The sequence below is a fragment of the Antechinus flavipes genome, chromosome 2 (genome assembly GCF_016432865.1).
Source record: "Antechinus flavipes isolate AdamAnt ecotype Samford, QLD, Australia chromosome 2, AdamAnt_v2, whole genome shotgun sequence".
In the NCBI taxonomy this organism is placed as follows: domain Eukaryota; kingdom Metazoa; phylum Chordata; class Mammalia; order Dasyuromorphia; family Dasyuridae; genus Antechinus; species Antechinus flavipes.
The window spans coordinates 428,418,369-429,571,801 of NC_067399.1; the positions used below are offsets into that span (position 1 = coordinate 428,418,369).

The window sequence follows — 1,153,433 nt, forward strand, 5'->3', positions numbered from 1 at the left end:
GTGACCTTCTTTGTTGGATTGTAAATCCCTTAAAGGCAAGGACTATCTTTTATATTACCAGTATTTGTCACAGAGTAGGTGTTTAATAAATATTTATTGGTTGTTTGAATTATCTGAAGACCAGAAAGAATTGATAGAAGAGAGAATAAAAAAAAGAAATTTACATCAAAATTTTAATATATTTTTAAAGGAATAGCAAGTTGTGTGTAATAGATTTGCAGTTTCATGCACCTTTTATTTTTCACCTTACTATGTTGTGGAAATTCTTTTCTTATTCCATAAATTAAAAAGAAAAAATTAATAGCAAGGCTGACAATTTCAGTTGGTAGAACATGAAGACTCTGATTTAGATAACTGGAAAGAAAGGGAGAGAGCATTAGAAGCAAAGGCATAATATTCATTCAATCATAGATCAAACATTTTCTAAGCACTCATAATATGTAGAGCCTCTGAATGGAGCAAAAAGCAAAGATGAGAAATGACAGAGTTCGTGAAGTCCCAGTAAAGACAAATTAGGAAAGAAGAAAGGGAAAACAATATATAACTAAGCTATGTTATGGGATTTGACTTGTGATAGAAAGTGCCATCCACATCGAGAGAGCTATAGAGATTGAATTGGATTAAAGCACACTATTTTCACCCTTTTTTGTTGTTGTTTTTTTTGCTTGTTTTTTTTCCCCTTTTGATCTGATCTTTATGAATATGGAAATGTTTAGAAGAATTGCATATGTTTGCTGTCTAAGGAAGAGGGGAAAATGGAAGAGGGAGAAAAATTTAGAACACAAAGTTTTTTGCAGAGGTGAATGTTGTAAATTATCTTTGCATGTATTTAGAAAAATAAAATACTATTAAAAAAAAAAAAGAATGGGGTCTGAGGCATAGCTTGACATGAGCTTGGAAAGTTCTAGATGGGGGCACTTTGGAAATGGGCTCACATAACACGTTGAGGAATTGTCAATAGGAACTTTAGAATTTTATTTCTATTTCCCCCTTAGATTTCATCTTTCCTTTCTGAATTTTTTTTTTTTTTTTTGAGAGACATTGGAATATCTTCAGGTCTCTGAACTGCAAATCAGCTTGCCTTGCACCATTCAAATAGATCAAGGAAGAGAAAAAGCAGAAGACTAATTCCAGTGAGTGTGAATGTATGCATTGACTATATCAATGAGTGGGGAAATAAGGATCTGATAAGTTTATCTCTACTGATTAAATACTAAGATCAAATCCTGGGGAATGCCTAGAAGGCAGTTCTCTAGTAAATGTGGCTAAGCAAGGATCTAGGGGACAAAGTAAATGTCCCCTAGGATAAAATCTATTAACTTTTTACACTTAAGACACTTAGCAAGTCACAAAATACTAAAGAAATGTTAGCTATTATTATTGTTGTTTGGCCCTAGTTGGGCTACCAGAAGGTTGAGAGTTAAAAAGAATAAATGTGATGTTAATTTATAAGTTTAAAGCCATACCAACTAAGCTATCAGAGGGATACTTTAGACAAAATAATAGCAACTTTCATTTAGAGGAATAAAAGATTTAAAATATCAAGGAAAATAATTTTAAAAGATAAATATTTAAAATAAATTATTTATTTAAATAAATATTTAAAAGATAATATCTCAAAAAGTATCATAAAAGTTTTCTCTGGCATTGCTTTAACTTTAAAAACTTTAAAAAGTTATCTCTAGTTTAAAAATAGAAAATGTAGAGAATGGCTTAAAAGTAGAAAAACAGATTAGTGGAGCAGACTAGATAAAGAAAAATAAGAAATATAGGAATTTAATAAGCCAATGCTCAATAAACTTTCAAATATATATTAACCAGGATAGGGGTGGGAGGAATTCACTTTTGACATTTGCTGAGAGAATTGGAAAGCAGTCTAAGAGAAAAGAGGTTTAAATTTGCATCTTTTAGCATATTCTACAATAAATTCAAAATAGATATGGGACCTAAATATGAAATATCATGAAAAAATAAAAAATAGAAAAGAAAGAAAGAATATACATTTCATAGCTGTGAAAAGGGGTTGGGTTTTTGACCAAAGAAGAGAGAAAAGTGACTGCAAAAGATAAAATGATCAGGTTTGTTTTTTATAAAATTACATGAAACTGAAAGATTTTTGCAGAAATAAAATTAATATTTTTAATTAAAGGCATGTGGTAAACTGGGAGAGAAGTCTTTGTAACAGGTAATTAACTGCAAGTTACTAATACCCAGTCACATAGTCAATTAAAAGAAATATTTAAGATAAAAACCCATTCCCCATTAAATAAGTACCCAAATTACATAAGCAAAGAGTTCTCAAAAGAACAATTGTAATCAATTTGAGATCACATGAAAAATGCTCCAAATTGTTAATAATTATAGAAATCCTAATCAAATCAAATTTGAACATGTACCTCAAATGCTTCAAATTGTCAAAAATGACAGAAATAGAAATAATACATGGTATAGGAGTTGTAGGAAAGAAGGTCAAACTAAAGTTTTGTTGGAGTTGTGAATGGGTCTAGGTATTTTATAAAGCAATTTGGAATTATCTGTAGCAAGTGACTCAAATGTCTACTTGCTCTTTGACCTAGAGATTATTACACTACTAGTTATATTCCCTAAAAAGGTTAGTTAACAAAAAACAAAGACTCCATTTATAGAAAAAAATATTTATAGCAATACTTTTTGTGGTAGCAAAACTCTAGAAACAATGTGGTCGAGTAGTTTCAGTAACTCTTTATGACCCCATTTAGAATTTAACTTTTGGTAAGCATACCAGAGTGATTTAACATCTCCTTCTTCACTTCATTTTATAGATGAGGAACTGAGACAAACAGGGTTTAAGTGACTCGAGCAGGCTCACACAGCTAGTGTTTGAGATCAAATTTGAACTCGGGAAGATGAGGCTCCCTGATTCCAAAGTGCTGTGTTTTATCCACTGTGCCACCTAGGTGACCCTGGAAAATATAAATATTCATTTATTGGAGAATTGTTAAATGAATTTTACTATATGATATAAGAACAAAATAAATATGATGAATACAGAGAAACATCAAAAGATAAACTGATGCAAAGTGAAGTAAGCAAAACCAAGAAAACAAACAAGGATTATGACAATGTTAATGCAAAGAACAAGAGTAGGGCAGTGTAATTCCAATTGATTGTTATGGATTTATAACAGTGAAGTTTGGCACCAAAGAAGAGATAAGGGAAGACTTCTTTGTCTCTCCTGAGTTCTTTGTGTAGTTGGAGGAGTCTGGGTTTGAAACACTGCATATGATATTGAAATGGTGCTTAGTTTACTAAACTTTTTTTTTTCCTTCCTCTTTAATATTCATTGTTCTAAGGGGTGATTCTGAAGGAGGAAGGAAAGTGGGAAATGGGAGTGATGTGAAAACAAAGGAGAATGAATTTGAAATATCTCATCAGCACTCCATCTGCTGTAGGATTTGGTATGGATGCTTAATCCATCTAAATAGATGCCTGTCAAAACTTCCTAGCATAACAAGTAAATTAAATAAATCACTAGTTCTTGAGCCAAAGGACCTTGTTAACATTGCTTCTCTGAACTACCTGTGTCATCTTAGTCAAATAATTTACATGCAGTAAGATTCAATTTTCTCATTTATAAAAGAGTGTCTTTTTTCTTCTGTTTTACTCGGTTCTCCTCTTTTCTCCCCTTGCATTTTGACCTTTGTATGTCTACCTAATACCCATTTATTTTTTTTTTATTTTTTTTTCCTAATACCCATTTAAAAGGTGAATGAATGAACAAGTGAATGTTAATCACAGACTCACTCCATATATTCCCCCCTCCATTTTGTTCTTTCAGTTCCACTTCATACTGTTGGCAGAATGATCATCCTTACGCATAGTTATGTGCATGTCATTCTCCTGTTACAAAGTCTTCAGTTGCTTACCCACCAAAGATTAAACTGTTTTTGCATATCCAATTCTGACATATCCAATTTTTTCCAGTATTTTCCCTCTTCATATAATGCTTCAAGCACTTGCCCTCCAGCCAACTAGATGATTCTCTTATTCTGAAAGGGAGGATATCTCTTACTTCTTGGTTTTTGACAATTCTGTTAGCCAAAAATGCCTTCCTTCCCCCTCTTTCCCTGATAAACTTCTCCCTTCTTTTAAAGTACATTTTAAGTGGCACCCCTGCTTACACCCTTCTCTGAATCCTCTTCTTGCCAATATCCTTCCTCCTCTGACCTTATTTAAACTTTGATTTGCACTTCTCTAACACATTTATCATGTAATGTAGTCTAACAGAGAACTGGACTCAAAGCCAGGAGATCTAAATTCAGATTCTGGCTCCATATTCTACTAGCATCTAGGTGCCTCAGTGGATTGAGCATTCAACTTGGAATCAGGAAAACCTGAGTTCAGACCCAGCCTCAGACATTTACTAGTTATGTGACTTTGCACAGCAATCATAACCTTGCTACTGGTACAAGCCACAAAAAGGGGGAGCAACTAGGTGGTATAGAACTAAACCTGGAGCTAGGAAGACTCATCTTCTGAATTTCAAATCTAGCCTCAGATGTTACTGACTGTGTTTCCTGAGCAAGTTTTTGTTTGTTTGTTTGTTTTGTTTCTCTTCAGTTTTTTTTTTTTTTTTTTAATGTAAAATGATCTGGAAAAGGAAATGGCAATAGGGTCACAAAAAGTTGGACATTACTGTAACAATTAAACAACAACTCCACTAGCAGCATATACTTGAGTAATTAACTTAATTTTATCTGTAAAATCTGTACAATGGAGATAAATCTTCTACTATCATCCACAATGGGCTGTTGTGAGAAAACAATTTGATAACCTCAAAGATCCAGTGTGAATTACTATTGTTATAATTCTCTTTCATTGTGTCTTGCTCCTCACTAAACTGTGAGTTCCTAAGGACAGAAACTCTTTTCCTTAAATTTTTCTTTCTTTCAGTGTCCTGGATGGTATTGTACACATAATATGTGACTAATGATTTTTTTTTTTCCTTTTGTTATTTGGTCAGTCGTATTTATTGAACATATAGACAGAGCCTTGTGTTAAGGAGGTAACTGGGAGAACTGATATGGTGCCTAATCATTCCCTTAAGGAATTTGTGATCTCAAGGGGAACCAGAAAAAACATACATAAAATCACATAACATAAGAACCTTCATTTTTGTCCAATAATCTTTAAGGATGTTCAGTATTATGTATACAAATTCTGGGGAACAAACAGAGCTGGTTTGGGTATTCTCAGCCTTTCCTGAGCTGAAAGAAATTCTTTGTTTTACCAACTTGCCTGGATTTCTGTTCACCCCCAAGGGAAGCTCCTGTGGGGATGAGCTTTTTTTTTTTTTTTTTTTTTAAATCAGGACTTATGATTTCATTCACATAAGAAACTCCTGGTAAGGCAAGTTCCTCCATCAAAATAGATCAATATCTGCTGTGCAATTTATTTGTTCTGTTACTATTCAGTCATATCTGACTCTTTGTAAGCCTATTTGGGGTTTTCTTGGCAAAAATATAGGAGTGGTTTGCCATTTCCTTTTCTAGTTCATTTTGCAGATGAGGAAACTGAGGCAGGCAAATAGGGGTTAAGTGTCTGTCCATGGTCATACAGCTAGTGCACTTTAGACTCTTAGAGAATTACTTCTCTAGGGTTAAGTGACCTATAGTCACAAGAAATAAGTATCAGAGATGGGCCTTGAATTCAGATTGATTCCAAGATCATCTCTCTTGATACTTCAGCACGTCTGTCTCTCCATAGGGAGATTTGTTGTGAAAATTCAGACCTTTAGGTATAGTACCAGTGTGCCGACCTAGTCAGTAAATCACTAGAAAAGATTTTGTGGGAGTAATCTTTCCCAAAACTTCCTGTCTTTAGTTGAGTTAGACATACAGGCTTCTTTATGCTCAGAGTAATGAGGCCTGCCCTTTGTGTTTGCAGTGCACATTACAGCTATTCATTAGTTAATCCCCACCACAGTCCAATGCATTGTTTGATTCATTTGGCCTTCCCTACCTCTATTCCTGAGAAAATGAAGTATTGTGTCAGGGCCAAGAGCTTCCAATTCCCAGTGTTTCTCCAAAGTTGCTTTTATCTGGGGATGTTTGCTGGCCCCTCCACAGGGGAATGGAAAAAAACCATGGGATCTGGAGCTGAAGTCAGAGTCTGTGGTTAATGCATAATCATATCTGAATGACCTTAGGCAAGTCACTTTGGATTTCCTTAGTTGCTTGATCTGTAAAATGAGGGGATCAGTCTAAAAGATCTTGGAAAATCTGATACAGAATGATTAGGTCAGCCCTTTTACCCTGAGGAACAAATAAAAGCTAACATTTATATAGTGCTTTAAGGTTTGCAGAGTGACTGTTAAATGTCAGTTAGTGCAATTCTTTGGACTCCAAAGGAATTTTGCCACCCCCCTGGGCTTAGCCTTATCTAGAGGAGGCACTATTAAAACATTTGTTGAGCAGATGTTCCCATTCTTTTTATCTACCTCAATATAGAAACTACTTAAGCTTTAGAATCTATGGGTCCTTGATGGTTGGGCTATGGCTAGAAAGCCTAGTCCTTTGAAACAGTTCTCTGAGCAGCTTTATTTTTCTAGGACAGAAAATGATGAGGACTCCAAGATTGTCATATGCCTATATCTCCTTGTCCTTTCCCCATATGATTGAAGTGTCTATGTGTGTACAAATTGTTCCAAGTAAAAATAGTAGGCATTTACATAGAACCCTGAGATTAAAAAAAGACCTTTGCATTCACTATCTAAGTTGATCCTCATAAGGACCCAATGAGGTAAGGGCGATAGTTATTGCTGACAATTTACAGATGAGGAAACAGTTGTTTTTTTTTTTTGTTGTTGTTGTTGTTGTTGTTGTTTTTTTAATTCCCAGAAAGTGAGTGGATGATCATCAGTTAGGGGAACAACTAAATAAATTATGATGTATAAATATAATGGAATATTATTGGTCTATAAGAAATGATGAGCAGATGATTTTCAGAAAAGCCTGGAAAGATTTACATGAGCTAATTGCTAAGTGAAGTAAGAAAAATAAAGAGAATATTATACATAGTAACAACAAGATTATGTGATGATCAACTGTGATGGACTCAGCTCTTTTCAACAATGCTCTTATTCAAGGCAATTCCAATAAGCTTGTGCTGCAAAGTGCCATTTCATCCAGAGAGAGAGTTATAGAGATTGAATATGGATCAAAACTTTATTTTTTAACATTTTTTTCATTGTTTTTGTTTACTTGTTTGTGATTTTTTTCCCTTTTGTTCTGATTTTTCATGTGCAGCATGATGAACGTGAAAATGTTTAGAAGAATTTCACGTGTTTAACCTATATCAGATTGTTTACTGTCTTGGGGAGAGGGGAGGGAAGAAAAAAAATTTGGAACACAAGATTTTGTAAAGGTGAATGTTGAAAACTATCTTTGTGTGAATTTAGAAAAATAAAATACTATTAAAGTAATAATAATAATAATAATAAAGAAAAAAAAATCCCCACAATAACACAGTTGGTAATTATCTAGAGAAGAATTTGAATCCAGGTCTTCCTGAGTCCATCTAGTTCCCTATCCATTACATTATCTATTTAGATTAAATTAGAGTAAAGCTGTCTATGTAAATCCCAAACCCAGGCATCACAGGTCCCTGTCAGCCTTCCATCCATTAATTCTTCAGAGGAAGTGGTTAACTAAATAGGCCACTTTCTTACCTTGAATTTCTGGGGATTTCTCTATATCATGCATTTACCTGCAAGCATCCTAAATGTTTTCACAAACAGGATGCTGGCCAGGTGTCCCTTGGATGTTGAGAAGATGTCTCTGAATTAAAGCAGGAAATATTTCAATTTTACGGAATTAAATTGTGAAATAATAGAGTTAGAAAGAATACTAGAAGTTGCATCTCCTTTTTATAGATGAGGAATTTGAAGTTCAGAGAAAGCATAATCTGTGCAAGATGGCACAGCAAGTTAATAATAAAGTGATGACTGAAACAAGTCCTTAGAATTGCCAGTTTTAAGCTCTTTTCTTTGAGTCATTCTCTTCCTTTAACATAGAATCCTAGAATGACAGATAGAAAACATTATATATAAATATATACAATATAAGTATATAAATAATATAAATAAGTATATAAGTAGTATAAATTTCAAAATAGGGCTGGATGGAAGCTCAGGATTGATCTGTCTTTTCATTTGATAGAGGAGAAAATGAGGATTAGGTCAGGGGAAAGTGATTATAAAGTCTAGTGAGTAGTAAGATGCATAATTTAGATTCAAGCTACAAATCCAGGTAATCTGAGAATCTAGTGGGAAAGCTGCAGATGAAAACAAGAAACAGCAAGGTTTTAAGTGAATTTAAGGTAAAGATGTATAGGACAAATGGTGGTAGTTAGAGAATTCCTGAGTCCTTGAATAGTGTAGTGGAAAGAGAACTAGGTTCAGAGTCAAACTCTGTAACTTTCTACATCCTGCCTAACCTTGAGATCCTGTGTGACTTAATCTTTTTGGGCCTCAGCTTCTTTTCTCTAAAGTATTGGAATTTAGCCTAGAGAATCCCCAAGATCCTTTCTTCACTAAATTCTTTAATATTAAAAATATATACATGATTTCATTACCTTTTTTTCCTTAATATTTTGTCAGGACAGTGAGTATAAGGTAAAGGCAAGTCACCAAAGCAAATATTGCTTTATAGAAGCCAGAGAAATGGTAGTAATTACCTAAGGAATTATTTGGTTTAAATCCTTGCCTCTTTGCACTCTTTGTTTCTACTGAGATTGGTCAATGTCCATCCAAAAACTGACCCCTGTAACTTCATATACATGGATATGATGAATGCCCTTGCAGCCTCCCCCAATGTTTGTGTTGTGTGTGTGTGTGTGTGTGTGTGTGTGTGTGTGTGTGTGTTTGTGTGTATAAATGTGAGCTTTACTGAATGAATGACAAGTTGAAAATGTCTAAGTTTGGAGAGAACTTCATGAGTTTCAGAGAAATAGAGGTCCTCCTGAGTTCAATAAATAGAACTGTTCAGCAATCTAGAATGTTTCTGTGTCATATTTGAAGTCCACTAACAAGAAAAGGAGCCCAAACCTTGGTTTAATGGGCTGTAGCAATGTTTTGTTTTTTTTTTTTTCTTTTTTCTGTAAATAGTATTTTTCCAATTACATATAAAGATAGTTTTCAACATTCATATTTTAATAAGATTTTGAGTTCCACTTTTTCTCTTTCTCTTCTTTGCCCCCCAAGATAGAAAGCAATCTAATATAGCTTATACATGTGCAAAACATAAACATACTTTCACAAAGACATGTTGTGAAAGAAGAAACAGAACAAAAGGGAAAAGCCACAAAATCAAACAAACAAAAAGTTTTCATAGTGTCTTCAATTTGCATTCAGACTCCATCAACTCTTTCTCTGGATTTGGATAGCATTTTCTATCATGAGTATTTTGGAATTGTTTTGGATCATTGTATTGCTAAGAAGAGCTAATCATCACATAGTATTGCTATTACATGTATAATATTTTCCTGGTTCTGCTGACTTCACTCAGCATCAGTTCATGATAGAATAAACTATTAATTTAAGGGATTTAAGGGATACTTCAGAATTAGGGTAAAACACAAAAAATCCCACTTCATAATCCTAAAAACTTTTTTTTGAAGAGACTTAAATATTTGTAGTTATAAGTTCAATTAATGAATACTGTTTTAAGTCATGCTGTCAATGTATGCTGGTGTTTTATATTTAGCAATTCTTTTGGCATTAAGAAATAAATATATGTCTCATATATGATTACATTTCTATATACTGAATGCCTTTCTATTCCTTCTTTGGGGAGATCTTAGCCATGGTTCACAACCTGTTCTATAAACCTGAGGGCACAAGGGTTTAAGGATCCAAAGAGTATGAGAAAAGGAAGCTTGGCCTTTCTCTTTAGAGGTTAGGCTCTACCAGGACTTAACTCAGTTTGGACCAAATGCAGAAGTCCAAGATATATGGGCCCCTTAGTGAAATGGGCATGATGCCCATCTCAGGTCCAGCAGTGATTTTTTTAATTGTTAAACATAAATGACCCAAAATTGTCTGCTTTATTAAATACCTGACAAAAGAAATGGCTTATTCTTTTCAAGAAAAAAATTAATCAAATAGATCCTTCCTTGATGCTTACCTTTTTATGACTTGTGAATCTTAGTTGCCATAACCATAAAATGAAAGAGCAATGGGAAATGAACTCTCTGATGCCTTACAGTTTTGACAGTTAATAATTCTGTGACAGAAAGATATTATTTAATTAAAGATCAAGGTCCTTGGCTGTCCTCTGAGTCAACAGTGTTCTTCTCATCTACAAATGATTATTTATGATATTATCTCTTTACAAGTTATAAGCCATCACATCTCCATTCCCTTCTCCCTGTTTCATACACAGAAGATAAATAAGGGTCTTGAGGATAAGGTCTATTTTTTTTAAAATTTTGTCTTTATATTCAAGTACCTGCACAACATCTGATATATTTTTTGTTGTAGAGTCATTTCATTCATGTCTAACTCTTCTTGACCCCATTTGAGATTTTCTTGGCGAAGATACTGATGGGGTTTGTCATTTCTTTTTCCAACATATTTTACAGATAAGGAACCTGAGGCACACCAGGTTAAGTGACTTACCCAGAGTCATACATTTAACAAGTGTCTGAGGTTAATCTAGGATTTAGAAAGATGAATCTTTCTGATTCCAAATGTGGCATTCTACCTGCTACTTCACCTAGCAGCCACTTGATACATAGCAGCAGTTTAGAAAATGCAACAGCAGGATTTCATTGAACTAGAAAAATTCTTCCAAAGAACCTATAATCAATTGTAAAATCTAATAGTTTTATAGATTTTAAACTTGGAAGGGGTTTTCAAAATTAGAGAATTGAACCTCATCAATTTTCAGAGGAGGATGCCCAGACAAGTTAAGAAACCTGCCCAAGGTCACACACATAGCCTCCCATTTCAAGAACTTGTCAACCTGCTAAGGATTTGCTATTTCCCTGGCTTGGCAGCTTTCTTCACCACCACGCTAAAGCTTGTCTGTCATCGAATATATAAACCCTTAGAAAGATGTCTGTGGCTCAGATTGGTTAAGCAACTTGCCTATATTAACACAGTTAGTAAATGTCAGAGATGGGATTTCAACTTTTCAAGTCTAGTCTTCTTTGTCCACTTTCTTACACACTCCCTTCTGACTCTAAATATGATAAACCATTATTGGATATTGCAAAGGGGACAATTTGTGAGTATTTTCCTATTATACTTCTTACTAACCATTAGGAAGATACAAAAATAATATTGTACAAAAAGTGTAGCTCTGAGTCCTATTCTTGGTTTTGACACTTGTAGCTGTGTAAGTATGATGCTGATGCTCCAATGGATATCTCTGGATTAAGACAGCTTTCTTTCTCCTCAAAGGTCCAAGCCTATTCCCTTGAAGTTCTATTTTTCTCTTTCTTCAGCAGAGGGAGCTATGGGCTTATACAAAGGAAAAAATATTCCGGCTTGCTTATTTGCTTAGTTAATCTTTCTTAAAAGAGGTTTCTCAACTTCTTTTTCTCTCCCTTCCCCCATTTCCATGGATGTGTGTGTGTGTGTGTGTGTGTGTGTGTGTGTGTGTGTGTGTGTGTGTGTAGATGGTAGTGATGGTTCTAGTAGAGACTGGATGAGATTGGAGTCCCTAAAGCATAACTCAATTTGTACCACTTTAAATCTAGAGTCTGTCAGCTCTTCACTAAAGACCTGATGTAATTTCAAATGAGGACCCAGTGTTTTATAGCATCATAGTATTTGGAATTTTTCAAGGGAACTTAAAATCCAACTATCTTATTTTCTAGATGAGGAACCCAAAGTGCAGAAGGGATTAATGATTTCCTTAAAGCCAGGATTTAAACCTCAAGTTTTCTGTCCACTGTTTTTTTGTTTTTTTTTTTTTTTTTTTTTTTCCTACTATAACTTTGGTGTTCATTTTCTTTGAGCAGTTCATTTCCAGTATTTGATAGAAGACACTGAAGAGGCTGGCTATGAAAAATGCAATTGTTTTAGTGTCCCAAGTGGATAATATCAATTCCCTTCACTAGAAGTCACTTTAGGTATTTGGGAACACACAGATTATTCTAATTTCATAGCTAGAGCCAAGGGTATTGCAAACTATTTACAACACTCTTAAGATCCATTTAAGTTAATTTGATTCCACAAACATTCATTTAGCAGGAACTATAACTATGTTTAAACTACTCTATTTAGCAAGAGATAAGATTGGGACCTGGATTTCATTGGTCTGGGAAAGCTAGGTAAGGAAATTCCCTCTACCAATCCAGATTATGATTTGTTTTGCAATAAAGTGTTTGAAAGAATTGCCTGGGAGCATTAAGAGGTTAAGCACTTGGCTAGGATTATCTAGTCAGTATGCTTTGAGGCCAAATTTTCATGTCATTTAGGTCAGCTGACTATTCCACCAGACTGCCCATGAAGATAGGGAAATAAAAATGGTAATGTAGTCCCTTTATTTTCAAATTCCTCATAATCTAATAGGACAAGAAATGAACATGATACCAAATGGAATGTGATAGGAATAGCTGACAGACATATAGACAAATCTTTCTGCAAAACCAGGTATGTGAACGATTTCACTGTCACCACTGTCCATAATAATAACCAATCAACACATATTACATGCTAGGCACTGTATTAAGCACTAGTGATAACAGATGATAAGTGAACCAATCTACTCTTTCAGCTGTAATTTTCACAATGGAGAATTATGGGTACAATATTCGGCAGAGAGGTGAACTACCTACATTATTCTTATTATAATCATAATTTAAAAACTAGAAGGTACCTCAGAGATTTCCCCTTCCCCAAGGTCAGGGACTAAGGTTTAATCACTCTTTATTCCTCTCTACCAATCCTATTTAGAAGAGTGCCTTGCATATATTAGTTACTCAGTAAATGGCTTTTGAAATTAATTGAGAAACCAAGAACTTTAGATTAAAATGGTAAAGGTTTGATTAAGGTATATGAAGAAACCAACTGTGATTGCTTGAAGAACCTCCTTAGAGATGTGTGAATAATACACAAAGGAAAACTATAATATATTTTTTTTAGGAGATGTAGGCAGAAGTCCATCCTCTTATACTTCATCAAGGCAATAAAGCAATTCTAGTTCTCTAAGCCTATATCAGGAGAACATAGGCTTTGACAGAACCCCCCTAACTAGAAAGAACGTTTTAGGAGGAGTCTGGTGATAGACTATATTAGCAAGTTTATTGCCTTGGGACCAACTAGTGTGCATTGAGGCTCATTACCAGAAAGCTGATCAGCAGAAGTTCATAATTTTTGGCCATGCTAAACTGAATTTTAACTTCTAAATTCTAAAGCAAGTGCCACTAACTTAATATCCATGAACTTAAAAAAAAATAAAACTGCATTTCAAAATAATTAGTTTCTTTTTTAATTCTATGTTTTATGTTATGCATTTAGAAATATTTCTCAGAGCTAACAAAGTACTCACCAGACTGCCAGAAAGGTCTATGACACAGAAAAGGTTAAAATGCCTGGTATAGAGAGTATGGACTTTGTTTCAATATAGGAATACTCATACTGGGGAAAACACAAATTCTTGATTTATTGAAGTAAGTGAAACACTGTTATTAAAACCAGTCTTGATAATCAGTCTTGATTCAAAAGAATGAATACACATATATTTTAACATTCTTCTAACCAAACTTAAGTCTCAAAAGTGAAAAATTAGGCAATATTGTTGGGATATCCCATCCCCCCTTGCTGATAAACAAACTATTGAAAGTATGAAAATAATTCTATAAAAAGAGAACAAGCATGGATAAAAGGTGGTGAGATCTGAGATATCCCTTTAGAACTGATGTATTCGGGGTGACTGACTGCTGTTACACAAGTATAGGGACATGGCAGTTTGATTTTAAAAGCATGTAGTAGAGAGAAGACTGAAATGTGGAGTCAAGGAACCTAGAAACCCTAGAGTGAAATTCTGATCTTTGGCAAAGTTTATAGCTTTTGCAGACCTGCTTTTTCATTGGCAATGGAGAAGAAAGTAAATCAGTGGAGAAATTAATATAATGAACAGGATTTGTTTGTTTTTGCTTCTGTTTTTTTTTTTTTTTTCCTAATGAGACAATTGGGATTAAGTGACTCACCCAGCTATTAAGTGTCAAGTATGTGAGATCAGATTTGAATTCAGGCTCTCCAGACTACAAGACTGGTACTCTATTCATGTTGCCACCTAGCTGCCATGCAAATAGTTTTTTTAAAAAATAATATTAAACCAAAAGATTCACAAAAGGACCAACAGAAACACTGAGAAAAAAATTTGCATTCAAAATGAAATGCTTGAATATCATGGAATTAACATTCATGGACTCAGACATCTAAAGCAAGGAAAAACCTTTAAGGTCAGTGAATTTAATGCTCTCATTTTACAGATGAGAAAAGAGGTCCAGAGAAGTGATATTTGTGCAATGTCACAGAGCTAGCAAGTACCTAAGATAATTTTTTTCTAACTCCAAGTCTAAACCCCTATTCATTAATCTACACTGCTTCTTGGACTGCTACTCATTATTCAAAAAAAAAAAAAAAAAAGTTCCAAAACAATTCAAAGTAGTAAAGAACAAACAATCAGAGAGATAAACCCTGTTTATAATTAGGCTTTATAATAAGAATGTCAATACTTGCTAAATTTATTTAGAGAAATAAATAGTAGGCATTTTTAAAATGTTTACTCTCTTCCCCTTCCCTTTTTATAGTATGTTTATATTAATGCAGTTTTTGTGTATGCCTTGATAGGTAGAATCCTAAAGACTTTATACATTCTGCAATTATTATTAATTTTGGAATTTCCCTTTCTATATTATATGTAGAAAAACTGATGGTTTGTGTATGTTTATTTTACATCCTTCTATAAACAGCATTTCAGAATACAAATAACTTTACATTACTTAACTGACCAATAAAATGAGTAATCCCAAGTTTACAGGACCAATGATAAAAAAGATTTCTGTCTACCTCCTGAATAGAGGAGTGGTAGTGCATAATGAGGTATACATTTTTGGAGCTGGCAAATGTGTACATATGTTTTTCTTGATTCTGTGTATTCCAGATATTTTATTGACCTTTTTTCTTTTAATTTAGGAAAAAGATTGCATAGGGAGGGAGGGAAAAATTATATTACTACTTCCAAAATGTAAGAAAGAAAATAAAATCATTAAAACATTTTAAAATCCACAAACATGAGTAGATGAAATTCAGAAAGAAAAACAGACAGATAGAAAAACTTTGAAAGTAACATTTTGAATGTTGTGCTTTTAAAATAAAGCAAGCTATATGTAATAAAATTAATGCTTTTAGATGTAATATTTATTTGGTCCTATTTCATACGCAGAAATATTCTATTTTTGTTCTTAGTAGTCCTCATTAAATTCAAGGAAAACACATTAAGAAACAACTACAGAATCAAGTGCAATACAGAATTGAACATAAGTTGCTTATTTTTCAATTTAGACTTAAGAACACAAAGTATCATTAATAAGAGCTACTAGTTCATTAAGAACTGGATTACAGATTCAATACAGTCATAATGTACATTTTGATATATTTTGGGTATCTTTGCTAATACTTAATTTGAAATGTTTGCATTTATGTTTATTATATACTATATAACATAACATAATATGAAATTATTCTATATGTTTGTTCTTTAGTTTGTCTCTGGTTGGTTAAGAATCACAGGCATATTTGCATCATAAAAGGAATTGATTCCAATCGCTTTTTCCTATTTTGGAAATTGGTAAGTCTTTTTGACCAAGACTTGAGTGATCCAAGTCACATACTTCAATATCCTCACTGGAGTATATCCTTGTCTCTCATAATATTCATTTTTTTCATTAATTATTAACCAATAAGAGTTGATTGCTATGTTCAAAACCATATTGTGCAAGGAAATGTAAACTGTGACTTTACTTCCATAAAGGTCTTTGGCATTCAAGAGAGCAACTGATAACTATTTTAGTAATACACTGTTGATTTTTCTTTGATGAAACTTTCTATTTTTTCTATGATTTCTTCTTTTATCCACAGCTTTTTTTTTTTTTAAGAGTTAGGCTATTTAATTGGCAATTAATTTTAGTCTTTTAAATTTTTTTTTAAATATAATTTTAGTGAGTAATTGTTGGAAAAGAATGTGTTTAGTAATTCTGTTTTTCTGCATTTATTCCTAAGATTTAATGTCCAAATATCTAGGCAATTTTTGCTAGATATCAATCAGAAATGAGATAAATGTAGTTTTTTTTCCTACTCCTTCAGTAACTGGCAGAAATCTATCATAGCTAATTTTGTCTTCAAATACTATTTGATTTCTTGATTCTTTTCTTTTAAAAAAAATTCTTATTATGTTTAACTAAGGATGAGAAAGGTATATTGAAATCCATAATAATTACAGGTTTTTCCCTTGTTTTTCCTCCTGTGAAACAATAAACATTTCCTTTAAGTATTCAGATGCTTTCCTATTCTGCTTATATGCATATATAAACATAAACAATATGTTAATTGATATTAAATAATTGGCTAAAGTGCCTTTAAACATGATGTAGCTTCCTTTTTTATCTTCATTTTTTTTTATTTGTTTTTTGCTGAGGCAATTAAGATTAAGTGACTCACACAGTGTCTGAAGTTGGATTTGAACTCATGAAGAGGAGTCTTTTTAACTCTAGATCCAACACTTAGCCAATGGTTCACCTAGCTGCCAATCTATGTCACTACCTTTCTCCTTTTTATAAGTATCATTTAGGTCTATGGCTATGATTGTTGTATATAGTATCCCTTCTGTATATAACTTTCCCCATTGTAGTTTTGATATATCATGGGTGGGCACAAGAAATTAAGTGGGAATTTTTGAGAGTTTTGTGAAAGCAGTAAATGATGCATAAAGACCAGCAGATGACAAAGAAAGGTTAGAAACTCAGAAATGCATATATATATATATATGTGTGTGTGTGTGTGTGTGTGTGTGTGTGTGTGTGTGTGTATTTATCCATATAGATCCAAATAGATATAGGTATATAGAGAGAGAAATAGAGACAGTCACACACACAGAGACAGAAAGAGTCAGAGACAGAGAGCTATAGAAAGACAGAAACAGAGAGATAGAGAGCAAGAGAGACAGAGACAGAGACAGAAACAGAAAGACAGAGACAGAGAACGAGAGAGAGAGTGCATTGTATAACATCAACATATTTTACCTTTTAGTACCATAATAATCCAGATTTTTTTCCTCTGGTACAAAGGACAAAAAAAAAAAATATGTGGATTTTCTAGATCATGGGGGTGCTATGCCCCTAACATCCAGGAGATGGAAGGAATAACTGCATTTCCTTCTATACTGTCCTTTGAATATTTTTCTTCTCTTTGTCTCTAGTGCCTCTATCTTTCTAATTTAGAGAGGATTATGCTCATTATTAATGTTCTATATTTAATGTAATCTGCTTCTTTTCAACTACTACTCTTCTCAATGCTCATTCTCCTGTCATAGGTTCTTAACCTTTCATTTTTTCCCGTCTTTATCTGACACTTCATGTTCTAGTATCCAAAAATGGAATTTATTTTACTTATGAGTAACCCTTGCCTGAATCAACTTTTACTAGTAATTCTTCACTCTCTTATCTTGTTTCCCTGCCCCAATTCTATTGAATTTAATGTATTCTACACCAAAGTATCTTAGTGTGTTTATACATTTGTGTGAATAAATGTATGCACCTATTCAATCTGCATCATTTTGCTTCAAATATGTGTGAAGTTCACATGCAATTTACTACTCTTATCACTCCCTTATTGTCATAATCTTATTGTCATAATAAAAAAATTATAAAAATATATCAACACTGCTTTTATGAACTCTGTCTTACTCCCTTTGTAATTCATGAAAATATTGGGATTTGGAGTAGCTATTTACCTTTTCTCTCCTGTATTAGAATTTTAAACACTTCATAATGATATGGTTCATTCAAATTCCTTAAATGTATTTTTCTTTGGTGTTTTCACTCTTCCTGTGAAGTCAAGGAGTGCGTGATCAACCGTGTTCTACTTGAAGCAAAGGCTACTTACAATAAAGAGATGCATTTACATATCAATAGCAGAATGCTTATAATTAGCAATTACTCAGTGTGATGTGATGATATAATGGTTCTCTAGTTGGCACATAATTAGTGTGCTGTAAGTTTGTAATCATACCAAGGTATTTAAGGTTTGAGAGGACTTGAAATAGACACTCCATCTTTGACCATTCTCGTGGGTCTCCTGCTTTCTTCACTCCTCCACTAAGACCAAGGCTGGTCCGCAAGATCCTTCAGAGAGCTAGTCTGGATGGTATATTTTGGCACCCCAGAATAGAGGCTTTAGAAAGCATAGTATATTTTGACACCCCAATTTGGGAGCTCTAGAAAGCACACTACAATCATTGATCATGATCATGTATTAAGATATAAAAATCTCACAACAAAACAGACAAGCAGAAATATTTTATATATATATATCTATATATATCTATATATATATATCTTTTGCAGAACATAGTTTAATAAATATTACATTTTACAAAGGGCTATGGAAGCCAAAGAAAAAAATCCAAGAATGAGATAGATTTACAGGTGAATTATAACAAGCATGTAAGGCCCATTACTATGTGAATCATCAAAAGAATATAGGCAAAAAAGGAGATTGCCAATATTTTTTGGGGGGTAACATAAATCTATTATTTATACCTAAACTATGGAGACTGAAAACAGAGAAGGAAAACCATGGATTAATGAATATCAATATAAAAATTTAAATAAAATATTAGCTGGGAGATTATACTAATACATCAGAAGGACATATTCTAGGAGCAAGTGGAATTTATACCAGGAAAACATGACTCTATTTTGATGTTAGAGAAACTTTAAGCATAATTGAATGTAACAAAACTAAGAAAAATATATGATTATATTAATAGATTTAGAAAAGACTGACAAAATATAATATCCTTTCTTATTAAAACCACTAGAAAGAATAAGTGGAACCTTTCTTTAAACTGTTAAGTAGTATCAATCTAAGATCATCAGCAAGCATTATCTTTATTTTTTTTAATTAAAGCTATTTATTTTAAATTAAAGCTATTTATTTATAAATAATTTTATCTTTATTTATTTATTTAAAGCAAAACATATGCATAGGCAATTTTTTTCCCCCTGAGGCAATTGGGGTTAAGTGACTTGCCCAGAGTCACACAGCTAGGAAGTTTTAAGTGTCTGAGATCAGATTTGAACTCAGGTGCTCCTAACTTCAGGGCTGGTATTCTATCCATTGGACCACCTAGCTGCCCCATATATGGACATTTTAATCAATTCTGGGGAACAATTTGGAGATTTGCCAGGAAGGCTATAAAATTGTGTACACTTTTTGACTCAGAAATATCAGTACTGGGACTATATCCCAAAGAGATCAAAGAAAAGGGAATTGAACATATATGTACAAAAATATTTATAACAGCTCTTTTATTTTTTTTGTAGTGATAAAGAATTGGAAATTGAGGGCATGTCATCAATTTAGGGAATGATTAAATGAGTTGTGTTACCTGATTGTAATGGAATATTATGATTCTATAAGAAATGACAAAAGATTTCAGAAAAATTGGGAAAGACAAATAAACAGAGGAAAATTAAAGTGAGCATAACTCGGAGAATATTGTATACAGTAACAACAATATTATAAGGATAATCAACCATGAAAGACTTAGTTACATTGACAAATATAATGATCCAAGATCATTCCAAAGAACTAATTATGGAAAATGCTATCCACCTCCAGATAAAGAACTGATAAGAGTCTGAATGCAGATAGAAATAAACTTTTTGGTCTTAATTTTAATGTCTTATTTTATGCTTTCTTTTGCAATGTTGTCATGATTTTTTTTGCATGAATTCACATGTATAATTGATATCAAATTGCTTGCCTTTTCAAGAAGAAAGAGAAGTGGAAAGGGGGAATAAAATTAGAACTCAAATTAAAAAAAAGATCTAAAATCTTTTTTACATTTAATTAGGAAATATTTAACAAAATAAAAATAATTTCTAAAAAATAAAAATTCAAAATATCTAGCCATTTCTGGCCTCTTATTAGGAATCCTATTTCACTCAAGAACCCCTGTTTCATTCAAGATCCGTTTTTTCCCTGTATAAGATTATACTCAAATTTTTTAGTAAGTTTTTTTTTTGGCTGATTTTTGGCAATTGGGGGTAAATTGATCATACAGCTAGGAAATGTTAAGTGTCTGAGACTAGATTTGAACTCCTGACTTCAGGACTGATGCTTTATCCACTGTGCCAGGGTAAGTTAATTTTGGTTGTAAACCATATTGTCTTCTCCCTTCTGAAATATTGTATTTCAAGCATTCTCTCCTTCAATATACCAAAGTCTTGTGGCTCTTTGAATCTCATTTCTGGCTATTTGCAGTATTTTTAATTGACCTTGAAACTATGACTTCTGGCTATCATGATACTGGAAGTTTTCTTTTCATTTTTTGAAAGAGTCAGGAGTTTTCTGATGCATTATTTCATTTAAATTATTTCTTTTACTTCCAATCAGTCTGTGGAATTTTCATTAATCATTATGTGAAATATTATATTTGGACTAATCTGTGACTCAATTTTTCATATAGTTGATTATTCTTAAATTTTGACACACACACACACTCCTCTGCTCAGCTCAACATGATGTAGAGTATACCATACACTTAATATTTTTTAAACTTTGAATTGAATTCTAGTCTTATTGTTTCATTAATTTATTTCTGGTCCAATCTAATTTTCATGGTACCTGTTACTGGAAGAAGCTTTTGTGCCTTCCCTACTAAATAGTTTATTTTCATTCAGATTGTCTCTTCTGTATATCTCTCATACCACCTATTGCTCTTTCCTCTTGAGCTTTCAATTTCATTTATAATCAGTTTTAACTCTTGCTTCATTTTCTCCAGGAATTTTAGTAGAGATTCTGGCAAATCTGTGATTTCCTTTAATACTTTATATGCAAATAATGTGGTTAGTCTCTTTTTCTGAGTTGTGTCTTGGTAATTTAGGCTCAGTTTCAGCAAATTATAGTCCAAGATCATAACCCTTTAGTTGACTGTCCTTTAATCAGAACAATAAATGGTCCTTTTTCTTAAGAAACTGGATGATCTTCTGTCTCCCATACATTTCCCTTAATCAGGATAGATTGTCCATCACAATCCATCTCTTAATAAGGGGTCTATGAATTTGTACTCCAGTGGAATCTTCCCTCTTAAGGTACAGATTAATTTTCTCTCCCTCACTTTCTGCTTTTCAAATAAGAACATTAAGTGAACATCTACCCTATCCCACCCTCAGATCTCTTCATTCAACATTCTTGGTGTTTTTCTGATCCATCTTAGAACTTTTCCAATTATACTATTGTTTCTTCTGTTCCCTCTGGAACTTTCCCAGTCAGGGCACTAGATGGTCTTCAATTTCCTTTGGAATTTCCATAGTCAGAGTACAAAGTAGGCTTTTTTTTCCCTATGAGAGTTACCTGGAGAAGGATACTGCTACTTTGTTCTGTATTTCATTAGAGTTGTTCCTATAAAGGTACTCTTTCTTCTTGAGGGCTTAAAGCGCTGAGATTTCCTCAATCTTGATACTCCTTAAGATTTCCAATTTGTTTAGAAATGCTCATTTCAGTTTCTCTAGTGGAACTTTTTCAGGTGTTTATAACTGGATGCACTTTAGTATAACAGTGACAAATGAAGAGACAATGAAATTTCCCTCAGAATTAAAAAAAAATGATGGTACTGTTCTTTTTAGGTCATTGTAGTTATAAAAATGGGAAAGGTAGATTTCTGTATTATCTATCATGAGGCCATCTTAGCTGAATGTCCCTTTATATACTATTTTACTGGTTCTGATTAATTTTCATCAGCAAATTACCTTTTCACATTTCTCTAATTTTGCTATAGTTATCATTTCTTTTTTGCTTTAAATTTTTTTCCAACTAAATGAAAAATATTTTTAAAATTTGTTTATCCTTATCTTTCCCTCTCTCTCCCCTCCTTTCCTCTCTTTTATTTTACCTAGACCCTCATTAAAAGTCTGTTTTGCTTCTGACCATTGTTCCCTTAATCTGCCCTCCATTCTAATTCCTCCTTCTTTATCCCTCTCCTCTCCTACTTCTCAGTTGTCCAAATAAAATTTCTATACAAAATTGAGGGTGGGTATCTAATTCTTTTGAAAAATTAATTTAAATAAGGATAAGGTTCCAGCATTATCTGCTACCTCCATATTATCACTTTTACTGTAAAATACTTTCTTTCATTCCACTTTTATATGAGATAACTTAGCTTATTCTATCTCTCCCTACTTCTCCCAAGATGTCTCTTTTCACTTCTTAATTTTATTGTTAAAAAATCTTTCCATCAAAATGAATTCATATTCGAAATCTTCATCTCCACCTCATAAGACTTTCTTGGAAGAATTCCAAAAGGATCTTAAAAGAGAGTTAGAAGAAAAAATGACAGAAGGAAATGAGAACTTTGCAGCAAAATCTGGAAAAGGAAACACAGAAATCACCTGGAAAAAAAACTTCTTAAAAATGGATTTGATGAAATGTAAAATGCATATAATTCTTTAAAAACAGATGTGATGAAATGAAAAAAAAAAAAAACAATTCTTCAAAAACAGAATTTGTTAAGTGGAAAAAAAATCCAGCAAACAAAACAACTCATTTAAAAATTCACTTGGCCAAATACAAAAGGAGACAAAAAAACTAATTGAAGAAAATAATTCAATAAAACTATAACTAAATAAATGGAAGTGAATGACTCAATGAGTCATCAAGAATCAATCAGATAAAAAAAATAAAGGAATAAATCAAACAAAAGCAAAAGAAAAAGTAGAAGAAAATGCAAAATACCTCATTAGAAAACAACTGACTGGAAAATAGACTCAGGAGAGACAATCTAAAAAATACTGGACTACTTGAAAACCATGAAGAAAAAAAGACCCTAGACAACATCTTTCAAAGATCATCAAGGAAAACCACTCTGATGTACTAGAAGAGAGGGAAATAGCCATTGAAGGAATTCACCTCCTGAAAGAGACTCCAAAATGAAAACTCCAAGAAACATCTAAGCTATGTTTTGCAGTTATCAGATCATAGAGAAAATATTGTAATCAGCCAGAAAATAACAATTCAAATATCAATGAGCAACAATCAGAGTCAACCAGGTCCTAGCAGCTTCCCTTTAAAGGATAGAAGGGATTGGAATATAGTATTCAGAGGGCCAAAAGAGCTTGGATTGCAGCAAAAATCACTTATCCAGCAAAATTACACATTATCTTTGAGAGAAAAGGATGGAAATTTAATGAAATAGGTGAATTTCATTTATTTTTATGAAAAGACCAGAGATGAGTAGAAATTTTATCTTCAAATACAGAACTCAAAAGAAGCATAAAAAGGTAAAAAAGGAAAGCAAAAAAAAAAAGCATGTTTTTTGAAAGTTGAAAAGTTTACATCCCTATATGGGAAGATACGTTTAGCTCTTGAGAACTGTATATTTCTTAAGGATATACTTAGAAGGTGGGGTAAATTGCATCTCATGAAGAGATAAAAAACACAATTACAATTGTGGGAAAGAAGGGAGGTGAATGAACATTTTGTGAACTTTAATTTCATTGGATTTGACTCAGGGAATATCAAATATATTTAGTTTGATAGAGAAACTTTTCTAACCCTATGGGAAGTAGGAAGAGGAAGGGGGGAAAAGGGGAGGTTAATAGAAGGAAGAACAGAAGTAGAAGGGGAAAGAGACAAAAAATGGGGGGGTAAATTGTAAAAGAGTAAGGCTATCTGAGGGAAGTGGTGGTCAGAAGAAAAAACACTGGGGAAGAGAGAAAGAGGAAAATATGTAGAAAAGTATAACTTGGGGAAAATAAGATTGTGGGAAATAGAGAATTAGTAATTTTAACTGTGAATGTGAATGAGACAAATTCTCCTATGAAACAGAAGCAGAGAGGAAACTGGATTAAAAGCCAAAATCCTACAATATGTTGTTTACAAGAAACACATTTAAAGCAGAGTGATACACACAGAGCAAATATAAAAGATTAGAGCAGAATCTATTATGCTTCAGCTGAAGTAAAAAACAAAAAAACAAACAAAAACAAAACAAAACAACAACAATAACAAAAAATGGGAAGTGACCCTGATCTCAGATCAAGCAAAAGCAAAAATAGATCTAGTTGAAAAATATAATGAAGGAAACTACATTTTGCTAAAAGGTACCAACAATAATGAAGTAATATCAATAGTAAATATATATACACCAAGTGGTATCACATCCAAGGAGAAGTTGAGAGCTTCAAGAAGAAATAGATAGCAAAGCTATACATCTCAGCTTTGCTCTACCAGAACTAGATAAATTGAACTACAAAGTAAATAAGAAAGATATTAAGGAAGTAAGTAGAATTTTAGGAAAATTAAGTAGAATAGACATTTGAAGAAAATTGAATGGAGACAGAAAGGATCTTATTTTTTTCTCAGCAGTACAGGAACCTCCACCAAAATTGACCATATATTAGGGCATAAACATCTCAGAATAAAATGCAGAAAGGCAGAAATAGTAAATGCATCTTTTTCAGATCATGATGAAATAAAAATTATTTTAATAAAGGGCCAGGGAAAATAGACCAAAAATTAATTGGAAGCTAAATAATCTAATTCTAAAGAATGAGTGAGTGAAACAACAAATCATAGACACGATGACAATTTCATCAAAGAGAATGATGATAATGAGACAACATTTCAAAATTTATTGAATGCAGCCAAAGCAGTTCTTAGGGGACATTTTATTTCTCTAGATGCTTATTTGCATAAAATGGAGAAAAAGATAAATGAATTGGGTGTGCAATTAAAAAAAGCTAGAAAAGGAACAATTAACCCCCTGATATACCAAATTTGAAATTCTGAAAATAAAAGGGGAGATTAATAAAATTGAAACTAAGAAAACTAGTGAACTAACAAACAAAACTAAGAGTTGATTTTGTGAATAAAACAACAAAATAGATAAATATTTACTTAATTTTATTAGAAATGGAAAAGAAGAAAATCAAATTATTAGTGTCAAAAATGAAAAGAGTGAACTTTCCAACAATGAAGATGAAATTAGAACATTTCATAGAAGAGCTATTCTATAGCCCAACTGATATTCTAAGTGAAATGGATGAATACTTTAAAAAATAGAGATTGCCTAGATTAACATAGGAGGAAATGAATTGCTTAAATAGTCCCATTTTAGTAAAAGAAATTGAACAAACTATTAACCAACTCCCTAAGAAAAAATCTCCAGGGCCAGATGGATTTAATTCAGGTGTGAATTCTACCAAACATTTAAAGAACAATTAATTCCAATATGATGCAAATTATTTGGAAAAATAGGGAAAGAAGGAGTCTTACCAAATTCCTTTTATGACACAGGTATAATGCTGATACCTACACCATGTAGGATTGAAAATGAGAAAGAAAATTATAGTCCAATTTCCCTAATGAATATTGATGCAAAAATCTTAAATAAAATATTATCAAAGAGATTACAGAAATTTATTCCTGGGATAATACACCATGACCAAGTAAGAATTACTTATACCAGAAATGCAGGGCTCATTCAATATTAGGAAGACAATTAGCATAATTGACTATATCAATAACCAAACTAACAGAAATCATATGATTATCTCAATGAATTCAGAAAAAGCATTTGACAAAATCCAACACTTATTCTTCCTAAAAACACTAGAGAATATAGAAATAAATGTGAGTTTTCCTTAAAATTGGTCAGTAGTATTTATTTAAAACCATCAGCAAACATCATATGCAATGAGGATAAACTAGAATCATTTCCAATAAGATCAGGGATGAAACAAGGTTGCCCACTATCACAATCACTGTTCAATTTTTTTATTATACATGTTAGCTTTAGCAATAAGAAAAGAAAAATAAATAAAAAGAATTAGAGTAGGTAATGAGGAAACCAAATTATCACTCTCTGCAAATGATATGATGGTATATTTAGAGAATCCTAGAGAATATACTAAAAAAAAACTACTAAAAATAATTTACAACTTTAGCAAAGTTGCAAGATACGAAATAAATTCACATAAATTATCAACATTCTATATGTTACCAACAAAATTCAGCAGCAAGAATTACAAAGAGAATTTCCACTTAAAATTATTGTAGATAATATAAAATATTTGGAAGCCTACCTGCTGAGACAAAGTCGGGAACTATATGAACACAATTCATAACACTTTTCACACAGATAAAGTCAGATCTAATCAACTGGAAGATATCAAGTGCTCATGGGTAGGCAGAGCTAATATAATAAAAATGACAATTTTACCTAAATTAATCTACTTATTCAGTACTATACTAATCAAACTCTTCAAAAAATTATTTTATAGAACTAAAAAAAAGTAATAAAAAATTGATCTGGTAAAACAAAAGGGAAAATTTCAAGGGAATTAATGAAAAAAACAAACAAACAAATGAAGATGGCCTAGCTATACAAGATTAAAGCTATTTTATAAAGCAGCCATTATCAAAACCATTTGTCACTGGCTTAGAAACAGAGTAGTTGATCAGTGGACTAGGTTAGGTTCACAGGACAAAATAAGTCAATGACTACAGTAATCTAGTATTTGACAAACCCAAAGACCCCAGCTTTTTAGATAAGAATTCACTATTTGACAAAAACTGCTAGGAAAATTGAAAACTAGTATGGTAAAAACTAGGCATTGACCCACACCTAATACCACATATAAAGATAAGGTCAAAATGGGTCCATGATTTAGACATAAAGAGTGACATTAGAAGAACAAAGAAGGATCTACTTCTCAGATCTGTGAAAAAAGGAAGAGATTTGTGGTCAAAGAAGAACTAGAGCACATTATGGAATACAAAATGGATAATTTTGATTATATTAAATTTAAAAGTTTTTGTGCAAACAAACCAATGCAGATAAGACTAGAAGGGAAGTAGTAATCTGGGGGTGGGGGTGGGGGTGGGGGGAAATTACATCCAAGGGTTACGATAAAGGCCTTCATTTCTAAACTGTATTGATAACTGATTCAAATTTGTAAGAATTCAAGCCATTCTCCAATTGATAAATGGTCAAAGGATATAAAATTTAGGAATGTTCACATAAGGAAGTTAAAACCACTTATAGTCATATGAAAAATGCTCTAAATCATTACTGATCAGAGAAACACAAATTAAGACAACTCTAAGGTACCACTACTCTCAGATTGTTTAAGATGACAGGAAAAGATAATGGTGGATGTTGGAGGGGACATGGGAAAACTGGGACATTAATAATTGTTGGTGAAGTTGTGAACTTATCCTACCATTCTGTAGAGCAATATGGAACTATGTCCAAAGGGCTATCAAACTGTTGACCCTTTGATACAGTAGTATCTCTACTTAGCCCATATCCCAAAGAGAGCATAAAAAAGGGAAGATAGCATAAAAAATACAACTGACCTACATGTACAAAAATGTTTGTAGCAGCCCTTTTTGTAGTGGCAAAGACCTGGAAACTGAGTGGATGCCCATCAGTTGGAAAATGACTGAATAACTTATGTTATATGAATGTTATGGTATATTATTGTTCTATAAGAAATGATCAGCAGGATGATGTCAGAAAGATCTAGAGAAATCTACATGAACTGATGCTAAGTGAAGTGAGTAGAATCAAGAGAACATTGTACACAATAACAAGATTATACGATGATCAATTGTGATGGATTTGGCTCTTTTCAACAGCAAAGGATACAGACCAGTTCCAATGGTCTTGTGATAGAGAAAGGATTTTGGAGACTGAGTATGGATCATAACATAGTATTTTCACTTTTAAAAAAAGTCATCAAAGAAAGCTGCCCTGATATCGTAAAATCAGAAGGTAAGATAGTCATTGAAAGAATCCACCAATCACCTCCTGAAAGAGGAACTATCCAGCAAAATTATCATTCGGGGGAAAGATATTCCTTAAAATGAGAGATTTTCATTCATTTCTGATAATAAGTCCAGAGTTGAATAGAAAATTTGATTTCTCGATACAAGATTCAAGAGAAAGATAATAAGGTAAACACAAGAAAAAATGTTTTTAAAAGTCAAATTTTTTACATCCCTACATGGAAAGAAGATACATATAATTCTTGAGAACTTAATTTTTGTCAGGGCAATTAGAAGGGGTAGCATTAGAGGGTGTAAGTATAACCTGACTTAAATATAACTATAAAAAAAAAGAAATCAGGCCTGGAATGGTATTTTACTAAGAAAAGAGGACGGGAAAAGGGGTAAAGTGGAGTAAATTTTGCCACATGATGAGGTACAAAAGACTAATTAACCCAAGGGGAAAAAAGGAAGAGGATGAATATTCTTTGAACTTGAATCTCATCAGATTTTTCTCATATATGGAATGCCATATGTACTTAATGTGATATAGAAATTTCTCACCATATAATAGAAGGGGAAAGAGAAAGAAAAGGGGGAGATTGATAGAAGAAAAGGCAGAAGTAAAAAGGGAAAGGGATAAAAAAAGGGGAGGGGGTGAAAAAGGGAGGAGAGATTGAAGGAGATGGTGGTCAGAAGCAATATACTGCTGAGGAGGTAAAGGGTGAAAGAAGAGAGAAAAGAATAATTTGGGAAAAATAGGATGATGGAAAATACATAATTAGTAATCTTAACTGTAAAGGTGAATGGGATGAACTTGCCCATTAAACAAAAGCAGATGGTAGATGGTTTTAAAGGCCAGACTCCTTAAAAGATGATGTTTACAAGAAAAATATTTGAAGCAGAGAGATATATACAGAGTAAAGGTGATAGGCTAGAGCAGAATCTATTATGTTTCAGCTAAAGTAATATATTTACTTATTTTATTTTACTTATATTATTTTTTAATATTTTAATTTTAATTTTTTAATATTTTACTTATATTATACTTGTTATATGCAAGAATAGCAATGCTGATGTCAGATCAAGCAAAAACAAAAATAGATATAGTTGAAATATATAAGGAATGAAACTACATTTGCTAAAAGATACTATAAATAGTGAAAAAATATTAATACTACAAAAAATTATTCTAGTGAGGGATATCAACTTCTCTCTTTAAGAACTAGAGCTAACCACAAAATAAACAAGAAACAAGTTAAGGAAGTGAATAGAATTTTAGAAAAATTAGGTATGATAGATCATTGGAGAAAATTGAATGGGGATAGAAAAATAGGTACCTTTTCCTTGGTGGTACATGGCACCCACACAAAAATTTACCATGTATTAGGGCGTAAAAACCTCACAATCAAATGCAGAAAGGCATAAATAGTAAATGAATACTTTTCAGACCACAAAAAATAGATCAAAAAGTAATCAGAAACTAAATACTCTAATGCTGAAGAATGAGTCAAACAACAAATCATAGAAACATCAAAAATTTCATCTAAAAGAATGACAACAATGAAATAACATAACAAAACTTTGGGGTACAGTCAAAGTAGTTCTGAGCAGAAAATTTATATCAATAGACTAAAACAGAGAAAGAGAAGATGAATGAATTGGGCATGCATGCAGCTAAAAAAGCTAGAAAAAGAACAAATAAAAAATATGCAATCAAATACCAAGTTAGAAATTGTGAAAATCAAAGAAGATTAATAAAATTGAAATAAGAAAACTGTTGAGCTAATAAACTAAACTAAGAGTAAGTTTTATGAAAAATTCAACAAAATAGAAAACTCTTTGGTTAATTTGATTAGAAAAAGGAAAGGAAAAAAAATTATCACTATCAAATACAAAAAGGGTGAACTTATCACCAAATGAAGAGGAAATTAAAGCAATAATTAGTACCTATCCCAAATGTATGGTTAATAATTTACATCTGATAATTTAAGTGAAAGGGTGAATACTTATAAATATATAGATTATTCAGATTAACAGATAAGGAAATAAATTACTTAAATTGTCCCATTTTAGAAAAAAAATGAACAAGTCATTAATGAACTTCACCCCAAAAACTTTCAGAATCAGATGGATTTATAAGTTAATTCTACCAAACATTTAAAGAACAATTAATTCCAATAATATGCAAATTATTCAGAAAAACTCCCTTTAATGACACAGATGTGGTGTTGATACCTAACCCAGGAAGGACCAAAATAGAGAAAAAAAATATGGATCAATTTCCTAATTAATATGCAAAAATTTTCAAAAGAATATTAGCAAAAAGATTAGAGCAACTTATCTCCAAGATAATACATTATGACCAAACAGCATTAATACCAGGAATCAGGGCTGATTCAATATCAGGAAAACTATTAGCATAATTGACCATATCAATAACCAAACAAGAAGAAATCATATGATTATTTCAGTTGATGCAGAAAAGGTATTTGACAAAATATAACCCCCTTTCCTATTAAAATACTAGGGAACATAGGAATAAATGATAAGTATCATCTATCTAAAACTATCAACAAGCATACAGATATTATATGTAATGGGGACAAACTAGAAACATTCCCAATAAGGATCAGGGGTGCAACAAAATTGTCCATTATCACCACTACTATTTAATATTATATTAGAAATGCAAAACTTAAGCAATAAGAGAAGAAAAAGAAATTAAATTCATTAGATTAGATGACAAGAAAATAAAATTATCACTCTTTGCAAATGATAGGATGGTATATTTAGAGAATCCTAGAGAATCAAGTAAAAAACTCCTAGAAACAATTAACAACTTTAACCAAATTGCAGGGTATAAAATAAACCTACATGAATCATCAGCATTTCTATAGCTTGGTAAGAAAGTTTAGCAGCAAGAGAAAGAGAAATTCCATTTAAAATAACTATAGATAATATAAAATATTTGGGATTTTACCTGCCAAGACAAAGCCAAAAATTATATGAACATAGTTACAAAACACTTTTTAAAAAATACAAATAAAATTAAATCTAAACAAAATTCATCTGGAAGAACCAAAGTTCAAAAACTTCAAGAAAATTAATGGAAAAAAAATTAAACGAAGAAATCCTAGCTGTAACAGAATTAAAATTATATTACAAAGTGGCAGTCAGCAATACCATTTGGCATTGGCTAGGAAATGAGTAGTGAATCAGTAAAATAGGTTAGATTCACAAGATACAATAGTCAATGACTACAGTAATTTAGTGCTTGATAAACCCCAAAAACTTCAGCTTCTAGAATAAGAATTCACTATTTCACAAAAATTGCTAAGAAAATTGGAAAACAGTATGGCAGAAATCAGGCATTAACCAATCTCTAATACTCAAAACAAGGTCAAAATGATTTCATGATTTAGACATAAATGATGATACTTTAAAAAAAATTATGAGAACAAGGGATAGTTCGCTTCTCATATCAGTGGAGAAGGAAGGGATTTGTGGCTAAAAAAGGACTAGAGAATATTTTGAAATGCAAAATGGATAATTTTAATTGCATTAAGTTTAAGGGTTTTTTTTTTTTTTGTAAAAACAAAATTAATGCAGGCAAGATTAGAAGAAAAACAGAAAGCTGAGCAATTTTTTTTTTACATCCAGTGTTTCTGATAAAGGCTTTATTTCTAAAATCTATAGAGAATTGATTCAAATTTACAACAATACAAGCCATTCTTCAATTGATACATTGTCAAATAATATGAATAGATAATTTTCAGATGATGAAACAAAGTCATTTCTAATCATATGAAAAATGCTCTAAATCACTTTTGTTTAGAGAAATGAAAATTGACAACTCTGAGGTGCTACTTCATACCTCTCTTATTGACTAAGATGACAGAAAAAGATAATAAGTGTTGGAGGGAACATGGGAAAACTAAAACACTAATGCATTGTTGGTGGAGGTGTGAAATTATGCAACCATTCTAAAGAGCAATTTGGAACTTTGCCCAAAGGGCTATCAAATTGTGTATAACCTTTGACCAAGAATGTCTTTCCTAGGTCTGTATCTTGAGGAGATCATAAAAAAGGGAAAAGCACCCACATGTGCAAAACCATTTTATAGCAGCCCTTTCTTATAGTGGCAAGAAAGTGGACATTGAGTGGATGTCCATCATTTGAGGGTCACTGAATAAGTTATGGTACATGAATGTAATGGAATATTATTGTTCTATAAGAAATGATGAGCAGGTTTAATTCAGAAAAGCCTGGAAAGTCTTGCATTAACTGATGCTAAGCGAAAGGAGTAGAACCAAGAAAACATTGTACACAGCAACAAGATTAACCAGTGATCATTGTTATTTGACCTTCATTCTGGGAGAGAGCAATGACATTAGGGAGGTGATACCATGGCATTCAAATGAATTAGATTTAAGTGAGGAAGGCCTGTGCAAAGTTCACCTGCCTCACTTTCCCCTCTAAAACCACCTAGGTCCTGTCACCAGATGTAGATCAGGATGACAGGAAATGGCTCTGGATGAATAGGAGACCTTGGCCTTTTTAAGCTAAGATCTTCAAAAGGTCTCAGTTTGACTGAGACTGCATCCATTTCATGATAAAGGCTAGGTAGTAATTGAGGCAAAGAATCTCCTCTTTCACCTAGTCCAAAAAAATCTGAATGAATGAATGAATGAATGAATTTGGGAGGGGAAGATCTCAGGATTTATTTATTTAGATTTTTTTTTTAGATGTGAACAACTATGAAGTTCTTTAATCTTTTCATGAATGAGGCAATTTAAAGCAATTAGACTTGTTATGGAAAAAGTCATCTTCATCCTTTGGAGACTGAATGTGGATCAAAGCATAGTATTTTCTCTTTTTTGTTGTTTGCTTATTTTTTTTCCCCTCGTCTTTTTTTTTTTTCCTTTCATTCACTTTTTGATCTGACGTTTCTTGTGCAACATGATGAATATGGGAAATATGTTTAGAAGAACTGCACATGTTTAACCTATATTGGATTGCTTCCTGTCTATGGGAGGGAGTGGGAGAGAAGGAGGGAGAAAATTTGGGGACACAAGATTTGGCAGAAGTGAATTTTGAAAACCATCTTCATGTGTATTTGGAAAAAAAATAAAAGGCTATTAAAAATAATTTTTAAAAAATCTTCTCTTCAGCAAAATTTTGTTCATTTTTCTCCATATAGCCAATTTGCTTTTGAAAGAATTCTTTTCTTCTCTGCATTTTGTGCTACTTTTACCATTTGGCCTATTCTGTTTTTTAAGATATTACTATCTTCAGTATTTTGTCTCAGTATCTTCATCTGAAAGAAGATTAACAAAGAAATGCCAGACCACAATAATATTTTTGTCAAGAAAACTCCAAAGAGGCCATGAAAAGTAGTACTGAAATGACTGAACAGTAACAATGTGACAGAATCCCACACCCAGAGCTAAGGTCCTCTGTAAGCTCCTTTTGATAATTGTCTGATACCCTTACCATGTGGGTATCAAGAACTCCAGAAATTACTGTTGCTACAGTTGAACTACCTCCAAGGCCTGCTGCTGCCACCCCAGCAAAGATTGTAGAATGCAATCTGGACTGGGCTCCATGTCTGATCAGCACTCCTTTGAGACAGATATTTTCTGTGGATTTGTCTTGGTTTGGAAAATTGCTTCAATTTGATCTTTTGTTGTTTCTATTGCTCCAGAATTCGAATAGAGGTATAATTTTAAAGTTGTTTGGAGTGGAACTTAGGAGACCTCAGGTGAGTTCCTGCTTTTATTTTGATATCTTTTCATTATTTCTTGTAAGTAAAACATTATGCTAATGAACAAATATTGTTTTACTTAAAAGACATTTAAATGGTTTTTAGGCTTTTGATAACTGCTATGAATTTTTTTGGTGTGCATGTTTAGGGAACTTGTTTCTTTTTTCCCAAACTTTGACCTACTTGAGAGGTTTCCAGTAAAGGGATCTGTGGGTCAAAGGATATGGATGATTCAGTCATTATTTTTAGCACAATTTCAAACAGCTTTTAAGAATAATTAGGAAAACCCCCAATTCAAAAAAGAATATATTTGTGGACCTGTTCTTTTTAAACTCCTCATCAATGAACATTCCCATCTTTTGTGGCTTTTGTTAATTTGCTGAGTATGAAGTGAAAGTGCAAAATGCCTTTATCTTTATTTTTTTATTTTTCAATTTATGGAACAAAATAAGCATTTCCACAATATAGTATAATAAAAATAGATTGTACAGTAAACTACAAATCTATTATGCACAATGTGCTTTTCCTTTTAAATATATAATAAAATTATCATGTAATTTTTTTTCTTCTTCCCCTCTAGAGATGGCTGAGACATATACATGCACATGCACATTCACATACACATGTATGTGCATATATATGTATATGTAATATACATATATATAATTCTATACATGCTTATCTTATTATTAGTGATTTGAGGGAAACTTTTATATAATGTTTGTTTTTCTAATGTTAATTGATCCTTGTATGTTTGTCATTAAATCTGAATTTGCTGTAGTGAATATATTTTAAAATACATTGCTATAGTCTATTTCCTAGAATTTTACTTAAAAATTTTGAATCAATATTCATTAATTACATTAGTATATAGTCTATTTTACATTTTTCTTATTTTTAGGTTTTAGAACATATTTATATCACAAAAGTAATTTAATAGTATGTTTTTTATAGTTTTAAAATGATTTTGCATATTATCTTTAAATATTTCATTAAAGTATCCTATTCTAAATTTACCCAGATAACAATTTCCCTTCCACTTTTGGAGTTCTTTTATATCAATTTCATTTTTTTTTCTGAGATAGGATTGTTTAAGAGCTTTGCTTCCCCTTCAGCATTTTTCCCCTTGCTATTGATAATCAATTTCATTCTATGTAAAATGAGAGATTTGGAGTAGATTACTTTCATTCCTTCTAGTTCTATGACTATAATCTTATATTTATTTTAAATTTTCCAATTCACTGTAATACAATTATTCATAATACATTCTGATAATTCTTTTTTTTAATTTCTTTTTTATTTATTGTGTCTTTCTTCTTCAGTTTTTGTTTTGATGATTTAGTTTTTCTCCCTCCTCAGTTTGATCAAATTAGCTTTATAGCTAATATATATATATATATATAGCTAATATATATAATATAGCTTTATAGCATATTGTTTGTTATTATTTTCAAAGAAATACATGTTTCTAAACAGCTCTGTATTCTTTTTATTCTATAAATTGAAAAAAAAAAGTGAAAATCAAAAGCATTCTGTAATTTCACTCCACATTCAGCAAATTAAGAAGTTAAAAAAAACTTTTTTAAAAAGTTTCTATTTTTCTATTTTTTTCCTCTTTCTTTCATAGTTTCCAAGATTTCCTTTTCTGTGTTCATTTTAATTTATTTGTTGGCTTTCTATATATTTTTAAAAATTATATATTTAGTATCTTGATCCTATTCTTCTCTATTTTGCTAATATATGTTTTATGATACATAATTTTGCTTTTAAACGCTACTTTGAGTATAGACCAGATATGTTATGTTCCAAAGTTATAATTTTTCTATAATATTATAAAAGTTACTTTTTCCTAATATTTATTCTTTGACTCACTCATTTAGGTTGGCATCATTGAGTTTCCATTCATTTAATCTTTTATTTGTGTTCTTTTTATAGTTACTATTTTATTATAGTATATAACAGATGTGCTTATTAGTGCTATTTTTTTTCTATTTATATATTTCTATTTACCCTTGAACTGGTCAGTTTTTGTAATAGCATCACATGGCACTAATAAACAAGTATATTCTCTGATGTTTGCATTAATTTTACACAAAATTGACTAGTCAGTTTCTTTCTCCTTTAATAGCTTCTTCAGTTCAATAGTTTCCTTTTTTTCTGTTTGTTTCACTTTCAAGGCTGAGAATTTGTCTAGCTCTGAGAGAGGAACACTAAAATCTATCTTTATCATTGTGCTATCAATTTGCAATTTATTTAAAGTTTTCTTTAGGAATTTAGATACTATATGATATATAGTATATATACCCATGCAAACATATACACATGTATATATTTCATATATATGTGTCTATACATATGTATATATCTATCTTTACATATCTGTATCAATCTAATTTACTGGCTTATTGCCTTTGGTTACTTTTAGCATGATGCAATTAGCTGTTTCTACTTTCAGAGAAGGATAACAATATTTAAATAGTAAGATAATAATATCAAAGAGGGCTTGAAAAAGTAATCAAAATCTTGTATTCAAAAATTGCATTTTTCTGTGAAGCAAGGATTCAATTAATGACATGATTTGAAATGAGTATGTATGCTTCCTCCTTGTAAGGCCCTGGTTTTCTCAGTAAATTCCTATCTTTGGTGACAGTGAGAAAGACTAGAACACGCTGGAGGAAACTTGGACAGTAAGACTCAAAAAATAATTACAGGCACCGGTAGCTCTTTTATGTTGAGGCAAAATCTCTATAATAAGTGAAATGTTTATTTTGTCATATCCTGTCATGGTTAGACAAAATCTGAACTGTTAAATTCAGTTCATGGTACCACATTTTAGAAAGCATGTTGGAAACCCAGAATGTGTCTAAAGGAGAATAAGTAGAATAGTGAATGGACTAGACAATATGCAGGAAAGGATGTATGAAATAGGCAATAAATTGTAATGGAAATAATCCTGGACTTAAGAGAGATCTGAGTTCTAAATCTATTTCCAAAAATTGCAAACTATATGAATATAGTTAAGTTATGCGACTTTTCAAAATCTTATTTATCTGTCAAAAACAAAAGCCTAACAATTGGAGTGCTTATTTCACATGATTTTTGTGAGAATGAAAGGAGATGAGTTTATGTATTTTTTAAAAACTGAAAGGGTTTATTAAATTTCCATTATTATTTTGTAATTATCCTTGACAGGACTAGGGATATTTGACTGAAAGAAGTGAAAACTTTGAAAATATGAGCATTGTCTTTCACATTAATTTCAGAACTGGCATATGAATAAGAGATTATTTTCCTTCTTTATCCTCAGAGGGCAAAATTAAGAGCAATTAAGAGAAGTTATAGAAAGATTACAGTTCTATATAAAGAAAATGTTAGAGATATCCCAGAGTAAAATGGGTTCTATTTTAATATCGTTGAAATGGAGAGGACTTCCTACTTTTAGATGAACAAGAATCTCTTCAACAACTTACCCAATAAGTGGTCATCCTGCTTTTGCTTTTAGATGAAGAAGTGGATTTTCCCGTCATTATATGGGGAATACATTCAGTGGTCTTTGGACAACCACTTATCTGATATAGAGAGGACTTTTGTTCAGTTTGTGGATTGAGTATGATAGTTTCTGCAGTCCCCTTCAACCTAGAAATTGGGGTTTCTTTTGCTCAGTGTTGCAGAATGGAGCTGACTAGACTTATTAACAGATTCACAAAAGACTCAGCAAAGAAAACTGCCTTCTTGAAAGGACAGGAGGGAATGGTTTGAGAAAAGTACTACAAAGCATGTGGTCAAAGGTCATATAAATCCTAAAACCCAGAAATTTTCCCAAAGCTTCTTTTCTTCTGAGTTGTCCTTCTTGTATAAGGGCACTTATACTGGAGGAAAAGCAGTTTATTCTGTCAAAAAGTCCCCAGAGCCTCTGCCATGAGTAGATTGTAGAAGGCAGATGATGTCACAAGTAACTGGTTGCTATGACAAGCAAATACAATCTGGGGAATCAATCACCAGGCAGCTCTGGCTGGGAACAAGGTTATGGTGAAGCTGCTTTCTGGCTAGTCATATCAGTTTCAAGCCAACACTTTACAGACTTCATGTCTGGAGTTGATCTTTTCAATTCCATCAGCCTCCTTGTGCCTTTAAAAAGTTATTGGGGAAACTTGACCAACAAGAAAAATGACAAATGTTGGAGAAGCTGTGGGGAAACGGGCACATTAGTACAATATTGGTGGAGCTGTGGATAGGTTAAGCCATTCTAAAAAGCAACTTGGAACTATATCTCTAAAAGTTATTAACCTCTGCATACATTTTGACTCAGTGATATCTGATCTAGACCACAAGGAGATCAAAGAATATGTGTGTGTGTGTATGTGTGTGTGTATATACATATATGTATATATGCAAAATGTCTTTTTATGGCAACAAAAACCTGAAAACCAAGGGGATGCCCATCTGTCAGGGATTGATTGAACAAAAATTCTGATATTTGGATGTAATAGGATACTATTGTTCTGTAAGAAATAAAGAAAAAGACCATTTCAGAGAAGTCTAGGGACACATATAACCAATGCAGAGTGAAATAAGTGGAACCAGGAGAATACAAAGATTGTAAAAAGAAAAATTTAAAAACCCTCAAAATATTTAAGAACTGAGCTCAATAGATTGATCTACCATGACTCCAAAGGATAAATGGTGAAGAATTCAAACCATCTCCTGACAGAGATGATGGACTAGATGTGAAGAATGGAATATATGTACATTTATACACATGCATATATATGCATAGATCTTTGTGTGTGTATGTGCACATTTGATGTGACTAATATGAGAATTTGTTTTGCTTGACTATGCATATTTATTGCAAATAATTTTGTTTTATTTTCAGTAGGAGTGGTGATGAAGTGGGAAAGAAGAAAAATAAGTACTTGTAAATTTAAAGTATAATTTTTAATAAAAGTTATTATGTCACTCTATACAGATGATAATGATGCAGAGTATGAAGTGCTAGGCCTGGAGGCAGGAAGTCTCATTTTCCTGGGTGCAAATCTGACTTCCAATGCTATCTGTGTGACCTTAATCTTTGTTTGCCTTGATTTCCACGTCTGTAAAATAAGCTGAAAAAGCAAATGGCAAACCACTTTAGTATGTTTGCTAAGAAAACCCCAAATGCAGTTAAAATGAGTTATAAACAACTGGAAACAACTGAATAACCACACAGATAATAAGACAATAGATTGGAAGGAATTCATCAAGTTGAACTCCTTCATTTTCATTTGGGGAACTGAGAAGTTGTGAGTCAGTCAATATTACAAGTTGGTCCTCTTGACTTCAGGTTCAGCATGATATCTATGTGACATTTCATGTCTTGTGTCAGACTTTGTTATTAATAAACTATGAACTTAAGGCATTTCTTTCTTGGCCTCAGTTTCCCCATCTGTAAAATGTTAGGCTGGAATCAAAGCATTTTGTCTTATAAGGAACCATACAGAGATCATCTAGTCTACTGTTACCTCATTTTACATAGGAGGAAACCAATGCTTAGGCTAAATGGCATGTCCAGAAATAACAACTTTATATGTAAATAGAACAAGAACCTAAATTTCCCAATTCCCAGCACAGGACCCCAGGATACTTTGCATAGAATATTGGGACTAGAAGGGATCTTAAAACATAAACCATTTGGTGTTACAGGTAGAAAGTATCTTAGAACATAGAATGGCATAGTTAGAAGAAGTGTTCACATGGCACAGTAGAAAGAGTTCTAGATTTTGAGTCAGGAAACCTGGGTTCAGATGCTACTTCAGACACTCACTATGACACTCCCTATGCGTGGCTGAACAAGTTTCTCTGAGAAGTTTGGTACCTTTTATATGTAATATGAGAGTTATAAAGCTTCCATTATTAACCTCCTAATGTTACTAGGATAATATGACTTACCAGACCTTAAAACACCATGAGAATTATAAGTATTCTCTATATGAATCTCCTGATTTTAGAGGATGAAGACATGTGGTCCAAGGAAAACGGGATATATCCAAATCATCTGGGAACAAAAGAATCCCCTGAGGAGTCAGATCCTAGTTTTAGAATTAAGGTACTTCAAAAACCATTCTTATTTCTGAACTAAGAAAATTCAGTTCTATGAAAGGGGTGATTTGCCTGTGGTCTTGTAAAGTAGGAAGCTGTTAGAAGCATCATTTATAGCCCAGGTCCCCTAATTCCTCCAGTAGTATTCTTTCCAACCCAGTATGTCACCTATCAATGCAAACTTTTTGAAATAGCTCTCTTCATTTCACTTCAGGTTAACTCTCCCCTCTGGCCATTGGCACATCAGCTGCCTTACCCATTTAAGGATGTTCTTCCTGTAAATAGCCCTTCTGCCATATGTAGCTTTCCAGAGCTTAGCACACTACCTAGTGTTTATCTACTTATCTATCTATCCAAGTAGCTATCTCTTATCTTTATTCATAGACATACCTTTAAAAGACTTTATATAATGCTAGTATCTACACAATGTTGGATGCTATCACTCATTCCATTGAACTTGGATGCTATCTTTTAAGTCTACAAATGAGCTTCCAATTCAGTGATTTGGTCCCACCTACTTTTGAGGCACATTTCCACTCTCTGACTCGAAAAGCCAGGCCTAAGATTAGGATGGCTACTCTTGTTCCTCTTTCACTCTCTCCCTAACTGCTGTGGGAAAGCTGACTTATATTGTCCTGGATTTCTATATTTCTAGCAACTGGAGAAGGGAAAATAATAGAGAGGGAGGGACTTAGGAAAGGAGGACTGAGGGAGCAGGGAGGGGTGGGAGAATGAGCTTGGGGGGAGGGCTGACCAGCCTGAGGCCCTTTCGTTTGTGCAAACTTCCAGCCACAGGGGGTATTTAACTTTCTGCCCTGCTTGCTGTAATTCTCTCGGCATTGGATATACAGTTCAGATCAGGTTGCTATTGCTGTGATGACAGGCATTCAGCAGGCACTGTAATTGTAGAGTTAAAACAGCTCATTTTCTTACTGGCAAGCTGTAGTTAGAGAGGTGCTAGGAGGCAGCCTGACTGTCTACAGAGAAACTGATCAAAGCTTTAAAAGGCATCTGGCTTGTCTCTGTTTTCTTTCACCACCCCCGGCCTCCCCCCTCACTTGAAAAAAAAATGGTTAAAAAGTAATTTATGAAAATGAATACCTGTCCCTTTCCCGAGGCTAAAAGGCGGCCACATATTAGAGATATTAAATGCAAGCTTTTTTTTTTTTTTTTTACACTCTAGATTTTTTTCTAATGAGAAAATTGGGGCGAGAGAATGCTCACTTAGATGTCCTTTTCCATTAGCTCCTTGCAGCAGGATTTTCTGTAATATTGGGAAGGACTTTTCTTACTCGAAGGATTTCCTGAGATTAAATTCTCCCCAACTTCCACTCTCACTTACTTAAATTTTCAATGTCCCACATGTTGTCTGTTCTCTTTTCCTTGAACCCTGGGCAGTAAGACAATGTAAGGAAGTTGACCTGGCTTCTCTCTTTCAGGCTCATTGTGTGTTTCTTTCTCCTGGTAAATTTTTACTTCTGACGCATGAATGTTCAGTTGCAACCAAATATATAAAAGTATTTTTAACTTAAAAACTAACAAGAATTTTACTTTTAAAAATAAAATAAATAAATTTAAGTGTCCTATTTTGTTATTTATACTTATTAGATTGCTATGTCAAATAAAATTTTTAATGTTTTATGTGTTTTTTTTAAAAACATTAAAAAATGTTTCACATCTAGAATCAAAGATCCTAGGTTCAAATGCTCCTTTTCACTTACTACTCTTAGTAGTTAAGGTATTACTTGTACTACCTTAGATAAACAATTTGGTCTTCTTAGGCCTATGTTTATAAAATGATGAATCTGACTTAGAGTGTCTCCCAACTCTCAAAGTGATCAGGCATTAGAGAGATGTGAGGCACTGAATTTGGTGATAGCTCTGTGAGTAAAAAAAAAAAAAACTTGAAAGCAAACACAATAGCATAGAGAAAGGAAAAGAAAATGTCATTTAAAATGTCTTTTTAAAAAGTAAAATATCTTGCAGCTTGCACAAGATAAATGGGGAGAATGAAGCACCAATGTTACACAAATAAGTCATAGGGACCAGTTGCCAATTTTCCCTCCTGGTTTCTTGCCTTGGTTTTTGCTTTTTAAACTACACCTGAGTTTTGATTATATTGCCTTCTGAGGACAGGGACTATGAGGAATTTTGTTTATGCTCTCTTATATTCCACACAGAATCTAGAACAGGGTAGGACCACAGTACGTAGTCAATAAATGCTCATTGATTTTTCAATGTAATGTGTGACAGAGGCTGTGGAATCTTGTGGAGAACATAAGGAGGACACTTTAAGGAATTACCAGTGAAGAATGACTCAAAAGAAGCAGTAAGAAGAAACATCTGAGCAGGGTAATAACAGATGTCTGGAAAAGAAAGTAGACACATTGCCTACAGTGAAGGCAAAGACTAAATGAGGATGGCTAGAGGACTCCATTAGAATCTTCTCTCTTTCAAGAGATCTAGAATAAGAACCTCAGCATGTTGGATGGCATTATATGAAAGATAAATGGGAAGATATGATAAGAGTCACACTGGGTGAAAAGAAATGGAAGGGCTAGGAAAAATATCTATATTCATGATATAAAAGATCCTTTGAAGTGAGAAATTCAGACCTTATCAATGTGATCTTTTGGTAAGGATTTTGGTATATACAGGAAGTATCAGTTATAATAAGAAGTCAGAGGAAGAGGAAGATGAAAGAAGCAAGGAAGAGAAGAGAAGAGGGCAGAAGGAAGAAGGAAAAGAAAGAGAAACAGTTCATATTTATATCATATCTGCTTTCCCAAAGAACATTACATATATTATCATATTTGATTCTCAAAACAACCCTGTAGTATTAAGCCTTAGGGATAAAGACTTTAAAAAAAAAAACTGCCTCTTTTTTTTTGCCACTTTGAGTTTTAGAGAATTACCTAGAGCACTGAGACATTAAATCACTTACCCAGAGTCAGGATATTTGTCAAGAGAGGGTTTTAAATTCAGCTCTTCAAAGGTCCAAGAGCAGCTAAATCTAGCTCTCTTTATTATACTATGATTCTCAAGGTAGAGAGTGAAAAGTGCAATTTATCCCTATGTTGTAGATGAGGAAACTGAAGTGCAGAAGAATAAAATTTTTTTAAAAATTATTTCTAAAATAAAGTGGTAGTACCAGGGCTAAAATTCTCATTCTTAAATCCTAAACCAGCATTCTTACTGACACCCTATATTACTTGACATTATGACCAGGAATCACACAGCTACCTGAGTGAGTTTCCAAGAAAAGGGATCCTCACTTACATAGAAGTAAGTTAAAATTATCATTCATGGATGAGGAGATGAGTAAATTGTGTTATTCCCCAACACTCTGATGTCTTCTCAGAGTCCAATTTCCATACTAAGTTTACTTTCCATGATTTAAGGGGACTGGTGACAGAAATAGAATCTGTCTCAGATCCTGAGTTACACCATTCTTCTTTGTCTCTTGGAAGGAATTGCTTAGATTAGCATTTCCTAAACTGTGGAACCTGGTGTCTTACTCAATATGAAAAAAAAAAAGTTTCCAAGAAATTTCCATGCCAGTGATATTTTCCTCTCTAAAATATTAGCCATGAAAATATGGGTTGAAAATATTTATTAGAATATAAACTCTGTGTGTGTGTGTGTGTGTGATTTAAAAGAGACATTTAATGTATAAATGTTTCATTTATAACTTTTTGTTATTCAAAATTAGTATTCTGAAGTTCTCTCAATATATTTCAAGCAATATCTACTATTGAATAGTAGATAGGATACTCCTTCTTGTGTCAGTAGGTCTAGGTTTAAATCTAGCTCATTCCCTTATTAACTATGTGATTCTGGGCCTCACTAGTTTCATCTGTCAGAAAAGATGGCTGCATTCACTAGATGTTCTCTTCGGATTCTTCTATCTTAACTATTATGGTCATAAAAGAGTTTCAGAAACTGTTTGTGAGGTTCCCTACAAATTATCAAAGAGTTCAAAAATTTGAGTTGTGAGATAATTTGCTAATTTCTAATAACAAAAAGATAAAAATGAAACATTTATAAAATAAATATCTTTTAACACCTTCACACACACACACACACACACACACCACATAGACACTCCCACACACCACTTACTTAAGTCTTTCTTATGGTTAAAGAAGTAAATGTAAAAGGGAAGTGTTAAAAAAGGAGAGTAGTAGAGTAAAAAGAATGTTGGCCATAGCATAAGTCCTATATCTGAATTCAAGTTCTGACGCTCACTTCTGTGAGATTCAGTTTCAACCTAAGGAAAATGGGGGCAATAATATTTAAACTTTATAATTTACAATGTGGTTAAGGGAAAATCCCTCTACAAATCTTGGAGTGATACATCAATATAGGAAATGATTGGCTTTTACAATAAGTAATCTTTTGGCTTGAGATCCATCTTTCCCCACTCATCTTTTGATATACTTTAAATAATTTGAGGGATTCATGATCTCAATGTAAGTGCTCTGTCCATCAAGGAAGATCATAAACCATCTACTCCTGCTGAGATATTTAACAGAAGGAAGTCATTAGAATTAAGAAGGCTCAAGAAAAGTTTCCTGTAGGAGAGATTAGTTGAACTTAAAGGAAATCTACAAAATCAGTAGGCATGGATACAGAATAGATACTAAAGGACAATATTCCAGGTATGGAGAATAGCCAGAGGAAAGCCTAGAAATGGCATGTCTTGTTCATGGAATAACCAAGAGGCCAGTATTACAGTGTTGAAGTGGATTTTGGCAAGGAGTAAGTTATGAGAAGACTGGAAATGTAGGAGGGATAATAAGTTTTGAACATCAAACAGGACTTTGCCTTTGATCCTGGAGGCCATAAGGAGCCACTGGACTATATTGAGTAAAGGAGTGACATAGTCAGAACTGCACTTTAGAAAAACCAATTTAGTGGTTGAGTGGAGGATCAACTGGAGTGTAAAGAAACTTGAGGCAGGCAGACTCACCTGCAAACTATTGCAGTAATTAAGCATGAGGTAATGAAGACCTGAATTACAGTGATGGCAGTGTTAGTGGAGAGAAGAGAGAATATGCAAGAAAAGCTGCAATGGTGAATTGGCAGGCCTTGGCAATAACTTGGATACAAGAGATGAGAGGTACTGAGGAGTAATGGAAGTTATTTAGGATTCTAGCCAAAAAAACTGGGAGAATGATGTTGTCCTCCACTATAATAGGGAAGCAAGGAGGAATATTGTAGGAAGAAAGATGATGAGTTTTCTTTTAAATATGTTAAGTTTGAAATGCCCCACTGGATATTCACTTTAAAATATTGGAAAGGCAATTAGAGATGTGAGATGAAGTCAACAGAGAGGTTAGCACAAGGTAGTAGATTTGAAAATCAGCAGAAGGATGATAATTAAATCCAAAGAAGCTGATGAAATCATCAACAAAAAAACCCAATGGGACCCCTAGAATTAGAAGATATACTCCAGATGAAAATCCAGCAAAAGATGCTGAGAATTGGTCAGATAAATTGAAGGAGAACCAGGAGAGAAGTGTCTCAAAAACTTAAAGAGAAGAGAGTGTCATAGGGAACAGAGTGATTGACCATGTTAAAGTCTTCAGAGGAGTCAAAGAAAATGAAGATTCAGAAAAGGCAATTTGACTTATTTATTCAGAGACCTTTGGTAACTTTGGAGAAATCAGTTTTGGTTGAATGATGAGGTTGAAAGCCAGATTGTAAGGGATTTAGTAGAGAGTGACTAAAGAAAAGATTGAGTAATCTCTTATAGATGTCCTTCTCAAGAAGATTGACCTCAAAAGTCAATGGGTTACAGGAAAATATTCATAATGGAAGAACCAAATGAGAGCATTTTAAAAATGGAGATATGGGTAAGTTTATAGGTAGGAAAGCATATGGTGAATAGAGATTGAAAATAGGTGATTGCTATTGTTCATCTTTCATTTTCTAAAAGAATTTACCAATGACATCATGACGGCATTGCCTTTCAAATGAATTGGATTCAAATGAGCCAGAACTAGGCAAAGGTATCAGTTTTACTGTCTCCTCAAGTCATCAAAATCTTGTTGAAATACAAGAAGTAAAATGACTGGTGATGGCCCAGGATGCAGTGGATAACCTTAGTCTTTCCAAATTAAAGTCTTTCCCAGGTTTCAGTTTGTCTAAAGCTAAACCCTTTCAATGACTGAGGGCTTGGTAAGAATTGAGACAAAAGATGACCCAATTTATCTTCACAAAGATATCTTTCTGGGAGGGGAAAACTCTCTTAGTTTTTGGCCAGAACAAAAAAACATATGGTTTACAATGAGCCACAGAGGTTTGGACTGGGAGGCTTATATTAGCCATTCATTGAAAGCCAAAGTAATTTGGATTTAAAGGGTAGTAACTACATTTGGAACACAACGGCCTTTTTTTTTTAAGCTTGTTTTTTTAGAGCTATATTTCAAAAAATCTCAAGTGAAAACTACACAGGACAAAAGATAAATTGTCCCAGCTTTTTGAGAAAGAAAGAAAAACAAATCCACAAACAATGGAGATACAAAGGGACAATTTGTTGGAGGAGACATGAAATGGGATTACTTGTTCAGTAGAGTGGTTAGTAAGGAATAAGGCTTCTTGTGGCTAGAGTGAAAGAAGAGATAGTAGCAGAAGGCTAAAATGATATGAAATGAAGAAAGAGGGTTCATTTAATAACTGGTAGGTACCCAAGTAGTTTTTGAGTTCTCCATCTCATTGGATAGTGCATTCTCATGACATGACTGACCTGTGTCCTTTTCTGATCATATATCTTTCGTCCGTGTTGTTTTTCTATTCAAGGCAAATTAACTTTGGAAAAATGCTATATTCTGCTTATAATCATCATGCACCTCTGAGTTATCCTTTGGGTCACTTGCCTATGGGAACAAGTCAAAGTCCTGGTTTACTGTTACATAGTTATATAAGAATATACAAGTGATTTATGAGTACATTATATGTAACATTTTGTAACTGATTTAGTTATATAATTTCAATGAGAGAATTTTAGAGCTTAGAAATATATTTTGGTGACAGAAAGTAGTTTGGGATCTTTACAAATGGAGTTTTCTAGATGCAGCCTGGAGTACTATCCATCTATTAAACTCTGCTAGGCTTGGCTGTGTTAGCTGCCAGTCAAATATATACATATTGATGACATAACTTAATTGGCCCGTGTAAGCATCTGTATGTCAAAATCTCAGTAATACGTGTTCCTATCCATAGTGTTTAATAAATTAATAGCTAGTCAAGATGTTATACTACTGTCTTCCCTTTCTGGTTCTTATGCAACTATATAGTTTCCTTTCTTCCTCATTATGACCAATTTGCTTTTTTTTGGGGGGGGGGTGAAGAAATTAAGTGACTTGGCCCAAGGTCACACAGCTAGTTAGTATTAAATGTCTGAAGCCACATTTGAATTTGGGTCCCCCTGACTCCAGGGCTGGTGTTCTATCCACTGTGCCATCTAGCTGCCCCTTCCTCATTTGATTATAAACAAAAACACTATCAACTTTATCATCATCATGATTAACAAACATGAGATAGTATATACTTCAAAGTGCCATATAAGTACTAGCTATTATTTAATGCCTGCTTTGTTCCAGGTAGTATACTAGGCACTGGGGAGTCAAATATTAAAAGAAAGCAGAAAATATATACAAAATTAATAATTTGACAACTAGTATTTATATCGTTCTACAGGATTTGCAAAGTATTTACAAAGGTTATTTCATTTGATCCACATAATTCCATTAGGGTCTATTATTTCAGTCTTATAGAAGAGCCTAAATGACTTATGCAGGGCCATGCAGCTATTAAGTGTCTAAGGTAACACTAATTGCAAGGTAAAGAATAGGGAGAGGCACTGGTATCTGGAGGAGTCAGGAAAGTGCTTTGTTCACAGACAAGGAAATAAATCTTTGAAAAACTGACCTGGGATTGCAGAAATAATGAAGGCCTGTGGACTTCAAAGAGATCTGGATTTTAATTATCAATAGAAATTCATCTTTATTTATTCCTAAGTTGACTTTTTAGTAATTTATATAATTTATTTATATCTTAGGATTGGAGATGGGAAGGTCTCTAAGAAGATGCAAGAATCACTATAAAAAAAAAGAGAGATGGAACTTTCTACTTTTAATAATTTGTTACATAAGGAGGATCAATTTCTGATACCAATTAAATCATGGTTTTCTTTTTTCCTTCTGAGCGGGGTTAATTTTCTTAAAGAATGAGATTCTGTATGCCAGTGTTCCATTTTTTTAAACTATGGATTTGTACTTAGCAATGGACCGTGGAACCAAGGTGAAAAGACTTCCCTGTCTCACATATTCAGCAGAATGAATATACCATCCATTTTCCCCTACAGGACTCAGCATAGTGCAAGATATATACAACTCATTCAGTCAATTCTCCTTGGTTAATTTACTAATGGAACACAGATTCCAAGACCTCAGAAAGTTAAAGCTCAGATGAACCATGTAAATAAATCACTTTATTATTTATTTACATAAATCACTTCATTTTACTGATTAGGACACTGAGACTCAGAGGGAAGAAACTATTTTCCCAGGATCCCATATCAAGTTGGGGATAGATCAGAGAGTCTCTTGCTTTCTAATTCAACATTGTTTTCACTACACTATGCTTAGCAAGGGCTCTACAGGTTTAACGCATGCAAACAAAATTTTCTTTTGTTATAGAACTACTTAAAATATAAAAACTGACATTCTAGATATAGCTCCCCTTGAACTCCCTTCTAAGTGTTATCTTTTCTTGAGTGGAAATTGTTGGGGGCTCAGAATTTATCATTCAGATAGAGCCTCTGCCAGAGTCCCTTTGTCATTTTCTTTAGGTGGACATGATCCATGGTGAGGACACTAGGACCTGACATGACCTCAATCTTACTGGCTAGTTAACTGAATAGGCTGTAGATAACTGTCTCCATAAGTGCTCTAATTTTAATTCTCCATGTTCTACCTACAAAATGTTTGACATTTAAACTTAAACATACTTGAAACATATTCACTAATTCATACTTTCTTAGCTTTCACAGTCTTATCCCTTCTCAACTATTCTCTCTATATGACTCATAGCACTAACTGCTCCAATCATATACTAACTCTAGGTCCACATTCTATTCTCTATTCTCTGTGCACTGAGCCCCCAAATCACCAACCTCACCATGCCTCCTCCACAGATTACCAGTATCATAATATCTTTCCTGATACTTGATACTCTACAGATTGATGAATTACTCCAAATAGGTATAAGTAATAAGACATCTTCAATCTGTAACTTGAATAAATGTCCAACCTTACTGTTTTTATCTTTATTTTTAGCTCTTTGATGACAAATTAATAACATCCTCCCTCATGTCCTGATTGAAGCACCATGTAAAAGTAGAGAATTAGCTGTGCCTCCCAAACCTTTTCCCACTTTGTATCCCTTTTACATTCCTTAAGACTTGCATACTCAGTAGTATACTGATTATACTCAGTACTTTTATACTGTCTCTATTACAATATTATAATATTGTATTATATATTTATATAAAAATTATTTTATGTGTAATTATACATGACTTATAATTATAATATAATATTAAGGTTTCCATTGAAATAATACTTCAGGACCTTAAAGATTTAGCCTATCTAAAAAACCAGATCTAGATTGACACTACTAGTTCTAAGTGATTCAAATGTGTTTTTCCATATTCAATTGATTTTAATCTATTTAGGCTAGTTATGCCTGTGAACCCTATCTATTTCTGATTAATATACATATTAGGGGAAGGTAGGTAGTACAGTATGTAGAGCAATAAGTTTGGAGTAAAGAAGACCTAAAGTCAAATCCAATCTCTTGACAGTTACTAGTTGTGTGACCCTGGGAATAGCTTCTGTTTGTTTTAGTTTCCTCATCTGTAAAATGAGAGTAATAAAAAGTACCTCTTTTCTAGGATTATTTTGAGGATCAAATACAGTTATAATTGCAAAGTGCCTGGCACAAGACAACACTGTATAAATGCTTATTATTGTTATTATTATGATGCTAAAAGTCTGGATGAACTTATTTTCCTTTAATAATCTAGATGATTTTTCTTTTACTTTTATAGTTGAAGAAATAGAAGCAGTGATTCAGTTGAGTTGATACTATCAGTAATTGTGAAACATGACAACACTTCAAGGATCCATGATTTCAACAAAGTGGGTACTCCTAGGATTTTGGTTGGTAATACTGTGATTAAGATTACAGCATACCTCATTCATTTCATAAGCTCAAAATGACAATAAATACACCAATTATACAATAAGTAAAAATGCAACAATTAAAGAATGTGGTAAACTTGTATAGATAATGTTGTGTCTCCTAAAAAAACTCAAAGCTACTTGACACTCCTTAGCTTATCCATGTCCTATATTCTGGTACAAACAAGCTAAGAAATAGACTCATACTGTCAGCAATGATAGTCTCTGTCTGTCCCTTTATGATAATTATATTTTTCTGAGTCTTTAGACTCATCAACAGGTAAAAAAGTGTGAATTTGTACAATAACCAGGAAAAGAAAGATTATGCAAATATATGGGGAAGAAATGAAAGAAATAAGTATTTAGGTAGTGCCTCATATATGCTACTCAATGTGCTAAGCAGTTTTTCTTAAAAATACTTTTTCATCAACCAGAACCAGGAATACATTGTACACAGTAATAGCAGGATTGTGCAATGATCAACAATGAAAGAAAAACTTGATTCTTCTCAGTGGTTCACACATCAAAGCAACCCCAATAAAATTTGTATGTAAAACACCATCTGCCTACAGAGAAAGAACTATGAAGATTGAATATAAATCAACACATGCTATATTCACTTTTTGTCTTTTTCTTCTGTTTTTTTCCTCTAATGGTTTTTCCCTTTTGTTTTGATTTTCCTTTCTGCACAAGAAAATATCTTTTTAAAAATGAATGTGCAGTATAACCAGAAAACATAGAACGATTTTAAAAAATAGTTTTTCTCATTTGATCCTCACAATTCTGAAAAATAGATATTATTATCTCCATTTTAAATTTGAAAAAATTGAAGCAAACAGAGGCTAAATGATTTTCCCAGGATCACACAACTAGTAAGTGTATGAATCTACATCAGAGTTCAGGTTTTCCTGACTGCAGACTCAGAATTCTATCAACTGTACCACTAATCATCTTAGTGAAGGTGGGAGGATGAAACCCTGGCACTACATACAAAGGAAGCTTGGAAGAAAAGAAGCTTCTGGGCCCAAGCATACATGGAATATGTTAGACTTTGGTCTTCTCCCACTGGAGTTTTTAATAACAGTGATACAACCAAACCTCCTTACACCTCAACAAAAGAAGCCCAAAGCCACCCAGCTCCAGGGATCTTGGTTCAGAAAAATATATGTCATTATGCAAAAGAGACTGGTCAAACAGGGAAGAGATCTGATATAAGCTAGTGAAAAAAAGAAGAAAGATCAGCCCAGCCCTGAAACAGAAGCAGAAGCAGATAAACCAAAAACAAGGAAGTAAAAATAAGTCAATAATCTAGAAAAGGCCATAATATAACAAATGAATATTATACCCAATGGAATATAGACAAAAATTCGAGAGAAAATCGAAGCAAGGCTATGAATTCAATGGGAAGATTAGATATAATAGAATAAAACTTAAAGATCTTTGAAATGATTCACAATAGAAATAAACTATAAAAAGAAGAAATGAATCCATTCAAGAGATAAATCTACAAGACAACAACTTAATAGACAATTTAGAATACAAGATGGCTAAATTTTATAATTTATATGTATATGTGTAAAACATTTTCAAACAGTTTTTGTTTAACCATTTCTCTCTTGATCATAGACAAGCACCAAGAACCTGTAACCTTTCTGGGCACTGGCATTCTCAAACTCCAGGTCAAGTCAGATCTGCTTGTTCCATCTTTTTCTTGATTTCAACTATACCTACACACACACACACACACACACACACACACACACACACACAAAACCACAGAGGTTCTATAAAAAGATTAAAATATTTGAACTTCAAAATAGAAGTGCAATATATATTAATGCTATATGTGTAAAAACAACTAGCTTTGAAGACAGAATTCACAAAGATAATATGAAGATAATAGGCCTTCCAGAAAACAAACAACATGATGAATTTAAAATATCAAATACTATGCTGCAGGAAACAATGTAAGAAAAATATTTAGAATCATGGAAAACAGAGGACAAAGTATTATCAATAGACTCCACAGATCTTTGACTGAAAGCATTTTCAAGGATATACTAGTTAAATTTTGTATTTCAGAGTGGGAATTTCTTCCACTGATGCAGATTGGAATTGATGGCAATCTTCTGTTAATCAGTCTTTCTGTATTTTGGTCTTTGAATGACAGTTTCAGATTTTAATACTCTATCTATGCTTATAAAATTTGACTTGGTAACTTTCCAATACAATATGTAGCTTTCCAAGTTACAATGTGAGAAGTCATCAGAGTCTGACTTCAAAGGATGGAATACAGCTAATTGGAATTGTGACAGTGTAGACCTAGTTTGAACTTCTCTTTTTGAAAAACATCTATTTCTTCAAAAACAAAATGGTGAAAAATGACAATAACTTCATAGCCTATGAAAATCGGGGGAATAAGTATTAAAAGACTGTAAATCATCTTAGAAGTAATCAGAATTAGGACCAAAAAAAAATTAAATTGTTTTGATATTATTATTCTATATTTTCTGGCCCATGTGGAAGCACAATATATGATTATGCATATTTATGTCCCTCTACTATCTTTATCATGTTCCTTATTTATGTTTTTAAATGTAAACTTCTTTAGGATAGGTATTAATTTTGGCTTTCTTTGTATCTCCTGACCTTTGTACAGTGCTTTACACACAATAATCACTCAATAAATGCATGCTCATTAACTGATATTAAGTATCCTCAAACTTCAGCCTAATGGTCAAAGTGAAGATCAATAAAGCTAATATAAGTATCTCCTCAAAGATTATTAACATGGGAGTCTCCTCTTTGATGGAGAGTGATTATTTAGAGTGGAAAACTGGGAACCTCAATCATATTAGTCTTTTCTTAGTCTTTCTCCTACTTCAGGGACCAGAAAAAGAGTGGAACTATATGCTTCTCTCTAAAAGCTAGAAATCAGAAGATTAGGATCTCTATTCTCTCCTAGCTCTCACAATTCTGATCCTCATATAGGTTGAATGATCAATCTCCACTAATAAGGAGAGAGAGTTCCATTCACATAAACTTTGAAGCATGGATTATATTTATAAAAAGGAAGCAAGTTGAGAGAGAGAGAGAGAGAAAGAGAGAGAAAGAGAGAGAGAGAGAGATTCATAGAGCTAGAGTATTCAGCATCTATTTTGAGTAGAATGTCATTTCCATATACACTCAGTGCCCAAAACAACAGAAAACCCCCAAGTCTCCCCAATTCCTTGGGAAAAGGACAAGGAAATATCCAGACAATGTTTATTTAAGCTAAAGATGAAGTTTTAAGATACTAGAAGATACATCTTCAGACACTTTGCTTTATTTATTTATTTACAAAGCATATGCATGGGTAATTTTTTCCAACATTGACCCTTGCAAAACATTTTGTTCTAAATTTTCCTCACGTTCCCCCCACCCCCTCCCCTAGCTGGCAGGTAGTCCACATACATGTTAAATATATTGAAATATATGTTAAATCCAATATATGTATACATATTTATACAGTTATCTTGTTGCATGAGAAAAATCAGATCAAGAAGGAAAGAAAAAAAAAAAACTGAGAAAGAAAACAAAATGCAAGTAAATAACAACAGAGAGAGTGAGAATGCTATGTTATGTTCCACACTCTGTTCCCATAGTTCTCTCTCTGGGTGTAGATGGCTCTCTTCATCACTGAACAAGTGGCGCTGGTTTGAATCATCTCATTGTTGAAGAGAGCCAAGTTCATTAGAATTGATCTTGTTGTTGCCAGGTATAATGATCTCCTGGTTCTGCTCATTTTACTTAGCAACAGTTCTTGTAGGTCTCTCTAAGCCTCTCTGAAATCATCCTGCTGGTAGTTTCTTACAGAACAATAGTATTCCATAGCATTCATAAACCAAAATTTATTAAGCCATTCTCCAATTGATGGGCATCCATTAAGTTTCCACAAACACTCTGTTCAACCATCTCAATTACAAACAAGAATCTGCCATCTTTCTGGCTAACTAGTACTCTCAGACACCAGGTTATAGTCACATCAGTCTTGCTTAATTCATCTTTCTTGATCTCCAGCTGTACCTGTTTGAATTATGGCTCTCTTTATTTTTTACATTAACAGCTTCCCCTTTCACACTTTCATTTTCTTCTTCACTGCATGATCTCATATCTTATTCTGAAAACTGCTGAGCTCATATAGGCATTTTAGAAGGATATACTTCCAAATTAAATATGTAATCCATCTTCTGTACTCTTTCTTTTATAATTTTCACACTTGAAACTTCTTCAAGCCATTTGTAGTCATATGAAAAATGTTGTAAATCATTATGGCTAGAGAAATTCAAATTAAAACAACTGAGGTACTTCCTCTCATTTATCAGATTAACTAATACTACAGAAAAAAAAAATGACAAAAGCTAGAGGGGATTGGGAAAATTGAAACACTAATGTATTGTTGGTAGAGCTAGGAATTGATCTAACAATTCTGGAAAGCTATTTGGAACCAGGCCCAAAAGGATCTACCCTTTGACCCAGCAATATTACTACAAGATCTATACTGTAAAAGTATCAAAGAAACAAAAGGAAAAGACCTATACTCACAAAAATATTTATAGCAGCTCTTTTTTAGGGTAAAATATTCCTATTAATTGGAGAATACCTGAACAAGTTGCATGGAATACTACTGTGCTATCAAAAATGATGAGCAGAATAGTTTCAGGAAAACCTGAGAAGATTTATATGAACTGATGAAAAGTAAAGAAGAACCAGAAGAACATTATATACAGTAACAGTAATATTGTGCAATGATCAATTATGAATCACTTAACTATTCTAATCAGTTCAGTAATGAAACACAATTTCAACAAACTTATAATGAAAAAGTTATTCACCTTCAGAGAGAGAAATGATGGAGTCTTAATGCACATTAAAGCATAATTTTTATTCTCTTTTTCTGTACTTGCATTCTTATTTATTTTTGCAATATAATTAATATGGAAATATGTTTCTCATGATTTCACATGTGTAATTAGTATCACATTCCTTACCTCCTCAATAGGTGAAAAAGAAATAGAGAGAACCCAGAACTGAGATTATTTTTTTAAAAATGAGTGTTAAAATTAATTAGATAATATGTTAAAAAAAATAAACTTTTTAAAGACTTTATCTCTCATCTGATGAATGTGAATATCAGAGAGTACATTACATCTGGGGTTAGGAAGATGTGAGTTCACATTCATTCTCAGACATATAGCTTCAGAAATAGCTATATTTCTGAAAAATGTCTTTCTTTTTTTTTTTTTTTTTTTTACAAATTAACCCCTATTAAAATATAAGCTTCTTGAGGTTAGGGATTGTTTAATTTTATCTTTGTATCATCAACATTTACCTCAGTGTTTGCTTATGTTAACACTGTTTTTTCCACTTAAAGCATTATCAAGCCAAACAGAACTCTAAAGATAGATAATATGATTGCTAATATTAATTTCATTTTCCCCCTTAATTCCTTGGGGACTCTTGTCCATAGCATTGGTGTACTAAGTTGATCAGTCACCTAAACTTGTCCCTTCCATCTTAAAGTATTGTGGGAAGATGAATAGCTGAGGAGCTAGGTAAGAGGAAAGCTTTAGTAACACAGAAAAGCTGTCACCAAGGGGGAGTATAAGAGAAGTCTCTAGACATTTCAGAGCAGAATTGTTACTGTTGAAACTCTCTGAGTACAGAGGAGGTTCAGTGAATTACTTTTTAATTTCTTCTTCAATTTCCTTTCCTTCCATTCTCCCTAAAGAAGGCTTATATTTTATGACTTTTTAGTATGTGAGGACATTTTACCTTTGTTCTTAAATACTTTGTTCTTTGTGTTTAAATCTTCAGTTTGTCTCTGAAGATGGCAAGTATGATAAAAAGTTGATAAACACTCACAGTACTGTGTGTATTACTGTTCTAATACTGTGTGTGTGGAGGCCTGCATATATAGTGGGTGAGGGAGAGTAGGAGATAGCAGAGTTTGAAAAGGTAATTGGAAGGCCTAGGAGAGGAGAGAGAGAGAGAGAGAGAGAGAGATTTAAATTTAAATTTTTCCTTTTGTCAAAGAAAAATCCCTGCCTGGGAAATCGAATGAGCAAAAAAGTTACTGTTTCATTTTTGTGATTTTTCAAGGCAGAGAGAATACTTCAAGAAAATCACAACATTATTCTAGTTGGCAAATAAGTAAGAAATAGTTTCAATGGGGGAAGCTAGGTAGCACAGTGAATAGAGCATCAGCTCTGAAGTCAAGAGGACTTGAGTTCAAATATGGTCTCAGACATTTAATAATTCCTAACTGTGCAATCCTGGGCAAGTCAGTTTACCCCAGTAGCTTCAACAAAAAGAAAAAAAAAAAGAAATGGTTTCAATGGCTAACTAACCTGGTGAACTGACATTGATATAAGCATCTGCCATTTCCTCATCTTTCAAAGGTTTGTCTTGAGAGATAATCACTGTAAAAGTGATTGAGAGTTATATCTAGGTTAAAGTTATATCTAGGAAGGGAGGAGTACTAGTCTCACCAAATAGGGATGAGGTAGGAAAATGAGATTTTAGTACATATCATACAATAAAACCACATCCTTCTTCAACTTTTGTATTATGCTTGAGTTCTGGGAGCAATTTCAATATGAAGTATGTTATAGTTGGCTTTTAAAAGTAAATGATTAAGTAAGAGGCAAAATGAATGAGGAGGGATACTGACAGGGTGTGAAAAGAGCTCCAGTTTGTTATGCTGTACATATACATTTGTTAATATACATTTTTGCAAGCGTGATCAGTATGTGGACAATAGGCAATCCTCAATCATCGTTTAGAAAAGCAGCTTGTGGGCATTGCATATGCATGGTATCTACCAATGGAAAGAGAGTCAATCCAGCAATGCAGGAACTCATTCACAAGTGAGAGGCTCTATTCAGGCATCCCTGTTCACGTGGCTGTGATCCTCGGCTTACACTCAGTCCCATGATGACAAATCAATGTTCCTTGCCAACAGGGGCATTTCTGCAACATGGCAGAAAAACTTATTGTGCATCAAAAGTCAAGGTGGCCTCAGTACTCCCTCTCAGCAGAATCCATAACTTAGCAATTTCCCCTTTTTATCTTTTAGATAAAAAGTCTTTTCTTGACTTGCAACCTCCGAAAGGCTGGTGGAGAAAGATCTATAAATGCATCCTAATATTACAGGGCAACAACAAAGCAGTAACAACATAACAATACACAGGGTAATCCATGATTCTAATTTTAACCATCATGAAAGAGGTATTATCAAACCAATGTTGATTTTTTCAGCAATTTTATCTGGATTCACATTGTAATTGAACCTGGAGTTTCAATAACTCTACTTCTGGTCCTATTTCCAATGATACTTTTCTCTTTTCTAATGGGATTAAGATCTGTTTCTCACTTTTGACAGGAAACATGGATATATGAGCTCACAAATACAGGCTGATTTTCAATTTCAGTATACAATTCCAACAAGTAACATTGTAAAAATCTAATGTTTCTTTAGTACCAGTAACAGTCCCCACATAAATGTTTATTTCCCTCCTAGACAGGCTTTAATATAAAACTGGTATTCAATTCTTTTGCCATTTGTCCAAGAACCAGGGCCCATGATGATTTTCCATGTACCAAACTGCGGGCCCAATTCTCAAGTGACTAGAATGTGTCCCATGGAGGTTTGTGCTTTATAAGGGGCCAACCTGATGATTTGTTATGTAGACACACCACTGCAACCCTCTCATGGATGAGGGTGGCGCTATAACAAGGTGTTCCCTGCATGCCAGAATATGTTACATGATATACCAGCCTCATGAGACAATCTTAAGCCATGGTGAGTACAGTCTACATTTTGGCCTCTATTGTCAATCCTGATTGCCAAGAGGGAATACCGAGGCCACCTCGACCTTTGATGCACAATCCATAATTTAGCAGGGATAGAATAGATGAATGTTGAAAGAAGATATAGTTGTATTCCACACAAGTCCCAGGGTTGGCTATCACTTGGAGGCAGGACAGAACTCATCTTGTCCATCCTACAATTATTGGGTAAGGTCACTTCCTCCTAAGGGCTCTATCTTCTACTTTGGAGACCAGTAAACTAATACCAGCTTACCTTTCTTGTTTTGTTTTATTTATTTGCTTTCTTTACTTTCTTATGACATCCCAACTAAACTTAATCACTTTCTATCTTCCATTCTTAGTATTTTAACTCAATCTGTTTCTCATTTTACTTCAACTTTCTCCTTGTGATACCTTGTTGGTCCATGTTAGTCCATCTCATCTGCTGAAATCCTTATCTTCCTTCATAGGAAGTTTCTCTACACTCCCCGCCTCACCCATATTCCACAGGAGATTCTCTCTTCCTCCTCCAATTTTTTCCAGTACTATACCTAAAATGGTTCCATGTCATTATCTCATTCTTCCTATCATTATTATTTGTGTACTTGTACTCTCTCCTCCCCAACTAGATCGCAGGTTCTTTAGAAGCAAGAGCTATACCATATTCACATTACCCAGCACTTGTCTGCACTAAGCACTTAATTCATGTGCCCTTCACAGAATTGAATTAGATTGCTCTAGTTTTATTTTATTTTCAGGGAGACATGCCCTTTAAATTTTTTGTTGATGGAAGCTAGAGAGTAGCATACTCACCCATCAAGCTTTGGAGGGTGTTTTGCAGGACTGGAAGGTGAAGAATCTGGCAGAATCTAGTCCAAAAGTCAAGAAAAATATATGGAAAAATGAGCTGTGTTAGTTACATAAACACATCTACAACTTAATTTCCTCATCTTTTAGCTGCCAATAATCCAGTTAAACAGCTCCTGCTTAAATCATAACTCTTACTTGTTAATATTCTGAGTTTCTAGACATGTTAATATGTCTCATTTTCTAACTAGTATTTTCTTCCTTCCTTCCTTCCTTCCTTCTTTCCTTCCTTCCTTTCTTCTTTCCTTCCTTCTTTCCTTCCTTTCTTTCCAGAGACAGGAGTCTAATTCAAGTCTCCTGACACTAAATCCAGTATTTTTTCTATATCACCTTACTGAAAATTGAAGTGATTGCTTTGTGATTAAGACCTTGAATCAGTGAATCTGTGGCCAACTTTAGAGGGAGGTAGGAGGTAGTTTGCACATTGATCTAATGTATTAATATGATGCACATGACAGTTTGATAGATAGGATTATATGATATCATCTCTCCTGATATATGTATGGTATGTGTAGAAAAAAAATTGATCATCAGCAGATGTACCTTTCCCACCTGGAAATGTTTTTCTTGGATTCTAAACCAGCCCCTTAGGAATCCAAATTCAGATTCCAAACCGAGATAGGAAGAACCCAGTATAAAATATACTTTGTTCTCATCTAACTGGATGCAGCCAATTCCATGAAAAAGAAAAAGAAGATGGTTCCCTCTATAAACTCCCCCTCGGGGATTAAACCATTATACCCTTGTCTTCTATGGTAAACTACCATACCAGGTGTTTAATAAAATATGGCTTGATTAAATAAAATTTTTTGGAAATATAACTTTAGTGTTGGGATTTTTCAATCACATAAGATAACAAAATAATGTGCAGAAAGGCCTAAATCTCGATCAAAGTAATATTGATAAGATATTGACATCATATCTTTTCCATTATACCAACTCTCCCTAACAATTCAATTCAATGAAATTTGAATTAAATCAGTGAAATAAGAAGTTGGAAGGAGAATGAAGGATAAAGACATTTGTTACCCTAAAATAGTTCCTAGAAATAAGAAACTTCCTCATAAATGTTACTGAATTTGCAAGAATGTAACAGCTTAAGGTTTCCATCAAGACACAAATCAAGGCTCTAGCTTTTTCCACTACAATATATTTATAACACTTTAAATTTAAAAGTCACTTAATAGAATGGAATGAGCACTAGATTTATGTAAGGAGATGCAGGCTAACGTTCTGAATATGATCCTTATTTTATGATCAATCTTAGGTCAATATCTTCTCTTTCTAAGTTTTTGTTTTCACAGTTGGTTGTCCAAAAAAATCATGCAATGTATTGGGTCTATCTAGTCTTTCTTGTAATGGGTAATTTCAGATCTAGACATATACCTCTCACTCTATCTATTGTCCCTGCCCTGTCCATTTTCTAGAACTGCTCATATTTAAAACCTATCCTGCTAGAATGTTCTAGCTTTCTAGCTAATTTAATCTATCTGCCTATGAGATAAAAAAATGGGAAACCAATATGATGTTCCTGTGTGAGATATCAGCCTTCTCTTTTAAACTCTTGGCACTCCTCCACATTTGTGAGTGTGTATAATATGGGGTAGGATATGGGGGAATGAGAATAAAAAATATAATTAATCTGAACACCATTTTGGATTGGCTACTTTTCCTTGGATCATCAATTCTTTTCCCACCCTAATATATCATGCTGAAGGTCATCTCAAACAGATCTAACTCTCCCTTCCTACTCTCCCACCAACAGTCAACCTCAGCCCCCCATTCCCTTGTTTGCAGATATTTCCATTTTCTCTGGAGATTCAGCTGTTTCCTTGTCTTTCTGGTGATCTACCGGTGCCATTATATCATTACCTGGATACTATATCATTGACTATTTATTAGCCTCATCCTCAAGGGTGTTTCATATGAAGTACCTTTTCTTCTATGTGTTAAAACACAAGTAAGTGGTTATTATTTTGCTATCATTTACTGGTTTTATCATTCCATGAAATTAGCAAAAATAGATGCAACAAATCAGCACACCAAATCTTTAAAACAATGATGAAGGACTATAATTATCTTTAAGATCTTTTTTATTCTGTGATTCTGTTCTCTGAAGCTCAAGGAAAGTCAATGCAATTCTACAATGGGTTGTAGTACAAGTTTTACCACTATTACCCTGAATGACCAAGAGGAAACTATTTCCTTTTACTGTGCCTCAGTCTATTACATGTATAAAATGAAAATTTTTAATTTTCAGATATATTCTAAGGTATCTGGAAGTTCTGAAGATTTGCCCCATATGTGGTCATGAATTTTTTATTCCTTCAAGTCATATTTTCATATTGACATCATTACTTTACAAGACTGAATTTTTTCCTCTTTTCTTTTTATAGGACTCTGTGACCCTGCAATAAGTGATTATTCTATATAGAGGAATTCAGATGACATGAAAGGAAACACATTTCAAATATGATTGTCATTGGGATAAATTCAGAACAGTCACTCATTCTCTAATCAGAATGACCAAGTAATAACTAAAGAATGAGGAGACAGCTAGGTGGTGCATTGGATAGAGTGCTGCACTTGAAGTCAGGGAGACTTATTTTTCTGAGTCCCACCTGACTCAGATACTTATTAGCTGTGTGACCCTGGGCAAATCATTTAATCCTGCTTGCCTCAGTTTTCTCATGTATGAAGAATTAGAGAAGAAAATCGCAAACCATTTCAATAGCTTTGTGCAGAAAACCCCAAATAGGAACACAATGAGTTGGATAAGACTCCATCTGAGCAGTGACATTTTAGAAACCCTGGATTTTTAACTTATTATGAGGCTTCATCTACCATGTCTATAGCATATGAAGAAAATCAATGTCAATAGTGAAGTTGAGGCTTTCTAGATCTTCTTTCTTTCCTCACTCCTCATCTTTCTCCTTTTTCTCTTCTTTTATTTCTCCTCTCTTTTCTCTTCTTTTCCATCCTCTTCTTCCTCCCTCCCCTTCTCTTGCTCTTCTCCCTCTTCCTGTTTGTGCTCACCTTCCTCCTCCCTTTCCTTCTATATTCATATATAAAATATGTGTAGAAATCTTTCTAATTGCTATACCAGGTGGTAATTCTATAAACCTATCATGGAAAATCAAGTCACATATTTTTCTAAGTTGGGAAATTTGCTTTTTGCGCATTGTTTTTTTTTTTTTTTTTTTTTCCTCCAAGCCAAGCCCTCTTGGGAACATTCTACTTTTGTGTATCTGCAGATTCCCCAGTGACATTTTTCCTTGGCTGGGGACTGTAACTTTTCCAGGAACCAGCTTGTAATTAAGCATACCAAAGCTCCATTTTGGATCCAAACACTTGTCTTTATGGAGAACTCATTACATTGCCCAAAAAACATCCCTAATTTCCCAACATCCAGGTTTTTCCCTTCTCAGGTTGAGCTTATGCTGGCAAGTAAAGAGGTGAGATCATGAGGTGGAAAATTAAAGCAAGTATGTCCAATCCATGGCACACATTTGGATTCCAGATTTTAAGGTGGAGATGGGTAGAATGGGCAGGACAGATAGAGGGATATAATGAAAAAAGCACTAGATTTAGATTCAAGAAAGAAGAAAAATCAAATTCTACTTCTGAAACTTATAACTCTTGACTTAAAAAAAAAAAGGAAAAATGGTATTGTGGAAAGAGTTCTCAGTTTAAAAATAATTGTTTTTGATTCATATCTAAGCTCTGTCCCTTAAAATCTGTTACCTTAAGCAAGTCATTCAGCCTGTCTCTGCCCCAGTTTATTCATCTGTAAAAATAAAGAAGTTGTTTTAAAGTATATCCAAGCTTTCTTTCAGCTCTATATATGTAGTCTTCTACTTTTCTATTCTTTGTGACCTAGGCATGTCATTAATTCTCTTTGAGTCTCATTTTCTCCTTTCTAAAATGTGAATATACTTGTGATAAGTAGCCTAATTATGTTGTGATAATTATATAAAATAAAGGAGTCAAAGTAATTTGCAAACCAAGTCAACCCTATAACCTAAATGCAAAGTTACTCTTGCTTCAATTCATGATCAGCAGTGTGAGTTCTGCTTCTACTAATGTAGATGGCAGGTCTTTCACTTCCTAGGAAACTAAACAAGATTTCTTTTGGAACAAGAACAAGAAAGGAAAAAGGAAGAGGAGGAGGATGTCACCCAGTGGCTAACTAATAGTGTATCTCTTTGCATTTTGCTCAGGTGGTGCCTAGATGACACATACTCCATTACTAAGCCTCTCCATCCTGGAATGGCTCACTTTTGGTTTCATTTTTTGCTCAGTCAGTAAATAAATAATAAAATAAACATTTATTAACCTACTATAGGTCAGGGTCTTGGCTAAGTACTGAGAATACAAGAAAAGATAGTTAAAAGAGAGTCCCTATACTCAAGGACCTCACAGTCTAAGATATTTTTTCTGATGTAACTTTTAATTCTGTGTTTTAAGGAGGCATCAGAAAGTGACTCTGATAGATGCTGTTTTCCAGCCCTTATAAATAATAGAGGTTTTATTTTACAATGCTTAAAAATAGCCTGATGAGGCATTTTCTGAAAGCATGAAGATGTTTCTGGACTGATTTTAACCAGAAAAAGTTAAGAGAGAGGGAAGGGAAACATGGAAGTGGTCACCAGGAAGGGGGATTTTAGAGCTCTCAGCCATGGAAATCAGACTTTTATGAATTATGGTGAAGTCAGTTTGCTTAGTTTTTCACTTTCCTGAGTTAGCTTTGGATGCACTATAGTAAAGAGAAAAGAGAAATAATTTTTGAATGAAAGACCTCAGCTAACATCTCACTTCTACCACTTATTATTACCTGGATGAGCAAATTATAAAACCTCTTTAGTTTTAGTTTCCTTACCTATCAAATGAAAGAGTTAAATTAGATGGTCTCTGAAGTCCTTTACGATTCTTGATCTATGATCCTATGAAAAGGTACCAATTGTGAGGGCAATAGTCTTTTCATGACAAAGATATCTGGTTTTCTTTGGTAATGATCATAATAATGATGTTTTCAGAGAAGAGTAATATCGGCAACAAATGTCATGTTCAGGGTAGCAATTCCTAGTTAGCACCATGATTGAGATTGATAAGATTGATGTAGGAGTTTCAGTCATGTGAGGAATTCACAATGACCATATTCTTTGGCAAAAGGTAGGTGTATTTAGAAGAGGTTACAGACAGAATGACAAGATGCATGAAATAGTGTTGGGAGAACTTAGCAAGGAAAGGAATTTTAACAATTAACAACTGAAAGGACAAGTTCCCTAATGGAGCTGACAATTAATCAGGAGAAAGGAGCATGCCTTTAACTGGCAGTCTAAATCCTTGCTTAGTAACTGAGGGTGTCATCAATAATAGTTGTCTCAGGATGGCTATAAGAAGCCGATAAGATCAACCGATTCAAAAATATTTGTTAAGTACTTCCTACATGCCTATTAGATGTGGAGATAGAAATTAAAAAGTGAGACAACCCTATTGTCCTTCAAGGAGACTACAACATGCTCACAGGGAAGTAAGTATGAGTCTTTAGTTTATTTTTAAAATGAGGTTGAATAGGATCTGTGAGGTCTCTTTCTAGCTCTAAATCTCTGATCCTATTATCTTATTTCTGTAATTGAAGGGGGAAAAGGTGACTGGGACTGAAACAAACTGAATTAGCCAAAATGGTCTGGGGCAGCTAGGTTGTACAGTGGCTAGAACACTGGGCTTGAAATTTGGCTTGAGATGCTTTTTAGCTCTGTGAACATGTTTTCTTCCCTATAAGACTGGGATAATAAAATCCCAGGGTTGCTGTGAGGAAAATATGAAGCAATATTTGCAAAAGTTAAGCTCTCTAGAAATGTTGATTGTTATTATGTATCTAATGTATTATAGTTGCTCTGCTTTTTTTTTTTTTTTTTTTTGAGGCATTGTCATTTATAGGTTCTCAAGTTCAGTGATGTTTTCATCATAGTAAAGTTACAGACATGGATAAAGTTGTGATCATTCTGCTTCTCCTGAATCAAATTTATTCTACTAAATTGATTTTCCAAGGAGGTTTAGAAAACTGAGAATAATTCATGGGTAATTGAGAAACCCCATTTAATATGGGAAGAGATTTCTCTTCAGTTTCCTTGAAAGAGGCAGTTTCAGAAGGGGTCATAGTGTAAGGAGATCTTGTAAACAGATTAAGTATTGGTTAGAAAGGGGAAAAGGATCCAAAGTCTTTACATTCCCATAGTGCTATGTTAAACTACAGCCTCAGGCAGCACTTAGCCCTAAAGGTCAAGAGAGATTTTGACTACACTTCCCTAAACTGCTTTGATAAAGAACTGAAGTATAGAGGCTTATCTTCTCTTCCTCTCACCCTACAAAATATACCTCAGGGATGAAACAACCAAAAGAAAATGATAGATTTGGGGTTTATGACTAGGAAGCAGCACTGGATTTGGAATATGAAGTCCCTGGTTTGAATTAGTTTCCAATTTTTACTAGCTGTGTGATCTTGAATAAGTCCCTTTCCTTATCCCCATCCCAGTTTCTTCTCTCTGAAATGTGGAACTTTGACTAGATCAGAGTTCTCATACATTTTGGTCTCAGAATTCTTTTGAAACAAACAAAAAAAAAAATATTGTGAATTCCAAAGAACTATTGTTTATATAACTTATATCTATCAGTATTTATCATAATGGAAATTTTTAATGAATTTTTAAAATATTAATTCATTGGAAATGAACAACAAACCCAAAACATGTGAACATGAATAAATATTTTCCAAAACAATAAAAAAATTAGTAAGAAGAGTGGCAATTTTTTTCCCAAATCTTTTTAATGTCTGATTTAATAGAAGACAGCTGGATTCCCATATCTGCTTCTGCTTTCAATCTGTTGCATATGTTGTTTTGGTTAAAGGATATGAAGAAAATCTAGCCTTACACATATATGTGGTTGGAAAAGGGAGAAATATTTTACCAGGCAAATTATATCTTAGTGTTATTATGAAAATAGTTTTGACCTTAAGAACCCCTCAAAAGGGTCTCCCGGACACCCAGGTTTTAAAGACCATATTTTGAGAACAACTGAATTAGCTCATCCCTATAATCCAGCTCTAAATCATACTATTTATGCAACCTTGGGCGCATTTCAACTTCTCTGGGTCTCAGTTTCTCCATCTATTAAAATGGGATCTCCTCCAAAGCCATCATTCCAAAGTAACTAATAACCTCTTGAGCTGTTTTTATTAAATAAGGGTTTGCCCCCTCAAGCCCAGCCCAAGCTAAACCAACCACTCTGCAAAAAACAATAGAATCTGCACTTCATGAAATTGAAAGTGCCAAGGGATCAGTAGCATTTTCCCTTCAGAGAACTCTTACTTCCTTCCACCTTTTTGTTTTGTTTTGTTTTGTTCTGTTTTCTCAAAACAAAAGTTGCCATTACTACTAAAAGTCAATATTGATGGAGCTATTATGAGAGGCTCTATTAATGAAAGTCTTTCTGATAAGTGCTCAATTGTATCTGCCCAGAAGGCGATTCCACTTAACCACCTTTATTCTAAGCTATCCAAGCTGAACTCCTGGGAGAGTGAAATGGGTGAAATTGACACTGCTGACTCTCTTGCAATTGTTATGGTCTCTAAGTCTGTGAACATATGTGAACTTCTTTTTATATACTCATTTGGTTTTAAGACTTCATGATCTTATTAGTCCAGAATCTCTCCATAAAACACAGAATTTTAACTAGCATAGAAAAAGTTCCTATTTGTTCCTTGGTGCTAAATAGAGATGGGATGTTAAGTAGTATTTGTACTTCAGATCTTATATGTGTAGCAAAAAAAGGTTTTATCCGACTAGATATGTGATTTCACAGGAGATTCTTAGTAATAAAACCTCTTCTACCAAAGCAAACTTATATCTGCTGTATAAAAGTCTTAAGAGAGCTGCATAAGAAAGTTCTTGGTTATTTGGTTCAATTGTGTCTGATATTATGATCCTATATATATATTTGGTCAAAGATACTGGAATGGTTTGCCATTTTTGTCACACAGCTATTGAATATCTGAGCCTGAATTTGAACTAAGATCTTCCTGACTCCAGGACCAGTGCTTGGCCATACAGTTGCTTCATGAGAAGGTTATCAAGAAATATTAGTTTAAATAGGAAGGTATTACAAGGTCACTTCTTCCCCCTGATAGCTATATTGTAGATCAGGGAGGAGAATGTCTGGCTTGTGGACATTTGTTGAAGCAACTGCAGGTGATGATGATCTGAAAGCTAGGCACCATCCCCTCACACAGCTTTAGTTCTATAAGTTCCTATTTCTCAGGAATGATGTTATAAATGTTATAAATATCCTAATGGCTCTTATCCATTGGCAGAAAAAAAGTTTCCCTATGCCTGCCCTAGCCCAAGCCTCTTCCCTTTCCCTTCTGAGATATCCCCCTCAGCAGTTTCATGTTATATATGGATATCTGCTCTATCCACTCCCCATTCAACTAACTTGAAATTGCATTTTATGTAGTTTGATCCAGATGCAAAAATGGCTAGTTATAGCTTTGAAAAAAAAACTGAGGTTTTCTGGGGTCACTGGTGGGCAAGTTATTTTCATCTCTCTAGTGTTCTGTCTCTTTCAGGGGGTGGTGTTAGATGGACCTGTCAGATTTGTTTCAGCTCCAACATTCTCTATTAAAAGATCTTCCTAGCTCTTCTATGAATTTTGTAAGATCTCTTCCAACTCTGACATTTCATGAATATCATTCAATAGGAATCATTTTTACTGTGAACACTGTTACTTATTGTTTAGACTGAATTGTTCCCCTTTTGAGTAATATTCAATGAACTATCAAGCTAAGGAGCCACTTGGAATGGTATCATATAGGGATCATAGCTAGGATGATTTTATTTAATTTCCAACTAAATTTGGTCATTTGTGGAAGGGAACATTGACCAAGTATTCTACAGAGCTTTTCTAATCCATTAACTCAATCCCTTTTGCTGGGGAACTTTAATTTTCTGCTTTAAAAAAATCTTTTGTAATTGGTAAGCCTGCTCATGCTTTTAAAATTTTCTCAAAGGAGCAAAGATGCCAAATAACATCAGAATAGATCCCACAAACTTATGAACTTATATACAAGTATTAGGTTTGAAGATACACCATCTGGCATATTGATTCATTGAGCCTTTTTTTTTTTTTTTTGGAAGTATCTCCTTCTTGGGGTATCTTTTCTTGTTGTCTCCTTTAACTGAGTTTTAATATCCAGTGCCTCTAGCACTCCTTCTTTTGGAGTTTATGTTTAGCAAGAATATTTCCTTGTGCTTGTATAATTAAAGAACATATTTTGGTGGCAAGAATGAGAACTGATCCTTTTTGCCTGGCCCTGATGATTTGCCAATTTGGACAAATCAGGTAGTTTTTTGGACCTGTATATTTTCATCTATAAGTTGAAGGAATTGGCTGAGGTGGTTACAGCTCATTATGTGCTCAAAGTCTATGATACTATCAATTAATCAAAAAGCACTAATTATGCAACTTTTGTATATCAAATAGTATGCTAAATACTAATTATACAAATACAATGAATGAAACAATCTTTGCTCTGAAATGAACTTTTATTCCAAAGGGGGGAGACAAGGATGTATAATGATGATAAAAAAAAAAATTAGCTTTTACATAGAACTTTAAGATTTAGAAAGTACTTTACAAATTACATGTTATTTAATCTTTACAGCAATCTTGTAGGTAGTAATATTATCCTCATTTTTCAGATGAAGAAACTTAGAGACTGAATTTAAACTCAGATTTTTTTGAATCAAAGGTTTATATTCTATTTACCATATCATTTACCTACCTTTTTCATGCCTATGTGTATGTGTATTCTTTTTCATCTGTATATGTATATGTATATATGTACATATATACTTATTCAGCTGTATATTTATATGCATGTATGCATTATATATGTCACATATCTACATATAATGAATACATCCATGTAAATAAATAGCTGAATAAGTATATATGTATATCAAGAATAAAAATGAAGTATTTAAATGTAAAATATATTCAAAAGGAAGGCACCATCAGTTGAGGGAATCAGGGAGGTCTTCATTTAGAAGGAGGCTCTTGAGCTATATAGAGAAGAGAGGAATTGCTTGAGAAGGGAGAAAATTGAAGGAAATCAGTGATAAAAGTGATGGAGGATAGCCAGTTCAAGGCACAAAAATGGGAATTGGAGTATCCTGCATGAATAATACATCCCATGATATTTTGATCTCTTCTATATACATTGAATGTGAGGAGATAACATCTAGTACGTTGATTCCTTCAGCTACTTTTCTTGAAAATGTATCAAGATATTATTCATTGGCATCTTCCTTACTTAGGTTTCCATACCCAAGATCTTGGAACTCCTCCCTTGGAGTCTCAGTTGATTAATGTTTTGTCACTAAGTCAACTGACCAAGTCAACTGAAATGATATTGGAATACATGAAAGCATTAGCCAAGAAATAAGAATTGGAATCAGATTAGGGTTGGTTTTCTGAGTCTGAAGGCAGATTTATTATAATTAGAAGCAATTTACTAGAAAGTTTACTATATTCTTCCAAAACACACATTGTTGCAAATGGTTAAATGCTTCTTTATTTTTCTTTCCTTTTTGGTGAAATATTAAAAATCTATGTCCAAGTATGTTATTTTTTTTCTGAGATGGTTATTTGAGGATCTCATCTCTGCTACAAAAGTGAAATTCAAAGAGGAGACAACTGAATGCATCATTTTGGATGTTTGTGGGGAAAGAAAGAAAGAATCAAAACAAATTTAGGATCAAATTCTAAAATTTTCTGATTCATGACTGCTTTTCAAATATTTCTTTTTGATAGATAATCCACAGCTCAGATCAAGCAAAATTTTTGAAAGTCAGATATCAAGGTCAAACTCATTGAATATATTGATATCTAATTTATTAATCTTATTCTGTTCAACAGTTTTATCAATGATAGGGCTGAAAGCATAGATGATATTCTTGTTAACTTGATAGGTAACAAGAGCAGACAGGTATATTTAACATAGTGTAAGTCAGCCTACATTAGAGAAGGGAGTTTCCACATTGGGAATTCTATTTAACAATGAAATCCATAAATTCAATCTTTCCTTCCTTTCTTTCTTCTTCCTTTTATTTTATTTTATTTTGGTCAAACATGTACTTCCATTAAACAGCAAGAAAACACCCTTCAGTGATAGGGATAAACCATTTATCCTTAACTTGTGGTTTAAAAAAAAGTTATCTGAAACTTTCCCATAATCCCACTGATATTATGTCTTCAGAGGCAAAAATCACATGGAACAGAAAAAAACATTTACTAAGCATTATCATATGCTAAACATTATGTTAAACTTTGAGAGTACAAATAGACAATTGATACAGTCCCAGTGTTTAATATCTTCCATTCTAACTGAGGAAGACAGTACTTAAAACTGGATTACCTGACTTCAAGATCATCCCATTATGTAATATTGACTGTCCCAGGAAAGAGTCAACAGATTGATACTTCTTTTTTTTAGTTCTGTGATTGGTGGTACACAGCTGTTCTTAGAGGGTGAGGCACTTTGATAAATTCTGATAAAGAATGAGACACAGGTATGCTAATTAGATAGTCAACTCCCTAGGGGTAGAAGTCCCAACTTCTTAGAGAGGTTTTTAATTCCTTGCATTATATTTTATGCAATTAAAATTTATTTTGAGAAGGAACCCATAGGTTTCACCAAACTGTCAAATCATTTTTTGCCTCACATACACATATTAAGAACTCCATGTGTAGAGTGATAAATTGTATGCTATCAGAGATAAAGTAGTCAAGTCTGTAATAACTTTCTTTAGATATTTAGACCTATGCCATAATCATTGACTCAGAAGAGTTCTGCCTTACACCAGAAGAGATGGGCAACTCATTCCATTCCATTCATGATGGGGATTAAAGATGAAAATTATTCTCCATGAACAAAGAATTTTCATTAAATGTGAGTCATAAGCTTATGCTGATTAAGTCTGCTGTTTTTACACTTGAGTTAAAAACAAACAAGCAAATTAATATTCTAAAAGAATCAAATAAGTAGGGTAAAATTACCTGGGAATTTTAGTTGATTACAAGCCTAATGGGAGTCAAAAGTGTGATTTCATGATTGAAAGCTTAGTCCTAAGAAAGCATAGTGTCCAGAATGAAAAAAAAAAAGTGAGAATTTTGCTTGTTTAGACCAAACTAGAATATTATATTCAATTTTTGTGTAGCACATTCTTTAGAGATATTTATTCAACTCCCAGAGTTCCTCAGAAGACAGGGCTCATGTCTACTGACATCTCTAATTCAAATCCTTAAAGAATGAGATTTTTTAAAAAATGCTATATCTCACTAGTTAGCTATCCTTCAATGGTAATCAATTAGTATTAATGCACTCAATTAGCTTTTGAAAGAAATTTACTAACTTGATAACAATATTAACAGCCAATGCAAATGTTTATTCCCAAAATGTCTGTGATACTCTCCCACAGAAGTGATTTCAAATTTAGCATATAAATATGCTAAAGATATAACTCATTTTCAATAGAGGAAAATCATTTTCTCTCCTACATTGAGAGATATTGCATAGGGGTAGTGTAGAGTTTTTGCTAGGCTTCTTGTAGAGTTTATTATTATTATTATTATAGCTTTTTGTTTACAAAACATATGCATGGGTAAATTTTCAACATTGACCCTTGAAAAACTTTCTGTTCCAACTTTTCCTTTCTTTTTTCCACCCCCCCCAAGATGGCAGATAGTCCAATACATGTTAAATATTTCAAAGTATATGTTAAATCCAATATATGTATACATCCTCATAGTTATCTTACTGTGTAAGAAAAAATCAGATCTAGAAAGAAAGAAAAAAACCTGAGAAGGAAAACAAAAATGCAAGCAAACAATAACTGAAAGAGTGGAAATGCTATGTTGTGGTCCACATTCATTTCCCATAGTTCTCTCTCTGAGTATAGCTGATTCTCTTCTTTACTGAACAATTGGAAATGGTTTGAATCATCTCATTGTTGAAGAGAGCCACATCCATTAGAGTTGATTATCATATAATCTTCTTCTTACCGTGTATAAGGATCTCCTGGTTCTGTTCATTTCACTTAGCATCAATTCACATAAATCCCTCCAGGCCTCTTTGAAATCATCCTGCTGGTCATTTTTTACAGAACAATAATATTCCATAACATTCATATACCACAATTTATTCAGCCATTCTCCAATTGATGGGCATCCATTCAATTTCCAGTTTCTAGCCACTACAAAGAGGGCTGCCACAAACATTTTTGCACATGTGGGTCCCTTTCCCTTCTTTAAGATCACTTTGGGATATAAGCCCAATAGTAGCATGGCTGGATCAAAGGGTATGGACAGTTTTATAGCTTTTTGAGTGTAGTTCCAAATTGCTTTCCAGGTGATTGGATTCATTCACAACTCTACCAACAATGTATCAGTGTCCCAGTTTTCCCACATTCCCTCCAACTTTTGTCATTATCTTTTCCTGTTATCTTAGCCAATCTTAGAGGTATGTAGTGGTATCTCAGAGTTGTCTCAATTTGCATTTCTCTGATCAACAATAATTTGGAACACCTTTCTATATGACTAAAAATAGTTTCACTTTCATCATTTTGAAGATTGTCTGTTCATATCCTTTGACCATTTATCACTTGGTGAATGGCTTGATTTCTTATCAATTTGAGTTAATTCTCTATATATTTTGGAAATGAGGCCTTTATCAGAACCTTTGAATGGAAAAATGTTTTCCCAGTTTATTGCTTCCCTTCTAATCATGTCTGCATTAGTTTTTTTTTTTTTTTGTACAAAAACTTTTTAACTTAATATAATCAAAATTTTATATTTTATGATCAATAATGACCCCTAATTCTTCTTTGTTAACAAATTCCTTCCTTCTTCCACAGGTAAACTATCCTGTGTTCTTCTAATTTATTTATAATGTCATTCTTTATGTCTAGATCCATTTTGACCTTGTCTTGGTATACAGTGTAAAGTGTGACTCAATATTTAGTTTCTGCTATATTAGTTTCCAATTTTCCCAGCAATTTTTGTCAAATAGTGGATTCTTATCCCAAAAGCTAGGGTCTTTGGGTTTGTCAAACACTAAATTGCTGTAGTTCTTGACTATTTTGTCCTGTGAACCTAACCTATTCCACTTATCAACTAGTCTATTTCTTAGCCAGTACCAAATGGTTTTGCTGACCACTACTTTATAATATAGTTTTAGATCTGGTACAGTGAGGCCATCTTAATTTGATTTTATTTTTCATTTGTTCCTTTGAAATTCTTGACCTTTTGTTCTTACAGGTGAATTTTGTTGTTATTTTTTCTAGGTCAATAAAATAGTTTCTTAGGAGTCTTATTGGCATAGCACTAAATAAATAGATAAGGTAGTATTGTCATCCTTATTATATTTGCTCTACCTACCCAAGAGCACTTAATATAGATCTGACTTTATTTGTGTAGAAAGTGTTTTGTAGTTTTATTCATATAGTTCCTGACTTTCCCTTGGCAGATAGATTCCCAAATACATTATACTATTAACAGTTATTTTAAATGGAATTTCTCTTTGTATCTCTTGCTGTTGGATTTTGTTAGTGATGTATAAAAATGATGAGGATTTATGTGGATTTATTTTGTATCCTGCAACTTTGCAGGTGGGAAAAATCGAGATGCAGAGTCAATAATTTTTGCTCAGCTCTCTCAAAATATTGCCCATAATCTAGAAAATGTGCCACACCATGAGAACCCCAAAAGTCATAGTGATTCCTTTTTCCATCAAACATTGATTAGGAAGACTGACAAGTCTTCAGACACTGCAGTGGGGGCTGGCCTGAAATGTAAAATGCCTGGAATAAATTTGGGAGCAGAAACAGGTATTATCTAGCAGTTCTTTCCCACATGACCCAATTCTGGGTCACAGATCCAGGGCAAAGAGGAGTGGTTTTAAGTGACTGAAGTGTCCATCACTGAGTATAAACAAATTTTAAAAAACTGGAGTATAGAAAACATTATGAAATATCTAATAGGATAAATACTTGACCTGGGGGGCAGGGGGGAGAAAGAAAAGAGATAATTTAAGAATCATTAATCTATTGAATTAGTACACCTTAAAAGCATGACAACAACAAATATCATTTTCCAAGAAATTATAAAGAAAAACTGCCTGGATGTCTTAATAGAAGTGGAAAAAGTCAAAACAAACAAACAAACAAACAAAAAACAAAACAAAAACAAAAACATTAGTTAGCTCCTCAAAGAAACCTCAAAATAGAAATTCCCAGAAATATTTTAGCCAAAATCTAGAATTCTGATGTCAAGAAAAAAAATACTGCAAGCAGCCAAAAAGAAAGAATTCAAATATTCAGAAGGAATAGAGGACTTTAAAATATTATATTCTGGAATGAAAAGGATCTAGGATTATAATAAATAATAACTCACTCAGCAAAACTGTATATGACATTACAAGGAAAAATATGGATATTTTGTAAAGTAGAGGACTTCAAATATTCATAATGAAAAGAATAGAAATGACTTTAAAATGACATTTAAATACAAGACTTGAAAAGATAAATGTGAGTGATAAATCATAAGGGACTAAAAAGATTAATGCATGTAACCTCTTAAACATTTTAATCACCAGAGGTCTTAGAGGGACTCTAATTAGACAGAAAACTTAAATATGACTGTTTGGATGATTTCAAAAGAAGAATGAAAGGAGTAAAGCTTTGGGAAAGGGGAGGAAGGAGAGAAAAAATGGGGAAAATTATCTTGCATAAATGAGATGTGGAAGAAAGTGTCTATACAAGGGATGGAGTGGTTTCTGCATGCATGAGTTAATGTGTGTGTGCATGCTCATACATGTGCAGTCAATACTCGAAGCTTATCTAAAGTGGTCCAAAAAAGGAAGAATATATGTACACACAGTTGGGTACAGAAACTTATTTCATCCAATGCAGATCCAGGAGGGAAAAGATGTAAGGGGGAAAGAAGAAAAAGAGGGGAGGGAGACGGGACAAAAGCAAAACATGCTTAAAGAGGGGACAGGACTAAAAAGAAAATAAGTATAATTGAATAGGATAGAGAGAAATACAGTTACTTATGAAAGGAACATTTTCATCCACAAAATAAAAGAGAATATAAAACAAATTAGAAACCAGAATCTAGCAATATGTTATTCACAAAAAGCACATTTTAAAACTGAAAGACACATACAGAGTTAAAATAAGGAACTGGAACAGAATCTATTATGATTCAGCCAAACTAGAAAAGGCAGAGATAGCAATCATGATCTCAGATAAAACAAAAACATACATAATTAATAGAAATAAGCATAAATAATAGAAATAAGAAATATATCTTATTAAATGATACTATAGTTAGTGAATTAACATAAATGCTGAACATATATAAAGAATATAACATCCAATATTTTAAAGTAAAAGTTAAATGAATACAGAAAGAAGTACACAATACAATTATAATAGAATACCTTAAATTACTTCTCATATCCATATAAATTTAATCATAAATTAAATTTCTTTTAAATAAAGAGATGAATAAAATTTTAGAAAAATAAATTTAATAGATCTCTGGAGAATATTGAATGGGAATACAAATGATATACCTATTTCTCAGCTGTGTATGTTATCTTTACAAATATTAACCATGCAATATGGAATTCAATTCTCATAAACAAATTTAGAAAAATAGAAATATTAAATACCTCTATTTCTGATTATAATACAACAAAATAACATTTAATATAAAGATCTTTGAAGCACAGATTAAAAATTAATTGGAAACTAAATAGTTTAACCATAAAGAATGGGTTGGTGAAGAAATACATAATAGAAACAATTAATAATTTCATTAAATATAATGACAACAATGACACAACATATCAAAATTTGTGAGATACAATTAAAGAAAGAGTAGATCAAGAAATTGGGTGTTCAACTAAGAAAAAAATTAGAAAATCAACAAATTAACCATACCCCAGTAAATAATAAAATAAAAATCCTAAAAAGCAAAGGAGAGGTTAACAAAATTGAAAATTAAAAAAACAATACCATTGTATTAACAAATGAAACTGAAAGTTTTAAAAACTAAAAAAATATAAATATTTATTTGTTTTCAAAAAGAAAGAAAACCAAATTGACTGTATAAAGAAAGAAAAAAAAAGAAAAAGAAATGTCAATTCAAAATTAATGAAGATAAAATACATTCAGTTATTAGAGGCTATTTATTATTTATTAGGCTCCATTTTTTGTTTGTTAATTTTTTCCAATAGAAATGGCTATTGTATTTTGTCAAAACAATGAACAATTTCAGCAAACTTGGAAGATATAAATAAACTCATACAAATCACCAGCATTTCTGTATATTATAAAAGAAAAGAAAAACAAGACCCCTGCAGAAAAAAAGATAGAAAGAAAAATTTCTAGAGGAACATAGAATAGTTTATCTCTCAGACTTGTGGAGGAGAAAGAAATTTGTGACCAAAGATGAACTAGAGACCATTACTGATCACAAAATAGAAAATTTTGATTACTTCAAATTAAAAAGCCTTTGTACAAATAAAACTAATGCAAACAAGATTAGAAGGGAAGCAACAAACTGGGAAAACATTTTCACAGTTAAAGGTTCTGATAAAGGCCTCATTTCCAAAATATATAGAGAATTGACTCAAATTTATAAGAAATCAAGCCATTCTTCAATTGATAAATGGTCAAAGGATATGAACAGACAATTTTCAGAGGATGAAATTGAAACTATTACCACTCATATGAAAGAGTGTTCCAAATCATTATTGATCAGAGAAATGCAAATTAAGACAACTCTGAGATACCACTACACACCTGTCAGATTGGCTAAGATGACAGGAAAAAATAATGATGAATGTTGGAGGGGATGCAGGAAAACTGGGACACTAATGCATTGTTGGTGGAGTTGTGAACGAATCCAACCATTCTGGAGAGCAATCTGGAATTATGCCCAAAAAATTATCAAATTGTGCATACCTTTTGATCCAGCAGTGTTTCTATTGGGCTTATATCCCAAAGAAATACTAAAGAAGGGAAAGGGACCTGTATGTGCCAAAATGTTTGTAGCAGCCCTGTTTGTAGTGGCTAGAAACTGGAAAATGAATGGATGCCCATCAATTGGAGAATGGCTGGGTAAACTGTGGTATATGAATGTTATGGAATATTATTGTTCTGTAAGAAATGACCAGCAGGATGAATACAGAAAGGACTGGCGAGACTTACATGAACTGATGCTAAGTGAAATGAGCAGAACCAGGAGATCATTAAACACTTCGACAACGATATTGTATGAGGACATATTTTGATGGAAGTGGATTTCTTTGACAAAGAGACCTGAGTTTCAATTGATAAATGACGGACAAAAGCAGCTACACCCAAAGAAAGAACACTGGGAAACGAATGTGAACTATCTGCATTTTTGTTTTTCTTCCCGGGTTATTTATATCTTCTGAATCCAATTCTCCCTATGCAACAAGAGAACTGTTCAGTTCTGCAAACATATATTGTATCTAGGATATACTGCAACATATCCAACATATAAAGGACTGCTTGCCATCTAGGGGAGGGGGCGGAGAGAGGGAGGGAGGGAAAAAAAATCGGAACAGAAACGAGTGTCAATATAAAGTAATTATTAAATAAAAATTAAATTAAAAAAAATTTCATTTACAATAACTACAGACAGAAAAAAATAATTTAGAATACATCTGCCAAAATGGATAAGACTATATGAAGTATATGAACACATAAGAACTATATGAAAACAGTTAGAAAAGTTATTTCTTCTTCCATGTCCACAGGTTTAGTGTAAGTTAGTTGTAACTTCCTCTCAAACATTGATTTTAGCTTGACATCAACCTAAAATTGACTCTTCTATCTATTTCCAAATCTCCAATTCAGGTTGAATGAAACTGGTGCAAATATATCATAGATTCCCCCCACCCCCTCACCCTTCCATTTTATCATCTGAGGTTAAACTAAAGTTACAGCTTTTCTTATGGACACTTATATGATATCAGCCTATCCCAATTTCAGGTAACAATCTTAGAGAACTAATGAATAAACTATTTGAATAGCCTGACTTGGTAGCAGATGTTTCTTCTTCAGGAGATTATTGTTTTGAGTAATCTTTCCTAATTAATTCATAGTTATAATTTTTTATATCACAAAATTGTCATTTCAATGTCACCATGCTCTCAAATTCTTCCCTCTCCTTTTATAGTGCCTAAATGATGGAAATAGTGGGAATCATGGTGGAATCAAAAGGGGGAATATGTAGAAAGAAGCTGGTATAATGAAAAGAGGTTTAGAATTGGAGTTGGGGGCTATGGTTTCATATCATGGTTCTGCTTCTTCCTAGATGAATGGCCTTGGGGAAGTTTCAACATCTAGAAGATGAGGGAATTCCACTAGATGTGAGCTAAGGATTACCAGTTCTGATTATGATAAGTTATGGATCTATAGACAGAAGTGCTCCTTTCTTCAAGGAAGAAGAAACACATTCAAATTTAATGTAAATAAGACAAGATTACTGCTCTGAACAAGGGAGGCACTGGCCTTTACTTTGGTCAGATATTCATCTTAGGTATCATTTTTTCTTCTAGATGATACATTTCAGAAAGGCCATTGATTGGTAAGAATATACGAAGAATGACAATATCAAAGGTGAGGTGAATGAAATCATTGAGGAAGGTACCAGTTGAAATAAAAATATTTAGCCTAGAAAATCCCAACACTTGAAGCTTATATGAAGGGAATGGATATGTTATGAAGATGTACAAGACAGCTACCTTTGAATTTTTGAAAGGCTTTTGTGGGAGAGAAATTAGACTTTTTCTTGACTTTAGAAAATGGACCTAGGAATAATGAATGAGTTTCATCAAGACAAATTTAGGCTTAAGCTAAAGCTTTGAGCAATTAAAAAGAGCAATGGATTCTCTACTGAGACTGAGTCAAGAAAGTTACAAATATCTTCTGCTCAATGTTATGTGCTAGAAGACTATGTGCCACTGACTTCTCTTTTCAGTGAAGGGTAAGCCTAAAATCTTATTTTTTTTTAGTACTTTTGTTCAAGAGCTCCAACTGGTGTACTCCACATTGATTACCAGCCGGAGTTAAATAGTTTTTAGAAAGATAATTTACTAAGCAGGAATAGTAATGCATTTGTTTTAAAACCATTCTTTCTAAGTAGAGATTTACATTTCCCCTTGCACAAGGTCCTGAAGTGACTCAAACTCAGGAATTATAAATGTGGCAAAGGGTCAAACTCATAGCCACTAGTTAATAAAAGTTCATTACTCCTTTCATGGAGTCTTTATGAAGTTCCCCTTAAGTGTAGCTCTATGTTAGACTTGAGAATCAGTGACTTTGAAAAATCCTAAAGCTATTTTTCTTTCATATGTGTAGTTTGTATGTTTACCTTCTATCAGCCACTGCAGCTCTAGGAAAATTCTTATAGACTTTAATGGGAATTTCATTTTTATTTTTGTTTCCAAAGTCATTACTCAGTCAATACCCAGGAAAACAAGAGAGACTTGATCACTCTCCCTCCTTCAAAAATAATTCCCTCTCAGAAGTCTTTCATCATTACTTTTGACTACCATTGAACTCTCTAGACTTGGAATTTTAAATTGTTTTGTGGTGCTATATATAGTCCTAAAGGTATTCCTGACCCTTTCAGTCAAATGTAAGACATTTAATGTGTTATTTCATCTATGTTCATCCAATGATCAAAGTATTCCATTTGATCTCCATTAATTGATTAGGACTTTTGCTCTTTTTTGCATTTAACATATGTTTGATATATTTGTTGATTTGATCTAGCCAACAGAGCTTTCTTTTATTACATTAATCAGGGTAAAGGTTTCCATCTCATCCTTTACATAATATTAGTTTAAAAAAGAGGGATTTTAAAAAGTATTAGAAGAAAAGAGGAAACTCAGAGAAGAATTTCTGGATATATAGGATAAAAGCGATGAATTCTCAAAAGAAGGTAGAATTATTAAATTAACTTTTCTTCTTTTTCTCTGCCAAAGAAAATGTATTTGATCAATAAAAAATTAATCAAAATGACTAAGGAAAAATAATACTAAAGATGAATAGATAATGGGAGAATATTTATTTGCTAAGTTTATGTTACCAGGCCTTAAATACCAAATTAACCACATTCTTGATTTCTGAAGGTGTTGATGGATGTAATTATTGAACCATTGTTAATGATATTTGAAACATCATAGAGAATAGAAGCACAAAATAAGAAAGGCGATATTTGTCCTGATTTTCAGAGAAGGTAATAATAGAATTCTTCTTAATTCTTCCAAGTTTTTCATATGGAAGACAAATTATTGTACTTGCTTTGTTTGAATTCAAAAGGCAGAACTAAGATTAAAGGACGGAAGTTGTAAAGAAATCTATTAAAAAATAGAATGGACTCCTTTGTGAAGCAATGAGATTTTCTTCTTTAGAGACTCACAAACTGAAGACCTATAAACAGTTATCAGCAAAAAATGTGAAGCAGATTCTTGTTCAAGTATTGACTGGATCTTAACACTGTTCAACTATGATATCTCATTTTCTGTAATTTTTATGAATTCTGTTAGAAAATCTGTGTTTGACTTTTGCTTCTGCCACTTTACTATCTGTTGTTGTTTAATTGTTCAGTCATATATAATTCTCTGTGACTCCACGTACATAGTACAGTAGACCTTATGGCCACTATATCTTGAAGTTTGTCCAAGTTCATGTACATTGCTTCCATGATACTATCCTTCCAGCTTACTGTCTGACATCCCTTTTGCCCTTTGCCTTCAATCTTTTTCAACGTCAGGGTCTTTTCTATGAATCACATATTCTCATTATGTGCCCCAAATATTTGAGCTTCATCTTCTGTATTCGATCTTTCAGTGAATGTCTGAATTAACTTTTTTTTAAGTTCTGACTAATTTGACCTTCTTTCTATCCAAGGAACTCTCAAAAAGTTTTCTCCAGCAACACTGTTGGAAAATGTCAATTCTGCAGTGATCAATTTTCCTTATAATTTAACTGTTATTGCAATACATTGTTCATGAAAAAACCATAGCTTTAAGTATATGGATCATTGTCAACAAGGTGATATTTGTCAAGCAAGCTTTTTAATATGCTATACAAATTTATTATAGCTTTCCTTTCAAGGATCAAGAGTCTTTTAATTTCTTGGCTACAGATGCTATGGTTACAATGATCTTTGAGACTAATAATACAAAACTGCTAGTGTATCCATTTCTTCTTCCTCTATTTGCCTGAAAGTGATAAAACCAGTTGCTAAGATCTTAGTGTTTTTTTTTTTAAATGTTAAGCTTCAAGCTCTTTCTTCCCCACAAAAGGCTTCTTAATTCTTTTTAACTTACTGCCATCAGAGTGATATCATCTGCATAGCTGAATTTACTAATATTTCTCCCAGCAGTCTTTAAATTTCAAGAAGTCATTAGACCCTCTCTGGATAGCAGTGGCCTTATTTGTAATAATACTTCCTGATTAAATACATTTTAATGTTTAGGACTACTGACATGTGTAATATGAAATAGTATTATTCTCATTTTATAGAAAGTAAACTGAGTCTCTGAGAGATTAAGACAATTGCCTATAATCACCTAGACAGTTAAATGTCTGAGCAGGAGTCTTGACTTGGCCTTCTGGTTTTTCAATATAATCCTCTATGAGTCTGGTCTCTTTCAGCTCTGAAATTCATTGATTTGAATGTATTTAATCATTTTTTCAACTTTCATTATAATTATATTGTGCATATCTCATATGCTTTCCTATACCACTGGTTGCTTGAAGCCAGAAGGCTTAATGGAGTGAGAAATGCACAGATTCAGTGTCAGAGAATCAGAGTTCAAATTTCAGCTCTATTATTTATTACCTATATATTTTCCAACTTCTTTGGCCACATTTTCCTCATCTAATATAAATGATTTAAACTAGGTAATTTTTAAAGTTCTTTAAATTTACTAGCTTTGCTAAGTTTTCCTCTTAATATAACTTTAATGCCTTAGCATAGAACTCTTCACAACAGATGCTGAATCAATAATTGTTGGATTAAATTGAAAAGCCTACAACACAGCTCTGTCCAGGTCTCTGCCCTGCTCAATAAGATTCCATGGATCTCCTCTAGTGTTAAAATTCTCTACCATTTGAGTCCAACTTAACTGTCCAGGTTAGTCACATATAATTCCCTATCATGGTGAATTCAATTAGCCTTTTTTTTTCCTGCTTCTCATACATTACTTTTCATTACCCACTTCCTTTCTTTTGCATAGGCCTTTCCCATTGCCTGGAATGTACTTCCTTCTCTCTGCCTTTTAGAATTCCTACCTTCCTTTAAAGCTAAGTTTGAATACCATCATGAGGCTGGACCTCTTCAGCTACTGGACTTCTCTATCTTCCCACCTCCATCTACCCAACCTTTAATTACCTTTAATTTAACTATTTAATGTGAGTGTAACTTATATATACTTAAAAGTGCACATAAGAAGGAAAAATTCTGGGCTTCCTAATCAATAAGACTTGTATTCAATTCTTCCTTTGATATGTAATAATTGTGTGATCCTGAGCAAGTCACTTGAATTCTCAGTACTTCAATCAAAGCTCTCAGAGTACGTTGGAGTGCTGGTGTTGATCTTCATTAGGAGAGCAAATTCCTATCTGTGACTGTATAAGTTGATTAAACCACACTTATCATCAAAATATGTGTCCATTTGTTTTCTCCAAAAGAATATAAGCTCTTAATATGTATAATTTATTATATGTTTACTTGAGATGGAAATGTATTGTTCTGCATTGAATCCTCTCTTATGTTCTGCTATGTATATGAAAATGATTTCCTTTCTTTTCTCATTTTTTTATTCAAATAAAATAAAATGTTTACAAAAATTAAAAAAAAAAGAATATAAAGTCCTTTATATGTCTAAAATCTTGGATAGATTATCTTGGTCATTTATACCCAGTTTCCCTTTTCATATTTCTCCTCTGGTTTACAATAGGCAGAAATGTACAGCAGAACATTTGCTAGTACCTTCTGTAGAAGACTCTGGTCAGGATTTGACATGAGATTAGAACCTTAATCTCTTTGTGATGCTATTTCTTTGGCCTTAAACAAGTCATCTAACATTTCGGGATCCCATTGTAAAGTACATGGCATTTGTTCAGTTTTTTCTCTTCTGGACCTTCAACTCTGAATTTTGAATACATCTCCCATGGAACTCCAGGGGCATAGGGAAAAGATGTGCAGGAGAGACCCTCTCATTTATACTATTCCACAGTTTCTAGATTGAATACTTCCTATACACATAAACCCTCTAAGAATCTCTCTCAGAAAGTTTATGGTAGCCTGTTCTCTGACCTGTGAACTAATGAGAATGAATAAAAAGCCACATGGTGCTCAGAATAATAATAACCCACCTTTTACAACCCTTTAAGGTTTACATGCTTTCCCCACAATAATCTTACAAAATATGAAGGACAAAGATTTTTTATCCTTCCTTTAAAGATTTAAAAAAAAAAAAAGGAGAAAAACTAACCTTCTGAGAAAAAGTAACAAGGTCACTTGCCATGGTAGATAGTAGATCCAGAATTCAATCTTGTTTTCTTCTAAGTTTTGCTTCCCCGCCTCTCCCCCCAGATCAATAGAATCAGAGGCAGCTAGGGAGCACAACAGATAGAGTAGTGATCCTGGAGTCAGGAAGATCTGAGTTCAAATATAACTTCAGATACTTAACACTACCTTTGTAACCCTGGGCAACCCAATTGCTACCTTCCCCCCAAAAAAAAAAATTAATAGGCTCAAATTGACTTTGGACAAGATTGTGTAATAGTCAAAGTTGTAGTCAAGACTTCTTTTATTTTTTCTTTAATACTTTTCTTTTCTTTTTGAAGTTCCCTACCACCCACCAACGTGTCCAGTGTCTTCATCCTATCTCCATCATCCTGCCTAGAAAAACTTGTACTGATAATAATAAGAATTGCATTTTAATAAAAGATAAGCCTTGGGGTGAGTATAAAGTAGAAAATATTTTTTGAATTAGTCAGAAATATGCTGCTAAATATTTAATAAGTGACTTTTTTATTATATGCTGAACCTATTTTCAAATCTAATCTTTATAATTAAAATTTTCTTTATCACTCTTTTAAGTCAACAAAACAATAAATCAAGCCCTAGATCTGTAGCATTTGCCAAGTTTCAAGGTGTAAATGTTTACCCTAAAAATTTACAGCTGGTAAGAGCTGGCTAATGAACTTCAAACCACAGGCCATAAGTAAAAACAGACCTCATGATATGAGCCAGATATGACCAATATTGTCCCCTCACTTGAATAATATTTTCAGAGTCTCAAGTCTAATTCAAACTTGCCTCTTTCACTTACTATTGGTATGGCATTGAACAAATGTTTTAAGCTATATTGTGCCTCAATTTCTTTAACTGTAAAATGAGAGAGTTGGAATAGTTGAGAACTGAGATTTCTTCCACTTTCAAATTTATGATGGTAGAAAACTAAACTAGCACTAAGGGTTGTGTTTAAAACTGCTCATTTAATCTTATTCATCTAAAACTTTATTGTTGTTTCAAAGTATTTATAGTGTTATATACCCAAGTGGAAAAAATATTGTTATTCTGAACTTGTATCAGTTGGACTTAATCCAAAGGCAACCTGAATCCTAAAAGAGAAGAAAGGGACTTTTCTTGAACTCTGACTGATTGTCCTTCATATAGAGTTTCAGGGGAAAATATCTCATGTCTAGTGTCTCCCCAAAAGTGGGGTCAACAGGAATACTTAATTCTAAAAGTATTACTAAATGTACAAAGTAAGTATCAGATAAAGGGCAGTTACTTATTTTATACTATTGCAAAAAATAAATCCTTAAAATGTTATTCAAAAGCAAACTTAAATACTTAAAATGTGGAACAATAACCTATCACCAATTAGTCTTTTAAAATAAAGTTAAGTTTGAAAAATTGATTAACAAATACTTCACACACAGTTTAGTCCTCTACTGTTAGAAGAGCTCAATTTCCAGATCTTTTGGTCAGCAAGTATTGCCTTTTTAATCCTTTCAGCAGTAAAATTCTCCTGACGATAGTCTTCTTCTCTGGGAAACCATTGTGAAAATAACTGTCTGCTGAGAAATTAGTTTCTGCCTCAGGAATTATTATATTTTTTTTGGAGGCAATTGGGGGTAAGTAATTTACCTAGTAACACACATCTAGTGTCTAAGACCAAATTTGAACTCAGATCTTCTTGACTCCAGGGCTAATGCTCTATCTACTGAAAGAGCTGTTCTAGTGATTCAGAAATTTTCAAATGTAATAGCTTCCAAAATTCACCATTTTTCTCAAGATTATTATTTAATCACCTATACTTAGGGAAAGAAACCAAGAAACCATGAATTTAAGTCCTACTTTGAAAGTGGAAGACCCTATCTGACCCTAAAACAAGTCATTTAATTTCTTAGTGGTGTGTTGGCAATTCTTTAGTTATATAAACTGGGGAGAAGCTGTCAGATTATCTTGTTGTTTGGAGATTCCTTACTCTGGGAACTTCCTAAACCACAGATGCAGATTCTATCCATTTTCCTAGTAGGCTATTTCTCATCAGCACTCTTTACTTATATAGATTTAGAAAGAGAAGAAAAGAAAAACAAAATGTGCGCGCGCTTGCATGCGCGCGCACACACACACACACACACACACACACACAATCAACTTATTAACAAAGAACATACAGACGGGTCCTCTGACATTTGACTTTGAGGGGTAGCTCCTAAACTGAAGGAGGTGTTATCAAGGTTGCTTAGATTGTGAGAAGTAGGCACTTTGGGTTTTTAGCAACACTTCTCTGTTCTCTGAGAAGCACTTTTATCTCTGACTTTCCTCTAAGAGATAGCAGTTTCTAGAATCAGTAAGTCTTGACCTCACACTGACGATGGCTCTGCATGTAGTACATGGCTTGAATTTCAAGTGGAGATTGCTTCTCAGAAGTTGTCACATCCCCTAGGGCTGTTTTTAGAAGGTGCTAGCAGATAAGCAGCTCAGCAGGCTAGCTCAATCTGGTATAAGATGGAAAAGACAAATGGGGATGAGCAGCCAAAGAGATCTGGTTTTGGTACCTCAGACTCATACTGTGTGATCAAAGAAAGAGTTAGTTTTGCAAAAATGAAAAGGAAGAAAAAAGAGAAGAACGAAATCTTTTTCATTATTTGATACTAGAAACATCTTTAGAAAGCCATGGTGAGGAAAGAAAGAACTTCAGGTAGCATAGAAAAAAGACCCTTGACCACTGTTTCAAAAGAAATGGTTTAGAATCCAGGTTGAGTCCTTAATTTAGGCAAAGCATTATATATCTCTGGGACCTGGTTTGAATAAAGTTGTTTATTCTGAATGCTGAGTCACAGACTCTCAAAATTGGAAGGGAAGGGACAGCCCTACATCATCCACTTCTACCCAAATAAAAATATCTCCTATACAACAAATCCTATTATCTTTCTTTTTTCTCCCAGTACAAATGCTTTCAATATGTTTCATTTTCCTATTTTTTTAAAAATAAGTTTTTAACTGATATTTTCTGTTTCTTACATAGTATTTTACCATGTTTCTTACAATGGTATCCCATGAATCCATCCCTCCCCCCTTCCATATAACCAATAAAGGAAAAGAGAAAAAAAGTCAGCATAGCATACCCTTTTCTAAAAAGGTTCTGTCACTCTCTTCATTAACTATTTTCTCTTCCTGTTTATCCTACACCCTCCTTCTCTGATTCATGACCCTGTAGTCAACTGATCTCTTTTTTCTTTATGTTCTTCATGCAAACAAAGATTCCAAGGTATCTATTTTAGGATCTCTTCTCTAAATGTTTTGTGGTACAGCCTTTGTAGGACTTAGCCTTTTCCATTGTGCCTCACTTCCAGAGTAACACCAATTATTGCAGATGTCAAAACTCCATGGTGGAGCTCCAATTCTGGCACATCCTGCATCCTGTAGCCCACCACTGAATCTATATCCTCTGTTTGGTTATCTCTTTTTTGAACTTTTTATTTTACATTTGCTTGAAAATCTTTCTATATACTGGCTGTTCCAACACTCCAAATGCCTATTGTAGACAGGCGTTCCACTGCCTTTTTTCCTTGGCCATGTAGACTTTTCAACCACCAAATTTTCCAGGTTTCATTTAGTGTAAGCTCCTCATCTCCCTTCATTGACTAATTTTCCACTTATAAAAGCATTCATCAATAGAAACTCCTCCCACTTTTTTCTTTCCTTTCCCCTATTTAACCATTCCTCCATCTTCCTCATCCATGTTTCTTTAGGCACTTCTTTTTCTGAGGTCACAGAGATCACTTTTCCCTCATTGCTAGCCTTTGATATGAACCCCAGTGCATCAATCACTCTTCCCTATCCTTCTTTCTTGCCACTTTTAAGTATTTTCCCATGTTGTAATGAAGTCACACACACACACACACACACACACACACACACACAGAGAGAGAGAGAGAGAGACTCACACACACACATTTATCTGTAGGCAGAGTATTGCCAGGTTCTGTCCATAATATTCTGTTTCTTCACTCTTACCTCTATCAGATTTTCACCTTCACCTCTGGCTCCTCACAAACATTTTGAAAGAAATTTGTTACTGGTCTCTTTATTGTCATTCTTTTGCTGTTACTTTGTCTGCTGAATTTACTCACTTCTTCCATGTTGTTTGGAGTATTCAAAACGCAAATAATCTCTTCAGTTCTGATTTCCTTTATAAACATTTTTTCAGACTTTTATCATTGAGCTTCCCATCTTTTGCTTTGATTCCACTGTCCCTTCCTTTTTATTTAAAAATCTTTCTTCTCATGACTTTCAGGACTTGTTTCAGAATTGAATTATTAAATTTGAACTCTAAGTGTTTAGGAATTTCCAGTCTTGGATTTTTTTTCTGTTGTCAATCAATGAATTTTTTCCAATAAAACTTCATTTTTTAGATGTAGATATTCTGCACAGTTCTCTTCCATTTTTCTTCTTAGTGCTAACATTTTTGTTTTATTGTATTCTGTAAACCCTATGATTGTCTCTGTTCATCCTGTCAAGTTTAGTGTGTTTTATTTACATAGTAGATATGTTTTCTTTTAACATTATTTTGTTGTTTCTCTTCTTATAGTTTGCTCTTTACTTCTGTGTATGTGCATTTCCAAACTATTCTTTCTTCTGTTCCTTTGGTGAAATTTGTCATTGCAAATTTAAGCTTTTATATTTTGTTCATTATTTTTGCTTTATAGGACATAAATTGTGCTTTCATAATACTCATTTTTCTTTAAAACCACTTATAAATGGAATGGTGTGTTTCCATGTATTCCTCAAATTCCACAAGGTCCCTTGTCTCATTTATTACTCATTCACCAGATTTGAAGGCCATATTTATATTGTTACTGTTTTTCTTTTTAATTTGTGTATTTGTGTCAAGATCTTTTTTTCTTCTTCTTGAAATCTTTACTTATTTATAGTTATTGTGCCCTATTTTTCCTTATCATTCACCTTCTGACTTCTCTATCCCTTCTGGTTTTGATTTCTTTAGCGTTGGATCCCAAAGTGTCTTATCCTCTTTCCACACTGAGCAATGCATATTTCACCAGTGTGAGTCTTTGTGACTATCATGCTGCTTCTCCCGGCAAGCAGATAAATCATTTATTTGGTGAAATGGTTTCTGTGTTCTTTTGGCCTTCTCATTTTGATAATTACTTTTGTGGGTGATTATGAGAGTTTGTGGCAACATTTTTTTCCGTTATCTATTTCTCATTGTAAGATAGCTTACTTAAATTAGGTAAAATTGAAGAAGCTATGATTGCATATATGAGTTATGTTTTCCTTGAAATTCCATGTTAACTTTAATTTTTGATCTAATGAGTGTGCATGTACATAAACATCTAATTCAGAATAACTCATGTCATTGACTCATCATTTCATATTAGACTATGGTGAATTACATTTTGTGTAATATTTGATTATGACCAAGCCAAATTTTTCTTGATTGAAATAGTCATTATATATGTATTAGTAGTTTATAAAACTTTGTTTCCTTTCATGTCATATTTCCAATATATTTTCCCCCTGTCATTCCATATATCTACCTTCATATTGATGACACCAGGTATTTTTGTGTTTATCACATGCATAAGACATAGAGACATAATCAAAGACAGAGATAAGAAGATAAGAGAGAGAGGAAATTTTGATTTGGAAGATTTTGCTAAATTACTCATGGCATCTCACTAATTTTGTATCCTTTTCAACAAATGTTGATAAATAATTAGTTATATGTATTGTGGTCATTTGGCCTATGCTCATCAAGATAATTGTGAATATCTCATAAAATTATATTTCTTGCTGCCTATGGGATCAAGATGAAGTCAGCTTGTTTCTCCCAAAAGTCTGTGAGACATTTTTTTGGCTAACATTTATAAATGGTCTAAAGTACTTGAATTCTTTGCAAACTTGTTGATACTCTTCAAGCAATCATATTATATATAAATGTGTGTGTGTGTGTGTGTGTGTGTGTGTGTGTGTGTGTGTGTGTATAACTACTATATGCCATGGATTATGATAAAGCACTGACTATGCAAGCACAAAGAAAAAAGAATCTCTATTTTCAAAGAACTCACATTCCCCACTCTCATTATGGAAGTAAAAAAGAATGGCATAGGATTGAAGATGATTTTGGTTTGTTTGCTTTAAATCTCTTTCATCAGTCATACTTTGTTTTTTAAAAGGCATAGTAGAGAAAGTGCTAGTCTTATAGATAGGAAGAAAGATGTGAGTTCAAATCGTACCTCAAATTTATTTATTGGTTATGTGATCCTGGACAAGTCACTTAACTTCATTTACTTAAATGTTAAAATAAACAGATTGACTTATCCATTCTCTAAGACTAAATGATAAGTAGAGAATTCTACTTACAGATTCTAAACCCCATATTCCTATTAGCTAGTTCAAGGAATTGACATTGTCTCTAAATTCCTGTTGCATTTTACAAGTTCTAGGTTATAGTGTCATGCAAATTTGAATGAAGAAACTTATGTTTGTCACATCATTTGCTGCTTCCCATTTAATCAATTTTCTATTTGAATCTGTGATTAAGAAATAGTTGACATTTTGTGAATTCATTCTATATAAAATCAATTGGATGCTGGAGTAAGCAAATCTCACTAAATAAAACCAGCATGTCTGGTGTTTCTCCCTTAGTTGAGGATAACAAATTAAATTTGATTTCTTTTTTATTAGGCTAGGATGATTCCTTTTAAGTAATTTTAGTCTGGGAGCATCTGCCTGTCCCATGTGCAACCAGTTGGCGTAGAGTGTCACACCCTGGAATGGACTGAAAAGTACATACTGACTTGTCTTGTAAATATGAATTTTTCAACCCAAGTCTTATGATTTCCTGATCTAATTTTGTACTGTTGTATGGGTTTGTTTATTGCTGTGTGATTTTTAGCATGATGGTGTCAGTCACTATTACAAATAGTTTGGAAGTCAGGGTAAAGGTCCCTTTTTCAGCTCACTAAATTTAATTATGTTTTGAAAGCACATAATTAAAAGACATAAAGATACAAAAGAAATCCAGAGTCCATGTGAAAATTGTTAGAGTATGAGAATAATGGGTGGCAATAGAATTATGCTCCAGATCAAAATACCCTCTCTGATCTAATCACTTCTCACATGGCTACCAGCTTCCAAATGGGCTGGAAATAATTAGTGAGCAGGAACTGAGCACTCCAGGCCATGGTCAAAGGGGACCTCAAGACTGGGATTATTCCCTTACTGAATTTATTTGTTTTTCGTTAGCATTTTATAGGTTTGGTCTATGTTTACAAAAGCTGGGAAGGGAAAGGCATAGTAACAAAGAAAATTAATAAACATTCTATGATGGTTTTTTTTTTTTTTTTTTTTTTTACAAACTCATTCAAGTTTTCAGGCCATCATGACACTTTCTTGCTTCAGAAAATGGGGTAATCAAATGTAAAGTGAACAAATTATGAGAAGCTCTGAAATGATGGTGATGTTGATGGTAGTATATATGTGTATGTTTTTGTTTATGCCTGTGTGTGTGTGTGGTATGTATGTGTGTGTGTGTATGTGTGCGCGCGTGTGTGTGTATCTCAATAAATAGATAGAGGTATGTTATAGACGGAGGTGAATGTACAGAAAAACCCTGGATTTAAATTATAAGGTATAAGTTCTTTTATTGTTATTGCTGGGATTTTCAATACATTATCGAATAATCTAAGAGAAAATTGTATACAGTAACAAGATTGTTTTCAAAATAATTTTTAGTAACTAAGTCATTCTGAATAGTCTAAATACCCAAATTATTTCAAAGAATAAGTGAAGGAAGATGCTATTTGCATCTAAAGAAAAAACTGATAAGTAGTACATATAAAATGGTTTTATACACACACACACACACACATACACACACACACACACATATATACGAGCAAATACATATATACACATATGCATGTCATGACTTGAAAGTTAATTGGATTTGAATAAGGGAGAACTGTCCAAAATCACCAGCCTCATTTTTTCCTCCAGACTTATCTAGGTCCAGTGACAACATATAGATCAGGATGACTGGAGATGGTTCAGGAAGCATGGGAGACCTTGAGCATTTTAAGCTAATGTCTTTCCCAGGTCTCACTTTGACTGAGCAATGCTTATTCAGCTATTAATGCTAGATAAAAAAATGAGGCAAAGAATGGCCTCTTTTACCTTGACTAGGTAAGAATCAATCTGGGAGGGGAAGACTCAGTTTTTTTGGTGCAAAACAGAAAGTTGCTATTTATATTCACTCTCAGCAACAGAACCCCAAAAATGACCAGGTGTTACTTGGGCTGGAACCTATTGCTGACGATTCAATGAGAGCCAGAATGATTTGGGTTTAAGACACAATTTTTTTTTTAATAAAAGCTTTTTATTTTTAAAACATACACAAAGATAGTTTTCAATATTCACCTTTGCAAAACCTTGTATTCCAAATTTTTCTTCCTCCTTACCCCCTGCCCTAGAGAGCAAGTAATTCAATATATGTTAAACATGTAAGATTCTTCTATACATATTTCCACATTATCATGGTGCTTAAGAAAAATCAGATCAAAAAGGGAAAAAAAATGAGAGAAAAAAAAAGCAAGTATACAACAACTAAAAAGGTGAAAATACTATGTTGTGATCCACATTCAGAACTTTTCCCCTTTTTATGATCTTTTTGGGATACAGATCCAGTAGAAACACTGCTGGATCAAAGGGTATGTATCGTTTGATAGGCCTTTGGGAATAGCTCCAAATAACTTTCCAGAATGGTTGGATCAGTTCATAGCTCTACCAACAGTGTATTAGTGTCCCAGATTTCTCACATACCCTCTAACATTTATCATCATCTTTTCCTGTAATCTTAACCAATCTCAGAGGTATTAGAACCTCAAAATTGTCATAATTTGCATTTCTCTGATCAATGATGACTTAGAGCATTTCCCCATACAACTAGAAATGATTTTAATTTCTCAAAAATTGTCTATTCATATCTTTGACCATTTATCAATTGGAAAATGGTTTGTATTCTTATAAATTTGAATCAGTTCTCTATATATTTTTGAAATAAGGCCTTTCTCGGAATTCTTAGATATAAATTTTTCCTTTTTTTTTTTTTTTTTTTTTTTTTTTTTTTTTTTTTTTTTTGCTTCCCTTATAATTTTGTCTGCATTGGTTTTGTTTATATAAAAACTTTTTACTCTAATATAATCAAAAGTATCCATTTTGCATTTTATAATGTTCTTTAGTTCTTTGACAATACATTTCTTTGTTCTCCCACAGATCTGACAGGTAGACTATCCCTTGCTTTTCCATAAAGGGTGACCTTTATGTCTAAATCATGAACCCATTTTGACCTTATCTTTGTAAAGGGTGTTAGGTGTAGGTCAATGCCCAGTTTTCAATTTTCCTAGCAATTGTCATCAAAGAGTGAGTTTTCATCCCAGAAGTTGGAGACTTGGGTTTATCAAATACTAGATTACTATAGTCATTGACTATTGTATCTTGTGAACCTCACCTATTCCACTGCTCAATTACTCTGTTTCTTAGCCAGTACCAAATGATTTTGAAGACTGCTGCTTCATAATATACTTTTAGATCTGATATAGCTAGGTAAGGTGCAAGTCTTAATAAAGCCTAATCTAGCCTGCAACCCCCTAGGCATCTTCTGAAGTCATCAAAATTTACTTTACTTTGGGCAGTGTACCTGCAGATAAGTTTGATTCCCTATATGGACAAAAAAAAAAAAAAGAGAAAAGAGGAAAGGAAAAGAAATGAAAGAAATAAAAAAGGATGGGAAGGGAAAGGGAAAGGAGAAGGAGAAGGAGGAGAAGGAGAAGGAGAAGGAGAAGGAGAAGGAGAAGGAGAAGAGGACCTGTTTTCCCTAACTGGAAGTGGTCAGTGGGGCTACTTATTTTGCTCACAAGTATGTTTGTCCTTGTTTGTTTATCCTTCAGAAGATGACCATGACATCAGGAAGATGATACCATGACTTGCAAGTGAATTGGATTTAAGTGAGGAAGGACTAGGCAAAATCACTGGCCTCATTTTCTTCTCCAGAGTCATCTGAGTCCATTGGCAACATGTAGATCAGGATAACTGGAGATGGATCCCTGGGGGATGTGGGTAAGAAGGGAAAAAAGAAAAAAAGAAAAAAAAAAGAAAGAATGCTACATGATAATTTTATTACATAATACAAAAGGAATATCAAGTAGTCTATAATCATGTAAAATCTCTTTTTTCTATTCTGTATTGTAGAAATGCTAGCTTTCTTTCTTAAGTTCAGAATAATATAAATTAAATTAAAAAATATTTTTCCTTCATATTTCCCTATAGGATGAGACAAATTTCTATACCAATCTATTTATGTTATTCCCTCTTTGAGGCAAATCCAATGAGATTAAAGTTCAAACAATGCTCACCGCTTGCCTTCTTTCCCTCTACTGTAATAAGTCTTTTGTACTTCTTCATGTTATATATTTTACCACATTTCACTTCCCTTTTTCTCTTCTTCCAGTACAATCTTTTATACACCCCATAATTTATTTATTATCACATCAAAGTCAACTTATACTCACACCTTCTGTCTATGTATACCCCCTCTAAATATCATCTCTCTTCCTGAACAGGGTGGTAAACAGTTTAACCTTTAATAAACATATTTTCAGAAGTGATTGAAAATTCTCTATTTCATTGAATGTACATCTTTTCCCTTGAAAGATAATACTTGATTTTTTTTCAAGTTTTTTACCCAAACACATGCAAAAATAGTTTTTAGCGTTTACCTTTGCAAAACCTTGTGTTCCAAATTTTTCTCCCTCCTCATTCCTTCCCCCTCCCCGAGACAGCAAGTAATCTAATATAGGTTAATCATGTTCAATTCTACTAAACATATTTCCATATTTGTCAGACTACATAAGAAAAATCAGATCAAAAGGGAAAAAAAAACACAAGAAGCAAAAAACAAGCAAAGAAACAATGACAAAAAAGGCAAAAATACTATTCTTTGATTCACATTTAGTCTCTATATTGCTCTCTCTGGATGCCAACAGCTCCTTCCTTCACAAGTCAATTGCCCTGGAATACCACTTTGTTGAAAAGAGTCCATCACAATTGATCATCAAAATTATAATCTTGTTGTTCCTATGTACAATGGTCTCTTGGTTCTCCTCACTTCACTTAGCATCAGTTCAAGTAAGTTTTTCCAGTCTGCTCATCATTTCTTATAGAAAAATAATTCTCCATTACATCCATATACTATAACTTAGATACTGCTTGATTTTGCTGGCTAGTTGATCCTTAATTGTAGTCTAAGCTCCTTTTTCTTCTGTAATATCATACTCTAGAACTTCTTATCCTTTAATGTGGACCCTTCTAGTTCCTGGGTAATCCTGATTGTGGCTCATTGATATTTTAATTGTTTCTTCTCCTTGATCTGATAATTCTGGAATTCAGCTACAAGGATCCTTGGAATTTTCATTTTGGAGTCTCTTTTAGGAAGTGAGCAGTAGATTCTTTTAATGACCATTTTACCCTCTGATTCTATGATCTCAAGGAAGTTTTCCTGGATGATTTCTGGAAAGATGTTATCCAGGTTTTTTATTTTGATCATGGTTTTCAGGTAGTCAAATAATTTTAGATTATTTCTCCTGGATTTATTTTTTAGGTGGATTGTTTTTTCAATGAGGTATTTTACATCTTTTCTATTTTTCCATTATTTTGTTTTGTTGACTGCTTCTTGATATTTTATTGAGTCATTCTCTTCCATTTGTCCAATTTTAATTTTCATTGAATAATTTTATTTAGTAAGTGTGACAACCACGCTAATACCCAGGACACCCCAGAATCAGCCAGAGTCAGGATAAGCAAAAGTCCTTAATCTTTATTCTCGTTCCCCAGATGTGGGATTGAACATAATGGAAGAAGAATCTCCACAACTGCCTTTTCCTCTTCTACCACCAAGAGTGTCTTACTCCACCCCCTAGTCCCTCCTACAATCCTCTATACACCAATCATTGAGCCAGCACAGATAATGGAAAGGGCCATTTTCCAAACATATGCCCATAGAGTATTGTCCAATCAGTAGTTAGCCTCAAGTGCTCAGCAGTCCCGACCTCACTGTATCAACCCAATAGCTGAAACTATTGGGTTTCAGCCCTCTACAAGTTAGCTTTTTTATCTCCTTTTCCATTTGGCCAATTGTACTTTTAAAGGAGCTGTTTTGTTCAGTGGATGATTTTTCCTATTTTGCCAATTCTATTTTTAAAGGAGTGGTTTTCTTCAGTCAATTTTTCTGCTTCCTTTTCAAAGCTATTGACTTTCTCTTCCAAGCTTTTATAATTTTCCTGCATAGCTCTCATTTCTTCCCTCATTTTTCTTCTATATCTCTTCCTTCATTTTTAAAATCAATTTTGAGCTTTTCCAAGAGAAGTTTTTGTGATTTAGAGCAGTTCATATTTCTCTTTGAGGTTTCACATGTAGACCTTTTATCATTGTCTTTTTCTGAGATTATCTTCTGGGTACTGTCACTATAGTAGCTTTCTAAGGTCAGGGCTCTTGCTTTTTGCTCATTTTCAAAAGTTGAACTCTGTTTCTAGGGTACAGGGGGAAGGTGTTCTAAGTTTCTTTTGCAAGGGGACAGGGACCTCCCAATGATTTTCAATGCTGGGGCCAGTGGTATTCTTGATTTTCTCACTATTCTGGGTTGACCTGACCTTGTCCCATGTGTTATGCTGGGTTTTGGGTGGGGAACAGTTTGTTTTTTGTGCTTAGGTTTAAAGTCTTACAACTAGCCTGTTGAATCACTGACCTTACTATTCTTTGATCCACATTCAGTCTCTCTCTGGATATGAATGGCACTTTCTATCACAAGTCTATTGGAATTGCTTTCAGTCACCTCACTGTTGAAAAGAATGTTAGGATTCTTACAAAGTGATGTCAGTTGTCTAATTTTAGCATCATACTTAGCAGTTCTCTAATCAGAGTTCACATCTTTCATACCTTTAAGAGTTCACACATTAGTCCACACATTAGCATTCGAGATTCACAAGTCAGGATTCAGTATGAAATTCATGAGTTCAGTGGAGGAGATTCACAAGTCACAACTCCCACAATCCCACTCTCGGAGGAGGAGTCAGCCTTTGAGTTCACACTTCTAAAACAGCATATAAAGGACAAACACTAGAGACTTTTGAGAGATTGAGAACCAGAATTCAGTTGGGAGATTCAGAGAGAGCTGGAGGCTCAAGCTAGCAGAGGCAAAAGACTAGCAACAGGAGGTCTTGGAACCAAGGAGGGAGATAGGCCTCTAAGAAAGGAAAGAGACAAGACTTGGAAGGAGAAAATAAAGATTTGGATTTTAACAGCTGGCTACATTTGAGGTGATTATTACACTGAATTGAAACTAAGGCTGCCTCCAGAAGCCCTCCAAGAAATCTACTCCCAGAGAACGATTATCTTTTAGAAAAGAAGAACATTACAATCATCACATAATCTTATTGTTGCTATGTACAATATTATTTCGGTTCTATATACTCCACTTAGCATCAGTTCATGTAAGTCTTTCCATGGATTTCTGAAATTAGTCTGTTCATCATTTCATATAAAATAGGAAATAATAATATTCCATTACATTCTTATAATATAATTGATTCAGGCATTCTCCAACTGATGGACATTCATTAATTTTTCTGTTCTTTGTCATTAGAAAAAGTGCTGCTACAAACATTTTTTTCACATGTGAGTTCTTTTCTCTCTTTTAGGATCTTTTTGGGATACAGATCCCATAGAGATACTGCTAGACTAAAGGGAATGACTTTAAACTGCTAAACTAAAAATGAATTCATGACTCCACTAACAATGCATTAGTATCCCAGTTTTCCCATATAACTTTCAACATTTATCATTACTTTTTCCTGTCATCTTAGCCAATCTGAGAGGCATGAAGTAGTATATCAGAGTTGTCTGAATTTTTATTTCTCTAATGAAAAGTGATTTAAAGCATTTTTCTCATATGACTAGAAATGGCTTTAATTTTTTTTTATCTGAAAATTGTCTGTTCATATCCTTTGACCATTTATCAATTGGGGAATGGAATGGCTTGTGTTCTTATAAATTTGAATCAATTCTCTATATATTTTAGAAATAAGAAAAGGCTTCATCTTTTAACACAGTTAAGCTAATCAAATTGCTGATCATACATCAAATGTAGGCTTTTATTCACTGAAAAACCTTGCAATTATTTTATATTCTCCCCTCCTCCTCCACTCTTAGAATCAGAAGAGAGTTTCCTTGGCAAACATTTTTTTTCCTTTCTTCATCTCTAATGTTCTCATTAACTCTATTTCTCCTCAACAATTGGTAGAAGTTAGACCAGAGTAGTTGGATTCATCTGAAAAGGATGAAGCCTTTGGGATTTTGATTATATCCCAATAGCATTATATGAGAAATAACTGTCAATTCATTGATGGGAATGGAGGTGGGGATAGTAGAGGTGGGGTGAAGAGAAGATAACCAGTAGCTAGATTATTTAATTGGCTCTTCTATATATCATATACGATATTATTTTTATCTTGCCATTGAAATGATTCTACTGGGTCAGGGCTATTGTTGATTTATTCTAACCTAGGACTCTGGACTCTAAAAGGAAAGGATAGATCTGTCAGAGTATGACTGTTGACAGTGACCAAAAAAAAAAAAAATCAGATGAAAATCAGGGAAAGAAGCTAATTTTCTTCATTATATTCTCTTAAGGGCATTTCTGTTTCTTCTCTCTATCTCTGACATAACAGAATTAGAGAGACAGCTTAGACACAGAATATGAAATTCTGAACTCTTAGAAACAGTAAAGTAGAGAATAATGCTGAATTTGGAGTAAAGTAAAATCAGGTTCAAATCTCAAATACTTACTAGCTGTGTGACCTTAGGCTAGTCATTTAACCTTTATGTGCCTCAGTTCTCTAATCTATAAAATTAGGCAATTATGTGATGAGGTAATTTCCAGATCAAAAGTCTTTAATCTTATGAATCCCAAACTTCTCGAGGACTGATAAGTGTTCTCAACTCAATCAGATGTAGAGATTATCAGGGAAAGTCTTGGTGGGAATGTTAGCCAAAGAAGAACTCCTGTTCCTAATCCCATTACATTTGGATTAAGTAAAGCCAGAATTTAGAGTTCTGAGTAATAAGCAAAACAAAAGGGAAAGAACAAAAACAAAAACAAATGAAAAGCAACAAATCATATAAAATAGCTAAGGATTTGATTTAAACTAGGCCAGCAACCCCCATAAATTCTTGTTTTTCTTAACCATAGAGAAACATTTTAATAGAACCATATTTTGTTACCTTTCTTATCTATAGTAGGAGGAAGTCTGTGCCAAACTAGTGATAGAGAAGATCACTAAAGATAAAATGAATCATTTTGATTATATAAAATTAAGAAGTTTTTTTTTTATTTTAACAAAACTAGTGTAGTTAAAATTAAAAGGGAAAGTGATGATTCAAGGCGGGAAATTGCATCAAGTTTCTTTGACAAAATTCTTATATCCAAGATATGCAAGGAATTGATTCAATTTTCAAAGAACAAAAGTCATTGTTCAGTAGATGTCGATCTTATGGATGGTTGTCGAAGAAAGAAAACCAATCTAGTAAACACCATATCAAAAAATGTTCCAAATCACTAATGATTAGAGAAATGCAAATCAAAGCATTTATGAGGTTTCTCCTCAACCCAGCAGATTGACTAAGATGAAAAAAGAAGTAGAAGGGTTTCAGGAAAATAAGCTTACATATATATTATGGATGAAGCTATAAATTTTGGTCTAGCCATTCTGGAAAGCAATTTGGATCTATATCCCCAAAAATGTGCCAAACTGTGCATAACCTTTGGTCTAGCCATACCACTATGAGTTCCATACTTATAAAAAGAAAAAAGATCCTATATGTACAAGAATATTTATAGCATTTCTTTTTATAATAGAATAAACCCAGAAAGTGAGACCATGTCTATCTATTGAATAATAGCTAAGTAAATTATATTATGTTACATTATGTTACATATAGAAATGACCAGTGGAAAATTTCAGAGGAAGCAGAGAAGATGTGTATGAAGTAATACAGAGTGAAGTGAGCAGAAATATGAGAACAATTTATACAATGACAGAGAGGAGAAAAGGTTTCAGATATATTCATGATCATGTTGGCCAATCATAGATACTGCTAAATCAGCTCAGTTTAACCCACTTTCAAATTAGCCTAGGACACTTGTCTTTCTCGCATCATTTTTTTCCTTCTTTCTAAATCAACCTTTTATATCAGTGTTGTCAAACTCAAATAGGGGCCACTAAAAAGTAATTAAGGATTCCTCTTCCTCACATACTTTTAGAAAACCAAGTATTATCTATGTCTTATTGCATTTTTATTTATTTTGTTAAATATGTTATACTTATATTTTAATCCAGTTACCAACTCACTTGGTAATATTGCTGGTTACAATGTAGCCTATAGGCTCTGTGTTTGACACTCCATATTACCAAAATGTAAACATTTGGGACCAGATTTGACTCAGAGCAATTTTATGGTTTGGGATTGCCCAGACAATAGAATCTTTAACAAAATTTGCTGAGTAATAACCTGGGAAGAATATTCTTCAAAGATATAGCATTGACTTGATTGAACACAATTCCCTTTAACTTTCTATATAAATACCCAGTCAGAAGGGTGTGCTGACTTGCAGTCAATGAGAATTCTGTCAAATCTCATGAGATCAAGCTACAATGTACAGAGATTTATTTAGAAAATTGTACAGTCTCTGACATACAACCTTATTTTTCTCTTAAAAGAAATGAAATTATCCATGATGTAAGACTAACAGTTAAAGAGTACCCTGCTCTAAAGAATTAAACTTGAGAGATCTCCAAAGGTGAATGGCGAGAATGAGTAGGCTGCAATAGATTACAGATAAGGAGAAGATATTTTTACTTGAAAAAAAGTAGCAAGAATAAAGAATAATCAATAGAAGTTCTGAATACTTCAGAGACATTTATGAAATGTCAAAAGAATTAGAGGATGACTGAATACATTTGAGTGGATCTCCTGTGACATATGGGTGAAAAGATATGTATGGCAATCACCCAAGATGGGCAGGCATGAACAGGTTGAGATCTATATCATTGAAAAGCATTGAGACATCAAGGTATCTTTTGTAGACAGGATAAACTATAGATTTTGGCTCACAGACATATATTATTATTTTACAAATGAATGTAGGTTCTATTATAGTTGATAAGTTATAAATTTATTTAGAAGTGTTACTATCTTCATAGAATGTTTTTTTTTTTTTTCTGTGTGATTTTTCAATCAATAAATATTAATGGTACAACTACTATCCTGCAAATAATTGAGAAAGAGTATTTTGTTTTATTTGGATTTTTAAAAACATTTTGGTGGATATTCTAATACTTGAAGAAGTTAGAAACAAGTGCTTTGAAGGAGAAAACTGCCCTGGCTAGTACAACCTGACTCCAAACTCTCCTTTTAGCCTTATTTTATGTTTGTCTAAGCATTATATGTTCTAGTAATACTAGGTTCCTATTATCTAACATTTTCCCATTCCTATCTTGCTTTGTGAATTAATAGAGGGAAAAGTTCTTATTTTATTCTTAGAATGTTCTACTTCCTGTTATCCACCACTTGTAACTTTTCTCACTTCACTTTCCAGCAAAAGTACCACCTTCTCCAAGCTTTCCTGATATTCTCACACCTGGAAGTGATCTCTCAGTAATACAATTTAATCCAATAACATTGATTAAGTATCTACTATGATCAAATCACCTTACTTGATGCTGAGGATACAAAACCAAAAATTAATGTGGTCCTTACCCTTAAGAAACTGAATTAGAAATATAACATATTGTAAAGGACTGAAACTCTGAATAGGTACACTGGAATCAGATAACCAAGCACTTAAGGCTAATTACTTATTGGACAATAACTCTATTAGCATGTTTGGAATTTCTCTTCTCACAGTTAATGCTAGCTCAATGCTTGGAGTTAAGAGATTTGTAAGGAGAGATTAGGGGGTGGAGTGAGATGAGCCAGAGTCACTTTAGAGGAGGATGACGAGAAGGGAGGTAGTTGGGGAGTTTGTGGCAGTTTTGACCATCCCCTTCACTTCTCTTCCTAAAGACCAAGGACTTTTGCTTATCCTGACTCCAGCTGATTCTGAGGCCTCCAGGGAGCTAACCCCAACTTCACATTTTGGTGCCAATGTGTGAACCAAGGACCCTAATTTCACTGAAGACGTCCCAGGACGTAACCAGGTAACCAGGAAATAGGGTGAGTATTTTAATAGACAAACAGGGAACTTACTTTGTTAAGAATTAAACTAATAACTCTCATTTTCTAGCTGAAATGGGGCAAATATTAGGAAATAATATTTCCCCCATCCCCAGCCCCAACCCCATCCCAAAGGAGATCTACAGGAAGTATACTCAGACTGATAAAGAGATAATGTTTAATTGTGACTTGGGAGCAGATTGATGGGCTCGTGGATACATTAGAATGTACATCTTGTTGGTTCTTCAAGGAAAAGGAAATAGAGGCAGATAATTGGAAACTAATAGAAGATCAACTGTGTGAATATTATAATGATAATGGTCCTGATTCAATTTCCAAAGAAACATTATATATATACAACATAACACAATTGGCCTTAAAGAATCCCACAAGTTATAGAAAAAAGAAAAGTTTTAAGAACAGCCAGATGAGAAAGTGTGAGGAAAAACAGGAAGACAAAAGACAGATTAATGGCAATATCATCAGAGGGCATGAGGACTTAAGTGAATTTGAAGGGCTTGGTGCCTATACAGCTTGCCTTCCTTTCCATGCTCCTCCAGGGAAGAAGCCTCACAGTTTGAGACCCAATGAAATTTGGTAAATGGATGTGACCCATCACAAATCTTTTGGTCATCTGTCTTTTGTCCATGTTGTGGTAGACACCTTTTCAGGATTCACTTTTGCAATACCAGCAACAAAAGAAACAGCCTAAGTGGTCACTGAATTCCTTATCCAAGCATTTGCAATTATGGGTATGCCACTAGCAATAAAAACAGATAATGGACCTGCATATACTTCTAAACATTTTGCACACTTTTGTGCACAGTATAAGATTTTACACACCATTGGCATACCCTTTAATCCTCAAGGTCAGGCAATAGTAGAGAGGAGAAACAGAGACATTAAGCCACCCCTCCAAAAACAAAAGAAAGGGGGAGCCACAGGTAACTCTAGAGAACTTCTAAATCTAGCTCTTTACACTATTAACTTCTTGATTTTTGATAAAGATGCATTGGCTCTGGCAGACAGATTTTATAACCCACTGGAAGGACAGTGTCCAGTGAGAGTAGCTCCATTATCTTTAAATAATCACCAGGTGATGTGGAGAGACCCAGAAAGTGGTGACTGGAAGGGACCAGATAGGTTAAATGCTTGGGGAAGAGGGTTTGCTTGTATCTCTACAGATGGAGAAGGAATCAGATGGGTGCCAATGAGCCGTATTTGCTTTGTTCATCAGAGAGAGAGATGGAGCAGATCCTCAAAATGAAGGAGAAGACCCAAAAAACATCAGGTGGTTCCATCGCTGACTGTGCCCACCACTGAAAGAGCATGGCAGTTATGGCAATTGACTCGTGGATGTCAAAAATTGTTGGACTTCAAAACCATCAGGAATCATTGGAATCCCTGAGACATGAAAAGATTGTTGTAGAACTTCAAAACCCTCAGGAATCATTGTATTCTCTGAGATATGATAAGACTGTTGTAGGACTTGAAAACCCTCAGGAATCAATGGATTCTCTGAAACATAATAAGACTGTTGTAAGACTTGAAAACTCTCAGGAATCATTGGATTCTCTGAGACATGATAAGACTGTTGTAGGACTTGAAAACCCTCAGGAATCATTGGATTTTCTGAGACATGATAAGACTGTTGTAGGACTTGAAAACCTTCAGGAATCATTGGATTCTCTGAGACATGATAAGACTGTGGTAGGACTTGAAAACCCTCAGGAATCATTGGATTTTCTGAGAAATGATAAGACTGTTGCAGGACTTCAAAATCTGCAGGAATCATTGGATTCCCTAACACATAAAAAGACTGTGATAGGACTTTAAAAACTTTCAGGGATCATTGGATTCCCTGACACGTGAAGCAACGGACAATAGATTGGTTTTGGACTATCTCTTGGCTGCTGAAGGAGGCTGCTTTAAGTATGTGTGATTGATATTTATATATCCTCCTTCTAGGACTTCTGGAAATCTTTTACAACACGATGTTGATTCATATTGTTTGTTATATCACTACTTACATGTACAATTCATGTGTATTACACCACATTGACTCTGCACCAGTGGTAGGAAGAGTCATCACTAATCCCCTGTGCTTTATTGCTATGTGCTTGTGTAATACTTCCCATGCTGATGGGTTTGTGCATACCTGTTTTTTAGTAAGATCCTTCAGCCCAGAAACCTGCTAACAATAGCGGGAGCTTGACTCCCCACTTCCCTTTGGTGTTTTTCATTTCTCTTTCTGAGAAGTCAGGGAGGACATGAACACCTCCCTTTTGGGGTTCTCATTTCCCTAAGAGGTCAGGGATGGCGTGACCACCTGTGTTCTAAAAAAAAGAAAAAGAAAGTGGGAAATGTAAAGGACTGAAACTCTGATTAGATGCACTGCAATCATACAACCAAGCACTTAAGGCTAATTACTATTGGACAATAACTCTATTAGCATGTTTGTAATTTCTCTTCTCACAGTTTAATGCTAGCTTAATGCTTGGAGTTAAGAGATTTGTAAAGGAGGATTAGGGGGTGGAGTGAGCCAAGCCAGAGTCACTTTGGAGGAGAAAATGAGAAGGGAGATCGGGGTGGAGAGTCTGTGGCAGTTTTGTCCCTCCCCTTCACTTTTCCCCCTAAAGATCAAGGATTTTTGCTTATCCTGTTTCCAGCTGATTCTGAGGCCTCTAGGGAGCTAATCCAGACTTCACAATATATGAAGGATTCTCTCTCTTTCTCTCTCTCAGTGTCTCTCTCTCTCTCGCTACATACATACACACACAAACACACACACACACACACACAATATATATATATGCATGAAGGGTAACATATACATATACACATGTATATATAAGATTTTTATATATAAAGGATACTATAAATGAAGAATTATATATAATATATATAAAAGAAATGACATGATTTTATGTATATATATATGTATGTATGTGAGGGATACTATATATACATATGAAGGATGCTATATTTATGTGTATATATATATTGAGAATATTATATATAATGTAAATGATACTATATATTGATATTATATATATTTAAAAGACTATGTTATATATAGAAAATATATTTATGTATATGTGTATATATATAAACATGTATGTATTGGTAGGATTGAATGGCATTCTAGGAACAAACATTTAAAGAGGGTATCTTTTTCTCTGACTTCAATCTGATCTATACAAAGATGTCAAATTAATCCCTTAATGAATCACCTCTTTCATCATGTTACTCCCCCATTCACAAATTTTCATCAGCTCTCTATTATATACTTGATAAAGTTCAATTTTCTGTCATTTAGTGTGATATTCAATCTCCTTCACAATCTATCTCCAACTAGCTTTTCCAACCACATGGTTCTTTAATGCCCCTCCCCATAAGAACTTACATACCCAAGATTCTAAAGAGCATGGTGATGACCTCTTTGACATTGAATACCACTTGAGAAACTGTCTTGACATCAGCAAATTCTTCCCATATCTCTTATTTCTTTCACAATCACATAATATGGGAACAATCCAGGTAAGTATTTGAAAATTATTTAGAGGACCTTAAATATGTAAGTAGAATTTTCTCTTAGATACTTTTCCAAAATTGGCTGAAAAAAATAGCTTTTATATGAGGAACATTAAGAGATAGAAATCATTTAATCTAATTGCCTCTTTTTAGAGATGAAGAAACTGGGCTCAAAGATTTTTAAGGATTTGCCCAAGATCTTATAGAGTGTAAGTAAAAGATCTGGGATTAGAACTCAGTTTTCTGTCTATGGGGTCAGAACACTTTCTGCTACACTATTGTTCACTAGATCTAACTATACTTTAAGTAACCCAGTTAATCCAGTTTGAGTTGCAAATTAATTCTGTGAGTAATCAAACAACTATTCTACAAGGGGAATCTAATTTGTTCTCAGCATGCTGGTAGAATAACATCTGGATTTGGAGACAAAGGATGTAAATTTGAAATCTAGCTCTATCATTTACTGCCTTTGTGATGTTGAGCAACTCACTTTGCTTCCAATTGCCTCCATTTCCTTAACTGTTAAAAAAAAAAAAAAAAGAATTTTGGACTAACTTCTAAAGTTCCCTTCCACCATTATATTATAATCCTATGATCCTTCTCCTTCAGTCAAGTAATTAATGTCCTAAAGCATTATTCATATATGAGGAACACAGTTATACTTGTATTTGACAATTTTTATTTTTGTGAATAAATTATCCTCAGGAACTGAGTAAGATGGAAGTATGGAAATACATTCTGCTTCACTCTGAAAACCTCATTTCTAATCTTTACCAACTTAACAGAAAGCCCCATGCTCAACTAGACACCTTGATGCTTTAGAATGAAGATTGATAGAGTAATGAATGTTTTTTGATAAAAAATCAGTATTGTAGAAAGACTCCCCAAATGACTCAAAATGAAGAGTGATTTCAGATGTGACACCAACTATTGGGCCTCAGCATCAGACTAGCCATTTAGGCTCGGACTTGCCTTTGAGGTTGTAGGAGACAGAGAACATGAATTAATTGATTCTGAAAAGGTTATCACTGAATGATCCTGGCTTGAGTAGTTTGACAAACAGAATCTCTGTGTATGATGAAGACACTACTAGAGCATAGGGTAAATGAGGAGGAGGGAAGAAAAGGGCAAAAATGTTAATAATAAATGAAATACACTGCAAAACAATTCTGAGGTTTTATCACAGGCAGAAAATTCATAAATACCACAAATATTACAAAAGTGAGAATAGTTAATTTGGGAGGAATTATGGAAAGATGAGTACTCTATCATTGGGATTTTGAGTTGATCTAACCATTCTGGAAAGAAATTTGGAATTGTGCTAAGAAAAGTAATAAAAATAGTCATAATCTTTGACTTATATATGCCAATGCTAGATACATAATGAAAGGAAAGCAAAGATAGAAAATTTCCACAAGTAATACATATATATTATATGTGTATATGTATATATATACATATGTGTGTGTATATTTCTATGTATGTATATATACACACATACATATATATGTGTGTATCTATTTCTATATGTGTATGTATTTATGTAACTAAAACTATAGTAGTCACCTACTGGAAATGATCGAGCAAATTGTGATATAAGTTGTAAGAAATGATGAAGAAGAAAAATGCAGAGAAACAATAGAAATTTTATATGAAACAATGCTAAGTAAAGTAATAGCATCATATACAATGTAAATAGAATGAGCAACAATAACAAAATTAAAACTGAAAACTAAAATTATAATGACTAATCTTGAGCTTGAAGAAGAAATATGAAGAAGGACCTTTTCCTATTCTTTGCAGAAGTGTCAGTTTATGGGTTTGGAATACCACATATACTGATGGAGTTAGTTGATTTATTGGCTAGATTTGTTATTTTTTCTCTCTCTCAATTTGTATTCTTGGTTATAAGAGATGATTTTCTGAGTAGCAGAGGGAGAGAACATATTGGCAGATGAAAGCAATATAATTTTTTTAAATCAGTATTTATTAAAGAATATTATATGAAGAACAGAAAAGTCACACAAATTCAGTAAAAATTTAAAATAAAAGAAGAATACAGGATTTAGAATCAGAAATAATTTATTAGCTCTATGGCTATAAGAACTTCTCTCACTCAGTTTCCTGATCTGCAAAATGAGAAGCATATTATCTCATAGAAATGTAAGACTCAAGAAAAAAAGCATTGAATGAAAAATATTCTATAAATTTTAAATAGCTTCAGGTAATATTATTACCTACTTAGTTCCAAAATATTAGTGACATAACGGAAAGACAACTGGATTTGACATTAGAAGATCTGGCTTCAAATTCTGACTGTGTGAGCTATGTGAACCTGGAAAGTTCACTTAAATGCTTTGGATTCCCCATTTCCTCATTTAAATTATATAATCCATTTTATTACAATAAGCACTGACTCTGGAATCACAGATTTTTAAGCCTTTCATTATTTTTTCTCTCCTGCCACTGACCTTCAATAATTCTGTGGAACTTCAGAAGACAATGGGTAGGATTGACAAGGAGGATGATTTCAAAGGAAAGAAGAATTGTGCAACATTAGAGATATCTAATATCAAAGTTGTCAAGTAATGAAAGAGGTTGCTTCATAAAGTGTCCAGTTACCTTCTGTAGAGCAGTTCCAGCACAGAACAAATCTTCACTTTTGGAGCCTATTGTAGAGGAGATTTCTAAACCAAGTAAGGGGAAATTAGCCTCTGGGATTCCTTGACTATAAGTCTATGACCCATCTTTTTTTCTTTTCTTTTCTTTTTTTTTTTTTAAATTAGGATACTTCTTTATACATGCTTCTTTACTTCACTAAGGTCACCTCATGGAAGTCACCATGTGTGATTATTTCCATTATCTTCATGCAAAAAGTGGAGGCCACTGAGCAGACCCTGTTTTCTCTGGGGAAGCAATGGAACAGTTCACATGAAAACCCTAAGTTCTTTCGGAGCCTTTTTCATCATTTCCAATTCTGGATACCTGAAAACAGAGAAAAAGGTTTGTGCTTTCATCAAGGATGACTTGTGCTATACACATTTACATGGATAATGAATAGAGAGGTAACAATAGAATGGAAAGAACACTGGATTTGGAGTTAGGAAAGTTTTGATTCAAAAACAAACTCTACTACTTAAGTGATTTTGGTCAGTTCACAATATCTCCTACTTTCCTCTCCTATATAATTCAATTAAGTTCAACAAATATTTATTTAGCACCTATTCTGGGTAAGTTACTGTACTAGTGATATAAAATTAATAATGTTGAGACTCTGGTCTCAAGGAATCTATTTAATACAAATATGTAATATATAAAATATATAAAATATATAATAAACCTTTTTTTTGACAGGGTCACAAAACAATCTATATGGCATCTGAGTTGTACTTATAAGAGAATTGGAGATTTTACAAGGTGGAAAGTGAAGGGAGACAAAGTAGAGCATTTGTGCAAAGATAAGGATATAGGAGTTGGATTATTATGTATGGAATTGACTAGATAATGTCTAAAGTCCTATTAGAACATTCTGGAAGTGGAAGTAAAACATTGCCCCCACAAGTCCTAGACTAAATATCAAACTTATAGAACTTATTTTTTCTTCTTTTTTTCCAAATACATTTTGGTCTAACTCTATCCCTCACATAGAGTATACCATTATAGGATCAGTGTTCTGCCCATCAATTAGGGATTATTTTTCTTTTAACCCAGGTTTGTTTGGAAGCCTAGTTGTATTATGGTTATCACAGTGTACATGATTTTCCTGCCCAATTCTTTTTTTTTTCACCCATTCATACAAAGTTTCATAGTTTTCTCTGACTCCATCCTAGTCTTCATTTTTTAAATTGCACAATAATATTTCATTGAATTCATATACCAACATTCTCCATGTATTCAGAAGTCACTTTGATGCAACTTTTTTTTTTAATACAACAGAAATTACTATTCTAAATAACTGTGTGTAAATGGATCCTCCTTTTCTTCTATCTTGAACCATTTTGGAAATATGTCTACTACTGGTTGAAATATGGCTATTACTGGTTGAAATATGGCTATTAGTGCAAGATTATCATTCAATACTTTTAATTTAATACATTCAATTGACTTTTAAAGTTCTTTCAATTCACAGGTTTAGAAAGGTTTCAGGATTTAAGGACATTAATATTCCACCATCTCTGGGTCTTTGCTTCTAAGAAATACTTTGCTCTTATTTCTAGGAATTTCGAGAAAGTTATCAAATGAGGTTTTGGTAACATGAAATGTTTCTTACAAAACAATATTTCATAATTTAATGGTAAATGAATCCACAACACATGGATTAAATTTCTTCCATGTTACACATGACCAAAATTGAAGGGTTTGACAAAAAAAAAAAAAAAAGAAGTCTGGGGTTTCCTCAAACCCCAAATGTTTGAGAAATAGCTAAAGGCTTTAATGATACCTCAATACAGTCTAGAATTTGGGGGAAAAATACCTCTTTTGCATGGTTATACATGGGATGTGGGCAGGAACTCTCAAGGGCAAATGAAACCATATCCCACATGTCTTGTTTGTGCAACAGAGTTGTTGTGTTGGAGACTGCTTATTGTTGAATTGTGGTATGGATAAATATGTATTGGTGGTGCTGGTGCTGGTGGTGCTGCTGGTGCTGCTGGTGGTGGTGAGTGAGTTCAAGACTAGGTGGAAAACCCAACTCCTCAATACATTCTGCCCTAGACTAGACGAAGTCATTACCAAGAAGAATCTTGTCAGCTTTCCGACCAAGACCATCAATAACTGAAAACAGAATCTAGAAAGGGAGACATTTAACCACAATGGTATTTCAGTGTTAGTTTGTCCATGAAACCACAACTTTTAGGGAGTTCGAGCAGTATGAATGACTTTGAAATGAAAGATAGAACAGCTAATAGTTTTTTTTTCTTTTTTTTTGTCTCCCTCTCTTTTACTTTTTTTTTATTTCTCCTTCCCTCCTCTACTTCTGTCTCTCTTGGTCTCTCTCTGTCTTTCATTGTCTCTCTTCTGATTTCATTAGTGTAGAGAATTCTCCCTGAGGAAACTCCCTCTATCAATACAACTGGCAACTACTCAGCAATTTATCACTTTAGAGATCTGTCTCAAAGAAGAAAAAATTATGTGATTTTGTCCAGTCACATAATTAGTATGTATCAGTGGGAAGATTTGAACCCAAGTATTCCTGAGTTCAAGACCTGCTTTCCATCCACTATTACTATCTCTCACTTGTTTCTTAACCTTTAAAGGATACATACATATATATACATATATACACACACACATATAACAAGCAGCTCTTTTAATTATGACCTTATGACTATGGGCCATGCTGGTTTTCAGGTGTGGCTTTGGACTTGATAGTCAGAAGACATTTTTAATTCCAATTCTAGTATTTACCAGTTATGTGATCTTAGACAAATAACTTCATGTCTCTTGGTCTTTTCTCATAAAAAAGCAAAACTTTATATATATGTATATATATATAAGCATATATAAAGTATATCATATAAATGAATTATATATAACATTTGTAAATAATATGTATAGTTACATAACACATTGTATCTATTGAATAATCCATCAGAATATATGCTTCTTAACGTCAAGAAATGTCTATCTGTAATTGTATTCTTATCACTTAACACATAATGTGTATATGTCTGCATGTATGTGTGCATTTTCATGTTTTCATATATTTATTTTAATTTATTTATTTTTATATTTACATATATTTATAGTATTTGCTAAATATTAAAAACAGAAAGTATATGAAATATAAATATGTGGTTTTATATTATATATATAGCATATATACATGTTATTGCTCAATTATCTCAATTGTGTCTCATTCTTTATGACCCCATTTAAAAATTTTTGGCAAAGATACTGGAATGATTTGCTATTTCCCTCTCCAGCTGATTTTATAGGTGAGTAAACTTAGGCAAAAAGGGTTAATGACTTTCCCAGGGTCATACCACTAGTAAATGTTTGAGTATAAATTTCAACTCAGAAAAATGAGTCTTCCTGATTTTAGACCTGATATTAAATCTATTGTGCCACTCACCTGTATGTGTGCATTTATGTATGTATGTATGCATATATGTATAAACATATACACACATATAAAAATACTTTATTCATAATAAACTTGTGAGGTAATATTAAGACAGACTTTGCTATACCCATTTTTCAGATGAGATTCAGAGGTTAAATTATTTATTTAAAGATAGACAGGTAATTAGAGTCAAGATTTCAATTAAAATTTTCTAATACCAACTTCATTGTTCTTTCCCCTCTCATTGTCCTTAGAGGAGGGGAGGAGATGCGGAGGTGAAATAGAGACCCTATAAACCTATAGCATAGAGGTATTTGGCTGTGATGATAAAGAAGGGTAAAAAGCAGAAAAGATATAGCATAACAATGATCTCTTAGTTACCAAAGGCCATGCTTCAGTGGGGAAAAAAGCATTGGATTTGGAGTCAATGGTCTTGATTTTAAGTCTGATTCTAGAACTTGTAGACTATGTGACCTTGACCTTGGATTCCTCACTTCACCTTCTATTTTCAATTTCTTTATATGTAAAATAATAAGATTGTTCTGTAATATGTTCCAAGACCATTCCTAATTTTAAGTTTTATTAACTTGGTTTAGCAGGGAAATAAAGCACAATATAGTTATAGAGACAAGGACATGGTGAATGATGACAGAGATGTTAAGGGACTAGAAAAGGTCAGTCTTAGAGCTTCTTTCTCTTCCCCACCCATGCTTCACATGGGAGGAAACTACTTCAGAGCTTTAGAGAAAGCCAGATCACTCTAACTCAGGTATATATTTTTGCTAAATATGTAAGGCACTAAAAAGTGACATTGTTTTCATTATTTGTTTGTTCACATTTGTTGTCAATACAGTTTTTATTTTTTCAAATACATTTAAAGATAATTTTCAACATTCATCTTTGCAAAATCTTGTGTTCCAAATTTTTCACTCTTTTCCCCTCTCCTCTTCCCTTCTCAAGATAATAAACAATCTGATATAGATTGAAAATGTGCAACTCTTCTAAAATTCAATATCATATTTGTAAGAATAAAATAACCAACCTTTTTGTTAGCCCAAATTAATCTAATCATTATTAATCAAGGTGATCGTCATGCTTTAATGTGCAGAAAGTGAATGTATATCTTTTGACAAAGTTCCTTTAACACAGTCAGCCTCCAAAAAGATACATCGTTCCTGAGCAATCAGAAGTTTAAAAATGTATTCACATCCCCTTTTATAACTTCCCATTTCTTCTGCTGCATGCTGCTGGGAATCTAGAGAGAAAAATCAATGCAAACACTGTAGTTGCAGTATGTTTTATTACACACAAGACAATTGAAATATAAAATATTTTGCACCATATAAACGACTTTTGAAATCTGCTGGCAAGCCTCCATAGATCAGTTAGGTGTTTATCACAGGTGTTTGTCACATAGTGCTGGGTCCTGACTCCATGACTGAGAAACAGACCTGAGGGATTCTACACTCCTTCCCAACCCTACTCCCCACATCCAGACTGGGAGGCTGTCTCAGTCTGGCTCTCCTACTTTCTCGCAATGGCTGTGAACACAACCACAAATGAAAAAAAAAAAAAAAAAAAGGAGGGGGAAAATGAATAATTCGTTCAAGTCATGCACCAACTGATGTCCTGCAGAGAGTTTGTCTACAGACACCTTTGTGAGTTGCCTCTTCTATTTCCTGAGCAAGAGGAGACCTCATTTCAGATTCCAAACTTTATTGCAATGGCTGGGTGACTGCCATGACCTCATTTATAACCTCACAGTCTTAGCTGTGATTCATCTCTTCAGGAAATCTAGTCTCCCTAGGTTTATCCAGGGATATTCATAGTGGGGTTTCTAGATGTAGTAATATTGAAGGGGAGAGAAGGGAAGGGAACCCTATTCTGGCTTTATCCTTTTATTAACTATATGTAAATATGCTGTGTATATTTTTTCTTGGGGCTAAATAATATGTCATATCACCTATCGTCTATAGTTGTTATAAGAATATTTTTCTTATCTACAGAAATATGATTGAATTTGCTTTAGAGGAATTGAATTGGGTAACCTTATAACTCTAAGGAAAATGGATCTCAATTTTGAGGTGGTAGAAGGAATTGGGATGGATCAAGGGAATGTTTTAAGTCCCTTTCATCTCTAATGTTCTACATTCTGGAATCTCAGCTCTAATATTCTATGTTTCATGTTGTAATGTAACTTCTAGTTCTGATATTTTATGAATCTGTAGTAGGGAACTAAGCCTGTTCATGCTGCTAATTGCAGGACTAATTAAAAACTGAGAGAATGAGATGGACTATTTGAACTGGCCAACTTAAATAGATGTGATTGTGGTCCAGATTCATATTTAAGACTTTATTCACTATTCCATTTGTAGTAGATATTCCTGCCTGGAGCACTTAGTCATGCTTATTTCTTTTTTTTTTTTTTTTTTTTTTTTTTTGCTGAGGCAAATGGGATTAAGTGACTTGCCCAGGGTCACACAGCTAGGAAGTGTTAAGTGTGTGAAGTCAGATTTGAACTCAGGTCCTTCTGACTTCAGGGCTAGTGCTCTATTCACTGCACCACCTAGCTGCCCCTATTTCTTACATTAATCAAAAATCTTATAGTTCTCTTGAATCTTGTCATGAGTTCCACCTCCCTCATGAAGCTTGACTTGCCTACTTTCTTATCTTTCCTTTCTATAAATCTCTTTGCCCCCCTTTTTTAGCATTAGTCAATTCAGTTACATGGTCTTGTTTTTACTTTGTTATTGTTTAAATTTGTCTCTACAGTGAGATTCAAGTTTCTCAAGAATAGGAACTGTGCTTTCTCTTTTCACAGATCTTAGCAATAAAATTAGTCTAGCCTACTATATTTCATCAGTTAAAAAATAAACATCTTCATTCACTTATTTTTTTCAGTGTGGCTGATTAGAATGATCTCTCTTTTTTTTTTTTATAATTAAACTGATATTTTATTGAACTTAAGAGTGATTAACCAGTACTAACATTTCAATAAAGAACAAGAAAGTAGTTTGAATAAGAAATCTCTTAATGTAATCAATTTTAAAATGCACTTATCATTCAATTATTCAACATATATTTAATAATTAATGTTACTGTATTAAGCATCTATAATATACAGAAGTGGGTGATTCTAAGTTTAATTGTGACACTTTGCAATGCCTTCTTTAGTGTGGGGACATGTTCCAGATTTGTGAGTATACAAGCACCTTGTTTCTGATGGGTTATATCCATGCTAAAATTCTATTCTGACTATCATTTTCCTGAGTAGTCTGATTCCATATATACTAATGTATATCTACCATTACCTGCTTGCCATGGGAAGTATAATAAAATTAAAATTGTCATTACTACTAGAAACACTTTGACATTATACTCCTTTATGACTCTATCATCTTTATGGCTTCCCAGATTAAAATTTCCCCTCCCCGACTACTTCTCCTCAATATCTGATTTCTCACCCATTAGAAAATAAATTCCCTGACTGCAGTATTATCTCACTTTAGTAGCTGCATTACTAGCAAGTTTTTGTCTCATATGTGACAAAAGATGTATTTAATGGGCAGGTAGATGGCAAAGTGGATAGAGAATTGGACTTGGAGTCCGGATGATTTATTTTCCTGAGCTCAAGTCCTGAGCTAGTAAGCCTCAGACACTTACTAGCTATGTGACCCTAGGCAGATGAGAAAACTGAGGCAAATAGGATTAAGTGACCCTAGGCAAGGCACTTACCCCTGTTTGCCTCAGTTTTCTCATCTATAAAAACAGTTGGAGAAGGAAATGGCAAACCACTTCAACATCTTTGCTAAGAAAATCCCAAATGAAGTCATGAAGAATCAAACATGACTGAAAATGACTGAACATATTTCAGAATATGTTTAATGAAGATTTTTTCACTCAAATACTTCCACTGTCATTATATTCATAGAACTTACAATCTAGTAAGGAAGGGGAAAAGATATAATTTGGATATGTATTATGGGAACTACTGCATGAAGTGTTCTTTACAGAGTTATAAGACAAAGTGCTGTGTGAGGTATAAGGTAAAGATAATCCCATGGGATCACATAACCATTACATTATTATAATTATGAAAGTACAGGTCTCATTCTATTTTCCTTGAAGAATAAGCTTAAAACCCAATTTCTAAAGAGGCTTTTCTAGATCTCCTTCTCCCAACAGCATCTTCAACAAGAAGCCTCTTCTTGTCTCATTTAATTCCAGTGCCTTCCCTCTGTGGATTCTTTTTGATTAATCCTGTAAATAACCTGTTTTTGTGCATAATTGTTTACATGTTGTCTTGTCCATTAGACTGTGACCTATTTAAGTGAAGTGACTATTTTTTTTCTTTGTAACCCCAATTCTTAACACATTGTTTGTCATATATAAAGTACTTTATAAACATTTATAGACTGACCCTCAGTTTCTTCCCTCTGATGTTTACACTGTATAGATCTCGTATGTACATAAGTTTGTTTCTTGTCTCTCTCATCAGAATGGAAGCTATGATTTTTGCCCTTTTTTGGGTATCCTCATTGCTTGGTAAAGTGCCTGGAACAAAATAAGCATTTAATAAAAACTTGCTGATTGCCTAAATTGTAAACATTTTGAGACCAGCAACTATGACATTCTTTTCTCTAACTTCCAGCATCTGGTATAGTATCCCATGAACATTAAGTTCTTAATTCATATTGATTTTTTTTGTTGTTGAACCTTATTAAATAAGCAATGAATATATTATGACCCCCATTTTACAGGTAAAGAATGAGGTTCAGAAAGACTAATGAACCCAGACCATATATTAAATCTTCTGACTCTAATTTCATTGTTTTGTTTTGTTTTTTTTTTCCCTACAACATCAAGATGCTTCTCCCATGCTAAGTTCCTGGTGGGAACTTAATAAATTCTAATTGATTTGTCTTGACTTAACTTAAATATCTAGCTTTCTGGTTGGGTTTTGGGGACATTTCCATCCAGAATATGTTTGAGTTTGGCTTTCAATTTTATTAAAGCTGTGTTACAATCTTCATAAGAAGATCATTGGTACCCATCTAGAGCTTTTTTCATCTGGCTTCACAAACTGATACCCATGACCAGTTTTTTGTAACAGTCCTGGTGTTATTTGTACCTAGTACATGTGGGTCAAAATTAGTAAAGGATCTCAAAATTAGTAAAGGATACATGGAAACCAGCCTGCAACCCCAGTGCTTGAGGGGGGAATGGCAAAGCTGTTGCAACTTGATTCCATTGCTTAAAAATTTACAAGGTGCCATATGCATCTTGTTGCCTGTTCTGACAAATCTTCACTTGGCCACTCTTCTCCCTTCCCTTTATCTCAAAAGACTTTTCCCTGGAGGGCTGCAAAAATAATATGGATTCAGAATACCCTTATCAAACTGAACTGATTATCAACATTCAGATCTGAGCTTTAGTAAAAGGTTCATTTTCTTTGAATTTTTTGGAAACAACTGTAGTATCCTATTCTAACCCTTATTCTTAGTAGCCAGGCACTTCATAGTAACACATAAGCCTCCCCATTCCCACTCTAAATAAAATAAAAGTAGAAGCAGGAAATGTCAGAACTCGGAGAGACGTTAGAATTAAGAAATTTGTATCAAAACTAGAAGGGACCTTAAAAAACAGAATATAGAATGTTAGAGCTAGAAGATTATATAGCCTGTTGCTTTTTTATATATAGAAAAGCTGAGCTAATAAGTGTTTGCTGAATGGATGAAAGAATGGCTAGGTAACAGCATTAGAATGACAGAATGTTGAATTTAGAAAAGATTTTAGAAATCATTTACCCAACTCCCTACTTTTACAGGAAGAAAATCTTAAACTCACTGTGACTTGACCAAGGCCACAGAGCTTAATTGGAAACCAAGGTTCAAATTCAATTCCTCTCAAACCTAAATCTAATACTCATTTCACTATACTGACATAGCTATTCTTCATGATTCAGACTAAAATATCATATAAGATTCATGCCATAACCTTTGTTTTTTCACTGGAGTTTGGTGGGGGTGGGTGGAAATCTTGGCTCTCAAGAACAGGTGTTCAGGTATAGAGGTATTGATTGGATAGGATAGATCAAGCTATTGTGTTTAATCCCCAAGGCGTCTATCTGGTTCTGCTTCTCTATTTCAAATCTAAACTTTTCCATTTGTTACAACTTCACTTCCTCCCTGGGTACCCTTCCCTCAGGGTTATGTCACCCAAAAGGAACAATAAACCTTTTCAAAGTCACTAAAGAAAAGTGGATTATTTAAAAAACAGGCAAATGAGAAGCCTGGATAGTGACACTTTATTTGGAGATAATCCCAGCTGAGTCTTCATTTTATAATTTAACACAATTTATTTAAGATTTTGCTTTCCATACATGAATCAAACATTTCCTTAACCTTTCCTAAACAGACCATTTTATCAGTGATCCTTAGCATAACTTTACTCTGAAAGTGCATTCTGGACAATGAGAGAGAATAAGCAAACAGCATTCCCTCATCTAATGTTAGTGAAATCAGGAAGTGAGATTTTTGAAACTCTGATACCATCAGAATGCAAACCAGGGAGGCCATCTATAACACAATAGTGCCTCTAGACCAGTGGTTCTCAAACTTTTGTTCTCAGTATCTTCATGTTGTTAAAAAAATTATCGAGGATCTGTTCAAAGAGCTTTTGTTCATATGGGTTATATTTTTAGCTATTTACTACATTAGAAATAAAAAAAATTGAATTTGTATACCCTCTGATAGGGTTTCAAAGACCCCCAACAATTCTTTGGACTACACCTTGAGGATCACTGCTCTAGACATTAATGCCTCAAAGATTCTTACAATATTAGGCTTTGGAAGATAGAATACTAACAATAGATTTCATAATTTATCCACTCCCATTTTTCAAGTGAAAAAAATTGACATCAAGAGAAAGAAGTTTAATTTAATATAAAAAACAGCATGTTAGATATAGAAAGTAACTAAGAAACCCTGAGAGTCTTCCCCTACAAGACTGGAATTTTTTCCTTCTGACTAAGTAGAAGAGACCATTTGTTGCTTCAATTTTTACCTTGTCTTAATCACTGAATGGATGTTGCCACCATTAAACTGAGACCAGTTAAAGATCTTAGTTCAAAAAGGTCAGTGTCTCCCACTCTACTCGTCCTAATCTACATCTGGCCACTGAACTCAGATGGCTCTGGAGAATAAAATGAGTTTGGCGACTTTGTATGGTTCATCCTCACTTAAATCCAATTTACTTGCATGTCATGGCATCACCTCCCTGATGCCATATTCCTCTTTGAGAAAAAAGGATGGATAATAACAACCCATTTTACAGATAAAGAAAGTAGGTGATATTATCATCACTGATCAGCCAGCCAACAACATTTCTTAAGCACTTGCTTTGTGCCAGGTACTCTACTAAGTTCTGAGGATAAAAAGAAAGGCAAAAGTTAATTCCCATTCTGGAGGAGCTCACAATCTAATGCAGAAGACAACATGCAAATAATTATGTACAAACATAATTCTTCCTTTTTTCCTTCCTTTCTTCCTTCTGTGTGGGATGGGTGCTAGACCCCTTTCCCAAATTAACTACTCAGAGACATTTTCAAGTTCAAAGAGAAAGCATTTATTTAGTCCCTGCAGGGAGAGGCCCAGCACACTTAGGAGGCATCCCAGTGTCCACCATGTGTTTGAACCAACCAGAAAGAAGTAGAACATCTGGTTAAATAGGAAAAGACCCAGGCCTTTTCATTGAATAGTATCTGCTTCCTGTGGATCATGTCACTTCTTTAACTTCACTAACTTCATGTGATCTCCTGCACCCCAGGTTCAAGGCCTGATCTTATGGCTCTGGGAATAGGAATCATGTGACAATCTCAACAGAAAATTTCATCTAATCAGTACCATTCACTTCTTTCCTTCCTTCCTTCCTTCCTTTTTTCTTTCCTTTCTCCCTTCTATGCTTAGCCATAAACCGAGGTAGTTTAATAACAAAACTATTCGCCAGAGAACTACAAGCCACTGCTTAAAACTCAAAGGACTTGGCGGTGCCCTAAACCCTCCTAGAGGAGCCTGTTCTATAATCGATAAACCCCGATACACCTCACCTCTCCTAGCTATCAGTCTATATACCGCCATCGTCAGCTCACCCCAACAGGGTACCAAAGTGAGCAAGATCATGAAACCATAAAAACGTTAGGTCAAGGTGCAGCCTCTTCTTCTTTCTTTTTTCCTTTCCTTTCTCCTTCCATCCTTCCTTTTTTTCCTTCTCTCCTTCTTTCTTTTTTTCCTTCCTTGTTTGTCAAGAATTTTATTTGTTTTAATGCATCTTAATAAGTATGGAGAATAATTAACATGGATAGCATTTGCATTTGTATATTACTTATTCATCACTAGTGGTATATGGTGAATAGGTTTAGCACATTACAGAAGGTATATTAAAATTATTCAAGACAGAATAAAACCTAGAGTACATAAAGTATTTGGACCATATTATATATTGTATCCCTGCTCCTTCTCTATCTTCATGTCAAAGAATGTTATTCTTTGAAAGAAGGGGCTATTTTTTTTTTTTTATCTTCAATGCCTTCCTCATGTTTTATAGGCACATTAATGTTCAACTTTAATGAATGTTGGGTGGATTGAATTTGCCTGCATTAGACTATATTCAAATGGAATGGAATAGAATGGAGATGAGAAGATTTTGATTGATAGAATTCTTTGTTTTTATGGAAAATTTTTCATTTTTGATCTAGACCTTTAATTCTAGCCTTTTAAAAATGTTTTAATTCTCTTTTATGCTTTACAAAGTGTATTTTATTGGCTATACTGGAATCTTTTTGTGACAACTGACCATCTTGCTGATTTTAAGATTAGCATTCTGAGCATCCAGAGCAAGTAGATCATTTATCATGAAAGATACAAAAGCAAGGTCTAAAAGAATTCAGATCCTTCTTTCTCTTATGCCCATCTTCATTCCTGGAAGAAGAAAAAACCCAGCAAACCATCCAAGAACTTTAGTAATAACAAAAACACAAAACAGTCTGTATTTCCTATATTACTGATACATGAATATCTAAAACGTAATGACTCTGAGTGGGAAAGTAGAATGGGAGTCAGTGCTTGTAGACTAACATGTTGGGATCTTTGGAGCCCAACTTTGAGACTCATAAAATGTAGAAGTTAAAGAGCAGGAGATGTTTTTATGGAGTTCAGTTTCTTGGGATTATTTGATGAGAGATAGGTGAGCTTCCTGTGTTTTGAATTTGCTATAAATCTCTTTAAAATATTTTCAAATATGTTTGGGTTACAAAATCCCTCAACAGATCATGCCAATACATTTTTCCCTTATATTTTTAGATTGATGTCCATTTTAGAAGAAATTTAATTTGAATGTTTTAGATTCCTTTATGTATAAGTCATCAAAACAAGTCAGTAAGAACTATATTGTGTCCAAAGAATCCCACAATACAGTATGAAACTTTCAAGATTTATTTTTTCTCAAAAAAAATCATTTGAAATCTTATCTAAAAGCAAATGAACATCCCAGTAAACAAGAATTGAGTATGATTTTTTCTGTGTTGTTTTGATGCCTCATTAATTTGTAGTTAATTAACTTGACATGCTTTGGAAGAAGACCACAAGTCCCACCAAACTGGAAAGATTTGGAATTGTCTCAGTAACATAATTTCTCTCTGTTGCCCCATGCCCAAACTACTTCAGTTTAGTGATTATTGTTATTGTTGTTTGTCCTTTGTTCTCAAAGAGGACCATGACAAAAGGGACGTAATGCCATGGCATGCAAGTGAATTGGATTTAAATGAGGGAGGCCTATGCCGGGTCACTTGCCTTATCTTTTTTTTTCCTCCAGAGCCATCTGGGTCTAGTGGAAAGGTATAGATCAAGATGATTGGAGATGGTCCTGGATGAAATAGGAGACCTTGGACTTTTTAAGCTAAGGTTCTTCAATAGGTCTCAGTTTGACTGAAGCTGCACCCATTCAGTAATTAAGGCTGAGTAGCAATGAGGCAAAGACTCTTCTCTTCTACTTAGCACAAAAAAAAAAAAAATCCAAATAAATAAATAAATGAATCTGGGAGGGAAAGAGCCTCAGAGTTTCTGGCCAAAGCAGAAATGAATCCTAATTTTTTTATTATTATTATAGCTTTTTATTTACAAATTATATGCGTGGGTAATTTTACAGCATTGACAATTGCCAAACCTTTTGTTCCAACTTTTCCCCTCCTTCTCCCACCCCCTCTCCCAGATAGCAGGTTGACCAATACATGTTAAATATGTTAAAGTATAAATTAAATACAATATAAGTATGCATATCCAAACAGTTATTTAGCTGTACAAAAAGAATTGAACTTTGAAATATTGTACAATTAGCCTGTGAAGGAAATCAAAAATGCAGGTGGACAAAAATATAGGGATTAGAAATTCTATGTAGTGGTTCATAGTCATCTCCCAGAGTTCTTTTGCTAAGTGTAGCTGGTTCAATTCATTGCTGCTCTATTGGAACTGATTTGGTTCATCTCATTGCTGAATATGGCCATGTCCATCAGAATTGCTCATCATATAGTATTGTTGTTGTGTGATGATCTCCTGATCCCGCTCATTTCACTCAGTATCAGTTCATCTGAAATCAAATGATTTCTATTTACATTCTATCTAAATCAATCAAGACACAAACAATGACCAAAAGAGGCTTAACTTAGGAACCATTGGTAGCCCATTGAGAATCAGATTGGTTTTGGTTTAAGGACTGGTCCTTAAGAAAAATATCTAGCCAATAAACCCCAAGATATCTTGGGAGAGTTCAATCTTATATTCATTGAATGACTTCCAATGAATAGATTAAATACACACACACACACACACACATATACACATACATACAAACTAACCTGCCTATCCAACCCTAAGGTATGACGAGGTTACAATCTATGCAAAGAGATTCCTATAAAAAGCTTGATCCTTGATGCATCAAAGTGGCATTTTTGATTTACCTAAGTCATGTAAGGATTGATAGTTTCATCCATTGGTGCAGATTTCAATCTACTCTGTAAAGGAGCCAGTCTAGTGTAGCAGAAAGAACACTGGATCTTAAGTCAGAGAACTGATATTCAAATCTTACCTGAGACTTACTGACTGTATTACTTTGAGGAAATTATTGAGCCTCTTGATTTTGGTTTTCTTTATCATAAAAAAAAAAAAGATTAGATAAGATGTCTTCTAGAATTCATGATGTCCTGGGTCTTCTACTTACCACCTTTTGTTCTTGATCAGATTATTTAACTTTCCCTTAGTTCCTATTTCCTTAAACAACAATAACATTAATATCATATAAATAAATAAATCTAAGGACATTTATAAGCAAATGAAAGATGAAATATGCAGAACCAGGAGGATAACTTATACAATGATACTAATACTGTAAAAACAAAGAATTTGATGGCACCAAGAGCTAGGATCAATGTAATTACCATTGGTGATTCTAGAAGGAGTATAATGAAACATATATGTTACAGAAAAGGTCATTGATTCAGAATGCAGAACAAGACATATATTTTTAGAACTTTGCATAAACCCAAGGAGGTAAGTGCTATTATTATCCCCATTTTACAAGTGAAGAAACTGGGATTTTCTCTTTTGTCATCTTCCATTGGGAAGATAGAAAATAAAGACAGTTTGTTTAGTAGGACTTTCAGAACTTGACAATTTGAACTAATCTGGAAAGCCATGAACAGAGGATAAGTATCTTGCCCAAGCTCACACAACTAGTGTCTGAGATCATATTTGAACTCAAGTCCTCTTGATTCCAGGCCTAATGATTTTTTCACTGAACTACCTAACTACTTCATACCTGTCACAAAAAATTTTCTTTTCTTTTTTCCTTTAGTGTGATGTGAAGATTGAGATTAGATGGCTTCAGAGGGATCTCTATATTCTAAATCTATGATGTGATTTCAGACCCTGACACTTCTACTTATGATCTCTGTAAGCTTGGACTATCCTTTAACTTCTCAGGGCTTCGATTTCTTCAATTATAGAATGAGGGGCCTAGACTACAGGATCTCAAGTTTTCTTTTCCTCATGGGCCCATGATCTCATGATCCTGTGACTTATTTGGCAGTTTTTCAGAGATGATATGGCTCAAAATTTCACCATACTATGGAGAAACTAAGCAGCAAGGTATAGCCATAGTGCTCAGAGTGCTAGGTTTTGAGTTAGAAATGCATGAGTTCAAATATGGACTCAGACACTTATTAGCTGTGTCATCCTGGACAAATTATTTAACCCTGTTTGCCTGAGTTTCCTCATCTGTAAAATGAGATGGGGAAAAAATGGAGAAACTACTCCAATATCTTTGCCAAGAAAACTCTAGATATGGTTTACAAAGAATCAGACATGACTAAAAAGTGACCAACACTTGAACATCTAATGGAGAAACTGGTCAAAGTTCCTTGCATTTAACTATGATGATTTTTAGATAATATAGAGTCTATTCAAATCTTTCTGTTCAAAATCTTTCTATTTCAGTGAAATATGTTGGTCTTTTGGTCAGTAAGTCAATAAATTGATATTAAGGCTACTATATGCCAGGGACTAGTTCCTAGAGAAACAATGAAAGACAAAATCCAGTCTCTGCAATCAAGGAGCTAATGCTTTAATGAGAAAAAATAACACACAATCTACAAATATGATCTAGTTGGGATAAATGGCCAGCATTATGGCAAAGCTTTCAACAATCCATTATAAACCTCATGTTCTAAATAAGGCTTCAGGAAGAACTTTGGTGGAAGTGGAAGTGCAATTATGAAGATTTGAGTCACAAAACCCAGTTACCATGTTACCTACAAGATGTCAAATAACCTAATATTTTAATTTGAATAGACTAATGTATTAATTAAGTGGATTGTCCAAATTGTTTTGAGTCATTTAAATATCAAAAGAATAGTGACAATTTTATTTACCAGAATATATTATTTGGACCTCATTTGTTTTATTTTGTTTTTGGCTTTCCCTGTTCTCCAAAGTATTGTTCTCTTCATTATTTTTCTATGGACATTTCTCTCCTTAGATAAAAATACTCTCATGTTAATGTTAAATCCACATGGGAAAAAAAGGATTGGGGAAATTAACTGAAAAATTCAAGTAAAATGTCCTAAACAGTCAAACAAGCAAAAAAGAATCCTTTGCTCAAATTGTTCAAGTAGACAATTAGTTTCTTTGGTGCCTAAATTAACTCCATCATTGCTTCAGTGCTCAGCTTCTCTTGGTCTCTGTAGATGAGTCTTAATAACAAACATGCCTTTTCCCCAGTAACACAATCATTTTTCAGTGTCTGTTTTTGACAAAGGCATGGAACCAACACATGATCCTTTATCCAGAGGCCTCCTGATAACAAAATCTGAAACATCCCAATCCCCCTCTGATTTTCAGGATGAATATACATCTGGAGGGGTGCCTCCACTGCTTAATGACAATGCCATGCAGAGAGCCTGCAGATTTCCCTGTCATTCATTACATTAGGCCTCAAAGGAACCTGAAGCCTAAAAACCAAGTAGCAGAATCAGAAAAAAGGCAGGATTCACATAAAGCCTTCTTCTCAAAGTAGTGTGATCAAGCTGAGATGCTTTACTACTCCAAAAGATCCAGTGTTTGTTATTGTTGGATATATGCTGAATGAGAATGATAATTAAGAAACTATAGGCTTAAACTTTCTAAGGGAAGGTACTTTGCAGCCTTCTAGATCAGGTCAAATTTTCAAATTCTAAAAGTCATCCTAACCAAACATTTCTTATTTTTCATCTTCCCAATTTGTGGGCCAAGAAGGTTAGAAATCTAGTACTTTAAATACTTTAAAAAATAAGAACATCCATAGTGTCATTTGAATACCTGAGCTCATGCCCAATTTTATCGGAATGATAAGAAAGTCTCCTCCATGTGTCTGTGTTGATTTTAAAGAATCCAGATCAACACAACAGGGAAAGAACTGTTGTAGAAAAAAGCTACCTCTGGCCCATTTCTACATAAAGTTATTGCTTATGAATGTAGTAGCCTATGGCTTGAGTTGTTTTTGTAACACAATGAATTCAGTACCTAATAAGTACGCTACTGTTTATTAGTATTTAATACCATTTTTGTTTATTAAGAAACACATTGGTCTTGGAAATATATTCAAATATATGAATGCCAGTTATTATCATGTAACATCAAAACTTATCAATGAATTGTCTAGGTTTTATTTTTTTAATGTATCAGGATGTTAGGACATGAGGGTAGTTTTGTTTGTATTCTTCTCAACACAAGATAGGGTCCTGAAAATAGTAATTGCAACCCAAAAATGACTTTCTTTGCCTTGTCATTATCAGATAACCAACCTGATTGTCTGACTTTTTCACCAAATTTCTTGGTGGCTTATGTCACATGTATACAAAGGCAGGACAAAGGAAGATTTGGAAATGACTTTTGTAACCCCATCTTCTGCTGAGCATGGAGTTGTTTTCAGATGAAGAACCCTGAGAAGTGGATTACATATACTTGGAAGGAAATGGCTCATGATTGACTGTAGCTTCACAGCTCTCATACCTCTAGAGAAAAGTGACTTTCTTAAGGTAGCTTATGGACAGATTCTTAAAGGAAAGGTAATTGTGAGAAACAAGCCTGGATTTTTGAATGATTATCTGGAGCCCTTGGAGTTTCAGATAAGTAGGGGAAGCCAAACCTTTACATTTCTCTTGCCTTCTACCACTTCCAATCCTACAGAATAATCCTTAGGGAGATCATTTTCTCTCTTTGACTTAGGTGAAATCTTATCACAATCCTACTTGAAGGTCATTTTAATTGTAGTATTTTTTGCTTTACTGTAATTTGCACAATTTCCATTAACGGCTTAGATGAATTAATTTACTCTATACTTAGAATTTGTGTGACAAGAGTTTGGTGGGAAGGAATCTAGTAAAAGATAGCAAACTAATTATTACCCCTTCACAAGAACAAACAATAAAAGTGGAATTGATTACATTTCCCCAAATATATGAGGTATGGAAAATAGATATATTGGCATTATGCTGCTCTCACAGAGAGTCAAAGGAAAAAACAAATCTCTAGTCATGATCCTCCTTCTGCTCCCCAAGGAGTTCAGTGCAGAGACAAGCTAACTCTCTATAGTCAGAACATCTGTACTGAAATTCCATCTCTTCTACTTATTAGTTATGTTGCCTTGAGCAAATCATTTTGTCTCTTTTTCTTTTCCTCATATGTAAAATAAAGGGGATGGATTGGATTACTTGTTCTCTTCTCTTCTTTAACTTCCTTCTTATCTTTCCCCTCCCTTTCTTCACACTCAGTCTCCCCTTTTCCCTCCCCTTTCTACCTCTCCATTCCCCTTCTTCTCTCCCTTCTTCTTCCCTCCTTTTCTTACTCACATTTTTCTTCTTCCTTCCTTCCTTCCTTCCTTCCTTCCTTCCTTCCTTCCTTCCTTCCTTCCTTCCTTCCTTCCTTTTTTTTTCGTTCTTTTTTCCTATCTCCATATTGCATCCATGCTGGAGGTTCAGTGTTTACTCATTGACCTAATCTCAATATTGATCTACATAGAAACTTAAACTGTTCCATTCTCCCAATCTGGATTAGTTCACCCCAACTTGGGCGGCCCTCCATTACAAAAAAACAAAAAACAAAACAAAACTAAAAAACCCAAACAAACAAACAAACAAAAAAACAAACAAAACACATTGATTCTGAACTTAATATGTATAACTTACTTGCTTCGTCCCTTCTGCAATTCAGCCTTTCTGAAGAGGGATCAATCAGACTTTATATCCTCTAGAAGCAGAAGTTACAGGTATAATGCTTCATCATATCTGGCTGACCAGATTATTTCTAAGGACCATTGCAGCTCTCATTCTTATGATACTAGATATTTGAAAGCAGCAATTATTTTTCTGTTAAGTCTAGTCCATGTTAGTCTTAGTTGTTTCAACTGATCCTCTTATAATTAATCCTGTGGTTCATTTAAATTCCATCACATTAAAATCCCTATCTGATGGATGTTTTAATTGAAGTACTTCACTGTGATTTATTAAGATATTCCCCAAGAATGGAACAAGAGCCATTTTGTTCATGTTGTTCTTGCTAATGGTATCATATAAACAGGGTGTCTCAAATCAAAATGACTATACATTCTCTATACAGGTAATGTTATAGAAACACCCTTTGTCCCTTAGTCAGAATATCCTTGCAGTATCCTAAGAGTAGCTTTGGAATAGAATCAAGGCCTTTTCCAAGTCAGCAGGGGTTGATAGTAGGGCACAAGGAGAACATGAATATAGGCAAACTCTTATATACAATCACGGTTAAACCTGTCCCTCTTTTACCTCCACCCTCAATATAAGGCTGATCAAGTCAAATCAAGCTTGGTCCATACATTTTCATTTATTCATTCATTCACTTATTTCATTGATGAATGTTCCTTCATTCATTCCACAAAACATTTAATGGACATTTATTGTGTGCATAACTTTGGTTTGGGTTGAGGGAAATACAAAGGTTAAGTAAGACATGGTTTCTGCCTTCATACAGACTAATAAGAAAATAAGACAAACATTCAGAAAATTATAATATATAGAATTTCCTGCTACCTTAGAGAGGTAAAACAAAATGTTGTATGGGTTTATCTTTTCCTTGTTAATGCTATCAAGATCTGAGTTCATTAGCCTAAACTCTCTATTCTGGCATTCACCTCCTGATCTTCCTATACCCCAGCCATGCTCTAATCCCAAGAATACAAAGCAATCTTAAATACTTCCAAATTTTCCTCTTCGGGTAACATATATTTTAGTCATGCTATTCTTGAATATTGTTCCTCCCATGATACCTTTGCTGAAATCTCCATACATATTTTGAAGGCCCGGTCAGATATCATCTCCTCCATGATCATCCCAATGGATGAAGTTGCTTCCTTTTTGAAACTTCTATTGGCCTTTGTTTATAACTTAGAAGATACTTATTTGACTTACAACAGCTATTTGTGCATTTGTTCTACTAGGTTATCAACTGTGAGGAGGAACTCTCTGTTCTTAATTATTATATTCCTCACAGGATCTAGCACATAGTAGGTATTAATAAGTGTTTGTAGAAAGTATAGATGAATTTAATAATAGAAATACATTCCTTCTTTTTTTCTTATTCTTCTCATCATCCTACAACAGTACTTACATATAGAAAAGTACTAATAAATATTTGATCTTTGATTATCACTTCTAAAACACTGGTCTAAGAGAAAGAAGTAGCAGGGAAATCACAGTTTGAGATTATGTGGTTCCAATCTTCAATTCCCAATATTATGATTGGTGAATTGAATCAAATGCATCTTACTTAATTCAAGGAACATTTATTAAGGACTGTGAACAAGACAAAATGCTTGCCATTAAAGGTGTCAGAATAAAGAAATTAAAAAAAAAAAAAAAACAACAAAAATAACACAGTTCCTACCCTCAAAAATCACAGAATCTATTGAAGGAAAGAAAATATAACATAAACACAAATATAAACATAAGTACAAATGTAATAATACAAATAAGGTGAGAAAGGAGCAAGGTAGAGAGATCCACACAATGTCTTTTAGGAATATTTAAAGACAAAGCACACATTCATCTGAGCTAACAGAGAAGGCTCCTTGGAGGATATGTCACTTGACTCTGAGTATAGCAGACCAGATAATTAAGTGACTGAAAGTAAAGGAAAATTGTGAGATTATTGCAGTAGTCCAGAGGCAAGTTGATGAGAACCTGATTGTTCTTATATTTTTTCCCCTAAAATAACATGATAATTGAGAGCAGAACAGATTCTGGATCTAAATTCTCCAGGTAGCCACCAAGTTCCCACTTGGCTTTGTCAGGCATAAATGTGACATGTGGGCCTCAGAACAAAAATTCATTTGTGAGAAAAGAGTACAGACCTTTAGGAGGATAATGTTGCTTTGTAGATGTTCTCCAAGAGAGTGCACATCTTAGACACATTAAAAATAAAGGGGGGGGGGGAGGGAAGCAAGGAAAAAAAATGGCACCTTGACGTGGCCATCTTTTTGGAAAGAAAAAAAAAAGTGCCAGAGGACAGCATTTTCCATTAAATAAAAAGAAAAAGGAACCAAATGAATATCCATGGTCAGGCCCAAACCAACTTACCCTTCAAAGCAGCCCGAGTACATTTTTCACTTAAATATTTGACAGATAGCTGAGGCCCTAATGTTTTTCCCTGTTAATAAACCCGATATGAAACAGAACTCCTTTAGAATATGTACGGTAAAGTGGAAATGCGTGCTTTGGTGACTGTTATAAAGCAGGCCAAAGAGATGTCAAGTCCAATTAGTGTCAATGAGGAACATCTGTATTTGGGTACCCAAGTTACTTAATGCAAACATTTCATAATTATATACTCTAGCACACACGGCACATTATGAGATGTGGTGTCCCAGTGTGAATTGTATTCACATTTTTCAGATCAGTCAGCAGACTTGGTCTGGCTTTGGCTCAGCTTGCTGCCTCCCTATAAGAGCATTTCTTTATAATATTGAATTAAGTACAATCCAGATTTTTTCTCTTATCTGATAAATCTTGTGGTTGGGACTTGACTGTTTTTATAAAATGAAATATATAAAATATATAAAATACACATAAAACTGAGGTTTGGAAAGGGGGGAGGTGTTTTGAGGGAGAAAGACTCCTGTTTTATTCCTCTTGTTTCTTGTTTTAAGCTAAGAAGAAAAGGTTTATTAGGAAGAAGTGATCTGCAGAATTTTACTTCTTACTAGATCTTTACCTAAATGAAAAGTCTAGTAATAAAGAGGCTATGGATACTTTTCCACATAAAGTCCTTTCTAGACATGTTTTCCAAACAAGTTACTGAAAGTGGTTGGGGAAGATTTGAGTAAAATTTGGCCTGAAGCTGAAGACATTTTGAAACTCTCTCATGAGAGTACTGCAAAGAAATGTACTGCATTTGACTCATTCAATTGATTTCAACAAATATTTATTAAATACTGTGACCAAGGGACTGTATAAGGTACTAGGAACACAAATATACAAAAGTACAAAAGAGCAGTCCCTGACCTCCAAGACCTTATCCTCTATTAAACAATAAATGGCATGGAAACAAATAAGCATAATGCAAAGGAGAGTGGGGCAGAGACAGGAAATACACAAAGTGCTCTGAAAAAAATTGAGTGGATGGGAGCTACTTTCAGGCATAGGTGGATCAAAAAAAATTCATAAAGAAGTAGCATGAGAGCTGGTTTTGAGAAGAGAGGATTTTATAAGATTTAGAGCTCGAAGAATCCTTGGAGATTATTGAATCCAAATATCTTGTTTTAGAGATGAAGAAATTGAGACCCGGAGAATTTAAATGGCTTGCCCAAGATCACATAGCTGGTTGGTGCCTGAGATGGATTCAAAGTCAAATCTTTCTGTTTCCTTGCCCAACACCATTCAATATACCAGTCTAACTCTCATTTGGTAGCAGTATGTTGAGTCTATTCTAGGGATGCAGCCTAGTTCTCACAGTCCTGCTTGAACATGGAACATGGGGGAAGACAGGAAAAGACCAGGAGATAACTAGCAGTATACTTTTTAGCTGGAATATATCATACATGGCAGGGGAAAGTGTGAAAAAAAAAAAAAAGATACAGCCCTGGAATCAAAGGATTAGAGTTAGGTTTAGATTGAGATTTAAACTAAAGTTTGGTTCAATGCCTTCATTTTAAAGGTGAGGAAGATGGGGTCTATTAAGGAAAAGCAATTAGCCATGGTTACACAAGGAACAAATAACAGATCTGGCATGAAAAACCAAATCCTCTTATCCTCAAAACCAGTGCCCTTCTCATTTTAATATGGGGCCTTTCTGGTTACAGTCAGATTGTAGAAGACTTTAAAGATCAGGATAAGGAGCTTGTATTTTATCTTATCTGTATAGGGAACCTCTGATGTTCTTCGGGTAAGAAAGTAGCCTAGTCAAACACAGGAGTTAAGATTGTTTTGGCAGTTGTATGAAGGATGGTGTAGAGAGGAGAAAGGCAAGAGGTAAAGAGCCCAGGTAGAAAGTAGAGGGAAAACAAACCATTGAAGAAACAGCCAATTGCTAAATAGTCTTATAAATCCATTATCAATTGCTTTAAGTAGCTAGAGAATATTAGTGATGATACATAGGCTATTTAGATTAGGCAGTACAGTGTAAAGGGAAAAGAACAAAAATTGAAGGCAGAGAATCTATTTAGAATAGACAGTACAGAGGAATGGAAAAAGAGCAAAAATTCAAGGCAGAGATTGTGAGACCTTTGTCAAGCTGATTAACTTTTTCACATTTCAGTCTCTTCTTTGGCAAAACGAATGGGTTAAATTAGATTATCACCAGTAACTCTTCCAATTTCAAATTATATTCAAGAGACTTACTTTGAAACATTTCACTCTGAAAAAAATAAGACTATCTAAAGTCAAAAAACTTTAGCAGTTAGATGGTACAATTATTATCCTCAATCTACAGTTGAGGAAACAAAGTTTAAGTCATTTCACAAGATGACACACCTGGTAAGGAGCTTCTAGTAGTAAGATACATCCTGAGAAACAGAGGATTTTAGTAATAATCTCCAATTAGAACAGCATGCCATTAGTTAAATAAGAACATATCTGGTTAAGAATAAAAGAGATAATGGAAGAATAATAATTTATCCAAGGAGACCTAGCTGACATCATCTACTCTGATCATTTTTATTTTTTAACTAATGCTGGTAACAAGTTTGGAAAGAAAGAATATTGAAATTTGGTTCTTAAAGGTTATTTTGTGCTTTTAAATTCATGAGGATGATGTTGACCTTCATTATCAAGGATTTAAGAGAGTTAGAGGATAGAAGAAGAGGAAGAAGAGTCAATTTTTGTTTTTAAGAGGTATGGTATGCTATTTCACAGGATTTTAGTAAGACCTTTCCCATGTTCAGAGGGAAATGTGAGAGGTAACATGATGTAATAGAAAAGGACTCTAAAGTAAGATTAAAGATGAGAAGACTCAGGTTCATATAATTAAATTGTTGTTAATGAACAGGATTGTCTAATCATATTCTTAAATGAATAATACTCTCCCCTACAGCTTACAGATGTTGTTTTATCTCAAGACTGTTCCCCTACCAGCACAGTCCATTTCACTCTGGGGTAATTCACTTGTGAGGAAGTCTTTCTTTAATGTACAACTAATCTGCTTCTATACAACTTTCCATTATCCCTGGTTGTGTCCAAACAGAACAAGATGCAGCTATTTTTCAAGTGATAGCCCTTCAAATACTTGAATATAGTTGCCTTCACCCCTAAATCCCATAAGTGCTCTCTGCTAAATGTGAAACATACCTAGTTCTTTTATCAGCTATGTCTAATACTGCTTCTCAAACCTTTTAAAAAATTATAATAGTTTAGAATCAGTGGTTCTCAAAGTATGGTCTAGAGAATCCTGGGGATCTCTGAAACCCTTTTAGAGGGTCTACAAATTTAAAAGTAGTTTTTATTTCCAATATGGTAAATGTCTATAAATGTAATCCAGATAAACAAAACCGCTTTGGAGAGGTCCTCAATAATTTTTAATAGGATAAAGATACTGAAAACAAAAGTTTGAGGACCACTGGAAACTTTAGATAAACCACTAGTCTTCTCTAGGATTCAATTTCCTTCTCTGTAAAATGAGAGAATAAATGTGCTAGACTAAATAATCTCCATAATCCATTCTAGGCCTTGTCATTGGTTCCATAGCTATGATCTCTGGCATTTCAGACTTTGCTTTTTGCTCTGATACATTACCTTAAGGACCAGAAGGCTTGTTATCAGTTTTGATGCTGTACTCTAAGGACCAGTTAGTCACCTTCCTAGATAAAGTAACTTTAATCCATCTTGAAGCTATTCTAATCTATATAGGTTACCTCCTACTACTATAAATTAAAAGTTTATAGATAAGGACTGCTTCATAATGAGGACAATACTTGATACATAGGAAATGATTAATAATTGTGTTTTCATTCCAACTCTGACATTCTATGATCCTGTGAACCAGCCCAAAGAGTGAATTATCTTATGAATCAGTTTTACAAGTACAAGATGGGATAGATATGACCAGATAGCATTCTGAGGGGGAAAAATTGGTACAGGGTCTAAAGCTCAATATTAATCAGCGGTCAAAAAAATTAAGATGATCATAGGCTGCATTTATACATATAGATGTATATATGTAAATATATTATGTTGTTCTTCAGTTGTGTCTCAGTTGTTTTATTCTTCATGTCCCTGTTTTGGTGTTTTTTAGCAAAGATATTGGAGTAGTTCATTTCCTTCTCCAGCTCATTTTACAGATGCAGAAACTGAGGCAGACAGAATTAAATAACTTGCCCAGGATCACAAAGCTAGTAAGTGCCTGGGACCAGATTTGAATTCAAGAAAATGACTTCCTGACTTCAGACCTGGCACTCTTTCAACTGAGCCACCTAGCTGTCTGCATGTGTATTTAAACATATATTCATATATATTATATACACATACATATATATGTTACATGTGTATATATATATTTATGTGTATAGGTTACATATACATACTATATATGCATACACTTCTGTATAAGTAATATATATATATATAATATATCTCTATAATTTATAGTGTGTATATTTAAACCACACACATACATGTATGTATGCATACATATTTGTGTAAATGTGCATGCCAGTGCATATGTGTGTCTATTTTCCATATGTGTTCATGTTTGCATGTATATGTGTCTGTATTTCTGTGTGTATGCATTTCAGGATTAAGTAATTTATGGTTCCATTTTATTCTTGCCATGACCATATCTGGTAGTCTCTTTACACCATACCACATACATCTTGCATATTGTGTTCATTTGTGGCTACAATAATTTGGGGATCACATTTGTAAGATAATGAGTGTACAGAGGAGAATAACCAGAAGGCTAAAGAGTGCTGGGCTCATAACATGAGAATCTAATGAAATAACTGGAGATATTTAGGCTGAGGAAGAGAAAATGTGGGGGAGAAGGAGGAAAAGCTTAGTTGCCTTCAAGTATTTTAAGATATCATACAGAAGAATATTTATTATTTTTCTTTGCCCCAGAGGGCAGAAGTAGAAGAGGATAACCCAGAAATAGATGTAGACTCAGATATTAGGAACATCCCCAAAATTAAATCCATCTAAGATTAGAATGGTTATGCTTTAGTGGGGGAGGGAATGGATTCTCTCTCATTGGGGATGTTCAAGCAATGGTTAGGTAGCATGGACTTCATGTATGTAGTGGAAAAGACTCTTATTCAGATATGAGTTGCACTAGAAAGTCCTTTGGTCTTTTTTTGCTCCAATTTTGAAACTTACAATTTTGTGATTAGTAGTGCCAAGTGATTATGCCTGTCAATCAAATGATAGGAAAGTGGAGGTATTTTCATATCAGGAAGTTGAAAAAAAAACAGAAAGATAGCTATAGAGAGGAGTAACACAGAATGGGATCCCTGTAGATACTATAGGGAAAGAAGATATAGAAAACAAATTTAATTTTGATAAATTTTGACTTCAAATTTATTTTTAGTTGAAATGTAGGAAGGTCATTGATCTATTCAATAAATATTTGTTAAATACCTACTTTTTATAAAGCACAGGTATAAGAAATCATTCTGATCTGTCCTCTGAATACTATTTGGTGGGGAATTTTTTTGTGAATGAAGAAGTGAAGAATATTTTAAAGAGAGATAAAGGAGAAGTAAAGGAAACAAGAAAGAAAAGAAAGAGAAAGGACAAAAAAAGAAATAAGAAGGAAGATGTTGGAATCTTTATAAATTATTAAGTCATTAAAATTGAGATGTTTTGGGCCAGAACCTGAAACAAGGTACTAAGTAGAACTAATTGATACAATGCTTGTGTTCACACCTTTACTCATTGGAGTTCACATGTTTGGGAGATTTCAGGGTTTAGTATGAGATATCCGAATTCATACCTCCCTTGAAGCAATTAGGGCCAGAGAGCACTATGGGAGAAAACCCATAATCCCGCTCTCTGATATATAAGAAGAAAGCAGAGGCCCAGTGAAGGGAGTTCAGCTAAATTTAGATTGAGAGGGGAGCATCAAGTGAGTTCAGCCAGAAGCCCTCTCTCGGAGGCAAGAAAGATTCATTACAATTTCCACCTGGCTGGCTGGAGGCTGAAGGACAAACCTTTGGATTTGGAGACATTTGGAGGGAGCTCTTGGAACCAAGCAGAAAGATAGGCCACTAAGAAAAAGTAACCGGGCTATTTTGGAAGGAGAAAACAAACATTTGCATTTTATCAGCTGGCTGCATTTTGGAGTGATTATTACTTTCAACTGCAACTAAGGCTGCCTCCAGAAAACCTTCCTGAGAAACCTGCTCTCTCCCAGAGAGAATCATTTATATATTTTAAAGAAGAAAATCACCACAGGAAGAGGAGGAAAAAGATGAAAAGGACAAAGACTAGAAAGGGGGAAAAAAGGAGAAGGGGGAAGGGGGAAAAGGGCAAGGAGAAAGAGGAGAAAAAAGGAAAAGAGCAAAAAGTTAATGAAGAGGGAAGAATGAAAAAGAAGATGAGAGCCCTTAAACCATGTCAAGAATGCTAAGCAAAACAAGCAGAACCTGGAATATGTTGTACACAATAACAGCAAGAATGTGCAATATCAACTATGAAAGATTTGGTTCTTCTCAATGATTAAAAACAATCCCAATAGACTTTGGAGGGAAAATGCTGTTCTGCCTCCAGAAAAAAAGAACTAAGGAGACTGAATGTAAATTAATACATACTATGGTCACTTCTTTTTTTCTGTTTTTTTTTTTTAATATCTCCCAATGTTTTTTTTCCCCTTTGCTCTGATTTTTCTCTCCAATATGATTGATTAAGTAATGTGTATTAAAAATAAATAAATTTACTAGAAAAAAAGAACATGTCAAGGAATCTTACCTTTCAAGTCATCCATCTTCATTCCCTTACACAATACATTACATTTATCTCATTTGATCCTTCTTATAGCCCTGCCTAGATCAGATATCATAATCCTTATATTGCACATGAGGAAATCAATAGGAAAAGTAGGATTATAATTAAGTATCCTAATGCCCCAATTAGTAAATTCTATCTATAATTTCAAGCCTCTCTACTAGGACAAAATTTGATGTTTGAAAAACATGTGACTTACAAACCAATACACCTACCTTAATGGATATGATTTCCTTTGAGATTTTTTCTTCAAAGGTAGAACTGCCAGCTCAATACTATGCCTTCAAAACTAATGTGAGACATAAATAAGTCAATGAAGTGTGAACCAAGGATCTCTGACTTTCTTGTTTTATGGGAAACTATCAGCTGCCAGCTCAGCATATAAATAAAGTGTCTGGTAGCCCCTTTATCTCAGGTCAAAACTTTCCCTCATAGCATTTAGAGATGAAGCTTAATAAAATATATTTAGGTTGATACATCACTATCTTATCAGAGGAATGTATGATTTTAGAGCTAGAAGAGACCTTAGATGATTTCTAACTTCTTCATTTTACACAAAAGAAAACTGAGATCCAACAGGATTGCTCAATGACACACAGAAAATTTGTCACAGAGACCTAAAATTGATTCCTCTACTTCTAGATGCTCTTTCTAGTCCATCAGTTCTCTGATCCCTTACCACATTTAGAGCTGAAAAGAACTTTGAAGATTGTTTAATCTCTCCCTCTTCTCTCTCACTACAGAAAGAGGAAATCATATCTACACAGTGATTTGTTTGAGGAAGCCAATGTACAACAGAAATAGTAACTGAATGTAGAATGTAGATTCTATTTCAAATCTTTCTAATAATTACACTATCTCTAAGTGAATCCAAACCCAAAGTTAATTTTCAGGGCTAGCCTAATGTAATAGTTGCTTTCTTGACACTATTTAAAAAGATGTATAAAGATTGCCATTAAATATTCCTTTAGTTCAAAGGTTGCAAAGATATAGCTAGTGGTCTCATTTGTGAACTTCTGAGAGCTAAGAATGAGTTTTATATTTTTAAAATAAAATAGTGGGTTGGATTCAGTCACTGGACAACATTAAACTTTATGACTTTGGGGAGATATTATACCTTATTGTGAACAAGCTAAGCAGATTTCTTATGATTAAGAGTGGCAACTGTGGTTACAGTACCCATGCATCCTTTATAAAGTGGTACAGCATTAGCTTTATGATTTCCATGTCAGAGAATTTTCAAAGTCTTAGTAAAGTTTACCCTCTTAAGAGTTACCTAAAATCCTCTAAGCCACCCAGCCTGGTTTCCTGAAACCACTTGCTAAATCATATTTGATGAAAGTTCAGCCAAGATGGTGGAGAGGACACACACTTCATTCTGAGCTCCTCTACTAATTTCAAATTATTTACAAAGTTCACCTTTGAATTAATGCTGAACAGTCAGAACCCACAGATATTGGGAGTACAACATATTACCAACAAGATAATCTCAAAGATTGCCAGAAAAGGTCTGTTTTGTTTGGGCACTGGCATGGGAGGCCAGGTGCAGGCAGAGGTAGGCAAGCAGGTAGAGCATGGAGGACAGCTCATGCTGAGCAGATGTGGTTTCCATGGGTGGAAAGCCTGCAGGAGGACTCTACTACAGTATCAGCTACTCTGCCCTGGCAGCAAGCCAGTAGATCAGCAGAGAAGTTATAGAACTTCTAACATAAACACAGAAGGTAAAGAGTGTACCCTAAAGTGCCAAATGTCACATGGGGCCTTGCCACACCCACCCCAAACCTGGATTGACTTAGCATGATCCCAGTGCAGCTGCTAATCCCAGTGAAGCTGCTGTCTTTCTGCTGCTGCTTTGCTGCCTCTTCCTGTTGTCTGTTGAGGAAACTTGGAAAGCCCCCATTGCCCCAAAAGCAGAACACAGTATTTTTTCCTTTTTTTTTTTTGTTAAAATGAGTAAAAAGGCAAAACATGCTCTAACTATAGATAGCTTCTATAGTGAAAGAGAAGAGATTTTAAACCCCAAGGAGACTAAAAACAGATCATCTCTAAATGAAACCCCAAAGCAGAATATGACCTGGTCTCCACCACACAAGGCTCCCACAGAAGAAATTATCTTAAAAGAGAACTAGAAGGAGAATGGGGAAAGGAAAGGAAAACCTTGCAAGAGGGTCTACATAAGGCATACAACTCATTAAAAGATAGAATGGGAAAAGAAAACAACTCCCAGGAAAACAGAATTTGTGAAATGGAAAAAGAAAATAACTCCTTAAAACAAATTTGGTGAAATGGAAAAAAAAATTCCATAGAACAAAACAACTCATTTAAAAATTCAATTGAATAAATACAAAAAGAAAATTAAAAAGTAAATGAAGAAAATAGTTCATTAAAAATCAGAACTGAATGAATAGAAATGAATGACTTGAGGAGATATCAAGAATCAGTCAAGCAAAACCAAAAAAAAAAAAAAAAAGAAAAAAGAAAAAAAAGAAAAAGAAAGAAAGAAAAGAAAAAGGAAAAAAAAAAAGAAAACATGTTAAATATCTACTTGGGTAAACAACAGACCTGGAAAATAGATCTAGGAGAGATAATCTAAGGATTATTGGACTCCCTGAAAATCATGATAAAAAAAAAGAATCTAGACACTATTTTTCAGGAAATCATCAAAGAGAACTGCCCAGATGTCATAGAATCAGAAGGTAAAATAGCTATTGAAAGAATTCATTGATCAACTACTGGAAGAGACCCCAAAATTAAAACTCGAAGGAATATTGTGGCTCAATTCCAGATCAAGGAAAAAATACTATAAGCAGCTGGGAAAAAACAATTCAAATACCGAGGAGCCACAATAAAAATTACTCAGGATCTAGCAGTGTCCACATTAGAGGATCAAAGGGCCTGAAATCTGATATTCTGAAAGGCAAAGGAACTTGGAATGCAGCAAAGAATATATTACTCAGCTAAACTGAGCATTTTCTTCCAGGGAAGAAGATGGAGACCTCAAGAAGGAATTTGTGACCAAAGAAGAACTAGAGATCATTATTGATCATAAAATAGAAAATTTTGATTATATTAACTTACAAAGGTTTTGTACAATATAACTAAAGCAGACAAGATTAGAAGGGAAGCAATAAATAGGGGAAATATTTTTACAGTTAAAGGTTCTGATAAAGGCCTCATTTTCAAACTATATAGAGAATTAACTTTAATTTATAAGAAATCAAGCCATTCTCCAATTGATAAATGGTCAAAGGATATGAACAATTTTCAGATGAAGAAATAGAAACTATTTCTAGTCATATGAAAAGGTGCTCCAAATCAATCAGAGAAATGCAAATTAAGACAACTCTGGGATACCACTATACATCTCTCAGATTGGATAAGATGACAGGAAAATATAATGATGAATATTGGAAGGGATGTGAGAAAACTGGGACACCGATACATTATTGGTGGAATTGTGAACGAATCCAGCCATTCTAGAGAGCAATTTGAAACTATGCTCAAAAAGTTATCAAACTGTACATACCCTTTGATCCAGCAGTGCTATTACTGGGCTTATATCCCAAAGAGATCTTAAAGAAGGGAAAGGCACCTGCAAAAATGTTTGTGACAACCCTTTTTGTAGTGGCTAGGAATTGAATTAATTGGAGAATGGCTGAATAAGCTGTGGTATAGGAATGTTATGTAATATTATTGTTCTGTAAGAAATGACCAGCAGGATGATTTCAGAGCAACCTGGAAACACTTACATGAACTGATGCTAAGTGAAATGAGCAGAACCAGGAGATCATTATACACTTCAACAACAATACTATATAAGGATCAATTCTGATGGAAGTGGCTTTCTTCAACAATGAGAGGATCCAAATCAGTTCCAATTGATCAGTGATGAACAGAACCAGCTACACCCAGTGAAAGAACACTGGGAAATGAGAGTGGACCACAGCATAGCATTTCCACTCTTTCTATTGTTGTTTGCTTGCATTTTTGTTTTCCTTCCCAAGTTATTTTTACCCTGAAGGCTGAAGAAAGCAGAGGCAGAGGCTGCAGGACAAACCTTTGGATTTGGAGACATTCGGAGGGAGCTCTTGGAACCAAGCAGAGAGATAGGCCTTTAAGAATTTAGCTATCTGGGCCCAAGGAAAGAGACAAGACTTGGAAGGAGAAATAAACATTTGTATTTTTACCAGCTGGCTGCATTTGGGGTAATTATTGATCTGAACTGATACTAAGGCTGCCTCCAGAAAACCTCCTGGAGAAACCTGCTTTCTCCCAGAGAGAACCATCATCTCATATTATATTTTAAAGAAGAAAAAGATCACCACATTTTCTAAATCCGATTTTTCTTGTGCAGTAAGATAACTATATAAATGTGTGTGAGAGTGTGTATGTGTGTGTGTGTGTGTGTGTGTGTGTGTGTGTGTGTGTAATACTTTAACATGTATCATATTTAACATGTATCAGACTACCTGCCATGTAGAGGAAGGGGTGGGGAGAAGGACAGGAAAAGTTGGAACAGAATGTTTTGTAAGGGTCAATGTTGAAAAATTACCCATGCATATGTTTAGTAAATAAAAAGCTATGATAATTTTAAAAAATCATATTTGACATCTCTTGGTAATCCTGCTTAACTGTCACTCCCCAGGCTGTTTTAAACCATTTCCACTCTATTCTCTCCTTGGCTCTTGAATCTCTTACCCTCTTGTTGCCCCCATTTGTTGTCAAATCTCAGGCCTAGATTATTTCAATTACTGTTACTACTCCAACTCATAGGCTGCTCAACAGATAGAGAAAGTCAAACAACTGTGCTTAGTCTATTATAAATTTATCTTAGTTAACTCCAAATTAGCCCTCACTTTAGAAACAGTCCATCCCTTATCCTCTATCTTTTTTCTATAGAATTCCAAATTTTCTCTTCTATCTTCAAGTCTCTATACCTTGTTCTCTCTCTCTCTCTCTCTCTCTCTCTCTCTCTCTCTCTCTCTCTCTCTCTCTCTTTTCTCTTGGATACTCTCTCTTTTCAAAGTTTTCATGATCTTATTCTCTCTCTCTCTCTCATTTTCTCTCTCTCTCTCAATTAAAGAGCTCATTTCTTTCTTTATGAGAAAACTGAGATCTTAACAATGATCAATCATATCTCAGTTTTTTTTTCCTTTTCATACCCAAATTCCTTAATATAATCTCTCATTTCATCATCTTTTTTCCTGTCTTTGACAATAATATGAACTCTTCTGTGTCCTTAATCCAAATCTCTCCTGTCTCCTCCAGCATACTGCAACCTCAATCATTTCCTTTCTTTAATCTTCAATCTCTCTCTTGTAGTTCCTTCACTACTATCGACAAATATGCCCATTTTAAAGGATGTCCCCAATTCTTCATTGTCACTTCAAGCTCTTACCTTATATCTTTCTTTCCTTTCTCCTTCAAGTACCCTAGGGAAAGTAGTAGTTTCTTACTCTCTCTTTTCTCACTTTTCTACCCTCTATATCACTCAACTGAAACTGCTCATGAAAATTATTGATTATTTCTTCAAATGTGATGGTCTTTCCTTAGTGCTTATCTTTTCTGATTTTATTGACTCATTTTTATATGACTACCCTTTTCTCTTGGATACTCTCTCTTTTCAAAGTTTTCATGATCTTATTCTCTCCTCATTCTTTTTTTCTTCTGTACCCTATCTGCCCTAACATCATTACTCTCTTAGATTCTGCCTTAGTCCCTCTTCTCTTCAGATTTTACACTTTTTTTTTTTTTGGTAATTTCAGTAGCTTCATAATTTTAATTAAGATCTATGCAAATTACTTTGAGATCTATATAGGAAGAGTATCTCTGAGTTTCAGTCACACATTATGGATTTCAAACTGAATGACCCACAGACATTTAAAAAAAAAAAAAAAAATATATATATATATATATATATATATATATAATTAAATAATTTAATTAATTAATTAAACAAAATATAATACTTCTAAACCATTCCTTTTCCAAATTTGCCTATTTCTACCAAAGGCATCACCATTTTTCCTGCATACTCTAATTATAACTTAAGAGTTGTCTGCAGTTCATCACAATCTCTCCTTTAATGTATTCTATTGGAACAAAATCTTGCTATTTCTACCCCTATAAACATTTTCCACAGCTAACATATTTATTCTGCTCATAGCTACCTCCTTAGTTCAGTCCCTTTTCAACTCTCACCTAGATTATTACAATATCACATTCTCCCTGCCTCAAGCCTCCCACCTTCCTTCTTCAGCTTACATACTGCTAAGTGATTTTTCTTATGTGTAGATAAAACTATGTGACTGCCCTACTTAATGCTAAGTGGCTTTCTATTGACTTCTCCCTCTCCCTCCATAATAAACTTTTGTTTGGTTCTTTACAATTTCAAATCTTATTGATAAATTGTTTTAACCTAGAAGATAAATATAAACTTTAATAAAATTCACTGAGTATACTATCTAAAGAATACAAAAGTATAGGATACTTAACCACATGCTTTTATAATCTATCATTTGTTAAAAGATTTGTTGAAAAATGTGATTTAAAACCTTGTGATTTAACTTAAGCAAGGTTAAAGAGGCAACCAGTTTTACCAATTGGACTTTCTCTGAGCTTTATTATGAGATAATTTTTTTTTTTTATTTTCATAGTTATACTCTGTGTGTTTATTGTTCTTTTAGATCTACCTTCACTCTTTCATGTTAAGGAATTGTTTTTTCTTTAAACATTTATTTTTTCTCAATTCTGCCTTCCCCCATGCACTGAAAAGAAAGAAAGAAAAGGAAATCCAGTATTAAATAAGCATAGTCAAGCAAAACAAATTCCTATGTTGGGAATCTCATGTCTAGAAATGTGTCCCTTATTCTTTTTCAAAGGTGGGAAATATTCTTCCTTATTTATCTTCTAGAATCAGGATTGATCATTTAAAAGTCCTTTACAACCTTGTCCCAATCTATATTTTCATCCTTTCTAATTTCAAGACGCAGACAAACTATCTTCTTATTCCTTTCACATAACATTCCAACTCCCATATCCCATGTTATTGAACTGGCTATTCTCATTCCTGGAATGTACTCCTTTCTCTCATCCTCCCATACTTTCCTTCAAGCCTCAGCTAAAGCATTGCCTAATACAAGAAGTCTTTCCTACTTCTCCCACCTTCTGATGACCTATCTCCCACATTTCCTTGTATTTAACTACTTTATATACATAATTGTATTTTTTTAAAAAAATATTCTACAGGCCTTTATATATGTATCTACTATCTCCTCCTTTAGTAGGTAATCTCATTTCAGGTAAGGACTGATTCCATCCTTTTTGTATTTTTATTTCTGATTTCTAGCACCAATATGTAGGCAGTTGTTGCTGTTGATCCTTTGAAATACTCAATAAATGTTTATTGAGTGATCCTCAGTAGACATAGTATTAAAGTAACTTTTGCAGTTCCAGGATTGTCAGGGAAAATAAGTTTAATATCTTATCTCTAGCACTTCAAGGTTTGTAATAATACTAGATATTTATAAGTATTTTAAATATTTGCAAAACACTTCATATAAATGTATTGATGAGTAGATAAAACTTTTTTATTAAGAATTTATTAAATATTTACTATATGCTGGCACTGTGCCAAGCATATCTCATATAGCTAGTAAATACCAACGCCAGAACTTGAACTAAATTGTCTACCAAATTTAGCACTCTTTCCATTGCACAGCAGTGTTCTCAAATTGTAGCATAAAGGCCAGGCCAGATAAAAAGTCAATTTCAAAATAGGATTATCAAGTACTTAATGTATGTACAGCATTCTGCTAGGTATGGGCATTTTAAAAAATTAGATAAGATATAATCCCTGTCTTGATGCTGTCCACATTGAGAAATAGTAAAGATACCATATATTAACAACTGTTGAAAGGCAGGAAAAAAGTACAAAATCAAACTGTGCTAGATCAGGCAAAAGATGTTCTATAGGATATGACCCTGAAACTGGACTTTAAAGCAATAATTTTGCCAAGTTAAAAGGGGGTGGTAGGACATTTTAGGGTCAGGGAACAGTGTAAGTGAAGCCACAGATACAAGAGAAGGTAGGGTATACCAATAAGGAAGTATGTAGTCTAGTTTGACTAGCTCGTAAAGTGAATGAATGAAGGGATGTAATGCATGATAAGGCCAGGAAGGTTGGCTGGGTAGACTTTAGAAAGGTCATAGATGCTGGGCAAAAATATCAGTATTCTCTGAATATAAGAGGTAAAGGAAAGGGAAAAATCAAGGGAAAAAAAAAAAAACTAAGGTTTCAAACTGGAGAAAAGGAAGGACTACACTGAGTTAAATTCAAATCTCTTTTCCCTATTATCCTTTGCCTTAGAGATCTTATTTAAGCTCCCAAGCCCAGAATAGATGCCTCAGTTTCTAAAAGAAGTCGCAATCGGTAAACTCCCAGCATATCATATCCCCAAAGACTGAAGAATTCCTGGATCAACTACTTTTTGGTTTAACGTGGAATCATAATCTAAAATATGGTAACATATTTTAGAATTCTTCCTTTGCATCAATATGTGATTATAAATTACATTTAAGGATATCACAAGACAGGTTATTATTTTTTTTTCTTATAAAGATAATCACTGAACTTCAGATAAAAGGGGGAAAGAGTTTAGAGTTAGAAGAGTATATATAGAGATCATCTAGCCTCCAGCTTCTTAAACTGTGGTTTACAACCTCATTTGGGTTCTCATAAGTGAAATTGAAGGTGATGATATTGTTTTATTATCAGTATTACATACCTATTTTATATCTGCACCTATACATTGGGGATGATGCAAACCAATTTTGAATAAAAGGGTCACAAGTGAAAAAAATTAAAGAAGCCCTAACTAGCCTAATGCATTCATTTTTTAAAAGAAATTATCTTTTAAAATTTTTATTGAATTTTTATTTTTAAGCAGAAGTACAATGTGTATATTGTTAAAAGCTTTATATATATGTGTGTTATATATTATAACAAAATCTTTTCTAATCCCTTTATTTTAACAGAAGAATAAATTGAAATCCAGAGAGAAGGCTTGGCTTGCCCAAAATTACAAAAGTCATGAGAAGCACAGGCAGAAGTTTTTTCTGCCTCCAATTCTAGGTCTCTTTCTGATACAAAGAACCCTTGCTCCAGCCTTTTATAGACTTCCTTGATTTGCTCTTTTGAAAAAAAAGGATTTGGTTTCCTTTATTGACACTTCTCCTATCATTTTGAAACCTCACTGGCCCATCAAAGAAAGTTTAGAAATAGTTTAATGACACCTCTCAGAGATGAGGTATGGCTAATTTCACCACATTTGATGATAATTATTACCTAGCATCTATAATATACTATATTTCTAGGTTCAGGGAATTACATGCCTCTTGATATCATAGGATTTAGATGTGGAAGGGACCAAAGAAGGGACCAATCCTTTCATTGTACAGTGGAGTTAATTGAAACCTGAGTTATTTGTTCAAGGTAAATACATTGCCCTTTTCATTATATCTTACTAGTATATATGATATTAATAACATAATTGAATGGAACACAAGATGATGTTAAGCAATTAATTGTCATTTAGTCAGTTCCCACCATATGCTAGGTACTGCACATGGAAAGAAACCTTGGAAATCATGTTGTCCAACCACCTCATACAGATTGAGGCCACTGAGATATAAAGAAGTGATGGAACTTACCCTCTGCCAACTAGCTAGTAAGTGCCAGTGTTGCATTATTTTGCACTACTTTTTCCATCGTCACATTTTTTACTGTACCATAGACAATTCATTCCCAATTTTTACATGTCTTATTTTTTAAAAAAGAAAGAAATTGAGAACTTTAAAGAAAATGCTTCTCTTTCATATTTTCATTTTAAAGAAAATGCATCTCTTTTCATCTTTTATCTAAAGCTTGACCTGAGATAGGGAAGTTCAGGAATTTACTAGGTGCAAAGGTCTGAAGTTAGAAGATTATTGCTTATGTCATGCAAGAGACACAGATTCATTTTGGGTATTGCCTTGGGCTTCTAGTATTAAAAGCAATTAATTTTATTTTTTAATTTTTATTTTTAATAGTATTTTTCCAAATACATGCAAAAATAGTTTTTTTTTTTAACATTTATCTTTGCAAAATGTTGTGTTCCAAAATTTTCTCCATTGCTTGGTTCCTTTCTCCTTCCCAAGATAGCAAGCAATCCAATATATGAAATATATGAAATGTGCATATATATTATAAACAGATTTCAATATTCATCATGCTGCATAAGAGAAATCAGATAAAAGAGGGGGAAACATGAGAAAGAAACAAAATAAACAACAACAATAAAAGGTGAAAATGCTGTGCTTTGATCCGTAGCTAGTCTCCCTGGTTTTAAAAGCAATTAATTCTAGAAGGAAAAACTTATTTCAAGACATCCCTAGTGATAAATTCAAAATGGGACTACATCTATGGTCTATCAAAAAAATCCAGTCACTGTGTTAAAGTACTGTCTTTTGTGGCAACGCAGCCTTCCATGACCATAACCTACCCTGTTCCAGTGGTTCCTTTCTTGTTCTGAACTTCTCATTATCCCATTGTTAAAAACAAAGCTTTAAAAACTGAGCATTTTTAATACTTCTAATTTTATTTTTAATTTTATGGATATATTTTGTTTTATATTACCTTCATTTCTGTGTATATCCCTATTCACTTCCCTGCCCAGTTAGCCATCTGTGTTCACACAAAAAAAGAGGGAAAAAACATTTCAATAAAATGAATACATTAAATGGCTTACAGCATATGCAATATTCCATACCCATGGTCCTTCACCTCTATCATGATGGTCAGATAAATTTCTTTTTTTTTTTTTAATTATAACTTTTTATTGACAGAACCCATGCCTGGGTAATTTTTTATAACTTTATCCTTTGCACTCACTTCTGTTCTGACTTTTCCCCTCCCTCCCTCCATCCCTCCCCCAGATGGCAAGCAGTCCTATACATGTTAAATATGTCACAGTATATCCTAGGTACAATATATGTGTGCAGAACCGAGCAGTTATCTTGTTGCACAGGAAGAATTAGATTCAGAAGGTAAAAATAACCCGAGAAGAAAAACAAAAATGCAAACAGTTTACATTCATTTCCCAGTGTTCTTTCTTTAGGTGTAGCTGCTTCTGTCCATCATTGATCAATTGAAACTGAGTTAGATCTTCTCTTTGTTGAAGAAATCCACTTCCCTCAGAATACATCCTTATACAATATCGTTGTTGAGGTATATAATGATCTCCTGGTTCTGCTCATTTCACTTAACATCAGTTCATGTAAGTCTCTCCAAGCCTCTCTGTATTTCTCCTGCTGATCATTTCTTACAGAACAATAATATTCCATAACATTCATATATCACAATTTACCCAACCATTCTCCAATTGATGGGCATCCATTCATTTTCCAGCTTCTAGCCACTACAAAGAGGGCTGCCACACACATTTTGGCACATACAGGTCCCTTTCCTTTCTTTAGTATCTCTTTGGGATAGAAGCCCAGTAATAACACTGCTGGATTAAAGGGTATACACAGTTTGATAACTTTTTGGGCATAGTTCCAAATTGCTCTCCAGAATGGTTGGATTCACCACCAACAATGCATCAATGTTCCAGTTTTCCCACATCCTCTCCAACATTCATCATTATTTTTTCCTGTCATCTTAGCCAATCTGACAGGTGATATCTCAGAGTTGTCTTAGTTTGCATTTCTCTGATTAATAGTGATTTGGAACACTCACGTGAGTGGAAATAGTTTCAATTTCATCATCTGAAAATTGTCTGTTCATATCCTTTGACCATTTATCAATTGGAGAATGGCTTGATTTCTTATAAATTAGAGTCAATTCTCTATATATTTTGGAAATGAGGCCTTTATCAGAACCTTTAACTGTGCATTAGTTTTGTTTGTACAAAGGCTTTTTAATTTGATATAATCAAAATTTTCTATTTTGTGATCAATAATGATCTCTAGTTCATCTTTGGTCACAAATTGCTTCCTCTTCTACAAGTCTGAGAGGTAAACTACCCTATGTTCCTCAAATTTATTTATAACCTTGTTCTTTATGCCTAAATCATGGACCCATTTTGATCTTATCTTGGTGTACAGTGTTAAGTGTGGGTCCATGCCTAATTTCTGCCATACTAATTTCCAGTTTTCCCAGCAGTTTTTGTCAAATAATGAATTCTTATCCCAAAAGTTAGGATCTTTGGGTTTGTCAAACACTAGATTGCTATATTTGACTATTTTGCTAATAGTTTTCCTAATATTGAACCAGCCCTGCATTCCTTGTATAAATCCTACTTGGTCATAGTGTATTATCCTGGGGGTGATTTTCTGTAATCTTTTTGCTAATATTTTATTTAAGATTTTAGCATCAATATTTATTAGGGAGATTGGTCTATAATTTTCTTTCTCTGTTTTCAACCTACCTAGTTTAGATATCAGTATCATGTCTGTGTCATAAAAGGAATTTGGCAGGATATGGTCACATAATTTTCAACACAATAGTTTTAAAGTTATGGTTGCTGTGAAACTTTTATTTATTTTCTTTTTTATTGAAGCTTTTATTTTCAAAACATACGTAAGGATAATTTTTCATCATTGACCCTTGCAAAACCTTGTGTCTAATTTCTCCCTTCCTTCCCCCCATCTTCTCCCCTAGATAAATCCAATATAGGCATACATATTTATACAATTATCTTGCTACACAAAAAAAATCAGATCAAAAAGAAAAAAAAATTAGAAAGAAAAGCAAACAACAACCAAAGAAGTGAAAATGCTATGTTGTGTCATACTCAGTTCCCACAGACTTCTCTCTGGGTGTAAGATGGTTCTCATAATCATAAGATCATTGAAACTGGCTTGGATCATCTCATTGTTGAGAAGAGCCATATCCATCATAATTGATCATCATATAATCTTGCTATTGCCATGCATGAACAATGATCTCTTGGTTCTGCTCATTTCATTTAGCATCAATTCATGTAATTCTCTGAAATCATCCTGCTGCTCATTTCTTATAGAACAATAATATTCTATAATATTCATATACCATAACTTATTCAGCTAATGGGCATCGGATCAGTTTCCAGTTTCTGGCCTCTACAAAGAGGGCTGCCACAAACATTTTTGCACATGTTGGTCCTTTTCTCTCCTCTAAAATTTCTTTGGGATACAAATGCAGTAGAAACATTACAGGACCAAAGGATATGCACAAAAACAGCATTTTCATGCAGAAAAAAATTGGAAACATTTTTCTGAAGCAACTGACCCGAAATCATAGAAGGATAAAGCTTTTTTAAAAATGATTTTGATGAAAATTTCAATTAAAAAGCAATAATTTTGCATTCCATATTTCCTAGGATTATAGACAAACCCTAAGAATTCAGTGATCTTAAGTTGTGATGCCAAGTTCACATAGAAATGAAGGTCACTAATCCACACATAAGGATCCCTGTGAGCTACACATTGATTTAATTTTAAAATGTACTATTATTCAATACATTTTTTTTTTTACTAAATATTTCCCAATTACATTTTAGATTTGTTTTGGGCTGCACTCAAAAGTGTTGTGTGGAGGCTATGTTCTTGACACTTCGAGGGTAGAGAACTCACTGTTAAGAAAATACTCTGGATCAAACAACTCAGTATCTTTTTTGCAATTTATAGTTTAAGAAAGTTGTCTATAGAATTGAGACATGAAATGAGTTGTAAAATGACTACAATAGCCTATTGACTTCAAAACCATTATTCCCTCCATTAGTACAAAGTACTTCCCAACTGTATGCTGCTGAGGGAAAATAACTCATAGTTTAAGAAGCTGATACAACAATCATAGATTTAGCACTTGACAAGACTTTGAGAGCTAGAGAAATAGCATTCCCAAGGTCATACATTTAATATAGAATAGGGCAAAATTTCAGAAAATCTGTGACTCTTTTTATTCTTTCTACCACATCAGTGTAAAGTTTGATATGGCAGAAACAATTGTATGGAATCATTATTTATGCTATTTAATATAAATTGTTATTTATTCATTTCTGAAAATAACTTACGGGAAAAAATGAATGCTGGCAATAATCACAGTAGCATCCGACTTCTTTGCCTTGAATATGTATCTCTCAATCCCTGTTAACATCTTGGATTCTAATATGATATTAGTTCACTGCTGTTTTTTTTTTTTTTTAATGAGTCATTAAGTTATTTGGGTCCTAAGTTTAGCCAAAGTTTGCAATAGAAACTCCTCTCTTAAGGGTTATAATAATTCAAAAATATTTGCTGTCCCTTAAGAGCTCAACTACCCAGCAAATAATTAAGACTGATGAGGAACAGAAGCTAATAGGAAATAAGTCGTCATTGTTTGAGCACATAGAAACATTTTCAAATAGAAAAATGGAGACTTTTTCTAAGAAGTTGAAAAATAGACACAGGAGTTTACATTTCTAGTCCCTTTTTTAAAGATTCATTCCACTCTAAATGAATATTTACTTGTAATCAAAGGTACTACTTAACTTCACCACTGATTGGTGAGGGATTATTAGCTTATTTATTAGTACTGTTACTAATAAGTAGGTATTTTGTAAAGTAGAGAAAAAATGCTATAGTTGAAGCAAGAAAACTCTGTGCAAATGCTAGTTCCAGCATTTTTTGGTTGTTTATCAGAAAATCACTATTTTTTCTGACCCTCTTGTTCATCTGCTAGATTCTCTAACTACCTCATAGGATTGGAAGTCTGCATGGCTCAATGGCAAGAAAATGAATTTGAGTCAGAAAATGTGGATTTTTTTCCTTGTCACTTATCACCTGTGTGACCCTGGGCATTTTTTTTTAATTTTAATTTTTATATATTTTTTCTGTTTCTCCTTCCATTGATTTTCTTTCTTTTTTTAAATAGCTTTTTATTTACAAGATATATGCATGGGTAATTTTTCAACATTGACAATTGCAAAACCTTTTGTTCCAACTTTTCCCTTCCTTCCTCCCACCCCTTCCCCCAGGTAGCAGTTTGACCAATATATGTTATACATGTTAAAGTATAAATTAAATACAATATATGTATACATGTTCAGACAGTTATTTTGCTGTACAAAAAGAATCAGACTTTGAAATATTGTACAGTTAGCCTGTGAAGGAAATCAAAAATTCAGGCAGACAAAAACAGAGGGATTGGAAATCCCATGTAGTGGTTTATAGTCATCTCCCAGAGTTCTTTTGCTGGGTATAGCTGGTTCAATTCATTACTGCTCTATTGGAACTGATATGGTTTATCTCATTGTTGAAGATGGCCACATCCATCAGAATTGATCATCATATAGTATTGTTGAAGTATATAATGATCTCCTGGTCCTGCTCATTTCACTCAATATCAGTTCATATAAGTCTCTCTAGGCCTTTCTGAAATCATCCTGCTGGTCATTTCTTATAGAACAATAATATTCCATAATATTCATATACCACAATTTATTTAGCCATTCTCCAATTGATGGGCATCCACTCAGTTTCCTGGGCATATTTTTAGAGGAAAAATGAGGATCTTGAACTCACTGATTTCCAATGATCCTTCCAGCTCTAAATTCTATAATGGCTATGAGAAAAGCACTTTGTAAACCTTAAATTTCAGGAAGAAGTAGTTATTATTACTGCTACTTTTTTGTTATTGTGAAGAAAGAAGTCAGAGTTGCCATGTTTAGAGAGTTTATAGATATTAACACAAAATAAAGGATGAGACAGGATGAAAATCCAGAGAGAACAATAGAACTATAGAGAGGTCTCTCAAGATACATAACATATACATCTACATCTCAACTTGTACACATAATGAATACTCTGTAGAAGTCACATGTGTTTGAATTCTCTCTATTCAATGTTATAATTATGTGAAATATGGTAATTGGTTCCAGCCCAATAGAAACATATAGTGTCAATTCAAACAATGTGGAACATTTCAGGGGATTCATTATTTATATTAATTGGGACCTTGACATAAATAGAGAGTAACAGCCACTTATTAGAAATCATCATCATAATAATAATATTAATAATAATGCTTAGACATTGACCTAAGATAGTAATCATCAGTGATTTCTTTACATGTCACTTTCTTCCCAGAGTCTCTTTTCCTCCAGGAGTCTTTCTCTGGAGAGGCTGAAGCTATGAACATTTTTTGTCAAAGCTAGAAACCCAAAAATTATTCTCTTCTCCAATAAGAAGAACATTGTATAAGTGTTTTGGCTTGATCCTGCGATTACAATGCTATCTATGTAAGCACTTTAAGGTTTTTTAATATCTTTTCAAGCTTTTTCTCATCTGAACCTAACAACAACTCTGTTAGGTAGGTAATTCTTATTTTTTGATTTTTTTATTACTTTGATTTTTAAGATGAGGAAACATTCTTAAATTGGTCAAATGATTTGTTGTAGGTCATATAACTAAGAATATTAAGTTCAGGATTCAAACACAGGTTATATTGACTTCAAATGCACCATTCTATCTACTGTGAGGAATTAGGCAAGTTCAGATTGGGGAAAATGATAAAATTTGAAGGTAAGGAACACAAGAACAGATAACAACGGAACTTATAAAACCATATAATTACTAAATATCAAATTTAGGTGAACCATTAAAGATCATGAAGTCCACATGGGGATAGGGATTAAGAGAGTTGTTCAAGATCAAGCAGAAAAAGAAGAAAAAGGAATTTGAATTCAGATTCTCTGTTTCTGGATCTGATACCCATATTGCTATACCAAGTAACTAAGCAGAGAGCTTGAACTAAGATGAAATAGGTGAACAGGATGGTGAGACTAATGGTTAGATAGGATTAGATAGAGTATAATTAGGAATACTGAGATAGAAGGAAAATCCAGTTTTGAGAAAGGAATCAAAGAGGATAGTCTGTCCCAGGACAGTACAGCTATACTGAGAAGGGAATTGACCTATATTTCAGAATCTAATTCCCCCAGCACTTCCTCAGGGATGGAAGTAGAAAAGTATATAGAAGGGAGAAAGTGATGGGGAAGTTTGGTCTTATATGAGGGATAGTACATTTTTGTGTTGGTTCCATGGAGCACAAGAACAATGCAATATATAAGCTCTCCTTCCCCAAACTCCCAGCTCCTTAAGAAAAAGGCATGATTTCCCTGCCCTAGTTATAAATCTATTCATTTTATATAAAAAGCAACTAAAAACTGCACAAAAGGGAAATAATGTGATCAGAATGATACTTAACGAACCCCACAGGAATTTCATGGGGGAGCAGCAAAATGGATACCCAAATCTCATTTTATTATGTCTGTACAGTAGCATCCTTGGTTATAAAGAGTTTAATTCACTTTGGAGATGTCAACGATTTTGCTCCCACAGGCACAGATACTGAGGAAAAGCAGTTTAATTTTAGGGCTTAGAGTTAGGAAAATTTGATTTCTAATTATGACTGTCATTGACTAATTCTATGGCCTTGGACAAATCTCATCACCTCATTGGAACTCAGTTTTCTTACCTGTAAAATCGGTGGTTAGACTAGATAATTGCAAAGTTTTCTTCCAGTTTCATGATTGTATACTCTGTATACTAAAATCTCTTCAACTTTGACATTCCATGATGTACTGATTTCTAAGGGATTGGGAATGGAGGAATCTGGGAACTTTAAACAGTGGTCAATATCAATTTATTTATGGGAAAAGAGACCATTAGGCTAAAGTATCCAGACATGGGGTTTATTCCAGGCTCAGCCTCCTAAAGGGCAAGTTGTCCTACTGCCAAGTCTCTGAAGCCATCAGCTGACTGCTGTTGGCTTAGAAGCCTGAGCCTAGGACTCCCCTTGGGCCAACCAGGAAGCAGGCTGTGACTCACTCAACTGCCATTCTGGCTCCCTGAGTTCTGACTCAGCAATATCTTGCAGAAGCCCCACAGGGCTGGAGGGGAAGTGGTCCATTTCCCATGCACCAGAATGAATTGCACAAAGGGGGGGGGGGGTGAGGGGGGAGAAGGGAAAGGAGGAGGCAGGAGTCAGAGTGAAAGAGAAAAGGAAATTGAATGTTTGAGCTGGAGGCAAACAGAGAGCTGTTGAATGTCAAAAGCAGGCAGGCCTTGCTTTCAGGGCAGGCTAACCGCAAAAGAAAATTGGCATGGAGGCAATAATCTATTACTTCTGGTATTTACCCATCCCTATCTGAGCTAATTTAATGAGATACCTAATTAAAAAACAGTCACAACCTGCTAATTTCCTTCTCCTTTGGAACACAAGCCTATGTCCTACATTTGTTTTATGTTCCTGCTGATTCAGCAATGCCAATGTTTGGTGGAACAACCTCAGCTTTTTGGGGACTAAGTTTTTTTAGCCCAGTTTTAATTTTTATTGATATATTTAATTTTAATGTGACATAATTACTTTCCAATAGAATCCTCTCAAGGAGCTATTCTTTATCCTGAAAAATAAATGGATAAATAAATGCAAAAATAAACAATTATATAATTTTTAAAATGGAGGAGGGTAGGAATATTCAAGAAAACTGACCACATCAGCCAAGTCTAATAATGAATATAGTGTTTCATATTCATAATTCTCCATCTAGACAAAGAAAGAAGAAACAGATTTTCACATCATTTTTGTGGGATTGAACTTGATTACCATCATATTATAGCAATGATTTTTAGACTGGTTTATTGTTGTTGTCCTTTATATTGGCATTGTAATTATATATATTATTGTCTGGGTTGTTCTTATTTCACTTTGTACCATTCATAAGCTTTCCATGTTTGCATTCGTTAACTATATCATTTTACTTTACTGTACACAAATGTTCTTTTACATTCATTTCCCCAATTTTTTAGCTATTAATTACCTATTGGCAACTACTTTGTTTCTTATTCTTTGATACTACAAAAAAGTGCTGCTACATATATTGTGATGCATATGGGATCTTTGTTTTTACCATTTGCCTCTTTGAGGTTATATTCCTGTAGTTAAGGCTACATTCACTGCCCAACCCTCATGACCTAAGTATCTGACTAAGCTAAATGGCACAATAAGAAATTCAAGATTGTTGAACAGTCTCTAGTTATGATTACATAAAACAAAGACATAAAGATAGCCCATAATAAGGCATTGTACATTAGAGACACAAAACCTGTTCACGTTCCAAGTTAGACAACAGAACCATACTACTTCTCTGTTAGGCTAAATAAGATAAGGATTACCTTTGGTGACATGAAAAACCCATAAATTCATTCTATAAAGGCACACAGCTCACTTTGTAGGCTTCTGTTACTACTGTACTGGTTATGTTGTAGGGGAACTAAGACCCAGTTAAGTTTATACACATGTAAATTAATCATTGTTATCTAGTTAAGGCAAGATTTTTTTTTAATTTCTTTTTAATTTTTGGTCTTCTACCCTATTGTCTCAATCTCATCTTACACTTGAGGCAAGTATATAATTAACTGCTTGAAAATAAAACTTACTAGTGGGAATTTTGGATCAAAATGTATGTATTTTTTAACTATTGTCTTAGAATAATCCCAAATTGTCTTCCAGAATTACCTGTAATTTTTTTTTTAACATTTATCTTTGAAAACTGAATTCCAAATTCTCTCTCTTACTCCCTCTCTTCCTGTGTCAGTGAGAAGACACACAATTCAATATAAGTTATATATGTGTAGTCATGCAAAACATATTTCCACATTAGTCATGTTGTAAAAGAAAACAGACTAAAAGAAAAAAAGAAAGAAAAATAAAATTTAAAAAATGTATTCTTCAATCTGCAGTCAGACATTATCAATTAATACTTTGAAGCATTTTTCTTCATAAGACCTTCAGCATTGTCTGGATCATTATATTATTGAGAGCAACTAAGTTAATAGATGATCATTATACAATATTGCTTTTTCCCATGTACATATTCTCTTGGTTCTGTTCATTTCTTTTTGCATCAATTCATGTAATTCTTTCTAAGTGTTTCTGAGAGCATCCTGCTAGTCATTTTTTAGAATAGTATTCCATAATAATCATACACCATAATTTATTTAGCCATTCCCCAATTGATAAATGTTCTTTCAATTTTTTTTTGCTACCACAAAAAAATTGCTATAAATATTTTTGTACATATAGATACTTTTTTCTTTTTATTGTTTTGGTATACAAAATTAGGAATAAATTTTAAAGCCAAATGGGCATAGTTTCAAATTACTGTCCAGCTGAATTAATTTGCAACTCCACAGATGTCTCAATATTCCTACACCCCCTTCAACATTAATTTTCCTTTTCTGCTATATTAGCCAATCTGATAAGTGTGTAGTGGTAGCTCAGAGTTGTTTTAATTTCACTGTTGATAGCTTTAATTATTTTGTTTGAAAACTGCCTATTCATATCCTTTAGTTATTTATCAGATGGGGAATGACTTGTATTCTTATAAATTTGACTCAATTATATGTACATATATATATATTTGAAAAATGAAACCTTTACCAGAGAAACATGCTATAATATTTTTTCATAATTATGATTACTGTGTATTTCCCACCATCTTGTTTTCACAGTTTATCTTGCTCTCTCTCCCCCTTTACTCTGTCCATCCACAAAATGTCTTTTGCTTTTAACCACTGCCGCTAGAAACTATTGTCCCTTCTATCAACACTCCTTCCATTAGCTTATCTTCTCTTCCTACTACAGTTCTATAGGATAAAATAGATTTCTATATCCAAATAAATATTTATGTTAGTCTTTCTTTGAGCTAATTCCAATGAAAATAAAATTCAAGTGCTCTCCCCTACACCTACCTCATTTTGCCTTCTATTGTAAAAGTTCTTTCACACCTATTTTATGTGAGGTGATTTACCCCATTCTACCTCTCCTTTCCCCTTCTTTGAGTACATTCCTCTTTCCTATTAATTTAATTTTTTTAGATATTATCCCATCAAATTAGCTTATACCCATGCTCTCAGTCTGTGTATACTCTTTCTAACTGCCCTAATTATGATAAAATTCATAGAGATTAACATAATTAGGATTTAAGAGTTGTCTTCTCCTATAGGAATGTAAAAAGTTTAAACTTATTGAGTCTTATATGGTTTCTTTTTCTTTTTTATGCCTCTCTTAACTCTGTATTTGAAAGGTAAAATTCTCTATTTTGCTCTTTCATCAGAAATATTTGAAAGTCCTCTATTTCATTGAATATCCCCAAAGAATGACCCTCAGTTTTGCCTACTGAGTAGGTGATCCTTGGTTGTAATCCTAGCTCCTTTGCCCTCTGGAATATTATATTTTAAACCCTCATATCCTTTAAGCTGCTATATCTTGTGTTATCCTGACTTGGTTCCATATTATTTGAATTGTTTCTTTCTGAGCTCTTGAATTTTTTTTTTCCCTTGACTTGGGAGTTCTGGAATTTCAGTAGAAAATCAGTAATAGAAATTCCTGGAAGTTTTAATTTTGGAACGTTTTTCAGGAGGTGATTGATGGATTCTTTTCATTTATTTTACTCTCTGGTCCAAGGATGTTAGGATAATTTTTCCTTCAAAATTTCTTAAAAATGATGTTTTGGGACTTTTTTTTAGGTTATAGATTTCAACTAGGCCAGTAAATTTTAAATGATCTATTTTTCAGGTCCGTTGTTTTTCCAATTAGTCATTTCAACTTTTCATCTTTTTTTTTCATTCTTTTGATTTTATTTCTTCTTTTCCTGAAATCTTATGGAGTCATAAGCTTCCACTTGCCAAATTCCAAATTTTTAAGGAATTCTTTTCTTCAGTGAATTTTTATACAACTTTTTCTATGTGACCAATTCTGTTTTTAAAGAAATTCTTCTATTCAGTAGATTTTTGTGCTTCTTTTACCATTTGACCTATTTTATTTTTAAAAATATTATTTCCTTAGTATGTCAGAAATTAGGCATGGACCCACACTTAACACCATATACCAAGATAAGATCAAAATGGGTTCAGGACCTAGACATAAAGAACCAGATTATAAATAAATTAGAGGAACATAGGATAGTTTATCTCTCAGACTTGTGGAAGAGAAAGAAATTTGTGACCAAAGATGAACTAGAGACCATTACTGATTACAAAATAGAAAATTTTGATTATATCAAATTAAAAAGCCTTTGTACAAACAAAACTAATGCAAACAAGATTAGAAGGGAAGCAACAAACTGGGAAAACATCTTTACAGGTTCTGATAAAGACCTCATTTCCAAAATATATAGAGAAGTGACTCAAATCTATAAGAAATCAAGCCATTCTCCAATTGATAAATGGTCAAAGGATATGAACAGACAATTTTCAGATAATGAAATTGAAACTATTACCACTCATATGAAAGAGTGTTCCAAATCACTATTGATCATAGAAATGCAAATTAAGACAACTCTGAGATACCACTACACACCTGTCACATTGGCTAAGACGACAGGAAAAAATAATGATGAATGTTGGAGAGGATGCGGGAAAACTGGGACACTGATGCATTGTTGGTGGAGTTGTGAACGAATCCAACCATTCTGGAGAGCAATGTGGAATTATGGCCAAAAAGTTATCAAATTGTGCATACCCTTTGATCCAGCAGTGCTACTACTGGGCTTATACCCCAAAGAGATACTAAAAAAGGGAAAGGGACCTGTATCTGCCAAAATGTTTGTGGCAGCCCTGTTTGTAGTGGCTAGAAACTGGAAATTGAATGGATGCCCATCAATTGGAGAATGGCTGGGTAAATTGTGGTATATGAACGTTATGGAATATTATTGTTCTGTAAGAAATGACCAGCAGAATGAATATAGAGAGGCTTGGAGAGACTTACATGAACTGATGCTAAGTGGATGAGCAGAACCAGGAGATCATTATACACTTCAACAACATTATTGTATGAGGATGTATTCTGATGGAAGTGGATTTCTTTGACAAAGAGACCTAACTCCGTTTCAAGTGATGAATGATGGACAGAAGCAGCTACATCCAAAGAAAGAACACTGAGAAATGAATGTGAACTAGTTGCATTTTTGTTTTTCTTCCTGGGTTATTTTTACCTTCTGAATCTCCCTGTGCAACAAGAGAACTGTTCGGTTCTGCAAACATATATTGTATCTAGGATATACTGCAACATATTTAACATATATAGGACTGCTTGCCATCTAGGGGAGGGGGTGGAGGGAGGGACGGGAAAAGTCGGAACAGAAGCGAGTGCAAGGGATAATGTTGTAAAAAAAAATTACCCTGGCATGATTCTGTCAATTAAAAAGCTATTATAAATATATATGATATATATGTATGTATATATTATATATATTATTTCCTTCATTATATTTTGCCTCCTTTACCAAGCTGCTGAGTCTTTTTTAAAAATTATTTTCTAACATAACTCTCATTTCCTTTCTAATATTTCCTTTACTGCTTTTATTTGATTTTTCAAATAATTTTTGAGCTCTTTCAGAAAAAAAAAAAAATTGGCTTGAAACCAATTCACATTTTCCATTGAGACTTGGGATGTCTTTTTCTGAGTTTGTGTTTTGATCTTCTCTGTTACCATAGTAACTTTCCATGGTCAAGTTTTTTGGTTGTTTATTCATTTTCCCAGCTTATTTATTGACCTTTAACTTGATATCAAAGTTCTCCTCTGCTCTAAGAGTTGAGGAGATGCTGTCCCAAGCTTCAGAATTTTTGTGCAGCTGTTTTCTGAGAATCTTTAAGTTTCAAATTCTTCCAGTTTGGCATTATCTAAGGAGATATGTGATTACTACTTTCCTGGATTATGATCTGTGACAACTACAACCTTCTTTTCTGCTTTGGAACCATGCCCACAGTCTCTTCCCTCCTATGGTCATATGCTCTAGTATACTAATATTCTTCTTCACCCTGGAACTGTTACACAGAACTGCAACCTGAATCTGAATATGAGCATTGCAAAAGAGTCCAACACTCAATGTTGGCAAAGAACCCCCTTTAATCATTCTATTTACCATCTGTGGGTTAAAAGCTTCAGAAGCCACTGCTCTTGATTTAATTGCTTCCAAGTCCTGCTGCTGACTTGTTAAACTCAATCTATTACTGACTTGAACAGTGTTTGTTGCCTGTGCTGGATTGTGTTCCATTTTCAACTTGCTGTGACAGATCTTTTCCTGCTGATCAAATTGTCTTGGACTAGAAAATTGTTTCACTCTTTTCTTTCATAGGTTTTGCCACTCCAGAATTAATTTAGAGGCAATATTTAAAGTTGTTTGAAGGGGAATTAGGGAGAGCTCAGATGAGTTCCTGCCTTTTCTTCATCTTCTTGGCTCTGCCCTTTTGAATTGGAGATTTTCAGGGAGGGCATGGAAGGCATAGGGAAGAGTCAGTATAAAGATGAGGAGACTGGAGTTGGGGTATTCTATTCAAGGAATAGCAAGTAAGTCAATATTATTGGGTCACAGAATGTATAGAGGGAAGTAGATTATAATGGGAAAAAAATTGAAGAAAATGGGTAGTGAAGAGCTTTAAATGCCAAACAGAACAACTTTACATTTTATCCAAGACATAATTAAGATCCACTGGAATTTATTGAAGGGAGGAGGGAAGAAGTGAAAGTTGGAAGCTGAGTGGGAGATTGGAGTGGGGAAAGGCTTGAAGCAAAGAGACCAATTAGAAAGCTTTCACATAGCCAGGCAGAGAGTATTAAGAGCTTGAACTAAAGTGGTGGAAAGAAGGGGAAAGATGCAAAAATAAAAAGAAAAAAATTGATGAGATGGCAACTTATTGGATATGAGATAATAGTTTGAAAATGCTCTGAAAACCTTAAAGGCTTCGACTGATGATTAGCTGATGATTGATGACCAAGAATAGGTGCTATTCCTCAATATAATGAATAATTAGCTTTTATCAACTCTAACTTAGAAGTATATGTAGAGAAAAGAAAATTGAAATTAATACCAAAAGCCAAGTGAAAAAGTTCACATTCTAGCTAAACATGTGGAATTAGAGAGGGGAGTTGAGGGTAAAACTGAGATTTTGAATCTGGGTGATTAGAAGATGGTGATAACTTCAACGATGTTATTAATCATAAATGAGTTCAGAAGACAAAAAGATTTAGAAGAAAAGAGAGAGCACTGTTTTGAACATATTGAGTTTTAGATATAGGACATCCATTCCAAAATGTGCAATAGACAATTGGTAATATAAGATAAAAATGCAGGAAAAATACTAGACATAGACAAATGTATATGGGTGATCGTATTCCTGAATATGATAACTGAATTCATGATAATTTATGAGATTAAATAAGAAAGTACAGAAAGAAAATGAGAGTCCAAAACAGAAGTTTCTGGAATACCCATATATAGTGATTATGTCATCAATGAAAATCTAGCAAAATAGATTTTGCACAACTCTAACATAATTGACTAATCTAATTTTTGTCATATTTGTCAATTTGGTGAGTATGAAGTAAAATCACAGATTTATTTTGGTTTGCATTTCATATTGCTGTTAGTAGTTTGAAATTATTTGTCCATTTCCTTTGACCACTTACCTGTGTCATAAATGACATGTATTTGTTTTTGTTGAAATCTGCATATTTTTATGATGAAACTACATCCAACTTTCTTTCCATTTTTTTTTCTTTTTGGAACATTCCATTTCCAAATAAATCATTACTTATATTGATTGAGAAATTAAATTATGGCTAAGCCTATGAGTTCAGTAACACATTTGAATTAATTTTTATTAATCACATCTATATACATTTAAAAAATAAAAGTATACATGTATGAAACATCTATACAAAGAGTATGGAGAAAGTACTGTCAGAGGCAGTTGACTTGATGTTAGGAGTATTTGGTGGGATTGTAGATATACCCATTCTCCTTGGTCCTATGATTCATGATCAAATCTTCTCTTTTACTGTTTTGGAAAGAGGTGTGTACTAATTTATATAGTCATCATATTTGGCTCTGGATTTTCCCTATAAAAACCTATAACCTTTAAGAACCCAAAGTCACCTCCGAGGCATGGTGAGGTATCAAAGTGGGATGTTAGCGTAGTAATGAAGCTGCAACAAATGAAGCAATGAATTAATGAATGGAATGAAATAATATTTAAAAAACATTTCTTGAGTGTGTATTGTGTGCCAAATATCGTGAAAAACACTGGGGATACAAATTCAAAAGAAAGATGATCCCTTCCTTTAAAAAGGTTACATTCTAATAGGGAAACAGCACATAGGGGAATGGTGGTCAGAAGGAGAAGACTTGGCTACGCTTCTTTCCTAAATGGTGAAGGAGAAGATTGGATCATGGTTCTAGAATCACAAGGACAGTGAAAGTGGCTATATCTACAATGTCATCAAATGCTCCTGACAGTGTCAATTCCCTCCTACAATATTTATACATACTCTCCAACATGTACCATCCATCAGGTGGGCTGGTCAATGATATGGCATTCCATTCCCCCAACCTACCCTAGGTGCCCTGAAGTACCTTAGCTGGCTATGAAATCTGGTGGAAGTTCTGATATGATCAGATTCGAGGTCAGTTGTTCTTAGCATTGATGGCACTGTGAAAGTCTCCTGCAAGATTTCTTTCTGGCTTTACACAGTGCTATCAACTGTCAGCTCCTTGGAGCAACCACCTAAAACTAGTTTTGAACAGAGCAATAACAACAAAAAGATAAGTAAGTCTACTTAATATTAAATGTGTGGCTAAAATGAAATATAATTTAAACTATTTAACACTACATCTCCTATCAGATTACTTAAATTTCATTCAATCTGGAGCAGAGATTACATTAATTATTTTGGTTTTCTGTTCCCAGATAAGTCTGTTCTTTGTTTTTTTATGAACAGACACAGGGTTATTTTAGTTGGATTATTATTATTATTATGTTTTAAAGATCATAGAATTTCAAGACAAAAGGATCTTTGAGTTCATCTAGTCAAGCCTCTTTATTTTACAGAACAGGAAACTAAGGTCCAGAGGAGTTGTAACTTGCCCAGTAGCGCAAACATAAAGATGAGCAAAAAAAAAAAAAAAAAAAAAAAAGTCCTCTGAATTCAAATTCTTGCTAGACAGGTAAAGTGATTTTTCTCAAGGTCCCACATGTGATCATTAGGAGACCTGAGGTTTAATCACAAACCTTGGCCATGGAGGCCAGTCCTTGAAACAGCCACAGGTATTTTCTGCCTGATTTCTGTCCTTAGAGCATGCACAGCAATTTTCTGCCTATTTCCAATCCAAACACAGGTGGAGGATTGGGGAATTACTTCCTCCCATGAAATGACTAAAGAGCTAGCACTGGGTGGTGATGGAAATTCTGGTTGGCTGCTGAGCTGCAAGGGCTAAATGACTCATGCTTTGCTGAGGCAGAACTGAGTATGGAAATAAGAACTTTAAAACTTCTTCTGCTCTTTTTTTAATCAGTGAAAAGTAAGACCAAACTGTTGTGGGCTGCTGAGTTGGGGAATATTAGCAAGTTGTATCCTCTGACCTGGCCATCATGTGATTATGAGCACATCATTTCTTTCTTTCTTTTGTGTTTGTTTTTCCTTGTTCTTTGGTGACTGAGTTTTGGTGGGGGGAGGTGCTCAGTATATTAGGGGAGCCAGCAGAGGTGCCCCTTGCAGCTGAGTTGGGTAGCTGAGTTCACCAGAACAGTGGCTGATGACAAAGCACCTCAAGAAAGAAGTAGACGAAATTGCAAGACAGTCACCCAAAGAAACGAAGAAAAGGGTCAAACATTCCTTTTGATACATATCCAATTCTGGCTCAGCAAGTTGAGTAATCAGTCCTTTTGGTTTCTCAGACAACCAGAAGACTCTTCATTACCATACAGCACCAATAACTCATGATCAAAAGTAGACTCATAAAGCCTCCAGATGTGGTTGTATTGGAAACAAGAAGAGAATATCTGTGCATAGTCTAAGAACTGATACAAGGCATGGACAATCTGCTTTTACTTCAAGGACTGGCACCCCTTGGCCATTTTATTAGAAATGACTTTAAAGATTAAAGACCTAACACTCTACAGGTTATTTTTTTTATCCACATGTACACTTGATGTAAATATTTCTATTCATGTAATGTCCTTTTGTTCTTACTATACAATTCAGATGACTATTTGTTGGGAATGCTGGAGCAGGTATTCCCGAACAACTATTGGCTAAAACAAATGACCTCTAGACTCTGAGATGGCCTTCTGATACTGTGTGATTCTGTGACTGATGGAACATAAGGAAGTAATACACAGGAAAAAGTCAAAGATGACATAATGATTTTGAATCTGGATGACTAGGAAGATAGTAATAGACAAAGAAATGACCTTCTATTATTTCCAGTATTAAATTTAAACTCCCCCTGGCATTTGAAGTTTTTTCATAACTTGGTCCTACTTGCATTTCCAGCCTTGCACATTATTCTCCACCATAAATGTGCAGAGAAGGTAAACTGATTGTACTGGCTCACCCAGAAAAGCATTCACATTGGTTCATCTTTCCCCACTTATAAAGATCTGTCCTCCAACCTCCTTGACTTTGAAATGACTGACCCCATACTGGAATTATGTACTTCCTCAAGTCTACCTCCTAGAATCCCCAATTTCCTTCAAGAATCGACTCAATTGCTAAATATCTTGTATGTACTTATATACACACACAACTATACACTTACAAAGTACTTATTAAAAGCCTACTGTATATATTAAACACTGTTCTAGATGCTGGTGAAACAAAGACAAAAGTAAAACATTCCCTATTTTCTAAGAGCTTATAATCTAGGGAGGGGAGACAACACACACATACACACACATATACAAGCATACACACATATGTATGTGTATGCATCTGTATATATATGTTGTTTTGCCACATTTGAATCTAAGCTCCTTGAGGATAAAGTCTAATTCACTCTTGCTTACCAGAACTTAACACGGGGGCTGACGCATAACATTTTAATAAGGCAAGCTAAATGGTATAATAGATCGAGTATCAGACCTGGAATTCAAATTAGGAAGACTTGAGTTCAAAATTAGCCTAGTTATGTGACTCTGACCAAATCATTTAACTTCTATCTGTCTCAGTTTCCTCATCTATAAAATAATAACACCTATCTCACAGGATTGTTGTGAGGATCAAATAAGATAATAATTTCCAAGTGATTATCACAATGCCTGGTATATAGTAAGTGCTATTTAAGTATAACATAATAAATGATGATGATAATAATAATAATTTTCAGCAAAGGATTATAAATTCATCTTTCAACATATTGAATTTGAGGTAAGGGGAAAAATTCCTAAAGAGTTAAATTGTTCAAAAAGAGATTCCTTAGGAGGGATTGGGTTTCCTTTTACTTGAGGTCTTCAAGTCATGGATGGAATACAATTTGACATGTATGTTGCAGAGGTGACTTTTACTGCATTATAGGTTGTACTAGATGGCTTCTTAGATCAATTAATTAACAAGCACTTAAAAAAAAAAGCCTAGCACTGGCATTAAAGAAACAAAAGGGAAACAGCTCCTATCTTCCAAGAGTTTACAACCTAGAGAGAGGAGAGAACATGTACTTACCTAGAAAAAAATACAAGATTTTTTTTTGTAGGAAGAAGTCACTAGTAGCTACAGGGTTTCTGTAGAAGATTCTATGCAGGCTTCTTTTTTTACTTAAGAGTATTTTATTTTTTCTAATTTCATATAAAGATAATTTTCAGCATTCTTTTTTAAGATTTTGAGTTCCACATTTTTTTCTCCTTTCCTTCTACTTCTTTCCCTTTCACCTCCCCACGATGCAAGCAATTTGATAAAGGTTATATATATACAATCATCCTAAATGTATTTACAATGGACCTAAGAAATTCTAAGAATTCTAAGAAGTTAGAATAAAGAAGGTTATGAGCACTAGAAAATATCATTTGATCAGGCAATTAATTTATTATAAAAGATCTTTTCAGTAACACTTTTATAAAATGATAGGTATTGGAGGAAAATTTCAAGGAGTTAAATGTTGATTTGGTGACAAGAAAGGAAGGCCACAAGAAAAGCTTTCTAGAAATTGAAGTGATAGAAAAGATAGTATAGTAACTTGATAAGAAAATAGCTACAGAAAAATTTCCCTTCTTTCCCTGTCTCCCCAAATATGGAACAAAAGTAATCATGCTTGTAGGCAGAAATAAAGGAGATAATGGAATGGGAAAGATTAAATATTCATGATAAAAGGCAGAGGATAAACAAAGATCCTAGAGAAGTGTGGGCATCTTGGGGAAGTTGGTGGTACTGAATTTTGAATCCATGGCCATGAATTCAAATCTTCATGTTGCCATTTACTATACATGTGCTTATAGTGAGTTAGTTCACACTCTGGCTTCAATTTCCTCATCTATAAAAAATGAAGATATTAGACCAGGTGATCTCTTTAGGTCTCTTCCAGTTCTAAATCTCTTTAATTTGATGGTGGAAGGAGAGAAAAAATCACAGTCAAAGTTGATGGGCTTAGCCTTTGAAAGGAGGAAGGATATCTTACTGAGACAGAAGAGAAAACAAAAAGTGATGGGTAAAGCTGAAGAAAAAATCTAGTAAGTTTGGAGGTGTGAAATAGTATTAGGGAGCTCCTTTTGCATGACCTCTGGGTCATTTTCTGAGAAGGATGAGCCTAGAGGTTGAGAGTTTGAGGAAAGTAGCAAAACTAAAATAGTTCCAAAAGATAATATAATAAGAAACTGATAAAATATGAGTAAAGGATTGGTAAAGAGTAGTGAGGAGCAAATCACTGGTAAATCTAAAAAAATGTTTGGTAGATTCAATCAACTTTGTTTTTCATCTTTTATTGAAAATGTTTGGCAGGCCAGGAAGTGGAGGAGGAGAAGCAGATGTGGAACAAAGCATTATCAAGGAAGGAAAAGGGAAGGAGAAACAGAAAGTCAAGAAGATGATATATTCTAAAGTATTGGTCACCCTGGCATTGAGGTGGTATACAAAATAGATCAATGGACTTTAAATCAGGAATTTATCTTACTATCTATATGTATGTACACACACACACACACGTGTGTGTGTGTGTGTGTGTGTGTGTGTGTGTGTGTATAAACTTTAATATTTGAGTTACTGAGCAAATCATTTAGCTTATGTGTAGGATGGCCTTCATGGCCCCTAAGGAATTTTCCAACTCTAAATTTATGATCACATGTCCTATGAACTGATAATAGGTTCCAGTTTAGAAAAAGAAGCAAAATAAGTCAGTATTGGAGTGATGGCTCTCATTTCATTGGTTTAAGGATCTATAACTTACTTTATCACTGTGAATTCATCCATTTTCTAGCTTTAGTAGATAGTCAACAACCATTTATTAAGTGCCAAACATTGGGCTAAGCACATGGGATACAAAGAAAGGCAAAAATAGTCCCTGCTTTCAAGGAACTCACAGTCTAAAGGGGATGGCAACATGGAAGTAACGGAACATCTACAATTTGTATGCAGAGTAAATGCAAGGTGGTGGTAGAGAACTCTGGCATCTTGGGAGACTGGGAAAATCCTCCTTTAGCATATGTCAAGTCTTGAAGGAAACCAGTGAAACTAAAAGACAAAGGTGAAGTGGGAAAATATTATAGGCCTGGACGCCTTCTAGTTCAAAAGCATAGAAATAAGAGATGGAGTGCAATGTGTAGGGAATTGCATATATCCTTAAGTAGCGAGAACCCAGAGGGCTTGGAAAGGTATAAAGTATAAGCAAATTGGAAGGTTAGGAAGGTATTAGGTTGTAAAGAGCTTTAAAGTCTTTATTAATTGATGAGAACACACAGATACATATATACACATATAAATTATATCCATGTCTATATGTATATGAATATATATGTATATGCACATATATATGTGTATATATACACAAATATACACATGAAAGAGAGGATAATTAATAAAGTGTAGACACACACACACAGAAACACAAACACATTTACCCTTCAGAATCTCCAGGGATCACTTAATAATTGACTGCTGTGAAAATTAAAATTTTCCCATCTACAATGATAGACTGAGGCAGAGGTTTGAGACAATGGCACTTTATTAGAGTCCATGATTTCTTTCAATGAAGCAGACCTCAGATCTTCCTCATGATCTGAGATGGTACCTCCCCTTAGGGCTATACTTTTTATAGGGTTATGATTATGATAAATATAGAACAGTGATTTCACTGGTTAACATATTATACATAGGTTAAAATATGAATGCCAGCAAGGTCAAAAATTGGATAAAGCTATCAGAGTCAGTGATCTAAGTGGTCATAAGATGGTTAGTAGTCATAAAATGGGCTCCTATTGAATAAGGGATTGATCTGAGAGAGGGAGAGAGAGACAGAGAGAGAAAGAGACAGAGACAGACAGAGACACAGAGAGATAGGCAGACACAGAGAGATAGACAGACACAGAGAGATAGACAGAGGGAGAAGAAAAAGGAGCAGAGAGAGGGGGAGGAGAGAAGGAGGGGGAGAGGGAGAGGGAGGAAGAGGAAAAGGGAGGGGGAAGGAAGGAAATTGGGGACATATTACTTAACATTTTTAGAAACTTGGTCTAATCTCCCCTGAAGTCATTGTGTTAAATCCATAAATTAGTTGAAATATTTAATTGCGATGAGAGAACATTTAAAAAATATTGTAGTTGTTTCCAGAAAGTAAAGAAAGATCTATTAGAGATTAAGTGAGCAGTAGTGACTAAAACCTAAAAGATTTGGAGACATTTGCCAGTAAGTTACTGGCCGGTAAGTAAGCCAGTAAGTCTCTAATTCCTCTTTCCCTCCTTCCAATCCTGAACTTATCCCAGGCAGCCTGACTTCACTTAGAATCTCTCAATGTTTCTCTATTTCCTGCTGTTTCATTTATATACAGTTTGAGGTAAGCCCTTTAGAGCAGGGCCCTTTGTCTTTTGTGACAAATGCTTTAAAACAGTCATGTTTTCTTGAGATACTTTAGAAACAAGAATAGAGTAAGTTGACAGAGTTGCTTTCTTTTCCTTTTCCTTTTCCTTCTTAGGGAGTTTAATACCTGTGACAAGCAACAGGAGAAGAGAAATTTTCCTTGGGATTAAGGGGAGGGAGTTAGTGACAGCACAGTATTGTCACAGACTAAGTGTAGCGCAGTAGTGACCATTACATGACAAAAACAACTGTGTCCTGTGTGATGAATCCATAAGCTAAATTTTTGGAGGGGAAATTGTGCAAATTTTTCTTAGACCAGCTTCACAAGGAATCTTAAACTTCTCATTATGAAATCTTGGAGTACTAAGAATACAGAAAAATGATACAGGGGCTTGACTTGGATTCTGAAGACAGGAGTTCAAATGCTGACTCAGATGGCTATTAGCTGTCTGTCCCTAGTCAAGCACTTAACCTCTGCCTCAGTTTCTCCTACTATAAAATGAGGATGGCATCTACTTCATAAGGTTGTGAGAATAAAATGAGATGACATATGTAAAGTACTGTACAAACTATAAAAGCCCTATGTAAACCTTAGTTTTTAAAGTACAAATGACCTAACATTTGAAACACTCTAATAGCTCAAATCAAAGATGAAAGTTTGAGGCTCTGATGGTCTGGCATTAACTAGGTACAGAATCTTGGCTAAGACATTGTCCTTCTCTTGGCCTCAGTTTTCTCATCTGTGAAATGAAAGGCTTTTGAAAAAGGCAGAACTGAACACTTTGTTCAAATAATTGAACCTGGCTCCTAGGAAACCAGGGAAAAGGAACTATGGTTGTTGAATATTACTTAGACGTCAGATCTGATTGATTTGTAGTTGATGATGCTAAATTGCTTTTTTTTTCTTTTCTTTTTCTTTTTAAAAATTCTTTGTTATTGGTGAAATATTTGGAAATTAAGGTAAGTTAAAAGCAAAAGTAAATAAATAAACAACAAGATTTTCAAAAGAAAGTAAAGGCTTTTGCTGGCTGCTTTTGAGATCCCATTATACTGAAACATTTTGTTAATCTAAAGGTCATTTCAAAGTATCAGCCAATAGCTAGAGAAGGTGATTGATGAGGGGCTGAGAGTGGCATATTAAGTTATCTGGAAAGCTTCTAAATTTCAAGGTAAGATATATTTCACTTAGACAATTATCCCTGATTTATTATAAACCTTATTAGCCAAAGACTAGCCATAAGACTACATACAGACCATAGAATTTTAGAGCTAGAATATACCTTAGTTTTTTATCTTTTTACAGATAAGGAAATTGAGATCCAGAGAGTAGGATTCTAAATCAGATCCTCAAATTTCAAATCCAGTCCTCTTTTTTTGCTAAACCACAATGAATTTCTTAGAATTTTCTAATTCTAAGTCATCTCTGGCATAATGGAAACCATCTTAGATTTCAAATCAGAACACTTTGATTCAAAACCCTGATCAGCTCATCACTTTCTCTGGACCTCCACTTCCTCATCTGTATAAAGGAAAGAAGAAGAACACCTATGTGATGACTACTTATTGGGGCTAGTGTGACATTTGAACAAGATAATAGATGTCAAACACTTTGTAAACCCGAAAAGCCAGGTATAAATGTGAACAATGAATATGAAGACCCTGCCAAAGCTATGTCGACAGCTGAAATCACTTCACAAACACTGACTCAGGAGAACCCCTGAATTATGGGATGTGGGTGTGTTTCTAGTCAGCCACTAAATGGGTCCTGTCATTGCCAAATTAGCTGGCTGACATTTCCTTCATCAGGTCAGTTCTTTAGACAATGAACAGGAGGACAAAAACATTCTAGAGAAAAAAAAAATCCTCCAGCAAACACAACTAAGTCACAATCTATTGTGTCCCTCTCCTTATTAAAGGTCAAATAGGATTATTGCAGCTAATTACAGGTGCCATGAGTTTGGCAAGATCTGTTGTTATCCTAACAGAATCAGTCCTGGTCACTGACTTTGTAAGAAGCAGTGGCTCACCTGGGAATTTTGAAATTTCTTTTTACATGATTTAGCTCAGGAATTACAATTCATTGGATCAGATCAATCCAACCAAACAATGCTGATCAGAAATAGTAACTTCCTCTCTATCTCTCTATGTAAAATGTTTATTTCATGTAAATACATGCCAATTACATGTAAAATGAAGAGTATACACATACACCGATACATATAACATAGTTTGGACATTTAACGAGGTAATTATACATGCTATCTGGTTTCCTCGAGAAATCAGAGATATAAAGTTTCCCACCATTCTTTTCCCTACACAGCTCCATATTTTATAAAGCTCTTATTAATTTGCAAACCAGTTAATTACGATTCCTCCAGACTAAATAACTGTACAGTTGGAGATGTACTAGATGAGTGGTTATGGCAGGGGAAAGCATTTTTTTTCTTTGCCTATTACACATATTGTTTTAGGTAATTAACATCCACTTTGTAGTGGCAACCCCGACGCCTCACTGTCTGAACAGTGCCTTGGCTTACGGCCCCTAAAGCAGCCCTGGTGCACTTCTGGCAAAATCATGTGATATTGTTATATAATTCCAAGGGATGAAAGCCATTGTGTAGATTCAGGTTGATTAAAAGGGGATTTAAATGCAGATCTTTGTAGACATACATAGTCCTAGACACACACACACACATGCACACACACACATGCATGCACACACTCACTGATCTTTTGCATGTATGGCTCTTCCCAAGTTCAATCTAACTTAAAAAAAAAAAGTACAAAAACAAGGCAGCAGATGAATTCTTGCAATCTTTTCCCAGAGGGCGAAAATTAAAGCAATGGAGTGGGAGTTGCCAAGAGAGCCATTTTGGCTCTGTGTAAAGGAAAACTTCCTAACAGTCATTGCCATTCCAAAATAGAAGGAACTAACTCAAGAGGTAGTATGTTTCTCCTCCCTGGAGTTCTTTCAGTGGCTACTTGGGCATGAAGCTATCATTGAAGAGTTTCCTACTCAAATATTGGCTGGACTAGATAGCCTTTGGGATCTCTTCTTATACTGAGATTCTGTGATTCCAAGTTGATCCTTCTTATACTTGCTATCATTTCTGGGTTTCAGTTTTGGAGGATTTAGAACAAGAGAAGAGGTGAAAAGCATAAATAGATAATGTGAAAATAAATTTTTCTCTCTGCTCTGTCCTACTCTCTCCTCAAATTCATCTACCTCCTTAAAGAGGCTTGAGAACTCCATTTCTTGAATGATTTCTTGAGCAGTCATTCCTTTCTTCCTCATCTTGCGGCTTGTATGATCACCCTCTTCTGAACCAAGAGGAGACAGTGTGCATTGTCATAGTTCAGTTAAAACAGTTCCCAAAATATTTGGCAATTCTCAGCTTCCACGGTAAATTCTTTAACCTCAGAAGACACGATTATAGAGCATTTAAAATTATTTGACCCATGTGACTAAAATTGCTTCCATTAACAAAAAGTTATGTATATAGTATTGGGCAATCTGAAATAGTATTTCTCAATAAGTTTTTTTTTACATTCCTATCTTCTTAATTTATAATCCAGAATATTTTATTTAATCAAAATCTAAAACTGAATAGTTTGAAGTTAAGCTGGGTGGGAGTTGGGGGTAGGGACCTGGAATGTAGATTACTACAGCTTGATAGGATTTTAAAAAGCATAAAATTTGAAGTATCAGGTTCAGGTGGCACCTTCAAATCTATAGCATAGAATGTCAGAAGTTAAAAGACTTTAGAATATATCATAGAATATTAGAAGTGGGAGGAGACTTATAATATATAGAACATACTAGGAAGGACTTTAGAATACAGAAAGTCAAAACTGAAAGGAACTTTATAGATGAAGAAATCTACTGAGATTTAGAAAAGGAAAAGCAACTTGTTTAAATATAGTTCAGCTGATTTAGTGACTGAACAAAAACTAGCACTCAGGTGACTTGAAATCCTGCCCAAAATTTTTTCCTATACTCAGTGTTTCTTCTCAGTTCTCCTTCTCTTTCCTCACCACAAGAAGAGGTCTTATGTTGCCAAATTTATGTCCTTTATAGAGCAAGTTAATTCCATATTAGATATGCCCTCTTCCTTACATAAGTCCTTATAGGTAAGATAGTGAAAAAGGACACTGACTATGGAGTCAGTGGAGCTTAGTTAAAATCCTGCCTAATTCACTACCTGTGTGACCTCAAGTAAGTCACTTGAGCTTCTTGAGCCTCAGTTTCCTCATCTGTAAAATGGGGATATTGAACAAGATAGCCTCTAAGGTCTTTTCCAGTTCTTTATTTAGTGATTTTATGTTGTCTCATTGTGACATCACCTTCACTTTGTGTTCTTGAAGAGGATACCAGTGTAGAGCAAGCCCTGGAAAGCCCTGCCATTGTATATGGAGTATACATACTCAATGTGTTTTTGTCTAAGGACCAGACTAGCTAAGAGAGAAAGGGTTAAACATTAGAAGATTGCAGTTAGGGATGATTTTCCTTCCCTTTCCTTTTCTTCCCTTTCCCTCATCTTTTTTCTTTTCCCTCCTCTCTCCTTCCTTCCTTTTCCTTCTTGTCCCCTCTCCTTCCTTCCCCTCCTCTTCCCTCCTCTGTCTTCTCCTCTTTTTTCCTTTTTTCTCTTTTCTTTTTCATTTCCTTCCACAATCATCATGCAGATTGTCTACTCAGAGAAAGGATGACTACAATTAGCATAACCAAAGGGAGAACCCATTTAAAAAAACTGATGGGACCTTGAAGTGCTGAAGTTAGATTTGTCCAGTGATACCATTCATTGCTTCTAACTTTCCTTGAGCTGTCATTAGATCTTAGAGGGTTTTTACCAAAACTTTGCTAACTGGAAGATTGAATAATGGTTGTAGTTTTTCAAAGCAGAAGGGAGCCTCTTTACTTAGGAGCACTTAGTGCAATCTCCATCCATTATCTGAAAGATACAAACTGATAAGGCTTCTTCCAGAACTAGTAAACTGGCTATAAATCAGTGCCATAAATTAAGCCAGCACATAAGTCACAACACAGCTATACAAACAAAAGGGAAACTGAGAGAAGGAAGGACATACATCATATATTGAAACAGGGAAAGGCTACACCCCAAAGAAAAATGGTTTTGTGTTTGTTGGAATAATTTATTATTTACCTTTTTGGCTGGTTCATAGTCACCAGTACAAAACACACTTTAATGATCATACCATGAAGTGTTTTCCCAATCAGGGTTATGCCAAGTAAGCAAATGAGTCTATGAACAGGCTGAACAGGGATAATGAATCTATACACATCATAATCCTGTGGTAAGAAAGTCTTTGGTGAATCTGGCTGCCTGATGATCCTTTCATATTCCCACAATCATCTTGTCGATGGTCATCTAGCCCCATTTCCCCACTTCATAGATAAAGAAACTGAGATTGAAACATGGGAAGTTGATTATCTGAGGACATGTTGCTAATAGGTAGTGATTAAATTTAATGCATTCTAACAAACATTTATTAGCCTCTATATACATACAGGCACTCCACTCAGCACTGGACATGCAAACAAAAATCATTTAAGTGCCTCCTTTGTGCTATGATTGTTCTAGGAGGAATAGCACCACTTGTGTGAGGACTTGCTAAATCCTTTTCAGGATTGTTCATCCACCTTTGATGGATGTCCACCTATCATCCAATTCTCACCTTTTGTTTTAAGAAGCTGTAGCTTGAATAGAGACTACACCCTGATAAAAAACTGTCTTTGCAGATAGACTAAATTAAGTTAAAGGTAACCAACAGGCTTCATATCTATAGGTGAATGAGGGGGATGTCTTCTTCAAGTATGTAAAGACATTCTCCAGACAAATGGATAAGAACATTTGTTCTAGTGGCCATGCAAATGACTGAAATGGATATGTATTATAGAGTCCAAGAGCACCCGTTGCATCCTGGGTCATGGCCAGTCCTCTTGAGTTTTGTACTACCACTAGACTCTGGAACAGAGAATGATGCTGATGACTTTGTGCAATTCTACCTCACTTCAGTCTTATTCACACACAAATCAAGACATCACTCCATCATATCATTGGTTCTCTTTAAAAATGGAGAACAACCAACAACATGTACTATGTGCTATGTACGTTGCTAAGCAATCAAGAAATAAAGACCAAAATAAGGTAGCAATGGGAAACAGCATACAAAATTATTGTTGTTATTATTGGTGGTAGTGGTGGGAGTGTTATTATTATAAAAAACAGAATATACATCAAGTAATGTTAAAGGATATTAGCAAATGAGGTGGGGAAATGGTCCATTTTAGATCTTGTGTAACAAGCACCACTTGAATTTAGTTCTGAAGTGAGAAGAGAATATGTTGGAGTATGTGATAAATACTATACAAAATAGAGATATAAAGACAAAGACCCCAAACACTTTCTACTTTATACTAGGGAACACAAAATGTGCACAGATGAATAAATATGAGGTAATGTGAGGAGAAAAACCACTAGACGGGGTGGGGGGGAGAAAGAGGGAGTAAGGAAGAGGGGGAAAGATGGTGGGAGTGTGATAAAGGAAGGCTGCTGTGAGAGATGACAGTTGAATTGAGTCCTGAGGCAAGAAGCAGAGGTGATGAGGTCATTCCTTCCAGGTCTGGGAGAAGACCTGCAGTAGAATTAAAGAGGAGAGGTGGATGATCACGTTCATCAGCTGGACTGATACATAGAATTCAAAAAGGAAAATGATAAGGAATAGTCCAGAAAGAAAGTTTAGAATCAAAACATGAGTGACTTAAATACTAGTTAAGAAGTGTATATTTTTATCCTTAAGGCAAAGAAGAGTGGTCTGGTCAGGTATTAGGAAGATTTTATTTTATTTTCAGTTAAATGGAAGATAGATTAAAGATTGGACAAAATGGAAGCAGAGATGCTTAGGAAGTTACTACAACATTCCAGGATAAATAGCAGAGCTAAGAATAGAATATAGACATTTTTAATGCTATATTTAAAAACACTGGAGCTATCAATATTCTATCATTCTACAAACTTGTCTGGCTAGTACAAATGAAGTAATTGTGGGGAAAGCCATAGAAAAATAAGCCAAGAAAAATAAGAGAAAAGACAGAAGATGTTGAAAATCAAGTACTGGCTCTACTGTTTGAACAGTTACATCAGAATCTTATTCCCACAAAGAGAACAGAACAGAGAGGTAAAAAACCATAACAGAAGGCAATATTCTATAATTATAACTAATATTATTACAAATACTAATAATTAACAACATAAGATTTTATAGTTTGTAGAATGCTTTATATAAATTTTCTCTATTGATCTTCACAGCAATCCTTTGAAGTAAGCATACATGGGTAATAAATCCCCATTTTACAATTGAGGAAACTCAATGGAAACTCAAAGCTATGAGTGCTCATGGTTAAGTAGCTACCAAGAAGGAGAGATAGAATTTGAAGCCAGGATTTCCTGATACCATCATTTTAATCATCATGCCAGAATGCCTCTAAATTTTCCTGTCTGTTTTTGAGAAGTTAAAATATTGATGCTTCTAATTACAAACAAAAGAGTAAAGGACTAATTGGCGTTGTCAGAGAGATGTTTCTGAATGTGTCCTTAAATTAATGCTATTCCATAGACAACATCACTTCTCAAAATGATATAAAAGTACCAAATTAATAAAAGTAGTCCTTTCTCAAAGGGAGGAAGTCATTTTATAGATGGATTTCTTCCCAATTTTGTCGTTGTTTTCTTTTGTTTATGTTTCAGGAATTTTTTCCTATTTCCCTAGAAAATGAGAAATTCCTAAGTGTGGAGCAGAGAATAAAGATACTTCCTTCTCCCTCTTACATTCTTTCTGGGAGTAGAGCTCCTGCACTGGAAAAACTGATTCTCCATCAATGTGAGATAAACTATGCTGGGTCTGGTCCTGACTGGGAACTCTTGGAGCCCTGACTAGACAAAATTTGTCATAGGATTGGTTTGCCATCTGTCAGCCACAACCTGAAAATCTTTCTTCTCATATGTTTGAGACCCAAGAGCAAGTTGACATTGTGACATTTCATTGGCAAGTAACTCTTGCATTTTCCAAAAGCCATGTGACCTTGAGACAAGGATATACTGGTAAATATTTAGCAACCAACTCTGTAGACAAAAAATATACATATGATACATTTTAAAGATTATTGCATTATTAACATTTTCTTAATCACTTTCATAAGGCTAGACAAGTCCTGATTTGTAAGATTAAATTTAATAATCAGACTACCAGGTCTGTGCAAGCCTGGCCCAGGATACCCCTGACTTGAGATAATATGCTATACTAGATTTAGAATAAAAGTAGCCAGATTCAAGATCTGATGTGCTATTTAACTAACTGTGTGACTATAAACTATATTATCTCTCTTAGCCTCAATTGCTCTTATTATAAAATGTACAGTTTAGATGAGATGATTTCTGAAGGTTCTTACATATGTAAATCAATGATCCTCTTTGAACCTTTTATCTAGAATATGAGAGGAGGTTAGACTACTTAATAACATAAATATTATAGTATAATATATAATACATGCACATATGCACAATTATAGGAGAGGCACCATGAAATAAAGGATAAACAGCTGGACTTGGAGTCAATTGGAGCTCTATTATTTCTTGACCCTACATATGTTGACTGTGTGACATTGAACAAATCACTTAATATTTCAGTTCCCCAGACAAATGTCAAAGACTGTAAGTTGTAGAGAAGTTGCTTATCTTCAAGGATAGAACTATATATCAATATGAATGTGTATATTATGTATGTATATAATATATACACACACATGTATGTATATATACATACAAACATATATATTCATATACATTTGTATATCCGATTACATGAATATATACACATATACTTTCCTCTCATTAATCCTAAAAGGTAGGCAATACATTGTACCTATTTTACAGATATAGAAACTAAGTTTTATAAATTACTTTGTTTTATACAGACAATAAAAGGCAGACCAAGCATCTAAATCCAAGTTTCATAATTACAGGATCAGCATTCTTTATGCTTAGATATGTCTAAAGACATTTCTGCTCTAAAAGTCTATGATTCAACTACAGGATAATTTCTTTTTGCTTCCCAAATCTCCATGGTAGCAGAGAATCATTACTGCCTTCTACATAACACAAGGGGGTGCTATGCTACAACCAGATTGCCCTGAGGGGAGGGGGGGGGTGGTCTTTCAAGAAAGTTGAACTCTCTGCTGGCAATAAAGCTAAGGTCATACTGAGGAATAAAGGAGCAGAGTTTTCTTTTCACTACTTTTGTAGTTTAAAAGTCAACCCAGAAATCCCAATATATAATTCTCATTTCAGCTACCATCCAGAAAATGACAAATTTTATAAAACAAACAATACCATGGGACCTCCCAAAAAGTCTGCTGCTAATCAGTCATTCACTTTTCCAGGTCTTCATTAAGATGTGATAATACAGAATGTGACCATTAGGTGTTTAATAAATATCTGTTGACCTGATAAAAATCATACAGTGTATTACAGAGAAAGAGTTCTACATTTGGAGTCAAGAGGACTGGATTTCAATCCCAAGTCACCTTGTTATACTGAGCAAATCACCTACCCTCTTCTATGTCTGATTTCCTTCATTGGTAAAATGAAAAAGTTAGATTAAATTACTTTTGAAGGAATTTTCAACTCTATATTTATAATATATGGTTCTGTGATCCAAAAGTCAAAGGATAGAATTAAAGGTTTAGTCAACATTAATCAATAAAACCTTTTTTTTTTTTTAAAGCACTACTATGTTCAGAGCACTTTTCTTAGAGCTGGGGGATCCTCAAAGATTACATAAGATTTGATATCTAACCTCATGAGTTTTCATACCAGTAGGGAACAAGTAGAGAAATAGAATGCAAAATAATACTTGATGGTTACATAGGAAGTACAACTTAAGGTGCTATATGAAGTGTGTGTAGACATATATATATGTAAGTATATATAGATATAGATATATGCTGTGTTTATATATAGGTATGTATATATAAAATTATCCCCTTTCTCACATTATATATACATATACATTTACATGCATGCATGTATACATACATACACATATGTACACACCAATATATAAAACATACACATATTTATATTTATTTATTTGTTTGTTTATATGAGCAAGGAGGATCATTAACTGGTGAAGTAAGGGAAAACTCCCCAACTAATTAGATGGTAATAACAATGATCTTGAAAAAAAAAAGATAATGAGAGTTGCATTAGGATGTTGACTATATGAATGGTGAGAAGATGGATATGAGACATTAAAAGAGTAAAATGCTGTCTTGTAGAATATATGGGGAGAGTAAAAATTAGAAGTCAAGAATGGCATAATATTGAGAACCTGGTAATCTTAAGAATGATTTCCATCTCTAGCTCTCCATAATACAGAGAAATTTAGAACATAGATGGATTCAGGATGAAAAATAATGAGTTCTTTGGGGAGGCTTGTTGAATTTGAAATGTCTATGGGTGCTAAGTGAAATGAGCAGAACCAGATCATTATACACTTCGACAACAATATTGTATGAGGATGTATTCTGATAGAAGTGGATTTCTTTGACAAAGAGACCTAACTGAGTTTCAATTGATAAATGATGGACAGAAGCAGCTACACTCAAAGAAAGAACACTGGGAAACGAATGTGAACTATTTGCATTTTTGTTTTTCTTCCCGGGTTATTTTTACCTTCTGAATCCAATTCTCCCTGTGCAACAAGAGAACTGTTCGGTTCTGCAAACATATATTGTATCTAGGATATACTGCAACATATCTAACATATATAGGTCTGCTTGCCATCTAGGGGAGGGGGTGGAGGAAGGGAGGGGAAAAATCGGAACAGAAGCGAGTGCAAGGGATAATGTTGTAAAAAATTACCCTGGCATGGGTTCTGTCAATATAAAGTTATTATAAAATAAAATAAAATAAGAAAAAAAGAAATGTCTATGGGAATGTGGAGATAAAAATGAAACAGTTCTGAGTCAATGGCACATTATTAAAGGATCTGTGGTCCCTTCTAATGAAGTGGACTTCAGATCTTCTTCATTATCTGAAATGCTCCATTCTTCTGGGACCTTGTTTTTAATAGGATTTGATATGCAAATATACAAAAGAAACATGAGAAAATACAAAATTTCATTGGTTGATAGACCTTGTTCTTGAGGGCCAAAAATGATGTATCAGTGAGGGAGGAGTAAAGAGGTGTCACAAGTTGGGTGAAGCATGGAGTATGCTAAAGTGGTCATGAGGTGCTCACTTTCCCATGAGAGGGATACCAAAATACAAAAATAAATTGGGGGACTTTCAAAAGCATCAAGATATCCCATCCATACTGGGTTTAGATATGGAATTTGAATAAATTATCTTTGTCAGTATTCCTGTACAAGAGGCCCTCATAACTTAGTAAACAAATAGGGAACATTATATTAAAGTTTGCAGTCCACTATGACAATATATTTATACCTATATAATTTATGTAATATATCAAACGGATTAAGATATCATAGGGGTCCAAGTAAATTATTTCTCAGAGGACATCCAGTTCAAAGTGAATTAGTTCATGCAAATATTAAAATATAAAATATAAATTTTAAAGCTGGTTCAAGAATTAAGAACACATATTGAGAATCTTTTCATCAGCTCAATGTCTAAGTATATCTTTTCACTGAAAAATATTGCATATTTTACAAAGAGTTTTCCCATACTTCATTTCATTTGATATCATATGAAGTCGAATGGACAGATATTGTTGTCTCCCTTTTTCCCTCCCAGGAACTAGAATGGATAGTGATAAGAAGACAAGATTAGAGGTCAGAAGAACTAAATTCAAATCTCAGATGTTTCATTTAATATTTATATGGGCAAATCATTGGAACTTTCCGTGTCTATTTATTTAAAAAATAAAGGAAGGTTGAGTGGTACAATACAAAGAACATGCACTCTGCAATCTAAGGTTTAAAACCTACTTCTAGTATTTATTACCTATGTGATCTCATGGTAATCACTTGGTTTCCCTGGTCTCATTTTTCTCATTTATAAAATCTAAGAGACTCAAGGACATTTCCAGCTTTGGATCTATGATCCATGACTAGGTGATCTTCAGAATTCTTTCCTATTTGAGATATCTGTGCTATCAAGTGAGGAAATTGAGATACAAGGAGGTTGGGACTTAACTGAGATTATCCAGGGGATTTAATTATAACTTAACCAGCATCACAGAGAATGGAAAAGCAAATCTGATATAATCTCTTCAGAGGTTATTTTCATAATTAGGAAAATGATAATAAAATGACTTTTTTGCTTCATTATATTTCCCCTCAGATTTTAAAGGGCACAGAATTATAGTTCTGAATTTGCAAAGTGTCTTAAAAATCAAGATGTTTGAATATTTCTATTGTGTTAGGTATATGTTGTCTCAAGATGTTATCACGATATAAATTTTTTTGGATTGTCAAACTGCAGATGTGAAATCTCTAGCTGACATGATAGAGAACTTAGAAACTTCCAGGAGCCAAGTAAAGCAATAAATTACCATAACCTCCAAACAACTACAAAACAAATCCTGGGACATTAGAACTAGCAAAATGATGAGATAGAACAATCTTTTAATCCAAGAAAGAGAGATCAATAAGAAAGTTCTGCCTCACTCAGGTAAAAGTGGAGTGCAGTCTGAGGTAGGAAGCTGCTCAGCAAAACAGCAGCAAGCCCCTTCTCAGCAAACTAGAGGGAGATCCTGAGCTCCAGTGTGGTGGAGCAAGCAAAAGTTCACACCAGGATTCCTCAAATCCTCAGCACAGCCAAAACAAAGGACAGACTCCAAAACTACCTTGTGTTTCAGCACAGCCCCAGACAAATAGGCAATCTCCAGGGACCAGATCCCCTGAGTGCTTCAGCATAGCCCGTGACAAACAGGGATATAACATCCTTATTGGTACCTAAGCAAATAACTGCACTCCAGCATAGCTCCAGGCAAATAGGAGACCTCCAGCAACAGACCTCCACTTACTTCTAGGCCTGCAAAAACTCAGAAACATCCCACCCACTTCAGTACATGCCAGAAAGTAGCACTAGGACCTCAGCTAGCACCAGGTAAGCTGTTAAACCTTTACAACCTCCAGCAGCACCAGTCAATCCTACCCCACTCCCTCAATGCAGTGCCAGATATGAGGGGTCCCCATGGGCATCAGGGCAATATCAATGCAGCACTAAGTAAACAGCCAGGGCCTAGAGCCTGAGGCAGTCTCCCTTTTACCCTGGGAGCAGAGCTCAAATTTTAAAAAAAGGAAAAAGACCAAAAGAGATGAGCAACAAGAAAAAGAATCTGACTATAGAAAGTTATTATGATGACAGGGAAGGTCGAGACACGAACTGCAACAACAACATCAAAACAACTATGGACCAAGCCCCAAACAAAAGTGGGAAATTGTCTCAAACCCAGAAAAAACTCATGGAAGAGCTCAAAAAAAAAAAAAAAAAGCTTAAAATCATATCAGAGAGATAGGACAAAAACTGGGAAAAGAAATGAAAGTGATGCAAAAGAATTGTGAAAAAAAAAAAAGCCAACAACTTGGAAAAAGAAAACAATTGCTTAAAAAGTTAGAATTGGCTAAATAGCAAAGGAAGTACAAAAGCAAACTTAGGAAAAAACCTCCTTAAAATTAGAATTGAGTAGGTAGAAGCTAATGACTCATAGACATAATAACTCATAGGTATCAAGATTCAATCAAATAAATTCAAAAGAATGAAAAAAATCAGAAAAAAATGTAAAATACCTCATCAGAAAAACAACTGACCAGCAAAATAGATTGAGGAGAAACAATGTCATCATCATTGAACTATCTGAGAGCCATAATCAAAAGGAAGACATGGATATCATCTTTCAAAAAAATATCTAGGAAAACTGCCCTGATGTCCTGGAACTAGAGGTCCAAATAGACATTGACACTGACCACCTCAGAAAAGAGATCCCGAAAGAAAAATTCCAAGGAATATCACAAACCAAGTTTCAAAACTATCAGGTGAAGGAAAAAATACTGGAAGTGGTCAGAAAGAAATAATTCAAATATTGTGGAGCCACAATCAAGATTAGATATGACTTAGCAATTTCAATGAAACAGAAGGTTTTCAAGCTTTCATAAGAAGACCAAACTCTTGCTGTTCCCTCAGTTGTGCAATTTATTCCTGCTCTCCATTTCTAAGAATTCCCAGATGCCTCCAAAACTCAGCTCAAGGCCTACTTTCTAAAAGAAAACTTTCCTGATTCTCCCAGCTGCTAGTGCCTAAAAGAGCTGAATTTTGAAGTAGTTATTCAACCAATTGCCCAAGATCACATAGTAAATTAATACCTGAGCCAAGACTAGAAGATATATTTTCTTATTAATAGATTTTTCACTCTTCCCATCTTATTTTTTGTGACTCAGATGTTCTGTCGTTCGGTCAATTAGTTTATTTTGCCTGGAAAGCAATTCCCTATTGATACCTAAGCAAACAACTGTACTCCAGTACAGTTAAACTTAAAATTGACTCCACCATTTTAAGGAGTCAATATGTTATATTGGATTGTATATACTGGAATTGGATTTTGGAAATTTGGATTTGAATCATCATTTTGCTGCATATTCCTTGTATGAACACAGCTCCCTTAAACTTTTCTTATCTATAAAATGATTATAAAAATGCATATCCTACTTATGAGGAATATGAAAATTATGGGGAAGAACAAACAAGAAAGCGAACATGAAAGTGATTTGCAAAGCAACAAGAATTTATTAGGTACTTACTGTGTACCTAATGTGCTAGAGGGATACAAAAACAAAAATGACATATTCTTAGTGCAAGTTTATATCCTATTGATAGACACAATATGTGCCTATTTAAAAGAATACAAAATAAATGCAAGGTTGCTGTGTTAACTTTGGATAAGATACAACTTTTATTCCTATAATCCTTAAAGTTTACAAAGATTTTTTCTCATGACTTCTTTGGAATGTAGATAGAGTTATTATATTTATCTTTTAAATGAGAAACTGAGGCTCAGAGAGGGAAGTTCTCTTTTATGCCGTTCCAATCCTAGTAGATTTTAGAACCAGAATTTACCCCTATGCCTTTGCATTCTAAATAAGGAGAGTTTTCCACCACACCATATCATTTCCTCTTTTTGAGTCTCTTATGGGAAGATTTTTTTTTTCATATGGGAAGATTTCATATGGGATGATTAGACTAGGGTGGTCCCCAAAGGGTTTGTTCCAGCTCTGAAACTCTATGGTTTTTATTCCGAGACTTTGTGCTAATTAGTAATTTAGATCCCTCTGAGTTGATTAGTCCATGTATGTAATCCAGTTTTCATCCTGACTGTCAAGTAGAAGTCAAAACATAGTTAAAGTTTAGTTAAGTTATCTATTTAATAATAAAACAATAATAACACAATTAATAGCAATACTGTGCACTTTTATGATGCCTTTCATGTGAGTATCAAAGTACTCGACAGGAGAGTGTCATTATACTGATTTTACAGATGAGGAAACTCATACATAAAGAGTTTAACTAACTAACTTGCCCAAGGTCAGGCAGTGAGTCAGCTGTGGAGCCAGGAATAGGATGCCAATTCGCAGCCTCTCTTTCTGTGCTTTCCTTGCACTTTTGTGGTATCTTTCATCTGAGCCTCTTAAATTAATCTACCAACAATTATTCTCATTCATCAGTAGCCAAGAAGGTCCCTGCAGCCATGTCTGCACAGTTGAAGAACTCATAGAGAACGAGAAATATGACCCTTCCATCCACTGGGCTCCTGTAATGATTCATGGGGGACTGGAACATTCGAATATATTGGTCATGTCTAACTCCACCTGACTCAAATGGGGCATACTTATAAAGGGTGTTACAAAAATCTCAGTGCAGCTTTAAACTACTAAAAGTTAAAACTGCATTAAAACTCTTCAGAGAGAATATACCAAGAAGATTAGAAAATGGTAAAGTCACTCAAACTGGTTAATGGTGCTGTATAAAAGTGTAGTGGATAGAATAGAGTAGTGTGATCTCTGAGTTGAAATCCTGCTTCTGACACATACTAAGTGTATCACCATAGAAACTTAACCTCTTAATATCCTAAACAACTCTAAGACTTTTAATTATAAAAGCAGTTACTAATCAGCCTTGGTGGAGGGGCTTTTACACCAAAATACCCCTTTCCCGATCCTGCTATGAAATCACCAGATTCAGATATATACAAAGATATATACAAAAATTGGAATAATGCCTATATTACCTGCCTCACAAGATGATTGTTGTGAGGTAAAAGTTTTAGAAACCTTGAAGCCTTATAAAGATGGAAGCTAAATTATTATTAGTTTCCTATGTACTGAAAAATGAGTTGTCAGAAGTCACTTCTAATTGCTTTTTAAACTGCATTAAATCAACTTTCTTCATATGTGTAAATATAGCCTATGCAAGGAAAAACAAATATAAATAAGAACCTATTTGCATCTTTTTAATGTGGTTTGGGTAAGAGAGAACAGTGTTAGGATGGTTGCCCACTGTCTGTATTTGGAATGACTGTCTCAGTTCACAGATCTTTTGGCCTTAGGCTGGAGTGGTGATGGTCTTTGAGAAATAAAGAGATGCTGGCTTTTTGAAAGTAATTTTCTTCCTCCCCCTCCCCCCCGTTCTCCTTCCCCAAGCCTAAGCTATAATTTCTTCCATCTTTATAGACCAGAGGAATGATATGAAGCGCATTTCTGAGTTGATTTCACTGTAGCATGTCACAAATGGGGGTTTGTGACACAAAACTCAAGCTTTAAGGTTCCAAATTTAGTTTATACTGGGGACTGTTACAGGCAACCAGGAGACATCTTGGATAGGGCCCTGGACTTCAAGTCAGAAAGATGTAAATTTGAAAACTCTCTCAGATACTCACTAGCTGGGCAACACAACATATCTCGGTCTCCATTCCCTCATTTATAAAATAGGGACAATAAGAATATCCACATCACAGGGCTGTTGTGAAATTAAATAAAATAATATATGAACAACAATTTGAAAACTTTAAAGTGCTATATAAATATTAGCTATTATTTATTAACTGTAGCATAGAGGCCTGAGTCCTGGATGCTCAGTCTATCAATTTAGAATAAGGTCTCATATATTTTGCTAAGGATATTGAATTTAGCTAGCAGAAAGCAACCTCCTTTTTCTTTTTTTTTCTTTTATTTATGTATTAATAATTATAACTTTTTATTGACAGAACTCATGACTGGGTAATTTTTTACAACATTATCCCTTGCACTCACTTCTGTTCCGACTTTTCCCGTCCCTCCCTCAACCCCCTCCCCTAGATGGCAAGCAGTCCTATACATGTTAAATATGTCACAGTATATCCCAGGTACAATATATGTGTGCAGAACTGAACAGTTCTCTTGTTGCACAGGGAGAATTGGATTCAGAAGGTAAAATAACCCAGGAAGAAAAACAAAAATGCAAACAGTTTGTATTCATTTCCCAGTGTTCTTTCTTTGGGTGTAGCTGCTTCTGTCCATCATAGATCAATTGGAACTGAATTAGATCTTCTCTTTGTTGAAGAAATCCACTTCCATCAGAATACATTCTCATCCAGTATCATTGTTGAAGTATATAATGATCTCCTGGTTCTGCTCATTTCACTCAGCATCAGTTCATGTAAGTCTCTCCAAGCCTCTCTGTATTCATCCTGCTGGTCATTTTTTTACAGAACAATAATATTCCATAACATTCATATACCACAATTTATTCAGCCATTCTCCAATTGATGGGCATCCACTCATTTTCCAGTTTCTGGCTACTACAAATAGGGCTGCCACAAACATTTTGGCACATACAGGTCCCTTTCCCTTCTTTAGTATCTCTTTGGAGTATAAGCCCAGTAGTAGCATTGCTGGATTAAAGGGTGTGCACAGTTTGATAACTTTTGGGGCATACTTCCAGATTGCTCTCCAGAATGGTTGGATTCATTCACAACTCCACCAACAATGCATCAGTGTCCCAGTTTTCCCACATCCCCTCCACTATTCATCATTATTTTTTCCTGTCATCTTAGCCCATCTGACAGGTGTGTAGTGTTATCTCAGAGTTGTCTTAATTTACATTTCTCTGATCAATAGTGATTTGGAACATTCTTTTATATGAATGGAAATAGTTTTAATTTCATCATCTGAAAATCGTTTGTTCATATCCTTTGACCATTTATCAATTGGAGAATGGCTTGATTTTTTTATAAATTAAAGTCAATTCTCTCTATATTTTGGAAATGAGGCCTTTATCTGAACCTTTAACTGTGAAAATGCTTTCCCAGTTTGAGCAACTTCCTTTTTCATAACATATGTTGGTCAAAGGTACAGTGGCCCACTCTGTCAGTCAACCAAAAGACACTTATTAAACATCAACTCAATACCAGTCACTGTGCTAAGTACTGGAGATACAAAGAAAGACAAAAAGGAGCTCACAATATAATGTTTATAACATATAAACAGTTACAAACAAGATATATACAGGTAAATTAGGGATATTTTAGAGGGAAGATATTGAGATTAAGGAGAACTAGGAAAGGGAAGGTGGGATTTTAGCTGAGACTTGAAGGAAACCAAAGAAGCCAGGAGGCTGAAATGTAGGGGAAAAGAATTTCAGGCATGGGGAACAGACAATGAAAATGCTTAAAGTTAGGAGATGGTGTTTGGTATATGGGGATCAGCAAGAAAGACAATGTCACAGCGGCCAAACTATTGGAGAAATTGGGACAGGCCAACATGTAGAATTTGTGTTGGCAAGAAGGAAGACAACCTCTTTATATAAAACAGGGGTGAAAGAGAAGATAGTGATGGAAAATATCTAACTTTTGCTCTTTATGTCATATATTTATTCTTTCATTTCAACAGTTCTTAAGTAACTGTGTGTAGAACACAGCACAGAGTGAATGATTCCAAATAGTCAAAGTAATAAGCAAATAAAGGAATGATAAGACTGTACTTGATCAGTTCTTAATCCTCTTTGTATTTGTCATGAACTTCTTTGTTAGACTGGTGAAGCCTATATATTTTTCAGAATATTATTTTAAAATGCATAAAATGAAATACATAATATTTACACAATAAATTAATTATATTAGAAGCCTTTGTAGATAGTAAGATTTCTGTTACATAACAATTTAGCTACTAGTAGCAGCTATAGAAATTTTGAGTTAATATTGACCATAAGTGTTATTTGGAGATATCTGAAATAATTACAATGTGATTGCGAAAATCTTTGCTTTCTCCTGATGACAGTCACATATCCTGCTAATACTATTGTGGTTTATTGTCTATATTCATAATTGAAAGAAATGCTAAATTTCAGTGAAAGATCAGTGAAAATAAAGACACATTCTTCCCTATTCAAATGCATGTATCCCTTGAAATATATTCATAGACCACACAGGAGTTTATGGACTTCAGGTGAAGAACTCAGAGATTTGATGTTAAATTATTTTCTGAACACAAATACTCTATTTGGCATCCTTATTTACTGATATTCTCTTTTAATTCTTCACTGCATTAAGGAGGTTACTGAGCATTTTCATCGGCTCTGCTAAGAGATTTCAAGCTCTGGCAAGTCCTCCTGATCTAAAAAGTCTTGATAGTTGAGACTGACAATAGGGTCATATATCTCTTATTGAAGGATCAGCCTAGCATTATGCAGAAAGCTCATCACCAAAGGGTTGAATACCAGATGAAGGCTTTCTTGTTTAGCTATAGCAGCTAATGATAGTGTCTAAAACAAGGAAAATTTATGATCAGAAATTCATAAAAGTTGTACCTACACTAATGAAATCATAAATGCTTTAAGTAGAGAAACAAGGGAAACAATATGGTACAGAGGATAGAACAGTAGAAGATCTGAATTATTCATGACTTTGAGCTGGGAGTCAGTTTGGAAAGAGTTAGACTAGATATCCTCTAAGCTCCATTCCAACTATAAATCTTGATTCTATATTAAATTATCCTTCTTTAACAAGGATCATATATTCAACAAGTATAGAGCAGGGTGGTATCTCTCAATCCCCTCTCCTACTTTTTTTTTGCCTTGAGCCTAGATTAAACCAGGGATGATGAAAAAGAATTCCTCAATATTATGAGAAAAATGGAAGAATTTCAAGACACAGAGAGTAGAAGAATAGGGTGTATGGCTGAAGATTGTATAGGCTATGTCTTCCAAATTTGAAAAGCAGAGTGAATACAGTATTTGGAAGATTGGATCAGAAGACCTGAGTTCAAATCTTGCTTCTGGAAAATATTGCTTGTATGATCTTAAATAAGACACTTCACCTCCCAAGTCCTCAATTTACTTATCTATGAAATGAAAAAGGGAGAATTAGACAAGAGGATCTCTGAGGTCCCTTCTGACACAAGAGCTAAGCTTGTAAGATACATATGCTACAGGTGAAATAAGTTTTTCCTTCCTAATAATCACTCTATGCTGTTGATCTCCAAACATTTCATCCTGAGGTTCATTTCCCACTGAAATGTAATCCATTTGTTAGTTCTATTTATAACTCAAAAAGTTGTATAGTATCCACTAAAGTCCTCTTTCAAAGCCTTATCATGGCATAGCTATGACTTTCAGTTCTCAAAGACAGTAGAAGTAGTAGCAGTAATAGTAACACCAGTAGTAGATCAGAAGAAGAAGAAGAAGAAGAAGAAGGAGGAGGAGGAGGAGGAGGAAGAGGAGGAGGAGGAGGAGGAGGAGGAGGAGGAGGAGGAGGAGAGGGAGGCAGAAGAAGAGGAGAAAGAGGAATGGTGATGTTGGTGGTACTGGTGTTGGTGGTAGTAGTTGAGTAGTAGTCATATTGGTGGTACTGGTGGTATTGCTGCTGGTAGGGGTAGTGATAGTTATAATAGTAGAGTAGAGGTGGTAGTAATGATAGTTGGAATAATAGTCATAATAGTGGTCATAGTAGTAATAATAATATAAAAGTAGTTGTAATACTGATAATACTGGTGATGGTAATAGTAGTAGCAATAGTAGTAATAAGATAGTGGTAGTGGTACTGGTGGTACTCGTGTAGTAGTAGTAGTAGTAGTAGTAGTAGTAGTAGTAGTAATAGTAAGTAGTAGGAGTAGGAGTAGGAGTAGTAGATAGTGGTAGTAATAGCTGAAATTCATAAAGTACCTTAAGATTTGCAAAGAATTTCACATATATCACTGGATCTTTACAACAACTCCATAAAGTAGGTGCTATTATCAAATAACAGACAAGGAAATGGAGGGAATTTTTTTTAACAAGTCTTCATTCTTTTGGTGACCAATTATTTGAATAGCAAGTTTCTATGCAGTCTATATTCTATTGTCTTTCAGGAAGGAGGGATGTTTAGCCTGGAGTACCAAAGACTTACAGAGGACATGATCACTGTTTTCAAGTATTTTAAGTATTTGAAAGGCTGTCTCACAAAAGAAAGATTAGACTTGTTCTTCTTGGCGTCAAAGGTTGGAATTAGGAGTAATGGATGGAATTTGCAGAGAGGCAGATTTAAGCTTGATGTAAGAGAAAACTCGCTAACAATTAGAGCTGTCCAAAAGTGGAATGGGCTGCCTTGGGGAATAACTGGGTCTCCTCTACTGGAGGTCATTGAGGAGAGGGTAGATGATCACTCATCAGGTATGCTGCAAAAGATTTTTGCTCAGATACATGTTAGGTTAGATGCCCTTTGAAAGTGTGATTCCAGCTCTGATATTCTGTGTTCTCAAGCAACCACTGGTTGTGACATTTTGTGTTGAGGGTCCTTTCCAAGTCTGATAACCTGTGTTCTATGTTCTAACCTCACTTCCAGCTCGGACATTTTGTGATTCTAGGGTTATACTGTATGTATCAGTGCTTTTCCAGCCAGACCTACCCAGCTTTCTAAATGCAACCCATGGCAACCTATTGAAAAGAGAAAAAAAAGTACTTTCAACAATCACCTTTTATCTTCACTTTGTGGGCCAAAGGAATAAAATATAGTTGCCAAACACAAATTAATGTATAATTATTTTCTTTGCCTGAATCATTTTCTTTCATGTGTCATAACATGCAGAGCAAATAGCGCCACACCTTTGACTTTAATTGTGGTAATCTGATCTTAGAGCCACAAGAAAGACTGTTCTAATGCCTTTTTTAGCACAGACTTTCAAGTTAAAACAACAGCAATTTTTTTGCCCTTCTTTTTTTAGGAGAGGGGAGGGATTCCATTGTGAGGAGAGCAGTGCATTCAATCCCTACAACCTGTACCATACCTTCTTGGCAACTGCAAAAGGCCCCCCAAAATATAAACATGGATCCCTTTGACAGGTGACTTGAGGTGGTGAAGGGAGGGTTTCTTTTTTCTCTCTTATTCTTTTGGTGACTAATTATTTGCTTGGTAAGTTTAAGACCACCTGGCTTTGCGTTAATGCCATAATGGGAAACATGTTATATCATTTATCTCCTGAGATTGTCTCAAAGGCCTGAGTGATGTAACTGGGGAGCCAGAAAGCAGTATGGAACTGAGGTAGACAGAAAGGTACAGAGGAAGGAAGCCATATCCAGAGACAGGAGACTCCTGGATTTGAATTCTAGTTCAAACATTTGGTGGCTGTATCAGACTGAGGGCAAGTTATTTATCCCTTGCAAAGACAGTTTCTTAGTACAATGGAAGGGGTGGCAGAGGAGAGAAAGAATGGAAGGGGAAGTTTGAACTGCGTTCCTTGTAGGATGATTATGAGGAAAACAGTTAAACACACACACACACTGATGAGTCAAAGAACATAAGACTCAGTAGAAAGATCTGGGTTTGAATCCTAATGAATTTTATTACTCTACCACTGTGCTACTGAAAAACTGACTTTCCACTCTTTGCTCAGGTTCACCACGTGGTAAAAGGAAAAAAGTTTGCCAAGGTTTTTTCAGTTCCAAAGACCTTGCTCCAACAAAATAGCTGGATCCCGGTAAATGAGGAGTGTCTGAAAAGTGGGAATCCAAGGGGTGTGGGTTGACCCAGGATGTGATTGGAGTACCCTGTGTTACAGGCTATTTTTGGCAACTCCTTCTGTCTTAACTGTCATGCAATGTCTCCAGGGTATATGTTAATGTTGGTTACACACAGAGACCAACTTTTAATTAATATGAAAATTGCCTTCATTCCTTCATTAGCTATAGCTTTATTCATAATGATTTTGTGTGTGTATTAAGGGAAACAAAACCCCACATTGTCTCTCTATTAACTCAAGTTATTTAAACTTAGGCATGACACTGTAAGTAAACAAATTAACTCCATCAGACCTCCAGAGTCTGTTTGTGTGCATACATGTATGTGTGTGTCTCCTGGGGACTAGCAAGATTAAGAAATTAATCTTTCCTTTTAGGATTTTCTTGAACACAAGGCAAAAAATATATAGGTCTAGTGGTTTTTCCTCCCGTCACCCATTTTCATAGACTATTTGAGCCAAGTAGGATCTTTGAAATCATTTAGTCCAATCTATTCATTTTACAGATAGGAAAACTGAGGTCCAAGTAGTTAAACTGAGTAACATGCCCAGGGCATAGTCACTGGCAGAGTTCAGACATGAATCCAGTTCTTCAATTTCAGAATTCTTTTCTTTCCTGTCATTGACACAAGTAGTAAGCTTCAGTATAATTATCACCTACCTTTCTAGTATTTTTTGAGTTTATTTCATTTCTCATTCGAACCACCTGCTAGCTATAGTACTTTCATGGCCCCCTCCATTTCCCACCATCATACCTTTACCCAGGTATCCCCTGAAGTCTAGAATTCTCCTTTTTCACTTTTGTTTCACAGGAATAGCTGGCTTCCTTCAGAGCATAACTTAAAAACCATTTCATACCAAAGACCTTTTTTGAGTCTCTTCAAGATTCAGTTCAATTCTGTTCTCTACAGGAAATATTTTACTAAAGTCCCCATTTACCTAATGATGCCCTCCCTTCTAGAACTACCTGACATATATTTATTTGTTTGTTCATTCATTTTTCAGTTTGAATATTCATTTTGTATTTACTTTCTGTTTCCTTCCCCTTCCTTTTTCTTTGTCTTTGTGTGTGTTTTCTCTTCTGTGTGTATGTCTCTGTGTGTCTGTCTCTGTCTCTGTTTTTGTCTCTCTGTGTCTGTCTCTCTCCCTTTCTGTGTGTCTCCATCTCCGTCTCTGCTTCTTTGTGTCTCTTTCTCTCTATTCCTCCTCTCTTTGTGTCTGTTGTGTATCTCTCTCTCTCTCTGTTTCTCCTTCTCTCCTTCTATATGTCTTCCTTTGTCTATCTTCCTGTATTTCTGTCTCTCTCTGTCTTTTATTTTTTCTCTCTCTCCCTTTCTCTATGTGTCTTTCTTATCTATGTGCCTATCTCTATCTTTCTCTCTACACACACACACACACGTACATGATGCCTCCACTCATAGAAAGTAAACGTTTGGGAGTACTTTCCTTTTCATATTTGTATCCCTCACATTTGTACAGTACCTGTTAGATCCACTATTTGCTAGGTACTGTGCTAAGTGCTGGAGATACAAATATTTAAAAAAAAGAAGAAGAAGAAAGAAAGATAGTCCCTGTCTTCAGTGAGCTTTATGATCTTATGTGGAAAAACAAGAGATAAAAAAAAAAAACTGAAAAGGGGGAATAAGAGGTGAAGTCCCAAATAAATGTTAATGCTTGTAATGGGAATGTATTGAGTAATAAATATCTGATAATGAATTCTTTCAGTTATAACTGCTTTCTTTATTTTGAAATTATATTGTATACCTTTATATAGGTGTGGGATATGAGAATGTTGTAACATGTAACAAATGAATAATATGGAAGGAAAAAATGCCTTACAATCTAACCTGTGACTATGTCACCTGGATTCCCAGGTATTTATATGTGTCCTGTTTTGCATCCTTGAAATTCCTAGACCATGTCACCCACCTTGCCTCTTCTTTGTAAGGGCTCCTGGACCTTTCCATCTGCCCCGAAACTGAATCCTACTATCTTTTGTCTCTCTCCATTGGAATGTGAGCTCTCTGAGAGAAGAACTGTCTAGATTTTCTGTTTTTCTCTCTATACTTAGCATAGTGCTTGATGTACAGTAAAGATAGAATAGAAGTATATGATGTCATCAGAGAAATGTATGCTAATAACAGAATTTGGGCGGGTGACATGGTTTGGAAAACTGATGCCCCACTAGAGTGCTCTACTGGCATCTTTGCAATGTTAGGGGGAAAAAACTGCTTTGGGAAAATTTGAGGAAGAGATAAATAAGAAGGATGAGAGTTTCATAGGATGGACTGGCATGGAAGGTTTGGGAATTTGCTTTGTTAAAGGGTGGGTTGGGATTGACCTTGTTAAAGGAAACATCCAGATCAGTGACATCACAAAACCATTTGAGAAACTTTATGTACTTGGTAATTATCTACCTGTGTACATTTTATTTCCGTCAGGTAGAATCTATGATATTTAAGGGAGGGGACTGTTGTTTCTGCCTTTGTATTTCTGGTATCTAGCATGGAACCTCACACATAGTAGGTGCTTATTTATTGAATATAATTAAGTACCATGGAATTCTCCAGAAGGTGAATGATTAGGTACACAGAATCTCAACGTATGCTAGAGGTCCAAAAGATAGAGCCCACTTGGTAGATAACCTGCACTTCCTTGATTAAAATCATGGGGAGATTTAGGTCAAGACTATATGTTCTTTGATGGAGTTATGGGTGGTTCCTATATTGGGAAAAAGACAGAGAAGTTCAGGTTAGGATTATGATGCTTTGACAGAAGTACATGGGAGAAGCTGGCCCAGTTTCTTCCCACACTTGGCCTGATCCTGTGGTGGTGTAAGGAAGAAAGAGGAGGCAATTGCTTGGGGGGGTTGTGGGGTGGGGTAATGACAGGTACTAAAAGGATGTACCTTCTTTCACAATGCCAACCCAGACATCAGAGAATGGCAGAGCTGGAAGCTATCTTGGGATCATTTAATCCACCCCACTTCCATTCACAAAGAGGGAAAAAGTAAGGTTTAAAGCATTTAAGTGACTTATTCAAGGTCACCCATGAATCAAGAAGATAGATTCAGGATCTACACCATAGATTTGAAGTCTATAGATCTTTCTACTACATAACTTCTACACTTAACCAATTAAAAGACAAGAATTTTAAGCAATTATTTGTTTTGTATGCATGAAGCCATATAACTAGGCAGAATTTTTATCTTTTCAAGGAAATTACTGAATATTTCAGTGATGCATAAATATGTACTTAAGCAGAGTCTACATAGTCAAAACAACAAAACTGAGATTACTGATTAGATAATTTAGAACCCCTAACTGTTCAGAAAAGTAAAGGTGTCTGAATTAGAAGGGAGAGGGGCAGAATTTTGGGGGAAAGGGTTTGCTTGAAATACCTACTTTGGATTTATTGCAAATTTTTTCTTGGCTCCTTGCCAGGCAAGAGAAAACCAGGAAATTATCATCTAGGAAACAGCATAGCCTAGTACAAAGTGTAATGATTTGGGAGTCAGGAAAGACCTGAGCCTTGTTCTTACTCTATAATTAACTCACTGTGAACTCTTGAAGAAGTCATATATTCTTTCCCAACTTCAGCCTATCTGTTAAGTAAGGAATGTCAACTGTGCAGCTTCTAAAGATCTGGTGCAGAGTGCAGAAAACACTGGTCTTAGAATCTGAAACTCTTAAGTTGGGGTTTTGCCTCCTCCACTTACCAGTCATAATTACTAATCACATTACTTCCCAAGTCAATCCACATCTTGAAGTCCCATTTTCTTCATCTACAAAATGAGAAGGTTGCTCAAGACAATATCTAAATCCCTTTCTGGTTCTAAAATTCCATATTCTTTGGTCTTATGCCTCATCTAGCTCTAATATGCAAGTTTGAATTTTAAAGCTCCTCTCACTTTAATATTTTGTTCAATCCAATTTTTTTTAGCAACTAAAGAAGCATTTACTTAATAATCAGGTAATTTGATAGGTACTGGAGATACTAGGACTAGTCCTTGGAGTAGCTTACAGTTTACCTGGAGGGGAGATAACAAAAAAAGAAGCACACCATTCTACGAAGGAGAACACTAACTGGAAGAGATGATGCTTAAAATGAGCCTTGAAGGCAGTTATGAATTCCCAACAGTGGGAGTGAGGGGGGAGAGTAAAGAGTAAGGCATTGAAAGTTTTATATGGGGGACAATCAGTAGACCAATGTGGCTGAAAAATAGAGAATGAAAGGGAGGAAATGCAAAAATCAGCCTATATAGATAGCTTAAAACCAGGTTTTAAAGGGTTTTAAAATGCCAAACAGTTATGAAGATACCTCAGCAGTCAACTCCAACTCTCACCCAAAAAAAAGATATTTTCACTTCCATATATCCTATAAATTGCCATCCAGTTTCTCCTTGAAGAAAACCAATGATTGGGACCCAGCAAACTCCAAGATGGCCTTTTCCACTTCTTCAGAGAAAATGTTCTTTAATATCATACCTATATTAGCTGATTTAAGGGGCCTCCATCTCTAACATTGTGTGTTCTAAAGTCCTTTCCAAATTTACAATTTTATGCCCTCGTCTTCCTCAAATCTAACTTTCTAAGTTTTATGCCCCATGCAGCATGATCTCTTTCTGCTGTAACAGAAGTTGAAGATCCCAATAGCTATCCTCCTCAAGATTCTAAGTGTTAGAATCCTAGTGTTAACTCAAGTTGAAACAAGGTGATAACTCAAGGGAGATGTTAGAATCCTAGTGTTAACTCAATGGAATTGATACAATGCTTGTGTTCACACCTTTAGAGAGCTCATATAAGCAAGAAGTACTCATTGGAGTTCACACTTTTGGGAGATTCACAAGTCAGAAACCATAATCCCACTCTCAGATCCCATAATCCCACTCTCTCAGAGGTGGAGTCAACTTTTGGGAGATCATATATATAGAAGCTCTTAGAGATTCAGGTTAGTTATTTCGGAACATTGCCAAGAGTCAGAGAAGAGCACTCTGGGAGATACAGAAGCCCACAAGCCCTCTCTCTGGAGGCAAGACAGATTCATTCCACTTTGGTGCTGGCTGGAGGCTGAAGAAAGCAGAGGCAAAGGACAACTGCAAGAGCTCTTGGAACCAAGCAGAAAGATAGGCCTCCAAGAAAAACTAACCAGGCTATTTTGGAAGGAGAAAATAAATGTTTGCATTTTATCAACTGGCTGCATTTTGAGGTGATTAATACTTTTAACAGAAACTAAGGCTGCCTCCAGAAAACCTCCCCAAGAAATTTTAAAGAAGAGAACACCACACTAAGGACCTCATCAACTTTAACATTCTATGATTTTTAAAGCATACTAAGGTTTGTCTTTGTTCATGGAGTTTTAGCTACTGTTGCCAACAAGAACATAATTTCTTCAAATGAAGCATCAAGTGGGACAGCCAGGAAGATGGGTTTATATGATCTGACTCCACTGCCATTTTTTAAAGCTTTAGTTAGTTCTGACATCTTTCTGAGCTTTCTCTTCAAACCTAAGAAATAACTATAAGAAAAAAATCTATCTTCAGCTTTTTCCCAGTTCCCCAGTCAATCTAGGAAAGATTTTAAAATAAATTAAGATGAGAAGACCTCAGAAAAAGGTGTCATATCAACATGGAAGAGAATGTTAGTACAGTAACTCCACTACTAGCGAACTTCAACTGAATACAGCCTTAATAATAGCAAAGTTGACAGCTGTGACATTTCTGTTAGTAGCAGCTGTTCTCAGTCTTGGTACAGACACTTCCTAACATACATCCCCTCCTATAAACAATGAGTGTATCATCTTGCCAAGTTCATACTAATTTTAAAGGGTTTTCCAGGCTTTTCAGTGAAACTAAACAGAAGCAGAATAAAAAGAAATGTGTGTGTATGTGAGACAGAAAGAGAGAGACAGAGAGAAAGAGAGAAAGAGAGAGAGAGAGAAAGAGACAGAGAGAGAGAGAGAGAAAGAGAGAGAGAGAGAGAGAAGAGAGAGAGAGAGAAAGAGACAGAGAGAGAGAGAGAGAAAGAGAGAGAGAGAGAGAGAGAGAGAGACAGAGAGACAGAGAGACAGAGCGAGACAGAGGGACAGAGAGAGAGACAGGGACAGAGAGAGAAAAGGGGAGGGAGGTTAAAGAAGTACTTAAGCATAAAGAAATGGATATACTGTACATGGTTTACAAGGTAGCAAAGAATTGTCCTAGTTTTTCTGTGGATTCTAGCCTGGGTTGGACTAGGACCTTAAAGGCATCTTTTATTAGATTAATATTATTTCTTACATTAACTTAAAGAGTGAGGCCATTCTGTGAATATTCTACCAGAAAGTGTTAATATGATAAAGTGAGAGGAAGAGAAGAATTGGAGAAAAGGAAAAAAAAGGAGGAGAAAAAGAACAAGGAGGAGGAAGAGGAGAAAGAAGAGGAGGAAAAGGAGAAAGAAGAAGAGGACTAGGTAGAAGCTGAGAAGGAAAGGAGAAGGAAAACAGGAAAAGGAAGAAGATGAAAGTGGAGACAGAAAAGTTACCAATTTGGAGAAAATGATATTGTCTGTCACTTTCCTGTATGTTCTCTAGTAATTGGATAGAGATAGACAGCTGGGATCTCATGTTTTACTATCTGTAACTGCTTTTCATTGATGTTTGCAATGTGTTTTTATTTCTCCCTCGACTAAATTCTGTAAGCATGTCCTCTTCTCCCAAACCTTCTACCAGATTCTGGCAATCACCCAAATTAAAAAAAGGTATCTGGTAGAATATAATGTCAAGGCTCATGGCTCCATAACCATGTGATTGAAAATTAAAAGTCAGCATGAGAAGCCTTTCTGAGGTCCTTAATTTTCAGTTGTAGTGAACTGATGTCATTAAAGTTTTATTTGTATTAAAAAAAAACTTTCATCAAAGTAATTATGATATAAAACAAACTCACATAAATCTTCAATGTTTCTCTATATTAACAATAAAGTACCACAGGAAAAGATAAATTGCATTCAAAATAACCACAGAATTTCAGAATCAACTTACCAAGATATATGTGGGAACTATATGAATCTAACTTCAAAACACTCTCTACAGAAATAAAAAGACATTAATTATTAGAGAAATGTGAATTGTTCAAGGTTAACACACAATTCAATAAAAATGACAAAGCTTCTTAAATTAACTTATTCAGTGTTATACCAAAGTGCTAAAAGAATATTTTATAGTCTTAAAAAAATAATAAAAACAAAATTCATCTGGAGAAACAAAAGACCAATAATGTCAAGGAAAATAATGAAAAATAAAAGAAGAAATGGGGTCTATTAGACTCAAAACTATACTATAAATCAGTAACTTTCAAAACTTTTGATATGAGTGAATAAAAGACTGAAGAAGTCAATCAATGGAACAAGTTAGATATGTAATATACAGAGTTAAAGTAACAGAGTGTTCAATAAAACTAAAGGATCCAACCACTGAGCTAAGCCTCTCTATTAGATAAAAAATGTTGTAAATATCAAAGTGTAAACTTGCAAAAATTAAGGTTAGACCAAAATCTGACACCATATATTACAACAAACCCCCCAAAAGTCTATGTGACTTAAATTTATAAAGTTATATCATAAGCAAATTTCCTGGCCAAATAAGGCAAAAAGGGCATAAGAGATGATAAAATGGATAATTTTGATTTTGTAAAATTAAAATTTGTAAAAAAAAAAAAAGTTTTCCACAAACAATACCAATATAGTTAAAATTAGAAGAAAAATTAATATATGTTAATTTTCTCATGTTGAGTCAACCACAAGTTAGCAAATATTTATTTCTCATCTCAGATAGGCACTAATATTTTGATCATTCTCTAGGGCTGTGAGGATATTTTAGTTATTTTTTTATTTGTTTATTTAGAAATGTTTATTTAGAAACTATCCCTGAAAGATCAATAAACTGGATTCAATAGAAAAGAATTCTTCAAATTTTCTATTGCCAATCTATCACCCTAAGATTTGTGTTTGAAGAACTAGGAGATCAAAAATTTAAATCTTATCACATTATGGATGCTTACTTCTCATGACAGTTTGATGCCTCCATTTCTCAGGGTATTTCCATGGTTCCCAGAAACTATGGATTGTAAAGGTCAAGAAGTCCCTGGTTAAATCAGAGTCAAATTATTTTTGATAGAGGAGAAAAAAAGGATATAGAGATACAAACTCCTTCTTCCCTTGGTTTAACATCTACATTATTTTTTATTTCCATTCTCTTTTGATGCACACTTGGAAGACTAGTAAACTGAGTCATAGAGGAACTCAAGTGATGGCCCCAAGTAACATCATTTTGTAGTAGAGCTGAGATTAGTATGCATTATCTTTTGACTCTGACTCCAGGGTTCTTTACACATTACAAATCAGAGCCAATTATGGATTATAGAATGGTAAAGTAAGCAATATTCTGGACTGTTTAATAATGAGAAAAGAAGACCAAGACTAGAGAGTCCGAATCACACAATGAATAGAATTGAATTCATGAAGATAAGAGGGGCCCATTTCAAGCCCAGTGCTCTATCACCCAACTACCCAGATTAAGAACTTACCATGTGTTTAATAAAAGAAAGGTAAAAATGTAATCCTCTTCAAGTGGCAGTCTATGTGGTCACTTATCAAAGATGTCATGATGGGGAATCCTGATCAAGTATGAGTTAGACTAGATAACTTCTGACTTTTAACTATGAAGAAATGAGATTCTAAGTGCAGCTAGATAGTGCAGGGGATAGAAAAATCCTGCACTATCTAGCCTGGAATCCCGAAGACCTGAATTCAAATGTGATTTCAACCACTAACTATATGACCCTGTGCAAGTTACTTAACTTAGCCCTCAGTTCCTCATTGTAAAATGAATTGGGAAAGGCAATGACAAATCACTCAAATATCTTTTCCAGGAAAATCTTAAATGGAGTCTTGAAGTCAAATGTGACTTAAATGATTGAACAAAATAGGTTCAAGAAAGGAGATTCTGAAGAAAATACTTGCAGCAGGCCTATTAGTAGGTATAGTCAGGCTTTTCAGTAGAAAAGAAAATTGCTCCAAAGTAGAAAATAAGTAAGAATAATGACAAGGCATTGTATTCCACTATGAAAGAAATCTAAATTAAGGGATACAAAGAGGGATCTGTGGGTGAGTTGGGAGGTGGAGAGAAGATAACAGTATGCTGAAGCAGGAGGTAGGGTAAGGCAGATTCCCAATTGGAGAGTAACTTGATTATCTCTAAAATATCTGAAGAAGAAGTTATAAGTTTTGGTCCCTCAAACTCAGATCCAGTTAAACGCTGAGGAAGGTGACCTGATGTTTCTTTGCATGGATTCCATTTTTTAAAGAACCCATGGTCTGGCCCCTCTGGGGAGAGGAGGAGCCAGGAATTGTCAACACTAAGTTGGGAAGTATCTCCCCTTATTTGCCTGTGAAGAGAGGAAGGATTTGGGAAGTCAGGAAGGTGAGGGAAGCAAAATACTTCCAGTCCTGATAGAAATATTGTCCTTTATGGAAGTTCTGACTCCTCTCCAGGAAATTTTGCTCTGTCCTGCTTCTCAAATTCTCCTGAAAATTGAAATTACAAGAGTTAGAGAGGAAGGCCAAAGATCTAGGTTTCACAGTGATAGAGAACCTGCTTGTAGTGTACTGGTGTTATTTCTGCCTATTTGACATGAGCACAACATAGAGTACCTTTCATTACAGCTTCCTCAGACACAGTTTGCTGTTTACTTCAGTTCAGGGACTGCTGGATTTTGGGGAAAGGCCTATAATACTTTGTTCCTACTGTTCATATAATCTCAGAATTTCCTTAGCTAAATTACAATGAGATTTGAGTGTCACTGTCCATACAACATGGACCATCCAATTCTACTACATTTAACAAATTCAGTCTCCCCTCCTTGCCAGACCAGAGTCTGCCAGTCATGTAGGGTTCAAGAAAAGATACTAGAAGTTTAATAGAATTAGTCCCTTATTTTGTTAAATCTCCTGCTTCCTCATTATTCCAGAGACCTTCTTGAAACACTCACGTGTCAGTCCAAATGTACTCACCTATATGGCAGAATATTAATGTAAAAAGTAGAGCAGCATGGTATAGTAGGAGTGCTGAATTGGGAGCCAAAGAATTCTGATTAGAATTCTTGCTTGATTACTTCTCTCTTGTTCTACTTAACCTTTCTCATTTTTTGTAAAAGGAAAGGGTTGAAATAAAGGGAGGGGTTCCTAATTTGTGAAGATATATACATTATTTTCATATTTTGATAATTCCAATATAATTGATTTCCTTTAAAATCCTTTTATTTTACTTTATGAATTTAAAAAACAATATTTGAAGGAATCTCTCAGTTTTACTGCTAAAGAAGTTCATTACAAAAAAGAGTTTAAGAACTTGAGGACTAAAGGTTTTCTAACATCTCCTTCAATTCCTCATATGCTATCCCTTGGTGAAAGTAACTTTGTAGAAAGCTAGTGTCCAAAGTCACTGACAGTAGGCAGAAACATGAAAATCGTACATTGGGAGGAAAGTGCACATTCCATGCTGCTTCAGTATCTTTTGGGTTTGATAGTCTTTTTTTCCTCCAAAAATAAAAGACTTGTCCCAAAATATCCTTCCAGACAATTAAGACTCAGTGGTAGTATACATGTTGTTCAGTAGTTGCAGGTATCCCATTTGGATTTTCTTGGCCCTGATACCGAATTGTTTGCTATTTTCTTCGCCAGTTAATTTTACAGATGAGGAAACTGAAGCAAATAGAGTTAAACAGAGTCTTGCCCAGGTTTACACAGCTAATAAGTGGCTGAGGCTAGATTTGAACTCATGAAGATAAACCTTCCTGATTTGAAGCCCAGGGCTATATCCACTGTGCCATCTAGCAGCACTATTCCACATAGCCTTAAGGAAATGAGACAGCTAGTTATATAGAGGTCATTACCCAACAATTGTTGCTCCCATAGGTAGTTCTTATAATAATGCATATTACCAGATGAATGAGCAGACTATTCTCTGCTATATAAGACCAGTTGACAGGCAATGACTCCTAATGGAACATGCTCCAACTGGGTTTATAGTAGGAAGAATGGTGAGCTTGGAGAAGGAAGAGATTTGGGTTCAAATACCAGTTCTGGCATCCCAGCTGTGTTTCTTCATTTATAAATTGAGTTTTATATAGTTTTTATTAATGGAAGGGGTTGAAATAGAGGGATGAGTTCCCAATTTGGGGGATATATACATTATTTTCATATTTTGATAATTTCTTCTAATATAATTGATTTCCTTTGTAATCTTTTTATTTTACTTTATGAATTAAAAAATATTTAGAGAAGTCACTCAGCTTTAGTGTTAAAGGAGTACATTACACAAAAGAGTTTAAGAACTTGGAGACTGAATGTTCTCTAACATTCCCTTCAATTCCACATATGTAGATCATGGAATTGAGAACTATGAGTTTCTTTTAATAATTATAAATTTCAGAGGTCAGCAAACTAATACAATCCAGGGTCCAAATTTTACTGTTGCCTGTTTTTGTTCAGCCTACAAGCTAAACGGTTTCTCTATTTTAAAACATAATGAAACTGCATTTTAAAATATTGAAAAGACATTCTTAGCTTAGGCCATAAAAAAATAGGCAGGGGATTTTAGTTTGCCACCTTGTATTAGCCCAAGCCTTCACTTTATGGATGAGGAAAAATGTCACCCAAAGAAGGGACCTGTTTTACTCAAGAACACACAGGTACTACAAAGCAGAACTGGGAATCAAATTTAACTGTTCCAGATAGCTAGGTTGTACAGCAGATAGAGCTTGGGTCTTAGAGTCAGGAGGATCTAAATTCAAATCCAGCCTTAGACAATTACTAGTTTGTGTGACTCTAGGCAAGTTATTTATCCTGATTTCCACAAAATAAATGTCCCACCCCCAAATAAAAGCCTAAAACAAAGCCAACACAAATTCATCAGTCATCATTCCAAATCCAATGTCTTTCCATCACACTGTTTTGAATTGTTTCTATACAAGTACTAGGATTCTGAGTGGGTTGGCTGTAGTTTTTCCTTTATACATTTCCTGTACTACCTAACGTAGGGAAAAATACATTATATAGAATAAAGTACCACAGAAATGTGAATTGAAATAATTCTTGTTACTGCCAATAGTTATGATCTCATGGGTGGTCTTGGAGATGGTCAGGGGTGCTGTGAGACCATTACTGGCAGAGCTATATCCCATGTAGCACCAGTAAGAGATACAACTATCATGCTGACAACTCTTTACCCACAAAGATTGTGTGTGTGTGTGTGTGTGTGTGTGTGTGTGTGAAACAAAACAAAACAATTGAAGCCAAAGACAACAACCTCCACCAAAAAAATGTGACTAATTTATCCAAGTATACAGCCTTGGGTTATATGGATAGAGGCAAAGTAAAATTGAATTCAACAAACACTTACTAACTACCTACTATGGAGTAAAGTTAAGACAATTATCCAGATGAGTCAAGTTACATAAAAAAACACCCTTGAGGAATCTGGATAATTAAATCAATTAATAACATTCTTCCTTGATACTGGTCAACTTAAGATCATAAGATTTTTTTTTTTGATTGTTAAGGGGCCTTGGTGATCATCCATTTCCATCTCTATCACCAAAAATAAATAAGTAAATAGATTATTAATTTTTTAAAACAGGTCTAAATTAATCCAGTGGCTCTAGTCACCCTATTTCATATTTTGGGGATTGGCAGTAACTTCAGAAGTCTTCCTTGCCTAACTTATACCTTAGCAGGAATCCCTGGTATAACATCTCTAGCAAGTGATTGTGAAGTCTCTACAGAAGGACAACAAGGATGTGCTAGTGCTAACTCAAATCATCACTGAAAGCCAATTATTAAATTTTTAGCATGAGCATTTATACCTCAAAAATCAGAAAAAGCTACAAATAAAAGCTTGATTTATTTTGTTAATTGTCTAGATTTAATGAAATGGCAGGAAAATGTTAATGCGGATTAAACTTAACAGTATGCCTCTAGCTATGCAAAGGTGAAAGTTGAAAAATTATTCATGCATACGTTTTGAACATAAAAACCTTAAAAAACAAACAAACAAAAAAATGATGTGATGACTCAGGCCAGTTCCATGGATTTATGATGAATAGAACCATCTGCACCCAGAGAGAGGACTGTGGGTACTGAATGTGTATTGCAACATGCTCTTTTCATTCTTTTTGTTGTAGTTTTCTTGCATTTTGTTTCCTTTCTCATTTTTTTTCCCTTTTGTTCTGATTTTTCTTGTATAGCATGATAATTGTATAACTATATATAGAAGGATTGTAAAAACAAACAAACAACAATGACAACAATAACATCAACAAAAACTAGTATGCTTCCAGCATTAATATATCTATCACTCTTCCTGTAAAGTTGGTTGTTAAATATTTACAAGTGCATTCCTTGGAAAAACCCATTATTTTCCAAGGCAACCTATTCCACTTTTTTAATAATTTGTATTTGGGGCTAATTTTTCTTTATCTCAAAACTAAATCAGCCTTGCTGCAATTTCCATTTTTAGTTCATTAGAACTAGACTGTCCCTTAGAAATGATCTAGTCCCAAACCCTTATCCATGGAATAGGAGGCTGAAACCCAGAGAGAGTGACCCATCAATTGTTATACAGGAAATCAGTGGCAAACCTGAGACTAAAACCTTTGCCTTCTCAAAACCTCTTGCTCCTTCCCTTATACTTTTCTTTCACTTATTCTGACTAGTCAGGAACAGGCTCTTTGTTTGAACAACACCTTGCTCATAAATGTTTATTGAGTTGAATTGAATATGGGCTCAAGACCACTGTTTGGCACTAGAAAAAGATGATCCATCACTGCCAAAATGGATTACAGGGACACAATTACCGTGTGTCATATGTATACATGCAGTTCCCCATGTGAAACATGATATCTGTGCTTGGGCTCCTGCTGCTGGATTGTGTTTAATAGCACATCAAGAAGAGAGGTGCTGGTTGTTAACGGCCACTTGTTTGCCTGGGTCCTGGTTGTCTCTGGGGTGGGCCTAACCCGGACAGCCAGAAAGGAGTACTTTCCACCCAAATCAACTGTCGACTGGCTGATGGCTATAGCTGACAACAGGCTTTGATCAAAATTTCTGCACTGGTCTCTCAAGACCACAAACACTTGAATCAAACTGCTTTTTATTATTATGTCAACTCAACCCAGAACTGCCCCAATGAAAACAATTTGGAGATGGTGGGCATTTGAATTCATAGGACCATTTCTTTTTTTGGCTCTATTTCTCTTCTGGTTTCCTGAGAGGGAGGGCAAGTCTGTGCCAGGAGAAGGGCCTAAAATATTTCATATTCATTTCAGTCTGATGCAGTGGACCATGCTGTTTCAGTCGATTTTTATGTCTATTAGACAAGCTTTGATGGAGTACTATGGCTGTAAATTGACAAGGCGGGAGCAAAACAAGCTCGACCTATGTTCCAAGCAGCAAGTCTCCAAAGAACTGATGTTTGAAGACATTTTCAGATGACAAATGCTAGAAATTGTAATTGCCTGTAATAAAGCCTAATGGGCAATCCATCAACAGCACAGAGGGCCACCGTTACAATTGAAACCTTTGTGGCAATTTTCAGGCAACAACCAAAGAGGAAAAGTCAGTGGGGCATGGAGATTGAACTACCCTCTTGGACCCAGGCCATCGCTTGAGAATAGAGTTAAGATGCTTTGGGAGGGTATGCTAGATTACTATCTAGCTTATCTAGAGCCTATGAAATGGAATGGAGCAGCTCTAGGGGAGTAGTGATAGAGTTAGACCTGAAATCAGAAGATGGGGGGCTCAAATAATGATTCTGATATTTATTGTGCAATATGAAAAACAGAACAGAAGATGAGAAAGTATTGGATTTAGAGTCAGAGAACTGGGGTTCTAATTTTAAGTCTGTCTCTCATTAACTAGGAACTTTGGGGCAAAGCCCTGACTTCCACACTTTGGGCAATTCCTCATTTGTAAAATGAATAGGCTGGATAGCATATTATTACATATTATACCTTCTGGACATAATAGTTTATAAAATTCCAGTTAAGTCTCAAAAGCAGATGCTTAGTTTTTTTCTACTCAGACAATAATGGATTTCTTTCATTTAAAATATGAATTTTCAAAATTTCTTGCATGCTATTTCTTTACTTTTTGCAATACGAGAATTGCCGCAGTGATGTCATTATAGCCATGATTCATGGAATCCCAGAAGCTCAGAAGAATCTCATCCTCAGAACATCTCAGTAGAATGTTAGTTCCTTGAGTGGAGCAGTAGGAAAAAGGGGAACTAGATGTGCCCTCTAAGGTTCTTTTCAGTTCTAATTCTATAATCTTATGATGGTTCTAATTGTGTATTTGCATCCCCTACAATCTGTTAGAGAGGCAACATGGCATAGTGAATAGAGAATTGCCTTCTAACCCAGGAAGACTTGGCTTTGAGTTCCTAGGCATGGCATTAAACCTCAACTCTGTAAGATTCTAAGTTTCAGAGAACATTCAATGTGCATTTTGATAGATCATATCCATTAACCATGAGTGATTTTTTAAAAAATGTGTCCTGAGATCTCTTTCTCTTTCTTTATACTGTTTTACTTAATAAAATGAGTTATCATGATTTTAACTATCATCCTTACGCTTATGATTCTCAAGTCTATTTGTTTAGCTCTAATCTCTAAATTTATATCTTCAACTGCTTATTGGACATCTCAAACTTGATTTCCCTTATATTTTAAACTCAACACAGGAAAAATTGAAATTATAAAACCTTGCCTGGAACTTTTTTATGCTATTGAAATCAGAGGTCTGGTCTTTATTCCTACTTTAACAGTGACACCTAATATAGTACCTGGTACATGATATACTCTAATAAATGCTTTTTGAATGAAGATACACATAGGTGACCCAAGGGGCAATGAAAGTATGCATGGAAGTTTTAATTGGAGTATAGCATGATTTCTAGTCAGTCAATGTGGCTTTAAATGCTGAGCAGATTTTATATTTGATCCCATAGAGAATATGGAGCTATTAGAGCTTCTTGAGGGAGAAAGAAGGTATAATTGTCCATTCTGCATTTTAAAAAAAATAATTTGTCAGATTAATAGAGGATTAAATGGAATGGAGGGAAGCCAGGTGGCCAACCAGAAAGCTATTACAATAACCTAGGCAAGATAGAGGGCCTGCCCTAGAGTGATGGATATGTCAGAGGAAATATTGAGGTGTATATTCATAAACTGTTATAGGGATTAAATTGACAGGACTTGGCAAAAGATTGGATATGAGGGGTGAAGACTCTAAGATGGCACCTAAGTTGTGAACCTATATGGAAGGATGGCAGTGTCTTTGATAATAATATTAAAGTTTGGAAAGGGAATGGATGGGAGCAGGGGATTATAATTTCAATTTTGCCCCATATTAAATTTAAAATGTAAGGAGAATTAAATTTGAAATGTCCAATAAACAACTGAGTTGTAAGTGTGGAGGTTAGTCCTATATAAATAGATTTGGGAAATCCTCAGCAAAATAATGATAGTTAAAAATAAGGGAACTTGTTTTACTAAATAAAGCAGTATAGAGAAAGAAAGAAAAAGGTCTCAGGAAACATTTTTAGAAACCACTTATGGTGAATAGCTATGATCTGTACAAAAAGTTAGCTAGCAAAAGAGATTGAGAAGGATATATAGGATATATAGGAGGAAAACAGAGAGAGTAGTATCACTGAAAGCTAGAGAGTACCTAATGTCAAGGAGAAGAGAGTGACCTATGGCATCAAAGGCAATAGAGAGATCAAGAAGGATTAAGGTTGAACAAAGACCAATAGAATTGGCAATTATGAAATCACTGGTAATTTTGAAGAGAGGAAGGAAGGAAGGAATCATTTACTAGGTACTAGGATCTATGCTAAGAAATTTATAAATATAATTACATTTGATCTTCACAAGACCCCTGGGACTTAGATGATATTATTATCTATGTTTTATAGTTAAGAAAACTGAAGCAGACAGAAGTTAAGTGACTTACCTTTGGTCCCAGAGGTAGAAGTGTCTGAACTCAGGTTTTTCTGATTCCAGGGGCAGCATTTTATCCACTTCTCTAACTGCTTCTAAAGCAGTTTCAGTTGAATGGGGAGATCAAAAATTAGATTGTAGAGTTTTTTTTAAGAGTAAAAATAAAGGAAATAGAAGTATATATTATAGACTTCCTTCTCAAAAAATTTAGACAAAAAAAAAGGAATATCAAATAATGGCTAATGGTGATGGATGAAACAAGTGAAGTTTTTTTGAGAGTGGAGGAGATATGGGGCACATTTATAGGTAGCAGGAAAACCAGGAAAGATAAAGGGGAATCTAAGATAAGTGAGAGGGTGGGAACAATGAACAGGACAATCTGCTGGAGAGTATAGGATAGGATGAGATTACTTATATAAAGGAGTTTGCTTTGCCAAAGAAAAGGACGACCTCATCATTGTGAGATGGAGGTGAAGGAGAATTAGAAGTGAAATGAAGGCATATGGATAATATGAAATGAGGAAAGAAGAGAGACTTCTCAACAAATAACCTCTTTTTTTTTCAGTGAAATAGGAGGCAAGGTTCTCTAGTGTTGACTTTATGCAGCAGTAGATTGAGAGATATTATGTAGGACATATATGGGTGATTAGGAGACTATCTTATGGCTAAGTGCCAACATGAGGGATGGATATTCTGCGTATTTCCAAATACATTATATTAAGCAGCCAGATGAAGGCTTTAAGTTCTGTGAATCTTTTTGGGAAATTTTACCTTTCTGGTTAAGATGGTAAGTAAATTACTAGTCAGGTAGCTAGATGGGATAGTGGATAAAGTGCTGGACCTAAAGTCAGGAATATTCTTCTTCCTGAGTTCAAATATGGCTTCAGAAACTTATTAGATATTTGACTCTGGGCAAGTCGCTTAATCCTATTTGCCTCAGTTTCTTCATTTATAAAATGAGCTGGAGAAGAAAATGACAAACCATTCTAATATAGTTGCCAAGAAAACTTTAAATAGGATCACAAAGAGTTGGATACAACTGAGAAATGATTGAATTACAACAAAATTTCCAGAGGAGTCTAGCTCTGGCACAAACACTCCCAGAAAAACTCTAAAAAGCTTTAAAATGGAGCAATGATTGAGAACACCAAAGAGAGCACAAGGAAGCTTCTCCTCCCAGCAAGAAAAGTTTAAGAAGATGTTTCAAAGCTTATGGGTTGACAGAGAGGGGAAATGCCAGGGAAGTCTGAAACCAGCAAGAGGGCAGGTAAACAGAGCCTGAACATGGGTATTCTAAGAATTCTGAAGCTAACACTTCTGTTGGAGTGACACCAAAAGAGAGGGATAGTGCAATGTTTAAAACCAGGCCCAGCAAGAGCCTTGAAGTCCTCTGAAGCTCAGCAGTGGTGATAGACAACGAAGGCTTGCAGTTCTCAGAGTATTTCTATAGGTAATAGACAGGTATGTGCTGCAGTGTTTAGCAATTGCCTGAGAGATTGGGGTAGTATAGAAAGATATATATATAGGACATATTTTCAGTTCAATCTACATTAACAATGTTTTTTTCCATCACTTCAATTTTTCTTCACATCAACAAAACAGTAAATCAAGTTGTCATTTATAGATATGAGATCTAAATGCTTGTACTGAAAATTTAACAACAGTTCTTAGGAACACAGTTGGAGCTGGATCCAACACACCTCCAAAAGTAAGAATTTGAAGCAGATTTTATACAAAGCAGGGTGAATAAAAAATTTATTTTTTTTCTCCTGACTTTCAACTATAATAAGAAGTAAAGTAGCTCAATGGACAAAGAACAAGACCTGGAATCAGAAGCACTTTAGGTCAAATCTGGCTTCACATACTTAGCTAGCTGTATGACACTGGGCAAATCATTTAAATTCTTTCTGCCTTAATTTCCTCAACTGTAAAATGGGGGATTATGATGGTATCTAATTTTTTTGTTTTTGTTTTTATTTTGTTATTAAAGATTTTTATTTTCAAAATATATGTTTAGATAATTTTCAACATCCATCCTTGCAAAACATTGTAAATTTTTCCTCCCTTTCACCCACTCTCTCCCTTAGATGGCAAGTAATGTAATATATGTTAAACATGTACATTCTTCTACACATATTTCCACAATCATCATGCTGCACAAAAACAATCAGATCAAAAAGGAAAAAATGAGAAAGAAAACAAAATGCAAGCAAAAAACAAGTGTTCTGATCCACACTCAGTTCCCAAAATCTTCCTCTGGGTGCAGATGGCTCTCTTCATCACAAGACCATTGGAACTAGTATGAATCACCTTGCTGTTGAAAAGATCATCTATTTTATAGAGTTGGTATGAAGAGAAGATGAGATAATATTTGGAAAGTTCCTAACACAGTGCCTTTCACATAGTAAATACTGTATAAATGGATATTCCTTTTTCTAATAGTGACTGTTGATAATTCAGTATTATTATCAATAGAATTATCAGTAACTGTTCAAAGCTAAATAATTACATCATCTGGCTATGTGAACTCCCTTAACTATAATAGCTCAGAGACCAATGTGACTCTTTATTCTGATGTCACAATTATATACAACATTCTTTTCCAGATTTCCTTTTTACTCCTTTGTCATAAATATTAAATAAAAATTCTTTGATCACCACGTTATAGTTCCTGATGTCCTAGTCCTCTCATAATTTAAACCCAGGACCTCTAAGAGTTTCAGGTACTTTCTAGGAGATGTAAGGAGACCAATGAAATTTTTGATATTCAGTTGAAATCTCTTGAGGACACAATAGGGAACAGGACCAATTACAAACTGGGATCTATTCAAGAAAAGAAGATAGACATTGTGACAAGACCAATATTTGAGTTGGGCTATCAGGAAACAGAGACAGAAGCCAGGGATTGTATAAAGCAGAGTATGGCCCAAAACCATATGTAACCCACAATACTCTCAACTGTGGAACCCAACCAGAATAAAATGTAATTAGAAAATATTTAAGAAAACAAATAAAAATGCAATTAACATAGATAATGCTATATTGTAAAACTTTGCATGATTTAGTGGTCCCCATTTCTTTGAGTTTTATTCCATTGATATAGAGGAAACAGCCAGAACCAATCACTCTAGAACTATAGAAACAGCATTCATAATACAAAAGGTTCAGGACCATATAGGCACAAAGTTCCAGTTCAAATGGCTGAAAGTGAAATAGGACTAAACAAGAAAAATTCAAATATAACAATCCAAGTATAACAAAGATCAGAAGATAATTTCATATGAATAACTCCCACAGTTATACAAGAAGAACTTCAGAGAAAAAAAATGATGCGGTCATAAAGATTTTAAAAGGCAAAAATTAAAACATTTTTAAAACATCAAGTTAGAATTATGAAGGAAACAATGGAAGTAAAATAAATAGCTTAGAATAGAAAATGGAAAACATAATGCAATAGTGAACATCCTAAAAATAGAATAGAATAATCTCAGTAACAATGCAATGACAAGAAATATTAAAATACAATTAAACCACTAGAAAAATTAAAACTTGAAAGGTATATATTATCAAAAAAACCTGATCTGGAAATGAATCAGAGAAGTAATTTAAGAATTATCATTATCTCTGAAAAAGATAAACAAATAAAAATTGATACCATATATTATGAAATTCTAAAGAAAATTAATTTATGAGAACCAGAGAGAAAAGGAAAAATAAATTTCTATTTATTTTTAAATTTTTTTTAAATTATAACTTTTTATTGACAGAACATATGCATGGGTAATTTTTTACAACATTATCCCTTACACCTTCTGTTGCAACTTTTCCCTTTCCTCCCTCCATCCCTTCCCCTAGATGGCAGGCAGTCTTATACATGTTAAATATATTATAGTATATCCTAGATACACTATATGTGTGCAGAACCGAACAGTTCTCTTGTTGCTTAAGAAGAATTGGATTCAGAAGGTAAAAATAACCTGGGGGAAAAAAATGCAAGTAGTCCACATTCATTTCCCAGTGTTCCTTCTCTGGGTGTAGCTGATTCTGTCCATCATTGATCAATTGGAACTGAGTTAGATCTTCTCTTTGTCGAAGAAATACACTTCCATCAGAATACATTCTCATACAGTATCGTTGTTGAAGTGTATAATGATCTCCTGGTTCTGCTCATTTCACTCAGCATGAGTTCATGTAAGTCTCACCAATCCTCTCTGTATTCATCCTGCTGGTCATTCCTTACAGAACAGTAATATTCCATAATGTTCATATACCACAATTTACCCAGCCATTCTCCAATTGATGGGCATCCATTCACTTTCCAGTTTCTAACCACTACAAACAGGGCTGCCACAAACATTTTGGCACATACAGGTTCCTTTCCTTTCTTTAGTATCTCTTTGGAATATAAGCCCAGTAGTAACACTGCTGGATCAAAGGGTATGCACAGCTTGATAACTTTGGGGGCATAATTCCAAATTGCTCTCCAGAATGGTTGGATTCATTCACAACCCCACCAACAATGCATCAGTGTCCCAGTTTTCCCACATCCCCTCCAACATTTATCATTATTTTTTCCTGTCATCTTAGCCAATCTGACAGGTGTGTAGTGGTATCTCAGAGTTGTCTTAATTTGCATTTCTCCTATCAATAGTGATTTGAAACATTTTCATATGAGTGGAAATAGTTTCAATTTCATCATCTGAAAATTATCTTTTCATACCCCTTGACTATTTATCAATTGGAGAATGGCTTGATTTCTTATAAATCGAAGTCAATTTTCTATATATTTTGGAAATGAGGCCTTTATCAGAACCTTTAACTGTAAAAATGTTTTCCCAGTTTGTTGCTTCCCTTCTAATCTTATTTGCATTAGTTTTGTTTGTACAAAGGCTTTTTAATTTGATATAATCAAAATTTTCTATTTTGTGATCAATAATGATCGCTAGTTCACAAATTTCTTCCTCCTCCATAAGTCTGAGAGGTAAACTATCTTATGTTCCTCTAATTTATTTATAATCTTTATGCCTAAACCATGGACCCATTTTGACCTTATCTTGGTCTACAGTGTTAAGTGTGGGTCCATGCCTAGTTTCTGCCATACTAATTTTCAGTTTTCCCAGCAGTTTTTATCAAATAGTGAATTCTTATCCCCAAAGTTGGGATCTTTGGGTTTGTCAAACACTAGATTGCTATAGTTAATGAGTATTTTGTCCTTTGAACCTAACCTATTCCACTGATCAACTAATCTATTTCTTAGCCAATACCAAATGGTTTTGGTGACTGCTGCTTTATAATATAGTTTTAGACCAGGTACAGCTAGGCAGCCTTCATTTGATTTTTTTTTTCATTAGTTCCCTTGAAATTCTTGACCTTCTGTTCTTCCATTTGAATTTTGTTGTTATTTTATCTAGGTCATTAAAATGGTTTCTTGGTAGTCTGATTGGTATAGCATCAAATAAATAGATTAATCTAGGTAGTATTGTCATCTTTTTTATATTCACTCAGCCTATCCAAGAGCACTTAATATTTTTCCAATTGTTTAAATCTGAATTTATTGTGTGGAAAGTGTTTCGTAATTTTGCTCATATAATTCCTGACTTACCTTTGGTATATAGATTCCCAAATATCATTTATTCCCTGGAAGAAACTCTGAATTAAAAATGTCTAAGAAGACCATAACCCAAATCTTTAACTTCTATAAAACTATGTATACCTTTTGACCCAGGAATACCAGTTCTGGTTATGTATACCAAAGAGATCCTTGATCCAAGTACTTAAATCCTTTGGAAGAATGACAGTATAATCATACCCAGTGGCTCTAACCATACCCACATTGCTCCTGTGGGCTATCCTCATTTCAAATTCCTGAGTAATTACAGGATGTTGCAGTTGGAATGGACTTCATCCAAATCATCTTGACCAAAATGCCCATATCCTATGACCCATAGATTCCATATCTGGGTATATACAACAAGTCAGTTAACCATTCAAAGAAAGGCTTTGTTTATACCAGAATATTTAACTCTATTTTTTTATGTTATCAAATAATTAGAAATAAAAATGATTAGGAGTAACCAAACTAGTTGCCATACATGAATGTAATGGAATATAATTGTTCTGTAAGAAATGATAAATATATTGAATATAGAGAAACATGTTTCTATAAACTGATGTAATGGGAAGTAAGTAGAATCAAGAAAACAGTATTTGAAATTACTATAACAATGTCAATGGAAAGAACAATGGAAGCAATAAAACAATTGAACCAGAATGCTGTGGAATTAAAATAACAAAACTTGGTGATGATTTTTGAGAAGACAGAATCTTGGATTCTTCACAGAGTGGTGGAACCTGAATATGGAACACATCATATAAAGTCAGACTTTTTAAGTCAGACTTTATTCTTGATGAACTTTTTTTTTCCTTCTTTATTATAAGAGATGACTTTCTGTGAAGGGATATTGTGTGGAATATATTAAGAAATGTAGATGATATCAAAGCAAAACTTATGAATGCAATTTTTAAAAAAATCACCTAGCTTAAAACGCTCATTTTACAGAGAAGGAAACAAAGGACTAGAAATGGAAGATAGCTTGCTAATGTTCACTCAGAAAATAACAGATGGCATTTGAACCCACATTTCCTGATTCCATGCCCAATACTGTTTCTACTCTATTATGCCTTATTAGATAAAAGTCTTCTTGTTTGCTGATAAAGCCTTCAGTGTGTATGGCTGATTTTTTTTTTTTTTGGCAAGGTAACTGGGGTTAAGTGACTTGACCAGGGTTACACAGCTAGTAAATGTTAAGTGTAAAATATCTGAGATTGGATTTGAACTCAGATCCTCCTGACTGCAAGGCTAGAACTCTATCTACTATACCACCTAGTTGACCCATTGATTCTATTCTTGATCTTTTTGAATCTCCTCAAATGGAATTCCCAAATTTGAATGAAAACTATCTTATGTGATCAATTTATTGAGTTCATCTGTACCAAGATGATAGTAGAACCAATTATCAAAGTAGCTAACCTTGTCATAGTACTTTATATCTATATATCTATATCTATATCTATCTATCTATCTATCTATATATGTATATTCAATGTTCAAGTACCACCTCTTAAGTGAGATATTTTTTGATTCCTTTCCAGCTGCTAGGTCTCCCCCTTTGATTATCTTGCATGTTTATTATTTGTGTATGTTTATATATGTTTATGTTGTCACCTCTATAAAGTCCTTGAAAGCCTAGAGTGCCTCATTTTTGCCTTTATTTCCCTTATATCTAGCATAGTGTCTTGTGCAGAATAGGTGATGTTAAGTGTAAAATATCTGAGATTGGATTTGAACTCAGATCCTCCTGACTGCAAGGCTAGAACTCTATCTACTATACCACCTAGTTGACCCATTGATTCTATTCTTGATCTTTTTGAATCTCCTCAAATGGAATTCCCAAATTTGAATGAAAACTATCTTATGTGATCAATTTATTGAGTTCATCTGTACCAAGATGATAGTAGAACCAATTATCAAAGTAGCTAACCTTATCATAGTACTTTGTATCTCTATATCTAAATATATATATACATATATATATATATATGTATATTTAATGTTCAAGTACCACCTCTTAAGTGAGATATTTTTTGATTCCTTTCCAGCTGCTAGGTCTCCCCCTTTGGTTATTTTGCATGTTTATTATTTGTGTATGTTTATATATGTTTATGTTGTCACCTCTATAAAGTCCTTGAAAGCCTAGAGTGCCTCACTTTTGCCTTTATTTCCCTTATATCTAGCATAGTGTCTTGTGCAGAATAGGTGATTAATAAATGCTTGCTGATTGATCATGAGATCATAGATCTAGAAATGGAAAGGCCTTTTGGAGTCATTACTTATTTTGCAAGTGAAGAAGCTGAGACCCAGAGAGGCTATTTGCTTTTTCCATATACATATGTGTACATTTATATTTATATTTATATCTATCTATCTATTTCTACATATACACCTAAGTCATGTGAGTATAAAAGGAAAGAGCTGCATCCAGACCCTTGACTCCAAAATCAGTCTTTTTTTATTGTTTTGTTTGTTTTGCACTATGCCAGATTGATCTCTGATGCCAGTTTCTCCTGTTCTTGACATTAAAAGATTTTTTTTAAATGTAGCATCATTCCTCAGTACCTACTAGGTTTTGAAAACTCCCATTTGTATAGCACAGTAAAACTAATAAAGCCCTTTCCTCACAATGTCCCTGTAAGTTAGAGTACTTAGCATTACTATCATACCCTTTTAACAAGTAAGATAAGTAAAGCTTAATGATTTGTTGCTGGTTAGATAACTAATAGTTATAAGAGGCAGCTTTTGAATTCAGGTTTCCAGACTTTAAATCTAGCACCCTTGTCATTGTATCTCACTACATGAAGGAGAAAGAAAGTGTTCCACATTAATTATTTCAAGATAATCAAATCTTGCTCACTTAAAACACAACACTTTAAAAATATAAAGTTCAATCATGTTTGACTTTCCCTGACCTTATTTGGGGTTTTCTTGGCAAAGATACTGGGGTAGTTTGCCACATCCTCCTCCAGATCATTTTACAGATGAGAAAATTAAGACAGACAGATTAAACTTGCCTAGGGTCACATAGTTAGAAAGTATTTGTGGTTGAATTTGAATTCAGATCTTCTGACTCCAGTCCTTTCTCCCCATTCTATTTAGTCTGCCACATAGTTGATCCTTTAAATAAAAATTAAACTTTTTAGAATAAACTCTTTTCTTAAATGCTTTTTTTGTAAATTGATATCTTTCAAAATATTCTCTACATTACATACTTCCTTACCTTTATAAATCAAGGACACATAATAATTTAATGGTGTTTGATATCATAACATCATCTGATCTTGTGGCTAAAAGGAATCCCAGGAAGCCTGACAAGTGCCTGGTGAGAAATCAGCAACTAGTGGTCATTAAGCTTCCACTTAAATATCTCCAAGAATGAGGAGCTCAGTCACTAACTTTGGCAATCCATCCATTACACTTTGTGTGGGCTCTACTTGTTAGCATCTTTATATGGAATGAAAACTCTCTCTCTCTCTATGTCCTCTAACTCCTATATCTATTTTATAGCAGTTATTATTTTTCTGTACCATTACAAGTTAAGTGTTTTGGGGAGTTCAACGATAGGACTTTATATTTATCTTCATTAAATGTCATCTTATTTGATTGAGAACATAATTCTACCCTATCAAGATCTTTGGAACTGCAATTCTATTTACAGATTATTTCCATTTTGTGAGGGATCTCTTATAACAAAATAACAGTTAAGTAAAACTAATAATACAATGACCTAATCTAAAACTAGACATACCATATTCAAGTTTAAGAAGTGTTAATTGACCCTTCTAACATTGTGCCATGGACATATTTGATAATTATATGATCTCTGTCCCTATCTGAATAATTGATAATATATTGGAGCAGGGTAAGGAGAAAGAAAGATCCCCTTGACACTATATTAGAGTCTTCCATACAAGTTAGCATTAATCTGTTAACAACCAATCTTTGGATTTAATCAATCCATTTCTCAACCAGCTAACTCTACTATAGTCTAATCAACATCACTTTATCTTCATCTGTTAAATACCTCCTATTTCAGTGTATTGTGCTAGTTATTGGTAATCTATAAATGAAACAAGAAATAGTTAATATCAAGAATTATACTATTCCATAATGTAATAATATTTACTAGTCTATTCTGGTCCTTTAGGAGCTTTAGTAAACACCATCATCACCCACGAATTCCAGAGGACTCATGATGAAATGTACTGTCCGTCTCTGGATAGACAAGTGACAGACCCAGAGTGATGACAGAGACATTTTTTTTGACATTACTAATTTAAGAATTTATTTTACTTGGCTATAAATATTTATAACAGGTTTTCTTTTTCTTGTTTTCTGGGGGAAGGATTTTAGGGTATAGGGAAAAGGGGATGTACAAATTTTAGAAGGAGCTAATTTAACACAAAGTAGACTGGCTTTTGTCTGAGCTCTTCCTAACTTTCTTCAGATCAACACCAGATCAAACCTCTGAATAAATTTTGAAGTGACAGAACCCACAAATATTAAGAGTGTAACAAATTTCCAGGAGAAGATAATTTGGAAGAACTTCAGGAGAGGACTGTCTCAATCAGGCTGGAGCAGGAGGGAAAAAAGGGTACATGGCTGCAGCCCATTATCTTGCAGTGCAGGAAGATCCAGAGTGGAGAGACTTCTACAGTGGCAAGCTCATATACAAAATACAGCAGCATTTACTATTCTGTCCTATTTCAGAAGGCAATAGATAAGCAGACTACCTATGAGACCTCCAAAACCACTACAGAAAGCAAATAGTGAGCCTCTGAACTCCAGCATAAGAAGTGAGACTTGACCATGCCCACCTAGTATGAGAAGAAAGCTGGCAACACCAATCCTAGGGCAGTGAGAAGCTACTGTTGCCTTTAGAATAAACTTGAGACAATCTCCCCTTTGCCTTAAGAGCAGACCTCAACCTTTGAAAATGAGCAAAAAACCAAAAAGAGCTCTGACCATAGATAGCTTTTATGGAGATAGAGAAGAGTTCTCAAACCTTGAGGACATTAAAGGCAAAACATCTCCAGATGAAGCTTCAAAGGTGATGTAAGTTGGTCTCCATCTCACAAAGCTCTTTTGGAAGGATTTAAAAAGAATCTTTAAAAAAGGGAGCAAGGAAATGAGAGTTTTGGGGAAAGAAACACAGAAATTATCTGAAAAAAATTACTCTAAAATTTAGTTTTGTCAAAATAGAAAAAAAAAAGAAAACAACTTTGTGAAAAACAAAATTTGTGAAATGGAAATAACTCATTTAAAAGTTCAGTTGGCCAAATGCAAAAGGAGATTAAAAATTTAAGTATTAAAAAATTCACTAAAAATTAGAATTGAACAAATGGAAGTGAATGGGTAACTGAGGGATCAAAAATCAGTCAAACAAAATTTTTAAAAATGAAGAAAATAGAAGAAAATGTGAATTACCTCATCAGAAAAACAACTAACCTGCAAAATAGATCCAGGAGAGATAATTTTAAAATGATTGGACTACCTGAAAACTATGATGGAAAAAAAAATGCCTAGACAACATCTTTCAAGAAATCATCAAGGAAAATTTCCCTGATGTCCTAGAACCAGAGGATAAAATAGCCATTAAAAGAACTCACCAATCACTTCTTCAAAGAGACCCCAAAATGAAAACTCTAAGAAATATCATAGCTAAATTCCAGAATTATCAGATCAAGATAAAAATATTGCAAGCTGCCAGAAAGAAACAATTCAAATATTGAGGAGCCACAATCAGGATTGCCCAGGACTTAGCAGCTTTCACTTTAAAAATTGAAAAATCCAAAAGAAATTTGTATTGTAGCCAAGAATGAACTATCCAGCAAAATTAAACATTATCTTCCAGGGGAAAAGATCATCATTCAATGAAATAGGTGAATTTCATTTATTTTTGATGAAAAGACCAGAGCTGAATAGCAAATTTGACCTTCAAATACAGACCTCAATAGAAATGTAAAAAGGTAAAAAGAAAGGAAAAAACTCAGTTTTTAAAGGTTAAAATACTCATATTCCTATATGGAAAAATGACATGCTTAACTCTTGAGAACTGTATATTTCTTAGAGGTATACTTAGAGTTTATAGGTATAATTTGCCTTTACTGTGATGCTATAAAAAGGAAACTAGGGGTGGAAAAGATATTGTACTAGAAGAAGAGGAAAGGGGATGCAAGATGTGGTAAATTACATCACATGAAGAGGCAAAAAACCCAAACAACTATTACAGTTGAGGAAAAGAAGGGAGGAGAATGAGCACTGTGTGAACCTTCATTTCATCAGATTTGGAAAAGGAGGTGTAGGACAAGGACAATTAGAAACAATTTTTTTAAAGTCAAATTAAAAATAAAATATTTATTGTCTTATTCTTTGTAAGATTGTTTTCCCTATAATAAATAGTTATGCCAACTTGGCAAATTGCTTTTTAAATTTCCTGCAAATGTAAGAGTGGTAAATTAAAAGGAAAGAAAGGATTATATGCAGACACATGGAAGATAGTAAGAAGTGATAATTGGCAGTCTGACAAACAGGAAAATGATAAAAAATGATAAAAATGGTAAATTAAAAGTAGACAAAAGCAGTTTGCCAAGTTTGTTAGATTTTTATGTAAAGTAAGAATATGTAAGCCCTCATTAAGGGTCCAAGAGGGATTTAACATGAATTAAATAAATAGACTAAATTTATTACAGGACACTTACTTTGACTTTGCAGAGACCTTTGGTGGGGGGAGAGTGGCTCAGTTCTTTGCTTTTGGCTATGTTCCACACAACTGAGGTTACTACTTCAGTGTTCATTCAGTAAGTAAGGTGATATCATCTTCTATCTATACCATAAAGTGCCACCTTAATATATTTTATATTCAGAAAAATATGGGGAAATTTTAAAAAGCTTTAAAACTAATATTTCAAAAGATTTTTGTATTTAAACGCCCTCTTTTCCATCTCAACATGCAGAATCAGGAATAGCATTTGGATAAGATAGGGCACTAGACTTGGTGTTAGGAAAACCATGCCCATCTCAGATACTTACTGCCTTTTTGACTCTGGACAAATATTAACTTTTCTAGGCCTTGTCTACAAAATAATGGGATTAAACATTATGCTTTCCAGAGTTCTTTCTGTCTATAAATGATCCTTAGATTTTTTTTTTAATTTTTTATTTAATAATTACATTATATTGACACTCATTTCTGTTCCGATTTTTTTCCCCTCCCTCCCTCCACCCCCTCCCCTAGATGGCAAGCAGTCCTTTATATGTTGGATATGTTGCAGTATATCCTAGATACAATATATGTTTGCAGAACCGAACAGTTCTCTTGTTGCACAGGGAGAATTGGATTCAGAAGGTATAAATAATCCGGGAAGAAAAACAAAAATGCAGATAGTTCACATTCGTTTCCCAGTGTTCTTTCTTTGAGTGTAGCTGCTTTTGTCCGTCATTTATCAATTGAAACTCAGGTCTCTTTGTCAAAGAAATCCACTTCCATCAAAATATGTCCTCATACAATATCGTTGTCGAAGTGTATAATGATCTCCTGGTTCTGCTCATTTCACTTAGCATCAGTTCATGAAGGTCTCTCCAAGCCTCTCTGTATTCATCCTGCTGGTCATTTCTTACAGAACAATAATATTCCATAACATTCATATACCACAATTTACCCAGCCATTCTCCAATTGATGGGCATCCATTCATTTTCCAGTTTCTAGCCACTACAAACAGGGCTGCTACAAACATTTTGGCACATACAGGTCCCTTTCCCTTCTTTAGTATTTCTTTGGGATATAAGCCCAATAGAAACACTGCTGGATCAAAGGATATGCACATTTTGATAATTTTTTGGGCATAATTCCAGATTGCTCTCCAGAATGGTTGGATTCGTTCACAACTCCACCAACAATGCATTAGTGTCCCAGTTTTCCCGCATCCCCTCCAACATTCATCATTATTTTTTCCTGTCATCTTAGCCAATCTGACAGGTGTGTAGTGGTATCTCAGAGTTGTCTTAATTTGCATTTCTCTGATCAATAATGATTTGGAACACTCTTTCATATGAGTGGTAATAGTTTCAATCTCATCCTCTGAAAATTGTCTGTTCATATCCTTTGACCATTTATCAATTGGAGAATGGCTTGATTTCTTATAAATTTGAGTCAGTTCTCTATATATTTTGGAAATGAGGCCTTTATCAGAACCTTTAACTGTGAAAATGTTTTCCCAGTTTGTTGCTTCCCTTCTAATCTTGTTTGCATTAGTTTTATTTGTACAAAGGCTTTTTAATTTGATGTAATCGAAATTTTCTATTCTGTGATCAGTAATGGTCTCTAGTTCATCTTTGGTCACAAATTTCTTTCTCCTCCACAAGTCTGAGAGATAAACTATTCTATGTTCCTCTAATTTATTTATAGTCTCGTTCTTTATGCCTAGGTCATAGACCCATTTTGATCTTATCTTGGTATATGGTGTTAAGTGTGGGTCCATGCCTAATTTTTGCCATACTAGTTTCCAATTATCCCAGCAGTTTTTATCAAATAATGAATTCTTTTCCCAGAAGTTAGGGGCTTTGGGTTTGTCAAACACTAGATTGCTATAATTGACTATTCTGTCTTGTGAGCCTAGCCTTTTCCACTGATCCACTAATCTATTTCTTAGCCAATACCAAATGGTTTTGGTGACTGCTGCTTTATAATATAATTTTAGATCAGGTACAGCTAGGCCACCTTCATTTGATTTTTTTTTTCATTAGTTCCCTTGAGATTCTCGACTTTTTATTGTTCCATATGAATTTTGTTGTTATTTTTCTAGATCAATAAAATATTTTCTTGGAAGTCTGATTGGTATAGCACTAAATAAATAGATTAGTTTAGGGAGTATTGTCATCTTTATTATGTTCGCTCGGCCAATCCAAGAGCACTTAATATTTTTCCAATTATTTAAGTCTGACTTTATTTGTGTGGAGACTTTTTTATAATTTTGCTCATATAATTCCTGACTTTCCTTTGGTAGATAGATTCCCAAATATTTTATGGTATCAACAGTTATTCTGAATGGAATTTCTCTTTGTATCTCTTGCTGTTGGGTTTTGTTGGTGATGTATAAAAATGCTGAGGATTTATGGGGATTTATTTTGTAGCCAGCTACTTTGCTAAAATTATGAATTATTTCCAATAGCTTTTTGGTAGAATCTCTGGGGTTCTCTAGGTATACCATCATATCATCTGCAAAGAGTGATAGTTTGGTTTCCTCATTGCCTACTCTAATTCCTTTTATATCTTTCTCGACTCTTATTGCCGAGGCTAGTGTTTCTAATACGATATTAAATAATAATGGTGATAGTGGGCAACCTTGCTTCACTCCAGATCTTACTGGGAAGGGTTCCAGTTTTTCCCCATTGCATATGATGCTTACTGATGGTTTTAAATATATGCTCCTGACTATTTTAAGGAAAAGTCCATTTATTCCTATGCTCTCAAGTGTTTTTATTAGGAATGGATGTTGGATTTTATCAAATGCTTTTTCTGCATCTATTGAGATGATCATGTGGTTTTTGTTTGTTTGGTTATTGATATAGTCAATTATGCTAATAGTTTTCCTAATATTGAACCAGCCCTGCATTCCTGGTATAAATCCTACTTGGTCATAGTGTATTATCCTGGTGACAATTTTCTGTAATCTTTTTGCTAATATTTTATTTAAGATTTTAGCATCAATATTCATTAGGGAGATTGGTCTATAATTTTCTTTCTCTGTTTTCAGCCTACCTGGTTTAGGTATCAGTACCATATCTGTGTCATAAAAGGAGTTTGGTAGGACTCCTTCAATCCCTATTTTTTCAAATAGTTTATATAACATTGGAGTTAATTGTTCTTTAAATGTTTGGTAGAATTCACATGTAAATCCATCTGGTCCTGGGGATTTTTTCTTAGGGAGTTGATTGATAGTTTGTTCTATTTCTTTTTCTGAGATGGGACTGTTTAGGATATTTACTTCTTCCTCTGTTAGTTTGGGCAAGCTGTATTTTTGGAGGTATTTTTCTATTTCATTTAAGTTGTCGAATTTATTGGCATAAAGTTGGGCAAAGTAACTCCTAATTATTGCTCTAATTTCCTCTTCGTTAGTGGTGAGTTCTCCCTTTTCATTTTTAAGACTAACAATTTGATTTTCCTCTTTCCTTTTTTTAATCAGATTTACTAAGGGTTTGTCTATTTTGTTGGTTTTTTCATAGAACCAACTCTTAGTTTTATTAATCAATTCAATAGTTTTTTTACTTTCAATTTTATTGATCTCACCTTTTACTTTTAGAATTTCAAGTTTAGTGTTTGACTGGGGGTTTTTAATTTGTTCCTTTTCTAGCATTTTTAATTGCAAACCCAATTCATTGACCTTCTCTTTCTCTATTTTATACAAATAGGCCTCTAGAGATATGAAATTTCCCCTTATTACCGCTTTGGCTGCATCCCATACATTTTGGTATGATGTCTCATTATTATCGTTTTCTTGGGTGAAGTTATTAATTATGTCTATGATTTGCTGTTTTACTCAATCATTCTTTAGTATGAGATTATTTAGTTTCCAATTATTTTTTGGTCTACTTCCCCCTGCTTTTTTGTTGAATGTAATTTTCATTGCATCGTGGTCTGAAAAGGATGCATTTACTATTTCTGCCTTACTACATTTGAGTTTGAGGTTTTTATGTCCTAATATATGGTCAATTTTTGTATAGGTTCCATGAACTGCTGAAAAGAAAGTGTATTCCTTTCTGTCTCCATTACATTTTCTCCAGAGATCTATCATATCTAGCTTTTCTAGTATTCTGTTTACCTCTTTGACTTCTTTCTTATTTATTTTCTGGTTTGATTTATCTAATTCTGAGAGTGCAAGGTTAAGATCTCCCACTATTATAGTTTTACTGTCTATTTCTTCTTGCAGCTCTCTTAGTTTCTCTTTTAAGAATTTAGATGCTACCCCACTTGGTGCATATATGTTTAATATAGATAGTGCTTCATTATCCATGCTACCCTTTAGCAAGATATAGTGTCCTTCCTTATCTCTTTTAATTAGGTCAATTTTTGCTTTAGCTTGATCTGAGATCAGGATGGCTACCCCTGCTTTTTTGACTTCACCTGAAGCATAGTAGATTTTGCTCCAACCTTTTACCTTTAACCTGCATGTATCTCCCCGCTTCAGGTGTGTTTCCTGTAAACAACATATTGTAGGATTCTGGCTTTTAATCCATTCTGCTAACCGCTTCCTCTTTATGGGGGAGTTTACCCCGTTCACATTTATGGTTAGAATGACCAATTCTGTATTACTTGCCATCTTGTTAACCCCGGTTTATGCTTTCCTCCCTTCTTTCCCCTTTCCCCCCTTCCAAGTATTAAGCTTGTGAGCACCCCTTGCTTCTCACAGCCCTCCCTTTTTAGTGTCCCTCCCCCCGCCTTAGAGTTCCTCCCCCTATCTTACCCCTTTCCCTCCCAGTTCCCGTATTCCCTTCCGCTTAGCTTATTCCTTCCCTTTCACTTTTCCCTTCTCACTTTTCAATGAGATGGGAGAAGTTTCACCATAGATTGAATATGTCTTAAGATTTTTCACTTAAAGCCAATTCTGAAGGCAGTAAGATACCCACTATATTCATCCCCCTCCATTCTTTCTCTCAGATATAATAGGTTTCCTATGCCTCTTCATGAGATGTACTACCCCCACTTTACCCTTTTTCTGGTACAATGTCCTTTCCACATCAATTTCTAGAACAAGGTATACATGTATTCTTTATACATCTATATAGTCAAAATATAGTTCCCAAGATTAATCTTTACCTTTTTAGATTTCTCTTGAGTTCTATATTTGTAGATCAAACTTTTTGTTAAGTTCTGGTTTTTTCATCAGAAATAGATGAAATTCGCTTACTTCGTTGAATGTCCATCTTCTTCCCTGGAAAAAGATGCTCATTCTCGCTGGGTAAGTTATTTTTGGTTGCATACCAAGTTCCTTAGCCTTTCGGAATATCATATTCCAGGCCCTTCGATCTTTTAATGTGGATGCTGCCAGATCCTGGGTGATCCTTATTGTGGCTCCTTGATACTTGAATTGGGTTTTTCTAGCCGCTTGCAATATTTTTTCTTTCATCTGAGGGTTCTGGCATTTGGCCACTATATTCCTTGGTGTTTTGATTTTAGGATCCCTTTCAGTGGGTGATCGATGAATCCTTTCAATGTTTATTTTTTCCTCTGTTCCTATGACTTCTGGGCAGTTCTCTTTGATAATTTCCTGGAAGACAGTGTCCAGGCTCTTTTTTTCATCATGTTTTTCTGGGAGTCCAATGATTCTCAGATTGTCTCTCCTGGATCTGTTTTCCAGGTCTGTTGTCTTCCCCAGAAGGTATTTCACATTTTTCTCCATTGTTTGATTTTTTTGGATTTGCTTGACTGATTCTTCTTGTCTCCTCGAGTCATTCAATTCCACTTGTTCAATTCTGATTTTCAGTGAAGTATTCTCTTCACTCACTTTTTTAAAATCTTTCTCTAATTGTCCAATTGAGTTCTTTTGTTCTGTGGAATTTTTTTCCATTTCGCCAATTTTGTTTTCCAGTTCACTAATCCTATTTTTCAAGGATTTTACTTCTTTATCCACTCTCTCTTTAACTGACTTCTCCAGGCTCTTTTGCCAAGCCTCCCTCTCCTTTTCCCAAGCTTCCTTCTCCTTTTGCCAAGCCTCACTCTGCTTTCCCCATTTTTCTTCTAGCTCCCTTGTGAGAGCCTTTTTAATCACTTCTATGAGGTTCATCTGTGCTGAGGAACAGACGATCTCCTCCTTTGGGGAATCACCTGGGGACTGCCTGTTTTTAGTCTCCTCAGGATTTAGAGTCTGCTCTCTATCTGTGTAGAAGCTGTCTAGGGTTAAAGTCCTCTTCAGCTTCTTGCTCATTCTGTCTATTAATCAGAGACAAACTACCAAAGAAAAACAGAAAAAACTGGAGTCTTTCTTTGGGGGGGGGGGCTGGGTGTGTTATCGAGCTTCCTCTACAGACTGCAGGGGGCAGCAGTGAGGCACTAGCAGGACTGTGCTGCGCCTGCGCTCTGAGATCCCAAAGCGTGCTGAGTCACTGAGGGGGGGGAAGGGGGGGGCGGCCAGGTCCTGAGAGACTCCAGCTGTTTGCGGTTGTGTTCTTCAGCCCGGTGTTTTTAGCTTCTCTGCTGGGCTGTTGACTTGCTGCAGGTTCCAAACCTGTAGCGAAGCTCTCCCCGCAGAGACAGCTGCGATCACTCCCCACCCCCTCTCCAGTCTGCTCCCGTGCTCTCACTGCCGCTGCCCGCCGCCTGCGCCCGATCTAAAACCGCCCCAGCCCTCCAGTAAAGACAGACCTTTCTTGGCGGATCTCAAGGATGGCTTCTCTTGGTAACTATTTGTGGGTTTTTTTCAGTCAAGCATTGATTCAGAGGCTTGTAATGAAGTGGATAGTGAGAGAAAGCGCGGAGCTTATGCAACTGTGAGCCTCCTCTCCGCCATCTTAACCGGAAGTGATCCTTAGATTTTTAAATAAACTTTGTTAACTCAGAATACCAAGCTTCAAATAATATGCCAAACCGATTTCATAGAATATATCATTTCAGAGATGGAAGAACTTTAGAATACAAAAATTAGACTATCAGAGCTAATAGGGACTAAAGAATAAGAAACATCAAATCCAAAGACAGTCAGTCAAAAGACATTTATTAAGCATTTACTGTACTAGACAAGGGGAATACAAAAAAAAAAAAAAGGAAAGCAAACAAACAAAACAACAACAACAACAACAACAACAATAACAACAACAACAACAACAAAAAAAAAAACCCATAGTTCCTGGATCTTCATATTCTAATTGGAGAAATTATATGCAAAACAAAACAAAACAAAACCATTTTACATGCAAGATAAATACAGTAGATATAGAAGGAAATCTTGGATCTAAATTATTAGCAGTGAAATTGAGTTGCATTGAAATTTGGGATAGCCTCCTGTAGAAATCAGCATTTAGCTAAGTCTGGAAGGAAGCCAAGGAAGTCAAGAGACAGAAATGAGGAGGAATAGTAGGCCAGGCATGGGGGACGGTCAATGAAAACACAAAAAATTGAAAGAGGCTTTGTAATGTTTGAGACTAAGGAAAAAGGTCAGTGGGAAGTTGAGTGTAAGAAGAATGGAAAAGAAGGAAGCACTTAAAATACCAAACAAAAACTTTTGTATTTGATCCTGAAACCATTGAAGTTTTGAGTAACAGATCTCTTTCAGAAAGTTCAGTTACTACTATTACTAATCAATATTGTACTTGAAGTGCTTGCTATACCAGTAGGTTAAGAAAAAGAAGATGAAAGAATAAATATAGTTAAGGAGAAAGCAAAACTATCCCTTTTTTAGATACTTTACCTAGAGAACCCTTTAGAATCAACTAAAAAACTTATTGAAACAATGAATTTCCTCAGACATGTTGCAGGATATAAAATAAACTCATAAAAATCATAAGTAATTCTGTATATTACTATCAAAATCCATTAGTAAGAAAGAAAAAGAAAGTCTATTTAAGATAACTATAGGTAGTATAAATTACTTGGAAATCTACTTGCCATCACACACCCAGGAACTATATGAAAACACTTACAAAAAACTCTTCACACTAATAAATAGATCTATATAATTGAAGACCCTGGGTAGGTCAAGCCAATATTAGAAAAATGGCAGTATAACCTAAATCAATTTCTTATGCAGTGCTGTATTAATAAAACTACTACAGAATTACTTGACAAAGCCAGAAAAAAAATAATACATTTCTTCTGGAGGAACAAAGTCAAGAATATCAAGAAAACAACTTTGTTCTGGGTAAGAAGCAGAGAGATTTATCAATGGAAAAGGTCAAGTACACAATATACAGAAGCAAATGAATACAGTAAACTAGTATTTGATAAACTTAAATATTCCAATTATTGGGGTAAGAAATGATTATTTGACAAAAACTGTTGGGAAAAATAAAAAGTAGTCTGGCAGAAACTGGTCATAAGCCATTATCTCACATTGGATGACAAGATAAACTCAAAATGGAAAAATAATTTAGACATAAAAAGTATTTTTACAAATAGATTAGAGGATCATGGAATACATTCCCTATTAGATCTATGGAGAAGGAAGAGATCATGCCAGATAAGAGATAAGGTGGGTAAAATGGATAATTTTTATTGTGTTAAATATAAAAGTTTTTGCAGTAAAAAAAAAAAGCAATGAAGCTAAAATTAGATGCAAAGTAGAAAACTGGGGGGGGAGGAATTATAGCAATTTTCTCTAAAAAAGAATAAAATATATAGGGCATTGAGTCAAATTTTTAAGAGTCATTTCCCAATTGATAAATGGTTAATGGATACAATAAGCAGTTTTTAGAGGAAGAATCTAAGCTATCAATAGTCATATATTAAAAAGTTCTAAATATTTCCTAAATGGAAAAATAAAAATTAAAATAACCCCAGAGTACTATTTCACAACCATTAGATTGGCTAAGATAACTTCAACAAAAAAAAAAAAAAGAAAAATAACAATCGCTGAAAAGGATAGGGGAAAAGCAGATGCACTGATGTACTACTGATGGATCTGTGAACTAATTCAAACATTCTAAAAAGCAATAGGGAACTATGCTCCCAAATCAATTAAACTATGCATAACCTTTTATTCAGCAATATTGCTATTATATCTATACCCCAAGGAGATAAAGGAAAGAAGAAAAGGACCCATATGTATGAAAATACTTAAAGCAGTTCTTTTGGTGGTGACAATTTTAAAATGCAGGGAATGCATCAATTGGGGAATGAATGAACAAACTGTAGTATATGATTGTAATGGAAAACTATTGTGATGTTAAATAATGTTAAAGGAGATAGCTTCAAAAAATCTGAGAAAATTTAGATGAACTTAGATGAAAGTAAAGCAAGCAGAACCAGAAAAACAATGCGCAGTAATAAGGATGATCAACTGTGAAAGACTTATTAACTCTGATTAACACAATGACCTATTATAATTCCAAAAAGCTCATAATTAACCATAATATACCTCCAAATAGAGAAATGATAGACTCAGAATACTTACTGAAAGTTTTTTCTTTCTCCCTTCCTTCTTATTTTTTTAAAATATGGCTAATACAGACATTTGTTTTACATAACTAGATATATTTGTAATAGATTATGGGTTTGTTTGTTTGTTTGTTTGTTTTGCTTTTTCACTGCATGAAGGAAAAGATAGGGGAAGGGAGAGATTTTGAATCTGAATGAAAGAATTTTAAAAAATAAAAAAACTCTATGTTTTTATACACATACATATATCAGCTTGACTAAGACCACCTATCCAATGATTAAGTTTAGGTAGCAATTAAGGCAAAGAATCTCCTCTTTCACTTAGTCCAAAAAAATCTAAATATATCAATGAATTTGAGAGGGGAAGACCCTTAGGGTTTTTTACCAAAGCAGAAATGACTTCTATTTACATTCAATCTGAGTCAACCAGGACCCAAACAGTGACCAAAAGAAGCTTGGTCTAGGATCTTTTGGTAGATAATTAGAATCAGATTGCTTTTGGTTTAAAACTTAGTTCTGAAGAAAGAAATATTGCCAGGAACCCCAAGATATCTTGGGAGGGTTCAGAGGTACAGAAGAGAAAAAAATTATTTTAAGAGTATCTGTAGGTAAGGGTGTGATACTCTATGTGAATAGAACAAGGAAAGGAGGGGGGAAGAGAGGGAAGGAGGGAAGGAAAGAAAGAAGGAAGGAAGGAAGAAGGAAGGAAGGAAGGAAGAAGGAAGGAAGGAAGGAAGGAAGGAAAGAAAGAAGGAAGGAAAGAAGGAAGGAAGGAAGGAAGGAAGGAAAGAAGGAAGGAAAGAAGGAAGGAAGGAAGAAGAAAAAAAGGAAGGAAAGAAGGAAGGAAGGAAAGAAGGAAAAAAGGAAGGAAGGAAGGAAGGAAGGAAGGAAGGAAGGAAGGAAGGAATAGAGAGAGGGAGGAAGGCAAAAAGGCAGGCAGGAAGGAATGAATGAATGAACGAATGGACAAATGAGATTCCAACTGACCAATTCCAATTTTTTGGCCAGTATTATTGGTCCAGAGGTTGTTGTTTGCCCTTCCTTCTGGAAGAGGACCATGACATCAGGTTGATGATACCATGACATGCAAGTGAATTGGATTTAAGTGAGAGAAGATTGTGCAAAGTTACCTGCCTCACTTTCCCCTCCAAAATCATCTGGTTTCAATGGTCAGATACAGATCAAGACAATGAAGACCTTAGTTTTAAAAGGCTAAGATCTCTCATTTCCTCCAAGACCATCTCCAGTCTTCTTGATCTATAGTTTGCCCCTGGATCCATATCACCTTGAAGGGGAAAGTGAGGTAGCTGACCTTGCACATTCCTAAATCCAATTCACTTGCATGTAACAGTATCACCTCCCCAATGTTGTGGTCCTTTTATAGAGGGAAGGACAAACAACAACAATAGGGAACAGATGAAATTTCCCTTATTGTAGGAAGCCCATAACAAATGTTCAATGAATTCAATCAACATAGTTTTTTGTGATTTTCTTCATTTCCATTCAGTAACATGTAAATAAAGAGCAAAGAAGGTGAACTGTGGAAGTAATTGGAAGTTGAGATTTGACTGGGCATGATTGGCAACAGGATAAGGGGACAAACGATTTAATTATAGGGAAACATAGAACTGAATGTTAAAGGCAACCTTAGGACAAAATACATAAAATATGTGAGTCTTCAAAGTTATCTAATCTGTATTTCTCATTTTACAGATCAAGAAACAGAGGTCCACAGGAGGAATGCAATTTATCTAAATTCACAAAAGTCATAAGTAATAGAGCTGGGATTACAGACCATATCTCTTGACTTTAAATCCAGTGATGATCCTCACAAGAAATATTTACAGACACAGGAAATAAAATTCTTTAAAACCACAGCCTGTAATATGAGCTGAGGTGTTATTATTTTTAGGCCTCCACTGTGTTAAAGCATATAATAAATTACCCAATAATAGTTAGGAATAAATATGTTCTTCTTTTCTCAAGGACCATGGCAATCAATAGGGAAGTGAGGTGGGGAGAAACAGAAGAGAAAGGAGGAAGACAAAGACAAAGAGAAAGAAAGGAGTAAAGGAGGTAGCTGGTGACCTCTCATGGTGTGATATGACTAAAACTCTCTGAAAAATGAAGGAAAAGGAAGCATGAGGAATACATTCCATTCAGAGCCTTACCTGAAGCCATCTTAAGCATCTATTTATAGCAAGCACTTTACATTTGATCTTCACAGTAACTCTAAGAGATAAGTGCTCTTACTATCCAAGGAGTCCTTGATGGTATAATATGGATGAAAGGGGATTTTGTCTGAGTCTGGGTTGATGCCTGAAGGATTGTTGGAGCCAGTTTCATGAAGGAAAAGGAGGTGAACAATGGCTAGTTTACAGATTTACAGATGCTGAAACTCAGGCAAAGGTGAAATGACTTGCCCAAGGTCATATAGCTAACAAACATATAAGGCTGGATTTAAACTCAGATCAATATTCCCTATTTCAGGATCAGAACTCTGTCTATCTAGCTGCCTATACTAGGAACTGAGTTTGAATCCCAACTGTTATTTCCCACTGTTCTGACTCTGACAGGCTCCATTGCTCTAGATCATTTTTAGTTGATTATAGAAGTGAAGGATTTTAAATCAGAAAAGCATACAATGTGGTATGTCTGCAAGAATAGCTTGGTGTCAAAGTTTGGGGTTTTAAATACTAACTCTGCTACTTAGTGATTATAACCTTGGAAAAATTTCTTAACCTTGGTGAATCTCAGTTAAAAAAAAACCCTTTTTTCCTTTTTTTCCCTTTTGATCTGATTTTTCTATCACAGCAGGATAGATGTGGAAATATGTTCAGAAGAATTGTACCTGTTTAATCTATATCACATTGCTTGCTGTCTTGGGGAGGAGGGAGAGAGGCAGAAAGGGAGACAAATTTGGAATACAAGATTTTGCAAAAGTGAATGTTGCAAACTATCTTTACATGTATTTGAAAAATAAAATACTATTAAAATGCATGTTGTGTGTATTTAACAATATTATTAAAATGGATGTTGAAAACTATATATGTATTTGAAAAATAAAATATTATTTTAAAATAGATGTTGAAGGCTATCTTTACATGTATTTGAAAAAAAATAAAATACTATAAAAATAAGTTTTAAAAAAAGCAAACAACAACAACAAAGCAAAAGAGAATGCAATAATACTGTCATTTTTCAAATCCTCTCTTTGACAGTCCTCAAGGAAGTTTTCCACAAACCCCTTTGCTATTCCAGACTTCCCTTTTAAAAAAATTGCTTCTCGAAGAGACTAAAAGCCACCTAGGGTTTCTATTGTATTGGCAGGATTAAGTTTTTGTTAGAAAGTTACTGGAGTCTTTTCATTCCTCTGCTGGCTTTAAAAGGTGTGTGTGTGTGTGTGTGTGTGTGTGTGTGTGTGTGAAAGGGGGAGGGAGAATTGGAGGAAAATATTAATCCATACTATACCTTCATAGCAAAGGGGGAAAAAAAGATAATTACACTTTGCCCCCAGGTCCTGACTGATTGGTGAGTCTCTCAGACACTGTAAGTAGGCGCCACAAATTGTGTAAGCTCTGACCTGCTGGCAGACTGCCTAGTTCACATGACAGTGATATCTGATGGTTTTGGCAAGGCAGAGGTGAGACAGAAAGGTGCCTAGGAACCAATAGACAAAGAACTAGGACTGGGGGTGGGGGCAAGTGAAGTCTTTTAAAGGGGATAATAATTTTGAAGGCATCCCATTATTTGATCTTTGAGGTATATCACCTACCATGAATGCATGTGGGGAAAAGGAAGAAAGGGATACATTCCATTCAGAGCCTTAGCTGAAGCCATTCAATTCAGCTAATATGAAGAGCCTGCTCATAATATAGGGCCTAGTGCTTTGGACTATGCATAAAAATTTCACAGTTCCACAGTCCTTATACTAAGACATTAGGGGAAGAGAAGGGGAAGTAGGTACATGTCAACAAATGGATATGATACAAAGATTCCCTTTCTATCTCTTCTGAGCATAAGGTTAGATAATAAGATTTTGGAGCCCCACTGTTTAGCACAGTGACTATCATATAGTAGGGTTTAAAAAAAGATTGTCAATTTCAATAAGATAGTAGGCTTATGAGAGGAAGATATATAGAGAAACACTAGCCAAGACTATTAATTGGCAACGATTCTTACCAAGAACAAATATACTTGAGCTTATAGTCAATGCTAACCTCAGGTAATCAGTATTTGTTATGTTTTGGAGTATCCCAAAACATTGGGGTACATCACAGTATCCCATTATTTCTGTTTCACATGAAACTCAGTAGTTCTTTCCACCAAGTCATTGTATGTTCAGTTGGATGACAGCTCATGAAATGTCACAGCTCTCTGTGATATTATTTTTTAATTTAAATTTACTTTTAATGCACATTATTTTATGAATCATGTTGGGAGGGAAAAATCAGAGCAAAAGGAGAAAACTATAGGAGAGAAAAAAAAACAGAAAAAAAGAAGTGAACATAGCATTGCTGACTTAACATTCAATCTCCATCATTCCTTTTCTGGGTACAGATGGCATTTTTTGTTCAAAGTCTATTGAGATTGCTTTGGATCACTGAACCAATGAGAAGAACCAAATCTTTCATAGCTGATCATCATGCATTCTTGCTGTTCTATGTACATAGAAACTATTCCTAGTTCTGCTTGTTTCACTCAGCATCAGTGTAAATATTTCCAGGCCTTTCTAAAATCAACTTGTCCATTATTTTTTATAAACCAATAATATTCCATTATCTTCATATAGTACAACTTATTCAGCCATTCCCCAATTGATGGGCATCTACTCATTTTCCAATATTTTGCTATCACAAAAGGACTGTTGCAAACATGTTTGCACATGTGGGTCCTTTTCTTTATGATTTCCTTAGGATACAGACCCAATAGTGGCATTGTCAAAGGGTATGCACAGTTTGGTAGCCCTGAGCATAGTTCCAGATTTTATTTCACAACTCCAATAATGCATTAATGTCCCAGTTTTCCCATATCCCCTCCAACATTTATCATTTTCTTTTCCTGTCATCTTAGCCAATTGAGAGGTGTGAAGTTGCACCTCAGAGCTGTTAGGAAGGCACTTCAGGAAACTTAAAGTCCTATAAGATAGTTATTCATTTGGTAGCTAGGCAGCTTAGTGGATAGAACATTGGGCATGGAATCAAAAAGACTCCTTTTCTTAAATTCAAATTCAGCCTCAGACCCTTACTAGCTGTGTGGATAAGGAGCAAATCAGTTAATCCTAGGTACTTCAGTTTCCTTCCAAAGTGGTTAGGAAGACGTTTTTAGAAAATTTAAAGTCCTATACAATAACTACCCTTTAACATTATTTTAATAGTTATTGAATCATAACTTTAGAAATGGAATGGCTATTCAGGCAACTGAAAGTAAAGGTCATCTAGTCTCTAGCTTCTTAAACTTTGAATTGTGATTCCATATGGGGTTTTGTAACCAAATGGGGATCACAAAAGTATGATTTATTATCAGTAAGTGTTTTATTTGCACACCTATTTTATATACCTATTTACCTGGAGTCTCAGGCATAAAAGGATCATGAGTAGAAAAAAATGTCTAAGAAGCCCTGATCTAATCCAGGTACTAAGCAATTTTCTATTGCCTCCAGAATTAAATTGAAAGTCATCTGTTTGGCATTTAATTTTCATAATCTGACCCTTTTCTAAATCTCTAATCTTTTCCTATTTTACTTGTATGTATACACTGTCTATGATTCAGTAATACTGACCTATGTGATTCCTCACACATGACCCTGTACCTTTGCCCTGGCTATTCCTCATGCTTAGAATTCTTCTTTCATCACTTCTGCCTCTGACTTCCTTTAAAACTTAACTGAGAGCCTGTCTCTATGAGAAATACTGCCCAGTAATATCTTCCCAGTGATTTCTTTCTTTCTTTCTCTTTCTTTCTTTGTCTCTTTCTTTCTTTCCTTTCTTTCTTTCTTTCTTTCTCTTCCTTCCTTCCTTCCTCCCTTCTTCTTTCTTTCTTTCTTTCTTTCTTTCTTTCTTTCTTCTTTCCTTCCTTCCTTCCTTCCTTCCTTCCTTCCTTCCTTCCTTCCTTCCTTCCTTCCTTCCTTTTTCCTTCCTTCCTTCCTTCTTTCCTTCTTTCCTTCTTTTCTTCCTTCCTTCCTTCTTTCCTTCTTTCCTTCCTTCTTTCCTTCCTCCTTCCTTCCTTCCTTCCTTCCTTCCTTCCTTCCTTCCTTCCTTCCTTCCTTCCTTTCTTCCTTCCTTCCTTCCTTTCTTCCTTCCTTCCTTCCTTTCTTCCTTCATTCCTTTCTTTCTTTTTAGTGAAAATACTTTTCACCTTCTCTCTATATATCTAGTTATTTGCATATTGTCTTCCCTATTAAACTGTGCTCCTTGAGGGCAAGAACTGTTTTTACTTTCGGTGCTTAACACAGTATCTTACACACATAAGAAATGCTAAAAAAATACTTTTAGAACAGTTTGACTGATAATTCTCTCCTTTTACAGATGAGAAAACTGAGGTCCACTAAGGTTAAATGACTTGCAAAACTCAACTGTTCTTTATTCCTACTAATGGAGGAATATGATCGTTATCAAAGATAGGAGGGTACATAAATATATGTGTGTATATGCATATATTATATATAGAGTTATATGTATATTGTTTGTCAATATAAGTACACTGTATTGTGTGCATTTGTTTTATTAGTTTGCATATGCATTGTTGCCTGGGAACTCTAAGGAATAAACTATTGTCACATCTGTCCACTGTAGGTCATTAGAAAGATGGTCATTGGGAGAATCAATTGGGCGTGACACATGAATCACATACGTCAGACCTAATTACATTCAGCATGGTTGCATAAATATGACTGCAGTCTGCTTAATATGAAGAAGGGAATTTAGTAACTAGTTATTGGATTAATATATAACCTCGTGTTTCTATAGCTCTGTAAGGTTTGAAATGTAGGATCCTCATAATAAGACAAGTTATTATACAAGTATCACTATTCCAATTTTACATATTAAGAAACTAAGTCACAGAAATCTGATGTGAATTACCCAACATCACATAACAGAGCTGAGACTTAAACTTGAAATCTCTGATTCCCAAATAAATGCTCTTTCAGCATTGCCCAACACTACCCCTTAAAAGCTCTTAAAAAATCAGACTAGTCAGGCCTGCAAGAGGACTTTCTCAGTCTGATTAGTGCAGTTTAACCATTTCTGTGGGCTTCATTAGTTGTAAAGCTTTGAACTATATTCTTTATATGCAGTAACTTTAATATGAAAGGAATCGGAAGGTGGAAGTAATAAAGGGATATTTGGTATTTTGGGTTTGGAAAGCAATCCTGCTTGGCCATGTACCTAACCAAGACAAGTGCCTACTTTAACTATAAAACTACTTGACAGACCTTTAGGACACAATGCAAGGCTTCATTTAAAATGGATATTGTATCAATGTTAATATGGTGCTGTCAGACATTATTTTATTAGCAGTTTTTATTTGCAGGTAAGTTTAAACTGACAATGAGAAGATTTTTTTTTTGGTCAAATATATGTCAAGATAGTTTTCAACATTTTTTTTTTAAGATTTCCAGTTCCAATTTTTTTCTCCTTTCTTTTCTTCCCTCCTTTCTCCCTAAGATATCAAGGAATCTGCTATAAGTTTTATATGTACAATCATTTTAAATGCATTTCCATATTAGTCATGTTATGAAAGAAAAATCAAAACAAAAGAGAAAACCCTGAAAGAGAAAAAACAAAACAACAAAAAAATAAAAATAGCATGTTTCCATGGTTATTCCTCTAGATGAGAATGGTGTTTTCCATCCCCAGTCTTTTTAAACTGTCCTGGATCACTGTGTTGCTGAGATGAATTAAATGTATCATAGTTGTTCACCACACAATGTTGCTACTACTGTGTACAATATTCTCCTGGTTCTGCTTACTTTACTCAGCATAATTCATGTTGGTCTTTCCAGGCTTTTCTGAAATCAGCCTGATCATCATTTCTTATAAGATAAGAGTGTTCTATTACATTCATATACCATAACTTATTCACTTAGTTGACAGGCATTCATTCAATTTCCAAAAGAGCTATTTTAGACATTTTTGTATATCTGGGTCTTTTTCCCTCTTTTATGATTTATGATTTTTCTTACCTAAGGAGATTTTGCCACAATTTAAAGATTAAATCAGTATTTCTGAAATGCAAATCAGAAATATACAGCTGAAGCAGTCTATGAATTGATCTAATCTATTGTGTTTTATATAGCTATAGAAAGGGTTAGAACTGGTGTTTCTGAGTCCCTGACTTTCTCAGAAGTATAGAAACAGTCATATCTGATTTGGACAGCCTCATATGGATACAGCACCAGAATATTAGGCTGTCTAGATTCCTGCTGAAATGTGTCATTAAACTGCTATTTTTATGAAGCTTGCTGAATAAATAAAGCTAGAGCCACATTTGAATACACTATTTTAATTAATAATTTAATAATAATAATAATAGTTAACATTTTATATAGTGCTTATTATCTTCCAGGCACTATGTAAAGTATTTTATATTATTATCTCATTTCATCTTTAAAACAACCCTGGGAAGTAAGTGATCTTCTTATCCCCATTATGGAGATAAGAAAACTGAGCAAACAGAAATTAAGGGACTTTCCCAGTGTCATATAGCTAGTAAGTATCTAAGGTCAAATTTCAACTCAGATCTTCCTGATGTCAGGCCTAGTACTCTCTCCACTGTGATACTTAGTTACATAAACATCCACAATGGGCCTTTTTGTCAGCTCTCTATTATTTACTTCTGAGAGGCACATTTCAAAAAGGAAATTGCTAAGATGGAAGAACTAAATTTAGTTGAAGGAATTGAGGATATTAAGATGGTAGATGAAAAGTTTTGGGAATTGGATGTTTTAACTGTCTTTGAATATCTCAAAAACTATTCCCTAAAGAAACATTGAACTTTCTCTACATCTCAAAAGAAAAAGCTAGGAAAAATGGAGGTCAGAGCAGAGAGGCTGGTTACCAATTCAACATCAGGAAGATCTTTCTCACACGAAGAACATACATACACGAATCAAACATTTACTAATAATAAATCATAAATAAATTTATGGGCTCAAGAAGAACAGAATCAAAAAAAAAAAAAAAAGAAAGAAAGAAAGAAAGAAATGGACTCAATAAACAGTATCATCAAATAATGAGTTCTCCATCACTCAAAGGTCCATAAGACCAGGCCCTTGTTGCTTCTCTGACTTACTTTTGTTGATATTACCTCAGTTCCCCTTCATTTGTAGGATTCATTAACCTTTCAGATCCCATAATTATTTTGAGGACATCAAATGTTCCAAATGGCCCGTAACCTCTTTGCTATTGGATGTGTGGTCAGTCTTGCTAATTGCTTATTGCCCAACTACTACTATGGCTAAGAGGAAAGAGTAGTGGATTTAGAATCAGATGATAGGAGTCTCTGCTACTTCTTGTTGCAACTTTGAATAAATCTAGGTTTTCATCATTAGTAAAATGAGAAAATAATCTTTGGATAAATTTTAAATTTCCTGCCAGTTTAAACATTCTGAGATGCTTCTAGTATTGTTATTTTATTTTCTAAAGTCTTTTAGAATTCTGACATTTATGAACAGTGGTCCAATCCAGCTCTAATTTTCTGTGTTCTAAGATCTCTTTCAACTTTTATGTTCCACGTATGTTCTAAGGTAGGACTTCTTAAATTATTTCCACTAATGACCCCTTTTTGCCCAATAAATTTTTATGTGATCCCAAGTCTATAGGTATATAAAATAGGTATACAAATCAAATATTTATTGATAATAAATCACAAATAAATCTATTTTAAAACCATTCTTTAATAAACATATCATTTTACCATTTATTAAAAATGAAAGCAAATTTGCATGATGAGATAGATGTACTTGTTTATTTTTATATACAAAAATTAAATCTTGGCAGAATACTTGATACCTTTAACCTTCCTAAATTTTTCATGACCCACCCCAGTCAATTGAAGTCTCCATTGTCCATCTCTATGAAAGTAAAGGGAATAGATTATTCTGTGACAATCACAAGTGGGTTTTCTCTTACTCGTTGCTGGCAAGATTATTGTCGAAGTCCTTCTTTTTAGGCTTATCCTTCATCTGGAAGATGGTCACCTACCTGAGCGTCAGTATGGCTTAAGAAAGGGCTAAGGAATGATCAATAAGATGGACAACTCCAGGAGAAATGCTGGGAGCAGAACAGAAGTTTGTACACATTTGTAGGTCTGACCAAGGTCTTTGATACTGTCACTCATGAGGGCTTATGGAAAATTATGTCAAAATTTAGTTGTCTAGAAAAAATTCATCAGTACTGTCATTAATTCCATAATGCATGCCTGCCAAGGCGCTGGATATAATGGATGATGTTTTTGTGCTTTCACAGTCTCCAATGGAGGGAAACAAGGCTATGTGCTTGTGGTGAAACAAGGCTGTGTGTTTGCTTCCATGCTTTTTAGCAAGATGTTTTCAACTATATTGTCAAATACCTTCAGTTAAGATATCAAGGTTACCTCATGGTAAATTTTTCAATTTGAAGGTTCTACAGGCCAAGTCTAAAGTGAAAAGAGTTTTAGTGCATGATATTTTATTTGCAGATGATTGTGCATGTGACGCAGCCTCTAAAACTGAGATGCAGTAAAGTATAGATCAATTTTCTGATACTTAAGCTAATTTTGGTCTAACAATTAATACCAAGAAAACATGAGTGTTCCACCAGTCAGCACCACATCAGCCATATGTGGCATCATCAATTACAGCAAATGGAGAAGTTTTGAATGCTATGGATACTTTGGCAGTATACTTTCCAGAGATGTACATATTGATAATGAGGTTAACACACATTGCCAGAGTTAATTGAGTGTTTGGAAGACACAGAAGAAAAGTGTGGGAGAGAAGAAGTATTAGACTGACTACCAAACCAAAGGTCTACAGACCATTGTGCTGACTTCATTGTTGTATACCTGTGAACCATGAGCAGTATACCAGCACCGGTCCAGGAAACTGGATTGCTTCCATCCAAATTGTCTTAGGAAAATTCTGAAGATCACCTGGCAAGATAAGATACTAGGCACTAAGGTACTTTCTTGAACTAAACTGCCAAGCATTGAAACTGTACTGCAGAGAGCACAACTCTAATGGACTGGCCACATTGTTTGAATGTCAAATGTGTAATTGCCAAAAAGACCATTTTATGGAGAACTCACAGAAGGCAAACACTCACATCATGCTCAGAAAAGTGATACAAGGTCTCTATAAGATCTTTGGAATTGATTTGTAATATGGGAGACACTGGTATAGAACTACCCAGCAGAGCATGCCCTCATCAAAGAAGGTGCTGTACTCTGTGAGTAAAGTAAAACTGAAATAGCTCAAAAGAACTGTGACATGTTCAAATTTAGAGAATATACCCCAAGTATTCACATGGACTATTTGTACCTGACCTGGAGTAGAGCATTCTGCGTTCATGTTGATCTGATGGGCCACAATAGTACAGAAGGAAACTTGACTATCACAGTGATGTTATTTTGGTCCTCTTTAAGAACTAAGGAAAATCATCACTACCATGTTCTGTGTTCTACAGGAAAACTTCTTCTGAGTGCCACCAAATCAGATTAAAGTGTAATTGGGAAATACTTAACAAATAAATAAAAATAAAATTAAATATAGATCACACTACATTTTGGGAGCAACTAAGCAGTGCAGTAAATAAGAGTCTCAGGCACAGAGTCAGGATGACTAATTTTCCTGAGTTCTAATCTGGCCTCAAACACTTATCAGCTATGTGACTTAATCCTGTTTGCCTCGGTTTCTTCATCTGTAAAATGAGCTGAAAAAGGAAATGCAAAGTTCTCCAATCTTTGCAAAGAAAACCCCAAATGAGGGCACAGAAATTTGAATCCAACTGAAAAACTATTGAATATCAATTGAACATTATATTTTAGAATTAAGTCACATGCTTCCCACATGGATCCTTATATATGGATTAGTGGGCCCTATTTCTCCTTAAGTTTGACACCTCTACTCTAAGGTCACTTTTAACATTGATATTCTATGCTCTAATAATGTCCCTTCCAACTCTGACAGGCTATGTTCTATGTTCTAAGATCCCTTCCAAAACTGAAACTCTATTGTTGTAAGAATTCTTCCAGTTCCAACATTCTTTGAAATTGTTTCAATATAGAATTTACTGCTCTATAGCCAGCATGTAATCATTGTGAGAAAACTCAAGTCTAAAGGAAAAATTAATTGAAGAAAGACTTCAGAGTATTATGCTTTTTCTCTCAAATTGTCAATATCAATGCTGCCTTAGGACCTTATGCCTTTTTTTTTTTTGTACAGAAAAGTCACCAAAAACTCTCTTCTTCATGAACTGAAAATATACATTATTGCAATAATAATACCATCACCACTTAAAGGTCTGGATTCAGTTCTTCCCACTTTGGAACTGGAGCATGGCCAAAGTGTAAGGGGAATTGTAGCTTTCAAGATAGAGCTTTACTTCTTTCTTCCTGCCACAAGAAGGGCATGTATTGAACAAGAAATCAGAGATGATGAGAGATGAGTCCCAGAAATCTGAATTGAGGCCTAGTTTCCTTCTCCCTCTTCCATTAGCACTTTTTGCTCTGCCCTTCAAAAGAATTAACACTACCTTTCCACTTTCCCCGAGGGAGATTTGGCTCTTGATTGTTGCAGAGTTTCTCAGAGAGGGATGCCAAGTATGATTTTGGAAAGAGGTGATGGGAAGTTGCTAGTTGGCCCTGTTTAGTATTTTATGTTTGAAGAGGATTTTTCTCTCATTCATTAGTTAATCCTTCTCAACACCCCTTGGAGGTTCAAGGATTATGGCTGATAATTATTCCCATTTTATAGGTAGAATGACCTAGGTCTAGACAGCTCAAGAGTCCTTCCCTAAAAATAAGGCACTGAGAATATAACAGAATCAAGATGTTTACTTATATACCTAATACAAATGAGAAAAAGGAGAATTATTTTGAGTCTTTGTTTAGAGAAAATCATATACCAAATGCCTTTGAGAGCCTGCCCCCACCAGTTCCCAGATCCTCCTCCCTTTGTTTATCTCCTTAATTCTTCCTATTTCTCACCATTTTATTCTTCAGTGGGTCTTCAGTTAGGCATCTTGCTACACAATTGAGTTATTGTTCAGTTGACATAAAACACAACAATAGCATAATTAGAAGAGTTGCATTAGAATGGTAGAGAAAGAGAGTAATTATTTGCTGAGTGATGGATTGTGATAAAAGTAACAGCACAATTGTAATTTTCTTGTTGCATTGAGATCCCACTGCTCATAACTTGTTGATACCAAAATAGAAAGGAAGCTTTTCCCTAATGATTGTATATTTCTGCCGACAGAAATTATATTTTCTGCACCCAAGGATCATGGTTAAAGGAGCTCTTTGTCATAGAGGGCATTGTGTTGGAAAGAACACTTAGATTTGGAAAGGGGAATTTGATTCAAATTTTGACTCTGTGATGTGATCAGGAGCAAGCTAATGCTTTATACTTCAGTTCCTTCATCTGTAAAATTAAACAATTGGGTTAAATGATCTCCAAAGTCCCTTCCTACTTTCTACCCTATGATCCTAAGAACTTCTTTGCAGTCTGATACTGGTACTAATGGATTTGTTTATATAAAATGTTTAATGCTTGCCCTGTAAAAGAGTTGTCCATGGTGTCACCTCCAGTGTAGCTACATGAAGATTCTGTACATTCAGATTTTAGCATTTGTTGATTTGTGAGATAAATACTATCACAGGTGTATATTGTGTGGGAGAAGATCAGAGACCTGATCTGAGGGAGGCAGTGGGTTGGGATATTAAAATCACTGGTTCTGGGGCCAAAGGACTTTTTGTCTGTGTGACTCTGGGTAAGCCCTTTATCTTCCCTAAGTATTTATAAAAATGAAAGGGTTCAACCCTAGATGGTCTTCTAGCACTAAATCTCTAATTCAATGAGCCTGTGGATTTTGCTTAAAAGTAGACAATTTTTCTATTGTGATCAACTGTTTGCCCAGCTGGGGAACAGGGTAATACCAGAAATGGCCTAGTCAGACAGAGGACTGGATCCTAGCAGTATAAAGAATGAAGAACCAGGGAATTAATGGTCATAGAATCTTTGATTCTTTGGGCTACCACACCTTAAAGGTCATCTGGTCTCACTTTAGGGGTCCAAAGTATGAATTCCATCTGAGTACCTTATCACAGAATCAAAAAGTGCTGAGTACCAAGTGCAAATGGGCTCATGGTCTAAGTGCTGCTGGGTTTACAGAGAGACCCGGGGCCCAATCCTTAATCTCATAAGCGTTTACAATCTAGCAAGAGAGTCATATATGAACAAATTATTATTTCTAGGTAGACTGTGCCTAGTTTCTAGAAAATAACAATCCATGCTATAAGAACTCAGAAGACATGAATCCCTGTAATCTGAAGTTGTTAGAAAAGGCTGCCTGGTGGAGATGAGACTAGAGCTGAAGTGACAGACATTTATTAAGTACATGGGTCAGACACCATGGTAAGTGCTGGTAATAAAAAATACAAATAAAAACAAAGAAGAGCTCTAAAACCATCTGAGGCAATCCATGGCATTTTTGAATGCTAATTATTAGAGATTTCTTAGATTCCTCTCATTTTGTCTACTGCCACAAAAAGACTAACTAGAATTCCTCTTCATTTGGCAACTCTGCAAATATTTGAAAATAACTATCATAGGTTAAATAGCCATTGTTTCCCATATTCTATCTGTCTTGGCCAGTTTTCTCTGGGCAAGCAGACAAGTCCTAGAGTTTTTAATGTTCTACTTAAATAAAGGTGTCTACAAATGTACACAAAATTCCAGATGTGACCAAGAATAAGCAGGTAATAAGAAAACCAAAAAGGCTGTAATATAAGGAGTAAGTAGGTCTTAGCATAAAAGATAAGGATGGAATGCTTGGTGATAAAGACGGATGTTTGAAAAGAGATGAGTAGAAAGGAGAGGAATGAAATTATGTAAATACCAAACATTGTATTTCAATGCAGGCCTTATTATTGTCATCATTATGGGATGTTGGGAATTCCCCACATATACTTCCCCTCCTCCTTCCCCCCAACCCCCATTGATCACCATTGATTCCTTCTTAAGCATTTAGGAGAACTGTCTCTCTTCTCTATTTGCTCAAATCTCTTGGGTTCTGAACTAGCTCCTTAATTATATATAGTTCTCATTGGGAATTACCAAATCTCTCACTCAAACAGAATAAACTTCCTGTCACATACAGTTGAAATATCTTAGCATCTTATTACTTTCTTTAAGGGTAGTGATATGATTTGATTGATTTCATCAAACAATCTCTATCCTACACTATGTTCTTAGTTTTAATATTTGCCTTCCTCAGCAAAACTGCCCGAGTGTTTGGCAAAGTTCATAATCTCAAATCCTTTTTAGTGATATAAGGATAGAGTGGAGGTGGCATTCTGCATTATCTTTTTAAAATGTTTTTTCCAGTATCTTGTAATAAAGAATCATAGGGAATGTTTTTGTGGCATAGTTCATATTCATATCAGGTAATTAACATTCTTCTACTTTTCCAAATACCTGGTAACACAACATAGCAAACAAATATAATTTCATAAAGTTCTAACAGATTATCTTACATCTTGATCCCTGCAAAAGCCCTTCTAGAATCCACAAAAATAAATAAAAGAAAATTAAAAATAAAAATAAATTAAGCTTCTCATGCAAGAAGAAAAGCCTTGTCCTTTACAAAATTCCCTGAAATTTCACTACAGAAATTAGAGACCTGGGGTTGATGATCTGAAAGTAATCCCTTCATCCTTCAGGTAAAAAGACAAAAAACAAACTGACTTGCCTTAGTGTTTGTTTAATTATGCTGGTTCTCTGATTGGTCCTAGAGAGAATCCTCACATTTTCCCATAGGAAAATATCATCACTGTGAATTTACTCCTATATCAAGTGCTACAACAACATCAATGCTGGATCCAAGGAGGATTGGATTATTTGCCTGCTCTCTTTCCCATTAAAAGGGCTCCTCTATTCTGTATACACCCCACCAAAAACAAGTTTAATCATAGAAGAATGAGGAGTAGGAGGAGAAGTAAAAAGAAGAGAAGGAGGAGGAGGAGGAAGAAGATGAGCAAGATAAGTTGGGGGAACAGAAAGAGGAAGAGGAGGAGGAGAAAGAAAAAGAAAAGGAGGAGGAGGAAGATGAGGAAGAAGAAAAGGAGGAGAAAAAGAGGAAGAGAAGGAGGATGAGAAAGAGAAAGAGGAAGAGGAGGAGGAGAAAAAGGAGGAGGAAGAGAAAGAGAAAGAGAAAATCAAGCTTTCTTTCTCAAAAGTAAAAATGAATTTACAAAAATTCTCAATCATGCAGGATTCTCCCCAGAGGGATTATGGAATTAAAGTGGATACAAACTAGATTGTAAAGTAGAACTGGTTGGGGAATGATACTCAAATACTTTCCCCTCTCTCTGAGGGGACTAAGATTCCATTAAGGTACTTCCCTCTCTGCTGTGGACTAATTTAAATAGAGCAGATTTCATGGTTTAAACCATCCAGGTTCTTATAATAATACAAGGCAACCATCTCACCTACACACACACTCCAAAACCAAGGATTACTGACACTTGGAAAGGCACACAAGAGGAATTCTAAACCCACTGAACAATGGGACAAAAAGCTTCAGTTTGAGAATAGCTTCAAATAAGAACAAGGTTCTCAAAAGGGAGTCAGCACCCTTACAGTTGATTACTTGGCATTTTTAGGCCAATAGAGAAACCTTAACTTGTGGTTATCACAATAAGGTAAGTAGCTCAGTTAGCTCTTAGAAGTCCTTTTTGTTTCCCCTATTGATAAATAATCAAAGAATATGAACAAGCAGGTTTCAGATGAAGAAATAAAAGCTATTTAAAGTCATATGAAAAATGCTCTAAATCAATATTGATTAAAGAAATGCAAATTAAAACAATTCTGACGTGCTATCTCACACCTATCAGACTAGCTAAAATGACAGAAAAAAATGATAAATGTTGGAGGGGATGTAAGAATATTGAGATATTAATGTGTAGAGCTGACCTCTCATCTCATGTAACTGGAAATTACATAAGTAAAATGTTTCAAGGAATTCCACCAATAACAGGCAAACATGACAGAATTTGTCTCCAAAAAAAGGACATCATCTTGTATTCATATTACAAACAAGTCAGTATGGTCACAAAGCTCTTATGAGGCAGTATATGCATTCCATTAAGCATCCTTGAAACATTAAGCATCATCTTATCTGACCCAGATGTGGAATATAAGAACAAGAAAGAAATGCTTCTAGCAATTGGCAAAGCAAATACACATGATTTGTAAATCAGAGAATTCTCATTTACAAAACCAACATTTTGTTCATACAAAGACATATAAGATTTTAGGGCTATGTTAATCGCATCCTCTAGACTGTTATAAGGAACATGTAATTAAATTATGTATGACACCATATCCAGTCACATTATCAGAATTATACTAGTTTATCTTATTTCTGTTTCTTTCTCCAGAAATGGCAAGGAATACAGTCAATTCATTTCAGGTTACATCAATAGTAAGACAAACTTCAATGATCACAGTAATCACAGAATTGGTCCAAGCATTTTGGGAAGCAATTTAGAACCATGCCAAAAAATGATTAAAATGTCCATATATGGGGCAGCTAGGTGGTCCAATGGATAGAGCATCATCCCTGAAGTCAGGAGTACCTGAGTGGTCTCAGACACTTAACACCTCCTAGCTGTATGACCCTGGGCAAGTCACTTAACCCTGATTGCCTCAGGGGAAAAAAAGCCTTATACTTTGACCTGCATTCCCATTACTGAGTATGTACCCTCAAGGAGGTCAAAGAAAGGTGCCATATATACCAAAACTTGTATCATAATAATCTTTATGTTAAACATGTGCAATTCTATACATATTTCAACAATTATTATGTTGCACAAGAGCAATCAGAACAAAAAGAAAAAACAAGAAAGAAAACAAAATGCAAGTAAACGACAACAACAGAAGGGAAAATACTACTCTGTGATTCACACTAAGTCCCCACAGTTCTCTCTCTGGGTGCAGATGGCTCTTTCTACCTCAGAACCATTGAAACTGCCCTGAATCACCTTGCTGTTAAAAAGAGCCACATCCATCAGAACTGATCATTGTAATAACCTTGCTGTTGCCGTGTGCAATGATCTCTTGATTCTACTCACTTCACTTAGCATCAGTTCATCTAAGTTTCTCCAGGCGTCTCTGGAATCATCCTGCTGATCATTCCTTATAGAACAATAATATTCCATAACATTCATATACTATAACTTATTTGGCCATTCTTCAAATGATGGGCATCCACTCAGTTTGTAGCTCCTTGCCACTACAAAGAAGGGCTGCCACCAACATTTTTGCACATGTAGGACTTTTCCCTTATTATGATACAGGGATACAGGACCAGAAGAGACACTGCTGGATTGAAGAGTATGCACAGTTTGATAGCCCTTGGAGCATAGCTTCCTATTGCTCTTCAAAATGGTTGGATCAGTTCACAAATCCACCAATAATGTATTAGTGTCCCAGTTTCCCCACATTCTCTCCAACATTCATCATAATCTTTTCCTGTCATCTTAACCAATCTAAGAGGTGTGTAGTGCTACCTAAAAGTTGTCTTAATTTATATTTCTCTGATCAATAGTGATTCAGAGCATTTTTTCATATGCGCAAGAAATGATTTTAATGCCTTTGTCTGAAAATTGTCTGTTCATATCCTTTGGCCATTTATCAACTGGAGAATAACTTGTATTCTTATGAATTTGATTCAATTATCTCTATATTTTAGAAACGAGTCCTTTATCAGAACCTTTGGATGTAATTTTTTTTCCCCAAATTACTGCTTCCCTTCTAATCTTGTCTGTATTAGTTTTGTTTCTGTAAAAACTTTTTAATTTAATATAATTTAAATTATCCATTTTGCATTCCATAATGTACTGTACTTCTTCTTTGGCCACAAATTCCTTTCTTCTTCCCAGACCTGAGAGGTAGATTATCCTTTGTTCTTCTAATTTGCTTATAACATCACTCTTTATGTCTAAATCATGAACCACTTTTGATCTTGTCTATATTAGGTGTGGATCAGTGCCTAATTTCTGCCATACTAATTTCTAATTTTTCCAACAATTTTGTCAAATAATGAGTTCTCATCCCAGAAGCTAGGGTCTTTGAGTTTATGAAACACTAGATTACTAAAGTCATTGACTATTATGTCTTGTGAACCTGGATTAGATTAGTACCATATCTCTGTCATAAAAGAAATTTGGTAGGGGTCGTGCTTTTCCTATTTTTCTAAATAGTTTTGCATAGTATTGGAATTAACTGTAATTCACATGTAAATCCATCTGACCCTGGAGATTTTTTTGTTAGAGTTGATTAATAGTTTGTTCAATTTCTTTTTCTGAAATGAGACCATTTAAGTGATTTATTTCTTTATTTGTTAATCTAGGCAATCTATATTTTTGTAAGTATTCATCCATTTCACTTAGATTATCAGACTTACTGGTCTATAGTTGAGCAAAATAGCTCAATTATATAATAATTTTTATATTAGCAAAGAAAACAAAACAAAGTAAGTGTGCAGTGAATAAGAATTGGCTAAATAAATGTTTGCTGATGAATATAAGGGATAGTTATTGATCTTTAAGAAATGATGTCTATAAAAACTCCACATATGAATTCTTTCAAAGCAAAGAAACCAGATTCAAGAAAATATAGACTACATGTATACACAATAATAAGAATTCAAAGGAAAAATTGGAAAACAAACTTTAATTATATTGACCAGGTATGGCCTCAAAGAAAAGATATAAAAATGTTCCTGTTTACCATCTTTGCAGAGGTAAAGGACTAAGGCTGGAGAGTATTGTATATATTTGGTTCATGTATTGCTTATTTTGGTTTTCCCCATTTTTTCTTTCTTTTAGTGCTTTTTTAAAAATTGAGGATAGAGAGAAAAATATATTAGAAAATAATGGTGATACAAAACAATGAGGAAATAAAGAAAAAAATTGCCTCATCCTGACCAGCAAGTAAGAAAAACATGACAGTAATTAATTAGGAAGAAGGTACAGAGAAGCTCTAATAAAAATGGACTTCTTGCTGCTTGTTTCCTGGGCATCCTTTTTCCAAGTCTTTGTGAGGCTAACTCCCAGACCTGCAATATTTCCCTTTCCTCACTTCTACCTCTTAGGAACCATAGTTCCCTTAAAAGTCTAGGTCAAATGCAATATTCTTTAAGAAGCATCTCCACAAAGGGAGAAAAAGATTCCTAGAGCTTAGGTCTCCATTTTAGCAGATGATACCATTGCTGGGTAGAACAAAATTCTATTTCTCTAGACTATTGTGGGGAATATGAGCTGCTCCACATATAAAGAATTGAGCAGAATGCTTAATCACTGTGGGTTTCCCAAATTCTGCTGCTATGCATTTGTAAGATTTTGGCTTGAGGCCTTTTTATTTTGCAGTTATTTTGTGCCCTGGCCAACAAAACTGGCATTTACAGATTTTTCCAGATAATATATTGTGAGGTCACCTTGACCCCATTAGACCCTCTTTGGTGCTGCTCCCCACCAGAAAGCAAAGACGGTCAGTGTCACCATGCCCCGTGATGAAATGTCTCTTGTTGCTGCCCCTAATGAAAGCTGGATCCTTAGGATGGAGGGAACACAGTGTAGCAATACTGTTTTTATCAGGATGATTTTTTTTTGATGTTGAACTGTTATAGTTTGTCTGAAGTACAAGACAATAGATATGGACCCAGGTAGAAATCCAAACTTTGTTACTTACATGGTGCCAGGAACATAGTAGGTGCTTGATAAATGTTTATTGAATTTGAAATGATATAACAAGAGAAGATAAAATGCTTATAACAAGCATTTATACAACATTCTAAGATTTGCAAAATACTTTCCATATGCTAATTCCTTTATCCTTAAAATAATCCTAGGAGATAACTACTATTATCAGTTGGAGTTGAGGAAACTGGGACAGACCAAGTTTAAGTGACAGGGTCTAAGGCAACATTTGAACTCAGGTCTTACTGACTACAAGTACTGGTGCTCTATCCAATGAGCCAGTTAGTTTCCTATCTTTCTGGGCCCCAATTTCCAAAATGAGAGGTTTAGAGGACATGTCCTTTGTGATTTCTTCCAGATTTAACCTGTTTCAATGAAGTTCTGGGTCCCTTCCAACTCTATAGTCTATGAAACATTACAGCCTGAGAGGCACTTAATGTTTATTGTAAGGTAAACCTCAGCCTCTAAGTCTTAATTTCATCTATAAAAGGTAAAGTACAAGGTGCCTTAAACAAGTGATTCAATTATGAAAGAATCATAGATTTTAAGCTGGAACATTTATAGATCTTGAAATAAAATCCTCCAATTTTACATAAGAGGAACCTGAGGTGGAGAGATGAAAAGTAGCCAGGGCAGCATCAGAAAAATAATAAATGGCACAATCATGATTTGAACTCAGATCCTATAACTTCAAAATAACCTTTTCCCTGACACTTCTAACTCCTATGGTATAGTATGTCAGCATTGTTATTATTTTTGCCCTGTTCTATTGGTTCCATTCAGTTTTCCCCTGTGGTCAGGGGAATGTTTTCTGAATAGTAAAGGTCCCCAGATGTTCTGACCTCTGCTCTGTCAAAACTGAGAGCAGATTTTGCAGAATTTACAGTTCAGAGAATTGTTCAATCAAAACTGAAGTACCTGCTTTAGCATCATTTTCTCTCCCATTGTGGTACATGTTGTATGAGGTCTCAGAAGCAGTGATCAAATATTTTTGAATACTCTCAGCACATCTCAATGATGGCATAGGCAGAGGAGATCCAAGAAGAAGCCCCTTGCACCTCCTAATTTCCATATTACACTTTTACTGTCAAAGCCAGACAACTACCAAATCACTCATATGTAAATCCCCTATCTACCATCCAAGACTCTTTCATACCCTAGAGAAAATACTGACACATCAATTGTTCCCTTTCTCACCAAAATGATTTTCCCTAGGTACAGATCTCACTCTCTCACTCCTCTCCTCAGTAAATTCCTCTGGCTTCCTATCATATCTAGAATAAAATATAACCTCTTCTGTCATTTAAAACCTCTCAATGATCTGAACTCAACCTGTCTTCCTAGCTTTATTATACATGACACCCCCCTGCCTTATGGACATGATGCTCCAATCAGATTGGCCTTCCTGCTTTTCCTCACACATGGCATTCAATTAGCTATTGCAATAATCTTTGCCAGGTACTGAAAAGCACTTATTTGACTTTAGCCTCATATAATCCCTTGTTTCCTCCAAGATTCAATTCAAGTTCCATCTTTTTTTTTTTAATCTAGGTAATTTTTTTTCTTTTTTCTTTTGTTAAAATAATAGCTTTTTATTTTCAAAATATATGCAAAAATAATTTTCAACATTCATCCTTGCAAAATCTTGTGTTTCAATTTTTTTCTCCTTCTCTTGCCCTTCCCTTCCCCTAGACAGCTGATAATCCAATATATGTTAAACATGTAATTCTTCTATACACATTTCCACAATTATTGTGTTGTACAAGAAAATTATATGAATTCCTATTAGCATACCTGCTCATAGCTTTCATTCTAAAACCTTTGTTTGATTATTCAAACATCCCTCTGGTTTTCTCTTTGGCACTGGAATACCTCTCTCTGTAGTCTATATAATGATGAGATGGTAAGATAGGGAAACACAGAGGCAAAGCATAGTTTATGTCTAACTAACCCACCCTCCATACCACAAATTCCTTGGGTCTTTTGTTTTCCCAGCTGATAAAATTCTTCCAACTTGGTACCCTCAGATGCACCATTTTAATATTCACACTTCCTCTGTGATTATGAGCTGCTTTAGAAACACCTCCACTCATCTTGCAAAATCATTCTGTCAGTGAATCTAACATCTAACATCTCCATCCCACCCAGTCTTTTATACATTCCCCAAGAAAATCTAGCCAAAGAGGTAGATGGATAACCAGTAATTTCTCATATGATATGGGAAGATAAGCAAACCCTGGATTTAGAACCAAAAGACTTGAGTTTGAAGGCTAGTTTTAATGTTTACTACTTTATGTGACTTAGGGTAAAAGATATCTTTCTGTAGGATTAACTGTGCTGGTTGATGTGATCCTACTTGCTTCTCCCAGAAATCAACCTGTCAAGATAATCTTCTATTGTTGCTGCTGTTGCTGAAAACTGTTGTCCTCTAAAGGACAACTTTTTGTGGATATGCTAAATTATTGGGCTCTAAAACTGCTATTCAAGAGCTGTGCTATCCTGACTGGAAAGAGTCCCCTCTAGTATTGCCAAGATCACCACACCTTGCTTTCAATCTTCCACTTTGGCCAATGTTTCCTAAAATTGTATGTACCATCTTCTAGACCCAAATGCTTCCATTTCTTTTGGAAACAGTAATCAAACTGATATTTCTAGAAAAGGAATATCAAATGATTGCTCTAGGCCTTCACCCACTTTAATCTAATGTAATCAAAGTTGTCCATTTTTCATTTCATAATGTTATCTAGTTCTTCTTTGATCATAAGTTCTTCCTTCTCCAGATATCTGATAGGAAAACTATCCCTTGCTCTCCTAATTTATTTATGGTATCATCCTTAATGCTCAAATCATGTATCCATTTTGATCTTATTTTGGTATGGTATGTGAGATGTAGGTCTATGCCAAATTTCTGGCATATTATTTTCCAGTTTTCCCAGCAGTTTTTTTGTGAAATAGTGGGTTCTTATCCCAGAAGCTGTGGTTTGGGGTTTTATCAAATACTAGGTTATTATAGTCATTGATAATTGTGTCATGTGTATCTAACCTATTCCACTAATCCACTATTCTATTTCTTAACCAATACCAAATGGTTTTGATGACCACTGTTTTATTATACAATTTTAGGAGTGGTACTGCTAGACCACCATCCTTTACATTTTTTTTTCCCTTTAATTCCCTTGATATTCTTGACCTTTTGTTTTTCCAGATGAATTTTATTGTTTTTTTCTAGATCTATAAAATATTTTTTGCAGTTTGATTAGCATGGCAATTTACGTAGAATTGTTGTTTTTATTATATTAGCTCAGTCTACCCATGAGCAATTTATATTTTTCTAATTGTTTAGATCAAATTTTATTTGTGCAAGAACTGTTTTATAATTGTGTTTATATAGTTCCTGGTTTTGTCTTGGCAGGTAGACACCCAAATATTTTATTTTGTCTACAGTTTTTCTCCTTCACCCGCTTTAGAATGCAAATTCCTTGATATCAGGGAATCTCTATCTTTTTTGAATATTCTCAGTGATTGACACATAGAAGACAATAAGTGCTCATTCATTAATAAGTAACCTATAAAATGAAAGGTTTGTACTAAATTATCTACAAGATTTAGTCCAGCCCTAAATTAAATGATATATTGTTATGCCCCCCAGGGCTTCTAGTAAATATTTAACAAATGACTCTTTAAAAGATACACTCACTTTTAAATTTTAAAATAAAATATTAACATTCTCTTTATTAACACTTTCTTAAGTCTGGACAATCAACAACAACAACTAAAATAAATCAATCCTTCATTTGTAGTCGTTGCCTGTTTCTGAAGTATAAGTGGTTCACGTTGAACATTAAACAATTGGAGCTCCAATACTTCTCTGATTATAACTGTCATTAGTCTCATTAATTGGTCCAGTAGGTAGCAAAAGGCTTTCATTGCACATAGACTATTAATATGTGTTTGATGAACTTAAATGAATTCAGGATTCTTTTTTTTTTTTCTTTTTTTTTTTTTTTTAGTGAAACATGGGATTCTAGAACTGCAATTAAACAGACTCAGATATTTATCACAACATTCTTATTTCACAAGGAAAGTAATTGAGATCTAGATAAGAGGTAACATTTGCTCAACATTACAGGATTGGCAAGGGGCAGAGTAGGAGTACAAACTCCAGTCTCCTAACTTCAAATCCAATGCTCTTTCCAATACAACATGGCTTATCCTGACTGGGCTCTGTTCCTTTCTAAGCTCTTTGAAAGATGGGAGAGGTGAACAACTTGGGTATACATTTGTTCATTGTTTGGGCCCCATTCTATGGTGACAGCATAAATCAATTCCTCTTAGACACAATTGAGGAAGCAGCACATTAAAGGGTATCATTCAAAAGGTGGGGGGAAGAGACTTAGGGAGCTTATGGTAATGGCAGGCGTGCCCTGCCAGGGCTCGGAAGCCCTTGAAATATTTGGATTCTGGCCCAAAACTTGGCCCCTGGATAAAAGCAATTTCATTTAAGAATCCTTTACAGGACTTTCTTGATTACTCTGACAAGTCCCTGAACTTGGCCTTCCACTCCCATTCTAATTGCTTTCCTATATGTATGGGTAAAGACAGGGAGGGGCTCCTTCTCAGAGACTACTTTCAATGCATATAAATCTGTGAGTAGAAGTTTGTTTTCCTTTCCAAGAGAAAAATATTGCTTCATCTCTACTCAGACATAGTAGTATTAATTCAGCTTGGAAAGATCTCTTACGAGACAGTAATGGGAAAAGGGTCTGATGGAGGCAATGGGACAGAAATAGCTTAAGTATTTATTTTAAATATGTAATCATAGAAGACTTGTGTAGTGCTTATGAAATAATTTGCATATGATAATTCATTAAGACGATTGGACCAATGTATAATGTAAAGGAAAATGAATGAGACCTATTTTAAGGGATCTGAGTTCTTAGCATCATCAGTTTAGAACTGGGAAATGACTTTAGAGCCCATCTTAAATTCTAATTTTAAAGAGAAGATAACATGCTTATTCTGACTCCTTTTTAGAGAGAAAGGAGAAATGATATGCCCAATGTCACATATATAAATAGAAGAGGTAGAATTTGAACTCTAGGCTTCTGACATCAAATCCAGGGTTCTTTTCAAAATTTCTAGAATTTAGTCATTTTGTTGACTCAAAAAAAAAAAAAAAAAAAAAAAAAAAACCAGTGTGGCTCCACATATGACTGAATCAATAGTAAGAGCTAGGATTAGAATTCACCTCTTGGGGGCATCAAGGCCAATGATTTCTTCACTATAATATTTTATTATATTTTCTACTGCTAGCTCTGCTACCAACTTGATCTTTGACTTTCAGCAAGTTGATTCCCTTCACTGGGGTTCAATTTACTCATTTGTAAAATATAGATGTTGGACTCAATGTTCTAAATTCCCTTCGAGTTCTATTGTTCTATTTTTTTGCATTAACGGTTTCTAATTCTAGGCACTCTGGTTCTGTGGATTCTATTCATATGTAATTGAGACTAGTTATTGATTCCATCATCTAATTCCCTCATTTCAGCCTCACTTTCCTCTTTTGTATAATGGGTGTAAAAAACAGTTCCTCAACCTAACTCACAAAGTTATTGGGTGGAATGTATTTTGTAGTTCCAAAAATGAGTTGTCACTATTACATGTAGAACTTTGTGCCTATGGAAACTTCTGGTCAAAAAGGGATTTCCCAGAAATGAAGTATGATGTTAAGGATGCCCATAATATTTTAAGTGATATTATTCTAAGCATATAAAGAAAGGGAATTTTCCAGGAAATAGAGCAAAATGAAAGAGAAAGAAAAGGATGAGTGATATGATAATACTAATTTCTATTTCTATGGTGTTTTATGGTTTAGAAAACATTTGTCACCTAAAAACTCCATGAAGTAAGTGATGAAAGTATTGGTATCCCCATTTTGCAAGTGAGAAAAATGAAGTCTTGAAAAGTTAAATGACATGTCCAAGACCACATAACTAATAAATGGGGGAGCTGAGAAGAAGGGCCCAGAATGTTCCACCAAAGATGAAAGTCTTTCCCCCATGTCATATTGCATCTCAAACGATTCCTTCTTTAGGCAAATTTTCCTGAATGTATATTATGTGCTTAGCCTAATACAAAGCAAAAGCATTGTGGGGGAGAAAAGGTGACTAAGACATATTCCTATCCTTAAGGATTTTAGAATTTAAATTAGAATAAAAGTAAAAAACAAAACAAAACAAAATTTGCATATGAATGCATGACTGACAGATTTCATCCTTATCAGCAGAAAATAAGGCTAGCCCAGATCAGGAGGACCTGAATTCAAATCTGGTCTCAGACACTTAATACTTCCTAGTTGTGTGACCCTGGACAAGTCACTTAACCCCAATTGCCTCAGTGAAAGAAAGAAAGAAATAAAGAAAAAGAAAAAAATTACCTGTGAATTGTGTCAAAATATCAATTTTGTTCATAATGCTATCTAATTCAAGAAGCAATGGAAGATATTAATTGGAAGAGAGAGAATAGTACTGAATAAGTAGATTAGAGAATCGCTTATATAGAGATGATTATGAATCTATGGGAATGGATAGTATCACCAAGTGAAGTAGTAAGAGTAAGAAGAAACCCCAGGATAGAGTCTTGAAAGACATTCACAGTTAGTGAGTATGATCTCAATGCAGATCTGATAAAAAAAGACTGGGAAGGAAAAGTCAGAAATTTATGAGGAGAAACAGGAGAGTGTTATCATAGAAACCAAGAAAGAAGAGAGTATCAAGAGAAGAAAGTGACCAGCAGTGTCAAAGGCTGCTGAAAGATCAAGCGAGATGACAATTAAGAAAAAGCCTTTGTATTTGGCAATTATGAGATCATTGGTAACCAGAGGGAGCAAGTTTGTTTGATTGATGGGTTTGTAAGCCAGACTGCAGAGTTAAAAAGAGGAGGAAAAATGAAATAAAGGCATGAAGGTCAAGTTGAACTCTTTAACTTGACATATGGGGGGACATGTGGCCCAAGGACTTGTTCAAAATTACACATATAGTAAATGGAAGTCTTTATTTAAACCCAGGTTCTCTTACTTCAACACCAAAACTTATTTGTCTGATATCTACTTCCTGTATAAGGCTGTAACTAGGGTGGGATGTTCAAGACTTTTCCATGGTGCCACAGTTTGGAAGATTCTTACAGTATTTAGGATCTTTAAACAGAATAAAAATCACTGAGCTTAGCACCTAGTTAGCAAAATTATTTGGTTGTTAAAATACAAGTTACCATATAGTTTACTTCTTTCCCTCCACTTTCCCACCATTTAACACAGCTACACACTCTATCCTTTCCTCATCCACATACCAAACAGGTGAGCTTCTCTGAGATCCAGATGATCCACAGCCTTAGCTCTGCTGTAGCTCTGTATCTACATGATCTTGAGCAAGACACTTCTCTCTGAAACTATAAGACAAAGATGTTGGATTAATTGATGACCTCTAAGACTCTTTTCAGCATTAAACTTCTATGATCCTAAAATATGCTTTCAGAGGATACAGATCTCTTCTTGTTTTGAATTTTTTTTTTATATCCCATAGAATGATTCTCTATCGGGATAAGTAATAGGTTGACACAGGTGGCACAGAGCAGAAAACACTGGTCTTGGAATCAGGAAAATCTTATTTCAAATACATCTCAGACATATAATAAATGAGGAAGTAACTTTATCTCTCTGCCTCAGTTTCTTCAACTGTAGAATGAGGATAATAATAGTGCTTCCTCTCCAAAGGTGGTTGTAACAAATGAGACGATATTTGTAAAATGCTTAGTATAGTGACTGGAGCATAGTAGGCGTTTATAGATCCTCTCTCTCTGTCTCTCTCTCTCTGTCTCTGTCTCTGTCTCTCTCTGTCTAACTCTATCTCTTTCTCTGTCTCTGTGTCTCTGTCTCTCTCTGTGTGTCTCTGTCTGTCTCTCTGTCTGTTTCTCTGTCTCTCTGTGTGTGTATCTCTCTCTCTCTCTCTCTCTCTCTCTTTTTTTCTCTCTCTCTCACTGTCTCTCTCTCTTTCTGTCTCCGTCTCTCTCTGTGTGTCTCTGTCTGTCTCTGTCTAACTCTATCTCTTTCTTTATCTCTGTGTCTCTGTCTCTCTCTGTGTGTCTCTGTCTGTCTCTTTGTCTCTGTCTCTCTATCTCTCTTTGTCTTCCATTGAAGTCGATGCTCATTCTTCTGTATCGTGTAATCATTGCCTTTGATCAAGGACAGTCCCAAGACAAGAAGTACAATCCTGAAACAGAAGCCACTTATGGTCAAGAAAGACTGTGCTTACTTGAATACTCCTTTAATGAATTAGAGGTTGAAAGGCTAATATTTTAATAAGAGAAATAGCAATATTTCTCATGCCTTAGGAAACAGTCCCCATGAGTTGTTGTGTTCAAAAACATTCATCTCATTACTAGAGAGATAATTCTGTAGTGATGACATACACTACACTTAGCTATCCTCAGACTACAAGGTCTATTCCTGGTGTGAAAGCATAGTATAATTTCAGCAAATTTAATTGCAGCAAAGTTAGTTTCAAGAGGTAAAAAATAAAATTGAATACATAGAGGAATAATAGATGATAATAATAGTAACTACCATTTATAAAGTACTTGAAGGTTTACAAAGTGTTTTTTTCTGATAACTCATTTATTAACAATGTATACTTTCTAATTAATTTTAATTTTATTAATTTTAATGATGATCTGCCTGTCATAATGGAGCAGCCTTATGATGAAATTTGTAAGCCATTACTAATATCAAATTACCCACAGGCTTAACAACTTGTCTTTCAATATTTTTTTTAAAACATTTTTATTTGAAATTTTGATTCCAAAATCTATCCCTTCTTTTCTCATTCCCCTTTTCCAGGATAAGCAATCAGATACAGGTTATGCATGTGTAACTTTTTATATTTCCATATTAATTATATTGTCCAAGAAAACTAAAATAAAAGAAAAAAATGAATAAAAGTAAAAAATAGTATGCTTCAGTCTACATTCAGACACATTAGTTCTTTCTCTGGAGGCAGGCAGATAGTATTCTTCATCATCAGTCCCTTGAGATTATCCTGGAGTATTCTATTGCTGATAGTAGCTAAATCATTCACAGTTCTTCTTGCTATTATGTTGTAAAACATTCTGCTTCTTTTCACATCACTATGCATTAGTTCATTGAAGCCTTTCCAGGGTTTTCTGAATTCATCCTGTTTGTCATTTTTTTATAGCCCAATAATATGTCATTAAAATTATATACCACAATTATTTTTATCCATTTCCTGATTGATAGGCATCTCTTCAATTTCAGAATCTTAACCACAACAAAAATGGGCTACTATAAATATGTCCTTTCTCCTTTATGGAGATATCTTTGAATTGTAGACTCAATAGCAGTATTGCTGGATATGGATGTCCAAAATTTTATAGTCTTTTGGGCGTAGTTCCAAATGGTTCATCAGCATGGTTGGATCAGTCCACAACTTCAAGAGCACATTAGTGTCCAAATTTTCCCATATCCCCTCCAATATCTAATATTTTCCTTTTTTGTCATATTAGCCAATCTGATATGTCTAAGGTAGCACCTCAGAATTGTTTTGATTTGTATATCTCTAATCAATAATTTTAGGACATTTTTATATAACTATAAGTAGCTGTGATTTCTTTGTCTGAAAACTGCCCATTTATATCCATTGACCATTTATTAATTAGGCAATGGCTTGCATTCTTCTAAATTTGTCAAAGTTCTTTATGTATTTAAGAAATAAGGTCTTTATCAGAAATACTTCTTGCAAAATGCCCCCCCAACTTTCCTTATAATTTTGGTTGCATTGACTTTTGTGCAAAAATATTTTAATTTCATACAATTAAAATTTTATATTTTACATTTTGTAATGTTTTCATGTGTTCTTTGGTCTTAAATTCTTCCTTAAGCCATAAATTTGAAAGATAAACTATTCCATGCTTTCTTAATTTGCTTGTGGTGTCATTTATGTGTAAATCATCTACCAATTTTGACTTTATCTTGTATGTGAGATAATTGTTCTATACCTACTTTCTCTGAAAATGCTTTTCAGTTTTTCTAGCAGTCTTTGTCAAATAATGGATTTTTGTTCCAAAATCTTGGATCTTTGAGTTTAGCATATATTAAATTACAATGGTAATTAAGTATAATGTAATTAGGTAAAAACATAATTTAATCCACTGATCTGCTATTCTATTGTTTAGCCAGTAGCAGATTGTTTTGATAATTGCCACTTTATAACACAATTTTATATCTGGTATGACTAGACTTACCTTCTTTTACATTTTTTTTCACTGACTCCCTTGATATTCTTGAACTTTTGTCCTTTCAGATGAATTTTGTTATTTTTTATTATGAATTTTTATTATATTATATTTATTATATGTTATTCATATTATATATATATTTATTATATTACATTGATCTATCCATAAGCAATTGATATTTTTCTAGTTGCTTAGATCTTACTTTATCTGTGTGAAAAGTGTTTTGTAATTGTATTCATATAGTTCCTGAATTTGGCTTGGCAGGTAAACTCCCAAGTATTTTGCACTATTTAAAATCATTTTAAATGGAATTTCTCTTTCTATCTCTTGCTGCTGAACTTTGTTGGGAATATTTAGAAATGTTAATGATTGGTGTATGTTTATTTTGTATGCTGTAACTTTGCTCAGGTTGTTAATAATTTCAAATAGCTTTTTAATTGATTCTTTAGGATTTTCTAAATATAATCATCATCTGCTAAAAGTGATGATTTTGTTTCCTTATTGCCTATTGCAATTCTTTTAATTTCTTTTTTCTTCTCTTATTTCTAGAGCTAACATTTCCAGTACAATATTAAATAATAAAGGTGATAATGGGTATTTTGGTTTCATCCCTGATTTCACTAGAAAGGTTTTAGCTTGTTCTCATCATAGATAATGCTCCCTGATGGTTTAGATAAATAATATTTATCATTTTAAGGTAAGATCTATTTATTCCTATGTCTGTACTGTTTATAATAGGAAAGAATACTATATTTGTCAAAGGCTTTTTGTTCATCTATTAAAATAATTATATGATTTCTGTTGATCTTATTATTAATATGGTCAGTTATTCTGATAGTTTTCCTAAAACTGAACCAGCCCTGCATTTCTATTATAAAACTCCCATAGTGATAGTTGATCCTTGTGATATTTTGCTGTAATCTTTTAGCTAATATTTTATTTAATTTTTTTGTGTTAATATTCATTAGGGTAATTGGTCTATAATTTTATTTCTGTGTTTAGGCTTTCCTTAGATTAGATATCAGCCCCATATCTGTATCATAAAAGGAATTTAGTAGGACCCCTCCACCCATTTTTACAAATAATTTAAGTTCTCTTGGAATTAATTGTTCTTTAAATGTTTGGTAGAATTCACTTGTGAATCTATCTGATCCTAGGAATTTTTTCTTGAGTAGTTCATTGAGGGATTGTTCAAATTATCTTTCTAAGATTGGGTTATTTAAGCATTTTATTTCTTCTTGAATCTGAGTAATTTATAGTTTTGTAGAATTCATCCATTTTATTTAGGTTATTAAATTTATTGGCATGAAATTGGATTAAAAACTCCTCATAAGGGACAGCTAGGTGGCGCAGTGAGTACAGCACCAGCCCTGAACTCAGGAATAGCTGAGTTCAAATCTAGTCTCAGACACTTAACATTTCTGGCTGTATGACCTTGGGCAAGTCACTGAACCCCATTGCATCAGTAAAAAAACAGACAAACAAACAAAAACTTCTCATGACTATCTTAATTTCCTTTTCATTGGTAGTGGAATCACGTCTTTCATTTTTGATACTAGTCATTTGATGTTCTTTCTTTTTAAAAATCTAATTAACCAATAGTTTATCTATTTTGTTTTTTTAATAAAATCAGCTTTTAGTTTTATTTATTAATTCAATGGCTTTCTTACTTTCAATTGTATTAATCTCTCCTTTCATTTTGAGGATTTTTAACTGGGAATTTTAATTTGATCTTTTTCTGTTTTTTAAATTTGCATGCTCAGTTAATTGATTTGCTTTTTCTCTTCTTTATTGATGGAAGCAATTAGAAATATAACTTTTATTTTGGCTGCATCCCATAAATTTTGGTATGTTGTCTCATCATCATTTTTTTAATATGATTAATATGATAATATGATTAATATGATTCTTTAATATGAACAATTAGAATTGTTCTATGATTTGGTTTTTTACTCACTCATTTTTAGGATGATTTTATTTAATTTCCAATTAATTTTAATCTCTCCATTGTCCAATATTGAATGCAATATTTATTGCATTGTGATCTGAAAAGTATGTATTTACTATTTCTGCTTTTCTGCTTTTGGTGATGAGGTTTTTATATCCAATACATAGTTGTTGTGCTCTAGTTCAGATGGATCTGAATAGGCCCCACGTTGGGCGCCAAAATGTGGTGAGCTTTTTCTTCTAGCCCAGTTAGCTTAGAGGCCTATCTCTCTGCTTGGTTCCAAGAGCTCTCTCCAAATGTCTTTAAATCCAAAGGTCTGGTCCTTCAGCCTCTGCCTCTGCTTTCTTCAGCCTCCAGCCAGCTCCAGTCTTCATATCATTCCAGTGAAATCTCGACTTGTAGCGTCTTCCTCTCCAGAACTCTCCGACTGGCCCATTGGCCTATTTATGCTCCTTCCAGAGAGAGGGATTATGGGTAGTTCTACTTAGTACCTTGTTTCAGGTTCTGCCCAAAACATCTTTTTGTAAGATTAGATCAACTCTAACTACTTAGCAGTTAGTAAGGATTCCAACATCTCCCCCTTTCTTTTGTTTTAAAACATAGGGGGTTCCTGAGGGGGTACACATAAATCCATCAATATGGGCCAGAACTTTGTAACAGATATACATGGTATACATAAATCCATCAATATGGGAGGCATTATACATAAGCACATAGCAATATAACACAGGCTAGTAGTAATGTAACAACATGAATCAACCTAAAAATTTACACATGTCCATACGTCCTAGAAACAGTCCAATAGGATTCCATTGTCATGTGCCAGGAATCCAATAGTTCCTGTAAGCCCTGAAGTACTGCAAAAGTCTCATCAACAATTTTTCATCTCAGGGAATCCAGTGATTCTTGCTGGTTTTTCAGGAACTGAAATAGTTTCATCTTGTGTTTAGGAAATCCAATGATTTCTGAAGATTTTTAAGATCCTTTGGACAGTCTCATTGTCAGCCATCTGATTCTTTCTTCATCTGTGGAAATATAAACAGATCCTCTTCCCCAAGCAGTTAACATATCTAATTCCCTTCTATTTACCAAATTTGGGATTTCTCCTCATCATCTGTTAATTACATTGGAGCCATTTGCATTGAATATTGTCTTGTTGTCTTAAAAGGCCTGTATTCTTCCCAACTGTAATCCTGATTGCTTTTCTGTTGGTTGATGACATCAGAGTCCTGAATTTCTAAAGTCTCTCTGGGTTTAACCTCAGCTGCTATCATGCCCCACCTGTCCTTTGATTGATACTTTGGAGCTGGGCCCTGCCTCTCATTCCTCTGGGTCAATATACATTTAGAGGCCCAGTGAAAGCCTCGGTTACATTTTGGACATGGGGTTTTGGGTTTTCTCTCACCCTGTCTTCTCACTCTATCTCCATATCTACAATGAGCTCTCAAATGTCCAATTTTTCCACAATGAAAACATCGACGAGTTTCTCTAGAATTCCTCTGCCAAGAAGGACCTTGTTTTTCCATGTTCATCATAGTCTGGGCATAATAAGCATTTGTGCCCACTGTGGTACAGTGTCTAATGATCTCCTCCAAAGGAGCATCTTTGTCTAGCCCCCATATAATTCTTTTGCAAACCTCATTGGCATTTTCCTTAGCCAAATGTCTAGTCATTATTTCTGTTGCTGCATTGTCTCCAATGGTTCTTATTACAGCTGTTTGTAAACGTCCCACAAAATCTGCAAAAGGTTCATTGGGACCTTGCTCTATTTTTGTGAAAGCATTATTTCCATCTTTCTGTCCAGGGAGAGAATTCCAAGCTTTTATTGCAGCCTTAGAAATTTGCTCATACACTGTTATGGGATAATAAATTTGTTCTGAACTCTCTGCATACTGACCTTCACCAGCTAGTTGGTCAAAAGTGATTTGTCCTGTTTGCCTATTGTGTTGGGCTTGAATCCTACATAATTCATGAAACTCTGAAAGCCACAATAAATTTTGTCCCGGTTCTAGACAAGTTTTCGTTATGGATTTCCAGTCATTTGGGGTTAGGATTTCATAAGACAAATTATCCAGTAACATCTTCACATAAGAGGATGTAGCCCCATAAAGAGTGCAACCCTTTTTCAAATCTTTAATTTTTCCCAAATTAAAAGCAGTGTATTTTCTCTCTTTTTGACCTGAGGAGTTGAGCTCTTCAATCACAGGATATGCATTTATAAAATCAGATATATTTACTCCTTCATTTTTTGCCTTAATTAATGCTTTTTCTAATCTTGTCAAATTCTGCTTTACAGGAGAAGCTGACTGTGTTTCTGTCTCTCTCCCTCCCCCTTGTTCTACCCATGAAGGGTTAATTGCGGGGGGAGGGTCATGAGATACGGAATCACCTAATTCCTCCTGCTGTGAAGTATCATACTCAGAATTGTAATTAACTCCATTCTCATCTGATTCGTCCTCCTTTTCACCTAGTAAAGTTGGCATTTCTTCCTCCTGTACTTTCCTTTTCATCATTCTATCACTTAAATAACTTCTTATAGCCAATTGTATTACATTATATGTATTAATTATTGAGTTAGGCCCATTTTTATCATAGAATTGACAAAGATCCTCTCCAACCAATTTCCATTCATTTAGATCTAATTTCTTATCAAGAGAGAAACAAGGACATATGTCCTTTACAGTTTGTAAAAATTCAGTGATTTGCTGTAAACTTATAATTAAACCTTGGCTTTCCATAATTTTGACAATGCTCTCTAAACATTTTCCTTGAACAGAAACAGGCTGTTTTCTAAATATCTGTCCCATCTTAGCTGAAATTCTACTTTAACTCTTTTAACAAAATTTCTTTGTTGCACTCACCCTAATTTCTGGGTTGAAGTCTTTTCCACTGGATCAGGATCAGAGGCTTTTCCACTTGAATCAGGATCGGAGCTTTTCCACTTGAATCAGGATCGGAGCTTTTCCACTGAAATCCACTGAGGAGTCTGTTTGCCCCACGTTCAGGGCGCCAAAATGTTGTGCTCTAGTTCAGATGGATCTGAATAGGCCCCACGTTGGGCGCCAAAATGTGGTGAGCTTTTTCTTCTAGCCCAGTTAGCTTAGAGGCCTATCTCTCTGCTTGGTTCCAAGAGCTCTCTCCAAATGTCTTTAAATCCAAAGGTCTGGTCCTTCAGCCTCTGCCTCTGCTTTCTTCAGCCTCCAGCCAGCTCCAGTCTTCATATCATTCCAGTGAAATCTCGACTTGTAGCGTCTTCCTCTCCAGAACTCTCCGACTGGCCCATTGGCCTATTTATGCTCCTTCCAGAGAGAGGGATTATGGGTAGTTCTACTTAGTACCTTGTTTCAGGTTCTGCCCAAAACATCTTTTTGTAAGATTAGATCAACTCTAACTACTTAGCAGTTAGTAAGGATTCCAACACATAGTCATTAATTGTAAAAAGAACAATTGTTCATTAGATGACAGAGTTAATATAATAAAAATAACAATCTTACCTAAATTAATCTACTTATTTAGTGCCATACTAATCAAAGTGCCAAAAAATATTTCATAAAGCTAGAAAAAAATAATCACAAAATTCATCTGGAAGAACAAAAGGTCAATAATATGAAAGGAATTAATGAAAAAAAAAAAAATACAATGGAAGGTGGCCATGCCATAACAGCTCTAAAACTATATTATAAAGCAGAAATCATCAAAACTAGTTGGTACTGGCTAAGAAATATAATGGTGGATCAGTGAAACAGGTTAGATGCAGAAGAAATAGCAATAAATGACTCTAGTAATCTACTACTTAATAAACCCTAAGACTCTAGCTTCTGGTATAAAAACTCACTATTTGACAAAAACTTCTGGAGAAAGTGAAAAATAGTATGGCAGAAACTAAACATATACCAACATCTCACAAGATAGGATACATGATTTAGACACACAGTGATACCATAAGCAAATTAGGGGAGCAAGGGATAGTTTACTGTCAGATATATGGAAAAGGGAAGAATTTATGACAAAAGAAGAGATAGAAAAAAATGAAATGCAAAATAGATAATTTTGGTTACAATAAATTTAGAAAGTTTTATATAGACAAATCCAATGCAACCAAGATTAGAAGGAAAACAGAAAGCTGGAAAATAATTTTTTACAGTCAGTATTTCTGATAAAGACCTCATTTCTCAAATAGAGGAAAAAGTCAAATTTATAAAAACACAAGTCATTCCCCAATTAATAAATGGTTAAAGAATATGAACAAGAAATTTTCTGATGAAGAAATTAAAGCTATCAATATTTGTATTAAAATGCTCTAAATCACTATTGATGAGAGAAATACAAATTAAAACAATTATGGTATATCACCTCACACCTATCAGATTGGCTAATCTGATAGAAAAGGAAAATTATATATTATAAATTGGAACTCTAATGTATTGTTGATAGATCTTGTGATCACAGCAACTCTTTTTGTGGTGGCAAAGAATTGAAGATTTTGGAAAGACCTGGAAAGACTTAAATAAACTGATTGTGCAGAGTAACATTAGCAACATTGTGTGATGATCAACTATGATAGACTAAGCTCTTCTCAGCAATACGATGATCAAAGACAATTCTAAAAGACTCAGATTGAAAAATGTTACCAGAGAAAGAACTATGGAGTCTGAATGCAGATCAAAATATATTTTTTTTTACTTTTTATTTTTTCTTTCTTATGGTTTTTCCTTTTTGTTATGATTCTTCCTTCACAACATGACTAATATGGAAATGTATTTAATATTATTGCACATGTATAAGCTGTATCACATTGAAGGAAAAGAAGAGAAAACATTTTAAACTCAAAATCATATAAAAATAAATGCTGAAAACTATCTTTATATGTGATTGGAAAAATAAAATAGTATTAAGTGAGAGAAGAAATAATGAGCAGGATGCTCTCGGAAAAACCTAGAAAACTTAATATGATTGATTGATGCAAAGTGAAATGAGCAGAACACTCATATCTAATAACAGCAATATTGTACAATGATCAACTGCGAATGACTTAGAGTTGCAATCATCTAGGACAACTCTAAAGGACTCATGAATAGCTCAAAGCATTCTTTTAAAATTTATTTTTAATTTATGGAATAAAACAAACATTCCCATAACATAATGAAATAAACAAAAAGCCAATTGTACAAGAAAATGAAAAAAAAAAAAAAAGGAAAGGGGAGGGGGAGGGGAAGAGAGGGAAAAGAATACAGACAGACAGAGAACCTAACTGAAATCAGAATTAGATGTCATTCAAGTCAATAAGAGCACATATCTATCAAGCGCCAGACCCTGTGCTAGTTGTTGGGGATGTGAAGACAAAAGAAAAAGGTCCTGTCATTAAGAAGTGGATATTCTGCAGGAGGAATGAAGGGAGGGAGCATCATGTATAACACATGCCCAAATAAACAAATAAGGAAACACAAAGTAATATAAAGTGAATTACCTGAGGTGAAAATGTATTACCTGAGGATGCTAGGAAAGACCTCTTGTATAAAGTACCACTTGAGCTATGCTTGAAAGGAAGCTAGGGATTCAACAATTCAGAGGGAAGAAGGAGTTATATTACAGATGTGGTGGGCCACATCTGTGCAATGGCTCAGACCTGGGTACTGTGTATTCTGTGTATTTATCGGATCATTTAGCAGACAAAATAGGATTGCAAAGGTAGATGAGTGTCATAGTATGGAATTTTAAATGCAAGACTGAGACATTTATATCTTATCATAGTGCTAATAAAGAGTCAAGGAAACAATTCTCCTCTTTTACTAAGATTACCCAAGAAGTTAGAAGTAGATATTGGCTTGAGTTATTGGGGCTTACCTCACTGGAAGTCTCATAAAAATCATTCAGTGTGGTGGTTAGTCTGCAAACAAATGAAAAGCTATCAATATATATGGAGCCACAAGATTTCCATTTGAACCCCAGCTCTGCTGCAGGACACTTTAATACATAAGAACCTCAGTTTGCTCATTTATAAAATAAGAGCATTAGATGATCTTTGATGAGATCGTTCCTTCCAACTAAAAATCCTCTTCTGTAAAATACCCATTTTTTTAAAATAGTGGTCCCATCAATGGACTTAACTCACCTTTCCATGTGACTGAGAAAACTATCATAAAGTAGTCACTTCCTTGTGTGGAAAGAGACATGGAGCCACAGAGTCGGGGCTCCAGTAGCAAATTAGGCTGAGGATTTGTATGTTAAACAAGGTTAATTCCGTCCATTAGCCAAAGACATTTTCAAAGCAGCTGGCACCAGAGGATTGTGCAATTAGTGCCTTTGTATTAGTGGATGTCGGCATTGGGCCAAAACTTCTAGAGGAGGGGGGATGAAATTTATACTCTCTTTATGATATCATCAAAAGTAAATGAATTATGAAAACAAAAGCACCAATATAAAGCTGCCAGTACTAATTATTGGGTAGGACAGAAAGTTCACAATAAACACTGAGATAAAGATAAGAGTAGAGTGTGAGACTCATTCCTGTCTGGAAATGAATGTCTTTAGTCAAGAGGCTGCTGTTTCAGTTTTCAGATAAACACCATATCCTTGACACCAAATGAATATCCCTCAGATCATAAGCTGTTTTGTTTTGGTATTATATCCTCAATGAAATCCCAATCTGTATTTTAATGATATTGAGAAACTTGGAATCATTGAATTATTCTAACAGGACTTTCATTCATTCATTTAATAAGTACTATTACCTTTTGAGTGGAGAGCTCTCTCCTTGGGGCTGAGGTACATATAAAGTTCAGACAAGGCACCAACACTGCCTATATAGAGACACATATTCAATTCAATTCCAAAAACATGGAAGTGTCTACTGTATATATGGTATTGTGGGGAAGGGAGTGATGGGGAGTTACAAAATTAGAGTATGACATACTTTCACACTCTCATGTATGAGGACAGACAAGTGCCCTGGACAGTTTGGCTGACATGTGTGTTCTAGTTGGGGAATTTCCTGTAGAATATAAAGCCTGTGCACTAGCCACTTCCAGTGAGATGTATTGGTAAAGAGCATGCTCAAACAGAAGTAGTCACTGGACAGCAAGAGTCACTCACTCAGTAGACTTTAACGAGAAAGATTACTTCAGCTCTTACTCTCTTTTTCCACTTTTCTGGATACATGATTAGAACTTCAAAAGGTTGTTCTTGAACTTCCTACAGAGGATGATTTCCTCTTAGCCCTCTCCCCTAAAAATCCACACATGGTAGATGCTTTTATATGATAGCACAAGTTTTACTAATCAATACAAATACTATATCTTCAATTGCCTCTTCAGTTTTGTGGGGGTTTTTTCAAAGTACATATGACTAATAGTGATCCTGAGATGGTGTTTCTAACTTTGTCAGCTTCCTCATGGACTTGAGAAGTATGAAGTTATTGAAAGATGAGGGTGATTGGTAGTAAAAAGTGATTTCTTCAACTATAACCTTCTTGGAGGTTATAAACCTCCAGAAGCATAACCTAGGCATTTCTAGCTAGCCAGAACATATGGACCTCAAGTTATTTACTTGGACAGTACAAAGTTGAGATGAAGTTGAAAGACCAGTTTTACAATGTATTCATGTCACAAATGTATTTCATGTTTTGATATTTTGAGTATCAGTCTTCTAGAAGAAGATGCTAGAAATTAGAAATTTCTATTTCATGTTTGAACTCTATATGTCTTTTGCATTTTAAGCATGTCTTTTGTGATGGGGAAATAAAATAGTAGTCCTATACTTTATATATTCTGTACATTTAATATTTTTTCTAGCAAGATTCCCAAAAATCCTTTTTTGGGGAAGCCCTAGACATGAACCCAACATAAGTTTTCTTTAGAAGATTTTTCCTTGGGATTCCTGAGATGAGGACATAATGAATCAGAGAACATGAGAAAAGATCTGACCCCTGTCTTTAGAATCTATGTTTTCTGAGAATTGAATCTTATAAATGTAAAACTAGAGCAAGAGCAGATTAATTGAAATGGATGTCTCAGATCCAATGACCAAGAGATCATTCCTACTTTAATACACAGCTTATATAACACATTTTTGGTTTGTGTGTTTGTTAAGACATCATATAGTTCAAAAATATGTAGAACAAAGTCCTTTATCCTTCTCCATTCCAATTCACACAAAGGAAGTCTCAAAGTCTAAAAGGAAATATGCAAAGGTAGGGGCATGGGAAAACATGAAAAGGAAACATGTATTTATACTTTTCTCAGTCCCAGGTGCAGGGCAAACACAAGAAGTTTCAATTGCTTCGCTGGAGGTAAGAACATCGGGGTCTCATATTTAGTGTTACGATCTTCAGGACATAGTAAGTAAAGAGATGGTGCTCAGGATGGCTCTTTGAAAAGACTACCATCCTTGCTGGCACACGTGGATCTCACCAGCTCTCTGATTCCCTTCATAACTGGTCTGGATGTTAAAGGATCTAAAAATATTTGTAAAGTTCTTAGCAAATCTGAAATGGTTATATGTCTTAGTTATTACTATTGATTATTATTCTTATTAATTAGTAGAACTACAAGATTCTTAGGCTCCTTCATACTAGAGCAGTTCACTAAAGCAATGAAGGGTCATGAGTTTTCAGAAGGTAGCCTGGGTTTTCTCTCAAGTATATCTTATTGGTTTCCCATACTTCATATTACAACCTGGGAAATGGATAGTTATCAGTCAGTGGAGGGACCCAGATGTGTAAACATGGGACACGGGAATATGTAGAAAAGCCAAAGATGAAAATCCTGGTTTAGAAGAGGAGAAAGTCGAAAGCAGAGGTATCCTATAACAAGTGAGCATTATATAATTCATAAGGGCAACTAATCAACTAAAACAAAACAAAAATAATGCAAAGAGAGGTAAAAAGTATTATGTAAGTCTGAAGAAAAAGACTATCAAAAGAGTCTCTGGCACAAGGCCAAAATCTTCTGACTTAGATGATGTTAGTAGTCTTAATGATAGTGATGATAAAATTTAAATTTATAAAGTTTTAATGAAGATTTCAGAAATTGCTGAGAGCCCAGGATTTGTGGTTCAAAGGAATAAATATTCCTTTTCAATGATTCATATTTATTCAACTTTTCAAGATACTTTTACATATACTTTCTTTTTTACCTCCCATGACAATCCTAAGGAGAGATCAGGAACATATTGCCTCTATTCCACAGATAAGGAAACTGAGGCCCAAGGAAAGATGTACCCCTGATATTTGCATACTGAGACTGCTTCCATATGCTTTCCATAGAACACCAGATAATTGTCCAAGAGCATGTCCAATTGCTTGGTACAAATCTACCCTCACTTCAGGAAAAAAAAAAAAGTTTCAAGTCCCTGGATCTGGTGGGTTGGTAACATTGTTGTTCTACAGAGACAAGGCTTAAAATGAAAGAGAAAATCCATGATCCAGCAAATTATTTTGAAAGGGAGCAGAAGGAATCTAGTCTATACTAAAGCTGGGTAGTTGAAAAACCAGTAGTTAGTGTTACAATACATTATTTTGAAAACAGTTACGGTAGTAATAGGTACCAGTTGTTTTCAAAATAGTCAGTTCATAAATTGGATTCATTTCTTCTCCCACCTAACTACCCCGGCCCAAACTAGTTTTGTGTGTAGATATTCTCAGTATGTGAAAATTCATTTCTCATAAATCCCAAGTTGATTAGATGTTGTGGAGGGGTGGAGGAGGGCAGATGTGGGCACTGGAATGAATCATAGGGAGACCATGTAAATTGACATAAGAAAAAGAACTAGATTTGTTTTGGCTAATTCTTCATTCTCATCACTCTGAATCCTCTCACCCCAAAAGTTTCAACCTAATTCCACCCAACTCCTCCATGGAATCATCTGGAATGCCTGCTTCATAGGCAACAAACTTCTCTTCATCTTAAATATTTTTCTCTCCCCTATTTCCATCTGTAAGATCTTACCAAAGCTGACTTAAAGAGTTTAAGATGGAAGAGCTCTTGGACTCCATGTTGTCCAAATTTCTCATTTTACCAATGAAGAAACTAGGAGTAGAGTTTAATAATTTGCCAAGTTCACACACATAAGAAGGGTCAGAAATAAGCTTTAAACCTAGGTCTTCTAACTTCAGGGCTGTTACTCAATATTACAGATATGTCCTTACATCGACATAGGACAGCTGTAGTATTATTTCCCTTATTCTCATATTATAAATGTATTAAAAGAATGTATGTGATCATGCTAAAGTACCATCAAACTTAATTGAAGAATCTAACTCTGTCCCCCATGTATATTTATCTAGAAGTTTCTCTTTAGAAAATTCATTAGTTTCTCCAAAAATTTGGAAATAATGTTCAGATAATTGCAAAACCATTGTGACCTGCTCTTGCTTGTCCATGCTAGTAAGAGATATAGTGTCATTTGGATTAAAACAAAAAAGAATCATTCATTCCTAAACTCATAGTTTTGACTACATCATCTTAATTCTTAAAGGTAGCTTAGTACAAAATAACAGGAGGTTATTCTTACCCTTCTCCCTGAACTACTAGTTTTCCATTCCATTCACCTCTTCATATAGAAGACTGTATATAGACTGTAGTATATAGACTGTATATAGACTGTAGTTTGCCATAATGCTACCATGAGTGCTGCCCATGGATATTATTCAGGTATGATGAAATAAACAGTGGAAAATTACTGGACCAGGCATGAAAAAATCTGGATTCTATCCCTTTTTCTCATGAGTTCACTATGTGATCTTAGACAAATCACTTTCCCTCCATGAGCCTGTTTCCTCTTTTGTAGAATCAAGGGTATAGACTAAATGACTTCTAAGGTATCTTCTAACTCTGAAATTCTCTGGCTCTATTGAGCTGATTTTATGGGAACCTTCCCAGCCTACTTTATGAAGTTCATCCAGCCTGGAGTCACTAGAATACTTCATGAGACTATGAATGAGTCAGTGTGGAACTAAAAATGAGACCAGGGTTTCCAATATGGAATAAATAGATTCATTGTAGACTCAATAAGGATGATGAATAACTGGTATGCAAAAGCAAGCCAATAGTACAAATATAAGCATGAACATCTTCAGAATCCTTGCTTCTTTTTTGCACATGTTTGATGCACACAGCAGAATTGTAATTATATATTTTGTCTTTGGTCCCCCAAGGCTATTACTGTAGAAAACAATCAAGTAGCTGTCTGTTAATGATCAGCTAAAATTGCAAGTGCCCAAAAGAATCCAAGGCATGTGGGTAGAGAAAGAAGAAGGCAAGTCATACCACCACCGGCTACATTATGCTTTAGAAATAGAAGTCCAAGACCTAAATCCTCTCTCTAGTCTTTACTACTTGTGTTATCCTGAGAAAGTTACTTTTACCTCTCTGAAACTGGTTTTCCATCTGTCAAATGGGGATAATATTTGCACTACCCATCTCACAGATTTGTTGTGAGCAAAGCGCCTTGTAAATTTTGAAGTATTACATAAACAGAAGTTATCTTCTCACATGAAGGACAATTAAACAAAACAGGAAAAATTTCCTAATTTTCCTACTTTTTTAGTGGACTTCCAAGAAATGGGCTTATCTCACTAAAGAACAGAGAAACAAGCAAGGACTTTCTTTATTGAATGGCCCTGGGATCATCTGTAAAGAAAAAATAAGTTCTGAATAAATAAATCAACAGATTAATTCTCAGAAAAATTCTCTTTCTTTTCTCCCAAACTATAATCCAAAGGAATCAATTATAGACAAGTCAATTTCCTTGCTCACTGCTTGTACTATTTTAAAAAAATGAGACAATTGTCAAAAATCAATCAACTAAACATACATAACAAAGAGTAAAATCCTACTGCAAATCCTTAGTTTTTCATAAATTAACCAAATAAATTAAGAAATGGAAATATTTTTGTTCCATGTCCCCTTCCTGGACTTTATGAAACTTCACTAACTTCTGGAGCTCTAATTAATCTTGCCCTCTCAATCTCACCTATTTTTCCTTCTCTTATTTTCCTATTATCACCTCCATTTCTTGGTCTGTAAAATAGAGATAGGAATAAGAATTGAATGGTACATGACCTATTGAGTTTCTTCCAGCTCTAATCCCATGATTCTATGATCTAATCTCACATAGCCATGCCTCCTAGAGACAATTGTTCATAGCAGATGCACCAAACAGCTAAGCACCAACTGTGAAGAATACCATATTTGGTGATGAGATAGACACAAAGTATTAAAGAAAAATTTGCTGCCCTCATAAAATTGGCTCTCTAGTATTGTGAAAAATATGATAACCTGGACAATGTTAATGCACAGTATTACCTAATAACTGAATTAGAATGGAGAAGGATACAATGTTATGTGATGTCCAGAGATGAAACTTAATAAAGACTTAAAGGATGAGGAAAAGCATGGAGAGAGCATTTCAACAAATGAAGAATGTGGAGGATAACATTCCAAGAACAAGGAAAAATAAGAAGGAAGGCACAGAGACAGAAGAACACATGGCCAAATCATCTAATTTGACTGAAGTTAAGAGTGAATGGGGGAAAGTAATATGAGACTAAAATTGGAGAGATAGTCGGAGCCAGTTTGTGGAGAGCTTTGAGTATCTAACAAAGTCTGTTTGTGCTTTAATTGTCAAAATGCTGCTTGACTAGTTAGAAGTCTCTATAGGTTTTCTAAATTTAGAATTATAAAAAAAAAGAAAGAAAGAAAGAAACAGAGAGAGAAACAGAGAGAGAGACAGAGACACAGAGACAGAGATAGAGACAGAGAAAAAAATAAGGAAGGAAGGAAGGAAGGAAGGAAGGAAGGAAGGAAGGAAGGAAGGAAGGAAGGAAGGAAGGAAGGAAGGAAAGAAAAAAGGAAAGAAGCAAGGAAGGAAGGAAGGAAGGAAGGAAGGAAGGAAGGAAGGAAGGAAGGAAGGAAGGAAGGAAGGAAGGAAGGAAGGAAAGAAAAAAGTAATTTCATCTAACCCACCCTTCAAGTAGTACCTGTTTCCTTCACTTCCTCTCTTACTTGCTCTAGAAATACAATCATTATGTGTGTGTGCACACACATAGAGCTTGAAGGAAAAAAAACATACTCTCAGTTGAGAAGAACCTCAAAGTCATGCATTCAACCCCAACCTGAGAAATCCTTTTAGAGTGTTCCTGACAGCCTCCCTTCATTTTAAAGATTTTTTTTCCTCAGGTTCAGAGAATGGCACTGCTGTTTCACCTTTCACAACCTGTTTCACCTTGGCATGGCTCTGCTTATTGAATTTTTCTTTACATCCATTCTAAATATTATTTCCCTGTCATTCTTATCCCATCGGTCCTGATTCTGCCCTCTGGAACCAAGTAGAACAAATTTAATCAACCTTCCATTTGATTTTCCTTCAAAGCCTAGAAGACAGACCTCATGTCCATCCCAAACATCTAAAGTGCCTTCCTTGAATCCTCATGATCTATATCCCTAGTATCTCACACCTCCTACTGGACCCACTCTGGCTGATCCCTATCTTTTCTCAAAAGCCCAATTTTAACTCAGACTCTTCATTGGTATCTAGGGAAATTTGGTCAAACCTTTTCTCACCTCTCCCCAAGCTAGTAGCTCCAGGTGAGATGGAAAGCTTAGACTGCCAAGCCCAGAAACACTGCAAGGAAGTGAATGTCTCCAGCAGCACCCTACCTTGACAGAACACTCTTTGTTTATTGTGCCTCAGCATCCTACCCAATAATTAGTATTGGCAGCTTTATATTGGTGCTTTTGTTTTGATAATTCATTTGCCTATGATGACATAATAAACGGAATATTGATTCAATCCCTTCTTTCCTTGGCTGGAGGCCCACATCAACTCGTAAAAATAATAAAAGGGAAAAAAAATAGCTAATTGCAGGGAGTTGCAAGACAAGCCAAGGGCTTTGGAATTGACTGTTTTGATAACGGCTGGGCAGTGCAGCTCAGTCATTGGTGCGGCTAGCCATGCCTGCCTCCTTGCCTGCCTCTGGCCTACCCCAAAGCATCATCATATGGAGGCTGGCCCTGGCTTCTGTATCACCAGAAGCAGGATTGAAGCTGTAGACACTGAGGGTGGAGTCCCAGTCCCAGCCCTGAGGAAAATCTACCAGAAGCTTGTTGAAAGATGCAGTATCAAATGAATTGCTTGCTTCTTTGGGCTGACTTTGATATTTATTGGTTCAAATTGCCTGGGTGACTCACTCTTACTCAAAGTTTTCACGGCCCATTTTCATCTTGACATGTGGGGAAGCTGACGTGACGCAGGGTAATGACTGGGTTTACAGAGGATCAAACTGAAAAAGGAGAAGCAGGGCCTGGGATAATTATAGGCGAGCATGTATATTTTCACATAATCTAAAAAGGCAATTCATGAGGCTGATAATATGATAATGAACTGATTAGCAGTGCCAAGAAAGCTTAGCTATTAGGGATCTGTCTTTCTGGGGAAGGAAAGATTGGAGGAAGGGGAGGGATGATTTGACAAATAGCCATCCTGAAAATTGTTGTTTTAGATTTCCTCCAAAAATGATCTGTGATAAGGTAAACCCTGATTCAAATCAGACTCCTCTCTCAAATATCATTATTTTCACAAGGTCCCAGAGGTAGAGGGCAGATTTTTTTTCTTTAAAGGTCAAAATGGGTCAGAGAAAGAAAATTTTTTTTTCATCATTTAGCTCTTGAGGTTGGATGCTCACTTCAGGATAAAGTGGAGCTAGGCTTGATCTCATCTGCCTATCACAGACACTATGTCTTGATAGAAGATAACATTGCTAGGCTTAGGATCAAATAATCAGAGAATTCAGGGGTGGGAGATAGCAAAATCATTATTTTCCTGCTCCATATCTTTCCACAAATGGTCCTCTTTATCTGAAATAAAAATACTATCTACCTCTGTGTCTTACAATCCCTTAATTCAGGAGCCACTTTCTACACTAAACCTTCATTGTTCTTTATACCCCAATGATTAATCCTTTCTTCCTTCTGAATTAGCTTATTAATTTATCTACATATATGTGATATTGATTCAAATTTCTGGGTTGGCTCTAAAGACATTAATTATTACCTATACCTATGTTATAGATGTGGAAACTTAGGCCAAGGAAGGTAAACAAACTTGTGTAAAATGACACAGATTAGTATGTAAAAAAAAAAGTCCAGTCCTCTGAATCTAAATTTTATGTTCTTTCTACTTCATGATATTAGTAAAAATGAATGCAAATTAATCCTCCTTTGAGATGATAATGATATCAAGAGGAAACAGAGAAAATTATCCTGACTTCAAAATAAAATAAATACCATGATAGAAGATTAAGGAGAAAACATGACATAATAGGAAGAATGTTGGGTGCCACTTTAATGAACTCCTCCTTCCTGTGATCACCAAACAGAGGAAGAAGAAAATATATAAGCTATAGAAGAGGAGAAAGATGAGTCTAGTAGCTGAATGCACTCATAGAAACAGAGAAGCCAAATGGCTAAATTTTTGTTCATAAATGGTTGAACTCAATGGAGAAGATATCATCCTATGCATGGCTGGATCTCTTCCATCCAATCCAGAAACCTAGTCTCTACCTAAGCAGCATTTGAATTCTCCTAGATATAAATCATTCCATGTATAAATGAAAGACTTACTTGTTGAAATCAACCATCAGTCCACTTATAGTTGTGTGCCATGAACATTTTGGACTGATTCTATTTTCTTTATGTCTCCAACATATGGATAAATCATCATATCATAACCTTTCTGATCAAAAAACAACTACCCTATTTTACACATCAAGAAATTAAGGACCAAAGAAATAAACTCATTTCTGAGGTTCATACTAAGGTTTAGTACTCTAAGAGAGTTCTTGTTACTTTATTACTGCAGGCTTTAGTATCAGCTCTGCTGTTAATTTGTCTGAGCAAATCTTTTCACTCTCTAGTCTTCATTTCCCTCAACTGTAAAATGAGGGGTTGATAGAAATGATCTCTAAGTTTCCTTATGAAGCTTACATTCTTTTGCTTAGATAATATTAAATTATGATACCTGTTAATGAGAGAAGAAATTGAAGCCCATAAAAGCAATGTGTATTTCTATTTATTTTACTTACAAATGTGAGCATGAGAAGAAAGATTTTATTTCTTTCCAAAAAAAATAGCTATAGTTTAGCTATATGGAACTAAATGTTTTATATTCAGTCTTAGACTTTCCTATTCTTCTCCCTGCAAAGTTTTTTCTCTTTTCTTTACTTCCACTGTATCTTCATCTCTTTCTCACCCTAGACCTCATGTGCTTTCTTAGGGATCTCATTAGTTCCCAAGGGTTCAGGATCCCTATTCCCAGCCCCAGTTCCCAAGGATTTCTCCTGAGTTTCAAATGCTAATTATATAGTTCCTCTTGGTTTTCCTAAGGGCATCTTTAAGGTATGCTGTTTAAAATGTAATTCTTTATATTTTCTATCACATATTAAAAATCCCTTATTTATTTGAAGACACCAACATCCTCTTGAGACAACTCCTAGGTGGTACAGTGGATAAAACTCTAGGTCTTGAGTGAGAAACACCTGAGTTCATCTGGCCCCAGACACTTAGTAGCTGTGTCATCCTGAGTTTTCAAATGAGTTTTCTCATCTATTAAATGAACTGGAGAAGGAAATGGAAAACCACTTCAGTTTCTTTGCCAAGAAAACTCTAAATGGAGTCACAAAGAGTAAGACACAACTGCAAAACAACTCAGCTACCACAATCAACATCTTCTCAGTTATTTTAGTTCATAAGCTTCACATTATCTTTCACTTTTACCTCTCCCTCATTTCTCATATATAATCAGTTGCCAAATCAAATCACCAAGCATTTTAAGTACCTACTATGTGCAAGGCATTGTGCTAATCACTGGGAATGTATTCTAATGAGAAAAGACAGAGGGAAAGGGAGAACATCGTTATGTGGAGAAAGTCAAAAGAGTCAGGAATCAGTCTTGGAGAATGAAGACTTTCCTTAAAATGAAGAATCTGGAGAGGAACTGACCAATAAAGGCTAGTACTACATGGGTATAGAGTTTTTCTAGTGAGAAGGTCAGAAATGGAGTGAATTTATAGAGTAAGCAGGATCCTTTGTTATAATGAAGGAAGTCTGGAGAATCCATTCTGCAGAGGAATGATAACCATGTCTCATCGATTCTACTACTACAATACTTCTCATATTCTTTTTATTAACAGCCCTTTTCAGATCCTCATCTTCTATACCCTGAACTATTATAGTGATAGTAATAGACCCTGGGATTTCATTAATATAAGAAATGATGAAATTCTCTTTACTAACTCAGGTCAATACCTTTTTCCCCACTTTTAATTCTTGAGAATTGTGTAGAATGTTAAGAATTTAAGTGACTTGTCTAAGAATAACTTAAACTTTTGCATCAAAAGTGAGAATCATACATAGTTCTTCCTGGCTATTAGACTGGTTCTTTAACTACTTCAACAAATTCATGCTCAGTGTCCTAATTGATCCCTCTCCTCTCCAATCCATTTTCCTTCCAGCAGGCAAAAGAATCTACCTAAAACAGATCTGACCATGTCACTACCTGCTCAAGAATCTTCAGTGTTTCCTTATTTCTTATGGGACAAAAATAGAAATCCTAGCCTGATTTTTAAGTCTTGAAACAATGTTCACCATCTACCTTTGCAGTTTTATTATATATGATTCTCCTTTGTAACAACAAAGCAGATTACAGATCATGCTACCTCCACGAAGCTTTCCCTGATCTAACCGGTTATTATTCTCTCCAGCTTCATATTTCTTCGACAATACTTGCATGAATTGTATATTTTCTCTTTCTCTCTCGAGGAGAATGTAAATTCCTGGTAAGCAGGGAGGGATCATTTTGTTTTTCTAATTATATCCCACCCCTAGGCCAGGATTTTACACATGGGAGGTAATTAATAAAGACTATGTGATTATTTTTAATTTTATAAGAATGGGTGCTCTCTGAATCAATAAGAACTGTCTTTCTCCAAAAGTTAGTATATGTTCATCATGAATTGCAATGGACAAAAACTTCATTACTATGCAACTAAGCTGGTGATTTTGCAAATTTAGTTTTGTTAGTTCTTAGTTCTCAGATAATATCCAAGCATCAGGCCCACATTTAAAGCCTTTCCAACTTGATGATACTACTGCTGTGTTTTACTAGCACAGCATTTAAGAATCCAAGTTACCTTCACGTATATGTATGCTTGTGAGAATATGTATAAATGCATATGCATGTATGTGATGTGTATATGTACATGTATGTGTGTATGTTTGTATATATGTGTGTGTATATGTATTGTGTGTGTGTGTGTATATATATATATAGTATATATGCATATGTATGTTTTTAACTTAAACATCCCAAAAATAATATTTCCAAATATACAACAAAACACCAGAAGATTGTTTAGGAAACTATGGTTTTCTATTTCATACCACTTTGTTTAAAGATATAAAATATATACCTGTATAAGTAAGCAAATATGCATATGTATATATATATCTGCATATTAAGTTTCAAATCCTATTGGTATGATATACTCTCTTTATTTGTAGTATCTGTGTGAGGGGTAAGTTGAAGTTAATGAGAGTGGGAAAGGGAAGAGTGCCAGTCTTTTCAGTCTTGACTTTTTTTTTTTAATTTTCATCAAAGTTTCAGGTGCTTTTAATTTCTAGAGAGATTGAAAATGGCAACCCCCACTTCAAGTTGAGGAGAGTTAGAAGTATCCATCATGTCTCTATCCCCAGCTTGCTACAGACTATAGAGAACTTTCCCTTGAGTGAGATATAGGACTCTGTATTGAGCTGAATTTTCTAGTTCCCAAAGGAAGAACTTTACCCTTTATTGTCAGATGTACATTCTCTTATGTAAACTTTCTCTAGTTGCTTTCTGCTATTGATTTGTATAAATAGATTTTTTTTTAATTCTTATGTTTGGTTATTGTAGAACTGGTATTTGGTGGGAAAGGAGTCAAGCCTTGAATTGGAAGTTTGAGATCCTGCTTCCCTTAATAATGAACAGTGATCAGAAGTTAGTTTGAACTTGAAAACCACATTCCCTAGACTAATAACATTTAAAGGATCAGCTAAATATAATTCTGGCCCAGTTACTTCATTCTCTGGGGAAAACAGAGTAGCCAAGCATCTGGCCCCAATCTTCTGATTCCCTTCCTAGCAAGAATGAAAGTCTTCCTTGGAGAATGATTCAGGGAAAAGACAAGAATAGAGTTTATTCTATCTCCCTCTGAACCATACAATGATACCACCATACAAAACAAATCCATAAAGGGCCTCTTTCTAAAAATACATATTTTGGGGCAGCTAGGTGGCAAAGTAGATAGAATACCAGCCCTGAAGTCAGGTGGACCTGAGTTCAAATGTGATCTCAGACACTTAACATTTCTTAGCTGTATGATCCTGGGCAAGTCACTTAACCCCAATTGCTTCAGTGAAAAAAAATAAATAAAAACACATTTTTTTCCTGTTAACTCTCTATTAGGAGAAAGATAACATGTTTTGTCATGGGTAATTTGGAAATATATTTGTTCATCTGAGTTCTTACATCTTTCACAATTTTTTTTTTTTTTGCGATGTTGTCCTTGTATAAAATGTTATCCCAACATTAATGCACTGTTGGTAAAACTGCAATTGAACTATTCTGGAGGACAATTTGGAACTGTGTTCAAAGAGCTATAAAACTGTGCATACACTTTGATCCTACAATGCCTCTTCTAGGTCTATATTCCCAAGATATCCCCCCAAAAGGGCAAAGGACCTATTTGTACAAAAATATTTATAGCAGCTCTTTTAGTGGTGGCTAAGAATTAAAACTGAGGCGATGCCCATTAATTATAGATGACTAAACAAGTTGTTGTATATGATTGTAATGGAAAATTATTATGATATGAGAAATAACAAACAGAGTGACCTCAGAAAAACCTGGATTTACATGAACTGATGCAAGATTTCTTGTTGTCATGTTAACTCATTTCTATTTGTATTATTCTAGTTTTCAAAGATCACAATTCTTTATTAGAATTTACTAACTTCTTTTTCAAGCTACTAATTTTCCTGATTCTTTCTTCTAGAGTTTTTATTTCATTTAAAAAATACATGTTTTCTTTCATTTCTTCTAGGTATTCAAGTAAAACTTGGGGAAAATCCTTTTATTTCCTTTGCATCTCTGTTTGTAATTATGGAGTTATTTTTTCTCTTAAGAGATCTCTAGATTTCCGATAATTTTCATACTAGTCTTCATTAAAAAAAAAAAACTTCCCCTCATCTCTCTGGCTTTAATAACAATAAAAAATCAATAATGATAATAACAGTTAACATTTATGTAGTGCTTACTACATGCCAGGAATTTGCTCAACACTTTACAAATATTACCTCATTTGATCCTACATCAACTGTGAAAAGTGGGGAAATTGAGACAGACAGAAGCTAAGTGACTTGCGCAAGTTCACACAGAGAATATATATATGAGAGCAGATTTGAACTCAGGTATTTCTGACTCCAATTACAGCATTCTATGTGTATATATATTCCTCTTCAAATGATATAATTTAGAACTGGAGGGGCTTCACTATTCTTTTCACATATTTCCAATATCAACTACACCAGGCTTTTAGATTCCAAATAGAGGACTCTTAAAAGATACTGGAATTTCTAGCCTAAACAGAGATAGGATGCTCATATCTACTCCAGTCAACACCTGAAATTCATATCAAAGTAAATAATAATCAAGACAAATAATGAAAAACTAAAGTAAGTGACTTCTGTTATCCCAGAACTGTTTGTGTATACTATGTGTCTCCACCCCCTTCACCCACACTATCAGGATTAGGAGTTTGTTCCAAAGGAAGACTCCTTGGCCTGCTCCGTTTTTGGATTAAATTGTTCACCACATTTTATCTTGATCTGAGATTCTAGCACTGAGTTCCAGTGCTGATCTCTAACTCCCAGAATTAGTGCCCCTTGAATCTTTTAAAATGGTTTTCTATGATATCTTACTGTAAAATTCTAGGACCTTTCAACTTCTGAGAATGATCCATACCACTCTAAGTGATGTCATACTTCTCTGTTTTTTGATGTTCTCAAAGAAACTAATGTAGGTTTACAAAAACATTGGAGCTTTCTCCTGAGGACCCTTCTCTCTTGTTTCTAGAAAGAGATCCCTAGAAGACACATGTATCCCTGGTTCTTTTCTGTTTGAGCTGAAAGGTTATAGACTTGTTTGTCTAGTGCTAGCTTTATTAGTAACCTCCTTCTTTATTGTCCATGAGCTGTTGCCTGATAGTGCATGTGAGGTTTGGGGGGAGGAAGAGCATGTATAGTATACACATACAATTCTGGCATGACAGAAGTCACTTATTTCGGTTTCTCATTGTTTGTCAATCATTATTCAGTCTGGTACAAATTTCATGTGTTGACTGGAGAAGATATGGAAGACCTGAGCATCCTATCTCTGTTCAGGCATCCACCTTAGCCAGAAATTCCAGTATCTTCTAAGATTCCTATATTTGGAACATAAAAACCTGGTCATCAAATTCTAAATATGACATTTATTGATGTCTTTGAACAGATTCCATAATTGTTCTGAGTCTCAATTTCCTTATCTGTAGAATGAAGTTAATAAAACTTGGAATACTTATGTTTATATTATTATTTTTAGACAAGACCAGTGATTTCAGGGGTATAAAGAATTCTTGGTAAAGAATTCTCTCTACTAAAGTAGATCTACACCTGTTTTGCAGTTTATAGTTTTAGAGAGTTATCTGAGGGGCATTAAGAGTGTCAAGAGCTAATATGTATCAGAGGCAGATTATGAAGCAATTTTCCCTGACTTCAAGGTTTGCTGTCTATCCATACTGTCTCAAGAATATATGTATTGTTATGGTAAAAATCAAAGATCATTTTAGCCAATTATCTCAGGATTTTAGAACTAAAAATGTTCTTACAAATAATTTAATCATCTCCCAACCTCCCTTTTCCTGAGATACTGAAATCCAGAATGATCTGTCCAATGATTCATCCAGGAAATAACAGTCTAGACTAACAACTGTTCTTCCAATTCCAATTCTAGTATCCTTTTCTCTAGAGTTCAATCCCTTCAAGGAATGAAGAAAATATTGGTGAAACCGTGGAAAAGTTGTTATTTGCAAAAAAAAAAAAAAAAAAAAAAAAAAAAAAAAAAAAAAAAAAAAAAGAATCAAGCTAAAGAATGTCAAGACACCAGAGAGATATATAAAGGAATTAATGAAAAAGTACTTTAAATGCAAAGATCTATGCTAAATATTAAGGATATGATAAAAATACTAATAACATAAATAGCTAGGATTTGCATAGCTCTTGAAGTATTAAAAAGCCATACTCATACACACATAGATAGACATATATGTAAAATCTCATTTGATCTCCACAATAGCCCACAATAGGTAAATAATGTTATCCCATTTTACAGATGAGAAAGCTGAGGCTGAGAAAGGTTAAGGGACTAGCCCAGAACCACATAGCTAGTATCTGATGCAGGTCTTACTGATTCCAAGTCTACAACTCTACCCATTCTTGTACATTTTTTTCTTTCAAAGAATTCACATTCTAACAGGGAGAGATGCCATAAATAAAAAGTTTTAATAGCAAAGCTGATAGAAAGACTTAATAATATAGCAATAAAGCACATGATAATACATCTTCTTTGTTATCACAATAAAATCATATCCACTTCTGGTATTAAATCATTAGATGTTGCCAAGAAGGCGGAGAGAGGTGGGAATGTGGTCCTATAATTGGTTTAGCAAATAAATTTCTCTCCAACTTTTTACACATGTATATGATCCTTGTAACTGAATTATTTCTTTTGGATTGATACAACATAACTCATTGAGTTTACTGATCATTTTTTGAGTGACTCCATTTGTTTTCATTATACTGATGTTTTGACCCACCCCATCTTGAAATGACATCTGCTCATCCTTTGCCTCACCCTTAAGCTCATTGAAGAAAACTGGAGACCAAATCTAATGCATCATTTTGTTTCTGTGAGAGGGTTAACTCTGTTTATTATTGGTTGCCATAATAATGTAAGTATCACTCATCTTAAGCCTACTTAACTAAGATTGGCAGAATTTCATGAGGCACAGTAATATTATTATTTTTATCCCCATTATGCAGATGAGGAAACCAAGGCATCATAAATAATGCAAATCATGCAGAGAACTCTGGTTTAAATTTAACTCCCATAGTTGTGTAGTTTTATTTATGTTGTGAGTCTCTCCCATCCTTGGAACAAAAGAATCATTGAATATTTAAGTTGGAAGAGACCAAACAATATGCCTTATTAAGGCATAATGATCCAGCTAAGAGGACTCCTGGAACATAGAACATAGAATTTCAGGACTAGAATGACCTACATAATAGAGAGCATAATGCCAGAGCTTTAGGGGATCTTAAAACATGGAATATTAATGCTGGGAGGGCCTTTTAAAAAGAGTTCATAGGTTTTCAGTACTAGAAGGAAGTCTATAATATAGAATACAGTACTTTAGTACTATAAAGAGTGCTACAACATTGAACAATGCTGAACATTAGAAGTTGCAAGGACCTCAGAGATCTTCTAATACAGTTTTCACTTTATAAGCAAGAAATTCAAACCCAGAAAAGGGGTGTAATTTGATCACATTCACAAAATGCATCAACTAAAAGGAAACATAGAAGCTAGGCTTCCTAATTAAATCTCTCTCTCTCTCTCTCTCTCTCTCTCTCTCTCTCTCTCTCTCTCTCTCTCTCTCTCTCTCTCTTTCTCTGTGTGTGTGTGTGTGTCTCTCTGTCTCTGTCTCTCTGTCTCGTTTCTCTGTCTCTCTATGTTTCTCTTTGTCTCTCTCTCGATTTCTCGATCTCTTTTGTTCCTTCTGTATCTCTGTCTCTGTCTTTTTCTCACTCACTATTCTAAAGATAAAATGTCAAAAAATCAGAATTTGAAGGGATCTAACGAACCATTTGGCCCAACCCAGATATGTTCAAGAATCTTCTCAGCAATAAATGGTCATACAGGTTTGGAGAACTTATTTTACAGGTTCATGGTAATGGGTATTTTTTTGTTTCCACCAAGTGTTTTGGGGGGGTACATGGAAATTTTGATGAATAAATTTCTTCCTTCAATGTCAATCAGCAAGTTTTTAAACTTACAGTTTTTAAGTTGAGGCAAGGAGAGATTGAATAACTTGCCTGATTCACATAACCCTCATAAGTCAGAGATAGGCTATTCTCATTGACTCTAAAACTGATCCTCTATCCACTAAACAAAGATGTTTCTCCAAAGTCACATTCAGGCTGCTTACATTTGCTGTCAGTCAAGTTTTAAATGCAACCAAACATCCCATTCAATTATTTCTTGAAAATTATATAGGGGTAAAAAGAGATCCTCTTAGGTTAGCTCTACCATGCAGAATTTCTTCTTCTTCTTCTCTGTCTCTGTGTGTCTCTTTCTCTGTCTCTCTCTGTCTCTGTGTGTGTGTGTCTCTTTGTCTCTGTGTGTATGTGTGTGTTTCTCACATTAATTACAGGCTTTCATGTCAGAAATAAAAAAAAACAGAGAATTCCTTCTTACAGGTTTTGCATCTTCCATCTCTTGTACTTTGATGCTATTAACTTCCTTAGAATCAATATAATGTCATTGTACCTACATTTTACACACACAATTAACCCTGTGTTTTTAAAATAGCAAATTATGCCTCTGCACAAAATGAAAAACTCAATCCCAAGACAAATTGAATGAAATACTTCTGGAATTTTTCACTTCAATTAACTTGAAGGCCGGCATATGTCATAGGTGCAAATCTCTGTGCGTTCCATGACCACAAGCAGGGATGTGGCAAAAGGTAAACCCAGCATTATGTCTTTAAGTGCTCATTGGAGACACTTGTAATCATGTTTTATTAGTGGTGCCCTCCCCAACATAATGAACTTTGATGGAATAATGAAGTTGCTCTGGCGCCTGACAAGGCTGGCTGGCTGCCTTACCAGTCATAGACCTCCCATGAGCACAATCAGCTGAGTACCAGTTCTCAGCTCTGGCAACAATGAGCCAGAAAGCCTGGGAAATTACCCTCCTTCCGGCTTATACCTTTCTTGTCTTTTGCTTCCGGATTCATGGAAATGGCTGCTTCAAAAGAATCCTAGATATACATAGAAAGCTGAAAGGGACCTCAGAGATTACCTAGTCCAATTCCATCATTATACAGATAAGGAAACTGAGGGGTTATAAAGAAATTATCAGAGCTAGAATTTGAACTCATATTGTTAGTCCAGAATCAGCACTCTATTTTGTATATTGGAATCATCCTTAAGTTTAGGTTATAAAAAGCTTGGAATGATATCTATGCGAATTTCTGAGTTTTTTTGGGTTTTGGTTTTGGGATTTTTTATTCTTAAAAAAAAACTCAAATGAAATTGTCAGAAGTGATTTAGGATGAGAATAATATTTAGAGCTAGTTGTAAGGAAGATTTAAAACCATTCTACTCCCACTCCCTCATTGAGAAAATTGAGGCTTAGGAAGGACAAGTGTCTTATCCAAAGCTATACAGCCACTAAGTTGTAGAGATGAAATTCAATTGTAGATCCTCTGACTTCACATATAATATTTCTCCTGTTTTGCCCCACAAGGTACTTCCTAATTGATTTTATTTTGTAGTTGAATGTATTGGATAGGACCTAAAAGAAGGCTTCTAATCTAGCCTTTGTCCAAGCTACAGTATGAAAATCACCTATAAGAAGCTGCTAATACACTGCAAGCAAACTCATTTGGCATTGTGTGTTTTGATGTGTGAACATGTGCTTCAAAAGCATAAATGGATGGATCCAACTTGATCCACATGAATCATGGTAGAGTAGTTAAAAAAAAAAAAAGTTCCAAAGGTCCTGAATTTGAATTCTGATTCTAGGAAGTTGTTTGCCCATCTCTGAGGTTTAGTGTCCTCTTCTCCAAATTGAGATGGTTGGATAAATGATTGTTATATTCTCATCTCAGTCTAAATCTCATGATGCTATTCAGGTTAGGCAACGGTTGTCTAACACCAATGGAAAGTGGGTCCTGTCAGAGGCTAACAGAAATGCAAATGTAATTGTTCTTAATGATAATGATAGTTTGCCTATACAGTATATAACTTCTTTCATCCAAGGATCTCAAAGTCTTTCATAAGCATTCATTAATTCCCTCAACATGTCTGTGAGGCAAGTAAGTAAAATTATCAACCCCATTTTATAGCTGAGGAAGCGGAGACAGTAGGAGACAAAGTGTCTGGCCTGAGGCCATCTGATGTAGGACTGATGGCTGGCCTGGGACAGACTTCCTGACACCTAGTTCTCAGCTCAGAGCCTTCACACACCTTAAAGAGCCCCTGTCATGGAGAAGTTCCAGTTCCAAGGAATTAAATTCCACAACAGCAAAATCATTTGTCACTTCCAATTTGAGATATGAATTGGTTAATTAAACTACCAACTGAACATTTTTAACACAAGCATATAGACACAAGTTGTATGAATTTGAAGTGAATGTGTATATGTGGGGGATGGAGGGAGAGTATTTGTATGTGTGAAAAGAAGAAGTATACTATATATTGGATTTTTTAAAAATGACCTTGAAGTTAAGAAGATCTGAATTCAAGCTTTCCCTCTGACACAAACTGGCTGTGTCATGTTGGGAACTTTCAGTTCTTTTGACATGTCTTTTTTTTTTAAGTTTAAGTTAAAGAAAAGGCACCAACTTGTATTTATGCTATGCAAGTTAGGCATCATGGGAGTTAGATCGAGATGAGAATATAACGATCACTTATCCAACCATCTCAATGTGGAGAAGAGGACACTAAGCATCAGGGATCTTACAATCAGAATTCAAATTCAGGACCTTTGGGATTTTTTTTTTTACTACTCTACCATGACAGGATTTATGTGGATCAAGTTGGATTCATCCATTTATGCTTTTGAAGCATATGTCCACACAACTACCCATATTACATTATTTCATTGATATGGGGAAGTCCCAGATAATGAAATACCATATACTTGAATCTACTAAAGCTTCAAATAAGATTTTGGGGGCACCTGATAGAGAGAGAGAGATAAATAATATTGACATATATGTGCAGATAATGATACAGACAGCTATAACTATAGACATAGATGATATAGATATGGAAATACCAATAATGTACATAGACTTTTTTGTCAGATAATCAGGGTTAAGTGACTTGCCTAGGTCACTCAGCTAATAAGTGTCAAGTATCTGAGGCTGGATTTAAACTCAGGTCCCCTGACTCCAAACTGATGCTCAAACTGCATCACATAACTGTGCCTGCATATAGACTTATTACTTTATCTCTGATGCATCTTCATTCTCCATTAACCTTGCCTCATAAAGATGACCTTTGATTCTTAAACACCCCCTCCTGATTTCCAATTCACTGATAGATTATACTTCTGTCTTCAAAGGTTACCTAGTACCAGATCTAGCTAAATTTAGAGGTTCACCACCAGAAAGTTGGTTAGCAACTATAATTCATGAAAATAGTGACAAAATATAGAGGTGTTGTGATATATGAAAAACAAATAATACCCAATTTGATAAATCAATGAATCATGGAAGTATTGAAACATTTATTTTTGCATATTATATTTGCATGAACAAATACTTATTGCATATTTACTGTGCCCAAATTATACCTATTTGGTGGGAGAGATAAATGTCAGATGATGATATTCACTGCCTTCTTGGAAATTACATTATAATAGAAGGGAAAGACATCAATCCTGATAGCTATAATATACAATATGGCATAGAAAAAGAAGAAGACAGCAGACACACATACACAGAAATGGGGGAGAGAGAGAGAGAGAAAGAGACAGAGAGAGAGAGAGAGAGAGAGAGAGAGAGAGAGAGCAAGCTTGAAATGGCCATATGCCAGGTACTATGCTCAGTGCTAGGGTTAAAAATATAAGTAGGCAAGTCAGTTGCCACCCTCAAGGAAATTATATTCTAATAAAGAGAGACAACACTTGGAGGAGAGCTGAAAAAGGAAAAGAAATATTATAACTATAGCAGATAATTGCATGGTATCTTAAGAATCATGAAGTACTTTTAATAGATTATCTCATTTAATACTCACACAAAAACCATATGGGGTAGCATGGTTAATTATCCACATTTTACATATGATGAAACTGAGTTTGAAAGATTTGCCCAAGAACATATAGCTAACGTATCGGAGACAAGATTTGAATTCAAATCCTTAAAACTTCAAATCCATTGCTCTCTAGAAGCTTATAGTACAAAGCAGTATATGAATTACACAGAGGAAGATTATTGTCAACAGTGTGCAATGAGAATTGTTTTCTTATAAGATGGGATCATTTGTGTTGGGTTTTAAAGGATACAGAAAATTCATGAGCAAAACAGGGGAGATGGACATTCCCAGCATAGAATACAGTGTGAGCAAAGGTAGGAATGAGTTGAGAGGCAGGAAGATCGGAGTTCAAATCTGACCTCATACATGTAGGTGATCCTGAGCAACTAATTTTTAATCTCCCTCTCAGCTTCAATTTCCTCATTTATGGAATGGGGATTATAACAACAGGGTTATTGTGAAGTTATATTGAAATAATATGTACAGCACTTTGCAAATCTTAAAGTGCTATATAAATGCTGGCTATTATGAAGTATGAATATAAGGAACTACTAATCAAAGGGGAGTCATTACCAGATCTATATCTGAAAAAAATTATCCCAGAAGATTTATGGAAAATGGATTGGACAAGGGAAAACTGGAGGTAAAAAGACTCTTAAAAAATCATTACACTGTTCCAGGTGGAAGTTAATGAGGAAATAGATCAGGTTACTGAAAGTGGGAATAGTACAGTACTTTTAAAAGAACTTTAATTTTTACATCTCATCATAAAGAAAATCCTTTTCTTTAAAGAAGAAACAAACAGAAAAAAAGAAGGATTCAAAAAGGAAGGACAACCCTAGGCCTCTCTCCCTGATCAGTAACTTTGTCTTCCCTCAACATGTCTGTATATCACTATATATAGTACAGTGACCTTAGATTGCCTGTGCCCAGATCTTCTGGACAGTAGTCTCATCCGCCAAGCCATCTTACTTCCCTGCAAAGTATTGCTCTAAGTTATCTATCACAGAAGATCTGATTAGTTCATTTAAACTGAAATGATTGTGACTGATCAAAATTTATTACATTTGCCTTCCTAACCCTCTTGAGGGAAGACTCTCAGAAAGCAGATATTCAGGTGAATCTTCTGATGAATCATTGAATGTCAGAGCTGGAAGAGCAGTAGAGATCATGCAATTCAAGCCACTCATTTTAATTCTTTTTTTTTTTTTTTAAGGGAATTGGGGTTAAGTGACTTGACGAAGATTACCCAGCTAGTAAGTTTTAAGTTTCTGAGTCTAGATTTGAACTCAGCTCCTCCTGATTCCAGGGCTGGTGCTCTATCCATTACACTATCTAGCTGCCCCTCAAATCTCTCATTTTACAGAGAAGTTTAGATCACACAGAGTTTTAATGGCAAAGTTGGGACTAGAGTACAGGTCTCCAGAATCCAGATTGGATAACATTCTTTTCAGGACAATATAGAAAGCTGAGTCTTAGGTCACTAGAAAAAAAGCTGATGGGTTCATTCCGACAATAGAATTTCCCAATATCTTTGTATTGCCTCTCCCCTTCCCTTTCCCTACACACACACACACATACACACACACACACACACACACACACACACACACACACACACATACACACACACCCCAATTAAATGAAACAATGACTAGGAAGCTATCTAGTAGGTATATCTCCCATATCTTCTGGAGTAATCACGAAAACAATAGCTCCCATTTCTAACATATTTCACAATTTTACCAAACTTTTTTTCACAACAACCTTTTGCATAGGTAGGGTGAGGATTATTATCTCCATTCTAGACACAAGGAAACAAGTTCAGAAGAGTTGTCACTTGTCTATGGTCAAAAAAACTAGTAAATACTATAGTTGGGATACAAGGCCAGATCTCCTGACTCCAACTCATTGTGACTCCATGGCATCCTGACATGACCCCCTCTGTCCTTCACAGAAAGGAAAGCAGGGACTGACATGAGAGCCAGAGGCACCAGTGGAGATAGGAGATTAGAGGCTTCTTGTTCTGGGACCTGCTTTGATTGTTGCCTGCTCCCCAAGAAAATCGATAAGAGATGAGATAATGTGACTACTGCTTGCTACTCTTGCACAATACTAACAGGTAATCACTTTAGGATTAATGGTTAGATTTAGGCCTGGAGAAGAACAACAGGATGAATAATGTCAGAAATGTGAGATATATAAGTAGATATCAGAATTGTAGGGTATCCATAATATTTTAAGGGGGAAAAAAGGACCTCATGCATAGAAATTGCTTGTTTTCTTTATCCCACAACACCTAACACATAGGAAGTGCTCAATAAATACTTGCTGACTGATTGATCCTGAACCACTTTCCTGGTACTAGACTAGTTATGTATGTATTTATCAGCCTATAATTGAATGGCGTTCTGAGTTCTGGCACAGCTGATGATATTTATGATGATGTTATGACATTTTAATGAGATTGTATTGTGTAGAAATTTTTAATGTAATACTCTTTCTTGATCTTTGTACATTTCAATGTTTATGGTTGTTGATTGTTTTATAAAAAGGAATTTTTAATTGTAAAATTTATATGCATATAAATTTTAAAATTTATTAAATGGAAATTTTAAACAATATGATAGAATCCTGAGACCAGAATCTACTAACTCTGTGACCCACTGAACTTCCCTGAATATTAGAACTAGAAGTAACCCGTGAACTTAGAATATCCAGAAAGCACCAGAGAAAATATAATGGCAAGTGTTTCAAAGGACACTAGAACATAGACCACCAGAACTAAAAGGGACCTTTGAATTAATCTAATCCAAATCCCTGATTTTACAAATAAGGAAACTGAGGCTCTGAGTGACTTACTCAAAGACTAGGGAAATTTTCATTCATTGTTCTATAACATAGGCATTTATTCACAGACACATTGATGATTGCAATTTTAAAATGCACAAACACAATAACTTACATATTTAATGAAGGTTTAAAATTTGTGTCATCAAGAACTTGATACTTCTTACTTCTGCTTTCTGAGAACAAGGATTCCTAGAGATATTGTCTAGATTGCACTGCTTTCCACTCCTCTATCTTTTGTTTTTTGCAATTATGACCAAATAATTTCAACGTTCACTTGTTTCATTATTGTGTTCTTTAACATCATTTAATGTTATTTTTTAGAAAAATAGGATAAAGGCAGGAATTAGAGAATTCTTAAATCTCAGAGGCAGGAGTTTCATAGGGCATGTAATACAATCGTTGCCTAAGCAGTAAGTGGACATCTAGCCTTGGTAGAAACATCTTTGTCATTCTGATTTCATAGGATTTTGTATCTAGGATTGGAAGGGATTCCTCTCATTTTACAAAAGAGAAAAACGAAGTTGAGGATGGTCTAATATCTTGTCTACATCATAATTAAATGCATCGTAACCGAGATTTGAATTCAGGTCCTCTTAGTCCATATTCAATGTTTTCCCAATGTACCATGCTGATTTGATTTAATAAGAGACTTGGAATATGGATAGTATGGAGACCAGGGGCAAGAAATCATTGGCTTCCCAGATCCCCAGTATTTATGCTATTATGTGAATCATGGGATGATGACAAGACTTACACTACAAAGGGCACTTAGGGACCTGATCCAACTTTTCCCTTTTACAGATGAAGAAAAAAATATTTCAAATCCTCCTCCAAAGCTAAATGAAAAGGTTGGAATCCTACATACTAAACTGGATCTTCAGGATCACTGCAAATTTACAAGTCAAATTGATATGGAGTAGCCAAAGGTAGAGATGGCCAAAAACTAATCAAGGTGCCAAATAAAAAGACACCAGAAATCACTAATAAGCAGTAGAATCAAATTTCCAAGATCATCCCATTTCAGATCAGTCTCAAATCCTGAAATCTTTTTATACGATATTATATTCATAGGATTTAGAGCCAGAAGGAACCTTTAAGATTATAAAGCCCACCTCTCTCATAAAATTGTATTCAGAAAGGGGATTGACTTGGCCAGGATCACACAACCAGGAAAGAACAGAACTAGAATTTGTCTGTGTACATTCTTTTTTCTGCTTCCAGCAGAATGATTCAGGAAGTATGTTCTATTGAATTCTTTGGGGTTTTTAAAACAAATTTTTGTTTAACCTCTGCTGTGACCCAGAGAATAAACAAGATCCCTAAATCTCCTCCATTTGTGTTTATTTAAAGAATGTTTGCTTATTTGGCAGCTGCTTAAGTGGAACCACTGTTGTTTCTAACTTGCCTAGGAAGAGATGTTGCTTCTTGTTTTCTGACATGATTTTACTCTGTCCCTAATTACCAATTCCTTTTTTCCTCTCCTTTTCTTGGGTAACGAATCCAGTATGTATGCATTTGCTCAGGCCCTCAGTTAACCGTCTACCTTTAATTAAAGGTCTAGACTCAATGTCTCTGGAATAGCCCCTGGATATTTATCTTCACGGTTCTATACTTATAGTATGGTATAGAGAGGAAAAAGACACACCAACTACTGGTGGACAGAGGAGTCAGCTCCATCTGAAATAACTCTGATTGGAGTTTGCACAGAGGGTTTAGCCACAGATATCAATATTATTTGCCCTTAAGATTTTTTTTTTTTTTTGCCTACCCTTTTGATTTACTGATGGTTTTTCTGCCTCAGGCCAGGAGACTACTTTATAACCAGACTAGTTTTCTCCACTATATGTGAAGGACTGGAAGATTAGAAATTTTTTTTAGCCAATTTAAGGATTGCTATTACTATTGGTAACACCCAGCTAATTGTTGGCTCTCAGAATGGGATGGGAATTTCATGGAAGAACTGAGAGACTCCAATTGGGCTATATAATACCTGATGTCCTAAGGCTTGGAAACATCCCCTTTGGATCTATGCTTTGTTCTTTGAGTTATTACCCAATAGCTGGACACTTTGTAGTCCCTGTCTCAGTTGGATTAGAAGAGATGAGGTAAAGCTGCATTTATACAGCATAGGAATGCTTCATGAGAGAAATACTCAGATTTAGAATTAGAAGGAACTTTAGATATCATCTAGTCCAATCTCACTTGTTTAAAAATCTTTTTTTGTTGTTGTTAATTTCATCAAATATTTTCCAATTCCATGTAAAAATATTAATAATATTTTTTTTTAAAAATGTTTCAAATTATCTTTCCCTTTCATTCTCTACCCCCTTCTTGAAAAGGTTGTTTTTTTTAAGAGAAGAAAATAAAGCTCAAAAAAAATTAATTTTACCTATGTTCACATAGCAACAGAATTGGGGTTTGACCCAGGTCCCCCAAACCAACACCCTTTCTACTAAATTCTAAGTTATTTTCCTTCCCAGCAAACCATGCCATCTTAATACACAAGCATCTATTGCTCATTCACTACATACTAAATTCTATTATAGACTCTAAGGATACAAAGACAAAAATGGAATAGTTCTTGCCTTCAGAAATATTATTTCTATTGTCTTTTTGGTTTGGAAAGACAGACCATGATTTTATGATGTGTACCTATTATGACCTGAGACACAATCATAGAATATCAAAACTGGATCCAGCCCTCCCTGAGAAACACTAATTGCAAATAAGCTATACATTGCTAAAATTAGTAAGGAAATCTTTTTTAAAAGCTTAAACCAAAAATCATTTCCTCGCCCATTCCCCTTTCTTTTTCTTTCTTTAATATGTTCCTGTCTGCATAAATGCATGTATATATACATACATATGTAATGTATTTATCTATGTATTCGATCCTGACTCTGATATATACCAGCTGGGTGATTATGGGCAAAGATTATTTATATTCATGAATTTTAGCATTGAAAAGGATCTTAATGGCCATTAAATCCAACCTTTATTCAATATAGAATTCCTTTTATAATATTCCTGACCAGTGGTCATACAATTTCTAATTGAAGACCTTCAAGTCCATTTGACTTAGGAATGTTTTTCATCATTAGTAAATTTTTCCTGATCAAACCTAAATTCACCCTTTTGTAACTTCCACCAATTGCTTCTGCTTCTGAAAACTACAAAAACCTAATCCCTCTTTTATATGACAACCTCAAAGAGAGCTATCACATCCTCTCTAAGTTCCTTCAACCAGTCCACATGTTGCTTGGATGTAAGGCCCCTTTATTATCCTGGTTGATCTGCTTTGGATTTTTCCCTGCTTAGGAATTACTATAGTAAACTGGACCCCAGAACTTATCAAACTATGTGATGTGGTCAGACCAAGCAAAATTATAAAAGAATTAGATTTTCCTTCTCCCTGAAAGTTGTGCTCCTCTTAGAGCATCTACATTGGCTTTTGTTTGGGGATTTTTTTTTCCTTTCTCATCATGTAATTGACTCATATTGAGTTTGTGTACAATAAAATCCCCAGATCTTTTTTCATCTAAACTGCAATTTCCCACTCCAGTTTATCCTAGTGAAGGAGAAGATTTTATGTTAATAACATCTTACAAATAAGTTGCTCACCTGAATCAGTGGAAAGGAGTTTCCACAATGGACAATCCCTAAGCCAAAGAAACCACATATGAGATTAAATTTAGGTTTGAAAGGAAGCTTAGACACCATTTAGTTCAGTCTTTTCATGTTCTACATTAGAAAACAGAGGACCAGAGAAATTAAATTAATTGTCTTAAGTCATATAGATAGCAAATGTCAAAGAAAGAATTCAAATCCAAATCCCTCTGGATTCAGATTTAATACTCTTTTCATTCTATCCTGAAACCTTTCTTTGAGATCAAGCCAAATTTAACCTATAAGTATGTGTGCATGTATATTTGCATGTATGTGTATACGTACATAATATGAACCGATGTGTGCACATATGTTTATAGGTAAATGCATACATGTGGGTATATGTGACTATGTGTCATTTAGGGCATTTGAACTGATTAGCTTATCAATAAGCATTTATTAAGCACTAAAATTAGGCACTAGCAATTACAGGGACAAAAGTGAAGCAATCCCTGCTCTTAAGGAACATGTATTCTAACAGGTTAAACAACACATAGTCCATCAATCTATATTTATTAAATTTTTTATTCTATACTACTATGTATTATGTACTATATGTATATAAGTATGTAAAATATATATTGTGTAGAAGTATATACAGTATATTACACATAAATATGTACTCTATATAAGTACATACAAAATAAATAAAAATTAAATTATTAGGATGTGAAGGATATTAGTAACTGGTAGGATCAGGAAAGGCTTAATATAGAAGGTGATGCTAAGCTTTGAAATGAACAAAGTCTTGCAATCTTGGTTGTATATCTTCTTTTTCTATGCCTTCCTTGGATCTTCCTCCTCCTTAGAGTCCAGATACCACCTCCCCTCCCACTTAGAACTTTTCTTGATCCTCTCAGTAGTTACTCTATCAAGATCATGTTGCATTTATTTATGTGTTATGTACTGGATCCATCCTTTAGTTTGTAAGCTATTCTTTCTACTGAACTTCAGGCCACATAGAACCATAACATTTTAGATTTAGAGGTAAATGAAATCTGATAGTTCTTCTAAGCGATTCCCTCATTTTAGAAATTGAAGCTCAGAGCAGTGAAGTAATTTGTATTTTTTCTCATAGCTAATAAACAGCAGAGCAAGAATTTGAACCCCAGTCTTCTGACAACTTTGAGTCCAAAGCCAAGACTCTTTCCTTTGTACCATACTATTTCTCTCATATAATCCCAAATGGACTTTTCCAACTATATGAGCAATCTGTACCTCAAGCTTATTATTTCCAAAGCAGAACTCATTGTATCCACCCCAAATCCTCCTTTATTTCTTTTTTCTTTCTTGCTTTCTTTGTTGAAAAATATATCACCTAATAAGCATTCTGAGAATCATTCTCCACTCTTTCCTCTCTCTCACCTGACCATGACCCAGCCTATCTTTCCTTCTTTTGGGGCTATGTTAGCAAACAGATACACATATTGGTCTTTGTTGTTTATACTGGTCATAGATTTTAGGACTAGAAAGTCCATTTTGGACTATTTAATTCAATTTTTCTCCTTTTACAGAGATTAAAAAATTTACTCTTATTCAAGAAGTATAAATGACTTGTCTATGCTCACATAGTAGACAATTTAAATGCAGGCCTTTTGGCTTCAAACCTAATGCTTTTTCCATCATGACATTTTGTCTTTGAATAAATTAGGAACTTGACTTCCAGATAAGTCTGGAAGTTATTTACTAAATGATTATTATGTTGAAACAAAACATATCAATAAAACATCCTTAGTTTCTAAAAGGCCTAAAGTTTTATTAACAGCTCTGTAAAATTAAATGGTAAAATAAATTATCTCTGAAGTCCCTACTTATATAGATCTGTGAGTCTATAATCTCAATTAAAATTCCGAGCTTATAAGGTATTTTTTTTTCATAATAGAATTTTAGAGCTAGATGGAAACTTATGGTTGATCAAGTGCAACTGCCACATTTCAGAGAAGTTAAAATCAATATAGGTCATAAAATTTAGAATTTAAAGGTAAATGTCTCCCACAAGGGTCACAAAGCTTAAATGCAGGAGAGCCAAAATATGAAGTCAGTGTTCTTGGTCTCAAAATATGGTGAGCTTCTTACAAAATGTTTTTCTTTTGTTATGAATTTTAACATCAGCAAGCATGAACATTTTAATCTACAAAGAACATAAAAGAATATTGCATATGAAACTGTATTTCTGTTATATACAGTATTTAAAAAGTCTTTTTAAATTTAACACAATAGTAACCAAATTACCCTGTTGGTTTGTATCCTCTTCTGAATGTCCTTCTGCTTTTTTATGCATATTTTTAAAATATTTTATTGCTGATGTTTCCTTTATTTTTTCTTTGTAGCATTATTTCTATTCAACTATCACCCCCCTACATACACACACATAAAAACTACATAAATGCCTTCCCCTTGCAAAAATTAATATAATCAAACAAAACAAATTCATACATTAATTGTATCTAAAAATATTTCTTTCATTTTATACTTCTAGTTGATAATTCCTTTGCCAAAAGAGAGGAAGCATGTTTTGTTATCAATTTTCTGAAGCTATGATTTGTCATTAGATTGATCAGAGTTCTCAAACCATTCTTTTACATTATTGTAGTTATCGTTTAACTTGGTCACCTGATTCTATTCATTTCCCTTTGTATCAGTTCATATAAATCTCAGGTTACTTTGAAACCTTTCACAATTTCTTATGGTTTCTACTATATTCATATGATTTTTCAGTCATTCTCCAACTGAAAAATGCTCACTTTTGTTTCCAGCTCTACATATAATCATCCATCTGCCTTTTTTTTTAACTCTTTGGGGTGCCTACCAGAAATAGCATAGAGTCAAAGAGTATGTACACTTTTAGGGTGTCTACCAGTAATAGCATTGGATCGGAGAATATGTACACTTTATGCTTTATATATAGCTCCAAATTGCTACCTAAAATGGTTGGACCATTTCCTAACTCAAACAACAGTGTGTTAATATAAACATTTTCTCACAGCACCTCCAACAATCGACAATTCTCATTTTTGTCATCCTTGACACCACCACCACTAACCCCACCATTGTCAATGTCAACAAGCATTTATGAAGCATTTGCTATCTGGTTGGTAATTGTGAGGTAATATCACTAAAATGTTTTGATTTGAAATTCTCTTATAATTTTTATTTGGAACAATGTCCTATATAGTTACTTCTAACATATTTCTTCTTTTGAAATGTGCTTGTTCATATTTCTTGACCAATTTGGCACTTATCTTACTATATCATATAAGCAGTAATTCCAAGGACAAGAAACTGAAGTATAATTATGTAGTAATGTACTTTTAACATGTGTAAACTGCATTCATCTATTGTAAAAGGATCTTTGAACCATTTCTCCCCCAATTCTTTAAAATATCTGATTTTCTAAGTAGTAAATGAACTTGTGGGTACATATAAATAGCTAACATCAGCTCCAAATGTATGAGTTTTCTTTACTAGTAATTATCCTTTCCTCAAAGTATATGTGCATGCAGGGCCTGAAATAGAATTATAGAATGGAATAAATAACATCTAGTCCAATCCTGACCAATTTTGCAAGAAAGAAAACAAATTCAGAGATGGCAAATGATCTATCCCAAGTTATCCCGGTTATTTTTGTAGGTTTAAGCACAGACCTTCTGACTTCAAGTCTTTCTGGTATAGCATGCTGCAATATGTAAATAAACCATATAGCACAAAATAATTTTTTCTAAAAGAAAATATAATTGGTTGGTTATTTTAAAGAAGCTATATGAAATAGAGACTTGGAATTAGATCTGGGTTTCAGGCCCATCTTTAACAGTTATGATATAACACTAGGAAAGTATTTCGTTTTCTTCTCTGACTTTCAGTAGTCTCATTTGTCAAATGAGAATGAGAATATTCACACTAGCTACCTCACAGAGTTTTTAATTCAATTAAACAAACTTTTTTTTAAACTGATACATACAAAGTACTGTGCAAGGCAAGAGGAATACCAAAAAAACAAAAAAAAAAAAAAATGGAACATTTTTTGCCTTCAGAAAGCTTACCTAGCAGATTGCTTTGAGGAAAACACTTTCTAAAAGTGAGTTACCATTGTTTTACCAACTTCAAATAAAATCTGTTAGGGTTGAAAGACATGAACTTCTGTATACACATGTACGTATATGTATATATGTGTTGTAGACACATAGAAGGTAGAAGATAGATTATAGAACTAGAAGAAACCTTCAAGTCTTAGAGTTATAAGATTATGAACTCAGAACTTGAAGGGCTCTAGAGGTTATTAAAAACCTTCTCACAAGGACACTCAAGAGCAGAGATGTTAAACAATTTATTCCATATCGCAGAAGTATTAAACATTAGAGGGTAAGATTTGAACTCAGTTCTTCTGACTCCTAAGCTATTGAATTCATGCTACTAATCTGGTCCATTAATTTTATAGATGAGGAAAATGAGAGGTAAAATCACTTGGACAATGTCACAAATCTAGGAAATCACAAAGCCTGCATTCAAATCTAGTTCTTCTAACTCTAACTCTAGCCTTTTTCCCATGTAGGAAAGGATTTCATTTAATCCCAAAGATGCCAGTAGAGTTTTTCCGTATCCCTAGAAATCTAGTCACTTTCCAGGTCACTAAAGGTTATACTTAATGATTAATACATAGGCAAGTAACTGAATATAATGAGTCTATCTGTGGTGACGTGGTAGGTAATACAGAATCCTATTAAGGCATCTTTAATTAAAAATGCATTAAAATCCCCAAGCTTCTAAACACACCCAGTACCTTCTCCACAATTAAGGCTGATTCATCCTATGACCCCTACAGGCATGAATAGGGAGATTTAAGTGGCCCTTGACTTTGTGCACATAGTATCTCATAGACATTAATGGATTTAAATCAGGAAGATTAATTCCATTCACTTGGCTTCTCATTTAAGAAACAACTGTCCGGATGAGTCTAATTGGTGGAGTTGATGGCCCTGAGTGTTTAGAGATCCGGGAAGCTGACTTTTAGCCAAAGCAAAATTATCTGAGGGTAATGAGGAAGAGGGATAACAAGGATAATTTAAAATCACAGATAATCAGAAGAGTCATATTTACCATCAACTTTAGTCTTTTAGTCCTTTTTTTTTAAACTAGAACTACTAACAAGCTGCAAATTTCATGAGATTTAAAACTTCATCTACTCTTGAGTCAGTCTTTCAGAGATACCAAAAAATTGTGAATAAATTATCTCTTAAGTCCCTTTGTATGCATATAGTCAATCTATGATTCCATGGAGAAAAGGGATGAGTGAATGACTTGGCCTATCTATTGGTATCAACAATCAATGTAGCAAAATAAGAGCATGGATTTATAGTCGAAGGGCTCAAATATGAATCTAGGCTCTTCCCCCACTTGTTATCTATGTGATGTTGGTCAAATCACTTTCTCTCTCTGAACCTCCATTTTCTTCTCTGGAAAAATGGGCCAGCTCATCCATCTCTAAGTATGACCTTCATCTCAAAGGATTGGGCCAGATCCTCTCTTAAGGTCTCTTTGGCTTCTAAATCCTCATTTTAAAGTCTTTAAACTTCATTTTTTCCATCTATAAAACTAAGACATTAAACAAAATGATAGATAAGATTCCTTCTAAACCTAAATCTTACAAGTTTGTAAGACCAGAGATCATCGATGTGTTAAAGATGATCCCCCTTTCTTTGATTCTTTGTTGAAATCTCACACTTAAATAACAGCATTCCCTAGCAAAAGTGTGACAGCTGTGGGTGTGAATATAGCAATGATGGAAAAAACCATATCTTCATCATTCTGTATATGAGCTAGCTACTTGGACATCTGGTAGCCAGCTGTGTCAGGCAGCACGTAACTAACAAACTGAACAAGGAAGTTCTAATTCTCCTAAATGTAGATTCTTTGCCCCCAATTAATATCTGGCTGTAATCATCGAATGGGTGTTACTTCAGTCAAACCGAGACCTGAGAAAGACCTTAGCTTAAAAAAAGTCAAATTCTTACCTGTTTCCAGGGCCATCTCCAATTGTCCTGATCTCTATCCAGCCACTAGACTCAGATGTCTCTGGAGGGGAAAGTGAGGCTGGTGGCTTTGCACAGTTCTGCCCCACTTAAATCCAATTCCCTTGCATTTCATGTCATCACCTCCTTGATATCATGGGACTCTTCAAGAAGGAAGGAAGGACAAATAATAATAAGCCCAGTGGTTATAGGCTTGGAGTAGTAGAATGAACACTGCCTCTAGAGTCAGAATCGAGAATCTTACCTATGACTTTTGCTACCTGAAGGACTTTGAGGGAGTCACTTATCAATTCTGGATATTTTCCTCTTTTTTAAAATAATAGGATTGGACTTGATGACTTTTGAAGGGCCTTACAGCTCTAAGTCTATGGTCCTATGTGATTATCTACTTGAAACTTTTAACCTGATCTAGACTTTCTCATTCCTCCCCTCATCATGTGGTTGTTGGAAAATAATGGAGAAAACACCGAAATAGATGTCAGAAAACCTGATTGGGGTTATTCTGGCTTTGCCACTTTGGGGTTATTGCATGTGATGTTGGGCAAATTATCTACCATTCTGGATCTTTGATCTTCTACCATCAAGTGAGTATAATCACACCTCATTTTTCTATGCCACTTTAAATTTTATGAAGCACTTTGTTCATAACATTCCTTTAGTGGGAAGCAGTGAAAGTATTATTAGCTCCATTTTATAGATGTAGAAACTGAGCCTGGAGAATGTTAAGCAACTTCACCATTGTTACACAGCAAACAAGTCTTAAACATGAGCCTTGATCTCAGGAATCTCAGCTCTAAATCAGGTACTCAAATTGTGTTAATATCTTCCCTGTCTACCTCATAATGGGGTAGTTGTAAGGAAGAACTAAGATAATGTGTGTGAAATTGCCTTCATAGTAGTTTAAAAGAATCTGGAACAGGAACGTGTTATGGAAACTATCTAGTCTAATTCTCTAATTATTCAAGGGAGGAAACTGCAGCCAAGAGAGGTCAAATTACTTACCTAAGATCACACAGATAGTAACAAAACCAAGATTAAGCCCCAAATTCTTTAACTGCAAGACCCTGGTTCTTACAAATAATGTAAAATATTATTAGTATCATCATCCTTATTCATATATTAGAAAATTCATGCATTTTTTGGACAAAATTCCTGATTGCACTCATGACAGCAACAAGAAGAATAGAATTTTTATGCTACTTTAGACATTTTATGTTTACAAATTTTATATTATATGTTGTCACAAAAACCCCATGAAGTAGGTACTGAGGCAAACAGGGTTAAGTGACTTGTCCAGAATCACACAGCTAGTAAATTCTGAGGCCACATTTGAACTCTTGATTCCAGACCCTCTTTCTTCTTGACTATTAATGAACAGGTAGAAGTGGTTTGTTCATTACTTATTTTCCTCCTCTTTTTCCTCCTAATTATTATTAATGATAATAGTAAAAATCTCATTGCCCAAGGTAATTCATGTAGTAAGTAGAATAACCGGGATTTGAATTCATTTTCTTGGACTCCAAATCTAGTGCATTGCCCACTATACCATGATGACTTATTTTTCTTTTCTTAATTGGATCTATACATTCATAGAAGCTTATTGATAGAAAAAGAAATTTTTCTACCAACAGAATAACACCTTCTCTTCAATTCATTGTATTAGAGAATTGCGTGAGTCTCTGAGGAATTAAGTGACTTGCCTTTAGTTACATAGCCAATAAATATCAGCGGCAATACTTGAACTCAGGACGTTCTGATCTGAATTGAAACAAGCATATGCTGCTATACAAAGACTTGATTGACACAAGTACTGCTTGTTTCAAATATGCCGCTACATCTTAAGTGCAATGAAAATAAGTTATATTTATTAATATTATTAATAATAATAACAATAATAAATAATATATTTAGCAGATATCATTGAATATTATTCAATTGTCACCAAAGCTTCCCAGTGGCATGGAGCTAAAGGATCTCAATTCCTACAAAGAAGCCTGATTTTTAGTCCACTCATCCAGGGAGCTATCTCACTGTTCGGCATTGCACCTATTCCTACAGTTTCATCTATCCTTCCCTTCCCAATCCTGGAATAGATGTATTAGATCATATGTCCATTGCCTTGAATTCCATATAAAACAGAAGTGGAAAGTCTGGGTTCAGGAGAAAATAGTAAAGAAAGAGGTTTGTTATGTTGAGAAACTTGGTTTTGAAGTCAGATGACTTGAATTTAAATTCCAGATGTTTTCATTTCAATCATTTCAGTCATATCCAATTCTTCCTAACCCCTTTGGGGTTTCCTTGGCAAAGATGCTGGAATGATTTGCCATTCCTTCTCCAGTTCATTTGACAAATGAGGAAACTGTGGCAAACAGGACTAAGTGACTTGCCCAGACTCACACAGCTAGAATGTTATCTGAGGCTAGATTTAAATTCATGAAGATGAATCTTCCTGATTTCTATCTGTTCCACCTAGCAGCCTGACTAACTATAGCATTCACTAACTATATGACACTAGGCAAGTTATTTCTCTGAACCCTTATTTTTCCATCTGTAAAAATTAAAATAAACTACCTAATCTTACAGAGTTTTAAAAATAACATATATATATAGATAGATATAGATATATAGATATATATAAAATTCTGATTTGAAGTAAACACTCATGATATAACATTGTGTTATATATTCTCAACATTGGAGTTATATATTATTGACTTATGTAGATTATGATTTGAGGTACTCGATTGCACTTTTATTCATATGATCTCTTGAATTTTTATGTGAAAGTAATAATCTTAGTGCAAAAAAAAAATGTCCAGGAATTCTATTTAGAACATTTTAAAAATTCATGATCTTTTTACTCATTCAGTCACCACCCTAGTGCAAGGTTTTTGAATTTGATATTATCTCTTCCATTTTGTTTTCTTGACTATCCAGAAAATGTGACTTGACTATTCCTGAATATGAAATAAAAATCATGTTGGATAACAGAACAATTGTTTTAATAAAGTATTTAATGAAGTAATGAATTAATGAATGGATGAGCTAAAAAGATCACTCAATTTGGAATAAGATCTAGGTTCAAGTCTTGGTTAATATACTCACTTTATTTATGACTTTGGAAAAATCACTGAATCGCTAGCATTCAGTTTCTTCATCTATAATAGTAATACCAATAAGAATATGTTTATACATTCAGAGAGAGGACTATGGGAACTAAGTGTAGACCACAACTTAACATTTTCACTCTTTCTGTTATTGTTTGCTTGCATTTTGTTTTCTTTCTTTTTTTTTCCTTCTTGATCTGATTTTTCTTGTGCAGCAAAATAACTGTATAAATATATATATGTATGTATGTATATACACACACACATATATTGGATTTAACATATATTTTAATATATTTAACATGTATTGGACTACTTGCCATGTAGGAGAGGGAGTGAGGGGTAGGAGGGGAAAATTTGGAACAAAAGGTTTTGCAAGGGTCAATGTTGAAAATTACCCATGCATATGTTTTGTAAATAAAAAGCTTTAATTAAAAAAATAGAATATGTATAATTATTGTTTGTCCTTCATTTTCAAAGAGAACCAATGACATTATGGGGCAATGTCTTGATTTGTGCATGAATTTGATTTAAATGGAGCAGAATTGCATAGACCTCAGCATAGTCCATCAAAGTTCAGTAACAGCACCTTGGCTAAGTTGACAGGACAAAGTAATGATAAATGTTGAAGAAGATGTGGAAAAAACTGGGACACTAATACATTGTTGGTGTATGTAAACTGATCCAAATATTCTGAAGAGCAATCTGGAACTATGCCCACAGTGATATAAAACTGTCCATATCCTTTGATCTAGAAGTATCTCTACTGAGTCTGTATCCTAAAGAAATCATACAAAAGGGAAAAAAAAGTCACATATGCAAAAATGTTTGTAGCAGCTCTTTTTGTAATGGCAAGAAACTGGAAATTTAGTGGATGTCCATCAGCTGGAGAATGATTGAATAAGTTATAGTATATAAATGTATTGGATTATTGACCTATAAGAAATGATAAGCAGACTTGCATAAACTAATACTAAGTAAAGTGAGTAGAACCAAAAGAACATTTTACATAGTAACAACTACAAAATTATAAGATGATCAACTGTGATGAACTTAGTTCTTTTCAACAATGAGGTGATTCAAATCAGTTTTAATAGACTTATGATGGACAATAGCCATCTGCATACAGAGAGAAGATTCTGGGGACTGAATGTGGATCAAAATTTAATATTTTCATCTTTGTTTTCATTGTTTGCTTGCTTACTTTTTTCTTTCTCTTTTTCACTTTTGATTTGATTTTTCTTGTGCAGCATGCTAAGTATGGAAATATGTTTAGAAGAACTGCACATGTTTAACCAATATTAGATTATTTGCTGTCTAGAGGAGGTGAGAGGTGGGGAGGGAGGGAGGAAAAAATGGAACCCTTTGCAAGGGTGAAAGTTAAAAACTATCTTTCCATGTATTTTGAAAAATAAAAAGCTATTATAAAAATAGTTCAATGACAGAACAAAAATCAGAGTGACTGCTAATAGCCTAGGATCCAGTGGATGACTGTTGCATATTCAACATCTAATCAAGCTCTAAGTGCTCCACAGTATCTGCTCCAGCTGCCTTTATGGCTGTTGGAACAAATCATTCTCATCTACCCATCCCACTGGGGGGAGTTTTCATATGCTTAGAGTAGACACCCCACCACTGCCACCAAAATCACTGATTGGTTTCAGACCAGTCAATTACCCTCAACCTATCTGCCAAGATATTTTAAGAAGGCGTGGCCAGCATCTTGGAGCCATAAATGAAAATTGAGGGCCAGGTGGACACCAAAGATGAATGAGCATCCCTGAAAAAGGCTCACCATGTCCTTACACCGGAGCTCCTAATATTCCCTGAACGCCCCATACAACCCAATATGCATATTGTACTTTACAATTTCCAGAGTCATATTTTGATGTGTTATTGAATTTGAACCTCACAACAATCTTATGAGGTAGATACTATTATGATCCTTATTTTATAGATGGGAAACTGAGGCTGAGAGAGTGAGAGCTGAGAGGTGATTTGGTTAGTCAGAGTCATGCAGCCAATAAGAGTCTGAAGCAGAATTTGAAGAAAATTCCTCCTGACACCAAGTCTAGTACTGTATCAATCATGCCAGAAAAAGGTTGGCCAAGATGATCTTTAAGGCTCCTGCTCCCGCTAAATCCTATTTATGAAATGAAGCTTCTTCACAGTCATTTGGCCTATTTCTTTTGCTTTTTTCACTTGCTATCTGAACATAGTCAAACTTCAAGAGCAACTCAATGCTTTGTCTAACTTCTGTGTTTATAGTACTTCATACTTTGATTACTTTATCCAATATGACATCATTTGTTTATGTATATTCAAATAATCACTAGTCTTCTTGAAATCCATTTTTATTCTATTCTTTTGTCTAATTACTGTGCAGACCCAGTTAAATCTTGGGTGGCTGTGACAGGCTCATGGTGTTGCTGGAAAGGCTTATCACTGATGAGTCATGGGTGTTGTTGCTTTTGAGTTGACGTGCTACACATATTGCAACATGCTCTCTCTCTCCCTCCTTGTTTTAGCACTAATTCATGCATTACTAATAGGAATGGGAACATGGGCTTTGGAAGACCACATTGAATTGTAGCTACACCCTTTAGAAGGATGGTAGAGATAACAAGCTCATCTTTGCTGAGGCACCAAGCTGTTGATTCATGTATTGTGTATCCTGTGACCTCCCTTATTTTACTAAAAGTAACTCTGTGTGGGGACAGATGGTGCTCAAGTTGGGTTCAGTTCAGGGATGGCCCTTAACAAATCCTCCCCACACCAGGGTTGCCAAAAAGAGAATATTTAAGCAGGTGAAAGTACCAAAGATGATATGGTTGTTCTCTTTAAACTGATTAATATATGATGGCTTGCAGAGAGAATTATGGCGAGTGATAGCAAGTGACTCTTATTCCTTCCTTCATTAACTATTGTGCTGAAGGATGAATACAGAGAGGACTGGCGAGACTTACATGAACTGATGCTAAGTGAAATGAGCAGAACTAGGAGATCATTATATACCTCAACAATGATACTGTTTGAGGATGTATTCTTATGGAAGTGGATCTCTTAGATAAAGAGAGCTAATTCAGTTTCAATTGATCAAGGATGGACAGAAGCAGCTACACCCAAAGAAAGAACAGTGGGAAATGGATATAATCTGCTTGCATTTTTGTTTTTCTTCACAGGTTATTTCTACCTTCTGAATCCAATTCTCCCTGTGCAACAAGAGAACTGTTCGGTTCTGCACAGATATATTGTATCTAGGATATACTGTAACCTATTTAACATGTAAAGGACTGCTTGCCATCTGAGGGAGGGGGTGGAGGATGGGAGGGGAAAAATCGGAATAAAAGTGAGTGCAAGGGATAATGCTGTAAAAAATTACCCTGGCATGGGTTCTATCAGTAAAAAGTTATTAAAAAAAAACAAAACAAAACAAAACAAAACAAAAAAACTATTGTGCTGAGACAGCAAAGCAGTAGGTTACAGAGAGACAGATTTCTGCTTGATAGAAAAAAGAACTTAATAAGTAACTATATCCAAAAATTTATTGAATTGCCTTGTGAGGTAGCTTATCGTTCCTCACTGAGAGTCTTCAAATGGAATTTGGAAAATGAATTGACTGAGATGTTACAAAGGAAGATTGGATGAATTAGATGAATCCAAGATATGTTCTAATTCTTAGCCTGGCATTTAAGGTTTTCCATAATTTGTAACCAGACTGCCTTTCTACTTTTATTTCATATTTTTGCACATCCACACATTTTACATTTTTGATTAAATGGGTTACTGGCTGTTCCCTAGTTTTACCCTTGCTTCTTTCATCTGTGCAGTCATGCAAATTATATGCCTCATACCTAAAGTGCACTCTCTCCTCATGTCCACTTGTTGAAGAAAACATTATTAATGAAAAAAATCATCTTTCTTTAAATTATTTTATCTTTTCTTGGTGAATATGAAAGAAAAAAGTTGACAAGGTGCACTAAATTGACTTGCATTAGTATGGTGGTTGTATATGAGTGGGGATGAATATGAAAGCTATTCTGAATAGAATTCCTGGTCATACTTACTTACACTTAAAGTCTATAACTTTGCATTAATAGAAATAAAAGAGATCTGATAAATAAAAGTACAATTAAATATAGGGAATCATAAATTGCATGCAAATCAATAATGACTTTCAATGATGCAATTCAATTTAGGAAATAAAAAGCATGGTCTTATGTGATGAGTGCTTCAAGAGTCACCTTTAGCAATATTTCTATGTAATATCTTTCCTGGTTCTCCCCACTCACCCAATTGGTAATGCTTCTCAAACTACCTTGGGATTAACTATTTTATTTTATTCTGTACACATTTTTTTCCTGTACTTATCTCCCAGTTAGAATATATTTCTTTCTATTAAAGATTGCTTCATTCATTGTATTTGCTCCACTTAGTAAATAGTAGGCGATAGATTTTACATTCTTGGCTAATTGGGTTACTGGCTGTTCCCCAATTTTACCCTTCCTTCTTTCATCTCTGCACTCATGCAAATTATATGCCTCATAACTAGAGTGCACTCTCTCCTCATGTCCACCTGTTGAGGAAAACATTTTTAATTAAAACAAAAATCTTAATTTAAATGATTTTATCTTGATGAATGTGAAAGAAAAAATCGGCAAAATGTGTGACTTGGAGGTTAAGTCAAAAAATTGACAAGGTGCGCTAAATTGACAGTAGGATAGTGGTTGTATATGAGTGAGGATGAATATGAAAGCTATTCTGAATGGAATTCAGATTGTAGATTATAGTGCTTCAGAGAAGTATAAAATAAAGTACTAATTCACTGGGGAAAACTAACAAAGACAGGCTTATATCTGTATACTTACAAAATACTCTTAGCTATTTTTCCTTCTCCAATTCATTTTATTCAGTAGCCAAAGTGATTTTCCCAAGTGTAGGTGCAATTATATCACTACTTTACTCCATAAATTGTAGTGGTTCCCTATTGTCTATAGGAGCAGATACAAACTCCTATGTGGGAGGAGAGAGAGGAAGGTGTGTGTGTGTGTGTGTGTGTGTGTGTGTGTGTGTGTGTGTGTGTGTGTGTGTAATTTAAGGCCCTTCTCAATTTAAATGCAATCTATCTTTCCATTCATATATTTTTCTCTTTCTCTTTCTATGACTTTCTGTCTCTCTGCCTCTTTCTCTACACCTTCCCCCTTTCTCTACTGCTCTTTCTCTACCTTTCTTTCTGCCTTTTTTTTCCTGTGTCTCTATCTCTGCACATATATGTATATAGAAATGTGTGTGTTGGTGTCTGTGATTTTTTTGTGTGTATACACATACGCACATATATTTTCATTTATTTGTTTATATGTTGTCTGCTGTACAGAAATATGAGTTCCTTGAGGGCAGAGAAATTGTATTTTTGCCTTTTTTATATCCCCATAATTTAACAGAGTACACAGCACATAATTTTCATTTAACAAATTAAATGTTTATTGATTGGCTAACTGATGTGAACAAGAGTTTTTTTTTTTGACTCTAAGGCTAGCTATCTATTCTGTCTATTATGCTACACTGTTTCTCACAGAATAGATGTTTAATAAATATTGTGAATTGATTGATTGGTGGAGAAAGTAATACTTAATCTATCTTGTTGAATTTATATGAAGTTTATATCTAGAAAGTCAAGTAAGGGTCATTCAATATACTCAGTCAAAATCTGGTTTCCAAAAATGAATGCTGGATAATTATAATGATGAAATTTAGCCCTAATGAGTAATCAGAAAATAAAGACCCTCTACTTTCTTTATGGGAGGGGAGGGGGTTATTGGTGTGGTTCACTACATATAATGTCAGACTTGACTGATATTTTGATTAATTTTGCAGACCTGCTTTTTCTGCTCTTTCTTTTTTATTTTGTATTATGATAGATGACTGACACAATGGAAATATAGAAGAGATATATTCATAAGTGATGGTGATAAAAAAACAAAAAAAAATCAATAATATTTTTATTATAGCTTTTTATTTACAAGATATATGCATGGGTAGTTTTTCAGCATTGACCCTTGCAAAGCCTTCTGTCCCAATTTTTCCCCTCCTTCCCCTCACCCCTTCCCCCAGATGGCAGGTAGACCAATACATGTCAAATATGTTAAAGTATATGTTAAATACAATATATGTATACATATCCACACAGCTATTTTTGTGCACAAGAAGAATCAGACTTTGAAATAATGTAAGATTGACCTGAGAAGGAAATCAAAAATGCAGACAGACAAAAACAGAAGGATTTGAAATGTTATGTAGTGGTTCACACTCATTTTCCAGAGTTCTTTTTCTGGGTATAGCTGGTTCTATTCATTATTGAATAAATGGAATTCATTTGGTTCATCTCATTGTTGAAGAGAGCCATGTCCATCAGAATTGATCATCATATTCTTTTTGTACAGCAAAAAAAAAAAAAAAACTGTTAGGACATGTATACTAATATTGTATTTAATTTATATTTTAACATATTTAACATGTTTTGGTCAACCTGCCATCTGGGGAGGGAGAGGGGGGAAGGAGGGGAAAAATTGGAACAAAAGATTTGGCAATTGTCAATGCTGTAAAATTATCCATGCATGTGACTTGTAAATAAAAAGCTATAATAATAATAATAATAATAATAAAGAATTGATCATCATATAGTATTGTTGTTGAAGTATATAATGATTCTGGTCCTGCTCATTTCACTCAACATCAGTTCATGTAAGTCTCTCCAGGCCTTTCTGAAATCATCCTGTTGGTCGTTTCTTACCGAACAATAATACTCCATATTATTCATATACCACAATTTATTCAGCCATTCTCCATTTGATGGGCATCCACTCAGTTTGTGCCACAAAAAATCACAGACACCAACACACACATTTCTATATTCCAGTTTCTAGCCACTACAAAGAGGGCTGCCACAAACATTCTTGCACATATAGGTCCCTTTCCCTTCTTTAAAATCTCTTTGGGATATATGCCCAGTAGTAACACTGCTGGATCAAAGGATATGCACAATTTGATAACCTTTTTGAGCATAGTTCCAAATCACTCTCCAGAATGGCTGGATGTTTTCACAATTCCACCAATAATGTATCAGTGTCCCAGTTTTCTTACATCCCTTCCAACAGTCAGCATTAAGATATCAATAATATTAAAAAAAAATAAACCTTATCTCATAAAATGACAACTGAACACAACATTTAGTTTCAGAGAAAAGTTCTATGAGAAACCTTGTGTTTTTTTTTCCCCCAGAATCTAATATATGTGGGCCCTTCACTAAAGCCTTTCTATGATGTCTCATCCTGGCATGTAGGTCTTCAGATTTGTGCCAGTAGAGCTCTGCTCTAGCAGGTCTTATCAAACTGAGAAAGCTTCCAGTTCTGGCCCAGTCACAGACTACATACCAATTGTCCATAAATCAAATTATCTCAGAAGACAAAATATTTTTATCAGAAGAGTCATCTTGGTAATGATTCTTTTAAGGAGGAAAGCATGGACAACTGATTTCTTTGTCCACTAGAACAAGAGGAGACTATGATCTGCATGAATAGAGAAGATAAAAGTCCAGATGGGAGAAAACCACAGATTTCTGAAGCAAGCTCTTGTTTCCAAAGAAACAAGATTTATAATTTAGGATCACATGGTTCACCAAACTGTACTATTTTTTTTCCACAATACTCACAATACAACACAATAACTCACCAAAGAAGAATAACTAAATAAAGACAAGTTGGAACCAATCAGTTTGACTGTCTTTTCAATTACTTTGCAAAACATCATGATGTAGTGGGTAGGTCAATAAACTCAGAGTCAAAAGTGGAGTTCAAATCCTGCATCTCATACTTGCCAACCATACAGTTCAATGGAATTGTCAGTCTCCTCACTGTAAAATGGGGATAATGCTACCCATAGAACCTCCCTCACAAGATTGCAGTGAGGCTCAAGTGAAAGAATATGTGTAAAATGCTTAGTAAACTAGATTAACTGAAGCTAGTGTTACTGTTTTGCTGGTAGCGAATCATTAGTCAACATTGTCTTGGTCTTGGACTCAAATTCAAAAGGAATTTAATTACCTCATCATGATATGGAGGAAAGCCCAAGCTTTTGAAGGCTATGTATCCAGACAGCAAGCTCTTGCAAGCCCTACCAAGCTGGCAAGGCCTCAGAAATGAATCCAATGACAGTCTAAAGATCTTTATAGAAGTAGAAGTAGCAGCAACTCATATTCTCATGGCACTTGAAGATTCACAAAATATTTTTCTATCTGGTGATAGGTAAGAGAAACATTATCACACTCATTCTGCAAACAAGATATTCTATCAGTCTAAAAGCACCAAGAAGAAACTGTCCCCAGTAATATTCTCTCTTCTTCCTCTGATTACCCAGAGGCCCTTCTCTGATGTCTCTTCTTTGTAAAACATAACTTAATTTGATCAATCTATTTATCCTTAAACATTAATTGATGCCTTTGGTTTTTATACCTTAAGTAATTATCTTACCCTGAACGAATGAACCCTGTAATGAAGAAAAACAATTGAGCAAAACTCCATTGACAAAATAACCCCACTTTGACAACAACACACAAGTGCCCTTTCCCATGTCCCTTCTTGATAAGAGGGAAGTGTGTTTCATCAGTTATTCTGTGGGACCAAGATAAATCAGTGCAAATAATCTGAGCCAATGATTCTTTCAACTCTAAGTTATTTAAAAATAGTGACTGTCTTTTGCTTTTCTTTTATCCTCATTACTTAGCATATTTTCTGGCACACATAGACATGTAATAAATACAATTGACTAACAATATGGTATAGTGGTAAGAGCACTGAATTTGGGATTAAAGGATGTAGGCTCATCTCAACTTTATTTACCTATGTGATCTTGTTTAAGTGAAAGCTTTTCTGGGCCACAATTTTCTCATCAGCAAAAGCAGAGTAGGATTTGATGGTCTCTGAGTTCCTTCTTAGCTCTAAATCTATGAGTTCATAATAATGAATTCTTAATTTATGAGTTCATAATAAACAAGGAAATAGAGGATCTTCTACCACCTCAATGGATTAGAGTTCATGAAGAAGCTCTTATACTCTTTAAGATTGTACATTGAGTATAAAATTTTAACAAAATTAAAAACTGAAGAGGGGACAGGGAAATTCTACTTACAATTGTGTAACTTAGACTGTTTTTAACTTTGCTTCCCTCTAGATAGGTATGGTCAAAAGAAAACTGAACTAGAAATTAGAAAACCTGGAAGAGCTAATAGAGGTGGTATGTTTGAGATCCTAAAAGACTAGGGTTTGAATACTTCATCTGATACTTTCTAGCTTTATAACCAGAGGCAAATCACTTGAACTATCTGAAACTCAGTTTCCTCAAATGCAAAATGGAAGTAATATCAGATTCCAGTTTCTGGAGATGGGTGGATATTTATAGAACTTGTTGAACCCACTCTTGCCAGAAGGCCCCCAATTATTATGTTCTTGGGGATTTTCTGACCTTTTTCTTTGTTACTTCAATGTTAGAAGCTATTCTGGGAAGGGCTATCTTTTTGCATGGACCAAGTAGGTAGCTACCCATCTGTTGTCATTTAAGGGGATTATAGGATGTGCTTTTTGTCCTTAATATTCCTCTCTGATTTTCATGTTTCAACTAATGCCTCTTTGAAATGAGACAGCCATCCAAATTCTACCTGAGGACTGCAGCTTATTAATCCATTAATACTCTTTGAGCATAAAATCAAAAATAAGTCAATAAGTCATTCCCTTGATAAACAACCCAAAGAGAGTTACTTTGGACTTATCCATTTATCTTACATATATTTATGGACACTGAAATGCTGAAAAGGGAGAGGATTTGTCCAAGGTTATGTAATTGGCAGTAAAACTAAGGAAGCATGGCAAATGGTATAGAGTCCTGAGTCAGGAGTTAGGAATATCTGAGTCCACATCCAGCCTCATACACTAACTAATGGTGTGTCCTTGAACAAGTCATTTACTCTCTGTTTACCTCAGTTTCCTTATCTGTCTAATAGTAAACATCCCTCAGTAGTGAGGATAAAATGAGATAATGTTTGTGAAATTCTCAATACAGTACTTGGTACATAATAGATACTTAATAAATGATTACTTCTTTCCCTTTCCTTTTTCCTGATTTAATATCTATTGTTATCTACCCCCAGAACAACTTCCTAGGGTGAGTTAAATGGGGAAGGATAAATTTGACAATTTCTGGAGCACATTGTACATAATAACAGTAGCATTATACAATGAAGAATTATAAATGACTCAGCTATTCTCAGCAATACAATGATCAAGACAATCCCAAATGACTAATGATAAAATGTACTATCTACTTCCAAAGGAAGAACTGATATTGTCTGAATATCTGAACAGAACAAAGCATTCTATTTTTCATTTTTTTTAAAATTTGAGTCTTCTTATAGATAGAAATGTTTTATACAATTGCACATGTATCACCTATACTAGATTGTTTATCATCTCAAGAAGGGGGAGCGAAGGGAAGAGATAGAATTTGGAATTCAAAACTTTTTTAAAATGTTAAAATTGTTTTAATATGTAATTGAGGGAGGGCAAAAATATACTTTTAGAAGGAAAAAAGTCTTCATTTTGCCATTCCCTAAAAATTATTAAATAATTACTTGTTCTTGACATTGAACTATGATCATCAGTCTTTAACATTGGAAAGGACCTTCAGGTAGACTGGTGAACATAACTCTCATTTCACAAAGAGAAAGTGATAAGAGATTCAGAGAATTTGAATGCTCGGCCTAAAATTATATAGCTAAAAAAAAAAGTATTTAAATTTAAGTTGTGCAGCTCCAAATCCAATATTCTTTCCATTACACCATATTGTCTCTAGGTATTTAAAGAACACTGTAGGTTATAAGGTTTTAAACAAGTTTCCTTTGCTACCTTAAACTCCAGGATATTAACTAAATTCTTCTGTTGCATTGAATTGTCCTAGGTTGCAAAGTATGACTTTCCGGAATGAAACAATCTTTCCGATTTAACTAAATTGACTCCAAAGCTAGTCCTTCCCTTTATTCTGCATGGACCAGTTAGGTTTATTTTGATCACCAAAACCCTTGCCAAGTGTTGTACAAAACTTGTGCCACTTGTTAGATGGTAGACTAGATGAGAGAATGTGATTGATCTGTGCCTTCAGCTCCATTGCTAGAAACAAGTTAAAACACATAGGATCACAGTTCTCAGAACAGAACAGGACAGAAGGAACCTGGAGTGAAAAAATGGTAGAATTGCAAAGGATCTGAGAACATGGAAGACAACTTTGAGATTATCTCATCAAACACCTTAATTTTACAGAGGGGGAAATTGAGGTCTCTATCCTCTGTTCATAGTGTGTCCATATCATCATGATCTATTTCATTCTAATTTACATAATATTTTGGGGTTTATAAAATGTTTCATTAATCAATATGTCATTTATTAAGTATTTAGTATAGAAGGTACTATGCTAGATTCTAGGGATGTAAAGTAAAAATGAAATATTCCCAATCCTTAACCAGCTTACATTCTAAAAGGGAAAACCATATCCATACATTTAGGGATATACAAAACAGATGACCGGTAAAATAGGTGTTAGGCAACTAAGTAGTACAATGGATAGAGTAGTAGGCTTGAAGTCAGGAGGATTTGAGTTCAAATTTGACTTCAGACACTTACTAGCTATGTGATTTTGGGAAAGTTTACTGAACTGAGGTAAAGTTAACTGAGACTTTGCCTCAGTTCCCCATTTGTAAAATGAATTAGAGAAGAAAATGGCAAATAATTCCACTATCTTTGCCAAGAAAACACAATTGGAATCACAAAGAGATGGACATGACTGACTAATTGACTTTTTAAAAAAGATATGAACATTCTCCTTATTTTATAAATGAGGAAACTGAGGTTCACAGAGTCCAAGAGAAGTCTCTGTGATCACACTGTTATTAAGTGTATAAGATAGAATTGAATTCCAGTTTTTCTTTCTTTATGACTTCTTTACTTCATGACATACACCACATCTACACAAAGCTTCTCTTGATGCCCCACTTTCCAGGGTTCTTTCTCTCTAAATTATTCCATATTGATTTTGCATTTATTTTATAAATACAAACACATGGCTACATAAACATAACTACATGTTGTAATTATATATATAATTTTTATCTGCATGAGAGTAGCAGTACTTAAAACAGGGCCTGCCACATAGTAAGCACTTAATAAAAGCTTATGGATAGATTTTTTTCTTAACTACAAGCCCAGCATTCTATCTTAAAATATTACAGTTGAAAGGGAGCTTAGATATCACCTAGTAATCTCCTTTCATTTTACAAATGAGAAGCTTAGGCCCAGATAATCAGTAAGCCAGTCAACAAACATTAATAAATACCTATTATGTGCTGTGCACATTCTAAGTGTTAGGAAGTCAGAGACAAAAAAATGAAACTATATCTGCCTCTATAGCACTTATATTCTCTTGAGAGAAATAATTAGTGAAGTCATTAGCCTAAGGCTGTATAATGAATTATAATGAATTCTAGCCATCACTCCAAGACTCCCACATTAGCTTAGATATACTCTTAGTATTCCCAACACTGAATCTACACACCTTTGAATTCCATGAAAATCATTTTTTTCAAGCACAAAATTGTATTTGGACTCAACAGATAGATCACTTTGATTTTTAATAATATTTTATTTTTCCAAATATATGTAAAGATAATTTTCAACATTCATTTTTGTAAGACTTTGTATTCCAAATTTTTCTCCCTTCTTTCCCATCTCCCTCCTCTACAAGATTGCATCTAATCTGATATAGGTTAAATATACACAATTCTTTTAAACATTTTTATATCTGTCATGTTGTACAAGAACAATCAGATCAAAAGGGGGAAAAAAGCATGAGAAAGGAAGAAATAAACAAATAACAAAAAAAAATGAAAACACTATGCTTCCATCTACATTCAGTCTCCATAGCTCTCTCTCTGCATGCAGATGGCATTTTGCATCCCAAGTCTATTGGAATTGTCTTGGATCACACCATTGTTGAGAAGAGCCAAATCCATCACAGCTGATCATCACATAATCCTGTTACTGTATGATGCTGTCCTGGTTCTGCTTACTTCCCTCAGCATCAGTTCATATAAACTTTTCCAGGATTTTCCAAAATCAACCTGCTCATCATTAATTATGCAACAATAATATTCTTTTTTATATTCATATGCTCTAACTTATTTACCTATTCCCCTACATAATTTCCAGTTTCTTGCCATTTCAAAAAGGTTACTACAAACATTTTTTGCACATGTGGATCCTTTTCCCTTTTTTATGATCTCTTTGGGATACAGATCCAGTGATGACTAATATGTGCAAATGCAATATGGGGTACCAAAGATAAGAGTAAGAAATCTTCCCACAGGCCTAATTTAGTCCTGAAACATTTTCTTCTATTGTTTTCTTTTCATATTGACTTAACAGAAATATAAACTCACTTTGCTTATCGGAAAATAAGATAAAAATCACTAAGAAGAAAGGCCACATGACTCAGGGGATGGGAAGGGAGATAGAGTGCCTTTTGAGGTTAAGCCTTTAGCCTCATTCAGTAGTCAATGATTTTTTTTTTTGATGACCTAAGTAGAAAGAATGGATGACCTAATTCAAATTCACAGTGGCTACCTGCCCAGACTCAGGTTAGCATTGACTTGGTCCTGAGGAGTAGCAGCTGTCAGCAAAATGAAAGGAGGTGGCTTAAGCAAGAGACAGGCAGTTATGGCCCTACCCAATGTCAAGAAGGAAAGCTTAACAAGAGAATTTTGCTTTTTCATATAATTATAGAATGTAAAAACTAGCAAATCTCAAATTCTAAATTCCACAGCCTCTTCCAGCTCTCACATTTCATATTATCTGTTCTAAGACACCTTCCAGTTCTAAAATTCTATTTTCCATGTACAAAGCTTGGACTTACTGTGAGAATAAAATGAAATAATATTTATAAAGTGCTTTGTAAACCTTGAAGAACTATATATTTGATAGCTATTATTAGTTGTAGTACTGTTAATTAGTGTAATTATTATATCTCTTATATCTTTAACACTCTGTATTCTAGAGTACCTTCCAAATAATCAATCAGTGAATGTTCATTTATTAATTGCCAAATACAGTGCAAGAGACTGAGGAAGCAAATGGAATGAATGAAAAAAAAAATCCTACTGACATTCCATGTTATTACAAAAATATTTTAAAATATATGAATGTAGTAAAATATTTCTGTCACTGTATTCTACCTCTGATGTTCTATGTTCTAAGTTTCCTCCCAGATCTACATTCTACTGTCTGGACATTTGTAAGTTAGTTTTTTAATGCCCTAAGCTTCCTTGTAGTTCTTGAAAATATGGGTGATTATTTCCCGTCATCTTAAAATCATCATGTATCAGTTTAACTACACTTTTAAAACTTCTGCCTTATCTAATTATGAATGCCTTTTGACTATTCCTGTGTGTCTTTTTCCTGAGAAAAGTTGTAAGGACACGAAGCGGAACCTTCACCCCAAAGCTCTCTGATGGCCACAGGAAATCTCCAGTAGAATCCAACACAGTTCAAAGCATTTTTTGCCTACCTTTGATTTTTATTGAGTTTATGTCCTGAATGCTTTGTGGTTAATTATACAGTTTTCTGCATGTCTTGTTTTATAATGACTAATATAGAGTACATGTACAAGCAAAGGGAAGCATATAACTAGATGATGAATATTTAATAATTAGTATTAATTAAGGTAATTATTTTAATAAATGAGACCAAGTTAAATATAGCCATTTCACTCTGATTTTCAAAAGCTGTGCCAGATATTATAGACAGTGCTTAATGTGGAATGAGAAATGGGTGGAGTAAGGGATACAAAAAACAGAAAAGAGGAGAGTTGGAATTCTCCCACTTTGAGTGAAGCCCTTCCCTTTTAGGAGTCATTTGGCAACTTTGTTTTTCAACGTCATAATAAATTTGTCATAAAATATTGTTTGTTACAATTTTATTCTTGTGTCTTAGTATATGGATTAAATCAGATGACCTCTAAATTCCTTTTAATTCTGAAATTTTGTGAGAATATATCAGATTGTAAACTCTATGAAGATAAGGACATGGTCTCATTTGAACTTTCTTAGTGAATTTGGGATCTCTGTAAAACTCACACCTTATTATACCAAACAATCTTGTCTACATCTTTCCATAAGGGTTGTGCCTAGATCTCCAAAGACCCTTTATTTATAACTTCTTGTACAGCACTTAAGTTGTACATCTCTTCTCCCTGGTGTTGAAGCTGTAAACAACGCTACCTCATTTCCCCAACTTACTGATTCTTATAGACATCTTTTAAGCCACTTCTTTCATCTGTCATTGTTTATGATACTCTTTAATTGACCCATTGCCAATGGACCACCTGTATAGAAAAGGCATCTAAATATGTCTAATGAAGGAAGAAGGGAAAGAAGGAGGAGAGATAAAGGGGGAAGGGAGACAAGGAAGAAAAGACAGAACAATTCACATTCTTTCATGCAGATGACCAGTTAACCAATGATATTGATTTAATATTTCTCTTTCTCCAATTATATTAAAATAATTTTTACATTTGTTTTAAAAACTTTGAGTTCCAGATTCTCTCCCTTCCTTTCCTCTCCTCCCACTGAGAAGGCAAGCAATTCAATATAGGTATACAGATGAAGTCATGTAAACCTTTCCATGAAATTCATTTTGTGAAAGAAAATATAGATCCCTCTTCCACACACCACAAAAACTTCAAGAAAAATAAAGTTTAAAAAGTATTCATACATAAGCAGTTCTTTATCTGGATATGGATAGCATTTTTCATCATAAATCTTTCAGAGTAGTCTTGGATCATTGTATTGCTGACAATATTGAAGTCATTCACAGCTGATCATCCTACAACATTGATATACCTTTGTTCACAATACATTTCACTTTGCATGAGCTCATTCAGGACATTCCACATTTTTCTAAGAGTATTCTGCTCATCATTTCTTAGAGAACAATAATATTCCATCATAATCACATACCACAGTTTATTCAGCCATTTCCCAATTAATGGGCATCCCCTAAATTTTCAATCTTTTGTCCTGAGAAAAGAACTGTTATAAATATCCTTTTCCTTTTTAAAAACTCTCTCCTGGGATACATGCCTAGTAGTGGTATTGTTAGGTCGAAGTAATTCCAATGATATTGGAAAGACCAAAGGAAGAAAAGAGATAAAAAATAGTTTGAGAGAAGAAATAATATTATTCTCAGATCATCGAGTATATACAGTGTGGTATAAGAGAGATGAGTAGAAAAAGTAATTTTAATATTAAGGGGCTGATTTTATGTAGAAGGTTGGGTTTTGCTCAGCCATTGAAGGCTTTTCCCATTTCTAGCCATAGCAGTAGCTAAATTTAATATTAGCTTAAAGTAATCCCTGAGGTGTGTTCTCAGCAGGACTGAAGAGGTTCCAAAGCTAAGTTATTAAGAGGTATGTGCAAATTCAAGGTAATAATTAGACAGGAGCTTATAAGAGAGTTCTAGTTTGGTCACTCTTTTGAGATTGTTAATCCGCTCTCACCTTGAACCTAGCACTTGGCAGAGATTGAGTATTCATGTGGAATCCTAGTCAATAGTGCCTAAAAAATAAAAAGCTTTGGAATTCAGGAGAACTTTATTCTCTATGGAAACACATTTTGTGGGCTGAGCCACCCTTGTTTAATTTCCTCCCTCTAATTCATTCCATTCCTTTCTTCTGAATTGAATTCTCCATTCCTTCAATATAATGAGGCATCAAACTAGGGCACCCAGAAAGAGTGACAGCTGAGAGTGTGACTGAAAGACTTCTTGACTTTCTCTTGGAAGACCCCATCTGATATTTACTAGCTATGTGGCCCTGAACAAGATTATTCACCAATCAAGATTCAGTTTTTCTCATTTGTAAATTGGAAATAATAATATTTATATTGCCCACCTAACAGGGCTATTGTGAGAAAAGAAATTAAGAAAGACTAATAATTCTGTAATACTTGAAAGTTTGCAAAGCACTTATAAACATTATCTCAATGAATAGTGAAGTACTACATGTATTATCGGTTCCATTTTTATAGAGGAGGAAACTGCAGACCAAAGAGTTGGATTATATTACCTGAGTCATACAACTAATCTGAGGTAGGAATGGAACCCAGGACTCTCTGATTCCAAGACTATTGTTCTATTGACTAGATACAAATACCTAAAAAATATTAATTTATTATCCAGTTTAACTCTTTCGTTTTATCCTTGAAGAGAGGGAGGCCTAAAGAGAGTAATTTACTCCAGGTTAAATTTAGGAGAATAGTTGGGAGACTCCTAATTCCCAGTTCAAAACTTTGTTGTATAAGTCTTCATTGTGGGAAGAGAATAGAAAGAGTCTGTGTCTCACTTAAGAAAGCATTAATAACTCAATTCAACAAACAATTCATTTTTTATATGCACCAAATACTGTTTCAGGTCCTAAGACCACTCTTGCTTCTCTTGGTGCTAGCCTCAATGAAGACCTCAGTTGTCTACTATCTACAGACTTCTGACTTACTTTTTAGGCAATTCAGATATAGAATAAGTCACCTACAGTTGTTTCTCATTGTATTTCTTGATCATTATTCAATCCGGGATGAACTGAAGTAGACATAAGGGACATCCTGCCTCTCTCCCAAGAAGAGGAATATCTGATAAGTGGAATATTATTATGCTTTAAGAAATAATGAAGGAGATGGCTTCAGAAAAATCTGAAAAGATTTATATAAACTAATGAAAAATAAAGTGAACTTATTTTTAATTTTATTTTTATTTTCAGTTATAAATTCTTGCCGTTCTTTCCCCCATATGATAAGAAATGACACTCATTATACATACAAAAATATTTCCACATTAGCTATATTTTTAAAAAGGCAAGAAAAATAAAGGAAAAAATGCTTCTAGCTTCATTTTGAATACACCAGTTCTCTTGTGTGAAAGTGGACATTTTCAATTTGAGTCCTTTGAAGTTCTAGTAGATTATTATATTGATCAGCGTTACTAAACCTTTTATAGTTTTATAGTTGTGCATCTTTAATTTTTGCTACTGCATGTATCATTCTCCTGTTTACATTCATTATACTTTGCACCAATTTATATGTCTTCCAAGGTTTTTTTCAAAATCATCCTGCTCATCCTGTCTCTATCCATCATACTCATGTACTACAAATTGTTCAGTCATTCCCAAATTTACATGCATCTTCTTCATTTCCAATTCTTTGTATTCTCACTCCAAAACTAGCATTCTTTGTAATTTTCTGCATAGATGAAAATGTCCTATCATGGGCAAGCAGACATGAATGTATTACAAGCTGTATTGACACTGCAATTGTGTGTGTGTGTGTGTGTGTGTGTGTTCTCTCTTTCCTATTCAAATGTAAGCTTCTTGTTGGCAGAGATTGTTGCTATTTGTTTTGTTTTGTTTTGTTTTTCTTTCTATATATTCACAGTACTTAGAACAATAAAGTTGTCACACAGTAAGTAGTTAATAAATGTCTATTAACAACTGGTTAATCAGAAGTTTACAGATAGCCAAGGTTCAAAAGCAGAATTCAAACTCATATTCTGTAATTCCAAAGCTAATATATTTCCTAATTCCAAATCCACATTTCTTTTCACTATACTGTTAGTTTTGCTATAACATTTATTTTGTATGTATAAATTTGTTCAATTGTGATCAATATATTTGCAAACAATTTGAGCATAACTAGCACTTTAAGTTTGTTTATACTTCATCAACAAGAAACAGTGAGAAAGCAGAAAACTTAATTACATCATCATAACTCATAAACATCAACCCTTTTTGAAAATTACTTTTACAAGCAAACTTCAGGGATTTTTTCAAAATAAAGTACCATATTTATTTGCTTATCTTCTGGTACAGGAGGGCTGATCCACACCCATGCACTCCACTACTCACTCCACTCTTATTTTAACCATTTAACATATATAAAACTATGTTCTTGTTTTTATTGGCTTTATCTTTTCTCTCTCTCATTGATTAAGTTTTTGAGTTTTGTGTTCCTAACCTCACTTTTCCCATTAATCTTATGGTTTTTATCATGTGATTTTGCAGTGTGACAATTTTTAGTAAGAGAAATCTCACCTTATTGGAGAACTGATTGCATAGTGCTTTTTAATTACTGGTAGATGTAGGTTCAGAATTTAAGTACTGTCAAATCAACAGCCAATTTTATTTATTTTATTGTAAGCTCCTTAACAGCCACATCTGTTTTACATTTGTTTTTGTATTTCAAGCCCTGAGCACAGATCTAGTTTACAAAAGGATTCATCAAATGGAGGTCAATGGATTGATCAGTGATGCAGTGGAAAGAGCATGAGATAGAGAGTCAGGAGATAAATTTAAATCCTGTTCTCAGTAGTATACAACACAGGTTAAGTCACTTTACTTTTCTTTCAGGTATATAAAGAAGTATAGAAATGGATTCTGTCAAATGAATTATTTGTTTTAGATGATTTCTAAGGTCTCCCCAAACTTTAAATTCTACAGTCTACAAAGCACTTTTTCCACCTTAATTATAGAATTAGACTATCATACAGCTAGAACTAAAAAATACCTCCAAGCCCATATTATGTAGATGAGGAAACTTCAGCCCACAAAATTAAGTGACTGTGATTCGCCCAAGATCTTACAGATAATAAACACAAAATATAAGGTTTGAATTCATGTTTAGGGGCTCCTAAATCATTAACAGGATCTCTTTTAAAAATGGAATTCAATTTACAATTGAGTTATTAAGTTTAGGGCAGCTCTTTATTCCCTTCATCTCAAAGGAAATTATTAAAATATGAAAGGCTCACATTAAAATGTTCAAAATATAAAGCAATCTAAGAAAAGAAAGAAGGAAAGAAGGAAGGCATTTACACCATATTCATATGCCTTGTTAAACACTGGGGATATAAATATAAAAAGAAAGACACTCCTTATCTTCAAGAAGCTTATATTCTAATAAGTGAATACAATACATATCTTGGTAAAGGCCTTTTGTGTGAATGGTGACCAGACCATTCACTTTCACCTCAGACCAATGCTGTTTGAGCACTCAACACTTTCCAAATCTTTTGACCAGCCAAGAATGCTTCTGAATCCTTTCAGAGTTAAAATTCAAACTCAGGACTTCTAGTCCTAATTTCCTGCTTCTGTCACTATGCCAAGTTACTTCACACTTTCAAATCCCAAATCCCTTTTATTTATCTATTTTCTTTTAAATGCAAACCTAAATAATTTTGATTACCATAAGCCTTAAAGAATTATGATTGTAATTTTAGTAATTATGAATAATTATAATGATAAATCTTGTTGTTTCATTTTTAACGCTTGCTAAAAACTTCAGGCAGGAGACATCCTAAATTTATTCTTTCAACTCAAGGTAAAGCAATTTGCTGACAATTTACTAACTATATATTTGCATGATGTTCACATGAGAATTAAAAAAAAAAAAGTATTGACTGTTGACACACTTCCTTGGTGAATGTTTTTGTAACCCATCCCTTTCCAACTAGTTTTCAGGATTCTTTCGACCCTGCAGATGAGTCAAGGCCTGCCAGATGCCAATGGGATTTGTAACAAGATTCATACCAAGCTTAAATTATAAAGAAAATAAAAACCTTCTGCATTACCTTATATGAAGAGATTTCTTGAGAGAGAGGAAGGGACCACCAAGGTGGCCTTCAATTAGTCTGTGGACAGCAGGATCCTTTCTAACAATGGATTTTGCTTATAGGTATATGGCAATATTTAATAACTATATCTTTAGGAAAAAAATGTCCAACTTTTTTATGTTTAAGTTACATTATTAACATGTTTTTCATTTCTTGCTTAAGTCTTAACAATTAATAAAACAATAAATCAATCCTTTATTTGTAGTATCTGATTTCTGTATCTGCTGGTTTCTGACATTTGAATGCTTGCATTGAAAATTTAACAACTGGTTGAAAATGACTCCAACATACTCCTGGTTCTATTACTTAATAATGGTTAAATAGGAGGAAGATGATGGAAACAAGAAGGAGCAATTTTCTTCTGAGCCTTTCCCTTGACAGGAAAGTAACTGGTAGGTGGGGTAAAAATGAGGGGAGTAACCTATCATCAGTTACAGTTTATGGCCAACTCAGTGAGGACAATCCATCAGAGATAGACCAGTACCCTAAATTTTAAGAGAGCAGATGTCAAAGGGTTCAGAATAAGGATAAATAAAATTTCGTGGTCTCAAATTCTACAGGGTTAGTCAGCCCAGGAGGAATGGGAAACACTCAAAAATAAATATGCTGAAGATACAAAGAAAAAAGATACAGTTGAAAGAGGGACTATGAGGGTTGGCTGAAAAGACCAACATGACATACAAAAGGTTTACCAAGCAACTTAGATTATTAAAACATATCTATAGTAATGGCTATCATTTCTATAGAACTTTACATTTAATACCTCATTTCATCCTCCCAAAAACTCTGTGAGATAAATGTAATTATTATACCCATTTTACAGTTTTGAAAACTGAGGATAAGAAACTTCCCACAATGCACTTAGAAATAGTAAAATTCAAAATAATCTGGGCCTGGCTGGAATAGCCAAGGGCATTTTAGTATTTCTCACTTTATTTGGGTTTTTTTAGGCACTGAATAATGTTAAACTTCAAAATCATTTGAACTGGTCAGAACAGTCAAGGATATTCAAAAAAAGTGTTTCTCCCCTTATTTTAGGTTTTTTTTTTAAATATACAATGGAGAGAACAAGAGTATCAAAGAAGAAATCAGACTTGCTCAAGCTGGATATGACAATAACTGATGAGAGAAAAGGTAGAACTGCAAAATTCTTATTTGTTTTCTCTTCCCTCTGTCAAGTAGAATGACCTTTAGAACTGAAAAGATAGAAAATAAAAATTAATAAAGCTAACAGAGAATCAGTCAATATCCAGTATTAATAAGGAAATAATAAGAGAACAATAAGTCAGCCCTTAGATGCTAAAGAATTGGTGGTTATAATTGGTGAAGTTCTGTCAGGAATATTTAAGATTGTAGAGAATGAGAGCTTCATCCTGGATAAAGGCCGAGAAAGACAGAATAGAGACTTCAGGCAATCAATGAATTTGACTTCAGATTTAACATTCTATTTCAAATTGTTTAAATAGTTTGTTAATGAAAGTGCATGTGTGTGTGTGTGTGTGTGTGTGTGTGTGTAGAAAGACAGAGACAGACACAGAGACAAAAAGAAACGAGAGAGATATAGACATAAAGACAGACAGAGAAGGAGTGATAGAGAAAGAAAGAGATGGAGACAGAGAGGGAGATCATAGATTTAAAGCTGGATAGGACCTTGGTAATCCTGGAGATCCTGGAAGAGAATTAGCCCCTTTATTTTATAGGTGAGGAAACTGAGACTCAGAAAGAAATTACTGAAAATTACTGAGTTGTCTAGGGTCATAGAATGTCAGAGACAGGTTTTCAACATAGGTCTTCCTGATTCCTAGTGTAACAACATTATCCACTATACAAGATATATCATATCCTCCACCTGCAACCCTCCTCACTATCAATTAAAATAAATCATTGATTTGAACCAGATTAAAATGGAATTGAGAAATATTTAATAAAATAAAATACAATAGAATTTTAATAATGTTAATATGTGGTTTTTACTAAGTCAACATATGATTTGCAGGGATTCTTAAGGTTTAGTGCCCAGTTTCCTGTCCTTTTTCTATTTCTTTGACATCACTGCAATACACTCTACTTATTCTTGTACTACACTGTCTTCAATGAAATCCCAGGCCCTGTCCTCATCCCTAACCAATGTTACCAAATCTTGCCTTCCCTTTGTGCAGTAGACACTTAGACTAAATCTAAAAAAATTCCCAGGGCCTCTTATTCCATGCTAATGCTTCTTTTCTAGCTAGAATTAAAATGAGGGTTAGCAGAGTCCTCTCGGAGCTTTTGAGACAGAGTTGCCCTTGAGACCTTCCCTCCTCCCTTTTCCCTAGACAGGAGTCTTACCCAGCAAGGAGCCGGGAGCTCTAGGAAGGTTAAAGCTTTGTGAGCAGTTGGCTGGTAGAGTTGTTCTGGTTTCAGGCAAGAGACGCTCAAGTTCATTAAGAGCAAAAGGAAGTCCTCCCGTCTCTGATTCATGTCATTTCAATTGAAGAGGAGGCCGCTAGCATGCAACAGGATACCTTCCTGGTTTTAAGGCCTGCTGATCTTTGCCTTTCGACTTCTGGACAGTATTAATTTACATAGGCTTAACAACAAGCGTGGCACTCACTGCCTATCAAGTTACATGCAAAGCCTAAATAAGCTTCCTGATGCAACTAATAAAGGAAATTGGGAAGGAAGGAACAATCTATCAATTATCAATAGGCAACTTGCAGGAACTGGGCAAATTAAAAAAGGGAACAAACTGGTTAAAAGGGGCAACAGAGATTAAAAAAGAATTACGGGCTTTTTTTTTTTTTAACCTCTCCTTTCAAAACCAGATTGAAGGGCAAAATACTCTTCCATTTTCTGAATTCACAAACTATTAAGAGTCAGGGAAGAAAGACTAGGGAATTCGTGTAAAAGTGAAAGGGTACATAGATTGAAACTTTTAATAAGACTTGATGTCTTTCCTTTGAAGATTAGCAAAATTCCCTTTTCTAACTTTTGGAACCAGTAGAAATACTAAAGCAAAGGAAATACAAAAAAATCATTCCATTTCATAAACTACATTGGAAAATGAGGACACTGAGATCCCCAGAAGCTTGAGTTGCCCAAGGAGTGACACAGATAGAGTTAGACCCCAACTCTCCTGACTCCCTCTGATGCTTAGAAAAATCATCTTTTTTTGACTAGATGTGAAAGACTGATTCCATTAAACTGTTAGAAAACAAAAACTATTAGTTATTATTCCATATCTTGTCTCCACAACTTTGCATAAGCTGCCCCACCCCCAATCCCATTCTGGAAATCAAGTCCTTCCTCATTTTGTTTCATGACGCCCTGATTCTTGATGTAGTAAATAAGGAAAACTGGGAAAGGAAGCCATTTATCAATATTCAATGGGTTACCTATCAATGATCAAACTCAAGTACCACTTCCTATATCAGCCTATGTTGACTTTATCAGTTATTAGTGCCCTTCCTATATCACCTTTCCCCACTTAAAACCCCAAACTTTGTATTTATTTTGTATAAATTTTATATACATATTTCTTGATGAAAGAAAATATGCTCCTTGAAGGGTAGGAATTAGTCTTTGTCTTTGTATCACTAAAAGCTGAAATATAGTCACTATGTTAATAATTACTTGTATAAATAAATAAATGACTTTTAGACTTTAGAATAAAACTGTAACCATTAACTTGATCAATACATTACTTTGTTGACATTGAAGCAGACAGCTCTTTATTTATCATCACTGCTAAAAATCATTGCCTTTGAATTAAATATGAATTAAATATGAATGATAAACTCCTTGAGGATAAAGATTGCTTTCTTTTAGTCTTTATATTTAAATTTTTCAGAGTATCTCCTCGTCACACTGGATATTTAATGGCATTTTGTTGAAAGAATTAATAAAAATGAAAAAAACACTACAGAGCAAGTATGATTGTAAAACTATCTAAGAAAGGAGACTATCTAAAAGGAGAAAATGGATAACTAGATCAGTAAATTAGAGATCGCAGGCATAAAATAAAATATAATCCAAAGATAATGTTTGATAAAGTTAAAGAAAATAAGTATGAATCTTGCACCTACCTTTCTGGAGTGAGGGATTGGTCTCTTTTATTAGAATATAAGTTCATCCAGGACAAAGATAGAATTTTTACCTTTCCTTTTAATCCATAAAGTTTGTCAGAGTGTCTGGTAAGTAGTGGGTGCATAATAAATGCTTGTTGCCTTGCTTTGAGATACATCTTTTCCCTAGTTTAAGAAAGATAATTAAATTAGCAACTTGACAGAAAGTAAATATTGATATACATATAGTAATATAATAAGAAAACTCCACATTTAAATAATAATGTAAAGTTTTAGAGTTGTTTTCCTTACAATAATGCTGTGATATAGGCAGAGCAGCTACTATTCTTGTTTTATACATGGCATGAAATCTGTCACGTAAAATTTTACCTGAACTTAAATCTAAAAATAAATCTTGATGATTGTGTCATATTATTCAGTTCTGGAGAGGAAAAATATTTTTACTCATTAAACAGAAGATATTTTCAAGAATGTGATAAATTAGTCACAAAAATGTGACATATTAAAACTTGTACTAATCACAAAAATAAAATTGAAATTAAAAATATGTAGTTGTGATATTAGAAAAATATGTATAATAAATAGTATTCATGAAGATGAACACCCAAAATTTATAAGCAACTATTAAAAATTTTCTACTAGATAAATGGCCAAGGGATATTTGTAGTCATTTTTATGAATCAACTGGCATTTATTAAATTCCTGCTATGTTTGACAACTGTAAAATTGGGATAATAATAGCACCTACTTCACAGGGTTGTTATAAAAGCTAAATGAGATAATATTTTCAAAAAAAAAGTGCTTACCACAATGCTTAGCACACAGTGCATATTATATACTTTTTCTCTTCTCTTCACCTCCTAGATATCATGGTAAGCTCTGAATTAAAAAAAAAAAACATAATTATTTTTAAATATTCTCAACATTATTGATTAGACAGGTAAGACCTGAATTTAAATTCCTTCAAAGACTTACTAAGCTATGATAACCTAGGCCCTCTGAATTCAACAGTAGAGGAATGGGTAAATAAATTTGTATTATATTAATGTAATTGAATGCCATGTAGAAATTAAAATTAGTAACTATGAGGATATAAAAAAAAGACCTTTTTTAAAATAATTCAAAATCACAAAAAGAAAAGATAAAAAAGACAGGAAAATGACTAATGTGTGTGTATACATAATTACATATGTGTATATATTGTGAATATTTGTATATGTATACAAGTATTGTGTTGATATATGTATGTATGTGTGTATACACAAACACATCCACACACACACACACACACACACATCCACACACACACACATACCCACATTTACTATGCCAGGAAAAATAAGTGGGAATTACTGGACAAAATCAGTTAATGGGAACTCAGAGGAATAAGCTAATAAGTTATTATAAATGCTTTACATGTTGAAATTATTATTATTATTTTGTTGAGGCAATTGGGGTTAAGTGACTTGCCCTGGGTCACACAGCCAGGAAGCGTTAAGTGTCTGAGGCCAAATTTGAACTCAGGTGAAATTAATTTATTTAAAATATATCCTTAAATTTTCCTTGGTAGCATTAAGATTTAAAGAGAATGTATCTAATTAAAATAATAATAGCTTTATTATATTACTTTGAATTATACAAACACTTTCCTCATTAAAAAAAAAAAAAAACCATGAGCTAGTTAGTATGAACATTATTTATTCCTACTTTGCAGTTCAGGACACTGATGCTCAGATGGGGTTAGAATTCCAAAAGCCTTTAAAATTATCAGTTCTCTAAGTTTTCTTTTTAATTTTTATATGCCATCAGTTTTTAATTATTAGTGCTAATCAAGAAGAGGATACACTAAAGATAATAGAAAGAATTCTTATTTGGCTTTTGTATATAAAACTCATCTCCTTATCATGCTCTACAATTTCCAAAGTTTTTTTTCACAACAATTTCATGAAGTAGAGGAAGGAAGATCACCACAAATAATTCATTTGTGGAAATTAAGAATTGCTTTGGCCTATTACTCTGACAGCATTGTCCTATTTCTATAGACGTGGGGATTGGAGTTCTAACTGTCTGATTTGCTCTTATGGTCTTCCTAAAAGACCATAAAAAAATAGATATTTTTTGGATCTGGGACAAAATGTATGATTAACTCTTCTGCCCTCTCTCCTTCTACCCCTAACTCTAAAGACCCATTCTAAGGACCTAATGACTCACAATCATAGGATGTTAGAGACTAAAGAGATTTTATAAATTATCTGGTCAACTCCCATTTGACAAACTGGAAAGAGCACTTTGAAAGTATAAAATCATTGGAGACTGGAAGGGTTTTAGAATTGAGCATATCAGGACTGGAAGGAGGCTTAGAACAAAGCACACTGGCTAGCGGAAGCCATGGAATAGGGCATGTGGGAGCTAGAAGGGAGATTAGAGATCATCTAAGCAGTCCACTGTTGCAAATAAAAACAGATCTCTGTTAGCATATTGATTTAGAAAACCACAAATTAACATTATCTATTCTATTTTGTGGTTTTGTTTATTTTGTTAAGCATTTTTCAATTACATTTTAATCTGGTGCTGGCTGAACTTGGAAGTTTTGTGACCACTTGAGGCCTTTAGACCTTGAATGTGACACCTCTGAATTGTGTAATATCCTCATTTTACAGATGAAGAAACTGAAAAGATAGCTAAGGTCATACCAGGGATTACTGGAAAACATGTCAATCAATGTTCAAAGCAGAAGAACCTAAAACCAGGACTGTTATTGAAGAATCAGTTGCTTCAAATTAAAAAAAATAAATAAATAAAAATATTTTAAGCATCTACCATTCCCCTTCTTATCCTTCCCCTCATTACTTTAGCCAAAAGTGTGATGAGATATCCACAACTCAGTAATTTTTCTTTTCCCGGATGAAGGAGCAGGCAAGAGAGTTTGGAAGGGAAAAGTTGTTTATTGTTCAACCTTTGGTTCCAAAGCCAAGCAAACACTGTTTATGTGAAACATCAAAAGACTCTGTCACAGATATCAATCCCATATTGTCTGAGCTTTTGCCAAATCAAATTAGGTTTTTTGACTTGATATTAAATTTGACAAGTAAAAAGACTGTGAAAACCAGAATTCCAATTGGGTGTGCCCCTGTAATTCAGTAATTTTTTTTTTTTAATGTTAAGATTCTAACAGTAGTCTCATTCTTCATGTCAAGATTAGATTACTGTCTATATTTATCTTGTCTGGAAACCCACCTCATTGTATCCCTGACTTTTTTCTCCTAATATTTAAATTCTTCAGGAATGGAAGGGAGACATCAGACTGTTTGGACTGGCAACTAACTAACTGCAACCCTGAGCTGCCTGGCTGGTCCTCTTCCTAGATACTTGGCTGTGATATTCAGAAACCTCCTATTATGCTCATTTGGGTGGGATATGGTTAGTATCTGTCAACCCTGCATTCCATCTACTCTCCAAAAAGAAAATAACTTGATAGGCCATGTTTCCCCAAAACAGACAAAATGATATCATCTTACCTCAATTTCCTCCTCTCCAACTACTTAGCAACTTTACTACTATAGAACATCATCATCTCTTACCTATCTTCTTAAAATAATTTTCTAACTGGCCAACCAGCTAAAGTGTCATGTCTCTAAACCATCTTGCACAGAGATGCCAAAGTGATAATCTTAAAGCATGGATACTCCTTATACTCAATAAACTCCAATGATCCTCCATTCCCTTTAAGATCCAGTCAAATGAATCTTTTTATTATTGTTCCTTACATATAACACTCTTAATCTGCTTTACATGTGTTTCTGCAATTGCTATCCTTTATATGTAGAAGGCACTCCCTCCTAACCTGTTTTTAGAGTCTTGTTTCCTTAAAGATTCCATTCAAGTGCTGTCTTCTGTATGAAGTCTGTTCTGATCTCCCCAGTAAATGCTAGTATTACCTTCCTATCTACCTAAAATTACCTTGAATTCATTTGTATATATTTATGTTTATGTATATATATGTACATATATATAGTATACACATACCCATATATGTATATGTAGCTGTATATATAAGTAATATAATTGTTTATGTTAACTATATAAGACTATGTAATATTTACTGCATAAATAAAACATTAATATTTAATATGAATACTATTAACATAAGTATACTAGAGATAAAATATAGTTTAAAGTATAAATATAAATAATAAATAAGTATTAATGTATATATGAACTCCCACAAAAGAATGTAAGCTCCTTGAAGGTAGGTTCTGTTTTACTTTGTATTTTAAGTGCCTAATATACTGTGTGGCATAATAAGCATTAATTAGTGTTTGTTTATTGACAACTATTGCTTGGGGTGGTTTTTGGTTTTTTGTTTTATATCTCCATGGCATAGTGGAAAAAGCTTTGGGTCTTGTAATAAGGAGACTTAAGCTGAAATCTTGGTTCTGATAGTTAGTCACATTTGATCACATTAGGTCCTACTCCCAAAACAAGGAGGCAGGACATAAAAACATCTAGAATGACTGATGAGTCCATAATTGCAAAGGAATTGTAAATGATACTAATTAATCTAGCTATCTATATTCAAATATAGGTAATGGGGTAGAGAGGGAAAAAAAAAACAAAAAACATTGTATTTGGAATCTGAGAATCTAGGTGTGGATACCAACTCTATTAATTATGACATATATAACAATGAATAAATACTTTCTCTTCTTAGTTCTTTGCCTTCAGAATTAAGAAGTCATGTTTGATTATCTCTAAGAGCAATTGTGAGTTGAGCTCCTATTGTTTAATCGTATTTTGCAGGAAACATATAATAAAGTACAGAGAGAAAGACAGAGACAGAGAGAGAGAGAGAGAGAGAGAGAGAGAGAGAGAGAGAGAGAGAGAGAGAGAGAGAGAGAGAGAGAGAGAGAGAGAGAGAAATACAAACACAGAAACAGACACAGTCACTCAGAGAGACAGGTATACAAAGACATAAAAACAGAGAGAAAGAACTCAATCTCATCCAAGGGGATATTTCTTGAAGTCTTCCTGAAGTTCAGTCATCTGAAAATAGTGACATGCTCGAGGTACCTGCTTCTCTATATCTGTGCTTCTAACCAAACACGCTCTCTTATTGGAGAATTCTCCCTAAAGAAATACTAGGTCCACATGAATCCTCTGTCAAAGCTGGAAGTTATAAAATGCACCTCTCCTAAATTCTTACCATCCTGTGTAGGCATGGATTATTAAGTAATTGTTCTCTTCTTCTATGAAAAGAGTCTTATGCACATGCTCAGGCTAGAACCACTAAATTGCATATAGCATGCTCATCAGATATAGAGACCATACAGTGCTGGGAGGGATGCCTAATCCACTGGGTAATGCCTTACTAGATCTATTTTAAAAGCACCTGGTACATTATTGGCAATTAATAAATGCCAGTTGGTTGGTTATTTGATTTATTGAAATCCAAATATATTAGGGTATTCCCTGAATTATTAACTCTACCAAAAAGTGAATAAGATGAATTTTTCATGATCTTTTCTTAATGAAGCCATGTTGACTCTTTTTATAAAAAAGTCAATCATTTAGCAATCATTTATTATTTACAACATGATAGATACTGTGGATATTTTGTTTTAAAATATGATTCAATTTTTAAATGTTATTTTTATATTTTTAATTTATAGAATAATATAAGCATTTCCACAATATAGTGTAATAAAAAAGATAACACATGAAATTGTAAATCTATTATGTGCAATAGATTCCTTTTAAATATATAATAGTTATGATGTAATTTTCTTTTTTCCTCTTTTTTTCTTCCCTCTCCCACCCTAGAGATGGCTACACAAATATGCATAAACATACATATGTATATTTATTATAGAAGTGTGTATATATACACATACATATATAATTAGTAAGATCATTCTATCCATACTTCTATTTATCGGTTCTTTCTGTACATGCAGATAACATCTTCTTCTATGTGTTTTTTGTAGTTCATTTGAGTTCATAATAGTCAAAATTACTTAGTTCCTTAAAGTTGTCCTTAAAGCAATACTCTTGTCATTATTTATAGCACTGTCTTGGTTCTGCTCATTTCACTCCATTATTTTGTGTAAGTCTATCCATTTTCTTAAGATCATCAAGCTCATAATTTCTTATAGTACAGTAGAATTCCATTACAATCATAAATTATAACTTGTTCAGCTATGCCTCAATTGATGGACATCCCTATAATTTCTAGTTTTTTGCTACCACAAAGACAACTACTACAAATATTTTAGAGTATATAGATCCTTTTCCTTTCCTCCTTAAAATCTTTGGAAATAGATCTAGTGATTATATTACTGGATCAAAGATATATAGGCAAATTACTAATTGGTCATAATTTCAGATTGTTCTTCAAAATGGTTGGAGCAATTCATAATTTCACCACCAATAAATCAGTGCCACAATTTTCCCACATCCCCTACAATGTTTGTTGTTTTTTCCTTCAATTGTTTTAGCCAATTTGGTAGGTATAAAATGACAGTTCAAAGTTTTAATTTGCCTTTCTCATTTCTCTAATTAGTAATGATTTAGAGCATTTTCAATGTGATACGATGTCCTTTCTGTGCTTATCTCATTTCTTTCCTTTATAAACTTGATCTAGTCAAAATGAGACTTTCTGTCTTTTGCATTTTCTAAGTTCTCGTATCTTCCTTATAGTGCTCTTTATTCCTAAAATGTCCTATCTCTTCCCTTTCTGTTTGTTAATCTCTACATATCCTTTAAAATCCAATTCCAATGTCAATTCATTGAAGATTTCTTTTATCTTTCCTCCCAGAACCCACATTAAACTGGAATTCTCCCTTCCCTAATAAACTTTAACATGTAATAGTGTATATTATGGTTACCAGTATGTCTGTTTTATCCTCTTCACAGGTTATAACCTCTATAAGTACAGGAGACATATCTCTTAAAAACTCAATCTAGTCTGGGGAGTAGACACATCACTAGGACTGAAATTTGATTGAGATGAATTCAAATCCAGTCTGTAACATTTATTGGCTGTATGACACTGAGCAAGTCACTTAACCTCTATTTGCTTTAGTTTCATCCTCTGTAAATTGGGAATAATAATAATAATAATATAATAACACCTACTTCCTGCCTTTGTTTAAGTATCAAATAAGATAATATTTGTAAAACACTGAGCACAGTGCCTGGCATATATTAAGAACTATATAAATATTAACTAGCTATCATTATTTTCCTATTCATCCCAACTACTTAACATAGTGATCTTCCTGAAGTATTTAATAAGTATTTGTTAAATCACTGAATAAGCTCCTTTTAGTGATTAGTACATCAAATACCATGAACTGTATAAACATCATCCTAGGTATTTTGTTTTCATTAATCCAAAGATCTCTATCAGCTTGTCTTCACATCTCTCCCACCTACTCCCTCTTAATCCATAATCATATATCTGTGCAAAGGTTGCAGTTTCTTACTTGTCACATGCAAAAGTAATGTTTTCAAAATCTAGATCAATGTTCTTAAAATTGATTCCCTCATACCAGAACAGAGTAAAATACAGAATTCAGATGCATAAATCACAGAATTTTAAAATAGCCATCTAGTCCAACCCATAATTGAAAGGAATTCCCATTAAAATGTCAATCAATCAACTGTGTGTCAGTCACTAGAGATAAAATAATAAAAATGAAATAGGTCTTAATCTTAAGAAGCTTATATTCTATGAGAACTTTCACAAGAGTGTTCTAGCCTCTACTTAAAGAGTAGTGGGTATAGAGTCTGGTCTAACTCTCTGGAGGGCCTCAGGGTCAGTCAGTCAGGATCAATCAAAGTCCTTGGTCTTTAGGAGCAGAAATGAAGAAGGCAGGCAAGCTGCCACATGGCTTATCAAAGATGAATCCTGGACTCTGGAGTCTGAAGCCTAAAGTCTTCTTTCCTCTGTGTGCTATGGCAGAGAGACTCTGACCCTCTTCCTCAGCCTCTGATTACCTTGCCTCTGATTATCTCATCACAACACATTCAGCAAGCTCCAGTTGTGCAGAGAGCCATCACATCACCATAAGTTGCTAGAACCATTATCTCACATTGAGAAGGTACTTAACCTTAAGTGCTCTGCTGTCTTAGATTCAAATACACCTTTTTAGAGTGAGTTTCTCACCCTCTACAGTGAGAAATCAATTAATTACTTCCTGAAGTTGGATAGCTCTAATTGTTAGGATGTCTCCTGACATTTAAGTTTTAAATTTGATTCTTTGTAATTTCTAAGCACTGCTCCTAAATCTCTTCTCTGGTGCCAAATGGAATAAATATAAACTCTCTTCTATATAATAGTTCTTCAAATACTTTAGATTGTGATCACCTTGAGGGCAGGTGGTGTCTTTTGCTTCTTTTTGCATCAATCATGGTTGGCACAGTGCCTGACACATAGGCTGTTGTTGTTGTTCAATAGTTTTCAGTTATGTATGACTCTTTGTAACCTGTTTAGCATTTTCTTGGCAAAGATATTGGAGGAGTTTGCCATTTCTTTCTTCAGCCTATTTTACAGATGAGGAAACTGAGGCAAATGTTCTTAAGTGACTTGTCCAGGGTCACACAATTAGAAAATATTTGAGATTTGAACTCGTCTTTCTGACTCCAGATCTGGCATTCTATGCACTACACAAGCCTAGCTTATCCAGTAGGTTTTAGTAAATGTTTATTGACTGATTCTTCTAAATCATCTCTTCTTTAGACTCCCAATTCTCATTTTCTTTAATTTACTGTCACATGACAAGTACTTAATATTATTACTATCCCCTTATACTCTCTCCTTTCTCAAATGTTTTCCAGGTTATCAATATTCTTTTTAACTCTTGCACCCAGAATTTTGTACAGTGTACAGACCATATGTTGTCTGACAAGGCAGAGTACAAAGGGGCTGTCATTTCCTTATTCTTGGAAAGTATGTCTCAATGCAGTCTAAGATTACATTAACTTTTTGGCTATTATCTTAAACTCTTGACTCACATTGAAATAATAATCAGTGAAATCTTTTTCAGACAAATTTACTAATCATGTCTCCCATATATTGTATCTATGAAGCTGATATTGTCTTTTAACCAAAGTATAAAACCTTACATTTATTCTTATTGAATTTCATTTTATTAGGTTCAGTCTAATATTCTCCAAGGATCCTCAAACTATGGGTCGTGGGCCAGATGCAGCAGCTGAGGACGTTTATCCCCCTCACCCTGGGCTTTATTTAAAGGCCTACAAAACAAAGGTTTTGTTTTTATTATAGTCCGGCCCTCCAACAGTCTGAGGGACAGTGAACTGGCCCCCTATTTTAAAAGTTTGAGAACCCTTGCAACTGTTAAAAAAAAAATTTGGATCAAAAAAAATGGCAGTATTGTCATAAAAAGTACATTTACTAAGTGACCAGAAGAACCAGATTTAAGTTGCAAGTCTGGAACTGATTCAGACATTTCCATTCTATGAAATGTCTACTACTCCTCTATAGAAAAAGGTGCATATTCAGGTAAAATGAACTTTAAGAAACATCACAGTTATAAATGTCAGAGTTTCTGAATTTGCCATGTTCTCAGTTCCTTTAATTGCTCAATCACTAACCACTCTGACAGAATCTTTCCAACAATAAAATTATAGTGACCAAGAGCCACAACATTTTAAAATCTCTCTTTCATTTGCCTACATTTAAGGATAGGACTTCCCGAAGTCTCTTCTGACATCTGCAAGAAAAATGAGGAATTTGAAGAGAAGCAAAAACAGTCATTGAACTTCCTCCTTGGTCCTCTAAAGACTCAAAGAAACTTTGGAGATGTACACATATTTTTTATTATTCCCAAACCAACTCTATCATCAATGAGAACCAAGATGTTTACGAAAACTTCATGTCATTCTGTGGATATCATTATGTTCAGAGAGTTATTAGGGTTCTAAAGGAGGAGTTAACCATTTTCCCCTTTTCAATCAAGACAAAGGGAAAAGAGTGGTTTATAATATATTGAATTCCTAAGTAGGATTCAAAACAACTTATGTTATTTTGAACCAGGGTATAGTTCAACCTGCATAAGTAAAATTGTTACCATCCCAGATATTACTCCCAGTGTACATCAAAAGCCCCAGGCTGCAGTTTTTCAACCACATCATCATGCACTGTGAAAAAAGGTACTAGTTTTTACATCCCAGGAATAACATCACTAATATATGATATAGAAATGAGGTTTACCAAGAAAAGGAAAATTGGAGCAAGAATGCAGAAGTGCCTACCATAAGGAACATTTACAAGCTATAAATCCAGTTGTTAATTTTGGACTATCAAACACAAGAATAGTAGCTTAGTTCTACATCTGATTGTAATCATCACACTGAGAATCAGCCACCTCTGAGTATGGACAGAAACTGAAGCTACTTAAGGGTGTTTGCACTGATTTCCATCACTAAATAAGAACATATGAACTTTATTATAAATCAATTGATGCTCAATTGGAAAAGAGGAAGAGGTTGCACAAGATGTCTATGGAAATAAATGTATTAGTTAGAAATATGTATACATTCTGCAATAGAAAGGCAGAAGGCAGGGCTTACTTTTATAAAAGATAATAATAATAATAAATAGAAATAGGATTTATATAGTGCCTACTATATACCAGTAATTTTCAAACATCTCATGTGATTCACACAATAACTCTATAAGGCAAATACTATTATTATTCCTCACCTTACAGATAAGGAAACTGAGAGCAGTAATGTTAAATGGTTTCCTGACTCCAGGTTAGTCACTCTATCTACTGCACCTTTGAGCTTTCTATTGAACCTAATTGATAACTTGGATTCAGTGACTAACAAGTGTTAATAACAATAAAATATGAAAAAGGTATGCCAGAATTTCCAAAAGAAAACCAGGAGAGCAAACTCTCAAATTTCTATTGAATAGTATAATTACCTCGTTTCTAGAGGGAAACATAAAGCATTTTCATACAACAATCCCAACAGGCAGGTAATACAGAGATCATTTTGCCTGTTTTTCAAATGAAGAAACTGAAAATCAGTTTGACTTATTTGTGTGAGTGGGAGGTAGTATGGGCATTATTCTATTCATTAATTCATTTTCTCATCTAGAGATAAGGAAACTGAGACCAGGAGAAATAAAGTGATTTGCCCACAATCACATATCTAGTAAATATCAGAAACAGAATTTAAAGCTAGGGACTTTGGTTTGTGCTCATCCCTTTACTTTCTGTTGCCTCTAACTTTGAGGAGGGGTATGAGGGAGAAAGTCTGGACCTGTGATTTCAACAATTTAAGAAATTCTCATTGTGGAAACTGACGTAGATAACTATTTCATTTATAACTTCCAGACTTTGAAAACTGAGTATGGATAGAGGGACTGAGATTAAATGGTTTGTCCATGTTCTCACAGGGATCTTTGAGAAGAATACATTAAATCCAAATACTCCTGCTTCCAAAGCCAGTTCTCTATCCACTATGCTGGACAGTATTTCTCTTCTGTAAATTATATAATAATCCTTCTTTCTGTTCTATTTTCTATGTGAAAATATTCTTTCTTCTTCTTCTTCTTCTTCTTCTTCTTCTTCTTCTTCTTCTTCTTCTTCTTCTTCTTCTTCTTCTTCTTCAAGATTTCTCCTTCTCCTCCTTTTTTCTTTCTTCTGCTTTGTCCTTCTTTTCTTCCTCCTCCTTTTCCTTCTTTGAAGTGTTTACTAAACACAGAGTTTTAAAAATAAATTAACTTACATAAAAAACAAAAATTCCTCTTAAATAACTATGCACAAGACAATATTAGCAAAGAGAAATGTTTTATTATGCTATTCCTTTTGAATTAAATATTGAAATTAATATTGAAATAGGTAGGACAATTATTAATGTCTCAGATGATTCAGATGAATCATCTCAAACTGAGGTTAGGAAAGGAGCAGGAACTTGTCCCAGGTTATATAGCTAGTAATATTTAAAGTGGAACATGAATCTGAATCTCTTGATGATGAATCCAGCACTTTTTCTACCATATTGGCTACAATGAAATATTTCAGAAGTCATAATGATGAGTGAATAAACATTCATTAAGTCATTTCTATATGTTAGATTGGAGGAAAGTAGGTACATCAATGAATAGAGCCTTGACTCTGGAGTTAGGAAGATTTAAGTTCAAATTTAGCTTCAGATCCTTACTAGTTGTGCGACCCTTGGCAAGTCACCAAATCTGTATTTTCCTTAGGCCAATGGAGAATGAAATGGTAAATCACTTCAATATCTTTGCCAACAAAATCCCCTGGATAATATGGTCCAGAGGATCACAAAGAATCAAATGTAATTGAACAATAAATGAGTGGGACATTGACCTAACTGTTATGGATATAAATGTTAAAAAAAAAAATGAGTCCCTAAATTCAAGGAGTTTACATTTCCATGGAATAAGACAACATTTGAAAAATATATTGATCAGGAAAAACATTTTGATCAGGGAAATCCCAGAGATAGTAAATGAAGTTATCAAAATTAGTAGAACACTGATAAACTATAGAGCAGGGATGTTGAACACAACTAGAAATGGAAGCCACTAATCTATACATAAAGATACCTGAAGACTACATGTTAATTTAATTTTAAAATGTGTTATGATCTATGATTTATTGTATTTTTCTTTATTTGGCTAAATATTTCCCTACATCTTAATATGGTCTAGGCTACACTTGGAAGTATTACAGGCCATATTCGATAACTCTGCTGTATAAAGGAAATCATAAGGATGATAGTAAGATACCATTTATATGGCACTTTAAGGTTTGCAAAATGCTTTACAAGTATGATCTCATTTATCTTCACAACAACCCTGGCATGTAGATGCCATTATTATTATCCTCATTTTACAGATGGGGATACTGAGGAATGCAGAGGTTAAAATTACTTATGTATGAATACATAACTAGTAAGCATAGAATTCTGGATTTGAATTCGAGTCTTTCTGACTCCAAGTCAAGAGTTCTATCCATTATACCAAGGGGCTGTTGCTACTGAAAGCACTTAAGAAGATAATGCCATAAGAGGGTTTATTGAGGGAACTGGAAAAGATTGTGTATCTCACACACACCAGAGGAGGGTGAGAAGGGACAGAGAGAAGGAAAGAGGATGAGAAAAATGTATAGGACGTTAAAATACATGGAATCAAATCCTGAACATACCAGCTGTGTAACTGAGTTATTTCCTTCCATTCTCTAAATCTCCATTTCTATACTTATAAAATGAGGATATGGATTGGATCAGAATATTTTTATTGCTAAGGAAAAAACAACCATACAAAACAATAGGGAGCACTGTGGTTGATTATTTTCTTCTAATAATGTGTAAATACAGATCCAGGAAGAGAGAAGAGTCATTATCTAGAGTCTATACTTGATCTTTTTGTTTGTTATTTCTTGTACTGCTTTTCAAAACTTTAATTAAACCACTCTTCATAGAATTATAAACGTAGAGCTGAAAGGGACCTCAGAGGCCATCATCTTTGCCTTGTTAATTATGCTTCTGGTCACATAGTGAAGCCATTCTAAGACAGGAATGCCATTTTATCTAGTCCTTTAAGGTTTGCAACACAGCAACACTGAGGGAAGTTCAAAGATTATTATCCCCATTTTACAAGTGAGGCACAGAATAGTTATATGGCTTGCACAAAGTCACAGAAATAAATGTCAGATCTAGGGTGTAAGCCCATATCTTCATGGGCCAGTTCTCTTTCACTTATCTCAAGATTAATTAGGCTTTGTTATTGTTGTTGTTGAAATTTTGTCAGAACAATTCTGCCACAAAAGCTCCAACAAATGCCTGCTACACCAAACAATTATTAACTCTAATAAATCTATTCATGGGTGTGGGTGGCTTGTATGTTCACTCTCTTCATACTCGTGTTTCCACGTGTTCCCAAGTCATCAAAAGCTGTGCTTAAGATGATTGTTGGAGGTGTTATTTCTCTTCCCATAATAGGATCAGGTTTGATAGAAAATCCTACACTAAATGTAGTATTTTCATTGTTTATAAAAGACTTATTAAGAGAGGTTAGCAATGTAGCATAGTGGAAAGAGCACTGGATGGAGGAAATGAGCTTGAATTACAATTCCTTAATTTACTGACTATTTGATGCTATGCAAGATGCTTAGGATTGCAGGGCCTCAGTTTCACGTTCTGTAAAATGTTGGATGGGATGACTTCTAGAAGTTGTTTTGAACTTGAAATCCTATAACCTTATGCAATACCCACTCTCACCCAAGCAAGTGGGCTCAGGAGGGCATGTGGATTACACTTTTTGCCCAAGGTATAGCAAAAAGGCTACAGACTTTGAAGGTATAAGAGACCTAAGTGCAAATTCCACATTTCACATCCACTAGATCTGTGACATGTGAGTGGATCATGACCTCTCTGAAGCTCCATTTCCTCATTTATAAAACAAAGCTATTAACAATTGTACTTCCTGGATTTCTTTGACAAAGAGACCTAACTCAATTTCAATTGATGAATGATGGACAGAAGCAGCTACACCCAAAGAAAGAACACTGGGGAATGAATGTAAACTGTTTGCATTTTTGTTTTTCTTCCTGGGTTATTTCTATCTTCTGAATCCAATTCTTCCTGTGCAACAAGAGAACTGTTCGGTTCTGCAAACATCTATTGTATCTAGGATATACTGTAACCTATTTAACATATATATAGAACTGCTTGCATCTAGGGGAGGGGGTGGAGGGAGAGAGGGGAAAAATCGGAACAGAAGTGAGTGCAAGGGATAATGTTGTTAAAAATTACCCTGGCATGGCTTCTGTCAATAAAAAAGTTATTATAATAAAAAATAAAAAAAAAGAAATGACTGTTGAGTTAACAACAGCAACAACAACAACAACAACAACAACAACAACAATTGTACTTCCTAATTCTAGACTTGTTGTAAGAGAAGATCTTTGTCAAGTTTGTATTATTGTTATTATAGTAGGGTACAAAGAACTGGGAAAACTTGAAAAAGAAGAAAAGATGCATTCAGTAATATTCTTCAAGTGTAAGTCTAGACCATTCTCACCCATTTTTTTTTTTTTTAATCTTTTATGAAATGGCACAATGTTTAGAACTCTGGACCTTATGTCTGGAAGGCCAAATTTGTTCACAATAATTACAGTGTTTAGTTTCTATTTTTGTTTTTAGTTATTTCCATTTGCATTGTTGGAGTCATTATGTGTGTTTTTTTCTTGAATCTACTTATTTCATATCAGTCTTCCTTTGCTTCTCTGAATACTTATTATCCATAGTTTCTTGTGCTAGTATTCCACTCTATTCCCGTACCAAGACTTGATTGTCTATTCATTCTCCAAGTAATGGAGGTTTACTCGTTTTCAAAAAATCATTTGCTGTCACAAAAAAATCATTCATGTTTGTGCTAGAAGAGAAATTTCTATAGACTTATTTTTATTTTTTAAAATGTCCTCCTTGTAATAATATGGTGCCTTGTGTAGTATAAGAATTATTATTACAATTCCAGATATGGGGAAATTTCTCTTAGGAAAGTTAAGAAAAAGTCTTTTAACCTATTGTGCAAGCCAGATTAGAACTATTTTTTCCCTCCAATTTAGTGTCCTTCCTGCTATCTTATGTTACATCAAGGATACTCTGAAAACCATCTCAGATTGAATCTCTTGTATGAAGTTTGTCCTGATTACACCAGCCTAGGGTAATATTTCTTTCCTCTAAACTCTTAGAACATTTATTGTCAACACTAATCATCTATCATTTTTCATTTATTGCTTTGTATTGCTTGTTATTTATCTTCTCACCATCAAAAAACATATATCAAGTGCTTGCTCTGTACCAACCATTATGCAAAGCACTGGGAATACTAAGAAAAGCAAAAGCAAAACTCCTGTCTTTGAGGAGTTCACACATTAATGATAAAGAAATATTCAATCAACTATATACATGCAATATAAAGGCATGGAAATGGAGATAATTTGAGAAGGAAAGTACTAGTAGAAAATGAGGGAAACATTTGAAAATTAAAAAAAAAATTATAGAAGGGAATATCCTCCTACAGAATATATAATTTCAGTTGTCTTGAAAGAAGCCAGGGAGGCAAAATGGTGGAAGTGAGGACAGCCAGTAAAATAATTACAGAATTAAAAAATGAATGTTGTATTCAAAGAACACAAAGGAGGCCAATGTTATCAGATTGTAAAGTATGTGGAGAGGAGTAAGCAATGAGAAGACTGAAAAGGTAGGGAAGGGAACAAGTTATAAAGGCTAAAAACAAAACAAAACAACAACAACAAAAAAAAAAAAAAAAAAACACAAAAAAACAGGATTTTATATTTGATCCAGGGTATAATAGGGAACCATTAAAGTTTGAGTAGAGAGTGATATGGTCAGATCAGCACTTCACTTTGGTAGCTGAGTTAAGAATAGATTGGAATTGAGAGTGACATGAATTAGAAAGACCAAGCAAAAGACCATTGTAATAGCTTGTTCTACTTCTTTGTACCCTCCATAGCACCTGGGTTATTTCCTGGGTGTCATAAAAGCTCTCTAAATTTATATTTGACTCAAAAACTTAGTTAGTTACTGCCTGAATAAGACAGTATTGCCCCAGAGGCCATTGGGATACATTCCCAATAACCTTTAAAGCAGCCAATAATTTCTTAGAATAAGAGGACAGATAGCTCTTAGGCATTGATTCCAAATTCCAAATTTTTTCCCATTCTTATCCCTCCCTATTAGCAATCAGGTAAAATTTTGCTAACCCCTGATAGCTCTACCTACATAAAAATGGTTCTTTATTCCCTAACTAATAAGACTCTTCCAAAAACCTGGTATAAAAAAAAGAAACATCTACTTCATTTAGGCTAGGCTAATTACCTTAAAAGGCAATGGAACTATCATGGTGACAATGAATCCAGGTTCCTCAGATTCAAGATTAAGAGTACCTTCATGGTATACATATAGTGATGCCTATTTAACCCATTCTCAACAAAAGTTTTCAAAAGCTCTTTATCCTCTGACGGATGACTTTGGATAGATCTACCAAGTTTGGATGTCTATTATAACCTGAATTCACCAGTTAATTGCTCCATCCTTCCCTCTATTTGGGCAGACTTAGATAAAACCATCATGAGGTTTTAAGGACCAATAACATAGACCTTCATATGCAAATGCCATTTTTCTAGGGTGAGAAGCTGACATGCTCCTGGCTCTGCTTGTCAGAAGGGACTCCTAACAAAACAAATACACAGTCCACTAGCACCTCCTCACTGGGATCCTAAGATTTCATCAGTTTCACTTGAATCATCAAGCACTGTTTTCACTTGGTGTTATGACTTAATTAATGCCTTTGACTCCAGGCAGAATGCAAGGATCTTTTCACCTAGTACTTTTAAACAGAACAGTACCAACGCCCTCTTGGAGGGTAGGAGGAGAGGGATCAAGCACAAGCCTTTCTGGGTACTAGGAAATAATACAGAGGACTTTTAGAGTCAAGAGGAGAATTGATATTATCCATCATTGTTGCAAGCCCTTTGCCCTTGCAAAAAGTTGCAAGACTTTTTATTTCAGGTTCTCATTTCTTCCTGGTCTAACAAGGCTGCTTAATATATACTAGCAGTAAACTGGGCCAAATAACCCTTTATAATCACTGCCTTTGCCTTCAGGTCCCAAAGTACTCTATATACATCAGGTAACTAATCCTTCAAACAGCCCTGTGAGATAAATAGCATTAGTTCCAGGCTTTAGATGGGCAGGGTGCCTAATACGGTTTTGAATTATGTCACAGAGGCTCAGCAAGATGGATTTGTGCAGACCATAGAGACAATTATAGGACTAGCCCATAAGGATTAAATAAGGCTCATTCACAGGTCAGCATAAGATTTGCAGGTCAAAGCTACCTAACATATAATCTAATCTAATAGAGTAATATTAGAGATCTAGAGAGAGCAAATGACTTGGTCACAACCCAAAGTAACTGAGGTGGAAATTTAAACCTAAGAGTTCTGAATTCCAAATCCAACATTCATTACACTGAACCACCCTTCAACAAGATGAAGACCAGCAGCTCACTTGGAAGCCAGCTCAGGTTCTTAAAGGGATTTTGTTCTGAGAGGAAAAAAAGGGATACACTTTGGAGTGTCCACGATTGTGAAGTAAACTTCTACCTCACTCTACTTTAAGTTTAAATAAAAGTAAGTTTAATTAATTAAGTTTAATGTCCACTCTGAAGAAAGAAGTCAGAATTAAAAGAAGATTCCTGAGATTTCTTTAAAAAAAAAAAAAAAAAAAAAAGGCCTGATATTTGATTTCATTAGTTTCCAGAGCTTCCAAAGAGGAACTTATACCAAAACAAATCCTTTCTCTGCAATTTATACTCTCATGCCTGAGGCACTGAGAGCTCTGGTATCCTCCCCAAGTCAAACAGCCAGTACACAAACTGAAATGGGAAATGTTTGGAAAACAAAAGCAACAGATATTGAATAAATTAGTCAACCGATTTCAGCAAGCATTTCTTAAGGACTTTCTAAGAAAAAAGGCAATAAACCAAATGCTTAGGATCTAGAAGTAGGTATTACATATATCTTGTTCTGTAAAGTCTTTCAGGTTAATCTGGGAGATGAAAGGAGGACAAATATACATGTTAAGTAGTTGTAGTAAATTGAGTTTTGAGTTGGAAGTGAAAAAGATCTGGTTTCAAATCCTGCATCTGACATTTTTTAGCGATATGACAATGTACCATTCATTTAAACTCTTTGACTCTCTTTTTCCTTATCTATAACATGGGGATGATTATGTCTCATGGATTTTATGAGACTTTGGTGAGATAATGTATGTAAAGTGCTTTACAGAATCCTATATGAATGGCAATAATTATTAACAATGATGTAAAAGAGTGGTGTGATAAGTGCAAGGGAGAGGATCATGTAAAGTTCATGGGGAAAAGTGAAGCAGAAAGATCACTTTCTCTAAATGGGAGGTGGAGCCAAGGTGGCAGAGAGTGGACAGAATTTTTTGCCTGTACTGCACTTCCTGGCTTTCCTCAGAATCAATATTAGATAAAGCTTCTGAGCAGATTTTGGAGGGACAGAACCCACAAATATTTGGAGAGTAACAATTTTCCAGCATAGGATATCTTGGAAGGACTTCTTGGAAAGGTCTATTTCAAATGGGAGGGAACACAGCATGGGGAGGCTCAGGGTAGAGAGACCCTGCATAGGGAATATAGTGAGAAGCTCCTGGCCAAAATACAATAGTTTTTGGCTACTCTGTTCTGGTTCAGAAGGCCAGTTGATCAGCAGACCAGCTGTGAGACCTCCAATGCAATTACCGAAGACAAATAGTGAGCTCCTGAACACCATTATAACAAGCAGGACTTAACCAAGTCTACCCAGAGCAGTGGGAAAGTTCCAGGGCAGTCTGTCACCCTGCAGACGAAGCAGACCTCAACCTTTAAAAATGAGCAAAAAAGCAAAAAGAGCTCTGACCACAGAGAACTATTATAGAGACAGGGAAGAGCAAAACCCAAACTCAGAATCCTACAACATGTTATTTACTTTTTCTCAGGTGGGGAGAGGAGAGATGCTTAGGGAAGACTTTGTAAAGACATCCAAGTTGAGACAACAGAAGGGAAGGATATCAAAAGACAGATGAGGGGGAGTCTACTCTAAGCATGAGATAGAATAAAGGCACAAAGAAATAAAAAATATATAATATAATGTATAATAAAAAATAAAGGGCACAGGAAGAAAAAAAAAAGCTCAAAAGTGGTAGTCCAATTTGGCTAGAAACATATTTTGATGTAAACCTTGGCACTGAATGCCAAGATAAGAATTGCATACTTCCTAGATAATCACTGTATAGCTACTGAATGTCTTAGAGGAGAGAGGCAAGCATGATAATACTTTATGGAGATTGCTCCTATAGTGGTATGGCAGATGGATTAGAGAACAGACAAAGGGAGAAAAACCAAGTAGGATGTTATTATAATACTCAGGATGGGAAAACGTGAGAGCCATCTGGTTAGGTAGAATGAGAGTATGGAGGTATAGTTGTGTTCAAGAGAGATAGGAAAAAACAACACTAGGCAAATGATTGGATGAGGAAGGGGCAAAAGATAGGGAAAAAAGAGAATTCTGATGTTATAAATGTAGGTTCCTCTAAGGATCAAGGTGCTAAAAATAGGGGAGTTAGAAGTGAAGAATGATTTGTTTGGAAGTGGTAAGTTCCATCTGGGGCAAGTTGAATAGCAAATAGACATTTTGATTGAGATACATGAAGGGAAAGGCATTTGGGGGATCCATTTTAGGAAGAAGCAAGAAATATAATTAGAGATTTGTGAATCATTTTTAAAGATGTGAAAAATGAAGCTATTTGGATAAGATCAGAAAAGGATATAGCACAGAACTTTGGAATATACATTTGATTAAGGTATGTAAAGAGGATGGGGAATCCAATAAAGAAATCTATAAAATAATTAGGATTTTAGGAGAACCAGTCTTTAACGTCACAGAAGGAGAGTTTATCAAAGAGGAGCCAGTGTCAAATGGTCCTGAGTAATCTTTTTCATTTGTAAGTTGTTGTCCTTATTGTTTTGTTTTGTTTTTGTTTTTGTAGGGGAGAAGGAATTTTCTGTTTCAACAGGAAAGATATGGGCTATTGTTTAAGTTTAAGCAAAGAATTAGTTGAGCAACCCCAAATAATTATACACAGAGGCACGTCAGCTTTGGCAACAAAGCTGAGTTTATTTCAAAATGATTCTTTCCTTAGAAAGAAAGAAAAGAAAGGAAGGAAGGAAGGAAGGAAGGAAGGAAGGAAGGAAGGAAGGAAGGAAGGAAGGAAGGAAGGAAAAAAGAAAGAAAAAAAAAAGAAAAAAGAAAGAAAGAAAAGAAAGAAAGAATGAAAGAAAGGAGAGAATGAAAAAAGAAAGAAGGAAGGAAGGGGAAGGATGGAAGGAAGGAAGGAAGGAAGGAAGGAAGGAAGGAAGGAAGGAAGGAAAGAAAAGAAAGAAAAAGAGAAAGAGAGATAGAATGAGAAAGAGGGAGAGAGGATGGAAGCAAGGAAGGAAAGAAGGAAAGAAGCAAGGAAGGAAAGAAGGAATGAAGAAAGGAAGAAAGGAAGGAAGGAAAAAAGAAAGAAGGAAGGAGGAAGGAAGGAAGGAAGGAAGGAAGGAAGGAAGGAAGGAGGAAGGAAGGAGGGAAGGAAGGAAGGAGGAAGGAAGGAAGGAAGGAAGGAGGAAGGAAGGAGGGAAGGAGGGAGGGAGGAAGGAAGGAAGGGAGGGAGGGAGGAAGGAAAGGAGGGAAGGAGGGAGGGAGAGAGGGACGGAAGAAGGGAGGCAGAGAGGGAGGGAAGGAAGGAGAGGGGAAAAAAAGAAAAATCTCATTTTGTTTTTTTTTAAAATAGTAATTATAGGTTTAAAATTTTTAGCTACCTGCAATTCAGGATTTTGGCTTTTTCAGTTTCAGGGATCAGTTTAGACATTTTCAAAAGTTATAAACTTTTATAACTGCTATGCTCTAGTTCAGTTGACTTCAAAGTGTGATGTGACAGGTCATGAATTTGGAGAATTCATATCCCAGTCTGTCACTCACTATCTGTGGGACCTCAAGAGAGTCATGTAATCTCTGTGAATTTTGGTGTCTTCATCTATAAAATGAAAGAGTTGCACAAGATGATCTGTCTGTAAGGTCTTTTCCAGCTCTAAACCATCCCTGTTATAGATACACATTGAAGGAAACAAGAGTCTCCACTCTACATTGTTAATGAAGGGCTGTTCCGGTCTTGCCAAGGGTGTAACTCCCTTGATGCTTCTTGCTTGAAAAAGTCAGGGATTTGATTGGTTGAAGAGGAAGTATTGTAAATAGCTCCTACCCTATCCAGATGGAATGTTCTATTAGGGCTTCTGTTAATGGGCATGTTCCTGACTGGTTTTACAAACAAAATATCTTTGGCTTAATTTTGAAATGAACTCAGCCTTACCTCCAGGTCTGACTTGTGTTCCTGCATTTAATTAATTGGGCTTGCAGTTGATAAATCATCTGATTTGCACAAACAATTAAGTGTAATTAGTTGGGCGCACACAGATGTGCTTATAATCTATTATATGTGGCAACTGTGGCCAAACAAAATGAGAATAGCATTTCCAAATCTGCTCCTACTGGGTCTGCTACATTTGCTGCTAACAATCTGCAACAGGGAACAGATGTATTCTTCTGAAGATTGGATTTTATTATGAGAGTTCCATTTATTCTCTTAGCACCAGAACAAGGTACTCGTGTGACTGTCTTACCCTGAAAGCTTCTGAAGCTATCCTGCCAGGTTAGAGAGTTGAAGGACCTGAGTTTGAATCCCTCCCCCATTTAACAAAAGTGGAGTCTGAAGCCCAGAGAATGTATAAGATGTGTCCAAAGTTACATAGAAGAAAAACTATTTGAGTCAGGGAGTCATAGTCTAGAGCTGGAATGGAGCTTAGAAACAATGGAGTTCAATCCTCTTAATTTATAAATGAGTAAACTGAGGCATAGAAAGATTAAGTGACTAGGGTTACACAGCTAGTAGATGTCTGAGAGGATCATCCTGGTTCTGAGTCCATTCCAAATCCAGCATCAGGCTTCTTCTAGCAACCTCAGTCCTCTGGCTCCAAATCCAGAACACTTTCCACCATACCGTATTCCAGAATCAAATAAATTGAGATTCACAGTACAATTCATGCTCCTTATTACCTGTATGAGCTTCCCTTCTCTGGATTTTTTTTTCTTCCATAAAATGAGGAACTTGCCCTAGATGATTGCCGGAATCCCTTGTAAAGCATGTCTGCCCAATATAAGTTTTTGATTTGAACTTTATAGCCTTTGGTTGTTTATTGCCTGGAAATCATTTCCATCTTTGCAACTCTTTAAAAAGAATCAGCATTGAGGGCCTTTTTCTAATAAAGGCCCTGTTGTTTTATGAGAGGAGGAGTAAGTAGGTGCTCTGTTTGTCTTTCCAAAGAAGTGATTCTTTGATATTTTCCCTGTGTGTGTGAATTATAAAGAGAAAATGGGAAAGGACTTCAATGTGATAATAACACATTAGGCCCCTTTGTAGAGGAGTATAAAGTCTTACATGTGTGCATGTGGCTAATATGTTTATAGTTTACGGCGATACTGGTAGGCTGTGAGAAGGAGCTGTTAGCCTGGCTCCCTGGGAGGTGTTTCCTCCTGTCATCTCTCCTACCCCAACCACCATTACCCCACCCTGTATATACCATTAATAGGCCTCCTTGTGTAAAGTTGCCAGCAGATGCTGAGGCAGAAGATCAAAGTTCCCCCAAAGTGGATAAAAGGGAGTCTTGAGAGACTGTCTGCTGAGGCAAGGGCTGCCACAGATGTTGGAGCCCACAGTGTCTTCATCGTTTGGGGTTCAAGGTGTCTTAGGCCAGCAGGACCAAAATTCTCATTAAAAAGAAGAATAGGAATGAAGACTGAGAGAGTAAAGCAGCTGCTCCATGAGCCAAGCTTGGTGAGAGTTGTCATATCTCTTAACTTATTGAGATCTGGTTTTGGTTCCTTCCCAGAAATGCAAAGCCCCAGCAAGAAAGAACAACCAGGCTAATACACATTTGAAAAACAATGCCCTCCACAAAATTCCTATCAAGTGATCATCCTTTCATACACCATGAAAACAGGAATTATACATCAGCAAGTATTTATTTAGTATTTCTATATGCTGGGTGCTGTACCAGGGCTCCAAAGAGAAGTGAGACCTATTCCCTGCCTTAATGTACTTTGCATTTTATCAGGAAAGATGGCATATATCCAAACATCCAAACATATAGATAGATAGATAGATAGATAGATAGATAGATAGACAGACAGACAGATAGATGGATAATTACTATCTATGGATAGATAGATAGATAGATAGATAGATAGATAGATAGATAGATAGATAGATAGATAGATAGATAGACAGACAGACATATATAGATATAGATATAGATATCTAGATATATAGATATTTATAGATAGATAGATAGATATAGATAGATAGATAAATAGACAGACAGATAGATGGATAATTACTATCTATGTATAGATAGGTACTCATATATAGAGGAGATGATTGCACAATACCAGAATGAAGCCTGTACAAAGGTATAGCGATGGGAAGGGATCTATGAAGAACTACAAAAAAGGCCATTTTGGTTAGAATATAGAATCTGAAAGGGAAATGATACATAATATGAGTGGAAAGACATTAAAACCAGGTTGTGAAGGGTTTTAAATGTCAAGCAGAGCAGTCGGTCAGTCAACCAGGCGGTCAACAAGCACTTATTAAATACTTAATATGTGCCAAGTATTGTACTGAGGAGTTTATCTAGCACAGATGTCTTGCCATCTGCCCTGGCATTTCCTCCCTTTGTGGCACTAGGACTAATGACTCTCCAGACAAGGATCTTCACACATACACACACACACACACACACACACACACACACACACACACACACTACTCTAATAATATCACTTTTAGCCAATACTTTACTAGCATGGAATATGATAACTTACAATTATCTCTGTACCATAATGATGAATTGGAATAGAACTTTGTGAAGGAAAAATGAGTTGAACAAAAGAAAGAGAATGAATGAAATTGGTTTCAGGAAATTATTTAGCTCCTTCGATTTCCTCATGCTCAATTTAGAAATACAAGCACAATTTTTAATGTGAATATTTTATGAAAGTTGCTATATAACAGCAAGATATAAAATGCAAAAGCCTCTGAAGAATTAAAAATGTCTATCAGGAATATAATTAAGAGGGGCACAGTATGTGTGAGCAGGCTGAAACCAATGAAGAACTTTGAAAAAAAGATGAGACGCAAAAGATATCATTAAAGAAATATATAGCAGAAAGAGATGAAATGGTTATGTTTTGAGGATGAGGGATGACAGATGGACAATGCTCATTGGTATCTTCTTAATGTCAGGAAAAAGCAAGGAAGACATCCAGTTTGCTATACTCTGGTTAATGTATAGGCAAGATTACACTGTATGGACAGGTTGTGATCCATTTCATTGGTAGAAACTCCCTATTTAATCAAAACCTCAATGCATTTTTAGTATTTCTAAAATAGAGGGATAGTATTAGTGGTGGTAATAATAATACCTTCCCTGTCTGAAGACAGGTTTGAAGGATGATATCATCTATTAAGATGCCTTAGTCTACAAAGACTTTGTACCCCTTGAATAATGGTGAAAAAGATCCATTAAATTAATAATTACTGAGTACCTATCTGCTGTGTACAGTACTCAGTATATTAGAGATTCCAAGTAAAATAGGACATAATCACAGGACCAAAGGGAACTCAAAGACCATTAGGTCAATATGTGCCTGGCCAAGATTCCTTCTCAACATTTTCAGCAGTCAGCCTTCGTCTGTAAACTGTCCACATAGCCCAAGGTAGCTAAGTGTTTATTATGCCAAGCTGAAACCTGTCTCTCTTCAATAATATCTATTGTCCCTAATTCTGTCACCTGGGAACCAGCATAATCATTTGGCTTCATACCAGATCTTCAAATTTTTTAAAGATAGCTATTATGCCTTCCCTAAGTCTTTTCTTCTCCATGCTAAGCATTCCTTATTCCTTTGATTGATCTATATATGGAATAACCTTGTGGTCTTTCACCTTCCTCAGGATGGTTTCCAGTTAATCAACGACCTTCTTAAAATAAAATTCTAAAACCTATACTCAGACCAAATATGTCTGACTAGGGCACAATTAAGCAGCATTGGTAGAACTATCACTCCTGTCTTCCTGGACAGTCTCTCTCTTTAAATGCAGTCTGTAATCTCATTAGCTTTAATAGGGAGGTGTGTGTGTGTGTGTGTGTGTGTGTGTGTGTGTGTGTGTGTGTGTGTGTGTGTTTGAGCTAAATTACCAATCATCTTAGAGATGAGTGCTAAGACCACAGGAATAAAGGAAATCACTAAAATATAGAGAAAAGTCAAGAAAAAATCTTAATCAAATAAAATCATTATCAGAGACAAATGTTAAAAAACATTTAAAAAATCACATGACTAGGTAATTGTGGTCCTTCCAAAAGAAAAATAGGAGAGGGAGCATCTAAAGAGATGAGAATCATTTAAAAAAAAAAAAACTATGGAGAAGATTCCAAAAAAAAGTCACTGTCTTTAGCAGTCAAGAGATCAATTTAGTAATTCAGAGAAATTGCTGACGCAAGAGTTTTAGCTAAGTAATAGAAAAGAAGGACGACTACAAGGATGAGAAGGGGGTACAAAGAGAAAAAAGTATTCAGGCATAGTCTCTGGAAGTACACATGGTCAGGCAAATTTTGAGAATGAATGATACTGTAAATAGCAGTAGTTAGGGCAAAATCATCAAAGGAAACATCTCTTTTTTTAGGATTAGGGAAACCAGAGCATACTTGTAGGCAAATGAGAAGTAGGCAGTAGAAAAAGGGAGGATGAAGATTCCTGGGACAAGATGACTTGCTGAAGCAAAGCCCTAGAGGAGATGGAGGAGGATGGAATATAGGGCAAAAAGCAGGGAGTTAGCCTTAGCAAGGAGCATCAAAGAACCACAGAATGTTCACTCCCTCCTCATTTTAAGTTTTTGAGGAAGAGGAGACTGTTTTCCTTACCAAGGTTAACTCCTCCACTTATTTGCACCTCTGATCCCTCCTGGGAGTTTGCCACTTCAATAATTTCCTGTTTCTCAATTTTATGCACTCCACATTCCAGTCAACCAGTCTTATTAGCATTTTCCCAAATTAGGCATTTCATCAACAACCTCTGTGCTTCTATTGTGCCCCCAAGTTCTTATGCCTCCAAATGTGTCCCTGCCTCCCTTCTTTCTTTTAGAATCCTTAGCTTTCCCAAAGGCTCAGCCTCTTCCTATATTCCACCTTTCCAGATCCCCCAGTTGGGAGGATTCTCTCCTTCCTAGAATTACTATATTTAATTACCTCTGTATATGTTGTATTCTCCCATAAAGTCTAAGTTTTTTGAGGGCAGGGACTAATTCAGTTTTGCTTTAAGTACTTTAGTATCTATCACATGGTGGTTCCTTAATTACTAAATATTGATTGAATTAAATGAGGAAGTTGAAGCTTGGTGGTATGAAGTTAGTGAAGCTAGGGTTTGAAGCTATTCCTTCTGACTTCAAGTCTAATGCTTCCCCTCATTACATAATAGTTCCACCTACACTACACTACCTCTAAGATGGGAGAGATGATTTGATGGAGTTAAGGAGTTTTGAAAAGTGGAGAAGTAGAGAGTGTTGAGGGAACTCTTGTTGAATGATATTACACTTATCAACAAAATAGGAGATTAAATCATCTATGGCACTTATGGAAATAGAGATGTAATTGGGGCCTGAAGAAAGAGAACCAGGGAAATAAAGCATTGGTCTCCAGATTTTCTCAAAGATTTCTTCCCACTACAATAATATCTGAGTCAATCACAACAAATCAGTATGTGATAAGAATTTAAGAGAGATGTAAATTTATATGAGAGTTCAGAGAAGGATATGCCATCATAATAATTCATTAAAAGTGACTGTATTCTTAAATGTTGTGCTAACAGAGCCCAAATTCTAGCAAGTCCTTCTAAATGGGATAGACTTTGAGTCTAGCAATGGACTTCATGTCTGTTTCTAAGGATCAACCTAGATAAAAAGAGAGACTGTCATCACCAAATGGTTGGGCATCTCATGAAACCATCTTCTAAGGTGTGTGTTGTTCAATTATATGAGTGTAGAAAGATTTCATTCTTATAAAATGTGTAGATGGCACAAGGTTGGGAGAGATAACTGACATGTTGAGTGACTCAGAACTCAAACAGTTTTTGACACATTATAACAATGGGCTTAATCTTACAAGATGAAATTTAGTAGAGATAAATGTAAAATCCCATATTTGGTTTCAAAAAGGCAACTGAACAAGAAGATGATAAAGGAAGGAAAGCTTATACAATCCTGAGAAAAGAATCTAGGCAGAGACAAAGGTGATAAGTGGGCTGCAAGTTCAAAATGATTTGACATGACATGGCCATCAAAAGAAAGCTAAAGAATTGACGGGTATAAAGGAAGGTAGAACCAGAATTGTGATTTCACTGGTATAGGATTAACTGTATAGGGTTGACTCCCAAATAAACACTGATTCTGGGGCATTGAGAAGTTAAGCGGTTTTTCTCAATGTTGATCACCATCAATATACAACAGAAGTAAACCTAAAATCAGGTTTTCCTGACTCTGAGGTCCATTCACTACTCACTTCACCATGTTGCCCCTTAAACTGCATTAATAGATACATCACACACGGAATGTGAGAGATATTATCCTTCTTTACTCAAAGTACTTCTTGGAGGCAGGGAAGAGAGAAATATTTAAGCACCTACTATTTGTCAGTCGCTATCTAAGTGCTTTACAAAAATTATCTTATTTGAATTTCACAACAACTCTGGGAAGTAAGTATAATTACTATTTCCACTTCACAGATGGGGTAACTGAGGCAATAAAAGGTTTCATGATCACACAGCTAATAAGTGTCTAAGGCTGAATTTGAGCCCAGGCCTCCCAACTCTAGTCCCAGTCCAGTCCACTATCTGGAGTATTGTGTTCAATTCTAGGCATTACATTTTAGTTAATCAACTAGTATTTATTAAGCACTTAGAATTTATAGGCATTGACCTAAGCACTAAAAAATAGTGTGGAAAGCTGAAGAGAATCTAGAGGAGTCTGATTAAGATGTTGAAAAGTAGGTATCAATCCTTATGACATTCATTTGAAGGAACTTTTGTTATTTTTCGGTTGTGTCCAACTACTTATGTCCCACGTGGAGCTTTCTTGACAAAATACTGGATTAGTTTGTTATTCCTTCTCTAGTTTATTTTACAGATGAGGAAACTGAAACAGGGTAAAGTGACTTGTTAAGGTCATACAGTTAATGTGTCTGAGACCAGATTTGAACTTAAAAAGATGAGTCTTCCTGATTCCAGGCCCAGTGCTTTAACTACAATGCCAGCTAATTTAGAGGCCATATAGTTGTCTTTAAGAACTTGAAAAAGAGATTTGGCTTTTTCTTTTCTCCTTGGCTTCAGAAGGGGGAGGGGAGGAGACTAGAACCATTGAGAGAAAAGTGCAGAGAAATTATTTTTACTTCATATTATGAATTAAGTCTAACTTAAAACTGTGCTATGGACTTTGTCTACAGGTGATTCTTCTGGCACTCTAAATCTTCAGGCAAGAGTCCAAATATGCTGAGGGGGATCTATCTGGCTGAGTACTAGTTGCACCAGAAACCTGTTAAGTATATTTCAAGTTCTGAGATTCTCTGATTCTCTAAGTGATCCATTGCATCAATGGAGAGAGTGTTGCATGAATTCTTGATGCATCTTTCAACAATGAATTTAAAAATTAAGATGATCTCACTTAAAGGGGGAGGGGGAGGGGCTCACTTCGTTCCAGGCTCTCTACACATGTATCTCCTGGGATACAAGCGAATCAGGCCATTTTCTGAAGCTAGGAGCCATGCATAATTCAGCTAGCCTACCCCTCCACTGGAAACTGTGTCTTCTTCTTGGAGAGCCCACCAAAGTCCTGTTGCCTGTCAGCCACTTTGACACAAGTCAACCTTCTCAGGCCACCCTTCGGTAGGCATGGGGAAGGGAAGACAGCTGCAGGATGGGTTTTACCTGCCCTGACCCCCTAATGACAAGCGACCAGGGCGGATTCCGCAGACAACAGGGCTGCAATCTAGTTGCTGGGCAGGACGACAAGGCGATAAATCATTAAAAGAAAAATCAGCCCTCAGATCACTTCCTTTCTGGAGTTGCAGCCTGATGCGTCACAGGAGGAAGAGATTTATCAGCACTTGGCCAGAAGCCCTGTTTTCCTGAAATCCCCAGGCTCGGAGCAGGTCCAAGCGAAGCGATTTCTGAGAAGCCTCGGGAGAGGCTTCCGCGAGTAAAGACTGGACGAAAAACGGAGGAAAGTGAATGGATATGAGTGGGAGACGGGGACCAAAGAATCCAAACCAAAAATAAAGAGCCCCAAAATCTCATTGAAATTTCCTCCCCGGAATCTGCGGGATATTGCCCTCTAATCAGCTAATTGGGGTAATTATTTATAATTAAGCATATCGCCGGGTTCACTGGTTGTACCCAAGAGGAAAGGAGGAGAGAAGGAGAGATGTAAAACCTTGTCGGCTTGCGATAGTCAGGACTCTGCGAGGTTCGAGAAGCTTGGGGCTAATTAGAGGCATTCTCCCCCGGGGACGGGAGGTGTCACGATCTCTGCAACATAGACACCCCTCCGAGTGTCATTTCCCATGTAACAAATCCAGAAGGATGGAAGCGCTTTGATCTGCAGTTCTCCCCTCGGTGCTGTTCACACTGGGAAGGGCCGCTTTAATGAAACCATCTCAGGGCAGTTTGCCGCCTTTGAAGTTGGGGAAAATGAGCTGCCAACATTTCTGGTTGGGGAGGCTGCGGGCCGAGTCACTCAGCGTTGCTTAATGGCCAACCAGAAACTGGAACATCAAGACATCAAAGGTGAAGGTGGCATGTGATTAATAAACTAAGCTATTCATTTGTTTCTGCCTGAGAGGCAATCAGAGGAGTTATTGTCACTGGCTAATTTACATGTTGTGAAGGCTTGCTCCTGCTAGTCCGGCTGGCAGAAGAGCCAGAGAAATGCTATGTATTCACATTGGAGGCTTCCGAGGGAAGGATTTCCCCCCCACCCCCTCCCTATATAGGAGGGGCAGCTAGGTGGTGCACCGCGTCTAAAGACAAGGAAGAAATATGTTCAAATGAGACCTCAGTCACGTACTAGCTGTGTGACCCTGAACAAGTCACTTAACCCCTACTGGCCTCAGTTCTTCATCTCTGAAATGGGGACACAATAGAGAAGGAAATGACAAACCACTTCAGTATCTCAACCAAGAAAAGCTCACGGATTCAGTTGAAAACAACCAAACCATAACAACATAGAGAAGGAAAATCTTGAAAGAGACTGGGAGAAAGATTTGGAGGTCTCTGTGAGGCCTATGTGAGTTTAAATGAACTACCTGACAACTTTGGGTCTTAATTTTGTTATAAAGATAGACAAAAAAGATCACCAAGCTCTATCTCTATGTCTCAATCATCCAGAATCTAAGATGAAGAGCCTGAAGACACTTTCAAAGTCACTTAGTCTAATCACAAATGAGAAATATGAGGCCCAGAGGAATGTAGATACTTTTAAGTAGGAGAAACAAGATTTGTATTCAGATCTCATGGCTCTAAATCTAGGACTCTTTACCCTTATCGTTTTACTTTTAAAATCCCATGCTCCAACATAATGTTTCTCTCTAAAACTTTTTTTTTCTTTGTTTAGTCATTTTTCAGTTGTGTCTGATCATTTAGAGATGATATTAGAGATACTAGAATGGTTTGTTCTTTCTTTCTCCAGCTCTTTTTACAAATGAGGAAACAAAGGCAAACTGGGTAAAAGACTTGCCCAGGATCACACAGCTAGTAAATTGTATGTGGTTAGATTTGAACTCAGAAAGATTAGTGTTCTAGCCACTGTGCCACCTAATTGTACTCTCTCTAAACTAAGGAACATTATTTGGAAGAGTTGCTGAAGGAAAAAAGTGACTAAGCCTGAGTTTCACAGTGTCTTTCCATCTCCAAGTCACACCTTCTTTTCCAAGCAGAGGACCAAGAGCACATTCTGGTGAAAAGGAAACATGGTGTCATCTCCAAAGAAATGTATGATTTAACTAAAATTGAATAACAGCAGGGAAATTGGTCTTTATGCCAATATTTATTAATTGAACTTGGGAAATTATTTTATCATTCTGAAAAAAAAAATCCTCCCAACAATCCATAAAATTCTAAAGGGATCATTCAAGCTCATCTGATCCAGGAGGAAATGAAAGCCTTTTCATGAAATCATAAAACACAATTAGTAAATGACAGAAAGAATTCAAACCTACTTCCACTGACTCAAACCCAGAATTTTCCCACTATATCCTCCTTCAGCATAATGTAAGAAACATTTTGTTTCCACAAAGGAGATTCCTGCTAGACCAGGAACAGTGAAGGTGGCAAAGGATATATCTTTTAGTGGTGTCTTGTTTTATTAGTTTGATCTCAGAATTTACCAATGAAGGGAATTTAAGTTGTGATCCTCAGGAAGCACAAGCATGTTAAGACTTCCCAGGGACATTGATGAACGAATCCAACCATTCTGGAGAGCAATCTGGAATCATGCCCAAAAAGTTATCAAACTGTGCATACCCTTTGATCCAGCAGTGCTACTACTGGGTTTATATCCTAAAGAAATACTAAAGAAGGGAAAAGGACCTGTATGTGCCAAAATGTTTATGGCAGCCCTTTTTGTGGTGGCTAGAAACTGGAAAATGAATGGATGGCCATCAATTGGAGAATGATTGGGTAAATTGTGGTATATGAATGTTATGGAATATTATTGTTCTGTAAGAAATGACCAGCAGGATGAATACAGAGAGGCTTGGAGAGATTTACATGAACTGATGCTAAGTGAAATGAGCAGAACCAGGAGATCTTTATACACTTCAACAACAATACTGTATGAGAAGGTATTCTGATGGAAGTGGATATCTTTGATAAAAAGAAGATCTAACTCAGTTTCAATTGATCAATGATGGACAGAAGCAGCCACATCCAAAGAAAGAACTGGGAAATGAATGTAAACTGTTTACATTTTTGTTTTTCTTCCCAGATTATTTTTATCTTCTGAATCCACTTCTTCCTGTGCAATAAGAGAACTGTTCGGTTCTGCACACATATATTGTATCTAGGGCATACTGCAACATATTTAACATATATAAGACTGCTTGCCATCTAGGGGAGGGCGGGGAGGGAGGGGAGGGAAAAGTTGGAAGAGAAGTAAGTGCAAGGGATAATGTTGTAAAAAATTACCCAGGCATATGTTCTGTCAATAAAAACTTATAATAAAATAAAAGACACTGCCCAGGAAGACACAATAAATAAAGGGCAAGTCAGGTTTAAAACCCCTTACTTAGCTTGACTTTCTAAAAGGGTTCCCTGGTTTCCTCACATGCTATTCCAGCTCTCTTCAATGGTCACTTAAGAACTGGATCCACTTCTAAAATGGTTTTTAATTCACTTATTGGTAGAGGAGGGAATGTTGGGAAGTAATATTTTTCCATAAAGAAACCACATTAATGCTTCAGGGGAAGAAAATTTGAATAGAATCACTACAAGGAGGACCTGTTGCTGCCATGATGAAAATGGATATTGCTTTGCCAGAATAGACTCTTAAGTTGTAAAACAAAGATAGTGATACCTGGCACAGTTCTTTGCCCTGGAACTAGAGCCTTCTCCTCCTGAAGAATTCATCCCTTGTCTTTTTTCCTATTTTGGTAAAGAACCCAATGCAGTCAATTGTTATTTTCCCAGTTCTACTGACTCTGTAGCCTTTACCACTTTTCCTCCACATGAAGATTCTCTGTTTCTCTCTCTCTGTCTCTGTCTCTGTCTCTCTGTCTTTCTCTGTCTTTCTGTCTCTGCCTCTCTCTGTCTCTCTCTCTCTCTCTCTCTCTCTCTCTCTCTCTCACACACACACACACCATACAAATGTGTACATGCACAAATGTACATATTCAAGAACACATATGCAAACATACACACCCTCCCTTCTGTGTGTTGTCTTCCCATTAGAATTTTAATTACTTGAGGGCAGGAATCAGCTTTCTTTTTATTAGTATTATATTCCCAGTGCTTCACTCAGTTTCTGATACATAATAAGAGGGAGGGGGAGAAGGGAGCAAAAGGGGAAAGGAACATTCATTTATTAAGTGGCTATTATGGGCCAGATACCATGCCAAGCACTATACAATTATTATCTCATTTAATCTTCACAGTGACTCTGGAAGGTAGGTGATATTATTATAATACCCGTTTTACTGATGGCTATACTGAAGTAAATAGAAGTTAATTGACTTACCTAGGAAAACACAAACTAGCAAATATCTGCTTGAACTCAGGTCTTTCTGACTCCACAACTAGTGCTTTATCCATTGTACTACCTACCTGATTCAAATAAATAAATAAATAATGCATGTTGCCCTGCCTGTCTAGAAATATGATGGATGTCTACTGAGTTAAACTGAACATCCAATTTCTTTCTCTCTTTGAAATAAAATTAAGGACTTCTGAGTCTCATTGAGATATCTCTAGATTTGATGTTGTTTGAGAGAGGGACTACTTAAAGACAAGGTCAAAATGGATACATAATTTATACATATAGAATGATACAATAAACAAATTAGGAGAGTAATGTTTTATTTGTCAGATCTATGGATAAGGCAAGAACTTAGAGCCAAAGAAAAATAGAGAGCATTACAAGATGTAAAAGAGATCATTCTGATTATATAGAATTTTAAAATATTTTGCATAAAAACCCCCAATGAAATCAAAATGTAAAGAAAAACAAAAAACTAGGGGAGATTTTTGTAACAAGTATTTCTGATTAAAAATGTGATTTCAAATATATAGAGAACTAAATTTAATTTATTAAAATACAAGTCATTCCTCCATTGATAAATGATCAAATACATGAATACACAAAAAATCAAGGCCTATTATTATTATTATTATGCTTTAAATCATGATTGATTAGAGAAATATAAAATAAAACAACTCTGAGGTATCCATCACACCTATCAAATTAGCTAATATGACAGAAAAGGAAAATGGCAAATATTGGAGGGGATGTGGGAAAATTGGGACACCAATATATTGCTGCTAGAATTGTGAACTGATACAACCATTATGGAGAGCAATTTGAAACTATGCCCAAAGGGCAACCAAATTTTGCATAGCCTTTGATCCACTAATAATACTACTAGGTCTGTATGTCCAAGAGATCATTAAAAAAAGGGAAAGAAGGGGCAGCTAGATGGTGTACTGAAATGAGCACCACCCCGAAATCAGGATTACCTGAGTTCAAATCCGGCCTCAGACACTTAACACTTAGTAGCTGTGTGGCCCTAGGCAAATCACTTAGGCCTAATTGTCTTGCAAAAAAAGGTAGAGGAAAGACCCATATGTGTGAAAATATCTACACCAGTGCTTTTCATGGTTACAAAATACTGGAAATTAAAGGGATGCCCATCAATTGGAAAATGCCTGAACAAATTGTGGTATATGGATGTAATAGTATACTATTGTGCAATAATAAAATGATGAACAGACAGATTCCAAAAAAATCTGGACTTACATGAACTAATATAAGGTGAAATGAGCAGAACCAAGTAAACGTTGCACACAGTAACAATAATATTGTAAGGTGAAGAACTGTAAACAACTTGGGTTTTCTCAGCAATACAATAAATCCAAAACAATCTGAAAGGAGTAATGATATAGCATACCATCCACCTCTAGGGGAAGAACTGATATTGTGTGAATACAGACTGAAGCATGCCATTTTTCACTTTCTTTTTTTTTTCTTAATTCAAGTCTTCTTGTACAAAATGACTAATATGGAAATGTTTTACATGATTGTACATGTATAAGCTATATCAGGTTGTATATTGTCTCAGGGAGGAGGAGAGAGGAAGGAAAGAAAAAAAGATACAATTTGGAACTCAAAATTTTTAAGAAATTCTGAAAATTGTTCTAATTGGTGAAAAAGAAAATGTCATGTATCTTTTAAAAGAGAGAGAGAGAGAGAGAGAGAGAGAGAGAGAGACTACTCACAACAAAAGAGAAGTAACTTGGAAACTGAATTCAAGGATTCTTCATTGTCTTCTTTGTTAGATGCTAAGGATAAAACTCTCCAAACCAGAGGGCTTTTCTCCTGGGTCAGCAGAAAGTGGGTGATTCAAATAAATGATTTTATAAAATTATTCTTTGGAAATAGCATGTATTAATTAATGCTGATCAGTCATGATGACTCAATTGTCTGGTTTATAATTTCAAGAAGAAATAAAAAACATTTAAATAAAACCTTGAATGTAATTTTAAAAATCCACATTTCTTTCTAACTTTCATGTTTATTAAATGCTTCCTTCACAACAACCCTAGTAAGACAGATGAGGCAAATAATACTGTCTACTTTAATAAATGAAGAAACTGAAGTTCAGAAGACCTAAGTACCTTGTTCAGTGTCTTGTTCAGTGTCATTATAACTATTAAGTCAAAGCCAGAATTTGAACCTAAGTTCCTAACTCTAGATCTAGCATACTTATACTTCCAACCATACCATACTGCTTCTCCTTTGGCTATGGGACTTAATGTTTTCATAACTTTCTGACCTGTGAGATCACTAGTCATACTAGCTAGAGAAACTTATAATTTTATTTTTAGTAAATCTCTTTATATATTCACATGGCTTTTAGATCCAGGTACATGCATAGTATGTTCTAAATAATCCTTCAACAAATGTTTACTGAGTACCTCCTCCAGATAGAGCTCCAAACTCAGATTCACATAACCTTCTTTACCTCAAGGAGTTTATTTGTAATTTAGATCTTTTGAGTGAAAGGATGGAAGTTACTTTGCAGAACCAAGGAAAAATATATCATCAATGCCCATAAAGTAGAGTTCAGCAGTGATTGGCCATTGCCTGATACCTTTTCCTCAAAAGATATTTCTTATATATAAGTCAGCCTGAGTTTAGGATAGGATAAGATAGTCTATTAGAAATAGCCCAGATTCATGTCATTCATGGTCTAGAAAACCTCCAGAAGATTTGTGGGTTCTAGAGATTGGTCTAGTTCTATCATACCTTCCCAGGATTACTCTCAGTTAATTTAGATATAATTCAAGATTGAAAGGTCATAGGATCATAGAGTTAAAGCTATAAAAGATCTTCAAAGTCATCTTGTCCAATGCTCTCATTTTGTAGGTAAAAAACCTGATGTCTAAAAAGGTTAAGTGACTCGCCTAGCATACAAACAATAGTTGTAGTAGAAAAGTTCATAATTCAAACAGATCCTTTTGATTCTGAATTTAGTTCTCTTTCTACTAGACTACACTGGATTTAATTCAGATCAACAAGCATTGAAGTGCTTACTTATGTAGAATGCAACTTGCTAGCCAATACAGAAATCAATATACACTATACTATACTGCAATACAATAGACAAAAATCAATAATATATACAGCCATAATCCTAATTCTCCAAATTCCAAACATTCCTAAGAACAAAATACAAAGTTTTCTGATGTCTGTAACTACTCAACCACCCTCTCCTAGTGCTAAAGGGTCACCACTTCAAAATATCTGAGGATGAGTCTGGATAAGGATCTCTCATATTTGAAGGCTTATCCAAAACTCATCGGACCCTTGGAGTCAACAGGCAGCTTGTACAACTTCTAATCTTTCTTGTTCTGGCTGGCCAGACAAGAAATACCACAAAGACAGTATCAACATACAGTACTGCAGCACTGTCTCTCTCTCAAAGAATATGATGGGAGGCTGAAAAATAATTGCATCCACAAAAAAAACAATGAATTGATCTAGTCTGAACTTTATTGGATTAATATTTCTCTACCATCTCTCCAGGAATCTTATCATTCTACAAGATTTTTATCAGTCTTAATGCTGATATCTCACCAGTACACTTTGCCCTTGGGATCCATCTGACTGAAGGGTAGAGTGGAGAGCTTTTCCTAAAACTTCTATTTAAAGAGGATTCACAAGCCAGCAATCTCTTCATTTCCCAATTAGCTAGGTAGAAACATTTAGGTTTTTTTTTGTTTTTTTTCCACTTATATCCCCAGTACCTAGCATAGCTCCTGGCTTATAGTAAGCTCTTAATAATGTTTATTAATTGATGTTATTTTGAATGGAAGTTGGACTCAATTCTGATTTGTGCATGATCTTAAAAAGGTTACACTGGAAGATCTCCAAAGGACACTAGAAGAACTGATGAATCCATGGCACATAAAGAAATCATAATACAAAATCAAAAGATTGAAAATATCAAAGAAAATATGAAAAAAAAAACATGCAGAAAAAGCAACTGGCCTGAAAAATAGACAAAAGAGAATTTATTTCTTTCAAATATATATTTTATTTATTCTAAGATTTTTTAAAACTAGAGTTCCAAATTATCTTCCTCCTTCTTGCTCTTCCTCCTGAGGAAAGCAATATGATATCAATTATGTAAATGAAATTATGTAAAGCATATTTTCATATTGTCATGAATCTCATGTCACAAAAAAAGCATTCTCCCCACCCCACCCCACCCCCCAAAAAAAAACCACTCCAGTAATATTACAGCCAAAATGCAAACCTCCCAAGTCAAGGAGAAATTACAGCCAGAAAGAGTGCAAGAATTATGAAGGTATAATCAGGTTCACACAAAAATTAGCAAAAGGCAGAGGATCTAGAAATATAATCTATAAAAAGTTATCTAGTAAAAATCATTACAATTCTACAGGGGAAAATTGTAAATTTCATTAGATAGAAAACTTTCTTTTGTTGAAATATTAGAGAAAATTTGACATGTAAACACAGAATTCAAGAGAAACATTAACAGGTAAACAGGAGGGAGAAATCATAATAGACTAAATTGTTTGCCTCCAGTCATATGCAACAACACTCTTTTTCTCTTCATTCTTCCAAAAATCATGGATAGCATTCCAATAATTCCATTTACCAATTATTTCAATATCTTTGCGTAAAATTTCTCCAGGCCTGGTGACATGAACCCATAGAGGCTCTATAAGTAATATTTTACTATCCTTACTTGTTACCCAACCTTTCTGCTTTTGTAAATGGGTATCTGGAGACCATAAATTAAGCCATTTATATCATTGCATGGAGAAGATACATGTAACCTCTCAGAAATTTATCATCACCAGGTATCTTAGAGACAGTCTAATTTGAAATAGAGTTGGGATGTGATTCTTTTATGTTTGGATGGTTTTAAAAGAAAAATTGAACAGGGTGGAAAAACAATACACTAAAAGAGAGAGGGAGAAAGAAGAATGGGAAAAATTAACTCACAAAAATGGAGTCTACAAGGAAGAGTTTATATGATGAAGGGAGCAATAATAGGGAATTGGATAACAATTAAACCTTACTCTCATCTGAAGAATAAAAACACATATGGTTGGGAATATAAACTCATCTTGCCCAACAGGGAGAAAGGGGGGCTTGTAGAAAGGGAGGAGGAATAGGAGAGATATTATATTAAAGGGAAAGTCTTCAGGAACAAAACAAATTCTTAGGGAACAAGTTAAAAAAAGAGAGACTATAAGAGAATAGGATGAAAGGAAATATAGAGTTAACAATCATAATTGTGGATTTGAAGAATATGAACTCATTCATAAAATAAAAGATGATAGCAGAATAAATTATATACTAGAAACCAATAATATGTTGTTTACAAGAAATACACAAATCACAAAAATATATACAGAATTTTTAAAAGAGTCAAAATTATTATGTTTCTGCTGAAGTTAAAAAAAAAGTTAGGACGACAATCATGATCTCAGACCAAACAAATCATGACAAAAATGATCATGTAAAAATGCGTAAGATAAACGAAAGAAAGCAGAAAATTATTTTTTTCTTAATGTAATTCAACAAAAAATTGCATTTGATAAGAAGCCCTTGAAGCATAAATTAAATGGAAACTAAATAATTTAAATCTAAAGAATGGGTAGGTAAAAGAATAAATCATACAATTTAAGATAACAACAACAATGGGATAACCAAAATTTGCTATATTTAAAAAAAATCTCTCTAAATACTTATATCAATTTAAAAAATCGATAAACAAATTGGGCAAGCAACTAAAAAAAAAAAAAAACAGCTAGAAAGCCAACAATGTCTTCCTTCCCTCTAATTAAACATGAAAACAAAAATCCTGAAAATAAAAAGAGAGTTTAATAGGATTTAAAATAAAAAGTAAACTACTAATCAATAAAACAAAAAATTTGGGGGAGGTAACAAAATATATAAACCACCAATTCATTTGATTAAAAAAGAAAAACAAATAATCAATATAAAGAAATGAAAAAAGATAAATTCATAATGTAGAGGAAATAAAAGCAATTATTAGGACTATTTCTTTCAATTATTTATTAATAAAATTGACAATCCAAATGAAATGGGTGAATATTTAGAAAAATATGTTTCCCAGATTAACACAATAATAAATAGAATAATAATCTTATTTTAGAAAAATAAATTGAACAAGCCATAAGTGAACTTTTTAAGAACAAAAACAACCACTACCACCACCAAAAACAACCCAGCATCAGATGTATTTTCAAGCAACTACTAAACATTTAAAGAATAATGAATTCTGATACTGTGGAAAAGAGTAAGTTAAAAAAAAAAAAAGTCCTACAAATTCTATCAACGACACAAATGTAGTCTTGATCACTAAACCCAAGGAGAAAACAGAGGAGAAAAAGAGAACATACTATAGACTAATTTCCTTAAGGAATATGAATGCCAAATTTTTAACTAAAATATCAAAGATATTACAGTAATGTGTCACAAAGATCATTCATTCAGCATAATCAGACTGGATTTATACTAAGAATGCACAATGTTTAATCCTGGGAAAATTACAAGCACAATTGACAACGATAAAACAAATCATACACTTAGTAGATGTAGAAGAGGCTTTTGAAAAAATACAGTATTCATGTCAATTAAAAAAAAAACACCAAAGTAGAAGCTTAAACAGAGCATTGCTTAAAATAGTAAGAAGAATCTACCTAAAATCAAGAGCAAGCAATATCACTAATAGGGATAAACTAGAAGCTTTTCCATTAAGATTGGGATGAAGAAAGGATATTTATTATCACCATTACTATTTATTGTTGTGTAAGAAATGTTATATATAAGATAAGGAAAATAAATTGAAGGAATAAGCATAGACAATGAAGAAACCAAACTTATGAATTTTTGTAGATGATAAGATAGCTTATGTAACGAATCCTAAAATCAACTAAAAAACTAATTGAAACAATTAACAATTTCATCAAAGTTGCAAGATATAAACTATATTGACCTAAATCATCAACATTGATGTGTATTCTGAAAACGAACAATTTAAAAAAAAAAAAAAAACAGGAGGAAGAGATAGAAAGAGAAATTCCATTTAAAATAATTGGAGAAAATATAAAATACTTGGGGCTTTATCTGCCTAGACATACAGGAACTACATGAATACAATTACAAAAGACAAAACCTATAAAGTCAGCTAGGTGGCACAATGGATAGAGAGTCAGTAAGACTCAGCTTCCTGAGTTCAAGTCTGACCTCAGATACTTCCTAGTCATAGACCCTGAGCAACTCACTTAACTATTTGCCTTAGTTTTACTCGTCTTTAAGATAAGCTGGAAAAGGAAATGATTAACTCTCCAATATTTTTGCCAAGAAAACTCCAAATAAGGTCATAAAGAGTTAGTCATCTATGACTGAACAGTGATTACAAAAAAAAAAAAAAAAGACAAATCTTAATAATTGGAAAATATTATTTGCTTAAGGACAAGCCAAGATAATAAAAATAGTTATTATAAATATAAAAATTGACTGAGGGATATTTGAGAAAAGATGCTATCTGCATCCAGAAAAATAATTGATAAATAAAAATACATGTGCAATGGTTTTATATATGTACTTATACATGCATAGATATATATTTGTGTCTAATGGTAGTGTTCGTTAGCAGGGAGAGATGGGAGAGAAAAAAGAAAGCTATATGATAATTTCATTATATATTTCAAAAGAGTAGCAAGTTGTAAATAAAAGATTTGCAGTTTCATAGTCATCTTTTCCCCTGTTCTGTTATATCATAGAAATGCTTGGTTTATTTCTTAAGAATAAAATAAATATTTTTTTATTTTATTAAAGCTTTTTATTTACAAAACATATGCATGGGTAATTTTTCAACATTGATTCTTGAAAAACCTTCTGTTCCAAATTTTCCCCTCCTCCCTACCCCCTCTCCTAGATGGCAGGTAATCCAATACATATTAAATATGTTAAAATATATGTTAAATCCAATATATACATATTTATACAGTTATCTCACTGCACGAGAAAAAATTGGATTAAGAAGAAAGAAAACTGAGAAAGAAGACAAAATGCAAGCAAACAACAACAGAGAGAGTGAGAATGCTATGTTGTGGTCTACACTCAGTTCACACAGTCCTCTCTGGATATAGATAGCTCTCTTCATCACTGAACAATTGGAATTGTTTTGAATCATCTCATTGTTGAAGAGAGTCAAGTCCAGAGCACCATCCCTGAAATCAGGAGGACCTGAATTCAAATCTGGTCTCAGACACTTAACAATTCCTAACTGTGTGACTTTGGGCAAGTCACTTAACTCCAATTCCCTCAGCAAAAAAAGAGAGAAAGAGAGAGAGAGAGAGAGTGCCACGTCCATCAGAACTGATCATATAGTCTTGTTCTTGCTGTGTATAATGATCTCCTTTTTCCGGTCATTTTACTTAGCATCAGTTCATGTAAGTCTTTCCAGGCCTCTCTGAAATCATCCTGCTGGCCATTCCTTTCCGAACAATAATATTCCATAACATTCATATACCATAACTTATTCAACCATTCTCCAATTGATGGACATCCATTCAGTTTCCAGTTTCTTGCCACTACAAAAAGGGATTCCACAAACATTTTTGCACATGTGGGTCACTTTCCCTACTTTAAGATCTCTTTGGGATATAAGCCCGATAGTAACATTGCTGGGTCAAAGGGTATGCATAGTTTGATAACTTTTTGAGCATAGTAAATTTTTTTTTGAAAATGATAATACTATCTACATTATTTATTCAATGCCTCACTAATCAAACTACTTAAGAATTATTTTATAGAGTTAAAGAAAAATAACAAAATTCATCTGGAGGAACAAAAGTTCAAGAATTTCAATGAAATAAGTGGAGGGGGGAGGAGGGTATGAAAAATATGAGATCTTAGCCATGTCAGTTCTCAAACTATAATAGTACAAAGTTGTAACTATCAAAATATTTTGATACTGCATAAGAAATTGAGAGAGACCAGGTACCAAATATAAAGAAGCAAATGAGCATAGTAATCTAATATTTGACAAACCAAAATATTGCTGATATTAAGACAATAACTCAAGATTTCACAAAAACTGTTGAGAAAACTGGAAAATAGTCAAGCAGAAACTAAGCAGAGACCAATATCTCAAACTATATACCAAGATAAATCAAAAAGGGGTATATGATTTAAATTAAAAAATGCTGCTATTTTAAGTAAATTAGTGGAGTAAAGAACAAATTATTTGTCAAATTTCTGGATAGAAGAAGAGTTCATGGGTAAAAGATGGGGAAGTTCACAGAAAGTAAAGTGGATCATTTTGATTATAATTTTTTTTAAGTTTTGTACAAACAAAACCAATAAAGTTAAAATTAGAAGAAAAACAGGAAATTGCTGGAAGGAGGATCTTTGAAGTTTTTCTTTAATAAGGCTCTCTTTTCTAAAACATAAAGGAAACTGAGCTAAATTTACATGAATAAAAGTTATTTCTCAATTGAAAAATGGTCAGATAATATGAATAGGCAGTCTCAGAGGGGAAAAAAGATCAAAGCTACCAAAAGTCACATTTAAAAAAAAAGGATGCTAAATCACTAATAATTAATGAGAAATAAAATATCAGAGAAATAAAATTAGAACAACTCTGAGGCACAATCTCACATCCATCAAATTGGTTAAGCTAATTTTAAAAAGGGGAACGATAAGGGAATTAATATGAAAAATATAGGGAGCAGAGAACCAATAAGACTTGGCAACTAGTTGGATAAAAAGGAGTGTGGAGTGGACAGGTAGACTAAAAGAGAGTTAGGGGTTAAAGATAATTTTGATGTTATTAACCTGGGAAATAGAAAAGATGGTGTACCTCCAAGAGAAATAGAGGAATTTCAAGGAAAAAGTGTATAAGATAATGGGCTTGGTTTTGAAAGTGTTGAATGTAAAATGCCTAGGAATATTTTCCTATTGGATAAATAGACTCAAAAGATAGTTAACATTTTGGGACTGGAGTCCAAATGAAACTTAAGGGAAAAGGAGAAAAGATTAAGCATTTATATAGGACCAAGTATATGCCAGGTACTACACGATACATTTTACAAATATTGTCTCATTTGATGTATATATATAAAAGAGTCATATGTCATATATATAGAAGTGACAATTGAATTTATGAGAACTGATAAGATCAAAATCAGAGGTGACAGCTAAATGAGGCAGAAGATAGAGTGCTGGTTTTGGAGTTAAGAAAATTCATCTTCCTGAGTTCAAATATGACCTCAGACACTTCCTAGCTGTGTGATTATGAACAAGTGACTTAAATCTGTTTCCCTCAGTTCCTCATCTGTAAAATGAACTGGAGAAGGAAATTGCAACCATTCCAGTATCTCTGCCAATAAAACCACAAATGGAGTCACTAACAGTCAATCACAACTGAAATGACAGAACAACAACAATATAGCAACATGAGAAAACTCAAAATATAGTCTTGGAGGACATCCAAAGTTAGAATCAGGCCCTTAGAAGACTGATCTTAAAATGAGAAAAACTAAGTTTTAGACTCAACTATGTTTATTAGTAGTATGACTTTGGACATAACTCTTAACCTCTCTAGGAATCAGTTTCTTCATTAGTAAGATGGGGGCTGGTAATACTTGGACTCCTTATCATATAGACTTGTTTTTTGAAAAAGATCTTTATAGTCTTCAAAGTTCTATAGAAAATGAAATGTTGTTGCTGCCATCGTTAACTTAGCGTGGTTATAGTCCTGTTACAGGCCTCCAGTGAGGCTTGACTGTGTGGTAGTAGTCTGATATAATGGAAACCACATTACTGTAGAATAGGGTAATGGAAAACATAGGGTTTAGAACTTTCAAAACTTAGCTCTGTCATGTTAATGCCTGCATAACATTGCTTGCACAAATCAATTCACTTTTCCTGGTTTCACAGATTTCCCATTTGCAAATAAGAGGATTAGACAAGATGGCTTCCAAATCTGTGACCATGGGCTCTGTGAGTTCACCAGAGGGAAAATTCAGTGTGAGCTTGGTTGGTCAGGAAAGAGGTTTTTGAAACACAGGCCAGTAAAATAGACAGTAACTACAGCAATCTAGTGTTTGACAAACCCAAAGATCCCAACTTTGGGGATAAGAATTCATTATTTGACAAAAACTGCTGGGAAAACTGCAAATTAGTATGGCAGAAATTAGGCATGGACCCACACTTAACACCGTACACCAAGATAAAATCAAAATGGGTCCACGATTTAGACATAAAGAACGAGATTTTAAATAAATTAGAGGAACATAGGATAGTTTACCTCTCAGACTTGTGGAAGAGGAAGGAATTTGTGACCAAAGAAGAACTAGAGATTATTATTGATCACAAAATAGAAAATTTTGATTACTTCAAATTAAAAAGCCTTTGTACAAATGAAATTAATGCAAACAAGATTAGAAGGGAAGCAACAAACTGGGAAAACATTTTCACAGTTAAAGTTTCTGATAAAGGCCTCATTTCCAAAATATATAGAGAATTGACTCTAATTTATAAGAAATCAAGCCATTCCTCAATTGATAAATGGTCAAAGGATATGAACAGACAATTTTCAGATGATGAAATTGAAACTATTTCCACTCATATGTAAGTGTTCCAAATCACTACTGATCAGAGAAATGAAAATTAAGACAACTCTTGAGATATCACTATATACCTGTCAGATTGGCTAAGATGACAGGAAAAAATAATGATGAATGGTGCAGGGGATGCGGGAAAACTGGGACACTGGTGCATTGTTGGTGGATTGTGAACGAATCCAACCATTCTGGAGAGCAATCTGGAATTATGCCCCAAATGTTATCAAACTGTGCGTACCCTTTGATCCAGCAGTGCTGCTACTGGGCTTATACCCCAAAGAGATACTAAAGAAGGGAAAGGGACCTGTATGTGCCAAAATGTTTGTGGCAGCCCTTTTTGCAGTGGCTAAAAACTGGAAAATGAACAGATGCCCATCAATTGGAGAATGGTTGGGTAAATTGTGGTATATGAATGTTATGGAATATTATTGATCTGTAAGAAAAGACCAGCAGGATGAATACAGAGAGGCTTGGAGAGACTTATATGAACTGATGCTAAGTGAAATGAGCAGAACCAGGAGATCATTATATACTTCAACAACGATACTATATGAGGATGTATTCTAATGGAAGTGGATTTCTTCGACAAAGAGAAGATCTAACTCAGTTTAATTGATCAATTTTGGACAGAAGCAGCTACACCCAAACAAAGAACACTGGGAAATGAGTGTAAACTGCTTGCATTTTTCTTTTTCGTCCTAGGTTATTTTTATCTCCTGAATCCAATTCTTCCTGTGCAACAAGAGAACTGCTCAGTTCTGCATACATATATTGTATCTAGGAAATATTGTGACATATTTAACATGTATAAAACTGTTTGCCATCTGGGGGTGAGGGTGGAGGGAGGGAGGGGAAAAGTCAGAAGAGAAGTGAGTGCAAGGGATAATGTTGTAAAAAATTACCCAGGCATGGGTTCTGTCAATAAAAAGTTATAATTATTTTAAAAAATAAAATAATAATAATAATAAACAGTCCAGTAAAAAAAAAGACAAAACTGTATTTAGATACAGGAGTATAGTATAGATATAGGAGACCTAGATTTTTGAATTCCGGTTCTGATAGTTATTAGCTATGTGACCCTGGAGTCAAAGAAGCTGAATTTGGAGTCTGATTTGCTTCTGGGCCACGAGACTTTGGGCAAATAATTTCACTTCTTTTGGAGATTTTTCTTCTATTATAAAATAAGAATATTAGGCTAAATGATTCACAAAGGCCTTTCCAGACCTAAATACTATCATCCTAGCACCTCTTATATATCTCCCAACTTTAGATTTGATGATCCCATACTTAGTTAAGCATGTTGAGTTAAGTTTACTGTTGACAGGATAGAGGTATGGAGTTGGGGAAGATGAGGGAAAGATGGGCAGACTGATCTTCCTTAGAGTATGAAGTCTCTACAGACCTGAACTGGCCTCTACAGCATTAGTCTGCCCAAACCTGATCCCTGAGGTTAGAGGCCACTACAGACCAGAAGACAACTTAATTTGTAAAATTCTGGCTCTGCCACTTACTAATGTTGACTTAAACAGACCACTTCACATCTGAAACTTACTGTTCCTCATCTGCAAAATGGAGATGATAATACTCATATTATCTACCTCATAATTTTTTTAGGAAAGTGCTTTGTAAATCATAAAAGCAAAAACTTTCATTTTTGTCTACATATCTCCTGTATCTAGCACAGTGACTGACACATAAGTGGTAATAAATGAAATAAGAAAATAATTGTCTGCTTCTTTTCCTGCTTGTTTGATCTATTTTAATTACACTGGGGTCATAGAGAATAAGTATCAACCCTAGATGTTACTTGGTTATAGACTACTCAGGGCCTCTTCAAAAGTTTCCTCACAGGTAAAACTGAGTTAATATTTGTACCATCTGTCTCGTAGGTTTATAAAGAGAAAAGGTCTTTGTAAACCTTAAAAGGTCCATATATAAATGCAAATCTTTATCATCATTACTCTAAAAGCTATTAGGAAAACTAGAAGACTTTTTTTTTAAGTCACAAAAGCCCAGTCCTCACAACTGATGTAATATTAAATCAACAGGCTACCTCACCCTGTCCCCTTTATTAGTAGACTGAGAAGATTCCAGAGAGGGACCAAATGTTATCTGAGGGCCATAGCCCTTGGCACAGAACAAGGAAAGTGAATTTGAAGCCCTCACTACATCTGGAGTGTATCAGTTCTTTTCCTGGGTAGTATTACAGTAAACAATTATCTGTAGATCAGGAGACAGCAGGGACTTTAAAGGCCCAAATTACAGCAGGAGTGAGAGAGGGGAGTTGGGGGGAAGGGAGAATCCAGGAGATGAAAAGACTCTGCAGGCATCTTATCTTTCTAATGAAACCAACCTGACAATCATGCTTGACTATGCAGGAGGGTATTACACTGTCTGGGAGTATATAGTCATAGCATAGTCTTCCCAGGCAAATAACAAAAAGCCCCCCTGGAGAAGAGATGGGGGAAGTACTGGAGACTGCAGGAGATGGTTTCTACTGGGGGAGTTGGCAGATCAGCTGGTCAGTTTTCAGACTTTCCTGGCTGGGATTAAGATCCTATTTTAGGGCCTACTTTATTTCTTTCAAGAACTGGAAGACTGAAAAGTCACAGATGCAACCTCAGGAAGCATCAGAAGAAAGCTAATGAAGAAATGATGCTATAAATGGCAACATTCTTACTATCATAGAGAAGATTCTCCATTGCTTTCCATTTATACAAATTCTAATCTTCAGGCCTTCCTTAAACCACCTCATTTCACCAAGCAATCACTGTTGCTTCAACCTTCACTTCTCAACTGGACTATGACAGTGGATTCCTAACTGGCTCTTTCTTCCACCTCCAAAAAAATTATCCTACAGCTATGACTAAAGCAATCTTCCTAATACATCATTAGGATCATTATCCCTTGTCTACTCAAAAGCCTTCCATGATTCCCCCAGCCAACAGAACAAAGTAACAATTCTTGGTTTTGCCTTTCAAATCTCTCCATAGACTGTCTTCCACTTGCTTTTCTATCTTTATCTTAAGCTACTCTCCATTAAATAAAGACATTCTAATTAAAAGGAGCCACTTTCTCTTCCCTTTTTTTACCCTACCATTCCAACTCAACAATTTACCCTCTCTAATTTCTAGGCAATTTGGCTCTACTCATGTTATCTTTGTTCCACGATTGGATCCCCCTCTTCAATGCTTATTAAATATCCTTCTCCTTTTATAGATCAACTCAATTGATTTCCTGTATGAAAATTTATCACTGAAAACATTTATTTCTTTCCTCAAATTTCTCACCTCTTTCTATGATTTTTCCCCACTTACCTCATGCTGCTTTGCATAGTTGTTATTTATGTATATCCATTTAGATTGTGAATTCCCTAAAATCAAAATCTATATCATATTTATCTCCAGCATGCAGTACAATGCTTAGTATATACATTATTTACTTTTAAAAAGGTTGCCAAAAGAATGGAAGAATGGAAGGATGATTCTTTTCTGATATATTCTCTCTGTCCTATTTACTTGGTCCTTGTCAAATATTGCCAGCGTTTGTTAGTTACATTTTCAAATATCTGAGCTTTGCCTGCCTAACAGAATGGCTAAATTTCATTTTTATAGGATCATTAAGTAACTGAGAGTCATAGTCAACAGAATTGTCTGGTTTTCATATATACTGGACATGAATTATGGATTTTCTAGAAGTTAGAATAATTCAATTGCCCTCTAATTTTTGCAGATAGGAAGAGCTCTAGCTTAAAATTCAGGAGCCTCAGCTACTAACTCAGCTACTAACTTGCTGCATGATTACATTTTCCTTCTCTGGGTTTCAGTTTTCTCATGTATGAAATGAATGGAATTAATTAGTTGAAATCAAAGGCCCTATCCAGTTCTAAAATTCTATATTCTCAGGCTACTTTTAGCTCTGACATTTGACCCTAAAGCTCTCTCAGCTATGGTAGTGTATAATTTTAAACAAGCAACCTCATAATGTCAGGATTTTTTTAAGGACAATTTTTCAAGCATATTCTAGGGTCAGCACAGATTTAGCCCAAACTTTATTATTATCCCTGCCCAAAGCAATGTATTATACACAATGTGCAGTATCCAGTCTTGGAAGAATTTGCCAGATCTTCCTATGTGACTCTTAAACAATCACTGATTAAATTGCATATAATGCTGTTTGTGTTAAGTATATTTTATTGTATTGTAATCCTCAAAAAATCCACATAATTATATCACTACATTGTAACCTACTATTTTTGTCTTTATTTACTTTATCTTATTTTTAATTTTTTAAATTCAATTTTATTTTTTGTTTCAAATTCTTTCCCTTCCATTTCTCTCCTCCTTATATTTTGAGAGCATTATTTGCAGAAAAATTAAAAGTTTTTCCATTGATATCAGGGGGTAAACAAAGATGTCCATTATAAAATTACTACTTACAAAGTGCTAGATATGTATTTATATAGACTGTATCCATAAGATGAGGAAATTTAATTGAGGGAATATGCATAAGTAAAGAAGAAATAAAATCATTGCATTTTATACATAATCTAATAGAGGTACTTAGAGAACTCTAGAATGAACTAAAAACTAATTGAAATCATAATTAATAAAGTTTCATGATATAAAACAAACCCCTATAAATACCAGCATTCCTACACACAAAACCAAGTAGAAAGAGCTAAAAAGAGATACTTCATATAAAAGAACTACAAAAAGTATAAAATATTTGGTAATATACCTACCAAGAACAGCCCAATGACTCTATGAATATAACCATAAAATGCTCTTTGGAGAAATAAAGACAGACAAAAATAATTGGGAAAACATTCATTTTTCATGAATAAGTTGGACCAATATAACAAAAATGACAATACTACCTAAATTAATTTACTTGTTCTATGCTGTACTAATCTAATTCCTATAAGAATATTTTATAGAACTAAAAAAAAAGGATAATAAAATTCATATGAAGGAATAAATTACTAGCAATCTCAAGGATAGTGATGAAAATAAAATTTGAAAGAAGTTCTATCCTCACCAGATCTCAAAACCTCTCTATAAAGAAACAATCATCAAAATGATTTGTTGCTAGTTTTTTTTTAAAAGGTTGATCAAGAAAACAGATTAGACAGACAACATACAGAAGTAAATAAACACAAATAGAATTGTGTTTCATAAATTTAAAATTCTCAGTTGCTAGAAGAATATATTTTTCCACAAAAGTTGCTATAAAAACTGGAAAATAGACTAACAGAAGTTAAGTTTTGAGTAACACTTCATACCATACACCAAAAGGGGTTCCAAACAAAAACATGACCTAAATATAAAGTCATGTCATAAACAAACTAAAGAACAAAGAAGGAATTATCTTTTGTGTTTATGGATAGAGGAAGAGTTCATGACTAAACAAATGATAGAAAAATCACACACAACAAGATGACATTTTTGACTATAAAATTTAAAGCTTTTACAGAAACAAATGTCAAATAGTAAATATACATATATATATATGAAAATTGGTAATTAGGGTTGGGGCAGAAATATCTTTAAAGCAAATTTCTCTGATAAAATTTTCATATCCAAGATATATGAGGGACTGATTCAAATTTACAATACTAAAAATCATTCTCCAAAAATAAATGGTCAAAGAAAATTGACAAGTAGTTTTCACAAGAAGCAAAGTTATCAGCAGTCATAGGAAAATTTCTCTAAATCACTAATAATTAGAGAAATGCCAATTGAAACAACTTTAAGGTTCCACCTCATATCTGTAATACTGGCAAAGATGACAAAATAAGAAACTGACAAATATTGGAGGAGCTGTAGAAAAACAGGTGCAGCAATGCACTATTAATGAAGTTCTGATTGGTATATTTGTTATGTAAAACAATTTGAACTATATCCGGAACGTAACAAACTGACCATACTTTCTGATATATTCTACCATTAGTCTTATACTTCCTAGGAGATCAAATAAAGAGAAAAATATCTATATGTTCAAAAGTATTTATAGCCATTTTTTTTCATGGTAGCTAAAGACTGAAAAGGAAAAAAGAATATTCTCCTATTAGGGAATGGCTAAACAATTTGTGGTATATGGATATAATGCAATATTGTTGTGCCATAAAAAAATTATGACATAAATAATTTCAGAGAATACTAGGAAGACGTTCATGAATTCATGCAGAGTGATGTCAGTAGAACTAGGAGAACAATTTATATATATCAATGATAACATTATAAAGAAAGATGACTTTGACATATTTTAGAATTCTGATCTGTGTAATAATAAAGCATGAGTCCAAGAAAGAGAGAGACAGAGACAGAGAGAGATTCAGAGAGAGAGACACACACACACACACACACACACACACAGAGAGAGAGAGAGAGAGAGAGAGAGAGAGAGAGAGAGAGAGAGAGAGAGATCAGTCATGATATACATCTCCAGACAGAGGTAATAAATTTTAAAAAGTGTAGAAAGAGACAGAGATTTTCAAATATGAGAATTTGTTTTTGCCAGATTATGATCAATACAGAGAGAGTACGGGTAACATTTTTAAAAGATAGATCTTGGTTTTGCAGAAAAGCTCAAGTACATGGCTTATCCCAGGAAATGCTTTTTGAGGCTAACATCTATCTTACTAGAATGACCTCAGAATTAAAAGGTAGCTAAGAATCCATCTAGTCCAGAGCTTCTTAAAGGACACAAACTTAAAAAAAGATAACTTCATCTGAACATAATTGATTCCTTCACAATCCTATGTATTTTATTATATGGATTTAAAAATATTATTCTACAAAGGCTTTATGAGGTTCCTAATTGTAACTTCAATACACACACACACACACACACACACACACACACACACACACACACATACACACACACATTAAGAACCATTACTCTAGTTCGATTACCTTTAAAATATCTCAAACAAATGGTCCTACAGTCTTTGCTTGAGTTCTAATTGAGGGGCGGGAGTGGGGGGTTGGATAACTCTCACTGTTAAGAAAATTTACCTTTACATTAATCTTTAATTCTTTGCTCCTCTATAACTTTGTTCTTTATTCTTCCCTCTGAGGACAAGCAGAAAACCTTACCCATATGAAAGCTTTTAGATACTTGAAAGTTCACCATCCTGCAGTTCTATTTCAACCTGAATATGACCAATTCCTGAAACTGATGTGGTTGTAATTTATTGTCTTTGCCATTCTGTTCTTCTCCAGCTTATCATTGCCCTTTATATATAATTATTCCTCAAATTAAATATAATACTGGAAATGGGTCTGATGTGGTTGGGGGAAAGCAAGATTCCTGTGTACCAGTGTTTTTCCTAATGCAACATAAGATTGTGTTAGCTTTTTTTTTTTTTTCCTGTACTAATAGCTCATCCTATATTCAGACTTTCTCTTTATTTCTCTGGAACTGCTGCCTATTCACAACATTCCTCTCACTTCTTCCATTTTGCTTGTAAAGCTGATTTATTTTTAATGCCAGGGCTAGGATTTTACATTTATATTTATTAAATGTCATCATATTTGATTATTCTAGACTCTTACAGAATGTCTATCTGAAGACACCTCCCCCAACTCTGTCATCTTATATACTAGACAGAGTTACCAGTTTTGTGTCATTTGTAAATTTCATGTGTGCCATATATCCTTACCTAAGTCATTGATGAAAATATGGTTCAGTCATACTCTGATCCAGCAATGTCTCTACTGGGTCTGTATCCCAAAGAGATGATTAAAAAAAAGACGAAGAAAGAAAGAAAAAGAACTTACATGTGCAAAAATGTGTGTAACAGCCCTTTTAGTAGCGCCAAGAAACTGGAAATTGAGTGGATGCCCATCAGTTGGAGAATAGTATATGAATGTAATGGAATATTATTATTCTATAAGAAATGATGAGCAAACAGAAGAAGAAATACATTATTTAAATAATTCCATTTTATAAAAAGAAATAGAACAAGCTATTAATCAACTTCCTAATAAAAAATTTCCAGGGCCAGATGGATTTACATGTGAATTCTACCAGACATTTACAGAACAGTTAATTCCAATACTATATAAATTATTTGAAAAAAATAGAGAAAAAAAGGATCCCTACCAAATTCCTTTTATGACACAGATACGGTGCTTATACCTAAACCAGGTAGGGTGAAAACAGAGAAAGAAAATTATAAAGGAATTTCCCTAATGAATATTGATGCAAAAGTCTTAATTAAAATATTAGCAAAGAGATTACAGAAGGTCATCCCCATGGTAAGACACTATGTCCAAGTAAGATTTATATCAGAATGGAAGGTTGGTTCAATATTAGGAAAACTATTAGCATAATTGACTATATCAAACTAACAAAAATCACATGATTATTTCAATAGATGCAGAAAAGCATTTGATAAAATGCAACACACCCAGTCCCATTAGAAACACTAGGGAGTATAGGAATAAGTGGACTTTTTCTTAAAATGATCAGTAGCATTTATTTAAAACCATCAGCAAGCATCATATGTAATGGGGATAAACTAGAACCATTTCCAATAAGATCAGGGGTGCAACAAGGTTGCTCACTATCACCATTATTATTCAATATTTTATTAGAAATGTTAGCTTTGGCAATAAAAAAAGAAAAAGAGATTAAAAGTAATAAGTAAACCAAATTATCACTCTTTGCAGATGATATGATAGTATTCTTAAAGAACCTCAGCAAATCAAATAAAAATCTACTAGAAACAATTCATAACTTTAGCAAAGTTGCAGGATACAAAATAAATCTGCATAAATCAGCATTTTTATATATTACCATCAAAGTCTAGCAACAAGAGATACAAAGAGAAATACCATTTACAATAACTCTCAAAAGTATAAAATATCTGGGAATCTATCTGCCAAGGAAAAGTCAGGAACTATATGAACATAACTACAAAACGCTTTCTGCACAAATAAAGTTAGATCTAATCAGTTGGAAAAATGGGGTAGACCAAGTGAATGTAATAAAAATGACAATACAACCAAAATTAATCTTATTTAGTGTCATACCAATCAAACTCTCGAGAAATTATTTTACAGATCTAGAAAAAAATAATAACAAAATCCATCTCAAAGAACAAAAGGTCAAGAATTTCAAGGAAATTAATTTTTAAAAGAATACCAATGTAGTTGGCCTAGCTGGGCCAGACTTAAAACTATATTATAAAACAGTAGTCATCAAAATAATTTGGTACTGGATAAGAAATAGAGTAGTCAATCAGTGAAATAGATTAGATTCACAAGACAAAATAGTCAATAACTATAGAACTCTAGTATTTACCAAACCCAAAGACCGCAGCTTTTAGGATAAGAAATCACTATTTGACAAAAACTGCTAGGAAAATTGGAAACTAGTATGACTTGGTATTGACTTGCACCTAACACCATATAACAAAATAAAGTTAAAATGAGTTCATGATTTAGACATAAATAAAGTGACAAAAAAGTGATAAAAGAGTGACATTATAAGCAAATTAGAAGAACATAGAATAGTTTACCTTTCTGATCTGTGGAGAAGAAAGGAATTTGTGACCAAAGAAGAACTGGAACTCATTATTGAACATCAAATAGATAATTTTGATTATATTAAGTTAAAAAGGTTTTATACAAGCAAAACTAATGCAGACAAGATTAAAAGGGAAGCAATAAATTGGGAAAACATTTTTTTTAATATCCAAGGATTTTGATAAAGGCCTCATTTTGTTGTTGTTGTTGTTGTTGTTGTTTTTAAATTTTCTTTTTTATTTTAGCGGTTTATTTACAAAACATATGCATGAGTACACTGACCCTTGCAAAACCTTCTGTTCCAAAATGTCCCCTCCTTTCCCCCACTCCCTCTCCTAGATGGGAGGATATATTATTAATATAATACATGTTAAGATATAAATTAAATCCAATATATGTATACATATCCATATAGTTATCTTGTTGCACAAGAAAGATCAGATCTAGAAAGAAAAAAAAAACCTGAGAAAGAAAACAAAAATAAAAATAAATAATAATAGAAAGAGTGAAAATGCTATGTTGTGATCTACATTCAATTCCTACAGTCTTCTCCCTGAGTGTAGATGGCTCTCTTCATTACTGAACAATCGGAACAGGTCTGAATCAATTCATTGTTGAAGAGAGCCATTTCCATCAAAAATTATCATTTTATAATCTTGTTGTTGCCATGTATAAGGATCTCCTGGTTCTGCTCTTTTCATTTAGCATCACTTCATGTAAGTCTCTCCAGGCCTTTCTAAAATGATCTTGCTGATTGTTTCTTGTAGAACAATAATATTCCATAACATTCATATACCATAATTTATTCAGTCATTCTCTAGTTGATGAGCATCCAGTCAGTTTCCAGTTTCAATATATAAAGAATTGACTCTGATTTATAAGAATTTAAGCCATTCTCCAATTGATAAATGATCAAAGGATATGAACAGACAATTTTCAGATGAATAAATTGAAAACATTTCTAGTCATATGAAAAGGTGCTTCAAATCACTATTGATCAGAGAAATGCAAATTAAGACAACTCTGAGATACCACTATACATCTCTAAGATTGGCTAAGATGACAGAATTTAGTGATGAATGTTGGAGGGGATGTGGGAAAACTGGGACATTGATACATTGTTGATGGAACTGTGAATGGATCCAGTCATTCTGGAGAGCAATTCGGAACTATGCTTAAAAAGTTATCAAACTGTCCATACCCTTTGACCCAGCAGTGTTTCTACTCCCAAAGAGATCTTAAAGGAGGAAGAGGGACCCACAAGTTCAAAAATGTTTGTGGCAGCCCTTTTGGTAGTGGCAAGAACCTGGAAAATGACTAAGGCCCATCTCCATCAGCTGGAGAATGTTGAATAAGTAATGGTATATGGATGTTGTGGAATATTATTGTTCTATAAGAAACAATCAGCAAAATCACTTTAGAAAGGCCTGGAGAGACTTACATGAAGTGATGCTAAATGAAATGAGCAGAACCAGGAGATCATCATACACAACAATAAGATTATTCGATTATTAACTCTGATGGACATGACTTTTTCCAACAATGAGATGATTGAGGCCAGTTCCAATGATCTTGTGTTGAAGAGAGTCATCTATATCCAGAGAAAGGACTGTGGGAATTGAGTTTGGATCACAACATAGCATTTTCACTCTTTCTATTGTTGTTTGCTTGCATATTGTTTTTTTTAATAACTTTTTATTGACAGAACCCATGCCAGGGTAATTTTTTACAGCAATATCCCTTGCACTCACTTCTGTTCCAATTTTTCCCCTCCCTCTCTCCATCGCCTCCCCCAGATGGCAAGCAGTCCTTTACATGTTAAATAGGTTACAGTATATCCTAGATACAATATATGTGTGCAGAACCGAATAGTTTTCTTGTTGCACAGGGAGAATTGGATTCAGAAGGTATAAATAACCTGGAAAGAAAAACAAAAATGCAAGCAGTTTATATTCATTTCCCAGTGTTCTTTCTTTGGGTGTAGCTGCTACTGTCTATCCTTGATCAATTGAAAATAAATTAGCTCTCTTTATTGAAGAGATCCACTTCCATCAGAATACACCCTCAAACAGTATCGTTGTTGAGGTATATAACGATCTCCTGATTCTGCTCATTTCACTTAGCATCAGTTCATGTAACTCTCACCAGTCCTCTCTGTATTCATCCTGCTGGTCATTCCTTACAGAACAATAATATTCCATAACGTTCATATACCACAATTTACTCAATCATTCTCCAATTGATGGGCATCCATTCATTTTCCAGTTTCTAGCCACTACAAACAGGGCTACCACAAACATTTTGGCACATACAGGTTCCTTTCCCTTCTTTAGTATCTCTTTGGGGTATAAGCCCAGTAGAAATACTGTTGGATCAAAGGGTATGCACAGTTTGATAACTTTTTGAGCATAGTTCCAAATTGCTCTCCAGAATGGCTAGATGTATTCACAATTCCACCAACAATGTATCAGTGTCCCTGTTTTCCCACATCCCCTCCAACATTCCGCATTATCTTCCCCTGTCATTCTAGCCAATCTGACAGGTGTGTAGTGGTATCTCAGAGTTGTCTTAATTTACATTTCTCTGATTAATAATGATTTGGAGCATATTTTCATATGTCTATAAATAGTTTCAATTTCTTCGTATGAGAATTGTCTGTTCATATCCTTTGACCATTTATCAATTGGAGAATGGTTTGATTTCTTATAGATTAGGGTCAGTTCTCTATATATTTTGGAAATGAGGCCTTTATCAGAACCTTTGATTGTAAAAATCTTTTCCCAGTTTATTGTTTCCCTTCTAATCTCGTCTGCATTTGTTTTGTTTGTACAAAAACTTTTCAATTTGATATAATCAAAATTTTCTATGTTGTGGTCAATAGTGATCTCTAGTTCTTCTTTGGTCATAAATTCCTCCCTCTTCCACAGGTCTGACAGGTAAACTATCCTATGCTCTTCCAATTTATTTATAATCTCATTCTTTATGCCTAGGTCATGAACCCATTTTGACCTTATCTTGGTGTACGGTGTTAAGTGTGGGTCAATGCCTAGTTTCTGCCATACTGATTTCCAGTTTTCCCAGCAATTTTTGTCAAATAATGCATTCTTATCCCAGAAACTGGTGTCTTTGGGTTTGTCAAACACTATATTATTAAAGTTATTGGCTGTTTTGTCCTTTGAACCTAACATTCCATTGATCAACTAATCTATTTCTTAGCCAATACCAGATGGTTTTAGTAACTGCTGCTTTATAATATAATTTTAGATCTGGTACAGCTAGGCCACCTTCATTTGATTTTTTTTTCATTAATTCCCTTGAAATTCCTGACCTTTTGTTTTTCCATATGAACTTTGTTGTTATTTTTTCTAATTCATCAAAGTAGTTTTTTGGGAGTCTGATTGGTATAGCGCTAAATAAGTAGATTAATTTAGGTAGTATTGTCATCTTTATTATATTTGCTCACCCAATCCAAGAGCATTTAATATTTTTCCAGTTGGTTAGATCAGACTTAATTTGAGTGGAAAGTGTTTTGTAGTTTTGCTCATAAAGTTTCTGATTTTCCCTTGGCAGATAGATTCCTAAATATTTTATACAATCAGTAGTTACTTTAAATGGAATTTCTTTTTGTATCTCTAACTGTTGGGTTTTGTTAGTGATATATAAGAATGCTGATGACTTATGTGGGTTTATTTTATATCCTGCAACTTTGCTGAAGGTGTAGATTGTTTCTAATAACTTTTTGGTAGAATCTCTGGGGTTTTCTAAGTATACCATCATATCATCAGCAAAGAGTGATAATTTGGTTTCCTCATTGCCTATTCTTATTCCTTTAATTTCTTTCTCAACTCTTATTGCCAAAGCTAGCATTTCTAATACAATATTAAATAGTAAAGGTGATAGTGGGCAACCTTGTTTTACTCCTGATCTTATTGGGAATGGTTGCAGTTTGTCCCCATTACATATAATGCTTACTGCTGGTTTTAAATAGATGCTACTGATTATTTTAAGGAAAAGGCCATTTATTCCTATACTCTCAAGAGTTTTTAATAGGAATGGATGTTGGATTTTATCAAATGCTTTTTCTGCATCTATTGAGATGATCATATGGTTTTTGTTAATTTGATTATTAATATGGCCAATTATATTGATAGTTTTCCTAATATTGAACCAGCCCTGCATTCCTGGTATAAATCCTACTTGATCATGATGTATTATCCTGGGAATGATTTTCTGTAGTCTTTTTGCTAATATCTTATTTAAGATTTTAGCATCAATATTCATTAGGGAGATTGGTCTATAATTTTCTTTTTGTTTTCAACCTACCTGGTTTAGGTATCAGTACCATGTCTGTGTCATAAAAGGAGTTTGGTAGGACTCCTTCATTCCCTATTTTTTCAAATAGTTTATAAAGCATTGGGGCTAATTGTTCTTTGAATGTTTGGTAGAATTCACATGTAAATCCATGTGGTCCCGGGGATTTTTTTTTTAGGGAGCTGATTAATAGCTTGTTCTATTTTTTTTTTCTGAAATGGAACTATTTAAGCAATTTACTTCCTCCTCTGATAATCTGGGAAGCCTATATTTTTGGAGGTAGTCATCCATTTCGCTTAGGTTATCAAATTTATTGGCATAAAGTTGGGCAAAGTAACCCCTTATTATTTCTTTAATTTCCTCTTCATCCGTGGAAAGTTCTCCCTTTTCATTTTTAAGACTACTAATTTGATTTCCTTCTCTCCTTTTTCTAATCAGATTTACCATAGGTTTATCAATTTTATTGGTTTTTTCATAAAACCAACTCTTAATTTTATTTATTAGTTCAATAGTTTTTTTTTTTTTTTACTTTCTATATTATTAATTTCTCCTTATAATTTTAGAATTTCAAGTTTAGTAATTGATTGGGGGTTTTTAATTTGGTCTTTTTCTAGCTTTTTAAGTTGCAGGCCCAATTCATTGGTCTTCTCTTTATTTTATTCAAGTAAGCCTCTAAGGATATAAAATTTCCCCTTATTACTGCTTTGGCTGCATCCCATAAATTTTGGTATGATGTCTCACCATTGTCATTATCTTGAGTGAAATTATTAATTGTGTCTATAATTTGCTATTTCATCCAATCATTCTTTAAGATGAGATTATTTAGTTTCCAATTACTTTTTGGTCTATTTACTTTTTAAACAACTTTTTGTTGAATGTAGTTTTTATTGCATTGTGATCTGAAAAGAAAGCATTTACTATTTCTGCTTTCCTGCATTTAATTTTGAGGTCTTTATGTCCTAATATATGGTCAATTTTTGTGTAGGTTCCATGAACTGCTGAGAAGAAAGTATACTCCTTTCTGTCACCATTCAGTTTTCTCCAGAGATCTATCATACCTAATTTTTCTAATATTCTATTTACCTCTTTAATTTCTTTCTTATTTGTTTTGCGATTTGATTTATCTAAGTCTAAGAGTGCAAGATTGAGATCTCCCACTATTATAGTTTTGCTGTCTATTTCATCTTGGAACTTTCTTAACTTCTCCTTTAGGAAGTTAGATGCTATACCACTTGGTACATATATATTTAACACTGACATTGCTTCATTGTCTATAGTACCCTTTAGCAAGATATAGTTTCCTTCTTTATCTCTTTTAATTAGGTCAATCTTTGCTTTTGCTTGATCTGAGATAAGGATGGCTACCCCTGCTTTTTTTACTTTATCTGAAGCATAATAGATTCTGCTCCAGCCTTTTACCTTTACTCTGTATGTATCTCCCTGTTTTAAAGGTGTTTCCTATAAACAACATATTGTAGGGTTCTGACTTTTGATCCAGTCTGCTATCTGCCTCCTCTTTATGGGAGAGTTCATCCCATTCACATTTATGGTTAAAATTACTAATTCTGTATTTCCTGCCATCCTAATATCCCCAGATTATACTTTTCTTTTTCTTGCCCTCCTTCCCTTCTTCCCTAGTATTAAACTTATTGGTCCCACTTACGTCACGCAGCTCTCCCTCTTTAGTATCCCTCCCTCCTCCCTTTGAATTCCTTCCCCTTTCTTGTACCCTTCCCTTATTACTCTTTTTCCTTCTCCCTTTTCCTCTCCCACTTTTTAATGAGGTGAGAGAAGAATGTCTGTAAAACAAATATGTCAATTATTTCCTCTTTAAGCCAATTGCATATTGTTTTCTTTCTCATTTTTTCTTCATTTTTGATCTGATTTTTCTTGTGCAGAAAGATAATTGTATAAATATGTGTACATATATTGGATTTAACATATGTTTTAACATGTTTAACAGATATTGGATTTCTTGCCATCTAGGGGATAGGATTGAGGGAAGGAAGAGAAAATTTGGAACACAAGGTTTTGTAATGGTCAATGTTGAATAATTATCTATGCAAATGTTTTGAAAATAAAAAGCTTAAAAAAAAAAGAAATGACAAGCAGGCTGAATTCAGAAAATCCAAGTGAATGGGACCAAGAAAACACTCTACATAGCAACAGCAAGATTATGTAATGATTTATTGTGATGGACTTGGCTTTTTTCAACAATAAGGTGATTCAAGGCAATTCCTATTGGAAATTATGCTTATGATGGAAAAAGCCATCTGGATCCAGAGAGAAGACTATAAAGACTGAATTTGGATTACAGCATAGTATTTTCATCTTTTTCTTTCTGTTTGTTTGCTTGTTTTTATTTTTCCTTTTTAACACTCCTCCCCCCATTTTGATATGATTTTTCTTGTGCAGCATGAAAATTTGGAAATATCTTTAGAAGGAATGTACATGTTTAATCTATATTGGATTACTTGCCATCCTGGGGAGGGGAGAGGTGTAGAGGGTGAGGGAGGAAAAATTTGCAACTCAAGGTTTTGCAAGATGAATGTTGAAAACTATCTTTACATGTATCTTGAAAAAAAAACACTATTATAATATTTTTTTAAAAAAAGAAAATATTGCACAGTCAAGTCAGAGAACAGAAGTTTGAAGAACTCCACTGAAGAACTCTCTCCAATTGACATTAAGCCATCATGTCTCCTGGGATCTAAACATTCAGCCATTTCTGATTTTTCCTGACCATAGTACCATGGAGCCAACATTTCTTCTTATCTATATGTGTAATATTATTCTCTAAAATATAATGTTTTCTGGGAGCAGGTTTCTTGGGAGGCTTCTGGAGGCAGCCTTCCTTTCAGTTCAGTATAATCACCCCAAATGCAACCAGGGATTAAAGTCCAAATCCTTTGTCATCTCCTTCACTTGGGGCTCGGTTAGCTTTTCTGGAGGCCTTCCAGATCTTGGTTTCAGTGTTCTCCACAGGACAGCCTGCTACTACTTCTCAGCCCTCCTTAATTCTCTCTTAAAGGTATGAATCTTGTGGAACTATAATAACTACTAAGTACATGTAAATGAGAGAATCATTATCTCATCAATTCCACTGACTTAGCACCTTGTAAGAATCCTAACATCTCCCACTTTCTTTTGATTTGGAACATAGGTGGTCATGACCTTCCTGACTTCTCAAGGAGGTGAGAACCCCAAAAAATAAGATGATCACACCTTCCCTGACTGCTCAAAAAAGGAATGAAAACACTATAAAAAGTAGGTGATTATGCGCTCCCTGATATCTCAGGAAGAGAGATGAAAACACCAAAGGAAATGACAAATCAAATCAGATTAGCGGGTTTCTAAAGAGGCTCACTTGAAACAGGTATACATAAATCCATCAATTTAGGAGGTATTATACATAATTACATAAATTACCTAAGCACATAGAAATATAACACAGGACAATAGTGATGTAACAAATAACATGAATCAACATGAGGATTTATACATGTCCATAAGGCCTAGAAATAGCCCAAAAGGAATCTATTGTCCATTAGTTCATGTGCCAGGAATCCAACAATTCCTGCAAGTTTTGAAGTCTTGCAATAGTCTCATAAATAATTTGTCATTTCAAGGAATCCAATGATTCCTGCTGGTTTTCAAGTCCTGCAACAGTCTTATCTTATGTTAGGGAATCCAATGATTCCTGCTGGTTTTCAAGTCCTGCAACAGTCTTATCTTGTATTAGGGAATTCAATGATTCCTGCAGATTTTGTTCTTAGGCCTTCTCCTTTGTTTCCAGATTTTTCTCTTTTTCTGTCTCTCTCCAGGTGCTTGTTGCCACTCATGTTTCCTTCTCCATCTGTAGGAATACAAGCAAACCCTTTCTCCCAAGCAGTTAACCTATCTAGTACCTTCTATTTACCACTTTCTAAATCTCTCCTCATCATCTGGCAATTATATTGGAGATGTTTGCACTGGATAGTGCCCTGTTGGTTTAAAAAGCCTGTATTCTCCCCAGTTGTAATGCCTTTCTGCTATCTGATTGCTTTTCTGCTGATTGATCATGTAATCTCTTTCTCCCATCTGATTGCTTTTTGGATGGTTGATCATGTAATCCCTTTCTTCTATCTGATTGCTCTTTTGATGATTGATCATACCAGTCCTGAAGTTCAGAGCCCTGAACTTCTAAAGACTCTCTGGGTATAAACTCAGCTGCCAGCATGCCCCATCTGTCTTTTGTATGATATCTTGGAGCTGGGCTCTGCCTCTCATTTCCCTGGGTCAATCTACATTCTGAGGCCCAGTGGAAGCCCTTGTGGCATTTTGGACATAGGGTTTTGGGTCTTCTCTCATCCTGTCTTTTCACTCTATCTCTGTACCTACACTGGGGTCTCAGATATCCTATTTTTCTACACTGAAAACATTGACAATTTTCTCTAGAAGTCCCTTGCCAAGAGGGACCATCTTCCCATGTTCATCATAGTCTGGGTATAATAAGCATTTGTCCCCATGTGGCACAGTTTATGATTTCCTCTAAAGGAGCATCCTTATGTAGTCCCCATATAATTCTTCTGCAAACCTCATTGCCATTTTCCTTAGCCAGTCTTATCATAATTCTTGTAGCTGCATTTTCTCCAATGATTCTTGTGACAGCTGTTTGCAAACAACACGCAAAATCCACAAAGGGTTCATTAGCACCTTGCTCTATTTTTGTGAAGATTTTATTTCCATCTTTCTCTGGAACTTTTATTGCAGCAGTAGCAATTTACTCATACATTGTTATGGGATGATTAGTCTGTGCTGAATTCTCTGTATACTGACCTTCACCTGATAGTTGGTCAAAGGTGACTTGTATATTGCCTATTGCATTGGGCTTGAATCCTGCACAATTTATGATACTCTGAAAGCCACAACAAGTTTTGTCCAGGTTCTAAACATGTCCTTGTTATGGATTTCCAATAACTAGGGGTTAGGATTTGATAAGCCAAATTATCTAGTAACATCTTAACATAAGATGATGTAGCCCCATAAAGAGTGCAACAGTTTTTCAAATCCTTGACTTTTTTCCAAATCAAAAGGAGTGTATCTTCTCCTTTTTTGACCTGAAGAGTCAAGCTCTTCTATCACAAGGTATGCATTTATTTTTAAATCAGATATATTCTGATCTTCTCTCTTAGCCTTTTGTAATCTTGTCATAGGCTGCTTCATGGGTGCTGCTGATTGTGTCACTGCCTCTCCCCCTCTTCCTTCTCCCTCCACTCATGAAGGGTTTATTGAAGGAAGTAGGTCAGGGGATGGGAAATGCTCCTGCTGTGAGGTGTCATACTCAGAATTGTACATAACTCCATTTTTATCTGATTCTTCATCCTTTTCACCTAGTTTATTTAGAGCCTCCCTCTTCTGCTCCTTCATCTTTTTCCTTATTCTATAACTTATATAATTTCCTAAAGTCAGTGTGTCTTTGAAAATTGAGTCAGGTCCATTTTCATTCTAGAATTGACATAGTTCTGTAAGAAATGACCAGCAGGATGAATACAGAGAGGACTGGCAAGACTTACATGAATTGATGCTAAATGAAATGAGCAGAACCAGGAAATCATTATATACCTCAACAATGATACTATATGAGAATGTATTCTGATGGAAGTGGATTTCTTCGATAAAGAGATCTAACTCAGTTTCAATTGATCAAGGATGGACAGAAGCAGCTACACCCAAAGAAAGAACACTGGGAAATGAATATAAACTGCTTGCATTTTTGTTTTTCTTTCCAGGTTATTTATACCTTCTGAATCCAATTCTCCCTGTGCAACAAGAGAACTGTTCAGTTCTGCACACATATATTGTATCTAGAATATACTGTAACCTATTTAACATGTATAGGACTGCTTACCATCTGGGGGAGGGGGTAGAGGGAGGGAGGGGAAAAATCGGAACAGAAGTGAGTGCAAGGGATAATGTTGTAAAAAATTACCCTGGCCTGGGTTCTGTCAATAAAAAGTTATTTAAAAAAATAGAATTGACATAGTTGTTCTCCTACTAATTTCCATTCCTCTAGATCCAATTCTTTTCCCATAGAGAACCAAGAATATGTGCACTGTACAATTTCTAAAAGTTCAGTGATCTGCTCCCAAATTATATCAAACCTTGACTTTGCATAAGTCTGACAATGCTCTCTACACATTTTCCTTGAATTGGAAAAGAAGGCTATTTTCTAAACATCTGTCCCATTTTAGCTGAAATATTAGTTCAGCCCTTTAACAAAGTTTCCTTGTCTGTTTTTTACTCACCCTAATTTCTAGATTGAGGAGACTTTTCCTGACACTGAAGTCAGGATCAGAGACTTTTCCACTGAAATCAGGATTGTGTCTGTCCCATGTTCAGGCGCCAAAATGTAATATTCTCTAAAATATAATGTTCTCTGGGAGCAGGTTTCTTGGGGGGGGCTTCTGGAGGCAGCCTTCCTTTCAGTTCAATGTAATCACTCCAAATGTAGCCTGGGATTAAAGTCCAAATCCTTTGTCATCTCCTTCACTTGGGGCTCAGCTAGCTTTTCTGGAGGCCTTCTGGATCTTGGTTTCAGTATTCTCCATAGGACAGCCTGCTACCACTTCTCAGTCCTTCTTAGTTCTCTCTTAAAGGTGTGCATCTTGTGGAATTATATTAAGTACTAAGTACATGTAAATTAGCGAATCATGATCTCAATTCCACTGACTTAGTACCTTGTAAGAATCCTAACGCATATGGATAAAATTTGAGACTTTCTCCAATGCTCTCTTTAAGTCTAATGATTGTCTGATCTGCTCAATAAATTGACAATTACATGAAAGATTTTTTCTATCTTCAGTATGGAGAAGTTTTGATGTTATATCTTTTCCACCAAACCAAATTAAAAAACAAATGTTTAAGACTTATAAATTCCCAGGGCATTCCTTGAGGTACATAGAGGTTAGACTGTAATCTTCTTAAGAATAGGGATTGTTCCATTCTTTGTATTTGTATTCACAGCAACTAGCACAGAAGTTGGAACATAATAGGTAATTTTAAAAAATGCTTGCTCATCAATAAAGGTCAAGTAGCTTGTCTAATGTCATACTGATAATAAATGTCAAGAACACAATTTGAATGCAGTTCTTTTAAACTAAAAGTTCTGTTCTTTAGCTACTAAATCTTGTTCCCTTTATTAATTAAATAACCTTGTTCAAAAAAAAAAAAGAATTATATATATGGCATGACTTATCTTGATGAAGCTCTACTTGTTCAGTGATCATCACTCCCTGGCCCAGTTATTCAGAAATCACCCTTTAGATAAAATATGCTAGAATTTCTGTCAGAATATATCCTATACCAAAATAAAGTCAAAATGGGATTTTAAACCTAAAGGGTGACACTGGAAGCAAATTAGGAGAGCAAGGGATAGTTTATTTTTCACATCTTTGGAGAAAGGAAGAATTTATGATCAAACCAGAAATAAGGAACATCATGAAATGCAAAATGGATATTTTTTATTACATTCAATTTAAAAAGGAAGATTTTTCCACAAAGAAAACCAATGCAGCCAATATTAGAAGGGAAGCAGAAAGCCAAGAATCAATTTTTACAGTCAGTGAATCTGATAAATGACTCATTTTAAAAATATATAGAGAACTGAATCAAATTTATAAGAATACAAGTCATTCCCTAGTTGCTAAATAGTCAAAAGATATGAATAGGCAATTTTCAGATGAAAAAAATTAAAACTATCTATAGTCATATGAAAACATGCTCTAAATCACTATTGATTAAAAAATGCAAATTAAACATCTGAGGTACCACTTCACAAGTAGCAGATTGGCTAAGATGATAAGAAAAGATAGTGATAAATGTTGAAGATTATGTGGGAAAACTGGAATACTAATGCTTGGTTGGTGTAGTTATGAACTGATTCAGCCATTGTAGCGAACAATTTGACACTATGACCAAATGGCTATAAAATTGTGTTTACCCTTTGATCCACTACTAGGTGCCACTACTAGGATTGTTTCCCAAAGAGATCACAAAAGAGGGAAAAGAGCTAACATGTGCAAAACTATTTGTAGCAGCTCTTTTTGTAGTGGCAAAGAATTAGGAAATGAGTGGAACCCTATCAATGGGGGAATAGCTAAATAGTTATGGTATTCAAATGTAAAATAATACTATTATTCTATAAGAAATGATGAACAGGTTGATTTCAGAAGCTGGGAAAGACTTAAATGAGCTAGTGCTCAATGAAGCAAGCAGAACCAGGAAAACATTGTACCCAGCAACAGCAAGACTGTATGAGGATCAGCTATGATAAGCTTATATCTTCTCAGCAATTCAATGATCCAAGGAAATTCCAAAAAAACTTGGATGGAAAATGCTATCTGTATCAATAGAATTATAGAGACTGAATATAGATAGAACATACTATTTTCTTTTTCTTTTTTTTTCTTTTTTCTTTTGTATTTTTCCCTTTTGTTCTGGTTTTTCTTTCCAATAAGAGTCATATGGAAATATATTTTAAATGAATGTATGAGTGCAACCTAAACTAACTAAATAAAGTTTAAAATTTTTTTTAAAATATTTTTGTCACAAATTAGAATCAAACTCACTAACCAATAATTTGCAGCCTGTATTCATCTCTTTTTTAAGAATCAGGACATTTGTTTTTCTCCAGTTATTTGCAGCAAGTTTCTTATACACTCCAGACTTACAAAAATCATGAACAGCATTGCAATAATCTTGTTTGCCAGTTATTTCAGTACCTTTGGTTATAACTCCTCCAGGCCTAGTGACATGAGTTCACAGAGGCCCCCTAAGTAAAGTTGACTATTCTTACTTGTTATCCAAATGTTTCTGATTTTGTTTATGGATATTTGCAGCCACAAGTTTTATTGCTAAATCCTTCCTAGAGTTTTGTCTCCTCAAATTACTGGGCATATCTATTTATTTTTTTGGTATAACTCTTCCTCTTTTTGGTATCTGGTTTGGGAGATATACAGAGCTGGCTTTCTCCTCCCTTTTTTTCCTGTTTATATCCCTCTTTTATAGGCTTGCAAAATCAAACAATATATTTTTAACTAACCTTCATTATATATATCATCCTTATACTTAAATCCAGAATTCCAAATCCCATCCTCTTACATCTTCTGAACTAGCTGTTTACTTCCTAAATTGGGATTTTCCAATGAATCCCTTGTCTTTAATTGTAAGAAGTGGTCAAAATATCACTTATATTTTCAATTCTTAAGTTTCTTGCCCAAAATCTAAATTGCTTACCCATAATCTAAATTTCTTCTTCATAATCTAAATCCCCTCTAGCAGGAAAATCAATATTTACTTGTTCCCATTTTTGTAGTATTAAACTATGACAACTTTCCCCAAAAATATATTACTAGAATGTTTAATGGAATCAGTGTTATTCCCATTTGACTTTATTCATAAAATCTGAACAAACTCTTGGAAAGGGGATAAATTTAAAGCTAAAAGGGACCTAGAAGTATCACTTCTTATCCCTCATTTATAGAAGGATCAGGTATTTCAATTGTGTCAATTGACATAAGGATTTTTAAATAATTTTGCTAGAATTTGCTAGAATTTCTTCTTTGTCAGCAAACACCACTGAAAATACAGATAATTACATGCATATGTTATAACTTTACCTTAAAATAAATATTTTCATCATACTATCTCTAACATGCACTCAACAATGTATTGAGTGTTTCAGCTTTGTTCTTAAAAGTATGCTTAAATTCATGTCCTTTAAATTAACATCTGAGAAAACAGAGGCCCAGAAAAGTAAAGGGTCATTTGCCCAGGGTCACATAGATACTAACTATCTGGGATAAGATTCAATCCCAATTCTTGATCCTACCTCTGGTATTCTAACTATTATATTCTGCTGTCTCAACGTTTTCTTTTCCAAGTAAAGTGGAAGGCTTAATAAAAATGGCTTTGGATTGAAATCCAGATACTAACACTTCTTTGAAAAGCATTGATATCATGGGCCACTCCTAACTTCTGGCTAAAAGATGTTTAAACCTCACCTAACTTGGCTATTTGATCCATCTTGATAAAATGATGCTTAGTCCTCAGGCGATTATATCTTTGGATGTCTGGATTTTTCTGGGGACCTATCTGCTCCTAGGCAATCTGTATTTCTGATCTTGTTTAAGCCACTGCTGGTCTTTATCTTGATCTCCCCAGTAGTTTCCAAGTGATAACATTTTTATTTGAAAAAAAAGAGTAAATTATATGAGGGCCATTGCTAAGCTGGTTTTTCAGCTTGCTTTTCAATCTGGGTCAATGACCTGGTGTAGATAACAAGAAAGAATCAAATTTTTCCCATTTCCCCCAGCTACTAGTGTCTTCTCACTCTAAATCACCTTGTTTCTATTTTGGATACATTTATATGTGAATACACTGTCTCCCAGAAGGCAGGGGATGTTTCTTTTCTGTATCCTCAGCCCCTACCACAAAATCTGATAAATAGCAGATACTTAATAATGGTTTATTGAGAGGTGGTCAGATGATGCAATGGATAAAGCACCAGCTCCATGTCAGGAGGATTTGAGTTCAAATTGGCCCCAGATGCTTAACACTTACTAGTTGTATAACCCTGGGCAGGTTAACCCTGATTGCCTTGCAAGTCATTAAATGCTTTATTGATTGAGAAAAGAGGATACTTGAAAAGGAAATAAAATGTTCTTGTTCAAGATTATCTTACCTATAAATAGCTAAGCTGGAATTTGAACCCAGGTCTTCTAATTTCAAGAGCTAATTTTCTGTCCATGATACCATTTTGTTTTTCTCTTGAAGATGTTTCTGTTCCTATCTTTGGTTCTACCTTCAAAAGTGATCTTTCCAGATTTCCTAGCCCCCTATCCCTTCTTGTACATTAGCCTGAAAGGTTAGATGAACAGATATAAATTTGAAATGTTTCTAGATGATGCAGCAGAGTTCAAATCTAGCTGTGTGACTCTGGAAATAGCATTTAACCTCGGTATGTCCCAACTTTCTTATTTGTCATATGAGAATAACAATAACACTCACCTCCCAAGGTTTTTATGAAGATAAGATAACATTTGTAAGGTGATTTATAATCAATGTACTATATAAATGCTATTATTATTAACATTTAATTATCATTACTACTACTACTATCACCACCACCACTACTACCACTGTTATTATTACTACTATTACGCCATCATTACCACACCACCACCACCATCATCCCCACCACCACCACCACCACCACCATAACCACCACTACTACTATTACTATTACTACTACCACTGCTACTATCACTACCACTACCACCACCATTACAGCTACTCCTCAAACACTAGGTCTTCTTGGTTTTAATAAACATTGACATCTATAATAAAAGAATTCCTCTGAAGTTAATTTAGTTTGTTTTGGGGAAGCACTGAAGTGCCAGGCAAAGTGCCTTGAAGGTAGGGAATTTTGTAGAATAAGGTGTTGATTCTCTCCCTCTCTTCCTTATTACTCACAATGCTAGATTTCCATCCATCTCTCTGTATTCTCTGAAAAGGAAAACCAAATGTGACTGCTTAACTATTGTTGATAATCATCTTTAAAAGATTAAAATTGTGTACCCTGAGAAGGTAGATAACTCTAGCCCAATCTACTCCACCAACCCTACTCTACCATTTTCTCAAAATGACTCTGGGAGGGAAGAAATGAAAATCTAAATAACCCCCTTTGAAAATTAATTTTTTTTCAATGAATATAATTGGAGCTTTACTCCAATTTTATTTCCAATGAGGAAAGGGGGGTTTCCCAGCAGCAAAAATGCATCACACAAACTAATTCCCATGTTGTCCACATCCTACATATATATAGAGAGATAGAGATAGAGATAGAGATGTAGATATATACACATCCCAATCTATACTCTGCTTATCACTTTTTTACACATGGAAAAATGGAGGCTTAACAAGGGGAAGTGATATAGCTTTGATCCACCAGCTAGCTAGTTAGTGTCATATAAATGTCCTGAATTTAAGAAAGCCTTTCAGGACCAAGCTGTGTCAATCAACGCAATGCATTTGTACATACTAGAGATAGTAGGATGAAAATTTTTATTTCAAGGTAAAGTTTGTTTTGTTGTTTTTATCATTTTTAGTCATGTCCTACTCTTCACTGACCCTATTTGGAGTTACCTTGGCAAAGATATTGGAGAGGTTTGTTGTTTCTTCTCCAGCTCATTTTACAATGAGAAATTGAGGCAGAGTTAAGATAACTCTATCTACTGCAACATCTAGATGCCCTAAAAGTTATAATATATGTTTGCAATCATCTATATTTAAGTGACATTTGCAGATATAGGAAAAAATTATAGCAAAATTATTTTTTTAAATCCTTATGGCAATTAAGACGACTGATGTAACTATTCCTTCTAAGGGAATAATAATAATACTTATAATGCCCCTTCCAGCTCTAAATCTAGTAACATTTAAATCCAGTTCTTATGATCCAAGATTCTTTCTACTACACAATGCTACTCACCTACCTGAAATTGAAGATAGAAAGTTTGAAATTCTCTCTCACCCAGTTTTATTGGTTTATTTGCCAGGATATAGATTGATTCCCTCCTGGGAAATGAGGCTACTGGATACAAACTGCTTCTGTATCAGGACACTCTGCCAGGGATCACAGTTGATTCTAAAATAGAAACTACCTACTTTCTAATATGATATAGTATGTAAAATACTAGATTTGAAAGAGAGGGCCTGATTTCAAATTCTGATTTTTCTACTAACGCTTCAACTCTCTGGATTCTGTTTATTTTTCCATCATCTATAAAATCCATTTCAGCCCTACTTACTATGATTCTATGTTCAGCCCAGTACAAATGGGCATGAATTCAAGTCTACCCATTCTCTATGAGATTATGGGCTGAAGTGGGAATAAAGAAGGGAAAAATAAGAAAGATAAGTACAGATCTGTGAACAAAGTTGTATGGCATATTTGTTTATGTTACTTCAGCTTCTAAGGTGAACACACACACACATACACACACACACAAACAAACAAACATACACACCATCCTCTTCTAAATATAATGGACTGATTGATGCCTTTTCCAGAAAGCTAGCAACAATGAAACTTCCCCACCCAGTTTCCTTCAATTATCACTCGCATACCTCACCTTCTCCCATATCTTATCCCCAAAACATAGTTCACAAACTTGGCTTACAAAAATGAAAACCCCATCTGGCCTCAGGGTCAGTTGTTAAATGCATATTTTCAACTTTCCCAGATTCCCATGACATCTTATGGACACGCCCCAACAGTATGACTGACACATTCATAGCTTCCTATTTGACATGATATATCTCCAAAGGCCCCATTACCCCAGGGTGAGGTGGAGGAGGGAAAAAAGTGAATCAATGTTCTCTCCAAAAACATGGGTACAGTAGAAAATTTGAAAAGTTTTTTTGTTGTTGTTGTTGTTGTTATTGTTTCTGACAAGGGAAGGGCAGAATAAAAGACTTTTCACTACATACCAGAAACAAAACTGGGGAGATAGCTCATCCTAAACATGTCTGTTCCTGGTTGTTACAATCTATGGTTCTGTGACCACATGTACTTAGGATATGATACTAATATATCCAATAGAATAAAATCCCTCCCTATTCTAGCCTATTAGGACTAAAATGATGGCTAGAGACAGCAGTTGTCCTGAAAAGGATCTGGGGGTTTAAATGGACTGCAAGCTAAAAAATGCTGTGGAAGCCAAAAAGCTAATGCAATCTTAGGCTTCATTAGGAGGAGTATAATATCCAGGAACAGAAAAGGGATAGTCGCACTCTTCTCTGTCCTCATTAAGTCTCAATTTGAGCCTTGTATTCAGTTCATAGAGCCACACTTTTAAAAGGACATCAACAAATTGGAAAATGTACAGAGGTCAAATAGGATCGTAAAAGGTCTTATATTCATGACAAATAAAGACTGGTTAAAGGAATTGGACATGTTTAGCCTAAAGAAAAGAAGAGTTGGAAAGATATGATAACTGTTTTTCAAGTATTTGAAGAGTTGTCATAAGAGGAGAGATTAAACTTGTTTTGCTGGACCCCAGAGGGTAGAATCAAGAAAAATGGGTGGAAAATGAAAAGAAAGTAATTAGACTTCTTGTCAGAAAAAAAATTTTTTTTCCCAACTATCTGAACTGTCCAAATGTGAAATGAGCTTGCTTGAGAGATAGTGGGCACCTCTCCTTGAAGGTCTTCGAGCAGGAACTGTTTAACCACTTGTTGATATATTATAGTGAGGATTTTTTCATATAAAGTTGGGTTCTTTCCAGCTCTCAGATTCTGGATTCTGTGAGACACTAGGTTATCATAAGCATTGATAATCAAAGAAAGAATATCCCCCAGAAGTCACTAGAGCCTTATTCTTTGGGTGTAACAGCCTTCAGGGTCTGACAAGAGGAGAATTTAGTATATCTAGCTTCAGTGCCTCTCTTATTTTCCTCAATCAGTGTGGTATATGGATGGGATTTAGCTGTGTTCCTGTGCATTCTTCAATAGAACAGTTCAATGACACAGGTAGGAATTTTATAAAGAAAAGATGTCTTCTCAGCAGACCCTCTGACTGGTTTTCCATCTCTGATGTCACAGGTATGGAGCCGTTAGGATATGCCTGGTGAAGTCCCAGATGGAGCATGGAAATTTCAAGATCAGAAGAGAAGGAGAGGAGAAGGGGACAGACATCTGTTAAAATTAGCTCAGGATTCCCAAAGCAGAGCTTCCTGAAATGATCATACTCTAGTTATTGACTCTATCTAATAGCCAATGATGACTAGAACTTAACCTGTTTTAGATGCATGTGGGTAGTTACCAGGGAAAGAGATCGATATATGTGTAGGTGTGTTTGTGAAACATCAGATAACAAACAGAAAAGTGTCTCAACATAGCCAATCTTTTTAATTTGAAATACAACTCCCAGTTCTAATGAGAAGAACAGAATAAGAATTTATTAAGCACCTATTTTGTGCTAAGTGCTTTAATATGATTTCATTTGATCCTTATAACAACCCTGAAAAAAAAATACTATTACTATCCTCTTTTTACAGTTGAGAAAAGTGAGGTAAATAGAGAGTTTAAGTGACTTGTCCTGAATTATACCGTAGGTGTCTGATGCTGGATTTTAACTCAGTAAGATTTACTTAACTCCAGATTCAGGGACTTATCCACTGTGGTATCTATGTGCCTCTAATAGCCTCTTATGGGGCAGAGGAATGTGTTGAAAAGTGGCTTTGTGTAAGAAAAAATGGCATATAGGAGATAATGTTGTGACCTTAGGCAAGTAAATTGTATAATGGTATTTAGAACAAGAAGAGGCCTGGAAATCACAGGAAATCTGGAAAATCACAGAAATCACAGGACTTAAAGAGTCAGAAGGAATGCCAGCAGTAACATAGCCCAGAGCATATCTGAAAGAAATTGCTACTGTAAGATAATGACAAGTTATTATCCATTCTGTGCTTGAAGATCTCAAAGCAGGAAGAACCCACTACTGGCTGAGAGGTACCTCTGGATCTAATTCAAGAAGACCTGAGTTCAAATTTGACTTCAGATATTCTTAGTGGTGTGACATTGGCCAAGTCATTTAAACTCTGTTTGCCTCCACTTTCTCAACTATCAAATGGGGATAATAACATCACTTATCTTACAGGGTTATTACAAGAATTACATGATGCAATATTAGTAAAGCACTTAGCATAATGTCTGGCACCTTGTATGGTCTGTGTAAATGTATATGTTCTTCTCTTTCTCTTCTGAGGCAATCCATTGGACTTTTGGATGCCTCCATTAGGCTTTTCCTAATATCAGCCCTGAATCTGCCTCTTTTTAACTTTTATTCATTGTTCCTACTCCTACCTAGTAGGGCCAAACAGGACAAGTGAAAGTCCTCTTCCACATAAGCAGACCTTCAAAGACATGAATACAGCTATGCCATCTCCACTGCATCTTCCTTGAAGGTCAAACACATCCACTTCTTTTTTTTAAGTCAATCAGCTAGCTAATCAACAACTATTAAGTACCTAACATGTTCTAGACACTTTGCTGGGGTCTCATGATACAAATACAAGAATGAAACAAAACCTATTCTAAAGGAACTTTCATTCTGGTAAATATATATAAAAAAATACATATATAAGTATATCCTAAATAAACATGAGGAGAATAACCACACAAATATAGAGTAGTTAGATCTAAGGTAGTATGGGAGGATATACACAGCATTTGGGGACATCAGGAAAAGTTTCATGCAAAAGGTGAAGCTTGATCTGACTCTTGAAGAAAGTATAGGAATCTATGAGGCAAAGATAAGAAGGGAATGCATGCATTCTAAGCATGTGGGATAATCAAAACAAAGGCACTGACATGGAAAATGGAACATGAAGAATAAAGAGAAGATTTATTTGGTTAAATAATATAATAATAATAACATTTCTATATTACTTATTTGTGTTAGATATAATGCTAAGCTCTTTTCTTAGAAATAATAAGGAAATTATTATTTTTTTACTTCTCACAATAACCCTACAAAGTAGATTTTATTATTATTCCCATTTTACAGATGGTGAAATTGAGACAAACAGAGGTTAAGTGACTTTCTCAGAATTAAAAAAAACTAATAAGTGTCTAAGAGTATATTTGAACTCAAGTCTCTCTGACTCCAGGGACCCAGTGCTTAATGAATTATATCAACTATCACAGAACATAGGAGGGGGAGTGATATGTGATGATCCCACAAGGAGAGATTAGGGGCATATTGTGAGGGGCTTTAAAAGTTAAGTAGATGAATAAATACTATACTAAAAGTAATAAGGATTTTATTAAGTGGGGAAATTACAAGGTCAAATCTTCCCTTTAGGAAAGTCACTTTGACAGCTAATTAGAGAATAGTGAAGAGAATGAAGTAACTGATGAAAGATTTGAGTAAGGAAGACCAATTAAGAGACAATTGTAGAGGCAACTAGATGGCAGTGGATAGAAAATGAACCTTGAAGTCAGGAGGACCTGAGTTCAAATTTGACCTCAGACACGTAACACTTCTTAGTGTGTGACCCTGGACAAGTCTCTTAACCACAATTGCCTCAGCAAAAAAAAATAATAATAATAATAATAATAAAAGGAGGAGGGGAGACTATTGTGGGTCATCTAAATGGTACAATAGGTAGAGCATCAGCCCTGAAGTCAGGAGAAACTGAGTTCAAATGCAGCCTAAGACATTTAATAGCTGTGGGATCCTGAATAAGTCACTTAACCTCAGTTGCTGAGGATAACTGATAACTGCTGGATAGATCCCTAGGGCATTTCACTAGAGACTTCATGCATTGAATTTGAATCACTATTGACTAAACTTTGAGTCTCATCATTCACCCAGAATTAAATCCATCTAATTCTATTATCTTCTACTTCAAATTCTTCCTTTTCCTCCACAAGTATAGATGAGGCGTTTATCAAATGCTTTAATAAATCAAAAATAAGCTATATCTATAACAAATCCTTTTATTAATTTAGTACCAAGTATATATGATTAGTCTGATCTGACTTGTTCTTGATGAAATCATGTAGACTCAGTGAGGAGTAATCATCATTTTTCTTTAAGCTTTTTCACTAAACATATCTTTAATGATCCCTTATAGAATTTTGAGACTACATTTGACCTTCTCCAATTTTGTGGTACCTCTCTCATGTTCACTGATGTTTAAAGTATTAATAGCTATTATTAGCTATTGTCATTTCAAACATTTACTGACAACTTAGCAATCACATTTTCATGTTGTTTTAATACTCAAAATATAGTTCCTCTGGTTTCAGTAACCTGGATTAGTCAAAATGGACTAACTGTTCTCCTGCTATTTCCTTACTTATGTTGGGCATCAATTGTTCATACTCATGTTGCTTCTGACATTTCTAGTGTATGGTTGATTCTCCTTGCTAAAGGAAATAGAAGCTAAATAAGAGAAGAGTGGTCCTCCTTCTTCCAAATGTCAGTTATCATTGTCCTATCTGGTTTTTTTAATGCTCCTTTTTCTCATACAATTTTTAAAAACTGTCTATTTTCCTTATCCAGCCAGCTTCATTACATTCTGAACTTTAACATTACTGACATTATTTTATGACTGTGTTAAGCTCATATATACCCTCTATCATACACATTTGTTTCTATCTTTTATACATTTATTTTAACATCTAATTCCCCTTGTATCCACACATGGATTCATCAGACACATTCCCTTTTCATCCTATTGTAATTGTCTCCTACCGTGCCTTCCCATGTCTCTTTGGGCTGGTTTTACTTGTAAAGTTTGAATCAATTGGATATTCCTATTCCTTCAAATTCTTTGAAATTAACTTCTCTATAGATTTAGGGTTCACTAAACTATGTCCAAATGTTCTCTTCTTCTATAATACAAATATGAGAAGTGAGTAGTCATGTTCCTCCATAAGGTGCTAATCATATCCATCCCAGCAACCAGTTTCTCCTAATTATTAAAGATATAATTCAGAATAAAATTTCCCCTTGCTGATATCTCTAACTTTTGAAAGATTGAATGATTATTAAGATAAAGTAAGAACTATTAACTGATATGCTTTTGGCAAAGAGACACAGAGAAAGACAGAGAAATAGACAGACAAAAACAGAGATAGAGACAATGAGATGTAAAATAATGAAATAATGAAAGATAGTTAAATAGAAAGAAACAAAGAGACAGAAAAAGTTAACAGTTAATTGAACACACACATACACATACTGTCATTTTTCTGTACTGTTTTTTAATTTATGATCTGCTTTCCAATCTTCTTATATATCTCTTTTTTTCTGTCCAGATGTTTTGCGGGATATTTGATGACAAAATCATTTTTGGCTCTTGACTTTCACCCACCATTGACCTTCCCTCCATTGACCTTCATCCACTTGTTTGTCATTGTGCTTTTCCTTTCTGGCTCCTGGATATTTTTATATGATATTTTAATACACAGAGTTATTGTTTGTTTGCCAAGCCTATTTGTCCTAAATAAGATAAACTAATTCACAGTTTTATTTCAGCTTTGTGTTCATCTCATTAAATGTCTATGATACTTATGCACTACAATTCACTTTCTAGAGTTAGGACTTCTACTTTCACTTCTTTGTTGTCTGAACTTTGAGCAATTATGCATAAACATTTGGAGCCAAGGGTCTTACTATTAATTTTTATATTAGATTTTTATTTCTTGTTAACTTATAAGTATATTCTACCTTCTGTAGCAAGAGCTGTCCTCCCATGCAACATGGGTGTGTTATTGTGTGACTCAAAGAGAAATAGAATAGACATTTTTAGCTTCTTACTTATACTTCTCTAAGGAAGACTTATTTCTTCCAGGAGGGAAGCAGGAGGTTGGGCCATATGCTTGACCATTTTGTTCTCCTCAGAGAGGTGTTGCTGGGCGAGAACTATATCTTTCTACTTCTTTAAATATCATTAGTCTAGGAAATGTGGTTTTCAGATTCAAACTTACTTCTGATCATGGTTTCATTAATGGGGGAAGCAGAATCCCAAGTTTTATGTCCAATATTTGTTTTCTTTGTCACCAAATAATAGTTCTACATCTTATAGGTAGCAGAAGGACTTATTTATCCAATTCAATAGGAAACAGAGCTCATACAAAGTATACATAAGATGATATATATCACTCTCCCATTGGGAGTGAGGTAACTCAGCTCAACCAAGAAAGAAAGTGGATGATGGATGATGGAAACTGCCAGCTCCACTCCTATTGGCTTCTTTCCATAGTCTTTTCCTTATTTTGGCATCTTCCATATTCTCTCTCAAAGTCTGAAACCAGAAGAATCTAAAGTAGCTGCAAAGCTTGATAACACTCAGAGAGGAAAGTCTTCTGTTTTACTTTCATCAACTCTGCTCTGAAGGTTCAAGGCATTGATCTCTACCAATCAAGAAACAAACCTATGTCAATAGACTTTGAGATTGGAGTTACATTTCTTTTTAACTACTCTGTACACCAGTAGTATTAAACTCCAGCTACAGGTCATTTGATGTGGCCCAAAAGATTAAAATGTAATTGGAAAATATTTAACAAAATAAATGAAAAACATAATATAACAGGGAATTTTAATTTGTGTTTTTTTTTAAATCAACTTGACTTCGACACTACTACTCTCACTCCCCTGTCCATTTTATTTTAAAATTCTTTTGTTTAAATATACAATGCCACTAACATATACATTCTTAACCAGTCTTTGATGTGTTCCATTCCTGCTTAGGAAACTTTCAACCATGTATTTTAAGTTATGGTTCAAAAGTCTAAATCTCATTCTCAGATATCACCATCTCATTCAGCTGGTCACTTTCCAAATCAGTTTTCCTCTTCTCCATCCTTTTTTTTTCTTTTAAACACTGGTGAGGAAAACATAAGCCATAACTCTAGGCTCTTGAACACCTTGTTCAAGAATTTTTAATCCTTTGCAATACATTTTAAGTTTTTTCAGTTTTATCATTTGTATCCAAATGAATCACCACAAATTGATACAAAACATCTATTTTGGTAATTTTTCCAAAGTTGTCTGTTATAATCTGGATACATGCCCTAGGAAGAAAGTACAATAGTTCCTCAGGATCTTAGAGCAAGGAATCATCTCTGCTTTCTGAACCACCTTACTATTCCTCCATTATCTATAAGTCCCTGGCTTTTGTGGCTCAATCTCATGATTCTATGGAGGACACGAAGCTGAAGACAATAGAGTAGATATAGCTCTGAATTTTGAATTGGGAAGACCTGCATTTGAATTCTCCATCAGACATGTTGTGTCTGACCCTAAGTAACTCACAGTCTCTCAGCTTCAGTTCTTCCATCTTTAAAATGGAAATAATAATGGAATTGATCTTACAAGGCAATTGTTGATTTAATAACATTTTTCAAATATATGTGAAAACAATTCTAACATTTATATTTTATAAAAATTTGAGTTCCAAATTTGTCTCTCTCTTATTCCCCCCTCCTAAAATGGTAAGCAATTCAATATATTCACAAGATTGTTATAAGAATTAAATAATATGTGTAAATTTTTATGTAAATCTTACTTCACTATTTCCATGGTAATTATAATGATGATGATAGTAATAATGTTTCCTCAGAGCATTCATCTGTCTCTTCTTCAAAAGGGCTTCACAACATATCCAGCCATTCTGGAGAACAATTTGGAACTATGCTCAAAAAGTTATCAAACTGTGCATACCCTTTGATCCAGCAGTGTTTCTACTGGGCTTATACCCCAAAGAGATACTAAAGAAAGGAAAGGGACCTGTATGTGCCAAAATGTTTGTGGCAGCCCTGTTTGTAGTGGCTAGAAGCTGGAAAATGAAAGGATGTCCATCAATTGGAGAATGGTTGAGTAAATTGTGGTATATGAATATTATGGAATATTATTGTTCTGTAAGGAATGACCAGCAGGATGAATACAGAGAGGACTGGCGAGACTTACATGAACTGATGCTAAGTGAAATGAGCAGAACCAGGAGATCATTATATACCTCAACAATGATACTGTTTGAGGATGTATTCTGATGGAAGTGGATCTCTTCGATAAAGAGAGCCTTAATTGATCAAAGATGGACAGAAGCAGCTACACCCAGAGAAAGAACAATGGGAAATGAATATAAACTGCTTGCATTTTTGTTTTTCTTCCCGGGTTATTTATACCTTCTGAATTCAATTCTCCCTGTGCAACAAGAAAACTGTTCGGTTCTGCACACATATGTTGTATCTAGGATATACTGCAACCCATTCACCATGTAAAGGATTGCTTGCCATCTGGGGGAAGGGGTGGAGGGAGGGAGGGGAAAAATCGGAACAGAAGTGAATGCAAGGGATAATGCTGTAAAAAATTACCCTGGCATGCGTTCTATCAATAAAAAGTTATTTAAAAAGGGGGGGGGGGCTTCACATTTACTTGTTAACTCTCAGAATATAGTTATCCTTTTTCCTTCTTTTCCTTCTCTCTTTTACTCTACTATACTCTTCCACACTCCAAGATTCATAGTTCCTCCACCTTTAATTCCTTTCTTTCTCCCCATTGAATATCCAATTCTTTTTCAAAGGATCATAGATATAAAGTTGGAAAGGACCTTGAAGGTTATCAAATCCAATTATTTTGCAAATAAGGAATTTGAAACTCAGAGAGTTAAGCGACTTGATTAGGATTTCATAACTAATAACTATCTGAAGTATCCCCATCACTGTCCTCATAAATGCCCCCCTTACTGTCTCCAACTTGGGGTATAGAAAGTCATTCCTTAAATCTCTTTACCTTTTCTTCAAGTGGCAAATCAGTGTTTATTTTTAGAGCAAATAATAGCTGTTCAGTTGTGGTAAAATTAAAAATATCACACTTAATGAAATTCACTGTGAAATTTCCACAACTCTCCAGATGGGTTGATTTTTTATTCTTTTAAAAAATTACTAGTTTAATTGTTCCATTTTACACAAGAGAAAATTGAGGTCCAGGAATGTAAAATGACTTCCAAAGGCTGGAAATAGAAGAATTTGGATTGGAGCTCAAGCACTCAGCTTCCAAGCCCAACATTCTTTTCACTGTCATTCTGTCTCCCATTTCTTCAGGTGAAAAAGTTCAATTGCAACATTAAAAAAAAAAAAAAAAAGATTAAGTAACTTGTCCTGAGCCTATCTCAAATTTGATGTGTCCCAGATATGTCTATTGCTTCAAAAAGACTGAGATTTTAAACTATTAAACTACTCTTTCACTAGTTTGGTGCAATCAATTCAACAGTATTTGCTAAGGGTCTCTCATTGCAGGACCCTATGCTGGTACTGGGAATATAATTATAACAAAGTAGTCTGCCCTCAAAGAGAGTACATATTAGTGGAAGAGGGCCATACTTAAACAGATCAACAAATACAAGGAAAATCAAGAAGGGAGAGAGCATTAAGAAATGGGAAGAACAGAAGACTTCCTGCTGATAGTCAAGGCAATCAAGTCAACAATCACTTATTAAGTGCCAGGCATATAGGACTGAGTGTTAGGGATTTTGCTAAAAGACAAAAACAATGGTCCCTGCCCTCAAGGATCTCAGAATCTAATGGGGACAGGGGAGCAGCATGTAATCACAAACAAATAAGATTAATACAGGACAATTTAGGGGTAACCTCAGAGAGAAAGAAGTAACATTAAGGAGAATAGAAAAGCATTCTTGAAAAAGGCAGGATTTTAGCTGAGAATTCAAGGACTCTAGGAGCCAGAAATAAGGAGAACATTTCTGGCTTGAGGAACAGCTAGTGAAAATGCAGAGATGGAAGATAGAATGTTTGAATCAGAAGGTAAGAAGAGCAGTAAGAAGGTGACCCTTGAGTTTAGCCTTCGGGGGATTTAAGAATTTTGAAAGGTAGAGGTAAGGGGGGAGTGTGCATTCCAGGCAAGGGAAATAGATTGTACAAATGTTCACAGGTGAGAAATGGAATGCTGAGCACATAAACTAAGCTGACTAGAACATAGATAGAGATGTGAAGAGGATTAAAATGAAATTAGGCTAAAAAGATAAGTGGTAACCAGATTATATAGGTATTTAAAGGTCAGGTTAAGGAGATTTTCATTTTATCTGACTAGGGAACCATTGTAGGTTATTGATAATAAAGATCTGTACTTTAGGAAGATTACTATAGCAACTACGGTGAAACAATGGATTCAAGAAAGAAGAGCTAGTGTCAGGGAGACTAATTGGAGACTGTGTGAATTAAGGGCCTAAAGGACTACAGCTGCTATTTGAGTAAGGAAGAGAAATGGATAGGTGAGAGAGAGAGGTGTTTGGAATCTTCAAGCCATAGTGAGCCTAAAAATTTGTCAAGTCCAGTAAAATACTTGCTTGGTTATAAGAATTGAATTCTTGTTTTTGTTTTTGAAGAACTGGATTCGAATCCCAATTCTGTTCCTCACTAGCTATGAGATATTGGACAATTTCCTTTCCCTTTCTGGAGCTCAGTTTTCTCATATATTAATAATGAAGTTGGACTAAATGACCTAGGATACTTCCAATGTTAATACTTCATCACTTTAACCAACAAGATGATTTCAGAAAGGCCTGGAGAGACTTACACGAACTGAGGCTGAGTGAACCGAGCAGGGCCAGGAGATCATTATATACTTCAACAACAATACTATATGATGATCAATTCTGATGGACCTGGCCATCCTCAACAATGAGATGAACCAAATCAATTCCAATGGAGCAGTAATGAACTGAACCATCTACGCCCAGCGAAAGAACTCTGGGAGATGACTAAGAATCATTACATTGAATTCCCAATCCCTATATTTTTGCCTGCCTGCATTTTGGATTTCCTTCACAGGCTAATTGTACAATATTTCAGAGTTTGATTCTTTTTGTACAGCAAAATAACAGTTTGGTCATGTATATTTATTGTGTATCTAATTTATACTTTAATATATTTAACATCTACTGGTCATCCTGCCATCTAGGGAAGGGGATGGGGGAAGGAGGGGAAAAATTGGAACAAAAGATTTGGCGATTGTCAATGTTGTAAAATTACCCATACATATAACTTGTAAATAAAAAGCTATTATTTTTTTTAAAAAAAGAAATCTATATTTAAAAGTCAATATGCATGTATAATAAAAAAAATTAAGAAACACACACACACATACACACACAAAAAAAAATACTTCATCATTTTCCCATATTAAAATATGGGAAAAGATGAGGAAATTAAATCCAGAACAGAGTCAGCAAAGTGTAACAGCAGCTCTGGATATGACCCCAGAGGATTTGGATTTGAATCTCAGCTCTGCTCTTTATTACCTATATGAATTTAAGCAGTCACTTAATTTCTCCAAATTTCTCATTTGGAAAATGGTCCTATGTGAAAGATACTCTCTAATGTCTTTCTTAGAGTTCTAATCCAATGACTAGCTCAAGGGTAGTGATAGATATGGAATTGGAATCAAGGTCTGCTATGGAAGAGCAAAAGTTGTTTTGTTTTGTTTTGTTTTGTTTATTTAGGATCATGTTAATTCTGCTGAAAGAATTGAGCAAATCATAATTAGATGGTTAAGTGGCCTAAGGTTTATTCCTTCAGTATATACTATTCTGAAGCTATAAAATACTAAACCGTCTGGCTCATCCCCAGGTAGACCCCTCCATTACTAAATTCTTCACCTTGTAGCAATCATCTGCTCATAATTTGCATCAGCCAGAATTACAGGCTTTTCAATTGCCAAGAAAAAGAGATGGGCAGAAATCAAGCTAACTCTGAGGTTATCCAGTCAGTTTCAATCAATCTCCCTATTCAGAAAGTCAGCTAACTACAAACCACTGTAACAAATCCAAATAGGTTTAACATTCAGTCCTTTGGAGAAGTCTTTTTAAGGTAAACTGTCACCACTGAACTTCCTTAGCTTTATGTAAACTTGTTTTCCAAACTGCTATGCTAAGGAAATTGCCATTGCCTCTAAGTTTCATACAAAGTGACTTAACGATAAAGGACAAGTCATTTTCTCATTTCTAAGGTCTAGTGGGCATTTCCAAAAAAATAAGTCATTGAACCAGATGATTTTAAAGGTCTCTGACATCCCATGTTCTATGTTCTAAGTCTCTTTTAACTTTCATATTTCATGCTTTAGGATCTGGAATTCTGTATTATGTATTCTAAGACCCTCAACACTCAAATCCTATAATTCTATAATATATTTAAAAACTTTAAAGAGTAACCCTCACACATAACTTTTTAAAAATTTATTTTAATCCATCTGAGAGTTATGAGGTATTACCTCAAAGGTAATTTAAATTTCTCTAATTAGTAACAATTTGCCTTTATCTTCTAAATACCAAGTCATATGTTATTTTGAAATCCTTCCCCATGGTAAAAACTCCCCAAATCCTGGAAAACAGATAAATGCTGTTCCGACTGAATTGCTTACTGAGTTTAATGAGGAGAAAGAAGTTATTTCAGAAATTTTATTGGGATTGGTAGAATTAGTAGGAGTCAGGATCCTTTTCTTCTTTACCAAAAGCTTACTTGGTTTTACATGCAGCTAGATGGATAGCATACAAAGTCTGAAGTCAGAAGGACTAATCTTCATGAGTTCAAATCTGGCCCCAAAAAATTTCTAGTTGTGTGACCCAGGGTAAATCATTTAATCCTGTTTTCTCAGTTTCCTCATTTATCAAATAAGCCCATTTAGAAAATGGCAAACCAGTACAAATGTTCTCCTAATTCTACTCACTTCACTTAGCATCAATCCAAGTAAATCTTTCCAGGCTTTTCTGAACTCTTCCTACTCATCATTTCTTATAGAACAATAGTATTCCATTGTATTCATAGTTGGTCCTTTGTATATTTCAGAGTTTTTAAGTACTTCAAAATTGTATACAGTAACAATAACTTTGTGTGATGATCAACTATGATTCACTTAACTCTTCTCAACTATATATAATGATCCAAGACAATTCCAAATGAATGAAAGGACCCACATCTTGTAAGAGAGGTAATGGATTCAATCTGCAATGGATTCAATACACACATTTTTGGATATGATTAATGTGGAAATTTGTTTTTCGTGAGTAGGCACTTTTGTTATGTGAGGTTTTTTTTTCTATTCCCCCACCCACCACACTCTCTCTCGTACTAGTGGGAAAAGATAGAAGAAAGAGAAAATAAATGCTTCTTAACTGAAAAAAAATAGTTTTTTTTAAATGAAACAAACATGACAAAATTTCAGTAAAATATAAGGTCTTTGAGGGCAAGAGCTGCCTTACATTTGTGTTTGAACTTGTAAATTTCAAAAGTGCATTTCAATTCCAGTGTAACTCACAAAACCTAAGACATAATAAATATATAATTGATTGATTGTAGAAAAGTATAGCAATCAAAATATTTAATATTCTTTAAAAAAAAACAATATTATCTGTTCCAAGTGCAGACTGAAGCATTTTTTTTTTACTTTATTTTTCTTGGTTTTTTTTTTCAGAACATGCTTAATGTGGAAATGTGTTTTACATGACTTCTTATGCATAATGGGCATTATATTTCTTATTTTCTTAATGGATGGGGGAGAGAATGGAAGGATGGAGAGAATTTGTGAATGAAAATAAAAATATTTTTAAATAGAAAAAAGGGACAAGAAATTCATCAAACAATTTGGATTTTAAAAGACATACGTGAAAGATGAAAGTAAAAGCAAGTAATTCAAAATGAATAGATGTGACTTGGGGGGAGGATTCTGGGAAGATAGAGTAGGTTGGCAAATTTCAAGTTCTCCTGATTTTCCCCACATATAACAAATTTGAGCCTCAGGGCAAATATAGACACATGAAAAATCAAGAAGACTTGGGGCAGAACTGGGGTCCTTCTGATACAACCCAAGGAGATGCGAAGAAAGACCCAGGATTGGGGATTAACCTGTCTGAAATGCAAACACCTTCGGGTAGCCCCGCAAAAACATCAAGTGGGGATTCTTAGGGCTAGCTAAGTGTGGGTAGAGCCATAGCAGGAACCAAGACTTTCACCATCCTGACTGTTGAGTTGAAGTCTGAGTCTGAAAGGCTAGAATGAACCTCAATTGATTGGGAACGATAGACCCAGCTGTGCTGCTGAGACACAGACCTGGGTGAAAAGGAGCCATCACCCAGTGATTGCAGAAGCAGTGGGCAGGACGCTGCTGGCTATGGGCACCTGCAGGAGAGTGGAGCTCTTATTTAGGGTTCCTAGTCAACTTGAAAAACTGAAGGGAAGCTTGAGGTCCCATCCCCCCACCCTATGATTAGAGATGCTTACACTAATACCTCTTTTTAAAAAAATGAACTTGCAAAGAAGAAAGAACCTTCCCATTGAAATAAATCATGAGAACAGAGAAGACCAGGTTCATCTTCAGAGGACACGTTACTTAAAAAAAAAAAAAAAAAAACTTCTACCCCAGAGAGTAATGTGAAATTGGGCCCTACCTAAAGAGAATTCATAGAAGAACTCAAAAAAGAATTTAAAAATCAAATGAAAGAAATTGAGGAGAAACTAAAAAGAAAAAGAAAAATCATCCAAGAAAATTATGAAAAAAAGGTTAACCAACCAGAAAAGGAAATAAAGAGTCTCAAAGATGAAAATAATTCTTTGAAAATTAGAATTGGGCAAGGGGAAGCCAATGAAACCATGAGAGATGAAGAAAAAAATAACAAAAAATGAGAAAATAGAACAGAATGTGAAACATAAGAAAAATTATAGATCTGGAGAACAGATCAAGGAAAGAAAATAAAGAAAAATTGGACTGTCAGAAAGTTCTGACCAAAACAAGAAGCCTGACACAATAATGCAGGAAATAATCCAAGAAAAATGTTCTAGAATGATAGAATATAAGGGGAAAGTAAACTTAGAAAAAATCCACCAATCACCACCTCAAAGGGATCCTTTGTGGAAAACACAAGAATATTATTGTCAAATTTCAAAACTCCATTTCCAAGCAAGAAACAAGAAAAAAAAAAAAAACAATTAAAATATGCTGGAGCTAAAATTAGAATTGTACAAGACATATAAGCAGCTACAATAAAAGACTGCATGTCCTGGAATCATATCTAGTGACAATCAAAAGAGCTAGGCCTGCAACCAAAAATGTCATATCCAGCAAAATTATCTATAATTTCTTAAATTTCTATTAACCAAATCCAAATTTAAGAGAAAATTTAACATATAAGAGCCAATATGAAGGATCAATTTTAAGCAATTTAAGATGGACAAACTATTTAAACATGAACAAATTATTTGGTTTTTTATACATTATATATGTATATTATATGTTTGACATTAACACCAACCATAGGATAGCTTAAAAGAAAGATTGGCTAAAAATTGTTTTGACATGTAATTGACAAAAATAAAATACTATTAAAACAGATAAAAAATACCTTCTACATGACATGAAAGATTCTGCTCATGTAAGCACTAAAAAGTGGATATTTAACCAAAACATGCATAACCATAGTTTTTGTGGTATTTAAAAAAAAAAAAAAACTAGAAGCAAAGTAGATAGCTTGACAGTATAGTGGCCATAGTTTGATCTCCCCGCTCCATACTCCCTAGAAAACACAAGTGGTAGTAGAAAATGAAACTCAAATGATGCCATTTTAGCATGCTTAATATGGGGGTAGCAGAGCTTATAATTCCTATAGCAACTAGGTGAATCATTTTATGTTTTTTTGTCTAATCTAACCTTGTATGTACACATTCTTTCTGGTGATATAGGCCTGAGTTTCCTGTCTTTCTCCAAAATTTCTTTGCACTTGCTTGGACATTTAACCCAAAGCAAAGATATGTGTATATTGATTTTTAGCTATGAAAAAAAATCCTCTTATGTCGCTTCACATTATGAGTCCATGTTCTCTCCTTCATCCTATTTTCCTCCACATGAGTTAGTTAGCTCTTCCCCTTTACCAGTATAATATGCATCAAACTTTTATCTTTCAAACCCATCACTTCAGTCAACATGTCATCACTCACTGTTTCCAAACCAAAATAGTTTTTCTTTTTCAATAGCTGTCCAACCTCAAATTTCCCCATTCTACCCAGTATGTTACATCTACTCCACTATGTCCAGGAATAATGGTATCCAAGCTTTGCTTATTGTTTCCATTGTACCTTTGTTAGTGAATTCTGTCCACTGTCACCAGTGATTCTTGTCTCAAATCTGGACCAAACCATTTGAAGAAAACATTCAGGTGTTTGAAATATTTAGCATACCAGGAGATGACTCATTTTTAGTACACTCTGAATTGTCCCATATTAATGATTTCCCTATGAAATTTGAACAGATGATTGAGTTAATTGCCAACAGGCAATTTCAGGTAACAAAATTAGAAAATATGATAAGGAGGAAAAGATCAAGAATTGGCTTGACAAAAAAACCCACTGAGAAGTTTGTAAACATCCCATGAAAGGAGATACAATCACATTTGACAAACTAGCAATTAGATATAGCTACTGTGTTGATAAAAATCCCATACTAGTCCAGATGTTGACTTCATTGCTGAGAAAGTGATGAAACCCTCATTCACCATCAATGTAAAGTGACATGTAACAGAACCATCTTTTACTGGATGACCTAATCCAGTCCCTCAAGCAATATTGCATTTGTCCTTTGCTGTCACCTGCACTTCTCTTTTTGGTGAGTCTAAATTCTGTGTTCCCTTCATTCTTAATGGAGTTGGAGTTGGACAACACTATTGAAAGAAAAAAGTTAAAAAGGATTTGAAGGATAATAATTTGATACAGATTATCTTGGTAAAGGGAAAGAGCCATCTAACTCATGTTTGAGGTATTGTCCTTTGTGCAAGTCTTTGCTCCTTATTCACAGGGTGAGTATCACAGGAAAATTTCCCAAACTAGTGGTCCTATACACCTTGCTGACAAAACACTCCTCCCAAAAAGTTATTGCATTGTATAAGAACCATTCTGGCCTCTACCTAGGAATCTCATATTTTCAGGCATATTTCCAGTCCCTTTACTATCATCATAAGGAAGGGGAAAATAAGTCCTGGATAGTCAACAAGGCATTCTGTCATCATGGCATGGAAGAGCCTTGTAGCTAGGGAACTGCTACAAGAAAAAAGATGTCCAGACCAGGAGTCAAGCAGCATAGATAGAGAAATTGAAAAATTGTGAAGAGTTTATGAATCTCTAATTCCTAATAGCTAAAAATATTTTCCTCTACATTTTCTAACTCAAATGCCTTTGAAATATAGAATAACATTTTCTAAAAAATGGAAAATTGCAAAGGGCAATGGAGAAACCCATGGTAGGCTTATACAGTAGGCTTCAATGAAGTATCAACAAAGTATTATGCAGGAAAAGTGGCATAACAATTTTATCAATGAAATGTATGACTAAGAATTAGTGCAGTAGTTTGGTTGCCCTCCAGGTTATTGAAAGGCCTTGACTCCATGATCTTCTAGGATCAGTTGAAGAAAACAAGTTGAATAAAAGTAAGTTGAAAAAAAATAAGAATATTTAGTTTGGAGAAGAAAAAACCAAGGATGTAAATGATAACTATCTTTGAGAATTTGAAGGGTTATTATGTGGAAGAGAGATTGGGTTAGACTCCTTCTGTTTGACCCTAGAGGGTAGTAACAAGAACAATGAGAAGAAGTTGAAAAGGGTAAATTTAGGTTTTATGTGAAGAAATTAGGAAATTTCCTAATAATAAAATAAAATTGTCTGAAAGTAGAATGAAGATGCCTCAAGAGGTAGTGGATTAACTCTCCTTATACATCTTGGATGAGAGAGACAGAGACAGAGACAGAGAGATACATACACACACACACACACACACACACACACACACGTGTGTGTATATATATGTATACATATATATATATATACATGTACATATACATATATATGAAATATACATCTAATTTACTAGTGATGTTGAGATGAGGTCTGTTCAATTCTCATATATCACTTGCATTTGATAATACAGTATTGATAAAGGATGAAAGATATAACATTACCAGACTATAGTTGACTCAGGTCTTATAGTCATCATGTATTCATTAGTCTTAGTCTCTATCAGGTCCACATAATAGGCTAGTAATTAATTTTGCTCCTCTTTCTAAAAATAGAGGTGTCGATAACAGATATAGTTCAATACCATCCCTGCAACTTAGAATCTTAAGAGAGTTGTCCAAGGAACTAAAATTTAAGGGATTTGCTCAGGTTACCTATCTAGCACATATAAGAGGTATTTGAAATCAGACATCCCAGTTCTAAAGTCTTTTATCCATAGACTACTCTTTGCTGCCTCATAAAGGGCATGTAGCATGATGATGATGATGATGATGATGATGATGATGATGATGATGACATCATCGCCTTACACTAAAGCCAATGTTACCTTCTTTTTCTTCCTAAAGGATATCTTTTAAAACTCCAATATTGCATTCTGATTGATCATTGAGATTGAAAATAGCATGTGATATGTGAGGAGAGGTGGAGGAAGAAATGAGAGACAAGGATATCTTTTTTTTTTAATTTTATTTTATTTAATAATAACTTTGTATTGACAGAATCCATGCCAGGATAATTTTTTTTACAACATTATCCCTTGCACTCGCTTATGTTTCGTTTTTTTCCCTCCCTCCATCCACCCCCCCACCCCAAGATGGCAAGCAGTCCTATATATGTTAAATATGTTGCAGTATATCCTAGATACAATACATATTTGCAGAACCAAACAGTTCTCCCGCTGCATAGGGAGAATGAGACAAGGATATCTTAACCACAGTACCTGTTAGAGTTCTTATTCTTGGGGCAATCCTCATTTTAATAAAGCAACTTTTCTGCTTTACCAGAATATTGGCAACTGGTGATGCAGTGGAAACCATATCAGAATTGGGGTTAAGAAGACCTAAATTCATATCTGGCTTCAGATATTTTCTAGATGTAGGACTTTGGGTAAGTCATTTAACCCTGCTTTGCCTCATTTTCCTCATATGTAAAATGAGCTGGAGAAGAAAATAGGAAATCATTCCAGTATCTTTGCTAAGAAAATCCTAAATGGTATCATGCAGAGTTATACATAACCAAAACAAAGGAAAACAATAATAATAGGATCCCTATATGAGTAATGTGTTATCATAATCAGAATAAATTGATTGAACATTGAACTTCTTTCTCATGGGTTAGTTGAACAAAATGCAACATATTATTGCTAATTTGACTAGGACTATCATAATATACTCCTGTATACTTGCCTCAAGAATCTAACCTTAATTTAAGGTCTTCATGTCTTTTGGGGATAGTAATCTACTCTCGTCCTTTAATCGACTCATCAGAATTCAGAGTCTTTGTGTTATCGATGTTCATCTATGAGCATCCCATCATTGGTGTCCTATGCAAACATGCCTCAGTTCACAATAATAACTGATCTGTCTCATAATAGACCACCTTAAGGGACACCACAAGAGAAGCAGTACAATAGACCTTCCTTAGCTTGTTGAAGATAAAACAGTTATATATTTAGAATATACAGGAACCAAGAAGATGGAATTAGTCTGTACCTGCATACTATTGACCAGGGTATATGCCCTCTTATTTCAAGAAAGGCTCCATGTCCATGCCTCAAGGCTGAGGTGCCAGTAGTGAATAGCTATCCATATCACAAGATTATAAAATTACAGGAACAATAAATTCCATGCTGAAAGAGACTGTATAAGTCATATGGCACTAATGTTTTTCTTTAGAGAATAGGAAATTAAAAGTTATAATGGATAAAACATTAAGCCTTTGACACTTACTAGTTGTGTGAGTCTTGGAAAGCCATTTAAACTTTTTCATATTAGTTTTCTCAAGTATAAAATGAAAATTATAAAGTGGTGCAGTAGATAAAACATTGAACTTGAAGTCAAGAAGTACTGAGTTCAAATTTTGCCTCATATACTTACTTACTAAGTCATATAACCGTTGTTTGTCTCAGTATGCTCATGTGTAAAATGAGAATAGTCATTAATTCCTACCTCTCAAGAGCTGTTGTGAAGATCGAATGAGATAAAATTTAGGCACACTGGATAGAGTACTGACCTGGAGTCAAGAGAACCTAAGTCAAATCCAACCTCACATACATATTAACTGTTTAAGGTCTTCCTGACTTTGAGTTCACTCCTTTATCCTTATTTTGTCTTGTTTTTTATACTAAGCAGGTAGAAGAACTGGTTGAATGTCAAAATACTGAGCATTTCCAACTTTCTCCTTAAGCTCAAATATTTTCATATTTGATATGTTGTGCAACATGGAGAAAACTATGAGAAAGAAAAAGCAAACAAATAAAAAAAATGAAAATATCATGCTTCAATTCAAATTCAGTCTCCATATTTCAGAATTTACATTCTTTTAGGAGGGACAATATAATTATGTAAAAAAAAAAAAATGAAGGTGCCATAAATAAGTGAAAGATATTTTTACAAGATAAACTGGGAGAGCACCAACAGCTAGGATGATCAGGAAATAATAATAATAATATCTAGCATTTATGTAATACTTTAAAGTTTGAAAAAACATTTTACATAGCTAACTCATGGTATCCTTATAACAACACTATGAGGTAGATATTACTATTCTCTCCATTTACATATAAAGAAACAAGCATAGAGAAGGCAAGTGACTTTCTCAGCATCATACAACTAGTAAGAATGTGAGGAAAGAGTCTTCTTGATTCTACATCCACACTTTATCTATTCACCTACTCACTTTGAGGAAGGAATTTTTTTTCACATAGAACAGGGCTTTTGAGCAGAGTTTTAAAGAAAATAATAGATTCTAAGAGGGAAAGAAAATATCTTGTAGTCATAGGTTATTGCTGATATAAAAAATAAAAATGGGAGATGAAGTATCTTCTATAAGTAACAAGAAGAAGACCGGTGTGACTATATTATGGAATAATTTTCATACTGAGCACGGAAATGAACACTGAAAGCAAGTTATTAAGGACTTTAAATGTGAAATAGAGTTTCTATTTTGCACTAAATAGAACAGGAAGACATTAGAATTTACTGAGGGGAAGGAGAGTTAGAGACACAAAAATCAATGGAAAGGTGATTGTCAATAGTCTAGGTTAAAACTTCTTCAACTGTGGGTCACAACCCCACATAAGATCATGTAATTGAATGTGGACAGAGTCACAAAAATTTGGCAACAATAAAAGATTTCTAAATGCAATGACTAAAAAATAATTGAAAATAAAATATGTAATGAACTGAGATGTAATGACTAAAAAATAATTGAAAATAAAATATGTAATGAACTGAGATGTTTCTAGCTGCCCTTGCCTATATTGCATTGCCCAACTTCTCTTCAGAATTGGTTCTAAACATGAGTGCCTTGCACTGTGCATGCACAAATAGTGTCAGAAACACCTCAGCTTAGATTAAATATGGGGTCCAGTAAAAATTTCTTGGATAAAAAAGGGTTACAAGTAAGAAAAGTTTTAAAAGCCTTGGTCTAAGTGATACTGAGAATGGTGACCCACAGTCTTCACCAGACCAATGATTATGGGAGCAGAAAGGAGATAAATATAAGTAATCTTGTAGAGGAAGAATGTGAAATGTTTGGTTATATATTAGACATATAGAGTGAGAATTCAAGAATGACTCTGATGTCCTGAGCCTAGGTGACTACAAGGCTGGTGTTGCCTTCAAAAGAAATAGGGAAATCAAAAGAATGTGGGTTTGAAGGAAAAGAAATCCACCAATCAACAAACATTAATTAGACACCTTACTATCTTCTGGGCTAGGTGCTAGATATTTAAAGATAAATATAATATATAAAATCCCTATAGGAGATGACAGTTAAGCTGAATTTTGAAGGAAACATGTTGATGGTTGGAGTGAAGCTGAAGATTATCTCAAGAATGGGGAACAGCTAGTGAAAAGGCATAGAAATGTGAAATGGAATATCATGTATGGAAAACAGTAGGAAGGCCAATCTAACTAGATCTCTGAATGATGCGGGGGAAAATCTGGAAATGTGACTTAGAAATAGGTAATGAAGGACTTTAAGAGGAAAATGGGAGCTTGCCATAGGGAGACAATGGAATTTAATAAATCGGGTCTGCTCTGGTAATATCTATTCTTTAGAAATAACAACTTTGTTGATTGCTACAAGGATTTTATTTTTGTTCTTGTTTTTCCATTAGGGAATGGGAAATGGGGGGAAAATGCTTGTTAACTGAAAAAAAAAGAAGTTTTAAAAAATCACATTAGTATCTGTGTAGGGGAAGGATTTAAAAGGAGCAGGAAAAGCTCCAGTCGAGAAAAAAAAATGAGTACCTGAATTAGAGTGATAGCTATTTTCAGGAATAATAAATAGAGAGCTAGATTTGGAATCAGGGTCAAATTTTACCTCAAATATTTGCTAGATGTGTGACCAACGAAATGTCATTCAATCCATCAGAACCTCGCTTTTCTTTTCTGTACAATGGAGGCCATAATACCACATTCCAATTTCATGGTAAGGAAAGTATTCTCCAAACAATAAAACAATATAGAATGGTAGGTTACTATTATTACTGGCAACTCAGTGGATCTGAGTGGTACAAGAGAGGAAAGTGTTAAAATAACACCAAAGTTTCAAACACAGGTGATTGAGTAACAAAAAGACTGAAATAAGAAAAACAGAACAGATTTAAGGAAAAAATAAGTTTATTTGAGGGCATGGTGAGTTTAGGATACCTAGATAGTCAGCAAGATAGAAAATCCAGAAGGGAGTTAGAGGTTTAACTCTGGAAGTCAGACAAGCTCCTGGAGAATCTAAGGTCAATATAACACATGGTATCAGAGAAAGCCATCTCTATGGATGCTGTTCAAATCATATATTTAAAATAACAAGAAGTTGACTGGTTAAACAGTTTCTTCTTCAAAGCAACTGCTTCTCTTGCCTAGAATTTCTAAACTCATTAGAACCTAGAGTTACTGCAGTATCTCATGTTTTTTTAAGAGAGATGCTTCTAATCCTCCCTTTTTTTGATTTAATTTTCGATGGAAATCTGGGAGGGAAACTTGGCTACAGTCAGAGCCCTCCCAAGCAGCCTCAGAGCCTCAAATGTTGACTGTCTAGAAGACAGATTCTTTTAGTTCTATCATTTGACCTAAATGTTTATTTTTCAAAATAAAGATTAGCCTCCCAGGATTTCTTTTTAAATCCCTCAAGTTTTAAGAACTGCTGAATCTATTTAAAACTATCTGGCTAGCCCAAGCTGCCAGAAAAGTTCAATTAAGAATAATTCACATGTATAATATTGCTATATATGTAAAATACATGTAGTAAAACTGAAAATGCTTAGCTGACAGAAACATTCTGGCTTTTTTTAGTGTAGGTATTATTATCCTATTTTCACAAATGAGGAAACTGAAGTCCAGAAAATAAAAGGGACTGGCCCAGGTCAAAAATAATAGCTATCATTTATACCATGGTTTAAAGTTATTAAAAGCACTTTGTATTCATTGGTTCATTTGGGTCTCATAACAACTCTTTGAGAGAGTTACTATCAATATTATTCTCATTTCACAGACAAGGAAGTTGATATTCAGATACTCAGGACACTTGCTCCTATTCACACAGCTTATAAAAGTCAGAGATGCGATTCGAACCTTCAGCTTCCTAATTCCAAGTCTTCCACTCTGTCCCCTAGGAAACAGAATTCTAGCAAAACCAAGAATAAAACCCAGGACTACCTGACTTTAGGCAAGTATTCTTTCTACTTACTATACTAGCTTCTCCCACAACCCTTTAATGAATCTTCTAAAATTTTGCTTTCATTTTCAATAGATGTTACTTATTATTTTAAGGAAAACTTCAATAATTCCTATGTTCTCTAGTGTTTTGATTGGGAATGGGTGTTGTATTTTGTCAAATGCTTTTTCTGAATCTATTAAAATAATCACAATTTCTGTTAGTTTTGCTATGGATATGGTCAATTATGCTGATAATTTTCCTGATATTGAATGAGCTCTACATTCCTGGCATAAATCTCACTTGGCCATAGTATATTATCCTAGTGATAAATTGCTATAATCTCTTTTCATTTTCTAATTCAATCCAATTCCACAAATATGAGAAAACTTGCCCTATGTGCAATCTTATGCTGAACTATATAATATACAAAGATGAAAAAATTGAAATGATCCCTGATCTTAAAAAATATATATACTATCATCTGAAGATAAAGCATTCTAGGAATTTTTATGTTTTCTCTTCTTGTCTAACATCTACCTTCCTAGATCTTTTTAAGCTAAGATCTTCAACAGGTCTCAGTTTGACTGAAGAGGCATTCATTCAGTGATTAAGACTAGGCAGCAGCAATTGAGGCAATGAATCTCTTCTTTCACCTAGTCCAGAAAAAAAAAAATAATTAAAGAAATCTGGGAGGGAAAAAGCCCTAAGATTTTCTAGTCAATGCAGGAATAATTATTATTTTTATTCAATTTCAGTCAGTCAGGGCCAAACAATGACAAAATGAGGCTTGGTCTAGGACTTATTGGTAAACAGTAAAAATCAGATTGGTCTCCTATTCCATACAGGGCCATCTCCAGGTGTCTTGATCTATATCTTGCCACTGGACCTAGATGGCTCTGCAAGGAAAAGTGAGGCAGGTGACTTTGTAGAGTGCTCCCTCACTTAAACTCAATTAATTTGCATATAATAGCATCACCTCTCTAATATCATGTTCCTCTTCAAGATTGAAGGATAAACAACAACGACAATAATAATAACCACCACCTTCCTAGAGATGGGTACAGATATTTTTATGTATTTTACTTAAATATTATTTTTAATAAAGCTGTTTACTTGCAATATACATGTAAAGATAGTTTTCAACATTCACCCTTGCAAAACTTTGTATTCCAAATTTTTCTCCCTCCCTTTTCTCCACCCTCTTCCCCAGAAAGCACGTAATTCAATATACATCAATGCAATTCTCCTACATATACTTGACATTTATTATGCAGCACAAGAAAAATCAGATCAAAAAGGAAGGAAAATGAGAACAGGAAAAAAAAAGCAAGCAAACAACAACAAAAGGTGAAAACACTATGTTGTGATCCACCTTCAGTCCCCACAGTCCTTTTTCTGGATGCAGATGGTTCTTTTCCAATAGATATGATATATTGGAATCACATCTATTGGAAAAGAGCCAGGTGCATCAGAGTTGACCATCACAGTTCCCAGTTCCTTGCACTACAAAAGGGACTGCCAAAAACATTTTTGCATGTGTTAGTACTTTTCCCTTTTTTATGATCTCTTTGGAATACAGATCCAGTAGAGACACTGCTGGATCAAAAGGTATGAACTGTTTAAAAACCCTTTAGGAATAGTTGAACATTATTTTTTAAAAAGCCAACACCTTAACAAGGCCAAAAGTCATGGACCCACATTTAACACCATATACCAAGATAAGATCAAAATGGGTCCATGACCTAGGCATAAAGAAAGAGATTATAAATAAATTAGAGGAACATAGGATAGTTTATCTCTCAGACTTGTGGAGGAGAAAGAAATTTGTGACCAAAGATGAACTAGAGACCATTACTGATCACAAAATAGAAAATTTTGATTACATCAAATTAAAAAGCCTTTGTACAAATAAAACTAATGCAAACAAGATTAGAAGGGAAGCAACAAACTGGGAAAACATCTTCACAGTTAAAAGTTCTGATAAAAGCCTCATTTCCAAAATATATAGAGAACTGACTCAAATTTATAAGAAATCAAGCCATTCTCCAATTGATAAATGGTCAAAGGATATGAACAGACAATTTTCAGAGGATGAAATTGAAACTATTACCACTCATATGAAAGTCTTCCAAATCATTATTGATCAGAGAAATGCAAATTAAGAAAACTCTGAGATACCACTACACACCTGTCAGATTGGCTAAGATGACAGGAAAAAATAATGATGAATGTTGGAGGGGATGCGGGAAAACTGGGACACTAATGCATTGTTGGTGGAGTTGTGAACGAATCCAACCATTCTGGAGAGCAATCTGGAATTATGCCCCAAAAGTTATCAAATTGTGCATACCCTTTGATCCAGCAGTGTTACTTCTGGGCTTATATCCCAAAGAAATAGTAAAGAAGGGAAAGGGACCTGTCTGTGCCAAAATGTTTGTAGCAGCCCTGTTTGTAGTGGCTAGAAACTGGAAAATGAATGGATGCCCATCAATTGGAGAATGGCTGGGTAAATTGGGGTATATGAATGTTATGGAATGTTATTGTTCTGTAAGAAATGACCAGCAGGATGAATACAGAGAGGACTGGTGAGACTTACATGAACTGAAGTTAAGTGAAATGAGCAGAACCCGGAGATCATTATACATTTCGACAACGATATTGTATGAAGACATATTTTGATGGAAGTGGATTTCTTTGACAAAGAGACCTAACTGAGTTTCAATTGATAAATGACAGACAGAAGCAGCTACACCCAAAGAAAGAACACTGGGAAACGAATGTGAACTATCTGCATTTTTGTTTTTCTTCCTGGGTTATTTTTACCTTCTGAATCCAATTCTCCCTATACAACAAGAGAACTGTTCGGTTCTGCAAACATCTATTGTATCTAGGATATACTGCAACATATCTAACATATGTAGGACTGCTTGCCATCTAGGGGAGGGGGTGGAGGGAGGGAGGGGAAAAATCGGAACAGAAACGAGTGCAAGGGATAATGTTGTAAAAAAAATTACCCTGGCATGGATTCTGTCAATATAAAGTAAGTATTAAATAAAAATTAAAAAAAAAAAAAGGCCAAAAGTAATCAATCAATTAATACTTAGTAAGCTTCTACAATGTGCCAGCCACTGTGCTAAGATTTGGAGCTACAAAAAGAGGTAACAGATAATCCCTGCTAAATCATTGTTATTAAGAGAAATTCAAATAAAAGCAACTTTGAAGATTTTCATTCTTAGCAGATTAAAAAGATGACCCTCTTCCCTCCCCGCCTCCCCCCTCCACCAAAAAAAGAAAAGATAAAAAGAAAATGACAATTATTGAAAAGGTTATGAGAAATCAGGCACCCTAATGAACTCATGGTAGAGCTTATAATTAGTTTGACCATTTTGGAAAACAAGTACACACCAAAAGTCACTAAATTTCACATAGCATTTCACCTAGCAATACCACTACTAGGTCCAACCCCCCAGAGATATCAAGCAAAAAAGGAAAATACCCCATACACACACACACACACACACACACACACACACACACACAAAATATATATATATATTTATATATTTATAGTAGTACTTTTGGTTACAGTAAAAAAAAAAATGAAACTATTAGGAAGTTGTGGTAAATTAATGCAATGGGTTATTACTGTACTATCAGAAATTATTTGAGATGGAAGATTGACATGGATTGATGTGTGTGTGCGCAGTGAGCAAAACCAGGAAAATAATTTATAGGATTAACTACAACAATGAAAAGAACAAGATTGAAAAATGTAAATATTCTGATTAGTGCAATGATTAACCACTACTCCAAAGGACCAGGAACATGGCATATTATCTACTGTGTAGCAGAGAATGAATGAATGAAGTCTTTATTAAGTGCTTACTATTATGAAAGGCCCTGTGCTAAGCACTAGGGATACAAACAGGAAAAAGGTAAGACAGTCCTCCTCTCAAGTGACTCATTCTAATGGAAAGGAAGTCCCATACATAAAATTTCAATTGCAAGTCAGATGAAAGTTTTCATGGTTCTCAGGGTCCTGGTCTGTCTTTAACAGAGTGTAAAAAGGGGAAATTTCATATTTTAAGTGAAATAGACATTTTAAGAAGTAACGAATGTGTGGATTTGTTTTGGTTGATAATTCTTATTTCAATCAATCAATAAACAATTATTAAATGTGTGTGGAGGCAACTAGGTGGCACAATGGGTAAAGTGCCAGGTCTGAAGTCAGGAAAACCTAGAGTTTGAATCTGGCCTAAGACATTTACTAGCTGTGTGACCTTGAACAAGCCACTTAACCCTATTTGCCTCAGTTTTCTCATCTATAAAATGAGCTGGAGAAGGAAATAGCAAACCACTTCAGTACTTTGCTAAGAAAACTTCAAATGAGATCATGAAGTTGGACAGGAAAAAACTGAGTGACAACAACACAATGTGTCAGACACTGTGGCAAGTACAGTTATAATAAGAGAAATTTCAAGTTTTTCTTTTCTTTTTGTTTTCCCAACTAGTGGGACTAAAGAAAGGAAACACATACACAGACACACACATACACACACATATTGTGTGTTCCTTGCTACATGGACCATAATATGTGAAAGGGTCCTGGAATTAGATGTTTAGAAAATGACAAGTTCAGCTTAGTTTGAGAAGAAAGAGCTAAGAGCAATCAGTAAAAATCTAATAGAATTTTGATATAAGGAAATACTTCCTAATAATTAGATTTGTCCACAGAGACAGAATGAGTTATTCTCCAGAGATAATTGATTCATTTTTACTAGAGATCTTCAAAAATCAATACTTGTTATCTATATTGTAGGAAGGATTCATGTTCAGGTTGAACTAGATGACCCCTGCAGTTTCTATGAACTCTAGGATGCTATGATTCCAAATGATTAATATGGAGTGAGATGTTAATTTAACTGAATTATTTGTCTAGGGTGGGAAAATGTGCAAACAGCACCACTACCCTATGGTGTTACGCCCTTTGGTTCTGTATGTGAAATCATTGAATTAACATATGTACAAACTGTCATAAGTGAGCTCCAGAGAGCCTCAATGTGGTTTCTATGTATTAGGGAGACAAGAGAGAAAATGTGGAACAAACAAGAAGGCATTTATGATGTGAAGGGGGATCTTAATATATACGATGCCTTTATAAACACATCCACACATATATACACATACATGTTTAGTACATGCCTACATGTTATTATGTATGTATGTTTTCTTTGACTCTTTTACAATGTCAGAAAGAATTTTAAAAACCAAAGCAGGAAATCAGAAGTCTAGGGTTCTGGTCCCAACTTTACTATTAATGAAATTACAGAGTGGCTTTGGGTCATGTTAGGGTGGAGGACAGGAATCACTTAAACTCTCTAGGATTTTTTTTTCCTCTTCTTTAAAATAATGGAACTGGATCAGCATTCACTAGTGAAGTGAGTATTGAATGTGGATTCTCTAACAAGTCACAACTTCCCTGAAGTGATTAGTTTAAATTGAACAAATACTTGGTCAAGTGGTTTAGCCTTTCAGGAAATGATTACTTCCTTTCCAGACCTCATATTCTGTGATTCTAAATATAGTGTCTCAACTAGATTCCTTAAGAATATTTCTGCCCCAATTTTTGTCCCCTAAAGGTTCCTCCCATATTAAATCTAAGTTATAATCATGACAATAGATAACTAATTATTCCTTGCAAGTTGTGAACCTCTTCCAGAAATATAAAAAGAATCCCACCATTCTAGTCCATGATCATACTAAATGATGTGTCTTATCCTGTTTTAGCCCAGGGAAGGCTGACAACAATAACAGTATTTTCTCTTTTCATCAATAGAATTTACTAGAAGGCAAAAGTGAATAAATTTCCCCAATTTGAAGTCATTAATTCAATGGAACAGTAAATGAGAATAAATAGTAAAAGGTAATATTAATAATAATACCAGCTAACATTTATATAGCAATTACTGTGTGTCAGGCATTGTACTTTATAATTATTATTTCATTTGATCCTCATGGTGACCCAGTAAGATAGGTGTTATTAATATCTCCATTTTACAGATAAGGAAATTGAGACAAATGGAGATTAAATGATTTGTTCAGGATAACACAGTTAAGTATCTGGAGCCAGATTTGAATTCAAATTTGTCTGACTCCAGATTTAGTCTATCCATTGTGTTAGTTAGTAAAAATAAATAAATAAATAAATGAAAATTAAAAGGGAAAAAAAATAGATTGATAGATAGATAAACCAAACAGCAGCACATACATTCACTAGAGAGATTTGATATTTAGTATTATATATATACATATTATTGTTTAGCCTTTTCAGTCATATCTGACTTATGACTCCATTTGAAGTTTTCTTTACAAAAATATTGCAGTACTTTGCCCTTTCCTTCTCCAGGTCATTTTACAAATGAGGAAACTGCATGCAGTAAATAGGATTAAGTGACTTGTCCAGGATCACAGAGCTATTAAGTGTTTGAGACCGATTTTGAACTCAAGAAGATGACTTTTCCTGACTCCAGGCCTTGTACTCTATCTTACTATGCCACCTACTTGCCCTATATATACATATATGCATGTATATATACACACATATGTGCATAAGTGTAAGTATGTGTGCATAAAGATTGCTAGTAAGCAGAATTATAAGAGAATCTCTTTAGGTTTGCCCTGAGTAAGTAATTTTGGGGGCTTCTGATAGCACATTTTTGAGACACTTTTTAGGGAATAGTGACAGTAACTGACCTCATTCCCCTTTTGTTATACTCTTTGCCTGCTGCCAGCATTATCGTTTGGTACACTCCTCTCTTCCTATCAAACAATCAATAAGAATTCATGAATTCATCATGGTGCAGGCTCTAGGATAGAAGCTTAAGATGCAAAGAGAGCAATGAAACACTCAATCTTCTCAGAGAATTTCCATCTTCTCTCCTTCCTTCTCACTTGCCTCATGGTCCCCCACTGGCTTGCAGGCAGCTCTGCAAAGTATCTTAGAATAGACTTTCTCCCTCCCAGACCACATACTAGACAAGCTTCTCCTTTTCCCCTCCTTTGCATTTGCCCCTGATAAATTTCTTTCAGATTAATTTACTGCTACTGATGAGTGTTGTGCTATGTGCATTGAAGCATTCTAATGAATATATCTTAAAGATATCCTTGTTGTTTGCAATAGCTTACATTTTCTCACTCACCTTTCCAAGTATTTGACCAAAAGAACTAATAATGAAAGCATGGTACAGAGAGGAAGTGAATGACTAGCATGTGTATTTTGGGGAACAGGAAAGGTAACTAATGGATTATTAGACTAATGGATGACTAAATGAGATAAGAGATTTGAGGGAGGGGACAAACAAGAAATATAAGAACAATACTTTTCATGATCCATTTCTACAGAAAACAACAGAAATAACAACTATGGTATGTTTAAGGTTTCTTCATAAATCCATGAGATTTAGATTTGGGAGGGACTGAGAGGTCTCCTAATCTGCCTCCTCATTATACAGATAAGTAAACTGAGATTCAGAGAAATCATTGAAGAGCTACTAGGCATTATGACACCATTGGCATAGGAATATTTGAATATATTCCAAAGGTTATTTTTTTTGATGTGGGATCTACAATTAAAGGGTATCATATGAATCATAATATCTAAACACTCTATTTTTATATGAAGAAACAGATCCAGAAATGTAAAATTTCTTGTTCAAGATCGCACAGAGAATAAATTCTAGAATCAAGGCTTGAACCAAGAATTATTCCCAGTAAATTAGACTGAATACCAAACTCTTTTCTTAAATGGTTATAATTGATCTATTAGCAAGTAAGTTTCTAGAGGGTCCACTTCTTACTTAACTTTTTTTCCCTCTTCCATAGTACCTGGCATGGTGTTTGGTTCAGTGTAATCATTTAATAGTTGTATTATACTGTGAGATCTTGTGTTACATATATTGTATTATCAACTTTTAAAAATTGGGAAAGATTTGTGCTTTTTTTTTTCTCTTGAGAGACAATTGGAATTGTGACTTGTCCAGGAAAGGGACTTGGAGTTAAAAAGGGTTAAGTGACTGGAGCTGGATTTGAACTCAGGTACTCTTAACTCCAGGACCTGTACTTCACTATCTAGCTGCCCCATAGAGGACTTACTTTTTAAGGAACCCTCCCCTCTACTCCACATACACTAGCTTGTGTTCCAACTAGCCTATAGCTATATGACTGACTAGAGAAGTTCTAGGGAATTATTTGAGATCCAGAAATATTAAATAATTTGCCCAAGGTTATATAGCTTAGTTAAGTGTCAGAGATGGAATTTGAAACCAGATTGTCCTGATTCTAAACCAACATTCTATTTCCTGGGCTGTAATAACACTATTACAAATAATAATAATAACAACTGACATTTATATAGCACAATAAAATTTACAAAATACTTCACATATATTATTTCATCCAAGCCTCATAAGAACTCTATGAAATAAGCACTCAAATATCACAGTCTGTAATCTCTTCAATGGGAATTAAATATCTCCAATGATGCAGATCTCCACTCCTCCCTGCCTTTTTTACCCTGCTTGATTCATGTTCAAGTTTTCCCATAAATTCAGGAGTTCCTTTTATCCAACACTGGCAAAGATTCCAGAGTATTGTGCTGTTTCCTTCTCATTTCCATGGACATATCAAGGATGCCAATAGAACCCATGGACTCTCCATTGGTTATCCTCACTTTCATCTTCAGACCAGTTGATCTCCTTTTTTGATTGTAGATTACTTTTGATGACATCATTTACTCCATTTCTCATTTGTAATTAATTCCTTGTTTGTAATGTGTTACAGCCTGCTCACACCCACCCTGTGCCTCATCATTACCCTTTGGATGATATTCATCATGAATTCTTTAGAGGTTGTAGTGTTCTGTGACTCACAAGGCATACAACACTGATAGAACATTAATATTAAAAAGAAGAGCCTTTGTTTCAGGGAGAAGTTTGGGGTAGTTAAAATACTTTTGTAATTTCCTAAAAGAAATATCTCTTATTTTCTTCTGGTTTAATTCAGATCTGATTCATCATTTTTTTTTTTTTTTGGTATTTCTCCAAGATATAATAAGGTTGTATAACTAACCTTGTATCAAAGTTGGGCAATAGACAAGAAAATATTATCACTTCCCTTTTTACAAAAGAGAAAACTGAGGCTCAGATAAATTAAATGGCTTTCCTGAGGTCACAGAGTTAATAAACATCAAATTCTAAGCTCAAACCTAAGTCTTTTAACTCTGAGTCCATTCCTTTTCAATTAAGACATTATTTTCAAAATAGAAGGCTTTTAGCACATAAAATTATTTCATAATCCTGTTTTTTGATTAAAAAGTGAAAATTTTATAGCACTGATAAAATGAAATAACAATGGTATAGAGAGGTCTATGATCCATATAAAACACAAAGCTAATTAATTTTTGTGAAAAGCCCGAAAATAAAAATTAATATTTATACAATTATGTATAAGAATTCCAAAAATGTTTTGTTGTTTAGTTATTTTCTAATCCTATCCAACTGTTTGTGATTCCCCCCTTTTTCTTAAGGGGAGGAGATTCTTGGCAAAGATTCCAGAGTATTGTGCTGTTTCCTTCTCCAAATAATTTTACAGATGAGAAAATTGAGGTAAACAGGATTAAGATACTTGCCCAGGGTCACACAGTTAATAAGTGTTTGAGATTAGATTTGAATTCAGGAAGAAGATTCTTCTTGACTGCACATGCAGGAACTCTATCCACTGTACCTGTTCCCTAATAGCTTACAGTCTAGCAAAGATGAGACATATATACAAATAACTACAATGTACCATAGGACACAATCAAAATTCAATTACACAAGAATTTCTTAATTCTTCACTATGTACCAGGTGTTGTGCTGGGCTCTGGCACAAACAGAGGTTAAGTAACTTGAAGGAGCTATTCAAAACACTAGACTGACCACAGGGGCTAAAGTCAAGAAGACCTGACTTCAAATTCAGCCTTACACAGTTATTAGATGTGTAACCCTGGACAAGGCACTTAAGTTCTATCTTTCTCAATTTCCTCAACTATACACCGAGAATCATAATAGCATTTACCTTCCAAGGTTGTTGTGAGGATAGATGAGATAATATTTGTAAAACATACCTGACATATAAAAGACTTGTTGCTTTCACTATCCACTATCCACAGCTGCCTCTAGAAGGCAGATATCATTTCTACCCAAGAGCATCAAGGAAAATTTCATGTAGAAGGTGGCAAATAAGCAGAGCCTTGAAAGAAAGGGAAAATTTCAACATATTTGGGAAAATGAAAGAAATGTTCATTCATAGCACGGGAATGATCAATGAAAACACATTAAAGTAGGAAAGAAGATATCAGGTAATCCAATTTGACTGGAACTGAGTAAAATGATATATTAGAATTAGCTTAAAGGAAGTCTTGAATAACATTAGAGAGATTATGTGTGTGTGTGTATATATAAATATAAATACATATATATTATATTTAATTGGCTATGGGGACACACAAAAAAGATTTGGGCCAGGAAGTGATCGTATTCTAGTTTTAGAAACATTACTTCTGAAGATTTAGAGAGAGATGATAGATGAGAAATGAATCATGTTTTCAGACTTAGCTAATGTTTTTACTTGTTTTGCTTGAATATGTTCATTTGAAATGATAGGAGAACTTTCATTTGTGGGAAGGAGTGTCGGTTAATAGAAATGTAAAAAGAAAGGAAAAAAAGGAAGGGAAGAATAAAATGAAACATTTCAAAGTATACCAAAGAAAACAAAACAAAAAGAACAGAAGAGAACTTAAACAGTTAAGATAATGTCACTATGGTGTTAAATTTAAATTTAATATATATATATTTTTTAAATGTTCTTTAAATGTTCCAGTCTAGGAAATGGAAAGACCTGCATTCAAGTTCCATATGCTACACATACTTGAAGTATAACTCTGGGAACTTTATTTAATCTTTTATTGCTCTAGACAATCCTCTAAAATTATAAATTGCAATGAAAGTGTCCATTTGCATTAGTAAAAGCATTTTCCTTACCTATAAAATCCCTGTACAATGAAATGATAGATTTAGTGTCTAACCCTTTCAATAAAAACAAACTATACAGGAATCCACAGTTTCTTCATAGTTTTCTTCAGTTGTTGTTATCTTTTGTATGTTGAAATGTTTATGTTAAACAAAAATATGCTAAGTTATATACATAGATCTTTTTTTAAAAGACTACTTTAGCAGCTAGAAGAAGAACAAATTATGGAGAAAAAAGACTGGAGGCCATTATGGTAAACCAGGAAAAATGTAATAAGGTCCTAAGCCAGAATGATGATTGGGAGAGAGAAGAGAGATTCAAAAGAGAAGACATACAATTGACAAGATTGTACATAATTGTACATGAGGATAAAGGAGAAGATAGAGTTCACGATGACTCAAAGTTTTTATATTTTGAATAGTTAGAATGAGAGTGGTGCCATCAGAAGTAAGAGAAAGGCACAGACTTTAGAGGGAAAATAGTGAATTCATTTTGTAACATATTGGACTTGACGTACGTTATATCAAGTAAGATTTCCAAAGCATCTGGAAACATGTTGAAAGAAGACAAAAGCTCAAAAGAGAGTTTGGAGATACACATTCAACAAATTCAACAAGCATTTATGAAGTATCCAATATGTGTTAGATATTTTAGATTAAACATAACATAGTCTCTACTCTCAACTATCTTACGTCCAATAGAAGGACATGATATAGGCTCACAAATTCAAAGACTTATAGTTGTAAGGCACTTAGAGAGTCTAGGCCAACTCCTCTACTTCCTAAATCAAGAAACTGAAACTTACAGAAGTTCCATAATTTGCACAAATTCTCAGTTAGTAATGGGCTAGATTTGAAACGAGATCTTTTAACTGGAAATTCATCACTGTCCACTATATTAACTATAATGCAAGGCAAAATGTGAGAAAAATGGAGAAGAAATTCAGATAAAATATGCTAGGAAAAATTAAGAAGAAATGGATTTGGGAGCCATTAGTTGAGATTATCATTGAAGATCCAGGCATGTTGAGATCACAATAGAAACCTTTTACAAATATTATAAACTTGATCAATGGCTTCCCCAATAAATCTGGGAAGTGAGTATTATTCAGGATAAAGTAGAAGATAGAAGGTTGGCCTTGTAGTCAGGAAGTTCTCCATTCAAGACTGACTTCTGATGATTACTAGCTCTGTGACCCTAAGCAAGTCATAACCTCTCAATTCCTAGACCATTCTCTGAGACTAAGGAGCTAAAAAAGGTTCTGATCCATGTTCCTGAAGGGAGTTCCTCACCAAGCACTCCTTCCTTTTTTTTTTTTTTTTTTTGGGGGGGGGGAAGGGGGAGCTTTTGGATAGATTTTTATTTTTTCAAATACATGCAAAGAAAATTTTCAACATTCACCTTTGCAAAACCTTGTGTTCCAACTTTTTCTTCTTCCTTCCCCTTTGCTCCCCTCACCTTTGTCCAATATAGATTAAATATGTGTAATCCTTATAAACATATTTCCATATTCAACATATTCCAAGGGCTCCTTTCACTGATAAAATTGAAGGTCTAGTTCCCTCTGAAATTACAAATATAAAAACAGATTCAGAAAGTTACAAGGTACAACTAGGTCCCTCTTTTTTTTCACCACACTCCTCCATTTTCCTCAAATCAATCATCCTTCAAGGATACAGTGAGCTCTAGTGTAACTCCCATCTCCCTCATCATCACCACCATCACTTTGCCATCCATCACTTATCACATAGGGAAAGCACCATTTGAAGGCACTTCTCTGGAGGATGCCCATTCTTTAAAAAACTAAAGAAGGCCATATTCTTTGGTTTCATTATAACAATGGATTTTTGGATGTAACTAAGAAAAATGAAGACCATTTGCTAAATGAAGACAATTGGAGATCTCAATCAACTAAAAAGCATTGATTAATCCCCTACTATTTGCCGGGCACTCTGCTGAACATAAAGAAGCAGCACTGCAGAGTTGAAAGAGCTTGGAATCAGAAGCCTTGCATTCAAATTCTTTTCCAAGTCATTAAATATGGGCAAGTTAGTTTGATTTCTCTAGTCTGATCTTTTATTATTATGATTATTATTATTATTCTATAAAATTTAGGCACTGATTTAATGTACTTTAAAGTTCTTTCTCACTAAATCTAAATTTAGAGTTTCCCACCAAATCTAAAATTAGAGGCCACACCTGAGCCTGAATCCCATTTAAAATATCCAAGCAAATGCTTATCTAAACTGCTGCTTATCTAATCCTTTGCTTGAAAAACTTCTGAGTATAAGAACTCACCTGCTACCTTGTACCCCAAGGCAGTTCAGTTCCTCTTAAAATCTATCAAACAATCCTTTCTGGTGAGCCTACTATGCACAAGGCAATGAGGCAGCTTTCCTCCTTATAAAGTCTGTTCCAAAGCTTTAACCAGCTGCTGACCTACAGGCAATCAGTCACCAGGCACTTTCCTCTAGTAATCCTCCAGCCTTTCTCTCTGAATTTGTCCCTCATGACTCATAATCTCCAATATAAAAAACAAGGGAGATCTTGTCCTTTATGGCCACCCCTCCCATCTGTCATCACTCATATAACTCATCTCCAAATAAAATTCACCTTTCCCTGACTTTACCACTTCTGCCCATTTACTTTATAGGCAAATCCATTTCAAGTAAGAGGTGCACCTTTTCATTTCTGGAATAGCCTATTATAAATTTATTTACAATAGTAACACTGCTAGTGAGGGACAATTATAAGCATGGAAAGCCTAATGACTTTTTTAAAATACTTTCGTAACCTCTATAAAGACATCAGCTCAAAGACAGTGAACTTTAATACGGAGTTAATATAAATAATGAATGGATGTGCTAATGGCTTTAAAAATCCAAACTTTTGAAGGCAGCCCTTGAGTGTCTATTTTAAGATTTGCTTGTCAGTGTACTTCTTGCCAGAATCTTATTTGAAGTTAGTGATGATAACACGATGTTGCTGACCTCATGCCTTCCCTGCTAGAACTCACACAGCCAATCAGGAGCCTTCTTGGAACAAGCCAGAATTTCTTTATAAACTGCAGAGTGAGCTCTTGTGAAGAATTGGCATGAGACGGCACTATACCTCAGTTAGATCAAGTCTCATTCACTTATTCATACAATAGAAAGATCTGAATTTGAGTCCTTCTTTCCCCCATGGTACCGCTCTTATCATGCTGTGTTTTAATCTCGGTCTGTCCTTCAGCTATTCTCTTGGAGACTATACAGAGATGTACAGATCTGCCTTGGTAAAGAAAGTTTACTCCCTAGGAATTCTCTACACCCAATAAAATCACAGATCCAAAAAAAGAAGAAAAGAATACTGTAGTAGAATGCTAGCTTTGGAGCCAGAAGGTATTTCATTTCTTTCATGTCTAACTCTACATGACTCCATTCAGGATTTTTTTTGGAAAAAATACTAAGTGGTTTGTCATTTCCTTCTGCAGCTCATTTTACAAATGAGGAAACTGAGGCAACCAGGGATAAGTGACTTGCCCAGGGTCATAGAGCTTAAATAAGAATCTGAGGTCAGACTTGAACTCAGGAAGAGGAGTCTTCTTGACTCCAGGACTAGCACTTTAGCAGATGCACCAGAGCCATTTAGTCCAAATGTAGGTTTTTTTCTGACTCCAAATCCAATGTACTCCCCATTGTACTGCACTACCTCCCATATTCTATATATAGTTTTGTTCAAGGGAACTATGAAACTACAGACACAGTACCATTTTATATATATTTATATTTATATGTATATGTGTGTGTATATATATATATTTATATTATATGTATATATATATATGTATGTATGTATGTATATGAAAGGCAACATGGCCTAGCAGATGAAGAGCTAAACATCATAAACATATTAGTCTAAAGCCATACCTACTAAAAGTCAAAATTCAAATTCGATCCCAGATCCTTGTTGTAAGATCCAAAGTTCTTTCCACATGACACTGCTTTTCTGATAACTTTTGACAGAATTGGAGAGATAGGGAGGCATAGTGTGTGGAGGGTGGAAATGTATCACACCTTCCAAGAATTATCTGCAACCCCAACCCACCCCAAGCTATAGGCATTCTCTGTCCTACTATGCCTATCTAGAGTCACTGATATCTCTTTGAGGTGTGAAGATGGCCCCCACTGTTTTGTACAATAAAAGAAAAGCTCTGAAAAATCTTACTAAGCTGAAAAGACTGAGTGTGTCGCCTTCTTTAAATGTTTTGTCTGTTGTGAAAGAACGTGTAGCAAAGTGCAAGGCAGTCCACCTTCCAGAAGGTGGAATTTTTTCATCACAGAAATTCATGAAAACATCTACTAAAGACTTAAAGACATGTCATCCCATGAGAGTAGTGAGTTTCCACAAGAATGAAATCAGGAATCCTTAAGGGACAGATTGAAATAATTATGTTTATTGTTATAGGCTCTAGGGAGATACAGAGATAAAGAAGAATAGGGGTTCCTTTCCTCAAGAAGATTAGAATCTTGTGTGAAAACAGTAGATATTTACAATGTTTACAAGGGGATTTATATATGCTATCTCATTTGAACTCTACAATAAATAGTTCTATGAGGCAGATACTGCAGATATGATTAGTCCCATTATACAGATAAGGAAAATGAGGTTCAGATGAGGTTCAGAGTGCTTGCTCATGGCAACATAATTATGTGTCAGAAGTAGAGATAGGAACATAAGTTTCTCCAGACTCTAAGACTACTGGTCTTTTCTCTGTACCACACTTCATCTCAATAAGACATGTATGCAGATAAGCAGAATACAAATATAATAAGCATCTAGCACATTTGCAGCCTTCATTAGTTTAATCAGCTTATGAAATTGCACCCATAGAAGATACTAGGAAATTTCTCGTGGGATGATTGTGCTGATGAAAGCACCTTGGAGAGAATGAAACATTCCTAAACCTTCTCTATCAGAATCTGGTAGGTGAACCATGTGATTGGGGAGAGACTTCTTTTTTAGTCTGTATAATCAGAAATGCTTCTGTCTTCAAAGGAACTCATATCAGCTCTAGCTTTTTCTCTTTGTTTCATTTACATCTGGGTGGGGGATGGGTCAATGGCCATAAGATCCTGTGTCAAAAGGAAGAGCCTTAGGGATTTCTCCCTCTGAAACCATATTGTCCTTGAAAAATGGACTCATTGCCCTTTTTGTTCATTTCCCCCCCATTCATAGGAGAGGAATACCCAATCATAGGAGAACAAGTCACAGAAATCCAGGCTGGGTGTTGTAGCCAGCTCAGTATCAGTGGCCCAAGGAGTTTCAAGAACACAAGTAAATGCCCCAAACCTGTGGAAGGAATCATCCAGCTGTCAAGCCACAACTGGATAGGAATGTAATAGAATTCATGTTACATAGCAATTGAGTTAAGCTTTGAAATAATTCACCCAGAAACTAAAATGGTCTAGAGAAGAGAATGCCCTCAAGGTATTGGGAAAAACTGGAGTATTTGTTCTTGCTGTATCTTTGAAGTAAATATTCCTTTGTAACAGCTACTTGATGTTAAGTGGAAGTGGAGTACCAGTGAGTATCTCCTAATAAATGAGAGAAACAAAAGCTAGTATAGGCTCAAGTTGATGTCAGTGGGGAAAAGAGACTCATAAACCACTCAGAGTAGCCTAAAACTCTGAGAAGGACAGGTAGCTGACCTGGTCCTAAGAAAGGGGAGACAGAGTACATAGTGCACAAATAAGAATATGAGAAATATATAGAAGATATCAAAGGACTCTGTGATCTGATGAGGGGGAAGGAGAAATCAAGCATAGTGAACAGTTTAAACAAAAGCATAGAGGTGGGTGAACATAGAATATGTGTGAGTAAAAGCAAATAGTACAGATAAGCTAGACTAATATGAATTATATATAAAGGAGGAAAGTGATGTGTGATATAGCTAGATAGGTAGATTAAAGCCAGATTGTTGGGGGCTTTGACTGAATTGACTAGTTGTTTAATTTAATTAACCAATCCCTTATAAAATATTACCTGTACCTCTGTCACAGTCCCTGAAGTCTGTACTTACGTGGCAAAAGAATAGCTTCATACTCAACCGGTATACAGAAGATATTTAATAAATATTTAATGATTAATAGATTAATTGAATGCTTTCGGTATGCTATGGTATTGTGAAAAGAGTACTACATATGGAATCAGAACATCCAGAAAATTCCAGATCTTCTTCTGCTATTTCCTCCTAGTGGAACCTTAGGCAAGACTGCTAGTTTTCCTCAGCTTGTTTCATTATCTGCAAAAGTAATGGGTTGAATGAGGTGACCTCTGAGTTAAGTCCCTTCTGGGTTCAGATTTGTGATCTAACAATCTATGACCTTTCTTTGTCTTAGTGTCATTATCTGTAAAAGGAAAGAATTGCACTAGATAATTATTAAGGTCCCTTCAAACTCCAAAATCCCTTGGAGAGTGAAGGGTAAGACATTTTGCTGCTATTCTCCTGAAGCTTATTTTGTCAATCTCTAAACTGCAATGAAAAATTTCATGTTAACCACACAACTTTAAGAGATGAGCAGGTTGCGACAGCACAAAATGTGCAACTGGACCTTTAGTGTCTTTTGTAAATTTGAGAATTATCTGAACATCAAATTGAATTGATATTGTGGTAATGGAAGAACTTATCTATATTTAATCTTTGGTATGGTGTATCCACGGAATATCAATAAATACCAAATAAAAAAAACAGAAAAACAAAAGAGAAAAATGACAAATGTTGGAGGGGCTGTGGGAAAACAGGCATTAGTGCATTAGTGGTGGTAGAGCTGTGTAGTAGTCCAGTCATTCTGGAAATCAATTTGAAACAATGAATAGGAAGTAACCATATTCTCCACTCCCTTTGGCCCAGCTACATATTCCATTGCTAAGCCTTTCACCTTAAGAAACCAAAAAAGAACAAAAGGATATATATCTTTAAAAATAATTATATCTTCTCTTTTTTGTTAGCCCCTAATTGGAAACTAAAGAGGTATCCTTTTCTTGAGGAATGTCTAAACAACTTATGGTATGTTAATATGATTAAATTTTATTGTGTCATAAGAAATTATAAAAAATCTCAGGGGAAACTGGGAGGAGCTCTTCAAATTGATACAGTATGAAGTGAGTAAAAGTAGAACAATTTATAAAATGATAAAAGAATAAATTTGTGAGAGTTATAGAACTTTGATAAATACAACGATAAATCAGGAGTCTAAAAGAAATGTTCCATTTACCTTCTGACAGAGAAGTGACATATTTAAAATGTAGAAATAGATGTATATTTTTGCACATGGATAATATGGAAATTTGTTTTGCTGGATTATACAGCTACAAATTAAGGGGACTTTCCATTTTTTCTCAATGGGGTGGGAAGATAGATAGATAGATTAACTTTTATAATGTGTGTTAATTGAAAAATATAAATTCTAAATTAGCTTAAAATTGAAAATTAAATGAGAATGGTATATGCTGACTCAGTGTCTTGAAGGATGTCTCACATTGTATCGCACAAGTGCTCTCTAGTTTGTCTTGTTCAAGAATGACATTATTCTACTTCAACAACAATACTATACGATGATCAATTCTGATGGACATGGTCATCTCCAGCAATGAGATGAACCAAATCAGTTCCAATAGAGCAGTAATGAATTGAACCAGTTATATCCAGCGAAAGAACTCTGGGAGATGACTATGAACCATTACATAGAATTCCCAATCCCTATATTTTTATCCGCCTGCATTTTTGATTTCCTTCACAGGCTAATAGTACACTATTTCAAAGTCCAATTCTTTTTGTACAGCAAAATAACTGTTAGGACATGTATGCTTATATTGTATTTAATTTATACTTTAACATATTTAACACATACTGCCTTCCCCTCTCCCAGTAGAATGTAAATTCCTTGAGAACAGGAATTTTGTTTTTTGTCTTTGTATAGTTAGCATCTGCCTCAAACATTTATTAGCTATTAATCTAAGCAAGTCACTTCATTTCTTGCACCTTCAGTTTCCTCATTTGTAAACTGCAGATTGTTTTGTTGTTATTCAATCCTTTCCAACACTTTAAGATCCCATACGGAATTTTCTTGGCAAACATAGTGTAATGATTTGCCATTTCCTTCTTTAGCTCTTTCTACATGATGAAACTGAGTAAAAAGGGTAAAGTGATTTGCCCAGAGTCATACAGCTAGTAAGTATCTGTGGCCATATGTGAACTCAGAAATATGAACCTTCTTGACTCCAGGTTTAGCTTTCTATCAACTATGCAAACTCATTGCAGATAATAATAGCTGCATCAAATTATAGATGAAAATAGCACCTATCTGATAGGGCTATTGTGAGAATCAAAAGGAAATGATGTATGTAAAATGCTATATAAGTATATTAGTAGTTTATGTGATACAATGAATAACTTATTAGACTTGGAATTAGGAGGGAAAAAACCCTAGACTCAAATTCTATCTCTGATACTAGTTATGTGACCCTCAATGAGCCTCAGTTTCCTCATCTGTACGACTGGGATAATAATAATACCTATAGCTTCTTCTCAAGGTTGTTGTATGGCCTCAGTGAAATGATACAAAATGCAATGTAAATGTGAGTTTTTCTTATTATTAATTAAGTCTTCAGTCTTACTACTAGTGTCAGTATTAAACAAATCATAAAATTGGAGAACCACCAAAGTGTTCTTGGCATATGAAGAACTAAGTCTCAGAGGGCAGAGTTTTCATTATCTCTGTACTCTTAGTGGCTAATACAATGTGTTCCATGTACTAAGCACTGAATAAAACACCAACCAAATTAATTAGCTAATTAATTAATGTGGCTGACATCTTCAAATATATTCTGGGTGCCAATCAAAGTCACCTTGTCTTGCACATAGGCTGTTTTTGGATGGCATCATCAAGATAACATTACTCAAGTATAGATTAAGGTTCCCTGGGGGTGCAGGTGAGAGGGAACCTTCAGGAATCAACCACAGAGCTTGAACATTCAATACTTCTTTTTTAAGATCCCATATCTACTACTAATAATAACTCAAGATTTTATAGTGCTTCTCAGATTAAAGAGCATTTTGCACTTATTAACACCTCACAATCATAATTCAGGTTAGGTAGGTAAGAATTATTATCCTCACTTGATGAATAAGCAAATTAAAAACTCAAATAGGGCTGAGTGACTGACTCAAAGTTACCCACAAAGCCGCTGCAGAACCAAGAATCAAATTCATGTCTTTTGTTTCCAAGTTTAATATCCTTCTGATGGAAAATATTTTATGTCAGGGTAGTATTTTGGTAAATTTATTTACTCAGCATATTCACTTTCAAAATCCCCAAGGGAATATTTAGCTGTCCTACATAAGAACACCTTCTTCAAAGCATCAATATAATCTGATTTTTCTTTTGAACAGAACTGAGTCATTTCTAAGATGCACCATAGAATTAGGTTTCTATATTATCCTTTGAAGGTAACATTGAATGATGTTAACATTTCATATTTACTGATTTTTTTTTACAATATTATATCCAAAAGAGGCAATCTGCCTTCCTGAAGAAAACCTTCTCTTTATGATGATTTCATCTTGAAAACTCTCTAAATCTAACCCTTAGTTTCCTCATCCTTAAAATGGGGATAATAATAGCACCTACTTCAGAAGCATTTTGTGAGGATCAGATTAGAATATACACACATATATATATCATTTTGCAAATCTTCTAAGTGCTGTATAAATGTTAGTTATTATTATGATTTAATGGTTAAATAAATAAATCATTTAGAAAGTTTAAATGAGCTATATGGAACAACTCAGTGAATCTAATCCCCTCAATAAACTTACATCCTAATAAGACATATCTATTTTATTTGATTTAATTGCCTTCCTGTAAGTTTAAACCTAATGTGTTTCTGAATACAGTTACTAAAGTACTACTCAATAAATAACATCATAATACTAAACTTCTGGATACCAAATTAGGATCACAGAATTTTAGTGTTGAGAAAGTACTCAGGGATCATTTAGTTCAACTCTCTTATTTCATAAGTGAAGGAACCCCAAATAGGAATCCCCCATTCAATTTGAAACTACTCTCATCCTTTCTTGTCTACCTTATTATAGCAGCCTCCTGAGTAATCTTCCTGCCTCAACCTTCCTCTTTCTCTAATCCATCTTCCATTCAGCTCTCATAATAACCTTTCTGAAACATGAATGTGACCATGTCACTGCTGGTGAAGATTGTATCATTCCCTATTGCCTATAGGGTAAAATTCAAATATGTTAGTTTAGAATTAGTCTTTCATAGTGTGCCTCTGACCTACCTTTTCATATTAATATATGCTTCCCCTTCCTGCATTTTATGCTTCAGTTAAATTGTATTACTCAGTGTCCCTTGAACCTGGCATTCTATCTCTGGCCTGCATGCAATACATACCATGTCTGTAATTTTTTTATTTTTTATTTAAGTTTCTTAGTCTCCTTAATTTTCTTGAAGTGTCACCTCCTACAAGAAGGCTTTTCTGACCTATGCCCACTTCCCATATACCTAGTATCCTTTGCCTCCTTAAATTATCTTGTAATTTGTATGTTTAAGTGTTTAATTCCTCCAGAAAAATATAAACTCCCTCAAAATTATTTCATATTTTCTATGAACTCCCAGTGCCTAGGACAGTGACATAATACACTAAATACTTTAAAATGTCTTTAATATTTATTTTTATGCCTGCCTTCCTCTCTGTCAGGTTAGATAATAGCTAATATTTATATAATATTTTAGAAATATACAACTCTGTCAGGTAGGTGTGATTATTATCCTCATTTTTAATAGTTGAAGAAACTGGTACATACAGGCTGACTTTCCCAGAGCCATATGTAACCCCATGAGGCTAGATTTGAACTTTTGTCTGAGACCATATTTGAAATCATTTTCCTAACTTCAGGTCCTGCACTCTTACTGTGCTACCTCATTTTGATTTAGTATAAATGGTATTTATGCTCAAATGCTGAGGCAGGGAAGGAGGTAGGGAAATAAGTTGAAATCCTTTCAATTTAAAAGGGTAAAAAGTGTTTTCATAACAAATGTCTTGTTTGAAGTCACAATTCTGAAGTTAAGTAGTAGACCTTTCAGAAACCCATTTAAAAACATTTATACAAATAGCCCTGATAGTTTTCCAGCCAGAAACAAAGGTTTGGTTTCATACTTCCCCCTGTTATAGAGTAACTGCCTCATAACTAATCTCTTAAATATCCTACCTGGTACATTTGCCTAAAAAAACTTAAATGGAGCTTAGAATCTCTTATTTTGATCCAGATTAGAATCTCTCTGACCCTCAGTCTTCTGCTCAGTAGAAAAAGAAGCATTTGAGCTTGATGATCACTATGGTTCCTTCAAATTTGTTCTTTTGATTTTATATTTTAAGTATATATTTGTTTCTGTTACTACACCCCCCCCACACACACACACACACATACACACATGCACAAAACACCCCCACAAATTATAAGATGAATAAATATGTTAATAAAATTCTTCTGAAGAAGCTTTCATGAGGAGAATTCAGAGTGCTTTATAAACATTAACTCATTAATTCTCATATGACACTAAGAGATAAGTAGGTGGCAAGTCTTATTATCCCATTATCCACTAAAGAAATGGAGTCAGACAGATTAAATGATTTGCCTACAGTCACAAATGAGGCAGGAGACTTGTTAAAGACAGAATCTACTCTTTTTCTGATTGATGTCTAAACCACTCAGCTCCTCATTTTCTGATAACAATCTAGAAGAATTCTTAGTTACTTATGTTTCAAACCATCTTTTTAAAATTTCATAAATAAAAAAACCATTTACATAACAGTACAATAAAAAAGACAATTATAAATGAAATTTAAATCTGCTATGCACAACTTGCTATTCCTTTCAAATATACAACAAAATTTTCATGCAATTTTTTCTTTCCTCTCTAGAGTTACCATTAGACATAAATAGATATGCATTGCGTGCACACACACGTAAAATTATTCTATAGATATTTCCATTTATCAGTTCTTTTCAATGCAAATGACATCTCGATTTTTTTTTAATTTTCAACATTAATTTTTATAATGGATAACTGGAGTTTAGATCATTCTTTGTAGTATTTCGGATTATATATTCAAATACACTAATATGAATACTAATGCTCAATAAACTGGATGTTTCCTCCAACATTACAGATTGCCACCCATCCACATTGCCCAGCTCATGTGAATTTTTCCATTATTTTTCAAGTTTCATAAATGCACCCAATGAGATGGGGCCTTCTTCACTTTCTCTTGACAGTATAGCAACAGCTCCATTAGAAAAGTAAAGAGGCTTACTCACTGACTCCAGAACCAGAGAATTAGAAAATGGATCCTGGATTGACTCTCTGCTAGTTGAGTGACATTGAGATAGCCATTCACCTCTTCTGAGTATCTTAGTTTCCTCCTCTGCCAAAGATCTCTAAAATCTATTTCAGTTCTAAATCCAATAAACATTATATTCAACTCATAATGTGTGTAATCACACAAACTCAGATCCTGTCAAGTTTCATGAAATCCCTGATTTCAAAGGATCATTTGTCTGGCACAGAGGAAACTTAGTTAGCCCAGTACTTTTGGTGTTTTTTTCCCCAGATGAGATGTTGCTTAATACTCTCAGTGCCAAATAGGCCTTTTCACCTTCAGCTGGTGAAAAGTGAGCAGACTCATCTGAAGTGCCAGGGGCAAATGACCAGACAGGCTGCAAAAATGGCCTAAGCGAAGGAGGTGTGCTCCCAGCTCCTATGTAAACTGATCATCTCAGGTTACTTTGGTATTCATCTATAGAATTTTTCAATTATGTATGACTAATTTTGCACAAAGTCATTATTTAAAGCAATTAGTCTAAGTATGAGAGACAACACCTTCTACCTTCCTGAAAAGGTGGGTGGGGAGATATGTCATAATCAGCCATGCTCCAGCTTGAGCTCTTCAGCGGTCACAGGAGTTCAAAAGAGAGAAAATAATGAACAGGTAAGTCATCACATGTAAAAATTCCTCCTCTCTATTATCAAAATACAAATTAATTACAGATAAGATCAAACGAGTTTGCTTTAATGTATGGTTTTCCCAGAGAGGGTAATGAAAGCAGACTGTCCAGTATGTGGGAGGGGAGGTTGAGAGATGGATGGAAGGATCTGTTATTAATGTTGGCTTCATTTCTCTGGAGAAGAGAGCAAGCTTGTGAGAGCAACAGAGCACTCTGGAACAGGCAAATAAATGGTCGTTATGGCACAAAGTATAAACCCCCTCTCCCATGATCTCATTGTCATGAGACTACTCTTCCAGTGATAATAAACCATTTTGCTCCATACAATTACCATCTCCCAGTTCCCGCAATCATCAGGTAAGACAGTTGGCAGCCTGTGCCCCCACCAGTGAATCCTGGTGAGTCTGTTGGCCCAGAGTGGTGGCAACTTAACAAGTCTCCTATTCTTGATCTTTGAAGCAATGACCAGAACTGAAGTCAGACTGTGACTCATCCTCCCCTAGAAAAAATGACTTTTTTCTTTCACAACCACCCCCCCCACAACCACCCTTCCAGTTGTATGTAATGCTAATATTCACATGACAGCAAACATTTTCAAAATAATAGTCCTATATACTTAAGGTTAATCAGAGCGGGCGCCATCCAACTCACCAAGGTAGCAATTTCCCTTCATTAAAGCCAAATCACGAAAGAGAACTTTGGGATTCCTTAGGGCTAATTACAAGGTGTTAATAATAACAATATAATAGCAGCAATTTTCCAGCTTTGCTCAAACCTATAATCTGCTTGAGTGCCTTATAGGATTGTCTGTGAGTTTATATAAAGCCAAGTGTTAGTCCAAAAATGTTTTTAGTAATTTCATTTTTACATCATGTCTCTCTTCAGTGTTTATGATGGTGTGGTAATTGTTGGTGAAAAGGGTTTTCTTGGGGGAATGAGCAAGTAACAGCTTGCCACCTTACAGGACCCTTCTGTTTTATCTGAAGTGCATACTGGGAATGGGTGATCCATCTATGGGAATGAACTAGGTGACCTAAGTCTGTTCTAAAACTCAAATGAAGTGGGGTGTCTTGATATTTACCTGAACAACCATCTTTCCCTAGCCCATACTCACAATTCTAACTCCAGATCTTGAGGAGGAAGTAGATGCTAATGAGAGATAGTATGAAAGAATGAAAAGATCATTGTTTTTGGAGTTGGAGACCTGGATACAAATCCTGGTATTACTACACAGCTATATGAAAGTGAGACACTCATTTAGTTTTTTTTTTTTTAATTCTCATGGAATCCTAGATTTTTGGACTCATCCTTATCAGTCATCTATCAAGTTCAACCTCCTCATTATGCAGAAGAGGAAATTTAAGGCCAAAAGAAGTTAATGGAGCAGACCAAGGTCACACAGCTAGTAAAGGAAGGGAGTCTAGATCTGGTGTTCTTTCCACTACTCTAAGGCCTATCAGGGACTGAGCTAACTGGCCTCTAAAATTCCTTCCAGACCTAGTCTTTTTTTATTTATTTTAAGACTCCTCCAAGTATATTTAGGAAAAATGTGAGATAAAAGAGCAATTTGGATTAATGTACAAATTGAAAGAGTTGGAGTCAGGAAAGCCTGAACTTAAATCTCACCTCAGACACTTAATAGCTGTGTGTACCTGGGCAAGTCACTTAATCTCTCATCCTTATTTTCCTCATCTATAAAATGAAGATAATAATAGCATCTACTTTTCAGAATTGTTTCAGGGATCAAAAAATATGTAAAAACATTTTACAAATGAGCAATTTAAATTTTAGTTATCATCATCATCAACCATCATCATTATCATCATTACTATTATTATATGGAAGCGTGGAGGAAGACTCAAATAGACTCTGAGATTTACACTCAGTAATTTCCAATTGCAGTCATTCCATCAATTAATCAACAAGCATTTGTTGAACTCTTATGTATACCATGAAATGGGTGAAGAACAAGGTCATACTTGATGACAAAAAGCAAGTAGTCCTGGACTTTTAAAAGTACAGATACCAGAATCTCTTTCAGAAAGCAAGAATTGCAGAGTTGTATTAAAAGTTCCAACCTCCTTGTAATAACCATCAGCTCCAGATATTATTGTGAGGACTTTTTTTTTCTTCTGGCAAAAAACAAACAAATAAACAAAAAACAAAAAACAAACAAACAAACAAACAAACAACAACAACAACAAAAAACCTTCCTAATGAGCACATCTGACAAGGCTAACTAACCTGCTGCTCAAAAATGGTAAATTACTTCTTGTCCTGCTTTTCAAGTCTCTCCACAATTTAGTTCCAAGCTCCCATTCATTCCTTATTTCACATTATGCCCTATAGCAGTTTTTTTTTTTTTATTTTATTTAAGGAAGAAAGATACTGATGATTTCAAAAAGAACATGCCTAGTCATTCATGGACATTAACACAAAAAAAGGAAGAGATGTGGCAACCTGGAACCCTTTTCTTCCTATTTTAGACATGGCAGAGGCAGTTTGATACAGTAGAAAGAGTACTGGCTCCAGATTCTGATCACCTGTGTAAAAACTTTGCTTCTATTACTTATTGACTGTATAATTTTTGGCAAATCCTCCTTGGGACTCAATTTCCTCATAGATAAAATGAAGAAGTTGTCTCTGAGTTCCCTTTTTATTCTTGTTCAGTTATTTGAGTCATCATAATGCATCATGAACCCATTTGGGGGTTTTTTGACAAAAATACCAGAGTAGTTCACCATTTCCTTCTCCAGATCATTTCTACAGATAAGAGAACTAAGGTAAACAGGGTTAAGTGAACAACTCTTGATCTATGATATCGGTCTATAAAATCATATAAAGATTATGAATGTTCCAACCAGGAACTGGTTAGCTGAACTGTACACTGAGTTAGGTGGCTCACGAATACTGGAGGTTTATCATGTTTCTTTCTCAGGCTTAAATAAAGGAAGTCCAAACTCTTTTAAAACATGGTGATCTGCTAATCAGTTGGAAAAATATCAAGTGCTCATGGAAAGGCTGAACGAATATAATAAAAATAATAATACTATCTAAATTAATCTATATATTTAGTGCCATCCAAATAAAACTCCCAAGAAATTATTTTACAAATCTAGAAAATAATAACAAAGTTCATCTCAAAGAACAAAAGGTCAAGAATTTCAAGGAAATTAATGAAAAAAAAAAATGCCAATGAAAGTGGCCTAGGTGTGCCAGACCTAAAATTATATTATACAGCAGTGGTCATCAAACCATTTGGTACTAGCTAAGAAACAGAATAGTTGATAAGTGGAATAGGTTAGGTTCACAGGACAAAATAGTCAATAACTATAGCAATCTTGTGCAGTAAGATAATTGAATAAATATGTATGCATATATTGAATTTTAACATATATTTCTGCCATGTTTAACCTATATTGGATTACTTGTCATCTAGGGGAGGGGGGAGGAGAAGAAGAGGGAAAACTGGAACACAAGGTTTTGCAAGGGTTAATGTTGGAAAATTTTCCATGTTTATGCTTTGAAAATAAAAAACTTTAATAAAAAAAAAAAAAAGTACTGACCTGGCAATAAGAGTATCATGCATCTATAAATACACCAGTCATGCATGTGAAAACTATATATAATTGCACACCCAGACTGGTTGATTTCAACTATTGCCCAGTGACTGGCTACACGTGGATTCCTCAATCACTATGGTTGTTTCTTATTGCTTTCTCTGCCTCTAGTCTCTCTTCTCTATAATCCATCATTTATATAACTACCAAATTGAAATTCATAAAACATAGGTCTGACCAAAAGATTTTATGAACTTTTTAGTGACTTGAGAAGAAAATAAAAAGTTCTCTGTCTGATATGTAAAGCCCTTAATAATTGGCTTCCAATATGTTTAAAAGGATTGTACATGTATAGCCTTTATCAGATTGCTTGCTGTCTTGGAGAGGAAGGAGGTGAAGGGAGAAGGGAGAAAAAACTTGGAACACAAAATCTTATAGAAATTAATGTTGAAAAGTGTTATTACCTGTATTTGGAAAGATTGAATACTAATGAGAGATAAATAAATGAAAAACAATTGGCTTTCAACCTAAATATTACTTTCTTTCACATACCCAATGTCTCAATCAAACTAGTCTATTTGCCATTCTTTCTACATAATATTCTCTCTCCCATCTCTGTTTTTACAAGAATGCTTTTCAGTGCATAGAATATTCTTCCTCCTCCTCTCTGCTTTTATGAGTCCCTAGCTTCTTTCAAACATCACATTTTATGCAAGATGGATTATTTTGACTACATTAAAAAGGTTTTGCCCAAAGAAGGCCAATGCAATCAAGATTAAAATGAAAGTAGAAAGTTAGGAGACAATTTCATTTCTAAAATATATAAGAACTGAATCAAATTTATAAGAATATAAGACATTTCCCAACAAAAAAATGCTCTAAATCATTATTGATTTAGAAAAAAAAGCAAAAAAAAAAAACAAATTAAAACAACTCTCAGGTTCCCTTGCTAAGGGACAGGTCAATTCTTGGAGACCCTCCACAACTGTAGATCATAACATCTGAAGGAGTTGCAGGGCAGTCTTTGCTGACATAGGTATTTGCGGACTGGGAATGAGATAAATTGGAGGCAGAGGGAAGAGGAGAGAGAAGCAATGGCCTCTCAGTCTCCTTGTATCATCCTCTCACAAGAGGAGATCCATTCTGCAGGTCTAGGTTGGAGCTCCAGCATCCTGTCCTGACTATAATTCTCTTCTCCATTTGAAAGTTTGCTTCCATGAAATCAACACCTGCTACAACCACCCAGAAGTGATAGTGCTGCTTGCATTCCTCAGTGTGCAGACCATACTGTGGGGGGAAAACAACAGCAAAAAATGAGGAATCGTTAAGTGTTGGAATCTTTACAAACTGTGCAAGAATCATTGGGCTTCTTGAGATGAAAAATTGTTGATGAGACTATTGCAGTACTTAAATTTTCATGTTGATTCATGTTATTTGTTACATTACTACCAGCCTGTGTTATATTGCTATGTGCTTATGTAAATTATGTGTAATGCCTCCCATATTGATGGATTTATGTATACCATGTATATCTGTTCTAAGTTCTGGCCCATATTGATGGATTTATGTGTACCTGTTTCAAGTGAGTCCCTTCAGAAACCCACTAATCTGATTTGACTTCCTATTTCCTTTGGTGTTTTCATCTCCCTTCCTGAGGTGTCAGGGAAGGCGGGATCACCTTTTTTGGGGGGTTCTCACCTCCTTGAGAAGTCAGGGAGGTCATGACCACCCTATGTTCTAAAACAAAAGAAAGGGGGAGATGTTGGAATTTTTACAAACTGCTAACTCATTAGAGTTGATAGATTATTGATCTGATCTTACAAGAAGATGTTTTGGGCCAGAACCTGAAACAAGGTACTAAGTAGAACTAATTAATACAATGCTTGTGTTTACACCTTTACTCATTGGAGTTCACAAGTATGGGAGATTCACAAAGTAAACTTTGTAACTTTGTGAATTCACCTCCCTTGAAGCTTTTGGTGCCAGATAGCACTATGGGAGAAAACCCATAATCCCTCTCTCTCGTATCCAACAATTTTGTCATCTATTCCTTTCTTTGGGGGAGAGGGAAGATAAAAAGATAGAGATAAACAGACAGAGAAAGAGAGTAAGAAAGAATTTATCTTACTATACTTCATAGTTCTATGTTCCAGTCAAATTGGATTACTATCGATTCTTTAATATAGTATGCCCATCTCCCACCTGTGTGCATTTGTGCAGGCTATCCTTTTCACCTCTTATTTCATTTCCATCCCTTAAAACTCTTTTTTTCTTTCAAATGCCAGAACAAATTCTACATTATTCATGAAACTCTTCTTGATACATGTCCTACTCTACTCACATCATCACCCCAGTGGAAAAGTTCTCTGACAAAATAAGTTGATAACAATATCTTACACCATATATATACCAATCTAAATGAATATGTGACTTAGACATAAAGAATGACATCTCAGGCCGAGAAAATATAATAAAAATGGCAATATTCCCTGAATTAATCTATTTAGTGCTATACCAATCAGACTCCCAAGAAACTATTTTAATGACTTAGAAAAATAACAACAAAATTCATATGGAAGAACAAAAGGTCGAGAATTTCAAGGGAATTAATGAAAAAAAAATTCAAATGAAGGTGGCCTAGCTGTACCTGATCTAAAACTATATTATAAAGCAGCAGTCACCAAAACCATTTGGTATTGGCTAAGAAATAGATTAGTTGATCATTGGAATAGGTTAGGTTCACAAGACAAAATAGTCAATAACTATAGCAATCTAGTGTTTGACAAACTCAAACATCCCAACTCTTGGAATAAGAATTCATTATTTGACAAAAACTGCTGGGAAAACTAGAAATTAGTATGGCAGAAATTAGGCATGGACCCACACTTAACACCATACACCAAGATAAGATCAAAATGGGTGATTTAGACATAAAGAACGAGATCATAAATAAATTAGAGGAACATAGGATAGTTTACCTCTCAGACTTGTGGAGGAGAAAGAAATTTGTGACCAAAGAAGAACTAGAGATCATTATTGATCACAAAATAGAAAATTTTGATTACATCAAATTAAAAAGCCTTTGTACAAACAAAACTAATGCAAACAGAATTAGAAGGGAAGCAACAAACTGGGAAAACATTTTTACAGTTAAAGGTTCTGATAAAGGCATCAATTCCAAAATATGTAGAGAATTGACTCTAATTTATAAGATATCAAGCCATTCTCCAATTGATAAATGGTCAAAGGATATGAACAGACAATTTTCAGATGATGAAATTGAAACTATTTCCACTCATATGAGTGTTCCAAATCATTGTTGATTAGAGAAATAAAAATAAGGACTACTCTGAGATAACACTATACATCTGTCAGATGTCTAAGATGACAGGAAAAAATAATGATTAATGTTGGAGGGGATGCAGAAAAATTGGGACACTGATGCATTGTTGGTGGAGTTGTGAATGAATCCAACCATTCTGGAGAGCAATCTGCAATTATGCCCCAAAAGTTATCAAACTGTGCATACTCTTTGATCCAGCAGTGCTGCTACTGGGCTTATATTCCAAAGAGATACTAAAGAAGGGAAGGTGACCTGTATGTGCCAAAATTTTTGTGGCAGCCTTTTTTGTGGTGGCTAGAAACTGGAAAATGAATGGATGCCCATCAATTGGAGAATGGTTGGATAAATTGTGGTATATGAATGTTATGGAATATTATTGTTCTGTAAGAAATGATCAGCAGGATGAATAGAGAGAGACTTGGAGAGACTTACATGAACTGATGCTAAGTAAAATGAGCAGAACCAGGAGATCATTATACACTTCAGCAACAATACTGTATGAGGATGTATTCTGATGGAAGTGGAAATCTTTGACAAAGAGAAGATCTAACTCAGTTCCAACTGATCAATGATGGACAGAAACAGCTACACCCAGAAAAGGAACACTGGGAAATGAGTATAAACTGTTTGCATTTTTGTTTTTCTTCCCAGGCTATTTTTACCTTCTGAATCCAATTCTCCCTGTGCAACAAGAGAACTGTTCGGTTCTGCACACATATATTGTATCTAGGATATACTATAACATGTTTAACATGTATAAAACTGCTTGCCATCTAGGGGGTAGAGGGAGAGAAGGGAAAAGTCAGAACAGAAATGAGTGCAAGGAATAATGTAAAAAAATTACCCAGGCATATGTTCTGTCAATAAAAAGTTATAATAAAACATATATATATATATATTTCCAGTACTTGGCAGAGGAGTACTTGGCAGGTAGTAGTTGCTTAATAAATTGTACTTGATTTACTGAATGTAATGACAAAATTTAAAAAGTGGAATATGGAGAAGTTTTAATTTAAATAATCATTTTATCCAGGTAAATTTACTACAATTAGAGTTCAATAAATGGTGAAATCTTAAAATAAAAAAAAAAAAGAATGACATCTTATGAACTTGGCTGTTTTCAATAATGAGGGGACTCAGGTCACATCCAACAGACTTGTGCTGGAGAGAACCATCTGCACCCAGAAAGAGAACTAGGGGAACTGAATGTGGATAACAACATTGTATTTTTTACCTTTTTTGTTGTTGTTTGCTTGCTTTTTTTTTCTCTTTTTTTCCCCTTTTGATCTGATTTGTCTTGTGCAGCATATTAAATGTGGAAATATATTTAGGAGAACTACACATATTTTACCTATGTTGGATTATGTAGTCTAGGGAAGAAAGGTGGGGGGAAGGAAGGGAGAAAAATTTGGAACACAAAGTTTTACAAAGATGAATGTTGAAAACTATCTTTATATTTATTTTGAAAATAAAAAGCTATTACTGAAAAGTAAATGATGTCTTTAAATAATTGCAAGAAAGATATTTTCTTTCAGATCTTTGGTTAGGGGGAAAGTTTATGATTAAACAAGAGATAGAAAGTATTACAGAAAATAAAGTAGCAAAATTTAATTACCTAAAATTTAAACGTTTTTGCACAAATAAAGCCAATGAAGCTAAAATTAAAGAGAAAATGGAAGAAATCTTTGCAACAAATTTCTCTAATAGAAGTCTCATTTCCATAATATCTAAGAAACTGATTTAAATTTATAAAAACAAAAGCCATTTCCCCAATTCATAAATAATCAAAGGATATTAAAAAGCAATTTTTGAGAAAGAAAATCAAGTTATCAATAGCAATATTTTTTTAAACTACATATCATTAACAATTAAAGAAATACACATTAAAGTAACTCTAAGATTCTACCTGAAATTTATCAATTTGACAAAGTTAATAAAAACAGAAAAATGACAAATGTTGGAAGGCTTTTCAGGGGAGGGGGGATAAATACATTAATTCATTGAAGGAACTTTGAATTGGCAAAGACAGTCATTCTGGAAAGCAATTTGGACCTAGGCCAAATAAGGTTACTATAACTCTTGTATCAACTGGTACCATTACTAAGCCTATACCCTAGAGAGACAAGATTTAAAAAAAAAAAAAAACCTACATGTAAAAACATATTTATGGCAGCTTTATTTGTGGTAACAAAGAATTGGAAACTAAAGGGATCCCATAAATTGGGAAATGGCTAAAAAATTATGGTATTAGAATGTAATAAACTACTTTCATTCCAAAAGAAATGATAAAGGGGACATTTTCAGTGAAACCTAGGAAAACTTGTATGAACTGATGTAGAATGAAGCAAGCCCCTAGGACAATTTAAATCATAGTGACATTAAAAAGACAACTTTGCAAAATCAGCAAACGTGATCAATGCAACAAGCAATCACAATTCCAGACAAACAATGCCTTTGCTCGCTACTCATCTCCTGACAGGAAAATGATGGACTCAGAATGCAGAATAAAACAAGTTTGAATGTGACCAATATGAGAATTTGCTTTGCTTGACAATGCACATTTATAATAAAGGTTTTGTTTATTCTTTCCACTAATGGTAAATACCTTTGGATCCACCAGTATCACTGTTGGATCTGTATGCCAAAAAGATAATAAAATGGGGGCAAAGCAGAGGACCTAATATGCCATGCCAAGGAACCTCTCTCCTGCCTTGGCATAAGCTGCAGTCCTTTGCCCGCTGAAATGATACTTTCCTTCAGCGTTACTCTCTCTCTCTCTCTCTCTCTCTCTCTCTCTCTCTCTCTCTCTCTCTCTCTCTTTCTCTCTCTTTCTCTTTCTCCTATTTCCCTAACAGGACTATGGCCTCTTTTCCTTCCTGCCAGGATTTCTCTGCTTCAAACTTTATATCCCTCTGTCGGGACCTTACCACCAAGGAATTCAGTCTTTCTATTCATGCATAGCAAAGGCTGACTTCCCAATGCCAATAATAAACTTCTTTTTGCCAGTCTAAAAAAAAAAAAGGAGGGGCAAAATTGCAAAAGTGTTTGTAGCAGCTCTTTTTGTGGTGGCAAGGCATTGGAAATTGAGTGAATACCCATCAGTTGGGGAATGGCTGAATAAGTTATAGCATATAAATGTTATAGGATATTATTGTTCTATAAGAAATGAACAGGCTGATTTTAGAAAACTCTGAAAAGACTTACATGAATTGATACTAAGTTAAATGGGCAGAACCAGGAGAAGATTGTAATAACAAGATTGTGTGATGATCAATTGTAAAAGACTTAACTCTTCTCAGCAATACAGTGGATCTAAGACAGTTCCAATAGATTTGAGATAGAAAATGCCATCTGCATCCAGAAAGAAAACTGTGAAGACTGAATATGGATAAAAGCATACTATTTTCACTTTTTATCAAGGTTTTTCCCTTTTGCTCTGGTTTTTCTTTCACAGCATGACTAATATGGAAATATGTTTAAATTGATTGTACATATATACGCTATATCAGATTGCTTGCTGTCTTGGAAAAGGAGGTAAGGGAGAGAGGGAGGAAAAAAAATTTAACTCAAAATCTTACAGAAATTAATGCAGAAATCTATCTTTACATATAATTGGAAAAATAAAATACTATTGATTTAAAAAAAAAACTAATGATGGAGGGTTAGAGAAATAAGAAGGAAAGAAATTTGATTTTGCTTGTTAAAAACAATTTAAAAATTAAGTATTAGAAAAAGAAAAAGTTCTCCTCCTCCTTAGGTTTTTATAGGGCATTTTTTAGACATCTTTCTTGTCCCTATCACATTCTACTTTGAATTGTACTTCTCTGTTTGTAAAATATTACCCATAGATTATATGTTTGCCCAAATTATTTAAATTCAGCTCACAGGAAGGTGAATGAAGGAGACATAGACTCCTCAACATAGCTGTTACTTCCCAAAGACTTTTCTTTGTCCATGGATTTCTTTCTTAAGAGAACGTAGAATTATGTGTACACTCTCATGAAACTAGAAGCAAACAGAAGTTCTCTCTTCTTTCAAACTCTTGCCAACTCCAGTCTTTATGTAGGAATATATATCAAGACGGAAATACATTAGTCATTAACCCTGGGTTACATGGTTAAATATTGTTACCACTACTTCAAAAAAATACAACCCATTAAATTGTAAATTCCTTGAAAACAAGGATTATGCTGATTTTCATCTTATTAACCCCAGTACCAAGCATAGTACCTTATGTATAGTAAATCCTTAATAGATAATTGTTCAACTAAAATAAATTGAGAAAGCTCAACTAAACAGGACTGGCACAAAGCTTCTTTTTACAAAGTCCCTGGATACCCATCTGTATATCACAACAATATACTTGGCAGATTGAAGGACTCTAAAAAGGCAATAAAACTGAACATCTAAGTTGTTCACTCTCCCTCTTTCCACTTCCCAGGGGGCTTTTTCTACATTTTGTAGAGGAAAAGGCCAAATTGACTTCATGGTGCCAAGCTGGGGTCTGAAGTCAGATTTTTTCAATAACCAGTTTCTAAAACTCTCACCATAAAAGTTGATGGTGGAAAAGCTGAAATAATGAGAACTCCAAGTGTGGTTGTTGTTAAATCTTTAAGAATGCTCAGAAGATAGTCTGAAACTTTACCTAACTCCCCCACCCCCCCCCAAAAAAAAAAAAAAGAAAAAGAAAAAGAAAAACAAATATAATTTGTTCTAATTGGTTTCAAACCACTGATAAAAAAAAGCTACCATCTGGGGAATCATACCAAATTCACATGGAAGACTTGTCTCATTAGTGTTATGACAGAAAGGCCTGTAACATTTTTGGATTCTGTGACTTCTTTCTCTTTCTTCTTCCTGCCTTTATGATTCATGGTCTCATAGGGGCATGTGATCTCCTTTAGAGATAGAAGGAATCTTAAAAGTCATTTAATCCAAATGCTTCATTTTGCAGATGAAGAGTCTGCAGTCCAGAGTGGTTAAGAAGCTAATTGAAAGTGACACAAGTAGTAACTGTCAAAACCAGCATTTGAATTTTTCTCTTGATTCCAATTTAAATTTTTTTTTCATTTTCTTTTTTGACAAGATTTATGATTTTACCAATGCACAAGTACCTTTTCTACAATTAATAACCATTATGAATTACCATTGAGTCACACAACTAATACAGGCATACCTCAGAGATATTATAGATTCAGTTCCAGAACATTGCAATAAAGCTAATATTGCAATAAAGTGAGTCATATGATTTTTTTAGTTTGTCGATACACATAAAATTATGTTTATATCATATTGTAATCTATTAGGTATACGATAGTATCATACCTTTTAAAATATACTTTAAAATTACTTTAAAATGTATTTAATTAAAAACAATTTGTTACTAAAAATGCCAACCATTACTTAGTTCTTTTCATTAATGAGGTGATTCAGACCAATTCCAAAATAATGGAGAGCCATTTGCATCCAGAAAGAGGACTATAGAAAATGAATATGGATCATAATACAGTATTTTCACCTTTTTGGTTGTTGTTTGCTTGTTTTTTCTTTCTCATTTTTTTCCCTTTTTGATTTGATTTGTCTTGTGCAACATGATAAATGTTGAAAGATATTTAGAAGAATTGTACATGTTTAACCTCTATTTGATCGCATTATTGTTTAGGGGAGGGGAGAGGGAGAAAAATCTGAAGCATAAGGTGTTGCAAGGGTGAATGTTGAAAATTATATATGCATGTATTTTGAAAATTAAAAAGCTATTATAAAAATGCTAACCATTATCTAAGACTTCATCAATTCATAATCTTTTTGCTGGTAGAAGGTCTTGCTTTGATATTGAAAGGTACTGACTGATCAGGATAGTAGTTGCTGAAGGGGGGGGGGGGTGACTGGCAATTTCTGAAAATAAGGCACCAATGAAGTTTGTCACATAAACTGACTCTTTAAGTTGAACACTTACAAGTCATTGTAGGCTTATTAATTGGCCTAATTTCAATATTGTTGTATCTCAGAATAGGGAAGTCGAATGAGAGGCAAAGAGAGGGGGAATAGTCTGTCATTGAGGTAGTCAGAATTCACACATTTAGTAAGTTCACTGTCTTATACAGTTTATGGAGCTCCAAAGCAAGTATAATAGTAACATTAAAGATGAATGATCATAGATCACCATAACAGATATAATAATAAAAAGAAAAGTTTGAAATATTGCAAGAATTACTAAAACATGACATAGAGATATGTGAGCACATGTTGTTGGAAAAATAGCACCAATAGATTTGCAAAATGCAGGATTGCCATGAATCTTCAGTTTGTAAAACAAACAAACAAAAAACCTAACAATGAAAATGCAGTATCTGTGAAGTGCAATAAAGTAAAGCACCATAAAACCAAGTATACCTGTATGTTGTAGGATTTTTCCTGACTGTAAGGCAAGCTATATATTCACTAAAGCTTCTGTAGCAAGTAGATGCATTTCTTCCAATCTTCTCATCATGGCACTTGGAACCAAGACTTTTGTCTTTATATTTGGACTTTGTTATTGTATTGCTATGTCTTTGGGCAATTGTTTGACCTCTCCCAGTTTTGATTTACTATTCTGTAAAATAGAGATAGCAATATTTGCATTTCCTTGCAGGGTGATTATAAAGAAAACACTTTCTACTCATTGGTGTTATTTGGAGAACATAAAATGAAAAGCTGGAGAGCTTTTCCATAATTTGCTCAACTATGTTATCCATTATCTCTTAGTTGTCAAATCCAGTGGTCTTTTCTCATCTTCATTTTCGTTGACCACTCTGCAGTCCTTGATATACTGTTGCTTCCTCTCTCTTTCATACTTTTTTTTTTAAGGTTTTTTGGACACCACTCTCTCATGATTCCCCTCCAACTATCTACTGCTTCTTCTCTATCTCCTTTGTTAGATTCTCATTTAGGTCATTTAGCCATAGGCGTCCCTCGGGGTTCTGTCCTGGATCTTTTTTTCCTTCTCCTTCTAAACCATTTCAGATCTCATAGATTCAAATGCTATCTCTATACTAATGATTTTCATATCTATCCATCCTGTCCTGATCTCTCTGATGACCCTCTCTGATGACCTGATCTCCAACTGCTTTTCAGATATCTCAAAAAGAATGTCAGTAGAAATCTTAAATTCAGTATGCCCCAAAGTAAACTCATTAGCTTTCCTCCAATCCCTCTCCACCTACCTTCCCCATTGCTACAGAGGGAAATATCATCCCCCCAGTCCCTCAGGCTTGCAATCTAAGAATCATCCTGGACCTTTCATACTTTTACCTATCATATCCAACCAATTGTCAAAATCTGTTGATATCACCTTTGTAGCAATTCTCCTCTGACACTGTCACAGTGTAAGTGTTTATCATTTCATGCTGGATTATTAAGCAGTTTATGGGTCTGCTTACTACAAATCTTTCCTTATTCTAATCTTTTCTCCATCCAGCTATCAAAGTGGTTTTTCTAAAGCAAAGATCCAATCATGTCTCATTCCTATTCAATAAACTTCAGTGGCTCCTTATCAGTTCTTGAATAAAATTATAAACCCATTCTTTTTGGCATTCAAAGATCTTCAAATTTTAGTCTCTTCTTATGTTTCCAGTTTTCTTAAACCATACTACCTGCTTGTTACTATTTCATATAATGAAACTGATTTCCTTGCTGTTCCATTAACAACACTTTACTTCTTTGCTTTGGACATTTTTTCTGGCTGTCTCTAGGGTCTGAAATACTCTCTTAATCTTCATGTACTGTCTTCCCTGACTTTCTTTAAGCCTCAGCTAAAATATTATTTTCTATGAGAAACCTTTCCCAGTGCTTCTTAATTCTAATACCTTTCAGAGCTCTGTTAATTATTTCCCATTTACCGTGTATATAGATTATTTATACATATTTGCAGTTTCTTTCTTAGAGGGTGAGCCTCTTGAGAACAGGAACTATATTTTATCTCTTTTTTTATCTCTAGTTCTTTGAACTATCCTTGGCACTAAGCACTTATTAGTGCTTAATATATGTTCATTAACTGTTGATCAAAACAGTTTTTTGTTGTTTGCTTGCTTTTTCTTCCATATGTTTTTTTTTCCCTTTTGGTCTGATTTTTCTTGCACAACAGTACAAATATGGAAATGTATTTAAAATAATGTACATATATAACCTATATCAGATTGTTTAAGGAAGGAGGAAATTAGGGAGGGAGAAAAAAATTGGTACACAAAATTTTACAAAAATGAATGTTGAAAACTATCTTTACATGTATTGGGGGTGAAAGTAAAATAAAAGTTCATTCACTTTGTAAGCCTCTCAAGTTTTTCTACATGAGATAAAATCTTTAAACAGAAAGAGATTTCTTTTAGGTCCTTTGGTGTAGAATATTACATGTAAAATTTTCAGGTCTGCCAATTCAATTGCTTGTAATCCTCAAGGAATAAAGGCAAAGTCTGAATTTGATATTTATACTAACCCAGATCCCTGACCACAATTGTTAATCAGGCAATCAATAAAATTTAGCAAGTTCTTACAATGAACCAACTGCTGCAATAAGAGCTGAAGAGACAAACACAACAACATTTCTTTTTTTTTTTTTTTTAATATTTTATTTTATTTAATAATAACTTTATATTGACAGAATACATGCCAGGGTAATTTTTTACAACATTATCCCTTGCACTCATTTCTGTTCCGATTTTTCCCCTCCCTCCCTCCACCCCCTCCCCTAGATGTCAAGCAGTCCTATATATAACACAACATTTCAACAAAATCTAGCTGTGTGACCCTGGGCAAGTCATTGAACCCAATCACCTCAGGAAAAAATAAAAGAAGAAAAAAAAGACAATACCTGTCCTCCAGAAGTTCACAGTTTAATGGAAAAGGACAAAAGAAGACTGCAGGAGACAATAACATATTAAGAAATGGGCATGCAGTCAATGGGAAATGAAGGAATGGTTGGTCTAGATTACCTTTTAAATGGAGATTTTCAGAGATGTTCTTGACTATGCATTCTAATCAATTGACTGAAACTTCACTGTGATAAGAAAAGGGTGAACAAAATATCACTACTTGAAAAAGTCAAGCAAAATCTTGCTAATGACAGATTAGTACTGTCTTCTTTCAACAAATGAACTCAAAAATTTCTTAACGGTTTATAGTTTGCAAAATATTGTAATTGATGCGAGGGTGGTGAGGTGGAGCACACAAAGATAAGTAAAATGAAGCATCTTTCTTATCTTAGTCCAGTGGGTGGAGGATAGGTCATGTACATAAGGAATTATAATACAAAACTAATGGCAAGTTTACAATAGGGATGGAAATGTAGCAAGAGTTTAACCTGAAACACTTTTAAAAGAGCTGGGCTTTCTGGTGTAGCATGTGCTCTGCCTTCTTGCTAATGAATAGTGATCAGAAGGTCTTAGTTTGTTCCTTATTCCAGTTGAAGTGACAAGGAAACTTGACCATTAAAGCAAGAAAAACCACCCATTCAAGTGACTTTGGAATAAAGAATAGAATAGATAGAAGAGAAGATCACTGTCTTATTCTCTCTTTCTTACTTTAAAGTATGTCTTTTGGGGTTCTACCTGGTTTGGAACACAATTTTTTCTTCAAAGATCCCTTTCCCAACAACAGCTAACTCAATCATGGGTACTTGGCAATGAGAATATGTATTTGTCTATGTGGGCCTGGAACTAGATGTTAAATCCTTAACTCCCTGGCCAAATCCAGCCACAGAAGTACTTTTGTGAGTCTGAAAAGTCAAAAGTCAGAGGGACAGATTGACAGAAGGACTTTCTGTAATTCTATCGTTCTTGGAGGGAAAAATGATCACTATCAGGAGTATAGAATATGCCCTAACTAGTCAGAGGACCTCAAGTTGAAATTGCTACTAAAACAGAATGGGATTAAAAACATCTTTTGCAGTCTCACCTATCTATCTGGAGTCTTTCCAACCTCCCTGGAAAGCATAATAGGAGTGATGGTTATTGTTTTATGTTTGAAGTAGCTATCAATGTACTTTTATAAGCTTTTTATGTTTTAATAATTTCTTTTGTGGTAGAAGAAAATAAATAGCTATCCTATACCTGATATCTACTGCTGTGTATATTTAATAGCTTTCCCCAAAGGGACCCTAGAAAGATGTATGAAGGAAAGCATATTGGGGGGAAGGAGGAGGAATGAAAACTCATCTCCTGTCTTGAAATTTCCCAGAAGTGAATCTGATATAAATCCAAAGGTTCCTCATAGGAGAGGGCACTCTCCTTCCCCATGAGAAACTCAGAGAAATTGGTAGGAGAGATTGAAAGAGGGAAAAAACATTGTTTTCATTTGCCACATCATAGCATGGGCTCTCAGTCCAAGTCATAGATCTCCCCGCCACTCACAATTATTACACGTCATATGTAATGCACATTTGAAAACAAATAGGTAGTTCAGTGAGTAGATTGCTAGACCTGGAGTCAAGAAGATTTGAGTTCAAATGTAACCTCAGACTCTAATTAGCTGGGTGAACCTGGGCAAGTCATAACTTCTGTTTGCCTTAATCCACTGGAGATAGAAATGGCAATCCATTCTAGTATCTTTGCCAAGAAAACCCTAGAACAGCATTGGCATATTATGGTTTATGGGGTCACAAAGAGTTGGACAGAACTGAATAACAATGTGCAAGCACCAGATCATGGAAGGGCTGAATATAAATGGACTAAAACTTCAAACATCTGTGCCCTCAAGTAGTTTATTTTCTACTGTGGATTCTATGTAAACACAAATAGGCAAAACAAAATGATTCGAAGAGGGAGAAAACCCAGCAGTGGAGGAAACCAGGAAATTTCTTCACAGAGGAAATGACACATGAGGTGAGTCTTGAAGAAAGATAAAAATTCTGAAAGATGGAATTAAGGAGGGAGAATATTCCCAGCAAGGGAAATAGCCTATGTGTGGCTATGGAGGAAGGAGATGTAGTCTTGGGTTTGGAGCAATTGAGAGTAGTCCATTTTGGTTAGAATACAGAAATAATGTGAAATAAGGCTAAAAAGGTATGTTGGAGTCATTTTGGGAAGGGCTTTGTGTGCCAGACTGGGGTGTTTATTTATTCTAGAGCAGATAGGAGTCACTGGTGGTTTTTGAGCAGTGAGGAAAATACATAATAATACATGTGCCTTTGGAAGATTATTTTGCAAATTTGTGAAGGACATACTAGAAGTGGGAAAAGTATGAAATTAGAAAAGTAATCAGATAGTAAACAAGCTACAGGTTTATAGCAACATAGAGAATGCAGAAACTTTAGGGACCAAAAAGATCCCTAAAGATCATTTAATTCAATCCCCTAATTTTTTCATGGAAGAAGCTGAAGCCCAGAAATTACACAAACAGCACAAAACAAAATTAGGTTTAAAACTCAAGTCTTCTGATCCAAAATGTAGAGTTCCATGTCCACCACACTACCTCCTTCAAAGGATATTTTGTGTTCAAGAGGAATATAAGGAAGACTGTAGTGAAATGGAGAAGCAAATCATTGGTGGGGACAGGAGAAGCAAGTCACTAGTAAGGAGAAAAATATTCCATTTCCCCAAAGGAAATAATACTTATTTATAACTTTGGTTTCACATATGAGGATTAGGAACAAGACTGATGATTTCATTGGTATTAGGAAAGCCCAATGAGACTTTTCTACCAAAGCAGGTCTTTTCCTAGAATACTAAGAGGTTAAGTAACTTGCCCAGAATCACATGGCCTATATGTGTCAGAAGTTAAATCAGAGCCCATGCTATCTATTCATTCTACCTTTTTGGTCCCACATATCATACTTGTTTTTTACACTATCACTAGATACGTGTCCCCATCTATGTGTTCTCTCTATTAATAAAAATAGTCACATATTCACTCCATCCATCTTCTGTGTTTCTTGTCCATTACTTTAAAAAGCTGGAGGATCTACCCAACAGTCTGAAAGCTTTTTTGATGCCAAAACTACACTGACACTTCATGAAAAGGGGAAAGGAGAGAAGTTTGTGTTATATCTTTTTGTATTCTTTTTTCATTCCTACTCACTCAGAATTTTCTATTTGAGTCTGAGAACGCATTTTGCCTCAGTGAGATGGCATCTCAGACTAGAGTTAGGAGAACACTCCATACTCATCTAGTAAATTTATATTGATTAATCATATATACTTGTCACATAGTTTGCCAAGGTGTATAAACAGACCAATTTCTTGGACTGTTTCAATTTAATGATATGAAATGATTTGCTCTCTTGGGTTTAAGGAGGTTTCAAGTGAGAACTATTGAAGCTCAATCCAGAAATAGCAGCACTTGACTGCCAGCCCTGGTGCTAATGGGTACCTCATTGAGCTTCCGCTGTCCATGTCAACAAGTTAAATTCAGTCTCTTGAGAGAATTTGCATGTGGGCTTATTGTCTGCTTGTTTCACCCCCAAAATCCCCTTATTGGAAATGACATTTGTAATATAGACTTTCTTTAGTGAAGTTGATGGCTTTAATTCTCAGCTTCCCACATAAATATGGATAAAAGGGTGTGATGAGGGGAACCATGTGTTTCTCATGAAGAATACCATAAGCCAGTTTAGAAGGAAGAAAAGCTGCCTTGGAAGAGAAAAGTCAAGAATGACCTCCTCCACCCAGGAACCCCCATTTCCAACCATACCATCCAAAAGAAAATGAACATGAACAGGGAGTTGCCTAAGGAGAACTGGAAGTCAAGAACTACTGAAGTGCTGGGACTGAATTATCTACAAGTAAAGAAAATGGAATTCCATTTTGAAAAGAAAAGCTGAATTTTTCAGCCTGCTACTTCCAAGTTCCTTACCTGGTTTTCAAGGTAAAGTATTGTGGCCTTCATAATATGCTCCAAATCAGCATGGTAGAGTTCAAAAGGCACTGGACTAGTGTAGATAATATCCCAGTCACTAATACAGGTAGACAATGTGTGACTTATCACCCAGGAGACGTAGTAGCATCAGGTTTACTCATACAGAATCCTAATAAGCAGCCTCGTGATAGTCACCCAGTTTTTCTCCTATTAATTTCCACTCTTCTAACAAAATTTCTTTGTTGCACTCACCCTAATTTCTGGGTTGAAGAGTCTTTTCCACTGGATCAGGATCAGAGGCTTTTCCACTTGAATCAGGATCGGAGCTTTTCCACTGAAATCCACTGAGGGGGTCTGTTAGCCCCACGTTGGGCGCCAAATGTTATGAGTTCAAATGTGGGGTTCTTGTTCTTCTATAAAATATTATAAAAGTTCTCTCTGGGTGCCTTCCCTGGAATCAGGATTTTGTTTGTCCCTGTTCGGGCGCCAAAATGTGGTGAGCTTTTTCTTCTCAAAACGCAGCCAGGTGATAACAGTTCAGATCTTTTATTATCTCTAATATAGCCCGGTTAGCTTAGAAGCCTATCTCTCTGCTTGGTTCCAAGAGCTCTCTCCAAATGTCTTTAAATCCAAAGGTCTGGTCCTTCAGCCTCTGCCTCTGCTTTCTTCAGCCTCCAGCCAGCTCCAGTCTTCATGTCATTCCGGTGAAATCTCGACTTGTAGCGTCTTCCTCTGAAGAACCCCTTCAACTGGCCCATTGGCCTATTTATGCTCCTTCCAGAGAGAGGGATTATGGGTTTTCTCCCATAGTGCTCTCTGGCCCAAAGAGTTTCAAGGGAGGTAAGAACTCATTGAACTCCAATGAGTAAAGGTGTGAACACAAGCCTTGTATTAATTAGTTCTACTTAGTACCTTGTTTCAGGTTCTGCCCAAAACATCTTCTTGTAAGATTAGATCAACTCTAATTAGTTAGCAGTTAGTAAGGATTCCAACAGACTAGGCCATAGGAGACCTGGGTTCTAGTTTCATTTGTAACTTTAACAAATGGTATAATATTAAACCAGTCCCTTCTTTCTTTGAATCTCAGTTTCTTCATCTGTATTATAAAGGGAATGGGCTTGATGGTTTCTAATATTCCACAACTCTAAGAGTCTTTATTTCCTATCTAGACTGTCACTTGAGCCATTAATTATCTGCTATGTGCCAAGCATGGTGCTAGAAGCCAAGGATACAAATATAGCAAATGACATAATTCATATTCATAATAATTTCACTAATCTAATCAATGTTCTCTAAAGCTAATGGGGCCTTTTCCCAATAGAATGCTAGATTTAAAACCAAAAAACTTAGATTAAATTTCCCTATATATTAGTACCTTCCCTCTGAAATTGTAATACATTTACTCTTTATATTTCTTATAATCACATGATTTATTTGCATGTTGTCTACCCTATTAGAATATGAGCTCCTACTTAACTGAGTTTCATTGGATAAATGATGGACAGAAACAGCTACACCCAAAGAAGGAATACTGGGAAATGAATGTGAACTATTTGATTTTTGATTTTCTTCCCGAGTTATTTTTACCTTCTGAATCCAATTCTCCCTGTGCAGCAGGAGAACTGTTCGGTTCTGCAAATATGTATTGTATCTAGGATATGCTGCAACATATTTAACATATATAGGACTGCTTGCCATTTTTTTTTTGGGGGGGGGGAGGGAGGGAAGGGAAAAAACGAAACATAAGTGATTGCAAGGGATAATGATGTGTAAAAATTATCCTGGCATGGATTCTGTCAATACAAAGTTATTATTAAATAAAATTAAATTAAAAAAAAAAAAAAGAATATGAGCTCCTTCAATTTGAAATTATGCCCAAAGGGCAATAAAATTGTGCATACTGTTTGATCCAACAGTTACTACTGCTAAGTCTGTATCCTAAAGAGATTTAAAAAGGGGGGAGGGAAATGATGTATAGTTATCCCTTCCACATCATGACTTTTCTCATCTTGGTTTTGATATATTACAGGTTGGATTAAGAAATTAAATGGGAATTTTTAAGGAGTTTTGCAGATGCTACAGATGACACATAAAAGCCAGCAGATGACACCAAAAGTTTAGAAACTCAGAAATGTATAAAATGTATGTATAACATTAACATCTTTTATTTTTAATGCCATGATAATTCAGACTCCTCCTCTGGTGTGAAGGAAGGACCAAAAAATTTTACATGGATTTTTCATGCCCCTAACCCCCACAATATGGATGGGATAACTGTATTTGTACAAAAGCATTTATAGCAGTTCTTTGAATAGTGGCTAAGAGTTGGAAATTAAATGTATATACATTAATTGGGGAATGACTAAACAAGTTATGGTACATGATTATAATGGAATATTATCGTGAGATAAGAAATGATAAGCAGAATGATTTCAGAAAAATCTGGAAAAACTTACATGAACTGATACAAAAAGAAGTGAACACTAAACATAATACTAGCAATATTGTATTATGAAGAACCATGAATGACTTAGCTATTCTCAGCAATGCAATGATCCAAAACAATCCCAAAGGACTCATGATGAAACTCATGATGGCCTCTTTGGAGGCCATCTGCCTCCAGAGAAAGAACTGATACTGTCTGAATACAGATAGAAGCATACTATTTTTTTTTCTTTTTTTTTTTTCTTTCTTTCTTTCTTTTGATTCTTCTTGTACAAAATGAATAATATAGGAATGTTTTACATAACTGAATAACCAATTCAGGGAGTGGAAAGGGAAGTGAAGGTGAAAAGGATAGAATTTGGAACTCAAAACTTTAAAAAAGTTTTTAAATTGTTATAATGTAAATTGGGGGAAAATAAAATATTGCTTAAAAATAAAATAGAATGTGAGTTTCTTGAGGACATAATCTGTGCTTTTGTTTTTCTATCTCTTAGAACAGTGCTTGATAATAAAGAGCATTTAATCCATGCTTCTTCTTGTTATTATTTATATGGCTTTGAGAAATTCACATAAGACTTCAAAGGTCCACATTTTTTATCTACAATTTGAGAACTGTATGGAAAGTTTTCTAAAGTCCTTTCAGGTTTGAGATAATATAAATCAGTGTTGTTGTTTTTTTTTTCCTTCATTCCTTCCATTCTCTCTTTCTTTTCTCTTCCTTTCTTTCATCCTTTTTTCCTCCCTCCTTCCCTTTCTCTTTCTCTCCAAATTTTCTTCCTTCTGTCCTTCCTTGCTTTCCTTTCTTCCTTCCTTCTTTCCTTTCTTTTGCTCATATCTTTTATCCTTTTGGAAAACCAACTACCCTTCTGATTGTCTGAGTCCTACTCTTGCTTCAAAGTCCACCATGAGTCCCACATAATCCATACAGGCCTTTCTGCCAGTTTAGCCCACTACAAAATCTCCTTTCTCTAAATTTTCTATTCAATTCACAATGCTTAATTTAGCCCCTATTATGTGTGTGTCTACTTTCTCTCCTCTTACCCTAAATCCCTTATAATCTGGTTTCTGACCTAATCTAAACCACTCTCTCCAAGACTACTAATGATGTCTTAATTGTGAAATTCAATGGCTTTCTTAGTCCTCATTCTCCTTGACCTCTCTCTAGGTTTTGTCACTGTTGATGACTCTCTCCTTCTTGACTCTTTTCTCTATAGGTATAAAGGACAGCATTCTTCCCTGGTTTTTCTTCTACCTAACTGAATGTTCCTTCTCTGTCTCCTTTACTGGATCCTCATCCAGATCACTTCTTCTAATCATAGATGTCCCATAGTGTTCTGTCCAGAGCTCTCATCCTCTCTTCCTCTATATTGCTCCACTTGTTGATCATATCAGCTCCCATGTGTTTAGTCTCTTTGCTGATAATTAACCTTTTTTTTTTGACTTCTAGTCTCCCATCTACAATTGCCTTTTACATATTTCAAAATTGATATCCAATAGACATCTTGAACTCAATATGTCTCAAATCAAAATTGTTATCTTTCCTTCTGAACTCCTTCTCCTCTTACCTTCCCTGTTGTTGAATAGGGTAATACCATCTTCTCAAGTTCACAATGTAAAGTCATCTTTAGCTCCTCATTCTATCACTCTGATACATGCAGACCCTTTATATCTGGACTATTGCAATAGCCTATTGATGGTTCTACTCCTCTCTCCAATCTGTTACCAAAGTGATTTTTGTAAGGCATCAGTCTGATCATATCCACTTCTTTCACCATCTCTATTCAATAAACTCCAATGACTCACTATCATCTATGGAACCAAATTCAAAATCCTCTGTTTGTGTTCAAAACCCTCCATAACCTAATCATTCCTACCTCTCCAAACTTCTTATATCTTACTTCTGCTATGTTCTCTTTGATCCAGTGATACTGACCTCTTTGCTGTTACAAAACAAGATTTTCCATCTCTCAGCTCTGGGCATTTTCTTTAGCTGTAGTTGTCCCCTATTCCTGGAATGCTCTCCCTTCCTTATCTCTGTTTACTGATTTCTCGGACTTCCTTCAAAACCCAACTAAAATCCCATCTTCTACAGGAAGCATTATCCAATCCCTTTTAATTGTATTATGTTTCTTCTGTTCAGTGTTTTTTGTATTATTTGCACATATTTGTTTGCTTGTTATCCTCCACATTAGATTATGAGCTTCTTGAGGGAAGAGGCTGTCTTTTTCCTCATTTTGTATTGCTATCTCTTAACACAGTGCCTAGTGCCATAGTGAGTACTCAATAAATGTTTATTTATTTAACAGCTTAAAAAAATGTCTTCTTTCAGAGAGTTTACATTCTTGGAAATGGGGATGAGAGATAGTAACATCTACCCAAATAAGTAAATACAGAGCACATACAAAGTAATTTAAAAGGAGAAAGAAACCGAGAGGGGGGGAAGAAGGGAGAGACAGAGACAAAGAAAGAGACAGAGGGAGCACTATCAATTGAGGAAATCAAGGTGGGGACTAAGAAAGACTTTGTATAGGAAGTAGCACCTGAGTTGAGCTCTTGAGATTACAAAAGATAGAAATGAAGAGAAATCATTTTCTAGGAATTGATATAGCCTATGCAAAAATATGGAGATGGAAGGTGGAGTGTGATGTACAGGAAATAGCAAATAAATTAGTTTGGCTAGAATGTCAAATTCATAAAAGAGAGTGTTATAAAATAAATGTGGAAAGATAGCTTGGAATTAGATTAATAAAGGTTTTAAGTGTCAAACCTAGGAAGCAATTGAGAACTATTTAAGCCCCTTGAATAGGAACACAATATGGTCAGAGACAGTCAATCCTCAACTTTCCCTCGTTTAATTTTTCTGACTTAAAGCACTGCATGATTTTTTAAGTAACCTCATTTTCACTTTCATGTTGGCAAAGTTGCATATTCCTAACTATGCACAGTAGAGGGAAAAAAAGAGAAAGCATGATGTAAAAGTACTCATGAATCCTGTCCAGAAAGTGCTAAAGTTAACTTTTCAAGTGTGCAATGAAGGAATTGAGAAATGGAAAAGTGACTATACTCTCCTTAGAGTTTGCCAAGACTGGCTCTGAGCAATGGATCAGATTTCTGCCTCCTGGGCCAGTCCCAGCTAGCACCCTGAAGCATGCCCTTTTCATGGGGGAACAGTTCAACCAAGGAATTAAAAGGGAGATTAAAGATGGAAAATTGCCTCTTTCCTTTTTTTAACCCAGATATTCTTCTGATAATGCTATATTTGTCCCTCCCCATGCCAGTCAGAGTTGCCTCTCATCTCCCCTGCATTTGACTTATTTCATGCTAATGTATTAGGAAAAATGATTATTATCAGAATTAATGTTTTATTACAAAGAATTCTATGCAGGAAAAATATATATTTTAGCAATCTCTAGTAAAAGTTTATACTTTTTGGTGATCAAGGAAACCTAACCCCCTATTTCCAATAGGTTTAGTGTATCAACATTTATGTGTTTTGCTTTCAGACTGTTTCCTAGGAATGTTACCCTGATGAAAGTTGAGGATGATCTGTAAATGCTTTAGAAAAATCACTTTGGAAACTGGGATGAGGAGGGATTGGGGGGAGTGAAAAACATCTGGTACAGGGAAACCAGCTTGTAGGCTACTACTTCAACAATCCAGTCAAAAAGAAATGAGCATCTGAACCAGGGTGGTAAATTTATGAGTGGTAAAAAAAAACAAAAATGTGAAAGGTTGTACAGATAGAATCTACAAGATTTGGTAACTGATTAAAGGAAGGTAATAGGATCAGAGATAGTGAAGAGTCTGGAATAACCCTGAGGATATAAATCTGGGTGACTAGAAGGTCAGTGATGCCCTCAAAAGGAATAGGAAAGATAGTAGAAGGGGTGGATTTCATGGGAATGATAATAGAATCTGTTTCAGACATGTGTACCTATGGCCTTTACAAAAAAAAGAGGTTCAGACCTCACAAAAACCCTGAACTTATTCTGAGGGAAATGAACATTAAAAAGGGGAATATGTCTCTCTATATTTTAACTCCATAGTACAATGCTAAGAAAAAAAAAATCTCTAAAACAAACTTAGGTATGGTTCATTTCTAGAGTCTTCTCAAAAGGGTTTAACAGGGTCACTCCCACAAAAGGCATCCAATTCACAAAATCAGTATCAGGTATGGAATAGTTATTGATTTTCTTCATTTCACACACACAAAGCTTTAAACACAAATGACTCATAATCACATTTTAACAAACACTTAAGATAAGAATCCAACATACTATTATACTACCCCAAGAGGAAAAACAACCTTGTAGAACTGCCATTTAGATATTTCACATTTGTGTCTGATCTATATTGTTTGAGTGAATCCCTCATGCAAATCTTAGAGCCAGTCTGATATAATTCTTTAGTCTTATTAGTTACAGGATGTTCCTGTCAGTGATCACTCTCTCCCTGAAAATCTTTGTAGTTTTATTAAACACATCTTCCTGTGAAGCCATCGCCTACTAAAAAATCCCAGAATTCTGGAGTTCACAAAGTACCTACCAAAGCTGGAAACATCCATTTTTCAGGAATATGCTTCAGTCTCCAAGACTCATGAAAAAAACCTCATAACAGAAATGGCAACAAGTGTTTAAGTATGAGAAGTCTAAGGTTAACGTAGAAAAGCATACGTTCTTATTGCCAAGTGCATGTAGTCCTCATGACCACTAGGACTGGGATTAGAAAAAGAATTGTCCTTCCTCTTCCATCACCTCTTCCCAGCCTATCCCCAGAAGAAGTCCAAGGGAAATCTGTTTTTGGATGTGTTGAAAATGAATCAAAAAGCTGTTTCTTTTTCTTTTCTCTTGTAGTCTACTGAGTAGATGGCTCTTTTCAATTTAGTGATCATCTATCCTTTACATTTCCCCCACCCACTCCAAGAACAAAAATCCAGGATCTACTCAAGAGTTACTGAATCAATCAGGACATTTATCAAGGAACCAGAGCATGTGTTACACTAGAAGGAAAAAAAGCACATGCCCAATTCCATGGGAAGTTCTCCAGTTTTCCCAACTATATTCACTTATTATTGTTATAAACATGCTGAATTTGAAATGTGATCATATGTGTTGTAGTATAAGTATAGTGTATCAATATCTTGATAGGTTATCCAAAGTATGCCAGGAAAGCCAGAATTAAGCGTGGGCAAGAAGAGTCAGCTGTATATGGATCAGTAGGCAATGGGGGTAGATAGATAGATAGATAGATAGACAGACAGACAGATAGATAGATAGATAAAAAACAATGGGTGAGTTGGTGGATGATGGGTGAGATGGAAAGACAGAGACAGAGAGACAGACACACACAGAGGAATGGAAAGATGGAAATAGAATCAAAGAAAGGGAGAAAGGGAGGAAAACTAGAAATTAGTATATTTTAGGCACTATGATAAGTATTAAAGATACAAGTATAAGCAAGTAAGTCAATTTCTGACCTAAAGAGGTTTATATTCTGTTGTGGAAAGACAACAGAAAAAGGATCTGAAGAGGTATGAATATGACCAAGAAGTAGCCTGGTTTTAGGTTAAATAAAGTAAAAAATAAAATAAAATAAAATAAAAACAACCTTTAGAGCTGGGCAAGCCAGGCTAATGAGAAGGAAAAGAAAAGGGGAAGTGCAGAAAGTATATTTGAGAGTGAACTGGAACACTGATGGAGACCCTCCTGAAACAATGCCCTGGGTAGGCAGAAGATTAAAGTCTCCAGGGTAGATTTCTCTAGACAGCCGGGCAACTTGTGAGATAAAATCCTATGAGGTGAAGGAAAAAACCTAGAGAATGGAGCTGAGATGAAAAGAATAATATATAGGAAACCCATTTGTATGTTAATGTTTATACTCAATAGCTAATCCCTAGCTCTCCTTTTCTATGGCAGGAATTCTTGCTGGACTTGTGTCTAATTTACTTTTTTTTTTCTTTGAGGCTTTGCTTGTAGCTATTCTGACATTATCACCTTCTAAGTTTGTATCTTGATATTTTTTGTCACCATATTAGCTTTTCATGGTCAAGTTTTTGTTTTATCATTTGTCTATTTTTCTTGACTTTGAATTTTAAATTTGGACTTTGTCCCAAGCTTCAAGTTTTTTGTTGTTTATTGCTGTTAAGCTTTTGCACTTCCGTTTTTAAGAGCTAATTCTGGGACTTTGGAAGTTTCTGGTACTTCCAAGGCATGGAATCCAAGGAAAGTTATAATTATTATTTTTCTGATCTGGACTCTGATTCTTACCCAGAAAGGGCACTTAATCTCTTGCATCTTCAAGTGCTTTTGCTCATAAGGGTCTCTGCTGCCTTGTGATTAAAAGGATCCCTTTTCTCCCAGGAATTGAGACTGAAAAGTGAATATTAGTAATGGAGTTTCTGCCTCAATAGCTACCTACTCTTAATCACTGAAAGGGTGTGGCTTCAGTCAAATTGAGATTTTTGAAGACCTTAGCTTAAAGAGGCCATGATATCCCATTTCATCCAGGTAAATCTCCAATAGGCCTGATCTATATCTGGCCACTGGACCTGGATGATTCTGGAGGGGAAAGAGAGAGGCAGATGACCTTGCAGAGCCCTCCCTCCCTTAAATTCAAATCACTTACATGTCCCGCCATCATCTCCCTAATGTTATGGTCCTTTTTGAGAACAAAGGACAAACCATAGCAACACTTGTCCTGTGCCCAGTGCTAGATCTGGATTGTCTAATAGATGAAAATTGAGAAAATAAATGATAGTGAAGTTAAAAAATTATGAAAAAAATAATTAATAGCTGGAGAAATAGTAATTGTTCATGGGTAGGTCAAAACAATATAATAAAAATGACAATTTGAGCAAAATTGATTTACTTAATCTGTGCCAAAACAATCAAACAACCAAAATGATATTTTATAGAACAATAATAACTTACAATAATACCAATAAAGCAAAATTCAACTAGAAGAACAAAAAGTCATGAATATTAAGGAAATCAATAAAAAAATTACAGGTAAGTGGCAGGTATTTATGTGGCGGTCAGAAGGAGCAATATAAGGATACTCTCAAGATCTCTCTGAAGAAACTTTGAAAAAGATTGTGAGACATGGGAGACACTGGCACAGGACTACCTAGTATGAGTATGCTCCTATCAAAGATGATGTATTCCCTAAGTGAATCAAAGTTATAGTAGCTCAAAGAAAATGTGAGATGCTCAGATTTAAAGATATTTTCACTCCAAATCTTCATATGGACTATTTGTGCCTGACTTGTGTATGGTTTTCTGAAATCACATTCTTTCTGATAATCCATAGTCATACAGAGTACCTTGACCCCAACATAGTGATGTCATTTTGGTCCTATTCAAGAAAGAAGAACAAGAAGTAACTAATGGCTAGGGGAGAGTCAAAAGGAAGAGAGAATTTGTCATTAGTAATTGGGTTAGTTCAAAAAAAAAAAAAAGATTAGGATAGAACTAAGTATGATGTGATCCTAAAAAGCAAAATCATGTAGGAAAAGATAAAAGGAGTAATTATGTTCCATAAATGAGATGCAAGCACAAAAACTGACATAGAGGAATTAGATGGGAGAAGAGGGCTGATGATTCTGGAATTCTACTCATATTGTGAATGGGTTAAAGAGAGAATAATGCATACATACATATGTGTGTGTACATATATATACATATGTCTTCTAAAATTACAAAAAAAATAAGAGGGAAAGGAAGTAGGATAAGGGGATATAGAAGAATGTATAGATTAATGGGAATGAGATAAAGTGTGTTGACTAATAAGAATGTGATAAAAGGGGAGGAAAAGGATATGGGGAGGGGATAAGGGAAGGATCCTTGGAAACCAGGTAGATTAAGAAATAGCAAGGCAAGGTAGTGAGTAAAGTAAAGAAGAGGAGTCAGTAGGGATAGGAAATAAGAGATATATACAAACAATAATAATGATCAGGATAGAATTTATTAGAAAAAGAAAGGGGTAATAATCATTGATCTCAAAGTAAAAACTAAAATAGATTTAATCAAAAGAGAAAGATAGGCAAATTACTCTTTGTATCTGCTATATTAATCAATGTTGTTTTAAACTAAAGAAAATAACTAGATAGCATAAGGTTGGGATATTGCTATAATGGTGGATTTAGAAAAATATGGAAAGAATTTTAAAAGATAATATCACCCACCTTAAGAAAAATTGAGGACAAAGGAGCATACTATAACCTTACATAGGTGTATATGAATTTATATGTGTATGATTATATATGTTATGTAAATGTATGTGTGTTTATGTGTATATATGTACATGTGTGTTTATATATAAATATATTTACACTTAATTGTAGCCTTGGGATAAAGGGATAAAGTAAAAAATGCACAGCCGAAAACAAAAATAAACCTACAAGGAAGCAAAGAAAAGATGGACAGCTCTGAACACAATGTGTAGTATGATATAGGCTTTCTTGAAGTTGAAATTTATTGTCTCATGTTTTGAGTTTCTCATGTTCTGCTGTGCACATGCTAACATTTTTCTTTTTCTTTTTTGTCTATTGTGGGTTTTTTCCCTCTTTTGTATTTGTTTTAATAAATAAATACATTAAAAAAAGAAGACTGAACTAGATGCTATCTGAGGTCTCCCATAAGGCCTATGATTTCATGATCTTTTCTGAACTTAATTAAGCCATTAACTAATTAATAGAAAATCTATTGGCTCAAACTTTACATCTTTCTAATTTGGTAGCATCGACAAGAACTTGTATTTTCTAGCGTATATGTCAAGAATGAAGTGTCTTTTCTCACAATCATCTTATGAGTTATGCAGGTTATTATCCTCATTTCACAGAAGAGAATTCACTTGCTCAAGACAGAATCAAGATGGTAAATAAAAGACAGGGATGCATCTAAACTCCTCTCCAAATACCTTTAAATAATGCCTCAAAACAACTTCTGGAGGGATAGAATTCACAAAAGAATGAAAGGAAGCATTTTACCAGCACAACATAACTTTGAACAGGAAAAAGCTGTTGCATCTAAGTTACAGTGGAGTATAGTTCAATGCAGGCTCTTTCAGTGTATACCAGGCCCCCACGAAGCAGGAACAGGCTCTGGAGACAACTGAATCAGTGAGGACAGTGACAGCTTCTGAACCTCTCCAGCCATAGATGGTAAGGAAACCAGACAGCTGGTCAGAAAGAGACTACAGGGATGTGTTTTCTGAAACTGGAGGGAGGACTCTTGACTTTTCCATATTTAGATTTGGGTTACAGTTCTGGATCTTAATTCCAGTATGAGGAGGAGCACCAGCACAACAGAGCTTAAAGCCACAGGGGGAGTTGGAACTTTAGTCACAGTTTTGAAGTTGAAAAAGGAGATAATGGTCACTCATAAACCAGTGAATAGTATACGAAAAGAGTAAATACACTTCTAGATCATAATGCCTTGAAAGAACTGAAAACTTACAGGTCCCCAAAATAACTTCCGAAAACAGGTTCACCAAAAACCTCAAGGTTGGGATGGTGTCCCCTTCTTTTCACTTTAGCATAGAGTTAAAATTCAGGAAATAGGCAGAAAAATGAGCCAAGAGTAGAAAAAGATTCTGACTATAGAAAGTTATTATAGTGACAGGGAAGATCAAAACACAAATTCAGAAGAAAACAACAAAATTAAAATGCCTGCATCCAAAGCCTCAAAGAAAAATATTAATTGGTCCCAGGCCATGGAAGAGCTTAAAAGGAATTTTTAAAATAAAATGAGAAAAATAGAAGAAAAATTGGGAAGAGAAATGAGAATGATGCAAGAAAGTTATGAGAGAAAAAAGTTAGCAGTTAAGTAACAAAGGCACAAAAAATGTTTTTTAAAAAAAAAAAACTTTAAAAAACAGAATAAGCCAAATAATAAAATGTGTATAAAAATTCAATGGAGAGAAGAATGTCTTGAAAAGGAGAATAGGCCAAATGGAATAAAATTATACAAAAATTCACTGAAAAAAAAGAACTCCTTAAAAAGTAGAATTGGCCAAATTGAAAAGGGGATACAAAAGCTCACTGAAAAAAAAACATTTTTTAAAAAAAAATTAGCATTGAGAAAGTGAACACTAATGACTTTATGAGTTAAGAAAAAATAAAATAAAATCAAAATAACTTTAAAATAGAAGGAAATGTGAAATATCTCATTAGAAAAACTGCCCTGGGAAACAGATCCAAAAGAGATAATTTAAGAATTATTGGACCTGAAAGTCATAATAAAAAAAAAAACAACCCTAAAATTATCTTACAAGAAATTATCAAGAAAAACCGCCCTGATATTCTATAACCAAAAGGTAAAATAAAAATTGGAAGAATCTATACATTACCTTCTGAATAAGATCCCAAAATGAAAACTCTTGGTAGTATTATAGACAAATTCCAGAATTGCAGGTAAAGGAAAATATATTGCAAGCAGCCAAAAAGAAACAATTCAAATATTATGGAGCCACAATCAGTATGACACAAGATTTAACAGTTTCTACATTAAAGAATCAGAGAGGTTGGAATATGGTATTCCAAAAGCCAAAAGAATTAGGATAACAATAAGAATCATGTATCCAGCAAAATTTAATGTAATTCTTCAAGGGAGGAAATGTAAATTCAATGAAATAGAAGAATTTCAAGCATTCTTGATGCAAAGATGCTGAGTAGAAAATGTGACTTTCAAATACAAGACTCAAAAGAAACATAAAAATGTAAGCAGGAAAGAGAAATTATAAATGTTTCAATAAAATTAAACTATTTCCATTTCTACATGGGAAAAATAGTATTTGTAAATTCTAAAATCTTTTTCATTATTAGGGCAGTTAAAAAGAGTATACATAGACAAAAAACATGAGTATGAATTAGGTATGTTGGGAAGATTAACTTTAAAAAATAAAAGAGGTGAGAAAAAAGAATGCGTTGGGAAAGGGAGAAAGGGAGAAACAATGCTAAATTATCTGACATAAAAGAGATTTTACAGTGGAGGCGAAGGGGGAAAAAGAAGAAGTACATCACCAGAATCGGTCCAAAAAAGGAATAACATACCTTCAGTTGGGTGTAGAAATCTATCTCATTATAGGTGAAAAGTAAAAACACTTTTCAAAATGGACAGCAAGAAAGAAGAGAAGTAGGATAAACAGGGAGAAAATAGGATAGAGGGAAATAATTGGTAACCATTATTGTGAGAAAAAAAAAAAGCATAGCATGTTTCTCTGATAAAAGTCTCATTTTTCAAATACATAAAAAACTGAATGAAATTTATAGAAGAACCATTCCTCAATTGGTAAATGGTCAAAAAGTGTGAACAGGCAGTTTTCATATAAAGAAATCAAAGCTATCTATAGGCATATGAAAAAATGCTTTAAATCACTATTGATTAGAAAAAAATGCAAATGAAAACTGAGCTACTATCATATATATATATATATATGTATATATATATATATATGTATGTATATATATCAGATTGGCTAACATGACAGAAAAAAAATAAATATTGGAGGGGATGTAGGGAAATCAAAATGTTAATGCACTGTTGATGAAATTTCATACTGATTCAACCATTTTGGTGAGAAATTTGGAATCATAAGAATTGTAAACCTATCTAACCTTTAACCAAGCAATACCATTACTATTCAGATCTTTTCGTGATGGCAAAGAAATTATAAAATGGAGATGTCTATTAATTGGGGAATGGCTGAACTAGTTTTTGTTATGATTGTGATGTAACAGCATTGTGCTTTAATGATGAGTGGAATGCTCTCAAAATAACCTGGAAGGCTTTGTATGAACTGATATAAAGTGCAATAAATAGAGCCAAGAGAAAATTATACGTAGTAATAACAATACTGTATGATGATCTACCTGTGAATTAATTAGTTATTCTCCACAATATAATGAACCAAGACAATTATGAAGGACTTATGATGAAAGGTGGTGTCTATTTCTAGAGGAAAAAAAAAGACTGATTTAGCTTGAATTCATAGAGAAGATAATTTTTCTTTAGTTTCTTTGTTATTCTTGAGTATTTGTTTTGTTTTGGTTTTATCTGAGCTTTTTTCACAGCAGGACTTAGGTAGAAATGTATACTACACATGTATAACTTATGCTTATCTTCTCAATGAGAGGGAGGAAGAGAATTTGGAACTTAATTTTTTTAAATAAAATAATGTTAAAATTATTTTACATATAATTGAATAAAGTAATTAAAAAAACAAATTCCTTTGCTCTAAACCAAAGCTTCTTAAACTGTAGGTCATGGCCCCATATGGGATCATGTTACTGAATGGGGGGCTTATGAGAAATTTGGCAATCATAAAAGGTTTCTGAAGCAATGAATAGAAATTAATTCAAAATCAAACATGTAATGTATCTGAGGTGTTTCTGGCAGCATGTGCCTATGCTGCATCCCATGACTTCACTATAACCTTAGTTCTGACCATAACCCATGCACACTGTGCACTACACATGCTTCATGCTGCTAGAAACACCTCAACTTAGATTCGAGATGGTCACATAAATTTTTTTTTTCAAATGAAAAGGTGCTTGAGTGGATAAAGTTTAAGAAGTTCTGCTCTAGATCATTAAAATGAACTTCTTATAAGTGAACTTCTTATATGATGACCACAATAATGTAACATAAAACAACTTAAAGATTTCAGAAAGATGATCAATTCAACAGTCAATCACATCTTCAGAAGACTGATAATGAAGAGTGCTTCCTGTCTCTTAATAAAAAAGTGGTGGTTTAGAGTATCAGAAAGAGACATGGATTTTCAGACACAATTAATATGTTGCTTTGTTTTATTTGGGAATACTTAAGCCAGAGAAGAATTCTATATATAGGTAAGGAAAAAGTTGGTCTAGTGATAGTTATGGAAAGAAGAAAGAAAGAAAGAATAAAAAAGAGAGAGAGAAAGAAAGGAAGGAAGGAAGGAAGGAAGGAAGGAAGGAAGGAAGGAAGGAAGAAAGGAAGGAAGGAAGGAAAGAAAAAAAGAAGGAAGGAAAGGAAAGGAAGAAAGGAACGGAAAGAAGGAAGGAAGAAGGGAGGGAGGGAAGGAGGGAATGAAGGAGGGAAGGAGGGAGGGAAGGAAGGAGGGAAGGAAGGGGTGAGGAAGGGAGGGAGGAATGAAGGAAGGAAGGAATGAATGGAGGGAGGGAGGGAGGAAGAAAGAAAGAAAGAAAAGACAAAATAATATTTTTTAAAATAGAAAAGAGCAGAATTCAGGAGAACATCAAGAAGAACCATTTTGTTATTATCATGTTAAATTTATGACACTTAAAAAAAGATGCATAAGAGAAGTTCATAGTTTTGTATAAGATCCTATCTTCTATTCTTCATTTGAGCAATTTTAATTGAAAGACCTACTGAACTGTCAAAATCAACACACCTAAAACAGACCTCATGATTTTCCCTTTGCCAAGTTCTTGTCTTTCTCAAACTTTACTATTACTGAATAGGGTACTACCATGTTCCCAAGCTCCCAATTTAAGTATTACCTTCAAATTCCTTATTTGCATTGATCCCATATAATATTCCATATATTTTCAATCCTTGTCCACTTTTTTAAAAGCTTCACAGCATCTCTTCTATATTTCTTTCTCTCCACTCATACTTTCTCCTTGTACATTAGTTCATTCCCTTATGACCTCTCACCTGTATTATTGCAATATCTTTCCTGTTAGTTTCCTTGCCTCAATCCTCCTTCCTCAACTCTATTCAGCTTCTAAGGTATCAAATCTTCTTTTTTAATTTAATATTTTCTTTTTCCCAAATATATTTTAAAACAATTTTCATATTCTTTTTTCCAAACTTTGAGTCCCAAATTCTTTCTCCCCTCCCTTTCCCCCTTATTGAGAAGGCAAGCAACTTGACATATGTATAGTCATGAAAAACACCTTGCTATAGAAGTCATGCTGTGAAAGAAAACACAGACCAAAAAAATGAATAAGAAAATTAAAGAAAGTAACTTAAAAAATCCTCAATATACATTCAGGCTCTATTTCTGGAGACAGACGGTACCTTTCATCTAAACTTAAGGTGATTTTTCTAAAGCATAGGTATGATTGTGTCACCTCCCCAGACCAATGAACATTAATGGCTTCTCATTAGCTCCAGGATCATACAGAAACTTGCTTGTTTGGCATTTGAAGCTCTTCATAACCTGACCATCTTCCTAACTTTTCAAATTTTTTGATATTTTTAAAATTATCATAATAGCTCCCTTTTCCCCTACTTCCAGATTGCTCTTTTTTGCTTATAGTCATTAATATCTAATTCTTTCCTCCCTCTCCTACCCCAGGAGAATCATAATGAAAACTCATATGGCTAGAGCTTTTTAAAATTATTTCTGTCTTTTTCTATTTTTTTTAAAAGTAAGGCAACAACCCACTTACTCTCCAAATACAAGGCATCTAATCCACACTGTTAGCTTTCATAGGTATTTAACCTTAATGCCATATTAATATTACATTCTTTTGGTTCTGTCTGCTTTAATCTCCTTCACACGTAAAACTCCTTTTTTTTCCCCCAGATCTGTGTTCTAAAATACCATTTTGAGAAAAGATGGACATCTAACACTAGCCTGGTCATCCGTTTATTAGTGAGGGAGGAAGCCACAAGTTCAAATCTTGTGTCTGTAACAGGGCTAAGCAAATAGGCCTTAATAAGTCCATAAGCCATTCCAAACAGACTAAAGAGGCAAGTAGTCAACCCTACAATCAAACCACGGAATTCATCCTCAGGTTGGGATTTCTCTCATTCCTGTGCAGGACATTAACATGTTCCTTTGTTTTTGGGTGCCTGATGGCTCTATGAAATGTGAACTGACATAAAATAGTGCATTACTGTTAGAAAGGTCTGCCCTTCACTCACCCTGGAAAATGTCTGCAGTTTGAAAAAAAAAAAAAAACCTTCAAGAAAGAACTAGCCTTATATCCCAAAGAAATACTAAAGAAGGGAAAGGGACCTGTATGTGCCAAAATGTTTGTAGCAGCCCTGTTTGTAGTGGCTAGAAACTGGAAATTGAATGGATGCCCATCAATTGGAGAATGGCTGGGTAAATGGTGGTGTATGAATGTTATGGAATATTATTGTTCTGTAAGAAATGACCAGCAGGATGAATACAGAGAGGACTGGCGAGACTTACATGAACTGATGCTGAGTGAAATGAGCAGAACCAGGAGATCATTATACACTTCGACAACGATATTGTATGAGGACATATTTTGATGGAAGTGGATTTCTTTGACAAAGAGACCTAACTGAGTCTCAATTGATAAATGACGGACAGAAGCATCTACACCCAAAGAAAGAACACTGGGAAACGAATGTGAACTATCTGCATTTTTGTTTTTCTTCCCGGGTTATTTATACCTTCTGAATCCAATTCTCCCTGTGCAACAAGAGAACTGTTCGGTTCTGCAAACATATATTGTATCTAGGATATACTGCAACATATCCAACATATATAGGACTGCTTGCCATCTAGGGGTGGGGGTGGAGGGAGGGAGGGGAAAAATCGGAACAGAAACAAGTGCAAGGGATAATGTTGTAAAAAAAATTACCCTGGCATGGATTCTGTCAATATAAAGTAATTATTAAATAAAAATTTAAAAAAAAAAAAAAAAGAAAGAACTAGCCTGGGATACTCAGTCTGGTTCACCCCTGTGCAATGGGAAATAGAGAACATAACAATTATCCAATGAATCTGATTCATGTAGACATCCAGCATGGTAAACTAAACTCTTTCTTTCCTAAAAACTTTGGGAAGGTAAAGTGAAATGATATGAAAATTAATGAAGATACTCTAAATAAATTTATTCTGAAGAGATCAAAGTGCTTTCAAATCTTTTTAAAAATTAAGTATTTTGCTGATGCTTGACATTTTCTTAAGACCCCCTTGACCCTACCCCCAAATGAATCTGAAACTCTCCCTTGCAATGAACAACTACAATTAAATGTAAAAAGGATGACATACTAGCCACAACTGGCATTGTATGCCTCATTCCACACCTGTAGTTCACTCTTCAAACAGGAATGTTTCTGAATGTCAATTCTTTTTTTATTCTATTTTTGGTTCTTTTCCATTCTAATTCTAGTGGATATTTCCTTCACGAGTATTAGATGAGACTTGTCCACATCTATAAATTGGAATACACAATGAACTTGAAATCAGTAATACTTGGGTTTGACTCTAAGGTCTGCCATTTACTAAATGTGTGACTTAGAGTAAATAATTCACTGTCCGGACTCAGTTCTCTCATCAGCTTAAAAAAAAAAAAAAAAAAAAAAAAAAAAGAGAGGGAAGGAAGGAAGGAAGGCAGGCAGGGAGGCAGGGAGGGAGAGAGAGAAGAAGGAAGGAATAGAGGGAGGGAGGGAGGAAGGGAGAGAAAGAGGGAGGGAGAGAGGGAGAGAAGGAAGGAGGGAGGGAGGGAGAGAGAGAAGAAGGAAGGAATGGAGGAAGGGAGGGAGGGAGAAAAAGAGGGAGGGAAAAAGGGAGAGGAAAAATGGAGGAAGGGAGGGAGAGGAAGATATTTGGATTGAAGACCTTTAAGGTCCTTCCAATTCTAACAGTTATGCTCTTCTCTAATAGCTATAATCCTCTTTGTGATTCATAAGTCTTCCACTGGGGCATTTTTATAGCTCAGTGGCCACCATGAGTCCTCAAAAGTGATGTCAGTGAATAAGGAGCTCTGGACTCAAAAGGCAGATAGATGAACAGTAAATAGAAGTGGAAAAAGACAAATTTGGGTTTATCTAATGTTTTAATTTTGAAGAGAGGAAGCTTGGTCACATACAATGAACTATAATCCTGGGCAAGTCACTTAAATTCTCAGTTGCTTCAGGCAACAATCTAGAACAGTATAGAAGAGAAAGTGCTAGCTTGTACTAGTAGAATGAGATTTCACCAGACTGGAATGAGCACAGGCCTAAGAAAGGACTTTATCTGATATCCAAAGATCAGACTAAGGAAGTTCAGAAAAGACTTTTCTCCAAAAGACTTACTACTTCATGAAAAATTTTTGTTACAACTATTCATGACACAGATCTATTACCTTATAAAATTGTAATCCAATAATAGCTTTCATTTTCCTAGAACTATCAAGTTTACAAAATGTTTTACATATATAATCTTGTTTCTTTTCTTATCAATACCAAATTAGGTAAACAATCATAACAACTCATATTTATACAGTACTTTAAGGTTTTACAAAGTCCTTTCTCTATGAAGCAGGTAATGGATTTTCATCCTCATTTTACAAGTCAGAAAATTAGATTCAGAGGTAAAGTAATTTGCTCAAGATCAAAAAGCTATTAAGTGTTGTCCTCATAGCTAGAGGAAAGAAAGAATGTGTGTGTGTGTGTGTGTGTGTGTGTGTGTGTGTGTGTGTGTGTTTAATTAGTGTACAGATGCAGAGACTGAAGTATTGAAAAATGAAGCAACTTGTCATGTTTCACAGTCAATCATTCAGTAAATGGATCAGGATTAAAACTTAGGTCTCCTGATTAGGACCCCAGTCTCTTGAAAGTATAATTCTTAGGGCAACTAGGTAGTGCAGTGGATACAGCACCAGCCCTGAAGTCAGGAGGACCTGAGTTCAAATATGGCCTCAGACACTTAACTCTCCCCAGTTGTGTGACCCTGGGCAAGTCACTTAACTCCAATTGCCTCAGCAAAAAAGAAAAAAAAAAAAAAAAAAAAGAAGAAGAAAGAAAGAAAGAAAGAAAGAAAGAAAGAAAGAAAGATAGTTCTCCATTTCTTGGTCCTTGTTTCTGTGTGGTTATATAGCTTCATTCATTCATTATGGGGGCCTCAGAGAGGGTCCCTTCACTAATGGAAATGTTAAGCTTGATTCATAATTGCTAACAAAACAAGCTCAACTTCCTTGTTAAAAGAATGCGTTTATGTATATGTGTATATATATTATATATAAAATATGTTAATATACACACACACATGCACACAATGCACACACATATATTATGAATGCATGTATATATCCCTCTCAGTAAATGGATGATTCTAATGATAGAAATAAATTTCATACCTTGACTTGATCATGGACTTAGAGAAGGGAAAGACTTTAGAAATCATTAATCTAACACTTCATTTGCAGAGGAAGAACCTAAAATCCAAATCAGAAAAGGGACTTACTTTAAACCTCCAAGTGGCAGAAACCAAAATTCACACCCAGGTCTTCTGATTGCCAAACATGGGCTTTCTTTCCACTGTCCCACACTGCAAATAGCTTAACCATTGCAGGATGGTGTACTATAAATGATATGATGACAGCTGTTCTCCTAATTTTAAAGAGAACATGCCGCCTTGTTGTCTGTCAGCTCTGCTCCATACTTAAAAACAAGATACAAAGATTTTGGGCTCTATAAGGCTATGAAAAAGTGCTTCATGTGATTGGAATAAGAATAGGGATTATACCTGTGATTTCAATAGTAGAAATAATTCTCAGATAAGGAAAGTCTTTCTATCAAGGCAGGTCAACACCTTTTCTACAAATTTTAATTGACTGTCTACAGATACATGACTTGCACAGGCATATAAAACCAGTATGTGTTAAAGGGAGACCTTGAACCTTTTAAAGATCTGTGTTCAATCTATTCTGCCATGCTGCCTGATGTACTTTAGCTAAGCAAAATAATGTTACTGGAATTTGGAACTTTTTTTCTGTTAGTGAGAATATATTTTCATTAAACATCCCTTCTTGTCTACTAACCAATAATAGTCATTTACTACATGGTTGATTGAAGCTGAGGTGTAGCCTTTAGTTGCACCATCAAAATTTTACTCCTTCGGGGATTTAACTCATGACCTTGTCCTCCATGCTCCAAACACTTGATCTAAACAGACTAAAAATGGTAGAGAAAATTAAAGTGTCAAGATCCAAGCTTCCATCAGAGTAGAAAGATTTAAAAAATTTCAAGCAAGGGTCAAAGTATAACTTTGTGCATATATATGAGATTTATTTATAAAACTTGTGAGATATATCTCACAAGTTTTATAAATAAATCTCGAATGTGTGCCATGGACTTGTAACAAGACAGATAATATTCTCTTTCAGTTCCTTGAACAGAGTTCTTAGATTCAAGTAGTTATTTAATATTTGAATATTTATTATAAGACTCCAGCAATCTTCTAACAACTACTCTTCTCTCTTTGTTACCTTTCATGCCCAAATAAATAACTGGGTGCTGACAATTTCACCTTTGAAACATCTATGGGAAAAAAAAAAAAAGGAACATCTATGGAATCCATCTATTCTTATCCCCACTGTCACTATCCTAGTAATGTTCCTTATTATCTCCTATTTTGAGAACTACTTTATTTGAGAACTGGTCTATTTTTAGAACTTTCCAACAGGTCTTTCCATTCAGTCCTCCTTTTCATCCAATTTCTGAAGCTGCCATTAGTTATGTTACCTCTTTTCTCAAAAATATTTAATGCCTCTATTCCTTAAACTTTCAAAGAAGTTTAACTTCTTTTTCTAGGCTTTGTTACTCTTCATAGTCTGACAACAGCTTATCTTCCCAGCATTATACCATGTTGCTACCCTCCAACAAAACTGAACTAATTTTTGTCCCAGGAACTGTTTAGGTATCATCTACCTATACTTTTACACACACTATTCTCTGAAGCTGGAATGAACCCTTCCTCTTCTTTAGCTACTGAATTCTTACTTAGCCTTTAAAGAACATGCTGATAGATAAATAAGAGATGTTTGTTAAATTGAACTGAACTCCAAAGGCTTTTCCTAGATGAAGGTTTCTCTAATTTGTTGCCTATAATGAACTTCTTCCACACACTTCACACTGAATTTTATATTGCATCTCTCTATCTCTGTCTTGTAGACAGATAATTGGTATAAGAAGCATTTACTAAGCACTTATGTGACAAGCAATGTTCTAGATATTTATAAAACAATTTTTAAAAGTTAAGTCCCTACCTTCAAAGAGAACACATTCTACTGGTGGAAATAATACAATACAGAGAGAGAACTTTTAGTCAGGGAGAGTTATTTTGATTTGGATAGTAAGAAAGATAATGACAGAAATCATAAAACATTTAAACATCCTTTCTACTAGCAATAGTAGTGATTTAATTATAGTTCCAGAACTAAAAGGGATTGAAAGATAAATAGTGAGTGGAAGGAATATGAAGATGTGAGGGTCAATTGATAAGAAAGAAAGTCAATAATGTCTGGAAACAGACTAGTTAGAAAAGGCCATATGAAGGACCCATCATTCAGAATAGCTGAGGCTCCAGAGCAAGCATTTTGCAATTAAAAGTCTCAAGTCTTCCATGGCATGGTCTCTAGTCCAGGAAGCAAGAATATACTGTTGCCAGTTTTGGTGTGTGTGTGTGTTTTTTTTCCTCAGTTTATTCCCTTAAACTCTATATTCTGCATTGCAGCAAGAAACTATTCTAGAGGCAATTGTAAAGGAGAGACTTGTTGAAGTCCATAGTCAATAGTCAGCGTCACAGTCAGAAAGAACTGAATTCAAGTCCCATCTCTGATACATTCCTAGCTCTGCGAGCTTAAATAGTACAACCTCCTCTTTAAGAATGAAACAGAAGAGTTTCCAGCTGACTTTGTAGAAGCAGCAAGGTGACTTGATGACAACTGAGCTTGGAGTCAGAAAGACCCAACTTTAATCTGGCCTCAGATACTAAATGGTTGTATGATTCTAGGCAAGTCACAATCCATGTCTAATTCAGTATTCTCAACTGCAAAATGGGGTAATATAGTACTGACATTCTAAGGCTATAGGAAGATCAAAATTTATAAATATTTGTGAAGTACTCAGTGCAATGGCTGCTACATCATGTGCACTTAATAAATGTTTTTTTTTTCTTTCCGACACCAAAAAAAAAAAAAAATCATAGAGATAATCCCAGATAAAATCTGAACAGAAATTTCCTCTATAATATCCCAAACAAGTGGCTAAATAGTTTCTGGTTTAAGATTTTCAAATAACAGGGAACTCATTACTTATTGACATGACCAAAATATAGCTACAAAATATAAATCCTATGAATTATACACGGATTGGTTACCTGCAAGTATTGCTAGTGCAAATTCGTTGAGTATACATCAGGAATGACCAATGTCAGTAGTTTTGCCTCACCCTTCCTTTCAACTAGCATGCCCAACCATTTAAAACAGCTGAACCTCTCTGTAAAATGGGCTCACACCTTCATAAAGGGAGACTTCAGAAACCTTTAAAAAGCTTTTGAAGGCCCTACTGAAGGAGACATTTGGCATTCTTCTCCCAAAGGCTCCAGTCCCCTGGAAGCTTTAGGGAAGAGGAGGAGGGGCAAACAAGGGATGGAGAAAGAAGAAAGGAAAATCCCTTCTTTGTACAGGTCCTCCTAGTTCCCAGTGACAGGCTGACTCTTCCCAGTGCCAGAGGCAAGGAGCCAGTAAGACAAGGCAAGCTTTAATAACCCATCAAACCTCATGAAAAGGGGAACATCAAATAACAGAAAACTGATCAGAGGCTCAGACCCAGGGGGCTCTTTCTTACAGGCTCTGCAGGTTCTTCTACTCCTACCAATGAGAATAAATGTGTAGATCCTGGTTGCCTCCTTTCAATTATCTTCTTGACCATAAGAATGGAGGAGCTGGTAATCACTTGGAACTCTCCAACCAAATTACAGTTCCAACCAAATTGCCAAGCAGGCTGTCCCTAAGAAGCATCAATAGTGATATTACTCTTAGGATTACAGGATTTCAAGCAGAAGACACCTGAAAGGTTATTTAGTACCATCCCTCTTTCCTATCCCCACTTAGGCAACATAGATGATAGCTCCGGATTTGGAGTCAAGAAATCTCGAATTCTAATCCTCCTCAGACATTTATTACTTGTATGACCCTGGGCAAGTCACTTAATTCATTCACTCTGTACCTTCTGTATGACCTTGGATAAGTAATTCCTTTCCTTAATCATTAAACACAAATCAAATCCAATCTTAGATACTTAGTGGTTCTGTGACTTTGGCAAGTGACTTAACCTCTATTTGTCTCATTTTCCTCATCTGTAAAATTAAGATAATAACAATCCCTATCCCATAGGGTTGCTGTGAGGAAAAATTGAGAGCATATGTAAAGCACTTTACAAACTTTAATATACTATATAAATGTTCACTATTAATATTATAGTTGTTGTCACTGTTTTTATAATTACTATAATTATTATTGTCCAAGTTCATATAAGCAACAATTAATTACCAGAAACAAGATTCAGGTAAAGCAAGAGAATATATTTACCCTGGAATTCTCTCATCTAATTGATAATACTATGAACTCTACTGATGCCTTATAAAGAGCCTTCCCTAGCCACACAAAATGGTTGCTAGAAATAGCAAAATGTGTAGATGCTGGGCAAAGGTCAAGTATTAAGAAGTGCTGGAGGTGAGTAGCTGTTTATTTTTGCCTCTTCACTTGTTTAGTTTTGCACCAGGGCAAAGGGGAGAAATGCATAATGGGAGTAGTCGGATAGAGGAAATGTCCATTCTGACTCTTCTCTACACTAAAGGAAATTACTTCAGTGGGAAAGGAGAGTTGATTATTTTTGAAATTTTATCTGGCAACACAAAGGACAGTAGAAATCATCCTTATAGAGAAAGAAACTGAAAGCCTGGTGTGGCAAGTGATTTATATGTACAGTGGAAGAGCCTGGGTTCTTTCTCCTCCCCTCCCTTTTTCCCCTCCCCCTCATCCCCATACAAATAAATATTTTGGACTAGACAGTTTGAACCAAATGTTAACTTCAAGATTATTAGCCAGAATTAAAGCTGGAGGGAGGGTTGAAAGCTTCACACAACAGAAAATTTAAGAGAAAAAAAAATCAAGGGATGTGCTTAAAACCTATTATAAAAAGTTTCCTAGAAATTAAGTATCACACAAATTGCCATTTAGATAAACTATATAGCAACACATCTCCAAAATGTAGCATCATATTTTTCTTAATATGGAAAGTTTCCTACTTGATGAATACCATATCCTATCAGGATTTTCCATCAAATTTCAAATATTTGAAAAATATTTTAAGTGTTGAAATAAGATTTATCTGTTCACTCTATTTCCTATAAAATTACCTTCAGAAGGGGACCTGTATGTGCCAAAATGTTTGTAGCAGCCCTGTTTGAAATGGCTAGAAACTGGAAAATGAATGGATGCCCATCAATTGGAGAATGGCTGGGTAAATTGTGGTATATGAATGTTATGGAATATTATTGCTCTGTAAGGAATGACCAGCAGGATGAATACAGAGAGGCTTGGAGAGACCTACATGGACTGATGCTAAGTGAGATGAGCAGAACCAGGAGATCATTATACACTTCGACAACGATATTGTATGAGGATGTATTCTGATGGAAGTGGATTTCTCTGACAAAGAGACTTAACTGAGTTTCATTGGAGAAATGATGGACAGAAACAGCTACACCCAAAGAAGGAATACTAGAAAATGAATGTGAACTATTTGCATTTTTGATTTTCTTCCCGAGTTATTTTTACCTTCTGAATCCAATTCTCCCTGTGCAACAAGAGAACTGTTCGGTTCTGCAAATATGTATTGTATCTAGGATATACTGCAACATATTTAACATATATAGGACTGCTTGCCATCCTGGGGCGGGGGGGGGGGGGGGGGGGGAGGAGGGAGGGAGGGGAAAAAAACGAAACATAAGTGAATGCAAGGGATAATGTCGTGTAAAAATTATCCTGGCATGGATTCTGTCAATACAAAGTTATTATTAAATAAAATAAAATTAAAAAAAAATAAAAAATAAAAAATAAAATTACCTTCAGAGTATCTGGGGGTAGGGATAGGGAGGATATTAATCATTTTTGAATATTGTTTCATAAAATGGAAGAGCAAGTAAGAACCCCCGTATATTTATCATACATAGAATGTAAGAACTGGAAGGGATGTTAGAAAAAAGAATCTCAAAGAAAGATGGTACTTCACCTTAAAATGACATAGCTGAAAGAACTTTAGAATGAACAATACAGAAGGTCAGAACTTAAAGAAGCCTTAGATATCATCTAGTTCAAACACATTTTACAGATGAAGGAATCCAGGTTACAAGTTGTTAAATTATTTGCTATAGGGCACAAATCAATCAGTGATAAAGCCATTGAAACAGGCTTCATGAGTCCCAATTCAGTGCTCATTAATCTACACTGTACTTTCTTTTTAATGATGGTATAAATTTGGCATAATTTCTAACAAATACAGAAAACAAAATTAGTATGAGTATATATTTTTTAATTTAAGTAATACACAACATGTAATAGCATGACTGGCTCAATGCTACCTTACTATCTTTACAATATGGTGCATTTGAGAGTAATAAATTATGCAACTCAAGGGTCAACCCCTTTCCAATATACTCTTTATTGAAAGTCTACACGAGGAATACATAAAGACACAAAAATATTTAATAAATATATTAAATAACAAGAAAAGATATCTGATACATATGTAAATGAGTGCATTCTGTTCTAATTCCAGAGAAAAAAATAATCTAATTTTCCCTTATTCCGTCTTATTCCTTAAGAATGGAGAATGAAAAACAAAGTCTCTTTATTACTCATAGCTTTGGAGTTAATTGAGATTCTGAGATGTCTGCCACTTGTATTTCTTTGCAGTAACTCAGGCCAAACAGGAAGACAGTTAAAATCTCAGAATGATTAGACAACATTTGAAGTCTCTTACCCTTGACTCTGCTGTTATCAGTTTTAGGCAGGCCATGATCATATCACATCACTCTCCTCTTCATTTTTACTGTTTACAGATCTCATCATCCAGATTTTCTACAAACATGCTCATTAGCACTCGTATGGCTACAGTAGCCTGACTGCTTGCTGCCCCTTGTTGTTGTTGTGTTTTATCCTTCCTTCTAAAAGTACCATGACATGCAAGACTGTGCAAGGTCACCCACCTCATTTTTTCCTCCAGAGCCATTTGGGTCCAATGGCCAGATCAGGAAGACTGGACATGGACCTGGATACAGTGGGAGAACTTGATCTTTTTAAACTAAGATTTTTAACAGGTCTCAGTTTGGCTGAGGCCATACCCATTCCCAAGATTAAGCAATTGAGGCAAAGAATGACCTGTTTCACTTATTCAAAAAATATATATATTTTTTTAAATTGGTGAGGGAAAGATCCTTGGGTTTTGTGGCCAAAATAGAAATGATTGCTATTTACATTCACTCTGAGTCAATCTGTACCTAAATGGGTTTTGGTCTAGGACCTATTGTTAGACAATTGATGAGACTTAGAGTGATTTGGGTTTAAGGCATGGTCCTTAAGAAAGAAATCTAGGCAGTAAAACCCAAGATATCTTGGGAGGGTTCAGCAGTCAAAGAAAAAATAATTTAAGCACATCTTCAGGTAAGGGTATGTGAACAGAAGGTAGGGGAAAAAGGAAAGGAAAGAAGATAGGAAGGAAGGAAAGAAGGAAGGAAGGAAGGAAGGAAGGAAGGAAGGAAGGAAGGAAGGGAGGAAGGAAGGAGAAAGGAAGGAAAGAAGGAGAAAGGAAGGAAGGAAGGAAGGAAGAAGGAAGGAAGGAAGGAAGGAAGGAAGGAAGGAAAGAAGGAAGGAAGGAAGGAAAGAAAGAAGGAAGGAAGGAAGGAAGGAAGGAAGGAAGAAGAAGGAAGGAAGAAGGAAGGAAGGAAGGAAGGAAGGAAGGAAGGAAGGAAGGAAGGAAGGAAGGAAGGAAGGAAAGAAAGAAGGAAGGAAGGAAGGAAGGAAGGAGGGGGAAAGGAGGAAAGGGAAGAAGGGAGGGAAGGAGAGAAGAGGAGGGAGAAAAAGAAAGATTTCCCCAACTGACCAGTTCCAGTTAGGTCCCCAGTGGGGACTCTACTCACAGACATCAGTGAATGATGTCATGATATGCAAGTGGATTTTAGTGAGGGAGGGCTGTGCAAGGTCATCTGCTTCACTTTCTCCTCCAGAGCCTCTGGACCCAGTGGCCAGATATAGATCAGTACGACTGGAACTGACTTTGGATGCAATGAGGAATCTTGGCCTTTTTAAGCTAAGGTTTTCAACAGGTCTCAATTTGACTGAGGCTAGACCTCAGTCATTAAGTGATTAAGGCTAGCTAGGTAGCAATTGAGACAAAGAATCTCCTCTTTCACCTAGGTAAAAAAAAAAAATCTATTCGACATAAACATGGGAGGAGAAGACCCCAAGAGACATCAAGAAGGAGCCCCAGTTCATATGAATGATCCCTTATGGATCATATTGGATGATTGACAATGACATAATACTTTACATAAGAAGCTAGAAAATCCTGTGGAGTAGGTAATACAAATATTCTAATATCAATTTTATAGATGAGAAAATTGGCATTCCAAAGGTCGATGTGGATAAATAACTGATGAGATTTGAAACTAGGTTTTTCTAATCCACGTTCAGCATCTTATTCACTATATAGTGCTGCCTCTAGCTCAAAAGTCACTTTGCATTATATGACACAAATGGGGTATCACAGGCAGGCATGGAAGAAGTGGAACTCATAGATGATTAAAATATTGACACATGCGCGCATGAGCATGTACACACACACACACACACTGGGCATGTGCTTACAAATACTTATGTATATGCATATACCACCCTTAAAAAGGAATGTTTTCACAGGCTGAATGAAATAAAAATGTTATCACTCCTCTAGCTGTAATCTCTGATTAGAACATTTAATCAATTAGCATTGCTGTTGTCAAAACTTGCTTCCAACAATGAATTAAAAAAAAAAAAAAAAAAAAAACCCTGCCTTAGGGCAGAACTCAGCAGCTAGCCAGCTCTCACCCCTGTGGTTAAGAGGAAACTCGCCCCTGCCAGAAATGTCATGTTTTCTCTGCAAAGGAAGCTTGAAGTCTCTGTCATAAAACACGAGGCCTCTTATCTGTCATTATTTATCTCTTCAGTACTAATGAAATGTCAATCTCTTAAAAACAAAACACCAGCAAAACAAAAAACAAAAAACCCCTGCTGCTCACTCCGAAAGAGTAGAGTACATTTTCGCTGAAGATTTCTCGACTCTGCAGCCTGGAGATATTTCTAGGAAAGGTCCTGCTGTATTACATTGATATTTCAACCAGGGTGGAGAAGGGAGACTCCCTCTTTCATTGATTCAGAGACCCCTGACTTTGCACAGCTCTGCCTCCCTTAAATCCAGTTCTTCTGCATATCAAGACACCACCCTCCAGATGTCATTGGTCCTATTAGAGAATGAAGGACAAACAGCAAGAGCATCTGCACAGAATCATAAGGGAGTTGGGGGAGGACTTGAAATAATTTACTAAACTAGCTTTTTAAAAATTATTTTTTTCACAGATTAAGAAACTGAGGCCCAGAGACAAAAAGTGATTCATAAAAGATCTTACAGGCACTGAATAAGAGCCAGAGCCGGGTGTGTAAATCCCAGCTTCTGACTCCAAAGTAAATGTTTTCAATTTCACTTTTTCCCACGGCACCAACCCACATGATTTCAAAATGGATCTTTGTAAATTACAGACTGAAGGGATTAGTGCTCTTCTGTTTCAAAAGAGAAGATTGAATAAAGATATGATCAAGGTTTATAAAACTGAAATGAGTATCGATAGCACAGATAGAGTTTATAAGATCTGAACTAGGCTAGATTAAATCCATCTGCCTTATTTTATAGCTGAGAAAAAATGAGACTTAGGGAGGGAAAACAAGCTTGCTTAAAACTTGTCATAGATCCAGTCTGTAGCCAATAACAGGTGTTGGAAGAAAAAATTTCTGGCCATGGAATTTCTGCTGAATCAATTTTCTTCCATGCAGTGGGTAGGTAGTATGCTTTATCATCAGTCCTCTAGACTTATTGTGTGGTTAAAACTTATTCAGCTTTTTAAAATGTTTTTATGCTGTTTTTGTCACTGTATAATTTGTTCACCTTGTTCTGCTCACAAGTCTTCCAATTTTTCCATTCATCATTTCTTATGGCATAATAGTATTCTATCACATTCATATATGATAACATGGATATCTCTTTTATCGTAAAGATGCCCTGGATTAGTAGCATTCTCATTATACCTGACATCTAATGACACACATTCACAAGATTAATTTGACAGAGATGACTTGGCATTACTTTGGAAAGGAGGAAAAATATGTTTTCTAAAAGACTCTAAACTAATAAATAGCAGGTTTAGGATTTGAACCCAGGCTCGATACTCTTTCCACTGTATCTCAAAACCCCAATATAACAGAATCTGCGTATTCTCAAATCTCCTGGAATCTGAAATGGGTAAATTCAAGACAAACAAATGGATTTAAATGACAGAGAGCAAACTTTGGGGGGATCATTACCCACAAGGGGCAGTACAGGATAAAAAACGTTTCCAAAATGTTTATTTCATTGTATCTTTTATTGATGCAATTTCCAACATGCATTTCAATCTATTATTTCACAATAGATTAACTAAAAGAAAACAGGATATCTGAGATCAAATCCTGATTGTGCCCACCATTCAGTACCATCAGATGCCACTGTCCAAGACAAATACAATACTGGATGCACTATGGACATGACCTAGACATTTCTATTCAACAAACATTTACATGACTGCTATGGACAAGAGTGTTTGCTTAAAGGAGAGAAGGGAAGAAGATTTGAAGATTGGAAAACAAAAACACAAAAACCATTCGTGAGGAGGGACACAACATATACACAAAAAAAGACCAATACCATGATAATAAGTAGCATAAGGAGTATTATTAGAGCAAAGGAAAGACCCAGATTTTGTATTTCAGGGGTTGTGATGGAAACATCCCCTGAGAAAGAGCCTGAGTTCCTTATTGCTAGCCATGGAAAAGAAAAGAAGAGAAAGTAGAATCAAATTGTTCCTGGAAAAAAAAATATAATGAACTATTGCTGCTGCAGCCCATTTAAAACTAGCCAGCATTTAACTAGAACTTTAAGATTTGCAAAGAACTTTGCATATTTACTCATTTGATCTTCACAATTATCCTATAAAATAGGTGCTATTATCATCCTCATTTTACAGAGGAAGAAATTTAATCTGTAGGAAGTTAGGTGACTTGCCCAGAGTCTCATAATTAGTAAGTCTCTAAGGCAGGATTTTAACAGGTGCCCCTGACTTCAACTGTTGTACTCTAACCATTGTGTCACCTAGTCCCCCTATTTGCCTCCCCTCCCAACCTCCAGGGGGTGGCTGATGTTCTTGAGGCTTGACTCCCCTGATGAATTTGGATTTCTAATTAGGACTTTAGAAAGAGATCATCTTTCCTTAGTAACGATATAAGCGAGGGCTTCATCCAGGAAGTATCGATTCTTCTGTCCTTATAGACAAAAAGTATGATTATATTAAAAACAAACCATAGCATTTCTATATGTTTGTTTTTGTTTTTAATTTTTTTTTAAATTAACAAAAATTCATTTTGACTCCCTCCCATATATTCATCTTTGGGAGGGGAAGAGAGGCTTTGTTACAAATATGCAGAGTCAAACAAAACAAATTCTTACATTGACCATAATAAATATACACATATACACATATAAACATATACATATATGCATACATAGTATCTATCTATATACATACACATATGTATGTATGTGTGCATGTATATGTGTGTGTGCCATTCTGTACCCTGATTTTATCAATTTTTCTTCCATGAAGTGAATAGTATGCTTTATCATCAATCCACTGGAATTAGTTTGTGAAGTTTATTAAACTTTTTAAAAATGTTTTATAATTGTGTTTTTGTTGTATAAATTGTTCACCTTGTTCTGTTCACAAGTCTTCCAATTTTCCCTTTCATCATTTCTTATGGCATAATAGTATTCTATCACATTCATATACCATAACATGGATGTCTCTTTTGTTTGCAAAGATGCCCTAGATTAGTAGCATACTCCTTATACCTAGAAGAATCTAATGATACACATTCATTAGATTAGTTTGACAGAGATAACTTAGCTGTATGTTGGAAAGGATAAAAGATGTATTTTCTGAAAGACTCTGAGTATATTTAAAAGTAAATACATACCTTTTTTTTTTTTTTTAGCTTGGGATAGAGAATAGAAGATAGAAAAACAGATTTGTATAGTGGAAACACCATTTATTTAATAAAAATGTATTAAGCATCTTATGTTCCAGGCACTCTATAAAGCAGCAAAAGCAAAAAGACAAAAATGAAACAACCCATGGTCCCAAGGAGTTTACATTCTACCACTGTTGGTAGAATCTTTTTTTTTTTTTTTTTTGCAAGGCAGCTGGGGATAAATGACTTGTCCAGGGTCACACAGCTAGTAAGTATTAAGTGTATGAGGTCATATTTGAAATCTTCCTGACTCCAAGGTCAGTGCTCTGTCCAGTGCTTGAATTAACTGCTTCCACTGCTGGTAGAATCTTAAACTTGACCAATGGTCATCTATATAACTTGAGGCAAGTTATTTACCCCCAATTCCTTTTTTGGGCTTAGCCTTACCATCTATTAAATGAAAAAAAGGTATTGGGGTTGATGATATCTAAGATTCCTTCCAAATAACCACAATTCTGTGACTGTATGACTCTAGAAGCTGAAGAATGTCACCAAGTCATCACCCCAGCTCATAAATGAAAAAATGACTCCATAAATACACAACAGCAGAAAATTATAAATTCTTTTGGCAATTAAATGACAAAGAAAATTAAATCATGGTTCTCCTTCACATCTATAATGAACAGTATCTCCTTAAGACATACTAAATAGTTTATCCTGCCAACATCTCAACATCAGCAGGTATTATCATCTTCATTTTACTGATGGAGAAAGTGAGGTAACATGACTTGTCCAAGGTCATAGATCAAGAGCAGGTGTAAGAAGACAAAATCTCTGGCCATCGAATGCCTGCTGAAGTCATTCAAGTCCCAGTGTTTCTCAGCTATGGACCCAATGACACATTGAAAGACAGGAAATGTACAGTCTTAATGTTTTTAATTTCAAAAAAAAATTGGAGGAGACTGGAGGACCATATCATTAAGAAACTAGAAAGACCAATGGATTTTGAGTCAGAAGATCCATTACTTACTATGGATGATCTTGGGAAAATTTACTTCCCTTCCCTGGGCCTTTAGTTATCTCACCTGTCAAATGAGAGATTTGGATAATTTGATCTCTAAGAATAACCCAGCTCTAAATCTAATGACTCCTTCCTTGATATAAAAGAAACCCTACACTGGGATCTCAGATCTTAAGTCTTCTTAAGGGCAAGAAAGAACTGAGCAGATCAGATACAGCATGAGTTACACTGTCATCTGGTGCCAATTTTAAAAAAATAAAAATAATAAATAAATAAATAAAAACCTAAGTCCTTATTTTAGATCAAGTCTTATTTATTTCTCCCTGAAGAAAAAAAGCACAAGAAAATTTGATGAATTTTGGCCCTTATGACAACAACAATTTCAAAAAGATATGTGAAACAATTTCCCTTTTGTGGGCTTTTTTCCTCCTTCCTCCTTTCCTTTATCAATAATTTTTTTAAAGGGTTAATGTAAGACATTGACTAATGAGACATGACCTTTTTATGTTATCAAAATAAAAAGGACTCTAACAGCCTCTGTTGGGGACAGAGGCCCTTAGCTCTGCAGGGACCCCTTCTTCCAGTTTGGGGTCATTCTCCTCATTCAGTTCTTTATTAGTCAGCCCTAGTCTCAGGGCGGGAGTCCTGCTGTTTGGAGATTTTTACAGCTTTGATTGAGAACACTCTCCAACCCACTGAGGAGGGTTCTATAAGGATCCCGTTTGTTTTCAAGATGAGATCTCTGTGAATTCTGGCCTGTCCCCTCTGTGTTTCCAAAGTGGCTAAAGAGATAAAAGCCATGCTTCCTTTTGACCTTAACTGGACAGGGGTAGCCTTGCTTGTTTGGAATAATGAAGGCATATAAAGCTGTATAAATTAACTAGTGATTGACAGCTCTTTCTCCAAGATCACTTCTCTACCCCACTTAAAGAAGTGTGTTATTCAGCACCTACATAAACCACTTTCATTCCAAGTTAAGTATCTATTTCTGGAATGACAGCAGTAATCTGTGTTAAATCAGACTAACCCCATGGCAGATCTGGATACAGTGAAAATATGGTGCTGTGAATGTTGCTTAAGGAAATTTTGTGAAATTATTAGAGTGTAAATTTTCCTGGGTCATAGACTTCTAACTAGATATCAACAAAATAGAAAAGAATAATTATTTTGACAAAACCAAAGTTCATTCCCATTTTGCTGCAACCAGTAAAGAGATTAAGAAAGGCTTCCTGGAGGAAGTGTCATTTGTCATTATGTTGCGGGTTGAGTCATTAGTCATCAAGATGTACTCACTGAATTATGGTGGTTTTAAAGTTTTATTTGTTTTAAAGCTTGTTCACCTTGCTCACCATTTGTATCCAAATAGTTCACCTGTGGGAATAATGTCAACCAAGAGGGCTGATAATGGATTAGTTCACAATCTGATAATGCACCTTACAAACATCAGCCCATTTTATGGGTACAGAGAAAGTACCTTTTGTTTGACAGAGCATCAGAGTTGTAGTCAGTCTGTCACTGAACAATGATATTCTACAAACACTTCTAACAGTAGGTGCTTTTTGTTTTAGTCTTTGTCAATGTGTCAAAGACTTATAAGTCTTGTACGTTAATTATTTATTTTGTGTGAAGGAAATAAATAGTTGTCCTATACCTGATTTACACTATGCATTGGGTGTCTGGATTCATCCCTTTTAGGGAACACATTAGAAATAAGCCAAATCTAAGATGTAAGTGGTTTCTCTCTGGGGCTCTGAGATGGAGGGAGGGAGGGGCTGAGAGAGAAAGAGAAAAAAAAATTGTTAAAGAAAGTCTGACTTTTTTCTGGAGGCCAGGATCCCCAGAAGAGCACCCAATTCATACACTTGAGCCCAGAGCTAAGTGCCACTCAATGGGAAAAGTAGCAGATAAAGGGTACAAGATCTCCTTTATGTTGTTACTCACTGAGTAAGGACAGGCTCTCCGCAGTGAACTGTGGTCAGGGCTGGAAAAAACAAAAAATTAAAAACAAAGCTATGACAGAGTCCCTGCTCTCCAGGAATTTGTAATCTCAAGAGGATAAGGCATAACCTCAGATAATTATAGTATACGGCTTTAGAAGAAAAGTACCTTAGAGAGGAGTCAAATGCTTGGTGGGGGAGATCATAGAAGGCTACCTGGAGAAGGTGGTTCAAAGGGTTTTAAAAAATAGTCCAGATTTCAACAGTCTGTGGGGAGGAACTCCAAGAAGAAGAAATAATACTCCCTTATAAATCCAATTCAATTCTGAGCTTTTCAATTTTCTTAATCTTTGTAAGTATGTATTTATTATATTGCCCAATGGCTTTCTTCCTTAAGGAGTGGCTTTGCACATACTCTTTGACCTACCAGATGCTCCTATTTCCTCATCTTTAAAATTAAAATAATAATACTAACCCCTCTAATGTGCTAGGTAATCTAATTAATATTTATAAAGTGCTTGGAAATTTGCACATTAAAGATGATGGTTAACTATAAAGAATGATAATTAATCAAAACTAGGTAGCATAATTCAAGAAAGTTAATGGATTGTTGGTCCTCCTTCCAATTTATGAATTATTAGCATAGACTAATGGGCTTTAAAGGCTATGTTTAGACACTTAAGGGAGTGAATAATTCCTAAGTAAAACCAGTTTTTCTGAAACTTTTAAAGTTTACCAAAGCAAAATATATATATATATAATATTTTGAATAAGAAAAGAATTTAAAGCTCTTACACTCTCATTTTATAAAGAAGAAAACTGAGACCTACAGGGGTTAGTTACCCAAGGTCATACCCAAGATGCTCCCATTAAGCTTCACATTGTGACTAAGACTAATCTTAAATTCTCCACTGACTTCCTGGGAGAGGTTTAACAACTTATTTGACTTTTCTGCACCTCAACAACACCAATAGTGAAATGGAGGAAAACCAAAAAGATGTGCTGCAAGAGACTGTATTGAAAAGCCAATTCTCCAGAGTTACATAATGCCATAAGGATGTATACTGTGGTCATTTTTAACCCCATCCATCCTGTCTTCTGGAGAAATAAATGGATTGAGATTAATTGATCTTTTCTTTAGTTTAACACAGTAGAAAAGAGTGTTATTGGAACATAGGAAACTTGTATTTGAATGATGCCACAGAATCTTAATAGTAATGTGATTATTAAAGCTTTGTTTCTTGTTGTAAAATGAAGATAAAGATATTTGTACTCTAACTCACAAAGTTGTTTTGAGGGAAATACTTTGCAGATCTTAAATAACGACATGAACCATCATCATCATTATTATTATTAATCCTAAAGAAGAGGCAACAAGATACAGTGAATATAGAGTTAGTCTCAAAGTCAGGAAATCTGGTTCAAATTCTACCTCTGGCATCTACTGACTTCATGACCTTGGGTGAATTAACTAATCTTTCAGTATTCTAGGGTCTAGGAATCTAAATTTCTATAGCATTAACAGAGAAAAGTTTCCTCACCTGAAATACCAATGAAATTACATATCCCAAAAAATCACATGATAACCTTGAAGACAAGTTGCTATGCAATTCTCAAATAAAAACAAACTCAGTTCTTACCTTTGCCTCCCTTGCTTTCTCCTTGACACCTCCCATTAGAACCATTGACTAGAACAAGACAATAGTCTTAAGCAGAACCTTAAAGGAAGAGTTTGGGGAAAGAGTAAGAGAGAGAATACTTGATGCCCAACAGTCTCTTGCAAATTCTGTTCAATTTAACACACATTTATAAAACGTCTACCACATGCTCTGCCCCTTTTAGTGACTTCCTGGAATTATATCCTGCAGACCAGACTCCTAGAAATCACTACCCCAGTCCCTGAGTTAATTGCCTCACACTGGAATTCTAGTTCTGGGGTTAAGCTGTATGCATTGGTGAATGTGTAAGTGGACCACGTTTCCTGTCTCATCCTACTTTCCACCCCAAACATCTTCCCACTTGTTCTCTCATCATGCACAACTTATTCCCATTTTTCTACCCCTTGCTTGGATAAAAAGATAATTATCAATACACCATTACTCTTTCAAAGGAAAACCCAATTGATTGCCATATAGACTAACCATCCTTATAATTACTAAGACAAAAACCTCATCACTGGCCCATGTGTTTTGTCTAATCCTATAAACTTTTTGAAGACAGAGAATTTGAACTTTTGTCTTTGTATCTCTAGTAATTAGCACAGTGCCTTATATTTGATAAGCTTTCAAGAGACAAAGACAAAAGAGAAAACTTTCCCCTTCTCAATAAATTTGTATTTAACTGAGGGGAACAAATCTATATATGCAATGTATACATGCAAAGTAATTTTAAGTGGTGTGAGGAGGAGGCAGACTGCTAAGTTAATGGAGATACTGATATCAGTATGCAGCATTGCAAAAATAAGGCCCAGAGTTGAAAGCTCACCTATGCTAAAGGGGATCATATCCCATATATCCACTGGGATGTGGGTAAACAAGACGCAGAATACCATGTCTACCATCTACAATCAATCTGTTTGATCTATTTTGTATGTTATAAACTAGTAGTTTTCAAACATTTCGTCTTCAATATCTTTATACTATTAAAAATGATTGAGAATCTGTCCAAAGAGTTTTTGTTTCTGTGAGTTATATTTGTAGATATTTATCATGTTAGAAATAAAAACTAATCTTGAATTTGTAGACCCTCTGAAAGGATTTCAGAGAACCCCAGAATTCTCTGGACCACACTTTGAGAACCACTGCTATAAACAATAAATAGGAGAAACAGAGCAGTTCTAATTAAAATAACTATAAAATACAGAAAATATCCATGAAATTAACCATGAAATACTTATATAAATATTACTACAATGCATTGTTTATTGACATAAAGGAAATCCTAAGTAATTGGTGAGATATTCAGTGTTCTAGGTTGAATCATGTTAATGTAATACAACTTATAATGCTACCTAAATAAACCTACCAATTCAGTACTATATCAATCAAACTGCTGCGGAAATATAGAACTAGACAAAACAATAACAAAAATAGCCCATGGAATCCCAGGCACTATGTTAAAGATGCAAAGAAAGAAAAATGAAGAAACAAAAGATCAAGAATTTTTTTTTTAATTTTGTGTTTTACCTGAGTTTAATGAATACAAAAAATTTTTTTCTTCATCCAAGCCAAAAGGAAAAAAAAAAAAAGAGGATTACATGTGAAAATATAAATTTCCATTATGTAGAACTTAATTTTTAACTATATAGTAATAAATTCAGCATGTTACTTTCAAAGTAGACCTGTTTTTCTGTATTTCCTGCTGAACTTCTTTTAATTCTTTCCAATATATTTTAAGTATCCATGAATCCTTCCTTCCCCCATAAACAAACAATTTTGTAACAAATAAACAGAATAAAACAAAACAATGTACATATTTACCATGCCCAAAAATGTAGGTGTGTCTCATTCCTCAAAAGGTTAAGAACAAGACATTGTCACTGGAAGGAAGATACTATGCTAATCCACTCCTATAATTGTTATTTAAAAGATGTGATACTTCCCTACTAGTTGTGCTCCTGGTAGTTGGACCAATTATAATCCATTTATGCTGTAATTCAGTCATTTCAATCCTACTCTTTGGGACCCTATTTGGGACTCTATGCACTGATCCCCTTACTTTCCATAACCTATCTATGCCTTCTTAGAAAATCTTTCTTACATTGTCATGGGACAAAAAAAGAAAATTAACCAACAATGTTTACATGGTAACCAATGTTATTAAAGTGTCTTAATTAGTATTGAAGTCCTTAGAAAAGTCAAATAAGTCAAGACAAAATCAAATAAATAAATTCCAACTACCTACTATGTGTCAGGTACTGTGGAAATCTCTGGAAATACAAAGAAAAGCAAAAGGCAGTCCTTCACAATCAAATAGGGGAAACAACACAAAAAAACCACTTTGTACAAGTAAGATATAAGGCATTAGAAACTGAGGACAGGAAAAGCTTCTTGTAGAAGATGGGATTTTAGCTGGGACTGAAGGAAGTCAGAAGGCGGAAATGAGAAGGAAGAGCATGCCAGGCAGGGTAGAAAGCCTGGGGAAATATTTGGAGAAAGGGAATATAGTGCCTTGTTTCAGAAAAAAGTAAGGACATCATTGTCACTAAATCGCCGAGTACATGGAGGGAGATAAGACTATTGGAAAGATAGGGGCAGGGGCAGGTTATGAACACCAAATAGAGAGTTTTATTTTTGAACTTGGAGGTAGTAGGGAATCAACACCAAACATAGATTCCATCACTGCTCTATACTCAAAACCTAAAAAGCTAAGAATGATAGTATTTAAGCTAATTAAGTCACAAAAGCTCATAGATTCAAGGTGAAGGGACTTCTGGCATCATCTAGCCCAGAACCTTCATTTTACAGATTAGGAAATGAAGGATCAACAAGGAGTAACTTGTCAATGGTTTTCCACGAGGTAAATGGTACAGTCAGTATTTGCAGTTCTTCTGACTCCAGATCTAGTGTTTTTGCCAATGGTTACAAGCTTGGTAGTATTTGCCAAAAACTGTGTTCTTCAGGCAAAATTTTCAAGAACGCAGGGTCAACTTCGAAGCCAGGAGGAGGTATTAGATAAGGGTTTTTGTGGTGGATTTCTTTCACTATTCTGTGTAAAAGATATGCCTCAAAAACCCTATTCCCCTAGAAATATTAAAGGAAATTGATAGGGTTTGTAACAAAGACCCTAATAGTAACATTGCTAAAACTCCTTTTAATATTTCCAAGGGAATACGGTATTTGGGTATATCTTTTACACAGAATAGTGAAAGAAATTCATAACAGATGTCATTATTAAATGTTTCCTCCACTTGTGCGAGTGTATGCACATATCCACACACACATACATATAAGAAGTTCACTTGAAGCCAAAACATACACTAGAACCTGTGTGTGTGTATGTGTATATATAATATATATGCACATATATGTGTATATACATATATAGAGAGAAAATGGCTCAAAGCTATCATATGTATGAAAAGATTCTTCATTAAAGGGAAAAAGTCATATTTTCTATTCTCTTCTTATTTTCAATTACATGTGCCTGTGGGTGGTAATAAAGAGTTAAAGGGAGAGGGGCCCCTCATAGACTTGATAGAAAAGAGAAAATGAGGTGGTGAAAGATTTGAATCTCAAAGAATAAAACATGTAGGAAATGAAAGACATGTAGTAATTATTACTCCTTCCTTTTCATCTTCTATGGCCATATTTCTCAAACTTTTTCAGTATGTGACACACCTATGAACCTGCCAAAACATACCTAGATACATTAGATACATGCTATGCTATCCTTCAAGTCTTCCGAGTATATTCACACTTATATTCCCATCATCATACATGGGTAGCTAGACAGACAATGAACAGATACACAGATGGGTGGATTCAGACAAATGATTGATAGATAATTAAATGGATGGATGGATAGATAGATAAACAAATAGATGGATGACCGGATATAGATAGATAATTTAAGGGATCTGTGATTTTGTAATTTTAGTCTTCACTCCTTTTACACAGAGCGAAGTTCTTTTATACTTTAAGACAAATGTTTTAAGCCTTTTTGTGTGTAATTAATCCTTTTGGCAATCTAGTGAAGACTATGGATCCCTTCTCAGAATAATGCTTTGTTGCCCACATTTATGTCTGATGAAATGCTAGTTTTTAGTTAGTGGTCAGCGAAAACAAAGACTTATTTTCTTACTATCCAACTTCACAGTTTGCTTGAAATATTTCCTCAGACTCCTTGGGAAAGAGCAAGGAACTCCTGCTTGAGATGCTCTGCTTTTGTAGAGTGTAACCTTTTTGAGGACAGAGTTTTTTTTTTTTTTTTTTTTTTTTTTTGTCTTTGTCTTCCTAGCACCTAATACAGCACTTCATATATAGTACACACTTAATAAATACATGCTAAATCAAATGGAGCTGAATATGAATAGTCTTCATGAATTCCTGTGGTATCTGTGTGTGTGTGTATATGCATGTATATATATTGAGGCAACTGTGTTTTATCATGGAAAAAAAAATAGACCTGAAGCCAGAAGATATACAATATAATCTAAGATGTACTAATCATTTGCTTGCTGTGTGATTATGGGCAAGTCATCTTGTCTTTTTGATTTTCAGGATCCTTATCCATTGAATGGAATAGATGGCACAGAATGTACTTGACAAGGCTGTTAGGAGAAAAGTGTATTGTTATCACTAAGGTAATATAAAAACATGAGCTATTATTATTAATATTACAATCCTCATCTTCACCCTCACCTTCATCTATGATGAACAGTCTTCAGATAATGAACCTCTCTTCATTTAATTGGATTGGGTCTTTACAGGACAGACACAGAATGATTCTCCAGAGCTGTACTCAAAGTCTTTTCAGATTGAGAGAACCTGCTAGATCTTGGGCTCAATTAGCTTCCCAATACTCCTTGTCAACTGTACACTTCAATGGCCTAAGAGGAATATTGTAATAGAGGTAATAAAAGCATCAATTAGAAACCAGCAGCTTGATTACCAACATATCTGCCACCACAGAACTCCCAGACTTTAAAAAGATCATAGGCTCCTTAAACTGGAAAAAAAAAAAAAAAAAAAAAAAAAAAAAAAACCTGTAGAAATCACCTCAAATTCCTTAATTTACCAATGAGGAAACTAAAGCCCAGAAAGAAACAGCTGCACAGGAAATGGCACTGCTAGATAAACTAGTAGTGGCATTGGGATTGTTTTCAAGCTTCAGGAATCTATAAACTTCCTGGGACACAGAGAGACTCAACCATAATTGCTCTCCTTGGTAAATAGAAGAATATAATACTTGATTGATGGTACAGGTTGCCCATGGCAGCATTCTGACCACACCCATTTTCCAATGTGGAGTAGACTCTGGAGATAAATATAAGATTCACTCCACCACTGAGGTAAATTTCAGGCACTAGATCTCCAGGGACCATTTAGACTACTGTAACTAACACTCAAAGACTCCTTTGGACAGAGGTATTTAGTTTTTGTACAGCCATGTTTGATTAGAGAAAGAAGCAACTACAGGAAACAAAATTCTATAAAAAACCCTATAAGTCTCCCCTTCCCCCCACCCCCAGTAAAAGCACAGGATCTTGAGCAGAAATATCTAAATGGGGATTAAAAAAAAAACTCATTCCCCTTCCTCCAGGCATATCTGTAAAAAGAAAAAAAAAGGAGCCCACCACCATCACCAATTATCTCTGAGATGACATTAATGTGCTAAGAGCTTGCCTAGAGCAAATTTTTACAACTGAAATATAAACTCCAGAAAAATAGAATTTATAATGTAAATGGTACAACAATTCTTATAGAACCTCTGTGGTTATAGGAGAGTTGAACATTGGAGAGGGGGTACAGAGTGCAGAGGTGAGAGGGAAGATAATTGCATTATACAAATTTTTACTTATAGAAGCAACATTGTTGATAATGAGGAATTTCTGCTTTCCTCTCCTCTCTACACCCTATCTTTATTTATTTTACATCCAAACTTTTTTTAAAATCACATTTGGGGTTTCTTAACAGCAAAAAATCAGTTGGCTGGAGAAGAGAGAGCATATTTATAACTTCTAAACTGTTAATGAAGTGCTATAGTTTACATTAGAGGCACTAAAACATAGACTTTTGAGCTGCAGAGCTGCAGAAGATATCAGAGCTCATGGGTTCACCCCCTCATTTTGCACAAGAGGAAACTGAGGTCCAGAAAAGGGAAATCACTTCCAGTATCCTGCAATTTAGCCCTGGCAGGAACTTTAGGATTATCTAGTCTAATGCCAAAACTTCGGAGCAATTAACCTAGGGCCATGGGAAGTGACATAAAAGACCAGAGGATTTACTCTTAGAAATAATTTAGTCCAATGCATTTATTTTTATGAAAGGAGGAAACTGAGTCCTAAAGAGGTTTAGTGATTTCCCCTCTCTAAGAGAAGAAACAAATAGCTGAAACAAGAACTTAACCTCAGGTTTCTGACTCAAACTATTGTTCATTTTCCCTCCCTCACTATCTTTGTATTTGCATAGGCTTCCTTACTTCTTGCCCAGGAATTCTACTTCCTAAGTCCTTGGTACAATCAAGAATGCTTCACAGAAAGGATAAGATCATTTCCCAAAGAGCATTATTTGAAAATTCTTTCTAAATCTAAACTAATACCACAAGTCAGAGTAATAGAACATTTCTGGAATGGAAGCAGAAAAATCAGAAGCAGTCAAATATTGAGATAAATTCAGAACCATGAGAGTGAATAACTGATCTGCAGTTTCAGAGCATAAATAATTGCAATAACTGGCAGTTAATGGAAGAATAGAAAAGTCTGGAAAGAGAAGTCTGAATCCACAATTCCCTACACTTATAAAACATAAATAATAGATTAGAGATAATCTTTAAATTTATTTTTATTTACAAATCCTATGGACTATAAGCCACTTCCTCTCTCCACAGCCAACTGGAATAGTGGGTAGCTAGTTACACATAAATTCTTAGGTTTTGCAACTGAAATGAACCTTGGAAATAATCTAGTCGAATCCTATTATTTTCCAGATGAAAAAACTGAGGCTCAGTGGGAGTTGAGCACTGTTGTGAAGGATATAAGCAGAAGAATTGAGACAGAGTTTACCAGAGTAAGATCTTGGTGTGACTTCTCATTTACTTCAGCAGCTAATTTAAAAATAAAAACTAAAAAGAAATAAAATGTTTCATCTTAATTCTGCAACCTTGTGATGGGCAAGTTCCTTTCATTGGCTAGATATAAGTTTCTTTTTTCTGAAAAAGATTCCTATGGTCTTTTATGTCACTTCCCATCTATGATCCTTTTTAGGACCCCTTTTTTCTCTGGCAGTCTGTGACTGTGATTCTTTGGAGTAAGGGTAAACCATGCTGTCTATGTTTCAAAATGTGCCTGTGTCATTACTCATCCTGGCTGTTGAGTGCTTAAACACACGCCACAGGAGACAAATAAAAATAACACAGAGTGGTTGTTTTTTTCATTGTCTTCCTAAACAAATATGTGGAAGAATATCCCCTCAGTTCCTTGGGTTTTTGTCCCCTCCCCCAACTTGAGTTCCCTTTAGCCCAGGGGGTTTATACCCCATTTACTCCCAAACAACTTTTGCAAATACAAAGTCTCCTCTTCTTCCAGGCGAGGAAAAACTTATGCATTGCCCACACCCACAGCTACTGCTTCAAACAACTAGTCCACAATTCTGACCGTCAATCAGATTCCATTGTAAGGCTGTTTCCTAGGTAACCAAGATCCAGCCACACAAATGGACTGAAGTGTATAGAAGAAAAATTCTCAACCCACTTTTTCTAAGTTTCTCCTAAAAGAGTGAACAACTCTACTGGTTGCTTAAAGAATCTAAAACATGCTTATGTTCATGGGGAAATAATGTATCAAATATATATATATATATATATATATAATATATATATATATATATATATATATATATATTATATATATATAGTTTCTTTATTTGGCATAGCAAAAATAAGTGAATGAATAAAAAAACTCCAAAATTATGAAATAAATGAATAAAATGTGCAGAATAAAAATATTCAACAAAAATGAATATTATTGTATCCAAAGAAATGACAAATATGAAGAATACAAAGAAATAAGAGAAGACATAAAAAATAATGCAGAAGGAAGGAAGAATTGTAAAAAAAGTATACAAATTGATACATTAAAATTTAACAAGAAAATCCAACAAAGAATATAGGATAAAAATGGATTAGAAAGAGACACCAGAAACAAATAATTTATTACTGATTTAGAATTGGAAGGCACCTTAGAAGCCATCTAACCTAGTCTTTTTATTTTACAGATAAGGAAACTGAGGTACAGGTAGGGTAACTGACTAATTCCAGGTTCTATACCAGGAAACCAAAAAACTGAAATTTTGTCTAGATCTTCTGACTCTAAATTCGGGGCTCCTTCCATTATACCATGATGCTTTTCATTCAAGATTATACTGGATTATATAACCTGGATTAAAATCCTGTTTCCTCTGTGACTATGTATACAGCTCTTTTAACCTCCCAGGCCTTATTTTATTCACCTATAAAATGAAGGAATTGGCCTTACAATTCCCTTCTAGACCTACATCTATGATCCTATAATTTTATAAAAGTTAAGTTCCACTCTCTCATTTTTATAAATTATAAATCATTTGTAATTGATTTGTCAAAATACATGTTATTGCTTATAATTGCTAATTTGAAAATTCGTTTTTGTTGGTGGTTATTAAGTTTGTAATTTTTAAAATTTCTTTAAACAGAAAATGCTGTTACAAATGTGTGCCTATTTGAATCCATTCTGTCAAGAGAAGAAAAGGGAATTTAGTTGGTGTAAAAGCTAAAAAGTTAAGGAGGAATAATTCATTCCCACTTCCAAATCATCAAATGTTTATGCAAAGGCCTAAATGAATATAAATACATAGATCTCTGTAAACATATGCTTTGTGCCTCCAAGCCCGACTGGATTATTGCCCTGGAATTATTATGAGTTTGCTACAAACACACAGCGCTGAATCATTCAGACATGGCATTCTCTGACATTGTGTTCAAGCAATTCTTCATAGTAGAATGGGGCTAATTATAAAGTCAGAAGGACCTATTGTCAAAGAGCACATAACGATTTCTTGAACTATTTGAGAACTGAGCAAACACCAAGCCACACTGGATGTCCTGTACTGATTATTATCTTCAGTTCTTTGGTGGCTTTGAAGGTCTGCTATGACTATAAGTTCTGCGGTCTCCATGTTGAAAGCCCTACTGCATTGTATACCTTAATAGCTGTTCTTAGCCCTGCTGTTTATTTTAAGGAATTGTTCCTAAATGAAATTCTAATTTAAGGGGGGGTGGGGTGGGGAATAAGTTTATTTTTTAATTTAATGGGCTGTAGTTCAATTCTCATTTTATTAGGCAAAAGTTATCAGTGAGCAAAGATAGGAATTATGAGTCCCAATGTCAACACCATCTGCCCAGTCATCCAATTCAACTAATCTTGATGAGTCAACTTCTAGATAAAAGATCCTAGTTCTCAGGATTTAGAATGCAAAGCAGCCATAGGCCCTCTTTGAGAGTTTACAATCACTCAATTACAATGTTTAAGAGTTGGAAGGAAAATCAGTGGTCATCTAAACCAAGCAATACACTTAACAAATGGTCATTTGGTGAGGTAGAACTTGGTTAGGTATTAAGACAGACCAAACCTTTTGAAAAATACTAATCTTTGGATAGTCTTTTCCTTAGATAGAGCCTAAATTTATCCCTTTGTGCTCCTTCAAAAAAATCAAAAAATAAAAATAAAAGCTACATCTGATTGTTAGAGGTTAAGAGAAGTGGGAGAATGCTTCATTTAGCCTCACAGTCAAAGGATCCAAGTTCAAATCCTGACTTTGTTACTAAGTAGCTGTATGATTTTAGATGTACTATTTTCCCTTCTCCAGTCATCAGTTCTTCATCTGAAAAATAACCCCAATAGATGAGCTCTATAGTTCCTTCCAGCTCTAAATGCAGCTTATAAAAGCACAGATAATTATGTTACAAGAGAAAGAGAAAGAAGGATAAAAAAAAGAGCACTAACTAAATCATTCTAAGAAAACCAAAGAAAGATAATTTTCAGCTAAGGGAAATGGAGTAGGGATGGGTTTAGAAGACTTCTTGGCCTTGATCTGGGCCTTGAAGGAAAGGGAAGACTTCAAAAGGAAAAGAGGGGAAAATCCATTCAGGTATGGAAGACTACATAATCAAGAGATAGAATTAGAGGCAGAAAGAGGAATATACTCAGAGAAAAAGTTGGAGGGTGAGGAGATAGAAAGAAACGTCCCATAATAACCTAGAATATGAGAATGGGGAATAGCATCAGGTGAACCTGGACAAATAGGTAAAAGACAGATCTCAAAGACTCTTAGGAATCATAATTATTCTTTTTTAATACACTCACTGTCAAATGTTATGTAGGTTAAAAACAAATAAATGAGGATTAGACAAAACAACAAGGTCAATTAGTCATCTCAAGTCTAATTGGCAGGTTTGTTCCTGCTTCTTTCCTTTCCATTAAACAATAAGCTATGCTCCTCCATACTTTGCCTAAGGGACACAACTCTCCTGAACTAAAGACAATCAACATCAACAATGAGAGAGGATGCTAAACCCATCCTGGGAATTCTGAGCTATTTAATTAGAGCATATGTTCATAAACTGCCCAAGGGCTTTGGCCTAGCTGATGCTGCTATAATTGATAAAATAAAATGATGTTTCAAATGATTGACAACATACACTTTTCCATGTTTTTTTCAGCATGTGGCTTAAAATGCCAACTGAGAATAAATCAACCGGAGCTTATGATGCCATGATTTTGTGACAACATCATATAGTTCACTGGTTCTTTATGGACATCTCAATGTGATACAATTTTTGAAAGAGTGCTTGATTTACATTCAGAATACTAAGTTTCAAATTTCTCCTTGTACCTGAGATGAATAGGAAGGTTACCTAGAAGATCCCAGGAAAATCATTTATCCTTCTGTGTTTCAATATTTTCTAGATTTCCAACTAGGATGCTAGATTTGAAGTCAGGAAGATTTGAGTTCAAATCCTATTTCATTCACATTTTAGTTAGATAGTAACCCTGAGCCATTCACCTTATATATCTATGCTTCATATGTAAAATGAGGGGGTTGGACTTGATAGCCTCTATGGTCCCTTCCAGTTCTAGATTTATGAATCTATAGTTTCATAGCTAGTACTGTTTGAGTCAATGTTCTTTGAAGGGAAAGACAAAGTTGAAGATCTAAAGGGGCAAAAACTGAGACAATTAAACGTAAGGTGAGATCCTATGAAGTGCAAATGAAATATTCCACTCTTTGTAGGGGATTGAAAGCATTGAATAGCTCCACTGCATGTAAAGAAAGCCAATAGAGACATTGAATTTGCAGTGCACAGACTCTTCCTATACCCTTTCATCCAGTCATTCATTTATATAAATCAATAGGAACTGGGGGAATATATTGGATGGTCAAAATAAATTCAATTTCCTTATCAAGAAATTCCATCTCTGAGCCAGGAAACTTATTCTTCTCACCCTTTGCTTGGGAATTGACACATCTCAGAGGAAAATATCTTGAAGGAATAGAACTAAAGAGGGTTCTTCCAATACAGATCCTTGACCTTTGTGAAAGAGCACAGTAGCACATTAACCAAAAGAGCAAATTAGCATTCTTTGGAGCTTGAGGCTGTAAATGATATGTATCATCTGCCCACTGAAGAGCAATTCTGGGAAGTCCAATAGATATACCTGTCCAATTGTGTGGACTGCAAGAAACAAAACCAAATTGAGATACTTGTCAGATGAGGCACCACAAATAATAAAAAGCCATACTAATCTAGAAATAGAGTGACTCATCTGTCATAACATTTCCCAAAATGAACTTTGCAAAGTCTCTCCAAACAGATGAAAGAGATCAAGGTCCTGAAGTTCTAGAGTTGTGGTCACTTCTATTTCCTACACATATATTTGACTAACATTGTATTTTAAGTTTATTTCTACTCTCCTTCCACAGTACCTTTGTGTATTTATGGAAGAATATAATCTAGGATTTGGAGGAAATTATTTGTAACTACTCTTATTACAATGTCATTTTAGTTTGTCTTTGTTAAGAGCTAATTTAATATATTGGATGATTGTTGTTAAGAAGCACACCAGTGGGAAGGTCAAGAAGTGCAATTCACAGGATTACCTTAAAACAGAAGTCAATCCTCTAGAAATGCCACCCATTAGAGTAAGTTCAAATTGACAAAGGGTTCTACATACAGATTAGATTTTGGAAATTAGCAAGATATTCCAATATATTTGCGTGGTAATAGGTTAGTTTATTTCATCTGTGGAACCAAATCAGACACATTATCATTATTCTAATTTCTTTGTCAAGGATTCATTTTTTTTCTTCAATATAAGTAGTTTCTCCACTATTCAGAGATCATAATATGATGTTTTAGTGGAAAAATCACAGTCTCCAGAATCTGAATCCTGAGTTCAAATCCTGTCTCTGCTATTATTTTTTTAGCTCTTTTACCTCAAATGGGTAATTTTACCTCTTTCCTCATCAGTTGTCTCGTCTGTAAAATGAATTGTATTAGTTCAAATAATAAGTGACATGCATATGTCACTTTTCTGTTTGCAAAACACTTTGTATATAATTTCTTACCTATTAGAATGGAAATTCTTTGAGAACATGAAATTTTAACTAGTGCCTTTGTATGCCCAGTACTTGGCATAATGTCAGGCATCTAATAGATACTTAATAAATTCTTATTGATTAATTAATGTAATTTGATCTTTCTAACCACTATGTAAGGTTTTTTACTATTATTCTTATTTTACGCATGAGGAATCTGAAGGTCAGAGATGCTACATGGCTTTCCCAGAAACACGCAGCTGATAAATGTCTGAGGCAGGATGTGTATCCATGGCTTACTGATTCCAAATCCAGTTCTTTCTCCATTCTGCTTTGAGTATCAGAGATTCCTATCAGTTTAAATCCTAAATTCCCCCATATACCTCAGTAGGCAGTCTTTGTGAGTTAGTAGCTGCCCCCCAAAAAAAATTTTTTATCAACCAGGACATCAAATTCAAGCTTAGCTTATTTGATCATTGGTTGATCGAGTCTTATCATTAAGATCATTCTTAAAGCTTTTCCAACTTGGTAGGACCTGCTTAAACCTGGGTTCCTTTAGTCTAACTCATAGTCACATCTTATCCCCTACCGAAAGACACACCCTATGTTGCAGTGAAACTTCAGACCACTAGAGTGAAGTGTTTCAAATTTTGCAAATTTACTATTTTTATTTTTCAATTAACACATTGTTTTAATTGATCTATCCCTCTCATTGAACATTTTTAAAAATAGTTCTCAATATATAACTGCATGATTCAGCAAAAAAAAAAAAAAAAAAAAAAGAAGTGCCACATTATCCTTATCTAAAACTATGTCTCTGCATTTTAAGTTCATCACCTCTTTATTAGAAAGTGAAAGGTGTATTTCATCTGCATTCTTTGGAGCTCTGGTTTATCATTGCATTGATCAGAGTCCAAAAGTCTTTCAAAGTCCTTTTCCTCTCCAATGTTATCACTGTATAAATTGTTCTCCTAATTCTGCCTCACTTCACTCAGTGTAAGTACATAAAAGTTTTCCCAGTTTCCTCTGAAAATATCTATTTCACCATTTCTCATGGTACAATAACATTCCATTGTGTTCATGTATCACAATTTTTTTAGCCATTCCCCAAAAGGAAGATACACCCTTAATTTCCAATGTTTGGCTTCCATGAAAAGAGATGCTATAGATATTTTATATGTATATTTCCCTCCCACCCCCTTTGATTTTTTGGAGGGTTAAGGCCTAGTTGTGGGGTAGTTACTTTGGGATCTCACTTTTTGTAGTAAAAACTTATAACATCTAAACTATAAAGAATATTTTTCCATTATATAGGAAGGGTGAATTTTCAAACCAAAATTAAACCTTAGAAGATCCTTTCTTTATTCTGAGTTATCTGTACAATGGGTTAAAAATAAATCATCAATAACTAACTAGGTGCTTCTGAATAAAGTTCTATACATTGTTTTAAAAAATGTATATAAGCATAGTCTAAGTCACTTATACGCAAATGCCACTAATAATCAACTACTTTCCCTCAAAACATAGTCTTAAGTGCAAGTTTTAAATTTTATAATCCTGATTTTATAGATGAGAAAACTGAGTCTCAAGGCATTTGGATTTCCGCAGGTCACCCTAGTTCTAAATGCTAAACCTGGAACTAAATGTTGTTGTTGCTTGCTTGTTTTCATTTTCTCATATAATATATGGCTCTTTTCAACATGAGATGATTTAGGCCAATTCCAATAGACTTGTGATGGAGAGAGACATGTACATTCAGAAAAAGGATAATGGGAACTGAATGTGGATCACAACATAGTATTTTCACCTTTTTTGTTGTTGTTTGCTTGCTTGCTTTTTTTTCTTTCTCATTTTTTTTTCCTTTTCAATCTGATTTTTCTTGGGCAACATGGTCAAAATATGTATAGAAAAATTTCATGTGTTGAATATATTTTATATTACTTGCTGTCTAGAAAAGGAGGTCGGGAGAAGGGAGGGAGAAAAATTTGGAACACAAGGTTTTACAAGGGTGAATACAGAAAATTATCTTTGAATATATTTTGAAAATAGAAAGCTATTAATAAAAAAAATTAAAGAAAAATGAAAAAAGAATAGTTGCTGATTAATTGAATGAAGGACACTTTCAGAAAGGAGATATGATACCATACACCAAAAACAAACTTTCTCTACTTCAAAATTGTCTCACTCAAACTTCCCAACAACTATGTGAAATAGACACTACTGACCCCCATTTCACATGACGATGAAAGATTCATTGACTTTCACAAAGTCACACAGCTATGTCAAAGAGACTAGATTTGAACTCAGGCTTTCCTAACTCCAGGTCCATCGCTCTATACATTATATCAAGGACTAGAATTCATCTAATCTGACTTTTCACTTTGTCCTAAATAGATATCTATCTCTGAATCCCCTGATAGAGCTCAAGGGAACCATGAACTCAGATGGGGGGAAAAATGCAAATGTATTTCAATATAATTGATTTCCTTGGTAATTCTGTGTAATTTTTTTAAATTTAAAAATATTCTGAGAAAGGGTTCATAGGCTTCACTAGATAGAAAAAAGATTAAGAACTCTTGATTTAAAGTAATTTCTGCAGAACCACAACCAATAGGATGTTCCTAATGAATTACTCTGACAATATTAATCTTGTACTCAAAAATCTTCAATAGTTCTCCATTTCCTACCAAATAAATAAAATTTAAAATCTAGACTCTGGCACTAAATTCCCTACACAATCTAGTTTTAACCTTCCTGTAAAAACTTATTCCCTTTCTGTATAATTTTATGGCCAAAGGACCTTCTATCTTCATTTTTATCCTTGATGCTTTTACTTATGCTGTCTTCCCATATCTATTTTTAATTGAGAGAGTATCTCTTTTTCTTCAAGTCTCACTTTAGATGCCAGTTCTTCCAGGAAATCTTCTCTTATAGTTACATACTTCCTGAGTAAAAGGTGGTACAGTGGATAGAGAATTGAGTCTGGAATCAGGAAGATCTACCTGTATTCAAATTTTGCCTCAACACTTTTACGAGCTATGTTCCCCATGCCAAATCACATAACCTCTATTTGCCTCAGTTTCTTCAGCTATAAAATAGAATAATAATAACATCAATATCATAGGATTTCTGTAAGGATTAAATGAAAAGCCTTTTTTGTTTCTTAATTTTAAATACTTTATTTTTACAATTATATGTAGAATGTTTTTAACATTCTTTTTTTTTAATTTTGGAGAAACATTTTAAAATACATTTATTATTGTACCTAGCATATTGTAGCTACTATGTAAATATTTATTCTCTTTCCTTCCCTTAGAGGTCTTTTTTAATTTACTTCACCATAATGGAGTAATTTTTCCTTGCAACCTGAACTTCTCATTTTCCATAGATCCCTCCATTCCCTATTTCATTATAAGCTTCTTGAAGACAAGGCTTATACATTTATCTTTCTGTCCTAAGGACTACCTAATTTTACACATATGAAACACATAATAACTATTTGTTAAAAGAGTATTTTGTACATAACTTTGCTGATCACTAGATTATAAATCCCTTGAGTGCAGGAACTATGCTGTTTTTCACCTGTATATCCTCCGGCCTAGTACACAGCATACTTTGTACCTACCAACTGTTTCATAAATGTTCATTAAATCGGACTAAAGAGGAAAGGAAACAAGTTAGATGCAAGAAAATTAAAATAAGTCTGTGAATTTAAAAAGTGTTTTAGCCAAACTGGGTATTTTAGACTGTATAGTGACAAAGCAACTGATGGATTTTTTTTTTTTTCATTTTTTCCAACCTGTTGTAGCCTTGGGTAGCCAATCTCATGATTAGATCAGGAAACTAGGCCCAGAGAGAGTAAACAGCTTGCCTGAGGTGACTCAGCTAATAAGTAGACTAGCCAGTGCCAGAATCCAGATGTTTTAATTCCCTATCCAGAGTTCTTTCTACTATTCCAGACTGACTTTCTTACAAAACTCTTAACATAAGTAATTAGAAATGATACAAAAGAGAACCAAGCAAGTTATGGATATAAATTACATTTGGAGCTGAGAAAATCCAAGTTAAGTCTTTCTACATTATAAACCATATGTTATGATTAGAGTTAACTTATGAGAGGATATCACTATGAAGAAGTCTCAACAATGCATCCTACATGTGGGGACAGAGCCAACAAAATATAATAGCTAAAATACTTAAAGAAAAATAACTTAGAATAAATTAAGAGATATCTTTCTTTCCCCCATTCCCCTGCTATAATTTCAAATTATTTTCTGCTAAGAATCCAAGATGATGGTTTTCAAAAATTATATTAATTGTATGGCATATTGGACAGAATATTGGGGTTGTAATAAAAAAAGATGTGAGTTCAAATCCGAACTCAAACTTATTAGCTGTATGATAATGGGTAAATTATTTAACTTCAGTTTGTCTCTATTTCCTTAAATTCCTCAAAATAGAAATAATAATAGCACCTATTTCACTCTGTGAGGATCAAATAAAATAATACTTGTAAAGTGCTTATCACAGTGCCCAGCACATAGTAGATGCTCTACACATGGTCTCCCCCTACCTTTGCTTCTTAGAGTAGCAAAGTAGAATCCCTTGCAGATACCTCCCAACTGGCAAGTTTTGAAGTTCAACCAGAGGGATGAAAGGCTATATTTATGAGGACCAAACTACATAAATTTGAAGGGGTTCACCATCAGAAGGCTGATTGTAGGAGCACTCCCCACCAGCATAGCTTATGATTAAAAGTCTGGATCTGCATCTGTTGGACAATGTGTCTATATTGAGTACAGAATGAATTCTGTCTCTGCAAAATACATTTTTAAAGAGAGTTCAAGTTCTAGCTAATACTTAGTTTTATCACCTATAAAAATAGTAGGAGGTGGACACATATTTTTCTAATGCTTCTCTGGACCTAACTCAAACAATTATATGATCTTTATTCATCCCAGCAATGCTGTTTTTAATCATTCTCAATATGAACAATTAACCCACGTTTACTCACCACCAGAAATAATTTTATCATCCTCTAATTTCTAGGAGAACTTTCACAGATTCATAGAATTTTGGAGTTAAAATTCAATAAATCAATAAGTATTGATTAAGTGCCTACTAGTCACCAGTCATTTGAAAGAAAGACAAAGGACAGACCCTGTCTAATGAAGGAAATAACATGTAAACAACTATATACAAACAATATGTATGTATGTATGTATATGTTCATTTATGGTGAACTGGAAATAAATAACAGAATGAAGAAACTAACATTAAAGAGAATTAGGAAAGGCTTTCTGACTTTGCCTAAAGGACTATAAAATCATGCATATCCTTTGGCCTAACAATATCATTCACTACTAGGCATGTATTCCAACAGAAATTTAAATAAAAAAGTTTTTGTAAGTACAAAAATACTTATAGTAGTTCTTTTTTTTCAAGGCAAAGAATTGGAAATTGAGGGGATGCCCATTGATTGGAGGATGGCTGAATAAATTATGGTATATGATTATGATGGAATACTATTGTTCTATAAGAAATATTGAGCAGAATGCCCTCAGAAAAACCATGAACTCATACAAAGTGAAATGAACTGTGTACAAAGTAATAGAAAGGCTGTGAATGACGTTGCTATTCTCAGCAGTACAATGATTCAAGACTACTCTGAAGGATTTATGATGAAAAATACGGTCTATACCCAGAGAAGGAACTGAAACATACTTTTTTTTTTTTTTTTTGCTTTATTTTTCCTGACGGTTTTTTTTTTTTTTTTGAGGGGGAGAAATCAATCTATATTTTCTTTCACAACATGACTTATGAAAATGTTTTGCATAACTTCACATGTATCTCCTCAATGAGGAGGGAGAGAATTTGGAACTTAGTTTTAAAAACAAATGTTAAAAATGTTTTACATGTAATTGGGGGAAATAAAATAATTAATTTTAGAAAGAAATTTAATACATATATAAATAAAAGAAAACTTAAAAGGAAAGACAGAAAAGCACGGTAATTTTGAAAACAGTATAAATACTTCAAATAGTTTTTTTTTTAAACAAACAGTATGAAATGGAGATTCAGTGTTTCATATTGAATCTTCTGTGTGATGCTATGTACATGGAAATGCTTTTTTGTCATTTTGTATTTAAGTTCAGAATGAATAAAGTAAATTTTTTGTTATTGTTGCAACAAAGATGAGATTTTAGCTGGAAGTTAAAGGATGCCAGGAAAGCTAGAAGTCAGAAAAGAAAAGAAAAAGCCCGTGGAGGACAACCAGGGTAAATGCTTGGAGGTAGGAGATGGAGAGACATGAGAAGAACAGCAAGAAAGTCTGCATCACTGGATGGAAGGATTCAGGATTCAAGTAGGAAAGGCAAGTTATGAACGGTGTCCAGTGTCAAACAGTGAAGTGATAGAGACATTGAGTAGAAGAGATGACAGGTGATATTTTCAGATCATCGATTTTGGAAGATCGTTTTGATAACTGAAAGGAACATAGACTTGGATGGCGAGACTGGTCGGTCGCAGGGAGCTCAACCAGCTATTATTCTGTTGATTTCGGTCATGCCAGACTCTTCATTACCTCCTTTTGGACTTTCCTGGCAAAGATGTTGGAGTGCTTTGCCATTTCCTTCTCCGGCTCATTTTACAAATGAGAAAACTGAGGCAAACAGGGTTAAAATTACTTGTAAACGGTCACACAGCTAGTATGTGTCTGAGGCCAGATTTGAACTCAGGAAGATGAATCTAAGCTGCCTCAATCAACCAGCAAAAGTTTAAGGATCTAGCTATTAGATTGTTTATAAGGTCTCTCTCTCCCCACTCTCAATCCACAAATGAATTGACTACTTGAAAAACAGGTAGAAGGGAAGTTTCATTAAACCAACAATCTGCACACAACTGTGCGGACCAATCAGAAGCCTGTAAAGATCAGAAACCTGAGAGACAAAACCCTTAAGGCTATTCTATCCCCTAAAGTAGCGCTCCCTTCCCCCATTCCCAAAATACACACTTTGTATTGTTTCCTCAGTATCTGCATTTGCGTAAGGAAAGATAAGCAAAACAATACTGGAGGGCTGGGGAATCACAGCAAATAGTCTGGAATTCAGCTCTTAAATCAGTCGTCGCGACGGAATTTATTTCAGAGACACGTCCTATTCCTCTGGAGATTGTGATGGCTTGTGGGTAGCACCTGTCCCCTCAGCCGCCAGTCCCGGAGGTGACTGAAGCAGCACTGCTTTCATCGCTTCAGCCAGAAATAACACTAATAAATCCCAAACCATAGCAGATTAATGTCTACAAAATACTTTGCCTATAGAAACCCTATTAGTCAGGATTTTGGAGCAGAGATTTCACTAGAATGGAGGAGGTGGGGAGAAGGAGGAAGGGAGAAGTTTGAAGGAGATTGCCTGCAGTGACGAGATGGACTTCTTTTACCAAATGCAGTGCTACATCTCTGAAACTTAAAGTTTTAAAGTCGTTTAAAGTACTTACAAGTTAAATGATTTATGCAGGGTCACATAGACAATTATGTGTCAGAAGTGGGACTAGATCTTGTCTTCTTGGCTTTAGAGTCAGGTCTCTACTCTCTATCTACGTCACTGCCTCTCTGCAATGTAGGAAGTACAAAGTAAAATCACTGTCATTTCACGGATGATAATACTAAAGTTCAGAGTGGTCAAGTCCCTTGGCCAAGATGACCAAATGTCAGAACTGGAATTAGATGTAGTTCTCTAGATCCCAAATCCGTCTTTTCTTTCCACATTATCTACTCAACTAAGCTTCTCAATGATCTTTAATTAAATCTATTTTAATGTTGGAACTCAGATTACTTATCCGTCCTTAACTGGGAAATAAGTATATGGAAGACGATTGTTTATCTTCAATTTTAAAAATAAGTCTAATTAAAGAGAAACTATCGCTTTTATCAAAAGAGAAAGAAGCAGCTTTGTGGAGAATGAAATCCAGACCATCCTCAACTAACAGCTTAATGGTTATTTTCGCATCTAAGAGTCAGAAGCTAAGCATTCCCTTGTTAGTTCTGCTGCTGTTTTATGCATGTCATCTTGGATAAATGACTTTTCCTTTCGGGAACGTAATTTCCTTCTCTGTAAAATGACTAGGTTGCACTCTTCTAGCTGAAGATATTATAAAATGTCCCAATACTCGGGAAAACCAAGGCTTCCCCCAGACCCAGCCCAGGTAGCTTCAAAAAACCGTGGCTTTCAGAAATGACAATAACAACAAAAGTAAGGAAAGGAAAGGAGAAAGGAAAGGAAAGGAGAAAGGAAAGGAAAGGAAAGGAAAGGAAAGGAAAGGAAAGGAAAGGAAAGGAAAGGAAAGGAAAGGAAAGGAAAGGAAAGGAAAGGAAAGGAAAGGAAAGGAAAGGAAAGGAAAGGAAAGGAAAGGAAAGGAAAGGAAAGGAAAGGAAAGGAAAGGAAAGGAAAGGAAAGGAAAGGAAAGGAAAGGAAAGGAAAGGAAAGGAAAGGAAAGGAAAGGAAAGGAAAGGAAAGGAAAGGAAAGGAAAGGAAAGGAAAGGAAAGGAAAGGAAAGGAAAGGAAAGGAAAGGAAAGGAAAGGAAAGGAAAGGAAAGGAAAGGAAAGGAAAGGAAAGGAAAGGAAAGGAAAGGAAAGGAAGGAAGGAAAGGAAAGGAAAGGAAAGGAAAGGAAAGGAAAGGAAGGAAAGGAAAGGAAAGGAAAGGAAGGAAAGGAAAGGAAAGGAAAGGAAAGGAAAGGAAAGGAAAGGAAAGGAAAGGAAAGGAAAGGAAGAAAGGAAAAGGAAAGGAAAGGAAAGGAAAGGAAAGGAAAGAAAGGAAAGGAAAAGAAAAGGAAAGGAAAGGAAAGGAAAGGAAAGGAAAGGAAAGGAAAGGAAAGGAAAGGAAAGGAAAGGAAAGGAAAGGAAAGGAAAGGAAAGGAAAGGAAAGGAAAGGAAAGGAAAGGAAAGAGAAAAAGTCACAGAGAGACAGTGACAAAGAGAGACAAAAAGAGAGAGAGAGAGAGAGAGAGAGAGAGAGAGAGAGAGAGAGAGAGAGAGAGAGAGAGAAGAGAGAGAGAGAGAGACAGACAGAGGCAGAGACAGAAACAAAGACAGAGATAGAAAATAATCTCCACCCTCTCACTAGTAGCTGAAGTTTGTAAAGGATAAAGACCAGGAAGATAAAGTACATTGTGACATCTTAAATGTTCTAAGTCTTGCCTCTGAGAAATATTAATTGTGTGACCATTGGTAACTCATTTAACCTTTCAGTGCCTCTGGTTACACTCTGTAATACTCAGTTGCTGAGCAGGTGCAGACTTGCCTTGGTGGAGGGGTCCTGTACTTATTATTAATCCCATTTTACAGACAAGAAAATGTAGTTTTCTCTGCCAGTCACTGAGCCAGAATTGCTAATCTCCTGACCTAGGGTAAAGGTGGGGCTCTTCAACACAACCTCCAGGCAATCACACAGTATCAGAACTTTAAAGAAAGTTGAGACCTCAGAGATGCAATCCCCTTCATTTTATAGATGAGGAAATTGAGATTCAGAGAAGACAAATCCAAGAGAATTGATGACAGATCTCAGAATGGAAGTCAGGTCTTTTGGCTCCTTTATTCAATGCTCTTTAGATTTGGTAATAACTGCTTTTCCCACGGCATTTGTCTTCCTTCCTTCTTTCCTTCCTTCCTTCCTTCCTTCCTTCCTTCCTTCCTTCCTTCCTTCCTTCCTTCCTTCCTTCCTTCCTTCCTTCCTTCCTTCCTTCCTTCCTTCCTTTTTCCTCCATTTCTAGATGGAAAAGCTTAGTGGTCCTGTTCCCAAGATTTCAACAGGATAAAGTAATTGGGGGTGGGGGGGAAGTACCACCCAAAGGATTCTCACTCTGCTAACTAAACTAGAGTATGAGTTCTTTTTTTTTTTTTTTTTAATAACTTTTTATTGATAGAACTCATGCCAGGGTAATTTTTTTACAACATTATCCCTTGCATTCTCTTCTGTTCCGATTTCCCCCCTCCCTCCCTCCACCCCCTCCCCCAGATGGTAAGCAATCCTTTACATGTTGAATAGGTTACAGTTTATCCTGGATACAATATACGTGTGCAGAACCGAATGGTTTTCTTATTGCAGAGGGAGAATTGCATTCAGAAGGTATGAATAATCCAGGAAGAAAAACAAAAATGCAAGCAGTTTATATTCATCTCCCAGTGTTCTTTCTTTGAGTGTAGCTGCTTCTGCCCATCTTTGATCAATTGAAACTGAATTAGCTCTCTTTATCGAAGAGATCCACTTCCATCAGAATACATTCTCAAACAGTATCATTGTTGAGGTATGTAATGATCTCCTGGTTCTGCTCATTTCACTTAGCATCAGTTCATGTAAGTCTCACCAGTCCTCTCTGTATTCATCCTGCTGGTCATTCCTTACAGAATAATAATATTCCATAACGTTCATATACCACAATTTACTCAACCATTCTCCATTTGATGGGCATCCATTCATTTTCCAGCTTCTAGCCACCACAAACAGGCTGCCACAAACATTTTGGCACATGCAGGTCTCTTTCCCTTCTTTAGTATCTCTTTGGGGTATAAGCCCAGTAGAAACACTGCTGGATCAAGGGGTATGCACAGTTTGATAACTTTTTGAGCATAGTTCCAAATTGCTCGAGTATGAGTTCTTTTAAGATTACTGGGGGAACTGCTTCTAGCCTTGGAATACTTCCTAGCAAAGGATACATTTTCTTTCCTTGATTAGGGAATTTTAAAGGTGAAAACAGAGAGGCAGAAGAAAAATCAAGTAAAAATCAAGTCAAGATTTCCAGGCATAGGAATGCTGAACCTCCAATTCTTCCTCCTTAGATTTCATTTTTGATAAGTTGATGATTTTTAGGTCCCACTGGAATTTAGACAGGAGGAATGGAGAAAAAGACAGAGAGACAGACACAGAGATACAAACAAGCCTATATATTCCTATTTTTTTGGAGGGCAGGGGAAGGGTTTGTTCACATGAGTCATTTCAGCCATCAGAAATTCTCAGGGTGGAAACTTCCTCTATCCATTCAAATCAGCAACTTGTAACTTATGGTCCTAAGTAGCTTTCTACACTCATATTTCTACTTATATTGATTTGCTGCAGAGTTTTTGAATGATTCAAGTCAGGGCTCGCTCTGCTTTTCTTGATGTGGTTTGATTCCCATTAATTTTCTCAGAGGACAGTGAGGGGACGGACACCATGAGATGCAATTGGAAGTAGTCTATGGGATCCTGCAGTCCTGGATTCAAATCTTGTTCTGGGGAATATTAGCTTTGCAATCCTGAACATGTCAATTAATTTCTCAGTGCCTTCGGGCAGTTGTTTAAGAATATAAATAATTCAGTTGAGCTGCCAATCTTCATTAGCAGTGGGAGTCTCTAAACCAAAGAATTTCCATATGGTTGAAATCACAGGTCTAGAGCAATATATGTATATTTCTTTTCTCCATATGAGCAATCAAGTATTCCAAGTCTTGATCAGCTCTTGGAGGAGAATGGGAATATAGGTCTTAAAATGTTAATAAGAGGACATGAGGGTCTGAAATTGAGAGGGAAGTTTCTTTGGATGCACCACCTCACCTACTGCTGAGTTTTCCTACAGCTCTGACATTGTGTGATTTTTCCATTTGGCACCAAAAGTGTGCACAAAGCTCATCAAGTCCTTGGATCTGGGAGGTTCAAAAACTTCACTAAATGTACTGTAACAGGAGAGGGAACATTTCAGAAAGTAAACCAGAGTACTGGTCTAAATCCTCAAGAATAAAGTGCATTTTAGCATTTTTTTTTTCCCCAGTAGGAACTATGATTACTTAGCCATGAAGTGGTTTGTAATGTATGAACTCATCATTTAAAAAAAAGGGGGGGGGGGTAAAAAATTTCTACCACTGAAATAAACAGCTAATTGACTATTGGCTATAGGATGTATATCGCCAGGTTAGGTAAAGAGGGAGAAGAAGAAGAAGAAGAAGAAGAAGAAGAAGAAGAAGAAGAAGAAGAAGAAGAAGAAGAAGAAGAAGAAGAAGAAGAAGAAGAAGAAGAAGAAGAAGAAGAAGAAGAAGAAGAAGAAGAAGAAGAAGAAGAAGAAATAAGGAAGAAGGAAGAGGAGGAGAAAAATGATTTTATCACCTCCAGTGGATTTAATTATTGTCTCTATGCTGTTAATTCTCAAATCTACCTATTCTGCCTCAACCTTTCTACTGACCTCCAATTTCACTTCTCCAATTGCCTTTCAGTCATCTCTAATTGAATGCCCAGTAGACATCTTAAACCTAATATGTGAAAACCTGAATTCATTCTTTCCCCTAAGCCCTCTCCCCTGCTCATCTACCTCTCCTATTAATGAAAATAGCATCATGAAAATATAATGTAATTATTAAATAAAAAAATTAAAAAAAAAAAAAAAGAAAGAAAATAGCATCATGAAACTCCTAGTCCCTGAGCCTCAAAATCTAGTAGGCATCCTCAACTCCTTACTACCTTTCATCTCTTATATTCAACCTGTTGCCAAGGCCTGTCATGTTTGCTTTTCCAACCTATCTCTTAATGCATTTCTTTCTCTCCTGTGACACTGATACCACTCTAGTTCAAGTCCTCATTCCCTCATGCTTAGACTATTGCAACAACTTGCTGGTGCCTGCCTGCTCCAAGTCTTTCCCCACTCCAACTGATCTTTCTTCGGCCACTAAAGTGGTTTTCTGAAAGTGCTAGATTGATCCTGTCACTCTCCTACTCAATAAACTCCAGGGGCTCCCTATTACTTCCAGGAACAATTATAAACTCCTCTATTTGACATTTAAAGTCTTTTATAACCTAATCCCCTCCTACCTTTCCAGTCTTCTTACATCTTACTCATATTCTTTGATCCATTGAAGATGACTTCCTTACCATTCTATGCTTTGTTCATTTTCTTTAATTACTGGAATGTTTTCCCATCTCCCAATGTCTTCCCTGACTTTCTTTAAGCTTCATTTGGAACACTATCTTTTACAGCAAGCCTTTCTCAACTTCTCTTAATTCCAGTGCCTTCTCCTTTAAAAATTATTTTCTATTTATCCTGTATTTAGTATCCTTTATTTAGCTTGTCTATATTTGTTTGTTTGTTGTCATCCCATTATATTGTGAGAGTTCCTTGAGAATTATTGTCGCTATTGTTTGATCACAGCATGGACCATACTATCCATGGGGTTTTCTTAAAAGATACTGGAATGATTTGCCATTTCCTTCACCAAATGAAGGGCAGGGACTTGTGGGTAGAGAATGTCTTTTGTATCCCCTGGGATCAGCATAATGCCTGAAAGAATTTAAGTCATAGTCCCTCAAGGAAATTAGTTTACTGCAGGAAAAATATGTACCCAAGTAATTATAATATGTATTAATACTTGGTAAGTGAAGCATTGTATTGTTTTGGAAAGAAAGGAGGACTTAAAGTCAGGAGGCCTGAGTTCAAATGTCTGTTGTATCTCCTTCAGGGCCTTGCTCTTCTCTTCTGCAAAATAAGGAAGTTTGACTACATTAGTAGTTCTTAACCTAGGGTTCACAAGAGGATCAGAGGAGAGATTTCAGGGGCTCTGTGAACTTGGAGGGGGAGAAATAATGTCTTTATTTTCTTTAACCTCTAACTGAAAGCTAGTATTGTCTTCAAGTATGAATATAGGCAACAAACCACAGTACTACTGAGTTTCACCAGACTGCCAAAGGGTTCAAAAGCATGAAAGTTAAGAACTCTTAGATTAGATGTTCTCTCAAGTCCATTCCAAATCCAAAATGCTTCTTTCCTAAATTACTTAAAACCTCTGAGCCGCAGCTTTCCGGGTTTTAAAATAAGAATAATCATAGCTGTGCTACTTCTCTTAGAAGGTTCTGGGGGAAACTTTCGTAAACCTGGAGTTGTTATTAGGAATGCTCAGGAGAAGCTCCAACGAGATGATACTGTGTGAGATGTGAATCAAAAACGGTTCTTGTTAGGTTGGAATCCTTTACTTGATTTTTTCAGACTTGAAAAATCTTACTGAAGGGTGAGACCACCAGGGGTCAATAGTAACAGATTCAGCTAAAACTTGAAGGGTCCTCTTAGCATTAGATTGTTCCACCAGTCCAATTATAGGATGCTCAGTCTGAAGAGGTCATTGTGTCAGTTCTAGATGCTGGAAGCAAACCCCAGTCCGCTGAGCCTAGCTTTTGCTCCTTTCCACAATCATTCTCATAAATCGATTATTTTGTTAATAGCCCGAGATAAATTTCTTTCCAGTCCATCCCACCCTTCCAGTTTGATGTTATAATCTATCTAAAACCCACTGGAAATAATAACAATAAAAAGATTTCCCAACTACCATTTAGGGAAACGTGTTTCGGGAGAAGAGGAAAAGGGAAGGAGATGGGAGGTGAGGAGTAGAATCTTGGAATTTGTGCGTCCTTAGTCAACGGAAGAATCTTGTGATTTCAGCTCCTAAATCAAAGGACTCGGGGCACCTAATTCCAAATTCAGAGGAGCTTTCTTATTTCCATAGCTATTTGCAATCTACAAAACTTTTTCTCCGTAATCTCTCGGTGTGATAATGGGGACTAAGAGCAGAAGCTTCAAAGGAAACTAAGACTGGAGGAAGAAATTACTTGCTTAAGATATCAGATAGTGTTACAGAGGGAACTGGAGACCAGGTGTCCAAAGGCAGTGCCCAAAAGCAAGCGCCCATAATAGAATTAAATTCGAAGGCGGAAGACCAGCGTTCGAAATCCTGGCTCTGGTATTTCCTAACTGCATTTGTTCCGGGCATCTCACATCACCATTTGGGGCCGTGAGTTTTCTACTTAAAGTGAAGCCTTCATAAATTCCGTCTCCGACCAAATTCAGCCTTTCTGCTGACTAGGGTACTTTAGTAGCAGGTTCACTTTCCCGAAATTCACACTCCAGATTGTTTTGCCCACCCAGCTGTTTCTACAGACCAATATCGGAATCAGTTCAAACAAACCGCTTTTTAGATTCCCTTTGTTGCTCTGGGCTTTCCGTTTCCTAAGGTAAGGACGGATCGCAGATTAGATGTGGAAAGGCCCTTAGAGATCATCAAAGTTTCCCTGTACTCCGCCCCGCATTTTACAGAGGGAGAAACTATCACAGAAACGTTTAGTAACCGACAAGATTACAAGTGTAGATTTTCTGGATTCTTTCCACTGTTCTTTTCACTTCCGTGAGTTATCCCCAATCTCCCAGAAATATATATATATATAAATATGTATATGTATATATATATATATATATATAAAGATGGGGCCACCAGGCTCGTGGTCTATCTCAGTATGTAAACCGAGGCTGAGCTCTTTCATCCCAAAACGTGCCCAGAATAGTGGAGAGCCTGAAGATTTGCCGTGCGCTGCTTTCTGAGAAGAGGAACGAAGAGGGGGAGGCGTACGCTCTCCAGGCAGTATGAAGGTCCTGGGATTTCGGTGCCAACCTTTGTCCCTTGAAGAAGTTTGAAGGCAATATTGGATGAGGGATGGAGAAGTACTTCCAGTACCTGAGGAAGAGCCGACAGTCCTAGAGGTCTGGAGTTGTGTGTGTGGAGAAGGGGAGTGGGGGGGGGGGGGAGGAGGGGGAATCACTGATTTTGACCTCCGCAAAATCCCCAGTTTGCCATTTAATATCAATCTTCCAGAGAGATTATCCCTGTTTAATAAATGGCTAAATCGATCCAATCTTCGGGATTCGAATCTTGAATTGGGGTAAGTCATTTCTCCTTTCTGAGACTTTTCTCATTTGAAACTTAATAAAGAATCAGAAGAGCTAAAGCTGATAAGGAATTCTCATTTTAGCGAGGAAGAAAGAGATCGGGATTCGAATTCTGATTTTGTATTGGCTTCGGACAGTTATCTGATTCTAGGGACCCTTCTTAGTTCTAGTTCCAGTCCCTTAACTTACTTTCACCCCTGTGATATTAGGAAAGAGACGGTAGGAAGATGTTCTTCTGTTTCTAAGGCAGGTTCAGGGAACTGCAATTCTGTGTTCAAATTAGAGCTCAGGTTCTTTCAAACTAATTTTCCCTTTTCCAAGTCTCAGTTTCCTCATTTATAATATTGAGACACTTACACTACTTTCTTCACAGGCTTAAAGAGAAGAAAGCGCCTTGCAAATCTTAAAAGAGGTAGAGAAATGAGAGTCCAACAACGTAGGGAATGTGATTTAGGGAGATAGGTCCGGAGGCGTACACATCAATTCTATTAAGTACTGTTAATAACAAGCCCATTATGGTTATTGTTATTAATATAGGTGTAATCAAGAGCGAAGTTGTTCTGGTCATTAAAGTGTAGATAGCAATGCCTATCGCAATTACGAAGCTCGGGATGCAGCCGCCTCCGCGGCAGCCGAATTCCGCCCCTCGCCTTTGCTGTGGTTGCTGCAAAGATGAAGGACCCGGCGTGGGTATGGGGCAGCTCTTGCCCTGGGGAAGGGGTGGGGGCGGGGCTGCCTGGGACAGCCCCGCCGCGGCTGCTGGAGCCGGTCAAACAGCACAGCCCCTTCCCCCAGGAGCTTCCCTTTCATCTTTCCGCTCCTGGCGCCGGCGAACAGCCTCAGCTCGTCTGCAAAGTCTCTCTGCTCTCCCCTCCCGGCTTCCCCTCTCCCCGCCTCTGCCCTCCTCTCCCTCCCTCCTCAATCCTCCTCCTATTCCCAGCCCTTCCAGGGAACTGGATGAGGACTTCCCAACAGTTGGGTTCCCTGCCCCAGGAGAACAGGGTGCATAAGGGGAAGGGAGAGAACTTGAAAAGAACTGAGGCCGCTCAGACCCAGTTAAGGTCTGAAATCAGAGGATCTGGAGCTTGAGGGAACTTTACAGATCAAGGAGTTCTTAACTTTTTCTGTATTGAGAATCCTTTAGATAGTCTGGTGAAGCCTTTGAGTTACCTCTTAGATTATTCTTTTTAAATGCAAAAGATAAAAACATAGGATTATAAAGGAAATTAATTATGCCGAAATATAGTTAGTAAAATGTTTTTAAAAGAAAAAAAAAAAAAAAACAACAACCCACAAATCGATTGCCCTAGGTTAAGAACCTTTGTTCTAGTTAGATAGAAAGACAAGACCGAAAGGGAAAGTGATTTTTTCCAAGTTTAGAGACGGTGGGGCCTGGTCACAAATCTGAGATCCACTTCCACAAGTAGCAAAATGAAGTGGAAAGAAGCCTGGACATGGATGTCAGACAAGGTGGGTTCTATACCCTTCTTCAATAACTTTAAAACTGTATAATTTGGGCAAGAGATTGTAGGCCTCATTTCTTTCATCCATTAACATGATGGAATTGTATTAGATTAATAGGTTTAGGAGAGAAGGTTCTTGGAAATGCTCTAATATAACCCCTCCATCTTGTAGGTAAAGAAAATTAGACCTAGAGCTTGAAAAGATCTTGCCTAGTTTCTTTGCTAATAAGTAGCAACAATTTTTGTTTTGTTTTGTTTTGTTTTGTTTTGTTTGTTTGTTTTTAAATTAAGACACTGATTTCATAGATGGTTCTGAAGTAAATGCCAATACTCTTTATAATAATCTCCTGTGGCCTAGAGAAAAACTGGCCTGAAGTCTGTTTTCTCTTCCTCTGTTTTATTCTGACCTCTGTGAACATAGGTTAATCGATTAGGACTTCTGAGATGATATATGTGTAGGATCATTGGATTTAGTGCTTGTAAAGAAGAAATCAAGGAATCCTTCTGAATTTACAGATGAGGAGAATGAAAACCTAGTGTGACTTGCCCAGATAATGCAGTAATACCATAAATAGCAAACCCAGAAAATTCTCAGTCCAGGTACAGAGTGGCTGTATTACTAAGGTTTTATTATGAATTACAATTTATCTGCATTATGTATATTTGCCCAGTCACCCAGTCTATACATGTTATAGAACCACGATGTACATGACACAAGCACACAAACTGTATTGTTTTCAGATTCACAAAAATAATTCATTTTTATTTTCCTACATGAGCAGTAATCTGAGCTAGGACCACTGCACATAATTTAGAAAAAATAGAAACAAAAAAGTTATAGAATCAATGTCTCACAACTCAAGCAGATCTTTCAGACCACTTAAAAAGGTCCAGTGGAATCTTTAGTAAGAAAATACTGGGATACTATGTTTAAAGGCAATAAATATTAACAACTCATTTTGAGTAACAAAAAAAAGTGACTATATAAAAATTCTAGGAATAAATTACTCCCCCCTCAAAAAATTGATAAATGTTGATTATACAACAACAATAATTTAAAGTTTGCTTGCAAAAAAAATGGTTAATTTATTTCTTTTTTTCCTTTTTTGCCTTTCCCAATTCCCCTACCCTATTTAGTATCTGTCCTATGTAATTTAATCTCCAATTTGGACTTTCCTAGGACATTGAGATTCATATCAAATTAGCTACAACTAATTATGAATTTAGACATTTCTCGATATCTTTTATAAATTAAAAATTTTCTCCAGACAAACAAAAAAGTTTGACTTGAGAAAAGTGTAGAAGGAAGCTATGGGGGTTGAGGAGAGACAGTATTGATCACCTATTTCTAAATATATTCAACAAGTCTGTTGCCCTCCTGAAGATACAAAAGATATGGACATTGGAAAGAAGTCAGTGTAACCCATATTCCTGCTGGCCCAACTTCAGTAAAAAGGCCCAAATCTGCCTTGAGGAGACAAAAACTTTCTCAGATAGATCTGAGAGCTTTGAGAGGACTGAGATAGGAACCTCTGGCTGTCTGTGATTTTTCAGACAGAAAAGGGCACAACTCCACAAAATTTAGAGTAGGAAGTATAATATGCAGAATCATTTTGTCTTAAGGCTACACAAAAAGACTGAGCCACCTAAGAAATCATTGTGCATCTGAATTAAAATAACAAAAACAAATTCTCACTTTCCTCAAAGTTCTCTTTAGGCTAGTATACCTTGGTCAAGATTTGGGAAGAAAGCAACAATATACAATCCTTTTCATAATAATAATACCCATATTTCTCTTAATACCTTAAGGTTTAAAAAGTGATTTCTGCAAAACAACCCTAAAGTAAATAGTGCAAGAATCATTATTCCATTTTTACATACAAGCCCATGAGATGTGATGTGACTTGTTCAGGGCTAGGCAGTGTCAAAGTCAAAAACTGGGTCCTAGTTTTCTGACTACAATTCCATCATGTTCTCCATGATATCATTGGTTTTACATATGCGCGCACACACAGAGTATAGGGCATGCATACATGTGTGTATAATTATAAGTATATGGAAGACAATTGTTTTTATACACACACACAAACACCTGTCTCTTCCATATACCTATAACTACTGCCTTTCCTCAAACCCAGTTTTCATAAAGGATCTATATTAGGAATCCCTTATAATGTTCTCTTTTCACAGGAAACTGTCATCAAAGTGGCTCCTAGTACATAATTACGGGACAAAATAGTTATCAGAAACAGGGAAATCTATTGCTTTTTGTTTCTAACCTGTAATTGAAATAAATATGTTCTCCATAAAAGACACAAAAGCCCAAAATCTATCATACAGAGCCCAATCCTCTCTGCAATTATGCCCTTCTTATGTCTTGTTTTATTGGGAAAGGAGAAGGGGAAGTTAATGATTGTCCTCAGTATTGAAATACAATGTTCAGAGAGACAAAGAGATTCAGATAGACACATATAGAGAAAGAGTTGGCAATGAAGACTTTTGGTCTAATAGACAGACCACCAAGATCAATTCAGAGTGTCAAAGTCTTACATGGGAGCCATTGATATCTCTAGTTGAACTTGTAATTACCCTGGAGATTATACTTTTATCTTCCCCAGAAGACTAAGATTTGATTCAGTGCAACTTCCTGAAAGCATTCTCAAACTGCCAGGGTTCACAGTGATCTTATCTTCTTCTGAGTTTCCATATAGTATTTATTGTCCCCACTATATACTGGACATCATGCATATTTTCATTTGTGCGTAAATATTGTGTCTCCAATTAGACTGCTTAACTTTTTGAGAACAAGTATGACTATTTTTTTTTAATCCTCAAAATCTACATAGTACCTTTCACATGAAAAGGACTCCAATGTGTATCGATAGAGATGGATGATAATAGTATTCAAATCTTATTTCCACTCTACTCCATTCCCGTATTCATGATCCATTTTTCAGGCAAAGAACAATGTTCAAAACAGCATAAATGGAAGGGTGCAGGAGATAGAACTGAATAGTTCATAAGAGTTTGAGCTGGAAGGGACATTAGTGTTCAGTGAACTCTGGAACAACAGTTCAGGTGACTTGTGTGTACAAGAGTCTGATGTAGTGGAAAGATCATCAGATCTAGAATTAAATGACCTAGGTTCCAATCATTTTTACTACTCATTTGACTTTGGGCAAATATTTTTCATCTTCGAGACTCAATTTCCTTGTCTGCAAAATGAAAGTATTGAAATAGATGACATATTTCTATTATCCCTCCCATCTCTAACATTCCATATTCTAAGGTCTCTTCCAGTTTGAAGAATCTATGCTTAAAAAGATACCTTTCAATTTTAAAATCCTCAAACTCTGAGCAGATTTGCAAAGGTGGGGGAGGACTCTGTAAAGTGGGGTCAAAAGAGAAGAAAAAAATGGATTCTGTGAGTTTCCTCTTTATAGAATCAGCCTTAATTATCCCAGTGACTTTTCAGTGTTGGTGTGATTATAGCCCTGGAGGGATCGCTAATAACAGCTCAGTTTGCTGCTCCTGTAATTAACTCCTAATTTATTTTAAACAAAAAAAAAAAAAAATTTCCACAGCCACTCTGACAAGCCAATCAGAAGAGATCTACCATTACGTCATGTCAGCGGCCCCCTGGGATTGGCTACACCGGCTTTATTCACCTTCCCAGAGGAGGAAAAGACAACAACCTTACTCCCCCCGTTTCCTCCCCCCCCAAAAAAGTTGAGTAGCAGCTGCAGGGTTGGTAGTAGAGTCTGTGCATCCGGAGCTGCAGTGGGGCCGAGAGGGAGCGAACTGCGGTAACAGCGGCGCGCACAGAGGTTTTCTGCGCGGCCCACGGGGAAGAGCGTTCCACCTTAGGGTGCTTGGAGTCATGGCTTCTCCTTCCAAAGCGAAGGAGGTTTTCTCCTCAGATGAAGAGGGTCCCGCGGCACCGCCGGCAGGAGTCGCAGACTTGGGCTCGGAGGATCGCAGGGTCAAAGTATCTAGCCTGCCCTTCAGTGTGGAGGCACTCATGTCTGACAAAAAGCCTCCCAAAGAGATGTCTTCCATGCCAGGGGGAGGCGGAGGCATTGGCGGCGGCGGGAGCAGCGAAGGCACCTCCAGGACCATGCTGCTGCCGGGGCACGGTGCCAGGGAAGCTCACAGCCCCGGGCTGCTTACAAAAACCTTTGAGACGTCCTCGGTCAAGTCGGAGAACTCGGAGGACGGGACGTCCTGGATTCAGGAGGCTGGCAGATACTCCCCACCTCCAAGTGAGTGTGTGTTGGAAGGATGAATACTAGGAAGGAATGGAAGGGAGAGGACCGTGGGTTAGAGTTGGAAGGGTTCATCTAGTCATTTTACAGATGAGAAAACTGAGGCTCAGAAAATTATCACAGAAGTTAGATTTGGAAAGGGTACCAATCCCTTTCAGCCTAACTTAATTTTACAAATGGGAAATTGAGGCGGGGAGGGGGCGGAAAGAATGCTTCACTTAACCATTCCAGTAGATGCGGTACTGTAGATATTCGAATTTAACAACTCCCGAGGGCCAATCCAGAGGCTCTTATCCTTGTCTAATACCAAATCTCCCTTAAGTTGGGCGAGCCTCGAGGAACCTAGCTGGAGGAGAAGGATCCGGCAGGGTAGGGGTAAGACGACATTGGAGCCAAAATACCCTCGGGCTTCTACTGCAGAGAATCTGAGTTTGAGTGTTAATAAAACCCGAGCGAGGACTGGGATGGGAGGAAGAGCTTTGGAGAAAACGGTGAGAATCGAGATTGAATAAACAGAATCGGGAGTGGAAAGTGCGCTGGGCTGTAAAATAGGTTTCAATCCCGGGTCCGACATAGCCTGGCTGCGGGATAAAAAGTCTTGAGGCGTCTACGTGTAGCCATAGAGTTAGTTACCTTTACTCTTTGTAAATCTTAATACTCAGGAAAATGTGAATTGTTAATTATTTACCTCTAACCTACGGACCCATTTTCTTTCAATCCTATCTATTTAAAGACTCGATTTTGTTTATAAAATGATGATCTCTAAGATTACTTCTCCTCCATCCACTGAAATCTATGAAAAGTATTTTCTGGTTGCAGAACCTTATCTGAAGTTTTCTAGGAGATAGACGTCCATCATCAAAATTTCCTACCATACTTTTTTTTAAGTTCCTGGATGTGTGATTTGACAATCCAACTCTAAAGAAGTCTGATTCTAATCTGTTAACACAGAGAAAGTGCAGGGGAATTGTGGGACTTTAGAGTTTAAAAGGACATTAAGAAATTATTTTATATCCTTCCTCCTCCCCCCCCCCCAAAAAAAAAAACTTTTTATAAGGTAAAATTGAGGTCTCAAGTACGGCACATCACAGGTCAAACAATATGAAGTACGTATAGGGCATCAGTCTTTAGCCTGCAGAAATTCACCGTTCTCTTCTTTGCATCGGAACGTTGCCTTTCGTTCAGCTACCACAACCGAAATAGACTCAAGACCATCCTTACTTATTCTGTCTCCCAGAGTCCCCAGGTCTCTGTTACTGAAAGGGTGAGAAAAGGCGAAAGTTTCTTGGCCTAAATTTCTCCGATTTCTTGCCTTTATCAGTTTCATTGCCAAGAGCTTGATAGTCGTAGTAGTTCAACTATTTGTCGCATATTGGTACTTTGATACCTTTAAAGTAGAACCCGGGCATTTTAAAAATTCAAATTGAATAATTTTCCCTAGAAAATATATTTCTAAAGATCAAGCACACAAGTTGGTCACCAGAACGCCAATAGACCACAAGCTTGGGTAAAAATCAGGGACTAGGAGGTCATTGGGAAAGAGGACCCTTAGAAACAGAATTGATATGTTAGATGTGAAGTACTTCCTTCCTTCACGGGAGTGGTTTGGGGATTGGACATTTGTGTTTCGAAACAACACTGTACTTGAGCCCGAAGACTATATATATAAGTTTTGCTTCTTAGGTTGTTTGACCCTGGACAAGTTGTTTTTGCTCCAGTTTTCTGTAAAATGGAGATAACAACAGTCAATCCCTGCTTATTGGAAAAGCAGAATTAGAAGTCCCTGCACCTGCATCCTGACTGATAGGATGGCAAGACTTCTACATTAAACTGTTAGGCACGAGGAACTTTCTACAGAGAATCCTTCTCACATATGCACTAAAGTTGTTGGCTGGGCTGGTTTTTTAGGTTGTTTTGTTTTGTTTTGACCTTGGGTTGTTTAACTGACTTGGAAAGATTTCTTGCAGTTACCCCATATGGCGCTGGAAAAGCTTGAATTTTTCTTCCCTTTTCTTTTTCTCCCACTGTTTTCCCTTCCAGTTGTTAATTTCTATTTTCCAACTTCAAGATTGACCTTTTATCTCATCTATAATTTCCCATCCATTGTTTCCATACTGTTCAAACTCTACCCACTTCCAATACACATATACACATGAAAAAATACACACTTTCCTTTTCTGGAAAAAAGATGAAAAGGGTTATGAATGATAGATCATAGATTACAGATTTGGAGTCAGATAGATATTTCTATCCTTTTTTTATAGACCAGGAAATGAAGGTTAATGAATGTGAATCATTTATCAAGGTCACACAAATGGTAAGATGATCTAGGATTTGGATCCAAATCCTACGTTAAAATCCCTGGATTTTAACTTTATGAAAAATAAAATTTGTAGTGATATATCTTCTTTCTACAATCTCTATGTGCAGCAGTGCTCAACGTCTTTGTTTGAAAATAAAACGTTTAACATAATCTGAAAATATTCAGCTAGTTCTTCTCCCAACTCTATTACATGAAATAAAAAGGGAATTTTCAAAGGTCAAGAAGAACTATGGCCAATGTTTTCATGTTTTCACAAGTCACAAGTTTTCAGAGTGAAGTTGAAATGCAGGTCCTTAAAAAGATTGTCATAAAGGAGAAAAAGTACTGAATTTGAAGATTCAAGACAGCTCTTAAGTCTAACTCTTGTTATTTACTACCTGTGTTATTTTGAATAAGATTATCCCAAAATTATCTTCAGCCCCAAATCCTGTGATCGTATGGTCTGTTCCAGGCTAAGTACAGCTATAAATGCGCAGAGCTCTCCCCATCCCAAAACTCAGAGAGAAGGAAAACAAAACTGTGTTCATGAAAACTTGGGTTTTGAAAGAAACCAAGCCAGAATCCTGCCATGAGTAAAGGAGACACACTAGTAGAGCTGGCTTGATGTTCAGGAATCGATGATCACATTAGTTGCAAAGACATTCAGACTCCTTACTACTCTACAAGGTCTTAGGGGCTGGGGTGGTGGGTGTCATTTAAGAGTAATGACAGGTTATCTGGTGATGTAGAAAAACTACTGGATCTGGAGTTAGAAGACAGATTAAATCATGACTAAACCACTCACTACCCATGCCTTGGAGAAAAGTTATTTCACTCTAGGTCTCAGTTTCTTCATAGGTATAATTGGGGACAGTGTCCATTAGGTGTCCTCCCAAGTTTCCATGTAGTTCTAAAATCTATGATCCAAGTACCCTGCCCTAGACAGCTTGCTCTCTCTAGACTAGCATTCTGAGCAGCAAACTTGTTCTCTAATAAGAACTTTTAAACCCCTTTAATGCTCTTTCTGGGAGAAGGCAGAACAAAAAGCATAATTTGCTACATTCCAACCTCTGTTTCAACAGTCCCCAAGGGATCCTCAGGAGCACTTCTAAAATTCATTAATTTAATTTTAAAATCAACAAGTACAAAATTTTAAGCTGATAAATTTATATAAGATTTTGGCAAAAGCATGGGGACAAATCATTAGCAAAGGTTTGTCTTTGGTTACCTGAGCCTGGTAACAAGTAGAAGGTTATATTATTTGATAGTAGCCCAAAAAGTAAGATAAATATTGTTTTGTGTGATCAAATAGCTTTCCTTTATCTGTGAATTTAAAACAAAAAGTATATGAGAGAGAGGGATGCTTAATAGCATTGTGGCTACTGTTTTGATACATACTTGAAAACAGGTAGTTTTGTTTTTGTTTTTGTTTTGTTTTATTCCATTTAAATGGAATTCTCATGGTCCCTACAAAGTTGATTTGAAAACTAGTAATATATAACCACAGAAGATAGAAGGAATCTGATAGAATCTAAAGCAGTAAAGGATATCTAAAACAATGAGGAATAGTAGATTGAGGCCTGGAATGGTGAAATGACTTGCTTGAGGGCATCCTGGTAAAAAATACCTTGCAAAGATTTGTGCCCCTGCAAATCCATTTACTTCTCTTTATTTATCTGTCTTTTATCTGAAAGACTAAACTACAAAGCCGATTTCTAATTTATGATCAGGTAGAGAATATGTGCATGTTTAAATATTTTAATTACTTCATGGATGACTTCTACTCTGTATTCTTATAAATAGCACTGGCAGTGATAACATTTGAACATTCAATGAATTACTATTGAACTGTGATAGTTAATATGGTCCACATCTTCAATCCAATCCTTAATTCACCCTGGTCCTTCCTACTTACTCCTTTATTACTTTCATATCCATAGATATGAAGAGAAAACCACATAAAATATCTGTGACTGAAAACGTTCATTCCCTGGTAACTTGCCCTTTGGATATAAGCCCATATTTAACTAGGTATATGACAGATATACCATCAATTGTTGGGTCATATCTGAAGTTGTTCCAGTTTTGATGAGATTTGCTAGCACTTGGCTTTACCTTCCAGAAACCAGGCCCTTTCCTCATCCTATAACAAATCCAGTGGAGGAAGAGACTGAAGCTGCCCTATGCCCTTAGCTTGCAATTTAAACTGTGTTTCTAGGACCAAACCAACTGAACAAGAAATGCCACATTCTCTGCATGTATATTGGGTTTAGCTGCTACAGCTACATATTTGAAAATTAGCATACCTCATAAAAGCCAAATGCTGAAAACTAATTGCCAAGTATCTCTCTTTCCCCCACCCCCTTCCCTTCTTCCCCTGTGGCTTCCTGGCAAACAAGCACAGACAGCAGTTGCTGATGGGATCACCCGGGATGCCCCAGTCTTATGACTTCCTCATAATTGATTCCATTTTGAATATGGAGCCTAAATGTTGTCGACACACCTTTATTTTCATCATAATTCTGTCTTCCCCATCCCTGCAGCATTGACACATTTTCACCAAACCAGAGAATATATCTAGAACATAACTAAAATGCCACATGTTCTTAATTCTGAAGGAGCATGAGTCTTCTGGACATTTTACATTTATGGGAGAGCTAATTTTCCACCCCTCCCCCTCCACAGCTCAATTTCTGAGTCAAGTTTGCCTCATGTTAATGCTAAGCCAAGCAAGCTGTGTCTTAGAAATATCTGGGAAAGGGGATGTTTGGTTTTTATCATCTGTAGACAGAAAATAATAAGGAACGTGCAGTTGTTTATGGCATCTGTATGTGCCTCAGGATATGATTAACTCGGCATATATCTGGGATGATAACAACTGTAATAATAGTCTGTCATAAATCTATTCCTCAATTCACATAGAATTCTTCCCCCCACCCCACCCCACCCCCAAACTAAGCTCCTATTCAATCCAAAAGAAGTTGGTGATCAGGAATAGACAGATAAAGACACATGGTTTTCTTTCGTAACATCTTCCCTTTTCTGTTCTCACAGGACACTTGAGTCCTACAACCTGTACCCTTCGGAAGCACAAGACAAATCGCAAGCCCAGGACTCCCTTTACCACATCGCAACTTCTGGCCCTAGAACGAAAATTCCGCCAGAAACAGTACCTCTCCATTGCCGAACGGGCTGAGTTTTCCAGCTCACTGAACCTCACAGAGACACAGGTCAAAATCTGGTTCCAGAACCGCAGGGCCAAGGCCAAGAGACTGCAGGAAGCAGAACTGGAAAAGCTGAAAATGGCAGCCAAACCTATGTTACCCTCGGGCTTCAGCCTTCCTTTCCCCATCAACTCTCCCCTCCAAGCGGCTTCCATATATGGACCATCATATCCTTTTCACAGACCTGTGCTCCCTATTCCACCTGTGGGACTCTATGCTACTCCTGTTGGATATAGCATGTATCATTTATCTTAAGGAAGATCTTCCAGCAAAGGAATAGTTAAATAGACTTCATGATGGATGTGTTTGTTTTATTTTTTTTTTTTTCTTTTCTCATCCAAGAGTACAGTACCAAACCAGTCCTGGATCACTTTTTCCTTTTGCTGCATATTTTAAGAGCACCATGCCAACCACTTAGGTGTTCACAGAGCAGAGCAGATCTCTTCTTGCTCTTTAGCCTGGGACATCAAACCCTATTTGTCAGCATCACCTGAGGATATCCCCTCCATTTTCATAAAAACTGATCCTGAAGGCTTTTTATATATAAATATATAATAAAGTATAATACATTTTTATACTGCAGATGTGAAAAGTCAAAGTATTTTGAAAGGAAAAATTATATATATGCATATGTATATATATTCAATATATCATTTTCCTGAAGGAGGCCTCCAACAAGCTAATTTGGAGGTTGTTTTTTTTGGGAGAAGGGATATGTTTTTATAAGACATAAGATACTTCTAAAAGGAATCTTGTCAAATATAATTTGGGGAGGTTTTAAAAATATAATGAAGTTTATTTTATAATAGTTCTCATTTCTATAATGCTTTATGGTTTACAAAGTGCTTTCCTCATATCACAGCAACCCTGTGAAGTAGGTGATGAAAGTATTTATACCCATTTTATAGATGAAGTTCAGAGAGGAGAAATGGTTTGCCCAAGGTCATATAGCTAACAAGAAAGTGACAGAGCTAGGATTAGAAGCAGATTTGCAGCCTGGGGTCCCATGCTATTTTCCAGTATGCTTGGCTGCTTCCTAGACAATATAGATAGAAAATAGATATGAATAAATTGTTTAATTTTCATCATTTTCCCACATTACATAAGCAAAAAAAAAAATGTTAAAGACTTTTCCTGTGATGCTATTTTCTCCTCCTGTCTTCTTTCCAGTCCCACTCCCAAATCATTTAATATTGGAAATGTTTCCTACATGAATTAGAGACATTGAAGGCTGTGAATAACACACACACACACACACACACACACACACACACACACACACACACTAGAGCTTTGAGGTGGTGATCAGGTATTTTATAATTTCTCCTCGAAGATATTGCTTCCCATAACTACCAATAAGGCTTGATTTGGAGAGTTGAAGAGTTGTGTGTAAAGAAAGAAAAAAGGGTTTTGGTAAAGTGGTCTTTAAAGAGAAAGACAACCAAAACACAAATGGTTTTTCTAAACCATTAATTATAGACATTTGTGTTTTTAAAACATCTTGAAGACAATTCCTATATAGTAAGTATGTCTGAATAGTAGTAGACCCAAAAAGGGAAAAAAGACAGAAATCATTTGCTTTTTATGTGTGTATGTATATTTGTGTGCAGATCTTAATAGGAAAGTTACAAGAGAAAATGCAGATCAGAAGGCAGAATAATATCCTTAACATAATGTTTCGGTTCATGTGTACATGGGGTAATCCACCAGCAAATTTTGTTCTGCTAAAAAATGATGCTGTCAACCAGACCACTTTCAGTTCACCCATCCCAAGTCCCTCTCCCTGCATATCCCAGTCCCTTTGAAAGGGATAGCTTGTACAATTTTTATATATATATTTTATTGGAGAATTACTATTTCTTATCTCTTTTATTTGGAATTAAATTAAAATCTTGTTTAATTGCCAGGGGTTGTCAGAGCTCACATTTCTTTAAGGGATCTCTATTCTCTTGGGGGAGAATTAGAATATCATCACAAATTCATTCAGTTGGATAGATTCTGGGAAGGGGGCAGTAAAAAAATGGCTTTATTGGGTTTCTTTGTTATTTTTTGAGAGTCTTACTGTGAAAGGATATTTAATTCATAGAGCAAGAGAGAATTGGACAACTGGGAAGCCAGTTTTGCAATGCTTTTGGATTGGCCTAATGGCTCTTTTTAAACTCTTCCCTGGGCATCCGGAATTACCGGGTGTGAAAGAACTGGAAGGTGGTGTGTAGGAGTTTTTACAATACTATAAAGACATTAGTGAAAGATTAGTTAATGACGGGTGTGGTGGGGTGGTGGCCTTATAGGGTAGTTTGCTGCATCTGACAAGATTTTGGAGAATCTCTTTTTCTAAAGTCAGATGGAGGGGAAAGGTCTCTATTTTCCGATGGGATGAAAAGATCTTTATATTGGCAGCAAATGCTAGGGAACGATTTCTCTTAGATGTTTAAACCTCAGTTCCTTTGAGTTAAGGTAGGGGAGCCTAAGTCACTTGGGGATAAAGCTACCTCTGAATGGATTGGACAAAATAGTCTTTTTTTTTCCTCCTTTCTTCCACTTCTTGATTACCCAAGAGAGAGATAAAATTGTCTAACAAAATCATCTCACAAAGTAGTATCTAGGACTTTTAGAGACGGAGGGACCTCTTAGAGAAATCCGTTGTAGCCACTTCATTTTGCAGAACAGGAGATCAATCCTCAAGGTCACATGGGTTAATGATAGACGTATGGGTTCCAACTGGGATTCACTTCCGATTAGATTACAAAAAGACTTTTTTGAGTTTGATTTTCCACAATTTCGAATAAAATCTGTTGGAGTACTTTCCCCAAATACCCCGACTTTGCTCCTCAGCCTACGGAGAAGTACAGAATTTACCTATAGACCTATATAGATTCAATAAGATGAATATACTATTTTTTTAAAACAGTGGAGAGTTCAGGAGTTGTTTTACGAAGACACAAAGTACTCGAGCTTCCCCTTACACGCTCAACTTTTCACACATATTCATTTTTGTCCCATGGTGGTTAAAAAAAAAAAAATCTAGGAAGATGAATAAGGGTGGTGTCAAAATGTACCAAGTAACTCAAAGGTTTCGAAGTCGTCCCATTAAATCCGAGTGGTGAGATATGTTTATCTTAAGAAGCACCGGGGAGCACTGTTCTTGGAAATAAAGACTTCTCAGTTGTCTGATAGCCGCATTTCTTCAAGAGGAAATACATTCTATCCTTCCGGCCCCCAAAATTGCCATTCCCAAGTACTACGCCTTCCTATTTTCCCTCTCTTTGCCAATTCCCAGATGTTGGAATCTGAAGTTCATATTTTGAGTCTAGCGATGCTGTAGTTGGGCAAACTATTTCCCGACATCGGGCCTCAGTTTTGCAGATTGTAAAATGGGCACGTTGCTATTTACACTGTATCTCTCAGGATTCTTGAGAAAAAAGCGCTTTGTGAATAGTAAAGAATTACGGCAAAAGAGAATTGTTAATGTGATTGTCTCCCCACTGTACCCACTCCCCACAGTGGATCCTGGGCTTTCAGCCTTGTCTCGCTGAACTATTTCCAGAGCCTCGAGCTCCAGCACGGCGTTCGCCTGGCGCCCATTATTAACTTGTTTAAATGAAAACCTTTCGGGAAGCTCTAGTTAATTGAGTATTATATTTTATTAGAGGGAGGTGTCAGGCCTTACTCAGAGAAGACTTCATCACCGACCCTAATGCACAATGCCCCTAGGCCCTCCTGAGAACTGAATAAATTTATCACAACGCGGAACAGCCGGAATACTGTCATTAAAACCTTTTAGAGATGCACTTAAAACACACTCTCGGCACACACATGCAGACACACGCGCGCGCGTACCTCCCATTTCGTAATCCTCTGTAAAGGTGGGTCTCTAATTATTGTTCCCTATCTCTTTTTTCTTAGGAACACAGCTCTACTTGCAAAACTGCCCGGAAATCCCCAGGGCCTGAAGGGTACTGTGGTCACAAAACCGGGCTGGGTTTCCCTCTTTTCCTCCTAAACTGAAGCCTTGGGCCGCTAGTCTACCATCAATAGCCCATATAATCTGAACAGTCCGTTAAAAAGCCAATCGGTTCTAGGTTTAGGTGTAATTTAGATGGTCAAGCCCCAGGCTCTTGGACTTTAGGAGACCCGGAAGTTCAGTGGAGCGTTTTGCTCTTCAAGCTGGACTTGGAGTTCTGTGAGATATCCTGGGTGCGGGGTGGGGGTTTACCACCACGTGACTTTGGGCAAATTTTTCTCCTTTACTCGCACCAATTTCATTATCTGTAAAACGAATGAATGGGTCGAGATTTCTAAGGTTGAAAACCTAACTCAACTTTACCCGAGGGGCTCGGAATCCCTTTAACATACGGATAATTTGATCGCAGAGTCAAGAATTCTCTTGAAAATAGCTCTCCCAGTTTCCCACTCATAGACTGTAATGGTCTTCCACTTTTGTTCGGGAGAATTTTGGGAGGAGATTAGCAACTTTGATTTTCTTCAAGAAAGATCATTCAGTGGCGGCAAGACCTGAGACAGGAACAATCCTGGCAGGTTAGATCTTTTATTGATGATTTGTCATCTTCCATCTCAGCTTCACTAATCCGACAGTGATAAAAAGAGTCTGACTGGGGATATAGACGATGGTGGTGGTAATTAGTCATGACGATGTGTGTCTTCATAAGACAGTACTACGCCAACTTCTTTCTGTAGCGCTTAGAAAACAAAGTTGTTTTTTTTTTCTCCAATCAACTTCTTTGAGAGGTTGATGATGCTGGGATCATTGCCCCCATGCTACACAGAAGAAAATTGAGGCACAATTACTCAACTGTAGTATCCAAGAGACATTTAATTGTTTGTTTCTGCTGGCAAGAGCCGCCTAGTTTTCACTATGCAAAAAAAAAAAAAACAAAAAAAAAACAAAAAAAAAAAAAACCTAGTGGATTTGGATTAGATGACTTCCAAGACCTTTCCAGTCCTGATATTCTATGTTCTAAAGTTCTAAGGTTCCTTTCAAACCTGGCATTTAATGAGGCAAAACTAGCTCGTGTACCCAAGAGGCAGGTTGTTTAAGGGGTTCAGAAAAGTCAACTGTGTCTGGTTCTTTTCTTTTTGCAGTTTTGAGCAAAGGACTTGAGTCTGTCAGCTTGTGAGACTTTCTGTATACATGGGGGTGGGGAAGTTGTGTGTGTGTGTGTGTGTGTGTGTGTGTGTGTGAACAAAACTCCCCTCACCCTCAAGATGCCATCCAATTCCATGTAAGGGCCCCTTAGGATGAGAGAATCCAACATAAAGAAAGAGAACACATGCTCTGGAGGTGGGCAAGCTCTACACAATAGCCACAGCTATCCCCTCCCCTGACCTCATTGGAGAGGTCAGGAAGGCCTGACTGTCAGGAAACCTAGGCTGTCCACTTTCAGTTCAGGACAGGGATGATAAGATTGAGGGACAAATTCAGCTTGGATTTGTTTCCATGCTTGGGACCAGTGCTGAAGCATTCATGAGTGCTGAGGCTTTGCGTAGCACTGAATTTCAATGCTGGGGTGTCCCAATACAGAGAAGTAAAATAGTTTCATCTAATCCCAGACTCCTTTGCCTCCTGCCTATCTGATTACCTTTCCTACCCTGCTCTCCCTCTTCCCTACACCCAAATCACTTAATCCATTTTCAATTTTATCTCAAAATTAATTGCTCAGATCTTGGCCAGATTTCATATTGAACATTTATCATTTTAAAAGCTTGGGCTAGGTACCCAAGTCAGCCAGAATTAGGATTTTTTTCTCAGTCTCCAATATTAAAAAAGAAGAATACTAAGGAATATGGACAAACACCATGCTTATTTAAACAGTCTTTAGGTACCCACATGATAAAGACATTTCTAAAATAACAATAGATCATAGAGTCATAGTTCATTAAAATATTTTTCTCCCCAGCTTTCTATGAAACAGGGAGTATAATGATTACTTCTCTAATTTTACAAATGAGAAAACTGAGGCTGAAAGTTGAAGTGATTTGTCTTTAGTCACACAGCTTTCTTATTTCAAATATCAGCAGATCTTCATTGAAGGTTCAGTACTACCATTTAGCCTCCTTAGTTCTCTATTATTTAGATTTTAGCCTCCATTTAGACCTTAGTTCTCTATTATCTATACACACATTAGCAGGGAAATAACAAAATGATTTCCCCCCTTCCCTCCTCTTCTCTCCATTGCACACTTCCCAAGAAAACTTAAAAGAATGTCTGCTTATTAAAAAAAAACAAAAAACTGAAAGTCAGATTGACCTGTTAAAAATCAAGCAATGGCAGACCCCAAAGCCACTCTCTCTAATGGGGTGTGGGCCACTCCAAGGAATTTTCTATACCCTTCAGTTTTGCCTATCTGTACTCTCTCTCTATATCTTCACACCCAACTTAAAACAATTTCTCCCATATTTCTGTATGTCTTGGTCAATGAATTCAAATTCATGAAAATATACTAAATATCTACTTTGCTGGTTCCTGATGGAGATAGAAAGTTTAGATGATAAAACAGGGTCTCTGACATAATAGAGCTTTTATAACCAAGCAGAGGTTGAGATATATATATATATATATATATATATATAATATATATATATATATATATATACATACAGAAAGAGAGAGAGAGAGAAGAGAGAGAGAGAGAGAGAGAGAGAGAGAGAGAGAGAGAGAGAGAGAGAGAAGGACGGAGGGAGGGAGGGAGGGAGGGAAAGAGAGAGAGAAAGAGAGAGAGAGATAAATATAATAGCACAATAATATTCAAATCCATTTCTGGACTTCACTTTAAGAGCACCCTTGTCCCATGATGAAGGGAACAGAAACCCAACAACTCAGTGTCTTATGAAAAGCTATTATATTTCTTTGAGCTGAGGTCCAAGCTGGTTTTGAATCTATCTTCTTGTTTTCCCTCCTGATCCAATCCACCCCTGGAGCCTGAAGGCTGGAATAGAGTTGTTGCAGAAAAGCTTGGAAAGATCATAGGCCTTGATTGAAAGTAGAAGAAGGAGGTGGGTATTTTAAATTCAACTCAGCCATTTATTCAGAGACCAGTCAAGTGATTTTTCTGTGGGTCTCAGTTTCCCCAGATGCAAAATAAAGAATTTGAAGATTCTATCTGATTTTGAAAGTTACTCATTAATTCATCATTCTGAAAGAATTCATAGTTTTGAACAGAACCCTGTTGGAAGAAATTAAAGGCCTCAGTGACATAACGTTGTATAAAAGCAGGTCATTTGACCTGTGTGTGTGTGTATGTGTGCGTTTGTGTGTTTTAAGACTTATGGGAGATTATTATTATTATTATTTGCCAAAGAAAGAGTTGGAATAAAAATGAAACTACACACATACATACATGCATGCATGCACATTCCTATCCCTGTCACAACTTTTATAAGGGAAATCATGTCAGCCTCCAACCTCTCCGTCCCCGCCTCTAATTTTAGGTAGAGATATTTTCTCAGGCACCTAATGGGAAGGCAAAGAAACAGAGTGCAGTGGAAAGTTTTGGACCTGGAGTCAGAAGTTCTGTGAGTCTCGACTCAGTTCCTTGCTAATGATAGACACAAAGACAAATTCCTTTTAGTCGTCGAACCTCATAAAACCCATACATTTAGGGGATATGAAGAGATATTCTCTCAGATCTCTTTCCATTTTAAAATTCCGTTTTAAGATTTTTTTCCAATTATGATGTTCTCTAGGCCTTAGGTTTTAATACTTCATGCTCTATCGGGTTTTCTCATCTTAGATTGTCATTCTGAAATATTGGTTTTTAACTTCCTCGGATGGTAAATTTCTTCAGCGCTGCAACCTAGACAAATCCCGGAGTAACAAGTTCTCTCCGCCTGCTCCATCCTTTCTCTGCCCTCTTCCCTTATTTTTTCCATCTTTCTCTTTTTACCCTCTCTCCTTTCCCTAGCCTCGGAGTCTGGGGCGAAGAGAGGGAAAACAGAAAAACAGAAGTTATAAAGTTAATTTCAGAACTCCCGCACATCAAAGCTGGGCGCGGAGAAGCTGCGAAATTCCCGGCCTCCGATAAGCAGCCAGCTAACAAAGCCGACCGGGTCCCACCTCCGCCGGACCCCGCTCGCTCGCTCATTCTATCTCCTAGCGCTCGCTTTTATTTGTTGAAGCAAACACTTTGATGTCCCAAGTCGTCCAAACAATTATTATTATAATTTTAAACAACCTGGTGTTTTCCATTACTAACGGCTCAAGCTTTGAAGTTACACCTCATAATTTCCTAAATTAAATAAATCATTTTAAGTTTGCACTGGGAGTCTTTTAATAGCAGAGAAAGGAATATCATTATCTTATTGAGACCCAATTGCCGTGGCTCCAGTTTGGCTGTAGCTAGGGGCAAAGTAGCTCACTATAACAGACATACTTTATTAACCTCCCATAACTCTTGAAAGAACATTTTTATATTTTCTTTGATTTCCCCCCTCCCTCTCTTGTTTTAAAGCTGTCCCAACCTTTAATTAGTGCCTAATATGAAAAGCATTATTTTTTTAATGCTGTGCAATTTACCAGCGGCAATAGGCCAACTTAACAATTGTTTATTGGGGGTGGTTTTTCACACAGGGCTAAGAATGCCTCTCCGAACCCAGCTTTTCATGGGTGGTTGCACTAATTAATACAGTGTCTGCGGCTCCTAGGGGGTTTTTTAATATTGAAGCCTATGGGGCGGAAGGGGTTTTTAGAAGTCCGGCTCCTGCTGACGTTTTTTCTCTCTCCCTCTCTCTATGATTTCTTTCATGCTGTTTTGATCCTTCTGTAAAGTCAGCACATAGAGAAACTGCTCCCTGGCCCAGAGGCCTTCAGATCGCTGTGCAACGGGGCAGGGGGAAACACACACACACACACACACACACACACACACACACACACACACACTTAATATTAACACTTGTTACGTACAGCATTATCAAGCCATGAGTATCTTTGCCAGGGAAATCTTTTCGCGCAGGAGTCAAGGTGGAGGGGTTGGGGCAGAGGGATTGGATACCTACGTGTTTTAACTTTGCAACAGGTAGAGTACTTTGGTTGTCTCCTAGTAGAAATGAAATATCTTCCCTGAGCTTGAAAGGAGATTGAAGGGTTAATTGAAGGGTCCTCTGTAGATTGAGTGGACTTGAAAACAAGATAGCAAAGTTTTCTCCTCCTCTCCTCCCCTCTCCTTTCTTTTACTCTCCTCTCCTCTCTTCTCCACTTTCCTCTCCTCTCCTCTCCTAAGCTGCTTCACTTTTCAATTGCTATGCTCCTAGACAGTAAAAGTATTACTATCTCTGTCCCCAATCCCAACTGCAGCTAATGACACATAGATCACATGTTAGGGAATGGTCCATACCTATCAGCTCAAAGGACAAAGAGAATTGTTAGGTCTATAAGTTTGGTGTTTTGTGTGTGTGTGCGTGTGTGTTGGTGAGGGGCTGGTTGAAAGTTCTTAAACAAAACTTTTCTGTTTAACAATCTCTACCCTTCCTTCCTTTCCCTTTTCTCTGAGTTGGGGAGTAGCAAATCCGTCACATTGATGAACTGGGAATGGGGAGGAGGTAGGGAACTGGAAGAGAATGGTACATTATTTCTGTCCTTCAACTTGTAGGGAGTGAGGGCTTCATTTTATTTCATCACTACAGAGTTGATAATGGAGCAAATAAATGAAAACTCAGAAGCTTTGAGAGCCCAGCAGTTGTTGGCTCCAAGTCTTGAGTTCACTGGGCTTTTTGGAAGGATGGGAATTACAGACAAAATCCAATAACGTTATTGCCTTCCAAATTGTTTTATGTTTCAGTTTTGCCCCAACCTGGTCATTTCTCTTCAATTACATCCAGGCTTTCTGCTCTTCCAAAAAGAGACACCTACGCATAGTTCCCTAGGCAGGCAAAATAGCTCACTCCCCTTCTATCCCTCCACCCCCGATTTCTCTCACACACACCCCCCCCCCCTTTAATTCATCTCCTTTACAAGTCTAATCTGCAGAACTGCATTGCTATTTCTCATGTTGGACCCAAGCATTTCTCGGCTTAGCCCTTTTCCTTTTTGATGTAGCAAGTCAATTGAGGAATGTTGGTCTCGGTTATCAATCACCCAGCTGGATCTTAAAGGCTTCTGTCTAATCAGATTTAATTGCTCATGTAGCGCCACTTTTTGCCCTGGGCCACGACCGCCTTGCTCAATTACACCCCAAATACCTGCAATCAATAAATAAGGAATGACAACACGTTTAAGGGATTTACCCAGTAAAGGAACTGAACTGGAAACATTACTACCGGGAAGGCTTTTTAATAATTAAACTTACACCTCAGCACCCAGTTTAAGGAGCAAAACAAGTAGGAAAACACTAAAGTGACCTTTCTAGTCGGCCTCAATCCTACTGAGGCCAAAGGTACCTATGTTGGCTTAAGAGGATGCTGGAGGAGCTTTTTATGTGGTTTTACTTTCACTGGAAAGTCAGTGAAATCAATCCTCTTTTTCCTTTCCCCATTCTTCTGTTACTGGCATTTAAGTTGTATAGACCAGAAGTATGGCACCTTCTATGTCTGTGTAAAGAAATGTTTAGGGTTCTAGAAGTACTTCCTGATTGAGAAAAGAGATAATCTGGTATTTATTCATTCAACAAATTATTTATTAAGTATTCTAATGGCTGCTATTTTGGATAGGCCTGGCCCCAGTAGATTCAAAAATAGATCAGGCCTGGCCTCTATGAATGGGGGTGGGAGTGGAGAGGTGAATTTGGCATCATTCATCCAGATATTTCTATTGAAATTATGAAATCAATTGTATGGAGCTTTCAGAAATGGGAGATTATAGATTTAGAGCTGGACCTTCAAAGTTATATAATCTAATTCTCTGATTTTACAAACTAGGAAACAGATCAAGAAATGTTAGGTCATAGAGATAGTAATCAGGAAAATCAGGAAAAGTCAAGATTCAAATTCAGGTCCTCTAATTACAAACGTATTCTTTCTTTTGCTTAAGTGGGAAATTGATGGTGACTATATGATGGGTGAGGTGGTTGGCTTTGGATGGGAATGATCTGTTGAGTCTTTGTTGTTTTCTGATTTCTCCAGGGGGCAAATCCCTTTCCTCCTTGCTTCAGTTTCTGCTTATGTAAAACAAATGAGTTGAACTAGTTTTTTTTTTTTTGTTTTGTTTTTTTTTTTTTTTGTAATTCTTAATTCTAAGAATCTATGAACCTTTACATATGAGACTTCAAAGTGGCTACCAAAATGGCAGGAAAATATATGGGAACAGAATATTTGTCCTATACCAATAGCTGCCAAATGAACCTCATTTGGAAAGCTCTAAATCTAGGAAGAGATACCAATATACTTCTCTGTCTCCTTGACCTCTATGGTGTTGCTGGGCCATCTTCTCAGGCTTTGATTTTTTCCCGCTTTAGTCTAGCAGTAAGAACAAAGACAAGCCCCAAAGAGAATGGATGGGGTTGAGAGGGGGGAGCGGGGGAGAGAAGAAAAGGCAAACAATAGAATATGATTTTAATATAAAGAAAATTACAGAAAAAGGCTGTGTTATGAAGTTATAAGAGATGGTTCAGGGTAAGTATTTTCCTAAGATTTATATTCCATATTTGTGTACTTCTCAGGATACAAAAGTAAGACCCAAGTGGAAAGGAGTAGGGGAAGGAGCTAGAGCTCAGGTCCAAATTTGTATGAATTTAAAATGGAAAAAAATGGAAAAATGGGTTGGGGGGGCACTTATCCTTTGCTGATTTGGGTCCTTTCACCAAACCACAGCCTAATTGAATGTGACCATAAGACTTTTTTCTTTCAAGACTTAGGAGGGTCAATAGCAGTATTTTGACAAGGAGGTTAAGACTCAGAAAGAAATAGGCCATTAATGTTGGTGGGAGAATCTTAGAACTTTTAAAATATACCATGGGATCATAGGATCATAAATTTTAGAGATGGAATAGAACATGAAATTATCTAGTACTCTCTCTCTCTCTCTCTCTCTCTCTCTCTCTCTCTTTCTCTGTCTCTCTCTCTCTGTCTCTTTCTCTATCTGTCTCTCTTTCTCTCTCACACTTGCACACACGCACACATGCACAGATGCACACACAGACACACTATATATATGAAACTGAGACTTGGACATTTTAAAGCAACTTGACCCCAAACAGATAGATAATAACTGATAGATTCTGAATTTGAACCCAGACCCAGATCTTATTTTCAGACTCTGTACTTGTTCTACAGTGCCACTTTGATAGGTAACTGAACTATATTCTATACCAGTGTTTCCCAAACTTTTGACATATGTGTACCCCTTCCATAATTTTCATAATGCTGAGTACTCCTCTTCAAAAAAAAAGGATGTATTTTAATAATAATCTATATATATATATATATATATACACACACACACACACATATAGGTACATACACAAAATAATAATAAACAAAAAATAAAATTATTCATAATAAAATATAAATCCATGCCAGAAGGTTTGTTGCATATGGAAGAAGAGCAATTGTTGTAATTGGCTTCAGATGGATTCTTGAAAAACAAACATAAGGAGTGTACTTTAACATCATTCTGGTTACAAATGCAACATGTACATCCTGTTTTAACAGAAAAAGTTCTGAAATACTTCTTGCCTTTTCCAACTTCATATTTATGTGAAGTTGCTTTTTCATCATTTGTAGACATTGAGTCAAAAAAAAAAAAAAAAAAAGGAACAGACTATTGGACATGGAGCTGCATCTCAGATTAAAATTAACAACCAGGGAACCAAATTATGATGATCTGCTATCTCAGCACAATTTCATCCTTCTATATAAAAATAATCAAAATCAGTGGGACTTACTAAAGCACATAACAAAATTTTCCTATAAGAAAAATAGCATAAAAGTTAACAATACATAGGCGCCTGGAGAAGCCACTAGCTATTAACAAAGTAAGTTGTTTCTGTAATGAAGTGCCGTATATATATTCATGCCGTGTCATACTGGACCATATCACGCTTCACAAGATTGTCTTGACTTAACTAATGAGAATGTAGAATTAGGCGCAGCTAAGCACGGTGCAATGCATACCCCCACCAAACTCTTCCCATACCCCTGGGGTACGCGTACCACACTTTGGGAAACACTGTTGTATGCCTTAATAAAGTCATGCTTTCATAGTTTTCAGGCCTAGTCTGTGGCTAAGACAAAAGTTGAGAGATAATTTATAGTCTAGACAATCTCTCTAATATTAAAATCAAAGGGTTCAGATAGAGATTTCAGCTCTGCAAGCAAGTCATATAACCACTTTGTGCCTAATTTCGTCACGTAGAATTAGGAGACTGGACTCTTTCTCTAAATAACCTGCCCACAGCTAAAACCTATGATCCTTTCCTGGGTTTCATTTTCCCTATTTGTACTAAGACTTAAATTATCTGTCTCAGGGGATTGTTTTGGGGGAAATCCTAAAGTACTATAGAAATAGAAATATTATTATTATAGTGAAAAAAAAGGCTGGCAGGGACAGGACTTTACAACAACTAGAGTAGATTTAACTGTAAGATTCTTGTGGACAGGGGAACTATGATAGTGTTGTTGGAGGGTACTTCTTAAAATCATAGAAATTTGAGAAAACTTACAGATCATTTAATTAACCACTTTGTTTTATAGAGGAAAAGAGTAAAGAAAGCAAGTCAGTTTCCTAAAGTCACATAATTAGAAAATAGCAGAGTGGAGTACCTAGGAGAATGCTGGGAACTAGGTAAGCATTGGTGGATTGATGATCATGATACAGTGAAAGAACATCAACAATTTATTGCTAGTTCTCAGGTTGTAAAATTCAGCAACCAGTGTCAGGCAATCTTGTGGCACTCATCAGTTCACTTTTTAATAATCAAGACTTAACTAAGGGTTTCCTATTACTAAGACTTCATTTTTAAACATAATATTACAGACAAACCATTTACTAGTATGCTATGAAATATGATCATAAATTAAAACTAAGCCATTAATGTCAAAATAAATGGACAAAGAATACTTTGTGATCCAGTATGTTTGGTTTTGACTATGTTTTCTCATCTTGAATCATAGAGCAAAAGAATGTAAACGTTGGAAAGGAATTTAAACTTCTAGGCCAATCCCCTTATTTTATTTAATTTCCATTTTTTTGTTTATAAAATAATTTAGTTCTTGTTGACTTATTTTTATCTCACAATTATTTCTGGATGTCCATCTTCCCAATTAATCCTTGCTAGTAAAAGCAATTGAAATAGTGACTAGATAGAATAATGTGTGCAAAATTCTGTCCAAGTAGTTCTTCTACCAGAAAGAGGGAGGTATATTTTATTATCTGTTCTCTGAGACAACTCTGGTTTTTCAAAATGCAAATTCCTTTTAGTGATCTTTTCATTTACAATGTAGTATTCATTGCATATATTATTCTTTTGGTTCTGATTGTGCTATTTTTCATTAGTTTATACAAATCTTCCTATACTTAAAATTCCTTAATATTAATAATTTATTATCATCTAATCATGCTATATTATCTTCATTATTTTTCAGCCATTCCCATAATCTATGGTTTGCTACTCTGTTTCTAGTTCTTTGCTACTATGAACACTGTGATACTTATTTGACCTTTGTTTCTGGCTTTGACCTCCTTGGGATACATGGTAGCTAGGTGGTATGGTGCATAGACGTGAACTTGAAGCCAAGAAGATTTAAGTAAGAATCTTGTCTCAAATGCTTGTCCAATGGTTACAAAATACTGAGAAAGTCACTAAATGTCTCTCAGCCAGTTTCTTCACCTCTAACATGGGGATAATGATAGCACTCACCTCCCAGGATTATTGTAAGGATAAAATGAGATAACCTGTATAAAAATTTGATATATCTTATATGCTAGATATTATTGTTGCTGCTGATCTTCTTCCTCCTCTTTCCCCTTCTTTTCCTTCTCTACCTCCTCCTCCTTTTCTTACTATATGACTTACTAGTTGGATTGCTATGTTGAAGAATATGAACAATTTAATATTTTTGTGGTTATGCAATTTTAAATTGTTATATGGAATGGTTGGATCAATTCAGAGTTCCACTAATAGTACATTAGCATTCTTTGCTTGCCATCACCACTCCATTCATTGAACAGTCCTTTTTTTTTTTTCTCTTTTTGCTTATTTGTTGGAGATAAGGTGAAAACTTGTGATTGTTTTCATTTACATATCTCTTATTTGTGATTAAACTATGTTTTGTGACTAAATTATGTTTTGTTTCTAAATTATTTGACTAAATTATGGTAGCTTTTGAAAGTTATTAACATTTGATAACCATTTACTTACAGTTCAATCATTTCACTTTATAGAATAGGAAATTGGGAATCTTAAGAAAAGGGAATTGAGTTTTTCATGGCCACACAAGTTTATGATAGAGTGAAGGCTAGAAGATTCTCAATCTGGAGCCTTTTATGTACTCTATGTGTATATTGATATAGAAAACAAATGGTCAGAGATCTTTAGCAAGATCCAACCAGGTAGTCCCTGAACTGGACTTAAACACTTGAAAGATTGATGCTAACTATTTGTGTGATTCTGAACAAATCACCTCACCTCTCCTGTGACTCAATTTCCTCTTCTTTAATATTATAAAGCTAATGTTTGTTATTGTGAGGAAAGGATTTTATAAATCTTACAGTGTTCTAAAAATCAATCATTATTATTTTGCCATCCAAGCTAGCTCTAACCCAAATGCTGGGCTCCTCTCCACTTTCACCCCTTCACAACTTGAAGATGTATAGGTCCCAAGAGTTAAGGCTCTAGATAGCTAGTGATAAATAATATTTGGTATTCATCTACATACAGCCTGCTTGCAAACTACAATGCTTTTACCAATAAACAAGACAAAGACAAAGATTGTCCTGCTCCTTCTTTTTTCTACCCCTTCATGCCAATGCTCTTTAGGATTCTTCCATTTTTTTTTTCAAAGCTGGCCTTAGCATTTATTTTTAACTTGAAGAAAAGAATTTGAAACAGTCCCTCCAGTTCTGACATTTTACTTGAGATTCGTTAGATGGGTCACAGAAAATCAGTGATTTTTAACCTTTTATAGGCTGATTAAATCCCATTTAACAAGTTTACCATTTTTTTTCCACCAATAAATTCCAGTGGGGAAAGCTAATTAACGAGGTTACCATGATAATGGAAATAATCTCAGCAAAACAGCAAGATCCCTATGCTCTATTACTGTATTCAGCAAGAAACATTCTGACTTGACATTTGGTTTTTTAACAACAGCAACAACCAACAAACTTCTATTTCCATATCTCTTTAAGGTTTACAAAGTGCTTTCTTTGCAACAAACCTGTGATATGGGAAATGATAAAAATCTATTTCTATTTTAGGGTTTAGAGCAGAAGGGAACTACATAAGACAGCTAGTCCAACCTACTCATTTTACAGATGAGGAAACAGAAACAGAAAAAGAAGTGAATTGCTCAAGATCATACAAGTAGTAAGTAGAGTAGCAACTGGCAGTGGTAGAAGGTGAAATATGAACCAAGGTTTTAATATTCCAAGGCTAATCTTCTTTCCACAAGAATAGTATCCTGTATAAATGATTGGTGACTTTGTCAAATATATCTCCTACTGTAAATTAAAGCATTAACCCTAAGGAGTAGAGATCAATTTCTTTCTATGCCCTTCCCTTCCCTCTTTTCCCCAATGCTGTTCTTCTAAAATTCCTTTCTATTTGCACTACACATTTCTTGTGTGTACAGTTACTTGCATGCTATTGCTTCATTACAGTATGAGCTCCCTGAGGGAAAAGACTGCTTTTTGTTTTTCTTTATATCCCTAGCCTTAGTATAGTGCCTCGCATAGAGTAATGTGTTTTATAAAGGTCTGTTGATTGACTGACTGATATTTTGCTATAAATCAGTTCCCAAGAGCTTGGCCACCTTTGTGATGGGTTGGTAAAATTCACTTTCTGACCTTGTAGCTCTGAGACCCAGATGTTGGCTATTTGAAGATGTTCCTTGTGAGATTCAGACTAAGTGGTTAGCAGGCTATTGTAGCACTATCCTTTAAATGAAACATTGATGACTACAAATTTAGGAAGAGTGGGAACAAAACTCTGTCAAAGGAACTTTCCTTTAAGATTCATTCTTTGAAATACAGTACAAACTTCCAAATCGTTCATTCCAAGATTTACTAGTTTCTAACTCCAACTTCCTTTTTTTCTTATTTTATACTATCCCCTGACTTAGCTAAACATTATTTTGTTACTCTATCCTTGTACTGTTCTCTCTAGAATTGATTCCTTCCTTCCCAGTATGACTGATGAAGTTCTTTTTTCCTTCAAACAACTGGATCAGGTATTGCCTCTTCCATGAAGCCTTTCAAGAACTTCCCCAAATTAAAATGATTTCTCCTTCTCCCTTGATCTGGATCATAGGTTTACAGTTTTTACACTCTGCTTTATATTATAATTATATCTTTCTTTCCCCTGAATTAGGTCACAGAATCACAGGAAGTCTGACTTTGAAAAAAACTTAGAAATAATGTAGGAAAATCTCTTATTCTATATAAAATGAGAACATGAAATCACTGAGAATCTAAGTGATTTAGCTAATGTAGAAGAGTGCTGCATTACCTATACCTTTGTTTTCTCAGCAACTTTGCATACAGTCAGCATTTATTGAATGAATTTTGAATTCAGTTGCATTCCCCTAAAATCTTTTAGGAGTTTGATTCCTCTATGAGACCTAAATTTCATGGCAGCAGAGATTATGTCTTACCTAAACTTGGTACTACAGAGTAAATGATTAATACATATCTATGGATTGTAGCAAGTTTCAATAAAAAAAAAAAACAAAAAAAACCAAGTTGTCTAAAAGACTTGAAACATAGCCTTTAACTCCCATTCCTACCACACATATATATTCTCTCTCATGCTTACTTAGAGACTAATGTTACCTATTTTTGAGATGAACCTGTAAATAAAGGTATGAAATTAAAGTGTTTTGAATAAGTCAAAATAATAAAAAGGCACAAGGAATAAAATGGCTTTAAAAGGTACTAACGGGGCAATAGACAACAGGAGAGAAACTGACAAAGCTCCCTCTACCAAAGATACTGATGTTCTGCCTTACTTTCAAAATGGTCAATTTCACAAGCGCCTTCTCCAATGTGTATTTAAAATCATCCATCCAAAAGATAAGTAAATTGTGGCTATTCATGAAGCCTGGCCCATCACACAGCAACGAAAACATGTATTAAACTGGAGAACACTGAGTCTTTGCTGTTTCCTTCTTCTTTTCTTTTCTTCTTCCTTTCTTTGAGGCCTCAAAATGTTATGATTCATCAGCACTCCCCAATGTGCCAGTGAATTACAGACCAAAAAGATTTCAAAACGCCGAGGGGGAGCAGGGAGGTTGAATATCCCCCTGTAAATCACAGGCATTTTCTATCCAGCCAACTGCATTTGTTCACTAGTCCTTTTGATCAGTGTTTATAATAGCAGCTGAGCAGAAGAAACTAAGTTTTTGTCTTTAAACTAATCCAAGACTCTAGACTCTAAGAGGTCTCCATGAAGGGTTAAAAATAAAGCTTTTAAATTTTTAGATGTGGAGACATGGGGGTTTAAGCTTTCATAGGAATAGTTCACTTAAAGAGCAGTAGATTCAGAGGCAGAGAATCTGCCTTTGAATCCAACCTAGGTTTGCTGTGAAATATCTGTGACATCTGATAAGTTTCTGGGCCTCTGTGTCTTTATTTTGTAATGAGAGGGATGAGAAAAGATGATCTTTGAAATGTTTAACATTCAATGATCCTGGGACAACTCATAAGCAGAATAGAGCTGTTTTTTGTATTTTGTCCTAATGATCACTATGAAAATTTGATAACTGCTATTCATTCAGCCAAAATGTACTAGACTCCTGTTACAGGTAATGATCAAAAAATAGGGAGAGAGAGGGAGAGAGAGAGAGAGAGAGAGAGAGAGAGAGAGAGAGAGAGAGAGAGAGTGAGAGAGAGAGAGAGAGAGAGAGAGAGAGAGAATAATGAATAATGAATTTGTGATCAGCTCTCTTGTTTAGTTAGAACCAAAGTGTGTGGAGGATAGTAAAGAGAAATACGATTGGAAAAGTTGTTTAGAATCAACTTGCTGAACTTTTTCCTTGTTAGGCTGGAGTTCTTTTTTTCATCTTAGAGGCCACTGGGAACTTGTGAAGGATTTGAATGAGTAACATGGTCATTTGTATATCTTATCAAGATTAAGTTGGCAACTTTGGAAGCAGTGTGGTATAGTGTGGCGAAAAGGCCTAACACTGGAGACCGGGAACCTCAGTTCAAATCCTGACTTGAGTAAATTGTTTAATCTTCTTGGACTCAACTATTTCATCTTTAAAATGACTAGAATGATTGTAAGAAAACCATTGAATTAATAAATAAAACTAGAAACTGGTATTATGGAAAAATCTCAATTAAACAGATAAACCATTGAGGATATAATTTTTAAAAAGAGAATAAAACCAAATCATTAATATCAAAAATGAAAAAGGTGAATCCTCATTAACAAAGATAAAATTAAAATAATTATTAGGGATTATTTTGCCTAATTATATGCCAAAGAATTTAATTATTTGAGTGAAATGGAAAAATACTCACAAAAGATAAACTGCTTATATTACAGAAGAAAAAAAAATCTAAATAAATCTATTTTAGAAAAAGAAATCAAATATGTCATAAATGAACTGCCTAAGTAAAAAGTATCAAGACCAGATGGATTGATAAGTAAAATCTAACAAATGTCTAAAGATCAACTAGTCCCAATGTTGAATAAATTATTTGGAATAATAGGCAAAGACAGAGTTCTATGAAACTCCATTTTTGAAACAAATATGGTGCTAACATTTAAACCAAGAAGAAAAAAACGAGAAAGAAAATTATATACTATTTTTATTGATGAATATCGATGCAAAACAAAACCTAAATAAAATACTAGCTAGGAGGCACAACCAATAATTATATATTGTGATCAAGTGGTATATAAATGGTTCAACATAAGGAAAACTACAAAAATGATTCTTTATATCAATCATAAAAGTAACAAAAATTGTATGATTATATCAATAGAAATAAAAAGAAGCTTTTGACAAAATACAACATTCATTCCTATTAAAACCAGGAATTAAATGTGAATCCTACACGAGTGTATGAATAGCCACACTGATTAGATCACAGATACTTAAATATCAATATTAGTATGAGGGAATAATCACCATATGATCCTATGCTAACTTGCACCTAATGATTTTACATTCCTATTTCATTATTGAAAAACTAAGACATAAACAAAATCAGGGACAATGTCAGAGTCACATGCAAAAGACAGCAAAGACTATATATAAAAAAAAAAAAAAATCAGTTTTCCCAACTCATAGGCTTCTGTTGTAGCTATTAGAGTTAACCCAGTCAAAGCTAAGAAGAAATTATGAAGATTCCCCATACATCACAGTCCTCAATGCCAAAAGGGATCTTTAAAGGCTCCCTGGATTTTTATACTCTATTGATTCAAAATGATGTCAACATTGACCTAGAGCAATGGTTCCCAGTGAGTGTTTTTTTTTTTTTTTTTGACGACTATGGTTCAAGGTATTGGAACTAGAAATTATTTAATATTGCCTTAAACAATAAATAATTACAAATATTATGAGTAGTATATTAAATTACCTTGTGTTAGAAATACATTTCTGTTGTTATTGTTGCTGCTGTTTGTCTTGGTGTTGAAAATGGTTCAAGGAACAATGAACATTGGGAAGCATTATGTTGAAGGAAATGTGTTCTGTGCTAAAGGTGACCTTAATATACATTCTGTGTTGTCTACAGATATATTCTGATTAGTTATGGATTTTAGTACCATGACAATCAAAATCAGGACAGACCAGATATTAGACAAATTCACCATAAAAGACCTATATTCTTGTAATAAATTATTCAGTCAATCAACAAGTATATTTTAAATGTTTGCTATGTGCCAGGCACTTTGATAAGCACTGAGACTACAAAAACAACTCTCTCAAAAGATATAAACTTTCCTTAGCTTTAAAGAGCTCACATTTTGTTGGGGAAGACAACATACAAATAAAAATCACATACAAGAATACATACACATACATATAATCTCCTACTTATATTATATGTGTATATACATTTGTATGTATATGTGTGAATATACATATGTATGTGTACATATATGGTATTTGTGTGTATATACAAATAGAAATGGATAAATGGGGAAAGGAGAGAAAAGGAGAAAGGTGGGGGAAGAGAGAGAGAGGAAAGGAAAGAGAAAGAAAAAGAGTTGGGGAAGCAAGCAGACCAGGAAAAACTTTTGCAGAGAGTGGGATTTGAGCTGAATATTGAAGAAATTATAAGAAGCCAGGAGGTTATGATGGAGAGAGCATCCCATACCAGGAGAATGGCCAGTGAAAATGAACTATTCTGGAAAGTAAAATGTCATGCGTTTAAGAAATACAAGAAGACTGTTGTTGCTGAAAGTAAATTATGTAGAGGGGAGTGAAGTATGAGAATCCTAGAAAAGTAGGAAGGGAGGATTTTTGAGACTAGAGGTTATAAGGTGTTCTTGGAGTTTATGGAGTAGGGGGCTAACATTGTCATATCTAGATTTTAGGCAGAGAACTTTCCTAGCTGAATGGAAGGTAGATGGCAGTGGGGAGATAGAGTAACTAGAAGGCTGTTACAATAATATAGTAGTGAGGTGATAAAGGTTGGTATTGGTCTGATGATCATAATTAAAGAGAAGGTGATATATGAGATGTTTTGAATGTAGAAATAATAAAACTATAGATTGGATATGTGGGGTGAAAATGAGTGTAAAGCTGAACCTGATGGACTTGGAGGGTGGTGGTATCCTTTTTTTAATTAAAATTTTTTATTTTCAAATCACATGCATGGATAATTTTTCAATATCGACCTTTGCAAAATTTTGGGTTCCAAATTTTCACCTCCTTCACCTACCCCCCATCCCTAGATGGCAAGTAATCCAAAATATGTTAAACATGTTAAAATATATGTTAAAACCATTATATGTATACATATTTATACAATTATCTTGCTGCACAAGAAAAATCAGATCAAAAAGGTTAAAAAAAAAGAGAAAGAAAACAAAATGCAAACAACAACAAAAGGAGTGAAAATGTTATGTTGTGATCCACACTCAGTTCCGACAGTCCTCTCTCTGAGTGTAGATGGATCTTTTCATCACAAGATCATTGGAACTGTTCTGAATCATCTCATTGTAAGAAAGAGTCATGTCCATCAGATTTGATCATTGTATAATCTTATTGTAGTTGTGTATAATGATCTTTTGGTTCTGCTCATTTCAATTAGCAACAGTTCATGTAAGTTGCTCTAGGCCTCTCTAAAATCATCCTGTTGATCATTTCTTATAGAATAATAATATTTCATAACATTCATATACCACAATTTATTCAGTCATTCTCCAATGGACGGGCATCCACTCAATTTCCAGTTTTTTGCCATTACAAAAACGGCTGCCACAAACATTTTTGCACATGTGAGTCCCTTTCTCTCCTTTAAGATCTCTTAAAGGTGGTATCCCTAATTATCAATAGGGGAAATAGGACCAAAGAAAAGGTTTGGGAGAAACAGCAGATAGGCAAACAATCAGAAGAGAGTAGCATTAACAAAAAGACAAAAAACCTTGAAAGAAGAAAATATGCAGGTAAAAAGGATCATTAATAGTGTCACAGCTGCATAGAAAGGTCAAGACAAATGAAGATTGGGAAGAGGACACTATACTTGGCAATTAAAAGTTCAATGATGACTTTGGAGACAACAGTTTCACTTGAATGGTGGGATTGGAAGCCAAGTTGCTGAGGGTTTATAATTGAGTGAGAGGAGAAGAAGTAGAAGTAACAATTGTAGCAGCTCTCTCAAGATATGGACCATGTTATAGATTCAGAAAATCCTTTTAAAAAAAAATGCAACACTTATTCCTTTTGAAAACACAAGAAAGCACATGAATCAACAGACTTTCTTAAAATGTTAAGTATTTTCTACCTAAAACCAAAAGCAAGCAATATCTGTAACAGGGATAAACTTGAAGCATTCCCAGTAAGATCAGAGGTGAAAAAAGGATGTCTATTATCACCACTATTAGTCAACATAATATTGGAATTTTCACTATGACAATAAATCAAGAAAAATAAATTGAAGGAATAAAAAAAGGCAATGAGAAAACAAAACTATCATTCTTTGCAAAGGATATAATGACATACTTAGAAAATTCTAGAAAATTATCTAAAACTAATTGAAACAAATAACAACTTCAGTAAAGCTGCAAGTCATAATTTAACTCCACCCATGCCGCTAGTCCTTTGCCTCTGCTCCCTTCAGCCTTCAGCCAGCACAAAGATGGAAAATGGAATGAATCTCTTGTCTCCTTGCCTGGGGCTGGGCAGCTTTCTGGAGAGCCTTTCAGACCAGCCTTATTCTGGGTGGAGGAAATGCAGGAGGCCAGCCACCATTCCAAATATCTCCAGTCAGCACCAAGGTAAAAGTTGGAATGAATCTGACTCCACTTCTGAGAGTGGGGTTGTGGGCTTCCTCCCAGAGTGCTCCTGGCTCTCAATCTCCCAGAGTGCTCTGTGTCTGGCCCTGAGAGCTTCTTGTTTATATGCTGTACACTGAGTACACACCAATCGTTATATTACTGGGAAACCATTATTTGTTGTGGGATTAAATCAACCCTAAACTAGATTTAAACACTGTCTCAATTCCACTTAGTACCTTGTTTCTTCTGGCCCATAACATCTCCTTGTAAGATCAGATCAATGATACGGAACCATGCTAAATTAGATAATTATTGTCTCTATCAACTCTAATGAGTTAACACTTTGTAAGGATTCCAACATCATCATTTCTATGTATTACCAACAAAACCCAGCAACAAGAGATAGAAAAAGAAATAGAAAATATTTAAAATAACTGGAATTTACCTGCTAAAAACAAACCCAGGGATTATATGACCACAATTACAAAACACTTTTCACAGAAACACAAACAGATCTAAACAAATGGAGAAACATTGATGGCTTATGGGTAGACCAAATCAATAAAATAAAAAGACAATTCTTTCTTTCTTTCTTTCTTTTTATTTCTTTTTTTTTTTTTTTTTGCTGAGGCAATTGGGGTTAAGTGATTTGCCCAGAGTCATATAGCTAGGAAGTGTTAAGTTTCTGAGGCCAGATTTGAACCCAGGTCCTGACTTCAGGGCTGGGGCTCTATCCACTGTACCACCTCCCTGCCCCAAAAGACAATTCTTTCTAAGTTAATTGACTTGATCAGTTTCATATCAATCAAACTACTAGAGAATTATTTCCTAAAACTAGGAAATATCAAATTTCATCTGGAAGAAGAAAAGGGCAAGAATATCAAGAGAAATAAATGAAAAACCAATATAATAGGAGGTGGCCTAGCAGTTTCGGATCTCAAACTATTACAAAGCATTAATCATTAAAACAGTTTTGTAGTAGCTAAGAAATAAAATGGTAGACCAGTGAAATAGATTATGTACATAATTCATAGTATTAAATGATCATATTAATCTAGTGTTTAATAAATGCAAAGATGCAAGTTTTTTGGGGAAAGAATAAACCATTTGACAAACATTGCTGGGAAAACTAGAACTTAGTAGAATCAAAGTATAGACCAATATCTCATATCACATACCAACATAAAAGCAAAATGAGTAAAGGGTGATATCATAAGTAGATTAGTGGAATATGTAAAAATTATCTATATGGTCTATAGATAAAGGAAGAATTTTTGATGAAGCAGGAATTAGAGAGCATCATGAGACATAAGATGGATAATTTTGATTATATGGAATCAAGAAGCTTTTGCACAAACAAAACTAACACATACAAAATTAGAAGGAAATGGAAAAAAATATAGCAAGTTTTTCTTATAAAGACCTCATTTCTCAAATATGTAGGGAACTGAACCAAATTTGTAAAATTAAGAACCATTCCTCAGTTGATAAATGGTCAAAAAATATGAACAGAAAGTTTTTGGAAGAAGAAATCAAAACTATCAACAGTTAAATGGAAAAAAAAATGCCCTAAATCTATAACTGATTAGAGAACGAGATTGAAACAATTTTGAGCTATCACTTCACAGCTATCAGATTGGCTAATATGACACAAAAGGAAAATTTCAGATATTGGAGAAAATGAGGAAAATTTGGGATACTACTGTAATATTGGTGGAGTTGTTCACCCATTCTAGAGATCAATTTGGGACTATGCCCAAAGGGTTATAAAAGTATGCTTATCTTTTTTTTTAATATAGCTTTTGATTTTCAAAACATATGCATGGGTAATTTTTCAATACTGACCCTAGCAAAATTTTTTGTTCCAAAATTTCCCTTTGTTCCCCCAATTCCCTCTCCTAGAAGACAGGTATTCCAATACATGTTAAAACATATGTTAAATCCAATATATGTATACAGATCCATACATTATCTTGCTGCACAAGAAAAATGAGATCTAGAAAGAAAAAACAAAAACCAAAACATGAGAAGGAAAACAAAACGGCCAGCAAACAACAACAGAAAGAGTGAAAATGCTATGTTGTGGTCTATATTCAGGTCCCATAGTCCTCTTTCTGAGTGTAGATGGCTCTCTTCATTACTGAACAATTGGAACTGGTCTGAAACAATTTATTGTTGAAGAGAACCATGTCCATCAGAATTGATCATCGTATGGTCTTCTTGTTGCCATGTACAACATTTTCCTGGTCCTGCTCATTTCACTCAGCATTAGTTCATGTAAGTCTCTCCAAGCCTCTCTGAAATCATACTGTTGGTCATTTCTTACAGAACAATGTTCCATAACATTCATATACGTAATTTATTCAGCCATTCTCCAATTGATGGGCATCCATTTAGTTTCCAGTTTCTAGCCACTATGAAAAGAACTGCTGCATACATTTTTGCACATGTGGGTCCCTTTCCCTTATTTAAGATCTTTTTTGGTATATAAGCCCAATAGTCACACTGCTAGGTCTTTTGACCCCAAAATATCTTTACTAGCTCTGTGTGCCAAAGAGATCAAAGAAAAAAAGGGAAGAGAACCTATTTGTATAAAAATATTTATAGCCGCTTTTTGTGGTGGCAAAGTATTGGAAATCCAAAGGAAGCTCATCAATTGGGGAATGGATGAATGAGTTGTAATATATGATTATGAGGGAATATTATTGTGCTATAAGAAAGAACAAGCAGAAAAACCTGGGAAAACTTCATGCAAAGTGAAATGAGCAGAACCAGGAAAATGTTGCACATAATGAAAGTTTTAACTCTTCTGATCAAGACAATATCAAAGGATCCATGATGAAAAATACTATCTACCTCTAGAAAGCAAACTGATAAATTCTGAACACAGATTGGAGCATATTCATAATTTTTTTCATGTTTTTTTTAATGTTTTCTTTTGTAACATGGCTAAGATGGAAATATACTTTGCATGAGTTCATGTGTATAATTGATATCAAATTACTTGTCTTCTCAAAAAGAGGGGAGTTAGAGGGAGGGAAAGAATTTGGAACTCAACATTTAAAAAAAGATATGTGTTAATTTTTTTTTTGTATTTAAAAATACTTAACAGAATATACAAAAATAATAAAAACAAAAAACAAACAAATTAAGCCATGAAAGGCAGAAAACTCCTTGAGCTACAAGTCACTCGAGACTGAAGAAACCAGAATTTCTCAAATTCCTGGAGTATTTATTTCCTCCTGAAAAGCCATTTCTTCTTGATTGCTTGTATTCAAGAAAAGAAACAAAATGAATTAGAAGTAGACAGAGACTTGAGATCTAGTCTCAGGCTCACCTAAACTATACATGTAATTGCTACAATGTGTGAGCACTTGCCATATCTGGGAGGAGAAATGAAGAATTTCTCTTCTTCCATTAGCCGAAATCTAAGAAAGATATTCACAGAGCCTTTACTTTCTTGGTAGATGGAAAGAAAGATCTCTAGAGAGTAGAATCATTCCTTTTAAGGTCTCCTTAAGTGAGTCATTCTTTTTAATTTAGTGTCTAATCCTTTTTTAATGCAGTGATCCTTATAGAGGTGAGGAATGGCCTACAGCACACATGTTTATACAACAGGCATAGAATTTTTTTCTATTCCATCCCCCATGGAGCTAAAGCACATTGTCCAAATGGATTGCCTTCATTATATCTTAATGCTGGATTTTTTTTTCTTGGCATGGGGAATAGCAAGAATGATTAGGAAAAGACATATAAATTAGCTTGTGCTGGACTTCAAATGCCATTATCAGAAACTTGTGCCATATTTATTAGACAATGAAACTGAAAGAAAGGAGGAGTTTCTTAAATCTGAATTTTATTTTCACTATTCCTAAAGTTCGGGTCATCAATGATGCAGCTAAAGGATCATATTAGAGAGGCCTTCTGGCAACTTTCATGGGTGTGGGACATCATCACACACCCAATATCTGGGCCTCAGACTTTCTTTTTCTTAATTTAATTTATTTAAAGCTTTTTGTTTTCAAAACAAGTGCATAGATAGTTTTCAACATTCATGCTCGCAAAACCTTGTTCCAAATTTTTTCTCCCTTCCTTCTCTTCATTCCCGTCCCTAGATAGCAAGTAATGCAGTATACATTAAATATGAGCAATCTTTCTATACATATTTCTACGATCATTATGCTGCACAAGAAAAACCTGATCAAAAAGGAAAGGAAAAATGAGAAAGAAAACAAAATGCAAACCAACAAAAACAAAAAGTGAAAATACTATGTTGTGATCCATATTCAGTTGCCATAGTCCTCTCGGTGGGTGCAGATGGCTCTCTCCATCACAAGACCATTAGAACTGGCCTGAATTCCCTCACTATTTGAAAGAGCTATATCCATCAGAATTGAGGGTCTCAGACTTTCAAGCTCAGGATATAAATTTAATCAGTCTACCCAGAGATGGTTAATTTATGGGGAACTGGTTAGTAGTAAATTACCAGTCAGTAAGTCACTCAATAAGCATTTATTAAGTATTGGGCTAAGGCTAGATACACAAAGAAAGGCAAAAAAATAGCTCTCACCTTCATGGAGCTTACATTCTAATCTGACAGATGAAGTACAAATACTTGTAAAAACAAGATAAGTACAGGACAAATGGAAAGCAATTTCAGAGGAAAGGCAATAGAGCAGGATCATATTGAGGGGGTAAGTGAAAGAAAGAGTCTAATTTGTATTCCTGAGGACTAATGATTTAATTAATTAATTAATTTCATTTAATTTCATTTTATTATAGCTTTTTATTGACAGAACATATGCATGGATAATTTTTACAACATTGCCCCTTGCACTCACTTCTGTTCCAACTTTTCCCTTCCCTCTCTCCACTCCCTCCCCTACATGGCAGGCAGTCTTATACATGTTAAACATGTTAAAGTAGATCCTAGATATAATATATGTGTGCAGATCTATACAGTTCTCTTATTGCACAAGAAAAATTGGATTGAGAAGGTAAAAATAACCTGGGAAGTAAAACAAAAATGCAAGTAGTCCACATTCATTTCCCAGTGTTCCTCCTCTGGCTGTAGCTGATTCTGTCCATCAGACTAATGCTTTAATTTAGAATAAGATATACATCTGGCAATTTCACCAGACATTTGTTTTGGACACTTTTCTTATGGAAAGAGAGATGGACTTGGAATCTCAAAAACCATTTTCTACTCCACTTGCATCTTGATGTGACTTTAAGCAAGTTACTTACTTTATGTACCTCAGTTTTCTCATTTGTAAAATGACCAAGTTGGACTATATGGATGATATAACTTTCAAAAGATTTTTTTAAAAATCCAAGTAACCTATGTATCTGCTCCAGATTTGTTAGTTTAGTATGCCAATCAAAAAGAAAAATGAGTAAGTCGATCATGATCTTGATGAAGTTGTGTTGGCTTTTTTTGAACCATAAAAACACATTCTAGATGTTCGCCAATCACCTAGTGTTCAAGTTCAGTCGCCTATAGTTTTTACATTATATGTTCTTAAAGAGCAATAACGACAAACAGTTCTTTTCATACCTTGGGATCTAATTTCTCTGGACCTGAAGCCTTGAACTCATTTAGGGTAACTCATGGCTTCCTTTGTATTTCCCTATTTGTTGGATGAAGAAATTGAGGTCCAGAATGGTAAAGTGCCTTGTCAAGTAAATAAGAGACATACCGGGCCTCATTATTAAATTTATTGATCAATGTATACTAATGATTCACTAGGTTTGCCAAAAACGCTTTCATTCTGACTTCAGTTTTAGGGTCATTTGCTTTATGGTGACCTTGATTTTTCCCACAACTGTTCATCAGTATTTCATAGGGTAGCCAAACAAAGGAGGCTTTTAAAAAAATGCTATTTTCTACTCCCTTGATTTCATATCACTTTGGGCAAAACCCTTTTCCTCTAGGAATTTCAGTCACCTTATATATAAAGTGTGAGACTTGAACTAGACAATGTCTGAGGTTTTTTCAGCTTTGATAGCCTATGATTCAGCTGACGAAGAATAAGATTGTAGAGCATTGTGAACTGTTCAAGATGTCTTCTGTGTTGTCTTTCTGGTGTACTTACTAACCCTCATTCATAATCTTTCTCCATGTTTGATGCCTCCACATAGAAACTGCTTGATTAACTTACAAAGACCTTCCCTATCTAGACTTTACCCAAGTCCCTAAATTTTATAATATTTAATTTTATAGGTTTTAGGCTTTATAATTTTTTTTTTATTTATTTGACTAAAAAAAGGAGTAAAAAAGAAAGGAAAACAAAACAAAATAAGACAAAACAAAACAGAACATTGTCATATGCTCAAAAAAAATCAGGGAAGATTCAAAATATAGAACAATAAATTATCAGTTCAAGAAAGGATTATATAGTAGTAGAAGAAATTATATTTTAAGTGTCTATCTTTTCTTTACTTCCTTATATGTTGTTCTTTTGTTTTCTGCTGCACATTTTTTCCTTCATTCTTTTTCTCTCCTTTCATCTCCTCCAAATCTCCCAAGCAGACTATAATTAAATAAGGATATATTTATATATAGATATATTCACAGACATACACACACAGAAATCTTTCCTATCCCTGCCAATTTTTTGCTTTAATTCTGTTCCTTAACTTGCCTTGCTATTATTTAACCTTCCCTCAATGCTTGGATCCCTCCCTTATTTTCTTCCCTCATCCTTTGCTTCCTTCTCCCTCCATGCCTCTCCCCTTAGTTCTTTATACATTTTGAAGGGTGCTATACCCTTCATGATATATATATGTATATAATGCATTTCATTTGTATAACACAATTACTATTTTTTTTTTACCTTAACTGTCCCAATCTTTCTTTTGAGCTACCTATTGATGATGTCAACCTTAAACATATGGTATATATTTCCATTAAAAAAAAAAAAAACATAAACAATTTGTCCATGTTAAGTTCCTTGAAATTGATCTTGGATATTGGCTCTTATATCTTAAATTTTCTATAAACTTTGGTTTTGGTCAATAGAAAGTCCTGAAAATTTGCAAGTTCATTATATGTCTATTTTTTTCTCATTCAATATTATAGATAATTTTGTTGGATATGATATTTTTGGCTGCAAGCCTAATTCATTTGATTGCTAGTAGATATGACATCAGGACCTGTGATCTTTTATTGTGGTTACTGATAAATCCTGTACAATTTTAATTGTAGCTCCAGCATATTTGAATTGTTTGTTTTTTTTTTTCTTATTTCTTACAAAATTTTCCCTTTGATCTGGAGTTTTCAAAATTTGGCAGTAATATCCCCATGTGTTTTCCACACAGGATCCTGTTGAGACAGTGATCAGTGGATTTTTTTTTTCTATTTCCACTTTTCCCTAATTTTCTATCACTCCAGGATAATTTTCTTGGGTTATTTCTTTCATTATTGTGCAAAGTTTCTTTTATTGTATTTTTTATATTTTCTCTTCTTGATCTATTCTTCATATCTGTTGTTTTTCTCATTCGGTTCTGTTTTTTCATTCTTTATATTCTATTTTGTTATATCTTAGTCTCTTATACTTTCACTGGCTTTCCTTTGCCCAATTCTAATTTTCAAAGAGTTATCTTCATCTTCTAGAGTCTGTAACTCCTTTTCTAATTGGTTAACTTTTTTTTTCATAATCTTGATTTTCATGGATGGTCTCTCTCTCTCTCTCTCTCTCTCTCTCTCTCTCTCTCTCTCTCTATATATATATATATATATATATATATATTTGAGTTTTTCCTCAATGTCTCTTACTGCATTCTTCTATAAATTCTCTGGGCAAGAAGCCATTTAACATTATTCCTTGGGAACAGAAAAAGCTTTCTTTTTTACTTCAGTGCCCTCCTCTGATGATGAATGCTGGTCTTCTCTATTCCCATAATAAGTTTCTATTGTGGGGTTCTTTCTTCTTTGCCAGTTCATTTTTTTTCTTTTTTTTAAATGAGCATTAGTGTAAGCACCTCTAATCATGGGGTGGAAGGATGTGCCTCTGGTTTCACTTCAGCTCTCCCCTCTGACCTGGAACCTCAAACCAAAATCCTCGGCTACAAGTGCCCCTAGCTATCAGCATCTCTGTCCCACTGCCTCTGCACTCATGGTTGTGCTGGCTCCTTTTCTCCTAGGGATGCATCCTTGAAGCATAGCTAAGTCTGGCATTCCCAATCAGCTAAGTGTCACTCAGTTTTCCTGGACTCAAACCATTGACTCTGTAAGCAATCTGGAGGTGAAAGTTTCTGTGGTTCCTGTTTAGTCTTCAGCCAAACCCATCTGGCCCAGGGGTCCCCACTTGGTGTTTCTGTGGAATTAGCCCAGAGGTATTTGTAATTCACACTGGTTAATCTCTGACTGGAGTCTTTCTTCCATCTTCTTGGGTTGGACCAGGAGAGCCCCTGTTCTGCCCCAAGTTTTCTTGATTTTTCACCAATCTAAGTTTATGTTGAGGCACCAATTTGTTCTGTTTGTGGAAGAAATCTTGAAATTTACTGATTTAATCCATCGTCTTCCCAGAATCCTCCCTCTAGGATTTGTAATACCGTGTTTCCCCAATAATAAGACACTATCTTATTTTTTTGGACAGAAAAACACCAGAGGGCTTATTTTCGGGGGAGGGCTTATTTTAGAGGAATCTTACACAGTAAAGGGAGGGCTTATTTTTGGGACAGGTCTTATTATCGGGGAAACACAGTAAGAAAGACAACCATGGTCCAGGAATGAGGTAGTATGTTCTAATGAATTGGGTGCTAACCCTGGTTTGAGGATATAGGTTCAAACTGGGTGGACAATTACTCATTGTATGATCATAAGCTAGTCACTTAACTTCAGTTTTCTTTATCTGTAAAATAGGATTAATAATATCTATAACATATACTTTTCAGGGGTGGTTTAAGTCTTAAATGATATAATATAAGGCAAACATTTAGCAAAATGTCAAAAGCTATAATATTATAGCGATAAGGAGTGCTTATTTCAGTGGTGTAGAGAACTTCTAAGCAAAGAAAACTCCCAATGTAACATAGCACCATCTCTGTCATTTATATTCTTAGAGAGCTGAATAGAACATTTAGAGATTAAGTCACTAACTCAGAGTTACACAATCACTGTCAGAAAGAGAATATAAATCCAAGTCTTCCTGACTCTCTACTCAACATGCCAAAGGAAGTTTATATTAATGGAAAAAGTGTAAAAGACCTTGTAAGACACCTCAAAGTTCTCAAATATGCTCAATATGTCTTTTAAAAAGTATAGTTTATTATTAGCACTCAAAACCTTTTGTTTCAAGTCTATGCAATCAGGAATGTTATCTTTAGCCTTCTTACTTCTTTGCAGATGTCAGTTAATATTCTATTTAATGGATACTCATAAATGCTTCTGCTCAAAATGTATATGACTCCACTTTTAGTAAAAAACCAAGTCATTTATAATACTTTAGCAACTAATGGTTCTGCACTGGGCAGCAACTTTGCTAATTTTGACTAGCTTAGGAAATGTTAATTTAGGTTAATTGGGTTCAATGTGAAGAAAGATTTCTTAACCATTGAACTGATCCTCAGATGAAATGACTGCCTTGGGATGCAATGAATGATTTTGTTACTGGAATTCTTGAAGCAGAGTCTGGATGAACCTCAGAGGAATTTAAAGAGGGATTTCTTGCTTCAGGTCTTTTTTTTTTTTTTTTGCTTCAGGTCTATATTGGATCAACTGACCTCCAAATATCCTATTTAGTAAAGATCTGTGAATTTGGAGTTCAAAGTCTGAGTTCAATCTGAATGTTTTCATTAGAAAACCAGGATAATAATCAAACATAATATACAGGACCCATATGAGCAGGAGATTTTATGAACCATAAAAATGTGAGTTGTGATTATCTTGTAATCATATAATATAATTATTATCCTTCTAGCAAAAGAAGGCTTTCTTAAGTGCTTCATCTCAATTCATACTAGAGAATTGATAACTGAGAATAATTCTCTAATGTATTGTCAATCGAGGAATATTTGCAGTTAACAAGAGGAGCTTAAAAGAGTTAAATAAAACCCTTAAACTTAAAAGGAATAAATTTTAAATGATGAAACTTCAAATATCAGGTCTAAGAGGGGAGCATTTTTGGGTAGAAAATCACTTAGCTGTTCCACAAATCATTTTATGTCATGAATGTTCTGGATGGAATTATTTAGTAAGAATTAAAAAAAAAACATTAATACTCTTTGATCCAGCGGTACATTGATAATCCCCAAGGATATAATGCATGGGAAATAATGAACAACCTAAATAAAACTCTTTTTACCATTATAATTCATAGTAGGAAAAAAAAAAGACAAAGGGAAACAACCTAAGTTTCTATATGGGGAATGATAGAGCAAATTGTGATATATGAATTCTATGGAACTTATTGCACTATAAAGAAGTGACAAATACAAGAATAAAGAGAATAAGGATGAATTATATGAAAGAATATAGAATAAAGAAGAATCAAAAGTGCAACATACATTTTGGCTGTAACTATGCATATGATAAAGGCAGTAATCACAGCAAAAACTGGATAAATATCCAGAGGAAGGAAACAAGTATTAATTAAGTGCTGTGGTATACCAGACACTGTGCTAAATGCTTTACAATATTAATTCATGAGGACTGCAGAAAAAAAGAGTAGTTTTGCCATCAATCTTGTTAAAAATTATATGAACTTTTAAAAAAAGATGAATTTTGGAAAGTTTCAGTTTCATGATTAATAATTTTCCTTTGTTTTCATTTTATATATTTGAGTGTGTAATATTAATATATTAATTTGAACATGCAAAATAATTAATTTTAGAATAATAGCATTTTTGGATTAAAAAAGAAACTACAAATATGAAACAAAAAATGTGAAAAGACAAAACAATACAGAGGAAAGAAAAGATAAGAAAAATATAAACAGCAAATATAATGCTTTAAACATGATTTCAATTCCCTCTAGTCTCAGTGTTACTAATAGAAGAAAAGATAGTGGAGAATCATAGAGAGGGAAACAAGACAAAATTTTCATAAATAAAGGATCCTTAATTTAATTGTTATGGGTACTTCCCATTGCTTATTAATTGTCTATTATGTTTTAGGCAATCCTCTTCACAAGTTAGTGTTTCGTTTTCATGAGGCATTGTGGTTGAATTTTCTGTTGATGAAAAATGTTATTTTGTTATTATTAAAATTAACATGTATGTTTAATAATAAGAATAGTTTGGAACTTATAGTTTTCTTTTTAATTTCATCTTATATTTTGCCACTAGGTTTTAATCGATATAAAAGTGACTGAGTATTCATTTAGTTGACATGCTTTAGCAATAGTTATTTACATCAGGCTTGTTTCCTTGTCTTTTGCAGCCTATAGAAAAGCAGGCTGTCACTTAATTAACCAGATGAGAGAGGTAGTATGTAATTTGGCCACCAGGTGATGCTCAACTCAAGCCACTCACCAAAAAGTTTCATTAGAAGCCTTTCATTGAGCATGTGTTGGCTTTCCATAAGCCTGGAGGATCCTTACTGATTCCCAGTGGACCACCAGTTCAGTAACTCTTAAATTATTCCCACTCCTACAGCTCTGAGCTCACAGGTTTCATGGCCATGTCCTGGCTTAATTAAAATTTTAGCTTAGGGAAAAAAGAAATGTACTAATCTTCTGAAATGTCAAAATTATGACAGTCTTGATTTGATTCTCTTCTTACCTAGATTTGAGAAATCCCTCTCATTTGAACAATGCTATTCTTAAGAGATCAACACTTCAATTTTTAGTGACTATATGATTTATTAAAACACAATGAAGTGAAAAACTAAGAGTAATTCCACAGTAAGATTGTGAGTACACTTTTTTCTTGACCATCTTTCTTGTTCATGCTCCAGACTCTTGTCACCACTCCTGAATTATGGGAGAAGAATTAGAAGTTACATGACCAGGATCTCTAAGTTGAATCTAACAGTCATGTGGGGCATGGAAAAAAAGACCTATTTTTGATTTCTCTCTCACTACTTTCCTATTCCACAATAATTTGCCCTCCTGTAACTCTCATATCCTTCCTCATAGTGACATCTCTACAAATTTAGTCAAGAGCTTGTAAATATAGATCTTAGTCCTGGCTAGTCTCAATCATGGCAGGCAGCAGCTCAAACACCAATGGTTTCCTTGGCAATTCTCTAGTTCATCCTACCTCTTCTCTTTACAATACCTAATTTGACACAGTTTTGGGGGAAATTTTTTAGCAACATATCTACATTGTATGACTAGAATGAAATGGGGAGGGGGGGAGGAGATGGAGCAGTCTGAATGGGAAGGATCATAGATCAAAGACTATCCAAGGGGAAAGGGATGGTTTGCATACCAACATACAAAAATTTTGCCTCTCTTTCCTGATCTCTAATGTGATTTTATTCCTAAGACCAGAAACTGACTTAGTTTCCCTGTGACAACTATCAGAACTCTCAGACTTCTACATAGCTGAAATATATTGCAAGTTCCACTGTCTTAAGCATAATTTATATATATACATATGAAAAAATTCTGCTTCTTTTTTTTTTTTTTTTAAAGGAGCTGTTGTTGATGTGGCTAAGTGAGGAAAGAGAGCAGCTTTTTCCATTGCACTCAATTTAATTAACTCAAGGCTAGAGATACAGGTAGGATGGTATTTCTTATTTGCACATCTGATTATTAGAATTCCTTGAATCATATGGAAACCCATTCTTGGTTCTGGACATATAAATAAATAACACCTCACAAAGAACTCATTCTAGCTAGAGGCTTCTAATGCTAAAATTTACAAGTCCCTATCTGCTGTGTTTTCCCTAATAATGATCAATTAGTTGACTTTAATTAGCTTTTATACAAACATTTCTTGAGCAAAAATTACCAGTTCAGAAGTTACAGCTCTCATATTGGGGACACATTTCCTGGCTTGCATACATAACATTCCTTTACTGGATTTAAACTTCAAATACAAAGGTAGTGAGGCATATATGTAGAGAACATGTTAGACCAAAGGTATCTCATAGCTTCTGGCTCTACGTATCCTTTAGTCCTTTAGCAGCATCCCTATCAAGTTGATTTTGGGACATGGTGGGATCAATCCATTGCTCAGTGTGGATGACTCCTAGAATGAAATGTCTTGGCTAATGGGTAGCATCATTGCTGAGTTTGAGTCCAGTAGGTAGGTCAGCTTCATTGCTGGCTCTGCACCAGACTTGGCTGCTATGGCAGCTAGCCCTAGTGGTACTTATTACTAATTCTGGCTGCTTCGGAGATTTCTGATTGCTACTCCAGTTTTTCAAAACTCACAGTCATAACTTGTTCAGTTATCTCTCATTCACTTAGGATCAGAAAAGAATAAACAACAAAGAAACAAAGGCACCATGAATTTACCCATACTTGGAGAGAAAGTAAGAAGATAATTCAATTACTTCCCTATCATACACTTGGTGTCTGACAACAGTCTTCCTCATACGGAAACCTATAGAGAAGAGAACTAAGATATCATTCTGCGGGAAATTTTGGAATTTACCTTCAGTTCCTATTCAGCTTCTTCTGAGTCATTGATCCTTTCAGTACACCAACCAATCAGAATATTCCTCCCATATACACACACCTCATATAGTATTATTCCCTTAGTCACTCATGGACAGAAAATGGCTCTCCAATATTTTGTGCTTTGGATTAGATGCAGGTAAGGAATATTACATATGCTCTGTATAACCCACTAGGATGGGCAAATATGAGGTTTTTCAAAGACTGACTCCTAATTGGCCAATTACATGTAGATTAAAAAAACGGGCCCAGAGAAATTCAGCAATAGTGAATGGATGAAATGGGGTTCAAACTTAGAAAGGAAGGAAGGAAGGAAAGGGAAAAGAAAATGCAATTGATATAGAAAGGCACTGCTAATAATCCTTCCAACACAAAGCTGTAGAGACTTTCTGAGTATATTAGAATTGAATTAATATGTATATCAGAATGCATCTTGAATCTGAAACCAGGAAATCTGTATTTGAATTCAGACTCTTTTACTTATTCCTTCCATAATTTTGGGCAAACATTTTCACCTCTCTTTTTTCCAAGTTTACACACACACACACACACACACACACACACACACACACACACACACACTTATGTTTATGGATCACTATGTAAATCTAAGTTATTACATGTTAAAATAAGGATGTTGAATTAATTCTCAGATCTTTTCCTGCAGCTTTATGGTGTGTATCAAGAAGATCCTGCCAGCTCCAAACCTGTAACTTTTTTTTTTTTTAAACAATCTTTGGGTGTCACTGACAGGTATGAAGTGACTTGACTTGCCAGTTGGATATAGAAAGAGAATAGAAACCAGCCCAAAGTGAAATCTATTGAATTCCTCCTTCCAAAAAGTTTCATTTTCTAGGATGGGGAAGCTCCTGCCCTGCTCAATGTGACATTAATCCAGGGCAACTCTTCTTTGGTAATTACAGGCCTAATGAGTCTATTTCCATGTTTCAGAGCTCAAAATAAATGCCTTGATATTCCTTTTAGTAGAGGGAACTTTTAAAGCATTAGTTCAGAGATTGAGAGAAGAACTGGATCTTTTTTTTTTTTTAATTAATTTTGCATTCAAAACTTTATGGTAAAGCCATCTGTTCCTATGTGAGGTGGGGAGGGGGAAGAGGCAGTGACAGATTTTCATCAGTAAGCTGTTAAATTAACCCCCTTTTGCTGCTTGCAGCTTGTTTTATTCAATCAGCCTTGATTAAGAACATAGGTTTGATTCTGCAAGAAACAAATTCCTCTGTGTCTTTAAGGAAAATCATTTTAAGGAGTCTTTTATTAGGAAGCATTACTGGCTAACCGATACAACATGCTACCAGCGTGAATCATCCGATTCAGAGTGACAAGAAAGCAGCTTGAAAAACTCATCCAGCCAAAATATTGGCAGGCACCAGTCACTGGGGCCAGATTCCATCTCCTCTCTACAAAATGTTTTCCGTTGTGATTACAAGTCCCTTTCAGGGGTGTGTCAGTATTTTGACTCTGTCCCTGTCTGCAGGGGCCCCCATAATCACAGAATTCTCGAAATTAGAGATGAAAAGGCCCTATCAGGTCACCTTGCTGGGCCCCTTGTTCCTCCTTCTCCCCTCCCCCTTTAAAAATCACCACTAAAAGACTGTTCCCTATGGTGTATCCTCCAGTGTCCTGGCCAGTCGGGTTTTTTATTAACAACACATGTCATAAAAACATCTCCCAGACTGACAGCAGCAACAGCAGGAACAACATCAAGCGGATGGATTCCAGCCTAGAAATGCAGCAGCTACAAGCTTAACTCTGCAGCCTCAGGTAGAAAAATGCATGGCTTTTATCCACTGCTTAGTCCCTGCTCCTGGACACCCCACCCCACCCCCAGTCCTATCCCCAGGCCTAATTCCCAGGCTCAGGGCAGCAGCATCCTTTAGCTCAAAACACAAGCGAAGGCAGAAACCCATGTTAATTACTGTAAGTTTTCACTGTAAAGGGTGTCAGGCAAATAGAAGAGGCAATTAATGCAACCCGACTCTGGCATACAAAAGATTCATATATTCTGACTGGAGTCCAATCACAGACTCAGCCCCCTTGAAAAGAGCCGTGATAGAAACTTAATTCCACTCCTTTCAGTCCTGTTCAGACTGTGAAATCCACACAATCGGGCTGTTCTCTTAAAAGGGAGGGAAAAGAAGGGCCCTAATGGAGAGCTGCCCCGATTGCTGGGCCCAAAGCTGGGAGAGTTCACTTTGGGGACAAGGACTTCACACCATGTGCAAAGCCCCAAAGTCTGTTTGGCAACAATGTTTCTCATTAGACAAGGAGGCAGCTTCCCTCTGTCCTTTCCATGCTCCCTTTGATTGGATTACATCCCTCCCTCTCTCTGGAACATCTGCTCTATCAGGTACTAAAAAAGAAGGTGGTCGTGGTGAGGAGATGTTAAGGGATAGCCAGCCAATATATCTCTCAATTTCTTTTCTTTGAGATGAAATAAAAACTCTGAGTAAAGAGTCTCAGAAGACCTGATTATAGCCAGGTCCCCGATTAGTGGGAATAGTGAATTCTCCTAAAGTGGTCACATTATTTGAATCCACAGTGAATATTTTCATTGGGCTGGAACAAAATGCAAACTGTAATTTTGAAGAGTGAGAATTTGAACATATGAGACCACTTGGCAGATGGGTGGAGAGGTGGGATGGGGATTCATTATTTGAACTAATTGGGATTTAGTTGTGGTTCCAAGTGGCACTAACTAGCTGTGTGACTTTGGGCAAGTCACTTAAGCTTCTTGTTTGCAAAATTAAAAAAAAAACATCTTGGAAAGCAATCTGAAGCTATATATAGCAAAAGCAGGATTTGAGGGACTTGAGAGACTTTCTTATGAAGTATCCAGATGGATGATTTTTAGAACTTTAAAGGGATCTTAGCTTGGTGCTACTACCCAAAGCAAGTTCAGTTAAGGGGTCTAGTGGATTTGGTACACAGCATCATAGAATCACATAACTACAGAAATCCAGAGAAGAGACTTCTAAAAGCAGCAAATCCTGCTTCCCTCCCACTCCTCAAATAGAAGCCTTTCTTTTTAACAAATAGGTATGGTTAAAAAGAAAAATAACCTACACATTGGCTGTGTCTGAAATTTTATGTGTCATTGCAACCTCTCTGCTAAGGGGTAGGAATCACTGTCCATCACCAAATTGATCAGCATTCTGAGGCTTTTCGCCACTGTTTTCATGAAATATGCTTTTGATAAACCATCTTTGAACCATGGCTCCATATGTCCCTTACTCCTGAGGGACCTTCTTCACCATGTCCTAGAACGTTTCTTTCTTGCATATCTAGTTCAGATGAGGTTGGTTGTCATAACTACTAACCCTATATGTGCTTTATTCTTTGGTTGGCTTGTTTGGAATATGTGTGCAAGAACACATCCTCACTGGAGAATTCAGCATTGTTTGTTTATGATCAGAACTCTCAGTGATGCTTTGCTGAGATTCAGATTACTTTGTATTGCTAAAACCTAATAGGATAATAACAAATTTGCACATTCAGCCAGAACCTCTATCACTTTGCCATAGACGTAGTTTCTTGGGTTTGGTATTAGAGGCAGATAATAATCCCTGATAGTGGTTGTCTTTGGCCAATAAACAAGTCTTGCCAATGGACTTTGATTATTCTGGAAGAGAGAGTGAGGCTGATGACTTTGTGTAGCTCTGCCTCAATTAAATCCATTTTATGCATAAGTCAAGACATTGTCTTCATGATGTCATTGCTTCTCTTCCTGGACAAAGGACAAAGGATGATAACAACTGCAACAAACAATGCCATTTAATGCTATATATGATTTTTAAGAGTTACAACACTGTCTAGTTAGCACTACTACTAAAGTAGGCTAAATTAAACATTTTACCACTTTATGAGTGGCTGCTTTTTTCAATCCTTAAAAGCCAACATCATTCCATAAAATATCCCAGTGTTCTGTGGAATCTGGGAGCTAGGGATTACTTTTGGTGAACTACGCATGTGCTTGTTGAGTATCTTTGACAATAAACAGTCCTGAACAACTCAATAATGACTATAAACATTTTTCTTGATTCAAAGTAAATATTATATTAGATTAACATACTTAGTACTTTGATGGTTTACTTAAACTAGACACTTGGTGAGTTGTCCATGGAATTAGTCCGTGGGCACACCTACCATGATTGCATACTATTGCCAGACAAAAAGTAGCTCCAGGATTGAATAGGGGGGAAAGAATAAGATGGATTACATCTATGAAGTTGTATTGTACTATCAATCATTCCAAGTTGCTCTCTAATAAAAACAAATAAAACCCTTCACTTATTTAAAAAAAAATTCTCTTTTATTTTTTAAACACTATATTCTTCCATTGATGCTATATATCTTTAAGTCATAGAAGTCTGTAACCTCTGAAATATTGAAATTATAGGTCACCTAAAAGACATTGGAGAGATGCATGGTATCCATTAGAATGGGCTAGGACATTTCTTTCTTTCTTTCTTTCTTTCTTTTTTCTTTCTTTCCCTCCCTCTCTCCCTCTCTCTCTCCCTCCCTCTCTCTCTTCCTCTCTTCCTCCCTTCCTTCCTTCCTTCCTTCCTTCCTTCCTTCCTTCCTTCCTTCCTTCCTTCCTTCCTTCCTTCCTTTCCTTCTTTCTTTCTTTCTTTCTTTCTTTCTTTCTTTCTTTCTTTCTTTCTTTCTTTCTTTCTTTCTTTCTTTCTTTCTTTCTTTCTTTCTCTCTCTCTCTTTCTTCCCTTCCCTTTCCTTTCTTTTTTCTCCCTTCTTCTTCTTCTTCCTCTTCTTCTTCTTTTTTTTTTTTTAAGAAGGAAAACCTAATCTATGAGTTTATATGTATAGGAAGTTCTTTTTGAGGAGCTTCCCTCCTCAAAGACAGATACACACATTTCCTGAAACTGAGAGCCAATAAGAGGTTAAGTGACTTTCCTAGAATCACACAGCCATTATATATCTGAAGAAGAGTTTGAACCCTGGTCTTCCTAACTCCAAAGCCAGCTTTCTAACCATTATAAAACACTGTCTCTTGTCAATGTAAAACTACAAAGAAGAAATACCATAATAATTAGAAAAGTAGTGAGACTGATCTTTCAGTGAGAGCTAGCGATAACAAATAAACATTTTAGGAACTATATATGCCCTCAAATGATTTCAAAAGACCTGTAGGAAGGCATTCAAAATGCAGTGATTTCTGGTATTTACTCTTTCTTCATTACTGAAGAGTCCAGATGGATATTCTTTAGGAATTATAAGAGATTTCATCTTGGTGTTATTCTAATGATGAAGACACGGTAGTTCACAATCTGCAGATTTTGGAGGGAGTACTCATTTCCAAAAGACCACAGATTCATTGAAGATGAAGTATTGTGTTAATGCCATATATGGGTTCCTGATGTTAACTTTTTTAAAACAAAATTTTTAAATAAATATTTTAAAATAATTTTTAAATAAATAGGGTCTTATTTTTCAAAATACATGGAAAGATAATTTTCAACATATACCCTTGAAAAACTTTGTGTTACATTTTTTTTTTCTATCTCCCTCACCTTCTCCCCCCTCCTCCAAAAATCAAGTAATTCAATTTGGTTATACATGTGCAATTCTTCTAAACACATTTCCACATATAGTATGCTGCTATGCTATTACCTTTTAGTGTTAATATTATTTTTATGGCAGCACTTCTACAGGCACATGACAGTGAGAAATTGTGAATACAGTAGGAAGTAGTACAAAAGTGACACCAGGAGGTATAAGTAGTTTCCAACCCGGACACTTGGTTAGATTTAGAATTATTTAATCATTAGGAGCATCAGCTTTCTCATGTATGGAAAGGGATAACAAAGACCATAAGCTAACATTTATACAGCACTTTAAAGATTTCAAAGAGCTTAACATATATTATCTTATTTATTTCCCCATACCAACTTTGTTATATATGCAACTGGCAAGTGAGCAAAAGAAGGCTGATGAAAGACTTGTTTAGGATGGAATTTGAACCCAGATCATATTCTGCCTCTAAAACTAAAACTTTTATCAGCTAATCCATGCTGCTTCACTTGCCCTTAAGAAATCTTTACAGGGTTGTTATAAGGAAAATACTTTATAAACTATACAGCCCAAAAGGAATATTCCACTGTCATTATTGGAGACTAGATAGAATAGATAATAAAGAATTGACAAGACTCAAATACTCTCAATATAAACAAAGATAAGATGTAATTTACAGAAGAGAGTGGCAGGAATTAAATAGGGAAGTTCTTAAAGATCATTCCTGCTTACAGACTTTTTTTTTCTAAGTTGAATCTGTGGTTTCATTATTGAAGAGAACTCTCCAATGAACAAACTCTATCACTTCAGATATGAAACTCTTTTATGATATATACGCTTAAGAATTTCTTGAGGTACTGAGAGGTTAAGGGACTTCCTAGAGTTATACAGCTTCATAGACTTTGAAATAATCATTTGAAGATCTGTCTATTAAAAGACTATGTAGATTTGCTGTTTTCTATTTTTACCTTAAAAAGGCCCTACAAAGACTATTACTATGTTTAGAAGGAAAAGATCCATTTTCCCCCTACATGTACTGGACTTATATTCAGGAGTTAGCTGAATTTGAATCCTATTTCTGACATTCACCAAGTTCTGACACTTATTCTGACTCTCACTGACTCTAGACACTCATCAAAATCTTTTAACTTTTTAAAACTCTCATTTCTCTCATCACTAAAATGGGGGAAATATGCTTATAATATATAATTCAAGGAATTATTGTGAGAATCAACCATATTAATGTATATAAAAGAATTTGTGAAACTTAAGAAGCCATATAAAAGCCAATTAATTTTTTGATTATTAGAATCAACCTTAGTGAAATACAACCAGCTTTTATTAATTTATTACCTATGAAAAGAGAACAGTCTTTTCATGTTGGGGGAAATATAAAGTTTTGATAGGATCTATTCTCTTTTCATTGAGAGATGTCATATATGAAGATAATAATATCACACTGTGGTTCTTGGTGAGTATATTAGAGAGGCACCAAACATTAGAGGCTTAAAGGGATGACACTGACAGACGAGTTTGGCAGTATGGTATGTTCTGACCATGGTAGGAGACAGGATCATCAGTTCCATGAGGCTACTAATTTCAGAGTGTCCCATAAAATCAAGAGGTTAATTTAGCCATCCTATGAGGGTGCAACTTCCCCCTCTTCACCCTTCCTCCCCATCCCCACCCCAGCCCTTTTTTTGGGCTGCATGATCAGGATTATGCATATGTAAAGTGACCCACTTTAAAATTAAGGTACTCCATCAGTAAGAATCATATGTAATGGGGATAACCCCATTTGGGACCATTGAGACCATTGTCTTATTCCCAATAAGATCAGGAGTGAAACAAAGTTGCCCACTATCACCATTACTATTCAATATTGTATTAGAAGTGCTAGCTTTGGCAATAAGAATTGAGAAAGAGATTAAAGGAATTAGAGTAGGTAATGAGGAAACCAGATTGTTACTCTTTGAAGATAATATGATGGTATACTTAGAGAATCCCAGAGATTCTACTAAGAATTTATTAGAAATAATCCACACCTTTAGCAAAGTTGCAGGATACAAAATAAATCCACATAAGTCATCTTAACTTCATAACATCATAACATCACTAACAAAATCCAATAGAGTTACAAAGAGAAGTTCCATTTAAAGTAACTTCCAATAGTATAAAATATTTGGGAATCTATCTGTCAAGGGAAAGTCAGAAACTATATGAGCAAAACTACAAAATGCTTTCCATACAAATAAAATCAGATCTAACCTATTGGAAAAATATTAAGTGCTCTTGGATAGGGCAAGCAAATATAATAAAGATGACAATACTACCTAACTTATCTATTTATTTAGTGCTATACCAATCAGAATCCCAAAAAACTATTTTAATGACCTAGAAAGAATAGCAACAAAATTCCAGAACAAAAGGTCAAGAATTTCAAGGGAATTAATGAAAAAAAAAATCAAATGAAGGTGGCCTAGCGTATCTGATCTAAAACTATATTATAAAGCAGCAGTCACCAAAAACATTTGGTATTATCTAAGAAATAGATTAGTTGAGCAGTGGAATAGGTTAGGTTCACAGGACAAAATAGTCAATAACTATAATAATCTAGTGTTTGACAAGTCCAAAGGTCCCAGCTTTTGGGATCAGAATTCACTGTTTGACATTGTTGATGGAATTGTGAATACATCCAGCCATTCTGGAAAGCAATTTGGAACTATGCTCAAAAAGCTATCAAACTGTGCATACCCTTTGATTCAGCAGTGTTACTACTGGGCTTATATCCCAAAGAGATCTTAAAGAAGGGAAAGGGACCTGTATGTGCAAGAATGTTTGTGGCAGCCTCTTTGTAGTGGCCAGAAATTGGAAACTGAGTTGATGCCCATCAATTGGAGAATGGCTGAATAAATTGCAGTGTATGAATATTATGGAATATTATTGTTCTGTAAGAAATGACCAACAGGATGATTTGAGAAAGGCCTGGAGAGACCTACATGAACTGATGCTGAGTGAAATGAGCAGGACCAAGAGATCATTATATACTTCAACAACAATACTATATGATGATCTATTCTGATGGATGTGGCTCTCTTCAACAATGAGATGAACCAAATCAGTTCCATTTGTTCAATAATTAATAGAACTAGCTACACCCAGCAAAAGAATTCTGGAAAATGAGTGTGAACCACTACATGGCATTTCTAATCCCTCTGTTTTTATCTGCCTGCATTTTTGATTTCCTTCACAGGTTAGTTGTACATTATTTTAAAGTCCCATTCTTCTTGTGCAGCAAAATAACTGTATGGATATATATATATATACATATATTGTATTTAACATATACTTTAACATATTTAACATGTATTGGTCTACCTGCCATCTAGGAGAGGGGGACAGGAGGGGAAAAATTGGAACAAAAGGTTTTGCAATTGTCAATGCTGAAAAATTATCTATGCATATATCTTGTAAATAAAAAGCTATAATAAAAATAAATAAATAAAATTAAGGCACTCTTTTCCCACTGAAAATCAAGAGTGTATTATAGTGGGAAATGTTTTAGACTAGGAAATTGTAGGACAAGTTTTGAGTCTAAGTATTTTTACTTTACTAAGAATTTAACTTTACTAAGTATTAGCCATGGGAATTTATATGTTATTTTTCTTCCCAAGTTTCAATTTCCTTACCCATAAAGTAGATTTTGCTGTATCACAGATTTGTTTTCAAAATTAAGTAAAGTAGGATATGTGAAAATGTAAAGCATTTATTGTTTTTGTTGTTATTGTTTTTATTTTACCCTGGCATATGGAACCCCAGTAGGTTTTTTAAAATTTATTTTATTTTTATTTTACCTAAAAAATCCCAAAATGCTTCTAGAGACAGTGATAGTACAGAAAATATGGGAAAGAAATATGAATTGATGCAAAGTGAAATGAACAGAATCCTTTCCTCTTACTATCTGATCAGTCAGCTTTTTTTCCCCAATCTTACATTGAGGGACAATGTGGTATAATAGAATGCTTGCAGAATTGGAGAAAGAGGTCCCATGTTCTGGTCCTGGCACTGCTGATTATTATCAGTTTGACTTTAGGCAAATCACTTTAATTCTCTCAGTTCCTTTGACTTATCTGTAAAACTGAGGAATTAGACTCAATGCCCTAAAATTTCTTCCTATATTTAAATACATGATAATATGATATCTCTCATTTATACTGCTTCTTGGATGCCATTTGTAGTGTGGTTCAAATGTTTTATGTAGCCCATTAATATCCATCATTTTCCTTTCTCACTTTTTGAATGACCCTCAAATTTGCATGATTTTTGGCATCCTTGGAAGAACATTGGAGTTAAGAAGACTATGCAGAAAATAGAATGAGTGGCTGTTATATGATGTCTGAAGTGTCTTCCACCTCTACATCTATGAAATATTTTCATAAAACTGAAATTCAACCCAGTTCTACTAACTCCAAATCCTATTGAAACAACATGGAACTCAAAAACATCTGCTAGTAAATCATGGATTAGAGAAATAGACTAAATACAGTGACACATTTTGACTATTTCTCCTCTGAAAAGTTTTAATCTTCACATAGGTTTTTCTGGCAGTTTATTTTTAGAGACCTACATAAGGGATTTATTTTTGATTTAATAGCCTGTTCCAAGTCTGACTTTCCAATAGACATTTCTGCCAGAATTTGAAATGGCATCAAAACTTGGGATGAGATTAACCTAAATCACACAGATTTGTTTCTGCTACCCCCATTTGAAATAAAGATCACGAGAAAAAGCAAAAAAACAAAAACAAAGAAACAAAATGAAAACTAGTCCAAAAGCTCAGCATTCCCCTCCCCTGCCAAATTAATGCCCCAATAGAATAAACTATGTGGCCAGTGCAGTTGATTATGCAAAAATATGACATTAGAATCATCATTATCATCAACACCATAGACTGCCCTCCATCAAATCATTAATTCCAATCCTAGTGTTATTTTTTTTCATCTTGAAGTCACCATTAAGATAATCCCAGTCCAAATCTCTAGTTTTACAAACAAGGAAGATGAATCTCAGTAATGTCCCTAGCACTTCTTCTAATCCATTCAGAATCTGACTACCAGAGGAATTTTTCTACATTTTAAGTTGGACCAGGTCACACCCTTTCTCCCCATCATCAGTAAACTACAGTGCTTCCTTATTGTCTCCAGGATCATATACTGAGTCCTCTGACATGTAAAACTTTTCATATCCTGGCCTCCTCCTACCTTCCTAATCATTTAACACATTTCTTCCCTTCACATCCTATAATTCCCCCACAACCCTATTTGCTGTTTCTTGTTCATAACACACCATGCACCAAATGCTGGGTCTTTGCACCGACTGCTTTCCTTAGAGTGCTTTGTATCCTCATCTTAGAATTCATGTCTTCTTTCGTTCCAGCTCACATTCTACTTTCTGGAGGCTTTTCTCAGTATTCTCAGTTGCTGGACACCTGAGCTAGGTACTGTGAGAGAAAGAGAAAGAGAAAGAGAGAGAGAGAGAGAGAGAGAGAGAGAGAGAGAGAGAGAGAGAGAGAGAGAGAGAGTAGTCAGTATATGCCAAGCAAATCCAACCTCCCTACTGCCACTTTGACCACCTTCAGATTCTAATGAAATACTTCAATATAAGGAACCCAACAGCCTTGAGGATGGCAGTGCTTCCAGACCAGTGTTCTCAGCCATCATCCTGGGAAGCAATTTCTGTTAAGATGCTTACCTATAACTATTCCTGTTGTAGCCACAGCTAATGAAGACACAAAAAAGAAAGTTTTATTAACAGAATCATTGACATTGTGAAATAGTTCAACATCAGAAACCAATAGTATTAAAACAGAAGCATTACCATCTGCTTTGCTGTTCAACCCTAAGAACCATGGGTTTTCATTTGACTTATAGCTGAAACTTTCCATATGTTCTGTGTTCTAATTTCCCTTCCAATTTTGATATTCTACGTCCTACAGTATAAATTCCCTGCCTTGGTTGTCTCCCACTGTAGAATGTTAAATCAGGGTAAACATTTATTGATTACTTACTATGGGCTAAGTACTGGAATAAGTATGAACAAATATAAGCAGGAAGAAAGACATCCTGTTTTCAAGGAGCTTGTATTCTTGTTGGGAAGAGGAGAGAAGACAATAAGTAAAAGAAAATTGAAAGGGAGGCAGAAAGAAAAGATGGAGGAGGGTGATAGCTGCAAAAAAATACAGACATGACAGCATGGTTGAAAAAAGTATAGAAATCAGCAGTGAATCCTGGAAAGGAATGAAAACAAGGTTAGGCTGGAAATTTTTAAAATGAAGGTTCTTGAAGGAACAAATCAGAGGATGAGGCCCTAGAGGAGGAAGGTAATGAGAAGTCCATTAGAATATGATCTTATTGAAAAACTGTCTTATCTTTTTGTTTGTATTCCTAGTATTTAGCATAGTGCTTTGGACAAAGTAAATGCTCAATAAATTCTTTATTCTTATTAGTCACTTCCATACATCCATTCATCCATCCATCTATCCATCCATCCATCCACTCATTTAAGGTAAGTTGTAGCACTAATATTTTGTGTTTTTGATAGTTTATTTTATTTTAATTTGTGGATTAAAATTCTTTTCAAATACATAACAAAATCATATTTTTTTTCCTTCCTCTCCACCCTAGAGATGGCTACCATTAGACAAAAGTAGGTATCACACATATATGTATATATGCATATATGCATACATATTCATGTACATATATATAGTTATTTTATACATACTTTTATTTATCAGTTCTTTTTCTAGATGAAGAACATCTTTCTTCACATGTTCTTTAGAGTTAATTTGGTATTTATAAAAATCAAAATAACTTTTTTGCTCAGTCATTCTTAAAACATTATTTCTGTTACTATATGTAATATTCTCTTGGTTCTGCTCATTTCTCTCCATTATTTTGTGTGTCTTTGCATGTTGTTCTAAAAATAATTGAGTTGATCATTTTTATAGTATTCTATCATAATCATATATCATAACTTGTTCCCCAAATGATGAGTATCCTGCAATTCTAGTTATTTGCCAATACAGAGAGAGTTATTGTATTTTTTTTTTTTTTTGCTTTTTGCTGAGGCAATTGTGGTTAAGTGACTTGCCCAGGGTCACATAGTTAGGAAGTATTAAGTGTCTGAGACCAGATTTGAACCCAGATCCTCCTGACTTCAGGGCTGATGCTCTATTCACTGCACCACCTAGCTGCCCTAAGAGTTACTGTAAAAATTTTAGAATATGTAGGTCTCTTTCCTTTTTCCCTAATCATCTTTGGAAGACTAGTTTTTTTTTTGTTTGTTTGTTTTTTGTTTTTTGTTGTTGTTGAATTCATATAATCCAGAGTTAGAAGATAATCTACAGGTCAAACAAGAGTAGATGAGAAAGCTGAGGCCTAAGATCATGCTGCTAGTAAGCTAATTTGGAGAATGCAAAGCAGGTTTCTTGACCTGAAATCCATAGTTCTTTCTACTCCACCTCATGTTACTTGAAGTTATTGAATCATTTCTAGGTGAAGAACTGAGTTTGTGACCACACCCAGTAGTCACATCATGGCTGGCAGTACAGGGTCTTGTCAAAATATTGTGATGTACTGTCATTAACAAACCTTAATTCTCTGAGTCATCTAGCACTGGGCTTTGGATTCTCAGTTGCTATATTGCTAAGAATGATCATAGGTGAAGAAAACTAATTGCTCCTCATGTAATGTTTATAGTGACAAGATATTTTTCAGTTGACTCAAGCTCATGTGAAGGAGGTAAGCCCATACTATAGCATGAAATTAAGTTTTCTTTGGACTCAGAATAGAATAATGGCAAGAATACTATACTCAGAGTCATGAAATGTGTTTTGTTGTTGTGTAACAAATTTACTAATCACGTGGCCTTTGGCAAGCCACTTCTCAGTCTTACTTTTTTCTTCTTAAAAAGATTGAATTACAATGATTTCTAAGGTCCCATTGTGCTCTGACATTGTATGGTCTGTGTTCTAATTTCCCTTCCAATTCTGATATAGTGTCCTATAGTCCTTTCTAACTCTGACACTTCTTATCAGTCTGTATTTACCCTTCGTGAGATTCCCTGGTACAATCCTTATGTTGAAGTTTGGTCTGAGTGGAGGGACTAACCTATGTGGATATTTAGGAAAACCTGAGGAAATTTATCAATATGACTATTGACACATCATTAAATTGGCTTATTGCACTGAGGGAAATAGGACTGATAATGAGAACTCCTCCCTATTTTGGACCAGAAAAAATGAGGTTTTGACAATCTTAATTTCATGATCTGGGATAAATAATTTTACTCAGTTTCCATCTCCAAGAAACAGAACTAATAACATTTAAACAACTCAATTTGTAGGCTTCTTTTGGCAAAGCATTTTAAATACCAAAATTCAATTCAAATAACATTAATTAAACCCTTTCTATGTGTAAGGCATTGGTCTAGGAGCTGAGGAGTCAAAGATAATGATGAAAAAAGTCCATGTACTCAAAAAGCCTACTAAAAGTTGGAGTCTTAGGAAGCAGTGAGGTACTGCTGAATGAGTGGTGAATTTGGATTCAGAAGATCCATGTTATTCTGATTCTGTCATTAGCTATCTATGTGATTTGGGCAAGGATAAGGCATAGGGGTCCAGTGGAAAAACTGCTGATTTTGAAGGCAGAAAATCTACCTCTGCCTAATGCAATAGATAGAAACTTACCTCTGCCACTTATTCTAATGTGACCTTAGGTAAATCATTTTGCCATTCTGGGTTTCAATTTCTTTATTTGTAAAATAAGGGTGTTGAAAAGGATGTTTCTAAGGTAGCTTCCAGCTTTAGATCTATGCTTTTATGTATGCAGATAAGTTTATAGATTCAATATAACTTGAGGGAGGTATTAATACCTTGGTCTGGGGGTTTGGGGAGGTGTCACAGTAAAGATGATACTTAAATGTAGTCTAGAAAAAAGATAAGGATTTAATAAGTAGAGATTTGGAGTGACTGTATTATAGAGATAGAGAATATCTTGTGCAAACATATAGGAGTAAAGAATGCTGAGTTCAGAAGACAGTCTGTTTTCTAATTTGTTTGGAATGTCAAATGTTTAAAAGGATGGATGTTAAAATATGGAATAAAACTAGAAGGGTAGATTGTAGCTGGAAGTAGAGAATCTTAAATAAGAAACTAAGCAGTTTGTATAGAAAAAGTAGGTGATATCATGGATAGAGCACTGGACTTGAACTCAGGAAGTCATGAATTGAACAGGACATGCCTCAGACACTTACTAATTGTGGGGTCCCAGACAAGTCATTTATACCTCAATTTCCTCAACATTAAATGGGGACACTAATAGGACCTACTCAAGGTTACTGTGAATCCCAAATGAAGTAATATTTTTAAAAAATATATAATTGATTTCATTAAAAATTTCCTATTGCATGTAAAACATTTTTTAACAATTGCTTTTTAAAATGCTGAGTTTCAAATTCATTCCTTTCCTTTTGCCACCCCAAGATCTCTATTGAGAACACAGGCAATTTGGTTTTGATTATACATGATTATCACCATGTTAGATGATGTAAAATAATTTCCATTTTGCCAGTGTTGCAGAAGAAAACATAAATAGAATAAAACAATAAAAATTGAAAAAGTTTAAAAAATTTCAATTTTCATTTGGAGAGATAGCATTTTTCATTGTGGGGCCTTTGGAAAATGGAGCCCTATCAGAGAAACTTGCTTTGAAACGCTTCCTATAACTATCTTTGCTAACTGTATTACCCTTCATTTATTCTCTCCTTTCACCCTATCCCTCCCCAAAAGTATTTTGGTACTTACCACTCCCACCCCCAATTTGTCTTCTTCACCATCACCCTTTCCCCCCATATCCCATTCTCCTCCCATTTTCCTGCAGAAAATGCATTATTATAGTATTAGGGTAGGAAAGACCTCCATACTCTCATTAAGCATGTATATTACCACCTGTTTGAGCCAATTTTGATGATTACAGTAAAGTTCACTTTCTCCCCTTCTTCTTCCCCACTCTCCTCCACTATAAAAGTTTTTTCTTGCCTCTTTTTTATGGGCAGATAATCTGAACCTTTCCTTTTCCCTAGTACATTCCTCTCCCACCCTTTAATTTCATCATTAAAAAAAAGATATTAGCCTTTCATATTCAACTCACACCTGTAACCTCTGCCTATATATACTCTTTTAATTGACATAATAATTAGAAAATTCTAATGAATTACAAGTATCATCCTCTCAAGTAGGGATGTAAACAGATAAAGTTCTAATGAGTTACAAATATCATCCTCTCATGTAGGAATGTAGATAGATAAACCTTATTAAGTTCCTTATGATTACGATCTTATGCTTCTCCAGAATCCTGTATTTGAAAATCAAATTTCCCATTCAGCTTTGCCAATAAAGATTATTAGCAGGGGAAATAAAAAGACTAGGATAGAGTCTTAAGGATAGCCATGATTATTGGGATGAAAGATGGATGGTGAAAAATAGTGGCAGAAATATTCTCTAAAGAGATTTTTGATAGCTTTTGAGAAAGCAATTTCAGTAGCATGGTAGGGCCAGGAATGAGACTATATATTGAGCCAGACAGGGTTGAGAAGTAAGTTGGTACAATAGAAATGTGAGTTTTATTATCAGCATTACTTGGAATTCCAGGGGCTGGCTATTTGTTATATACGGATAGAGGAATTGAGAATGTTTAGTCTAGAGAAGAGAGGACATGAGAGCAACATGATAGCTGTCTCCTAGTATTAGGATTGTCATGTGGAATAAGAATAAGACTTGTTTGACTTTACTCTCGAGTCAAAAACAAGACCAATGTGTAGAGATTAAAGAAAGATTTCAGCTCAATATATGTATGTAAGAAAAAAATCCAACCATTCCAGACACTCAGTTATTCCAAGGTGGAATGGATGACCTCTTATTGGAAATGTTGTAGAGGGAATTCCAATATAAGTATGAGTCAGTCTAAATGCCTTCTAAGGTATCTTCTCACTCTTAGAATCTATGCTTCTGTGCTGTGCTATAATGACTGCACCTACTTGGCAAAAGTGTAATGAGGATCAAATGAGATGACGGATGGGAAGGATTTTACATACTTTAAAAAGCTATATAAATATTAGCTAGTGATTATCATTGGGCAAGGCAAATATCCATCCCCATGGTCGTGATTTCTTCTTTGTAATTGGAAGTGAAACCAATTATATTGAAAGTTATCAAAATATTAGAAAAAAATTAAGTTCACAGAACAAAAGTTAAGAATACTGAAGAGAGTACTCTTGATATGTGAAACATCTATACAGCTCTTTCATCTCATTCATTTTTCAATCTCAAATTATACACACAAAACACATATACGCATACAGATACATAATACAAGCACAAATACTATATATACACATGCAGTACAATATATATATATACACATGTATATGATATATACATTGTATAATACACATACACACAAATATCTGTGTGTTCTCAAATAAATACACTCATATGATATACATATAGGAATACATTATAACATTACATGCATATATATATACACATGCACATACAAATGTATAGGCACACAATGCATGTATACTATAAGACATGCATGTACATATCTATGTACATATGTACATGGTATATATTTGTGTATAAATACACACAAATATGTAATACTTTATATACACAAAGATGCATAGATATACACAATACACATTCCTATATATACTACATACACACACATATACATACACACACATATATATCCATACATCCATATACAAATATATGTATATATACAAATATAACATACAGTATGTAGCAGCCTTTTCTCAGTCTACCTTCACATTGAATTCATTGAGGTAACTTACATACTCTCTCCAGTCCTATAAAATTTGTTCCCAGAAGTCATCTCCAAGATATCATAGAAAAGATCTAGATCTACTTTTCTACTGGTTTGCTAGAAATCAATTTAGATCCCAGTATTGATGTTTAGTCACTGTATAACCTTAAAAAGGTTACTTTCTCTTTCTAGAATTCAATTTTCTATTCAACAATATAAAGGGGGATTCTTGCTCTAATCTTCCATGTGGGAAGATGGGCAGCAGGAGCTACTGTCCCCATTACTACGAATTCTCCTTACATGGAGACCTATAGTAGTTATTGTCTTCCCTTACCTCAGAAAAGAACAATTGTGAGTTATTTTATTAACCCTTTTTCAATTGTACTCAATTATGCTTCAACAGTCAGAAATGACCATCGATACCTGCCACATAGTCTGAAAAGAAGAGCAAGTCCCTTCTGTTATACATTATCATTTTCTAGAAAGAGGTTCCCCAAACTGCACCACATAGTCTGGTAGGAGTCTCTTAGTCCTGATATCCCATTGGCCAGTTGCCTATTAGATCTCAGAGTCCTTTTCAGACACAGATTCTTTGATGGTTAATCCAGGAGCTTGAATTTATGTGTATCCTCTTTTTATGCTTAGCTAAACCACAAAAATTAGGAGAGGATTTTGATAACAATGATTATATACTAATAGCTAAATAAATTCAAGAAATTTTGCATCATATAAGCATGTGCATGGGAGGTACTTTGTTGGAGGAGAACCCTCAAAATTATATTTTTAATAATGCTTTTTTTAAATCAACAAACAATGAACACAATAGGAATTTGTACCATTTACATTTAATTACACATATCAGATCTACCTACACTTGCCTGTTCCTAATTAATATTTTCATCAATATTATCTTCTATGTATATAGACCATTCTCAGAAATGTTTTTTTAATTTAATTTTATTTTTCTTTCTCAGAAAGATTTTAGAGGGATAAAATGGGGGCATAAGGCAGGAAGACTTTTGAGAACTAATACAAAAGAAAGTAAGCAGAAATAAAAGAACAGTTTCTACAATAACAACATTGCAAAGATAAGCAAATTTGAAAGGCATAAGACTGATTAATAACATGACCAGCCATGATTCTTATATGCTGAAGCATATAAGCCATCTCCTGACAGAGAGGCCATGAACTCAGGGTACAGAATGAGACATATAATTTTGAACATGAATAATATAGAAATGCGTTTTCATTGATTATGCATTTGGTTTTTTTTCTCTTTATTAATTTTAAATGAGGAGGATAGAAGGGAGAGAAAACACATCTGTTGATTGAAAAATAAAATTAAAAAAGCAAAAAAGAGAAAGTAGGCATATGAATCAGTAGTTATTCATAATCTCTTTCATATTTCATTGTTGTCAGACTTCATCTAGTTTATTTTGTTCAGTTCAAGGTGTCATAGTTTAATGATTTTAATAAACTGGAGAGTGTCCACAGAAAGGTAACTAGGGTGATGAAAGACCTTAAGCCCGTGTCATATGAGTATCTGCCTTAGGCACTAAGGATGCTTAAGTTAGAGAAGAGAAGACCAGTGTAGGGTATGCTAGTTGTCTTTGAGTGTTTGAAGGGATTCTTCTGTATGACTCCAAAAGGCAGGGAAGAAGCAATGCATAGAAGTTACTGAAAGGTTCATTTAGGCTGGCTATCAGTAAAAGAAATTTTTAAAGAAGCAGAGATATTTAAAAATGGCATACACAGCTTTAAGGGATGGTAAGTTCCTTCTTTTTGGTCTTTAAGTTAAGGCTGGATGACTACTAGGTCATTCTATTATATTATATATTCCTTTTGCATATGGGTTGAATTTGATGGGTCCTGAGGTTTTTTCTCACACAAATTCTGTGACTGGTTTCTTTCCAGTCTTCTCTTTTGGGGGAAATAATCATACAGGATCTCTTCCTTTTTATTTTTATTTTCTCTTTGAGAGTTTGAAAATCAGACTAGTTCTGATTTTTCTGGGTTTAGAGCTTTTTTTTTTTTTCTTGACCACTACAGCAATTCCTGGAATGCCTTTAATTATAATCTCCACTAGTGCAAATTCCAACCCCTCTTACACCTTCTTATGCTGTATGATTCTTGGCCTTGTCTTTTGTAAATCTGCCATCAAAGGTCCATCTAGCATGCCAGAGACCTTTATTTGGTTCTTTTAATATATTATGGGTTCCAGTGTAGGTCTAGAATTGCATAAAGCTGCCACACAAAATTCAGTGAAACTACCCCACTGTTTAAAGCTTCTCTTGCCAATGTTAAGAACCCTGTTGTGAATCAACATTTTCACACATAACTCAAGCCTGTGATCACAGATGTAACATGGTCTTTTGGAGGACCAATTGAAGCTGAAGCCAATAGGGCTGGAGCCAAACATCATATGTATCATTTGCAACAAGCAAATACAACAGGAAGTTCATTAAGTTGTATGTGTTTCTTCATTATTGACAAAAAAAGAGGATATGGCATAGCCTGGCAAAAACTCTGGAATTGGAGTTGGGGGAACCTGAGTTGAAACTTTAGCACTACCCATTTCCAAAATATATAGAGAATTGGCTCTAATTTATAAGAAATCAAGCCATTCTCCAATTGATAAATGGTCAAAGGATATGAACAGACAATTCTCAGATGAAGAAATTGAAACTATTTATAGACATATGAAAATATGCTCCAAATCATTATTAATCAGAGAAATGCAAATTAAGACAACTCTGAGATACCACTATACACCTGTCAGATTGGCTAGAATGACAGGGAAAGATAATGCGGAATGTTGGAGGGAATGTGGGAAAACTGGGACACTGATACATTGTTGGTGGAATTGTGAACACATCCAGCCATTCTGGGGAGTGATTTGGAACTATGCTCAAAAAGTTATCAAACTGTGCATACCCTTTGATCCAGTAGTGTTTTTACTGGGCTTATACCCCAAAGAGATACTAAAGAAGGGAAAGGGACCTGTATGTGCCAAAATGTTTGTGGCAGCCCTGTTTGTAGTGGCTAGAAACTGGAAAATGAATGGATGCCCATCAATTGGAGAATGGTTGAGTAAATTGTGGTATATGAACGTTATGGAATATTATTGTTCTGTAAGGAATGACCAGCAGGATGAATACAGAGAGGACTGGCGAGAGTTACATGAACTGATGCTAAGTGAAATGAGCAGAACCAGGAGATCATTATATACCTCAACAACGATACTGTTTGAAGATGTATTCTGATGGAAGTGGATCTCTTCAATAAAGAGAGCTAATTCAGTCTCAATTGATCAAGGATGGACAGAAGCAGCTACACCCAAAGAAAGAACACTGGGAAATGAATATAAACTGCTTGCATTTTTGTTTTTCTTCCCGGGTTATTTATACCTTCTGAATCCAATTCTTCCTGTGCAATGAGAGAACTGTTTGGTTCTGCACACATATATTGTATCTAGGATATACTGTAACCTATTCAACACGTAAAGGACTGCTTGCCATCTTGGGGAGGGGGTGGAGGAAGGGAGGGGAAAAATCAGAACAGAAGTGAGTGCAAGGGATAATGCTGTAAAAAATTACCCTGGCATGAGTTCTATCAATAAAAAGTTATTAAAAAAAAAAGAAACTTTAGCACTACCACTTGATATGTGTGATGAAAGCAAAATCAGCTCACTAATGTCTAAGGTATTTTATGATTTTAAAGACTATGCATCTTTGCTTTATCTAGTCATCCATCTATGCATGATTCTATACATCTATTTTTATATATCCATTTTCATTCATTTATCATCTCTATCTCTATCCATTTATCTATGTCTCATTGTAATTCATCATTTTTTTTTTACCAATTTGTTCATCTATTTCCACTTATCTGTTTTTATTCATCTATCTTTTCATTCATTTATTCACTTTTCTTTAGTTAGGAAATGTCCCTTTCTTGTGCCTTATCATACTATTATTGTGATTGAGTTCTTGAAGATTAAGTCAGTGGATCACAAGTTCTGACAAGTTCTAGCCTGCTAGAAGACTTCAAATATAGACTGTATTTATCATCTAATGGCCCAGCTCAAGTATAGAAACTCTCATTACTAGAAGAGAGGCCTCCAGGTGATATTTTTCAGTCCTAGCAATTCATGAAACCATGTTCTACAGCTCTTAGAAGTGGTGATTTGTATGGACTAAGGGAGCACTCACACCAACTCACCTAGGTATCCTTGGAGTATCCAAGAATTGGATACAGATGAAAGAATGCAATCATTTTTCTTTTGCTTCAGTATAGATACATTATGGGAAAAACAATCATTTGGGGAGGTTTGACATTACATAGATAGTTTTTACAACAGAATGCAAATCTGGAATGTCCTGTCTTCCCTTCTTCAAAGAGTAAGCTTCAATAGATTTTTAAAGGCCAACTAAGGTGTTACCTCTTCTCAGAAAACTTCCATTATTCTCATGATACTAAATAATCTTCCCCTAGGATTTCATGTGACTTTATTTGTATGACCTGTGCTAAGCACAGTAATGCCTGGTATATAATAGATTAATAAATACCAGTTGACTGACCCTCTTAGTCTCAGCTTTCTAATGCCCTTGGCAGACAATGTTCTGTATTTTGAGTAGTGTGTTTTGTGTCTCATCCCGCTACAAGACAACCAACTCCTTGAAATTAGGTACTTTGTCTCTTCTAAACTCTTATCTTCCCTAATACCACTTACACAGATTAGATGCTCAAATAATTATTTGTTGAATGAATTAATAGATTTGCTGTGGAATGCAGATGGATAGACAGATGTACACTCCCTTGACTGACATTTAGTTTTCTAATTTTAAAACAGAGATTCCTTGATTACTTTCTATTTAGTTGTTTTTCTATTCATGGCTGACTTTGTGAGTCAGACCCTCCATTTGGGATTTTCTTGACAAAGCTACTGGAGTAATTTGCCATTTCCTTCTCCAGTTCATTTTTCAGATGAGGAAACTGAGGCAAACAGATTCAAACAGTAAGTTTCTGACTCTGTTATAGTTAAAGTCATAATAACCATTTCATAGCACAGTGGAAAGAATACTGGATGTAAAGGCAGAAGGCATTGATTCAAATCTTGCCTCTGATGTTCCCCACTTATCTGACCTTGGGCAAATCATTTATCTCACTGAGATTAAGTTTCTTCATCTATATAAAATTGAAGTTTTGAACTCAAAGGTCTTTAAGGTCTCTTCTAGCCATTAACAATAAGGGGGTGACATTTTGTACCTACAGGTCTCTCCAAGGACCACAGCCAGTTAGAATGTCATTTTTTTTTGTTGGATCAAGGTTTTTTTTTCTATTACACTGTATATTTCAATGGGGAAAAGATATAACACATACCAGTGAAATCAAGGGCATGGGGAATTCACCTCTTCTGGCTCCACTTTCTATTGTAATATTGATAAGCATCAGTCAGAGGGGTTGTAGGTTAACTCTAGTGAGCTTTGAATTTCTCCTCTTGTTCACATCAGAGCCACCAACACATCTTGATCTGATTTAAAGCCCTAGCCTGGAACTTCGTGCCATTCAAAACACAGCAAGCCATTTTCCATGGGCTGGGGGCCATAAGGGCTTGTTAGATTGGCATTTTTAATAAATCTGGAGGGTAACTATAACATTGTAGCACTGTGCGCTCCAGACAAACCGCTATGTACGTCACCTAGCCTCTGCCCTTCTCCCCCCTTTCCTCTTACTCACACATGCCCTTCAGGCTTTGGGTTATGATGTTTATTTTGGAGTTTCCACAGTGTTTTGTGTTCATCAATTCTTTACCTTTTAAAACACACGCAGAGACAGACACAGAAAAATGCCAAGCATTATGCCCTGGAACAAAACCCTTTATGCTCAGATACTTTGGGGTCAGGAATTTTTAAAAGACGTTTTTGCATTTTCCCTCCTGCCCCCATCCTTGGCCAAATTCATAGTTCAGTGGTGGGCACATAGGGAATGTCTGATACACACACACACACACACACACACACACACACACACACACGTTTATATATATATAAACTTGTTTAATTCTGAGTAAATTATTTCATTTCTTGAGCTTCATTTTATTTACACGCAAAATGAGATCATCACCTGATGTGATTGATGTTCTTACTAATGCTAGGGAAGCTAGGTAGACCAGCCAGAGTGCACAAAGTACTAGGTAAGATTCATTTTCCTGAGTTCAAATCTGGCCTCAGACATTTACCAGCTTTGTTTGCCTAGGCAAGTCACTGTTTGCCTTAATTTCTTTATCTGTAAAATGAATTGGAGAAGGAAATGACAAACCATCTAGTATCCTTGCTAAGAAAACACAAATCATTTAGATAAAGCAAGTTTTTCTGGTGTGAAGACTTGCTATAAATTAATTCTAAACATTAATTAATATTTCCTCTTCTGAAAAAAGGAGATGAGGTGAGCGTGTATCTGTATCTGTGTTTTATTCTTTTAACAAAACCTTTAACTTTATTATTAAGTTATTAGCCATTAGTTTTGTTCTTGGCTTAGGGACCTCCTAAATTCAGAAAGCAAAGAATCCATACCCTTAACTGAAAGCTATCCCTGATATTCCTTTCATTCTATACATTTTCAGTTCCTACTTTCCTTCTCCCTCTAATCCCTGATTTCTGGGCAGTCTCCTAGACTGGGATATCTTCAAGCTATAATCCCAATAAGAAGTCAATTACCAAAGCACCATGGTCTTCTGATTCTGCTTAATGTCAAACCAATAAGCCGAATATAACCCACAGAAATTTATGGTGTATAAATATTGATACAACTTGTCCTTTCTTTCAGCTTGAGAGTCACTTGCTGGTTTCTAATATCTATAACTGGAAACAGCTTCTTTTTTCTTCTTATCTAGAGTTGAAAGAATTTTAGTAACAGTGGGGAATATTGATGGGTTATTTGGGGCCCTGTTCCCTTGTGGACATAGACTACTTATAGATGATCAAGGTTGAGAAGATTATGTCTTTCAAATAATTGGTTATTAATGAGTTACTTCACCTTGCATTTGATTATAGTCATTGACAATAAGTATGGCAGTGATGAAAGACAGTGGAAAATACAATGAATAGAGGGTTGGTCTTGGAATTAGATAGGCTTGTGTTCAAATCTTTCTGAAGAGTTCAGAGGAAGGTGAATGTTGGGCAAAATGACCTTGGACATCTTTTCTAGTTTGAAATCTATGATTCAAGGAAGCTTTTAACAAGGGGAATCTCCTTATCTCCTAAGGTAGTCATTGGAAAGTTCTAATTTTTATTTTTAAATTTTATTTATTTAACATATTTATGAAGTTATCTTGCTTCACAAGAAAAATCAGATCAAAAAGGAAGAAAAAAATGAGAAAGAAAAAAAAATGCAAGCAAACAACAACAAAAAGAGTGAGAATGCTATGTGTGCTCCACACTTAGTTCCCACAGTTCTCTCTCTCATTGCAAATGGCTCTCTTTATCACAAAACCATTGGAGCTGGCCTGAATCATCTCATTGCTGAAGATAACCATGTCCATCAGAATTGATCAACAAAATAATCTTGCTGTTGCCATGGACAAAGATCTGGTTCTGCTCATTTCATTTAGCATTGGTTCATGTAATTCTCCAGACCTTTCTGAAATCATCCTGCTAATCGTTTCTTATAGAACAATAATATTCCATAATATTCATATACCATAAAATTTTTAATTTTTATTCTTCTAGCTCCACACTTATAATTGGGCCTCTAAGAGCTTTAGTTTTCTAAATCAGTAGGATAGAGTTAATAATATTAGTTAAATTTCTATCACTTTGTAATCCTTAAAATATTCCAGAAATGGGCATCATTATTATTAAAAATACAGCTTCTGCTTGCCTGTTTCCAACTTCTTCTTTTATAATACATCTAATCCAGTTTTTGAAGCATTATAGGACATCAGAGCTGGAGGAATCTTAAAGATCATTTAGCCCCTGTGGAGTTGGTTGGAGCCAATTTTCACTAGCTCTAGGAGTTGATTGTTAAATTGTCAAAAGGAGCATTTATACCTTGGAAATCAGAAATACTGCATACCAGGAATTGATTTATTGTTTTATTGATTATAAGGCTTAAAAAAGTAATGGAGAAAATGTTAATAAAACAGCTTAAACTTAAAAGTATGTTATGCATATATTTCCCTTCCAGAGAGCTAGTTATTAAATATTTATCAATATATTCTTGCCCAACCATTTTATTATATAAATGAAGAAAGTAAAGTCCAGAGAAGGAAAGTAATTTGTACAAAATGTATACAATGATTCTTGGGAGAATATTTCTTCTCTTCTTTTATAGCTCAGTCTTGGGTTGCCTAGCTTGACTACCAGCTTGTAGAAAGAAGAAGAGATACAGTCAAAGAAACCTCCTAAGTACAAGGTGGTATAGGTGTTTCAATCAGCCACATCTGATTGATTTTCCCACTTCTGATGCCATTGATAGGGTTTTATCAGTTCATTAATACTGCATAAAAAATGGAAGTTTCTAGCTAGGATAGATTCTGGAAGAGTCTAGGAAAAGAAGGATGTATCAAGCATGGCAAAAAGAATCTACCATAAGAAAGACTAAGTCCAGAAAAGTTACTTTTTTTTTTTCTGGACTATTAAAATTATCTCCATTTTGTGACAGAGAAAACTGAGGCTTAGAGATATTACATGACTTGTCAGTAGCCACACAGTTAATGAATAGTAGAGGTGTTATTCATATCTGATCTTTCTAAATCTAAATAGAGTGCTATTTCTGCTACCCCAACAGTTCTCAGACATTCTGGTCTCAGGATCCCTATATGTATATGTATATAGTTGTCTGAACTAGCTTGCTTTGGGATTAGCCTGAGTCCTTGGTCTTAGTGGAGGAGTGAAGGAGGCAGGAGAGCTACCATGCAGCTGGTCAGAGATGGGGTCTGGAATCTGGAGTCTGGCATCCTCTCTTGTGTCTGTGGCTGAGAGCTGTGGTTGAAAGAGTGTTCCCAATTGTCCCAGCCCTTAACTACTTCAGTACGATTACATCACCATACTAAGTACTAAGTATATGCTTAACTATAAGTACCTTGCTGACCTAGATTTAAGTATACCTTTTCAGAGTTCCAGTCCTCTACATACTCTTGAAAGTTATTGAGAATCTCCCTAAAGAGTTTTTGTTTACAGAATTTATACCAATCAATATTTACTGTATTAGAATTTAAGACATCTTAGTAATATTATAAAAAATAGTTCTGACTTTACAAACATCCTGAAAGGGTCTTTTGGATGCTCATAGGTCCCTGGACAACACCTTGATAATCACTGCACTGTTATAATGCTGCCTAGTGAGTATCAATAAAATTTTTGGTATTATTGTTCAGCTGTCTCTGGGTATGTTGGACTCTTCATGACCCCATTTGAGGTTTGCTTATCAAAGATACTGGAGTGGTTTTCCATTTTCTTCCCCAGCTCATTTGACAGATGAGGAAACTGAGGCAAAAGGGTTAAGTGGCTTACTCAGGGTTACACAGCTAATAAATGTCTGGTCCGATTTAAACTCAGGAAGATGAGTCTTCCATTTGACTGTGGGCTTGCCATTGCATCATGTAGCTTCCCATCAGTTACATTAAGCACCAATAAAAGAGATAAGTTACTTAGCCTAGAGATCTGCCATACTGTATGCATCTCCATGGTGTCTATGGTAGTCTTAATGTCCTGTAAGGTATAAGGCCAGGAACTTGCCCCATTGACTCTATAGTTTTGAACCCACCTGATTTAGAATAGTTCAAAAAACAGAGCAATGAACTTGTAATTTGGAGACTTGAGTACCAATCTTGTTTCTGACATTTACTAAATATGATACAAGGGGTTAGTTACTTGAGACCTATTTTCTTCATATATAAAATAATGGGATTAAACTAAATGGTCTCTAAGACCCTTTAAAGATCTGAATCTGTGATTTCTGAGCTAGTGAGGATCATTGAAGGATGAAATGTTGTACCTTCTGTTTCCTCCTGTGCCTACACTGAGCATAGATTAACCTGACAGACCTGATGGGACCTGACAGATTGATTGAAATAAATGATTCTTTGATGTCAAGTAGAAATCTTTTGGAAATTGTAATCACTTTTTTTTTTTTTACAAGTTACTTATTGGGTTAGGAGAAGTAATGAAGATACCAGATTACTTATCTTAATTCTTCAGGCATATTGATAAAAATAGAGCAATTAGAGAATCTTTCTGGAGCAGATAATACTCCTTCACCCACTTAAAAAAATGAATAAAACCATAAAAAACTCCAAACGCTATTGAAATCAAATTTAATTTTAATTAATAAGCAACTCTTTCAAAATGGAATTGCTTCCTTGGAGTAGATTTTTTCCAAGATCAGAGCTAGGACTCTGGAGAGCCAATTGCTAAATTTTAAGTGTGGGCATTTATATCTTAGAATTCTACAAATCCAACACATTAGGACTTGACTTATTTGTTTTGTTGATTATATGTATCTGAGATAGTGATGAAGAAAATGTTTGTAATGTAGATTTAGCTTTAAAGACTGTCAAATGTACTCTCCTCACCCCCTGTCCTGGTGCCAGTTGGTAAACATTCAGGCCATCAGCTAATTACACTTTTATATGAAATCTTTTAATAGTATCATCAGGGGTATAGTCATTATACTATAGTAGAAAGAGCTCTATGTATTTAGTTAGATGACTGTTGAAATTCTGACCCTGAGCCAATTTAGTTAGACTTTAGTTCTTCACCTAGAGGGAAAAAAAAAAAAAAAGACCTCAGATAAAAACATCAAGAATGATTGAGAAATCCTAATCTATAAAACTAAGCCTCAAAGGAAATGTATCTGACTGTAATCAATCAAAATTAGTTCTTCAAGCAAAAATCAACTGTAATACTAACTTAAAAGAAAAAAGAAAAATGAAAAAATAAGACATTCAATTAAAATAACTCCAAACTGAACTATTTAAATAAGGGAAATCAACAAAAAACCCACACAGATGTTAAAAGGTAATTTTTATCATTTTGATCAAAGTTTAATGTGAATCAATATAAATCAATTGCCACACTGAAGGACCAAAGGAGTCAAGAAACTACCTCAAATATGACATACTTGCTCATCATGATATGAGAGATTTAGCAATTAGGAAAAATACCAAATTAGAATATTAACTTATTTGTAAAATATTACTGGGGGGAACAGTGGAAGATTGTGAGAAGTATAAAGCAAGTTAAAGAAAACTCATTAAAAGATCTATTTAAGTCATGTCATCTTAGAAGAATATTAGAATATATTTTTAACATGTAATTAATGTTTTTTATTGTTTTAATAAAATGAATTTATAGTTCTAAAATTTATCAGTTTTCAATATCTTTTAGCATCCTCAATAATTTTTGAGATTGTAAAGAGAAGATCCTGAAACCAAAAAGTTTGAGAACCTTTGCTTTCTAGCATTTAACTTTCTTCATTATCCTCTTATCTTAGATAGATTTGTCTTCCCTTTGTTTTAGTGACATAGCATTCATTTTTTTCCCCTTTCTACCTTTATGGTGGACTGATTTTATCCTGTTATTCTGAAGAGAAATGGTATAATTCTTTAGATAGAGAGATTTACTTTCACCAGAGCGGAAGCCTACTTATTGAAAATGTTGCAGAGTGGATTTTTGTTAGGCCATTGAAGAGGGAGTATGATATATTGGACAGAGTTAACTTTAGCGTCAACCTATAAATTCAGGTCATGGTTCTGACACAGGCTATTGAGCAAGTTACTTAAATTCTCCATGCCCCAGGTAACTCTCCAAAACTACATATTTTAGAAAAGGTACCTATCCTCATTGGTAGAGGAAGGGTTTTTTCCTTCCCAATTATTTAATATTTTATTCTCCCTCAATTACATATAAAAGGAATTTTTAATATACATTTTAAAAATATTTTGTGTTTCTAGGATAAATTTGATAAAATAATAGATGAGAGAAAACAATTTGTCAACATTTTTAGAATATACTATTTTTTTCTCTTAATGACTATGGAACCATCATATTTGAATTTTATCAAAAACAACTTTAGCATTTGATCTTTAATTGCTGTGTTGTATGGAGAAATAGAGTAAGATTAAAGGAAGCAAAGACAGAACAGTTGATTTAGAGATCCTTAGTGAAGAAAGCATATTTTTGATTAAATTGAGAAATCAATTCTCAAGATATTTGAAAAAGACTATAATGCCAAATGATTGAGTAAATATGGATATACTTACTACCTTAAAAGCAGGCAATAAATATCATAGTTGTACATATGATCATCTTTCCCATCTCTTTATTTTTATATGTGTAATGTAAATTAATGCAATTGCATGTATAATGAAGGCATCTTTGATGAAGAGACAAAAAAGAAAGAGGTAGGATTTTAGAAACAATATATTTCTTTACAAACACCTAATTTACTAAAAGGAATAGAAACACAAAATCTCATTGAATTTATTATTTCTTGATTGTTTAAAAAGCATTTGATTTGGTAGAACAAAATACCATCTTAAAGACTCTTTAGCAACCAGACTTTCAACTATATGTCAAAACTATTTTAAGATTCCTTGAAAGTTGCAAAAACATATATAAACTTATTTGTATAATAATTTGTAATAAATAAGTAAAAAGTTGTATAATAAATAACCTCTAATTATTAATACCAAAGTGAAGAATAAAAAGAGAAATCTATGATTGTCAAAGATCTTTTATTTTATTTTATTTTTCATGTAGGATGTTCAGATCAGAGTTTAAATGGAAGAGATTCACTGTAGGTGGCATAGTCTTTTAGACCAGCTCTTATTTGTGGATGATGTTGTATGATTTCATAAATAAAATCCACAATCACTCAACAATTTGCCTAACTAATCATATATGACCAATCAAGTGGGTAGAAAATAGTATTATCTAATTCAAGATATGTTATTAGATGGATAATCTGGAGAGCAAATTTATCTATATCTACAATCAATACCTGTCTGTATCCATATCTATGTCCTTATCTATATTTATGTTGGTATATATATATATATATATATATATATATATATATATATATATATATATATATATATATATATATATATATTATATATATATATATATATATATATATATATATATATATATTATATATATATATATATATATTGACAAGGGGGTGCTGAAGATAATTTACCTTGATTTTGGTACAGAATGAAATAGAATTTATCATGTTAGAAGTGAGTTAGAAGTTAATTAGGTTAGGTGAATTCAGAATTTATTGAATGACTGGACCCAAACTGTTATTGATGACTTCATATTAACTTGGAGTAAAGTGTCTAATGAAAGAGCTCCAGGGATCTGTCTCTGTGTGGTTTAACATAGTTATCAATTATTTGTATAAAAGTAGAAAAGGCATTTTTTGGTCAGATTTGTACAAGATACAAAGCTTGGAGGGATAACTAACATATAGGATGATAGTGGGGATTCCTCAGTCCCCCCCCCCAAAAAAAAAAGTTTGACAGACTAGAATTATGGACAAAATCTAATAACTCGAAATATAATGTCAACATAAAATCCTCCATGTGGATTAAAAAAAAATCAACATAACAATATAAGTTGGGAGAGCTAGACAAGAGTTTGTATGAAAAAGACCTAGGAATTTTAGTAGACTACCATCTCAATACAGATCAATAGTACATCATGAAGGTTAAAAGAAACTTGTTGAAGGAATCTCTGATGATGGGAGAGTAGACTGGTAAATTTCACGCTCTCCCAATTTCCCCCACAGATAGAACAAACTTGTGCCTCAGGGAAAACATAGACTGGTAAAAAACCAAGAAGACTTGGAGCAGAACATGGATCATCTTGATACAACCAGGCAAGATCTGAAGAAAGACCCTGGCTGGGATTAACTGTCTGAAATGCAAACACCTCGGAGCTAGATCTACAGAAACATCAAGGTGGGGGATCCTTTGGGCTATCTGGTTGTGGCTGGAGCCTCAGCAGGAACGACAGAGACTTTCATCTCCCATACAGTTTGTCAAGTCAGAGTATGAGTCCAGAAGACAAAGAACATTGGATGATTGGGAAAGACAGGCCCAACTGTGCTGCTGAGACGCAGCTTTGTGTAAAAGGGAACCAGTACCTGATGAGTGCAGAAACAGTGAGGCAGAGACAATGATGGCTGTGGGCACTTACAGGAGGGTGAAACATTTGGTTTGGGCTTTCTGGACAGAGTTGAGAGCTGAAGGGAAGCTTTAGACACTATCCCTCCAACCCACGATTAGATATGCTTACACTAATATCTCTTATTTAAAAAAAAATAAAATAAAATGAACCAGCCAAGAAAAAAAGAACTTCACCATTGAAACCTATTATGGGAACAATGAAGACTGGGGTTCATCTTCAGAGGAGGACACTTTAGTAAAAAAAAAAAAAAAGCTTCAACCCCAAAAAGTAACATGGGCTCCCTGCCCAAAAAGAATTTTTTTAGAACTCAAAAAAGAATTTTAAAATCAAATGAGACATTGAGGAAAAGCTAAAAAGAAAATTAAAAAACCATCCAAGAAAAACAAGAAGATTATGAAAAAAAAGTGAAACAATTAGAAAAGAAGGTATAGATTCTCAAAGATGAAAATAACTCTTTGAAAATTAGAGTTGGGCAAAGGGAAGCCAGTGAAGTTATGAGAGACCAAGAAATAGCAAAAAATTATAAAGAATGAGAAAACAGAACAGAATGTGAAACATCTTATGAGAAAAGTGACAGATCTGTTGAATAGATGAAGAAGAGAAAGTACAAAAATAATTGGACTGTCAGAAAGTTGTGACCAAAAAGAGAACTTTGACAATGGTGCAGAAAACAATGCAATAAAAAAGTTTCAGAATGATAGAACACTGGGGGAAAGTAGAAATAGAAAAAATCCACAGACCCCTACCTCAAAGGGATCCTTTGTGGAAAACACACAGGAATATTATTGCCAAATTTTGAAACCCCCAGATTAAAGAGAAAAATATGCAAGAAACAAGAAAAAAATTCAAATATGCAAATATGTAATACAGTTAGAATTGTACAAGACCTATCAGCAACTACAATAAAAGACTGCAGGTCCTGGAATCATATCTACTGATAATCAAAAGAACTAGGCTTGTGGCCAAAAATATCATATCCAGAAAAATTACCTATAATTTTGAATGAGAAAAAAAATGGACTTTTAACAAAATTGCAGATTTTCAGGACTTTCTAACAACCAAAACTGATCTTAACAGAAAATTTAACATATAAAAACCAATATCAAAAATCAATTTTAGGGAACTCAACATGGACAAATTGATTAATTATGGACAAATTATTTATTTTTTATATGTGAAATGTATACTATATGTTTAAGATTCACATCAACAATAGGATAGCTCAAAAAAATGGTAGAGTTAATGTAAAAATAGTAATCATGTTATATAAAAGAGATACAAAGGAAGAATAAACATAGAGACATTAGAGAGGGAAGTAGCAGTTATAGTTCTGAAAACCTCCCATCAGGGATGGGATCAATAAGCAACACTACATATATAACATGAAAGATATAGCACCCTCCAAAGTGTATAAAGAAATAAGGGGGGAAGGAATGGAGGAATGGGGAAGCAAAGGGTGTAGGGAGAAGACAAAGATAGGGAGAGGTTGAGATTAAGTAATAGCAAAGCAAGTTATGGAACAGAATTTAATTAGTCAGCTGGAATAGGAAAGACGTGTGTGTGTGTGTGTGTGTGTGTGTGTGTGTGTGTGTATCTACATATGCATACATAAATATATCTTTTCTTAACTGTAGCTTACTTAGAGTGGTGAGGAGGATGAAAAGGGGATTAAAAATAATAAAGTAAAAAAGGTGCACAGCAGAGAACCAAAGAATAATTTACAAAGAAATAAGGAAAAAAATGGGCATTTCATGAATATAATTTCACATACACACACACATACACACACACATATTGTATCCCTTTTCTTTTTTTTTTCTTTTTAAAAATTATTTGTTCAATAAATTTTTTTTTTTAAAGAGAAGATGGGGACATGAAATTACCATAATTCTGCTTCACCTTGGATGGGATCATGTTACCATGGATCACAGAGAAAAATTATTTAGAAGCAATTTATTCTCAATTTAAAGAAAACATTTTCCTGACTTTTAGAGCCTTCAACAAATGAAATTAAGTACTTAAGGAAATACAGTTATCCTTTCTCCACCAAAACTTTCCCCTTTGCAGTTTCAATATATGGTAGGTTGGCATAAGAAATTTAATGAGAATTTTGGGGGAATTTTGTAGAAGCCACAGATGATATGCAAAGACCAATAGATGACACAAAGTCTAGAAACTCAGAAATGCACAATATATTTGTATAGATTATATAATATCAACATATTTTATCTTTTCATATCACAGTAATTCAGACTTCTCTGGTTTGAAGGGGGGCCAAGATTTTTTATGCAGACTTTCTAGATTATGGGGGTACTATGCTTTTAACTTCCAAAACATGGAAGAGATAACTTCAATGCACTTCCTTAGATGAAATTTTTAAGAGAAAGAAAGTAAATAGGTTAGGGAAAGTATCATGAACAAAGCAACTTCAAGAGGAAGATATAGTTAAGGTAGGGGAAATCCACCAAGGGGAAGAAGTGTAGAAAGAGTTAATCTGTTCCAAGAATGGAATGTGATATATACAAAGTTATTAAGACTGATGAGGGAAACAATGAAGAGAAGTCTTTTAGCTGGATTATGGGATATTTTTGAATCACAGCATCTCATAATTAGAAATCACTTCAGTGGTCATCTAATGCAACCAATATCTGCATAAGAATGCTTCTAATAGGAGACCAATGCAGTTCAGAGAACAAACAAGGAGCATTAATCAGAGGATTACTGCTAGTCAAAGAGTAAAGAGAGTTTCTGTCTAAAGAGCAAAATACTAGCAAAGCATTAACATGGAAAACCCAACCTTCCCTTTTTGCTAGGACTTCATGTAGGTTGGTACTAAAAAGCCATGAGGATAGTTAGCACATGTTCTGAGAGAAGGCATCCTATAAAATTAAGGAGAACAGATCTTTAGTTTTAATGGCACAGATAAGTCCTTTCCTCTTTTTGGGACCCTATCAAGGGATACTATTACAGTGAATATAGAGGCTTTTGGGGAAGAGTAACCTAACAGAGAAGTGGAAGGAATGAGGAGGAGGTCTCTTGATTCTCCATGAAAGTACTTTACTGTATAAAGCTATTCAATTTTTTTTTAATGCTTTGTGAGCTTGAGGACTTGGTTCTAAATAATATTTTATTTTTCCCCAGTTACAGGGAAAACAATTTTTAGTATTCATTTAAAAAAAGTTTTGAGTTCCAATTTCTATCTTTTTCTCCTTTTCCTTTTCCTTACCTGAGAAGATAAATAACCTGATAATAGGTTATACATGTGCAATAATGTAAACATGTTTCCATATTAGTCATTTTGAGGAAGAAAATTTAAGCCAGAAAAAAATAAACAGGGAAAGAAAGTGAAAAACAGTATGCTTCAATCTATAATCAGATTTCAGCAATTTAAAAAAAAAAGTTTTTTTGTTGTTGGGAGGCAAATAGCATTTTTGATCATGAGTCCTTTGGAATTGTCTTGGATTATTGTATTGCTGAGAATAACTTTATTATTCACAGTTGATAACTGTACAATATTAATGTTACTGTATACAATGCTCTCTTGATTCTGTTTACTTCATTCTATATCAGTTTATATGTCTTTCCATGTTTTTTCTGAAATTATACTGCTTGTCATTTCTTATAGCATAATAATATTCTGTTACAATAGTATACAACAATTTGATCAGCCATTTTTCAATTGATAGGTATGCCTTCAATTTCCAATTTTTTGCTACCACAAAAAAGCTACTATAAATATTTTTGAACAGATTTATACACATTTTCTCTTTTAGCCTGAGTGTTTGAAGAAAAGTTATACTTAGGGGAAATTCCAGAAACTGAAATTTCCAGTTGGGAGCAGCATACCAGATAAATGAGAAGTTCTCAAATTATACCCAGGATCTTTGTATCAGGAGGGAAACTCTGAAACAAAGGTTAGTTTTTCATTATCAGTACTTACCACAGTGTTCTATACATGAGATTTTAAATAATGTTTGTTGAAATAAATTAAAGTGGGGCAAATTTTCCAGACCCCTAGTTTATCCAGTTAAATAGATTGACATTAAGCAAACTTATCTCGAGAAAGGCATTGTGATTAAGTGGAAAGAATAGTAGATTTGGAATCTAAGAACCTGGCATATTGTATTTTACTGTGCTTAGGTTTAATTTTTTTCTGAACCTCAGTTTTCAGCAAAAGGAGAGAATGTGATTAGATGTTATATTGGTTCACTTTAAGCTATTAATCCTATGAGATTATTGTTCCATATAAAAACATAGACAGGATCCTAGTTTTCTAATCTATGCAATCAGGATACTCTGGGGATCCCATCAAAGGCCTGAGATGATTAACTAAAGTAAAAAGAAACACATAGAGATTGACTTATTGAAAATAACTTTGTGAAATTTATAAGAATATGAGTCATTCCCCAGTTGACAAATGGTTGAAATGATATGAACAAGCAGATTTCTGATGAAGAAATCAAAATAATTTATTGTCATATAAAAATGCTGTAAATCATTATTGATTAGAGAAATGCAAATTAAAACAATCTAGAGATATCATTTTACAACTACAAGATTGACTAAAAGGATAGAAAGGAAAAGTGACAAATACTGGAGGGGATGTAGAAAAAAAATAGGAAACTAATTTGTCATTAGTGGAATTATGAACTGATCCAACCATTTTGGAGGACAATCTGGAATTATACCCAAAGAGTTGTTAAAACTACCTATACCCTTTGACATAGCAATATCATTAGTTGGTCTATTTTTGAATATAGGGGAACCTGAAAAGAACCTGTATATTCTAAAATGTTTATAGCATTTATAGCAGATCCAAGAGAACACTGTATTCAGAAACAATATTGTTTTAAGAACAAATTTGAATGAATGAATTATTTTGACTATTGTATATACCCAAACAATTATAAAGGACATATGAAGAAAGATGCTACCTTTACCTTGAGAAAGAACTGATAAATAGAGGTATACATAGACAAATTTTATATAAATATGTATATGTATATACTTATTTGTATTTAATGGTAGCCACCTTTGGGGTGGGAAGGAAGAAAAAATTAATGTAATTTTTTTATATATTTGCAAGGAATACCAAGTTGAACATAAATTTGCAGTTTCATGTGTAATCATATTTTTAATATGCTATGTTATAGTTTAATTTATGCTATAAATTAAACACAAAACTTAATAGTGAAGAATTAAAAGAAAATATCTCCAAGTGAAGGTCTCTCTAGTGAGTACAACTTTGTGTGCATAAGGAAAGGTTGAGAATTTCATTCTAGCTCACAGTCCCTTGTTCCCTCACTGAGAGAAGGGGGTTAGGTAGAGAAGGGGTTGGAGGTAGGGGCTTCATTTTCTGCTGAAGAAGTTGTTTATACAGTGCTTACCTAGAAGCAGCAGGGATGGAAAGAGCCTGATTTCCATTATTTATGACCTACTATTGTGTGGCATTTATGACCTGGCTGTAAACCATTTTATTCAGGTTCTCAACATCCCAGCCTACAGGCACATTTCTTTCAAGCAACTGAGAAGAGATGATTTTTAGAGATTCATAGATAATTAAAAGTTAGACTGAAACTTAGAGATCTTCTTGTAGTACTTTCTCATTTTACACAGGAGGACATTTAGGCCCAGAAAGGTGAAGGGTCACATAGCTAACCCTTGTCTCCTATGTCAATCTATGAATTTTTTCATGCTTAGGAAAAGCTTAGCTATTTGTAAAATGAAGTTTAAAAGACTGAAGGAATTTGTTCAATTAATTAAAGCCCTCAAATTGCTTTGCTGAAATATAAATGACTAGATTATAATCTGCTTCAGGGTAGGGATGGTGCCTTTTAGAATCTTAAAACTTTAGAGCTTGAAGAAACCCCAGAAATCTTCTATTAATAGCAACTAGTACTGTAACTAGGGCAGGGTGACTTGGACTTTGCCCGAAGACTGAGAATATAGAGGGTGCCTTTAAATGTAGAGTGCTCTGTCAGCACTTGCAATCTATTAGCATGATAGAAATAACCCAGTTTAGCACTTTATAATTAATTAAAACAGGAAATTATGAGGTGACGAAGATGAAGTGATCTTTTTCTGTACTCTCCCATGATTCCTTATTCTCAGGCAGTAGCCTTATTAGTAATGGATGCACAGCCAGTGTTTCAGCGTCTCTCTGTCCTTACTGAGCTGAAATACTATTCTTCCCTTCTGATCTGACTCAGTTTCTCTTTCTCCCCACCCTCCCCTCTTCCTCAACTAAGAGTGAAGCTGACTGCCTGAGGCAGTTTGTTGTATTTGCTCTGTATACAAAAATTCCTAGTTACAGGTCTAATAAAAACTTCCCTTTGTATAGCTGGTTAAAGTGCTTCTCTTCCCCCAATCCTGGGAGAGTTGTAAGGCCATGTAATCCCCCTTTTTGGTGAAGAGATTGATTTGAGACAAAGCAAGGGGGAAAGACTTGTCAGAGATTACAGCTGAAAGTGGAACCAAAACTCAATTCTCCTAACTTCTCTTACATCAGATAATTCCTTTTGTTGCCATACATATGATTATCATGTTCTGTGGTTCTCAACACTCAATAAGTATCCATTATGTGCCAGACATCCTAATAGGATCTTAAAGATACAAAACCCAAAAGGGAAAAGGACCCACCTATGCAAAAATGTAGCAGTTCTTTTTGTAGTGGCAAGGAATTGGAAAATGAGTGAATGCTCATCAATTAAGAAATGGTTGAATAAGTTATGTTATGTGAATGTAATGGAATATTATTGTTTTTTTAAAAAATGATGAGCAGGCTGATTTCAGAAAATCCTAGAAAGACTTACATGAACTGATGCTGAGTCAAATTGATGCAGTTAAAGAACCAAAATGATTCAGTTAGTGGAAGTGCAGAGAGTTGAGGTGTGGGAATCCCCCTTTTGGCCAGTGCAAGTTCAACATGAAAGAATTCATGAACCCCAAATATTAGACTGGCAAAAAGGTAGTTTATTGGCACTGAGAAGTCAGTCCTGGTAGAGAGATAAAGGTGCTAGCAGAGAAATCCTGGCAGAGAAATCAGCAGAGGTGTTAACACTGAGAAGAGCATGTCTCTTCACAGCAGTAGGGGTCCTGACAGGCAACTATGCCAAGGAGAGAGGTTCCTTGACAAGGCATGGTCCTGTTTTGGGCTTCTGCAAATTTTGGGTTTAAAATTGCCCTTTTTTATAGAAAAGCAATTGAGTGAAATTTCTTCAATGTTGTCACTGTTCCCAGGCCTAGATTTCCAATTGAATGAGATCACTTAAGTCTGAGTGATCTTGGACTCAACTCAATAAAAGGTGCAGCTAGTCTCACCAAGATAACAGAATGAAACCACTTTATCCTGATTCCCTGAAGCAGGCCTCTCCCAAAGCAGAGTTTTTCAAGAGTTCCCCCATGGCTTCCCACCCAAAGTCAGAAGACAGTTTCAAGATTCCCACCATCAAAATGAGCAGAACTAAGAGAACATTGTATACAGTAACAGCAAGATTACCTTATGATCAACTGTGATGGACTTGGCTCTTCTCAGCCATGGGACGATTCAAGATAATTCCAATTAACTTGGGAAGAAAAATGCCATCCACATCTAGAGGGAGAATTATGGAGACTGAAAACAGATTGAAACTTAGCATTTTCAACTTTTTGTTTGCTTTTTCTTTCTTCTGTTTCCCCCCTTTTGTTCTGATTTTTCTTTTTTTTCTTTTTTTCTTTTTAAATAACTTTTTATTGACAGGTGATTTTTCTTTCACAACATGACATATCAGAGAGGAAAAAAAATTGGAATTTAAAATCTTACAAAAATGAATATTGAAAACTTTCTATGTAATTGGGGGAAAATACTATTTAGAAAAAAAAAACACTTTAAATAAAGATACAAAATCCAAAATTAAATATCCCTATTCTCAAGGAGCTAACAGCATTCCTTTGCCAGGAGGGCAGGGGAGACATCATGTCCATATATAATTATACACAGGAAATGCACAAAATAAATAGAAGGTAGTTTAGGGCAAGGCTTCTTAAATTTTTTCTACTCACAATCCCTTTTCACCTGACAAATTTTTATGCAACCTCAGGTTTATAGAATATAAAATAGGTATACAAACTAAACATTTACTGATAATAAATTGTAATTTCATGACTTCCACACTCAGTTACATAACCCCATATTGGGTTGTGACCTATAGTTTTAAAAGCTTTGCTTTAAGGAGGGAAAGCTGAGAGTAGGGAGGAAGGTTCAGATAAGATTCATTTTGAAAGTGTTTCTTATACCAGAGTTTGAAGAGAAAGATTCTAAGATTTGAAAGTAAGGAAGGAATATATTCTAGTCAAAGAGGGATAGCCAGTAGAAGTTCATGGAAACAAGAGAAGGAATGCTAATTAAGAAGAACAGAGAGATCAGTTTGTTTGGATTGGAGAGTTCAGGGAGAATAATATGCTGAACAATGAGGCTAGAAAGATGGGACTAGGTAGATTCTCAAGGGTGTTAAAAGTCAAACTGCAGAAATTTGACACAAACATGATCTATCTCTGATATATCTTAGGAGCCATAGGGAGCCATTGGATTCTACTAAGTGGGAAAATGACATGGTCAGATCTCTACTTTTGCAAAATCACTTTAGCAGCTGTCTGTCAATCAAGGAATGGGGAAAAACGAGGCAAGGAAACCAACTAAGTCATTGCAATAGAGGCCATTAAAAGAGATCTTGAGGGCCTAAATTTGGTTGGAGATTATGTGAGTAGTTAGAAAGGAATGAGAGATGTTATGGAGGTATAAGAAAGATTTGGCAATTGAATGATTATGTCAGATAAAGAAGAGTGAGGAATCAAGGATGATGCTATAATCTTATTAAACCTGGAAGACTGGAAGGATGGTGATTTCTTTGAGAGAAATAAAGACGTTCAAAAGAGTGTTGCATTTTAGGGAAAAGATAATGAATTCTATTTTGGACATGTTCTACTCTGAACTATCTAATGGACAATTGGTGATATGGGCCTGAAAGATCAAACTGGGGATGGTTCTGTGTAACTGGGAGCTATTTTCATAGAGATAATTAAAACTCATAAAGCTGTTGAGATCAGTAAATGAGAGTATAGAGAAAAAAAAGAATGAAGTCCAGGACAGAGCCTTGAAGATAAAACCATATTTTGGATGCATGATATGGATGATCATCTAGCAAATGAAAGCCATGTAGAAGGAATGCATAAAGAAGAGAGACTATCCAGTTGGAAAGAGCTGGCCAACAATATGAAAATTACAATAACATTTATAAAATTAAGCATTGACAGAAAGGCCATGAAATTTAATAATTAAGAAATCATGGATGATTTTTGGGAGAGCAGTTTCAATTGAGTGATGAGGTTAGAAGTTAGATTGCCAAAGGTTGAGAATTGATGGAAAGGAGAAGTGGAGTAAGCTTCAGGGTAAGTTTGTTGAATAATTAATAAACAATGAATGCCACGAAATTGTGGTTTAGATGATTTATGTAAGCATCTCCTTCTTTATTTTATTCTAGTGGAGAGTATTAAATCCCTGTGAACATTGGGCCTATTCATTCTAGGTTTTTGTTTCTTCATCTGCATCAAAACCAGATATTTATAAAGCATTTAGTACAGTGCCTGGCATATCTAAGCACTTAACAAATTTGTATTCCCTTTCCCTTCTCTTCCTCTTGTACTGTACAGAGATTGGATTCTGTTTTCTGAGGCCTGTTCTAGAGTTAAAATCTTATGCATCTATTTCACTTGCTTGAATATGTCTTGATGTGGTCATTTCAGAACACTGTGAAGTCTATCACGTAGTTGACATTATTTTGAATTAAATATATTATTACAAAACACTTCAGGTACTTCTGAAGCCCAGCAAGAACATTGGACAAGGGTAGGAGATTTGGAGTTGATTCTCGAGCTATGCTATCAGTTCATAGTTCTTCAGCATGTGAACCCCCTGGACAACTAAATTAATTTTTGTGGGCCTCAGTTTCCTCATTTATTAGACAAGGATAAATCGTCCTTGTTTTAGTCATAGAGTTGATAAGTAGATGAAATGAGAAAATGTAGATGAAAGCTTTGTATACTAAGCCCAATAAAATAAAAGATATTATTAAGATAGAGTAACATTGGTCAGTCCCAGAAATGTTATCTTTTTTTTTCTTACCTCTCTCTCCCTGTGCAACAATTGTATACACAGATGCTCAGTCAATAACAGCTGGCATTTATTTGGAGAATAGCAGCATACCATAATCATGGCTTTCCTTGGAGAGCTGGATTCAAGGTTTATCTCTCATATATACATGATCTAGGGCAAATCACTTAATCTCTGTCAATCTCAGCTTCTTCATCTGTTGTTCTTTGTCCTTCATTCTTGAAGAGGACCATGACATCAGGGAGGTGATGCCATGATATGCAAGTGAATTGGATTTAAATGAGGGAGGACTGTGCAAAGTCACCTACCTCATTTTCCCCTCCAGAGTCCTCTGGATCCAGTGACAACATACAGATTAGGACAAATGGAGATGGCCCTGGATGAATGGGAGATCTTGGCCTTGTCTTCCACAGGTCTCGGTTTGACTGAGGCTGCACCCTTTAAGTAATTAAGGCTAGGTATCAATTAAAACATTCAATCTCCTCTTTAACCTAATTCCCTGTAATATTCTCTCTAAAATGTAATGTTCTCTTGTTGGGGTTTCCTTGAAGTCTCTGGAAACAGCCTTCCTTTCAAATCAGTAATCACCACAAGTGCAGCCAGGGGTTAAAGAACAAATCCTTTATTGTCTTTTTCCAAGTCTTCTCTCTTTTCCTGGGGCCTGGTTAGCTTTCTTAGAGGCCCATCTCTCTCCTTGGTTCTGAGAGTTTAAGCTCCTGCCGCCAGTCTTTTGTCTTCTCTGCTTCTGCCAGCTCCTGAATGTGTCTTGGTTTCTGTGGGGGAGACAGGAGGACTGCCACCACTTCTCTGGTCTTCTCTAGTTCTGATTCAGGCTGAGTTTGTCCAAGCTTATATTCTCTCTCATCATAGGTGCAAATCTTGCGAAACTATAGTAAGTACTAAATAATGTACTGAACTAGAGAACTGTTAAATACCATGCTAAATAATAATTGTCTCTATCAATTCCACTGACTTAGCATCTTGTTTCAAGTTCTGGCCCATAACAGTCCCCTCCCCCCCAAAAAAAATCAGAATGAATGAATCTGGAAGGGGAAGACCCTCAGGGTTTCTGGCCAAAGCAGAAATGACTGCTATTTACTTTTAATCTGAGACAATCAGGACCAAACAATGACCACATGGGGCTTGGCCTAGGACTTGTGGGTGGCCAGTTAGAATCAGATTGATTTAGTTTAAGGTCTGATCCTTAAGAAAAAAATCTAGCCAATAAATACCAACATGTTTTGGGAGGGTTCAGAGGTGCAAAAGAAAACAAAATGTTTTTAGGAGCATCTGTAAATATAATACCCTATGTGGACGGAGGGAGGAAGGGAGAGAAAGAAGGAAGAAAGGAAAGAAGGAAGGAAGAAAGGAAGAAAGAAAGGAAGGAAGGAAGGAAGGAAAAAAGAAAGGAAGAAAGGATGGAAAGATCAGTTGGTCGTTTCTCTCCTCAAGAGCTGACAGCTTTAATTTCTGAAAGTCTTATGGCACTGAAAGTATTGCTCTGGTTTACCATAGTAGAAGCAGAAAGCCCTAACTCCACAAGTACATAGACTTTAGTCAATCAGTCAATAAACACTAAGGCTTACTATTGCATATTAGGCACCATGCTAAATCCTTGACCCCTTCCCTTAAGGTTAAAAATCTCTTAAATTTGATTCCTCAGTATTCTGCTTTAGGACTCCTATGTATGGAGAAAAAGAATTGAATCTAAAGATATCTCTCTCAGCAAAGATTAAGAAAACCAGTGAACAAATAATTCTGTGTTTCTGTCTCTACTCTGTCATTTTCTCCTTCTCCTTCTCCTTGTTGTTCTTCTTCTCTTCCTCTTCTTCTTCCTCCTTCTCCTCCTTTTCCTCTTCATCTTCTTTTTCCTCCTCCTCTTCCTCTTCCTCCTCCTCCTCCTCCTCATCCTACTCTTTCTCCTCTGTCACTCTGTGTCTCTCTCTCCTTTCTCTGTGCTCTCTTGGAAGAGGATATTTCTCCTCCCTCTTCTTCACATTGTATGTGAAATCCAAAGCAGGATCATTATTAATGACTATTTGGCATAATAACAGCGAAAGTAAATAAGCAAAAAACAGAAATCACTTAGTTTTTCAGAGGGAAAAATATATGGCAAAGGTTCCCTCTTCTATGGACAGAGGAGAAGGTAACTTTTCTGAAGTTCCAAACCCTCAAGCTCATCTTTCTAAATTTTGTTTTGCTCTTTGTTTGGCAATTGATTCTTGGTTTCATTTATCCAGGTCAGCTGTTCCAAACCCTTTTATTCTCTATTCAAATTTCCTGGGCTAATTTCTCTGCTGTATATCATGCCTCATGATATACCTAAACAAACTGAGGTCATTTGTCTTCCTTCAGTTCCTTCTTTTTCCTGTCCTTACTTTATATCTCCTTGACACCATTACATAATATCTTCTAAATTATTCTAAATTCCGTAAAGATTTGGCCTTTCTCCTCACAGTAGCCAATTCCTCTATTTGTATGCTGGATCCCATCTCTCATTTTTCAACAGATTGCTTTCATTGCTGCCCCCTCCTAATCCTGAATCTTTTTCTGTTGGCTCTTCTCATTTGTCTTCAAACATGTCCAAGTTCCTTCTACTAGCTTTAAAAAAATCCTCAGTAATCCTACCATCCTCTCTAGTTATCATCTTATATTTCCTTTCTTCCTCCTCCTCCTTCTCTTCTTCCTTCTCTTCCTTTTCCTCTTTCTCTTCTTCTTAATTAATATCTAGGTATGAGATTCACTTAATGATGCTAATATTAAGATCATTTATTGATGACACATTCTCAAGTTTTCAGGATCAAAGACTTAGAGATAGGAAGGATTCTAAGAATCGTCTCCTCTCTTTCTAAGCTAAAATCCTTGAAAAAGCTGTCTTGTGTTCAGTGACTTCCTTTTCACTCTTTTCTCAACACTCTGTAGTTTGGTCTCATCATGGAAATGAAATGACTCATTCCAAAGTTATCTGCACTCTCTTAGATGCCATATCTGCTGGTCTTTTTTCATCCTAATCTTTTTGATTCTTGCAGTATTTGAAATTATTGACTACCTCCTTCTTCCAGATATTCCCCCTTTTGGGCTTTTGGGACCCTATTTTCTTTTGGTCCTTCTCTTACATGTCCTATGGCTCCTTTTCATTTCCCTTTGGTGGCTCCTTCAGCCATATATTTTTTTCCTTACCATAAGTATAGCTCAACATTCTGTCCTTGACCTTTCTCACTCTTATGTTCTTTCTTGGAGACCTCATCATTTCCATGAGATAAGTTATGATCTCTGTGTAAATAACTCTTGAATCTATCCATCTAGGACTAGTCTATTTCTTGACCTCATCACACTCAACACTTTTTTTATTTTGGGACAATTGGGATTCTTGTCCAGGGTCACACAGCTAGAACTCATCTGAGACCAAATTTGAATACTGTCCATTAAAGATAGTGAATCTTCCTGACTATAAGCCCTGTGCTTCATCCACTGTGCCACCTAACTCCCTGACTAGATAATTTAAAGGATCATTTTAAAATTTTAAGTCTGATCCTATGATTTTATGCCTGTGATAAGAACTCCTTCCTCTCCACTCTTCCCTAAATGCTGGTGATTTTTCCTTCTTTCATCTTAACATAACAATACAAGGGGGATTGACAGACTGTCCTGTCCCTTGGTGACTCCTTGCTCTTGCCATGTATTCAGTCCATCTTCTTTTTCAAATCCATCCATCCATCCATCCATCCATCCATATATGTATATATGCATATATATGTATATGTATAAATATATATTCACACATTATACATATCTATATATTTTAATGGCCTCCTTTTTTTGTTGTTGTTCTTAATTATTTATTTCTTATGTGCTTCAGTCTATTCACACTGCCATATTATTTTCCTTTGTCCTCTGGTTGATCCTTAGTTTTAATTTGGAAATTGCTGTATTCCATGATTCATGGATTGATATATAAGGAATTCTTAGCTTACTGATGAATTTATTTATATATATATATATATATTTTTTTTTTTCCTATTAAAGAACTTTCTCAAGGGCATTTTTAATTTTAGTTCTTTGAGAAAGCTGCTAGTTAAGTGATTAGTATTGTTTGATTGGAAGACACACCCACAAGAGTGAACTAACCTCTGTACAAAGCTCAATTTACCTTAAATTTGCCTCAAGCCAAGGAAATTCTGAACTTGGTTTTGCATGGAAGGCATCAGTGCCTACCAATGGGTAAAAATTACTAAGAAATAGATTTCCAACCCAAAAGAAAGCAAGGGAGATTTTTCTCCCAATGAGTTGATTTGATAATGTAACTTTGTGATTAAGTGAACTCCCTATTCCTGGAGTTATTTTGTTAAAATTCTTGATAGCCATTTTCTGAGATATTGGAAAAGAGACACATTCATCTGATAGGGAGCAAACTAGATAACCCCTGAAATTCTTTCTCTTCAGGATACTATGGTTATCCAATCCAACTTAGTAGTAATTTCTCAGGATATAGACTGAAATCAGTCACTTTGGGGAAAGCAACAAGTATTCTTTTCATTTCAACAAATATTTAAATGACTACTGTGTGCCATGTACCAGTGTGTTGACTGAATTACAAAATTTGAGTAGGAATTGATCACTATCTCATGGAGTCTGAAAGGGAAATATATGAAGGATGAGTGATTTCCTCAGTCTGGGGAATTTCCAGGGGATGAACTTCCTCTATTAAGGCAGACTGTGGCCTGCCTGTGACTTAATAGGATAGGTCCAGGTAGTTGGTCAAGCTATAGAAAAGTTCATTGACTTCTTCAGTTTCACATAGCTAGTTAAGTGTCCGAAGTAGGATTTGATCTCTGGTCTTTCTTGTCCCTAGTTAGCAGCTATAACTGCTGTGCCAAGCTGCCTCTTCAGCAGAGGATGTGTGACATAGATGAGCATATTTATCTTTAATCCAGAGCAGTCATGTTACATATTGGACACTGGTCCCTTATTTATTGTCTTAAAGAGCATTGAGGGTGTAAATGATAGACTGGGATATGTATGTCGATATGTATCACACTCAAATTCAGGTTTTCCCAGCAGAAGGTTTCCTCATCTATAAAAATGAACTAGAGAAGGAAATGGCAAACCATTCTAGCATCTTTGCCAAGAAAGCCCCAAATGGCATTATGAAAAATGAGACACCACTGAAATGACTGAACAATAACACATCAATAATAATTTAGAATATTTTTTTCATATGACCATAGAGAGCTTTGATTTGTTCTTCTGGCCCATTTATACTCTTTAACCATGTATCAGTTGGAGAATGACTTGTATTCTTATAATTTCTCCTTTCAGTTCTCTCTATATTTGAGAAATTTGTTTTTTTATCAAATAAACTTGCTGTAAATTTTTTTTAACAATTATATTACTGTGTATTTCCCTTCATCCTACTTTTCTTATCACTTATTTTTCTCTCTCCTTTCACATTGCCCCCCCTCAATATTGTTTTGCTTCTGACCATTCTCTTAATCTGCTCTCATCTCTATCAACTCTGGCCACTTCTCTCATGCTCTTTCCTATAAGGAAAGGGATTTTTATACCTAATTGTTTGTGTATCCCTCTTTTAGCCAATTACAATTAAAATAAGGTTCAAGCATTGTCTGCCTCCAGCACATTTGTACCTTTCTTATGTGAAAAATTGACCCCATTCTACTTTTGCTTTCTATCAGTGTATCCCTCTTTTTGACTCATTTTTTTTAGATATTATTCTATCATACTCAACTCACACCCATGCTCTTCCTTTATGTATATAATTCTAATTCTAATCTAATGTATTCTAATAATGATAAAGTTCTTGGGAGTTACAAGTATCATTTTTCCATGTAGGAATTGATAATTTATCTTTCCTGCTTGCCTTTCTTTCCATGCTTCTCTTGATTCTTGTATTTGTAAGTCAGATTTTCTATTTAGCTTTGGTATTTTCATCAGGAATCCTAGAAAGTCCTCTACTTCATTAAATATCCATTCCTCACCCCCTGAAAGATTATACTCTATTTTGCGGGATAGGTGATTTGTGGTGTAATCCTAGCTTCTTTATTATTTGGAATATCATATTTCAAGTCTAATCCTTTCATGTAAAAAATTGCTAAATCTTGGGTTATCTTGGTTATGGCTCTACAATATCTGAATTGTTTGCAATGTTTTCTTCTTGATCCCAAGGCTCTGAAATTTAGCTATAATATTCCTGAGAATTTTCATTTTGGAATCTCTTTCAAGAGGTAATTGGTGGATTCTTTCAATTTTTATTTTACCTACTCATTCTATGATATCAGTTTTCTTTGATAACTTTTTGAAATATGATATCTGGGCTCTTTTTATTTTTTTGATGATGGCTTTTAGTAGTCTAATAAGCCTTAAATTATCTCTCTTCAATCTATATTCCATCTAGGTCAATTGATTTTCTGATGAGATATTTTATATTTTCTATGTTTTCACATTTTTGATTTTGTTTTACTGTTTCTTGGTGTCGATGGAGTCATTAACTTCCAGCTGTCCAAGTATAATTTTTAAGGAATTATTTTCTTCAGGGATCTCCTTTTTCAAATGGCCAATTCTACTTTTAAAATTTTATTTTCTTCAGTGAATTTTTCTTTTCCAAATTGTTGATTCTTTTTTATGATTTTCTATCCATAATCTCCATATTTTCCCCTTTTTTCTATCTCTCTAATTTGATATTTAAAATTCTTTTTGAGATTTTCCAGGATTTTTTTTTTTTTTTGGACCTGAGACCAATTCACAGGCTTTTTATTTTTGAGTCTTTAGATATTGTAGTTTGTACATTGTTCTTCTTCTGAGTTTGTGTTTTCATCTTCCCTGTCACTATAGTTACTTTTTTTAGGCAGGTTCTTTCCCATTGTTTGCTTATTTTTCCTGCCTATTTCTATTTTAACTTTGTCTTAAAGTTGGGATATATATATATATATATGAAAGGGGGCAAGTTTCAGTTTTTTGTGCTGCTATTTTCAGATTTAGTTCTCTAGTCTGTGCTCTTGTTTGTAAGTGATCATAAGTGTACTTTTCTTCCCTGAAATTGTGATCAGGGTCCTTGCTCCTGTTAGTGCTTCTTCTGTCCTGAGAAGACAAATGGGAACTGCATATGGGCAATACGACAGATTCTTACTCCAAGGACCAGTAAAAGGTTCACTGTAATTTCCTTCTGACCAGTTGTTTGACCTTCTTATTGTCTGTGGGCTGAGATTCTGCTTCACTCTCTCATAAGACAGATCTTACTGCTGACCTAATTTATCTTGAGCTAGAAAGTCATTTCACCACATCTTTTTATTGACTCTACCACTTCAGAATTCATCTCGAGGTATTATTTTAAAATTGTTTGGAGGAGAATTTGTATGACCTCAGGGGAGTACTTGCCTTTACTCTGCCATGTTGGCTTTCCTGTAGTCTCTATCATATAATTCCTTGATGATATCCTTTACTCTTTTTCTTAAAAGTTCCTTATTGGTTTTATGTTACAGCTTGTATAACCATCATATGCCTCTCCATTGTGCTGTGTAATCCTCATATTTCATGCCTTAGAGGCAATGCTGTTTTATGTCTTGCTGCCAGATACAAACACAGTAAATTTTTAGTGTTGAAAATTTAGTATTTAAAACAAAACTTTCATGGAAAGCTAGGGATCAGGAAGACATCTTTGCAATTTTCTATAATCCCCTCCTCATGTTCAACCTTGGGTCCAACTTCGTTGTCCATCTGTATTGTTTGCCCTGGATATTTTTATCGTTGCACAAACTCCCTTCAAATGCATGATGAAATCTGGGCAATAGACTTTCTTCATCCACATTTTTTTTTCCCTGAATGGAAGTATATACCAAACTCCTTTATCATATAAAATAATACATTAGTATACAACATTGAGTTAAAAACAAAGTGCTTTGTGAAGTCAAGGGGAAGGGCATCCAGTTAAGCCATTGTCTCCTGAAAAGATCATAGTAAACTTTCTAGAGAAGACAGCTTTTGAGTTTGGTATTAAAGGATTAATGGCAGCAATTCATGGCATAAAGGAGGAAAGGAAGGTTATTCTACAAGTAGGGCACAGTGTGAGCAAAGGCAGGGAGAGGAGAATACTACTAAAGCAATTACAAGTTTTCACACAATTTAAGTGAACTTTTCATTGATAGTAATGCCCCTGAAAATGGCTGTTCACGGGCCTACTTACTTAGAGGCAGAATAACTTTCTACTCTGTGGTGAGATTTAAAGGACCCAGGATAGCAGGATGATTTTAAAGCTGATGAATCACTTTTCTTATACCTGATCTGTCAGGTGGCTAATGTAAGAATAGGTATCTACATTTTACAAATAAAGAAAATGAGGATCATTGAGGTGACATAGCTTGTTTATGATCATATAACTAATATATGTAAGAAGCAAAACTGGAAAAAAGGAAGGAAATAGGCATTTATTAAGTACTACTATGTGCCAGGAAATGTACTAAACTTTTTATAAATATTTCATTTACTGTTACTGTTATCATTTTACAGATGAGGAAACTGAGGCAGGCAGAAGTTAACGACATTCCCAAGTGACTCAGGTTAATTGTTTGAATTGAGCTTTAAATTCTATGCACAATGGCACCACCTAGTCACCATTAGGTCTTAGGTACAGCCAGTATTTTTTCCTATGTCACAAAACTTTCACTTGATAGGGATAGGGGAGGGGAGAAAAAAAGTAAAAAAGAAAAAAGAAAAAACACCAAACAATACACACCCAACAATTAGAAAGCTATTTTGTCTCTACCAGGCCCTAGTTAAAATGCAAATACCCCTGAAGGATAAACACATTACCCCATTATCTGTCATCCACACCTCAGCTGCTGGTTAGTTTATCAGATAACCCTTTGTCTTGTCACTTTTGAAAAGTAAAGAGAAGGCCTCAAAAGGCACCTATCTAATCATAGAATCCTAAGATTTAGAGCTAGATGGGACCTTAAAGATCAAAAATCTAACCCAACTCCCTCATTTTGAAGATTTGGAAACAGGCCTACAGATTTGCCCATGGCCACATAGTTTTAATAGTTGAGCCAAAGTTCGAATTTAGGACCTAGTCCACTGAGGAAGGAAGAATAAATTTTGACTGGGGAGATAAATTGGGTGAGATAATAAGAATTTAGTGAACAGTTCTGGACAACAGAAGAGCGCCAATTTGGTGGAGGAGACAGTTCCCTGGACACAGAATTTTCCAACTTGACAATAAGGGCCAGTCCTGACGGATTCCAGGGTGTCCTAACCCATGTTGAAAGGACAGCCCTGAAGAAGATGTCTCAGCTCCTATTTACTGTTTTCCAAGTTTCATGCTTATAATAAGCAATTACCCTGGATTTACATATTGTTTCAACACATGTGATTTAGCTTATGAAAAAAATAGTTACAAAACTCTTTCTAGTTGAATATTTATCTTTTCAATGTTAAAAAAAATGTAGTTCTAATGTGATGAGTACAGTGACTGTTTATCTTCAGTTTAGAAACCCTCATAAAGTGTAGCACAGATTCACTGAAAACTTTTGAAAAAGTACTTTTCTCTCTGACTGAAGAAACACTAGCCATAGAGCAATCAACACCTGACATCAAAGCTCCCTCTTGTGGCCACCATTTGGAATTGTTCCTGTCATCTTAGGCAAGATTCTGGCTCTTGAATGAGTGTTCAGAGAATGCTAATGAAATGTGAATCTGAAACAAAATATCTGAGAGTGGAAAGTTTATCTTAGCATCTTCACACTTGCACCATAAGCAGCTTCAATGTTTCTTATTGTACAATAGTGCTCCATGCCATTAGGAAAACTTGGTTCCCTCTTCAGCCCCAGGAGAGAGGGGCAGCTTACTTTTAGTGTAGGGAAAAAAAAAAAAAAAAAGAATTATATTGAGCCTCCAGCAAATTGTCTGACCTCAGTGTGCAAGGACACTGGATTTGGAGCCTAACTCAAGCAATGAAGCTTGTAAGGTAAGTGCAGGGCTAAACAAATAAAGATAAAGGTTTCTACTTGAGCTCCTCTGTAGACATCATGACTATGTGACATTCACCTCCTGAAACCTTGCTATCTTCAATTGTAAAACAAGAATAATATAACTTTTTGCTACTTTCTTCACAAGGTTTTGGTGAGTATCAAATGAGATGTAGTTCGCCTCAATTCAACAAACATAGGTCAGGCCAAAAGAAAAATCTCTATTGTATAAAGTCCTGATCTGTGTTTTTATCAGGGTAGGTAACTCCCAGTGAGAAAACTCCTTTACCAATGCAGATCTACAAATTGGGTCTGTAATTTATGATCTTAGAGTTGCAAAGGGACACTAAGAAGGTTAGGGGTCACAATTTAGTCTGGGGTCACAATTTAGGATAAATCCAAGGTAAGATTTGAATCCAGTTTGTTCAGACTTTCTCACAGCTCTATATCTACTATCTCTTAGCTTTTGTAAATTGTGGTTTCACTCCATTTGTCATCTTGTAACTGAATGTGGAGGTTGTGAAATTGTGATTTATTTTTGGTAAATGTTTGATTTGTACACCTACATTTTATATACCTATATATCTGGGGCCATGTAAAAATTTCTCCTTACTCATTTTTCTCATGAGTAGAAAAACTTTAAGATGTCCTGAAACTATACCATGTTGCATCCCAGGCAATGGGGAATCAAATGGATCATAAGCAGTGATCTCAGAAGCCAACTACACTAACACCCTTACTTTATCTAACAAGAAAATGAGCCTAGGATAGTTATGTTATTTGCCAAAGGTCATAAAACAATCATAACAGTTAAGTTATTTGCCAAAGGCTATTTAAAAAAAAAAAAAAAACTTTCAACCCAGGGCCTCTGGATTGAACATAATTTCTTCTTTAAAGAAACTTACATTCTTCATGAAGTGGGGTGAGGAGGGTAACTATACAGCATGTATGTAAGTATTTGGCATTCAAGAACTATCTGTGACTTTCTCAGCTCAAAAAACTTCCTCCACTAAAAACAGATGACTGACTTTAGTGAAAAAATAAAAAAAGTCCTAGGAGGTGCTGAGATGCCAAAGAATTCAGTGATTTTCCCAGGTTTGTGCAGCTTTTCTGGACTCCAAGCTCTGTATTCTGTATAATCTATCACAATGACTGATAATGAGAATAAGTTTGGTACAATGAAAATTAAGTAAACATTTTATAAACCTATAGAAAGATCATCTATGTTATTATTCCCATGATATTTATAATATGTACATTTACATGCTGTAATATTATTTACGGTATGTCAATTTACAAACTTTAATGTGATTATTCTAGCATGTGACATATTTTAGGACTAAATTCTAGTCTATCCAAGTGCTAACTCCTTTCCTTCTCAGAGGGCCTTTCCTTTACTCTGTATATATGTGTATCTGCTTAGCTGTTTATATATTATCTCTCCTATTAGAATGTATACAGCTTGAGGGCAGACACTAAATTTTTGTCTTTTTAAAAAATATCCCTTAGCACACATAGTTGTTGTTCAGTTATTCAATCATGTCTGACTCTTTATGACTCCATGGACGATAGCATATCAGGCCCTTTTATCCTTCAGTATCTCTTGAAGTCTGTTCAAGTTCATCTTCATTGTTTCCATGACACGATCTATTAATTCATTCTCTTGTTCCCTTCTACTTTTGCTTTCAGTTTTCCCCCAAATCAGGGTCTTTTCCAATAAGTCACATCTTATGATGTGAACAAAATATTTAGACTTCAGCTTTAATATTTGACCTTCCAGTGAATAGTCTTAATAAATTTATTTTAAGTATTGATTTATTTGATCTTCTTGCTATCCAAAGGACTCTCAAAATTTTTTTCTAGCATCACAATTTCAAAGTGTTGATTTGTGGTGTTCAGCCTTCCATATAGTCTTTGTCTCTGTCTCTGAATACGTCTTCATATCTTTATGTCTCTCTCATCTATCTATCTATCTGTCTATCTATCTATCTCTCTATCTGTATATAGTCCATAGCAATATACATCGCTAATAGAAAAACCATACCTTTGACCATGCCTTTGGTAGGAAAGTGATGTTTACTTTTTAGTATGCTGCTAAAATTTGTTGTAGTTTTCCTTCCAAGGAGTAATCTGCTATCAGAGTGATATCATCTACATATATGAGACTGTTGATATTTCTCTTGGCAATCTTTATTCTAATTTTTGATTCATCCAGCCTAGCATTTTGCATGATGAATTCTGCATATGTTAAATAAATAAGATGACAACATATAGCCTTGTCATAGTCCTTTTCCAATCTTAAACCAAGCAGTTGTTCCACATTCAGTCCTAAGTCTTGTTTTTTGACCCCCCCCCCCCCCACAAAGGTTCCTCAGGAGACATATATGGTGATTTAGAATTCCCATCTCTTAGACGTTCTACTACATTTTGATGTGATCCACATGGTCAAAGACTTTAGTGTAGGCAAGGAAGCAAGAGCAAATGTTTTGAAATTGATGGTTTTCTGGAACTTTTTTGATTTTTACATAGAACAGCAAATGTTGGCAATTTGGTTTCTAATTTTTTTTTTTGCCTCTTCAAAAACCCACTTGTTCTCAGTTTATATATTGCTGAAGCCTAAATTGCTGAATCTTAAGCATAACTTTGTGGCTGTGTGAAGTGAGTGTGATTATTCAGTAATTGAACATTTCTTGGCATTGCCCTTCTTTAGAAATGGGGACACAAACTGATTTTTTTCACTCTAGTGACCCTGATTGAGTTTACCAAATTTTCTGGTGTATTGAGTATAGCATTTTTTTTTTCCTGAGGCAATTGGAATTAAAAGACTTGCCTAGGAAGTGTTAAGTGTCTGAGGTCAAATTTAAACTCAAGTCCTTCTAACTTCAGAGCTGGTGCTCTATCCATTTGAGTACAACACTTTTAACAGCATCATCTTTTGGGGTTTTAAATAATTCATAAAGAATTCTATCATCTCCATTAAACTTTGTTTTAGTTAGCAATGTTTCCCAAGGCCCATTTGACTTAATTCTTCAGAATATCTATATCTAGAGCAGTAATTACATCATCATGGTTATCAGGAATGTTAAGATTTTTTTGTATAATTCTTATATGCGTTTTTGTACTTCGTAATCTCTTTTGCTTAAGTCCCCACCATTTTTATCTTTTATCGTGCCCATTTTTGCATGAAATATCCCCTTAATATATCTAATTTCCTTGAAGGGATCCCTTCTCATACTATTCTTTTCTTGTATGCCTTTACACTGCTCATTTAAGAAAACTTTTAAATCTCTTTTTTTTTTCCATTTTCTTGATTTCTGAATTAATTTGGGTATGTCTTCCCCTTTCTTCTTTCCCTTTCTTTCTTTTCTCAAATATTTGTAAAGCCTCATCAGACATTTTACTTTCTTGCTCTTCCTTTTCTTCAGAATTTTTTTGGTTGTTGCTACTTCTTCTACAATATTGCAAACTGTATAGTTCTTCAAATGCTCTACCAGATCTAACTACTTTCACTTAATATTCTTAAGGGATGTTAATTAGGTTATCTCTATCTAATGGTTTTCCCTACTTTTTAAAAATTTAAATCTGAACTTTACAATAAGAATCTCTTGACCTGATCCACAGAGAACTTGGGTCTTGTTTTAACCGAATGTTTAGACTTTTTCCACTTTGGGCTACAAAGAATATAATCAATCTGATTTCTATATTTACCATTTGGTGATGTCCATGTAGAGAGTAACCTTTTGAGTTGTTGAAAAATAATATTTACAAGCAGGACCAGGAATTCATTATATACTTCAATAACAATACTATATGATAATCAATTCTGATGGACGTGGCCATCTCCAGCAATGAGATGAATCAAATCAATTCCAATAGAGCAGTAATGAATTGAACCAGCTACACCCAGCGAAAGAACTCTGGGAGATGACTATGAACCATTACATAGAATTCCCAATCCCTATATTTTTGTGCGCTGCATTTTTTTGATTTCCTTCACAGGCTAATAATACACTATTTCAAAGTCTGATTGTTTTTGTACAGCAAAATAACTGTTAGGACATGTATGCTTATATTGTATTTGATTTATACTTTAACAAATTTAACATGTATTGGTCAACCTGCCATGGGAGGGAGGGGATGGGAGGGAAGGAAGGGAAAAATTGGAACAAAAGGTTTGGTAATTGTCAATGCTGTAAAAATACCCATGCATATAATTTGCAAATAAAAAGCTATAATTAAAAAAAAAGATTCTTTGAAAAATAAAACAGTAAAAAAAAAAAAAAAGAAAAATAGTATTTACTAACTAGAGAGTTATATTGGCAAAACTCTCTTACTTTGCCCTACTTCGTTTTATATTCCAAGATCAAACTTGCTTGTTATTCTATTTATCGTTTGATTTCCTTTAGTATTTCAATCCCCTGTGATGAATATGACATCTTTTATTTTAGCATCATTTATAGAAGATGTTGTAGATTTTCATATAACTGATCAACTTTGGCCTCTTCAGCATTGGTGGTTTGAATATATTCTTTATTATTGTGATGTTGAATGGTTTAACCATGGATTCAAACATATCATTCTGTCAGTTTTGAGATTACATCACAATTCTGCTTTTCTTATCCTTTATATTGAGCATGAATCAATAATTCCTCTTCTAAGGAATGTTTGCCTACAGTTTTATATATAGTAATCATCTGAATTAAATTTATCCATTTTTATCCCTTTAAGTTCACTGACACCCAAGAGGTTGATATTTAATCTTTCAATCTTCTATTTGACCACATCCAGTGTTATCTTCATTCATAGATCTTACATTTCAGGTTCCTATTCAATATCGATCTTTACAACTTTGGATTTTCCTTTCATCACCAGACACATACACAGTTAAACTTTCTTATGGCTTTGGCCTCCACATTGGACCTGATCTGAGGGTTTATCTCTCAATGTCATATCTTTTATCATTTAGCACTGTCCATGGAGTTTTCTTGACAAAGATACTAGAGTGGTTTGCCATTTCCTTCTCCAGTATATTACCTAGCAAAAATTTACCTGTTACATGCTAAGTACTTACCTGTTTTTCAACTTAATTTGATTATATCCAGTTTTGTATATGTAGTTTGATGCATTTACTATTTAGATGTCAATCTTGTCTCTCTTCTCTCCCCCAATTGCAAATTAATTGTAACAACAACAAGAACTTGCATTTCTAAAATGTTTTAAGTTTTACCAAACACTTTCCTTAAAATTGCCTCTTGAAAGGTAGATAATACTCCTATTATTATCCTCACTTTACAGATAGGGAAACTGAAACTTAGAAAAAATTTATTGATTACCTAAAGTCACACAGCTAGTAAATACCAGAAATAAAACTTTATTTAATCCATGTCTTCTGACTTCAAGTCCTGTTCTCTGGACATATTATAAGGGCAGCTTCCTATATTTCTATGAATTCCCTCCTTCAAGAAATGTGTGAACATTGTGGGGGATAAATTGTAAACATTCAGAGAATTCCTGTCATAAATTGTTAATAATAATCATAATAGTTCCTCATTCCATGGACCCTGGAAAATTCCAAACTGCTTTCTTTACCACAACCCTGTGATTAAAAAAAATGCTGAAGCCCACCCCAGAGACCACATTGTTGATTATCTGGGGTCTATTCACATTGAGTTTCCCAGGATTCAAGACTGAAGACACAAAAGCTATTTTACTACCATTGGGATATATAGGTAGATTAGACATTTGGACAGCAGCAGAAGGGAAGGAGGAAGCACTCGCTCTCATTGTCTGTCATTTTACATTTAAAACTAAATTTTCCGCTTTGTGAATGACACCCTGTCCAGCACTGATTATTCTACAATAATCAAAAAGGTAGATTCATTATCTATTTGACTTCAACTGGAGTCGTGATATGTACTATAAGTTGTTTCTTTTTAAGAACAATGAATTCCTACAATGGCACAGCTTGCAAGTGACATCATAGGTTTATTAAGTTTCTAGGATTTGGAATTGTTGATTTTTTTTTAATCAGATAAGAGAGATAGAAAAATTTTGAAAATGTTAGAAGTATGCAAAAGAGAGTCAACAGCTTGGAAAAGAAAGGACAAAATCAACTGAAGAAAATAATACCTTTAAAAGTAGAGTTAATCAAATAGAAAAGAGATACAAAAGCTAACTGAAGAAAATCATAAATCAAAAACTACAGTTGGGCAAATGGAAACTAATGACTCATCGAGACATCAAGAATCAGTCAAACAAACTAAAAAGAATGAAAAAAATAAAAGAAAATATAAAATATCTCATTAGAAAAACAACCAACTTGGAAAATCCAGGTAAGATAATTTAAGAATTATTGGACTGCTTGAAAACCACAATCCAAAAAAAAAAAAAGAGCCTGGCTGGCATCTTTCAAGATATCAAAGACAACTGTATTGCTATTCTAGAATCAGAGGGCATATTAGTTATTGAAAGGATTTATCTATTACCTTCTGAAAGAGATACTACAAGGAAAACTCCAAGAAATGTTGTAGAAAAAATCCAGAACTATAATCAAGGCAAAAATATCGCAAGTTTCCAGAAAGAAACAATTCAGATAACAAGAAGCCATAGTCAAGATTATCTGAGATTGAGCAGCATTTTCAATAAAGGATCAGAAGACCTGCAATATTGATATTCTGGAAGGCAAAGGAGTATATGTGGTGTGATTCTTAGAAACAGAGATACAATAGGATTTAAAATTGACTCTAGAGCTCTTCTGATCTAGACTTTTCATTTTACATATTTGTAAACTGAGGCCTAGAAAAGTCAAGTGATTAACCTCAAGTCCTAGAACTAGTTCATAGCAGAGACTAGATTACGGTCTCCAGTCTTTCTTTTAGTATGCTAATTTTTCTTTCTATTATAAGACATCATCATAGCATATTGAATTTCGAAGTTTTCATCCTGTTATATGATAACATCTAGCTATTGTGGCACACACTCAGGGAATCTCTCCATCCATGGGCAGTATTTGTAACAAACAGCTAATTTAGTTAAATTATAATAAACAACTCACATTTCTATAGAACCTAAAGATTTGCAAGTTACTTTTAACCAATTCCACAAAGAAAACAGTCTCATCTTATAAATGGGGGACTTGAGCTTCATAGAGAACATAATCTGCTCTACTATATCAATCTATTCGATGCATTTAACTAATTTTTGATTTCATCCATAGGATCAGTCAATGATTTTGGTGTCACATTTCCAGAAATGATGAGAATGTGTTTGATTTTTTTTTTTCTTCTCCTCTTTGGGAAAATATCTGATCATCAAGTTTGGCACCTTTAACTAACATGACCCTGGAAAAAATCCTTAAGTGGTAGTTTATGACACTCACAAGCTGCCACCCTGGGAAAATTCTTGTGTATAGCTGGGGAAGTCCACATTAAGAAATTCCCAAATTCTCTGAAAGAATATCAAATGCAGGAATAACCTTTTAAAAACAGGAAATAGATCTTAAGAAGGGAAACATGTCCAAATATTCCCTGGCTTGAGACACTACTTTTCACCACCATCTCTGAAATCTAATCATTTAGCCAGAGTAAATCACTGAAATTAAATATTAATTGATTATTTAAACACACATACAAATAGATAGATAGATAGAGGGAGGTGGAAGAGAGAAAGAGAGAGACAGAGATATACAGAGAGAAAGAGACAGAGAAAAGAGGAAAGAAGAAAAAAAGAAAAGAAGCAGAAGCAGAAGAAGAAGCAGAAGCAAAAGAAGCAGAAGAAGCAGAAGCAGAAGAAGAAGGAGGAGAAGGAGGAGAAGGAGAAGAAGAAGGAGAAGAAGAAGGAGGAGGAGGAGAAGGAGAAGAAGAAGGAGAAGAAGAAGGAGGAGGAGGAGGAGGAGAAGGAAGAGGAGGAGGAAAAGGAGGAGGGGAAGGGGAAGGGAATGGGGAAGAGGAAAAAGAAGAAGAAAGAGAAGAAGAAAGAGGAGGAGGAGGAGGAGGAGAAAAAAGGGAGGGAGGGAAGAATGAGGGGAAGGAGGGAGAGAAAGAGAGATTTTCCTTTTGGAAATGCCCATTCTTCTTGCCTTGCTTGATGGAAATGTGAAGGGAATGATACCAGACCAGAAAACCAACTCAATTTGCTTTCCTTCTTTAGAACAAAAGTGAATAAAAATGCCCCCTTCCCCCCACACCCCCACGCCCCTTTAGCCTCTCAGCCCAAAAAGACCAACTTTTTTGCTTCTTTTAACTTTCCTTTCCCACGTGTTCAAAATACTTTTGTTTCCTGTTCTAACCTCATTTCCTCTGAATGGCTCTAATTTTCACAGGAAGTGATTCATTTCGGGAAATCTGAAAATTATTTGAGCTGTCTCATGAAATATTGATTCTTTCTCCTCAGCCTTACTTTCCCCACCCTTGTGTCATTTCACATGGAACTGCAGACAGGAATAATTGCCAGTGGCATTTTGAACCTTTCCAAGTATTTTTAAGGCTATTACTGAATATTTGAATATTGGGCCTTCCGTGCCCTCAAGCAGGGTGAGAGTACCTAAAACCATTTACTTTATTTGCAGGTTTGGGAAGAAGGGGGAGAAGCATATGGTTTCTATAATAGACAAGACATTTAGTTTCCTTAGAACTGCCCCCAAATTGGGTGGATTGGGGGCAGAATAGCCCAGCTGAGTTTATTCTGTTTTCCCCTCATTTTCTTGTTCAACAAGGATGGAGAGAATTCTGTGGCTTTTGCCAGGCTCTGTTAGTTGACAGCTATTTAAGCACTGCTTCTTTTAATCAAGCCCTTTTTTAGTTGGGGTAGTTTTAAATAAGGGTCCACTGTCAACACAAAACATATGTCTGAAGCCTCCTTTTGGTTACTAACAATTCTCAGGATTATTAAGTCTGGAAAGAATTTCTAACCAGTTTGCTTCCTTCTCTGCTCCCTCCTCCTGCCTTCTCTCCACCCCCCAATCCAAAAATTTCAGCTTTCATCTGGTCACTTTCTTTTCTCTATGTTTTGTCTCAGTTTGTTGTCTGACTACTGTCTTGTAGGACAATCTCCCACCTCTACCCCAATTCTTTTCCACTAGTCCCCAACACAAGAGAAGCCTTCTGATATAATGGAAAAGCATCTTCTTGCCTATTTGTACTGAAGCAGAGAGAAAGGAAGAGAACCACACAAACAATTTATATAATAACATTGCAAGTAAAAACAGCTTTTAAAATTGAGGGAAATCGATTAAGTGTCTAAATATGATTACATAACACCAGTGCTGAAGCTTTTTATCCACTTTTCAATAGAGAGGTGATAGATGCAGAATAAGACATGAATTTTTGGATGTAATAATAGTATTATTAAAATTAGCCAAGTGATTTACAAATATTTTCTCATTTGATTCTCTCAACAATTCTGGGAATTAGATATTATTAACCCTGTTTTGCAGATGAATAAACTGAGACTGACAGGTTAAGTGATTTCTTGAGAGTATTATAGCAAGTAAAGTGTTTGAAGATTGAATTCAAATTCCGGTCCATCCTGACTCCTAAGTCCAAACTGATTGCCTGACTCTAGGCAATTGTCACTTAGCTGTCTCACGTGAAAATTTCTTTTACTTGACTTTACATGTTTGTTACAAGAGTTTTTCCTTACTTCCTACCTCCCTGCCCTTCCTTCCTTCCTTCCTTCCTTCCTTCTTTCCTTCCTTCCTTCCTTCCTTCCTTCCTTCCTTCCTTCCTTCCTTCCTTCCTTCCTACTTTTCTTCCTGCCTTCCTACCTGCCTTACTTCCTCCATCCCTTCCTTCCTTCCTTTCCTTACTCTCTTTCTTATTTCCTCCCTTCCTCCTTTACTCTTTGGGAAAATATGCTAAGTATATAGAGCCATCCCACATTATCTATGCTGATATTGCTTAGTCATTTTCAGTCCTATCCATCTCTTCAGTACCTCATTTTAGAGTTTTGTCAGAGATACTGGAATGCTTTGTCATTTCCTTCTCCAACTCATTTTACATATGAGAAAACTGAGGCAAACAAGGTTAAATGGCTGACCCAGAATTATATAACTAGTAAGTGTTGGAGACTGGATTTTTAACTCAGGGAAGATGAGCCTACCTAATTCCTGGCCTAGTATTCTATCTAGCTCATACTTTATATTTATCCACATCGTGAGACACTCTGGAGATTTCCAGCTCCTCATGCAAATATCTCTATGAATGTCTCAGATTAATGTGAGGATTTGAAGAGAAATGGGGCAGATGGTAGAACAGGGCAGCACCCTGAATCATTATAATGATTTTTTTTCCTAAATAATATCTTATTACAAACTCAAGAGAAATTTTTAAAAATACCAAGAATCAAAAAAATAACATGAGAAAAGAAACCTCAAGTACAACTTGAAACCTAACACTTCATATTTAGTTTATAAAAATACAAACTTTCACCAAATAATAGCAGAACAATCTATTTCTTGTCTCCTTTTATTTTTTTTTCCAATAAGCCCACTGATGATGTTTTCCTTCAATTATTCTTTTTAAAAAACATGTAAAATCATAGTCATAGGATCATAGAGTTGAAGTTAGAAGGGACCTTAGAAGTTATTGAATCCATCTCCCCCCTCTTTTAAATAAGGAAATTGAGGCTGAGAAGTTAAATAACTTCCCCAAAGTCACACAACTTGTAAATATTCCTGCTAAGATTTGAACCTAGTTTTTCCTCCATAGTAAATGATCCCTGACTCTAAGACTAACAATCTATCCACTATACCATTTTCATGCTTTATGCTTCATATGTTGTCCAAGACTTTGCTTCTTTAATAAATCCATTATCTTATTGATGGAGACACTTGTTTTAGTGATGTGTACCTAGATTGTGGAAGACCTGAATTCAAAGATGGCTTTGGATACTTCCTCAATCAGTGACTTTGGGCAAGTCACCTTGCTTCTGCCTACCTCAGAAGTAGGTATGTGGATATGTGGATATATGTGGATAATAATAGCATCTACCTTTTAGGTCATTTTAAGGATGAAATGAGCTAATATTTTGTAAAATGTTTAGAAATCTTAATGTATCATACAAAGACTGGCTAACATTACTCCATTCATCTCATTATATGTTAATTTCTTCTCCTTTACCCATTCCATGGTACTTGAAGACGTTTATGTCATTTCTCTTAAATAATTCTTCATTAGTGATAGGTTGCAGCTTGGTTACCACTCTCCTCTCCCTTACCCCGAGTCTAGGTGGCTAGCTGCTTTTAATTCTTCAGAGACTGTGGTATTCTCAGAGCCTCAACTTTCCCACCTGTAAACTGGAGATACAAATAATATCCTTGTGAAGACCAAATGAATAAACATCTGTAAAGTGTTTTGCAAACTTTACAGTGATATTTAAATGTCAACATCTTTCATCATAACTATAATAATTTCATGGCATGCATCATTACCAGAGAAATATTGAGGTTGGAAAGGAGAGAAACAAAATTTAAAAAAATATATATCCCATTATTATATGCCCAGCCGAATATCAGGGAGGATTCAAAATATATAAACAAGAAATACCAGTTCAAGAAAGTATATATATTAGTAGAAGAAATTATATTCATGAGTGTCTATTTTTTCCTTCCTTCCTTGTAAATTGCTCTTTTGATCTCTGTTGCACATCTTTTTGCTTTATTCTTTTTTCCCCCTTTTCATTCCTCCCTACCCCCATGCAGGCTATAGTTAAGAAAGGATACATTTATATACACATATGTAGAGCTATACATATACACATCTACTCACACACATACCTCCACACATATCTTATCTATCCCTGATTATCTTTGCTTTAATTCTGCTTCTAACTTGCCTTGCTATTACTTAAACTTGTTCCACCCATGGGCCCCTCCCTTGTCTGCTTCCTGCACCTTTTGTTTCCTTGTCCATCCCTCTCTCCTTATTTCTTTATAGATTTTGGAGGGTGTGGTACCCTTCATCATATATATATATATATATATAGTATTGCCTATTTAACATATTCTGGATTTCTAGCTTTAAGGTTTCAGAACTATGAGCTCTCCTCCCACTAATGCCTTTGCCTATTCTTCCTTTGTACCTCATTTGTATGACATAATTACTATTTTTACTTTAACTCTGCCCCAATCTTTTTTTTTTTGGTTGTTGAGCTGCCCTATTGTTGATGTCAATCTTAAACATATGCTATACATTTCTCATGCAAAAACCAAATAAATAAATAAATTTTCCATTTTGAGTTCCTTGAAATTAATCTTTGATATTAGCGCTACATGTTAAATTTTCTATTAAATTTGGGTTTAGTTGAAAGTCTTGAAAATCTGCAAGTTCATTGAATGTACAGTTTTTTTTTTGTTCAATATTATATATAATTTTGCTGGATATGATATTTTTGGCCAAAGGCTTAGTTTTTTTGATTGCTGGTAGGTGTAAGTCTAAGATCTGTGGTCTTTTATTGTAGCTGCTTGATAAATCCTATACAATCTGCTGATAAATTCTATACAATTCTAATTGTAGCTCCAGTGTATTTGAACTTTTTTCTTATTTCTTGCAAAATTTTCTCTTTGATCTAGGGGTTTCAAAATTTACAATAATGTTCCTATGTGTTTCCCACAAAGAATCTTGTTAAGGTGGTGATCAGTAGATTTTTTCTATTTCTATTTCCCCTTCTATTCTATCACTCCAGCACAATTTTCTTGGATTATTTCTTGTATTATTTTATCAAGGTCCTTTTTTTGGTCACAATTTTTAGACAGTCCAATTATTTTTAGATTTTCTTTTTTTGATCTGTTCTTCAGATCTGTCATTTTTCTAATGTTCTACTTTTTGTTCTTTTTTTTATTCTTTATAATATTTTTTTTCTTTATTAGTCTCTCATAGCTTCACTGGCTTCTCCTTGCCCAATTTTAATTTTCAAAGTATTATTTTCATCTTTAAGACTCAATGTCCTTTTCTAGTTGGTTAATTTTTTCCCACAATTTTCTTGTTTTTTCTTGGATGGTTTTTCTTTTCTTTTTGTTTCTTTTGTTTTGTTTTGTTTTTCCTCAATATATCTCTTTTAATTTTAAAATTCTTTTATAAATTCTTTCTGGGCAGGGAGCTATTTCACATTATTCTTTGGGGTAGAAGCTATTTTTACTTCAGAGTTCTCCTTTGAAGATGAACCCTGGTCTTCCCTGTTCCTACAATATCTTTTAATGGTGCGGTTCTTTCTTCTTTGCTCGTTCATTTTTTAAAATAAGAGCTATTAGTGTAAGCACCTCTAATCCTAGGGTGGAGGGATGGCACTCTGGCTTTACTTCACTTCTCTCCTTTGACCAGGAACCCCAAATCAAGAACTTTCCCCTTCAGCAAGTACCCACAGCCAGCTGTGTTCCTGCCCCATTACTTCTGCACTCACCAGGTGGTGTTGGTTCTTTATCATCCAGCACAGCTGGGACTGTTTTATCTAGTCAGGTGAGTTTCCCTCACTCATCTGGGACTCAGACCTGAAGCCACAGTCAGGAAGATGAAAGTCTCTGTGGTTCCTGCTGAAACTCCAGTCACATCCAGTTAGCCCAAGATGTCCCCACTAGATGTTTCTGCCGAAATAGCCTAGAGGTATCTGCATTTCATACAGGTTAATCCCAGGCCCCAGGGTCTTTCTTTGGATCTTTTTTCATCTTTCTTCAGATCTTCTGGGGTTGTATCAGGAGCACTTCCTGTTCTGACCTAAGTCTTTTAATTTTTTTTTTTTTACCAGTCTATCTTTGCCCCGAAGTACAAATTTGTTCTATTTGTGGGGGAAATCTGAAGATCTTGAAATTTACCAACCTACTCTTCCATCTTCCCAGAATCCTCCCCCAGGTTTTTGTTTTTTAATTGGACTTATGTTTTCATTGGTCCAAGACTGTACAGTCAAATGAAAATAGAAATAAGAACCACTGAGACTATACATAAGGATTCCTGCCAGCCACATATAGACTTGGAAAACTTTTTTATTAATATATTAAAATCAGATAGGAAATACATTGCAATCTAGTTCAGGCTGCACTTGGGAGTATTATGGGCCAAATGGGCTATAATCCAAGACAAAGTTTACTAAATTGTGGGTCATGATCCCATAAGGGGATGCATAACTAAATGTGGGGGTCACAAAAAATTTGGCAAGAGTAAAAGGTTTTTGAATGCCCCACATCCTGCAATATCAAATATTCTGCTAACATTCAATTCTGTATGTAAAAAGAAAGAAGCACATTCATCTCATTAGAATGCAAATTTACTTTTGTTTATAATAAATAGTAAAATTATATATATATATGTATATATATAAATAAAATAGTTCTTCGATATATGTATATTATATATATCGAAGAACTATATATTTTTTTTAAGTTTTCAATCTTATTTTATTTTTCCATATATATGTAAAGATGGTTTCAGCATTCATTTTTGTAAGACTTAATGTTCCAAATTTTTCTTCCTCCCTTCCTTCTCCCTCTTCTCAAGACAACAAGCAATCTGATATAGGTTAAATATATATAATTCTTTTAAACTTATATCCATATTTGTCCATATTGTCCATATTTGCATTCTTATGCAAGAAAAATCAGACTAAAAGGGGAAAAACCCAAAAGATAGAAAAAAAAAAGGAGAAAATACTTTGCTCTGATCCAAATTCAGTCTCTTTTTCTGGATGCAGTTGGCATTTTCCATCCTAAGTCTATTGGAATTGTCTTGAATTACAGTATTGCTGAGAAGAGCCAAGTCCATCACAGTTGATGTTACTGTGTATAATGTTCTCTTGATTCTGCTCACTTCACTCAGCACTGGTTCATGTAAATCTTTTCAGGCTTTTCTGAAATCAGCCTACAGATCATTTCTTATTAATATTCCATTACATTCATATACCATAACTTAATCAGCCATGCCCCAACATTTGGGTATTCACTCAATTTCTAGTTCCTTGCCACTACAAAAAGAGCTGCTATAAATATTTTTACACATGTGTGTCCTTTTCCTTCTTTTATGATGTTTGAGATGTAGATCTAGTAGTGATACTTCTGAATCAAAGAGTATTGCAGTGTTTTATAGCCCTTTAGGCAGGCCAAATTGCTGTCGGGAATCATTTTACAACCCCATGAACAATGTGTTACTGTCCCAGTTTTCCCATATGCTCTCCAATATTTATCTTTTTTTGACATCTTAGTCAATCTGAGAGATGTGAAAACTAGCACCTAAGAATTATTTTATTTTATATTTCGCTAATCAATAATGATTTAGAGTATTTTTTCATATGACTAGAAATGGCTTTACTTTCTTTATCTGAAAAAAGATCTGTTCGTATCCTTTGACCATTTATCAATTGGAGTTCTCCATATATTTCAGAAATGAAGCCTTTATTAGAAATTCTTCCAATTGTTTAGATCTATTTTTGTGTGAAAAGTGTTTTGTAATTGTATTTATGTAGTTTCTGGCTTTGTTTTGGTGAGTAGAATCCAAAGTATTTTATATTTCCTACAGTATTTTTAAATTTCTATCTCTTCCTGTGGGGCTTTGCTGGAAACATATAGAAATGGCAATGATTTGTATGAGCTAATTTTATACTCTGCAACTTTGCTAAAATTGTTGATTATTTCTAGTAGTTTTAAGCTGATTCTCTAGGATTCTCTAAATATACCATCTATCATCTGAAAAGTGATAATTTTATTTCTTCATTACCTGATCTAATTCCTTCAATTTCTTTTTCTTTTATTATTGCTAAAGCTAATAATTTTAGCATAATATTGAATAATAGTGGCCCAAAGAACTATTTTAAAATAAATTTCTTCATGATTTATTAACAGTAAATGTTTGACTTGTATACCTACTTTATATACCTATATGCTGGGGTCCTATAAAAAAATTTCTTGAGCTAAAAAGGGTTGTAAATGGAAAGGTTTGAAAATCCCCTATCTGAGAGACTCAGGATGAAGCAATTCTCTCCATCAATGTAGATTATCACCGGTTGTGCATCTTGTAGTCTTAGCTACATACTCTAGTTACCCACAAAACTCTTTCCATCCACTTCCTATCTCTACATCTTTGTATTAACTATACAGATTACCTTGACTCTAAGGTTCATTTGACATCCAGCATGCCAGATATGATTAATGGCAGTTCATACATGATATAGTTTCATTGCTCAGTTTTCCAGTAATCAACCCAGGTGCCCAGCAAACTCCAGTTCATCTTCCTAGGCTTTGAGACTTACTATTATTTTTACCTTTCCTGCCAGTGACAGACTTAAGGAAGATGAGACTTGAGTCTTATTGATCAGCCCAGTGAGGCATCCCTATTATTGTTGATGTCAGACTTGAAGTTTGACACAGCCACACAGCACTGAAGACCTTGCCCTCTATGAAAGGAACTGTAGATACTCATCCAATGGCAGGAAACACTGGCATACTAGGCATCCAGATGCTACGGTATTAATGACCTTTATGGGATTAATTAAAGTTCTACCAAGTACAACATAAATTGAGAGGCTCTCCAGTGTCCAGCACCTGGTTCTAAAAACCCTATTTACCAGCAGACTGAGAGTGAAAAGCCCAGAAGGTGGAAATGGTATGGTGATTTATTTAGTGTTTTCTTTAATACCATAATGCTTTCTGTTGCATATAATTCAAATTCAAAAACCTGAATCAAAATGAAGCGGGCTAACTAATACCTAATAAGTTGGTTGTATGACTCTGGCCATATCATTGGTTCAGACAGCCTCAATTTCCTCATCTGAAAAATGGTAACAATGATGTAAAGCTCTATTGAGATAACATGTATACTTTGTAATCCTTAAAGCATAATATAAATGCTAGTTATTATAATTTCTTGTTCCCATTATGGTATGAGGTCATGTAATAAATTATAGCTTGTTTACAGAAGAATATTCTTCAGATAGAAGCACGGAGTATTACTGTGAGTACTTCTGAAGTTCAAACTTTGTAGTTTCTTAGGATAGTAGTTTGTCATTCTATGTCTATATCCATATCTATCTATCTCTATGTATCTGTTGTCTGTCTTTCTGTCTATCTATCTATTTTACCATGATGGGATTTTTTAAAAAACTAGGTAAAAGAAGCCATTCTTTGCCTCATCTCTTATCTATCTTAGTCACTTAATGGTGATTTAGACATACAGACCTGGGAAAAATCTTAGTTTAAAAAGGCTAAGGTCTCTCACCACATCCAGGGCTATCATCTTAAGTTATCCTGATTTTTATCTTGACACTGGACCCAGATGGCTCTGGAGGAGAAAGTGAAGCTGGTGACTTTGTATAGCCATCCCTCACTTAAACCCAATTTCCTTGCAATTTGTGACATCACTTTTCTGATATCACTAGTTCTCTTCACAGATAAAGTTGCCATTAAATATTCTTTAACAAAATTCCCTTTTGGTAATATGTTTTATGTTTTAATTATTTTTGTAATTCTTGTCATAGATTACTAAATTCCCCTTTAAAATCATTATACTAACTCATAGCTTCCTCATCAATATAAAAACATACCCACAGCAATGAATTATATACTAACCTTTCATTATCTTTGGCAACCCTGTGGATATGAGATGTTTTCTCAAAACTGTCTTGTTACTAGGGAATTTGAACAATTTTTCTCGTAAATATTACTAACTTTTTTTCCCTTCTCCATAAGTTACTTGTCCATATCCTTTGCCCTTATAAACTATAGAATAGGTGGTGAAGCATAATAGCTTGAGAAATGACCTCATAGCTAGAAGGGATTTGGTTTTACCTTCCAATTCTTTCATCTACTTGTTTTATGATCCTTGGAAACTCACTTAATCTCTTAACGCTTTAAGCAAGTCTCTAAAATCATGAGCTGCATTTTCCTTATCTGAAAGTTGCCTAAAAATGAGATCACAGGTTCAGTGTTTATTCCTATTGCCCTAATAAGTTTATATCAATTTAGATTTTAATTACATTCATTTGTATCTCTAATTACATTTGTTGCAAAGATTGGTCTCTAATATTTTTTTTCAGTTACAGTGCTTTATATTACAGAAAATATTTTATTTTTAAATAATCAAATCAATCTATTTTATCTTTAATATTTTCTCACTTGATTACAAGATAAGAATTTTTTCCTATACACAATTAGAATAAACATAGTCTTGTTTCCAAATTTTTATGTTGTTCAAAATATTTCTATGATTGCTACCACTGGAATTTATTGTAATATGTTGCATGAGATATGGATCTAGACTTATTGTTCATCATTCTGCTTTCCAATTTTCCTAACCATTTATAAATGACAAATAAACAGTTTTGTAAACCACATTTTTCTTTTAATACTTTGTAATCTTGGAGATATCAAAAATTAATCCCTTTTATGGGCCCATTTCCAACTTTTCTATATTGTTACAATGACATGTTTTTTCATTTCAGATTATAATAACAATTAGTGATGTGTTATATATTCTGAAATTTGGCAGAACAAGTCCTCCTTCACAAAAACCAAATTTGCCCCATAGTTTCAACTTAAAATTGTTATTCATTCATCCATCTTACCTAGTTCCATAAAGTAATCCATTGCTATTTTGAATATATCATTGAATATATAGATTAATTTGTAAAATATTGACATTATCATTATATTTTTGACCAATTATTTACATATAATTTTCCCCTTATTTTTGTTAAAATAAGTAGAAAAAAATTAAAATAGATTTCATATAGGTGTCAGTGGACTAACAAAATATATTCAATATATTTTAGCATGATTCCAAATACTTTCTTTCAAATTTTCTTGAATTTATGTTGCTGATATAATAAAAAAAGTAGATGATTTATGTGTTTATTACATATCTTATCATCTTATTAAAACTATTTATTTATTTCAATTAGTTCATATCATTTAATTTATTAGACTTTTTAATATCCAATCATTCTTTTTTTCAAATAAAGATCTTTAACTCCTTCATTGTCAACTCTTTCTTATGCCTTATTAATAGAGAGTTTTTAAAACTATGGAAAATAAATGTGAGAATAACTCAACTTTACATCTATTTTTTTTTTAAGATGGAAGATTTCTAATGTTTATTTGCCACTTACTGTGCTGGTTTTTCATTTCAAATAATTTAACTTTCTTTTTTTAATCTAGAACTGAGATTTCAATGATTCAAAGAAATCCCAGTGTGAAACTTCCATTTCCTGGTGCAAATTGTCAGTTAGCTTATACTTTGTAGTCATGGAAATTACCTATAATACCAAGAGAGATTAAACTCTGATGACTGATGAAATATCTTGTATGTATCTAAGGTGGGACTTATACACAGCTATTCTGACTTAAAGAATGACCCTCTATCCCATATATGACGTTGCCTCTCATGTTTATCATTTTTGTCACATTAACAAAATTACCTTTTATTCTTATGATTTTTAATAAAAAACCAAGGCAGTTTTTAATCAGAGATTTTCTATATTTATTAAGATAATGATGCTTTAAATTCATTTATATAACTTGTTTTATTTTCCAATTTTGAATCTTTGTTCCATTTATGTTATAAGTTCTACTTTTCAGTAATGAATATTCTTTAAAGATGTGCTATGCATTATATTTTCTGAAATTTTATTTAACATTTTTGCATCATTATCCATTAAAGTCATATGTCATACTGCATAGAATACTTGCTACAATGTATGGGGCTTAAAAATAGGTAGACATTAGTTTAGATCCTGCCCCAGATACTATGTCAATGATGCTGCAACATCAAAACCACTGTGTGTCTCAAACAACTTTTTTAGATTTACATATTAAGACAAAGACAAATTTCAGTTCTATGCTATTATTTTCCTATAATGATGAAACAATGCCCCAAAATTTGCATATTTATAAATGATATTAATGATAATGATAACTCTTTATTTTCTACTTTATCTCTATCATTGCAAGGTTTGGGAATCCAATCCAATTTTTGTCTCAGTGAAAGAATTGGGTGATGAATCACTTTGACCTCCCTATGGACAGAAGCCATTGATGATAAAGTACTTGTTCTTTGAAGGGTTAGAAAAGTTCGTTTGTAAATTTATCTGATTCCTGTACTTTTTGAACAAGTAATCTCTTTAGTTACATATGTGATAATTAGTTTCTGAAATTGGTCTATTTGGATTATTTCTTTACTATTTTGTTATTTGAGATGTTTCATATTTTAAAAGATTTTTTCATATTCAATAACAAATTTATTAACATAAAACTGTATTTTACAATCCTTTATCATTTTATTCATCTCTTTGGCATTCATTATGATAGTTTCTCATTTTTCATTTTGTTAGTTTGTTTTCTCTTTCTTGCTTTTATTTGCAAGGTTTTGAAAATAAATTACATTGGTCTTTTTGTTGTTGTTGTTAAATCTCATTTATGTGTACCTTATTCAGTTCTTTAACTTTTCATTTTATTAATCTCTGTGTTAATTTTGATCAGCATTCCTTTTGTTATCTTTTTGACACTGTTTATTTCTTAATTGCTGCAGTTAATAGTGGTTCTCCAGCACCACCTCTGTTCCTCTCCCCTTGAGCATTCTTTATCACATGAACCAAATGAAATAATGAAATATGCATTTTCAGAGCACCCAGGCAAATAGGCAATGGAACACAGATGATGTAGCTAAATTAGAGTAGGGACACGCTAAGTTGTATTACTTATTGGGGGGAAAAACTCAAACCACATAATTTGTGTAGGTTGGTAAGGTAGAATGGGAAAATTTGCAGTCCTTTGAAATAATAATAGCTATCATATCCATAACCTTTTAAGAATTTCAAAGCACTTTACACATTTTATTTTAGTTGATTTTCAAACATCCCTATAAGGCACATGTTATCATTTTATAGGTGAAGAAAGTGAGTCTGAGAGAGTTTAATGGACTTGTTCAAGATTTTATAGCTAGTTAAAAGCCTGATATGAACTTAGCTCTTGCTATTTCCAAGGTCAGCACTCTATCCAATACACTACCTGTTGAATGGAATCATTTTCATCTTATGGGTATATCAGATATGTGTTATAGTCACAGCCTACTTGGTGATGAGACAGAGTTGTTAAATTTTGAGTTTGAGCAGTTGCATCTTAGAAACCAGCCAACACTATCAAGTGGGGCTTGATTTAGTGTTTTGTTACTTTGAACTTAAGTGATAGAAAAAAATGTTTAAAATTCATATTAAACTTAAAAGTTTATTGTACATATATTTCTTCCCTTCCTCATCCTTCCCCTTAATCCTCACCTGTGCCTGTTGTTAAATATTTACCAGCACACCCCTGGGTGTATTCCAGGTTATCTTGTCTTTACAAATTAAGGTCATGGGGCAAAGAAGAAGAAAGTCTGTTATAACTTGCCTTAAGTATCCTTCCCTACCCTAATCTGTCTTCTATTCATTAAAAGAGCTTGTGAAATCTTACATTCCTCATGCATGATGGATGACTTTTTTTATGATTTGGAAATGGCATAGTAATCTCTTTTTCTTTCCTTATCATCTGAATACATGAATACTGTAGCACATTAACTGTTTTCTGCCGCTCTCTTTCCCTACACTCACTAGGGAGTTTCTCCTTCAGGATTTTTTTTTAGCACTCTGAGATGTATGTGCTTGGCTAGGAAGCAATTTCACAAATAAGAAAAAAAGAAAACAATATATTTACTTGGGTATATTTGTCTGAATTCAATATCATGGAATTTTTGAACTGGAAGGAACCCCAGGAGCCATATTATTCAATCCATATTTGCCCAAAGATATTCTCTATGATATCTCTGACAAATGATATCTAAGTATTGAAAACTGCCAATGTGGGGGAACTCAGAATACCCCCAATCATTCCATTACACTTTTGAAAAGCTTGAATAGCTTTATTTCTTAAGAAGTTTTCTCATAACTGTTCGGTTCCGCAAACATATATTGTATCTAGGATATACTGCAACATATCTAACATATATAGGACTTCTTGCCATCTAGGGGAGGGGGTGGAGGGAGGGAGGGGAAAAATCGGAACAGAAACGAGTGCAAGGGATAATGTTGTAAAAAAATTACCCTGGCATGGATTCTGTCAATATAAAGTTATTATTAAATAAAATAAAATAAAATATTAAAAAAAAAGTTTTCTCATAAAACAAGTGACTTGGAAGACTTAAAATTTCTTAAAACCCCCCACAATGATTAACTATAATTCTAGAAGAACAGTTATAAAGCATATATTTTTCACTTCCACTTCCACATGATAAACTCAAGATCCCAAATAAGACTTATTTCTTTGTGTCAGGGATTTATTTTACTTGACTATGCACATTTATTAAAAAGATTTTGTTTTTGTTTTTCAGTTTTGAGGGGATAGGAAGAGAAAATAAATAAGTTAATGTAGTAATTACACATAAAATTTAACTCAATTTTTTATTACATTATTACTACTAAGAAAGCATAATAATTTCCCTCAACAAATAGGATCTCTAAAATTCTATAAAATCTTATTAGTTCAAAAATTTCAAATATTTTTTGAGCATTTTCAGAGACTATTAGTAGAATAGATTGATACAGCTCTCTTGCTGTATCTTCCAGTCCAGGAATCATTTTGAAAAAAAAATTATTTAAATTTTTTTTAATCCATTTTACATTCTATTCAAAATGAAAAAAAAAAAAAAAGGAAAAAAAGAACATTTTCATATACAGCAGAACATGAGAGGATTCAATAAAAAACACTAATTTCTATTTCCTGAAAATGATGTAATAAATCCTATACATTGTTTTTAAAGCAACCCAGATTTTCTGTGTCTGTTGGTTCTTTCTCTGGAGGTAGATAGTATCTTCCCATATAGATCTAAGTCTTTCCTTGTTTTTTTTTTTTTTTAAATCAACCAACTCATCATTTCTTATATAACAGAAGTATTCCATCACAATCATATAGCTTATGTTATATTAGTTATTCCATAGTTAGTTATTCCACAACTTAAGTTATTCCATAATTGAGGAGATCTATCATTTTAGCCAATCTGATAGTTGTAAGATGATATCTCAAAGTTATCTTAATTTTCATTTCTCTAATCAATAATAGATTAAAGCATTTTCTCACATAACTAAGTATAGTCTTGATTTCTTCATTTAAAATTGCTTGTTCATATCTTTTGAGCATTCATCAATTGAGATATGCCTTGTATTCTTGTAAATTTGACAAAGTTCTCCATGTATTTGACAGATAACACTCATATTTAAGAGATTGTTTATGAACCCCCCCCAAATTTTCTACTTTCCTTTTAATTTTGGTTACATTGATTATATTTATATAAGAAAATTTTAATTTAAAATAATCAAAATTACCATTTTACACCTCAAAAATGCTTTGTCTCTTATTTTTTCACATATTTTCTTCCTATTCATGAGTCTGATAGGCAACATTTTATGTTCCTCTTTGTGTTATCTATGTCATGTATTCATTTTGATCTTATTATTTTAAGCAAGGTACATATTTTAGTATATTGGTCTATTCCCAATTCCTGCCAGATTGTTTTCCAATTTTCCCTATTTTTTTTCACCAAATTTTGAATTTTTATTCCCCAAACTTAAATTTTTACTTTTGTCAAACATAGTTCCTATAATCTTTTACTGTTGTTATGTCTACTCTTTTACACTAATCTCTCTCCATTTCTCATGTAGTACCAGACAGTTCTGATTTAAAACATCTCTATTTTGGGGGTAAATTTGTTCCATTCATATTTTAAGTTATAATTATTTGTGCATTTTCTTCCATCCTTCTCCCCCTATTTATCCTAACCACCCTTATTAGTCTTATTTATTTCTACCCCATTACCTTGCTCTCCTATTCTTTGACCTACTCACCCTTCTAAGACTCTCTGCCTTATCCTCTCCCTCCACCTTCCACATTCCTATCTTTCTAAGAGTTTCTTCCTAATCTCCTCTCCTCCTAATTCTTAATCTACACAATCTTCTAAAATTCTCTCCCCCATCCTATCTTCTTTCTCTCTTATTTCTTCCTAAATTTTCTAGAAGTATATATTGTTCTCTCTTTAACTCATTTCCATTGAGAGGAAAGTCAGCCTACTGGCATTACAATTTCTGTGAAGTTTTCTGACTTATTCCACCATCTTCCCAGAATCCTCTTCATTCTGAAGAAATATTAAACAAAAATGTTAGCTAATATCATAGAAGAAATCTTATGCAAACTCCAAATAAAATGATATCATATAGTAGGATGATAGATCTCAAGATGGAAGAGATCTTAGATATTATCTAATTCAAACCTAATTCTAGTAGTCTTTTTACATGGAGGTTCTTATTTTTTGATGATATTTTGCTGATTGCATTAAAGTCTAGAACATGACAGAGCTGTCTCAATGAGATTCAAAACCACTTGGAAGTAATTGACTTGAACATTTACATGGTAAAAAACAAAACGAAACAAAACAAACAAACAAAAAAAGTGGGAAGAAGAATTTGATTTGCCCATATTAAGTATGCAGGTCTTTGGACTGCCAATTGTTGGTTCAATAATACATATAATTTGGACAGACACTGTATAGATAGTGAACTGTTCCTATAATTGAATAGTAGGAGAAGGATAAATTGATAATACTTGGAAACCTGAGCAGTATATTAAGTAATGCTAAGCTGTTCAGCACAAAACCCCATTTTACTAATACCAACACTATTTTAATGATACTGTACGGCTTTGAATTGTGGGATGCCATGATCTTTGATAGCTCAATATGTCAAGTAGCCAAAGGGCAATGGGAATATTCATGGTAGATAAAAATAGACTATACTTCTAAAGATGATTTGATTGTGAAAAATTATATAAAAGACAAAATTAAAGTGTTGTGTAAATCAGAAAGGAGGAAGACTAGTCATGGAGCTAGACTGATGAGTAGTAGATTTTTTAAAAAGTAGATAGGTGGCTTAGTGAGTAAAGGCACTGGACTTAGATTCAAGAAGAACTGAGTTTGAATCCTGCCACACACATACTTCTGAACAGTGTGACACTGGGCTAGTCACATAATGTTTCTCAGCTTTACTTTCCTCATCTATAAATAGAGGTTAATAATAGCATTAGAAAATGAGATGACATATAAAGAGTGCATTTTTTAAAATCCTAAAGTGTGTTCTAAATGTTAGCTATTAGTGATTCTAGAAAAAGGATTTGTTAAGTGCATCTGTGTGCAAATCCACTGTGCTATACTGGTTTTTGTTGTCAATTTGCTTTTATCCTAATAGGAGACATCTTCTATAAGAAGGTTTCTAGATCAGTTGGAATGTAGAGTACAGGAACAAAGGAGAGTAGAAATGTAGGAACAAAGGAATGCATCTTTAGCAGTTTGGGCTCTCACAATTCTTCTGTGTGTCGTTTAGTTCATTACATGTGATCCATGTGTCTGATCTACTTTGTACAAATTTCCTTTGTTATACCTAGCAACATTTAACATGAATCACATATCTAGGACACTGCATGCAACCCTAATACAGGATATTATGTGCCATGTACCTGATGTTTCTTGTGTCTATGACAATTTATGTTTTGAAAGGAAAACATGAAGTTCCAGAAGCACTATAGACTAATAGATGACACATAAGGCATTTCAGCATGTGGTTGTAAATTATATAACAATTTAAAATGTAATACTATAATTAAAGTGATTCAGTATTTTATTTCTTTAATATTAATTGGGGACTACAAATCTCTGCCTTTTCCCAAGATCTGTCTACCCATGATGAAAATAATTGGTGCCACTCCCTTCTCTTTTCAAGGTTTTTAGGAAGGTTTTTTTTTTTTTTCATAATGGTATTTTATTTTTCCAATTACATGTAAAGACATTTTCATCATTCATTTTTGTAAGATTTTGACTATCAATTCTTCCCCCTCTCTTACCTCATTTCTCCCCCAAACAGCAAGCAATCTGATAAAAGTTGTACATGTATAATAATTTTAAATGTATTTTCATATTAGTCTTGTTGTGAAAGAAAAATCAGAACAAAAGAAAAAACCATGAGAAGAAAAAGCAAACAAAAAAAGTAAAAATAGTATGCTTCAATTGGAACTATGTCCCAAAGGACTATAAAACTGTGCATACTCTTTGATCCAGCAGTGTCTCTCTATGCCAAAGACATCATAAAAGGGGGGAAAGGACCTACATGTGTAAAAGTGTTTTTTTTAGTAGACTTTTTTTTGTAGTGTCAAGGAACTGGAAATAGAGTAAATACCCCTTAGCTGGGAAATGACTGAATAGATTATGGTATATGAATGTAATGAAATATTATTGTTCTATAAAATGATGATTAGATTGGTTTCAGAAAAGCCTGAAAAGACTTACATGCACTGATACTAAGTGAAGTGAGCCAAACCAAGAGAATGTTGAACATAGTAACTACAAAATTATGTGATAATTAGCTGTGATGGACTTGACTCTTTTCAATACTGAGGTGATTCAAGACAATTCCAATAGACTTGTGATGGAAAGTGATATCCATATCTAGAGAGAAAACTATGAAGATTGAATGTGGATCAAAGCATAATATTTTCACCTTTTGTTTGCATGTTTTTTCTTTCTTTCTTAACTTTTCCCCCTTTTTATCTGTTTTTTTTTCCTTTCTTTTTTTTTGCACAGAATGATGAATATGGGAATATGTTTAGAAGAATTGCACACATTTATCCTACATCAGATTGCTTGATGTCTTGGGGAAAGGGGAGGTAGGAAAGAGAGAGAAAAATCTGGAACACGATGTTTTTCAAAGGTGAATGTTGAAAACTATCTTTGCATGTATTTGGAAAAATAAATTGCCATTAATATAAAAAATAATGTCTCCCAAAAAGAAAAAAGAAAACAGCATGCTTCAATTGCCATTCAGTCTCCATAGTTCTCTCTTTGAATAAGAGTGGCATTTTTCCTTCCAAGCTTATTAGAATTGTGCTGGATCACTGAATTGCTGAGGACTGTCATCATACCTGATGGTCACATAGTCTTGCTGTTATTATATAATATGTTGCTCCAATTCTTCTCACTTTACTCAGCATCAGTTCATGTAAATCTTTTTAGGCTTTTCTGAAATAAGCCTGCTCATAATTTCTTATAGAACAATTATATTCCATTATATTCATATACTATAACTTACTCAGGCATTCTCTAATTGATGGTGAGCCTCTTAATTTTTAGGAATCAATTTTTGTTTAATTTAAATAACCTGGTCTGGTTACTTCTTGGAAAATAGGGGAGTGAGGCACAATTGGAAAGAAAATAGTGGTATTTTCTGAAAACCTGAAACCAATTAGAAAATGCTGATACAAAAAGAATAAGCACCACACAAATACTGAACAAGCAGAAGTCTGCATGGGAATTGGAGATAGAGGTTTATTTACATGGAGTATAATAAGAATATTTTATTTTCACTGAAATTCTTGTAGGTCACTGTATTTGAGGTAGCTGGGGGGGGGGGGAGGGATGGAGGTGATGTGTGTGAGAGACTTAAGCTTCCTTGCCTAATTCTTGCTCTACTAACAGATCAGGGCAGGAATCATATCAAACAGAAGGTATTTAAATGAAAAAGTGCAGCAAAGTCAACAATGAAGGAAAGTCAGGCAAAGCATTCTCTCTGCACCTGTGGTAACTGCCCCCTGTTTGCCATATTTATAACTGCTCCTTGATACTTTGCTGTCTCTCCTTTCTGTAGCTGCTATCTACTGAAGCCCAGCTTCATTGCTGCTTTCATGGCTAGTGAAAAGCAGAAGCATTCCATTAAAAAAAAAAAAGTCAAACAACCCAAGTCGGTAAACCTTAGGGAAGAATTAATGTTTTGTTTGTTTTGGTTTCTATGGTAAATTTGTCTAGAACAACATGCCTAGGACTAATCCATATATTTTAGTTTCTTTGGTCTAACTCTCAGTCCCTCATGACTGGCATATTAAAGGAGGAAATTCACATGGAGGTAATCCACATGGAAAGATGATATATGTCATCTGCTAGAGGCCAGTCAACTGTCATGCAAAATACCCTGCAGCTGTGCACTACTATTTGTCCTTTCCTCCTCTTCAAGGGAATAAACTTTAGTGGGTATCTCATGTGTGCCAATCATGTCAACATGGATTTATTTTAGTGTCTACCTTCTGGAGATTGCTACTTGTATAATCATAGGTACTACTCTGAACCTCTGAACCTTTTTTGGTCTCAATTTCCTCATCTGTAAAGTAAGGGGATTGTTCTAGATGATCTCTGAATACTCTGCTAGCTATTTGTGATTCTTAAGGGCAAGCTTAGCGGCAAAAGGGCACAGTGGCTTCAGAGCTGCCCTTGTAGTCAACAACAACTTGCCTTGAGTTAACGTGTTCCTTTTGATATGTAAGTGATCAATTTATCTCTTGTTGCCTAAGCACCTGAAATAACCAGATGAATTCTGCATCTTTTTATTGATCTTATTTATAATTAATTTTGAAATGATTTAAGTCATAATCAAGTCATCAAATTACCTAGCATTTATTATTACCTATGATATACATGTGAGGTGTTAAACTCTAGGGATACAAAATAAGCAAAAGCTAGGCTTTGTTCTGTGGAGCATTTTATTAAGTGACTTGTCATGCAACCAACTATGTACAAATGGGCTGTGTAAAGGAAAAAGTGCAATAATCATAGAAGAAAGACAAAATGATTAAGGAAGACTGAAAGAGGCATTTTTGAAGAAGATGGATGAGAACTGAAGGAAGTCAGAAAATTGAGGAGGTAGCGATAAGGTGGAAAAGAGTTCCTGATATGGATAGCTAGTGGGAACACTTGGAAATGGGAGCATAATCCAGAAAATGTATGAGTTAATGAATTGGACTGGTTGTGCAGAAGGACCACACAGGGATTATCTATATCCCAGAGATATTCTAATATTAGTAGAAATAGGTGATCAACCAAATGGAAAATGAGAAGATAGGAAAATGATTCAGCCAGTTGTGGGGCTTGTTTTTAATACTATCATTCCCCTTGCACCCCATTGGATTCCCTAGCTGTGCCAGCTTTCAGTCCTTCCCTTTTCACTATGAATACCCTCATCATAGCTGCAGTATGCCCAATTCTTGATCCCAGATTACTTAGTAGCTGTGACAGATATTCCTTAAAGAATGGCCAGTAGCCAGTGACTAAGAACTAAATCTACTTTTCATTTTTGGTGGGACGCAATGAATGCCACAGGATGAGACCTCTATACTCCAATAATCCTTTTACATTGGAAGTTTACTCCACTTTTGTGGCCTCTTCCTCTAATTGGTTAACTCTTTCTAGAATCTCTATTTTAAGGAAAATATGCAAGTCATACCATTTATAGCTACCTTCTCCTAACCTCTCCCACATCTTATGTATTATTAACCCCCCGACTCCCCCCCATTTGAATATAAGTTCCTCAGGGGAGGGCTCAACCTTTTTGCTTGTATTTTTTGTATCCAGAGCTTGTCATAGTGCTCACCACATAGTAAGCACTTAATCACAGATCTCATTGCATTATCCTCACCCCAATCCCAGCCAACCCTCTCTCTCCAACTTTCTAATTATTCTAGAGCATTATCATCCTTCTGGTCACCTAAGATCAAAAGCATGGTGTCATTCTTGACTCCTCATTTTCATTTATACTACATATCCCATTATGCAAATTCCTGTTTTTTTTCTAGCTTTATAATGTATCTGAAATCTTTTCTCTTGTCTCTTCTTACACAAACATCACTCTAATTCAGGACCCCCTTTCTTTTTACTTAGGTGATTCTAACCTCCTAATTGGTCTCTTGCCTCAAGTTTCTCCTTAACTCTACTACATCTTCCAAAAAGTTGGCTAAGTGCTTTCTCTAAAACATAAGTTTGGTGGCTTGCTACTGTCTCTGTAATCAAATACTATTTCATCTTCATCTTGTATTTCAAAATGTTTATTTTTTGTATAGGTTATATAATACACATATGCTGGGATACATGAAAAAAAATCATAGATGAGGTAATTTTTTTTTAAAATGGAGGCCATTGTTCTGGAGAAGGAGATGTATATTCAAATGAATGAACCTCTAGAAGGCAAGAGCTTCAGAATCTTTGACTCTAGGCAATCAGTTGGGGGGGGGGTGAGGTACTTTTTAGGGGAATTTAATGAGCTTCTCAAATATTATCACTACCTACCCAGCTCATATATAACAGTGATTCTCTTTACCAAGATTATCTTTTGTTAGGTGAAATAATGTCAATCACCTCTGACATTGCTTGTGTGATTTTGAAAAAATTTTCTTTCAGCCTCAATTTGCTTCTTTGTAAAATGAGAAGCTTGAACTAGATGACCTCCAAAGTCCAACTCTTATATATGATCCTTTTCCATTATATACTGGAAAAGTCAGCATATTGTTGAGGCTACAGCATGCTTGGTAGAGATCATTTATGAAACCAAAGTAACAACACACAGCAGCAACAACACATCAGTGAACACTTATTCGCTGTGACTTTGCCCAGCTCTTTGATACCCTGCGCCATTTTTCTAAAGTTTAACATATGTCAATTATGAGAAGCAGAGATGGACATATTACATTTTCATTGACAGAGACTCTTGAATTGAGAAATCTTTGAAATCAGCAAGAAAAGGATAGCAAGGATTTATTGAGGGTGAAGAAGCAAAGTCTGAAATAATATGGATTTTGTAAAGACCAAAACAGCTGATTAAGTGAAATGGAGAGTGTTTTATTAGAGTAGCAACACATGCTTGTAACATTTTTCCAAGTCCTCTGGGGCATATTACAAAGAAGTTTCAGTGTTTCCTGATAAATGTTCTTGTGTTTAATGTTTCCCCACACGTAATGTTAAATCAGAAAACCTCAGAAACAGCTTTTTAAAATTTGCTCTGCTGCCTACAAGAAAAAAATCCATTCTTTGGCATTTTTCATTTAAGAAGCATAATTTGCACCTACTGTGTATATTACCTTCTTCTAAAGTCTTTCTCAAATGCATTATCTTGATGGAAATCAAATTTGAGGTTTCAGTTATATTGTCAGTCCCAACTAGGTTCATAGTTCACCTCAGTCATTTTATTGCCATAAAACCTGTCTACATACTCTAATCATGACATGCTCTCTGATACTTGCCCCACCTTCCCAGCTTTAGAATAGCTTTCAACTCAGTCTTGTTATTGTAGCTCATAGAAAGGGCATGACAGTTCCTGATTCCTAATCATCCTTGTGACTTCCCAATCCAAAATATAACTTTTGTTTATCAATCTTGATATTCCACTTAGCAAAAGACAATATTATTAATTTTACTTTAAAATATCAATGATACTTTTTTTTTTCAAAATATATGTAAAGAGAATACTTAACATTCACCCTTGCAAAACCTTATGCTCCAAACTTTTCTCCCTCCCTCCCCTAGACAGTAAGTAATACAATATAGGTTAAACATGTGCCATTCTTTTAAACTTATTTCTATATTTATCATGCTGCACAAGAAAAATCAGATCAAAAAGGGGAAAATGAGAAAAAAGGCAAGCAAACAACAACAAAAAAGTGAAAATATGTTGTGATCCACATTCAGTCCCTCCAGTCCTCTCTCTAAATGCAGATGACTTAATCACAAACTATTGAAATTGGCCTGATTCATCTCATTGTTGAAAAGAGCCAAATCCATCACAATTGATCATCACATAATCTTATTGGTGCTTTGTACAATGTTCTCTTGATTCTAATGGTTTCACTCAACATCAATTCATATAAGTCTCTCCAAGCCTTTCTGAAATCAGCTTGCTGATAATTTCTTATAGAACAATAACATTCCATTACATTAATATAGCATGACTTAATCAACCACAGACCCACTGATGGGCATCCACTCAGATTCCAGTTCCTCGACACTACAAAAAGGGCTGCTACAAACATTTTTCACTTGTGAATCCTTTTTCTTTTTTTATGATAACTTTGGGATATAGACCCAGTAGAGACACTGTTGGATCAAAAGATACACACAGTTTGACAACTCTTTGGGCATTTGTTCCATATTGCTGTTCAGAATGATTGAATAAGTTTACAATTCTATCAACAATATATTAATTTCCCAATTTTCCCACATTCTCTCCAACATTTATCATTGTATTCACTATATATATTCATCTTAGCCAATCCAAAAGGTGTGTAGTGGTACTTCAGAATTGTCTTAATTTGCATTTTTCTAATCAAAAGTGATTTAGAGCATTTTTTCAAATGATTAGAAATAGCTTTAATTTCTTCATCTGAAAATTGTCTTTTCATAACCTTTGACTATTTTTCAGTTAGAGAATGACTTGTATTCTTATAAATTTGAGTCAATTCTCTACATATTTTAGAAATGAGGGAAAAGACAATCTCAGTGAAGATATAAGTTGGGTATGTACATGATTACATTTGAGAAGCTTATCAGATCCCACTAAAAAGCAGACTGATTGCCTAGAATCAGATAAGCTGAAACTCTTTCCTTTAGAGATTCATTTCTTTGGATGCGTATCTCTCTCCCAGGGGTCTCAAACATTTTAAATTAATATTTAAATTTTAAATTTTTAGATAGGGGGCCAGTTCACTGACCCTCAGACTGTTGGAGGGCCAGACTATAGTAAAAACAAAAACTTTGTTTTGTGGGCCTTTACATAAAGAAACTTCATAGCCCTGGGTGAGGGGGATAAACATCCTCAGCTGCTGCATCTGGCTCGCGGGCCATAGTTTGAAGACCCCTGCGAGAGCAATGGTTTCCAGTTTAAAAAAAAAAAAATTGTGTACCCAATGTATGAATTTTTTTGTATATATACCCAACATTTTAATTTATAAATTATAGACATATATTAGTCTACTAAAGTCATATATGTAATATTTATATACAAAAAATACATATATGTATTAAAAATGTGCTTCCCCTATAGAAAGTAAGCTTCTTGAGGGGAGGGATAATCTCACTTTTTTAACTCAATATTAGTATACTATAGTGAATAATTAATAAATGCTTTGAAATAATTCATTCATTCTTGCCAGTAGATAACAAATTCTGATAGAGCCTACTCACTGGAAAGGCTTTGAATGTGGACCCTGAGATGGTAACTCTGTCATCTGAAGATCAGGCTACTTGGGTTTAAAAAGGCTTGTTACTTTCTGAATCTTCTTTCCATGCTCTATTCTCCAATCCATTGGAAACTTGGACTGTATATTGACGACTTTAGAATGATAAATGAGGCTTTTGTCTAATAATTTTGGGAACCAGACCTCATCATAGCTTCCTATGATTTTCTCATCATGTTTCTACTTTTTAGCCATTTTTACCCTTTTATTCCCCTCTCCTCTTCTAGCTTTTCTTTGTGTCATTTTTTTTCCCATTGAAAAGTAAATTCTTTGAATGCAGATGCTATCTTGTTTGCTTATATTTATTTCCTTGACACTTAGCACAATATCTGGAATATAGTAAGCACTTAATTAAATGTTTTATCTACCTATCTAAAATAATCATTATCATTGTCATCATTGGTTTCATCACCATTAGTCCCCAGTTGCTGAATTTGTTTGTTTTGGTCATAAATAAAAAAGACCTGGGATTATAGGTCGTAGGATGTCAGATTTTGAGGTGGACAGGACCTTAGAGAGTATCCCCACCTACATTTTATAAATGAGGAAATTGAGGCTGGAGAAGTTAAGAGATTTCTCTAGCATTCCATATTTGGCCAATGGCAAAGTCGGGATTTGAACCTAGGTATTCTTATTCCAAATATAGCGATCTTTCCACTATAGCACATTGACATGGATAAAATTTTTATGCTCTTTCAAGTAAGCATAATATTCTATGCCTTTGGAAACTAACTGAAGGGAGTTTTATTAAAAATATTTGAGTACACTGTAGTTTAATAAAATATCTAACATTTTAGGAATTGTGATTTCATCCTTGTGGGTGCGTCTTCAACTAATGTCAACCATAATTCCTATACTTCTTGAGTGATTGAAAAAAAGGATATTTATAACTTTCCTTATACATTCATGGTTACACCTATAGGGCAGATTAGCTAGACTTCTTTCTCTTAAAACTCCACTCAAATGTCAGCTTCTGAGAAGTCCTTTCCTGGTCCTTCCAGCCATAGTATCTTCCCCTCTAAAGTTACCTTGAATCTACCATTTGGTTTCTATGCAACTATATATGTACATATTATCCTCAATTTTTTTTTTTCCCATGATAGCAGGGTTTTAAAGGCCTATATTTGCTAGTTGAAGATAATATGGATACATAAAGCTACTAGAAATCCATTAAGGGCAAGGAACAAATGAGCCCTAGCATGCTGGCTATGAAATGGATAAGTGTGTATGTGTGTTTGTGTGTGTGTGTGTGTGTGTGTGTGTGTGTGTGTGTGTGTGTATTAATGAAATGTTTGATTGCTGATACATACTTTCAATCTATCAGCAAGGCTTCTTCCTTCTTCTTTCTGTGAGCATGAATCACATTGCCTTAAGAGAAAGTAGCAATTTAGATAACTCAAATAATGCATTTCTTATCCCAAGCCAGAAATAAGTCACTCACTCAGGATGATCAACTAAGTCCCAGAGAAAGGATTCACCTTACCAGTATGATTAGTAGTTGGCTTAGAATAATAGATTAAAGCTAGATAGGATCTTCAACTTTACAATATAAGTTTGCAAATGAAGAAAGTAAGACTTGGAAAGATTTGCCTTAGATAATAAATTGCAGGATTTAATCCCATGTCCACTTACTCTAAATTCAGAACCTTTTCACAGAACCATTCACAAAGTCCAATATATGGTGTGGGAAGGGAACTTAAAAGTCATCTAACCCAATCCTTTCAATTTATAAATTTTGTAAACTGAGGCCCAAGGAGATAAAATTATTTCTCTAAGGTCACAAGATACTGAATGTTAGAGGTAAGATCTCTGACTCCAATCTTTCTACTTTACAGTGCTGATGACCATGTTCCTTCTTTGGTTTAAAGGGAAACATGCATCTTTTTTTTTTTTTCCTTTATTCAAATAAAGTAGAAATGTGAGAAGATAGGAAGAAGTTAGCAATAGAGAGATTTGCTGAGGGATTTAAATAAAATTTAATTATATTATGAACTAGGCAAATGCTAAATAAAATAAGCACTCTAGGCCTTATATGTGGAACTATAAATTTATATTCCATAGACCTTACTTGTCTTTTTATATTTATAAGTTCAAAATATAACTTTCTAAGCAATCCTGCTCATTTTTTGTTTTTTCTGGGGACCTTTTTTTTCCTATTCTCATTTTTTTTTCCTGCAGTCGTTTAAAAATATATATCCTGTACATTATTAAGCACTTTCTGAGACTAGTCAAAATTGAGGCCTGTATTCAGCTATAGTGATTTCTGTGGGAACACATAATATCACCAGAAAGAACCCACAAAACATTTCCATTAAAGATAAAGTCCTAGATAAGAAACAGAATACCTTGAGGGCAGAAATGATGCTTTCCACAATCAATTTTTTTTTTTAATCTCCACATCATCTCTGATATATGTTTCCTTATCTCCACTCACAAAAGCACTGTTAGGTGAATCTTCATCACATTTCACCTGAATTGTTGCTCTATAGTCTTTTAAGGGATCTCCCTGCATTCAGCCTTTCCTCTCTGCAACCCAAAATCCACTCAGCTGCTAAAGGGATTATGTTAAAATGTTGTTCTGGTCATAGCAGAACTTCACCACTCAATAAATTACAGGGACTTCCTATTAATTTTAAGATCAAAGATAAAATCCTCTTTTTGTCCTTTAAAGCTCTTCCTAGCTTGGCCTTTTATTTCCTTTTGAGGCTTCTTAAACTTTACTCCCCCTCCTTAAACTTTACACTGCAATCCAACTATCTTGACTTTGTTCTTGAACTCATTTTCTATCCCCATCATTTTGTATCCTAACTGTCCCTACCTCTAATATTCAAGAGAAGAGAATGCCTTTATGTTGGAATCTTTACAAAGTGTTAACTCATTAGAGTTGATAGAGACAATAATTATCTAATTTAGCATGGTTCCGTATGATTGATCTGATCCTACGAAGAGATGTTATGGGCCAGAACTTGAAACAAGGTACTAAGTGGGACTGAGGAGACAATGTTTAAATCTAGTTTAGCATTGATTTAATCATACAACAAATAATGATTTCCCAGTGATAAAATGATTGGTGTGTACAGTATATAAGCAAGAAGCTCTCAGGGCCAAAGAGCACTCTGGGAGATACAGAAGCCCACAAGCCCACTCTCGGAGATGGAGTCAAATTCATTCCATCTTCCACCTTGGTGCTGGCTGGAGGCTGAAGAAAGGATAAGCTGCAAGAGCTCTTGGAACCAAGCAGAGAGATAGGCCTCTAAGAAAGCTGTCTGGGCCCAAGGAAAGAGACAAGACTTGGAATGGAAACTAAGGTTGCCTCCAGGAAACCTCCCTGAGAAACCTGCTCCCAGAGAGAACCAATATATTATATAAAAGAAGTACACCACATGTTTAAATGTCACTTTCTGTGAAAGGTCTTACCTTCCTTTGAAGGTTTAGTTTTTATTAAGTACCTACTCTGTGTTAGACATTGTGCCAAAAACTGGTTATAAAGACAAAAAAAAAAATAGTTGTTCCAAATACTTTGTATTTTCATGTGTGTGCTTATTGGTTGTTTCTTCCATTAGAATGTAAGCCTTCTGAGGACAGGGGTTAATTTTGCCTTTTTTTTTTTTTTTTTTTTGGTATCCTCAGTGCTTACCATAGTGCCTGGCTCATAGTAAGCACTTAAAAATGTTGACTGACTGCTTTCATCACTTCTGCTTATTGAAGGGAAAAAAAGTTATTCAGTAAGATTGACTTTAAATAGGTGGTGACTACAGTAATGTACTAGTAAATATAAAACACATTTTCCACTTCAATTTGCATTGTTAACATTTTCCTCTTTATTTTCTTAGGTCTAGACAACAAAATAATACATCAAGCCCTGGTTTGTAGTCTTTGCCAATTCCATGGGATAAATGCTCATACTGAAAATATAAACAGAGCCAATTTGAGCTGGCTCTAGAACACCCCTATTGTAAGAGAACATGATTTGAGTTTTTGGACTGCAACTTTACATACAAGTATAAAATGTGTGTATATATTGCCCATTTATATATACATGGGTCTGTATAAAGAAGGCTCACAGGGAGGAATGAATAAGCATCTCTGGTATTTTGCCTACCTCTATCCAAAGAAAAGCTAGCTGCCAGAAGTGACCAGGAGATTGGGATCAAGTTGCTTGATCTCCACTTATGGGGGAAATTAGGATAGAATATTGTTTATCTGTCCCTCCCTAAATATTCTTAGTAGGGGGAGGGAATGTTAGATTTGGGCTGCTTTTCCAGGTTCCTATATATATCTCTAAATGGGGAAAATGTCCCAAAGTTTTAACTCTCTTCCTACCAAAGACTAATTACATAAAACTATTGTATTGAATAAGCATATAGAAAACAGAAACCAGAGAAGTTTCATAGATTAGAATATACATACCATGCTATATATAGAGTAATTGAACTTTTAAATGTTAATTTTAAATAAATGAATTTTCTCTGTGGAGGTGGGGGGGGAAAGAAAGAGAGAAGGGGGTAAGGAGAAAAGGATTGAAGAGGAGAAAGGAAGAGGAGAGGAGAAAAGAAGAGAAAAGAGAAGATAGGGAAGGAAACAGAAGACAAGAAAGGGCAAGAGAAGAGAAATAGAACCACTAAGGGAAAATTTCTTGAAGTCTCTAGTATGACAGCTTTTCAAAAATTCTTCCTGAATTTTTCCTCAGCCTCTTTCTTTGTTTCTCCAGAGAGAGCCTGGAACCACAAGTATCCATTATGGAAGATGGAAGCCAGAAGAATAATTTTTCCTATGCCAAGTTCTTGTCAACTCACTGGCTTGGAAAGTCAAATAATCATTTTCTCTACCGATGAACAGAATCCCATGCAAATGCCCAGGTTTGAATCATTGATTTTATAGGCTTGATGGTTTCTTAGATACAGCTGGAATATATATGATGAGAATCTAGAAAAAAAATGTGTTTTCATGGAGCTTGGCAAGTCTGATCAACAGGGCTTCAAATTGAAAATGGTGATAGAAAGAGAAAATTGCTCACATATATCTACTTAGCTGATACCACAAAGAGTGAAAAATGAAATACAGGAAAAAAGACTCTTACTTACAGGAGACGAAAATCCAAGAAAAGACCATGAACCCATGAACTCAGATGTTTAAACTCAAAAATACAAAATACAAGAAATGAATAAAATAAATGATCCTATTGCAAAGAGACAAATTATACTTTGAAGATTATAGTAGAATACATTGGGATCAAATTATGATTAAAATGTGGCAAATGTGTATCCCATTAAAAAAAAAAAAAAAAACCTAACAGAATAAAGTGAATGGGCAATACAACAGTACCATCTTTCAATAAGAATCACAGTGGATAAAGGGTGGACCTTGGAGTCAAGAAGTCCTGTATTCAAATTCTTACTCAGACACATATTAGCTTTTAATGTCATAATGACATTAACTTGTTAGTGATAAAAGTTACAGAGAAATTGCTGTTGTCCATCATCAGAGGTAATTTCCATTCTGGATGTTTTTATGTTGATGAAACTGGAGGTTCAAATTACTCTCTCTCTCCAAAAAAAAATAAATTCTCATGTGTGTAAGAGATGGCATGGCACAGTTGTCTTTTGTCAAATTTGGAGTTAGGAAGTAGGAATACCTAAATTCAAATTTTGTTTTTAATACATACTGACTATAATCATAGACAAGTCACTTAATCTCCAGGAGTCCAAGATAATTCTCTAAGATTATTGCTGATTTATTGTTCGGTAACTGGGGGTGAAGGATTTTCTACACTAGAAGTTCCTATATTTATGAAATCATAGGTTAAGACAAAAAATACTAGAAAAGTACTAAAGAAACTAGAAAGAAAAATCATGATGAAAAGCATTTTGCTGATGATCAGTTGAAGGAAAAATAAATATGATATTATTGTGGTAGTACATTGTAGAATATGAGAAGGAAGATAGAAATGAGAAGTTAGGAAAGCAAATGACTAAACTGATCCTAAGAGATTAGAAGGGTATTCTATAATATTCATAGATTTCTACTTCCTTTAAGCATACATTATAGTTCTCTCCATCAAAAAACAGAGTATCTGTCAAATTTTTTACTTGCCTTAATTAAAATATCCTTGAAAACCTAAAGTAAGAAAAGGAAAATACTTCAGCAACTGATTCTGACAGATAATGAAGAATTAGTTACTGAAGACTCAGCATAGTCCAACAAGTACTGAGTAGCACTGGTATCAAACTTAAATGAAAATGGGGTCTCTAATTCATACATGAGTTTTAATTTTAATTTTAAATGTAATATTATCTGTGTTTTATTGTATTTTTATCTATTTTGTTAAATATTTCCCAATTACATTTAAATATGCTTTAGGCTATACACTTGGAAGTGTTGCAGGCCTCGATTTTTCTGCCCTGTAGGAAAGCATTGTCAGGCATGATCAATACATTGGCTTGTTTAATAATAGTTCTTTGTTTATAAAGCAATGTTCAGTGTGTGTGTGTGTGTGTGTGTGTGTGTGTGTGTGTGTGTGTGTGTGTGAGAGAGAGAGAGAGAGAGAGAGACAGACAGACAGACAGACAGACAGAGACAGAGGGAAGTGATAGTGATTTAAAATTAAAGGGCATTAGTAAAGCACTTAACAATAAAAATTAAACCAAAAAGTTAGAAGGGCAAACAGTGTTAGAGCTTGGAGAAATCTCTGAGAATTAAGTTGAAACCTTTCGTTTAATAATGAGGAAACTGATGCTCAAAGAATTGAAATGATTTGTCATATAGCCAGTTCTTAGCAAATTCAATCCAGAAGCCTTCTGTCTTACTATTTTTTTTAACCATACCCATTCATACTGCTTCTCATTTTAACTTTGAGAAATTAATACCATTTCTTTTGACAGTTGCTTACCTAGTATATAAGGGTAGTGCCATAGATATAATAAAACCTTGATTTCAGAAAAAAATATAACATTTCTGAAGCTAAATTGGTTAAATATCGAACAAGAGAGAATAGATGGTAGTACATTCAAGTTGATTTAGAACTGGTTGAATGGTGAGTTGAAAAGGGCAGTGATGAGTATATTATATCAACATAGAAGAAATCTCTAATTGAGTTCCACAGGGATCTACCCTTGGGCCTATTCTGTTCAACATTTTAACCAATGAATTGAATGAAAGCATAGACTGGCTGCTTATTAACTTCAACAGGAAGCCAGAAAGAATAGCTAACATTCTGGGTGACAGTATCAAGATCTGAAAAGATTTTTGTAGGTTAGAACATTGAGTGGAAATATAATAAAATGAAATTTAATATGGATAAATATTAAGTCCTATATTAGCATTCAACAACCAATCATAAAAATGCAAGATGAGAGAAGCATGGGTAGACAAGTTTACTGTGAAAAATAGAAAATGTTAATAAATGAGAATTTCTATATAAGTCAATAATGTAACATGGCAGTTACCGTCCCCAAAAATGCAATCTTCAGCTTTATTCAGAGTGGAATGATGCTCACAGTGAGGGAAAGGTTCTTATACAATCCCCTGGTAAAACCACACAGTGTTTCTTAAATTTTTTCCACTCCCAACCTCTTTTTGCATGAAAAATTTTTATCGGACTCTGAGCACACAGGTTTATAAAATAGGTATTACAAATCAAATGTTTACTGATGTTAAATCATAAAATTTCATGATACCCACATTCAGTTATGGGGTTTTGGGGTTATCACCCTCAATTTAAGATTCTAGAAAATTGCGATCAGTTCTGGATATAATATTTGAGAAAGGACTTTGACACGGTGAGAAATATACCAAAAATGGGTTTATAACATGTAAGATGGGTTTAAGGAAGTGAATATGTATAGTCTAGAGAAGAAAAGACTTAAGGGGATCATAGTTGTTTCCATTCTTTGAAAGAATGGGAGGAAAATTTAGACTTGTTCCCTGTGACCTCAAAAGGCATCTTCTAAAAGGCAACATCTAAAAATTTGTGTGAGGCAGAGTTACCTTCAATATCAAGAGGAAAAAATTTCTGACATTCAGAATGGAATATATTGCCTCTAGAGGTAGAAAATCTTTGTTACTCAAAATCAATCAATCCCTATACCTATAATGTCCTCCCTTATGCTGCATGTACATTGAACTCCTAGTCATCTTTTCAAGGTCAGCTATGTCACTTTCTCCTTGAACTATTTTATGATCCCTCCTATTGGCTGCGATTTTCTCTTTTAGATCCTCACTTTGTTTTATATCTTTCTAGGATAGTCATCATGTAATATTAAATTAGATTAAATGCCAACTATGTGCTAGACTATGAACTGTGAACTGGGTTATGAAGACAAAAAAAATCAAACTGTTCTTGCCTTGAGGAATTTATATTCTTGTAGGTTACTAACAAATGAGTGAATCAGGAAAGGCAATTCAGAGACCCATGTTCTGGTCCATGCTCTATTAGTAACTTTCTGGTTGATGACAGTCAAAAGTCTTTTACTTTTTTGTATTCAGTTTTCTCATCTATAAAATGCAGGGTTATTATATAGTTGGTATCTAAGATCTGTTCTAACTTTAATATATTATGCTCTTAGTATATTATAAATAGCATCCCAAATATTTGAATATATTTATTTATGAACATAATGAACTTGTTCTACATCTGAATTCAGAAGTGACTCATCTGGTACCATTTTCTAGTTCTAGTTCTTCAACATATGTATATGCATATATCATTTGATTGCTGTTGTTCAATTATTGAAAGCAGCCCTGCAGATAATAATATACAGATTAATATTAATCTTTTTCATTTATATACCTTTTAAAGATTTGCAAAGCATTTTTCAGATAAGATCTCATTTTGCTCTCACTACAGCCCTCTGAAATAGGTGCTGTTATTTTCTCCATTTTATAAATGAGGAAACAATTGAAGCAGAGGTTAAGTGAGTTGTTCAGGGTTTCACACCTAGCAAATATCTGAGATAGGATTCAAATTCAAGTCTCCCCGACTCCAAGGCAGAACTCGATCCACTCACTATGCCACCCAGCTCCCTCAAATAAAAGATGAAACGCAATTTAGCTTTGCTATATCCTTTTAGAGAACAACCTGCTATAGTATAAAGGACATTGGTTTTGGTGCCAAAAAATGAGTTCAAATCTCCTTTCTATTATCTACTGCCTGTGTGTCCTTAAATAAATCACTTATAGGGCCTATTTTTCTCTTCTGGAAAAAAAAAAAGGAGATATTCTTGACCAGAGAATGTCCGGTTCTCTTCTACCCCTAATTTCTATTGTCTTATTCCTTATGCAGAGAAGACAAGAGGCTTGCTTTTCCCTTGAAAGATTGAGCAAGATTATACACTCATGGATCATGAAATTTAGCTAAGCAAAAGCAGAAAGAAATCATATAAAACCTTTCTTTGAAAGTGTTCTTCTCACACAAATGACTAGAATTTCCTCGCATAGAAAGATGTCTGGTTTTGTTTGTTTGTTTGTTTTGTTTTTTCTCTCTAGGCTTATGAATTATTGGGAATAAAGAATATCAGTAGTTTATCAGTTTTGAAGTGCTCCAGCAAGAAAGGGGTATGGGATATGTTGAATTTAAAGTTTACACTAGACCAAAGAAGAGACCAATCACTAGACTAAATATGATTTAGACATTGTCACCTCAAGTTTCATCTATTTGGAGGACTTTGATTCCATGTTTTGTCCTCATTGAAGGTTTGACAACATGGCTGAAAACATTATTCTGACATGCATGGGAGCCAACACACAGCCTTGCTTCACTCCATTAGTGGCTAATTGTTTTAGAAAGATCTGAAGATCACTTAGAAGAATAAGTTACCAGATACTATATTGCTAACTATTGCAGAGAGCACAACTCCATTGAACTAACCATACTGTTCAAATGCCAAATGTATGCTTGCCAAAAAGATTATTTTATGGAGAACTCACATTGGGTAATTTGCTCACAAGGTGGTCAGAAAAGCGATACAAGGACACTCACAAAATCTCTTAAGAACTTTAGAACTGATTGTATCCATGGGAGACAATGGCATAAGAACGGCATGGCATGCCTTCATCAGAGAAGAAACCTGAAGTGTACAAAATTAGAGAAGCCATCTTAAATGTTCAAGGGGCTATTTGTGTCCAATCTGTGGCAGAGTATTTAGAGCTCATATTGATCACATCGATCATAGCCACTGTAACTGGACTCCAACATAGTGATGCCATTTCGTTCCCCTTTGAGAATGAAGGACCTTAACCATTTGGAGAATTTGAGCTTTTTCTAACAGGTGAAAATTTGAGTAACAGAGTACTGCATTCTGGAATTTAGTAGTTTTCTTACTAGAAGGCATGTCAATGTTAATTAGCCACTACAAGAGGATATTTTCTATTCTTTACTATGTTTCCTATTATAGTTCTAAGTTTTTTTTTTTTTTTGGTTGTTTGTTTGTTTGTTTGGTTTTTTTACTGGAGCCAAATGAGGCTGTTATTCTTCCTTTAAATGTAGAGATACTGAGAAATATTCACACTTTTTAAGGGTCATTTTCTTTTAGGGTACACCATAGGCCTCTTATATTTTTTGGCCTCTTTAAAAAAATGCTAATGGACCCCATCCTAAGAAGGAATTTTGCATGAAAATGCTTTAATTTAGAAAAAAAATTCACTCTTATTGCCTAAAAATCTTTAAAGACCATGTAACATGCCCTTCCCATACCCATTCTCCTCTTAGAGTCACAGACTCATTTAGAAAGATTACATCTGTCTTCAGAACTTCATAGTTTTAAGGTAAATTCTTAATTTGTAACCTGTTTTTTTTTTTATGATAGAAAACAGGATTAGGAGAGAAGGGAGCAGCGTGGTATCCTTTCTCTGTTGACATTACTTTGCATCTCCAGATCCTATCACCACCTCTGATGATTGAGAGGATGATTCATATGAATCAGATTTTGTTGCTTCCTATAATCTTCCTTAGTTATCAAATTTAGAGAATATTCAACTGTGAAATCTACAAGTCCCAAAGTGGATTGGATTACCTCAGTAGGGGAAACCTCAGCAATCAATTAATCAATAAACATTTATTAAGTGTCAACTATGTGCAAGACATTGTGCTAAATGTTGGAGGATACAAAATGAGACGATACCTACCCTCGAAGAAATTACAATCTAATGGAGGAGACGACATGCAAACAAATATATACAAAGCAATTTTATGCAGGATAATTAGGAAATGATTAACAAGAAAAATACTGGAATCCAGGGATTTGGGAAGAGTTTCTTGTGGGAAGTGGAATTTTAATTGGGTCTTAAAGGTAGCCAGAGAGTATTCTGAATAGAAGAGCCCTTCATATATATGAGTGACGGCCAGAAATGGATTCCTGGAGCTGAGAGACTGAATGAATTGGAGAAACAGTGAGGAGGCCAGTTTCACTAGATAAAGCTAATAGGTTGGGGAATAAAATATAAGAATACTGGAAAGGTAGAAGGGGGCTAGGTTATAAAAGGCTTTGAATGTCAAACAAAAAAAAATTTGCTTCTGGAAGAAAAGGGGAGCATAATCAGACCCATATTTTAGGAAAATCACTTTTGGTGGATGAATGGTATAAGGATTAGGGCGCAGAGAGATTGAAACAGGTAGATCACCAACAGATTACTGCAATAATTCAGGTGTGAGGTGATAAAGGCCTATACCAGAGTGATAACAGTGTCAGAAAAGAGAAGGAAGCATATTTAAGAAATATTGCAAAAATGAAATTGATAGGTGTTGGCAAGAAATTGAGGGTAGGGATGTGTGAAAGATAGTGAGGAATCCAGAATGACCTCTAGGACCTCCTAGAACCTAGGACCATTTTATAGAAGGCTCACCTAGCCTGAAAGACTGAGAAGATGGTGTTGCCCTTTACAGTAATAGGGAGGGTAGGGGATAGAGAGAGTTTAGGGGGGAAGATAATGAGTTCAGGTTTGGACATATTAAATTTAAGATGTCTACTGCACATCCAGTACCAGATACTGTAAGTAAGTCTTCTGATAGATCCTGAAGAAGCAGTTACCAAGAATGACACTGAAAGGCAAAATGATAAATGCAAAGAATGCCATACACAGAGTAAGGAAGACCTGGGTTTGAACTCTGGCTTTGATTCTATGTATTATCATGGATAAATCACTTCACTTTTTTGGGTCACAGTTTCCTTTTCCATAAAATGGAGATAATTGGGTTGGTATCTATTTCACAGAGTTATTACAATGCTCAGATGAGTTGAGATGCATAATGGGGTAGTAGAGAGGGTGCTAATTTTGGAGTTAGGAAAATCTGAATTCAAATATTCCATCAGACATTTATAAAACAAGTCATTTGACCTCTCAGCCTAAGTTTCCCCCTCATAAAATATACCTCCTTCAAATAATTATTTTGACAGTCAAATGAGATAAATAGTAAAAAACTCAGAATGTTCCATAATGTTAATTATTATTGTTGTTGTTGTTTTTTAAATAAACTGTAAAAACATGATGGAAAATTCAGTTATGTACATTATTATGTTGTTGTTGTGAATGTTTAAGGGAACTTCCTGTTCATTCCCAGGTTTTTCTGGATGACTTGTAAGGTTCTTCCACTTGTGAGATTCTACAGTAATTCTATACCACTCCCAAGAGCCCTAGGTAATTAAAAAAATTCTTTTTAAAGTTTTTGAATAACCATGAAGCCTAACTGTGGGGGGCCCTGGACCTGAACCTCCTGAAGTGAGTCGAGGACTCCTTTGTGCCAGGACCCACCCTAACCCAGGATTCCTTGATTACCACGCTGAAGTGGTGGAACCTGGCCCGTGGCAAGGGAGGCACAGAAAGGATGGGCTCCTCCTTCGGGGAGGGATTGGGGAGGAGTCCCTGCCCCATAGATGAATTACAGGTGGAGGGAAAAGGACTATAAAAGGAATGGACTCGGGATGGCTTGCGGGAGACACCGCTGACTTGTAACATCAATAAACATCATTGCATTCTATCCACCTTGGCTCTCTGTCTGATAATTCCTTCCTCCCGTCTCCACGAGGAGGGCCGGAGACGTCCGAAGCCCCGTCCGGCTCGGGGAAGCTAGAAGAGGCAGTCTCTGTTAAGGTTCCCAGTGACTAGGTCTCGGCCCCTGACACCCAACCAATCAAGTAGCCTGAGCCCAGTTTCTCAGCTTGGAAGCCTGGAGGCCATTCACTGAGGCCTAGAAAACAAGGGTTTTGTCAACTTTTATTTATTTATTTATTTGTTCAGGTCCTTCTCTTCCCCCTCCCCTACCCCCTTACCCCCCAAACCCAGTTCTTGTCTGATTCTTCATGACTATTTGGAATCTTCTTGGCAAAGATACTGGAGTGGTTTGCCATTTCTTTCTTTAGCTCATTTTATAGATGAGAAAAGTAAAGCTAGTAAGTGTCTGAAGTCAGATATGAACTCAGGAAGATGAGTTTCCCTGTCTTGAAGTCCAGTACTCTACTGTTATGCTCCCTCACTGCCTAACTTTTATTACAAAAGAATTATTCTCTTTCAAAGTTTCTATGCATAGTGTATTCTCATTTAATCATTAATTCATCATTATTATTTAATGCCCAGATAGAAAGAATGGTTTAAGTCACAATGAAGAGGATGGCAAATGCCTGATAAGTCAAGGTCAGTTCAATATGCCTCCAGTGTAGACCTATATGGGGAAATGACAGGAAAAGTCATTTGGGGACAAAATGTATCAAGCCTTGAATGGTACCTCTCTATCTGACTTTCAAGTTTAGAAGATGCTTTTTTTCACAATGACTTGGTGAGGTACAGGTTTTACTAGTTCCAATTTATAGATGAAGATATTGTGATTTCAGAAAGTGAAGGAGATAGAGGGAACTGTTTGTTGTTTTTGTTTGTCCTTTGTTTTTGAAGACTACCACAGCATCAGGGAAGTGATGCCATAACATGCAAATGAATTGGATTTAAATGAGGAAAGACTGTGAAAAGTCACCTGCCTCCCTTTCTTCTCCAGAGCCATCTGGGTTCAGTAGCCAGAAATAGATCAGGATGACTACAGGACAGTTGGTTCTGGATGTAGTGGGGGACTTTCTATAGTAGACTACAGATGACTGGACTGATCATCCAAGCACCCAGATTCAAATTCTGACTTTGATTTCTACTCATGCACTTCTGCCTCAGTTATATCTTTCATAAAATAAGCATCTGTGAAGTACAAATCTAAAATTTCAGATCAAAATTTTATGGTTTATCTATGGTCACACAGATTCTAAGTGTTAGGGATGGGACTCGGGTCTTCTGATTTCAAGCCCAACTCTCTCTCTATCAGATCACTCTACCTCTTAAAAGTTTAGACTTATAAAAGGAAAAAAAAAGCCAACAATGACTGTTTCTTTATTGGGCTAGCTTGGTCAAGTGAAAAGAACACTGACTTGGCAGTTAAATTATTAGAATTTCTCTGTACTTCATTTTCCTCATCTAAAAAATGAGGAAGTCAGATTGGATGACTTCTGAGCTTTCTTCTGCCTCAAGATCTCTGATCCTTTAAGTGTGAAATGTATTTAGAAATCAATAGAAAGTTACCAAACGTCTTGGAACTAGGAGGTAAAGAAAACAATAAGCAGATTTGAGGATGATGGAGGAGTATAATGAAACTATTGCCCACTTTCCAAAACACCTTTAAAGCCAAGGCATGGACATTGCTGTCTCCATGGGAAGGTACTTCCCTTTGTACCATCCTGAACTCTGTTACCTAGTCCCAGCATAGAATAAGCAGCTATTAGAGCTTATAGGGCACACACTTGGTGAATGCTGTAACAACTTGTCAGGTTTGGTGCAGGGATCAAGTGGGATTACAGAAATGAGCCTTAGAACTCAGGCCCTCAGGGAACTGATGAGTTTAGCAATAGCATCTGCTCATTCTTGGAGCCTTCTCTGAAATAGTTTGGATAATTGGGGTTTAACTTTCTCAACTAAAAAAAAAAACCAAAAAAACATGCTTTAATCACTCTTTCTGGATTTTCCTTCCTTTCACTGGGGTAAAATGATGCTGGCAATTTGGTGCCCAGAGAAACAGGGACCATTACACATTGTTATTTCCCAGATCATCTACTTCCAACACGAAAGTTTGAAGGCACACCTCATTTTGTTGAGACAGTTCTCTCCTTGTTAAATCTTGTAGTAATTAGCAGGCATTTCATGGCCCATTTCTGTCCAACAATGCAACTTGGCCCTTCTTTCATTTAGAGATCTGAAAATCATTTTCCTCTGTTCCAGATGGGTAGACATTTTTACTGAAATCAACCTTTCCATGCCCTGCCCTCTTCTCTATCTTAGCCATGTGGTAAACTGGTTTATGGAACATCACAAGAATCCCGACTTTGCTAATTGCAACTAGTGTCATCTTAGACAAATGCCTTTACCTCTTTTAGTCTTAGTTTCTTCTTTTGTAAAAAAATAAGAGGACCTCCCCAGCATAAAAAAAATCCTCAAAATAGGGAAGCATAATCTCAAAAAAAGAGGGCTGGGTTTAAAGTAAGAAAAAATGAGTTCAAATACTTCCAAAGCTGCCTAATATTTTTATTCAATAAATGACATATAGTCAGTACTCCAAATCTGTTTTCTTGAGTGAGATATGAAAGGTTGTATGTCTTATTTTGAATCATCTATCTGAAATATTTGAAAACTATTAAAAAGCACATAATGCCAAAGAACAACAACAACAATACCAACAACAACATCTTGACTATTTTGGTCAAGATCATTTTATTGGAAAGGTATTTAGATCCATCCAGTCAAATCTTTTCAGTTTACAGATAAGGAAAAGTCAAGGCCCAGAGAGTCTAATTGACTTGTCCAAAGTCACAAGGGCAATTGGATTTGAACCCACAACTTCTGAATACAAAATCTATTCTTTGTGTTTTTACAGAACCATGATAATCTCCTTAAACCTCAATTTCTTCATCTGGAAAAAGAGAACACTAGACTCTAAGGTCTAAATTTATGATCTTGTATCTGAGGCATGAATGGAGCAGGGTAGGGAGGTTATTATCCTGGGATTCTGTGGCTAACTTTAAATCTGATGATTTAAACATTGGCCTACAACATGGCCAATCTGAGTGTTATTTACTACTTGTGTGACATTAGAAAAGTCATTTCACTTCTCTTGTTCCTAGTTTTCTCCTTTGTCAATAGAAGAAGTTGAAATTAGATGATCTTTTAAAGCTTTCTTCCAAGCCTGATCCTTATGATTGGGTGTAAAAACACAGATCTAGATGCAGAAATCACCTCAGAGATTGCCAATCTAATCTTAGATGAGACAATTAAGGCCTAGGATGGATAAATCCATAGCATTCAAGGGAGAATTTAAATCTGGCTCCTCTCAATTCAAAGTTTTAGCTTTTCCACTGATCCATGCTGTCTCTCATGTGATTCTGAGTAGCCTCATTTGGTAATGATGTGTCAGTCTGATCTTGATTATTTCCTGACCACTGATATATGTTTTGTGTGTGTCTAGTTATTTATGTATCATCTCCTCCATTAATATGTGGGTTCCTTGAAAGAAGAGACTATTTTTGACTTTCTTTGGATCTCAATTGCTTAGGATAGTGCTTGGCAAATAGTAAACATTTAATATATGCTTATTGATTGACCTACTGAATTCAGTTGACCAGGTAGAGTGGAAACAGATTCCCCCAAAATTTCCTGAGCTAAGGAAAAATCAAGGAGTGTCAGAGCCAGAAGTTATGATTCCCAGACCAAATTTGTTTTAACTACACCAGTATGGTCACTCTGTTCCATGCCCTGAGATGAATTCATGTCCAGCAGGATCAATATCATAAGGCCTGTTTTCAGTAGTTATGGGTGGGCTTAGTCCTAGGGAAAAGGATTAGTAAGGTGACATAGGGGTATATTTTTGCCTCTGATTTTGTCTTAAACATACTTTTTCCTTTTAATATGTCCTTACTTTGGGGCAAAATTCTTATATCCTTTGCATACAGAAACTTTTTGTTGATCATTGGAAGCCTACATTAAAGCACAGGTGGAGAAGCAGTGATGGACACATAAAATCCCTCAGTTCTCACAAGAAATCCTTTTGATTCCCAGCAACTGTGCTTTATTAAGAACAGTTTACTAAATTAGAGGAATCAAAATAAATGATATATGGTATTATTCCTGTGCCTGTTTTCTCTCTCCTGCTTTCCTGATAATTAATTTGAAAAAGCTGATAACCCTGGAAACCCAGAACACAATTTCCTTCCTGGTATGGTAGTTGGCAAGTGCAAGCTCTTTTCAAGTAAAACCTTTAGAAAGTCTGATGAGAGCAATTAAAAAAAGGTGTGAACAGTGAGCATTTCTAAGGCTTAAAGCCTTGGGAAAAGTTTACTAATAGAGAAGCAAAAAGATTCCATATCTCTCCTCTTCAAAATTGCAGTGTGTCAGCCAAAAGCATCCAAGACATAAATGTCCCCTCTGGGTTTTGAACTATTTATTTATTTAATTTACAGCATCAGAGACTTAAATTTCCAAAGCTTAGTCTATTAGTTTCATTTTATAGATGAGGAAACTGAGGCAAATAATTTGCCTGGAATTACAATGTTAGTAGTGAGTTTGAAGCCCATGTCTTGATTCAGTGATCATGTCTGGCCATGGTCTGAGAGTGAAGAATAACCAATATACAGCCCATGTCTTTCACTGATATTCATGTAATGACAAGACACCCAGTATTTTGGGTGGACTTTCCATGAAGAATTTATAATAGGATGTGGTCAAAAGTCCAGATGGTCATAAACGAACTATAGCTTTTTGCCAACTAAGATAACATGCCCAGAGGATCACCCAAAATTAGAAGGCATGAATAGGTTGCGATCTATAACACAGAAGTGATGCTTTTCTATAAGACTTTCCCTATGGAAAGGGACCTGTATGTGCAAGAATGTTTGTGGCAGATCTCTTTGTAGTGGCCAGAAACTGGAAAATGAGTGAATGCCCATCAACTGGAGAAGGGCTGAATAAATTGTAGTATATGAATATTATTGCTCGGTAAGAAATGACCAGCAGGATGATTTCAGAAAGGCCTGGAGAGACTTACATGAACTGATGCTGAGTGAAATAAGCAGGACCAGGAGATCATTATATACTTCAACAACAATACTATATGATGATCAATTCTGATTGATTCTTTTTGTGCAGCAAAATAACTGAACATGTATACTTATATTGTATTAATTTATACTTTAACATATTTAACATGTATTGGTCAACTTGCCATCTGGGGGAGGATGGGGGGAAGGAGGGGAAAAATTGGGAAAAATTGGAACAAAAAGTTTGGCAATTGTCAATGCTGGAAAATTACCCATGCATATAACTTGTAAATAAAAAGTTATAATAATAAACTTTCATAAAATAAATTAATAAATTAATATTTATTAATTTTATTAATTAATAATTGAGAAAATTATTAATACATAATAAAAATAAAATAAAAAATAAAACTATTTTTAAAATTTAAATTTAAATTAAATTTTAAAAAATTAAAAAAAAATTTAAAAAATGAAATGATTGAAAAAAAAAGACTTTCCCTATGAACACTTCTTTTTAATATGCTATATTTAACTGTTGTGTTGTAAGGGGGCTCTATGATCTCACCCTGGTGAGATCTTGATGTTACATGGGTTCCAATGGAGATTGTACATTGCTTATCTAACTCTTAGAACTTGACCTGGCTACCTCTTTTCCTAGTTAAAACTTTCTGATGTTATCCTACATCTCTTTTTTCATAATTCTTCATTGGACATATATTACAGCCTATTTATAACAAGGATGACTTCATTCCTCTTTGGATGAGTTGCAACTCTCATTCTTTGAAAATCATGATATGTCATGATTCATAATCATATAGTTTGACCACAATATCAATGTTAATTGATATCTGTAAATCATATCAATCTATAGATCCATCTGATGTAAATTATGTCCTCTTTAATCTTTGAGGGGAACCCTGATGTAAATTGAGTCCCCTTTAATCTGTGGGGGAAAGGTTAGAAAGGCCCTCATGTAAACCATGGGAGAAGAGTGGTCCTGAGTCTTAAACCCTCCCAGCCTCTGGGAGGGACCACACCCATTCATGAGGGTAACTCCCAGATAAGTAATCTCATTCAATTGGAAATCTCTGTCAAACTGCTCCCCAGCTTGGGGCCAGGACAAACTGGATAAAACCAAAGGCTTATCAACCTACTTTTGCTAATTTCTATCAGGAGTTTGCCTAATAAAAAAACTATTTTCTTTGCATAAATAAACCCATTCTTGCCACTAACCTCCAGCCTGTATTCATTGGGCTTTGTGAATTATTTCACAAAGCCTGCCACCAGCCAAGGGAGATCCCATTGCTGTTAGGGAATTTCTCAACCCTCAATTCTCACACCTCATCACATCAATCCATCAATCCTTCTGAGAAGGGATCCCCAAAACTCTTTCTCTTTCTCTCTCTTTGACTTTGGCAATGAGCCATGAGTTAGAGCATTTAAGAAGCTCCTTCAAGGAGACTTTTTCCTTGAAACCTGCCACTGTAAAGACCCCACTGAGGACAAACATCTTCATTCTGTAATCTAGGTGGGGCTAGCTGAGTCAGGAGTTGGAGATTCTAACCTCATTGAATTGCAGAAACAACCATTCAATTCTAAGATTTTCTATTCAATTCCAGCTCAAACTAAAACCCAGATTGTAGATAAAATGAGCCAACTTGGAACTCACTCCTTGCAAAGAAGCTAATATGCCATTCCAAGAAAACTCTCTCTCTTCCTGGCATAGCAGTCTCTGCCCGCTGGAATAATATTCTCTTAGCGTTGCCCTCTCTTTATCTCCGTCACCTATTTCCCTAATGAGACTTTATATCTCTCTGTCAGGATTTCTCTACTAGAAACTTTACTCCTCTGTCAGGACTTTACCACTAAGGAATTCAGTCTTTTTATTCATGCATAGCAAAGGCTGACTTCCCAATGCCTGTAATAAACTTCTTTTTATCAGTCTAACTTTTCAGGTTCATAAATTCCTTTATGAAGGACCTCTGCACCGCCAGAAGGGGGTTCCCCAAAACTCCCTACCCATGAGCCGAATTCCAACGAGATTTAGAGGAGCCAAACTTCTTCATTTGGTTCCCTGAACCCCAAACCTGCCACTAACCTGGTCCTGACCACCAGGAACCCTAATCTCATCATTTGTTTCCATGAATCTAATAACATCACATCTATCTATCTATCTATCTATCTATCTATCTATCTATCTATCTATCTATCATCTATCTATCTATCTATCTTTCTATCTGAAACTAAAGATGAACAAAGGCTAAATTGAATTGGGAGAGAGTTAACTGTGTTGTATTTGGGAAATTGCAGTGTTTTTAATGATCCTAAGTTTTGTTGTTGTTGTTGTTGTTTGTTTGATTTTTTATTTGTTTTTGAAACAAAAGCTATACTGAGATTCATTAATTTGAATTTTTCTGCCTCAAGGTTTTGTGCTGCCTTTATTAGATGCTAATATAATCATATTGTATCTAGGATATACTGTAACCTATTCAACATGTAAAGGATTGCTTGCCATCTAGGGGAGGGGGTGGAGGGAGGGAGGGGAAAAATCGGAACAGAAGTGAATGCAAGGGATAATGCTGTAAAAAATTACCCTGGCATGGGTTCTATCAATAAAAAGTTATTAAAAAATATATATATATGTATATATGTATATATATAAAATATATAAAGATGCTAATGTAATCATGGAAGGGTGGAGTGGTGGAGCAGTTTATCTAATTTCTCCTGTCTCCTCCTTCTCCCATCTTGCCCTTCTATTGAATTGTTTCTTGTTCTAAATGCTCCTTTTCTCTTCTGGGAAGCTGTATCACATGCTGTTCATTTTTCTCTTTCTTTTGTAGCACCAAGTCCCCAGATAAAGACAGTGCCCTTTCAAAAACCTTAAGCATTAGATCTATCTTTCCTTCTTTGGGAATGTTCTTCCTTAAGTTCAATTCTTATTTTCAATTAGGACATGCAGCCAGCAAATGCATGTGATTAAGTCAAAGCAACTAATCAATCAACACGTATTTATTAAATGCCTACTACAGTGCCAGACACAGTGTTAACTAGTAAGGATACATAAAAAGGCAAAACAAAAGAAAACACAAAAGTCTTTCTGCTCTTAAGGATCTCCCAGTCAAAGCAAACAAAACAAAGAAAGGTTAACACACTTTTCCATGCCCAGAAACAAAGTTTTGTAGCTTCCATGAGGAAACAGGGGAGAAAGGAAATACAGAATTACTACTTGCATTTCAGCATTCTTGTGGGGGGGGGGGGATTCAGAACACAGCTTTTGTCTCTGAACTCCTGTATCTAATCTGCCCAAGGAACTCTGCCCTTATAGTCCTGGTTCCTTTCACTATGGCAGTGTCATCTGTCTGTTTTTCCATTTTTTCAGTCTTTTGGGATTTTTTAGGAACTGGGTTCTCTTCAAATCTCCCTCCTGAACTCACTGAATTAACTATTAAAGGTCACTAAGAAGTGCAGCCAATAATTTATCAGTTTATTATTGCTTCCTATCTGATTTACTCAAGGGACTCATTTAGACCTTTTAAGGGCATAGCTAGTATGGCTACAATTTTATGGTTACTTTAATACCTCATTATTTGGTTTCTTTGCTATGATTAGAACTGTGAAAGACTAATTTCACCCTGGTTAAATATTTGCTGTCACCAATAAATCAATTGGGATGTGATTGAGCATATTTGTCCATAGACCCAAATTGTAGATAGCTTTCTAGAGAAAAATTTAGATTATATGTAGGGCCTATCATATATACACACTAAAATAATATGTCCCCACTAGAGTTTATCCTCTCCTCAGTTGTAAAATCAACCTCCCTAGAGCAATTCTTAAATCTGAACATATCATACACCACCCCTGACCTCCAAATGCAATAATGGTATGATGAGGTCTAGAGTTGGGGTACCTAAATGAAATTAGGATTTAGTTGAGGCCTAGTGGCAGATTTGGGGTACAGGGAGTCAAACAGAACTCCCCTACAACTCCTTTGGATTCAGCACAAGGATACGGCAGTAAATGAGGTCTAGTAGCGGCACGAGTCCCCAATGAAGGCATTTATTGGGCAAGAGCTAGATTGATAAAAGAGGTTTATTATTGGGTTTGGGAATAAGGAGATAGGTGAAGGTAGAGAATAGGAGGGCACCTGACAGAGGGTCCTCACATGGCTAGCATGTTTGGAATCTCTGCAAAGAGGGGGTCCCAGCGTCTCCCTTTTATAATGGGAGATTTAGCTCAAGGGGCTTTTGGGTGTAGCCCCAAAGTTGACTCAGATCCGGGTGGAGCTGGACAGGCCTGGATCTTCTATTGGAATACAAAGAGACCAGGATTTGTGAGTTAAAGGGTAATTACATTAACTAGGAGGGGGTGGGAATCTAGAAAGAAATCTTTCCCACATCAGTGGTACTTTGTCAGGTCAAGGCACAATAATGAAATTCTCTGGTCTTTAAAATTCTTTATAACCTGTTCCAGTCTTCATGTACTTTACTCTCTATCCCCCATCCACCATCCCCATACTCTGTGATGCTGTGGCATTGGCTTCCTTACTATTCCTAGCATAAGGCCCTCCATTGCACTCCATTTCTCAACTCCCTGCATTTTCACTGGGGTCCTCCATGCATGGAATTTTCTCTCTTCTCATCTCTGGCTTCCAATATGCCTCAAGTTCCAAATAAAATTTTACCTTCTATAAGAAGCTTTTCCTATTTTTCCCGATTTTCATTGTGCCTTCTTAGTGCTGATATTCTCCTGTATATATTCTGTTTACATATATTTTGAAAGAGGAGGGAAACTGTTCCCTTTACTGAAACTGTGTTCCCTTTAAAATTATCACTCTGAAACTGTATTCCCTTTTGATCTGTGATCTCTTTTGGAGTCTCCCCCCAGATAAGTTATCTATCTTATAAGATAAGATGTCAGACCCTTTGATTCAATTAGAAATCTTGGTCAAAAAACACCCCTTTCAAGTGTTGTTAATTCCAATAGGAGATCTGGTCTGGATACCGATAAGCATCTAGGCCTGGGAACTTTTGGCTTCCTTTTCAACCTGAAACCTCAATACTCCTTTTAAAGGGCAGTTTCTGAACTCACTCTTTGCAGAAGGTCCAAAAAAGCCTGCTCTGCTTCCAGGACCCTGACTGCTGAGAAGGCATTCTCTTCTCAGTGCCAGCCTCCATTTCCCTAATAGGACTTTTCTACTAAAGAAGTCAGTCTCTTAACAAAACTGGCTTCCTATCCAACAATAAACTTTCATTTTTGCCAATTAATATTTCAGGCTTCATGAATTCTTTCATGAAAAACCTGTGTGTGGACCATAAGGAGATTTTAACAATTCACTGACTGCCACTAACCTCATCATATTTGTTTTCATGTTTCTCTCCCATTAGAATATGAGCTTCTTGAGAGTAGGAAGTGTCTTGTCCCTTCCCTTGTCCCTGCCTCCCTTCCTCCCCCACTTATCACAAGTACTAGTATTGTCCACTGACATATTTGTGTTATACTTGAACTTCTTGATTATATGAATTGATTACAGTCTTTATAACTAAAACTGTGAAGGATCTAGACTAGTTAGAAAGGTGACTATACTCCATAAGGCTATCATTGTTCCCTTGGAATCGCCGCAGTTGAAATTTAAGAAGGAAAGGTACTATCTCTGGATTCATTACTTCTCCTGTTTGAACTTGTGGGATTATAGTATATGAAATCTTCTACCCTTAGGTCTATTTCTGTGTTGTTGTCTAGTTCTGAAAGTCTTTGAAAAACTGGTCACCAGTTTCTAGAGTCTATTGAGATTTTTGCCTGGTTGTTTTTTCCCCCCCTACTCTTTGGAAAACTCAATGAATCACCCATGAAATAGATAGCCAATTTCAAAGTAAACCTGAATTGAAATCCCATACTGGGATCCTCAGGGCCATTCTGGGAATCAGTTACAATTGGATCCCAAGAGCTGATTGTTAAAATTTTAATGTGAGCATTTGCAACTCACAAATCAACAAATGCTACAAATCAGGGATTGGTTTATTATTTTACTTCTTGGTTAGGGCAGGGATTAGCAAACTATAGTTTACAAATGCATCATTTTATTTTATTTTATTATTTTTTAATAACTTTTTATTGACAGAAAATATGTCTGGATAATTTTTTTTACAACATTATCCCTTGCACTAACTTCTGTTCCGACTTTTCCCTTCCCTCCCTCCATCCTCTCACCTAGATGATGGGCAGTCTTATACATATTAAATATGTTATAATATATGCTAGATACAATATATGTGTGCAGAACTGTACAGTTCTCTTGTTGCACAGGAAGAATTGGATTCAGAAGGTAGAAATAACCCGGGAAGAAAAACAGAAATGCAAACAGTTTACATTAATTTCCTGGTGTTCTTTCTCTGGATATAGCTACTTCCAAATGCACCATTTAAAAAAAATATATAATCTAAGAGGTAAGAATTATTTTTCATTTTAAAATACAATGAAACTGTTTATAAATGAAAAAAAAAATCATTCTTAGCTCACTAGTCATACAGAAACAGGATGGTTGTAATTTGTCAATGCCAGCTGAGATTTAAGAAAATGAAGGAGACAATATTCACAATACATATTAAATTTAAAAGTGTGTGGTGAGTACCATGGTATTCCCTAATTGGTTGTTAAACATTTACCAGCACATCCTTGTACATTGTGTGACCCCCCCCCCCCGCCAAAATTTCTCAAACCTGTAAGGCAACTCTTGAAAAAACTTTAAGGTGTATATATCATTGAGATTTCTTATATAAATAAAATCACAGATCCAGTCCAAAAAACTAACACTGTACAAGGGAAGGCGAGATAAGTTCTTGTATCATATCCTGCAGAAGGGTTTCCTATTAATTTATGACAGGGGCAGAGGCATTCAAATTTTCTTCAGTTACAGAGATATATGTTCAGAAACTTTCTCTGTCTCTTTCTGTCTTTCTATATCTCTGTCTCTGTCTCTGTCTTTCTATGTCTGAGTTTGTGTCTATGTGGGTGAGTATAGTATATATACTGAATGTTTCATATATAGATATATGAATGTATATACATAAATATATATATATTTATTCCTGATTAAATTATAATTAGTATTTGATACAAGCCTCTTATGACATCCAGTGTTAAATATATGATGATGGTGATATATAAACAGTTAGGTTTATGAGAGGCGGTCTATGACTTCATGTCTGCTAGCTAATTGGGCAAACATTTTTTGGGTCTCTGTGTTGGCAGCCTGGGAAGTATGAATTGAACTAGATGATATCTGACCTTCTGACTGAAATTTTGTGATTCTAGGATCTGGAGACAGTTTAATGTAATGGAAAGGATACTTGTCTCACTTTGACACTAGGATAGAAGAATCACTTTTCTACTTATTAGCCAAATGCTGTAGGACAAATCAGTTCCCTTTGGTCAATTCAATTCCATTCAGCATTTATTTTTTAAATGTTCCAGACACTTTGATAGTATACAAAGACAAAAGTGATGTTGTTTCTGCCCTCAAGGAACTTACATTAGATCTAGGGGAAGTAATGTGGATAAATATATCTCAAACACCTAGTATATTTTGTGGGTACAACGAATATTTAAGTGGAGGGGAAATTACAAAAAAGGCACACCAAGGTGATTCCTGTTCAAACTAGACAGGCTTCTTAAATAAGCAGATGACAGAATGTATACAAATTATCCAAATAACCTGATAAAAGAAGGTAAAATTAATATAACAACCTGATATTATAAAGCATTTACCATTGGATTTAAGGCAGCTGATGAGGTACTGGGTGTTGATAAGGTTTGCCTATGTGAGGATCGGCAATGTCTTTTGGGTTTCAAAGAAACTATCTGGATCCCAAAATTGAGAACATTAGCTTGAAGAGTTAGCTTTGGAGGAAGAACTGATTTTATGAAGTTTTAAATTTTTGAGAACTCAATTGCATCCCTTGTAGAATACTATAAGGTAGAGAGGGAATTTGTTTCTCTTTCCCCTATTTTCATTGGAAATGGGATCTTTTTGCCCAGAACAAATTGCTCCAAGAGACATATAGCTGGAGAGGGGAATTCAAGAACATTATTTTCTGAACCTCAACCTCCTGTGTGTGGAGGGATTGGGGTGTGGGGTAAGCATGGTTTTTGATTTCTCTAGATGGAATATTCTTGGAATATACTTTCTAGTCAGTAAAGGAAATTTCTTAAGCAATACTAACTTGCTTTGAGTATTACCTCATGGGTAAAACTCAGTTCAAGGGTTCCAGACTCTAGTTTTTTTTAAAACAAGGATTCTTAAACTTTTTGATTTTTTGAGACCCTTTGACAGTATAGGAAAGCAAATGAGTTCCTGTTTAGAATAATGTTTTTAAATTCAGAAAATAAAATAAATAAGATTACAAAGGAACTATATTGAAATATGATTATCAAAATATCATTGTTATTTTAATGGTTAAGAATCCCAGCTTTAGAGAGAAATGGTTTCCTGATGCCTATTTTATAGAGCAAAAGGAAGAAAATGCATATACTTCTTGTACATCATCCTACTTCTAATACAAAATTATTTATTGGTCCATAGAATATTTCAAAATCAGTCATAGGTAATAAGACAGATTATGTAGATTGGGGTTTTAAATGAAAAAACAGAGGAATTTATATTTTATCCTAGAAGCAAATAGTATTTGCTCTCAAATAGTTTATATATAATCAAGGTATGCAAGATGGGTGCAGAGAGCTGAGGGCTTTTATACCCAATCTGTGCATTTATGTATATTAAATGAATTTTAAAAATATGCAATATAATATTCAAAGTAGTGTCTTAGGAGAAGAAGAAACAGGTCTATTGTTAATAACAGAACAGGCATTTCAGAGGGTAGGGAAGAGTTGAGATTGAGATACAGAGAGGATAAGGCTAATATATAGGAATAAAAGGGACTAGGAAGTGGTGATCAAAAAACTGTGGCTCAGCACAGAGATTTGTTAGTTAACTATAGAGAAGTAATTTTTCCTGGTTCTTGCAATAGCTGTGGTAATTTAGAATATGATTTCTTAAACTTTTTCCATTTGCAACCCTATTTTGGCCAGAGAAATTTTTATGTGGCCCCAGGTATAAGGTATATAAAATAAATATTTACTGAGAATAAATCATAATTTCACTACCCTCACATTCAGTTGCAAAATCCCATATACAGTTGCGAACTACAGTTTAAGAAGCTGGATTTAGAAAAGGAGCATGGAGGTATACATGCTATGCATGGCAGTTGTCTTTGCTTGATAACCAGGGAAAGTCACTACAACTGGGTCAACTCTACTTCAAGACATTAATACTGAGTAGATTATCTTCCCAAGTATGTGTGGAATGGAATTGAGGGTGGGGATGTGATGGAGGTGAAACCTGAAACTGTCCAAACTGTCCTCTGAAAGAGGCCCAATGGGGGAATGATATAAACTGAGATCTTTTGGGGGGACTGGATGTGTATCCCCTTCTGGGGAGCTCCCAGACCTTGGGTAAAGCTTGCAAACTCCTAATTAAATGGTTTCATTCAATTGGAGATCTTGGTCAAGCATCCTCCATTGAATTACCACAAACAACTCTCAGTGGTTCAAACTCCCAGTTATAATCTCATTCAATTTTAAATTGAATTGAAAATCAGTCTCTCAGGAGTTGACCCCTATCTCCAGACCAAAGATCAAAGCAAGCCCCAATATATCTAGGGCTATGCCCAGATATCTTTGCAGACGTCTAAATGCCCACTGGCAAAGATATTCTCTTCTCAGTGTTAACCTCCGTTATCTTCCTAACAGGACTTTTTTTTACCCACTAAGAAGTCTGTCTTCCTAGCAGACTGGTTTCTCAGTGCCAGTAAATCCCTTTTTGCCACACAGATTTTGGGTTTGTGAATTCCTTTCACATAGGACTTGTGCCTCCGACCAGAAGGGATTTCCCACCCCAATTCTTGAACCTCTTCACTACCACTAACTCTCATCATTTACACTTAATCAGCTGGACTCAGGAAATTTTTTGCATCTGTAATAGTTGCTAAATGGAGAGTAGGAGAGGCTTATACTGACCTCGTGGAGGTCTTCATGGGACTAAGAACTCTATAGGTCTGCTCATCATAAATTCAGACTTGATCAACTATTCCATAACCCATAAATCCTGCTAGCATATATTTCCATTGGATTAATGCCATGGGTATAGATACATTTTTAAATATTGAAGAATGAAGGGAAGATATTGATCTTGTAATTAGCTTAGAGTAACTCTTAGAATTAGCCCTTCAAAACTAGCACAACTGCTAACTAAAAATCTATGATTTTAGAATTCTAAGAAAGGTTATACTTCTTTGACCTCAAAGCTAAGGTTAGAAGTGACTTCTGGAAGACTCTGAGAAGCAGATGGTCAATCTTACAATTCATTTAGGTCAAGGGAATAATTGAAACAGAAAATAATCCCTTTAGGATACTTGCACCTGCCCATGGTTTTGAATGATTGGACACCACATTCCTTTAGGGATTAAGTCACTGTCTGTTGCCCTTCCTGCCAAATAGTGATTTTAGAATGGGTGTAGAGAGGAATTTTATTTAGGGTAGATGAATTCCCTTTAGAGAACCAAAATGCTGAGCTCAGTTAAGAAATATACTTCAAGTGGAAAGGCTTATCTAGCTCTCTGAACTTCATGAGTAGGCCAAAGCAGGCTACTAATCTGGTTAGAGAAAAGCCACTCCTGGGATTTCTGCTATTTCCTGAATTGTAAAGCTGCCTCCCTTCTAAACCTTTGGTTCCTTTTCTGTTGATCAAGCTGTGAGAGGGCAAAGGGAATATTGTGAAGAGCAATGAAAAAAGTGAATTGAATATTTATAAGTAAGAAAAATGCAAAGGATTGCCTCTGAGAAACCCAATTCTGAGTCTGGGCTGTTGGGGGGGGAGGGGAGAAGAGGGGGAAGGTGACTTCTGTTGAAGTCTCAAACATTCCCTGATAAACAGTTTCTGTGGGAATGTTATATGGTCATGAAAAAAATCAACGAGTAGAATCTGACATTGTCAGAGTTAAAAAACTGAGGGAAAAGTTTAAAGAAAACTTGTCAAGTTGGGATCATAGAAAAAAAGCTTGGAGAGAGAAAAGAGGTTAAGGTAGCAGAATACATACATTCATATATACATAATATATATGTGTGTGTGTGATTGCTTACCTGGAAGTAAGTTTTGTCTGCTTTGATCAAGGTCAACAGTCTTTCCTCAGATGAAATAATAATAGCTTTCATTTATGTAGTACTATAGGATTAACCAAATGTTTTTTTAATTATTATAGTTTTTTATTTATAAAACATATGCATGGGTAATTTTTCAACAATGACCCTTGAAAAACCTTCTGTTCCAACTTTTTCCCTCCTTCCCCTCATCCCCTCCTCTAGATGGTAGGTAGTCCAATACATGTTAAAATATGTGTTAAATCCAATACACACACACACACACACACACACACACACACACACACACATATATATATATATACATACATATATATACAGTTATCTTGCTGCACAAGAAAAATCGGATCTAGAAAGAAAGTAAAAAAAAAAAACAAACTGAGAAGGAAAACAAAAATGCAAGCAAATAATACAGAAAGAGTGGAAATGTTATGTTGTGGGCCACACTTATTTCCCATATTTCTCTCTTTGGGTATAGCTGATTCTCTTCATTACTGAACAATTAGAACTTGTTTGAATCATCTCATTGTTGAAGAGAGGCACATCCATCAGAGTTGATCATCGTATAATAACCAAATGTTTTTGAAATACCTTGGTGAGATAGAATAAGTATTATTATGCCTGTTTTTACAAATTTGGAAACTGAGGCTTGGGCAGGTAAAGGAACTTGCTCATGGCAATATAGCTTCCCGTGATAGAATCAGGATTTGAACTTGAAGAGATAGTATATTTAGTAGAAAGAGTCAAAACTAGACTTCTTCAACTGTTTACTACTTGTATGTTTATAAATGTCAAGTCATTAATGTTTTGCAAGAGTCAATTTCTTCATCTGTAAAAATGAAAGGACTAGATGATTTAAACCGTTCTAACTTTAACTCTTATGATTACCTTGACGCCGAAATTTATTGTTTTTTTCTACAATCTCATTCAGAAAAGGGAAAAAAAAACATCTGGTGATAAGATCAGAGCTTTACAGCTGATGATAAAGTTGGTCCCCTTCACTTTACAAATAAGCCACCTGAGGCCTAGAGGTTAAGCAACTTGACTGAGTTCAGGTAACACATATCAGAAATGAGATTTGAACTCAGTTGCTCTAATCCCACAGCCTGTGCTCCTTCAACTGACTGTGTACCATGCTAGTTGTTTCGTTGATTAATACTGAAGTATTTGTAACTAATAAGCATATCTCCAAGTCAAGTTGTAGATTGTCTTAGAGGAACATCAGATAACAAAAATAAAAAAAAGGGGGGAAAAAGGCTATGTGTGTTTTGAAGGACAAGTTTCATCAAAGGGTCAGCTCCAACCCTGAGATCAGAAAAAAAAAGTCACATTATTTGCTTTTGGCCACTAGAGGGCACAAATAGAATGGATGAATTATGAAAATAGCAGTATATGACTCAAAGAACATAGAAAGCTTAATGAATAGTACTTTCTTTTGCCCTGAAATTAATTTCTAGCAATTACAATTCCCATGGATTGTTTATAGATCACTGAGCCTTAATACTTACAGATTAAATCAAAGCTCATCATCATAATCATCCTCATTAAATTGGATTTAAGCCTCAGTCTGAGAATGACGTTATGTTGGCCCCATAGTTAAAATAGGTGAATAGACATGCTCTCTGCTCCTGACAAATGCACATTCTAAAACAGGAACTATGAGCAAGGACAAAACAATTAATGTAAAATAGTAATAGTGTCATACCTTCTATTTGGTTCACAGGCTTTATGCTCTTCCAAGTATTTCATATGCATTGTCTCAGGTAAGTCTCACAGAGTGAGGCTGAGGATAGAAATTGTCATCTCAATCTTAGATAAAAAAGCTGAGATCCAAATGACTTTGTCACAGTTATTCACTGACATAGCAAGGGTTTTTCTATACTGTCTACCACTACTTGAGGATGGATAGGGAGCTTGCAGTAGGGAAAAGAACACTATGTTTGTAGTGAAAAGACCTGGGCTAGTCATAGCTGAGCTAGCAACTCACTGATCCTGGGCAATCATTTCCCCCACAACTTAGTATAATATCTGGGCTTGTTCCCTGGAGGGCCTCAGGATCAGGCAGAGTCAGGATCAAAGTTCTTGGTCTTTAGCGGGAGAAGTGAAGGAGGCAGGCAAGCTGCCAAGCGGCTTGCCAAACTTATATCCTGGATTCTGGAGTCCAGAGTCTCCAGCCTCTCTCCTCCTCATCCTGCAGCCAAGTGACTCTGACCTCTTTCCCTCAGTCCTCCAATCCTTGCCTACGATTACCTCACTACCACACATTCAGCAAGTGCCAATCATGAGGAGAGCCATCACATTACCATATTATCTAAACTTATGTTTATAGAGCCATTATCTCACATCGAATAGGTAATTAGCCTTAAGTGCTCTTTCTGATTCAAGCATACCCTTTCAGAGTTTCAGCCCTCTACAACTTAGTTTCTTCACCAGGTAATTGTGATTAGAATAGATTTCTAAACTTCTTTTCAGCTTTATCATTCTATGTTCTAAAGTTCCTCCCATCTAAAATCTTACAGGTTCTAAGGTTTCTCTATGTTCAATTCCTCTCAACTGTGCTAAAACCACTACTAACCTTTGAGGCTACTACAGGAGCAAAATTTTTGAACAAATGCGAAGTCCTAAATATTCCTGCTATGTTGAAAACAGGAAACATTTGTTTTTTGGTTTAAAATTTTTCTCCTCCTCCCTTTCCTCCTCCTCCTCCTCCTGCTTCTTCTCCTCTTCCTCCTCCTCCTTCTCCTCCTCTTTATTTTCCCCTTTTTTCCTCCTCCCTTCCTCCCTCCCTTCCTCCCTTCCTCTCTTCTTTCCATCAAAGCTAACAGAGGCAAAAATAACTTAGTGTCTAGTCTAACGCCATGTCTGATACTTGAATCTCTCATACAACAATCCTCAAAGTAATGGTTGAAAGGCTGCTTTGTAAGGTGAGAAGAGTGTTAGACTTGGATTTCAGACCTAGGTCTGCTCCCTTCTAGCTATGTGACCTTAGCTAATTTATTTCACTCCTTTGAGGCATGCACATGTATGTATATAGATCTAGACACATACATAAATATTTGTTTATTCATATATACACACACCTTTAGATAAATATAGAAAGATATAGATAGATGCACATATATTTATATATGTATACATATATATATATATAGTATATATAGTTATATATTATATAACTCCTTCCCTCCTAATAATGCTTGCTAATAAAAGAGAACTAAACTTGAGGTTAGGATATCCATTTGAACACTGCCTTTAATACTTACTAGCTACTTAGTTTCTCTGTACCTCAATTTCCTTAGCTGTAAAATGAGGGAATTGAACTCTATGGTCTCTGTTTCCATGCAGTGATTATCTAATCTAACCCCCTCATATTACAGTTGGGGAAATTGAGGCACAGAGAAGTTAAGTTGCTTGCCCAATGTCACACAAGTCAGAAGAGAAGAGGCTAGAATTTTAAATCATGTCCTCTTACTCCAAATCTAGAATTCTTTTCATTCTATTTCTGTTTAAATATCTCTAGTCATGGAGAACACACTACTTGGTCATTTTAATTATTGCATTTTTAAAGATCTTTACTTTTAAAAAAAAATTTTGGACTAACAAAATAGGATGGAGGTCTAGACATTTTTACAGTCTCATGAACCTCCCTAAATGAAAATTATTCACAAAAATGAAATAATTTCATCTATCTCCTAGAATACCAATAACTTTAATGAGGTAAAAAACCTAATGATCTAACAAAAGAGAAGCAATTCCAAATCCAAGGGACAGAGTTGCACAAATTGACCCACAAGCTTTACTTTTTTTTTCTTTAACATCCATTTACTATTTTAAAAAAATTACTATTTTATTTTCCCCAATTACATGTAAAAACAATTTTTAATGTTTGTTTTAAAAAAAAATTTTTAGTTCCAAGTTTTCTCTCTTCCTCCTTCCTCACTCCCCATTGAGAAGGCAAGCAATTCAATATAGGTTGTACATGTGAAGTCATAAAAATATTTCCATGAAAGTCATGTTGTGAAAAAAAAAAAAACATAGCAGCCCCCTCCCCCACAAAAAAAATCCCTAAAGAAAAATAAAGTAAAAAAAAAGTATGTTTCAATCTGTATTCAGATACATCAGTTCTTTCTCTGGATATGGATAGCATTTTTCATTATAAGTCCTTCAGAGTTGTCTTGGATCTCTGTATTGCTGAGAATAGCTAATTCATTTACAACTCATCATCTTACAACTTTGCTATTACTATGTACACAATACATTTCATTTTTCATGAGCTCATGGAGGACTTGCCAGGACTTTCTGATAATATCCTGCTCATCATTTCTTATTACATAACATTATTGTACCATAATCACAAAACAATTTGTTCAGCATTCCCAATTGATGAGCATCCCCTCAATTTCTAATTCTTTGCCCCCAGAAAAGATCTGCTATAAATATTTTCGTCTTTTTTTTTGCTTTTAATCTCTTAGTGATACATGCCTAATAGTGGTATTGGTACATTAGAGATCATACATAGTTTTTATAGCCCTTTGAGCATAATTCCAAATTGCTCAAAAGAATGGTTAAATCAGTTCACAATTTCACCTATAGTACTTCAATGCCTTATTTTCCTCACATTCCCTCCAACATTTATCATTTTCCTCCTGTATCTCATTAGTCAATCCAATAGGTATGAAGTAGCACCTCAGAATTGTTTTAACATGCATTTTTCCAATCAATAGTGAGTTCAATAATTTTTTAATATGGCGTTAGATAGCTTTGATTATTTTATCTGAAAACTGTTCATATCTTTTGATCATTTATCATTTTGGGACTGATTCTTAATTTTAATAAACTTGCCTCAGTTCCCTATATTTTTGAGAAATGTGGCTTTTATCAGAAAAAGTTACTTAATTTTTTTTCTGCAAATACCATTGCTAATGGTATCCCCCCATTTATTCTATTCTGTTTCTCCTTTCACCCTATTCCTTCTCAAAGTATTTTTTTTGCCACCCTCTTCCCTAATCTGTTCTCCCCCCCTTTTTTTTAACCAGTTTTCCCTTATCTTATCCTCTTCCCCTCCATTGTAAGGGGATTTTTTGTAAGATAAGATCCATTTCTATGCCCAATTTTGTGTTTATGTTATTCCCTCTTTGAGCCAATATTGATGAGAATAAGAACCCACTCATTCCCCTTAATTCTCTCCTCTTCTCCTCCACTGTAAAACCTTTTTCTTGCCTCTTTTATATGGTAATTTATCTCATTCTTCCTTTCCCTTCTGTTTTTCCCAGCATATTACTGTCTCACCCCTTAATTATACTGTTTTTAGAGTCATCCCTTTGCATTCACATCTGTGTTCTCTGTCTATTTACATTCTTTCTAACTACCCAATAATGAAAAAGTTCTTAGGAGTTGCAAGCATTATATTCCCATGTAAGATTATAAATAGTTTAACCTTACAAAGTCCCTTATGATTTTCTTTCCCTTTTTCCATTTTTTGTATTTCTTTTCAGTCTTGTTTTTAAAAGTCAAGTTTTCTATTCAGCTCTGATCTTTTCATCAAGAATGCTTGAAAGTCCTCTATTTTGTTAAATATCCATTTTCCCCTAAAGGATTATACTTAGTTTTGCTAGGATTTTTGGTTGTAATCCTAATTCTTTTGCTCTCTAGAATATGATATTCCAAGCTCTCCCATTCTTTAATGTAGAAGCTAATAAATTTTGTTTTATACTGACATTGGTTCCACATTATTTGAATTGTTTCCCTTCTGGCTGCTTGCAGTATTTTTTCCTTGACCTGGAAGCTCTGGATTTTAGTTATAATATTTCTAGGACTTTTCATTTTGTTCTGGACTGTGCTCCATTGTCACCCGAATGCAATAGACCTTTCCTTTTGCCCTTACAACTCATTTTTGATGTTTGTGGGCTGAAAGGTCTGGAAACTACCACTGCTCCATAGACTCAATCTCCTTGTGATTTATTCCTGGTTTGCTGGGGCCAGAGATTTGCTGGCAAGCCTGCACTGTACTGGGTTGCACCATTACCCTGGTGCAACAGATCTTTACTGCTTTTAAGTTGTTTTGGCCTGGAAAATTGCTTCACTCTGTCTTTTCATATGTTCTGATGCCCTAGAATTTGTTTAGAATCATTTAAATGAAGTGGGTTTGTGGGAGAGCTCTGACAAGTAGCTGCCTTTACTCTGCCATCGGACTTCTGCTTCTTTGAAAGCACTTTGAAAGAACTCACCTCTATTACCATCACCTATTTCTCCCAGTATAGCTGAAATCCATAAAGCAGAAGAAGCTTGTTTAGGATGGGATAGAAATATCTCATGTATGTGTGGCACACCATTAACCTGAGGGAATGGACTAAGCACCCATATGAAGCTACCCCCAACAAAGCAATTTAGGAATAGACCAAGACTACTGAAACATGAACTGCCCAAGACAGGAGATCACTAAAGCAGCTTTCAGGTCCAACCCTACAGAAATCATAATCAAAGAAAAAGAAATCAGAGAGTGAATAATAGGGGAACATAAGGGGAGAAAATGGAAATTATCAAAGATATAAATAGGAATAGAATTCAGTTACAGCTTGCATATGAAGCAGATAAAACCAGCAATTAAGATATTAATAACAGAACACAATATGGCTTCCTTAGCTAAAGGAGTCTAGGTATCTATGAATAAGTATGACAATACAATACAAAATGAACTACAGCAGATATAATCTGCAGGAATTTGTTACTTAGAGACTATGAATTCTGCTTGAGTAAAGGGAAAATCAAAGCTCTTGGGGAAAATTGTAACTCATAAGAGTTGGAGAGCATGAACCCAGAGGAGGAATTTCATGGCAAATGAGAACTGGCCATAGGGAAAGCAAAGATTGTGGACATAGGACAATTTCTACCTTGAGGCAATATCCTCTCTATGATCTGCAGGAATTAATTTCCTAAGAGTGGGACACTGAAAAGAAAAAAAAGAAATCATGGAGCAAGATTTAAAAGCTCTAATTTAGAAATTGTTAAGAGAACCCCAGTTCAGTATGTTAGAAGCCCTAATTCCATGAGGAATACAGAAAATAAGGAAGAACTAAATAAGTATAGGAACAATGAATTAAAGAAAAAAAATCCAGAATGGGGAATGGAATAAGTATTGTCTTATTCTGTGTTAGGCCCTATATTGAATCTTTATAGACATTATCTCATTTTGATCCTCATAACAACTTTGAGATGTATGTGTTATTATAAATCCTCATTTTACTTATGAGGAAACTGAGGGAGGCAATAGATTAAGTGACTTGCCAAAAGTCACACAATGAGTATCTGAGGTCTTTTCAGGATAACACTATATCCATGTTGCCTCTGAATAATCAGAAACAATGGGACTCAGTATTACAGTGTTTGATAAACTAAAAAAATAATAAGTTTCTAAGGAAATAGCTCCTTATTTTGTAAAAACTGCTGGTTAAACTATTAACAGTCTAGTGGAAAATAGTGTTAAATCAACACCTTATATTGTAATACATAATACATTTCAAATGTATATGGCCTTAATATTAAAAATCATACTATTAAAAATGAGAAGAGAAACAGAGTGACAATATAAACAGAAAGAACACACACATACACATACACCCTCTCAAAATTGAATGCTAGGAATAATGAACAGAACAAAGGCCAACCTTTCCAAAATCATTTAGAGTGCGCTCATTTCATGCCTCCCTAGAAGCATCATCCAGTCTGTGTTGAATACTTCTCAATCAAGAAGAATGGGAGTGAACTAGTTGTTAGATCTTATCGAGTCCTAAAGCAAAGGTTAGGCTTAAAGCAATTTCTTATTCATACATCACCTCTAGATGCATAGGCAGCAATAGTTTTAGGTAGTTGCAATCCCTCAAGAGGCTCAAAGTAGTAACAGTCTTGGGTGCTAATGGATGTCAGCAGAAGACAAGTGGAGTTCTTTCATGCCTTCTTCCTATACAAGGAGCCTTCTGTAGGGCCATTTCATGGAAGTTGTGGTAAACATCCTGGGCTGCCTCATCCATGTGGTAGAAATCCTGGTATTAGGAGGTGAGGTCCAGCCAACTGAGTCCAGTTAGGGAGAGGAAGATGCTAGGACCAAGCTGGACAGCACACACAGTGGTGTATCATGCTTCTGATGCCTTCAGAACTTCTGGCAATGGGTATTGGGATCTCTAGTCATGAATGACTCCACAAATAAACCCTCACACCACACTGTCACTTGTGGCTATAGCCAGTAGGGCTCTCAGCGTTACTGGATGCATGAGTGATCCCTCTCATCAATGTGGAGGGCTGTAGATGATCAAAGGAAGATACAGCTATGAAGCTGTTCAAGGCACTTAATACAAGGCAGCTACTAAGTGACTGGATATGGGATAGAGCTGCTGGCTGCCCCGTAGGTCCTGAGCTTCAGGGGGCTCATTGGCAATTATAAGAGTTTATATCATTCTACCGACTACCTACGTGCACCAGAACTGCTCTCCCCTTTACTTGGAAGTGGCCAGAGGACCGGATGTAGGCCAATATAGTTTTGCCTGGGGGAAGCTTGGAGTAGAGGTTGAAGGGCAGGGCACTTGCTGGTTATGGCTATTCCAGGAAATCCTCAACACAATACAGAGATGTCTCTTGCATTCTGTTCATCTTCTAGAGCAAGCTCTTCCCTCCATCACCAAATGCACTGACCCTTCAACTAATTGTCCAAGGTTGTTGGGGCCAAGGAGACTTCAAAAGGAGAAACAATGGGAGAAGAATGAGTGCTCCGGAGCTCTGGGTCCATCACCCCTAGAGCCATGTTCTCCGATGCATTCTGATAGCTCCAATCCTGGCCTAGCTTGGCTCTGTTCTTATCTGGGCTTTTCAGAGGCAGAAAGTGCTACACAATTCATGGTCCTATGATCTCTTTCAATTTCACTTCCATGTCCTTTACAATGTACCATGCAATGATAATTGTAGAAATATGTATAGAAGAATTGCACATGTTTAATATATATTGCATTACTTGCCATCTTAGGGAGGGGGTGGGGAGAAAGGAAGGAAAAAGAAATTGGAACACAAGATTTTGCATGGGTGAATGTTGAAAACCATCCATTTTTTTTCCCTGAGGCAATTGGGATTAAGTGACTTGCCCAGGGTCACACAGGTAGGAAGTGTTAGGCGTCTGAGACCAGATTTGAACTCTGGTCATCCTAACTTTAGGGCTGGTGCTCTATCTACTATGCCACCTAGCTGGCCCTCATCCATATGTTTTGAAAATAAAATGTTTTTTAAAAAACAAGATACCCTAAAGTCCCTCAGAATTGTAATCTGCTGTGAGAGAGGACCCACAAAGATGAAATCATGGGTCTTTAAAATATTGTAGTTTTATTTTTCTTCAAAATTCAAAGGATCATAGAATCATATATAGATGACTATTTTTAGATAATTCTAATTTTTAGGAGCTTTCCCCTTTATTTTGAGCTTGAATCTTTCACTTTTTAACTTCTACTCATTATACCAAAGTTGGTTCTCTGGGTTTTAATAGAAGTTTAGTTTTTATTCCATAGGGCAGTTTTTCAGATACTTGAAAAGAGTTGTAGGATCCTCCCACAGCTAAATATCTATAGTTCCTTCAATCAGTCCTCACAGGACCTAATCTTGAACACCTTTACTATATTGGTCAATTTCCTTTGGAGGTTACTAAGGTCCTTCCTAAAATGTGACACTCAGAACAAAACATAATATACCATTTATATCTGTTGGCTGTTATCTTCTTCCTTTCAATGTTAAAGTCATTGGCTAGTGTCCTTGGAGTTGGGATTATCAGAATTTAAATCCTGCATGTATTTGAGAGAACCTCAGAGATTCAATTAAACACTCTGTGCCTCAGTTTCGCAATCTAGAAAATGAGGATTAATAATATTGCCTAACTCAGGGAGGTTGGAAAAATCAAATGAGATAATGGTAAAATTCTTTACAGACTTTAAAGCTCTGTATAAATGTCAGTGACTGTTGTTTTTGTAGTTGGCATTGTTAGTTATTAATGTAGTATGAGTACAAGGAGAAAACAACTCAATCCTATTACTGGTCTCCAAATAGGAAACAAAGACTACAAGTGGTCAAAGGTCCTGTTAGAGTTCTGTGTCCTTCTGAGTTATAGCTGCAGGGAAATTCAAAGTTCAGCCAAAATCATCATTACCTTTCTGCTTTTATGTGAATGAAACACGTAGCGGTAATAGTCCAACAGTCATACCCATGACTCTGTTCATTGTGATTAGGTGTGCTGGAAACCCCCTGAAGGGTGGAGGGAGGAGAGACGTATAACTCCCCCTTTTCTTTTGGATAAGTAACTAAATGGCAAGGACAAGAGGCCAGGGGAATTAAATTGCAATTATCTGCTCTTCCTAAATATTTCCTGTTGCAACAATTTGTCATTGACATACTTAATTAGGTTCTTTACCAATATTTTCCAGATGTTGGGATTTTTGCTCTTCACTGTGACACAGATGTTTCCCATATTTAATAAGACAGCTGAAGCAAGCCCTTTGAATCATGAACAAGGAAGCTACAGGCTATGAAAACTTAGCTTTGTGGAGATACAGTCCCACATATTAGCATCTGGCAGTCTAAGATAACCACCTGCATTAGTACCAATGTGGGTAAATATCTTTTAAGACTGGAAGTACAAGAACAACGCCTGGGTTTAATTCCATCAGCATGGGTATTTTCACATGCTCCATTTCCAAACTGGATTGGTTTGCCCCTCCTAAGGCAACCTGAGCTTCCTTCTCTGGACTCCCCCCCGCCCAATACACTCCTTGGGAGTTCATCATATTGATGCCAGACTTTATGTGGACGTCAGATTGGCTTAGCTCACTGCAGCTCAGGATTCCTGAACTCTAGAGATCTTTTAGTCTCATTTTCCAAGTAGCTGAGATTCCAGATGTGCACTACCACAATCTGGCTATGTTATTGTTAAGTACAAGAAAGAATCTGCAGGACTAGGAGAAATTTGAGTAGAAAGGCAAGGTGTAGAAATTATGAGTTTATTTCCTTTTCTAGTGGATTAATCATTTGTTCACCTCAGTTGGTCGCACACCTATATTCTGGTCCACTACACTCATTTTACAGAGGAGAACACTGAGATTCTGAGAGAAGAACTGATTTGCCCAAGATTGCATAGCAAATAACTTGTACTTCAGTTCAATCTTCCACTCCTACTAGAACAAAAGTACAGAGTTTTACATACATGTGCAAAGAAAGGCAAGGATTAAACAGACATTTATTAAGCCTGTATTATGTGCCTGGCTTTGTGCTAAGTGTTAGTAAAAATAAAGTCAGTCTCTGCCCTCAAGCTTACATCCTTATGGGGGAAGAAAAAAACCCAAAGGAGTTGGAAATCAAAGGAGTGGATGGTAATGAAGTTATCCACTAGGGAGCATGGTGTTAAAATTAAAAAAAATCAGAAGCAATCAGGAGGAGAATAAAGGTTGGCTGTTCTGGATCCCTAACCAAAATGGCAGTCGTGGAAGGACTTCACTTATAGGAGGAGGGATGTTCCAGAGCAAGGGTGCTGAGGGAACTTGCAGGGTGATCCTACAGTTGAGGAACAATGTTAAAGTTTAGAAACTCAAAAACACAGTTGAGAAATGAATGGCATATGTAAATTATTATCCCTTATAATAGTAGCTCATATTTTGATAGTGCTTTAAAGTTTTTAAAGCACTTTTCCTCACCACAATCCAATGACAAAAGTACTAGGCAGTATGGACATGATTACACACCCTATTAATTTACTAATGAGGAGACTAAAGTTCAGAGACATACATGGGGTTATTGGATCATAGCTGGAAAGCTAGATGGGACCTTAGAGGATCTCTAGACTAAATTCCTCTTCGGACTGGTGACAAAATTAAGGCCCCAAGTTAAATTAAGACTAAAGTATTACACAAATAAAGCCAGAGGAAAAATTTGAACCCAGTTCACCTGACACTATTGTATCTACTATTTTCTATCCTTTTTTCAATCCCTTGCCAAAAAAGCCTTGAAACTCTCAGCACCAACTCTCTATCATTACTCTTTTTTATATGGTATCCATTAGATGTTTGTTAAATATTCAATTATATTTTAATTGAATTAAATTAATTAGAATTAATCATTAGTCCTATTTCATTGGTTTTCACTCTAGGACTTTTATCAATCCTTCCCATGACCACTGTTTTGTTCTGTGAGGAAAGAGCATAGAATTATAGTAGATCAGAGTTCAAAGAGACTCTATATAATAGAGCATGGAATGTCAGAGGAAGGAGATACTTTAATAATAATAATTGACATTTACAAACTATCTTAAGATTTGCAAAATGTCTTATACACATTGCTCAATTTCTTAACTCTTAAGGGGTAGAAGCTACAGATTTTATTGTCCCCATTTGATAGAAGAGAAAACTGAAGCCAAGTTAAGTGATTTACTCAGGGTCAGGTAGTTGGTAAGTATTTGAAGTGAGAGTTGAACATTCCTATTATCCCATGCTTCCTGTACCTTTGAATATAGAAAGACATATTTAGAAGGAACCTTGGGAACAACCTATTCACTTTAAAGAGGACAAAATTGAGGAACAGAGAGGGGAAGTGATTGAACTTGAAGAGATTACTCAGTCCAAATCTTCTGACTCTGAGTGCAAGGTTGTCTGAACCAGTCATATACATTGAACTTTTGTTTCCCAGTCTATTAAATTAGGAGGGTCTTCTCCAAAACAATGAACCCCAAAGAAAGGGTGTTGAATCATGAGAACTTACAACTGGGTCTTCTGAGGGGTTTCACATTTAGTATTAAGTTACTAGTAAAGAACATCAATCCCTGTGCTTTGGAGAAAGCGTTATTTCTACCTCCATGTGAAGTTTCTTGGTATATTTGCTCCCTTTAAAAAGCACTTATAGAATTAGATCTCACCTCTGGTGTTGATCAGGGGGCCTTCCAAGCTGTCAGAGTGGATGAGAAGGCAGTGAATTCCTTGTTGCTCCAATACCACAGCCAATTCAACAGACCTCATTGCACAGAGAAGGGAGCCTGTGAAGGCTGCCAAGCAATTACCTCTGGATTGTGTGCTTCAGGCCAGCTTGGCTTTAGGGCCTCGTTATCTGATCCAAAGTACTTTACTCCAACCAAAAAGCCAAGTTAGAGAAAAAGCAGTTTAGACAAATGGGTGTCTGGATAAGGATGGGGGTAGTGTGTGTGTGGGTAGAGAAACACTAAACCCAGAGAACAAAGTAGCTCCATTTGGAGTAGATCAGTTCTTCCAGAGATGCCAATCAAACAAGGTGCAATTAGTGTGCCTTTGGCTCTCTTCCTGACCAGGGTTCACAGAGTCCATTCAAAGCAGCTGGGCAGTGACACCTATTTCTTCCAGGATATGAAGAAATAAGCTCCTGTCACACACAAAGTGGCTTGGATAAGATATTTAACCACTCCAGCCATTTGAAAATAAAACTGAGCAGGGAGACCAGAGACCTGGGTTCAAATCTCTGTTCTGATGCTTATTTACTTTGTAGTTTTGAACAAGTCACTTGTCCTACATACCTGATAACTAACATTCTGTGATTTAGTGTCTGCTGCTTTAAAATGAGGTGTCCATTGCTTGCTGTGTAACCCTGACCTAGCCATATCCCCTTTTTAAGTCTGAGTTACTACATCTCTAAAATAAGAGTTGGTTTTAATGACTTCTAAAGCCATCTCTAAGTTTACTGGGATCCTATAATCCTACTGATTTGAAAAGTTCCTTGAGAATAGAAAAGAAATAAAGTAAAATAGAATAAGATGAGGTGGATGGCCTGGATGATCTCAAAGATTCTTTCTAGTTCTACATCCTAAAGTCCTAGAATATAGTAAATCATTTGAACCCTATAATTTCATTCCTATGAAGTTCTTTTTCCCTTAATATTATTTTATTTTTCCAAATACATGTAAAGATAGTTTTCAGCATCCATTTTTCTTCCTTCCTTACTCATGTCCTATAACTTTCCAGCTATGAAACTATAAGCAAATCAATACTACCATTATCATTAAAAGGGATGTGTTAATAAGTGCTCTGATTCCTCCAGTCCCCACCCCTGAGACTTTACAGATTGAAGCATTCTTTCTTGGTCACCATTCACCCATGTATATTCTCCTATTAGAATGTAATCTCTGGTAGGGCAGGAACTATCTTGTTTTCATGTTTGTATAGTCAGCACTTAGCATATTGCGTCTTCATTCATTCATTGTAGGTCTCCTTGCTGTGATATTAGATATGCTTTAGTATAATCTCTTCATTTTAATGAGAAAGAAATTAGGACCCAGAGAAGAAAAGTGATATAAGTATAGTGACATAGCTGGCTGATGATAGAACTGAGATTAAAAGTGAGTTTTAAACTTAAGTTCAGTGTTCTTTCCACTATCCCAGGATGAATTGTGAGAACCTACTTTACTGCCTTGGACATTACCAAGTCACATAAGCTGCCATCCCTCCAAGAATTCTCAAGCAGAAAAACATGGACACATGAGGTTTGAAGAGTAACATGAACTAGACAGATAAAGTCACTTTTCTATCTACTTGCTTTACAATAAAAGGAGATGAAATAGGTAATCCAAGCACCATTAACCCCATTATAGATATGAAAGTGGAGGCTTAGAAAGCTTAACTTATGTATCCATGATAATATAGCTAATATAGCCAGGAGCTGAGTTTAGAAATGCTAGAATTTAGATTCAGAAGCTACCAATACTAAGTGTAGGTTGGAGACAAGAGCCAAAGGATTTTAGAAGCCAGAGGTCACTATAACTGACATAACTTGACTTGACTAACAAAGATAAGAGACAGAGAGAGAGACAGAGACAGACAGACAGAGAAAGACAGAGAGAGAGAGAGAAAGAGAGAGAGAAAGAGAGAGAGAGAGAGAGAGAGAGAGAATATGTTTGGTTTGGTCTGGTTGGTTAAAAATCTCTACACAGACAAGCTGTTGACAGTATGCCAGTCGAAATAACCCTGACCTGAGTCAAGTTTGAGTTCCAGCTCTGCCACTAACAAGCTCTATGGCCTTGGGCATTCCCTAGACTCATGAATTTAGAGTTGGCTTGGACTTTAGAATCCAAGTCTAGAATCTTCAAGTCCAAAAAGAATAGCTAGGTGGTGCAGTGAATACAACTCTGACCCCAGAGACAGGAGGACCTGAATTCAAATCCAACTTCAGACAGTTACTATGTGACCCTGGACAAGTCATTTAACTTAAATTGACTTCAAAAAAACAAACCAAAACAAAAAAGCCAGCCAGTCCAATCCCATCATGCAAGCCAAATACGTTACTCAAGGTCACAGAGTTAACAAGTGACAAAGTCAGGTTCTGAACATAGGACCCCCAGCTCTAAATGTATCCACTTTCCACTATATTACAATTCTTTGGGCCTCTTCTTGTTTCTCTGTAAAATGGGAAGATAAGATTAGATCTCCTAAAGCTAATGATCCATAACTCACAGAAAAAAAATTTGGTACCTGTATGGTTTTGCCAATAAAAGACAGTTTGATGGCATTTTTTACCCCTTTTCCTTTTACAGAATTTTTCATTTGCAAAGGGATCTAGGTTCATGTGCAATAGGGTTTCTTTCTTGTACCTGTGAAGGCTAAGATTGAGAAAAATAGTACTCAGGGCAGAATATGTTTGGGGTTTGACATCAGTAAAACAAAACAAAACAAAACAACGTTAGAATTGTATCTAGAAACATTGAAGAAGGGAAAAAAATGCTCTTGAGAGCAACATGAAATGAATTTTAAGTATTAGCTATAGCAGAGGTCCTTATTTGTTTTTTGTGGCATGTACGCATTTGGGATGTTGGACTTATGACTCCTTTTCAGAACAATGTTTATAAGTGCCTAAAACAAAATATATACGATTATAAAGGAATGTAGCTATATTAAAATATAAACATGAAAATAAACAAAATCAAAACATTTTTATAGTTCCTTCCTCCTACCTTGAGAACCTCTGGTCTACTAGATAATGTTAGTAAATCAGATTAAATTTGAAAGATATTACATATGTTCCCTCCCCTCCACCCTTCTTCCCTTCAGGGATTGTCATTTAACATTTACCAGTATACTGCTGATTATTGCCCTTCTTTAGGTTTTAATTTCTTCACTGTAAAGTGAGGGGTTACGTTCATTACTTTCTCAGTTTCTGCTTAGCCAGCCTTAAATCTTATAACTGTTATATTCTCTTAAAAGACTGAAGCAATCCACATATTAGAATGGCAGAATCACTAGATTTGGAATCAAATGATGTGAGTTCTAATCATAGCTCTGACTCTTGCTAACTGCATGACCATAGATCCATGTTGCTTCCTCTCAAGGTTTCATTTTCATCTGTAAAAATGAGGGAGGCTTCAACTAAGGATGCGAAGATCCATTTCCACTTTAACCTTCTATAGTTCTAGGATTCCTACAAAACAACTAGCATTGCCTTTGCTCCAATAGTTTTATCAGTGGTGTGTTACCCTCAATATCTACATATATACATACATAATACATATATATGTTCAAAACAATATACATTTAATTTTTTTTTTAATTTTGAGTTCCAAATTTTCTTCCCCTTTCCCTGAGATGGCAAGAAATTTGATGTCTGCTATATATTTGCAATTAGGTGCATTACTCTTGATTATTTTAAGAGTAAAAAGAAAAAAAACCCCATCAAATGATGCATGACATTTCCTGCCTGTTTGGATCTGTCAGAAACTTAAGCTCAGGATTTGCACAATATCTGGATCATAGGATCATACTTTTAGATCTAGAATGGAATTTAAGGCCCTCATCCAAGTACTTTATTTTCCAGATGAGAAAGCTGAAGCTTAGAGAAAGGTTAAGTGGCTTTTTTGGGTTTTCTGTTCATTTGAAACTGCAATGTCCTGAGACTGTATCCTGCATTCCTAGATCAGCATTAAATGACATGATGAAAAAAATGCATGTTTGAAAATGTGCCTTTCCCCTCCAACTCTTCCCATTTTAAATTATAAAACTCTGATGGGTGATTACTATTCAGTAGAGACAAGAATCCTATTTTAGTTTGGTAAAGTCAAAGTTTCTGACAGATATGTAATAGAGAATGATGAGTCAGACCATATGGGCGTATCTCCATGAATATACCATAGCAACTCCTTTGTACCTATAGGAAAATAGTATTTTCCCATTTCAACAATCTATGACAAAGAATCTTCAAGGAAAGGGATTTTCAGTGAAATAAAATAAAATAAATGTCTCTTCCCTTCCATTATTCATTATTTCCCAGGTTTGGGATGAAAAAAAAATGTTGCCTATGAATACTTTGGCTTATTGCAGTTATGTTTGTTCTGATAGGCCCCTTTAGTTCTGTCTGTTAAAGTCAACCTGTTAGCTGTTTTCAGGTGGCATCTTAGTTTGTTTTGTCACTATAGTCAGGCAGTGAGCCATTGAACACTTGGCCAGCACTTGATCAATTGCCTTGCAATCCATCACACATAAGATGAAAAGAGTTGCCTGGGAGTCTTAGCCTGAGCTTGGCCTTCCTGGTGCCTAACAGTCTGCCTGAAAAGTAAAATTTAAATATATATATATATATATATATATATATATATATATACTCTCAATTAAATGAAAATTTCAGACATTTGGCCCATAAGACCCCCTCATGTTTAGAAACATCCAGCTGATTGACTATGTCTTTGACATTTCCTCCAGGTTGTCAGACTCAAATTTCTAGTTGGAAGAAATTTTAGAGATCATCTATTACAAGCTCCATTTTCCTTCCAGAGGAGGAAACAGAGCTGCCTAGAGAGATAAAAATATTTGGCCAAAGTCACAGCACTAGTGAGTGCAAGGCTATGATTCAAGACTAAGTATCACGATTTCCAATTCAGTGTCCCTTGCATTACCCTACATTGCCAGAGGATCTGGGATTGATTTCTTATTTTGCTTCCTGTTTGACGCTGGGGAAGCTACCTCCTTTCTCTGGGCTTCAGTCTGCTCATCTGTGAAATGAAGAGGTTGGACTAAATGTTTCCTAAGAATCCATTTCACTAAGATTTTAAGGCTCAGAGAAATAGAATAAATTCTACAAGGTCATCCAGGAAACAAGTGATAGAATAGAATTTTAAGCTCAGGATTATTGATTTTACATCTATAGACTTTCACAATTATGTCACCTTGTGTATTATCTCAAACTTCCCTTTCTTGAATTGTTAAATTGTTAAATATTTTTCCTCTAGCAAAGAAAGTTTGTCTCCTCTGATAAAGAGAGCTAATTCATTTTCAATTGATCAAGGATGGACAGAAGCAGCTACACCCAAAGAAAGAACTGAATATAAACTGCTTGCATTTTTGTTTTTCTTCCTGCGTTATTTATGCCTTCTGAATCCAACTCTCCCTTTGCAACAAGAAAACTGTTCGGTTCTGCACACATATATTGTATCTAGGATATACTGTAACCTATTTAACATGTAAAGGACTGCTTGCCATCTGGGGGAGGGGAAAAATCGGAACAGGAGTGAGTGCAAGGGATAATGTTGTAAAAAATTACCCTGGCCTGGGTTCTGTCAATAAAAAGTTATTTAAAAAAAAAAAGTTTGTCTCCTCTAGAACAAGTCCTGTCTTTCTCAGGTTGTTATTATAGCTCTCTTTTTGAGATTTCTGGGATTTTGCTAAAGCTTGATAAAAAGTACAAAATCTTTAAGGTTATATTCTCTCAAACAAAGGGCTATAAAAAGAGCAAATTTCTGAATGAGTCTGACTCACGGTCCATCATTTGGGTCCTAAATGCTTTCTTTGTCTTTATAGCACATCTGAGGACTCAAGTTGTTCAAGGACCTGCTTCAATGCTTCCCTTTGCTGATTTAGAAGTGTTTCACAAGAGCAGCAATTGACAAATGATCTTCATCTGTCTGGGCAGCTGGCAAGATTCCTGCATATGGCAACTAAGGAATTTGTTATTCAAGCCTTTTGCCCAAACTGATGCAAAATTCAGATGCTGTGTATTGGTCATCCTGCCATCTAGAGAAGGGGGTGAGGGGGAAGAAGGGGAAAAATTGGAACAAAAGGTTTGGCAATTGTCAATGCTGTAAAATTACCCATGCATATAACTTGCAAATAAAAAGCTATTAAAATTAAAAAAAAATTCAGATGCTGAACATGTTAAGAAACTAATTATAAATCATAGAATTTCAATGTTGGAAGGGATATCAGCTGTCATAAGATCTTAGAAGTTTAGCACTAGAATAACCTTCAGAGGCTATCTAGTTAACTCTTTCATTCTACAGATAGGGAAACTGAGGCTCAGTAAGAGTAAGTCACTTTCCTGAGGTCACTGAGTAGGGACAAAAAGTTGGATTTAAACCAGCTCTCTTAACTCCAAATCCAGGGCTTTTTCCATTTGCAGTCTGAATTGCTCCTGAACAAGAATTCTCTTGACAGTCTCTATTAACTAGTGAATTAGCTTCAGCATGAAGCCATGTAGTCATGGTGAACTCAGAAGCTCCTAAGAACTCCACTTTGGAATGAATCTAATTTGAAGTGTTTTTTTTTTTTTTTTTTTTTTTTTTTTAAGATATCAGAAATTGGTCTCTTTCAAATTTTCATCCATTCTTCTTCAGTTCTAGATTTTTTGATCTGTTAGAGATATTCTAGTCCCTTTTTTTTTTACCTGTAAGTTCAAATAGTTAGTAGGATTGAAGATTTAGAACTGAAACACCACCAACTTGTTTTATGGAGGAAAAAAATTGAGGGCCAAAAAGCAGCAATGACTTGTCACTTCACCAATAAGTCACACAGCAAAGAATTGAAATCAAATCTCTTCTTACTTCATTTTTTAAAAAATTTTACTGTACAATATTATTTTTTCCCTGCATCTTAGTTTCTTCATTTGAAAAATGAGAATAGTAATACCACTTCCCTCAAGAATTGTTATGAGAATGCAGAGATCATACATGTAAATTGCTTTGCAAATCTTAAAGTGCCTTGTTTGTTTTGACTGGACTTGTGTACTAAGAACTCTTGGTAGAGACATTTTATCTTTTTTTTTCCTTCGAAGCAATTGGGGTCAAGTGACTTGTTCAGGGTCACATATCTAGGAAGTATTAAGTATCTGAGGCTAAATTTAAATTCAAATCCTCCTGACTCTAGGGACAGTATATCCTCTAGTTGCTTTTTATCAATGCAGATTGGTTTCTACTCTGCAATTTATTTTCTTAAAGAGTTGCTTAAGACATCTGGAAGTAAATGACAGTAGTATTTACATAACTCTTTAAAGTTTACAAAATGCTTTACTCATGTTGTCTAGGTGATGTTTTTAATCCACATTTTACAGATAAGGAAACTGAGGACAAAAGATCTTAAGTGATTTGTCTAGGATCATATAACTAATAAGTGTCTGAAGAATTTGAACTCATGTTTTGCAATACTTGTTGAGTTTTGTAGTTTTTTCTTTTTTGGAGGCAATTGGGAAGTAAGTGGTTTGCTCAGGGTCACATAACTAGTAAATTTCAGATTTGAACAGCTCTAACTTTAGGGCTGGTGCTGATTCTCCTATGCCACCAGCTGTTAAAACTGCTTAGATTTAGTAGCATAATGATGGTCATAGGCTAATATGTGATGAGATTTAAATCATGATTTTCCTGAGGTCCAGGCTATCTCTAAAGTGATTTTGCCACATCCCCCTTTGATGAATAAATGTGAACTCTTATAATCACTAGTATACTTTGTGAAATATACACATAAATAAGCAAATATTCAGGAAGTCGTATAAGACCATGTCTCCAGTGTGGTTTTCACTGATGACTGATGTGTGTGTGTGTGTGTGTGTGTGTTTTGACCCAACATTGATGCCATATAGACTCCTGATGGAACTTTGCTTCAGGCTTTTTACATTTTAGACTTAAGAGAGTTCTGTAAATTTCATCTTCTGGTGTCATATGAGAACAATCACTCAGTCTATCATTTCCACTGAGTGTCACTCTGGCAATCCATCAGCAATAACCACTTTGTGTAATAATTTTAAAAAGATTTTTTTTCTAAAATTTTGACTTTACATGTGAAACTCTAACTCTCTTGATGCTTCCCTTTCTGCCTTGAGCCTATTATTAAAAACAATTTCCTTTTCTTCCTGCTTCCTCTGTCCAGAACACCTGGGCACTTGATAGAACAGGAAAAATTGGTTTTCCATTGGCCTTTGACCACTTATTATCTAAGAAATAATAGAGAAAATTTCTTCATTCTCAAGTGGAATGGGCTCACTAAAGAGCTAAAGAGAAGATGATTATTTCTAGCAAAGGGTGGTATGTAGATGATTTTTAAAAATTTGACCCAGTTTAGAAGAATCCAATTTTCTTGGGCCACAGTCCCTATTTTCTTCTTCTTTTTAAAAATTTTATTGGTTTTCTTTCTAGTTATGCATGTACATTTTTTTGAATACATATTTCTTAACGGATTACATTGGGAGAGAAAAATAAGAACAAAAGGGAAAACCACAAGAAGAAAAAAAACAAGAAAAAGGAAAAAAAATGAACATAGCATATGTTAATTTACATTCAGTTTCTGCATAGTACCTATTTAAATGAATATTTTTCATGTCAAAAGTAAACATGCTCTCTTTATTGATGAAGTCAGCTATTTTGGAGCTGAAGTCTAATGTAAAGATTTCTGAACTTAGTCTAGAGTTTGACTCTAAATTTAGTTTTGAATTTGTTTTGAATCTAATTTGAATTTGAATCCCAGATTTGATCCTAATTGTTACTTTAGTCAAGCCATAGCCATTTTGATCCTCAATCTTAAATTGGAGATAACACCTTTACAATGACACTTTAGTTTTCTCCCCATAATAGTATCTCATGAGGGAGTTTTGGATAAGTGACAGGAAATTCTAATATACCACTATGTGTGAGTTGGTAGTAATATAAATGCTAAAAATTAGAATGTTGTGGTTATTTAGGAAAAAAAAATCATCAGTCATGCATCTCATTAAGAACCAATAATTTTAACTTTCTTAATTCTACACAAAGTAATCTTTTTGCCACCACAATTCTTCCAGTGAAGCTATAGGGGTTGAAAATCATGGAACACTTCCACTTAAAAAAATTATGTGTGACTCATGGATCAATGGTACTAACACATGGTAAATCAATGTTACATAGTGAATAAGTAGGCTAACCTTGACATCTGGATGATTTGCCTTTGAAAGATCTTGCCTCTGACACTTACAGGCTGTGTGATCATGAACAAGTCAGTTATTCTTTCTGACTAAATTTCCTTATCTGAAAAGTAGATTTGAAAGCATGAATTCTGAGGGACTTAAGTTTCCTTATAGTATAATTCTCATAGTCATACATTGTTACTGGAAAAGCCATTTGAGTCTGTGGACATTTGTCAGCAAGATGATGTCTCCACTTTTTAATCTACTGACAGATTTTCCATAGCTTTCCTTCTAAGAAATATCTTTTAATTTCAATTATTTAACTTTTAATTAATTTTACGGCTGTGATTGCTATCTACAATGATCTTTGAGCATAAGAATATAAAACCTGACACTTTTCCCACATCTTTTCCCTCTATTTTCTATAAAGTAATGGAACCAGTTACTGTGATCTTAGGTTTTTTTGTTTTTTTTTTTTAATGTTAAATTTCAAGTCTAAAGCATAGGTCTGTTTATACCGTTTCTCTGCTTAGTAGACTCCAGTGGCTCCATCTTTCCTTTTAGGATCAAAAATATAAATTCCTCTGTTTGGTACAGAAAGTGTTCCCCTGTTTTCTATCTACCTTTCTAGCATTATTGCACATTATTCCTCTCCATTTACACTTTGATCCATCCAAACTGTCATTGTTACAGTTTGTCATATGTGCCATTCACTATTTGTTCCTCATACCTAAAATGTCCTCTCTTCTCATCTCTGACTCTTAGAATGCTCACTAATAGTCAAATTTCAGCTCAAGCCCTACCTTTTCTACATAAAGCTTTCTCTGTTATACCCATTTTCTAGTGCCTTATTCTCCAAACTTTCTTGCATCTTTTTTGCATGTAACTTTATATATACATTTAATTTTCTTTAGCTAGATTGTGAGCTTTCTGAGGGCAAGAATAATTTTGTTTTTGTTTTGGTATTCTCAGTAACTAATACATGCCAGACACTTAGGACACATTTGAAACATGCTTGTTGATTAATTGACTAGCTGCTTAAAGAAGCAATCTCTTATCTCCCTCCATTGTCTCCCATCCCCTCTCCAATTCTACTTTTCCTTAAGGTTCATGAGAAGATATCTAGAATCACTTTTGCTTCCTTCTTCTTGGGGAAATATAGTGTTAAAATCCCCCAAGAAATCCTTATTTTTTAATAAAACTGTTGATATTCCCGATATTGCTGATTACTGAGAAACTCTGCTTTCCTCTGAGATTCTACTTGGTAAGTTCATAGAAAAGTTAATCATAAGAGCTCGGGAGTGATTACTCTTCCCCAGAGATCCTATGACAAACACATTAGACTCCTAGAGTCTTTCTGTGTACTTTTGAGCTTATTGTAATACTAAATAGAACCCACTTATCCCTCTTATGTAAGATGAAATCATAATTACTTAGTGCCTTTCAACTTGAAATGTCTTCCATTTCACTAAAACTTCAAACCTTACCATCAATTCCCTTTCCCATTCCAATCATCCTTTTTATTTATTTTTCTTTTCTTCCTAAATCTTTTTTCATTTCCTAGTGCCAGCTTCCTTTCTTGGCATCAGTTAGTTTATCAAAACATTTCTGATAGAATAAGGATGAACAAGGGAAGTTACATTTGACAAGTACATGACCTGAGAAATGAGGGAGACCTCATTGGTGGATAAATTCAGATTTTAGTCTCTCTTTTCCCTCAGCAAATATCATTTAACTTATATTCAGGAACGTACCATAATATGCGCAAATGGGACAGGATAGATATTACATTTCAGACCATCTGTTCTGATAGAGGAGGAACATGAAAAGAGGTGAATCATGGGAAGGCATAAGGGAAACAATTTTTGAAAGCACCAATTTACATCTTGGGGTCTTCATCTTCTATCAAGTCGTACATACATATATAAAAAGCCTTTTCAAAGAAATCTTTTTTAAAGAGAGGAACCTAACTACAGTACTAAAAAAAAAAGTGGTTGAAGATTACATTTTGACAAGCTTATGCTATGCAGTTGAATGAGTAGCTCATTTAGTCAATCCATTAAAACACACACACACACACACACACACACACACACACACACATATACATCTATCTATCTATCTAGAAAGAGAGAAAGAGAGAGAGTGAGAGAGAGAGAGAGAGAGAGACAGAGACAAAGGGACGGAAGGAGAGATGGAAGAAAGGAGAGAGAATTGTATAAGTAAACAACATACTGGAACCAAGATGAAAGGGAGAAAAATCAGGCTATATCATATTTGGGAAATATTTGGTGTTTTTAATGTTTCCAAATCATTCCCTATTGCAAAGGTCCATTTTGCTAATAATGGCCTTTGGGGAATGCTGGGTAACTCTGAAGTACTTATTCTTTTAGTGCTCTACACAACTTTTCAAGACTATAAGTGGTTGAGTTAATTAGATTAATTAGATTAATTAGAAGTTTTCTTTATTTGTGAAGTCACAGGTCTATTCCTTATCTCTAGCTCTTTGAATATGAGTTTGGATAAAAGACATGGACAAAATCATGAAGGCTGAAAAGCTAAGGATGAGTGGTGATGTGCAATGATGGAATGATAAAGGATTCATTGAAATATTGAAATATTTTCCTTTCATTATCATCAATCAGTCAACAAACCTACTATGTGCCAGGCACATACATTAAGTTAGATTAGGTTCAGAAATGCTTAAAATCAGCATGTATTTGTTAATCTCTTTGTTAATTTGTTAATCTCTTACTGTGTGGTGCAAATAAAAAGAAAAGTAAAGAGAAAAGCAGTTCTTGCCTCTGAGGAGCTAAAGTGTTAATGAAAGAGACAACATATAAAAGACAAGGGAGAAAGTAGTCCAGAGAGCCAGAGACAGAGAAGAATGAAGGAGAATGTATGGCAGTTTTTCTAAAATGGAAGTCCCTGAAAGAACTATCAGAAGAAGGGGCTTCAGGGGAAAAGTGATCTTCCAAGAAACAATCAGCAGGTTGATTGCAGAAAGACCTGGAGAGATTTGCATGAACTGAAACTAAATGAAGTGAGTAGGACCAAGAGAACATTGTGCTAGTTCTAAGAATCCAAAGGCAAAGCTAAAACAGTCCCTTTCCTCAAGATTGTCTCAGGGGAGACAACAACATAGACATAAATGCACAAACATATGAAATTTATACAAAATAATAAGTATTTATGTAATACTTTAATTGCAAAGTATTTTGCACATCTCCTTTACAAAGTACACATCAAGAAAAATTTGGTAGCTTAGAAACTATTTTTTTAGTTATAATCAGTAAGTTATGAGAAAATAAGTTTATAGATGAGGGAACTTAAGCTGGACTAATGGATTTGAGGGATGGAAAATCTCTAAAGTTGGATAGGAAAAAGTACATCTTTATTTTCACTAACCTGTATTTGAAGTTAGCATTTCTTTCAATTATGAATTTTTAAAAATAAAAACTTTATTTTTGGGAAGAGCACCATAACCTTCAACTGTTTTTCCAAAGGGAGGCACAAAACTGGATAAGAACCTGTAGTTTAAATGCTTGCTACCACTCAAACTTATTAAGAATGAAAAGATTGACCAAGTGAGTTAAGAAATAAAGTCACAATTTAGGGTGTAGTGGAGCCAGCTTGAACAGGCTCAAGAGAACCAATTATTAAATTTTCATTGTAAATCAAGGAAAAAAATGCTACTTTGTAGGGATTAATTTATTGTTTTGTTAATTGCCTAGACTTAAGAAAGTGGTAGAGAAGATGTTACTTATGGAGATTAAACATAAAAGTCTATCATGTACATTTTTTTCCATGGAGAGCTGGTTATTGGCACACTCCTGATTAATTGTCCATTTCCTTACTGAAAAAAATATTAAATGACATCTTACATTCATTCAAAAGAAAGTGAAGATGATCATTTGATCATTTAAAAACAACTCCACTCCAAATCTGTGCCCAATCTGTGGTAGAATCTTTCAAGCTCATATTAGTCTGATCAGCCACAGTCACACACACACACTATGCCTTGTTTCTGACATAGTGCTGTCATTTTGGTCCTCTTCAGGAACCAAGGACAACAACTAATACCAATACCAACCAATGCTATGGGCTATACAAAGCAGTAAAATACATGGCCCTAATTTCAATTATCTTAGATTTTAGTTTAAAGGAAGAAATTGAAGAAGCATTAAGTCTGGGAGTCAGGACACCTAGATCCAAGTATGGACCACCCCACTGAAAATTTGTTCAACTTTGGGAAAGTTTCAGCTCTTCTCTTCTCCCTTTGTAAATGAGGTATTTGAACTAAACAATCTCCAAGGGGCTTTCCAACTCTAAATCAGGGATCCTATGGTCCCATGATTAATTTAGCATGATTGAGGAGGGATAGGATGGGGAGAATATTGTAATACTCTAAGCAAAGCTAAGCAGACTCTAGACTCAAGAAAGTGGCTAATGAATAAAAAGGAAAGAAGTGGCATCAAATAGTGTCAAATTAACAACAAAAAAAAGAGAATTGAGTGCATTTTTAACCAAGCAATGAGTTATATAAAGGCATTTTTAAAAATAACTATAAGAACTGGTGCTGTACAAAGAATGATAAATCAGGAAAACATTAGACAAGTCATTTCTCTTGAGTTTTGATGTGTAAAATGAGGAATTCATAGTGAATCCTAAATTAAACACAAGGTCTAAGGCTACATGCAAACCATAACATTGCTTAGTGTGAACTGAAACAAATTAAAATGTATTTAGGGAAACACTGGACATAATAAATAAAGATAAAATAAAACATTGCCTAATATCATATTTTAAAACTAAGTCATAATGTAGCTTTCTGGTATCCATATGTAAGAATTAGTAGTCTCTAGTTCTTTTTGTTTAACACCATTATATACTATGACATCTGAAATTCATTTTAGCAACAAATCGATAAAACTATGCCTTTTCCTCTGCATGGTTTTTAATTCCACTCCAACGTCTATGACATGGAGAGCTTCAAGCTTATTGATTTTTATATCTAATTACTGAGAAGAAGAGATGTTCAGAGAGGGGAGAAATAGTTTTTTAGTTTCATTAATTCATTGCTGTCTGTGGATACATTATCATTCTACTTTTTAAACAATGAGTTTTTTTGATTAATTGAATTTTATATATATATATATATATCTCAGTAGTACTGCCAAGGTTGACTTGTGTGTCAATAAAATGGAAACCACATGAGTATTTGGCAAGGTGCTTAGGGAAATGTTCATCATCACCTACCACATAATCAGTGTCAGTGTGCTTTCTAGTCATGTTTTTAAAAGGAGATGTTTATCCTTGACCTTCTTGACAGCATGAACAGTAGGGGGCAGGTGATGCCATTAGGCAGGAAAGATCATTGGAAGGGAATTCTATTAAAATCATCTAATGACAACCTGATTACAAGTTGAAAGCTGTCTCAACAGGACAATAAAATAACTGGTTAATTCAGTTAGACTGGTTGGTTGAGTTGAGAAAGAGAAATCGGTAGGTTGAACTTTTTGGGTAGACTTCCCTGTGAGATAGATACTTTGAAGACTCTCCTGTATTATGGCTGATTGGTTTTACCTCTTGATTTAGGAAGAAAATGGTTTTCACTATGAATATAATTAGCAACATGGTACAGTGCTGAGAGCTCTGAATTTGCATGTAGGAGATCTAGGTTTATAGTTATTCCTGATAATTAAAAACTCTGCAACCTTTAAAAGTCACTTCAGATTTCTCAATTGCCTCATCTGTAAGGGAAAATTATATAGGTACTTATTTGGAAAGAGGACCTGTGATCAAATTTTATGTTAGTTTTTTTACTAAGTGATATTATTGCACAAGCCACTTCCCTCATCTGGGGTTCAGTATCCTCAAGTTAAGTCTACAAGCATTTATTAAATACCTACTATATGCCAAATATTGTACTAAGTACTCATAAAAGTAAAAAAAGCAAAAAGCATTTCCTGCTTTGGAGTTGCCCCATTCTAATGGAGGAGACAACATGCAAACAATTGTATAAATAATATAAACAAGACAAATTGAAGATAATCTTAGTCTTCTCACTGGTATAATGAAAACAATGGGAGTAGATCCTGCTTTTCAAAGTGTAGTCTGGGAATCTTTAGGATTCCCTTCTTTATAATTCTTTACAAAAATTTATTCAGTAAATTTTTTTGTGCTTCAACTTTGTGTGGCTAGATATATGAACAGGAGAATTACAAAACTGACTGTGTACCTCAGGGCAACCCTAATTCCTCTTCATTGATCCATTTTAGCAGTTATCAATCATATATTTCAATTTTATTCAGTTAAATTCAACAAGAATTTATAAAATAGTCAATATTCTTTCAAGGGATCAATGAAGGTAATACAATTTTTGCAATAACATTAAGACATTTTAATTTTGAATATAGTAAATATTATAGATATAACCTACATAAACAAAGATTCTTTGGAGGGTTTTCAACAATTTTTAAGACCATAAAGGGATCTTGAGACCAAAAAATATAATACTAAATGAGATGATTTCAAAAATCCTTTCCAACTTAAACTCTGTAACCCTGACCTTAAGGTACTGTGTATGTAAAGATTATTATTTTTATTTTTGAGACAATTGTTATTATTTTTGAGACACTCAGAGTTAAGAAACTTGTATAGTCATATAGCCTATAAGTATCTAAGGTCACATTTGAACTCAAGAAGACTTGAGGCAAGAAGACTCCAGAGCTAGTGCTCTATCCACTGAGCCACCTAGCCGCTCCTTGAGTCATTATTAGACCTGAAAGGGCTAACCTTAAAATAACAAAAGAAAAGTTTGCTTTTGAAAGTATGGCCTTATAGAGAGTATGCTGCTATTAGAGTTAGGAAGACATAAGTTTAAATTCCACTTCCAACATTTAGTAGTTGTGCAATTTCAAGCCTCTTTAAGTCTCAGTTTTCTCGTTTATAAAACAAAGGAGCTGGACTTACTGCTCTCTAAAATCCTTCCCAGTTTTTAAATATGAACATATAAACCTGTGATTTCCACCCAACTTTCCAATTTACTTTTCTATACTCCTTCTCCCAATATTGGCCTCTAGCACTCTCACACCTCTTAGCAGAAGCCTTTTTTTCAGTTCCTTCATTTGCAGAATAGAGCATAAGGATTGTTCATAGCTTAGTGTCATATAGTTCATATAAGTCCTTGAGTAGAGACCATTTTATTCTTTTTGTATCCCCAGTATCTAGTGCATAGTAGGTCTTTAATAAAGTCAATTAATAGAATCATAGATCTGAAGCTACAATGGATCTCAGAGGTGATTTAGTTCTTCCTTTCATTTTAACTATGAGGAAACTGAAACTCACAGAGATCAAATGATTTCTCCAAGATTATCCATGTGGCAAAGACCAAAAAAACTGAATTTAAACCTAGGCCTTTTGACTGCATATTGAGATTCTTTGGTTAAATCATTGAATAGGAATCCTGAAGCTCTCTTCTGGAGCAAATTTTTCCCTAAGTGGAGAAACTTCTCATGTGTCATCTTAAAATGGAACTAAAAAATAAGATATATTTTAAATAAATAAATAATTCTGATTTGATTAAATAACTATTTTTTAAAAATTTTTGAACCAACTAGAATCCATTCTATTATGATATTCAGTGAAGATTTGCTTTTGACTTTTGATTTATTTTTTGAAATATATTGTATTAAAACTTTAGGAACAAATAAAAATTCAAAAACAAAATAAAGGACATTCATACAAAAATCATAAACTTAATTTGTGTTTTTAAAATGTGTTTATTATTTATGAGTGAGTGAATAATAACAAAAAAAATCCAGATTTCAGTGTTTTTCTTTCCAATCTCTTTTTTCTTTTGAATATTTTCAACTTGAATTTTATTGCTATTATTTTCTCATTTTTCCCCCTTTTTGCATAGCTATCATTAAGATTTATTGAATCATTTTGTGGATTCTGTTTTCTTTATCTTTGGTCATTTTTTGAATCATCTATTTTGTCTTTTAAATATGCATTCTGACCTCTAAGTCTCAGTTTCAGTTTTATTTCTAGCTAAATTCAATGGAATTACATTTCAGTCTCTCCAGAAAATCTGGATAAGCCCTTAGGGTGAGCTTTATCTGATTTGACTTGTGGGCTTAGGATATCTCACAGTACAATAATTTTTCAATAAAAGCCAACATGCCCTTGTTCTGCTGAAAGCAAACTTTATAAGGCAATATTCTTAAGGTACATGAGTATGTCCTCTCTACTGTTTATTGATTAGAAGGGAGGTCATAGAGAAAAGAATTTTAATTGACTAGAAAGTGGTATAATTGATTATATGGAAATATCTTGGAGATTTTCCTTCCTTGATGCATAAAGAAATAGAACTCGGGAAACCCAAGTGATTAGGGTGACCTTCCCTTCAGATTCATTGATATTCTAAGAGGCAGCTTAGAGTTTCTGGATTTGTGTGCACCTGGAGAAGGAGAAAGATGTCACAGTGAACAAGGATGGCTTGTTAACAAAGTGTTTCATTAACAAAAGAGCTTAATCAACTTTAAAAATGATGTTTGATTTCTGAGCTTGGATTTTAAAATTAATAGACTTCGGTGGATGAATAGATTTATTTTAGTCCTTTTACAATAATCATAGAAATTGCTGTCAGCTTATTGACTATGTCTACAAAGGCAAGATGAAAGGGACAAGTTCTTGTAGATTATAAACTATATTTAAACTAGCATAGTAATATTCTATTATATTCACATGTCACAACTTATTCAACTATTTCCCAACTAATGGGTATATCCTCACTTTCCAATTTTTGGCCACCAATTTTTGTAAAGAGCTAATATTTTTGTATATGTGTGTCTTTCCTTCCCCTTTTCTGGTCTCTTTGGGATACAGACTTAGTAGTGGTATTACTGGGTCAAAGGATATGGACAGTTTTATAGTCTTTTGGGCAAAGTTCCAAATTGTTCTCCAGAATGGTTGTATCAGTTCACAATCTACCAACAATGCATTAGTGTGACAATTTCCCCATATCCTCTTCAACATTTATCATTTCCATTATCTGTCATACTAGCCAATTTGATAGGTATGGTGAAATAACTTAGAATTGTTTTAATTTGCATTTTTCTGATCAATAGTGATTTAAAGCTTTTTTTTATATGACTATAAATAGCATCTGAAAACTGATTGTTTATATCCTTTGACCATTTGTCAATTGGAGAATGACTTCTATTCTCATAAATTTGACTCTGTTCTCTTATATATTTTAGAAATGAGTCTTTATCAGAAACACTGGTAGTAAAGATTGTTTTCTAGCTTTTTCCTTTCCTTCTAATCTTGGTTGCAATGGCATTGTTTGTGCAAATCCTTTTTAATTTAATATAATCAAAATTATTCATTTTGTATTTCATAGTGTTCTCTTTTGTTTGGTTATAAATTCTTTCCTTTCTATGTATCTAACAGGTAAACTATTCCTTGTTTTCCTAATTTATTTATTGTATCATCCTTTATGTCTAAATCATAAGCCTATTCCAACCTTATCTTGGTATACAGGGTAAGATGTTGATCAATGCCTAGTTTCTGCCATACTATTCTCCAGTTTTCCCAGATTTTTTTTTTAATCAAATAGTGAGTTCTTATCCTAGAAGCTGGAATCTTTGAATTTATCAAATAGTAGATTAGTATAATTATTGACTACTGTGTCTTGTGTACTAACCTATTCCCCAATCTCTCACTCTATTTTTTTAGCCAATGCCAACTAATTTTGATGCTTTTCACTATATAATATACTTTTACTTCTGGTACAGCTAGGCTACCTTCCTTTGCATTTATTTAACAATTCCCTTAATGTTCTTGAACTTTTATTCTTCCAAAGGAATTTCGTTATTATGTTTTCTAGTTTTATGAAATATATTTGATAGTTGATTGGCATGGCACTAAATAATTAAATTAATTTAAGTAGAATTTAGATTGTAAACTCCTTGAGGACAAAATACTCTTTCTTTTTGTTTTTGTTTTTGTATGACCAGTGCCTAAAAAAGTAAAAAACAAAAAACAAAAACTTACATATACACAGATATGAGAATAATCTATTAATTTCCCATCTTCATTAATGCTTTAATCAGCATATGGAACTCCTATTGTGGAACTCTTTTCATCAACATAGATCATAAATTATCTCTATCTTAGCAAATAAGAACTAGGGAATTGCTTAGGTACATTTAAAACTACTCTCTCACTGTCTGTTTCCTGCCTTCTTTCCCCAATCCACTTGCTGAGAGCAAACAGCTAGGTTTGAAAGCCAGCCAGAGAAAAATGACCTACTTCTTAGTGAAGTGGAAGGAGGACAGGTGTATATTCAACAGGAATGGCTAAGCAACACAATATTGCAAGTAGGGTGGAGAGATTGTCTATATACAGTCTGCCCTTACCTTCACCTCACCACTTTAATAATAATGTACACACTTGGGAGGATTACAGTCTTACACAGTCCAATTGCAGTAAAAAGAAAAAGGATCAGAGAGGTAGTTAGAAGCCTTAGATGTAACTGGAATATTTTAGAGTAGTTTTGTTCCTGAACTTCCCCCAGATTTGGACATGGACCTTGGTGGCCAAAAACTGAATGACAATTGGCAGCTTCAATTTATTTTCTACATTCCTTTGCCTGTTTCCAAGAAGAACAACCATAGTGAAGCTAACACAAATGTCTTTCCTGAATTACTAGATTACCATCATGTCTATAGAATGACTACTGGCTGCTTGAATCATCCATATTTAGTTGTCTCATTTTATTTTTTTAAATTGTTTCTATGAAAAGAACTTTCATGATAAATCAGTTAAGTCTGTGTTTGTAGAGGGTGATATAGTAGGAACAATTCCATTATACTAATATCAGCTGAGTAGGCCCAATATAGTATATCCCAAACTGGAGAAGACATAGTAATTTTATAGGTATGAGTTGAAAGAGCTATTTTCTTCAGCTTATAAATAATAATAGTCTCTTGTTTTTCAAAATACATGCAAAGATAATTATCAGCATTTGCCCTTGCAAAACCTTTTGTTCTAAATTTTCTTTCTTCTCTCCCCCCCCACTTCCTTAAACAGCAAGTAATCCATTATAGGTTAAATATGTGCAATTCTTCTAAATCTATTTCCACATTTATCATGCTGCATAAGAAAAGTCAGATCAAAAAGGGAAAAAAAAAGAGAAAGAAAAAAATAAGCAAGCAAATGGCAACAAAGGTAAACATACTATATAGTGATTGACATTCAGTTCCTGGATCTCCTCTCTGCTTGCAGATGGCTCTTTCCATCACAAGCCTATTGGAATTGGACTGAAACACCTCATTGTTGAAAAGAGCCAAATACATCACACTTGATCATTACATAATCTTATTGTGACTGTGTACAATGCTCTCTTAGTTCTTTTCATTACTTACCATCACTTCATGCAAGTCTCTCCAGACCTTCCTGAAATCAGCTTGCTGATCATTACTTATAGCACAATAATATTCTATTACATTCATAAACCATAACTTATTCAAGCAATTTCCCTACTGATGGACACACACTCAGTTTCCAGTTTCCTGCCACTATAAAAAGGGCTGCTACAAACATTCTTGAACATATGGATCCTTTTCCCCTTTTTTATGGTCTCTTTGGGATACAGATCCAATAGAGACACTGCTGGATTAAAGAGTATGCACAGTTTGATACCCCTTTGGACTCTCTGGAATGGTTGGATAAGTTCATAACTCCACCAGTGAATATTAATATCCCAGTTTTCCCATATCTCCTCCAACATTTGTCATTATCTTTTCCTGTCATTTTAGCCAATCTGAAAGGTGTGAAGTAGTACCACAGAGTTGTTTTAATTTGCATTTCTCTAATCAAAAGTAATTTAGAGCATTTTTTCATATGACTAGAAATGGCTTTAATTTCTTCATTTGAAAATTGTCTGTTCGCATTCTGTGACCATTTATCAATTAGAGGTGGCTTGTATTCTTATAAATCTGAGTCAATTCTCTGTACATTTTAGAAATTAAGCCTTTATTAGAACTCTTGGATGTAAAAAAAAAATTCCCCACTTTTCTGCTTCCCTTCTAATCTTGATTGCATTGGTTTTGTTTGTACAAAAAGAAAGAGCCAATTTAAAATAATTTAACTTTTTTTCCTCAGGTTTTACACATACCTTTATTTTTTTACATATTTCTATATGAGTCATATTGGGAGAGAAAAATAAGAACAAAAGGGAAAAGTCATGAGAAAACAAGCACAGAAAAAAAGGTGAAAATGGTATGCTTTTATCTGCTCTCAGTCTCCATAGTTTTCTCTTTGGATACAGATGGCATTTTCTATCCAAAATTTGTTGGAATTGTCTTGTATCATTGAATTGCTGAGAAGAGCCAAATCTGTCATTGTTGATCATCACACAATCATGTTGCTGCATACAATGTTTTTCTGGTTGTTTGCTTCAAGCAGCATCAGTTCATGTAAATCTTTTCAGGCTTTTCTAATATCAGCCTGTTCATCATTTTTATAGAACAATAATATTCCATTACTTTTCTATACCATAACTTATTTGGCCATTCCCCAATTTATGGGCATTCACTCATTTTCCGATTCTTTGATATCACAAAAAGATCTGCTACAAACATTTTTGCACATTTGAATCCTTTCCCCTCTTTATAATTTCTTTGGAATACAGCCCCAATAGTGGCACTGCTGGATCAAAGGGTATACCCAGTTTTATAGCCCCTTGAGCATAATTCTAAGTTGCTCTCCAGAATGGTTGGATCAGGTCACAACTCCACCAAAAATGCAGTAGAGTCTTAGTTTTCCCACCTCTCCTCCAACATTTATCATTATTTTTTTTTTATCTTATTCAATCTTAGAGGTATTCAGTGTTGTCAGAATTGTCTTGATTTGCATTTCTCTAATCAATAATGATTTAGAGCATTTTTATATGACTAGAAATGGCTTTAATTTCTTCATCTGAAAATTGTCTGTTCATATCCTTTGGCCATTTGTCAAATGGAGAATAACTTGTATTCTTATAAATTTGAATCAATTCTCTATGTATTTTAGAATGAGACCTTCATCAGAAATACTCATTGTAAAAATTATTTTCTAGCTTTCTGCTTACCTTCTAAACTTGGCTTTAATGGTTTCGTTTGTACAAAATCTTTTAAATTTAATATAATCATCGCTTCTCGGCCTTTTGGCTAAGATCAAGTGTAAATTTAATATAATCAAAATTCAAATCAAAAAGTTGTTCTTCGGTCATAAATTCCTCCCTTCTCCAAAGATCTGATAGGTAAACTATCCCTTATTCTCCTATTTTGCTTCTAGTATCACTTTTTATGCCTAAACAACATACCCATTTTGATCTTATTTTTTTTTTTTTTTCAGTCATGTCTGATTCTTCATGACCCCATTTAGAGTTTTTCTGGCAGATAAACTGGAATGATTTGCCATTTTCTTTTCCAGCTGATTTTGTAGATGGAAATTGAGGCAAACAGGGTTAAGTGACTTTCCCAAGCTCACACAGCTAATAAGCATCTAAAGCCAGATTTGATCTCATAAAGATGAATCTTCCTGATTCCAAGTTTGATGCTCTGTTCACTGTATTACTTAGCTGCCCCTCTATAATGCACAGGACCAGATAATTTTTAAAATCTCTTCTACTCTGTGAACATGTGTCTATTGAACAAATTTTAGAGAAAGAAGGGATTCTGTATCAATTTTGACTAAAACCCAAAAATAATGTAAACTGGCAGCTGCTCCTTATTCCCCAACCCACAACCATGCCCATTTCCTCCTAAGAAAACTTAATTTGTCTCAAAGCTTTCCAAAAAAAACAGACACAAGCCATGTTAGAACATGTCTGGCACATCAGCACAATTTTTCTTACCTAATAATTCTCCTTCCCTGGCCTTCCTCTTCCCCTCTGCCCCCAGTTTGAGGTGATCATGAAGCCTAGAGATTTCTTTAAATAGAATGGGCTTTGTTCCATCACTCTGTGTCTGTGTTCCTTGATGGGTGCTTGAGCTCTGGAGGTGAGAAACCGTTCCCTGTAAAAACTTACCTAGAATCACAGACCTATGAAATGTTAGGGAACTTGATTCTCTCCTGCTGGTTCTTTATTTGGCTCTTGTGGAAGCTTTAAGAGATCTTGGAAAGGGCAAAGAGGGGGCAAAGTTGAGGAAGTCATGAGGCAATGAGCTATTTTATAAGTTAAACCAGAGCCTCCAAAGTGGAGAATCAAAGGTTAATTATGTTTAAGGCCATGGCACATGGCAAATGCCTGCTGACTTGAATTGCTTTCCTTTCTTTAGAATGACACCCAACATCATCCTCTGGGAGCCCATGGCCAGGGCCCCATAGTCAGAAGAATTTAAATTTAATGATATAGAGATAGCATCTAGTCTTACAGAGATAACTGAGGTCCAGAGAGGTGAAATGATTTACTCAGATATTCTGACTTCAAACCCAATGTTTCTCCTATTGTGCCATGCACATGTTTATTGATTTATTTTTTGTGAGACAATTGGGTTAAGTGACTTGTCCAAAGTCACATAGCTAGTACGTATTAAGTGTCTGAGGCTGAATTTGAACTCAGGTCCTCCTAAAATCCAGGGCTGGTGCTATCCACTGCACCATCTAAGCTGTTCACTATGCTTATTGATTTATATGAGGAACTAATGGAAGAAAATGCAAATCTAGGAGACTCCATGTTCTAGAAAGAGTATAAAACTTGAAATCATGAAAAAATAGAATTTGGATTCTGGTTGTGGCACTTGCTGTATAACCATGGGCTCTGTGACTCATTTAATGTCTCTGAACATCAGTTTTTTTGTATATAAAGTGAGAATCATAATATTTGTGCCACTTATACAGCAGAGTTGCTATGAGAAAAAGACTTCATACATCTTATAGTGCGATATAACCAGCATTTCCTTGACTCCTGTTGGACATTGAGAAGGATTCTCCCATTTGCTGAGAAAACCCTAATGCCTGTATCATATATTTACATCTGGAAGGGACCTCAGGGATCATCTATGTCAAGTCCTTCATTCTGCAAATGAGAAAGCTAAGAAGCACCCTAGAGAACTGAAAAGAATTGTTGGATAATACACAGTCAATAGATCAGATATTTGAACTCATGTTCTCTGATGCTAAATCCAGCCCCCTCCCATAGTCCCATTCAACCTTTATCAAACTTTTTCACCTGACACTTTCAAAGAGCCCATACCAATGAAGGTACCCCTTGTTTTCCCTCACCTGGTCTCAGGTCCAACCAGAAACTAGACAAATTGTCTGCCCTTTTCATCCTAGCCACTGATGGAGACAATTCTCCCTTGAGGCACTTCATTCTCTCAAGTTATCCCATGGCTGTCTGGGTTGTCTTCCACAACCTCACATGCCAAAATAATTTTCCTCATCTGTAAAATGAAGGGATTGGATTCCTAACTTTTAAAGCCCTTCAGCTTCCAATGTATGATTCTATAAGTTACCTTTAGTTCTTTTTTGTCTCTATCACTTCCTTTTATTTCTTTGTCTTTTAGGGTTATGTCTTTACAAGTGTAGCTATTGATGCTTCCATGCTCTCAGCCTATGTAATACTTGTCTACATCTTTCTGTAAAATCTCCTTTGGAACATTTCCCCCACTTCTTCAAGTTCCCCAGGAACTCAATCCTGGGTTCTTTTAATAATTGATTTGGCCCATATGGGTCTGAGGTCATCTATTTGCTATCTATTACTCTCACTACAACAGTCCTTTTTTGGCCACATATATGTTCTCAATGGTATCTTTTATGCCACTTTCCCTGTTTGAATCACATTTAGTAAAGTGCGTATACTACTCACACCAATCATGGGTTTATTGTTGGGGATTCTGACAACCACAGAGACTCATGATTGATGGTCTATACTGAAGAGATTACAAGTAAGCATCTCCAAGTTCCCTTTCATATGTGACCACGTCTTTTCCTTCTTTGTTAGCAACAGCTATAAACACATTCTAATATTGGAATTATAAACATGTGAACCTGGAGTTCCATTTATACTAATTTATTAAACAATGACTTGTCATTGACAACATTGTAGTAATGGCCCTGTCTAAACAAGAAAAGTCAAAGATTTCAGGGCATTATATGGATAATGAAATCAGCCAAGGAAAGAAAATCAAGAAAAATAAAGCAAAAATAAATAAATTATGCCCTCTCTAAATTTGCTTCAGTGACTTGTGAGATAAATGATGATTAATAACCAATGATTTAGGGAGATTTGGATTTCTCCTTTTTTCTTTTATCCTCATTTCAAGATCTCAGTCTCTGAAGTTTGAGCTTTGTTCAAGGCTGGAGGTAACTAAAGAAATATGACAGTCCTTCATAATATTTATTCTCTCATTAATTTTTAGTCAATTGATTCCACCCTCAGGAATACTCCTCTTCCAGTGGGCATATAAATTCTGAGCCCACTGCCATGATAACTTTGATCTTAGAGAGAGATGGTCAAATGGCGATGCTTTTATTAATAAGCAAGCTGTCATTATTTGTAAAATGATTAAATTAGCCAGAAATTATATCTCTTGGACATTTATAAATGACACAATTAAATCCAAATAAATGAATATTTGTTTCTAGGGATTGGATAAAAGATTAACAGATTATTTCAGGCAGACAATCATTATATATTTCTTAAACTCCTACTGTATGCCAGATACGAAACCAAGTGTGGGGAATCAAAAAAAAAAAAAAAAGGGGGCAAAATTCAGTTTTGCCTTCTGAATCTAATAAGATTTTCCCTGAAAACAAGCTACATAAAAGATAAATAGGAAATAACTAGCAGAAGAAAGTAGAATTGCATAGTTGGGAAAGGCATCTTCTAGAAGATAGGGATTTGAAGAAAGTCGAAGAAGACAGTAGGCAGAGACAAAGGGAGAGAACATTTTTAAGGGATGAGGGACAAGCCAAAGAAAAATGTCTGGAACTAAGAGATAAAATATCTTGTTTGAAGAACAGCAAGAATGCTACTGTCACTGAATCAATAAGTAGTTTGAGGGAGTAAAGTAACTGCAAAGGTAAGAGAAAGCTAGATTATGAAGGGCTTTGAATGCTAAGCATAGAATTTTGAATTTGATCCTGGAGGTGATAGGTAGCTGCTAGAATATATTGAGTTTGGGGATAGTGGTGACAGGATTTTTAGGAATATTACTTTGGTCACCAAATGGTGGATGGTTTAGACTGTGTAAAGACCTGAAGCAGGACAAATCACTAGCAGGCTACTGTAATAATTTAGTCATGAGATGATGAGTGCCTGTACTAAACTGGTGGTAGAATCAAAGGAGAGAAAGGATCATATTGGGAGATGTTGCAAAGGTAAAATCAACAAGTCTTCACAACAAATTGAATATGGATAGAGAATGAGAGAGCAGAGCAGAGAATGATATCTAGGTGAAAAGTCTTAAGGATTGGGGAAATATTACCTGCTATAGTATTGGGAACTTATGAAATGAAGAGGTTTTAGGGGAAAATGAGCTTACTTTTTTGGATTTGTTGAGTTTAAGTTGTTGACTAGATATCCGGTACAAAATGTCTAAAAGAAAATTGAAGATATGAAATTGGAAATCAATAGAGAAGTTATGGCAAATTAGGTAAGTTTGAGAATTGTCACCATGAAGAAGATAATTAAGTGCCTTCTTTGCTGATGGGAAATGAAAGGGCTTTCTGAAAACTTCCCTCAATGACAAGCTGCCACAGAGAAACCAATTGCACAGCATGACACCTGTCTCTCTCTGGATCTTTCCAACATGAGACCACCAAGTGAAGTAGTATAAAGGGAAAAGAGAAAAGGGCCCAGTTCATAATCCTTTGGTTAGAGGGTATGAACTGAATAAGGACTTAGGAAAACAAAACAAAAAAAAGACTAAGAAGGAATGGTCTGATTGTAGGAGCAGAACCAGCAGAGAGTAGTGTTTTGAAAACCTAAGAAGAAGAGATGATTCATAGTTTCAAAGGGATACAGAGAAGAATGAGGATTGAGAAAAGGCCATTGATTTGGGCAATTAAGAGATCACTGGTAACTTTGGAGAACAATTACAATAGAAGAGTGAGATCAGAAGAAGTGAAAAGTAAGAGGAAAGAAAATGGAAACACCTCTTATAGATGGACTTCTCAAGAAATTAAGCTATAAAGGGCAGAAAAGACATCAGACAATAACGAGGATGGAAAAATCAAATGATTTTTTTTTTTGAGAGTAGAGGAAACAAAGACATGTCTGCAGATGATAGGGAAGGAACTACTATGTATGAAGAGATTGGAGATAAGTGATAACTTAATCAGCGAATATATTTTGCTTGTCCATGGTACTATGGTAGGCCCTTTGTGTGCCTTAAGGAAAAGAGTGATACACAGGAAATAAGATTTGTGGCTTCTGCCTTGAGGAATATATAAGCCAATATCATAGGATTAAAGCAGGTAGTCCATACCATAGTGTAGAAAATGCCTTGACCTGGAGTAAATAAATCTCAGTTTCTTGAGTTTAAAACCAATCTTGGACTCTTAGCTGTGTGACCCTGGACAAATCATTTAACCCTGTTTGCCTCTTTTTCCTCATCTGTAAATTGAACTAGAAAAGGAAATGATAAACCAATACACTATCTTTGCCAAGAAAACCTTAATTGGGGTCACAGAGTTAGGACTGAAAAACAACTAAATAAAATCATAAGAATACAGATTTATTACAGGAAAGGATAATCTAACCTAATCTTCTCATTACACAGATGAAGAAACTTGAGTCTCAGAGAGGTTAAACTCATTTGTTCAAGGTCACATGTGCTTGTTGTTTTTGTTGCTGAATCCAGCAGCAGAGCCTGGACATGAATCTGGTACCTCTCCCTCCAAACTCAGTACTCTTTCTATAGTGTCTCATTGGAGAATTAAAGTTAAGACACATAAAACATTTCAGTATAACACATACAGTAAGTAATCACATGCCAAGCAAGAAGCTTTTTGAAACAGTGTGACTTGTATAAACCAGACCTGCTTTAAAACCTCAAAACCAGAGGATGGGAAATACTAGCAGGATAAGATGTTCATGTTCTATCCTATGTCATGAAAACACTTAAAAAGCTCTCTGAAGTCCCCAAATAGTCTTCTGTCAAGAATAAAAGCTAGTTAAACTGTTTTAGATTTTCTTTTCTCTTTTTGTTTGAAGTCAGGGAGGAGGAGAAGATAATTGATACCGAAAACAAACACAAATCTAAAACTTTCTTTTTTGGGGAAAAAAAAATATATATGTATACACACACACACACACATCATAGTAAACATCAGAAATAAAACTTCTATGAAAAGAACATTTTTTCCTAAAGATTTTTGAACTGTTGTTTTGACAACTCCTGGAGGGCTGAGATTCACATGAGACACTGGTGCCTTCTTTACTGATGGGAAATGAAAGAGCTTTCTGAAAACTTCCCTCATCGACAAGCTGCCACAGAGAACCCAATTGCACAGCATGAAACCTGTCTGTCTCTGGATCTTTCCCACATAACTGACAGGCCTTTCATTTTAACCAATAAGAATAAAATCATACCTGAAAATTAATAAAAGAAGGCAAATATGATTTTTTTTCTTTCTCCTTAGAGGCATCACCTCTAAGGTGTGGGTGGGTATGTGTGGAAAGAAAATAAGATCTGAGGTATAGAGACAATGAAAATGTCAGCTCCTACCACAAGTTGCTTGCCAAAGAACTTAGAATGGAGGGCCCATTGATTTGAGCTGGAAGGGTCTTGAGAGGTAGTGTAGTTCAATCCCCTCATTTTACATGTGAGAAAACAGGCCCAGGAAAGGGAATTGACTTTCATTCACAAAGCTAACAAGTGGAAAAGCTGGGATTCAAACAGATTTTCTGATTCTGTTCATTATATTGCAGTAGACATCAAAGAAGAAAAACCAAAAGAAAGTAGAAGGAGAAAGCAAGCCACATTCCCCCAATACAAGTGAAGGGGAAATCTTCAGATGACAGTCAGACAGTCCATCAGCCAACACAGAGCAGGTACATCAGTCCTGGCTCAGGATAGAATTCGGTCTCTGCCAGCTGCATGGGGTAATGTTGTCCTCTAGTGGTTACTTAGGGAAGTGAGGGAACTTCTCATGGGAGCAATTGGGGCTTTACTGTTGTTAGCTCAGAACTGTGCTCTTAAAATGAAAGACTCTTTCAAAGTTCCCCAGGGAATGTGTGCTCATGCTTTCTCCTGGTAAAAATATTTACTTGCTGTTTTGACTTGTCTCTACATTATGATATGAGTGGAAATGAAAGCTTTTGCCAAAATCTTCCTCCACTGACCCACTGTGATAAGATAGTAACCTACTCTCTCAAAGGTCAGTTCCATAGAGCTCAAGTTCTTGTAGGCCTTCCTGTAAAGCTGAAAAGGCTTCTAGTGGGTGAACAACAGTAGATTGTTATTATCGGCCAAAGATGAACTTTGGCAAGCTCAGAGAAACTTATTACCAGATGGTTGACCACAAGGAGATTGCTCTTTTTCAATTATAATAACAGATAAAAGTCATCTGCTGAGGTAATCTGTATCAATGGAAGAATGTTCTCATATAATAATGATAATACAGAAAAAGTGATGGAGCCTTAAATTATTACATAAAGTATAGACTTAAGGAAATGTAGTATAGTGATAAAAACAAAGGTCCTGCATTCAAGAACATAGGGTTCAAATTATTTTCTTAATGTGAGATGTTTTATAAATAACTTTATCAATCTGTCAAGGTTTCCTCATCTGGAACCCACCAACTGATCATCTTAGCTAGTATTTCTTTTTTTTTTTAATATTTTATTTTATTTTATAATAACTTTATATTGACAGAATCCATGCCAGGGTAATTTTTTACAACATTATCCCTTGCACTTGCTTCTGTTCCGATTTTTCCCCTCCCTCCCTCCACCCCCTCCCCTAGATGGCAAGCAGTCCTATATATGTTAGATATGCCACAGTATATCCTAGATACAATACATATTTGCAGAACCGAACAGTTCTCTTGTTGCACAGGAAGAATTGGATTCAGAAGGTAAAAATAACCCGGGAAGAAAAACAAAAATGCAGGTAGTTCACATTCGTTTCCCAGTGTTCTTTCTTTGGCTGTAGCTGCTTCTGTCCATCATTTATCAATTGAAACTGAGTTAGGTCTCTTTGTCAAAGAAATCCACTTCCATCAGAATACATGCTCATACAGTATTGTTATTGAAGTGTACAATGATCTCCTGGTTCTGCTCATTTCTCTTTAGCTAGTATTTCTTAAGTGCCAATTGTGAGCATAGCATTGGACTGGGTATGTACATACAAAGATAAGATGGTTCTTTCCTTTAGGGAGCTTTGGAATATATATTCCCTTTCCTATTATCTGAAGAGGACCAGGAAAGTCTTTTGCAAGAGTAGGAATTTGAGCTAAGTATTGAAGGAAGCAGGGAAAGCTAAGATGCTGAAGTGAGTGGGCAGAACATTGTAAGCGTGGGGAAGACCCAGTACAGAAGTATGGAGGTGGGAAATGGCTATGTTCACAGAACAGAAAATAGCTTCCGTATAGGTGGATTATGGAGTGTGTGGTAGAGAGTGCTATGTAAGACTGAAGATCAAAAAGGATCAGGTCGTGAAAGGCTTTTTAACAGGTTCAAGTCTTTATTGTAGTATACATAACTTAATTGATCACAAAAAATTACTTATGCCTCATGGAGAGTAGAAATGTCATAAGAAATCTTTGGCCTTATTTTAATATAAAATAGCTCCCATTTATGTGACACTTTAAGGATAAGAGTGCATTTTTTGAACAAAAACTTAGTAAAACAGTGCAAATATTGTTACTCTATTTTAGCTGAGAGTCAGGAAGATCTGAATTCATATGTGACCTTGGATACTTAATAGCTGTGTGATTCTGGGAAGGCCATTTTATCTTTGTTTGTTGCAGTTCCCCTGTCTATTAAGTAGGGATAATTAACAATAGTCCTTACCTCTGAGGGCTGTTGTGAGGATCAAGTGAGATAATAATCATAAAGTACTTAGCACAGTGACCATCACATAGTAGATGCATAGTAAATGCTTGTTTCCTTTTCCTTCTATGATTTAGCTATTGTATATTATTAGTCATTATGAATATGGATATTTGTTTAAGTAGCTTTTGCTTCCCAGTGTATTGTATTGGATTCTTTTTAAATTCAAGTATGGAATGTATTTTCAGCAATTTAAAAAAAAATCAGTGGAAGAATTCAAGATACAAAAGTCATTTGTAGTCATTTCCCTTTTCCTCATTTCCTCCATTTTATGAATATGGATATTGATCCACACCAATCCAATACAATCCAAACTAATAAATGTTATTAAGTTCCCACTATATGCCAGGCACTGGACTAAGCACCTTACCCTCAAGAAGATTATAATCTAGTTGGAGTGGGATGAGGTACAGCACACAAAAAAAGTAGAAAAAAGGACATTAAGGGGTATCTTGTTTATGGAGTTTTGAAAAAAAAAAAACAGACAGAGCAGAAAATGCAGAGTGGAGACCAATGAATGATGCAATGAAACAATGTGTATAAAGTAACATTTCAGAAATCAATAAGAGTCAAAACTCAAACTCAGGTTTTCTAAATCGAATTCTCTTTTTAGTACACTCTGGAAAGCCAACAAAAATCATTAAAAGATGTCTCTTATTGTGTCTCTTGCTTAGTCTCATCTTCAACATTGCCTCTCTTGCCTGCCTCTACTTCTGTCCCAGGACAAGAGTTTTTCACAATGCCAGTGAGAAGAATAATTAAATATTAAGTTACTCTTCTCTAAGACAGCTGGACAGTATGTCTGATATTTGACAGTTAAAAAGAAAAACTCTTCCACCCAAAAATGTTCTTATTTTTCAAAGTTTTCACTTGATACAATTAAGTGTACCGTTCCTCTCCCCCTTCTCGTTTTCTGCTGAGCGAAAGGTTAAAGCTATTAACATGACTTTAAAATGACTGCAGTTTAGTATTCCTATTACTTGAGCTTTGTCTCTCTTGATGAAATCATGTCAACTTCAGAGATCATTTTTCTTGGTTTTCCATTACCATTTTGTCAAACTTCAGTATTTTCCTTGCTCTTTTCTTCTTTCACTGAGTCTTATAATGACTCCAACACCTACTCAGTCTTATTCGTCCTGATTCACTGAAAGTGCATTGCCTAAAGAAAATTAATCCAGTATATTCAGATCTGGAGCTCTTGTCCCTACACAAATTGACACTTTCACTGAAGGTGACAAGAGTTTGAATAGGACATGAGCATCATCAGAAAGGTTATATCCATTCTATGGAAGATCACTGCTTCATAAATTCAGAAAGACATCAGTGAAATAGGGCTGTACTGGAAATCAGATGCCTTGGTTTCAAATCTTAGCTTTATTACTGTCTACTTTGTGTTATCTAGTAAGTGTCATAGAACTTTAATTTACCTATGTGGAAAATGAGGTTTGGAACTCCAAAATCTTGAAGTTCTCTTCTAGCTTTAAAGTCTATTAGCATAGGTACCCCAAAATTGAAGGACATCATTTCCCAACTTATTTTTTCCTATCTTTATCGGACCTTTCTGAGATTATTCTTCATCTAACAAAGACACTAAAATTTGGAGGCACAATATTTGAGCTCCCTGTAAGTCAGTATTAATAGATTTTTACTTTCTAGGATGAGTCAAAAGCAGAAAATACATACATACATATATATACAGTATAATGATGATAATAGGAACTTAAATTTATATAATATTTCAAATTTTAGGAAACACCTTTTTTAGAGATGAGTAATGCAAAATCACTAATATTTTATAGATGAAGGAACTGAGGCTCAAAGAAATTAAAATAATTTGTCTACAGTCACTGCTATTAAGAAACAGAACTAAGAATATAACTTCAATCCAGTCCAGTAAAAATGTGCTAATAATGGGGAAAATACTGGGCGAGGTGTTCATCTTTTGCTTTCTAGTTGTCTACTACATTATACTTCCTTCACTATGGATTAAATTGCATTTATGTGAGTTAAATGTACAACTTCTTTGCTCAGAAGATTTAGGGATAAAAGAGATCTTCGAGATCTTTTCATTTATTTATTCATTCATTTATTTGTGATTCTTTTTTATTTTAATAGTGTTTTATTTTTCTAAACACATCTCCTTTAAAATTCACCATTATCTTTCCTTTCATTTTTAGGTCTCTCATTTTAAACATAATGAAACTTAAGTTCAGAGATATGATCTTCCCAAGGTCAAATAATCAGTTAATAGTAATGCTCCTCCGCACTAATTCTGTAATATTGGGTAAGCTACTTCACCAATCTGGGTCTCAGTCTCCTCAAATCTGCAAGCCAACAAGCATTTATGTCTACCATGTGCCTTATACTATGCTAAGAAGATACAAAGACCAAAGGAGTTCTGCTTTTAAGGAATTTATAATCAAATGGGAGACAACATGCAAACAAATATGAAAAAATAAGGTGTATACAAGAAAAAGTGGAGATAATCAACAAAGGGAAGGTGTTAACATTATGGAACATCAAGAAAACCAGAGGGAGTGCTAGAGACAGGATTTGAACATAGGCCTTTGGTCTTTAACGTCAATGTGTTTTCCTTGGAGGAAAAGAAGTTCATTGGAGTAAGAGGAATGTGAAAGATTCATGGGTGTGTAGGGACCTTTAGCATCCTCTCACTTTCCATTAAACAGTAGTCTTGCTTCTATTTATATTCCCTTTTGACCACATAAATTCAGGTTCTCAGATTCTTGGAAATTCCTTATACTCAGAAGACTTCTCAATATTCAAAACCAAATTTGAGAGGGGCTTTCACTGTCATTTCTATATTTTCAAGGCCCTGTCATTGTAGAAAGATATGGTGAACACAGCCATGTTTATTATCATCCAGAGTTTCCTGCTTCCCCATTTAAATCTCAAATATCCCATCCAACAGTCATGAGAAATCCCTTTTTCCTTTTATTATGTATAGACTGCTTGCTAGTGAAAGCTATGATATTTGAAAGCCTTTGTTGGGATATTTGAAATTATTGTTATTGTTGTCTTTTAGATTAATGACAATTGAGGAATTAAGGGTTTCAAACATAGTTGGTGTGCTTTTCTGAACTACTTCTATCCCCTTCTGCCTCATCTCTCAACCTAAGATGTATTAATAAATGAATATGATATAAGCCTCCAAAACTTATCAGTAAGATATCTGTATGAAAAACAAATGCTATAGCAGGTAAGATATCACATTAAACAGTAATAAAAGAAAAGTTTGCATCTAGGTATAAATAAGAGCTTGCTCTCTACTCTTTTCAGTCTCTTAAGATCAAAGATTTAGAGTTGTATGGCTTTGCAGAAATCATTTAGTTCAACTTCATTATGACAGATAAGGAGATAGAAACCCAAGAAGGTTAAAGGTCACTCAAGTAGAACATAGCTTTAGAAATCAGGCCTTCTGACTCCAAATTCATTATAGAATTATAGAATCATTCTGTCAACTATTTCAATTGCTTTTGAATTAAATCTGTAGCTCAAAAGAAAGGTGAAATGAATACATTTAAAACCACCCCACTCCAAATGTTCATATTGATTATTTGTATCTGACCTGTGGTAGAGCCTTTCAAGCTCACATTGGTTTTAGCCACAGCTAGATACATTAAACCTTGATACTGCCATTATTGGATCATTTTGGCCTCTTTCTTTAAGCATTATGGACATCAGCCTAAATTTACCAAGTGTTTTTTAAATCACCTTGATAGATGATGCAATTAAAAATTATCTCCGTTTTACATATGGCCAAGAAGGCAGAGATTTTGGGATATTATTTAATGATAAGGGAAAGAATGCTTATTTTTCCTTAGGATCAAGATTAAAGGTTGGATTTTAAATCCACTAATATCTATTATAGTCTACAGAAATTTTTGAGTTAGATGTAATCTCTTCTAATCTATATAAGGCAAGAAAGTGGCAGATTTGGTTAGAAATGACCTTCCTTTTCTTCTAATGGCATTTGTAGAATAAAGCCCTTCTTTTCATTTAGTATCTTTCTTTTGGATTATCTCTTTTTGTTATAGAGGGAATGCTAACTTAGGTAGTTTCCTGTTGACCTGGCAGGAGGAGCATGGGAGAATTTCAGGTTACATTTCTCCCTCTCATGTGACTTTTGTTGTAACTTCTTTGTATCACTCTGTCCCCTTCCCTGCTTTTTGGAGAAACTAAGTTCCTTCTAAAATTCAAAAATCCTAATCAAAATTAGGGAACCTCGTGTATATTTGTTCATTAGCATTCCAGTTCTACCAAATCTCCATAGCAATATTGCTGGGAGAGGGGCCAAACCTGAAAGATGAGGAGGTTGGGTCAACGATCTCTTAAGATCCTTTCCAACTCTTAGCTTATGATTATATGAATATTTTTTAACCAAAATTTAATATGGCATAAAGACTTCTTAAAAGAAAGTGAAGGTTGTCCACTTTCAAACCTCATAGTTTCTTTTGAAAACAAATATTGCTATCTTCTGTTTTTATGTTACATACATTTCCTAATATATCCATTCCTTTTTCCCTTCTTAGAGAGCCATCCTTTATAACAAAGAACAAAAGAAAGAAAAAAAAAAGTTTAGGAAAAATAATTAAAACATCAAAGATATAATGCCACAATAAAAATATCACTAAATAATGCTCCACATTCATAATTCCCTATCTCTGGAAGAAAAGAAAATGTACCTTTCTTTCTCTTTTTTGGGGGATAACCTTAATCATTATGATTTCACAAAATTGAGTTCAATTTGTTTCAAGATTGTTCTTTCCATTTTCATTGTTGTCATTGTGGATTTTTTTGTTTTGTTTTGTTTACTTCACTTTATATCAGTTCACACAGATCTTCTCATCATCTTCTACATCATTGTTTCTTACAGCAAAGTAATATTTTTTCCACTGCATTTATTTACAATAGATAGTGTCTCCAATTCCTAAATGGCAGATACCTACTTGGTCATCGTGTCTTTTGTATTATGTATTTCTTGCTCCAAAAAGTGCTTTTAAGGATTTTTAAATATTTTGTTGATCTTGCTTTTTGTCATTAACCCTCTTGAAGTTTTTGCCTAACAGTGGTATCTCTGGGTGAAAGGACATGAATATCTAATCACCTTATTAGCATAATTACATATTATTTTGGAGAATTGTTGGAACAATTCACATCTCTTTCAAAAGTGTAGCTTACATTTTACAAACTTTTCTAATATTCCCATATTTTCTCATCTTTGCAAAGTTGCTTAGTGTGAGATAAAACCTGAGTTTTTTGTTTTGTTCTTTTTTTAATTAGTAGGAATTTGAAACAATGTATGATTGTTAACTATTATTCACTATTTTTCTTTTGTGAACTGTTTGTCCCTTTCTTTGATTAATTATGTATTTCTCTATAATCTCTTTTCAAGGCCCTAAATAAAAAGCCAAGTAATTGAGGTTTTACTTACTTAAAACCAAAAGTCATCAATATTTATAATCACATAGGAAAAAATACTTAATACTTAATACTTAGATAGGTCTTTGATTTTATTAATGCAAGCTCTCCCTCAATCCATGCTGATCTTAACTCTTTGTATTTTCATATCCTGTACAATTTTTATCTCAATAGAAGATACCCCTCTGGCTATTTTAAACTCAAAAGTACTAATGTACCATTTAGGCTACCCATTTCTTATCTCTCATTTTCACTGCATGAGACCATAAGCTTTTGTTTTTTTGTTTATTTTTCATACAAAACAAGAAAAGGGATTTAACTCAGAGCTAATCAGTTCTCTCTTTAGAGGAGGACTACATTTTTCCTCACAAATCTTTTGAAATTGTCTTGGATCATTGTATTGATCAGAGTAGCTAAATTTTTCCACAATTGATCACCATTACAATATTACTATTTCTGTGTTCAGTGTTCTTCTGCTTCTGCTCACTTCACTTTGCAACAATGCATAGAAGTCTTTCTAAGTTCTTTGAAACCATCCTACTTGTGATATTTGTTCAGTCATTCCCCAAATGTTGGACATTCTCTTAATTTCAAATTCTTTGAATTTTGATAGGATTTAGAAAGTTTTTTAGGCCTAGGGATTTTTCCTGATTCTTCAAAAGTTTCTCTGACTTGTATTTATATGAAAGACTCCTTGAAGATTATTTTATATTATGTGTAAGGGAAAGACATTATTAATTTGCACATTTTCTCTCTCAAATTCTCTTAAGGTAATGAGTATTAATGCATGAAATGAATATTTCTTCTTCATTCTATTGATGATTAAAGGGTTTTAAAATCTGACAAAGATGACTTACAGTAAGCAAACAGAGAAGAAAGATAAGAAAAGTCAAGGAATTGAAAGTAAAAATGAATGTAAACCAAATAGGATCTGATATGAGATTATGAATGAGAAACTAAAGATCAAAACTTGCTGTTCATTTCAGTTCCATGTAATAGTTGAAGCATGATCAAGCAAATTAAAAGGATAATTGAATCCTAATACAAATGCCAAATGTTTGGCATTTGCAATAATTCTTAAAGAGAGAGTATGATATTTAAAGTGACCTTTTCATTAAGACATCCCAAGGCATTTAGCAATTGTTTCTCTTTGTCCTCCTCTTCCTCCTTCTCCTCATTCTTCCTGGGGAAGTGATTATTTTTTTATAACTTCATCAATTAATTTTTGTCATCTAGTAAATACATTTCAGCAAAAACATAACTGTCAGGATTTTATCACACTTTTTATTAAAGATTTAGGGAAAGTCCACTCTTTGGTACCAATTTATAGTTTGTGGGACCTCCCTCTTAGTTTCTGAAAACTGAAAGCAAAATTCTACATCTTTTCCCCCCTAGAAAATATACAGATTTATTTTAAATTTTGCCTCATCACCAGAAGAGTTTTATTTTCTATGCCTTTTGTCTTATTACTTGGTGGGGAGAGGTAGTTTCTTTTACACATAATACCTCATTCTCTTGCTATAAAGATCAAGAAAAAAACTGTTAAAAAAATTGGTACTTATTAAGCACCTCATAGTAAGGAACTTCTTCCTCCTCTTCCTCTTCTTTCTTCTTTCTTCTCCTTCTTCTCCTTCTCCTTCCCCTCCTCTCTCTCTTCCTCCTCCTTCCTCTCTTCCCCTTTCTTCTCCTCCTTCTTCCCCTTCCCCTTTCTCCTCCTCCTTCTTCCCCTTCTTTTTCCTCCTCTCTTTCCCTCTCCTCCTCCTTCCTCCCCCCTCCTCCTCCTCTTCCTGTTTCTCCTCTTCCTTCTCCTCCTCCTCCTTCTCTCTTCTTTCTTCTCCTTCTCTTCCTCTTTTTCTTCCTCTTTCTCCTTCTTCCTTTTTTGATGTGTATGTATTTGCGTGTGTGTGATTTTTGACTAATGAAATGGGAAAATGAGTCCTACATACAGCAAATATTCAAGTCCATTTTAGCAGAGAGTAGCCAGTCTCCAATCACTCTAAATATATTTTTCACACAAATAGGAAAAATGGTTTTAGAGATATAACTGGAAGTTCTAATATGTTTCTTAGCAATAGTAGCAGTTTTTAATTATTATTTTTAAAGTTCTTTACAAATATTATCTCCATTAATCTTACAATAATCCTAGGAGGTAGATGCTATTATTATCCCCATGATACAGATGAGAAAACTGAGGGAAACAGAGAATAAGTAACTTGGTCAGGAAACATAGCTACTAATTTTCTGAGATTTGTGTACTCTATCTTGCTGCTTTTAATGAGTACAACTTTTGAAGACTTAGACTAAGACAAATGTAAAAAAATACTTTTTATTTGTGTGTGTGTGTGTGTGTATGTGTGTGTGAGGGTAGGAGTCATTTAGTACCTATAATTTCAAAAGAGTGGAGAATTCTGAGTGTGGGAATGTTCTTCTCTGATGCAAATAGCCTGTTTCTAATTTATGGTCTTGGACAGTTGCCTGGAACAATAAAAAGTTAAGTGATTTGCCTACAGTCACATGTCACTTGAAGCCAGGTTTTCCTTAATCTAATTATCGACTACTATATAAACAAACAAAAATATATGTACATATATCTATACATATACACATGTACATATATCTTATTTAGAGATAGTTTATTTAATAAAACTATGGTGCTCAATCAGGACAGTGAGTCATTTGTTAGAGTAGACAGTGAGGAATTTGAGGGTCACTCAAAGATTGACCCATTCTCAAATAGGTCCCTATGTACCCATCACAATGCTAGAAATCTCACATTAGTCACTTTTTTGGACAAAAGCATTAAAGATGATACCTAAGCTATTATCTCATTTAAAAAAATATATATATATATCCTGAATGTGCTAGCCTCAAACTCTCTGAATCATATATTCTGGCCCTGAGGGAGTGCAACTGCTGATGTATAAATTAGGGTTTTGCTGTTATTTCAACCTTCACAACATCTCTCACATACGATTCCTCCCATTAACTCAGACTGGCATCTTTTCTCACCTAGACTATTGTAATTATCTCTTAAGTGTTTTTCCATGTGTAGATGGAAAAATCATTCTCTAGACCGGAAACCAAGTCAATTTTCAAATGAACCCATCAGATGGTGTCATTATTAGCCCCTAAACCTTAATGGATGCCCATTCTATTGCAATAATATATAAACTTTTAACCTTGACATTAAAAAAATGGTAATCTGGATAAAGTTGCTCTCCAGCTTTATTTCTTGCTATTTTCCCTAATATGTCTTGAATTTTAATTGTATTAGACAAAACTACATCATTCATTTTTGTTTTGTCTCTCCTGTCTCTGATCGCTTATAGTGAATCTTATGCTTAAAATGAATTCCTCAATCCACACTTTCTCTCTCTACTGATGTCTCTTCCTTCCTTCAAGACCCAGCTCAGGTATGACCTTATTGTATATCACTTCAGATTTTTCTGGCATTCTTCTTCACATCCCACCAGTCTTTTCTCTTCAAAATTTCCTCTAGTACTGTGATATATTTTGTACTTATCTGATAATCAATTTTGCATTTTTCTTCTTCTTCTTTTTCCCTCCCTCCCCTTAGTTATATTATTTCTAGTTTTTGATACCACCAAAAATTATTTTAAAATATTTTGGTGCATATTGGACCTTTATTTCTAAGTCCAACTTCTTTGGAATATATGCCTAGCAATGAGATCTCTGAGTCAAAAAACATTAAAGTCCCTTTCTTAGTGTAATTTCAAATTCTTTTCTAGAATGGCAGGATCAATTTATGGCTTTATAAGCAAAGCATTGAGCTTGTCTTTCCACAGCCTCTTCAAAACAATCTTTCCCCTACTTGTACCATTTTGGCCAATTTACTGGCTATGAGGTGAAACATTGAAGTTGCTTAGATTTGTATTTCCTCATTAGATTATAAGCTCCTTGTGAGCAGAGTCTATTTCATATCTGCCTTTGTAGCCTCATACAGTGCCTTGAGAATAGCAGATCTTTAATAAATATTTATCTAATTGAATCTAATTGAATGATAGTGGAGAGATAAGAATGTTTAGGAAAAGAAAGAGGAAATTCTAGTCAGGTGCTCTGTAAAACGAGCTCATGACATACACCTGTAAAAAGACTAGATGCCAAGGAAGGATATATTAAAGACAATTTCTTTGCACTTCTTAGTTTTGCCCAGTCTTAACTAAATTCCAGCCCCATTTGATGTAAGCACATAGTTCTTTGACAATTTCTATGGTTAGATACTTCCGTGTTTAGATGGCTCGTGTAATAGAGGTATTAGACTTATTTTTCTTGTCTCCAAAAGGAAGTACCAGGGACAATGAAGGAAAGCTGAAGAAAAGCATGTAAGTAAAAACTTTATAATTAGAACTAACCAAAATTAGAATACATGATCTTTAGAAGGCAGTATTTGTCTCACACTGAAAGTCTTCAGGCAGAAATTGGACAGCTAATTGTTGGTCACGTTGTAGAGAGAATTGCTGTTTTGTTTTGGTTGAAATTTCCTTCTCATTCTGAAATGCCATGATTCTTGATCTTGTTGGTATGAGTATCCATTCTACTGTGGCGTATTGCAACTTATTCCATTTACTGTTATGCTTGTTCATAAGGATTGTTTAAATCCTCTATGGAGAAGTTAGCTTAAAATATAGATTTTGCTCTATTCTTTTAATATTTTGTGGACAATAGGGTAGGCCAAGGTCTATATAATTTTGACTCTTTCTTTACAACAGACTCCCCTCCTTTTCTGGTCACACATGAAATTTTACATGCATAAAATGTTATGCAAAATTTAAAGAACTATATAAACACATTATCACTATATATGGGCTTGATATTGTCTTCCTATCACTTCTTGAGTATAGTTCAATGCTATAGTCTATTTAAATCCATCATGAATTTTTCTTCTGAATATTGGATCATCTGTAACTTTGATTTTTCAAAGTCTTTGGCACGCTAAGATTTGAATCTGAGGTTACTGCCATTAGGGAGATATGTTACATAATTCCCATTAATTTCCACTCACTGGCTTAACATATAGTGACAAACTTTTCTATAAAGTGATTGCTTTTCTACTGCCTTAACACAAACTAAAAATGAGTTAAGTTCTCTGTAAGGATAATTCATTATTTAGCATTCTTCTTGTTCTTGTTTCAGCCTCAATAAAGTTTTTCATGGGGACAATTCACATTTATAGACAGCATCTTAAAAAGATTGAGATTTTAACCCAAATTTTCTGACATCAAGCCTAGTAGTCTTCCCACTTATTATACTTCTAAGTCCCGTGTACTTAGACTGCTCAAGGTTTTTCCCAGTACATTTTGGTACAGCTTCCTCCCTACATTTGTCACTAGGATGTGTTGGATATTCCTAATTCATTTTTCTTGCCTATTATCTGTCTCATTGGAAAGCTATTTGTAAAGACTAAATGACATTTTAATATAAATTATTCTGGAGAATTGTGAAGGCAAATGTTGATATAAAATGACTTCATAAGAAAACATCTAAAAGTTACTAAAATAATGATCATTATTTTCTCTCTCTAAATAGTATTTTATTTTCTTTAATTACATGTAAAGATGCTTTTCAATATTTACATTTGTAATCATTTCCTATTTTTTCTCCTTCCTCTCCCCAAGAAAGTAAGCGATATGAAATTGATTATATATGTACAATCATTTAAAACATTTCCATATTAACCATATTATAAAGAAAAAATCAAAATAAAAAGGAAACAAAAAAGGTGGAAATAGAATCATTTGATTGCTGCATTCACTATCCATAGTTCTTGCTCTGGATGTAGATAGCATTTTCTGTCCCAAGTCTAATAGAATTGTCTTAGATTACTGTATTGCTAAGAAAAGCAAAGTAAATCATAGTTAATCATCACACAGTCTTGGTGTTTTATGTATATAATTCTCCTGGTTCTGCTCACTTCTCCACTCAGCATCAGTTCATGTAAATCTTTCCAGGCTTTTCTGAAATCAGCCTGCTCATCATTTCTTATAGAATAATAATATTCCATTACATTCATATACCATAACTTACCCAGTCATTTCCCAGCTGAGGAGCATCCATTCAATTCCCAAATTCCCACTATAAAAAGGGCTGCTACAAATACATGAGTCCTTTTCCCTCTTTTATGATCTCTCTGGAATACAGACACAATTGAGACATTGCCAGATCAAAGAGTACACACAATTTGATAGCCCTTTGGACATAGTGATGATGACAATTATTAACATTATTGCCATTATTGAATGTTTATCAGAATTTAGTTTGATGACTGACTAATCCATAAACTGATCAATACTGATAGCTTACTATTTAAATGTGCTTCTGCTCTTATACTGTATGCTACAGAAGAATAGGGATGTCAGTATTCATCTAACTTTTGCATTTTTCTTAGGTGATCACTAACAAATAGTATCATTCAGTGGAAAGAATGCTGCCTCTGGAGTATGAGGGTGTTTTTTAACTCTTTCAGTCATTCCCACATCCCCAACTCTTTGTGATATCATTTAAGGTTTTCTTGGTAATGACATTAGAGTACTTTACCATTGCTGTCTCCAGCTCATTTTACAGATGAGGAAACTGAGATAAACTGGGTGAAGTGACTTGTCCATGGTCACCCAGCTAGTAATTTTATGAGACTAGATTTTAATTTAGGAAGATGACCTGAATGCAGGCCCAGAATTCTATCTATTGTACTACCTCGCTGCCTTGGAGTCAGAGGGACCCAAGTTCAAATCCTCTTTTTCTCGCTTGCTACATATGTAACATTTGGATAAGTCACTTTATTTTTCTGACATGTTTCTTCATATGTAAAATGAAATGATTGAACTATATGGCCCCTATAGTCCCTCCAGCTCCAATTTATGAGTCTTTCCAAATAATTTATTTTTATTTTAATTTTGGATTTTCCATAATGAAGTAGGAATAATAGGGATTGAAAGTATTTGTGGGCATGTAGCAGATATTCCCAGTCACATTAAGGAAGTACCTAAGGTTTTATAAGCCTCACAACTCATATGAACAAAACTGTTATTTCTCTCCATGCAATGCACTGCACAATTTTGACCACTAGGTGGCAAAATTGTAGAACCAAACAATCAGGTTTACTATAGATCTTAATTCAGAAAGGATTGGATTTAAAAATAAAACATAATAAATTATATCATCTAAGATCTGCTCTGAAGAGGAGAAAAAAGCTAGAATCTCGATGGTGTTTAGATGTTAGATGTTTAGAAGATCACAGAGGCCTTTGCTTTCCGGGATTGATGGAGGAGAAGCATTCTGTGCTTCTATAACAGTTTTTGTTTAAGCTTCCTTCTTGCAGAGGACTATGACATCAGGGATCGATGCCATGACATTCAAGTGAATTGGATTTAAGTGAGGGAGGACTGTGCAAAGCCATCTGCCTTACTTTCCTCCCCAGAGCCATCTGGGTCCAGTGGCCATATATAGACCACAGTAACTCTTTAAGAAAGACCTTAGAAGCAATGTGATGTAGTGAAAATAACATTGTCTCTAGGATTAGAGAATCTGGGTGCAAATCCTGCTTCTGATGTTCACTAACTATATGATCTTAGACAATTCTCTTTGCTCTATTAAACCTCAGTTTCATCAGCTGTAAAATCAAAGAGGTTGTATTTTTTCAGTCACATTCATGTATTTTCATGACCCAATGGACCATACAATTCATGGGGATTTCTTGGCAAAGGTACTGTAGTGGCTTGCTCTTTCCTTCTCCAGGAGATCAAAGGACGAAAAGATTAAATGACTTGCCCAGGGCCACATGTAAGTACCCAACGTTGGGTTTGAACTAAAGTTTTCTTGACTTCAGGCCCAGCACTGATTAGAACTCTACATACAGTGCCATCTGGATAACATGTATGTAGCACTTGCTATGTGCTAGGCAATGGACTAAGTGCTTTATAAATAATCTCACTTTATACTCACAACAACCCTGAAAGAAAGATAATATTATTTCCATTTTACGGATGATAATATTGAAATAATCAGAAATTAAGTGACTTGTTCAGGTCACACAACTACTAAGCATTTGAATCCAGATTTGAACTGAGTCTTACTGTTTACATAACTCTATAAGATATTTTTCATGACCTGACTTTAGGAGGATGAAGCAGGAAGAATGAGAGAACTGGGGCAGAAAGGTAAAGGGATTTTGACAAAATCACAAAAGTAATAAATAGTAATAAAAAGAAAATACATAAATAGAACTTGAAGCCAGGTCTTCTAATTCCGAATCCATACTCCTATAACGTCTTAGTTTCCTAATCTATCCAAGGGGGGAGAGTGTAATAATAATGCCTGATTTCCTTACCTCATTTAGTGATTGTGGAGCTCAGATGAGATAATAGATGTGAAAAATAGAAAGCTTGGATAAATACAGGATATTAGTCAGTGTTCCCTTGGTTACTCCAGAAAAAATTGTAGCCAACAGTATCACCTCCCTTCTACACAAAGTTGCAACTCAAAAGATGTGTCTGAGCATGTGTTTCAGTGACCAGTGAACCAAGAAGATGAAGTAGGATTGATTATACAAAGTATTTACAGATTTCAGATTTCTTTACTTTAAGATTCACTCTGACCATTTTTAAATATGTAGGCTGTTCCAGCTAAATAACTAATCAAAGGAGGCTACTACCCCCACCCATAGAGTAGAGATCACATAGTGCCTTCATGTTAGGTGATTAGAGCATGCTCCTTCCTACCTGAGGTCAATCCTGAATCCTCCATTAAGGTTACATTGTAGTTATTTTTTAAAATGATCTTTTTTCATTCATGTTGCCCCCTTGCCTCCCAAAAAAACAAATTAAACCAACCAAAACAAAACAAAACCCAAACCAGAAACATATAATATGAAATCCTTTAGGAAAAGAACATTTTGGTTTTGTCATTGTATCTCCAGTTTCTATTCAAATCCCTGGCACAAAGGACTTAATAAGGGCTTGTCAAAAAATGAATTAATTTTTATAATTCTGCTCATGAATAATATTCTAAGATTTCTCAGAGGAACTCTAGGTAAAGACAAAATGAGTTCTGAAGTTATTTGCGACGCCATTCTGAATTTGACAGATTCTGTATAAACTCAGATCTTAGTTACTAGTCCATGGGATATAGGTAATTATTTTTGTACCTGTTTTATCACCCTGAAAGACTAGAGTTTAGTTTATTCCCATTCAACAAGCATCAAGTATATCTTTTGTATCAGACATAGTTTTAGACTTTATTGATATAAATGCATAATCAAAAAATTCTAATCTCTAAGATCTCTAAGAGAGTTTATATTCTGTTGAAACAAACTTCTTCAGCAGATGTGAATTATGTCATACTTAAACTTTGTTTTATTCCAATTTAGCTTGAAGATGATACATATATACACATATATATACATGTATTATACAAGCATGATATATAACCATACACTTATATACATATAAAATATACATATACATGTTAAATAGTTGGTAAAGAAAGAGGAAAAAAAAATAAGGAGAAGACCAAATCATAGTTTAGGCATTTTTCCAGATTAGGCTTACCTAGAGTAGATAATTTATCTGATGATAATGTTAATTCAGTGCTATTCCTCAGTGCTAAATAATCAAAGCTCCTGATTTATTCTCTGGGTCAGAAAATTTTGTTTTAAGCAGAGCTGTCCTCAACAGTATAATATTGGCCAAGTCTGTATTCAGCATTCCTCAACCTCCCCATTTTAGCAACTCTTTCCTTCCTCATCTCCCTTTTCATGGTCACAAAGTAATAATATATATTTATATAATGTCCAACATAGGTTATCTTTCTTTTTTTAATATATAAATTTTATTTTATTTAATAATAACTTCGCATTGACAGAATCCATGCCAGGATAATTTCTACACGACATTATCCCTTGCAATCACTTATGTTTCGTTTTTTCCCCTCCCTCCCTCCTCCCCCCCCCCCCCCCAGGACGGCAAGCAGTCCTATATATGCTAAACATGTTGCAGTATATCCTAGCTACAATACATATTTGCAGAATCGAACAGTTCTCTTGTTGCACAGGGAGAATTGGATTCAGAAGGTAAAAATAACTCGGGAAGAAAATCAAAAATGCAAATAGTTCACATTCATTTCCCAGTATTTCTTCTTTGGGTGTAGCTGTTTCTGTCCATCATTTCTCCAATGAAACTCAGTTAAGTCTCTTTGTCAGAGAAATCCACTTCCATCAGAATACATCCTCATACAATATCGTTGTCAAAGTGTATAATGATCTCCTGGTTCTGCTCATCTCACTTAGCATCAGTCCATGTAGGTCTCTCCAAGCCTCTCTGTATTCATCCTGCTGGTCATTCCTTACAGAGCAATAATATTCCATAACATTCATATACCACAATTTACCCAGCCATTCTCCAATTGATGGGCATCCATTCATTTTCCAGTTTCTAGCCACTACAAACAGGGCTGCTACAAACATTTTGGCACATACAGGTCCCCTTCCCTTTTTTAGTATCTCTTTGGGGTATAAGCCCAATAGAAACACTGCTGGATCAAAGGGTATGCACAGTTTGATAACTTTTTGGGCATAATTCCAGATCGCTCTCCAGAATGGCTGGATTCGTTCACAACTCCACCAACAATGCATCAGTGTCCCCGTTTTCCCGCATCCCCTCCAACATTCATCATTATTTTTTCCTGTCATCTTAGCCAATCTGACAGGTGTGTGGTGATATCTCAGAGTTGTCTTAATTTGCATTTCTCTGATCAATAGTGATTTGGAACACTCTTTCGTGTGAGTGGTAATAGTTTCAATTTCTTCATCTGAAAATTGTCTGTTCATATCCTTTGACCATTTATCAATTGGAGAATGGCTTGATTTTTTATAAATTTGAGTCAGTTCTCTATATATTTTGGATATGAGGCCTTTATCAGAACCTTTAATTGTAAAGATGTTTTCCCAGTTTGTTACTTCCCTACTAATCTTGTTTGCATTCGTTCTGTTTGTACAAAGGCTTTTTAATTTGATATAATCAAAATTTTCTATTTTGTGATTGGTAATGGTCTCTAGTTCATCTTTGGTCACAAATTTCTTTCTCCTCCACAAGTCTGAGAGATAAACGATCCTACAACATAGGTTATCTTAAAAAAAAAAGATAATTGGGGCTGTGTCTTGCCTGGGACTACACAGCTAGTATAGGTTATTGATTTTTAATAATTAATCTTTATGCAAATTCTCTGAGCCAAGTAAAAGAAACATTTTAAATTAACAAGTGAGGAATGGGGAGTATTAGAGTTAGGATTGAGGTTCTCTTGACTCCAAAACCAGAGCTTTTTAAATAATATCATTATTCTTGTTTATGAACAGAATTGTAAAAAAAATAGCATATTATTTGGTAAGTACCCCTTAAGTACTTTATGCCAGGTACTTTAATAGATGTTGGGCATACAAAGACAAAAGGAAAATGTTCTTGCTCTCAAGGATCTTATATTCTTTTTGGCTTTTTTTTTGGGGGGGGGAGGTAAGGAAAGGGTAACATGAATACAGGTAAATTAAAAAAAAAACAAACAAAAATAACTACAAAGTATTTTCAGTAGAGGATTCAGTATTGATCGTAGGTAGGAACTGGCATTTGTCCTGAACCTTTAAGGAACTAGATTTTCTATGAAATGAAATGAGAAAGGATTCCAAGCATATGTAATAATCTATGTAAAGGCAGAGAGACAAGAGAAAGAATGTTATATATGACAAACAATAAGGAGAACAGTTTGCTTGGAACAAAGAAAGTAGGAATATGAGTGAAAAAGAATGTTCAATAAGCTTGGAAAGGTAGCTGAGGCCATATTGTAAAAAAATGCTTTAAATGCCAAACAAAGGAACTGATATTTGCATTTTACTTTATCTTTTCCTTTTGACTAATTTGTTTTTGTAATTTTATACTTCAGGCAATAGGGGGCCATTGGAGTTTCTTGAACATCGAAATGACTTGATCACAGCCATGTTTTAGGAATTTAATTTTGTTGGCTTGTGGAAGTTATGTGAAGGATGACTCAAAAAGAGGGAAGATCTGAGCCTTATCTCCAGTGTGCTATTCTTTCCAGTAGTTACACCTCGGCTATGTGGTGTTCCTTCATTCCCAGCATCACTCCAGCATCTTCTTTTCTGTCAGTGCCTCTTCAGTTTCTATTTCTGTGTAGTACCCTGTCACTCAGGTGGCATTGTCTTCAATTCAGAAAGATTTATCTCTGTTGCTCCAGCTTCTTTCATCCTCAGGATAGTGCAATAAAAAGACTAACATGTTGTCTCAGAGTCTAGTCAAGTTACTTAATCTCAGAGTTCTGAATCAATCTCTAAGGCTAGCTACTGATTCACATTAGTAGAGTCAGGAGTTCCCTCTACCATTGAAATCACAGGTCTAGACTCTCCAAAGACAAAAAAAAATGATCCTCTTTGTTTCTTAAGCAGAGTGTAGCCAGTGTGTTTTTCTTCTGGGTTGGCACTGAGTTGCTTTGGACTCAGAAAAACACTTGTGCTTTCTTGTCTTATTTTATATGCTTTCATCTTCTTTTTGGGCATCTGGGGCCACTACATGAAGATTATCCTATCCTCCAAGCTTTGAAAAAAAGACTGGAGATGTTGGAAAGGTGAAGGAAAGTTCTGGTAGCTGTTTTACTACAGATGATCTTGGAGATTGGCTGCTGCTTATATAGGCATCTGTGACTTTGAGCATGGGATGGGGGCAATCCTGTTCTAATTACAAAGATTCAGGCTTTCAATAAAACGATTTTATAATGTAACTTTTCTCTATAGCACTTGGTTTTGCAAAACAATTTACTCATAACAACTCTGTAAGGTTAATGGTGCAAATATTATTATTTTCAAAATTAGCACTAAGGAAACTAAAGATCACAGAGGCAACTTATATTCCCCATGTTCAGATAGCTAGTATATGTCAGAGCCTGGATTTGAATTTTAGGTCCTAACTCCAATTTCTTCAACTACAAAATGTTACGTTGAGTTTAATGAAAGAATACCTTTTCTCTAAGCACTCAAAAAGCTTTAATACTACTTAACTATGTTTTTAAATTCTCCCAGAATACTGCTATTTCTATTTTAGAGATGGAGAAAGTCATATGAGGAGAAGGTAATTGCTGAGTCTATAATCATTCAACTCAACAAATATTTATCAAATGCTTGTTGGTTATCTGCAAGATGTTCTGATTGATCATGAAGGCATAAAGATAAAGAAGACTGAGATACTGCTCTCAAGGAGCTTATACTTTAATAGGAATGAATATAATGAGGGAGGGAAAGATTTGAAATTGGAGAAAATAAAAAAATCATAGAATCTCAGAACTAGAAAAGATCTCATGGAGGTCATCCAATCAAACTTATATACGAAAAGGAGTCATTTCTAGAACAATCTTAACAAATGGGCATTCATTCTCATCATGAAGCCTTTCCTTGAGGAAGGATCACAAGTCCCTACGATAGCCCATTCCACTTTCCACTTTTGGATAGCTTTGATTGTGGAAATTTTATTCTTTATACCAAGCAGAAAATTTTATTTCTATGTGTATGGGTGAGCATGTGTGTGTGTGTGTGTGTGTGTGTGTGTGTGTATAAAGTCAATTTACTTCTCTAAGTTCAAGGAAGAAAATTCTACCTTGTAGGTATCACTAAGATTGAGTAAATGAAAATCATTAATGTAATGTATCTCTAGAGGAGTATATCATATTAAGAAGGAATAGAATAGATAAAAATCAGCTCAAACACACATATATTCATGTGTTTATATATTATATAGACATCAACATATCTATATCTATATCTACACATACAAACCCACATATCCCACTTATTCCTTCCACCACAATTTTCATTCTGCTCTCAGTCCAAGAAGATTTAAGTCTAATCTCTTCTATGAGACAAATTTATCATGTAACTCTTTGAACTCACTGAGATCAGTTATGTATATTTTCTGTTAGCATCTCTCCTTTCTCTTATTTTAAATTATCATTTTCTATTAATTTTTTTGTTGTTGTTCTATCCTTCTTAGGCTAAATATTCTTCTTCTTTGAAGATCAAGTAAATGCAAAATGAGTTGAATAATTAAGGAATCTCAGTGTCATCTCCTGTCTTGGACTTCTTGATTCTCTTTTGCCTTCCCTCCCCTCAACATGGCTAGTAAACACACACACACACACACACACACACACACACACACACACACACAAATACTTTTTCTTCCTTCCTGATCTTTGTCCTCAGTATCAAGACATTTTGAGAATTAAGATTCTAACACTATTGTCTGAGATTTTTGTTACTGTTTTGTGTCCATTGTCAATAATCAGCCCTTATTTCTAACTTTTCTAAATGTCTCTTTTACATCCCATTTGGCCATCAGGTTCCCTGAGCACTCTTATCAGTTTCTATAGGCAATATTTCCTTTTCTGGCTCATCAGAATTAGTTTCATTTGTGTCTTAAAATTTTTATCCTTGGAGAGTTTCCCATCTTTCTTGAGTTGATTTTCCATGTTGAATTTTAGGTTATGAGATCCTATCTATGCTTTCTCTGAATATTTTAAAATCCATTCTCTCCAAATCTAGAGCACATGTCAGACTATGTGTGACTTTCTGTTCCTATGTTACAGATTCCTGGATGGAATAATCACTCCTCTCTAAAGGTTCCCTTTCTCTTCTAGCACCCAGTTTCTCTTTGTTGATCAGAATTAGATTTAGGAAAAAAAGTTACTTTTGTCACTTCTAACTTTTAAAAAATATTATCTTGAAGACAAACCAAGAGTTTGCTTTTGCCAGAGTTTCAACAGATGTCTGTTTGACTGAAATTTCCTGTTAGTGTCATATCATGACTCCATGTGGGGTTTGTGATCTGTTTTCCAAACCTCTTTTTTATTTCCTTCTTCTGTCTCTGTAGTCTTCAATAGACTCTCATGACCATATGGCTTCTGTTTCTTTCTCTACTGGTTTTCACCCATATGATGTCTACCATGTTTCCTTCTCCAGATCCTGTAATTGTACATAGGAACATATTTTTTAAATTTAAAATGTCAGTCTGAAATCTTCCACTTCCTTTTTTTCCTTTCTCTTCTTTCCTTCCCCTCTCCCTCCTTCCTCCTCCTCCTCTTCTTTTTCTTCTTCTTCTTTTTCCTCTTCTTCCTCCTCCTCCTCTTCCTCTTCCTATATTTCTTGCATGTATGTGTAGATTCTGTCTGAGAATTTTCTCTCCTGTGAATCACTGGGCCTTTATACTACTCTTCTTTCTATGTCAGCTAATTAACAAGTCAATAAATGTTTATAAAGTGCTTACTATATGGCAAGCACTGTGCTAAGTGCTGGTGACCTGGAGAAAGAAAAAAAGGACTGTCTCCCTTTAAGAAGCCATAGTCTAATGGGAGTGAAAACATTTAAACTAGGTAAAAATGAGATAAATATCTCTGTCTCTATCTGTCTATCTATCTATCTATTACCCCATTCACCTACCCCTATCCAGCCACCTCCCCCCCACACAGAGAAATGGCCCATGTTTTGATCCTTTAATTCCTGTAATTTTGAGGCACTGACCATGTAGGCAAAGCAGTATTCAAATTCACCACATATTCATTCATTGCCTTTTTTACTCAATAAGTTGATCAGTCAACAAATCAAAACTGAACACAGTAATTACAATGACCAAGATTGGCCCCAAAGAAGAAAGCCGAAAATGAATCTCTCTCTCTTTGCAGAGGTTAGGGATTGTGGATGTCGGACACTATATATATTCAGGACTTTGCTGACCAGTGTGCCTTTGTTTTGATTAACTTTTCCTATTTTTTTTTCCTCTTATAAAGAATGGAGAGGGATATGTTGAGAAATTAAGAGCATGTAAAAATATACAAATAATTTAAAAAATAATCCTTATTTTTTCAGTAACTTTAGTATGGTTTTATATATATATATATAATTTTGGTAATTGCCTTTATTATGGTTATATATGTGTGTGTATTTACTGATTCATAGAAATTTATCATATTTCATTAATTGTCTTTAATATGGTTTTATATGCATATATATTAAAACCAAGAAATGTGTGTGTGTGTATATATGTATATATATATATATATATATATATATATATACATATATACACACATTTCTTGCTTTTAATCCTTATTTTTTCAAATCTCAGCTTAAATGATAGCTCTTTCTCTAATTTTCCCAGTTGTAGACTTTTTTACCTCACTTTATTACTTTTAATTTACAAAGTACATTTTTTTTGCATTCTCCCTCTTTTCCTCCCCTCCCCATTTACATTATCCTCTTTCTTGAGAGCAGGAAGCATTTTATATTTTGCTTTCCATTACTAATGCAGAGAACAGTGCCTAGCTTATAGAAGTCACTATGTTCATATTTATTGAATTAAATTGCAGCCTTTACTCACCCAACAAGGGGTCATTCATCCTTTACTTCAAGACATCCCATGAAGGAGAAATCACTACTTCCTGATGGCCTACTTTTGGGTGGATCTAAGTGTTAGAAAGTTTTTTCCTTCTATTAAGCACAAATCTATCTCCTCCAACTTCTATCCATTTTCCTATTTCTTCCACCTGGGACAAAACAGAAGAATCCTCATTTCCCTTGCACATGTCCGACTTCTAAATATTTGAAGATAGTTATCAAAAACCCATTAAGTTTCCTTTTCTCTAGCTTATATATCCTCATCTTTAGGCCCTTTCACCAGCTTCATTTATTTCCTCTGGACATTCTTCAACTCATCAATGTCCTTCTTAAACCAAAAAACCCTGCACTGAACACAATACTTCAGATGATGGCTGGCTGAGACAAAGTACAGGGAGATCATTATTTCCTTAGTCACAAATGCTATGTTGACATTGATGTAGCCCAAAATTATATTCACTTTTTTGGGAAGGAGAGACACTTATGCCTCTGTATTAAATCATATCAATCTTGCAAAAAAACAAAAACAAAAACAAACCTAGAACCCTTTTCAGTATGATTATGGTCTGACAACATCTCTCTCCTATCTTATACTTAAGAAGGCTATGCAGAGTAGATCTCTGATTTTCAACAGCATAGGGAAGTTTAAATCAATGCAGTTTAACACATTCTCTTGCAAGTGAAGAAGTTGGCCTTCTGAGTGAATTCTTGTTACATATAGCAAGTCATTTCTCACAAAAGTTTAAAAAACTGAGAGACTCTCCAAAGGGAGGGATAATAAAAATACTCTCAAATGTGTAAACACAAGTTTCTAAACAGATAGGAAAGAGCAGAGAATTTCAGATTTAGGTGGACTTTGAAGATTATCTTTTCTAATTTCTTCATTCTGAAGGTAGGCAAGTCAAAATTCAGGAGATGGTGAGGATCAGAATTGTGACTCAGTCTGTGACTCAGATATCAGTGTATTCTTTCTCTGTACCTCATAAACTACCACTGATTTCATGAAATTTTACGACCTAGGTTTCTGGTTTTATTTTGTCACCAAGAAGAAACACTAGAATGGAGAAAAGAAACTTTTGATTAGAAAATCTGCTAGATAATTATAGTATCCTTTTAGTGAAGGGAATGGGACACACATATACAAAGACAGAAACAAAAAAATGAAAGAGGCAGAATCCGAGAGCTACATAGACAGACAGAGGTTATTTTTGCCATTAATTTTATCCTATAGGAAGTTAAGAAAAAATGTAATGATTTCTTTATCATAAAGAACTAAATACCCTTCTTTCTTTAAAAAAAAATAACATTTTCTCCAATTGCATGTTAAAACAACTTTTAAGTTTTCTTTTTGTTTTGAGTTTCAAATTCTATCTTTCCCTTCCTCCCTCTTTTCCCTTTGCCCCTCCCTGAGACTATAAGCAATCTGATAAAGTTTATACATGTGTAATCATGTAAAACCTTTCCATGTTATTTATTTTTAATTTTTTTATTAAATATTTTTATTTTCAAAACATATGCATGGATAATTTTTCTTTTTTTCTATTTTATTTTATTGTACATTTTTTATTATAGATTTTTATATACAAAATATATGTATGGGTAATTTTTCAACATTGACCCTTGCAAAAAGTTCTGTTTCAATTTTTCTTCTCCTTCCCTCCCCTCTCCCCTAGATGGCAGATAGTCCCATACATGTTAAATATGTTAAAGTATAGGTTAAATACAATATATGTATACATATTTATTTAGTTATCTTGCTGCACAAGAAAGATCAGATTTAGAAAGAAGGTAAAAACTAACCTGAGAAGAAAAAACAAAAATGCAAACAAATAATAACAGAAAGAGTGGAAATGCTATGTTGTGATCATTTCCCAGTGTTCTTTCTCTGGGTATGGCTGATTCTGTTCATTACAGATCAATTGGAATTGATTTGGGTGCTCTTGAAGAGAGCCACATCCATCAGAATTGATCATCATATAGTATTGTTATTGAAGTATATAATGATCTCCTGGTTCTGCTCATTTCACTTAGTATCAGTTCATGTAAGTTCCTCCAAACCTCTCTGTATTCATTCTGCTGGTCATGTCTTATAGAACAATGATATTCCAGCCATTCTCCAATTGATGGGCATCTATTCAATTTCCAGTTTCTAGCCACTATGAAAAGGGCTGTTATTCATTTAAAAAATATTTGAACAACAAAAAAGAAAGCAAGGAAGTGAAAAATAGTATTCTTCAGTCTATATTCCGACAACATCAGTTCTTTCTCTGGAGGTGGATATTTCATCATGAGTCCTTTGGGATCAGTGTTGTTGCTGAGAAGAGTGAAAGTCATTCCCAGTTCTTCATCATATAATATTTTTGTTGCTATTTACAATGTTCTCCTGGTTCTGCTCACTTCACTTTACATCAGTTCCTGTAAGTCTTTTCAGGGTTTTCTGAAAGCATCCTACTTTTCATTTCTTATAGCATAAAAACATTCTATCACAATCTTGTATCACAGCTTATTCAACCATTCCCCAATTGATGGGTATTGCTTCAATTTTCAATCCTTAGTCAACACAAGAAAGCTGCTATAAATATTTTTGTACAAATAAGTTTTTTCCCTTCACTTTTTAAAAAAAGTCTCTTTGGGATATAGACCTAACAAGTGGTATTGCTAAATCAAAGGGTATGCACAGTTCCAAATTATTCCCCATAATGACTGGATTACAACTCCACCAACAATGCATTAGTTCCCAGTTTCATCATATCTTCTCCAACTTTTATCATTTTATTTTTATCATATTAGTTGATCTGATAGATATGAGGTGGTACCTCTGATTTGTTTTAATTTGTATTTGCCTAATAAATAGTGATTTAGGGGGTTTTATATGACCATGGATAGTTTTAATTTCTTCATTTGAAAACTGCTGTTCATATGCTTTGATTACATATCAATTTGAGAGTGATTTATATTCTTAAAAATTTGACACAGTTCTATATATTTGAGAAATGAGGATTTTATTAGAGATACTTTTGAAAAAAATTGATTTCCTTCTTATTTTGGTTGCATTGATTTGTGCAAAAGTTTTTCAGTTTTATATAATCAAAATTATCTATTTTCCAATTTTCTGTTTTTTTCTAATGCTCTTTATGTCTTGTTTGGTCTAAAATTCTTCCCTTAATCATAGATCTGACAAGAAAACTATTCTATGCTCTCTCTCAATTTACATAAAGTATCACACTTTATGTATAAATCAGGTACCCATTTTGACCATATTTTGTCATGTGGTGTCAGCTAGTGATCTATGCCTAATTTCTGCCATGCTGTTTCCTAATTTTCCTCGTGGTTTTTGTCAAATAATGAGTTTTGTTTCAAAAGCTTGGAATTTGGGGTTTATCATATATTCAATTACTATGGTCATTTACTATAATGTATTGTGGTTTTAGCCTAATAATTAGATTGTTTTGAAAATAACTGCTTTATAATAAAGTTTGAGATCTAGTACTGCTACCTTCCTTCACATTTTTTCCCCCCACTGATTCCCTTAATATCCTTGATTTTTTGGTTCTTTTAGATGAACTCTGTTATTATTTTTCTGACATTGTATTTTTGGTAATTTGGTTTGTATGGCATTGAATAAATAGATTAATTTGGGTAGAATTATCATTTTTCTTGTTTGTTTATTTTTTTCTGAGACAATTGGGGTTAAGTGACTTGCCCAGGATTACACAGCTAGGAAGTGTTAAGTGTCAGAGACCAGATTTGAATTCAAGTCCTCCTGACTTCAGAGCTGGTGCTCTATCCACTGTGCCACGTAGCTGCTCCTAGAATTGTCAATTTTATTAGATTGATTCAAGTTTACTTATGAGCAATTGATATTTTTCCAGCTGTTTAGATCTGACTTTATTTATGTGAAAAGTGTTTCATAATTGTGTTCATATAGTTCCTTTGTTTGACCTAGCAGGTAGACTCCCAAATATTTTATATTATTTATTGTTTTTTTAATGGGATTTCTCTTTCTATTTCTTGCTGTTGGGCTTTGTTGGCAATATATAGTGATGTGAATGATTTATGGAGGTTTGCTTTGTATCCTGCAACTTTGCTGAAGTTGTTAACTATTTCATTACTTTTTTTAGTGGATTCTCAAAGTACACCATCATATTATTTGCAAAGAGTAATATTTTTGTTTTCTCATTATTTATCCTAATTCCTTTAATTCCTTTATTTTTTCCCTTATTGCAATAGCTAGCATTTCCAATGCAATATTGAATAATAAAATTGATAATGGGCATTCTTTTTTCACCTCTGATTTTACTTGGAAGACTTCTAACATATCCCCATTATGGATAACATTTGCTGATGGTTTTTTACCAAGGCCCTTTCTTAGATCCCCTCTTCAAAATTAATAATTGAACAAATGAATCTCAGCTTTGATATACTGTGTATCAATTGTATCAAGTTGTAAATGTTCTGGGAAAGATCAACTGGAGTTAGCTTTATTTTTAAAAACTTGTATCTCTGCCCCTAAGATCAATTCATCAGGCTCTGGACACCTCTGGCCAAAATTATCATGTGCCTCCTTGTGAATAGGAATAGCTTATTCTGGTGCTTGGCTTCTGCATTTTAAGTGTCAATATGGGTGCCCATCGCATTTGTTCCTGTTCTGAGTCTTTCTGAGTTACTTTCCTATATTTCAAAAACAGGTTTAGGTTTTACAAGCATGGTATGTGGTGATAGTGGCCTTGAGGAGCTAATGTTGTGTTGCTTTCAAGATTATACTCCTACTTAAGCTACCTATAGGATTGTCAACTTCATTAGCATCTTGGAGGTAGTATATCTTTCCAAAGCTTCAGCACTTGATTTTTTTTTTCACGACCTTCTGCTGAGTAACAAAGTTAAAGGTATCAATATATGATTTGCAACAACAGTTATATACCTAACAAGAAAAAAAAAATTAGTAGAAAGTGATTAAGATTTAATGCCAGAAAAAATCTCTGCAAGTCTTACTTTGTGATTCATTTAGGAGAAAGCCAGAACTGTGATACAGTATTTCTCCTTGAATGTGGATTTCATCATTTCTGACATCATGCCTGTCCTGATGATTTATTCCCCTCATAACTAGTTGAAAAACCCAGTTTTGCCTAAGACAATGAATTTAGGTATCATGTTCCAGATAATAAAAAAAATTGGTTTGAGATTCAAATGTGAGAAAACTGTTAAAACAGACTAATATGGGACTCTGAGGCAGCATGGTAAAGAAAAAATAAACAATTATATAGTTCCTACTATGTGCTGGGTCATGGGTATTATGTATGGAGTATGAAAAATGCTTTTACAAATATTATCTCACTTGATTCTTACAACAACCTGTGAGGTAGGAGCTATTATTATCTCCACTTCGCAATTAAGGAAATTGAGGCAAATAGAGATTATATGGTTTACCCAGGATCACACAGCTTGTAAGTATCTGAGACTGGATTCAAATTCAGGTCTTGCTTGGCCTACCATTTTATCCACTGGAATTTATACCAGCTCTCTCTGGTAGAGAGGGGGAAAAAAACAAAACAAAACAAAAACAAACAAACAAAAAAAACTCGGATTTAGAATCTAAAAATCAGCCTACTGATTCTCTCTGGCTTTGCTAATTATTCTATGAGTGACCTTGGGGGATGTATTATCTTACCAGGTTTTGATTTCCTTTTCTACGAAATGTTAGGATTGAGCTAGATAATCTTTGTAATGGAATGGCCTGAATGCTAATTTAAGTCAGATGTTATAACAAAATGAGACAGAGGTCATTCAATATTTATTAAAAGTATACTTTCTTAGTTATGATTTAGAAAGGGTATTCAATGAGGATATCTCCATACTTACTACAGTTTAATGCAGGCCTCTTCTGGAAACCAATCTGATCAGCAGATAAGGTATGGTGATTCTCCTTGATCTTGGGGTATCAGAAATGTTTGAAGGGACCCATTTCAAATGACTGGACATTTTAATGCCTTTAGATGAACAGAAAACCATGTCATTATGGTAAAAGGAGACTTGGAAGCTCTGTTAAAGGAGGCACAACTGAAATATCAACTTGATCTTCTGAGCCTCTGTCCACCCTCAGTCAATCAAGTTTTAGGAGAGTTTTGTTACCTTTCAGGAGAGGGGGAAACACCAAAAAATACCAAAAAGCTTGTAAAAAAAAAACTCATCATACCAGTTAAGCATCTTCTAGGCTCAAATTCTATGAGATCAAATCTGAAGGGATTGTCAAGGAGAATAAGATATAGAATATTCTGAAGCAAAGAAATGGAGAAATCTCTTATATTTGGTCATCAGGAAGGAAGATGTAAGGAGGGGCTAAAATTGGGTTTCTTATTAAGATTTTGGCCCAGAAATAGCTTCTGTTTGCTTTAGATCCTTGCCAGGAATCTGATATTTATAAATCAAAGGCAGCTGAGCTAGCTAATATCCAGTAGAGGAGAGGGACTGAAAAATAAAAAGCCTCATTCAGGCAGTAAATTTGAGCACAGAGTAAACAGGCTTGGAAATCTGGCTGTCAGCCCCAGGAATCCAATTCAATTCAATAAGTTTCTATTTGACTTCTACTATGTGACAGATGCCATGATTGACACTAGGGATACAGGGATGAAAAAAAGACACACTCCATGCCCTCAAGGACCTGGGCCACAAACAAAAACAAAGGATAAATGAGGTCTCACTTCCAGTGACTTTGATGAGCAAGAGAAATTTTGCAGTGGCCTGCAGAGAGTGTGCTGGCGTTGTGTTCTTCCAGCACCAAATAGCAACTATCAATGTGGCACAAAACACAACTATGCTGGATAGAGAAGGCAATGAAAGAGCTAGAGATTTGTCTCTTTTTTCTTTAAGTTATCAGATAGATTACAGTGTGACTTGAAAGAATAGAAATTCTTGAAGAACACCACCAAAAGGCAAAAAAAATATAACCTGAACCATAAGGAGTGTCAGAGAGTTGGAGGAGACAAGAAAGAGTTATTGAAAATTTAGGACAAGAGTTCTTAAGCTGAGCTCCTGTGCTCCCTGAACCTGTATATACACACATATGTATATATGCACATATGTATAATATATTACATACATATCCCCTACATGAACAATATATGTATATATGAACACATATACACATATATACATATTTATTTAAAAATTGGGGGAATTTTTTTCAATATAACTGGTTCCTTTTGTAATCCTTTGAATTTTATTTTATGAATTTAGAAATTGAGAAGGAATCCATAGGCTTCACCATATTGTTAAAGAACATCCAGGGTATACACATAAAGTGTTTGGAATCCCTGCTATAGATGGTAGAGAGACATTTTATGAATCAAGAAGCTTCAAAAGCTGATGATCTTTCAAAAGGCATTTATCAAGTGTTACAAACTATGTTAGGGTTGGCAAAGTACCTGGCATATAATAGGTGTTTAATAATGTAAAATATTTAGTAACTAACTAACTACATTAAAGAGAAGTCATTAATGGTTATGTTTACGATGGGAAGGAGATTTCTAGAGCATTACCTCATTCTCATATGGTTGATCAAGAAATTTATCATTTTTGCCTTTGTCCAGTTGATTGATAAGGGTATTAAATATCATAAAGTCCATCTCAGAGCACTGAAGCAATTCACTGGAGATTTTGTTCCAATTTGACCCCAAGGCCCAATGACTATCATTTGGGTCTGTCTACACAGCTTGTTCTGAGTTCATGTAATTGTTCTGTCATGTTCTAGCTTATTTTGCTTCACCTTTTTCAAAAGGTTGGCATGCAAAGCCTTATTAAATGCTTCAAAAAAATCTTGGTAAATTATACCTAAATCATTCCCTTGTCTATCATTTTAGTAATCCTTTCCAAAAGAGGGAAATAATCTGAGTTTGACAAAATCGGGTCTTAATGCAGTCAAACTATGACCCCTTGGTAACCAAATCTATTTTTTTTTTTTTGCTCTTAATAGTATTTGATTTTTCCCCCAATTTCATGTAAAGATCATTTTTTAAAATAACTTTTTATTGATAGAACCCAATATTTTTTACAGCATTATCCCTTACATTCACTTCTGTTCTGATTTTTCCCCTCCCTCCCTCCACCCCCTCTCCCAGATGGCAAGCAGTCCTTTACATGTTGAATAGGTTACAGTATATCCTAGATACAATATGTGTGCAGAACTGAACAGTTTTCTTGTTGCACAGGGAGAATTGAATTCAGAAGGTATAAATAACTCGGGAAGAAAAACAAAAATGCAAGCAGTTTATATTCATTTGCCAGTGTTCTTTCTCTGGGTGTAGCTGTTTCTGTCCATCTTTGATCAATTAAAGCTCTCTTTATCGAAGAGATCCACTTCCATCAGAATACATCCTCAAACAGTATTGTTGTTGAGGTATATAATGATCTCCTGGTTCTGCTCATTTCACTAGTTCATGTAAATCTCACCAGTCTTCTCTGTATTCATCCTGTTGGTCATTTCTTTCAGAACAATAATATTCCATAACGTTCATATACCACAATGTACTCAACCATTCTCCAATTGATGGGCATCCATTCATTTTCCAGCTTCTAGCCACTACAAACAGGGCTGCCACAAACATTTTGGCACAAACATTTCCCTTCTTTAGTATCTCTTTGGGATATAAGCTCAGTAGAAACACTGCTGGATCAAAGGATATGCACAGTTTGATAACTTTTTTAGCACAATTCCAAATTGCTCTCCAGAATGGCTGGATGTGTTCACAATTTCACCAACAATGTATCAGTGTCCCTGTTTTCCCACATTCCTTCCAATGTCATTCTAGCCAATCTGACAGGTGTGTAGTGGTATCTCAGAGTTGTCTTAATTTGCATTTCTCTGAGAAGGACTTCCGGTTAAGATGGCGGAGAGGAGGCACACAGCTGCATAAGCTCCACGCTTTCTCTCACTATCCATTTCATTACAAGCATCTGAATTAATGCTTGACTGAAAAAAAGCCCACAAATAGTTACCAAGAGAAGCCATCCTTGAGATCTGCCAAGAAAGGTCTGTCTTTACTGGAGGGCTGGGACGGTTTTAGATCGGGCGCAGGCAGCGGGCAGCGGCAGTGAGAGCACAGGAGCAGACTGGAGAGGGGGTGGGGAGTGATCGCAGCCGTCTCTGCGGGGAGAGCTTCGCTACAGGTTTGGATACTTTGCTCCGGCAGCAAGTCAGCAGCCCAGCAGAGAAGCTAAAAACACCGGGGCTGAAGAATACAACCCCAAACAGCTGGAGTCTCTCGGGACCTGGCCGCCCCTCCCCTTCCTCCCCCCCCCCCCCCCCCCCCACAGTGACTCAGCACGCTCTGGGATCTCAGAGCACAGGCGCAGCACAGTCCTGCTAGTGCCTCACTGCTGCCCCCTGCAGTCTGTAGAGGAAGCTCGATAACATACCCAGCCCCTCCCCCAAAGAAAGACTCCAGTTTTTTCTGTTTTTCTTTGCTAGTTTGTCTTTGATTATTAGACAGAATGAGCAAGAAACTGATTAACCCTTGACAGCTTCTATACAGATAGAGAGCAGACTCTAAATCCTGAGGAGACTAAAAACAGACAATCCCCAGGTGAATACCCAAAGGAGGAGATCATCTGTTCCTCAGCACAGATGAACCTCATAGAAGTAATTAAAAAGGCTCTCACAAGGGAGCTAGAAGAAATATGGGGAAAGCAGAGTGAGGCTTGGCAAAAGGAGAGGGAAGCTTGGGAAAAGGAGAGGGAGGCTTGGCAAAAGGAGAGGGAAGCTTGGGAAAAGGAGAGGGAGGCTTGGCAAAAGAGCCTGGAGAAAGTTAAAGAGAGAGTGGATAAAGAAGTAAAATCCTTGAAAAATAGGATTGGTGAACTGGAAAACAAAATTGGCAAAATGGAAAAAAATTCCACAGAACAAAAGAACTCAATGGGACAATTAGAAAAAGATTTTAAAAAAGTGAGTAAAGAAAATACTTCACTGAAAATCAGAATTGAACAAGTGGAATTGAATGACTCGAGGAGACAAGAATCAGTCAAGCAAATCCAAAAAAATCAAACAATGGAGAAAAATGGGAAATACCTTCTGGGGAAGACAACAGACCTGGAAAACAGATCCAGGAGAGACAATCTGAGAATCATTGGACTTCCACAAAAACATGATGAAAAAAAGAGCCTGGACACTATTTTCCAGGAAATTATCAAAGAGAACTGCCCAGAAGTCATAGGAACAGAGTTAAAAATAACCATTGAAAGGATTCATCGATCACCCACTGAAAGGGATCCTAAAATCAAAACACCAAGGAATATAGTGGCCAAATGCCAGAACCCTCAGATGAAGGAAAAAATATTGCAAGCAACTAGAAAAACCCAATTCAAGTATCAAGGAGCCACAATAAGGATCACCCAGGATCTGGCAGCATCCACATTAAAAGATCGAAGGGCCTGGAATATGATATTCCGAAAGGCTAAGGAACTTGGTATGCAACCAAAAGTAACTTACCCAGCGAGAATGAGCATCTTTTTCCAGGGAAGAAGATGGACATTCAACGAAGTAAGCGGATTTCACCTATTTTTGATGAAAAAGCCAGAACTTAACAAAACGTTTGATCTACAAATATAGAACTCAAGAGAAATCTAAAAAGGTAAAGATTAATCTTGGGAATTATATTTCAGCTATAAAGATGTATAAAGAATACATGTATACCTTGTTCTAGAAACTGATGTGGAAAGGACATTGTACCAGAAAAAGGGTAAAGTGGGGGTAGTACATCTCATGAAGAGGCATAGAAAACCTTTTATATCTGAGAGAAAGAATGGAGGGGGATGAATATAGTGGGTATCTTACTGCCTTCAGAATTGGCTTTAAGAGAAAAATTTTAGACATATTCAATCTATGGTGAAACTTCTCCCACCTCATTGAAAAGTGAGAAGGGAAAAGTGAAAAGGGAAGGAATAAGCTAAGCAGAAGGGAATACGGAAACTGGGAGGGAAAAGGGTAAGATAGGGGGAGGAACTCTAAGGTGAGGGGAAGGATACTAAAAAGGGAGGGCTGTGAGAAGCAAGTGGTGCTCACAAGCTTAATACTGGGAAGGGGGGTAAAGGGGAAAGAAGGGAGAAAAGCATAAACCGGGGTTAACAAGATGGCAAGTAATACAGAATTGGTCATTCTAACCATAAATGTGAACGGGGTAAACTCCCCCATAAATAGGAAGCGGTTAGCAGAATGGATTAAAAGCCAGAATCCTACAATATGTTGTTTACAAGAAACATACCTGAAACGGGGAGATACATGCAGAGTAAAGGTAAAAGGTTGGAGTAAAATCTACTATGCTTCAGGTGAAGTCAAAAAAGCAGGGGTAGCCATCCTGATCTCAGATCAAGCTAAAGCAAAAATTGATCTAATTAAAAGAGATAAGGAAGGGCACTATATCTTGCTAAAGGGTAGCATGGATAATGAAGCACTATCTATATTAAACATATATGCACCAAGTGGGGTAGCATCTAAATTCTTAAAAGAGAAATTAAGAGAGCTGCAAGAAGAAATAGACAGTAAAACTATAATAGTGGGAGATCTTAACCTTGCACTCTCAGAATTAGATAAATCAAACCACAAAATAAATAAGAAAGAAGTCAAAGAGGTAAATAGAATACTAGAAAAGTTAGATATGATAGATCTCTGGAGAAAATGTAATGGAGACAGAAAGGAATAGACTTTCTTTTCAGCAGTTCAAGGAACCTATACAAAAATTGACCATATATTAGGACATAAAAACCTCAAACTCAAATGCAGTAAGGCAGAAATAGTAAATGCATCCTTTTCAGACCACAATGCAATGAAAATTACATTCAACAAAAAACCAGGGGGAAGTAGACCAAAAAATAATTGGAAACTAAATAATTTCATACTAAAGAATGATTGGGTGAAACAGCAAATCATAGACATAATTAATAACTTCATACAAGAAAACGATAATAATGAGACATCATACCAAAATGTATGGGATGAAGCCAAAGCGGTAATAAGGGGAAATTTCATATCTCTAGAGACCTATTTGTATAAAATAGAGAAAGAGAAAGTCAATGAATTGGGTTTGCAACTAAAAATGCTAGAAAAGGAACAAATTAAAAACCCCCAGTCAAACACTAAACTTGAAATTCTAAAAATAAAAGGTGAGATCAATAAAATTGAAAGTAAAAAAAAAAAACTATTGAATTGATTAATAAAACTAAGAGTTGGTTCTATGAAAAAACCAACAAAATAGACAAACCCTTAGTAAATCTGATTAAAAAAAGGAAAGAGGAAAATCAAATTGTTACTCTTAAAAACGAAAAGGGAGAACTCACCACTAACGAAGAGGAATTAGAGCAATAATTAGGAGTTACTTTGCCCAACTTTATGCCAATAAATTCGACAACTTAAATGAAATAGAAAAATACCTCCAAAAATATAGCTTGCCCAAACTAACAGAGGAAGAAGTAAATATCCTAAACAGTCCCATCTCAGAAAAAGAAATGGAGACAGAAAGGAATAGACTTTCTTTTCAGCAGTTCAAGGAACCTATACAAAAATTGACCATATATTAGGACATAAAAACCTCAAACTCAAATGCAGTAAGGCAGAAATAGTAAATGCATCCTTTTCAGACCACAATGCAATGAAAATTACATTCAACAAAAAACCAGGGGGAAGTAGACCAAAAAATAATTGGAAACTAAATAATTTCATACTAAAGAATGATTGGGTGAAACAGCAAATCATAGACATAATTAATAACTTCATACAAGAAAACGATAATAATGAGACATCATACCAAAATGTATGGGATGAAGCCAAAGCGGTAATAAGGGGAAATTTCATATCTCTAGAGACCTATTTGTATAAAATAGAGAAAGAGAAAGTCAATGAATTGGGTTTGCAACTAAAAATGCTAGAAAAGGAACAAATTAAAAACCCCCAGTCAAACACTAAACTTGAAATTCTAAAAATAAAAGGTGAGATCAATAAAATTGAAAGTAAAAAAAAAAACTATTGAATTGATTAATAAAACTAAGAGTTGGTTCTATGAAAAAACCAACAAAATAGACAAACCCTTAGTAAATCTGATTAAAAAAAGGAAAGAGGAAAATCAAATTGTTACTCTTAAAAACGAAAAGGGAGAACTCACCACTAACGAAGAGGAATTAGAGCAATAATTAGGAGTTACTTTGCCCAACTTTATGCCAATAAATTCGACAACTTAAATGAAATAGAAAAATACCTCCAAAAATATAGCTTGCCCAAACTAACAGAGGAAGAAGTAAATATCCTAAACAGTCCCATCTCAGAAAAAGAAATAGAACAAACTATCAATCAACTCCCTAAGAAAAAATCCCCAGGACCAGATGGATTTACATGTGAATTCTACCAAACATTTAAAGAACAATTAACTCCAATGTTATATAAACTATTTGAAAAAATAGGGATTGAAGGAGTCCTACCAAACTCCTTTTATGACACAGACATGGTACTGATACCTAAACTGATACCTAAACCAGGTAGGCTGAAAACAGAGAAAGAAAATTATAGACCAATCTCCCTAATGAATATTGATGCTAAAATCTTAAATAAAATATTAGCAAAAAGATTACAGAAAATCGTCACCAGGATAATACACTATGACCAAGTAGGATTTATACCAGGAATGCAGGGCTGGTTCAATATTAGGAAAACTATTAGCATAATTGACTATATCAATAACCAAACAAACAAAAACCATATGATCATCTCAATAGATGCAGAAAAAGCATTTGATAAAATCCAACATCCATTCCTAATAAAAACACTTGAGAGCATAGGAATAAATGGACTTTTCCTTAAAATAGTCAGGAGCATATATTTAAAACCATCAGTAAGCATCATATGCAATGGGGAAAAACTGGAACCTTTCCCAGTAAGATCTGGAGTGAAGCAAGGTTGCCCACTATCACCATTATTATTTAATATTGTATTAGAAACACTAGCCTCGGCAATAAGAGTCGAGAAAGATATTAAAGGAATTAGAGTAGGCAATGAGGAAACCAAACTATCACTCTTTGCAGATGATATGATGGTATACCTAGAGAACCCCAGAGATTGTACTAAAAAGCTATTGGAAATAATTCATAATTTTAGCAAAGTAGCTGGCTACAAAATAAATCCCCATAAATCCTCAGCATTTTTATACATCACCAACAAAACCCAACAGCAAGAGATACAAAGAGAAATTCCATTCAGAATAACTGTTGATACCATAAAATATTTGGGAATCTATCTACCAAAGGAAAGTCAGGAATTATATGAGCAAAATTATAAAAAAGTCTCCACACAAATAAAGTCAGACTTAAATAATTGGAAAAATATTAAGTGCTCTTGGATCGGCCGAGCGAACATAATAAAGATGACAATACTCCCTAAACTAATCTATTTATTTAGTGCTATACCAATCAGACTTCCAAGAAAATATTTTATTGATCTAGAAAAAATAACAACAAAATTCATATGGAACAATAAAAAGTCGAGAATCTCAAGGGAATTAATGAAAAAAAAATCAAATGAAGGTGGCCTAGCTGTACTTGATCTAAAATTATATTATAAAGCAGCAGTCACCAAAACCATTTGGTATTGGCTAAGAAATAGATTAGTGGATCAGTGGAATAGGCTAGGTTCACAAGACAGAATAGTCAACTATAGCAATCTAGTGTTTGACAAACCCCTAACTTCTGGGAAAAGAATTCATTATTTGATAAAAACTGCTGGGATAATTGGAAATTAGTATGGCAGAAATTAGGCATGGACCCACACTTAACACCATATACCAAGATAAGATCAAAATGGGTCTATGACCTAGGCATAAAGAACGAGACTATAAATAAATTAGAGGAACATAGAATAGTTTATCTCTCAGACTTGTGGAGGAGAAAGAAATTTGTGACCAAAGATGAACTAGAGACCATTACTGATCACAGAATAGAAAATTTCGATTACATCAAATTAAAAAGCTTTTGTACAAATAAAACTAATGCAAACAAGATTAGAAGGGAAGCAACAAACTGGGAAAACATTTTCACAGTTAAAGGTTCTGATAAAGGCCTCATTTCCAAAATATATAGAGAACTGACTCAAATTTATAAGAAATCAAGCCATTCTCCAATTGATAAATGGTCAAAGGATATGAACAGACAATTTTCAGAGGATGAAATTGAAACTATTACCACTCATATGAAAGAGTGTTCCAAATCATTATTGATCAGAGAAATGCAAATTAAGACAACTCTGAGATACCACTACACACCTGTCAGATTGGCTAAGATGACAGGAAAAAATAATGATGAATGTTGGAGGGGATGCGGGAAAACTGGGACACTAATGCATTGTTGGTGGAGTTGTGAACGAATCCAACCATTCTGGAGAGCAATCTGGAATTATGCCCAAAAAATTATCAAATTGTGCATACCCTTTGATCCAGCAGTGTTTCTATTGGGCTTATATCCCAAAGAAATACTAAAGAAGGGAAAGGGACCTGTATGTGCCAAAATGTTTGTAGCAGCCCTATTTGTAGTGGCTAGAAACTGGAAAACGAATGGATGCCCATCAATTGGAGAATGGCTGGGTAAATTGTGGTATATGAATGTTATGGAATATTATTGTTCTGTAAGAAATGACCAGCAGGATGAATACAGAGAGGACTGGCGAGACTTACATGAACTGATGCTAAGTGAAATAAGCAGAACCAGGAGATCATTATACACTTCGACAACGATATTGTATGAGGACATATTTTGATGGAAGTGGATTTCTTTGACAAAGAGACCTGAGTTTCAATTGATAAATGACGGACAAAAGCAGCTACACCCAAAGAAAGAACACTGGGAAACAAATGTGAACTATCTGCATTTTTGTTTTTCTTCCCGGGTTATTTATACCTTCTGAATCCAATTCTCCCTATGCAACAAGAGAACTGTTCGGTTCTGCAAACATATATTGTATCTAGGATATACTGCAACATATCCAACATATAAAGGACTGCTTGCCATCTAGGGGAGGGGGTGGAGGGAGGGAGGGAAAAAAAAAATCGGAACAGAAACGAGTGTCAATATAAAGTAATTATTAAATAAAAATTAAAAAAAATTTGCATTTCTCTGATTAATAATGATTTGGAGCGTATTTTCATATGTCTATAAATAGTTTCAATTTCTTCATCTGAAAATTGTCTGTTCATATCCTTTGACCATTTATCAATTGGAGAATGGTTTGATTTCTTACAGATTAGAGTCAATTCTCTATATATTTTGGAAATGAGGCCTTTATTAGAATCTTTGATTGTAAAAATGTTTTCCCAGTTTATTGTCTCCCTTCTAATCTTGTCTGCATTTATTTTGTTTGTACAAAAACTTTTCAGTTTGATATAATCAAAATTTTCTATTTTGTGGTCAATAGTGATCTCTAGTTCTTCTTTGGTCATAAATTCCCCCCTCTTCCACAGGTCTGCAAGGTATACTATCCTATGCTCTTCCAATTAATTTATAATCTCATTCTTTATGCCTAGGTCATGAACCCATTTTGACCTTATTTTGGTGTACGGTGTTAAGTGTGGGTCAATGCCTAGTTTTTGCCATATTGATTTCCAATTTTCCCAGCAATTTTTGTCAAATAATGCATTCTTATCCCAGAAACTGGTTTCTTTGGGTTTGTAAAACACTATATTATTAAAGTTATTGGCTGTTTTGTCCTTTGAACCTAACCTATTCCATTGATCAACTAGTCTATTTCTTAGCCAATACCAGATGGTTTTAGTAACTGCTGCTTTATGATATAATTTTAGATCTGGTACTAAAGATCATTTTCAATGTTCATTTTTGTAAGATTTTGAGGTCTAAATTTTTGTCCCCCTCTTCTGTACATCCCTTTTCCCCAAGACAGCAAGCAATCTGATATAGGTTATACATCTACAATCATGTTAAATATATTTCTACATTAGTCACATTGTGAAAGAAGAATCAGAACAAAAGGGTAAAGTGAGAAATAAAAAAGAAGAAACCAATTTTAAAACGTAAAAGTAGTATTTAGTGCATTTAGGCACCATAGTTCTTTCTCTGGATGTGGATGATATTTTTCACCACAAGTCTTTTGGAATTGTCTTAGATCATTTTATTTCTTAGAAGAGCTAAACCTATCATTGTTAATCATAACACAATACTGCTTTTAATGTTCTCCTGGTTCTATTCATTTCATTGAACACCACTTCATGTAAGTCTTTCCTGGTTTTTTTGAAATCCACCTGTTCGTCATTTCTTACAGAACAATACTATCCCATTCCATTCATATAACACAATTTATCCGACCCTTCCCTAATTGATGGGCATCCCCTCAATTTCCAATTCTTTGCCAACATTCAAAGAGTTGCCATAAATATATATATTTTTACATGTGGGTTCATTTCCTTTTTTGATTATCTTTTTGGAATGCACACCTACTTATGGTATCGGTGGATCAAAGGATACACATAGTTTGATTGTCCTTTGGGTATAATTCCAAATTGCTCTTCAGAATGACTGGATCTGTTCACAACTCCACCAACAGTTCATTAGTGCCCCAGTTTTCCCACATCTCCTCCAACATTTATCTTTTTTTTTTTTCTGCCAAAGGTAAAATGTGGAGTTGTTTTAATTTGCATTTCTCTAATTAATAGTGATTCATATGATTATAGATTGCTTTATTTTCTTCATCTAAAAATTGCCTGTTCATGTCTTTTAACCATTTATGGAAGTGGGAAATGATTATATTCTTTATAAGTCTTTATGAGAAACAATGGCTATAACTATGATTTCTTAGTTTTCTTCTTTCCTTCTAATCTTGGTTGCATTGATTTTATTTGTACAAACACTTTTTGATTTTATGTAATAATAATGATCACTTTTGCATTTCATAAAATTCTTTATTTCTTGTTTGATCATAAATTCCTTCCATCCTCAAAAATCTGACAGATAAATTATTTCTTGCTCTACTGATTTGCTTATAGTATCACCCTTTATGTCTAAATCACATACCTACGTTAGCTTTATTGTGAATAGGATGTGAAATGTTGGTATATGTCTAGTTTCAGTTATACTGTTTTCCCAACAGTTTTCAACAGATAGTGAGTTTTTATACCAGAATCTGGAATCTTTGGGTTTATCAAAACATATAAAAACTTATGGAATAAAGCCAAAGCAGTTCTTAGGGGAAATTTTATATCTCCAAATACTTACATAAATAAAAGAGAGAAAGAGGATATCAATGAATTGGACATACAATTAAAAAAAAACTAGAAAAAGAACAAATTGAAAATCCCAAATTAAATACTAAATTAGAAATCCTGAAGATCAAAGGAAAGATTAATAAAATTGAAAGTAAGAAAACTATTGAATTAGTAAATGAAAATAAGAATTGGTTTTATAAAAATATGTAATATAATATATTCTGCTCTATCCCCTCATGTAAACATGTCTTTTACATCTATTTATGTGATGTAATTTACCTTATTCTGCATCTGCCTTTCCTCTTCTGCCAGTACAATCCTTTTTTTTAACCTCTTAATTTTTCTTATATAATCACATCAAAATCAAGCTATATCTATATCCTCTGACTATGTATACTTCTTTTAACTGCCCTAATAGAAATACAGTTCTCAAGAGTTACAATTATCATATTCCTATGTGGGGATGTAAATAGCTTCACTTTATTGAAAATATGTTTTTCTTTTCTTTCCTGTTTATCTTTTTATGCTTCTCTTGAATCTTGTATTTGTAGATCTAATTTTCTGTCCAGCTCTGGTCTTTTCATCAGGAAAGTTAAAAAAAACCCTCTATTTTATTGAAAATTAATCATTTCCCCTGAAAGAATATGCTAAATTTTTCTGAGTATTTGATTCTTGGTTGTAATTCAAGCCTTTGCCTTCTGGAATATTATGTTCCATCCTCTCTGATCCTTTAATGCATAATCCTGATTATGTCTCCTTGGTATTTGAATTTTCTTCTAGGTCATCTGCAGCATTTTCTCCTTGACCTAATAATTCTGGTATTTGGCTACAATATCCATTGGAGTTTCCATTTTGGGATCCCTTTCAGGTAGTGATCTGTAGAGTCTTAAATTACTATTTTACTTTCTGGTTCTAGAATATCAGGAAAGTTTGCCTTAATAATTTCTTGAAAGATACTATTCAGGCTCTTTTTTTTGACCATAGCTTTCAGGTAGTCCAATAATTCTTAAATTCTCTCTCCTGTATGTATTTTCCAGGTCAGTTTTTTTCAATGAATTATTTTACATTTTATTCTATTTTTTCAGTCTTTTGATTTTGTATGACTGATTTTTGATGTCTCATGGATTAGCTTCCACTTACCCAATTCTAATTTTTAAGGAATTATTTTCTTTAGTTAGCTTTTGTACCTCCTTTTCCATTTGGTCAATTTTATTTTGATGAAATTTTTTTTCAGTCAGTTTTTGTGTTTCCTTTTCCAAGTTGTTGACTTTTCCCCAAAAATTCTCCTATATTTTTCTCATTTCATTTCCCAATTTTCATCTACTTCTCTCAGTTGATTTTTAATAATTATTTTTGACTTCTTTAAGAGAACTTTTTGAGCTTGAGACTAATTCGCATTCTACTTTGAAGCTTCACATATAAGCATTTTGCCGTTGCCATCCTTTTCTGAGTTTGTGTTTTGCTCTTCCCAGTAACCATACTAGCTTTATATAGTAGGATTCCTTTTTTGTTTTGTTCATCTTAAAAAGTTGAACTCTGATTCTAGGCCATAGGAGGCACAGTCCAAAGTTTCCTTCTGTGATGACCTTAAGGTGCTGGTGGCTATGCTGGGGTGACTTGGTCTAGTCTTGCTTGTTGTGCTGGGGGTTCAGAGACTGGTAATTTGCTTTCTGTGCTGTGGCTGGAGGCCTCATGGCTAGTCTGCTGTGCTGCTGAGCCAGGACCTCAGTGCCTTGGTTACTTCTCTGTGCTATGATTAAGAACCTCCTCCTAACTTTCTATATCATTCCTGCACTGAGCTGAATTCTTTTATCCAAGTGAGACTGACCTTTCCTGAAGTCCTTTCAAGTTATCTTAAACTAAAAAAAAATGTTTCACTCCATCTTTTTGTGGATTCTATCATTCTGGAATCCACATAGGAGCTTGATTTAATGTTGTTTTCGAGGGAAACTGGGAATAGCTCAGGAAATTTCTTGGCTTCTCTGTGCCATTTTGTCTTTACCCAACCATGTTTTTAATAATATATTTAGAATTTTTCCAGATATTAAAGTTAAATCAAATGGCTTATTATTTTTAATACTTTCTTTTATATTTTGTTCTTTTAAAAAATTAGGAAAACCGGTCCCCTTTTTTGACCTTTCTTAATGGCATAGAAATCATAATTGTTAATTCTTTCAGCACCTAAGGACATAGTATACCTGGACCAAATGATTAGAACTCATAATAGCAGTCATACTTTCTTTCATGATGTTATTTCACATGGATATCAAGTAACTGTTAATAATTTTTGCTTTGCAGTCCAAAGATAATTTCCACTGACAGAGAAAACTGAAGGACAATTTTACTATTGTAAGCTATCTCTATTCCATATACCTTCACCAGTATTCCTATCCCTTTTTGATATTTTCTTTTCCCAAAGTATTTTGGGAAATACAAATAAATATACATTTCTAAATGGATTCTACCAAACATTTAAAAACAAATGACTCTTTTGCTACATAAACCTGTTAAATAAAAACAGATAAAGAAAGTACCTTGCCACTTTCTACTAAATATGATCCTGATATCCAAATAATAAAATGATAAAGCAGAAAAAGTATAAACCAGTGTAATTAATAAACATTGATGCAAAAATATAAAATAAAATATCAGCAAAGTGATTACAGCAATATTAAAAAATATTCACATGACTAGAAATGAAAATTTTAACAAGAAAATAATTAAGCATAATAAGCAAATGACAGATGATACATAAATAGAGTGACAAACAGATAGATATAAACTCTTTAAGAATAGTTATTAACTAATTTTTATGTTGGTTTCTCCAATGCTAAGCACAGTGCTTATCACATGGTAAACATGTAAATGCTTGTAGGTTGATATGAATAAAAATAATTAAAACTATATTGTTGTATTAACAGATGTGGAAAAGGTCTTTAACAAAACACAAATCTTGTCATTCTAAAAATTATTTAAAAGCATTTTATTAAAATGACCATTCTTACTATAATCAAAAATATTTATTGAAAACCAAAAGTTAGTGATAATTATTATTTTATTTTCCTTCCAAATTATCTTCTTCCACATGTTCTCCCATTCATGTAATAGGTAAGAAATGCAATACTCTTACATAAAAAAATCATGCAAAATATAAAAGAAAGAGAAAAACATATTTCAATCTGCACTTTGAGTTCATCAGTTCTCTAGAAGTGAAAAGAATTTTTTCATCATTAGTTTTTGGTAATTGCAATGGATCATTTTATGGATCAGAGTTACTAAGTTTTTCATAGTGTTTATCATTACTATATTTCTGTTATTATGTACATTGTCCTTCTGGTTCTGCTCACTTTGTATCAGCTTATTTGTGATTTTCCAGATTTTTCCAAAGACTTTATCTTAAACATTTCTTTCAACAGTATATTTCATTACATTCATATGTCATAATCTCTTCAGTCATTCCCCTAAGAATCCCCTTAGTTTCCATTTCATTGCCACCATAAAAAAAAAGCAGAAATATTTTATATGTATGATTCCTTTTGCTTTTTTGTTAATCTCTTGGAGACCTAGTAGTGGTATTGATAGGTTAAAGGGTATGCATAGTTTTATAGTTCTTTGGACATAGTTCTAAATTCCTTTCCAGAATGGTTGGACTGATTCATAGCTCTACCAACAGTATAAGATACTTATTTCTCCGCATTCCCTCTAGCATTTCATTTTCTTTCCTCCCCTCTTTTTTCTGTTATCTTAGTCAAATTGATGGGTGTGAAGTAATAAAGGAAAAGCTAAATGAATTACAGATGGAAAAATAAAGGAAAACTGTAATTGTGAGGGATTTCCACCTTCTCCTCTCAGAACTAGATAAATCTAATAAAAAAATTAAGATAAATCCAATTTTAGATAAGCTAAATTATAATAAACATCTGGAGAAAATTGAGTGGGAATAGATCAGCATTTCAGTGGTCATGTTACCTTTATGAAAAAAAAACAAACAAACAAATATTAGTATATAAAGCTTCATAGTTAAATGCAAAAGAGCAGAAATAATAAATGTATCCTTTTCAAATCATTATGCAATAAATTACATTTAACAAGGGACCATGGAAACACAGAATAAAAATTAATTGGAGACTAAACAACTTAATTTTAAAAGATATGTGGGTTAAAGGACAAATCATGAAAATGCTATTAAAGAGAATGATAATGAAAAGACATGCCAAAACTATGGGATGCAGCAAAACCAGTAGTCAGAAAGGAAATTTATATCCCTAAATAGTTACATTAATAAAATAGAGAAAGAGCAGACCAATAAATTTAAAAAATAGAAAAAACCCAATAAATTAAAAATCCCCAATTAAGCACAAATTGGAAAAGTTAAAAATTAAAGGTGAGATTATTAAATTGCATTAATAAAACATTGAACTAATTCTATAGGGGAAAACAATAAAAAACCATTGCTTAATACAATTTTTAAAAAGAGAAAAAAACAAATCACTGGTATCAAAATTGAAAAAAGTAAACATAACACTAATAAAAATGAAATCAAAGCAATTAGTAGGAATTTTTCCTCTAATTATATGACAAAAATTTAATGACAGGGAAATGAGCCAATATTTACAAAAACAAACAAACAAAAAAAAACCTCTAGATTAACAGAAGAGGAAATAGAATATACTGCTAAATAAGCCTCTTTTAAAAAATATCGAACAAGTCATAAGTTAGCATTTTTAGAACAAAGAGATTGATAAAACATTTAAAGAACAACTCATTCTAATAATAAATAAATTGTTTGGAATAATAGACAAAGAAGGAGTTTGACCAAACTCCTTCAATGAAATTTGGTGCTCATACCTAAATCAAGAAATGAAAGTAATAAAGAAAATCACAGACCTATTTCACTAGTGAATGTGGATAAAAAAATTATGAATAAAAAAGTATCTGGGAAACTACAACAATATATCATAAATATCGCATGTTATAACCAAATGTGATTTATACCAAAAATACAGGGATAAGAAAAACTGTCAACATAATTGATTATATTAATAACAAAAGTACCAGAAATTATTTGATTATGTCAATAGATGCAGAAAAAAACTTTTGACAAAATACAACACTCATTGATCTAAAAAACAATTTAAATCATAGGCATAAATGGATCTTTCCTTAACATTATACCTAAAATCATCAATAAGCCTCATTTGTGTTGTGGATAAGTTAGAAGGCTTCCTAATAAGATCAGGAGTGAAATAAAGATGCTCACTATCGCCAATATTATTCAATATTGTATTACAAATGCAACTATATTGCAAGTTACCATGATAATAATATACCATGACCAACTAGGATTTATACCAGGAATTTAGGATTGGTTCAATATTAAGAAAAAAAACATTAGCAAAATTGGCTATATCAATAACAAAACTAACAGAATATGATTATCTCAATAAATGCAGAAAAAAGTATTTGACAAAAATCCAACACCCATCCCTATTAAAAATACAAGAGAGCATAGGAATAAATGAAATTTTCCTTAAAATGATCAATAACATCTATCTAAAATTACCAGCAAGCATCATATGTAATCATATCAATGGAATTGATGTGTAATCAATATGTAATGTAATATGTAAACTAAAACCATTTCCATTAAAATCGGGGTGAAGCAGGATTGCCCCCTAACACCATTACTATTCAATATTGTATTAGAAATGTTAGTTTTAGCAATAAGAGAAGAAAAAGAAATTAAAGAAATTGAGAGTAAGTAATCAGGAAACCAAATTATCACTCTTTGCAGATGGATGATATGATGGTATACATAGAGAATCCTAGAGAATCAACTAAAAAATGACTAGAAACAATTCACAACTTCAGCAAAGTTAAAGGTTTCAACATAAATCCTCACAAATCATAAGTATTTTTATATGTTACCAAAGTCCAGCAGCAAGAGATACAAAGAGAAATTCCATTTAAAATAACTGTCAATAGTATAAAAAATTTGGGAATCTACTTGCCAAGACAAAGTCAGAAACTATCTGACCATAGTTACAAAATATTTTACATATATAAATAGTCAGATCTAAACAATTGGAAGAATATCAAATGCTTATGGATAGTCCAAGCTAATATAATAAAAATGACAATTCTACCTAAATTAATCTACTTATTCAGTGCCATGTCAATCAAACTGTCAAGAAACTATTTTAGGGAGCTTGAAAAATGATAACCAAGTTCAGCTGGAAGAACAAAAGATCAAGAATTTCAAGGGAATTAATGAAAAATGTAAATGAATGTGATCTAGCTGTACTAGACCTAAAACTATATTATAAAACAGTAGTCATAAAAACCATTTGATGCTGACTAAGAAACAGAATAGTTGATCAGTGGAAGTTTAGGTTAGATTCACAAGACACAATAGTCAATAACTATAATAATCTAGTATTTGGTAAACCCAAAGATCCCAGTTTCTGGGATAAGAACTCACTATTTGACAAAAATTGCTGGGAAAATTGAAAAATATTAGGCATTGACCATAAACTAGGCATTGACCAACTCCTAAAACTCTATACCAAGATAAGATTGAAATGGGTTCATTATTTAGATATAGAGAAGAGAACAAAGCAAATTAGAAGAACAAAGGACAGTGTAACACTTAGATCTGTGAAGGAGGTAATTTATAGTCAAAGAACTAGAGTACATTTTAAAATACAAAATGGATATTTTTGATTATTAAATTAAGAAGGTTTCATCCAAATAAAACCAATGCAGTCAAGATTAGAAGGGAAGCAGACAACTGGGGGAAAACATTTTACATTCAAGGCTTCTGATAAAGGTCTCATTTCTAAAATATATAAAGAATTGACTCTAATTCATAAGAAATCAAGCCATTCTCCAATTGATAAATGGTCAAAGGATATGAACAGACAATTTTCGGATGAAGAAATTGAAACCATTTTAGTCATATGAAAATGTACTCTAAATCATTATTGATCAGAGACATGCAAATAAAGACAACTCTGAAGTACCACTGCACATCTCTCAGCTTGGCTAAGGTGACAGGACAAGATAATGATGAATGTTGGATGGGATTTGGGAAAACTGGGACACAATACATTATTGGTGGACTTATGAACTGATTCAACCATTCTGGAGAGTGTGTGGGAAAAGGTGAAGAACTTACAGATTCTAAAGTAGATCAAGCCTTATAGGCCTCAGTTTTGGCTTCTCCGGAGTCATATGATTTTAGATAAGGCCTGGACTACGTGGCTGAAGAAGCTGTATATCATCTCGTCCACTACATTCCACTGACCAACTAGGGGAACAGTAGATTTATGTGACCAATCACAACATATAGAGGGTAGGATTTTGGAGGTTCTTTGTCTGAAATTCATAAAAGCTGTAAGCATTTTCAAGGCTCTGGCCCTATCCTGCTGTGAAATTTTGTTTGCAGACCAGGATGGGGTCAGCTTCTTGAGATTCTAATAAATAATTTTGCTTTCTGTGAGTGATCTCTGTTGTAGTCAATTTGGGTAGTCTTTTTGTCCCAAACAAGAGTAATTAGGTGTGCATACCATTTGATCCAGCCTGTATCAAAAAGACATCATAAAAAAGGTCAAAGGACCTACATGTCCAGAAATGTTTGTAGCAGCTCTTTTTATAGTGGCAAGGAACTGGAAACTGAGTCAATGCCCATCAGTTGGGGAATGGCTGAAGAAATTATGGTAAATGAACATAATAAAATATTTTTGTTCTATAAGAAATGATCAACAAGATGATTTCAGAAAGCCTGGAGAGAAGTCTGATGCTAAGTTAAATGAGTAAAACTAAGAGAACATTGTACACAGGAATAACAAGATTAAATGATTATCAATTTTGATGGATGTGGCTCTTTTCAACAGTGAGGGTGATTCAGAGCAGTTCCAAAGATTTTGTGATGAAGAAAGCTAGTGACAAGCTTAAATAGAAATGGGAGATACTATGTAATCAAATGTAAGTATTACTATGACCTGCATATTTACTTAGAAAGCTACATATTAATATTTTCTCAGAAGGAAAGATATGAGCAGCTGACACAGGAAGGTCCTATGATCTGAGAAATATTGTGAATTTTGTAGGGAATGTATGGCTTTCTCCTCTAGAAATGGTTGCATCCCTTGGAAAATAGCCTATCACTAATCCATTGTGTAAGGTCTAATCTACTAGAACTTCTCTGTTCTTTATATGCCTTTGAATAAATATGAACTATGTTAATACCTTGATAGTTTGTTTGCTTGAAGAAAATGTGCATATTCAGGGACAAGAATCAGATTCAAACCTTACTAGGAGATAGCTCCAAAATGGGACATAGAGTTGTCACTGAGAAGTTTCTAAGACCAAATGAATCCTGATGTCTCAATTTTAGTAATGGATCATAGAGTGTGTATATGTGTGTGTGTGTGTGTGTGTGTGTGTGTGTGTGTGTGTGTGTTTCCAGAAAAGGTCATTACTTTGAGTATGATCAGAGAAAATGTCTTGGAGGAGGTGTTAGCTGAATTAGCTGGTCCAGTATAGGTAGCATGACAATGTCAAATGGTTAGTGCCTTTCCATTGTAAATGCATTTAAACACAACATTCCAGGGCCTTAACAGCTATTTTTGTCTCTGTATTTATGTGTCTTAGTCTAATCCTGGGTTAATTATACACTTGCTATGAGCAAATTGGTGGACTATTTGACTGCTGTTAGCTTCAATTATCTTGTTTACAGGATGAAGGAGAAAGCATGGATGCTTGTCAGAGAAATTGGAAACCATAGACAAATTATTTAACTGGCTCACTCAACTCTTTTTTTTTTTTTCCTAATCTTATACAGAGCCAGATAAATGAGCCAAGCAAATCTGAATAATATTCACTATATTTATGGACCCTGGAAGAGTGTCAAGGTAGATGTGTGGGCTGGGATTATTTTAATATCAATTCACTTTGAAAAGGTAAAAAAAGCTTCATTGAAAAGACCTTTCTTTTTACATTTTGTGATTCATGCTTACCTTGTTTTTGTTTTATTATCTAGTTGGATATTATGAGATTTATTCCAGACAATTGGCTGGGAAGGGAGAAATGATTAAGAGAGTTAAAAGTTTGTGATAAATCACAAACTTTAATCGAAGAATACCTAATTTTAGGAAGTTAAGGAATTATTAAGTTTGGGTTTTTAAAGGAAAATCCTGAAAAGTGATTCTTAATTTCTCAATGTCCTTTAATTTAGAGAAATCCCATATGAATAGAAGGTAGAGTTTCTACCTGATCTTTCTTGGATCTTGTGATCTTCTTACAAGGAATATGTAGTGACATATTAGCAGGGGCAGAGTGGAACCACCTTCCTGATGGAAGCCAGGAACTATGAATGTGTAACAGGGATATAATATTAGACCTGTTTTTTAAATTCAATGTTACAAGAACTTGCATAGTGAGTATGCAAGGGAAAAGAAAAAAAATATGGAAATGAATGTAATATGAAAAGATGTCAAAAAACATTTTAAAATAAATTTGGGGTAATAATAAATGTTAATACATATTTTTTGAAGCTTTGCAAATTCCAAATCACTATTATATAAATGTTAACTCTAATTATAAATAATGATGACATCACTAATAATGATAAAACAATAATGTCTTATTAAAGTTTACATTGTATTTCACATACTTTATGTTTCATTTGACCTCGACAATCCACTTAATTGGATATTATTGTTATCCCCATTTTAAAGAAGAGATAATTAATGTGCATAAAGGTTCTCTCACACATGAGAGTTGGATACTGGTAATGTTGTATAGTGTTCTCTCCAAAATGTAATGTTCTCTGTTGAGGTTTTCTTGGGGTCTCTGGAGGCAGCCTTTGTTTCAGTTCAGTAATCACCACAATTGCAGCCAAGTATTAAAGACCAAATCCTTTATTGTCTCCTTCAAAGTCTTATCTCCTTCACTTGGGGCTCGGCTAGTTTTTTGGAGGCCAATCCCTCTCCTTGGTTCCAAGAGCTTGAGCTTCTGCCTGCCTTCTCTGGCTTCTGAATCTCCCCAAATGTCTCTGAATCCGAAGGTTTGTGTTTCAGTCTCCAGCCACCACAAAGGTGGAAGATAGAATGAATCTGTCTCAGCTTCCGAGAACTTCTAGTGTGCCTGCCTTTTCTGGTCCTGAGAGCTTCTAGTTTATATGCTATACACCGAGTACAAACCAATCATTATATCACTAGGAAACCATTATTTGTTGTAGGATTAAATCAATGCTAAACTAAATTTAACCGTTGTCTCCTCAATTCCACTTAGTACCTTGTTTCAAGTTCTGACCCATAACATCTCCTTGTAGGATTAAATCAAGCATACTGAACCATACTAAATTAGATAACTATTGTCTCTATCAATTCTACTGACTCAGTACCTTGTAAGAATCCTTTGTTTCAAATTCAGAGTTCTGGCCCATAACAGTGTTGGAGAATTTAATTTGGAAAAGTCTTGGAGGTTCCTTACAACTCTGAGCTTCTATGATCTGGCTTTTAAAAGGAATGGATAGATTGGGGTTTTTGTTTTTATTTACTGATGCAGTGAATAGAATCCTGGACTAGGGCTAAAACCTCTGAATTCAAATCTTGCCTGTGATAATTACTAGCTCTGCATTACTGGGTAAGTCCCTTAAGCATTCTGGGACTCAATTTCCTCATATAAAAAGGGGAGTTGGACTGAATGACTTTTAAGATTCTTTGTAACTCACCATTAATGGTCTTCTAGTATATGTGGGCATGTGTAAAAACCAACTGTGTACTTAGAAATAATTCATCTATGCATTTAGTAAATTTTTCAGCTGTATAATAGTGAATTTTCCCTACAAAAGACTAAAAATTTAGTTTTTTTTATACCCCATTTAATGTTTATACCCCAATGCTTTCAATTTTCTTCTGGAAGATAAAAGCATAAAACATTTCTGGCCCAAGTAGAAAGAGCCTCACAGTCTTGGGATATAGCAATGTCTGATTCTGATATAGGATAGTTCATGTTTATAGAATGCTGTGGATATAAAACTAGTTTTGACACCTACGTAAAAAAAAAAAAAAAAACTAAGTAAGAACTGGGGGAAAAAGTTGCAGAGGAGACTTGATAATAAGCCTGAAGCACATGTGAGGTTATTAAGAGCAGGAAGGAAGCCAGCTTTTATCTATTTTCAGCAAGGATGGAATAAAGGAAAGAGTTGATATCTCTGCAGGACAAATTGAAATGAAATGTCCTTTGAAAGTAAAAACTGTTTTCAGAGTTCATTGAAGTCAAACTTACAACTTAAGTAATGATAATTTTTAGGCAGCAGATAATAGTACAGGATCCAGGAGTCAGCAAGACCTAGGATCAAAGCCTGCTTCTAGAGTTATGAACTATGTAATCCTAAATCAATTATTTAATCCCCTCAGCTTCTGGTTCTTCTTATATTAAAATAAGAAAAATGAAGATAAAACTAATAAAGATAAGGAAAATAATGGTTAGTTGTACCTGTCTTATTAAATTCCTATGAAGATTAAATGAAATAATGTATATAAAAAGGCATGGAAATTTAAAAATGCTTCATTAATATCAACCACTTTTTCTTTTAGCATTTCTTTTTATATCCCTTCAATTTTTTTTTTCTGTTTTGAGATGCCTTATTTAGGGGACTATTTTTTTTTCTCCTGACATTGACCTGTGGGGTCTTATATCCCATATTTCTGAAACTTCCTCAGAAACTAGTCAAACAGTGACAATCCCAACAGTAGTTTTATGGAGAAAGATATATCTGGGACCAGTGATGTTCTGTTACCTCCTATTGGTGGTGAATTCTGCTGAAAACAATTTTTAGATGGAGGGTTTTTGACCTGGAAAGATTTCAGAGTATCCATAAACTTGGATAAGAAATACACACACATACACACACACACACACACACACACACACACACACACACATATATATAAGTATATATATACATATATGCATATATATAAGCACATACACATTATATAAATATATATAATGTGTGTATCTTTATTTTCACACACACATATATGTATATATATACATATATGCATATATATATAAACACATACACATTATATAAATATATATGAGTGTGTATCTTTATTTTCAGTAATCTCTAACTTAAATCTAGCATTTCTGTCAATTATGAATTTAAAAAAACAAAACAAAACATGATTCTGAGAAGAGGTTCACAAGGTTCACCAGACTGTCAAGAAGTTCATAATACAAAAAAAAAGTCTATTGCGTGCATATCTTTTGGATTATAGGCATATAGGGAAAAAAGAATCAAATGAAATATTGGTAGATGGGGTATCCTTTAAGTAGAATGATTTCTGGTGATGGCAGAAAGACACTGATTCAAGCCCTTCAATGCTTTCTTATTTCCCTGTCTTTCTGACAGTAGCAACATCATCATGAACAACAACATTTCTAAAATATTTTAAGATTTACATTTTTTTCCATAATCCCATATGAATTATAGTTTGAACCTTATTGATCTCATTTTACAGATGAATAAATTGAAGGTCAGAGAAATTAAATAATGCTTTTGTGGCTATGATTATCATAAGTATTAGTGCTAAGAGTGAATTCATGTTTCCTGACTGCATACTCAGAAGCTTTTCCACCAGAAATACAAGACTACTTTTTACAAATGATCATTTCTTAGGTAGAACCAATATCCTTGCTCTTGAAGTACCTGAAAAGTTCATTTATATGCATTAATTCTCAGCAAGCTTTTTCTTCTTTTCCCCCTTTTAAAAAATTATATCTTTTTATTGACAGAACATATGCATGGATAATTTCTTTACATCATTGTCCTTTGCACTCACTTCTGTTCCAACTTCTCCCTTTCCTCTCTCTATTCCCTCCTCTAGATGGCAGGGAATCTTATAGATGTTAAACATGTTAAAGTATATCCTAGATACAATATATGTGTGCAGATCTAGACAGTTCTCTTGTTCCACAACAAGAATTGGATTCAGAAGATAAAAATAACCTGGGAAGAAAAACAAAAATTCAAATAGTCCACATTCATTTCCCAGTGTTCCTTGATCAATTGGAACTGAACTAGATCTTCTCTTTGTCAAAGATATCCATTTCCATCAAAATACATCCTCAAACAGTATTGTTGTTGAAGTGTATAATGATCTCCTAGTTCTGCTCATTTCACTCAGCATCAGTTCATATAACTCTCTCCAAAGCCTCTTGTATTCATCCTGCTGGTCACTTCTTATAGAACAATAATATTCCATTACATTCATGTTCCACAATTTACTCAACCATTCTCCAATTGATGGGCATCCATTCATTTTCCAGTTTCTAGCCATTACAAAAAGGGCTACCACAAGCATTTTGGCACAGACAGGTCCCTTTCCCTTCTTTAATATCTCTTTGGGATATAAACCCAGTAATAACACTGCTGGATCAAAGGGTATGCACAGTTTGATAACTTTTTGATCATAATTCCAAATTGCTCTCCAGAATGGCTGGATGTATTCACAATTCCACCAATAATTCATCAGTGTCCCAGTTTTCCCGCATCACCTCCAAAATTCATCATTATCTTTCCCTATCATCTTAGCCAATCTGACAGGTGTGTAGTGGTATCAGAGTTGTCTTAATTTACCTTTCTCTGATTAATAGTGATTTGGAACACCCTTTCACATGAGTAGAAATAATTTCAATTTCATCATCTGAAAATTGTTCATATCCTTTGACCATTTATCAATTGGAGAATGGCTTGATTTCTTATAAATTAGAGTCAATTCTCTAATTTTGGAAATGAGGCCTTTATTAGAACCTTTAACTGTAAAAATGTTTTCCCAGTTTATTGCTTCCCTTCTATATTGTTTGCATTAGTTTTGTTTGTACAAAAGCTTTTTAATTTGATATAATCAAAATTTTCTATTTTGTGATCAGTAATGATCTCTAGTTCTCCTTTGGTCACAAATGCCTTCCTCCTCCATAAGTCTGAGAGGTAAACTATCCTATGTTTTTTAATACTTAAATCATAGACCCATTTTGATCTTATCTTGGAGTACGGTGTTAAGTGTGGGTCCATGCCTAGTTTCTGCCATATTAATTTCCAGTTTTCCCACCAGTTTTTGTCAAATAGTGAATTCATATTCCAAAAGTTGGGATCTTTGGGTTTGTCAAACACTAGATTGCTATAGTTATTGACTATTTTGTCCTGTGAACCTAACCTATTCTACTGATCAACTAATCTGCTTCTTAGCTAATAGGAATGGTTTTGGGGAAACTGCTATATATATATATATATATATATAATTATAGTTTTAGATCAGGTACAGCTAGGGCACCTTCATTTGACTTTTTTTTCATTAGTCCCCTTGAACATCTTCCATATGTTCTTCCATATTTCTAGGTCATTAAAATAGTTTTGGGGAGTCTGATTAGTATAACACTAAATGAATAGAATAGTTTTAGGTAGTATTATCATCTTTATTATGTTTGCTCAGCCTATCCAAGAGCACTTTATATTTTTCCAATTATTTAAATCTGACTTTGTGTGGAAAGTGTTTTGTAATTTTGCTCATATAATTCCTGACTTTCCTTTGGTAGATAGATTCCCAAATATTTTATGCTATTGAGAGTTATTTTGAATGGAATTTCTCTTTGTATCTCTTGCTGTTGGATTTTGTTGATGATGTATAATAAAAGCTGAAGATTTATTGGATTATTTTGTATCCTTCAACTTTGTTAAAGTTGAAAATTATTTCTAATAGCTTTTTAATAGAATCTCTGGGGTTCTCTAAGTGTACTATCATATCATCTGCAAAGAGTGATAATTTGTTTTCCTCGTTACCTACTCTAATTCCTTTAATCTCTTTCTCAACTCCTATTATTGAAACTAGTTTTTCTAATACAATATTGAATAATAATGGTGATAGTGGGCTTAGCTTACTCCTTCCCTTTTCACGTTTCTACTCCCACTTTTCAATGAGGTGGGAGACGTTTCACCATAAATTGAATATGTCTAATGTTTTTCTCTTTAAGCCAATTATGACAAGATTATGATACACACTATGTTCATCCCTCTCCATTCTTTCTCTCAGATATAATAGGTTTCCTTTGCCTCTTTGTGAGATGTAGTGCCCCCACTTTATCCCTTTTCTGGTATACAAATTCCTTTCTACCTATAGTTTCTAGAACAAATTATACATGTATTCTTTATGTATATTTTATAACAGAAATATAGTATCCAAGATTTCTGCTTTACCTTTTTATGTTTCTCTTGAGTCCTATATTTGGAGATCAAACTTTTTGTTTAGTTCCATTTTTTTCATTACAAATCAATGAAATTCACCTATTTCATTGAATGTCCATCTTCTTCCCCAGGGGGAAAAAAACGCTCATTTTGGCTGGGTAAATTATTCTTGGCTGCATACCAAGTTCCTTAGCCTTTCAGAATATTAGATTCCAGGTCCTTTGACCCATTAATGTGGATACTCCTAGATCCTGAGTAATCCTTATTGTAGCTCCTCTATATTTGAATTGTTTTTTTTTTTTTTTCCTAGCTGCTTGTTGTATTTTTTTCCTTCATCTGATAGTTCTGGAATTTAGACACAATATTTCTTGGATTTTGATTTTGGGGTCTCTTTCAGTAGGTGACTGATGAATTCTTTCAATATCTATTTTATCCTTTGTTTCTATAATATCTGGGCAGTTCTCTTTGATAATTTCCTAGAAAAGAGTGTCTACACTCTTTTTTTCATCATTATTTTCAGGAAGTCCAATAATTCTTAGATTATCTCTCCTACATTTATTTTCCAGGTCTGTTGTTTTCCCAAGAAGTATGTTTCTCCCTGTATTCAGGGAGAGGAGGGAATATAACTGACAGAGTCTGGTATTGATTTGTTAGGCAATTTGTGAGCATTGCTTAATAAACCAATACTTGGAAGCTCAAGCCTTTGTTTCCGCCGTCATTTCATTTTTCATCTGCCACAATTTTTTGATGAGTCATGCTAAGATGAGTTAGCACTCAGATTATGACCAATAGCCTTCCAGAAAATTCCCTAGAAATCTATAGTTTTTTTCACTAAGGGAAATTTTCATGGATGATTACCAATGGAGGTCAGAGTTTTGCTCTCAAACCCATATGTTCAGATAAGATTTAAGGTCAGAGTTTTATTTTATACTTTAAGGCTTAGGAGTTGCCCCAAAGATAGCAAAAGTTTAGATTTGGGTTGTTCTGGGATTCAACCAAGAATTTAGGACCTTTTAAAGGTTTGGATGCAATTTTAGATTTTCTCCAAAGAGTAAAGTGGTTCAGTTTTGTCCCAGGGATTGGAGAAGTTTAGGTTTGGATTTTGGTGCCCCCACAATAATACCCACCCTCCCCCAAAAGAAAAGGGAATTTAATGTTGCTCCAGGGACTGGTTCAAACAATTCAATAAAGTTTTTTTCCCTCAATTCCCATAATTGGATAGTTTTTTTTTTCACAAGACTAAAGTTGTACTAGACCTATAATTGAGAGAAACTAAGCTAATTTCAGAATTGAGTCATCAGTTGGAGTCAGTGTTGTTCACTTGGTTCCTACTATTGACCACTTACTTCCTAATCTCAATTTTTCCCTTTTGATTTATGAGAGAGTGGTCAGTCTACTCCTCCTCACCACATCTCATTTAACAATAAGTCAAATCTATAAGGTTTTTCATAGATTCATAATCAGAATTATATATCAGTTTATAGATCAAACTACTAAGAAGATTTGCAGTGGATCTGTTTTTAGAAGAGAGATTCACATGTCACCAAGATAACCAAGCAAACAAATATAAACATAAAAACCATGAAACAAAAGGTAAAAGTAATTTATGTGTTCATCAATATTAACATAAGGTCTCTTATCCTAATAACCCATTTCCAATGTCATATAATAAGCACATTTTGAGACTCAGACATCCCTTGAAATACCTGCTCTTGGACATCCTAAAACAGGCCTCATTCTCAAGACAGTTTTGAAGAAGCTTTGCTTTTGTGGATCCAAACCACTTGTAAAGGTTTGTAGATAATTCCACTAGTAACAGGTACAATCTTTCAAATTTGGCTCTCCAAACCTAAAACTTTAGAGAATTTATATATATATATATATCACTCTACCTGATATAAGAATCAGAAAAAAATTCATGAATGTTTAACTATAAAATGAACACTTCTGTCTTTTAAAATTACAGAAAATATTAAAAAATGGAAAAGTAATTTCACTTTCTTTAGAATTATTAATACATTTAAAATGTAAAATCTTTAATTTGATTTTGATAACTTATTAATTGAAAATAATCACAGTCAGAATTTCCATAGCAGATATATTTGTCACTAATATAAACATGTACGTAGTACTTAAAAAAATCCTAATTCTATTGCTTTCTCAAAATGTCCTATTCCACTTAGCTTTTACATCTTTCTCTTATTACATTTTCTAATTCTCTTTTTAGGAAGACATTGTCATTTTATTTTAAGTTAAAGTGCAAGATTTTTCATGCTTATTATAGCAACACAGCAGTGTTCCAGAAAAGTAAGGGAATTGAGAGGATTAGGACAGCAATTGATTAATTGTGGGGACTGAATAAACCACACTGACTGTTATCAATCACAAATCACCATGATCTTACAACAATAAAAGTTACAGATAAACTCAATGGTAAAAGAAAGCTGCAATGTTGGAAATGGGCTGGTTGCAGTATATTGACAATGATTTTATATGTGCAAGAAATGTTATAAAACATATCATCAAGGGTGATGCTATATTGAGCCATTTCTAACATTTATTGCCTATCTCACTACTTGATATACTGTCTTTCACACTGAAGGTGTTTAACAAGGTCTTATCTTATATCCCTTTGCATCATATAGCATTGTATGATAAGAAAAGAATGTAAATTAGTCACATATTTAGAGTGAAACACAAATTAATAGATAATAGGTGTTACATTGTCATACAAATAATATTGAAAAATCTAAGGAATCTGTTCAGTGTATTAGGTAAATAATGTATGGAGGAATTACAGAAAGACATGCGCAAATTACACAGGATAAGGCGAGATTAGGTTGGTCTCTGAGTGGGAATGCCTATAGAAATGAATGGGCTCATCATGGGTTCAGCTAAGTATCAAAGTAAATTTATTATAATCTTCACCCATGTCTCTTTGATTAAAAAAATGACAATATATTTTGTGTTCAATTCATTTAAGGGAAAAAGATGTTTCTTAGAATTTATTTCAGAATTGGATAATTAATGAAATTAGTATTTAAGCTTGAATTCATCTTTCTGTTTCCAGCCACAGTAATGAGCATGAGTATATATGCTGGCAGCCTTGCTAATTTCCACTTAATCATTATATGATCTTTATTCTAAAAGGACTTTGTGTTTCTGTAAAAAGCTACAAGAGTCATCTTTAGCAATTAGGAAATATTCCCAAATTAAGAGATTCCTTTATACCTTTGGTGGAAGACTATAAGAAATAATGTCACATTTCCATTATAACAAATAGCATTATCATTAACTATAATAAAATTTCCAAGCAGATGGTACATTTATTTTGACCATGTATGACCCAACATTATTCTAATTAAACCAAATAATTTGTTTATTATTTTTGATTTTGTTATAGTGGAATTTCAGCTTGCTTCCACGCCAGCCCTCACACCCACTATCCTGAGAAGTAACTCTTGTGAAGAAGAGATCAATCATCTCACTAATTAACAAACAATTCAGGGCAGACAAGCAAACATCTTAGTTGAAACAGTAAGATATTCTGAGGGAGAGCCAGGAAATAGTATGTTGAACTACTATCACTAGCATTTTAACCACTACTTCCCCTCAAATTCTAATGCAGACAGCTCTGGACCCTGAAACCAAGAGTCTTTGGAATAGCAGTGTTTTCAATCCAATGATAGAAACATCTTTACTACCAGCTTTGTCACTGCACTTAAGAACCAAAGGGAACTGAAATCTTCCTCCATATGTGTTCTCTCTCACATTAGAATATGAGCTCCTTAAGAGAAAGAACAGTTTTACTTTTCTAGGTTTATCTCCAAAAATTAGCATGGTGCTTTACACACAAATGTTTCATTCAACCATTATCTGAACTGAGTTTTCTGTAGAAATGGATAGAGAGGAGTAGCATGAAAAATCTCAATAAAAATAGCTCATACTTATACAGTGTTCAAAGTTTTTTAAAGGACTATCTTTATATGCAATCCCATGAAGTATTTAATATAGATGTGTTAGCCCCATTTCACATATAGGAAAATAGAAGTCCAGAGAGTTTTAAGTAAATCTAAGTAATTTAAATGATAGAAGTAACACAAATAGTAAGTTTTAGAGCCAAGAATTGACTCTAGCTTTCCTGACTACACTACATTGGGCTGAACGTCCCTGATATTTGACTTCAGACTTCATTTTATCACATATTAAGATTTTAACACATTTGCCTGCCTAGGCTAATATTAAATTTTTTCTTTCCTGAGCACAGCCTTACTAGCAGCAGGGGTGTTAATTCAGGAATGTCCTGGGTGGTAGCAGAGACTAATTTAGGATTTAAAGTTTGTTTCAGATGATCCACAAATTAGATAATCTATGTCTTAACAACTGAATGCTACCCATTAGATACTAAGGTTTGAAGGCAATAGAATGCATGCTGAATATTTTTATTATATAACCAAACTGAAATCTTTCTAGCTGAATGTGTAAGTAAATTATTATAAAAAAAGGGAACACTCTCCAAACTATAAGGAAAAAACTCCATCTATATTTTCCATATAAGGAAAGAAAGAAGGTTTTGTTCCCTATATATACTTTCTCTTTGACTTTTAGTCCTAGAAATGAGCTTATTATTGCTTCAATATGTCAAAAATTTCTGATAGTTTCCCCATTTGGGAAATCATCTCCATCAATGCCAATCACAATCTCAACACTGTAACAGACAGTCTTCAAAAATAGCTTCAGCCCAAACAGATCATCTTCAGATGGTGATGGTCCTGTCCACATTTTGCTAAGTTAGTACTTGGTTGAAGGACATATAGTCTATCACTGGATTTTTACTTTTCTAATGTGAAAAGAGCAGTCAAGCCTTCTATTTTATTGGTAAAGCCTTTGAGAAGTCAAGGTCACCTATATGACTAGATGGTACATCTATCCATCAGCATAAAGCTTGAATGGCTGAGCATATTATTATCTCAGAACATTTCCTCAACATCTGGCATCTATCATACCCCATAAGATAGTTAAGGTTGATTTCTAGTCACATGAAAAGGTGCTCTATATCACTATTGATCAGAGAAATGCAAACTAAGACAATACTGAGGTACCACCACACACCTCACAGATTGGCTAATATGACAGGAAAAGATAATGACAAGTGTTGGAGAGGATATAGGAAAAGGGAGACACTAATACATTTTGCTGGAGTTGTGAACTGATTCAACTATTATGGAGAGCAATTTGGAACTATGTCCAAAGGACAATCAAACTGTGTATATCCTTTGATCCAGCAGTGTTTCTAGGACTTATATCCCAAAGAGATTTTAAAGGAGAGAAAGGGACCCACATGTGCAAAAATGTTTGTGGTAGCCCTTTTTGTAGTAGCAATAAACTGGAAACTGAATAAATGCCCATGAGTTGGAGAATGACTGAGTAAGTTATGGTATATGAATATTATGGAATATTCTAGTTCTATGAGAAATGATTAACAAGATGATTTCAAAGAGGCTTGGAAAGACTTACATGAACTGATGCTAAGAGAAATGAGCAGAACGAGGAGAACATTATGTACTATTTTGTTGTTTGCTTGCATTTTGTTTTTTCTCATCTTTTTCTTTTTGATTTGATTTTTCTTGTGCAGCATGATATTTGTGGAAATATGTATAGAAGAATTGCACGTTTAACATATATTGGATCATTTGCCATCTAGGGGAGGGGGGAAGGGAAAGAGAGAGAAAACAATAGAACACAAGGTTTTGTAAGAGTAAATGTTGAAAATTATCCATCTATATATTTTGAAAATAAAAAGTTTAAACTAAAATAAATACAATTAATATTGTTAACATTTATTTTCATCTTGATGTAAATGAGTCAGAGGGTATAGAACCATATATCTAAAGCTAGAAAGATCCTCAAAGACCAGTTAATTCAATTTCATCATTTTACAGATGAGGAAACTGAGGTCTAGAGAGGTCTCAATGACTTGCCCAATGTCATACAGCTATCAAATATCAGAAACTGGATTTGAACCTCAAATACTCAGTCTTTCATTGTACCATGTTATCTTGCTTCATATGTTGTTTTTGAATTTAATTGGAGACAGAAGGGAAATAAAAAACAAACTTCATTTATTGAGTCTTTTGTGCAGGGATGGACCTATGAGCATTACAAGAATAGATGGTATCTCGGGCTTTAAGATACCTTGGAAATTATCTCCTCATGTTATACGTAAAAATCAAGACCTAAGCTTAAAAAAAGGAAAGAATTTTCCACAAAACTTTAAAACCTATATGTAGACATAAAGCTTACATTCAAATCTTGGCCTTCCAATTCAAAATACCATGTGTTTTCCACTCATTCACACTTCTTAGGAACACCATAAAATAAAGTATTAATTACTTACATTCTGTTTTTAGAAAAATACTCAAGGGTCATACAGGGTCCATGCGATGGCCACAACATTAGGAACAAATCAGCTATTCCACTGGAGAAAAAGCAGAATTATAGACATGCTAGTACATAATGCAAAAAGAACTTTCTGGGGAATCAGGATATCTTAACGTTCTAATTCACCCACTATCTGTGACTTTGGACAAAGACTTTTCCTTCTTTGGGCCTGAGTAAGATTTGATGACCTCTAAAATATCTCTAGCTTGAACATGCTGAATCCTGCTCTCATTCTCCTCTTTCTCCATCCATCAGGAAGGTTTCAAATATTACACCCTCTATTGAAAACCAATTTAATAGCTACAAAGCAATCTTCACATCAGAGACATGCTGAAGTTATTATTATAGCATCTGTTGAGTGGGGGAAACAGGCCTAGAAGGATGAACTCTCTGATAAAACTTCAAAGCTGTCATAAATATTTCTTCTGTCAAAGTAATAACTGAAAGAAGAGCAGAGAAAGAAAGCTATGTCAACTTCTGGAGAACTTCAAGGGCCAAATTTGGAAAGAGTTTCTAACAAGACTTGCTCAATGCACCTGCAATCAATCTTAGGCACAAACTGTTTTGCTCAAATAATTCCACCCACAATTAACTAAATGAGTGTTCTAGGGTGATGTATTGTATTTAACTCAAACTTTATCCAATTATTCTGTGAGATCTTTAGTTCTCTCCTACCCCATCTTTCTCTCTCTCCCTCAGAGTTATTAGTGTCAAGATATTTATGGGAATTGAGAACTTACTATTTCAACCAGTCTTAAGGAGACCTTTAATAGCCTGATTGCTATTTTTTTCATCTCTTCAATCCCACAGGACTAACTAGTAGCTTGGAGTCTCTCCCAAATTATTTATAATCTAAAAGAGCTCCTTGGAAGGCTTCAAGCAAAGGCTTGTAAGGGATGGAAAGAGAAGATGGACTAACCCTTATTTAGGCATAGATTGCATTAGATTGTCACTGAGATCTTTTTCAACTGGAAATTCTAGGATTCTAAGATAATTCAATATTATATATGGAGGGGACTTTAGAGCATAAAACTGAGAATGTTAAAATTCAAAATTCCCTTAGATAACCAAAAAATGAAATGTAATTGAAAGGATCTTAAAATAGAAATCTTGGACAAATAGAATTGGAAGATATGTTATTGTATATTAGAACTGGAATACATCATAGATGCAGGACTAGATGAGAACCCTAGAGTCATCATCCAATATCATGTTCTGTCTTTCCAGATGATATACTGAGGCCTAGAATCTGAGTATAACATCATACAATTGGTACCGTGTTTCCCCGATAATAAGACCTATCCCAAAAATAAGCCCTCCCCTTACTGTGTAAGATTCCTCTAAAATAAGCCCTCCCCTGAAAATTAGCCCTATTGAGATTGCTACTGTAGTAAAGGTAATCCCCTGCGCTACATGCTACATTACGGTACCCTCTGTATGCACCGTCTCCCCTCCCTTCCCCCCCGGGTGAAACGCACACCATGCTCTGAGCTGCATCCAATCAGAGCTGCAGCAGTGAGTGCATCATACTGTTCTTCCCCAGTGATTTGCTTGCTGACGCCATTGAGAGCAGTGCCATGGAGGAGAGCTGAGGCAGGACAACATAAAAACCTGGTATGTAAGCGGGAGTGAGGGGGCATGATGGAGGATAAAAGGGGCATGATGGAGGATAAAAGAAGAACTCAGGGGGCATGATGGAGGATAAAAGAACTCAGCCAGCACTCACCGTGCTAAAGAAATAAAGAACTTCCTTGCAGAGAGAATAATAGATCAAGTAATGATTCCTATAGGAATGACTGCCTATCTCCAGACCCTTGATATTGCAATAAACAAGCCATTCAAGGACCATTTGTGCATGGAAGTCAATGACTACATTGAAAATAGAATGGAAAGAAATCAGTGTGGAAACTGTGTGAAGCCCTGTCTGCAAGAAGTCGTGACTTGGGTGAAGAAGTCATGGGATAAAATTACTGACAGCTGTGTTGCCAAGGCACTACGAGCAGGTTACCTGGACAAGACATGTTCATTTAAAGAGAGCTATATTGTTGGACATGACAGATTGAGTCTGCCCTTCTGAAGGAAATAGAGGTGCAAGATATCCAGGACGGAATTCAGGGTATGGACACTTAGGACGATGTTATTGAAGAAGATGACATGATCATTATTGAATAAAGGTACTTTTTTTGTTCAAATTTACCTGTTTATTAAAATTGCTGTCAATGTTCATTAAAATAAGCCCTCCCCTGAAAATAAGCCCTCTGGTGTTTTTCTGTCCAAAATAATAATAAGACAGTATCCTATTATCGGGGAAATACAGTAAGTGGGATGTAAACATTGGTCTTTTCATTCTAAATTCAATGCTCATTCAATTACATACCATACTGCCTTTCTATAGTTTATATGTTGCCTAGTCTTTTTCTCCTTTTTAAACTCCTCTTTAAATTATAAATGAGGAAACTGAGGCCAAAAAAAAGAAGGAACTTATCTGATATCATATCTGAAGTAGACATTTCCTAGAGTCAAAAACAGTCAAAAATTGTTTTTCTTTCAGTTCTTAATCAAGTGCATATTTGGATAATATGATTTAAAGGAAAGGATAGTCATGTGATGAATCAATCACAGCCATTGCAAAGTAGGTGAAATTAGCTTTTAGTCATTTCCAATCTTGCTTTGGTCTTATTTTCTTTCAATATTTTTGAAATATTCCCAGAATGTGGGGTCCAATTTATTCCTCTTTGTTTAGTATTAAAATCTAACTTTTATAGCACATTTTAAGTGAAAAATATGAAGAAGTATCAGGGTTCAAATCTTACTTTTGATCTGGAGTCGCTTATTTAATATCCTTGAATTTCAATTCCCACAAATGAAGGTTGGATGAGATGACTTCCAAGATCATTTCTTGCTATGGGCCAGGACTTGAAACAAGGTACTAAGTGGAATTGAGGAGACAATGGTTAAATCTAGTTTAGCATTGATTTATTCCAACAACAAATAATAGTTTCCTAGGGATATAATGATTGATTTATACTCAATGTAGAACATATAAACTAGGAGCTGCAGCTAGTTTGATTCAGAGATTCGGAGAATCTGGCAGAGGCAGATAAGACAAAGAACTGGCAGCAGGAGCTCAAGCTCTTGGAACCAAGGAGAGAGATAAGCCTCTAAAAAAGCCATCTGCAGGAAAGGAGACAAGACGTTGAAAGAGATAATAAAGGATTTAAACTTTAATCCCTGGCGATTCTTGTGGTGATTACTGAACTGAAATGAAGTCTGCTCCCAGAGACCTCTAGAAAACTGAAACAGAGACCATTACAATTTCTAGTTTCATTCATGTCTGGATCATGTCTGACCCTTCGTAAACCCTCATTTGTGATTTTCTTGGCAAAGACACTGGAATAGTTTCCTCCTTTCTTCTCTATACCATTTCACAGATGATGAAACTGAGGCAAACAGGAGTAAGTGATTTGCCCAGCTAATCACACAGCTAATAAGTGTTTGAGGCCAGATTTGAACTCAAGAAGGTGAGTTTTTGACTCTCCGGCCTGGTACTTTACTGCACAACTTAGCGACTTCCACTTGTAGTTTTAGCTCTTTGAATTTATGATTCTGTGAAGATAGACTCCCTAGAGATTATTTCAGGAAGTAGTAAAAACACTAAATTTTGAGCCAGAAGACCTATGGTGAGAGTTTGGAAAGGTCTTTTCTCCATGTAATTTTTTCATCTATAAAAAAGAAGTGATTGTAGCAAATGATATCTGAGATTTATTTCAACCCTACCTCATACTAAAGCTTTAGGTAAAAGCAAGACACATATGCAAAAAGTGAGGTTTAATATTTTCATAATAAATTAGCATGGGCATTCCTTGTAACAGTGCTCATCACAATCCATTTATGTCTTCCCATGATGTGATACTCTTGTTCATATCTTCCAAAAAAATCCTTCATAGTAGATCTGCTGGGGCCTTTCTCTAGATTTTTCAATTTTTCATGTGTGCCAAGTTATTCTTCAGGTTGTCTTTCATTCTTACTACATGACAAGCTCACCTTATTTCCCCATCACAAATTTTCTTAGGAGTGTCTTTTTTTTTTTTTTTTGGCATTTATAGCAAGCAAGTCATCTTGGTTAGCCTAAAATGGACATATTTTTGAGAAGATCTCTTGTACAACAAGAGGATCAGAAGCATAGTTATGAATGAGAGAAAGGAAAGCATCAGAGAAATCTGGTTAAAGGAGTACCTATATTCCTGAATATTTTTCTGTGGCAAAACAAGCTGATGTTGCATTTTCCTGGGTCAGTTTTATATTCTAGGAAAGGAATCTGTGGCTTTAAACTGTTGAAAAATATATAATTTACTTTTTGATTTTCTATGTCAAGTCATATATGGAAATTCATATGAGGAATAATTTGAATAGGAGAGAGGTAATCAATCTCATGTTCTCATTTACCCTTCTGCCTCCTCCTTATTTAGTAGCAAATGCTTTTTGAACAGGTGATTTTATGGTAAACTGGTGGACAGTGAAGAAATATGAAAGACAGTCCTGCACACAACTTTTATAAATAGATCCAAATTTATTAAACAAACTCTGAAGTCACAAAATTTGGGCCACAAACAATAAGAAAAAGGACATAGATTCTGATACTCAGTATTTCTCAAGTGAGAAATACCTTTATCTGATTTGTGGAGTTTCTCAAGATCTATGCCAAATAGTTACCCAGTATTTGAAACACAATGTGTGACCCCACTCATAAGACAACAGCAAAATGGCCTCCCAAATTCTTCCTTATAGGCAAAACCCCATTTTCTTTATTTCTCTTCTGGATGTTTTCTCCATATGAATAAATAAATAAATAAATCTGCATGTCTGTGTTTTGGTGTGTATTACACACACACACACACACACACACACACACACACACACACACAAAACACCTATCTTCTGATTGAACTGTCTCACCAAAATCTTCCTAAATAGGACTTGCTAAAGTACATAGGAGACTTTTGTAAAGATGCAAAGACACATAAGATTAAAGTTTTATCCAGGATTCCTATTTCCAAAATTTATGCTAAGTATTGACTTGAGAATATAAAAACAGTGAGACTAATGGGAATATTATTGGAACATTTAGCAGAAGAAAGAGATTGAAGTTGTTCAATATAAATGGTTCCTAGTACTACTTAAAATAATCCCATGCAGAAGAAATATAGAAATTTATTTATAAGTTTTTGTAAAAGTTTATCATAAGCTTTTGCAATTCTATATTTAGAAGATGTTGATCAGGAGACATTTTCTCTCTTCTGCATATCAACAAATAATTGTTTCAGCTTGATAAATAAAACAAATAAAAGAGGATTTGACCACATTTATTGAACCAAAAAAACAAAAACAAAAACAAAACTCTATTGTAGGTTTTTTAAAAACTTTTTCCACTTAATGCTCAAGAAATATTCATGTGATCCTAGATAAATAGGTATATAAAATAGGTATACAATATCAAACATATATACATTTGTAAATCATACAAATTTTGTATGATTATCATACATAATTTCACAATCCCCACATGCAATTGCATGACTTTATATGGGATTAAAGCCCACAGTTTAAAAAGCTTTGCATTGAACCAGGCCTTGAAAATTCTAGCAGGAATGGATCAAAGTTAATTTAAGTTTACAGAAACTTGTTTCAAAATGTATATGTGTAATTGCATATGTATATATAAATGTATGTATATATTCAAGTACATATATTTACATACATCTTTATAGGGTATCCCAAAAGCCTTAAGCAAAAAACAATAGTAAGATTTTTGTGGTCCTGTTTGTCTACATGTACATATCTATTTAAGTGTTTTCTACCTAATGCTGATATAAAATTGTCATTATTTTATTATTTTGAGAAGCAAATAAAGAAATTGACTTAGAAAGCTCTGCTTCATAGAGTGAAGGATTGTCTTTTTTTATTCTACTAAACAGGTGTCTTCAGGTATAGCAGTTTCTCTCTAATACAGGAGGCAGAATATGTAGTTGCATATGAAATTATAATGATGCCTCACTTTTCTATTTTGAGTAGAAATTGATAGAAACAATATTTTGGGGGAAGACTGTTTTGTTTTCTATCTATACAAGGTTACAGCTGCAGAACAAATGCCTCTTCAAAGTAAGTCAGGGTGATGGAAATTTAATGATGGTTTATATTCATTGCTAAAATAAAATTTTCATATAGTGAAAAGGTATTTCCTCTTAGAGTAAGGTTAGCCTTTGTAGAAGGTGTTATAGGATCATATATTTAGAGCCAGAAGAGACCTCAAAAGCCATTCAATTCTAACTTTCTCACAGATGAGTAAATTGAAGTCCAGAAATTTGCCCCTGACAGGCAGAATTTCAGTCCAGTCTCTCTAAGTCAATATTCAACCACTTTAAGACACCAAAGGTAGCCAAGTGGTTCGTTGGATTATAACTTAGACACTGAGTTAGGAAGACCTGATACCAAATCTAATTTCAGAAACTTATCAGCTGTGTGACTCTGAGAAAATCATTTAATCTCTATCTGCCTCACCCCCAGAAGCTATGAGGATAAAATGAGATAGTAATTGTAAAGTACTTACCACTGTACCTGACACAGAGTAGGTACTATATTGTTGTTGTTCACTCTTCTTTTTTGAATAAGACTAATGACATCACAGATGATTTGTCCATAAATTTAAATTTTAGTTAGACAAACAAAACAACTAAAGGGAAGGAAGCCTTTATGTGAATCTATCACATAAGGAAAAGGCAAGAATGAGTGGCTATGATCACTTTTTTCAGCTCCTCACATTAATTTCTCATTTTCCTAATTTTGGTGCTTTTAGGCATATCAAATTAAATTTTACTTGATAAGGGAATGTATAGGTTTTTTTTTTTTTTATCTTAAAGTACCCTGATTTTCTGAAAGTAGTCAAGTAGCTGAAGAGGCATCTTCCAAGGGTCCAGATATCTATGCAAATTCTTGTCCACTATGGAGAGGTGGAGAAGTAAAAAAGTAAGAAAATGATATATTCATTCTAATAATCATAATAAGACTTATTAGATTATGATTATAGAAAAATTATTTAATATATTTTAAATCATTTTATTTATCTATAAAATAGGGCATGTACTTATTTTAATCTTATTCCCTTTAAGGCTTGGGACAGTCTTGTGGTCCTATGATTTTTAAAGCTCTGATTTTTGAATAATAGTCAACAGGCATTTATTATGTTACATTTGTTATGTTACATAGTTACTATGCAAAGAACTGTGGGAATATTAATATAATAGAGTTATTATCTCAAAGAGCTCATATTTCAATTAAGAAAGACATACATTAAGTTGAGAGTGGGGGAGAAAGGAGAAAGGGAAGATATCCAGTCCAGAATGTAATGAGGAGGAGTGTAGCTGATCATCCCACAACATTACTATTACTTTGCACACAGTACATATTACTTTGAGTTTATGGACTTTTCAGGTTTTTTTTTTTTTTGAGAGCATCCTACACACCATTTCCCATGGAACAATAATATTTTACCATAATCACATATAACATTTTATATCACCATTCCCCAATTGATGAACATCCCTCAATTTCCTACCCTTTGCCCTAAGAAAGGAGCAGCTATAAACAGTTTTTTTTTTTCATGTAGATCCTTTTCCTTTTAGTTTTTAAATCTCTTTTGGGGCTCATGTTTAGTGGTGATATTATTAGATCAAAGGATATGTGTCATTTTATAGCCTTTTGGGTATAGTTCATTTATTTTGATCTTTTATCAATTGGGGAATGGTTCATTTTTTAATATAAATTTGACTCACCTATACATTTGAGAAATGAGGCCTTCATCAGAGAAACTTGCTTTAGTTTTTTTTCCTAATTATTATTGCCAATTGTATCCCCTCCTTGTTTATTCTATTCTCCCTCTTCTTTCATCCTGATCCTCCTCAAAAGTGTTTTCTATTCACCATTCCCTTCCTTTATATGCCTTCTCTTCTATCACCCTCCCCTTTCCCATATAGCCTTCCTACAAGATTTGTAGGAAGTTTGTAGTTGTAAACCTACAAGGTTTAATTGGAGATAAGGGGAGACTGATTTCAGATCAGTATTGATCCAAGTTATATATGGGCCAAAGGGGTGTACGAGGTGTTCCAGAAGGACTAGCATCTATAGTGTAAGGGCTTGCCAAGTTCTTTTCAAAGGTACTAATCTATCTTTTTTGTGTTCCATTTTCACCCAATGCTTACCTGTGATTTCAAGAAGCTGAAGCTCATGCAGTGAGTTTCATGATAGATCAGGATGCTTCATGAGCATTTGATAGATGAACTAAAGGTAATCAATAGGCCTCAATCCATTGGTCAGTTGAGGGATGTCTATTTCTAGCATGTGTAAGTTTCTTCCAGTAGAATAGGAAGATGAAAACAATGTGTTCCAATGGCCATGAAGCAGTTGAAGTAGACACTGTGGAGAGCTTAAAGCTTGATCAGACATTGAAGACTCCAAAGTCATTCAGTGCATTTTGGACTATCCCTAGAGGACTTTGTTTTGCCATTGGACTTTAATGACTTTGGAAGAGAGCTTGTAACTCTGCCTAACTAAAATCTAGTTCACCCATGATATCATAGATCCACTTTGACAATGAAAACCAAACAATAATGTGGGCCAGTTATATCTTTCAATTACACAGTTCAACTACATATATTTTACATTGTAATTCCTACCCAATAGGGTAATTATAAAACTTTAATCAGATCATCAATGAAGAATGCTTTGCAAATATTAAACCCAACTATTATTGATCTAGTAATAATAAATAAAATAAATAAGATATGATGCTTAGCCTAGATCATGTGACCCAGGAAGCTTCATTCTAAACAATTTCCTTCAGGTGCAAGAAGTGAACTTTAATAGTTGACCACTACAACCAGACTAGGTCAAGCTTTCCAGCCTCAAAAGGAGGGCATTTGAGGAGAAGTCTTGACTAGGCTAAGGAATTGCAAGGGAATTTTTTAGCTGTAGTATAATACAGTTTTTCCAACTTTGGAGTTTGAACTTTTAGAGTAGTTGTTCCCATCCTCAACAAATCCAAAGTAAGTGAGGAACTCCCTAAGAGTATAAGGATGGTTTAGAATGATTCCATTTCTTGTCTTTTCCATATTATTTACTTTTCAGTACTTTGCTTGTTTTAGTTTTTTTTTTTTTTTATTGAACTAGAGGTTGCAGTGACACAATGGATATAGCATTGGGCCTCTAGAATCTGGAAGACTTGAGTTCAAATCTAGCTACAGACAGAAGTTATGATTGTGTTACATGGTATACATCCTAGTTTTAGATTGGAAAGGCACCTTTCAATATTATTCAATTATTTTATGTCTTGTCCAGCTCTTCATGATTCCATTGGGGTTTTCTTGGCAGAGATACTGGAGTGGTTTGCCTTTCTTTCTCCAGTTCATTTGATAGAAAAGGAAATGGAGGCAAATAGGATAAGGTACTTGTTTAGAATTACACAGCTAATATGTGTCTGAGACCAGACTTGAATTCAAGAAAATGAGTCTTCTGACTCTAGCTTTGATATTCTATTTGCTGCACCACCTAGCTACTTCCAAAAGAGGCCATTTATTTGGACTTCCTCATTTTTACAAATGAGGAGCAGAGTGATGTAGTGGGAAGCTTTTATTCTCACTCTTGAGTCAGAAGATGTCACTGAGAATTTTGCCTCTAGTGTTCACTTTATAATCCTGATTTAATTACTTAACTTCTTTTGGGTCTCAATTTCCTCATGTGTAAAAAATGATGAGGCTAGACTAGTTAGCTTATTAGATTTCTTACCAATGATAAAAAGGTTCAGAGAACTTAACTGACTTGCCAGTGATAGCATGATGGATGTATCTTTCGCTCCCCCAAGAGTGCAGACGTGTTCATTTCTATATTGCTACTTCCATTATGTCCAGAACAATGGTAGCTTTATAATAAATACTTGTTTGTGGATTCGTGAACTTTTCACAAAGATGGTCCTGTAGTGAGTATAACACGTACCTTGATATTCCTAAAGATCCTGGAAAGTGGAATATTGAAAACTTCTTAAATCATCAATTGAGCTCCAGATATATGGAGATTTTGCTCTACCTGACTCTTGTGTGCTTAGGGCCCTCTTGGAAATAAATTTAGAAGAGCATTCCCTTGTCCAGTGGCAGCTAGGTGGCACAATGACTATTAGGTGGAGCACTGAGCCTAGAATCAGTTCAAATACAGCTTAGACATTACTAGTCATGTGATCCTGGGCAAATCATTTAACCTTGTATGTATCTATTACTTCATCTGTAAAATGAGCTGGAGAAGAAAATGACAATGTATTTCAGTACAGTTGCACCATCCCCTCCCCCCAAAATAAAAACCCTAAACAAACAAACAAAAATGAAAATGAAGTGACAAAGGATTGGACATGAAAAACAATAATTCTCAGGGTCCTCATAGCTATCCCTCTTCTTCATTCCTCAGGGCATGTGTTGGAGAATAAAGAGATACACCCTTCCCATATAGTCTAACTGAGGGTGGTAGACACAAAAGAAGTTGACAAAGCTTCTTTGCTATTCCCCCCTCCTTCTGTTTGGATAATTGCATTGTCAAGAATTACTTATCATACATTTAATACTTAATACCCATTTATTATGAGTTCATGTAACTGCTATTTAAAGAATAATACATGCTAACTCTTCTCTACACCATTTGATGCCATTCTGATTCTGTAATTGCTGGTTTCTAGGATATTATGTCACCAAATCTGAAGAAATAATCAGTTGTTTCATTCCAGACAATACATTTTCAAGATGCTTGGTGCTTAACTGGCAGCTCTGTAACTGCTGCAGAGGCGAGATGGAATGAATCAATAACTGTAGAAAGAGGTAACTTTGAATAATGTATTCAGTAGCAGCCCTAGGACTGCAGCATTTGAAATTGTTAAAATGGAGAAGGAAAAAAAGAGCAGCTATTTTGTGGGGACCATTTATTTTATATTTTAAGGAACAGGAAAAATTTGTTGCAAGACCACTGTAGGCTAAGAGAGGGGGAAAATACCAGGAACTAAGCAAAATAGATTAATTGGTGTTCAATTAATCACCAGTGGTTATAGTAGTTTCCTGTGCAAGTGTGGCTAGCAATAAAGATGAAGTGATAACAAAACTTTGAAAAAATAAAAAGAGCAGCTAATATTTGTATAGTATTATAAGAGCTACTAGGCACTTCTATAACACCAACCCTGTGATGTAGACAAATATGATTAGTAGATAGTATGATTATCCCTATTCTTCAGAGAAAGAAACAGATTGAGAGACTAATAATACAGTATCACAACAGGTGAATGATTGAGTCAAAATCTGTATCAAATGCATCTTATTCCAAATTCTAGATTCTACACCTATTGTATTTTTATTTTTTAAAAATTCTATTGTAGATAGATATATTTCCAGCAAGATAATTGGGGTCCAGGGTAACCAGCTTTGAATGTCAGAAGCCAAGTTTGAATTCAGGTTCATTCTGACTTCAGAACCAGTGCTCTTTCAATTCACTGAACTATCTAGTTGCCCAAACTTTCTACTGTATCTTAATGTCATCAAATTAAACTCATCTTTGGCACCTCTTCTCCATTTCTTGAACCCTCTGCCTTCTCTACTTATACCTCATTTTTCCCCAAAGTTCCCTGCATTTAGGGCAGTCTTAGCTCTCGTTGTTAGGCAAGAAGAGGTTCTGAGAGACTCATCCCAGACATCCTTGCTCCCAGGGATATTTACATGTGAAAAGAGGAACCTGTGGAGAAAGATTGCTTAATTTAGAAGAATGGAATGGAAAACAAAGAGCTAATTCCTCCTAGATAAGAATATTTTATATATAATTGTAATACTAAAAAGCCTTACTAGAAATAATACAAAATTGCTTCATATAACAGATAACACAGCAGGATGTAGTTAAAATGTTCTTTCTGCATTTCAGATATGGGTTGAGCTATGAAGAGAGCAGTGGACAGTCAGAAGACAAGACTAGAAATTTAGCTCTACAGTTCAGTTTTAGTTATATAACTAAATAGGTCACTTGATCTTTAACTACTGAAGGCCCTTCTAAATATATCATTCTTTATTAGTCCATGATATTGAAATTAATGTAAGAGAGAAGTTGATTATAACCAATCAGCCTGACTTGTGAGAATCTTGGCTTCAAGTCTAATTAAAATCTCACCAAGTCTTTCTCAATTCTCCTTAATGCTAGCATCTCTAATTATCTTTAACCTGTCTACATCTTGTTTGTACAAAATTATTTGAATGTTGTTTCCTCCATTAGATTGTGAGTTCCTTAAGAGCCAGACTATTTTTTGCCTTTTTTTTTTTTTTTTTTTTTTTTTTTTTTTTTTTGCATTTAGCACAGTGTTTGACCCATGGTAGATACTTAATAAAGACTGCTTGACTTAACTTGACTAACACTACATTTTGCCCTTAGCTCTTCTGAATTATGTTTTTTTTTGGGGGGGGTTGTTTTTTAGTAACTTAAGAACAGGCAGATAATTAGTAAGGATTATTAGGTTCTTCATTCACTGGATTTCAGGAAAGGAAGTAAACATGAAGGGCAAAAAACTCCCTGAGAGGGCAGAAGGTCCTGTTATTAAATCCATGCCCACTTATAGCAGGATATAAGCTAGGAGAAAAGTAATAAGATTTGGCTAATGGTGTCAAGAATTGAGATTTGTTTCCCTTCTTCTTTTTGTCCTCTTATGACCACTAGAGGCAAAGAAAGTAGGGACTCTCAGTCCTTCATTACTGAATTGCCAGCTTCTAGGATCCATGCCTCTGTTACGACTGGGACCTCTGGTGTGAGAGCTGTGACCAGTCTGAAGGTGACACTGGTAAACATGGTGGAAATCTTTATTATGGTGAATAGTTTCAACACTGAAATCAGAACTCCAGAATCAATCTGAAGAGCAAAGGAAGCAAGAGCTATTCTTGAAGATCAATACAACTATAAGGGAATAGTATAGGTGGGCTCTACCTTTCCTATCTACTTCCCCTACCCTAATTGTCCTCAGTTCAATTGAGGACCTTCCCTGTCCACCTCCCAGATTATGATATGCGCATGCAGCAAGATGAGCACTCCAATTGATGAGGTTAGGGTCCCTGGTGGTCTAGTGGTTAGGATTCTGTGCTCTCACTGCCGTGGCCAGGTTTGATTCCCAGTCAGGGAACCAAAATGATGAGGTTAGGGTTCCTGGTGGTCAGGATGTTAAATGATGAGATTAGTGGCAGGTTTGAGGTTCAGGGAACCAAATAAAGAGTTTGGCTCCCCTAAATTCCCCTAGGATTCAGTGCAGGGTAGGGAGTTGTGGGAACCCCCTTCTGATGCCATAGAGATCCTTTGTAAAGGAATTTATGAACCCCAAAAGCTAGACTGGTAAAATAAGTTTATTATTGGCATTGGGAAGTCAGCCTTTGCTATGCATGAATAGAAAGACTGAATTCCTTGGTGGCAAGGTCCTGAAAGAGAAGTAAAATTTCTAGTGGAGGAGTCCTGGCAGAGAAGTAAAGTTTCTAGCAGAGAAATCCTGACAGAGAAGTATAAAGTCTTGTTAGGGAAATAGATGAGAAAGATAAAGAGATGTTAATGCTGAAAGGGAATATCATTTCAGTGGGCAGAGGTTACTGCTATGCCAGGAAGAGAGACATTCTTTGCCATGTTAGGTCCTCTGCAAGGACTGAGCCCCAAGTTGGCTCATTTTATAACAGAAACCTTGGCTACAAATTTGATGGGGGCTAGGTGCAGCTTAAGCTGTAATTAGAATAGAGAATCTTAGAATTGAATGAGTGTTTCTAGGCTGATCTTTAATTCAATAGAAAGCTTAAATAGCATTATTAGCATTAGTAATGAAATTACAATTAGTAATGACTATGAACAGTAAACCTGATGCTACTACTTCTCCTGGTTGATAAGTCACACATTGTCTACCTGTGTTAGTGACTGGGATATTAGCTACACATTCCCCAGTTTCCCACATCAGTGTATGGATGAACACTGTTTTGTAAGCATTCTCAGGAGGTGAAATGTTCAAGCCTACTGTGCCTGGAGGCAAAGTTTTCATAGGTTGGAAAGAAACACATTTCATCTCTCCAGGGGATATATCAGTAGTCTCTACTGCATACAACTCTTTTTCCTAATTGCAATCCCTTTTTCCCCTCTGATTGCTTCTTGGTTGATAGATAAACTAGATAATCATTGTCTCATCAATTCTACTTAGTACCTTGTAAGAAGTTCAGAGCTCTGGCCCATAACAAGGTATCAGTACTATGTCTGTGTCATAAAAGGAATTTGGTAGAACTCCTTCATTCCCTATTTTGTCAATTAGTTTATGTAGCATTGGAGTTAATTGTTCTTTAAATATTTGGTAGAATTCACATATAAATCCTTGTGGTTCTGGGGATTTTTTTTTAGGGAGCTGATTAATAACTTGTTCTGTTTCTTTTTCTAAAATAGGACTATTTAACCAATTTACTTCTTCTTTTGTTAATCTTGGCAACCTATACTTTTGAAAGTATTCATCCATTTTATTTAAGTTATCAACTTATTGGCATAAAGTTGGGCAAAGTAATTCTTAATTATTTCTCTAATTTCCTCTTCATTAGTGGAAATTTCTTCCTTTTCATTTTTAAAACTAATAATTTGATTTTCTTTTTTTCCTTTTTCTAATCAAATTTACCAAAGGTTTATCTATTTTGTTGTTTTTTTTCATAAAACCAACTTTTAGTTTTATTTATTAATTTGATAATTTTTACTTTCAATTTTATTAATCTCTCCTTTTATTTTTTTAGAATTTCAAGTTTAGTGTTTGATTGGGGTTTTTTAAATTTTCTCTTTTTCTCTCTCTTTTTTTTAGTTGCAAGCCTAATTCATTGATTTTCTCTTTCTTCATTTTATGCAAGTAAGCCTCTAGAGATATAAAATTTCCCCTTATTACTGCCTTGGCTGAATTCTACATATTTTGGTATGACAACTCATTATTGTCATTCTCTTGGGTGAAATTATTAATTGTGCCTATGAATTGCTGTTTCACCCACTCATTCTTTAGTTTCCAATTATTTAGTTTCCAATTATTTTTTGGTCTATTTTCCCCTGGCTTTTTATTGAATATAATTTTTATTACATCATGATATGAAAAGGATGCATTTACTATTTCTGCCTTTCTGCATTTGAATTTGAGGTTTTTATGTCCTAATATATGGTCAATTTTTGTATAGTTTCCATGAACTGCTGAGAAAAAAGTGTACTCCTTTCTGTCTCCATTTGGTTTTCTCCAAAGATCTATCATATCTATTTTTTCTAGTGTTCTATTTACCTCTTTAACTTTTTTCTTATTTATTTTGTGGTTTGACTTATCTAGCTCTGATAGTGCAAGGTTGGGATCTCCCACTATTATAGTTTTGCTATCTATTTCTTCTTGCAACTCTCTTCACTTCTTTAGGAAGTTAGATGCTATACCACTTGGTGCTTATATGTTTAGTATTGATATTGATTTATTATCTATGCTACCCTTTAGCAAGATATAATGCCCTTCCTTATCTCTTTTAATTAGATCAATTTTTGCATTTGCTTGATCTGAGATAAAGATAGCTACTCTGCTTTTTTGATTTTACCTGAAGCATAATAGATTCTGCTCCAGCCTTTTACCTTTATTCTATATGTATTCCCCTGCTTCAAGTGTGTTTCCTGTAAACAAATATTGTAGGATTCTGGATTTTAATCCAGTCTGCTATCTATCTCTGCTTTATAGGGGGGTTTATCCCATTCACATTTATGGTTAAAACTCCTAATTCTGTATTTCCTGCCATCTTATTATCCCCATCTTATGCTTTTCTCTTTCCTTTCCCCTTTACTCCCCTCCCCAGTATTATACTTATGAGCACCACTTACTTCACACAGCCCTCTCTCTTTAGGATCCCTCTCCCCTTTAGAGTCCCTCCCCTTTTTCTAAACCTTTCCCTTACAATTTCTGTATTCCCTTCTATTTATCCTTCTCCTCCTCTTTTCGCTCTTCCTCTCCCACTTTTCAATGAGGTGGGGGAAGTTTCTCTGTAAATCGGATATGTCTAATATTTTCTCTTTGAGCCAATTCCGATGAGAGTAAGATTCACACTATGCTCATTCCCTTCCCTTCTTTCCCTCAGATATAATAAGTTTCCTTTGCCTTTTTGTGAGGCACTTTTCCCTTTTCTGGTACAATTTCCTTTCTACCTCTATATTGTTTTTTATATTACAACAGTAAACTCAAATTATACATATTATACAAATTATACATATACTCTTTAGTATACAATCACAACAGAAATATAGTTCCCAAGACTTCTTTTTAACTTTTTATGTTTCTCTTGAGTCAAATATTTGGAGGTCAATTTTTTGTTTAGTTCTGGTTTTTTTTTTTTTTTTTCAGAAATAGATGGAATTCACCTATTTCGTTGAATGTCCATCTTAATCCCTAGAAGAAGAAAATGCTCTGTTTGGCTGGGTAACTTATTATTGGCTGTATACCAAGTTCTTTTGCCTTTTGGAATATCAAAATCCAGGCCCTTCAATCATTTAATGTGGATGTTGCTAGATCCTGAGTGATCCTTATTATGGATCCTCAGTATTTGAATTTTTTTCTGGCTGCTTTGTAGCATTTTTTCCTTAGTCTGATAGTTCTGGAACTTAGCCACCATATTTTTTGGAGTTTTGATTTTGGGATCTCTTTCAGTAGGTGATTGATGAATTCTTTCAATGTCTATTTTACCTTTTGTTTCTATAACATCTAGGCATTTCTCTTTGATAATTTCCTGAAAAATACTATCTAGGCTCTTTTTTTTTTCATCATGATTTTCTGGGAGTTCTAGATTTCTTAGATTATCTCTCCTTGATCTGTTTTCCAAGTGTGTTGTTTTCCCAAGTAAGTTTTAAACTTTTTTCCTATTTTTTTTTTGGGGGGGGGTTTGCTTGACTGATTCTCGGTGTCTTCTCTAGTCATTCATTTCTATTTGTTCAAGTCTGACTTTTATTGAATGATTCTCTTCATTTATTTTTTTTTAAATTTCTTTCTGTATTCACCCAATTGAGTTTTTAAATGAGTTGTTTTGTTCTATGGAATTTTTTCAAATTTGCCAATTTTTCTTATTATTACAACTTTTTATTGACAGAACATATGCATGGGTAATTTTTTACAACATTATCCCTTGCACTTATTTCTGTTTCAACTTTTCCCTTTCCTCTCTCCACTCCCTCCCCTAGATGGAGGCAGTTTTATACATGTTAAATATGTTATAGTATATCCTAGATACAATATATGTGTGCAGAACCATATAGTTCTCTTGTTGCACAAGAAGAATTGGATTCAGAAGGTAAAAATAACCTGGGAAGAAAAACAAAAAATGCAAACAGTTCACACTATTTCCCAGTGTTCCTTCTCTGGTTGTAGCTGATTCTGTCCATCATTGATCAATTGGAACTGAATTAGATATTCTCTTTCTCGAAGATATCCACTTCCATCAGAATACATCCTCATACAGTATTGTTGTTGAAGTATATAATGATCTCCTGATTCTGCTCATTTCACTCAGCATTAGTTCATGTAATTCTTTCCAAGCCTTTCTGTATTCATCCTGCTGGTCATTTCTTTCTTTTTTTTTATGCTTTTCTTTTTTTATTTTTTATTATAGCTTTTTATTTACAAGATATATGCATAGGTAGTTTTTCAGCATTGACCGTTGCAAATCCTTTTGTTCCAACTTTTTCCCTCCTTCCCCCCACACCTTCCCCTAGATGGTAGGTTGACCAATACATGTTAAATATGTTAAAGTATAAGTTAAATCTGCTGGTCATTTCTTACAGAACAATAATATTCCATAACACTCATATACCACAATTTACCCAACCATTCTCTAATTGATGAGCATCCATTCATTCGCCATTTTTTTAAAAGAATTATTTTCTTTTTCCAGTTCACAAATTCTGTTTTTCAGGGAGTTGATTTCTTTTTCCACTCTATCTTCTAATGAGTAACATGTCTTATCCTGACCCTCTTTCAAAGCTTTCCTTTCCTTTCCCCATTCTTCTTCTTTTAACATCCTTTTTAAATTTCTTCTATGAGAGCCTTATGTGGTGGGGACCAGATCATATCCATCTTTGGATCTAAAGACAAACTGTTTTTAGTCTCCTCAGGGTTTGAAGTCTGCTCTCTTTCCATATAGAAGATATAGTTGGTTAGAACCTGCTTAGCTTTTTTGCTCATTTTAAGAAAAGAAAAGAAAAAAAAAGAAAAGCTACAGACTGCTTATGTGGTAGTGGGGTATTTCCAAGATGCCTCTACAGACAACAGGAAGTGGCAGTGAAGTGGCAGTGGGACAATACCCACAGGCTTCATTGGGATTAGCAGTTTTGCTGAAATTAGCAGCAGCAGAAAGGCCGTCTGCACTGGGAGCAGTGACTGTGGCTGCTCTTGGGTCACACTGAGTTGCTCTGGGTGTTGGGTGGGTGTGGCCAGGTCCTGAGAGACTCTAGCATTTTGGGATTATGGTCTTTACCCCTTGTGTTTATGCTTCTCTGCTGATCTATTGGTTTGCTGCCAGGGCAAAGTAGCTCACACTGTGGTAAAGTTCTCTCCACATGTTTTCTGCCAGCAGAGACCTCCTTCATCCCCTCCAGTCTGCTCAGCACGAGCTATTTCCTGTGCTCTCACTGCCTGCCTGAGTCTGTTTCTGGCTTACCCCCATTCTGTCCCTACACACAAGCAAAACAGATCTTTTCTGGTGAATTATGAGATTATTTTAGGTTGGTAACATATTGTACTCCCAATATTTGTGAGTTCTGATAATCAAGCAATAATTCCTAGGCTGAATTTCATTAAAATTGATTGAGGGAAAAGGAGAGTCTAGGAAGATGCATGTGTCCTTTCCACCATCTTTCTTTATCTACTCTTTTGACTTGCTATTTTTCTAAAAAAATTTTATAATGTACACATTTATTGATCCAGAATTGTATGTATATAAAAAGCAAATAAATAAATAAAAGCATATTAGTGGTACATAATCTAAAATTTTTATTGATGACATCAGAAAAGTTTGAAGGCTATTGGTCTACTTAGCTCTTAAGCATATTAAGCATAAATCTATGTCATTCCTCTTTCTAAGAAAAATATGTCTTTGCTACAGTCTTACCCTAGAACTGCTGTCAGCACCTGAGGCTTTCTTGCCCTAGAATGTCTAACTACCATACTAGCTCCCTTCTTCCACTGACAAATAGTAGTGTGTTCTTCTCAGGTCCTTCCTTTTGAAGAGCAATCCAGGTCAGTCATGTTTCACTCCCCTCCTATCTGTGCTTAAGACTTTCTAGACTTTAATACCATGCTCCAGCTACATTCTCACCCTGAGCATCTGAATCATCTTCATCATGGAACAACCACTTACCATTCTTGCTTCCTTCTCCCACTGGTGAATCCCTCACAAGTTCTCTGTTTTGAGGAGAATCCAAGTTGGCCAATCTTCATTTCTCTTCTAACTGTACTTTATAACCACATAGAATACCTTTTATCTCTTGCTTCCCTTCTCCAACTCCTACTTTTCAACTTTCTTTTGTATGTTACCTTCCTATTAGTCTGTAAACTCCTTGAAGGGAGGGATTGTATTCTTTTGCTTTGTATTTGTATCCTAGTATTCAGCAGAATGCTATATAAACTAGGTTCCAGAAAAGAAACAGAACAGGAGGAAAAGAATAGTATAGTAAAAGAGAGACATAATTTGGTCAGCAAAAGCCTATTGGCAAAAGAAACACCAAAGAACTTTAGAAATTCCAAGAAATTAATTAAAGCAGCATGTACTTTTATACTTATCAATTTCAATGCAAAGATAGGGGAGTATCATGAAAAATGTTGGATAATATAGTTTTTGGAATAAAAATAGAGAACAATGGCTATATAGAACCTTATGCCTAAATATTATGAATAATAGCTTGTAGTCAAACACATTTAATCACACATTTTTCTCATGATTCCCAATGTTCTTTCTAAAGAACACCATTAATGAATACAAAGGCAGGGAGTATAGCTGGAACCAGAGTAACATTAAAAACAAACAAATAAATCTGAAATTATCATTTAGATACAATTAGTGCAATGAATTATTAACACAAAGGACAGAATTAAAATTTTAAAAATTAAGAATAAAATTACAAAGCAATAGTGGCATAGAATATAGGGAACTGGTTTGGAAATTAGGAAGGCCTGAGTTCAAATCCAATCACAAATACTTGCTAAATGTATGACCATAGGCAAGTCACTGAATGGTTTGCCTCAGTTTCCTCATCTATAAAATGGGGAATAATATCAGCTACCTTCCCAGGCCTGTTGTGAGGCTTGGATGAGATAGTAATTTTAAAGTACTTAGTTCAATACTTAGTGTATATTTCATTTTATATGAATATTAGTTAGTATTTTTATTATGCCCTATCCTTTTGCTGAGATTCCTAAATGAGATTCATAGTTGTCCAGCCTAACAAAAATACAGGGAAAAAAATCTGATGGATTAAGCATGCTTTTTGTCAAGACTATGATATATGGTTAGAAGGATATGCAATTGAACTTCTCTACAAGTAAGAAAATATTTAAAGATTGGACAAAATCTGTACATGTACAATGAGCTGGTCTCAGAACTGAAGGCAAGCAGGCTAAAGTGTATGAAGGAAATTGCACAACAATTTCAATTACTCTAAAGTTCTCTTTACTTTTAAAAAAAAACTATCTTTTTTCCCCCATATGAATATTTCTTTGGTGTAAGGAATTTTCAAAAAGAGAACTCCTTCTACTAATAAATTCATCTAAGACTTCTAATTTAAGATCACTTTCTGGTCTGTCGAGAACATGTGATCACATCAAAAGAAGGACTTGAATCCAAGGCCTTCTTAATTATAAGGCCAGCTCTCTATTAATTATATCATATTGTCACTCATATTTTAAACATATTTTTCTTATAAAAAAGATGTGAACTTCTTGAATTAACATGTTTTATTGGATGAAATAAATTGATATTATGCTCAATCGATAAATATTCATTCAATCAATGAATAATAATTCATTAAGCACCTACTATGTGCCAGGAACTGGGCTAAATGCTGGGATACAAAAAAAAGGCAAAAAACTGACAACTGTTTGATCCTGGAAGTTATAGGAAGTGATTTGTTGAGTTAGGAAGTAACATTACTAAATCTATGTTTTGGGAGGGGGGAATCTCTTTAATGGATGAATGGAGGATGATTTAGAGTAGGAAAAGACTTAGTCAAGTAGATCCATCAGCAGTCTATTGAAGTAACCCAGATGTGAGATGATGAGACCTTTATTAGAATTGTAGCAGCATCAGAGGATAGAAGGAGGTATATTTGAGAGATGTTGTAAAAGTGAAATTGACAACTTTGGCAACAGGTTGGATATGGGGAATGAGAGATAGTGAGGAATTCAGAATGACTCCTAGATTGTGTGTCTGAGGGATTGGGAGCATTGTATTGTCCTCTTCAGTAAAAAAACAAAAAAAATGAAAAAAAAAAGTATAAAAAAGGAGGGGTAAATACAGAGAATGATAATAAGTTCAGTTTTGGACATGTTGAGATTAAAGGGTCTACTAGACATCCACTTTGAGGTATATGAAAAGTAATTGGGGTCAGAAAAGAGACTGAGACAGGAGAGATAGATTTAAGAATTATAAGCACAGAAAAGAATAATTAAATCCATGGGTTCATAAAGAAGGCCCCAGGCAGAACCTTGAGGGACACCTAAGATTAGATGGCATGATATGGAGGATGATCCAGCAATGAAAACAGAGAAAGAATAATTAGATAGGCAGAAAACCAAAAAACAGATGTGTCCTAAAAACCTAAAAAGAAGAGAATATAAAAGAGAGAGAGAGAGAGAGAGAGAGAGAGAGAGAGAGAGAGAGAGAGAGAGAGAGAGAGAGAATGAATGATTAACAGTGCCAAAGAAGCCAAAAAAAGCCAAGGAGAATGAGCATTTTAAAAAAGGCTTTACCAACTAAGACATCATTAGTAACTTTGGAGAAAGGAGAAAGGCAGTTTTAGTGGAATAGTAAGGTTGCAAGTCAAATTTTCAGGGGTTAAAATTCAAACCAACATACTTCATATTCATATCACAATTTTTTTTACTTCAATTTTACTATAATACTAATTATTCAAATGACTTCTGAATATACATTTTATGTAGAATCAGTTTAGGGTAGTAAAACTTAATGATAGTTAATAAATTAGGACAGATAGATGATAGATTGATTCATTGAACTATATATGCAGGATAGCTAATGAAGTCCCCAAAATCCGTGTAATTAGTACACAAGAAATATAGACAAAATATAAGCTTGAATTCAGCTGAGATAATATAACTACATTTATAATGGATGAGATCCATTTAGTTACATGACTTTCTTCAGTAATACTCAGAAGCCCAGGGGCAAGAATGGAAATAGATAATGGTAGGGATTATATAGAATTGGAGAGTTGATAGACTTAAAAAAAAAGAGTTTTAAAGATAAATTTTTTAATGAGAGAGTGCACTGAAATGGCTGCCAAATGGATTCATCCTGTAGCAGAAGGCAAGAGAAGAATAGGTCTGATAGAATTAAAGAGTAAGAGGAGTTCAGGGAACAGAACATAATGAGGAAGAAAAACAGGTTCAATGATGATGAAGTTGGCGATATGGCCAGATAGGAGACTGTAGTCTGAGAGCATATTATTAAAGTTTGAAATATTCAGGGAGGCAATTTAAAGAATAAATTAAAAAGTTATCAGAGTCAGAAAAATCTGGGGCTAATTTCTGCCTTTATTGCCTACTAAAAATGAAGTTTCCCTTCAGAGTCATAATGTTCCTACTTAGCATGCAAATTAGTTACAAAGGGAAGCACAAAAGCCTATCGCCGAAGTTCTCAAAGAATTTAGTTTCACTATCTCCTTATGCTTTAAACACACACACACACACACACACACACACACACACACACACACACACACTTATTTCATATATTATTTGTTTATTTTAAATTTATTTTTATTTTTAACTTTTATTTTTCTGACAACTCCCTGTACCCATTGAGAAGGCAAATAATATATGAATTAAAATGTGAACTCATAGAAAACATATTTCCATATAAACAATGTTGCAACGAAAACAACAAAAATGAAGAAGGTGAAAAAGTTAAAGTTAAATTTGTTCTCTGAATTCATTTGTTCTCTCTCTGAAAGTGTATAGCATTTTTCATCATTAGTTCTTTAGAATTGTCTTGAATGATTGTATTGATCAGAATAGCTATCTGTTTTTACAGTTGATCTTCATTGCAAAATTACTATTATTATATATATTATCTCCTGGTTTTGTTCACTACATTCTGTATTGGTTCATATAGATATTCCACCACCTTTCCCCCTCCCCCCCCAAAAAAAACATCCTGTTCATCATCTTAAAGCACAATAGTATTCTAATGCAATCAAATACTATGACTTGTTTGGCCATTTCCAGTTGATGGGCATCCCCTCAATTTCTAATTCTTTGTGATGACAGAAGAGGTGCTATAATTATTTTTTGTATATATATATATATATATATATATATATATATATATATATATATATATATATAGTCTTTTCCTCTTTTCTTTGATCCCTATGGGACACAAAATTAGTAGTGGTATTTCTGAATATGTGCAATTTTATAACCCTTTGGGCATCGTTTAAAATTATCCTCCAGAACAGATTGTTAGAACTCCACTAACAATGTGTTAGTTTTCATATTTTCCCATAATCCTTCTAGCATTTATCATTTTCTTTTGTTATCCCATTAACCAGTCTGATTGGCATAAAGCGGTACCCCACGGTTGTTTTAATTTGCATTTTTCTAATCAACAGATATTTTAATATGATTATAGAGAGTTTTGATATCTTATTCTGAAAATTGCCTGTTTATATACTTGACTATTTACCAATTAGGGAATGGTTATTAATTTTTATAAATTTGACTCAGTTTCCTATATATTTGTGTAATGAAGTCTTTATTAGAGAACCAATTTCTCCCATTTCCTACATTTTTTCCTAATTTTGGCTACATTGAGGCTATTTAAGAATTTGGATGCTGTTATTTGGTTCATATATGTTTTCTATTGATATTATATCATTATTTATAATATCTTTTAGAAAAATATAGTTTTACTGATTCGCTCTCTTAACTAGGTCTACTTTTAAAAATATTTTGGTATTATGTTTTCCTCAGTTACATGTAAAAATAATTTTTAACATTCATTTGTAAAACTTTGAGTTCCAGATTCTTTCTCTTCCTCCTCTTCTACCCTCCCTCAACCATGAGAATGCAAACAATTCAATATAGGCTACATATGTGTAGTCATGCAAAAACATTTCCATAACAGTCATTCTGTAAAAAAAACAGGCCCCCTCAAAAAAACAAAACAATAAATCCTAATCCCTCAAGGAAAATTAAAAAAAATGTTTAAAAAGTATATTTCAATCTCCATTCAAACACCACAAATTATTCTTCTACATATGGATAGCATTTTTCATCCTAAACCCTGCAGAACTGTCTTAGATTTTTGTATTGCTGAGAATAGAAAACTCATTCACAGCTGGTTTTTCTGAGAGCACCCTACTCATCATTTTTTTATAGCACAATAGTATTCCATCAGATTTACATACAATTTATCCAGCTATTCCTTAATTGATGGGCATCCCCTCAATTTCCTATTCTTTGATCCCAGAAAAGAGTGCTATAAATAGTCTTTCTATTAAATAAGTCATTTTCCCTTAAAAAAAAAAAAGATATCTTAGGGGCAGTTAGTTGGTGTAGTAGAGCACCAGCCCTGAAGTCAGGAGGACCTGAGTTCAAATTTGAACCCAGACACTTAATGTTTCCTGGCTGTATGACTCTGGGGAGCCAGTTATCCCCAATTGCCTCAGGGGGATAAAACCTCTTTTGGATCATTTATCAATTAGGGAAAGACTCTTGTTTTTATACATTTGACTTCGTTCTCTCTGTGTGTTTGAGAGATGAGGCCTTTATCAGAGAAATTTGCTTCAAATTTTTTTCACCATTACTCTTGCTAACTGTATGTTCCCCTCTTTATTCTATTATGTCTCTCACCCTCTCTCCTCAAAGATGTTTTTCTTCTTACCACCCTTCCCTCAATCTTCCCTCTTTCTATTGTACACCGGCTCTTATCCTCTTTCCTTCCTACTATCTTGTAGGGTAAGATAGATTACCATACCTAATTAAGTTGTATGTTATTGAAACAGTTCAGATGAGGGTAAGGTTTATTCATTTCCCTTTCCTCCCCTCTCTACTGTAAAAGCTTTTTCTTGCCTCTTTTATGTATGATAGTTTACCCCATTCTATCTCTCCCTTTTCATTTCTTCCAGTACATTCCTGTCTCACCCCTTAATTTATTTTTTAAATATATTTTCCCTTCACTTTCAACTAACACCTGTGCTATCTATCTATGTATATATTCCTTCCAACTGCCCTAATAATGATAAAATTCTTATGAGTAAGTAGTGTCATCTTCCCACTAGGAGGACAAACAGTCCAACATCATTAAGCTTTTTATGATTTTTCTTTTCTATTTATCTTTTTATGCTTCTCTAGAGTCTTTTATTTGAAAGGCACATTTTCTATTCAGCTCTAGTCTTTTCATGAAGAATGCTTGAAAATCCTTTATTTCATTGAATGCTCCTTTTTCTCCTAAAGGTTTATACTCAGTTTTTCTGAATAAGTGATTCTTGATTATAGTTCTAGCTCCTTTGCCCTCTGGAATTTCATAATCCAAGATCTCTGAACTAGGCCTATCTTGGCTTTTGTTTTGTTTGAGATCATGATTGCTACTCTGCCTTTTTTCTGCCTCAAAGGAAGCATAATAAAATTGTTACAGACCCTTATTTTAACTTTCTCTGTGTTTTTTTTCCTATTTCAAGTGGTAACATTGTTAGATTGAGGTTCCTAATCTGTTCTGATATCTGCTTCCATTTCATGAATAAGTTTATCATATTCACATTCACAATAATATTTAGAACTGTGTTTTCCTCCTTTCTATTTTCTTCTGTTTATATATTTATTTCTATTCTTACTTTTTTCTTCCTCAAAAGTGTATTATACTTTTAACCACTGTCTCCCTTAATCTGTCTTCCCTTTTATACCTTCTACTTTTTTTATCTCCTTCCCCTACTACTTTCCTATTGGATAAGATAAATTTATATACTCAACTGAATGTATCTCCATCTCATCTATCTATTCATCCATCCATCCATCCATCCATCCATCTATCCTTCCCTCTTTGAATTCCAATGAATTGGAGAGCCAAGCATTGATCATCATTTTCTTTATTTTCCTCTACACTATAAAAGCTCTTCCTTGTGTCCCTCTTTTATATAAGATAATTTCCCCCATTCTTCCTCTCCCCCCACCTTTTTTGTCTAGTGCATCTCCCTTTCTCATTCATTCATTTTTTGGAGAGGAATCATCCAAAATAATTGACTCACACCCATACCCTCTATCTGTTTCAACTCTTTCTAAATGCCTTAATAATGATAAAATTCTTGAAAGTTATCATCTTTGCATATTGAAAACAGTTAACCTTATTAAGTGTTTTATGCGATTTTTATTTCATGTTTACTTTTTATGCTTCCCTTGTCTTATGCTTAAATGCCAAATCTCCTATTCACAACTGGTCTTTTCATCAGGAATGCTTGAAAATCCTATTTTTCCTTAAATATTTATCCCCTCCCCAAAGAATCATATTTAGTTTTGCTAGGTAGGTCATGGTTGGTTGTAATTCTAGCTACTTTGCTTTCTAAAATATCATATTCCAAGGCCACCTTTCCTTTAATGTAGAAGGTATTAGTATGTGTGTGTGTGTGTGTGGGGGAGTGGTATGAGGTGTGTGTGTGTGTGTGTGTGTGTGTGTGTGTGTGTGTGTGATTCTGACTATGGAGTCAAGATATTTGAATGGCTTCTTTCTTTTTCAACCTGGAAGCTCTGGAATTTAGTTATAATATTCCTGGGAGCTTTCATTTTGGATTTCTTTTAAGAAGTGATAGGTGAATTATTTCAATTTTCATTTTACCCTCTTCTAAAACAGTTTTCCTTTATAATTTCTTGAAATGTCATGTCTAGGCTCCTTATCTGATCAGAACTTTTAGGTAGTCCAATAAGTTTTAATTTATTTTTCCTCAACCATTTTTCCAGCTTAGTTGTTTTTCTAATAAAAATATTTTACATTTTCTTTATTAATTATTTTTCCTTCTTTTGACATTCTCTTGTTTTATTGTTTCTCCACTTGCCCACGTTGTAATTTTTTTAAAAAATATTTTCTTCAGTGAATTTTTGTGTCCCTTTTGCTATTTTGTTGATTTTGGTTTTTTAAGGTGGTAAATTTGTTTGTGCCTGTTTTACCAAACTGTTCAATCTCTTTTCATAATTTTCTTGTAGCACTCACATTTCTTTTTCTCAGTTTCTTCTATTATTCATCTCTTTCTTTAGCTCTTCCATTCTTCCAGGAATTTTTGTTGGTTTGGTGTCCAATTTGCATTATTTTTTTTTCCTTTGAGATTTTACTGTATTTTGTTCTTTGCATTGAATCTTCTGAGTTTGTGCTTTGATCTTCACTGTCACATAGAAATTTTTTATGATCAGGTTTTCTGTGTGTGCATGTTTGTTGGCTGCTATTTTTGTTGTTGTAATTGTTTGCTCATTTCCCCATCCTATTTCTTGACTTTTAACTTTATATTAAAGTTGGGCTCTGTTTCTAGTGATAGAATGGTAGAGTACTTTTTAAAACTTCAGGCTTTTTTTTTTTCCTGCTGCTCTTTTCAGAGCTGGTTCTGGGGTCTGCAGGTTTTTGGTGTTTCCAAGGTGGTATGATCCAGAGAGAAGTGAAGTTATTGCTCTCCTGGTTTGTGTTCTGGTATTTATCCAGGAAAGGAATTTGTTATCTCAGGTCCTAGTATTTGTCTTTGTCTTGGAATGTCTTTGGACTGTCCTTGATGCACTTGCTGCTTTTGCTACTGCAGTTACAGCTGTCTCCAAGGCCCACCACAGATGTTGCTGCTACCTATGTTCCCTGATAGCCTTTATTCCTGTTCCATACACTTCTCCTTTCTATTTCCTTAGCTTTTTTAGCACTAGGGAAAAAGATCTCACTCCAACATTGTTTTTGGACCATACCATTCCAGAATTTTATGTGATGTGTTATTTTAAAGTTGCATGAAGGGGATTCTTGGGAGGGTTCACATGGGGGACTGCCTCTACTCTGTCATCGTGGCTCTGCCTGTCAAAATTTATCAAGGACTTTCCCAAAGAGGTTTTGTTCATGTACTTTGCTGTATCACTCAATATTTACTGTATTAGAAAGAAAAAAAAAAACTTCTTAGTATTATTATGTAATACTTTTGACCTTGTAGACAATACATAAGGATCTTAGTGATATTCCCAGGTATCTCAGGATCATATTGTGAGTAGTTGGTCTAGATCATCTAGTCATCTAGACCAATGAAACTGGTGTGGCTATCCCTGGCTCTATCTTACACACATGATAGTAACAGAACCATTGGTTTTTGTTTATCATTTCTTCCAAGGATAAAATTGGGCTCTCAAAATAAATCACAGAGTGGAGATTTGAAGCAAGACTGAGCATTATTTTTACTATATTTCAGGGCCATCTCCAGTTACTCTGACCTATATCTTGCCACTGGATGCAGATAGCTCTGGAGGAGAAAGTGAGATTAGTGACTTTGAACAGTCCTCCCTTGCTTTAGTCCAATTTATTTGCATGACATGGACCCCACCTCCATGTCATGGTTCTCTTTGATAATGAAGGACAAACAACAACAAAAATTCCTCATAATTGTGTTTAGTTAAAAGTTTTGATAGATACACGATTGTTATAAGATATGTCAGGATGATTTTTCTTATTCAACAGATAAAACCAGAGATATTAAGTCATTGATTCAAATTCAAAAAACATTGGGATTTAGCACAAAAAATTCCCTCAATGAGTTTTATCTCTCTGATCAACAGTATCTCAGAAGGACCAAAGAATGAAAGAAGGCTGCAGTTGCCTCAAGCTATACATCTGTCATCAAAATTACTTTCATTTTGTTTTGTGAAAGTAGGCCTTTCATGTCATTATAAGTTTTATATGAAAACTCAAAAACCAACATGACCATTAAACAAATTGTATATTATCCAAACAATATGGAGAAGATAATTTTGAAAATAAAACAAAATATACTTTTTAAAATTTGAATGGTTGATATGTATTATGCCTGGTTTTACTCTCTTCAAAATGCCATGGAAACCAGCAAATGTTTTTAGCTCCCTTATTTTTCTTTGCACAAAAGACTTGAATGGACATAGAACCTCCAAGACGTTAGGCCAATCCTTCTCTTTGTGATAGTCTAATCACCTCTGCAGACATAAATTGAAATATGAAAGAAAATATGTCTTAAATTGGCGAGCAAACAGCAGGCTCTGATGAGTTCTTGGAACATTTAACAATGGTCTGTCTTGCTTTGTAAGATTCACGAAAGACTCACAAACAGATATCTTCCTTCATACAAGAACTGTGTATTGGTATAACAGTTTATATCAATGATTAAATATTTAGAAAATGATTGCATATTCATATTTCTGCCTAAATATTTCTGATGAACCATCATTTTATTTATTCCATGTTGTTTTTGAGGACTTAGCCGCTGAAAGCTTATAATTAATACCTGAGACAGAATAAAATGGTTTTTTATTTCACTACATGGATCTACTGGCTTGTAATTCTACCAAGTTGGCATTGGTTGCTTTCCTTTTTCTATTTGCTAATACAATACATATATTGTATTTTGGAGAAAAATAACTTCAAAGTTTATTCATGTAGGGAGAAAATTTGGAGAAGCTTTAAGTGAAGCTGTTCATCCTTAAATACAAAAGCACAAATCTGTGGAGTATTACCAAGTTTTTGCTTGGTTTCATTTATTAACTCACCCAGCAATATTTATTAAGCAATTATTATGTGTATACTGCTAGATGAATATCCAGAATAATATTCAGATATACCAACTTATGACAGTTCAACAGAATAATACATTATAAGTGGTTTTCATTCTTGTTCAATTGTATCATATTCTACATGACCCCATTTTAGGGTTTTCTTGGCAGAGATACTGGAATGATTTACTATTTCCTTTTCTAGTTCATTTTGCAGATGGGAAAAATGGAGCAGTCAGGGTAAGTGACTTGCCCAGAGTCACACAAGTAGCAAAAATCTAAGGCCAGATTTGAACTCAGTAAGATGAGTCTTTCTGACTCTATATCTGATGCTCTTTCCATTGTACTGCCTAAGCTGCTCTTAAATAAGTAATTATAGTTAATAATAGTAAGTATTTATATAGTGTTTGAAGATTTGCAAAGCATTTTCATCCTCATAACAATCTTGACATACAAGTATCAGTATTATTTTTCTATTTTATGAATGAAAAAACTGAGGCAAAGAAAGGTTAAATGACTTTCCCATGGTTTAATATCCTTTAAATGTCTGAGAACAAATTTGAACTCAGATGTTCTCCATTCCAGATTCACCCTTCTATTCCCTATAACAACAAAGTGCAGAATAGAAAAATTTAAGGAACAAACTTCTGTGAGAGGTATGAGAGGAAAAGTGAATTTGATCAAGAGAATCAGGAAAAAAAATTTCTCTAAACAGTGTCATTTGAAATATAAATATCGTCAATACACATTTACATACACAAACAAACAAACAAACAAAAAACCTCTCAAGTATGATTGAATTAGAACAAAATTATTTATTAAATGGGAAAGATGGACATTTATGTTTGGGCCCCAGATCCAAAGTTACAGTAGCACCTACAGCCTAAGAGAGGCAGGGGCAATTTATGTTTGAAAACCACAAAGGGTAAGGGTTATGGTAAAGAATGGAATGTTTTTCCTAGGAACAGGTAGCATGTAGAAACAGGATGTTTTGCAGGAACAGTCATTTTGTCCAGCACAGGACAACTTAGGAACAAAGAAAAAGAAGTCCAAAAACACTATGGTAGGGGCTGGCCAGAAGTTCCATGCAGTCAAAACACCACCAACTATGGACAATAGAGGAAGTGATGGTGCATCAATAGCAGTAGCAGTGGTATTAGGCGTTCTTAGTGCCCCTTAAAAGTAATTAAATATCTGATCATAAAGAAATCATGAGGGACCCATGTACTAGCAGTGAACACAGAAGCAGATACCACTTGGCAATTCCATTGCTAATCCCCAGTTTTAGGTTACAGTTCCAGAGTGGAGAGGAATGCCGGAGTTCACAGTGGAGTTAGGGACCTAGAATACAAGTCAGGAGAACACTGGCCACCCCTCTCTTCAGATCACACAAACTTAGAAGGAATGATAAATTTTAGACCACCCCTCCAAACTTAAATATATAAACAAAAGGACATAAAAGTCTAAGGCTCAGGACATTCATATTCCCCACCTTACACAGAGGCAAACTGAGCCTTACTCTAATATTAGATCTAAAGTCAAGAAATAAACAGGAAAAATAAGCAAAAAATGAAAACAATAAAACCTGAACATAAAAAAAAAAAATTGACAATTGTGATAGGAAAATTAAGACACAAACTCAGAAAACAATGACTTGAAAACATTTATAAGCAGAGTCTAAAAAAAAAAAATGGAAAAAAGAGGCAACAAGAATTCCTAGCAGAATCAAGGAAATATATATCTATATCACATATAAATGTATAAATAGATAGCTTGACATAAAAAGATATGCCAAAACCGATTTTAAAAATAAAATTAGTGTGGCAGAATAAAAATTGCAGAAAGCAATATGAGCAATACAAGAAAATTATGCAAAGTGAATTAATAGCTCAGTAAAAGAGAAAAAAGTTAGTATCAAAGAAATTAACTACTTAAAAATATAAATTGATCAATTGGAAGATAATGACTTAAGACATCAAGAGACAATAAAGTAGAGTTAAAATAATAAAAAAAAATAAAAGAAACTGTTAATTATCTCCTTGGAAAAGCAAAGGATCTGAAAAATAGATCGAGGAAACATAAGTTAAGAATAATTGAATTACCTGAAAGCCACTATCAAAAATAGAACCTAGCTATCACATTTTTAAAAAATTTAAAGGAAAACTGCCCCAGTATCTTAAGAGTAGATGATAAAAAAGAAAAAATGATTGGATCCATCAAGAATCTCCTGAAAGAGATGCCCCCCCCCAAAAAAAAAAGCTCCAAGGAATATTTTGTTTTATTTTTTTTCATTTCCATTTTTTATTAAAACTTTTCATTTACAAAACATATCCATGGCTAATTTTTTCAACATTGACCCTTGCAAAACCTTCTCTTCCAAATTTTCACCTCCTTTCCTCCGTCCCCTCCCCTAGATGGCATCTAGTCCAATACATGTTAAATATATTAAAATATATGTTAAATCCAATATACATGTATATACTTAAACAGTTATCTTGCTATACAAGAAAAATTGGATCAAGAAGGAAAAACAAAACTGAGAAAGAAAACCAAATGCAAGTAGAAAACAAGAGAGAGTGAAAATGCTGTTATGGTCTATACTCAGTTTCCACAGTCCTCTCTCTGGGTATAGATGGCTCTCTTCATCACTGAAGAATTGGAACTGGTTTGAATCATCTCATTATTGAAGAAAGCCACATCCATCAGAATTAATTATTGTATAATTTTTTGTTGCTGTGTTCTCATTTTCACTTAGCCATCAGTTCATGTAAGTCTCTCCAGGCCTCTCTGAAATCATCCTGCTAATCATTTCTTACAGAACAATAATATTCCATAACATTCATATACCATAATTTATTCAGCCATTCTCCAATCGATGGGCATCCACTCAGTTTCCAGTTTCTTGCCACTACAAAAAGGGCTGCCACAAACATTTTTGCAAATGCGGGTCCCTTTCCCTCCTTTAATATCTCTTTGGGATATAAGTCCAGTAAAAACACTGTTGGGTCAAAGGGTATACACAATTTGATAACTTTTTGAGCATAGTTCCAAACTGTTTTCCAGAATAGTTGGATCCATTCACAGCTGTACCAACAATGTATCAGTGTCCTTGTTTTCCCACATCCCCTCCAAAATTCATTATTATCTTTTCCTGTCATCTTAACCAATCTGAGATATGTATGCTAGTATCTGAGTTGTCTTAATTTTCATTTCTCTGATCAATAGTGAATTGGAGGACCTTTTCATGTGGCTAGAAATGATTTCAATTTCTTCATCTGAAAATTGTCTATTCATATCCTTTGACCATTTATCAATTGGAGAATGGCTTGAACTAATATAAATTAGAGTCAATTCTAAATATATTTTAGAAATGAGGCCTTTATCAGAACCCTTGCATATAAAAATGTTTTCTCAGTTTATTGCTTTCCTTCTAATCTTGTCTGCATTAGTTTTGTTTGTACAAAATTTTTTAATGTAATATAATTGAAATTATCTATTTTGTGATCAATAATGATTTCTAGTTCTTCTTTGGTCACAAATTCCTTCGTTCTCCACAGATCTGAGAGGTGAACTATCCTATGTTCTTCTAATTTGTACATAATATCATTCTTTATGTCTAGATCATGAACCCATTTTGACCTTATCTTGGTATACAATGTTAGGTGTGGATCAATACCTAGTTTCTACCATACTAGTTTCCAATCTTCCCAGCAGTTTTTGTGAATTATTATCCCAAAAGCTGGGGTGTTTGGGTTTGTCAAACACTAGATTACTATAGTCATTGACTATTTTGTCCTATGAACCTAATCAATTCCACTGATTCTATTTCTTAGCCAGTACCAAATGGTTTTGATGACCATTGCTTTATAATATAGTTTTAGATCTGGTATAGGTAGGCCATCTTCATTTGCTTTTTTCCCCCATTAATTTCCTTGAAATTCTTGGCTTCTTATTCTTTGAGATGAATTTTGTTGTTATTTTTTCTAGGTCAGTAAAATAGTTTCTTGGGAGTTTGATTGATATAGCATTAAATAAATAGATTAGTTTAGATAGTCTTGTCAACTTTATTAGCTTTGCTCGACCTATCCGAGAACACTTGATATTTTTCCAGTTATTTAAATCTGACTTTTTTTGTGTGCAAAGTATTTTGTAATTTTGCTTATATAGTTCCTGACTTTCCCTTGACAGAAAGATTCCCAAATATTTTATATTATTGATAGTCATTTTAAATGGAATTTCTCTTTGTATCTCTTGTTATTATATTTTGTTAGTGATGTATAAAAATGCTAATGATTTATGTGAATTTATTTTATATCCTGAAACTTTGCTAAAGTTGTGGATTATTTCTAATAGTTTTTTAATTGGTTCTTTAGGGTTCTCTAAGTATACCATCATATCATCTGTAAAGAGTGATAATTTAGTTTCCTCATTACCTACTCTAATTCTCTCAGGAATATTTTAGCCAAATTTCAAAGCTCCAAGATAAAGGGAGAATATGTTATAAGCATCCAGAAAGAAAAAAATTTAAATGTCATGTAATCATAATAAGCATCACACAAAATTTAGCAGGTTCCATATTAAAGGAACAATGAGCTTGGGGTAATGATATATTGGAACCCAAAGGAGCCAGAGTTATAACTAATAACTGCTTAATCAGGAAAGCTAACTATAATGCTATGGGTATAAGGTGTGGTAGGAGCATGAATGGACAATTCATGAAATAGAAAATTTCAAGCACTCTTGATGAAAAAATCAGAGCTGAATAGCAAATTTGACATTCAACGGGAAGACTAAGGAGAAAAATTAAAAATGAGAATGAATGAGAAAACCATAAGGACTTATATAAGATTAAACTATTCAGATTCCAAAATGGGAAGAGGTTACATGTAACATCTAAGAACTTCAGCATCATTAGCAAGCTAAGAGGAGCCTACTTAGATGAGGATAAAGGTATGAGTATATTATATTGAGATAATCTCAAAAGGAGAAGCATGAGAAAAAGGGATGTACTGGGAATAGGAGGAAGAAAGAAGGAATTGAGAAAGTAATCTCATATGAAAAAGAATGTTCTTACGATGGAGGAGGAAATGAGGGGAATTAGCCAATGGTTGAATCTCAATTTTAACTGAACTGATTTAAGTAGAAGAAAATACACACACACACACACACACACACACATATATATATATATATGGATATATATATGCATTTACATATACATAAATGTATGTATGTGTGTGTGTGTGTGTGTGTGTGTGTGTGTGTATGAATGCACATAAACTGGGAAAAGATTTATCTTCCCCAAAAGGAAAGAAGAATGGAAAGAGTAAGAAAAGCTTCAGATGGGGGTAATAAAATGGGGGGGGGGAGGTAGATTATAGGAGATAGTGATCAGAAAAATAATCCACCACATTTTTGTACATAAGGGAGAAATATCTTGTATAAGAAATGCTAGGCTTAGCAACATGACAAGAAATTAAATGGAAGAAATAAGAATAAGAAATGGGGAAAAAAAAAATATTAACACTCCTTGCAGATGATATTATGATATATTTCAAGAATCTTAGAGAATCAACTAAAATAACTAGTCAAAACAATGAATAACTTTTGCCAAGTTGTCAGGGTGTAAAATAAACCCAAACAATCAGTGTTTCTAAATATTACCAAAAAAAAAAAAAAAAAAAAAACCAGTAGAAAGCGACAGAAAGAGACATTCCTTTAAAATAACTGCAGACACAGTTGGGGTGAGGTGGGGGAGGGCTCTTCCTGGAGCAGCCTTAATTGTGCACAGTGGGGGAGGGGAGAACCTCTGCCTGGGGCAGTAGAACTTCTGCAGGGTGACTACACTTCCCAGGGCAGAGACAGTTTTGCTGCGGGGCTCTTCCCAGGCACTTCTGCACCTTGGCTGCTCTTTGCAGCTCATTTGCAGGACAGCTACTGTCCATCTATCTATCCCTGTTCTATAGAGGAAGCTGGCAACCCCCGTGCCCTGAAGGCAGACCTTAAGGGCTTTTAAAAAATGAGTATAGCAGAGAGAACTCTAACCACTGACAGCTTCTATATAGAAAGAGAGCAGGTTTTCAACCCCAAGGAGACTAATAGCAGACAGTCTCCAAACAAAACCTCAAAAGGGGATGTAACCTGATCCCCATCACACAAGGCTGGCCTAGAAGAAATTATAAAAGATCTTTAAAAAGATGTAGAAGAAAAATGGGGAAAGGAAAGAGAAGCTCTGTAAGAGAATATGGAAAAGGCATATAATTCACTAAAAGAAAAATTTGATAAAGTGGGAAAAGAAAATAAGTTCCTGAAATGTGAATTAGAAAAGCTACAGAACTTCCAGAAAAGTGGGATTTGTGAATTGGAAAAAGAAAATAACTCAGTAAAAAAAATTAGTGAAGTGGAAAAAAAATTCTATAGAGCAAAACAACTCATTTTAAAACTCAATTGGACGTATACAAAAAGAAGTTTAAAAAACTAGTAAAGAAAATAACTCATTAAAAATCAGAACTGAAAAAAATAGAAATGAATGATTCACTGAGACATCAAGAATCAGTCAAGCAAAACCAAAAAAAAAAAGGAAAAAAATAGAAAAAAATGTTAAATATCTACTTGGAAAAACAACAAACCTGGAAAATAGATCTAGGAGAGATAATCTGAGGATCACTGGACTTCCTGAAAATTATGATTAAAAAAAAGAGCCTAGACACTATTTTACAGGAAATCATCAAAGTGAACTGCTCAGATGTAATAGAATCAGAAGGTAAAATAGGCATTGAAAGAATTCATTGAACACCTTCTGAAAGAGACCTTAAAATAAAAACTCCATGAAATATTATGGCTAAATTTCAGAACTATCACACTAAGGAAAACATATTATAAGATCTTGCTGCCTCAACATTAAAGGATCGAAGGACCAGGAATCCGATATTCCAAAAAACAAAAGAACTTAGAATGTAGCCAAGAATAAACTACCCAGCTAAGTTGAGCATTTTCTTCCAGGGAAGAAATGAAACAGGTGAATTCCATTTGTTTCTAATGAAAAAACCAGAACTAAACAAAAAATTTGACCTCCAACTATAGGACTCAAGAAAAGCAGAAAAAAGGTAAAAAGAACTCTTGAGAACTATATTTCTGTTATGGACATACATAAAGAGTACATGTATAATTTGATTTTACTGATATAATATAAAAAAAGGAAGTAGAAGTAGAAAGGGGATAGTCTCAGAAAAAGGGGAAAAGGGGAGATAAAAAGAGGGAAAGTACATCTCAGGACGAGACAAAAGAAACTTATCATATCTGAGGGAATTTAGGGAGGGGGAGGAACATTATGTGAATCTTACTCTCATCAGATTTGGCTCAAAGAGAAAATAATTGACATATTTGGTTTACAGAGAAACTTCTCTCATCTCATTAAAACGTGGGAGAGGAAAACTGAAATAAGGGAAAGGTAGAAGAAAGGGGAAGGGACTCAAAAGGGTGGGAGGGATTCTAAAGAGGGAGAGCTGCATGAGGCAAGTGGTGCCCATAGGTTTAATATGGGGGAGGGTGGTAATAGGAGTAAGAAAAATAAAACTATAATCTGGGGATAATAAAATGTCAGGAAATGCAGAATTAGTAATTTTAACCATAAAAGTGAATGGGATGAACTCTCCCATAAAGTGGAAGTGGATAACAGATTGGATCAAAAGCCAGAACCCTACAATATGTTGTTTACAGGAAACACATTTAAAGAAGGGAGATATATACAGAATGAAGGTAAAAGGCTGGCACAGAATCTATTATGCTTCAAGTGAAAGTCAAAAAAGAAGAGTAGCTATCTTTACCTCAGGTCAAGCAAAAGCAAAAATTGATCTAATTAAAAGAGATAAGGAAGGAAACTATATCTTGCTAAAGGGTGGCATAGACAATGAAGTAATATCAATACTAAACATATATGTACCAAGTAGTATAGCATCTGTCTTCCTAAAGGAGAAGTGAAGAGAGTTGCAAGAAGAAATAGACAGCAAAACTATAATAGTGGGAGATTTCAACCTTGCACTCTCAAAATTAGATAAATCAAACCACAAAACAAATAAGAAAGAAATTAAAGAGGTAAATAGAATATTAGAAAAGTTAGGTATGATAGATCTTTGGAGAAAACCAAATGGAGACAGAAATGAGTACACTTTCTTCTCAGTAGTTCTTGGAATCTATACAAAAATTGACCATATATTAGGACATGTAGACCTCCAAATTAAATACAGGAAGGCAGAAATAGTAAATGCTTTCTTTTCAGATCACAATGCAATAAAAACTACATTCAGCAAAAAGCTAGGGGTAAATAAACCAAAAAATAATTGGAAATTAATTAATCTCATCCTAAAGAATGAATGTGTGAAACAGCAAATTATAGACACAATTAATAATTTCACCCAAGAGAATGACAACAATGAGACAACATACCAAAATTTGTGGGATGCAGCCAAGGCAGTAATAAGGGGAAATTTTATATCTCTAGAGGCTTACTTGCATAAAATGGAGAAAGAAAAAAAAATCAATGAATTGGACTTACAACTTAAAAAGCTAGAAAAAGAGCAAATTAAAAATCCCCAATCAAATAATAAACTTGAAATTCTCAAATTAAAAGGAGAAATTGATAAAATTGAAAGTTAAAAAAAACCTATTGAATTAATAAATAAAACTGAGTTGATTTTATGAAAAAAAGCAATAAATAGATAAATCTTTGGTAAATCTGATTAGAAAAAGGAAAGAGAAAAATCAAATTGTTAGTCTTAAAAATGAAAAGGGAGAACTTTCCACCAATGAAGAGGAAATTAGAGCAATAATTAGGAGTGACTTTGCCCAATTTTATGCCAATAAATTTGATAACCTAAGTGAAATGGATGAATACCTTCAAAAATATAGGTTGCCCAGATTAACAGAGGAAGAAGTAAATAGACTAAACAGTCCCATTTTAGAAAAAGAAATAGAACAAACTATTAATCAGTTCCCTAAGAAAAAATCCCCAGGATCAGATGGATTTACATGTGAATTCTACCAAACATTTAAAGAACAATTAACTTCAATACTATATAAACTATTTGGAAAAAAAATAGGGAATGAAGGACTCCTACCAACTTCCTTTTGTGAAGCAGATATGGTACTGATACCTAAACCAGGTAGGTTGAAAACAGGGAAAGAAAATTATAGATCAATCTCCCTAATGAATATGATGCAAACATTTTAAATAAAATATTAGCAAAAAGATTACAGAAAATCATCCCCAGGATAATACACCTTGACCAAGTAGAATTTATACCAGGAATGCAGGTCTGGTTCAATATTAGGAAAACTATTAGCATAATTGACCTTATCAATAACCAAATTAACAAAAAAAAATCATCTCAATAAATGCAGAAAAAGCATTTGATAAAATCCAACATCCATTCATTTTTTCCCCAAATGATTAGGCTTTTAATAACATAGATATTATTGCTCAAACATATTTAAATTGTAGAATGTCTCCTTCTTTAAGAGTCCTTCAAAAATCTTTTTTTCCTCCTTGACAGAACATAATACATAATTCTTACAATTGAAGAATAATCTTACCTTCCTTTAAAATCAAAATTGGGCCCTATTGACTTTCTTTCTTTCTTTCTTTCTTTTTTTTTTTTTTAATAATTATAACTTTTTATTGACAGAATCCATGCCTGGGTAATTTTTTACATTATCCTTTGGACTCACTTCTGTTCCAACTTTTCTCCTCCCTTCCTCTACCCCTCTCCCAGATGGCAAGCAGTCCTGTACATGTTAAATATGTCACAATATATCCTAGATAAAATATTTGTGTGCAGAACTGAACAGTTCTGTTGTTGCACAGGAAGAATTGGATTCAGAAGGTAAAAATAACCTGGGAAGAAAAACAAAAATGCAAACAGTTTACACTCATTTCCCAGTGTTCTTTCTTTGGGTGCAGCAGCTTCTGTCCATCATTGATCCATTGAAACTGAGTTAGATCTTCTCTTTGTCAAAGAAATCCACTTTTATCAGAGTACATCATCATACAGTGTCATTGTTGGAGTATATAATGATCTCTTGGTTCAGCTCATTTCACTTAATGTCAGTTCATGTAAATCTCTCCAAGCCTCTCTGTATTCATTCTGCTGGTCATTTCTTACAGAACAATAATATTCCATAGCAGTCATATACCACAATTTACCCAACCATTCTCCAATTGATGGGCATCCATTCATTTTCCAGTTTCTAGTCACTACAAACAGGGCTGCCAAAAACATTTAGCACAACCTTTCTCTTCTTTAGTATCTCTTTGGAGTATAAGCCCAGTAGTAACACTGCTGGTTCAAAGGGTATGCACAGTTTGATAACTTCTGGGGCATAATTCCAGATTGCTCTCCAGAATGGTCCAACATTCATTACTATTAAAGACCCTTGAGAGTATAGGAATAAATGAACTTTTCATTAAAATAATCAGTAGTATCTATTTAAAACCATCAATAAGGATCATATATAATGGGCATAAACTGGAACCATTCCCAATAAGATTGAGAAAACAAAGTTTCCCACTAACACTATTACTACTCAATATTGTATTAGAAATGCTAGCTTCAGCAGTAAGAGTTGAGAAAGAGATTAAAGTAATTGAGTAGGTAATGAAGAAACCAAATTATCACTCTTTGTAGATGATATGATGGTATATTTAGAGAACCTCAGAGATTCTACTAAAAAGCTTTTAGAAATAATCCACACCTTTAGCAAAGTTGCAGGAGACAAAATAAACCTACATAAATCATCACCATTCTTATATATCACTAACAAAATCCAACAGTTAGACTTACAAAGAGAAATTCCATTTAAAGTAATTGTCGATAGCATAAAATATTTGTGAATTTATCTGCCAAGGGAAAGTCAGGAATTATATAAGCAAAACTAAAAAACACTTTCCCCACAAATAAAGTCAGATCCAACCAATTGGAAAAATATTAAGTACTCTTGGATAGGTCGAGCAAATATAATAAACATGACAATACTACTTAAACTAATCTATTTAGTGTAATAGCAATCAGACTCCCAAAAACTATTTTAATGACCTAGAAAAAATAACAACAAAATTCATCTGGAAGAGCAAAAGGTCAAGAATTTCAAGGGAACTAATGAAAAAAATCAAATGAAAGTGACCTAGCTGTACCAGATCTAAAACTATATTATAAAACAACAGTTACCAAAACCATTTGGTAATGGTTAAGAAATAGACAAGTTGATCAGTGGAATAGGTTAGGTTTACAGGACAAAATAGTCAATAACTTTAAAAATCTAGTGTTTGACAACCCAAAGACCACGGCTTTTAGGATAAGAATTCACTCAATTTGAAATTGCTGGGAAAATTGGAAATTAGTATGGCAGAAACTAGGCATTGACCCACACTTAACACCATACACCAAGATAAGGTCAAAATGGGTTCATGATCTAGGCCTAAAGAATGAGATTATAAATAAATTGGAAGAACATAGGATAGCTTTCCTCTCAGACCTGTGGAGGGGGAAGGAATTTGTGACCAAAAAAGAACTAATGATCATTATTGATCACAAAATAGAAAATTTTGATCATATCAAATTGAAAAGTTTATATACAAACAAAATTAATGCAAACAAGATTAAAAGGGAAGCAGTAAACTGGAAAACATTTTTACAGCCAAAGGTTCTGATAAAGGCCTCATTTCCAAAATATATAGAGAATTGACTCTAATTTATAAGAAATCAAGCCATTCTCCAGTTGATAAATGGTCAAAGGATATGAATAGACAATTTTCAGATGAAGAAATTGAAACTATTTCTAGCCATATGAAAAGATGCTCCAAATCATTATTGATCAGAGAAATGCAAATTATGACAACTCTGAGATACCACTACACACCTCTCAGATGGGGTAGGATGACAGGAAATGATAGTGCTGAATGTTGGAGGGAATGTGGAAAAACTGGGACATTGATACATTGTTGGTGGGATTGAGAATATATCCAGCCATTCTAGAGAGTAATTTGGAATTATGCTTAATAACTTTTTGACCCAGTGGTGTTTCTACTGGGCTTATATGCCAAAGAGATATTAAAAAGGGAAAGGGACCTATATGTTTGTGGCAGCCTTTTTTGTAGTGGCTAGAAACTGGAAATTGAGTGGATGCCTATCAATTGGAGAATGACTGAATAAAGTGTGGTATATTAATATTATGGAATATTATTGTTCTCTAAGAAATGATCAGCAGGATGATTTCAGAAAGTCCTGGAGAGACTTACATGAACTGATGCTGAGTGAAATGAGCAGGACCAGAAGATCCTTTCATATATATTTCAAAAACAATAATCAATTCTGACAGAAATGAACCAAATCAGTTCCATTTATTCAATAATGAATAGAATCAGCTACACCCAGCGAAAGAACTCTGGGGAATGAGTGTGAACCAGTACATAGCATTTCCAATCCCTCTGTTTTTGTCCGCTTACATTTTTGATTTCCTTCATGGGTTACTTTTATATTATTTCAAAGTCCGATTCTTCTTGTGCAGAAAAATAACTATAAATATGCATACATATGTTGTATTTAACATATACTTTAGCATATTTAACATGTATTGGTCTATCTGTCATCTGGAGGAGGGAATGGGGGAAAGGAGGGGGAAAATTGGAACAGCAGGTTTTGCAAGGGTCAATGCTTGTAAATTAAAAAAAAACTATAATAAAATAAAATAAAAAACTGCAGACAATAAAAAATATTTGGTAATCTACCTGCCAAAATTTACACAGGAACTATATGAACAATAATTTTCACACAAAGACAGGTCTAAAAATTGTAAAAATATCAACTTCTTAAGGCTGAGTCAATTAAAAAAAATCACAGTACTATTTTAAGTATTTTTTCTTAATCAGTGTCACACCAATAAATCTACCAAATAATTGTTTTGTAGATATAAACAAAGTAATAACAAAATTCAGCTGAAAGAACAAAAGATCAAAAATATTAAGTAAATTGAGGATTTAGATAGGTATCAATTTTTTAGGTGTTAAGGAATGGAGTTTCTTCAATACTAGATCTAAAACTCTACTATAAAGAGATAATCATCAAACCAATTTGATCTTAGATAAGGAATACACTATTTGGTAACAAGTCAAGAATGCCCTTACATAGGTCCATACCAGTGGATAATCAGTACAGTAGATTTTGTATGGAATATAAGAAGTAATTTACCAAAGTAACCTCTTGTTTGATAAACCCAAAGAGCCAAATTATCAATGAAAGAATAAACTATTTGACAGAAAAAAATGGTAGGAAAACTGAAAGCAGCCAGGCAGGAATTAGATAAAGACAAATATCTCCTGCTCAAAGATAAGCTCAAAATGGCTATATGATTTCCACATAGAGTGATGTTTAAAGAAAATTAGGGTAGCATCAAAAAAGTACCTAAGGTACTAAGATAGGATAAGGGGAAAGTTTGTGGTGAAATCAAGAGAAAGAGAAGATCATATATAGAGAACCAGAACTCTAGAGAAGTATACTTGAAACAAGATGTTTAACTCAGAAGAATTGATGGGACAATGGTTATCTAGTTTACATATATACTTAGTACTTAGCATGGTGATGCAATGGTTCTCTAAGTTCATACATAACTAGAATGCTGTAATGGTGTAATTATAATAAGGTATATAAAAGCCAACAAGGACTGGAAGAGAGACATTTCATCTCCCACCATCCTGGTGGTTCTCCTGCCTTCTGCATTGGTCCACTAAGACCAAGACCCATCTGAAAGTCCCCCAGAAATCTAGCCCAGCCCTGATCCACAAACCCAAAGACTGTGAAAGAGATAATAAAGACTTTGGACATTTTTCCTTACTATTCACATGGTGATTATTCTGCTGAAACCAAGGCCCATTCAGAGGACCTCCAGAAAACTAGTCAGAACATTATAATCATGGAATATAAAATAGACAATTTTGACTATATGAAATTAAAAACGTTTTGCATAAACAAAATGTGCCCAAATTTAGAAGGAAAACAAGAAACTGGGGGGGGGAGGAATTATACAAGTTTCTCGGAAAAAGGCTGTATTTCTCAAATATGTAGGTTAGAACCACATTTATAAAAAAAATTAATAAATTAAAAAAAATACTGGCTATTCCTAAATTGATAAATAATTGAAGTATATGAACAGGCAACTTTTGGAAGTCAAAACTATTATACTTTTATGAAAAAAGTGCCTAATAATAATTAGGCATAGCTAATAACAAGAGAAGTAGAAATTAAAGTAGCTATGAGGTACCAACTTATGACTCTCATATTGTTTAAGATAACAGAAAAGGAAATTGACAAATTCTGGAGGGAATATGGAAATATGAGAGTACTTATGCCTTGTTGATGAAGTTGTGAACTGGTCCAGTCATTCTGGAGAACATTTTCAAACTCTGCTCAAAGGACTATAAAACTGTAATCCCACTACTACATCTTCAAAGAAGTATCATATAAAAAAGAAAATTAATTATATTTATAAAAATATTCATAGCACCTCTTTTTATAATGGCAAAGAAATGGAAACTAAAGGGATATCTATCAATTGGAGAATGACTAAACAATCTGTGACCTGTCATTATGATAGAATACTTTCATGCTTAAGGCAAGGCAGTTGTGTGGTGCAGTAGGTTAAAAACAAAACAAAACAAAACAAACAAACAAACAAACAAACAAACAAAAACAGACCTAAAGTCAGGAAGATCTGAGTTCAAATCTAGATGCAGATACTATGTGTGTCTGTATGACATGGGCAAGTCATTTAACCCTGTTTGCAAATGGGCATAGATAGCTTAGAGAAGGGAAGTTAGATCTTAGGGGATAATTATCATCTGCTGGAAGCCAAAAAGAAATGTGAGGATGAACCTTTATGAAGCATGAACAATAGAGGATGATAAAAGGGGCCTACAATGGAGCAACTTGAGACAAGAATTGTAGAAAGAATGTTATGTAGATGACCAGAGAAGTAGTGGACTACTGATGGGAAAGACATGCCTCTGAGGACTCCTTCTGGAGGCTAAGAGATGTATTCAAAGTGAATAAATCTATTCTGGTAAAGAGCTGCTCCTGCTCACTAGTGAGTATTGTTATTTTCTTAAGACATTTATAAGAATTGTTATTTCCCAAAGAGGCAATTGCATGGTGACTAGAGAGCTTGTTTCAGAATCAGGATGAACTGGGTCCAACTCCTACCTATATCATACATTGGTTTTGTGGTCCTGGACAAACACTTTAACCTCTCTGTGACTTCAAGGATGTAAGTTGCAAAGGAGGGTCTATCTGTATTATTAGATGGCATTTCTTCTCAGGAATTCTTTATGCTAGGCAGCTAGGTAGCACAGTGGATAGATCATTGAGTTTAGAATAAAAAAAATTCCTATTCCTGAGTTCAGATTTGGCCTTGCTGTTTGACCCTATTTGCTTTAGTTTCCTCATTTGTCAAATGATTTGTAGAAGGACATGACAATTCACTCCTTATTTTTGCCAAGAAACCCCAAATGAGGTCAAAAAGAGTCATATATGATTGGAAATTGCTTATTTCAATGAACTCACAGTTCCAGTTTTTTTTTTTTAATCAATGAACTAGTTTATAGTTTGACCCTGTGAGCCTATATGCTTATAAGGGGAAACTGTTGAGTACCACTGGGGACATCAGATACAAAGATCCCCTTATTAGGATGAGGTTGCAACCCATAGAAGTAAGAACTCCACCAAAATGTATCCAGACCCTTCAAACAAGGAAGAAGCCTCTGACAGAAGGATAACAGTACCTATTGACAGAATGAAGAGAGCTTAGACAAATTTAATAATGACATCTATACCATAGGGTACTAAGGCAGCTACAGATATTTGAGATTTTTAAGGATTTATATTTATTTTAGGAATGCTTCTAATTTTAAGAGATTGGCATTAGCTTTCTCAGAAAATATCCCTCAGTGATAATATCAGAAGCAAAATTCTGGTCTGTTTCTGCCCTAGGATCTCATGTATCATGTTGCTTTGTTCAGTTTATGTATACTGACTTATTTATTTATTGAAATGGTGGTATGTTAATGATAAACTTGTTCACAATTGCCAGGACCACAAACAATTTTAGTCTAAGGCTTTTCCCCTTTGTTGGAGTTTATACTAGCATTGCTCATGCCATCACAAGTCCTTTCCTAACATTGGCCTCCCAGGGAAGGAGGGGTCATTAACTCCATTTTTTCAAGTTTGGAAAGCTACAGAAGGGAGGTTAAGTAATTTGCCCAGTATTTCAGACAAAATCAGTGTCATAGAAAAGCTGGAAATTTTGTTTTCCTGCCTCTTGGCTCTACTAAAACCCACATCTCAGACCAAGGCAACGGTTTTTTTTTTCTTGTTTTCTTAAAGAACTAGAAATATTATTCCTAAAAGAATACTATTGTTAATAATTTTAGCAATTGTGATGCCAAAAAATAACAATGATAACAAGTAATAGCAAGAACAGCAACAATAATATGTTAAATTCTTCCTATAGGGATATAAAGTCATTGGGGATATAAAGTGAACCCTGAAAAATTTTCTACTTTCATGGACCAAAGATTTTTATTAGAAGAGAAAACATGTATATCTGTAAATATATACAAAGCACAAGATAATTTTTATTTTGTGGGGGAAATTAATAATAGCTGATAAAGGATCAGGCTAGGCTTAATAGGGAAGGTGGAGGCAAGACTCGGTTGTAAAGAAAAGTAATGATTCTAAGAGGATTTGAAGGAGGGATGAAGTGCATTTTAGGTGTGGGGGACTCCAATAAAAAATGTATGAAGAATGGAGATGGAATACCATATATCAGGATTGCAAAAAAGTCAGTTTTCCTGAATTGTGGAATGCATGAAGTGAATAACACAGAACAAGGCTGGAATGATAAGTTGGACTCAGATTGTGAAGATTTAAAATGGTAGGGAAGTTTGAAGTTGACCCTGATGACAACTGGGAATCTTTGGAGTTTATTGAGCAGGGAAATTCTATTGTCAAACCTGTTATTATAATAAAAATTCATATATATATATATATATATATATATATATGACTTGGAAGCTTTGAAAAGCATTTTATGTACATTAGCTCACTTGTTCCTCAGAATGACTCTTTGGAAAGGTGGTTTATTATAAGAAAAGTTCTAGGACTTGTCTACAACTACAAGTCATAAAACTACTTAGTGTCTTAAGTGAGATTTAAAGTTAGGCCTTCCTCAATTTCTTAAGTGCTATTTGTATAATACAACACCCCATACATAGGGCAACCTTCTGTGTGCACACAGATTCATCAATGAAGAAACTGAAGCCTCGATAAGTTAAATGACTTATTCAGTGTCACATATATAGTAAGTGCCACAGTAAGTTTTCAAAATTGAGTCCTAGTATTGCAAATTCAGCAGAGACACAGACAGGAAAAGGTGAAATGAGAAGGGGGTAGACTAGTATATCCAGAACACAGGGCACATAAGGGGAATCATATATAACAGGACTAGAGAGTTAGGTGGAAGACTCATGAAGAATCCATTACTACCACATAATATGTTCCATAGACCCTGCTGACATCTACTTCATCTTTTCTTTTATGCCCTTCAACAGAATGGGAAGTAGGTATTGAAGATAGAAGTGAAAATAGAATTTCTGAATTCTTAATTAAACCCAGATATCAATTCCACTTAGATCTGCAAATTGAACTAAAGTTGATTTCTTTTTTCTCCTTTCTTCCTGCAAAAAATCACAACAAAGAATCAGTTTAAACTGAAACCAAGCAAATTTTTATAAACCTAATTGAACTGAAATAAAATCATCAAAATAGTCCATAGTCTTAATATGTAAGCTTAACTTCCTTTCATTTGAGACTTTGTTTCAAGGGGGACGGATGGAGAAATATCTCCCCTGCATGTTTTCAGAGTTTGTCTTCTCATTCCCGTGGAGCCAAAAGGAAGTATTTGACTTGAATATTAGCTTTGTAGTTTTGCTAAATTTAGCTTTTGAAGTAGAGGGAACATAAGAGATTATGAAAAAACCTGACAGCATCTAAGTCTCTTTTTGCAAATGTATGTTAGTTTTAACTTGTTCTTATTAGCTTTTCAGCTTTTGAAAAGCCTTTTCTTTTTTGTTCTTCTATTCTTTAGAGAACAATTAATTAAATCTTTATTAAAACGCTTAACTCTCATCTTTATTATATGACATCTACCATTTAAGTGATAAGAGAAAACAAAACCAACAAGGGACATTATTAACTCATCTGCTACAGGCAGTTGAGAAGGGTGGATTGTAGAGATATTCAAATATTATTAGTTAGTCATTATGAAGAAATCCATTGTCCTTTATCCATTCCAATCCAAAAAGGATCAGTGTGAGTTTCTAGGAGGTTTCTGGAGATTCAGAAAGGGGAAAAGGACTCAAACAGAATAATTTGAGAGGATCAAATAAAAATTTTATATTAGAGATTACTATTATTATTATTTTTCTTTACTTCAGTTTGATTTGACCATAGAAACTCAAGGTTGGATGGAACTTTATGGCCATTTATATGTCTGCTCAATCACTTCTCTAACAAGGGATCATTCAGTCTATGCTAATCTCCAATGAAAGGACTCCAGGTCCTATATCTCTTGAGTCAGTCTATTTTGTATTGGGATTTCACAAAAAAGGCTTTCCTCATTTAAGAAAGGAGGTATTTTTGTGTAGAAGACTGTAAAATAGTGGGGAAACTCTAGGTAAAGTATAAGACCCTTCAGCCCAGAGGGAACCTGCTGACTGTCTGGTTTGGCTCCCCACCTCCCTTTGGTGCTCTCACCCTTCCTGAGGAATCAGGGAGGGCATCTCTAGTTGGCACATACTTAGTGTGCTGTAATGACATAATTGTACCAAGGTATTTAAGGGCTGAGAGGACTTGAAATAGGACTCTATCTTCACTCCTTCACTAAGATCTAAGTCCAAGGTTGGTCAGATCCTCCAGAGAGCTACTACATTTTATCTATCTTTGAACTTGCTTCCCACAGCTCAGTTGATATAATAATAAATAATAAGATGTTAACATACTGGCAACATGCTTGTACCTAGTGATCCTTGAATAATTTATAAACTCTGATGAAATTCAATCTCTTAGTAAATATATATTCCATGAACAAATTATGTCTAATTGATTATTATAGACTGCTAAGTGGTGCTGGGCCTCAAATCAGGAAGAACTGAATTAAAATTCAGTCTTTTGGGCAAGTCATTTAATTTTCTTGCCTCATTTTCTTCATAGAAAATGAGGATATTATTATTATAACTATATGTACTGATGGGATCTTTGAGCTATAGTTCTAGGAGTCTAGGCTCATCGGCTACTCTAAAACTTAGGAGAGTAGAAGTTGCCTGCTCATTGCAGGATCCAACTTGCAAGTGTGAGTGCTAATTTTAAAGATATATCCAAAGAGATTGTTCATTTGTATCAAGTCTAAATACTTCCACTCATTGTTCCTAGCCCTCAGGGACTAAGAAGCACATATCTATATTCCCTTTCCACTTGACAGTCCTTCAAATACTTGCAGACAGAAATTCTGTTTCCTTTAAATCTTCTCTTTTTTATGTTAAATATCTCCATTTTCTTCAACTGATCCTTATATAACCTTGGGTTCAAGGCTAGAGCATTTATATAAGATTTTCTTCATTTAGAAAGAATGATGACTTCAGACAAAATGCCCATGGGAGGGATAGAATTGGCTGGAGAACTTGGGAGAAGGGAGACAGAAAATCTTTCTGCTTTAATAAAGTATACATGTGGTTCTAGACTCAGGGAAGAAAAAGTAAATAATTCAGAAGGCTGACATGTAAGGGAAAACTGATGCTTCAATATTTCCTTAATTTTCACTTGTCTTCCTAGATTCTTTGGGCAATTTCCTCTTGGGAGAGATCAGGGACTCTCTTGATTGAATTGAAATAGTTTATTCATAGTAGGAGAGCTCATTCACATAATATAATATCTGATACATTATAATAGTATAACTTCCCTGATTTCTCTTTGTTATCTGTTTGGATAAATGAGGTTATTCATTATCCCCTATTTGTTACAGTCTTTTGTATAAGTAGAATTTGGTAGGAAGGGGTTAAGCCTTCAAATATTAGTAAGTAGCAACCTTTCCTCTTTAAGGGATAGAAATCAGAAAAATAAATTTAAACTTACAAATGAAATGAAATAAAATAAATCCCTTAAAATAGCAATATTTGAAGAGGGAAGAGTACAGATTCATTTATTTTTGTTCCAGTATCATTTCTCAGAGGAGACTTGAATGGGGTCAGTCTCAATCTCATGACCTCTTTGTTTGCTTCCCTCTAGTGAGGAAACAAAGTTTCCCTTGCAAAGGGGTGGATAAGACTTCTGATAGATCTACCAAAGCCTCCGGCAAATGTATTTAGACAAACTTGTATGAACATATACATAACCTACATAGCAATACATATACACTCTATTTATATGAAAATCTCTAGTCTTCCCATCATTGGTTATCTTGTTCTGGACACATTAGTTTTCCATTGTTTTGTTCCTAAAATATAATGCCCAGAGCTATATACACTTCTCCAGCTGTGCTCTGACAGAGGGTTAAATAGGACTATCCCCTACCTAGTTTGGGACATTAAGCTTCTTTGAATGTGATTAGCTTTCTAGCTTTTTGATAGCCTAGTCATATTGTTGACTGATATTTAGTTTGTAATCAGCTAAATCTTTCCCCTATTCCTCCATCCCTTTCAATTCTTCTGGTCCTATATTTGGAAGTACTTATTAGATGCTATAGTGGATAGAGAACTGAGCTAGGAATACCAAAATTCAAATCATCCCTCTGATACTTAGAAGCTCTGATACTTTCCTAACTTATTAGGAAAGTCTGTGGTACTAAACCACTATCTGCCTCAGTTTCATTAACTGTAAAATGAGTATAATAATAACAGCTACTTTCCAGTATTGTGAGGATCATATAATAAATCTGTAAAGTGTTCAGCACACTGCCCAGCACAAAATAGATGCTTGGTAAATACTTGTTTCCTTCCTGCCTTCCCCTCTTCTCTTCCTCCCTCCCTCATTTTTCTTTCTTCCTTTCTCTTTTCTTCCTATTAGTCCTTCATTCCCTCTGCCTCTCCTCCCTTCTTTCCACTCTTCTCCCTTCTTTCCTCTTTTTCTCCCTCCTTTTCTTCCTTCCTCTCTCTTTACCTCAGATTTTATTCCCTCAAATTTCTTTCTTCCCTCCCTCCCTTCTCCTTTCTTTCCTTCCCTAGTTCCTTTTTCCATTCTTTTCCTCCTTCTTTCCTTTTCTCTCTCTCTTTCTCTCTCCTTTTCCCCTTTTTTCTCCCCTTTCTTTCCTCTCTCCCTTCTTCTTTGCCTCCCTTGCTCCATTATTTACTTTTTCCCTTCCCCCTTCCTTACAGAATGCTAATGTAATGCTAATGTTTCAGTAGCTCAGAGAAATTTACCTGGACTTAACAGGATGCTGATTAGATCACTTTGAGAATGAGGATGACTTTTTTTTCCCTTTTTCTTTTTTAATCTGTTTTTTTTTTTTAATATGAAGAAAACGTTGATCATTACAATAACATAGACACTATTTATAGAATCCCCTATACACTAAACAAAGTGCAATAAATAGAGACTCAGTTTCATCCCTTGCATAACTTTTCTTTTTTTGAGAGATGAGGTTAACAGTATGATACAGTAAAGAGAATTAGATTTATCATTAGTGTTAGGATTTTTACAAGGTACTAAGTCAGTGGAATTGATAGAGACAATGGTTGTTTAGCAGGGGTGTTAACAGTTCTCTGGATGTACTTAGTACTAATTAGAGTTCCACAAGATTCACACCTTTAAGAGAGCATATATAAGGAGGTGCCCACTAAAGGACAAGCCTACTAAAGCACAAGCCTACTCTCAGAGGAGGAGACAGATTCATTCCATTTCCCACCCCTGTGCTGACTGGAGAGATTCGAAGGGAGCTAGAGGCAAAAGCTGGAAGAGACAAAGGACTAGCGGCAAGAGCTCTCAGAACCAAGGAGAGAGGATAGGTCTCTAAGAAAGCTTACTGGGTCCAAGGAAGGAAGCAATATTTTGAAGGAGAAAATAAAGGATTTGGACTTTAACTTCTGGCTGCATTTGGGATGATTACACTAAAGTGAAACTAAGGCTGCCTGCAGAAGCCCCCTGAGAAACCTGTACCCAGAGAAGATTATATTTTAGAGAACATTACACATTAGGAAGACCTGGATTTGAATTCCTACTCAAAAATCTCTAGCCATGTGACACCAATCCCTCCCAGCCTTTGTTTATTCCTGTACAAAATAAGAATTTCAGAACTTTAGAATTTGAAGGAACTCTAAAGTTTGTTGCTGAGATGAAGTAAAACAACTTTTCACATCCTGAAACCTTTACATAAGTTAGTATCTATATAAATTACTTTAAAAATACTCTTTAGTAACAATATTATCATCTATCAGTTACAATATTGTCTGGAGTCAGAGTACTGGACTTGTTGACAATCTGAAGGTGTCTTCTTGCCTTTTTGGTCCTTAAGGGCATTGAACAACTTCACTGGAAACATACATAAGCATTTCTGATGGGATTTGTTTTCGGTTCAGAATGAATTGGAGTTTTAATTTTAACCTAAAGGATTTGGCTCATACCTTTGCAGCATAAATAGCTCAGGGGTTCCCATGTAAAGTTCGCTTATTGCCATGGGAAAATGTGCCCTCCTGTTGAGAGGGGTGAGGAAGGCCGTGCAGCTTGAGGGGGATCAGAACAACACATAACAGTGTGTGAGTGGGCTAGAGAGAAGAGGAGAAAGACATTGCAGAATACTATTTCATCCTTCATAACAATTCAAGCTTCCTGTAGCTCTTTAATGACCCAGAAGGATATTTGAAGTTAGAGTCAGGAGAATAGAGGACAATAGATCATTGACAATCTTCCAGAAGTAATCTGGCAGGAGAAACCTTAACTCTGAATGTCAAACTGCTTTTTGTAAAGGTTTTTCCACTATTTTTCTTGAAAATGACTTTTGAGTTTCACCTTCATTGTACTGAGTACTTCTGACTGCTGTCTTTGTAATCTAACTAGACTCAAGGGAAGTGATATGTGGTCTTATGAGCCCATAGAAGTGACCACTGAAAATGGAAATGTAGACCATGGTATTGGGAAGAAATGGAGTTTTCCTCCAGGGAGGTATTCTCTTCTCTTGTGTTTATCACCCCCCTTCTCCCACTTCTTCTTCTTCTTCTTCTTCTTCTTCTTCTTCTTCTTCTTCTTCTTCTTCTTTTTTTTTTTTTTTAAATACTGGACGTTTGCCTTGTTCAGATGAAGTGGATGAGATGCATTGCCATTCAGAATATAATTATAGTCCTTAGCCTATTTTCTCCTGCCAACCTATAGCCTTAGATCATTCCTGTTATCTGGTTATTGAATAAAGGTGAAAATACTGACTACAAATTCTTATACTATTCCAACTCAGACCTCTCTACTGCTTAGCTAATTCTTTTGTCTCTCCCTTATCATTCACTATCCCATTTTTTTTTATCCCATCCACCATTGTTCCCCACTTCCTCACCCTCTTAGTTCAGAATCTTGCCTATTTTATAGGAAAAAAATTGAGGCTATCTGCACGTTACATTTTCCTTACTTCATTGTCACTCATGTCTTGTCTATTACAATCTCACATGAAAAGGTGATCTTACTTCTTACAAAGGTTAATCCCCCTAACTAAACAAAGATCTCAACTACTCCAATAGATGTATCATTCCTCCCAGGTCTTTTTTTTTTTTTTTTTTTTTTTTTTTTTTTTTTTTTTTTTATGTCTCTGATTCATTCTTTGCTACAGGCCTATTGTTTCCTCAGTCCTCAAAATAAATAAAGCCCTCACTTCCTCTTATCCATCCTGTCTTATCCATCCATTTGTCTTTCAAGTATCCCAAATTGGATGGCTGCTAAAAATCATAAGCTCAACATGTCTGAAAAACTGAATTCATGCTTTTCCCACCCCCTTCCCATTACTTTTTCCCTTAGAAGGAAAGCATGTAAAAGGTCTCTAAATTCTACCCTACTGCATGAATACCAAAAGCTCATTTTATATTCTGTGTGCCCTCTGATTTGTCTAAAGGTATCTTCTCAGAAACATAAAAGACAAAGCTGCCTAATCTATGATTCAAAAGTGACAGGAGTATATTAGAAAACTCCATGTGACTTGTGAGCTGCCCTTTGTTGTCAGAATCCGACTATTATGATTAGCTGATACTTTTCACTAAATATACTTTTGTGTGTCAAGGGTATTTATATCACATCTTCATCCAAACATATTTTATATCACCTGAAAAACTGGTGCACTCAATTTTAATAATATGTTTTCAAAACCAAGATAGCATTAGGAAATTCAACTTTGATAGAGCCATAGAATATTGGAGCTAGAAGGGACCTTAATTTAATTGTTTATTAAGCCTTAAATGCCCATTGTGTTGGTACTGTGAATATAAAGGCAAAAGGGTAAATAATCTACCCTCTCAGGGAACTTTCATTCTATTGGGGAGGGCCAACATAAAATAAAAAAATAAATCTAAATGTATACAAAATAATTTCTGAGGTAAATATGTATATGAAACATGGCTTCTTGTTTTTGTTTTTAACAATAGAAGAGTGGTTTTCAAGAGAATCATGGAAGGATAGGTTAAACAGATATGGGGGTATGGATCATTGGAAAGAGAAATCTAAGATGCAGATTGACAGGAAAAAATAGTTATAGTAGAACTGGAATCCTGTATACTTTTCAGAGTAGGAAGATCCCAGAATTAACTCTACTCAGCCTTAGGGAAGGCAATCCTTTTTCCCTTGATTTACCACTACTATTGAAAAGCCTCTATCACATGCAACTCCAGGACAGTGAAGGAAGAGTAAGAGAAAAAAAAAGACTTTTCACTGCTGCTATTTTTTTGGTGGAATAGAAAGACCATGGAATTTGTAAATGGAGGACATAGGTTTCCATCTTGATTTTGCTGCTTATTGTTTAGGTGACCACAATCACACATATTTCCTTAAATTCTGTCAGGCCTGTTGTAAGACGAGGGGCTTGAACTGAGAGTTCTCTAGTCATTCATTCAGTCAACAAACATTTATTAACTGCTCACTACCTCCAAGGCACCATGCCAAGAACTAGGGATATAAAAAGAGACAAAAGACTATAACATACATACACATATGATGTATGCAAATACACACACACACACATATATATACAAAGCCTTTATTTCATATATATATGGACACACATATGTATGTATTATATACCTATAACACATAGACATACATATTACATATATATATATATATTTATTATAGATTATCAAATAAAAAATAAAATCAGAGAAAAAATAGTCTGTACTATAAACTATTTATAACTACAATTGGAAGCAGAATTTGTTTACAAATTTCATGGAATTTATCATCTACAAGGGAATAGGACAACTAAACAAATATATATAAATAAGATATTTATAAGGTAAATATGAAATCATTAAGAGAGGAAAAGCATCAGAATTTAGAGGGACTGGAGAGGCTTCCTGAAAAAGATGGATGTTTAGTTGGGATTTAAAATAAGTTGGCAGATTGTAGGAGGAGATGAGAAGAGAAAACATCCCTGGAGGACCATCTGAGAAGTTGTCCAGAGCTAAGAAATGGTATATCTCCTTTATGGAACAGTAAGAAGGCAAAATTCTGAAGTGACAGAGTCAACATAAGTTTAGGGCGAAACATTTTTCCAGTTCAAGATAACTTAGGAGGTTGGAATGAGAAGTCAGTGACACTGAGGTGGAGGCTGATCCAGAGCCCTACACCAGCTGTGGTGACAGAAGCAGCAACATCTTTGGGAGTTCTCAAGACAGAGATGGTGAGAGAATTGGGTAACTAGTTAGGAAGAGATTACAGGGAACCCATGAACTAGCAGTGGATATAGGACTGAGTGCTGCTGGGCAACTTCATTGCCTATAACAAATTTTGAGCTACGATTTCAGGATAGAGAAAATGTTTTCTTTAAAAATGAAGCAGGAGACCTGAGAAGCAGTACGTATTGCTTATGACTACAAGGGTAAAAATAAGGACTAAAATACAGACTAGGAAAGCAGTGATTATGCCACAGAATAAATATAATAAAAAAAATTCCAAACACCAAGACTGGATTCTGAAAACAGCAGTTTGAAAAAAAATCTGAAGTTGAGGACAGTGCCAATATGAAATAATTCATTGAAAAAACAAATAATCTGGAAAACAGATTGAAAAGGGATAATTTAAGAATTATTGAGCTACATGAAACCCCTAGTCAGAGAAAGAACCTAGACATCATATTTCTTGAAATAATTTCTTGAAATTATGAAGAAAAACACCCTATTGCATTAGAAATAGAAGACAAAATAAAAATCAAAAGAATTTACCTGTCACCTTCTGAAAGCAAAAAGAGAACTTCCAGGACTATTATACCAAATTCAAGGCTCTGATATCAAAAATAAAACCAGATTGAAACCATTTCAATATCATGGAGTCAACAGTCAGAAATGTGCAAGTTTTAATAGCTACCACTTTAAAGAAACAAAGGACATGGAGTAGGATATTCTGGAAAGCAAAGGAGGAAGCATTATAACCAAGAATAATCCACTAAGCAAGACTGAGTATTATCTAGGAAAAATGATAATGATAGATATGGATAATATGCACAGATGATGGGTAATAATAAAGTTCTCTATATACAGGATTTTAAGCATCCTAATGAAAATACTAGTTCTTAATAGTAAATTTGACTTTTAAATACAAGAATTAAGAGAAATATAAAAGATAAACATGAAAGAGAAATCATAAGGAATTGAATATGGTTAAATCGTTTACATTTGTATATAGGATAATGATATATAACTCCTAAGAACATCATTATTAGGGGCAATTTGAAAGACTGTGCAAACAGAAGACATTGTACTGAGTTGATTATGTTAGGATGATGTCAAAAAAAAAAAGAAATGGATATGTGAGAAAGAGGAATATACTGGAGAAAAGGGGAAGAGCGAAGAAAAACAGGGAAAATTATTTCACATAAAAGAGGTACTCAAAGAATAGCTTTTACAATGCTGGGAAAACAGGGTGGGGCAGAGAGCACTATTTGAACCTCATTCTCATTGTAATTAAAGCAAAAGAAAAAAAAAAATACATATAAGTACTCATTTGTATATAGAAATCTGTCTTACCCAATAAGGAACTAAGGGAAGAAGGGGATAAGAAAGATGAGGAGCTAAAAGAAGAGGGCAGATTAAGGGTAGCAGTCATCAGAAGGGAAAAAAAAAAATTTAAGAAGGGACAAGTGAGAGAGAGAAAAGGATAATAAGAAGAAAACAGGATAGAGGGAAATTCATTGTTAATCATTATAATGGTAAATATGAATGAGATGAACTCAACCAGAAAATAGGAGTTGATAGCAGGATGGATTAGGAACCAAAATCCAATAATATGCTTATAAGAAACATACTTGAAATAGACAAACACACAGAGTTAAAATAAGGTGCTGAAGCAGAAACTATTATGCTTCAGCTTAAAGAAAAAGGCAGAGAAAGAAATCATGGTTTTAGATAAAGCAAAAGCCAAAATAAACCTAATTAAATGTGATGAACAGTAAAATAATATCTTGCTAAAAGGTATCTGTAGATAATGAAGTAATATCAATACCAAATATTTATCGATCTATGCATGTATGCATGTATGTACATGTACCAAAATAACATTAAAATGAGCAAATGATTTAGACATAAAGAGTGATATATAAGTAAATTAGGGGTGCATGAAAAATGTACTCTTCATAGTTATGGGTTAAGGAAGAATTTATGGCCAATCAAGAGATAGGGAGGATCATACGAAAAAAAAAAATGGACAGTTGTGATTATATTAAATTAAAAAGGGTTTGTGCAAACAAAAGTAATGCAGCCAAGATTAAGATAAAATAGGAAACTTGGGGCAGGGAGATTTACAGCCATTTTCTCTGGCAAAGGTTTCATTTATAAACAAATTTATACATAACTAAGCCAAATTAATAAAAATAGACATTCCTAAATTGATAAATGGCTAAAGTTTATGAACAGAAAGCTTTCAGATGAAGAAATCAAAACTATCTGTAATCATAAAGGTAAGTATATATATATATATATAATGCCTATTGAATAGAGAAATGCAAATTGAAGCAACTCCGAAGTAACATCTATACTTATCAGATTGGCTAACATGACAGAAAAGAAAAATGAGTGATGCTGATGGGTATGTGGAAAAATAAGGATACTAAAGCACTTTGGGTGGAGTTATAAATTGGTATAACTATTCTGGCAACCAATTTGGAAGTATGCCTAAAGAGCTATAAAAATGTGAGTACCCTTTGACCCATATAGACTAGTAGGTCTATTTCCTAAAGAGATCAAAGAAAAGGGAAAAGGATCTATATGTACAAAAATATTATATCATTATATAGTATATGTCAGTTATATCAAGTAAAGAAATTGGAACTGAGAATTCCACCAAATATGGAATGAATGAACAAGGTTTAGTGTATGATTTTGATAAAATACTACTGTGCTATAAAAAATGAAGAGACGAATGATTTCAGAAAACCTGAGAAGACTTATATGAACAGAGGCAAAATGAAAAGAGCAGAACCAAGAGAACATTGTAGCAATATAACAGCAATAATGTTAATAATGAAGATGAACTGTGAAAGTTCTTTGATCAATCAAGTGATCCAAAACAATTCCAAAGGACCCATAATTAAAAATATTCTTCACCTCCAAACAGAAAAGCTCTGAATTCAAATTGAAGCATACTTTTTCAGTTTCTTTCTTTTTCTTTCTTTTTTTTTTTTTGGCAACATGGCTAATATGGAAAATGTTTCATGTGACTTCATATATATAATTGTTAATACATTGTGTGCTTTCTTAGTGAGTTGGAAGGGCAGGAGGGAGAGAATTTAAAACTTAAAATTTTAAAAAATGATAATAGGCAAGGTAGAAAGTGGGAGGGCTTAGGGAAGCAATAAGTTCCATTTTGGCCATGTTGAGTTAATATGTCTACTGGACATCTAGTTTGTGATATCTGAGAGACACCTGAAAATATGATACTAGAGGAGTTTGGGTCAGGAGAAGTAAATTTGAGAGTTGTCACTATAGAAATGTCAATTAAATCTATAGAAGATGATGAGATCATGAAAAAGCATAAGTGAAAAGAAGAGGGCCCATGATGGAATGGTGTTGTCTAGATAAGGGTTCAAACCCCTCCCCCCCAAAAAAAAAAGAAGAAAAAAAAAAACCCTGAGAAGGAAAGGTCAAATAAATATATAGAGAACCCATAGTGCTATTTCAAAAATCTGAAGAGAAAAATGTGCCAAGGAGAAGTGTTATTAGTGTCAAAAGTGTTAAAGTATCAAATAGTATCAAAGACTTCAGAGCTTCAAGTAGAGAGAGGACTGAGAAAGGCCATTAAATGTGGCAATTAAGAAATCAATAAATTTGTTATTTTTAAATTTCTTATTTTTATTTAATATTCCCCACAGTTACATTTAAACTGTTTTTTTGCTTTTGTTTTTTTTTTTTAATTGAAGTTTTTTATTTTCAAAACATATACAAGGAACCTTGCAAAACCTTGTATTCTAATTCCCTCCATTCTCCTCTGGACAGTAAGTAATCCCATATATGTTAAACATGGTAAAATATATGTGAATTCAATATAGGCAGAACATATTTATATAATTATCTTGATGCACAAGAAAAATCAGATCAAAATGGGAAAAAAATGAGAAAGAAAATAAAATTCAAGCAAACAACAACAAAAGATGCAAAAATGTTATGTTGTGATCCCCACTCAGTTCCCACAGGCCTCTCTCTAGACATAGATAGCTTTCTTCATCATAAGATCATTGGAACTGGCCTGAATCGTCTCACTGTTGAGAAGAACCACATCCATCAGAATTGATCATCATATAATCTTACTGTTGCCATGTACAATGATTTCTTTGTTCTGCTCATTTTACTTAGCAAGAAACATCTTGCTGATTGTTTCTAATAGAACAATAATATTCCATAACATTCAAATACCATAACTTAAAAATGACAATACTACCTAAATTAAGCTACTTATTTAATGCCATACCAATCAAACTCCCAAGAAACTATAATAACAAAGTTCATCTTGAAGAACAAAAGGTAAAGAATTTCAAGGGAATTAATGAAAAAAATGCCATTTCAGCCCTCTTTGTAGTGGCCAGAAACTGGAAACTGAGTAAATGCCCATCAATTGGAGAATGGCTGAATAAATTGTGGTATATGAATATTATGGAATATTATTGTTCAGTAAGAAATGACCAACAGGATGATTTCAGAAAGGCCTGGAGAGACTTATATGAACTGATGCTCAGTGAAACGAGCAGGGCCGGAAGATTATTATATACTTCAACAACAATACTATATGATGATCAATTCTGATGGACCTGGCCAACTTCAGCAATGAGATAAACCAAATCAGTTCCAATGGAGCAGTAATGAACTGAACCATCTATGCCCAACGAAAGAACTCTGGGAGATGACTAAAAGTCATTATATTGAATTCCCAATCCCTATATTTTTGCCTGCCTGCATTTTGGATTTCCTTCACAGGCTAATTGTACAATATTTTAGAGTTTGATTCTTTTTGTACAGCAAAATAATGGTTTAGTCATGTATATTTATTGTGTATCTAATTTATACTTTAATATATTTAACATCTACTGGTCATCCTGACATCTAGGGAAGGGTGTGGGGGGGAAAGAGGGGAAAAATTGGAACAAAAGGTTCCATTGACAATTGTCAATGCTGTAAATTTACCCATACATATAACTTCTAAATAAAAAACTATTAAAATTTTTTTAAAAAAGAAAAAAAAGTGCCATTTTTTTCACTAATTCCCTTGAAATTCTTTACCTTTTGTTCTTCAAGATGAACTTTGTTATTATTTTTCCTAGATCTGTAAAGTAATTTCTTGGGAGTTTGATTGGTATGGCATTAAATAAGTAGCTTAATTTAGGCAGTATTGTCATTTTTATTATATGCGCTCAGCTTACCCATGAGCACTTGATATTTTTCCAATTGATTGAATCTGACTTTATTTGTGTGTAAAGTGTTTTGTAGTTGTGTTGATATAGTTCCTGACTTTCCCTTCGCATATAGATTCCCAAATACAAAAAATATATATATATATTTCATTTGTTTAATTTTTTTTTTGAATTCTAGGTTCTCTCTCTTATCCCCATCCACAATTAAGAAACCACACGTGAAGTTATGTAAAATATCTCCATAAAAGTCAAGCTGTGAAAGAAAATATAGATCTACCATCCTAATGAAAATAAAAATGCTTAAGAAAAAATTAAGGTAAAAACAAAGAGAAAGAGAGAGAGAAACATAGAGAATGCTTTTATCTATATTCATACTCAATTCTTTGGGTATATATAGAATTTTTCATCAGTGCTTCAGAGTTGTGGATGATTTTACTATTGAGGATATCAAAGTCATTTACATTGCTGTGACTTTGTATATAGTATATTTCACTTTCTTCATGAAGGACTTCCCAGATTTTTTTTTCCTGAGTGCCTCCTGCTCATCATTTCCCAGAGAATAAGAATATTTCATCAGAGAAACTTGCTTCATAAAGATTTTTTACAATTATTATCGCTAATTGTATTTCCCCCATTTATTCTCTCTTCTTTCACCCCCTCCCTCCTCAAAAGTGTTTTGCTACCGACCACTCTGTCCCCTAATATCACTCCATCCAATAGATCATTAGTAATGTTGAAGAGAGAGATTCAGATGCCTTTAGAAAGTGTATTCTAAGAGATTAAGAGAGTGAAAGGAGAGAAAAGTAGTTGCCCCTTCCTGTCTCCACAACTCCCTTCCAGTCTTAATATGCACAAGTTACAGGGTCAGCACATCTCATCATTTCTCTTCTCTTTGAAGTCTGAGATAACAGATTGAATGAGCATCCTGCTTTAGTGAAAGAGTTTTGAGGCTTTAGGATTCCTAGAAAATATTTCTTATTTTAAGGCCATTGTCTTCACCTTCCATTGGATTTCTTAGAAGACATAGTCCTATGTATAAATTCTTGTAATAAAATGTTTTAGTCTAAAACTGTTCTTTTCGGGGTACTGGGACCTGAAATAGACCATTCTTTTTCTTTTTTACTTAATGTGTACATAATACTTTTACACCATGTAAACATTTTTGGTCCCTGTTTTTCAAATGCCTTCTGATATTTCCTGCTCATTGACCCCATCCATTCCTATTTTCTTCAGAAGAGCAGAAGATATAAATTACAGCATACTTCTGTGGAAAGTGCTTGGAGGAGGTATGATACATGCCAAGAATTTAGCAATCTAGGCAAAAAAGAAGGGGAGATCCTTTAAAAAATTTTTTTTCACTATGTATTTTAAAGACAAAACTGGAAAGGGTCTCTTTCCCACCTTTTTTTTTTTTTCTGAAGAAAATACTTTTTGTATAGGAACCGTTTTCCAAAGAAGAAATACAATGTATCAGTATAATTTAAAATTATTTCAAATCATCCATAACAAAGGCAAATTAGAACATCACTAAAGGTTTTTCCTTCACACATCAAATGTGCAAAGCTTGATTAATTAATTAATCATGTACCTTGTTTTAGACCCATGGATTAGTACTACTATTCTTGAAAGAAAATTGGCATTATGAAAGAAAAGTCATTGAACTATTCGTACTTTTCACCTCAAAAACCCATCACTGAGTACATATCCCAAGAAAGTCAAATCTACCAAAATATTCACATAAGTATTAAAAAGCGTCTTAGAGATCATTTGGCATACCTTCCCTTTTCCATCCTCATTTGATAAAACTCAAGTTTCAGAGAAAGAATCATTTCCCCAAGGATATAGTTAGCAAATAACAGAACCATGACCTGAGCACTAATATTTTGAAGTTTTTTACTGTTTGGTCCAGTGTTTTTTCTATGGAAAATTGCTTTCCACATTTGCTAATAAAGATTTTTAGCTGAGGCCTCAATTAGGCCTTTCCACATCAAACTTTTAATTCTTAGAAATAAGAGCAGCTATATCAGATTATTGATATTTCATTAAGCTATACTGTTCATTTAGGGTCATCTAGTCCCAAAGTTGTATAAGGCCTCCTTTGTGGACTTCTACAGTATTAAGATTTCTGACAGGTATTATAATAAAAAATTAATGCTGTCACATTGTCTGTCTTAGGGTGGCCTTGGTCTCTTTGGTCTCATCAGGGTCACTGTAGTAGAAATGTTTTGTTCTCTCAAAATTAATAACTAGTTGCTTGATCAATAAAGTAAACATTCTAAGTTTATTTTTGGCCAGATCAAGAGAAGGAATGTCTGGGTTTTTTTGAGATGATAGCTCTTGCTCAATTGTGTTCCCATATTATCATTGCTGTCTTTAATAAATACTTTCAAAATTCTAACTTAAAACAACAAAATATGTACTTTTATTTTTTAATGTTGCTGCAATTTTTCCCCCTTTTTTTTCATAAAATGAGAATTGGGTATTGACTGGGAGAGGTCTTTTTCTTTTCCATGATTGAATTGGGAATCCACTTAGTTTGAATGTCACCAAGAAAACTTTTTTTTTGGTATTTTTACAAAATATTGTTGAAAACATTTAAAGCATGGAAGGTAGTTTGTAGCACAATTCTTAGTGAATATTAAATATTTAATTATTTGTTAATTGGTAATCTGATTAATTATTTCTTTTACATCTAAACTAGCTATATTTCATGCAAGAAACTATGATGGTTACAAATTTAGAAAAATCAGCATTTAAATGTTAATGATTAACATACCTATTTGTCCATTTTGATGCATCTTGAACACCATTTTAAAAGCTTTTGTACTTGCTGATCTTCAGTAAATAATAATATTTGTAAAGCACTTAACAATGTCCCTAGCAATTTATAAATTCTGGATATTGTTGTTATATATAATAAGCACTAGAGATAAAAATCTTTCTTCTATTCTCAACCAAAATTCTACTTTTTGCAAAAAGTATTTTTCTATCTCTTTTAATGTAAACAAGTTCCCTCTGTAGATCATCTCCTGTTTACATTGTACATATCTTGTTTGTTGGCTCAGTGGATAAAACACCCAATTTGAAGTAAGGGAGATCTGAATTCAAATTCAAATGCCTTAGATTCTTGATATCTGCATGACCTTGGCCAAGTCACTTAACCCTAAAAAAAAAAAAGTATAAGTTTTGGGAAAGAGTTCAAAGCTTGCTGAAAAGTATATTTTTTTCCTGAGTTAATTCCTGAATTATTTCCTGAGTTAATAAAGCAAGCATAAGTGGCACAGTTGATAGAATACTACTCATAGAGTCAGGAAGACTTGAGTTCAAATTTAACCTCAGATGCTTTCTAGTTGTGTGACTTTAGGCAAGTTACTTAACCTTTGCCTCAGTTTCCACAACTGAACAACACATTTGGTAGATGTGAGGGTCTCATGCAAGGAAAAAAATGTATTAAATTGATAACATTAAACCTGAAGATGGTTACCTTTTCCTCTTTGAAACATTTCCCAGAATGGTAAAGAAGCACTAAAAATGAGCAAATAACATTGTTCATTGTTCTTACTATGAATGGCTACTCTTTTGATTAGGCTTATTGAGAAGCAAAAACAATGCTACTATCTATATCTAAGTTACTATTTATCTCAGATAAAAATAAAATAACTTATTGTGCTTTGCCTTTCTGTGGCATGAAGCACAAATCTTTCATTTCCTTCTTTGGTTGGAATTTGGACCAGTTTTATGCAAATATTTATGTTGGAATGCTGGAAGCTGCACAAGATTCTGAGATTATTTTCATAATCTTTCACTGTTTACAATTCACACCACCTGCCTCCGTCCACTGAGAAAGAAAAGATTTTGAAGCAAATGTGCCTTTAGTGAGAGAATGTCATTTTCATCTCTATGTTATTCTAAAGGGATTTTTTTTCAAGATAATGCCAACTGCCAAATTATTCAGCTGGGGCTACATCAAACACTAGGAATTAAGTGATCCATGTATGTCTATTCATAATCTTTAGAATTTCTTTAGAGTTTTCCATCAAGGAAACAGACAATTAGATTTGTTTTGGAAATTTGAGAACCTCTCCACTACCCCCACTGCCCCACATCTCAAGTAGGACCACATAAATAAACACAATGCTATAAAAGGTAAAACATTTTAAGTTAAAATTTCTTATTAATAAGAAGTAACTGGGACTTATGTGAACTCTTAGAGAAGTAATACTATAATTTTCATTTCTAAACAAAACTCCTCCAGTCATTTCTTGATATGCTACTGGCCTGGCATACCATTTCCCTCATTCCATCCTGACACTATGCTCTTCTGATTGGTGAGAGTTTCACCATGTCATAGTAGTTCCAGATCAACCATGTTTCACTATGGACATCTTCCTACCTTGCTTCCCATACCATTTATTGAAGGAACAGTAATAAAATAACACTGTCTTTTCTGGAAAGAACATACCCATTGATTGATCCATAACTCCCCTTACCATTCCCATGATTTCCCAAACTTCTTTTCTCTGGCTACGTATCCTATATACATTGCTTTGCTCATTAGAATGTCAACTCTTTTGGTGCAAAGACTATCTTGCTTGTTTTCAGTTGTATCCCTCATATTTAATATAATATATAGCAGATACTCAATGATTTATCCATGCTTTTTAATTCCTTTGTTCATTCATATATAGTACATAAAATCATTCCATTTCCTAAAATATCATTCCATCCATGATGCATCCATGATGATTCACATAAATCTGTGGCTTTTTTCTCAACATAGATGTAACTATAGTCATGGAGAAATAAAAATAGTATTTGTGGCAAAGGGTATATTTGAGGGTGATAGGTGAGCTTTACAAAAATTTGTCCTTGCTGTCCTGGTACTTAAATGTACACTCCACTTTCTATTTAAATGTGTATTTCCCTCTTACTGCAGATAGTGATGGCAGTCATGGAATTAAAACTTTTGTTCCTTGGGAGGAAAGGTATGGCAAATTTGGACATTGTTCTAAAAAACAGAGACATCACTTGATTGCAAAGGTTCTTATGATCAAAGCTATGGTTTTATAAGTAGTAATATATGGCTGTGAGAACTGGAATATAAGAAAAACTGAGAGCTAAAGAATCAGTGCATAAATAAAGAAGAAGACAAGTGCTCTTCTTCTGTAGAAGAGTTTTGAGAGTTTCTTGGGTAGCAAGAAGATCAAATCAATGATTTGATTACATGAATAATGTAATATTGTTACATGAAGAATACATATCTGAAGAAATACATGAAAAAATTAATTCAAGTTACTCATTGGAAAAGCAAATACTGAAGCTAAAGCTTAAATATGTTGACTACATAATGAGAACTCAGGACTCACTAAAAAAAGACCTAGGTATTAAAAAAAAATAAATTAAAAGGAAAAGGTATAACAGGAGATGAGATGATATAATATTGTGGAAATAATGAATATGAACTTGGACAGACTTTGGGTTATAGTGAAGGATAGAAAGATCTGGTGTACTATGTCCCGGGAGGTCACAAAGAATAGGAAATGACTGAAAAAAATGAACAGCAACAACTACTTTCAACTATAAAAAAATGGCTGACAATTACATAATGCTTTCAGGATTTTTTAAAAGAACTTAACACACATTATCTCATTGAACCCTTATATTAACCATCTAGTTTCCTACTATTTCATAGGTGAGGAAATGTAACCTTAGCACCATCATTTTTAAATCTAAGAAAACCAACTCAAAAGAACTCTTACCAACAAGAGCAAAAATGAAAGTGTTACTGTTAACTCAGTTGTGATATCTCCTGTTAGTTTTATGGGGCAAATATTTTAAAAAGCATGAGCCATTACTAGTTTTATAAGTTAATGGAAGTAATTTACAATCCATCCTTTTAAATAACTAATTTACTGATGGTCCCAGAGTGTGATGGGCAGGATTGGAACTTAGGTTTTCATGACTCCAGTGATTTTTCCACTTAATTACAATATCTCATCATTTTCATTATTTTGAAGAGAAAATTGAGCCATATGACAGATAGGTTGATATACCAAGCAGTAAAAGGGAGAAAAGATGCTTCAGCTCCTTCCAGAGCAAAGTTGGGTTGGGATTCCATGCCTGATTCTAACTATGGAGAATGAGTGCAAATTTTTCAAAGATACAACAAATCAGTTAATGAACAAATTTACTGTATATCGAGTCTATGCAAAGCACTATGCTAGATGCAATGGGAAATACACAGCTGAGTAAGATAAACTCTCTAGTCATAAGTTCAGTCAACTAAAGAGTGCAAAACATTGACACACATCCAAATAGTCCCATGGAGCATCTGATGGAGTGAAATAAATTTCACAAGTATAACCATAATGAAAAAAAAAAACATAGACAGAGGAGGAATAAAGGTTTTGTTGAGGAACTAGAATTTGAAGGTAAATAAAAAAATGAATAAAAATCTGGGAGGGAAGAAGTCTCTTTGCCAAATCTCAATATGCCTTAAATATACATTGTGTTGAAATTTAAGACCCATTATTAACTGTGGACTTTGGAATTATTATTTTATCTCTTCAGGCCTTTAGTTCTTCATAAGTAAAAATGAAAAATCAGATATGATGATTTCTAAGGTACTTCCAACTATCAGTATGCCAATCAATTAGTCAATATTAGCTCTGTTATTCCATTGACACCATGTTCATTCATTTTATATAGGATGTTGCAGAACTCTTAGTGAAGTTTAAATCTTTCAGTAACAGAAAACGAGAAATAATAAAAAAAAATTATAATAGCTTGTAAAATTTGGAGTTGAAGTCTGGGTATTTGGATAAGATTCTCCTCATAGGTGAAAAGAGCCATTATATGGCCACTTTGATGAATGGGGGATGAATTGGCAAGAGATTGGAAAAGGAGCTCTTTCCCCCTTTTTTCTGGCTCTCACTTTAAGAGGATATATACAGATCCAGGCTTTCATCAGAGATTTACCTCTGGAAGGAGAAAAAGACTATAGTAAGAAGCCAGCATGCAGAAGATCTAGTACTTAGAGCATGTCCCTATTTCCAGCTTGTCACATTAGAGCCTGGGAAATCTCTCCTTAAGTGAATTGTATGACTTGATATCTCATTTGAGCTGAGATATCTCACTTCCAATGCAAACATTCATTCATTCTGTAGATTTTTCTGTCATATTTCAATCTCTGCAATTTCTTCAATTTCTGTTTGCTATCAGTTTGGATAAATGGATTTTTTTCATTATTCAATATATGTGATGATCTTTATATAACTAACATTTGATAAGAAGGAAATCAAGTTTTAGAATATAACATTAGATATTGTTTTCCCATTAAAAGATAATGACCTGAAAAAATGACTTAAATCTAAAAATTATTTTCTCTAGACTTCTTTCTAAGTAGAGAACAGTGGATTAGCCTTGAATCCCCATCTCTTACTCTACTCTTGACAGACTCTCTTCCACTCTTTAGAGAAGGGGAGGTAAGATTCCAGAGCTATCTGTTAATTCCTTTTGGGGAAATCCAACTATATAAATCTATGTATATATGTATGTGTGTAAACTCCATATTCATGTATACACATATATGCAAATATATATGTGTAGTGTGTATGTATATGCATGTTTGTGTGTTTGTGTGTATATATATATATATATATATACACAGACATGCATACATATTCTACATGAAAAACATAACAAACTTTATTTATCAAAGGAATCAACTGAAATTATTCATAGCCATAGCAGAGAAAAAAGAGAAGGTAGTTTGTCAATGAGTACATTGCTGATGGATGTGGGCTTGGGAAGTTAGAAGGTTGGAACAAATTTCTAAAAGAATATTATTTTATATTTTAAAGCTATTTGGGGAAAGAATAGACAGATAAATAGAAAGGAATAAAAGAAATTATCCTTTGACATCTTTCATACGTAAAATTATGAGAACTCTTTTTCCTCCACCAGGTTAAGCCACACAGATAATACATTTTCCCCAGTAGACTAATGAATACAACAGTCCCAGCAAATTTGTGTCTATATTCATGAACAGCAGAGGCTATAGGACATATTTTTATCAGACAAATGGTATGATAGAGGTAAACATGAACTGAAATTATAGTCAGACACTTGAATCTTGCTTCAAATACACATCTCTGATTATAAGCAAAACATTTAACTCTGTTAGAGCTTTAGCTTCAAAGCTGTAGAATGGACATAATATTATTTATACTAACCATTTCAAAGGATTGTTGTCAGGAAAGGCTTTTGCATTATTGAAAGAACTATTTTTGTAGAGGAGAAGAGGTAAGTGATATTAATTCTATGACCTGAGTTTGAATCATACATCTGCCCCTTAATAATAATAGCTAACATTTATGTAGCTTCTATGATGTTCCATTGGACTTGCTTGGACCTTGACTATGTCTTTCATTTTGCTGAGATTTAATTTATTCATCTAAAAATGGATTTACTGATCTCTGAAGTCTTGTCCAGTGCTAAATTCTATAAGAGACAATAATACTATAACCTGTAATTCTACAAATCACAGACACATGATTACTTAATGAAATTACTATGTATATTGGCATTCTCTGGCTAGCTTTGCAAAACAGACTCAACACAGCTTCACACAGTGAATAAATATTTTCACTTCTTTCTACCTTACCAATTTTTTTTCTTTTTTGCAAAATTAATCAAATGGCTTTCCTCTAATTCACTTATCATGAGGGTTCCCCCACAAAGGATGTGAATTACCTTAAAATCTGTGTCCTGGATATTAGAGTTACAACAAGCACTGCAGGATATTTTTGTATTATTGAGATGGCAATATACTATGTAATTAAGGTATAAACATGTCGTGTCTAGAAAATAGACATATAAAGAAAGCTTCAGTTAGCTCTGTCAGATGTGTTCTGCTAGGCTCAAAATGGGCGTTCATCTAAATGGAGGCAATTTTTTCCATCCTGACTCCAAATACATGCACAAATTTTAGAATCCTCCCCCCACACAGAAACATTCCCCAATAGAGCAGAATAAAGATAATTGATTATGTGATATCTTGTAGAAGCATTCAGTATCTTCAGATAGTGTAGTAGCATGTGCTGTTGCTGAGATTGACTGGTCTATCTACATATTATTATTTGGGAATAGAGTATAACCCCTGCTAGAAGTATATATATTAAAAATCTGTATCTCCCTCTCCTACAGCCAGGCATTGCTAATTGTTCAATGTCAGCTCTGAAGAAATCTAACCTCTATTTATGGAAATAAGTTTCATTTTTATACTCTTCAGCATATTAACAATCTTTTACCCCACTTTATCCTCAAATTCTAAGTATTATGTTAATTACAATAAAAGATATGGCTATTGTTTGAATTTCTTACAAAAAGGGAAGTAATAAAAATATATACAGTATGAATGTGAAACAATTATTAATATAAAAGAACTTTATTACTATAGAAAGGCAATGATAAACATAATGATCACAATTAGCTTCAGTAAAGTGATTAGATCAAAATTTAATAACATTACTTAGAATAACTGATACAATCTGCTTTGATGCTTAAACTTAAGTTTTAGTCAGATAATAAAGTAATTTCTACAAAATTATTAATTAGATAATAATATTTAGAATGAGATTCTTGGGTGGCCTGAAATAGGGAAGTGTTGGCTAATATGGTGAGAAACTGATCTGCCTTTTGAATTTCCATAAAAATTGGTCCTGGAAGACCAGCATGAAAGGGGATATGCAAGAAGTAATACTTACCTAGACGGTTTTTCACTTGCCCCTGAAGTTCCTTAAAAAGCAGAAATATGTTAGAGGCTACAAATTTTATTTGGTCTGTGGCAATTCTTTGTGCCACACTTACTGAATAAGCAAAATCAGATATTATATCTCCATCTCCTGGGTAATAAGTAAGAGTTAGCATAATTGTATGCAACTCATTCTCAGTAGTTCTGACTACTCTTTTTATAGCTAAGTCAGGAGAACATATAGCACAAATGTTATGTTTGGACGCATGTGTAAAGTGGTCAGTCCTTTAAGAGGGATCTTAGAAACCTTTTCTTCAAAAACCTATGGCCAATTATGTAATAATGGGGCTATCCTTAAGGGGAATCAGTATGAAAAATTTGGAGCTGTGGCCAGTAAAATTGGCCACTTTGTGAGGGTTTCATAGCATATATCAATTTGTACATTAATGTAAAAGGTGTATATCTTGTTAGGTCCTATCCCAGATAATTGTATTACTCATTTAATGGCTTTTAAGAAGATTCTAGCCACAAGCACTGTGTAATGAATAAGATTTTTGTTTGGTTGTGCTATTTTGCTATGGATTTCCAGTTATTAGAGGTTAGGATTTCATAAGCCAAATTGTCTAACAACATTCTAACATAAAATGATGTAGACTCATAAAGAGTGCAAGCTTTTTTCAGATTTTTGATAACTTCCAGATTAAAAGGAGTGTGTCTTCTCCAGATTTGATTTGTAGGCCATTAGGGTCAGGTTTTTCAATCACAGAGTATGCTTCCATTTTCAATCCAAATGTACCCCTTCCTTCCTCCCTTGCTTTAACTAATGCTCTTGTAATTGGGACAAAGGAGGAAAGCAAAACTGCTGTACTGGTGATGCTGATGATGTCACTGTCTCTCCCACTCCTCCTTCTCCTGCCTATGAAGGTGAAGTTGAGGGAGGAGGATCAGGAAGCAGAGGGATGCCCCAAAGGTGTATGTGGGATGTAGGAAGAAGTGAAGACTGACTGGGAAATGGAGAAAAAGGAGAAGACTCCCTTAAACTTCTCAATGCAGTCCGTATTTTCATCCCTGCCCCACATGCCACACTATTTGGAGCTCTGGGCACCATCCCCCTGCCTGTTCTCCTCATATTTCCTTGTTTGACACCCTACACTAAAAACTGTCTTTTTTTTATATGTGGGGTTTCTTAAAGCCAATTGTATTACATTGTACATAAAGAATGTGTCCTTGGAGATTGAGTCAGGTCCCATAATCTTATAGCATTCAGTTAATTGTTCTCTCAATACTTTCCACATTCCTGGCTCCAACCTCCCCTCCCTAGAGAGCCACAGAGACATGCACTCCGCAATATCTAAGAAATCAGTGATTTGCTTCTGTGTTACTAAAAAACCTTGATGTTTTAATAACCTAATCAGGCTTCTCTTCTCTTCTCTTGAGAGAGAGGCTTTTTTGTTAGCACTTGCCCTGTTTTGGCTGAAAACCAAAAGTGAATAGATTAGTCCTTACTCAATCTTCTCTGTTGCCTGTTTTTTAAAAATACTTAACCTATTACCAGGTCTCTGCGACTCATCACCCGAACTCACATTGTTCTTGTCAGCTGAGCTGCTTTGTGTTCTGTTTTCCAGGGCCCCATGTTGAACATCAATTGTTGGGATGTCCTTATTATAGGTTTTCGGTTCCAACCGGAATCCTGATCATGGGTGTGGAGTGAAGGGGGCAAAACTCACAAAGATGGTCAAATAGGAGCCCATTTATTCAAATTTTTCTCAGCCTTATATAGCCTAATACACTTACTGCATATGTGTTAACTATAGACTACTGCACATGTAGGACCTTATAAACAACTTGCTATTGTATGCAGATGTTTCTTTGCCACTTTAGTATAACTCTGCTTTAATTACAACACAGATTATCCTGACTTTTCAGGACATGCTGAATCCTGGACTTTAGAAAGGTAAGTTTCATACATAAGTGAAAGATATGCTGAAGTAGGAAGACACATCAGGCAGAGAGAGCCAATAGCAGGCTGTTGTAATACTCCAGGAATGAGATGATGAGGGCCTGCAACAGTTGATAGCAGTATTAGCAGGGAGAAATGGATGAATTTGATAGATATTGTAATGGGGAAATTGGTAGAATTTAGCAACAGATAGGTTATAGGAGGGTGAGAGAGAGCGAAGGCTTAAGGATGACACCTAGGTTGCAAATGTAGGAGAATAGTGGTACTCTCAATAGTAATAGTGAAGTTCAGAAGGGGAAAAATATGGGGAGGAGAATGTAATGCATTCAATTTTGAAAATATTTGTAAATGAATAATATAATAGCAACTATCTCCCAGAGTAATTGTGAGGATCAAATGCTATAATAATAGTAAAGTACTTAGCATAGTGTCCTGGCACATAATTTGATCTATATAAATGCTGGCTATTATTAACATTATTAAGTTTAGTCTGCTTCTATTTCCTTAATTATAAAATAAGTATGATAGTCTCACCTAGTTCTCAGAGTTTCTGTGAAGATCATGTGGGAGAATATTTTTAAATTGTATAACACAGTTCCTCGCATGTAGTAGGTATTTAATAAATATATATTCCGTCTTCCTTCCTAAATGCTTACACTGAAAATGTAATAATGGATTTTCTCAGGCCCATTAGAGCTGGTTCCTGGGCACACCCATGTATAAGAGAATTGAAAATCATGTATGACTCTGAGGTTGCAAAGATGGATTTTTCTTCTTGTGCTTGTGTTACTATTTTCTGTATTATCTAGCTTAGTCGATATATTCACAAACAGTTTTCCTTCATCCTCCACTTTTAGTTTCCCATTTTATCAAATGGGAAAAATTCCATGTAATGCTTTAGTTATACTCTTGTCATTGGCTAACAATCTTTCATTACTTCTCTTCTAAGGTCCCTGGTTTCAGTGATCAAAAGATCACCTATGCTCCTGTGAGCTTCAGTTTTTTTTTTTTTTTTATTCCAAACTTCATAATACTAAGTCACGTTTTTTTGGATTCTTTCTGACAGCATAATTTGTCCCCAAATTATCCAAAGTATGTAATGGCCATCAAGTTTGACAAGTCTGGAACTTCTTGGATATGCATCCCTGAAAGACAACATGTCTTTCTATTATTTGTATGAGTCAACAATTGATATAGTAGGAAGCTACTTACTACCCTTTGTATCTTTTTCTTCTGACTCTTTCTGGGTGATTCCTCTCCTGATATATCCATATGACCTTTCTATGAATCCACATAATCATTTTTTGAAGCATAAGAAACTGCTTTCTCTCCAGCAGGCCTAGCTTCATCTTTTCTGGGAAAAGCCCCATAGTTATCACTTCTATCTAAATAATCAGTATTCTTCTTTCTCTGCATAACATTGTACTAGTCTCCTGCTTCCTTGCAGATCAGTATTTATTCTGCCTTTTCAGTTATGTTCTTATTTAAAAAAAAAAAAAAAAACCTTTTCTTTCTGCCTTACAAAAATGATCTCCCTAATAGACTATAGAATAGATAAATATTTCCTTAATCCCTTCACTTTTTCTTCTAGGAGGGAAATCATCCTGCAGTTTGAGCATAAAAAGCAGCTGCTTGACCAAGACATAAAGGTCAGTGTCACAGGACTTCTGTAGGCCACAGTATAATATCTCCAATACTCCATATTTCCCAGAAACAGTATCTTGAGTTTCTAGTCCACTATTATTCTAATTGGTAATTCATATGCCAAACTGCTTTGGTCATTTGCCTTTTGACTCTCCTGGATAACCAATCACAAGAGTAATATGATAATGTCTTTGCCCTCTAAAGTTGTTGTTGTTGTTCTCATATAAAAAGTTGGGGAAAACAAATATATAGAAAATATTAAGGATATAGTAGAAGGTAATGCAATATACAGTGTTTCTAAGTGCTTAAATATGTGATAGAGAGTTTATATAGGATTTCAAAAAAACGTTAACAATCATTGAGAATTTAAGATTAGGAGCTCAAGTGGTCAAGTCACTATTTGACTTGGATTGAGGTAGACCTAAGTGAATCTTACCTTAAATACTTACTAGATGTATGACTCTACATGAAGCCATGAAGGGGAAGTCTTAATTACAGTCCTCCTCATCTATCAAATGTGAATAATAGTGAATCAATAATGTGCACTGAAAAATGAAATGAGATAATATATGTAAAGTGCTTTGCAGATCTTAGAGTGTTATGTACTCTCAGAGACAATAAATTTTCATTTAAATATTCTTTTTTAAAAATTAATAATAGATTTTTATTTTCAAAATACATGTAAAATAGTTTTTTTTTTTTTTTAACATTTACTCCTTCAAAATCTTGTGTTCCAAATTTTTCTGCCTCCCTTCTCCTCACCTCCTTCCTTAGGCAATAAATAATCCAATATAGGTTAAACCTATATTGGCTTACTTACTAGAAGTGCAATTCTTTTAAACATTTTCCCAAATTTATTATGCTATACTAGAAAAATCAGATCAAAACAGAAAGAAAATAAGAAAGAAAGAAAAAGCAAGCAAACAACAACAAAAAGTTGAAAACACTATATTGTGATTGACTTCAGTTCCCACAATCCTCTTTCTGGGTGCTGATGGCTTTTTCCATCACAAGTATAATAGAATTGGCCTGAATCACCTCATTATTGAAAAGAGCTAAGTCCATCACAATTGATTATCACATAATCTTATTGTTATGTACAGTGTTCTCTTGCTTCTACTCACTTCACTTAGTATCAGTTCATATAAGCATCTCCAGGCCTTTCTGAAATCATCCTGCTGATGTTTCTTATAGAATAATAATATTCCATTACATCTGTATACCATAATTTATTCAGCCCTTCCCCACCTGATGGACAATTCTTTCTCATTTCTGTATTAGTTTTTGAAAATTAATTTGTTGAACTGCAAGTAAATCAACTACAGGGGAGGAAATAGTGAAGTTTGTGAGGGGACTATGAGGAAAGAATTCTTTCCTGACTCTCATTTCTTTTGGATCCACTTTGTTAACTGATACACCACTCATTCTTATGGATGAGGGCCAGCTACCATGGGTAATCTTAGCACACCTTTAACAGGAGTCCTGTAGAGACAATGTCTCTATTTCTATTGCCTGATCTGGCTAGTAAAGTTTATGAAGGCTCTCTCATGCTGCCTGACTGCTCGTGGTCAGTTAACTCTCCTAAGGATCCATAAGTCTCTAATGTAATAAATAAAATTTTGTTCTCCTGATGGATCCTTAAGAAGCAGGGCAGTGGAAAGACTAATGAATTTGGGGTCATAAACCTTGTTTTGAATCCTCAATTTGCTATTACTATGGCCTCTGGCAATTTATTTTATCCCTTTGGACTTCAATTTCCCTTTCTGTAAATGAAAGGTTTCATTTGATGACTTACAAGGTGCTTTTAAGCTGTTATGCAGACTTATATACATACATATATATACACACACAAATGATCTTAATGTAAATACACAATTCCAGTGTAAATATATGACATTTAATGTCACATTAATTATGCTGACAAATTATAATGACATTTAATAATTTTCTGAATTATGGAATTTTAGAGTTGAAAGGAACCAAAGAGACAACGATTCCAACCGTACACGAAGAGGAATCCCTTCTTCAACATCCTTAACAAAGAATCATCCCATCTATTCTTAAAGATTTTCAGTTATATGAAATCTATCACCTTCCAAGGTAGCTTTCTGCTTTTGTATAATTCTCATTTTTGGGAAGTATTCCCAAGTATTGCATCAAAGCCAATGTATCATTCTCTGCAATTTTATCTCTTGGAGCCAAACAAACAGAATCTAATCTTTCCATAAGAGAATTCTTCAAATACTAAAAGAGTGTGTGTTCCTTTTTCCTTTCCAAATGTTCTCTTTTTCTATTTCTCTATTGTATTCCCTATTCTTTTCATTGATTCTCAAATGGGGTTATTTTAAATTCCCTCTCAGTTGCATTCTATCTTGGGCTTCCTAAAATATGCCTTTCATTCTCTCAAATGCAGCAATGTTTCCAAATATTATGGCCTGGCAGGTAATGTTGATAACTTCCAAATCTATAAATCCTTGACCTAGTTCAATATAAATCAATAGAAGTAATTATCTAGCTCAAGGTCAAAGGACTACTTAGTAGTAGGTTTGTGGTCTGACCTGGTTAAAGAATATGGAGACAGACTATTGTGACACTAGCTCTATTAATACAGGCTAACAATGTCTGCTTTTTTGGATGCCAAGTTACAATATTGATTCATATTGACCTCGGAGTCCACTAAACACCTACAACAACAACAATAACCCTAAATCTTTTTCATAAGAATTGTGATATAGTTTTTTAATTTACTGCTCGAGGGAGGAAATTCCCCCCTCCCCCCATAAAAAAAAAGTATTTTCATGACCCATGTAACCACATCCAGGGCTTTAATTTATTTAGAAGATTGTACCCTGACAATTAAAGATAGATTTCCTCTGTTATGTTCCTATTTCCCTGAAGCCTAAAGGGGGAAAAATGCCATTGTCTGATCATTACATTATATAACATTTTACAAAGCACCCAGGACAAATTGGCTCTGGGCAAAAGATAAAAATACATCCCAGAATAAAAATGCTGTTATCTCTTTCCCTCATATTAATCAAAATCAAGGAAAGCAAATGTGAATAATTCCTTTAAAAGTGCTGGCAATATCTAAAGCAAACTTAGTAACCATGAAAAATGATAAACATTAGGAAAAGGCATTCAAGTGAATGTCCTGGTAGACACTTTTCTTCCTTTTTGGAAGTGCTTGCAGATTTAACACTGTTTTTCTCCTTACATACTTAAAGCTCTGTTTGCAAGTGTGATTATGGGGGCACATGTTGTTTTCAACAATTTCTCTTCTGCCAAATAAATTTGGAAACTGGCATCAGTTGCTAAATTACCATTTTTCATTTATCCACTCTAGTTGCAGAAGTAGTTTTGGATGATTGGAAGTCAAAGCTAAGGAATTTGGAATCAATGTGTGTGGGGAGGGGTGGAGCCCAAATTGATTTATGGGAGAAAACAGAAAGAGGAAATATTATCTTTCCTCTAGCCTTATGAGTTTTAGATAGATAGGGCTCTCCAGTGAGGAAACCCTGAGTTTCTTATTGTTCAGTTAAGCTGCTTTAGATTCCAATACTGAAAATGAGGCTAAGATTAAAATTAAGTCAGGAATAAAGTTGAGACCATAAGGAAATGATAAGACAGCATTTGGGCTCTCCTAAGGTCCTGAAGTTTGAACAAATTATTATATTATGAAAAGATATCAATACATAGATAGGTGTTAGACAATTCTATTCCTTTCTCTGAACTCCAGTTTCTTCCCTGTAAAATTAGATGGTTGGTCTTAACAATTTCTATGTACTTTTTTGTTCTAAAGGAAAGAATATCAGATCCTGGACAAATAAATATTTATTAATTTTTTTTTTTAAGTGTAAAGCCCTGATCTGGCTATTAAAAAAAAAAAAAGATCAGAGGCACCTCTCTTTGAAATCTAGACTAATTGCAATGCTCTGGCTAGCGTATCCATGAGAGTTATTTTTTTCTCTAAAGAACATTTTATTATGTTACCCAAACCTCTACTCTACAATTAACTCTAATCACACAAGCAATTAAATTAGAGGTAAGATTTTTTTTTTAATTTAAAGCTATTTATGCTGACACTCAATTTTCTTCTCTCTAATTAAATCTTATTACTCTGTTATAATTGATATTTAATTAAAACCTGTTGATTCTAGCCCAATTCTTTCTAATCCCCACTAGAAGTCCCCATTGGAAATCAATCCTATCAGTTAGGTCTTTCAATTCTTCAATTCAAAAGAGAGAGAGAAGATATGGACTCAGTCAATGTGAGACTCTAACATAATATATACACTTATTGGCTCCTTGCAACTTCAGATCTATCTATGATGGCATCATTTTATGCTGTAATGCCGAAGAAACTGAGTCAAGATAGACATTGGAGGTTTTTAATATTTTATTATTTGGAGAGTATAATTGACTGGACAGGACTCTTGTCTCAAAAGTTTTCAGTGGTGAATGTGAGTTCTCAATGACATATATAGCCACATGGTTCAGCTACAGGGGTAGACCAAGGCAGGGGCGGAGTTAGAACATTGAGGGTGGGAAGTTTCAGGACCATAAATTTGATTCTAGCAGGATGGGGGGAAACTGGAAGCCTGAGTCAGGATGTCTGAATAAACAGAAGTAAAGATGTCAATGAGGTATCCCAGATAGTCTTATCTTTTGGAATATTTTAGAGATAAATTCTTAAGGGCAGAAGGAATTAGGAGTCAAGAAGTCTGATGTTCCCCTCACCTTGAGTCTCACATCGACAATTTATAACCTTAGAGCAAATGGTCCTCATTCTTAATGAACCATAAGTTGGGGGGAGGGTTTACAACTAAGGGGATTGAATCAGAACAGTTAAGGAAACTGAGGTAGAACAATTCAAGGAGATTGTGGCATAACAATGCATTTGGTGCCTGAAGAAAATTGGGATTAAGCTCAGTTGGTGTCCTTCAGAGAGATAGCACTAGATTGGATTAATTAACAAGCATTTATTAAGTGCTTATTATTCTCCAAGCACTAGAAAGAGAGAGAGAGAAAAAAATACTGGACTAGATTAATAAACAAGCATTCATTAAGTGCTAGGTACTAAAGATCAAATAGAAATATGAAAAATTCTGGACCTCAATAAATTTGCATGCTATTGAGAGGGATACAATAGATTTAGCAATAAGTAAATATAGATTATATAAATGATCAGTTAAATGATTAACTGAATGAAAGAATATAAAACACTGATTAAGCATTTATGATATGCTAAATTCTGGAAAGATAAATATAAAAGTGTGCCATTCCCTTACAAAGAATTTACATTCAGATGCAGAAGAAAATACATACACTAATGGTTGTCTGAGGAGGGAGTTTTGGTCTAGGAAGTCACAATGATGATAAATGGAATCATAGAGCAATCCATTCACATTGATTGTTCCTAGATGCAATGACAATCTTTTCTCTTGAGCAGAAAGTGAGGATGAATAGAAGAGGACAGAAAACAATTGGGGTGAAGATGTGATTTCATGGTCTCTGGGAATGATGCCATTGGTTTTGGTTCTCAAAGGCATGTCTCTAGTGAAAGATTTGGAGGATGGAGCTAGACTTCTTAAAGGCTATAGAATTTGAGCTGAACCTAGAAGTAAGCTAAGGGCTCTAAAAGTCATTGAATAGGAGCAGAAGCATTTCAAACATTGGGAAACAGAATATTCAAAGGTAAGGAGATGGAAGTGGAATGTCCCACATGGGAAATAGGAAGAACATGAAGCAGCTTAACATAATCAGCCTAGAAAATGAGGCTGGAGACAGATTATGAAAGACTTTAAATGTCAAAAAAAAAAAGCCTTTTCAAAATAGTTATTTTTTTTTTCCCTAGAAGCATAGGGATGAAGTCCTTTAAGCAGGTATCCTGGCTGTGTATTCTGAGAAATAACCCAAGGGACCTTCCCCTAAGCATGGGCAGATGCTACCTGTGTAATTTATCACAGGTCTTATTCTACTTTTATCCTGATAACATCTTTCTCATAGAAATTTCCCTGTACATAGTTTATGGCAATTAAGTACTGTGTTATGTCATTATATTAAATATCTGAAGGAGAATTTGGGATTATTCATTTTATGTCTTCTATTGCACACACATTCATCCTTTTCCAGCTTTTTAAACCCTAGATTTTTTTCTATCTATGTTTAGGACTTACCAGTTTTACCTACTAATTGACCAACATCCCACCACCTTCATCATCTTTAGATTTTTTTCTTCAAACACCTCATCACTGGAATATAAAGCTGAACACTTAGAGGAATGACAGTTCAATATGATCTCAAAAAACTCGATGACAGGTTGGGCACAAGTAGTGTACATGAACATTTGTAGTACAGATATATCTAAATTTGTACTTTTCCTATTTCCTTTGAGCTATAACAATTCTGCTTCCATTATAAAGGTCAGTGCTTTCTTTGAGGTAGGCACAGTATGCTGGCCTGGGCTAGTGTCTTCCATTTCACAATAGGTTTCAAACTTCTTCAGACAGACCTTGAAATTGTGCTTGTATCAATTCTTCTGACCTCCACGTGAGTGCTTGTATGAGTTCTCCATAAAAATAATATTTGGTATGTTAGATATTCAAACAATATGGCCAGCCTAGTGGAGTTATGTTCCCTGCAGCAGAGTTTGAATGTCTGGCAGTTAAGTTTGAGAAACAACCTCATTATCCAGTACCTTATCTTACTAGGTGATCTTCAGAATCTTTCTAAGATGATTCAAATGGAAGCAATTTTGTTTTCTTTATTATTATTATTTTATCAATTCTGTTTTCTTTATTATTATTATTTTAGCAGTTCTATTTTCTGGCAGGACATTGGTATACTGTCCAAGTTTCATAGGCATACAACAATGAGGTCTGCGCAATAGCTACATAGGCTTTCAGTACTGGATGGATAGTAAAGGGAAAAATATCTGCGATGATGGGAAGGCATTAGATGGTAAAAAAAAAAAAAAAAAACAAAAAAAAAACTTGTCTACTTAATTGACAAGCACAGATGTGATCCTAGAAGCAATAGGGAGCCATTGACGCAAAGCAGCAGGATAGCCTGAACACCAGGGCAGCAGGTTGCCCCACATACCTCTGCATAGCCAGGGCAATAGATATACTCCAGATCTGAGAACTTCCTCTTGCTTCAGTGTAGCCTCAGGCAAACAGGCAGTCGCCATTAACCAGACCTCCAAGTGCTTCAGTGCATCCCTGAGGAAATGCAGAAACAAATCACCAGGGCAGCACATGCCAGACACCAACAGTAGGGGGCCTGACCCAGCATCAAGTAAACTTCCAGATCCCTACTGAACTCTAGTAGCACCAGCCCTCCCTGCCCCTTAACTACCTCAGTATTACACCAAACATAAGGGTTCCTTGTGGGCCTCAGGGCAGGCACTGGCACAAGAAATCTGAGATAGTTCTCCTACCCCAGAAGCAGAGCTGAAAATTTTTTTTTAAAAAGGGGAAAAAAGATGATTAAAAAGACAACAAAAAAAGAATCTGAATATTGAAAATTAATGTCAAGAGACTAACTCAGAAGAGGACAACAATGTCAAAACACTTATGGGCAAATTCTCAAAGAAAAATGGGAAATAATCGCAAGCTTAGAGAGAACTCATGAAAAAGATAAAAAAGAACTTAAAATCATATTTAGATAAGTAGAAGAAAAACTCAGAAAATAACTGAGAACTATGAAAGAGAAGTATGAAAAAAGAGTCAATTGCTTAGAAAAATAAAGTGATTAAAAAGTAAACTTGATCAAATGGGGAGAAGAGTACAAAAGCTAATTGAGAAAAACAAATTCCTTAAAAGTTAGAATTGGCAAGCCATTCTCCAATTGATAAATGATCAAAGGATATGAATAGACAATTTTCAGATGAAGAAATTGAAACCATTTCTAGTCATATGAAAAGGTGCTCTAAATCATTATTGATCAGAGAAATGTATTAAGACAACTCTGACATACCACTACACACCTCTCAGATTGGCTAAGATGACAGTAAAAGATAATATTTAATGCTGGAGGGGATGTGGGAAAACTAAGACATTAATACATTGTTGGTGGAATTGTGAACGGATCCAACCATTCTGGAGAGCAATTTGGAACTATGCCCAAAAAGTTAACAAACTGTGCATAGCCTTTGATCCAGCAGTGTTTCTAAGGCTTATGTCCCAAAGAAATTTTAAAGGAGGGAAAGGGACCCACATATTCAAAAGTGTTAGTGGCAGCCCTGTTTGTAGTAACAAGAAACTGAAAACTGAGTGGATGCTCATCAGTTGGATAAGGGCTAAATAAGTTGTAGCATATGATTGTTATGAAATATCATTGTTCCATAAGAAATGATAAACAGGGTGATTTCAGAGATGTCTGGAGAGACTTACATGAACTGATACTAAGTGAAATAAGAAGAATCAGAAGATCATTGTATAAGGCAACAAGATTATATGATGATCAATTCTGATGGATGTGGCTCTCTTCAACAATGAGATGATTCAGACCAGTTCCACTAGTGTTGTAATGAAGAGAGCTATCTACACCCAGAGAAAGGACTGTGGGAACTGAATATGGATCACAACATAGCATTTTCACTCTTTTTGTTGTTGTTTGCTTGCATCTTATTTTCTTTCTCATTTTTTTTTTCCGGTTTGATTTGATTTTTCTTATGCGGCAAGATAATTGTATAAATATGTATTCACATATTGAATTTAACATATACTTCTACCATGTTTAACAAATATTGGACTACTTGCCATCTAGGCGAAGGGATAGGAGAAGGGAGGGAAAAATTGGAACACAAGGTTTTGCAAGGATTAATGTTGAAGAATTATCCATGCATATGTTTTGAAAAATAAAAAGCTTTAATAAAAAAAAAGTTAGCATTGGGCAAGTGAAAATTAATGACTATGAGCTATCAAGAATCAATCTTTTTTCCAAAAAAATGAAAAAAAATAGAAGAAATATAAAATACTTTATGGAAAAAAACAACTCTTCTGGAAAACAATTGTAGGAGAGACAATGTCAGAATATTTAAGGTACTTGAAAGCCATAATCAAAAGCTGGATCTAGGCATCATCTTTCCAGAAATTATCAAGAAAAACTAACTTTATTTCTTGGAACCAGAAGGAAAAATAGGCATTGAAAGAACCTACTACAAGAAACTGGAAACTGAATGGATGCCCATCAGTTGTAGAATTGCTGAATAAATTATGGTATATGAATGTTATGGAATATTATTGTTGTGTAGGAAACAACCAGCAAGATGATTTAAGAGAGGCCTGACCAACCTTACATGAACTGATGCTCAGTGAAATGAGTAGAACCAGGAGATTATTACACATGGCAACAAGATTATATGATGATCAATTCTAATTAACATGGCTCTCTTCAATAATGAGATGATTCAAATCAGTTCCAATTGTTCAATGATGAAGAGAGCCATCTACACCCAGAGAGAGCACTGTAGGAACTGAGTGTGGACCACAACATACTTTCTCACTCTTTCTGTTATTGTTTGCTTGAATTTCCCAGTTTTTTTCTTCCTTTTTGAGCTGATTTTTCTTGTGCAGCCAAGATAATTGTATAAATATGTATACATATATGGGATTTAACATATATTTTATCATATTTAACATGTATTGAGCTATCTGCTATCTAGGAGAGGGAGTGAGGAGGATGAGGGAATAATTTGTAACAGGAGGCTTTGCAAGGGTCAATGCTGAAAAATTACCCATATACATGTTTTGTAAATAAAGGGCTTTAATAAAAATTTAAAAAGAAAAAAAGAAAGAACCTTCTGGAAAGAGGTCTAAAAAGAAAAACTCCAAGGAAAATTATAGTCAAATTTCAGGACTATCAGATCAAGGAAAAAATATTAGGGGTGGCCAGAAAGAAACAATTTAATTATCGGGGAGTTAAAATCTGCAATATTAAAATATTGGAGGCATAGCACATGATATTCTGGAAGGCAAAGGAGCTAGGACTGCAAGCAAAAATCACTTACCCAGTGAAATTAAGCATAATACATCAAGACAAAAATGGTCATTCAATGAAATAGAAGAATTTCAAGTTTTCATAAGAAGACCAGAATTAAACCAAAAATTTGATCTCCAGTATTAAAAGGCAAGAAAAGCTTAAACAGGTGTGTGTGTGTGTGTGTGTGTGTGTGTGTGTGTGTGTGTATGTGTGTAGCATAAGGGATTCAACAGAACTAAAATGTTTATATCTATATGGGAAGATACTCAAAATTCATAAAAATTGGATCACTGTTAGTACAGCTAGAAGGAATCTAAATAGCGGACAGAGGTTTAAGGTAAATTTTAGGGAATGACAAAAATAATTAAGGGATGAAAAAGAGGAGCACACTGGGTACATGAGGAAGGGAAAAGTAGAATGGGATAGATTATTTCACATGAAGAGGCACAAGAGACCTATTATCAATAAAAGGGAAAAGAAATTCTTGATGGAAATAAATGCAGCATTCATAGAGAGGGATGAACTGAGCAGATGGAAAACTCTGTGTAGTTCTTGTTTTTCATTTAGCAACTTCTGAATTTCCCAATCATTTTTGTCAAACTAGTCTTGATGTATACTAGTATTCTGGCCTAAATGAGTAAATGGAGTGCTGCATACCAAAATCTCTGAAAGCTACCCACTTTATTTCTATTTCACTGTTGCCAGTCTTGCATTGATTCAGTTTTCCCCCTAAACTAATAAGAAATGATTCCTCCATGTAAAAACACTCTAGTCTATTGACAATAAATATTCTTGTAGTCTTCTTGTCTTGAAGTCACAACTTTTGTTGAATATGAATATCGTTGTAGAGAGTAAGTCTGATTGGTCTAGTACTTTTCACTATACTTGCCTTTAGACTGCTTGCCATCTGGGGGAGAAGGTGAAGGGAGGGAGGGGAAAAATTGGAACAGAAGTGAGTGCTAGGGATAATGTTGTAAAATATTACCCTGGCATGGATTCTGTCAATAAAAAAGTTATAATTATTTAAAAAAAACTATACTTGCCTTTATTACTCTCATACCCTATCTCTTCTCCTTACAATGATATAATCTATTAAATGCCAATGTTTGCTGTAAGCCTTATAGCCATGAGTTTGTTTTTTTTTTTTTTGTTTGTTTGTTTGTTTGTTTTTTGTTTTTTACTTTTAGGTAAATTGAAGACACTTTTGGTAATGAGAAAGTCCTGAGATGCACAATTGTCAGTAGTAAGTGATCACTGCTGTTGCTGTTTCTAACTTCTTTTCTTCCAAGGACTCCTGCCATGTCTGTGCCTACTCTGGAGATAAAGTCATCCAGTATTACAAATTTGTTGTCTTTTGACCCATTGTTAATGAGGATCTCCAGATCTTCATAAACATTTTCTTCAATTTCATCAGGATTAATTACGAGAAGAGCATACACACTGATGATGGTGTCAAAGCATTTTCTTGCAAGTAGCTATCACATCATCATAAGCCTGTCATTCATTCCTTTTGGGAAGCATGTGAACTTGTTGACTAGATTTTGTTTTTGTTTTCTATTTATTTTATTTTAAATTTATGGAATAAATCAAGTGTTTCTATAACATAGTGCAATAAAAAACCATGATGGTACTTGAAATCGCAAATCTACTATATACAACTTGCAATTTCTTTCATGTACATTTCTTTTTTTTTTCTCTTTCCCACTCTCAGATGATTACCATTAGACACACACACAAATATATATATATATATATATATATATATATATATATATATATATACACACATACACACACATATATATGTATGTATGTATATATGCATACATACATACATATATATGTAAAATTATTCTATACATACCTCTATCAGTTATTTTTCTGGATGCATATAAAGTCTTTCTTAATATGTCCTTTATAATTAATCTGGGCATTTAAAATATCCAGAAAAACCCTTATCTACTCAAAGTCATTGTAAAAATCATATTGCTGTTACTGTATATGATGTTTTCTTGATTCTGTTCATTTTGTTCTCCATTATTTTGTGCAAGGCTTTCCATGTTTTTTCTAAAATAATTGAGCTCACCATTTCTTATAGCACAGTAGCCTCCCAATACAATCATATACCACAACTTGTTCAGTTGTTGCCCAATTCAAAGTTAAATTGCTATTTGTAAATTTTCCTTCGTCTTATTTTTACTCACTATTTTTCTTTTTTCTCTTTTCATTCTGTTCTTGTTAGCTTATCCTTTCTCCTTTCCTTCTGATTCCTTATTTTACCTTCCTCTCTAGAAGTCCCTCCCTTATCTCTTTACCCCACCCTTCTAATCTTAATCAATATAACCTTCTAAATGTCCCTCTAAAAGTCTCTTAGTTTTTTCCTATGTCTAGAAGTTCAAAACTTATTTCTAAACCTTTTCAGATATGTATGTTTCCTCTTCAACTTAGGTGAGAGTAAGGTTCCAATATTACCAGTCCTCTACCCCATCCTGCTTCCTCCTGTATTAGTTCTTCCTACATCAGTTTCATGGTACTCCTTTTCCTTGTATCCACTCCAGAAAAATTTGCCTCCAGCTCCAACTTTGGTAAGCTAGCCTTTATTTGCCAACCTTCTTTCATTCAGGAACATTATTTAGATTTGGGAATCTACTGAGTTCTCTCACAAGAGCTATTCATTTTTCAGGTCTACTTGGTTCGAGCCATCCATAAGTGGGTCCATATTCTATGTACCAATGGTGAGTAGAATCATCTTCATGAAAGTTTTTGCACATAAAAAAAAAAAAAAAATCACCCCCAGGATAGGATCTATCTGCTATGATAAGTAGGCTAGGCTTGGTTGAGACAGATAATTTTTAGGGCACTTTTTCTGTCCCCTTTCTCATGCTAAGATGTGAGTAGTAGAGTTCTTATTAAAGGCTAATTAGACAGATAGGGGGCTACTTCCCAATGAAAAAAATGATACCATGCCCTGAGCCAACCGTGTGCAGGGTTTTGTCTACAGCTCTCTATTTCTGTCCCTGCTGCTTTATCACTTGCTTGTTACCACAGGACCACAAGGTAGGTAAATGGGTTATGTCTTTTGATTCATACATAAATTATATTTAATTGAAGTAGAATTGTATAAAGTTCTTGACCTTACTCTCTTTCTGAGACATCAGAGTCCAGAAGCAAAAGAAACGTTAAAACAACTGGTGTTGGCTTGGAATGACTTGGGCATCTAACTAAGCTCTAAGTGTTCTGTGGAAGCTGCTTTACTTGTCTTCGTGGCTATCGAAAAAATGGTTCTTATCCACTCATTTTACCAGGGGAAGTTTTCAAATGCTTGGTATAGATATCCTAAGGGATAATTCTCAACTCATCTATGGGTTTAAGTCCTTTGGCTGCCCTCAATCCATCTGCCTAAATGGTTTACCAGAGTGTGGCCACTGTACATACCATAGCTTTTTTTGGAGCCATAGGTAAGAATTGGGTGAATCAAATGGATATCAAAGGAGGAAAACAGTCCTAAAAATGGCGTGGTAGCCCTCACACTAGAGGTACTAGTTTTTGAAAATACATCCTGGGGAATAGCTAAACACATAGTGGTACAAGAATATAATGGAATATTACTATGTTGTAAGAAATGACAAATGTGATGAATGCAGAGAAGCATGGAAAAACCTATAACTGATGCAGCTTCAAGTAAGCATAGCCCAGAAAACAATAAATATAGTGGCAACAGTGTAAACAGAAAGAATCAAAAATGGATGCTTCAAAATTACAATAAGTGAGCACAGTTACAAAAAAGTTGTATGTGAAAACACATGCCACCCCAATTCTTTAAATATAATTTCAGACTTTTAAAAATACATTTATAGGGTTTTTGTTTCCTCTTCCTTATTCTTTTTTTCTCAGCAATAATGCAATTGTCACATGGGGTAGATTTCTGAAAGGGGGAAGAAGAAAAAATCTGACTAAAAGTCATTCTGAATTGAAGATAGTAAGAACATATTAATAACTATAAATATTCACAAATTGCTTTAAGGTCTACAAAGCAATGGATGCATATTTTCCTATAGATCATTACAAGTCTGCAAAATAGGTGCTTTTTATTAAAACTCATTTTATAGGTGAAGAAAAGAGGCTGAGACTTGCCCTGGAGCATACAGTTAATAAGTTTCTAAGACAATATTCAGCTGTGGTCTTTCTAACTCTAAGTCTAGCACTCTATACACTATACCACTTAGGTGTCTTCTGCTAAAGTTATTTTATAAGTATCATTCCATGTCTATAGCATTGCAGCAGTATTATTGGATGTCAGGAAAGATATAGACATGAGAGGAAATTTGAAAGTTATCTGTTCCAATTCCTCATTTTTCTAAAGAGCTGAGGCTACATTCTGGAAAGAAGGTCTACAGGAGAAAGTGAGGGATGAAGCATAGTGTTTAAAAGAAAAACCCTGTTACCATACTTTGCTTTGCTCTATTTATAGGCCAAACACTGTAAAATATTGAAAACATCATTTGGGTCTTGCTGTTTGCATTTGTTCCAAATCTAAGTCAGAGCCAAGTTTCAAGACTTGATGAATAGTCCCAAATGTTGCTATATTTAGGCTTCTGAATGCTAATGTTTCTATTTGTTGCACAGCCCCAAGGAACTCTTCCAGAAATCTTTCATGGGGATCCTGTTGCTATGGGAACAATTCTCGTTCTTTGTATGCGTGCATGAAGAAAGTCTATGCTATTTCCTTCCTGCCTCTGACACAGAAATCCAAGCTTTGTTCCACTGGACATACAGACAGGGTGATGAACTCCCTTTACCACTGTTCTATTCAAATTCTATTCTGGGGCTGCCTAGCTAAGGAAGGTGTTTACAAATATCAAAGCATACCATGTTCTGTTTTAGTCACCTTTGTTTCTCCCTATCCCAATTTTAAAATTCCTACCCTTAAGTAAAATTCTTTGCCTCAGTTTATTCGACTGTAAAACAGGAATAATATAGCACCCACTTCTCAGAATCATTGTGAGGATCAATGAGATAATATATGTATATATACATATAAAAGGTGTACAGGGATAGGCACATAGTAGGCACACTATAAATACATGTTTGTTTGTTTTTTTCCTTACCCTATCCAAATTTAGGAAGATTTTGAAAAGGGCAGAAAAAAGCATATCCCATAAGTCAATGCTTGATTTTAGTGCATTCAGATACATAACACATTTACCTCAGGTCAGTGGCATGCAGTTGAAGGCAAAGATGCTTACTTACCTGTGAAGAAACTAACTGAAGAATTTCAGAAACAATGACATTCTCATTCTTCCCAGGATTTTAAGGAGAAAAAAATTAGAAAGCTCCATTAACTCATTACCTATCCCAAGTAACCATTTTTCTCCTTCCTCTTTCTTTTGGTTCCTTGCATCTATGCTATAATTTAGAGGTTTAGAAATTTTCCAGGAGGCAGTGAAACATTAAGCATGTTCTAATTTATAATCTCTGAGATTATAATCTCTTTGCCTGAAGCAAAGAAAGGTTCAGTGTCCTACCAAGAATCACACAGCTAGAATTTGTCAAGGGTAGGACTTTAATCTTTGTATTTTTACAACTAGTATAATGCCTGGAACATTTTTATTCAGTTGTTTTAATAGTGACCAACTCTTCATGACCCCATTTGGAGTTTTCTTGGCAAAGGTATTGGAGTGCTTTGCTGTTTTCTTCTCCAGCTCATTTTACATAGGAGGAAACTGAGACAAACAGGGTTAAGTGATTTGCCCAGGGTCACACAGCTAGTAATTGTTTGAAGGCAAGTTTGAACTCAAGAAAATGAGATTTCTTGACTCCAGATTGGGCACTCTAGCTACTGTGCCATGTAGCTGTTTCACTGGAACCTAGAAATTTATTGAATACTTGCTTAATTGTTTCCTTGCTTACTCACTTATTTATTTACTTAACTCTAAGATTAGTCCTCTATCCATGATGTTCATGATCTTCTCTCATCCACAACTTTCCTTTTGCTGCTGAACTCCTTGAGAAAATCATCTGCAATTTGTGCTTGCACTTCTTTTCCCTTCATTCTCTTAACTCTGCTCTGTGATTGCAATCTCATCATTCAACTGCAATCGATCTCTTCAAAGTTACTAATGTTCTCTTAATTGTTAAATCTAGTATCCTTTTTGCAATTCTCATTCTTTTTTTTTTTTTTTTTTTTTTTTTACTTTTCTATAGCCTCTGACCTTGTTCTTCTTGATATTTGGATCATGCCACCAAGGAAGTATACTCAATCTTTCTGTCTTCCTCATTCTGAAACCTTCCTTTTCTTTTGTGATTTCCTCCCATTGTTGTTGTTTTCACCCTTCATTCTGAAGAAGCATCCCAGTCCAGTCCAGACATTGTATATTCTGCTTCTCAGCACTGGACCTAGCACATAGTAAACACTTAACTAATGATTATTGACTTGACTCAGTGCTCTCTTCCTTCCAAATTTTTGTAACATGATCTCTTTCATGATTCTTATCTCACCTATCTTTCTTGCACACAGACACAGACACACACACACACACACAGAGACACACACACATACACACACACACACACACACACACACACACACACACACACACCTGTTTAGAGGGTCCCTCTAAGGCTTTGTCCTGGATTCTCTTCCATTCTCCCTCTATGCTGTTTCATTTGTGGATCTCATCAGTTCCCAAAAATTCAATTATAATTTCTATGCAGATAGATGATCATCAGTGTTATCCAGTCCAATTTTTCTCTCCTGATTTCTAGTTTTGCATCCCCAATTGCCTACAAAGGCAGCTAAGTTCCTCAGGAAATAGAAGTAGTTGGGCGAATCTGATTGAGAGTCAGGAAGCTCTGAGTTCAAATTCAGCCTCAGATATTTACTAGTCATGTGTCTCATGCCAAATCATTTAATTTCTGTTGGCCTCAGTTTCTTCAACTGTAAAATGGAGATAATAATAGTATCTCTCTTGCAGGGTTGTTGAAAGGATGAAATGAGATATTTGTGTAACAAAACCAATAGCACAATGCCTAGCACATAGTAGGTACAGTATAAATGCTATAAATGCTAACTTCTTTACCTTTTACCATTTCCTTTGATACTGTCAGTATCCTAGTAAAAGTTCCTATCACCTCACACCTAGAAGAGTGTAATAGCCTTCTAATTGATTTCCTTCACTGCTCTATCACCATTACAATCCTTTCTCCATTAATCTATCAAACTAATGTTCCAAAGTGTAGATTTAACCATGTCATTCTCCTATTGAGTAAATTCTAGTTGCTGCCTATTTTCTGTAGCTTCAAATATAAAATCACCAATCTGACTTATTAATAAGTTAATTATAACTTATAAACCCATAATCTATCCCCTTCCTATGTTTCCAGTCTTTTTATGCCTTATTCCCCTTCATTTACTATTTGATTCCATGGCACTGTCCTCCTTGCTATTTCTTGAATATATAATACTCATTGTGTAGTTCTTTGCATTTTTACCATCCTGGAATTCTCTTTCTTCTTTTCTATCTAGCTTCTTACTTTACTCCTTGGTAAAAGTCTCATCTTCTTTTCCTCACCCCTCTTATAATGTTTTTTCCGTAAGATTTTTTTTTAGTTTATCCTATACATAACTTGCTTGTACATAACTGTTTTCATATTGTTTCCCCCATTTCACTGTGAGTTCCTTGGGGATAGGGAATCTTATTTTTTTTGGCCTTTCTTTGAATTCTCAATACTTAGCACACAATGCCTGGCACACAGTAGTTGCTTGATAAATGTTTGTTGATTTGTTGCCTTTAAAAGGCAAAAGATCATAAGATTTAGAGCAGGGAAGTATTTTAAAGGTAATTCAACCTCATGGGTTTTATATTATTTTTTTTGAGAGGAAGAAAGACATTTAATGAGGACTAGTACATGGACCTTGGGGAAATTTCTAATTCCACAGAAACATACAAATCTATTCATAATTACTACTATTTATTTAAAAGTTATCAATCATACGTTGTCTAAAAGCTCAATCAGATTAAGTGGACACCAGAGAAAAACCACAAGAAAGTCAGAGGCTTTGGTCAATGTCCTTCTTTTGGAAACCAGAATAGGAAAGGAGCAATGATTTACCTGTAGTTACCAGAGCTGAGATCTGAATCCAGAATTCTTTTGCCTTCAAATCAAGTATTTATTCCACTAAAAACACACATTTAGCTCATCAATTTAAGGTTTGCAAGTTTCATTGCCTAATAAATAAAGGACAGTGTGTGTGTGTGTGTGTGTGTGTGTGTGTGTGTGTGTGTGTGCCCTTTGATTGAATGTAAATTCCCTAATTTGATGTCAATACAAAGTAATGAATATTTCCCAGATGGAAGCAGCTGTCTTTCTAGGTCTGTCCTATCACATTCTAGAGAGAAAATGACATGATGTTATCTGAACAGAAGTCTGGACTAAATCTTTCATAGTCTGTTAGGGCAGCCAAAGATAACTGATGAAGCATTTCTCCTTTTCTCAAAGCATGTCAAATAGTTAGCTTTGGTAGAAAACAAATGAGCATTTGCAGATAAATTCCCCTACTCATGATTTTCTGAGCACTGGGAGATTTTGCAAAGATTTCTCCCTGGAGGTTTAAAGGGAAGGGAGCAAAAGACTGTGAACCTAGCTTTGTCCTGCTTGCCTTACAACTGGCATTTTCTAAATGTACCCCTTGATTCTCAATGGAATTGTGCCTTTGAGGAGGTTTCTGTCTAACCTGATTATGTTCTTTTCTGAAATTAAGAGAAGGAAGTCAAGAAAGATTGGCTCCAGTTTGAGCGGAAACAGTTTGGTCAGGGTTCAACAATTTTGCCACAGAAGCATGAAAAAATGAAAAATTCACAGAATTATGAATCTCAAAAATGGGAAGTAGCCATCTAGGTTAACACATACCTAAACAATTCCCTCTACAAGATTTTTGCTAGTCATTCAGCTTTTGCTCATAGACTTCCAATGCAGGGAAATCTTCAAGCTCCCAAAAAAGTCTAATTTTTGACTCTAATTTGCACAACTCTAATTGTGCAGAAGTTTTTCCCCCATCAAGTGTAAATTTATTATTCTGAAACGTCTATTCATTGATCTTGTGGCTCTGTCCTTAGGAACCAAATGGAAAAGCCCCATTTTTCTTCTACTTGATATCCCAGTTCTTTTTTTCCCTGGATAAACAATCAGTTTTTTCACTGGTTCTATATGACATGGATTTAAGAACCTTTACTATTCTAACTTTTCTTCTCTGGATGCTCTCTAGCTTATTAAAATTTCTAAAATGTCACCAAAACTAAGTATAATATTTCAAATGTATTCTGATCAGTGAGTAACAGGATGATCACCTTCTTATAAGTGGAAGCTATCATTTTCATATAGCCCAAGACTGAATTAGGTTATTGGTGCATTTTTTTTTTATTTTGACTTCCAGATCACATTTTAAACTCATATTTCCTAGTCTCCTTAGAAAAGGTTAAACAAATACTCTATAGTTTATTAGTAAGAATGATGTACTCCTTTAAAAAATATTGACAGTGGCTTTTAATTCAAAAACAGAAATAAAAAGGTTATGAAGGGGATCTTGACTTGCATTAAGAAATTAAATGGTAGAAGAATGGAATATAGATGAAAGAAGAATAATGACCACTAAGAACATGAAGACGCAGCATACTACAGCAGATAGATTGTTGACTTTGGAGATGGAAGATATCTTGCCTCAGATACTAGGTATGTGACCATGGTCAAATCATTTAAACTCTCTTGTCTTCAATTTCTTGTTTGTAAAATGAAGGAGCCATAGTATCTGGTCTTAGAATGTGCCTTCTAATCCTAAGTGTATCATTCTAGGATTCTAAGTAAAGAGTGGTGGAATTGGATCTTTCATAGATGAAATAGTAGCTTCCATTCTCCACAGATCATGATGAATTACATCCTCTAATAAAGGTTAGGAAGGACAGTTAGGTGGGCAGAATAGTGAACAGATGGGGCTGGGGCTGGCATCAAAAAACCTAAGCTCAAAATTAATCTCAGACATTTACCATGTGACTCTGGACAAATACTTAACCCTGTTTGCCTCAGTTTTCTCATCTGTAAAATGAGCTAGAAAAGAAAATAACAAACAGTTCCAGCATCACTGCTAAGAAAACTCAGAGGGAGTCATAAAGAATCAGACATGATTGAACACCAACAAAGATTAGGAGAGGAGAGATTTAGTGGTTGTTTTGTCAATTTTATTATATAATAAGTTGTGGAAAAATAGAAAAGGTGCTGCTGCACTGAAGAAGGCAAATGTTCCAAAGGAAAAAAAGGAAAGAGAGTGGGAGCTGTAAAATGCAACTTAGAAAGCTTAGGACTTCTTTCTCAGGAAAATATTAAAAAAATATAGCCAATGAGCAGTTGAGGAAGAGATGGTCACAAAGAGTCAACATCATTTTATCAAGAGCATGACATGCTTAACTTATCTAATTTCCATTTTTGATAGCATTACTAGACTGGTAGGTTAGGAAATTGATAGGATTTATTATATATGAATTTATGCAAATCATTTCACAAAGTATTTCAAGTTATTCCTGTGGACAATATGGAGAGATGTGGGTAGGCTCAACATGTGGGCTGTATGAGGCTGGCAATATTCCCATGTTTGACAAGAACAAGAGTTAAGTGTAATTGGGAAATATTTAACAAAATAAAAGAAAATACAACTATATAGATATTGTTAATATGTTATTTTCTAAGACAACATGCAGCTTTCAAGGATCCTCATAAATATTTTAATAGTCTCCATTTCTATTTGATACCACAAAACAACTATACTATCATGATTGAAATCTGTAAACTGAGGTGCAAAGTTCCTACCATTATCATTTTCTTAGTAGAGCATGAATCTACCAACAAGTTAAGTCAATGGCTCCCTAAATAACTTTATAATAATTTTGAGCCATATCAATGTGTCTTCTTCTAATTGGCTATAGATAACATGGTTAGAAACTACCTTACTAAGGTCCAAAATGTGATTTAAGTCAGAAGACAAGGTTCTCAGGTGATGAGAACTGAGATTTGATCTTTTGAGTTAAGTTTCTCAGAAAGTGAGTGATTGGTGGGCCTGCCACAGTGGGAGTAATTATAAAACAAAAGCTTGACCTTTAGGCAAGTTTTTCTGGGATGTGAGTGGTAGGTGAAGTTTACAAGGGAAGGAACCATGAAAAGGAATAGTAACTCTTTCTTTACTACATCTTAAAATAGTATTACAATAAAAATGTCAATTTTATACTACCAATTGATCAATTTGGAATTGGTTGAATAACTAGACTCAAATAGTCCTCATGAATGGGCTGATGTCCACTTAGCAAAAAAGTTTCTAAAAAAATATCCTAAGGATCTGTGTTTGGTCATGTTCTGCTTTTTTTTTTTTTTTTTTTTTTTTTTATACTGAATTGGATGAAAGCATCAATAGCATGTTCAACAAGTTTGGAGATAGCACAAATTTGGGTGTCATAGCAAGAAAATAAAGTTTAACTGGGCTTATATCCCAAAGAGATCTTAAAGAAGGGAAAGGGACCTGTATGTGCAAGAATGTTTGTGGCATCTCTCTTTGTAGTGGCCAGAAACTGGAAACTGAGTGGATGCTCATCAATTGGAGAATGACTGAATAAATTGTGGTATATGAATATTATGGAATATTATTGTTCAGTAAGAAATGACCAACAGGACAATTTCAGAAAGGCCTGGAGAAACTTACACAAACTGATGCTGAGTGAAATGAGCAGGGCCAGGAGATCATTATATATTTCAACAACAATACTAGATGATGATCAATTCTGATGGACCTGGCCACTTCAGCAATGAGATGAACCAAATCAGTCCCAATGGAATAGTAATGAACTGAACCAGCTACACCCAGCAAAAGAACTCTGGGAGATGACTAAGAACCATTACATTGAATTCCCAATCCTTATATTTTTGCCTACCTGTATTTTTTTATTTCCTTCACAGGCTAATTGTACAATATTTTAGAGTCCAATTCTTTCTGCACAGCAAAATAACAGTTTGGTCAAGTATACTTATTTTGTATTTAATTTATACTTTAATATATTTAACATCCTGCCATCTAGGGGAGGAGGTAGAGGAAAGGAGGGGAAAAATTGGAACAAAAGGTTTGGCAATTGTCAATGCTGTAAAATTACCCATGCATATAACTTGTAAATAAAAAGCTATTAAAAATAAATATAAATAAATAAATAAAATAAAGTTTGTTAAAATTTAGATTACACAGTAAAATATTTTATTCCATACATTTGATATAAACTTAAGTGGAGAGAAGCATCAGTTGCCATTAGATGTGTCTCCAAAAAATGTGTCTCTTTGGAGCAAGAACACTTTAGAATAAGAAGTATTTCCACAGATAATTATATTATATAAAAATATGCACTCATCTTTGTTTATAATCTATCAATTATTTGCCTTGTGGGCAATTCATTGAATTCCAAAGAGAGAAAAAGTCTGGCTATTCTACTAGTCTATCATTTGCCTTAGAGATCAAGATAGGGTGAACTTTGTCTTTTTCTTAGTCTTAGACAAGAAATAGGGTAAAGAAAGATAAAATATAGGATTAGAGGTAACTACTATTTGCATTTGAAATAGTGTCTTATTCTAAAATATCCTTACTTCTTTCAACAAAGGGATAATGTAGTACTACTGGATATCCCTTTGGATAATTTTCAGCTTTATTTAGTGATAGAATAAAAGTCACATTCATAATTAGAGGTAATATGGCACAAGAGGTAAAGCACTGGACTTGGAGTTAGGAAGATATGGGTTCAAAACCCACCTCAGATACTTACTATCTGTATGACCTTGGACAAATCATTTAGCCTTTATGTGTCTAATTTCCCTCATCCCAAAAATGATGGTGTTAAACACTGTCTTTTAAGTTCCTTTCATGTCACAGAGAGGACTGGCGAGACTTACATGAACTGATGCTAAGTGAAATGAGCAGAACCAGGAGATCATTATACACTTTGACAACGATATTGTATGAGGACATATTTTGATGGAAGTGGATTTCTTTGACAAAGAGACCTAACTGAGTTTCAATTGATAAATGACAGACAAAAGCAGCTACACCCAAAGAAAGAACACTGGGAAACGAATGTGAACTATCTGCATTTTTGTTTTTCTTCCCGGGTTATTTATACCTTCTGAATCCAATTCTCCCTATGCAACAAGAGAACTGTTCGGTTCTGCAAACATATATTGTATTTAGGATATACTGCAACATATCCAACATATAAAGGACTGCTTGCCATCTAGGGGAGGGGGTGGAGGGAGGGAGGGGAAAAAAAAACAGAAAAGAAACGAGTGCAAGGGATAATGTTGTCAATATAAAGTAATCATTAAATAAAAATTAAAAAAAAATTTAAAAATTAAAAAAAAAAGTTCCTTTCATGTCCTAAGTCTTTACAATCTATTTTCATAAAGTCAAGGTTTGGATTTGTTAAGGTACAAATTAGGAAAGCCGCTATTGAAATGACAGAGACTCTGGTACATATGAGACAAGGAAAACTGAAGTGCGAAGAACATGAGGATTAATTTGAAGAAAAGAATATAAAAACAAGGGCCCTCAGAAAGTGGATTCAAGGGAATAGAGTCCATATTCCTGGTCTTTCTTTGCCATACAATATGTGAATAGAGGATTCAGATGATGAGGAGACAAGGTCACGTATCCAACCTGGGTTTATTTTGTCTTGATCCCAATGGCACATAGTGCTGCAAAGTGGTAGATTGAGGTATTCAGATCCAAGGAAAGATAAGAAGGAGAAAAAAAAATGTCATGGATCCCAGAGAAGGGGTTTCTCCACAGTATGATGTGGGACTCCATGTCCAGAATTCAGCAGTGGTAGTTGATGACAGGACCTGGGTTGATATATTTCAGAGGACACTTTTTTAATTGATGGGCCCAGTGGATGATATCAGATGATACTATGGCAAAGTTCTGATACCTACTGGTGAACAGAATTAATATATTTCCTTAGTATCTGACCTAGTTAGAGTGGATTTATATGTTATTTGGTGACCTTTGATGATTTTAATTCTATTTTTCTTTCCACAATGTTTTCACAGTACATGAGATTAATAGAGAGAGCATAAAACCACTAAATCCTATCCCAAAACAAATCTAAATTATTTTACTTTTATTTTTAATTTAAAAAAAGATCTACATTTATTCATTCTCCAACCCCTAGCCCTACCCTCAAGAAAATGCTGTTAAATCTGAGAAATCTCTAAATTTCTCTTATAGTTTATTATGCAAAGTAGAAGCTTCTGTCACTATTAGTATTGGTTGGGGGGCGGCATGCTTTTGTAGTGACAGTAGCAGCAGGAGATATTAACTTTCTATTAAATTATTTTAAATTGTCTTGAAGTAGCTATAATAATGTATATTTTCAAAAGGAAAATCATAATCCATCCTAAATATTGGATTCCATGGAAGAATGTCACCTATGTATTATAGATATGTAATATCAAATTCTTTAATGATTTCTTTTAGAGTCTTATATATGTCAAAATTTTATCCAGTGTATAGTTATATATAGTGGCAACATAACTATTCAAGACAGGATTTGTATCACAGGCCTCTCTAAAGTCAGCAACTTTCCCTCTTTACCATACTACTTTCTGGTTTGTTTCTACTTCTCTAGTATGATTTAGGTTCAAGCTTTATCTCCATCACACACTGGCTATGTTACTCTGGGTAAGTAATTCAACTTCAGAGTGGAACAGTTTTATTTTACAGATGGAGGTACTAAGGCTTTGGTTTTCTCAACTCAGAGGTCTGCTCTGTGTCCACTATGTCATGATGCTTCATCAAACATGCCATAAAAAACAAACAAGCAAACAAACAAAAAAACAAACAAAAACCCTCAATAATGGGGAGAGAATAGAAGACTAGAATGTGTACAGTCATGAAAGATATGGATCAAGATTTACTGTCATAGAAAGTAAGTTGCATTATAGCTACTATCCAATATGTTTGGTAAATGATGGGCTTTGATTAATCAAACATTCTGGATGGTAACACTGTCCTGTTTCAAGCAGTGAAGGACAGCAGGATGAGCAGTGCACTCGTCTGAGAGTCAAGTAACCTAGTTCCTAAAACTGCCTTTAGCACTAACTAATTACATGATATTAAGAAGGACAATTTTATCATCTGGTAAATGAGTGGATTTAGGGACAGATGAACCCGGAGATCCTTTCCTACTCTGTGAAAAAAGAGAACACATTAGGGATAGCTAAGTGGTACAATGGATAACAATGTGCTAAGCACTTGAGATTAAAGAAAATGGTAAAAAATAGTCCTTACTCCCAAGAAGATCAGAGTCTAATGAGCGACATACATGAAAACAACCAGATACAAGCAACATATATGTAAGATAAATTGGGAATAACATTGGGAGACAATGGCATTAAATACTAATAGTTCTTATGAAAGCTGGTATTTTAGTTGGGACTTAAAGGAAACTAGGGAAGTTGAAAGGCAGATATAAATTTGTTCATGAGTAATTTTGGCCTCAATTTCTACCTTTGTAAAATACATGTATTGAACTAAAAGGCCTTGGAAATCTCTTTTAGTTTTAAATCTATGATCCTAGAAATCATGATCTCTAAGGTCCCTTCGAATTCTAAATCCTATAATTCAATGACTGACTAAAATTAACTCTAGTAATTCTTTTGTTGATAATTCAGAACACACTTATGGATTTCATGAGATCTCACTGGATCATCACTATTCTAATACTTCAACCAATTTTTGGTTTATTAATGTGGGCATTCCCTCTAAAGATGCAGTTTATAACTCATTAATGGTACCCCATTAATTCACAAAAAAGGGGTCCACTTAACTTTCGGGAGTCCTTCCTAGAATTATTTTGACAGTTATAAATACCAAGGAAGCCTATGGGCTCTACATTTCCTGTACTTCACTCCATTATAAGACAGGTTCATGCCTTCTTGCTCCGCAACTCTTATATTTTCTTGATGGCATATTGAATACCCATTCTCTTATGTAATACTATATTTATATTGTTTCTTGGCCTGCTTGGAAAAGAACTCTAAACCACCCTCAACCTCCATCAATTAATGTTTGAGTGATTTCAAATTTAATTAATTGGAAAGTTTGGTGAATTGTCCTTGTAATGTAAATGTGCAGAAGTACTGATCGCCAGAGTTGGGCTCATAGGAATAGGGACATGAAAGGTGGGAGACAAAGCTGAAATGACAAAAAGCTAGAATGATATGACATTGACCCATGGAGAGAACTAAAATGTATTTTAAAGAATAGAGGATTTCCGTTCTTTTGCTTCAAGAGTATCATTAAATAATGTGCATAACTATAGAAGAACATTCTGGCATACCAAGAGACTGTTATATAATAGAATACTAGTTTTGCACACATGAAACTCTTGTTCATTGCTGTGGAATGGTTTCTGTGCTGCATGTGATTTGCTATCCATACTTAGACACTGGGTAATCTAGTCTTTGAAAAAAGCATGGTTCCTTTAGATCATAGCCTAAAGCAGATTGTCACACAACATGAGGACTTAATTAGGTCAGGCATGAGGGATGATAGATTGTACAATGTTTATATCCACCAGAGATTCTCACTTTCTCAGTGAGGGGCAAAATGTTTTTTTCCCACATTTTGGTGGGTTTTCCCCCCTCCATTTTGGTTGTTTGCCTTCATTAATAGATTTGCTGATCACACACACACACACACACACACACACACACACACACAAGACAATGAATGAGGGGAAAGCCCTCTTTCATTTTCCCTGTGTTTATATGAGGTATATTGTTTCAAAAGATCTTACAGGACCTAACGCTAGCACTTATTAAGGAAGCAATTCTGGCCTTTCAAACCATCTTGCTTTTCACATACTAATGTGACTTCCAAAAATAAATGTGGGCAAGAGGAAAATTCGTTAAGCATGCAATTAATAATTCAAAATTGAACATACCCTGTACTGATTGAGTGGATTAATTTATGAGGCATGTGATTGCACATTATTCCTTCTTTTATCTTTAGGTAATACAATGGAAAGTACACACTAGACATGGAGTGAGAGGTCCTGAGTTCAAATATTGCCTTTGTCACTTACAATGCTTTATATCTCAGTTTCTTTGTCTGTAAAATGAAATTATTAGAGAAAATGGCCCTCAAATTCCCTTCTTGCTCTGGATCTATAATATCATAATCCATGATCAATTAAGAGAGAATTTATTTTAGAGTTACCTTTTTAGTAATACAAATAATCTATAAAGTATGGTTATGTGGAGACAAATGAACTCCTCCCCATATCATCAAGTTATTATGATTTAGAGAAAGCATAAAGCAACCTAAGAGCACTGCAAGTCTCTAATATATTTGTCATGTACTGTGCATTATAATTATCTTTGTGTTCTTGTTCCTTGATAATGAGCTCCATGAAGTCAGGGACATTCTTTTTTCCAAATATTGTGTCCTTTCCAGAACTTAACAAAGTTCTGTACAAGGTAGGTATAAATATTTGTTAAATGAATGAATGACTAAAGTCAGAAGAGTTTTGAGGAGTGTCTACTAAAGTTCAATAATCACTGTCAATCAATAAACATTTATTAAGCACTTTTTATGTGCCCGGCACTATGTAAAGCAGTGGGGATACAAAGAAAGACAAAAACATGGTCTCTGCTCTCAAGATGCTCACATTCTAATGGGGAGAAAACATGTAAAAACATGTAAATAATCACATATATTGTATATACTCACATACTTATCTATACACATACAAATATATATATAATGTATTTTATATATATAGTATGTACATATATGTGTGCATATCTATATCTATCACATCTATCATATCACTTATCTATCATAATGAATCCACTATTTTATTGTGTATATTCCCTCCACGGGGAAAGATGAGAAATTACATAATGACCCCATGTGATTCTTACCTATTAAAAAAAAATAGAATTGGCCTAATACCTTTTCTTGTCTCACATGTCCTGATTGAATTTGATGAAATTATGAAGATTCTTTTTACACACAAATCATCAGGAGTGATGACACAAGTCATCAGGTTGTAGCCATTTCCTCTGGATGAAAACATGGATTTGTATACAGTTTTGTAACCACATTCCTGTCACATGTTTTAGTCCATTACCATATACTTTATATTTATCAGATGCTCAAGAAATCAAATGCTCACTTCTCTGAAAAATGATAGGGTATAAGTAGAAGATCATTAGGTGTCTTTCAGTTCTGAAATACTATGCTCTTTCTCCCAAGGTTCCTTGAAACGCTAAGGGCCTATCTTCTATGTCCAAAGTTTCTTCCCTGCTCTAACACTGTATGTTCTAAAATCCATCTCAGCTCTAATGTAGTGTAGTCTATGAACTGTGAGTTGAATGTGATCACATGCCATTTCCCATGTGCAACTAGATAGAAGTTTTTTTTTTAAATCAGTCTTTACGGCACCTGCAATCTTTAGCTTATTTTCCCTTTGGGAGAAGGAATTCTATGGAACAAAGAACCTTCCTTTGCATAAGTTCTGTTTTGAGATTTGCATCATTGGTTTAAAAATAAATAAATAAAATAATGAGAGTCATTTTGAGCTTTTCAGTCCTTGCAGTGAACTCTGCAATTTGTCTTCTTTCAGACTTTCCAAGTAAAGTGAAAGAAGCTGATCGGCAAAGCAGTGAATGCCTGGTCCTTCTATTCTCGATTATGATTTATTATTCATTTCAGCCGTCGACATCTGCTCGATTAGAGCATTATGAAGGGCACCACATAAAGGCTGCTCCTCTGAATGAAGCAGATTTTTCACCAGCTAACCAGAAGGCAAACGGCTTCTTTGGTAATTAGGAAGCTAACAGAGATGAATTAGAAAGGCTTACTGGCTGCAGAATGGTCACTCTGCTCCCATTAGTGAGTAGGGACTTTGGGATTCTCTGACTTAAGGAAGTTCTTCAGGTCAATTCTGCTTTTATACCTGGACCTGAATGAACCTGAGTTAATTCAATCACTGGCAGCTTTCCAATTTTCAATGCAGGGAGAGTAATGCTCCCATTTATTCACTTGTTCTGAGAAGACAAATAAAAATCACATCTAAAAAATATGTACCAAGCACCAGAGTGATGGAGAATAGAAGACAGGCTGTAAAAACTCAGCTGGTTTTATTTTTTTCTAAATCTTTTCTTTTTTTTTCTCTCCCTGAGTACAACATGTCTCTATATAGCAGAGATTCTCAGCATGCTCTGGATGTGTGATCTGCAGCAGGTCCCCAATTATCACAGCCAGGTGTTGTGAAATGCTAAATTCTCAGTGTAATTTTAATTTATTTGAACTTCAATATGAATGCATATAAGTCATACAGTGCTGGGGGAGAAGGAAGGTAGTATCTTGAAACCAAAGCAAACCATAGGGTGTATACTTTAAAATGGTTGAAAATGATTAACCCACAGGGATAAATAGCCCAAAGGCAGACTCTGTGACATTCTGCAAGTTAACTGAGCTGCCAGGCAACTGACCTCCTATAGCACTAACTTCTCATATCAAAGATTTCCACCACAAAACTGTCCATGTGAATATTATTGTTCTGTAAGACATGACCAGCAGAATGAATACAGAGAGGATTGGTGAAACTTACATGAACTGATGCTGAGTGAAATGAGCAGAACCAGGAGATTATTACCGTGTTTCTTCGATAATAAGACCTATCCCAAAAATAAACCCTCCCCTTACTGTGTAAGATTCCTCTAAAATAAGCCCTCCCCCGAAAATAAGCCCTATTGAGATTGCTACTGTAGTGAAAGTGATCCCCTGCGCTACACGCTACATTACGGTACCCTCTGTATGCACTGTTTCCTTCCCCCCCCCCCACCTCATCCCCCAGATGAAACACACGCCGTGCTTTGAGCTGCATCCAATCAGAGCTGCAGCAGTGAGCGTATCATCCTGTTCTTCCCCAGTGATTTGCTTGCTGGCGCCACTGAGAGCAGTGCTGCGGAGGAGAGCTGAGGCAGGACAACATAAAAACCTGGTATGTAAGCGGGAGTGAGGGGGCATGATGGAGGATAAAAGGGGCATGATGGAGGATAAAAGAAGAACTCAGGGGGCATGATGGAGGATAAAAGAAGAACTCAGCCAGCACTCACCGTGCTAAAGAAATGAAGAACTTTCTTGCAGAGAGAAGAATAGATCAAGTAATGATTCCTGCAGGAATGACTGCCTATCTCCAGACCCTTGATATTGCAATAAACAAGCCATTCAAGGACCATTTGCGCATGGAAGTCAATGACTACTTTGAAAATAGAATGGAAAGAAATCAGCGTGGAAACTTTGTGAAGCCCTGTCTGCAAGAAGTCGTGACTTGGGTGAAGAAGTCATGGGATAAAATTACTGACAGCTGTGTCGCCAAGACACTACGAGCAGGTTACCTAGACAAGACATGTTCATTTAAAGAGATCTATATTGCTGGACATGACAGATTGGGTCCACTTCTTCTGAAGGAAATAGAAGCGCAAGACATCCAGGACGGAATTCAGGGTATGGACACTTATGACGATGTTATTGAAGAAGATGACATGATCATTATTGAATAAAGGTACTTTTTTTTGTTCACATTTACCTATTTATTAAAATTGCTGTCAATGTTCATTAAAATAAGCCCTCCCCTGAAAATAAGCCCTCTGGTGGTTTTTCTGTCCAAAAAAATAATAAGACAATGTCTTATTATTGGGGAAACATGGTATATACCTCAACAACAATACTGTATGAGGATGTATTCTGATGAAAGTGGATTTCTTCGATAAAGAGAGCTAATTCAGTTTCAATTGATCAAGGATGGACAGAAGCAGCTACACCCAAAGAAAGAACACTGGGAAATGAATATAAACTGCTTGCATTTTTGTTTTTCTTCCCAGGTTATTTATACCTTCTGAATCCATTTCTCCCTGTGCAACAAGAGAACTGTTCAGTTCTGCACATATATATTGTATCTAGGATACACTGTAACCTATTTAACATGTAAAGGACTGCTTGCCCTCTGAGGGAGGGGGTGGAGGGAGGAAGGGGAAAAATCTGAACAGAAGTGAGTGCAAGGGATAATGCTATAAAAAATTACCTTGACATGGGTTCTGTCAATAAAAAAGTTATTTAAAAAAAAAAAAAACTGTCCATGTGTCTTATTCTCTAGTTCTTTCATGTGCAAGCACTTTCTCTATCAATTTAGTGAGATTATAGATTCCTTGATAAAAGTGACAATATCTTATGGTTATGCAAATTTTCACAGAGCCTGGATTGATGTTTATGGTAGATACTTTGAAATACTTGCTAAACAAGAAGAGATCAGCTATATACTACTCTTTGAGAAAATTTTGACCATCTTTTAGTGTTGCACTGAGGGAATTGTGAGAAAGAAAGGATGGGGATTTGTGGTCCAAAGAAGTTGGTTCAAATGCAGCCTCTTTTATTTATGATTTGAATGATCATGGGCAAGTAAGTTCATCTCATTCAGACTTAGTTTCCTCATCTGTGAAATGAGGAGGTTGTACTAGCTGACTTTTACGACTCTGAATTTATGATCCTTTTTTCATTTACAAATATTCAATCTGTATCTATATTTGAGACAATGGATCACAAAATGGGAGCCATTATTGCAGAAGGAAGAATATGTACATATACAAACTATATGCACATGCATATGTGAATATATTTTACTAAATTTCTTAATTCAATGGTGTCAATAATTCCTAGAATATATCTTTTTCCACTAATGTAGATTATATACTCCACCCTCCCTTCAATTTAAAATTTTAGAGAGTTGTTTGGGGCATTGAGAAGTTAAATAACCTCCCCAAAATAACAAAGACAAAACCTGTGGCAAGAAACTTAATGTCAGTCTCCTTGACTTTAAGGCTAGCTTTTTATCCAATTTGTTGTTGTTTAACCATTTTCAACCACCTTCAACTCTTCATGAGCTTTTTTGGGATTTTCATTTGAAAGAATACTGGAGTAATTTACCACTTCCTTCTCCAGCTTATTTTACAGATAAGGAAACTGAAACAGAATTAAATGACTTGCCCAAGGTCATGCACATACCTAGTGAGTTTTTGAGACCAGATTCAAAGTCAGGAATGAGTCTTCCTCATTCTACACTTGGCACTCTATCTACTATGCCACCCAGTTACTTTTTTAATCCATAAGTCTGTATAAAAAACATATATATTTGTACATATATTCATATACAGTCATGCTGTAGTACACATACATGTACACATATAGTCATACCCAATAAAGAAATTAGAGAAAAAGGAACTTTATTTATTTTTTAAATCAATGTTATTTTGTCAATTTGCAAATATCTCTTAGAACGCTCTGCTTTCCATAATGACATACAAGACAAATTGCATTATTTTTGGGATCCAAAAAAAAATTGTTTGGAAATAAATTCCATTAAAAAGTGACATATAATTTGATGTGTCATGGAAGCAAATTTAATTTTTAATTTTTCAACCAGTTTTTTTAGTATCTGTTCTGGGAATATTGCTTAAAAGATGTTTCAAATGCTCATAAGATAATCTGTAAAGAAATCAGTTTTGAATTTTCTGTTTCCTTTCCCTAACTGAACACTATAAGCCTTTAAAATATTTAGGGGTTGTTTTGACTGTTTATCTAAAATCTATTTAGGAAGCTTTCAAAAGGAAGTAATTAAAAATGGAAAGTTTCCAAGACTGGCTTTTTCATGTAAGTGGTGTTAAAAATTGAAATCTCTGTTCAGACAACAGGTTTATTGAGTGCCAAATACTGTTGGGATCTAAGCAGTAACCTAACAGCAATTTTCAATGGACAATGAATGAGAATCAGCTCCTGATTGAGTGGTGGGAAAGTTCAGCCTGAGCTGAACAGGATTGGAGAACTTTTAAATAAATCAACATCCCCAACCACATCAGCATTTGACAGAGCTATCCCCTTTTATTCAGGGTAAGTTACTTGACACTGAAAAGCATTCAAAAGATGGAAAAATTCAGTGTTTGGAATTCTTCTGAAGGATGTTCAATACTTTTTAAAAATGTTTTATTGATATTCTTTATTGACAAATCACCTTTTGTTGCTGTTCAGTCATTTCAGTCATGTCTCACTCTTTGTGACTTCATTTGGGATCATTCATTATACAAATGAGGAAACTATTAAGGTTAAATGACTTGCTCAGAATCATATAGCTAGCAAGTATCTGCATCAGTATTTGAATTCAGATCTTTATGATTTTGAGTTAGAACTCTATTTACTGTACCACCTAATTGCCTGTTGTATTACATATGGTTCCCAATATACTCCTTTTCATTTCTTCCCCCACCAGAAGTTTTCTATTTCAGATTATAAAATGATAGATCTTGAGCTGACAGAGATCTCAGAGACCATCTCTTCCAACTTCTTTATTTCTTCTTTTCTTTTTCTAATCAAATTAACCAAAATTTTATCTATTGTGTTGGTTTTTTCATAAAACCAATTCTTATTTGTTCAAGAGATTTCTTACTTTTAATTTTTAGTAATCTCTCTTTTGATTTTCAGAATTCCTAACTTGGTATTTAATTAGGACTTTGTAATTTGTACTTTTTCTAGCTTTTTTAGTTATGTGCCCAATTCACCAATCTCCTCTTTTTTTATTGTATTCATGTAACTATTTAGAAATACAAAATTTCCTCTAAGAACTGCTTTGGCAGCATCCCATAAGTTTTGGTATGTTGTCTCATTAATGTCATTCTCTTGGATGGAATTATTGTTTCTGTGATTTCTTGTTTAACCCACTCATCCTTTAGAATTAGATTATTTAATTTCTAAATAGGTTTTAGCCCATTTTTTGGGCATTTATTGCATGGAATTTTTATTTCATTGTGATCTGAAAGTAACATATTTACTATTTCTGCCTTTCTGCATTTGATTATGATTTTTTATGCTCTAATACATGGTCAATTTTTGTGTAGGTGGTATGTACCACTGAGAAGGGTATAATTTTTTTCTCTCTCCATTCAATTTTCTACAGAGATGAATTATATCTAAGTTTTCTAAGATTCTATTAAGCTCTTAACTTCTTTCTTCTAATTTTTGCAGTTAAATTTTGAGAGGAAAAGATTGAGTTCTTTCCTGGTATAGTTTTGTCTAAATCTTCCTTCAATTGACTTAACTTTTCTAAGAATTTGGATATTATACCACTTGGTTTATATATGTTTAATATTGATATTGCTTCATTGTCTTTGGTACCTTTTAAAAGATGTAGCTTCCTTCCTCGTCTATTTAAATTAGATCTATTTTTGCTTTTGCTTTGTCTGAGATTGGAATTGCTACCCCTGCTTTTTTTTTTTTTTTTTTTTGCTTCAACTAAAGCATAAATTATTTTTATCCATCCTTTTACCTTTACTCTGTTTTTTTTGTTTGTTTTGTTTTGTTTTTTGTTTTACTCTGGTTGTATGTTTTAACTGTATTTCTTGTAAAAAGCATATTATAGAATTCAGATTTTTAATCGAATCTGCTATTCACTTCTGTTTTATGGGAGAGTTGATCCCACTGACATTCATAGTTATGATCACCAGATGTGTATTTCCCTCTATTATATTTTCTCCCTTGTTTATACTTTTTCCTCTTTTTCTATCCTGCCCCTTCTCACCAGTGATTTGTTTCTGACCATCTGTCCTCTCTTCTTTTACTCCTACCTTCTCTTACTCCTTTCTTCTACTGTTTCTGCCCTCCTTTCTATCTACTCCCTCCCTTTTATTTCCATGTTCTTCCCCTCTTTCCCTAAAGAATAAGATAAATTTCTATTCCCAACTGAATGATCATGTGATTATTTTTTTGAGCCAAATATGGCAAAATTAAGCTTTAGACAATGCTCATCTCATCCCTCTTCCTTCCCTCTAATGTAATAGGTGTTTTGTGCCTCTTCATGTGATCTAATTTACCTCAGTTTAACCTTCCCTTTCATCCCTTCCTAGTAAAATACTTTTAAAAAAATCCCTTAATGCCTTTTTTTTTTTAAATCATCATATTAAAATCAACTTTTACTCACACCCTATGTCTATATATACTCCTTCTAAGTGCCCTAGTTAAAAATATATTCCTCAAGAGTTACAAGTATCATCATCCCATATAGGAATGTAAATAGTTTACCTTTAAATACCTTTTTTTTTAATTTCTTGTTTACCTTTTTATGCTTCTCTTAAGTCTTGTATTTGGAGATCAAATTTACTCTTTAGTTTAGACTTTTTCATTAGAAATGTTTAAAGGTGTCCTACTTCATTGAAGATCCATCTCTTCCCCCTGAAATATTATGTTCAATCTTGTTGAGTAATTGATTCTTGATTGTAATCAAAAGTTCTTTGAATATGGTATTCAAGGCTCTCTGATTCTTTATTATAGAAGTTACCAAGTCCTAGGTAACTTCTGTGACTCCTTGATACTTGAATTGTTCTTTCTGATAGTTTGTTGTATTTTCTTCTTGATCTTATAGTTCTGGAATTTTGCTACAACATTTCTTGGAGTTTTCCCTATGGAATCTCTTTCAGGAGGTGATCGATGAATTACTTCAATGATTATTTTGTCTTTCAGTTCTGGTATATCAGGGAGGTTTTGTTTTGTTTTGTTTCATTTTTATGATTGCTTGAAGAATTCTCTTCATGCCCTTTTTTTGGTCATGGTTTTCAGATAGTCCAATAATTTTTAAATTGCTTCTCCTGGATCTATTTTCTATATCAGTTATTTTTTCAATGAGGTGTTTTACATTTTCTTCGTTTTTTTTTTTTTTTTTTAATCTTTTTAGTTTGACTGGTTTTTGATTCTTTGTGGAATCACTAGTTTCCATTTGCCCAGTTTTTAACATATGATTTTCTTCATTGAACTTTTGTATTTTCTTTTATATTTGATTAATTCTACTTTTAAAGGTGTTTTCTTTTTCTTTTTCTCTTCTCTTCTCTTCTTTTAACAAAGAATAATGACTCAATTTGAAATTACATTCTCAGTGAGGAGAAAGATTTCAGGTATGCACTCTTTAAGCTGATCTCTCTAACCCTAAAGCAGCTCTATGAATGTAACAATATGTCCAGTACAAAGCCCACTCTGAACACGAAGTCCCCAGGACCCTTAAAATGAGAAATAGGCTTATCTGGATGAGAATGCTTGGGAACTGGGACATAATTCCATTACCACTACTTCTCTCTGGTAAATAGAAATTAACTATTAGGAAACCATTGTTGTCTTTTCAACATATACTATTCAAAATGAGAAATGCTCATTAATCAGCCAGATTATTGATTTTTTTTTTTTTTTTTTTTTGCTTCTTTCCTTTGCTGAAGTACCCACAAAGGGAAACAATAAGTGAATACTTATAAAAAAATAAGCATAGAGGTGAAATGACTCTAATTAAATGAAATAAATTGGAAGTAATAAGCAGCATGGGGATTTCAGAAACATGACAAATACCAGGACAGCCAGGGGTATGAATTCTTTAAACAATTATCCAAGACACTTAAGTGCTTATAGAAAAATTTAATTTCCCTCCTTTTGTAAATTGAAGGGGTTTGAATAGATGCTATTGTCAAGGTTCAGAAAGGAACTCAAAAAGTTGGGGATCATATACTAGTGTTTTGAGGTGTAACAAAAGAATTTGCAGGCATCTCCAAGTCAAGGGGCAAAGTTTATTGTAATTGTCATGCCAACTAAAGCTGGTTAAGTTCCAAAAGAATTTAGCATAGAACCAAGAGCAAGTAGGCAAATTTATCCAGTTCTTCACATCATTGACATGATCATTTTATGGCCTGAGATGGAACTGAGGAGTGGTCTTGGGAATTTCATTATTGCTGACTAGCAGATCTAGGACTATCCTAAAGCCAGAAAACTTTAGAATCACTGACTAACAGATTGTTAGAACAATAGCATTCCAAGGTCAGAGGGCCTCAGACTCCCTGACTTCTCTTCCCTAAAGTCTAAGGAAAGAAGTATTGTTATATTCCTAAGCCAGAAGATTTTTTACTATCATTGACGGACAGATTGTTAGAACAATAGCATTTTAAAGTCAGGAGACCTTAAAAATATTTCTGTATTTCCCCCAGAAGTTGTACTCTATAAATATCTTGGATCCTTTATAGTTACTATGATATATAACATAACTAACAGCTCAGGGATATTTTTCTGCCTATAGGTTAGGGAGTTGGGCCCACTGTTGAGTAGGAAGAAGAAAATAGTCTGGAAATTTCTTAGTGTTTTCAGTGATAATAAAGTATTATTATCAATGGAAGCTCAGCTGTTTAATATGGGTGCTCTCTTCCTATTGCCAGTTAACTGTGAGTCAAGGACCACCAGAATCTTGGAAGACTTTAAATTATGTATAATCCAAAAGAAAAGTTACAGAAACCAGCAGAGAGTCATCTGGTGATTTTAGAGATGATAACATAGTAAAACACAAGAAGAGCTGTCAACGATATGTCGAAGCTATGTATAAAGGAAAAAAAACTGGGCTGATCATGTTATAAGAATGATGAATATGGAATTAGGATCTATGATATATATTAAAAGAAAAAAAAAAACAGATCAAAATTTAACTTGGGAACTTCCATAAACAACTAAGGAAATACATATGGTAAAACATTCAAAAGAAGCAGGAAAAGAGTAGCTTACATCTGAAAGGCAATTTATTCATACATATCAGTGATATTGATAAGATGTGAAAATACAGCAATTTCTGAGAAACCCTAAGGCAATATGGTCTTGGGCATGCCACAAACAATGCTGGCTGTCAGAGAACAATCTGTTGGTCAGTAAGCCATAGAATCCAATGATGGGAACTACCCCACCCCTACCACTCTTCAGCAGTACCTGTGAGCCCTAAAATTAGCATATCAATCTTTGTTTTTCTTTCCAATGAAATTATCTACTTGTTTTTGGCTCTGAATGGGACCAGGTGAAGATTTCTCAAAAAGTCTATGACTTGGGTCAATATTGCTGACCATTGGTCAATGGTTACTTCCTTTTCAGTCCATCCAATGAACCCAAGTCTTTTGCTATTTAACCATCCACTATTTTCAGCTCAATACACCAGGCACAATGCTAGGAAATGGGACCTGAGAAGCTCTGAGTCCAATCAACTGGTTTGCTTGGGCCTCTCCTTGCAACAACCAAATAAATGCTTCTTTGTATCTAAAGATGTCTCTGATTAGTCAATTTGGGTAAGGGGATCTAGCACCCTCTTTGTTAGGTTCACTTAGAACTTTAGCCCACTTTAATTGGCATTACAATTTATAATAATTCTTTGCCTCTTTAACTTGGAGACTGAGTGTGCGAATTCTTTTGCCAAACCCATGACACTGACATAGGGATCCTAATCTTGTTGGGGTATCTTCTGCCTCAACATTTTGGTGCCCAATGTGGAGCCCTAAATTTTACATCTTTCTTGTTAAGGTAAGCCCTTTTTTACCCCATCCTATAGCTGGGACACACCAAACATCGAGCAAGATTTTTCTGAGTCGTTGCAGCTCCATACTTTGCAAATTTTTCTTGACTAGAAATGTTTGGACTTAGAAATTCTTGGCATTTTTTCATTAAAGTTCCTTTTTGACTAAGGAATCTTTGACACCTTTTCACCTTCCCTGGGATGCCAAAGAAGGTAAATACCAGAGGAGGCAAGGTGCTATAGACTAGGAATTCTAAGGCTTGTGGCAAAGATGGGACAGTTCAGCTCTATCCTAACCTACTGAAGGGGAATTAATGATCCATCCTTTCTACTATGGAGGAACACAATATCCTCCATCTGCCTCCTCATTCTATCTTTGTCAGGAAATCCAAGTATCCCTTCTGAGACCACCCCCTTATCTTATGTCCAGTAATATTTTCTTCAACTCATGGGTCTCCTTGTAATTCCGGAGAAACTGAGGCAGGAGAGAGATTAGAGAGTTTTTAATATTTTATTAATGGGAGAGTAAGATTGACTGGACAGGACTCATGTCTCACATTATCCAGTCAGACAGAGATAAGTATACTGGGACCAAGGAATCCATATTGGTCCCAGGGCTGGAGGACCCAAAGAATCCAGCGTCCAGCATACAGCTGCCAGACGCCATTCTCCAGCAATGAATGGAGGAACCCCAACTTCTTAAATACCTTTTTGGAGACAAAGAAGAGAAAGGGAGGGAAAGTTTTTTATCAGGGAGGGGAAGCCATAAAACCTAAAAATTCCAGAGACAAAGAAGTAAAGATATCATGGGTTAATCTTGGAATATTCTAAAGGATATTGTAAATCCGTCAAAGAATCAGGAGATCTACTCTTTTATCTTGCTAATTTGCAACCCGAGAGCGAATAATCCTTAGTTTTACTGGGTCAGAGACAGAACAGTTAAGGTAATTGAGACAGGGAAACTGAGTCAGGACAGTTAAAGAAAACTGTGGCATAGTATCCTGAACTCTTATCCCATAAAAGCAGGATTCCAAAACTTCTTGATCCTCCCTTCCCTTCCCCTCCCCCTCTCCCTACCAGATCCTCAGTCCCTCCCATACAAGGAGCAGGATTCCTTTTTCTCTCCCACAAGATCATGATTCATCCACCCCTTCTAAACTCTGCCCATTGAGAGAAGTGAGTGGAATAGTCAGGTTGTATATATTGAGGTCTTTAAAGACATCTCCCTCCAATTTGGTCTTTTCTGGGAAGAAAATCATTTACATAGAGGAGAAAAAGGGAATCTAGAATCTAGCCCAGAAGTTTGGAGATGATATGGCTGAGTCCTTCTCCTCTGATAGATACCTCCCAGTGGCTATTGCTCTCCTACTCGCAGGCCCTGGGTGGAATTACCAGGAGTGAAGCAGAGACAGAGAGAAAAGGAATCATTTTCTAATCTGCCTTGTTGAAGGCATGAAGAAGGGAATTAAGTTAAATTATGAAAAACTTTAGGAAGTTACCCAAGGAGTTGAGGAAAATTCTGCCCTCTTTTGCCAGAGACCATGCTCTTGAAGATATGCCAGAGACCACTCTTGAGGATATGCCAAGAGACCATGTCCTTGAACATTGCCATGTCCTTGGATTAGCATACACCCTAAATTCCTGAAGATAATGTGTGTCCCAAGAAATCGGTCATCTCCGCCCAAAATCTAGATAACAGTATACTCTAGGATTTCCGCCACACCTATGGTCCGACATTCTTCTCATTGTAACCCCCCACTCAGAAATCCTATTTAATTAAACTCTCTTCATTCATTAAACAGAGACATTCACCATCTTAAATCTTGAGTTGCCTCTCTGTCTCTCCGATTCCGTTCCCAAGCCGTAGGCTTTACAGACCACTGTCTTACAGAGCTTTTGCTCCTCCTCGGCCCTGGTTCCCTTCGATGACCCACTGTTGATGTCCTGCCGGACAGGACAATTGGCGCCCAACGTGGGCCTCTAAGTGGACCTCGGCCCGACATCGCTCCCGAGCATTCCGCGAGAGAACTCACGGTCTCTACGGAACCCCGTAAGGGTAGAGGTAAGTTTTCGCGATTGTCGGTACTATGGAATCGTATTTATCTAAAGAACAAATATTCCTTAAAGATCTTAAAGGAAATCTTAAGGAAAGAGGCATAAAAGTAAAAAAGAAGGACCTTATAAAATTCTTTATATACATAGATAAGGTCTGTCCTTGGTTTATTGTAAATGGCCCTGAAATACACCCCGGAAATGGCAGAAGGTTGGCCGAGACCTAAAACAAGAGCGGCCTAACGCTGTAAATGTTTTCCCCCTCTGGGCATTAATTAATGAAGTCATTGAAGGAGCCTCTAACAACGGCAAGGTTCGGCAATTACCCCCGGGTCCTCAGATAACTTGGGAAGACGCTGAGGGAAATACGGGCACTGTCCGCCCTTACATAGTTCCTAATCTACCTATTAACCTATGGGGAAGAGATATTCTCTCACAAATGGGTATTATTATGTACAGCCCCAATTCTGTAATCACAAGACAAATGCTAAGCCAGGGTTTTCTCCCTCAACAAGGATTAGGGAAAAATAGCCAAGGTATCAATCAGCCTTTACAAGTACAGCCGTACCCTGGCCGTGCTGGCCTTGGTTTTCAGAACCATTTTTTATAAGGGCCACTGGTCCGCCCAGCCTGCAGGCGGACAAGATCAAAACACTCCAGTCTGGTTTGACCAGTGGCCCCTTTCCAAAGAAAATATGTTGCGCAGTCCATAGATCCTTTTCGCTTGAAATACCCCAAACCTGCCACTAGACCTTAACCCTAATTTCATTTAGGTACCCCAAAGCTAGACCTCAACATTTGCTTCCCTGACGAAACAAACACCGGAAGCTAGATAATTTGGCGATCAAACTGGACCCCGACCTTTTCGGGGCACACTCAGAACCAATCTGGGTTTTGAGCTGTTCAAGCAGTATTCTTCCGGGAAGAATCTGCGTTCTTTCTTTGGTCTCACTCTATCTCTAAAGGTAGTGGGGAGAATATCTGTGTTCCGTCTCACCCTACTTCCATTTCAGGTGAAAAGGCTTCTTTGATCTAGACACTCCCCTGTCTCTAAAGTCTTTTCCTGGAGCAGATGCTTTGCTTGAAGAAACTCCCACAGACCAAATCCTTTAGAGAGAGAAAGGCCCTTCCTTTGCATCTCAATGCATTTCTAATCTTTTTTTCCGTCACCAGATAGTCCTGCTCTCCAGCAGGAACTGTTGAGACACGAGAGGAAGTGTCTCTTTAACACCACCCCAGACCAAAGAGTGGTCATGTGGCCGTTCTGGGGACCTTACCCTTCTCGGGGGTCCCAGGCCAGCGCTCTCTTTGATCTGTTCTGGGGAGATAGCCGGAGAAACGTAAGAGGAGCTGTGTTTGAGCCCTTCTCCCATGCCACTGTTAAGTGCAATGGAGTCTCTAATGGTCAGGCTGTAGCCACGAGGAGAAAGGTCACTAAATTGGGGTGAGTTTAGAGAATGTCTCTGCCCACGGCAGCTACTCCCTGGACAGGGGTAAGCAGTCTTCCCTTCAGGTTTTGCTCTCCCAGTAAGATTTGGGGACTTAGATGAGCTGCCCTGCCTTCAAGTTCCAGCGTGGAATCGCCAGAGGAGCCCTCGCCATTCAAAACGCACTGCGCTGGGTAAGATGGCAGCTCTTCCTCCCCCACCCTTGTTCTGGCCTTTCCTCCCCCTTCTTCCATGGAGTGGGGAGTGTAGAACTCGAGGCCTGGTTCGGACCTCTCCCATGTGGCTTGGCAACCTGCCATTTAAATGCTCCTATCCTGTCCCCTTCTTGGGGTTACTGTACAGTGGGGAGATTGGGGACTCAATCTAAATCTTCTCAAATCTCCGGAAAGGTTGTCACCAACTTTTAAAATAGAAATTTGCTAGCAATTTGGACAAGTGGGCCGCGCCCCTTCCAGACCTTTACCTGGCTCTTAAAGCCGCAGCTTCTAGCCCTCAGGACGTGTGCTCGTCCTATACATTTAAACGGGACTCAGTTTCCCTGATTTGGTCATCCTGCGTCTGTAGAAGCCTCAGAATTACGCTTTCGCATGCTCACAAGGCTGTCTACAAAGATGGGATTTTAAACTGCTCTCGGTTTTTTTTCTTAGCCTCAGGGCAAAACTTAAAACTTTTTTAGCTGCTTATGGAGAGATAATCTAGGTAAGCCAGGCTAGGTCTGTCTGTCTCACACTTTCCTACCTAACCCTACAGGTGGGAACTCTTTTTTGCTCCTAATTTTCTTAGTCCTAAAACCTTTTGCTCTTAGCACACTTGGTTCTATTCTTTTCTGGATTGGCGTTCTATGTCCCTGCCAACAAAGGATTTTTTCCTGGGCTCCAACCCTGGCCAGGTTGCAGCTTCAAGAAAGACCTTTGGAATGATGGCTGGGGAATAAAATTTTAGGTCAAGGCAAATTAAATTCTTTAGAAGATGGATTTTTATTTCCTTTCTCTCCTCATTCCTTGACTGCAGCAAGAAATGAGTAAATGAGAGAAACTGAAGCCATTTAAGAATTCGTTGAATACCCTTAGGAAAGAAGTCTGCCTTTCCTGTGTGCTTTTCTATGTTCTCTAGACTTGTTCCCTGTTTTCCCTCCTCCATTCTTTGAGATGCTGAGGGACTAAGATGGGATAGTTTACCTTCCTACTTAGATGGTGTGTTTTCTAGAGGTATTGGGTAATTTGTAACCGAGTTATGCCTTAAAATTTGTCATCTCTGTTGGGCAATAAGTTATATGAAGTTTGGTTCAGTTACTTGTGAACTTTTAAGATCTGTGTAATGTTAAATTTAAAACTGTCTACTTAGATAAGAAAGATAGTTGTATAAGCTGTAAACCCTTTACTGTGATTCTTGAACTAGATTTTATCTGAAGTCCTAGATTAATGATAACTGATGTAGAAGATAAAATCCTTTGGGACTGCAGCTAATATTTGCTGGGAGTTTTGAGTTCAGGTGTGATTGCATAGACCAGAAGTAGAACTGCCTTAAATAACTATTTTAATTTGTGGCCACACTATGATTGTTGCTAAGCTTTTTCCTGGGGCTAGAGTTTCTTTATCTAAAGGTTTACTTCGCCCAAGTACTTGGGGCCGCTCCCACCTTGCCTTTTGAGAAAGATGACCGGCCTTTTACAATGTATGTTGATGGAAGGCAGGGCTAGGCCCCTGACTTGCGGCTCAAATGCCCGGGCTAATTTGAGCTCGCTGGGAAACTCTTGCAGTCTTGGGGGGATTTGTCGCTCATAGGACTCTGTGAGGCCCTGAGTCTTAAACTCTAGGTCTCTGGACAGGTAGGCTTGGCTAGGCCTTCTAGGGTGACTGGAGTCAATTGGCGACAATTGGCGTGTTTGGGTGTTTTTAGAATTTAGATTCCGTCCAAATTCAATGGGTGTGGCCCAGTCCCAGCCAGCCCTCGCGGAGAGAAATGAGAAAAATGATCAGAGAATACCGGTAGATAGTCCCTTGGGAAACAAATTAAGTAATTGGAACAAACTGCCAAAATATAAAGGAAAAAGCAAGAAAAAGATGATAAGGTATTGCTGCTTTGTCTGGGGTGACAAGACATTGGTGGAGGCACTATTTGGCCTAAATTTGGCTCCTTGAAGATTGGGTGTGCCAAATACTGAATTTGTGGGTTAATAACAAAGAACCTGTTAATCCAGAGGAGGTTCTATATGCAGGACTATGGCTTTCCAGGGCTTCTATAATGTTGAGTAAGAGTCCAAGTGTAAAGGACACGAAGGAGGAAACTTTAAAGACCCAGCAATGGGACCCATTGTTATCTCTCAGTCCTCCATACTTATCCCCACCCCCAGAAGAAGCCATGGTTTTAGGAAAGGGAAGGTGAGGACTTAATCCCATCAGCTCCTCCGGGGCCCCTCAGGGCATGGGAGGATTTAATTCGATTGACCCCACCTGGACTCCAAAAAGAGTCATTCTCCTCTTTAAGGAAGGAATTAGATCAAATTCAAAGAGATATCCGAAATTATCCTTTGCCGGGAACTAAAACCCCAAGTCCTAAATTATATCCCTTAAGAGAGGTTCCTTCGGCCCAAGGAGGTATAGGATTTGTGAATGCTCCTCTGAGCACCACAGAAGTCAGGGCCTTTAAGAAGGAAATGAGGTCCTTGATAGAGGACCCCACTGGGCTAACAGAACAGTTTGATCAATTCATTGGAATTTGTCTCCTAGGACCTAACATGCTTCCTCCCAAACAGCTTGAAGGCAACATGCTTCCTCCCAAACAGCTTGAAGGCGTTTGCAACCACACCATACCTGTCAACCTGACTTGGCAATAGGTGGCCGCTCCTGACGGCTCTTATTTTGCCTGCTCTGCTGGCCTTACTACATTTCTGGATGCCCGATCTTTTATCAAAAAACGCGATTACTGCGTTTCTGTCTTTCTCTTCCCTCATATTAATATATACCAGGCCAAGGATTTCCTTGATATCTGGGAAAGAAAAAGTACTGGCAATTTCAGGACCAGGAGGGAACCCCTTACTGCATTAACCCTGACCGTCCTCCTTGGCCTAGGACAGTAGGAACGGGGACGGGTATAGCCTCCCTCATACAAAATGACAAACAATATTCCCAATTGAGCGCTGCTATAGATAAGGATTTACAGGAATTGCAAGCAGGACCTAAACACCTTAAAGACTCAGTAGCATCCTTAGCTGAAGTCGTCCTGCAAAACAGAAGAGGCTTAGACCTTCTCTTCTTACAACAAGGAGGTCTTTGTGCAGCCCTCAAGGAGGAATGCTGCTTTTATTCAGATAAACTTGGCCTTGTTGAAAACAGCCTACAAAAAGTTAGGGACAGTCTGGAAAAAAGAAAACAGGAAAGAGAAAAAAATGAATCCTGGTATAAGAACTGGTTCTCCACTCCCCCCTTGCTATCCACTCTTCTCCCTAGTATTCTCGGCCCTCTTGTGGGACTCCTTCTCCTTTCTTTTGGCCCTTGGGCCTTTAATAAACTAACCACTTTCGTTAAATATCAAGTAGATTCTGCGATCACAAAAAGACACATCTTTTATCATCAGTTACAAGACCAAGACACCTTGGAACCTGAAGAGAAGATCGAACCACTCAAATTCACTGAACAGCTCCTGAAACAGACAAGGTGTCAACGATTGAGAAAACTGTTGTTCTCATGCTTTAAAAAATCTTGAATGTCTGTGTAGTCTGTGTGATATATGTTCCATGTTCTGTGTGGTTTGTCTGTTATGTTGTTGGTTGGAAAACAACGTTGCAGCTGTACATAGTAAATTGGAGCTCCATGTTTGTTTGTGTGTGTCTGTGTTAAAAGTTAAAATAAGCTTGTAAGAGATAAGGATTCAGCCTCTGTGTTGCAGGCTTAGAAAATATCAAGAAGTTTGAAAAATCTTTCTCTCTCTCTCTCTCTGTCTCTGGCTGACTGCAGCAGCCTGTGAGAAAAAGGGAGAAAAGGGAAAGGAAGAAAAAAAAATAGATTGAAAGGGATTTGAAAGTTCGGAAAGTTAAAAAATATATATAGAAGAGCAGGTGATTTAGGAAGGACTGATTTGTAAGGGAAATTAAAGGTTTGCATGGTGTTAGGAAGGTGAACTTTTGGGAGTAGATGAAGAGGTGGGGGAAGGAGTCACCCACCCCCACTGCCTTCTGCTACTTTACCAAAGGAGCATCTGGGAAGGAAAGTTCTTTAAGGAGATTGTTAAGTATGTAGTCAGAGGGAAAGAGAAAGTTGGAAATGGGTGGATTTGGGAAGAAACCTGATATTGGGAAACTGATGGGCTAAATCTTGAAAAGGATCCCCATGTAGGAAATTGAGTGGGGAACCTGAGGGAAGTTTTTTCTAGGGGATCAGGAGTGGGGGAAGGATGGCCATATGGAATCCTCTCCTCCCCTCACCCCTCTAAAGTGTGTTCCTGCCACTTTTTTTCTTATCTGATTGCGGCAGTGCAGCAAAGTGTGATTTTTAAGGACATACTTTTGGGTTAAATTGATTGAATACTTGTTTTTTTTTTTGATAGATAAAGGTTTTCTTGGTTAAGAGATATGGTCATAAATGTGATCCATACTTTGGTCTGAGTATTTCTAAAAGTTTAATTGCTATGTTAAAAAAACCCTTGAATTCTTTTATGTGGAATTGGGTGTTTTGTATAAGTTTAAATTGATTGTATTGGGTCATCCTGAGGTTATTTAAAGGGCCTCTGAACATAATAGTTTTTTCCTTTGTCCTTTTGAAAATGTTTTTGTTATGGACAATATGCAATTTGGGATGTATTTCTATGTATTGGGTATGACTTATAAGGATATGATAAATAATTGTTTAAGATTTATCCGAAATTTGATGACATCTGTTATTGGAGTTTTTGGGCTTAGAGTTAATTAGCTAATGCTATTTGGGAGTTTTAAAGCTCCACCCTCTGACAGTTACTGGGACAATTGATTGATAAGCTGTTAAAACTCAACTGCTTATGTTATGTTATAGTTATGTTCTTGCATTTTTTCCTTCTGTAACTGATCTCTCTGATCAGAGCAATGGTCAATAGAATTGTTAATGCAATTCAATTATGTCATGCTTTGCTATTTTCAGTCTGGTTATATGTAATCATTGTATCCTAAATGCTTGGGCAACTATTTCGCCTAGTCAACTGTCTGTTACTGGATATTTGTGTTTTGTTCCTTTAAGGTTTCTACATGATAAGTGGACAATTAACAAGGGTCTGTAAGACTGCAGCCGTTTGCTTGGCCTGTAAAGCAAACTCGTCTCGTCACATAGGAAACTGCTGGCCAATCCATTTTGGCCTCCTCGTATTTTGCAACAGTCTGGTGAAATGAGTTTATCTGAGACTGATCCAATCTTTATTTGTTAGATTTGTGTTTTTGTTCTAGATTTTGGTCAAATTACAGATATTGACTTGCTTCTGGAACCTGGATCAGCTTTGATCAGCTTTGATTGCCAGCATGACACACCCACTCTACAAGGAATGAGAGCCTCCTATCACTTCACAGCCTGAAGCAGCAGTTTTAAAAATGAGACCATGGACTTGACCCTGCATCGACTGTACTTTGGACTGATATGAGGAACTTTGGGAATGGTTGATGACCGACTGTTAAACCTTGCCTGGATCATCTATTACTGTGTGTTTTAAGATTTGATATGGATTTGTTAAAACTATGTAATTATTGCTGTTATGTTTGAGGGCTTTTTAGGAAATGCTACTGTATTAGTCTGTTATGTATAGGGATTTTGATTTGCTCTTGGGACTTATTTGGGAATGGTCATTTGAAAAGGGGAGGTAGAGATAGAACATTGGGGAAATTGGTATATTTTTTCAATATACCTGAAAGAATGGGAACTCTTAGCTCCTATTCACTTTGCCTTAAGCACTCTTGCCCCACCTCCTCCTCATATCCATACAAGGTCTGGTCTCAGGTATTGCCCCCCCCCTGCATTCAGTAAATAAGCTGTGGGTGAGCCAATGACGGGATTATTGTGGCCCCATATTTCAGGATCATCATACCCTCTGGCTGCAGGAACACCCAATGACGGGATTATTGTGGGCCCGTTTTCCAGAAGCACACCCTGGAAGTTTGATGCTGGGGTGCTGGGACGGATGCCGCCCACATAGCCTAAGACAGGGGTCCTGCCCTTTTCTGGCCTTTTAAGGTCGGATTACTTGGGTACTGAATATGGATGCCGGCCACATAGCCTAAGACAGGCCTCCCACCTATATATTAATAAAGAAAGGGGGATATGCCAGAGACCATGCTCTTGAAGATATGCCAGAGACCACTCTTGAGGATATGCCAAGAGACCATGTCCTTGAACATTGCCATGTCCTTGGATTAGCATACACCCTAAATTCCTGAAGATAATGTGTGTCCCAAGAAATCGGTCATCTCCGCCCAAAATCTAGATAACAGTATACTCTAGGATTTCCGCCACACCTATGGTCCGACATTCTTCTCATTGTAACCCCCCACTCAGAAATCCTATTTAATTAAACTCTCTTCATTCATTAAACAGAGACATTCACCATCTTAAATCTTGAGTTGCCTCTCTGTCTCTCCGATTCCGTTCCCAAGCCGTAGGCTTTACAGACCACTGTCTTACAGAGCTTTTGCTCCTCCTCGGCCCTGGTTCCCTTCGATGACCCACTGTTGATGTCCTGCCGGACAGGACACTCTTTCAGGAGTGCCTTATGGAGACTCTAAAGAAATACACTAATCTGGACTCCACTTCTCCAGAGGGGACCACTGTCTTCAGCATACATTTCATTAGTCAGTCTGCCCCAGACATTTGGAGGAAAGTGCAGAAGTTAGCCATGGGTCTTCAAACACCCCAGACACAGCTGTTAGAAACAGCTTTTGGAGTTTTCAATGTGTGTGACAGTATCATCCACAAAACAATCAGAGACTCTCAAGAGTTAAAAAGGAAAAAAAGGAATTTATTACAATTTCATGAGAAAGGGCATCTCCAATATGATAAAGTATTTGTCAGCAAAGGAGTACAAAGTATAACTTCAAAACACAAGATTAAATAGACTAAATGCAGAAGTTTCCCCTCAACCCCCAAGTCCCTAACCCCCCCAGATTGAACTTTTCTTCAATTGTTTGGGGGAGTCCAGGCTTACATTCTAATGTGGAAATCTAATCCAGAAACAAAAGAGTACAAATCTTAATTTAAGTTTCCCTGGAGAACTGATATACAGCTATAGAAATTAAAGCCATCATCACCTTTAAAAGACATACTTAAATACTAATTAAGAAGTGGTAGGAGGGGACAACACCTGCAACTTTTTAGCTATAATTCTATTTGTTGTTATAAAGTCTCAAGTCACAATTAAAGTATAGTTTAAGGTTATATTCCCATAAGAGCTCTTCATTTAGTTAATTCCACACATCAATAATAAGGATTAAGTTGTGGCAGAGGAGGAAGATTCCAGAGCCAGGAAGAAAATCTGAAAGGAGGCTCAAATTTAGCCACTGCTGTATTTGGGAATTATGGAGGTTCATATCTCATATGCCATAGCCAGGGTCATTGGCATCCCAATTGTCCTTGAAAGAAATCCTCAGGCCTGTGCTTACAAGCAAACAGGAGAGGCACTGGTAGGGAGATTGCCTTCAGTGGGATCAAGCTGCCTCTTCTCAAAGCCCTATACTCCACTCTTTTCAGAACCAGGAAAGACACTACCCATAGTTTCACCAGGCTCCCTCTTGCTCCATCATGATGGCTGAACCCAGAATAACTTTGGATGTGGCAGGGAAGTTCATTGAATTTCTCTTTGACTTTATGGGAGTTTTGTATTCCATTCTGCTCTGGTACGTTGGTTCCATGCTTTCCTCCCCTCAAAGGGTGATAGGAACTGAAGGAAAACTTAGGAATTGTTTTGAGACTTTTCCTCTGCCTTATGAATTTGGTGACCTGTTATCCAAACATTTTCTCATCATTTCCTCCTCTCTTGCCCCCATGTTGGGGGCATGAATTAATGGTGAAACTGGGACCAAATTTTCTCTTCTCAGACCTCCAGGTACATTTTTTTTTGTGCTTCTTTCAAAGCCTTTCCATATTCCATCTGAAATCTGGAGGAAGTAAATTCCTCTTCTGGGACCAAGGAATCCCTGAGTGGGCTACTCATGTTCCTTCACCTTTAGTGAGCCTCTGATTTGGGGCATCCCAGCATGTTCCCTCATAAGTGCTAGCACTCAAAGAAGCCAGAGAACAGAGAGGGATTGCAACCCCTGATTGAAAAATTTCTTAAGCACAAGTTTTTAGTTCCTTGTCATTCTTCCTGTAATATTCCTATTCTCTTCATAAAGAAATCAAATGGGAAGTTCCATATACTACAGGATCTCAGAGTTGTTAATGAAGCAGTTAACATCCTAAGCTCCTCATGTTACAAAGTTTCTTTGTCTAAGGCCCACATTGCCTGTCAGTCTGTTAAGCATTTGGTCCATGAACTAACTTCCACCTCCTGTTCATTCACAAAGAAGAGGAAACAGGTGATCCTGTCACTCCCTGAATAGGCCTCAAAGAAAGCTAAACTGATCTCTGCCCCAGCATTAGCCTTGCCTAATTTAAACAGGGAAAAGAAGGCAGGTTAACCCTGTGGTGAGCCTCCATAGCACCTTGAAGGCTAAGCCACTCTTCACTGGGACCTCTGCCCAGAGGGCCGAACTCATTACCCTCATAGAGTTTTATAATTTGGAACAGGAATAAGAGTGAATATCTATAATGACTCCAAATATGACTTTTATGTCTTGAATGCTCATGGGGCTATATGGAAAGAAAATCAATACACCCTTTCTCCTTCTGGGTGGTTTCAAATACCCTCAACTCAGCTTCTAATCCCAGAGACAAACCAGTGGAAATTTCTCTTTGCCCTATACCAAGCTACTCATTTGAAAAATAATGTCTTCCAATTCCTTGTGAAATCTACTTTTACTGGTCACAAGCTGGGAAAAATAATTAAATAAATCTGCCTCATCCTACCTTTCTTTTGTTGTTGTTGTTATTATCCTCCAGTTTATTTGCCAAGTTAATTGTTTTCTTTCCCACTACTTATGAGCTTTGTATCTTTCAGATTCTAGGCCCAGAATACCACAGCTACCTAATCCTAAAACTCTAGAACCTGTATACTGGATATTACTATCAAGTTCAAGTCTTCCCTCTTCATTCTGGACTCAGCTAGACAGGACCAAACACTACAACTCTTGTCAGCCTGAAGCAGCTCCAGAAGATGAAATCTTCATCTTTCTCACAAATGAATTTAGCCTTGATTGCTTGAGGGGGGAATGATGAGATGTGAGAATGTAGCAATTTCTGAGAAACCCTAAGGCTACCTGGCTTTAGGAGTGCCATACATAGTGCTGGCTGTCAGAGAACAATCTGTTGGTCAGTGAGTCATAGAATGTAATGATGGGAACTACCCTACCTCTGCCACACTTCAATTTTACCTCTCAGCCATAAAATTATCATATCAAACTAATCATTGGTTTCCTGAAATAGCCCAGGCAATAAAATTCAAGACGGCCATAGTAATTCATAATTTAGAAATAATTTATTTGTAACTGGCCTAGATGGTGTGCATGGCCAGGATGGACCTCCAGTAGGATTCTGGCATGGTTCTATGCCCAACTGAAGTAGCGACAGCCTTATAAGCATTCTTGTTCACCCTTGCTGGCACATTTTGACATTAAACAGTGTCTCCACTTTACAGGACAAAAGATACAAAGGCAGATGTTTTAACATAGATAGGGATCAGGGTTAGGTGACCACCCTCATGGAACAGATATCCTTGGGAACATTGTTGATCTGTCACTTTGAAGTGCAAAAGAAGTCCCCTAATCTAGCTGAGCAGACCTTTCTCTGAGAGCCCCAGGCCCTAAGACTGAGGGAGGAGAGGAGAGGCCAGTCCTTTGTCCATTTCATTCCTTTCCTATAAAATTATCTTCCTATTTTTGGTTCTTTGCTAGATTCCCTTGGAGCTTTATGCTGCTTCAATTGGTGTTACATTTATAATAAATCTTTGCCGCTTAACTTGGAGACTAATTGAGTGTATGAATTCTTTTTTTTTTTTTTAAGCTTTTTATTTGCAAAGCATATGTGTGGGTAATTTTTCCAACACTGACCCTTGCATAATCTTTTGTTCCAAATTTTCCCCTCCTTCCCCCCATCTCCTCCCCTAGCTGGCAGGTAGTCCAATATATGTTAAATATGTTGAAATACATATTAGAGGTGAGAGCACTTAGCAACATAGACCCATATGGAAAAGAGAAGAGTACTTGGGTACTCTTGAGACTACAAACTAACTCTTATCCATGCCATCTTGAATTGGCTTCATTAACATATCCACACTATTTCAAAGTTGCCAGTACAACTCTAAAATTAACAAGTTCATATCATCTCAAAATTGCCAAGACCATGTTCTGCTGTTCTTCCTTCAGATGTGCAGAAGTTATTTGAGATTTCCATATCATAAGACCAAGGGATCCCAACAGCAAGGTCTGCATGGCTTTCTTTCACTTAGTCCATATTTGCAGGATGTGATTTTTGGTTAATATGTGATATAATTTATAAATTATGCTCCTTTGATCTTTGCGGTTATCTGTATATGACTTATTGATTCCCTTGTGCAATCTTACTCCCTGATATTGCTATTTTATATTGCCTAACTAAAAACTCAATTATTATACTTACTAGAAGAAGTAGTAGTCAGAAGAAGTTTGAAGGGTAGTCAGGAAAACTAGAACAAGACAGAATTTTAACACACTCACTATGTTTTAGGTATTGCATATAAGGATATAATGAAAGTCAGAAAATGATTTCTTCCTTCAAGGAATTCATATTCTTATGTGAAAGAGAACATGTAAATATCTAGTTGCATGAATAAATGGAGAGAAATACAGTTAGCAATAGTAATTGTAAAAAGCATTTTGAAACAATTTTCTCTGATAAGGTCTCATTCTCAAATATAGAGGGAACTGAGTTGAATTTATAATTCCCTATGCTCCAATAGATAAATTATCAAAAGATATGCTCTGTATCCAAAGGGCTATAAATTCATGAATATCCTTTGACTTAACAACATCATTACTTGCCATGAATACCAAAAAGAGATTTTGGTTTGGAAAAAAGGAAACTCACTTATATATACCAAAATATTCATAGCAACTCTCTTCTCAGAGCAAATAAATTGGGGGATGGCTTAATAAACTGTGGTGTGTGTTTATGATGGAATATTATTGTTCTGTGGGAAATTATGAGCAGGATGTTTTCAGGGGAAAAAAAAAACAAAAAAACAAACAAACAAACAAAAAAAAAACTCGAAACTCCTCCATAAACTCAAGCAAAGAAAAATGTACTATATACAAAGTAATAGCAATGTTCTGGGATGACAAGCCTTGAATAACTTTGCTATTCTCAGTAGTACAATCATCCACAACTACTCTGAACAACTTATGATGAAAAATTCTATCCATATCCAGAGAAGGAAGTGATTATATCTGTATACAGATTGAAGCACTCTCTCTCTCTCTCTCTCTCTCTCTCTCTCTCTCTCTCTCTCTCAACTTTTCTTGAGGAGTTTTATTTTCATTAAGTTAGGGGATCTGTTTTCTTAAATTAACTTTTGTGGAAATGTTTGGCGTAACTTCACAATTAACAAATAACTTTGTAATTGTGGGGTGATAAGATAGAAAACCTAGAACTCAAAAATTTTCAAAACAAATATAAAAAATATTTTGAATGAAACTGGGAAAATATGAAATAAATAAAATTTCAAAAATAGCTAGTTGCATAAAAGAAAAATATACAACAGATGGGAGGTACCTTCACAGAGGGAAAACACGGAAAGTTAGGAGATCTAGGAAAAGAAAAGACTCCAGAAGAAGGTGGGATTTGATTTATTTTTTGAAGGAGACGAAGGAAAATAAGATGTGGTAAAAATGAGAGGGTACTCCAGGCATCAGGGACAGCCAGTATGAATAGCTGATGAATGGAAATGAGAGATAGAAAGTCATATGGGTGGAATGGCAACTGGGCTATGGAAGTGCATTGAAAGCTAGATCTGAAGTCAGGAATACTGTGTTTGAATTTCACTCCTAAGATTAATTACAGTAGCCGTGTGACCCTGGGCAAATCTCTTAATATCAGATTCATCTATAAAATGGGGAAAATAGCAACATCTATCTCACAGGATTATTGTGAGGATTAAAGGGAACAATATATGTGAGCACTTTGCTTTCAGAGTTCTGTATATATGTGAGCTAATTTTTTCCCCCAGACATGGAATCAGAGATTTAGCGCTGGATATAATTGAGATCATCTACTACACTAACACTTCATTTTCCAGTTGAGAAGATTGATTAATTAATTATCAAGTGATTTATCTAAGGTTAAAAAGATAATGCCAGAAACAGGATTTGAACCCAGATCTTCTGGTTTGTTTATGCTTCATTTTATATTATGCATGTTATGCTGTAAGACACATGAAGGAAAGAAGCCCAAAGAATTTTCTTTATGTTTAATTCCCCATTGGATAGAACTATAAGTTTGATAGAGCAATTTTCTCTTTGGAAGGAGAAAGTAATTGAACTTTTCCCATTATCCCTGGAGTGTTCTGAATAGCATAGATGTTTAATAATTGCCTGTTGAATGAAGGAAATGAGTGAATGAATGATAATAATCTAAATAACCAGCAGAACCAGCAGATGATATCTGAGTTCTCATATCACTTCTCCCATCACATTTCTGAAATGATCACATCACATAAGAATAACATTAAAATGTCAAGTGTTTTTGGATCTGTGGAGCAGAAATGAGTTGTAGGCACAAGGTGTTATTTATGTGGCTAGAGCAGTCCAATTTCATCCATATCTGAGCTTAGACTTATTTAGAATGACTTTAAATGTTTTAAGAGTGTCAGAATTTTGGTTTAGGTCTTTTATTTCTCTCATTCCCCAAATGTTAGAAGGGAAATTAGAGGCTGATTCCCACTTCTTCCATTCCTCCAAGAATAAGGAGTGTCTGTTTACTGACTGGGGAAGGGAGAATATCAACCTCATTAATAAAAGTGCTTTTCTGTTCACGACCATCCTGGGAAGGTGTAGTGGTATTGAAAGCAGGCATGCAGAGTATTATTCAGTTCTCCTTTAGGGGATAATATTCCTACCCATCCACTTTTAAACAAAACTATAGATTTCCTCTCCTGGGCTTATGTTACTCTGACATCTAGGCGGGGAGCTAGACTGTAATGGGCTGAAACTGAGCAGATGCATTGAGGTGCAAGTAATTAAGGTTAATTACCAATTGGACAACACTCTATTAGCATGTGCTTAGAGAAAAAATGGCCCTGCCCCACTATTCAGTGCAGGTTTGATTTGTTTGGCATATAAGGAGATTGAGGTAAGATTTAAGGAGTGAGAAAGCCAGAGTCATTCCTGGCAGATTCTCATCACAATTACTCTCACTTCATATCCCCATTCCATTCATGTCCAAAAAGAATAAAGATCAAGGTCTTTTGTTTATCCTGACTCTAGCAGATTCTAAAGTATCCAGGGTGCTAACACGGTCATCACACTAGACTGAGGTTTAGAAGACCTGAGTTCAAGTCCCTGTTTTACTCACTTACTGATTGTATGATCTTGGAAAAATCATTTTACAACTCTGAGCTTTAGCTTCCTCATCTCTGCAATACAATTCAATTCTGCAAGTATCCAGAGATAATATACCACTATAGATAGAGTGCTAGACTTGGAATCAGAAAGTTTTGAATTCAAATTCTGCCTTAACTAGTTGAGGATCAAACAATGAGGATTTTATACATGGTTTTTGTCTTATATATGTAAACTTCCTTGGCCTCAATTGGTTATAGAGTTTTGAGATGGAAGTGTCAAAGAATATTGGTACCTACTTGTTGGTGTTCAGACACTCAAGTACTTGCCTGATCATTGGGTCAAGACAGTTATATAGGGTTGTTATGAGGCTCAAATGAAATAATATATGCAAAGCCCTTTGCAAACATTCAAAAATTCTATAAATATTAGTAAATACATATTAATCATTAAGCACCTACTGTGTTAGAGAGGCCGGGGATTCACAAGAGGAATAATGAAAGACAGTTACTCAGAAAGGTCAGACAAGAGAAAGGACTGAGGACATCATGTCTTGCTACACTAGGCCCTCCCAATACCTCCCTGTTTGTCAGGAACATTGCAGATGTCACTATACCTGAAGACTTGAGACATGAATTTGGTCTATATGACCCTATAGTAGATGTATCTATTCCATTTGACACCTACACTCACTGCCCAAGAGGATTTGCTTATAAAATCTAAGCCAGTCCATAGTAGCTGGCAAATACTGCAAAGTTTGTGTCAACCTTAAAGTTCAAGCATCAAGGAATAAAGAGGGAAGTTAGATGAAAACTGGAAGAGGGGAAGTCTTTATCAAGCAAAAAATAAAACCAGCATGAAAGTTGGGGTTCAACTTTTCTACATTTACTCAGAATTCCAGATTCAAAGCCAAATCTGATTTGACTGGTTCTGAAATTTTTATAAAATCCATCTTGCAATCCCTGATGAGTAAAAGCCAAGGTTCAAGATAAAGTGAGAGCAAACACCAAGCCAAATGAAATCAAAAGAACACTACCCTTGCTCTCTAAGTCAATATTGAAGATCAAGAAACCAGAAAGACTTGAAGTAGGGAAGAAGCCGGAGATGATCTGATAGCTTTAAAGAGTCTTTTCATAAGGGACTTTCTTATAACCCATCTAAATCTTGATCTCACTCATTAACAAAGCATTCTACTTCAGGAAAGAATCAAGATCCCCTAAAAGAAATTCTAGTTCTAGATGATGGTCAAGATCTGAGTCCTTCCACAAAAGGATCACATCCATGGGAAAATCACAATCAAGTTCACCTCAGAGGCAGACTACTTGATTGGCAAAATCAAGATCAAATGGAAGGTATTTTGTTTCACTATCAAGATCTCCATCAAAATCTCTCCAAAGACACAATAGTTCTGAAATTGAAACATAGTCTCAAAGCTATCATCATAAAAATAATTGGTGAAACAGCAACAGATCTCTACACATACTTAGATTTTTGTTATGAGATAGAACTTTGGTTAAATATAATTCTTCACAGTTATAATGTAGGTCAATATTATTTTGGATATATACAAATAGCAAAATATATCTTGGGTTTGGGTTATTAGATTTGATCTTGACATCACTGCAGATACTATAAATAATGTTCTTTTTAGTTTTGTGCTAAATCAAACTACTTATGGTAGTTTGCAAGCTTTAAAGCACTACATAAATGACAGCTATTATTGTTGTTATTATCAGTTTTCATAATCTTACACACAAACCAGTTGTTCTTTTCCTTTCCATTTCTATGTGCCTAGTTTTTCAAAAAATACTTTCACAAGCATGATAAGAGTACTTTTCAAAGGAAATAAGTAAAATTGAAGTAATTTACAACCTTATTTCATATATTCCATATTATTACCTTAAATAATAATGCTACATATTGGTATAGCACTTTTACTTTTCCAACATGCTTTTGCATACTCACTTTGACTTCACTAAGCTGTTACTTCATTAATGTGAGCACACATTTCGTTGATGCAGATTATAATACTTGAAACCTTGATACACTATTTATTAGATACTATGGCCCTAAAGTTTCATAATCTGGTGGTAAATCTTTTGGGGATCAATGTGTATGAATTTCATGATCAGGCTTGAGATAACAGTTTACCAGGGCCATACTCAAAACTTTCTTTGATAAGGTCCACCAGATGATGTGTTCCATTGTTATAATGTTTCTACTCCAGTGTTTTAATCTTATACCAATTTCTGGTGAACACCTTTCCATTTTACAAAATGTAAGATTTTTGCTGTCCTTGTTAGCAATATTCACAAGGTCAAGATTTCAAAAGGAGATATTCTTTCTTGAAGTACCAGGTAACCTTCTCAAAGAAGATTGGAGATATATATATATATATATATATATATATATCCATTATAGGATATGTATGTTAATTGGCATTAAAATGACATTTAGTTCTGTACAAACTTGAGATATAACTTTGTATTTCAGAAGGGATCAGATTTGATTGGCATACGGTGCTTTCATTTAGGAAACTACTAATATAGATCAGCACTTGACTGCAATTTGCAGTCTTAGAGAACTGCTTGGGTATCGAGACATTAAATGACTCTATAATCATGCAGCTAGTATATATATGACCTACTCTCTGGCCTTTGTTTTTCTGAGGCCAGTTCTATCCACTATGCTATGCTGCCTCATTACATAAGATTTCATAGCATTTTGAATTTAAAAAAAAAATGGCTTTCACCAAAAAAATTAAGTATTTTGAAAATATTGTGCTATCCCCATTTTTCCAGTAATTAATTTTGTTTACATTCTTTGCTTTTGCAGTTAATAAAATCAAGGGCCTTTCTAAAAAAAGCATTGTTAATTTACATTTTGGAGAAGCTTTCTTGGTAATATTATTATTTATGATAATTTATTTTAAAATACTAGCAGGCATTTATTAAGTACCTACTATATATCAGGCATTCAGGATAAAAAAGCAAAAATGAAACAGTCCTCTGTCCTGACAGAGCTTAAATTCTATCAAATACAGTGTCATAATGATGTATTTTTTGCCTCATATGTTAGTCTATGCTTTATGAAAAAATTATTTTTAATAAGTTACATTTTTAAGCCAAAAAATAAACACCTACTGTGTGCAAGAGTTTGCACTCAACCCCAAGGATACAAAGATGAAAAACAGCATAAATGAAATTCTCAATTTATTATTTAATAAAAGACTACACTAGATAATCTCCAAATTTATAGCCTTAACATTTCTAGATTCACTATTACTCCTACCCAGCTCTGATATGGGAAAAAAAAATTGTTGGGGAAAGAGGAGAGGAGTGATAATGCCAGAGTTGAGGCAGAGAGAAGTAGCAGTAAGCAGTGGCAAATGATCTGGCCTGTGCTACATTTTTGCCTACCCTTCTCTGAAGGATCACTTCTAGAAATTATTGCCTTACATGTTATACATTATGTTAATGAACTTAATCCATATGAAAGCATTTTCATATACTTCTAGCCCTTTGCTAAATTTCTTAACAAGCATAGCTCATTTTACAAATAGGTGTGTTCTAGAAAAATTATCATTCAAGTCAATTTTTTTTTTCCAAATGAAATCATACTATGTTTCACTCTTATTTGGGACATCTAGACTAGGCAGTGGAAAGCATATAGAACTTATAATCAGGAAGATATTAATTCAAATATTGCCTCAGATACTTACTAGTTGTAAGACCCTGGGCAAGTTCCTTAATTTTTTTTGTGCCTCTCTCTCCCTATCTGTAAAATAAGAGGGATAATATCAGCATCTGCCTCGCAGGGTTGTTATGAAGACAAAATAGATTATTATATGTAAGAGTGTTTTGTGGGTTTTTTTTTTTTTTTTTTGGCTTTTTAGCTTCTTTCTTTATTTGATTGATATTTTCTGGCTTTTAATGTCTTAAAATCAAGGCCTCCATGTCTATCTTATGATGAAAAAAAATCACCAGGTATGATCCCAATAAGTCTTATTATCATCCCATATCTACCATGCAGCAATTTGATTTATAGTTTATTAACTCAGAGCTAATGACAAGTGTTTTATTACCAAACAGGTTTTCCCAGTACATTTATATGAATGGCATTTTTTTCCCCTTCAGGACCTCAGAACAATATATACTCTCTTTAGCATTTTTATCTTTTAGTGTTTCTACACAAATGTTCTTCTTCCCTTTTCACCAAAAATGTCCATATGACAAAGGGGTAATATCTTATCTGTGGATTATGAAAGTTATTCAATTGGTTATTACCCTCCTCCCTCGATCTCTTGCTTTCCTTTCAACATAAACAGTGTCTCTGCAAAGGCTTGTCCATTGATTACCCAATAATTTTAATCACCATCCTTGTGATTTTCCAGAAAAATATTATTTCCCACCTATCAATCTCATAAAAATATTTTCTCTCTATTAGAATATAAGTTACTTGGGAGCAATGACTGGCTTGCTTTTGTATTAGTTTCTCCAATATTTATCAGAAGGCTTGAGTAAATCCTTAATAAATGTTTCCCATCCATCCACCCCACTAATCCATCCATCCATCCATTCATCTATCCAGCCATTCACCTATTTATGAAAGCAATAAGATAAAAAATCATTCCAGAAAGTGAATAAACATTCTCCTCCAAATGGATTCTTTTTTGCAAATCAGATGTTCAGACATAAGGTTTATTCTTTTAGGACTCTAACCAAGTAATTTGTTCTTTGAAATTCTTAGGTTTTATTAGACTCAGTTTCTTATGGACTATTAATTTTTATAATGCAGGGGTAGTCTTTGGGTGAAAAAAATAGTTTATAAAATTTTTGTTCAAACTGTTTTTAAATTGAAAAAAAAAATGATGTGAAACTGGGTCTTTTTTTCCCTCTTTTTTCATTTTGAGGCAACAGCATTTATGCGTGCTGTTTCCAGCCCCTAAAAAGTACTGATTGGACAACGTCACCCAGCTTTCTTGCTGACTTGTAACATGCATGTCTCCATATATCAATTTTTCTGACTGTTAAGTCCATACTTCATAAGTATATAGGACTGGTCTGTTTTTAGAGGCCACTGAAAGAGATTTGGAGTTGAATTGAGTAAGTTGAAAGAGACTTTAGCAAAAATCATAACTTCCATTCTATAGGAACTGTCTTTTTCTTAAGAAAAATTCTGGGGGAAGCTAGATGGTGCAGTGAATAGAACACTGGCCCTAGAGTCAGGAGGACCAGAGTTCAAATCTAGTCTCAGACATTTAATACTTACTAGCTGTGTGACCCTGGGCAAGTCACTTAACTCTAATTGCCTCAGGGGAAAAAAAAAGATAAGAAAGAAATATACTTTACAAATTCTTAGCATTTGCTAAATAGCAGAAAGTGCTTTGGAAAAACCTAGGGCTGTATATGAATTATTATTATAGTCAAATATATAAAGTCAAGGAAATTCCACCCAGTATAGGACAATGGAAAGATGATGTGGGTTCAAAATTCTACCTCTTGCTTTCTTATTCTTACTTTCTGTGTGACCTTAGATAAGTAATTTAACTTCCTTAGATTTCAGATTCCTGATATGTATATAACATGGTAGGGAGGGGATCAATAGATTAATTCTGATATTCCTTCAAATTCCTAGATTATATGATCCTATCATTCTATAATTATGAATGTGATATGCTTTCCTAGAAAGAATGCTGGAGCTGAAGTCAGAAAGACCAGAGGTCAAGTGCAATCATGAACAAGTCACATCATATCTCTGAGCTTCAATTTGCTTTCATGTAAAATTCCAAGTGAATTTCCAAACTTCAAAGTATTGGATGTCCTGTGTAGATGAAATCACCCTTCTTTTCTCTTCTCTCTTCAATTCTGTTTTCTCTCACAATTCTGTTTATGACTCTGGGCTTCTTCAACATTCCTGAGCATCCTTGTTACACTGGAAGATGATTAGGTTCTGAGCTCTCAGTCCCGGAAGTCTTTGTTTCTCTTTGGTGACTTTCCCTCTGAACCTTCATTTCAAGAAATGCCCACTCTAACTGCTTCACTTTTCTCTTAATTCTCTGTTCCTGTTCTTTTCTTCCTCTGCCCACTGGTCCTAACTTTTCTTTCCTCCTCCAATCTCCCTTGCTTTTCATCTCCATTTGTGAGTTGTCTTTCACTATTAGAATGTAAATTCCTTGAGGAAAGGAATTACCTTTATGTTTGTTTGCATTTTTATTCCTATAATTTAGGACAGTGCCAGGTTCATAGCAAGTGATTTAGAAATGCTTGTTGACTTTATTTGATGGCCAAAACCAAAAAGTAAAAACAACAACAACAATAGCAACAAACTCAAATAATCTCCCTAAAGCAGTAATACAGCAACAGCAACAACAACAACAACAACAACAACAACAACAACAACAACAACAACAACAACAATAACAACAACAACAAAAAAACAGTCCCTGGACTACTAACTTCTGAGGGAAGCCCTGGATAAAGGACTTTACAAATCTTTTTTTTTTTTTCTTTATTAAAGCTTTTTCTTTTTCAAAACATATGCATGGATAATTCTTCAACATTAACCCTTGCAAAACTTTGTGTTCCAATTTACTCCCCCTTCCTTAGGCCCCTTTCCTAGATGGCAAGTAGTCCAATATATGTTAAATATGGTAGAAATATATGTTAAATCCAATATATGCATATATACTTATATAATTATTTTACTGCACTAGAAAAATCAAATCAAATCAGAAAAAAAAATCAGAAAGAAAATAAAATGCGAGCAAACAACAACAAAAAAAGTGAAAATGCTATGTTGTGATCCACACTCAATTCCCACAGTCCTCTTAATGGGTGTAGATGGCTCTCTTAATCACAAGACAATTGGAACTAGTCTGAATTATCTTATTGTTGAAGAGAGTCACATCCATCCGAATTGATCATTTAATAATCTTGGTGTCATGTGCAATGATCTTCTAATTCTGCTCATTTCACTTAGTATCAATTCATGTAAATCTCATGTAAAAAAAAACTGTTTTTTTTTTTGTTGTTGTTGTTATTGTTGTTGTTGTTGTTGTTGTTGTTGTTGTTGTTGTTGTTGTTGCTGTTGCTGTATTACTGCTTTAGGGAGATTATTTGAGTTTGTTGCTATTGTTGCTGTTGTTGTTGTTGTTGTTTTTACTTTTTGGTTTTGGCCATCAAATAAAGTCAACAAGCATTTCTAAATCACTTGCTATGAACCTGGCACTGTCCTAAATTATAGGAATAAAAATGCAAACAAACATAAAGGTAATTCCTTTCCTCAAGGAATTTACATTCTAATAGTGAAAGACAACTTTCTAATAGTGAAAGACAAAGCATCCTGCTTATCAGTTCTTACAGAACAATAATATCCCATAACCTTCATATACCATAATTTATTCAGCCATTTTCCAACTGATGGGCATCCATTCAGTTTCCAGCTTCTTGCCACTACAAAAGGAGTTACCACATACATTTTTTGCACATGTGGGTCCCTTTCCTTCCTTTAAGATCTCTTTGGGATATAAACCCAGTAGAAACACTGTTGGGTCAAAAGGTATGAATAGTTTGATAACTCTTTGGGCATAGTTCCAAATTGCTCTGCAGAATTGTTGGATCCATTCACAATTCCAACCAACAATATATTAGTGTCCAATTTTTCCCACATCCATTCCATCATTCATCATTATCTTTTCCAGTCATCCTAGCCAATCTGAGAGGTGTGTAAGGTTATCTCAGATAATATGCATTTCTCGAATCAATAGTGATTTGGAGCACCTTTTCATATGACCAGAAATAGTTTCAATTTCTTCATCTGGATGTAATGGGCTGAGGCTTGAGTTGATGCACTGAGGTCCCAAGCACGTGAGGCTAAATAGTAATTGGACCATACTCTATTAATATACGTGCTTGGAGAAAGAATGGCACCTGCCCACTCTTTGTGCAAGTCCTGATGTGTTGTATAGGAAATGACGATTTTAGTAGGTGGAGGCAGGGGAGTGGAAAGGGAAGCAGAAAGAGAGACTGATGGCTGGTTTCTTGACACAGCTGCTCACATTGCTATCGCGACCCCCCCCCCCTTTCACCTCCAATCCCCCTTCACCTCCGATTCCCCTTCATCTTCAATCCTTCTTCACCTTCACTAAAAATAAAGATCGACGATTTTCCCCTAATCCGAATTCCTGACTCCAGCTGATTTTAAAATACTCGGTCATCACAATCTGAAAATTGTCTATTTGTTTCTTTTGACCATTTGTCAACTGGAGAATGGCTTGAACTATTATAAATTTGAGTCAATTCTCTATATATTTTAGAAATTAGGCTTTTATCAGAACCTTTGAATGTAAAAATGTTTTCCCAATTTATTACTTCCCTTCTAACCTTGTCTGTTTTAGTTTTGTTTGTATAAAAATTTTTAAACAATATAATCAAAATTATCTAATTATGATCAATAATGATTTCCAGTTCTTTGGTCACAAATTCCTTGCTCCTCCATAGATCTGAGATATAAAATATCCTATGTTCTTCTAATTTGGTTTTTATATCATTACTTATGTCTAGATCATGAATTCATTTTGATATTATCTTGGTACAGTGTTAGATGTGTGTCAGTGCTTAGTTTCTGCTATACTAGTTTCCATTTTCCCAGTACTTATAGTCAAATAGTGAATTCTTATCTCAAAAGCTGGGGTCTTTGGGTTTTTCAAATACTAGCTTGTTATAGTCATTGACTATTTTGCCCTGTGAACCTAAGCTATTCCACTGATCAACTATTCTATTTCTTAGCGGACCAAATGGTTTTGATGACTGCTGCTTTATAATATAATTTTAGATCTGGTACAGCAAGGCCACCTTCATTAGCATTTATTTTTCATTTATTCCCTTGAAATTCTTGACCTTTCATTCTTCCAGATGAATTTGTTATAATTTTTTTCTAGATCTGTGAAATAATTTCTTGGGAGTTTGATTGATATAGCATTAAATAAGTAGATTAATTTAAGTAATATTGTCATTTTTATTATATTTACTTGACCTTTCCAAGAACACTTGATATTTTTCCAATTGTTTAGATCTGAATTTATTTGTGTTGAAAGTGTTTTGTAGTTGTGTTCACACAGTTCCTGACTTTCCCTTGGCAGATAGAGTCCCAAATATTTTATACTATTGACAGTTATTTTAAATGGAATTTCTCTTTTTATTTCTTGCTGCTGGACTTTGTTGGTGATATATAAAAATGCTGATGATTTATGTGGATTTGTTTTATATCCTGCAACTTTGCTAAAGTTGTGGATGGTTTCTAGTAGTTTTTTAGCTGATTCTCTAGGATTCTCTAAGTATATCACCATATCATCTGCAAAGAATGATAATTTAGTTTCCTCATTAGTTACTCTAATTCCTTTAATCCTTTTTTTTCTTCTCTTATTGCCAAAGCTAACATTTCTTTTTTTTTTTTTAATTTAAATTTTATTTTATTTAATAATAACTTTGTATTGACAGAATCCATGCCAGGGTAATTTTTTACAACATTATCCCTTGCACTCGCTTATGTTTCGTTTTTTTCCCCTCCCTCCCTCCACCCCCCCCCCAAGATGGCAAGCAGTCCTATATATGTTAAATATGTTGCAGTATATCCTAGATACAATACATATTTTCAGAACCGAACAGTTCTCCTGTTGCACAGGGAGAATTGGATTCAGAAGGTAAAAATAACTCGGGAAGAAAATCAAAAATGCAAATAGTTCACATTCATTTCCCAGTGTTCCTTCTCTGGGTGTAGCTGTCTCTGTCCATCATTTATCCATTGAAACTCAGGTCTCTTTGTCATAGAAATCCACTTCCATCAGAATACATCCTCATACAATATTGTTGTCGAAGTGTATAATGATCTCCTGGTTCTGCTCATCTCACTTAGCATCAGTCCATGTAGGTCTCTCCAATCCTCTCTGTATTCATCCTGCTGGTCATTCCTTACAGAGCAATAATATTCCATAACATTCATATACCACAATTTACCAAGCCATTCTCCAATTGATGGGCATCCATTCATTTTCCAGTTTCTAGCCACTACAAACAGGGCTGCTACAAACATTTTGGCACATACAGGTCCCTTTCCCTTCTTTAGTATTTCTTTGGGATATAAGCCCAATAGAAACACTGCTGGATCTAAGGGTATGCACAGTTTGATAACTTTTTGGACATAATTCCAGATTGCTCTCCAGAATGGTTGGATTCGTTCACAACTCCACCAACAATGCATCAGTGTCCCCGTTTTCCCGCATCCCCTCCAACATTCATCATTATTTTTTCCTGTCATCTTAGCCAATCTGACAGGTGTGTAGTGATATCTCAGAGTTGTCTTAATTTGCATTTCTCTGATCAATAGTGATTTGGAACACTCTTTCATGTGAGTGGTAATAGTTTCAATTTCATCATCTGAAAATTGTCTGTTCATATCCTTTGACCATTTATCAATTGGAGAATGGCTTGATTTTTTTATAAATTTGAGTCAGTTCTCTATATATTTTGGAAATGAGGCCTTTATCAGAACCTTTAATTGTAAAGATGTTTCCCAGTTTGTTGCTTCCCTACTAATCTTGTTTGCATTCGTTCTGTTTGTACAAAGGCTTTTTAATTTGATATAATCAAAATTTTCTATTTTGTGATCAGTAATGGTCTCTAGTTCATCTTTGGTCACAAATTTCTTTCTCCTCCACAAGTCTGAGAGATAAACTATCCTATGTTCCTCTAATTTATTTATAATCTCGTTCTTTATGCCTAGGTCATGGACCCATTTTGATCTTATCTTGGTATATGGTGTTAAGTGTGGGTCCTTGCCTAATTTCTGCCATACTAATTTCCAGTTATCCCAGCAGTTTTTATCAAATAATGAAATCTTATCCCAAAAGTTAGAATCTTTGGGTTTGTCAAACACTAGATTGCTATAGTTGACTACTCTGTCTTGTGAACCTAACCTTTTCCACTGATCAACTAATCTATTTCTTAGCCAATACCAAATGGTTTTGGTGACTGCTGCTTTATAATATAATTTTAGATCTGGTACAGCTAGACCACCTTCATTTGATTTTTTTTTCATTAATTCCTTTGAGATTCTCGACTTTTTATTGTTCCATATGAATTTTGTTGTTATTTTTTCTAAATCATTAAAATATTTTCTTGGAAGTCTGATTGGTATAGCACTAAATAAATAAATTAGTTTAGGGAGTATTGTCATCTTTATTATATTCGCTCGGCCTATCCAAGAGCACTTAATATTTTTCCAATTATTTAAGTCTGACTTTATTTGTGTGGAAACTTTTTTGTAATTTTCCTCAAATAATTCCTGACTTTCCTTTGGTAGGTAGATTTCCAAATATTTTATGCTATCAACAGTTATTTTGAATGGAATTTCTCTTTGTATCTCGTGCTCTTGGATTTTGTTGGTGGTGTATAAAAATGCTGAGGATTTGTGGGGATTTATTTTGTATCCTGCTACTTTGCTAAAATTATGAATTATTTCTAATAGCTTTTTAGTAGAATCTCTGGGGTTCTCTAGGTATACCATCATATCATCTGCAAAGAGTGATAGTTTGGTTTCCTCATTGCCTACTCTAATTCCTTTAATCTCTTTCTCAACTCTTATTGCAGAGGCTAGTGTTTCTAATACAATATTGAATAATAATGGTGATAGTGGGCAACCTTGCTTCACTCCAGATCTTACTGGGAAAGGTTCCAGTTTTTCCCCATTGCATATGATGCTTATTGAAGGTTTTAAATATATGCTCCTGACTATTTTAAGGAAAAGTCCTTTTATTCCTATGCTCTCAAGTGTTTTTATTAGGAATGGCTGTTGGATTTTATCAAATGCTTTTTCTGCATCTATTGAGATGATCATATGGTTTTTGTTTGGTTGGTTATTGATATAGTCAATTATGTTAATAGTTTTCCTAATATTGAACCAGCCCTGCATTCCTGGTATAAATCCTACTTGGTCATAGTGTATTATCCTGGGGATGATTTTCTGTAGTCTTTTTGCTAATATTTTATTTAAGATTTTAGCATCAACATTCATTAGGGAGATTGGTCTATAATTTTCTTTCTCTGTTTTCAGCCTACCTGATTTAGGTATCAGTAAATACCTAAATCTTTCTTTATGTCTGTGTCATAAAAGGACTCCTTCAATCCCTACTTTTTCAAATAGTTTATTTAGCATTGGAGTTAATTGATCTTTAAATGTTTGATAGAATTCAGATGTAAATCCCAAAGCTAACATTTCTAATACAATATCTAATAGTTATAGTGATAGTCAGCAGCCTTGTTTCATTCCTGATCTTATTGGGAATGGTTCTAGTTTGTTCCCATTATATATGATGGTTGCTGATGGTTTTATAGATGCTACTGATCATTTTAAGGAAAAATCCATTTATTCTTATACTCTCTAGTATTTTTAATATGAATGAGTGTTGGATTTTATCAAATGGTTTTTATGCATCTATTAAAATAATCATATGGTTTTTGTTAATTTGGTTATTGATAGAGTCAATCATGCTAATAGTTTTCTTAAAATTGAACCAGCCTTGTCTTCTTGGTATAAATCTGAATAAGAAATCTCCTTATTAGTAGTAAGTTCATTTCAAATCATTGTAAGTAAATGACTTTCCCCATATGAACCTAATTCCCATGTAAACCATGAGAACCCAATCGAGGAAGGATGTGACTCCCCCTTTGAGGACTTGACTACTCTCTCACCCCAAGAGCATATATTTTAACTCCTTCTCCTATGAAAACCTGACCGTTCCTTGACCCATAAGAACATATATTTCAACTCTTTCCTTTTTAATCTATAAGACAGGCATGTACCACCTGTGTTTTAGCTCCAATTATATGATTCCAGGAACTTGCCACTCCTTGGAACTGTTGCTGTTGATAAGGACTGGCCCCCTTATCAATGCAACATTTGATTATAACCACCTGGAGCCCTAGTTGGTGCATCCTTGTCTTAGATGAGGTCTTCATTTGGCCCAAAGCCTTCTTTGTTTGGACCCCTATAGAGAGTGGGCAAAGCATTCTCCACTTTGAAGCCTCACTTGGAAGTGAGGATCTGCCTAGGACTTTCCTGATCGAGACTCACAGGCTGAAATATCGGGGCCTTCCCAGCCATTCAATTAGAGTTGAAGCTCCCTTGATCGTACTGAGTAATGTATTCTTTCTCTTTCTCTGCTATTCTAATCATAATCCTTATTATTCTTTGCCTCTTGTGTATTATTTGCTGTATGTGTTGTTATTGCAAGCATTCTATCCTGTGCATTGTATAATTAAATTTTACCTTTACTTTAACTGAGCCTGAGAGCGTCATTTATAAAAGCGGATTCGAACTTCTCTTAAAAATCATATAACATTAATAGAACAAAATCCTACTTGGTCATGGTATATTATCCTGAGGATGACCTTCTATAATCTCTTTGCTAATATTTTATTTAATATTTTCCATCTGTATTCATTAGAAATATTGGTGTATAATTTTCTTTCTCTATTTTCATCCTACCTGGTTTGGGTATCAGTACCATATCTGTGTCATAAAAGGAATATGGTAGGAGTCCTACTTTCCCTATTTTTCAAATAGTTTGCATAGTATTGGAGTTAAATGTTCTTTAAATGTTTGGTAGAATTCATAGGTAAATCTATCTGGCTCTGGATATTTTTTCTAAGGGAGTTGATTAATAGCTTGTCTATTTTTTTTTTCTAAAATGGGACACTTTAAATGATTTATTTCCTCTTCTCTTAATCTGAGCAATCTATAGTTTTGAAGTTATTCCTCCATTTCATTTAAGTTATCAAATTTATGGCATAAAGTTGTGCAAAATAATTCTAATTTTTGCTCTAAATTCCTCTTCAGTGGTGGAAAGTTCTCCCTTTTTGTTTTTGAGACTAACAATTTGATTTACATCTTTCCTTTTTCTAATCAAATTAATTGAAGGTTTATCTATTTTTTTTTTATAAAACCAACTCTTAGTTTTATTTATTAATTCAATAGTTTTTTTTTTTACTTTCAATTTTATTAATCTCTCATTTTATTTTTAGAATTTCAAGGTTGGTGTTTAATTGGGGGGGGTTAATTTGTTGTTTTTCTAAACTTTATAAATCTTAAAGCAGTATAGAAACACAGAAACATTTGCTGATTAGGGGTTATTATTGATTTTATGAAAATAATCTCAATAGATTGTGAGAGCAGGGCAAAGTGCAAAAATTTAGAAATATAACATTTGAATTAGGTAATACACATACTCACAAAATCTCCTTTATCTGTTTTTTCAGAACCCCTTTCTTGTGATTCTATGCTCTCTATGGCCATAATCTTGGATTGTAACAGTGGCAGCTGAATTTGGCCTTCCCAGCTTTATAGTGCTATGGATAGAACTCATGGTTTGGAGTTAGAAGTCATGTTTTCTAAAACTAGCTCTGCTACTTAATACCAATTTAATCCTGTGAAAAGGGTATGGGGGGAAGCGTTGAATTTGGAGTTAAGTCCAAAGTTCACATGCTCATTCTGCTCCTTATCCTATATCTTTGATCCAGTAATAACTAAGAGAGAGTTACCTTCCCTCCATTGTAATAGGACAATCTATTTACCTTTTTAGTGATGGAAAATGGAGGTATCCTTGAACTTCTAAAGGATGTGTGGTGAAAACAATGAGTACTGAATTAATATTTTGGTGTTTTCTATGTCTAGTCAAGAGCTAATCTCTCCACAATGCCTCCTTCACCTGCTTTGATGGCCATCTGAACAAATTGCTCTCATCTGACCTTTCTACCAGGGGAAGTCTTTGTTTGGGCAGACATTTCTCTAACTCACTGATGGGTTTGAAACCTCTCAGTAACTCTCAGTCTGCAAAGATAGATTACCTTTGTCTCACCTGCAAAAATAGGGTCTGGCTGCTGCACAAGCTACAGCTTGTTGGAATCACAGGTAGAATTAAATGGCTCAGTAGACATCAAAGGTAGAAATCAGTGATGAAAAGGGCTTGACAGCCCTCACATCAGAAATACTAATCTTCCACAAATACACCCTACTACTCTAGGAAGTAAGTAAATTGAAAATAGCCTTTCTAGGACGCAAAAATATTGAGGATGGACTACACTTAAACTGAGGAGACAATACCTTTAGGAATGGGAAATGAATATAATATAATCATTATGAACATGAACACTGTTGTCCTGTTGATGCAATCTCTATGATGACTTTAGAACATTTATCAGTATTCTATTTCTAGTCTACTTCTCATTTGCTGAGCATATATAAAAAGTTTTCTCTTTCCTAGATGCATCTGAGGAAGTTATGCAATAAATTTCTGCAATAGGTGTAGGGGGCCTCTAACTAGATTGACATAAGTTCTTTTTAATATAGTTCTCCAGCAAAGTACAGTAAAGATGTTCTTTATCTCTTTGCATTTGTTCATGTATTCTCTTATGAGAGTATCAAATTAAACTTGTACTCTGTGAAACTGAAAAGGAGCTGCTAAGTTGAAGCCTAGCCAGATTTTGTAGACAATTGAGTCCTATAAAGAACTACCAGTGTCCTATATAACCCTGCTTATCCAAAGGCAGGCAAGAAATATTAATAAAGATTCAACCCAGCTTAATTTATATTTATAATAATATAATTATTTTGATTGGGTGAATGTTTCATAGTAACTACTTTAAGTTTACTCTTCTCAGCAATGTGGTAGTATAAGAGAGTCTGTATCCATGTGTTGGGAAAATGTTTATATTTCTTTCTTGCTATATATTTTAATAAATAAAAGATTATTTGTAGAGGATTATAAAATCTAATCTAATCTAATGATAATAAAGATAAGTATGATTCAACTTCACTGGGAAATTTGACTTCAGAGTCAAAAGCAGAAATGGCTATCTAAGAGTTCTAAGTTAAAGAAAATAAATCCTGTTGCTTGATTGAGTTTTAGAGAAATAAGTTCATGGGAAATTTTTCTAAGAATATCTATAATATTATGAACTCTTATTTTCTCAGATTTCATAAAATGGAAGAAAAGGGGTATACCAAACAAAATATTGATGCTTCGATAGTCATAGATCTATCAAATGGAGGCCATGTATTTTTCCATGATAACTTTCTCCCTGTCCCTTAATTTCTAGGGGAATCTTCTATAAAAGTCTTTCTCATGTAATTTTTAACTCTTTGAATGCTAGAGTTTAGAGTCATTGCTTCTGCTAAAATTTAGAATGAGAAAGGATGAATCTTATAAATCTTTAAGAGGAAGGGACAGAAGGAAGAAAAGTCCAACATCTGGTCAATCTTTTTTCAACTCAGAGGAAAGCTTGATTCTGGAGCAAATATAACGATGCAAGTAGCTTCACTTTTTAAAGCCCATTCAGAGATACCTCATTATTTACTTCAGTATTAGGCTAATGCAGTCAGTTCTGTACAGAACAATTAATTAATGAATTCTTGCCAGCTCTGCTGAAGCTCTGGATGAAGTCCAATTATTTGATGAGTTTAACTCTTTCAGAAACAAAGACCTTTATCTCTGATTATAAAGATAGCTCTCTCAATCACAGACATGAAAATACAAATGACTTTTATTTGATCTAGGGAACTAGTTTGTACTAAATCTGACAAATCCAAAAACCACGTTCTTTGTGGGTGAGAGTAGGCAAAGACACTCTGGGATAAATTCACTGTTTTAGTGGCTAGCATTGTGAAATAGACTCCAATTTTTCTCAGGAAGGAAAGAAGATCCATCAGATACTAAAATAAATATAAGATCCTATACTACTCACCAAATATGATTTTTAATTAAATAAATGCAAAAATTCAGCCCAGTCTAAAGATTGACATTGTGGGACTCATTAAAAGACATGCATAAGGCTTTCTAACCTTTATAGTAGTCTATGACTGACTAATCTAATTGAAAGGACATTGAACAAAAAAATCATTTGAACCTGAATTGAAGTCCTAGTGATTTTGGGTAAGTTACTTTGCTTCTAAGAACCTCAATTACTTTATCTGAAGGGAGGGAATGTATAGAAAGTACTATATAACAAGGTAATCCTATAAATACTGCCATTACTATTGTTCCCACTAATAATGATGATGATGATGATAGTATTTATATAATGTTTAAAGGTTCATGAAAGCCTTTACATCTATGATTTCATTTGATAAAAAATAAAAATTAAAATCTTAGTTTACTAAGTGTGTACTATATGCTAGATACTGTTCTAGGACAAAGAAAGAGGAGGAGGAGGAAAAGGAATAGGAAGAGGAGGAGGAACAAGAAGCAGAAGAAGAAGAGGAATGAGGAGAAGAAGAAAAAGGAGGAGGAGAAAAAGAAGAAGAAAAAGAACAAGAAGAAGAAGAACACAATGCCCTCAAGGAGTTATCTTTTGTCAAATAACAGCTGTTTTTCTATGTACTTTTAGGCATTTGAAGTCAATACATTAATGGTTAATAACAAAACAGTAATCAATTATATCAACCATTGGCAACCAATATCTTCAATGAACAGAAATAAGTTTATTTCTTTCTGGAAAGATGATTAATAAATTAAATTGGCTCTAATCTTTAAGGATATCATATCTTCTTTCCCGTCTTCAGTCCCTCAAAAGCAAAGTGAAATTAAAAAAAAAAAAAGTTACAAATGTGGCAAATGCCAAACATAGACAGAACATATTATTTTTTGAAAGTGTTAAGTATAATGCTCCCACAAACCTTTTTCTTTGAGGAAAATATAAAAGCACAAATCAAGATAGCAAGTAGTTGTCAGTTTCCCAAGTACTGAAGTTAAAAAGGATAGTCAGGTGTCTCTGGTTCCTTGACAGATCTGTGAAAGCCTGTCATCAAGCAGATGGGAAAGTGTGGGAAGTCTACTCTAGACTCAAATATAATCCGGTGTGAATTTGTTTTTGGAAGAAGTAGAATAAACCCTGTGGAGGAGGTAAATTAAAAGAAGACTAGTGAACACTAAAGGTCACAGAGGAAAGGAGCAAAAACTTCAGAACTACAGGAAACTCAATGTTCAGAGCTGGTGAGGGAGACTGAGAGGGTAGATAAAGCCAAAGAAGAGTAGATTTACCTGTATTTTTCCTCAGCCTGAATTCTATGAAACAAAGACAAATCACTGATTTGCATAGACAATTAATAAAGCTATCAATAGTCATTTATCAGATGCCCACTATATATCAAACACTGTGCTATCCACTGAGAAAACAAAGAATATAGGGACAGCTAGTTTATTAGTTTAGTGTTTGGGACAACTGGACTTGGAATAAGGAAGATATACATTCAGATACTTATTAGCTTTGTGACCTTGATCAAGTAAATTACTTAAGCTCTGTTTATCTCAGTTTTTTCAACTGTAGAATGGGGATTATAACCGTACCTATCAGCATTTAGCACCTTTCCTGGCACATAATAGGATCTAGCTATTACAATTTACAAACAATCTTTATTTGCAAAGAAGATAGTCTTTGGAAAGAGTTTAAGATTGGAAATTTTGGGTTCAGGCACCTTCTCTTTAAAAAAAAAATTTTTTTTTATTTCCCCCAGTTACATGTCAGAGACTTTCTTTTTAGATCTGCTCTCCTAAGGATCCCCTTTAAATGCCTTTCCTTTTTTTTTTTTTTTTTTTCAAAGGCAACAGTAACACATGTACTGGAAAATCCAGCTGCTTGCCTGAGAAACTATTTTTGTATAAAAAATTACTATTTATCATTCATTCTCAAAGAGGATCATAATATCATGGATATGTTGTCATAATATACAAGTAACTTGGATTTCAGTAAGGAACGGCTCTGCAAAGTCACCAACTTCAATTTCTTCTCTGGAGTTATCTGGGCCCAATGGAAACATAAAGATCAGAATGACTGGAGATGGCTCTAAGTGCAGGGGGAAATCTTGTCTTTTTTAAACTAAAGTTTTTAACAGGTCTTACTATGACTAAGGCAATGCCCAATCAGTGATTAAGACTAGATAAGAAATGAAGGAGAGAATGGCCTCTTCTACCTGGTTAAAAAAATCACTCTGGAAATACAAAGGCATAAATGATATATGTAAAGGAAGTAGAGGGATTTAGTTGGAAGAGAAAAAGCACTTACTGACTTGGTTGCTGAGAGTATTTCTGCACATTTTCCAGGGGAAACCTCTCTAAGGAGAGTATTCAAGAAAAAACTGCTGGTCACTTGGCAGAAGGATTTTTATCTTCTTGTAATACAATCAATGGCAATCAACAGTGCAAGCCCTGTATTTTCTTATGAGTATATTGCTTCATATCACCAATGAGATTTTAGAGCAGAATTTAGAAGAATCAAGATATAGGGGAGAGGAAGGAGAAAGGCTCATGGATCTTGAAGTGAAAGAGACTTTAGAGACCGTTTAGTCTGATCTTATTTTATTAGATGAGAAAATTACACTCAAGGGATTTAAGTGATTTGCCTAAGAGCTCACAATATAAGGAATGGTTTTTGAATCCAGGTTCTCTTTCTCTGGAGCCAGAGCTTTCCCTACTAGAGTCACAGTTCCCATACCATCACTTTCCATCTACATTTTCACAGTAGAATGACTACAACTTTGGCCTAGGCAAGTGGGGAGACAGGATAATGCTCAAGCACCAACTTCTGTATAATCTTTCCTGATACTCTCAATTGTCAATGTCCTCCCTCTTAGAAAAACAGTTTGTATTTAATATCTCTGTATTTATTTGCATCTTTGTATTTGTCCTTTATGCAAATAAACATTCTTGTCATTTGAATTGAAGCTCCCAGAGCTGGAATTCTTTGTATTTCTATGCCCTTATTGGCTAGAACATAAATGCTTGTGGACTGATTGATTTAGAAAATATTTTCCTCACAATAATCATATGAGTTAGTGGGAATATTATCTGCATTTTACAGATTCAATTCATTTCAACAAGCATATATTTAGTACATATTACTGTGCTACCTTGAGTATGCAACACCTGAATACCTGAAGGAGCCCTTTCCCTTCAAAGATCTTACTTATTAATTCAGGGGCTTATAAACTCCAAGGTGATGATTGTGTCCTCATACATTTGATTGCCTTTGTGATCCTATTAATTTTATTTTATGAATTTAAAAGGGATTGTTAGAAGAAACACATAGATTTCATCAGACTGCCAAAGAGGTCAAAGGCACATATGCAAAAAGGTTAAAAACTCCTGCTTTTCTGGGAATTGAGAATGAAAAAGTTGGAATGATTTGTCCACTGCTATGAAGTTTCAGAGAAGAGGCCCAGACTCAGATGTATGCATTCTGTTTTGCTAATGAGTCTGGGAAAGTTCCCAACAAGAGCTTTGAAATTTTCAGAAGCAAAAGTAGCAAGACAGTTTTTCCTTCTTCCAAGGATGTCTGATGTCCTGGAAGAAAATCGGGCCAGGACTAGCTAGGTGGCAGCAGATGCACATACAGATAATAGGTTGGCTTATGCATAGTCGATCTAGCTGTTGCTAATGTCCCAGCAACCTTTTATATCACTTCAGAGATTAAATAACTATTGTTCCAAAAGATTTCATTTTTACAAGTTCTTATAATTTCATGTCACCACCCTTCAACATTAGTTGATACCTAGAAGGCACTTACATGTCTGTGGGTTAATTTATGAATTTATTTGCATAGCACAAATACTTTAATGGAGAGTCAGTGTGGTTGCAGGGTAAGATGAACAATAATCTTGGAATGTTGAAACGAGTTCAATCCCCATTTTTGGTACTACTGCCTAGGTGACTTAGGGCAAATCACTAAAATTCCCTGAGACAGTTTCTTGGTTTCCAAAATGGAGTGATGAGAGAAATCTGAAATTGATGCTATGAGGAAAATTTTTTCTAAACATTAAAGTAACATAGCAGTAGTAATTATTATTACTCATCCAAAAACTTTTGTGTTAAGATTTGTTAAGTACTATCAATTGGGTTACTTAAGCAAACTAGTAGATGGAAACATTAATTTGATTTCTATTTCTCAAGGTATTCAAACTTTATTAAGCAAATTATTTAAACAATACTCTTTAAAGACAAACAATCACCCTGATTTTTTTTTAGAGGTTTTGTTCGGCTTTTTTCTTTCTATAAGTCCAATCACAGGCTATGTGTCTCCCTCTGGGTTATTCCTCTAGCAAATAGCTAAAATTTCTGTCAAACAATCAACACTTTTCTTGAGCAACATGGACTTGCTAGAGTTTCAAGTTCAGGGAATGTAGGAGCCAGCCTTAGTGTTGTTGAAGGAACAGATGGATGGCTAGCGGCTCCAAAGTATTTTCATATTTTTAGTTGCAAACATTCCTACAACATAATTTTATTGATAATATATTTCAACATTATTGATAAGGTTTTTTTTTAACTATTTTTTCCATTGTTGATCTATCTTATCAGAGGGCCCACATATTTATCAGTTGTTTAAGAATATACATGTACTGTTTGCTGTGTCATACCACATAGGTGTCCATATTATTAAAAAAAAAAAAAAAACAACTTGTAGAAAAATAACTTATAGCAACTCAGTCATAAAATGGAGGTTTAAAACAAAATTAAGTCAAATTTATTATTTAGTTAATTTATACAGCAGAAACTGAGCCAAGAGAGATAAAAGCCAAGAAATCCACTCATGATCATAGATTTTGTTACTTAACAGACTTAGATAAAATCTAGGTTCTCTAACATCAGTTTTAGGGTTCTTTCTACCATCGAAGGAACAAACATACAAACTAATAAATAAATATGGCTGTGTGATTGTCTAGCATAAGAACTAGATCTATGATTTCAGTGCCTCAGGAAATTCACAGGTAAGGAAAATCTCCTAATTCAGAAAGGTACTCTCTCAGCAATCTTTTTTTCTCAAAGAGTTAACTAGTATACTTCAAGGTTAAATGATTACTCAGGATCAAACATGTCAGGAAGAATTTGAACACAATTACTTGTGATGCCACAGCATTATAACCCTCTGACTCTTATAGATATCTCTGCTTTCTGAAGTTAGGAAATTGTTATTGTTAGATCTTTTCAGTCATATCTAACTCTTTATGACCCAATTTGGGATTTCCTTGGCAAAGATACTAGAGGAGTTTGCCACAGATGAGGAAACTGAGACAAATAGAGATTAAACAATTTACCCAGGGTCATATAGCTAATAAATGTCTGAGTTTGGATTTGAATTCAAGTCCTCCTGACTTTAGGACAGCTAGGTAGTGCAGTGGATAGAGCATCAGCTCTAGAATCAAAAGGGGAAATTTGGTAATTCTCAATTGATTGTGAAATCTTTCTTGGGATTGTGATTTCCTAACAAGATCAATAAGAGTTTGATTTGCTCTTGAATGGCACAGCTTATTGCACTCTGAAAGGATGTGAGACCATTTGGAGCTATAGATCAAAGGGGACATGGTTTCTATGATTTTTCTTAATTTTACAGAGTTTACAGAGTTCATCCACGGCACCCACAGTTCTCTTTCTGGATGCAGATGTCTCTCTCCATTACAAGTCTATTGGAATTGCCTGATTGACTTCATTATTGAAAAGAACCACCTCCATTAGAATTGATGATTGTATAATCTTGTTGTTGCTGTGTACAATGTTCTCTTGATTCTAATCACTTCACTTAGCATCAGTTTATGTAAGTCTCTCCAAGCTTTTCTGAAATCATCCTGCTGAATGTTTCTTATAGAACAATAATATTCCATAATATTCATATTCCATAAATTATTCAGCCATTCTCCAATTGATGGGCATCCATTCAATTTCTAATTCCTTTTACTACAAAATGTACTGCTACAAACATTTTTGCACATATGGGTCCCTTTCCCTCCTTTGAGATCTCTTTGAGATATAAACCCAGTAGAAATACTGCTGGGTCAAAGAGTATGCACAGTTTGAAATTTTTTGAGCATAATTCTATACTGCTCTCCAGAATGATTAGATCACTTCACAACTCCACTAACAATGTATTAGTGTCCCAGTTTTCCCAACCCCTCCAACATTTATCATTATCTTTTCCTTTTATTTTAGCCAATCTGAGAACTGTGTAGTAGTACCTCAGAGTTGTTTTAATTTTCATTTTCTGATCAAAAATGATTTTTTTGAAGCTTTCAATCGACATTTTAATGACATCCAACATAATTTTTTTTGACTCAAACTTATACAGCATACTATTGTTAACAAAGAACTTTAAGACAAGTTCAAAGTCCTTAAAAGCAATGGGTAATTTCCCAAAATACACTCCATCCAACTTTGTTGCTGCTTGACCTCTCTGCAACATTTGGCACTTGACAACTTGAGTTTTAACTATATGATTGTCTCCTCATTCCATCTGATAACCCAAGCCGAATCATCCTTTGCAGGATCATCCTCCTCATCCTATTGCTTGTACATGGATATTCTGTTTTCAAGTTTCTAAGTCCTGCTTTTCCTCTATTGCTCTCATCTGTCTGTCTTTTCCCCATCTTTGTGGTCATCTCAAACTGAACACATCTAAAACAGGACCCATCTTTTCCTGAAAAGCCTTTCCTCTTTCAATTTTTCCACCATTCTTTGAGTCACCCAACTTTGCAAGCTCTGAATCACCGTTGACATTTTCTTTCTCTCTTTGCATCCAATCAGTCCCTTTTTTCACTTGAAATCATCATCCCAGTTCAGTTCCTGATCACCTTTCATTTGAACTATTGCATTAACTAACCTTTATATAAATACTCTTGATATTCCTAAAACACAAGTGTGAACATGTTTTCTCCTTTTTCAAGAAATTCCAATGGCCCTCTCTTTTCTCTGACTTTGATCAATAGTGATTTAGAGCATTTTTTTATACAATTAGAAATGATTTTAATTTATTCATCTTTAACCATTTATCAATTGGAAAATGGCTTGCATTCTTATAAATTTGAGTCAGATTTCTATATATTTTAGAAATGAGGCTTTTATCAGAACCTTTGGGTATAATTTTTTCCCCACTTTTTTGTTCCCTTCTCATCTTGTCTGCATTGGTTTTGTTTCTACAAAATTTTTAAAATTTAATATAATCAAAATTATTCATTTTGCATTTCACAATATACTTTAGTTTTTTGGCTACAAAATCCTTTCTTCTCCATAGATTAGGTAGATTATCCTTTTTTTTCCTAATTTGCTTATAATATCACTCTTTATGTCTAAATCATTACCTTATCTTGGCATAAGGTGTTAGGTATTGGTCAATGCCTAGTTTTTGCCATACTATTTTCAATTATTCCAGCAATTTTTTGTCAATTAGTGAGTTCTTATCCCCAAAGCTGGGTCTTTGTGTTCATTAAAGACAAAATTACTATAACTAAATTAAATTAATAAATTAAACATTAAATTACTCTAGTCATTGACTATTGTATCTTATGAACCTAATCCATTTCACTGATCAATTACTATTTCTTAGCTAGCACTAAATGGTTTTTATGATGACTGCTTTATAATATAGTTTTAGATCTAGTATAGCTAGGCCACCTTCATTTGCATTTTTTCATTAATTCCCTTGAAATTCTTGATTTTTTGTTCTTCCAGATGAACTTTGTTATTATTTCTTTTTGACTATTTCTTAACCAGTATCAAATTAACTCTCTTATTTTATAAGTATGGAATATTCAATCATTTCATTCTTGTCCCAACTCTTTGTGAACCCTGTTAGAGTTTTCTTGGTAAAGATGCTCATGTGGTTTGCCATTTCCTTATGCAGCTCATTTTATAGATGAGGAAACTGAAGCAAACAGGTTTAAGTGACTTGAATAGGGTCACATAACTAGTGTCAGATTTTAACCTTGGTCTTCTTGACTCCAGGGACAATGTTCTACCTATGTGTAACCTAGCTGTCCCCTAGATATAGAAACTTAAGCTCAAAAGTTATGTTGCCTAAATTCATATAGCTTCAAACACAAGATTTGAACTCAAAGTCTGACTCCAGAAACAAGACTTAAAAAAAAAATGTAGCTTGAGGCTTCAGCATTTTCCTTTTACTTGTAAAATGAAGGTGTTGGATTAGATTTAAACTTCCTTGTCTCTCAGAGGAGTATTTGCATTTTAATGGGAGAAATAATGCCTTAGTCCAAAAGGAATGAATTTCAAACAATGAGACTCTAGGCATAATACAAGGCTTAATGAAGGCCTTTTTTTTTTTTTTTTTTTTTTTTTTTCCTATCCCTAATAATGTAATGTGAGTAGGCAACTCTTCAATGTCGGGACCAGCTGCTCATGTAATAGCAGCAGGGACAAGAATCCCATAATCTGGGTTATCAGTCCCCTACATGGAGGTGTAATACATTCGCCTTTGCAGATAGAAAGAATGGTTAAAATGTTTCATGAGAAAGGTGATCCAATTACTTAACTTACCTATTTTATTGAGAGCTTTCCAAATTACCCCCCACATTGATTGTGATTCTGGTGTAAAGCATTGATTTCAGGGAACCCACAGTTTAAAAAGAAAAAAAAAGTTTAGCCCCTTAAATCACGAGTGCTAAAAATAGGGCAAAGTCACCTGGTCCTGCTTCCTTAGGTTGTCAGGCTCTATCACAGAATCCAGCTAATTAGCTTTAAAAGCTTCTTTGGAGGGGGTGGGGGAGAGAAGGTGGGTGGCTGCCTGTAGGAGGGGAAATGTACAGCAGAGAGAAACAAATCTTTGAAACTTAAGCTCATTAAGGGAAATGGAGCAAGAAAAAGAAAAAAAAAAAGAGGTGGTGGGGGATAAGCTACTTAAGTAATAGAAAGGATATTGAAATGTACCTCAGCTGTTAAAAAAAAGAAAAATGAGCAACAAAGAGGTATATAGCAGATTTTTTCTTTCCTAGCTGTAATCTCCATAAAATGATAGAATCATAGTTTTAGAGTTGTAATAGACCTCTGTGTTTTAACATTGACTTAACATGTATTCGTGATATTTTGTTTCAGGTTAGGGCTATTTAGATATGACTCATCTCCCACTATTAGGTGACCTCCTTGAGAATAGTGCTAGTGTTTGACTTTGCATTTCCAAGGAAGGATAGAAAGGAGGGAAGGAGGGAGAGAGAAAGGAAAAAAAGGAGGGAGGGAGGGAGGGAGAGAGGGAGAGAGAAAGGGAGGGAGAAAGAAAGGAAAAAAAGGAAGGAAGGAAGGAAATAAGGAAGGAATGGAAGAAGGAAGGAAGGAAAATGAGAGGAAGGAAGAAAAGAAGAAAAGAAGGCAAGGAAAAAAAGAAAGAAAGGGAGGAAAGGAAGATAATGAAGGGAAGGAGAGAGAGTATAAATAAATTTAAATATTAGATAGTATTCTGATTAAGTATCTGGCTTTTTCTGATAAAAAAGGCCAGTTTTAGCCAATTTCATAATTACTTCAGCAGTTTCATGTTCCACTCACCACCAGTAGGAATTCTCGGCATAAAACAAGCTCTTTGTGGCTCTCAAAATGCTAGCTACCTCTCAGTTTGCTCTACTTAAAGGATAACAGAACTAGTCTTATTAGCATAAAAAGGTTGCACATATATCCAATTGATGTAGGAAAGATTCCTTTCTAGATTCTCATCCTCTCCTAATTAATAATGTAAATTGCCCTTTAACTCCCAAATCCTGGTGCCTTTGAATTCCAATAGAAGATCAACTTTGGGGCTACACCTAAAAGCCCCTCGAGCTAAGTCTCCTATTATAAAAAGGCCACACTGGGAACCCCTCTTTGCAGAGATTCCAAACATGGTAGCCATGTGAGGACTCTCTGTCCACTGGACCCTTTGTCCAGTGCCCTCCTTATCTCTATCTTCACCTAATAATAAACCACTTTTATCAATCTAGCTCTCCAGGCCAATAAATGCTTTTATTGGGAACTTGCACTGCTACTAGATCCCATTTACCACCGTATCCTTGCGCCGAATCCAAGGGGGTTGCAGGGGAGCTTTGCTTGACTCCCTGTACCCCAAACCTGCCACTAGACCTTAACTAAACCCTAATTTCATTTAGGTACCCCAAATCTATACCTCAACACAATCAAATGTTAGCATATCTTCACTGAAAAGTTCTTTCTTCCTTCCCTGCTGAATTTTTATGAAATTCAAAACCAGATGGCATAAATGTATGCAGGTATTTACTTTCAATACCAGGAAAAAGAGTAAAACTAAATATACAAGAAAGCCAAAAGAAAGAAGGTAATTAGCTGAACAGAAATAGTAGCTAGTCACACCTGGATATACTTTCTAATGTATTGGCATTTGTTAGTCTTGTTTTATGGAATTTATTGGAACCTGCTTTCTGTAAACAACAACAACAAAAAAGTGATTTTTTTTTCCTGTGTGTTTACAAATTCTTTAACCATACCGTCTTATTTAGTTGAATTCTCACTCTCTTCAAAACACAGAATCACAAACTTTTTTTTTTTTTGAATGAACCTCAGAGTCCTGACTATGCAACCAAAAGAATTCCCTTTACAATACAAGCAGTTGCCTATCTTTATATTGAAGCTCTCCAATGAGGAAAAACTTATACCAGATTAGGCAATCCATTTTACTTTAATGTTAAAGAAGCCTACACACTTGTACTCACTGCATCTTCTGACTCTTACTTCTGCTCTTGCCTTCTGGGTTCAAGACAAACAATTCTAATCTTATTTCTTCATGATAATCCTTTAGATGCATGAACTACCTCTAAAACATCCCTTCTATGGCTAAATATCCCCTCTCTTTTCAATCTATCATCATATTGAAGGGGGAGTGAAACTGTGTTCCCTTTAAAATTATCACTCTGAAACTATGTCCCCTTTGAAGAAGAGATTAGGGTTTCTCCAGGCTCCAAGAAGTCTAGAGAGAGGGCCTATCTTCCCAGGATGAGATACAACTCTATTCAAGGGCAATCAACTCCCATTGATCTTTTGGAAAAGTTACATCCTTATTCAGGAAATTTTAAATTCTCAATCAATTGAGAAATCCTGGTTTGATCAGCTCAGGCTGTCCCAACCCCCTGCTAAGAATGGCACAGATAATAGGTTTTCTTTTACTCATTTCTTTGCAGAAGGTCCAAAACAGCTTGCTCTGCTTCTAGGATCCTGCAGGCTGAGAAGGCATTCTTTTCTCAGCGCCAGCCTCCATTTCCCTAATAGGACTTTGCCACTAATGAAATCAGTTTCTTTGCAAAATTGGCTTCCTATCCAAAAACAAACTTCCGTTTTTGCCAATTAATTTTTCAAGTTTGTGAATTCCTTCACGAAGAACCTGCACTGACCAAAAGGGGATTTTTAACAACTCTTTGACTGCCACTAACCTTATCAATATTATATAAAATCCTTCCCTTTTGACACATTAGTTGCCTTCTTTCTGACATTTTCATGTTGTGTTTACCCAGAATTGGTTATGTCTGATTGGGATAGAGTAGAATGTCATTATTGCCTCTATGTTCCCGTTTCTGCAAAATAGGCCTTTAATAAGCAAGAGTACTGAGTTCCTTGAATTTCTATTGACATGCAACATACCATTGAATGACAAAGTGAGAAAAAAATGATTTTGATAAAGGATAGAAAAAAGACAAAAGTAATTGGAGGAGACATGTAAAAGAGATGTTTTTGAACTTGTAAAATGCCTAGTATGCCGAGTTGTTTAATGATTCACTGAGCTGTTTGTGATTTGAAAAGCAGAATCTGAGGGATTTAAAATATTGTTCCTGCTAAGGAGCAATTATTTATGATTAAATCACTAAGCACTGTGAGATAAGGAAGAAGTCATTTGAATTGTCACTGAAGGAAAAGTAAAAGGGAGACATGCCCTGAACCACCAAAATACAAATGGAAATTTATGAAAAGTAGGATCGTGAAAGAAAAGAATCATTGCACTGGAAAGACTTGCGCTCTGAAATAATCTAAAGGCCAGCTTTTCTTGTTCCTCCAGCACTGCGAATTTTTTCAAATGATGATCCTTTGAGCTTATGATAGCCCCACAACTAAGATTTCTGATGAGAAACCTTGTGCTAGTTTTATGAAGAATGTGAAATAATCTAGAACAGAAATTTCTAACTCATAATCAAGACCCATAAACTGTCTCCAAGCACTCCTGAGCCAGATTAAAATACAATTGGGAAATGCTTAATGAAACTAATAAAAATACAATGCAATGTAGTTAATTTAAATTTGTAGTTTCCTAAATCCATACAGAGTGGCAGGGATTCATTTCCAATTGAGTTTAATACCCTTCAGTTTCAATGAACATTTATTCTGTGCTAACTATTTTAAGGTCCATGGGCTCTGTCGCAGAGTTACAATGATAAAACAAACAAACAAATAAACAAAACAAAACAAAACAAAACAAAACAAAAAAAAAAAACTCCAGCACAATTCATTCCCTTAGAGAGCCTGAAGGCAAAACAATCAAAACAAATAATTGTGACTCAAGCTAGGGAGTAGTAGTGGCAAAAGAGAGGTTCAGACTAAATGTTCCAGAGAAAATTAAAGAGAAAATATGAAGTGGGAGGAGAGATGAAGGGAATGAATGGCAAGATTTTCATTTTTATATCCCTGTTCTTAACACAATGATTTGTATAATGACTAGCTTAATAAATGTTTGTAGGGTTGACCTGATTTGAGTTTGCATTTATGTATTATCCTAATATTACTAGATTGTGTTTATATAGTATTACAAAGTATTTGCTATGGAAGCGGGAACAATGTATTTGCTCCTCTCCTCTGCACATAGTAGACTTTAAAAAAAATTAAATTAAAAAAAAAAGTTGTTGGTAATAGGAAATACACACATGCCCACAGATAACTCTGTGGGCATGTGTGTATTTCCTATGAAAGATATGTGTGTTAATATAGATTGTCTCAATGCAACTCATGGGAAGCTGAATAGTTATCCTTGAAATATTGTCCACTTGTCTGTAAAGAAATTAATTCCTGTGTGGAGAAAAGCAGAAAAGAGGTCACTAGGCTGATTGCAATTCTCTTTTGAGAGAGAACACTATCACATTGTAATTATATCTATTTGTCACTCTAAATATTCCTGATCTAGAGGATTGATTTTTTTCCAAGTTCAAACTGTTTTCCTGGTTGCTATATCTTAAAGGGGAAGAACTACTCTAAACTGACCCCCATGGACCTGACTTCTTCCCACCAAATGCTGGTTACACATACACACAATGACAACAACCATCCGAACTCATTACTGTAAGTAAATTTATGTATTAAAGAAGATAGTAAATAAAAATCAGAAAAAGTTATATAGATTTCCCAATCCAATATTTGAGGAAATTCGCATAATGAATGAGCTCCTACCATTGGGCATGAGATATCTCAAGCAAGAGAATAAAGACCCTTATATTTCTCAAGTGAAAATCCCATAAAATTTCTGGAAAGACAAGTTGGAAAATAGAGGAGCTGGCTAGCTGCCTTCCAAATTCTGTTCTCTCTCTACATGGTTCTCTCTCTAATGAAAATTCTAGAATTTTTTTTAACTAAATTTTATTTTTTATGTTAATTTTTTTATTATAGCCTTTTTATTGACAGAACATATGCATGGGTAATTTTTCAACATTGATCCTTGCAAACACTTCTGTTTCAACTTTTCCTTGCTTCCCTCCACCCCCTCTCCTAGATGGCAGGCAGTCTCATACATATTAAACATGTTAGAGTATATCTTAAATACAATATATGTGTACATATTTATATAATTCTTTTGTTGCACAAGAAAAATTGGATTTAGAAAGGTAAAAATAACCTGAGAAGAAAAATAAAACTGCAAACTGTCCACACTCGTTTTCCAGTGTTCTTTCACTGGGTGTAATTGGTTCTGTTCATCATTGCTCATTTGGAACTGAATTGGATCCTCTTATTGCCGAAGATATCCACTTTCATCAAAATTGATCCTCATCTAGTATTGTTGTCTAAGTGTATAATGATCTCCTGGTCTGCTCATTTCACTTAGCATTAGTTCATGTAAGTCTCTCCAAGCCTCTCTGTATTCATCCTGCTATTCATTTCTTACAGAACAATAATATTCCATAACATTTATATACTATAATTTACTCAGCCCATCTCCAATTGATGGGCATCCATTCAATTTCCAGTTTCTAGACACTATGAAAAGGACTGTCATAAACATTTTTGCACATATAGGTCCCTTTCCCTTCTTTAATATCTTTTTGGGATATAAGCCCAGTAGTAACACTGCTGGATCAAAGGGCATGCACAGTTTGATAACTTTCTGAGCATAGTTCCAAATTGCTCTCTAGAATGGTTGGATCTGTTCACAACTCCACCAATAATGCATTAGTGTCCCAGTTTTCCTGTATCTCCTCCAACATTGGTCATTATCTTTTCCTGTTATCTTAGCCAATCTGAGAGATATGTAGTGGTATTTCAGAGGTGCCTTAATTTGCATTTCTCCAATCAATAATGTTTTGGAATACCTTTTCATATGAATAGAAATAATTTCAATTTCGTCATCTGAAAATTGTCTGTTCATATTCTTTGAGCATTTGTCATTTGGAGAATGACTTCATTTCTTATAAATTAGAGTCCATTTTCTATATATTTTGGAAATGAGGCCTTTATCAGAACCAAAAGTCTAGAATTTTGTAGATTCTTTCTCAAAGAAGAAATGATGATTGTCTCTTTTGCAGGAATGAAATAATGGTTTTCTTTCTCTTTCTCTTCACCAATAAGGAACTGTTATTATTTAGTTGTATTTGAATTTTTGTGAGCTCTTTTGAGGCTTGCTTGACAAAGATACTAGAGTGGTTTCCTTCAACTCATTTTATGGATGAAAAAACTGAGACAACTAGGGCTAAGTGGCTTGCCTAGGCTCAACTGGTTAGTATTTGAGACTGGATTTGAACTCATGTCTTCCTGACTCCAGACTGGAAATTCTATCTACTGTACTACCTAGCCACCCTCCAGTGTGGAGAATCTTATGCAAATACTTAACTACTGCATCACCTGGATTTGTGCAATATATTTACTCAGAGTCCATTGGAAATTTCTGGGAACTCCAAGGACAAGGTAAATCATAAGAGTTTGAGCAGAATTATGAACTTCTTTGCCTATTCTTTCTCCTATCCCCATGACAGAAATAAGTGGGTGGGTGCTGTATAGTAGATTAACAAGAAAAGAACCAAATTCCTGCTTAGCTTCATTTAGGTGCAGCTTTCCAGGTAAAAAGATGTGATTATGGTAAAGGGTAGAAAATGATTCTCCTCTGTTCTAATTTAATAACTTCTATTCCTCATAAAGACACTAGCTGTTCTGCATTTTTTGGTTGCTATCAGTATATGACAACTACTTTTTTTCTGGTCCTAAATCTCTTTAATAATATTCTTTACATCACAGATACTAAACAAGCAACTCCCAGTTCTCATTGGGGCCTGCAACATAATGGTTGTGGCCAGAACCAGATTAAAATGTAATTGGAAAATATTTAACCAAATAAAAAGATAATAAAGCATAAAAAATAACCCAGCAATGATGGAACATCAAGCAAATAGATTTGGTATCAAATCTTTATGATATTCTATAAGACTCTCATTTTGGAGAGGCCAGTAGACTGAAAATCAGGAAAGAAACGGGATGTAATAATATACATTGTCCTTTATCATCAAAGAGCTCTTGGTGTATATTGTCACATCTGATCCTCAAAACAATACTTTGTGGTAGGGAAAGCAATCATTATTATCTCATTTTATGGATGAGGAAATTGGACTTCAGAAAGTGAAGTGATTTGCTCAATCATACAGCAAGTAAGTGACAATTTGAATCTAATTTGATTAGAGTCTAGGTATTTCTATTATATCAACTGGCTTTCATTTTAGGAAAAAAGGGTGTCCAACATGGTACAGTGGAAAGATCATGGCATTTGGCATCAGAAAACTTAACTTTCAGTCCTAGTTCTGTTACTTATTACAACACTTTTGCCCACTTTCTTTGAGTCTCAGTTCCCTCATATGTAAATCAGGTTGATTATCAATGTTGTGCTTCAGTAAGATAAAAAAATATTGAAGCCTGTAGCTATTGCCTTCTACCCAAGATGACAGATATCCTTGCCTTCTTTTTTCTTCCTTCCTTTAATGACCAAGATGCTCCATATAAATTAGACTAATTGTTGTTTATCAGTTTGTGTTAGGATTCTTACAAGGTGCTAAGTCAGTTATCTAATTTAGTATGGTACTTAACAGTTCTCTAGTTCACTAATGTACTTAGTACTTATTAGAATTCTACAAGATTCACACCTTTAAGAGACCATATATAAGCTAGGAGCCTCAACCAGGATTCACTCCAGGACATTCAGAAGTCAGAAAGGAGAAGCCCACTCTTGGAGGCAGAGACAGATTCATTCCATTTTCCACCCCTATGCTGGCTGGAAACATTTGGAGGGAGCTAGAGGCAGAAGTTGGACAAGACAAAGGACTAGTGACAAGAGCTCTCAGAACCAATGAGAGAGATGGGCCTTTAAGAAACCTAACCGAGCTATTTTGAAGGAAACAAGAAAGGATCTGGACTTTAATTTCTGGCTGCATATGAGGTGATTACTTTGAACTGAAATTAAGGGTGCCTCCAGAAACTCCCCAAGAAACCTGCTCCCAGAGAACATTATATTTTAGAGAAGAACATTACATTTTGGCACTCGAACAGGGACTTCTCCCGCTTTCTTTTGATTTTAGAACATAGGTGGCCATGACCTCCCTGACTTCTCAAGGAGGTGAGAACCCCCAAAAAGAAGGTGATCATGCCTTTCTTGACTGCCCAAAAAAGAAGTGAAAACACCATAAAAAGGAGGTTGATCATACCCTCCCTCACATCTCAGGAAGGAAGATGAAAACAACAAAGGAAATGGGAAATCAAATTAGATTAGCAGGTTTCTGAAGGGGCTCACTCTTAAAGCAGGTATACATAAATCCATCAATGTGGGAGGTATTACACATTATGTAATTATGTAATTACATAAGCACATAGCAATATAACACAGGCTAGTAGTGATGTAACAAATAACATGAATCAAAATGAGGAATTATACATCTCCATATGTCCTAGAAATATTCCAAAAAGAATCTATTGTCCATTAGTTCAGGTGCCAGGAATCCAATAATTCCTGCAAGCTTTGAAGTCCTGCAATAGTCTCATCTTGTGTTAGGGAATCCAATAATTCCTGATGGTTTTCAGATTCTGTAACAGTCTCATTATCAGCCATGCTCTTTCAGTGGCAGATGTTTCTTAGATCTTCTCCTTTGTTTTGAGGTTTTTCCTCCTTTTCTGTTTCTCTCCAGGTGCTCATTGCCACCCATCTGTTTCCTGTTCCATCTGTTGGAAAACCAACAAACCCTTTCTCCCAGGCAGTTAACCTACTTAGTCCTTTCTATTTACCACTTTCTAAATCTCTCCTCATCATCTGGCAATTACATTGAAGCTGTTTGCACTGGACACTGTTCTGCTGGTTTAAAAAGCCTGTATTCTCCCTAGTCATAATCCCTTTCTGCTATCTGCTTGCTTTTCTGTTGGTTGATCATATAATCCCTTTCTGCCATGTGATTACTTTTCAGCTGATTGATCACATCAGAGTATTGAACTTTTAAAGACTCTCTGGGTGTAAACTCAGCTGCCATCATGCCCCCACCTATCTTTTGTATGATATCTTAGAGCTGGGCCCTGCCTCTCATTTCTCTGGGTCAATCTACATTCTGAGGCCCAGTGGAAGCCCTTGTGGCATTTTGGACATAGAGTTTTGGGTTTTATTCTCTCACCCTGTCCTCTCACTCTATCTCTTTGCCTACACAGAGCTCTAAAATGTCCTATTTTCCATACTGAAAACATCAATCATTTTCTCTAGAAGTCCCTTGCTAAGAGGGACTCTGTCTTCCCATGTTCATCATAGTTTGGGTATAATAAGCACTTGTGCCCACTGTGGCACAGCATCTTATGATCTCTAAAGGAGCATCTTTATGTAGTCCCCATATAATTATTTCGCAAATCTCATTAGCATTTTCTTTAGCCAGATGTCTGGTCATTATTTCTGTAGCTGCATTTTCTCCAAGGTTCTTGTGACAGCTGTTTGAAAACGTCCCACACAATCTGCAAAGGGTTCATTGGGACCTTGCTCTATTTTTGTGAAGGCTTTACCTCCATCTTTCTCTGGGAGAGAATCCCAAGCTTTTGTTGCAGCAGCTGCAATCTGTTCAGAAGCTATTGTGGGGTAATTAATCTGTGCTGAATTTTCTCCATACTGACCTTCACCTGCTAGTTGGTCAAGTGATTTGTATATTAATTCCTGTTTGCCTATTTCATTGGGCTTGAATCCTGCATAATTCATGATATTCTAAAAGCCACAACAAGTTTTGTCCAGGTTCTGAACATTTCCTTGCTATGGATTTCCAGTCACTAAGGGTTAGGATTTCATAAGACAAATTATCTAGTAACATCTTAACAAATTCACTTTTTCATCTTTTGCTACCATGCTTTTACACTGACTATAAAATGTATTCCCTCCTCACCTCTTCCTTTTGGAGTATTTACTTGACTTTTTTCACTCACTTCCAAGGGAAAGAAAGCCTTCTCTGATCCTCTGTGCTCTTAGTGCTTTCTGTTTTCTTCTTCCTAAAATCAAATGTTTGCTTATGTTAGAACTTAGGACATTGTTTGGCATGTGGTAAATATTTAATAAAAGTTTATTCTCTTCTCGCTTACTCTTATTGTGAGTCAGGGTTAGAAGATACTGCAAGACAAAATATCTAACATGGAAATGTTTTACATGATTATGCTTGTATCAGATTACTTACCATCTCAAGAAGGGAGAAGGATTAGAGGGATAAAATTTGGAACTTAAAACTTTTTTTTTTAAATGAATATTAAAAATTGTTTTTACATGTGATTGGGAATCTTTTTTAAAAGAAGACTAAAAGATTCTTTATAAAAAGATTAGGAGAGGAGAGAAGCAGCATTTAGATTGGGTTTCTATGTTAACTTTTTATGTGAAGAGTTACAACTCTTAACTTCCTACTGTCACTTTGCTTTACAATTCTATTAAAAGTGTAAGTGAACTAGGTTGGCATTCAAGACCTTAAGTTTGATGCCCTATGGACTAAGCACCTTCAGAATATACACTGTGTACAATATAAGGTCATACATTTTTAAAACTGGGCTAACAATATCTGACTATTTTGGACTTTAAAAATAAATATAAAATTGCTTGTAGACTTCACTTAAGAACTTACTTCACCCTGTGTCTTAAAACAACAAAAGATGATTTTATAATATAAATGGAATGTTAATGTTGAAAGAGAACTCAGCAGCATCATAGTTCATTCTCATTCTATAGATGAATAAGCTGAGGATTAGAGGAAAAATCAGAGATGTGATTCACATCCAGGTTTTCTAACAACTAATGAGCTAAATCATAAATTTGACTATATTTTGACCTATATTGTTATATCTTAAGGCATCCAGGTAATTCTTAGGTAATAGGCATATCCTAGACTATGAGATTATTGGAATCAGAGAAGATGGTTAAAAAAAAAGTTGAGTGAAATACTGAGAAGAAAGACAAGTGTCATTCTGATTTGCCATTATCTGTATAAGGTACTAGATGGTTCTACATGAAAGTGAGTTTATTTATTCCATAGATGACTACAAACAAAACTGAGAAGTAGAAGAATGCCTTGACCAGCAAACAAGAAAGTAGAGGTGTCTAATCATCTGTACAATAAATAGATGACATAACTATAAAGTCCAGGCTAGCTCTCTGGAGGACCTTGAGATCATCCCAAGTCCTTGGTCTTAGTGGAGGAGTAGAGGAGTAAAGGAGGCAAGAGGGCCATGTGGCTGGTCAAAGATGGAGTGTGGAATCTAGTGTCTTCTCTTGGGTCTGTGGCTGAGAGCTATGGCTGAGCGAGTGTTCCCAGTTGTCCCAGCCCTTAAATCCTTCAGTATGGTTACATTACTAACCACACTGAGCAAGCACCAGCTGTAGAACATTACATCATTACAATATATTAATACCACATTAAGTATGTGCTTAGCTAGAGAATCATTATCTCATCAATCATACTGAGTCTTAAGTATACCTTTTCAGAGTTCCGGCCCTCTACACATAATGACATCTAAGGCTCCTTCCAGGTCTTAATTTTCTGACATTATCTTATTATAATTGAATCATTGGGACAAATCAGAAAGGTTTGGCAAAGTGATATAGCTAGATTTTCTTGCAATCTATTTATCAATGTCATTTAATGACTTATTAGTCAAAGACAAGAAGTACAAGAAAGAACAGAAAAATAACAATCCCTAAAGTGACAAAGATTTTGAGGAAATTTTCAGTAGGCAGAATAAGCATCTGTCTTATCAATTACAGGTATTATAACATAAAAGAGGCTGAACTGAGTATCAGAAAATATGGGCTCTGATATTGAATCTACTACTCAGTTTCCCCTTCTGTAAAAATGAAAGAATTGGACTAAATTGTCTCCAAGATTCTGCCCTATGTTAATTCTTATAATGTGGAATTGAATGGTGAAGGAGGGATAGTAAAGATCTTTCGGTAAGGCTGATTTGTGATAAAATTATGAGTTGTAAAATCAATCTTAAGGATTGCTAACAATCCATTTCTGTATTCTGTGTGCAGATCAATCCTGTATGGACTACTCCTCTTTCATCAGGTACTAGTTCCTTGCACATAATAGATGATTAACAAGCATTGTTAATACCTGTATGTAGAGGGCTGAAACTCTGAATAGGTGTATTTGAATCAGACAATCGAGCACTTAAGGTTAATTACCTATTTAATATGAGACAATGATTAGCATATGTTTGGATAAATGGCTCTTCTTACAGTTGATGCTGGCTCACTATAGGTAGTGGATGGGGTAAGAGAGTCCAGACTCAATTTTTGGCAGGACAAAGAACAGAGAAGTTGGTGACTTTGGTGAGCCTCATGGCAGTTTGCCTGGTTCTCTCACTTATCCCCCTAAAAACCAAGGACTTTTACTTATCTTGACTTTGGCTGATCCTGAGGCCTTCAGGGAGCTAGCCTGGACTTAACACCTGTAAATAGAAAACTGTGCATCAAGGAAAGTATTAAAATATATTGTTATGACTTATTTTGTGCAAGGTACTGTGATGTGCATAGGGAAGAACAAAAGTGATTGTCCCTCTATGCAGTTTACATTTAATTAGGGAATACAATTTCTAATTTTGTTCAGTTGTTTCAATCATGTCTCACTCTTCATGACCCATTTAAAATTTTCTTGGGAAAGATATTAGTTTGCCATTTCCTTCTCCAGATTCCTTCCTTCCTTCCTTCCTTTTTCCCTCCCTCCCTCCTTTTTTCTTTCTTTCTACCATGGTAAACAGACTTATTGATAATCTCAAAAGAAATATAAGCCCATAATCAAGAATCTTACTGGCTTTCATTCCTTAATTCATTTTTAATATTTTAAAGCAATTCAATTTTCAAATAAATTAGATTATATTTGAATATTCTACATATTTTAAAAGTAGTCTCAGTTTATGGTGAAAGTAAACTCCATCTAACAGCCAAGGAGCTATTTACAATTAGATAAATTTAGATGATTATGCAACTATTATGTTTCCTCATCATTGTTGTCAAATATAAGTTGTCTATCATGTAGACATTTGTGTACCATTTTCTGTACTGTATTTCAAGTTTACTTTTTTCCAATGCTATTTTTTTGTAATATTTTTATTAAATATTTTATTTTTTATCAGTTACATATAAAACACTTTTTTTACATTGTTTTTGAAACTTTGAGTTCCAAGTTCTCTCTTTTCCTCCCTCTCCTCCCCCCACCCCAAAGAGAAGGCACATAGAAAGTTATGAAAATAAAATTTCCACAAAAGTCATCTTCAAAAGAAAAGAGACCCCCCCAAAAGGAATCTCTCAAGAAAAACAAAGCAAAACAAACAAACAAACCAACAACAACAACAACAAAAAGCATGCTTCAATCTATATTCAGAAAAATCAGTTATTTCTCAGGTGATGGATAGTATTTTTCATCCAAAATACTTCCAAGTAATCCTAGATTACTGTTAGTGAGAATCGCAAAGTCATTCCCAACTGATCATCCCACAACATTGCTATTACTTTGTATACAATACTTTTCACTTTGCATGAGCTCATGGAGGACTTTTGAGATTTTCCTAAGAGTATCCTTTTCATCAGTATTCATAAAACAATAGTATTTCATTACAATCACATACCATAACTTATTCAGCCATTCACCAACCAATGGACATCCCTTCAATTTCCAACTCTTTAGCACAAAAAAAAGAACTACTATAAATATTTTTATACACATAGGTCCTTTTTTCTCATTTTAAATAAATCTCTTTTGGAATATATCCATATTAGGGGTATTGCTAGGTGAAAGGACATGAATGGTTTTATATTACTTTGGATATAATTCTAAATTGCCCTAAAGAATGACTGAATCAGTTCATGATTCTACTAACAACATCCCATTTTCCCATATTCCCTCCAACATTTGTTGTTCTCCCTTTTGGACTCAATAGCCAATCTAATAGGTATGCAATAGTACCTCAGAATTGCCTCAGCTTCATCAGAGAAATTTGCTTCAAATTTTTTTGTGTTTGCAATTACTATTGCTAATTGTATTTCCCCCATTTATTCTGTTGTCTCATTTCACCTTGTTTCTCCTCAAAAAATGTTTTGCTCCTCACCAGCCCTATCCCAATAAGCTCTTTCTTCTATCATTCTTCCCCTTCTCATATCCCCTTCCTCTCCTACTTTCCTGCAGGGTAAGATAGATTTCTACACCTATATTTAGTGTCTATATTATTTCCTCTTTGAAGCAATTCTGATGAAATAAGGTTCATTCACTCTCCTGCCAGTCTTTCTCTTTCCCTTCACTGTAAAAGCTTTTTCTTGCTTCTTTTATGTCAGATAATTTATGCTATTCTGCTTCTCCCTTTCTCCAAGTACATCCTCTCTCAACCCTTAATTTATTTTTTTTTAGATATTGTTCTGAAAGTAAGTAATTTCTAATCATTCTGGAATATAGAGTTTAAAATTTTAAAGGGCTTTAAATGTCTAACAAATTTTACCTTAAAGACAATGGGAAGTCACTGAAGTTCCTTAAGCAAAAAAAAAAAAGTGTTGTGGTCACTTCTATGCTTTAGGAGTATCCATTTGGCACCTGTGTGAAAGAAAGATTGACAAGAACAGAGCTTGAATTTAAAATGCTGTTAAAATCCAAGCAAGAGACAATGAAGGATTGCAATAGAGTGCCTTCAGTGTGAACAGAGAAGAGGGACAGGACAGATGCAAGAGAAATTGGGGAGGTGGAATGAACAAAATTTGATCATCAGTTGTGGGGAGTAAATTAGAAAAGCTGAGAATGAGTCCAATATTGTGGTGCTAAGTGGCTGGAAGAATTATTGTAACTGCAACAAAAATAAGGAACTTGGGAGGAATATTGGATTTAAAAGAAAAGATAAGTTCTATTTGAGACTTATGGAGATTGAGGTATTTATGGAAATTCAAGGTTAAGACAGAGACAGAGAGAGAGGGAAGGAGGGAGAAAAAAAGAAAGGGGGAAGAATCTATCTATATCTATCTATCTATCTATCTAACAGTTTAAAATTATCTACATAGAGATGATAGTTTAAGCTTTGGGAATTTATGAGATCATCAAGAAAAAATGTAGTGAGAAGAAAAATGACTCAGGACAGAGTTCTGGCATACACTAGCACAAAAATGGTGGGATACCGGTAATAAATCAACAAAGAATATAGAAAAAGACCGATATAACACAGAGGAAGAGTATCATGGAATAATAATGTCTCTAAAATCTAGAGGGCAGAAAGTAGTAAGTCCCTGGAGGAAGAGGAAAGGGATGGCATGAGATTAGATCAATAGAAAAAGGAGACAGATTTAGCATTGCTAAATAAAAAGGCTAACTCATTCTCCAATACTAAGGCAAAAAAAAAAAAAAAGAAAAAAAAAAAAGAAAAAGAAAAAAGACAAAGAAAAGAAAGGGTATGTGGGATGATGCTGGAGTTAATGAAAGTAGAAGTTGCTCTTGACAGATTTATTCATTTTTTTCAATGCAATATGAGATGAGGGCCTCTATAGGAAGGAGTATGGTGGTGGCATTGATGGCTTAAAAAGAAAAGAGAATACTTGGCATTATGGTGGTGAGCTGATCATAGTGAGGGCTCAGTTGAGTTATTCTGTAAATATGTACAATTTCATCTATTAGTATTCAGCGATCTGGAACCAATAGGGAATCAGATGGTTCACTGAAATCTAGAAAGAGATGATGTTTTAAATATGTATGTATTGATTGAATCCATCCATACATTGAGATGTAGACGCACCTGGAATCATCATTACTCACAATCATCTCCCATGCCTTGACATACTCTCATGGGTATAGGTGTAAATTCATAATTCCTATTATGTTTACTTTTGTAAATAAGCTAGAAAACCCAATCAATTCAAAACAAAAGCAATAATGAAATGGCATAATAGGAAAAGTAGTACTAGACACTTCCTCCCTTTATCTGAAGCATATTCTCCCAGAAATGCATGCAGAAATACTTTTCCCCCATGATGAGTGTGAACATGCTGAAGGTACATGCATTGAGCTACCTAAAAAAAGAAGTAGGTATAACAAGGGCACATATATAGAGGAGCATAGACTTAGGGAATATGTGTGACTAGAGAACATATGTAGAAGTGTACTTCATGTCTCAAATGTTATAAGGCTACTGACATCTTCTGGTAATAACACTGAATTGTTCTTCTTGGATTTATGATGTATATAGTCTCTGATGAGTGTTGGTTTTGTAGTTGGAGTCTTTTCATCTAAGCTGAGTCTCTTAGCTTAGGCTTTAGTTTATTGAATAAGGAAGGCACCTCCTGTATATACCCACTATTAGAATAAGAAAAACTTCTCTGCTACTTTCTTTCCACAAACAGAGGGCTTTCCATTGCTCCTAAGAATTCTATTTTTATGTACTTTTCAGAAAGGACCAAATTGTATGAGAATACAAGCAAATCTCCTAATAAGTACAACTTAAAAAAAATTAATCTGCATTTTGAACCATTAGTATTTGTGACTGAATTCCAATCTATTAACAAAGACAAGTATCTGATATGGAGTTGGATATTCCTTGTAATGTATTTAATTTCACATTGCCAACCTATATCATTTCATTTTTTCTTTTGAATTGTTTTTCAACTTATTGACAATGTCAGTCTGAGTTTAGGGGCCTTAAGGCTTTTGAACCTTCAAGATTCTTTCATTCTCTCATGCAAATAAAAAGGATGGGGAAAGGGAAGAAGTAAAATAGATGATAAACCACCTTTAGGCTCAGCAAAGTGAAGTAGTGGGTTGAGTGCTGTTTGGGAAGGCAAGAGGACTTATATTCCTGAGTTTCAGATTTGAACTCATTATACTGTGGACCTGAAATGTAAAGTTGTTTACTTCAGTTTTCTCATCTGAAAAATGATCTGGAAAAGGAAATAATAAACCACTCTAGTATTTTTGCCAAGAAAACTCCAAATGATGTCACAAAGAGTCAAAGATGACTATACAACAACAACAGCATATCTTTGCCTAAATCCTTTGATCATTCCTTTATTTCATACAAGGCAGGCACAAAACTCTTAGACTTACAATAATTCTATAGCGTTTTAAGCTGAGACAGAACTTAGAGAACTTCTAACCTAATCTTTTCACTTTACACATGAGGAAACTGAGGCCCAGAGTGGTGAAGTGGATTTATCTACCTGTTTGGAAAGATTCACATGTAATCACCTAGGAATTAGAGAAATGGATGATTTCAGGGACTTGAGACTGGTCCAACTCAAATATTTTATGATTTATCATAATTTCCCCAATAACCATGGTGGGATAAAATGATGAATAGAAGAGTATCCCTGTTCATATGACATCACCGTTGGCTTCTTTCAGGTATTTAGTTCCTTCAGTAAAAGTAAAGGAAAGATCTGCAGGTCCCAGATGGTTTGACAGCTAATTAAAAGCCAGTAGCTCTTGGGAAATTTCATAAAACATCAGAATTAGATATATGGGCTGGGTGATTATGCTCCTTTATCTTTCTTTAGTGGAGAAGCTGAGAAACAAGCTACTCACTAAATTCAAATTTTAATCAAATTCTTGGGCAGAAGCTCCCTGGGATAACAGTTTCATTTTCTATGTGCTCATGTTGAAGTTAAATCTGACTCTACATTAATATGCCTCAGAGATTAGTTTTGTAATTGAAAATAGCTCATGAGAGAAAGAGAAAACAATACTAGGTGCATCTGATTCTTTAAGTGCAAATCTTGGATTCCCCACAATCTTCCTTCCTGCTACCACTAGAAATACTCTTGCCATAGTTCTCAAGAAGACTTCTTTTGTTTATCTCATAGCTAGCTGAGACAAGATGAGTACTAATTTTGCCTATGCTTACAGATTTGCAGCACGTTTCAGAGCATATACTGTATACTGTAAAGAGAATTGACTCAAGATTCAAAAGATCTGGGACTAATCTTTGACTTTTTCATTTAACAGTTGGGTGATCGACATGATATTTAGTCACTCTGAATCTCATTGTTCATTTATTTTTAAAAATGGAAATGATAAATGCTCCAACTCACAGACTTCTAAGACCCAAATGCAAAAATTCATATATAGAGAGCATTATTACTCTAAAGTAAACTCTGTGAGTTATTAATTCTGTTTGACTGAACCTACTGTGAATTTTTCATTTGAATGAACAATTTCCTTTTCCCTTACTCCTTTGACTGTAAAGAGAATAGACTTTCTCCAACAATGAAGCTCGCTTTTATTATCACCTAACAAGTGGACTTTTGATTAAAGTATTCTTCGAGGAAAATATCCATCAAGGAGACCTGTCAATTCTGTCAATTTGGAGACTCTTAAAGATTGTTAAAAATGCTTCATTTATTTATTTTTATTTTTAAATTTTATTAAAGCTTTTTTTATTTACAAAACATATGCATTTTTCAACATTACAAAACCTTCTATTCCAAATTTTTCCCTTCTTGCCCCTTTCACCTCTCCTGGATGGCAGGGAGTCTAATACATGTTAAATATGCTTAAAATATGTTAAATCCAATATATGTATACATATTTATACAATTATCTCGCTGCACAAGAAAAATCGGATGTAGAAAGGAAAAAAAAAAACCCCTCGGAATGAAAACAAAATGCAAGGAAACAACCACAGAAAGAGTGAAAATGTTATGTTATGGTACACACTCAGTTCCCTCAGTCGTCTCTCTGGGTGGAGTTGGCTCTCTTCATCACAGAACGATTAAACTGGTTTGAATCATCTCCTTGTGGAAGAGAGCCATGTCCATCAGAATTGATCATTGTATAGTCTTGTTGTTGCCATGTATAATGATCTCCTGGTTCTGCTCATTTCATTTAGCATCAGTTCATGTAAGTCTTTCCAGGCCTTTCTGAAATCATCCTGTTGGTAATTTCTTACAGAACAATAATATTCCATAACATTCATATACCATAATTTATTCAGCCATTTTCCAATTGATGGGCAGCCATTCAGTTTCCAGTTTCTAGGTACTGGAAAAAGGGCTGCCACAAACATTTTTGCACATGTGGGTCTCTTTCCCACCTTTAAGACCTCTTTGGGATATAAGCCCAATAGAAACATTGCTGGGCCAAAGGGTATGCACAGTTTGATAACTTTTTGAGCATAGTTCCAAATTGCTCTCCAGAATGGTTAGATCCATTCACATTTCCACCAACAATGTATCAATGTCCCAGTTTTCCCACATCTCCTCCAACATTTGTCATTATCTTTTCCTGTTATCTTAGCCAATCTGAGAGGTGTGTAGTGGTATCTCAGAGTTGTCTTAATTTGCACTTCTCTGATCAATAGTGATTTGGAGCCCCCTTTCATATGACTAGAAATAGTTTCAATTTCTTCATCTGAAAATTGTCTGTTCATATCCTTTGACCATTTATCAATTGGAGAATGACTTGAATTCTTATAAATTTGAGTCATTTTTCCTATATATTTTAGAAATGAAGTCTTTATCAGAACCTTTGAATGTAAACATGCATTCCCAGTTTATTGCTTTCCTTCTAATCTTATCTGTATCCGTTTTGTTTGTACAGAACCTTTTTAATGTAATATAATCAAAATTATCTATTTTGTGATCAATAATGATCTCTAGTTCTTCTTTGGTTACAAATCCCTTCTTACTCCACAGATTTGAGAGGTAAATTATCCTATGTTCTTCTAATTTGTTTGTAATATCATTCTTTCTGTCTAGATCATGAACTCATTTTGACCTTATTTTGGTATACAGTGTTAGGTGTGGGTCAATGCCTAGTTTCTGCCATACTAGTTTCCAGTTTTCCCAGCAGTTTTTGTCAAATAGTGAGTTCTTATCCCAAAAGCTGGGGTCTTTGGGTTTGTCAAACACTAGATTACTATAGTCATTGACTATTATGTCCTGTGAACTTAACTTATTCCATGGATCGATTACTCTATTTCTTAGCCAGTACCAAATGTTTCTGATGACTCTTGCTTTATAATATAGTTTTAGATCTGGTACAGCTTTTTCATTAATTCCCTTGAGATAATTAATTCCCAGTAAAAGATACGAAGAGAAATTATATTTAACATAACTGTCAATATTCTTGTTTTTCTTCCCGGATTATTTATACCTTCTGAATTCAATTCTCCCTGTGCAACAAGAAAACTGTTCAGTTCTGCACACATATATTGTATCCAGGATATACTGTAACCTATTCACCATGTAAAGGATTGCTTGCCATCTGGGGAAGGAGTGCAGGGAGGGAGGGGAAAAATCGGAACAGAAGTGAATGCAAGGGATAATGTTGTAAAAAATTACCCTGACATGAATTCTATCAATAAAAAGTTATTTAAAAAATAATAAATTAAATTAAATTAAAAAATAACTGTCAATAGGATAAAATATTTGGGAATCTATCTGCCAAGGGAAAGTCAGGAATTATATAAGCAAAAGTACAAAACACTTTCCACACACATAAAATCAGATCTAAATAATTTGAAAAATATCAAGTGCTTTTGGATAGGTCAAGTGAATATAATAAAGATGACAATACTATCTAAACTAATCTATTTATTTAGTGCTATACTAATATACTTAATACTATACTAATACTATACTACATATTATACTAATACTATACTAATCAAATTCCCAAGAAATTATTTTACTGACTTAGAAAAAAATAACAACAAAATTCATCTGAAAGAACAAAAGGTCAAAAATTTCAAGGAAATTAATGGGAAAAAAAAAAAGCAAATGAAGGTGGCCTAGCCATACCGGATCTAAAACTATATTATGAAACAATAGTCTACAAAAAGATTTAGTACTGGCTAAGAAATACAGTAATTGATCAGTGGAATAGATTAGGTAACACAGGACAAAATAGTTAGTGACTTTCATAATTTAGTGTTTAAAAAACTCAAAGACTCCAGCTTTTAGGATAAGAGCTCACTATTGGAGAAAAACTCCTGGGAAAACTGGTAACTAGTATGCAGAAATAGGCATTAACCCACACCTAACACTGTATACCAAGATAAAGTTGAAATGGTTTCATGATCTAGATATAAGGAATGATATTATAAACAAATTAGAAGAACATAGGATAGTTTACCTCTCAGATCTGTGAAGGAAGAAGGAATTTATGACCAAAGAAGAACTAAAGATATTTATTAATCACAAAATAGATAATTTTGATTATATTAAGTTAAAACATTTTTGTATAAATAAAACAAATACAGATACGATTAGAAGGAAAGCAATAAACTGGGAATACATGTTTACACACAAAGGTTTTGATAAAGGCTTCATTTCTAAAATATATAGAAAATTGACTCAAATTTATAAGAATTCAAGTCATTCTCCAATTTATAAGTGGTCAAAAGATATGAACAGACAATTTTCAGATGAAGTTGAAACTATTTCTAGTCATATGAAAAGGGGCTCCAAATCACTATTGATCAGAGAAATGCAAATTAAGACAACTCTGAGATACTACTACACACCTCTCAGATTGGCTAAGAAGACAGGAAAAAGATAATGATGAATGTTGGAGGGGATGTAGAAACACTGGGACACTGATATATTGTTGGTGAAAATGTGAATGGATCCATCCATTCTGGAGAGCAATTTGAAATTATGCTCAAAAAGTTATTGAACTGTGCATACCCTTCGATCCAGTAGTATTTCTACTAGGCTTATATCCCAAAGAGACCTCAAAGAGCCAAAGGGACCCCACATTTGCAAAAATGTTTGTGGCAGTCCCTTTTGCAGTGGCTAGAAATTGGAAACTGAATAGACGCCTGTCATTTGGAAAATGGCTGAATAAATTATAGTATATGAATGTTATGGAATATTATTTTTCTGTAAGAAACAACCAACAGAATGATTTCAGAAAGACCTGGAGAGACTTACATGAACTGATGCTAAGTAAAATGAGCAGAACCAGGAGGTTATTATACATGGCAACAACTCCAGGGCTCAAACTACGGTCCATGGGCCAGATGCAGCAGCTGAGGACGTTTATCCCCCTCACCCAGGGCTTTTTTTATTTAAAGGCCCACAAAACAAAGTTTTTGTTTTTACTATAGTCTGGCCCTCCAACAGTCTGAGGGACAGTGAACTGGCCCCCTATTTAAAAAGTTTGAGGACCCCTGATAGACTAAACAATGATCAATTCTGATGGACGTGGATCTCTTTAACAATGAAATTATTCAAACCAGTTCAATTGTTCAGTGATGAAGAAAGCTATCTACACCCAGAGAAGGACTGTGGGAACTAAGTGTGGACCATAACCAAGTATTTTCACTCTTTCAGTAGATGTTTGCTTGCATTTTGTTTTGCTTCTCAGGTTTTTTTCTTTCTTTCAAGATCCTGATTTTTCTTGTGTAGGAAGATAAGTGCATAAGTGTGTGTGTGTGTGTGTGTGTGTGTGTGTGTGTGTGTGTGTGTGTGTGTAATTTAACATATATTTTTAACATATTTAACATGTCTTGGACTACTTGCCATCTAGAGGCGGGGGTGGGGGATGGATGGAAAAATTTGGAATAGAAAGTTTTGCATGGGTTAATGTTGAAAAATTACCCATGCATATGTTTTCTAAATAAATAGCAACAACAACAAAATAAAATTCCTCATCAACAACAACAAAAAAATAAAGATAGTTACATTTGTGTTTTTTGCTTTGACAAAGAACTGTGCTACTCTATTATACGGTTCTGTTTCCATGTTCTTTACTTTATGATTGACAAATTTCATGTAATTCACATCATGCCTTTTAGACAATTCATTTTTTTCCTTAGCAAAACCATTTCTGTTTGTAACTTTAAAATTTTATTTTTGAGAAATTTTCATGCCTCTTGATCCAGCTTTCCTTGTAGTCTATTAAGACAATAGAAGTCAAGATTTACTACTGGGAGAGATCTTGGAAAGGATCAAATCAATTTCTCTATTTTTTAGATTGTGAAATTGAAGTGCAGATTTTAAATGATTACCTTCTCTAAGCATAGTGAATTTATTAAATTATTACCTTTCCTAAGCCATGCTACCTCTATTGGGATCATAATCTCAATACCCTCCCCACTTTTAATCTGGGCTCCACACCTGATTTTCTCAGTTCTGAGAAAGCATATTTGGCCTTTTCTTGCTGAGTGCCCAAGTTTTCACAACATTTCCTTTTAAACTTCATGTCATGACATGTGTACCTATCCCCCTTTCTGACTCTTATTTATGTATTGTCGTCTGTCATTAGAATATGAACTCCTTGATGTCAGGTGCTCTTTTACTTGCTTTGTTAGTAACCTGAGTATGTAGTGTCATGTCTGGCACCTAGTAATTGCTTTAAAAATATTCTATTTCTATTTGTTTTTCTAGCTCTAAGGGTCCAATATAGCAAGAAGTATAAAGCTTTAAAGAGTTTTAAACCTTAATCTTTTGGTACATTTTATATGTTGTTCATCTCTCCTTTACTTTTATACAAAAAAACTTCTCTGTTATGGGTTTTGTCATTTGCACACCAAAAAAATTCCTATCGTTCCTTCTTAGCAATTAATTTCTCTTTGTTAGTCATCAGTAGATCCAGAAGAGCAATTCTCCTTGGAGGTTCCTCTACCTTTTCAAAGATAAAATTGTCACTAAGACAAGTTCCAAAAAGATCCATTGTTTTGATTCGGAGAGCATCAGACAGATAAACAGCCAGACACACAGAAGAATAGAAACAGAGAGAGAGAGAGAGAGAGAGAAGAGAGAGAGAAGAGAGAGAGAGAGAGAGAGATTGAGAGAGACAGAGACACAGAGACAGAGAGACACAGAAAGGAGATAAAGAGAAATAGAAAAAGAGAACGAAGAATTTTAGGAGATGTCAAAAAACCCTGGAATTATTACTATCAGGCCTCCATATCAGCTTTATTATGTGTAATTTATTCTACTTTCCAAGTAGGCTGCACTAAATTACAATAGTAATATTATATCTGGTCCTCCCTTAAATGATATCCATCCAGATTTCCCTACCCTAATTTTAGATTTCCTCATATGAGGCTATCTAAGGATCTTGGTGTCATAGATTCAGAGTTGGGAGGGGGATTAGAGTTCATCTAGTCCAACTCCCATATTTTATAGATGAGGGAACAGATTACAAATATTGTGTTCATAATATATGATGCTATTTCACCCCCATGCTCCACACATTATTTAATCTGCTCCTTTGGATTGGAAAGTATATTCTAGTTATAAATTTCTAGTATAGTGATACTATATTCTCCTTGTGATAAAATTATTCTCCTTGCACTAGGATCTATAGATAATCTTGTTTATTAGTTGTAAATGTGTTCTTAGGCATCTGAGGTCTAACCTGAGAGCTTGACTTTCTTGTTTAAAACTTTTCTGTGAATTTCTGATTCTCTCTTCTGCTTTTCTTTTCATATTGAATTTATTGCTGTTGAGGCTATTAAGATTGGAAAATCTCTTTGAGTCACTCTTCTGTCTATCTGCCCCTTTTCCAGTTTTATTCCTTTTTAATCAGATTTGTCAGACCACAGGCAAATGTAAGTCCATGCTAGGGGTGCTCTATCCCTGGAAAAGAGCCAAGAAGAATAAGAGAAAAAGAGGTGAATGGCATGATTTTTTAGATCCTTCTGTTTTGAGAAATCCTCTTTCTAAAGCAATCCACTTAGCCATGGGACCTGAGACCAAAGGTACACGAAGAGTCCTCTAGCTACCTATATCAAATGCTACTGCTTTTTTGTGTTCCTGAGACAAGTTGGAACTGCCACTTGGAGTTAATTTTACAGTCTTTGGAAATGGCATTCTGACTTATTTAGAGAAGATAAATTTAGTTCCCTCATTGCAAACCAAGTAATCTACTTTCTGAAAGCAAAATCTCATGTTCTAATGCAGAAACTCATTCTCTGAATTGGTTGAATAATACATGTCATACTATTGAAAACCACTTCTTTATAGGGTACAATAACCTTACCTGGGAGAGAAAAATAACTACATAATAAATGGGGAAGTCTCATAAGCCAGTGCAGTGGAAATGTCACTATATGTTTTTGAAATCAAATCAAACCCTGGAAACAAGAGGGAATAGATGGGTCTGGTTAGTAACAGAGCTAGGCTGATATACTATATTTAAGAAAACACTACATTTACATATATTAATTTTACATTGGATCTTCCAAGCAGAACCTATATGTCAGGCAATTAGAAAGTCTCTTTGTAATCTACAAAGGAAGAATTTCTTTATTCTCTCCTTTTCCCTCCCTCTCTTTCTTCCCTTCCTTCATTTTTTTTTAACTCAAAGATTTAAAATCTAATCTTCTGCCATGGACAAACATTTATTTGCTTAATAAAAGTAGTTTTATACGCCCAGAATTCAGGATTTAGAGCCAGAAAGACCTGGTTTAGAATTGGACCTCAGATTCTTACTGTGTGACCCTAGTCAAATTATTTAATGTTGATGAACTTTTTCGGTACCTCAACTGCAAAATGATCATCATAATAAAATTTACCTTACAGGTTAGTTTTATGATAATATATATGTAAAGTGCTTTGTAAAACTTAGAGCTCTTTATAAAGGTTAGAAATAGCTATGTCTTTCTTTTTATATATAGGTATTCACACTCATTTAAATGTAATGTATGGGTTCATATAAAAATACCTATACACAGGCACACACACATCTCATCCTAGCTGTGAATAGAAAGGACTAAACATCATAATAATCAAATATAATTTCAGTGGTTTTTTCCCACAACTATGACAGGGCATCTATTAAAAGTATCTCTGTAGCAAGATTCAAACCTAGTCATTTATCCCCCTTAGTTCCAGCAGTAGTTATCTCTTTGCAAATGTATGGAATACATCACAAATTCACAAATTTGTTACAAAGACAAAACTGACCACCTACTCAGAGACGAAAGCCAAAGGGGGATGTTATAAATCATTTAGACTGAACTCCAACTTAATTAGAAATCCTTTCAGCATCTTTGGTAAAAAAAAAAGGGGGGGACGAGGGGGTGAATAGTTATAGAGCCTCTAGTGATAGTGCACTTTCTAAAGTGTCGATCTGTAACTAGACGAAAGCAGTTGAGGCTTTTTTTTCCTAGGGAGCTGAACTTTAGTCTTCAGGTATTAAAAGCACTTGTATTTCTTCAGCAGATAGAAAATTTCTTCAATTGTTTAAGATAGAAACAACTTAGTTTAACACATACTGAAAATTAGAGAACATAGGAAGGTATCAATTAGAATGCTTTCTTCTCCCCTTTCCTAAGACCCCCAAGCTCAATTTTCATCCCAGGTAAAATGCTCTCACTTGGAAAAGTTCTGCTTCACATCCCTTTAGTTTTTTATTTAAATTTTCATTTTTTTTCAATAAAACAAGTATATTGATAATAATACAATAAAAATTATTACCTATGGAAACTGCAAATCTACTATGCACAATTTGTAATTCCTTTCAGATATACAACCAAATTATCACATGAATTTTCTTTTTCCCTTTTCCCCTTTTTCCCAACTTAGAGATGTGCCATTAGATGCAAATAAGTATATATGTAAAATTATTCTATACATATTTATTTTTATCAGTTCTTTCTCTGATAAAGATATTGTCTTTCTTCATAGGTTCTTTTTTTCTGAGGGAATTGGGGTTAAGTGACTTGCATAAGGTCACACAGCTAGAAAGTATTAAGTATCTTAAGGCCAGATTTAAATTGAGGTCCTCCTGACTTCAGGGCTGGTACTCTATCCACTGTGCTACCTAGATGCCCTTCTTCATATGTTCTTTATAGTTAATTTGGGTATTTAAAATAGTCAAAATAACATATTCACTCAAAGTCATTCTTAAAACAACATTACTGTTACTGTATACAATGTTTTCTTGATTTTGTCATTTTGCTTTTCATTATTTCATGCAAGTCTATTTTTTAAAAATTACTTAGCAGTTATTTTAATTTGCATTTCTCTAATCAATAGTGATTTTGAGCATTTCTTTCATGTCATTATAGATGGCTTTTTTTATCTGAAAATTGTCAGTTTATATCCTTTTGCCATCTATCAATTGTGGATAAACAACCTGATTTTAAAGAATAAGTGATTAAAGAACAAATCATATTAACAAATATTAATTACATTAATGAGAATGACAAGAATGAGATAACCAAATGAATAGCATCAAAATAAAAAGAGTGACCATATTATTAATAAAGATAAAATTAAAATAATTATGAGTTATTTTGCCCAATTATATACCAGTAAATTTAACAACTTAAGTAGCATGGAAGAATTTACAAAAATATAAATTGTCTAGATTCATAGAAGAGGAAATAAAATATCTAAATAGATATATTTTAGAAAAAGAAATTGAAGAGGTCATAAATGGGCTTCCTAAGAGAAAAAATACCAGGGCTAAGGGGATTTATAAGTAAAATGAATCATATATTTAAAGATTGACTAATTGAAATATTAAATAAATTATTTGAAATGATAAAGAAGGAGTCCTACTAAATTTATTTTATGAAACAAATATGATACTGATATCCAAGACAGGAAGAGTAATGACTGAAAAAAGGAAAATTATAGACCTATTTCATTAAGGAATATAGATCCAAAAATCTTAAATAAAATCCTAGCTAAAAACTTTAGATGATATATTGTTAGAGACTTTCCTTCTGAGAGTTACTATGTATGCCATGTCAGCTGTTAGGATGGACCCAGGAGGTAAAAGGGGGCTTGATCTCTGAGGCAGGAGGTTGTGTCTTACAGGTGTTAGATCTTTTTTTAGGATGTAGCACTGACTCCATGTGTCTCCCTTCTGCTGATCACCTACGCAGTGCTGAGTGTGGTAGGCACAAGGTAATCCCAGAGGAGAGTAAATATAAATGGCTAGCTTTGCCATAGACAAGAGAAGGATGTGGAGAGAAGTAGAGAGAGGCAGAGATGTAGAGAGATTCAGAGAAGCAAGGGGAGAGAGAAATGCAGAGACATGAATACACTTGCTCTTGTTTCCTGATAATGCCTGATGAAAACACCAATAAAGAAAGGCTATCTGGCACTTTAACATCTGTCTCGTCTTTATGTCTATCCGGGGATGATTGGTATGTATGGCCCTGGCAATCAGTAGCTTCAGAGTAGGAGGTTACAATATATTATAAAGATTATTCATTATACTGAAGCAGAATTTATACTAGAAGTACAAGGATGGTTTAACAAAAGGACAACTATTAACATAATTAATTATACCAATAGTAAAAGTTCAAAAAAAAATCCTTTGAGTATATTAATAGATCCCTCTCCCTTTAGCAGCCTCCTCAATTGCGCCTTTAAAAAACTCTGCTTCTGGGGGCTTGAACATTTACCCCCATAAAATTTTGTGTTCTGAGGTCCACTCTCTAGCCTTCCTCTGCTCCCATTAACTATATCTTACTGCTAGCTTGGGAGTATTTTTTGGTTGCTGCTCTCAAATCCTCAATTGCTTAATTACTCCTCTACCAACTCTAAGAGCTTCCTTCTCCAAATAATTTTGTAAATTGATCCCAGGTCTTATAGAAATCTTTCCTACACTTCATCTTACCCCACTCCAAGTTTAAATACATTGCATAACTAAAAGAGAACGTGAATTTTACCAGGTTAACCAACTGGATACTCAAATATCCAAAGTGTACTAAAGAAAAAATTCATCCATCAGAGGAACTTAAAATTATGGTCTTGTAGATTCACATATAAATGAATGAATGAAAGAAAACCTTATGAAGAATTAAATATATTTCAGGAACTGTGATGAGTACTAGGGATACAAAAACAAAAAGTCAAAAAAAAATTCAAAATCACTGTCCTGATTGTATCATATTATTTATTACATATTATATTTTAAAAGGGGGAGAGGATGAAGAGAGAGGAATAATGGCCAGGGAAGAGAGCAGAAAAAGAGTATAGGGTTAGTGAACTGATTTACTGGGGAGTTAATGGAAACTGATATACATTTTTTAATGACCAATGATAATATTTCCTTAATGAACCTTGCTTAGAGGAAGGGTTGGAAAGTAGGGATGTAAAGCAAATGATAAAATCATCTACTTGGATGGCTAGATGGAATATGTAGTTAAAACATTCAATCCCTGGTAAAAGTTCTAGAGTCAATTAAATATAGTAGACTAAGTTTGCATTAAGCCACCAATTAGATTATTTGGGCCCCAAAGTATATCCTTGAAACATGATTGAGGACTTGGATTCCAATGGTCAGATAGAGGTCTAGTATTGAGGGTGACATGTTAGATGGGAATAAATATGGCAGCATTAATGGTTTGGCAAAATTAAAGGAAAAATACATATTTGAATTGAAGGTGTTTACTTTTTTCTGAAGAGCAGAACATGAGTTAGCTAAGACAGCCAATTAAAAATAACATGTTTGGAGGATTCTTGGAAGATGCCAGAGTAGATCAGAAAATTCTAAGCTCTCCAGGTTGCTAACACAAACAAAACAAAATTTCCTGTAAGAGAGAACATAGACTGGTGAAAAACAAATCAAACTGGGACGGAACATGGGTTCTCCTGGGACAATCTGAGAAGATCCAAAGAAAGACCCCAGCCCAGTGTAAAGTGTAAGCACCTCCAGGCTAGTTCAGCAGAAACACCCAGCAGGGAGCCCTGAGATTAACAGAATTCAGAGATAGCCTTAGCTGGAACCACAGGAACTTAAACCTCTCAGACAGCCTAAAGAATAAGAGGTCTGAATCCAGAAGGAATTAGCACACCTGAGGAGAGCAGAAACAGTGGGTCAGGGATGCTGCTGAGTACAGACATATACAGAGAAGTATAATTATTTGTTTGAAGTTCCAGGTCAAAGGGGACAGCTGAAATGAAATTAGAGTTACCACCACCCCACCCCAGAATTAAAGGTGCTTACACTAACAAATTCTCATTTATTATTATTATTATATTATTATTATTATTATAGTTTCTTTATTTACAAGATATATGCATGGGTAATTTTTCAGCATTGACAATTTCAAAACCTTTTGTTTCAATTTTTCTCCTTCTCCCCACCTCCTCCCCCAGATGGCAGGTAGAGCAATACATGTTAAATATGCTAAAGTATATGTTAAATACAATATATGTATATGTGTCCATACAGTTATTTTGTTGTTTGAGACTAATCGGACTTTGAAATAATGAACAATTAACTTGTTTAGAAAATCAAAAATGTAAGTGGACAAAAACAGAGGGATTGGAAATGCTATGTAACACTCATTTCCCAGAGTTCTTTTGCTGGGTGTAGCTAGTTTTCTTCCTTATTGAACAAATGGAACTGATTTGGTTCATCTTATTGTTGAAGAGAGTCACATCCATCAGAATTGATGATCATATGGTATTGTTGTTGAAGTATATAATGATTTCCTGGTCCTGCTCTTTTCACTCAGCATTAGTTCATATAAGTCTCTCCAGGCCTTTCTGAAATTATCCTGTTGGTCATTTTTTTTTAAATTTTTATTTAATAATTACTTTATATTGACAGAATCCATGCCAGGGTAATTTTTTTACAACATTAGCCCTTGCACTCGTTTCTGTTCCGATTTTTCCCCTCCCTCCCTTCACCCCCTCCCCTAGATGGCAAGCAGTCCTATATATGTTGGATATGTTGCAGTATATCCTAGATACAATATATGTTTGCAGGACCGAACAGTTCTCTTGTTGCACAGGGAGAATTGGATTCAGAAGGTATAAATAACCCGGGGAAGAAAAACAAAAATGCAGATAGTTCACATTCGTTTCCCAGTGTTCTTTCTTTGGGTGTAGCTGCTTCTGTTCGTCATTTATCAATTGAAACTCAGTTAGGTCTCTTTGTCAAAGAAATCCACTTCCATCAAAATATGTCCTCATACAATATCGTTGTCGAAGTGTATAATGATCTCCTGGTTCTGCTCATTTCACTTATCATCAGTTCATGTAAGTCTCGCCAGTCCTCTCTGTATTCATCCTGTTGGTCATTTCTTACAGAACAATAATATTCTATGACATTTGTATACCATAATTTATTCAGCCGTTTTCCAATTCATCGACTCAGTTTTCAGTTTCTAGCCACTACGAAGAGGACTGCCACAAACATTTTTTGCACATATAGGTCTCTTTCCCTTCATTAAGATTTCTTTGGGATATAAACCCAGTAGTAACACTCCTGGATTAAAAAGGTATGTACAGTTTGATAACTTTTTGAACATAGTACCAAATTGCTTTCCAGAATGGCTGGATATATTCACAATTCCACCAACAATGTATCAGTGTTCAGTTTTCCTACATCCCCTCCAAAATTTGTCATTATCTTTTCCTGTCATCCTAGCCAATCTGAGAGGTGTGTAGTGGTATCTCAGAGTTGTCTTAATTTGCATTTCTCTAATCAATAGTGATTTAGAGCATTTTTTTATATGACTAGAAATAGTTTTCAATTTCTTCATCTGAAAATTGTCTGTTCCTATCCTTTGACCATTTATCAATTAGATAATGGTTTGATTTCTTATAAATTAGAGTCAATTATCTATATATTTTGGAAATGAGGCTTTTGTCAGAACCATTGACTGTAAAAATGTTTTCCTGGTTTATTGTTTTCCTTCTAATCTTGTCTGCATTAACTTTGTTTGTACAAAAACTTTTCAGTTTGATATAATCAAAAATTTCTGTTTTGTGATCAATAATGATCTCTAGTTCTTCTTTGATCACAAATTTCTTTCTCCTCCACAGGTATGAGCGGTAAACTATCTTATGTTCTTCTAATTTATTTATAATCTCATTCTTTATGTCTAGATCATGAACAACTTTTGACCTTATCTTGGTGTATGATGTTAAGTGTTGGTCAATGCCTAGTTTCTGCCATACTAATTTCCAATTTTCCCAGCAATGCTTGTCAAACAGTAAATTTCTTGCCCCAAAAGATGAGGTCTTTGGGTTTGTCAAACACTAAATTATTAAAGTTATTAACTATTCTGTCCTTTGAACCTAACCTATTCCACTGATCAACTAGTTGATTTCTTACCCAATACCAAATGGTTTTAGTAACTGCTGCTTTATAATATAGTTTTAGATCTGGTACAGCTAGGCCACCTTCATTTGTTTTTATTTTTTCATTAGTTCCCTTGAAAGTGTTGATTTTTTGTTTTTTCAGGTGAATTTTGTTGTTATTTTTTCTAGGTCATTAAAATGGTTTTGGGGAGTACAAATTCTCATTTAAAAAATGAGCAAAAGAAGAGAGACCCCAATCATAGAAACTTACTATGGAAATAAGGGGGATCAGAGTTCATCTTCAAAGGAGGACATTGAAATAAAAAAGCCTCTCCTTTCCCAAAATGTAATATTAAATTGCTACCTTTCCAAAAAGAATTTATAGATGAACTTAAAAGAGAACTCAAATGAAAAAGACTGAGGAAAAACTTTAAATAAGAATCATTCAAGAAAAACAAGATTATGAAAAGAAAATCAGCCAACTGGAAAAGGAGATCCAAAGTCTTAAAGAAGAAAATAATTATTTTGAAAATTAGAATTAGGTAAGGGAAAGTCAGTGAAGCTATATGAGATCAAGAAGTAGCAAAACAAAATATAAAGCACAAAAAACTAGAAGAGAATATAAAACATCTTATACAAAAAACCATAGATCTAGAGAACAAATCAAGAGTAAAAAAATGTGAAAAAACTATTTGAACCAAAAAACAAACAAACAAACAAAAAACCCTATATATTAGTAGAAGAAATAATCAAAGAAAATTGTCCTGAAGTGATAGAACATGAGAAGAAAGAAGAATTAGGAAGAAATCCATCAATTACTACTTCAAAGATATTCTACAAGGAAAACATATGGGAATATCATTGCCAAATTTCAAAAAAATGCAGATCAAAGAGAAAATTTTACAAGTACCAAACAAAAAACAATTCAAATATGTTGAAACTACAATTAGAATTTTAAAGGATTTAAAGCTACAATAAAAGACTGCAAATACTGTAATATATGTCTACAAAAATGCCATATTCAGCAAAATATTGAATCCACCATATATTGAATGAAATGTCAACCATAATATTGAATGAAAAAAATGGACATTCAAAGAACTTTGCAGATTTTTCAAGAATTGTCTCAACCAAACCTGAATGCAGTGGAAAATTTAACACATAAGAACCAACATTGAAGACTAATGTCAAAAGACTCAACAAGGACAAACTTTTTTATGTTTCATATGTGGAAATGTAAACCATATGTTTAAGATTTATATCATTAATTGGCTAGTTCAAAAAATAATTGGGGCAGAGTTGAGTATGATCTGACTTTCAACAAAAGCTGTCTAGGAAAAGATAAAAAGAACTAATTGAATGAAGTTTAGAGGAATAATCAACTCCTCCCCCATTAGATGGGGGAGGAGTGGTAGTTCTGAAAATCTACTCACATCAGGAATGGGTTAAATATAGAACAATACATACACACATGCCATGAAAACCCTCCAGACTCAATAAAGAAATAAGGGAGCAAAGAAGAGAATAAGGTGGGATATACTATAGATGAATGTGTACATTTATGGCAGTAGGAGAAGGTGTATATATTAATGGCAAAGGAATAAAAAAGAAAGAAAAGGGTGGCTTAGGATAAAATGGAGTCTGGAAGTGTTTAAATTAATGGGAATGGGATAAAGAAGGAGGGAAAGAGTGATGGGAGAAGATAAGGAAAGGATCCATGGATGTGGGGAGATCAAATAAGAATAAAACTAAAATAGAAGAGTTATCAGGATAAGAGATATATACAAGCACAATAATAAGGATCAGGAGAATAATTTATTAGGGAAAAAAAGTAGGACTAGTAATCCTTAGACAAAGTCAAACTTAAAAATTCAATCAAGTGAGAAATCTATATTGTATTCCCATGCATATTAATATTGTTTTGGATGTATGTCTATGTCTATGTAAATGCATATACATATATATGCTATTGTGTATATATTTATTTGTATCGGTGTGACTATACACACACACACACACACACACATATGCTCAACTTGGGGAGCTGGGGGGAATGAAAGGAAGGAAAAAGAATAAATTAAAAACTACATAGCAAAGAACAAAACAATAACTCACAAGGAAGCAAAGAAAAGATGGACAGTCATGAATATAATGTCATATATATGTGTGTGTACACACACACACACACACACACACACACACACACTTTCTTGAAATGGAAATTTCTTGCATATTTTGAATCTCCCCTGATATTCTACTATGCATATGACATTTTTTTTTTGTCCTTTTTTCTGTCTTTCTTTTTTTGTTTTGTCTTTTCTTATTTTGTATTTTGTTTTAAATAAATAAATATTTTGAGGGAAAAAAAAAAAAAAACATTTGCCAATAACAAGATTGAATCATTTTGTTTAATATTTTGCCCAAATTGGTCTACTCCATAGGAGAGTAATATATGTTTTACAGTGGATCCTCTTTTGGTTTCCCCAAAAATGGTATACTTAAGGGAAAAGCACAGAATCCTAGTAAGCCTATGCTAAACAATTGTGTAAAAGTCAAATTGCACATTGTATTAATAGCCATATTGATATATAATAGTCACGGCTGTCACTCAAGAATCATTTTGAAGAATAAATATTCTTGAGAAAAATCAGAGTTTAATAAACATTTTATTTATGGGCTATGAGCATTAATTATGACTCATTCTTTCAAAACCTTTCTTAATAATTCAAAGTTCTACAAATTTTCAAATGAAATAAACTCTCCATGACAGTATGCCATATTCATATAGTGCTTTACTCTTTGAAGTACTTTATGGCAAGTGTTGAAGTAAATCCATAAGGAAAGTAGAGCTAGAGAGATATAGCTGTAGCCACCTAGTCATTCATCTGTAAAAATAGCTCTATCCTGTGGCGGCTAGGTGGCACAGTGGATAGAGCACCAGCCCTGACATTAGGAGGACCTAAGTTTAAATCTGGTCTCAGACACTTAACACTTCCCAATTGTGTGACCCAGGGCAAGTCACTTAACCCCAATTGCCTCAGCCAAAAAACAAAAAAACAAAAAAACAAAAAAACAACAAAACAGTTCCATTCTGCTCAGACAATATTCTCTGTAGAACCAGGCTCTCTCTTTCCTATTTGCTTCTCTGCCGGTGGGTCCTCTGGCTTTTTGTTTTTTTGACTTTGCTTCTTTATATTTGTCTGCATATATATCTCTATCTTTTTGTTTCTGTTTCCTTCTGCCCCCTCCTCCCTCCCTCCCTCCCTCTCTTTCTCTCTCTCTCTCTCTCTCTCTCTCTCTCTCTCTCTCTCTCTCTCTCTCTCTCTCTCTCTCTGTTTCTTTCTCACATCCACACACAAAGATACAATATACAAAAATACATATTCCCATCATTCATTAAAATTGATTGGGATTGATTGGGACACATTTTACTTTTGCTTTGAATTAAATAACTTAGCCTGGTAGACCTTTAAAAGACTTTAGAAATGATTTAAGTTTTCTCCCTCCTTTTTAAAGATGAAACAACTGATCCTAAGAAATATTACAGGACCTTGGATTTAAGTTAGAAAAAAACTGTGAGTTTATTAAAATGAATCCCCTTCTCTTATTTTATTAATCGATAAGTGATACCTAGAGAGGTTTACTGATTTACCTGAATTCCCATGGTGTAGGTTTTGAACTCATGTCCTTTGCCTCCAGATCTTGCATTGCTATCTTATACTTTGAAAAGTAATGCCCCCATAGTCACACACATAGTTAACAGAAGATCTAAAACTTAGATTGCCCAACTCCTGGTGAGGATGCTTGTTCTACTATATGACATTGCCTCCTTCATAACTTTATTTTTTTAAACTGAAAAGCATTCATCTATACCTTTCACATCCACATTCTCACCCTTATCCTTGGGGGTGGGAAGGGAAAACAAACCCTTGGAACAAATAATGTGTCATTAAGTAAAACAAATCCCCATACTGGGTATATCTAAAAATGCATGTCTTACTTTTCATGTCTAATTCAAATCAATCAGAATTTGTACAACATTTTAAAATCAATCCTCTGGAAACATGATAGATTAATTGCATGGATTGTAGATTTTAAATCTTTCAAAATTATTTACTTTTATAATGTTGCTATATTACAAGTGTTTCTTTTAGTTCTATTTATCTTATTCTGCATTTGTTCAAAATGAGATTCAAGTGACACCCACTTCCCAACCCTCTTCATTTGTATAAACTTCTATATGTTACTCCCTGTTATGTAATATACTGTTTCCTCCGTTGTTCTCTAGTGCAACTTTTTCCTTTTTTACTTCCATCTATTTCTTCATTCTTTTCCTTTCTTTTTTAAAGATTACCAAAATACACTAAATAATTCCTATGCCCTCCATCTTATTTGAATCCCTCTATAAATTCTTTATAACTTTATGATTCTCAATGGATGCTTCCTACTTTGAACTTACATTAGATTGAAAACCTTTCATCCTTTTAAAGATTTCCCCCCAATTACCTATTTGTACCTATCTTTATGTTTCCTTTCAGCCCTGTGTTTGCATTCCAAAATTTCTAGACATTTCTAGTCTTTTCATCTGAAATGCTTGGAAGTCCTCTATTTCATTCCAAACCACCATCCCCTTGTTTTACTGAGTTTTTCTTGGGTGTAGGTGTTATCTGTTACCTTTTGAAAATATTGCACCCTGTGCTCTTTGATAATTTATAGTGATAGCTGAAAAATACTGTTTGATCCTGATTGTGGCTATGTAGGACTTGAATTATTTCTTTCAGGCTGCCCCAGATTTTTAAAAAAATATGACCTAGAAACTTTGGAGTTTGTTTATGCCATTCTTGGGAGTTTTCATTTTGGTGTTTCTTTTAGCAGGTAACTGGTAAATTCTTTTATTTTCACTTTGTCCTTCTTGTCACCATGATAGCTCTTTATAATGAGATTATTATAACTTTTGTTGTTATTTTTATTCTTCCAGCCTTATTTCCTGATTTTGAATTTTATATTAGGGTCAAGAAAATTGTGAGAAAAATAAGATGGAGGAAAATTAATTATAGTTTTCATAACTCTGAATGTGAATGGAATGTTTACAGTAGCTCTCTTTGAGATGACAAAGAACTGGAGATTTCAAGGATTCCCCTCAATTGGAGAATGGTCTGACAAGTTATGGTGTGTGTGATAGAATACAATGAGCTCATTGATTTTAAAAAGACAAGGAAAGATTTGCATGAAATGATGAAGAACAAAGTGAGCAAAAGCAAGAAAACATACTATACAGTAACAAATAGTTTTAAGTTTGACTTAGAGTGACTAAGTTATTATTATTATTACAAATATATAAATTAAAAATAAAAGACATATGAAGAGGGTGGAGTCAAGATGGTAGAGAGCAGATATGACTCTTTGTAACCTCCTCTAACCTTCTCTCAAACCAATAGCAGATTAAGGCTCTAAACTGGTTTTGAAGTCAAAGAATCCACAAATATATGGAGTACAACACATTTCTAGAAGTTACCTTGGAAGAACTTCAGAATAGGCCTGTTTCAATCAGGCAGGGAGACAGTCTGCCAAACCCAGACCACAGCACAGGGAGACAAGGACAAGAAGCTGGAGCAGAGTCAGAGCATTGTAGCTTCCACACATCTGGGAAGTTTCGTGAGCCTCATAGGTCACTGTGTCCTAGTTGTAAGCAAGTGATTTGTCAGATTTGCCTTTGGTAAAACACACATTGTAAACCACTGAAACTTGGAAGAATGTTGCACCTAGCTGCCATTACCAAGAACTAGAAATCAAACAGTAGAACTGTCCCAGGGCAAATTAAAACAGTTGTCACTCCTTTGCAATGAACAGACCTCAAACCATTAAAAAATGAATAAAACCCAAAAAAGAACTTTCCCTATACAAAGCTTTTATGGAGAGAGAGAAGAGCAGACCTCAAATCCTGAGGTTCTTAAAGGCAAAGGAACTCCAGAAGAAGCCTCAAAGAGAGACATGAGCTGGTTCTCATTTCACAAGGCTTTCTTTGAAGATTGCATAAAAGATCTTAAAAGAGTTAGAAAAAAAAATGGGGATATGAAATGAGATCACTGCAAGAAGGAATGGAAAAAATGGAAAAAGAGTGCATTGAACAAAAAAATGTAATTGGCCAATTGCAAAAGGCACTTAAAAAGGTAACTGAAGAAAATAATACACTAAAAATTAGAATTGAATAAATTGAAGTAAATGACTCAATAAGACTTCAATAATCAATCAAGCAAAAACAAAAAAACAAAAAACAAAAAAAAAAAAAGAAAAAAAAAGAAGAAACTATGAAACATCTCCTAGGAAAAACAACTGACCTGGAAAAAAGATCTAGGAAACACAATCTAAGGATTATTGGGCTTCCTGAAAGCCACAATGAAAAAAAGAACCTAGACATTATCTTACAGGAAATCATTAAAAAAAAAAATACTGCCCTGATAGTTTAGAATCAGAAGGTAAAATAGTCATCTAAAGAATCCACCTCCTGAAAGAGACCTCAAAATTAAATCCCCAAGGAATATCATAGCTAAATTTCAGAACTATCATTCCTAGGAAAAGATATTGCAGGCAGTCAGAAAAAAGCATTTTAAATAACAAGGAGCCACAATTAGGATTATCCAAGACCTAGCAGCTTCCACCTTAAAGAATAGAAGGGTCTGGAATCTGATATTCCAAAAAGCAAAGAAACTGGGATTACAACCAAGAATAAGCTATCCAGCTAAAATGAACATTTTCTTTCAGGGAAGAAGATGGACATTCAATTATACAGGTGAATTTCACCTATATCTAACGAAAACACCAGAACTGAATAAAAAAATATGATCTCCAAATACAGAACTCAAGAGAAGCATAAAAAGGTAAAAATGAAAGAATTCTTGAGAACTATATTTCTGATATGGGTATACTTAGAGAATGTGGACATACTTTGATTTTATTATGATAATATGAAAAAGAAACTAGAGGTAGAAAGGGGATCATACAGGAAGAAGAGGAAAAAGGGGGTAAAATAAGCAAAATTGCATCTCACAAAGAAGCAAAGAAAACCTATTACAATTGAGGGGAAGGGGGTAGGCATTGTGTGAATCTTACTCTCATAAGATTTAGCTCTAAAAGAGAATATCAGACATATCTGGTATCATAAAGAAACTTGTTGCACCTTATAGGGAAGTAGAAGGGAAAGGGGGAAAAGAAAGGGAAAGACTAATAGAAGGGAAAACAGAAAAATTAGGGAAAAGGTATAAAAGGGGGAGGGGCTCTAAAGGGGGAGGACTGGTGAGGGAGGTGGTCATCAAAAGCAAATTATTGGGGAGAAAGAAAATAGGACAGAGAAAAGCATAACCTAGGGTAAATAAGATGATGGGAAATACAGAATTAGTTATTTTAACTGTGATTGTGAATGGGATGAACTCCCCCATAAAATGGAAGCAGATAGCAGACTGGATTAAAAGCCAAAATTCTATAATATGTTGTTTACAAAAAACACATTTAAAGCGTAGTGATACATACAGAGTGAAGGTAAAGGGCTGGAGGAGAATATAATATGTTTCAGCTGAGGGGAAAAAAAGCAGGGGTAGCAATCCTGGTCTCAGATCAAGTCAAAACAAAGATAGATCTAATTAGAAGAGATAAGGAAAGGCACTATATCTTGCTAAAGAGCAGCATAGATAATGAAGCAATATTAATAGTAAACATATATGCACTAAATGGCATAGCATAGGAAATTTCTAGAGGAGTAATGAAGAAAGATGCAAGAAGAAATAAACAGCAAAACTACATTGGTGGGGGATCTCAACCTAATTGAACCATAAAATAAATAAGACAGAAATTAAGGAGGTAAGCAAAATGTTAGAAAAGTCAAGTATGATAGGTATGATAGCTCTTTGGAGAAAATTAAATGGAGACAGAAAGGAGTTTACTTTTTTCTCAGCAGTTCATGGAACTTACATAAAATTGATCATGTGTTAGGGCATTAAAAACCTGAAAATTTAATGTGGAAAGGCTTATATAGTAAACGCATTTTTTCAGATCATGATGCAATAAAAATCACAATAAAAGGCCAGGAGAAAATAGACCACAAAGTAATTGGAAACAAAATAATCTCATCCTAAAGAATGAATGGCTGAATCAACAAGTCATAGACACAATTAATAAGTTAATCCAAAAAGATGACAATAATGAGACAACATACCAAAATTTGTAGGATACAGCCAAAGAGATAAAATTTCCCTTTTACATCTCTACATGCTTACTTGCATAAAATAGAGAAAGAGAAAATCAATGAAGTGGGCTTACAACTTAAAAAGCTAGAAAAAGAACAAATTAAAAAACCCCAAATACCAAACTTGAAATTCTAAAAATAAAAGGAGAGGTTAATGAAATTGAAAGTAAAAAAAAAAAAAAAAAAAAAAAAAAACACACACAACAAAACAAACAAAAAACAAACTATTGAATTAATAAATAAAACTAAAAATTGATTTTATGAAAAACCAACAAAATAGATAAAACTTTAGTTAATTTGATTAGAAAAAGGAAAGAGGAAAATCAAATTGTTAGTCTCAAAAATGAAAAGGGAGAACATTCCAAAAATGAAGAAGAAATTAGAGCAACAATGAGGAGTTACTTTGCCCAATTTTAAGCCAATAAATTTGATAACCTCAGTGAAATGGAAGAATACCTACAAAAATATAGATTACTCAAATTAACAGAAGAGGAAATAAATTATTTAAATAGTCCCATTTTAGAAAAAGAAATAGAACAAGCTATTGATCAACTCCCTAAGAAAAAATCCCCAGGCCAGATGGATTTACATATGAATTCTACCACACATTTAAAAGACAATGAACTCCAATACTATATAAACTATTTGAAAAAATAGGGAATTAAGGATTCTTAACAAATTCCTTTTAGGACACAGACATGGTACTGATACCTAAACCAAGTAAGATGAAAACAGAGAAGGAAAATTACAAACCAATCTCCCTAATGAATATTGATGCAACCATTTTAAATAAAATATTAGCAAAGAGATTGCAGAAAGTCACGGCCAGGATAATATGTCATGAGCAAGTATGATTTATACCAGGAATGCAGGGCTGGTTCAATATTGGTATATTAAACTATTAGCATAATTGACGATATCAATAACCAAATTAGCAAAAAACATATGATTATCTCAATAGATGCAGGAAAAGCATTGGATAAAATCCAAAACCCATTCCTGTTAAAAACACTAGAGAGTATAGGAATAAATGTACTTTTCCTTAAAATTATCAGTACCTTCTATTTAAACTCATCAGCAAGCATCATATGTAATGGGAATAAACTAGAACCATTCCTGATAACATCAGGGTGAAACAAGATTGCCCACAATTATCATTATTATTCAATATTGTATTAGAAATGCTAGCTTTGGCAATAAGAGAAGAAAAAGAGATTAAAGGAATTAGAGTAGGACATGAGGAAACCAAATTATTACTCTTTGGAGATAATATGATGGTATACTTAGAGAATCCTAGAGAACCAACTAAAAAACTATTAGGAATAATCCACAATTTTAGCAAAGTTGCAGGATACCAAATAAATCCACATAAATCATCAACATTATTATACATCACTAACAAAATCCAACAGCAAGAGGTACAAAGAGGAATTCTATTTAAAATAACTGTCAAGAGTATAAAATATTGGGAATCTATCTGCCAAGGGAAAGTCAGGAATTATATAAGCAAAAATACAAAACACTTTCCACACACATAAAATCAGATCTAAATAAGTTGAAAAATATCAAGTGCTCTTGGATAGTGATCTTGAATATAATAAAGATGACAATACTACCTAAACTAATCTATTTATTTAGTGCTATACCAATCAAACTCCCCAGAAATTATTTTACTGACCTAGAAAAAAAAAAACAACAAAATTCATCTGGAAGAACAAAAAGTCAAAAATTTCAAGGAAATTAATGGGAAAAAAAAGCAAACCAAGGTGCCCTAGCCATACCAGATCTAAAACTATATTATGAAACAACAGTTAACAAAAAAATTTAGTACTGTCTAAGAAACACAGTAATTAACTATTGGAATAGATTAGTTACACAAGACAAAATAGTCAGTGACTATCATAATCTAGTGTTTGACAAACCCCAAACTCCAGCTTTTGGGATAAGAGCTTACTATTTGACAAAAACTGCGGGGAAAACTGGAAACTAATATGGTAGAAGCTAGGCATTCATTCACATTTAACATCATATACGAAGATAAGATTGAAATGGGTTCATGATCTAAACATAATGATATTACAAACAGAGGATAGTTTACCTCTCAGATTTGTAGATGAGAAAGGAATTTGTGACCAAAAAAGAACTAGAGATTATTACTGATCACAAAATAGATAACTGATTATATTAAGTTAAAAGGTTTTTGTACAAATAAAACTAATGCAGACAAGATTAGAAGGGAAACAATAAACTGGGAAAACGTTTTTACATTCAAACATTCTGATAAAGTCCTCATTTCTAAAACATATAGTGAATTAACTCAAATTTATAAGAATTCAAATTTTTCTCCAATTGATAAATGGTCAAAGGATATGAACAGACAATTTTCAGATGAAGTTGAAACTATTTCTAGTCATATGAAAAGGGGCTCCAAATCACTATTGATCAGAAAAATGCAAATTAAGACAACTCTGAGATATTACTATATATTTCTCAGTTTGGCTAAGATGACTGGAAAAGATAATGAATGTTGGACGGGATGTGGGAAAACTGAGACACTGATACATTGTTGGTGGAATTGTGAACTGATTTAACCATTTTGGAAAGTAATTTGGAACTTTGCTCAAAAAGTTATCAAACTGTGCATATCCTTTGATCCAGCAGTGTTTCTACTGGGCTTATATCCTAAAGAAATCTCAAAGGGTGAAAGGGACCTACATTTGCAAAAATGTTTGTGACAGTCCTTTTTGTAGTAGCTAGAAACTGAAACCTGAATGGATGCCCATCAATTGGAGAATGGCTGAATAAATTATGGTACATAAGTGTTATGGAATATTATTGTTCTGTAAGAAATGGCCAACAGGATGATTTCAGAGAGGCCTAGAAAGACTTACATGAACTGATGCTAATATGAACTGATCAGAACCAGGAGATCATTATGCATGGCAACAAGACTATACGATGATCAATTCTGATGGATGTGGTTCTCTTCAACAATGACATGATTCAAATCAGTTCCAATTGTTCAGTGATAAAGAAAGTCTTCTATATCCAGAAAGAGGCCTGTGGAAACTGAGTATGGACCACAACATACAATTTTCACACTTTCTGTTGATGTTTGCTTATATTTTGTTTTCCTTTTCAGGTTTTTTTTTTCTTTATTGTGCAGCAAGATAACTGTATAAATATGCATATGCATATTGGATTTAACATATTTAACATGTATTGGACTACCTGCCATCTAGGGGAGGAGGTGGAGGGAAGGACGGAAAAATTTGGAACAGAAAGTTTTGCAAGGGTTAATGTTGAAAAAATTACACATGCATATGTTTTGTAAATAAAAAGCTTTAAAAAAAGACATATGAACATTTGCATCTAGAAAAAGAAATGATAAGCAGAAATATATGCAAAATAATTACATATACATATATATGAGTACACAAACATCTTTTTGTGTCTAATGATAGCCCTTTCTAGGGTGGGGGAAGGAAGAAAAAAAGGGAGGAAAAGAAATTTACATGATAACTTTGTTGCATAGTTATGACAGAATAGGAAGTTTTCCATGGTAGATTTGCAGTTTCATTTACATGTTTTTTATTATATTATTACAGAAATGCTTATTATCTTGTATGAATTGAAAATAAAATATATTTTTTTAAATTAAATGATTATGTGCATGTGTTAGAGTTCAAATGTTGGAGTTCCTGTTCTTCTCAAGGCAAAGCCGGTTTAGAGGCTTGGAGCCCTTTGGATGTCTCCAAATCCAAAGGTTCTGTCCTTCAGCCTCTGCCTCTGCTTTCTTCTGCCTCCAACCAAGACAGAGATGGAAGGTCTCTCTTATCTCCTTCTGGGGAGCCCAGCCACCAACTTGCCGCAGAGAGAGGGCTTCTGGCGTAGCTCCACTGAAATCCGTCAAAGTGTTCTCTGTATCAGAGTCGTTCCTCTCCAGTCCGGCGCGATCAGCCAGCCAAGAGGAAAAAATGTATTCTGCCATAGATCCCTCATCGCTGGCCTTTTATCTGCCTCTTCTGAGAGAATGGGATTATGGGTTTTCTCCCATAGTGCTCTCTGGCCCAATGAGCTTTAAGGAGGTGTGGACTCCCTTGAAGTTAGAAAGTGTACTTTGTGAAGCTAGCATACTTGTGTACTCCAATGAGTAAAGGTGTGAACACAAGCCTTGTCTTAATTAGTTCTACTTAGTACCTTGTTTCAGGTTCTGGCCAAAACATCTTCTTGTAAGATTAGATCAACTCTAATTAGTTAGCAGTTAGTAAGGATTCCAACATGCATGTACTTGGGCATTGAAAACTTGTGAGATTTCAGAAGTCATTTGACTAATCCCTCTTTTTATAGTTGAGAAAAATAAGGCCCCAAAATGGGAATGGAGGTTGACCCAAGTTCTTAGTAGCAGAGTTGTTGCCAATTATTCTGACTCAAATTTAGAGTGCACTCTACCAAATCACAGAATTAAATGCTATAGGTCTGTGAAGTCCATTCCATGGAATCCCCTCTGTAATATACCAAACAAGCAATTGTCCAAACTTTCCTTGAATTTCTCAGGGAAAATTATGCTATCTGCTAGCCTACTATGTGATTGTGGGCAAACCACACTGCATCTCTAAACATCAGTTTCCCAATCTGTAAAAGTAAGAAGTTGTATTAGATGGTATCCAAATTCCTTTCCATTCTCAATTCTAAGATTTACTGAATATGCCAATGAAAAAAAATTTTTATTCAAAAATACACAATATTCCACTCAGAGAAAGCATAGAAATCTGACCATTCCCAAAACAGATTTGTATCTCTTTGAATGGATTATAGGGTCATAGATTTAGAGCTGGAAGTGAACTTTTAGGATACTTAATCTCATTCCCTCAATTTGCAGATGAAGAAGTAGATCCTCAGAGAGATTCAATGAGTTGCCTGAGGTTGCACAACAAATAACTGAAAAATCTAGAATTTAAGCTCAAATCTTCTGAATCTAAATCCAGCATTCATCCCTTCCCAGAAAATGAATCATCCATTTTCTTTTATTTATCCAACTAAAATGTATTTTTTTTCTTTATTTTCCCTAGTTACATGTAAAAATAACATTTTGGGGTGAAATACATGTACATTCATTTTTTTAAACATATTTTCTTATAAATCATGTTGGGAGAGAAAAATCAGAACAAAAGTGAAAAACCAAGAGAAAAAAAATAGAAGAAAAAGAAAAAAGTAAGCATAGAATGTTTGGTTTACATTCGATCTTTATAGAGATGTTTCCAGATTATATTTTTCATTCAAAATTTATTGGGATTGATTTGGATCACTGAACTTCTAAGAAGAAACAAGTCTGTCATAGTAGATCATTGCAAAATCTTTTAGTTGTTGTGCAAAATGTTTTCCTTTTCCTGCTTGTTTTGCCCTGTATCAGTTCATGCAAATCTTTTCAGGCCTTTCTAAAACCAGCCTGTTCATATTTCTTATAGAACAATAATACTTTCATATGTTTTAAGTTATTCATCCATTCCTCAATTGATAGGCATCTATTCATTTTCTAATACTTTGCCACTACAAAAGTAACTGCTCCAAATATAAAATATATTAGCTTAAAAAGATTTTGAACAAACTAAACCAATGCAACCAAAATTAGAAAGGAAATAGAAAGATGACAATTTTTTTTATGTTCATTGTTTCTTATAAAGGCCTCATTTCTAAAATATATAGGTAATTGACTTAAATTTATAAAAATCAAGCCATTCTCCAATTGATAAATGGTTACTGGATATGAATAGCCAATTTTCAAGTGAAGAAATTAAAGTAATTTCTAGTTATATGGGAAAAAAATTCTCTGAATCACTTTTGATTAGAGACATGTAAAGTAAGACAACTCTGAAGTATCACATTACACTTTTTAGATTGGCTAGGATGGCAGGAAAACATAATGATAAATGTTGGAGGGGATGTGGGAAAACTGAGACACTAAGGTCTTGTTGGTGGAATTGTGAAATGAGCTAACCATTTTACAGAGGAAAGGGCTATGAAATTGTGGCTACTCTTTGATCCAGCAGTGTCTCCACTGAGTCTGTATCCCAATGAGATCATACAAAAGGGAAAAGGACTCACATGTTCAAAAGTGTAGCATTTTGGTAGTGGCAAGGAATTGGCAATTGAGTATATGACCTCCAATTACGGAATAGCTGAATACATTACCATATATGAATGTAATGAGACATTATTGTTTTATAAGAAATGATGAGCAGGCTGATTTCCAAAAAGTTTGAAAAGATTTAAATGAATTGATGCTGAGTGAAATGAGCAGATCCAGGAAAACAATATATGCAGTAACAGTAGCACTGTATGATGATAAACTATGATGGACTTGGGTCTTCTTAGCAATGTGAAGATCCAGATCCAAGACAATTCCAATAAACTTGGGATGGAAAATGCCATCCACATCCAGAGAGAAAACTATGGAGATTGAATGTAGATCAAAGCATAGTATTTTAACCTTTTTTATTAGCTTGCTTTTTCTTTTTCATTGTTTTTCCATTTTGGTGTGATTTTCTTGTACAATATGACAAATGTGGAAATTAAGACAACTCTGAGGTATCACATTATGCCTCTTAGATTGGCTAGGATGACAGTGTGTGGAATAAAGAGAGATAAGGTAAAGAACTTACAGGAATGTATGAATTCTTTTTCTGTATGTTATTTTCATTATTTCTGTGTTTCACCGATGCCCTGTATAATATGTGCAGGCTCATATTTACTTGAGCCTTGGCCAGCTATAAACATATTTATTTAACCTGAGCTGATGACATTTATCAGTATTTGACATTTACCAACATTTAGTCTATTAGCTTGAGCCTGAAGGCCTGATTTTCTGTTTCCTAGAAATCAGGAGATTTCAGAGAAACAGAAACCTTTCATTCAAAACTCTCTGAATAGCAACAACCAATTAGATGCCTTCCCCTCCCCTTCTCAATGCTCTCTTATTTATGATGTAATCTCTTGTATAAAAGCTATGTGTCTTTATTACTTCTCTAGCCCTCCTACACAAGCTTTCTCTTTCTTATCTCGTGATGGGATGGCTCATCCTCTGGAGGTTTTTAATAAACAACTTTTCTATTTTCTACTGAGTGATCTCTGAGTAGTCATTTGGGATAAGGGTCTTCTACATCCCTCACAACAGGGAAAGATAATGATAAATATTGGAGGAGATATGGGAAAACTGGGACACTAAAGAAGCATTGTTGGTGCAAATGTGAAATGAGCTAACTATTCTGGTTCCTTCCTTAATATTTACAAGTAGATAAATAAGGTGACAACAGATAGATAGATAGATGATAAATAGACAGAGAAAAGCATCTTTTTCGTGCTTTCTATGTGCCAGGCACTGTAGGAAGCATTGAAGATACAAACACAAATAAACAACATAATCCTTGCCCATCAAGAGATTATTTTCTAATGCAGGAAGACAACTCATAAAGGGGCAGAGGAAAATGATGAGAGTAGGATTATAGGAACAAAATGGCTGAAGAGGAAGAGAAGTTGGGAGGAGAGAGTGAAGTGTAATATGGCTTCTGAAATAATGGTTCTGGCAAAAGAATCACTGATCAGGAAAGTTGAGACTCCAGACTTCAAAATAGTCCAAATCCCCTTCATCCATAAAATATATTCTGTGTCTTTGGAGCAGATAGATTGGATAGAGCACTGGCCCTGGAGTCAGGAGAACCTAATTTTCAAATTTGGGCTCAGACATCATCTCTAGCTATCTTCCTTTATTTCAACTTTCCTCAGCTAAATTCATTAAAATAGCTGTCAATAATTGATGTTTCTGGTTCTCTCTCTTCTAAATCTTGTATAATCTCATTTTCAACTTCATCATTCAATTGAAACAACTCTTTCTACAGTTACCAGTGATCAATCATTGCTAAGTATAGTTGCCTCTTCTCAATCCTGTTCCTTTTTTTCCTCTCTGCAGCCTTTGACATTTTTGATTACTAGGGGACTGCACTATTGAATCATTTATGATTGCCTTTTAGCTCCAACCATTCAAGCAGTTAAGAATTTATATAATTGTGTATTTATAATTCATGTCTCTTTATCTTTTCACAGAAATATCATGAAGCTTTATCAATTGCTTCTTTGAATGGAAGGCACATTTTTTTTTCCTGCAACTTTTTTTCTGACCCATCAATTAAAAAACTACATTGAAAGGGAAATACAATTATGCTGGCATGATCTGTTATTAATGGAATCATGCTGGTTCTTTGGGACCATTGCTTCCTTTTCTAGGTATTCACTAAGTCAATTATTCATTATACATTCAAGAATATCGTTAGGAATCAAAGTTTAAAATCTATAGTTTATTTGCTATCCTTCTGTTTGAACACTGGTCTATTTTCCCTTCTCTGATTATCAGTATTTTCCCTTTCCCTACAATTTTTCTAAGATGCCTAACAGTTGTTCATTAATCATGCCTGACAGTGTTTTTTTTTTTTTTTTCCCTTCCTATGTCTGAGGGATATAGTTCATTTGAAGATCAGTGATTTGAACTCATCAAGGATTGCTATATGCTATCATTATCTCTTTGCTGATGTGGGGTATCAACTATATATTAGTCATTTTTATGCTATTCTTCCTGGTTTAAAGTTCATTTTTTTTTTTGGCAGAGGAAACAAAAATGGCTAGAGTTGATCAGATTTGTATTTTCTCCATCTTTGGTTCTTCATATTTCCTCTACCCCGAGAAACTGTCCTCTCCATTGTTTTCCACAATGTAGCTTAAAGTAAAATAAAACAAAACCTCAGTTGTCTTTAACTTCCTTTGCCAGCTTTAGTCTATCCTAAGTTCTTGACACTTTTTTAAGACTACATCGCATTTTATATCCATGATTCATTGTCCACTCTAGCTTTTCATCTTTTATATATCCTTCCTTCACCCAACTAATTTTTTTAAAATGACTTTTTTTGGTATTTATTCCACTTTTGTTCTCAAATATATCTTTACTCTCTGTTCTTTCCAGAATATATATAAGCAAAATAAAATAATTTAGCAAAATTAACCAACATATCAACTGAATCTGATAGTATTTGTAATTTTGCCATACACATATTTCCTTACCTCTGCAAAGAATAGAGGGAGATCCCATTTTCTCATCTCTTTTTAAAACATTGATCTTGACCATCATAATCACAGAGCTTTCAGCTTCTTCTTATGATGTGGCTCTTTCCTCTTGCATATGACTTTTTGTAGAATGTACAAATAAATCACTAATATTGGAGGAAATGCAGAAAGTTAGGTAAGTTAATAGACTGTTAATGAGGCTGGGAGATGCTCCTATGCTTCTAAAAGAAATTTGGGACTATGCTTTAAAAAAATGCCAATAGCCATTGACATATTGGGCTTATATCCCAAAGATGTTGAAAACAGAAAGGAAGGTTCCATTTGCACCACACTTTTCATAGCAGCACATTTTGTCATAGCAAAGAACTGGAAACAAAGTAGTTGCCCATCAATCAGGAATGGTTAAATAAAAATGTACAGTACAGATGTAATGGAATATTACTGTGCTAAAGAAAGAATGAATAAAATATTTCTAAGAAGCATGGGAATGCTTAACTTGAATTTATGTAGAGTGAAGTAAAGAGGGTAAGAAAAACAACCTACACAATGACTACAGCAATTTAAATGGAAAGAACCAAACCACTAAGAACAATAAAACCTGATACTATATAATTATAATAAGCAAGGTTGGCCTAATAGAAAAGAAAATGTATCTATTTCTATTCTTTGAAAAAGTGGTGAACTATGAGTGGGAAACATTACAATTTCTGTTTATTATATTGGTCAATTTGGATGAATTGCTTTGCCGACAGGGCTTCCCCCTCAGTTCTTTTTATTCTTTACACAAGTGATAATTTCCTGAGTAGAAAAAAGATTTTCTGAGGGAGGAATATATTCAGAAATAAAGTTAAAAAAATCAAAAGATATTGATAAAAAATTATAAAATTAAATTGGTGACTATGCCATACATTCACATCAATATCTTTAGACAATTATCCTTTTGGCCTTTTCACCAAAAGTTTTTTAGAGTTCTCAGAATTTCATTCTTGAGAAATTTCTTTTCGTTTTGAATTTACTTTCACTACAGATTTTTTAATCTATGGGATCCTGCTTCTCATTCTTCTGAATTCTTGAAATGTAGTTTTTCCAAAAACCCAGTGTGTTTAAACTATTTCTGCTTCTTCTCCAAAGAAAACGTCTCTTCTTCCCATTGCACTTCTCCCACCCCCAAAAGATTTTTATATCAGTTGTCCAACTGCCCCAAAGTTCCCATCATTTCTAACTCCAGAATTCAGTTTTCCCTTTTTGGCTTCCCGATATTTTAAAGAATAAAATAATCATTAAAGCATGTCTTTTAAAATTAAAAACCTTACTTTTTATTTTCAACTCCATAAACACCAAATAAAATTTCATTTCCATATACTTATTAGAATAGAACAAATACAACCTCTTTACTGAAAATATATACCAAATTCAATCTGTAACAAAAATTGTCTTTCTTTTTTGTGATTTGTTCTAACTTTTCTTCTTTCATCATTTGTGTTTTTGTTTCTATGTTAATGCTTGCTGCAGCTCTTTTCTAGTGGCAAAGAATTGGAAATTAAGGGGATGCCCTTCCATTAGGGAATAGCTGTACAAGTTATGGTGGAATGTATAAAATGTAAGAAAGGGAAAGCAGGATACTCTCAGAAAAATCTGGAAAGACCTATGTGAACTGATGCAAAGGGAAGTGAGCAGAATCAGGAAAACATTGTACACAGGAACAGCAATATCATATGATGATCTATTGTGTATACTCTTCCCAATTATTCTTAGCAATACAATGATTCAAGACAATTCTGAAGGACATATGATGAAAAAATGCTGTCCATCTGGAGAGAAAAAAAAATTGATGGAACGTGAATACAAATTAAAGCATACCTTTTTAAACTTTATTTTTATTGTTTGTTTTTACCTCTGTGTTTCTTTCACAAGATAACTAATATGGAAATATATATTTTGTGACTGCATATATATAATCTATGTCACATTGCTTGCCTTCTAAATAAGCAGGGAGAGGAGATAAGGAAAGAATATGGAACTCAAGATTTTTTAAAAGTATATTAAGGGATAGTGAGGTGGTGCAGTGGATAGAGCACCAGTATTAACATTTCTTTTTACCTGTAATTGGGGGGAAATGAAATAATGAATATATATATATATATATATGGACAGGGAGAGGAAGGTGTAAGAGGAGGAAGAAGGGCAGGGTAATAAAACCAAAATCTTTTCAAGTTTGTCTGAAGCTGTTCCTCTTGTTATCTTTTATGGCACAATAAGTATTCTACTAAATTCATATATATCATAATTTTAGCATCCATTCCATGGCAAATCTCAAAATAATTAATTTCTTAATTTTGGAGAGAGAAAGAGTAAGAATGAAAGATATTGAGAGGGAAGGATAAGAGAAGGAAGTAAAGAGAAGCAAAAAAGGAAGATGAAAGAAGGGGAAAGGAAAAAGGGAGGCAGGGGGACGGCAGGGGGGAGGGGAGGGAAAGATGGGAGAGAGCTCTACCAGATGTCCAGTAATTGAAGTTCAACAGCATTATTATATCTTGCTTCTATGTCATGTTTGTGTGTTATTGCCATACTGATTCACCTCAAAAAAATGAAATAAGATGATAAAATATGCCAAGGATACAATGTTGAATCTTGTTCTAGTCTTACCACCAAAGCAATATTTTGTATCAGTCTAATTTTGCCCTAAACATATTTTGTTGTTTTATTCCTAAAGGTTATCACTGTAGTACTCTATTCATTGTATGAAGTGCAACAGCTGAAAACTGTATATAATCTTCAGGGACAGTCTTACCAGCCCTTGCAAGTGCTATGAGATAATATTTCCCTCTGAAACAGCTATGGAGTTGAACTCATCTTAGTGGTAGGTCAATTTTGATAAATTGTTTCTCCAATTGGACATGGCAGATTTTAATTTTCCAATACTCTTGAAATGAGAGAAAATTGACTGGATCTCAGCTTTGAAGTTTGTTATTTCTTTATTATAGTGCCTTGGGCTTAATATAGACATTAAAATTGCAGTAGATTTTAAGGTTGATATTATATCATAAAAAGACAGAAATTCTCATGTAGAAAAGCATCAAGCTAAATTTAGTGTAAATTCATTTTTCTTCCTTCCATCTGTACTGCAAATCTTTCTAGTTTTATTATCTTAAATTTCCAGGACTGAACCAAAAAAAAAAAAAAATCCCCCCCAGAGATAAAAAAAAAGTTAGTATTTCTCTTTACTTTAGTACTGCCTCAGTACTATATATAAATATTGTGTGTGTGTGTGTGTGTGTGTGTGCAAGCACACACATGCCCACATTTGCACACATGTGTTTAATCATTGAATGGATGTGGCCTCAGTCAAACCACCTTAGCTTAAAAAGGCCAAGTTCTCTCGTTGCATCCAGTACCATATTCAGCCATCTTGATCTATATTGTGTCACTGGACACAGATGGCTTTGGAGGGGAAAGTGAGGCAGGTGACCTTGCAAGGCCTCTCTCCCTCAAACACAATTCAATTGCATGTAATGGCATCACTTCCCTTATGACATGGTCCTCTTCAAGAACAAAGGACAACAACCACCTCGATATGTATGTGTATGTGTGTGTGTATACAGTACATATGTATACATACATACACATTATATACATATACACATGTGTGTATATATTCATATACACTATATATATATGTATTGTGTGAATAGACACACATATAGCATATATCTATATCTATACACATATATGTATACACACATATCTACCTATTATATAAATGTATATATTAATATATTCATTTTATAGATAGTCATGATAGTGATAGACATAAAGATATGTTTGTATACATACATACATTTTTGAGTACATACATTCATGGACACACACAGTAGCTAAAAAGAAGGATGAGATGCACAATTTTAGAGACATCTCTATTCCAAATGTTTATATAGACTATTTGTGACTGAACTAGGCTAGAGTTCTCTGAAATTGCATTGATCTGATTAATCAAAGTTGGACACATTATACCTTGACCCCCAACATAGTGATATCATTTTGGTTTTCTTCGGGAACAAAGGACAACAACAAAACAACATATATATATATATACCCACATATATTTTGTACTATGCACATACCTACATAGCAAGAAATTTTATATTTAAACTTTGTGTTCCCTATATATACCTAGAGACATTTGTATTACTTCAAACTTTGCAAAGCTTTTTTCTCTATATTACCTTATCTGATAATTACAATAGTCTTCATTTTTTGTATTGTTTTAAATTTTATGAAATACGTGTTTTTCTCCTCTCTAGGGTTACTCTAGGCCACAATGGGAGGAGGAAGGCTGCTGCAAGGGCATAGAATTGCTTCTTAGGAACAAGGATTCACCTAGATTTGATTCTGTTTGTAAAGTCTTCTGTGTGGGTGGAGATGCCCATCCCAAGATGGGTATATATACCCAGAGAATTTGGACAATCTTATCTATCAACAATATTGATCAGACACTCAGTGATTGATCTACAGGGAGTGGTCCCTGAATCAATAAAGGGAAAGGAAAACCTAATTCCTAATTTAGTAAATGGTTATTAATAAAATATAAAATAATAATTTCTCTCACATGATAGCAGTCTTCAAGTATATGAAGGGCTCTCAAGTGATAAAGGGGTTATATTTGTCTTGTCTGGCATCAGGAGGCAGAAGAAGAAAGAATGTGTGAAAGTTGAATAAAAAAAAAAAAGTGAAACTTCATTTTAGAAAAACACATTAAACTGTCAGAATTGTCCAAAATACTGTCTCAAGACAAAGTGGGTTACCCTTCTTTGGAACTCTAATCACTTGCTATGTTTGGAATGGGATTCTTTTTTGCGTTTGGTTTGGATTGAAAAACCATTGAGTCCCTCTCAATGCTCAAATTATTTGTTTCTATGGTGAAAGGATTCATGAGAGGTACAAGAAAGAAAGAGGCAAAGCAATCATAGAATTGGTTAGTTCCGTTGTATATTAAATCTCACTTTAAGAGAGAATTGTGAAGGTTTCAGCTAAGCAGGAATACACTAATATGTGCAGTTACTCCTTATTCTGGGGACTGGATTGTAAAGGTAAGGATCAAATTAGTCCCTACCCTGAAGGACCTTCCATTCTACTGAAGATTTGTAATACCTACATGAAACAATCCTATTATTATTATTATTATTATTATTATTATTATTATTTGAGGCAACTGGGGTTAAGTGATTTGCCCAGGGTCATGCAGTTAGAAGTATTGTCTGAGGTTGGATTTGAACTCAAGTCATCCTAACTTCAGGACTGGTCCTCTATTCACTGTGCCACCTAGTTGTCCCAACAGTCCTTATTTATATGGAAAGTAACCATTGTCTATTTCTTCTTGCAGTTCTTTTAACTTCTACAGGAATTTAGATGCCATATCACTTGGTGGATATATATTTAATATCGATATTGCTTCATTATCTATGGTACCTTTTAGCAAAATATAGTTTCCGTCCTTATCTCTTTTAATCAGATCAATTTTTGCTTTTGTTTGATCTGAAATCAGGATAGCTACCCCTGCTATTTTTACTTCACTTGAAGCATAATAGATTCTTCTCCAGCCTTTTACCTTTACTCTGTATGTGTCATTCTGCTTTAAATGTATTTCTTGTAAACAACATATTGTAGGATGCTGACTTTTAATCCAGTCTGCTATCCATTTATGCTTTATGGAGACCCTATTCACATTTACATTTAAAACTACTAATTCTGTATTTCCTGCCATCTTATTTACCCTAAATTATATTTTTCTCTTTCCTTTTCCCCTTTCTTTCCTCCCCAATATTTTGCTTATGAGCACTACTTGTCTTAAGCAGTCCTCCCCCTATAGAGTCCCTGTCCCTTTTTTTTATATCTTTCCCCTACTATTTTTCCCCTTCTATTTAGCCTACCCCTTCCCTTTTCCTCTTTCCCCTCCAACTTTTCTATAAGGTGAGAGAAGTTTCTCAGTGGAACCAAATATGCCTAATATTCTTTTTTCTTTGAGCCAAATCTGATGTGAGTAAGATTCACACAATGTTCATCACTTCCCTTCTTTTTCTTAATTATAATATGTTTTTTTTTTTGCCTCTTCCTGAGATGTAATTTCCTTCATTTTATTCCACTTTCCTTTTTTTTTTTTTTTTTTTTTTTGGTACAATCCACTTTCCCTTTTTTCTGGTACAATCTTTTTTCCACCTCTAATTTCTTTCTTTCTTTTTTTTTTATATTATACCAGTAAAATCAAATTATACATACATTCTCTATGTACACCCATAACAGAAATACAGTTCTCAAGAGATCTTTTCTTTTTACTTCTTTATGCTTCTCTTGAATTCTATATTTGGAGGTCAATTTTTTTTAGCTCCAGTCTTTTCATCAGAAATAAATGATATTCACCTGTTTCATTGAATGTCCATCTTCTTCCCTAAAAGAATATGCTCATTTTAGCGGGGTAATTTATTCTTGGCTGCATTCCAAGTTCTTTTTTCTTTTGGAATATCAGATTCCAGACCCTTCGATCCTTTAAGGTGGAAGCTGAAAAGTTCTGGATAATCCTTATCATGGCTCCTTGGTATTTGAATTGTTTCTTTCTGGCTGCTTGTAATATTTTTTCCCTTGGTCTGATAGTTCTGAAATTTAGCCATGATATTTCTTATAGTTTTAATTTGGAATCTCTTTCAGGAGGTGTTTGGTGAATTTTTTCAATGGCTATTTACCTTCTGATTCTATGATATTCACTCAGTTATCTTTGATGATTTCCAAAAAAAAACAAAACAAAACAAAAACAAACAAACAAAAAACTAGTGACTAGGCTCCTTTTTTTTTTTTTTTCATCATGGTTTTCAGGGAGTCCAATAATCCTTAGATTGTCTTTCTTTGATCTATTTTCCAGGTCAGTTGTTTTCCCAATTAGGTATTTTACTTTTTTTTCCTATTTTTTCCATTTTTTTTTTTTTTTTTGGTTTTGCTTGACTGATTCTTGTTGTCTCATTAAGTCATTCATTTCCATTTGTTTAGTTCTAATTTTTAGTGAATTATTTTCTTCATTTACATTTTTTTACTTCTTTTTGTATTTGTCCAATTGAATTTTTAAATGAGTTGTGTTGTTTTATGGGTTTTTTTTTTAATTTCACAAATTATGTTTTTTTAAGTAGTTATTTTCCTTTTCCATTTCACAAATTTTGTTTTTCAAAGAGTTGTTTTCTTTTTCCATTTTATCAAATCTATATTTTAATGAGTTACATGCTTTTTGCATTTCACTAAGTTTATTTTGTGTTGCCTTTTCCAAAGCTTCTTGCAAAGTTTTCATTTTCTTTCCCCATTTTTCTTCTAGTTCTCTTTTAAGATACCTTTTAATTTCTTCTAGAAGAGCCTTCTGTGGTGGGGATCAATTGATATCATCTTTTGGAGCTTCATCTGGTGATGATCTGCTTTTAGTCTCCTCAGGGTTTGAAATCCGTTCTTCTCTTTCATCATAAAAACTATCTATGGTCAGAGTTCTCTTTGCTTTTTTTATTCATTTTGTTTTTTAAAGTTCAGATGTGTTTTTTTTTTTTTTTTTTTTGTTTTGTTTTGTTTTGTTTTGTTTGTTTGTTTTTTTGGGGGAGTATTCAAGTTTTCTCTATAAGCCACTGTGGCTGAGATGGGTCAATACTGGCTGCACTGGGTCAGTATTTATTGATTTCTGGTGCTGGGTGGGCATTGCCAGGTCCTGTAAGATTCTGGCATTTTTGGGTTCACTCTTTATCTTTTGTGTTTGTCTTAGATGTTTTATAACTTCTCTGCTGATCCACTGGCTTGTATAGCCAAAACTGCTGTAGATTCCTCCCCGTAGATTCTCCATGGAGTCTGCACCACTCTGGATTTGCACTGCCACATTGGCCTCTGTGCTTGGCCTGCTTGCATTTGGCCTGCCTCCCTCTATGCCAGATTGAATCAGACCTTTCTTGGCAGTATTTGAAATTATCTTCTTCTGGTAATCTGTTGCATTCCCAATATTTGTAGGTTCTGCCAGTCCAGAAATAATTCAGAGGCTGAATTTGCTAATTAGTCTGAGGGTTGTGGGAAAAGATGAGAAAGCAGCATATGTCTTTTCCACCATCTTGATTCCATCTCCCAGAAAGTAACCATTTATAAAACGTAAACATTTTTAAATAAATGAGCAAGAGTTAAAACAAATTGTTGATATCCATTCTAACTCAAAGAACTGTGATCTCATGCAGAGAATATTTCCTCCAAATGATGCAGAATGTAAGCTATTAATGTAAGCTCACCCTATGTGACTCTTACCCATGCCTGTCCATAAAATCACCACAAAGGATCCACCAATCCACCAAACCATCATTCATCAATGCAGGAAACTTTCCTCGTTTGTTTGTTTGTTCTTTTCGGGCATCAGGAGAATACATTGAAACTCTTGGGCCTCTATTCTGTCATCCCTTGCCCACCTGGAGTGACCATCACATCTTTTCTTCCTTACATACATTTCTTGGATGTTTCTTACTTTTGCTTTCTTTGATGTTCCTCACTGATTATAGGTTTAGGCCTCCTTTCACTCATACTTGACTTTATTGTATGAATCATTTTCATTGTTTTAGAGATAGTTTTCTACTTTTTGCAGACAAACAGAAACACTAGGAGAATGTTTTATTAAAGTATGGGATTTTGTATCTCCAAAAGAAGCTTGAGTTGCTATAGTAGCTATGTAGTTTCCAAAACCAAAAAAGTGTAATAACATGCCTCCAAGGAGTTTATATTCTACTGAATCCTAAGGGCTCCTTATAGTGATAAATACCAGCACAGAAAGCAATGATGAATGACTACTGATCGGACTGAAATTTGTTCTACCTTTCTAACTTGGATCTTTTCTAATTTGTTCATAGACAGTTTTGGTCAAGAGTAGGTCCAAGCTAAAAGGGCACCAAGAGATCATTCTACAATATAGTGAATTTAGAACTAAGAATGACAATAAAGATTTATTTTGTCTCCTAAAATGTATCTGTAAAATGAGGGACTTAGAACCAGAGAGGGACTCAGGGATTGGAGAGAGACTTTGAAGGGTCAAACAGATTAGTGCTGGCCTCCTACACTTTCACCACTGAGACAAAGGTCAGTCTGAAAGGCTCTAAGAAAGCTGGCCTTGGCCCCAGGCAAAGGCACTAGATTATGAAGGAGATAATAAAGGATTTAGACTTTAACACCTGGCTATTCTTGTGGTGATTACTCAACAGAAAGGAAGGCTACTCCCAAGACCTCCAGAAAACCAAAAAGAACATGACAATTTTCAATTCATGAATCAAGACAAGCATTTCTTTCCTTCTTTTTTTTTTTTTTTTTTTTTTGAGGCAATTGCGCAGGAACAAAAAGCTACTAAGGACCAAGTGTTTAAGATCAGAGTTGAACTCAAGTTGTCCTGACTCCAGGACTAGTGCTTTATCCACTGAGTCCTTTTGCTGCCCCAAAACAAGCATTTTTATAGCACAACAGAATTTAAAAAGATTATTGCAAATGACACCATAAATCTATCATGTACAAACTGAATTTCTAATACCTCTCTGGATCCTTATTGGACAAACTAAGGTGAAACAAGGGTTAAAAATCCTTGGTCTTGTTTTTTACTTTATCTGACCAAAGACTATACTTAGAACAATAGAGAGTAAAGGACCCTGAAACTTAGTAACATGAGAATGGCAGGTGAGCTTTTTAAGCTTTTCTTTCAAATTGCTGGAGTAAACAACCTCTGGATGGGAAAAGAACCCCAGTTTCTTTTCTTAGGTACGTATTAAGGGTCTTTTAGATAGGTGGCTCAATGGATAATGTCCTGACCTGGATCAGGAAGTCTTGTATAGAAATTGTCTGCCTCAGTTTTCTCATCTGTAAAAAAGAGGTGATAGAGCACCTACATCCTAGGTTGTTGTGAAGATAAAGAGATAATATTTGTTGTGTTTTAAAAACATTAAAGTATTACATAAATGTAAGTTATTTTAAATTCAAAGTTTCTTTGACATACAAAGGGCAATTAGAGAATGATAAAATATAGAGGGCCACAGATAGTGGGGGAACTCTGGGTAAGGTAAAAGACCCTTTAGCCCAAAGGAAACCCGCTGACAATATCTGGTTTGGCTCCCCATTTCCTTGGTGTTCACACTGTTTCCTGAGACATCAAAGAGGATGTGACCACCTGTGTTCTACTTGAAGCAAGGATACTTATGGCAGGGTGTGTTTACTCAGTGTGATTGATGAGATAATGGTTCTCTAATTCACATATACTTAGTGTGATATGGTGATGTAATGGTTCTACAGTTGGCACATGTTCAGTGTGCTATAGTGATGTAAACATACTAAGGTATTTAAGGGCTGAGAGGACTGAAAAGGAGAGAGTGTGTGCTCAAACTTTATCTCAGACTCAGAGACTACAGGCTCCAGACTCCAGGCTCCAGACTCTATCCTTGACCATCCTTGTGGTAACTATCCTGCTGAAACCAAGGCCCATCCAGAGAACCTTCAGAAACTAGCCTGGACATTACATTTTGGCACCCAGTGTGGTGCATTGAAAGAAGCACATTACATTTTGAGGCTCTGGATATACACTCAGCAGTTTGATGAGACTGTAAACTCAGGGGAAAAGTCCTCATGACCCAGAAATAGAGTGAGTACAAAACTAGACAAGCAGGAAAATTCAGTAAGGGCTAAACTAGTCACTTTTGTTTTTCAGCGGAAATGGGGCAAATACTAAGAAAAGAGCCTCCCCCACACCAAGGGAAATGTGTAGCATGCCTAGTTAGGTTAATAAAGAAGCAAGGTTTGTTGGTAACTTGGAAGCAGATCACTAGACTCTTAAATAAATATTAGAGTGCACGTCTCCTTGGGTCTCTAAGGAAGATAAACTAGAGAGAGATATGTGGAAACTAGTGGGAGAGCAACTAATTAAATATTAAGAAGCTAAAGGTCCTGATTCAATTTCTGAGGAAACATTCCTTATGTATAACATAATACAATTGGCTTTAAAGAAGCCCACAAGTTCTAAAAAAAAAAAAAAAAATAATGTGGGCAGCCAGACAAAGAAGTATAAGGAGAAAGAGCAGGAGAGGGATGGCATTGACAAAGCAGCTGAAAGGCATGGAGAGTTAGACAAGAAAGAAGTTAAGGACAGTGCTGATAAGCTTAAAGAGTGTGGTGCTTCTGATTTTCACAGCTCAGTTTCACCTCTGCCCACACCCGAGTAGGTGCCCTTAGAGCATCCCCCATCTCCTGACCATCCTCCCTCAATTTTACCTTCGTGGGTGGAGGGAGAAGGAGGAGTGGGAAGGGCAGTGACACCATCAGCATCACTCATGAAGCAGTTTTGTCCACCCCCTATCACACGATTGCAAAAGGCATTAATTAAAGCTAAAAATGGACAGGATATATCTGATTTAAAAAATAGAAACATACCCTGTGATTGAAATGTTTGACTCTTCAAGTCAAGAAAGAAGAAGATATACTCCGTTTAAACTGAAAATTATCAAAGATCTTAAAAAGGCTTGCACTCTGTATGGGTCTAGATCATCTTATGTTAAGATGGTATTAGAGAATTTAGTTTATAAAATTGTAACCCTTAGTGATTGGAAAGCTATAGCAAACAAATGTTTAGAACCTGGACAAAACTTATTACGGCTTTCTGAGTATAGTTAACTCTGTAGAATGCAAGCCCAACAAAATAGGCAACCTGGAGTTAATACATCAGTCACCTTTGATCAACTAGCAGGTTTAGGTCCTTATGCAAACACTTTAGCACAGATTAATTACTCTATAGCAACATATGAGCAAATTGCTTCTGTTGCTATCAAAGCATGGGGCACCCTCCCAGGAAGATAAGAAAAAGAAGAAGCCTTGACAAACATAGGGCAAGGTTCAAATGAACCCTTTGCTGATTTCGTGGGACCTCTGCAGACAGCTGTCATATGAATTATTGGTGAAAATGCAGCAATAGAAAATAGGATAAGACAACTTGCTAGAGAAAATGCTAATGAGAATTGTAGAAGAATTATACTAGGACCACACAAAGATGCTCCTTTAGAGAAAATCATAAGATGCTGTGCCACAATGGGCACATATATCTTTTATACCCAGGCTCTGATGCTGCAGGCTTCCCAAGATCCAAACATGGGAAGACTGGGTCCCTGTTGGCAAGGTACTTACAGAGAGACTCATCAGTGCTTTCAATGTGATAAAGTAGAGTATTTGAAAGCTCAATGTTGGCATAAACATAGAGTGAAAAAACAAGGTGGGAGAACAAGACCCAAAACTTCATGTACAAAATGAAAGGAGGCTTCCATTGGGCATCAGAATGTAGATTGAGACAGGGAAATGGGAAGCGGGCCTCAGCTCTAGGGCCCCAAGTAAAAAGCACTTGGAGCATGATGGCAGCCGATGTCATACCCAGAGAGTCTTTAGAAGTTACTCCAATGTGATCATTTAGCTGAGAACCAACCTGATGGGGGAAAGAGATTATAATTGGGGAGAATAGAGTTGTATGCAGTTGGGACTACTGAATATCCCCTGGAAGGGTGAAATCTCTCTCTGTCCAGCTTATAGATCCCTTGCCTCCACACTCAGTAGGCTTAACCATTTTTCCTCCTGAGAATACTTACAAAACAGTATCCATTCATACACTGATTTGGGAAACTGGGGAATGTGTAGCTAATATTTCAGTCATACAGGTAAACAATGTGTGACATCACCAAAGAGAAGTAGTAGCATCAGGTTTTCTGATACATACTTCTAATAGGCAATTTGGTGATATTTATCCAGATTTTGACTCCCAGCAATAAAATACAGGAATATTCTAGACTACAGCTTACAGCTGACCGGCCTATGCTCATTATCAATGTAAATGGCATACTATCAAAAAGGGTTGGTAGACACTGGGGCAGATCATACAATCTTTAGAGGTTCCAGTTGGCCCAGTCATCAACCAAAGATTAAGGCAAACACCTATATGTCTAGCATAACAAGCAATAAAAACAGATAATGGAATTCCATATACTTCTAAACATTTTGCACACTTTTGTGCACAGTTTCAGATTTTATACACCACTGGCATACCTTTTAATGCTCAAGGATAGGGAAAAGTGGAAAGAAGAAACAGAGATATCAAGATGCTCCTCTAAAAATAAAAGAAAGGGGGAGCTATAGGTAACCCTAAAGAACTTTTAAATTTAGCTCTCTATACTATTTTTTGTTTTGTTTTGTTTTGTTTTTGTTTTTGATTTTTGATAAAGATGCACTGTTCCAGGAGTCAGGTTTTATAACCCACTGGAAGGGCAATGTCCAGTGTGAGCAACTTCACTATTTTTAGATAATCATCAGGTGATGTGGAGAGATCAGAAAGTGGTCAATTGAAGAGGCCAGATAGATTAACTGCTTGAGGGAGAGGGTTTGCTTGTAGCCCTACAGATAGAAAAGAAATCAGATGGGTGCCAAAGAATCATATCTGCCTTGTCCATCAGAGAGAGATGGAAAAAGATAACACCCTTGAAATGAAGAAGACCCAAGAAACATCAGATGATTCCATCTCTGACTATATGTGCCACTGAAACAGAGCATGGCTTTTAACTCACTGTGTATAGCAATCGACTTATGAACATCAAAAATTGTTGATGAGATTGTTGCAGAACTTCAAAATCTGCAGGAATCATTGGATTCCCTGACACATGAAGTAATAGACAATAGATTGGTTTTGTACTATCTCTTGGCTGCTGAAGGAGGTGCATGTGTGAATGTTATTTACATACCCCCTTTCTAAGACTTATGGACATGTATAATTCCTCATATTGATTCATATTGTTTGTTACATCACTAAGAGCTTGTGTTTTATTACTATGTGCTTATGTAATACCTCCTATGTTGATGGATTTATGTATATCTGTTTCAAGTAAGACCCTTCAGCCCAGAGGAAACCTGTTAACAATATCTGGTTTGACTATCGATTCCCTTTGGTGTTCTCACCTCCCTTCCTGAGAAGTCAGGGAGGGAGTGACCACTTGTGTTCTAAAACAAAAGAAAGCTGGAGATGTAGAGCTCTGGAACTCTGGAAAAGTATACTTGAACCAAAGATATTTACAACAGGGGGTTTACTCAGTGTGATTGATGAGATAATGGTTTTCTAGTTCACATATACTTAGTACTTAGTACACTTGGCATATGCTCAGTGTGTTTAGTGATGTAATTGTACTAAGGTATTTAAGGGCTGAAAGGACTTCAAATAAGCAGACTTGAGTGAGAGTGTGCTCGAGCTCAGACTCCATACTCCCAACTCCCGACTCCAGACTTGAGACTCTATCCCTGACCATTCTCATGGTGATTCTCCTGGCGACCAAGACCAGTCCAGAGACCCATGAGAAAGCTAGCCCAAAATATACAGTAAAAAATTTGTAAAAATCTGGTTTATTCCAAATGCCAAAAAAAGTTGATATAGCAGGGGAAAATTTTTAATCTCCACAGATACTATGTATAAAAATTTTCAAAAGGTATGATCAAAATGAGCATATTTTAAAAATTAATCTTATTAAATAGTTAATTAAATTAAATTTTAAATTAGTTAATTTAGAAATTCATCTATTTAATATAGTATAGAAAAGAATTAGAAGCCAATTAATTGCTAAGATACAAAATTAAAGAGAGCTCTATGTTCAGTAAGATGTCAAAAATCTACTATATTGCTTGCCAATTGACTTTATAATTTGAATAATTTCAAATGAGAGTATGTCAAAATTTAACAAACTAAGAATACAGATTGAAATACAGGAAGAGTCAAGTTATAAAAGCAAATTAAAAGATATTTGAAATTATAACTATGTTCAACTGTTAAATACTCATAGAATCCAGGAATCATAAGAATACAAAGGTCAAATTATGTTAGGGCAAGAAAAGTACAATTTATGAAATAGAAGTATATGTATGCTATAAATTACATGAGGGGAAAAATCATTAGATTAAAGATCCCAGTAATATGCATCTTAATAACAATTACAATAGGCATTGATTAAGAGCTTACTGTATACCAGGCACTGTGTATATATGTATAAGTATGTGTATGTATATGTGTATATATGCATATGAATACATACATACACTATTTATACAGTGTAAATGGAAAGGAATCTCAAAAGCAAGTCACTTGCATTGGGAGAAGTAAGTTGAGTTGGGAAAGGTCTTTTGTAGAAGGATTTGAGTTGAGTCTTGAAGGAAACTTTGGAAGTGAAGAGGTGGAGAAGAAGAGGAAAAACATTCTAGATATGAAGAATAGTCAAAGGAAAGGCATGAGATCTGAAAATGCAAATATCATGTTGAAGTGACTGTCTGCAAGTAAACTAGTAAAATTAGAACTGAGTGTATGGAGGGAATTAAAGTAAAGAAAACCAGAAAGTTAAAAAAAAGGGCCTATTTGTGAAGAGCTTCAAATACCAGAGAATTTGATATTTATGAAATTTATAAGTTGACCTAAGGGAACCATTAGAAATTGAGTAGGCCCCAGGACCAGATGGATTTACATGTGAATTCTACCAAACATTTAAAGAACAATTAACTCCAATGCTAAATAAACTATTTGAAAAAATAGGGATTGAAGGAGTCCTACCAAACTCCTTTTATGACACAGACATGGTACTGATACCTAAACCAGGTAGGCTGAAAACAGAGAAAGAAAATTATAGACCAATCTTCCTAATGAATATTGATGCTAAAATCTTAAACAAAATATTAGCAAAAAGATTACAGAAAAATTGTCACCAGGATAATACACTATGACCAAGTAGGATTTATACCAGGAATGCAGGGCTGGTTCAATATTAGGAAAACTATTAGCATAATTGACTATATCAATAACCAACCAAACAAAAACCATATGATCATCTCAATAGATGCAGAAAAAGCATTTGATAAAATCCAACATCCATTCCTAATAAAAACACTTGAGAGCATAGGAATAAATGGACTTTTCCTTAAAATGTCAGGAAAATATATTTATATTTATATATATAAAAAATATATGTCAGGAGCATATATTTAAAACCATCAGTAAGCATCATATGCAATGGGGAAAAACTGGAACCTTTCCCAGTAAGATCTGGAGTGAAGCAAGATTGCCCACTATCACCATTATTATTTAATATCGTATTAGAAACACTAGCCTCGGCAATAAGAGTCGAGAAAGATATTAAAGGAATTAGAGTAGGCAATGAGGAAACCAAACTATCACTCTTTGCAGATGATATGATGGTATACCTAGAGAACCCCAGAGATTGTACTAAAAAGCTATTGGAAATAATTCATAATTTTAGCAAAGTAGCTGGCTACAAAATAAATCCCCACAAATCCTCAGCATTTTTATACATCACCAACAAAACCCAACAGCAAGAGATACAAAGAGAAATTCCATTCAGAATAACTGTTGATACCATAAAATATTTGGGAATCTATCTACCAAAGGAAAGTCAGGAATTATATGAGCAAAATTATAAAAAAGTCTCCACACAAATAAAGTCAGACTTAAATAATTGGAAAAATATTAAGTGCTCTTGGATCGGCCGAGCGAACATAATAAAGATGACAATACTCCCTAAACTAATCTATTTATTTAGTGCTATACCAATCAGACTTCCAAGAAAATATTTTATTGATCTAGAAAAAATAACAACAAAATTCATATGGAACAATAAAAAGTCGAGAATCTCAAGGGAATTAATGAAAAAAAAATCAAATGAAGGTGGCCTAGCTGTACCTGATCTAAAATTATATTATAAAGCAGCAGTCACCAAAACCATTTGGTATTGGCTAAGAAATAGATTAGTGGATCAGTGGAATAGGCTAGGTTCACAAGACAGAATAGTCAACTATAGCAATCTAGTGTTTGACAAACCCCTAACTTCTGGGAAAAGAATTCATTATTTGATAAAAACTGCTGGGATAATTGGAAATTAGTATGGCAGAAATTAGGCATGGACCCACACTTAACACCATATACCAAGATAAGATCAAAATGGGTCTATGACCTAGGCATAAAGAACGAGATTATAAATAAATTAGAGGAACATAGAATAGTTTATCTCTCAGACTTGTGGAGGAGAAAGAAATTTGTGACCAAAGATGAACTAGAGACCATTACTGATCACAAAATAGAAAATTTTGATTACATCAAATTAAAAAGCCTTTGTACAAATAAAACTAATGCAAACAAGATTAGAAGGGAAGCAACAAACTGGGAAAACATTTTCACAGTTAAAGGTTCTGATAAAGGCCTCATTTCCAAAATATATAGAGAACTGACTCAAATTTATAAGAAATCAAGCCATTCTCCAATTGATAAATGGTCAAAGGATATGAACAGACAATTTTCAGAGGATGAAATTGAAACTATTACCACTCATATGAAAGAGTGTTCCAAATCATTATTGATCAGAGAAATGCAAATTAAGACAACTCTGAGATACCACTACACACCTGTCAGATTGGCTAAGATGACAGGAAAAAATAATGATGAATGTTGGAGGGGATGCGGGAAAACTGGGACACTAATGCATTGTTGGTGGAGTTGTGAACGAATCCAACCATTCTGGAGAGCAATCTGGAATTATGCCCAAAAAATTATCAAATTGTGCATACCCTTTGATCCAGCAGTGTTTCTAGTGGGCTTATATCCCAAAGAAATACTAAAGAAGGGAAAGGGACCTGTATGTGCCAAAATGTTTGTGGCAGCCCTGTTTGTAGTGGCTAGAAGCTGGAAAATGAATGGATGCCCATCAATTGGAGAATGGCTGGGTAAATTGTGGTATATGAATGTTATGGAATATTATTGTTCTGTAAGAAATGACTAGCAGGATGAATACAGAGAGGACTGGCGAGACTTACATGAACTGATGCTAAGTGAAATGAGCAGAACCAGGAGATCATTATACACTTCGACAATGATATTGTATGAGGACATATTTTGATGGAAGTGGATTTCTTTGACAAAGAGACCTAACTGAGTTTCAATTGATAAATGACGGACAGAAGCAGCTACACCCAAAGAAAGAACACTGGGAAACGAATGTGAACTGTCTGCATTTTTGTTTTTCTTCCCGGGTTATTTATACCTTCTGAATCCAATTCTCCCTATGCAACAAGAGAACTGTTCGGTTCTGCAAACATATATTGTATCTAGGATATACTGCAACATATCCAACATATAAAGGACTGCTTGCCATCTAGGGGAGGGGGTGGAGGGAGGGAGGGGAAAAAAAATCGGAACAGAAATGAGTGCAAGGGATAATGTTGTAAAAAAGAAAAATTACCCTGGCATGGATTATGTCAATATAAAGTAATTATTAAATAAAAATTAAAAAAAATAAAAATAAATAAATAAAAAAGAAATTGAGTAGGATTGATACAGTCACTTCAGAACTATATTAGGATGATGTTCCAAGGAAGAAATTCAAAATTCCTAGGAAGAATGTGGGAAAGCTATATTGTCTTTGAAAGACATAGGTCATTATAGAAAAAAAAATTAAAACTTTTTTTTTATATAGAAATTTTTTATAGAAATATTTGGTTTTCAATTGCTTTGGCTGTTGTCCTACTTTTACTCTTAAATAATTGACTTATCTGGATGTCTCACCAGGGGTTCTGTAAGCTTGTTTTTCTCTTAAATATTTCTTCCTCTTTTAGAAAGTAATATTGTTCATAACCACCCTTCTATCCATCGTACTCTAATAAAGTTTTTGATGTATTTATAAAATAATGATTTTGGAAAAAAAAATGGAAATTACCAAAATTTCTTTCCTTCCTTCTTTCCTTCCTTCCTTCCTTCAGCACTCTAGTTTGTAATTTATTTGATATTAGTAATTCAAGGGTCATTAAACAAAAATGTTTACTGTTCTATATAACTGTGTGTTTCACTGTGTGTATGTGGGGATGGGACAGTACTATAGGGTAGTACTGTAAACCTGGAAGATCATGCAGGTCTCACAGGTGACAGGCTTTACCAAGGAAAGGGGGATAACTGTCTAGTGCATTTTCCCCAAAATACTTTACCATTCTGGGAGAACCTTAATGCTAGAGTGATATTATAAGCCTAGAGTATAAGGTAGAACTTTAAAGACAGTTGCAGGGAATCAGAGAGGAAAGAAGACATACTTTGATTATTTGTAGGCTTTCTGTTTTGAATATTTTATTTTTCACAGATTCAGTACTACTTGTCCTCTATTCATAAAGGAGAAGGAAGGAAGGAAGAAGGGAGAGAGAGAAAGGAAGGGAAATAGGGAGGGAGAGAGGAAGACAGGCAGATAGGCAGGAAGGAAGGAGGGAAGAAAGGAGGGAGCAAGGGAGAGAAGAGCAAGGAACAGCATTGCCCATCTGGCCAGTTGGGTCCTTAGTGGTGCAGATATTAAAACTTCCAGATTGTTATTTGTCATTCACTTTTGAAGAGGACCAGTGATATCAGGAAAGTAATGTCCTGATTTGAAAGTAGCTTACATTGGATTTAATGAGACAACACCATGCAAAGTCACAATCTTAATCTTCCTCTGGCACCTTCTGGGTCCTTTGACAAAATATAGATCAAAAAGACTGGAGATGGCCCTACAATTGAAATTGACCATTTTAAGCTAAAGTCTTTGTCATGTCTCAGTTTGTTGGGACAATTCCCATTTAGAGATTAAAAATAGGTAAGAAATGAGGCAAAGAATGACCTTTTACCTAGTCAAAAAACATGTAGGGTGGGGAAGATCCTCAGGTTTTCTGGCCAAAATGAAAATAATTGTTAATTACTATTATACTCATGAAGTCATAAACTACCAACAAAGAATCAAACAAGGGCATAGAAGAAAAGATGTCACTTAAGAGATTTATGATGTGAAAAGAAGTAGATTTGTTTTATAATAATCAATCAGCAAATGTTTACTAAGAGTCTCCTATATGTTAGGCACTGTTAAACAATGAAAATGAAATAGCATAAAACAGTTCCTATGGATTGTAATAATAAAAAAGCCTTCTTTCTTTATAAGTATTTATCCACTATAGAAAGATCTAGAAGACTGCCCCTTCATGTTGAGTGATTGTGAAGAATTGTAGGAGAACATAGAAGAAAACTTCAAAGCAAATTGAGAAAGCATGAATGGGTTGGATCTACATTGCTGAGGAGAGTACAGTCACAATAAGTTCACAATAAGATCAAAGTTAGAAGCATTTTAATGCCATTCAATACTGGTATTGAAATTTAATTGAAATCTTAGAAAAGGAATCACTGTTTGAGCTAGGCCTGATGTAAGTCAGGCTGGTGGTTGAGGCTTGCAATTGAAATAAAATGACAATCATAGTGTAATGCCAATGAAATTGAGGCAAGATAGAGATTAGAGAGTTTTTAATATTTTATTTTGATTTCTGAGAGGGAGAGATTTTCTTGGACCAAAGCATCCATTTTTTGTCCCAGGGCTGATGTCTTAAAGCATTAAGCATCAAATGTGAGATTCCAGAGATTCTTTATAGGATTTTAGTGATAAGGGAGAACAAAGAGAGAAGGAAGGAGGCAGAGTGAGCACTAGACATTCTGATAAGTTGGGAAGGTCTGGAGCATGATGTCTAAAATAGAAGATCTTCCCCTTATCTGAAATTAAATATTTACAATTTATAATCTTAGAGTAGCCAGCCCTAAGTTATATCAGTCCTACTGTTGGGGAGGAGTGTGAAGTTGCAACTAGGGGAACTGAGTCAGAACAATTCAAGGAAATTGAGGCAGAACAATTTAGGGAAACTGAGGTAGGATAATAAAAGGAAACTGTGGCACAGCAATAGCTTATCTAATAGGAAGGGGAAAAAGAAAGAAGACAGAGGAGGGGAAGAAAGAAGAAAGATGGAAGGAAGGAAGGAAAGAAGGAATGAAGGCAAGAAGGAAGGGAAGGAAGGAGGGAGGAAAAGAGGGAATATGAGAGGGATGAAGAAAAGAATGAAGAAAGGAAGGAAGGAAGAAAAGAAGGGAATGAGAGAAGGAGGAAAAAAGGAATAAAGGAAGGAAAAGAGGAAGGAGGGAAGAAAGGAGAGGAGTGAAGGAAGGAAGGAGGGAAGGAGGGAGGGAAGGAAGGAGAAAAGGAAGGAGGGAAGGAAGAAAAGAAAGAAGGAAAGAGGGAGGGGGTGATGAGGGAAGAAGGGAGGGAAAGAAGGAAGGAAGGAGGAAAGGAGGGAGGGATAGAAGGAAGGAGGAAAGGAGGGAGGGAAGGAGGAAAGGAGGGAAGGAAGGAAGAAAGGAAGGAGGAAGGAGGGAAAGAAGGAAGTAAATAAGGAATGAAGGAGGGAGGGAGGAAGAAAAGAAGGAGGGAAGGAGGGAAGAAAAGAAGGAAAGAGGGAAGGAAGGAAGGGGAAAAAGGAAGGAGGGATGAAGGAGGGAGGAAGGAAGGAGGGAGGGAAGGAAAGAAGAAAGATAGGGAGGAAGGAAGGAAGGGAGAGAGGGAAGGAAAGAGAGAGGGAGAGAAGACGGAAGGAAGAAAGGATAGAAGGAGAGAAGGAGGGAAAGAAGGAAGGAAGGAAGGAAGAGAAGGAGGGAGGGAGAGAGGGAAGCAAGAAGGAGAATAACAAAAAGAAGAGGAAAGGAGAAGAAAGAAAAGGAGAAGGAAGAGGAAATGATGCTGATAATGATAAAGTTATAATGTTATTGCTTCATTTGTCATGGTGCCAAGGCCAGTGAGAAATATTTGTTAAGATTTGAAATCTTTGTACAGCTTTTACTCTTAAACTATAAGGAAGCTACATCAAAAGATTCAGTCTTAGTCCCTTGCACCAACTAAACTTTGAAGATAATCTCATTAATTTTCAGGGAAATATTCTCTTGGGGTAAGTGGTTTTCATAATATAAGAATTGCTTATGAACTTTGATCTCATGAGATGTCTGGGCCATATGGTATACACAATGCCATCATGGCTGAGTTATATATCATGTTAAACATAAAAAGGAACCAACTGCAGCACTAACCATTCGTTTTCACAGCTTGAATTTCTAATTTCTTTCTTAGTCCTGGTTTTCACAAATAAATAACTTGCTTTTAGAAGATGATCAAGCATTTCCAAACTAGAGTTTCCATTCTAATTAATAACAAGTTCTCTAAAAATGGTTCAAGGAATAGCAGAGGAAGAAACAATTTTAGAACAGTAGTAATATATTTGTGACTTGTGGAAAGACTTTCTTTAAACCCTGCCACTTATAATTGCCTAGAACAACAACTTCGGAATGATTATATACATTGAGTACAAGTAGTACAATGGCCCCAAACTAGGCAAAGCTCCTTTATTCTCTGTGATCAATTTGAGTAAAGTGAGAACTGACAAAGCAAATCTTAGCACAATGCTTTATAATAATATTCCATGTCAATATTTTCAAAGCTTTGCAATTAATTCTGAAAGGTAAAAAGTCTTCTTCTTCTTCTTCTTCTTCTTCTTCTTCTTCTTCTTCTTCTTCTTCTTCTTCTTCTTCTTTTTTTAAGACTTCAGGATTATTGTATTTAAACAACAAAGCTCAGTTGTATCAATTCAGGACTACAAAAAGTAGGAGGCCTGCAGAGTTCAACAAGAGAGAATTTAAAGTGAAAGCTGGAAATTAATTATGAAGGGTGGAAAGTGCCTATAATGGAATTAGATAATTGTTTATTAAAATATGTTTACCAAAAACTTTAAGTAAAACTTCACATTTTCAATTCCACAATATTGGTTCACAGTATAATGATAAATGAGTCCTTAGAAATTACACAATGATTCAACAAGTATGGGATCAGTTCTGGTTATCTTAATAGTAAACTTATATAGAACTTTATTACTGAAAAGTACTCTATTTATACAATTTTTTTGAGCAGCACAACAGGCCAAAGTACATTGTATATGTATTTCTCTTAATTTAAAGATGAGAAAAACAAGGCTCTGATAGGGTTAACCCCAAGATCACACAGATAATAATTCTTTGGAGGCAATTTTCTTGCCTGCTAAATGAAGTTGGATTTGAGGTCCTCCCTAGCTTTAGTTCTCTGACTCAAGTAGTTTTAATTTGAATCCATCAGAGATGGAATTTGAACCACCCTCTCTCAGCTCAAAAACTGTTCATTTTCTACATATCCTACTTCCTCCCAATAAGTTAACTTCAAAATAAAGGATTTGTAATAAATAATGATCCTTCCCGCTTTTCCCTTCTATGATATCATAATTCTAAGTTTCTATTTGATTACTGCAATGTGCTTAGCAGTGTTGTTGGCATTGTAAGTGATGCAATAAAGAAAAAAAAAAGGTTTGATCATTGTACTTTTGTTATCCACAGTCTCATTACAAAATTGATCCACCATCCTTTATAGACTTTCACTCATTGAAGTATTAGTTTAATATCAGTAAAACTATTAGCATAATTGACTATAATAAAAACCAAACTAACAGAAATCATATGATTACATTCATAGATGCAGAAAAAACATTTGACAAAAGACAGCATTTGTTCCTATTAAAAACACTAGAGAACATAGGAATAAATAGAGTTTTCCTTAAAATAATAAGTAGCATGCATCTAAAACCATTAGCAAGCATCATATTTAGTGAAAATAAATTAGAACCATTCCCAATAAGATTATGGGTCAAACAAGGTTGCTCATTATCACTATTACTATTTAATATTATGTTTAAAATGTTAGCTTTAGCAATGAGGAAAGAAAAATAAATTTTTGGAATTTATTCCAAATATTATTCCAAATATATTATTATTTTGGAAGAATAGGTAATGAGGAAACAAAATTCATCACTCTTTGCAGATGATATGATGGTATATTTAGAGAATATTAGAGAATCAATTAAAAAAAAAACTATGAGAAACAGTTAACAACTTTAACAAAGTTGCAGGATATAAAATAAATCCACATAAATCATTAGCATTTTTATGTTACTAAAAAAAGTTCAGCAGAAAGAGATAGAAAGAGAAATTCTACATAAAATAACTGTAGATAATGTAAAATATTTGCAAGTCTACCTGCCAAGATAAAGCCAGGAACTATATGAATGCAATTACAAACACTTTTCACACAAATAAAGTTAAATTTAGATTTGCAATCCTTTGAGGATGATAATACCTTTTCTAAATCATCATTAATACAGAATATGACTTCCTTATTTTCATTACCTGTTGTCTTTTCATCATCCTGGGAATGTAGATGGGAAGTGGCTCTTGCAATTTTTATTCTGGAAGATATTTCATAGTCAACTCAGAGCCTATAGGAACTCATTTGGCTGCATCTAAATTATTAGTTCATTTTTAAAATTACATTGCTTTAGATATTTATAAAATGCTTCTTACCCAATTGCATTTTTTGCAATGCTTTGCCTAAGGTTATCCTTAGAACTAATATAGAAAAATCATTTTGGTTCTATATATTTGACTTGTCCCTTTCCTCCTACTTCAATTAAAATGAGGAGAAAACTGAAGCAAGTGGGCAGTAAAAAGAGCTCTAGTTTGCTGATGCTTGTAGAGCCAAGTCACACTAGTTTTATGAATAACAAAAACAAAAACAGATTGATTAACTGGTTCAAAAGCAAGTGACATTTGCAATCCTGGAATCTACCAGGATGGCAAAGCCAGAGCAAAAGTATATACATTCTCAAATAAGAGGCATGAGCAAGCTCTTTGTGGGGAGCTGGGTAGTGGATCATTTACTAGTGATTGGGGGGAAACTGAAGAGTTTTCAGTTTGCTCCTTACGTGAAACATAGTAAACACTGGAATTGATGCTAAAAGGGTTTGCGTGGATGTGGATGTGGGTGGATGTAATTGTCAGTCTATTTGACTGTCAGCATATTGCAGCCTGGTATTGATAGCAGTAGGAAGGGAACAGAATAGTTCCTATAAAGATAGTCATATAGATAGCTTAGGGGCATCTAATCAAAATAATAACTAGCATTTATATAATGCTATGTGGTTTACAAAGTATCTCTGATATCTCAACTGATCTATCTAAGAACCTTGCAGGATATGGGCCATTATCCCCATTTTAGGAATGAAGAAACTGAGGCATCAAGAAATTAAGAGATTTGCACAATGACACACAAGTAGTTTATATTTGAGGGAAGAGATGGACTTTCGTCCTGATTCCAAATGTAATACTTTTTTTTTTTCAATTCCCTGAACTGCCTCTTAGGAAGAACAGCTCTTAGGTATATGAAGATTGGATTATTGAAATAGGTTGTATCTCTCTCTGTCCCTTTTCCACTCTATCTTATACTCAGTTTCTAAATTGAATTTCCAAAAGCTCATGTCATTCCCTATTCAATAAACTCCCATGATTCCCTCTATATCACCGTTGGGATATAATATAAAATTTGTATAGCTGCCTGTCCAATTAACTCACAACCCCTGCATATACATCGCTCTGATCCAGTTTTATTAGCTTTCTTATTTGACCAAGATATCCCATGTCCCAATTCTAAGTATTTGAACTGGCTATCTCCCATGCATGGAATGTTCTTTCTTATATCTGCCTCCTGACTTTCCTTACTTTTTAAAACTTTCAGTTAAAATTTCAACTTCTAGAGAAAGCTTTTCCTGATTCCTCTCAATTCTAATGCCTTCTAGATATAGCATAAATCTTAAAAATCGATATAGATTTATCATGTCTGTACATAATTGTTTGCATGTTTTTGTCCATTATAATAAAGGCATTGAGGGCAGACACTGTCTTTTGCTTTTCTCTGTACCCCTAGGGATTAGTATTTGATAAATGTTGACTGACTTGAGTGACTAGATAATAGGCAACTTTATCAGGAGTTGATAAAAATCAACAAAATATCATTGGCAAATAAAAACATGTGGATGATTTCTTCATCAATAGGGGATCTCTCTTTGATAGAATCTTTACTGGGTATTTCCATAAGCATAACAAATACCTTTAACATGTGTATAACATTCTAGTTTGCATTTTATTTGCTATTAGTAAGTATTAGTTAATAATTTGGTATTGATAACCAGAGGGTTATTAACTTCTGCTGAGACTGGATTTTAACTCAGGTTTTCTTAACTCAAGGCTTAGTACTCTTTCTAGTTATGCCTCTGTTTGTGTATATTTATTGTCATCTCTCTGTCTGTCAACAATATGCTGCAGCCTGTTATTGATGATAATAGGAAGGGAACTGTTCCTATGAACTTGTAAGGGTAGTCACATAGGTAGCTTGGGAGCATCTAATTAAAATGATAACTAGCATTTATTTTATAATACTTTATAGGTTCCTAATATATCACTTTTCACCCTCTCTCCTGCTTGGAAAGTTCTATTTAAGACCATGGGATGGGGCGGAGCCAAGATGGCAGAGATGACACACATTTCTCTCTGACCTTCTTTACAAACCTCATAATAACTTTGAAATCTAGCCTCTGAATTAGCTCTGAATGGGCAGAACCCACAAATATTGGGAGTACAACAAATTATCAGCCAAAGATAATTTCAAAGATCACCAAAAAATGTCTGTTTCAATTGAAAATGGGAGGGAGGCAACGAGGGCAACCAGTACAAACACCAGCATAGACAGCTCAGTGTACCAAGAGAATTTGCCAGAGGAAACAGACCAGAAAAGATCTGTTTCAATCAGAAACAGGATAGAGGCAGCAAAGCACAAACAGCTGTCAACAACCACCAGCACAGCCAGAGGTGGGCCCCAGGGCAGAACATCTCAGTGTGGTGCTATGACTTCTGCAGGGCAGAGAATTTGCATAAGGAAGTGGACCAGAGAAGGTCTGCTTCAATCTGAAGTGGGAGAGAGAAAGTGAGGCCCGGGCAGCTGACCACAATTGCCAGTGTACATAACTCAAAGTCTGGGAGCTGTGCAGTCCAGGTTGCCTGAGCAGACTTTGACCACAAACACCAGGGCAGACAGCAGAGAACCCCACAGCATTGCTAACAACTCCACATGGCAGAGCCAGCACCAGGAGTGAATCAGCACTGACCTATCTCAGCTGCAGTGGTTTGGAAAATCTATCCCTCCCTAAAGGCGTACCTTAACTTAACTTTTAAAAAATTAGTAAAAAAGTAAAAAGAACTCTAACAATCAACAGCTTTTATAGTGAAAGAAGATTTCAACCCCTGAGGGGACTAAAGGCAGATTGTTTCCAGATGAAGCTCCACGTGGTAAAATAACCTGGTCCCTATGACACAAGACTCTCCTAGAAGAACTTAGAAAGGATCTTAAAAGAGGACTAGAGGAAAAATGGGAAAGGAAATGAAAGCCTTGCAAGAGAATCTGGAAAAGGCAACACAAAATAGACATAGTGAAATGGAAAAAGCATATAACTCATTAAAAGATAGATTTGAGAATCTGGAAAAAGAAAACAACTCCCAGAAAAATAGAATTTGTGAAACAGAAAAAGGAAATAACTTCTTAAAAAAAACAAAATTTGTGAAATGCAAAAAAGAAAATAACTCCCTAAAAAAAGAATTTGTGAAATGGAAAAAATTCCATAGAACAAAACAACTCATTCAAAAATTCAACTGGACAAATACAAAAAAAAGTAAAAAAAAGTAAATGAAGAGAATAACACACTAAAATTCAGAATTGAATAAATGGAAACGAATGACTCAATAAGGCAATAAGAATCAGTCAAGCAAAACCAAAAAGAAAATATAGAAAAAAATTTAAAATACTTAATGGGGAAAACAACCAAACTAGAAAGTAGATCTAGGAGAGACAATCTAAGGATTATTGGACTCTCTGAAATACATGATAATAATTAAAAAAAGGAAACCATCAAAGAGAACTGCCCAGATGTTATAGAAACAGAAGGCAAAATAGATACTGAAAAAATTCATCAATCACCTACAGAAAGAGAACCCAAAATTAAACTCCAAGAAATATTATGGTTAAATTCCAGAACTATCAGACCAAGGAAAAAATATTACAAGCAGCCAGAAGAAAACAATTCAAATACTAAGGAACCACAATAAAAATCACTCAGAATCTAGGAGCTTCAACATTAAAGGATTGAAGGGCCTGGAATCTGATATTCTAAAAGGCAAAGGAACTTGGTATGTATCCAAGAATAAACTCCCCTATTAAATTGAGCATCTTCTTCCAGGGAAGAAGATAGACATTCAATGAAATAGGTGAATTCCATATATTTCTGATGAACAAAACAAAACAAATCCAAAAAGTTTGACCTCCAAATATAAGACTCAAGAGAAGCATAAAAAGGTAAAAAGAACTCTTGACAACTGTATTTTTGTTATGGGTATACATAAAGAGTACATGTATAATTTGGTTTACTATTATAATATAAAAAAGGATCTAGAAGTGGAAAGAAAATTGTACCAGAAAAAGGGAAAACTGGAGGTAAAAAGAAGGAAACTACATCTCATGAAGAGTCAAAGGAAATGTATTATGTCTGAGGGAATATAGAGAGGGGAATGAACATAGTGTGAACTTACTCTCATCAGACTTGGCTCAAAGAGAAAATATTAAACATATTCAGTTTACAGAGAAACTTCTTCCACCTCCTTGAGAAGTGGGAGGGGAAAGGCAAAAAGTGAAGGGATGGGATAAATAAAAGGGATTACAGAAATTGAAAGAGAAAGGTTTAAAAAAGGGGAGGGACTCTAAGCAGGGGAAGAGATCCTAAAGAGAGAGGGCTGTGTGAGGCAAGTGGTGCTTATAAGTTTAATACTGGGGAGGGGAGTAAGGGAAAAAGGAAAGAGAAAGGTATAATCTGAGGTTAACAAGATGGCAGGAAATACAGAATCAGTAATCTTAACCATAAATGTGAATGGGGTAAACTCCCCCATAAAGCGGAGGCAAATAACAGACTGGATGAAAAGCCAATATGTTATTTTCAGGAAACACACTCAAAGCATAGAAATACATACAGAGTAAAGGTAAAAGGCTGGAGCACAATCTACTAAACTTCAGATGAAATTAAAAAAAAAAGCAGGGGTAGCCATCCTGATCTCAGATCAAGCAAAAGCAAAAATTGATCTAATTAGAAGAGATAAGGAAGGGCACTATATCTTGCTAAAGAGCAGCATAGATAATGAAGCAATATAAATACTAAACATATATGCACCAAGTGGTATAACATCTAAATTCCTAAAGGAGAAATTAAGAGAGCTGTAAGAAGAAATAGACAGCAAAACTATAATAGTGGGATATCTCAACCTTGCACTCTCAGAACTAGATAAATCAAACCACAAAATAAATAAGAAAGAAATTAAAGAGATAAATAGAATACTAGAAAAGTTAAGTATGATAGATCTTTGGAGAAAAATAAATTAAATGGAGATGGAAAAAAGTATACTTTCTTCTTGGCAGTCCATGGAACCTATACAAAAATTGACCATATATTAGGACATAAAGACCTCAAATTCAAATGAAGAAAGGCAGAAATAGTAAATACATTCTTTTCAGATCATGATGCAATAAAAATTACATTCAATAAAAAGTCAGGGGGAAATAGACTAAAAAGTAATTGAAAACAAAATAATCTCATCCTAAAGAATAATTGGATGAAACAGCAAATCATAGACACAATTAATATTTTCACCCAAGAGAATGACAATAATGATGATATACCAAAATGTGTGGGATGCAGCCAAAGCAATAATAAGGGAAAATTTTATATCTCTAGAGTTGTAATCGCATAAAATAGAGAAAGAGAAAATCAATGAATTAGTTTTGAAACTAAAAAAGCTAGTAAAAGGAGAGACTAATAAAATCAAAAGTAAAATTTATATACATATATACATATACATACACACACACACACACACACACACACACACACATATATATATATATATATATATATATATATATATATATATATATATATATATATATATATATATAATTAATAAATAAAACGAAGAGTTGGTTCTATGGAAAAAAAAAAACACAACAACAAAATAGATAAACCCTTAGTAAATTTTATTTAAAAAAGGAGAGAGAAAAATCAAAGTGTTAGTCTTAAAAATGAAAAGGGAGAACTTGCTACTAATGAAGAGGAAATTAGAGCAATAATTAGGAGTTACTTTGCCCAACTTTATGCCAATAAATTTGACAACTTAAATGAAACAGAAGAATACCTCCAAAAATATAGCTTGCCCAGATTAACAGAGCAAGAAGTAAATACACTAAACAGTCCCATTTTAGAAAAAGAAATAAAACAAACTATTAACCAACTCCCTAACAAAAAATCCCCAGGACCAGATGGATTTATATGTGAATTCTACCAAACATTTAAAGAACAATTAACTCCAATACTATATAAACTATCTGAAAAAATAGAGAATGAAGGAGTCCTACCAAATTAGAGGAACATAGGATAGTTTACCTCTCAGATTTGTGGAGGAGGAAGGAATTTGTGACCAAAGAAGAACTAGAGATCACTATTGATCACAAAATAGAAAATTTTGATTATATCAAGTTAAAAAGCTTTTGTACAAACAAAACTAATGCAGACAGGATTAGAAGGGAAGCAATAAACTGGATAAAGGTTCTGATAAAAGCCTCATTTCCAAAATATATAGAGAATTGACTCTAATTTATAAGAAATCAAGCCATTCTCCAATTGATAAATGGTCAAAGGATATGAACAGACAATTTTCAGATGATGAAATTGAAACTTTTTCTACCCATATGAAAAGATGTTCCCAATCATTATTAATCAGAAAACTGCAAATTAAGACAACTCTAAGTTATCACTACACACCCTTCATGACTGGAAAAGATAGTGACAAATGTTGGAGGGGATGTTGGGAAACTGGGACATTGATACATTGTTGGTAGAATTGGGAATACATCCAGCCATTCTGGAGAGCAATTTGGAACTATGCTCAAAAAATTATCAAACTGTGTATACCCTTTGATCCAGCAGTGTTACTACTGGGCTTACATCCCAAAGAGATCTTAAAAAAGAGAAAGGGATCTGTATGTGCAAAAAATGTTTGTGTCAGCCCTCTTTGTAGTGGCCAGAAACTGGAAATTGAATCAATGCTCATCAATTGGAGAATGGCTGAGTAAATTGTGGTATGTGCATGTTATGGAATTTTATTGTTCTGCAAAAAATGGCAAGCAGGATGATTAGAGAGAGGCCTGGAGAACCTTATGTGAACTGATACTAAGTGAAATGAGCAGAAACAGGAGAGCATTATATATTTCAACTACAATATTACATGAGGATCAATTCTGATGGAAGTGGTTATCTTCAACAATGAGAGGATCCAAATCAGGTCCAATTGATCAGTAATGAACAGAACCAGCTACACCCAGCAAAAGAACACTGGGAAATTAGTGTAGACCACAACATAGCCTTTACATTCTTTCTGTTATTGTTTGCTTGAATTTTTGTTTTTCTTCCTAGGTTATTTTCACCTTCTTTCCAAGTCTGATTTTTCTTGTGTAGCAAGATAATTGTATAAATATGTACACATATATTGTATTTAACATATACTTTAACATATTTACCATGAATGGAACTATCTGCAATCTAGGGGACGGGGTGGAGGGAAGGAGGGGAAAAGTTGGAACAGAAGTTTTTCAAGGGTCAGTATTGAAAAATTACCTGTGCATATATTTTGTCAATAAAAAGCTATAATAAAATAAATAAATAAACAAACCTACTTTTTGTAGGGGAGGAGGGGAGGGACATGAGATGCTAGATTTTGAACTGGAAGGCATCTCAAAGGCTATATACCCCAACTCCTTCGTTTAAATAAGAAAAAAAAAAAACTGGGAAATCCTATGTTCTGTGCTTGAAAGGTCCTTCCAAATCTGACCTTTTATTAGTTGTGAGTTGGCAAAGAGTGCTGAAAGCAAAAACACTACTCCTTCAGCTTTATACTTTCCACCAATACTTGTCATCTTTGTCATTGTTTTTCCAGATTTTATAAATGGTCAATAATCAGATTTCTTACATATACACTTTTCTAAGAGCTTATACTTCTTTGAAAGTCAGCATAGCTTAGTAGATATGATACTGGATTTGAAGGCAGCTAGATATTGTTTAAAAAGCTGTCTCAGACACCAAGGAAGTTAGGTGGTGAAGTGGGTAGAGTACTGAGTTCAAATCCAGCCTTAGACACTAACTAGCTGTGTGACTCTGGGAAAGTTACATGAATCTGTTTGCCTCAGTTTCTTCAATTGTAGAATGGGGCTAATAATAGCACCTACCTTTCAGAATTGTCATTAAGATTAATAATAATATTTATTATTTATATATTTATTTAATGTTTATATTTACACATAATATTTGCAAATTCAAAAAAAAGCTTTATGGCACCTAGAGAATAAGCTTTTTACAGATATGAAGGAGCTCAATGAAGAAGAGAATAAATGGGAAAGCTAAATGAATAATACGGACAAAGAAGATCTGCTGGTTGCATGATCTTAGGCAAATCACTTGACCACTTTTTGCCATATATTTTACATCTACAAAATGGGAGAAGACAGATATTATTGTTGAGTTTTTCTAGTTTTATGTTTTATTAATGTGAAATTTGTAAATTCCTGGAACACAGAAGATGCTGCATAATGCTAGCAATTATTAGTATTAACTGTGTGAGCCTGGCCAAGTCATTTAACTGTTTACTTCCATGTCCTCCTCTGTAAAATGAGAATACTACTATCATTTACCTCCCAGGGTAATTGTAAGGATCAGATGAGATATTTGCTAATCACTTAGCATAGTGCCTGTTACATGGAAGGGGGCTGTATAAATACTATTTATTATTATTAATTTGTGACCCAGGCTTGTTGTAAGGATGAATTGAAACATTTGCAAATGATGTCTGGTGCACAGTAGGTACTCTGCAAATGCTAGTTACTATTATTATTGTTGTTTTTTATTGTTATCAGCAACCCTGTGAACCTGGGCAAGTCATTTAACTTCTCTGTGCCTCAGTTCCCTCATCTGTAAAATGTGGGCATTTGGGTTTGATGATTCTTAACATCCCTTCCAGCTCGAAGACCACAATCTTCATAAACTGTTTGTGAGAGAGATAGGGATTATTATCTTCTTTTGTCACATGAGGAAACTGAGGCAGATTAAGGGATTTACACTCAATCATACTAGTTTGAAGCAGGAGTGACATTAGGACGTAGGTTTTCTCTCACCATCCTAGATCAAGTCTTCTATGTTACCATATTCATTCTTAGTTCTGCAGCATACATATAGCTCTTTGCTCCAGGTTCTGGCCAATTTCATTTTGTCTTTTTATGACAGACAGTAGGAAGTATCCAAGTTAACTATCCCTCCTGCAAATCTAGACAATTTCCAAAATGCTCTTGGTTAATGTTAGCATGCCAGCTCCCTGGAGAGAGCAGTACAAAGAAACTGCTTGAACAATCAGAGAAACTTTTAAGTACAAGTTATTTTCTCAGGCTGAATAAGAAAGGCCTCAGTGAGTCACTCAAGCTCTGGCAAAGGAACTACTTTGGGTCATCGGAACCTAGGTTTGGCTCTGTACTCCATTCAGAGGAACACTATCCTCTGAATCTGTAACCCCAGAAAGCCTTCTGTATATGTCATAGATTATTGTTAGGAAAGCAGAAATGGAAGCTGCACATTGGGGAACATATTTCTCTTGAGTCATTGTGTAATAAAAACAATGTTTGGAGGAAAAAGAAAGAAAATAATATTGTATTTAATCACAGAAGTGCCAGTACTGTCCCTTGCCAGTTCTGTGTGACCTTAGGTAAATCCCTTTACTTTTTTCATTCAATTCAATTCGATTCAATTTAATTCATTATTTATTTATTTATTTATTTTTTACTGAATACTTAATATGCCCAAAGGATTGTGCAGGTGGTTGGAGTACAAAACAAACAAACAAAAGCAAAAAACCAAAAAAAGGAAAGAAAGAAAATTATCCCTGGTCAAAAGAAATATGAAGGTGAGGGTAGAACATGTATACAAGTAGTTAAATACTTTAACAGCTTAAAAGTGCATGAAGCCTTTTGAGACACCACATATACCAACACTTTGTATTTACTTAGATACTCATGTATATAATATATACATATAATTTATACAAGTATGCTTATACATTTATACAAATATACATTTATATATGTTTATATACACATGCATACCTCTATGCATGTGTATATGCATATATACACAGATATGTACACACATACATGTGTCTATATCATCTATATGTCTAAATCATAAGAGGGAGAGAATATTATTAATTGGAAAAGACCTTTAGTACATGTCATTTCATAGAATAAATTTCTGTGAGATGATATATTAAGATTGCTTTGTTTTATAGCCTCTGTCTCTGTCTAATTTTCTCTGTGACCGTCTCTATCTGTTTCTGTCTCTTTCTCTCTCATTCCATCCAGGATATAACTTTTGATAAAATGATGAAACAGTTTATCCTATCACAAAATTATAAACCATTGGAGACCATTTAATTTAGGAATGGTTTTTACATTTTATCAAATGTTTTTCTGCATCTATTGAAATAATCATATGACTTCAAAAATTTTGGTTATTAATCTAATCGATTATGCTAATAGTTTTCCTAATATTGAACCAGTCCTGCATTCCTGGCATAAATCCTATTTGGTCATAGTGTATTATCATGGGATGACTTTCTTTAATCTTGTTGCTAATATTTTATTTAAATTTTTTGTATCAATATTCATTAGGGAAACTGGTCTATAATTTTCTTTCTCTATTTCCACCCTATCTGGCTGCATTGGGTCCTCAAACTTTTAAAATAGGGGGCCAGTTCAAGGTCCCTCAGACTGTTGGAGGGCTGGACTATAGTAAAAACAAAAACTGTTTTTTTGTGGACCTTTAAATAAAGGAACTTCATAGCTCTGGGTGAGGGGAAAAATCGTCCTTAGCTGCCGCATCTGGCCAGCGGACCGTAGTTTAAGGACCCCTGGGCTGCCAACTCTAATGAGTTATAAGCTTTTATAAAAACTGGATAGGTATACCATCTTTCAAACTGAAACCTTGGTTCATCTATTTTATAAGTTTAAAAACAAACAAACAAAAAAAAAACAAAAAAAATTTGCAAAACTTTTAATAGTATACATACTCAAATTTTATCAAAAATGTATTTTTTGTTTGTGTAGCTTAACCCAAAGCAAAGCACTGAAAATGCTTAGATGGGCTTTAATCAGTCCCACAAGCACAAAGGTTTGATCCTAGTCTTACTGTTAATTTTTATTAGACCTACACATGCAAGTCTCTGCAAACGGTGAGTATGCCCTTTTAGCTTATATCGAGTTTAAAGGAGTGGATATCAGGGACACTTCCCAAAGTAGCCCATGACACCTTGGTTAAGCACACCCCGACGAGTTACAGCAGTGACAAACGTTGAGCTATAAACGAAAGTTTGACTAAATCATAATAAAAAGGGTTGGTAAATCTTGTGCCAGCCATCGTGGTTATATGATTAACCCAATTAACGGAAGAACAGCATAAAGTTTGTTTGAGCATTCAATTCACTAAATAAAGTTAAAACTCAACTGTGCTGTAATACGACCTAGTTGATATTAAAATACGCAACTTTACCCCTGCTGAAAACACTAACCCTAAGGTACAAACTGGGATTAGAGACCCCACTATACTTAGCTGTAAACCGAGGTAATTAAATAACAAAATTACTCGCCAGAGAACTACTAGCCACTACTTAAAACTCAAAGGTTTTGGCAGTGCCCTAGACCCTCCTAGAGGAGCCTGTTCTATAATCAATAAACTCCGATACACCTCACCCCTTCTCGCTATATATCTCAGCACTATATCTGTGTCATAAAAGAAATTTGGTAAGACTCCTTTCCTTTTTTCAAATAGTATAGATAGTATTGGAATTAATTGTTCTTTGAATGTTTGGTAGAATTCACATGTAAATCCATCTGGCCCTAGAGATTTTTTCTTAGGGAGTTGATTAATAGCTTGTTCTATTTCTTTTTCTAAAATGGGACTATTTAAATAATTTATTTCCTCTTCTGTTAACCCCGGGGAATCTATATTTTTGTAGATATTCCTCCAGTTCATTTAGATTATCAAATTTGTTGGCATATAGTTGAGTAAAATAATTCCTAATTATTGCTCTAATTTCCTCTTCATTGATGGAAAGTTCTCCTTTTTCATTTTTAAGACTAACAATTTGATTTTCTTCTTTGTTTTTTCTAACCAAACTAGCTATTTTGTTGTTTTTTCAAGAAATCAGCAGTTTTATTTATTAATTCAATAGTTCTCTTTGTTTCAAATTTATTAATTTCCCCTTTTGTTTTCAGAATTTCAAATTTGGTATTTAATTGAGCATTTTTACTTTGTTCTTTTTCTAGCTTTTTTAGTTTTAATCTGAATTCATTGATTTCTTCTTTCTCTATTTTATGCAAGTAAGCATCTACAGATATAAAATTTCCCCTTATACTCACTTTGACTGTATCCCACAAATTTTGGTATGTTATCTCATTAGTGTCATTCTCTTGGATGAAGTTGTTAATTGTGTCTATGATTTGTTGTTTCACCCATTCATTCTTTAGGATTGAATTATTTAATTTCCAATTAATTTTTGGTCTATTTTTTTTCCTGGTCTTATTTTGCATGTGATTTTTACCACATCATGATCTGAAAAAATACATTTATTATTTCTGCCTTTTTGCATTTGATTCTGAGGTTCTTGTGTTCTAATGCATGGTCAATTTTTGTATAGATTCCATGAACCGCCTAGAAAAAAGCAAACTCCTTTCTGCGTCCATTCAATTTTCCCAACTTCTATCATACCTAACTTTTCTAACATTTTGTTTACCTGTTTAACTTCCTTCTTATTTATTTTGAGGTTTGATTTATCTAGTTCTAAGAGAGCAAGGTTGAGATCCCCCACTATTATAGTTTTCCTGTCTATTTCTTTTTGCAGCTTTCTTACCTTCTCTAGGAATTTGGATACTTTGCCACTTGGTGCATATATTTCTAGTATTGATATTGCTTCATTATCTATGGTACCCTTTAACAAGATATAGTTTTCTTTCTTATCTCTCTTAATTAAATCTATCTTTGCTTTTATTTGATCTCAGATGAGAATTGCTACCCCCACTTTTTTTTCCTCTCCTAAAACATTCTATATTCTGCTCCAGCTCTTTACCTTTACTCTGTATGTATCACTCTGTTTTAAATTTGTTTCTTGTAAAGATCATATTGTAGGATTCTGGGTTTTAGCTCAGTCTATTATCTACTTCCGTTTTATGGGAGAGTTCATCCCATTCACATCAACAGTTAAAATATGAATTCTTTATTTCCAGCCATCTTACTTACCCTAAGTTATGCTTTTCTCTTTCCTTTTCCTCTTCCCTCCCTCCAACATTTTACTTTTGATGACCACTTCTCTCAAACAGCCCTCCCCCTTTAGAGCCCCTCCCTCTTTTTATACCTCTCCCCTAATACTTCTCTTATCCCTTCTATTAGTCTTTCCCTTTCTTTTCCCTTTCCCCTCCCACTTCTTATATAAGATGAGACAAGTTTCTCTATGAAACCAAATATATCTGATATTATCTCTTAGAGCCAAATCTGATGAGAGTAAGATTTACACAATTCTCATTCTCCTCTCTTCTTTCCCTCAATTATAATAGGTCTTCTTTGCCTCTTTGTTTTATTTTACCTCCTTTTCCCTTTTTTCCCCATTATGATCCCCTTTGCACCTTTAGTTTCTTTTTCATATTATCATAATAAAATCAAATTATACTCACACTCTCTAAATATACCCATAACAGAAATATGGTTCTCAAGAGGTCTTTCCTTTTTACCTTTTTATGCTTCTCTTGAGTTCTGTGTTTGGAGATCATTTTTTGTTGTTGTTCAGTTCTGGTTTTTTTCATTAGAAATAGATGAAATTCACCTATATCATTGAATGTTCATCTTCTTCCCTGAAACATAATGCTCATTTTAGCTGGATAGCTTATTCTTGGGTGTAATCTAACTTTCTTTGTCTTTTGGAATATCAGATTCCAGGCTCTTTGATCCTTTAAGGTGGAAGCTGCTAGATCCTGGAGCCTAATTGTGTCTTTGATATTTAAATTGTTTCTTTCTAGCTGTTTGCAATATCTTTTTCTTGGTGTGATCGTTTTGAAATTTAGTCACTATATTTAATTTTGGGCTCTCTTTTATAAGGTGATAGGTGAATTTTTTCAATGACTGTTTTCCTACAGATTCTAAGATATCAGGGCAGTTTTTCTTTATGATTTCCTGTAAGATAAAAGTTTAGGTTCTTTTTTTCATCATGGCGTTCGGGAAGTCCAATAATCCTTATATTGTTTTTCCTAGATCTATTTTCTAGATCAGTTGCTTGTCCTAGGAGATGTTTCATATTTTCTTCTATTTTTTTTTTTTTTTGGTTTTTGTTTGACTGATTCTTGAAGTCTTATTGAGTCATTAACTTTCATCTGTTCAATTCTCATTTTTAGTGTATTATTTTCTTCAGTTACCTTTTTTTTTTTTTTTTTTAGCTCCTTTTGTATTTGGCCAATTGATTATTTTGTTCATTTATTTTTTTTTCCATTTCACAAATTTTGTTTTTCAATGAATTGATATCTTTTTCATATGCCTTTTCCAACTCTCTTTTAAGAACCTTTATGAAGTCTTCCAAGAAAGTCTTGTGAAAGGGGCTTCATCTGGAGTTGATTTGCCTTTAGGAACCTTAGGATTTGAGGTCTATTCTCTCCATAAAAGCTGTTTATGGTGAGAGTTCTTTTTGTCTTTTTGTTCATCATTTTTTTAAAGGCTTTTAAATGAAAAGGAGCAACAGGTGCTTTAATTTGCCCTGGGATAGTTCTGCTGATTGACTTCTGGTGATGTGTAATCTCAGCCCCGTGTTCTGCTCAGTAGTTTACAAAATGCCAAACCATTTGTTTGCAACCAGGACAGAGTAACCTAACAGGCTCACAGAATATTCCCAGGTGCATGGAAACTGTAACACTATGAGTCCCCACCCCAGTTTCTTGCCCCAGTCTCCCTGTGCTGCAGTCTGGGCTTGGCATACTGTCCCTTTTCCTGTTTGAAACAGATCTGTTCTAAACTTCTTCCAAGGTATCTTATTCTTTTTTTTTTTTTTTTTTTTTTTTTTTTTTGAGGCAATTGGAGTTAAGTGACTTGCTCAGGGTCACACAACCAGGAAGTATTAAGTGTCTGAGATTAGATTTGAACTCAAATCCTCCTGACTTCAGGGCTTACATTCTATGCACTGCACCACCTGACTGCCCTAATATCTTCCGCAATGTTTGTGGATTCTTTTACTCCAAAACCAATTTATAGACTTAATATACTGTTGATTTGAGTGAAGCTCAGAGAAGGTCACAGAAAATCTTGTCTTATCTATGCCATCTTGGATCTGCCCTCAAGTGTAATTTTGATTGCAAACCAACCTAATTATCATATGGATAGTAAATTCAACCGATTGTAACTAAGACTATAAATCTGACCAATATGAACTTTTTTTAAAATCTATTCTGCTATTTGTTTCCATTATGGGAGAGCTCATCCCAATCACATTCGCAGTTATGGTGACCAAACTCTGTATTTTCTCTGTATGGTGACTCTGTATTTTCTTACATCCTATTTTCTCAACTGTACATACTTTTGTTCTCTTTCCACCCTGTTCTTAGTCATTTGTTGTTGTTTTTTTACCCACTCAATCCCTGCTTTATCTTCTATCATCCCTTGCCCCCTTCTCTTATCTTTTTCCCTAGTGTTTCTGCCCATCCTTCTATTCCATCCCTCTCTTTTCTTTTCCTCTTTCTCCTCTTACTTCTTTATAAGTTTAGATAAATTTCTATACTGAATGATTAAATTATTCCCTCTGAGAGCCAAAACTGATGATATCAAGCTTCACACAATGCTCATTCTGCCTTATTTCCTTCAATTGTAATAATTCTTTTGCACCTCTTCATATGAACTAAATTTCCCTTTATACCTCATCTTTCCATTTGTTCCAGTACAGATCTTTTCCCACCCCTTAATGTCCTATCAGAGTCCATTTACAACCACACTCTCAGTCTATGTGATGCCCCTCTCTGTCTACCCCAGTGACAGATGCAGTTCTCAATAGTTAAAGATATTGTTTTCCCATCTAGGGATGGGAATAGTTTAACCATTAAATATATATATTTCCCCCTGTTTAACTTTCTATGGTAATGAAAAGGTTAAACCATCTCTATGGTTCTCTTGAGTCCTGTGTTTGTAGATTAAATTTTCTGTTTAGTTCTTTGTTTTTCAATAGAAATGACTGAAAGTCTCTTACTTCACTGAAGGTCTATCTCCTCCCCTGAAAAACAATGTTGAATTTTGCTCGGTACCTAATTCTTGGTTGTTACCCCAAGTTCTTTGCCTGCTATAATATGATATTACAGACTTATTGTAGATTATTGTAGAATCTGCCAAATTCTGGGTAATCCTGACTGTTGCTCCTTGATACTTGAATTGTTTTTCTCTGGCAACTTGCAATATTTTTTCCTTGAGATTTTAGTTTTGGACTTTCACAACAATTTTCCTTGGAGTTTTTCTTGTGGGATATCTTTCCAAAAGTGATTGATGAATTCTTTCTTTTTTTTTTTTTCTTTTTTCTTCTTTTTCTTTTTCTTTTCTTTTTTCTTTTTTTTTAATTTTTATTTAATAATTACTTTATATTGACAGAATCCATGCCAGGGTAATTTTTTTTTTTACAACATTATCCTTTGCACTCGTTTCTGTTCCAATTTTTTCCCCTCCCTCCCTCCACCCCCTCCCCTAGATGGCAAGCAGTCCTTTATATGTTGGATATGTTGCAGTATATCCTAGATACAATATATGTTTGCAGAACTGAACAGTTCTCTTGTTGCATAGGGAGAATTGGATTCAGAAGGTATAAATAACCCGGGAAGAAAAACAAAGATGCAGATAGTTCACATTCGTTTCCCAGTATTCTTTCTTTGGGTGTAGCTGCTTTTGTCTGTCATTTATCAATTGAAACTCAGTTAGGTCTCTTTGTCAAAGAAATCCACTTCCATCAAAATATGTCCTCATACAATATCGTTGTCGAAGTGTATAATGATCTCCTGGTTCTGCTCATTTCACTTAGCATCAGTTCATGTAAGTCTCGCCAGTCCTCTCTGTATTTGATGAATTCTTTCAATCAGTATTTCCCTCTCTGTTTCTAGAATATTGGGCAGCAATTTCTCTTAATGATCTTTTGTAGAATGCTATCTAAAATCTTTATTGATCATGGCCTTCATATAGGCAATAAATTCTACATTGTCTCTTTTGGATCTGTTTTCCAGATTTGCAGTTTTTCCAAAGGTATTTCATATTTTCTTCTACTATTTCATTCTTTTTAGTTTGTTTTGACTTATTATTGCTATTTCACAAAGTCATTAGCTTCCATTTGCAATGATCTAGTTTTTAATATGTGATTTTCTTCAGTTAACTCTTGTATCTCTTTTTTATCTTTGGTTAATTTTATTATTTAAGGAATTGTTTTCTTTAGACAATTTTTTCTTTCCTTTCCCAAGCTGTTGACTCTCTCATGCATACCTCTCATTTCCTTTCTCATTTTTCTTCTACCTCTTTTATTTGTCTTTAAGTCTTTTATGAGCACTTCCAAGAAGCCTCTTTGGGCTTCAGACCAATTCATATCACTATTTGAGATTTTCTTTGTGGACACTGTCCTCATCTAAGTTTATGTTTTTTGTTTACCTGCCACCATAGTTTAGTTTTCTATCAAAATTTTCTTCTGTTTCTTGCTCATTTTCTTTCCTTCTCTTTTGGTATTACTTCTTTTTTTACTTTTATGGTTGAATTTTGCTCTTTGGGCACTGTCCCAAGCTTCCTATGCAGGTCTGAGCCTTGGTTTTGAGCAGAGGGACCCCTTGTTTGCCTGCTTTTTTCAGGAAACAGCCTGCTTTCCCAAAGTTTATTTTCTGAAGTAGAGCTGGAAGTTGCCCCACTGATTTGCTCCCTACTGAACCAAGACATGTATCTTAGTTGATGATTTGCTGTCATTAAGATCCTCTCACTAGCTTTCCCAGAATCCATCTGAGCTAGGATGAATGCCTTTTTCACTTCAGCGAGACTGACCTTTCTTGAAGTTTTTTCAGTTTATCTTGAGCTGGAGAATAGTTTCATTCCTTCAGACTCTATTCTTAGTATCATGTAGTTTTCAAGGGAACACTTGCACAAGGAGCTTCCTGACTTTCCTCCACCATCTTGGCTCTACTGTCAGAAGTCCTAGATCAATATGAATTTTGAAGGGAGGGATAAGGAATCAGATAGAAGTATAAAGCTTTTTCCCATGTTGTACTCTATATTTATCATCCATGAGTTCACCCAGTTCTTATGAGAATCACTGATTAAAAGATTCTTCCAGAGTGCTGGTTGTAACCCTACTCTTGGGCTAGCTTGCAGCTGGGGAATTAGTGGACAGCTATAGCTCATTCTGAAATTATTCCCCAATTCTTCTGAGTTCCATGGAATCTTTTGATAAATCAATAAGACTTAAGTGATTGTACTTCTTGGCATTTTTGTACTCTAAAAACTGATGATTTGGTCACAGTATGATATAGAAGAAAGAATTCTGTACTTGGAATCAGAAGACTTTGATTCAAATCTTGGGTCTATCACATTAGTCAACAAGTTCTTCTTCTGTGTCAAAGTGCTGAAGATATAATAAAAGATAAAAAACAGTCCATGCTTTCAAAGAACTCACATTCTAGTGGTGCCATGTAGACTTCCCATTTAATTCTCAATTTTCCATATACAAATCTATTTGCTTTGAACTCCATGGAATTGTTACTCCTGGCCTAATGCCTTTTGGGTCCACCCTCCTTCCTCATTTTTCAACTTCCTTTTATGAGTTTCCTTCCCTCATTAGATTGTAAGCTCCTTGAGGACATAGACTGGTTTTCATTTTCTTATTGCTTAGCACAATCCCTGGCATATAATTGACTCCTAATGAATGTTTATTAAATTATTGAATTGATTTAGAGACAACGAAATATTTATATGCAACCCAGATTAATCCAGGATAAATTGGGATAGTCTCAGAGGGCAGGTAAGGAGAATTGAGAAAGATGTTTCAGAAGGTAAGACTTTACCTAGAACATCAAGAAGCCAGGAAGATCAGGAGATAGGAACAAGGGATTTTATCATGACAAGTTTGAGGACAGCCAATAAAAAATTACAAAACTGAAGTGTGGAATTGCTGTATAAGGAACAGCAAAGATGGCAGTGTCATTGTAAAATACATGGAAGGGAGTAAATGTTAAGAAAACTACAAAGGTAAGTAGGAGTCAGATAATGAAGGACTTTTAAGGCCAAACAATTTTATTTTATTCTAGAAATGACATGGAACAACTGGAGTTTATGGGTTGGTGGGAGGTTGACATGGACTTGGAATTTAAGTCTAAATGAAGGATGGATTATAGTGTGAGAGATATATAGTAGGCAGACTAGCCAATAAGCTATGTAATAATCTAAGCATGAGCAGATGAGGGGCTACATCAGAGCAATGGCTGTGTCACAACTGAGAAGTCATTTAACTCTGATTGTCTCAGTTTCCTTATGTGTGAAATGAGCTGAAGAAGGAAACTGTGAGTCACTTCAATATCTTTACCAAAAACCAAATCAAACCAAATCAAAACAACAACAAAAAACTTAAATGAGATCATAAAAAGTCAGACATGACTGAACAATAAAAACATGCCAGAACATTTATGTATTTTTTATTGTTTCTAACTACTTGCTTAGTCACATTAATGCTGTTTGCAGATGCTGATGTTATAGGAAATTATAAAACTCTGCTTCCCTATCTAACACTGGAAAACTCCAGGGTGTACAGCTTTAAAAAGAGAGTGACTCATCTTCCATGGCTTCTCGAATATGGTATGATGAAGTTATGGCAAATTGAAGCCTTTGGAAGAAAGGCAACACAGAAATGCCTAGTCATAATTATAATTGTCATCATCATCATTCAATCTCATCTAGAACAAAAATGCTAATGCTCCTCATTCTAGCAATATTATTGTTCATTTGCATAAATAATGTAGCTCTATAATCAGGCTTCTGGAGGTTTTATCTTTTCCCTCCTGAGACATGGGCATTAAATACTGTTGTTGTTTAAAAGACATTGTGCCCTCCTCTAAATGAAATAAAGATCCATATTTACCTATTTAGTACTGACTCTTTTGGAAAGCCAAATCTAACTTGATGCAACAGAAACGGGAAAGAGTAAAGTTAGGAAATTGATTCTTCCAAGAAGATCATTAGAAGTTATTTTTAAAAAATAACTAGGACTCCCACTTTGTATATTAATCCAAATCTTTCCAAGAAAAGTGATAAAATTCCATTGATGATTCATTTGCACATCCAGAATCCTCTTTGAATATCAGAAAGTTAGGATAGTTAGGATAGAAAGGCATTTCTTTGGCTTCAGACAAATTTCTATTATTTAAAATGTATCTAGAAAAAAATTATTTTAGTTCTAAAAGCTGAAAAAGATATCATAAGCCACTAATTTAATCCCCTTATTTTATTAATATGGAAATTGATCTCTCTGTGGAAACCAAGGAAGTAAAGTGACTTGTTCAAGGTTTAACAAATAAGTGTCAAAAACAGGCAGGTAGGAAGTAAGAGAGAGAGAGAGACAGAGACACAGACAGAGACAGAGACACAGACAGAAAGAGACAGAGACACACACAGAGAAAAACACAGAGAGAGCAAAGAAGAGGGGGGAGAGAAGGTGGGAGGAAAAGGGAAGGAGGAAAAAGAAAAAAGGAAGGAAAGAGAAAAGGAAGAAAAGAAAGAAAAAAGGAAGGAAGGAAGGAAGAAAGGAAGGAGAGAGGGAAGGAGAGAAGGAGGGAAGGAGAGAAGGAGGGAAGGCAGTGCTCAAGACACCATCAGAATGCATGGGTTTAAAGCCTGATTCAGATGTTTAAAAGCCTGATTCAGATGTTTAAAAGCCTGATTCAGATGTTTATTACCTGTGTGACCCTAGACAAGTCACTTAACTTCTCAACTTCTTCATCTGGAAATAATAATGGACAAAAGTCACATGGTTATTGTGAATATTAAATGAGGTGATGAGTTATTCCTTTACAAACCTTAAAATGATAGATACATATCAACTCTTCTTAATTAATGCTTTATATGAACAGTAAAGGAGCTCCACAGCTGGTAACCCAAACACTAGTGGTTTATGAACTTTGTTCTTTGAGGTTTTAGTCTTCACAAATATTTATTTTCCATGTTTCATTTAGAAAGCAAATTCAACTGCCAGCTAAAATACAAATTTAAAAAAAAATTGCAACAGAAAATGTTGAAATCAAACCAAATAGCTTTGACACCCAGAAAAGCTAAGAACATTAATACTATTACTACTTTCTTGCCTTTCTAGGAGACAAGAAATCCTGATGGTGAAAATAAAAAGGAAAGTTAATAAAAGTATTTGTGCAAAATAGAATATTGACCTAATCTTTTCGCAATTAATTAGTTTCATGTCTTGATATAACACTGTAGATATTTCTTGACTAAAACATCTTAATTTCCAAAAGTCACAAACTTTTCTGCAAATAAACTTTTCTAAAGTTATTTTGGATAGCTAACACTCTGATAGGGTGAAGTATAGTTGAGCTGTTGTAGGTGCAGAGATTCAACAGTATGCACAGATAATAATTAAAGAACATTATTATAACCATATCTTTTTTTATTCTTATATTATTTTTTATTATAGCTTTTTATTTACAAGATATATGCAGGGGTAATTTTTCAGCATTGACCCTTGCAAAACCTTCTATTCCAACTTGTCCCCTCCTTCCCCCCACCCTCTCCCCTAGACAGCAGGTAGAACAAAATATGTTAAATATGTTAAAGTATATGTTAAATACAATACATGTATACATATTCATCCAGTTATTTTGCTGCACAAGAAAACTTAGACAGAAATAAGGTAAAAATAACCTGAGAAGGAAATCAAAAATGCAAGTGGACAAAAACAGAGAGAGAAGAAATGCTATGTTGTGGTTCATACTCATTTCCCATAGTTCTTTAGCTGGATGTAGCTGGTTCTCTTCATTATTGAACACATGGAACTGAAAAGATTTATCTCATTGTCGAAGAGAGCTGCGATCATCCGGCTTCATTATTATATAGTATTGTTGTTGAAGTATATAATGATCTACTGGTCCTGATCATTTCACTCATCATCAGTTCATGTAAGTCTCTTCAAGCCTTTCTGAAATCATCCTTCTGGTCATTTCTTACAGAACAATAATATTCCATAACATTCATATACCACAATTGATTCAGCCATTCTCCAATTGATGAGCATGCATTCAATTTCCAATTTCTAGTCATACAAAAAGGGCTGCCAGAAACATTTTTGCATATACAAGTTCCTTTCCCTTCTTTAGGATCTCTTTGGGACATAAGCCCGGTAGTGACACTGGTGGATCAAAGGATATGTACAGTTTGTTAACTTTTTGAGCATAGTTCCAAATTGATCTCCAGAATGGTTGGATGCACTCACAATTCCACCAACAATGTTTCAGTGTCCCTGTTTTCCCACATCCCCTCAAATATTCACCATTATCTTTTCCTGTTATCCTAGCCAATCTGATAGTTGTGTAGTGGTATCTCAGACTTGTCTTAATTTGCATTTCTTTGATTAATAATGATTTGGAGCATCTTTTCATATGACTAGAAATCATTTCTATTTCTTCATACAAAAATTGTCTGCTCATATCCTTTGACCATTTATGAATTGGAGGATGGCTTGATTTCTTATAAATTAGAGTCAATTCTCTATATATTTTGGAAATGGGGCCTTTATCCAAACCTTTAACTGTAAAAATGTTTTCCCAGTTAATTGCTTCCCTTCTAATCTTGTCTGCATTAGTTTTGTTTGTACAAAAACTATTTAACTTAATATAATCAACATTTTCTATCTGTGATCAGTAATTACCTCTAGTTCTTCTTTGGTCACAAATTTCTTCCTCCTCCACAGGTCTGAGAGGTAAACTTTCCTATGTTCTTCTAATTTATTTATGCCTAGATCATGAACCCATTTTGACCTTATTTTAGTATACCACCAGTGTTAAGCATGGGTCAATGCCTACTTTTTGCCATACTAATTTCCAATTTTCCCAGCAGTTTTTGTCAAACAGTGAATTCTTATCCCAAAAGCTGGGGTCTTTGGGTCTGTCAAACACTAGATTGCTGTAGTTATTGACTATTTTGTCCTGTGAACCTAACCTATTCCACTGGTCAACTAGGTATTCTTAGCCAATACCATATGGTTTTGGTGACCACTGTTTTATGATATAGTTTTAGATCTGATACAGGTAGGCCACCTTCATTTGATTTCTTTTTTCATTAGTTCCTTAAAAGTCTTGGTCTTTATTACAACCATATCTAAAGTATTTTCAACTTTTGTCCTTACTTCAAGAATTATTGGAAGAGCAGAGAGAGATTAATGAGGGTCATTTAGGTGGGTAGGGTGAAGAACTTCTAAATCACCAGCAGCAGAGCAAACAGAACTCTTCTGTTAATAAATGCATATAGAACAAGTAAATCCCATAGAAACAAACATTTAGTAAGAACTTACCATGTGCTAGGGATTATTTTAGCCTTTGGGGATAGAAGGAACGCCTCCCTCCCCCCCCCAAAAAAAAAAAAAAAAAACTCACTCCCTGATATCAAGAAGCTCACATTCTAATGGAATAGATAAATTTTTGTATTGATTGGACAGTGTGACTTCATTGGGCTCTGCAGAGTTGCAGAAGTATAAAGAAAAATGATTTGTTTTCCCAGCCATTTATTAAGAACATGTGAATTATGGGATTAAAATTAGGACTTCCTACTGTGCACCTGATAATATTTTGCAATTTTTTCCCTGTTGAAACATTCAAGATTAAAGAAAAAAAAATAAAGCAGCCAATGGAGAAAGAAGGCAAGATATACATAATCATTTTGTGTGCTGGTTCACCCTGAGAGTCCAATTAAAAATAAATAAATAAATGAACACACACACACACACACACACACACACACACACACACACATACACACACACAAAATACCCCAAAATAGAATATTTGTTTTCTACATATTTAGAATACTTATAATGTAGTTTCTGTTATTAATGAAGGGTGACTTAAAAAAGCAAGTTCAGAAAGTTCTTGGTACCTGTGTTTTACTTTCATAAGCTTTTCCTGACACATTCATCCATCAGGATTATCTGACCTAAATTTGGACATGGGGAATGAAATTAGAAAGATAATTCTGACCATTTCTTTAAAATTCTCCAATGAACTTGATGTTCTAATTTTCATAAAGTAGTAGCACCATATATTCAAACTCATTTACTAAAATTAAGATAAAAAGGCAACTAATTAGTTCTTGTTTACTCCTCCCATCATGAAGTAAAACAAAAGTATTGTTTATTCTCAGGTTATTTGTATATTGGAAACGTTATTGATTTTTTATTTTTATTTTTAATACATATTGGTTTAGCAATCATGGCAAGAAAAATCAGAGCAAAAGGGAAAAACTATGGTAGAGATTTAAAAAAAAATAGAAAAAAAAATAAGTGAACACAGCATGTGTTGATTTACATTCAATCTCCATTATTCCTTTTCTGAATGCATGTGGCATTTTTTTGTCCAAAGTTATTGGGATTGTTTTGGATCACTGAACGAAGGATAAGAACCAAATCTTTCATGGTTGATCATTACACATTTTTTCCTATTTTTGTGTACAATGTATTCCTGGTTCTGCTTGTTTCACTTAACATCAGTTTATGTAAATCTTTCCATGTCTTTGTAAAATCAGTTTGTTCATTATTTTTAATAGAACAATAATATTCCATTACCATCATATACCACAACTTGTTCAGTCATTGACCAATTGATGGGCATCTACTCATTTTCTAATTCTTTGATACCACAAAGAAGCTGCTAAATACATTTTTACACACATAGGTCCTTTTCCCTTCTTCATGATTTCCTTGAGATACAGACCCAGTAATGGCATTGCTAGGTCAAAGAGTATATATATAGTTTTATAAGCCCTTTGGGCATATTTCCAGGTTGCTCTCCAGAATGGTTGGATCATTTCACAACTACACCAACAATGCACTAGTGTCCCAGTTTTCCCACATCACCTCCAAAATTAATCATTTTTCCCCCTATCATAGCCAATCTGAGAGTTGTTAAGTGGTACCTCAGAGTTGTTTTAATAAGCATTTCTCTAATGAATAGTGAGTTAGAAGATTTATTCATATAACTATAGATGGCTTTAATTTTGTTATCTGAAAACTGTTCATATATTTTGACCATTTATCAATTGGGGCATATCTTTTGATCATTTATCAATTGGGGAATGACGTCTATTCTTATAAATTTGACACAGTTCTTTCTATATTTAGAAATGAAATGAAACTTTTATTTTAAAAATTTCCCTTTTAATCTTGTTTCTGTTGGTTTTGTTTAATTTAATATAATCAAAGTTTCCATTTTACCTTTCATAATGTTGTCTAGTTCTTCTTTGGTCATAAACTTCTCTTGTCTCCAAAGGTTTGATAGATAAACTTTATTTGTGTGAGAAATATTTTGTAATTGTGAACACACAGTTCTTGAGTTTATCTTGGTAGGGATACCCTCAAGTAGTTTATTTTATCTACAACTCTGATTTTTCTTGCCATGATTCCTAAACCAATATGTATTAAAAATAAAAATAAAAAATCAATAACGTTTCCAATATACAAATAACCTGAGAATAAACAATACTTTTGTTTTACTTCATGATGGGAGGAGTAAACAAGAACTAATGGGATCATTCTTTATGCCCAAATCATGTACCCATTTTGATCTTACTTTGGTATGGAGTGTGAGATGTAGGTCTCTGCTGAGTTTTTGATATATTATTTTCCAGTTTTCCCAGAAATATTTGTCAAATAGTGAGTTCTTATTCGAGAAGCTGGAGTTTGGTGGGGGGAGAGTTATTCTAGATTGTTATGGGTCTTGATTATTGTATGGTGCATATCTTATCTATTCCATTGATCCACTACTCTATCACTACTCTATTTCTTAGCCAGTATCAAATGGTTTTGATGACTGCTGCTTTACAGTATAATTTTAGGTTTGGCACTGCTAAGCCATCATCCTTTCTATTCCCTCCCCACCCCCCATTAATTCTTTTGATATTCTTGGCCTTTTGTTTTCCCAGATGAATTTTGTTATAATTTATCTACTCAATAAAATGATGTTTTGGCAGTTTGGTTGGTATGGTACTCAACAGGTAGGCTAATTTAGGCAGAATTGTCATTTTTTTTTGGTATTAGCTCAGCCTAGCCATGAACAATTGATATTTTTCCAATTGTTTACATCTGACTTTATTTGTGTGAGAAATATTTTGTAATTGTGAACACACAGTTCTTGAGTTTATCTTGGTAGGGATACCCTCAAGTAGTTTATTTTATCTACAGTAATCTTAAATGGAATTTCTCTATCTCTTGCTAATGGACTTTACCTATAATCTATAGAAATGCTAATGATTTGTGTGGGTTTGTTTTATATCCTGAAACTTTGCTAAAGCTGTTTATTGCTTCCAATTAACAAGTTTTTGGCTTCCAAGTTTTTGGCTTATTTACTAGGGTTCTGAAGTGTTATATCATCTGCAAAGAGTGATAATTTTATTTTTTCATTGTCTAGTCTAATTCCTTTAATGTATTTTTCTTTTTTATTGCTAAAACCAACATTTCCAGTACAATGTTGAATAATAGTAATAATTATAGGCATCCTTGTTTCACCCCTAATCTTATTGGGAATATGTCCAACTTCTCTCCATTTACAAATAAGACTTGCAGTTGGTTTGAGATAAGTACTACTTATTATTTTAAGGAATGTAGAGTTTATTTGTTTGAAAGATGTATCTGTGGTAAGACTTTATTTTAAGATTGTGTTTACACTGGTTAGGTGTGATAGAAATCACCAGAATATCCAACCTATGCTGGATGGCACAGGAATTTAGGATCACATGACAGCATATGGGAGTCAGGTAAGAGCCTTACTATTATCTTCAATTTACCTATAAGAAAAGTGACATTCCAGAGAGATAAAGTGATTTGTTCAATATCACACAAACAGTAAGCAAAAGAGCAAGTATTCAGATCAAGCTACAGGGAGGCTCCTGCTCTTCCACCACCATGACCTCTTCCTCTTTCTTTTCCGCCTCCTCTTTTTCCTCCTCCTTCTTCTCCTTTCCTCCTCCTCTTTTTCTCCTCTTCCTCTTCCTCATTTTTCTTTTTCTTCTTCATGTTCATCTTCTTTGTATGTTTCTTTTTTCTTTGTCTTCTTTCTTCTTCATCATCTTCTTTGTCTTTGTCTTCATCTTCTTCATCTTTGTCTTTCTTCTCCTCTTCCTCCTCCTTCTCCTTCTTCATCTTCTTTGTCTTTTTCTTTCATCTTATTCAAAGGGTCTTTGACCAGAAACTGAGAAAACCTTTTGGAGTGCCTCCAATGATTAGCTGGAATCATGGGGTCTGTTGCAGACTGACAAGACAAAGTCCTCAGAAATAACCTTTGACAGATGGTAATCAAAGTGTTATTATACTCATTTTCCCAGGTAAAGAAACTAAAGTCTCAAAAGATTATGACATGATCAAATTTGCAAAGATACTGTCAAAATCTGATTCAAACCTAGGTCTTGCACCTCTAAATATTGTGTTTTCATAATAATTTCAGTTCTTAATAAATATGTATTCATTTAGAACTGGAAGATGATAGAATATCAGAGCTTCTAGGGACTTTAGAGAATGTCTAGTGCAATCCCCTCATTTTACAGATGATATAACTGAGATTTAGAGAGATGTAATGATTTTCCTTAAGTCCAACATCTAGTTAGTATTCAGTGATCTCCTGAAAAGTAATTTTAAAACACTCTTTGAAAAATGACTACAAGGACAAAATTTTAATGTTAAAGGACTGAAATGAGGAAATATTGAGATGTCTCAAAACTACTTCATGAAGATAGAAAATCTACAGGAATTACCCATTGCACATGTTTCTGGACTTTTCCATTGTATCAGTATATTGGGTTGTTTTTTTCTTATCCAAAAAATATTATTTGTTATATGTTCTGAGAGGGAAAGGGGAAAGGATACTTAAGATAGATGATGATATGAAAAACAGAAATATCAATAAAAATTTATTTTAAAAAATTAAATTAAAAAAATAAAAAATATAAGTAACCATAACTCCATACCTTTTGCCCCAAAGATTTCACTGGTAGGTACATATCCCCAAGTTGATCTATAGCAACAAAAAGGCTTCACATACACCAAAATAATTCTGGCAAAACTATCTGTCATATGAAAGGATTAGAAACAGAGTTGGCACTAATCACCTGGGGTCAAAACAAGTTGTGGCTTGTGAATAGAATGGTTACTGTCCTTTAAGAAAAGATGAATATGATAAATATAGAGAAGAACAGAAATACTTATTACAAAAGATGAAAAGTGAAGTGAAAAGAAGTAGAGTGTTTACATATGTAAATGAAAAGAACAACAAAAATCTAGCCTGAATGTGGAGAAATCATAATAACCAAACTTAACCCTAAAGAAGAGACAGGAGAAAAAACCAATTTTGCAGTGGTAGGGGGATTATAGCTGTGGGACACTGCATCATAATATAAAATTTTTGATGTCTTAGCTAATTTTGCTGCACTCTTTTTCTTTATTTTAAGAAATAGCTCTCTGTAAAGGGCAGTAACTCAGTATGATTGATTTAAAATGACAACAAGGTGTTGACTCAGTGGAATTAAGACAATGATTCTCTAGTTTATATGTACTTAGCACTTATTATAGTTCTATAAGTTGATACGTATTCTACAAAATCGACACCTACCATGATATACTTACTCTAAGAGCCAGCAAGTCTAGAAGAAGACATTCCATCTTGAACCAGCCTCTGGTAGCTGCCTGCCTCCTCTGAATTTCCTCCACTGAAAGCTCTGGTGGCTGCATTCCCTCCACTGAAATCAAGACCCATTCCGAAGGGCCTCCAGAAAGCTAGCTGGGTCCCAGGTAAAGGAGATAATAAAGACTTTGGACTTTATTTCTGACTATTCTCATGGTTATTATTCTGCTAAAATGAAGGCTGGTCCCAAGACCTCCAGAAAACTAAACCAGAACACTATAGCTCTCAAGGAAGAGATGAAAGGAAAGGATATAGTAGGAGACATAGCGTGGTATAAGAATAATATATATATGTGTGTGTATATGTGTGTGTATATATATATGATGTGTGTATATATATATCTATGTATACAATTATATACACATATATACATGTTTTTTAATGTTCAAATATTGAGGCTCTAACAAATTTATAGGATATTTTAATCTTTTTGTACATTTTAAAATTCTGTGATTGAGTGCTTTAGGGAAGATTAGTAAACTATTATTTGTTATTAGATAATAAATATTTGAACAGTTCCTTACTTTTACCATTTGAACAGCTTCTAACTTTTATTATGTCTTCAGGGCAAAGGTATATACCTTTTAAGGAAAGTGGGAAGTGGAACTTAGAGACTAGGAATCAGCTTGCTTAACCCTCCCTATCCCAATTCTACTTCCTTAACCTTTGTGTCCAAGAGAGCATTCAGAGAATGCTGTCTTAGATACAGAATATGGGTAATTAACCCTCTTTGTCCATTCCTGAAGCAGGAGTGAGGGACACTATTTAATATTTGTTTATGGATCCAAATGAAGCACTAGTATGTGCCAAACTTGAAATCATAACTCCTTGCTATCCAGGCCAAAGTCTTCTGCTGACCTCCAGTCTAATATCTCCAACTGCCTATTACATATCTTGAACTGGATGTTCAACAGATATCTTAAATTCAGGATACACTCATTTCCCACTACAAACCCTTCCCTCTTCCATTTTTTTTTTTTTTTTTGTTACTGTCAGAGATAGCACCAACCTCCCAGTTAACCAAGCTCACAACTTAGGTGTCCCTCTTAACCCCTTGCTTCCTCTCATTTCCCATATCCAATATATTTCTTCATACCATCTACCACAAATGCCCTCTTCTCTCATCTGACACTGTCATCATTTTGATACAAGCCCTCATTCTTGGACTACTGTAGTATTCTACTGATTGATCTGCCAGCCACTAGTATCTCCTTATTCCAATCTAACTCCTATTCACATGTCAAAATAATCTTGTTAAAGCACAAACCTATGTCTCCCTCTTTCTATCTCTGTCTCACACAGTATACATTTATACATACATATGCACACATACATACACACATCCCTTTTCCCTCTCTAATTACTTCTCCTTTACCTCAATTAGTTGAGGAATGTCTTATAACAAAGTTATCTATACAAGAAGGAAGGAAGAAAGGAAAGATAAAAGAAAATCTATCAGTTGGTCATGTCCAACAATGTGTGACCTATTCCAAAGTTAATTTTTTATTCATCATGGCTATTCCCAGAGGAGGCAGATATCATGCAGAGATGTTCTGGAGTGAACTCAAACCTTTCACAGAAATATTGTTAAATTTTCTGAGTGAAAAGTTGCAATCTTAAAATCAGCAAATGCTATAAATTTTATGGCATCACTTGTTATTTTGTTGATTGTCTAGCCTTAAGAAAATAATGAAGAAAATATTAATAATGCAGATTAAACGTGAAAATGTGTTCATGTGTACAAGGTGTTTTATTGATTAATTCATTTATTTTTGAAGAGCTGATTGTTCAATATCTACCAGATCTTTGAAAACAAGACTGGCCAGAATTTTCCTGTTACAACATCACTTTCTTTACATTTTGTAATAATCAAAAATTTGTTTTGAAGTTCTGCTTCCTATGCTATGCATTCTTTTATACAACTTCCCCATATTCTGACTTTTTATATTCATTGTTTCATGTTCATTATTCTCTCTACATATATTTTTAACATTCACATATTTCAGTTTGGATAGGCTCCAAGAGATAGGCACCCATTTTCCCATAGTTTCAATAGTTCTATTCTATATCTCCCTCCCAAAATGCTAGTATAAATATTTTTATAGATGTCTTTCCTTCTCTTTTTGATTTCCTTGAGAGAAAAAAAAAGGAAGACAAGAATAGATTTAATGATGATAATTGATGACACAGAGAAAGAAAACCTGTTTGTTTTATTTTTCTTGTTTTATGTACCCAAGAGAATGACTTTTGTTAAAAATGAGAGAACAAAATTACTAACACATAGGTGATATCTGAGACAAATAAAGAAATAGTAAAAAAACAAATAAACAAATAAATATTTTTCCTAGATAAGTTTAAGTCTCTTGGCTGATATTAATAATATTCTATAGTACTGAAAAAACTGATAGATGTGATTGCTGAATCAGTGTTAATAATATTTTAGAAATCACTAAAAAGAGGAGTGATTCCACAAGATTGAAGAAAAGAAAATGTCCAATTAAAAAAATAAAGGAAAAGAACATACCTGAAGGATGTAAATAAGTAAGTTTGACTTCAATCTCTGAAAAAAAAAAATCTTAATGGCGCATTAAAGAGATTTGTTAAACACAGAGAAAAGAAATCAATGATTACAAAGAGCCAACATAACTTCCTCAAGATCAGGTCATACCAGCTCAACCTCATTTTGTTTCTTGAGATGATTAACTCAACTATTATTAAGGGCTATACAATTTATATAGTTCATCTAGATTTTAGCAAACAAAAAAAAATTGCTTAGTGGAAATCATTTATTTTCTCAATCTTTCATTTCTTCCTCACTGAACTCTGACATTGAACAAAATGGAACAAAAATAAATCATATTAAATATACATATGTAGATTAAGTAAAAGCCCTTTATTGTCTATATCCATAAATGTAGATCTATCTCTGCTTTTTAAATTAAAAATTTTCTGTTAAATTAAAAATGTTCTGTGAGTAATGTCTTTCACCTTTATTCCTCTATAATTGTGGTTTCTTGTAGCATTTGTCAGAATCCTAAAGTCTTTCAAAGATTTTTTTTTCTAATATTGTATTAATTGTACTCTTTGTTCTGCTTATTTCATTTTCTAACACTTTACACAGGTCTTCCCAGTGTTATCTAAAGCCATTTAATTTATCATTTCTTTTTTTTAAATGTCTTTTTGTATTTAAAATAAATATATATATATATTTTTAAAAATAGAAAAAGAAAAAAAACATTGTCATGTATACAATAGAACATAAGAGATGATTCAAAATATGTAATAATAAATTTTCATTTCAAGAAAGCATATTGATAATAGAAGACGTTATATCCAGACCTATCCATTTTTTCTTTTTTTCACTGTAGGCTTTCTTTTGTTCTCTGCCATGAACTTTTTATTTTATTCTTTTTTTCCCTTTTCTCTCTGCCCCAATTTTCCCCAAGCAGTCTACACTTAAGCACAGACATATTGATGTGTGTCTATAAAATTATATGTATGTATATTTACATGTATCAGCACATATGTATTTATATAGAATCACATACATATATACATGCATACATATACAAACATACATATACCCATATGTATATACACATACATCTACAACAATATTAATATGGATGACATATAATGTAGATTTCTTTCTTTTGATTGAATCTTTTTAAAACTTTGACTTTGATCAGTGATTACTACACCTATTTTAAAAAATAAATTCTATTCCTGCTCAGTTATTGTGTTTGTGTATTTCTCTTATCTCTTATCCCTGCTAACTTTTCTACTTTACTTTTACCTGTTAGTTTGCCTTGCTTTTCCTTAACCTCCCCCTGCCTCTGAAATTCCTTTCTTATCTTTCCCCCCCACTATTGCTTTCCCTCTTTATTTCATTCCCATTAATAAACATACCTCATCCCAGTTCCATTAATCTACAAACCCTTCTATGCCCTGCCTTACCCTATTTCCACTCCATCTTATTTCTTTATAGATTTTGAAGAATTATGTACATACATATATATATATATATACAGATATATATATATATATATATATATATATATATATATATATATATATATACACATATACATGTACAGACACACCCATACCCACATATAGATTGTATGATTGTATATATATGTGTGTGTGTATATAAATGCACACACACATAAATATGCATATATACATGTATATATACTTCTCTCTTAAACCCATTCTCAATGTGAGTAGGATTTCAGAATGATCAGCCTTTCTTCCCTAATTCCTCTTGATTCTTGCTCTTGTAATTCATTTGTATAGTATAATTACTGTTTTTACTTTTTCCTATACAATGTTCCTTTTCAGAGTTACATCATACTCAGCTCTACCCCAGTCTTTCTTTTGGACTACCAAATTACTAATGACAGTCTTAAATATATGGTTTCCATTTTCACATATAAGATGTAAAGAGTTTGCCCCTATTGAGTGAATTGAAATTAGTCTTTGATGTTGGCTTGTCAAATTTTCTATTGAGTTCAAGTTTGTTTGTGACAAAATTCTAAAAATCTGATAGTTCATTGAATGTTCAGTTTTTTCATTCAATATTATGTTTAATTTTAATTGATATAATATTTTCAGCCACTACCCTAGCTTTTCTGATTATTCATATATAGTATTTCAGGACCTTTGGCTTGTGCAGTTCTAATTGTAACACTATCAAATTTGAATTGGGTTTTCTGGGTTTTTGTTTGTTTGTTTTGTTTTGTTCTTTGGTGTTGTTGCTTATAAAATTTTCTCTTTAATTTATGGGGTTTGAAATTTATCAGTGATGTTCTTGTATGTTTTCCCTATAGGATCTCATTCAAGTGGTGGTTGGTGGATTTTTTCTATCTCTATTTTCCTTTGGTTTATCATTTAAAACAATTTAATTATTCTTGTATTATTATGTTCATCAACTATAATTTGTCTAGCCATTTCTCAAAAGGTGACCATACTCCTATTTTCCATTAGTTTTTTTTTTTTTTTTTTTTTACTATGAAAGTAGCTGTTATAGTTTTTGGAAATATGAGTTTTATTCTTCTTTCCTGAAACATTGTATAAGGTGAGTTTGTTGTCTATCTAGGTCAAAGGAATAAGTATGAATCAATGAATTTAGGGGAAAGCTTAAAAATACTTTCCAGAATGGATGAACCAATTTAAACTTTCATTAACAGTACATTATTATGTTTCTTCTCCATAGAATCTCCAATATTTGTCATTATTCTTTTAATGTCTTTGTTAATTTGAGAAGTATGTGTTTGAACTTCAGAACTGTTTTAATCTGATTATTGGAAGTGAATTCTTTCTTTGAAAAATACTTATTTATATCTTTTGAACATTTATCAATTGTGTAATTCTTCTTATTACTCTAAATTTGAATTCATTCCTGGCATATCTTGCATATAAATTTCTATCAGAGATACATTCACAAAGATTTCCCCCAGTTATCTTTTTTTTCCTTTCTTCATTTGTTCATGTTACATGAACATATGTTACAAATGACTTGCATCAATGATAATGGCATTTCTTTGGAATAGTTTGTTGCAATGAACCCAAGATATATGGATCTATTTGCCATATTAAAAAAAAAAAAAAAACACTTTCTCAAGGCAGGGCAACACCTACTTACATCCCACAGAGTCTTCAAAAATAACTCATGTTATCCAGGGTAAGGTAGAAAGAAAGCTTTTCTTTACTTTTGAAATTTTCCAATATGGAATTATAGGACATTAGGGGAAGGTCATGCTGGTTGGGCAGCTGGATATCTCAGTGGGGAGTGTTAAGCCTGAGTCAAGTAGATTTGAATTCAAATCTGACCTCAGATATTTATTAGCTATGTGATACCGGGCAGTTATTGAATCTCCATGTGCCTCAGTGTCCTTGTCTGTAAAATGGAGAGCATAAAAGCGTCTACCTCCTATCGCCCAGGGTAGTTGTGAGAATCAAATGAGATAATAATTGTAAAACATATAGCCCAGTATTTGCCACATAGGAAGAGCTATATAAATGTGAGTGTAAATGATGATGAGGCACATAGAAGTATCCCCAAGCAGAATGAGGCAGAGAAAATCCAGAACTGGGTAGTATGATGAAATGCAAGCTGATCCATGTTTACTATTCATATGAAAGCCAGAAAACCCTTCTATTCAGAAAATTAGAATTACTGGAACATTTAAGATCATGAAACCCCAAGGGGTTGAAAAGGTTAATTCATCCAATACCTCCATTTTTCAGATGAGGAAACTGAAATTCAATAGAGGAAAATGATTTCTTGAAAATCACAGCGCTAGGATAATAAGCCTCCTTTCCTGACCCCAGATCTTATGTATTTTCCTATATCACAATACCTTGGCATGTTTGATTTCATTTTTGAAGGAATGAATTGTCATGTTTTCCTTCTTTCTTTAAGTCTCTGTGCACAGTCAGACAGACTTGAAGCAGTATGGTATACTAACAGATCCCCTTAATGTTTAAGTATTTTCCTCTGTGGCTTTCTTCAACAATGAGATGATTCAAACCAGTTCCAATTGTTCAGTGATGAAGAGAGCCATCTACATCCAAAGAGAGGACTCTGGGAACTAATGTGGTTCACAACATAGAATTTTCACTCTTTTTGTTGTTGCTTGCATGAATTTTTTTAACTGGCTTGGTTTGATTTTTCTTGTGCAGCACAATAATTGTATAAATATGTATGCATACATTAGACAACACATATTTCTACCATGTTTAACCTATATTGGACTACTTGCCATCTAGGGGAGGATGTGGGGGAAGGGAGGGAAAATTGGAACACAAGGTTTTACAAGGGCTAATGTTGAAGAATTGTCCACACATATATTTTGAAAAATAAAAAGCTTTAATAAAAAATTTTTTTCCTCAAAATAACTCATGAAATAGATAGCTTAAGTATTATCATTTCTATTTTATAGATTAGAAAACTGAAGAATTAAGGGCTTAAGTAACATAAGATCATATGTTATTTAGATGCAAAAGACTTTAGAAATCACAAAATCTGTCCATTTTACAGATAAGAAAATCAAGGCCCAGAGAAGTTAGGTGACTTGGTTAGGATCACACAGGAGACAATTCAAACCCAGGGCTTCCCTCCTCCAAGTCCAGTACTAGTTGATAAAGAAATAGAGGAAACCAGTATAGACAACATTCCCCCTAGAAATTTGACAGTAAAACAAAGATGATAGTCCATGAGGAGATGGTTGCATCAGGTGGTTTTTTAATGGAGGAACTTTGGATATATTTAAGTAGTAGGGAAGGGGGCAGTGAATAGACAGAGATTGAAAATTATTAAAACAGAGGAAAAAAAAATTAAAGTCGAAATTCATGGAAGGGTAAAAGATAGGATCAAGGTATAAGTGGAAAGGTTAACTTTTATAAGGAAAAATACCATCTCTTGTAAGAGTAGAACATGGAAAGAGAGAATTGAAGAAAATATTTAGGCTAGTTGGGTTATAGAAGTAGGAAGAAAAAGAAAGATCTTTTTATATGTGGCCCCAGTTTTCTCAGTGAGGTGTGAACCAAGGTGTGTTCCTGAGAGAGTAAAGGAGGGAAGGAACAAAAGTCATGGAGAGAGGGTAGAATGTTTGGAACAAATAGTATGGCAGGTGCAATAGGCAGTCACTTAAGTAAGAGTATAAGGATTTCTTTGCAACAATGAGATCTGATTGAAATTAAATAGTGTAAATGTGTAGGGGGAGCAAGCCCAATTGTTATATGTCTTCCTTCAGTAACATTCAGCTGATCATGAGAAAAAGGAGAGAAGGAAAGTTGATGTTAGTTCAAGACTGAGTTTGGAAAGAGATGAATATTTTGGGGAAATGGAACAATATATTTATTCAAAGGTAGAGGACAATGTAAAATTCACCTTGGAATATCCCTTTACCATGATGGCAACTTTTTTTTCATGATAAATTTCCTCTAGGGATTCTATTTTGGGGATGGGCCCAAACTGGCCCCAGTTTATTTTTCTATCCAATTGTACTTCTGCCTCTTCAGATTTTATTTTCATTTCTCTATGCAATGACCCTTTATCTTGGTCTTTTTCAGCTCCTTTTCATGTGTTGTCTTCCTCCATAACAATGGAAGCTCTATGAGGGCAGAAATTTTAAATCTCTTTGCTTGTGTTTTTATCCCTACCATTCAATGCAGTACCTGGCAAATAATAACCATTCACTATGTTTGTTGCTTTGTCTGTAGCATCAGATTTCTAAATAAGTAAATTTAGCACATAAAAGGAGTGATAGATTGGAAAAAGCAGTTAGGTAAGATGAGGTAGAAGACTTAAATATCAGAGACAGTTTGATAATTAACTATTATTGTTATCCTGGCATCATAAGGTCTTATATATGATTTACACTACATGGGTTTAGCATTTGCTGTTCTAGGAAAGTTAATTTCCAGCCTCTGAAATTTCACGATTGCTTAAGGCTATTTTTTTGGAGTAGATTTGTTTGACTGCTAATACCACATGAGGAATCTGGTCTAAATGTTTAAAATGAGAAAAGCTTAAGGGAGATGAAACTTGAAGGATACCTGTTGACTTGAAAATCGGATGTGTTCTTCTTTGCTTTAGCTACAGATGTGATTGCAGCTGTCAGCCCTGCTGTTTCTATTTTGTAATTGGCATGTTAGGTTTAAAATTCATCATGTCAACAGGCCAATTTTTCAGGTCTAGATGGAATAAATACAATACAATGTCTGCCAAAAAATGTTACCTGAGTAATGTATAGCAGATTTTTTCGCTCATTATCTCCCTCCTGATTACAATTCTTTCACTGATAATTACTCAACATAATTCAGTGTCATGTTTTATACATAAATCCTTATTCTTATTTCTGACAATGTTGTCATGCTGGACAGAGCCTTATTCATGGTATTCATTTTATGCAGAGTATGAAATTTCCCATTCAAATACTGCAATTTAAATGCCAAACTAACTTTATTTTACTTTATTTTAAAATTTTTCTTTGAAAATTTTCCTCACTAAATAATAGTATTTTATTTTTTCCAATTACACATAAAAATAGTTTCAATATTCACTTTTTTTAGAGGCAATTGGGGTTAATGACTTGCCCAGGATCATGTAATTAGTAGGTATTAAGTGTAGGGGGGCAAATTGGGAACTCAGATTTCCTTGACTTCAGGGCTATTGCTCCCTCTATCTAGCTGCCCCCAACATTCACTTTTATAAAGTTTTGATTTCCAAATTTCTTTTTCTCCCTTCCCTCTTCCTTCTCCCTTCCCAACAGGGCAAACCATCTATTATAGGTTACACATGCACAATCATATTACCCATATTTCCACGTTAGACATGTTATGAAAGAATAATCAGAACAAAATGGAAGAAACACAAGAAAGAAAACATTAGGGTGAAGTAACATACTTCAATCTGTATTCAGACTCAATACTTCTTTCTCTGGATGTGGTTACTATTTTCCATCAGGAGCCTTTCTGAATTCTCTTGGATGATTTTATTCCTAAGGATTACTAAGTATATCAGAGATGATCATCACATAAGGAACATGTTTAAAGAAAAATAGCAATTCTCATTTAAATCAGTGCAAATGAGCATTAACATTGGATTCTACAAGATGGAATGTGCAATGACAGAGATCAAAGGAGCAAAGCATTTAGAGCTAGAAGGGGACAGAGACCATTTAGTCAAAAGTTAAAAAAAAAAAAAAAAAAAAGAAAAACTTTTGTCTAGGAAGGGGAGCTCCTTTCCACATCTGACCATCTCTTCAGGGAGTTGCCATCTTCTGACATGAGAACCAAATTTGACTGACTGCTTTTCTCAATTAATAATAATTGAACTATGGCAACCCCCAACGAGTATCAAGTCATATCTGTTCTGCTGGCTGTAGTTTATTGATCCCTTTTGTAGATTGTAAAGTTGCTAAGGCTAATATTCTGAACTCCCTTCTAGCTTTGACATAATAAATTGTAAGATAGGTTCTTTCCAGCTTTATGATTCCAAGATTCCAAGCTCTTTTAGTTTTATTCTGAAATTTATTTAAAACCATTATTACTAGGGCAGCTAGGTAGCACAGTAGATAGAGCACCAGCCCTGAAGTCAGAAGGACCTGAGTTCAAATTTGGCCTCAGACATTTAATACTCCCTAGCTGTGTGACCCTGGGCAACTCACTTATCCCAAATTGCCTCTGCAAAACAAAACAAACAAACAAAAACATAAGTATTTAACATTTCTCTAAATAGTCTATAAGTTGATTTTTTTTTTCACTACCTGCATGACCTTGGGTCTCAATTTCCATATCTATAAAATGAGGACATTGGGCTAGGTGACCTCTAAATTTTTTGTCAGTTCTGATATTTTATGATTTTATGATGCTCCAAGACAAGATGAGGTTTAATATCTTAGAATATCCCTTATAGGTTTCAGCCTAGTACACCCAGGTCAAAGTTGCTAATTAAACAAATATTTATGAGTTTAATTTAATTCTTGCTTTCCAGAAAAGATCAGAAGAGGAGGAAAAAAGAAGAAATTAACAAGGGGGAAAGGAAATGACATGTTTGTTGATTCAAAGCATGGGGCTTTTAAAAAATAACTTTAAGCACAGACTACCAGGTTTCTCTCAAAAATATCGTGAAGTTGGCATTAGAAAATATATTTCTTTACTACTTTCAAAATAGCACATAAGCAATTGCTTTGCTTCAAATTAGTAATGGAAAAATTGCTGTCCTTTAAAAAAAAATCCAACACACATACTTTGTAATTAATTTGATAAAATCTTGGAGAATTCCTACAATTATATAAACATGGACCTATTTGGTATATGTATTTGTTTTTCTTTTTTCTTTTTTTTGGTGAAATAAGGAATTTGGCCATATTCTCCATGAAAAAAAATTATGAGGTGATGATGTCTCTGAAATGATGAGAAAATATTAAGCTACCTACAACCACCTTCTTTTTCTTATAAAATTGTGATAGATGGAAAGAAAAAGAGAAACTGTAGCTATCACAGAGGAAAGTAGTGACTTAGAAAGTGAAATGTCTAAATGAAAAGATAAGAGAGGAGACTTTTATTGAGAACGATGGGAGAAACATCAGGGAAAAATGGGAATGTGGAAGCAGGAATTTTTTTTAAATAACTTTTTATTGACAGAACCCATGCCAGGGTAATTTTTTACAGCATTATCCCTTGCACTTACTTCTGTTCCGATTTTTCCCTTCCCTCCTTCCACCCCCTCCCCGAGATGGCAAGTGATCCTTTACATGTTGAATAGGTTACAGTATATCCTAGATACAATATATGTGTGCAGAACTGAACAGTTTTCTTGTTGCACAAGGAGAATTGTATTCATAAGGTATAAATAACCTGGGAAGAAAAACAAAAATGCAAGCAGTTTATATTCATTTTCCAAGTGTTCTTTCTTTGGGTGTAGCTGCTTCTGTCCATCCTTGATCAATTGAAACTGAATTAGCTCTCTTTATTGAAGAAATCCACTGTAGAAGCAGGAATTGAAGGCAAATATATTTTTGACAAATAAGCTTTATATGAGTCAGATAGTGCTATACTATATAGCTATTTATATTGTAAGGAGATATGCAGTGTGGGTTAATGGAAAGAGCTCTACACTGGAAATCAAAAGACAGATTGTGGACCTGCCTCTGTTTCTTCACAACTCCATGCATGGGAAAAACACAATTTCTTTGGGCTTCCATTTCCTGATTTTGAAGATCAACTTCTAGTTCTGTCATTCTGAATCTACAAGATCACAGAATTAGAGTTAGAAGTCTCCTTAAACAATATCAAGGCCAGAACCCCTTATTTACAGATAAGAATACTGAAGTCAAGAGAAGTTAAATGCTGAGCCACCATTTTCTTGGTTATAAAATGGAGAAAAAGATGGTACAGAGTGGAGTCTTTACTCTCTCTAAATCATGATTTGATCAGTCTAGTCTAGAGTTGCTTTCAACTCTGACATTTGGTGCCATTTTTTAAATCATTTTTACTGGCCTCCTCCTAGACATTGTTCAATATTCCTTTGAAGGTTAGAATTGTAGAACATATGGGTAAAATATGTGGTTCAGTTGCTGTCAAAATGAATGATTTTGAGTGGCAGAAAATGACTGCATCTAGGTATTAGAGGATTTTTCGTTTCTTTTTTTTTCTTTTTCTTTTTTTTTTTTTTTTTGGGGGGGGGGGGCTTGAGAGGAATTTATTTTAAGAATGTAACAATATGTTTCAGCCTTAGCTGCTAAGAATTAAGTGCCAGAGAGCAAGGCCACTAATTTATTCCAGTGTATGATTTTGCAGTTCACTAATAAGGTGTGCTTGAATAGTTAATATATTCATTTAAACTGCCTGAGCATTAAAAAAAAAAAAAATAGTGTGCCCCCAAATGGTTAGAGGTAATGTAAAATACATCATGCTATTTAAATATGGGTATGCCTTTAGCTTCTAATTTAAATCCCATGAAGTGGCACCAAGGTCAAAAATTATTTACTGAGTAGCTACTATGTGTCTAGCATTGTGATAGACATTGTAACAAAAATATAGAATGTATAGAGCATGCAGGTTCTGTCCAAGATGACTTTACTTTATCTCATTTTAATATCTAAGAGCTTGTTATGTGCAAGAGGTATTCAATAAATTTGGAAAATTTCCTGAAAACAGAAGTTGGCTGAAAACATAGATAGTATGTTTATTAGATTCATGTTGACATGAAAGCAAGTAAGAGGAAGTATGGTATAATGCATGGATACCTGACTTTGACATGAGGAAGATTTCAAGTCTTACCTTTGATATATATTAGATGTATGGTGAGAGACAAATTGCTTAGATTCTCAACATCCTAGGTAATCTTCTAAGACTATTTTAATTCCAGAAAAATGATCTTTCTGCATTGGTAGAGGAAACTGGGAGTTTTTGCACCAAAAAACCCATGGGTCAGGACCCTTCACCCAGTCACCTTGTGGAAAAACTGTAGCTATGAGTGAGTTACTACATTGATTGTCAGACTTAGGAGTCAAAATCTATCTAACTATCGGGTTTGGATTGAATAATCTCTAAATCTCTTCCAATTCTAATTAATGATCCCATGTAGATAGAAAACAATTCACGTAAAAAAGTCCAGGGGATGGAGATGGGGAGTGAGGCTGAATATATCACAAGCTCAATATGTGTCTACTTTACAGTATTGTAACCAAAAAAAGCTAATCAATCTTTGGCTGTGTTAATATAAGCCAAGTATCTAGCACTAAGAAAATGATTGCTTCACTGTCCTCTATCCTAACTAGAGACTATCAGAAAAATTGTGTTCTTTTTAAGGGATCTAGATTTGAGAAAATGAATATATAGCCAAACTGGAAGGCATACAGAGGGAAGTAATCAGAATTTTTAGGAAACTCAAATATGACCTTTGAGGACATGTTGAAAAACTGAGATTCTCATCCTAGGGAAAAAAGGGTTTCAGTATTTTATAAGAGCTATCTTCAAAAAGGTGAAGCAGTCTCATGTAGAAGATATGAAACTTGTTTTGCTTGAATAAAAGAGAAATGGGTAAAAGTGACAGAAATCAATTAGACTTCAATAGAAAGGGAAAATTTGAAGCTCCTCTGAATTAGATCTAGTTAAATAAAGTTAAATGGGCCATCTAACAATACAATGAGTTCTTTAAAATTGAATGTATTCCAACTGAGTCCAGATTCAATGACAATGCATTAGATTTTCTAAAAAGGAGGATTCCTATTCAGATATAGTTTGGACTGTTGTTTGTTGTTGTTCAGTTGTTCACTATCTCTTGAAGTTTGTACAAATTCATTTTTGTTGTTTTTATGTTATCTATCCATAACATTCTCTGCAATCTGCTCTTCTTGCTTTTAGCCGTCCTCAGTATCAGGATCTTTTCCAATGAATCCTCTCTTCAGTTAGTCATCAAAGCAGTTTGGCCAGTATCACTTCTTAGATTCTACTCAGCTCTTAGATTCTGTGAATCTATGCACAGGTACCAGTAGATAGATTCTCAGGCAATCAGATTTTGGCTTGATGATATAAAAAGGGCTTTTTGACAATTGGGACCATCTGGAAAGGGAGTGAGGTGCTTCCTAATTTAGTGCCTATCATTGGACAAACTGAATAACTATTTCCTCAAGATGCAGAAGGATAGAGTATATGCATAGGAGAAGATATTAAGCTACGTGAATCCAATTTTTTTAAAATTTTGTCACTTCAGAATTTCATGACTGCACAAATCATTTCCATTTTTAAAACATTTTTTGAACAGTTGTTTCACAGAATGTATTATAGAGTGCTATTCCTAAAATTATTTATCATTAAGCATTTATTAAGCACCTATTATATGTCAGGCACTATTCTAGGCCTCAAGTATACAGACACAATGATCTGGATTCTCAAAAATTTTACTAAAATTTGCATTTGTTTACATAAGGAAGACCAGGTTTAAACCTTGCTCTAGACACTTCTTCAGCATGGTCCCTGAAACAATACATGCTTTATCTAATCTAATCTAACAAGCTATTTGTGCAAATCATTTATCTCCCTTTGGTTATTTTTTCCTTGGTGAAATGAGAATAATAGTATCTGTAAAACTTTCCCCATAGAGATTTGTGAGAGTCAGATAACATGCTATATTCAAAATATTTTACAAAGCTTAAAAGTTGTTTCTGTAGGGGGAAGGGGAGGAATGGTAGACATTCCTATTTGTCCCTTACAAATATTTCCTTTTAGCTCCTACTACTTCCAGAAGTCTTCTCACTCCTACCACTCACATCCACAAAGCACCAATCACCTTCATATTGCACTCACTTTATAAATGTGTGTTAGTGATCCCAAGTGGGTGGAAATCATGGTCAGCCACATTGCTTAGAATTATACATTAGGACCATTCAAAGAATAAACCCAAATGTCCTTCTTGTCAATGACATGTTGACTGAACCATCTTTCCATGGCAACAGAGCACATTGTCAGGTTAAAAGTCATCCAAAGCAGGATCCTTTTTCCCATCATGCCCTTTCCTAAGTCTGGAGAAATGGTGAAGTGAGCACAGTTACTTCAGAAGTATGAAGTCAAAAGATGGGAAAACATAAGTTCTTTTCTAACAGTAGATTTTCCCTCAGTGCATTCTTCTTTCTTCAAATTGGATCTCTAAAAGATGCTTCTTCTCTGGGTAGAGGCAGGAACTATACTGAATGTTCTTAGAAATATCCAGTGTGGTGGATTGCTTGTGTCACTAATGCCACATCCTCTGAAATAGGCAGGCTAGGTACCCACACCTGATTCTGAGAACGGTTTACATTTCATGAAAAAGGTACCATTTACTTCTGTCTTTTAAAAAGCCAAAATAATAATAATAATAATAAAACTAAGCTCAGGTTATCACAGAAGAGTATTAAAGGAATTTTTTAGTCAGATTATTGAGTCAACAACTTCCAAATTTAAATTGTTAAATATTTCTAATTAGGGCTTCAAAGGTATATTATAAGGTTTAGGTATATTTATGTCTTATATGGCCAATGAATCTGTTGAGGTATATGCAGAATAATTTAAAGGAAAATATACATTTATAAAAATCTGAATCTCCAATGTTTATGATATTTATTTTTTCTCACCTTTCAAAATCTTACTTTTTTTACCTTTTATTTTATGTATCTTTTCCCAATAATTTCATGGCATTCAAGTTTGGAATTTTGCTTCTGTTATTGGTTTTTTGTTTTTTGTTTTTTTTTTTTTTTTCTGTAATACTGGTACAAACATGCTTACACTGCCCATTACACTGGGTTGTTATGGAATAGCTTTGAAAATTTTAAAGGGACAAATAAACATAAACATATTTTCTCCAAGCCACAAAATTCATTGAACACTAGACATAAAAATGATGCAGACTCTAGCCCAGAAAGGAAAAGGCTGAAAAGAGACAAGCTTAGAATTTTTAACAGTATTGTTCGGCAACACACATACTTGCTCATTAAAGCCTAAAATAATTCAAGCATTTGAAACTTGAGGGAATGAAGTTTAAGACAAATAATAGCTATCCAACTTCACATGCCATACAATAAACTTGTGGAGATTAAAATCCCAAGAGATAGCACAGGCAGGAAATAGAAGTGTTTAGGGAACATTTGGACAGAATGATGGATGTTGGAATCATCAGTGGCCATAGAGAAAAGCTGAGACAAGTTTGACCTTTAAGGCTGACTTGAAGAAATAAAGACAGATTCTTTGCTGGCATGTTCACTGAGACCTGAATTGGAAACAAAATAGAATTGCAGACAATTTTGGCTGCAATGCTCCTCAGAGATAATCCTATTTAACTATTTCTTTTTATAGAAGAAGAAACCAAGGGTCAGAGTGGGTAATAGTGACTTCCTTGAATTTGTATAGAGGAGATAGAATAATAACTACAACATAAGTTTTTGTTTTGCTCCATTAGATATAATAATAACACTTGGGTCAGCAAGAAATGTCATTAACTTCCTGGAGAGACAGTTTACTCATCTACAAAATCAGAATGACAATACAGGAAGTACTTAAATAATAAGGTTGCAATTAACCATGTGGGGAAAGAATATTGGAAACTTTAAAGCAGTCTGTGAAAATGTGTTTTTATAATGTATAACAAAAGGCTTTTTTTTTTTTTCTGTCCTGTCCATAAATATACCTGAAGTGTACAATTTTTTTGTGTGTTAATTTCAGGTAGGATTTCAGATTTTTGTCATTTATCCATTTTCAAAATGGAAATTATAGCTTTATAATAAATCATGCATTTTTAGCAATCAAAATGGTGCTCATTTAACTCACTTAAAATGTATCACCTGGACTTCCGGTTAAGATGGCGGAGAGGAGGCTCACAGTTGCATAAGCTCCGCGCTTTCTCTCACTATCCACTTCATTACAAGCCTCTGAATCAATGCTTGACTGAAAAAAACCCACAAATAGTTACCAAGAGAAGCCATCCTTGAGATCCGCCAAGAAAGGTCTGTCTTTACTGGAGGGCTGGGGCGGTTTTAGATCGGGCGCAGGCAGCGGGCAGCGGCAGTGAGAGCACGGGAGCAGACTGGAGAGGGGGTGGGGAGTGATCGTAGCCGTCTCTGCGGGGAGAGCTTCGCTACAGGTTTGGAACCTGCAGCAAGTCAACAGCCCAGCAGAGAAGCTAAAAACACCGGGGCTGAAGAACACAACCGCAAACAGCTGGAGTCTCTCAGGACCTGACCGCCCCCCCTTCCCCCCCCTCAGTGACTCAGCACGCTCTGGGATCTCAGAGCGCAGGCGCAGCACAGTCCTGCTAGTGCCTCACTGCTGCCCCCTGCAGTCTGTAGAGGAAGCTCGATAACACACCCAGCCCCCTCCCCCCCCCCCAAAGAAAGACTCCAGTTTTTTCTGTTTTTCTTTGGTAGTTTGTCTCTGATTAATAGACAGAATGAGCAAGAAGCTGAAGAGGACTTTAACCCTTGACAGCTTCTACACAGATAGAGAGCAGACTCTAAATCCTGAGGAGACTAAAAACAGGCAGTCCCCAGGTGATTCCCCAAAGGAGATCGTCTGTTCCTCAGCACAGATGAACCTCATAGAAGTGATTAAAAAGGCTCTCACAAGGGAGCTAGAAGAAAAATGGGGAAAGCAGAGTGAGGCTTGGCAAAAGGAGAAGGAAGCTTGGGAAAAGGAGAGGGAGGCTTGGCAAAAGAGCCTGGAGAAGTCAGTTAAAGAGAGAGTGGATAAAGAAGTAAAATCCTTGAAAAATAGGATTAGTGAACTGGAAACAGAAAACAGCTCTCTAAAAAACAAAATTGGCGAAATGGAAAAAAATTCCACAGAACAAAAGAACTCAATTGGACAATTAGAGAAAGATTTTAAAAAAGTGAGTGAAGAGAATACTTCACTGAAAATCAGAATTGAACAAGTGGAATTGAATGACTCGAGGAGACAAGAAGAATCAGTCAAGCAAATCCAAAAAAATCAAACAATGGAGAAAAATGTGAAATACCTTCTGGGGAAGACAACAGACCTGGAAAACAGATCCAGGAGAGACAATCTGAGAATCATTGGACTCCCAGAAAAACATGATGAAAAAAAGAGCCTGGACACTGTCTTCCAGGAAATTATCAAAGAGAACTGCCCAGAAGTCATAGGAACAGAGGAAAAAATAAACATTGAAAGGATTCATCGATCACCCACTGAAAGGGATCCTAAAATCAAAACACCAAGGAATATAGTGGCCAAATGCCAGAACCCTCAGATGAAAGAAAAAATATTGCAAGCGGCTAGAAAAACCCAATTCAAGTATCAAGGAGCCACAATAAGGATCACCCAGGATCTGGCAGCATCCACATTAAAAGATCGAAGGGCCTGGAATATGATATTCTGAAAGGCTAAGGAACTTGGTATGCAACCAAAAATAACTTACCCAGCGAGAATGAGCATCTTTTTCCAGGGAAGAAGATGGACATTCAACGAAGTAAGCGAATTTCATCTATTTCTGATGAAAAAACCAGAACTTAACAAAAAGTTTGATCTACAAATATAGAACTCAAGAGAAATCTAAAAAGGTAAAGATTAATCTTGGGAACTATATTTTGACTATATAGATGTATAAAGAATACATGTATACCTTGTTCTAGAAATTGATGTGGAAAGGACATTGTACCAGAAAAAGGGTAAAGTGGGGGTAGTACATCTCATGAAGAGGCATAGGAAACCTATTATATCTGAGAGAAAGAATGGAGGGGGATGAATATAGTGGGTATCTTACTGCCTTCAGAATTGGCTTTAAGTGAAAAATCTTAAGACATATTCAATCTATGGTGAAACTTCTCCCATCTCATTGAAAAGTGAGAAGGGAAAAGTGGAAAGGGAAGGAATAAGCTAAGCGGAAGGGAATACGGGAACTGGGAGGGAAAGGGGTAAGATAGGGGGAGGAACTCTAAGGCGGGGGGAGGGACACTAAAAAGGGAGGGCTGTGAGAAGCAAGGGGTGCTCACAAGCTTAATACTTGGAAGGGGGGAAAGGGGAAAGAAGGGAGGAAAGCATAAACCGGGGTTAACAAGATGGCAAGTAATACAGAATTGGTCATTCTAACCATAAATGTGAACGGGGTAAACTCCCCCATAAAGAGGAAGCGGTTAGCAGAATGGATTAAAAGCCAGAATCCTACAATATGTTGTTTACAGGAAACACACCTGAAGCGGGGAGATACATGCAGGTTAAAGGTAAAAGGTTGGAGCAAAATCTACTATGCTTCAGGTGAAGTCAAAAAAGCAGGGGTAGCCATCCTGATCTCAGATCAAGCTAAAGCAAAAATTGACCTAATTAAAAGAGATAAGGAAGGACACTATATCTTGCTAAAGGGTAGCATGGATAATGAAGCACTATCTATATTAAACATATATGCACCAAGTGGGGTAGCATCTAAATTCTTAAAAGAGAAACTAAGAGAGCTGCAAGAAGAAATAGACAGTAAAACTATAATAGTGGGAGATCTTAACCTTGCACTCTCAGAATTAGATAAATCAAACCAAAAATAAATAAGAAAGAAGTCAAAGAGGTAAACAGAATACTAGAAAAGCTAGATATGATAGATCTCTGGAGAAAATGTAATGGAGACAGAAAGGAATACACTTTCTTTTCAGCAGTTCATGGAACCTATACAAAAATTGACCATATATTAGGACATAAAAACCTCAAACTCAAATGTAGTAAGGCAGAAATAGTAAATGCATCCTTTTCAGACCACGATGCAATGAAAATTACATTCAACAAAAAAGCAGGGGAAGTAGACCAAAAAATAATTGGAAACTAAATAATCTCATACTAAAGAATGATTGGGTAAAACAGCAAATCATAGACATAATTAATAACTTCACCCAAGAAAACGATAATAATGAGACATCATACCAAAATGTATGGGATGCAGCCAAAGCGGTAATAAGGGGAAATTTCATATCTCTAGAGGCCTATTTGTATAAAATAGAGAAAGAGAAGGTCAATGAATTGGGTTTGCAATTAAAAATGCTAGAAAAGGAACAAATTAAAAACCCCCAGTCAAACACTAAACTTGAAATTCTAAAAGTAAAAGGTGAGATCAATAAAATTGAAAGTAAAAAAACTATTGAATTGATTAATAAAACTAAGAGTTGGTTCTATGAAAAAACCAACAAAATAGACAAACCCTTAGTAAATCTGATTAAATAAAGGAAAGAGGAAAATCAAATTGTTAGTCTTAAAAATGAAAAGGGAGAACTCACCACTAACGAAGAGGAAATTAGAGCAATAATTAGGAGTTACTTTGCCCAACTTTATGCCAATAAATTCGACAACTTAAATGAAATAGAAAAATACCTCCAAAAATACAGCTTGCCCAAACTAACAGAGGAAGAAGTAAATATCCTAAACAGTCCCATCTCAGAAAAAGAAATAGAACAAACTATCAATCAACTCCCTAAGAAAAAATCCCCAGGACCAGATGGATTTACATGTGAATTCTACCAAACATTTAAAGAACAATTAACTCCAATGTTATATAAACTATTTGAAAAAATAGGGATTGAAGGAGTCCTACCAAACTCCTTTTATGACACAGATATGGTACTGATACCTAAACCAGGTAGGCTGAAAACAGAGAAAGAAAATTATAGACCAATCTCCCTAATGAATATTGATGCTAAAATCTTAAATAAAATATTAGCAAAAAGATTACAGAAAATTGTCACCAGGATAATACACTATGACCAAGTAGGATTTATACCAGGAATGCAGGGCTGGTTCAATATTAGGAAAACTATTAACATAATTGACTATATCAATAACCAAACAAACAAAAACCACATGATCATCTCAATAGATGCAGAAAAAGCATTTGATAAAATCCAACATCCATTCCTAATAAAAACACTTGAGAGCATAGGAATAAATGGACTTTTCCTTAAAATAGTCAGGAGCATATATTTAAAACCATCAGTAAGCATCATATGCAATGGGGAAAAACTGGAACCTTTCCCAGTAAGATCTGGAGTGAAGCAAGGTTGCCCACTATCACCATTATTATTTAATATCGTATTAGAAACACTAGCCTCGGCAATAAGAGTCGAGAAAGAGATTAAAGGAATTAGAGTAGGCAATGAGGAAACCAAACTATCACTCTTTGCAGATGATATGATGGTATACCTAGAGAACCCCAGAGATTCTACCAAAAAGCTATTGGAAATAATTCATAATTTTAGCAAAGTAGCTGGCTACAAAATAAATCCCCATAAATCCTCAGCATTTTTATACATCACCAACAAAACCCAACAGCAAGAGATACAAAGAGAAATTCCATTCAGAATAACTGTTGATACCATAAAATATTTGGGAATCTATCTACCAAAGGAAAGTCAGGAATTATATGAGCAAAATTATAAAAAAGTCTCCACACAAATAAAGTCAGACTTAAATAATTGGAAAAATATTAAGTGCTCTTGGATTGGCCGAGCGAACATAATAAAGATGACAATACTCCCTAAACTAATCTATTTATTTAGTGCTATACCAATCAGACTTCCAAGAAAATATTTTATTGATCTAGAAAAAATAACAACAAAATTCATATGGAACAATAAAAAGTCGAGAATCTCAAGGGAACTAATGAAAAAAAAATCAAATGAAGGTGGCCTAGCTGTACCTGATCTAAAATTATATTATAAAGCAGCAGTCACCAAAACCATTTGGTATTGGCTAAGAAATAGATTAATGGATCAGTGGAAAAGGCTAGGCTCACAAGACAGAATAGTCAATTATAGCAATCTAGTGTTTGACAAACCCAAAGCCCCTAACTTCTGGGAAAAGAATTCATTATTTGATAAAAACTGCTGGGATAATTGGAAATTAGTATGGCAGAAATTAGGCATGGACCCACACTTAACACCATATACCAAGATAAGATCAAAATGGGTCTATGACCTAGGCATAAAGAACGAGATTATAAATAAATTAGAGGAACATAGAATAGTTTATCTCTCAGACTTGTGGAGGAGAAAGAAATTTGTGACCAAAGATGAACTAGAGACCATTACTGATCACAGAATAGAAAATTTCGATTACATCAAATTAAAAAGCCTTTGTACAAATAAAACTAATGCAAACAAGATTAGAAGGGAAGCAACAAACTGGGAAAACATTTTCACAGTTAAAGGGTCCTGATAAAGGCCTCATTTCCAAAATATATAGAGAACTGACTCAAATTTATAAGAAATCAAGCCATTCTCCAATTGATAAATGGTCAAAGGATATGAACAGACAATTTTCAGAGGATGAGATTGAAACTATTACCACTCATATGAAAGAGTGTTCCAAATCATTATTGATCAGAGAAATGCAAATTAAGACAACTCTGAGATACCACTACACACCTGTCAGATTGGCTAAGATGACAGGAAAAAATAATGATGAATGTTGGAGGGGATGCGGGAAAACTGGGACACTAATGCATTGTTGGTGGAGTTGTGAACGAATCCAACCATTCTGGAGAGCAATCTGGAATTATGCCCAAAAAATTATCAAAATGTGCATATCCTTTGATCCAGCAGTGTTTCTATTGGGCTTATATCCCAAAGAAATACTAAAGAAGGGAAAGGGACCTGTATGTGCCAAAATGTTTGTAGCAGCCCTGTTTGTAGTGGCTAGAAACTGGAAAATGAATGGATGCCCATCAATTGGAGAATGGCTGGGTAAATTGTGGTATATGAATGTTATGGAATATTATTGTTCTGTAAGAAATGACCAGCAGGATGAATACAGAGAGGCTTGGAGAGACCTACATGAACTGATGCTAAGTGAAATGAGCAGAAGCAGGAGATCATTATACACTTCGACAACGATATTGTATGAGGACATATTTTGATGGAAGTGGATTTCTTTGACAAAGAGACCTGAGTTTCAATTGATAAATGACGGACAAAAGCAGCTACACCCAAAGAAAGAACACTGGGAAACGAATGTGAACTATCTGCATTTTTGTTTTTCTTCCCGGATAATTTATACCTTCTGAATCCAATTCTCCCTACGCAACAAGAGAACTGTTCGGTTCTGCAAACATATATTGTATCTAGGATATACTGCAACATATCCAACATATAAAGGACTGCTTGCCATCTAGGGGAGGGGGTGGAGGGAGGGAGGGGGAAAAAAAAATCGGAACAGAAATGAGTGTCAATATAATGTAATTATTAAATAAAAAATTAAAAAAAAAAATGTATCACCTGTAGAAAAATCTTCCTGATAACTCAATAGTGGTCAGCCAGTATGCCTGAAATCCATTTGCCTTGATTTTTTTTTTTTTTTAATTATGGCAGTTTCTTGGAAGAACTTTAGCCTATGAATACCATTTAGAGCATATAGATTTTTTTTTCCCCTAGGGAAAAAATGACAAATGTAAATAAAATAAAAGATCTTGAATTGCTCTTATATTTCATAACTATATAGATTTTCAGAAAATCATTGGCAATGTCTTCTTCATTTTCTCTCTTCTTCCAATTTTTTTTTTTTTAATCATTTTAACAAATGATTTCCATTCAGGCCCTAACCTTCATTCAATTGTTCTTCAAAGTGTGTTTTTTAACCACTTTTGATGTTTGAGAACTCTTTATTTTTGCTATATTGATCCTTTAAAAAATATATTTTTATTTTGTTAAATATTTCCAAGTTACATGTAAAAAATATATTATTCAATTTTTAAAAAAAATTAAATTTCAAATCTCTTCCCTTCCTGCTCTTCTCCAACACTTGAGAAGTAAAGAAATGTGATATTAATTATGCATATGAAGTCATGTAAAATATATCTCTATGAGCCATGTTACAAAAGAATACACACACTAAAATAAAATAAAAAACAAGAAACACAAAAAAGTAAAAATATGTTTTAATCTACATTCAGAATATACTAATTCTCTTTTTGGGGGTGGATAACATTTTTTAAAAACATTTAATTCCTTTGGAATTATCTTGGATCATTGTATTCTTTGATTCTTAAAATTTATTTTTTTAATAAAGAAAACTTGCATCATTTTGATCCATTATCTGACAACTTCTTTTTTTATTATTAAAACAAGTTTCATGTGTTGGTGGAAGGAATACTTTTTCAATAGTAAAAAGTAGGATTGATCTTCAACATTCTTCTTTCTCTCCCTCTCTTCTCATCTCTCTCTCTCTCTGTATATATATATATGTGTGTGTGTGTGTGTGTGTGTGTGTGTGTGTGTGTGTATAATTTCTTCTGTCTCTGCCTCTCTGTCTTTCAGTCTCTTTCTTTCTCTGTCTCTCTCTTTGTGTCTGTTTCTATCTCTCTCTCTCTCCCTCTTCCTCTCTCATTCTTCCCCATATTAGAGGATACAAACAGGAGAGAACACTATAACTGCAACAATAAAGTTGCAATAAGGTACAACCAAGAGTTCACATATTAGGCAAGTTTTTTATGGACATTATAAAATCCAAAGAGGGGAAAAATTGTAGCAACAGTGTTAGTTAATAAGTGCTTATTAAAGACCTACTCTGTGTCAGGAATTTCATCAAATAATGAAGATGCAAAGAAAAGGGGAAAAAAAAACAGTCCTTGCTTTTAAGAAATGCAGTTTAATGAGAAGAAAATGTGCAAACAGCTAGGTACAAACAAAACATGCAGGATAAAATGCAAAAAAAAATGCAAAATAAATTGAATATAGTCTCAAAGAAAAGTTGCCAAGATTAAGGGACACCTTGGAGAGTTTTCTTGGTAAAGGTGAGACATCACTTTAAAAAGAGCCACAGAAGACAGGAGGCAGAGATGAAAAAAATAATTCCAGGAAAAGATAACTAATGAAAATACGCAGAGTTGGGAGATGGAATATTTTGTGAGAGTAATAGAAAGGAATAGGAGAATGAAGGGGACAGAGGCATTAAAGGCCTAAAAAGGTGGGAGGGGGGCAGCTTACGAAGGACTTTTAAAAACCAAACAGGACATTGTATTTATATTCAATTCTAGAGGTAAAAGAGCAGCATTGAATATTACTAAATGGATCAGGGAAGGAGGAAGTATGATGTTCAAACTTGCATTTTAGGAAAATCAATTTGATTGGAGGATGGAATATAGTGAGATGAGATGATACAGGGAAGCTGACATGAAGTTTACTGCAATACTCTAGTGGTGAAATGATAAGCTCTGCACCAGGATGGTGATGATTTTAGAGGAAATAAGGAAATATACAGAAAAGATCATATGGAGGTAGAAATGACAAGACTCAGCAACTAATTGGATATAGGAGATGAAAGTGAGGATTTAAGTATGACACATTGGTTGCAAACCTGGAAGACTAGAAGAATGGTGATATTCTTTTTTTTTTTTTTTAATAATAACTTTTTATTGACAGAACCCATGCCAGGGTAATTTTTTTACATTTTCCCTTGCACTCGCTTCTGTTCCGATTTTTCCCCTCCCTCCTTCTACCCCCTCCCTTAGATGGCAAGCAATCCTATATATGTTAAATATGTTGCAGCATATCCTAGATACAATATATGTTTGCAGAACCGAACAGTTCTCTTGTTGCACAGGGAGAATTGGATTCAGAAGGTAAAAATAACCCGGGAAGAAAAACAAAAATGCAAATAGTTTACATTCATTTCCCAGTATTCTTTCTTTGGGTGTAGCTGCTTCTGTCCATCACTTATCAACTGAAACGGAGTTAGGTCTCTTTGTCAAAGAAATCCACCTCCATCAGAATACATCCTCATACAGTATCGTTGTTGAAGTGTATAATGATGTCCTGGTTCTGCTCATTTCACTTAGCATCAGTTCATGTAAGTCTCTCCAAGCCTCTCTGTATTCATCCTGCTGGTCATTTCTTACAGAACAATAATATTCCATAACAGAATGGTGATATTCTTAACAATAATCAGAAAGTTAAGAAGAGAAGAGAGCTTTTTTTTGGAAAAAATATGTATCCAGTTTTGAAATACTTAGTTTATTATGCCTATAGGACATTCAGTTCAGGTTATCTAATGGGCAGTTGCAAATGTGAGAATAAAGGGAAGGCGAGAGGCTAGTACTGGACAAACAGATCTGAGGATAATCTACAAAGATGATAATTGAATCCATGGGAGATGGTAAGATCAATAAATAAATTTGAGGAAGAGCTCTGGAAGATGCTTACATGACCTAGATGAAGGTTTAGTTTTAAAAGAGATGGATAAGAAGTAGTCAGATGGGTAGAAGAACCAAGAGAAGAGATTGTTATGAAAATCTAGAGAATTCACTATTTAATGACCAAAAAAATGGGAAAGTAGTTTGACATAAACAAATGTTGACCAACAACTGACCCCACATACCAAAGCAATCTCCAAATGGGTAGAAAAATTAGATATAGAGTGTCTTCATAAACAAATTACATAGCATAGAAGAAATTATCCATCTGATCTTTGGATAGGGAAGAGTTTCATGAACAAATAAAATGTAGAGATTAATGAGAGATAAAATAGACACTTTTGATTATATAAAATTTAAAAGTCTGTACACAAATAAATACAAATCAGCTAAAATTAAGAAGGGAAGGAAATTGTTTTAAAAAAATCTTTACATAAAGTGTCTGATAAGATGTCATTGCTAAGATATTTAGGAAACTGATTCAAATTTATGAGAATATATTTATAGGAATATAATAGAATAATTTGCCTATTGATAAATAGCAAAGCTATTCTATAAAGAAATTGTAATTATTCTTAAAACCCCCAGATAAACCATGTATAAACTAGGATATCTTTAATAGATCTATACTCCTAAAAAAATCAAAGAAAGAGGAAAAACACCCATATGGAAAAGACATTTATAGCAGCTCTTTTTTGTTGTTGTTGTTGTTGTGACAAAGAATTGAAAACTGAGGGGGTATTCATAAACTGGGGAATTTCTAAACAAGTTATGACATATGAATATGATTAAATACCACTTTTTAAATGATTTTTTATTTATTGAATAAAACAAACACTTCAACATTATGCTGTAAGAAATGATGGAGATGTCTTCAGAGCACCCTGGGAAGCATTATGTTAACTGATTCAAAATTAAGTGATTTGAACCAGGAGAAAATGTGTACAATAACAATATATTAAAGGCAACTTTGAAAAACTTAGGAATACTGCTCAACACAATGACCAACCATAATTTCAGAGGTTGTATGAGAGCAGCCAGAGTGCCGATTGAAGGCATACACACACAAACACACACACCCAATTATGTTAGATATATAATATACCTATACCTATATCCTTATCTATCTATAATGATATATCTCTTTCAACAATACATATCCATGTGTATGCATATATATACATACATATATATGTGTGTATATATACACACACATGAAACTAAACTATGTTTGCTTCTTGGAATGAAAACTATGGCCCATGTACTTAGCATACTGAAAAGTAGAGACACTTCCTTGCCAACAGAGACGTGTATTGTGAAACCTATGGTTTTTGCAATAACAATGTATGACTGTAAGACTTGGACTGTAAGGAATGATGAATGTGTCTTGGCAATGTTTTTTTTTATTTTTTTTTTATTTCAGCTTTGGTTTTGTTGGAATTACAGAAATAAAATGAAACAATCAAAATTTGTGGAACTACTAAAAACAAACATTGTATCAGATTAAGGATTTGAAGAGTAGTAGCTTATAGGGGAGAATTCTTGCAGCCTTGGGATTGATTCCAGGAGTTGATTCCTTTCTGAAAAATCTTAGTAAGTTTTGGAGTATCACTCTGTAGAATTTGTTTTAAGGAAAAATAAGGATTAAATTTTATTAAAGTTAAAAATAAATAGTAGGATTGATAGCTTTGTTGTTCTAGAGAAATGAAAGAAATCGGGAAATAATCCCAGAGTGAAGAAAAAAATAGGTAAACAGTTTACACTTTGGGGAAACATCTTGTTAATCCTTCTTTAACTTTTCTGACTATGAAAAGAGAAAAGATTGTTTAAACCAAGAAACTCCTGTGACCCCCATTCAGGTCAAGAGATCCTCTCCCTGTTAAATGCTTTCATACTAGATCAGATTCCCAAATACAGGCATTTTTAAAATGCTGGAAATAATGTGGGTAAATGACTTAAATTCTGGTTGAAAAAAAAATATTAGTTGTATAATCTTAGACTAATTACTTATCTCTATTTGCCCTAGTTTCCTTTTCTGTAAAATTAATAATCATAATAATAGTACCCACCTCCCAGGGTTCTTATGAGGATCAAAATAATATTATTATTATAAAGTGTTTAACACAGTGACTGCCATTTGCTAAGTGTTACATTTTTATTATTCCTTTAATTCAAAAGAATTTTTCCATACCTGACAACTCTAAAATGGTTTTAAAATGTCAAAGGTAATAGATAATTTAGAAATGCAATAGATGTTAACTGAAGTTTTGTTCTGGGTTTTAAATATATGATATTATTTGTGTCATTATTGTATTTCTAAATTTTCTAGCACTGTGAAATTTGAGACCACATAATAGAAATGCTGTTAGACAAAAAAACAGCTTTTTAAATCTGGATGCTGTTACATATGAATTGGGCTTTTAAAAAGATGTGATAAAAATAAATATTTGAAAAATGTTAAAAATTTAATAAAATATATTCTGTTATAAAGGAGAAAATAATAATGATATATAATATTAAATTTTCATTTGAAATTCTTGGTTATCATGAAAATGCATATAGTAGTTTAGCAATGTAATTTCAGCATATTAATGATGAGTTGACTATCAGTTACTTGCTGAATGTCTGAAGCCCCAGAATATGGGCAGTTGTAATTTATAAATAAAGAATCAATAAAAGATTAAGTGAAATCACAAAGCTAATCAATCCCTAAGTTGGGCATCCTTCTGACAATCTTAAATGACAGAAGAGTGCATTTTGCAGTTGTTCTCATAATTTTTTCAAAGATTCTTATATTAGGTACAGGATTTAGGTAAAAATAGAAACAGCAAATGGTACATAAATTTAAATTCTCTGAGTTTCAAGATTGAAGAACTAAATTTTGTTATTGTACTTTCATAAAAGTCAGTATTATCTAGGAACCTCTAGATTTGGAACCAGAGAAGCAAAACCCCTTTTAAGGCAGGAGCTGCATTGGGGCCCAGGGCCCAGGCTGCACTGGTGTTGGGCTCTGACCCTGATTCCACTCCTGTGCTTAACGTTTTTCACCAATATTTTATTCTGAGCTGTAGCATTCCTGATGCTATTTTATAGGACCACACCACAGTCATAATCATTTTCTGTGACTTGATTTTGTTTCTTACTTCCATATATTTCTATTTAGATATATTTACTGCTGAGTTCCTTATGAAAGCAAGTTTTTTTTTTTTTTTTTCCCTTGTCAAATCCCATTCTCCTCATTGAATTTGAATTTACCTTTGCATTTTAAGAATTTTAGTATTTGGTATCTTCCATTCCTTCAGAGCTTACTTCTCCCAACATAATTTAGTCAATAAGTTCTTTTCTTTTTTCCCTTGAACTCTCATAAATCCATTTTCCCAAATTTTAAGGTTCCTATGCTCAAATTTCCTCTCTTCATCACATACTCAAGGATGGAATGGTTGTTTTGGCCCCCACAGTTTCTATTCTGTACATCACAGAAACTAGTTCTTCCTTGGTAATTCCCAAATAGAATTTTCCCTTGTTGGTTCTTCTGTCTTTTAAAGGATGGACTTATCACCATGATGAGAACAAAAAATTATTTCTGCTTTGTTTTGGATAGAGAAAGAGCTCCAGTAGATGTTGGGATAATTGAAATCTCCTGTCATTATTATATCATGCCTCTCTGCTAGGTTTGTGATCTTTTTCCTACACTCTTCATCTAATTTATTTTTCTGTCAACATCTATTCTACTTCTCCCTTCATTGATGTCCACCTCTATTTTTTTTTTCACAATTCTCCTCTCTGATTCCTAGATTTACACACATGAAAATAAGTTCTTAATAATCATTTCCCTTTCCTCTTTCCCCATCCTTTTTCTATGGAATAAGGTAAGCAATCTAGGACCATAATCAAATCATGTATTCTGTACCACAGACTTTCAATGCTACCTAAAAGGTCAATTTTGCTGCCTTATCTTACCATTTCTAGTTCCTGTTGTTGGTTGCATGAACTTTAGGCATTTCTATATAAACACTTGATATTCCTTTCTTGGATTTTATCTCCTGTGAATTTCCATTTGCTTTATTTTTTATTTCCTCTTCCTTTAAAAGAATGAGCCAAGAGATAGAGAGGGAAGAGACTTAGACTAGATGATATCTAAAGTTCTTTGTAACTACAGGTAGTAGGATCTCAAGCAGTCTGAAGGAAAAATAATCTTAGATCCCTCAACTATTAAGTTATCAGGGATAGAATTTGAATCCAAGCCTCTCCTAACTTCAGGCCCAGCTCTATCCACTAGGTAGCACAGTGGATAGAAAAGTGGACCTGAAGACTTGAGAGAAAATTTGAATTCAAGAAAATCTGAATTTGAATCCAACCTAGACACTTCTTAGTTTATGACGGAGCAAGTCATTTCATCTATCTACCTCAGTGTCCTCAACTCTAAATTGGGAATAATAACCCTATCTATTTCCTAGGGTTGTTGGGAGGATTGAATGAAATAATTATAAAATATTCAGCATAGTGCCTGACTGTTGGAATCCTTACAAAGTATTAAGTCATTAGAGTTCATAGAAACAATGTTTACACATTAGAGCTCACACATTGGAGTTCACAAGTAAGGGAGATTCACAAAGTTAACTTTGTAACTTTGTGAATTCACACCTCCCATAATCCCACTCTCAGAGGAGGAGTCAACCTTTGAGTTTACACCTCTAAAAGAGCATAAAAAGAGCTGACTTCAGTCAGGAGAATTCAGTTGAGAAGATTCAGAGAGAGTTGGAGATAGGCAGAAGCTGAAAGAGCTAAAGGACTAGCAACAAGAGCTCTCAGAACCAAGGAAAGCTTCCCAGGCTATTTTGGAAGAAACAACAAAGAACTGGATTTCAACTTCTGGCTGCGTTTGAGGTGATTATTACTTGGAACTGAAATGAAGGCTGCCTCCAGAAATCTCCCCAAGTAATCTGCTCCCAGAGAACGATCATATTTTAGAAAAGAAGAGAACACCATACATCCTGTTTTCTTCCTTTCAATCCATACTGCCTCTCTGTTGTTAACACTAAGTAGGACCATATTTATAATTGCACTGACTCCTATTGTTTACAAATCTATTTCACAGAAATTTTCTGAAAAGTGATAGATTAAGGGAGAATAGCTTATATTTATATTATTCTATGGGGTATTGATGAAAGGGTAGTTAGTTTCTTCTTTTGCTTTGTAAATGGATGTCTAAAAATAATTGCTTTTCCAAGCCATTTGTGGAATCCATAGTGTGTAATATCACACTTTAGAACATACTTTATAGTAGAGAATGCTGAACAAAACAGTCAATGATAAACAGTGTTTCTTCAAAGCAAAAGATCACTCTGTGACAGAGTAGGAAAGAAAGGACACTGCAAACTTACAATTCATACTTATGGAGGTTATATGGAGAATTTCTGGGAAATGTTCATAAATTTGGGCAACTGTGCTAAGGTGTGTATGTGAGAGAGATAGAGAGAAACACATACAGATGCACAAACATACGCACAGAGACAGAGAGAGACAAAGACAGAGACACAGAGACCAAGACAGACACAGAGGCAGAGAGAAACAGACAAAATGTGTATGAAAAAGATAAGATAGAGAAAGACAGAGACAAAGTGTATGGGACAAAGAGAGAGGGGGAAGAAAGAGGGGGGAGAGGAAAAGAAAAAGAGAGAGAGAGAGAGAGGAGGAGGAGAGAGAAAGGGAGGGAGGAGAAACAGAGAGAGACAGAGAGAGGGGGGAGGAGAGGGAGGGAGGAGGGCTTTAGAAAAGAGATGAGCTAGGATTTGAAATCAGTTAATCTGATACTAAGTTTAGAGGGTTTTTTTTTTTTTTTCAAATACATCATATAGACTTCTTGACAATCGAAATAAGTTCAACAAATATTTACATACCAATTACTTTGTAAAAGTAAGCACAGTAATGAGGAAAAAAACAAACAAACAAAAAAAAAAAAAACACTGGCTTTGGAGTCAAAGGGCCTAGGTTCAAATCTTGCTTCTGTCATTATCCATATGATTTTGGCTACACTTTTTTTTTTTTTTTTTTCAGATCTCTGGACTTCAAGTGTGTATAAAATGAAGACCTTAGGGAAAAAAAATTATCCAAAGTTTTTTTTATGCTTTAAGTATTTGATCTTTCAAATGCAGAGATAAAAATGAAATCCCTTGCCTTCAAGGACTCTTAGCATTTTTTCATCTAAGTTGCAAAGTGGATAGAATGTTAAGTCAAGGAAGACTCATCTTCCTGAGTTCAAATCTGGTCTCAGACATTTACTAGCTTCATGACTCTGGATAAGACCCTTAACCCTGTTTGTTCCAGTTTTGCCACCTATAAAATGAGTTAGAGTAGGAAATGGCAAGTCCTTTCAATACCTTTGCCAAGAAAACCCCAAAAGGGATAATGAAAAGTCAGACAAATAACCAAAGAAAATAAAACAAATGAACAAAAAACAATGTATACAAAAAACAAGCTAATAGCTCTACACTTACAATTGAGTAAAAAATAATGTTAATTGGTATGGCATTAAACATATAAATCAGTTTGGATAAGATTGTTATTGTTATTATATTGATCCTGCCTACTCATGCATAATTCATATTTATCCAATTATTTGAATCTAATATTATTTTTAAAAACAACCCCCTAAATGAGAAAATCAAATTATCACTCTTTGCAGATTATGTGATGGAATACTTAGAGAACCCAAGAGAATCAAGTAAAAACCTATTAGAAATAATTCACAACTTTAGCAAAGTTGCACGATACAAAATAAATCCACATAAATCATCAGCATTTTTATACATCACTAACAAAACCCAACAGCAAGAAATATAAAGAGAAATTCCATTTAAAATAATTGTTGATAATATAAAATATTTGAGAATCTATCTGCCAAGGGAAAATCAAGAATTACATGAGCAAAAGTACAAAACATTTTCCATATAAATAAAGTCAGATCTAAACAACTGGAAAAATATCAAGTGCTCTTGGATATAATAAATATGACAATACTACCCAAACTAATCTATTTATTTAGTGTAATACCAATCAAACTCCCAAGAAACTATTTTACTGACCTGGAAATAATAACAAGAAAATTCATCTGGAAGAACAAAAGGTCAAGAATTTCAAGGGAATTAATGAAAAAAAAAAAAAAAAAAAAAAAAAAAAGCAAATGAAAGTGGCCTAGCTGTACTAGGTCTAAAACTATATTACAAAGCAGTAGTCATCAAAACCATTCTAAGAATGGCTAAGAAATAGAGCAATTGAGCAGTGGAATAGGTTAGGTACACAGAACAAAATAGTCAATGACTATAGCAATCTAGTGTTTGACAGACCCAAAGACCCCAGCTTTTCTGATAAGAATTCACTATTTGACAAAAAAACTGCTGAGAAAATTAGAAACTAATATGGCAGAAACCAGACATTAACTCACACATAATACATATAACAAGATAAGCTCAAAATGTGTTTCATGATCTAAACATAGATCTAAACATATAATACCATTGTATTATAAACAAATTAGAAGAACATAGGATAGTTTACCTCTCAGATCTATGGAGGAAGAAGGAATTTGTAACCAAAGAAGAACTAGAGATCATTATTGATTGCAAAATAGATAATTTTGATTATATTAACTTAAAAGTTTTTGTACAAACAAAATTAATGAAGACAAGATTAGAAGGGAAACAATAAACTGTATAAACATTTTTACATTCAAAGGCTTCATTCCCAAAATATATAGAGAATTGACTCAAATTTGTAACAGTTCAAGCCATTCTCCAGTTGATAAATTAAAAAAAAAAAAGGATATGAACAGATAATTTTTAGATGAAGAAATTGAAACTATTCATAGTCATATGAAAAGGTACTCCAAATCACTATTGATCAGAGAAATGCAAATTAAGACAATTCTGAAATACCACTACACACCTGTCAGATTAGCTAAAATGACAGGAAAAGATAATGATGAATGTTTGAGGAGATGTGGGAAAACTGGGACACTGATATAATGTTGATGCAACTATGAACAGATCCAAACATTCTGGAGAACAATTTGGAACTGTACTCAAAGTTATCAAATTGTGCATAACTATTGATCCAGCAGTGTTTCTACTGGGCTTATATCATAAAGAGATCTTAAAGAAGAGAAAGGGATCCACATGTGCAAAAATATTTGTGTCAGCCCTTTTTATAGTGGCAAGAAGCTAGAAACTGAGTAGATGCTCATTAATTGGAGAATGGCTGAATAAGCCATGGTATATAAATGCTATGGAATATTATTGTTCTGTAAGAAACAACCACAGGATAATTTCAGAGAAGCCTGGGGAGACTTATGTGAAATGATGCTAAGCGAAATGAGCAGAACTCATTCCATCAGAAGTATATATACTGCAACAACAAGATTATATGATGATCAATGCTGATGGACGTGGCTCTTTTCAACAATGAGATAGTTCAAACTAATTCCAATTGTTCAGTGATGAAGAGAGCCATCTATACCCAAAGAGAGGACCATGGAAGCTGAGTGTGGACTACATTCTCACTCTTTCTGTTGTTGTTTGGTTGCATTTTGTTTTCTTTCCCAGTTTTTTTTTTTTTTTCCTTCTTGATCCAATTTTTCTTGGGCAGCAAGATAACTGTATAAATATGTATACATATATTGAATTTAACATACACTTTAACATATTTAACGTGTACTTAGATTACCTGCCATTTAAGGGAAGGGATGGGGGGAAGGAGGCGATAATTTGGAACAGAAGGTTTTGCAAGGGTAAATGTTGATAAATTATCCATATATATGTTTTCTAAATAAAAAGCTTTAATTAAAAAAAAGTTACAATTTTCTCTGATTAAAAAAAATAACAACCACCTAGATGTAGTTAAATGGGATAATTTTTTTTTTTTTTTACTTTCTTTTGTTTGTGACATATAGAAATGCTGATGATTTTTATGGATTTTTTATATCCAGTTATTTTGCTAAAATTATTAATCATTTCCATTAATTTTCTATTTGAGTCTTTCAGAATTTCCAAGTATATTATCATATCATATGCAAAAAGATATGGTTTTATTACCTCATTCATTGTTCTTATTCCTTCTATTTATTTTTCTTCTTTAATCCTTATTATTAGAACTTCCAATACAATACTGAATAATACTTGTTTCACACTGGATCATAGGAAAGTTTCTAGCTTATTTTCATTATAAATAATGCTTACTGATGGTTTTAGAAAAGTGCTGTCTACCAATTTAAATAAAATCCAATTATACCGATACTATCCTGTGTTTTTAATAAAAACAAATGGGTATTGAACTTTATCTAAAGCTTTCTCTGCCTCTATTGATAGTAACATTTACTTTATAAAACTTTTATTTATGTAACAAATCATGTTAATAGTTTTCTTTATGTTAAATCAATCCTGCATTCATGATCAGAAGGTATAATATTTGTAATATAATACTGTAATCTTTTAGTTAGTATTTTATTTGGGATTTTTGTATTTATATCCATTAATTAAATTGATTTATAATTTTCTTTTTCTGATTTTACTCTTACTAATTTAGACATAAGTATCATTTTTGTTTCAAAGAGGTACTTTGATAGGATACCTTCTCTACCTATTATTCCAAATAATTTATTTAATATTGGAATTGGTCGATCTTCAAATGTTTAATAGAATTCACTTAGAAATCCTTCTGCTTCTGGTGTTTTTCTCTTAGAAAGCTCATTTGTGGCCTGATGAATTTCCTTTTTTTTCTAAAATAGTTCTATTTAGCTATTTTACTTCTGCTAATATAGAAAAAAAAAGGCAAATATTCTTCCATTGCATTTAAATTGTCAAATATATTGGCCCACAATTGAATAAAACAACTTCTTTCAATTGCTTTAATTTCATCTTCATTAGTGGCATATTCAACTTTTTCATTTTTGATATGAATTCTTTGGTTTCCTTTTATTTATCTATTTTTAGTTGAGGAGAGAGCACATTGTACACAATAAGAAAAGCTTGCACAAATACTTGGAGATATCATGGTATGAGTTTCAGGACTTGCTTGGAAAAAATCAACTCCATGCATGAAGAAAATAATATGAAATTAGTTGGAAACAAGGATTGAATCTAGATTGTAGAGAACTTGAAAAACCTGGTTAATTTATTTTTTAAATCTCTGAGACAATAGACGTACACTAAAGATGTTTGAATGGGCCAGGGACATAGACAGATTTATGCCTTGAGAGCATCATTTTGAAATCTGGTTTTATGGGGAAGGGACTAATAGCCAAGAATCTAAATATCCGATTGTTATAATATGGGAGGAGAGTAGGAGAGAAGAAGTAATCATTTACACAGAGACTATTATGTACTGCTCTGTGCTACTGTCACCAAGCTCCTCTAGCACTATAGACATTTCGAACTTTGCATATATTAAACTGAACTCATTTTCCTCCCCTCCTGCAATAAATCCATCCCATTCTTTTAGTCGACCAGCCTAGAAACTTTGGGCTTGTCTTGGGCTCTTCCTTTTCATTTTCTCTGCATAGTCCATTGTGAAGACTGCGTTAGCACCCTCGATACTTTAAAATCAGCTGGAGTCCACCTCACTTGTCCTACTCCACCCTCTAAATCTTGCTTCAGTCTCTGTATGTGCCAAGAGATAAAACCTACACAGAGTAGTGGGCAAGGCCATTCTTTCTCCAAGCATATGCTAATAGAATATTGTCCAATTGGTAATTAGCCTTAAGTGCTCAGAGCTCAGTACATCAACTCAGTTTTAGCCCATAACAACCCATGAATTGAAGTATCCTATTGATTGTGCTTCCTCATCTTTTGAAATTGCCTCTTCTTAGGAAGGAATTTATGACCAAAGAAGAGCTAGAGATCATTACTGATCACAAAATAGAAAATTTTGATTATATCAAATGGAAAAGTTTTTGAACAAACAAAATTAATGCAGACAAGATTAGAAGGGAAACAATAAACTGGGAAAACATTTTTTATAGTCAAAGGTTCTGATAAAGGCCTCATTTCCAAAATATATAGAGAATTAACTCTAATTTATAAGAAATCAAGCCATTCTCCAATTGATAAATGGTCAAAGGATATGAACAGACAATTCTCAGATGAAGAAATTGAAACTGTTTCTAGCCATATGAAAAGATGCTCCAAGTTATTATTAATCAGAGAAATGCAAATTAAGACAACCCTGAGATACCACTACACACCTGTCAGATTGGTTAGAATGACAGGGAAAGATAATGCAGAATATTGGAGGGGATGTGGGAAAACTGGGACACTGATACATTGTTGACGGAATTGTATCCAGCCATTCTGGAGAGCAATTTGGAACTATGTTCAAAAAGTTATCAAACTGTGCATACCCTTTTACCCAGCAGTGTTACTATTGGGTTTATATGCCAAAGAGATCTTAAAGAAGGGAAAAGGACCTGTATGTGCAAGAATGTTTATGGCAGGTCTTTTTGTAGTGGCCAGAAACTGGAAACTAAGTGGATGTCCATCAATTGGAGAATGGCTGAATAAATTGTGGTATATGAATATTATGGAATATTATTGTTTGGTAAGAAATGACCAAGAGGATGATTTCAGAAAGGCCTGGAGAGACTTACATGAACTGATGCTGAATGAAATGATCAGGACCAGGAGATCATTATATACTTCAACAACAATACTATATGATGATCAATTCTGATGGACCTGGCCAACTTCAGCAATGAGATAAACCAAATCAGTTCCAATGGAGCAGTAATGAACTGAACCAGCTATACCCAGCAAAAGAACGCTGGGAGATGACTAAGAACCATCACATAGAATTTCCAATCCCTATATTTTTGTCCACTTTCATTTTTTATTTCCTTCACAGGTAATTGTACACTATTTCAGAGTCTGATTCTTTTTGTACAGCAAAACAATGGTTTGGACATGTATACTTATTTTGTATTTAGTTTATACTTTAACATATTTAACATGTATTGGTCATCCTGCCATCTAGGGGAAGGTGTGGAGGGAAGGAAGGGAAAAATGGGAACAAAAGGTTTGGCAGTTGTCAATGCAATAAAATTACCCATGCATATAACTTGTAAATAAAAAGCTATTAATAAAAAGAAAGAAAGAATGAAAGAAATTGCCTCTACTTTCTACATGTGATCACAACTATAGCTCAAGCTTTCATTCCTTCTCATCTAGACAACTAGGTGATGCAGTAAATAGAGTTAAAAAGTCCTGAGTTTAAATGTGGTCTCAGCTACTAACTATGTGACCTTAGACAAGTTAATTAATTTATGTCTGCCTTAGTTTTTTTCAACTGGAAAATGGGGATAATTCTGGCATTTATTCCCTAGGGTTGTTGTGAGGATCAAATCTTTGTACAGTGCCTGGCACATAGTATGTACTTAATAAATTCATATCCTTCCTTTTCCTTTCCTTTTAAAGGGTTCATATTAGAGACATCTAACAGATTGCTGAAGTTACAGAAGTAAAGCTCAGGAAAGATACCAAGGCCAAATGTGCAGATTTGGTTCTCATCTTTATGGAGTGAGCTCAAAGGACCAGGTGAAAATGTGTGTGTGTGTTTGGTCATAGAGTATGTGGAGACCTCATAAACATTAATTAACTCAATAATCCAATACACCCACATAGCTCAGTAATAATTGAAAAATGACTGAATTTTGAAGTTAGAGATATAATTCTATAATTCTATGCCTAGATGATTTCTGTGGTCCTTTCTAATTCTCAGATGTCAAAAATCTGAGAGTAGATTTTTCTAGAAGTATGGGAGACACTAAGTGCTCAAGACAATTTTGCCAATTTGCCAATTTCACAATATTGCTCAAGGATTCGTAGTATAGTTTGTAACTTATGTTACAAATAGAAAAAGATCTCCCTAAGTTTCTAATCTGTCTTCTAATATTGATGAGATATTTAGAGAGTTTTAATTTTGAATCCTGGTTCTGCTATTTCCTTCCTGTGTAACTTAAATCTCCAGTACTGCAAAAGTGTCTTTTAAGAACTTTTGTTGTTAAGAATTGATTGTATGACATGGGAGACACTTCCAAAGGACACCCAGTATGGCGGGCTCTCATCAAAGAAGGTTCTGTGCTCTGTGAGCAAAGTCTAATTGAATTAGTCCAAACAAAACATGAAGTATACAAAATTAGAGAAGTTACCCCAAAAGTTTATATTAACTATTTGTGTCCGACCTATGGAGGAGCATTTTGACCTCATATTGGTCTGATCAGCCACAGTCAGAACAATGTAACTGAATTATAACATAGTGATGTCATTTTGATTCTCTTCAAAAATGGATGACAACTTCTCTAATTTTTTATAACTCATAGTCACATAATATCACCAGAAAATGATATTTTTTAAAAGATGATTTTTTGTTTCAGTTAAGAAAGATCAGTAGACAATTTTTCTGAGGACAATCCAGACTACTTAGACCAATTTAGAAACATAAATTTGCATTATCTCAGACATAGAAGGAATCTTTGAGATTACTTACTTAGTCCAGTCTGATCAAGAATTCTGCATACAACATTCCCAAGCAGTGGCATGAGGTATCCCTTCTGACTCTAATAGCAAGGGCATGTTTCCTCTAAGCTGCATAAAATTTGCATCTCCACAATTCTCACCAATCTAATTCTTGATTCTCTAAACTCACACTAAAAATTTATGGTTCTATGAATATAAAAACAGAATCAAATACCTAGGAAAGGTTTAGGGATTGATTGAAGATGTTGGTGGTTTTTAAAACTTAAGGCCTTTGGGGCAGCTAGGTGGTACAGTGGATAATGCTCTATCCACTGGCCCTGAAGTCAGGAGGACCTGAGTTCAAATCTGGCTTCAGACACAATACTTCCTAGCTGTGTGACCCTGGGTGAAGTCACTTAACCCCTATTGCCTCAGCAAAAAAAAAAAAAAAAAATTAAGGTCTTTGGCAGAAGCGGGAAATAGATGGAAAAACAGTACTTTTATTCATTCCAACTATTATGTTGGTCCTTTGTAGCCCACATTTCTCATTCTGTTCCAAGATTTAAAAGAGAGATTTTAAAAAAAAAAAAGTTTTCAATTTTTTTTTTTTTTTTTTTTTGGTTTTGTTTTGTTTTAGAATACAGGTGTTGTGGCCTGCTTCTGCCCTGGAAGAATATCTCCTTTTTTATGACTTAGATTAAACAAAGTTTCTCCAACTCTAAATTTGAAATAGCATATTTAAAGGTAGGTGGGTGGATGGGTGTGGAGGTGGAAAATCAGAAAAGACAAAGGAAAGGAACAGGAGAGAACTCTTGGGAATCTGTTCACAGAGAACTCTTAAAGATTTTTCAAGTTGAGGAGTGATATTATGTTAATATATGTTCTAATTGCTCAGCAATAAACAACACCCACATGCAGAATAAATGTCAAGACCAAGCCTTTTTAAAAATCTGCTTTGAAACAGTGTCAGTCACCGCTATTATCACAGAGACTGAACACTTTTGTTAGCATTGAAATTATATATATATAGATATAGATATAGATATAGATATAGATATATAACCTAGGGTATTGGTTACTGAAAGTAATAGAACTCAAGTAAAAACCAAGAGTGGGAGGACAGAGATAGTTATTACTGTTTGCCAGCCAACTATTAATAAGGGAGTCAAGTCTTATTGATGACACCTATATACATGACATATACAAGACACCTATCATTTACTACTGAACATGCTATAAATCAGGAAAATACTCTGCTAACTAGTTGCCAATACTATGGTGGAAAAAGATAAATACATATATGTGTATATACACATATATGTATATATATACACATATATACTTGTACAAATACACACGTGTGTGTGTGTGTGTGTGTGTGTATTTGTGTATGTATCTAGTTATCTATATTTAAACACAGATGGGAAAAAGACAATGTGTACCCAATGGAAATGCTATGGTATATTGTTGCACAACAATTCAGTCTTTTCAGTGTAAAAGTTGCAAAAGACTAAGATAGTACAGCCTAGCTACTTAAGCAGTGTGATATATTGGAAAGAATAGCAGCTTGAACTAAGAAGTCTTGATTTTCCTATTTGACTTTGGGTAAACAACTTCTTTTCAGTAAGTAAGTAAATAAATAAGTAAGTAGAGTTGGATTAGATGGCCTCTGTGATCATATGACTTTTCTAATGTATTTTCCTAGTTGTGTAAGTGAGATAATTTAATAATGCTGAAAATCATAGCAAGTTAAAGCTGGAACAGAGCTTGAAAGTCATCTAGATTCTTTAACATGTTAACTAAGGCCCAGAGATAATAGGTGGCTCACAGCTAACAAATCAATGCTTCTAAATCACAGATTTGACCACATCATTTTCTTCTTAAAAAGTTTTTGCATCTCTTTGCTATCTCTGGGATAAAATAAAATTTAAAAAAATATTATTTTTCAGAATGTAAAGCCAATCAGACTTAAGCCACAGAATAGCTCCTTGAATAATAATTCCTTACAATCAGGTACTGTTATATTTTGCATTTGTTTACTTATTACCTAACACAGCACTGGGCACAGAGTTGAAACTTAATTTATGCATATTGACTTACCTTTCAAACTTATTAAATGTTATTTATTTTAACAAAGACTAGGTGACTGCTAAGATCCCTTCCAACTAGAAATCTGTTATCTTATACACAAAATTACATCTCTTAATGCCATTTCTTTCTGTTATGGCTTACAGAAAGTAAAATCTTACAGGATTTGGAAAATGTTTTTTGTTGGCATAGAGAGAAAAAAACCTGAAAAATTGGATCTTGGAGGGTCACTGGAGGAGGAGAGAAAAAAATAACAAGACCAGTACAAAGTGGGTTTTTTTAAATGTAATTAATACCCACTCAAATTCAAAATGAGCTCAGAAATTGTCTTAATTGATATGAGAGTGATTTCATACTTTTGTTTTTTATTTTCCTAAGAACAAGTCTGTAAGGATATGATTTGAAGACTTTTAGACACTGCTTCACTGCCTACTCTCCTACCCCCCAAGAAATCATAAAAGAAGTAAAATTTAACTGGTAATTTCCTGGTAGATAGGGAGTTAGCCTTTGTGTCAGGAAAATCTGGGTTCAGATTCTGTGTCCTTGACACATACCAGTTATGTGAGCAAATAAATCATTTCTTCCTTCTAGTCTCATTTGTCACATGAAGAGATTGAACTAGATGATCTCTAAGACTGACCTATTATTACAGTTCTATGATCACTGAGTAACCAGTCAGTTGAATAGCATTTTTTAAGTAGCTACTGTAAAGGGCAGAAACTCTGAGTTGATGCACTGAGGTTGGACAATGAGCACTTAAGGCTAATAACTGATTGGACAATATTCTATTAGCATATGCTTGGAAAATGGCCCTTCCCACTATTCTGTTCTGGTTCAATCTTTTGGTGTATACAGAGATGGTGGGAAGGATTTGGGAGTGGAGTAAGACAAGCCAGGGTCATTTTTGGCGGGAGAGGAGGAGAAGAAAGGTTGTGGAGATCCTGCAGCCATCCTGTTCACTTCTACCCCTACAGACCAAGAATAAAGACCGAGGACTTTTGCTTATCCTGACTCCAGCTGATTCTAAAGCATCTAGGGTGCTAACTCGGTCTTCACAGCTACTATGCATCACTTGGGGCAAAATTAAAAGCAAAACAAAAGAAAATTCCTCACTCTGAAGAAGTTCCTAATCTAATAGGAGAGACCACATGCAAACTATAAACAAACAATATATATAGGAGATATTGATTATCTTGGATGGAAGACATTAAGATTAATGAGAACTGGGACAGGTTTCTTGGAGAAGGTTGCACTTTATTAGAGAATTGAAGAAACCAAGGAGATTGGAGGAACTAATAAGGAGAAAAAAAGTTCCAAACATGGGAGAAAGACACTGAACATCCCAAAGTTAAGAGATGGAGTTTCTTATTTGAGGAACAGGAAGGAAGCCAGTAGATGAGTAGGTTTTAAAGTGTATGGTTTAAAGAAGAGGTAAGAAGGGAAAGGTGGGAGCGGCTCAGATTACAAAGGACTTTTAAAACCAAACAGATAATTTTTTTTTTAATTTTATTCTACAAGTGATAGGGAATCATTGTAATTTACTGAAAGGTGGCAGGGGTAGATGGCAATGGGCTCAGAGTTGCTTTTTTAGATCAATTTGACTGCTAAATGGGAGATAGACTGGGGAAGGAGATGAATCAGGGAGAGCAACCAATGGGTTATTACAAAAGTAATGTGTGAGGAGATGAGGACATGGACCAGGGTTCATCAGTGTCCAAGGAGAAAAGGAAACTGAAATTCTTTTGAGATCTACCATAAATGCTTATGAAGGGTAAATTTCATGGCCTATCACGGAGGTTGTTGTTTGTCCTTTTATCTTGAAGAGGACCATGACATCAGGGAGGTGATTCCATGGCATGCAAATGAATTGGATTTAACTGAGGGAGACCTGTGCAAGGTCACTTGCCTTATTTTCCCTTCCAGAGGCATCTGGATCCAATGGCAAAATGTAGATCAGGAGGACTGGAGATGACCCCGGATGAAATGAGAATCAGAGAAATCTTTTAAAGAAAGTGATACATATTGATTTTGGGGATACCCAGTTGTTTTTTAAGTTCTCTAGTATTGTCAAGGATACCATCATTTTCTAGTCACCCCAGCTTGAAATTTAGACACTGCAGTGATAAAAAAGACAGAACTGACAACTGATTGGTTGGAAGGGGAAAGTCATTCATTTTCAATTAACCAGAAAGCATTATGCTAAGCACTGGAAATATAAATACATAAAGATAGATCTAGGTCCCAAGGACCTTATAACCTAAATGAGGAAGATAACACACAAAAGAAATAGAAAAGGGAGAGGAGGCAACATCTGTATCTAATTGGGGGAAGGAGAGAATGTTGGATAAGTAAGTGAAGTCTCAAAGTAGGGCAGTCAAGTAAAGAATAAGATTTTCTGAGCTGAGCTCTCTCCTTAACTGTATGTTTTAAAGTTTATGATTTCCAAATGAAGGTAGCCTAGCTGTACCAGATCTTAAATTATATTATAAAGCAGCAGTTACCAAAACCATTTGGTATTGGCTAAGAAATAGATTAGTTGATCAGTGGAATAGGTTAGGTTCAAAGGCCAAAACAGGCAATAACTTTAATAATAGAGTGTTTGACAAACCCAAAGACCCCAGATTTTGGGATAAGAACTCACTGTTTGACAAAAATTGCTGGGAAAATTGGAAATTAGTATGGCAGAAACTAGGCATTGACCCACACATAACACCATACACCAAGATAAGGTCAAAATGGGTTCATGACCTAGGCATAAAGAATGAGATATAAATACATTATAAGAACATAGGATAGTTTTCCTCTCAGACATGTGGAAGAGGAAGGAATTTATGACCAAAGAACTAGAGATCATTATTGATCACAAAATAAAAAATTTTAATTATATCAAATTGAAAAGTTTTTGTACAAACAAAACTAATGCAGACAAGATTAGAAGGGAAACAATAAACTGGGAAAACATTTTTAGAGTCAAAAGTTCTGATAAAGGCCTCATTTCCAAAATATATAGAGATTTGACTCTAATTTATAAGAAATCAAGCCATTCTCTAATTGATAAATGGTCAAAGGATATGAACAAACAATTCTCAGATGAAGAAATTAAAACTATTTCTAGCCATATGAAAAGATGCTCCAAGTCATTATTAATCAGAGAAATGCAAATTAAGACAACTTTGAGATACCACTACACACACTACACAGATAGATTGGCTAGAATGACAGGGAAAGATAATGCAGAATGTTGGAGAGGGTGTGGGAAAACTGGGACACTGATACATTGTTGATGGAATTGTGAACACATCCAGCCATTCTGGGGAGCAATTTGGAACTATGCTCAAAAAGTTATCAAACTGTGCATATCCTTTGACCCAGCAGTGTTACTACTGGGCTTACATCCCAAAGAGATATTAAAGAAGGGAAAAGGACCTGTATGTGCAAGAATGTTTGTGGCAGGTCTCTTTGTAGTGGCCAGAAACTGGAAACTGAGTAGATGCTCATCAACTGGAGAATGGCTGAATAAATTGTGGTATATGAATATTATGGAACATTATTATTCGGTAAGAAATGACCAGCAGGATGATTTCAGAAAGGTCTGGAGAGACTTACATGAACTGAGGCTGAGTGAAATGAGCAGAACCAGAAGATCATTATATACTTCAACAACAATACTATATGATGATCAATTCTGATAGACCTGGCCATCTTCAGCAATGAGATGAACCAAATCAGTTCCAATGGAGCAGTAATGAACTGAACCAGCTATACCCAGCAAAAGAATGCTGGGAGATGACTATGAAGTACTACATAGAATTCCCAATATCTCTATTTTTGTCCACCTGCATTTTTGATTTCCTTCACAGGCTAATTGTACACTATTCCAAAATCTGATTCTTTTTGTACAGCAAAATAACTGTTTGGATATGTGTATATATATATATTGTATTCAATTTATACTTTAACATATTTAACATATATTGATTAACCTGCCATCTGGGGAAAGGGGTGGGGGGAAGGAGGGGGAAAATTGGAACAAAAGGTTTTGCAATTGTCAATGCTAAAAAAAAATTACCCATGCATATATCTTGTAAATAAAAAGCTATAGTTAAAAAAAAAGTTTGTGATTTCACCCTCTCATCAGAGAGACAGAGTGGTAATGTAGTAAAGTACCAAGAATGATGACAATTTGTAGGATGATTAGGTTTTCTAAATAATGACCTTCCAGGGGAATGGTCAAAAAAAGTCCCAAAGTAGTACAGCCAGGTGAGAAATGAAAAAGTGAGAATGAGGAATCTATAGAAGACACCTAAGTTTCAAGTTGAGGTGACTGGAGAATGTTGGTATCCATGACAATAATATAGAACTTAGGAAACAACTAGGTATCACCAGAGTCAAAATGTTGATCACTTCCTTTAAAAGCCTTCTCTGATGGTCCATGAAATTTATCTCTCATAAGCATTTATAGCAGATGTCAGAGGAATCTCAGACTTCTCATCTCAGATTTACCACCCCCCCAAAAAAAAATAAAATAAAGGTGTTATAGAAAGCCTGAGAATTTTTTTTTCAAAGCTGGTAAAATGCCACTATTTTAGATAGTTAAAACACTGAGAAAGATCTGTGGTGGAAAATGTATAAACATTGTATTCCCAGGACTTCAAAATTTCCTTTGAAATTCTTCTATTAAACTTGTCCCTTTAACTTCTAAGAAGTACTTTGATATATGCTTGTGGATTTGAATCAGAAAGCCCAATTAAAGTCCTCACAGTGTAACAATTCAGAAGTTATTTAATTTCTCCTACACTCGGGTTTTCTATCTGTGAAATAATCTGAGACAATGATGTGGATCAGCCTCACAGGGTTATTTTACGAATCAGATGAGTTAAAGTGTGAAAGTACTTAGCAAACTTTCAATCAACATATAAATGTAAGTTTGCATTGTAAGGAACTATAAGTAATAGGAGCTATTGCTCCTATTACCACTACTTTGTTCTTGTTGGTCAGTCGTGTTGTACTCTTTGTGAACCCATGGATCATAGGACACCAGATCCATCTATTCTCCATTCTCAAAAGTATGTACAAGTTTCTGTTTATTGTTTCTATGACACTGTCTATCCATCTCATCCTCTACAATCCACTTTTTGCCTTCAATCATTCCCAACTTCAGGGTTTTTTATTCCAATGAGGAGTCTTCTTGCTATGTGGCTAAAATATTTGAATTTCAGCTTCACTATTTGATCTTCTAGTGAACAGTCTGAAGTATATTTTTTAAAGTATTCACTGATTCAACTCCTTTGATGTCCTAAGGATTCTCAAAAGTATTTTCCAGAAATTTGAAAGTGTTCTTTATACATTTCAACTGGGAAAAAAACCATAGCTTTGACAATGAAGACCTTTATTGGCAGACTTATGTCTCTGTTTTTTAGTATGCTGTCCAGATTTGCCATAGCTTTCCTTCCAAGGAGCAAGCATCTTTTAATTTCATTGCTGAAGATTCTATCTGCAGTGACCTTTGAGCCCAAGAATATAAAATCTGGTACAACTTTCATTTCTTCTCCCTCTATTTGCTAAGAAGTAATGATATCAATTGCCAAGATTTTAGATGAAGTTGAGGGTTTTTTTTTTTTATGTTAAGCTTCAAACCAATTTTTATTCTCTTCTTTCACTTTCATCAAGAGACTTCTTCATTCTTCTTCACTTTTGCCCATTGTAGTGGTATTATCTGTATATCTGAGACTGTTGATATTTCCTTGGCAACTTTAATTCAGTCCTTTGACTTATTAATCTTAGTTTGGCATTTCTCATGATGTACTCTGCATTTGTTCTTGTTCAGTCATTCAGTTATATTTGACTTTTTGTGACTCTGTGGACCATTGTATGTCCATGGGCTTTTCTTAGCAAAAACACTGAAGTGGTTTGCCATTTTTTTCTCCAGAAAGCAAATAGAGTTTAAATGAATTATCCTGGATCACACAGCTAGCAAGTGTCTGAAGCTGGATTCCAAAGTCTTCCTGACTCTACACTTAATGTTCTATCCACAGAGCCACCTTTATCAGCCTTCACCCTTATCAGTATTCATGTTGAATCCCAATACCTTTCCTGGGACACACCTGTCAGGGTGTGTGTGAGAAAAGAGAATGGGTTAGTAGTAAAGACTTCTGCTTCAATCTGAACATTGTTGTCATTATTATTGCATGTGAGTTAAATAAATAGATTGACAATATAGAGCCTTATCATATTCTTTTTCCATTCTTAAATCAGTCATTTATTTCATATTTAGTTTTAACTGCTGTTTCTTACCCCACAAACAGGTTTCTCAGGAAACAAGTAAAACAATTGAAATTCTACCTCTGAGGAGTTGCCACATTTTGTTATGATCCACAAAATCAAAGGCTTTAAAGTAAAGGAATCAATGAAGCAGAAGTAAATGCTTTTGTGAACCTCCCTTGCTTTCTCCATACTCAAGCAAATGCTCACACTTTGGTATCTAGTTCCTCTGCCTCTTTGAAAACCAGCTTGAGCTTTTGGGAATCTTCAGTTTATATAATGCTGAAGCCTAAATTGGAGCATCTTTAAGTATAATCTTGCTGGTGTGTGAAATGAATGCAATTGTTTGGTAATCTAAATCTTTCTTTGCAGTGCCTTTCTTTAAGATTGGAGGATAAACAGATCTTTTCCAATCCAGTGGTCACTGTTGAGTTTTCTTTCCTTCTTTTTAAAAACTTTTAAAAAACTTTAATTTATGAAATAAAGCAAGAATTTTCATAACAGCATACAAAAAAGATGATTGTACACAAAACTACAAATCTATATGCACAACTATTCTTAAATATACAACAAAGTAATCATGTAAATTTATTTTCCCTCTTTTGTCTTCCCTCCCCCCTGCCTTAGAGATGATTATTAGACATAAATAGGTGTACATACATACATACATACATACACATATATTGTATACATACTTCTATTTATCTTTCTTCAGATGCAGATAGAATCTTTCTTCTTATGGCCTTTAAACTTAATTTAGGATTTTAAAATAGAGAATGTAACTTATTCACTCATAATTGTTCTTAAAACAACATTGCTCTTATTATATACAATGTTTTCTTGATTCTGCTTATCTTCCTGAGTTTAAATCTTTTTCAAGAAACTCTCAAATTGAATAATGAAGTCAGACACCACTGAAATGATTGAGCAAGAAAAAAATATATATAACATATATACATATATATATATACATACACGCATACATATATGATATATATATATATATAATTATATACATATATATAATTACTAGCATTACCACCATCATTATTATCTCTACTCACTGCTGCTATTATTATTACTATGAACATTGTTGTTATCACTACTACTGATGCCATCAATATCAATGAAATTTTTTATAATTTGTAAATGTACAATTTTACAATTGCTACCCCTCTTTTTGATTTTGGCCAAATCATTTACCTTCTCCAGATCTGTTTCTTCATCTTTTAAAAAGAGAGCATTGGAGTCCATTACATTTAAAATCCATGCTAGCATTGACATTTGATGATCCTGTGACCTCTATCCTATTCTTAAAAATGACATATTTAAATTTATTTTGGGGCAATTGTCAAGACATCATTTTATACTTCTTTCCTTGACTGATGCTTGTTGGAGAGGTAGGTTCAGCTTTATTTACATAATTTGCTTCAGTGATTTTAGGGAACAGATTGAAGGAAATTCACTATGATATGGAAGTCTCTGGAGAGCTAAGGTGTGGGTTTTTTGGCTAGGGAAGCTCCACGTTCTAATGGGAGAAGGAGGGACAGTTGTTTGAAAGATTGGAGTGAGGCATATGTTGTTTTCTAGATGATTTAGGGCTTTCCCAACCTCTTCTCTTGTAACACTTTAAGTGCTTAAGAAGGGTTTCACATTTGGGCATGAGTGGTGAGGGTTCTAGCCTAGAAGCCCCAGGCAGGATGTCATCAAAGAGAGAAGCAGGCTTTCTAGGGCTTGCTCATAAAAGCAGAGGGCAATAAAACATATGTTCTGAAAAGCTTAGCTAGAACCTCTCTTTCCTGGTTATCAGTCCCCTATATCATACCCATAGAAGCATCTTTTTGGCCCAGTGACTAGAAACCTGGGCCTCAAGTCAGGAAAATCTAAGTTCAAATCCAGTTTCAGGTATGTACTAGTTGTGTGACTCTGAGTATGGCACTTAATCTCTCTCTTCCTCAGTTTTCTTAAATGTTAGTCAGGAGAAATAATTGCACCTACTATGGAGATGCTATAATGATCAAATGAGACAATATTTGTAAAACACTGAGAACAGTACTTTTAACTAACTTCTCTTCCTAAAAGATCTTCCTTAGTATCAGAAATTATTTTGTGTATAATTTCTATGTATGTTTTGTTTCCCCCAATAAAATGTAAATTCAGTTAAGGCATAAACTTTTCGGTTTTTATCTTCAGGGCCTAATACAGTACCAAGCTCACAGAAGACATCTATAAAATGTTTGCTATATTGATTGATTTCTGATCTGGCTTCTATTGATAGAAGGTAAAGGACAGAATGTGCATTTTGAGCAATAAGTGGTGATAACTATTTATCTTGGGGTTTTGTTTGTTCATTTGTTTGTTTTCATAGCAAATAGTTCATTTTTCTGGTGTCCTGTGACCAGTCTTTGCAAGTGAAGTAGTGTTGGGCTCCTCAAAGAGGCTTATTTTCATGGTTCAAAAATTGAGAGTATTATAAAGAAAGGAAACCATATTAGAACCTAGTATAATAGAAAGAGCACTAGACTAGAAGATCCCCCTCAGCCTTGCTACTTATGACTTGCATGTCCTTGGGAAAGTCAATTTTCTTATTTTCCTCCCTGGAAAATGAAAGGATTGGACTTTGATCATTTAAAACCTTCCAAGAAAATGGCAACTAGAATGGTACAGGGCCTTTAGTCCCTGTCATATGAGAATTGCTTAGAAACAAACAGAAATATAAAACTCTGTGAATGTTTAGTCCAGAGAATAAAAGACTTTGGGGTACAGGCTATCTGCCTTTAAGAACTGAAAACTTATGAAAGAGGAATAAAAGTAGTTCTGTTTGTCCTAAGAGAGTAGATTGCAAAGAGACATATTTGGCTTGATGTTCGGAAAAAAAAAAAATTTCTCAGAGTCATTGAAGAATTGAAGGAATGTCTCGGTGTGAGCGTTTCCTACCTTCTCAGAGGTCTTCAAGCAAAAACCCCTAGACTAGATATAATATGTTAGGGATTCTCTTGGTTGAAGTCCCTCCAACACTGAAATATTATAATTGTGTCCTGATAATTACAAGATTTCTATCAACTCCAAATCCCATGTTTTAGTCAAAAGAGAATTAACCCTAAAATCATAAATCTTAGGCTCTGATGCCTATTCATCATATATCCCTGAATAAATCACCTGACTTTTTGAGACATCATTTCCTAATTTGTGATAATATATAATTACCTATTCTACCAGTTAATTGTGAGGTTCTTCTCCTCCTAAGTATATAATAGGATTATATTTTCTTTTTTTTTAAATCTACTATAATAGTTCCAAAGATCCTACAGAAACAAATATCTGGGAACAGGGAGAAACAAGAGGGAGAAATGCAGAAAGAGGCAAAGGTGACCTAGAGGGTCATGAGAATTACATACTGAGTTACTAATGATCCATAGGCCAACATAGAAAAACAACCAAAGCCTCATGACATTTGCCATGCTGTTTTTGGTGAGGTCATTCAATTTCCCAGCTGCAGTTTCTAGTGAGTGACTGCCCAGAAGTAACGTGCTTTCTGGCCAGGCTCCCTTCAGCCGTTTTTCTAACAGAGAACCATTCCAAAGGTCTGATGACAACTTTAAATTAGAAAGTATTTCCATTTGGCATAAAGAAAATTGTTCTTTTCCCTGAATTCTGAGAAAAATTGTCTGTCATAAAAGGAAGACTTTCTTCCATCAGGCAAGTCTCCATTCCTTCTGAATACAGAGTGTGTGTATGAGTGCATATGCATGTATGTGTGTTGAGGAGACACTTATGTAATCTGTGATTTCTATTTAGAAAACATCTCCTTTTTAACTGGAAATTGAGTGGATCCCTATCACTTGGGGAATGTCTGAATAAGTTATGCTATATGAATATATTGGAATATTATTTTTCTATAAGAAATGATATGTAGGCTGACTTCAGAAAAGCCTGGAAAGACTTGTCTGAATTGATGCTGAGCAAAATGAGCAGAACCAAGAGAACAGTGTACCAGAGGAACAGCAAGATTATAATCAACTGTGATAGAGTTGACTCTTCTCAACAATGAGATGATTCAAGACAATTCCAACAAACTTGTGATAGAAAGAGTCATCCACATTCAGAGAGGAAAAAATGGAGACTGAACAATCAAAGTATAGTATTTTCACTTTTGGTTGCCATTTGCTTGTTTTATTTTTTTTCCTTTTCTCAGTTTTTTTAAACTTTTGAACTAATTTTTCTTGTGCAGCATGATGAATATGGAAATATATTTAGAAGAACTGCATATGTGTAACCTATATTGGATTGACTGTTGTCTTGGGGAGGAAGGAACAGGAAGAGAGAGGGAGAAAAATTTGGAAAACAAGGTTTTGCAAAGGTAAATATTGCATGCATGTATTTGGAAAAGTAAAATCCTATTAAAACTACCATTTATATTATGAAGTAGCTCTCTGGAGCCAAGAGTGGAATACATGAGACATGCATGTATCTATGGTCATGTAAGAAAGGAGAAAACAGGGATAGCTAGGTGGTGCAGTGTATAGCACAACAACCCTGAAGTTAGGAGGACCTGAGTTCAAACCTGACTCAAACACTTAACACTTCCTAGCTGTGTGACTCTGGCAAGTCACTTAACCCCAACTGCCTCAGGAAAAAAAAAAAAAAAAAAAACCAAAAAACAAAAGAAAGAAAACCAGCGATAAAAACTTTTAAAAAAGAAAACATCCCCTTGTATAATAAACATCTGTTGAAAACACATATAGTCATAGAGAAATAATGAAATTATGAGAGCTGCTGTGATAGGACTGAAAAAAACTGCTTTTCAAGGTTCAGTAGGATGATCACAAAGCAGCTAAGACATAGAAAAATATTCTGATCACAAAATGCTTTTGTGGCTGTACCTATTGTTTAATTATTCTCCTGTGATCTTATTACTGAAATAATAGCTCTAATGGAATATAAGCCCCCTGAGGCTGGCAAGTTAGGAGTTTGTATTGTATTGGTTTTGCATCTGAAACGCCTAACACACATTGGGGCGGAACCATAATTTTGTTGGGGAATTTTAATATGAAATTCCAAAATTTAGATTTGCAATGTACCTGTAATTTAAGATTAAAGACCTAAAGATGAAAGGGATCTCAAAAATATTATAGTTCCTTCTTTCATTTTATACAAGAAAACACTGAGATCAAAGAAGATCAGGTGATTGGACAAAATCACACAATTAGTAAGTGCTAAAGGCATGAATTGAAGCCAAATTCTCCGATTCAAAAGCCAAGCTAAATGATTTATCCATAGCAAATGTATGTCCATACTGTGTTTACACGTGTCTTAGGGAGGACTTGAACCCAAATCTTCTTGACTTCAAAACTTTCAATTTATTATGCCATACCATCTTTCACTTTGTTTATATGTAACATGGTGCCCCCTTAAGCAGAGTTGGAGGAAGACAAGGCTCCTGACTTGGGGAGAGAATGCTGAGCTGAACCTGTGTTCTTGAGAAAGGGACTGATCGTGAATTGGTTCTGGAGTTCTTGATGAGAGAAACATATAAGTGGAGGACACCCCAGAGCAGGAAAAGAAAAAATCTTTGTAAGCTGCAGTGATATAAGGAAAGGTATTACTTACCATGTCCCTGATTTCCAGCTTACTATTCTAGACTACAGAGAATGGACTTCCCATGAGTGAAATCAGACTCTGTCTTATTTTGAGCTGAATTCTTACCTCATTCTCAGATGAAGAGCTTATTCACTTGTGTGTTTTGTTCTAATATGTAGAAGTTCTCTGATCTTTGTTTGCTGTTTTAGGTAAATGGATTTATTTAAAATTCACTAATTATGATGATATTTTGTGTTATCAGTATTTAGTAGAAAGCACCTAACCTGGTGAGGACAAGATAAGGTTACTCTCCCCCTTAAGAGAATCATTCTTATAGGATAGTGCCTCTTTTACTCTGAATATACCTAGACTAGACTAGAGTGATATTTGAATTGTGGAAGATAGATCTAATTCTATTCCACCACCAATTTCAGAATTTGGAGAAAAGAATGCACAGATTTGGTGATACTTTGGGGTCTGACTATGCTCCTCTCTCCCTGAGCTCTTCCCTCCATACTGTGAAATTAAGTTCTATGTTTCTTGAATTGAATTGAATTATTTTAAACTTTTCTTATATATACCTATAAAGTCCCGAGTCTCACCTAAGTAAGATTCTATCAAATGGTAATTACTAATATATGCCTAGAATTCATTATTCCCAGGATGTGATATAACACTGAATCAGGAAATAAAAAGTAAATTGGAGTCAATTAATGGTGGAGAAGTCAAACTTCTCAAATTAACATGCTATTTATGGATATGAACTACTCACAAAAAGTAATAGAAAGTCACTCACTTTTCAAATTTTTTAAAGAATGTCATTATCATTAGAAAAAGTGAGAAAGAAGAGGCAACCCACAAAATTATTTTGAACTGCTGACTTTTTAGTGTAACTTGGTTGATCAAACAAGCCCTCAGTATCCCTGAGCTCAAATTTGATAGTGGGAATAATTTTAGAACATAGGAATATGTTTATAAATTATATGCTGGGACTGGTAACAGGAAGCATTGAGTATCTGAGGGGAAAAGCTGAGTGAAGAAAAAAAGTTGAGAACAAATCAATATTTTCCACTTTTGACACTTTTCATAAGCTCTCTGTGTTTGGGGACTGAAATTTTCAACATGCATAGCAAAATTTGTTTTCAGCATCCTCAATGATTTATATTGATCTTTCTTTCTTTAGAAGATCTCTTTATCAAAATCTGTTCTGAGATATTTCCTTCACTCGACATATAAATTACAGATTAGAAGAACTAGGATAGACTTTAGAATATTGACTATTGAATAAAGTATCAGAATGACTTGGGTTCAACACTTACTAATGGTAATTTACTTAAGTGTATAATGATCTAAGTAATGTAACACTAACATATAGCAATTGCCTGTCTGTAGCCATGGAGGAAGTTTGAGCATTGATGAAAACACAACTTTTAACAACAACAACAACAACAAAATATAACTTCTCCATTTTGCAAATAATGAAACTAGTGCTTAGATTTTAGAAGGTTGAAGAGATGAGTCAGTGGCAGAGCCAGAAATAGAATATTTCCAGGCCACCACATTGCATTAATAGAGAGTAAATCTGGAAAAGTGGGTTGCTAGTATTATTATCATCTCTAGCAATAGAGACATGACCACACTCAGAGATTAAGTTCCTTGCTGGGTCCTTACTGCTTGCTAGTACTCTGTTAATGAGATCATACTAAAGAGGGATTTCTGCAGAGCATCAGCACTTCTGGGAAGCTGCAAGGAAACACCAGTCATAATTATCACCTAGCTGGGCACTAGTTGGAAGAAAAGATACTTTAGTTAACTAGGATGAGTAATTTGAGCTTTATATACATGGGCATTTAGTATGTAAATAGGTGATTATTCATCACCAGAAAAATGTACTATTATTTTCTCCAGCCCTCTGAAGTACATCATAAAACAAAGTAAGAGTTTGCTTTTGGTCAGTCTACCCTATTTAGAAAACAGATATGTGATAGTAAGTGTAATTAGGGATATCTATCTATATCTATATATGTTATATATAGAAAGAGAAAGGGAAGGAAGGAGAAACACATACAGAAAGAGAGTAAGGAGAGAGATTCAGAGGCAGACAGAGAGAAAGAGACAGAGAAAGAGACAGACAGACAGACAGAAACAGAGAGAGATAGAGAATGGGAGAGACAGAGAAAGACACACAGAGAGAGACAGAAAGCAGAAACAGAGAGAGAGAAAGAGAAAGACAGACACAGACAGAGTCAGACAGAGACACAGAGAGAGACAGAAAGAGAAAGAGAGAGAGATAGCAAGAAAGGCAGAGAAAGAGAGAGAAAGAGACAGAGATAGAGACAGAGAAGAGACAGAGATAAACAGAGAGATAGAGAGACAGAGAAAAATGGAGAGAAACAAAGACAGAGAGAGAGAGAGAAAAAGAGAGAGAGAGAGAGAGAGAGAGAGAGAGAGAGAGAGAGAGAGAGAGAGGAGAAGAAGAAGAAGAAGAAGAAGAAGAAGAAGAAGAAGAAGAAGAAGAAGAATGGAGAGAGAGAGAGGGAGATGAAGGGAGTTTTGTTTTAATTAATTTCTCAACTAGCTTAATTCACTTTTCCCAAACTTTGTCTTCCAATCTGGAGTAACTTTTTATGGTAGCAGGATTTTTGCTTCATTAGATTAAAGAGGAAGAGATTAAATACCAGAGGTTTCCTCACTCTCATGCTTCCATCCTAGAAAGGGAAGCATCCCTTGCCTCCCTTCACTAGATATTATGTTAACTGAGTTTCAGCATCCTATTAAAAGGTTTCCTATCATCACAAAATAAGTAAGCAAAACACAGAGGATGCCTAAGTGTTCTTTATAATAGAAAGAGAAAGGCCCTTTCATCATGCATTTTCAGAAACAAGTCTACTAAGCATCCATGCTAATATTGTAAATGCTCTATGGATCGGACCTTCACTGATCAGTCCTCCTATTACATTTCAATTTAAAATGAAATGGCCAGTCTTTCAGTACCTTAGACAACTTTCTAACCCTAGAAGTTGCATTGAAATCAACAACTAGCTTTGGTAGAGGCAGTTTCTTCAAAAGTGAATTCCATATTCCACTATAATCACAAGATCAGGCCCTTTAGTCAATGATGTCTTTGTCACTTTAATTCTATTGACTTTTATCAATTCAAAAGAGATACCTGTGGATTCATGTCTTCTGATTCCATTGCAAAGCAAGCATCCTCACTAGTTTGGAAACTTGGAAAAAATATTTAGGATTCTTTCCACTGATCTTATGAGTATAGCTTATCTCAAAAAATCATGAACATTTTGAGAACATACATATTCATCTTAAAAATGTATTAATCACTTAGAGTAGTTTTTGATCTGGGAATGGAAAGAGGTACCAAAAAATGGTGGGACAATATATAAACTAAGGTAAATTTTTAAAAATTAACAAAGAATTCTGTAATTAATACTAGGAAGGAATCTAAAGTATCATCAAGATAACTTGGGAGTACAATAGGTAAAGTTTGGGATTTGGAGTCAGGAAGAACTGAGTTCAAATCTTGCTTTATATATTTACTAGCTTTGTAATCATGGTCAAGACACTTAGTTTTTATTCATCTACATTTCTACTTCTATAACAACAACAGCAAAAAAAAAAAATGATAATTATAGCACTTACCTTAGAGGGCTATTCTAAAGATCAAATGAATAAATGTATGTCAATGTGTTTTGCAAATCTCCAAGTACTTTTGTTGTTGTTGAAGTCATTTTCAACAGTGTTGGATCCCATGTGGAGTTTTCTTAGTAAAGATACTACAGTGGTTTGCCATTTCCTTCTCCAGCTCATTTTACAGATGAAGGGACCAAAGTTAGGTCACACAGCTAGTAATCTGAGGCTAGATTTAAACTCATGAAGATGAGCCTTCCTCATAATAATAAATCAAGTTCTGATTTATAGGATTTATTTGATTTATTATTTTCTGAAGCATAAATGCTGTAACTGAAAATGTCATAATTGGTTCTTCAACTCCCTCATTTAATAGATGGGAAAATGGAAACAGAGAAAGCAAATGAAGTGTTGCCTTTGTAGATGGAAGGAATATCAGAAATTATTGATCTTAGCTCGCATTTTAAAGATGAAGAAACTAAGGTCCAGCGGAAAGGTCAAGTTCTTATCCTTAATAGGTCACAGAAATGGAATTAAAATAGACATTTTCTGCTGCTAAATACAAGGTCCTTTCTACTACATTATGCCATTCCTATTTAAAGCTACTTGTTTCTCTCTTGAGAAATGAAATTCTGGGTTGCAAAACATTTTAGGCCGATTTTGTTCTGAGACATCTCAGAGGAAGATAAAACCCAGTTCTTTATCTTAATCATCTATGATCCCATATACCAGTTCATAGTCTCCTAAGTACAAGTCATCTGGCATGGAGCCTTTTATTCTACAAAGAGAAAAACAAAAGCATAATCCAAATGCTAGCCTAGGCTAAATAGTCTGCATTTTTTGCTAATCCATTTAATTTTATTTTCTGTTCCAGATTCTCTTCTTACTCTTTCCTCTCTTCATTGAAAAAGCAAGATAAATAGTCTCTCAAGCACATTCACAAAGCATTATGGGATTTAGAGCTGGACAAGACTGAAAAGACCAATTAAACAAAAATGTTTAATTTTACTGGCAAGGAAACTGAAGTCTTCAGAAGCGATCATTGATAGTCAGTAGCACAAGCTAGGTATAATGGTGCACCCCTGTAACCCCTATAATCCTTCCTACTGGAAAACTAAATATGATAGATCGTGTACTACAATAAGACCTAAGCTGACTTGGGCTCTATATTGCCTGAAATCAATACTTAGAGCCCCGGGAAGTAAAGAGCCATCAGCCTGACTAAGGAGTGGTGAACTGTCTCAGAGCCTAAATTTTTAAAAGTTTCTTTGTAATCACATTTAGTTTAGTTTGTGTTTGTTTGTTTTTGGTTTTGGTTTTTTGGGGTTTTTTTGGCAAAGATACTAGAGTAGTTTGCCATTTAGTCCTCTATTTCATTTTACACTTGAGGAACTGAGGCAAATAGGCTTAAGTGACTTGCCCAAGGTTCCCACAGCTAACAAGTATCTGAGACAGATCTGAACTCAGGAAGAGGAGTCTTCCTGACTCCAGACCAGGTTCTCTATTCATTTACTACCTAGCTGCTCAAAATGGAACTTAAGTGGAACACAACAAAGCTTCAATAATTATAGGATTGGCTCTGTAAAGTATCAAACTTTTAACTTTAGGTAAGATAGACAGGTAGTTAAAAAAGAAAGAAAGAAAAAAAAAAGGAAATAGTATAGCCATAAATGTGGTCCCCTCTGATTCCAGATCCTGAATTCTTTCTTATTTTACTTTCATTTTTTCCTTCCTTCCTTCCTTCCTTCCTTCCTTCCTTCCTTCCTTCCTTCCTTCCTTCCTTCCTTCCTTCCTTCCTTCCTTCCTTCTTCCTTCCTTCCTTCCTTCTTTTTCCTCCTTTTCTTTCTTTTCCTTCTTTCATTTCCTCCCTCCTTTCTTCTTTTTTTTTTTTTTCTCTTTTCTCTTCTACCTACCTTTTTTCCTCTCTCCCACCTTCCTCCCTCTCTGACAAATGTAATAAGCATTTATTTATTTAATCTCTGTAGTGCTGAACAATCAGTACAGTTCATAGAGTATCATCTCTCTTCAAACTAGCAAGGCAGATTTTCCCCAAATAGTATTGTTTTCACTTTTCAGATCATTAATTAGTGTTTTCTTTTTTTCTTCCTCCTCCATGCTGTATATATGTGTATATACATACATATATATGTATAGACATATATATATGTACACACAATGTCTCTCTATGTATATATATATACGTGTGTGTATATATACACATACATTTGTGCATGCATATTTGTATATATGTATGTCACCTTTACACATCAAGACTGCCAGTGACTTAAGTTTCCTGGACTTTGCAATAGAATAAGCATAAATCTCAATTCACTATTTTCCTCAAGAAGTCCTAATATAAATGCCTCAAAATTACCACACATCCAGAGGAGTAATGGGATTGGAATCACCAGGCTACAAGGAAAATTAAGAGAAGCAATGAATCACAGGGTTTGATTTTCTAGGGAGTTGGGGTCAGAACATTTCATTCTTTATTCTTATTCTGAACATTTTCAGGGTTGAACCAGCATGATGGTAAAGTAGGAAAAAACTGTTGTTCTAGCTCCCTGCTCTAGTATCTTAATTCTTAATCCCCCTCAACATCTTCCTTTTTTCCTCCTTTCCTACTATCTTCCCTTATTCTCTCCTTCCTTTTTTTTCCTTTCTTTCTCCTTCTTCCCTTCCTCCATCCCTTCCTTTTATCTTCCTTTTCTCCCACTAATATTTATTAAGCATCCACTGTGTACAAAATACTTATAGTCATCATAAGGAGAGAGAAGTTTAAACAGAATTTGCTGCATGTTTGCAGGCTTGCATTTCTCTCTCCGTGAGACTAAAACTAAAGGCCAGGCTAAGGATTTACAGACACAGACAGGGGAAGTAGGCCTAGAGGAAGCAGAGGAAATAGCTTTCTTGGTAATATCTAAAAATACCTTCTACTGCTTCTGAATTATTCCTAAAAGTCTCCCAGATCTGGCAAGGGTTGCATAAGAAGCTGCTAGATAAATTCAGAGGCATTACCTTGCTCTTAAAGAATTTTCAAGTATGTGGGAGTGAAAAGTAGGGTTCGGAAGATGCCTCGGCAAAATAGGATTTGAGCAAAGAAGAATTTATGTTTCATTTTCAGTGATTAAGAAAGATGCTTTTTTTTTTTAACCTAACAATCTGTAGTTTCAAATCCTGGCTTTGCTATTCAATATTTCTGTGATCTTGGAAAAATCACATCTCCTATCTAAGTCTCAGTGTTTTTTTGTTTTGTTTTGTTTTGTTTTTTAATCTAGATTATCTTTAAGGGCCCTTTCAATCCTAGGCCTTACTTTTGATCAGTTAGGGTACAATGGTGCTGAAAAGAAATTGGAGTAGAGCTATATGAAACACTGTGCTTTGGAATTATGAGTTAAAATCCTTTCTCTACGACTTTAATAAGTCACTTCCCCATTGTGTCTCAGTTTCTTCAAGTATAAAATGAGAAATATGAAATTGTTATGCCACAGTTCTCTTTAACTGTCCTGACTCAGTTTCCCTGTACAAGTTTCCCTTATCTCAGTCTCCCTAACTATTCCCCTAAGCTGTAAATCTCCCTCTGGTCCATTAAGACTGAGGACCATTTACTCTAAAGTTATAAACTGTTAGCAAGATAAATAAAGGAGTAGACCTCCTCTTTTCTGTCCTCAAGAATTTACAATATCCCTCTAAAATATTTCAAGATATTTCTTTATCTCTGTGTATTCAGACATTCTGTTTCTGGATTTTTTTGGGTTTATGGCCTCCCCATCCTGACAGAGGCTTTCCCGTGTTTTCCCTCTTCTTTGTCTCCAAAAGGTACTTAAAGGTTTGAGATTCTCCCATTCATTGCTGGAGGCTGGCAGCTGGATGCTGGATGCTGGACACTGGATTCTTTGAGATGACAGTCTCCTACAGATCTGGGACCAACATGGATTCCTTGGTCCCAGTATATCTTTATCTCTGTCTGACTGGATAATTTGAGATGAGAGTCCTGTCCAGTCAATTATACTCTCCCATTAATAAAATATTAAAAACTCTCTAATCTCTCCTACCTCAGTTTCTTCGGCATTATATTTTGGAGGTCCCCCTGAGATAATAGAAACTGAGAACTGGATTAGAGATTAGAAACCTCTCAATCTCCACCTAGGCCTGAGGAGGGTCAGGACCTGGGTCTATTCCTTGGGAAAAGACCTCCAGAGCCTCCAGGGAAAAGGAAGCAGTTTTTCAGACTCAGGCGGGCCTAAAGTAGATAACGAAATCGATTCGGCATTTGGGAGAGTAAGTCTGTCTGGGTACCTTTTGGGGTACCATCTGGTTCTGGTTCTGGTTCTGGTTATTCTGGTTCTGAGCTGGTCTGTTGCTAGCAACCTGTGGTCTCAGAATAAATACTGACGGGTTTAAAAGTTTTGAGACGGGTATTTTCTGGGACGCTGGAAAATATCCTCTGGCTATGCATTATATGTTTGTTTAATGTTGTAACTGTGTAGTCTGTGTGATGTGTGTTCTATGTTCTGTGTGATTTGTCTGTCTATTTAGTTGGTTGGAAATTTTTAAGAACAACATTGCAACTGTGCTTAGTAAAATGGAGCTCCAAGTGTGGGTGTGTCTGTGTTAAAAGTTAGCAAGTTTGTAAGAGATAAGAATTCAGCCTCTGTGTTGCAGGCTTAGAAAATATCAAGAAGTTTGAAAAATCTTTCTCTCTCTCTGTCTCTGGCTGACTGCAGCAGCCTGTCAGAAAAAGGGAGAAAAGGGAGAGAAAGGAAGAAATAAAAAAAAGAAATGGATAAAAAAATAGATTGAAAGGGATTTGAAAGTTTGGAAAGTTAAAACACACACACACACACACACACACACACACACACACACACATATAACAGTTAAAGAAAAGAAGTTTGAATAGAATATCATAGGCATTCTCTGTGAAGGCAGAGAACAGCATTAAATGGGCTTGCAAGTTCACAGAAACCCCTTTGGATTCTGGAAGGGAAAAAGGAAATTCAAGGTGAAACAAACTTCTCTCTCGGGGTGGAGGTCCTAGAAAAAGCCCCTAGTCTGTTTGCTGATTTAAGAGCTTTGTTAAGTTTTAAGAACAATGATTTAGAAATTTGGGAATTGGTTAAATTTTTTAAATTTGTAAGTGAATGGAATTGGCTGATTTTCCTGGAAAGAATTTGATTAAGAAGTTTGGTATGGTTCTGAAAAGGAAAGAAAAAAATTGTGAGAAATGATTATGCTATAGTCTTTGCATGCTGGATTTGTTTATTCTGGGTATAAGATCTTGGAATTTGTTTGAGTATTGATAACTTTCTTACTAAAAAGGAAGAAAGAAAAAAGAAGAGAATAGAACTCCAATTTAGCCTGGGCTGGGTCATGGAAGCTCTGCCTGGAGATGCTAATTACTGTCAGACAATACTCAGGTAGAATAAGAAAAAAGCATTTGTAAAAGCCCAGTATTAGTTTGATTCAGTTTGTTACCTTTTGAAATATATTGAGTTATTTGTCAACATAAGTTATATTTTAAATCCAGCTCTGCTGGACATGTGTGGGTTTTGTGGAGCTTTGGGCTATTCACTATAGTGTGAATCTTACAGGTTTTTGAAGGAAAAAGGAAAGAGAAATGCAGGTGATTTAGGAAGGACTGATTTGTAGGGGAAATTAGAGGTTTGCATGGTTTTAAGAAGGTGAAAGAAAGACTTTTGGGAGTAGATGAAGAGGTGGGAAAGGGAGCTTCTGCTTCTTTACCAAAGGAGCACCTGGTAGGAAAGTTCTTAAAGGAGATTGTTCAAGTATGTAGCCAGAGAAAAAGAGAAAGTTGGAAATGGGTGGATTTGGGAAGAAACCTGACTTTGGGAAACTGATGGGCTAAATCTTGAAAAGAATCCCCATGTAGGAAATTGAGTGGGGAACCTGAGGGAAGTTTTTTTTTTTTTTTTTTTTTCCCTAGAGGGCAGGAGTGAAGGAAGGGTGGCTATGTGAACTCCTCTCCTCCCCTCACCCCACTGAGTATGTTCCTGCCGGTTTTTTCTTATCTGATTACGGCCAGTGCAGCAAACTGTGATCTTTAAGGGCATGCTTACTTTTAGGTTAAGTGATTCAATATTTGTTTTTTTGATACATAAATGTTTTCTTGATTGAGGAATATGGTCATAAATGTGATCCATACTTCGGTAGGAATATTTCTAAAAGTTTAATTGCTATTTTTAACAAAACTTCTTGCATTCTTTATGTGGAATTGGGTATTCTGTATAAGTTTAAATTGATTGTATTGGGTCATCCTGGGGTTGTTTAAAGGCCTCTGAAAATAATAGTCTTTTTCTTTATCCTTTTGGAAATGTTTCTATTATGGACAATATGCAATTTGGGATGCTTTTCTATATATTGGGTATTTTAAAAGCAAAATGATTTGTATGTATAATGTTCATTTATGTAACATCTACTTAGATATAATTGTTCTAAGCTGTGAACTTACTGAGACAAAATTTCTTTCTGTTATTACTATAAGGTTAGGGTAAATCTTTGTTTAAGATTTATCAGAAGTTTGTTTAATGGCATCTGTTATTGGAGGTAAAATTTTTTGGGCTTAGCTTTAATTAGTTAATGCTACTTGGGAATTTTAAAGCTCCACCCTCTAACAGTTACTGGGATGATATATTGGAATAAAACTGGGTTAAGGTTATTTTATTCTTTATGTGCTGTATGTGTAGGTTTTAACTGCTTATGTTATGTTATGTTCTTGAATTTTTTCCTTCTGTAATTGATCTCTATGATCAGAGCAATGGTCAATAGAACTGTTAATGCAACTCAATTATGTCATGCCTTGATATTTTCAGTCTGGTCATATGTAATCATTGTGCCTTAAATGCTTGGGCAACTGAGTATTTTGCCTGGTCATCTGTCTGTTACTGGATATTTGTGTTTTGTTTCTTTAAGGTTTCTACATGATAAGAGAACAATTAACAGAGGCCTGTGAGACCTCACTGATGTTACAACTAGACCTGCACTCATTAGCTTGGCCTGTAAAGCAAACTCATCTCTTCACATGGAAACTGCTGGCCAATTCATTCTGGCCTCCTCATATTTTGCAACAGTCTGGTGAACAGTCTTTCTATTTGAGATTGAGCTAATCTTTCTTTGTTAGATTTGTGTTTTTGTTCTAGATTTTGGTCAAATTACAGATGTTGGTTTGCTTCTGGAACCTGGATCAGCTTTGATCAGTTTTGATTGTCAGCGCTGTACACCTACCCTCTCTCTGCATGGAATGCCATTTGTCACCCTGGAGCAGCAGTTTTTAAAATGAGACCATGGACTGGACCCTGCATCTAGTGTGCTTTGGACTGATATGAGGGACTTTTGAAATGGTTGATGACTGACTGTTGATCCTTTCCTGGATCATCTATTACTGTGTGTTTAAGATTTGGGATGGGATTTGTTAAAACTGTGTAATTATTGCTGTTATGTTTGAGGGCTTTTTAGGAAATGCTACTGTACTAGTCTATTATGTATAGGGATTTTGATTCACTTTTGGGATTTATATGGGGAATGGTCATTTGATAATTCCTTTCCGTGAGAAAAAAAAAAGGGGGGGGGAGGAAGAGATAGAACATCGGGGAAACTGGTGTATTTTTTCAAAATACCTGAAAGAATGGGAACCCCTATCTCACTAGTTCAGATTGAATTTGGATGCTTTGGCTTTGGAATCCCTTATTTTGTTAAAATTACCCTCGCAGACTCAGTTTTGGGGATTTTTTTTTTTTTTTTTAGAAAAGTTTTAGAAATCAGACACCTGTCTTAGGACCGGCAGTCTCTCTGATACGTTTTTCCATTCATGTAACCCCAGTTCACTAAGTATTTCAGAAGTTCAAAGGACCTTGAAGTTTGGCATGAGGCCTGTCTTGATGGTCTAACTGTGCATTATCTGAAATCTGATCCTTTCTACAGCCCTGTTTCTTTGGGCGGGGACAGGTGGAGCTACTACAAGCTTCATCCTTCCCCCTTGGAGAGGGCTGCCTCTCTGAATGGGCCTTGGGCCCTGCTGCTAGTTAAGTGCACAAATGACCACAGATCTAACTGTCCATCTCAAACTGGATTCTCTGGCTGAGATGGTGCTCCATAATTGTAAGGATCTGACATGCTTGCAACAAGGGAGCCTTTGTATAGCTGTTAACTCTGGAGTTATCAGGGAGAGACTTGCTCTTGCCATATGAGGCCTTACATTTTTCTAGTTTTATTTTTGGGTTGGTCAAAATTATGGTGCTAAGACCGACCTTCTAATTTCTTTTGGAACTTAGCTTGCTTGTAATGGCATTACAATTACAATAAAACTTTGCCTCTTAACTAGGAAATGGGTTCAAGTCTGCAAATTCTTTTGAGATACTTTGTGACACGAGTCTGTGACCCCAAACTTTTGGGTTCCCAACCTCAACATTTTCACCTTTTTGTTGTTGTTTGCTTGCTTTTTTTTTTAATCTGATTTTTCTTGTGAATCATGACATATGTGCAAATATGTCTAGAAAAATAGATTGCTAAATATTCTTTCTTAATATTTTATATAGTATCTTAGCATTCCTATTTTTTAATGATATTGGCAATTTTTTCTTTATATTTCTTTGGTTTTAAATAAATAAATAAAGTTGCTCTCCCCCCCAAATATATATATATATATATATATATATATATATATCACATTGCTTCTGGAGAGTTAGTCAGGAAGAGAACATATCTTAGCTTTTGTGTGTAGAGCTCTCATATTCTTTTCTTTGTCTCCTGACAGAGAAGAAAGGAGAAGAGGATCCATAAAAGAAGGGGAAAAAAGTTTTTCCCTTGCAGAAAATTAGAAATGTCAAAAATTAGTTGTAGTGGAGTAGAGAGAGTGCAGGACTAGGGGGCAAAAAAAACCCACATAAATTTGAGCCTCCTTCCAGACACTTATTATCTATATAAATTGTGCAGATCATTTTTACTCTTCTGATATTTAGTTTTTTCATTTGGGAAGTGAGAGGGTTGAACTCAGTGACTTCTAAAGTCCTTTCATGCTGTAGTAGCTGAAAAAATGAAATGGCTGAGAAAATAGGTTTGACCTCCTGAGTTTTTCAATTTATTAAAACAGAAAATGTCCTAATTAATCTGAATCTGATATTAAAGTGGCAAGAAAGGGGAGGACAAACCTTCTGTATTTAAGACCAAAACAACCACCCACCCTCTTGGAAGGAGGTCTCAGGAAACCAGCAAATGACTCAGAACTGAGAAGGCAGAATAATGGCTTAAGTATAAAGAAGAGTTAGAGGTGTATTTTCTTTTTTTCAACTCAAATTAGGAAGCCATGGAACAATGATTCAGGCAAAGGGCTTGGTCTATCATTCTTCATTAACTCCAACCTTCTCCACGTCTCTTCCATTTATGCTTGTGATTAGTTATATGACAATTTTATGGAATCCAAAAGGGTAGAGACTGACAAAAATACTAAAATAAAAATTAAGCTATGTCAATGGGGTGGTCTTGAATGGTTAAAGTAACATGTAAAAAAATTGTAAATTTTGAAGCACTTCATAAATGTTAGTTGTTATCATCATCACTCATGTGAATACCCTTCATACTTGATTGGGAGATGAATTATCTCATTCACTACGCAACAATAAAATTTGATCACTCTAATGCCTCAGTAGTACTTCAAATTTAACATTCTAAGCCAAGTTTCTAAGAAAGCATCATGGAACAATATAATAATATTTCTTCCCCTAAACTCTAGCAAAGATATATTAGTGATCCTGAGACTCTGACCTTAGAATGTTCTAACAATCTGTCTGTAAATGATTCTAAATTCTTCTGGCCTTAGGAAGCTCCTAGATCTGTTGGTCAGTAATAACAAAATTCCTGAGACCACTCTTCAGTTCTACCTCTAAGCCATAAAATTAGCATGAATGACATAAAGAACTGGATAAATGTGTCTTCTTGCTCCAGGTTTTTTGCTAAATTCTTTTTAAACTTAGCCCACTTCACAATTACAATAAACTTTTCCCCTTGACTTGGATATGGACTCAAGCCTGCAAATTCTTTTGAGACACCTCATGACATGTCACCTCTACCTTTTGGGATCTCTTCCCAACCTCAACATTTAGTGGCCTGGTGCAGGGAGAGTTTGCTCTCCCCTGGCTTGATACTTTCCTTGTCAAGGTAAGTCCATTTGTTCTCCTTCGCTCCTATAGCTAGGACATCCCAAACAACTAGGAGAAGGCTTTTCTGGGTCATCATGAACTCTATGCTCAGCAAGTTTTCCTTAACTTGGGACACCCAGATTTGGAAATTCTTGCAATTTTTGGCAAAGTTCTTAGGGAATCTTTGATACCTTTTCACCTTCTCTAGGATACCAGAGAAGATGAAATGCTATAGGATGACTTTTAGGAAAATTTTATGGCTTTTGGCAAAGATGGAACAGTCCCCTTTCATGTCATTTTTGTCTGTATCTGCATCTTTATGCAGAATGTATGTCATATTTGTTCTGTGAGCCAGATTCTGTTACCTGGAAAGATTTAAAATGCAGCCAGCAAGAAAAAAACTTCTATGTTGTAGTTAGAATGCTGGGAAGATTATAACTTCCACCTTAAAAAGGGAAAAAAGCCTAACTTTTTCCTGAAGACCTCAGCTCTAGACAAGTTGGGGACTACAGAAACAAAGTTAGCTAATTAAAATAAAAATAGCATCTTAGCAGATTCTCAAAGTTTTGAGAGTAATGATTAATAAGTTTGACAATTAGTCATTTTAAGATTGCAAGAAAAATATTGAAACATTGGGAATAATTCCAGGAATTTATTCCATTCTGAAAGAAAAGAAAAAAAAAAAAAAACTAATGAGGTGAATAGTAACTTTTTGCTAACTCTTCCTTGACCCTTATCTTGTGTGGGAGTCCCCTTCTCTCTCTTGGGAAAGCACCCCAGAAGGTATTAAGGAACCCTCTGGACTGCACTCCCCTGAGTCCTGAGTGTATCTCAATAATGGAGATTGCTAACATTAGTTAGCCCAATTCCCTCTGTTTGCTAACTTCTCTCATCCTCAATCAGCTTAAGAAAAGAGAATGCTAAAGAATATAGGAAACTCAAATTCTGCCTCACCTGTAGAAATAGGGGAAGCAGCAACAGCTGTAGTAACCTCACACAACCTTGCCCAAAAACCTCCCCAACCCAGCTTGGGGAAATGTAGATGGAGTGGGAGTCAGGTTCCCATGGTCAGCATTCCCTGAGCCCTGGCACCTGAAACCACCATGAAAGGGAGATACTAGCAACAATCACCCAAGCTTTCAGCAGATTCTGTCTAGCAACTGCCTGGGAAGGATCTGTGTACCCCTGGCAGCACCCAGCATGGCAGTGTGAGGTGAGAAATCCAGTCTCTGCATTTGGTAAGCCTACCATTCTTTGTTTCAATTGTAGATATGTATTAGCTATTTAATTTATGGAAAATTATTTTATCTCTCCCCAGTTTTTTGATTTGAAAAGAGAAATAATAATTGTTGTTGTGAAGATCACATGATTGTAAAAGTGCTTAGTATAAAACACACCATATGAATGTTGATGGCTTTATTGAATATAATTGTTTCATAATTGATAACTTTATGGGTTTTTAGATGCGAACAATATACAATGCCAATTTTAAGATAAATTATTTCTAATTTGTTATTTGAGATGTGATAGTAAAAGTAGTTTTAAAGGAACTTTAATTAAAGCCTACTGAAGGGATATATAAATTGTAATCTATATGCATTGATAGTGTTAACCAAAGACTTAAGACTTTGGGAACTTTAGGAAAACAGACAAACAGTTTCTATTACTTTAAAAACTCTGGCAACAAACAGTCTACTTTTAAGTTATCTAGAGTCAGTCTTCTGAGGACCCTGTCAGTAAAAATTGGCACTTTAACTATTTTTTGGCTCACAAAAGAGAAATGGTTTGTGTGAATTGGAAAATAATCAAATGGCAATTAGGTTTTTTTTCTTTTTTTAAAGATTTATACAAATAAATTTTATTATTTTTATAAATGTAATACATAGTGATATATGCATTTGTCATACATACATATTATATACATGTATTTACACATGTATATATTACATATAGAATAAACATTTTTCTTCTCTAGCAGAATATTTTCTTATTATAGACAATATATTATGAATGAGTTCAATTGAAATGCATCTGCATACAGTAATTACTTCAACAAATTTAACTTTTTATACCTTTTTATTGACAGAAAATATGCGTGGGTAATTTTTCAATATTGTCCCTTGCACTTACTTCTGTTCCAACTTTTCCCTTCCCTCCCTCCACCCTCTCCCCTACATGGCAGGTAGTCTCCTACATGTTAAACATGTTAAAGAATATCTTAGATACAATATATATATATGTGCAGATTTATACTGTGCTCTTACTGCACAAAAACAATCAGATTCAGAAGGTAAAAATAACCTGGGGAAAAAAACCAAACAAACAAAAATGCAAGTAGTTCACATTCATTTCCCAGTGTTTCTTCTCTGGGTGTAGCTGATTCTGTCCATCATTGATCAATTGGAACTGAATTGGATCTTCTTTTTGTTGAGTATATCCACTTCCATCATAATACATCCTCATATAGTATTGTTATTGAATATATAATGATTTTCTGGTTCTTCTCATTTCACTTAGCATCAGTTCATGCAAGTCTCTCCAAGGTTCTCTGTATTCATCCTGCTGGTCATTTCTTATATTTTCATATACTACAATTTACCCAACCATTCTCCAATTTGATGGACATCCATTTAATTTCCACTTTCTAGACACTACAAAAAGGGCTGCTACAAACATTTTGGCACATACAGGTCCCTTTCCCTTCTTTAATATCTCTTTGGGATATAAGCCCAGTAATAACACTGCTGGATCAAAGGGTATGCACAGTTTGATAACTTTTTGAGCATAATTCAAAATTGCTCTCCAGAATGTTTGGATTCTTTCACAACTCCACCAACAATGCATCAGTGTCCCAGTTTCCCCACATCCCCTCCAACATTCATCTTTATCTTTTCCTGTCATCTTAGCCAATCTGATAGGTGTGTAGTGATACCTCAGTGTTGTATTAATTTTGCTTAATTTGTTGTATTAATATCTGATCAATAATGATTTAGAATACCCTTTCATATGAGTAGAAATAGTTTCAATTTTATCATCTGAAAATTGTCTGTTCCTATCCTTTGACCATTTATCAATTGGAGAATGGCTTGATTTCTTATAAATTATTTTGGAAATGAAACCTTTATCAGAACCTTTAACTGTAAAAATGTTTTCCCAGTTATTGCTTCCCTTCTAATCTTGCTTGCATTAGTTTTATTTGTACAAAACCTTTTTAATGTGATATAATCAGAATTTTCTGTTTTGTGATCAATAATGATCTCTAATTCTTCTCTGGTCACAAATTCCTTCCTCCTCCACAAGTCTGAGAGGTAAACTCTGCTATGTTACTCTACTTCATTTATAATCTCATTCTTTATGGCTAAGTCATTAACCAATTTTGATCTTATCTTGGTGTACAGTGTTAAGTGTCAGTCCATGCCTAGTTTCTGCCATACTAATTTCCAGTTTTCCCAGTAGTTTTTGTCAAATAGTAAATTCTTATCCCAAAAGTTGGGGTCTTTAGATTTACCAAACACTAGATTGTTATAGTTATTGACTACTTTGTCCTGTGAACCTAATCTATTCTACTAATCAACTAATCTATTTCTTAGCCAATATCAAATGGTTTTGGTGACCATTGCTTTACAATATAGTTTTAGAACTGATACAGCTAGGCCACCTTCATTTGAATTTTTTTTTTCATTAGTTTCCTTGAAATTCTTAACCTTTTGTTCTTCCACATGAATTTTGTAGTTAATTTTTATAGGTCATTAAAATAGTTTCCTGGGAGTCTGATTGGTATAGCACTAAATAAATAGATTGGTTTAGGTAGTATTGAGTGCTGCTCTTGTGATATTTTTCCTGATATACCTACAAATGTTTTATATAATTGACACTATTATGGGGGACTATTCATACCCTGATTTGGAAAGACAACTAGAGGATGTAGGGAGCTCTAAGGATGGAGATTCACCTGTAAGACCTATTCCCTGTAGGCTATTTTGTACTGATTTTGTTTGTTTTATTTTGTTGTTTAATCTCCCAGCCATGTCCAATACTTACTGGAGGGGTTTGCCATTTCCTCCTTTAATTCATTTTACAGATCAGGAAACTGAGGCAAATAGAAGTAAAGTGTCACACAGTAAGTACCTCAGACCAAATCTTAATTCAAGTCTTCCTGAGTTCAAGACTAGTGTGCTATTCATTTAGCCACAGAGTTGCCTCCAAGGCAAAGAGGACAAATTGACTTGCCCAGCCTCACCTGGCTAGTACAAATCTGAATCTGGATTTGAACCCAGGTCCTCCTGATTTCCAGCCTGTAATTCTGTCCACTGTGTTACCTAACTGCCCTGTTTTATTTTACTCACAGTGCCCAGCACATAGTAAGTGTTTAATAATTGCTTGTTGATTTGATGAAGGTTGGAAATAGCCAAACCAAGATTTGCACCAGGGACCTTCCAGAGTTGAGTGCTTCTCTTGTAGTATTTTCTAGCTATACCTGCATCTCCCTTTGAATTCTTTCTTCTCGTGAAGTGAAAAAAAAGTGCAATCATTTGAAATTACTATGGGTTACTCACAGTTAGAGAACTTTAATCTTTACTTAGAGCTTCACATACTAGCTTTATTGGAGCTCAAAGAGATCCTCATAACAACCAAGTAAATAATGCTATTATTATCCCATTTCATAGATGAAGAAACTGAGGCCAGGCTGCCACATATGATATATCATGCCAAAGGTCATACAGCTTGAGTAGTTTTAGGATTGGGATTCAAACACAGATTTCTTTACTGCTAATCTAACATTCTACCATCTATTCCAGAGTGCCTCTCAAATTGGATACCAAATAATTTGTCATTAATCCTGCCCTAAGTCCTTTCCAGGGATGCCTGCTATCTCCACAGATCATAGAATATTAATGTGGTATAATAGAAAGAGCTCTAGATCTGGTAAATGAGCAATGATCCTTGCATTCTATGCTGCACAAGTGCTTTGAAGATATTAAAGAGGCAGAGAATTGTGGATAATTAAAATAAATGTCCAAGGTGGTTTGGATTATAAATTTCCATAAGCTGTTTCCTCCAGCAATGCTATAGAAATCCTTGTTTCAGGGAGCAGTCTCAGGTGCCAGTGTTCTAGGCAGTAGACAGAACAAGGGAATGAGCAAGAGGTTGTCAAGTGGATTTTTCCTCAGATTTTTTCCTCTTGGGGTACCTCTGTTCTTTGATTCTGAGAGTAGGACCTTTGGCTTCCCTCTCCATTAGGTAAGCATGAGGGAGTAAAGGAATGCTGAATGGAGCTTCCTCAATGGTTCTCCTTCAGGTGATATTGTCTAAGACAATAGAGTCTCAAGCTTCTGTTTCTGTGGGCTACATAGGAGCTGGAACCATTTATTGAACGGTAGTTGAAACTGTATTTACTCTTCCAGATGCACTCCATTTTCTTGATTAAAGAATCAGGGTCATGGATCTCTACATTCTGAAATTAGTTTTCATGAAACCAAGGGATCCATGCATAGATATGAGGTATCTGTGAACTTGGGAAGAAGAAAATTTTTTTTTGTTTTCACTCTTCTTTGGTTCTTTCATAATCATATTTATTTTACTTTGTCTTTAAAAACATTATTCTTAGAGAAGTTGGTTCATAGGTTTCAATAGATTGTCAAAAGAGTCTATGACATTTTGCTTCAGGATTTGAAAATCCAGGCAGGAGAAACATGAAGAATGGCCATGCAGATACTTCCAGGTATCCTCTCAATGTGTGCTTTTGTTTCAAGTTTATAAACTTACAAGTCCATGACTAGAAAAGCAGCAATAATTTTTAAGTTTAAATAGACCAAAGCTAAAGTAATGGGGTTTGGGGGGTATCATTTTAAATCTATTCATCAACAATATCAACCTTTTGTGGAATTCCTACTTTGTGTCTATAATTTAGCTGATACTGATTTCCTCTGTTAGTACCTGACACATAGTAAGGAATTAGTAAAAGCCTGTTGATGACTGACTGACTAACTGACAATGGAGACATCATTGGGAAAGTGTGAGAGTTTTATTATTTTTCTGTATTTATAGTTCAATGATATTAAAAAATGTTTAAAATCTTGAAATTGTGTCTCATATTGGTAAGTCAAAGGCCTTATGCATCTCCAGTTTTGTGTGTGTAGTTGAAAACAAACATCCTCCAAATGCTTTGGGCCAGTGTCATTTTAAGTCCCAGTCATGGAAATAGCTCTGCCCTTCTGAGCCTGTTGGCAGCCTTTATTTAGTTATAATGCTGGAATAAACAAGATTGATCAGTGAGTATACGTTAGAGGCATTTCAAGCTTATGTAGGGCACCAATTATTTACAGTATTACCAGTTCTAATAATTTGCATCCATTGTCAAAGTACATGCCATGGTAAATAAATTGACCAGAAGATCATGTTCACAATGTCAACAACCATTTATTTTCCTTGGTTTTGTTTTAAGACTGACAGAGAGAAGAGGAAAAGGAAAGCCTACCCAACTTTGATTTACTATTGATAGGCTCAAGGCTACTGAATTTACTGTTTTGACCAAAGCAACCCATGACTAGGATGACAGTCATTTTCACAAAAGTTTAAACAAACTGATTTTTTATTTATTTTTATTTTTAAATAACTTTTTATTGACAGAACCCATGCCAGGGTAATTTTTTACAACATTATCCCTTGCACTCACTTCTGTTCTGAATTTTCCCCTCTCTCCTTCCACCCCCTCCCCCAGATGGCAAGCAGTCCTATACATGTTAAATAGGTTACAGTATATCCTAGATACAATATATGTGTGCAGAACCGAACAGTTCTCTTGTTGCACAGGGAGAATTGGATTCAGAAGGTATAAATAACCCGGGAAGCAAACTGATTTTTTAAAAAATTCACTCAAACTATCTGAAATACAAGTCATGCCATCTTCCTTGTTCATAGTTTGTTTGCTGGCTCCCATAACTGGAAAAATACTCCATCATCTCTTCAGAATCCTGAGCTTCTTTAAATGCTTAGCTCCAATGATGCCTCTACTACATAATACCTATTTTGACTTCCTCAAGTTACTAATGGCCTCCCACTAGAAATTACTTCTTGTGTAACTTATATGCATTTTATGTTTATATATCTATGTGAATACAGCTTAGCTCTTTTTCCCCCAGAATGTAGCCTTCTTGAATTCATACAGAATTTTTCTCCTTTCCTTCCCTTTCTTTCCCTTTTTTCTACTTTCTCTTCTTTTCCCCATATCGTCCTGTTTTTCCTTTCTTCCTTGCTTCTCTGCTTGCTTCCTAGTTTTCCTTCCTAGTTTTTTCCTTTCTCTTTTTTTTTCATCTATATTTCTGTCTCTCTCTGTTTCTGTCTCTGTCTTTCTCTTCCTTTCTTTTTTCTTTTCTTCCCTTCTTTCTTTCCTTCCTTAATATAAGGCCTAATACACTGAAGATACTTAAAATGCTTGCTTATTGATTGACTACATTTTTCACTTTTCTGCTGTAAATGCTTTGGCATTGTAAAGATTGGACCGTGATATTTTGTGTTACTCTGGGGGCTACTGAAAAGATAAGTGAAATTCTCTCCTCTCTCATTTCCCAAACCCATTTGTATTCCAAGAAATTTTAAAGCCTTGCACTGCTGATTCAATTATTTTTGAAAAAAAAAAAAACTGGTGTTTTGTGAAGGGAATTTGCAAAAAGCCTTCACTGTCTCTTTAGAGGTCTCTTAAAGCTATTTCTTTTCAATCAAAGATTTGCTACTGTGTTTTTTTGCTACTGGTGATTTTTTTTTCTTCTGGTATCAGTTAAATGGAATTCAGTCTCACAAGTCTTGAGCTTGCTATTAAACTTAACCCCATGAGTAGAGAATCCACAGAACCTGAAAAGTACATGTTTTCTCTTCCTTTATAATGAAGGGAATTAATGGGTGGTTGGAAAATTGTGTGACAGAATGAATTTCTACTTTTTTTAAGAGTTCATGTGAAATAACCAAATATAGTGAAAGTGTGTGTGTGTGTGTGTGTGTGTGTGTGTGTGTGTGTGTGTGAATTTTCCTCTGCAATACTGGAGGATTGCAAATGTATTTCTGTGCTACTGCTTCTAAGTAATATAACATTAATTTTGCTAAACTTCTGTGATCTATATAAGATCTTGAGTGGATGAAACAGTTTCTGTAGATGTGAAACTGATAAATGACTTTGGGATCCTAAGGGAAGCAGAGCACTAGCTAACTGTCATTTCTGATGTGAAGTCCTTCTTCAGAGACCTCATCAGGGACCTGAAAAATTGGCTTCTTGACAACAGCTGGCCCTAATTTAAAGGGCAAATGAGCTTGTCATATTGACTTTGGGGACAAAATGTTGAAGATGACCAACAGCAAGTGATTGAAAAGGGTCCTAAGGCTTGGTTTAACTAAAAATAAAGGCTTGAGTCTATAGGGTATAGAATAATTTGATTTTATATGCCAACTTTCGTCATACAGCCTTCCCAAATATTTTGTTTTCATGATACATATGAGAACCTAAGAAACTCATGGGGTATTGAGAAAATGACAGGGCACACCAATCACCTCCTCATTCAGTATCTGGTACTTTTTGTTTTCTTTCTAGACCTGACATTTCAATAATGTAGGGAACTTCTAGTGAAGAAAACTGCTTCAACCAATGCATATGGTCACCTTCTTTGAAAATACTAGTCTCACGACTCTGAGATACCACTACACAGCTCTCGGATTGGCTAAGATGATAGGAAAAGACAAGGATGAATGTTGGAGGAGTTGTGGGAAAACTGGGACACCAATACATTGTTGGTGGAATTATAAACTGATCCAACCATTCTGGACAGCAATTTGGAACTATGCTCAAAAAGTTATCAAACTGTGTATCCCCTTTGACCCAGCAGTGTTTCTACTGGGCTTCTATCCCAAAGATATCTTAAAGGAGGGAAAGGACCAAAAATGTTTGTGGCAGCCCTTTTTGTAATGGCAAGAAATTGGAAACTGAATGAATGCCCATCAATTGGAGAATGGCTGAATAAGTTATGGTACATGAATGCTATGGAGTATTATTGTTCTGTAAGAAATGACCAGCAGGATGAATACAGAGAGGCTTAGAGAGACTTACATGAACTGATGCTAAGTGAAATGAGCAGAAACAGGAGATCATTATACACAGAAACAACAAGATTATATGATGATCAAGTCTTATGAATGTGGTTCTCTTCAACAATGAGATGATTCATTACCAATTCCAATTGTTCAGTGATGAAGAGAGCCATCTACACCCAAAGAGAGGACAGTGGGAGCTCAATGTGTACCACAACATAGCATTTTCACTGTTTCTGTTATTGTTTTACTTGCATTTTTGTTTTCCTTCTCAGGTTTTTTTCTTTCTTTCTAGATCCAATTTTCCTTATACAGCAAGATAACTGTATAAATATGTATCCATATATTGGACTTAAAATATATTTTAATATATTTAACATGTATTGGATTACCTGCCATCTAGGAGTGGGGGTAGGGGAAAGGAGGAGATAATTTGGAATAGAAGGCTTTGCAAGGGTCAATGTTGAAAAATTACCCATGCATGTGTTTTGTAAATAAAAAAGCCGCAATTAAAAAAAAAAAGAAATACCTATAGGGTAAAATAAAAAAAAATAAAATTAAAAGTATAATAAATTATAAAAAAAGAAAATAATAAAAGAAAAAGAAAATACTAGTCTCAGAAAGTAGATTGGGAAACTGGGAGTTTATATAACTTCTTAGGATCAAATAGAAAATATATGTCAGAGGCAAGACTTAAACTCAACTCATCTTGCCTTCGAATACAATTCTCTATCCTCTATGCCATATCACTATGATGCCTGCTTCCTTTCTCAACATTTTACACACACACATACACACACACACCCCTCTGTGCTTCTCTACATCATGGATCCATTATTGAATCATACCCCAAACCAGTCAAGAAGTCCAGGATACAGTCGCACATTAAGGACAGTTTCATAATATACCAAATTTCTAATAAGCTTGCCCTACAGCTTGAAATGTAGAATTGGAATTTCTGGCTTCCCACCAAACAATACAGATAAGTGAAGCTATACTCTTTCTTTCCATTGAATTTAAGTGGAACTTATTTGAATATGTCAGAGAGAGTATGTGGACTGTAATAGAACATTATATGAATAGAACGAGCCAGATAATTAATGATGTGAGCCAATTTTGATAGGTATGATGTCTGATTCAGCAATGCTTATCTGTGCTTATCCTGAGGCTAAAAAAAGCTGGATGATTATTTTTTTAATTTTTCACCCAGATTGTTATCATCATATAGACTCAATCAAAGTCCAAGATTTATAGGAATCATAAAAAAATTTTAGAGGGAAATGAGTTCTCAGTTCTATTTCTTCATTATATTATTGAGGGAAAAAAAGATTATTTTCCTTATATTCTACTTCTTTTTTTGTATTTGCTGAATGAAAAAGTATTTATTGAAGTACTCACTGTATTCTAAGTTCTGTATTTAGTACTGAGTATACAAATGGGGAAGTGAGACAATCTTTGTTCTCAGGAAGCTCATGTTCTATAATTTGTTATGGAGCTAGAAAGGCCTGAAAAATACTTTCAAAACAGCAGGGAAAAAATGGCACGTGCTTCCATGTTGCATGGATGAGAAAGCAAGTGGGGCTCCAGACATCTGATTTCATTACAGGGGACCTCCTATATGGAAATTCCTTCTATCAAATAGATTGGCAACTAATAATTATGCAAAGTTGTCTGGAGTTCTGAGAAATTACATGATTTACCAAGCATCAAAGAGGTAGTTTTAAAGGTGATAGTTAAACTTAGATGTTTTTGACTTGGAGGTCAGTATTTTATCCATTACTCTATGACAGACATTCTCCAAGTATCATCCTTGAATCACTGGAAGTCCTTCAAACCTTTTGAGGAGTTTTTTGAAATCAAAATTATTTTCATTGTGGTATTGTAATGTTATTTGCCTATCTACCTTTTTCTGTCTATACATGTATGTGAGATCAGATTTTCTTTATATTGTTCCTGTTGTTGTCCAGTCTTTTTCAATCATGTCAGACTCATCATGACCCCATTTAGGGGTCTCTTTATAAGAATGGTTTGCTGTTTCTTTCTCCAGCTCATTTTAAATGTGGGGACACTGAAGTAAACAGATTTAAATGATTTGTCCAGGGTCACATAGCTAGTAGGTATATGAGGCCAGATTTGAACTCAGGAAGAGGAGTCACCCTAATCTGAATGTAAAGTAGATGTGAGGTATATGAATGTAATGGAATATTATTGTTCTATAATAAAGGATGAACAGATTGATTTCAGAAAAGCCTGGAAAGACCCATATGAACTGATGTTGAGTGAAGTGAGCAGACCCAGAAGAACATTGTACACAGTAGCAAGACTGTACAATTATCCACTGTTACACTTAGTTCTGCTCAGCAATACAGTAATCCAAGACAATTCCAACAGTTGGGTTGGAAAATGCCATCAGAATCCAGAGAAAGAACCATAGGGATGAGAATGGAAGCATACCATTTTCACCTTTTTTTTGTTTTTTCTTTCTTGAGTTTTTCCCTTGGGTTATGATTTTTCTTTTACAACATGACTAATATGGAAATATGTTTAAAATGTTTGTACATGTATAATCTATATCAGATTGCTTGTTCTTTTGGGAAGAGGAATAAGGAATTTAAGAGAGGGAGAGAGGAAAAAAAACTGGAGACCCAAAATTTTACAAAAATGAATGTTGAAAACCATCTTTACATGCATTGGAAAAATAAAATACTATTAAGTAAAAAACAACAACAAAAAAAGAAACAGATGTGAGAATACAACTGCTCTATTGCAACTGATTTGGTTCATCTCATTGTTGAAGAGGGCCATGTCAATCAGAATTGATCATTGTATAATCTTGTTCCTATGTACAATGATTTCCTGTTCTGCTCATTTCACTCAGTATCATTTCATGTAAGTCTCTCCAGGCCTTTCTGAAATCATCCTGCTGTCATTTCTTACAGAACAATAATATTCCATAATATTAATATACCACAATTGATTCAGCCATTCTCCAATTGATGGGCATCCACTCAGTTTCCAGTTTCTGGCCACTATAAAGAGGGCTGCCACAAATGATATTAAATAATTTTAAAGAAAATACAGAGTATACTGTACACCTCTAGGATTGGCTAAGATAACAGGAAAAGATAATGACAAATGTTGGAGGGGATGTGGAAAAACTGGGATGCTAACGCATTGTTGGTGGAATTGTGAACTAATCTAACTGTTCTGGAGAACAATTTGGAACTATGCTCCAAAAACTATCAAAATATGTATACCCTTTGATCCAGCAGTGTTTCTACTGGGCTTATATCCCAATAAGATCTTAAAGGAGGAAAACTGACCCACATATGCAAACATGTTTGTGGCAGCCCTTTTTGTAGTGGCAAGAAATTGGAAACTGAGTGGATGCCCATCAGTTGGAGAATGGCTGAATAAATTGTGGTATATGAATGTTAGGGAATATTATTGTTCTGTAAGAAATGACCAGCAGGATGAATACAGAGAGGCTTGGAGAGACTTACATGAACTGATGCTAAGTGAAATGAGCAGAACCAGAAGATCATTGTACATGGCAACAAGATTATACGATTATCAATTCTGATGGATGTGGCTCTTTTTAGCAAGGAGATTATTCAGGCCAATTCACATGATCTTGTGATAAAGAGAGCCATCTACCCAGAGAGAGAACTGTGGGAATTGAGTGTGGATTATAACATAGCATTTTCACTTCTTTTATTGCTATTTGCTTGAATTTTATTTTCTTTCTCATTTTTCTTCCATTTTGATCAGATTTTTCTTGTGCAGCAAGATAATTGTATAAAGATATGTTTGATTTACATATATTTTTACCATGTTTAACATATATTGGATTGCTTACTATTTAGGGGAAGGGGTGGGGGAAGAGAGGGAATTGGAACATGAGGTTTTGCAAGGCTCAATGTTGAAAATTTATCCTTGCATATGTTTTGAAAATAAAAAGCTTCAATTAAAAAAAAAAGAAAATACAGAGTACTGAGACAGAGAAGCTTGAGAATCACTTCTCCATGTCTTCATTTTGTGGGCAACTAGTAAATGTTAACTGAGTTTAATTGTTGAATTTTTTGTAGTACTCTGAACTTATATGGACCAAGTCTAATCTTGATCATTTTCTTACTTTGGTTAACAGTGGAAACTCCAGAGAAATTTCTAAAATGAAGCTTAAGTATGATGCATTTCTGTTTCTTCAATTATGGGGAACAGAGTACTTATTTACCACATAGATAATCAATATACAAGGTCTCTGTCCTATGATTTCTTCTAGCTGATGTTGGGGAGTGGAGAAAGATGATCCTCAAATTTATCAGAAACTCATCTGATTAGCTATACCACACTTACAGAAAAGTAAAGTGAATTTTTAGAGAGATTAAGTGACTTGCCAAAGGTCATAATTTTTTAGTGACAAATTCAGATCTTTAGATTTCTCTCTTATCCTTTTGACTAATAATAATAATAATAACTAATATTTATATAACACTTTAAGGATTGCAATATACTTTATGAATATATCATTTGATCTTCATGATAACCCTGGGAGAATGGTATTCTCATTTTACAGATGAGTAAACTGGGGCAGGCAGAGGTTAAGTGACTTTCTCAGACAGTAAGGGCCTGTACCTGAGTGAGGATCTAACCTCAGGTCTTCTTGCTCTATGTTTTATCCACTGTACCATCTGGCTCCCTAAACCACACTGTCTTGCTTTGTAAATTAGCCAGATTGCCAACTGTTTTGGGAATCTCCAGAGAGTAGACTTTCCCAAAGGTTCTTTTTAAACCTTTTCTGGGGTCTCTTAAACCTTGGCTTAGAAACAATAGGATTCAGATAGAGACTGGATGAGCCTTATGAAGTTCCTGTGGGGTCTAAGTCTAGCACTTTATTTTCATGTCTAGTAGAATCATTTTTCCTGTATCATTACTAATAAAGAGCAATTCATTGTAAGGTTAACACAACAAATCAATCAGAATGAAAACAAAACATAGAATGAATGTCAAGAGGTTAGAGAGTGGTTTGGTGGTGGTGAGTGACTTTATTTCAATTCATGTTTTCCTGTAGCAAGAACCAAGACTGAGGGGCCAAAAGGATATAGTCTAATCCCCAAGAAAGAAGGAGTCAGGAAATTTCCTACACCTTATCTCTACACTGTTAGGGAGAAAAGCTGGGCTTGGGATTCTATTTGAATAGAGAGCTCCCAGTGAGGAACTTCCTCCATGAAAATGGATGGGCACCTTTTCTCCTCTGATTCTAGTTGCCTAGATCACTGAGAGGTGAAGCAACATCCCCAGTGTCTCTTGGAAGTGGGATTTGAATATGGATATCCTTGACTTGGAGGTGAGCTCTCTAACCATTACTTCAATGTAATAGTAAAAAATGATTTTTAAAAATGATTCAGGGAAGATTCTAGATGCTACATGCCTCAGATGGCTTCTGAGGAAGAACCCATCATAGACGATATAGATCAATGAAAAGAAAATTGGACTTGTTATCAAATTCCCCAGTCTAAATCCTGACTCTGACATTTTGATGTGAGTTTAGCTCAATCACTTTCTCTAGACGTCTATACCCATCTCTATAAAATGAAGGTGATGAATTAACTTATCATTAATCATTGAATCATTCCCTTCAATTTTCAAATCAGTAAGTTCATTCCTAAAGCAATATCTGTATGTGTAATAAGATTTAAAATTTCCTTTATATTCTGAAAAAAAGATAATAAACCATAAAGTACTTTGTAAACTTTTAAAATGCATTATATAAATATCATTTGATTTTTATTTGCAGTTAAACTGAATGCTTTCTTTCTTTGCAGTCATCTGGAGAATGAATTTTTCATAAGGCAAGAAAGTCAGCCTACCATAGAAGAAAGAGCACTGGACCAGGAATTTAAGAGATCTGAATTATAATTCTTCAGTTTGCGGTCAATGAATCTGACCAGTGAACTATCTTTTGACTGGAGTTTATTAAGTCCCAGCCTCAAACAAAAGAACTTACACATTAATGATACACCCAACCTAGCAATCTGTCTCTTTCAAAACTAATATCAGCCTTGAGTATTATTGTGTTATCTTTCCCCTTATCTCTCCCATTAATCCCCTGAAGTCAAAGTTTTAACTTTCTATCCTCAGCTTTTAGCACAATGTCTGACATATAGTAGATCCTTAACAAATGCTTATTAACTGACTGATTGAACCAAATTTTTGTGTCAGCCAAATTTATAAAAAGATATGAACAGGATGCTTGAAGGGCAGGCAGGCTTGAACTTTTCATTGGTAGAAACTCTAATATCAGTGAAATCACAGATACATTTAATTATTAGAGTCTGAACTGAGCTTTACAAGTCTTATTGCTCAATTTCTTTTTCTTTTTTCATTGCTAATGCCAACATTTCTAGTACAGTGTTGAATAATTGTGGTAATAATGGGCATTCTTATTTCATTCCTAATCTTATTGTGAATTCATCCAGCTTCTCTCCATTACAAATAATGTTTGCTGTTGATTTTAGATCGATATTGCTTATTATTTGAATGAAAGTTCCCTTTATCCTTATGCTCTCTTGGGTTTTTATAGGAATGAGTGCTGTATTTTTTTTTTCCAAAAGTTTTTCTGCATCTAATGAGATTATCATGTGATTTCAGTTAGTTTTGTCATTGATATGGTTGAGTATGATAATAGTTTTCCTGATATTGAACCAGCCTTGCATTCCTGGTATAAATCCTTCTTGGATTACCATATTATCTTGTTGATAAGTTGTTGTAACATCTGTGATAATATTTTATTTAAAATTTTTGCATCAATATTCATTAGATGGTCTATAATTTTCTTTCTCTGTTTTGGCTCTTCCTGATTTAGTTATCAGTGCCATATTTGTGTCATAAAAGGAATTTGGTAATACTCCTTTTGACTTAAATTTTGCAAATAGTTTACATAGTATTGAAACTAATTGTTCTTTAGATATGTGGTAGAATTCACTTGTGAATACATCTGGCCCTGCCTATTTTTCTTAGGAAATTCATTAATGTTCAATTCTTTTTTCAAGTTCTTTTTCTAAAATGGGATTACTTAATTGTTTATTTCCTCTTTGTAATCTTGGGAAATTTATATTTTTGTAAATATTCCTCCATTTTGGTTAGATTGTCAGACTTGCTGCATTAACGTTGTGCAAAATAACTTCTAGTTGTTACTTTAATTTCTTTTTCATTGGTGGTAATTCATCTCTTTCATTTTTGATGCTAGTGATTTATTTTCTTTTTTTTTTTTCTGATCAAATTAACTAAAGGTTTATCTATTTTGTTAGTTTTTTTTCCTTTTTTTTTAAATTACCTACTATTAATAGGTAAATTTTTTATTAGAGTTCTTTATTTCTAAAACATATGCATGGATAATTTTTCAACATTGACCTCTGCAAAATCTTGTGTTCCAAATTTTTCCCCTTCCCACCCCCCCCCCCCAGATGGCAAGCAATCCAATATATGGTAAATATGGTAAATATATATATGTGTGTGTGTGTGTATATATATGCATATATATACACACACACACACATATATATATTTAATCCAATATATGCATATATTTGTACAATTATCTTGCTGCACAAGAAAATTCTATAAAAAGGAGCTAAAACTGAGAAGAAAACAAAATATAAGCAAACAATAACAAAAATAGTGAAAATGCTATGTGTGATCCACACTCAATTCCTACTCTCAATTCCTCTGTCTGGCTCTTCATTATGAGATCATTGTAACTGTCCTCAATCATCTCATTGTTGAAAAGATCCATGTCCATCAGAATTGATCATTGTATAATCTTGTTGCTATGTAAAATGATCTTCTGGTTCTGCTCATTTCACTTAACATCAGTTCATGTAAGTCCCTCCAGGCCTCGCTGAAATCATCCTGCTGATCATTTCTTATAGAACAATAATTTTCCATAGCATTCATATACCAAAACTTATTCAGCCATTCTCCAACTGCTTGGTATTTACTCAGTTTCCAGTTTCTAGCCACTACTAACAGGGCTGCCACAAACATTTTGGCACATACAGGTCCCTTTCCCTTCTTTAGTATCTCTTTGGGATATAAGGCCAGTAGTAGCACTGCTGGATCAAAGGGTATGCACAATTTGATAACTTTTTGGGCATAATTCCAGATTGCTCTCCAGAATGGTTGGATTAGTTCATAGCTCCACCAACAATGCATCAGTGTCTCAGTTTTCCCGCATCCCCTCCAACATTCATCATTATTTTTTCCTGTCATCTTAGCCAATCTGCCAGGTCTGTAGTGGTATCTCAGAGTTATCTTAATTTGCATTTCTCTGATCAATGTGATTTGGAATACTCATATGAGTGGAAATAGTATCAATTTCATCATCTGAAAATTGTCTGTTCATATCCTTTGACCATTTATCAATTGGAGAATGGTTTGATTTTTTATAAATTAGAGTCAATTCTCTAAATATTTTGGAAATGAGGCCTTTATCAGAACCTTTAACTGTGAAGATGTTTTCCGAGTTTGTGGCTTCCCTTCTAATCTTGTCTGCATTAGTTTTGTTTGTAAAAAGGCTTTTTAATTTGATGTAATCAAAATTTTCTATTCTGTGATCAATAATGGTCTCTAGTTCATCTTGGGTCACAAATTTCTTCCTCCTCCACAAGTCTGAGAGATAAACTATCCTATGTTCCTCTAATTTATTTATAATCTTGTTATGCCTAAATCATGGGCCCATTTTGATCTTATCGTGGTATATGGCATTAAGTATGGGTCCATGCCTAATTTCTGCCATACTAATTTCCAGTTATCCCAGCAGTTTTTATCAAATAATGAATTCTTATCCCAAAAGTTAGGATTTTTGGGTTTGTCAAACACTAGATTGCTATAGTTGACTATTTTGTCTTGTGAACCTAACCTATTCCACTGATCAATTAATCTATTTCTTAGCCAATACCAAATGGTTTTGGTGACTGCTGCTATTAATATAGTTTTAGATCAGGTACAGCTAGGCCACCTTCATTTGATTTTTTTTTTCATTAATTCCCTTGAGATTCTTGATCTTTTGTTCTTCCATATGAATTTTGTTATTTTTTTCTAGATCATTAAAATATTTTCTTGGAAGTCTGATTGGTATAGCACTAAATAAATAGATTAGTTTAGGGAGTAATATCATCTTTATTATATTTGCTCAACCTATCCAAGAGCACTTAATATTTTTCCAATTATTTAAGTCCGACTTTATTTGTGTGGAAAGTTTTTTGTAATTTTGCTCATATAATACCTGACTTTGCTTTGGTAGATATAGATTCCCAAATATTTTATGTTGTTGACAGTTACTTTGAATGGAATTTCTCTTTGTAGCTCTTGCTATTGGATTTTGTTGGTGATGTATAAAAATGCTGAGGATTTATGGGGATTTATTTTGTATCCTTATGAGTGATCTTTATCATTTTTTCATCTTTACTTTCTAAAATCATAAATTTATGTCTGAGCATTACTTGGGTCAATATATTGGAGGCTGATCACCAGCCTCCAGTTTAATTATTTCCATTCTATCTTCTTTTCATAATTCACTGAGAAATTTGGACATATTCCTTGGAAGCATATCCATATTTTAGTGTTCCCGGTGACAAGTTCATGTTATAATGAAAGTGTCATGCAAAGCTGAAAGAGCTACTGGACAGAACTTTTTCTAGTTTATTATTCCTTTTGATTTAAAATTTTATTTGGATAATGCATGTTGGAATACATGGGAGCCACCTGACAGTGGCTGCTAGAGATCCAACCCATAATGGATCACCTCTTGTGAGAGCATGATACAGGGAGACTGAGAGGCAGTTGCTCTTCTCTGACCTCTCTCACTGAGAGGCCACTGAGTTGTCTGATCTCTCTCTACTTCCTTCTGCCTCCAATTTATCTTGTTCTCAGTCATTAACACCTGTGTCAACAAAGGCTGCTCTGCAACTCCTTCAGATAATATGATCCACATCTGTGAAGTTTCTCAGAGAATTGGCCTGTCCCTTAACAAATAAGAACAGTGGATTCTTCACAACATTCTTTGATGAATGCATATTTTGGATGCATACACAGGTGATGAGCAGTTATTACTTCTGCATAAGTCATTTGGTGCTTTACAGCAAATTGTCCTGGGTTTGGATTTAAAACAGTAGATAATAGAACTGAGCCTTGACTAGAAGCTGGAAAATGAAAGGATGTCCATCAATTGGAGAATGGTTGAGTAAATTGTGGTATATGAACATTATGGAATATTATTGTTCTGTAAGGAATGACCAGCAGGATGAATACAGAGAGGACTGGCAAGACTTACATGAACTGATGCTGAGTGAAATGAGCAGAACCAGGAGATCATTATATACCTCAACAATGATACTGTTTGAGGATGTATTCTGATGGAAGTGGATCTCTTCGATAAAGAGAGCCTTAATTGATCAAAGATGGACAGAAATAGCTACACCCAGAGAAAGAACACTGGGAAATGAATATAAACTGCTTGCATTTTTGTTTTTCTTCCCGGGTTATTTATACCTTCTGAATTCAATTCTCCCTGTGCAACAAGAAAACTGTTCGGTTCTGCACACATATATTGTATCTAAGATATACTGTAACCCATTCAACATGTAAAGGACTCTTGCCATCTGGGGAAGGGATGGAGGGAGGGAGGGGAAAAATTGGAACAGAAGTGAATGCAAGGGATAATGCTGTAAAAAATTACCCTGGCATGCGTTCTATCAATAAAAAGTTATTAAAAAAAAAAAAAACTGAGCCTTGAGCAGAGGCTGATAGACAGTTTAAGCTGGCTCCAGCACATTATGATATAATCAATTGTTTGTTCATATATCTTAAGTTTTATTTTTCTTATATATATTTTCTCATATATTTGAGTTTTATTTTTCTATCCACTTATGTCCAAGTTCTGTCACCATATCTTCTTCCAATACTTGCACCAATACAT

General features: G+C 34.7%; 1 protein-coding gene and 1 pseudogene across 1 annotated transcript; both read left to right on the forward strand.

The window, feature by feature from the left end:
• Positions 1–540,146: 540,146 nt before the first annotated feature.
• Positions 540,147–551,196, forward strand: MSX2 (msh homeobox 2). The gene is made up of 3 exons (XM_051978931.1): positions 540,147–540,830; positions 544,408–545,085; positions 550,445–551,196. Exons 2-3 carry the CDS (start codon positions 544,704–544,706, stop codon positions 550,867–550,869), a joined length of 807 nt encoding a protein of 268 aa, XP_051834891.1. The 5' UTR covers positions 540,147–540,830; positions 544,408–544,703; the 3' UTR covers positions 550,870–551,196.
• Positions 551,197–938,690: 387,494 nt separating this feature from the next.
• On the forward strand, positions 938,691–939,600 carry LOC127550222 (serine/arginine-rich splicing factor 12-like; annotated as a pseudogene).
• Positions 939,601–1,153,433: the final 213,833 nt, after the last annotated feature.

Bases quoted from the DNA above. Each gene is read 5' to 3' on its own strand.
- MSX2 (XM_051978931.1), top strand. From the start codon at position 544,704: ATGGCTTCTCCTTCCAAAGCGAAGGAGGTTTTCTCCTCAGATGAAGAG. The intron at 545,086-550,444 runs GTGAGTGTGTGT...CTGTTCTCACAG, and splicing joins CAGATACTCCCCACCTCCAA to GACACTTGAGTCCTACAACC.